We start from the raw sequence: 1,153,433 nt of genomic DNA, 5'->3' as shown, positions 1-1,153,433 counted from the left end.
CACTCCAGAATGGTAGAGCAACCGACAGCTTGCACCATGTGCCTGGAAAATCTGCAGACACTCAATGCCAGCCCATGAAAGCAGCTAGGAGGGAGGCTATACCTCCAAAGCCACAGAGGTGGAGCTTCCCAAGACCATGGGAATCCCCCTCTTGCATCAGTATAACCTGGATGTGAGACATGGAGTCAAAGGAGATCATTTTGGAGCTGGATTTCAGACTTCCATGGGGCCTGCAGCCCCTTTGTTTTGGCCAATTTCTCTCATTTGGAACAGCTGTATTTACCTAACGCCTGTACCCCCATTGTATCCAGGAAGCAACTAACTTGCTTTTGATTTTACAGGCTCACAGGTGGAAGGGACTTGCCTTGTCTCAGATAAGACGCTGGACTGTGGACTTTTGAGTTAATGCTGAAATGAGTTAAGACTTTGGGGGACTGTTGGGAAGCCATGATTGGTTTTGAAATGTGAGGACATGAAATTTGAGAGGGGCCAGGGGCTGAATAATATGGTTTGGCTCTGTCCCTACCCAAATCTCATCTTGAATTCCTATATGTGGTGGGAGGGACCTGGTGGGAGGTAATTAATTGAATCATGGGAGCAGGTCTTTTCTATGCTGTTCTTATGGTAGTGAATAAGTCTCATGAGATCTGCTAGTTTTAAAAATGGGAGTTTCCCTGCACAAGCTCTCTCTTTGTCTGCTGCCATCTGTGTAAGATGTAACTTGGTCCTCCTTGCCTTCCACCATGATTGTGAGGCCTCCTCAGCCATGCGGAACTGTAAATCCTTTAAACCTCTTTTTCTTCCCAGTCTCAGATATGTCTTTATCAGCAGCATGAAAACTGACTAATACAGATGGCTTGGGGCCAGGAGTTCCAGGCTGCAGTGAGCTATGGTTGCGCCACTGCTCTCCTGCTTGGGTAACAGAGGGAGACCCCAACTCAAAAAATAAATATATATAATTTTTTTTTAAAGTCCATGAGAACTTGTATTTTTCAGCCACTATGCCTGGCTGAAAACTTTTTTTATAAAAGAAAAAAAAATCGGTGGTGGGGGAGAGCAGAATAAATGTACAGTAAGGGAATAACTGATAAATTATAGTATATCTTCTCAATGGATATTACTCAGTGATTAAAGATTCATAATTATGAAGTCTTTGTGGTGTCTTTGTTGAAAAACACAAGTGGAGTAAGTAGTCTATAACTATATAATAATATGAAGTTACAAGAGCAAAGAACAGAAACCACACTTGCAAAAAAGGAGCTGTTGATGATGTGGGATTACAAGTGATTTTCTTTTTTAAAAACACCATTTATGTCCTTATATTGTATTTCCAATAAGAAAAGGGAAGGACAGAAGTGAAGCAGACACTTCCTTGAGGTTGGCTGATAGGTGACAACTAAATGTCAGTTCCCATTTTTGTCAGGCAGCATGGCTCACTGCGGTTTTGAAATTTATTCTGAATCCTCCGCTGGCACTTTTTACATGGTTACATCCTCAGATGGGTTCCAAGAAAGGGGTGATTAGGAACGTGGCATCCAGGCCAGGTGTGGTGGCTCACACCTGTAATCCCAGCACTTTGGGAGGCCAAGGCTGATGGATCGCTTGAGGTCAGGAGTTCGAGACCAGGAGGCTGAGGCAGGAGAATCTCTTGAACCTGGTTTCAGTGAGCTGAGATCGCACCACTGTACTCCAGCCTGGGCGACACAGGGAGAATCCGTCTCAAAAAAAAAAAAAAAGAAAAAAAGAAAAGAAATGTGGCATCCAAATTCCAGGAGGCCTAGACAAACCTGTACAATTTGCCTGGAAACCATTACTTGGGTTTGTAACAGTTGATTTCATGGGAATATCTAGAATTCCCATATTTTCCCATGTATTTACCACTAGATGCTGCTCTAGGCTGTGGTGTGCCTCCCAAACAGCATACGTTTGCCTTTCCTCCTTCCTGGGGGCAAATTATAAATGTTCACCAAAGTGTTTTGTGTTAAGACACACTTGTGTGCATTTTTTTTTTTTTTCTGAGACAGAGTCTTGCTCTGTTGCCCAGGCTGGAGTGCAATGGCATGATATCTGCTCATTGCAACCTCCGCCTCCCAGGCTCAAACAATTCTCTTGCCTCAGCCTCCCAAGTAGCTGAGATTACAGGCACACACCACCATGCCCGGCTAATTTTTGTATTTTTGGTAGAGATGGGGTTTCCCCTTGTTGGCCACGCTGATCTCGGACTCGACCTCAGGTAATCTGCCTGCCTTAGCCTCCCAAAGTGCTAGGATTACAGGCGTGAGCCACCACGCCCGGCTGACTTGTGTGCATTATTATGCAAAGTAAAGCCCAGCACCTTTTCTACACCATTACTTGCTCTCTTTATTAAGTAAACATTTGAGCAGGGAGTTGGAACTAAGCTCTACTGTGTGTCTTCTCTGGGCCTGGCTGGTTTTATACCTTTTTTCATGTAATCTCTGTGTTGGGTATCTTCTGTCTGCCCCTCCAGATTGGCTCTCCACTCAACCCCTAGAAGCTGAGCCTTTGAGGCAGCATCAGCAAGCTCCTTCCTCCTCTGGCTTCCCCTGGCATTAGCAGGAGGTGACAGGCCACAGGTGAGTGCACGCTCCCTGGTTCCCTCTGCAGAGCCTCCACTGACTGGCTGTGGGCAGCACTGAAGGTCCCATTTCCATACAGGTGTGCCCTGCACACAGTCTCTCTGTCTCCGGGTTCTGAAAACCACTCCCCTCGCTGGCCCCTTTATGCCCAGGGGAGGCAACGGCCCTATTGTTCCTAGTCCCAGAGTACTGCACTATCCCTCATGGTTATTCTACACCTTACCCTCACCTTTGTAAATAGTGTTTTTATTAAACTGTCCTCAAATTACCCAATCGAGGGTGTCATCTGTTTTCTGCAGAACCCTGACTGATAGAATCCTTAAAGAGATAGGGAGTAACTCATCCAAGTTTGAGTGTTAGTAGGTGGCATAACCAGGCTTGGAAACAGGTCTGTCTGCATTCAAAGCTTGTGCTTCTTTTGCCAGATCAGATTGCACTGCCCAAGAAGGAGCCGGCTTGAAGAGCAAGCAAGTTGGGCACCTGAGATGAGATCCAGCACTGGGCGTAGAAAATGAACTCTGCTTGTGCCCCATGCCCTAGACCATGGCATGGCCAGGGTCTGTCCCCATGTCTGTGTTTCCTAAAGTTGGTGTGCACCCTCCTCATTATTCAGCTGTCATTGCATTTGCCTGGGAAGACTTCACTTGCAGAGCCCAGAGCAGCCAGCTTAATAGCTCCTGTGGTGGTTTTTAAAATATGTCCACATGTCCTTGGAGATTCTTTACATCAATTAGTGGAGTCTAAGGCCAGGCGCTGTGGCTCACATCTGAAATCCCAGCACTTTGGGAGGCTGAGGTGGGCGGATCACCTGAGGTTAGGAAAGTTCGAGACCAACCTGGCCAACATGGTAAAACCCTGTCTCTACTAAAAATACAAAAATTAGCCAGGTGTGGTGGTGGGTGCCTGTAATCCCAGCTACTCAGGTGGCCAAGGCAGGAGAATTGCTTGAACCTGGGAGGCAGAGGTTGCAGTGAGCTCAGATCGTGCCATTGCATTCCAGCCTGGGTGACAAGAGTGAAACTCCATCTCAAGAAAAAGAAAAAGAAAAAAAGAATGGAGTCCAATTTCCCTTCCCTTGAATATGGGCTGCTTCTATTAATTAGCTTTTAACAAATGGGATACAGAGGAACTGACGCAACATGACTTCTGAGGCCAGGTTATAAGAGCAGATCAGCTGCCACCTAGGCTTTCTCTCCTTGGGACACTCATACATAGATCCAGGTGCTGTGATGCAAGGAAACCTAGGCCACACAGAGAGAGGCATATATAGGTGATCTAGCTGAAACCCCAGCTGTGAGGAAGCCTGCAGGCCCCAGCCGTGGCTTGACTACAACTGCCTGAAAGATCCCAGCAAGAATTGCCTCGCCGAGTCCAGTCAACTGCAGGAACAGAGTGAGGTAATAAAATGACTGCTGTTGCTTTAAGTCACTACATTTTGGGATAATGTATGCGGAGCAATAAAAAATTGATAAACTCTCTTTTTCAGAGGACTGGTGGAGCCACCAATATTGATTCTCTTTGGGGTGTCCAATGCCTCCTGTGAGACTGCTATTCTTTAATCCTCTTAAAAATCTCCAAATCACCAATCGATAGCCCCACCACGACCTTGCCCTGGATTTTGTTATTCGACACTTGAAAAGTTGACAACTTCTTGGAATTAAATGTATCTGAATTTTAAAAAATGTTCTAGAACATACTTTTGTCACCTCATAATATATTGTTGACAACTTTCCAAGTGAATGCATAGATATCCTGTTATTAAAACAGCTCCCACTGGGTGCGGTGGCTCACACCTGTAATCCCAGCATTTGGGAAGCCGTGGTGGGTGGATGACTTGAGGTCAGGAATTCAAGACCAGTCTGGCCAACATGGTGAAACCCTGTCTCTACTAAAAATACAAAACTTAGCTGGGCATGGTGGCATGAGCCTGTAATCCCAGCTACTCGGGAGACTGAGGCAAGAGAATCACTTGAACCTGGGAGGCGGAGGTTGCAATGAGCTGAGATCGTGCCACTGCACTCCAGCCTGGGTGACAGAGTGAGATTCTGTCTCAAAAACAAAACCTAAATAAATAAATAGATAAAACAGCTCCCATTTTTAAGGGATTTCCCAAGCCAAATATGCCACCAGATAACACGCACTTACTACTGGAGATTTTGTTAATTTATTCACTTTTACATTTATCCTTTCACTTACTCATTCAAAAAACCACGATGGGCTGGGTGCAGTGGCTCACGCCTGTAATCTTAGCACTTTGGGAGGACAAGGTGGGAGGATAGCCTGAGCCCAGGAGTTTGAGACCATCCTGGGCAATATGGAGAGATCTTGTCTCTAAAGAAAACAAACAAACAAACAAACAAAAACCATGATGTATTCACTACATACCTAGTGGTCATTTTTGAGAATATAAAAAGATTCTTAGAATTCTAAGTCTTATTTATTTATTTATTTATTTATTTATTTATTTATTTATTTATTTTTTGAGCTGGAGCCTTGCTCTGTCACCCAGGCTGGAGTGCAGTGGCGTGATCTTGGCTCACTGTAACCTCCACCTCCAGGGTTCAAGAGATTCTTCTGCCTCAGCCTCCTGAGTAACTGGGACTACAGGCATGCACCACCACGCCCAGCTAATTTTTGTATTTTTAGTGGAGACGGTTTTACCATATTGGCCAGGCTGGTCTCGAACTCCTGACCTTATGATCTGCCTGCCTCAGCCTCCCAAACTGCTGGGATTACAGATGTGAGCCACTGTGCCCAGCCTCTAAGTCTAATTTTATAGAGATCATTTTTGCTTAAGTTAAGCAGAATCAGTTTTTAATTTTGTAACCAAGAATCCTACATAGAAAAGCAATTCATATGGAGGTATGAGGTATAAGCAATAGACTCAGGGGAATGGAGAAGACATGCGACTGGTTTTCTACCCTAGATAGGGTTGAAGATTACTGTGGTAGGTTGCCCTTAAGATGGCTCACCATAAATTAGCCGGGTGTGGTGGTGCATGCCTGTAATCCCAGTTACTCGGGATGCTGAGGCAGGAGAATTACTTGAACCCGGGAGGCAGAGGAGCCGAGATCATGCCACTGCACTCCAGCCTGGGCAACAGAGCAAGATTCTCTCTCAAAAAAAAAAAAAAAAAGATGGCTCGCCAAGATTCCTGCCTCCTGGTGTTCACCCATGTAATCCAGACCCAGTGATTTGCTTCTAACAAAAAGAATATGGCAGAAGTGATGGGATATGACTTTCATGATTAGGTTATCAAAGACTGTGACTTCTGTCTTTCTCTACGCTTTCTGTGTCTGCATGCTTTGATGAAGCAAGCTGACATGCTGGACAGCTCCAAATGGCAAGAAATTGAGGTTGATCCCTGCCAACAGTTTGTAAGAAACTGAATCCCGTCAACAAGCAGGTGAGTGAGCTTGAACATAGATCCATCCCCAGTCTTCAGATGAGAACGCAGCCTCAATTGACACCTTGACTGCCACCTTGTGAGAGCTGGCACAGAGGACACAAACTGTGCCCAGATTCCTGACCCACCAACACTGTGAGATCGCAAGTGTGTGTTGTTTTAAGTCTCTAAACTGTGGGGTAATGTATTACGCATCAAGAGATAACTAATACAATAATCATTTAGGGACGGGAACTTGTAAGTTACGGCATGAGGTGATGAAAGAAGCGATGCAACTGTTGTTTAGGGTTGCCTTTAATGAAGTACTCACTGAGGCAAGGCTCTGAGGGATCCAGGGGCTGCCACCCAAAACAGCATACAGGAAATGAGTAATTCAAGGACTATGGGTGTCACCATTGATTTGAACTCTGCTGGGCAATTTAAGGAAAGAGGTTGATAAGCAATCCTTCCCTTCTCTTCTTTGTTTCCCGAAAAGTTTAATCCTAAGGGCATTAGGTAAGACTTAGCAAGAAAGGCATTTGTGCCTGGAGAGGAGGGAGCTATGGAGGCATGGAGTGGGATGCTGGAGCCTTGTGGGGTAAGGAAGGCATTATGATAGGAGGGCTGCATGGCCTTCAGAGTCAGGACTTGAGCTGGATGAGGAGGGTGTTTACATAGGAGGGTGATCTAGCATGAGAAGGATGAGAAGGGCATCGCTGCAGAGGAGTAGCTTGGTGAGAGTATGAGAGCCTGTCTTAGTCTGTTTTGCACTGCTGTAACAGAATATCTGAAACTGGATAATTTATAAAGAACAGAAATTTTTTTCTCACAGTTCTAGAGGGTAGGAAGCCCAAGATCAAGGTACTGGCATTGTGTGAGGGCCTTCTTGCTGTGTCTTCACATGGTGGAAGGTGGAAGGGTAAGAGGGAAGGAACCCCCATCCCAAGCCCTTTTACAGAGGCATTAATCCACTGATAAGGGTGGAGCCCCCATGATCTGAACACCTCCAAGAAGGCCTCACCTCTTAACACTGTTGCACTAGAGATTAAGTTTCTGACACACGAATCCTGGGGGAACATTCAGACCATAACAGATTCTGAGCAGGGTAATGAAAGTGTATTAGTTATTTCTTACTGCATAAGAAATTATACTAGGCCAGGCACGGTGGCTCATGCCTGTAATCCCAGCACTTTGGGAGGCCAAGGTGGGCAGATCACAAGGTCAGGAGTTCGAGACCAGCCTGGCCATCATTGTGAAACCCTGTCTCTACCAAAAATACAAAAAATTTAGCCGGGCCTGGTGGTGCTCACCTATAACCCCAGCTACTCGGGAGGCTGAGATAGGAGAATCACTTGCCCTGGGAGGTGGAGGTTGCAGTGAGTGGAGATTGCACTACTGCACTCCAGCCTGAGCAACAGAGCGAGACTCTGTCTCAATTAAAAAAAAAAAAAAAGAAAGAAATTACACCAAAACTTAGAAGGTCAAAATGGCAATAATCTTTCACTGTCTCACAGTTTCTGTGGGTCAAGAATTCAGAGAGGGCACAGCAGGAATGTTTGTCTCTGTTCTGCAGTGTCTGGGGTCCTGGCTGGCAGATTAAATGATTGAAGGCTGAAATTCTCTTAAGTCTTGACTGAGAGGCTGGAGGATCTTCTTCCAAGGTGGTTTATTTCATACATACCTGTAAAGTTGCTGCTAGCAAGTCAGTTTCTTTCCACATGCGGTCTTTCTACATGTGGCCGCCTCCACAGGACTGTTGAGTATCCTCACAACATGGCAACTAGTTTCTTCTAGAGTGAGCATGTCTAGAGAGTGAGACAAAAGAAGTTATCCGTTTTACAATCTAGCCTAGAGGGTCATATAGAATCATTTCCATCATATTGTATTGATTAAAAGTCAGTTGCTAAATCCAGCCCACAATGAATGGGAGGGGAAGTAGGCTGCACCTTTTGAAGAGTGATGTATCAAATAATTTTAAGACTGCTATGGAGAGCATTCATGTGGAGAGGCAGCCTGGTATGTGGTCTCAAAGCCTGAGCAGAGTAAGGAGGACATACACAGAGCTGGGAAACCGGGCATAGATGTTCAGAGCCCGAGCAGGATAAAGAAGGCATCCATGTCAGAGAGACAGGCTGGCTTGAGGAGTTGAAGCCCAAGTGTGTCTGAGGAGGGTGTCTGTGCTTATATGGGGGTGGCAGCAGTATTGGAAGATGGGTGACATACAGGAGAATGATCATATAAATAAATGTATTAAGAATAATTAGGGCCAGGCGCAGTGGCTCATGCCTGTAATGTCAGCACTTTGGGAGGCCGAGGCAGGCGGATCACCTGAGGTCAAGAGTTCGAGACCAGTCTGACCAATATGGAGAAACCCCATCTCTACTAAAAAGACAAAATTAGCCGGGCATGGTGGTGCATGCCTGTAATCCCAGCTACTCCGGAGGCTGAGGCAGGAGAATTGCTTGAACCTGGGAGGCAGCATTGCAGTGAGCCAAGATCACATCATTGCACTCCAGCCTGGACAACAAGAGTGAAACTCTGTCTCAACAACAACAACGACAACAAAAAGAATAATTGGACCAGGTGTGGTGGCTCACGCCTGCAATCCCAGAACTTTGGGAGGCCAAGGTGTTTAAGGACCAGGAGTTTAAGGCCAGGAGTTTAAGACCAGCCTGGCCAACATGGCAAAACCTTGTCTCTACTAAAAACACAAAAATTAGCCAGGCATGATGGTGCATGCCTGTAATCTACTCAGGTGGCTGAGGCAAGAGAATCACTTGAACCCAGGAGGTGGAGGCTGCAGTGAGCTGAGATTGTGCCACTGTACTCCAGCCTAGGTGACAGAGCAAGACTCTGTCTCAAAAATAAATAAATAAAAATAAATAGATAAATAAATAAATACATTAGAACCCAGACCAATTAAATCAAAATTTTGGGGGATAGGATCCAGTGTTTTTTAAGCCTTCCAGGTGATTCCAATGTGCAGCTGAGATTGAGAACCACAGTTCTAGTAGTAGGTCTGGATTCAGCACTGGGTGGGGATGTACAGAATTCAACTCCTCTGGCAGGTCATTCCTCTAGTGAGGTCTCTAAGAACTCTTCAGGCAAGGTGACTCCTCAGACAACCAAGGCTCAGTGCAGTACCGTAAGCCTCAGTGCACTTTTGAGAATCCTTCTATTTACTCATCATTGCCTTTACTTCAACCTAAGGAACTTGGTGAGGCTATGAATTCAACCGATACTATCATTTATCAAACTATTGCTCAAATTTCAGGTCTAATTTTTGGCTACCTCAGCCCTGTAGCTATTCTTTTAACACAACCACAGAGAGTCACTGGACCATGCTTTAGATTGAGAATTTATAGCATATTCTTTGTCTTTCTTTTCTTTTTTAGACTTGAAATAATCTCAGATTCCCCCCGCCTCCCAACCAAGAAGCATCTGAGAGTAAGTTGCTGATGTGATTATCCCCTAATACTTTAGTGCAACCTTTCTCAACCAGGGTTCCTCATGTGAATGACAGAATGAAAATGATTTGAATTAAAAAAAAGAAATCACCTCACCAGGAACTGAATTAGCCAGAACCTTGATCTTGGACTTCCCAGCCTCCAGAACTGTGAGAGTTAAATTTCTGTTGTTTAAGCCACCCAATCTATCATATTTTGTTTTAGCAGCCCAAGTTGATTAACACAAGGCCTCCTAAGGAAAGGCTTGGAGGAAATGCTACACTGTATACTCAGAAAGTTATTGTAGGCTCTTTCCTTCAGGGTGCATTTATTCAAGGGGCTCTGGACCTGAGAGCTGACTCGGGCTTGGAAATTGGGACAAAAACTGTTTCTTTTTATCATGATGGCTTGAGTCAAGCCTCTGTTTGCCAGACTTAGAGTTTTTCAGTTATACCTGAACCTGTAGAAACATGATGGGCTGTACATCTCTCTCTTCCTGACTTGTTGATGGCTGCCTTCTTGCTATACCCTCACATGGCCGAGGTGCATGTATGTGAAGAGAGAGATCTCCTTCTCTTCCTCTTCTTATAAGGCCAATAATCCCATCATGACAGCCCCATCCTTATGACCTAAACTAACCCTAATTACTTTCCAAAGGCCACATCTCTAAATACTATCATATTGGGGGTTTGGGTTTCAACATATGAATTTTGGGGAGAACACATTCAGTTTATAGTATTATGCCCCTGGCACCCTAAAAGTGCACTGAGGTTTACCGTAGCTCAAACTGTAATTTTCATTCATTCATCCCATCCCACCAGTCCCAAAAGTCTTAATTTAGTCCAGCACCAACTCTAAAGTCTAAAGTCCAAAGTTTCATCTAGACTAGTATGGGTGAGACTTGAGGTGCTCTTCATCCTAAGGAAAAATTCCTCTCCAGTGTTCAACCTGTGAAACCAGACAAATACAATGATGGGAAAGTCATAGGATAAACATTACAACTTCCAGAAGGAAGAAATAGGAGGCTAGGTGCAGTGGCTCACGGCTGTAATCCCAGCACTTTGGGAGGCCGAGGCAGGTGGCTCACCTGAGGTCAGGAGTTCGAGACCAGCCTGGTCAACATGGTGAAACACTGTCTCTACTGAAAATACAAAATTAGCTGGGCATGGTGGCACATGCCCGTAATCTCAGCTACCAGGGAGGCTGAGGCAGGAGAATTGCTTGAACCCAGGAGGTGGAGGTTGCAGTGAGCCGAGATTGTGCCATTGCACTCCAGCACAAGAGCGAAACTCTGTCTCAAAAAAAAAAAAAAAAAAAGAAAGAAATAGGAAAGAAGGACAGGGTGATGCGACCTAAGCAACTCCAAAACTTAGCAAGGTGTGTTCCATTTGATCTTAAGTCTGAGAATAATCCTCTTTGGTTTGATGCTGTGCTGTGTAGACCCACTGGGGTGCTGGTCCATCTTGAGGGCTCACTGGGACAGTGGTCTTGCCTCTGCAGCTCTGCCAGGCAGGGTGTGACCTCCAAGGCTCTGGGCAGCCTAGTCTGAACGCTTTGCATGATGATTCCATCCCCAAGACTTTAAGTGGTGGCCATCTAGCCAGTTGAAATTGAGGCAGGTCTCTGAATCGCCATTGGGGTTCTCAAGGTCATTTTTCCAACTTTTTGAAGAAAAACACACATTTTGCAGCCAAATAGCTCCATTGTCCTGTCTTACAGAATCTAAGAAGTCCCACAGTTTTTCTTCATTTCTTCACATATCTGTCCCCTTTTATTCAAACTGGCAAAGTTATAGTCTGGTCACACCCTTAGTGTTCCTTCAGAACAAGCTTTCTCATTTTTTGCAATACGAACAGGCTGAAGACCATCCAAATCTTCAAGTTCTGGTGTTTTTTGCTTAACAATTCCTTTTTCAAGTCATCTCTCTTTTCTTACACTTTACTGTAAGCAATGAGGAGGAACCAAGCCACTCTTTCAACACTTTGCTTAGAAATCTCCTTAGCTAAATATCCAGTTTTATCACCCACAAGTTCTGTCTTCCACAAAACACAGGAACATTGAAATTCAGCCAAGTTCTTTGCCATTTTATTATGAGGATCATCATTCCTTCAGTTTCCAATAACACGTTCCTTATTTCTGCCTGTGACTTTAACAGGATTTCCCTTAATGCCCATATTTCTAATACTTAACCTCAAAACTCTTGTAGCCTCTCCCCACTGTCGAGTTCCAAAGGTGCCTCCATATGTTTAGGTATTTGTTACAGCAACACCCCACTTCTTAGTACCGAAATCAGTATTAATGTGGGTTCCCCAAGTAAAAAGAACCATAAATAAATATATATATACATATATATATGGTGTGTGTATATATAACATATATGTGTATATATACATATATACATACATATACATATATACGTTTATATATATACATTTGTGTGTACACACACAGAGATTTATTTATTTTGAGCCAAGATCTGGCTCTATCACCCAGTCTGGAGTGCAGTGGTGCAATCTCAGCTTACTACAACCTCTGCCTTCTGGGCTCAAGCCATCCTGCCACCCTCAGCCTCCCTAGTAGCTGGGACTACAGGCACAAACCACCATGCCCTGCTAATTTTTGTACTTTTTGTAGAGAGGGGGTTTCACTGTTTAGCTCAGGATGCTCATGAACTCAAGCGATCTGCCCATGTCAGCCTCCCAAAGTGCTGAGATTACAGGCATGAGCTATCATGCCCAGCAAGAGATTTATTAAAAGGAATTCGCTCACATGAGTATAGAGGCTGAGAAGTCCCAAGACCTGCAGTCGGCAAGCTGGAGCCCCAGGAAAGTTGATGGTGTAAGTTCTAGTTCATGAGTCAGTCCAAAGACAGGAGAAGACTGATGTCCCAGGTCACAGACAGTCAAGTAGAAACAGTAAAGTTTATGGATGAGTTCCACTCACATTGGAGAGGGCCATCTGCTTTACTAAGTCTACTGGTTCAAATACTAATCTCATCCGGAAACACTCTCACAGACATACCCAGAATAATGTTTTTGTTTTGTTTTGTTTTGTTTTGTTTTGTTGAGATGGAGTCTTGCTCTGTTGCCCAGGTTGGAGTGCAGTGGCATGATCTCGGCTCACCACAACTTCTGCCTCCTGGGTTCAAGCGATTCTCCTGCCTCAGTCTCCCAAGTAGCTGGGACTACAGGTGTGCGTCACCATGCCCGGCTAATTTTTGTATTTTTAGTAGAGACGGGGTTTCACTATGTTGGCCAGGCTCATCTCAAACTCCTGACCTCCTGATCCGCCTGTCTTGGTCTCCCAAAGTGCTGGGATTACAGGTGTGAGCCACCGTGCCAGGCCCCCAGAATAATGTTTAACTAAATATCTAGGCAACCCACGGCTTAGTCAAGTTGACAGATAAAATTAACCACTACAGGCCTACAAGCTTTTTCCAGATTAACTGTGCAGTGGAGGAAAAAAATAATTTTATCTGAGATTATGGGACACTATAATGAGCTCTAACTCTATTTTCTGGGGATCCAGAACACCTCTTTGATCCACTGGTAGAAATTGAGTTTATGGTGATCAGGTGACAAATGGTGTTTTAGCTTGATTCTGAGGCACTATAGGCTTTCCCCGTCCCAATGACATCAGGCCTGGAGATACGCCAGATATCAGAGACCAGAAAGGCCAATTGTGATATAATGTGTTACTGCCCTGTGGAAAAACCACACATCCATCCTCCAGAGAGGGCAGACTTACTTTGGCCAATGCAATGTGAGCATCAGTGACATGTCACTTCTGAGCAGAAGGTTTAAGGCAGTGTGTGGTTTGCCATCTCTCTTTTTCCTCTGGCAACATCTAGCTTGGGCCTACTGTCAGCCTGGGTACCCAAATAAAGATGGCCTGAAGCAGAGCTGAAGTTACTCCAAGATGGACATACAGTATGAGAAAGAAAAATTTTCATTGTAAGCCTCTGACATTTGGGTCATTTGTTACTTCAGTATAACTTAGCCTAAGCTGACTGATACATGCTCAAAACTATTCTGGAGTTATTCCCACTTTCCTGAATAGCCATATATAGCTATTGTGAGAATCACAATACCCCCTTAGTTCATGCAATGAAGACATCCAAGTGGAAACCCCTGGAGCTAATTATCTATGCCAAAATTGTAAATCAAAATCAATACCGAGTTGCTGGGAGAATCACGAAGATTCATGGTGGTGATTTGTGTCACAACCCATTCTATTCACGTTTGATCATTGTCAATATAGGCTGGACACAGTGGCTCAAGCCTGTAATCCCAGCTCTTTGGGAGGCCACAGCGGGAGGATCACCTGAGGTCAGGAGTTCAAGACCAGCCTGGCCAACATGGTGAAACCCTGCCTCTACCAAAAATACAAAAATCAGCTGGACATGGTGGCACGTGCCTGTAGTCCCAGCTACTCGGGAGGCTGAGGCAGGATAATCACTTGAACACGGGAGATGCAGGTTGCAGTGAAATGAGATCATGCCATTGCACTGCAGCCTGGATGACAAAGAGTGAAACTCCATATCAAAATAAATAAATAGACTCGGTGCTCAATGGTGCCCAGGCTGGAGTGCAGTGGCGTGATCTCGGCCCGCTACAACCACCTCCCAGCCGCCTGCCTTGGCCTCCCAAAATGCCGAGATTGCAGCCTCTGCCCGGCTGCCGCCCTGTCTGGGAAGTGAGGAGCGTCTCCGCCTGGCCGCCCATCGTCCGGGATGTGAGGAGCCCCTCTGCCCGGCTGCCCAGTCTGGAAAGTGAGGAGCGTCTCTGCCCGGCCGCCATCCCATCTAGGAAGTGAGGAGCGCCTCTTCCCGGCCGCCATCACATCTGGGAAGTGAGGAGCGTCTCTGCCCGGCCGCCCATCGTCTGAGATGTGGGGAGCACCTCTGCCCTGCCACCCCGTCCGGGATGTGAGGAGCGTCTCTGCCCGGCCGCCCCGTCTGAGAAGGGAGGAGACCCTCTGCCCGGCAACCGCCCCGTCTGAGAAGTGAGGAGCCCCTCCGCCCGGCAGCCGCCCCGCCCGAGAAGTGAGGAGCCCCTCCGCCCAGCAGCCACCCCGTCTGGGAAGTGAGGAGCGTCTCCGCCCGGCAGCCACCTCGTCCGGGAGGGAGGTGGGGGGGTCAGCCCCTCGCCCGGCCAGCCGCCCCGTCCGGGAGGGAGGTGGGGGGGTCAGCCCCCCGCCCGGCCGGCCGCCCCATCCGGGAGGGAGGTGGGGGAGGCCAGCCCCCCGCCCGGCCGGCCGCCCCGTCCAGAAGGGAGGTGGGGGGATTAGCCCCCCGCCTGGCCGGCCACCCGGTCCGAGAGGTGAGGGGCGCCTCTGCCCGGCCGCCCCTACTGGGAAGTGAGGAGCTCCTCTGCCCGGCCAGCCGCTCCGTCCGGGAGGGAGGTGGGGGGGTCAACCCCCCGCCCGGCCAGCCACTCCATCCGGGAGGGAGGTGGGGGGGTTGGCCCCCCGCCTGGCCGGCCGCCCCGTCCGGGAGGGAGGTGGGGGGTTAGCCCCCCGCCCGGCCAGCCGCCCTGTCCGGGAGGTGAGGAGCGCCTCTGCCCGGCCGCCCCTACTGGGAAGTGAGGAACCCCCCCGCCCGGCCAGCCACCCTGTCCGGGAGGGAGGTGGGGGGTTAGCCCCCCGCCAGGCCAGCCGCCCCGTCCGGGAGGTGAGGGGCGCCTCTGCCCGGCCGCCCCTGCTGGGAAGTGAGGAGCCCCTCTGCCTGGCCAGCCGCTCCGTCCCGGAGGGAGGTGTGGGGGTCAGCCCCCCGCCCGGCCAGCCGCCCCGTCCGGGAGGGAGGTGGGGGGGTCAGCCCCCTGCCCGGCCAGCCGCCCCGTCCGGGAGGGAGGTGCGGGGGTCAGCCCCCCGCCCGGCCAGCCGCCCCGTCCGGGAGGTGAGGGGCGCCTCTGCCCGGCCGCCCCTGCTGGGAAGTGAGGAGCCCCTCAGCCCGGCCAGCTGCCCCGTCCACGAGGGAGGTGGGGGGGTCAGCCCACCGCCCAGCCTGCCGCCCTGTCCGGGAGGGAGGTGGGGGGTCAGCCCCCCGCCTGGCCAGCCGCCCCGTCCGGGAGGGAGGTGGGGGGGTCAGCCCCCCGCCGGCCAGCCGCCCCGTCCGGGAGGGAGGTGGGGGGGTCAGCCCCCCGCCGGCCAGCTGCCCCGTCCGGGAGGGAGGTGGGGGTTCAGCCCCCCACCTGGCCAGCCGCCCCATCCGGGAGGTGAGGGGCGCCTCTGCCCGGCCGCCCCTACTGGGAAGTGAGGAGCCCCTCTGCCCGGCCACCACCCAGTCTGGGAGGTGTACCCAACAGCTCATTGAGAACGGGCCATGATGACAATGGCGGTTTTGTGGAATAGAAAGGGGGGAAAGGTGGGGAAAAGATTGAGAAATCGGATGGTTGCCGTGTCTGTGTAGAAAGAGGTAGACATGGGAGACTTTTCATTTGATCTGTACTAAGAAAAAATTCTTCTGCCTTGGGATCCTGTTGATCTGTGACCCTACCCCCAACCCTGTGCTCTCTGAAACATGTGCTGTATCCACTCAGGGCTGAATGGATTAAGGGCGTTGCAAGATGTGCTTTGTTAAACAGATGCTTGAAGGCAGCATGCTCGTTAAGAGCCATCACCACTCCCTAATCTCAAGTACCCAGGGACACAAACACTGCGGAAGGCTGCAGGGTCCTCTGCCTAGGAAAACCAGAGAACTTTGTTCACTTGTTTATCTGCTGACCTTCCCTCCACTATTGTCCTGTAACCCTGCCAAATCCCCCTCTGCGAGAAACACCCAAGAATGATCAATAAAAAAAAAAAAAAAAAAGAAAATAAAAATAAATAAATAATTGTCAATATATTTATGTCTCATTTCCCTAACTGTATTATTTTGTTCACTATTCCATATATATTTTGGAGTAGGAATCACGCATCAGGTGCTGTGCAGGGTCCTGAGGGTCACAGAAAGAATAAAGCCAGATTATCCCACCCTTGAGTAACTCAATCTAGGTAGCACTTGCCTGGATGTGTATTCTATAGTGAGCTAGATGAATATTGTTTATATAGTGAGCAGTGTTTAAATAAAATTAGAATTAGTTGGCAACATTTAAAAATCAGGAGACTTCACATGAAAAGCTAGATTAATCATTTCTTTTGAAAAATGGAAAGATCTGGCAGTTCTGGGTCCTCTCTGTCCCATGGCTATTGTCAGCTGGAGGGGAGCATCTGTCATCCCTTTTGGCAGGGCCTGAGTTTGCCCAGTTCCCTGCAGGCCCCACCACCCCCTCCACCACAGAGAGAGAAGGCACAGCTTGGCACAGGACCAGTTCCTGCCCTTCCAAACCACATGGGTGGCTTTGCCTTTACATGGTTGCTGCAAACAAAACAAACAGTCCTAACTGCCAGTCATTTAAAAAGGAATAGTATCCCTCGCCAGATTATTAGGGGGGCATGGTGGCAGGTGCCTGTAATGCCAGCTGCTCAGGAGGCTGAAGCATAAGAATTGCTTGAACCCAGGAGGCAGAGATTGCAGTGAGCCGAGATCGCACCACTGCACTCCAGCCTGGGCAACAGAGTGAGACCCTGTCTGGAAAAAAAAAATAGGATAATATTCCTCTTTCTGTGTCAGGAATACTGGATGCACTAACAGAGGTGGATGCTCTGAGGCTCTGAGGCTTCAGTCTGCAGGACCTCCCCTCAGCCCATCTTCTTGCCAGGTACTAGGTAGTTCATATTAAAACAGATGTAGCTTTTAGGCTAAGTGTGGTGGCTCATGCCTGTAATCCCAACATTTTGGGAGGCTGAGGTGAGTGGATTGCTTGAGTCCAGGAGTTTGATACCAGCCTGGGCAACATAGTGAGACCCCTGTCTCTACAGAAAACAGAAAAAAATAGCCAGCCAGCCTGGGCAACACAGACCCATCTCTACAAAAAAAATGTAAAAATTAGCTGGGCATGGTGGTGCATGCCTGTAGTCCCTGCTACTTGGGAGGCTGAGGCAGGAAGATTGATTGAGCCCAGGTGGTGAAGGCTACAGTAAGCCATGATTGTGCAACTACACTCCAGCCTAGGTGACAGAGCAAGACTCCGTCTCAAAAATCAAACCCAAACAAACAGATGTAATTTTTAAAATAACAGACTTAATTAGCCGGGTGTGGTGGCACGTGCCTGTAGTCCCAGCTACTCGGGAGGTTGAGGCAAGAGAATCGCTTGAATCTGGGAGGCGGAGGTTGCAGTGAGCAGAGATTGTGCCACTGCACTCCAGCCTGGGTGACAGAGTGAGACTCTGTCTCTAAATAAATAAATAAATAAATAAATAAATAAACCGACTTTATTTTTAGAACAGTTTTAGATTTACAGAAAAATTGGCCGAGCATGGTGACTCATGCCTGTAATCCCAGCACTCTGGGATGCCGAGGCGGGCAGATTACTTGAGGTCAGGAGTTTGAGACCAGCCTGGCCAACATGGTAAAACCTCGTTTCTACTAAAAATACAAAAACTAGCCAGGCATGGTGGTGGGCGCCTGTAATCCCAGATACTCGGGAGGCGGAGGTTGCAGTGAGCTGGGAGCCAAGCTCACGCCACTGCACTCCAGCCTGGGGGACAGAGCGAGACTCCATCTAAAAAAAAAAAAAAAAAGATTTGCAGAAAAATTGACAAAATAGTACAGAAAATTTCCATATACCTTACATCCAGTTTCCCCTATTATTAATATCTTACCTTAGTATGGTATGCTTGTTAAAATTAATGAACAAATATGGATATAATATCACTAACTAAAGTCCATACTTTATTCGGCTTTTCTTGATTTTTACCTAATAGCCTTCTCACGTGGCAGGAGTCCATCCAGGATACCATATTACATGTACTTGTCATGTCCCCTTAAGCTGCTCTTAGCTGGGACAGTTTGTCTGACTTTCCTTATTTTAATGACTGTGACAATTTTTTTTTTTGAGACAGGGTCTGGCTGTCACCCAGACTGGTGTACAGTGGACTGATCTTGGCCCATTGCAACCTCCACCTCCCGGGCTCAAGCCATCCTCCCACCTCAGCCTCTTGAGTAGCTGGGACTACATGTGTGCACCACTACACTGGCTAATTTTTTTGTATTTTTTGTAGAGATGGGGTTTCACCATGTTCCCCAGGCTGGTCTTGAACTTCTGAGCTCAAACTATCCACCTGCCTCGGCCTCCCACAGTGCTAGAATTACAGGTATGACCCCACTGCACCTGGCCGACCATGACAATTTTAAGGGGTACTTTAAGTTCAGTGTTTTTGTTGTTGTTGTTGTGTTTTGTTTTTTTTCTTTTTTGAGACAGAGTCTTGCTCTATCACCCAGGCTGGAGTGCAGTGGCGTGATCTCAGCTCACTACAACCTCCACCTCCCAGGTTCAAGTGATTCTCCTGTCTCAGCCTTCTGAGTAGCTGGGATTACAGGCATCCACCACCATGCACAGCTAATTTTTTTGTATTTTTAGTAGAGACAGGGTTTCACCAGTTGGCCAGGCTGGTTTTGAACTCCTGACCTCAAGTGATCTGCCCACTTCGGCCTCCCAAAGTGCTAGGATTACAGGCATGAGCCACTGCACCCGGCCAAGTTCAGTGTTTTGTAGGATATCTAATAGAATTTATTTGGTGTTTTTCTCATGGTTGAACTAAGGGTGTGGATTTTTAGGAGTAGAACCACAAGGTAAAGTCCCATTTTCTTCTGCTTTTTTTTTAGACGGAGTCTTGCTCTGTCGCCCAGGGTGGAGTACAGTGGCGTGATCTCGACTCACTGCAACTTCTGCCTCCCAGGTTCAAGCAATTCTTCCTGCCTCAACCTCCCGAGTAGCTGGGACTACAGGCATGCACCACCGCACTCGGCTAACTTATGTATTTTTAGTAGACATGGGGTTTCACCATATTGGCCAGGCTGGTCTTGAACTCCTGACCTCGTGATCCACCAGCCTCAGTCTCCCAAAGAGCTGGGATTACAGGCATGAGCCACCACGCCCGACCAAAGTCCCAAAGTCCCATTTTCATCACATCATATCAAGGGTACATACTCTCCTCTCTTTTTTTTTTTTTTTTTTTTTTTGAGACGGAGTCTCTCTCTGTTGCCCAGGCTGCAGTGCAGTGGTGCGATCTTGATCTCTCTTGGCTCACTGCTACCTCCACCTCCCAGGCTCAAGTGATTATCCTGCCTCAGCCTCCATAGTAGCTGGCATTACAGGTGCCCACTGCCACCCCTGGCTAATTTTTGTATTTTAGGGTATATACTCTCAAAATGACCTATCAACATGGCATATCAATGACTTGATCACTTGGCTAAGGTAGTATTTGTCAGGTTTCTCCATGCAGTTTTTTTTTCTCTTTTTCTATATGTACTCTTTGGAAGGAAGTCACTAAGTACAACCTACACTGAAGGAGTGTGGAGTAATGTTCCCTTCCCTGAGGGCACAGTAGCCATATTAATTATTTGGTATTCTTCTGCATGGGAGATTTATCTGTAATTCTCCTTTTATCTATTCAATCATGTATTTATATTGGTACAGACTCACAGATATTTATTTTATACTTTGGTTCATAATCCAATATTTTATTGATTTTGTTTCTTAAATTGTTCCTGCTTTGGCCACTGGGAGCTCTTTTCCATTTGTCTTTGTTGTTGTTTTTGAGACAGGGTCTCATTCTGTTGCCAAGGCTGGAGTGCAGGGGTGCGATCTTGGTTCATTGCAGCCTCAACCTCCTGGACTGAAGTGATCCTTCTACTTTAGCCTCCTGAGTAACAGTGACTACAGACAGGCACCACAGACATGTGCCACTATGCTTGGCTAATTTTTGTAGTTTTTGTAGAAATGAGGTTTCACCATGCTGCCCAGGTTGGCCTTGAACTTCTGAGCTCAAGCAATCCACCCGCCTCAGCCTCCCAAAGGTGCTGGGATTACAGGCGTGTGCTATTGCGCCTGGCTCATTTGTTTTTTTGACATAGCCTCAGCATTGGATTTTTAGGTTTTTGTTTTTTAGTACTCCCTTACTTTCTGACACTACAAGGTACTCCAGGATCATCTTATGTATTTCCTACCCCTAGTCCTAGAATCAGCAGTTTCTCCTAGGGGCCCTAGTTCCTTTTATTAGAGAATGGTATTAGAACGAAGATCTGAGAGATAGCTAGGTATAATTTTTATTTTTTACATTTTGCTACACTAAAGAACAAAAATGATCGTTAAAAAATTATTATTATTATTATTATTATTTTGAGACGGAGTCTTGCACTGTCCCCCAGGCTGGAGTGTAGTGGCGCCATCTCGGCTCACTGCAACCTCCGCCTCCCGGGTTCGAGCAATTCTCCTGCCTCAGCCTCCCAAGTAGCTGAGATTACAGGCGCCTGCCACCACGCTTGGCTAATTTTTTGTATTTTTTTTAATAGAGGTGGGGTTTCACTATGTTGGTCAGGCTGATCTTGAACTCCTGACCTTGTGATCCACCCACCTCGGCCTCCCAAAGTGTTGGGATTACAGGCATGAGCCACTGTGCCCAGCCTATTTTTTTTTTTTTAATTTAAAAACTGTTGAAGGCCGGGCATGGTGGCTCACGCCTGTAATTCCAGCACCTTGGGAGGTCAAGGCAGGTGGATCACTCGAGGCCAGAAGTTTAAGACCAGCCTGGCCAACATGGTGAAAGCCCATTTCTACCAAAAATACAAAAAAATTAGCTGGGCGTGGTGGCACACGCCTGTAATCCCAGCTACTTGGGAGGCTGAGGCAGGAGAATCACTTGAACCCAGAGGCGGAGGTTGCAGTGAGCGGAGATGGTGCCGTTGCACTCCAGCCTGGGTGACAAAGCAAGACTCCATCTCAAACAAACAAACAAACAAACAAACAAACAAACAAACAAACAAACTGTTGCGGGCCAGGCATGGTGGTTCATGCCTGCAATCCCAGCACTTTGGGAGGCCGAGTCGGAAAGATCACGAGGTCAGGAGTTCGAGACCAGTCTGACCAACATGGTGAAACCCTGTCTCTACTAAAGATACAAAAATAAGCTGGGTGTGGTGGCGTGCCTGTAATCCCAGCTACTTAGGAGGCTGAGGCAGGAGAATCGCTTGAACCCGGGATGCGGAGGTTGCAGTGAGCTGATACAGCGCCATTGCAGTCCAACCTGGGCGACAGAGTGCGACTCTGTCTCAAAAAACAACAACAAAAAACTGTTGCGTCCCCAGGGCCAAGCACCTCAGATTGGCCTGTGTCCAACCTCAGAATCCGTGTCCTGCCTTTCCTTTGGCAGTCAGGCTTAGATGCTGTTTGGCGGCCTTCCTTCAGGTGGGTACCAGCCTGGCTCAGGTGGGCACTGATGAAACAAGTGCACAAAGGAAGGAGAAGCTAATGTTGTGGGAGGGGCCGAAAGAAATCTTAAACCTTTAGAGCGGCTCAGGAAGAGCAGGAAGTGCTTCTGAAAAACAGACACTATGGCTGCTGGCTGTTTTAGATTCCCCAGCCCCAACTTGCTCTGGAGACCTCCAGCCCCCAGCCTGCTGCCTGGTACACGAAAGGCCTCATCAGCATCTGCTGAGCGTCTCACTCCATTGCTGTGGAGCAGCCCACAGGATATAAGCAGAGCCCTCAACGTGGGAAGCCCCAAAGTAGTTCTCCAGCCTTACCACTCATTTTATGTGGAAGAATCCTGCAAGGTTTTTGAGTCCTAGGATTTATTATGCATGCCTTCCAATGTCTGGAGATTTCTTGGTGGCATCTCCAGTCAAAAGAACATTTGGCGGATTACCTTGGAAGTGAAGTCATCACAGGTGTCCTGGAGCACTGCCCAGTCAGCAAGGTAATGCTATGAATTGTGAGAATCCACTGGCCTAACGGGGTAGAGGGAAGGATATAAAGTGAAGTCAAGGCCCTGCCCCAGGAGTGTGTCAGCCATGGGAACGGAGACAACCCCCAGGCAGTGGGCCCCACATCAGAAGGCTCACCAAGTTGCTGGTGAGGCTGGGAGGTGAGGACCCCTGGCTGCCGCGGAGGAAGGGTGAAAGGAAATAATTTGGGTCGGGATGGGTATAGAGAAAGGGGATACTCCCATAGCCAAGCTCACTGCTAGTAAGAAACTAGCTGTACAGCCCAAGCTGCCTGCTGGGGAACAGCAAGTGGGCCAGCAAGGGGCACAAGCAGGGAAGTGGGTATCGGGAAGGTGCTGAACAAGATTCCTAAACCTGGGCTTGGGCAAACTTCATGGGGGAGCCTGAAACAAGGTGCACACAAAACCAGAAGGACATGCACATTTTTCAGGTGACAGAGACTTAACAACACATGTCTTGACCGGGCGCAGTGGCTCACACCTGTAATCCCAGCACTCTGGAAGGCCGAGGTGGGCAGGTCAGGAGTTCAAGACCAGCTTGGCCAACATGGTGAAACCCCGTCTCTACTAAAAATACAAAAATTAGCCAGGTGTGGTGGCGCATGCCTGTAATCCCAGCTACTCCAGAGACTGAGGCAGGAGAATTGCTTAAACCCGGGCGGGGGCGGAGGTTGTAGTGAGCCGAGATCGTGCCACTGCACTCCAGCCTAGGCAACAGAGCAAGATTCCGTCTCGTTAAAAAATAATGATAAAATAAAATAAACATATCTGTTTCTCAAAGGTTGAGGCGAGGCTGTTAGCACCAGGGAATGTAGGCACCAAAGTCTGTAAGTGGTGGCAACTCCTTGCCTCCTCAGAAGAAAGAATTCCACCAAGTGGCATAAGATGGGGAGGGAGAGAGGCAAGTTTTGGAGCAGAAGTGAAAGTTTTATTAAAGTTTTAGAGCAGGAATGAAAGTAAAAGCACATGGCCGGGTGCGGTGGCTCATGCCTGTAATCCCAGTGAGAAGTGAAGCCAGCTGGACTTCCTGGGTCGAGTGAGGACTTGGGGAACTTTCCTGTCTTACAAGAGGATGATAAAACGCACCAATTAGAAACTTTCCTGTCTTACAAGAGGATTGTAAAACGCACCAATCAGCACTCTGTAAAACGCACCAATCAGCAGGATTCTAAAAGTAGCCAATCTGTGGGGAGGATTGAAAAAAGGACACTCTGATAGGACAGAAACAGAACATGGAGGGGGGATGGGGGAGTGGGGGGGTGGGGGGTGGGGGGTGGCGGGCGGGGGGGCGGGGGGTGGGAGGGTGGGGGGTGGGGGGTGGGGGGTGGCGGGCGGGGGGGCAGGGGTGGGAGGGTGGGGCATGGGGGCGTGGGTGGGGGTGGGGGCGTGGGTGGGGTGGGGACAATAAGGGAATAAAAGCTGGCCACCCCCCAGCCAGCAGTGGCAACCCGCTCGGGTCTCCTTCCACTCTGTGGCAGCTTTGTCCTTTTGCTCTTCACAAGAAACCTTGCTACTACTCACTCTTTGGGTCCATGCCATCTTCAGGAGCGGTAACACTCACCTGCCAAGGTCCCCGGCTGCATTCTTGAAGTCAGCGAGACCGCGAACCAACTCTGGACACACCAGCACTTTGGGAGGCCGAGGCAGGTGGATCATCTGAAGTCAGGAGTTCAAGACCAGTCTGGCCAAAGTGGTGAAACCCCATGGCTACTAAAAATACAAAAATTAGCTGGGTGCGGTGGTGCACGCCTGTAATCCCAGCTACTTGGGAGGCTAAGGCAGGGGAATCACTTGAACCTGGGAGGTGGTGGTTGCAGTGAGTGGAGGTCGCACCACTGCACTGCAGCTTGGGTGATAAAGACTCTCACATGAAAAATAATAAAAATAAAATAAAAAGTTTTAGAGCAGGAACAAAATTAAAAGTACACTTGGAAGAGGGCCAAGTGGGCGACTTGAGAGATTCAAGTGCACGGTTTGGCCTTTGACTTGGAATCTTATAAGCTGGCATGCTTGGTGGGTGTGTGGGGTGGTTGCATCCCTTCTCACCTGATTCTTCCTTTGGGGTGGCCTGCCAGTACTTGGGAGGGGCCTCTGGCACAGTGTGTTCACTGAAGTGGTGTGCATGCTCACGAGGTGTTTTTCTCTTACCAGTTGAGTGTTCCCAGAGAGAACTCATATGCCAGTTCAACTCTACCATTTTGTCTCTTAGTTCACATGCTTGAGCCTACTCGCCCAACTCCTGAGATCTAACTGGGAAGCTGATCACCAGTTTTGGGTTTTTCTATCTATTGGGGAGACTGCCTTTCTCTGGCGCTGGATGAGATCAATTACTATTTTAGACAGCTTAACAGCCTCCTGACGATCACGTGATGGTCTTCTGATATTCCTAGGGTTGGAGGTGGGGCTCTCCTGCCCTGCTTATGTCTGCCGCTACCCACTGTAACAACACTGCCACGCAGGCTCTGCATCAGGAGACCCACTGCGGCTTCTGGACAACACGAGATGAAACCCAGGTTGCCCAGGACCTTCTGCTTGCCAACTGGTCAGGAGTCGTGTGGCTATCTCACTTGTGCCTCCTAAATCCCTCTCTCGGAAGGGGAGGTGGAGGGGTGCTGTATTGTCCTCATTTTACCAAACCTCATGCCTAGTTCCCTTTCCACCATCCCTGGGGCCTTCCAGAAGAATCTCTGTGCTTGGAGAAAGGAGTACACAGCCTGAGGCTGGGTACGGGATGCAAACATCCATTCATTCAACTATTTCTTGGGAACTGGGGCTGCGCAGGACAGGGAGACCCGGGACACTGTCCTAACGGAAGCCAAGACCTGGGGAAGCCCAAGTTGGACTCAGCTAATTATAATTGCAATTATAACTTCGTACTCGAGTGCTTTCAAGGGTTGCCGAGGAGGCGAGGAGGGAAGGAAGGGGCCACAGGTCTGTGGCTGTCGGGTTTGCTGTGCCAGTTTCTGCCGGATGGAGGCCGCGAGCATGGGACAAAGGGCGCAGCGAGGATGGCAGGAACCGTGTAGCCGGCGGGCCTTGCTCCCCACCTCAGGTTTGCGCCGACACCCTCTTCCTGGGGCTGCGCAGGCCTCACCTCGAAGGTACTTCTCAGGGGGAGGCTCAGAGGTGCGGATGTTCATGTCGTTGGGGCTGCCATGGCTGCGGTTGCTAAGCCCTTTTGGACTCACAAGTCTCAGATAAGATCAAAGCCCAGGTTGGGGCGGGCGGCCTAATCCGCCGCGGCTCCCGGGTCCCGGGAGGCCCCAGCACCGCGCGGACAACGACTGACAGCGGAGCCGATGCGATCTCGAGCGGGCCCTGGCTCAGCGCCGGCGCCCGCTTTCGGAGCCAGGACTGTCCCTCAGAGCAGCCGGGCCACTGGCCCGGCCGGGAAGGTCACCTGCGCAACAAAGGTGGCCCAGGCAGCCCCAAGGTAATGCCCAGGGTGACCCCAGTGCAAAGGGGAGTCCTGGGGGAGAAGCAGCCTAAGGCACCCAGCCCCGAAATCCGGGGGCATTTATTTGAAATGTTAATGTTTTGGCCGGGCGCGGTGGCTCACCCCTGTAATCCCAGCACTTTGGGAGGCCGAGGCGGGCGGATCACGAGGTCAGGAGATCGAGACCATCCTAACACAGTGAAACCCCGTCTCTACGAAAAATACAAAAAATTAGCCGGGCGTGGTGGCAGGTGCCTGTAGTCCCAGCTACTCGGGGGGCTGAGGCAGGAGAATGGCGTGAACCCAGGAGGCGGAGCTTGGAGTGAGCCGAGATCGCGCCACTGCGCTCCAGCCTGGGCGACAGAGCAAGACTCCGTCTCAAAAAAAAAAAAAAAAAAAAGAAAGAAAGAAAGAAAAAAGAAATGTTAATGTTTTGAAGCCTCCCCTCGGCCCAGATCCGTCTCCTAGAAAACGGGCAGAAGCATCTGTGGGATTACTAAACAAACCGCCTCTGGCTTGGGTGCGAACCCAGTAAACATGTGTTGGTGTAAGCTAGAGAGGCCGGTGTACACGGACGAACCGGGTAAATGATTACACAGTCCCGACCCCTCGCCTTAAAGTATCCTTGGTGCACCGATTTCAGGACTTGAAGTTTTCCTGGGCCACAGACCTTTATTTGCGCGTGTCTTTTACACCCTCCACCCCCGCGCAGGAACCGCGGAATCCAGGTCACAGGTGGGGGCGGGGAGGCTCGGGTGGGGCGGCTGCGGCGCAGCTCGGGCAGAGCCCAACCCTGGCCCCGCCCAGGTCGCAGGCCTCGCCCAGGTCCCGCTGGGCCGCAGCCCGGCCTGCACTCAGCCGCCAAAGTCTCCGCCACGCCTCGGGACGTCCTTGGGTAGCCCGGACCACGCGGGGTCGGGTGTCCCTGGCCGGGAGGCCGCCACGCCCGGGGAGGACACAGAGAGTGTCACAGCGGGAGCTTTTTAGAAACCTTGGCATGCGTTTCCCTGTCCACATTGGATAGTTGTCGAGTTATTGCCAAAATTATCTAGTCAGATCCTTTTCCCAGCTCAGCTGCTGGCAATGGTAATCATACCTGCACACACTTTGGGTGCGCTGAAACTCTGCCGGGCGCTATTCCAAGCTCTTCTCATGGATTAACCTGTGATAAGGCGACCAAAGTCAGTCATCTGGCTTCTTTCGAGAACTGGCAGGTCACCTGCCCTCCACTCACCTGGTGGGGTGAGAGTAAATTGGGGCGTGCTCCCCTTTTGCATATGGGGTCCAAGCTGCGCAGACATGATTGCCAAGGGCCTGGGGCTCCTGTGTGCTGGAGAGGGGCTAGGTAGGGCATCAGGCACCGTCTTGATTCTGGAGCATTTTTTAAGCCCCTCTACAGTTCTCCAACTTCAACATTCTGTAATCCACGAAATCCTCCAAGCTTCCTGAGCTTCCAAAAGCTTTCGCCTCAAGCTGGGAGAACCCAATAGAGTGATCATTTTTCAACCAAGGGAGCCAACATTCATACATAATAAAGCCAGTTACACAAAGGCCAGAATTCTTTCCCACTCTCCAGGGAGAGGCCCCTCAGCTCAGGGAATCTGCAGGGCTGCCCAAACAACCCAAACTATGGGCCAGGCTAGGGGCGCATCAGAGGAATGGGGGCAAGCCGGAGAGCTCCTCTGCCCACTCAGATGCTGGAGTTCCTAACACGAAGAAACCCCCACCAGGTTATTCCTGAGCACTTCTCAGAAAGCACAGTTCCTCCCTTTTCTTTGCCCCAAGGGCCAGTTGCAGAGCCCATGGCCCAGCCGTGGGACGCTGTGAAGGGAGGAAGAGCCGCTTATGGTGGAGGAGCTCCCTCCAGGCCCCAGCAATACATCTGGATGCTGTGAAGAACCAAGTGGGCAGGGCAAAAAGAGACATGGCCTGGTTAAGACAAGGCACTGTGACCTTGACTTCAATAACCTGGCCTGGTAGATGTCTGTCTGCCACCCTACCTTTGCTGCTCACAAATACCTGATCTCTCCCCAGGCCAAAGCATCTCCACCTACCGTTCCTCACTCCTCCTTGAACTTGGCTTCTTCCTCTAAACAGCTTTGAGTTCTCGATCTTGATCCTCACTCCTCCAGGCTTGAGCCTCTAGCTTGAAATGACAACAGAAGGATGGGGTTCCTCTACCTGGCTTGATATTCAGGGCCCAGGACAGCACATGCTTCATGCCTGGAACCTTTGGAGAAAGATAGTTTTGGTTTAAAACTCTGGCTCTGTCACATTAATCAGCTGGGTAACTTTAGGCAAGTCATTTACCATTGTACAGTATTCCTTAAGATTCTTATCAGAGAAGTGGTAGGATAATGCAGCTCTGTTAAGGAGACAAGACATCAATGACAATGTAAATAACAATGTAAATTACAATGCAGGGAAATCTGCGCTGTGGCTGGCAAAGAATAGGGCTCAGTAAATGGTAGCCTTCTCCCTAGGTAAGAATAGAGCAACTCAGCACCTAGGAGGCCGCTTGCCTTTGTTCTTTTATTAAAAAAATTTTTTTAGAGACAGGGCTTTGCTCTGTAACTCAGGTGGGAGTGCAGTGGCATGATCATAGCTCACTGTAACCTTGAACTCATGGGCTCATGAGATCCTTCTGCCTCAGCCTCCTGAGTAGCTGGAGCTTGCCTTTGTTCTCACACTGTCTTCTGAGGCTCCACAGTTTGGAGGTAAAGACCGCAACATCGGTAATGTTGCTGCCACCTCCACCTCCACTCAGTCATGCCCTGGAGGTTAAATACCTGAAACTGTATGGCCATGGCATCCTCACTTGGGCAAGCAGCATTCAGAGGCAGATTGGCTTTCAGAGCAGGTGACACCCCAGAGGCTTCTCTCCTGATGTCATTATGGGCAAGCAGTCAGCAGTCAGTGAGCAGGGCCTCACTGCTGGGATCTTGTTCCTAACTGGGTGTCCTGCTGCCTCTCACCTAGAAGGTGAGCCCAAGCAGATTTTCCCTGACATTCAATAGCCTTGTTCTGCTTCCACTGTTTCCATCTCAAGGTTATTAATTCTTCACCCACTCATGGCTATCAGAATTCTTTTTCAACATTTCCAAGATTAATATATAGAATATATAGACCCCCTTTTTTTTTTCTTTTTCTTTTTTTTTTTTTGAGATAGAATTTCACTCTTGTTGCCCAGGCTGGAGTACAGTGAAGCCATCTCTGCTCACTGCAACCTCCGCCTCCCAGGTTCAAGCGATTCTCCTGCGTCAGCCTCCCGAGTATCTGGAATTACAGGCGCCAGCCACCACACCCAGCTAATTTTTGTATTTTTAGTAGCGACAAGGTTTCGCCATGTTGGCCAGGCTGGTCTCAAACTCCTGACCTTAGGTGATCTGCCCGCCTTGGCCTCCCGAAGTGTTGGGATTACAGGTGTGAGCCACTGTGCCTGGCCCATATCCATCTTCTAAATTCTTACTAGAAAGAAGCACAAAAATGACCAAAACGTATGTTTGCTTTGCTGTATCTTTTTATTTTTTTAAACCTTTTTCGAGATAGATAGGGTCTAGCTCTGTTGCCCAGGCTGGAGTGCAGTGGCACAATCATAGCTCACTGTAACCTTCAACTGCTGGGCTCAAGTGATCTCCCACTTCAGCATCCCAAGTAGCTGGTGTTAACAGAAATATGTTAACAGCGGAGGGTGTCCGTGTTCTTGGTATCTTGAACAAATAATTAGACAAAACACACAAACAAAGCAAGGAAGGAATGAAGGGATTTATTGAAAATCAAAGTACAGTCCACGGTGTGGGAGTTGGCCAGAGCATGAGGCTCAAAGACCCCATTACAGAATTTCTGGGAGTTTAAATATCCCCTAGAGGATTCCATTGGTTACTTCGGGTACACCCTATGTAAATGGAGAGGATGAAGTAAAGTTACAAAGTCATTTATGGCGTATGCCCTATGGAGAGGATATTTCCTGTTATAGCTAAAGTGTGAATTGGCCTTCTGTTCCCTGCCTCCAGACCCTACTTTCCTGCCTCACTGGGACTACAGGAACATGCCACCACACCTGGCTAATTTTTTGGTTTTGTTTTTTTTTTGAGATGAAGTCTCACTCTGTTGCCCAGGCTGAAGTGCAGTGCCACAATCTCAGCTCACTGCAACCTCTGTCTCCCGGGTTCAAGCGATTCTCCTGCCTCAGCCCTCTAAGTAGCTAGGACTATAGGCGCGCACTACCATACCCGGCTAATTTTTTTGCATTTTTGTAGAGATGGGGTTTTACCATGTTGGTCAGCCTGGTCTTGAACTCGTGACCTCAAATGATCCACCTACTTCAGCCTTCCAAAGTGTGGGATTACAGGCATGAGCCACCGCACCTGGCCTAATTTTTTTTTTTTTTTTTTTTTTTGAGACAGAGACTCGCTGTGTCGCCCAGGCTGGAGTGCAGTGGCGTGATCTCGGCTCACTGCAAGCTCCGCCTCCCGGGGTCATGCCATTCTCCTGCCTCAGCCTCCTGAGTAGCTGGGACTACAGGCGCCCACCACCACACCCAGCTAATTTTGTTTTTGTATTTTTAGTAGAGATGGGGTTTCGCCGTGTTAGCCAGGATGGTCTCAGTCTCCTGACCTCATGATCCACCCTCCTCGGCTTCCCAAAGTGTTGGGATTACAGGTGTAAGCCACCAGGCCTGGCTCTAATTTTTAAATTTTTAGTAGAGACAGGGTCTCACTATGTTGACCAGGCTGGTCTGGAACTCCTGGCCTTAAGTGATCCAACTTGGCCCCCCAAAGTGCTGGGTTATAGGCATGAGCCATGGCACCTGGCCCGTATCTTCTTTTAACATAGAACTGGTGGAACCAAGGACTAGAGGATGACTGATTCATTTACGGGAGAGTGTATGACTCCATAAGTGTGAGGCTCCACAAGTGCAGAGGGAGAAAGAAGTTCTAGACAGAGGGGACTGCATGAGCTGGGCATGGAGTCAAGTAGTCTGGCCCAGCTAGTCAGGAGAGGAGGGAAAGAGAGGTATGGCAGGGTAGAACATAACCATAAATGCCAGTGCAAATTACTCATGCCTATGGGATATGAACTTATTTTCCATAGATGGTGGGGAGCAAAATTTTTTTTTTTTTTAGGAGAGGGAAGTGATTTCTCAAATGTATGTTTTAGAAATATCATTCTGGGGGCTGTGCAAGAACAGTACACTCATTTTTTAAAAATAGACTTTTTTAGAACAAGTTTACATTCATAGAAAAAGTGTGCACATAGTACAGAGTTCTCATATACCTCCCTCCCCAACCCCCTTCCCCAGTTTCCTCTATTATTTATTTTTTTTGAGATGGAGTCTTGCACTATCGCCCAGGTTGGAGTGCAGTAGCACTATCTTGGTTCACTGCAACCTCCGCCTCCCAGGTTCAAGCGATTCTCCCACCTCAACCTCCCAAGTAGCTGGGACTAGAGCCACACGCTACCATGCCCAGCTAATTTTTTGCATTTTTAATAGAGATGGGATTTTGCCATGTTGGCCAGGCTAGTCTTGAACTCCTGACCTCAGGTGATCCGCCCGCCTTAGCCTCCCAAAGTGCTGGGATTACAGGTGTGACCACCGTGCCCGGCCAGTTTTCTCTATTATTAAAGTCTTGCATTAGTGTGGTATATTTGTTAAAATATTGATACATCATTAACTTAATTTGAATCAGAATTCATTCTTTGTGTTGTATAGTTCTATGGGTTTTGACAAATTTATAATGCCATATATCCACTGATTCAGTATTACAGCTATTTTTTTTTATTTGAGATAGAGTCTCACTCTGTTGCCCAGGCTGGAATGCAGTAGTGTGATCTCAGCTAACTGCAACCTCCAACTCCCAGATTCAAGCAATTCTCCTGCCTCAGCCTCCCAAGTAGCTGGGATTACAGGTATGCCCCACCATGCCTAATTTTTGTATTTTTAGTAGAGACAGAGTTTCACTATGTTGGCCAGGCTGGTCTTGAACTCCTGACCTCAGGTGATCCGCCCACTTCGGCTTCCCAAAGTGCTGGGATTACAGGCATGAGCCAGTGTGCCTGGAGTATTACAGAATTCTTTCACCACTCCACAAGTCCCTTGTGCTTCAGGTATCCATCTCTCTTCTCCCCTCCTCCTTAACCCCTAGCAACCACTGATCTTTTTACTCTCTCCATCGTTTTGCCTTTTCCAGACATCATATACAGTAGTTAGAATCATATAGTATGTAGTCTTTTTAGACTGGCTTTTTTCACTCGGCAATATACATTTAAGGTTCCATATATTTTCACAGCCTGACAGCTCATTTCTTTTGGTAAATTCATTTTTAATATTTTTCTTTAACAAATCTTTACTCAGCTTTTTTTTCTTTTTTTTGAGACAGGGGCTTGCTCTGTCACCTGGGCTAGAATGCAGTGGCACAATCACGGCTCACTGCAGCCTCAATCTCCTAGGCTCAAGCGACCTTCCCACCTCAGCCTCCTGAGTAGCTGAGACTACAGGCATGTGCCAACACACCTGGCTAATTTTTGTAGTTTTTGTAGAGACAGGGTCTCACCATGTTGCCCAGGCTGGTCTTGAACTCATGGGCTCAAGCCATTCACCCTGCCTCGGACTCCCAAAGTGCTGGGATTATAGGCATAAGCCACTACACCCAGCTACTGAGCTTTGATATCAGTGCTGCCAATATAAATATAGTGCAAGCCACAAAGGTAACTTAATTTTTTCTAGTACCCACATTAAATAAAGGTAAAAAGAAACAGGTGATATTAACTTTAATAACATATTCTATTTAACTTGATATAAAAAAATCATTTCAACATTTAATCAGTATAAAAAGTATCGAGATATTTTATTTTCTTTTTTTGTAGGAAGCCTTTGAAATCCAGTGTGTGTTCTACATTGTCAGCACTTCTTAACTTGGACTAGCTATATTTCAAGTGCTCAGTGAACACACAGCTCATGGCTACCACACTGGACTGTGCAGCCTGTTCTGGGTGCTGAGCATACAGCAGAGAGCAGAACAGACAAGGTCTCTGCCTTTACACAGTTGACATTCTAACATGGAAGACAGATAATAAAGAACTAGGCCGGGTGGCCAGGCGTGGTGGCTCACGCCTGTAATCCCAGCACTTTGGGGGACCGAGGCAGTGGATCATTTGAAGTCAGGAGTTCAAGACCAGCCTGGCCAACATGGTGAAACCGTCTCTACTAAAAATAGAAAAATTAGCCGGGTGGTAGTGGCACATGCCTGTAATCCCAGCTACTCAGGAGACTAAGGCAGGAGAATCACTTGAGCCTGGGAAGCAGAGGTTGCAGTGAGCCGAGATTGTGCCACTGCACTCCAGTCTGGGCGACAGAGACCCTGTCTCAAAAACAAACAACAAACAAACAGACAAACAAACAAAAGTAAGCAGGCTGGGTGTGGTGGCTCACAACTGCAATTCCAGCACTTTGGGAGGCCCAGGTGAGAGGATTGCTTGAGGCCAGGAGTTCAAGACCAGCCTGGGCAATGTAGTGAGACCCCCATCTCTAAAAAAAAAAAAAAAAAAAAATTCATTTTTTGAATGTTTCCCTGGGCGTCACTCTTGCCTGTAGTCCCAGTTACTCAGGAGGCTGAGCCTGGGAGGGCAAGGCTGCAGTGAGCCGTGTGTGTGTGCACCACTGCACTCCAGCCTAGGTGACAGAGGGACACCTTATCTGAAAAAAAAAAAAAAAAAAGAGAGATAATTTGGGAGACTGGTGTTAATAATACACCAGTGTTATGATAGAGACTGGGAAGCTGCTTCAGATTGCCTAGGTAGTCAGGAAAGCCTTTTGGAGGCTAAGACCCCATAAAAGGAGGCATTATCAATGGGAAAATCACTAGTTATCAATTATCTATTGTCATAATGCTGTATAACAAATCACTCTAAAATTCAGAAGCTTATTATTAAGTAGCTATTATTACTCATGGGCCTACAGGTCATCAGGACAGTTCTAGTCCCAGGTGAGCTCACATCTACATCTTTGGGTGGCTGCAGGTCAGGTGGGTGGCCATGCTGCTCCTGGCTGGGCTTACATGTTTGGGGTCTGCTGGCTATTCACAGGTCAGGGAAGACTTCAGCTCTTTTCCATGTGGCTTCTCATCTTCCATCAAACTAGCCCAGCCCTGTTCTCATGGCAGAAGCAGGGATCCCAAAGAGAATGTGGAAGCGTTTAAGGTTTCTTAAGGCTCAGGCTCAGGACTTTATCACTTCTGTCATTTTCTTTAGGCCAAGGTGAGTTAAAATCCAGCTGAGATTCTGGGAGGAGCTGCCAAGTCACATTGCAAAAGGTGTGGCTACAGGGAGGAGTGAGTGGAAAATTCAGGCAATTTTTGCAATTTATCTCCCATATTACTTTAAAAGCTTTCAATTCTACCAGGAAGAGATAGCAATTCTAACTTGTACAGTATGTGCCCAATAAAATAGCCTCAAAATGCAGAAAGAAAAATAGAACTACAGGGAGAAATGAAAAAGATTACTCTTATAGTGGGAGGTTTTCATGCATGTTTTGCCATTATAGGTCAAGCAGACAAAAGAAATTATTAAAGATATAGAAGAGTTGAACACAACTTACTTATTAGTATTTTTGAGAAAAAGTTTTGCTCTTGTTGCCCAGACTGGAGTGCAATGGTGTGATCTTGGCTCACTGCAACCTCCAGCTCCGGGGTTCAAGTGATCCTCCTGCCTCAGCCTCCCAAGTAGCTGGGATTACAGGTACCTGCCACCCGGCTGGCTAATTTTTGTATTTTTAGTAGAGATGGGGTTTCATCATGTTGGCCAGGCTGGTCTCGAACTCCTGACCTCAGATGATCCGCCTGCTTTGGCCTCCCAAAGCGCTGAGATTACAGGTGTAAGCTGAACATTATTTATTTATTTATTTTGAGACGGAGTCTCGCTCTGTCATCCAGGCTGGAGTCCAGTGGTGTGATCTTGGCTCACTGCAAACTCCGCCTCCTGGGTTCATGCCATACTCTTGCCTCAGCCTCCTGAGTAGCTGGGACTACAGGTGCCCGCCACCACGCCCAGATAATTTTTTTGTATTTTTAGTAGAGACAGGGTTTCACCGTGTTAGCCAGGATGGTCTCGATCTCCTGACCTCGTGATCCGCCTGCCTCGGTCTCTCAAAGTGCTGGGATTACAGGCGTGAGCCACCGTGCCTGGCCGCTGAACACAATTTAAAGCTTCAATTAATCCAGGTATTCAGTCAACAAATATTTATAGCACACTTTCTGTGTGTGAGGCACTATTCTAGGTGTGCTTGGCATATAAAATGAACAAAAGTCAGCCATCCTCGTCTTCATGGAGTTTATATTCTTGTGAAATGAAATAGATAACAAACAAGTTCATACACAAAGCAAACGTAATGACTATGTTATGGAGAAAAGCAGCAGGGAAAAGGAGATACAGGGTGCTGGATGACCTTAAATAGCATGGCCAAGGAAAACATTACTGAGAAAGACACACTTGAGCAAAGACCTGAAAGCATGCAGGGAATGAGTCGTGTGTGTCTCTTGAGGACTAACAGAGGGAACAAGTACGAAGAGGGCCCGCAGGCAGGAGCTGGCTTGGCATGTTCTAGTAGTAGACAGAGGCAGGCCCGGCAAGCTAGGAAGGGATAGGAGTACTCAGGGGCCAGATCATGCAGGGCCTTTTCGCCGTTAAGAACTTTGGATTTTAGTATTACAGGAGGACCCTTCAGGGTGTTTGACTAGGGGGGTATCATACGGTATTAAGGGTGAGGATCCTAAATAAAAAAGGGATGTTTCCAGGACAAGGGTCAGGAAGCCAGACTTCTTCCAGGTTGCTTGTACCGGTCCTTGTCAGGCAATGTGCTCCTAGAGAACTTCCTTTGCTTTGTGTTTCATCTACCTAGACAGCAGTGTATTCCCCAGAGGATGTCACTATCTCCAGAGAACATATTCCAATTATCCTGGGAAATATGATAATTGGGATTATAAGAGTACTCATTTTCTCAATTCTCAGAATGAAAACCCATCCAAGGCAAGAACAAAAGTTCTCCAGAAAGCACTCCCCTCCCAATTGTGAAAACCCAGTTAACATTTTATTAGAGCTACCAGGTTATGTGAAACTGTTGATAGTTTTATCACTTTCCTTTCAAGATATAGGCAGGGGCAGTGGCTCATGCCTGTAATTCCAGCACTTTGGGAGGCCAAGGTAGGTGGATGGCTTGAGCCCAGAAGTTCAAGACCAGCCTGGGTAACAAGGTGAAACCTTATCTCTACCAAAAATACAAAAATTAGTGGGGCATGGTAGCATGGACATGTAGTCCCAGCTACTTGGGAGGCTGAGGTGGGAGGATGGCTTGAACCCTGGAGGTGGAGGTTGCAGTGATTGGAGATCGTGCCACTACATTCCAGCCTGGGCGACAGAGCGAGACTCTGTCACCAAAAAAAAAAAAAAAAATGTGGCCAGGCATGGTAGCTCACACCTGTAATCCCAGCACTTTGGGAGGCTGAGCCGGGTGGATCACAAGGTCAAGAGATCGAAACCATCCTGGCCAACATGCAAAACACCATCTCTACTAAAATACAAAAAATGAGCTGGGTGTGGTGGTGTGCGCCTGTAGTCCCAGCTACTGGGGAGGCTGAGGCAGGGGAATCGCTTGAACCAGGGAGGCAGAGATTGCAGTGAGCCGAGATTGCGCTACTGCACTCCAGCCTGGTGACAGAGCGAGACTCCGTCTAAAAAAAAATATATATATATATATGTATAAATTTTACATGAAAGAAGGAAATAAATGGGTGCTTTTATTCAACAAATATTTATTGAGCACCTACTCTTGTGCCAGACAGTCTTCTAGGTGCTAGGGTTGCAGCAGAAAACAAGACAGGCAGAGATCCCTGCCTTCAGAGGGAGCACAACATTTAAGATAAACATGCAAAACGCCTGATATGTTAGATGGGAAGATAAATGCCCTTAAGGAAAGTAAAGCAGGGACAGTGACATTTAGGAGTGAGGATGTTGTAACAATTTAAGATAGGTTGGTCAGGGGAGATTCATTGAAAAGTCCCATCTGCGTGAAAACCTAGAGGAGAGAATTGAAGCAGGCTGGTATCTGGGGGAGTTGTGGGCAGAGGGAATAGGAAATACAAAGGCCCTAAGGTGGGGAAACAGCAAGGAGTCAGGTGTGGGCAGAGCAGAAAGTTGGGGCTGCATGAGCAAAGGGCAGGGCCTGGCCCACATCTCATAGAGCTTTGTAATATAACCACAACATGCAAGCGTACAATTTAACATTTTATTCCACATCCGATGGCAAAGAAAAACTGACTGCTACCAATATGGTAGTTTCTGACCTGTAGTTCCCTAAATAGAATTCTATAAGTTGTAATACACTTTACTACACATTATCAGAAAAAGACTAAAAGTTCTATTTAGTAACTCCAATTCTGACAGTTCTCATGTCTGGGCTAGAACAAGCGCATGGCAATGGCAGAACAGATGTCTTCTATTTTCTTTGCAGGATTTTCTTTTTTCAGAGGAAAGTACAGGTATGGGCCCACTCAACTGGAGCTCCAGGTTAGGGGGTTCTGTCCTCAGCCAGGCAGCACACAGGAGGGCAGAGGCCCCTCCTAAGGGTACTACAAACTTGGCTCCGATCCATTTCAGTTTCTGACAAACACAACATTCAGTGGGGGAAAGAAAATCAGGTATCTGAGAGCTTGCACACAGGCATTCTAGCAAAACCAAAAGCACCTACTGGCTACTTGATGTTAGTGTGAAGATTCTCATGCAATGGAGACAACCATTCTAGGGGTTGAGGGTGGCCAGGGGGATGGGCAGAGGATGGAGCCTGAGCTGAGAGAACTAAGAAAACAAAAACAATACAACAAAAAGCTGTTCAGCCATGTGTTACCCACACTGGAGTTCTGTTTGCTCATTCTGGTGTGGAACCCAGGGCCCTGGTAAGGTAATGAGGGGACTTCAGGGCATTTGCTTGCCTCAGTGGAAGCAGGGAGGTAAGGGGTTAAGGTGGTGGTACAGCCTGCAGGGCCAGGAGTCTGAACTCCCTCCAGGAGGGGCCCGAGGGGTGTCTTTAGTGTGAGCCACACAAGGGTACAGAGCCCAGAAGAGCTCTGCTTAATATTCATATACTAAGCTTCCACAGACTAAATACACACACACACACACACACACACACACACACACACACACTTTACTTCTCAAATCATGTACCACTTTCTACCAGATTCAAGAACACCAACAAGTATTAACGGGTATCCAACCGTTAAAAAAAGTTTGACTCCCTCATTAGTTGTAACATACAAGTCTTCCCATTTCCTTACTTGTAAGATAGAGTAACAGACTGGGAAGCAGACAAGGCCCCTGAACAGCCTAGCATCTTACCTGATGCATAGGAGGTTCTTAATCATCTCCCTTCCTCTCCCTCATCCTAACGAAAAATACTAGATTGCTGTCAAATGCTATGGGTATACTTTAAATCAGTGCTTGTCAAACTTTAATGTGCGGCCCAATCAGCTGGGGGAATCCTGTTAAAATGCAGGTTCTGATTCAGTGGAGCTGGGGTGAGGGATAGGAATTATGCGTTCTTTACAGGCTTCCAGGTGATGCTACACTGCTGATTGGGGATCATTCTTTGAGTGGCAAGAATTTGACACTACTAAGTTTCATTACTTAACACAACCATCACACAAAAGCCCTCAAAAGGCACCAGTCTAAACAATAAGCCCTTCCACTTCAGCCTCATGCAGGCACTGACCCTGCCAAGTGTCCAGCACTAGAGAGGCCAGGCATAATAGACATATCCTTTGGTCTTGGGAGGATCACAACACCCTCCTACAGGAAGATCTTGCAATTGTTTCCTCACCTCTTCTGGTTTTTTGATCTTACCTTTTGCCTCTGATGATAATTACCCTTTAATTACCACCCACCACCTTGTCATCTAAATAATTATAGTAAGTGCAGCCTGCACCTCTGCCAGAAGATCTTTAAACAAGATGATAAAAACAAGTTTCTAAACTGCCAATTAAAAAAAAGAGACAAAACTGACCCAAATAAAACAGTCATGTGCATCCCACCCACAGTGGAAGACATGGACTTATTTTTCATATAAACTACAGAAGAAGTTGATTTATTTTGAAACAAGAAAAAATACTGATTCAGTATTTAGGAAATTGTAAATGTCAGAATATAAATTCTGCAGTCAGGTAGGCAAAACAATCCAATCACACTAAAATCCACCTTAAATTCCTCTTGGGAAGAGCTGCAGGGTCTCTGAACTATTTTTCCTTTATTTGGAGTTTCCCCGATTATACCGGAGGGAGCTGGATAACTTCTGGGTGCATTAAAAGCAAATTATCCATTTGTGGGAGAAGGGCGGGCTTCTCACTGAAAGCAATTAGTAGTTTTCTAATTTCCCAGGTGGGTCTCCATCAACCGCCTAACAAACACCAAGGCTGTCCGAGTCCGACGAATCATGCACCTCTCTTATGGGGAACTGGTTGCGCTACTCTTTAGAACGCTGTTTTCCCATGGTAGCCTTAAAAAAAACTTACCAATTTTCTGAATTAGGTAACACATTGAATGGGAAAAACCTAAGATAGCACAAAAAGGCGTACAGCGAAAAATTAAGACTCCTTCCTCCCGTCATCCGCCACCTCACTGTCCTCCCTAGAGGCAATCACTGGTTCACTTCTTTAAACTTTTTATTATGGAAAATTTCAGATACACAAGTAAAGAGACTGTATGATGAGCACATATGCTCGCATCACGCAGCTTCAACGATGAAAAACGTTCTGCCAGCTTGTTTTATTCCTCTCCCCCAGTTTTCATAGGCGTATTTTACAGTCCTGACACCAGATCACTCTGTCAACACATCAGTAGGTCTTAAAAAAAAAAAAAAAACCATAACCACATTACCGTTACCACACCCAACAAAGTTAATGATAATTGCTCAATACCATCCAATATTCTCGGGGCCACTTTCAATCGGTGAGGGGCAGACGGAGTTAGAGGAAGGACTGCAGGGCTGGAGGGGCGCAAAAAAGCGAGGGGCGACGCTGCTCGTGGCCTCGGGTGTCCGGCGCCTCGCGGTCCCCGCCATCGTCACCTACGCCGGGCCAGGACCGACCAGGCCAGGTCGAAGGCGGCTCTGGACCACGCGCTCCCTGCCTCCCAGCTCCCGGGCGGCGGCCTCCGCAGGCCCGGCACAGCTGCACAGCCCGCGGTCCCCAGGCACCGGCGGGTCCCTGGAGGGGAAGCGATTGATACAGCTGCCTGCACTGCGCCACCCGCCCGGCTGCCCATCTCCGTGGCACCTGCGTCTCCCGGCTGGGCCGGGAGCTAGAAGTGGCTGCCGAGACCGGGAGGGCCAGGGCAGTCGCCCGCTCCCGCTCCCGCGCCTGGTCCTCGGCCCGCGACCTCGCGGACCTGGACTACAACTCCCGTCGGGCTCCGCGGCCGGGCCAATGGCGGGCGCCGGAGCATGCGGGGCGCAGCGCCTGCGCGGCGGTTTGAGTAAGCGGCTGCGCGATTGGCTGCGGGGTCGGGCGGCCGCGCGGGGACTGTGGGAAGCGGAGTGACGGAGCGAGCGGCTGTTGGAGGAAGGAGGTGGGGGCCGGGAGCGCAAATGGCGTTGAGATGGTTCAGGGCCCTGTTCAAACTCCAGCGCTGACCATTCACCGGCGGAAGCGGCGGCGCAGGAGGCGGCGGCGGCCCAGCGGGGGCACACAGCAGGCTCTGTTACCAGCTCCAGCAGTGGCGGCCAGCGAGAGCTAGGCCCGGGCCCGGCCGGCGGCGCTCGAGGCGGGGAGGGAAGTTGCGGGGCCGCCGCTCCTGCCCCCCCCACCGGGCTTCCTATTTACCGAAAGCAGAGCCCCTCGCCTCTCTCGGCTCTCACCTGCCGGCCCTGCTCTCCCGCGCGAGGGTTCCGCGCCCGCCCGCGGGCCGTAGGGAGCGGGAGAGGCGGAGGCGGCCCGTGGCCAAAGCACCCGCCAGGCTCCGAGGGTAAGTGAGGTGTCGGGCAGCCGCCTAGGCCGGGAGGGAGCCGGGAGGGTGGGGGAGGCAGAGGCTGGGAGCGGGCGGTGGAAGTCTCACTGCCTCGCCCACCGGGCCGCTGAGGAAGTTGGGCAGGGGAATGACCTGAAGAACTCTTTTTTTCCCCTTTTATTTTCCTTTTTCGGAGTTCTTTTTCGGGCGACTGCTGATTGACTTAGCTCCCCAAACCCAGTCAAGTGTGTTGATTTCAGCCCCGAGTCCTTTCCCGTGGTTTCATCCGCCCCTGGCCGCCACTGGGGCCTTGCACTGCCTTAAGGATTCGGTGGCAGAGGCTTCCGGGGCGTCGAAAGTGACCTCCCTTTCCTGGGCGGCGCGGGTTGGGAGGAGAAAAGTTGCATTGAGTGTCCAGTCCGAGGGGTCCATCGCGCCCACTGCCCGTGGCGCCCCGGCTGTCCCCAGGTGAGGATTACTGGGTAGTCAGGTTTGTCCCGTCCGCTTTCCATCTTTAATGGAAGCCCTTATTAAAGCCTTTGGGGATCGGGAAGACGCTAGATTAGGGTGGGAGTGAAGTATAAAGGCTTTTTGCTTTTTTTTTTTTTTTTTTTTTAATCACAGCGCACTTCTCTAAAAATTCGACCTGATTTTGGGCTAGGGCAAAAGCCGAACGACCGAAAAGACTTAGTCGTCATTCTTTCCTTTTTAGTTAGGACAGTCTTTGGAGTTTAAAGGTTGAGCAAGATTGTGTACTTGAAACACTTAAAATTTAACTTCAAGGACGTCTGCACACTTATTTTGGAATCTATAGTGCTTTACGCTTAGATAATGCCATTGCAACAGTCTGCAGACTTAAAGACATTTTATTGTGGGAAACGATAAAGGCAATCAGGAGGAGATATTATATAATGAACTTCTCTGTACCCATCGCTTGGATTCAGCAGTGACTATTAAACAAATTTATTTCATCTATACACTTCTCATTCCTTAATGTTGGAAAATCGCTGACGTTATTTCATCAGTATTTCACTGTGTATTTGTAAAAGACGTGGTCTTTTGGCGCAAAATTATTATTATCATTATTATTATTGTTATTTTGAGACGGAGTTTCGCCTTGTTGCCCAGGCTGGAGTGCAGTGGCGCGATCTCAGCTCACCGCAACCTCCGCCTCCCAGGTTCAATTGATTCTCCTGCCCCAGCCTCCCGAGTAGCTGGGATTACAGGCGTGCGCCACCACGCCCGGCTAATTTTCTATTTTTAGTAGAAACGCGGTTTCTCCATGTTGGTCAGGCTGGTCTCGAACTCCTGGCCTCAGGTGATCTGCCCGTCTTGGCTTCCCAGAGTGCTGGAATTACAGGCGTGAGCTGCCGCGCCCAGCCAGCACAAAATTATTTTTTATCACATAAAATAATTAAGTCCTTAGTGTCAGGTATTCATCTGAAGACTTTAAACTTTCAACAGTGAATGCTTTGTGGTTATAGAACCATTTTAACAGTTTTTCTGATGTTGGCATAAAGGAACTCAAGTCTAGATTTTTGGTTTGGCCTTTGGTTAGTATTTTTAGATGATTAGCACATAAGTGAATCCAAAACATTCCATCTTTGTTGGTGTATATGTGTATGTACACTTACAGACCTGCAGGATCTCAGCTTTACATTCTTGAAGGAACAGAGAATCGATTTTTATTTTGTTGTCCGTGGTAGTTGCCCAGTATCCTGTTTTGTTTAGGCTGTACTTAACAAGAAAGACAGTAAGACTTGTTAGTGTTAGAGCTGCAGTGGAAGATGAAATACATCTTCAGGAACACTGTTTTCTCTTAACGCAGATACGTATGATGACTAAATTATTACCTTTTCAAATTAAAATTGGGTTCTCACCAAACGTGGGGGGGGCGTCTACTACTGAATTTATATAAAACTCAGACAGTGACTCATTATAAATTGTAAGAATTTAAGTTAATCAAGGGAAAACAAGTGTAGATCAAAACATATTCAAAAGTATAGGTCAAATATAATTTCAATTCTTGTAGCTTTCAAAGTAATGATTTTTCATTCCTTAGGCCCTTGTTCACTTTTTAAAGTTATATTCGATGTATTCATGTTTGAACTGTAGAAAGGTCAAAGTGTTAGACAAACGGTTACTGATTGATCATGTTTAAAAAGTACTGTAACTTTTTAATAGGCACAGAACCAATGCAAGTAACTTGTTTTAAAAAATGTTTGACTCTTGATTTACTGCCCTAAAGATTTTTTTTTTGTCCTGTGAAGTAGATAAATCAGGTGAATCGATTTGCCATTTATAAATTGAAAAGGAAAATAAAAGTTGTATGTTTCTATGTCTGTATTAATCCATGAAACAGTGTAATATGCTGGAGCTCACTAGCCCCAGAAAATGTAACTCAGCAAATGAGCACAGCACTATCGGGACAAGGCAGATAGGATAAGGATAGTTTCTTTCCCTAGGGAGATGACCATCTAAGGAACATTTTTAAAGTCACAGCGCAAATTACATTACACCAAGAAGCAGAATCTTCAAGATTGGGTTAAAAGCTGCGGGTTGTAAAACATGAGAAAAGGCACCGTTTTGGGGACCTTTTTTCTCAGGTGAATTAGTGCCATGAAATTTCAAAGAACTAAATTTAATCAAGTATTGGATATTTCTGAGGACCTGAAAAAAATTAACATTCTGTGCTTAAGATTTTTATATAAGTAATTACCCTATACAGATTATTATTATATCACTGCAACCTCCATCTCCTGAGTTCAAGCGGTTCTCCTGCCACAGCTTCTCAAGTAGCTGGGATTACAGGTGCGTGCCACCACTCCCAGCTAATTTTTGTATTTTTAGTAGAGATGGGGTTTCACCATGTTGGCCAGGCTGGTCTCAAACTCCTGGCCTCAAGTGAGCTGCCTGCCTCGGCCTCCCAGCCTCTATACAGATAATATTTTAAGGTAAAAATGATGTTTATAAGAATAGTAAATTAATTCATTTGGAACTTAATATGCTTCATTTTAAGTTAGCTTTATGGATATCGTATTATAAGTTGGTTAATCATTAAGTTTTTTTACTTTGTAAGTAGCGTAGGAATATGTACTTATTGTGGAGGAAAATTGACATGGAAGCATGTAGGGTAATAAATCAGCCTTTCTTTATACCCCTTCCTCATATTTGTTTATTTAAAAGTCTGTGTGGTGAGTGTCAAAAGTCATGAGGGAAGAATCCCTAGGTTTTTATTTTTATACGCACTGTTTAACACTTGTATTTGATGATTATATGTTTTCTTAAATTTTTTTTCACAGAGAATATGAAACTGGTGTCAAAATGACATCCAGATTTGGGAAAACATACAGTAGGAAAGGTGGAAATGGCAGTTCAAAATTCGATGAAGTCTTTTCCAACAAACGGACTACCCTTAGCACAAAATGGGGAGAGACCACATTTATGGCTAAATTAGGGCAGAAGAGGCCCAATTTCAAACCAGATATCCAAGAAATTCCGAAGAAACCTAAAGTGGAAGAAGAAAGTACTGGAGATCCTTTTGGATTTGATAGTGATGATGAGTCTCTACCAGTTTCTTCAAAGAATTTAGCCCAGGGTAAGGGTTCCTCTTATTCAGAATCTAGTGAAGCTGCTCAGTTGGAAGAGGTCACTTCAGTACTTGAAGCTAATAGCAAAATTAGTCATGTGGTCGTTGAAGACACTGTCGTATCTGATAAATGCTTCCCTTTGGAGGACACTTTGCTTGGGAAAGAAAAGAGCACAAACCGAATTGTAGAAGATGATGCAAGCATAAGTAGCTGTAATAAATTAATAACTTCAGGTAAGTTTTGATTTTCTTTATTCTCAGCCAAGAGAGCTTTGTGCAAGCAATTTATTTAAATGATTTAAATTCTAAAATATATATTGTGTTTTCTTTCTGCACTTATGATACATGGGGACCATTGATAGTTTTGTAAAAGACATTTAAGAACTTTAAAGAAACCAGTTGGAGGTTGAAATAATAAAACAACTTGGATATTAACATTTATAGACTGTTGCTCAGGGTACATTTTGGGAACAGTCATAAGTTTATAACCCCAATTCCAATAAGAAATATCTCTTTTTGTTGTGTTAGGATCACAAAGTATCTCATTTCTATTACTGTGGAGGATTTGGATGGTTATTGATAATGAAAATGAGATGAGTATTTAAAATGAGGATTAGTTACCAATGGTAGACTCTCTGCCAAAACTAGTTCACAAAGATTAAGGGGGTATTGAGTGGAGACATTTAAAAAATTGAACTTGATTCCAAATTGAGATTAGTTTGGGGCCAGTAGCAACTTGTATTGATAGATTTTTTTTTTTGAGACGGAGTCTCGCTGTCGCCCACGCTGGCTCCGCCTCCCAGGTTCATGCCATTCTCCTGCCTCAGCCTCCCGAGTAGCTGGGACTACAGGCGCCTGCCACCACGCCTGGCTAATTTTTGTATTTTTAGTAGAGACAGGGTTTCACTGTGTTAGCCAGGATGGTCTCCATCTCCTGACCTCGTGATCTGCCCGCCTCATCTCCCAAAGTGCTGGGATTACAGGCATGAGCCACCGTGCCCGGCTGTATTGATAGATTTTAAACCACAAAACTGGTTGTATTTTAAAAATGTTAATTTGTAAATATAGCATCTAGTATTCTCTCCTAAAACGATATATTTTGTTCTGTCTTCTGTAAGGGATTTGAGATTTATAATAAGTGAAAAAGGTGCAATTAACTAAAAGACTGAAGGGCTAATATTGAGGGTGGCAGGGAAGAGGTGGGGTGGAGAAGTGGGAGCACTCTATCAGCATTAGGATAAGGGTGGCACTATACTGTAATTGAAAAGAAACCTTAGTTCTTGACGTCTTGGCAAAGTTTAGCAATAATGAGAGGTTATAAAAATCTCCTATTTTGAAAGGAAGTAAACACAGACAAAACTTGGCTGTACTGAATTCTTAAGGCGAATTTGTCCTTTGAAGGTTAAGGTACGTGAAACAGTACAATGTACTGGGCCTTGCATAGTTTTACTAAAAATGTTGAGCATTTTTTCACTCTTTTTCTCTTGGATGAGACGATGAGCCAGCTGTTATTGTCATTCCCTTGATCCTCAGGGTTAATTCTAATTTGGCTGTCCTTCCTGCTTTGCCCACATTTCTCCTCAGGCGTTGTTGACAAGTTAAGTTTAGGTTAAATTTCCATTAAAAAACAGCGTAAAGGACCTGTGCAGTGGCTCATGCCTGTAATCCCAGCACTTTGGGAGGCCAAGGCGGTTGGATCACCTGAGGTCAGGAGTTCAAGACCAGCCTGGCCAACATGGTGAAACCCCATCTCTATTAAAAATACAAAAAAATTAGCTGGGCATGGTGGCGGGTGCCTCTAAATCCCACCTACTACGGAGGTTGAGGCAGGAGAATCACTTGAACCCAGGAGACGGAGGTTGCAGTGAGCCGAGATCGCACCACTGCACTCCAGCCTGGGCAACAAAGCAAGATGCCATCTCAAAAAAAAAAAAAAAAAAAAGCATAAACAGCATAAAAACTGTTTCCAGGTCAGCTCCTAAAAATGTATAAATGTATATTAAAATCATCAAACTTTTTTTTTTGAGACACAGTCTCACTGTGTTGCTCAGGCTGTAGTACAGTGGCGCAGTCTTGCCTCACTGCAACCTCCGCTTCTGGGATTCAAGTGATTCTCCCACCTCAGCCTCCCCAGTAGCTGGGATTATAGGCACCTGCCATCATGCCCAGGTAATTTTTGTATTTTTATAGAGACAGGTTTTCACCGTGTTGGCCAGGCTAGTCTCAAACTCCTGACCTCAAGTGGTCTGCCTATCTAGGCCTCCCAAAGTGCTGGGATTGCAAGCATGAGCCATCGCGCCTGGCCCATGAAACTTTTTTTGAACTAAAATGAATTTTAACTCAGCTCTCATTTTATATAAGAAGCTCAAAGAGGTTAAATGACTGTCCAAGGTCAGCTAGTGGCAGAACTGGAATGAGATTAGTTTATTATCAACATATTGAGCACCTACTGTCCGTCAAACCACTGTACAAGGCTCTGCGAATGCTATTCTGCTTGTGTTTGTTGTTCCAACTGACATTTCTTTCTTTTTTTTTTTTTTTGAGATGAAGTCTCGCTCTTGTCCCCCCCAGGCTGGAGTGCGATGGCGCTATCTTGGCTCACTGCAACCTCCGCCTCTCGGGTTCAAGCAATTCTCCTGCCCCAGTCCCCCCCGAGTAGCTGGGATTTTAGGCACCTGCCACCATGCCCTGCTAATTTTTGTATTTTTAGTAGAGACGGCGTTTCACCATGTTGGCCTGGCTGGTCTAGATCTCCTGACCTCATGTGATCCACCCGCCTCGGCCTCCCCAAGTGCTGGGAATATAGGTGTGAGCCACTGTGCCCAGCCTGACATTTCTTGATGTTTTCAGATAATCTACAGTGTGGGGTGGGTGGGCCGGAGGAAGTAAGATTAAACTGTGCAAGTGGTGAAAGTGCTCAGGGCTGACTCCATCTTCCTTTAAGTGTATGGTCTTTTGAGGAATGGGGCATCATTGGCAGGCAGGGGCCCTGATGGCAGAGTGTATTAATAAAGTTGAACGTTTAGGTAAGGGGGAAAAGGAATGTGGAAGTTATTCATAAGTAATTGTTTCTGTAGCTTTGCGGACAATATATCTTTATGTTAAATCTGTTGTTGGAAGTTGGTTGGTGAGACCAACCAGCTAAGTGGGATAATTGCTTCCCAGTCTATGTAGCTCAAATGTAGTTCTAATGCTGATACTATGGACTGACTCTGAGTCCAAACTCCATTTTAATTGGTTTGTGAGGGGAAAATACATACTAAAATACAGGTAAATAGATGTTCAGGAACATCTTGTCCATCTTCCTTCCTCCTTCACAGAGGGTCTCTTAGTGGTCAGGGAATGGTGTAGCACTATGAATATTTCTTTTTTTCTCCTCTCCCTTGGTCATCCAGAGTTGCAACAACCTTGGCAGCTCCCTGTAGGATAAGAAGTGAATTTGAGGGAGTGCATTTAATTTTCATGGTAGACTTATCCTGTCTCTAATGTGTGCAAGTTAGTTGTTCTTATAAACCATTTATAAGTTTGTGTGTTTGTAAGTTTGTTATAGTTGTGGGGATGCTTTTGTACTTTGTGACTTTTCCTTTGTCTCTCCCCTCTAAACTGGTCATTTCTCTTGTGCCTAGACTGTTTTCTTGCATTATGTCTGTCAATTTTCATTGCCTTTACTCTCACTCAGAAAACCTTGTAATTTTAATTGAAATATAGAAACCCAAACCTAAATTTTTGATAAAAGAGGCCTCTCTAAATCTCAAGTGGTTCCTAACCTTTTTTGCTTTAGGGACCCTTCTGAGAATGATAAAGTTTTGAACTCTTTTCTCCAGATGCAAGTACTCATGTACCTACTTGGGTCTCAGAAATCTTAGCAGTCTTTTGCAGGTCATGGTTAGGCATTTTATTTAAAAACCTGTTGCAAATTTTAACAACTCGTTCAAAGTGCACAGGTGAAGTTCCGTCATGTCTTTCCAGTGGAGTGTTGAGTGTCCTTCTCGTTCATACTATTTTTTTGCTGTAGAATTATATCACCTCAGTGAAAAGGGCTTATCCAGGCTCAGAATTATTATGTCATTTGTCCTGGCATTACATTTTTAAGTGCATCTCTTTCTCTATAGGGGAGTATGTGGTTGATTTTTTTTGACACTGTTAAAATTCTTTAAGTACTTTTATAATGGATAGTACTTTTAAAAATTTTGTTGCGGGTGTGGCGGCTCATGCCTGTCATCCCAGCACTTTGGGGGAGGTTCAGGAGTTTGAGACCAGCCTGACCAACATGGTGAAACCCCGTCTTTACTAAAAAAAATACAAAAATTAACCAGGTGTGGTGGCGCATGTCTGTAATCCCAGCTACTCAGGACACTGAGGCAGGAGAACTGCTTGAACCCCGGAGGTGGAGGTTGCAGTGAGCTGAGATTATGCCACCGCACTCCAGCCTGGGTGACAGAGCAAGACTCCAACTCAATAAATAAATAAATAAATAAATTGTGTTTCACTTGAAGAGGAAACTTAGGATGAGGTCACTATAAAACACACAGTGGCTGTAATCCAGCACTTTGGGAGGCCGAGGCGGGTGAATCGCTTGAGGTCAGGAGTTCGAGACCAGCCTGGCCAACATAGTGAAACCCCATCTCTACTAAAAATACGAAAAAATTAGCGGAAATTGCTTGAATTGGGGAGGTAGAGGTTGCAGTGAGCCGAGATGGTGCCACTGCGCTCCAGCTTGGGCAACAGAGCGAGACTCCATCTCAAAAAACAAAAACAAAAAAACCCCGCAAAACCTACAGTAGTTCCCATTTTCCAGACAGATGCTTGGTGGGTAAGGGAACCAGAAACAAGATTACAAACTGAATAGGTACTGCAGGGAAGGGTTGTGTTGCTAAAATGTCCTGTTCCTTAAACAAGAAGAAAACGTTTATTATGAAACTTTTCAGGCACACAAAAATAGAATGGTAAAAAAAAAAACCTCATGTACTTGATTGTCCACCTCCAATAGTTGTTAGTATCTGGCAGATCTTGTTGCATCTGTTTTGCACGCTACTCTCTCCACTTCCCATCCTTTACTCCCTGGATTTTAAAGCTAATTTAAGATTTCTGTTTCTATCTGCAAATACTTCTGTATCTAATCTTTAATTTTGAAAACAGAAATTTCTGATTGCAGTTGCTGTTAAAGCCAGTCAGTTCTCAGCCAGGTGTGCCAATTAAAAATGGCTGTTAGCAAGAGCTAAAGGTCCACCCTTCTAAGAGATCTCCAGGTATTCCTTAATGGTTTGAATCAGTGCCGTGTGTAGTAGAGGCAAAAAGAAGGCTTCTCTTGCCTTTTATGCAAGGCTACTTCCATTTCTCGTCTTTGTTCTGTTTGCTACAGGTTTTTAATCTGGACTCCAGAATAAAGTGTGCAAAGACTTATATTTCGGCTTGGCACACTTTTCTTGCCAGCCAGCTGGGATTCAGTCTACATATCCTGCCAAATATTGAGATAACTACAGCATAGGCTCTTAATTTGCCTGACTGGTTTTGTAGCCAATAAATTTTTTTAATTTGCTTAAAGCTGTAATGAGTATTTGTGTAAGTTAGAGGGATGGTATTGTCAGGAGATTTTGAACTTGGATTTAGAACTGAAGGTGATTTTTTAGAAAGGGATATGATTTATTACTGAAAGTTTAAAGTAGGACAGGAACTTGTGATCTGAGATGAGATTGTCATTGGATAAAGTACAGATGATTAATGAGGATTATTATTATTTTTTAAGTCCTGAAAGGATAGTATCAGCAAGAGTTACCTGCCTTTATTTATTGAATGTATTTGTTGTGTAGAATATATTTAAATCATACCGAAAATCAGCTTCTTTTTAAGAGAAGTGGATAAGACCTATTATTTCTTTTTTTATTTTTATTTTTTGGAGACAGGGTCTTACTCTGTCATCCAGGCTGGAATGCATGGCTCATCACAGGTTCTACCTCCTGGGCTGAAGCCATCTTCCCTCCTCGGCCTCCCCAGTAGTTGGGAGTACAATGGTTCACCACCACACTGGGCTAATTTCTAAATTTTTTGTAGAGACCGTGTCTCAGTATGCCCAGCCTGGTCCTGAACTCCTGGGCTTGAGTAGTCCTCCCGCCTCCACCTCCCGAAGTGTTGGGATTACAGGCATGAGCCACTGTGCCCGGCCCTGTTATTTCTTAAATTCCTACTTTTACATATCAGTTGATCCTTAATCACAACTGTATAAGGGAGGCTTTATTTCCATTATATTGAGGGTAAGGCACAGTTCAGAGGTTGAATAACTTGAACTGTTAAGTGGAAGATCTGGGAAACATCCAAAGTGTTCTTTTCATACAGTGCTGTTGTATTCTGATGTGAATGAGATAAATTTTGTCATCTTCAAAGCCGTATATTTAGAAGAGACTGTCACTGTAAGCAGTTTTATCTTGATGTTGGAAATAAAGTTATTTTGCGAGGGGCAAATTATGGATTCCCTCTTGTCTCTGTTCAAGTAATTTTCTGCTTTTTTTAATTTTAAAGATGTGATTTTTGTAAAGAGGTGGGATGTGGCTGTCTTGCCCTGGCTGGCCTCAAACTCCTGGGCTCACGCAGTGCTCCCACCTCAGCCTCCTGCCTCAGCCTTCTGAGAGGCTGGGATTACAGGCATGCCACCTGGCTTAAGTAATTTTCTTTTTAATAAGAATGATGGGCCAGGCATGGTGGCTCACACCTGTTAATACCAGCACTTGGGTAGGCCAAAGTGGGAGGATGGCGTGAGCCCAGGAGTTCAAAACCAGCCTGGTCAACATAGTGACATCCCATTTCTTCAAAAAAAAAAAAAAAAAAAAAAAAAAAAATTAGCCTGATGTGTTGGGGTGCACCCGTAGTTCCAGCTACTTGGGAGACTGAGTTGAGGATCACTTGAGCCCAGCAGTTCAGGGCAGCAGTGAGCCATGTTTGGGTCACAGCCTGGGTGACACAGCAAGATACCATCTCAAAAACAAAACAAAACGAGAATGATGACCAAACTATTTTTAATACTTACCGAATAAAGTTTTTGACTTGATTTTTATAGATATTTTCTACTACTTATTTTCATATGTGTATATAAATGGAAATTCAACATTATGTAAATTATGAAAGAGGTATTATAATTTTAAGTAAATTCATTTTGTTCTAAAGCAGAACTTTTGTTTCTTACTCAGATTTTCTGAGTAAAAGGAGTATTATTCTCAAGGTTTGTATATTAACAAACGCATGGGAGACCACTAACAAGTTTCTCCTCAGATCCAGATTGAATACCAGCTATGGGGTAAAATATGAAATTTATAAACATAGCCTCTGTACTTTAGAGTTACTGACTTCTGCTGGTCATGATAAAGAACTAGCTTCTAACATGACAACACTTTTATATAATACATTATGCTTTTCAGAGCATTTTCCCTAAGTATTTTATGCTTTTAGAACTTGAAGCCAGACAGCTGGGTGTGGTGGCTCACGCCTGTAATCCCAACACTTTGGGAGGCAAGGCGGGTGGATTATGAGGTCAGGAGTTCGAAATCAGCCTGACCAACATGGTGAAATCCCGTCTCTACTAAAAATACAAAAAGTAGCCAGGCGTGGTGGCGTGTGCCTATAATCCCAGGTACTCAGGAGGCTGAGGCAGGAGAATCACTTAAACCCGGTAGGCAGAGGTTGCAGTGAGTCAAGATCACGCCACTGCACTCCAGCCTGGGCAACAGAACGAGACTCTGTCTCAAAAGAAAAAAAAAAGGCTGGGTGGAGTGGCTGATGCCTGTAATCCCAGCACTTCGGTTTGGAAGGCCGAGGCGGGCGGATCACAAGGTCAGCAGTTCGAGACCAGCCTGGCCAACATGGTGAAACCTGGTCTTTACTAAAAATAACAAAAATTAGCCAGGCACGGTGGCGGGTGCCTGTAGTCCCAGCTAGTCCGGAGCCTGAGGCAGGAGAATTGCTTGAACCCGGGAGGTGGAGGTTGCAGTGAGCTGAGACCATGCCATTGCACTCCAGCCTGGGTGACCAAGCGAGACTCTGTCTCAAAAAAAAAAAAAAAAAAAAAAAAAAACCAAAGAGCTTCGAGCCAGATGATACCTCATGAATTTTTCTTTTCCAGCACTTGTGCCTTTAGGAAGTAGTCCTCAACTTTCCTAGACCCCTGATGGTAGAGGAGGATGAGTTTGTTCATAGGAAGGTCTAGGGGGATGCCTCCTTCCAGCTATTATTTTAGTGTCCATGAACAAGATGGACTCACTTGCATTTCTTGCATTGTACTGGGGAAGATAGAATAAACAATCACAAGTGTGCTGAAAAGGAAAAAATATATAGAGTGGTGCGGGAGTGTAGCACTCTATGGGCTTACTTGCTTGTTCTAGGGGTGCAGGTACGTAGGCAAGGCTGACATTTAACCTGGGACCTGTTGGTGCACTGAGAAAGGATAGAAGTGGCAGAGTTTGGTGACATGAGCGATGAGGAAGGAGGCATCAGGAATTATTCCCAGCTATGTAATGTGAGCAGCTGAGCAGATGGTAGTGTCATTTACTGAGATAGGGAACATTTTGACAGAAAGTTTGAGTTCAGTTTTGGGTACATTGGGTTTGAGATGTTTGTAAGATATGTTTCAATGGCAGATTTGCTGGAATGAAGCTGAGATAAGAAGCCTTGATTAGAGACAATTAATTCGAAATTCAGTATATAAATATTATCTGGAAAGAAAGGATTAGTTGAAGTCATTAAAGAGAGTGTAAGAGGAAAAAGTATTAGGACTGTGCTGTGAAGAACTTCCAATACCGGCCGGGCGCGGTGGCTTACGCCTGTAATCCCAGCACTTTGGGAGGCAGAGGAGGGTGGATCACGAGGTCAGGAGATCGAGACCACGGTGAAACCCTGTCTCTACTAAAAATACAAAAAATTAGCCGGGAGTGGTGGCGGGCGCCTGTAGTCCCAGTTACTTGGAGAGGCTGAGGCAGGAGAATGGCGTGAACTCAGGAGGCGGAGCTTGCAGTGGGCCGAGATCGCGCCACCGCACTCCAGCCTGGGTGACAGAGACTGTCTCAAAAAAAAAAAAAAAAAAAAAAAAAGAACTTTCAATACTAATGGAGGGAGAGAAGAGGAAGAAACTAGAAAAGGAAATTCAGTAGGAGCAGCTAGAGCAGCTTAAGGGAAACCAGGGAAGTGATATATTATAGAAGCCAACGTAAAAGTATTTCAGAAAGTGTTGACTGACGCGGAATGCTGCTGCCATCAACTTAAGTGAGGACTGCAAGGCAGACCTTGGATTTGCAGCTTGGACTGGAGTGATACAAGGGGTGAGGAAATGGGGGGTAACAAGTGTTTACAACTTGTTAAAGATGTTCGAAGGGGAGGAGAAGAAAAAGGGCAGCTAGAGGGACGTGAGGGATTCTGGATGGTTTAATGCGTGGGATCCAAAGCGCAAGAGAACCGTTTTGGAAGAAGGGGTGCTATGTTTGGCTGGAAGGAGGAAAGTTGAGTAAAAAGATGAGCTTAGTGGGAGGACATAAGAGAAGGTGGTTTATAGCTAAAAGTGTGTTTTCCCTTATCCCATAAAATAACCAAAGAGGTTATTACTGAAAGGGACAAAGAAAGGCAGGGTAACTTGGGGGGTTTGGGGGAGCAGGAAAGAGTTCAGATAGATGTTACTTAAAGTGGGAGAGTGAGCTGTCTAGAGACAAAAGTAGAATTTCTGGACATTATTGAGGCCTTAGTTGAAATTGGTGTCACTAAAAACACATGGTCACTAATCTACCTAGTGTGTATGTTTTTTTCCTCCTCCTTTAGTAGGCCCCATTATCTGGAACCTGGACAGAATACAGAGTATTGGATAAGATTATTAGAATTGTCCTCAATAGACATTTTGTCAGTCAGCATGTGGAATGAAGAGATAGCGAAGCAAGGGAATTTAGGGTATTATTGCCCAGAGAGTGATTGAGAAGATAGACTGTGGAATTTAAAATGCTGAGTGCCCGGACAGGGCTAATGAATAGGAGAAAGGGGAGAAAAGGGGTAGTATACTGAGAATCTTCTTAAATAAAAATGAAGAATGGGAGTACTGGCACAAGCAAGTTGGATGGTTGGTAGGTTGTGATTAAAAAAAAAAAAGTGGGCTATCTGATTTTAATGTTTATGAAATGAAGCATTTTAGGATATACAGCAAGCTTCTGGATGCAACTGAGAACTGGTGGCTGAGATGGAATGCGGGAGATTGTTGATGAGATAAGGTTAAAGAACTGGGAAATCAGAGGGTTGGAATTTGGTGGAATTCAGTGTGATAGCAAAATTGGGATGGAGGAGTAGATTATAAATATGGTGTAAAATCCTTAAATACATGAACAGTGAATAAGAGGTTGAATAAGAGGTTGTTGGATGACAAGTATTAGGAAGATTAGAGGGTAACTAGCACAAGCCTCAAAAGAAGGGGCTTTAATTTTTTTTTTTTTTTTTTGAGACAGAGTCTCGCTGACGCCCAGGCTGGAGTGCAGTGGCACAGTCTTGGCTGACTGCAACCTCTGCCTCCCGGGTTCAAGCGATTCTCCTACCTCATCCTCCCGAGTAGCTGGGATTACAGGCGCCTGTCACCACACCTGGCTAATTTTTGTATTTTTGGTAGAGACGGGGTTTCACTATATTGGCCAGGGTGGTCTTGAACTCCTGACCTCAGGTGATCCGCCCGCCTCGGCCTCCCAAAGTGCTGGGATTACAGGTGTGAGCCACTACTTTTTTTTTTTTTTTTTAAATAATCTTTCCTTACTTATTTTTGTTGTCTTTTTATTATTATTTGTTTAGTCTTACACAAGAAAATCAGAGAAGCCAAGAAGGGGCTCTTATATAACAGGGTGGAGGAGTAATCATTTTATAAAGAGGCTCTGGAGAGTCAGCATATCAGTGTCCCCAAACTATCCTGCTCTGAAATAGTAGGGAGGGCTGCAGGAGAAGAGGCACCCTTAGTCCAGTGTAGGGCAAAGAAGTGGTAGAAAGAATGAACCCCAGGTGTCCTTTTAATTTTTTTTTAGAAACAAGGTCTTTCTCTGTTGCCCAGGCTGGAGTGCAGTGGTGCGATCATTGCTCACTGCAACCTTAAACTCCTGGGCTTAAGTGATCCTCCTGCCCCCACTTCCTGAGTAGCTAGGACTATAGGAACGTGCCACCACTCCTGGCTGATTTTCAAAATTTTTTTTGTAGAGAGAGTCTTGCTTTGTTGCCTAGGCTGGTCTCTGACTCCTGGATGCAAGTGATCCCCCTGCTTTGGCCTGCCGCCCCTCCCACCCCAAGTGCTGGGATTACAGGCGTGAGCCACCACACGTGGCCAATATTGACATTTTAAAATATAACATGCAGCTTAGATGTCATAGTGATTTCTTTTAACTTTTTTAAATTGTAAAATAAAACAGAAAACCACACAAAAGGGGTCTAGCTTAATTAATTATTAGAAGAGGAACACTCCTGTAACCATTACCTAAGTTAGGAAATAGAATTGTGCCAGCCAGTCTAGAAGTTCTTTCATGCATCACTTCCTCCTTCCTCACCCTCGAAGTATTTTGTTTGTTTGTTTGTTTGTTTTTGTTTTTGGAGATGGTCCCGCTCTGTTGCCCAGGCTGGAGTACAGTAATGCAGTCATGTTTCACTGCAGCCTCAATCTTCTGGGCACAGGTAATCCTCCTGCCTCAGCCTCCTGAGAAGTTGGGACCATGGGTGTGTACCATCACAGTCAGCTAATTTTTTTGATTTTAGTAGAGACAAGGTCTTGAACTCCTGAGCTCAAGTAGTCCTCACACCTTGGCCTCCCAAAGTGTTGGTATTACTGTCATGAACCAGTGCTTCTGGCCCATAATTATTTTCTTGATTGCAAATGCCATAATTACTTGGCTGTTCATTCTCTTTTTAAAATTTTTTCTTTAATAATTTTTGTTTCTTACAAGTCCCCAATTTCCCCCAGAAACTGTTCACTTTCGTATGTTTAAAAAAATACAAGAACATGCTCTTCAATAGCCAGAATATAGTGTTCCTTGTTCTTTTTGAAATTGTATTTCTATCCTACTTCCCCTTCAGAATTTTATCCTAATGATTATAGTATTTATGTTTAGTCTTTTAGTGGTCATCCTTTTCGTAATTCTTGGTATAAAAATATGTATATACATTTAAATTCAAATTTTTAAGAGCCGAGGCTGGTACAAAAATATGTATATGCATTTAAATTCAAATTTTTAAGGGCTGTGACCGGGCGCGGTGGCTCATGCCTGTAATCCTAGCACTTTGGGAGGCTGAGGTAGGCAGATCACTTGAGGTCAGGTGTTTGAGACCAGCCTGGTCAACATGGTGAAACCCCGTCTCTGCTAAAAATAAAAAAATTAGCCGGGAATGGTGACTCGCGCCTGTAGTCCCAGCTACTCAGGAGGTTGAGACAGGAGAATATCACTTGAACGTGGGAGGTGGAGACTGCGCCACTGCCTTATTGACAGAGCAAGACTCTGTCTCCAAAAAAAAAAAAAAAAGAGTTGGGTGCTGTGGCTGAAGCTTGTAATCCCAGTACTTTGGGAGGCTGAGATGGGAGGATCGCCTGAGTCTAGGAGTTTGAGACCAGCCTGGGCAACATAAAAAAAACATAAAAAAATCCTGTCTCTACAAAAAAAAAAAAAAATTCTACAGCTTTTAGGAATTTTATGTGACTGTAGTGCTCTAAACTGTTTTAAAAATAATTTTGTACTACATCATGATCACAGTTATCAGTGCTTTTTTTAAATCAAATGCTCTCAATATTTGATCAAACTTGAATGCTATAATTGATCAAACTTGAATGCTGTATATATTAAAGATAAAATTTATTGGAAATGTATCTTTTAAGAGATGAGTGGGCTTTTTTCAGTTAGTTTATATATATATGAATGAATATTATTGCTAAAGTATATAAAGGTTTTGGACAAAAAAGTTTTTTGGCATCAATTTTATTCCTATTTTTTGTTGTTTGTTGTTGTTGTCGAGATGGAGCCTCGCTGTGTTGCTCAGGCTGGAGTGCGTGGCTACTCACACAGGTGTGATCGTAACAGCAGCCTCAAGTGAACCGCTGGCCACAGTGCCCTGGGTAGATCTAGGTGGGACTATAAGCACGTACTACTATGTCCCTATTATTCCTATTTCTTTTTTTTTTTTGAGACTGAGTCTCGCTCTGTCGCCCGGGCTCACTGCCACCTCTGCCTCCCAGGTTCAAGCGATTCTCCTGCCTCAGCCTCCCAAGTAGCTTGGACTACAGGTGTGTGCTACTACGCCCGGCTAATTTTTTGTATTTTTTAGTAGAGATGGGATGTCACCGTGTTAGCTAGGCTGGTCTCGATCTCCTGACCTCGTGATCTGCCCACCTCTGCCTCCCAAAGTGCTGGGATTACAGGTGTGAGCCCCTGCACCCGACCTCCTATTTCAATTTTTTAATATGTGTAAATGTTGAGAAGCCATAAATTAACAAAATAAAGATAAGAATGGTAAGAGTTTTGCTATAGCAGTTTCTATTATTTGAATTCTTACATGCCACAAAGCACGTGGTAATCATAGAAATTCATTGTAATAATGAGTCAGTCTGTTAGATCTTTTCAGTTCTGTGAAATGCAATTAATTTAGGAAACCACCTGACATGCAAAGGATTTGTTACCCACACATGAAAGTTTTGCTTAATTATGAAGTACAGAAACCAACGATCTATCACATTATTTCTTTATAGGTCATGTCAAGAGTTGGAAAAATGTACCATATGAGATTAGGGATAGGTGAGCGATACGCTGTTATTAATATTTGTAATATGGGAGAAGAGTGATTGGTTAATCCCAGATGGGTTGGCAAATCAGTTTTTGGAACAGTTTACACCTGGAGGTTGGGGATTTAGAAGTGAATTTCCTTAAAATGCAATTGTACCTATATTTGAAAAGCCTTTGTTTACCTCCGGGGGTATGTGTCTCTAGTTTGAATAATTAATTGCCACCTCGAAGGGAGGCCCAAGGCTCGTTGGTTGAGGAGTGGCTGGGGTGTGTGGTGTGTTTCCTATTCTGCAAGGGTAGGGCAGAGATGGGCAGCTTCAGCAGGAGGCCAGGGAGCAAACAAGCTCCTTGATGTGCAGATAAGCTGTGGCAGTTGGCAGTGAGGCTCTCCACAGGTTGTGTTGGTGGGAGTTAAGGGAAGGTTGCGATAACCTGAACTGTTCTGTGTGGTGGGCCAAGCTGAATAGTACTTTCGAAATTGTTTTTAGGTTAGTGTTTTATCTTTAAAATTGCATGTCAATTTTGTATTTTATAGGTATGCCTTATAAAATATAAAATGTTTTGGATTACCAATTGTAACGCTTAACCGTTTTTTTCCCCCCAAGACGGAGTCTCACTCTGTTGACCAGGCTGGAGTGCAGTGGCGGATCTTGGCTCACTGCAACCTCTGCCTCCTGGGTCGAAGTGATTCTCCTGCCTCAGCCTCCCGAGTAGCTGGGATTACATGCATGCAGCACCACTCATGGCAATTTTTTGTATTTTTAGTAGACACGGGGTTTCACCATGTTGACCAGGCTGGTCTCAAACTACTGACCTCAAGTGATCTGCCCGCCTCGGCCTCCCAGAGTGCTGTGATTACAGGCGTGAGCCACAGTATCTGGCCTTAACTGTTTTAAAAAATAATTTTTACCTTTCAAATCTTTGAGTAAAGATTTGCTCACTTAGGAAGATGTGCTGTGTTTTTCCTGTGGCCTTTCAGGTGCCTCTGGTGATCAGCCACATGACCTTATTAACAGTGAAAAGTGAGTTCTCTTCCACTGAAACCAATGCTGTTAACAGTTTGTTACAGTCTTTAATAGGCACAGCATGTATGTCTATATTTGTATTCTTAAAAACACAAATGGGAGCATATATATGTATTTAGTGTATTATGCCTTTAAGAACACTTCATCTTTAAGATGTTTATTATTATAAGGCAGATCTATAAATATTAATAAGATTATAATTATTAAAGTTATAATCTTTTCATTATCTGATATGATTATTATAGATTTATTTATAGATTTTTTATAATCTTATATTTGTAGATCTGCCTTGGTTTTTTTAAAGCAGTTTCATAGTTTTCCATTGCGTGGATATACTATAATAACGGTCTCTTATGGATATTTTGGCTGTTTCTAGTCTTTTGCTATTACACATAAATGTTATATCGAATGTCTTTTTATGTATGTCTTTGACCATCATGTCACATGTCTGAATATAAGGGTAGGAGATGTTTCTTAAGTGTCATTGAAAGGGTTTATACATTTATCTATTTTATTTATTTATTTTTTAGATGGAGTCTCGCTCTGTTGCCCAGGCTGGAGTGCACTGGCGTGATCTCGGCTCACTGCAACCTCTGCCTCCCAGGTTCAAGCAATTCTCATGCCTTAGGGATTACGGGCGTGAGCCACCACGCCCAGCCCCTGCCCTACTTTTATTTTTAAAACTGTTTATGGCTGGGCTCAGTTTCTCATGCCTGTAATCCTAGCACTTTGGGAGGCCGAGGTAGGTGGATTGCCTGAGGTCAGGAGTTCGAGACCAGCCTGGCCCACATGGTGAAACCCCATCTCTACTAAAAATACAAAAATTAGCTGGGCGTGGTAGAGGGTGCCTGTAATCCCAGCTACTCAGGAGACTGAGGCAGCTTGAACCTGGGAGGCAGAGGTTGCGCCAGTGCCCTCCAGCCTGGGAGACAGACTGAGACTCCGTTGCAAAAAAAAAAAAAAAAAAAAAAGCCCAAAAAACACACAAAAATACCTTTTATTTGCACATGGTTCAATATGGTGTTGGTTAAAAGCTTCCCTCCTAGTACATTTCCTTAGCCACCTCAGTTTTCTCTGGAATGACCATTCATTGTTATTTGTTTGAACCTTTCTGGTATGTTCTGTGCACATACAGGCAGTTCCACATATCTGTATGTACATGTGTGCCTGTGTATTTTAATCCACAAAATTAAAATCCACAATGATAATTTGCTGCTGTTTTGTACCTTACTCTTTCTCATGTAATATCTTGGGGATAATTCTGTATCAGTTTTCTTTTTGGCCCTCTCCCTACCCTTTGAAAAAATACTGTTGCATGTGTCAATTTCTGTATGTGCTATAAATTACTTAAGCAATTCCTTATTAATGTCAGACTTTCAAGTTGCTTCCAATTTTTTTTAATAAGTTGCCTTATTTTTCAGAGAGTATATACCACTTAATAGACATGTAATCAACAACTAGTAATTTAAGCCCACTGTCCTTTATCTGTGGAATGAGTTAGAGGTTCACATTTCCTTTTCTGAAACCGTTGGGGCCAGATGTGTCTTAGAATTTAGAATTATTTTGGATTTTGGAAAGTTTACATTAACGCCCCTATCAGGATCTGAGGTGGTGTTCTCTAATCAAAGATAGTGTTTTTTCAGAAAAGAAAATACCTTCCCTAAGTAGGGTAAATACTATAAATAGCCTCCCTTTGGTTGGGGTTTTGCTTCCAAGTGTGTTGTGAGAAAACTTTTTACTTTTTAGAGCTTTTTGGATGTTGGAATTGTGGGTAAGGGATTATGAACTTGGCAGTAGTACTTACCTGATGGTGGCTTTTTTTTTTTTTTCGAGACGGAGTCTTGCTCTGTTGTCTAGGCTGGAGTGCAGTGGCGCGATCTCAGCTCACTGCAAGCTCCGCCTCCCAGGTTCACGCCATTCTCCTGCCTCAGCCTCCCAAGTAGCTGGGACTACAGGCGCCTGCCACCACGTCCGGCTAATTTTTAGTAGAGACAGGGTTTCACCGTGTTAGCCAGGATCTCCTGATCTCCTGATCCACCTGCCTCTGCCTCCCAAAGTGCTGGGATTACAGGCGTGAGCCACCGCACCTGGCCTGATGGTTGCTTTGAGATAAAATAAATTAATAGAAAGTATTTAGAGTAGTACCAGGCACATACCAAGGGCTTATGTAAATGTAGTTCAGCTTTGTTTTACTTTGAGTTTTAATTGTGAGTGAAATTGAGTATCCTTCATAAGTTATTTAATTCATTATAGATATATATTTTAATGAATTGCTTCTTTGTGTTCCTGGCTTATTATTTATTTATTTATTTTTGAGGCCGAGTCTTGCTCTGTTGCCCAGGCTGGAGTGCAGTGGTGCTATCTCAGCTCACTACAACCTCTGCCTCCTGGGTTCAAACAATTCTTGTGCCTCAGCCTCCCAAGTAGCGAGGACGACTGGCATGTGCCACCACGCCTGACTGGGTTTTTTTTGTCTTTTTAGTGGAGACAGGGTTTCACCATGTTGGCCACACTGGTCTCGAACTTCTGGCTTCCCAAAGAGCCGGCATTATAGGCCTGAGCCATTGTGCCTGGCCCCTAGCCCCATTTTCTACTGGGACATTGGACTTACTGATGTGTAAGGATTCTTGGTATATTAAGGAATTTACCTTTTGTGTTTCCCTAGCAACTAATGATAAGCATTTTTCATGTGTGTATTCTTTTTTTTTTTGAGATGGAGTCTCGCTCTGTCACCCAGGCTGTAGTGCAGTGGTGTGATCTTGGCTCACTGCAAGCTCCGCCTCCCGGGTTCACGCCATTCTCCTGCCTCAGCCTCCCGGGTAGCTGGAACTACAGATGCCCGCCACCACGCCTGGCTCATTTTTTTGTATTTTTAGTAGAGACGGAGTTTCACTGTGTTAGCCAGGATGGTCTCAATCTCCTGACCTGATGATCCACCCGCTTCGGCCTCCCAAAGTGCTGGGATTACAGGCATGAGCCACCACACCCGGCGAAGTTTGTTTTCTTATCATGACAGCCATTCAGATATTTAAAGGCAGGTTTCATGTAATGGCAGTTTCCCCCCATCCCTGCACCAATTAAACCTTTCTAGTTGCCTCAACTGTATTTCATGGGTTATGGTCTCCAAGCCACTTTGTATCATTTGCACAGATTTCTTACAAGTTAAAGGCATTGTTTAAGTTTGGTCCTCAGCACATCGTGAGATAAACATTTGCTATTTCCGCCTCAGCCTCCCAAAGTGCTGGGATTACAGGTGTGAGCCCCCGCGCCCAGCCAGTGAATTAGTTTTGTTGTTGTTGTTCTTTTAAACAGAGTCTCGCTCTTTTGCCCAGGTTGGAGTACAGTGACATGATCTTGGCCCACTGCAACCTCTGCCTCCCGGGTTCAAGCAGTTCTCCTGCCTCAGCCTCCTGAGTAGCTGGGACTACAGGCGCCTGCCACCACGCCTGGCTAATTTTTGTATTTTTAGTAGAGACAGGGTTTCACCATGTTGGCCAGGCTGGCCTCGAACTCCTGACCTCATGATCCGCCTGCCTTGGCCTCCCAAACTGCTGGGATTACAGGCATGAGCCACCACGCCTGGCCTAGCATTTTAGTGTTTAGCAGCCACCACTAGACGTAGTGTAATATAGTTTGGTATGGGTCTTCTTTATGAAGTCTCTTTTGGCTGTTGATTTAATTGAGAACCTCTGCAGTCATTAGCCCCTCTGGGCCTTTTTTTCTCATCTGTGTAATGATGGGTTTGGTAAGAAATCAAAGGAAGTATCTTCATTTTCTTATAAGAGGGTAAAGGAAGTCTGTATATATTTGTGTGTATAGACTAGTATACAGTTACACAGATGTATACATTTGTGTGTTTATGTCTACAAAAATAATTATATGTCTATTTATATCTCCCATCTCCATTAAACAGTTCAACTGTTTAATCTTCAACAATTCATTGCCAGTCTTGTTTCATTTTTATCCTCACCAAAGTAAATTCTAGATGTTGTATTTGATTCATAAATATTTTTTTTAACAGATAAGGACTCCAAAAATAATCAATTTTGGCATTTTTTATGTTTTGGCTTTTGAATAGACAACTTACATGCAGTATAAAATTCAAGAAGTATGAAAGTCTTTTCTTGTTCCTTATCCCTTAGTCATTCCCATCTCTAAGAGCATCCATATCTGTACGTAATGTAGAGCTGCCTCATTCTTTTTAACAACTGCATAGTATTCAGGTGTGTTGCTATATGGTAATTTAATTCTTTATTAATTGGTATATTGTTTATGAAAGCAAAAACCAGGAAACAGTGTTGTATTGAGTTTCTTGTTATTTATGTAATTTTGTGTTCATGGAAAGTTATTTCTAAATACTTGTAAATGAAACTGCTGGCTTCAAGAGTAAGTCCTTTCTTTCACATGTACATTTTTAGTTTTAAAAGTATTACCAAATCTTAACCTGTTAAATTACATTAAAACCCTTTGGAGGCTGGACGTGGTGGCTCATGCCTGTGATTGTAGCACTTTGGGAGGCAGAGGCAGGACGTTTGCTTGAGCCCAGGAGTTCAAGACCAGCCTAGGCACCATAGTGTGACCCTGTCTGTTAAATAAAAAGGGGAGTTAGGCAGGTGTGGTGGTGCACACCTGTAGTTCCAGCTATTTGGGAGTGCTGCTCAGGAGGCTGAGGTGGGAGGATCACTTGAGGCCTGGAGGTCTCTGAAGCTGCGGTGAGCTGTGATCACACCACTGTATTCCAGTGTGGGTGACAGTGAGATCCTGTCTTGAGGGCAGGAAAACCTATTGGGTAGTATTAAAAATTATGCAGTGAATCTGTCCATGTAAAGCATCCCTCTCACCTGTATTTGATGACGCTAATTGAGATTTGTAAATAGCTTTTCTTAAATATACATGTATTTTGTAGAAGTAATTTTATTGTTTGGCATAGGGTATACATTTTGTCAGTGTTTTTCTACAAGTAAATGTTGAGGGAATTAATAATACCAGTTGGAATCATATTTGTATCTCATTTGGAAAGGTTATAAAAATGTTCTGATAGTAAAAATTGAAGGCAACAAAAATGAATTCTCCACATAACAGATGAATAGGCAGGCTGAGGATTTATTACTGGCTGATATGCATAAATAGCCACTATTAGCCATTTAACTAACACACCAGAACTACTGCTAAAAATTCCCTTGAGATTATATGGCATTTAGGATTAGAAGAAAGAACAGAAATAGCTAGAGAAACCTGATCCTATGGACAGGTTTCTGGATAGAACTAGCATACCTTATGGGCAGCCCTATCCCAGATAAATAAAAACACTGGTAGAAGGTTTTTATTAACTGTTCAGTTGGTTTAGGTTTTACTAAATGATTTTTAATTTAAGCATCTTTATTTGAAAAGCCCATAATACCCCTAAGAAGGTTTGGCTGAGTCATTTACATGTCATTCTGAATGGATTCAGTTGCTTAACCCTGCTGAAATTTCTTGTGAGTTTACAATTTTAAGGGACTTGGTTGCCTGAGGAAAGGTCAGTAGAAGGCATGAGAGCTACACACTGAAAGGATAGGAGAGGAAATGTCTGATATGTAAATGTTAATTTCTTCACAACTTAAAATTATTTGCAGTTCTTCCAAGATTGATCATATACTATTGATTAACCACATATCTGTTATTTATTAACTTTTATGTTGAACCACTCATGTTTTTATCTTTTGATTTATTTTTACAGATAAAGTGGAGAATTTTCATGGAGAACATGAAAAGAATAGTCACCATATTCACAAAAATGCTGATGACAGTACTAAGAAACCCAATGCAGAAACTACAGTGGCTTCTGAAATCAAGGAAACAAATGATACTTGGAACTCCCAGTTTGGGAAAAGGCCAGAATCACCATCAGAAATATCTCCAATCAAGGGATCTGTTAGAACTGGTTTGTTTGAATGGGATAATGATTTTGAAGACATCAGATCAGAAGACTGTATTTTAAGTTTGGATAGTGATCCTCTTTTGGAGATGAAGGATGACGATTTTAAAAATCGATTGGAAAATCTGAATGAAGCCATTGAGGAAGATATTGTACAAAGTGTTCTTAGGCCAACCAACTGTAGGACGTACTGTAGGGCCAATAAAACGAAATCCTCCCAAGGAGCATCAAATTTTGATAAGCTGATGGACGGCACCAGTCAGGCCTTAGCCAAAGCAAACAGTGAATCGAGTAAAGATGGCCTGAATCAGGCAAAGAAAGGGGGTGTAAGTTGTGGGACCAGTTTTAGAGGGACAGTTGGACGGACTAGAGATTACACTGTTTTACATCCATCTTGCTTGTCAGTTTGTAATGTTACCATACAGGATACTATGGAACGCAGCATGGATGAGTTCACTGCATCCACTCCTGCAGATTTGGGAGAAGCTGGTCGTCTCAGAAAAAAGGCAGATATTGCAACTTCTAAGACCACTACTAGATTTCGACCTAGTAATACTAAATCCAAAAAGGATGTTAAACTTGAATTTTTTGGTTTTGAAGATCATGAGACAGGAGGTGATGAAGGAGGTTCTGGAAGTTCTAATTACAAAATTAAGTATTTTGGCTTTGATGATCTCAGTGAAAGCGAAGATGATGAAGATGATGACTGTCAAGTAGAAAGAAAGACAAGCAAAAAAAGAACTAAAACAGCTCCATCACCCTCCTTGCAGCCTCCCCCAGAAAGCAATGATAATTCCCAGGACAGTCAGTCTGGTACTAACAATGCAGGTAAGAATTTAAAAAATATGTATAATAAGTACAATAGTCCTCCCTTACCTGCAGTTTCACTTTTTGTGGTTTCAATTACCCAAGGTCAACCATATTCTGAAAAGAGGTGAGTACAGTATAATAAGATAAAGATCCCATTCACATAACTTTTATTATAGCGTATTGTTAAAATCATTGTTCTATTCTTAGTCATTGCTAATCTCTTACTGTGCTTGATTTATAAATTAAACTTTATCATAGGTATGTATACGAAAAAACATAGTATATACAGGTTTTGGTGTACTATTTCTGGTTTCAGGCATCCACTAGGAACTGGCATGTATTCCCTGTTGATGGCTGGGGGGGCTACTTTAAATGTGTTTTTCAGGCTTGAATCAACAGCTGCATAGTTTCTTCCTAGATACTCAAGTTTAGCTTGTTATATTTATTAAAAGTACCTGTTAGAACCGTAAATCACCTTATCTAAAGGTACAGCATTTCAAGTGTTAATGATCAGGTCCCAAGTTGTAAGGAACCAATTTGTAGATTGGAGAGTCTTCATATTTGAGTTTTAATTTAAGCTTTAGCACTTGAGAATTTTAAAGCATATATGTGTATGGGGCAGGGACACCAAACATCGTGATGTTTCCACTTGACATATCCAAATGCAGTGAGAACATAGATTAGATTTTGGACCTTTGGAACTGTACTGATAACAGGTGGTTATAATGAGGGAAATACCAGAAGATTAGAATTTAAAAACTCTTTGTGGTTGGCTAAAAACTAATAAACATTCTGAAACCCTCCTAAGTTGGTTTAATAAAATTGAAAAGTGCCAGGTAGGTATGCATTCCCTCTTAACTGTGGAAATTTAATTTGTGCTGAGATTGTAGACTCAGTAATGACTAGGGGTCCTCAAGGAGTTCAGTCTCCACTGTGAGAGACAAACAAAAGAAATAGGTTAGCTCTGCTATAATTAAGTCATTACCTGACAAGGGCTTTGTGAAGTGGATTGACTATCTAGTGAGGAAGAATTTGTGAAAGCTTCTAGGATACATGGTTTCTTAACCAAATATAGTTTTTCTGGATTGGTTTACATATTAAATAAAGCTTTTTTCCTGGTAGGGCCACAGAAGTGTCATTATGGTAAATTAGAATTAGGCAGTAGTATTTTAAAATACAAATTCTCTTGTAGAATGTAAGTCATTCTTGAGATTACCTACCATTTTGCTTTATTTGGCCTAAAAATAGTTTTGCTTAATTTATTCTTCAAAACTAGACATACACAGGAGTACCCCTAGGGGCTCACCCCTGCCTCCCCCGAAAAAAAAAGAAAAAAATACATCCAGTGTTGTCTTTGAATCTTTTCTGGAGACTGGAAGTTTGCAGCAGCCTTACTATAGTCACTTAAGATCTGGCTGGGCAGAACAGCTAGGCATTTGTTTCCTCAGTAGAATGATAAATACTGCTATACATTACCAGCACCCTTGTCCTGCTGTAGTTTACTTATAAGCTTTTATTCTAACCTGGATAGCAAGTTATCCCCTGCAATTGAGAATCTGTGGCTAAAATTTACATCTTGGGTAATACAACTTTTAAAGATTTAAAATGTGAAATTAGACTCCCTTTGAGAAACTTGAAGTAGATGCTAAATAACATTTGAAAATTAGAGGCCATTTGGTTGATCTACCCAAAGTTGAAATTTGAGTCTTCATACCATATGTGAAACAGCAAAAAATTTTAAGCATTGGGATAGAGAAAAATCTTCCTATTTTTCCTATTTTGTTTTGCTTAGAAAAAGATACATATTTTTAACCAGTTGGGAAATAAACTGACTCTTTGGTTAGTTGTGTTTGAAGACCGACAAATCATTAAACTTTGTTGTATTAGGTCATTTTAAATCTCTTGCCAAGGATAACTGTCCTCCTTTTCTGGTGTTTTAAATGTGGCTTTTGTAGTTGCCAGCAGGCATTCTTTGAAGGCCAACATGATTTAGTGGATTTAAAGTTCTGAAAAATGTTACAGGTAGATACGCATGATGTTTTGTGTGTGTATAAACCTTACCATTCCAGTGTCAGTATCCATAGATATCCAGCAGTTATGTGACCTCTCGGAAGTAAGAAAATTATTTTGGAAAAGATTTGATTTTTCCATTTGACATAAAATAAGACTAGAACACGTACACAGCAACCAGGTTTATGATTTCTCTTTTGGGAGGGACAAGCAGGAAGGGAGAATGGCAGAATGAAACTTCTTATTCTAGGGAGTATTTTGTCAGCTCTGTGGTGCTGTGATTTCCTTTATTCTTTTCTTCCCATTTTCATTCATTCATGTATATATAATCTTGATAGGTTGTCTGGTAGGTAATTTGAAATATTAGTAAGCTAGATAGTTTTGATTACCATTTCAGAAAACTTGGATTTTACAGAGGACTTGCCTGGTGTGCCTGAAAGTGTGAAGAAGCCCATAAATAAACAAGGAGATAAATCAAAGGAAAATACCAGAAAGATTTTTAGTGGCCCCAAACGGGTAAGTAAAGCACTATCAGTGATTTTTTATTATTTATTTGTTATTGGAGGGCTCAACTCTTAATTTTTTATTTGAAAGTTACTAATAAACATCATAGCAACGGTCTTTCAAAGGATATATGTAAGTCATTTTTTCAGATATAACCATTTTTTAAAAAATTGTAAAATATATTTTTTAAACCATTCTCAAGTGTACAAGTCAGTGGCATTACTTTCACGGTGTTATGTAACCATCACAATTATCTATACCCAAAACCTTTTTATCATATCTAACAAAAACTCTGTACCCATTAACCAATAACTTCCTCCCCCACCTCACACCTAGTCAATACTATTCCACTCTGTCTCTAGGAATGTGCTTTTTCTAAGTATCTTATATAAATAGGATCATACAATATCCGTCATAAACCAGATACAAAAGGATGAACATTGTATGAATCTGGTTTATTTCACTAAGCCTGATTTTTCTAAGGTTACATCTATCTTTTACAGTGTGTCAAAATTTCATTCCTTTTTATGGCTGAATAAAATTCCATTGTATGTAAGATATATATGTATATATATAAAAGAATATTCCATTGTGTGTGAGACATACACACACCACCACACCTCCATGCCTTCCACATTTTGTTTATCCATTCATCTGTTGATGGACACTTGGATTGTTTTTACCTTTTGGCTACTGTGAATAATGCTGCTGTGAAGGTTGGCATACAGGTACATCTGTTTGAGTCTCTGCTTTCAGTTCTTTTGGATATATACCTAGGAGTGGATTTCCTGGGTCAGTATGGTAGGCCTATAACTTTCTGAGGAACTGCCAAACTGTTCTCTGTGGTTGTCTGCACCATTTTACATTGCTACCAGCAACGTATGAGGGCCCTAGTTTCTTCGTATCCTTACCAGCACTTCTATTTTCTGTTTTTTGATAATAGCCTAATGGGTGTGAAGTGGTATCTCATTGTGGTTTGATTTGCACATCACTAATGATTAGTGATGTTGAGCATTTTTTATGTGTTTACTGGCTATTTTTGTATCTTTGAAGAACTGTCTAAGTCCTTTGCCCAGTTTTTTTGTTTGTTTGTTTTAGATGGAGTTTCGCTCTTGTTGCTCAGGCTGGAGTGCGGTAGCACAATCTTGGCTCACTGCAACCTCCGCCTCCTGGGTTCAAGGAATTCTCCTGCCTCAGCCTCCCAAGTAGCTGGGATTACACGCATGTGACACCATGCTTGGCTAATTTTGTATTTTTAGTAGAGATGGGGTTTCATCATGTTTGTCAGGCTGGTCCCTAACTCCTGACCTCAGGTGATATTCTTGCCTCGGTGTCCCAAAGTGCTGGGATTACAGGTGTGAGCCACCGTGCCCGGCCCTTTGCCCATTTTTGAATTGAGTTTTTTTGGTTTTATTGAGTTGTAGTAGTATGTTAATCCTTAGCAGTAATATGGTTTACAAATATTTTCTGCTATTTCATTAGTTGTTTTTCACTGTATTGATATTGTCCTTTGATGCAAAAACATTTTAATTTTGATGTTCAATTTGTCATTCTGTTGTCTGTGCTTTTGGTGTCATATCCAATAAATTGTTGCCAGATCCAGTGTTACATACATTTTTGTCTATGTTTTTTTCCTATAGTTCATAGTTTTAGGTCGTTACGTTTAGATCTTTGTTCTATTTTAAGTTAATTTTTGTATATGGTATAAGATTAGGGCCAACTTTATTCCTCCTCCTCTTTTTTTTTGAGATGGTCTCACTCTCACCCAGGCTGGAATGCAGTGGTGTGATCCCAGCTCAGTGCAGCCTTGACGTCCTCGGGCTCAGGTGATCTCCCACCTCAGACTCCTAAATAGCTGGGACTACAGGCGTGCGTTATGATACCTGGCTAATTTTTGTATTTTTTGTAGAGACGTGGTTTCAGTTTGTTGCCCATGCTGGTCTTGAACTCCTAGGCTCAGGCTATCTGCCTGCCTTGGCCTCCCAAAATGTAATATGGTCCAGCATGGGTATTGAGAATAATTTGACTTTGCCTTTTTTGTAAAAAATTCCTTAAATAGCTTGTTATAGTATTTTGTTATTTAAAGTTAAAATTAGAGGTTGCCAGTACCTTTTATTCTTGTAGATTGAATTGCTTTTAAATAAAGAATGAGTGTGTTCAATTTTTATGGCCTTATTTTTCCTATTTTACCTGAAGAGCCCACTGGGGATCTTTTCAATGTAATTGTCCTATAGTTTTGCACTCCCAGGTGCTTAGGTGAGACTTTGAATTTCTAGAAAACTGTATGACTTCACAGTGATACGTAGTTGTATTTTAATAACCTTTTCAGGTAATTTTGGATATTCTTCTACAGTACTACCCCAAAACTCAAGAAATGGGAGTTTCTTGATGATTAGTTGCAACTTGGAATGTGAAACCGTGCCAGTAACCTTTCATACATTGCATTAAAATCTGCTTTATCTTGCATTTTGAATGGGCATTTACCCATACATGCTTTGTAACATCATACACTGGTCACTTGCAAAATACTGGTTACGATGAATTATGCAAATCTTTCAAATGATGACACATTTTATTATACAGTATCGAAAAACCATATTAATACCACTGCCAAACTCAGAAAAGTTTGTAAGTACTGGGAACCTATCAAGTTCACAGTGGTAGATACAAGTTCTCTAAAATTTGTTTTTGCTTAAAAGTTCAATTTTTTTTTTATTGGAAGCAAATACTTCAAGGAAGACAACTGATGGTAACAGATTTACTCTTTGTTTTCGAGAAAATGCCTGCCACATTCCCACGTTTGAATCAGCATAGTTTGTCGATCTTTCCAGTAAAGATGATGTTTGAGAAAAAAGTAGCTAGTTTGGCTTGCAACTTAAACGGTGGTGGTTTTTTCTCCATACAACCACTGTACTTTGCATGCAGCAGAAGTGTTTTATGCATACTTGTTTTGTCACAGAGATTATTAGTGTATTCAGGGATAGAGATTTAATAAAATTAACTATTTTTATTCCTTCATTAAGGGCTTTAAGTGAAACTGGCATTTTACTTTTTGACTGCTACATAGTATGTAGCAGTTAGGAGTCCTACCTTTATTTGTGCTAAGGCACCAGCAGTTTTACCCACCATTGCTTTTGCACCATCCATACAAATGTCAGTGCAGTAAAAAAGCCAGTTAACATCTTTATAAAATTTTTTTTGAGGCAGAGTCTTGCTCTGTTGCCCAGGCTGGAGTGCAGTGGCGCAATCTCAGCTTACTAGAGCCTCTGCCTCCCAGGTGCAAGTGATTCTCCTGCCTTAGCCTCCTGAGTAGCTGGGACTACAGGCAAGCGCCACCATGCCTGGCTAATTTTTTGTATTTTTAGTAGAGGGAGGGTCTCATCATGTTGGCCAGGCTGGTCTCGAACTCCTGGCCTCAGGTGATCCACCTGCTTCAGCCTCCCAAAGTCCTGCGATTACAGGCGTGAGCCAATGTGCCTGGCCCCCATCTCTTAAAAAAAAAAAAAATGTAGTTGGGCGTGGTGGCTTGGTTGTAGTCCAAGCTACTTGGGAGGCTGAGACAGGAAGATCACTTGAACCCAGGAGTTCAAGGCTGCAGTGAGCTATGATCACATCACTTCACTGGAGCCTGGACAACAGAGTGAGACCCTGTCTCTTAATAAATAAATAAATAAATGAAAATTTGAAATATACAGAAAATGTGAAAGAGCAGTAAGATGAATACCCATATCCCTCTGCCTAGATTGTTTTCCAGTTAGCATTTAACCATAATTGTACATGGTCCCTTTCCTTTCTCCCTCTCTATAATATGTATTTACTGTATAATACTTATATTAAGTATATGTACAGTCTTATTTGAAAGTTTATTTTATTAAATATATATATGGTCTTATTTGAAAGTAAGTTGCCTGCATTTCTTAAGAAAAAGGTCTCATACCTGTGGTTATATAACACTTAAGTCAATTCCTAGTAATTCTTTGATATAATCTGATAATCACTGTATTCAGTTTTCCCCATCTTCAAAATGTCTTTTCATATTTTTTTTCCCAAACCATAATCATTTAGTTATGTCTCTCTTAGTTTTGAACAGTACCCCCCTTTGAAAAAAATTCCCCTTGGCCCTGAATTTTTTTTTTTTTTTTTTGAGACGGAGTCTCACTCTGTTGCCCAGGCTCGAGTGCAGTGGCGCCATCTCTGCTCACTGCAAGCTCCACCTCCTGGATTCACGCCATTCTCCTGCCTCAGCCTCCCGAGTAGGTGGGACTATAGGCTCCCGCCACCACACCTGGCTAATTTTGTTTTTGTATTTTTGGTAGAGACAGGGTTTCACAGTGTTAGCCAGGATGGTCTCTATCTCCTGACCTCGTGATCTGCCCGCCTCGGCTTCCCAAAGTGCTGGGATTACAGGTGTGAGCCATCGCACCCGGATGGCCCTGATGGTTTTTTAAGAGCCCAGGATATTTGTCTTACAGAAAGTTCTGCATTCAGAATTTATCTGATTGTTTCCTACTGATGTCATTTAATTTGTTGCCTCACTGCATTAAAGTATCAGAATTTAAGTCTGGAAGTTTGATTAAATTGAGGTTAGACTTTTTGATGGGGGGCGGGGGAAGACTATTTCACCGGTTGCATTGTGTATGATGCTTTACATCAGAAGTCTTATGATACCTGGTTACTCCACTCTTAGCATTGTTTGACCACCTAGTTAAGGTTGTGATCACCAGCTCTCAACAAAATAAAAGTACATATCTCATTTTATAATTTAGTTAGGAAACTTCAGAGTGCTAGTCTAGTACCACGTGCATGCCCTATTCCACATTATTGTCTTACCTCATTTTCGTATCCATTGTTGAGCTTTGCCTACATCATTTATTGCTCGAGTTACAGAATGATGAGTTTTCTAATCGTTATTTCTTACACATTTAATAGCTGGAATTTTGTAAAGAGGAACCTTCATCTCTCTTCCTTCTCCTTCCCCTCTCCTTCGGAATTCCAACTGTCTCCATCACTATAGATTCAGTAATTTTTGCTTATTGGATAACATTTTTACTTACTGACATTATGCTAAGTTAAATAACTCAGACACAAAGAATATTAAAAACGGCATGATCTCACTTACGTGTCAAATTAAAAATAGTTGAATATGTAGAAACAGAATAGAATGGTGGATACCAGGGATGAGGAGGGGGAGGAAATAGGGCAGTGTTGGTCAGAGAGTACATACTTGCAGTTACATAGGATGAATAAATGTAGCTATCTGATGTACAGTAAGAGACCTGTAGTTAATAATATAGGACATTTGCTAAGAGAGTAGATTGTAGGTGCTCTTAACACACACACAGGGTAACTGGAAAGTGATGGATGCTTGTAGTAATCATTGTGTGTATTAAAACATTATCTTGCATGTTAAATATATGCAATAAAAATAAATACTATTTACTAAATGTTTTATAGTTGATTTTGCTTTTTTTTTTTAAGTTGTAGTTGTTTTATATTTGGCCAGTGTGAACCATTTCAAGCTGTCTCTTGTATCCTTTTGAAATAACCTGTCATCTTTGAGCACTTCCCTTGCCTTCTGTACAATAAGATGGCTCAGGCTCATCTTGTAGATTCCCTGTTTTAAGTCATGGAGTCATGTGTTTTTCTAGGAACCTTGGTTCTTTTTGTGGACATTAGTACTTAGAAACCAAGATCTGAGTGCTGAGTGTGTTCATCGCATCAAGGGCCTTTCTTCAGACAGAGTTAGGAGATAATGTTGAAAAATGTACCATGCCGGGCGCGGTGGCTCACGCCTGTAATCCTAGCACTTTGGGAGGCCGAGGCGGGTGGATCATGAGGTCAGGAGAGCAAGACCATCCTGGCTAACATGGTGAAACCCCGTTTCTACTAAAAACACAAAAAATTAGCCAGGTGTGGTGGCGGGCGCCTGTGGTCCCAGCTGCGCGGGAGGCTGAGGCAGGAGAATGGCGCGAACCCGGGAGGCAGAGTTTGCAGTGAGCAGAGATCGTGCCACTGCACTCCAGCCTGGGCAACAGAGTGAGACTCTGTCTTAAAAAAAAAAAAAAAAAGAACCATGAGTTTATGTTATTGATAGTTTCTTTTTCAAATTTATTTTGTTTATTTATTTATTTAAGACAGAGTCTTGCTCTGTCACCCAGGCTGGAGTGCGGTGGCATGATCTCGGCTCACTGCAACCTCCGCCTCCTGGGTTCAAGTGCTTCTCCTGCCTCAGCCTCCGGAGTAGCTGGGATTACAGGCATGCACCACCATGCCCAGCTAATTTTTGTATTTTTAGTAGTGATGGGGTTTTTCCATGTTGGTCAGGCTGGTCTTGAACTCCCGACCTCAGGTGATCCACCTGCCTCGGCCTCCCAAAGTGCTGGAATTAGAGGTGTGAGCCACCGTGCCCGGCCTTCAAATTTAACATCACAGAATTGTATACTTATTTGCTTTATCCTACAGCATACATATATATCAAAATTATAATTCCAATAATATGAGCAATAAATATGAGTGAATTTTAATTTCTTTGCAATTCGTTTTTTCCTTATAGTTTACTTAGGATGAACAGTTATGGTACTGTGTTAAAATTTGTTGAAATGATTTTTATACTGTCTGCTTATATATTAATCCTATATTCAGTTGAGGTCATTTGTACCTATTTGTGTTCTGTTTTTTTAACTTAGTTATGAACTTAATGTTGGAGTAATTTCTTTGCTAGTAACATAGCTTAGAAGGCAGCAGTGTACATGTACTTGACCTGATTACGAAGGAATCTATCTGGCCTAAAGTAAATCAGGTCATGGCAACTTGAGTCAGCAGCAGACCTATTTACTGTTGATGGATGCAAAGTGATAGTTTCAGAAAATTAAGAAAATTATTGCTAATTTATAAAGCAAAAAGAGCTATGGGACTGAGCTTATTTGAAAAATGTAATATGAGTAAAGCTGTGTGTGTGTGTATATGTGTTTTTTTTTTTTTGAGATGGAGTCTCACTCTGTCCCCCAGGCTGGAGTGTGGCGACGCGATCTTGGCTCACTGCAACCTCTGCCTCCTAGGTACAAGCAATTATCCTGCCTCGGCCTCCCAGGTAGCTGGGATTACAGACGTGCACCACCATGCCCGGCTAATTTTTGTATTTCTAGTAGATATGGGGTTTCACCTGTTTGCCAGGCTGATCTTGAACTGCTGACCTCAAGCGATCCGCCCACCTTGGCCTCCCAAAGTACCAAAGTTGGCCTCCCACCGTGCCAAGCCAAAACTGTGTCTTAAGCTGTGTCTTAACATAGTAGCCTTTTTTTTTTTTTTTTCCCCCAAGGCAAAACCTTTATTCATTTTAATGGTAGGCCAGTGAGAGTATCTGGATTTTCTGGCTCTCTAATCTGATTAGATTTAAGAATTCCAGTGGCCCCATTTCCAGGTGGTAAAGAGGTAGTCTATGACTTGTAGTGGCAGGAGTTTTCCTCCTGCTCTATCACAGTTTTTCAGCCTGAGCACTGTTGATATTTTGGACTGAATAATTCTTGGTTTGGAGGCTGGCCCTGTACACTGAAGGATATTCAGCAACATCCCTGGCCTCTTTCCACTAGTTGTCAATAGCACCCCCCTCTTGCCTTATTGTTACAACCCAAAATGTCTTTGGACATTGCCAAATGTTTCCTGGGGAGTGAAATGCATCCTCCTCCCATTGCTGTATATGTATGTGTGTGTGACTTGATAGTAAATTCAGATATGATGCCCATTACTCCTAAATACCTAGTTTGTACTTTCTAAAAACAAGAGCACTTTGCTATACTGCCACAGAATACCCATCAAAACCAAAGAGTTAACATTGATGTAATCCATTGTCTAATCCACAGATCCCATTCAAATTTCAGCAATTGTCCCAGTAATGTTCTTTATAGCAAAACAACTAAACTACACCCCCATGTCTCCTAAACAAAGAACCCATGATCTAATCCAGAATCACATGTTAGTTTAGTTGTCACAAGTCTCTACTCTCCTTCAGTGTGCCATGGGATCTGTGTTTCCTGGTCTTTTCATGGTTTTTACATCTTTGGCGGAGTTAAGGCCAGTTATTTTGTCTAATGTCCCTCAGTTTGTGTTTGATACTTTCTCATGATTAGACTCAGGTTAGACAGTTTTGATGGCAATACAGAGGAGATGCCATTTTCTTGCTGCATCACATCAGGTGGTATTTAATGTCAGCTTGTACCATGACTACTGATGTTAACTGATCACTTGGTTAAGATGGTATTTTTCAGGTTCGTCACCTTTCCTCATTAGACTTCACCCCCTAGTTTTGGCATTGATTGTTGCCTGAGTCAGTTTTTACAACATTGGTTGCTAAATGTGATTTCCTAATTATAGCGTTTGTTCTACAGTTATTAGTATTTGGCCTTGTAGTGTTAGGTAGGTATTTTCTTCCCCTCCATGTAGGTTAGAGTATATGCATGTGTTTTTATATGTATTCATTTAGTTATTACAGTATGAACATGGATTTCTACTTTTTTCAGTCATTTGTTACTGTATTTATTTAAATCATAGTTCTGTCATTAGTTTGATCTTCTTAGATTTAGTTGGTGGATGTTCCTTCAAGCTGGCTTTGATGTGTCCCACTATTTTGCATTTTCTTACTTACATTCTATTTTCTTTAATTTTAACGCTCTACGAATTTGTGTGTCATCCTTGTGCAGGGGTCATGCTAATCTTGGTATCATTCCAGTTTTTGTATATGTGCTGCCGAAGCGAGCACCTTACTGACATTCTAAGATGTTCCAGGCTCATCCTATACTTTCCCAGTCCTGGAGTCAGCCATTTCTTCAAGGATTCCTGTTTGCAGTTCATGGAGAATGGTATTTAGAAATAAATATTTGTTCACTAGGTATGGTTATTTCTTCTGAAGTGTCATTGCTTCTAGGCCCTCTCTGAGTAGACAGCTAGGAAACATGTAAAAATATGCATATACTGTTTCATATACAGACACATGTCTGTTTCATGGTCATTCTGTGTATGTTTAGAACCATGAGTTCACACTAATATTTCCAATACCACGTTTTATTCTAGACTTCTCATTTTCCATATTTTAATTCCCTTCGCCGAGAGAAATCTGGTTTCCATTATCCTCCACATGTGTTCTTATTTTCACAATCGTCATGTATGTAACTAGTTTCTTGACTATGCTGACCATCTTCCTCACCTTAGTTCTGCTGACATAGTCTGGCCAAGAGGTCCCCCTTCCCTCTACCTACCCCTTTACCCTGTGTTAGAAAGCATTAACTCTTTTTTGTTTGTTTGTTTGTTTTGAGACAGAGTCTCGCTCTGTTGCCCAGGCTGGAGTGCAGTGGTGCGATCTCAGCTCACTGCAAGCTCCGCCTCCCGGGTTCACTCCATTCTCCTGCCTCAGCCTCCCAAGTAGCTGGGACTACAGGCGCCCACCACCATGCCCGGCTAATTTTTTTTTGCTATTTTTTAGTAGAGGTGGGGTTTCACCGTGTTAGCCAGGATGGTCTCGCTCTCCTGACCTCGTGATGCACCTGCCTCGGCCTCCTAAAGTGGTGGGATTACAGGCGTGAGCCACCACACCTGGCCCAGAAAGCATTAACTCTTAAGCATACGTGTCTGTGAGAATTTCCTTTAACGTCTCCCAGGAATATAGAGGAGTTGTTAATATCAGGATTGAGGGCTGACTCAGAAAGAAGATGAGGAGGGTGAAGAAAACTTGTAGTAAGAACAGAGTTGAAATGATGATTCAGAAAAGTTGTCACTTGCTGGTGAGAAAAAGAAAGATAGGATTTGATAAATAGGGTTGAAACATACCTGGATTTAACTACCTATTGTTTCTAGGTAAGGTTTTGATCATTGAGCAGTTCTTGGTACTTTTCGTTCATGAAATGTCATCCAGTTTCTGATTTCTGGCTACAGCTTCACTACATGCCATTATTTGTAGCTGTCATATGTGTGCTGATATACTTAGATTATTTCTTCTGCTTGCCCTGCTTGTGGTTTGACTTCTACCTTTTCATTCAGCTGCTGCCTGTCATCCCTGCTTGTAAGCATTCATTGTCTGTATAGTCAGGCTGACTGTACAGGTTTTCAGTGCTTGCGGGGTTGGTTGTGTTTTACCTGGGATGTTGGCCATCTTGTTTTGCAGTTAAGACTGCTGCTGGGTCATTGATGAAACTAACCATAACGTCAATCTCAGTTTCAATTCTCCAATATTTATACCTTTACGTTCTTTTTTGTTGTTGAGACAGGGTTTCACTCCAGTTGTTCAGGCTGGAGTGCAATGGTGTGATCATGTCTCACTGCAGCCTCGACTTCCTGGGCTCAAGTGATTCCTGTGCTTTAGCCTCTAGGGTAGCTGGGACTATAGGCACACGCCACTGCGTCCAGCTAATTTTTTGTATTTTTTGTAGAGATGGGGTTTCACCATTTTTCCCAGGCTAGTCTTGGGCTCCTGAGTCTAGCCATCTGCCGGTCTCGGCCTCCCAAAGTGGTGGGATTACAGGCATAAGCCATCACGCCCAGCCTATACCTTTACTTTCATCATTCCCCTGTGGTTTAAAGCTAGGCCCTTCTAGCACTATCTTTTGTCTGACTCTTTAAGGAACATTCTGGACTTAATTTTTTCTTCCCATCTGTCCTTCAATATGACGCTGGATAGTGGGCTTCGGGGTAATTAAAATTTATCAGTATAAATCATGGTTACATATTTAGTTGTTTTAGAATGTTGTAATTACATAAACCTGCAGTTTTAAAGTTGAATATAGCTTTATACTTTGATAAACTTCATTTTTTGTTTTATAAAATGAGTTTATACGGGTTGTCAACTTACTAGCAAAATCTTACAATTGAAGAGACTTTAAAGGACAAGTACTCCCACATCTCACCCAAGAACAAATGTTCCTTCCACACAGTATCTTCCTTTAGCAGTTAGAACCCACTCTCATGAAATAGCATATTTTTCTGTCAGAACAGTTTTACCCAGTGTTACCTTTGTTATATGTATGGGGACTCACTGACTATCTTGAGATCCAGTCATCATGTGGTATTGTGAGATCCACTGTATTCTCAAGTACTAGAAATCTGAGATATTAATTGATATGAAGCCTGAAAAAAAGAATGACTGTAGCAATTGGATTGGTGATGAGGGAAACTGGCAAAAGTGTGGAAGTTAATAGCTGCTGCCATTCACTTACAGCTCCTGGGTGGGTGATCTAAAGAGTTGTTGAAGCTGAGCAGGTTCTGGCTGGGCCTAGGTATGGAAGAGAGGGAGTCGGTTTTAGTTGGCTTTTTTTCATCATTGTTTTTGTTTCGTGTTTACTGCATGACTTTCACTGTGCTAGGGATACAAAAACGAATAAGAAGAGTATCTTAAAAAGGCAGAATTGTTTTTTCTTACTGGAATTTTGAGCAGTCTTAGTATTTCCTCAGTGTGTTTGTTCCAAACCAGAAGCATTATTGCTTCCTTTTATATAGGTAATATTTAACTTAAATATTAAACCAGGTAGTTAAAATCATTGATCTATATAAGTCAAAAAGGCTTAGGAAAATGTAAATTATTTTCTCTCTGTGATCCAATTCTTGTGCTTTTTTTTCCTTTAATACTTTATTCTGGAAGGATTTTAATAAGTAATGAAAGTACTGTTAATCTTTTTTTTTGTTTTGGATATGGAGTCTCGCTCTGTTGCCCAGGCTGGAGTGCAGTGGCACAATCTCAGTTCACTGCAATCTCTGTCTCTTGGGTTCAAGTGATTCAACTGCCTTAGCCTCTTGAGTAGCTGGGACTACAGGCGTGTGTCACCATGTCCTAGGGCTAATTTTTGTATTTTTGGTAGAGACGGGGCTTTACCATGTTGGTCTTGAACTCCTGATCTCAAGCGATCTGCCTCCCTCGGCCTCCCAATGTGCTGGGATTACAGATGTGAGCTACCGTGCCCTGCCTAATCGTATTTTCTTAATATAGGTGCCTTTAAAGTTTGAAAGTTCAAAGTATTTTACTCTTATTTCCCAGGAAATGAGGCTTGAAGTGAGAAAATGTGGCCAGGGGTTATCAGGAGCTGGAAAGCACTGACATCTATTTGATAGTTATAGATGGGAAGGGAGGGGGGTAGGGGTTGGGGGGTGAGTGGGGGGAGATGGGAGGGGCGGGGAGGGGAGAGAGAGAGAGCACGAGTGAGCGCACGCACATGCGTGTGTGCCTGTGTGTGTGTTAGGGTGTTTATAGTTTGGAATTTCATTTGTTTTTCCATTTTGTACTATAGTCACACATTACTTAATGACAGGGTTACATTCTGAGAAATGCATCGTTAGGCGATTTCATTGTGCAGACCGAACACAAAGCTAGATGGGATAGTCTGCCACACACCTAGGCTATATGGTGTAGCCTGTTGCTCCTGATATGTTGCCGTACTGAATATTGTAGGCAGTTGTAACACAGTGGTAAGTATTTGTGTATCTAAACATAGAAAAGGTACAGTAAAAATACATATAAAAATGGTACACCTATATAGGACACTTAACCATGAATGGAGCTTGCAGGATTGCAAGTTTCTTTGGGGAGTCAGTGAGTGAATGTGAAAGCTTAGGACACTACTGTGGACTTTATAAAGACTGTACACGTATGCTGCACTAAAGTTATAATAGTTTCTTCAATGATAAATTAACCTTAGCTTACTGTAATGGCTTGTTTTGTTCTTTTTGCTTTTTGTTTTGAGACAATCTCCCTCTGTCACCTAGGTTGAAGTGCAGTGGTGTGAACAGTGTTCATTGCAGCCTTGACCTCCTGGGCTCAACTGATCCTCCCACCTCAGCCTCCCTAGTAGCTGGGACTACAGGTGGACATCACCACACCCTGGTGCTCTTGTATTTTTTGTAGAGGTGGGGTTTCACCATGTTGTCGAGGCTGGTCTTGAACTCCTGGGCTCAAGCAATCCTCCCCGCTTGGCCTCCCAAAGTGCTGGGATTACAGACGTGAGGCACTGTGGCCAGCCAGCTTACTGTAACTTTTTAACATTATAAACGTTTTAATTTGTTTAAAACTTTTTGGCTATTGTTAATAACACTTAGCTTAAAACAAACACACTGTACTACTGTACAAAAATATTTTCATTCTTTATATCTTTATTCCGTAAGCTTTTTTCTATTTTTAAAATTATTTTTAATTTTACTTTAAAATCTTTTTTGTTGCCTGGGTGCGGTGGCTCACGCCTGTAATCCCGGCACTTGGGGAAGTTGAGGCAGGTGGGTCACCTGAGGTCAGGAGTTTGAGGCCAGTCTGGCCAACATGGTGAAACCCCATCTCTACTAAAAATACAATTAGCCAGGCGTGGTGGCGGGAGCCGAGATCGCTCCACTGTACTCCAGCCTGGGCAACAGAGCGAGACTGCCAAAAAAAAAAAAAAAAGAAAAGAAAAAATTTTTTTTTTTTGTTAAAAACTTAAGATACACCAGCCTAGACCTATCCAGAGTGAAGATCATAATTCTCACAGTCTTCCACCTCCACATCTTGTGCCACTGGAAGTTCTTCAAGGGCACTAACATACATGGAGCTGTCATCTCCTATGATGCCAGCCTTCTTCTGGAATAACTCCTAAAGTACCTGTCTGAAGCGGTTTTACAATGAACTTTTTTTTGTTTTACAAGTAGAAGGAGTATATTCTAAAATGGTTAAAATATAGTAAATACAACCAGTAACTGTGTTATTGTTAATAGTCATTCATTGTCAAGTGTTACTTACTGTATCTAATTGTATGTGCTATACTCTTTTTTTTTTTTTTTTTTTTTTTTTTTTTTTTTGAGATGGAGTTTTTGCTCTTGTTGTCCAGGCTGGTGTGCAGTGGTGGGATCTCAGCTTACCGCAACCTCTGCCTCGCAGGTTCAAGCAATTCTCCTGCCTCAGCCTTCTGAGTAGCTGGGATTACAGGCATGCATCTCCACGCCCAGCCAATTTTGTATTTTTAGTAGAGGCAGGGTTTTTCCATGTTGGTCAGGCTGGTCTCAAACTCCCGACCTCAGGTGATCCACCCACCTCGGCCTCCCAAAATGCTAGGATTACAGGCGTGAGCCACCGCACCTGGCCTGTATGTACTGTACCCTTATAGGACTGGCAGCACAGTAGGTTTGTTTACGAAAGCATCACTACAAACACTTGCCTAATGCATTGTGCTAAGATGTCACTAAATGTTAGGAATTTTTCAGCTCCATTAAAATCTTATGAGACCACCGTTATATATGCAGTTTGTAATTGACCAAAACCTTGTTATGTGGTACATGACTCTGTAAAGTACATTATTATTAACTGTAGTTACCATGCTATAAGTCAGATCTCCAGAAGCGAATCATTTTATAATGGGAAGTTTCTACCCTTTGACCAAAATCCCATTTCCCCTACCTGCCAGCCCCTGGCAACCACCTTTCCACTCTTCGTTCCTATGAATTTGACTTCTTTAGTGAATCTCTGCTTTTTCCCAAATGGTTTATAATCTATTACTGTATTTAATTATTTGGGGCCTAAATTTGTCCTGATTTGGCTAGTAGAGCCTCATTAAGCTGGCTGTTTGATTCCTCTGCCATGTCCCCATCATTTTGTGAAAACTTCTTTCTTCCTGGTGTAACACAGTGTTCTAGGTTCATCTTGTACCTGGTCAGCTGTAGGCTTGGGATCAGGTCCATTCTCCGAGGAGTAATGATTCTCTTTAGTGGAGAATGGTATTAGAGACTATGATAATGGGCCCTAGGTGTGTCCTTTGCTTCTTGGCGCTTTTAGCAAACGGGCATAGGAAACATGCACGTATACATATATTACATACATACATATATATTCACATACATTCACATACAAATATACCTTCACATATATATGTGGATTCATGCCTGTGTACGTAAGTGATCTAGAAATCATGAATTCACACAGAATCTTCAGTATCCATGCATTTTCACAGGATTATTTCTTGCCTTCTGTCTTTTTCACAGTGAGAGCCCAGGGTTCTTTCTGGCCTTATGTCTTTTTCACAGTGAACAACAGCAGCAGCACATTTACTCAACTTATATCTAAATAGGTACAGAATTGCTTTGCCCATTCCACTACAATAAGTAAATTTACAAAAATTTTCAGGAATTGTTTGGCAATTCTGCACTTGCCCTACTCCACCCTGCCCAAGATTGAGGGTATAAAGTCAAATAATATGTTCACAAATTACTTGGGATTATTTCTGCCTGCCTGCCTCTTGACTGGTCAGTGCATTGGGTGGTTTGTCTGGCTTCTCTTCACAGTGTTTGCTGTCCATGTGAAATATGAGTAGGTTTCTTTGTTCTGGTTTGCTTTAAGTGTTGGGGTTTTCCGTTTCCATTCTTACCTTTTTTTTTTTTTAATATGTACAACATTATAAAAGTCAAAACTATATAAAAAGGTAAGTTTAATGAGGTCACTTCATCTGAGATGTGTTCCAGTCTGTCACCCACCCTTGTAGGGAACCAATTTTATTGTTTTCTGCTTTTTCTTTTCTATGTTTCTTTTTTATATAAAAATAAACGGACTAAAATTTTTCAGCCAGGTGCGGTGGTTCACGCCTGTAATCCCAGCTCTTTGGGATGCCAAAGCAGGCAGATCACCTAAGGTCAGGAGTTCGAGAGCAGCCTGACCAACATGGATAAACCCCGTCTCTACTAAAAATACAAAATTAGCTGGGCGTGGTAGCACATGCCTGTAATCCCAGCTACTCGGGAGGCTGAGGCAGGAGAATCGCATGAATCTGGGAGGCGGAGGTTGCAGTGAGCCAAGATCGCGCCATTGCACTCCAGCCTGGGCAACAAGAGCGAAATGCCGTCTCAAAAAAAAATTTTTTTTTCTTACATAAAAAGTAGCATCTATATGTGCTGTTTTGTACTGTCTCTCCTTTAAAATTTAGTAATATTTCTTGGAAATCACTATCAGTTCATGTAGATCTTCCCCAGTATATATTTTTATGATTCTAAAGATTGGTTTTAGATTTTATTTTTTTCTTTAGTTTCTGTCTTCCTCCATTCTCTTACATGTTGACTGTTTATATCTTTTAAATTGTTTCTTTTTAACGTTGTATGTGCATAGTTTACCCACATCCAGTATTGGCAAAATTTTATACTTTCAGCATGTCCTGTTATTATTTGTTTCTAATCTCAATTTACTGTTGTTCAAAGGTGGCTTCTTAGGATCTGGTTCAGATGTTGTAAAAGAAATCCCAAATTAGTTATTAATAGATAGCTTATTTTTCTCTGGCATACCAGTCTCTGGTTGTTTATCTCTGGACAATTTTCAAATTGCTGCAGTGTAGGGGACCCAGGCTTCCCTTGTGTGGTGGTATTCTACCATTTCTAGACTATTGATTAAGATAGAAGGAACTAGAAGGGAAGGCAGTGAACCATCCCTAGAAGCCAGGACCCAGAAGGTGTACCTCACTTCTCTTCACACTTCATTGGCAAGAGCTTAGTCACATGCCCATGCAAGCATCAAGATGTTGAGAAATCTATATGAGCATGTGTCCAGCTAAATGTTCTTAAAGGAAAATGAAGGGGAGAATGGATATTCTCTAATCACAGGTGGTGTTGTCTCAAGATATTTATAGCTTCTGGTTTTTTTATTTCTAAATTTGATAATCTTTCTAGTACAACTTGTCATCAATATTTAATGGTATTTTTAGTTGTGAGAACTGTTATTTTAGCTGATTTTGGTCATGGCTCTCATACTAGTATCTTTTAGTTTTAATTGTTGAATTATAGGCTAAGTTATGTTCTCACAAAATGCCAACTACTGAATTTTATGGTTTTTTGCATGGACTTTTTAGAATTTATGACCAAGTTATGCTATTTCCTGGTGATATTCTGAAGTGACAGTTACCTACTTTTAATAAAACCGTGGCTACCAATTAGGCTTTTGAAGTTCTACTCACAGTAGTGGTGTGCATTGTTCTTCATGAAGATAGGAATTGACAATTTTTTCATAAAAATGGCAGCTGTCTTTAAAAGTCGTTACTACCTGTTGTACGCAGTTGATTCAGGCAGAGAAGAAAGACTTTGCAGCTTTATTTCTTCTCGTTAGCTGTGGATTAGATTCTCTACACAGTGTTTCATATTGCATATTACAATTTCTAATTCTTGATAGTACAGATGCTGTTGGTTTTAATTTAGGAGTTTCTGTAGTCTTCCTTCAAATAATTCAATACTCTGGATATTTAACATGTGTTATGTTTTTTATAGTTTAAGACCATTTGAGATTGTATGATTATGCTTAAAAGGAAGTTGTAAAGAGCTCAAAGATTCTTTGTAAGACTTTTCTTCTCCTGCTTCTGATTCCAGTTGTCTTTTTTTAAAGGATTTTTATAAATCCTTTAAAGAAATTTTTGACAATCCAGATCCAAATTGTTTTTTTCTACTTCCCCCTTTTGAATTGCCGCTAAAGTACTGTGCACACATACACACATAGTTATGCATTGCAGTACTTCTTCAGAGTTCATTTAGTTGTACTTCATGCTGATTGATTGAATTACTGGTGATATCCTTGGGTGGGTAAAGCTGGATGAATTCTTACCAGCTTACTATTTTGTCTTCATATAGCACATAGTTTTTAAAACATATAAATAAATTTGCTCTTCTTGTTCATAAAGTATTTATGGCTTAAAAACATTCCTTTTTTTTGGCTGTGTGCTGTGGCTGACGCCAGTAATCCCAGCACTTTGGGAGGCCAAGGCAGGTGGATCACCTGAGGTCAGGAGTTCAAGACCAGCCTGGCCAACATGGCAAAACCCCATCTCTACTAGAAATACAAAAATTAGCCAGGCGTGGTGGCGCTTGTAATCCCAGCTACTCGGGAGGCTGAGGCAGGAGAATCGCTTGAACCCGGGAGGCGCAGGTTACAGTGAGCCGAAACCACACCATTGCACTCCAGCCTGGGCAGTAAGAGCGAGAAACTTTGTCTCAAAAACAAAACAAAACAAGAACAAAAGAAACCCATTCCTTTTTTTCCTGGCTTTTATGAGCCAGCCCAGTGGGGGATAACATGTCACTTCCTCTTAGATTTTCAGGAAGGAATGCTTTCTTTCCTCTGTTTTTGTTGTTGTTGTTTTTTTGTTTGTTTTTGTTTTTTTGAGATGGAGTGTCACTCTGTCACCCAGGCTGTAGTGCAGTGGTGCAGTCTTGGCTCACTGCAACCTCCATCTCCCAAGGCTCAAGTGATTCTCCTTCCTCAGCCTCCCGGGGTAGCTGGAATTACAGACGTGTGCCACCACACCCGGCTACTTTTTTTGTATTTTTAGTAGAGATGGGGTTTCACTATGTTGGACAGCCTGGTCTCAAACTCCTAACCTCAAGTGGTCTGCCCACCTCGGCCTCCCAAAGTGCTGGGATTACAGACATGAGCCACCACACCCGGCCTTTTCCTCTGGTTTATAGTTGTGATTCAGTAATCCAGTCTGTTAACAACAACCTTTGTGGTGTTATTGTAAAAACCAACTTTTATCCATTGTTTCTATAGAAACTATATTATCTCTCATGAAGAAATGCCCCATCAGTTTGTCAGTGGAATATTTTTTCCTTAGCTTTAATGGAATGTCACATTTGAGGTTTTTCTTGCTTATGCCCCTGGAGCACTGAATACAAAAGAATAATATATTTAAGATTGCTAGTATTGAAATATGCTAAAATGGTTCTGAATATTTAGAATGTTAGATTATTATTATGAACTTTTTGCTTATTTTGTTCTAAGTATTTTTCTCATTAATTTACCTAGCACACAGAATCCATCCTTTTTTTTTTGGAGACAGGATCTCGCTCTGTCACCCAGGCTGGAGTGCAGTGGTGTGATCTTGGCTCACTGCAGCCTCCACTTCCTGGACTCAGGAGGTGATCCTCCCACCTCAGCGTCTCGAGTAGCTGGGACCACAGGCACATGCCACCATTCCCAGCTAATTTTTGTATTTTTTGTAGAGACTGAGTTTCACCGTGTTGCACAGGCTGTCTCAAACTCCTGGGCTCAAGACATCTGTCTCCCTTGGCCTCCCAACTTGCTGGGATTATGGGTGAGAGCTACCATGCTTAGCCACATTTTTTTTTTTTTAAATACAGAAAAAAGTTTAGGTATCTGGTTTATATGCTGTATCTGCTTTTCTTTCTTTCTTTCTTTTTTTTTTCCGAGACAGAGTTTCGCTTTTGTTGCTCATGGTGGAGTGCAATGGCATGATCTCAGTTCACTGCAACCTCCGCCTCCCGGGTTCAAGCAATTCTCCTGCCTTAGTCTCCTGAGTAGCGGGGATTACAGGCACCTACCACCACGCGAGACGGGGTTTCACCATGTTGGCCAGGCTGGTTTCAAACTCCTGACCTCAAGTGATCTGCCCACCTCGACCTCCCAAAGTGCTAGGATTACAGGCGTGAGCCACTGCACCCTGCCTGTATCTGCTTTTCTGTTGCCCAGGCTGGAGTGCAGTGGCGCAATCTCGGCTCACTGCAGCCTCTACCTTCTGGATTCAAGCGATTCTCCTGCCTCAGCCTCCCAAGTAGCTGGGACTACAGTGCCTGCCACCACACCTGGCTAATTTTTTGTATTTAGTAGAGATGGGATTTCACTGTGTTGGTTAGGCTGGTCTCGAACTCCTGACCTCAGGTGATCCACCTGCCTCGGCCTCCCAGAAGGTCTCAAACTCCTGACCTCAGGTGATCCACCTGTCTCGGCCTACCAAAATCCTGGGATTACAGGCATGAGTCACGGTACCTGGCCCTGTATCTGCTTTTCAAACAAGAATAAAATTAAGAAGATTAAAGACAAGCCTGGTGGTGCAATCAGAATGACTCTGTTAACATTTAGCTAGGTTGCTAAATGGTAAGGGTGATTTTTGATTTTCCATGGAAAGTTGATTGCTATATGATATTTTTACATACATTGTACACACACAATCACTTCCACTGAGTGAAATTAGCCTGTGACATACCACTGTTTTGTGCTTTACATATACAGTTCACTTAGGAGCATGTGGAATTACTGTACTGTTTTGGAATGATGTGAACAGCTCAGTCAGTGTTCCCTTTTCTCTCTTTCCCTGTTTCTTCCTCTCCCTGCCATGTGTGTATGTTAGACATATACAGATATTACTTATTTTAATTTTTAATTAGATGTGTCTTCAATATCTCTCCTCCCATAATAAACCCTATATTAATCTTGTAAGACACTGAAATAAAAGTCAAGAAAAAGTTCTAACTGGACTACTTCCCTTTAGATTGCTTATTAGTATTAAAATGGTAAAACATCATCAAAAGCTTTAAAACTAATAGTATTACTAAATTGCCTTGTTCAACAGCATAACCAAAAGTTCCTTTAATATGACCTTTTAATATAAATTATTTAATTATTCTGTATGCTGTTATGCTTCAAGGACTTTTGAGATGAATAGACACATCAGTTATTCCATTTGTTTATCATATTCTTTATTAGGTAGGTAGGCTATATATTTCTATTTTCTTACGAATGTGTTAGACTTAAACCGAGCAGCACATCATCACGTAACAATTAATAATAACATTTAATACTTACAAAAGCACTTTTTTTTTTTTTTTTTAAAGACAGTCTCGCTTTGTCGCCCAGGCTGGAGTGCAGTGGCGCAATCTCAGCTCACTGCAACCTCCACCTCCCGGGTTCAACTGATTATCCCGCCTCAGCCTCCTGAGTAGCTGGTACTGCAGGTACTCACCACCATGCCCGGCTAATTTTTGTATTTTTAGTAGAGACGGGGTTTCATCCTGTTGGCCAGGCTGGTCTCAAACTCCTGACCTCAGTCGATCTGCCTGCCTTGGCCTCCCAAAGTGCTGGGATTACAGGCGTGAGCCACCACACCCGACAGCACATATTCTTTCAGGCACTCTTACAGTGTTTTAATTTTTTGAGACGGAGTCTCGCTCTGTTGCCCAGGCTGGAGTGCAATGGCACCATCTCAGATCACTGCAACCTCTGACTCCCGGGTTCTAGCAATTCTCCTCCCTCAGCCTCCCAAGTAGCTGGGACTACAGGTGCCCACAACCGCACCCGGCTAATTTTTTGTATTTTTAGTAGAGACGGGGTTTCACCGTGTTAACCAGGATGGTCTCAATCTCCTGACCTCGTGATCCGCCCGCCTCAGCCTCCCAAAGTGCTGGGATTACAGGCGTGAGCCACCGCGCCCGGCCTAGTCAGTGCTTTTTTAAAAATAATTTCTCTTTTTGCTTCTTTAATTTCTTTAATTTTATTTTTTGTAGAGACAGGATCTTGCTTTCTTGCCCAGGCTGTTGTTGAACTCCTGGCTTCAAGTGGTCTTCCTGCCTCGGCCTAGTGGTGTGCTGCAATTACTGGCATGAGCCACTGTGCCTAGCCCAGTCAGTGCTTTTTAAAAAGAAGTAAAGTGCTTGAGCTTTGAGGCACTCATTCTTGCCAAAAGGCTGTTGTTACCAAAGCCTGGGCTCTGAGTATGCTTGAGGTACTAAAGGTAGTTCAAATTAGGGATCCATAACTAGCAGACACACAAGTTATATAGCTGGTCTTTGAAAAGAATGGAAGGAATAGAGAGGTTGGTTTTAAAATTTATGTTCAGTCCACTTTATGTGTTGTGTCTCAGGAAGCCAGATCAAGTCATTGCATGAGTGCATAAATTGTTTCAGATTGCTAATGCATCATCATGTTATGCAAACCTGGCATTTATGAATGATGGGTTTGTGTACACAATCCAAATGAGAGTTTTTCCACTTTATTAGAGATAATATATTAAAAGCTAACCATTAGTTCACACTAATGCTTAATGCTAATTATGTTGCTTCAGTGCAGCTAGTAAGGGGATATAGTTAAGTTTTTTAATGTAGATTTTTTGACAGTCTTGAAGTATGATTTTCCACTTGTCTTATTTTTGTTGTACTGAAAATAAGATTTGTTTCATAAGAGAAAATCTCTAATTTGTCCAAACCATGAATTTGAAGTTCAAAACATAATTTAACGTCACTTTTGTAGAGGATAGAGAGGATGAGGTGTTACCTTTCTATCTTGTCTTTGTAATTATGCAGTTTTCTCTTGAAAGTGAGGGTTTTGTTCTTTTACTTGATTTGATTTTGTAGGTTTACTGTCATTTATTCTCAATTCTGAAATTCAGTGTTAAAACTGAAAATCCCCTGGAAGTTTAAGTAAATTGATAGGGCAGCACAATAACCTCAATTGATGTGTGAGGGACTTTACATCTTTGTCCTGCTTAGTGTGACATTTTGCTGCAGAAATCATGTATGTTATTACATGGTACTTTTTTGGATCCCACTGTGTCTTGGAATATGTGGTATATGTATTATATTTACCTTGATAAAATTTGAGAACTCTTCAGTGGTGGCACACAGCTGGCTGCAGTGGTTTGCTTTAAATGAGCGCATTGTCTGTCATAAACTGCTGGATTCCCATTGTTGGAAGATTGTGAGGCATGAATTGGTAGTAGGAAGAATAAAGTTTTGCCAAAGAACACATTGAACTATTATTATTATCATCATTACTATTTTTTAAATTTTTTTTGAGATGGAGTCTTGCTTTGTCACCCAGGTTGGTCTTGAACTCCTGGGCTCACCCAGGTTGGTCTTGAACTCCTGGACTCAAGTGATCCTCCTTCCTCACTCTCCCAAAGTGCTGGGATTACAGGCATGAGCCATCATGCCCAGCCCATTTTGAGTTAAATGTGTTGATTACTTAGTAAGCCTAGCAAGAGGTTTACCTTTTTTTTTTTTTGAGACGGAGTCTCACTCTGTCACCCAGGCTGGAGTGCAGTGGCATAGTCTTAGCTCACTGCAACCTCTGCCTCCGGATTCAGGTGATTCTCCTGCCTCAGCCTCCCAAATAGCTGGGATTACAGATGCCTGCCACCATGCCCAGCTAATTTTTTTTATTTTTAGTAGAGACGGGGTTTCACTATGTTGACCAGGCTCGTCTCAAACTCCTGACCTCAAGTGATCCACCCGCCTTGGCCTCCCAAAGTGCTGGGATTGCAGGCGTGAGCCACCATGTCTGGCCTAGGTTTACTTTCAAGTGCCATCTTTTCTTGGTTAGTCATAGTTGCACAGAGCGCTAATTACTGATTTTGTGACCTAGTACTACAGTGATTATATTTGCCATAGACATGAGAATGGGAATTATGGTGGGACTGTTCCCAGATAGTATCCATCCTGCTGTTTCTAGGACATGTTTATACATATAAATTATTCTTTATGATTTTTAGTTGAGAGTCTTTTATAAGGATGGAAGCAGTTGATCTTTCTCTCATTTTTCTAGTCACCCACAAAAGCTGTATATAATGCCAGACACTGGAATCATCCAGATTCAGAAGAACTGCCTGGGCCACCAGTAGTAAAACCTCAGAGTGTCACAGTAAGTGAACTGTACTTATTTGTGTTTTTTAATAAGCTATAAATTAAGCAGTTACTCTTTTAATTCATAATTTGTAAATCTTTGACTTTTCTATTTAACAGTTTATTTTGGCTTTCTTTACTGAAACTTAGTAGTTTCAGTTTAATTCATTGGAAAACTGAGGATTGTCAGTAAGATAGCAGAAATTCTAGTGCTGCTAGGTTAAACAATGAAAGCCATAAAAAGTAAGGCTCTTGTTACTCATGACACACATTTCATGGAATTTATAGTATTTAGTGTTTAAGAGCAAGATTGTCCGTATTTGATGTTTGTATAAGAGCTATGTTGTGTATTACATCCTATATTTATTTCTAAGTGGCTTTCAGTGCTTAATTTGCTTTTCAGAGGCAAATCTCTTCCTGTATTCTAGTAATACTTTTCAATCCAAAACATTAGGAAAAAGATTCTTAGCAACTTATTTTCTCCAGAATGACTGGTAATATCATACATGATTTCTAGGTTAACAGTAAAGCTTCAGTCATCTGGAGTTATCAAGTAACTTAGTTCTTTATAACAATAAGAAATTTGGGGATAGAAGTCTTTCTAAAGTATAACGTACAGTTCCCTGTCTTCTTAAACTGATTAGACTCCTTTTGATAGTATAAAGAAATCATTTTGTATATTAGTAGTAATATAGCATGCTCCTGTTATAGCTATTTATTTCTACCCTAAACTACTTCACACTCTTGTGCTACTAAAATTCTTTTGACTCTTTCTAGTTTTTCTGTCCTGTCCCTTTCTGCTTATGAAAGCTATTTTTGCATGCAGTTGTGGTTCTTTAGTCTTTCTAATGGTACTAGAGACAAACGACAAATTGTGTGAAATAAAAAGTTTGAAAAAGACCAGAAGGAATCCTTGAGTGGTTCTTCTGTGTGCAGATATACATATGTCTTACCTGTTAGTGCATGGAATTCAAAGTATTTCTAAAGACCTTTGAGAGGCCTCCCTGCTCCCTGCTTTTTAAAAAGCTTTATTTACTTTTTTTTGAAGCTGAATTTGCCAGATAGATGAGACGTTCCTATTTTTATATATTTATTTAGAACAACTAATTTAATACCTTTATTAATAGGTGAGGCTGTCTTCAAAGGAACCAAATCAAAAAGATGATGGAGTTTTTAAGGCTCCTGCACCACCATCCAAAGTGATAAAAACTGTGACAATACCTACTCAGCCCTACCAAGATATAGTTACTGCACTGAAATGCAGACGAGAAGACAAAGAAGTAAGCAGCCATATACAGTGTTTACTGCATGTTGATAGATTTTTGTATTAACATTTAGCCTTTTAATATCTTCAACAAATATCAGTATACTGATACTCAGTTTTGAACCACAAACTTCTTTTGTCCTACCATCATCGTTCTAAAAATATTTTTGTTGCCATCTAACGAACTATTTTATGCACTTATGTAAAGTACAGTGAGCCCATAGATTTAAATATGCTAGTTCCTAGTTAAAAAGGGGTGAACTTTTTTTTTTCTTGGCAGTTATATACTGTTGTTCAGCACGTGAAGCACTTCAACGATGTTGTAGAATTTGGTGAAAATCAAGAGTTCACTGATGACATTGAGTACTTGTTAAGTGGCTTAAAGAGCACTCAGCCTCTAAACACACGTTGCCTTAGGTAAGATCTTATTTTTATATTTTACAATTATGTGCATGCTGTATTAAATTTTTTCAACTAGGTGTTGTCCAAAAAGCCAAACATTTTTTATTTTGTTATGATGGGGTAGTATGTATAGCCAGTGATATGTTAAAATGCTATCCATTTCTTTATAAAGAATTTGATTCTGCATGATAAGAGGGAAAGCTGGGTGATGAGAGCCTTTTTAATATAGCATAGGCTTCAGTTTTCAAGAGCTTAAAAAAAAAAAATTATGCTAAAGCATCTTTTTGCCCTGTGTGGTGGCTCATACCTATAATCCCAGCATTTTGGGAAGCCAAGTTGGGAGGATCATGTGTGTCCAAGAGTTCGAGACCACCTTGGGCAACATAGTGAGACCCCATGTCTACAAAAAATAAAAAATTAACGAGTCATGGTGGCATATGCCTGTAGTTCCAGCTACTTGAGAGGCTGAGGTGGCAGGATGGCTTGAGCCCGTGATCATGCTGTTGCACTCCAGGCTGGATGATAGAGTGAGGTGAGGCCCTGTCTCCAAAAACAAGAAAGAAAAAATTACCAGAAAGAAATAAAGTAAATAATTAAAAAAAAAATCTTTTAAGTTCTTTTTACCTCTGACGTTCAAGTAATAAGTTAGATTTATTTAAGCATATTGTGATCTGGATGCTTATATTTGCACCCAAATGCTCAAAAAGATGATCTTTTGTATTTCCTAATGGATTGATTGAATACTATAATTTTGATTAAATTTTTCAGTCATTTGGAGTATATCCAATCAAATATAATTATAATTTTTATCAGAAGTATTAATGAAAGGCAGCTCAGATTTTAAGCTTTTAATGGTGGTAGTAGTAACGTAAGGAATGCACTAAAGACAATTACGTTATTTTTTTAAAAATACAGTGTACCTAATCATGCACTGGGCATCAGTATATTTTTAATAATGTGTTTTGCCTATGGTTTTTATATTGTGATCATGTATGGGCAACGCTTTGACCCTTTTACCCCCTTCCTATTTGCTGGTTTTGGTATTACACAAACTCAAAACTAATGTACTAGCTGTTTCCAGCCCCGCTAACCTACTCTTATTTTCTTGTAGTGTTATTAGCTTGGCTACTAAATGTGCCATGCCCAGTTTTCGAATGCACCTGAGAGCACATGGGATGGTAGCAATGGTCTTTAAAACCTTGGATGATTCCCAGCACCATCAGGTATTTTTTAAGTTTCTGAGATTGAGAAGCCTTATGTTGAAAACTACTAGTCTATTTGGCTATCAAAAATATCTTCACTGAATATTCTATAAATATATCCTAATTATAGATTGAGTTCATTTTATTTGCAAAATTTGTAGTGCTTACAGCCAGAAGCTTTTGCTTAATACTTATTTTATCATGAAAACGTGAAAACATTTTTTCTTAATGTGTCATTTTATACTTTTAAAATTGTATTTTGTTATCTTAGCTAATGTAGTATATTGATACAGAATTTTGTAAGCATAATTTTCTCTATAATCAGAAAGCACTGAGAAGAATCTTTTAATATTATTTGATACTAATGAATGGAAAAAAACTGGTTTGGAAATGCAGCCCTAATTTTTTAGGCACGTTTTTGTCCAGTGTTGAATCTGGAACATGGCCTCATTGTGATAAGGAATAATTTCTTCATTTTCCTTGCCTTTGATGCTTTTGCTTAATGATAAACATAACAAAAGTTATTAGGTTTAACATTTTCCAAAATTAGAAGAAAGTAACCATCACTGCTAATTATTAGCATTAGTAGTATTTTGAGATGGCCTTACTATATTTTTGTTAAAGAAATTATGTTCTAAATACAGATTAGGTGATAATTAATTTAATACTGCATCTTCTGGGCTGGGCGCGGTGGCTAATGCCTGTAATCCCAGCACTTTGGGAGGCCAAAGTGGGTGGATCATCTCAGGTCAGGAGTTTGAGATCAGCCTGGCCAACATGGTAAAACCCTGACTCTACTAAAAATACAAAAAATTAGCTGGGTGTGGTGGCAGGCACCTGTAATCCCAGCTACTTGGGAGGCTGAGGCAGGAGAATTGCTTGAACCCAGGAGGTGGAGGTTGTAGTGATCTGAGGTTGTGCCACTGCACTCCAGCCTGGGAGACAGAGCGAGACTCTGTCTCAAAAAAAAAAAAAAGAATTTAGTTTGTTGCTGGGCAGGGTGGTGTGCATTTGTAAGTCCTAGCTACTCTGGAGACTAAGGGAGGATCTCTTGAGCTCAGGAGTTCAGATCCATTTTGGGAAACCTAGTGAGACCTCATCTCTTAAAAACAAACAAAAAAGAGAATTCGTTTGCTTTGTTACACAGTTAACAGTGAACTTAGACATTACAGTGTGATTTTTAAGGGCAGTGGATGCCCCATGGCCTTTACTATGGCATCCTAATTTCCAAAAATAATTTGCTGTATAAACATTTAATCAGACACCTGGTCTGATGCTTCTCTACTTCTGGGGGCTCAAAGTTTAAATCTTTAGATGGTTGTGTTTTCTGTATATTGAAATAGGTTTAAGTACAGAATATCTCAAGTGTTGGAATATCCCAAATGTAAGACCTTTTTTTATATTCACATTTATCTAAAATATTTCACCTCAGTATTTAGATTGTGTAAGTAGAGTGTCCTGGCCAGGTGCGGTGGCTCATGCCTATAATCCTAGCACTTTGGGAGGCTGAGGTGGGCAGATTGCCTGAGCTTAGGAGTTCGAGACCAGCCTGGGCAACATGGTGAAACCCCATCTCTACTAAAAATGCAAAAAATTACCTGGGCGTGGTGGTGCATGCCTGTAATCCCAGCTACTCAGGAGGCTGAGGCACAAGAATTGCTGGAACCTGGGAGGCGGAGGTTGCAGTGATCTGAGGTGGTGCCATTGCACTCCAGCCTGGGCGACAGAGCGAGACTCCTTCTCAAAAAAAAAAAAAGTAGAGTGTGCTGATTTAACTACCTGATCTGAGTGATTTTGAGACATTTTATTAATGATTTAAAAAATTATTTGGTTCAACCAGACTTGATTGTTTTATTTTATTAAGCGATCCTCACAACTCACCCTCCCAAGTAACTGGGACTACAGGCTCCTGCCACTACGCCAGGCTAATTTTTGTATTTTATTTTATTTATTTTGAGACAGTCTTGCTCTGTCGCCCAGGCTGGAGTGCAGCGACACAATCTTGGCTCACTGCAGCCTCTGCCTCCCGGGTTCAAGCGATTGTCCTGCCTCAGCCTCCTGAGTAGCTGGGATTACAGAGGTGCGTCACCATGCCCAGCTGATTTTTTTTGTGTTTTTAGTAGAGACAGGGTTTCATCATGTTGGCCAGGCTGGTCTCAAACTCCCGACCTTAGGTGATCCACCTGCCTCAGCCTCCCAAAGTGCTGGGATTACAGATGTGAGCCACTGCGCCCGGCCTAGTTTTTTTGTATTTTTAATAGAGACGGGGTTTCACCATGTTGTCAGGTTGGTCTCGATTGCCTTACCTCAGGTGATCTGCCCACCTCGGCCTCCCAAAGTGCTGGGATTACAGGTGTGAGCCACCACGCCTGGCGATTGGTTTATTTTAAAGAAATCCAAATATGTATATTTCAGCATCCTGGGTTTATATACAGATGTAAACACAGCTGTGTTTTCCAGGGGAAAAAATGTGTTAAGGGTATGATATAGATTTAAAATTATTATTTAAATTATTGATTTTAAACTGAAATATGACTACTATATCATAAAGAATAGGCTGGGCGTGGTGGCTCACGCCTGTAATCTTAGCATTTTGAGAGGCCAAGGTGGGTGGATCATTTGGCCTCAGGTGTTCAGGACCAGCCTCGGCAACATGGTGAAACCCCATCCACAAAAAATACAAAAATATCAGCTGGGCATGGTGGCGCCTGCTGGTTGTTCCAGCTACTTGGGAGGCTGAGGTGGGGAGGATTGCTTGAGTCCAGACGGTCAAGGCTACAGTGAGCTGATACGGTGCCACTGCAGTCCAGCCTGGATGACAAAGTGAAACCCTGTCTCAAAAAGAAAAAAAATGAGGTATATCATAATAAGGTTTTTATATATATATACTCACACACACATATCTGTAAAAATGTTTTATAAACTCTTAGCATAGTATAGCCTAAGAAATATGTAACTCAGCATATATTCTTAGAGCTATCAGGCATTCATGTATGGAGGATCCATTGAAAGGTAAATTTTAAGCAACAGCATTTTATTTTTTAAACATGTTTCTTCAGAATATTTTTAGAGCGGGGCCGGGCGTGGTGGCTCACACCTGTTATCCCAGCATTTTGGGAGGCCGAGGTGGGCGGATCACGAGGTCAGGAGATCGAGACCATCCTGGCTAACACCGTGAAACCCCGTCTCTACTAAAAAAATACAAAAAATAAGCTGGGCGTGGTGGCACACACCTGTAGTCCCAGCTACTCAGGAGGCTGAGGCAGGAGAATCGCTTGAACCCGGGAGGTGGAAGCTGCAGTGAGCCGAGATTGCACCACTGCACTCCAGCCTGGGCGACAGAGTAAGACTCCATCTCAAAGAAAAAAAAAAAAAAGAATATTTTTAGAGGGACCGCTGAATAAAATGTTTTTGAAGTTTCCAACATGGTTAGTAATATAAGTTTTAAGCATTAACTTGTAAACAAAAGTCATTAATAGTCTTATTTCCTGAGATGTCAGGAGCTGCTTACATGAACTTTTTTTTCTTTTCTTTTTTTGGCCTGTTGAAGAATCTGTCCCTTTGTACAGCTGCCCTCATGTATATACTGAGTAGAGATCGTTTGAACATGGATCTTGATAGAGCTAGCTTAGATCTAATGATTCGACTTTTGGAACTGGAACAAGATGCTTCGTCAGCCAAGCTACTGAATGAAAAAGACATGAACAAAATTAAAGAAAAAATCCGAAGGCTCTGTGAAACTGTACACAACAAGCATCTTGATCTAGAAAATATAACGGTGGGTTCCTTCTTCCTTCATTCTAAGATGAGAATTACTTTCAGAAAGTCTTTGGTTAGTTGCAGTAGCTGTGTGACTGTGGGCAAATTATTTTAATTCTAACCTTGGTTTACAGTTTGGCAAATTTCTTAGGTTTAGATCTGAGCATAATTTCATTCCTTGCCTGAACTTCTTAAACTAGTTTATCTGTATTTAGGCTTTTTGCCCAGTAAATAGTTGCACATTTTCTGTTGCATTTTGCCTAATCCTTTTCTCTTTATTTTTTAAGAAAAAAAGGGGCCGGGCACAGTGGCTCATGCCTATAATACCAGCATTTTGAGAGGCCAAGGCAGGTGGATTGCTTGAACCTGGGAGTTTGGGTCCGTCTTGGGTGACATGTTGAAACCCCAGCTCTGCAGAAAATACAAAAAAATCAGCCAGATATGGTGGTGTGCACCTGTAGTCCCAGCTAGTCAGGAGGCTTAGGTCGGAGAAATATCCTGAGCCCGGGAAGTTTGAGGGTACAGTGAGCCGAGGTCGTGCCCCTGCACTCCAGCCTGGGTGACAGAGTGAGATTGTCTCAAAAAAAAAAAAAAAAAAAAAAAAAAGGGTAGAAACTACATGTAGGCTATTAGGAATTTTGAATTCTTATTCTCCATGGATTTCAGGAATAAACATTTCAGAGGATTTACATCCGCCATTTTCTTTTTAAATTTTTATTTTATAATAATAGTAATAATTATTGTTTTTTGAGATAGGGTCTTGCTCTGTTGCCCAGGCTGGAGTGCGGTGGTACAGTCATAGCTCACTGCAGCCTCAAACCCCCGGGCTCAAGTGATCCTCCCACCTCAGCCCCCCAAGTAGCTGGAACTACAGGTGTATGCCACCATATCTGGCTAACTTTTGTATTTTTAGTAGAGATGGGGTTTTCGCCATGTTGCCCAGGCTGGTTTTGAACTCCTGGGCTCAAGCGATCTTCCCTCAGCCTCTCAAAGTGTTGGGATTACAGGCGTGAGCCACCACCCCCGCCATAACTGCCTTTTCAATGAGCAAGCATCTATTTATCCCAGAGTACCTCAGGGTGTCTAACTGCTTCGTGGGACTTGAAGAACCCTGAAGACACCACAAGGAAGATTCCTAGGCACCTTGCCTCCCCTGAGGTGGTGTTCCTTGTAATACAGTCATGGCCAGTAGCTGCTCTTAATGCTCATCACAATGCCCCATGTGTGAGATGGCTATTCCATTTTGCTTTAGTTCAGTTTTGCTTTCTTCTGGCTTTTTACTTGTAGAATCAATATGTTCCATTCACATATTGGTGATTCCATCCGCTTCTAGGCCAGTAGAAGATAATTGGCCTGTGGTTTTGAAAAAAAAGAAAAAAAGAAAAAATAAGTGTTTATTGTATAATAACCTGGTTTTCAGACATTTCCAACATCAAAACTATATAAACATTTATTATTGTCTACTGGTTCACAATGGACAAGTCCATGCAAATGTACCTCCAGAGTCCAAGGAAGCTGAGAGGCCAAAGAGTCTGATAAATCCAGTTTTTTAGAAAGAAACATTTAATAGGGACTTAGGAACAAAAGCCGTATCTGTGTCTCGGGATCCCCATGCCATTACACCCCACATCCGGGATTTATATGCTATATGGAAAGCATAATTCAGAATGGATGTGTAGGGCTATTGAAGTACATCAAGGTTGTTTGACGTAAGGGCAGGATATACAGTAAGTACCTGATTTTACACAAGGATCAATGGGTAAACTGGAAATTTTAGAGGCTTTCCCAGAACAGATGTTAATTAATCAGAAGCCAGGCTGGGCAGTGTGGCTCACGCCTATAATCCCAGCACTTTGGGAATCCAAGGTGGGTGGATCACCTGAGACCAGGAGTTTGAGACCAGTCTGGCCAATATGGTGAAACCCCATCTCCACTAAAAATACAAAAATTAGCTGTGTGTGGTGGTGGGTGCCTGTATTCCCAGCTACTTGGGAGTCTGAGACATGAGAATCGCCTGAACCTGGAACCTAGGAGGCGAGGCGGAGATTTCAGTGAGCCGAGATTGGCGCCACTGTACTCCATCCTGGGCAACAGAGCAAGACTACGTCTCCAAAAAAAAACAAACAAACAAAAGACAAAAAAACAAAAGCCAGTGTCTCCACACCTACTTAACTGAAGACTGCAGCATGTGCCACAAAAATTTATAGGATGCTTTGTGCTAGCCAGATGTGACTTAGGCTCTTGCTCTATTCTCCATTTTAATTAAGGTAGAGGTGGTAATAGATTCTGGTTATGGTGGAGGATGGGAGAGCAATTTAACTTTAAACAGCAAGATACAAAACTGACATGTATTCAGTACTTTTCACTTTATAAGATTGTGGAGAGAGGTGTTGTGCCCAGATGGCAAATCAATGATCCTCCATGTCATCATATCGTCTGTATGCTACATGTAAAACTTTTTTTTGTTTGTTTTTTTTTTTTGAGACGAAGTCTTGCCCCTGTCACCCAGGCCGGAGTGCAGTGGTGTGATCTCGGCTCACTGCAGCCTCTACCTCCCAGGTTCAAATGATTCTCGTGCATCAGCCTCTTGAATAGCTGGGATTACAGGCGTGTGCCATCACGCCCAGCTAATTTTCTTGTATTTTTAGTAGAGACAGAGTTTTGCTGTGTTGGCTAAGCTGGTCTCGAACTCCTGAACTCAAGTGATCTGCCCTCCTCGGCCTTACTGGGATTACAGACATGAGCCACTACACCTGTCCAAAACATTTATAATTTTTATTTACTTCTGTATTTTTGCAATATCTACTGATTTTTTTCATGCTATAAAAGAATAAATTTGAGCCTATAGTTTTTATTTGCCTGCATAGTTGGATGAATATGACTTTATTTTTTTGTCTTATATATTCAACATTTAGATTCATTTCAGGTATGCTGTTAAATAACATGATAAACTTGATAATTGAATTTGTCTTATGTTTTGTTGAATTTATTAGGATGATAAATACCAGAATAAAAGCTTTCCTACACTCTATTAAATAGTTTACTCATATGATTAAGCCAGAGCACAGTTGTCAATTTTAGGATTCCTCTTTTCCCCACTAATGTTAGCTGTCCTTGAATATTTTTGTTTTAAATTGTACAGTAGATTTACTGTGTTGTTGTGTACAATGAATATCCTTTACACGTTTGTTTTGTTACTAGTTGCTTAATTTCTTGAATATATTGGTATTGCTGATGTGCCATGAAAAGATAATTTAAAATAGTAATATAGTCATGCTTTGCTTCATGACAGATATGCTCTAAAAATACATCGTTAGGTGATTTTGTTGCTGTGTGAACATCAGAGTGTACTTACACAGATCTAGAAGTTATAACCTGCCACACATCTAGACTATGTGGTACAGCCTGTTGCTTTTAGGATGCAAACCTGTATAGCATGTTACTGTATTGAACACTGAAGGCAGTTGGAACACAATGATGGTAAAATTTGTGCATCTAAACATAAAAAAGGTACAGTAAAAATATGGTATAAAAGATTTAAAAAGATACACCTATATGGACACTTACCATGAGTAGAGCTTGCAGGACTGGAAGTTGCTCTGTGTAAGTCAGTGGGTGAGTGATGAGTGTACGTGAAGGCTTAGGACATGACTGCACACTACTGTAGACTTGATAAACACCATACACTCTGGCTCCCCAAGTTTAACTGTTGACTCTTTTTTAATAACACTTAGCTTAAAACACAAATTGTATAGCTCTACAAAAATACTCTGTGAGCTTTTTTCTGCTTTTAAAATTATTATTTTTTAACTTTTAAAACTTTTTCTGTTAAAAATGAAGTCGACACACACACGTTAACCAAGGTCCACACAGGGTCAAGATTATCAATATGACTGTCTTCCACCTCCACATCTTGTCCCATTGGAAGGTTTTAGGGGCAGTAAAACAGGCATGGAGGTGTCATCTCCCTTGATAACAATGTCTTGTCTTGGAATACCTCCTGAAGGACCTGCCTCGGGGGTCCCCCCCACTGCCTTGAAACTCTCTGGCTCTGTCAACCTGGCTGGAGTGCAGTAGCACGATCTCAGCTCACTGCAACCTCCGCTTTCTGGGTTCAAGTGATCCTTGTGTCTCAGCCTCCCAAAGTGCTAGGATTACAGGTGTGAGCCACCTTGCGGCCTGTTCCTCTTATTTTCTGATTAGTGATTTGGCTGTGCTTTAATTCTGAGTACTATTCCAGTTTTCAAATAAAATGCTTGATTAGTAGGCTGTTTTTAAATGCTAGCTTATAGTATACTGACTATAGCCTAAAATATCAAAGAATCCTTTTTATGCCAATAGAAACAAAAACAAAACTTCCTAAAAAGGCTCGAGTTTTAATTATTAATATCAAATTACCATCACCTTTCTTCTAAACAAAGAATGCCTCATTAGGCTTCAGCTTTGCCTGTATGACTCATGAATTGACACACACGAACCAGTCTAAATTACTCTTTGAGGGACAGAATGAAAAATGGGCACAATTGAATCTGTTTTTGTGGTATTGGATTCTAGTTCTATATTTGTCACCTTGGAGAACAACTCTTTTTGTTTTTTTTTTTGAGACGGGATCTCATTCTGTCGCCCAGGTTGGAGCGCAGTGGCACAAATCTTGGCTCGCTGCAACCTCCACCTCCCGGGTTCAAGCAATTCCTCCTGCCTCAGCCTCCCGAGTAGCTGGAATTACAGGCACCCACCACCACGCCCAGCTAATTTTTGTATTTTTAGTAGAGATGGGGTTTTACCATGTTGGCCAGACTGGTCTTAATCTCCTGACCTCAGGTGATCAGCCCGCCTCGGCCTCCCAAAGTGCTGGGATTACAGGTGTGAGCCACCGCACCTGGCCGAGAACAACTTTTTTAAAAGAAGTAGATTAAAATCTTCTAGATCTCTTCTAAATGTGCAGTCCAAAGGTTTTCACTGGTAATATCTGTTATTTGTATTTCTAAATATCTAATTTATGTGCATTTTTCAAATAGACCTGAAGGACTTAATGTAAACTCTCATCTTTTGAAGGGGAGAAACTTAGGGAGAAAAACCAGATCTTGTCAGTCTTTGCTAGTTAAAGCATTTCTTTTGTTCTGCTGAAGTTCTTTATTACAGCAGGAACCAAATTGCTCTTTTTTGGGAAGTGGCTGTCTGCTTTAAAAAGAAAAACAACAGCCAAAGTGAAATAAAGGGCAATAAAAACTTTACTCAGGTTGTGAGTGTGGCTCTTAGCTTTTGTACTCTTCTGGTGGTGGTCCTAAAGCATTATTTGTATACAGTTTTGTCATCATGGCCACATGATGAATATCTGAGCTGCTAAGCCCGCAGTATGCCCTTTAAAACTAGTCAGTCTGCAACACTAAAGTGAACAAAGGATTTGTATGCAGAATAGACAAAATACACCAAATAATAAGAAAAGACAATCAGTCTTGCAGGAAAATATGGAAAGAATATTGAACAGGAGTCTCATAGTAGAAACATAGTTAATTAATATGTGAAAAACTGTTCAAGGTTACTGTCGTTGTAAAAATACAAACAAAAGCAGTATGTTACCATTTTGTACCCTCAGACAAAAATGTTAAGTGATAACTTGTACTTTTGAAGATTCAGGGCAACTGGCACTCCCACACTTTGCTCCTGAGAGTGTTACTTGTTAAATCCATTGTGGTAAATTAATCCAATATTGATTTACAGTTAAAAAATACATGTACCCTTTGACTTAGCAGTTCCACACTTGACCTGTATACTGTAGAAATAAGAGTACATATATATATGTATAATATTAAACTGACAAATGATAGACTAATAGCACATTTTCTCTATGAAAAGCTGGTTAAAAAACTTTGTTCAATGTAGACTATTCTGATAAAATTGAAAATTAGTTCAATTTTATGTATAAAAGTAGTGTTAAAAAACTACATGTAGCATGCAGTAAATTTTTGTAAAGAGAAACAATTTCTAGAGTTATTGCTAAAAGTTGATATTCATTAATGATGCTTCTGGTTTTTAGACTGGGCATTTAGCTATGGAGACATTATTATCCCTTACTTCTAAACGAGCAGGAGACTGGTTTAAAGAAGAACTCCGGCTTTTGGGTGGTCTGGATCATATTGTAGATAAAGGTATGATATTTACATTTAGAATGTTTTTATATATTATTTAAAGCCTGAAGAAAATACTCCATTGACATACTTCAAAAAATAATTGTATCAGTTTGGAAATGTCTATTATCATTATTATTTTTTAGTTGCATCCTGCAAATTTCTAACATTTAAAGAAGAGGCCGGCCGGGCGCAGTGGCTCATGCCTGTAATCCCAGCACTTTGGGAGGCCGAGGCGGGCGGATCACCTGAGGTCGGGAGTTTGAGACCAGCCTGACCAACATGGAGAAACCCCGTCTCTACTAAAAATACAAAACTAGCCAGGCGTGGTGGTGCATGCTCATAATCCCAGCTACTTGGGAGGCTGAGGCAGGAGAATTGCTTGAATGTGGGAGGTGGAGGTTGCAGTGAGCCGAGATTGTGCCATTGCACTCCAGCCTGGGCAACAAGAGCGAAACTCTGTCTCAAAAAAAAAAGAAGAGGCCATTAACATTTTGATATTGGGGGATTATGGAAACAAAATAATTACAGAGTATGCATTTCAAAATCTCACAGTATGAAACCTAGAATAAAAAATGTTCAGAGAGGTTCCAGCATGTTCATAGCGTGTGTACAGATGGCTTCTAATGTTAGCTAAAAGTATTCTGTTGGTAAGTATTGATGATAAATACTAACTTATGTTTGTTTCTTTTCACCTAGTAAAAGAATGTGTGGATCATTTAAGTAGAGATGAGGATGAAGAGAAACTGGTAGCCTCACTGTGGGGAGCAGAGAGATGTTTACGAGTTTTAGAAAGTGTAAGTATGGATGACTATTTGGCAAAAATTATTCAGTCTTAATTGTGATTGTGTGTGTAAGAGAGAGACTGCCAAATATTTTATATACCCCTCTGGAGGTTCACTTCTGTTAATCCGGATAGAAACAGCAGTACATTTTTTGAGCAACCAGTTGTTAATAAACAAGCTAAATGAGTAGTTTTATATTTTAAGAGTACCTGTATTGCTGCAAATGAAATGTTAGGCTTGTTTGTTTACATATGCCAATCTTTTTTAAAGATTTTATTATTTTTATTATTATTTTTTGAGCCAGAGTCTCACTCTGTCACCCAGGCTACAGTGCAGTGACATGATCTTAGCTCACTGCAACCTCTGCTTCCCGGATTCAAGCAATTTCATGCCTCAGCCTCTTGAGTAGCTGGGATTATAGGCATGTGCCATCATGCCCTACTGATTTTTGTATTTTTAGTAGAGTCGGGGTTTTGCCATGTTGGCCAGGCTGGTCTCAAACTCCTAGTTTCAAGTGGTCTGCCGGCTTCAGCCTCCCAAAGTATTGGGATTACAGGCGTTACACTTTGCTGGGCCCCTCCAATCTTTATTGTTTTTTCCTTAATGTGAATTTCTACTTGACTACATTGTTTGTAGGTAACAATAGTGAAATGCAATCAGGTTTTATTTTTAAATTGTTATTAGCATTTTGTTTATTTGACTTTTATTTGAGTCAGATTGTTTATAGGCATGGCCTGTCATAATATTTGGCTTTGGAGAATGATACTGTTGAACTGCAGCAAGTATATTTTGTTCTTTGACTCTTATGAAAGACTTAACCCAGTTCCGTATAGATTAGAATTTATACTGCCAGCTAATTTCAGGATGCATAGGTTTGTTCACCAGGTTATTTTAAAAGTAGTATAGTATAAATTAAAAGCTCCTGGCATAGATTAAATTGTAGTGTTCCATGTGTCTTCTAGAGTGCTTTGGGCACAGTAGATAACAGATACTTCTTTGTAAAAATGTGTTGTAAATGAATCTACTTATGAACTTTACGTTATTTGTAAGTTGAGGACTGCTCTATTCTGACATTCAGTGTGTTTGGCAGTTCGTTACAGTGAATATGTAGTGTAGAATATGTTAATTATGAATGAATATAACAGTGATGTCTTAATTTTTTCATAAAGCATTAGCTTTCTTATTTTACATCTGGAACTTGTAGGTTGTGAAATTATTCCCTTTGGTAACAAGGGCTGTTTCTTCCTCATCTTTGTATCTTTTACGCACCAGGCAGAATGTGGTGTTATATGAATGAATGAAAGTTTTGGATTGCCACAATTATTTCATATTCTTCCCTTTTAGGTAACTGTGCATAATCCCGAAAATCAAAGCTACTTGATAGCATATAAAGATTCCCAACTTATTGTTTCATCAGCTAAGTAAGTTTTTTGTTTATTAGTTAACAACTAACATTGTTACTTATTTTAAACATTTGGATTGACCATAAATGAAAGAAATTTGGATTAGCTTCCTCCATGAAATGCTCTGTTGAGTTCTATGAATCGGTTCACATTGTGTAACAAAAGTTTTAAGAGTACAGATTTTGGACACAAAATGACGGTGTGGATTCCAGTTTGATAATTTCAGCTGTATAACTTTTGTAATGTACAAATCAAGCTCTTTACAAGGGGGATAATAATAGTGGCTAACCCACCTAGGATTTTTATTACAATAAAATGAGTTAATTTGTATGTTTGTAAGAAATATATACATAGTAGATATTTTAAAATGTGTATATTAAAAATACATATAAAAATTTTTTTAAATTTAAATGATTTTTAAAGTATCTTTTGTATCTTATTTGTGATACATATTAATGAGTTAAATTAGTTAATATGCAAAGCCTAGAACAGTACTTGGCGTATAGTAAATACTAAGCATTTTTCCTCATTCTTGTTTTAAATGGACTTTTCTAGCCCTCTTCTTCTGCACTTTATTTAGACCTGTTTTTCTATATCTGTATGTAGCTTCTTCCATTCCACATTTATTTCTTCCCACATTTCATCACAATTAGGCTAATGCTGTCACCTCCGTGCAGGTAAAATTCCCAAGTATGTCTCCAGTCCTGGTTCTATCTTATTACAGCAACCTCTTCCTGATATCTCTGTCCTAGTTCTTGATATCTGCCCTAGTTCTCTGGCCTTTAGCCTATCCAGAACAATACCACATGGAGTTAACTTTCTCCAAATCGCTGCTTTGAAAAAATAATTTTAATTTCTCAAATCTCTGATTCCTTATTGTCTTTGGATATATGTACAACTTTCTTATTGAAGTCAGCCTTATCAAAGGCCCATTGCAGTCTTACTCTAGTTTATCTGTTTTTTAACCTCTTATTTTGGAGGAATTCAAATATAAATAGTGTAATAAACTGTAATGTACACATTATCAATCATGGCCAGTCTGGTTTCCATCTGTAACCTCATCCATTCCCTCTCCTGTATTATTTGAAACAGATCCAGATATTATTTCATCCATAAATACTTAAGTACATAATGCCTAGAAGAAAAGGACTCTTTTAAAAAATATAACCCCAGTGCCATTTTCATGCCACACATTATTAGTTGCTTAATATTTTATGTTTAGTCAATATTCTAATTTTCAGTAGTCTCAAATTTCTAGTCTCAGTAGATTTTCTTAATCTGTAGGTTTTTAAAATCTCCTTTTTTTGCCTTGGATTTGTACGTTTTGTATCTTGCATTTGTATATTTTATTTTTCTTTATTTTATTTTATTTTTTTTCTGAGCCCAGGCTGGAGTACAGTGGCATGATCTCGGCTCACTGCAACCTCTGCCTTCTGGATTCACATGATTCTCCTGCCTCAGCCTTCCGAATAGCTGGGACAACAGGTGTGCGCCACCACACTTGGCTAATTTTTGTATTTTTAGCAGAGACGGGGTTTCACCATGTTGACCAGGCTGGTTTCGAACTCCTGACCTCAGGTGATCCACCCGCCTTGGCCTCCCAAAGTGTTGGGATTACAGACGTGAGCCACCGTGCCTGGCCTATTTTATACATATTTAGCGCTCGCTCTCTCTTTTTTTTTTTAAGTAGATACAGGGTCTTGCTGTGTTGTCCCAGCTGGTCTCAAACTCGTGGGCTTAAGTGATTCTCCTGCCTTGACCTCCCAAAATGTTGGGATTACAGGCATTAGCCACTGTGCATTGCCTGTATTTAGTGCTCTTACCGCATGCATTCTGGTTGTTTGCTACCATGTTTTTACCCTTCCTTACCAAAGATTATTGAAGTTAAATGTTTCTGATTTCATTTTCTTTTTTAAATTAAGAATAATTGTGTATGTTGTTTCTGATTTAAAAATATCTCTTTTGTATACTTCATAACCTCTGACAACTACCTTGTAAGAGGAAGTATTTGATATGACAGATGCTCTTTTGTTGTGATTAGGAAATTCAGGCCAAATGTCTTGGAAGTGGCAGTAGAGGTCAGAATTGAGTGTTTGTAAAAGAGCACTTATCTCTAGGTTTTTAAGCTTTTCAGCAGAAACCATGATCAATTCGGAGATAGCATACAGAAAGATTAAATAACATATGCTGAACCTCCTTTTGTCTTCAAAGCCCCAGTTTAGCCCAGCCTGAAAACAGTTGAGTTACCAGTGACAGTATGGTAATCCTGACCAGCATTCAATACCAGAAGAACAAATTATTTTAGGTTAGACATGAGGAACACCTTCCTGACCAAAGGGTTGTAAAATATTAAGAACTTTTACAGAATTTCCTCAGTATGTTTTAAAGGGCAACTAGGCGTAGATTAGATACGGTTTCTTTAAGAATTTTGTGTGATATATAATTGTGTGAAGAGTCAACTGACAGAGTGAGCTTACTTGATTTGTATTAAACTTAAAAATCGTGGACTTGGTGATTTAAGTAGTGTCTTTAGAAATACTAGACCCATTAGGGATTATATTTCCTTGTTATTTTGGGTAGTATCTTGAGAATCTTTTTTTTTTTTGTATCATAAAGTTTTTAATGACACACACATTTTGTTCTTTACCTTACAAATATTTGTTTGGGTTTTATTCTGATCATCATGCAATATACAGAATAGTTTCTCGCCATTACCTTATTAGGGTAGAACCACCTTTGCAACTTTGGACACCATTTAGTAGACTTGAAATGGAATATAGAAAGATAGAATGCTTGAACAAAACTTCTCAGTGCTAGCTGCCTTAACTAAGGTCCTTCTCTCAGCTTAGTACCCCTATGACAGCTTGCAAGACACTCTGACTTTGTTTTATTATGCTTATGTAGTCAGATTATGAGGCTGATCATTGAGTGTCCATCAGACTATACATTATTGATTCCTCTCTCAAGTTGCCCCAATATCCTTTGTGGCCAGAGGAAGAGAAAAACATTCAACTAGTAAATCCAATTTCTCTTGTGAAAAAGACTCATAGTTCTGATAAAGTCATTTCAATACCTGTTTCACCATTTAGAAAACATGTTTCTGTTTGTATAGCACCTCTGGGAACCTAATGCAGTAATATCGCCTTCTTTTCCATTTGTCCCTGACCTAGATGCTATATTTTTTATGCATCCCACCTGCTGTTAAGTATTTTACAATTATAGATTTACGCTCTATCTTTTATTCTGTCCCATCTCACCCTGCTAGCAAATTTTTATTTGTTTTATTTTTTTCTTTTCTTTTTAAGTATTTATTGATCATTCTTGGGTGTTTCTCGGAGAGGGGGATTTGGCAGGGTCATAGGACAATAGTGGAGGGAAGGTCAGCAGATAAACATGTGAACAAGGGTCTCTGGTTTTCCTAGGCAGAGGACCCTGTGGCCTTCCTTGTGTTTGTGTCCCTGGGTACTTGAGATTAGGGAGTGGTGATGACTCTTAAGGAGCATGCTGCCTTCAAGCATCTGTTTAACAAAGCACATCTTGCACTGCCCTTAATCCATTTAACCCTGAGTGGACACAGCACATGTTTCAGAGAGCACGGGGTTGGGGGTAAGGTTATAGATTAACAGCATCCCAAGGCAGAAGAATTTTTCTTAGTACAGAACAAAATGGAGTCTCCTATGTCTACTTCTTTCTACACAGACACAATAACAATCTGATTTCTCTTTCTTTTCCCCACATTTCCCCCTTTTCTATTCGACAAAACCGCCATCGTCATCATGGCCCATTCTCAATGAGCTGTTGGGTACACCTCCCAGACGGGGTGGCGGCTGGGCAGAGGGGCTCCTCACTTCCCAGATGGGGCGGCCGGGCAGAGGCGCCCCCCCATCCCCCCGACCTCCCGGACGGGGCGGCTGCCGGGCGGGGGCTGCCCCCCACCTCCCTCCTGGACGGGGCGGCTGGCCGGGCGGGGGCTGCCCCCCACCTCCCTCCCGGACAGGGCGGCTGCCGGATGGAGGGGCTCCTCACTTCTCAGACGGGGCGGCCGGGCAGAGACGCTCCTCACCTCCCAGAAGGGGTGGCGGTTGGGCAGAGACACTCTTCAGTTCCCAGACGGGGTCGCGGCTGGGCAGAGGCGCTCCCCACATCTCAGACGATGGGCGGCCGGACAGAGACGCTCGTCACTTCCCAGACGGGATGGCGGCCGGGAAGAGGCGCTCCTCACTTCCCAGGCTGGGCGGCCGGGCAGAGGGGCTCCTCACATCCCAGACGATGGGCGGCCAGGCAGAGACGCTCCTCACTTCCCAGACGGGGTGGCAGCCAGGCAGAGGCTGCAATCTCGGCACTTTGGGAGGCCAAGGCAGGCGGCTGGGAGATGGAGGTTGTAGCGAGCCGAACTCACGCCACTGCACTCCAGCAAAAACCAGTCAGGCGTGGCAGCGCGCACCTGCAATCCCAGGCACTCGGCAGGCTGAGGCAGGAGAATCAGGCAGGGAGGTTGCAGTGAGCCGAGATGGCAGCAGTACAGTCCAGCCTCGGCTCAGCATCAGAGGGAGACTGTGGAGAGAGAGAGGGAGAGGGAGACCCTGGAGAGAGAGGGAGAGGGAGATCGTGGAGGGAGAGGGAGAGGGAAGGGGAGAGGGAGAGGGAGAGCGAGAATCCTTAGATGTAGCTCATCCCCTTGGAAAACTGTCGAGGAGACATGTCAATTTGAATGAACTTAAATTAAAAAATAATGATTTATACTGTCAACGTTGGTAGTGAAGGTAATAAAAATAATGATTTGCTCTAATGCATATGAAATATTTAATACTTGTCTTTACATTAACATTTATTATGTAGTAATAACATTTACTACCTCAGAAGTGTCCAACATTAGCTGTTAACCATTTGCCCTGTTTGAGAAAGGGTTGTGGTCTGTCTCTTATATTGGAGAGATCAATAACGTGTGAGACAATTTGGAAATAAAGAGATTACTAGTGGTAAATGTAGATAGTACAGATATAAACTTCTGCCATAAGTTTTTAATTTTAACATTCCTTGAATAAGTTTTTTAAGGTATCAGGTTTTTCCAAAATAAAGTGAAATTTCATCCGATAGCCTTTAGGTTCAAGTAAATAGAAATTTGCTGTGTACCTATTATTATTTACTATAATAGTCTATATTTTATTTCCTTTTAAGAGCATTACAGCATTGTGAAGAACTGATTCAGCAGTACAACCGTGCTGAGGACAGCATATGCTTAGCTGACAGTAAGCCTCTGCCTCACCAGAATGTAACTAACCATGTAGGCAAAGCAGTGGAGGACTGCATGAGGGCCATCATTGGGGTGTTGCTTAATTTAACTAATGATAATGGTAAGATTTTTTCCATTTTTTTCTCATTGAAAGATGTATATTGCATGTGAAAACAAGTTATTTTTGTTTCTCCTTTTCCTGGGGTAGTGATTTTTTTATTTGTCATAATGTACTTGACTTACTCATGTGTAGGTTTAAATTGCTTTTAAGAGTTGATATTTTTAGAAGCCTAGTAGCTTGACCCGGAAGTATCAATAGTATGTTTCAATAGAGGAATGACTGTACAGTTCTAAGTTAATATCCATGTTAATAAATCTCCATTATTAGTGTTCTAAGGAAGAATCAGTAACCATTTTCCTGTATCCATTTCTTATTTCAGAGTGGGGCAGCACCAAAACAGGAGAGCAGGACGGTCTCATAGGCACAGCGCTGAACTGTGTGCTTCAGGTTCCAAAGTACCTACCTCAGGAGCAGAGATTTGATATTCGAGTGCTGGTAAGTTGAAATGACTTTTTCAGAAATGAGTATCATATCTAATAAGGTGTGCAAAATGTTAACCTTAGTTTGGGTTTAAGAACCAACCCTTTAATATATTGTGGGTTTTTTCCATGAATTTCCTTATGAACTTACTGTGTGTGTTTCTTTTTCTTTTTCTTTTTTTTTTTTTTTTTTTTGGGAGATGGAGTCTACAGTGGCAACATCTTGGCTCACTGCAACCTCCGCCTCCCTGGTTCAAGCAGTTCTCCTGCCTCAGCCTTCCAGGTGCTGGGACTGTAGGTGTGTGCCACCACGCCTGGCTAATTTTTGTATTTTTAGTAGAGACGGGGTTTTGCCATGTTGCCAAGGCTGGTCTCAAACTCCTGGCCTCAAGTGATCTGCCCGCCTCAGCCTCCCAAAGTGGTGGGATTACAGGTATGAGCTATTGCGTCTGGCTGAACGTACTTCTTATTGTGCAAAAGAAAGCCATGAAAGACCCTATGTAAAAATAAAAAGTACGAAAGCTAAAATTGGCAATTAAAAATAAAAGGAATGATTCTTTGGGAAAATCGGTGGTTTTTTTGTTTTGTTTTGTTTTGTTTTTTGTTGTTTGTTTGTTTTTGAGATGGAGTCTCACTCACTCTCTTGCCCAGGCTGGAGTGCAGTGGCACAGTCTCGGCTCACTGCAACCTCCATCTCCTGGGTTCAAGCTATTTTCCTGCCTCAGCCTCCCAATTAGGTGGGATTACAGGCATCTGACAACACACCTGGCTTATTTTTGTATTTTTAGTAGAGATGGGGTTTCCCCATGTTTGTCAGGTTGGTCTCGAGCTCCTGGCCTCAAGTGATCCACCCACCTTGGCCTCCCAAAGTGCTGGGATTACAGGCATGAGCCCTGTGCCTGGCCTTTTTTCTTTCTTTTTTTCTTTTTGGCCTTTCATACTTACTGGTTTTTAGCCATTTTGTAGGTGGTAGAACACTGATATTCAGCTTTTTAGTTGCCAATAAAAATTGTGTATATTGTATTCATTTGTTTTAAGTACTCATCTCTGATAATATGTGTCTTTTAAAATTTTTGAAGGGCTTAGGTCTGCTGATAAATCTAGTGGAGTATAGTGCTCGGAATCGGCACTGTCTTGTCAACATGGAAACATCGTGTTCTTTTGATTCTTCCATCTGTAGTGGAGAAGGGGATGATAGTTTAAGGATAGCTGGACAAGTTCATGCTGTCCAGGCTTTAGTGCAGGTAAGCAACCGCTTTAAAAACAAACTCATAACTGCAGTTTGTTGGATTTGTCCAATTTCTTTTATCATTTGCACCTTTTACCTCCTTTTCTTGCCCATCCACTGCTGGCCCTCTCTGCCCCTCCCCCGGCCTTTTTAGTTAGAACTCCTGAAGCATGTCTCTGCTGGGGTAGAAAGGGACTGTTTTACACCTGACCAATTTTTAAATATTCACAGCGTCTAGGGTGAAAGCTTATTTTAAACCAGAATTTGTAACCAATTAAAAATGTGGTATAGGCTGGGCGCGGTGGCTCACGCCTATAATCCCAGCACTTTGGGAGGCTGAGGCAAGTGGATCACTTGAGGTCAGGAGTTCAAGACCAGCCTGACCAATATGGTGAAACCTCATCTCTACTAAAAATACAAAAGTTAGCCAGGCATGGTGACATGCACCTGTAATCCCAGCTACTCAGGAGGCTGAGAGGCAGGAGAATCACTTGAACTGAGGAGGTGGAAGTTGCGGTGAGCCGAAGTGGCATGTCACTGCACTCCAGCCTGGACAACAGAGCAAGACTCTGTCTCCAAAAAAAAAAAGGTGGTATAATTTCTCTGTAGATCAGTAAGAGGTACACTGCTTAGAATGCATTCTTACTTTATTTTGCTGATTTTTTTTCAGCTGTTATAATCACTCCTTAAGCATTGTTACCAAAAAGCAGAGACAAAGGCACATTTGTTTTATTAATGAAATTGGGTGCAGTGGCTTACGCCTGTAATCCCAGCACTTTGGGAGACTGAGGTGGGGAGGATCACTTGAGTCCAGGAGTTTAAGACCAGCCTGGGCAACATAGTGAGCTCCCATCTCTATTTAAAAAAAAAAAGTCAAGAATCCAGTCCCATCACATCCACTTCGTGTCCTCTAGTATTTATTTACTTGTCTGATCTGTGTCCAGAACTTTGACCTTATGGACCACAGAAAACTGGAAGTCCTTTGTCACCTGTTTCCTTACCCAGTCTGGAAAGTGGCAAAGTAGCCGAGCATGGGAAATTGTGAATGAGAGTGTTTCTTTGAGCCGTTTAAAGTCATTTTTCATTATCCTCTTTTGTTCTTCTCTATTATGTGTGATTGAATGTTGACTATAGATAAGAGGTAGTTAATCCCTAGGCTTTTCTTCTTAGACTCAGAATACTCCGTTTTGACTAGCCTTGAAGTTTTAGTTTATTTAAAATACAAAATTAAATGTGAAACTAGTGATAGATTATCATTACTTATCAGTAACAGTAATAGTAAATGGTAGTAGTAATTTACTATCAATAATTGATAATAGACTGCTTTTAGTCTCCAGATACCATTTAGAGATTTCATTTAATGCAAAAAACATTTGAAAATGTTTGGCACCTACCGCTTTGATCCCATTGACAACATTTATTTTTCTGCTAAATGAAGCATTTCTTGGCCGGGCAAGGTAGCTCACACCTATAATCCCAGCACTTTGGGAGGCCAAGGTGGGTGGATTGTTTGAGCTCAGGAGTTTGAGACCAGCATGGGCAACATAGTGAGATCCTGTCTGTACAAAAAATAAAACAGTTGGTTGAGTGTGGTGGTGCATGCTCATAGTACCAGCTGCTTGGGACGCTGAAGTGAGAGGATTGCTTGCACCCAGGAGTTTGAAGTTGTCGTGAGCCGTGATTACAGTACTGTGCTCCAGCCTGGGCAACAGAGTGAGACCCTGTCTCAAAAACGTTTAAAAAAAGTATTCTTTTTTTCTGTTCAGTAGACTTGTTTTTAAACTTTTTATTTCAAAATAGTTATAGACTCACAGGAAGTTACAAAAATAGTACAAAGAATCCCTCCCATTTACCCTTTACCTAACTTCCTCAAATGGTGACATACAACTGTAGTACTATAGCAAAACCAAGAAATTGACATTAGTACATTACTGTTAACTGCACTTTAGACCTTATTCAGTTTCACCATTTTCATCTGCATTCATTTATGTTTGTGTGTAACATATGTACCTCTGTTCAGTTTTATTACGTGTATAGATTCATGTACTCACCACTACATTGAGGTATAGAACCGTCACCATAAAAGAATTCCCTTTTGCTGCTCACTGTACAGTCTACCTGCCCTCCCTGTCTCCTAGCTACCACCAACGTGTTTTCTATCTTTTTCCATCTCTTGTTTTATTTTTTTCTATCATTCTAGTCTCTTTCTTTTAAAAATTGACTTTTCTTCAAATGGAACCTAGAAATGAATAAAAACTTACCGTCAGTCGCCTCAGGAGCTGTGTTTGAAGGCACAGATGATAGATCTGCCTTATCCACATAATAGGGGTTCATTTGCAGAAGCCATCCCCACACCCTCAGAGATCCCTGTTTGTGAGTTGTTTCAGGGATAGTCTCAAATTTTCCTACTGTGTCTAATTGACCTGGGAATATCACTTCCAGTATTCCTCTTTTGCACTTAGTGTTATAGAAGCCTCTTGTCCTTCAGGGTATCATCCTATATCTTCTCTGTCTTTCTTTTATCTGCTATGGTTTATGGTTTGTCATTTTTAAATCAGCTTAAAGTTTTTGTTTTTCGATTGTAATACCTTTTGGGTGATGGGTTCTGTTACTCATTTTAGAAAATTGTGCTGCCTTGTACTCACATCAGTTATCTTAAAGTGTCAAGAAATGGCTCTTCATTCTGTTATTCAAAGATAGAGTGGAAAAATGTTCAGATTTATATCCTTTATGCTACTGATAACGTTAGCCTGAATCCAGTAATTTTCAAATTACATATCTTTTCGATAATGTTGTATAAATGGAATCTTACAGGTAGTTCTGATTACTGACATGAACTTTCCTCTTTCTATCTGTTCTTTTCTTACCTATTTATGGATCTGTTTATTTTTTAAAAACCAAACATAATTCACATACATAGTGGGGGAAAAAAAGTCAGATCCAGAAAGGTTTAAACTCCACAAATCTGTTTCCTAAAACATTACCATTTGTAATAGTTTTGTGTTTGTCCTGAGAAATTAGTGTTTATGCATATATCAAAATAAATGTGCAGGCCAGACATGGTGGCTCATGCCTGTAATCTGTAATCCCAGCACTTGGGGAGGCTGAGGCAGGCAGATTGCTTGAGCCCAGGAGTTTGAGCCTGGCCTGGGCAACATGGCAAAATTATGTCTCTACTAAAAATTAAAAAATTAGCCAGGTGTGGTGGCATGTGCCTGTAGTCCCAGCTATTTGGGAGGCTGAGGTGGGAGAATCACATGAGCCCAGGAAGTCGAGGCTGCAGTGAGCCATGATCCTGCCACTGCACTCCAGCCTGGGCAATGGGAATAAGACCCTGTCCAAAAAGTAAATAAAAAAATGTGCAATGTGTTTTATATAAATGGACTCTTACTGTACATAGTATTTAGTCTATACCCACTCTTTGCTTAATGTGTCTTCCTGAGCTCTTCATGTCAACACGTAGGTTCATCACATTCTTTGTAATGACTGCAAACTAGTAGCTTTTTGATTTATACATACATACATACAGGGTCTCACTCTTTTTTACCCAGGCTGAAGTACAGTGGTCCAGTCACAGCTCACTACAGCCTTTTACCTCCCAGGCTCAGGTGATCCTTTCACCTCAGCCTCCCAAGTAGCTGGAACTACAGGCACAAGCCACCACGTTTGGCTAAGTTTCGTATTTGTAGAGCTGAGGTCTCAAACTCTTGCACTCAAGTGATCCTCCTGCTTTGTCTCCTGAAGTGCTAGGATCACAGGCGTGAGCCATCATGCCCTGCCTTAGTACTTTATTTAACCAAACCTCTACTGATACACTTTTTGATGGTTTTCTGTTTAAGTTTTATTTTGTTACAAAAATTACAGAAATAAATACCATAGCATCTAAATCTTAGGCCATACTTTTCTTTTTTTTAAATTTTTTTGGAGACAGAGTCTCGCTCTGTCGTCCAGGCTGGAGTGCAGCGGCACCATCTCAGCTTACTGCAACCGCTGACTCCCAGGTTCCAGTGATTCTCCTGCCTCAGCCTCCCAAGTAGCTGGGATTACAAGCTTGCGCCACCACGCCTGGCTAATTTTTGTATTTTTAGTAGAGGTGGTTTCACTGTGTTCGCCGGGCTGGTCGCAAACTCCTGACCTAAAGTGATCCGCCTGCCTCAGCCTCCCAAAGTGCTAGGATTTACAGGCATGAGCCACCCTGCATGGCCAGGCCATACTTTTCAAAGTATGTCTGTGGGCATAATTTCCTGGTTTAGGAATTGTGTCAGAATATATTGTACTGTATTTAAAGTTGATATGCCTAACTCCTCCCACCCTCATCACCAAACACATACTTCCTGTGCCCTTAATTTATACTTCCCCCTAAAACTTTTTTTTTATAAGAGTCCCCATTCTTTCATACTCTTGCCAAGATTTTTGCAAGTCTAACAGGTTCCTGGATGTTTTTGGTATTTCCTTAAATGGCATTTTGTATATGTCTAGAAACAGTAGTGGTTCATTCTTTTTATTTTTCCAAAGCCCTTGCTGTGTTTAGCTTTCTTTTTTGGCCTTTTCAAAAGCAGTAATCCTTGAAGTTGTGTCTTCAGAGTAACCTGTAACCCCCAACAACTCAGTTCTTTCTGGAGTCATAAGTAGGAGTCCATCATTCTCTTCTAATACATTTTTATTTCAGGGCTTGAAAATTACTGGGAAATCCAGAGAGCTTTTGTTGTTTATATGTGCTTTATCTATCTATATTTACTGAATTAGAAATTAAAACTGGGAGACATTACATTAGCTGTTAGAGCAGTGACATAATCACATGGCATGTAGATTCCAAAACTCCACTGTGCACTCAGTGAAAGAAGAAACAAGTCAGCAGACCCGTTAGTAGTAGTATGAGTGTAATTTTGACCTCCTTTACTCCCTTATAGGGTCTTAAGGATCCGTAGGGATTCTTAGACCAATTTTGAGAATTGCTGTTCTCTATAAAGGTTAATTTTTATTTTCTGAAAGATATTATTTTATATAATCTCTCTTTGAAGTTTATATACCACTCTTCTGTATACTCAGCAAATCTTTGAGGTCTGCTTGGCATTTGATTTTCAGGCAATTCTTTCTAGTAACTTGGAGCATTTCCCAAATTGTGTCAGTGTTTTCTATGTGTCAGTACTATACCAGCATAGGGAAAATAAAGTAAGTGAAGGCAAGGAATTTAGCATATTCCCTTTTGACTTAAGAATTTTCCAATTTTGTATTTTTTTGCTTGAATTTCTTGTATTATGCAAATTAAGGGAAATTATTGAGACTCATTTCTTGCAAGCAACCTGCATCATTATTAGATGACTTCATTGAATCTTAGCAGCATTTATACTTTTGTTTTGGCTTTCAGTAGGGTGTAGAGCAAAAGCTTTTACTTATACTCACCTCTTTTTATCACATAACCATCTTAGAGTTAAAAGCAACTATAACTTTATATTTGCATATATGCATATTGATTGGCGATCTCTTTTTAATGATCTTCAAAAATAATTTTTATCAGCTATTCCTTGAGCGAGAGCGGGCAGCCCAGCTAGCAGAAAGTAAAACAGATGAGTTGATCAAAGATGCTCCCACCACTCAGCATGATAAGAGTGGAGAGTGGCAAGAAACAAGTGGAGAAATACAGTGGGTGTCAACTGAAAAGACTGATGGTACAGAAGAGAAACATAAGAAGGAGGAGGAGGATGAAGAACTTGACCTCAATAAAGGTATATTTACTTTGGTGTATTTAAATTGAAGGTAGTGGTTTGATTTTGTTTTTTTCTTCAAACTATTTTAATTCGCAGATTGTCTTAATCTGGCTATTGCTTGAGGACTTCTCTAGTTCAATCCAGACAAGCTTTGATACTTAAGTGCTTGTGGTAGTTCTCCCACAGTGAGGAAGGTGCATGCCAGTGGCAGGCATGCTAGTGACGGGAAAGATCCAGTTAAGTCACTCTTCCTTCCGGGGCCCTCCTTTCCTTTACTCATCTGTGAAGAGACATATAGGAGACATAATAGGATTTTTTCAGTTTTCAGTTTTTGAGATTGTTTTTTCAGCTTCACTTTAAACTTGAAGATCTATTGTCAGATTACAGTAATAGTTCTCAAAGTGTAAGTACTAGATGGTAAACACAGTAAGAAATATACTGTAGGCTGGTGGCTCACACCTGTGAGCCCAGGACTTGGGGAGGCTGAAGCAGGAGGATTATTTGAGGCTAGGAGTTTGAGACAACAATCTAGCAAGACCCCATCCCTACAAAAAATATAAAAAATTAGCTTGGCATGGTGGCACAAGCCTGTAGTCCTAGGTGGTTGGGAGGCTGAGGTGGGAGGATTGCTTGAGCTGAGGAATTCAAAGTTACAGTGAGGTATGATTGTGCCACTGCCCTCCATCCTGGGTGACAGAGTGAGACCCTTTCTCATTAAAAAAAAAAGATACTAGAGGTAATATCTTCGCTAATCATACATTATTGAGTATCTGCTGTTGTCAGAATTTGTGATACAACTTTTGCCATTTATACAAGTTCTGCAAAATAGCCATTTGTAACTTCGTATCACTAAGGTTATGAATTTAAGTTCAGTCCGCCCTCCATACCTGTGGGTTCCACATCCACAGTCAGCCAACCACAAATCAAAAATATTTGAGGAAGAAAAAATAATACAGGTTAATAAATAATATAGTATAACAGCTATTTACATAACATTTACATTTTATTAGGTGTCATAAGTAATCTAGAAATGATTTACAGTATGCCAGAGGATGTGTGTGACTTATATGCAAATACTGCACCCTTTCCTGTCAGAGATTTGAGCCTCCTCCAGTTTTGGTATTGGAGGGTGCTGGCATCCTGGAACCAATCCCCCTTGGATGCAGAGGGACGACCATAATATGTTCAGCTTCACATCAGTAGGAAGCAAGCCGCAGCAACGTCTTGTTCTGAGCCTTTTCTCCTGTTACTCCCACTCCTCCCCAAATCTGATCACCATTAGTTTTAATATTGTAATACTTTTCTTTTCCTTTTTCTCAGTTACTAGGTTTTGATGCATTTCTTTTTTTTTGTTTTTTTTTTTGGCGTAATAACATTTTTGGTTTTTTAGCAGTCTTTTAAAAAGTTACAGCTTTATTGAGATAGAATTCACAGACTGTACAATTCATCCTTTAAAAATGAGTAATTCAGTAGTCTTTCATGTATTCACAAGGTTGTGCTGCCATCACCACTAATTCCAAATATTGTTTTTATCACCACTAAAGGAACCCAATACCCATTAGCAGCCATCACCCCTATTTTCCCCTCCTCCCTGGGCACTGGCAACCACTAATCTACTTTCTGTGTCTATAGATTTGCCTGTTTTGGACATTCCATTTAAAAAGGAGTCATACAATATTGTTGCCTTTTATGACTGGCTTCTTTCAGCCAGCAGAATGTTTTCAGAGTTCATCCGTGATACAGTATTTGTTAATACTGTATTCCTTAGACAAATAATATTCCATAATATTGTTATACCATAGTTTATTTGTTTACTGATGGACATTTGAGTGGTTTCTGCTTTTTAGCTTTTGGAACAGTTATCTACAAGTTTTTTTGTAGACATACATTTTCATTTCTTTTGGATTTATACCTAGGAGTTGGAATTGTTGGATTGTATGTAACTGTGTGTTTTAACATTCTAAGAAAATGCCAAATTGTTTTCCAGTGTGGCTGCACTATTTTACATTCCCATCAGCAATGTATGAAGGTTCCAAGTTACTTGTATTGTAAAAGAAAATTTTTAGTCATCCTAGTGGGCGTGACATGATATCTCATTGTGGTTTGATTTGCAGTTCCCTGGTGATTAATGATGCTGACCATCTTTTCATGAGCTCATTGGCCATTTGTGTATCTTGTTTGAAGAAATCTCTAAGTCTTCTGCCCGGTTTTGTGGGTTGTTTCTGTTGTTTTTGAGACAGAGTCTTGCTCTGTCACCCAGGCTGGAGAGCAGTGGCACGATCGGGGCTTACTGCAGCCTTGACTTCCCAGGCTCAAGCGATCCTCCCACCTCAGCCTTGCAAGTAGCTGGGAGCTACAGGCGTGCACCACCACACCCATTAAAGGTTTTTGAATTTTAGTGGAGAGGAGGTCTCACTATATTGCCCAGGCTGGTCTCAAACTCCTGAGCTCAAGTGATCCATCCAACTCAGCCTTCCAAAGTGCTAGAATTATAGGTGTGAGCCACCACGCCTGGCCCTTTGCCCAGTTTTAATTGGGTTGTTTTTGTTGTTGAGTTGTAAGAATGTTTTTTGTATGTTCTGGATACTTGACCCTTATCAAGTTCATGATTTGCAAATATATTCTCTCATTCTGTGGATTAATCTTTTCAGTTTGTTAATTGTGTCCTTTGCAACACAAAAATTTTAACTAAAAGTTTTATGGTTTCAGCTCTTCTTTTGGATCCCTATTTCATTTTGATTAAATTTTTGTTAATCTGTGGATATCCAGTTGTCCTAGCATCATTCGTTGATTTGTAGCAGTTTTGAAGTAAAGATAACTAACAGAATGGTTGGTTTTGTGAGGTTTGTGTTAATTAATATACTGTTAAAATTCTTTACTTCAATTCTCTCAGCCCTTCAGCATGCCGGCAAACACATGGAGGATTGCATTGTGGCCTCCTACACAGCACTACTTCTTGGGTGTCTCTGCCAGGAAAGTCCAGTAAGTACATAGTTCGGTGATGTTTTATGTATCTTTGAAAGATTCCAATGTAACGACTTCATACCTTTACATGTTTCACTTATTTATTTCTTTAGTGTTTCCCCCTTAATGTCCAACTTATTCCACAAAGGCTATTGGCTGATTATAGGGTTGTTTAAATTGTTTGTTTCCTATGGAGGAAAAATGGCAAGAAAATGTGTTAACATTTCCAGTTTTTTTTTTTTTTTTTTTTGAGGTGGAGTCTCGTTCTGTCACCCAGGCTGGAGTGCAGTGGCGCGATCTGGGCTCACTGCAAGCTCCACCTCCCTGGTTCCCGCCATTCTCCTGCCTCAGTCTCCCGAGTAGCTGGGAATACAGGCGCCTGCCACCGCACCCGGCTAACTTTTTTTTGTATTTTTTGGTAGAGACGGGGTTTCATCGTGTTCCAGGATGGTCTCAATCTCCTGACCTCGTGATCTGCCTGCCTTGGACTCCCAAAGTTCTGGGATTACAGGCGTGAGCCACTGTGCGCGGCCATTTCCAGTAGTTTTATTTAAATTACCTAAATAGTTTTAAAGTAAAAACTTTAGTACAATCTGTATTGGAAAGGGAATGTATAGCATTTTTTACATGCTAATCCTTTCCAATACAGGTTTTACTAAGTAAGGCCTGGAGTGGAGTAAATTAAATTGATTTTCACTTTTTAAAAAGTGGAATAAAGTTGATCTTTATGGCTTTATTAGGAAGGATGTGCCTGTCAGAGTTAGGCTGTTAAAGATGTAAGAAAAAGCAGTTCTGGAAAACAAGCTAGTCAGTGCTTTAATCTCATGAAAAAGGAAGAATTACATACATGAAATAAAAATCAAAATAGTATATAATATTAAAAACTTTAAAATACTTGTTGAGCTTTTTAAGGTATATCCCAAAGGTCAGAATACTAATGAAAAAGCTCTTGTGGCCGGGCATGGTGGCTCATGCCTGTAATCTCAGCACTTTGGGAGGCTGAGATGGGCAGATCACTTGAGGTTAGGAGGTTAGCCTTGCCAACATGGCAGAACCATGTCTCTACTAAAAATATAAAAATTTGTTGGGCGTGGTGGTGCACGCCTCTAATCTCAGCTACTCGGGAGGCTGAGGCACAAGAATCGAATCGCTTGAATCCTGGAGGCGGAGTTTGCAGTGAGCCAAGATCATGCCACTGCACTTCAGCCTGGGCTTCAGAGTGAGACTGTTTCAAAAAAAAGAAGAAAAGAAAAAGCTCTTGTTTGATGGATGAATCTGTTCACATGCCTTTGGTTGGAGTAAAAGAAGGGATAGTATGAAAACTGTACTCATCTGGCTTAAACAAGATGGCAGAGTCTAATTTGGGTGATGTCAGTGCCTCACTGAGGTCATCAGAGAGTCAGATCATTTCTATATTATTTGTCTGTATTTTTTTGTAGAGACAGGGTTTCACCATGTTGTCCTGGCTGGTCTCGAACTCCTGGGCTCAAGTGATCATCCTGCCTCGACCTCTCAAAGTGCTGGCATTATAGGTGTGAGCCACAGTGCCCACCCCATTTCTCTCTTTAAACTGCTGTCCTCCACATGTTGTCCTCTGCTAGCCCTTATGGTCCCGTGCTGACTGCAGCTAGGTGTCTCATCAAATTAAATAGTGCCTAGCAGTAATAGGGCCTCTTCCTCTATAGTTTTTTTTTTTTTTCATTGGTACATTGGCTGGAAATACATATCTTTTTAAGACAACTGTTTGTTTATTTCCCCTGTGGGACCCCGTGCCACTCTCACCCCTCACCAGATAAGACTTCTCATCTTGGCCAGCATTGGGTCACAATGCTTTTGTCTGAACCAGTCACTGGCTGGGAACATGGGATTACTGTGAGTGGATCAGATCATCAGGATTCACTTAGGAGAAATACAAATGTCTAGACAATCAGGCTGAGTCAGCCTGAAAGTGAAAGGTTGTGACTATGGGGATAGTCTGCTGCCTTGGGAAAAACAAATATGAAGGGTAAAACTGTTGAAGAAGGGTCCGGCAGAATCATTGTGAGTGTTCTCTTTCAGATGAGGGGTTGGGCATAGGTGGATTATTTTTAAGTGTAAAGTCCATTTGTAAAGCCAGATTTTGAAATGGAAGGCAGATTGTTTTCTAGGAGCAAGGGCATTGAGGGAACAAGAAAGAGTGGAGACCTATAGGAGGGGGGCGTTAGTTTCAGCAGGAAGCAGGGGCCATCTCTTTTTGAAGCTGGAGGACTGGAAGAACAGAGTTAATGATAAATGAATGGCTTCATTTGAGCAGGAACTCATGCTGGCTCTGTGTACTTGGGCCCATCTACCCACCCATGTTTCCTTACTTTTGCCATCTAATTCTTTGTATTGCCTTTTTTTTTTTTTTTTTGCACTTTCTGTATCTAAGTCCTGTGTGTTTTTCTGAATCCATCTTGTCCATCTCTTCCATACTTAACATTTTAACTAACCTAAATACAACAGTCCACTCTGTGTGGCCCCTCTGGGTACCACCGATTTCAGGATCAAGACCACAAAGTTCTCATCATGGCTCTGGAGGCCCCGCAAGATCTTTATATCCCTTTTTCTTATTTCCAGTGACAAGATTTTAAGAGCAAATCAGAAACCCATCATACATAGGAAAGGAGGAGGAGGCAGGCCTCAAAAGCAGTGAAAAAAGGCCGGGCGCAGTGGCTCACGCCTGTAATCCCAGCACTTTGGGAGGCCAAGGTGGGCAGATCACAAGGTCAGGAGATCGAGACCATCCTGGCTAACACGGTGAAACGGTGAAACCCCATCTCTACTAAAAATACAAAAAAAAAATTAGCCGGGCGTGGTGGTGGGCACCTGTAGTCCCAGCTACTCGGGAGGCTGAGGCAGCAGAATGGCGTGAACTCGGGAGGCGGAGCTTGCAGTGAGTGGAGATCGCACCACTGCATTCCAGCCTGGGCAACAGAGCGAGACTCCATCTCAATAAAAAAGCAATGAAAATAATATTTAAATTTAAAGATTTTTAGATACTCTGTTTTGTACACACTATAGGTTTAGTCATATTTCAGTCACGTTCTTTCTTACATAATCGTTCTTGAAATTGTGTTATTACCACATATGATTTATCTTGGGCCATCTTTCCCATACTAATTCCTATTTGTGTTTGCCTGTATCTATCTTGTCTCTAAAAAGAGAATGTTCTTAAGTTGTGGGCAATGTTGTGAATTCATAGAGCCCCAAATTTATTTGTTGCCTTGGAGATTATTATGATTAACACCAAAAAGCTAGCTGATACCACAAAATGTAAAGGAAGTTTGGTTTGCCTAATGTGTAAGTGAAAAGAGATAGACAAGAAAGCATGTGGTTGTTGCAGTAAATGCTGCTTTGTGGTCTGATCCCATTTTCACTTGCCCTCCATGTCTTCTCACTTTGCAGCTGGTGCATTGCAGTGGTCAGTCTCCTCACTGCTCTTCCTGCTTTGTTGCCCCTCCATTCCTGGAACATTGCACATTGCCACTGGAGCTAACTTACTTCAGAGCACTTGCTGATCACGTAGCTCTTTGCCCAGTCTTCCTTGGCTCACAGCCAGTAAGGGGACTAATGACTGTTTAGTGTTGCAAGACCCTGGACTTAAGACTGCTTCTCCAATTTCCAAACCTACTGGACACTTTTAAAATTTTTCAAATAGGCCATGCTGTATCATGCCTTTTCTTTTTGTACCTGCTATATTCTGTTAAAAAATGCTGTCACTGTCCCTCCCATTGCCTCAGAAACGCTGTATGTCATGTTCTGTAGTGTGTTGATAGAGAAGGGTTTGATTTGGATTAATGAGGGGCTTTCATCCAAAATATAGGAGCTAATCATATATTCTCTATTACAGAGGTGTACTTTTCTACTGAGCAGTTCTCCAGAGACACCTTAGCCACTATTTTGCCCACCACTGTGATAACTTTTGGTGGGAGGATCAGTTTGAATGTGTGTAACTGATATCTTCAGCACATGAGTACTTTAGCAGTATTTTGATTAGATCTTTTCTGAAGCTGTATTCATCTCATTATTTTGCTGCTTTCTAATTTTGTGAGTACCCTGGCATGGGAATAGGAAAAAGGGGGTGGGTAGTGGCAAATTTCTGAAGAGAAATATGTCATCTCTCCTTTTTTGCCCCCGCTAACAAAAGTCAAATTGGGAGCTTTTGTGTGTTTTATTTTTGTTTTTTTGGTTGGTTTTGTTTAACCCTTTACCTTGTGTCCCCAAACTTGGGACAGTATACTTTCTTTTGCCCCTTACTACAGGTGAACCTTCCTAAAAGATTTTTTCTTTTTATTCTCCGTAAAACATTTAAAGCATTCTTTAATGAAATAGTTTTTTAAGCAGGTTGTGTAATGTTTTCCATATAACAGATTGGTTTATATATAATTTGGCTGCTTCTTGCTAATAATGAAGGGTTTTCTTTCCTGATATTGTCTGAGAATCTATCATAGATGAGGTTAGATTGCCTTTGGAAAGATGCTTCTAGTTAATTCCTGTCCTGTATAATTAGTTGAATTCATCTGTGAAGGATGTGAATTTTTCTTTGATCTTTTTATTTCATGAGCAGCTTTGTGAGTACATTCTCAGGTCTAAAGTCCTCACCCTCTTCTCCTATTCCCCCAGGGCCCCCAGTGAAACACACACATACATTAAACAGTGCAGTTTGTTATTTCAGGCCTTTTTCTTTGCATTTGTGAAAGTAGGTCGGCATGCTGCCTCACACCTGTAATTCCAGCACTTTGGGAGGCCAAGGTGCGTGGATTACTTGAGCCCAGGAGCTCGAGACCAGCCTGGCCAACATGATGAAACCACGTCTCTGCTAAAAATACAAAAATTAGCCAGGCGTGGTGGCACGTGCCTTTAATCCCGGCTACCCAGGAGGCTGAGGCATGGGAATCACTTGAACCCAGGAGGTGGAGGTTGCAGTGAGCTGAGATTACACCACTGCACTCCAGCCTGGGTAACAGAGTGACTGTTTCATTAAAAAAAAAAAAGTAAATGTGTACACAAATATTTCTTTGTAGCTTTTGGCCAACTTTACCTTTCTTTCTGAGGGTGAGGTAGGAAATCACATGCAGAGTGAGTGTGGAAAGAGAATAAATAACCACGTATTCCAAGGATCTTAAAAATTTGCACCAAGATGTGTGTCAAAACCAACAACATTGTACGAGGTGCAATCTCATGTTTTCTGCCAGCTGACCAATATTTCTTGCTCTGTTTCCTCAGATCAATGTAACCACTGTGCGGGAATATCTGCCAGAAGGAGACTTTTCAATAATGACAGAGATGCTCAAAAAATTTTTGAGCTTTATGAATCTCACTGTAAGTAGCTTTTATTATAGCTTACATGATTTTAAATTTATAATACATTGACAGTAGACATAAAAATACTATGGCAATAGTAAGTGGGAGCAAAAAGGGATTTTCTTTTAATTTTAATAATTGTGTTCTATTTCTTCAAGGTAGTCATTGCATGTTATGGTAAATAACTTTATCAAACCCACAATTTAATCTCGGTGTACTTTGATTTGTAGTGTTCAGTTTAGTAAATCTAGAGGTAAACTTTTATTTATACTTCTTAAAATCTGTTAAATATTAACTGTTACTTCCTTTCCCCTTCACCCTGCTTTCAGTGTGCTGTTGGAACAACTGGCCAGAAATCTATCTCTAGAGTGATTGAATATTTGGAACATTGCTAGCTGCTTTACCTTTGCTTCAGGTGCTCGGTAATGCTGGAGCTAATCCTTAGACAAAGAAAAGTCAAGTCATGAAAGAAGTCCTTGAAGATATACCAAGAACATTCATCAGTATCATTCGTGTTTGGATTTTTAAGGCCACCTGATTTCTTCGTCATGCATTCGGCATTTGCTAAATGACAGTTACTACATCAATCTGCAACTATCAAAAATGAGGGAAAAGGTTCAGGCTGTTAACAATTCCATGCAGTATTTAAATACATTTACTTTGGCAGAGTTTATACCCTCCCCTTGTTTTCTTGCTTTATTCTGGGCAAGTTTGAAGGGGAAAATTTGTGCTGCTGTTAGTGCAACTGCTGTGTATGTTGAGCCACTGTTGTCATGCCAGCCAGGTGCAAAGGCAGCTTAGCTACTGAGGTAGCGAATGTTCTGAGGACATTCTAGACAACAGCTTAGTTCCTTTTTCAGGCTCATTTGCTTTTGCTTTTTTGTTGAATGATTCCAATCGTAAATAAAGCTTTTAATAATTTTGTGAATTTTTTGGTTGTTGTTCCCTGAACTACTGTCTATATTTAAAATTAGATGGAATCCAAAGATAACGGGATTAATAGTATATTTTTTTATTCTTGATTAGGTTTGGGTTATTGAACTATTTTTTACTTTTGAGACCACAACCATATTCAATATCATACCATAATGTGTCATAGCTATAGGCACAAGAAAAACAACAGTTTGAGGGAATATTATATAAGATGATGTGCCCTGTTAAAGGAGGAGGCAAAATAGTCAAACCCAGGGTAGTTTACACTTAATGCTAGGGAGGCTCTTAAAACATTATTAGATTTTGAGGAAAGACTCTCTAGATATATTTTCTGATGTTCAGTACAATAAATATAAGGAAGCTAAAACACCAATGTGGAATTCCTGTTTCCAGATAACATGTATATTCTTCTGTAGAGTGACAGGATCAATTGCATAAGCGCAAAGCCTTAAATTGCTGGTTTAGAGAAGACCCTTTTTTCATTCAGATTCTTTGTTCGTAGAGCAGTTACTTGAAAAACAGTTATGGAACACAAAACATTTTATAGATTTAATATCATAACATTGCAAATTTTTCTTGTATTATTGTTCAGACCACTGGTTATACTTTTTTTCCCCTTTTTTATTGATTGGGCCTGAATACAGGCTTTCTAGAGATCTTTTTCATTAATACTTATAAATACCTTTCAGGTAGTTACATCATGTTTCTTCATTGGATTTGTAAAACTTGAAGCCATAAAAATATTAGTTTGGTGTGTATTGGGGAAAATAGCTAAAAGTCTAATTTTTACCCATTTAGACTTTGTTATTTCCTTGTATAAAGTGACAAATCGGGGCTCTTGTATCAGTGCCAGCTGTAATGTTTTTAAATGCAGTGGCTGCCTTCTATTGTCTTCCTATTTTTGATAATGCAGATTGTTGGGAAATCTATAAGGAAGTAACTGATTCCAGGCAAATTGTTTTCTTCCTTCTACCCACCCCAACCCCTACCCATCACCTTTTAAGAACATAGTACGCCAGTGTAACGTGGGATCCATTGAGATTGTATTTGCCCTGAGTATTAAAGCTAGCTTAGCAAAATACTTTTAAAAACATATTGGTAAATGATACCCATAAAATTAAATTAGTTATATTTTATTTTAAAATGCAAAATACATTGATATTTATTAATCATTGGATTTAGGGAAAGGGACAGATTTTTGGTGAACCTGACTTGTGGCAGATGGTAAGGAATATTATAAAACATTTGGATGAGAACAATCAGGGCGAACTGCATTTTTCTGTTACACTGGTAATCATTTGAAAATTGATTTACCTCAGTGTTTAACAGTTTTTTGTTTTGTTTTTTAAATAATAACTAATTGTCGAGCACTGATAGAGATGCAGATTTTGGTGGGGGGAGGTGGTGGGGGAGATAATCACTTCACCAGCTGCAGTGCATTTGTGTGTTTTTAACCCTCAGAGAACTCTGCATTTTAGGGTACTTGAGGCTGACTTGCAAATTAACTAAAAGTTTTAAAGTAACCTTTTTTCCATTGTAAATATTTCTGTAAATACTACCAATTGGAAATTAGAACAGTAGAGTACTTTTCTGAATCCAATCCTATTTTTATTTTATACAGTATTTCTCAGCTGTGATCTTTGGAGCAAAAGCCAACGGCAGGAAAAAATAGTTTGTACCAGTTTCATGAAGTATGTCTTTGGGTTTTTGTAAATAATTTTAACTCAAATAAAATTGCTACTTTCAATACACATGTTGTCTTTAACATAAGTCTATTGGAGGACAGAAGTGTCACAAACTTTATATATAGCTGACTCTAATGGGAAATACACTATCACTTAACACATTTAACCAGTTTTTGTTAAATATTTTATTATTTCTCCATGTTTTTAATAATACTCATCTGAATATAATGTGAACTCAACAACTCAGGCCAATTAGGGACTGGATTTTCAGTTAGGCCCTTGGCATACTTAACTGTTTTGATTTAGGTTATTTTTTGCTCCTATGAGTATGATCCAAGACATCTTTGCTTCTGAGGTTTTAACTGCTTTTTAGTTTTTCAGTTTTCTTCTTAATTGTCAGCCCTTAGGCATCCTGCATTTACAAGTAGATTCCTCAACTTCTCCTTACTGTTTTTAGCCACAAAACTAGATTGAAGGATCTCTCCTGGGAGTTTCCATTACTCTCCCCACTTAAACATGAGTATGTAAGAGTGGTTCAGGATGCAGGCTATGGATATAGAAAGACAAATCACACAGAAAATTTGAATCCTTTTTCTGATACATGCTTATTGACTTTGAGTAAATTCTTGAACCATTAAGCCCGTTTCCTCAAAACAGGAAAAACAGGGATAGTACCTACCTCATGGTTGTGAAAAGTAAGTACATGTGAAGCATTAGCACAATATTCTAAACTTAGGATGGCTGGGCACAGTGGCTCACACCTGTAATCCCACCACTTTGGGAGGCTGAGGCAGGCAGATCACTTGAGGTCAGGAGTTCAAGACCAGCCTGGCCAACATGGTGAAACTGGTCTCTAATAAAAATAAAAAAATTGGCCAGGTGTAGTAACACACACTTGTAATCCCAGCTACTTGGGAGGCTGAGGCAGGAGAATTGCTTGAACTCAGGAGGCGGAGGTTGCACTGAGCTGAGATCGTACACTGCACTCCAACCTGGGAAACACAGCAAGATGCCATCTGAAAAAATAAATAAAATAAGTAACCTTAATTTGGCAATGGTAGCTTTTATCGTTTCACTATTTTGTATCATGAAGGTGAAATATTCTAAACAATGGAGTAGCATATTGTTATATTACTGAGGTCAGTGGGGCTTGGGTTACTTTAACAGCAATTCTACAATTGCTGTTTTCAAATTGATCTTGTTAATATTAATGACTAATAAACGAGGGAATTGAACAAACTTCAGTAATCATTAAAGTATTTTAAGCATGGGGTTGGGGCGCGTTGGCTCATGCCTGTAATCCCAGCACTTTGGGAGGCCAAGGTGGGTGGATGCTGAGGTGGGTGGATCATGAGGTCAAGAGATCGAGACCATCCTGGCCAACATGGTGGAAACCGTGTCTTTACTAAAAATACAATAATTAGCTGGGCCTGGTGGCGTGCACCTGTAGTCTCAGCTACTTGGGAGGCTGAGGCAGGAGAATCACTTGAACCTGGGAGGCAGAGGTTGCAGTGAGCCAAGATTGGGCCACTGCACTCCAGTCTGGGTGACAGAGCGAGACTCCATCTCAAAAAGCATTTTAAGTATGTCCTTCAGGTTTTTTCTTGGATGTAGAAGAAAGTCTTGAAGGAGGCTTGCACAATTCACTATCATGGTCTCCTGACATTGGATGTGTAGATGCATAACTTTATGGGTAATGTCTTTGAACAAAGAATTTGAATAAATACTGAGTGCTTTTGTCAAACCTCTTTCCCTATTTAACCTTTGTGTGCAGTTTGAATACTCCAAATGCCATGTACTGGCGTAAGGAGCCAGCTGAGTTTATAAAACTGTATACTGCCTACTATAGTTTATAAAACTATATACTGCCTATAGTTATAAGAACCTGTCTTGCTATCTAGAATTGTATTATAGCGAATGTAGGTAAATGAAACTATCCTCTTGCAAAAATTGTTAATATTAAGTAGATTGTCCTAAATTAAAGATGCCTATCATAACCCCTAGAGTAATGAGTAAAAAATAATGCAGACGCATATAGCTAGAGCTGCCAGAGGAAATTAAAAGGAACACTGGAAGATACTTGATTAATCAAAGGAAGGCAGGGAAGGAGTAACTAACAAAAACAAACAAGAAAAGTAGAAAACGAGAAGCAGGACAAATAGAAATAAGCAAAAAACACTTTCCCTGTAAGGAACAAGCCAAAGATGTCCACTAAGCCTAATGATATGAATAATTATATTAAATGTAAATACACTAAACAAAGGCAGAGATTGTCAAACTGAACAGCCAAGAGACACTAACTACAAATATACAAATGATATGGAAGCAAAAGGATAGGAAAAGATGTACCATGCAAATACTAATCACAAAATTGGAGTGGCTGTATTATCAGACAAGATGGACTTTAAGACAAGGGAATATTACCAGATCTATTAAGGGGAAAGGGTCTCTAACAGGAAGAAATAACAATTCTGCCTGTGCATCTAATACCTGATAGACCTTTTATACTACATGCAGTTAAAAATTTAAAGGAGAAATAGACAAAGTCACATCATAGTTTGATATTTCACCCTTTGGAATTAATAGGATATATATATATATGATATATATCAGTAAAGACAGAGAAGCTCTGAATGACAGTATCAACTATCTTGACGTAATTGACAGTTATGACACATTACATGGAGCATATTTTTCAACTGCACAAAAAATTTTCACAGACCATCTGATGGGTCATGAAACAAGTCTCAATGAATTTAAGATGATTGAAATCTTAAAGGGGATATATCTTCACCCCAAGGAATTAAATCAGAAGTCAATACAGTATCTAGAAAACTTTGAAAAATAATACACTTCGTAGTAGTCTTTGAAGGGGAATTAGAAAGTTTAATGATCTGAATGACAAAATGCAACATATCAAAATTTGTGGAATACACTTAAAGCAGTGCTTAGAGGAAAATTAAGAAGGCTTAAATTATCCTAATTTCTATGTGAAGCTAGATGAACAATTAAACCTAAAGTAAGTTGAAGGAAAAAAATATGAGCAGAAATTAATATAATAAAAGACAAGTAATAGAAAAATTTTACCAAAGCCAAAAGATGATTCTTTGTAGTTAATAAAACTGATAAATCCTTAGCAAGACTAATCAAGAAAGAAAAAAACACAAATTATCAACGTCAGAAATAAAAGATGGAATACAGATGCTATAGGCCTAAATAATTTTAAAATTTTTATGATTAAAATATTTTTATTACTTAATAGAGACAAGGTCTTACTCTGTTGCTCAGGCTGGTCTTGAACTACTTAGCTCTGATCCTCCTGCCTTGGTTTCCCAAAGTGCAAGCATTACAGATGTGAGCCACCACACCCGGTCAGATAAAGAATTTCATGAATAACTTAAGCCAGTAAATTTTACAAATTAAATGAACGAATTCCTTGCAAAACAAACTTACCAAAACTGACTCAAGAAACAGAAAGCCTCATTAGCCCTATATTCAAAACAATTGAATTTGTACTTTAAAATCTACATATAAGTCCTGTCCCAGAAGACTTCATTGATGCATTACATGAAACACAAGGAAGAATTAATATCCATCTTACACAGAAAGTAGAGAAGAGAATACTTACCAAATCAGTGTATAAGGCTTACCTATATATCTCCAATACAAAGCGCAAAGATATTGCAAGGAAAAAAAATAGCAACATTTTATAGATGCAAAATATTTAACAAAGTATTACAAAATCAAATCCATTACTATATAAAAAGTATAATACATCACAACAAGCTATTTATCAAAGGAGTGTAAAATTGGTTTATTATCCTTTAGATACAGAAAAACCATTTTCCAAAATGCAACACCTATTCATGGTTAAGAAACAAGCAACAACGCAGTGGCTCATGCCTGTAATCCCAGCACTTTGGGAGGCCAAGGCGGGTGGATTGCTTGAGCCCAGGAGTTTGAGACCAGCCTGGGCAAATGGCGAAACCCTGTCTCTATAAAAAATACAAAATTAGCCAGGTGTGGTAGTGTGCGCCTGTGGTCCCAGCTACTTAGCAGCTACTAAGGCAGGAGAATCGCATGAGCACAGGAGGTCGAGGCTGCAGTGAGGTGTGATTGCACCACTGCCCTACAGCCTGGGTGACAGAATGAGACCCTGTCTCAAAAAAAGAGAAAGAGGAACTAATTTTGGTCCCCCCCCTCAGAAGAGAGCAGGTATGAAAAGTGTACAATAATTAAACTTGATGAGTCACTGAATGCTTTCCTCTGAAGATCAAAAACAAGGCAGAAATTTCCAATATCAACACTTCTCCTTTGTATAAAAGTAGAATTGACAAGCTGATTCTAAAATTCACCTGGAAATGCAAAGGACATAAAATAGTAAAAATAATCTTGAAGAATAACAAAGCTGGAGGACATACACTATTGACCTTCTAGTTTCACGATAAAACCACAATGGTCAAGACCATGTATTGGCATGAGGACAAGATCAATACAATGAAGGCAGAGCCTAGAAATAGGTCAACAGATACAAGGTCAACTGATTTTTGACAGAGACACCAGAGCAATTTAATGTAGAAATTAAAATATTTTTAACAAATGGTTATGAAACAAGTGAATACCCATATTTTAAAAAAAAATCTTGACCCTTACCTTATGCTAAACATAAAAATTAATTCCATATGGATCATAGATCTCAATGTAAAAGCTAAAACTATAAAGCTACTACAAAAAGAAAGAACGAGGCCAGGCGTGGTGGCTCAGGCCTGTAATCCCAGCACTTTGGGAGGCTCAGGCAGGCAGATTGCCTGAGCTCAGGTGTTCGAGACCAGCCTGGGCAACATGATGAAACCCCGTCTCTACTAAAACACAAAAAATTAGCTAAGCGTGACAGCCTGTGCCTGTAGTCCCAGCTACTTGGGAGGCTAAGGTGGAAGGATCACCTGAGCCCAGGAGATGGAGGCTGCAGTGAGTGGAGATCATGCCACTGTACTCCAGCCTGGGAGATAGAGCCAGACCTCGTCTCAAAAATAAAATAAAAATTGGCCGGGCGTGGTGGCTCATGCCTGTAATCCCAGCACTTTGGGAGGCTGAGGCAGGTGGATCACGAGGTCAGGAGTTCAAGGACCAGCCTGACCAACATGGTGAAACCCCATCTCTACTAAAAATACAAAAATTCTTCGGGCGTGATGGCAGATGCCTGTAATCCCAGCTACTTAGGAAGCTGAGGCGGGAGAATCACTGGAACCCCGGAGGCAGAGGTTGCAGTGAGCCGAGATCGTGCCATTGCACTCCAGGCTGGGTGACAGAGTGAGACTCCCATCTCAAAAATAAATAAATAAATAAAATAAAATAAAAAGTGGCCAAGTGCGGTGGCTCATGCCTGTAATCCTAGAACTTTGGGAGGCCGAGGCAGGTGGATCACGAGGTCAGGAGATTGAGATCATCCCGGCCAACATGGTGAAACCCCGTTTCTACTAAAAATACAAAAATTAGCTGGGTGTGGTGGCGTGCGCCTGAAATCCCAGCTATTGGGGAGGCTGAGACAGGAGAATTGCTTGAACCCGGGAGGCAGAGGTTGCAGTGAGCAGAGATCTTGCCACTGCACTCCAGCCTGGAGACAGAGTGAGACTCCATCTCAAAAAAAAAAAAAAAAAAAAGATAAAAAAAAACCCATAAATTACAATGAGATGCTATTGTGTATTCAGTAGAATGGCCAGTTCAAAAGATGACAGCACCAAATGGTGGCACATGAACAACTGGAACTTTTTTTTAATGCTGTTGGGAATGTAAAATCATAACACCACTTTGGACGAGTTTTGTCAATTCCTTGTGAGATTAAAGTTATGCCTGTCTGGGCTGAGTGCACTGGCTCATGCCTGCAATCCCAGCACTTTGGGAGGCCGTGGCAGGAGGATCACTTGAGGGCAAGAGTTCAAAACCAGCCTGGGTAATGTGGTGAGACCTCACCTTTGCCAATGAATAGATAGATAGATAGATAGATAGATAGATAGATAGATAGATAGATAGATAGATAGATAGATAGATAGATAGATAAAAGCTGGGCATAGTGGCACATGCCTGTAGTCCCATCTGAGGCAGGAGGATTGCTTGAGCCCAGGAGGTTGAAGCTACAATAAGCCATGATTGTACCACTGCACTCCAGCCTGGGCCACAGCTAAAATATATATATATATATTTATATTATATATATAATATATAATAATATATATTATATTTTATATATTTATATATTTTATATATTTATATATAATATAATATATATTATTATATATTATATATATATATTTATCTGTTCTTCAACCTAACAGTTTCACTTTATCCAGAAGAAATGAAAATATTCAACAGAAAAAGTTGTGGAAAATGTTCATAGTCATTTTATCAACAAATAGCCAAACACTGGAAACAACTCAAATGTCCGTCTGCAGGCAATAAACAAATTGATAGATGTATGCAATAATATACTACTTAGTAATAAAGAGGAACAAATTACTTTTTAAATCAACAACATGAAGAAATTTCACATTCATAACGCTCAGTGGAAGAAGTTGAATTTTCAAAATACATATAATACAGCCATGTGCAGTGGCTCACACCTGTAATCCCAGTGCTTTGGGAGGCCAAGGTGGGAGGATCGCTTGAGACCACGAGTTTGAGACCTATAATATGCATCAATTTATACAAAATTGTAGAACAGGCAATGTTATCTAAGGTGAAAACATTCAGAACAATTTATTTAAAAGAGACAGTAAGAAGCAGTTAAATGAAAACCTCTATATGCTTAGAAATGTAAAAAACACAACCTGATAACTCATGGGTTAAATCAATTATAATGTTTTTTTTTTTTTTTTTGAGACGGAGTCTTGCTCAGTCACCCAGGCTGGAGAGCGGTGGTATGATCTTGGCTCACTGCAACCTCCAACTCCTGGGTTCAAGTGATTCTCCTGCCTCACCCTCCCGAGTAGCTGGGATTACAGGTGCATGCCATCATGCCCAGTTAATTTTTGTATTGTTAGTAGAGACAGGGTTTCACAGGTTGGCCAGGCTGGTCTCAAACTCCTGACCTCAAATGATCCACACACCTCAGCCTCCCAAAGTGCTGGGATTACTGGCATGAGCCACCGCACCTGGCCATAATTTTTTTTTTTTTTAAATTAGAACTAGGCTGGTGACAGTGGGTCACACCTGTAATCTCAGCACTTTTAGGAGGCTGAGGCGGGTGGATCACCTCAGCCCAGGAGTTCCAGACCATCCCGGGGAATATGGCGAAACCCCATCTCTATGAAAAATAAAAAATTAGCCAAGTGTGGTGGCACGCGCCTGTAATCCCAGCTACTTGATAGGCTGAGCGGGGAGGATCACTTGAACCCAGGAGGCAAAGATTGCAGTGAGCCCTGATTGAGCCACTGCACTCCAGCCTAGGTGAAAGAGTGAGACCCTGTCTCAAAAAAATAAAAATTTTAATTTAAAAAATAAATTAGAACTGGGTGACAATGAAAATAAAATATATCAAAAGTCATGGTGCAGAGCACGGTGGCTCACGCCTGTAATCCCAGCACTTTGGGAGGCTGAGGCGGGCAGATAACTTGAGGTCAGGAGTTCGAGACCAGCCTGGTCAACACGGTGAAACCCCGTCTCTACTAAAAATACAAAATTAGCCGGGCGTGGTGGCACATGCCTGTAATCCCAGCTACCTGGGAGGCTGAGGCAGGAGAATCGCTTGAACCCCAGAGGCAGAGGTTGCAGTGAGCCAAGATCGTGCCATTGCACTTCAGTTTGGGCAACAAGAACAAAACTCCGTTTCAAAAAACAAAACAAAAAAAGTCACGGGATACAGCAAAATTTTTATCTTTAAATGCTTATATTTGAAAGACAGAATGACTAAAATTGTAAAGTACATATTATTCATCTTAATGACAGAGTAAGAGCAATAGAATAAACTCTTAATAAGTAGAAGGAAGAAGATAATGGCAAATTTTTTAAAATTGGTGAAAAATGGATTCTTTGAAAAGTCTAAATTTTGAGTACACTCACCAAGAAGGAGGGAATAAAATACAAATTACAAAAGTAAGTATAAAAATCAATACATGTGGGCCAGGCGTGGTGGCTCACGCCTGTAATCCCAGCACTTTGGGAGGCTGAGGTGGGCAGATCACAAGCTCGGGAGTTCGAGACCAGCCTGGCTAACATGGTGAAACCCTGTTTCTACTAAAACTACAAAAAATTAGCCAGGCGTGGTGGTGCATGCCTGTAATCCCAGCTACTTGGGAGGCTGAGGTAGGAGAATTGCTTAAATCTGAGAGGTGGAGGTTGCAGTGAGCTGAGATCACGCGACTGCACTCCAGCCTGGGTGACGGAGCGAGACTCCGTCTCAAAAAAGAAAAAAAAAAGTGAACACCTCACAACCAAGTTGCCTTTATATTAGGAAAGCAGCCCATCATCTGTGTGCAAAAAAGCTTCTGCACACCCCTGATCTCAGCCTGTGGCCTCTTCTTTTCCCTCCCTCACTTCTTGGTGGTCTTAATGGCTTAGAATAACCCATAAGACCACCAAGACTCATGACTTGGAACACCACCTATGTGTTGATGACTCCCAAATTTGTAGCTTCAATCCTAACATTTTCCTAACTGTACACATCCAGGCGCCCATCCACCCTTTCCCCTTGGATGTCTTACAGGCATCTCCTAACTCATGTCGAAACTATACTCTGAGACCCTCCCAAACAATCTGTATGTAACCCATGAGACTTTCATAGCTCAGTTCCCTTCATTGAGCTCCTAGGCACCAAACATGGAACAATTTTGACACCACCTCCCTTTATATAATTCATTTATTACCCTCTCACTTCCATTTCAAATTATGCCCAGAATCTGACTACCTCTCACCGCCTCTTCTCACTGCCAGATAGCATATTTTTATTATGTATCTGCTAGCATGTAAGCTTCATGAAGGCAGGAGCTTTATGTCTTTCATTACTGCTAAATTCCAGTGCCCAGAACAGGGCCTGACACATAGTAGGAACCCCGTCAATGTAATTTTTTTTAATGAGACAGGGTCTCACTCTGTCTCTCAGGCTGGAGTGCAGAGTCGTGATCACGGCTCATTGCAGCCTTGACTTCCCCAGGCTCAAGCAATCCTCTCATCTCAGCCTCCCAAGCAGTTAGAACTACAGACATGTGCCACCACCCCAGCTAATTTTTTGGTGTGTTTTGTAGAAACAGGGTTTGCTATGTTGCCCAGGCTGCTCATGAACTCCTGGAGTCAAGTGATCCACCCACCCCGGTCTCCCAAAGTGCTGGAATTACAGGCGTGAGCCACCATACCCAGCCCCCTTCAATATTTTTACAAATAATGACCTATAGTGTTTTTAAATACATCACACATCTTAAAAGATTGATACCATCTCCTTTGTAAGGATGTTGAGCCACAGGTGCACATTCATAAACTGTGTGTGAGTGTAAATTGTTACAGCTTTTTAAAAAATAGACTCTATGCCGGGCATGGTGGCTCATGCCTGTAATCCCAGCACTTTGGGAGGCCAAGGTGGGTGGATCAGGAGGTCACAAGTTCAAGACCAGCCTGGCCAACATGGTGAAACCCCGCCTCTACTAAAAATACAAAAATTAGCCGGGCATGCTGGCTCACACCTGTAATCCCAGCCATTCAGGAAGCTGAGGCAGGAGAATTGCTTGAACCAGGGAGGTGAAGGTTTCAGTGAGCTAAGTTCAAGCCATTGTACTCCAGCCTGAGCAACAGGGCAAGACTCAGACTCAAAAAAAAAAAAAAAAAAAAAAAGACTTTATTTTTTAGAGTAGTTTTAGTTTTACAGCAAAATTGAGTGGAAGGTGCAGAGATTTCCCAGGTACCCCCGTGCCTGCAACATGCACAGCCTCCCCCATGATCAACATCCTGCACCAGTGTCGTGCATTTGCTACAATCAGTAAACATGACACATCATTGTCACTCAGAGTCCAAGTTTACAACAGGCTCACTCATGGCCTTCTATGCTCTGTGGGTTTGAACAAATGTACAATGACATCTATCCACCATGTTAGTGGCATACAGAGTACTTTCACTGCCCTAAAAATGTTTTGTACTTCACCTATTTATCCTCCCTCAATGTGACAGCCTTTTTAGAGGTCAACTTGAGGGTATCTATTGAAATTTTAAAGATGTGTATCTTTTGACCCAGAAATTTTATTTCTTGTAATCCATTGGAGAAAACACTTGCATTGTACACAAAGAATAAATATGAATATGTTCTCTGCAACATCAAAATAGTGAAAAATGAAAACTCCTTGAATGCCCCTGAGTAAGGAGATTGCTGCTGAACAAAGTGTGGTCCTTCTTTGCATGGAATATCACACAGCAGTAAAAAGAAAGAGCTCGTTCTGGTGCTGACAAGGAAAGAGAAAGTCATACTTTTAAGAGGGAAATTTAAGTGGCATAGTCATATGTACAGTGTGTTCTATCAAAGTATATGTATGTAATTTCTATACATGCTTGTGAGTGCATAGATGGAAAAATTCGGAAAGGTTAAATATCAGACTCATAGTTACTATTTCTGGGGGATGAGATGAAGGGAGATACAAGGCAAATTGTGTTTATTCTGTATTGATTTGGATTTCTTAATTTCTCTCTCCCCCCCCTTTCTCTCTCTTCCTCCTTTATTTCTCTTTCTTTCTTCCTTCCTTCTTTCCTTCCTTCCTTCCCTCCCTCCTTCCCTCCTTTCTTTCTCTCTCTCTTTCTTTCTTTCTTCTTTTTCTTCTTTCTTTTTTTCTTCTTTCCTTCTTTTTTTCTTTGTGGAGACAGGGTCTCACTGTGTTGCCCAGGCTGGAGTGCAGTGGTGCTATCATAGCTCACTGCAGCCTAGAACTCCTGGACTCAGGTGATTCTCCCACCTACAGGAAGTATAGGCATGCACCTGTAACTACAGGCATATGCACCACTACGCCCAGCTAATTTTTTTTTATTTTTGTAGGGACAGGGTCTCACCTGTTGCCCGGGCTGGTCTTGAATTCCTGAGCTCAAGTGATCCTCCCACCTTGGCCTCCCAAAGTTCTGGGATTACAGGTGTGAGCCACCACACCCAGCCTGGACTTCTTTTAAATGAGAATATACCTATTCATTTCCTGTGTATTAAAAATAAGTTGAAAAAGGCAGGAAAACAAATGAACAGACCAAAAGTTGGTATCACTAGCATTGTTATTTAGAAGGGGTCGGCAGAGGGTGCTGAATATTGAGTCATATCTAAATGATGACCTGCTTATGTTCAAGAACAGCTAGAAATCCACACTTAGGTTAGTTAGAATAGTCCTGATAGCTCAGTGGAAACCTGACCTCTGTGAAGCAGATTAGTATTCTTTATTGCCAGAGGCAGTGGATATAATAAGCATGTTATCTATAGCTAACAGTTCCTGTGTGGTTTACAGGCAATGTATATTTCAACAAGCATCATGCAAATGGGTTAATGCTAAAATGAGCCCACTCCTTCATGCTTTAGGAATATGAGCAAAATTAAGAATGGTTCTTGGATCTGTTTACTGAATGTCTTGATTCTCTAAAACAATCCTCAGCCAGTCACAGTGGCTCATGCCTGTAATCTCAGCACTTTGGGAGGCTGAAGCAGGAGGATCGCTTGAACTCAGGAGATCGAGACCAGCCTGGGCAACATAGCAAGACCTTGTCTCTACTAAAAATAAAATTAAAAAAAATTAGCTAGGCATGGTGGTGCTCCTGTAGTCTCAGCTACTTGAGGGGCTGTGGTGTGAGGATCTCTTGAGCCCAGGAGGTAGAGACTGCAGTGAGCCAAGATTGTGCCACTGCATTGCAGGATGGGCAACAGAGCAAGACTGTCTCAAAAATAAGTAAATACATGGCTGCGCATGGTGGCTCACACCTGTAATCCCAGCACTTTGGGAGGCCAAGGTGGGCGGATCACCTGAGGTCAGGAATTCAAGACCAGCCTGGCCAACATGGTGAACCCCATCTCTACTAAAAATACAAAAAATTAGACAGGCATGGTGACACGTGCTTGTAATCCCAGCTACTCAGGAGGCTGAGGCAGGAGAATCGCTTGAACCCAGGAGGCAGAGGTTGCAATGAGCTGAGATTGTGCCACTGCACTCCAGCCTGGGTGACAGAGCAAGACTCCATTTCAAAAATAAATAAATAAATATATAAATAATAAAATGATCTTAGAAAAGAGTGGCTAATAATGAAAACAGTCAACATCCAAATTAGTCTGTTCAGGGTATTTAAAGTGTTTAAAGACACCTGGAACAGGGGAGTAACTCAAACCGCGCAAAGATGTTGTGAGAATGTAGCCATTGTCCGCTGATTAACAACCAAGACTTAGGAAGCAGCAGGTGAGACAGTCTAAGCCCACCTCTAAAGAAGATTGGTGTGCTTTGAAAACGATTCCTTTAGCTGTCCAGTAACACTAACTGATCGCCTGATAGAAAACCTAAACTTCTCTGAGAATAGAAAACAACAGAATTTTTACTGCGGGTTTTTCTCACAACCACCCCGAGGAATTTCTGATTTGCAAAACTGGAGAGTTGAGCTCTGAAATGGGGATGTACTGAAATGAAGTTATCACTTTCCAGTGAGACTGAACTTTTTACTTTCCTAGTCACAAGCCTTTGAATGTGCTAAAAAAGCCCGGGCGCGGTGGCTCACACCTGTAATCCCAGCACTTTGGGAGACTGAGGTGGGTGGATCACCCGGGAGGCAGAGGTTGGAGTTCCTGAGGTCAGGAGTTCCAGACCAGCCTAACCAATATGGTGAAACCCCATCTCTACTAAAATACAAAAATTAGCGGGCATGGTGGTGCACGCCTATAATCCCAGCTACTCAGGAGGCTGAGGAGGGAGAATCGCTTGAACCTGGGAGGCGGAGGTTGCGGTGAGCCGAGATCGTGCCACTGCACTCCAGCCTGGGCAACAGAGTGAGGGCAACAGCCTGGGCAACAGAGTAGGCAACAGATATGACTCAATATTCAGCACCCTCTGCCGACCCCTTCTAAGTAATAATGCTATTGATACCAACAGAAAGAAAGTGCTTAAAAAAAAATTTAAGGTGATTTTGGGGAGGACAATTGCAATATGAAATGAAAAATCAGCACAAATCCTAAGGTATGTGTCTTTTGGGGTTTTATTTGAGGAGTTTTTTCCTGGACTCAACTGTTGAGATTGGGAGGGCATGACCATGTCAAGGGTCTGGCGTGTGCTGAGTGCTTTCACGTAACTCTTCTGACATAATTTCTCTAGCATCCTAGGAGGATGGGTGGGTGGTATCTGTGTTTTACAGAGAAATAAATCCCGTGTCGTGAGTCTGGGTTAGCCACCTGAGGTCACATGCAGGCAGGATCAGAATTTGAACCCAGGTCTGCTTGATTCCCACAGCAGCTGGGGGTCCTGAGACCCCATGCTGTCCTTCCTGGGTGGCCACTCCTGTAGCCCCTGTGTACGCATTCCCGAATTTTTCTGTTTCATGGTTTTTCCTGTTCAGATAAAGTTTGTTGAGGGCAGGAAGTTGGTTTTATTCATGTTTGAATACTCAGTGTCCTACTGAAACTATCTGAAAATAACTTTTTATTTTTATCTCAACCAATTGCTAAAATAAATTCTGATTCCTCATAGCAAGGATGAAACCACTTAAAGTTCCAAGAAAGAGAGACATTAGAAGCAGGAGAATTTCAGGAGAGACATAGTAAAGAAAAATATATTAAGAGAATGGACCTCACGGGTTTGAGTGTTCTAGGAATAAATTCATGAGTCAATTGGCACCTTGTGATGAAGGGAAGATAAATACTTAGAAAAATAAGCAAATTATTAACCTAGAGGAAACAAAGTTTCATGAGAAAATAAATGCAATCACAGTATAGTATAAATGGCTCACTGGGTAATATTTACACAGCTGTAATCATGAATGTTGAATACTGAGTATTGATCTCACCAAAACTTGTGATAGAGCTTTATTGGGGAGATATGTGTGCAGCATAGGAGAGGAAAATTCCAGTCTTCTAGGGCAGACAGTCAATGGAAAAGTCAAGAAAGAGCAGTATAAGCATATTGTTTAAAAATATGGAGTTGGCCAGGCCAGTGGCTCACACCTGTAATTCCAGCACTTTAGGAGGCCGAGGCAGGAGGATCACGAGGTCAGGAGGTTGAGACCATCCTGGCTAACACGGTGAAACCCCGTCTCTACTAAAAATACAAAAAATTAGCCGGGCGTGGTGGCGGGCACCTGTAGTCCCAGCTACTCCGGAGGCTGAGGCAGGAGAATGGCGTGAACCCGGGAGGTGGAGCTTGCAGTGAGCCGAGACTGCGCCACTGCACTCCAGCCTGGGCGACAGAGCGAGACTCCAACTTGAAAAAAAAAAAAAATGGAGTTAAGGCCGGGCGCGGTGGCTCATGACTGTAATCCTAGCACTTTGGGAGGCCAAGGCTGGTGGATCACAAGATCAGGAGTTCGAGAGCAGCCTGACCAACATGGTGGAACCCCATCTCTACTAAAAATACAAAAATTAGCCAGCTGTGGTGGCGGGCACCTGTAATCCCAGCTACTCAGGTGGCTGAGGCAGGAGAATTGCTTGAAGAGAGGCAGAGGTTGCAGTAAGCTGAGATCACACCACTGCACTCCAGCCTGGGCAACAGAGCGAGACTCCGTCTCAAAAATAAAATAAAATAAAATAAAAATAATGATAATAATAAAATAAAAATCTGGAGTTAAATCAACTGGCAGAAAAAAAGCAGGTGCCAGGGATGGAAGTGGGTGCTTCCGAGGAACAGAGCTCAATGGGGAACTGCAGAGCTAGGGGACCATTATTTTTAATTGTAAGCATTTTCACTGTAAAACGTTTGATTTTTAAAGATAAGCACACTTATTACTTCGATAGAGATAAAACTCAAGCCATAAAAGGAAAGTGAGGGGCCAGGCACAGTGGCTTGTGTCTAAAATCCCAGAGGCTAGGGTGGCTGAGGCAGGAGGAGCACTTGAGGCCAAGAGTTTGAGACAAACCTGGGTAGGATAGCAAGACCCTGTCTCTTCAAAAAATAATTTAAAAAAGATTTAATCAGGCATGGTGGCATGATCCTGTAGTCCCAACTTCTTTGGAGGCTGAGGAAGGAGGACTGCTTGAGCCCAGGAGGTTGAGGTTGCAGTGAGCCATGATTGTGCCACTGCACTCCAGCCTGGGTGACAGAACGAGACCCCAGCTCCTTTTCTTTTTTTGAGACGGGGTCTCGCTGCGATGCCCAGGCTGGAGTGCAATGGCGCCATCTTGGCTCACTGCAACCTCCGCCTCCTGGGATCAAGCGATTCTCCTGCCTCAGCCTCCCGAGTAGCTGGGATTACAGGCACACGTCACCATGCCCGGCTAATTTTTGTATTTTTAGTAGAAACAGGGTTTCACCATGTTGGCCAGGCTGGGCTCAAACTCCTGACCTTGGGTGATCCGCCCACCTCGGCCTCCCAAAATGCTGGGATTACAGGTGTGAGCCACTGCACCCAGCGGAGACCCCAACTCTTAAAAAAAAAAAAGAAAAAAAGAAAGTGAGTGGCAGCTGGGACTGGCTTTGGGGTGGAAACCACATCCTGAGTTGAACCTTTAGACCATGGAGAAGTTTCTGAGGCACTTAAGCATGAATTTTTGCATGATTGGTCATGTGATGCATCAAATAATTTTTGGTAACTAAACTGAAATAATAAAAAATAAATTTGCAGGGTTTCAATACTATAGTTGTCAGTACTGTACTTACATAGCACCCCATGGAAAATAAAACAAGACAAACCAAATATTACATAAGCACATATTGCTACTCTAACTTCTTCTGTTTTATGTTACTGTCATCCAAGGAGAAAATTTAAGCATAGCTTTCATAAAAATAGCTCGCCTGCACTGAACATGCGCTATATATATGCCAGAGTCTGCAGAAACCACATCCTGCATTTAACCTTTGGATCACTGAACAGTTTCTGAAATGGTAAGCATGAATTACTGCACAATCCACCATGTCCAGATAGAAATAGTTTAAGTGGACTAATATTAAATATAGCATTTATTTTTAGGGTTGTAAGAGTGACACAGAGAACCCATACACAAGAGAAACTAAAATGGAGTAAAGCAAACCATCTTACTTCAGCACCTGTTACTGTTCCAACGACTGCCTGATCGTGCCTCTCCAGCCCAGGATGATGTTCTGAGGAATGTTTTTAATTTTAATTGTGAACATTTACTGAGCACTTAGAATGTGCCTGGCAGTCTTAAATTATTTATTTATTTATTTAGAGACAGAGTCTGGCTTTGTCGCCCAGGCTGGAGTGCAGTGGTGTGATCTTGGTTCACTGCAACCTCTGCTTCCCGGGTTCAAGCAATTCTCATGTTTCAGCCTCTTGAGTAGAGTAGCTGGGATTACAGGTGCCCACAACCATGCCTGGCTAATTTTTGTATTTCTAGTAGAGACGGGGTTTCTCCATGTTGGTCAGGCTGGTCTCGAACTCCAGACCTCAAGTGATCTGCCTGCCTGTGCCTCCCAAAGTGCTGGGATTACAGTTTGTGAGCCACCGTGCCTGGACTGTCTTCAATTTTTAGATACTTACAGAAGAGTTTATGTTTCAATTTTGGGTTTCTAGGTCTATGCATCAAGAGTTCATAATGTGAACAGACAAACTCTTACCTAATTTTCAAGGCAGTGTGAAGTTTGTAAAGAAACAACAGGTTTACTCTGGGCACTGCCTGGAAGTGTATGAATTGTTTATAGTGGAGCATGTAGGTGTCTCATACACAGCAAATTAACATGATGGCATTTTAATAAAATCTTCTTCTATCTGGTCAAATGATGAGTACGGTGATATAATGTACTAAGGGTGAGCCACAGGTGTGTACAGCTTGGCATGGGGAAAAACCAACCTCTTTACAAGGAACAGTGCCAGGTGCAGACAGCCCACAAAGGCCTGATTTCCTTTTTTTTTTTTTTTAGACAGAGTCTTGCTCTGTCACCCAGGCTGGGGTGCAGTGGTGTGATCATAGCTCACTGCAGCCTCAACCTCCCTGGGCTCAAGCAATCCTCCTACCTCAGCCTCCTGAGTAGCTGAAATTACACGCATGCACCACCACGCCTGACTAACATTTTACTTTTTGTAGAGATGGGGTCTCACTATGTTGCCCAGGCTGATCTTGAACTCCTGGGCTCAAGTGATCCTCCTGCTTTGGTCTCCCAAAGTGTTGGGATTACAGGTGTGAGCCACGATGCCCGGCCAGGCCTGGTTTCATGACAGTTGATGAAGTGGATGGACAGGGCCAGCTTTCTGCAGGGCTGGGTTGCACCATGCTCCAAGTGGGAGCCAATGTCTACTGAATACCTACTAGGTGGTTTATGTGCACTGTCTCATTCATTGTCACTCCTCTTTTACAGCTGTGGGAACTGTGGCCTACAAGTTCCCAAGGATCACAGCTAGCAGATAAGGGCCCAGTCCATGCTTTACCTCAATTCTTCTAGTCTGGACTGTAACAGCAATGCTCCCTGCATCTGTGAGCTCACAGCTCTGAAGTGCACAGAATTTCCTGTCTGAGCGCTGTGGGTGTTTCCTGAAATAATCTGCTGGGTCAGAGGCTGATGCATGCTGTCTGTGCAGTCTTTGACATTTATTTCTGTTTTGCTCCACCTCCGTTTGCACGGAGGCTTTGGATTTATGAAGATTTAGCCGGAATGGGAAATCCAGGAAGAAGCCGGGTGGAGTGGGAAAGTGTCAAGAGAAGCGACTGATTTATTTATCTAACCTGGGGTTACCCAAGATAGGGTTTTTTTTTCTCTTTCTTAACAATGACAATAAAATATTTTTAGCCCAGCTTTAGTCTCTTAGACTGCCCACAATCCCCGTGCATTTCCTGAAGCCTGGTTCTTAGAAACACAGAGGACTCCTCACGCTGGTGTGGAACTCAGCATCCTGGTTTTAGTACCTGTTTATGTTTGTTATAGGGACAGTGGTAGCCACTATCTGAAAGTTTTACAAGAGCTCAATGAGAAAGGAGAGGATGTGTTCAGGCAATTCTTAACGAGCTGTTGAGAAGAGGGCAGAGAGTCAGAGAGAACTGGTAGATAACAGCTATTTCAAGGCCCACACAGGGAGGGAGGTGTGTTGGATCCTCCAGCCCTAGTTGAACCACCCGAAGACACCATGTGGAGAAGGATAAGCTATGCCCACTGAGCTCTGCCAAACTCCACAGAATCATGAGTAACAAATGCTGTTTTGACCAACCAAGTTTGGGTGTACTTTGTTACACAGCTATAGCTGACTGAGACAGATACTTATTAGGAAGAACCAAAATGAAGGGTTCACAGATTCACAGGCCATGGTCAGATTCAAGTCAGCTAAACTCATGAGATGGAAAAGGTCCACAGAAGAAAGGGCGAGAGGCTAAGGCAGGAGCAGAGATAAACTGAGTCAACATGAAGGGGAAGATAAAGCCAGTTCTGTTTCCGAGTCATCAGTCAGATGGCCTGATCCTTAAAGGAGAAGTTGGCATGATGTCTGCATGTGGCCGAAGTTCAAATAGTGTTTGTGGAATAAACAAATGAATTCATGAGGCAGTCAGCTTTTCTGTTCTACTTATCTTCATTCCTTCAGCAAAATACATTCCTCTCAACTGTGTCACCTGGTTTCTTGTTTATCCTGTGAGCCATTTTTTTTTTTTTTTGAAATGGAGTTTTGCTCTTGTTGCCCAGGCTGGAGTGCAGTGGCATTATTTCACCTCACTGCAACCTTCGCCTCCTGGCTTCAAGCAATTCTCCTGCCTTAGCCTCCCAAGTAGCTGAGATTACAGACATGTGCCACCACGTCTGGCTAATTTTTTATTTTTAGTAGAGACGGGGTTTCACCATATTGTCCAGGTTGGTCTTGAACTCCTGACCTCAAGTGATCCACCCGCCTCGGCCTCCCAAAGTGCTGGGATTACAGGTGTGAGCCACTGCGCCCAGCCCTGTGAGTCATTTTATGCTCCTAATAATAGTGTCTTTGCTATATTTGTTCACTGTGATTCAAGTGGCTTTCCTTAGGCCAAATGTCAAGAAGTCCAAAATTCTTATACAGGGAATGCTGGGGAGGGGAAATCGGCTTGAAAGAGAGAACTAGTGGACTTAAAAAAAAAAAACCACTATATAGTAGAATATGCAAATCTTAACTGTACAACTCGATAAAAATTTTCATATATATACACAATGTAACCACCACTCAGATCAATATCTAGAACATTTTCCATCATCCCAGAAGTTTCCCTCATGTTTCTTCTCAGGCAAGACCTTTCCCCACTAAAAGGCAACCACTATTACAACTTCTACCATCATCGATTAATTCACCTGCTCTAGAACATCATATATATAGAACCATACAGCATGTATGTGTCTGACTTCTTTTGATCTACATAATGTTGGAGATTCATGCATGTCACTGTATCAGTAGTTTCTTCTTTTTAATTGTATAATATACCACAATTTATTTACCTTGTTGGTAAACATTTAGTTTGTTTCCAATTTGGGGCTATTCTGAATAAAGCTATCATGAAGAGTTTCGTGTATGTCTTTTATAGATATATGTTCTAGATTGTTTCTAGTATGGGGCTATTATGAATAAAGCTTTCATGAACAGTTGCATGCATGTCTTTTATAGCTATATGCACTAATTTCTTTTGGGTAAACAGGAGTGAAATTCTGGGTCATGGAGTTGGGCATATGTTTAACTTCAGTGGATATTGTTCAACTGTTTTCTGAAATAGAAACATGGATTACTCTCCCTCTGACAATTAATGATAATTTCCACCTGCTCCATAGCCTTGCTAGCACTTAATATTGTCAGACTTTTACATTTCAGCCATCCTGTCTGGTACGTGGTGGCATCTCACTGTGGTTTTCATGTATATTTCTCCCATGAGTGATGAGGTTGAACACTTTTTCATGCACTTATTGGTCATTTGGATATCTTCTTTATGAAGTGTTTGTTCAAGCCATTTGCCTGTTTTCTAATTGAGTTGTTTTTTAATTGCTATATAGGTGTTTTAAAATATATTTTGCATATGAATATTTTGTCAGATATGTGTGTTGACAACATGTTCTCCCAGTCACTGGCTTGCCTAATAATGATGTTTTTTGCTTAATGTAAGTACTTAATTTTAACGAATCAAGATTTACCTTTAAAAAAAATATAGGCCGGGCGCGGTGGCTCACACCTGTAATCTTAGCACTTTGGGAGGCTGAGGTGGGTGGATCACCTGAGGTCAGGAGTTCAAGACCAGCCTGGCCAACATGGTGAAACCCGTCTCTACTAAAAATACGAAAATTAGCCGGGTGTAGTGGCGAGCACCTGTAATCCCAGCTACCTGGGAGACTGAGGCAAGAGACTCGCTGGAACCTGGGAGACAGAGGCTGCAGTGAGCCGAGCTGAGATCACACCACTGCACTCCAGCCTGGGTGACAAGAGTGAGTGAGACTCTGCCTCAAAAAAACAAACAAACAAAAAACATTATAACTTACATATAACGTATAACATATAACATATGTAAGTTATAATGATAATATAGTGAACATGGCAAGCCTGCCCCAAACTTCAGCTCTTGAATGTGACCATTTGGAGCAGCATGCCTCTCCCTTATGCCAACTGCTGCCTCCCTCTCTACTCTTCAGAGGTAACTACTACCTTAAATTTTGTGTTTATCATTTTCATGCTTTTAAAAATGGTGTTAGCTAACATGACTATATCTCTGCTATAGTCTAAATGTGTCTCCCAAAATATGTGAGGTGGGGCCTAATGGGAGGTGTTTAGGTCATTCGGCCTCTGACCTCACGATTGGATTAATGCTGCTATAAAAAGGGCTAGCATGCTGGGCGCTGTGGCTTGTGACTGTAATCCCAGCACTTTGGGAGGCTGAGGGGGGTGGATCACCTGAGGTCAGGAGTTCCATACCAGCCTGACCATTACGGTGAAACCCTGTCTCTACTAAAAATACAAAAATTAGCTGGGTGTGGTGGTGTGCGCCTGTAGTCCCAGCTACTTGGGAGGCTGAGACAAGAGAATCACTTGAACCTGGGAGGCGGATGTTGCAGTGAGCCAAGATTGCACCACTGCATGCCAGCCTGGGTGACATAGGAAGACTCCATCTCAAAAAAAAGGGCTAGCAGGAGTGGGTTTGTCCTTTTCCACCTTCTGCCATGTGAGGATGCAGCATCCCTCCTCTCTGGAAGACACAGCAAGGTGCCATCTTGGAGCCAGAGACCAAACCAGCTGGTGCCTTGATCTTGGATTTCCCAGCCTCTAAAACTGTGAGAAATAAGTTCTTGTTCTTTATAAATAATCCAGCCTCAGATATTCTGTTACAGCAGCACAAAATGGACTAACATGATCTGTAAACAACATGTTGCTCGGTTTTGCCTGTTTTTGAGATGCATAAAAATAGTACCTTATAATGTGCTATCTTCTTAAGGATTTCTTTTTCTTCCTCACTCACTTTTATGTTTCTGAGATTTATCTTTATTGCAACATGTAGCTGTAGGTCATCCATCTCCACAGCTGGATAATATTTCATTACATGAAATTTCCACAATTTATCTATGCAGTAGACCATCCATGGAAATATGGAATGTTCTCAGAACTTTTTTTTAAATTATTATTATTATTTTTTGAGACAGAGTCTTACTCCGTTGCCCAGGCTGGGGTGCAGTTGTATGATCTCACCTTACTGCCACCTCCGCATCCCAGGTTCAAGCGATTCTCATGCCTCAGCCTTCCGAGTAGCTGGGACTACAGGTGTGCACCACCATGCCTGGCTAATTTTTGTATTTTTAGTAGAGATGGGGTTTTATCATATTGGCCAGGCTGGTCTCAAACTCCTGACCTCAAGTGATCCGCCCACCTTGGCCTCCCAAAGTACTGGGATTACAGGTGTGAGCCACCGTGCCTGGCCCTCCGAAGATTTTTAATTTCAAAGAATTCTGTTATGATCTGTTTTGTAAATATCTCCTCATGCATATGTACAAGAGTTTCTCTAGATAGATACCTAAGAGTGAAATATCTGGCTATAGGATGTGTGCATATTCAGTTTAAAATACTGTCAACTTGTTTTCCAAAGTGACTGTGCCAATTTATACTCCTATGTGTAGCTAAAGGCGCCCCTACTGCTCTATCTTTCCACCAACACTTTGAACAATCAGATTTGAAATCTTTTGCCAATTTGGTAGACATAAAATAGCATCTCAAGTGTCATCTTTATTTCCATTTTCCTGATTACTGATGAGGTTGAGCATATTTACAGACCACTGGTCTTTTGTCCATTTTTCTATTGAGTTGTTTATCTTTTTCTTATTGATTTTTTTTTTTTTTTTAGACAGAGTCTCACTCTGTTGCCCAGGCTGGAATGCAATAGCATGATCTTGGCTTACTGCAACTTCTGTCTCCCGGGTTCAAGAGATTCTCGTGTCTCAGCCTTCTGGGTAGCTGGGGCTGCAGGCACTTGACACCATGCCCGGCTAATTTTTGTATTTTTAGTAGAGACGGGGTTTCTCCATGTTGGCCAGGCTGGTATTGAACTCCTGACCTCAAGTGATCTGCCTGCCTCGGCTTCCCAAAGTCCTGGGGTTACAGGCATGAGCCACCATGCCCAGCCTCTTATTGATTTTTATACTTACGTATTCTGAATATGATTTCCTTGTTGATTATATATGTTGTGAATATATTCTTCCAGTTTGTGGCTTGACTTTACACTTTCTGTACAGTGTCTTTTATGAAATAGAGCTTCTAAATTTTAATGCAGTTGCATTTATTAATCTTTTCTTTTCTTCTTATTCTTTTTTTGTTTTAAAATAACGATGAAATGTGCCTTCATGTTCTGGAAGGTTTTTTTTTTTTTTTTTTCCAGGCTAAAGTGCAGTGCCGTGATCTCGGCTTACTGCAACCTCTGTTTCCCAGGCTCAAGCAATCCTCCCACCTTAGCCTCCTGAGTAGTTGGAACTACCAGTGTGCAGGTGTGCATCAACATGCCTGGCTAATGTTTCTGTGTTTTTGTACAGATGAGGTTTCGCCATGTTGCCCAGGCTGATCATGAATTCCAGGGCTCAAGTGATCCACCTGCCTCGGCCTCCCAAAGTGCTAGGATTATAGGTGTGAGCCATCGTACCCGGCCCAATCTTTTATGATTCCAATTTTTAATATATTATTTAATAAATCCTTCTCTACCGAAGTTGTTAAAACATTCTCCTATATTAGTTTCAAAAACTATTAAACTTTGATTTTCACATTTAAGTGATCTTTTTGAAATTATTTTTTGTATTAAAAATATAAATTTTGTGTTTTTTCCATATGAACAACCAGTTGTCCCAGCACCATTTCTGTCCTTTCCCTGTTGGTCTTTGTGGTAGGCTGAACAATGGCTCTCCATAGATGTCCACATACTAATCTCTGTAACTGTGAATGTGTTACTTTTTAAGGAGAAAAGGAATCTGCAGGTATGATTAAGGATCTTGAGAAGGGGAGATTATCTTGGATTACGTAGTGATCCCAGTATAATCAGAAGGTCCTCATTGGAGGGAGGCAGAGAAGTTAGAATCAGAGAAATGTAAAGACAGAAGTAGCTCAGGGGTTGAAGTGATGCACGTTAAAAATGGAGGAAGGGGTCACAAGCCAAGGAATGTAGGCTGGCTCTAGAAGCTGAAAAAGAATTCTTCCTTTGAACCTCCAAAAGGAACACAGCCCTGCAGACACATTAGAATTCTGGCCTCCAGAACTGCCTGATAATAAATGTGCATTGCTTTAAGTAACTAAATTGGTGGTAATTTGTTGCAGTAGCAATAGGGAACTAATAAAGTATTCAAAAATCACCTTTGTTGGATGTCAAGTTTTCATATTTTTCTGAGGCTGCTTCTAAGTTCTCTATCCTGTTCCATTAGTCTATTATGTATCCTTCTGCCAACACCACACTCTTAGTTATAGTAGCTTCATTATAAATATTGACCTGGTAAATCAGGTCCTTTATCCTCCTCTTCCTACCTGTGTCATGGCTACTTGACTCTTCTTGGGCCTTTGCTTTTCTAGATAAATTTCTTTCTTTTTTATTTTTATTTTTTTGAGATGGAGTTTTGCTGTGTTTCCCAGGCTGGAGTGCAGTGGCACAATCTTGGCTCACTGCAACCTTTGCCTCCCAGGTTCAAGCAATTCTCCTGCCTCAGCCTCCCTCCCAAGTGGCTGGGATATATGCCACCATGACTGGTTAATTTTTGTATTTTTAGTAGAGACGGGGTTTCACCTTGTTGGCCAGGCTTGTCTCGAACTCCTGACCTTGAGTGATTCGCCCCCCTAAGCCTCCCAAAGTGCTGGGATTACAGGCGTGAGCCACTGTGCCCAGCCTCCAGATAAATTTCAGCATCTGCTTATCAAGTTCCTCAAATATGACCATTGGGGTTTTTGTTTAGAATTACATAGATTCTAGAAGTCAATTTGGGAAAAATTGACCTCATTCGGTATTGAGTTTTCTAAAAACACATTATACTCTTGTATTTATTTATGTCCTTCATATATTATAATAAAGTCTTTAAATTTTTTTCTTACACATCTTTTGTAAGACTTTTTTCCTAGATACCTTGTATTTTTTTGTTACTAGTGGAAATAGTATTATTTTAAAAATTATACATAACATTTAAAAGATTATGCCTTCTAACTGCTGTTGTATAAAAATGCAATTGATTTTTATATAAACTCTGAGTATAATAAATTATCTACAGATTTATTTGGTTTTCTATTAGATATGAATATCACCTGCACGATGAGTTTTATTTCTGCCTTTCCACTTTTTTATAACGTCCATTTTCTTTTTCTTCTCTTACTGTGCTGGCTAGGATTGCCAGTATAATACTGAATAGAGATAGTGATAGAGGTCATCCTATATATACTTCTGGTTTAAAAATAATTTTGACATTTCTCATTGAGAATAATGTGTGATTTTTTTTTTTTTTTGCCCAGGCTGGAGTACAGTGGTGCTATGTGGGTCACTACAACCTTCGCCTCCCGGGTTCAAGCAATTCTCCTGCCTCAGCCTCCCAAGTAGCTGGGGCTACAAGCGCCAGCCACCACTCCCAGCTAATTTTTGTATTTTTGCTAGAGATGGGGTTTCACTATGTTGGCCAGGCTGGTCTTGAACTCCTGGCCTCAAGTGATCCACCTGTCTTGGCCTCCCAAAGTGCTGAGATTACAGGCATGAGTTATCACACCTGGCCACGGGATGTTGATTTTTAAAAAATTCTTGGCCAGGCGTGGTGGCTCATGCCTGTAATCCCAGCACTTTGGGAGGCCAAGGTGGGTGAATCACCTGAGGTCAGGAGTTTGAGATCAGCCTAGCCAACATGGTGAAACCCCGTCTCTACTAAAAATACAAAAATCAGCTGGGTGTGGTGGTGGGTGCCTGTAGTCCCAGCTACTCGAGAGGCTGAGGTAGGAGAATTGCTTGAATCCAGGAGATGGAGGTTGCAGTGAGCCAAGATTGAGCCACTGCACTCCAGCCTGGGTGACACAGCCAGACTCCGTCTCAACAGCAACAAAACAACAAAACAACAAAACAACAACAACAACAACAACACCTGGTGTTGAAGTTTACCAAATGCCCAAGTTCATGCTTTTCTTTCAGTGAAGTGCACCAGTGTTTTCCAGTAAGAATGAGTTGTCCCTACTGTTGTCTTTGATTGTTTCTCTTTGGCATCTCTACCAGACCTGTCAGTCAACTTCTGAACTAATCTGCTTTGCCATAGCTCAGGAAGGGGCAGCCTTGGGTGACCTCACCCAAGAGTGGACACATGATCCAGTGTATACATGGCCCAATGCCGGCCAGTTATTTTAATGTCAAGATCCTTAACTGTGAGCAGAAGTGTGGAACACAGGAGTTTCCAGGTCACAGAGATGAGAGGTCAGAATTGGCTCCACGGCAACGGAAGACCAGTGCAGGATGAAGTCACAGGGAACAGAAACCAGAGCCACAGAGGACAGGGTAGAGTTGCAGAAAGGAGAGACACACATACATGGAAAGAGGAGCTTTCTCCAATCTTAATGATTCCCAGCTCTCAGCCTCGTTTCTGTAAGACCTGGCTGGGCTTCATCTCTGCCCTTAAGGAAACTCCCCCTTCCTCCAGGCAGACTGAGTGGGCTTCCCCACGTGATTAAAGGAGCCACACCCATATCCCCTGGCACTGGCTTGCATACCACCTGTCCCATTGACCTCTGCTTTTCCATCCCCATCACCACATTCAGGTCCTTATAGTGCAGCACGAGGCGTCTCCTGCTCTTGCCAAATCAGTCTCTGGCTTGCCTTTAGGAAAATCACCTTCTCCAGCCACAAATGTGGCTTTCTGCAGCCCAGCTCCAAAACCGCCCCTGCCGTTTGGATCACCCCGCCTCAGCTGCCAGCGCCCCTCGAAAGTCTGACCATCTCATCCTGGCATTCAAGGACCCACGTGATTCAGTCTCACTGCCTCTCAGAGTTATGTCTCCTTTTGGCTACAGGCGACCCAGCCTGCAAGCAAACTGTCCTGCTTTGGGCCCTGCTGTGTCACTCCGCACCAGCCTTTGCCTCTGCACTTCGCTCTATGAAGTCCTCTCAGGCTGCACGGAAGGACGACTTTCTCAGGTCCCTTAGGGATGGAGACTCAGGGACATCAGAACACATCTCAGCAGTGGTGACTAGCCCTCGGATTTCCTGCCATGGTGCTGCCATTCCCACCGCCCGTGCCCTCTGCCTAGGCTGTTCCTGCTGCACCGAACGCCTCCTCCTGCCACCGCCCTCCCTCCTTTCTTTAGAAGCCCCTGCCAGCACCTGAGCTCTCTGCTGATTGCTGTTCCTCCCAGTCTGTGGAAGCTTTGCCCATATGCTTTCCTTAAAAGGGTCCTGGGCAGGGCAGGCGCCCCCATTTCTCAGGGATCCCCTCCAGGACAACGCCTTTTCCTTGTGTCTTCAGCTCTCCTTACCAGATATCTATATATTTGTATATATTCAGTTTCACCAACAATGCATCAAGTACTTTTTTTTTTTAAGTAAAGAACCGCAGTCATCGAACTGGAGTCCCATTGATTCCCTCCCCTTCGCCGCCCCAAATCTGGCACCTGCCCAAGGTATCCTCAGAACCATTTGGGGTGTCCTTTGGCATTGGATAATAGAAATAAAATTTTACCTCCTTCTACCATAAATTGTACCACGTTTTATGTATTGCTGACCCCCTTCATCTGATTTATTGTTGTTTATTTTAGAATATTTTCTCTTTGAAATTTTTTTTTTCAGTAAAAAGTTATGACACCAAGCACAGTGCTCCGAAGGCGGAGGCGGATGAGCGCGGGAGGCCTTCCTTCGTCTCCGTAGGCGACGCCCTCCCACCCCTTCCCTTGTTCTCATGGCACTCCTAGCTACTGGCAAAGGTAGACGCGCCAGTTTCTGCTGCTCCCCCACGGAATGGAAGCCCCAGAGGGCAGGGACATAGTCTGTCACGTCCCAGGCCTCACCCCAGCTCCTCTGAGGCCCGGGTGCTGGGTCGAGGCATATGCCGGGCTGCGCGGGTGTCGGGGGAGGGAGAGCCCTGGAGCGCGGCCCCAGTCCTGGGAGGGAGAGGTGTCCTTCGAGGAAAGGGACAGAAGAAAGTTGAGGACAGAGGTCCAAGGGGAAGAAAGAGGGAAAGGATCGGCGTGAGGAGGACGTCCGGGCGGGGTGCGGAGGGCCCCCCGCGGAGTCGGGCCCACAGGCTTTCTAGGGCGCGTCGCCGCTCAGGGCCATGGGTGTGCTGTCAGCTCCCGTCCGGCCGCCCGGACTCTGTAACCTCCTCCGAGGCTGGCCCTTCTGGCTCGAGACAAGCTCGGGCCTGGCACAGAGCAGCGGGAAGGGCGGGAGATTGCCCCTAGTGGACTCCAAGTCCAGCTCCTGTCCCTGGGCGCGTCTCGACACTGGCTGGGTCACGGAGGAAACCGGGTCTCGGACCCCAGCCAGCACGGGCGCCCCCCTCGGCTTCGCTCCCTTTACCCAGCGGTGGCCTCGGAGGCCCGGGTGGGGCGCGCCGCTCACCTGGAGAGGAGGCTAGGGGTCGGGGGACGCGCGCGCCCTTAGGCCCCACTCCTGTCTTCTGCCCTTTTTATTCTCCCCCGCACCCTGGGGCGGGCGGCGCGGGGCCAGGGTTTGCGAGTGTCACCTGCTTTGGTAAGTAGGTGGGCGAGTGACGCATCGCGGCGTCGGCGCCGCCTTCCAGGCGCTCTCTCTGCCTCCAGAGGCGCCAGCACTGCGGGGCCCCAGTCATGCCCGCTGCCTCAGTCTTCCAACCCGAAAAGTGGGTGGGCGAAGGAAAGCTCGGCCGAGCTGCGTCTCCAACTCCCTGCTCTCCCCTAGGGGAGCCCACCAGCTCCAATCACGACCTCTTCTGTCCCCAAACCACAGACCCTAGCCCGCCTCGGGGACCCGGATATGGAAGGGGCGGTGGAGAGCCCTGGCCTTGATTCTCCCTGGGTCGGGCGGGCGTTCGGGCGGCCGTGGGGCTGCAGCCCTTCCTCCCCGCCTGGAAGGTGCGGGTGTGGGAGGAGCGGGAGGGGGCGAGGCCGACCCAAGTCCCGTGCGACCAGCGGCGGAGCCCAGAGCCAGGCTAGGAGCGCGCTCAGGCGAGCTCGGGGGAAGGCCGAGAAGGTTCATCGGAGGCGGCGGCGAGCCGAGACCAGGAGACAGACGGGGCGGGGTGACGAGGCGGGCCCCACCCCAGGAGCGCGGGGCCACACGGACACCGGCGGGCGGTCTTCCCCGGGATGCGCTGGGATTGCAGGCCTCCAGCGGCCCCGCCCGCTGCCTCCGCCCTCCCGCTCCCGAGCTGCCAATCCAGCGGGTTCTGCAGGTCCTCGGCCGTGCGTCTGGGGTCTGGATCCCCAGCTCCACTTGCCGCGAGCGCGCGTGTCAGCCGACTCGCCCCGGACCGCATGGTGCAGCTCCCGCAGGGCCGCAGCCGCGGGTCGTCGCTGATTGCCAGCTCCGCGCCCACTGCACCGCTGCGCGGCCGCCTAGGGCTCATTGCGCGGAAGTCGGCCTGGTCCCTCCCCTGGGCTGGATGGGCCTGCTCCTCCCGAGCGGTCGCGCTCTGAGTTGAATGCGAGAGAGGCTTCTGGGCGCGCCGCGGGCTAGGTCCAGGAGCTGTGATCCTCTCCGAGGTCTCAGTGTGCCCGCAGCGCCCCCTGCAGTGCGTCTCCTGCAAAGGGCCCGGAACACATTCCTGTCCCCGCCAGGCCTGGAGGCCCGAGCGCCTGCTTTTCATCCACTCTGCCCACCCGCCTCTGCGGTCGGCTGCCTTGGGCGCTGGCCTTAGCAGTTCTGAGTTTGAATTCAATCGCCAATACACAGAAAGCCACACAAATGTGAAGATTTGTGAATTATTATCAAATGAACACCTTTGTAACCACTACCCAAGCCAAGAAATAGTACTTTCCCCCAGAATACCTTACCCGTGCTCCTTCCCGATTTCACTCGACTCCCTCCTTCCCAAAGTAGCCACTCTCCTGCCTTTCATAGTAATTACTTACCCGAGTTTTAAAAAAATTGTTGTCACCCAAGTTCGCCTCTCTAGAGGCTATAAATTAGACTTGCTCATTTTGTTAATATCTTTTAAGTCTCTTTAATTTGTAGTTTCTTTCTCCATCACTTTCTTTTCCTTGCAATGTATCTTTGGAAGAATCTGAAGAGATTTCTAGTCTGGATTTCACTGATTGCATTCTCCTTGTGCAGTTCAACTCATCTCCCTGTTTTCTGCATTTCCTGCAAATTGACAGCTGGATCCAAAGGCTTGATCAGACTCAGGTTCAAGATTTTTGGTGAGACTCCAGGTGGTAGAGTGCTGTTTTGTCAGGAGGCACATAATGTCTGGTTGTCTCTCTTTTTTTGAGATCTGAGGAGAGATGATGTCCAATGCTTACATTCATTAATTCACTGGGGGATGAAAATGGTGATATACTAATTATATAATTTATTTTTCATTTATCATCTGGGTTGATTTTATAAAGAGACTCTTCTCATCTGCTGTTTGGTTACCCAGTGGAACCGTTCACAGAGGAAAGGCGGGTAAATGCTTGTTTCTTTGCATTTATTTATCCGTTTTCAAGATAACGAATTGCTACCCTGTCATCCTCCCAAAATGAAGAGTTAAAAAAAAAATACCATCACGATGCCAAGGATTTAAATGTGCTAGATGGATTTAAATACGTTGCAGTTACTGTCTGTACTAACATACAAATGGTCCCATCTTTGGGCAGCTGGAACCTCTTCAGGTTAACCCTTGAGTCCTTTAGATGTGACCCTAGTAGTCTTTGAACACTTCCTTGTTATCTGGAATGACAAGACATCTTACCAGTTTGGGATGCTAGGAATCCTCTTCACTTCTTGGTTGATCTTTGTTTCTAGGTCTTTTCAATGGAGGAGCTGTAATTTACATATATGATAAAATACACTGGGAATTTATACTGATGTAACTAAGTTAAGTGGAGCACTTCTTGATTACACCTGTATTTCTTTTCTTCCACACTGGGAATCCTGGTTCTTAAGGACACCAGGAATAACTGAATTAGAATCCAATTAGTCATTTGTTTTATTTCAATTTATATACTTACAGGTTCAGAATAACAATATCAATACCATAACTAGCTATAATTTCTGAAAACACCTAAAACTTTTTCTTTCTGCATATGTTATTTTTATCCCCCCCATTTTTTTTTTTTTGAGACAGAGTCTTGCTCTGTTGCCCAGGCTGGAGTGCAGTGGCAAAATCTTGGCTCACTGCAACCTCTGCCTCCTGGGTTCAAGCGATTCTCCTGCCTCAGTCTCCCGAGTAGCTGGGATTACAGGCACATGTCACCATGCCTGGCTAATTTTTGTATTTTTAGTAGAGACAGGGTTTCACCATGTTGGCTAGGCTGGTCTCAAACCCCTGAACTCAGGTGATCTGCCCTCCTTGGCCTCCCAAAGTGCTGGGATTACAGGCGTGAGCCACTGTACCCAGCCTACCCCCTATTTTTGTTTGTACTCTACATTCTCAGATGGTAAAGCCATTAGATAGCATAATCTCTCTTTTTACACCCTCATTTAGTCTTCACTCCACAAATAACTATACATTTGTTAATCATCACCAATCATTAATGTGATGTTTCTCTAGTTATTTTGGTCTCTGCAGCTGGTGCTTTAGTAGATCCTCAAGAAGGGCTATGGACCATGTTACTGTTTCACTATAATAAAGACAGGATCAGCATCACTGATTATTCCTTTGGCCTCAGGCTCCAGTATGGTTCAGTACAAGACTATTAATATCCTATCTTTATTTAAAAGTTTGATATTTTGTTCATCCTGGATTTTTTGGCATTGAATTTTGTTTAAAAAATTATTGCATTAAAATCTCATTTTCTGCATCCCTGAACTGTTTAGTGTGCTCTGAAATTCTTTGCTGCAAGCCAGGACCTTTCTTTGCTCACCTGCCTCACCCTGGTTGGAGATGAGTTGGAGCTCCTATTTTTCTCATCCTGTTAAAAAAAAAGAAAAAAGAACTCTGTGGGCGAGTTTAAAGAGACTGGGTCTCACTATGTGGCCAAGAGTGGTCTCAAAATCCTGGCCTCAAGCAATCCTCCCCCCTTGGCCTCCCAAATTGCTGGGATTACAGGCATGAGCCACCATGCTTGGCCCCTGCTTAATTTTGATTCAATTTCCAGCAGTTGCTGTCCATTGTAGGGTGCAGTCCGGAAGGGAGCCCTGGCAGATCAGTGAGAGAATTCACAGACCTTCAGATCTTACCGCAGATCTGGTAAGATCTGGAGTGAGACAAACCTGCTGGTTCTCACCCGGCCCCTGCACTGTGGATGAACAGGGCCCTCAGGTGCCCAGGTAACCTGTTGCTTCCCTCGGCTTTCCCCCAGCGCATGCTGATGCTGTGCAGGTGTCATGGCTGTTGTCCACCCACTTGCATTTTGTGGTGACAGGATACGCTGTCACTTAGTTTTGTTGCAATGTTGTCCACGGGTTTTGGTTTAATGTCTTGTTGCTCTGACTATAATTATGTGGGGATTCAGAAATCACAAAGTTATGTTTCCACCACCACTGCCATTTTTCAGATTAAATTTAATGTATTTTAAAAAGGACACTTTGTTTTATTGATATATGATGGTTGTATATATTTTGAGGGTACACCCAATAGTTTGATACATGTATACAATGTGTAATGATCAAATTCAGGTAATTGGATTATATATCACCTCAAACATTTTTCTTTCTGTTGGAAACATTCCAATTCTTCTCTTCTAGCTATTTTGGAATATATAATCAATTATTGTTAACTACAGTCACCCTACTGTACTATCAAACACTAGAACTTATTTCTTTTAACTGTATATTTGTACTCACTAACCAACTTTTCATTATCTCTTCTCCCTTCTACCCTTCTCAGGCCCTGGTAAGCATCATTCTACTCCGTGCCTCCGTAAGATCCACTTTTTTAGCTCCCACATTTGAGTGAGAACATGTGATATTTGTATTTTTGTACCTGTTTATTTCACTCAACATAATGAACTCCAGCTCCATCCATGTTGCTACAAATGAAAGGATATTATTCTGTTTTATGGCCAAATAATGTTTCTTTGTGTATATATACCACATTTTCCTTATCCATTCATTCATTGGTGGATTCTTAGGTTGATTTCACTTCTTGACTAATATGAACAGTGCTGTAATAAACATGGGAGTGCAGATAGTTCTAAGGTTTACTGATTTCCTGTCTTTTGGATATATCCAGCAGTGGGATTGCTAGATCATATGGTAGTTCTACTTTTAGTTTTTTGAAGTGCCTCCATACTGTTGTTCATAGTGGCTGTCCTAGTTTATATTCCCACTAACAGTGTATGAGTGTTCCCCTTTCTCCAAATCCTTGCCAACATCTGTTATTTTTTGTCTTTTTGATAATAGCCATTCTAACTGGGGTGAGATGGTATCTCATCATGGTTTGATTTGCATTTCCCTGATGATTAGTGATATTGAACATTTTTTCATATACCTGCTGACCGTTTGTATGCCTTCTTTTGGGAATGTCTATTCAGGTCTTTTGTTCATTTTAAAAATGAAGTTATTTGTTTAAAAAGGATACTTTGAATCCAGGCACAGTGGCTCACACCTGTAATCTCAGCACTTTGGGAGGCTGAAGCGGGCGGATCACTTGAGGTCAGGAGTTCAAGACCAGCCTGGCCAACATGGGGGAAATCCCATCTCTACTAAAAATACAAAAATTAGCCGGGTGTAGTGGTGGGCGCCTGTAATCCCAGCTACCTGGGAGGCTGAGGCAGGAGAATCTCTTGAACTTGGGAGGTGGAGGTTGCAGTGAGCTGAGATCACACCACCGCACTCCAGCCTGGGTGGCAGAAAGAAACTCCATCTCAAATAAATAAAATATACGCTGGGTGTGGTGGCTCATGCTGTAATCCCAGCACTTTGGGAGGCCGAGGTGGCAGATTGCTTGAGCCCAGGAATTTGAGGCCAGCCTGAGCAACGTGGCAAAATCCCATCTCTACAAAAATAATAATAAAAAAAATTAGCTGGGCATGGTGGTATGCACCTGTAGTCAGTGCCAGCTACTCCAGAGGCTGAGGTGGGAGGCTCACTTGAGCCTGCAAGGTAGAGGCTGCAGTGAACCATGATTGTGCCACTTCTCTCCAGCCTGGCTGACAGAGAGAGACTTTCTCTCAACAACAACAACAAAATATATATGTAGGCTGGGTGCTGTGGTGCATGCCTGTAATCCAAGCATTTTGGGAGGCCGAGGCAGGAGGATCACTTGAGTCCAGGAGTTTGAGACCAGCCTGGGCAACATAGTGAGACTTCATCCACTAAAAATACAAAAAAACTAGCTGAGTGTGGTGGGGTGTGCTTATAGTCCCAGCTACTTGGGAGGCTTAGGTGGGAGAATCACTTGAGCCTGGGAGGTGGAAGCTGAAGTGAGCTATGATCTTACCCCTGCACTCCAGCCTGGATGACAGAGCGAGACTGTCTAAAAAAAACCCAAAAAACCAAAATAACAACAACAGCAACAATTAAAAAAAACAAAAAACCAGGCTAAAATTCTCCCTGCCTTAAAAAAAGAAAAAGAAAAATAAACCTTTACTTCTGTACACCCATAAGATTTGCACAACTTAAAAAGTCTGAAGTCACCTTTTTTTTTGAGACGGAGTCTCGCTCTGTTGCCCAGGTTGGAGTGCAGTGGCATGATTTTGGCTCACTGCAACCTCTGCCTCCTGGGTTCAAGTGGTTTTCCTGCTTCAGCCTCCTGAGTAGCTGGGATTACACAGGCTCGTGCCACCACACCCAGCTAATTTTTTATATTTTTGGTAGAGATGGGGTTTCACCATGTTGGCCAGGCTGGTCTTGAACTCCTGACCTCAAGTGATCCACCCACCTCTGCCTCCCAAAGTGTTGGGATTACAGGCGTGAGCCACTGTGCCCAGCCCTGATAATACATTTCATTTTAAACTATCATTCAGGAGTAAGGGTAAAACAAGATTTTCAGAGAGGGAACCAAAGGGAAGCTGGCGAGACTGGCAGAAACAGGAAATTGTGTACTCCGTTTGTTGGAATCTGAATCAGCCTACTATGTGGAGAACACTTTGTTAATCCTACTTAGATATCTGCATACTTTGTGGTAGAGACATTTGTAAGCATCTGCTCTAGGTAGAGACATTTGTAAGTAACTGCTCTAGAGAAACCTGTTCCTACGTTCGCAAGGGCATAAGTACCAAGACATTCACTGTGGCACTGTTGGCCATTCTAAAGAAGTGGAAAGAAACCGACTCTGCCCTGGAAGGGGAACAGAAGAGTGAGATGCGGCATTGTCTATCATCGAATACTCCAAAGCAGCAAAGCCAGACAGTATGAAACTCCATCTGCCAATGCATCTAAACATCAAAAACATGATGCAAGATAAAAGCAAGCTGCAACACGATATACACAGTGTTATCATAATTTATGTAAAGTGAAAGACACTGAAGCTGTAATATACATCATTAATGGAAATATACACATATATCAAAGTGTAGAAAAGTCAATTAGACCTTACAGCTGACTAACACAATAACCAACACTACACGTCAACAGCTGTGCTGCTGGGGCACGGAGAGGGGAGGGGAGGGGAGGGATGAGCCTCAGCTCTCTCTATAGTGGTTTATTTCTAGCAGACAGAGAAAGAGCTCCAAAGCAAAGGGATTTCATGGATTATTTCTGCATGGCCCGTAAGGGTGTCTGTTGCTTCATTATTTCTCTGTATGTTTAAAAATTTTATAATGAAAATGTATTATCTCTACACGAGAACTTTTTATTTCCCCTGTGAATAATCAGAAGAGTTGGAAAATAAATAAGAAGGAAATAACTTTATCATTCTGCAGTTGAGTATAATTTGAAGTTTAATTCCTGACTGTCTATCACCCCCCACCCTACCAGTGCTGGAGAACGCCTGGGAGGAGGTGTGAGAGGCACGGCTGAGCCCATTGGTTGTTTGCCCTGGTGCTCCTCTTGCTTCTTATGCCCACGACACTGCACCTTGATGTCCTGCTCTACGGCAGTGCCCGCCCCACCCTTGCTGCCACAGCTCCACCCCTGGCCTCCGTGTCCTCCATTGCACATTCTTGCTTCATATTCCAAGCAGTGCTGCACACACACTGTGATGTCATTGTGCATCTCACTGTCAGAATACAATAACAAAATGAGTGTTTTAAAAAGAAGAATTGGGCCAGGTGCAGTGGCTCACACCTGTAATCCCAGCACTCCGGGAGGCCAAGGTGGGCAGATCACCTGAGGTCAGGAGTTTGAGACCAGCCTGGAGCCTGGCCAACATGGCAAAACCCCGTCTCTACTAAAAATACAAAAATTAGCTGGCGTGGTGGCATGCACCTGCCAGCTACTTGGGAGTAATCCCAGCTACTCAGGAGGCTGAGGCTGGAGAATTGCTTGAACCCAGGAGGCAGAGGCTGTAGTGAGCTGCGATCATGCCACTGCACATCAGCCTGGGCCACAGAGTGAGACTCCGTACCCCCACCCCCCACAAAAAAGAAAAAAAGAAAAAGAAAAATTAGCATTCCCCCCTCCCCTCTGATAGCTGGGTCCACCTTCCTGGCCCCACATCTTAGTGTTAGATGGCGCTGTGCTTGCTGACCACGTGTCACTTGCACACTTTCCCCAGCTTCAGTCTGCCAGGATAGGGTGACAGCATGGGGCCCAGGACCCAGAGGGAGACCAGCAGAGGCAGGTGGGATCAGGACTTGACCTTCCTCTTTCAATAACTCTAAATTAGTTCTTGCTACTTTCACTCATTCAGGTTGACAGACTCCCTGAGACATGCAGACGTGACTTCCTAAGCATCATTCATGCGTCCATCCCAGCCCTGCCGGACCATGTCTGACCTGAGCTCAGGATGGCACTGGCACCCAGGGGTGATTTAGGGGTTAGGTTTCAGCAGGATCTACCTGAGGTGGGCTCAGGTCACAGAGCACAGCCAGGAAGGAGAACCAAGCTCTTCTAGAAGTGTATGGAAAGAGTTCCAGGAGGAAGAGCTGCCAGGCTGGGCCTGGAGTTGGCCAGGTACTTGGGGAGGTGGGCTCCAGTGCTACGGCCAACCTCAGTGATGACGCTTCCCAGGTCGCAGCCTTCTCCTCTACTCCCACCCTGCCCCTTGCAGCCCCTCCACCTACCCCACCTCTAGCCTCCCCTTGCTCCCCTCCCCTTCCAGGGCACTCTCAAGGACTCTAGCCCCCAAGCTCCCTGCATCCGCACACTTCTCTGAGCATCCCACCCTGATGCTTTGATAGACATGGGCTGGCCTAGGCCCTGCCCCCTCTTCAGTCTTCTCCAGTGTGGGGATGCCATTTCCTCTCCTGCTATCAGCAACCCAGGCCTGGGAGACGTGGAGTCTGTCCTTAGAGACAGGTCTCTAAGTTCTGTCCCCCGCTTAGAGCATTTCTCCTTTTCTTCCAGCTGTTCCCTCTCTCTAAACCCCTGACTCTGGTCTTGGGAGGACCATGGAGCCTGTCTCACAGCTGTGAGTCCACTCTCTGGCTGGCACCTTCCTCTTCCCTCCTCCCTCAGAAGTGGCCCCTCTGGGCTCTGGTGCATCTTCTCTCTCCTCAAGGACCTGTTCCCATACCTCCTGCTTCCCTCCGCTCCCTCTCCTGGGGGCTTCCCCAGCCTCCCAACAGGCCCAGGAGGCCCTAAAAAGAAAACAAACCAAACTTCCCTTGACTCCACAACTCCTTCCAGCTACTATCTCTTCTCCTTCCCCTGTTTATATCTACAGGTGTTTTCTAATCTTAGTTGGTGACTCTACTGTTCATTTTAGCTTTTAGCTTCACCCAGCATCCTGTCTGCTAAGGTCACCAGGGACCTCCCGGGCCACGTGGAATCACCACATCTCAGTCCTTGACTTCTGCAGTCCCTTGCTCTGCCTCTTCCCTTGTTTCAAGCTCCAGGCTCTTCAGTTTGCTCCTGGATTCACTCCCGCACCAGGGCCACATGGTCTCAGTCTCCTTGCTCACTCCTCCTCCTCAGCCTGGCCTCTAAAATTGCACCCTACCCTCCCCTGCCCCTGCTCAGCTGCTCAGTTGCTCAGCTCCTGCCCTTCTCTCGCCACCTGACCTCCCTAGACCTGAGGTTCTCAATCTTAGCTTTGCACGAGAATCATCAGGGAGTTCTGAGAAATGCTGATGCCCAGGCTGATCGTGTCCAGGCCAGGGTCACGGGCATTTTTCCAACACTCTCAGGTGATGTAAGTGCTCTGTGGGGGCTGAGAAGCCCAACCCACGGTGGTGCCTCCACTCTCAAGGCACCAGCATCGTGTCCTACACAGGTGCCTTCCAGCCTGACCCCTCCTCTGAGCACCACCTGCCAGTGTGACAGCTCCATCTGGCATGGGAAGCAAAAAAAATGTTACTTAAAAATCCAACGAGCTTATTAAGGAATCTGTGGCTGCATTCCAAGCTGGTCCCCACAGGCTCGTGGTTCTTCTTAATCAGGTAGTAAATCCTTTATAAGGTGGTGAGTGTCTCACTACAATCATATGATCTAGATGTTATTATTCCCAGTTTACAGATGAGGAAACAGGCACAGAAACTTACCCAAGGCCATGCAGGTAGCAGGAGGTGGAGCTGGTATTACAAACCCAGTTTTGGCTCAACAGTCCAGGGTCATAACCACAGTCCAGCTTCAGTGAGTCCTGCTGCCTTCACAGGGGACAGCAGCCGGCAAGGTTGGCTCCTTGGACTGGGCACACACGGCTACAGGGACAGGCAGGCAGATAATGGGACTGCCATCGCCACATACATGTGACAATCTCCTTTGCTGCTGCCTTTATGTTCCCATCCTTAAATACCTCTCCCCAGGATCAAGGCTGGCTGCAACATTTATCCAGGCCCAAACCCAACATAGACAGAGTCCAGCCCCACCAGGCATGGTAGCATTTTTTTGTGATCTGGAGTAAGATCCTCTACTGGCAACTTCACTGGAAATTCCCTGGTAAGCGGTTTCTCCCAGTGATTTAAGTATTGGAACAGATTTGCTCTAATCTCATGAGTGTCAAAGGTTTAATGGCCCCAAACTGCCTTCTGGAACGACCTCTCCCCCTTCCTGAAGTGGCAGCTCCTCCCTGCAGCTGCTTAAGCCAGAACCCTGGAGTCTGTGTTGGCTTTTTTTTTTTTTTTTTTTTAATCGCCCCCACTTGCAGTTAACTCATCCTCAGGTCCCATCGATTCTAACTCCAAAATCTATCCCTCTCTACACCTACACCTGCCTCCACTCCCTGGTCCAGGCCGGCTCTGGCCCTGTTCCTGAATAACGCTTTTCACTTCCATTTCCCTCTCCCTCCCATCCAAGTCAGAGGTGTTTACAAGACAAATTTGATCCAGTTTCTCTGGTGACAAACAATTAAAAGTATCAGTGGCACTTTGAGGAAAAGCCCAAATCCTCACTGGGGCCTCCAGCCCCTCCTCCTCCCAGCAGCCCTCCTGGTGAGTCCAGCCACACTGGCCTTCTGTCTGCTCCTTCAAGGAACAACCCAAGCCCCAGCTTCAGACTCCCCAGGCCCAGCCACCTCCTCGCTCTTTGCCTGGTTATTAACCCATTCTTCAGCTCGTCCCCAAGGTTCCTGCACCCTGAGCCCGCAGCTCCTCCCTGATGGCTCGCCGCGGGTCTCGGGCGCTGTCAGCCGGGTGGGCCGCAGTGATGGGTCAGACCAGGAAGGGGCGTGAGGTCGGGGTGGGAGGTGACCTCAGGACCGGACCCCGCGGCTCCGCAGCCGCCAGCACCCAGGTGCGCCCAGCTGGCTCTGTCGCCTCCCGGCGGCAGCGGCGACCCTGGCCCTCTGTCTCTCCAGCGGACCCGGCGTGGCCCGGCGCTTCCCGGACCTGGGAAAAGGGGCCCAGCCGCGCTCCCCGAGCCCTGCGGTCAGCCGGCGTGGCTCCGGGACTGAGAGAATCCTAATGCCCAGACCTGGGAGCACAGGATCGGGGGCGGGGCGGGGCTTCCCAGCACTGGCCCCGCCCACCTTGGGCCATGTCCCCTCCAGTGTCCTGGTCGTAATCAGCTAGGTCTTCGCAGGCTTGGTGGTCAGAGACGCCTGGTGCAAGTTCTCTGCCGCTTTACTATGCGGCGTGTGCAAGTCACCCTCATTCCTTTAATTAACATTGACCCTCTTCCACGTGCCAGGCGCCATTACAGGCACTGAGCATACCACCTGGAGCTTACAGTCTAGTGTAGGCAGATAGATAACAAGCAAATAGGTTTTTGTTTTGTTTTGTTTTAAGACGGGTCTCGCTCTATCGCCCAGGCTGGAGTGCAGTGGCACAATCTTGGCTCACTGCAACCTCTGCTTCCCGGGTTCAAGCGATTCTCCTACCTCAGCCTCCTGAGTAGCTGGGAATACAGGCGCGCGCCACCACGACCAGCTTGTATTTTTAGTAGAGAGGGGGTTGCACCATATTGGCCAGGCTGGTCTCGAACTCCTGACCTCAAGTGATCCGCCCACCTCGGCCTCCTAAAGTGCTGGGATTACAGGCGTGAGCCACCGCGCCTGGCCACAAATAGGTTTTTAAAAAGCATAGACTGTTAGGTGGTGATATTCCTTAGGGGAAAACGTAGCAGGAAAGGGGATAGGGACCGCAGGAAAGAGGACCTGCAGTTTTAAGTAGGATGGTCTGGGAGGCTTCCCTGAGAAGGGCAAGTGAGTGAAAACTTGAATGCAGGTATCTGTCTGGGGGAGGAGCTTCCCAGGTAGAGCAATCGGTAGGTGCAAAAGTGTGTTCCAGGGGCACAAATACATAGGCCACTGTGCTGAGGCAGAGGTGAGAGGTCTGGGGATGAGGATAGAGAGGAAACCCTCCTGCGGAGGGAGTTTTCCTCTGAGGGAGGCGGGAGGCGGAAGGTTCTCAGCAGAGGAATGACAGGACGCGACACACTGTGTTAACTGAGTCAGTCTGGCTGCTGTTGCTGCAAACGCGCAGGGGGCACGGGTGGATCCCAGGACCAATTAGGAGCTCTTGCAATGAGGCAGGAAGCCTCGGGGGTGGTCGCAGAGGGGTGAGAAGGGGCTGGATTCTGGATCTTTATCCAAGCCAGAGCAGACAGGATTTGCTGCTGGCTTGGATGTGGGGTGGAAGGAGGGAAACAGAAAATCAGGGATGACTCTCAGGTTTTTGGCTTGAGCTTCAGAAAGGATGGAAGTTGCCGGGTGGGGAAGGCGGCAGCAGAAGCCGGTTTGGGGTTGGGGAGATGTGGAGCTCACTTTTTCTACACCTCCCATTGAAGATGAACATTCCACCTTTAAGTGGAGATGCTGGTTAGATGCTGGCTGTGTCAGTGAGGCAGGACTTCACGGGGGGAGGGTTGGGGGTGATGGGCTAGAAATCAAGATTTGGGAGTCATAAACGTAGAGATGGCATTTTAAAGCATTAGAACAGGATGAGATCATCCAAAGAGTGACCGAGAAAAGGTGGGTAGGGGAGATAGAAGGAGGGACTGGAGGAGACTGAGCTGGAGCAGCCAGGAAGGCTGGAGAAAAACCAGGAGGGTGGGAGGAGGCCCCTAAAGCCAAGTGAAAAGAGTGTTTAAGAGGAGGGCTGCTGAGCTGTCCTAAATGCCACTGACAGTTCAAGAGGAGGACTGAGAGGCGACCATTGGATCTAACACCATGAGGTCATTAGTGAGCTTGATAGAGCAGTGTGGGTGAATGGTGGGGAGAAAGCTTGATTGGAGTGAGTTCAAGAGAGAACGAGAACAGCTGGAGACAGCGAGTCTATACAAGCCTTCCCACAGTGTGCGCTTTGAAGGGAAGATGGGGAGCATCTGGAGGGATATGTGAGTGCAGGTCCTGCAAAGGCAGGTGGGCTGATGCAGGAGAGGGAGGCCTGGCGGAGCAAGGCCTAGTGCTGGCTGTCAGGAGGTGCTTCACCCACAGCAACGGGCAGGAGGGTGCGAATTACGTGCACGTCGCTGCAGCTAGGTGGAGCTTGTGGAAGTTCTCCTTTTTTCCTTACGCTAACAATATTTTCTGAAAAGTGCATAAAACACAAATATGCCATTCTGTGAAAGAAGTAGGTACTATGTAACCACCACCCAGGTTAAAAAAATTAAGGGGATTAACACCTCACACATCTTCCCAGTGCTGCTCTGCAATCATAATCCTTTCTTTCTGCTCTAGATATAACCACCATTCTGGCTACATTGATAGTATTTTATTTTATTTTTATTTTTGAGATAGAGTCTCACTTTGTTTCCCAGGTTGGAGTGTAGTAGCACCATCTTGGCTCACTTCAACCTGTGCCTCCTGAGTTCAAGCGATTCTCTTGCTTCAGCCTCCCAAGTAGCTGGGATTACAGGTGTGTGACACCATGTCTGGCTAATTTTTTGTATTAATATTTTTAGTAGAGACGGCGTTTTGCCATGTTGCCCAGGCTGGTCTCAAACTCCTGGCCTCAAGTGATTCTCCCACTTCAGCCACTGAAAGTGCTGGGATTACAGGCATAAGCCACCATGCCCAGCTGACACTGATAATATTTAAAAAGTAGTTTTTTACTATCTCAGTGCATTCCTAAATTTGTTTTGGTTGTTATTTCTATTCATTTGAATAGAAGGCCACTAAATACGGTTGTTTTTTGTTTTGTGTTGGTTTTGCCTTTTATTCAATGTCATGTTTGTGAATAGCATTCATGTTTTCTATAGTTTTAGCTTGTTCATTTTCATGGCTGCATAGGGGTCCATTGTAGAAACATATTGCAATGATCTATTTACTTACTCCACTAAGATGGAAGTTTGGGTTGTTTGCAGATTCTGCCTTTCACAAACAGTGCTGCTGTGAATGTTCGTAGGTCTGTCACGTGTGCCCTTGTGCAGGAGTCTCCCTAGGGTAGAGTGGAAATGCTGGGTCAGAGGGCATGTGTATCTGCAGCTTGAATAGGTGATGCCAAACTCTTTCCAAAGTGGATACATAATTTTACACTCCTATATTTTGATGGATGTGTAATGGCATCTCATTCTAGTTTTAATTTGCATTTCTCTAATCACAAATGAATTTTTTCTTTTGAAAAGTGCCTGTTCAAACGTTTTGTCCATTTTTCTATTAGGTTGTTATTCTGGTTATGTACTGCTACATAGCCAACCACCCCAAAATTTTGTGAACGGAAAAAGCAGCACTAATTTCTTTTGCTCATGGGTCTTCAGCTTGAGCAGGACTTGTCCTCAGCTGTGATGACTCAATGGCTGGGGGCAGGGCTAGCTGGGGAATGGCTTCTTCACAGTGGGGCAGTCTCAGGTGTGCCCCAGAACAAGCATTGCAAGCACTGGGTGGAAGTGCAGGACTTCTTCTGACTTAGTGTTGAATGTCCCAGATGTGTTTTTTCAGTCAAGCAAGTCACTAAGGCCAGCCCAGATTCAAGGAAAGGGGAATTGGATTCCACCTTTCAATGAGAGGAATAGCAAAGAATTTGTAGTCAACTTTCATCTCCCCTGATTGTAGCTTTTTTTATATTGATTTGTAGTTCGTTATATATTCCCTCTGTTTAGAATTATTTATTTTGGAGAATTATTTTTTTATTTATACATTGTCCCATCATGGCTTTGTTTTTGCTCTCTTTATAGCTTTTCCCCCTTTGTGGCTAATGCTTTTTAAGTCTTGTTTAAGTTTTCCCCTCCCTCAAGGTCATAAGAGCTGTCTAACTTTCTAATCACCTAAAGCTTTCTGAATTTCTCTTTCTATTTAGGTCATTAATCAACCTGGAATTTAATGTATGGTGTGAAGTAGGGATCCAATTTAACTTTTTCCTCATATGGATATGTCAGTGTCATTTATTAAGAAGAACGTCCATTCCTGTCTGCTCTGCAGCACCACTTTGGCCAGATAGCAAATGTTTGTGTATGCAAGAGTCCTTTCTGGGCTCTCTATTCTGTTCCATTCTAATCTTCTATCTTTGAGTCAATACCACACTGTCTGAATTTCTATTCATAATAGGTCTTGACATCTAGCAGAATAAGTTCTCCCATCTTGCTTTTCTTTAAAAGTGTCTTGGCTATCTTATCTTTTTATACTTCTCAATACATTTTAGACTCACTTTACAAGTTCCACAAAACATCTTTTGAATTTCTGATTTAAACTGACATCTGTATCATATTTGTTCTTCCAATATTTATTTGTAGTGTATCCCTTCATCTATGTAGGTCTTCTTAAAGCTTCTCACTGCACCTTTTTTTGTTCCATAGAATCCACAGGTTTTCAAATATTTTTCCTCCTTCAATCCTTTACAATGTGGTGAATATCACTGATTTTTTAAAATGTTAAGCCAATTTTCATTACTAAAATACATAAAATTTGGTCGTGATGGATTATATATTTATAATATATTTATATTTTATTTACATATCTTTTGATTTGGTTGGCTAATGTTTGATTTAGAATTTTTGCATTTACTTTCATGAAAGTGAGTGGCTTGTGATTTTAATTTCTCTAATGTCTTTGTCAGGTTTTAATATTGCTCTGCTGGCATCATAAAGAAGTTGGGATAGCTCCTCTTTTTCTTTTCCTTTTTTTTTTTTTTTTTTTTGAGATGGAGTTTCGCTCTTGTTGCACAGGCTGGAGTGCAATGGCGCGATCTTGGCTCACTGCAATCTCCGCCTCCCGGTTCAAGCGATTTTCCTGCCTCAGCCTCCCGAGTAGCTGGGATTACAGGCATGTGCCATCACGCCCGGCTAATTTTGTATTTTTAGTAGAGATGGGGTTTCTCCATGTTGGTCAGGCTGGTCTCCAACTCCCGACCTCAGGTGATCTGCTCGTCTCGGCCTCCCAAAGTGCTGGGATTACAGGCGTGAGCCACCGCGCCCTGCCTGGTTCCTCTTTTTCTGGTCTATGGAAAAGTTTGTGTAACAGTGACATTGTTTCTTCCTTAAATGTGTGGTAGAATTCACCAATGAAACCATCTGGGCTTCAAGGATTTACATTTCTTTAATAATTGTAAGACTGCCCAAGTTATCCATTTCCTCTGGTATAAATTTTGGTAAATTGTATTTTAGAGAGAAATTTATCCATTTCATTTGAATTTTCAAATATATGTTCATACTATTTTCTTATTTTTTGATGTCTGTAGGATCCTTGGTTAACTTCTTTTTCTTAGTCTTGCTTAGTTATTTTCATTCTTTCTCTTTCTCTTTTTCTCTCTTCCATTTTGATCAGTCTTGCCAGGATTTTTTAACTTTGTTAATAGTTTCAAAGAAATGACTTTTGACTTTTAAATTTTATTTTGATTTCTCTATTGCATGTATTATGTTTCATATTTTATTAATTTATACTCTCGACTTTTTTATTCTACCTTTTTGGGTTATTTTACGTTTCTTTTTCTAATGTCTGAAATGGACACTTTTTCATTAATTTTCTGCCTTCCTTCAAGACTATAAATCTTCCAAATACATAAAAGGCTACTTAGAGAGAAGCACAAGTTTTGATATGTGACATTTTTGTTATTCTTCTGTTGTAAATATTTTCTTTTTCTTCTTTTTTTTTTTTATGAGACGGAGTCTCGCTCTGCTGCCCAGGCTGGAATGCAGTGGCACGATCTCGGCTCACTGCAGGCTCCGCCCCCTGGGGTTCATGCCATTCTCCTGCCTCAGCCTCCCGAGTAGCTGGGACTACAGGCACCCGCCACCTCGCCCGGCTAATTTTTTTGTATTTTTAGTAGAGACGGGGTTTCACTGTGTTAGCCAGGATGGTCTCGATCTCCTGACCTCGTGTGATCTGCCTGCCTCGGCCTCCCAAAGTGCTGGGATTACAGGCCTGTTGTAAATGTTTTCTAATTTTCATTTATCATGTTCTTTTTGTATATTGAGTTGTTTAGGAATGTATTTCTTAGTTTTATTTTTAATATTAATTACCAAGTTAATTACATTGTTGTCAGAAATCATGTTTAATGGCCGGGCGAAGTGGCTCACCACACGCCTGTAATCCCAGCACTTTGGGAGGCCAAGGCGGGTGGATCACCTGAGGTCAGGAGTTTGAGATCAGCCTAGGCAACACGGTGAAACCCTGTCTCTACTAAAAATACAGAATTAGCTGGGCGTGGTGACACATGCCTGTAATCCCAGCTACTCCGGAGGCTGAGGCAGGAGAATTGCTTGAACCTGGGAGGCGGAGAATGCGGTGAGCTGAGATCGTGCCATTACACTCCAGCCTGAGCAACAAAAGTAAATCTCCATCTCACCAAAAAAAAAAAAAAAAAAAAAAAAAAAAGAAAGAAATCATGTTTAATACTATTTCAATCAAACATTATCTTTTTTTTTTTTTTTTTTTTGAGATAGAGTCTTGCTGTTTTGCCCAGGCTGGAGGGCAGTGGTGTGATCTTGGCTCACTGCAACCTCTGCCTCCTGGATTCAAGTGATTTTCTTGCTTCAGCCTCCTAAGTAGCTGAGATTACAGGCATGCACCATCATGGTGGGCTAATTTTTGTATTTTTAGTAGAGATGGGGTTTCTCCATATTGGCCAGGCTAGTCTTGAACTCCTGACCTCAGGTAATCCGCCCGTCTTGGCCTCCTAAAGTGCTGGGATTAAAAGCATGAGCCACCGCACCCGGCCTAAACATTATCTTTTTGTAAATGTTCACGTATGCTTGAAAAGAAACTGTAGTCTGCTCTTGTTGAGTGCAGCATTCTCTATGTGTCCACTAGATCAAATATGTTAATAATATTTTACAGATGGTTTATTTCTTCCCTGAATTGTGACGGCTTTTTACTGCTTTTCTTGTCTATACTGAGAGACTTGTGCTAAATTCTCTCACTATGATGTTGGATTTGTCTTTCTTTTTGTAGATATATAATTTTGGACTTTATATATTTTGTGACTATGTTGTTAAATGCATACAAGTATAACATTTTTATGTCTCCCTTGTAAATGGAATATTTTATCATCACATAATAATCCTCTTTATCTCTAATAATACTTTTTTGCCTTAAAGTCTACTTTGTCTGATATTGCTATAGCCACAGTAGCTCTTTTTTGGTTAATGCTCACATGGCACATTATCCTTATTCCTTTTACTCTCAATATTTCTTTATTTTTATATCCTAAATGTGACTTTTGTCACATCCAGATTTTCACAAAAAATCCAATTTACTAACATTTGCAATTTGACTAAAGCATTCAAATCTCTTACATTTAATATACTTATTAATGTATTTTTGTTTTTAAAATATCACTTTATTTTGGGCTATTTGTCTTTCTGTTCTGTTTCTCTTTCTTGCTTTCTTGGGCTCAACTGTATTTTCTTGGGCTTCACTGTACTTTATCATACCATTTTCCATCCAAAGTTATTGTCTCCTTTTGTGTGTATGTGTTTTCCTTCAAAATTAAAATCTGCACACTTAATTTACCAAAGTTTACAGTTAATGAATACTTTTGCCATATTCCCCAGACAATCCCTGTATTGTCTTATATTTTAGTTCTTATTTTTTTGTATGCCATAGGCATCACTGTTCTAGACAGTGTTCATTTATATTCACCCATGCATTTAAATGCTCATTGCTTTTCACTCTTTCCTGTGCATAGGTCCTTCCATCTGGGATCACTTTCGTTTTTCCTGAAATAGCTCCTTGAGCATTTCCTTTAGTGAACGTCTGCTTCTAATTGAACTCTCAGAGTTTTTGTTTGCCTGAAAAATCTTTATTTCATCCTAATTCTTGAAAGACATTTTTTTCCTTAGTGTGGAGTTCTAGGGTAGAAATGTTCTTTCAGCTCATTGAAGCTACCAGTCCACTATCTTCCGCCTTGTTATATGTGTACTGTTGTTGAGAAGTCAGCTGTCAGTTTAAGAAATCTGTTTTTTCTTCTCTAGCTGCTTTTACAATTTTTCTCTGTATCTTTGGTTTTCTGCTGTTTCACTATGATGGATCCAGGTGTGAATTTCCTATTGACCAGGAGTTCTAAAGTCACGTGGGTGGATTTCAGCAGTTGGGGAGGGCTGGGAGGTAGGATCAGACAAGGAGATGCCTACAGCTTGTAGGGGATTGATCTGGGATGCCACATCATTAAGCCTCAGTTATGTGCTCTGTAAAAGAGGGTTGATGATATTTACTTTGCATCTCCATCTTCATTCAGTAAGCATTGATTGAGAACCCACTAGGTGCTAGACCCTTTCCTGGGTAATGGGAACACAAGATGAGTCTCAGCTTTTGAGACTTTTCCAGCTAGAAGGGGAGGCAGGTGTGAGAACAGACATATATGATGGTGGGTGCTGCAGCCACAGGTGGCCCAACGATGGGTCACTTCCACATGGGGTTGGGGGTGTAGGTAATAAAGGCTTCCTGGTTCATGGAGTTTCAACTTCATCTTAAAAGCCACATACATTTCTAGGGGGCCATCCACGAAAGAAGGCATTCCTAGGAGAGGGAACAGCAAGGGCTGAGAGGTGGGAAACAGCGTGGCTCATTAGTGTTACCGAATTGTTTTACACTTTGGGGTTGGGAGCCCTTTGGAGGGCTTCTGTTCTAGCCAGTAATCTTTTTGTTGCCAGTGACCATAACACATGGCAGAAACTCACACTGCAAAGGCAGAGAGGGCAGGGGAACAGCCACCACCTCTTGCCCGTGCTTCTCTGGTTCCTTCCGCCCATCAGGGATCGTGTCTGCCCGCCTAGCCTGACTTCACATCTTACATACCCATCACCTAGAGGGCCGGATTCTCTTTATTCTATTTAAAGCATTCTGGAGGAGGGTGTTGATTGGCTAGTTTGGAGTAGGTGGCCATCTTCAGACCAATCAGACATAGTCAGGGCCTGGGTCTTCTACGACCTTGGTCATTCCTGCTACAGCCCCGTGTTGTTTTGATGGTTCAGCTCTCAGGGCGGGGGGCATTGCCTGGGGCCAGTCCTGCAGAAATTCACTACAGCATAAGTGCTGTGGAACTTGACCATTGTTCTGCAGACAGAGGGCCTAGCAAAAGGTTTGTTTGATTTTATATTATTTTTATTTTTAATTGTGATAAAATACACATAATATAGCATTTACCATCTTAACCATTTTTAAGCATACAGTTCAGTGGCATTAGGTACATTCACATTGTTGTGCAACCCTCACCACCATCCATCTCCTGAACTTTTTCATCTTCCCAAACTGAAACTCTGTCCCCATTAAACATTCTCATCTTCCCTCAGACCCTGGCAACCACCATTCTACTTTCTGTCTCTGTGAATATGACTACTCTAGGTACCTCCTATGAGTGAATCATACAGTATTTGTCTTTTCTTTTCTTCTTTTTAGATGATGTCTCACTCTGTTACCCGGGTTACAGTACAGTGGTATGATCTTGGCTCACTGCAATCTCTGCCTTCAAGGCTCAAGCCATCCTCCTTTCTCAGCCTCCCAAGAAGCTGGGACCACAGGTGTGTGTAACCATGCTCGGCTAATTTTTTGTATTTTTTGTTGAGATGGGGTTTTGCCATGTTGCCCAGGTTGGTCTCAAACTCCTGAGCTCAAACAATCCACTTGCCTTGGCCTCCCAAAGTGCTGGGATACAGGCATGAGCCACTGAGCCTGGCCAGTATTTGTCTTTTTGTGATGTGCTTATTTCATTTAGCATAATGTCCTCAAGGTTCATCTATGTTGGAGCATGTGTCAAAATGTCTTTCCTTTTTAAGGATGAATAATATTCCATTGCATGGATGGACCACAGTTTATCCATCATTTGTTGATGAACACCTGGGTTTCTTCCACCCTTTAGCTATTGTGAATAACATTGCTATAAATACGGGTGTACAAATATCTCTTTGAGGACCTGTTTTCAATTCTTTTGGATATATACCCATAGTGGAATTGCTCGATCATGTAAAAGAAAATAAAATTTCAGAATCCTCTAAATTTATTATACCAAGGGGAAGGCTCATTCATGTAACTTGTTTGCAATTCTGCTTCTTAGATTATAGATTAAGGCCAGGCATGGTGGAGCACGCCTGTAATCCCAGCACTTTGAAAGGCCGAGGTGGGTGGATCACTTGAGTTCAGGAGTTCGAGACCAGCCTGGCCAACATAGTGAAACCCCGTCTCTACTAAAAATACAAAAAGTAGCTAGGTGTGGTGGCAGATGCCTGTAATCCCAGCTACTTGAGAGGCTGAGACAAGAGAATTGCTTGAACCCAGGAGGCAGAGGTTGCAGTGAGCTGAGATCCCACCACTGCACTCCAGTCTGGGCGACGAAGCGAGACTCTCTCTCAAAAAAAAAAAAAAAAAAAAGAAAGAGATTAACTCTCTTACTCATTGCTCTTGTTCTGTAAATGACTAGGGGAGACCAGAGACCATAACTCCCCCCTTCCAGTCACTGATCTTTGTTATAAATTAACTGCCTTTTTAATTGTCCTGTACCTAACTTAGACCAGATAGCAGCCAAGACCCCATGATAGTTATATCTTCAGTGTGGAATGTTAAGTGTACCTTTCCCAGAAGAAAAAGACCATCTTGACTAATCAGATCATTGTAACTATGTATTAAGCCTTGCATAAAAAGATGTTAAATGTTCTGTTAAGCTTCCCTAAACTTTGTCTGTATGCACGATCCTAAACTTCTACACTTTGGATCTACACTGACTTCCATCCTTTGGATTCTTTGCTTCCTGGACCACTTGTCCTTGAACTTTGCACTTAATATACTCTTTAAGTGAGATTCTGACCCTTTCAGTTAAATTGAAAATCACATGGTAGTTCTATTTTCAATTTTTTGAGAAATGGCCTACTGTTTTCCATAGCGGCTGCACCCTCTTACGTTCCCACAAACAATTCACAAGGGTTCCAATTTCTCCACATCCTTGCTTGATTTATTGATTGATTGTGATTCGTGTGTAATGGATGTGAGGTGGTATCTCATTGTGGTTTTTATTGCATTTCCCTAATGACTAGTGATGTTGAGCATCTTTTCATGTGCTTATTGGTCATTTATATCTCATTTTTGGAGATATGTCTATTCATGTCCTTTGCCTGATTTTTTAATCAGGTTGGTTTTGTTGTTGAGTTGTAGTAAAGAGCTTTAAGTAGGACTGTCACAATTTGACTTACGGTTTTGACAGAGCTGAGCCTGAAACTTTGGCAGGAATCAGGGTGAGGGGGAAGCGGCAAGAACTGGGGGCTGCCAGGACAGATGCTGCACACAGTGAGCTCTTCACAAAAGCTGAGCTCACCCAGGCCCTCTTCCTGCTTCGGATCTTGGATGGCCTGAGGAGGAGGACACTGGGGTCACCTCTTTGGATCCTGGCCTTTTAAGGCTCTCAGGGAAGGCTCAGGCAGTCTCCAACAGACCCCTGGGAAATCCAGGGTCCCAGTCCCTCCATGTGTGGTCCAGACGGAGAATGGTTAATGATCCACGCTATGGGACGCCTGCCTACTATTTGCAGCAGGGGCTGACCATGGGGGTTGGGCTCTAGAAATCCGCAGGAATTTACACAGCGGTGCTGGGCTGTGTAAAGTGGATCCCCCACTGGCTTTTCTGACTGGCAGATAGTTCAAAGACGTGGGCTGGGGAGCCAGAATGCCTGGGTTCAAATCCTATTTTGCCACATACCAGCTGGGCATGTTACATAACTCTCTTGTGCCTCCATTTACTGCTCTGTAAAATGGGAATAATAAGAGCGCCTCCCTTGTGAAGGATTGGGTGAGGATTACATGAGTTAATGTATGCAAAGCATTAAAATAGTGCCTGTCTCGTAGTAAACGCTATGTAAATGTGGGCTATTGCTGTTATTTTCACTGAGACCAGGCCCTGTTAGGCTTCCCACCGCCCATCAGCGTGCAGGCCTTCCGGACCACGTAGAGGTGCGGTTATCCTTGGGACAGGTCCTCTCTCCTGGGGCGGCTCGCTCGGCAGCGCCGGGGGCCCGTTCCCGCGGTTGCCGGCAGGGGGCAGCATTGCACTGCGGCTGCTCCTGGGCGGCGCCGGCGATTGGGCTTGGGAACCGCACCTCGCGGGGGCCTGCGCCCTCGCTGCGTCCCTCGCGCTGTCACCTGCGGAATCCGCAGACCAGCCCGTGTAGCCGTCTGCCCAGTAGGGCGGGCACGGGGGCCGGAGACCGCTGTCTCTGTTCAGCCCGGGGTCTCTTGGGGCAGGGCGCCCCACCGCCTCTTCCATGAGGCTCTCCAGCCCTCAAACCCCCGGCGCGCGTGGCTATTTCTCGGTCCCTTGTGGGGCCTGGAGGCCCTTGACCATTCTTGGTCCGTGCACAATCCCCCGATCTGTGAAATGTGGGCAATTGCGCGGTGGCTCAGGGCGCGGCCCAGGTCAGGCACAGAGTGAGGGTCGGGAGATGTTTGGACAACCCCCACCTCGGCCTTCATTAGGTTGCGGACGAGCAGGGCCTGAGCGGGGCATGCGGGCGCGCGCGGCCTCTGAGGAGGGAGTGTGGCGGAGAGGATGCGCGGGCCGTGTGGTCCTGATCTGGCCTTGAGCCCACCCCATGCTTGAACCTGCTCTGGGCCTTTGCTTGTGCTCAGCCTGCTTCCTGGATGGCTCCTCCTTCCTCCTTATTCAACCCCCTTGGGCATCTCAGAGTCCGTAACAGCCTTCCAGGTCTCAGGGCCTGGCATTAGCTTCCCTTCCCTGCCAGTCCCCAAAAACGTCCGGTCCTCGCCTGGGCCTACCCAAGGTCTCCCCTCACCCCCCACCACCAGGCTCTGGGTCCACATTAGGATTTGTGTCTGTCCTGCCCACCATGACCCTTAGCAGGGGATCACGGGGATGGCCCGGCCTCCTGTGAAGGAAGGTCAGCTCCATGATTCCAGATGATTCCAGTCTGGAAATCTCGTGGACTCCAGAAGTCTAGCCTTTGTCTACTCTCCCAACATTTCCTGGAGAGGCTTGATCACTGGCCCATAGGCCAAGGGGACCCTCCCTTCTATGGTCACAGACCTTCAACAGATGATGGTAGATGCAGGCCGCTACCCTCAGGTGACCCCATAAACAGCCACACACTGGCGAAAGAACAGTCAGTGTTCCCAGTGAGTAGGAAATGCACCCTAAAACAACTTAGAGATGCAATTTTTCATTTATCAAGAATGAAACAAAGAATAACGCTCAGTGTTGCTGAAGGTGCAGAGAAGCAGACACTTTCATGAATTGCCCATGGAAACGTAGACTGGTTTTAAAAACAGCTTTGGAGGGCAATTTTGGAACTATGTATTAGAGACTTAAATGACGCATAACCTTTGACCCAGCAATTCCACTGCTAGGTATTTATTCTACTATGAAAATAATTGCATAAAAGCTGAAAATGCATGTGTAAGTATTTTTTACCGAAGCACTGTTTATAATGGTAAAAATTGGGGAGAATATTCAATAGCAAATGAATAATTAAATAATGTATGATAGCTCCATGGAATAGAACTGTGATCAGCCATAAAAAAAATCACATTTTTGGAAGAGAATTTCATAGCAGAGAGGAATGCTTACATTAAAATGTTCATTCATTCACTAATTAATTGATTTAACATTTATTGAGTATCTTTGAGACATGCCAGGTATTCTTTTAGGCACTGAGAATACAACTGTAAATAAGATAAATACTATCGCCCTCCTTATTGGGCTTTCCTTCTATAGGTGGAGACAGGCAAGAAAGAGGTGAAAAATAATTTCAGGTAGTAATATTTTTGTCTGTTTCTCTTTCAAAATTATACCTGAATAGAAAAAAGGATGGGAAGAAGAGCATCACAATGTCAACGGCAGTTATTTCTGGTTGGTGGTATCAGGTAGGATTTGTGTTAAGTTACGAAAAACTGAGAAATTCACTGCAGAAGCTTATAAAGACCAGGGTCTGATTGGCTCCTGTGTCCTGGGCTGATAAAGCAGCCTTGCTCTGCCCTCCTGGAACGCAGGCTGTGCATGCCCTGCTTGGCTTCTCAAGGTCACAGGACGGCAGGCTTTCCTCCGGGTCTCCTGTCTACCTTCCAGCAGGAAGAAGGGGGAAGGCAGAGGAACAAACTCTTTCTCCTCCGGAGGCTCTGCCTTTTATTTTATGTGAACAGAGCTTCAGCCAAGGTCTCATTGGTCAGAATGGGCCACTTGGGAAGAACATGGAGGCAGTGTCATGGGTTATCATCATTTTCTTCTTCACATTTTCTGGCATTTTCTAAATCAAACAAGACATTAAAACAAGCTTCTGTGTGTAAGAAATAAACCACTTTTTGTGTTTTAAGAAACAAGGTTGGGGTGGATTGCTATGTGGGAATGGAGGGCAGAGGGCAGGCAGTCGCAGCCGGGCTCAGACACAGCTCCTATGGGTGCGGCGGTCCTGCAGGTCTCTCCCACTAATTTCCATCCCCCTGGGTCCTGTAGGCCCTTGCAGGCTGGTGCAGTCCTCAGAGGACACGGTGGAGTGCAGGACCATGGCTGTCCCTGGGAGGGCCTTACCTGTCTGCTGGCTGCCTTGCTGGTTGCCCTAACTCTCTGTTTGCTGGTGTCCAGGAGGGCTGTGTGGCTGCTGGGGTGAGCGTACGCAGCCTGGGCTCATGCTGGGCTGGCTGGACTCACTGGCCCTGGGGCCTTTCTCCCAAAAGGAGCTGGGGTTTGTCCCGAGGCGCAGGGCTGGTGGGCCATGTCAGGCTAATCTTAGTCTGCGTCCTGGCCTCTTCATTGTGTTCATTTCCTGTGGCTGCTGTATGAAATTTCAGCTTCTGGTGGCTGCCCGCGTTCCTTGGCAGGGGGCTGCACCCCTCCCATCCCTGCCTCTGTGATCACATGGTCTTCTCTGTGTCGTCCTTCTCTGAGTCGTTCTTAGATGGACATTCATGATGGCATTTAGGGCCCACTTGGACAATCCAGGACCATCTCCTCATCTGCAGATGTTTGACTTAATCAAATCTGCAAATCCTCTCTCCAAATAAGGTCTCATCTACAGATTCTGGGGATTAGAATGTGGGCATCTATTGGGGGCTATTTTTCATTAACTGTTCAGTGACCACTGCTCTGAGACTTGATGATCTCATCTGTAGAGTGGGGATAAAAGTCCCATTCTCACAAAGTCTTGAGTCAATCACCAACAGGCCGTGAGCAGGCACTTGGCAGGCAACAGTGAATGTTCCTCAGTGGTTGAGCCCTGCCCCTCCCCTCTGACCGCTGAGGCTGCTTCTCCCTCCCTTTCCCTTGGTGGTTGATCTGCCCTGGTCTTGGAGACAGTGACAGGACCTGGGTGGCAGGCCTGCCGACGGCCTCTGATCCGCAGGCCCTTTTTCCCCATTTCCACCTCCTTCTCCTTCCACTGCCTGTCCCCACAGTGAGGTGTGTGTGCTGCCGTGGGGCACAGGCCTTGTGCTTGGCAAGGGTTAAGCATATGCAGGTTCCCCTCCTTCCCTGAGAGCCTCCCCGGGGGCTTCTGCCTCCTCCCACTCCCTCTTCTGTTCTCTCATATCAAAGCTCCCACCAGGCTCGGTGGCTCAGGCCTGTAATCCCAGCACTTTGGGAGGCTGAGTCGGATCACCTGAGGTCAAGAGTTCGAGACCAGCCTGGCCAACCTGGTGAAACCCCTTTTCTACTAAAAATACAAAAATTAGCCAGGCGTGGTGACACGCACCTGCAATCCCAGCTACTTGGGAGGCTGAGGCAGGAGAATCACTTGAACATGGGAGGTGCAGGTTGCAGTGAGCTGAGATCATGCCACTGCACTCCAGCCTGGGCAACAGAGCAAGACCGTCTCAAAAAAAAAAAACAGAAACGAAGCCCAAAAACAAAAGACATCTCTGGGTCCCTCTCTATTTTCCAGACAGATCTCTGGCAAGTCAGGGACTTTGCCCAAGGTTGCCTAGCACATTGGCAGTGGATTCAGGACCTTTGCCATGTCCCTGCCTCATCTGAAGGAGTGCCAGGCAGCCCTTGCTCCAAGCCAAGTCTCCAGGAGCCTCCTGGGAGGTAGTACCTCCCCCATTTAGGTTTATAGGGTGCTAAATGCACTACGGTGCACCAGATAGGAAAAATCAATCACAATTTCACTTCATTGCCGGATGGAAGAGGAGGTTTACAAGCCAGATAACCTGCTCTTGGAAATGGATGTGTCCATATATAGGGTGCCCAGATCCATTAGGGGCTGCGTTTAGCTGGAGGGCTGGGTCTGGGGAAGGGGCTTTCTGTTGGATGAGCAAGGGCTTCAGGTGGATGCAGCTCCCCCATCCCTGATCCCTTGGGAGAGTCGGGGACTCGGCTCTGAAAGGCTGTGGGCTGGTGGGAGCCCCTGTGCTGCTCCCAACTTAGGATGGGATGAGGAGGGGTGTGGTGGGGTGGACCTGTCACATCCATTGAACAAAATGTCTGTGCAGCTCCTGGCCTGCTGTGCAGGCTGACATTTAGGTATCTCATCTTAAACAAGGAGCAGGGGGCGACTGGTGAGCAACAAGGCCCCACTCTATGTGTGGACACCTGCAGCCTCATTCCTGGGGAGGGCAGAGGACATATGACTGGCATAAAGCATTGTGTGTAGAACCAGGGTGGGACAGTCTCCCATGAGTTCCCTGGTAGCAAAGGGGACAAAGGCCTCTCACTCCACTGTTTAAATTCCGTTTTGTGGATTGGTGGCTCTCTTGCCCAGGATGTCCACTGAAGACATGATGGTTGGCAGGTCTCTGGCTGCTATGATGCCACCCCAGGCCCACTCTGTAGAGATGTGTTTGGGAAGGAGCATGTCTGGCTTTAGCATCTCCCACCAGGACCATTCTGTCAACTTCTACCTTGGTCCCTCTGCTGCCTCCTTCTTCCCACCTTGCTGCTCTCCCCACAGCCTTCCCTTACTTGCTTCTACCTCCATACCTTTCCTCTCGCTGTTCCCTTCACCTGCAATGTACACTCCCTTCCTTAACTCAGCTCAAGGTCTCAGCTAAACCTGTGTGGAGCCCTGGAACCCAAAGCAGGAGACGACAGGGGCAGGAGGAGCCCTGGGCAGTGGTGGGAGGGGCAGGAGCCTCTGGGGCGCTTCATGTTCTGGGACAGTCAGGCAGTGACTGTTGAGGGTACAGGAGCCTGAGTTCAGCCCTGGGGTCAGACAGGCCAGGATTCAGGACCCTGCCACTTAGTCCTTCCAGTCACCTGCAGAATAGGGTGGTCCCCAAAGTGCAAAAACAGCAGAGTTGCAGAGCCCAGGTTGGAGGGAGAGGAGAAGAGCCACCCCAGGCAGGCGTTGGGGCTGGGAAGCAGGGAGCCCAGCAGGTCTCCTGGGAGGGCCTGGGCCAGCCTGTGGGCTCTGGGACAGGCTTTTCAGGGCTGTGGTTTTACATGTGTGAGCTGCAGCAGCAGAAGCCCATTCTCCACACAACGGTGGACTCAGAGCGCCCATGTGCAAGGCTGGCTATGGACGTGGAGTGGGGTCCTCAGAAGCCCCGAGCTTCCTCTGAAGAGCCTCTTAGATCCAGGCTTTGGGGCACACACTTGGAGAATCTCTGCTTTAGCAGGAGGTGAGACACAGGCTGCCCCCAGAGGCCTGGGACTGAGATGACAGCTCCTGGGGGTCATTCCTGGGATCTGAGCCTTCCTTCTCCTTTGCTCTCCCTTGGCGTTTGGAGATGCCTTTGTGCACACTCCAGCTTGCCTTATTTGACCTTTGCAGGGTTCTAAGGAAGGGATGAACCTTGTTGGACTCCAGGGGGTCAAGGGGAATCCTGGATGTTAGCATGAGAGCCCCAGATGAGCCTGAGCTGCTGTTCAGTCCTGCCACCCATCCTGCCTGGAGAGCCTGGGTCCAGGAAAGAGACCTCTGGAGGTCCTTGCTTTTGCAAAGGAAGCAGTTTTTCACACAGGTAACTTTTTGGACTAGTTGATTCTAAGCAGACTGAAGACCCAGTCCTGAGTCCCAGTTTTCTGACTGTATAATGGGGGTAAAGAGGTCCTTGCCCTGGAAAGATGAGGCATTCCTATCTAGGGTGGACACACGGTGTGTGATTTCCTTTCTCCTCATTGGCCCATGGGGCACGGCTCCGGCCTGCAGAAGCCCTCCCTCACCTGGGCTGCCCACCATGGGTGTCTGCACCATGCCATGGGAAGGGTGCAAAGGGGCACAACAGTGGGTCTTGCCCTGGTGGCTGAGGCAAGCTGGTGCTGGAATTTTCCTTCTCCCTAACCTAGGGAAAACCAAGGAATGAATCAATAGAAGTCTCGAATTAATAGAATGAGCAATGCAAAAGATTGCTGGCCTGAGAAATTTAAAGTAACAACCCACGAGGCTACCAAGAGTAAAAGTAAACTAAAAAATACAGTAATATAAAAGAAGATCACATAAAATAAATACAAGCTGAGAAATGGTAAAAATAAGATGAAAGAGGCTGGCAAGAAAGGGTAGTAAGGAAGACAAAGTAGAGACAGAGAATTCACATTCAACTGAAGAGCCAACACAGCGCTGGGAGAACAGATGAAATAAGCAATAAACAAGGGTGTTTTAAAAAAAAACCAAAAAACAAAGCTGGCGTGATGGCTCACACCTGTAATCTCAGCACTTTGGGAGGCGAGGCAGGAGGATTGCTTGAGTCCAGGAGTTTAAGACAGCCTGGGAAACATGGTGAAACCCCACCTCTACAAAAAATGAAGAAAATTATCTGGGCATGGTAACATGTGCCTGTGGTCTCAGCTACTCAGGAGGCTGAGGTGGGAGGATTGCTTGAGCCCAGGAGGTCTAGGCTACAGTGAGCCATGATCACATCAGTGTCCTCTGGCTTGGGTGACAGAACAAGACCCTGTCTCCAGGAAAAAATTGAAAACAGGAAAAACCCAATGGATTAAGAGAGGAAGGCAGCAGTGATATTTTCTGAGCTTGGATCTTGGCAGAAAGTGGGTTCCCTGGAGCCTGTAGTGACGGATAAGGCTGGCAGCAAGACCCCTTCCCAGATGCCTACAGACTCTTTCCTGGGGGCTTGACCTTAAGACCTGGGTTGGCCTCCACCCTGTGTACACGGGACAGCTGGGTTCCATGCCAAAGCCTGCAGAGAATTCCCCAGGCTTGGACTTGATCTTTCTTTGCCGGCAGGGCCTGGGTCGAATCGTCTTCCATATCACTGGTGGGCTCTGTGCTGAGGAGGGAATGAGGAAGATAGAGTTTTTGGGCCCTCCCTGGAGACGCATGGTTCAGGAGGGGCACTTCTGCAGGGGTTGGGCACTGGTGGTTCCACATCAGGCAGGCAGCTCCTCAGGATTGTGCCCAGGAGGCAGGTCACTTGGAGGGCCAGGACTCCAGCTGGCCTTTCCTTAGTCCAGCTTTTGGATGGGGTGAGAAAGAAGGCAATGGAGAAAGGAAAGGTCTGCATTTCTGGAATGACAAAGCTTTAAGTCACAATGATTGTAGCTTCCAAGTAGACCACTGAGGCCTCTCTCTGCCTTGACATTTCACCTACAGCTTCTGTGGCCAACTACTAGCATCCAGTGTTGTTTCAGTTGAGATTCCTGATGAGCCCAGTTTTATCTTTTTGCACCCTCCTTCAATTTCCTTGTGTGTAAAATGGGATGACCATCTCCTCGGTAAGATGTCAGGTGGTGAGCACAGTGCCTGCATGTGGTGAGTGCTAAAGAAAAGTAATTAGAATCAGTAAAACTGAAGAACTCTTTAGAAAAAGCAGTCACCTGTGCTGGCTGAGCTTGTGTAAAAGAAAGATTTACTGACTCAGTTTTAATTTCTGTGAATACACCTTTGTGTAGTGAAGAGCAAACCAAGAGGACTGAGCCTTGGGCTGGCCAGCAACTCACCTGATGCCTTTCTCTGGGCCTCAGTTTTTCTCTCTCTGAAGTGGATGTGTGTCATATGACCCAGAGATTTCTAATCTATCTTCTCCAGCTAGATTCTTGCATTAGGGGTGAACTTGTTCATTGGGTAGAGTTGCTTCCCCTGGTTTGGAGAGGCAGCATTTGCAGCCCCAGAGGCTATTAGGGATAAGGGTGTTGGGCCAAGAATAGCTGGGCCAGGAGCAATAAACTGTTAAGGGCTTGATGAGTCTGAGCAACTGACCAATAACATCCAATGCCCCTGGAACCTGGCAACTCCAACTTTAGGTGGCAGAGGATTAAACACATTTTGCCTCAAGGTGAGCCTGTACAGGTCCCCAGTGGTCTCTGGGCCTGCCTTCCAGCTCTGTGAGGAACAGGAGCTGAGCAAGTGCCTACAGTCACCACGCAAAAGGTGTCCAGGGGATTCTAGCCTGGATAGGAAAACTGGCTTGGCTGAGTGGACTGACCCAGGGTGAGGATCTGGGAATGAGCATATGGGGATGGCAGACTACCACACACCCTGGAAGCTGGAGAGGAAGGAGGCACCCAGGACAGAAGGTGAGGTTGCCCCAGGTCAACAACTTCCAGATGAGATCCACCTTGAGTCATGATCCTCAGATGCCAAGCCACAGGAACCTCATCACCCACCTCATCATCCAAACTGGAACTTGATGGAAATTATTCCAAAACTATGTGTTGGTGGGTTGTCTTCTTAATACTTGGAAGGAGGTCTTAATACTTATCCCACTGAAATCATGCTACCTACACCTAGCAAAACATACATCAAAGAAAAACTTCTAACTGGGTGTATCACATGCCCACTGTACTAACACACTGGAGAACCCCCAACAACAGGAGGCCTGGGGAGAGTCCCTGACCCACAGGGACTTCAGGTCAAGACCACACCCACCATCCTTTCAAGGTGGAGACAGAAAACTCATCATTTATTTCTCTTCTCCCTACAGCATTTCAGCCAGTGAATGGTGGAATTTTGCAGGAATGAGAATTAGAGGCGTAGAGGGTTTTGAGATGCGGGGTGGGTCAGGTTTCACTACTCAAGGACCCTAAGACAGGTTTTTGGAAGAAGTGTGTGTGTGTGTGTGTGTGTGTGTAGGACCACACTCAGCCACTCCCATGGGCAAGTATGACATATGACCACTCCTCTCTTCTTGCCCCCTGGCCTCCTTAACCTGGAAGTCACCTTGCTGGCTCATGGGATTCCTTGATACTTCTGCAATCCAGCTTCTCTGCTCCAACAGGCTGTCCCTGCCCAGCTGAGCTGGCCCACCCAGGGTTCCCTCACAGTGCTATGGGCCTCCACTGGCCCCCTCTGCACAGCCCATCCTCTACAATCTTTCTTTCCAAAGTGAAATCTACCAATGCTTACTCTTTGGCTCTGGCCACATGAGAGACAGACAGACATATAGACACACACTTCTTTCTTTTTGCCTTGGTTCACCACTGTTCAATGCCTGGAAGCCTTATTTTCTCCCTTGGGAACCTCCACTCAGTCTTTACAACTGTCATCTCCTCCAGGAAGTCATCCCTGCTCTTCTTCCCAGGCTGGGTCAGAGCCCAGGCATCTGAGCATACACAGCTCATTCATAGTCCCCCCCCAACATTTAAAAGATGACCTGGTTGGGTGTCTGCCTCGCCCACTGCGCTGGGAGCTCTGGGCAAGGGCTGTGGTGGGAGCCTCTCCCCCTGGTGCGTGGCGGGAGTCCTGGGGCCCCTCTCCGGACAACAGGGCCCGGGGACGTTCCCAGGCTTGCTGGAGGAGCAGCTTTCGAAGGAGGCTCTGCCAGGTCCCAGACCCCAGGAAGCTCAGCTGTCTCCTCGAAATCTTGGGGGTGCCACATGGAGCCCAGTCCCTTTCAGGCACGAGCCCACAACAGCTTAACGCTCTCTTTGGTGGTGGCCGGCCCGAGGCAGGCACCGGAGGCGGAGGGAGCCCTGTTCCGCTGTGGCCGCGAGGAGCGGGCTCTTCGCCCGGGCTCGCACATGAAAGCTCCGTGCAGGGTCGGAGTCTGAGCCCGCCGGCCGCTTGGAAGGCTCCTCACGTCCAGGCGCCGCGGTCACGGCTGCGCCGGTTTCCGGCCATGAATTGGGCTTCAGAGTCCGAGCCTCTTGCCCGACTCCCGGCTGAGCGCGCTGCCCATGGAGCGGGGGATGGGCGCCCGCCGAGGTTCGCTCGGCCAGCCAGGGTTCGAGCCCACGGCCCGGGCTCTACTCTGAGATGCTCGCGGCGGCCGGCCCCCTCTGGCTCCCCAGCTGTCCTGGGGCCTGGCCCGGCGCCCCGCCCCGGTCTCTCTTCTTGCTCCCCAGGTCCCACTCCACGAGGAACGGTCTGTTTCGTCCGGGGACATGACCCGAGACGCGCGGCTGCTGAGGTCGCCAGGGCGCTTCGGGAGCCCCTCGAGGGCAGTTAGCGGCCGGCCCTCCTCCGTTCTCCCGCCCCTGGCGAACCGGAGAAGGAGGCCCGAACCATCAGAGCTCGGCGCGCCGCAGCCCAGGCCGGTCCCCGCCGCTGTGCCGGTCTCCGAGCGTCCCCCGGGCCGGGAGCGTGGAGCACCCGGCGCCCCCTCCGAGCCGCGAGCAGGCGAGAGCCGCGCGGCGAGGCTGAGGCTCTGCAGTCACGTGGTAGAGAGGAGGGCGGAGGGGAGGGAGGCGGGCAGGGAGGGGAGGGGGAGCGGAGCTGAGGGGGAGGGGGAGGGGAGGGGGCGTCCTCCGCAGTTCGCTCCTCGCCGGGGCTCAGACACACAGCCAGCCCAGAGCCGCCACGCCGGCCCGGCCGCCGCTGCCACCGCCTCAGCCTCCCCCGAAGCCGCTCTAGCCGCGGGAAGCGCCGCTGCCACAGCCGCGGGCCGCCCCCGCCGCGCCGGCCTGGGCTCAAGCTGCCAGCACCGCCGCAGCCGCCACCGGAGCCGAAGCGGGAGCCCGACCGCGCTGGGCTGGGCTGGGCTGGGCTGGGGCGGGCGCAGGGCGCAGGGGCGGGCGCGCGGGGGAAGACGCACGGGCGGGCTCGGCTCTCCCGGGGAGCGGCCCGGGACTGCACCGGGACCAGCGCCTCCCCGCTTCGCGCTGCCCTCGGCCTCGCCCCGGGCCCGGGCGGATGAGCCGCGCGCCCGGGGGACATGGAAGCGCTGACGCTGTGGCTTCTCCCCTGGATATGCCAGTGCGTGTCGGTGCGGGCCGACTCCATCATCCACATCGGTGAGCGCGGCTGGCGGCCGGGCCGAGGCTGGGCGGGGGCCCCAACGGGGCAGGGGGTGCGCGGCGTCCAAACTTGGCGTTTCCCTGGGCCGAGGGGCCCGGCGGGCGGTGCTCCCCCGAAGGGCCGCGCCGCGCCGCCCGGCGGAGGAGCTGTGCATGGGCCGCGCCGCGCTCCCGCTGGCTGCTTGCCGCTCCCCGGGGCTCCGATCTCCGCGCGGGGCCCCGCGGCCTCTACCGACACTTAGGGCCGACGCTTCGGGGAACACCGGGATGGACGCGCGTCGAGACCCGCGCCCTTAGCGGGGCCGTCGGCGGGTCGGGAGGGCCCTTCTGCGCAGCTCAGAGCAGCGGGGGGCAGGGGGAGGCACAGCGGGGTCTCGCCAAGTTGGCAGGGCATGATCAAAGAGGCCGGACCGGAACCGTGTGTGAATGTGTGTGGGTGCGTGTTGTCAGCGTGTGTCGCTGTGTGCGCCTGGCACGGTGTCGGTGTTACTGTGAGAGGGTGTTGGGGTGTGTGGGGCCATCTGAGCGTGTGTTGGTGCGTGCACGACTGTCTGTCAGCCTGAGTGGACACAGTGTCTGCCTGCTTCTCCGGTGTGTGTCTGTGTAGCCCTTGGTGTATGTGTGAGTGCGTGTGTATCTGGTTGTGGCGACTGCATCCCCATCCTGGACAGTCCTAGAGTTTTGCGTGGTCCAAGTCTTGGGGGCCCAGACGGTCTGGGTGGTGGGAGCCGAGGGAAGAAGCGTGGGCAGCGGGGGGTAGGGGGATGCTGAGCGGGAAGAGATGGATAGAGAGAGAGAACCGGGAGAGAAGATGAAAGCGCAGAGGAGGAGGGGGCGCGCCGAGGGGGAGTGGGCGCGCCGAGGGGGAGTGGGTGGGAGTTGGGAGCAACACGGGAGGAATCTCGGGAAGTTGGGCCGAGTTGGGGGGCTGACAGCGGTCGCTTTGGGGGAGTCCCTCCGCAGTCGTCTTTCCGGAAGTTGGGAAAGACCAGCGAGCACAGGGAAACTGGGGGTTGGGAGGTGTTGAAGGCGAGGAGGATGGGACAAGGGGGGAGGGTGGGTGGTGAGGACTAGGCCTGGGCTCGGAGAGCTACGATTCCTCCTCAGGGGCCCTTGACCAAACCTGCTTCCCGCCCTGGAGGGGTGCGGGTCTCGCGGTCAGCATTGCGGCGCCGGCTCCGGGTGTAGTGAGGAATCCGGGCCTCCCTCCTCCTACCCAGCCCCCAGCTCGAGGGATCACTGGGCCTAGCTCCGGGACCTCAGGGACCCTCGAGGCTTGGTGAGGCGGGATGTGGGTGGCTGACTCCAGAGCTGTCCAGGTTGCAGGACTAGGCTCGGGCTGGTCGCACTGATCTCGGCTGGAAGCGCGGGGTCCGCGGAAGCTGTGCTAGGCGCACAAAGCGCCAGCCGGAGGGCGCCCTGGAGGAGCTGTCCGCGGTTCTAGAAAGCCCTTCAAGAGCAGCTCCTTCTGGGACCCCCAGCTCCGCTAGATCTGAACGTGGAGGCGCCTAGGACACAGCCCCCTTCCCCCACTCCCCTCGACAGACATACAGGAAATGGGAGTGGGGAAGGATGGAGAGTAGGAGGCTGAGCTCAGGGCGCCAGGCCGGGCAGCGTCACAGTCATCCAAGCTGCAGGCCATCCGAAGCCCCTGCATAAGGAAGACACCTCTGCGCAGGAAAGCCAACTGTAGACCTGCTTCGCTCAGCTCCACTCAGCAGGGGACGTGCATGGAGAAAGGACCCATCATTCTGTCCTGGGATTTGGGTGGGGGACACCACCCTCTCGGGGAACTTCCTGGCTCCTGGGATGGGATTTATGGAACCATGTCAAGGCATTTGGGCGCTGCCTGGGGCCACCCCAGCTTGGCTTAGTCCCTTGTGTGGGACATGGCTAGGACATGTGGTGCCTTGGTTGTGAGACACGAGTGTGACCTGGTGGCAGCCTGTGGGATGTGCATGTGTAACTCATATCAACTGTGTGCACGTGTGCGCTGAGGGCTGGTGGGGGGAGGGGAACATATTCCTGTGCAGGTGGAGATGGGAGAGCCTTAATCTACCGCGCCAAGCTGAAATCCCAGTTCAGACTTCCCACCACCTGGCAATCATCGGTCTGCGAGTGCCTTGACCCTCGGGCCAAGGGAAGCGGGGAGAGGGTTCTTGTCCAGGTCCGGTCTTGATCCCTTCTCTCCTCCAGGTGCCATCTTCGAGGAGAACGCGGCCAAGGACGACAGGGTGTTCCAGTTGGCAGTATCCGACCTGAGCCTCAACGATGACATCCTGCAGAGCGAGAAGATCACCTACTCCATCAAGGTCATCGAGGCCAACAACCCGTTCCAGGCTGTGCAGGAAGGTGAGTGACCGCTGTGCCCAGGGCCCACTGGGACACGGCCTGCGAGGCGTCGCAGCAGTGGGCACCGGAGGGGTTGGGACAAGCTGGGCTGTGCAGGGCACCCTCTGTTCCTCGGCAGCCACGGTGCCACGCGCGGTGGCGCGCCTTCCCCAGCCCACCTAGGCAGCGGCGCCGGGACTGCTCTGCGCTGCGGGCCGGCACGGAGAGCCTGCGAGCGCGGGGAGCTGGTCTTCTTGCGGGTTGCGTGGCGCCTTTCGGGCTGTGTGGGCGCGGGTGTGCGCCCAGCGCGGGCTGCGCAGGCGTGCGTGGCTCGGGGCCGTCTTTGTTTCTCTGTGTTTGGGGGTGGGCGTGTCTGCGTGCCGGGTACCTGTGTTGGGCGCACCTCCCCTGATCTCAGTGGCCCGGTGTTTTCCTCGCTTCGAGGTGAGGAGCGCCCAGCGGCTGGAGCCCGACCTGTCTCCTCCCGGGCATAACCTGGTAGGCGCGGCGTTTCGCGCCCCGCGGCCCCCAGAGCCTCAGCCCGGCGCTTCTCTGCAGCGCTCCTCCACCAGGTTTGGAGGAGCCGGTTTTTCTCTCGCTGTCCGCGCCGCGGGCGGATGCGCCGCCGCCTGGGCCGGAGGTGGGCGCTGTTCGCCCAGGAAAGGAGCGGAGCTGGGCCGGTCCGGCTGCGGGGAAATCCTGGCCTACGCCGGGGCGGCCCTTGTCCACAGCCACTGCCTCCGGTCGGGCCCCGCGGCAGGCGCCACAGGTGCGAGGCGAGGGCGTTCACGACAGCAACCCCCTCTGCTTTCCCTCCTCTCTGCTAGTCCCTCCCCTTCAACCTTTCAGCTCGGGAACCCTGGTTCCTTCTCCAAGCCTCCAGATTCCTGGTTAAGGCCTAAGGCTCCGCCTCTGACACTTACCCGGCTTAAGTCCCTTCTCCTTCCCTCTGCCTTGCTCCCCGCAACCATGGGGACTCTGGGGCCAGCGCCCCTCAATGCTGAGGCAAGTTAGTGGCGCAGGATGAAGGGATTCCTTGCTGGAGGAACTGGTAGAGAAGTGTAGAGGGGGCAGTGGGTGTAGTGGGAGGTGGGCTGGCTAAGAGCTCCTGGCTGGTGCTTTCTCCTCAAGCCCGTGAGCCCAGAGTCCTCCTGCTGCTTTGGTACACATGGGTTGCTAGTCTCCCCGGTGCCTGCAAGGACAGGATGCCTCGATGATGGCTCTGGCCTGGGTCTGGGGGGTCAGAGCTGGTGTTGGGGAGGTCGTTGTGTTGGAAGGAGGAATTCTGGGGGTTTCCTATTCTTGGGTGCAGCAGAGGAAGGAAAGGGGCTAGCTCTGGGGGCAGGGACCGGGGACTACTTCTGGGGACTGAAGGTCCAAGGATTTCTTGAGGTGGTTTTACAAACCGGGAGTCCCAAGTGTTTTCTTTTAGGGGGGGGGGTGAGGCTAACACTGCCTATTATGGGAGCTGCTGCTTCCAGCTGTGACAGATGTCCATTTTCAGATGTCTGTTGAGGTACAGGGAAGAGGAATTCCTGCCCTTCTTTGGTGTCTGGTCGTGTCCCACCAGCAGTTTCTGTCTCCAGACGCCCCCTGCTTCTGGACTTCTTTTCAGTGTGCCCTTATCACAGCTCCTTGCAGGTGCTTGGGGTGGGCTCCAGCCAGGGGAGGGCAGGGCCTTCTTAGCGGAAGGAACCCTAAATGGGGTGGGGACCTGGGGTGACAAGCTACAACTTTCACAGTGCCACCTGTTCCCTTGACACTGGCTCCACAAACCCCATCTCTGTTGACATTCATTCTTTGTGCTTGGGAGCTGAAGCCACAGTTTGGAAGCACATATTTCCTGGACCCAGGAGCTCACAGTGTGGTGGGGACCCTGCCTGTGTTCCACGTCTGGTGACACACCTCTGTTGGCTCCCCTCTGCAGTGTTGAGTATCCAAGCTCATTCATTTTGCCCCTGAATGATGCCCGTCCACTCCCATCAGAAGTTCCCCAGGGACTAAACATGATGCTCTTGCACAAGGTTGCCACCTCATGCAGGTAACACACAAGGATGAACCGGGCAGCTGGTTCCTGTGGCTCCTGGAGTACAGGGTCTGAAGAGGTCATCTCCATTAAAAGGAGAAGCTGTCACACAGCTTTAACAGATTTTGCCATTGGGCGTGAAAATCCTACTGTTGTAGATGTGCTGATTTATTTTTTTAAGAGGAGCCCCAAATCTGGACCTTAATGTAAATTTTGATTTAAAGCTATTGCCAACTAATAAAATAATGTAAACAACACAGTACAAGCCAAACAAAACATAGCTATGGGTGATTCAACCTGTAAGCGCCCCAAAGCAACTTTGTCCTGGGGACAAAGGTTCCACCCAGGGGCCTTTTCTGGGTCTTGGTTTCTCTGTTTGTATAGCTGGAAAAATGTGTCAGGCTCCAAGGATGGCAGACTGACACAGTCTCTGTGGGGTGTGAGAGTGAGTGTTTCTGCATGTCTGGAACTAGGGAGTTAGATTCTTGGTTGACAGTTGTCTAGGGAGAGAGACACTGGCCAGGTATTGTTGGTGGGCTGCCTGCTGCCCAGAGAGTTTGTGCTGGTGAAAGCTGGCATGTACTTTCATTTTATGAGTCTGGTGGACTGAAATCCATTGTTATCTTGTGACCTTGCATAGCCCTTGGATGCCTACAAGGGATGGGAGGAGCCTGCCCTGGAAGGCCTCTGCGAGGGGCAGAGCAGTGCTCAGCAGCCTCCTTTTCCCTTGCCTGGGGCTCTGCTGCAGGTGCTCAGCTCTCTGGATGTCCTTCCTTGGATGTACTCTGTGGGGTACTTTTCCATCACTGGGTTTGATCCCTGCTTGATGAATGCCTTATATCTCACTGCTGGGCCTGGACATCCATTGCAGCAGGACATGGGTTGTCGATACAGGTTGAGTAGGAAAGAAAAAGACTTTTAGTAGCGGAGTGGTCAGGGATGGAGAGCAAAGGCAGATGGGGGCTTGATCTCCATCATTGACTGGACAACCCACAGTGACCTCTCAGTGGAGTGGTGCTGTCGCTGTTTTGGTTTGAGAGGCAGTGCCATGCAGTGATAAGAGCTTGGTGGAGCCTAAAGAGTTTCAGTTCCCATCTTGCTTGTCTTCACTCATGGTGTGACCCTGGAGCTCTGCTCTGAGCTTCTGTTTCCAGATCCGTTCAAAGGGAATAATCATAGGATTTGCCTCATGGGATTGTGAGGATTAAATGAGATGAGACATGTGTAAATCATCTACATAAGGCCTGCGGTGGGTGTTCTGTAAACAGTAATTCCCTTTCCGTTCCTTGACCCAACTGTGAATCCATCTCAGCTTCTCTTGAGGCCGTTGATATTTTCAGCTACATTATTTTTTTAAGCTAGTGAATTCCTTGAGAGAGGACCTAAACTGACCTTTTCATTTTTAGCTCTTACTTTTTTCCCTGATTATAAAAGAAATGCATTGCTGCAATGAGCATGTATTAATATAAAAATATAAAAAAGAAAAAGGGCAATGTGTGCTTATTATATAAAATGTGGAAGGTACAGGAAAGTGTCAAGAGGCAGAACAAATTGCTCTGAATTGCACTAGTGTTATTTCCTTCTAGTCTTCCCCCCACCACTGTATTTTATACATTTTGAGAGCTCCCATTCTGTTCAGTTTTATATCCTGTTATTTTTTCCCATTTAACATCATTGGCCTTTTCTGAAATCACTATGAACTATTTGTAAACATTACTTCTAGTAACTGCATACATTTCTCAATATTCAAAACTTTTTTTTTAAAAAAGGGAACTATTTATGCTGAGATATGCAGAATCAAATATTCCTGAACAAAACAAGAAACTCGGCCTGGATATGTTGGTCCTAAGATTTATACTTACAATTTCTTCAGGATGACTTTTAACAAGCTCCTTACAAGCACTGCCTTTTAGGACATTTGGTCAATATATGGAAAACAATGGATCACACAATAAAATATCCATTTGATAAGGATTGAAAGTTAGCAAATAACACAGAAAGGACATTTAAATCTCTAAAATGTTGCATCTTAGATTTAGCTGGCAAAGTCTATATTAACAAATAGTGTGAACATTTGTCTTCTAGATACTAAAAGAGATCCTAATTTGTTAAATAAAAAAAATTTCAGATTGTTGTAAAGTGCTTGCTCAAGTAGGAGGTTATATAAATGCATATAATTTATATAAAAGAACTGGCTGAGCACGAGTCTTCTCATTTCCCAGCATTACTTTTTACTGTGAGTAAAAGATGAGAGTTATTGGATATGCTGTAGATATACCTGTCGCAGTGTGGAAGGATAACAGTTTAGGAAAGAGGCAGAAAAAAGGAATGCATGCAAGAGAGGCAATATTCCTTTTAGTTATCATAAGCACAAAATGATTCTAGGAAGACATAAAAATTACCAAGAATAGCTTGTGGTTCACAGAATGAAACAATGAAATAAAATAAAAATGAAACACAGAGAGCTTGTTGGTGCCCATCTGGAGGCCTTGCTCAGTTTATATCCGTTACCTCCTAGGTGGTCACCCTGCCCCTCACTGGCCACACTGGTAGCTAGACATTCTGCTAGAGGCTCCCCATCCCTAGCTCTGATGGCTTCCGGCATCTTTGTTGGCTTCCATTCAGAATTATAGAGAATTGTAGGTCCCATCGAGGCCACGCTCTTGCAGTCCTGCTGGCAGCCTCACCAGACACCGTCAGAGGCTCTCTGAGTGTGATGTCCGTGTCTTCCTAAAGATGCCTGTAGACCCCTTATTCCCATCCTCTCAGCTGTGTTAGTTTTCTTGTGGTGCGGAAACAAATTTTACCCCAAATTTAGTTGGTTAGATCAACACACATTTATTCTCTTGCAGTTTGGCAGGTCACAAGCCTAACACGGGTCTCACTGGGCTAAAACCTGGGTCCTTCTGGAGGCTGGAGGAGAGATTAGTTTCCTGGCCTTCTCCAGCTTCCAAAGACTGCTGGATTCCTCAGCCCCTGGCCCTTTCCTCCATTTTCAAGGCCAGCAATGGCGGGTCAAGGCCTTCTCACATCCTCTCATGCTGACCTGGCTTCTGTCATCACATCTCCTTCTCTGACTCTTCTGCTTGGCTCCCTCTTTCAAGGACCTTTGTGGTTATATTGGGCCCATCTGGATAATCCCAGATAATCTCCCTATTATTTATTTATTTTTTTTGAGACAGAGTCTCTCTCTGTCACCCAGGTTGGAGTGCAGTGGTATGATCTTGGCTCACTGCAAGCTCTGCCTCCCGGATTCACACTATTCTCCCGCCTCAGCCTCCCGAGTAGCTGGGACTACAGGCGCCCGCCACCATGCCTGGCTAATTTTTTTGTATTTTTAGTAGAGACGGGATTTCACTGTGTTAGCCAGGATGGTCTCAATCTCCTGACCTCGTGATCCGCCTGCCTCGGCCTCCCAAAGTGCTGGGATTACAGATGTGAGCCACCGCGCCCGGCCCTCCCTATTTTAAGGATAGCTGGTTTGCAAACTTAATGCTGTCTGCTACCTGTGCCATGTAGCCTAACATATTCACAGATCTGGGGATTAGGATGTAGACATCTTTGAGGGCCATTATTCTCCTACCACATTGGCACACCTGTCTGTGCCCAATGTGCATTGTCCACCTCCACGTTCCTTCCACCCTGATAATCTTTTGCATGCTTGACTGCACTCTTGCTTACTGCGGGGCATCCTCTTTTGTTCGCTGGGCCTGTTATAGTCACTTGGGATGGATGGCTATGTTTCCTTTCTGTTTCTACAAAGCTCACCCTGGAAGCATCACACTGGAAGCCTGTGGAGCCTCCACAGACTTGCCTGTGTTCTCCAATGACATGTCAGCTTCTTTTCCTGGGCTTGGCTGCTGCTTGTGCATAAGGAAGTTCCTGGAGGAAACTGCTGTTTGAATAGTCAGACTGTAAGTTGGTGCTGTCGCTTGGACCCAGGGCCTCTTTTCTGCCTGAGCAGGTTGTTCTTCAGAACCTCACCGTCTAGGCCCATGCCTACCTACACCCCAAGGGACGGCCCTCGTTGAAGTCAATCTTGCTTTGCCGCCCGGGGTCCCACAGAGAGCTGCTGTTCCTGGTCCCCTCAAGGGCTACTGCCAGTGATAACAGCTGTGGATGAGGCTGCAGGCATTGATAGTCTGGAGTTAGGCCCTAGGTCCCCTCTCTGGATTCCCCACAAGCCCGTGCTGAACTCACGGTGTCAGGGTGCTGAACTCACAGGTGTCAGGGTTCTCCTTCATTCTGGAGTCACTCCTGTGCAGGTGCACACACAGGCATGTGCAACACACACACACATGCATGCATATACTCAGGCACACACACATCCACCTGTACTCAAGAGCACACACACGTGCACATATGCATGAGGTCACACACACTTTCTCATTTTATAGACTACACTCCGGCACCACCCACTTCCTCAAATTTTGGGTTCAAGAGGCTCCCTTCATTCCTTATTGCCATGGCTTAGCCCTCTAGATTGGGAGGTTGGACTTAACTGGCAGTGAGCAGATGGATACCTTATGCCAGGCGTGTGGGAGAGGCCACGGGTCATACTGCCTCTGAGCTGCTGCTGTTCCTAGTCCTGGGCTAGCCTGTGACAGCCCCTTCCTCTGGGATACTGTCCTTTCTGACAGGCATTGGGCCCAGAAAGGCAGCTGGGTCTGTGTCCAACATCTCAGCTAGGCTCTCTGAGCCCTCCCTCCCAGCCCGGAAACAGCCAGTTTCCTGGCCAATGGCCGTGGTTGAGAAAGAAGAACCCAGAGTTCCCCTTCTGGACCTGAGGTGTGGGCAGGGTGGACTGGAGGGGATGAGGTGGCCCCTTTTGTTTCTAGGTCTAGGACATGAGTACTTTGACAATTTTCCTCCTGGAGCCATTTCTCCAGGTTTCTCTTGGGGGCCAGCTAAGGCTGTCCCTCAGCACTCACAGTCACCTCTTGTAATGGCAGACAGACTCTCTTCCCCAATTCCTGTAGCTGCCAGGTTGAAATCCTCTAGCTTTGTCCTCACAGCAGCTGTCTTCCCTCTTCACTGAGCCTTCTACTGCCCAGGAAATGCTGTTGCCTAACAACTCAGAGCATCCCTTCTGCCCTGCCTCTTCCCAGATAATTTCTAACCCATTCCATCCCTGGATGTGATTCTTTTTACACTTGGTTACCCATGGCCGTGCCTGTGGGTCTCCACCCTTTGGTTTTGTTCTGTGTTTCACGTTGTATGAGTCAGGGGAGACTAAGTTATGCTGCAGTAACAAACAATCCAAAACTCCCAGCAGCTTGCATGACACAGTATTTCCTGCTCCTGCTGTGTGTCCATTGCCGGTCAGTGGGGAGCTTGGTCCCTCATGGTCACTTCGCTTGGTTGTTGCCAGTTGCTGTGCCAGAGGGAAAGAGAGCTCTGGGGGGCTCAGCCTGGGTGTGCTCACATCACTTCTGCTTATGACTCGTTGGCCACAACCAGCCATGTGGCCACAGCCAGTCACAAGGGATCCAGGAAGCACAGCCCTACTATGTACCTGGAAGCAGAGAGAACTGGAAACAACTGGTGAGCAACAGAATTGCCTCTTTCTCATTCATGGCTAAACAGCCTTCCTATTTCCTTGGCATTTCATTAAAATAACAGCAACAAACAAAAAGCAAAAAACAGTTTTTGGTATGGGATGCTAGTTGGGCAGAATCTGTGGCTCCCATTGATACCCCACTGTGTACTCAGCGACTTGTCCCTCTTCTGCAGACCTCTGGGCAGCCCTTCCATGTGCTGGGAAGTTAGGAAGCCTGGGTCCCCAGCCTAGGCTGGGGTTGCACCTCTGCTGTTCTCCATGTCTGCCAATCTTGTGCTCTGTAAACTAGTGCCTGGACAAGCCCAGCTCTCAGGACCATTGAGCTAGTCTTGAGGTAAAGATTGGGTTCTCTGCCCAGCCACCGACAGGACCAGCACCCATGACCTCCCCCTGTCCCCGTAGCTGGACTTTGGCAAGTCTGCACTTTCCACGGCTTCAGCCCTGTGGCCCTGTCCCTCATATAGACTCCCACGCCTTGCCCCTGCTGCCCCACGAAGTGGCAGCCCTCTCCTGCTAATGGCAGTGGGCTGGGGCAGAGACCACGCATCTCTCTGCCATTGCTGGCCTGTGACAGCCCCTTTCTCTGGGGTGCTGCCCTCTCTGACAGGCACTGGGCCCAGGAAGACAGCTGGGTCTGTGTCCAACAACTCAGCTAGACTCTCTGAGCCCTTCCTCCCAGCCTGTAAACAGCCAGTTTCCTGGCAGGTGGCCACGGTTGAAGAAAGGAGAACCCAGAGTTCCCCTTTCTGGGCCTGAGGTGTGGGCAGGGTGGTCTGGAGGGTATGAGATGCCCCTTCCGTTTCTAGGTCCAAGCTGTAGGCAGTGTAGGTTACCAGTGGGTGAGGTGGGGGGTGTTAGCTGGGGGACTAGGGTGGTCCTGAGCCCAGGCTGCCCCTCCTCCTCCACCCAGGTGTGGGACATGTGGCCCTGATGGCCCCATCTTTCCAGTTTTCCCTCACACTCATCCCTCGACAGACCCTAGATGAGGCAGCTGGGCTCTGAGACTGCATCTCCACCTGGCCCACCCCGGTCCCCCACTGTGCTCAGCCTGGCCCTTCCCCATGCCTCCACTGGAGCTTCCTGGGGTGTCCAGGAGCTGAAGAGGCGGGAGTGTGGTGGCTGTCTCACACAGACTGGGGCTCCCACCCCTGCTCTGCTTTCTGACTCTGGGTGGGCAACCTCGGTTTCCCTGACTGTAAAATGGAATAGAGGACAGCTGAGAGGATCAGTTGAGGCAATGTACTAGAACAGCCCAGCCCAGGGTGAGCACAGGGCAGTGGCTGGGTGAAGAGGTGGAGGTGGCTGTGATCTTACTAGCCTGAGTGGTCTGTGGTGGAGACTTGTCCTCCTCTCACTTCCTGTTCTGGGCTGGGCAGTGTGAGCACGTTCCCACAGCCTTGGCCCCACTTAGGGCGGGGGAGATGTGCAGCTTGGAGTTGAGCCCCAGCCATTCTGGGTGTCTCAAGAGAGCAGGGAAGGAGGTTAGTGTTGATGACATGGCTCATATGGAGGCTGCTCGGAGCCATCTGTATAAGCTGGGGCTCTGGGAACCTGTGACCTGTCACGGCATGGTATTTCCATCTTACTGCGGCCTTGTCTGCTCTGAGTGCATAGAGTGGCCAGAATCCCACTGGCCTGCCCCTGACTCCCCAGGACCTGGCCATAGGGCAGGCCTACCTTGCTCTATTTGGTGGAAAGGGGTCAGGCAGGTGTGGGTTCAGTTCCCAAATCTGACTGATTATCTGTGTGGTCTTGAACAGATCGCATTCCCTCTCTGACCCTCAGTCTCAACATCTGCGAAATGGGCCTGCCTTGGGGTTGTGGTGGTGGATCTAGAGAGGATGTATGGCCAGCAGGAGGGAGGCTGTGGTGAGCAACAGTCCACCATGGCGCCCGAGAGAGGGGTGCTTAGCACCTTGGGGCTCATTCTCCCATTGAGGGCGTGGGTGCCGGCACATAGTATGCTCAGCAGGCATTCGTTCTTGTTGTGTCCCGGCCACCATGTTTTCCATCCTCCTGGGACCCTGCCAAGGTACACGACACCTCTTGGTCTCTGGGTCCTGTCTGGGTACTAGCAACCCCCAGGTCAGGGCTGAGACACCGGCCTTGCTGCCTGGAGCTCTGGGCCCAGCCCACCCATGGTCTGGCTCTGCTGTGGCCTGTGCCCCTATAAACTGGGTCCTGGCCTGGCCTGGAAGGCCGTCTCCTTGCTCTCTGTCCCCCATGGTGCTCTTCCTTCTCAGTCCAAGGTGGAGACTTGAGGTCCTGCCATGGGTCCGCTCCTGGCCTGGAGCCGTGGGCCTTCTGCCTTTTCATCTGAGTGCCCAGAGGTGTGGTGAGCCATGGAGTGGCCCCACTCTGGCCTCTGGTCTGGGCTCTGGGCTCAAAGCTCTGAGACCTGACCTGAGCTCTGGGCCGAGCCCCTCTCCTAACAGTGCCCCATCTCCAGTGGCCAGTGTCAGATGCTGAGGTGGCCTTGATTCGGCTGGGCTCTAGGGCTCCTGACCCCTTCCCTGCCATGGCTGTAACATCCAGTGCTGGTCCTCCTCTGTCCCAGGAGGCTCCCAGGGTACCTGCCCTCACTCACCTCTCCCACAGGGCTCTCGTAACTAAAACAACCCCGTGGGCCGCCCCCAAGTCCTGCAGTTTGCCAGCCTGGGCCTGGAGAGCTGAGGGTGGGTCTCTCCTTATCACAGAACCCCAACTGGAGCTGGCCCAAGGCTTGCTGCTGGGGCCCAGCTCTGCGAAGGGACCTGAGCCTCAGCTCAGGGCATCTACTGTGCACCTGATAAAGGCTTTGGAGGGCTGAGCCATCACACTGCTGGAACAGGAGGAACATGGCCATAGGTGCCCTGGACAGTCCAGCAGTGTGATGGCTAAGCCCTCCAAAGGGCTTCTGGGGGCTCTGGTGTGGTGGGCAGTGCTGAGCAGATGTGTATGTACACACATGCATACACACACAAGGAGACTGTTGCAGACACCCATGCTGCCTGGGCATGTTTAGCAGAAAAAGCCAAGACTTCCAGCTGCTGCTCGGAGCTCCGCTGGCCCCCTCAGACTCCTCCTGGACTCACGTGAGGTCCCAGTTGGGAGGTGGCATCCTCAGGGTGCATCCCAGCACCCACAGGAGACTGGTCTGGTCATGTGCTCCCCTTGCCTTGTGTTTCCTTTGACTTGTTGGTGATGTCTTCTGGAGGTTGTGGGCTGTGGGGAGGGAGGGACTCGGTCGCTTTTGTTCCCTGTGGTATCCTCAGCTCTAAGGGCAGTTTGTAGTGCACACTCAATAAACACATTTTCCTTTCCCTCCTGGGGCACATTCCTGGCCTCAGATGTGTAGGCCTGACCCCAGGGCCCTCAGAAATCATCCAATGGGATGGTCATTGCAGTGGTGGACACTTAACTTGGCCAAGGTCAGGAGGAGGCTGTGGACAGCACCTTAGGTGTTTTTTCATTGTCAGTGTCCCCTGTAGCATCTCAGCATTATGCTAGTGGGATAAGAAGGAGCCAGTCTGCCTGCCCACCGCAGGGAGTGGCCCTCTTGGGGTCTCAGCTATACAGGTCAGCAGATGCCAGAGTTCTTGTGTCCAGAGCTGAGGGGGCCATGCAAAGCCAAGGCCAGACTGGCGGAAGGTCTAGAAGTGTTATGGACTGAATGTTTGTTTTCCCTAATATTATGTCAAAGCCCTTAACCCCCAATGTGATGGCATTGCAGGCAGGGCCTTGGGAGGTAATTAGGTTTAGATGGGGTCATAAGGGTGGGGCCCTCATGATGGGATTAGTGGCCTTATAAGAAGAGACACCGAAGAGCTTGCTGTGTCTCTCTGCTGTGTGAGGATGCAGCAAGAAGGCAGCCATCTGCAAGCCAGGAAGACAGCCCTCACCAGGAACCAACCATGCTGGCACCCTGATCTTGGACTTTCAGCTTCCAGAACTGTCTGTTGAGAAAATAAATTCGTCTGTTGTTTAATCCACCTGTCTATGGTGTTTTGTTTTAGCAGCCAGAGCAGACTAAGACAGGAGGGGAAGGGCTGTGAGCAAACCCTGGCCTGGGGCTAGACCTGGCCAGGCACTGACTGCCTGAGGGAGCGTGGACCAGCCCTGCCTTCTTAGGGCTACAGTGCCCAATTTTCTCAAATCCAGCCTTGGACCACATGAGCTGAAGATCCACGTACCTCTGAGGATGGGTGACTCTCATCTCGGACCAGTCTTTATGCTGAGCTGTATTTTTAGTAGAGACGGGGTTTCACCATGTTGGTCAGGCTGGTCTCGAACTCCTGACCTTGTGATCCACTCGCCTTGGCCTCCTAAAGTGCTGGGATTACAGGCGTGAGCCACCACGCCTGGCCCCTTTTGTCACTGCCCCTCTTAACACACAGGGTCCCTGGTGTACCTAAACAAGGGACGTAATTCACAGAGCCTCAGTGTTCCTTCCTGTACACTTGGGATACTGGTGCCCCCACTTAATGGGCTGTCTTCGGGAACAAATGAAGTAACGATTACAGAGGACTTAGCATGTGCCTGGCACTAAGGAGGTGCTCAGTAAAGAACAGCTACAGTTATTGTCCTCATGATGTCACCTGGCCAGTGCAGAGGGATGGGGATGGTCACTGCTTGTTCTGGATGCTCTGCTGATGTTGATGAAGCCCAAGAGGACACTGGCTTCCCAAATCACTGCCTGCTGTGGCTGTGGGTGAGCCTCTGATCCTCAGGCTCTGGGATCTTCTCCCAAGAGAAGGGGGTGCATCAGACACCCCTGCCAATGCTCATGCAGCTGGCTATTTGACTCCAAATGCGGTCTGTACACTGACTCCTTTAGTCCAGTGTGCTCAGAGCTCTGCGAATCTCATGCCTACTTTCTAGAGGGCTGACTGTCTTTCCCAGCCCCAGCCACCTTGTAGGGGGGCCTGTGCTGCCCTCACCGACCTCAGAAATGTCCAGCAGGCTGGACCCATTGATCCCTCAGCCCACCTCCCCAGCCTGCCCTGTGGCTTGACCCTGGGTCACAGACCAGCTCCTACGTGTGCTGCAAGAATCCCAGAAATCCCATTAGCCCGTGTGTGTCTGCACCTGACTCAGTCCTGCGCACTTTTTCTATCCACATACACCGTCTTGTGCATGTTTCATGGAGCCACAGGATGCCGGAGTCGGCTGGGGTCCTGGAGCCATTTCAGCTGATCCTCCTTTCATTGTAGAAGCCTCATGGACAGTCACCTGAGTGGCGCTTGCAGCTGGCCCAGGAATCTCACTGGGTAAAGGAATGCAGTGAGCTTGGCAGCGTCTGCTGTACTGCAGGCTCCTGGTGATTGCCTGTTCAAAAGCAGAGGCATCTGCATGTTCTCACGCATGTGGGAGCTAAACACACTGAACTCATAGAAGTAGAGAGTAGAATACAGGTTACTAGAGACTGGGGAGGGCAGGGGGAGGGAAGATAGGGAGAAGATGGTTAAGGGACACAAAGTTACAGCTGGTTAGGAGGCATAAGTTCTAGTGGTCTAGAGCACTGCAGGGTGACTATAATTAACAATAATTTATTGTATATTTTCAAACAGCTAGAAGAGAGGAATTTGGATGTTCTCAACACAAAGAAATGATGAATGTTTGAGGTGATGGATATGCTAATTATCTGATGTGATCATTACACATTGTACGCATGTATTGAAATATCACTCTGTACCCCATAAATATGTACAATTACTATACATCAATTTTAAAAAAGGCAGAGGTGTCTACCAATACATTACGAACTGCCCAGGGCTGTCTGGGCATCATCTCAGGACAATCCTGGGCAGTACAGGGAATGACACAGAAAGCAAAGTGACGCAGGGATTGCTTAGGGAATGTGAAGGACTGGCAGCCAAGCCGGTGCTCTCCTTGTACGTGCTGGGCCTCCCACTACGCACCTGGCTTTTGTGTGGTTCTCTCCACCTCCAGTGCCATATCCCCAGCCCCAGCCTGGACACTTGAGGTCACTTCCCCGTGTCCCCCTGCCTCTGCCCTTCCCTCCAGGCCATTGTCCATGTAGCAGCCAGAGTTATCTGAAAAATCAACCTAACCACCTCCCTCTCCTGCTGAAACCCTTCAATGGCTCCCCATTGCACTAAGAATCAAATCCAGACCCCTCGCCGGGGCCGCAAGTCCCCAAGGACACCGACAAAAGCTGAACTTACTTGTGTCTTAGCCGCCACTTCTCGTGACCTCACTGCTCTGGCCACATTGGCCTTTTCCCCATCTCTCCAACAAGCCAAGCATGCATCTACCCTGGGGCCTTTGCACATGCTGTTCCTACTATCTGGAAGGCTCTTTGCATGCTGGGCTCCTTCTTGGCCTTTGGCTATGCCTCTGATCTTACCTCCTCAGAGAAGCTCCCCTTGGCTCCAAGTAGGGCCCCTATTACTCTACCAAAATGTTCTTTTCCTTCTTTGCAGGCTTCCTCATCGGCAATGATGTTATTAATTTATTTGTGAGGGCCATCAGGTTTGTGAGGGCAGAGAAGCGTCTGTCTTGTTTACTGCCAAGTCCCCAGAGCCAAGCCTGGTATGTGGCTGGTTGGAGGTGTTCAGTAAAAGTCCTTGGATGGGCGACAGGATAGAGGGACTCATGGGACCTCTGCTCTCTGCAGCCTCTGCATGCTGCTGCTCCTTGTCCGGTGTTCTTTCTCAGGACCACTTGGGGTCGCACAGCTGCATGTATAGCAGCCCTGTCCTGCCCCCTGTGGGTCTGCCTGTGCTAGCCCTTCCCTCCTGGTCAGCTTCTGCACTGAAGATCTTTCTGGCAAGAAAAGATGGGAGCTGATGGCACTGCCTCTCCCTGGTAATGGCTATTTCTATGAGGGCTTCCAAGGCCATGTGCAAAGGGGAGAACCACGCTGGAGATGTTTCCAACACTCACTGGCTGGAGTGGGAAAGTTCTGGAGGCCCCATGCCTCTGTATGCCTGAGGTGTGCCTGTGGGGGCGGGAGAGGGTAGTTGGGGGTGAGTGGAGAAGTCGTGCAGAAGAAATAGAAGCTCACCCGGGCTCCAGGTGCTGGCGGTATAAGCTTGTGCACCAGAACCTGGGTTTCTCTTCTCTTCTCCCACCTGGGAATTTTCTGGTGGGCTTAGGAGCCCCTCTTCCCCTCAGCAGCCTCCATGGGTGAAATGGGGCTGACATGGTCCTGGCCACTGCCTCTTTCTGGCCAGGGCAGGGGAAAGGGTCCCTGGCCGGGAAGGGGAGGAGCTGTTGCAGGTCTAGGGCAGTGAGCCTGACAGCCGTGAGCTTGGCAGGGAGGTATTGCCCACCGGCTCCCACCAGTGCCTCCCTCCGCACTCCAGGAGCTGCTGACCATTGCCTGTCTGTGAGGACATAGCCAGCAGCCACTGCTGCCACCACGCGGGCCTCTGAGGAAGCAGGAGCTGGACCCTTCCTGGTGAGCAGGGGCTAGAAGGGCTTTGAAGCTCTGTAGTTGTTCATGCTCAAGCTTTCTTAGGAGAAGCCTGCACGAGTGCAGCCAGGATGGGATCCACTGCTTTAGGCTACTTAGCTCCTGCCAAGAAAATTAACGTTGTTAAAGGCAGGACAGCGAGGTCTGTGATGAGTCTCAGCACGCACTGATCGGCACTGGTGAATGCTTCCGGGAGCTCCTGGATGTCAGGTGCAGCCAGCAGGGGCATGCATGTGGCTCTGCCTTGGCCTTGCCCTGGGACGCTGTCACGTGGACGTGCTATGTGCGTGGATGTGCCGGGGCTCTTGCATGCCAGTCCAGGCACTGGCACATAGCAGATGGGCCCCCACTCAGCCTTGCCCCTCAGAGCTCCCCAGGGCATCTTCCCGACACCAGGCCCCTGTGGCTGCTGGCCTGCAGGGTCACACCTGTGCTCAGCATTCAAGTCCTCGTGGTCTGGCCTCTGGCCTGGCATCCAGTCTGCTCTCTCCTGGTTGCCTCCACCCATGCACCCTGTGCCGCAGAGCCCCATCTCATCCCAGTCTCAGTTCTGTACGCTCTTCAGGAGGCCTTTCCTGGCCGCTCTGCTTCCTCTGCCCGGGCCGGGGCCACCTCATTGCTGTCATGCCATTCATTGTGTCTTTGGTGTCTGGCTTCTACATGCACCTTTGAAGTCTGTGAGCACCAGCACCATGAACTCCTCATCTTGGGACTCCCAGGCCTGTACAGACCTAGGCACATGCAGGGGTGGAGCAAATGTTTGTTGCGTGGCTGCCTGACTGGACCTCTGACAAGTACACACGAGGACCTGCACACACATACTGCATGCACACTTGTGTGTCCCAGAGAGCTCACAGTACACACCGGCTGTTGGACTAAGACCCCAGTGATAGGTAGTCCAGGGGTCATCTTCCCAGAGAGTCCCTTCCTGGGGGGGCCTGTCTAGATATGCTGGGAGGTCCCAATGGGACCATGGGGAAGGTGGCCGGGCCTCGCACCCTGTGGCACATAGGGGTTTCTGCCTCTCATGGCCTGTGGGGAAGTTGTGGCCCACGTGTGTGTTTGTCAGAATGCTAAAGCAGACCATCTGAGACTATCGCCTCCAGGGAAACCTGCTGTGGGTCTGAAATCACCCTCCATGTGAGTCATAATAATCATGCTGGTGTCAGAAACTCTCATTTGGGCCTAAGCAAAACAGGGATCATTATTAGGCCATGTAATAGAAAAGGCCGGAGGCTGCATCGCTTCAGGCATGGCTGGATCCAGGGCCCAAATGGTATCCACAGAACTCTGCCTCCGTCTCCACACCCCTTGTCCCTGCTCTCTCCTGTGTGGTTTCCTTCCTGGGCAGCCTCCTGCCTGTTGCAGGCTGATGTCTAATGAGCCCAGCCCCCTGGCCACTTGCCCCTGGAAGAGGGGGATTATTTAACAAGAGTCTCACAGGAGTCCCAGGACTTCAGCTCACTGGGCTGGTATGGGGCTGAATCACTTCCTCCCCGAATCAATCCTGGTGCCCAAGGAGTAGAACACCCTGATTGTCAGACTGGTGGGGGCTGCCCAGTCCCTGGACTGAGAGTGAAAGAGGCATGGTAGATGGGGGTGGGGTCACTTGGAGAGGAAGAGAAAGGATGCCGAGACTGCAGCAGTGTCCAGCTGGGGGCTTCTCTGCCACAGGCACTTGGAATGTGGCCTGTCACGTTAAGGGGGGATTGGACTGGGAGCCTCAGGGCAACACCTGGTGACAGTTGTTCCGGCGAGCTCCAGGAGACCCAAACAGTGCTGGCTGGAAAGCTCTTTGGGGACAGGAGAGTAAGGAGGGGAAAGGCCAGGCTTTGAGCTCTGTGGTGTGTCCATGGGTGGGTGGGGCAGGGCAGGAGGGTGGGGCTGGGCAGTTAGGGTAGGCTTTCTGGGGTAAGGGACATGTGCCAGCCCGCAGGATGACACCTGTGCTCAGCGTTCACGCAGGGTACGGGGCCTGGGCCTCTCACACATAGCCCTCACTATGTAGCTGCCATGTATGCTCTTGTACCTGGTTTTAGTCTTCCCCAGCCGGGAGGCCTCTCCTTACCCCATGCATACATTGTGGGTGGGGATCTCTGCTTTAATCCTCCCAATGGGCACATTTGTGGGGAACCCTGAGAGCTCCCTCCAGGTTCCAAGGGACAAGGAGGAGTCCTGGGCCAGCAGCCTTGCCCCATCCTCCTGGCCAGCCTCTGTTTATCCTTCTGCCTAGTGGGGCCAATGCCTGGGGCTGCCGTGGACTTCAGGAAGCTGGGCTGCTGCTGGGAGGTGGCCGCCTTATCAGCAAGGGCCTGGCTCCTGCCTCCTGGGCAGCGTCTGCTCTGCTCTGAACGATTAATTGAATAGAAATCTTAGCACTGTGAGGCAAAGCTAGGGCCCTGCCTAATCTCATTAAGAAGTCCCCTGACAGTCTCATTAGGCGGCTGGCTACTCAGAGATGTTTATCTCTGCTACAGGATGGTCAGGCCCTGGGGGGGTGGACCTGGGGCCAGGCCCCACCCAGCTGCCCTCCAAACACAGGCCTGGGCAGAGATGAGGCTATGGCAGCTCTGCCGGCCAGCACCAGTCCCTACTTAATCGGTTATGGTTTGCTGGACTTAATTACTTTAAAATTATTAATTTCAGCTGGAGAAAGCAGGTGGTGGTGGTCCAAGAAGAAACGTGAGCCTTCTTAAGGGGTGTGAGGCGGGCTGGGGCGGAGAGGGTGTTTCCAGCTGGCAGAGCCCATGTGCTGGAGTTGCCCTGGCAGGCCACACCCAGCAGTGTGTCTGGACACTCTGCATACTATGGCCACTAGCTGGGTGTGGCAGGGACAGACGAGTGGCCTAAGAATGTGAAGCATGCTACAAGAGAATGAAGCCTGCCCAGGGGTGTGGGAGCACAGGGGTGGTGCCTAACCTAGCCTGGGCTTGGGGTTAACCAGCGGAGGCTTCCTGGAAGAAGTGACTTCTGAGCTGAGTCTTAAGTGTGGAACAGTGGTTGGTCAGGTGAAGAAAGGGAGGCAGGCACTCCAGGCAGTGGCATAGCTGGAGCTAGGGCTCAGAGGTGAGCTGTCCAGGGTCCCTGGGCATAGATGGAGGAGGTGCTGACATCCTGGCAAAGTCTGCAGGGGCCTTAGGGCTTCCCTCTGGTACAGGCAGAAGTGGCTCAGGACTGAACCCCTGAGCATCAAAAGATCTAGGATGTGGGCCACTGGAGGGGACATCGTTGGGGCTCAGAGCCATGTGCCTCCATCTAGGCCCTTAAGCTGTGAGGAGAGAGGCCTGTGGGGATGGCAGAATTGCACAGGCTAGTCAGCTCCCCCAACCCCTGCCTCTGCAGGCATCTGTGCTCTGGATTCAGGGCCGCTCCCTGAGGATCCCAGGTGCAGAGCGTGCCATTCTTGGAGGTTTCAGGACTTCTGCATGGCTGAGGCCCATCTCTAAGCCTGGCTTCTGCCTCCCATGGCCACAGATGCCTAGTCTGCCACACAGAGGGGAGAGGAGGAGCAGGCTGCTAGGCTAGCTGGCTTCTCCCTGGATGGGGAGCAGGGCTCAGACCCCCAAATTTGCCCAAGGCCTGGTGGTAGGTCTGATAGCCCCAGGCCTCTCTCTTCTCCACCCCAGGGTCCCCTGTTCCTGTCCACCCAAGCTGCACCACTCTGAGTGACTTTATTACATATACTGTTGAGATGGTGCTGGTTTATGACAAGGGTACCTGCATTTCATAACATATGGCAGCCCGAGGCCCCTCCATGCAGACATGAAGATGAAGATGTCTCATGTCAGACATCTGAGATGAAGGCTCATGCACCAGCAGTGGACTTTGGAACATGTGCCAAGGGAAGAGGAAGTGTGAATCAGGGCGGGAGGGAAGGCCAGTCTGATTGGTCACTGCCGTGGGCCACTGGGGCTCGTTCCTGCTGGGACCCTCCAGGGAACCACAAAAAATGCATCTGGATTGTCCATCTGGGCAGGGAAAGTGGGAGAATTTATCCACCAGCCCACTCCTTACTGGTCAGAGGGACCCGGTGCTGCTCCCTTCCCAGGTATTCCAGGTTTGTGCAGCAGCTTGGCTGGGCAGTTCCCGCCTGGTGCCAGCAGAGAGGCCCCTGCTGAGCAGAGGTGAGGGCTGCCCAGGGATGCCCGTATGTAGCCAGTCACCACAGCAACAGAAGGAGAGGTGGCTGAGAGGATGTGACATGGGCCACAAGAGTTGTCTAGAGACCCAAATTCTGCTAGACTTCTTAGAATGACCTAATGGTAAAATTCAGGTGTCAAGACAGGGCTTTCCTGGTGTGTGTAAATTATATCCTACAAGTGTACTTTGGCCCCAAAAGAGGCTGGTATAGGAGGGGCTGTGCCCCATTTCTCCCCAGCACCTGGTGGCATTGCTAGACCACCACGGCCTCAGAGGCAGCACCTGGCTCTTGCTGGTCCCTGCTCCTCCCCTAGCTTCTGGTCCAGTGTGGGGCACATGTGGGCCAGTCTTGGCTGGGGGGAAGGCAGGTGGGATAGGGCGAAGTCTCTGAATCATCTTTGACACTGGACAGTGCTGTGGCTGGGCTGAGTCCCTCTTCTGCCTCTTATTGGCTGTGCGAGTCAGTGCATGTTCCTCTACATATCTGAGCCTCAGTTTCCTCATCTGTAGGATGGGGATACTCACATCTACCTTGAACAATTGTTTTGAGAGTCTGAAGACATGGTGTGCATACAGTGGGTGCCCATTTGTTCCTTGCCCACATGTCTCTTGAGGGTTGACCCAGTGCCAGCCACTGTGGGCACAGCAGACCCAGGCCCCAGGAATTCAGTCAAGTGTCAGTGCCCAGGCTCCACCCCAGAGAGCCTGATTTAACAAGCTGGGCAAGGGCCCAGGCACTGGTATTCTCTAAGAGCTTCCTGGGTGGTGCCAAGCGGCAGCCAGGGCCAGCCAATGAACGGTGGCCCTTCATGATGCAGAGATGGAACGCCAAGGGCCAGGCGTGGCCACGTGCTTTCCCGCCCCAGCTCCCAGCAGGTGCTTGGCTAGTGGGGGTGCTCTCACTGTTGATTTCCTTCATCACAGCTCTGGACATTCTCCCCCAGTTCAGACTGAAATACACACTTGTGCTGCACAAGGCGGGGTCCCTGGCTGGGCCATGACTGTCATTCTGTCCATCCCCCTGCATGACAGCGATTCTCTCTCATCAGACACAGGGTGCCATGGTTCACTAGGGAGGTGTGGGGATTCACGCCTCATTAACTTCAAGGCTGGGATCTCCAGAAAGGATACCCTCTCACACTGGCTGACCACCTCCTTTCCCACCTTGGGGGCCTCAGCCACCAGAGGCTGTGTATGCCCAGCAGAGCTCTGAGCCAAAAATGGCTTATGTTCTCTGCAAGGAATATTTCTCTGCAAGGAATATTTCATCTCATTTTATCAGTAATACAGAGCAGTGGAGCGATGGTACCTATGTGTTCTAATTCATAATTTTACAGTAATTTTAGAAAACTCAAGATATTGGGTTTCTTTCCATTAGTGAGATGGTGGCAGGCAGTAAAGCCCACTGTCTTCTTATAATTGGATTTAAATTGTTTTAATTATACAGCCCATATTCTCCCAGTAACATACCATCTCTGTGAGTTAATGGGCTTTGAAATCTTCTTTTGTTCCATACACTGTAGATACAGATTTTTTTGTTAAATGATTTATTTTATATATAGAAATCCAGAAAATTTGCTGTGAGGTAGCTTAAGATGAGAACTGGGAGGTTCTGTTCTGTTAGAAGAAGGTGAATAACCCTCTGCAGAAAACCCAACCCTAATTCCTGGATGGAATTCTGAGCATCTCCAAAACAAGGTTTTAAGAGCACAAGTGATGGAGAGTGCTATCAGCAGAGAGAACATTCGTGTGGCTGAAAGGCTGCTGCATAAAGTCCTCTGTTGATCCTTCAGTGGGGATAGTATAAAGGAAATGTCCATTCATTTGTTCATTCATTTCCTGAGTGCCTACTGTGGACTGGCCCTGGCCTTGGGCATATACAGCAAGGAACGCCAGGATCTTTATCTTTAAAGAGCCTGTGCTTTTCACAGGAACAAACATTTGTATTTATGACAAATAAGACCTTTCAATGGTCAGCCCTTCTCCGGAATGGGCTGTCGGGCCGGGGCTCACAGCGCACAGGGTTTGCCCACTGCTGGGGCTCCCTCAATGCTGAGGGGTATGCTGCCATGGAGGGGGTAGCTCGCTACCCGACTCAGGCTGCTCCTGGGCAGGGAAGCAGCGTGGGCTCCCTAGGGCTTCCTGGAGGATGGGCCCAGCTGGGCCAAACTTCCTGTTCTCTGGATGTCCCTCAGGCCTGCCCTTCCCACTCCGTCCTGGGGGCATGGCCAGCCCGTGGGTCTCAGTCCCCCTTGGGTATATAACAGGGCCCAGCCAGCCCCTTAACTGGGTTGGGCTATCCCAGTTAGGCCAGCCAAGTTGCCCAAAAGACTTCTGAGGCTTGACAGACCTTGGGTGAGGACATAGTGGAGTGTGTGTGTACTGGGAAAGGAGCTGGGTTCATCTTGATTTCCACCTCACTTCCTTCTTGGTTCTCTGGACCTGAGGTAGAGGCATCACTGGGACCTGGACTTGGACCTGCTGGCTGGCCCAGCACCGCTGTGTGGCCTTTGTGAGCTACAGCCCTCTCTGGTTTCTGACACTGGCTGTGTGCAGCAGTGCCCGCAGCATGAGGGCCGTGTGACCTGCCTATTTGAGTACTCCCCTCTCATCCCTGCTCCTGAACACACGGGGCACTTGGTTTGGAGCCCCCATTGACTGAGGGTCCTTCAACAGTGTGGGAAGTCTCTGCAAAAACTCGGGAGTAAGCAGAGGTGGATGAGGCCCGGAAGGTCACACCAGCCCCTCAGTTGGAGGGGCCCAGGGTGACTCTTCTTTAAAAGCTCCCAGATGAGAACCTCAAGCTCAGGACTTGCTCCCCATCTCACGATAGAACTTCTAGAATTAGTGCCCTAAAATCCCAATCCCTGGGCTGGGCTTGGAAACTCTGGCACAGAATCCAAGGCAAAGATGCTCCCTGGAAAGTCCCTGAGGCCAGAGCCCTAAATTGGGGCTCCGCAGACTAAGAACTGCAGGCGCACAGCTCTTGAGCCTGGAAACCCCATTTGGAAGCCACTCGGTCCAGGCCCTTTGAGCCCAGGGCCCCTCTCTGGGCAGACAGGGCTGGGAAGAGGTGCAGGGCTGTGCGTCTACCCCACTGCTCGAGGCACCAACTCCACAGATGTAAATGCCAGGCTCATAGCAGGAGACTACGTGTTGTGAAATGTGGCCGTGGTTTTGTGACATGTTCTCTCAGTGTGTCTGTTATTTACAGCTGGTGAGGAGGGCCTAGCTCTGGGAGCTGCAGGAGAGGGAGTGCTCAGGCTGAGGGAAAGCCGTGGCCGGGAGCCCTGTGGGGGAGGATGCTCACCCTCACTGGCTGCCGAAAAGCCACCTTTAAGGTCCTTGGTTAAGGTTAAGCATTTCCCTAAGCGGGCCCTTCTGGAAACATGTGTGAGGGAGGGGCACCCGCGTAAGTACCCAGGGTCCCACCAGGGCCTCATCCTAGTCCCATCTTCTCCTCCATCCTCCGGGACTGTTTAGTGGGCAGTGCAGGCTCTGGGGCATCCAGAGCTCCCTGTCGGTGGTAGGGTTTTCTTACTATCTCTAGAAGCACTCTGCTCCCTTTGTTTTTGTGTTTTAGGGGACTAAGTTGAAAGGATGGACCTGGGGGATCAGGGACAGTCCCTGGAGCAGGGGGTTTCTTAAATGAAACCTGAACAATAAGGAGGAGGGAGGATACACAGCATATGCAAACACCAGAGGCCAAAGGACAAGCGCCCAGGAGGAGGTAAAGACAGAAGGGCGAGTGGGGGTCGGGGAAGGCAGGGCTCCCTCTGAGAGCCAGGGGATTACAGTAGCTAGCCTGGATCTGTCTGCTGTAGGGACTGGACAGAGAGGCCCACTGTCAAGGGGGACAGGGTTGGGGGCTGCCTGTGGTCCTTGACTAGGAGGAGGCCTGAGCAGGAGTAGGCTCCTGAGAGGCAGAGTGAAGGCCTTTCTCTTCTTCCCTTGGCACCCTCCAAGTGTTTGTCCAGGGCCACCGCCTCCAGGCAGCTTCCCGCTCCAGTCCTCATCCAGTTGCTCTGCTCCCTCTTTGTAGGCCCTGGCTGCCATGGGGACTTCAGCAGGCAGGGCCATCTTGCCTTTTTCCTTCTTCCCTCCTCCCCTTCTAGTTTTTGGTTGTATCAAAGTTATTCATGCAGATAGTTTCAAGAGCCCGTGACTTCTATGGTCTAGAGAAACAGTGACTCCCCTCCCCTGCCTTACTCCCCCGGAGGCCCCTGTGCCCCTGGAGTATTCACCTGCAGAGTTCCCAAGTGCATGCTTGGCTCCACCCCTTGATATTCCCCTTGTGGACGTCTGTATTGGCTTCTCGCCTCAGAGGAGGGGAAGTGCGGGCTCTCTCTCCCTCTGTGCCCTGCATCCTGCCCTCTGGGTGGCAGGTCATGACGGTGCTCTGCAGTCTGGTCAGATCTGTGGTGCACGTTTTCTGCATTAGGCCCGTGTCAACACACAGCACAGCCCAGTTAGGGAAGCGTTGCCTTAGCCTTTCCTGTCCGATATTTTGCTTCCCCTGGAGTTGCTGACTGACTTTTTGGTGGTTCGGTGCTTTGCTTGCTATGCATCTCTCGTCATTTCATCCCCGTGCTCTCAGCTGGGTGTCTGAGTGTCCCCTTGCTCTGATCCTTGCTCAGCAACTCCTGGGCTTTCCATTCCGCTGCTTGGCTGCTTGACCTTCTCCCCTGGAGCCTCCCAACTGCTGCAAGGGGCACTCTCCCTAATCTGTGATGCTCACTCTCCCCTCCTCCAGTCCCTGCTGTCTCCGCCTCTGTGAGTTCTTCCCTGGGATCCATGCAGAATTTCACCCTGCTCCCCACCCCACTGCCGCCCCTCCCGTCCTCCTGGTGCTGCCTGTCTTTCTCCGTAGTTCTCATCTCCTTTTAATAGGCCACTTGGCTGGACGATGGGTTAACCTTGTTGTTGCTCGTTCACCTCTATCCCAAGTGGAAGCTTTAGGAGGGCAGGGATTGCTGTCTTTTGGGTCCTCATCTCTAGCGCCATGCCTTGCAGGTGTTCCATCAGGTTGCATGCAGGTTGCATGGAGGACTAAATACCTCTGAGCTGGCTGCCAGACCCCAGACATTGACACCTCCTCTTGAGGTCACTTTGGTCTGCTGACTCCCAGCCTCCCCACTCTGCTCGTTCCCTCCTTTGGTGTCGTGGGTTCCTCAGAAAGGTGCAGCTGGCCTCCTCACTGCCTGTGAGGCTGCTCACATGGCCATGCCTGAGGGCCGGCTCTAGGTTCTCCTCCCCAGCGGGAGGCAAAGGCCTAAGCTTTCTTCCTCGGTGTGCATCCTGCAGTGTGGTTCTGCCTGTCTAGCCCAGCCACAGGGTGCAGTGGGAACTACCACACCCCTGGGAGCTGCAAGTTAATTAGTGTAGGTGGAGCCAGCACTGGGTAATCTCCGAATCCACTCCCCATGGGCAGGCCTGTGCCAATCCCCAGGCTTCCCGCATGGGGCTTTGAGGTGCCCTGGCCTGGCCTCTGCCAGCCTTGGTGGCTTCTCTCACCCCATACCTCCTCCTCCTCCTCCCCTGCCTTCCCTTGCAGCTCAGGAGATGTTTCTCAAAAGTGCAGGATTCCTGGGAGGCTCCTAGGAGATGTCCAGGTGTGGCAGGGCAGAGAGCATTTGTTCACTTCACAGATGTTCACTGGTGTCTTGTTTGGGCCAGGCACCAGGCACTGTGTTGGGTGCTGGGGTTCAGGGTGGACATGGTACCTGGAGCTTGCCTTTGAATTGAGAGAGGAGGTGAGAGACAGCACTTTGGAGGCAGACCAGCTGGATCTGAACCCCAGCTCTGTCACCGACTAGTTTTTGACCTTGAGTAACTTACTGAAGCTCTCTGAGCTTCACTTTCCTCATCTATAAAATGGGGATAAGCATAGGCCCTGCCACCCAGGGTATTTGTGTGAATTAAAATGGGAGCCAGGCACGGTGGCTCACACCTGTAATCCTAGCACTTTGGGAGGCCGAGGCAGGCGGATCACTTGAGGTCAGGAGTTCAAGATCAGCCTGACCAACATGGCGAAACCCTGTCTCTACTAAAAACACAAAAATTATCTGGGTGTGGTGGTGTGCACCTGTAGCTGTAATCTCAGCTACTCGGGAGGCTGAGGCAGGAGAATTGTTTGAACCCGGGAGGCGGAGGTTGCACTGAGCCGAGATTGCGCCACTGAACTCCAGCCTGGGGGATAGAGCGAGACTCCCCCCTCCCCTGGGGGGCTGTTACTGTGGACTCTCAGGTGGGAGGGACCAGCAAGTTTCCCAAATGAATTCCAGCTGTGGTTTCTTCGGTTGTACAGGACAAAGATCCAATTCACCCTGGCCTTTGCCAAAAGGGGATTCAGGGCAGGCTGGATTCGGGGCTGTGGAGTATCTCTTTGTGGCTCTGCTTGACTTCATTTTGTACAGGCTCCTTCCACGTCATCCACTATTCCTGCTTAGCAAAAATGGCAGAGAAAAGACCACATTCCCTTTCCACTCGAGGGGAAAAGAGGTCGTCAGAGGACTCTGATTGGCCCACCCTGGTTCATGTGCTTATCCATGAACCAATCAGTGCAACAAGGGAATGGATATCCTGATTGGCCCAGCCTGGGTCATGTGCCTATCCATGAACCAATGAGTGTTACCAGGGATGGGAGTATCCTGACTGGCACAGCCTGGGTCATGTGCCCATCCAAGAGCCAATCAGTGTTATCAGGGAGGAGTATTTTCATTGGCCAGCCCAAGCCACGTGTCTCACTTCTTTCCAAAACCAGGTGGAATTAGAAAGAAGTTCCAGGCCTGGCACGGTGGCTCAGGCCTGTAATCCCAGCACTTCGGGAGGCCGAGGCAGATGGATCACCTGAGGTCAAGGGTTTGAGACCAGCCTGGCCAACATGGCGAAACCGTGTCTCTACTAATAATACAAAAATTAGCCGGGTGTGGTGGCGGGCGCCTGTAATCCCAGCTACTCGGGAGGCTGAGGCAGGAGAATCGCTTGAACCTGGGAGACCGAGGTTTCAGTAAGCCGAGATCATGTCACTGCACTCCAGCCTGGGGGATAGAGCAAGACTCCATCTCAAAAAAAAAAAAAAAAAAAAAAAAAAAAGAAGTTCCCAAAGGGAAGAGAAAGGCTGTTAGCAGGATAAGGTGAGCAAATAAACTGTGCTGGACATTCAGAACTGTAACTTCCAGGCCACCACCAGGAGCAGTTCTTCCTTGGTGGCTGTAGACATTGACCTCTGGGGTCCTCCCTTGTGGTTTTCAGGCTGTCTAGGCCACCGCTACTGATGGGAGTTCCCTGATTTCAGGACGTGGGAGGGTCTAGACTCGGGTCAGTGCCTCCTCGAGTGCTGGCTTTCTGTGGTGTTGTAGCTGGGGCCCAGTGTGGTTGGAAGCTGTCTGCCCCTTACAGGATGTTGTCCCTGTGCGAAGGCCCGGGCTACAGACTCCTGAGCGCACAAAGTCAAGGATCAAAGCCTCCCAGCTCCTGCCTGGGACGGCACAGCCACTCTCCCAGGCAGCCTTTGGTCCTGTCCTGCCCACATGCAGGTTGGAGTGGCCGGTGGGCTTGTGGGGGGCCTCCCTAACAGGGGATGGGCTGCGTTCCTGCGGGCTGGCTTGTGGTTAGTGTTGGTCAATGAGTTGGTCAGATAGAGAGTGGGCCAGGCTGGCCGGGCACGGTGGCTTATGCCTGTAATCCCAGCATTTTGGGAGGCCGAGACGGGCGGATCACGAGGTCAGGAGATCGAGACCATCCTGGCTAACACGGTGAAACCCCGCCTCTACTAAAAAAAAAAAAACTGCAAAAAATTAGCCATCCTGGTGGCGGGCGCCTGTAGTCCCAGCTACTCGGGAGGCTGAGGCAGGAGAATGGCGTGAACCCAGGAGGCAGAGCTTGCAGTGAGCCGAGATCGCGCCACTGCACTCTAGCCTGGGCGACAGAGCGAGACTCCGTCTCAAAAAAAAAAAAAAAAATAGTGGGCCAGGCAGTCAGCAGGGCTCAGGGTCTTTCTGGAAATGCCTACAGATGAGTGGGCGACGCTTACATGAAATAACACAACTGTCAGAAACAATTTATAGCCATGTTCCCATGGAGCCAGGTCTGGTTATGACTCTGCGTGTTGCCTTCTGGCAAATGAGGTTTGTCACCTAATCATTGCGCTTTAGTACCTGATATGAAAACCAGCCCTGGAGCCTACTGGGTGGGGACACCACGGGGTTCCAGGCACCCAGAGGACGGCAGGGGTATGGGGAGGTGTGGACCGGGTGATGGTGGGAAACAGCATTAATTGTCACCGTGGAGGAGGCCGGGTTGTGGACATACACTTGTATTTCTTCTTCAGCTGCCTGCTTGGGCTCTAGAGGAGACCCGGAGCCCAGGGTGCCACTGCTGCAAGGAGCACTGACATCCTTAGAGGCCCCCACTCCCAGCCTTCTGTTTCCTGGATGTCACGGTTCTTCCATTCCATCATGAAATCCTGTCTAATTCCTAAGCGTTTGCTTGGCCAGGGGCTGGGGATTACAGTGATCAGCCTTTAGCCTCTGCCTCTGCCATTGTGCAGCCTATTAGTGTTTCTATGTGTTATTGTGTACATTTTATTGCAAACACTGTGAAACAATCTCCTTCTTAGACACAACACTGGACAAGTAAGTCCAGTGATCAAACTCCTAGGAGAGCAATCTGGAGTTGTCTGTGATAGAGACACAGCCTTCAGAAAGGTGGAGTGGAGCAGCCCCTGCCACCCTTCTGTCTTCAATGTTTGGGATCAACAGGTGTGATGTTCATGTGACTCCTGGATTCCTGCCCCTTCACTGGCTGGTTAGGCCCCATGGAAACCATACTCAGCTGGACTAGGGTGAGAGGGCCCCTCTAAGGGTTTACCCTGTGTTGGGATCAGGCCAGGTGCCTGCATACCCAGTCCCTTCACAGTCTACCCAGTTGTGGGGCAGGTTGGAGAGGGGTTCTTTCATGAGCTTTAGAGAAGTGGCCATGGGAAGTGTGAGGAGTTTGAAAGAGTCAGATACTTTCAGAGTGTTGTCCCAGCTCTCCCCTCCATGGCTATTGGCTGGGCATCTCTTCATATAGCTCTCAACTGTTTGTCAAAGGCCTGCTGTGTGGAGGTCTCCATGCTGGATGCAGGGGATATAGCAGTGAATGAGAGAGACCTCATGAGTGTGTTTCTTCATATCTAAAATAGGGACAGCAATGGCCACTTTCCAGGCTGGGGAAGAATAGAACAGTATGTCCCAGATTGAATTCTGTACAACTGATTTTACTGAATATTGCGGGAGAAAACAGCCTCTGTGGCCAAATACATATGACCCAGCCAGATGCTTCTCTTGAGGACATCACCACATACATCAGCATATTTAAGGCTCTGAGAAGTCCTGCAGTAAAGAAGCCCGTTAACTTTTGTGAACTCAGTGTTTGCAGGCTCAGTTGAACATGGAACTTTATTTGGCAGAGCACCTATTAACATCCTGTGTAATTAGTGCTTTGCAAAGCCCATTTTGGAAATGCCAAGGCAGCATAGGTAAAATACCCCACAGAGTGCCCAGCACCTGGGAGGTACTCAATAACTGTGAGTCTTTCCCCCACTTGGCATCCTGGAGGAGGCAGAGGGGTAAGGCAGCCCTGGCTGGCTGCAAATCAACTTGGAGGAGCCGACAGTAGCTAACACTCTGGTTTTAATGGTTATAGCAATGAAAGTCTAAGTGAGTTTAATTTTAAAAGGCAAGGAGTGATTTCCCCTATGCTCTGCCAAAATGGGACTTCATAAATATTACAGCAGGATGTGCTAGGTGGTGGGCACATCTCCTGGTTGAGCAAAATCTCTGCAAAGCACCATGCAGCAGCAAATGGCTCCTCCCAAACCACACTCCTATTCTTGTTTAGCAGGACATGCCACTTGACAGATTTACCTGCCAGCACCGCCGGCTGGCCAGGAGATGGCAGTGGATTTAACAGGCCTGTGTTCTGGAAGTGGGGAGGGACTGAGGCTGTGGGAGGGCTCTGCAGACCCGGCCACATCCTCAGCCTCCCAACCATGGTCCATTATCAGGGAGCCTCGGTTTCCTCCTCTGGAACATGGGGATGATTATGCCCAGCATTGTGTGTGCCTTGAAGTAGGGACTGCATCTTTCTCCCCTATGTCCCCAGAACCCAGCACAGATGAAAGTCAGAATTGGGTTTTGAAGGATGAGTAGGAGTTTCTTATGCATACAGTAGAAGAAGGGCATTTAGACAGATAGCCCTAAATGCCTTTCTTCTACTTCAGGTATAAAGGTGTGGAGGCCTGAAAAAGTCTGACATGTGACACGAACCATAACCAGGCAAGGAGCGTTAGTCATAATTGAGCAAGTGACAGAAAACCCTTTTCACTTGGGTTGCTTAGGGCAACCTTGGGGATCTGCTTTCTGTGCCAGAAGAGACACCTGGAAGGAAAGCATGGTGCATGCGGAGACAAAGGCGATCCCCACCCCCATCCACTCTGGGAACTGCTTCACTTCATCTAGACAGCCAGCAGCAGCAGTAAATGAGGGAGATGGAACGTGTTATTTTAATTATATACTCTCACCACCTAATTATAATTTTAATTGATATGTGAGCAGGTGCTATGCTCTTCAAAGCAGTTTAAGGCAGGCATATTCCCCGGAAATGGAACACAGTTTGTTCTATTCATTAGTCAAGCAGATGGATAGGCCAGGGGACTAGGGGGCCAGGTGTGGGGAGGCAGCCTTTGCCCTGAGTGATGTAGGAGGTGAGGGGCTTCCCCTGGCCAGGCAGAGCACAGCTTGAGGGAAGAGGAGAGAAGGGAGGGGGTGGCGGCTGGCATCTAGTGCTAGTGGGTTGATTCATTTATTCATTCAGCTATGCAGTTGACCCTTAAACAGCATTGGTTTGAACTGTGTAGGTCCATTTACACAAGGATTTTCTTTCTCCTCTCCCAACCCTGAGATAGCATAACCAGCCACTCTTATTCCTCCCCCTCAGCCTACTCAATGTGAAGACAACAAGAATGATGATCTTTATGATGATCCACTTCCACTTAATAGTGGAGTAGTAAATATACTTTACCTCTTCCTTATGATTCTTTTCTCTAGTTTATTGTAAGAATACAGTATATAATACATTCAACATGCACAAATATGTGTTAATAGACTGTTTATGGTATCAGTAAGGCTTCCGGTCAACAGTGGGTTATTAGTAGTTAAGTTTTTAGGGAGTCAAAAGTTGTACTCAAATTTTTGACTGCATGAGGGGTCAGCACCCCAACCTCTCATTGTTCAAGGGTCAACTGTACTTTCAACAAACATTTGTTCACAGCTTGCTGCAAGGCAGGCTCTCTGCTAAATGCAGGGGATTCCAGGATGGCTCCAGCACAATTCCTTTCCTCAAAATGTTCCCAGTCTAGTGGGGAAAGTATAGATATGGAAACAAATATTTATAGTTCATGGAGTAAATGGGAAATTATCCTAGAAGCAGCATAGACTGGCGGGAAAGTTTTGCTCTCTAGTGAAGTTAGGGAAGGCTTCCTGAAAGACACTTTAGTTGGGGTTTTGAAATGTGGATAGGAGTTGACCAGGTTGCCTAAGATGAGGGATAAGAGATGGTGGTGGGAGATGGCATTCTAAGCAGAGATGAGAAACCTCCATCTGTGGGGTGTGCAGGGAGTGCCTGGTCGTTTGCTGGAGCACTGGCCTGATGGGAGATTTGGTAGAAGATGAGGCTGGAGGTTTGAGTGGTAGGTGGGTCTCCCAGGAGCAGGAGCTGGACCTCGTACTGATAGCAGAGAGGAGCTGGAAGGATTTGAAGCTGGGGGTGATGTGATGGGTTTGTGTTTCTGGGAGGCCACCCTGGTGGAATGTGGGCTGGACAGGCTGATGGTGCAGCCAGGCGGAGAAGCGAGGAGGGGCTGTGTGAATGTCAGAGCAGGAGCTTGGAGGTTGGCTTCTGGGTATTGGAGTGAGGGAAGGGGAAGATCAGGGTGAAGGTCACGTCTACGCTTGGGCCTCAGGGAGGCCATCTTTGAGATGAGGAGTCAGGGAGGAGCAGGGGAAGATGTGAGGTCGGTGTAGAACATGGAGTTTGGGGTACTTGGGGGACCTGGGTGAAGCCTCAGGAGGAGAGGGGTGTGCTGGAGGCATCACTTCAGGAGTCACTGTGGGAAGGCAGGGAAGGAAGCCCCAGAGGGGATGAGGCAGGGGCCTGGGACACAGTGTCAATTCCAGGGAGCTGAGTTCAAGTGGGAGTTTGGCTTTTAGGAGGCTTATTGGGGGTGACATTGGGATCTTCACCTGGGGAAGGCAGGGAGAGGAGTCAGGCCAGGCAGGACACAGGCCGAGGGGTGAGAGGCCATCCCAGGGGAAGCCCCAGCAGACCCCTGGGAGCTCTGAGGCTGAGTGGCCCTTCAGAGGCGTTCTGAGCTGCAGGGAGAGGGTTGGACCCTTCATACCTCATGCCGCTGAATCCTAGGGGGTCCATCTAGAATTCTCCTTCAGGAATGCATCCTCTTCCTCTCCAGGGGCTGTTCTTGCCCTCCCTTCACCGTCCTGGGGCAGCCCCCTCCTCCAGCAGGAAGTTGGCCTGGATTCTGGAGGGGTCAAGCAGGGGCTGTTAGGAAGCCCATCCAGCCATGGGGGTGGAGAGGCCAGGGACGGCCCCTCTGGGCCCCACCCTGCCATTGGCCAGCTGCATGACCTTGGGGAAGTCACCCCTGGCCTGGACTCCGGGTTTCCCATCTCTGAAACGAATGGTCTCACATTGGCAGGTGCTGTGGTGTTGCAGGCGTGCCCTGAGCCCTGCAGCCTCTGTCTGGTCTGTCCTGACTGTCAGTTTCTGCTTTCCGTGTCATTCCTGTCCAACAGGATGGCCAGCGTCTCAGGCAGTAGGCCCGTGTCTGATGCATCTCTGCACACCATACAGTGCCCAGTCTGACCTGACAGAGACAGCGGCTGGATGCTCATCGCTGGAGAATAGGCAGTGGCTTTACTTTTACTGAGTGCTTGTTCTGTGCCAGACCAGTTACTAGCAGTAAGTATATGTTTCTCACGGCAACTTGTCTGCAGATGAGGAAATGGAAACTCAGACACTTGGTACCTGCCCCAGGGACCAGAACTGGGATAGAAGTGACTGCTGAGCTGGGGACCCAGGCTTGGTGACCCCAAAGTCTGAACTCTTTCTGTTCCCCCTGCTCCTGGGGTCCCAAGTCAGTGTTTTGGGGAGACTAGGAGTCTCTGTCTCTCCAGCCCTGTCCAGTGGAGGGCAGTGGTGGAATGTCTGGCGCTGTGTTGACTCCAGCCCTCCAGCTTCCAATGGGGTTGTGGGCACTTTGTACACCTTGTGGAGAGGGTGGGGGCATCACCATTGCTATCAAGCCCACATACTGCTTTGGGCCACCCCCTTGGCTGCACACGGAGCTGCTCAGGCTCAGCAGGTAGTGGCCTCCCTGGGTAGTTGGGGAAGGGGGGCTCTGCAGGCTGGAAGGCCCTGTCAGGACGGCTCTGTGTGCCCCCTGCCCCAGCCAGGGCTGTCTAGCATGGGAGTCCAAGGCTGGAATGCCCAGTGAGAACCTAGGAGCCACTTAAAGAGGCCATGATACTCTGGGCAGCTGGTAGAGAGGTGAGGGGTGGGGGAAAGGTGGAATTAGCAACACATCCCGTGAGCCAGGCCAAGCCAGCAGCTCTACATGGGTGACGATGATCAGCGATGGGCTTCCAGATGCCTCCTGCATGTGCCATCCCTACCACAGCCTCCCTGGATTGTTTATGGTGGGACCCTGGCGGCCCTTCTCTCATGGTGTTCCTGGGGAGGCCTGGGGCATGCAGCCTGCCCTTCCTGTTCCTTCCTTGCTCACTAGTCCTGGCCTCCAGGCCCTCCTGCCCCTTGGCTGCGGGAACTTGCTGTGGTCCCCCAGCTCTCTGAGGCTAAGCTCCTGCAAGGTGACGTCAGTGAGATGAGCCATCACCTGCCAGGGCAGTTGTATCAGGTCTGTGGTGTGCCCATGTGTAGCGGGCTTCCTGGACATGCTGCTCCTGTCTTATGTGGCTTGTATTTGCCAGCAAACCTACTTCCCTCGGCATCTGGCCTCACCTGAGATTTGCTGTGAGCCACACCAGGATTAATTTCTAGCTTCTCCTCTTCCTGGCTACGTGGCCTCACACAAAGTATGAAGGTGATCTTGGCCTCTACTTGCTGCTCGGCCCTGTGGGGACGGATCCTGATGGCAGCCTGTGGTTGGGGCAAGAATGGGGTGAGATGCTGTTCCCGGTGCTTGGTCAGGGCTTGGAAATGGGCGCAACCACCATCAATGTGACTGTGCAGTCTCCAGGGGTCTGCTCCTGGCCATCTGTCTTGAGCCCTGGGCTGTGGGTGGGCTTGCTGGAGGGGAACTGAAAGAGGGAAACGTGTTCAGCCCTGGTGGCATTGCCAGCCTGCTGGACCCAGCAGGGTGGCCAGGACCTCCTGCCTTCTGCAGAGGCCTCCTTTGCCTGCCTGAGGAGCTTGAGGGGAGAGGAGCCCCAAGGAAGGCTGGTAAGAGGGTAGGGAGGAAGGGAAATTGGCGCACTGCAAGAGGGAAGGGTGTGAACCACCCCCGAGATGGGAATGGTGAGTCTGGGGTCAGCAGGAAGGGCTGAGGCCCTCCCCGGGGCTGGGGATGCAGAGGAAACAGAGATGCGCTCCTGCCCTGGGGGAGTCACGGTCTCGTCCATGATACAGGCCCTGATGCCTGATGCTACTGGGATTGGGGAGGGGAAGGACTTTGTGGGGAGGCAATGAGGTGAGGAAAGTCCTGCTGGCTAGCTCAGCATGCAGGGAGGGAGCCCATCCTCGAGATCAGAGTGTGGGAAGTGGCACAGGAGCTGAGGAGAGGGCCGTGGTGGTCAGTATCTGGGGTGGGTTATGCTTGGCCTCACAGGCTGGCCTGGAAGGGCACCAGTGATGCCAAACTGTGATGTGGCCTGGTTTGCTTCAAGGGAGGTGGCCACCTCCAACTTCATAAGGAAGATCCAGGCTCTGGGTCCTTGGGGTTGGATTCTGAGTTGTCCAGAGCATGAGCAGGGGTAGACTGGCAGGCCAATTTGAGCAGAGACCCCCAGCAGGGCCCCTCTGCTGAGACTTTGTGTCTGGGACCTCTGGGTTCTGCCAGTTGGCTGGTTGGGGGTCAGGGGTCAGTCAGTGAGTGTGGACCAGGGGATGGTCACAGAAGGTAGCATATATGTTCAGAAAGGTCATTTGGGTCATTCTCTCATTGCCAGCTGAGGGAGTCTGCACACTCGGCCCACCCCTATCCTTTGACCAGTAGGCAGGGGGCTCCTTGCCAAAGCCCTTCTCAGGCTCTGGTCCATGGACATCAGCGGTCCCCCTTCCTCCTGGCTTCCATGGAGGCATATTGGGGTATTCATCCAGTAACCACATGGGCTGTAGACATCTGGCTAGTTGGGGTTGGCGGTTGTTTGTAACCACAGCATGTTCACTTGCCTTGGAGGGCCCTAGAGGAGGGCCCATGGTATGACAGCTGGGGAGAGGCGGCCTGGCCAAGGCAACCTGGTGGACCCTGCAGCAGGCAGCATGCATGTCTGTGGTCAGCGGGGCTGGCCAGGGCAAGGGAACCAGGCAGCCGCTCTATCACTTTACATTGGAGGGCTCGGGAGGGATGCCCTGAAGCTGTCCCTGCATGTGGGAGGCGATGCTGGCAGATATTTGTCTCACACCCCTGCTTCTGTCTCTGAGCCAGGGCTTTGCTTTCCTCCTGGCCTTCTTGGATATGGTCACCCAGCCCACAGTGACAGGGCTTCTGGGCTTGAAAGACACTCAGTCCTTATAGCCTTGGGTGTCCCCAGTTCAGCCCTCAAAATCCCAGGTCTTGGACATACTCTCTTGTCAAGTGCTATACAGGGAGGTAGAGGCTGGGGGTGGGGTGACCCAGGGGTCCTGGGAGGGCCTTAGAGCTAAAGGGCCTCATGCAGAGTCCCCAAGTCCTGGGAGTCTCACAGCTTATAGGAAAGGTGAGTCTGAGCATGTTGGTGGGGGTGGAGGGGGGAACGGGGTTCTTGCCAAGCACACATAGAGTTCCAAGGCTCACTCTTGACCTGTGAATCAATTCTGGGGATGTGAGATAATCTATAGGGAACCTCTCCTTAATGGAGAGTGGGGCACCAGCCAGCTGCACATAAAAATGCTTCCTGAATTTTTCTGATTGTAAAAGCAATATGCGAGGATCACGGAAAAATGAGGACATGCAGAAAAGCCCATGAAAGTGCTTCGGTACCTGGCAAGATAAATGCTGCCAGGAACCCAGCCATGCAGAGCACCGCTGCTCACGGCTTCCAGCCTCTCCTCTTGCAGACTTCTTCACATGGCTGAGCGCATACCATTCACTCAATTTTGTCTTCAGCCTTCAACTTTAACACTTTTATTTCTCTAAATGTCACAAATAATACACAAACACATCTCATTATGAAAGACTGAAGAAATAATTAAAAGAAACAAAAGGCCCGTTTCCTGCCTCAGGGCGAAAACTGAAATCAGCTTACTCTATATTCCTGCAGAACTTTCCCTCTGTGTTTACATTTAGAGAAATGTAACCTACACACATAACAGAATAAAGAGTTTTGCTTTCTTTTTGTGTGTTTTGTATATATAAATAATGCTGACTACACACATTTATTGCACTTGCTTCTTTTCATGCACCAATGTCTTGGTGAGCTTGCTGTGCTATTTCATATAAATCCACCACATTTCAAACAGAGTTTCATGACATACATGAAACATACAGATCCCCCCCCCTTAATAGATAGTTAGGTTGTTTTTTAATCTGCACAATAACAAACCATATTGTCATGGAAATCCTTATATATGCCTATGTATCTAGGTGGACTCTAAGTTGTGGAATTGCTTGTCTGAATAACATGCACATTTAATTTAAAAATGGCTTCTGCCAAATTGTCTTCCAGAAAGTGGAATCAATTTGCACACCCAGCGACAGGGTAAGAAGAGCACCCACTTTTTCACATTCTTGACAACACTTGATATTATCAGTCTTAATTTTTGTCAGTCCAATGGCTGATAGGCAGTACCTCATTGTTATTTTCTTTTCCATTTCCCTAATTACTGTGAGCCTTCTCTTCTACCTAACACATGCAGTTCTAGCAGATCTTGTTAACAGAAATATCATCTTGTTTAATTTATTTATCCTAAGAGTTCACTACAAACACAATTAACAATGGCATTCTTCTCCAGTAAGATACAGCATTTAATAAGCTCAGTGATAAAACTTCCAAAAGAGCAGTATATAGGTGTCCATGACTCAATATTGGCATTGATTGATTGTGAGTGCTACTGTTCTCATGTGGGTTTGCTCTGCTTTTTGGCTGCTTGCGGAAATTCTTTAAGATGCTGTTGTCCAATGGTGGGGTCTTTGGCAGTGGGCAGAGTAAAGTCTGCCATCCTGATGAGGGCATGCTGGGTAGAGATAACGAATATATAACCAGTGTTACAGCAAGACCCTTGGATCCTCTAAGCAGTGGGATTTTAGGCTCCATATCTAACTCAAAATAACAACAACAGTAAACTATAGCATAAATGTAAGGATGTCCAACAAAGGTGTTCATTTTCGCAGGATGACTTACTTTGAAATCAAATTCTTTTTGTTGTTGTTTTTGAGATGGAGTGTTGCTCTGTCGCCCAGGCTGGAATGCAGTGGTGCAATCTCGGCTCACTGCAACCTCTGCCTCCTGGGTTCCAGTGATTCTCCTGCCTCACCCTCCTAAGTAGCTGGAATTACGGTCGCTGCCACCATGTCTGGCTAATTTTTGTTTTTTTAAGTAAACACAGGGTTTCACCATGTTGGCCAGGCTGGTCTCGAACTCCTGACCTCAGGTCATCCACCCGCCTTGGCCTCCTGAAGTACTGGGATTACAGGTGTGAACCATTGCGCCTGGCCAAAATAAAATTCTTTTAAAAATGTGTTCTTGTTTTAGGGCCCCACTTGGCTGGTTTCCTCCTGGGTAACCTGGCACCTGCTCCACTCTCATCTCCAATTTACCACGTGATGTGCCCACAGCTGTGGCCCACACCTCCGACGTTATGTGCATCCATGGGACTTCAGCTCCCTGATTATTGCAACCTGGCACCATTTGCTTGGTCCAACAGTACTCCATTGCTTCTCTTCCAATGGCAAATTGTTCTTCTCTTTATTTGATGCTCTTTGTTCTCTCTATGGCTTTAAATTTTAATTTTTGTCTTATGGACGATTTGAGCTGCCTTCTACTTTTTCATTAAAGTTTCCCTCCGATTTTTCAGAATTTGTTCATGTGGTTCAGACCGTTTTACCCTTCTTCAAACTTTCATACATTTGATTACGTAAATAAGTGCTCAGTAAACGCATGCAATTCTTGTGAGTAGACACTAGCTACTTGTCATCCACTACTGCTGGCAATTATACATGAAAATATATGTCTGTCAGTGGGTGCTTTGAATACATAGATAAGGCAGGAGCTCCCATCTTCATAATATGAACAGTTACCAACCCAGGGCATAGTGTGTCTCCCCATTTATTTTGGGTCTCTTTAATGCTTTTAGTAAAGTTTTATGTTTTTCTTTGTGTAGGTCCTGCCCATTTCTTACTAGGTTTATCCCCAGGGATTTTATTGATTTTATTTCTAGTACAAATGAGCTTTCTTTTAGATTACATTTTCTAATTGGGAGTGCTCCCATACACGAAAGCTATTGATTTTTGCATATTGATTTTATATCCTTGAGTTTTGCTGAACTCTTGTATGAGTTCCAATAGTTTATTAGTTAATTCTCTTGGAGTTCATAGGTAGATACCTATATTTGCTACAAATTATGTCAATTTTGTCTGTCCTTTTTCAACACCTGTCCATATTTCTTTTTCAGGTGCTGTCACGTTGTCTGGGACAATGCTAAATATTTTTAGTGGTAGAACATTCTACAGTTTCACAGTTAAGTGTGATGCTTGTTGTAGGTTTCTAGGAGATGTCCTTTATCAGGTTAGGGTTGTTACTTTTGATCCCTAGTTTACCAAGAATTTTACAAAGAGTATGATTTTAGCCACATTCCAATAGGTGCTCAATTCAAATTAATTTCTGAATAGTTTGAAATTTCTCTTGTTATGTTCTTTTAAGCCAGCAGGTATAAAAAAGAATGTTTTAAGTGTTCTAAGTAGATAGATTGGGAAGGAGGTTTCTTTTATTGTTAATTCCTAGTCTTATTGCATTGGACTTCATTAATGCACAATGAATTTTTGAATACCTTTTTCTTAAGGATTTTACTGAGATTTATACTGTGGAAAGTTGGGTGTACATGGAAGACTGTGCTGTCTCTTTTGGGTCTCGAGAGGGAGCATAAGTGGAGGTTGAGTGTACGGGCTTTGGGGCCAGTTCCTGACTCGAACCCTAGCCCTGCCTCCTGCTGGCTGCAGGATGGTGAGTGAGTTGCTGGAAATCAGTTTCATTGTGTACAATGCGTGGGACAGTAGTGCCTACTTCATGGTAGTGTGTAAGGATGATATTAGTTAATATATGCAGAACTTTAAACCAGAACTTAGAATGTAAGTATTTAATACAATATTGTTAGATAAACGTATACAAGTGAGATGTGCAAATCTTTCATATTATTTTTTGCTCACTGAATCTGAAAGAAAAATGTTAAAATCATCTTTAAGATTGTGGATTGGTTGGTTTCCCCTTCAATTATTGTTAATTTTGCCTTATCTATTTTGAAGCTGTGTTGCAAGGTTCATATAGTGTCATGACTTATATTTTTGGTGTAGGTGGTGTCTTTTATCAAAATGAACTCTCCCTGTTCCTTTGAGTGCTTCCGCCTTGAATTCTATTTTGTCTGATAAACAGCCCCTTTCTGGTTATTTTTTGCTAGGTGTTGTTTTTCTCATCCTGTTATCTTGAACCTTCCTGGGTGTTTGTTTTGTATCTTTTGTAAAAAGTTATGTCAAAAAAAAAGTTATGTCATGATGAAAAAAACTCATCTGTTTATTGAAGATTTTATTACCATAATTTAATCTATTTACTTTTATTGAGATGATTGATATGCCTGGACTTTTCCTTGCCATTTTATTTTGTGCTTCTTGTTTGCTATGCTTTCTTGTGCTACTTTTGCCCTTTCCTGCCTTTTATTGAATCAATTGTGTTTTCTTTGTCCAGGTTTTTGTTCCTTAAAGCAGTTTTCTCAACAGCGGCCCTGTATCCTTTGGGTGGGACTGTTCCTTGGGCTGTGGGAGTCTTTGCTGCACCACAGGGCGTTTGGCATCCCTCACCCTGGACACTAAGCTACAGCAGACTCCAACCGTCTTGTGACAACCAAAAAGTCCCCTCCCCCTTTCTCCCAGTGGAGAGCCATCCACTAAGGGTTCAATAATACATTACCTTTGTTTTTCTAGTGACTGCTTATATGTTAAAGATACCTTTATGTTTACACGTGTCTCTCAACATATAATCAGTGTCTCCTGGAACAAATTGAGACCTTTCTGTGCCTCAATGTCCTTCTGCCCTGAGCTGTATCACTGCCTAACATGAGGCCAGCTGGGATTTTAGTTCCAAATTTTAATAGTTAATAAAAGCCAATTTTTTTTTTTGAGACGAGTCTCACTCTGTCACCCAGGCTGGAGTGCAGTGGCACAATTTTGGCTCACTGCAATCTCTGCCTCCTGGGATCAAGCGATTCTCCTGCCTAAGCCTCCTGAGTAGCTGGGACCACAGGTGTGCACCACCATGCCCAGCTAATTTTTGTAATTTTAGTAGAGATGGGGTTTCACCATGTTGGCTGGGCTGGTCTCAAACTCCTGACCTCAAGTGACTCGCCCACCTTGGCCTCCCAAAGTGCTGGGATTACAGGTGTGAGCCACCATGCTGGGCCTCAATAAAGTTTTAATGATAAGTTTTAATTTTTTCTCACTACTGCTTTTGCATTCCACATTATGTTCTTTGATTCATTTTTTAAAATTGTGGTAAAATGCACATCACATGATTTTAGCCATTTTAAAGTATACACTTCAGTGACTTCCAGTGCATTCCAATGTCGTGCAACCATTGCCACTACCTAATTCCAGAACATTTTCATTATCCTGAGAAGAAACCCTGTACCCATTGAGCAGTCACTCCAATTTCCACTCCCCCGGTCCCTGGCAGCCACTCACTTCTCTGCTCTCTGGATTCATTTTTGTGGTTGCTGGAGCATACCGTTTGGTAATTCTTTCCAAGAGGGTTTGTGGTGGTGAATTTTCTGTATCTTCACATTTCTGAAAATGCCTGTTTCCTTCCTAAAAGCTGAGTAGAGAATTTAAGGTTTATGCCATTTCTCTCCTAAGCTCTTTGGAGATATTGTTTCATTGACTTGTATGCATCCATGTCCTCAGGAACAGTGACTGCTAAGCCAAATAGTGTGTGCTCTGCACCAGTGCTTTATACATAGTAAGTCATTTAATTCTGCTGACAACTCTGTGAGGTTGGGACTGCTCCCCACTTAACAGGCAGAGAAAATGAGGCTGAGTGAAGAGAAGCCCCACATCCCCTCAGCTAGGAAAGAGGCCACCCCGCCTCTCGAGAAGTTGCCATCTACCACTGCAGCTTCTGCTCCTCTGTAGGCAGGCTGTGTTGTTTTCTGGGATAATTTGGCATTTTTCCTTTCTCCCTTTGATTTTTATTTTTTCTTTTTCATATAGAGTCTTGCTCTGTAACCCAGGTTGGAGTGCAGTGGTGCGATCTCAGCTCACTGCAACTTCTGCGCCTCCCAGGTTCAAGTGATTCTCCTGCCTCGGCATCCCAAGGAGCTGGGATTACAGGTGTGCGGCACCACACCTAGCTTTTTTTTTTTTTTTTTGTATTTTTAGTAGAGACGGGGTTTCACCATGTTGGTCAGGCTGGTCTTGAACTCCTGGCCTGAAGTGATCTGCCTGCCTTGGCCTCCCAAAGTGCTGGGATTACAGTCATGAGCCACCGTGCCTGGCTGTCCCTTGGATTTTGAAATTTCACCACTCTGTGCCTAATATTTATTTTTATTATTTATTTATTTATTTATTTTTATTAAAAAAAAATCAAGGCCGGGCATGGTGGCTCACACCTGTAATCCCATCACTTTGGGAGGCCAAGGTGGGTGGATCACCTGAGGTCAAAAGTTTGAGACCAGCCTGGCCAACTTGGTGAAACCCCACATCTACTAAAAATACAAAAATTAGCTGGGCATGGTGACGTGTGCCTCTAGTCCCAGCTGCTTGGGAGGCTGAGGCAGGAGAATCACTTGAACCAGGAGGTGGAGGTTGCAGTGACCCAAGATCATGCCACTGCACTCCAGCCTGTGCAACAGAACAAGAATCTGTCACAACAACAACAACAATGACAACAACAACAACAACAAAACATAATTCTACTTTGCATGTGGTAGGTTCTGTCAATCTGAGGACTTGTGTGTTTCTGCATTTTCTTTTCTAATTTCCCATATTCTCTCAGGTCTCTTTTTGGAATTCCTTTTAGGTGGTGGTTGGAGCTTATATCCTTCATGTCTTTTAATTTACTTTTATCCTTTCCATCTCTGGGGTTTTGTGCCATCTGGGAGAGTTCCTGTCTCAGCCCTCTAGGTGACTAATTTGATCTTCATCTGTTCCATGCTGCTATTCAGCCCCTTTTTAAACTTTAATGATGAAATGTTTGGTTCCCAGATCTAGTTCATTCGTTTTAAATGGATGTGATAGCCTCTCCCCTCTCTCTGTTTTCTCGTTCAAAGTGTCATTCTGCTTGTCCTAGTACCCAAGTCCTCAGGGGTGCGTCGTTTAGCAGATGAGTTTGGTGTGCCTCTTTCGACGTGTAATCTTCTTAATAAGGTGGGTGATTCTGGGTTGCCTGCTTGTCTTTGTGTTTGAAGGTTTCTGTTGTCCTATCTGTGAGGCTGAACTCACATACTGGATGGGGAGAGCTCTGCACTGTGGTGCCAGCTGGAGCAGGTCCCAGTCTTTGGGTGTGGGCTCCACTGACCTCCTGTGTGTTGTTGCCTCTCGAGGGCTGTCTCCCCTACTCCCTGCTTCTGCCTGCGGGCAGTTGCTTTTGCAGGTCACTGCTTGGCATCATGGCCCTGCCAGCCACCCTCACATTTGATTTGGGGCTTCTTCTGGGCCCTCACTTGCTGGGCTTCCCAGATTGGAGCTGCCAGCTTCATGGCAGCCCTCTCCTGGATATGCTTTGCCCTGTGGTACCATTTCCAATCCGAACCCATCAACCTTCTGCCTTGCAAGCATTCTTCATGATTCCTGCCCTAGTAAGAACCTCATTCTTCTTCTTTTTTAAAAAATCCAGCTCCTGTAGGAAAGAACTCCATTCTGGTTTTTCAGCACTGCTATGGATTTTTTAAAAAGTGTTTATGTTACTTTTAGGGTTTTGTATTGGGAAGAGGCAGAATGTGACCCCAGGCCACCATTTTGGCCGGATCTCTATTCATTTTTACTGGATGACCTTGTTGCAGAAGAGATTTATAATGTGGCACATCATTTCATATAATTACTATGCCATGGTAATTATTTCCTGGGTCATTAAAATTTCTTCATAATCACTATTTTAATGACTGCATAATATTTCTGCTGGTGGGTACATCTGAATTGACTTTGCTGTTTCCTTTTTCTTCCCAACATTTGTTTTTTTGCTTTTCTTCTTTTTTTTTTTTTGAGATGGAGTCTCACTCTGTCGCCCAGGCTGGAGTGCAGTGGCGCGATCTTGGCTCACTGCAAGCTCCGCCTCCCAGGTTCACGCCATTCTCCTGCCTCAGCCTCCCAAGCAGCTGGGACCACAGGAGCCTACCACCACGCCCAGCCAATTTTTTGTGTTTTTTAGTAGAGACGGGGTTTCACCGTGTTAGCCAGGATGGTCTCGATTTCCTGACCTCGTGATCCACCCACCTCAGCCTCCCAAAGTGCTGGGATTACAGGCGTGAGCCACCGCACCCGGCTCTCTCCGACATTTTACTATAATAAAAAAAAAATGCCACAATGAACATCTTGTGCTTGAAATTTTGTCCATATTTGGAACATTTTCCTAAGGTAGAGTCCTAAGGATGTGTGTGTGTTTGTTAAAATGTACATAACATTTACCATTTTAGCCATTTTTAAGTGTATAGTTCAATAGCATTAATTCACATTCTGTGCAACCATCACCACCATCCATCTCCAGAACTTTTTCATTTTCCCAAACAGAAATACTATAGCCCTTAAACAGTGACTCCCCATTCCTTCTTCCTCCAGCTCCGCAAAACCACCATTCTCCTTTCTCTCCTTCTGACTTTGACTACTCCAGATATTTCATACAAGTGGAATCATATAGTACTTTTGTGACGTGCTTACTTCACTTAGCATGAGGTTTTCAAGGTTCATCTGTGGTGCAAGTGTGTGTTTGAAATGCCCATTCTGTCACCCCTACCTCCTGGCTGCCCTCCCTGAGATCCAGCCTCTACAATGTTTGGGAATGCACAGTAGTCTCTCAGGAGGTGGCCTGGGTGTCCCTCTTCATTCCTGTGCAAAACGATTCTTCCTGGAGACTCTGCCATCCTCATTTGCTTAGTGATTCATCTCAGAGCTAGAGCCAAATGAAATGGATTTCGTTCCCAGCAGGGCTAGTTTGAAAGTTTGTGCTCATAAACTTGCTTTACCGTAATCTATAAATTGAGTTTTCGCGCTCTGCCGGCTCTATTTCTCCCACCTCTGCCAGATGTATTGCCACATTGGGCTGCTGGGCCCAGGCACGAGGGAATATCTGATCCTAGGAGGGAATTTGATAGAGTAGAAGGAGGAGAGGAGGAGGGGCAGCCCCTGGGCACCCTGGACAGCAGATCCTCCTGAAAGCCATCAGCAGTGCCTTCACCACGCTCCCTGTCCTCGTCAGCAACTTCTGCAGACACCAGGATTGCCCACCTCCCAGATTATCTCATGGAAGCCTCTGAGGCAGCTGCTACTATTTATTGGAACCTCTTTGCCTAAAGTCATAGCTGGAGTGTGCTCCCCATGGTGGGATGGGTGCTTTACCCACAGGAGTCGGGGGAGAGGGGAGGGTAGCTGGAGTTTTCCTGGGGCCTGGAGCAGGGGTAGGGGATCCCACCCCTTCATCCCATGCCAGGCAGAAAAGGGTGGAGGCAACAGCTGGAGACCTGGATTGCATTCCTGGCTCTGCAATCCTGGCTGAGTGACCTGGGATGAGCTGCTTAACCTCTCTGACCTTGGCCCTCTCACTGTAACACCCCTAGGTTGTGGCCAGGTTGGGTGAAGCTAGCACTTCAGGCTGGTCTCCATACTTCTATTCCCAACACAGTTGTCAGAGTGAGCCTTTGAAAATAAAGGGAGGCTGTGACTCTTGCTTACAACCCACCATGGCTCCCCATTTCCCTCAGAGTCGAAGCCCAAGAGACCCTCATGATCTTGTCTCATTTTGGCCTCATCTACTCCCTTTCTCCCTGGGTGCCTCCCCTTCAGCCACAGTGGCCTACTCCTTGCTCCTGCAGCACCCCAGGTATGGTCCAGCCTCAGGACCTCAGAGTCGTTGCACTCCCGGTTCCCCCCACCCTGAACGCCCTTTCTGGGACATTCATATGGCTTCCCTTCTACCTTCACTGTCTCCGTGAGACCTACCTTAAGCCCCATCTTAAAACCCATGACAAGCCCCAATTTCCTATTTCCTGATCTGTTTTTCCATAGAGCTTCTCACCTGGCACTCATGATATATATGTATTTACTTGTTTAGTTTTTAGTGCTTTCTCTCCTGCTAGAATGGAGCTCCATGAGAACAGGTTCTAAGTCTGGTTCTCAGGTGAATCTTAAGCGCTTGGTGACCAGTAGGTGCTTAGTTGAATGAATGGATGAATGAATGAATGAATGAGGGAGTGAATGAGTGAATGAGTATCTAGCAGATTGCCCTGCCTATGGTAGGGTCTCAGCAAGAGTGAGTTCCTCTTCCCTGCTGTCCCTTACCCTGCCATGTCCTCAGGCTCAACTTCTGGCTCCAGGGAACGGACAGGGAGGATGCCAGGCCTAGCCTGTGTGGGTTCTCTTGTCCTCAGGCCCTGGGGCATCCCCAGGACGTCAGAAGTGGGCTTTTCATAGCAGGAGGGGGCTGCAATCTGAGCTTTACTCCCAACCTGTCAGCCTGTGTGGACCCCTGGTGTGGGCTGGCCCTGGCAGGCAGAGGGCAGGACATTCGGAGTAGCCACTGCAGCAGAGCACAGAGCTTGACTGGTGACAGAAGGTGTTTTTCAGCTCTGGCATGGCTTCTGTGTGGCAGCAGTGGCCATGACTAGGTCTGAGTTACATGCAGTGTGCAGAATTAAAGCCAAGGTGGGGCCATGACTTCTGGGGTCCACTGTGTTCCAGCAGCTGCGGCAGGTTAGACAGCCACTCCTGGCACCAGCACTCAGGTACTGAGTCATTGCCTTTTCCTGCCTGCCTGGAGGGGGCCTTGGCCTTTCTTATGCCTCTGAAGAGGAGGCAGGCAGTGGGGTGAGGCTCCCCAAGCACCTGGGCCTTTTTTTCTGCTTGGGGAGCCCAGCCCAGCCCTTCAGTCTATATAAGTCAAAGGATGCAGGTCAGGGGCAGTGGCTTGTGCCAGTAATCCTAGTGCTTTGGGAGACCAAGGTGGGAGGATCGCTTGAGGCCAGGAGTTCAAGACCAGCCTGGGCAACAGCAATACCCTGTCTTTACAAAAAAAATTAAACAATTATCTGGGCATAGTGGCTTTTGCTGGTGGTCCCAGCTACTCAGGAGGCTGGGGTGGGAGGATCGCTTGAACTTAGGAGGTCAAGGCTGCAGTGAGCTATGATTGTTCCACTTCACTCCAGCCTGGATGACAGAGTGCGACCATGTCTAAAAATAAAAATAAAAATAAAAATTAAAAAATGACACAGTTTGGGGGAGGATCCCTTGACCTCCTGCTCTTTAAGTCAGTCAGGAATGGGGACCCTCTTGCTTTCATGGCCCAGCCAGAAGCACTGGCTAAGAGAATCGAGTGCAGGGTCCTTGCTGCCCGAGGCCTGCCCACCTCTTCCTCTTCCTGCCATCCCAGCAGAAGTGGGGTGCAAGGATGCCAGATGTGTGTTCCCAAGAAATGTGGCAGTATGGAGAATCCACACTTTCAGCAGGTGAGATGTAATTGTGGGTAATTGAAAAACACCATCAAAGCTATTTGTCATAATTTTTACAAATGCTTTCTTCCTGGGTCATTCATAACACTTCTAGAAACTCACAGGTCCACAGAACACCCACTCACATGCTTTCCTTTACTCTGCAGGAGTCTGTCTTGCTCAGAGTGGGGAAGGGGGCTTGTGGAAGAGCCAGCCAGGCCTGGAGGTGCGGCCTCCCTCCCAGGAGGGAGCTGCAAGCCAAGTATCTAGAATCAGGGTATGAGGAGGTCAGGACAAAGGGGCGGCTATGCAGACTTGGGATGAGCCCTGAAGCTCTGAGCAGATGCCCAGGGTGGGCTGGTCCGGGGGGAGTTCTGCCTTCTGCAGAGAGGCAAGGGGTGGGGAGCTAGGCAGCTCTCTTCTGAGGGGATTCAGATGTGTGTTGTTCTGTACTGAGTGGTTCTAGGGCCACGTGGATCAGAATTGCCAAGGCCGTACTTTTATACAGATTCCTGTCCCAACACCCCCACCAGCTGGACTGAATCTCTTGGGGAAGGGCCTGAGGATATGCATTTTAGTGGGGGTGATTCTTGTGATTCTTGTGCACACTCAGGGTGAGAAGCACTGGCTTGTAATAATGTGTTTCTGAATGCCAGCCTGTCCATGTCTCATGGAAAATCATATAAAAGCAAGACAGCCGTCTCATCTGGCAGCTGAATAGGAGGCTGAACAGGTCAGTTGGGGTTTGTGGGTCTGGTGAGCAGCACCCAGGAGTGACCTCAGAGGATGCAAGGCTGGTGCTCAGGAGCCCTGGGGCTTTAAATTCACAGTGCTGGCTTATTCTAGGCTAGGTACCCCTTGCTGTCTCAGGAGCTGGCTCCATCTCCACCCTGTGTCCCATCTTCCACTGGGGCTCTGCCCTCCCGAGCCTGGAGGCTTTGCCTGGGCTGTTCCACCTAGGCTGGGGCAGCTTTGAGGGGCCTCTGGGTCCAGCACTGGAGAAAGGCTCTTCCGTCTGGTTTCAGGCATGTGCAGAGCTTCAGGGGCCAGGCTGTGCCTGATGTGGGGGGATTGTTGTGTCTCTGGAGACTCTGGAGAACACTGGCTTAGACTGGGTTCCCTTGCAAGTCAGGGCTGCAAAGCCCCTGACATGAAGGAGCTGTCAGTCCTGGCTGTGGGGGTGTGTGGGAGGGTGGACAGTGAGCATGATGTGATCTCTGCCTTAGTGGCCAAATGTGCAGAATGTATTGGCAGCTCAAAGTCTGTGTGGGGGATTCTGGGGCACACCTGGTGGCACGTTCCAGAGTGCAGCACCAGAAGGTCATGGGGAGTGTTGGTCGAGTGGAGGTCCCCAGTGTGGACCAGAGTGGTTGCTGTGGCTGTCTGTGACCAGTTCTAGTTCCCTGGCTATCTAGTCTTATATTTTGTGATGCTCTTGCTCCGTCTCATCAAAGTGGGGGATGGGTGTGTAGGTAGGTGAATAGGTGATGGATGGGTGCATGTGTAGATGGATAGATGGATGAGTGGATGAGTTGACAGATAGGAGTTAGAAAAATGGGTAGATGGATGGATGGATAGATGAAAACCTGGCTGAGTTTATAGCTGCCTGGGTGGGTGGGTGGCCAGTGGGAGGATGTGTAGATGGATGGATTATTGGGGATTGGAGCTGGATAGGTGGCTGGATGAATTGGAGGTTGGGGATGGTTGGATAGATGGTTGGGTTGATAGAGTGTGAGTGGGAGTAGATAGATGGATGGGTGGATGGTTGGAGGCAGATGTATATGGGTGGCTGAAGGAAAATATGGGGGCATATGAATGGATGGGTGGGAGGATGGATGGATGAAGGGGAGGGTGAGTGCATGGATGGGTCTACAGGTGGATGGGTTAGTGTGGCTGGAAGGAGGCATTGTGGGGCAGGAAGCAGATCAGGTGGGTGACCAGGTTCACTGATACAAAATTAAACTGTGGCCAGATATGCAAAAATCCAGTTCCTTGTGTGACTCAGAGGCTGTAGTAGTTCTGAGAGGAGTTCCCCAGCCCTGGACTCATTAGAGGAAGCAGCCCCAGCCCCCTTTCTGGGCCACATAGACCATGTTCCTGCCCTGGGCTTTTCTCTGCTCCATGTGCTGATGCCTCAGCTCTCCTTGCCTGGGGTCCAGGAGTGCTGGCTGGTGTGTGGCTATGCCTGGCCAGGGTGACAAATTGCAAGAACCTTGCAGTGGCTATTGGGGGCGAGGGCTGGAGGACAAAGGCTGAAGAAAATGGGCCTTTGCTTTATGGGGTCTCCACAAGGCAATGTGCTAAGTGCTTTCATCATGTTGCTGTTTCATGTTTGTGACAGCTGGGGAGGTATGGGCCCCACAGATGAGGAGTCTGAAGGTGACTTGCTCAAGGTCATGCTGTTTGACAGAAGCAGAGCCTGGAAGCTTGATGGAAGCAGGGCGGCTCTGAACTAGGTGCGGCACAACAGGATCGGATGCCAGCAGTGGGCCAGTCCTGGGAAGGACAGGTTACATGGAGGTCCTGACTGCAGGCCCAAGCAGGGGAGGGCTTCAGGGAGGGTTCCCATGGGATGGACTAACACAAAGGCTTGGTGGCTCTGTGATGGATCCTGGGGGCTCTGGCTCTGCACCATGTGGCCTTTCTGATGCTCCTGCAGTAGGTCTCAGGGCACTGGGCAGAGCTCCGAATGGCAGCCTCAGATTCCGGGCCCTGCCTAGAGGGCTAGGACAGCTGGCACACATCTGAGGAGTGCTGGGAAAGGGGACAGTTGGCCCAAGAGCTGAGGTTGACTTCATAAGAGGTGCCACCTTCAGAGAGCAGCCTCCTCAGGGGGTCTTGTTCAGGTGAGCAGCAGGCACCTCTTGCAGCCCACTGACCCTGTCCTTCTAAGGGCACCTGTGCCACCATTTCCCAGGCCTGGCAGGAAATGCCCCCAGAACACCTGAAGCTTCCTTGCCCATCTCTGAGCTAGGCCAGGGATTCCTCTGATATTTCCCCAGGCCAGGCTCTGTAAGCACAGCTGATCCCACCCTGAGGGGTCAGGGAGGCAGATGGCCACTGATCACCAGAGCCCAAGGAGTGGGAGGAGCCCTTGTCTCAGGGATCTGAGCCACCTTTATGCCACCTACCATCATCTGGAGTTTCTGACTTCATGGTTGGGACAACCTTTGGGACCTGTCCCATCCATGCTCATGTGGGGCTCAATTCTATGGTGGGTTGCAGGCGGGAGTCAGCCCTCAGCAGCTCAGGCCCTGAGCACCAGCTGAAAGCAGCCAGTTCCACCTCTTGGCTACAGTATCTGAGGGGCAAGGAAGTGGAACTTCAGGAGTGAAGAGCTGGAAGCCACTCATGTTCAGGAGGAAGGAGAGAGGAAGCTGGACCTGATCTGTCCTTAACAAAGAAAGATAAAGCAGGAAAAACCGAAAAGTAATTTCAGTGCATTAGGCTAGAGATGGGAGAGTGTTTATGGATCATTCAGTTTATGGATGGTGATAGGTTAGTGGTTAGATTAGCAGGAAGCCAGTCAGCTTGAAAGGAGGGAATTAATTTATGAGATTGCAAAGGGGAAAATTGTTTGCAAGAAATACAGGGGTTTTGTTGTAATAGCATGGAGTTTAGCAGAAACAACAAGTACCAACAGGCCCAGCTGTCCCTCAAGGAGCCAGCCACCAGGAGCACCAGTCTGGGGGCTGGGGATGCGTGGGAAGAGTGGGATGCCCCAGCGCAGGGTGCAGCCCAGCTCTCACCTGCTCCTCAGCTGGGGAGAAGGCTGTTCCTCTCCCATGAATTTCCTGGGCTTTGGCATTGAGGTTTTGGATTGGGAGAGGGTTTGGTGATAGGCGGGCAAGTTCCCGGACGTCATTACATCTTGTGCCAAGGACCTACTGAACTGAGCCTAAAGGGGGAGACTTCCCTGCCACGGAGACTCCCCTGGTGGCTCTTCCTGCCCCTGTGCCACACTTCAAGTTCTGGGGAGTGGGGATCTGAGGAGGGGAGCTCAGAGGCGTGGAGAGTCCTCTGTTCATTACACTAACATTTCCTATGCATGGCAGGGCCAGAGGGACTGGGTTCCAATTCCAGACCCATAAATTAGTGGCTGAGTGATTTGGACAAGTTGTTGAGCCTCTAGGAACCTCTGTATCCTTATCTGTCAACATCTCAGGGTTTTTGTGAAGATGACCTGAGAAGATATGTGTGAGGAGCTTGGCCTGGTGCCTGGCACATGGTTAGTGCTGGGTAATGATCGCTGTTAGTATTTTCACGGTTATTTTAATGGCAGAGGAATTAAACAGAGCTTGCCAAGTTCCAGCTTCTGATCCCCCTTTCCCCACTGCATAGTCTCAACCCCAGTTCCCTCCACAGGACTTTCCTCTTGCCCAGGCTCCTCGCCCAGCCCTGACTGGCGGCTCTGTCCAACCCACCTGGCCTCTCTCAGCCCTAGAGCCTGTGCTAGCTGAGCTGTGGCTAAAGGCTTGGGGCCTCCTGACGCTGCCTGTGCTCTGCTCTGTTGTTTCGTTGCCACAGCTCTGCAAGATGCTAGGCATCCTTGAGGCGTGCCTGAGTTTGGGATCCTCTGTCCTGGTTTCCTGTGCTGCAGAGCCTCTTGGGTGTCCTGTTGCTCCTCCCTCAGTGGGTGGGCCACCGCTAATGTGGCCACTAGGGTTTGTCCACTGACACCCCCCTACTGCAGGAGACACACTCCAGGCTCCGTTCCCTGCAGTCTATGTGGATGGCATCCCCTGGGGTGGTGCAGGTCACAGCCCTGATAACTCCTAATAGTTTATAAAAGGCTCAGTCTCCCAAGTCACCTTGTGAGATGTGATCGACAGTGATTTGAAGAAAGGTGGAACATCTTGCCCAAGTCGCAGGACTAGTGAGTGTTGGAACCAAGATCGGAACCTTCCTTCCATGGCACCCACTGCTTCCTATTTCACTGGCCCTTGGGGTCTAAGATGGGCCTCTCCATGGACTTCGGGGAGGCAGAACCAAGGCTTTTGAATCCACTGCCAGAGGCAGATGGGAAGAAATCCTTTTGGAGGAGCAGATTGGAAGGAAAGCAGTCCCCTCCCTTTGCTGACTAATGAAGGGTGAACTTGCTCCTTGGGAGGCGATGGGTGAGTGCTCTTGTCATTAGCTCCAGCAAAGAAAGGGACGGTGTGTTTAGGGTGGGGTGGGAGACCAAAGAGTGCATTTCCTCCAGCTACTTCTTGGCACCACTGTGGAAAGTCATTTTTCCAGCATGGGGGAATTTGTTTTGAAAGTGAAATGACTCTGATGTCATCTGGGCTTGAAGGAGCTAAGCCATCTGGAAACATTTGGAGATAGGTTTGCCTTGTTTTCACCCACATTTAACTTCACAGTAGCCGAGGCAGCCTGAACTTTACGGAAGTGCCCTGTCAGCAGAAAGAGCCTGTGCGGTGGCAGTCAGCCACAAGGCACTTTGCACAAATTACAAGTGCTAGGAAACAAAGACCAGCCCCCAAGGCAGAAGTGGGCTCCCCAGTTCTGTTTACACTGGTGGATACCCTGGTTTGAATAATCTGTGAGAATCTCAGACCTATAGATCAAGGGTTTCAAAATCAGCTAATTAAAACAGATTGTGAGGCTGCCAATTTGTCGTTTCTTTTAAGACAAAGTCTCACTCTGTTGCCCAGGCTGGAGTTCAGTGGTTCAGTCACATAGCTCACTGCAGCCTAGAACTTCTGGGCTCAAGTGGTCCTCCCACATCAGCCTCCCAAAATGCTGGGATTACAGGCGTGAGCCACCATGCCCAAACTGCCAGTAGTTTTTTGAGTTAAGTTTTGAACTCTCAGGTTGGATGGATGGAAGGGCAGAGGGAGAGAGAGAGAGCAAGAGAAAGAGAAAAGCAGCAGTGCATTTTTTTTTTCCACTCTGGCAGCCCAGTGTTCTCAGGAGCCCCTGCACCTCTCTAGGCATTTATCATACAAGTGTGGTCTAGGCATTTGCCCTGCCTGGCTAGAGAGGCCCAAATGGGAACCAGTAACTCCCTCAGTCTTTGGTGGAGGCAAGTTTTGTTGTGGAGCCACAACCCATGATACAGCAAAGCATTATGGGAGCAAGTATATGGGTGACACCCATCTGCTGTCCTGATTAGGTCTCCCAGCTGCCCCGACTAGGTCTCCCAGCTGCCCCAGGATATCCTCCTCCTGCCTGCTGAAGCTGCACCGTGCAGGGGAAAGAGCATGGCCTTTCACGTCTGACAGTCTGAGTCTGTACTTGCTGGCTATGTGATTTAAGGACACTTCTTAATATCTCTGAGCCCTCCTTTTGTCAATGGTAATGAGGGAATAACTCTGGCTCAGTAGGCTCTTGGAGGATTGAACAAGGTACCACTATATGGTGTCTTAGTTCTGTGGCTGGCACAGAGGAGAGTCTCAGAAAATATCAGTCTACCTTTCCTCCCTCTCTCCTTTCTCCTTGTCCTCACTGCCCCTCCTCTTCCTCCTGCCCATGTCCTCCTCACTCTGCTCCTCCTCCATCTCGACCCACGAGGCTCTTTCAGGATGGATTGCCTGGAAATCTGTCATGCTCACCTTCCTGTACCCTCTGCTGTCTGGGATGGAGAGATCTGAGCTGAGAGATAATAGGCTATTACTGAACAGACTGCTGCACGGTGTTACCAAAGACAGCCAAGTTGTAAATTCCTCTGACTTTGGCTTTTTGGATGCTCCAAAAATAAATGTGGGGGCATTTCAGTCTCCAGCAGACTGGGGTGCTCCAGCAGATGTGGAGTCTCTGGGCTGAGGTGACAGAGGGGCAGCAGGCATGTCTGTCTAGGTTTGAGGGCCATCAGCTGCCTTTTCTGGAGTCTCCATCCTCTTTGCAGAAACCATGCGTGGCGCAGTGGGAAGCCTGGAGACCAGGTAGATATATGCCTTTCTCCCCAACACTCAGGTACCTGCTCCTCAGCAAGGGCACTGGCTGGCTGATGCACCCAATTGTGATTGGGGTCCTGAGGGCTCAAGGCATATTGGTGGTGTCAGACACAAGTTGGAAGCTGATGGGGGCTTGCTGCCCACCCCTCTACCCCACACAGGGCTGGGGACCACCATGACAGATGCTGGTCTGGTGAAAGTGCTGGGGATGGAGAGGCACAATGGCCAAGTATATAAAGAATCTCAGTGTGGCTCTGTCCTGAGCAGCCCCTTGAGGTACAGTCTATTGAGAAGAGCATGATGGAGAAAGCTTTGGGGGCATTGGGCTATGTCTGTTCACCATGAGACCCACTAGTGGCTATGGGCCTGGTTAGAAGAATCTGGGCTTGGGGATGGGGCCAGGAAGGTATGAGGGCTGCCTCAAAATTTCTCAGGGTCAGGTCAGAGCCAGCAGGAGAGCCAGGTGAGGGTGAGGGCACTGCCCTGGGCACAGGATTCTGGCTCAGCAAACAGCAGAAGTGATTCAAGCAGTGCAGGTGGTGGAGCTGAGGCTGCTGACCCTAGCAGGTGGCCTCAGGCCAGCAGGCTTGGACCTAAAGGGGTGGTGGTGGGCTTGAAGCTGTGAGTTCTGGAAAGGTGGTGAGGGAGAGATGGAGAAGAGCCAGCTGTGTCCTGGCTGGAGGAAACACAGTTCAGAGGCTGAAATCATTGAGGCACTGGCATCCTCTCTTAGGATGTCTCTCCCAGCAGTGAGGCTTTGTAGGAGGAGGGACTTCAGTACAACCTTTGTGTGCTAATTGGACAAATATACTTCAGAAGGAAGGACATTGAAGGCTATTAATCCCATTCTACTTATTGGACCTCCCTTAGATGGTTCTTTGACGGCAGTGACCATGGAGGTCAGAGGCCACACTGCTAGCAATTCAAGTCCCCATAAAGATCACTGGAAGAACAAACGCTGTCATCTCCAGTTCAGAGTTCCTCCCACATGGTGCTGCCAGGACAGGATGCTGCCAGGTAGAACAGAGAAGGCCATGTGGACTTCTCCGATTCTTTACTGTGTTGAAACAATGCCTGTGGGAGCCACAACAGCTGTGTATTGTGCCCAGGACACATGAGCATGCAGGCATGATCCCTTTTATGTATGACCGCTTTCTTGGCCCACCATTCAACTCCCTGCAAACTATGCCAGTACTTCTTCCAGGGTAGTTCTGACAAGACCCAACACTGCTCAGTTACTTTATCTACTATGGTTTTGTTAATTATTGTATCATTAGTATAAGGAGGGGGGCCCTTAATGGATGACTGTAGGCTCTTGTCTCATCTGGACCCCATTTTTCACTTTGTCAAACTCCAGCTGTGTCTTTGGGACTCACCTTACTCTGTTGTCTTAAGAAAATTAATGCTCTGAAGCTTCCTAGCCCCTTATCTCTATTGTGACTTTATAAACCCTAAGTACTAAGACAAGTTTTCCTAAATTCACTGGTTTACTGTATTGTCTTCCTACTGACATAGAGTATAGGCTATATCCAAACATAAATTACTAGATAAATATATTTTTAGAAACCATCTGCTATGGTTTGAGTGTCCTCTCCAAAACGCATGTTGAAATTTAATTTCCATTATGATGGTGTTAAGAAGTGAGACCATTAAAAGGCGAGTAGGTCGTGAGGGCTCTGCTCTCATGAATGGATTAATGTCATTGAGGGAGTGGGTTCATTATTGAGAGTGAGTTGTTACCGAAGTGAGGTAGGCCCTCTTGTGCTCTCTTGTGCTCTCCTGCCCTTGTGCCTTCCGCCTTCTGCTATGATATGATGTGGCAAGAAAGCCCTCAGCAGATGTGGGCCCCTCAACCTTGGACTTCCCAGCCTCCAGAAGTGTAAGGAATAAATCTCTGTTTTTTTAATAAATTACCCAGTCTCGAGCGTTCTGTTACAGCAACATGAGATGGATTAAGAGATCCTCTAACCAAGTGTATTTAACATACTTCCCATTGGACCTAATACATTTCCTTCTGCAGCATAGTAGATTTCTCTTTTGAACAATACCACCCCATGGGAGAGTCTATGGCTTGTGAACAGTGACCCACAGTCACTCTGAGGCTGGGTGTTTGGTGTTTGTATTTCACCAGTTCCTTTGGGCATAGACTTCCTTGCCTCTCCAGTCTGTCAGGATGTACAGAAGCAATGACCTGTTTCAACCAAATATCCACAGATTCTGGAAGTGGCTCTGGGGCTGGAACCAGGGGCTAGGGCCTCATCCCAATGTCTGGTGGGCCCTAGTTCAGGTCTGGAGGTAGACGGACCCAGCTGGCCACTCAGAGGTGGGCTCAGTTTGCACATCCATGAGGATAAAGAGGAACTGCTTCTGGAGGTGGGGCAGGCTGGAAAGTGAGTGTCTAGGGTGGCACAGTCAAGATGGGCAGGATGGCAGGGAGTGAGAGCAGAATTCTGGACTGCGGAATTCACACTGAGGTGGAAGCCAGGAGTGGGGATGAAGAATGGTGGTCCTTGGGGGAGGGGATGTAGGGGGCTGTTGTTCAATGGGTATAAACCTACAGTTGTATGAGATGAGTAAGTTCCAGGGATCCCCTGCACAGCATGGTGCCTGTAGTTAAAAACAGGAGATTGTATATGTAGAAATTTGTTCAGAGCGTAGATCTCATGTTTAGTGCACAAACATATGCACAAAAACAACATCAACAAAAACAAAGGAACAAAGGACATTTTGTTTTTACTTGATTTTCCTCCAGCTTTATTAGATATAATGGACAATAAAAATATTTAAGGTGTACAACATGGTGTTTTGATATACATTGTAAAGTGATCACCAGAATCAGGCTAATGAACATATCATCACCTCATATAGTTAACATTTTTCTTTTTTGTGGTGAGGAAACTTAAGATCTACTCTCTTAGTAAATTTGAAGTATGCAGTACATTATTATTAACTATAATCTTCATGCTGTGCATTAGATCTTTAGAACTTATTCATCTTGCAACTAAGTTTGTACCTTTTGGCCAAAATCTCCCCATTCCCCCCCACAGAAGCTCCTGGCAACCACCTTTCTATGCTCTGCTTTTTTGAGTTCTACTTCTTTAGATTTCCACATATAAGTGAGATTGTGCAGTATTTGTCTTTATATGTCTGGCTTATAACAAAGCATAATATTCTCTAGGTTCACCCATGTTATTGCAAATGGCAGGATTTAATTCTTTTTTAAGGCTGAATTCCATTGTGTATGTATACCACATTTTCTTTATCCATTCGCTCATTGATGGCCACTTAGGCTGTTTGCATACCTTGGCTATTGTGGATTATGCTGCAATGGACATGGGAGTGCAATATTTCTTTGAGATACTGATTTCAATTCCTTTGGGTATATATCCAGAAGTGGGATTGCTGAATTATATGGTAGTTCTATTTTTAGTTTTTTATAGAACTGCCAATACCCAATACTGTTTTCCATAATGGCTATTACCAACTTATAATCTTACCAACAGTGTGCAAAGCTTCCATTTTCTCCACATCTTCACCAATACTTGTCATCATCTGGGGACACAAGGTAATTTTTGGAGGTAATGGATATGTTTATTACTTGTACTGTGGTGAGGGCGACACAACTGTTTACACATGTCCAAACTAACCAAACTATAGATATTGATTATGTGCGGTGTTAGGTATACCAACTGTATCGCAACAAAGGTGGATCAGTACCTTGGACAGTGCCAGGAAGGCACAGTTATCCTAAGCTCTTGTAAGGCAGAACTGTCTGGCTCTCTGGAACTTTTAGCTGTTAGGGGACCTTAGGACTCTTTAATGTCAACATGGTCCTCAGGGACTTTGGATCTCTGTTTCTGGAGGACACCTTTGTTTTCTAGCCTGGGTGCTGGACCTCCTTCTTCCCCCTCTCTCTTTTTCCCTTCCTCCTTTCTTCACTGCTCCGACTGCTGGCCTCTGGAAGCCAGATCATGGCAATCACAGGAGGGAGGGATTGGAGGGAACTGATCCCAGTATAGGAGACCTTCATCTTGAAGTCCCTTTGGTTTCTGAGCGCAGGTTACCACAGGTTTCTACTTGGAAATTTCTAGATAGTTTCCCCTGTCTGTCCCTGGGATTTGGAAGTCTCCTTGAATCAGATAAGGGAGTGCCAAATGTGACTAGGAGCTATTTTAAATTACTGAGAGGAAGCTATTGGGGAATGTTACCTGAACAAAGAGCTTTCTCCACTGGTTTTGGCTCAAGAGAGCCCTGTATAAGCCACCAGAGCCCATGAATACTCAGTCCTTGTGAGAGCCAGAGCTGTAGCAGGGGACCAACTGGGGCCTGGGGCTCCAGCATGAGGGACTCCCAAGCTAGGTCCCTAAGCTCAGAGGAGGACTCTTTCTTTTAAGATCTGGAGAAGAGGCTAGTACCCACTTGTTTGCCCAAAGCCTTGACTAAAGGGTTTTGATGGAACGATCCCTGAAGGCTTTTCCTCCTCTCTGCATCCACAGGTCAGGTGGAGTCATGTTTTCCATGGCTGAGAGACAGCAGGAAAAAGTGTTTCTAAATGTAGTCAGGGTAGATGTTGGGGCACTGATCACCCCCAAGTTATGGTGGGCGGAATTGGGCTGGAACATAGGAATGTGCATTTGTAAATGTCTTGTATCAAGGTCTTCAGAAAGAGAAGGCTTGTGTCTTAACTCCTTAAACCTCAAGTTCCTCAACTATAAAATGGAGACAATGTTATAGAATTTTTGTGAAGATTGTAGACAAAGTATAGAAAGTGCTCGATGGGAGGCTCAGCCCCTCCTTTCTCCCCAGAGGGCCAGAGGCATTGTGTGATCCTCCTCTCTGAAATCCCAGGGGAGCCATCTGTTCTGGCCCCAGTGGAAGACCTTATTGGAATCCCCAGTTCCTGTTGTTCCTGAGAGATAATGCTGCCACTCCTCCTATTATGGTGGTGGTGGGGGGCAAACTGAGAAATGTCTGCATGCAGAGGCCCTCACTCCTCCCCACTGGCTGCTGCCTCCACAGCGTTTGGGGCCTCAGATGTGATGTTAGACATTCTAGTGCTTCCCAGGCATGAGGGACCAAGGAGAAGGCAGTGAGGTCTGAGAATCACATGGTTATGCAGTAACAACTCTTTCTTTTGGGTTTTACACAATCCTAAAGCCAAGATCAATGCCCAGCCATGTCACTTCCCATCAGTTTAAGAGAAATAGAGATAGGCTTATGGGACACATCTCAGAGCAGGCACAGGCCCTGCCTCTCAGCACCTGTCGTGTGCTCCTGACCAATGATGGGAAGTTGAGGGAGGGCTTCCCCCAGGAGATGGAATTAGCTTACATGAGTGTAGGCTCTGGCAAAGTGTGAAATCTGCAGAGCAGGCTAGAGACCTGGGGAGAGTTGATGTTGCAGTCTTGAGTCTGAAGACAGTCTAGGGCAGAATTCTTTCTTCCTCAGGGGACATCAGTTTTTTTTTTTCCCTTAAGCCCTTCAGCTGATAAGACCTACCCACACTATAGAAGGTAATCTGCTTTACTCAGAATCTACTGACTAAATGTTAATCACATCTGAAAAATACTTTCATAGCAACCTCTAGACTCATGATTGACAAAATAACTGGCCCCCATAGCCTAGAAAAATTGGCCCATGAAATTAACCACCACAGACAGGGACAACGCCACCCAGGTGCTTTAAAGTACTGCTCTAACCCAGATGTAGACCAAGAGGCTCAGGGCTGAGAACACCCACACCTTGACCATGGAAAGAGTGTGGCTTTGAAGTTTGCCAGCCTGAGTTCTAACCCCTGCTTCTCTGACAAAGACAAGTTTCCTTGTCCCTCTTGAAGCCTTCATTTTTCCATCTGTAAAATGGAGATCGTAGCTCATATCTTGCAGGAGTGTTGGAGATCGACAGAGATGATGGATATGGCAGGACTGAGCACAGTGCCAGGCCATGAGTCATACCTTACCAGTGTGTTAGCTTCCTCCCAGTTTCTCTTTCTGCCTTTGGGGGCCTCTGTCAGCAGCCCTGAAATCTGCCATGCCTTCTGTGCTCAGGATAGTGGACAGAGGCATAGTTCTGTGGGGCTTAGCAGGTGCCTACTGGGTCCTGCTCAGAGGTCCAGGAGCAGAAGTGTTCTTCTGTGGAACCCCAGCAGCAGAGCCAGGGGTGAGCAAGGGTCAGGATTCACAGGGAGCTGAGTGAGGCAGCTGAGGGTGGGACACGTGGAGCATGTGTCCAGGGGCAGGAAGAGGAGGAGTCCCCTCTGCCAGATGTCTTTCTCAACATAAGTATGTTGGGGCTCCTGCCTTCTCTTTGTCCTGGTGCATCTTATACACACAGCTTCTGGGCTTCCCACGAGACATCACACAGTGAGCCGAGGGGCAGAATGCATTTTGAAGCAGACTATTGCGGAGGCAGGACAGGTAGGAGGTGCAGAGAAGTGCAATGGAGTGAGCTGGGGTAGGCCCTTGGGCCCCTCTTGATGCCTCCTCTGAGTGGGGTAAGAGCAGAGAGAGTCACTACCAGGGTTGGGGGCTCCACAGCCTGCAAGAGCCTCCAGCTGGAGGGGAGGAAACGATGGAGATAGGAAAAACCATGGCAACGAGAAGTAATGACCAATGACCTGAGACTGAAAAGGGAAAACTGGTGTGTCTTTAAAAGGTCAGAGGCAGTGAGGCCAATTGAGCCTGGAGATAACATGTGGAGGCAGATCTTAGAGGGAGTGCCCAGAAAAGCCCCAGGAGAGACAGGAACGGCTCAGGACGAGCCCTGCTGGTGTCTCCTGCTGACATCTGAGTGCCCAGAAGAGATTCAGGTGAGGCTTCTCAAATAGCTCCCTGTGCAACTGGGTGAGCTGCTGGTGGATTGGAGAGAGCCCAGGGCTGTCAGTGAAATCCTGTCCACAACCCTTAATAACTGTGTGATGTGGGGCAATGCGATGTCCATTAGGTGGCTCAGTTTCCTCATCTGTAAAAGGGAGCTAATGAGACCACCTCATGGAATGGCAGGAAGATCAATGAGGAAAATAAATATCTGCAGCTGTCATGCCTCTTAGATAGTGAGTGCTCGAGAGAGGCATGCTCTCCCCTTGCCTGCTTCTTCCCTGTGCCCCTCCTTCCTGCTGAGCACAGTCTCTGTCATGCGGGGAGAGAACCTGTGCTGACATCCTCCTGGGCAGTGCTCCACTCTTTGTTCAGAAAAACTCTAATGAAGTAAGAGGTTCTTTCCTTATATTTCTAATTTTTTTGAAAATATTTTTGTACATACAGAGAAGTATAGACTAGTGTAATGGACATAGCCATTTACATCCGGATTTAACCATTGTTAACATTTGTCATATATCTGCTTCATCTATTTTTTGTTGTTGAAATATTTCAAAGTAAATTACAGACATCATGGCATTTTACTTCTAAACACTTAAGTATGCATCCCTAAAAATTGGAGGACATTTTCCTACATTTCATGCCTAGCAGAATAATTCTAATTTCTTAATATAGTCTAACACAATCCATATTCAAATTTCCCTAATTGCCCCCAAAATATCTCTTATACCTGATTGGTTCCAGCTGGGATTCAATCCAGGACAACACATGTGATTCATTATTTCACATAAATCTCTTCCTATTTAGACGAGTGTTTGTCAGACTTCTGTGTGTGCACACAGATCACCTGGAGATCTTGCTAAAATGCAGATTCTGCTTCTAGGTCCAGGGAGGGCCTGAGATTCTGCATTTCTAACAAGCTCTCAATTGGCACTGCTGCTGGTGGTTCAAGAAATACACCTTGAGTAACTAAGGTCTAGAACAACCCCCTTTCTTTCCTATGACATTGACTTGTATAGCATGGGCCAGTTGTCCTGTAGAATGTTTCAGCTACTGAATCTAGCCAATTGCTTCCTTAGGGTGACATTTAACCTGTTTCTCTGTCCCCTGTATTGCCTGCAAGCTGGAAGTTGGGTCTGGAGGTGAGTGTGATCCAGGGAAGGCATTTGTGGTAAGCATACAGGATTGGGGGTGCTGTGTGTTTCATATGTCATCATATCAAGAAGCACATCCACAAACCTTTCACCACGATTCATGGTTGAGCATCCTTGGCCATGCGAGGTTGTAGGCAGAGGCTCTGTGGTTGCGAGCATAGACCTTGTGGGGAGGTGGGGAGAGGATTCATTGGTTGCATCAAATTCCCAAGGAGGTGTTAGAAGTTTTCATTCACAAAAAGTACCCCAGAGTGCTTCTCAAACCTCCGAGGCTCATCAGTGCTGCCCCTGGTTCCCCTTTCTTTTCCTCTGCTGGGCGAGGACCACTGCCTCTTGCTGCAGATGTGTCTCCCAAGAAGGCGTGGTGGCCCCTGTGGAGTGAGTCTCAAGGAGGAGCTGCTGTTCATGTCCAGGATCTGCCTGCCAGGCTGGGGCCACATCCTGCAGAGACCTCATCTGGCTGTGACCTAGACCATGTGCCAGGGTGAGGAGGGAAGCTAAGGGTCAAAGAAATGGAGCTGTGTGAGCCAAGTGAGGCTTTTAGCACAGAAGTAGGTGGCGGGCCGGGAGCCAGGGAAGGCCAGAAGTAGAGTGCGAACCAGTCAGGTGGCCTGGGAGCCAGGCAGCAAATCATGGCTGTGTCTGAGCCCATTTTTGGGGGTGCAAATATAGCCTTGATGACTTAAGAGGGTCTTTCAGGTACAAAACCAATGAAGACACCTGAAATGTGTTTGATCTGTTGAATCAGAAAGCTGTTATCCGAGGGCTGTGAACATCTGCTCTTTTTAATAGTACTGAGGCCTTAAGACGGGTAAAGAAACTGATTGCAGAAGGGGTCCTTGGGGTCCTTTATCAGTGATGATTGTCCATCCTGGGACCAATGGTGACAATGGTTCAGGCAAACACTGCTCAGAGGCAGAGGGCTGGATGCACTGGCTTTTGGATGCACTGGCTTTCTCATTCTCAGGTCTTGGGGGTCCCTGCTCCCCCTTTCCTTGGGAAGGTGGGGATACAAGGTTGGAACAGTTCCTTGTGGCCAAGGGTCCATCTGCTGGATGGTAGGCCCCTTGAAAATGGGTCTAGATCTGGGTAGATGTGTGTCTGCTCCCCCTTTAAAGAGTTGGCAGAGATGGAGAGAAAAGCACATGTGTGCAGGCTCAGGGGAAAGATAATGCTGTGTAATTTTATATCTTCTTTTATGCTGTGGCTTAGCCACACACCATTAGCACAACAGGAAGGAAAATGAATGGAAATGAAGGGTTTCAGTGGCAAAGACAGATAGATGGAGCTGATTGATTTTTGATGTTTCTTCAGTGCAACCTGAAGCAGAAAATCGACAAGCCACTCTGAGCTAGAGTCTGCCAGGGCCCCCAGCAGCAGGTCCAAGGTGAGGTACCTCTCAGCTGGTCTGTGGCCTGTGGCTTGGTCCTCGTGGTGAGCCGGCCTCATTGTCTCTTTTCTGCTCCCATGGGCTGGTGGGTGGGGGGCACCTGAAAGCTAAGCACTTATTCCCTTAGCCTTCCTTGGATGGCAGGGGACCCTCCAGGGCCTGTGCATTTTGACCTAAACATATGGACTAGCAATAGAGAGGGTTCAGCAGCTTCTCCAAGACCGCCTAGCTGGTAAATGGTGGAGATGGAATTTGAACCCAGTCTTTCTGCTTCCAAAGCTCCCACTCTCTGCCCTTCCCATTCCCCAGGATGCTGTAGCTCTGTCTTCTCTTCTGTCTTTTCTTCCTAGCCCAGGCTTCCTGGACTGCACCCTGGACTCTAGGTGCATTCTCCAGGTGGGAGTGGGAAGTGGCTGGCTGCATCAGGGTGGAGTGGACTGGAGCCCGGGGAAATGCTGTGCTTGGAGTCCCAGGCCAAGCTCAGGAGGGTTCTTTCCTCCTGCTCCAGTTACCATAGCTTCATTCATAAGTGTTGGATAGCTCAGGTGGACCTAGAAGAAGCTGGTCTTTGCCATTCCCAGGCCAGGATCAGCCAGGGAGGGTGGAGGCTGCAGGGAACTCTATTTAAGGAAAAGCTCTTTCCAGGTATTTTGTTTTTTCCCTCCCCTCCCCTCCCCTCCCTTCGCCTCCCTTCCCCTCCCCTGTCTTTCCTCCCTCCCTCCCTCCCTTCCTCCCTCCCCTGTTCCCTCTGGCTCTGTCACCCAGGTTGGAGTAAAGTGGTACAATCATAGCTGATGGCAGTCCCAAACTTCTGGGCTCAAGCGATCCTCCTGCTTCAGCCTTCTGAGTAGCTGGGACCACCAGCTCACGCCATCGAGCCCACTGTTTTAGTTTTCTAGGGCTACCATATCAAATTTCCACAAACTGGATGGCTTACAACAACAGAAATGTATTCTTCTCCCAGTTTGGGAGGAATTCTTTCTTGCCTCTTGTAGCTTCTGTGGCTTCTGGTGTGCCGTAGCTTTCTTTGGCTTGTAGATGCATCCCCCATTTTCTGCCACCATCCTCAAATGGGCTTCTTCTCTCTGTAATGTCTCTGTGTGTCCTCTCCTCTTCATATGAGGACACCAGGTGTTGGATGTAAGGCCCTCCCTAATCTAATATGACCTCATCTCAACTAATGACATCTGCAAACACACTATTTCTATATAAGGTCATATTCTGAGGTTGGGGTGGATGTGACTTTTTGGAGAACACTATTTAGCCAAGTACATATTCCACTGGGCCAGGTCCAGGCAGGGGATTGGAAAGTCCTCATGGAGGTTGTCAGCAGTGCCTAATTTCAGTGTCCCCAACACTAACTCCAGCACGTGGGTCTGTCCCATTTGCAGTTTGGTGGCCCAAGTGTCAGTGGGAACCAGGGTCTTTGGGGTAGAGAGTGTGGTTCATGGGCCCTTGACTCTGCTTGGTGTTGGAGGGACAGGCAAAAGCCCTGGATTTTCTGCTGGCTTTCTGCTAAGCCCTCACAATCCACATTGGCAAAGCGCTATTGAAATCTTATTGCCCACTCCCTGTGTCCAAGTGTTGTCATTGTTCAGTTCCCTCCTATGAGTGAGAACATGTGGTGTTTGTATTTTTGTCCTTGCGATAGTTTGCTGAGAATGATGGTTTCCAGGAAGGGGAACTTCACACACCAGGGCCTGTTGTGGGGAGGGGGGCGAAGGGGGAGGGATAGCATTAGGAGATATACCTAATGTAAATGACGAGTTAATGGGTGCAGCACACCAACATGGCGCATGTATACATATGTAACAAACCTGCACATTGTGCACATGTACCCTAGAACTTAAAGTATAATGATAAAAAAAAAAAAAAGAAATAGAGAACAGGACACATGGTTACCAGAGGCCAGGAAAGAAGGGAGAATGGGGAGATGCTGGTCAAAGGATATAAAGTTTATGTATGTAGGATGAATAAATGTAGACATTTATTATACAAAAAAAAAAAAAAAGAAATCTTATTGCCCACATGTAAAGCTAGTTCTTGTCCTACAGTACCACATGGAACAGGCAAGCAGGATTGGTTGTATGTGACGTTACCTCTCTGAGCTTGTGAGGGCATCTATAAAGTAGAGGTGATGATAGCTCCCCTTATAGGGCCGGGTGGGGGTGGAATGGAATAGGACATGGAACTACCCCCAGTGCCTCAGATATGTGAGCTCCTTTCCTCTGCAGCTAGCCCGGGAGCTTCTGGAAGATGGGATGCTGTCCACTCCTTCCTCACGTGCTACCCAGGCTTGGCATAAAATTGCAGGCCAGGGATCCGTGAGTGATGAACAAACCATTACCAATGTCAGCCTTATACCAGGCCAGAGCTCAGCACCGGGCCTCCAGACACAAACTGGATAGAACCACTGCCCTCAAGGAAACCCCAGGCCGGGAGCAGGGCACAGGACACTCTGGCAACTCTGTGTCTGGGAGAGTTGCAGGTGCCGTAGGGGTGGAGTGGGATTGAGAAACAGAGAGGGAGGTGAGGAAGCCTTGGGGGCATGTTTAGCTCCAGGATGAGTCCTGAAGGAGGGGCCTTTCCAGGGAGGTGGGGAGGGCGTTTCAGCCACCCCAGGAGAAGCACAGTAGAAGCCTGGGTCTCCAGGCCTGGGTGAGTCCTCACAAGAACGGCCAGGGCTGCCTATAGCCCCACACCCCCAGCACAGGGGTTCTGGAGTGCAGGGAGTGAACGTCAGGTGAGGCTGACCTCATAGCTAAAGAGACTCCTTTGTCTGAGTTTTTATGTAATACACAAAAATGCTATTACATTAGAGTGGAAATAATAGAGCCAGACTCCATGGTTCTATTTTCATTTTCTATATTCCCTTCCAGTCCTTGGTCCATAGACATATTTTTAATTATGGCACAACTACAGCTTTGGTTGCAACTTCCTTTATTATACTGTAAACATTTTTCACTGTTGCTACAGTTTTCATAATTATCATTTCAATGGTTGCATAAATTGGCCATTAAATTGATGTTCTTTAATTTATTTAAACATCACCTTTTGTTAGAGGTTTAGATTGTTTTCTGTTTCTGGTTATTATAAATCATATTGAACATCTTTTTGAAGCAGTCATTTCTTTCTAACGAATTAGTTTCTCAGAAGAAGATTATTGGGTCAAAGAGTGTGGGCATTTTTATGGTACTTGCAATGGTAACGCCAAATTGCTTTAGAAAAGATCATTTCCTGTCAGTGTGCAAGAAGATTGGTTTTACCACAACTCAACAAGCATTTGATGTGGCAATTAAGCCTCTGTTTTTCATTTTCTGCTATTTAATAGATGTGAAGTGACCTCCCATTGGATTCCTGGAGAGGTGGATTTTCCTGTGTTTGCTAACAGCACCTTCCCATGGGTGGACTTTCTGTCCAGCCCATTCATCTGCTGGCCTCTGGGAGTTTTGTTTTTTATAACGATTTGTGTGAACTCCTTATATTATAGTTATCAATGCTGCCTGACACACTGCTTCAAATGTGTTTCATAGACTATTTTTAATTTTAGTTATCTTGTTTCTTTCCTACAAAGCTTTTGTACTTTTTATATTATTGAATTATCTTTTTATTTATACTTTCTTTTATCAGTATGAAACTTGAGAAATTATCACTCCCTCCAAGGAATAGATAAATTTTTCCTTCTATTTTCTGCTAGGTTTCTTTCATTTGACTTCTCTAGTTGACTCCTTAATCTCTCCACTGTTTATTTTCTGATGTGTGAGGAAAGGTGTGTTTCTGAACTAATTACTTTTCCTCAAAACTATCAGCGCAATTTATTAATCAAGAATTCCTTTCCCCATGGCTTGTTGATACCTGCTTTGTAATGCATTAAATTCTTGTATGCAATTAGGTCTATTTCTAGATTTTTAAATTCTGATCCATATTTCTATTTTTGTGCAAGTTCTACAGTAGTTTGTTATTGCTTTCTAATAATTTTTATATCTAGTTTCCTCTCATTTCTTTTCATTTATTGAATTTTATTTATTTTTCTCATCTATTTTCAAAATGATTTTAGAATAACTTTATATAATTCCTTGGAGAAATCCTTCTGAGATTTTGATTGAGATTGAATTAAATGTATAAGTTAACTTTTGGGAAAGTAACATCTTTATAACATAAAGTCCCATCTGGGAACAGTTATTTTCTCTATTTATTCAAGCCATCTTTATAGCTCTCAATAAAGTTTGGTAGTTTTCTTTACACGGGTCATGCACATCTCTAGTGAAGTTTATTTCTAAATAGTTATACTCTTTGTTGCTTCTGTGAATGAGATCTTCTTGTTCATTTCTAAAAGTATTTTTGCCTGTGTAGAATACAGTAGAAAAATCATTTTTATGTATGTATGTATGTATGTATGTGTGTATGTATGCATGTATGTATGTATGTATTTATATATTTATTTTTGAGATGGAGTCTCCCTCTGTTGCCCAGGCTGGAGTGCAATGGTGCAATCTTGGTTCGCTGCAACATCTATCTCTCGGGTTCGAGCGATTCTTCTGCCTCAGCCTCCCAAGCAGCTGAGATTACAGGCACATGCCACCACGCCCAGCTAATTTTTGTATTTTTAGTAGAGATGGGGTTTCACTATGTTGGCCAGGCTGGTCTTGAACTCCTGATCTCAAGTGATCTGCCTGCCTCAGGCTCCCAAAGTGCTAGGATTAAAGGTGTGAGCCATTGTGTCCGGCCTATTTTTTAAAAATCATACTTTTAATTTATTGTATAACCAAGATGGCAACAGCATTGTAGAATTTAAAAAGAAAACAAAGGAGGAACCACCATCTCACCACCTTAAGCAAATGGTTTTAATTTTTCTGTGGTTCTTTCTAGAACTTGTCCTCAAACAGGCAGACATTGGGCACAGCTATAACCACAGTGATGATCTGTTTTGCCTCCTGTGGCTTCTTCTATAATACCATAGCATTTTCCTTCTTGTCACAGAATTTTGCTAATGGTCTCACTTAACGGTGAGTCACTGGGACTGAGTGTTGGTTCTCAGATGCCCTGAAGAGTGTATGGGGACATTGGAGATGGGCTGTGGCTGCCAGCCATGGTGTGGGAGCCACTGTAGTTAACTCAGGGCTGGTGGGGCCAGTGCTATGGGGAAACTGGCCACTTCCCAGTAGCACTAGCTAGGGCCGAGCTCAGCTAAGCCCCTCAAACCTCTCTGGCAACAGGAGGAGCAAGAAGGTAGGGACACTGTCTGTAGGGGAGATGGATGAGGTGTTTGAGTCAGCTGAGGAACTGCCCCTCCACAGTGCAGGTGAGCAGGTGCTTTCTAGATCTTGCTGGTGCTGGTGCCAGGTGGGAGAAATTTACCCATCATTGGTGTCTTCCTCCTGGTCCTTTTGTCTCTCACATACCTGTTGAGTGTCCGTAGAATGTCGTTAGATGCTGGGGATATGGATGATCAAGCCAAGCTCAGGTATGAACTACAGTAGCACTGGGCAAAACCCCAACCTGCAGCTAAGGGTGGAAAAAAAAAGAACACCCACGTGACCAGTTTTGGCCGTCATATCGCGTTTCTCCGGGCCATTCTTTCTCCACTCCATCTGACCTTCCCCTCTCTTTCCGCATCTGCAACACCTCCTCTCTCCTCCATGCTGGCCACAGCCCTGAGCAGCAGAGTTTTGTTCCCTATATAGTTCACTGAGGAGAGAGAAGGTGGCAGTGGATGGCGATGCTCCATCCCCACACCTGCCTGCCTACCCACCCGTGTCCTGGACAACACTCGGGCTCACTGCTGACCTGCCCATGTCCTGTCTGAGACGCCCTTTCCTTGGGCACTACATCCCATCCGTCCGCCTCCTTTGCTCCAGGCTATCACCCAGCAGTTCTCTCCCTCCTCTCCTTCATCATCAAGTTTCCTTCTCTAGTGGATTATTTCCATCTGCTCATAAGGACACTGTGTTATCTCCTGCCCTAAAGATTCCTGCGCTTGGTCCACTTCCTCTGCAGCTACTGTCGTCTGCGTCTCCTCTGCCGCTCCCCCACCCACTTACAGCGAAGCTCTTGAAAAGGCCGTTCTGTATGGTCTGTCTCCCATGCCTTTCTCTCCATTGCTCCTGTGCGCACTGTGGTCAGGCATTTGCCCTCACGACTCTCAGAGCTGCTCCAATGAGCATTCTCATGACTTATGTGTGGCTTGGTCCAGTGGCCCAATCTCAGACCTTTCCTTACCTGTCCCGCCCCCACTGTTCCCTGGGCTCAGGACTGCGGCCTCCCTCCTCCTGGCTCCGTGGCGGGTGCGCCTTCCTAGTCCCATTGCTGGGCTCTTCTCATCTCCCGACCTCAAAACACTGGCGTGTCCCATGTCCCCAACTTTAATCATCTGTCTTCTGTTGTACTCCTTTTCTTGATGACTTCTGACCGTCTCACGCCTTTGAATATAACCTACCCACAGAGGACTTTGCAGTCCTGCCAGCTTGCCTCTCTCGTTAGCTCTGGATTCTCTGTCCACTGCTTCTCCACTCGGATGACATAGGCTTCTTACACAAGCATGTCCCCAAGCTGGGTGCTTCAGCCCACACCAGCCCCCGTGAGGCTTCTCCATCTGCCCTCCCTCCAGTGCTCAGGTCCAGTGCTTTGGGGTCCCCTGCACTCTCCCCTCTTCCCATCCCCAGGAGCCCACCCTTCTAGCTCAGCCCACTGACCACACCCATGGCTAAGCCACCATCGTCTCTCCCCTGGATTCTTGGAATGGCTTCCTGACAGGTCTCCCTGCCTCCGCCCTGTCCCACTTGGTCTGTTCTCATCATGGCACCAGAATGATGCTGGTGCACACAGCTCACTCAGATCAAAGCTCCCAACAGCTCCCATCTCGCTAGAGGAAAAGTCAGGGTCCACACAGGAGTCGCCAGGCCTTGTGCCTTGTGCCCATCTGCTCCCCCAGGCCTCAGCGCTCACTGCCCTGGGCCACCTTACGCTGTTCTCCTTGACTTCACCAGAACCGGTATACCTCTGCTAGAGACTCAACCCCAGAGCTTGCCCCAGGACTCCGTGAAGCCTCTACCCTCACTTTCTGGTGCTGACCAGGCCTGCCTAGCCTCCTCTCCATACTCCTCCAGCCTCTACACTAGGCTCTCCTGATCCTCTGCCTTGATTTAGTTTTACCCATAACAGTGATCACCTGCGAATATACTCTATCATCCACTCAGCCATATTTTTGAATTGACTTAAAATGTTTTATCTGACTTTATTGCAATAAATTTTTATTTATTATCTTATTGTTATTTTTTATCCATCAGCCATTTTTAATTTTACTGGAGCCTTAGCTCCAAGAATACAGACATCCTTGTCTGGTGCAAATGCACCCAGCACAGTGCCTGGACCAGAGACAGCGCTGACAACGTTTGTGGGAGGAATGAGTGGTGAATGAATGAATGAATGAATGAATGCATTCCACCCCAGCTGCAGTGTCTTCTCCCTGACCCCTCCCTATCGTCTGAGTCTGTGTCTCTGTGCTGACAGGTTGGTGTGGATGCAGGTTCCCTGACGCTGCAGCCCTGAATCCAGGGCCTGGTGCTGGAAGCAGCAGGTTGCTTTGTGGGGAATACAAAAGGGTCTTTGCTCTGAGGATTGGTTTGGGGTTTTTGTTTGAAATGTAATATGCAGAATAATAACAAAAAAAGTCTTTAACATGTAAATGGCTCTGCTTGGCAGAGCCAAGTAATCAAATCAAATGGCTCTTCTTCTATGCCTACCCCATCCCCAAGGCATTGCTGGCACTAAGAAGTTCCTCTGGGGCTTTGATAGTCAGCTTGTGGGGGTAGCTGCAGGGGCCTGAGCAGTGTGGGGGCCCTTCTCCTCAAGTCTCAGTGACTGGCACGCCTGGGCCAGGGAAAGACATGGGGAGGTAGGCGATGGCTCCTTCTCCCTCCCTGGCATTGGAGTGTGTAGCCCCCCAGCCATGGCAGCCCTGCATGGGCCACAGGGAAAGAAAGAAGGAGTGATAACAAAGCTGGGAAAGGTTGGAGCTCGAGGAAGACCCTGGGCTTCTTGAGACCCTCCCACAACAACCTGCAATGGCACATGGGTTGGGCAGAGGCAGCGCCGGCACAGCTAGGGCACAGGACACAGCTCTGGGCTGGGCATGGTGCCAGGCTCAGGAGTGAGAGACTGGGTCTGCAGCAGGGCTTCTGGGAGTCTGAGGTCTGTGATTTTCGTAGAGCCCAGGCCCAGTCGGCTTTCTTTTCACAAGGGCCCATCCATCTGCCCCCATCCATCTCTTCACACAGACACCCTCACTCACACCCACACTCACAGAGCTACCTTCCACACTCACATCTGCCACACTCACACACTCATACATATACAGTCTCACACAAACTCACGTTAACATCCACACTCACACCCACACTTGCATACACACACCCACAGACACCGTCACACTCACACCCACTCCCACCGACACTCACACCTGCCCACACTCGCACCCACCCACCCACATCCACACTCACACTCACCCACACTTGCACACACAGCCACACTCCTCACATTCACATGCACACACGGAAATGCCTTGGCCCTGAAGAGAGGGAGGAAGGCAGGGGTGAAGGGAGGTACAGGGGGACCCCCTCCCCAGCCTCAGGGCAGCAGATTGCTGTTTGCTCCATGGGACCAGAGGAGGTGCCAGGGGTGATGCTTATCCCTGAGCTCAACTCCAGTTTACCAACAATTGCTGTAGGAGCTGCTCTTCCTGAGAACTGAGACTTTCTTCCCGGCATGGTGATGCTTCCCTAGGGCATGTGGCTGCAGGGCAAGAGGGGAATCCATTTTCCCAACAGGGAAATGTCACCCTGTGCATCTTGGCTGCTGTCAGTCCTGACAATCTCCTGAAATGAAGCTTGCAGGTGAGCAAAGAAGAGCTTCCTGCAGCTCTGAGGCCTGTGGATGCGCCATCCTTCCCAAAGCAGGAAGCAGGGCTGGAGGCAGAGCCTAGAGGTGGCGCCCTTGTGGCTTCTCCCCTTGGTCAGGTTCCCCTGAGTCTGTGCTGGGGGGTGCATGCTTTTTCTTGCACAAGCCTGCAGCCTCTGTCGTGGGCCTGACCTGGAGGGTGTCTGTGGAGGGGCTTCCCGGACCCCGTGTGTGGGCCCCAGTGCCTCCTCTGCTCAGGTTTCCAGGGCTGGCAGCCCCAGACTCCAGGTGATGATGACAGTGAAGGAGAGGAATAGGCCCTGGCTTGAGAATCAGACTGGCCTGGGTTTGAGTCCTTCTCAAAGGGCCCTGGCTGGGTAACTTGCCCTTGATTTCCTCTGTCAGGTGGGCATGATAACCCCTCGATCAGGGCCGCATGTTGAATTGCTGCCACCTGCCCCCGCCCCAGACCTTGCTGTGCTGTGTCTGTGTGTCATGGGCTCAGGGCACGGTGCTAGCATTGATGGAATGGTCACTTCGCATTAGCCTTGGAGATGAGCTGATGTGGTACTCATTCCCACGGAGCTCTCCATTTGGTGGGGGAACCAACACAGAAACAGAGACTTAGCGCTGTGTGATCTTGCACCAGCTGAGATGAACAGAGAGAGTGGTGTTGGGGACAGCAGCCCAGGGCAGCCCAACATTCAGGAGAAGGTGTCTGGAGGGCTTCCTGGAGGTGGATGGCCTGTGCTGAAGCCCAAAGGCTGAGTGAGAGTCTTGTGCTGTGCCCCTGGGCTGAGGCAGGGCTGGTACTGGCGAGGCTGCTGTGGGGTGAGCCTGGTACTGCCCGGGGTTGGGGAGTCCCTCTCACTCAGCCTGTGCCTTCCCTGGGAGTGACTCATTTCTGCTTTCCCTGGGCTCCTCAGCTTCCCTTCCTCTAGCCTGGTCCTAACATGGTCTCTGGGCCAAAGTCTAGGGCCAGGCTAGGGCGAGGAGTCAGTGGGGATGGAGGTCAGTGGGGATGGAAAGTGGGGGTCTCATCCCCTTCCTGCCTCTTGTTGTGTGCTCTGTGCACCACGCTGTGGATCTGGAGGCCCTCTGGGCTCTGCTTTCCACCCCCCGCCACAGGTCCCCTTCTCTGCTTTGTCCCTGGGCCTTGTGCCTGTGGCCCATGGTGGCCACACTCTCTGGGGGCTCAGAGCTGCTGGGAGCAGAGCAGCGCAGACTTCCAGGATCTTCACAAGCTGTCCTGGTCCTGGGAAGCTCTTGGGACCTGGAGCTTTGCTGCTCCTCCCTTTGAGCCTTTCAGGGACTGGGACCTGGACTATCAGGATCTCACTGCTGCCCTGGGCCGCTTCCTCTCCAGGACAGCTCTCTGTCCTGGGTTTCAGGGGTGCATTGTGGCCTGAGGAGGTGTTCTCTCTTGCTGGTCTATTAAACAAAGCCTAGGTTCATTAACAGAGGGAAAAGACCCTCACCTCATGATCCATGCTGACTCATTCTTGGCTTTCCACAACTGCCTCTTGCCTTATTGTTCATACTGCTTCCTATTTCCCCCAAACATATCATGGTCTTTCATGCTTTATCTTTGTGGCTCTCTTACCTGGAACTTATTTTATTTTATTTTATTTTTGAGACAGAGTCTTGCTCTGTTGCCCAGGCTGGAGTGCAGTGTCATGATCTTGGCTCACTGAAACCTCTGCCTCCTGGGTTTAAGCAATTTTCCTGCCTCAGCCTCCTGAGTAGGTGGGAATATAGGTGTGCACAACCACACTTGGCTAATTTTTTTATTTTTATTTTTAGTAGAGATGGAGTTTTGCTATGTTGGCCAGGCTATCCTCGAACTCCTGGCCTCAAATGATCTGCCTCCTTGGCCTCCCAAAGTGCTGGAATTACAGATATGAGCCACCGCACCTGGCCGGGAACATCTTTTAAATGATGGCTTTGATGTGTCCTCCCCAGGAGCACCCCAACGCTCTCAGCCAGAATGAGGCACTGCCTCTTCAGTGCTCACAAGAGCAATTTGCAGTTCCTCTTAGTTTTATTAGGCTCCATGTTTTAGGAAAATTATTCGTTTATCTATAATTGAGTCCACTTATTTTTGCAGGCATGAGGAGATGTATTAATCAGGACTGTTTGTTGAAAGTGATAAAAATACCAGTTAAACTTGTTTAAGTAAAAAAGGGAATTAGTTTTAGCTTATATGACAAAGTGGTCCAAGGATCTAGTGGTTACGCGTCCTGCTCTTGCTTTCTCTTTCTTGCTCCCTCGCGGTGTCTTGTTTCTCTTCTTCTCTCATTGGCTTGACTCTTAGGAATGTCCTTCCCACCCAATGACAAAGAGGAACCACCACAACTCCAGCTTGTCTGGTCTTTGGTGTCCACAGTCTCAGCACAAGTAAGAGTCCCTGTTTGGAAAGCTCAGGCAAAGGCTTTAAGGATATAGTATTGCCCCAGCTGGGGTGGCTGCCCATCCCTGAACCAACTGGGGTGAGTAGGACACTCTGTTTCGTTGGGGTGGGCTGCCACTGCGTCTGGCCAGCTCACTAGAAGTCATGGACTAGGAGTAGAGGGAGGAGGCTCTGCAAAAGAAAATCGGGGTGGGAGGCTGGGCAGAATGGATGAGTGGCTGCCCCCTACAGGAGCCATTAGAGCCTGGTAAGCAGGAGCTGGGGAGATCAGAGCCATGTTTAAGAAAGATTAAGCCAACTGCAGTTAGGAGAGTGGCACGGGGTGGTTGGGGGAGTGGGGGCTGGGCCACCGAGAGGCAGCATCCTGGGTTCCCTGGAAGCAGAGGTGGAAGAGGCTGAGGTAGCAGAGCTTGGCTTGGCCTGTGCTGAATCACCAAGGGCAGCCGAGGGGTCTGAAGAGGTGATAACTGCTTCAGCTGGCCGATGTTCTGTTTCTCAGGGATTCACAATTAGGATAATGACACGAGGGATGACCTTGCCAGCAGTGGTCTCCAGGCCCTTCCCCTCTTCCTCACTCAGTTTCATGCTTCTTGGAGCCCTCTGTTTTTCATGGCTGGGGCTGATGTTCCTGGGCATTAATTGGTCTTCATTAGACAGTTTGAGAGTTGAGGATGCTTTGGGCCTCACTGTGTCTCTCCCAACCAGCACTGGGGGTCCATTGGTCTGCCAACCTTGAGTGACAGGGATCTTCTGAGTCCACCTTTCAAGTGTGTAGCTCTAGTGACTGTGCTCTTGGGGCCCAGTGGGAGAAGAGGCATGGGAGGCAGAACAGTGGTGTCTACACATATTTTTGTTCACATAGAAGCCTGGACAGACATGGTGGGGTGAGCTGTGTCCAGGGCCATGTCCTATTGCTGAGCAGGAGGCCACTAAATGCTGGGGAGTGGTGGGGCCTCTGTTCTCCTGCAGCCTTCACCCCATGCTCGTATGGGGTGTCTTGGTGCCTGCACTGCCTGCTGTGTTCATGAGGCTGGCATAGCCAGTCGGCCCTGCTCATAGAAGCGCTCTGGCCATCTCTGCACACTGAAGAAGAGGTGACGGCCACCCACTGTCAGATTGACATTATCTGGCAATTTGAGTGCTGCCGCTTTGAGGTTTGGGGTGATAATGGTGATGTTTGATAGGGAACCCAGAGACCCAGGTGCTGCTTTGAGGAGGCTCCAACATAACTAAGCTACTTTTCCCCCAGAGCGCAACCGAGAGGCCAGCACGGCTGTTCAGCAGGACTCCTGGGTTCTCACAGAGTTCTACCTTGTTTCTGGTTTCTGAGTCAACTGAAGACCAAGTTGCTGAAGTGGATGTTGACCACATTGTAGAATAGCAGTGTGGTTGCTTCATAAAAGCCTTACTTGTAGGCATATTAAGCTGAATGAACATTGCCAGAGAGAACCCCCTCCCTCAAAACTGTAACTGATCACACACTGTCCAAACAGCAGGTGCCATTATTGTCTCTGGAGACTGGAGACTGTGGGCTCTCCCAGGCTCCCTGGGGATGTTCTTGGTCAGCCATGCCTGACCGCTCCAGCTGAGGAGTTACTGTTCAGGAGACATGAGGGACTCTTGGTGTTCGCTGCTGAACTCTGCTCTCGCAGGTGAACAGGTTCGTGGCCAGTGAGATCCTGACTTGTGGAGAATGTGGCAGGTGGGCAGATGTGAGTCTCTGCCCTCACTTTGTGCCCATAGACTCAGCTTCTGCCGGGCAGCCTGGCATCTTCCTGCTGCCTTTTCCCCAGGAGGCAATGGTACAACTCTGCAACAAGCATCTTTGGTGGAGGCAGAGCATGGCAGGGGCTGGGCAGGCTTGAAGGGTGGTGCTAGGCCTGCATGGAGCATGTGGAGCTGGAGGAAGAGACCCTTATTGGCTAAGGAGCAATTTCCTGGAGTCTTGTGGGTACATCCTCTAGTGATCCTGATGCCAGCCACCTTCTGCCATCCTAGATATGAGTGTCTAGGAAACCACAGAAAATCTCTGGCAACAGGAATTTTGGGCTGAAACCATGTGGCTCAAAAGTTAGGCTGACCACTGAGAAACCATTTAAACTGGGAAACTTTTTAAAGTGAAATTAATAATTTCACTAAAGAACAGGTGCAATGGCTGTGCTGGGCAAACGAGGATGCGCAGTCACCTGTTCAGGGCAGGCTCTGTGGAGGGGCACAACCAGCCCTCTCCTGTGGACTCTGATGGTTGTGGTCAGGGCTGGGGCTAGGAAGTAAGGACCCAACGTGGCAGGTTGGCCTGAGTATTGAGATGTCAGGACTGGTCCTGGTGCACAAGCCCATTTGATCCAGGGTGCCAGCGCAAGCACTGTGCAGTAGTTCATTTTCATTTTTTTTCTCTGTTGCAGAAGACACTTGGTAAAACAATAGCAGCAGCTGCTTTTAGTTAAGTGGTGCATTACTGGGACCAGGAATGGTGCCCAGGGCTCTCCCCTGATTATCTCTTGCTTTGAGGTAGGCACCCAACTTTTAGTTACGAGAGAATTGAGTCAATGACCTGACTCAGAGGAACTTCCAGTCCCTCAGGGATACAGGGGGGAATTTGGGGACTGCAGTTCAGGCTTCTCATATGACAAGGTTGCTTTCTGTCTGGTCCTGTTTCTACCCCAGCCTCACCTGCAGCTGCTTCCCCAGGGGACCTCCTGTGCCCAGGCATTCCATCTACTTCCGTGCCTCCAGAGCTGTCCTGTGCATCCTTCTGGACCTCACCTTCTCAGCCTTTAGGGTCCTGCTCTGTTGTGCTCCTCAAGTCCGTACGGCACTGCCTGGAGTCACGTGTCTGCCTCCCTGACCAGCCTATAAGAGCATGGCTCATAGGAGCAACACCAGCTGGCCATGTCTGTGGCCCAGGATCTTGCAGGTGCCCAGGCAGTGGTGGTAATACCACAGTGGGCTTTCTGCTGGGATGGGTCTTGAGGGCCCTGATTTCTGCTCCTCTGGTTTTCTGCATGGGTGCTGACTTCTTCCCACTCATAGTAGAAAGCTGTCAACCCTGCCGGCGCCCAGAGTGGAGAGCTGTCAGGCTCTGCCCCTGGGGTAGGTACCGTTGTTGTCCCATTTTACAGATGAGAAAGTGAGGTGCAGAAGGCAGGTAACTCCCTCACGGTCACATGGCAGGGCAGGGCTATGATGGAATCCTGCCTCTATCTGACCTGATTCCAGGATCTTGACAATTTGCTGAGCCACTGAGAAGTGTTTCCTATGTGCCTCGCGATGCCATGGAGAAGCCATTTGTGGAGCGCATCCTGTACTGCAAATTCCTGCCTGGCTTCTCGTGGCCTCACTCGTGGGAGGAAGCAGGGAATTCGTGGAGCCCATGGTGGTTCCCCCAAACCTAGTAAAAAGGCAGGGAAGGGAAAGATGCCCAAGTGTGGAATCTTTTGCTGATGAAGGAGCCATGGAGACGGTCTCATCTCCACCCACGGGGACACAGGCTGCTCCATCAGGCGTCCTTCCTGGGTCCTCAATAAAGGCACAGCACCCAGGTCAGTGCTGGGTTGGTCCAGGCTCACCGTCATGCTTGTTTCCTCATCTGTAAATATCTGTCCCTTTATAGGGTTGTGGTGAGGAACAAGATGATCCTATAACTATACATCTACACTTCTATATACCTATGCACCTATATCTATGCCTCATCTATACCTCTCTCTACCTATACCTATACCTACAGGCTACCTCTAACCTCTACTTATACCTACACCTACAGCCTACATCTAACGTATCCCTATCCCCATCCCTATCCCTATCCCGACATCTAATTTAAATCTATATCTGTATCTACATCTCATCTATACTTATACCAATTTCTAGACCTAAACCCACATCTACAATAAGTTCTTGCTTAATGTTGTTGATAAGTTATTGGAAACTTTAAGCAAAACAGTGTACAGCAGGTTCTCAAATACGGTTTTGCTCAAACGTCTTTTCATTACAATGTTGATGAGAAAAAAATTTGGTTTCCATTATACATTGTTTCACTTAAAGTCCTATCAGTGATGTTAAGTAAGGACTTACCATATATCGAATCTATGCCTTGACCTATTTCTACTCCTATTCCTATTCCTACATCTAATCTGTACCTATTCCTAGACCTACAGCCATGCCAACACCAGCACCTACAGCTGCGCCCTCATCTCCGGTACATATCTCAGAGCAGTGTCTGGCATCCTGGCTGGGGCATTTAAACAGCATGTTGATGAGAAGCTGCGCCTTTTGTTTCTGTGACAGGCGGTGGCTGGAGTCTCCCTGGCTGCATCCTCTTTGTGGGTCATTAAGAATGTCACATTTGGTTTAGGCAAGCATGTCACCGCAGGGCTTCACCATGAGTGTCATGTGCAGGGCGATCCTCAGCATGCCATCCAGGAAGTCCCTGCTAGCAGCCTGAGACAGAGGCGGGAGAGGGTGTCTGGCTTCAGAGCCATCGCTGTCAACTGATGTTCACCTGGCTCAGGGGAAGCAGGGCCTCACAGGCTGTGGAGTCTGACACTACTGGTGCTGGGGTGGTGTTTGCAGGGACACTTTGGATGCTTCCCCTGGGCTGAGGAGGGGTAGAGGCAAAGGTCCCTGGCCATGGGGGGTGGGTTGGGGGGCTCGCTCCTCTCCTCTTCTTGACTGCCTCACCGTGGAGGGAGGACTGTCCACCTGTGGGCTGGAGAGGCATGGCATGGTCTCGTTGTACCTTCCAGCAACCCCATTACTGTTGTCCCCACGGTTTAGGTCTTGACATGGAGGCTCGAGAGGTGACAAGGCCGTCCTGAACCACTCTGCAGACCAGGGTAGAGCCAGACCTGAGTGGCCACAGCCCAATTTTCTTCCCCTATACCACAGTGCCCACTGCCCACTCTGCCATCTCCCTCTGCTGCGACCCTATGCCCCGTCCTCAGACTCTGACCTGGGATTTTGGCTCCTGACAGTGGATGGCATTGTGGCCTTCCCCACAGCATCCGCGTTTACTGAGGGCGCTCTCTTAGCTTTTCTGCCTGCCTTGACTGCCATACTGAGAGCCTGTGGCCTGGTGGGCCCACATTCGCTGCTTTGGGGTCTGCTCTGAGAGGCCTGGCTGTGTGATGGAGCACAGCGGCTTTGTTGGCTCCCACCTGGGAGCTGGCAGAAGAGCTGGTTCAACTCCGCAGTGGTAGGGCAGCCCCCAGCTCAGCAGTGGTGGAAGTGGGTGTGTCCTGAGAGCTGGTGCTCTGGTTTTGTTCACAGAGGAGCATTTGTAGTCTCCACGGCTTGGAGATGGAACCTCTCAGTTCCTGTGTGCTTCAGTGAATCAGAGCCTGATTAGGAGGTGGCTGAGCTGCTAGAGGAGCCTCCATTTGTAATTGAAAATGCAGCAATGACCAGACAAGGGTGGGCTGTGTGTGTGTAGGGGTGAATGTGTGTGCAAGTGTGTGTGATGGCAGACGTGTTGTGTGCAGGTGTGTGTGTGAAGGCAGATTGAAGACAGGTGTATATATGCAGGTGTGTGTATGAGGGCAGGTGTGTATGTGTAGGTATGTGTGTGAGAGCAGATGTGTGTATGCAGGTGTGTGCATGAGGGCAGGTGTGTATATGCAGGCGTATGAGGGCAGGTTGTGTAGGTGCTGGTATGTGTGAGGGCAGGTATGTATATGCAGGTGTGTGTATGAGGGCAGGTGTGTATATATGCAGGTGTATGTTAGGGCAGGTGTGTATGGGCTGGTGTGTGTGAGAGGGCAGGTGTGTATATGCAGGTGCGTGTATGAGGGCAGATGTGTATATGCAGATGTGTGAGGGCAGGTGTGTATATACAGGTGTGTGAGGGCAGGTGTGTATGTGCAGATGTGTGTGAGAGGACAGGTGTGTATATGCAGGTTTGTATGTGAGGGCAGATGTGTATATACAGGTGTGTGTATTAGGGCAGATGTGTGTATGCAGGTGTGTGTGCAAGGGCAGGTGTGTATATGCAGGTGTGTGTATGAGGGCAGGTGTGTATTTGCTGTTGTGTGTGAGGGCAGATGTGTATATACAGATGTGTGTGTAAGGGCAGGTTGTATATGCAGGTGTGTGTGTGAGGGCAGATATGTGTATGCAGGTACACACCTTATTTGCATATGTGTATGCATGTGTGTGTAAGGGTAGGTGTGTGTGTGCATGTGTGTGTGAGGGCAGGTGTGTGTGTGTGTGTGTCATGTGGGCAAGCTACCCAGCCACAGCTCTTTCCAACCAAGTGCCTGATGCCAGGCCCTCCTTCTCTAGCAGGACAGTTTCACTAAAATCTGCTTGGTCCTGCTGAATCCTTCCTTCCAGCCAGGCAGTGGGCTAGACACTGGGGCCCCTCACCACATGTGGGGAGCTGAATGAGGTGAAAGGCCTGGGTGCTATCTTGAGGAGGTCTGAGTCCTCCCTTCCCCCTCCCCAACCTGTGCAAATAGCACAGAGGAAGGGATAGTGTGGGGGCTGGGCTTTTCCAGAGGAGAGTCTCCTAACCCTACGTGGGGAGGAATCTCCAGGGAGGACTACCTGGAGGAGGTGGTGCCAAAGCAGAGCCTTGGAGGATGAGCTGGAGGAGTTGGCCAGGCACACAGCAGGGCAGGGAGGGCATTCCAGGCCATGAGGGCACATGGACAGGCAGATAGGTGCCTAGGGTAGGGGGCTGGTGTCTTAGAGGAAGTGAGAGCAGTTCAGAAGGTGTAGGGGATGGCAGGGGTAAGGGTGCACTGGTGGGCAGAGGCCTGGCCCTGACTGTGAAGGGTCCTTATGCCACCAGGGAGAGGTTGGCCTTGACTGTGAGCCAAGTGGGTTGCTGCTGAGTGGCTTCAGAGTGACATGTGGCAAGAGTGACATGGACAGACGTGACTCTTGGAGGGTTTCTCTGCTGAGGGTGGAGAATGGGTTGGAGGCAGGGCTGGTGTGGACATCTAGGAGGGAGATAATGGCTGATCTTGGGCCATGGCAGGTGGGGGCTCAGAGGATGTGGGAGGGGAGCCCCCAGGGAAGGGCCACAATCCCTGAATTTAGGGGGTGTCTAGTGATAGAGGCCAGCACTCTCTGTAACTCCCTGGGAAGAGCCCTCCGTGCCCACCCTTGGGTACTGCCATGCTTAAATGGTCTTGCTGCTCATGGTCGCTCTTTACTTACATGCAAACTTGCTCCAGTACAGCCTCTTTTTTTCCTGGGCTGATGAGGATTCAAGGGCTTGCTGGGGAATTGCACTCTTTGAACTGTTCCCTGAGATGGACCACGGATCCCCTGTGAGGACAGGCTCAGCCGGCACCTGGATCCATGGAAGGGCTGTGCTCTGAAAACTCCCTGCCTCTGATTTCCCTGGTGGAGTGAAGAAAACAAAGGCTCGGCTCCTGCTGTGGTTTTCTGCATTTTACAGATGAGGCAACTGAGGCCCAGAGAGGTCCAATGATTTGCCCAAGTCACCCAGGGAGAGAGAGGGACACCCAAGCCTCCTGCCTCTACCTTTAGAGGCTGGGATGGGAGCAGGAGGGCACTGCTTGAACATCTGCTGTATGCTAGGATTTGCAGGGGCTTCATGAATTCACTTTCCCATTTCATTCTTCCAGCAGCCATGCAAGCTGAGAATGGTCTTCCCAGTTTGCAGATGAGCAAACCAAGGTTCTAAGTGGTGGAATCACTTGTCCAAGGCGCCACTCTGTGGGATTGGGATGCAAACTCAGATGACTGGATGCCAGTGTCTGTCTGAACCTAACCACTGGGCTATTGTGCTTTCCACTGAGGAGTATGGGAAGGAGTGGCATTTAAGCAGACCTTACAGAAGGCAGGAGGCCCCCTCCCTGAGCAGTGCTCTACCCCCATCCTAGAACAACTGTGGGCTGGAGGAAGGAGTCCTTCCCAGGCCAGGGTCTCAACCTGGCTGCCCAGCAGAATCATCTGGGGGAGCTTTTAAAGTGTGCTCAAGCTCTGATCAATTGAAATTGCATTTCTGGAGATGGGACATGGGCATCTACATTTTAAAAAACCTCCCCAGCTGATCCTGATGCCCAGTGAAGGCCTAGGCCATGGGTCTGTGGGCAACAGGAGCCCAGAGCACCTGCTTCCTTTCTCTAACTGCTGGGCATGGCTCTCCTTTATTTGGAAGATCTCATGAACAACAAAGTTGCTTTTGGCCATAGTTCCCCATGCTGATTTTCAGATGAACTCCAAATAAGCCAAGGTTAGGCACAACCGCCTGCCCAGTGGGTAGGAGAGAAGGGTAGATGAGGCAGCAGAAATGTTACAGTTTTCCTCCAGCCCAGGACAGCTCTGGTGAGAAATTCTCCCTGAAGAGCCAGCCCACCTTGCTGTACCCCATAACCCCTCTGCAGCCACTGGCTGCAATAGGTGCAGCTCTGCTGTGCACCTCAACCTCCTCTGCAATCCCAGCAGCTCAGTGTCAGGCAGGAAGTAAATGAAAGATGCCTTCCCCTCACCACACCATTTCTTGCCTCTCTTTATCCAAGTGTTCCATTTCCTTCCTTTTTCCAGATGAAGCCACTTCCTCCCCCCTCTTCCAACACTTACCAATGGTTTCTTTTGCTGTGCCAGGCCCTGATGGAGGTACTTTGGGTTGTACAGATGAGCCAGATGTAGGCTCTGCCCCCTGCCTATTGCATTCTCAGTCAGTACAGGAATTAGACAAGGAACATATCCCAAAGGGAAAATGCCCCTGGCTCCAGGCGAGGTTCAGAGGAAGGGTGATCCCCATGGCTGGTAGAATCAGGGAGGGCTTCTTAGAAAAGCAGGTATTTTCAGCCTGTCTGTAAGGGTTGAGAAGGATTTGGATGTGAGCAGACGGAAGAGTAATCGAGGCTGGAGAATGAGCTATAAAAGGAAAGAAGGAGGAAGGGAAAATGGGGGAGAGAAAATACATGGATATTTTATGCACTGACAGGGGAAACTATAGGGGAGGTATGGGGAGCAGTGAATCCAGTTAGCTGGCAGAAAGGGTCAGTGAAAGGAGGTTAGGGGAAAGAACATTGGAAAAGTAGCTAGGGGGCCAGGTCATGGCCTTGAAAGCTGTGCTGAAGAGTCTGGGCTTGATTCCTTAGGGAAAGGCATGATGAAAGCTTTTGTAAAATAAATGAAGGGAGGAGAGGTGGAAGCCACTCAGCCCCTGCTACAATGACTTAGGAGGGCTTTGCTCCTCCTGCTTTCACAAGGGTTCTCCATAATGAATGTCTCCATGTTAACTATTAAAACTCTCTTTGCAAGTGATACCGTTGCTATTCTGAATCTACTGGCCATACTGAGGAGCTTGTTGAGTTTGGCATTGACTGTGCTCCTGAAATGAAGAACAAGGAATCATTGAAGGAGCAGCAAGTAGAGGAGGGAGAAGATGAAGGATAAGTTGTCATGGTGGAAATTTTGTTAGACTAGTCCCTAAATACTCTATTTTTGATGCTATTGTGAATCATATTTTTAAAATTTTAAATTTGTAATATACAATTGAGTTTTATATATTGATCTTTAATTTTATTTGAATTTATTTTTAGAGACAGGGTCTTGCTCTGTTGCCCAGGCTGGAGCACAATCATAGCTCACTGTAGCCTTGACCTCCTGGGCTCAAGCAATCTTCCCATCTCAGCCTCCTGGGTAGCTGCGAGTAAAGATGTGCACCACTATGCCTGGCTAATTTTTAAATTTGTAGTAGAGATGAGATCTTGTTATGTTGCCCAGGCTGGTCTCAAACTCCTGGCCTCAAATGATCTCTTGTCTGTCGCTCCCAAAGCACTGAGATTAGAGGCATGAGCTGCTGCACCCAGCCTGTATATTAATATCTAGCAATGTTGCTAAACTTACTTATTGGTTTTAGTGCCTTTTTTTAAAGGGTAGATTCCATCAAATTTTCTAAATAAATGATAATGTCACCTGTGAAGAAAGACAGTTTTGCTTTTTCCCAATTTGGATGACTTTTATTTCATTTTCTTACTTTATTGCAATGGCTGGAAATTCTTGTAAAATGTTAGAAGTGATGACAGTGAACATCCTTTTTTCTGATCTTAGGAGGAAACCATCCTATTCAGTCTTTCAACACTAAATATGATGTTATCTGTAGGTTTTTATAAATGTTCTTTATCAAATCAAGAAGTTCCTTTCTATGCCTAGTTTGCTGAGAATTTTTATTAGGATTGATTTCGGAATAGTCAAATGCCTTTACCATGTTCAATGAGATGATCATATGTGTTTCTTTTTGGGCTTGGTGATATGGTGATTTGATTGCAAATGTTAAGTTAAATGTTAAATCTTACTTAGTCATGATGTATTATCATTTTTATATATTGTTGGATTTGATTTGCTAAAGTTTTTGCATCTAAATTCATGAGGGATATTGGCAGGTTGTCTTCGTTTATAAGGCTGCCATAACAAAGTACTGTAAACTGGAAGCTTATCAGTAACAGAAATTGATTTCTTACAGTTCTGAAGGCTGGAGGTCTGAGGGGGATATCAATATGGTCCAGCACTGATGAGGGCCCTCTTCTGAGTTGTAGACTGCTGACTTCTTGTGGTACCTTTCCATGGTGGAAAGAGGGCAAGAGAGCTCTCTAGGGTTCCTTTTATAAAGAATTCAAAACATTCATGAGAGCTCCACCCTCATGACCCAATTTCCTTCCAAAGATCCCACCTCCTGATACCATCACATTAGGGGTAGTACTTCAACATGTGAATTTTGGGGGAACACAAACATTCAGTCCATTACACATGTGGTTTGTTATTATTATTTCTTGTAATGTCTTTGGTTTTGTTATGGTGGTAATTTTGTCCTAATAGAACAAATTGGGAAGTATTCATTCCTTTACAGTTTTCTGGAGAAGCTATGTAGAATTGATATCATTTCTTTCTTAAACATGTGGTAGAATTCATCAGTGAGGCCATCAGGGCCTAGAGTTTTCCATGTTGGATAGTTCTTAACTTCAAATTCCATTTCCTTCATAGATAATAAGGCTAGTCAGGTTATCTGTTTCTTCTTGAGTGAGCATTAGTAGTTTGTGTCTTTCAAGGAATTGGTCCATTCGATCTATGCTGATGAGTTTATTCTTATTCATAATATGTCCTTATTATCTTTTTAATACCTGTAGGATCTGTAGTAATATCATCTCTTTTATTTCTGATATTGGTAATTTATGTCTTTTTGTTTTATCTTGATCAGTGTGGCTAGAGGTTTATTAATACTATTGATCTTTGAAAAAAAGCCAGCTTTTGGTTTCATTGATTTTCCTATTGTTTTTCTGTTTTCTATTTTATCATTTTTTTGCTTTGATATTTATTATTTCCTTTATTCTATTTACTTTGGGTTTAATTTGGTCTTCTTAAGACAAATTCTTAAAGTAGAAACCCAGGTCACTGGATTGACCCTTTAAAATTTATGTACAATGAAACTTTCTTTATCTCTTCTTACAGTTTTGACTTACAGTCAATTTAAAAAATAGTATTATAGCCACCCCACTTCTTTTTTGGTTATGATTTGTCTGGAATATCTTTTTCCATCCTTTCACTTTTGAGCTACTTATGTCTTTGGATGTAAAATGAGTCATTTACCTTGAATCATGTTTTGTAAAATTTATTACTCCAGCCCCTGTCTTTGGTTGGAGAGTTTAACCCATTTACATTTAAAGTAGTTATTGATAAGAATATACTTACTTTTGCAACTTTACTATTTATAGTTTAACACATTTACATTTAAAGTTATTATTGATAAGAATATACTTACTTCGGCCATTTTACTGTTTATAGTTTAACCCATTTACATTTAAAATAATTATTGATAAGAATATACTTACTTCTGCCATTTTACTATTTATAGTTTAACCCATTTACATTTAAAGTAATTATTGATAAGAATATACTTACTTCTACCATTTTACTATTTGTTTTCAGTATGTCTGTTAATTACTTTTTTGTCCCTCATTTTCTCTATTAATGGCTTCTTTTGTGTTTAGTTGATTTTTTGGTAGTGAAACACTTTGATTCCCTTTTAATTTCCTTTTGTGTATATTCCTTGGATATTTTCTTTGTGGTTACCCTCAGGATTACACTTAACATCCTAAATTTATAACAATCTAATTAGAATTGATACCAACTTCAACAGCATACACAACTGTGCTCCTATATAGCTTTATTTCCTTGTTTATGTTATTATGACAAATCATGTCTTTATCAATTATGTGCCAATTAAAATAGATTTATAATTAAAAATGCATGTGTTTTTTAAATTATGTAAAAAATAAAAGTAGAGTTATAAACTAAAAATACAAGAATGGCTTTTATGTTTGCCCGTGTAGTTACCTTTGCATTTATTCTTCATGCAGCTTTGAGTTAATGTGTAGTGTCCTTTCATTTCAATCTGAAGGGCTCCCTTTGGCATTTCTTACAGAGAAGATCTAGTGGTAAGAAATGCACTCAGCTTTTGTTTATCTAAGCATATCTTAATTTCTCTTTTTAAAAGTTGTGGTAAAATTTATATAACCTAAACTCTACATTTTAAACTATTTTTAAGTGTATTGTTCAGTGGCCTTAAGTACATTCATATTGCTGTGCAGCCTTCACCACCCTCCATCTTGAGAACATTTTAATCTTCCCAAACTGAAACTCTGTACCTGTTAAAGAATAACTCTCCATTTTCCTCTCCCCCTGGCCCTTGGAAACCACCATCCTACTTTCTCTCTATGATTTTGATGACTTTAGGTATCTTAGATAAGCAGAATCATACAATATTTGTCCTTGGTGACTGGCTTTTTTCATTTAACACAATGGCTCTCTCTTTTGAAAAAGGACAGTATTGCTGGATTTAGAACTCTTGAGTTTTTTAGTTTTTTTTTTTCCAGCACTCGAAATATGTCATCCCACTGCTTTCTGCCTTGATTTCTGATGACAAATTGGATGTCGAATCTTACTGATGGCTGGGTGCGGTGGCTCACACCTGTAATCCCAGCACTTTGGGAGGTTGAGGCAGATGGGACACTTGAGGTCAGGAGTTTGAGACCAGATTGGCCAATATGGTGAAACCCCGTCTCTACTAAAACTACAAAAATTTGCTAGGTGTGGTGGTGGGCGCCTGTAATCCCAGCCACTCTAGAGGCTGAGGCATGAGAATCGCTTGAACCCAAGAGGCAGAGGTTGCAGTGAGCTAAGATTGTGCCACTGTGCTCCAGCCTGGGTGACAAAGTGAGACCCCCATCTCCAAAAAAAAAAAAAAATCATATTGAGTATCATGTGTTGAATTGTGTCTCAAAAAATTCATATGTTGAAGTCCTGACACACAGTACTTCAGAATGTGAACTTGTGGACTTATTTGGAGATAGAGTCATTGCTGACATAATTGGTTAAGATGAATTCATTAGGGTGGGCCCTAATCCAATATGACTTGCATCCCTATAGAATGGGAAAATTTGGTCACTGAGATAAACATATATAGAGGGAAGATTGTGTGAAGAGACATAGGGAGAAGATGGCAATCTATAAGCCAAAGAGATAGGCCTGTAACAAATCCTTCTCTCAAAGTCCTTACAAGGAACCAGCCTTACTGACACCTCCATTTCAGATTTCTATCTTCCAGACTGTGAGACAAATCATTTCTATTGCTCAAGCCACCCAGTTTGTGGTATTCTGTTATGACACTCCCAGTAAACCAATGCATTGGGAATCCCTTGTACATGACAAGTTCCTTCTTTCTTTATGCCTTTAAGATTCTTTCTTTGTCTTTGTCTTTCAGTAGTTTGATTATAAAGGATCTCTGTATGGGTCTCTGAGTTTATCTTACTTGGAGTTCACTGAACTCTTTGGATTTTAATTTCATGTCTTTCATCAAATTTGGGAAGTTTTCAGCCACTATTTCTTCAAATATTCTTCTTCCCCTTTATCTCTCTCTTCTCCTTCTGGAACACTCATAATGAGTATGTTAGTCTGCTTGATGGTATCTCATAGGTCATTTAGGTTCTGTTCACTTTTCATCTTTCTTTTTTCTTTCTGCTTCTCAGACTTGATAATTTCAGTTGTCCTATCTTTAAGTTCACTGTCTTCTGTCTGTTCAAATCTGCTCTTTAACCCCCTAATGAATTTTTCATTTTGTTATTGTACTTTTTAGCCCCAGAATTTCTGTTTGCTTCTTTTAAAAATTAATGTTAATCTTTTTATTGATTTTCTCATTTTGTTCATGTATAATTTCCCCGATTTTCTTTAGTTCTTTGTCCATGTCTTCCTTTACCACTTTCAGCATATTTAAGACAGTTGTTTTAAAGTTGTTATCTAGTAAGTCTGATGCCTGGGCTTCCTTAGGCGTGGTTTGTGTAAATTTACTTTGTTCCTTTGAATGGGCCATGTTTTCTTGTTTCTTTGTGTCCTTTTTTAAAAAAGGACTTCTGAATATTATAATGTGGTAACTCTGGAAAACATATTGTCTTCCTTCCCCAGAGGCTGCTGTTTTTTTTTCAGTTGTTGAAGGGTGTATACTTCTTTGTTTAGTAACTTTCTCAAAGATTGTATTCATTGTCTTGTGTGATCGCTGAAGTCTCTGATCCTTTAGCTTGTGTTTGGCTAATGTTTTGACAGATAATTCCTTGAATGCCATGAGCTAAAAACAAAACAATAACAACAAACAAATAAGAAAAACAAAAATACCCCAAACATCTCTCTCAGTCTTTGCAGATTTCTCTGTGCTGGGGAAATCCTTCAACACTTAGCCAGGCTGGCATTGTGCCTAGAGATTAGTGTGCCTACAAGACAGGGATTCCCTCTCTCACCACTCCTATTCAACATAGTGTTGGAAGTTCTGGCCAGGGCAATTATGCAGGAGAAGGAAATAAAGGGTATTCAATTAGGAAAAGAGGAAGTCAAATTGTCCCTGTTTGCAGATGACATGATTGTATATCTAGAAAACCCCATTGTCTCAGCCCAAAATCTCCTTAAGCTGATAAGCAACTTCAGCAAAGTCTCAGGATACAAAATCAATGTACAAAAATCACAAGCATTCTTATACACCAATAACAGACAAACAGAGAGCCAAATCATGAGTGAACTCCCATTCACAATTGCTTCAAAGAGAATAAAATACCTAGGAATCCAACTTACAAGGGATGTGAAGGACCTCTTCAAGGAGAACTACAAACCACTGCTCAATGAAATAAAAGAGGATACAAACAAATGGAAGAACATTCCATGCTCATGGGTAGGAAGAATCAATATCATGAAAATGGCCATACTGCCCAAGGTAATTTATAGATTCAATGCCATCTCCATCAAGCTACCAATGACTTTCTTCACAGTATTGGAAAAAACTAGTTTAAAGTTCATATGGAACCAAAAAAGAGCCCGCATTGCCAAGTCAATCCTAAGCCAAAAGAACAAAGCTGGAGGCATCACGCTATCTGACTTCAAACTATACTACAAGGCTACAGTCACCAAAACAGCATGGTACTGGTACCAAAACAGAGATATAGATCTGGAACAGAACAGAGCCCTCAGAAATAACACCGCATATCTACAACTATCTGATCTTTGACAAACCTGAGAAAAACAAGCAATGGGGAAAGGATTCCCTATTTAATAAATGGTGCTGGGAAAACTGGCTAGCCATAGGTAGAAAGCTGAAACTGGATCCCTTCCTTACACCTTATACAAAAATTAATTCAAGATGGATTAAAGACTTAAACATTAGACCTAAAACCATAAAAACCCTAGAAGAAAACCTAGGCATTACCATTCAAGACATAGGCATGGGCAAGGACTTCATGTCTAAAACACCAAAAGCAATGGCAACAAAAGCCAAAATTGACAAATGGGATCTAATTAAACTAAAGAGCTTCTGCACAGCAAAAGAAACTACCATCAGAGTGAACAGGCAAGCTACAGAATGGGAGAAAATTTTTGCAACCTACTCATCTGACAAAGGGCTAATATCCAGAATCTACAATGAACTCAAACAAATTTACAAGAAAAAAACAAACAACCCCATCAAAAAGTGGGCGAAGGATATGAACAGACACTTCTCAAAATAAGACATTTATGCAGCCAAAAAACACATGAAAAAATGCTCACCATCACTGGCCATCAGAGAAATGCAAATCAAAACCACAATGAGATACCACCTCACACCAGTTAGAATGGCAATCATTAAAAAGTCAGGAAACAACAGGTGCTGGAGAGGATGTGTAGAAATAGGAACACTTTTACACTGTTGGTGGGACTGTAAACTAGTTCAACCATTGTGGAAGTCAGTGTGGCGATTCCTCAGGGATCTAGAACTAGAAATACCATTTGACCCAGCCATCCCATTACTGGGTATATACCCAAAGGACTATAAATCATGCTGCTATAAAGACACATGCACACGTATGTTTATTGCAACACTATTCACAATGGCAAAGACTTGGAACCAACCCAAATGTCCAACAATGATAGGCTGGATTAAGAAAATGTGGCACATATACACCATGGAATACTATGCAGCCATAAAAAATCATGAGTTCATGTCCTTTATAGGGACATGGATGAAATTGGAAATCATCATTCTCAGTAAACTATCGCAAGGGCAAAAAACCAAACACCGCATGTTCTCACTCATAGGTGGGAATTGAACAATGAGAACACATGGACACAGGAAGGGGAACATCACACTCTGGGGACTGTTGTGGGGTGGGGGTAGGGGGTAGGGATAGCATTAGGAGATATACCTAATGCTAAATGATGAGTTAATGGGTGTAGCACACCAGCATGTCACATGTATACATATGTAACTAACCTGCACATTGTGCACACGTACCCTAAAACTTAAAGTATAATAATAATAAAAAACAAAAACAAACAAACAAACAAACAAACAAAAAAGAGATTAGTGTGCCTAGAGAAAGCTTAGGGTCTTCTTATTTCTTTTCTTAGCATGCATCTTGCCCTATGCCTAATGTAGCTTTCTAAATTCCTCAGTATAAATAGGTACTTTTGAGTGTCCCACTTTCCCAAAGGATGTTCCAAGCTATTCCTCACAGGCCTTAGGCAGTCTATTGTATGTCTCAACTGTGTCTTTTGTCCCAAGTGTCTTTGAGTTGTTAGTTTGCTTTGCAATGTTGTAAGTAATGCCTATCACTTTTTGGTCTAAGTTCCAAGTTAGGGGGAACATAGAAGAGTGTCTTGTATCAATCCTTCAGGTATCCCTCAGACAGCCTATAACAGATAGTCACAATAATTTGTGAATAATATCTGCTCTGCTCCCTCTAGAACTAGAGATGAAGGTCTTATATTGGGAACATGGGATGGCACCACTTCAAGATGGCACCACTTCAACATAACATCATGCTGGGGGAGGGATGGGGCATGGGCAAGTAAAAATGCCACAATACCTTCCTAAAGTTGCCTTTTTCTTGACTAAGTGTTCTCTTGGTTGCTGTAAACCTTTGACTGTTTTCCACAGTTTTGACAAAGTTGGCTCTGGCAGTTTCTGCTTTTTTTATTTGTTCATTTTTTGAATGTTTCTGTAGGAAGATTAGAACTTGGAGCTGTCTACTCTGCCATTCTCCTCCACCATCATTTTTGAAAGATTTTTTTTCATGGTATAAAAATCTAGGTTGATAGTTTTTCTCTCTTTCAATACTAAAGATGTTTCTCCATTGTCTTCTATTTGCATTGTTTCTGATAAGAAATTTACTGTAATCCTTATCCTTGTTCCTCTGAACATAATATATTTCTCTGGCTGCCTTTAAGATTTTCTCTTTATCTTGATTTTGAGCATTTTGATTATAATGTGTCTTGATGTATTTTTCTTCATGTTTCTTGTGCTTGTGATTTCTTAAGATTTTTGCATCTGTGCATTTATGGTTTTTGTCAAATTTGAAATTTTTCATGAATTATTTCTATAAATATTTTTTCTGTTTCCTCCCACTCTCCTCCCCTCTGGGACTCCAGTTACACATATGTTAGACCACTTGAAGTTGTCCCATTGCTCACCAGTATTACTTTCTTTCTTCTTTTCTCTTTTTTGATTATTTTTCTGTCTGTATTTAACTTTGGGTAGTTTCTTTTTCCATGTATTTAAATTTGCTAATTTTTTCCTGCTGTATCAAATTTGACATTAATCCAATTCAGTTTATTTTTTAAATCTTACATATTGTACTTTTCATCTCTAGAAGCTTGATTTGCATCTTATTTTAAATCTTCCATGTCTCTACTTAATGTTTGAACATATGGCATGTAGTTATAATGACTGTTTTAATATCTTTGTCTTCTAATTCCAACATCTGTTTCAGTTGTGGTTTGATTTTGATCGATTGATTTTTTTCTTCATATGGGTAAATTTTTTTCCTGCTTCTCTACATACCTAATCAGTTTTGATTGGATTCCAGACATTGTGATGGATATTTTTGCATTCCTAGAAATATCCTTGGGCTTTATTCTGGAATGCAGTTATGTGGAAATAGTCTGATCCTTTTGGGTCTTGCTTTTACTATTGGCTAGGCAGGACAGAGCTACTACTACTGAGGCAGGACCTTTCTACATACTCTACCCAATGTCCTGTGAATCATGAGGGTTTGAAAACAGTCACTGTTCTTGAGAGTACCAGATACTATTCCTTCAAATCTTTTGGATGATTCTTCTCCTGGCTTTGGGGCATTTGCTCACACTCTGCTGAACACTTGAGTGGGAGTTTCTGAAAGCTCTCTGTGCCCATCACTCTTCTCTGGTACTCTGTCCTGTGAACTCTGGCAGCCTTTGTCTCTAGACTCTGAGCTCCAAATCTGCAACTCAGGACATCTGCTAGACTCTGCCTCCTGTGTCACCTTGGGAAGAAAGACAGCTGGAGAAATTGTAGGGCTTGCCTTGTTTGATCTTAGCCTCTGGAATCACTGTCCTTCATTGCCTTCTCTCCAATGTCTTGAAAAACCATTGCTCCATATATTTTGCTCATTTTTTTATTTGGTTATTCCATGAATAAATTCTGATTGGCAAACTAGATTCCTCTTACTTTAGCTGGGTTAGAAGCAGAAATACAAATTGTTATTATTATTATTATTTTTTGAGACGGAGTCTCGCTCTATTGCCCAGGCTGGAGTGCAGTGGCACAATCTCGGCTCACTGCAACCTCTGCCTCCTGGGTTCAAGTAGTTCTCCTACCTCAGCCTCCTGAGTAGCTGGGATTACAGGCACGCACCACCACACCTGGCTAATTTTTGTGTTTTTGCTAGAGACAGGGCTGTACCATGTTGGCCAGGGTGGTTTCGAACTGCTGACCTCAAGTGATCCACCCGCCTTGGTCTCCCAAAGTGCTGGGATTACAGGCATGAGCCACTGCGCCTGGACCAATTATTATTATTTTTTAAATAGTTGTATCTGAGCTCATTTAATGATGGAGGGAATGGAGAGAATGAAGGGTGGGGGTGGTAGAGAGGAGGCAATTGTTGGAGTGAGGTGGATAGTGATTTAATGATTTAATCTGCTACTGATCACTGTTCTGTGCCAGGCTGCAGTGGGTACTGAATGGAACAATGCATAGCCCCTGCCCTCAAGGAGGCCACAGTCTGAAGGGGTGAGGGAAAGAGTTTATCATTGTTTTAATCAGAAGATTCAGCTGCTCAGACAAAGCAGATGTTCCATGTTTCCAAACTAGTAAGAATTAGATTCATTTAAAATGTTTTCATTGAATGCAATTATAAACGCTGTTCCAGGAAGACCTACAAATAAGGATAGATTTGTTTAGTATTAAGGGAAGGGGATGTTTAATTCTGTGAGGGAGGCTGTAGAGAGGAGCTTGGGTCAGAAGACTCATGTGTGAGCCCTGTAGACCCCTTCCCTACAGGGGGTCTTAGTGCCCATAGTACAGTGAAATGGGACCTTGTATTACAGGCATCTTTCAGGGTTTCCATGGAGTACACCTAGGCGATGGTCAATAAATGTGGGTCCCATATCTTAGAGGGCTTAGAGGGACAGCAAAAAGCAAAAAAGCAAACAGGATGTGCCCCTGCCTCCAAGAAGTTGCTGCCAATCTGCCTCAGAAGTCCAGCTTGGGAATTTAGACTAAAGGGGAGTGAAAGCAGCCCTAGATGGGGCCTGAGGAAACGGCCAGCTGTGACCAGGGAGGATGAGAGGAAGGACTGAGAACCAGGAGAGGCAAGAGGCCGAGGCCAAGAGAACTCCTAATTAGCCAGGGGTCAATGTCAGCCAGTGTGCAGAGGCCGAGGCCAAGAGAACTCCTAATTAGCAGGGGTCAATGTCAGCCAGTGTGCAGAGCCAGAAATGGCGTCTCTCAGAATGTGTGTGGGTGAAGGGGCAAGGGAGCTGGGTGCATAACTTGGAGTACTGGCCTCAGTGAGGCCACACAGCAGGAGCTGGGGCCTCTGTGTGCCCTGTGTGAGTGAGTGTCATCTTAGATACAGCCTATCCTCAGTTACCTGGCCGTGCTGGAGCCTGCCCAGTCCAGGGCTTGGGACTCAGGCCAGTTCATTCTGCCCCCATCCCTCCAGGCATCTTGGAGCTAATCAAAGGTTAGCCACCCTGAGCAATGGAAAATTCTCAATGTGCTAGACACTTTATATGTGATGTCTGTGCTCCTGTTATTTTAAGAATGCCCTGGGAGGTAGGTTTTGTTGCACCTACTTTAGGATAAGGAAACCAAGGTTCACAGAGGTGAAGGGATTTATCCAAGGTCACAGACATGACTTAGCTTGGATTTGAACCCAAGTCTGCTTTCCAAACCCCAATCTTTCTTTTCATTTTTTTTTGAGACAGAGTCTCACTCTGTCACCCAGGCTGGAGTGCAGTGGCGTGATCTCAGCTCACTGCAACCTCCGCCTCACAGGTCAAGCAAGCCTCCTGCCTCAGCCTCCCAAGTAGCTGGGACTATAGGCATGTGCCACCACACCCAGCTCATTTTTGTATTTTTAGTAGAGATGGGGTTTCACCATGTTGACCAGGCTAGTCTCAAACTCCTGACCTTAAGTGATCAGCCCGCCTTGGCATCCCAGAGTGCTGGGATTATAGGTGTGAGCCACTGTGCCCGGCTCCAAACACCAATCTTTCTAACATGCTTCACGTGCCTCTTACTTTTTCAGATTTCATCATGTGGTTATCATAGGGACATATCTGGCACTAAGCCTATGTAGAAAGCCAGCAAGTGGTGTTGGTGGCCTCCTATTCGAGTCCCTGACCCTTGTGCTGGCCTGGATGCTGCAGGAAGCATGGTTCTCTCACGCCTTGCATGGGTTCGAATGGGCTAGCCCCCGTGGTAACAAACAACCTCCACACTTCAGTGACTGATTCCTTGCTCAGGCTGCATGTCCATCACGGACGGTCCTGGGCTATGCTCCCTGCCATCCTCTTCCTCCAGGAAACAGGCTGACAAGCAGCCAGTATCCAAATGCTGTTGGTGATACCGGTAGAGAGGAACCGGGAAGCTGGAACCAGCTTGGAAACATCTGCCGGGAAGAAATGCTTATCACATGGCTTCCATTTTATTGGCCAGAGCAGGTCCCTGGCAGGCCTAGCTCTGAGGAGTTGGGGAGCATACCGGGTAGCAGTTAACTATGGATACCCTGAAAGCTCCCATCAGTGGTGACTTTCAGATGCCCCGTGTGTGTCTTTCTGTGCTGAAACTGGGGCTGCTTGGTGGAGAGGGGCCCCTCCAGAAGCTTACTGTCTAGGGAAGGGACAGTCATAACCCAGGAAAGGTTTGCCTCCGGGTAAGATGACTGTGCATGACACAGGCGAGCACCGGGCTGTGGGTGTGCAGAGAAGTGACACATTCTTCACAGGGAGAACTGCAGAGACAACAGTGTTTGAACCCCCAGTTTGAAGCTAAGAAATCCCTAGTGAGGCGCAAGAATGGAAGGGCCTCTGCAGTTTGAGGGACAAAGTGTGAAAAGGTTCAGGGATGAGAGAGCGCGGTGCTGGGTGCAGGCTAGTGGCCTGTGTCTCTGGAGCTCTGGGGACCTATGGAAGTGTGTGGGCAGAGGAGGAGGCTGGAGAGCTGGGCAGGGCCAGGAGTAAGGCTTTCTTCATTGTGGGCGGGATGTCATGTCCCTTTTGCTGTCTTTCAGCTGAGCCATGGCCGTGGAGTTCTGGCTAGTGGGTGTGGTGGGCACACGGAACTGCCTGCCCAGAAACTCCAGCAAAGGCCCCGTCCCTGCATGCATCCTTCCAGCCTGGGTGGCTCTAGGCTGCATTCACAGGTCTAGCCCCTGCTGTTCACCCTGGGGGGAAGAATCAGCTTCATTCTTCCTGAACAAAAGCTCCTGGGTTGCCAGGGAGATGTAGGGGCTGCCGCCTGTACTTCCTGGAGCTGCAGTTTGGTGTCAGGAAGAGATGGGCACTCAGCAGCCCCAGGGTGGGGCTGGGTTGAGCTGCCATCACCGCTGTTGTCCTTGTTGAATGGGACTCTATGTGGATCAGAGACAGCAGAGCCTCTGAGTTTGCACAGATTTGGGTTTGAATGTGGCTCTGCCCATTGATGGCTACATGCCTTTCAGCCGCAAGCTGCCCTTTTGAAGCCTGTTTCCTCAAATTGAAGTTGGGATGATAATATCCAGCTTGCAGGGGCTGAGATATTTCATGAGGTAACAGTTGGAAGGCATTCCATCTATTCATTTATTTAATACATGTTTGTGGCTGTCTGCTGTGTGCCAAGCACTTTCCTGGGGTGGGAATCCATGCCGTGACGTGATGCTGACGTGGCCCTGTGCTGAGTGGTCAGCCTGGCTGGCACCATGCTAGGCACACAGAGAGCCTCACTAAATGGTATTTACTCTTGTTCTTGGGGACAGAGGCTCTGTGGGGATAGGGGAAGAGTCCTCCTTGGCTTGGTGTTTGCCTGGTCTTGGGCATTTTGGGGAAGTGGAGGGGTAGGGGGAGTCCCACTCCCCAATCCTATAGCCCGGCAGGAAGTAGTAGGCCTCATGAGAAAACTCTGGGGACTTAAGCTCCATGCTGCCTGTGAATCCCAGGGTTCAGGGGACCAAGAGGGTTTCCTAAGCCTGTGAAAGCTGCTGCAATTGGTGTAGAGGCCACCATGGAGCCACAGTCCAGGGGCCCAGTGGGCCTTTTCTTATCTCTCTTGCCAGGCCACAGAGTAGGTTCTGGAGAATTGGGCCTGGCGGCTCTGAGCTGGGCTGACACTCATCACTGACCTGGGATCATGGGAGTTGGGCAGGAGGGCCCTCCCCTGGGAAAGAATCCTCTCATCTGACTGTGGTGTGTAAAAGATCAGGAAGCCTTGAACCAGATTAGGGCAGGGCTGGGGACAGGTGCAGAGCCTGGGGGCTCCTCAGCTGTGTAGAAGTGCTGGGAAGGCATGGTGTATTTGGGGGTCAGATGTGGTAGTTTTGGGGTTATTGATGGAATTTGGGGGTAGGCAGGGATGCCGTGTGTGAATGCTCTGGGAGGAGGTTTGCGGGAATTAGAGGGATTTGCTGGAGGAGCTTTCTGATGGCGTCACTGGTGCTGTGCATTGGGGGTTGGTGGCAGGTCCTGGAGTCATAGCTGGGGTCATAGGTGTGTTAGGGAGGCAGTGATGATGGGTTATCAGGAGGGGGAGGATCACTGATGAGGTGGGAGGTGGGAGCAGCGAGGATGGGATGGAGCTGTTGGCCAGGGGGTCCTCAGTGACTACCCCAGCAGGGTGGCTTCAACTGTGAGCTCTGGTGTGTCTGTTTCTTGTCTCAGCGCTCCACGGGGAAGTTTAGACCTGAGCCTCTGAGAGGGGTCACTGGGCAGAGAGACCCCTGGATCTCAGAGGGCTGAAGGGGGAGGTGAATGGTGGGCATGGGTGGCAAGGGGCTGAGCCAGGGCAGTGGATGAGTCAGGGGTATGGGAGGCTGGGCTGCTGATCAGCGACTTTGCAGATCCTCAGGGTCATTACTTGCTGTTGTTGCTGGGGAAAGTTGCAAAATGAAAATTAACTGTCAGAGAAGATTGATTCGTTTGATGCCTAACCAGGAGCAGCCTTTTATTGCTGTAAAATGTTGATTTCCTCTTGCCTGCAATGACAGGTGAGTGTTAGTGGCACTGAAGGAAGACAGATCCCTGAACAGAACTTGCAGAAACCATCCCCTGAGGGGCTCAGCCCTCTTCCCTCCAACCTCTATGGCTGCAAGAGCAAGAATGAGTGTCTGATTTTACTCATGGGGTGAGAACACATCTGTGGGTGTGCCAGCCACGTGGCAGGGCTGGTGGTAAGACCTGGGGCTCTGGATTCAGACACATCTGGATTCAAATCCAGGCTGGGCCACTTAATAGCTCTATGCCTGTGGGCAAGCCTCAGTGTCCTCATCTGTAAAATAGAAGGGTCATACCTAATTAAGTCCTAGATTTTAAAGCACTTGGCACAGTGCCTGGCACAGGTTATCAGGGCTGCATCCAGTTGAAATGATCAAACGCTGCTGAAATTCAGAACTCGGATCACTTTTGCAATAGCAGCCATCGGTCGGGGGCAAGGATGGGACCAAGGCAGGACAAGAGTCAAGAGAGGGAGCCGTCAGGGAAGTGGAGTGGGAGGTGAACGAGGATAATTTGTTATAATGGAACCATGCCTGAGGTGGGGGTATGGGAGCTCACGCCTATGGGGGGCCGGGCAGGGTGGGCCACTCAGTCTGCAGGCCTGGGCCAGGCTAGCTGCTCAGAAAGGATGAGTAGCCCAGGTCTGCCCCTGCCCAGTGTGTGGCCAGGGGAGCCTCTCCGTGCCCATGCCACTTGTCTTGCTTAAGTGTGGCTAGGAAGGAAAAGGCTGGGCAAGTGCAGCTCCTGCTTGACTGATCCAGGCCTTGATGGCAGATAGCTATGTTCAGAGAGTTTCCTGGGGGCCGGGGAGCAGCCCTTCTCCTCCAGGAGCCTCTTGTCAGCAAGGAGTGAATTTGGCTGCAGGTTGGAGGGCTTCCTCGTCTGCAGGGCCAACCAGGAAGGGGCGGCGGTGACACAGACGAGCGTGTGGGAGGTCTCTGTGTTGGGCGTCTGTCTGCCCGCATGCCTGCCTCTCTGTTGCTCTGAAGGAGGCAGGGGCTGGGCCTGCAGCTGCCTGGGCAGAGCGGCTCCTGCGTGGGACATGGCTCTTCTCTCTGGTTACAGACTCACCACTTCGCTCCCAACCTACCTCCACAGTCAGCGTGGGGCATCAGGCCAGGCCCTCCTGAGCCAGAGAAGATTGTGGAAACCTTGCTCTCCAGGTGGAGTGGCCAGCCTCTGGGAGGTGTTCAGGAATGGGCCCCTAGAGAGTGTGGTGAGCTCAGGCTGGATCTGAGCTGGGCAAAACTGCTTCCAAGGGGGGCCCACATCCAAGGGACCGAGTGGTGGTGGGATTCCTCCCTCTGGGGTAGTCTCCAGCCTATGGGGCAGGGGTACAGGGTACAAGGGGCAGACAGATGTAGGGAGGACAGGCAGGAAGTTCCAGCAAGTTTCCGGGCCAAGGAAATGTTGTAGAGAACCAGAGGATGATAGGAAAGAACAAATGAAGGACAAATGAAAAGGCCTGGCCAGGCTCCAGAGTGGGGCGTGTTGAAGTCTGAGGGTCATGGGTCTCACCTGTTGGTGGGGCTGGGCTCTTAGCTTCAGCGTGGGGTGGTACTGCAGCTGCTGGGATGGGAGAGGAGGGTGCCCAGCAGTACCTTCTGTGGGTCAGCGTGACTGGCAATGAAAATGAGGTGAATGAACATCCCAGGAGCTCATGCTGCCAATAAAACACCTGACCCGGCAGGTGGGCAGCCTGGATTCGGCTTCCAGCTCTGCTGTGAACTTGCAGAGGCTCCTGGACAAGTCCCTTCCCCTCTCTGGCTTTCTGTTTGCTCCTCTGCAAAATGTGAGCCAAATATTTTCAAGCAGTGGCACTCTTTGTTCAAATGAAATATTCCATGAAACCCACTTTTCTTAACTGAGTGAAGTGGGTTGAGGTGGGGAAACCCAGTGGTCTAGCCCATCTCCAAAGCCTACTTCCAAACATAAACAATTGTCCTAGATTTTAAAAATTAATATTTTAAAACCAACTCTTATTGAGCACTTGATATGTACCAGGCACTGTTCTAAGCACTTTATAAATAGTGACTCAATTCTCACAACCCGAGGGGGAGGGAGGTGGGGAAACAGGCATCAGAGGTGAGGTGACATCTCAAGGTCCCACAACTAGTGAGTGGCACAGCAGGATTCCAGCCCAGGCAGTGGGGTCTAGGACGGGGTTTGGCCTCTGTTCTCGCTGCCTGTAGGTGCTGGCGAAGGGGGCGGCTTGTTCTGCAGGTGAAAGGCCACGGCGCCCACGTGACTTGGTGCTGCACGCTGGAACCCCGAAGTCAGTGTCTGGGCAACCGTCCCGTTGGGCCTGGATTCTGACGAGCTGGGAGAGGCGGGATGCTCCCCGCTGCCGTCTCATTTCCCAGCTGGCCCACCGCGGCCCCGCCACTCCAAGGCCGGTTTACAATGGCAACGTTGCGCGCCGTGGCGCGAAGGGAATTGAATGCGGGAGCTTCTCCGCCAGGCACACACTCTAACCACCAAATTTATTTAAGCAGATAAAATGCAGGGGGTGTAATGTCAGATTAATGGATAAATAACCGTTCTGGTTTTTGGCACGATGACGGGGAGCGGTAGTGAGAAGCCTCATTATGTGCGGCTCTGCCTCGAAGAACAAGCCTCGTGCTGCAACCCCAGCACCCGGGCCCGCGAACAGAGCATTAAATTGTTGGAAATGGCTCCCCTTCACTCGCAGAACAAAGATGTTTTCTCCAGAATAAATTGACTCCCTCCCAGCGCGCTGAGCCCTGGTTTCCCACAAACGCAGCCTATGCTCTCGGGGGAGGGAGGGCGGGCGATGCCGGCCTGGGAACGCCGCGCAGGGAGCTTCCTGCGGGGGCGGGCTCAGGGCTTCTGGCTCCTGGGCTCTCTGTCGCCAAGCCTCCGTGGTAAAGGAGCAAACCTTTAGTTGTGTGGACAACGCAGAAGTCTGGCAGAATAGGGGTTGGAATTAGGGTGCGCTGAGAGGCAGTGTTCCTTGGTTAGGGCTTTGCGTTTTGTGTCCCTAGGTTTGCGTGTCGTTGGCCAGCTGGGCGATCTTCAGGCAAGTTATTTAACCTCTCTGAGCTCAGTTTGTTAACAGTGAAGTGGGGAAGGGGCCCTTCCTAACAGGGCTGTGGTCCAGAGCACGTAATAAGAGAACGCTTGGGGGTGGAGCCACGTTCCCTTCCTCCAGAAGGCGCCCTCCACTCTTGGCCCTCTGCCAGCATCCATGCCGAAGATGGTGTGGTGGGGTGTGGGGACCCAGGAGGCTGCTGTCCGGCTGGGCCTAGACCCTGTGGCATGGACCAGGGGGCCGAACTGAAGGACGCAAGCTCTTCGAGGTGGGTGGGGGAATAAAGCCTCCCTTCCTGGGTGCCCAGGGTCTGGCCCGTGCCTAGTAAGGCCCTGGCTGGGTGGGATCAGAATCTCAGTGGAGAGCTTGGCTTTGCTCTGGGCCAAACTTAAAGACAGCCATTGCCTCCCGGAGCCATTGTGCTTGGTTTCTGCCTGGCTTCCTGGGCTCAGTAGGAGCAGAGCTCCGAGAGGCTGCTGAGGGGCAGACTAACTGCTTTCAGATCAGCGCCTTTCTTCCCCTGCTTCCTCCTCCTTCTAGAAGGTGACTTGCACAGTGTAAAGAGCGCAGGCTTTGGGGCCAGATTCACCACTGTCACCTCCTGGCTGTGTTACGCTGGACACACTGCTTCACCTATCCGAGCCTCAGTTTTCACCTGCCGATGCCAGAATAATGCTTTCACTTTGTGAGACTGGCATGAAGAGTGAAGCTCCTGGGCTGATGTCTGGCACACAGCTCTTTGGGCCCCAATGTCCTGTAACAAATGCTTATGGAGCACATACTTGTGCCAGGCTCTGAGATACAATGGTAAGCAATGAAGCCTTGTGTGACCTCCAGGGGTTGACTGGGGAGCAGGATGACCTGGATGCTGGTGGCTGCCCGGATGTGTATGTGTGTGTGTGCCACCTCAGTGCCCCTGCTCAGGTGAGAGTGGGTGACCTGGGGTTTTGCTGCATCCAGCAGGATCTGGCCTTTGGGATGGTGGGTTGCCTCTGTCTTGCGCTGCCTTTTCCTTGTCCTTTTGGCCTTGCTCCTTCTTACGGGATCCACCCGAGTTTCTCACTGACCTAACCAAGAGGTTGGAAGAGGAAAACGCCCCTGGCTTGGGGCAGGAATATGGGTCCTAGCGGTTAGTGGAGCACCTCCTTCCCAGTACATTGGGTGCTCTCCAGGTGAGCAAAGCAGATGAGGTCTCTGTCCTTGTGGTGCTTGCAGTCTTCTGAGTAATGACAGCTACTGAGAATTTGCCCAGTGCCAGGCTCTGTGCTAAGTGCTTTTCACATCCGATCCTCACTATGCAATGGATAGTCTGTGGCCAGCTTTGAATCTCACCCCTTTGCCATGCCGGCAGGTCCTGGGGGCCCTTTTTCCTCCCCCAGGGGTCCTGCAGGCCCTGCCAGCATAGAGCTCTGGGCTCAGATAAGGGTAGCTTCAAATTTGGTTCTGTCCTGTTATTTTGCAAGTCACATAACTTGTGTAAGCCTCAGTTTCCTCATCCACAAAATCGGGATAATCATAGTACCACCTCCCAGGGTTGTGGGGAGGAAGCACCAAGCATAGAACCTGGGTTGCTGCAGGGGCCCCAGCCCTCGTGGCTGGGTGTTTTGCTCCCTGTGGAGTGGGCACAGAGGCTTCTCCGGGCTTTGCAGCCCACACCCAGCTTTTTCTTCGGTTTGAGGAATGTGTGTTTAGGAGGCTAGGAGAAGGCTCTCCAGGCAGCACTCCTTCTCCCACCTGCTGGGTCTTTGTTTAGCTCCAAATTAAAGCTAAAGCAGAAAATACAAAACATTTCCTCCATCACAGGTGAAGGAACCGGCTGTCTTATCAGCTCTGGAGCCGAGTGGTTTGGCATGTGTGTGCTGGTAATTGTGGAGTCTGAATGAAGGGGTGTCTCTGGGGACCATGCTTTCCATCACTGTCCGTGTCTGTTATCATGGTTATCTCATTCCCAATCAGGCTCAGGGGACGTGGGGCTGGGCGAGGATTTTCCATTTTCTGGAGGCTCACATCCCACCTCTGCCTTCTTACTCATTCCGATGGCCCAGCTCTTAACAGCCCTCCCTGGGCTCTGCCTTGAGCCTTCTAGGATGTCATCTGCTACTGGTGTCCATTCCAGTTGTGTCTGTCTGCGTCCCTATGAGGACCAGGAGCTCCTGAAGATCCCATTAGAGTCCAGGGATTATTGAGGAAGCTCCAACCAGGAAGACAGAGTGGGACACATGGTTGGGGTGGTGGGAGCATAGAAGTTCTTAGAGGCAGATCTGGCTTGTAAATCTAGCTTTGTTACTTGCTGTGTGACCTAGGGAAAGTTACCTAACTTCTCTGAGCCTGGCTTTCCTTATTTCTAAAATGAAGGTGTTACTGGTACGTGCTGTTTGTAAAGACTGGTGTAAGTATTATCATGAAGTAATATCCACAGTCTGTAGCTGAGTGCCTGGGATGGAATCAGTGCTTTCCAATGCTGGCCCAAAAGTGGAAGGAAGCCACGTGGCTGGTACTCAGATTTCCCTGTTGAAGGTAGAACAGAGAACAAGGTGCAGGAGAGGAAGGCTGGTTGTTGCCCTGACTACTCCACACAGGTGTTCCATGGGGTGAGGGCAGGCTCACTGTTATCTCAGGACCAGCTAGAGACCAGTTCACACTAACCAAGCTCAGAAGAGACTGATTTTTGGCTGAACACAAGCCAGCATATTAATTCACGAGGAGAAACCACTGCCTGGGCTCTCATGTGCTTCCCCAGTGAGAAATCCTAGTGAGCCAGGTGACTAGGTGCTTCCCACTGAATGGAGGAACCTTCAGAGGGACTGCTGGTGGGTCTCAGGGGCTTCTTGATCACTATTTGGAGCCTGCTATGGAAGAGGTCAGAGTGTGGCCTCTATCTGGCCTCTTCCTCTCAGTTCACTTTCCTTACTGGACTCTCTTCCCTTTGCCTTCTGCTGTCTTTCCTCCCCTGCCCCTGCCATTTGTGCAGACTTGCACACACATGTGCGTGCACACACATACACACAGACAGACGTGTTATTAGGAATGCAACTGGACTCTGCACTTGATTGAATTTGAAATAATTGACTTCATTTCTGATTTGAAACTTACAGATTCCCCACTCCCCTGTGTTGGCAGTACCCAAGTTTTTCCTTGACAATTTGTATTTTTAAATTAATATATTTATACAACCTCGTATGTAATGATATAGATGTATTTACATAATTTAATGATATTCTTTAATAATTCAGAGACATTCAACTTTCTGTACGCATTGTTTACACGCACACAAGGGAGGAAAGTCATTAGTTGTCATCAGTGAACATGGATAGGTACAGATTAAGGAGAGAGGAGAGAGAGAGAGGTAGAGAGAGAGGTAAAGACTGCAGAGGTCTGGAAACAGAATCTTGTCTTTACATTTTTGGGTTAAACTGTTAGGGCTGACAGCTTGCAAAGAGGCTAGGCTAGGCCACTTGCCCTAGGGCAGGGGGCTGGGTCGTCAAAGGAAACAGCTTCATGTTCTTATAGCTCCTCCTGCAGCTTTAAGCGCACAGCTGGGCAGCACATGTTGGCCTGTGTCCAGCCATCAGCGCCCACCTTTGTGAGGCCACAGCTGCTCTGTTTTCCTCATCAGAGGTTCTCTCTTTTTCTTTGAAATTTAAGCATTGTTCAGTTATGAAACTTAGCATTAATTTCTGTGCATAAACTAAGACTGGTTTTGTCCTTTTGATTTCTAATCTCAGTTCTTCGTTCAGTTCCAGGAATTTTTCTATTGAGTTGATGATCAGCTATGATCAGTTTCTTATGTCTTCTTTGGAAATCGTGTCCCTGTAATTGGGTTCTCCCTGCATTTTCTCTTGTATGTGTCATCTTTCACATTACAAAAAGCCTCCACTTACTTAGTCTGTTGTCTGGATATGTGGAGTAGATTGTTTCATTGTTCAAAATATCCACTGCTTCTCTCTGTGGGAGGATTTACAGGCTGCCCTTATGATGTCATCCTTGGCCATGTGACTTGCCAGGGCCAATGAAGTGAGGGTGAAAGTGACAGAGGCCTCTTTTGAACAGAAGCTCTAAGAGCTGCCACATGGTTTGTTTTTCCCTCTGCCATGAGAGATGGGGGCTTCTCCCTCAAGCCTGGGTCTTGGAATAAAGATGCTGTGGGACAGAGCTGCAGCCAACCTACCATACACAACCTACAAAAAAAGTGTGAGAGGAAAATCACTTTTTGCTGATTTAAGCCACTGAGATTTTGGGGTTGCTTGTTACAGTAGCACATCTTAGCTTAAACTGACAAATACATTTCTCAAATATATTCTTTGTTTCACTGGTATGGTTTCTTGGCAATACCAATTTTGTTTTTTACAGCTTCCAACAGTGGTTCTATTAGAATCATACAGATATTAATTTTGTTTTGAATTATATCATTCAGCTGATGTATTTTTTTATCTTTGAAAATAATTGGTAGTATTTTTCTAAAATCTTATGCTCTATATATGAGTCTGTTTTAGGGTTGGCTATTCTCATGAAATTTTGAAACTGGACTGTAGGGATTTTTATTTCCTTTACCTATTTACTGCACTTTGAGTTTTCTCTGTTGTTTCTTCCTGTTTTGCTGAGGGGTTTAGAAGCCTCACTGGGGTAGAAAACTAAGTTGTGGGGCTGGAGGCGGGACACCAACCAGCACCCTGGTTGGTGGCAGGAAGCCTGCAGTTAGAGACTGGGCATGTGTTTTGTTCATTGCTGTTGGTGCTGCTGAGGAAGTCTTTGTTTCAGTGGATTACAGACTGTTTTAATTGGATTAAAGGGGGAACGTCCTTGGCATTGCTCCCCTGTTCTTTATCTTCCTGGAGATAATCCTTTTAGATGTCTGGAGTTGGCGCTCATGTCATCTTCACACTTAGTCTGCCTTCTCCCAGGCCCTCTCTGGGTCCCTCAGCCATGCCCCATGATGAGTTCTGTGTCCCATACACCTGCCTGGCTATTCCCTTCTAATTCTTCCCCATAGTATCACTGTCCCTACTGAATGTAGAGCCCAGAATGGATCTCAGTGCTCAGCTGCCATCTGGACTATTTGGAGGGGATCTCTCCCTCCTTATCTAGGGTATGATATCATGAATTCACACAGTGGTGGCCACATCAGTCTGTTGGCTCATATTAAGCTTAAAGGTGGTTGCACCCAGATCTTCTCCCACAAGCTCCTAGTTGAGTCTTTTCCACCTGTTCTTATGTCTGTGACTCTCAATCCATCTCTGTTGAGCTCTGTTTTGCTCATTATGGCCCATTGGTACAGATGGCCAGATCTTTTTGTATCCCACACACTGTATTAAGTCTCTCTCAAGTGGAATCAGTAGCAATCAATATCCTCTGCAGTCATTCATAAAACTGTTGAGCAGACAGGTCTGAGGATAGAGCCCTAAGGCCTATCACTAGAGACTCTGCCAGTTGTTATCTCTGAATGCACCTAATTGCACTAGCACCCAGCCCACCTCAGAGAGGACTATGTGAATACCTCATTGAAATCCAACTCTGCGTCAAAGCCTAAGGTTGTTGACTCTTGAGGTGCTTTAGTCAGTGTTTGGGAAGAAACAGATCACGTATTCCAAAGGGGCACTGAACAGATTTGAATACAGAGGAACCCAGCAGGGACAGGGAAGCACTCAGAGGGTATCAGTGCTAGGGAGATGCACTATCCCTGGGCCTGAAGGGACAGGGGCTGTGTTGCTGAGCCTGAGAGAAGGATGCAGCAGGCAGAGAGGGGCTGCCAGTGGGAACTGTGTCCTTCACTGGGGAACACAGCTACTGTAAACCCAGGCCCAGCTCAGCCCTCTGATCTGCTGATGCTTCCCGGTGGCTGAAGCCAGGTAGAAGCCAAGGGGCAAGGGAGCCCAGGAGCTGAGTCCATAGAGGCCAGCCTTGCAGGGCACACAACAGAGTGGACGGGAGACACCAGCAGAATAGGCAGCTCACCAGGTCAGGCTGTGATCTCATGTGCTTCTCTAATCCTCCATGTTGTGCTGCACTAGGTTACTTGTTAATGTCCCAGAGAGTCTTGTGAATTATATATACATATATGAAGAGAGAGAGAGAGAGACAAAGAGAGATCCCTTAGGATGGAGAGAGAGAGAGAGCTTCTCTGTCAATCGTCACTTTTGGACCCTCTTGCCAACAGGGTGAGTTTAATTGTAGTCATGGGGACATGACAACATTTAATTAACTAATTAATTATTTAGAGACAGGGTCTCACTCTGTCACCCAGGGTGGAGTGCAGTGGTGCCATCATGGTTCACTGTAGCCTCAGACTCCTGGGCTCAAGTGATCCTCCCACCTCAGCCTCCTGAAATGCTGGGATTACAGGTGTGAACCACAGCACCCTGAGACATTGATATCATCTTAGCAAATTCAATGCCCATGGGAGCCAACTGGGCTGTTCCTTGTGGGAGCAGAGCCCCTGCCTTGGCCAGAGATGCAGCCTCAGGGTGACAATAGGGGAAAGAAGAGCAGTCAGAGTTCCTAGGAGTTGGAGCTATTGGGTGGGGGCCCATGGAGTCACCCTTCTGTCCAGGGCTGTCCTGAGCAAGACACACAGACAGAATTCACACAGACCCACCTGTGCATCTGGAAAAGCTGTGCCAACTACTGCTGAGCTGGAAGATTTCTGTTTCATGCCTGTATTTTAAGGAAAGGCAAGGGCTTTGATCCGAATGACCCTGGGATCCTCTCCAGGAGCCCTGGTTACCGGCTGTTGTGCACACCATGGGGGAGGCCGTGTAGTGGTTGGGGGTGCAGCAGCTTCAGAAGACAGGGCAGACTGTGTTGGACGTGGGAGGTGAGATGTGGTGTGTGTGGAGCTGGGCAGCCCAGGCGAGGCCCCTGGGGCTCCTGCTCAAGTGGTCTGTCCACCTGCCGACTCAGCCCAGCACAAGTGAGTGCACGCAGCCATCTCTCTAGCTCTGACATCCTAGCTGATAGGACCAAACTAAATCCTTATGGGGACAGTGCTGGGGACACCCTAGGTCCCCAGGGGGCAGTGCACGTCCTCTCTGAGGTGATGACAGGTGTCAGTTCGCCAGTGCCACAAGGCTGGGCACCGGGCAAGAGAGCTTGCGACTGCGGGAGGAAAAGGGTGACCCGAGCCACAGGTGCACAGAGCCTAGCCAGATGTGCACACAGGTGGCAAGGGAGCTCAGCCACTGCATCCCAAGGGTGGTGAGCACAGGGAGGGCCTCCTGAGGGGCTAGTATATGAGTGTCAGGGGACATTGACCTTGGCCTTAGTGCGCTTCTCTAAAAGTGCTACCCAGCCTCCAAGTTGTGCTGCACTCAGTTACTTGTTAATGTCCCAAAGAGTCTTGTGAATTATATAGGCATTGATCCCTTGGGATGGAGAGACAGCTTCTCTGTCCAGCTTCTCTGGACACAGTTTGTTTTAATTATTAATTTTAAAGTACAGATACAATATAGATGCATGACAGAATATTTGAAAAAGAAAGAAAAGAAAAGCATGTTTGCATCTTGGCTTGCTTCTTTGCATGCCCTTCTCAGATACTTGTGATTCCCCAGGGAGTTGGGGACAAGGGTGTGGGGTGACATCCAGGTGGGTGGGGAGCCCATGGAGCAGGAGACACAGTGGGAAAGGATCAGGGAGAGTGGCTATGACCAAGGGCAGGCCTGGTCTTGGGGGTGTGGAGGCCAGGCTCAGGCTGGAGTTGTTTGCCCTGGGCTTCCTCATGTGGCTTTCTCCAGGGGCTGGTCCTTATCTGTGCTTCCTGAGTCCTGGAGGTTTTCCCCTGCTTTAGTGAGGGTCCCTCAGGCAAGGCCAGCCTGCTTGGGGATCCCTGGCTGGGGCTGTGCAGCCGGCACTGGTTCAGCCAGGTTCGCTTGCAGGAACTCTTTTCTCCCAGGCATTTCTGTGGTCCAGTGGGGAGCTGCTGGGCATCTGACAGGTGATGGGCAGCCCCAGGCTTCAGCGGCTCTGCTTTAGTGGCAGCACAGCTGGAAGCCTACTGGGCCCTGCCTGCCATTGTGGAGAAGCACACAGGGCCAGGGTGTGGCCCCAGCTGCACGAATCATCCAGGAGTGTGTGAACACTGACTCCAGGCTCCCACACTATGGGGCTGCAACGTGAGTATCAAGGGTTTTGAAAGCTACCCAGGTGATTCTAAGGAGCAGCTATGGTAGTTCTCAAATTTTATGTGCATCCGTCACCTGGATCTTGTCAAAAGACACAATTACAGAGCCACACCTCAAAAGTTTCTGATTTGCTATGTTTGTCTGATAATTTGTAAGAAATTGAAATCTAACAAGTTCCCAGGAGATGCTGGTGCTGCTGGTCTGGGGACCCCACTTTGAGAACCTCTGGCCTAGATGAAGATGATGTGGGAAATTCTGGTTACCTCCAGAAGGCAAGGGCAGGTGTCAGCACTCACAGGTGGTGAGGACAGGTGTTGGTTGTCTCATGGGGTTGTGAGGGAGGAGGCTGACTGTCACAGGTGCTGAGGGAAAGTGTTGGTTGCTATCCTGTGCTAAGGAAAGGTGTTTGCTGTCATGCACGTAGGTGGTGTAGGAGGGTGTTGCCTGGTATCAGTAATGAGGAAAGCTGTTGGCTGTAGGTCTGGGTGGCAAGGGAAGGGGGTGGCGGTGACAGGTGACAAATCAAGGTGTTAGTGTTGGTGGGTGGTAAGGAAAGCTGTTGGCTTTCTGTACAGGTGGTGAGGGCAGGTGCTGCCTGTCCCAGATGGAGGGGAAGTAGCTGGCAGTCACATACCTGAGGTGAGGGAAGGTATGGGTTTGTCATAGATGTGAGGGTCGGTTTCAAGTGTCACAGATGGTGAGGGAGTTGTTGCTGTGTCATGGATCGTGAGGGAAGGTGGTGACGGTTACAGGTGGAGAGGGAAGGGGCTGGCCCTTCTAGCTGGCTAACACGGACATTGGCCTGTTTCCCACTGAGGCTGAAGGTGGCTCTAGCTCCCAAGTTCCCTCGTGTGTCTGTCCTGATCCCCTTTCCTGATGCCCTCTGGGCCTGGCCTTCTTGTCCTCCCATGCTGCAGTGTAGACCAAGAAGGCAGGTGGAGCTTCAGGGCCTGGCTGGGTGGGTGTGTCTCTTGGCCTGGGAGGGAGGAGTGTTCGGATGGGCTGGGGAGCGGCAATGTGCAGCTCTGTGCTGAGGAAGTGCTTTGCACAATTTCATGCTGGCCTTCAGTAATGCATCCGCCACAGAACGATGGCCCCAGGAAGCCTCACTCCCTGCACACATTCAGGAGGCACATTTCAATGCAGAAGCCACAGGAAGAGCGTTCTTATCTCTGTCTTTTATCATCAGTTTCCAATGAAGAATCACAGCAGCCTGTGTCCTGGGGCTCCAGCCTGGTGCCTGTGGGGAAAACAGTTCTCCCAAGAGCAGGCCTCCGATGCAGAGATGCAGGATGTGGAACCCGGCTTTTGGAGATGGCCACATGCAGATGAGCTGATCTTAGGGGAAAAGACAGAGCTGTCAGCCTGGCTGTGTCTGATGTCCCTGGTTTCTATAGCTACAGTAAATGTAATTACCAAAAAGTAACCCTTTTCGGATTTCATTGTAACCTCAGAGAGCTAATGACATTTACTGGGTTTCTAGCAATCTGGGACAAAATGCTCATTTTAAATTTAACATGAGTAATGCCATTTTCCATCTTAGTTAAGTACTTTGTGTCATAAAAGAGTTATCTGCCCAGAGCCCCTGGTTCTGTCAGTAAACATATTACAAATATTATCACCACTTATTTTCTGGATGAAAGATGTGGCAAAGGCCCAGAGAAACACTCCTCCTTTACATTTATGACTTTGCTTGGAGACTCAGCAAATTCAGCATGAAATCATTGTGGAGGTAATTCAGACTGTGCACCAATATCTCACACTCAGCCGGAGGCCCCCAGAGACAGTAATGTTATCTCAGGGAGCACAAACTATGTAAATACATCCTTCCACCACTCGACCATAGTAGGCATCAGGTGGTGTCACTTGGCTACCAACAAAGGTGACAGATGCTGAGTGTCTTTAGTGTAGAAAAATGGAAGTCATTGACTGCAGCTTGTTAGGGGGAAGATGAGTTTCTTCTCCATTCCTGGAGACATACAGAATTTGCACACCAAAGTAGAGATGGTGTCAAACCACGTATTTATTTATTCATCTGTTTATTCATGCGCTTTGTGGATCCATTCACACAGACCCGTAAGTAATCCTTACAGTGCAGTGTGATGGGTATTCTAATGGAGGGATGTACTAGGCTTGCTGCAGTGGAGGAAGCACAGAGCAGGAGGCACATGAACTGCCTGGGGAGTCCCAGGAGGCCCACAACGAAGGTAATGTTGGACCAGGCCTGGATGGATGTGACCAAGTTGGACAGCCCGAGGCTGAAGGAAGACACTGCAGGCTGGGCGTGATATTAACGCTCTTCTTGGGCCACATCCCGGTCTCTGCTGGAGTGAGGACTGGCATTGCCCTGCCTCCCCTAGAATCCAGCACTGCTTCACAGGTCCAAGGCAGAGAGGAGAGCACCCTAGGGCCGTGGGTCAGCTGGACCTGGGCTCTGTATCTGGCTCTGCTACTTAGTAGTGGAGCAACTCCAGGTAAGGTCAGAGCCTCAGTTTCCTCATGTATGGAACGGGGACACCCATACCAACCTCTGCAAGTGATAGTGAGGATGACATCTAACCATAGCCCAAGATGCAGGTGCCACTGCTGGTCTTGCTGCAGATGACTCCTTTAGGCAATGAGAGTGCCTATCCCATGGGGGAGGTTTGTGCTCACAGGATATTCCTGTGGGAGGTTTGTGCTCACAGAGCACTCTAAGACAGCCCAGCCCTGAGCTGCTCAGGGCCAGGCAAAAGTGTTTTTAGATATGAATGTCAGGCCATACACGTGCTAGGTATCTGTGCTTCCTGACCCCTGGTGAAGACCTGTTTCACTCTGGCTGATGCCTGGTCCTGGCTCTGACACTTGTCAGCAGTGATTGGCAGATTCTGAAGTGTGACAACTTTGGAGGAGGAGCTTCTGAGCTTCCCTTCCTGGGTCAGTGCCCAGCCCTGATCCCAGATCCCCAGGCCACTCCTGTCAGGGGCCTGATGTTCTAGGGAGGCAAACAGAGGGCTGTAAATCTAGGGTTTTCCAGGAAAAGCTGAGGTAGTAGCCCTGCAAGGCTTGAGGGACCAGCTCCTGCAGACATGAGGGAACTGAGCCTGGGGTATGAGGACCAGCCATGGCCCCAGTGCTGTCAGTAATTTGGCGTAAATATGTCATATTGCATATAAAAATACATGGAATTTTTTTTTTTTTTAGTATTTTTTGATCATTCTTGGGTGTTTCTCAGAGAGGGGGATTTGGCAGGGTCATAGGACAATAGTGGAGGGAAGGTCAGCAGATAAACATGTGAAGAAAGGTCTCTGGTTTTCCTAGGCAGAGGGCCCTGCCGCCTTCTGCAGTGACTGTGTCCCTGGGTAGTTGAGATTAGGGAGTGGTGATGACTCTTAACGAGTATGCTGCCTTCAAGCATCTGTTTAACAAAGCACAACTTGCACCACCCTTAATCCATGTAACCCTTAGTGGACACAGCACATGTTTCAGAGAGCACGGGGTTGGGGGTAAGGTTATAGATTAACAGCATCCCAAGGCAGAAGAATTTTTCCTAGTACAGAACAAAATGGAGTCTCCTATGTCTACTTCTTTCTACACAGACACAATAACAATCTGATCTCTCCTTCCTTTCCCCACATTTCCCCCTTTTCTATTCGACAAAACCTCCATTGTCATCATGGCCCGTTCTCAATGAGCTGTTGGGTACACCTCCCAGACGGGGTGGCGGCCGGGCAGAGAGGCTCCTCACTTCCCAGACGGGGCTGCCGGGCAGAGGGGCCCCCCACCTCCCAGATGGGGTGGTGGCCGGGCAGAGGGGCTCCCCACTTCCCAGACCGGGTGGCTGGGCAGAGGTGTCCCCCACCTCCCAGACGGGGCGGCGGCTGGGTGGGGGCTGTCCCCCACCTCCCGGACTGGGCGGCTGGCCGGGCAGGGGCTGCCCCCCACCTCCTGGTCGGGGCGGCTGGCCGGGCGGGGGCTGCCCCCCAGTATACGTGCAATTTTTAAGCATTCCTTAGATTAGCCTGCCGAGTGCCCCATTGGGAGCCAAAACACAGCACACTCACACAAGCTGCCGCTGCTTACTGAGACCATTTCTCTTGGCTGATTAATACACTGCAATGCTGAAACTGTCCTGAATGGCTCTTCTTCCAAGAAGACCTGTGCATGGGGATGGTAACTGTAGAAACAGAGGGGCTGCTCAAAGGCAGCAGGAGGGGAAAACTTAATGTTGAGGGGATGCGGAGAGGTACCTCGGCCAACCCTCTGCCTTTGCTTAGGGCCACCTTGAATGCCTGGAACAGAGGGAAACCTGCCCTATTCCCAGTCTGGAGGAGACTGCATGGAGGAGATTTTGGCCACTGGAAGCAATGTCCCCACTGACTTTTGCCTTTGCCTCTTCTTTATGTGACCTTCCTGTTGACTCATACATGCATGCATCCATCCACCTACTCACCCATCCATCTCTCCACCCACCCGGCTACCCACACATCCATCCATTCACCCATCCACCTACCCACCCATTCATCCATCCTTCCACCCACCCATCCATCCATGCATCCATCCATCTATCCACCCACCCACCATTCACCTACTCACCTATCCATCCATCTACCCACCCATTCATCTACCCACCATCCATCCATTCATCCTTCCACCATCCATCCATTTATCAAACATTGATGAGGAGTTACTGTACCAGGAACTGGGGATTGGAAGGTTCTATTGTGGGGAGATAGACATAGAAGAACACATATATTAGAGGACCTGGAGGCCCAGTGATGGAGGTGGTGATTGGAGGCTTTCTCAAGGAGGGCCATCTGAGCATTAGCAAAGTGGTGGTTGAGGGAGAGGAGTTTCAGGCAGAAGGGACTGCCTGGGCAAAGGCATAGAGGCCTGAAACAGCCATCTTCCTGTGGCGGGGAGGGTGTGGGGGGGTAGAAATGGAGGTGAGTCGAGGTGTGTGGAAGACAAATGGAGGTGGAGTGTGGTAGGAGAGGAGCTTGGGTGGTAGTCAAGACCCTCAAAGGGGATGCCAACTGTTGTGCAGCTGGTCTGAGGGCCAAGCTCGGGGCACAATCAGGTCTGTGTTCAAGTAGATTTGTCTGATGTCAGAGACTGGAGAGGATGAGTTGTGGGATATGAGGGTCCAAGGATGGATCCAGAGGAGACTGTGACTTAACTCTAGAGAAGTCCTTGAAGGTAGGCCTGATGGTGACCTTGGGACTCACTAGCCTGTGGGTGGCCAAATGCCAAGCTCTCTCTGATCTCCCAGGTCTAACCCCAGGACATAGGTCCTGCTGCCAAGGGAGGGGCATCCTGGGATCCCCCATCCTCTAAGAAATAGGGAGATCTCAGTATGGGACCCTCTCCCCACCTAATAGTGGCTTTCCAGGCATCATGGCTGTCAGAAGGGGAAGGTATTTGGCAACAGGAGGGTTTTCTGGGAGACCTTGTGGACTGCCCTGCACCAAAGTTAAGTGCTGATCTCGGCCTCCTGGCAGTCTTGGCTCCTCCAGTGAGGGAGGCAGCTATCAGACAGGCTGGCTCCTCCCTGGGAAACTGAGGGTGGGAGTGGCCCTGTTTCCTAGGGCCTGCACGGCTCAAGTGTTGTGAGCTGATTTGCTTTTTCAGCTCCTTCAATCTTGATAGCAACTGAGAGGTAAGAATTGTCATGCCCAGGCTGGGCACTGTATTCCTAACACTTTGGGAGGCCAAGGCAGGTGGATCACTGGAGCCCAGGAGTTCAAGACCACCCTGAGCAACATAGCGAGACTCCATGTCTACAAAAAATACAAAAATTAGCTGGGTGTGGTGGTGCATGTTTGTAGTCCCAGCTACTCAGGAGGCTGAAGTAGGAGGATCGCTTGAGCCCAGGTGGTGGAGGTTGCAGTGAGTTGAGATTGTGCCGCTGCAGCCTGTGCAACAGAGTGAGACCTTGTCTCAAAAAAAAAAAAAAAAAAAAAAAAAAAAAAAAGAATTGTCATGCCCGATTTGCAGACAGGGAGCAGAGGTCTAGAGAGATTGGGATTTATCCAAGGTTTTGTACGACCAGTGCAGAAAGAAAACTTCTTTCAAGTCTGCTGATTCTGAAGCTCATAGTTATTTTTTGTTGATTGATAATATATTATTGTTTTAACCACTCCAGGTTGCAATCCCTCCGCCCTCCCTCTCCCAATTTGGTTCTGTAGATCTGTCTGAATATGGCCACCTGCTGAGGTGGGGCCCAGCATGGCAGTGGGTGGTGCTGTGCGTGGGGCCTCAGTGCTCAGGCAGCCCCAGCCTGCTGCGGGGGTGAAGGCGGGTGAAGGTGACTCCCGCTGGCAGGAGCTGCCTCGTTAGATTGTGCCTTTGCCATTCTGAAGCCACTGTGTCTGCACCGTCTGCCTACTTTGTGGAAGTGGCTTTGGTTTATTGGGAAGGAATTTAATAAGCAAGCAGTGATTCTGAACATTCTGGGGGAAGTGGGAGGCAGTTTGAGGGGTGGGAAGCTCCCTCTATTGGGCCCCTTGGGGGCAGCTCTTGTTGATCCCCCATCTCTGTGGAGGTTGTGGGGGGATCTGGTGGTCAGGGTGGTCATAACCGCATTCTGGGCCTGCTTGGTGGATCTGGAGACAACTACCAACACATGTTTGGTGTTCAGAGGGCTTGGTCTTGGGCTCAAGTTGGTCCCTTCAGACTCTGCCTGGGCTCTGTGCCTATGCCAGGCCTCCTTGAAGGAGGAGTGCTGGGCCATCCCCTCTCTAGTTCATGGCTGGGTGCTCCCTGGGGTCTCGGGCCCAGCCGGTGCCAGTCTCTGCTCTGTCTAGTGTGCTTGTTCCCACATTCCTTGGAACTTCCCCCTCTCAATCCCAGACTCTAGTTCCCACCTCTCTCATCTTAGCTTCCCAACTTTGAAAAAACTTTTAGGGGTAGTCATGGCCCCTTATTGGAAGACCCAGAGCCTTTCCTTGTAGCCTTCTGCCCTTGGAGACTGCTTAGCCAAACTTTCACCGTTATGGGGCTGGTTTGGTCTCTTTTTCGGTGACTAGTTTGAGAATTTATCTATCCATCCATTCATCCATCTATCTGTTAATCCTTTTATACTCTTTCTACCCACCCAGCCAACCATCCATCCATTCATCTACTCATCTGTCCATCCATCCATTCATCCATCATCCATCCATCCATCCATCTGTCCATCCCTCTGTCTTTCTATCTACCCACTCCTCTATTCATCTACCCACCCATCCACTCATATATCCGTCCATCCATCCATCTATCCATCTATCCATCCATCCATCTATCCATCCATCTGTCCATCCCTCTGTCCTTCCATCTACCTACCCATCTATTCATCTACCCACCCATCCACTCATATATCCATCCATCCATCCATCATCCACTCATCCATCCATCCACCTACCCACTTGCCCACTTGTCCATCTGTCCATCTGACCATCAGTCTATCCAGTCATTGAGCCAACGTGTATTTACTGACACCTGTGGTGTTCCAGGCATGGTGTCAGGCAGCATGGACCCAAAAAGAGATGAGGCTCATTTCTAATTGGAGAAGCAATGTGCGGAGGAGACATCAGTCATTCTTATGGGGCCATATTTAGTGATCCAAGGATGCCACAGAGCTTGGTGAGCTGTCCAAGGGCTCTGAACAAACCAGTAGACTCATCACAGTGATTGTTACTGAAGTTGAGTGGGGAGGAGCATGTAGGAGCCAGCACTGGCTGGGGGAGGCCCTGTGTGGGGGTTGGCTTTGGAGAGGTGACTGCTGTGAGAACACCAGGCCTAGAATAAGCTTTCGGGCCGTGCCATTCCCTGTGGGTGGCAGGGTTGTCAGGAAGACAAGAGGGGGTTCTCGTGCAAGGTATGTGGGGGTGGGACAGGGTTCTGGGTGGTGGAGGGTGGATGGAGGGACCTGGAAGAGAGGCAGGGGCTTTGAGGAGGCCCGGGTTAATGGTAGGGAATGCCAGCAAGGGGAGATGGCTCAGTGGTCCCCATGTGGATGGGCAGATTCTCAGGCTCCTCCTCTTCCCTGTGAGCTGGCCCAGGTGCGGCCGCGTTGTGGTGGCTGAGACCCAGCTGGAGTCACTGTCAGGAGCTCCCTTTCTTGTTCCTTCTGTTGGTGGCCAGGGCTGGGCTCCTCTCAGATACCAGACAGGCCAGGCTGTCCTCAGAGAGAGGCCACGGGAGAGCGAGAAGTGTCCACACAGGGCCCTCAGGGAGCCCAGGTGGGCCGTGGCTTCACAAGGCCCTGTGGCTTTACCTGCCTGGCTGTGGTTAGTGGGGTCAGGGAGTGGCAGGGCCGGTGAGTGCAGCTGAGGGGAGAGCATCCTTTGCCCTCCAGGCTGGCTCTAAGTCAAGGCTAGAGAGGTTCTGGAGCAGCACAGGCCCTGGTTCCCAGATTCTGGTGGCACTGACCTTTCAGCCTCGTGGCTCCCTGGGAGAGCAGAGCTGGGAAGGACCCTTGTGTTTTTCCCTGACCCTGGGTCGTCTTGGCCCCCAGGCACATGGGTGCCTGCCCCAGCTTTTGGTTCACTTCTCCCTTTTGCATGGATCGTGGTGGGTTTGGGAGTATGTGTGCACACTCTTGACATCTGCCTCAGGGAGGCTGGCTGCTGCAGCTGGAATGGGGACCATGAGGGTTCCCTCTTCCTGCCTTCCCTGGCTTCCTGTGCGGCCCCAGCCTTCTTCTTCTGCTGACCTCTGGCCTGTGGCTTTGTGAGTGCCCAAGGCCGGCCAGCTGTGGCTGGCGGGAAGCGGGGGCTTCCTTTCTGCCCAAACTTCTCATGGGAAAGTGGGGCAGGGACAGCTTTGGGGCAGGTGAGTGGTGGCTGCTCACTCATGTGGCTTCAAGGACCACCTGAGATGCCCATTCACCACTTGGGGACAGCACTGTCAGAGGCAGTTCCTTTGGGTGGGGCCTTCTCTGTTTTGCAGAGGCCACCAAGGAATGGAGTAAAGCGAATGGTAGAGGAGGAATGGAGTAAAGCGAATGGTAGAGGAGGAATGGAGTAAAGCGAATGGTAGTAGGAGCTGCAGTGATGATGGTGACAGGCCATAGGAATGGGTGACTGTCTGAGGGGTAGGTGCTGGGACATGAGCCCCAGCATGGGCAGTTTCCTAACTTCCCCAGGCCACTGGCCCACTTGCTGTAAGGGGTTTCTGTGCCAACTCTGGGAGAAGCAGGCGGGTAGTGTCCCCTCTTCCCTCCCCTGGCTTAATCCACTCCCCCAGAGCCCAGGAGAGGAGTTTCCAGGTATTGGGAGCTGGACACAGGCCAATTGGTCTACAGGGAGCCCCAGGCTCTGTACCAGGCCAGGTTCTTAGTGCCTAAGGTCCCCCGCCATCGCCTCAGGAGGAGAAAGGAAAAAATGAAAACATGGAATCAGTGCGACAGGGGTCTAATTACCCTGGGTAGCATCAAGCCTCCAATTTTGGGCCCTGGTGCTCCTTTTAATTTGGGGTGTTTAAATATTTACCTGCAATGGAGGGGAAAAAATCTTTTGGGCTGCAAGGCTATTCTGGCAGCAATGCACTGAGAGATTCATTAAACCACAGTTAATTAGGGGATGAAAGATACGTATATAGCTCATTAGCTCAACCCACATAATTTACATCTCTGAGGATATTCGAGGACTAGCTCAGCTTAGGCTCTTGGAAATGGTGTCTTGAAAGGAAACCTCTCACTTTGGCTATTTCTTTGGGCATGTGGCATTAGGGAGGGGGCCATGGCTGCCCTCTGTCTGTCCATCCACGAGAGGGTAAAGGGGCCCAGGCCTCGCTGCCTCTTGTGTTCCCTGCTGGAGCCAGAGGTGGGGTTGACTGGCTGTGCTCCTGCTGCCAGGAATGATTAACGAGGGGGTGGCAGCCTCCTTGCAGGCGCGCTGCTTAGCATAATGGTGCGGTGTCTGAGCAGGCTTTAAGCTGCATCGAATCCGATTTCTAGATCAGAGACATTATCCCAGATTTAATCTGTAATAGTCAGAGAAATCAGGGCGGGAGCATCAGATCCACGTGTCTCTTACCAGACAATAGTTCCTGTTCTGGCGCCTGCCTGGGGCCTCTGAGGGGAATTAGGGAGGCCTTGACTCTGCTGAATCTGTATCCAGGCCTTGCACACACAGCAGGCCCCGCAACTCTGCCCCCTTGAAGGGCTGCTCCTCTGTGCCACTGTCCCACCAACTTGGGGCTATGACAGGATTACTGACCTTGCTAAGGGTTTCTGCATAGTTGTCATCTTTTGGTGGATATTGGTAGGAAGTGCAGTTGGTTAAAAAAAAATTCCCTGGCCAGGTCCCACTATCAACCCTCACCCTGATTATGCCCCCAATTGAGGAAGAGAGATAAGGAGAGGAGCAGTGTTTGCATGCCCATGTATATGTGTATCCAGGTGTGCACACATACATGTATACATGTATGTATATATGTGTACACACAGTGCACACAAGCACACATGTGTGCATGCATGTGCAGGTATGTATGCATGTGCTTGTGTGCACATGTGTGGCACGTGTGTGCAGAGATGGTGGCGAGGACTGGGGAAGGCTGGATTAAATGTCCTGAGGGATCGGCTTGGCCCCTGCTCGGCTGTGACATCTGCCCGCGTTGTGCTGGGGGCTGCGGGTGAATGGAGGTTGGCCAGAATCAGACTGGAAGGTGTGAACCCCATGCTGTTAATGGGTGGCGCTGGCATTTTGGGCAAGCAACTTTCATTTCCAGGCCTTGATTTCCTCGTCTGTATACCGGCAGCAGCAATCCCTCACTCAGACTATTTTTGAAAATTAAGGGAGATGATACAATTGACACTTTCTCCAGGGCCTGGCGTAGAGGAACTGCTCCCTCTGTGTTAGCTGTTTTCATTATTGTTTTTTGTTCTTTACCACTCTGAGCCTCAGTTTCCTCATCTGTTAAGTGGGGTTGTCTAGCTCACAGGGTGGTTATGAGGAGCTGAGTTCCCATTGGCATCTGACACACAGGACCCAGACAGCTGAGTGGCTTTGGGCCATGTCAATGAATGAGGAGGGGTGGGCACAGCCTGACAGTGTTTGGCTCTCCAGGCCTGGTTAGGGCCCAGGAGTAACTCAGCCCCTAAAGACTCCATCTGAGGATGCCTGACCCCTATCCTGGCCTCCCCCAGAGGAGACCTACCCTATTGAGCACGGGTCTGCAGAGCCAGGCCTCTGGGCCTTGGTGGTACTGCCTACTGGCAGGTCCTCTTCCTCTTCTTTTGGGTTTGCACCTGTTCCTGATGGCATCCACACCTGCATCGCGTTCCTTGATATGAACCACCACCACTATCAGATAGCAGCAGCACCGGGAATTACAGTTGATATGCATTCTGCTGGAGTTGACATCTTCACACCCATCCTGGGAAGTGGGCATTATTATAACTCTTGTTTTACAGGCGAGGAAGCTGAGACACAGGGAGCTTGAGCCTGGGCCCAGCGTAGGCCTGCTGGAGGTGAGGAGTTTGGTGAGGCAGGTGGGGCTGGGTGAGGAGCTGATGGACAAGCAGTGTCCATCGGCTGTCAGTACCAGATCCCTGCCCTACCACTTGTTACTGTGACTGTGGGCATGTTGCCTCTCTGTGCCTGAGTTTCCTCATCTGTGGCCTGGATGTCACTACTCGGAGGATGGAGCAAGGTCACCATGCAAAGCACCAGTATCTGGCACATGGAGAGCTCTGATTCTTGGGAGTAGGGTGTGAAGAGTGTACTGCTGGAGAGGCCCTTTTGGAGGAGGTGGCCTGGACAGGGGTTTTGGAGGTGGGCATGGGCAGGGGCTCCAGCTTGGCCATTCTTCCTATATGGCCTTAGCCCCTTGCACTCTTTAAGTCGGCTGCCTTACCTATATCCCTTTCAAAAGTTTCAAAAGTGCCCCCTGCCTCAGCCCAGGCTGAGCCAGGGCCTGTGAATGCCTGATGAGGGCATCCCTCCACCAGCAGGCAGTTCAGGATACTGTCAAGAGCCCTTGTCCTCTCTTAGATGTCCTGGGAGGAGAAGTGTGGCAGCCCTCAGCCTAGCCCCCTGAGGCTCTCAGGGTCAGCGTCTGGGTCAGGAGGCAGTCTCCCTCTTCCTCCATACCCTCATCAGCAACTTGTGGGGCCTTTTGCTCCAAACACTCCATGATCCAAAAGCTAGGAATGCCATTGTCCTCCTCCGATCTTCGTATGTGTTGTTCCTTCTGCCAGGAACACCTGACCTTATTCTTTCCTTGGTAAATCTTGCTCTGCCTTCAAAAGGCTCAGTTCATGATTTAGCAACCACATACTCCCTGCCAGGTGGGCTCATTGTTTCCATGAGGTTCCACTGTGTTGCCAGAACCTAGCACGGGTCTTGGCACATAGTAAATGCTCAACAAAAATCTGTATAATTGAATTAGTGCACATTATTACAAGCCATCTGCTTCACGTCTCTGTTGCTTCTTCCATGTGAGCCATTGAGGCCAGGATTCCCCTGAGGGTGAGGTGAAGCTCGATCCTTGCATCCAGGGACCCAGCATAGGCATTGGCACACAGGAGGTGCTTCCTGAGGGTCTGTTGAGCTCAGCAAAATACCCGGGGCTCTGACCAGGCTGGGTGAGGTGGGGGTGTCTTCTGCTCCATCCAGGCAGTCTGGGCTCTTGCAGGTGATGGCCTCCCAGGGGCAGTGGTTGGGGGTTTGTCTCAGCAGGACTTTGAGTAGGAACTTGCACTAGATCACTCATAACTAATTAATTATATTGTGGAATTGAGGCTCATTCCTATTATTCACTGATGAGACAATTAAAGATTCATTGATATTGCAATAATTAATTGAATAAAAATGTGGAAATATCTATGCAAACTCTGTCTAGGATTAAGTTAGTGATACTAACTCCCTGGTGACCAGATAGCAGTGGGTGGGGGGGAGTTCTGCTTAAGGGGAGCATGGCTCAAATGAGGCCTGGAGGCCCTGCCTGAGGTGGTGTGGACTGATGGGTAGTGCTCGTTTGTCAGGGGCATTGCCCAGAGAGACTCAGCCTGCGGCTGTAGGGGGCCCCACTGTAAAGATGCCTCACTCTTAACTTGCCAGAGGTGGAGGGGTCCTGATGGCCAGGGCCAGCCAGAGGGTGGAGCCTTTCCCCTGAAGGGCTAGGACAGAGAGGGAGTTACGAAGAGGAGCCAAAGTCACTTCAGGGAATAGACAGCCTGGGTGAGGTGAGGAGAGGGGCTGGGGGGCCAGGGCATGGTGGACTGAAGGGTCAGAGATAAGGTGAGAGTTCATAGCCAAGGCTGAGAGTGGTAAACAAGTGGGAGCTGGTGCATCTTGTGGGCAACAGGGCCTTGGACCCCTCACAGAGCACTGGGCAGTGGCCACTGATTCCAAAGAATGGTGGCTTCTCCCCAGACCCTGTTGCCTAGACTTTAGCATCAGGCTGTGTCTCCTTGTGTGCTTGGGTAAAGAGGCAGTGTCCATTCAGGCTTCATGTCCCCAGGGCCAGTGGGGCCTTCCAGAGGCTCTGACCCAGCCTGGCAGGGAAACCTTCCACGCCTTTCCACATTGGCTGCTCCTGCTGCTCTGTGCTTGGCTCCCCGAGGCTGGTCTGGGGCTCCCATGCTGCTATCTCTGGAGGATGGGGACCTGAGGTGACCACCAGTGAGCCACTGCTTGGCGGCAGCATTGATGCCACGGCTGGAAAGCCACATGTTCTTATGTTCACCCTGATGCACCTGGTGGCTGCTCCACTGCGTGCAGCTGCTGCTTGGACTCCTTATCTGGGCAGCACATTCCATAGGGGAGCAGTTGGTCTCTTCTCTTCTGGAGCTAAAATCTGCATTTCAAGGGTCCCAGCTCTGCCCTGCCCACCCCCGCCCCCTCCGCACCCACCCAAGAGGTGGGCCCCTGGACATATCTTGCCCTCTTGCATACAATAGCCGCAGCTCTTTTTCAGCACCTGCTTCACTGACCTGCTGCCTTCCCTGCACCTTCCTCTGAGTGCCCCTGGCCCTCCAGCATGGGGCTCAGTGCAGAGGAGGCAGCACTCCACTCTCATTCTCCAGATGGTCCCAGAATGCCCCTGTGAGCCAGGCACAATCCCAGGCCAGGTTCTAGCTCCCAGGAAGCTCATGTCCTAGTGATGTGTGTGCTGGAGTGATGGGGGTGGAAAGTGTGGAGGCCCAGGGCCCTGAAACCAGACAGCCAGGCTTGCCTCTCCCCAGCCATGGGCCTCAGGTACAGTGTCCGCTTCTGAGCCACAGTTTCCTTATCTGGAAATGTGATATTTGGTTTCCTGGGGCTTCCATAACAAAGTCCCTCAGGCTGGTGGGCTTCAAAAACAGATATTTATTTTCTCACAGTTCTGGAGGCTGGAAGTATAAGATCAAGGTGTTGGCAGGGTTGGTTTCTGCTGAGCCCCTCTCCTTAGATTGTAGATGGCTGTCTTCTCCCTGTGTCTTCACATGGTCTTCCCTCTGTGTGTATCTGTGTCCTCATCTCCTCTTCTTATGAGGACACCAGTCTTATAAAGGTGGAATAGGGCCCACCTTCCTGATTTGTTTTAATTTAATCACTTCTGTAAGGACCCTGCATTTGATCATTCTCACATTATTATAAATAACTACCTGAAACTGGGTAATTTATAAAGAAAAGAGGTTTGATTGTTTCTCTGGGCTGTATAGGAGGCATGGTTAGGAGGCCTCTGGAAACGTACAATCGTGGTGGAAGGTGAAAGGGAAACAGGCATGTCTTACATAGCTGGAGAAGGGAGAAGAGAGCAAGGGCAGGTGCTACTTGTTTTTAAACAACCAGATTTTGTGAGAACTCACTCACTATTGCAAGAATAGCAAGAGGGAAATTTGCCCCCATGATCCAGTCACCTCCCACCAGGCCCCTCCTCCAACACTGGGGATTATAATTTGAGATTTGGGTGGGGACACAAATCCAAACCATATTATTCTGTCCTTGGCCCCTCTCAAGTCTCATTTTTTATCACATTGCAAAATACAATCAACCCTTCTCAACAGTCCCCCAAGTCTTAACTAATTTCAGGATTAACTCAAAAGTCCACAGTCCAAAGTCTCATCTGAGACAAGGCAAGTACCTTCTGCCTATGAGCCTGCAAGCTCAAAACCAGTTAGTGACTTCCAAGATACAATGGGGGTGCAGGCATTGGCTAAATACACCCATTCCAAGAGGGAGAAATCAGCCAAAACAAAGGGGCTACAGGCCCCATGCAAGCCCAAAACCCAGTCACTAAATCTTAAAGCTTCAAAATAATCTCCTTTGACTCTATGTCTCATATCCAGGCAACACTGATACAAAGGGTGGGCTCGCAGGGCCTTGGGCAGCTCTGTCCCTATAGCTCTGCAGGGCTCAGCCTCTACAGCTCTGGAGGATGGAGTGTTGAGTGCCTGTGGCTTTTCTAGGCACATTTTGCAAGCTGTGGGTGGATCTACCATTCTGGGGTCTGGAGGATGGTGGCCCTCTTCTTACAGCTCCACTAGGCAGTGCCCCAGTGGAGACTCTGTGTGGGGGCTCCAACTCCACATTTTCTCTCCACACTGCCCTAGTAGTGGTTCTCCATGAAGGCTCTGCCCCTGCCGCAGACTTCTGCCTGGACATCCAGGCATTTCCATACATCCTTTGAAATCTAGGTGGAGGCTCCCAAGCCTCAACTCGCACACTTTGCACACCTGCAGGTTTAACACCTGTGGAAGCCAGTAAGGCTTATGGCTTGCACCCTCTGAAGCCCAAGCTGTACCTTGCCCCGCCAAACCCTTTTTTTTTTTTTTTTTTGAGATGGAATCTCGCTCTGTCACCAGGCTGGAGTGCAGTGGTGCGATCTCGGCTCACTGAAACCCTGCCTCCCAGGTTCAAGTGATTCTCCTGCCTCAGCCTCCCAAGTAGCTGGGACTATAGGCATGTGCCACCATGCCCAGCTAATTTTTGTATTTTTAGTAGAGATGGGGTTGTATTTTTAGTAGAGATGGGGGCCAGGATGGTCTCAATCTCTTGACCTCATGATCTGCCTGCTTCAGCCTCCCAAAGTGCTGAGATTACAGGCATGAGCCACCACTCCTGGCCACCTTGGCCCTTTTAGCCATGGCTGGAGCTGGAGTGCCTGTGATGCAGGGTGCCATGTCCCAAGGCTGCACAGAGCAGCCTGCTGCACAGAGCAGCAGGACCTGCTGGTCCTGGGCCTTGCCTACAAAACCATTCTTCCCTCCTAGGCCTCCAGGCCTGTGATGGGAGGGCTGCTGCAAAGGTCTCTGAAATGCCTTTGAGGCATTTTCCCCATTATCTTGGCTATCAACATTTGGCTCCTCTTTACATATGCAAATTTCTGCAGCCTGCTTGAATTCTTCCCCAGAAAATGGATTTTTCTTTTCTACCACGTGGCCAGGCTGCAAATTTTCCAAACTTTTATATTCAGCTTCCCTCATCTTCCTGTTTTCTTCTGAGCCCTCCAAACTGTTCCAACCTCTGGCAATTACCCAGTTCCAAAGTCGCTTCTACATTTTCAGGTATCTTTATACTAATGCCGCCTTTCTCAATACCAATTTGCTGTATTCGTCTGTTCTCAAATTGCTTTAAAGAACTCCCTGAGACTGGGTAATTTATAAAGAAAAGAAGTTTGATTGACTCAGTTCCACAGGCTATACAGGAAGCATGACTAAGGTAGGCCTCAGGATCATGGTGGAAGGCGAAGGGGAAGCAGGCATGTCTTACATGGCAGGAGAGGGAGAAGGAGAGAAGGGGAAGGTGCTACATGCTTTTTTTTTTTTTTTTTTTTTGAGACGGAGTCTCGCTCTATTGCCCAGGCTGGAGTGCAGTGGCACAGTCTTGGCTCACTGCAAGCTCCGCCTTCTGGGTTCATGCCATTCTCCTGCCTCAACCTCCTGAGTAGCTGGGACTACAGGCGCCCGCCACCATGCCCAGCTAATTTTTTGTATTTTTAGTAGAGATGGGGTTTCACTGTGTTAGCCAGGATGGTCTTGATCTCCTGACCTCGTGATCCACCTGCCTTGGCCTCCGAAAGTGCTGGGATTACAGGCGTGAGCCACTGTGCCCATCCAGGTGCTACATGCTTTTAAACAACCCGATCTTCCGAAAATTCACTCATTATTGTAAGAACAGCAAGAGGGAAATCCACCCTCATGATCTAGTCACCTCCCACCAGGCCCCCCATCCAACGCTGGGGGGATTACAATTTGACATGAGATTTGGGCGGAGACACAAATCCAAACCATATCAGACCCTGTCTCCAAGTAAGTTCACATTCTGAGGTACTGGGGGTTAGGGCATTTTAAGGGGAACACAGTTCAGCCCTTAACATAGGAGGTAATGTCACCTCCTCCCAGGAGCGTGGTGAGAAATGGCACAGTGTTCATAACACAGATCCTGGCACAGAGGTCTCCCTGGCTTTCCTGGGCTCTGGGTCTCTGAGGGGAAGGAGTGTGGAAGCAGAAGCAGAGGACTGTGTTGGGCCGGCCCATGGAATTAGAAGTTCTTCCTGAGTGTATCTCACCACGTCTACCTCCCAGCAGCAGTGCTCAGGGGCTCCAGCATGGCCTGGCCCCCAGAGTGCCACTCTGCCTTCTGCTCTCTGCTCTCCTGCTAACCCTGAGAGCCAGGCCTGGCCACACTCGCTGGGTCAGGTGTGTAGCCCTTCCCTGGCACCCAGGATTTGCCATGCACATTTTCCTTCTCTGTGCTTCTGCTCCACCTGACCCCTGTGCCAAGACATCTTGTCATCCTCCCCCTACTCACACCTGTCCCCTTTGAGACTGTGCTCCATTCTCAGTGCTCCCATAATGGGTCCTGCCTGCTGATATTGCACTTTGCTGTGTGAAGACTGGAGCTAGTGTCATTGATGATGTATGCAGGCCCTGGAGGGAACATGCTGGGGATGCTGGAATGGCCTAGGGCTCAAGCTGTCCTGGGTCCTCATCTGTATTGCACTGGGTACTTCAAGTTGAAGGCCAAGACCATGCAGACCTTGACTTCTAGGGATGAAGTGGGGACAGTGATGGTAGTGGTGGCTCCGTTTTTCAATGGCCTATGTGACACACTAGGCACTCATCATCCTTGTTCTTTACTACAACATGGTAAAGTGTTATGGCATGCTTCAACCTGCAGATGAAGCCATTGAGAGGTTGAAATATTGCCTAAGAGAAAAAACGTGCAAATCACATATTTTATAATGAATTTCTGTCCAGAACATATAAATGAGTCTTCCAATTCAATAAGACAAGCCACCCAATACAAAATGGGCAAAAGATTTGTATAGATACTTCACCAAAAAAGAGATACAGATTTCAAATAAACATGCAGAAAAGATGTTCAATAATGTTAGTCTTTAGGGACATGCAAATCAAAACATAATCAGATACCACTTCACACCCACTAGGATGACTATAATAAAAAAGACAGTAACAAGTGTTTTGAGAATGTGGAGCAACTGGAACCCTCATACACTGCCAGCGGGAATGCAAAATGGTGCAGCTGCTGTGAAAAACAGTTTGACAGCTTATTAAAAAGATAAACACATACTTCACCATATCATTTAGCAATTCCACTCCTAGGAATTTGCGAAAGAGAAAAGGAAGCATATGTCTATACAAAGACTTATACATGAATGTTCATAGCAGCATTATGTATGATGGCCTCAAACTGGATACAACACAAACGTCCATCAACTGGTGAATAGATAAACAAAATTGGATATTCCTATTCAGTGGAATACTACTCAGAAATACAAAAGAATGAAACACTGATACATGCTTAACATGGATGAACCTCAAAACATTGTTCTAAGTGAAAGAAGGCAGTCACAGAAGACTACATGTTGTATGATTCCATTTATGTGCAATTTCCAAAAAAGACAAAACTATAGAGACAGAAACCAGATGAGTAGCTGGCTGTAGCTGGGGGTGGAAGCAGAGATTGACTGTAAACAGGCATGAGGGGACCTTTGGGGGGTATGGAAATATTGTAAAACTGGATAGTGGGGATGGTTGCACAATTGTATAAATTTGCTAAAACTCAAAACCACGCAATGGGTGAATTTCATAGTATGTAGTTTGTACCTTAATAAAGCTGTTTAAAATAATCTTGCTGAAGACCATAACTAGAAAATGGTCAAGACAGAATTCAAAGCAAGACCAGCCTTCTCCAGGCCTGGGTCTGTGGTCCACACTGCCAGGTACAGAGAGGTCAGCCTCGGGCAGGAGTTGAAAGACCTCTGCCCTCTGCAATGTGGGAGCCGCAGGGGAGGTGACAGTTGCATTTGGTGGTGGGTGGAGGACTAGGAGTTTGGGACTGGGCCTTCTCCAGGGCCTGAATATTTGAGGAGGGCATATGTATGAGTGTGCAAGGCCAAAGGAGAGAGCTGGCAAGGCTCTGGCCCGGGGAGTAGGGAGGCCGAGAGGGCCGAACTGGGCAGCTGCATTTTCTTTGGGAAAAAGTCTATCTGCATGCACGTCCGTGGAGCTTTCTCCCCTCCACTGTGCTTTCTCCTCTCCCCTGCACCTCCCTCCCTTTGAGGTTTCTCCAGCTCTATTGATTTGGCTGGTGGTTCCACCATCAATGCGCCTGCAGGTAGTGATTTTCCCCATGAACTGCATCTCGGCTCATTAAGGAAGCCGGTGGCTCCCTGTGTTGCCAGTATGCCTGCTGTATTTTGCTGATGGGCCCAGAGCTGGATGGACCATGGAGGCTGCTTTCTCACCCTCCCATTCTCATCATTAGCATTCCAAAGTAGAAAACAAGCCTGATGCTTGCTGCCTAAATATTTATGGAATGCTGCTGGGGTCAGAGGATGAGAGCAGCAAGTGAAATTAAAGATTTACACCGCAACACCAACCTGGGGGGGCTTGGGCCAGGGCTTGCCTTTTGTGTTGCTTAGAGAAAAGAGTTTTCTCTTTTCTCCTAGGAAACTTAGTTTTTGTAGATATTTGAAGCAAAATGCATGAAATTTTAATCTCTTGCTTCACATTGGATCTTCCTAAGTTGTTAGTTACTAAGGAGCCGATGAGTGAGAGGTGCAGACCCTTCCGTGTGTCTGGATGCACACAGGGATTCTGGAAAAACCAATGCCATTGTTTGGCTTTCATTCTTTTGGCTCCACTGGGGAGCAGGGCTCATTTGATAGCGTGGGAGCTGCTGCCTGTGTAGGGATTAGCTGGGGGCAGACGTGCCCGATGTTTGTGTCTCAATAACCCTGAAAGCTGGCCACTTCTCTCTTTCTAGGGTGGCTCTGATGAAACCTCCCATTTTATATTGGAGGAAGGAAAAGGGGGATGGAGCATTTCTGCCGGGCCAGCTAAGATCTGGTAGAAAACAGACCCTGAACAGAGTTTTCCTAGAAGTGTGGGCAAAGTTAGGGCACCAGCTATGTTGAAGTGGCCTCAGGAGGTGTTACTGTCCCTAGTCCTGAAGGGGCACAGAGAGGGGACAGCAACTGGAGCAGGTAGTGCAGCCACGGTCAACCCAGCAAGGAGGCAGCCAGGGGAGAAGCACCCCCACCCTCACCCACCCTCCTCCCCACCCCCACCCCCTCTCCACCCTCTCATTTCCTGCCTGTGTCTCCCATTGGTCAAATCACCAAGGGACCTGGGGACAAGGGAGTCTTGGCCATGCCGTCCACAGCAGTCAGCCTTCCAGAGTCCCAGTAGTGGATCTGGAGGGCCCAATTGTCTCCAGTCACGTTCCCTAGAGGCAGAGCCTGGGACAGGGGTTGGGTGTCTGAGATTTATGGAGGGAAGCAGGTTAGAGAGGAAAAAGAGACAAGGAAGGATGTGGTATCATGTAAGTCTAGCCTGTCCTGATCAGGGACTCTGGAACATAGAGTTGTTCCCTCTGGAGGGAAGGAGGGGTGACCTCCTCTACCACCACCACTGTCTGACGTTGGCTGTGAGCTACCCTCGGGTGGGGAGTGGGCCATCCCCTCTGGCAGCTCCCCTGGGTGAGGGAAGTTTGCTGGAGAAGGGGGCACCTGTGAGGCCCAGCTGCCTAACATTTAGAACAAGAGGGGATGGGAGTGTCCATCTGTAAAGGGGGCCTGGCTGGGACACTAATAGCATCTGCGACTCCATCAGGGAACAGCCTCCGCACCACAGCCTGGCTTTGTGGGAGGACTGAGGTCAATTAGCAGACGCCTCTGGATTATATAAACTGGCCTCTTGCTCCCAGCCATCTCATCTGGGGAATTAATATGAGTGCTAGTCTTCTCAGAAGCTGCACCGAACCTGGCTGAGGTGGTCACAACAGAGGCAGAGCCCCTTCTGCAGCTGACGGCTTTCCCTCTCTTGGTGGCTGAGACTGTTCAGCTTTCCCTAAAACGCTCCAGCCGGCCACTTCAGTGTGTGTCACATCCTGTCCCCCAGCCTCTGCCATAGACATCCCGTTCTCCTGCAAAGGCCTGGCTGAAGTAGTCTTTGGTTATACTGAGAAATTATCCTGAAGAGTTCCTGCAAGTGAAGAATTTTAGATGAGGGTATTTATCAGAGCCAAGCATTAATAATAAATGATGCATGATTTTTTTATTAGAGGAGCCACATAAATGTGGCTGCTTCAACTTTTTAACTCTTGGGAAAGCTTGAAGTTGCAGGCTACTCTGCTGTGGGAGAGTGCCAGCTAATCAGGTCCCATTCATATGCAAAGCACTTGCTAAGCTGAGTTCATCAAAATGCAGTCGTTTCTTAAAAAAAAATATTTATAGACTTTCCCTCCCTGCAAAAGACTGCAAGGAAGATGGATAGTGAAAAATACAAATTGTTAATGCCCTGAAAAGGAAGTCTTATCCTGAGCCTTGCTAAAGTGTTCCCTATTCTTTGAGAAAAACTTGAAAATGGTCATTTGTACTCTAGATTTCTCTACTTCCCTTTACTAAACTCTCTCCCTCCTCTTATTCCAGTCACTTCTCAGTATCTCTTTGGAGTCTAGTTTGATCTGTCCAGGTGGTGGTGGGGGTAGATTCAGGATGGGTGGGAAATACAACAGGAGAGGCAGCTGGGCTGTATCGACTCCTGCCTTGACTGTACCTGGCACAGTGCAGTCTTGGGCTTGTGAAACCTCACTGAGTCTTTGCATCAAGTCTCTCCCCATTACAGAGACTGGAAAACTGAGGCTCCGAGAGATGCCCAGTGACTGCCAGCCAGAGAACCCTCAGTGTATCAGTTCCTGAGGGAGCGGGAGTGGCATTCCAGAGCGTGCAGGAACAGTGCTGCTCAGCTTGCCTTTTCTCCTGGCTCCCTAATACAATGGCTGCGTTATTCCCCTGGGGCCTTCCCTGGCCTCCCAGTTTTCTTCCTCGTGGGATTGGGATGCTCTGTTCTCATTGCACTTAGGGATGAGAGAGGAGAAAACAGGGAAAGGGAAGCTGGGATTCAGGGCTTCCCGGCCCACTTCTCTACCCTTGTTTCTCCTCTCTTATCCCCAAGTGCAGTGAGAAGAGGGTACGCCAGTCTCTGGGAGGTAAAAAAAATGTCCATGCAGATACACGGGAGGGTTTGCAGTATAGGAGCAACCCTCACCCCATCCCTCACCCAATGAGCATTTGTTGAGTGTGTTCTGTGTGCCAGCCTCGGGGAATTATGGTCACATGGAGGTCCTGGACTGCTTGCTTCCTTGGGGAGACAGACAGTTAAATGCATGTTACTGTGAAGAGGTTTGCTGATGAGTAACTGAAGACACTGCGTCTCCAAATACAATAGGAGGCACAGACTAGGTGCTGATTGAGGTCAGCTGTCTAATGACTCCTGTGGTGGTTAATAATAGTTGCTCACTCTGCTTCCTTTTGTGGTAGCAAATACCCTTTGGAGACACACTTGGACAGGTTATTCTTCCCATTTATCAAATGGGAAAGCTGAGGCCTACAGAGATAACATGACCCTGACTGTGCTCTTCATCCAAAACTTTTGCTGTCTCATTGCTTGAATACTTGTGGAGAGAGAGAATGGTTGACAGTAGGGCCATGGGCCTGCCTGGTTCAGCATGCCCTGGCTCAGGGCACAAGGGTCTGCTTAGGGGGTCTGGAATAGGGTTACCTGTGGCCTGCTGGATCAGGGGCCATCAGAGCCAGAGCCTCTGTCCTGAGTGCAGAATGACTTGGCCCTGCTTCCCAGGCAGATGGCTGTGCCCTGAGTGTGCAGAGATGGTGGGGGTCAAGAGGGCATTTCTGACCTCCCAGGAACCAGCCCAGGCCCTCTGCCTCCCTCCTGGGAGACACTATCTTCAGATTTCCAGCAAATTAGCAGCAAACCAACCATTTCCGCTTGGAATTTGAAATTGATTGTGGACAATTTTCTGACATGCATGTCTCCTGCCATTTGCAAAATGTGTATCACAGGCCCCTTCTGGAAGCCTAGCTGGGCAGGCAGTTCTCCCTCCGTCCCTGGCCACCACCACAGATGTTTGGGTTTGCTGGAGCCAGAGTTGTGCTTAGAGACCTTGGAAACAGCCCAGCGCTGAGAGGCCGGGTCCTCGGGAAAGTTTCATGGAACCAGGGATTGCAGCTTGGGTAGAAGTGCGGCCACTTGGGCCTGTCACTGCCCACATCGCCGGGCACAGAGATGTGTGTGTATTACTCATGTCACCATCCATGGAGGGAGCCCATCTGCCAGCCCTGGGTGGGAGATGGATAGATGGGTTGGACATGATCCTGCTTGGAGGAGCTCACAGACCAGAGGGGGAGACAGCTCTGGCAACACAGAGGAGAGATCTGGGAGAAATCAGGGGAGTCTTTGTGGAGGAGGTGACAACTGAGCAAACTCTTGAAGTATGAATAGGAATTTATAGTGGTCAGAGGAGACTTATGCACATAGAGGAAACAGGGTATGCGAAAGTACAAAATGTTGAAAGGTGACATGTGTTCAGGGAACAGTGGGAAGTTCAGGTGTGGAGACAGAAAGAAATGCATGTTTCCTCGCTCCAGGCTCAATGCTCAGCCAGGTTTAGTGCTGATGATGGCCTATCCAGAGTTGATCAGGAGAAGCCGTTTGAGCTCTGTCTGCTGTCTTTTTGTTGTGCATTGTCACTGAGTGGCTTCTGGGAGGGGTGAGACTTCCAGCTCCGAGGGAAGCCAAATGTGGCACAGGAGTTCCTGGTGGTGTTGTCCCCACTGGAGACTCATTTCCTCATCTGTGATAGAAACTCCCCCAGGCAACTGTGTGACCAGAGAAGTGGAGACCTGTGGTGGCCTCTCTCCTCCGTAGTTCTTGATATGATTGCCCAGTCTGGGGCGGGGTAGGGTGGGTGGTGGTTCTGGGATGGGGCGGGACTGTAGGGTGAGGTCAGGCAGGGCCTGAAGCCAGGTTTAGGAGGCAGGGGCAAGTTGGGCTCGTGGTGGGCTGCTTGAGGCTGGCTGGTCACCATAGGCAGGAGGGCTAAGGCCGGGAGGAGGAGCTGCTACCAGGAGCAGGATGCAGGGGCTGGGGATACCTGGAGGCTGTTACTCCTTCACTTACCAATGGTCCCATGTTGAGTCAACAAGCACCCTCAGGGCCTGCTCTGGGCCAGGCTCTGGGGATCCCAAGGTGAGGCAGACAGTGTGGCCATATGGTGGAGTGACTGCCTGAGGACAGGACTCTATGTGTGGTGGTGTCTTACAGAGGACGTAGCCTAGCCTGGGGTTCAGGGCAGGTCATCTGAAGGAGAGGTGTCTGGGCAGGACTTAGTGAAGTGGGGGAGGTTGTGGAGGAGGCTACAGCAGATGCCAGGCACGGGTAGGAGGACTTGGCTGGCTCGCACGCCCGGCTATCTGCCCTGGCCACGCCATCAGAAGGGTTGAAGCCAGATGAGTTGAACTCCAGGCAGTGCTGGGCTATGACAAACCTGCTTAAGAATGAAGCTTCTGGGGTCCCTGGAATGACTGGGGCCTGCGTACTCCCAGAAGTGCACCCACTGCCACCCCCAGATCATGAGAATAGCTGAAACTCATAGAGGGTGCCCTGTGAGTCAGGCTCGGCTCTCAGCAATTTACACCATTTACTCACTCAGCCTGTGAAGCGGGGCTATTATTAGCCCATTTTGCCAACGAGGAAATTAGGCACAGAGAAGTTAGGTGTCTTGCCCAAGGTCACAGAGTTAAGTGGCTTTTAACCTTGGCAGCCTGGCTTCTTCATCCTTACTCTGAACCCCCCACTCTGCTTGCAGTGCTGCCTGGTGTTTTGGTGGCCTCAGGCCCCAGCAGGTGCCTTAGCTGCTCCTCTGCCCTGGGAGGAGGGGGACTGGCAGTGCTGGCCCCAGGCACTTGCTAGAGAGTGGGGTGGCCTGGCTTAGGCTGAAGCACTGAGGTTCCCATGGGAGGCACAGAGGGACATGGCTAGAGAGATTGAGGGAATGGGGCTGAGTCAGGGTTCACAAAGTAGAAGGCCCAAAGGAGATCATGTGGGGACCCTCCCCCAGCTACAAGCAGTCCCTATTTGGAGGGCACGGAGCCCCACTCTGGACCAAGGCGGCCCCTCCCTACTGTGAGTGCCCACTGCCTCCACACCCACACCCTTGTTCAGGGTGCCTCTGGGCAAGTGGAGCATTTAGAGGGGTCACACTTCTCTCCCTCAGTCTCTGCTGTTGCCTCTTTGGTGTTGAAGAGACCAATGCAAGATGCCCTTAGGGGTCCCTCCTGGGGTCCCAGCTCTTTAGAGCAATGAACTGGTTGCCAGGTGAGTATAAAAGAGAGTGGCCGGGCCAGGAGGGAACCCACACATCCACTTCCTGAGGGGTGACCCAGCTCCCTGAATGTGTGTGTGTGGGTGTCTCTTGGTGTCCCCAAGCTCTGCTGTGGGCTGGAGCTCCTGGGACACTGTTGTTCTCATTGGGTACTGGGGGGTCCAGGAGAGTGATTTTTCTGCTGGCCTTGGTGGAGCAGGCCCATCTCCTGCCATCCCTCATACGGGGCCAACACCTGGCAGCTCTGGGATGCCTGGCCAGGGTGTCAGGTGGAATTAACTGGCAGCAGGGCCAGGTGGGTGTTGATTGAGGCTGATTGCTGGAAGGCAGCGGCTGCAGGCTGCACAGAGCTATTTCCAGCTGCTCCAATTGTATCAAGGAGGCTTAATCCTTCTGAGTGCCTTTGTGGTTGGGTGGTGTGGAGTGAGGATGGGGGACCAAGGCCGGAGCAAGGTCAGACTTCCTCTGATTGTCTACGTTTCCTCTCCCATTCACCCCGCCCCCTCCCAAGCACCAAGCCACCCCCATTCACTCCTCACCGCACCATCCTCTCCCCTACCCCTCCATCCACCCATGTACACATCCATCCGGCCACCTACTCACCCACCCACCTACACATCCATCCACCCACCTACTCAACCAACCACCTACACATCCATCCATCCACCTACTCACCCAACCACCTACATATTCATCCACCCACCTACTCACCCACTCACCTCACATCCATCCACCCCAACCCGGTCCCCCATCCATCCATGCATTCAACCATCTTTCCTTCCATCCATCCAACTATCCTTCTATCCACCCATCTGTTGATCTATCCATTCACCCATCAATCTGCCCACCCATCTACCTACCCATCTGTCTGTTCTTTTGTGGCCATCATTCAGCATTTTCCTCAGTGTTTACTATGTATCTACCATGTGTCAGGCACCATGCAGGGCCTGGGGCTAAGCACAGATGAGGCATGGCCTAGGTCCTGCAGTGGCTCACAGTCTAGTGGTGGGAACGGTGCATGGAGCACCCATGATGGAGGGAGGATGGCCACCACAAGAGCTCACCTTGGGAGGGGAGCCATGCTGAGGACCAAGCAGGGACTTCACAGGTGGGAGCTGGGCCGAGCATCCTCCAGGCAGAGGGCTGGCATGGGCTGGGGCTCAGAGGTGTGAGGAAGGACAGCAGAGTAAGGAATGGGGTGGGAGCAGGTATTGGGAAGGGACTGGGGAACTGGGCTGGGCTGAGCTCATGAGGGTCTTGGGGCTGGGTCTCTGGCTGCTGGTTCTGTGAGAATGGGGGTCTTTGAGAGTCTTAAGCAGGTGTGTGTTTTAGGAAGATTGCTCCTGTGAGCAGTTAGCCCAAGAGGCAAGGCTGGAGGCAGGAAAATGAAAAGACCAGGAGCTCCTGCCTTGGTGCTGGGGCTGCAGCCCCCTGCTACTATGAGCAAGTTCTTAGGGAGTACTATGAGCTATCCACCGCCCCTGCCTTAATGCTGGTCTCATGGGCCACCTCAGTGCCTATGACCCACCATACACCCCAGAAGGGCCCCTTTGAGGGGAGGGGCGGCCCCAGTTGCCATTGTCTTTCGTCTTCCTTTTCTCAACTCCACCTTTCCAGGCTTCTCCTTTCCCCAGGCTCAGTCCCTCCTCTCAAGCCTCTTCCCCACTGGGAATCTGCCCTGGTAGAGCAGGTGGCTTCACCCAGCCCCATATCAGAGGGAGGCTCCCTTTCTTGACTCTGTGGCTTTGGAGGCTTCCCCTTTCCACCAGCTGCAGACGCACAGCTCAGGGTGGCTCTTCTGGTAGATGCTTGATAATGTAGTGAAGGATAAACTGCAGGGCAGGAGGCCTGTGCCAGCAGGGCATGCAGCACCAAATCAGGAAAAGCAGCAAGGCTGAGGCCTGGTAATTCCCTGCAGTTGTCTCCAGGTGGCCTCTGGCAGTTCCATTTCCTAGTTAGTGTGTGCAAGCTGGCTGAGCTCAGGGAGGACGGCCAGCTGGTTTAGGGGGCTGCGGGTGAAGGGAGGCCTGGCTGCCTCTCTGCTGGGACTGCTGCTTCTGGAGGGAGTGGGTGAGAAGGCCGGGCTGGGACTTGGGGCTCCTGTCCAAGGTGACTCCTGTTGCTGCCAACACCCCACTCCAATGGGAAAACTGAAGGTGGGAGGGTATGCTGGGGTGGGAGGGTATGCTGGGGTGGGAGTGAGGGTGTGCTGGGGTGGGAGGGTGTGCTGGAGTGGGAGGGTGTGCTGGGGTGGGAGTGAGGGTGTGCTGGGGTGGGAGGGTATGCTGGGGTGGGAGTGAGGATGTGCTGGGGTGGGAGGGTGTGCTGGGGTGGGAGTGAGGATGTGCTGGGGTGGGAGGGTATGCTGGGATGGGAGGGTGTGCTGGGGTGGGAGGGTGTGCTGGGGTGGGAGGGTGTGCTGGGGTGGGAGGGTGTGCTGGGGTGGGAGAGAGTGCTGGGGTGGGAGGGTGTGCTGGGGTGGGAGGGTATGCTGGGGTAGGAGGGTATGCTGGGGTGGGAGGGTGTGCTGGGGTGGGAGTGAGGATGTGCTGGGGTGGGAGGGTATGCTGGGGTGGGAGGGTGTGCTGGGGTGGGAGGGTATGCTGGGGTGGGAGGGTGTGCTGCGGTGGGAGGGTGTGCTGGAGTGGGAGAGAGTGCTGGGGCGGGAGGGTGTGCTGGGGTGGGAGGGTGTGCTGGGGTGGGAGGGTGTGCTGGGGTGGGAGTGAGGGTGTGCTGGGGTGGGAGGGTGTGCTGGGGTGGGCTCTGACCACTGCTTCATGGGGTGTCAGCTCAGGGAGGTGGCTTTTCAATAGCTTTGCATATATGAGTGAGGCGTATGACGTGTGACGGCCAGGGGTGGGTGGGTAGGATCCCCAGTAGGTCTGTGTGGGAAACAGGCAGGTCCCCTGTCCAGAGGCGTGGCTCTGAGGTCTTCCGGGATGTCCTTCTTCCCTTTCGTTCTTACGCTCTTCTTGCTTCTCATGCCTCTGCCCTTTGCCCCATCAGCCTACCTGTCCACCTGCAGGGTCTTGTCACCTTCATTAGGTGACTATTAATTGAATCGGGCCTGTGGAATTCCAAAGCCCCAATGAGTGGGTCCCCATGAGGCCCCCAGCTCTAGAAAAGACCCCACGAATGCCTGCAGCCTTGACGGTGACCTGATGCTCACACACGGCCGTGATGTCGTGGTTGCTGTAATAACATGCAGGTTCATTTGCTGAGGGCACATTGGCTTGAGGTCACAATGAGTGCTCTCCAGCAGCAGGTACTAAAGTACAGCTACCTCATGTAGGAGCCAGTTTTGAACTTTATAAAAGGGTCCTGTCACCCAAAGAGCTGGGGGACCTCTAAGTTTCTGAGCTGGTCCTTAGCAGATCTTTCTGCTCCTCTCCCCAACAACTTGAGGCCCATGGGCCTTCTTGGTTCCCCTCCAGGGCAGGGTGTCTGGCAGATGCTGTCTTTCATGTCTAGGTAGGGCTGGAGCTGGGATGCTAGCAGCTCTCCTGTACCTTCTGGACCCTGCTGTCTCCAGGCCGACATCCAGCCACTGGGCCTCCTTCCCTGCAGAAATATACGCTTTGAGAAGAGTGCAAATTGCCGTGAGCAATATATAGTCCTCATCTGAATACGATTATGCTTAAACGCTATAAATATTCGTAATTCTCAGCCTTGAGTACTGCTTCCCTTGGTGTTATATCCTTTTAAAAAACACTCAACCATTTAAGGCAAAAAAGTGCTGAGCTCATCCTGGGCAGTTTCCTTTGCTGGTGTCATGGCTGGAGAAATGCAAGTAGTGAATCATGACTCTTGGCTCTTAGTCTGTGGTTTACCTCGGGCTCCTGGACAAGTCACTGAGCTATTCAGCTCCCCACTGGCCTGGGAGGGGCTGGGAAATGTCAGCCCCCACCTTCCTCCCCGCCCCTCTGTCTTCACACCAGGGTTGTCTGCTGGAAAACTGGAGTCAGGGTTCTGTAGGGCAAAATCAATGCTTTCTATGTGAAACTAGTCCTCTGCACCTGGGCTTGATCTAATGCAATAGTTTCATTCACTCCTTCAGTAAACATTCCTCTGGCACCTGTGCCTTGGGGACCCTGAAGTGGCCTCAACACGGTTCCTAAATTCCAACAGCTCACAGCCTGGTGGTGGAGGCAGAGGGTGATGATTCAGAGTGATAATGCCCCGGCTGAGCTGAGCTCTGGATGTTGCGAGGGTGGAAAAATCTCAAGGGCTTCCTGGGGGAAGGGGCACTTGAATTGAACTTTGAAGGGTGAGGAGGAAGGGACAGAGAGCCATGGGCTTGGTGGTTGGTGTGACAATGGCTGGGCTTATTTTAGTGGCCAGTGCTCTGGATGGCTGCGTAGAGGGAGGTGAAACCTGGGTGCACTAAGGATAGCAGCTGGCTGTCTCCTCAGTTTACACCTTCCTCTAGCTTCCTAGAGCCCCTACGGGTTGATGGAGGTGCAGGACAGCTGCCATCTGGGCTGGGGTCTTTGAGAGTAGAGTGCGTCTCCCCTATTTTTGTGCTCCCCACATCCCATCCTGCCCAGTCCCCATGAGAACCTGTCAGAGCAGAAGCAGCCATGGATCCAGTTGTGGCAGGGCAGTGGGTGGCAGCATCCTCATGCCTGGGACTCCTTGTGTTCTTCTCTGGGGACTCCCAAGCCCAGGAGCCTTGGGTTGGTCTCTTTTCTCATGAGCTGAATGGAGTGTGGGCCACCTTTCAAGAATGTACTGGGGGAGGAGGAGGCTTACCCCTCTCTGGTAAGGCTCTGCCTGGGTAGGTGTGGACACTTGGGCACACTTAGCCAGTCAGCACACTTTCCTTCAACCAATGCTGTTGTGACTTAAGCAGATGCAGAAAATAGGTGTGTGCATCTGTGTATGCTGGGAGTGTTGGGGGTGGGAGCTTGGGAGGGTGGGGATTCCAGGAGTTCAAGAGGTTGGAGAAGGGGTGAAACCGGAGTACAGTTGGAGGGAACATGTGCCTGGCATCCCAGGAAGGTTTTCCTTCTTTCATGTGACTTGGAATATCAGTGTATCACCTGCTGGTCCTTGGTCTGTCATCTTCTGGTCTTTGGTTTATCACCTGCTGGTCCTTAGCCTATCACCTGCTGGTCCTTGGTCTATCATCTGCTGGTCCTTGGTCTATCACTTGCTGGTCCCTGGTCTATCACCTGCTGGTCCTTGGTCCATCACTTGCTGGTCCCTGGTCTGTCATCTGCTGGTCCTTGGTCTATCACCTGCTGGTCCCTGGTCTATCACCTGCTGGTCCTTTGTCTGTGATAGACAGAGCATGCAATTGTCACTTGCTGTCTGTGCTACCTCAGTCACTTCTTGGAAAGCAGACCCAAGCTGGGCTGGGGATTGCCCACTCCCATGGGCCTGAGGGAGGGAGTGCCCCTGCCTCAAAGCCTGAGCTGAGCTGCCCTTGTTGGAGACAGTGCAGAGGTAGGCCTCAGAGCCCCTCCCCATACCTCCAGAACTGCCTGGAATCATCCTTCCAAATCTCCTGAGAGGTTCAGTGGCCTTGGGTATGACTGGGACAGCTCCCTGCACCATCATGGGAATGCCTCCTCAGCGCAGAGCAGCCATGTGTGCATGTGCCGGGGGCCATGTGCCTGTGGGTGGTGTGCCTGCATGCGTGCCAGGCAGGGCATTTGGAGGGGCCGAGCCCCCAGCCACAGCTCCGCAGCTTCCTGTTCCTTCTCTGGTGTGTGTCCTGGCAGCTGTGTCCTCCTGCCTGTCATCTCTTTGTCTCTTTCCAGGGAAGGTGTCTGGGCAGGGGGTGGAGAAAGGGAGCACCATCTTCCATGCGCAGGGCAGGGCTGGAGCTGGGCACCAGAGCAACCTACTGTGCCCTCCAGACCTAGCCATCCCGCTCTCAGCCACTTTCCCTGCAGAAAAAGGCCTTTAGGGAATGCAGAGAGCAATGAGCAGTATGTGGTATTTTGGGGGGATTCTCAGAGCCCCTCTGCCTTGGTTTGGTATACCATAGTGCTCCCCAGAAGCAGGTCAGTGGCATGGGAGCATACATGCCCAGGCTTCTCTCCCAGCCAGCAGGAGCTCATAGTTCACAGTGGGGTGGGGACCCTATGACCCCAGTTGAGCTTGCTGTGGAGCGGGGGATGCAGTCTCGCATGTACCCCCAGGGGTGACGGTGCTGTTTTGGGTGTGCACCTGACACTCCTATCCCTTGCCTGACTGTGGCCCTAGTGCCCTTGTGGCTTGGTGTTGTGGTGAGGAAGGGGGTGCCCTGCCCCCCTTCAGCTGGGCTCCAGGGAAGTGCTCGGGCTCTGTGGCTTGTGTCCACTCCAATTTGGGGAATGGCATAATGCAGTTTTGCCCATGCTTACACCCCTTCTCCCCTTCAGAGGTCTTGGATCTGATCTGTCCCAGTGGCTGGCCCTGGCACTTAGGGGCTCCTACAGCTCCACTGCCCTGAGTTGCCAGGCTGCCTCTCCTGGGGTGCGTCTTTCAGAGGCCCCTCCATTTTTCAGTGAACAGGCCTGCTCCCCAGCTGCTGGGTGGCCCCTAAGCTCAGCCCGGCCTGCAACATGCATGGTTTCTATGGGGCTTCTTCAGGACAGAGTGGGGTGAAGGCCCCGCTTTTCCTCCCCACCTGACCCACTGCTCCCACCACCCCTTCCCTGGGCACTCAGATGGCACCGAGTCCCTCAAGCCTCTGAGGGCAGCTAAGGTGCTGACTGGAGGCTGAAGGACTGACCACACCCTCCCCCTGGGCTGGGAGGCACCTGGAAGCCCAGGCTTGGGGTGGGCAGAGTGTGCCCCTTGGAAGCCCTGACTTCTTGTCCTAGCTCACTCCCCACTAGCCATGCAGTGGATCATACCTGGCAAGAGGGCTCACATCGCCAAGCTTCAGGTGCCCCCTCTGCAAATGGGTGGCCCCCCCTCTAGGCCTGGGAGGATGCCATGAGATGGCATGCAGGAGCCTCGGGGGCCACTGGGTGGTAGGCACCCTTCCCTAGTCCTGCCAGCTTCAGGGTTCTTGGGGTTTGGTGTCTGTCTTTGGCCTGTCCCCTTCTTCCCCCCATGCTTTAGCTGGCTCTGTCCTCTGTTTCTGTGATGGCCCTGATGCTGTTCCTGCTGCCTCCCACCCCCTGCCCTCCCTACCGCTGTTCCTGCCGGGTGAGGAGGAGGAGGAGGAGGAGGAGGAGAAGGAGGAGGAGGGGGAGGGGGCTTCCACCTCCAGCCCTCTGGCTGCATCCTCCCTGTGGCCACCTTCCCAGAAGCAAGCTCTGAGCAGGTCCTGCCTCACTCCGAAACCCTTCAAGGCTCCCTGCTGCTCCTGGGATCAAAACAAAGCCCCTCAGCTGATCATCCAAAGACTTCTGGGGACTCCACCCTCCCTTTCCTCCTAACAGCCATCACCCAACCTCTCACCCCAATGTGAGTGGGCCATTCCTGGAGGGTGCTGGGCCTTGGCTCACAGCAGCCACTGGCCTGGGTTGTCCTCTTTCTCTGCCCCAGCATCAGCTGCTGTCCTCTGTGAAGCCCCCTTGACACCCCAGGCTACATGACTGTCCACCCCCACTCCACCTGCCGGACCTCCACCACTCCCCAGCCCACAGCCTGGCTTCCTCTCCAGATAGCCTTTGCTGGGGCCTGTGCTGGGATCTGCCTCAGTTCTGTGTTCCCAGCACGGCGTGCTTGGGGAGATTTGTGGGGGGTTTCCGGGAGGCAATTTGATAACCTGCTGGGAGAACGTGGCTCCCAATCTGTCTATTATGGCTAGAAATGTGCTGGTGGGAAGATGGAGCCTCACCGACCAGGATTCTCTAAAGTTCCTCTCTGGTTTATGAGTTTTGTTGTATTATTTTTCAATTTTCTCCGAGCATCTGCTACTGTGAAAATTTTCATTATCACTGGCAAAGAGCCCCTCTCATCCCTGCTGGCTGCAGGAGATTTCTGATTTCTCTCCCCGACTGCTCTGAAGCACTTGGGGGCTGAGATGGTAACGTCCCAGGGCCAGCTGGGCTCTGTCTCAGAAAATATTAGGAGCAGGGCCAGCCTGAATGGCCAGGGAGGTGCTGGCCATGGCTTATGTCGTGATGGCTTTGCCTCCTCCTGGAGGCGCAGGGTTGGTCAAGCTGAGAAAGCTGGCTTTGGGGGCCAGCCAGCACCTGTATCCACTTTTCCATCTTGAGAGACCCTTGCCCCCAGGGTGGTCCCCTCAAATGCTGGTGCTGGGTGCATGGCGCACCCCCGACACCTGGCTGACTCATTCTCTAAAACAGGCCTCATGTCAACAACTTCAGAGGCTGTGTGCTGTCATGCTGGCTGTTAGGACGGCGATGAGGTGTTGGAAAACAAAGCCCATGCAAAACTTGGGGTGAATGAGAAGAGCTCCTGCAGCATGTGGGACACAGGCTGGGTGTGGCATCCCTCAACCCTCACCTGCAGAATTGCACCTGGGCGTCCTGCTCAGAGATGGCACCGATGAGCAGAGGATGGCCTTGGACATGCCCAGGCGTCTGACCATCAGCCCAGACCTCACTCTCCTAGCTTGGTTTTGAGTTTGAACCTGGCCAGGCTGCTTTCTTCTCACTCTTCTTGCAGTGGGTGGTAAGTTACCTGTACTTACTGGTGCTGGTCAAAGTGCTTCCTCAGTACTAACTCGACTCTCATTATTGCTCCATGAGGTCAGGACTATCATAACCGCGTTTTCAGGGTAGGGCATGGAGCAGGTGTGACTTGCCCACAGCAGTAAGGTGCAGAGCAGGGATTCGAGTCCGGGTAGTTCGGTGCCAGAACCTATCCTCTTACCGCTGGGCCAGTCCTTCTCTCTGAGAGTTCTGGAGAGCCTCCTTTCTCTTGTGTCATTGGGCGTCCTCTGCACTAATGTGGCTTTCAGTTTCAAAGGGGCCAAGAAGGAGTGTGTTTAGCACTTGACTGGTAAATGAATGAATGAATGAATGAATGAATGAATGAACACTTCCCGAGGAGGAGGAATTAGCATTTTAGAACTTATTCAAGATCTATATTGTGCCAGTGGCTATATTTTCACATCTGTGTGTGGTGCAGGTGCCATGACCTGTTCTTCTCTGCCCTCCCCCTATTTTACAAAATAAGGCATGAGGCATGACCAACCCAGGCTCCGGGCTGCTGTGTGGTAGAGGTGGGCTGGGGCCTGGGCTTCGTGATTGCCAAGTCCATTCTCTTTGCACAGCCCAGGCTGCCTCCCGCGGGGAGCATCTGTGGACTGGCTGGACAGAGTTAGTTTGTGAGAGATGCCTTCAGCTTCCGTAGTGTCACTTTGCCTCTTCCTCATTCTGTTCACAGTCCCCTGGAGTTAGCATTTTGACCAGTAAATGTGGACAACAGTCCACTTGCACTTGGCCACATAAGAATCACAACAAGAAAGATATAAAGAACAGAAAGGACCTGGGATGGGGGAACCCGCTCCATTTACCCCCACTACCTCCCCAGTTTCACCCCAGCTCTCTCCCTCCTGCCCTCACTCTGGGACGGGGGGCCACACATGACCAGGGCTGTAGGGGAGTAGCGTGCAGAGCAGGGAGAAGGCGAGCGGGGGTGCTGCCCCTCATAGGTCATCTCCCTGGGCTTGGCTGCAAGGCATGCTGGGGGCTTGCTGGCAGCCAAGGTCGGTAAACAACTAGGCTGGGCAGAGTGAGGGAGGGGCTGCGTCTGTGGAGGGATGGCCCTTGAAGAGGGACCTGTAGCCCAAATACCTGGTTTAAGGGCCATTGGGCAGTTGGCAGCGTTGAACTCACGCTGGAGGGTGGGCACAGTCCCCTGGTAATGGAGTCAGGAAAGGTGGATGATGGATTGGGGGTTCTGGGTCAAGAGCCCAGCAGCTGGGGGTGCAGGGGTGGCACATTCCCCTTGAGGGAATGGGCTAGACCTGCCCATTGGCAGGCTTCAGGCCAGTGCTTCTGTCTTGGTCCCCACCAGGTGACAGGCCAGGGGGCGGCACAGAGGGCTGCATGCACTCCCACCTGACCTGCCCAGGCAGTTGTAGAGGGAGCGAGGTGGGTGTGGGCATCCCTGTGACTTTTACCCCAGAGACAGACCCACAGGGTGATGACTGGCTGCCATTGCCTATGGTTTGCCTGGTGAGCACAGCTGTCTCGGGCTGTCCTGGTGATAGTGGGTGGACCAGGGCCAGGCCAGGATGATGTACATCCCACATTGTCCTGTTGCTGCCTGCTGCTCCAAGGCATCCAGAGCTGGGGGTCCCACTCCATGCGGGGTGCTAGGGAGACACAAGTCCTGAGGGTGCTCAGTGCAGGTGGTGACAGGGACCCAGGAGCAGTCAATGACACTGAGCTGCAATCACATATAAAGCAGAAAGTGACATCAGAGGAAGGGCCTGTGTTGTCCTGATTGTGGGTAAACAAGAAGGTCCCTGGAGAGGAGGAGGCACTTGTCTGGGTAGATGAGAAGGATTCACCAGGTAGATAGGGGCCAACAGGGGACAGTGAGCTTCTGGCAGGGGAACAGCAGGTGCAGAGATGAGGACACAGCATAGCCTCCAGACCCTGCGCTATATCCTGAAGCCTGGAGGTTGCCCTGGGAAGTCTGCTGGCTATGCTGCAGGATTAGTGCAAGGCCTTGGAGCTGGGGCTTGGGGCTGGTTAGGCTGGCAGGGTGGGCCACTCCAACCTTTCCTAGAAGGGCTGCTGGCCAAGGAGTGAGTTTTGCTCCTGCTGCATGAATCACCTGGGGTGGGAGAGACTAGACAGCTGAGGGCCTAGCAGGGGGCATCCTGGTCAGCTTCCAAATCCAGGGTGGAGACGAGAGCCTTGGCACAGACAGGAGCTCTGGAGCAGTCAGCCCTACCAGGGAGGCAGGACATAGGCTGCGGTGGGGGGAGTAATTTCCACCCATACACCTGCATATACCTTTGCTGGTGCGTGCATGAACACACACACACACGCGCACAAGCACACACACACAGTACCAAGACTCAGAAAGTTAGAAGTGGTGATAAGGAGAATGAGAGAGCCAGAGAAAGCTAAAAACAAAAGTCAGACATAGGTTGAGATGAAGAGGGAGAGCCAGAAACCTCACAGAGCCTCAGTTCTCCATCTGGGAGGGATGCTGGAGCCTGCTGTCTGGATGTTCTTGTCTTTCAGGAGACAAATGCAGGTGGGGTAGGGGAGAATTGGACACAGGATCAGGCCCAGTGGCCCGGGGCTGCAGGGAGGGCTGAGGCAGGCTCTGTGGTGTGGCCTGTCCATAGGAGTCTAACTGCAGGCTCCAGTTCCTCAGACCTGGCCTTCATGGGCTTCTCAGTGGTCTGTTGCCAGGAGACCAGCTGGCCCAAAGGCCAGCAGGAGGAGAGACCACTGTGTAGTTCCCTCCCTGAGCCTGTTTTAGAGTGCAGTGGACATTCTCTGTTCCCATGGCCCAGTGACTTCTGGAGAGGTGTTGCTTACAGGAGCACCAAACCCGCAGGCATGTGGAATTTCTGGGAAGCTGGCTGCCTCTTTCCTAGGGCCAGGCCATGGTTGGTGTCTGGCCAAGAGCTTTTCTGCTCAACAGCGCTGAGACTACCTCTCCCCGCCCAGATTGAATGAAGGAAGTGGCCCCAAGCTCCTCCACTCTCTACTTGGCTGAGTCTCTAAAAACAGGATCCCATATGAGAGGGCTGTGACTAACAACAGAAGTTGATCCTTTTTTGAACACTTACTATGTAACAAATGTTATTCTAAACTTTTTACATGAATTAGTTCATTTAATCCTCATGTCAGCCCTAGGAGGTGGGACTGTTATTATCCATTTACAGGTGAGGGATAGAGGCTCAGGGAGGTTAAGTGGCTTGCCTGAGGGCACACAGCTACCACAGTGGCCTGACTGTCTCCTGGGCTGGTCCCTTAACTTTGAGATCAGAGACAGCTCAGGGTTTGAACCCAGGCTCCCCTGTGATTTTAGGCAATGCTGTAACCTAGGATCTCTGCTCCTGTTCTTCCTGTCTAGAATGGGGTAGTAGTACCCACTTCCCAGGGAGGCCATGCAGTTCAGCGATTAGTTGAGGGGGCCCTGGCACGGCTCCCTTCCTCCTCTCCCACTTGTCTGCAGCAGAAGGCATGTCCTTGCCCCACCCTGAGCACTGCCATAACCTTATCCTCTTTTTCAGCCTTTTTCTAAACAGAGCTGGAAGCACCTTCTTGGTTACCCTAGGGATCATTTTCTGGCCCCAGCCTTCCCTGGATGTGGCCACACCTGTCCCTTTCTTTCCCCCTTAGTCCATGTCCTGGGCATAGCTGAGCTCCTCAGAGAGCTCTCTGTGCTGCCCAAGTCTCCACCCTCTCTGAGCCAGCTGTGCTTCATAGTCTTGGGACCTGAGTTGTCCTGCCCGGGACCCCATGGAACCAAGGGTTCTCAGATCTGGCTGCTTGTCTCTCCCTTCCTTTGCCAGCCCCAGGACAGCACCGTTGCTTTCTCCCAAGCTTCTCGTTGTCCTTTTCTGACCCCGAACCAATCCCTCCTTCTTGGGCAGAATTAGATAAAGTAAATTGCCCAGGACTCTTGACTCATTCATGCAGGGACTGGATTCTGAACCAAGTCTAGGAGGCCCCATATTCCAAGATCTCTTCTCATTGTGCACTGAAGGCTAACTCTAGTCTTGGACAAGACAGAATTTTCCATTGCCTCATTCCTAACATAAGTGCCATCCCATTGATTCTCTGACTTACTCGTTTACCTTGAAACACTGATATTTCAAATGATTTCCCTAGTATGGATGTTTCTGTGCTTTCACTCAGCTCATTCAATTGTTCCATATTTTCTGAATATCTCTGCATCAGGCCCCGACCCTGAAGATACACAAAGCCATGAGCCTCAGCTCCTCCTCTTGTGACCTTAGGGATTAAGCATGAGATAATATGATATATATGCAATAGAAGTGTGCTAGGATAAAGTATTCCTGGACATGCAGGAAAAGGAATGGTTAACTTTGCCTAGCAGGGGAAAAGTCAAATAATGCCAAAGAGCAAGAGGCATTTGAGGTGGGTTTTCGGGAATGAGTGGAAGTTTGAAAGGCAAAGTAGGGGAGGAAGAGCATTTCAGGAAAAGGGAATCAGCACGTGCAAAGATAGAGATTAGAATGGGCATGTCTACATGTAGAGAGCATGGGGCACGTGAAGGTTGGCAAGTACACTGGTGCCATTGTGATGTGTGGAGCTGGGGAGCGGTGGAGGATCTCACAAACTGGACTTTGATCACTTGCAGTGGGGAGCATGGCTAATATTTCAAGGGCGTGCTTGTCACTGACTTTGGTCTGTAGAGTGGGTTGGAGAAAGAAGTGCTGGGAGGCAGGGAGACCAGTTGGCTGATAAGGGAGGAATACAGACATTCAAAGGCAGAGTGAGGAGGTGATGTCTCGTGGGCTGGCCTGGGGCTGAGGGGGAGCCCAGGAGGAGCTGTCTGGGCTTGGGTTCCTGGGAGTGCTTCAGGAAGCCCCATTGCTCAACTGCTTTCGAGGTTCTCCAAGACGCTCCGTGCAGGCATGCCCAGGACTCATCACTGTCCTGATTTAACTTTCACAGTGTAGGCTTCCATGTGAATCCTGGCTGGGGAGCCTAACGTTTCATTGGCGGAGCAGTAAAAGTCATTAATGAGGAGCTGGAGAGCTATAAATAAGCGAGCATGATCCCACCCAGTGTTCCCTGTGTTTCCAATCTGCAGGAGCAGGGAATTGGTTTTGATTCATTAATTGTTAGAGGAATGAGGCCCCAGAGATCCCATGGTGCTGCTAGCTCTTCCCTACCCTCCTGGTCTGCTTCGTGCATCCTGACTGCATGAGCTGCCCACCTGCCCTGGACGACAGTCCATCATTCCTCAGGACCATTCAGCCCTGCTCCCCTGGGCCTCTCTGGGCTAGGCTGAGCTTGAGGCCAGAGAGGCTGGGGCTCCCAGCCTGGTAGTGCTCCTGGTGAGATACTTGCACAGCTGCTGCTGCCTGAGCCAGGCCTCAGGCTCATACCTCTTCCCTCCCCACTGTCCCCTTGGTTCTCTGCAAACTCTCAGTGAACCCCTCCTTAGAAGGAGTGTCGGCTTTAAGGAACTGGCTCCCCTTCTCCAAATCGTGGGATATGGCTTTGCCTTTTGGTGAACATGATCACTGTGAGACCTTGGCAAGTTTGAAAACTTTGTGTCTCACCCACGAAATCTGGACTCCAGTTGTGCTTATTTTCCAGAGTTGTTAGGAGGATTCTTTTCTTTTCTTTTCTTTTTTTGATATGGAGTCTTGCTTTGTAGCCCAGGATGGAGTGCAGTGGCACTATCTTGGCTTACTGCAACCTCCGCCTCCCGGGTTCAAGCAATTCCCATACCTTGGGCTTCCGAGTAGCTGGGATTATAGGCATGGGCCACCATGCCCAGTAAATTTTTCTGTATTTTTTTTAAGTAGAGACAGGATTTCACCATGTTGCCCAGGCTGGTCTCAAACTCCCAAGCTCAGGCAATCCGCCCACCTTGGCTTCCCAAAGTGCTAGGATTACAGGCATGAGCCACAGATTACATAGTTTCTTGCTCCGCTGTGCTGTGCTGGGTGCTGGGGGTCAGGGGGGCGGGTAAGCAGTGAAGGTGCTTCTGCTTATGGGCAGAATGAGACCACACAAAATAGTCCAACATGGCAAATGTTTGTTAGTGCCATGAAGGCAAACCATGGTGAGGGAAGATTGGGGACGGTGTGGAAGGTTCTCTAGAGGGAATGATGGTTACCTACCCAGCACACAGGAGAAGGAGAATTAGCCAGACAGACGTAGCAGAAGTACTTTAGGCAGTGGGGAGAGTGTGGGAAGAGTCCTGGCAGTGAGCAAGAGCTTGGGATGCTTGAGTTACTGCACAAAGGCCTGCTACCTGGAACGCAGGGCATAGGGTGTGGAGTATGCTGGGCCTGTGGGTCCCATTAGGGTGTGCGTTTTGTTTTAAGGCCAGTGGGAAGCTCATGTGGTTTTAAGCAGGGACAGCACTGTCTGGTTGGTGCTTTATAAAGGCCAGTCCACTAGTGTGTAGAATGGACAGTGTGTCCATCTGGGACAAGTGGGGAGGTTGGAGGTGTAAGGGTCCACTGGAGAGGTGTCAGTGTTCTGGACCAAGGTGATGGCAGTGGAGTGGAGGAAAGTTGACAGGCTCAAGATATATTTGGGAGATAAAGCATTCAGGCCTGGTGGTGGCTTGGGTGCAGAGGGCCAGTGAGAGAGAAGGGTTAGGAACTGGTAGGTGGATGGGACACCACTTTACTGAGTTTGGGAGACCGGGAAGAACAGACTCACACCCTAGGCAGCTCAGTGTTGATGCATCAAGTTTGAGCTGCCAAGGGACTCATTAAGTGGAGAACTCAGGCAGATGGGTGGGTGGGGGTCAGGACCCCAGTGGGAGCCTTGTGGGCTTGAGCAATAACGGTAGAGCCCTCAATAGGGCTGGGCTTAGTGTTCAGTGGGGTGGGTCAAACATGCAAGGAAGGTTGATGATTCCATAGAGAGAGGGTATAAATGATGGATCTGGGTGTGGGAAAAGGCCAGAGGAGGGAGGCATCGGAGCTCAGGAGCAGGGACCAGCCTTAGGAGAAACTTTTCTCTTCAGCTTTCAGCACAGACATGGAGGTGTGGAGCTCTGGAGGCAGGAAGTCATGCGAGATAGCTTGTGATGATTGCTTCTGATTCATGAAAAAGGATGTAAGTCATTCGTTGAACTTGGGGAATAAACCTGGGTGGTTCAAGAAGAACGGGGAGGGAGGTGGTAGAGATGTGTCAGCGTGGGGAGCCCTGCTGAGGTGGGTGACTGCCATGTGGCCAAGGTCACCAAGTTGCCAGGTGCGTGGCACTCTCTGTGGCCCTGCACTGCTTGCCGGCAGTGTGGAGAAGAGCGTGGGCAGGTTGATCCACCCTGAGTTGACTCCTAGTTGGGATTTCAGCAGCCAGGCTACATAAGGAAAGAGAGGGATTCTGTAATGGAGTGACCGGAGAGGAGGAAAGCAGGCTCCAAGGCAGGAGGTGGGGTTGCTGCAGGTCTCTGGGAAGTTGGAAAGTGGGCAGAGAATCACTGAAACACAGTCTGTGGGGCAGGATGGATGCCTGTCAAGTGTGTGTCCTGTGCTCTGGAGGGAGGCGCCTTCTGCAGGAGGGGCGGGAGCGCCAGCTCACTCCAGGGCCCGAGCTCTAGCATTGGCCTCTTACAGCACCACCACCCATCCCCACCCCCCCATTTTATGGTTTTGGTTACCTTTTAAATGTCTTAATAAAAGACGAAACGTATTTATTCTCCATAGATCAATAATTTACTATGAGTTGTGACAATACTAAATTTGGTCAATTATTTATCAGCTCTAAAGTATTTATAAATGCTACCTTAATTTAAAGCATTAGCCATTGGAATTCAAATATTAATAAAGCTGTTTCCCATTTAAAGGAAGAAAGGAAGAGTACAGATAATGAGGGTGGCTGGGGGCAGGTGGGTGCTTGTGGAGGTTAAGATTATTGGAGGAACGAGGTGGCTCGTGGAGCAGCCTTGGGGGCGGCAGAGGTGCTGGACTCCCTTGGGGAGAGACCATTCCTTCTGGGCAGGCAGGGCTGAGCCCGGGTTTGCCCAGAGCCTGGCTTTTTTCTGCTGCCTGTGGATAGGAGCTGAGCCTTGCTGGGTTCCTCTGAGATTAGGGCATCAGGTTGTTTCTCCCCAGGTGGAGGCTCTCTCTTGCCTCATCCATTTAGAAATGTCCTGCTGTTCTTTAAGGTGGCACCCAGGGGCCAGCTAACACAGGAGCTGCCGGTTGAGTTGCAGGGACCTCAGAGTTGCAGGGGCTGCATGGGCAGATCTTCTTCCTGGGTGAGCAAGCCTGGGGAGCGATGCCTCCAGGGCACCTGACAGAGGGAAAGGCTGAGCTGGCAGTGGCCAGTGTCGTGACTGGGGGTGGCACCAGGAACCGTGGGTCTCTTCTAACACATGCCTTCTAGGGTATTGCTTCCCACAGCCTTGTTCTGAGAATGTTCCAGAAATCCCCACGGGGATGGAGAATAGTGGGCATGGATTAGTGATGGTGCCTAGAGTGACCTCAATGTCTGAGGGCACCTTTCTCACCTCCAGCACCCACCTGCAGGCACCCAGTGACTTGATAAGTCAAGGATCTGCTTTCAGGGGAGACAGGCCTTGTTCCTGCCTGCCTACTCCTTCCCTGGGGCCTGCACTGAGCTGCGAGGTGCCCTGGGGATTTCTATCCAGGGACAGTTGGGTAGAGTCAGCCTGGAATCCTGGGTTCTGTCCCCTGCTGGCCACTTTCTCTCTGCAGCATTGGATGTAGAGGTGCCTGGTGGTCTGTTGTTCTCTTTGCTGTTTGCTCTCTGGCTGTGTGGCCCTGGCCAAGCAACTAGCATTCTCTGTGCTCTGATTTTTTTTTTTTTTTAACCAGGGAAATCAGAAAGCTCACCTGGGGTGAGAGTTACTGAGAGTTTGTTCTGTGAAGGGGCCAGTACCTCACCTGACATGTCCCACCCTTGAGAGTCCGCTGTCTGGAAAAGCCTGGATGGGTGGGATGTGAACATCTTCTCCAGGGAAGCAGGTGGGAATGTGACTGTGGATTGTGCAGTTGTATCGGGAATGCTGTCTGGGCACCCCCCGCACCCCCAGTGCCGAGCTCTGAGTAGCCCTTTCTTTTGTGGGGACCCTCCGCTTTCCCAGGACACAGGGTGCAGGTGAGGGGGCTGGAAGCTGCTCATTACAGTTTGTCTTTACTTACTTTCCCAGCTGATGGATGGGTCATTCTCAGGGGGCCCTTATCAGGCCATCAAGCCTGTGTTGTAATCAAGAGAGACATCAGCTTTGTGACCATATAATATGGAGGCAAAGAATTATAACAAAAGCTGTTATCCTCTAGAGAGCTGTAAAAACATCTTTGAGCATCATCCTAGGTAGCGATGACTTCTGAGTTGCTACTATGTGCCAGGCAGCATGAATGGCTGTCCACATATAAAGACCTTTCATGGCACACATGGAGCAGCCCTGTGAAGAGGGAGCCATCATCTTTATTTGACCCCCCACAAGAAGAAAGAAAGAAAGACAGAAAGAAATAAAGAGAAAGCCAACCAGTAACCCAGAGAGGACCAGCCCTCACCCGTAGTCCCAGCTTGTGACCAGGGCAGGCCCCGGACTCCGGCCAGGTGGCCCGTCCCAGTCCTGGGGTTCAGCATCTGTCACAACAACCAGGGCATGCATTGTGTAACATCCCATCACACACAACCTTGATTAAGCTAATAGCTGATTTGGCTTTGATCTGATGTATTTTGATCTTATTATTTTTATGTTAGAAGCCTCCAAATAACCATCATTTCAACAGTGCCCCAATTAGCAGGCCATTCACAGTGGATTGGAAATTGACTCACATCGGGCCTCTCCATTAGCGCCTGGGAGAGGCTTCCAGCCTTAATTACCCACCCTTTTTGTGGAGGCCTGGCGCTTACAACGCTGCAGGTGGCTCCACGAGGGGTGGGCCGGCAGTGCTCACCTCCACGGGGAGGGCGAGATGGCTCTTGCCTGTGACTACTAATACTTAAGATCCTGGGCATGACTTTGATGGAGAGATGGGATGTTCAAGGAAGGGGCAGGAGGCTGACATCTGTTCAGCATCTTGTGCACTGTGAGGCATTGGCGCTTGCTATCAGCGTCCTAAGTCAGTGCTCTCATAGCTCTGCTGGGTAGAGATTCTTATTCCTATTTAATAGAAAATGGAGGCTGAGAAAGGGACATGCCCATGGCTGTGTGGCTACTGACCGGAGGAGCCAAAACTGGAACTTGGGTGAATGAATGCTTGAGATCCGAATGCTCTTCCCACCACCCCTGGTGAGGTGGTAGCTGGTGAGGGTTCAGCCCGGCTATATGTCGTTGTCACTCTGCACCCACCTTGTGCTGCTCTCCTGAGACCCTGAAAGGTGCTAAGTCCCTTCCTTCCTTTGAGGCCCTGGTGCCAACCACAAATGAATTTACCCTCCTCTGTGTCCCAGGGAGCTTCCTTTCTCTTTCCTCCAGTTGAGTTGCAGAGTCTGTCTCCTCAGTGGATCCTAAGCTCCTCAAAGATGGGACCTGTGGTCATCCTGCTCTTCCCCCTGACAGTGCTTAGGGCAGGGGCTGGCTTGTGGGGGGTGGGCAGGGATACCAAGTGTATGTATGAGACAAGGAGGGCAGGAGCCAGTGGCATGCATGCCCCGATGGGGAAACTGAGGCTCAGAGAGGTTCTGCCACTTCAGAACCTGACATATATGGAGTGGGGACAGATGATGACCTGGGAGGGAGCCAGGCAGGTGGGGCAACAAGAGCCAAAAGTGACTGATGGCTGCAAGGAGGACTCTCCGTGGGAGTCCTGGGATGGGACAATTCCACAATTGAGCATTGGAGTTCCTGGACAATTTACGTCCCAGGGATATACAGTTTATTTTATACAATTGCTGTTTAAGATTATAAATGTATTGTATTGGCGTTAAAGAGAGCATGCATAAGAAAAAATATCCACGCATTGTCATAGTGCCTTAGCTTTTAGTGTTTTCTCTTGCTGTTTTCATGGGCGTGCTTTCTGCCTAGCTGTAATCATAGTTAGCATATAATTTTGTGCCCTGGTATTTTCACGTGACCACCTCTCAGAAGCATTTTCCCCATGTCTGTGGCAGTGTTCATTGTGTGGCCTCACATCTCATTATCTGGAAAATGGATGCAATGATACCTACTCTACACGAATGTCCTGAGAATACTGTGAATTCACAGGTACAAAGGACACCAAGAGAATTTGGCACAGAGGCAATTCTCACACAATAGTCCTTCCTCCTATGTAGTTTTCCTGCTTATCCATTATCAGAGGATTATTTTTCTTTTTAAAAGGAATTATTTGTTTATGTCACAAAATTTTGGCTAATATAGAAAAGAATGAAAACCACTTTCAGGTTTCTTCTAAATTGCAGTCACTTTTAACATTTTGCAATATTTCCTTCTGCTTTTTCTTTCATGCATGTTGATGTTTTATTTAATTGATAAAATAAAATACATACAATTTTGTATCACTTTCACCTACCTTTTTTATGACAGGCACTTTCCCATGTTATTGTAGTATCTTCTTGACTAGTTTAAAGGCTATATATACTTTCAGAAAATGGAGCACTTTCATAACCACTCATCTATTTGCATCTTTTAGATCATTAGCAATATTCCAAGAGTATGGATAGTGTCCTCTGAATGGTTTTGGATTGAGTGCTGTTCCTACGATTTGGACAGGTACCCAGAGAGGAATTATTGACTGGGGCCATGGAAATTCTTGCATGGTGTTTTTGCATGAGTCTTTACTGCTATTGTGAACTGGGCTTAGCCTGTGTCTGGGAAAGGATGGTGAACACAGCAGGCATGACCCTTGTCCTCCTGGAGCCTGGGGTCAAGTTGGAGAGCCAGCCAGTAACACAGGCAACATGTGGCTCATGACAGGGAAGTGCAGTGAAGGGAGATCATGCCACAAGGGTTATGAGCCAGTCTGGGGATGCTGAGTCTGAGTTTTGAAGCAAGAGTGAGCATCAGGATTGAAGAGGTGAGTTTGAGGGTCCAGGGTGGGCAGTTGGTTGGGATGTAGCAGAAAAGGGTGTGGTGAGGAGCATGAGGCTGCAGGCACGGGAGCTTGCAAGACCACCCTTTCAGGAGTGGGCTTTTACTTTATCCCTAGGCTCTTGGGGGGCACAGCAGGGCACGCAATGGATTTCTGTTTAGGAGAGAACTCAGCAGACTGGAGCTGGGGTAGGAGGGGGCCAGGGCATCTGGGGGACTGTGAGATTCACAAGACCTCATCATCTCTTGTTTAGCTACCCCCTGCCGGTGGCCTTGAAGAGGAGAGAACCATAGGATTTGGGTTCTCTTCCTGCTGGTGCTCATGCAGGTGCAAGGCGAGCGCCCTTGCATGGAGGACAGCCGGTCTTTGCTGCTGGAGAGTGTGGGGGGACCCTCCCCTTCCCACATGTTCCCCTGCCTCCCACTGCCTTGCTCCCTGGGGTCAGTTCCCCCTTTTCTTCTCTCCCTCTCCCAGCCTTATCTGAGGCATTACATAAACCCAAGGGCTCTTGACCGAAAGAACTGCATTGTCAAAAGTTGTTCAAAGTCTGCTGTGTGCAGCAGATGGCCTGCTGCCATTCACAGCCTGTGTTTTGAAACTGCATCTGCTTCTCCACATCCTTGCCATCGCATAAACCATTAGTAAGAGATGTTTGCTTCAAAACTGGTGCAGTGGGTTGCGGCGTTGGGAGGTGCATCTTTCTATTAATTGGTTGATGTCCCAAAAAAGTGTACGCATGTGGCTACAAGGGGCGCCTCTTGCAGTTACGGGAGAACTTGTAAAGATGAGCCCCTGAGCGTGCCAGCCCTAGATGCGGCTGCTGGAGCGTCCGTTGCGTTCCTCCTCCGCACCCGTGGTAACTGCCTGAGTGGCGGGAGCGTCTTTCTTTGTTATTGTCAAGTGGCTTTTGAATAATCCTTCTGGAACAACTGCTTCATCTGGGGTTTGGCCCAGTATTTTTATGATATGGATCAATTGGATTTGGCCAGAAGACCTAGGGTTTCTTTTCTTTTTTATTTTTTTGCTACATCTTGGGTCCTCTTGGGTAAGTGCCTCTCTGACTTTCGGAAGCCATTTAGTCCCTTCAGTCCCAATCAGTTCAGTTCAGTCAACAGTTGTAGAGCACACAGTATATTTTCTGCCCGCGGCTAGGCATGAGGATGCACAGATCAACACAATGACGTTTTGGCTCTTAAAGGGCTTATAGTCCTAGGTGGGAAACAGGATGGCTAATTTTACAGCTCAGTTGGGGTGAATCAGGCAGATTTGGGATGGATCTGTGCTCTACCATCCTTCCCTGACTAGCCTAGGGCAAATGGTTTTGCCCCTTTTGACTTCTATTTTCTCATGTTAAATGGGTACAAGAATATATAGCTGGCATTTTCACCAAGGATGTCAGTGAGGCTGTGCTTATGAGAGCCACTGGCCTGCCCAGGATGGTTCTTGGTCCTGGAGGGAGGCAGCCTCTCTTGGGAGTCCCGGGCATGAGCTGCCAGGCATGGGGCCTGCAGGTTGAAGCTGGTGCAGCATCGCCCTGATGCTGACCCCTTCCTCTCTCTCTTCTCTCTTTCTAGCCTGTGACCTCATGACCCAGGGGATTTTGGCCTTGGTCACGTCCACTGGCTGTGCATCTGCCAATGCCCTGCAGTCCCTCACGGATGCCATGCACATCCCACACCTCTTTGTCCAGCGCAACCCGGGAGGGTCGCCACGCACTGCGTGCCACCTGAACCCCAGCCCCGATGGTGAGGCCTACACACTGGCTTCGAGACCACCCGTCCGCCTCAATGATGTCATGCTCAGGCTGGTGACGGAGCTGCGCTGGCAGAAGTTCGTCATGTTCTACGACAGCGAGTATGGTGAGTTGTCCGGCAGGCGAGCCGGGGCTGCTTGGGGACAGGGATGGCCAGATGCTGGGAGACCTGAGAGTGGGTGGGGCCCTGGACCGGTGGGGGGTGGTCTGTGCTGAGTGGGTCTCCAGGTGATAGGGTCAAACCTCGAGCTTCATGAGTCAGGAAGAGCTGCAACAACAGCTCCATAGATAGGTATAAAGTTGCCTAGCAACAACACCTTATCATGACGGCTGAAGTTTGAATCATCTTAGAGGTTTCAATAAAATATTAATAAACTGCTGGCAGGGATCCAAAGGGCTGTATGCTGGCACAGGTGGAGGCTGGCCAGCATGGTTCCTCCTGGAGGTCTCCTCTCCAAAGAGTGCCCTTCACACTGGACGATTGCCTGGCCTTCCTGGCTCCTTGCCTCCATCCATCGCAATCTGCCTTCAGTTTCAGGGTTCCAGGCTGGGGCAAAGGTCAGGGGAAGGAATGCCCTGAGTGTCATGGAGCCAGGCTGGGGTTGGTGGGTTGGGAACACTGGGTAGGGCTGGGCATGGCTTCTTTGAAGACCTGTCATACGAAAAAAAATCATAATTTGCTTGTTAGGAAACCACAAAAATGGGCTTTGGAGAAATGGCTTCAGGTTTTCTTATGACTGCTCTGTCAAAACAGACTAGTCTTAATCCTGAGATAGAATGGTTTCCATGTTTAGTGTTTAAACAATTTTTTTGAAAATTATGCGATAATTTATATTTACATGCAATTATAAGGAACAACCTAGGGAGATCCAGCATGCCCTTCACCCAGGTTCCCCCACGGTAACATCCTGCATAGCTGTAGTACAATATTGCAACCAGGATTTGATACAGCCTGTAGGCCTTGTTCATATTTCAGTAGTGCACGTGTTTTTGCAGGTGTGGATTTACTGCTATGCATTTTAAAAATCACATGTGTAGATTCCTATGACCACCAGTCAGGATACAGAGCAGTTCCTTCACAAGGATCCCTGTGCTACCTCTTTATAGCCACAGCCACCCCCATAACATGTTAGAGGGTGTGGGAGACTGATGAGGGTTGGCAGCCCCACGGCTGGTGCCAGGATGGAATGGGTGGACCTTCGAAAGTCCCATTTTTGTCTCTGGGTGATATAATTTCTTTGCCAAGAATGTAACTAAGAAAAGAAATCAGCATATGTTTGCATTTGCCTAAATACTCTTCTTCTCTAAGACTGGAATGTTGTCCTCAGCTCTTGAGCAAATATGCTGTTTGGAGTCTTCCAGGAAGAATTGAAAGAGCAAACAATCACTGTGCTGAAATAAAGATGAGGTGGATGGGGACAAGGGCAGGACCTGAACTGGACTCAGTCCAGGACCTGGCCTCTCCCTCCCACCCTCCCACTCCTGCTCAGTCCCTGGCCCTTGGCGAGGAGTTGGAGACTTTGTAACAGCCCCGAGCTGCCTGCAGGGATCTCTTAGGGGCCAGGCCTTCCCCGAGAACCCTTGGGGCTGGTGGCTCAACCCCAAAGTCCAGCCTGCTCTGAGGCTGAACCCTGTGGAGAGGCATGGACACTGCCAGGGATGGGGGTGCTGTGGTCCAGTGTGCCCAGGCCCTTCCCACCCCACTTTCTCTGGGCACCATTGCTCTGTTTCCAATCTGGCCTGAAGACACAGTTTTCCCCTAGAGCCTGGGAGGCGACCTTGATGGGAGCCTCAGCCGCTGGGAGGGCAGGTGATCAGCTCTCTAGCCTGCCCACCCGCCTGGGCTCCTGTGACTCCTGCAGACTGAACAAGGCCTGGTGGCACTTGCCCAAGTCCCGTTTTCTTATTACCCTCCTTACCCTCACTCTTCTCAAGATGCAGGTCCTCAAAGAAAGATGTCCCTGAGCCCCACCTGTCCTACAGAGCTGGCAGCTTGGTTACACGCTCTTGCAGACATGCTCGTCCTGCCCTCAGCCTGCTCTTGGCTTGTCCTGACTCTCATGAGGGCTAGTCCTCCATGAGTGCTGGACTGCCTGGTGAGGCAGTGAAGTCCAGGAGAGTGGCTGTGTGCTTCCCACCACCACGGCCCTGCAGCCTGCATGGTGCCTGGCATAGAGTAGCCCCTCGACACATTCATGGATGGGGACATGGAGTTTTCAAGCCATTTTCACACAAAACAAAGGAGGAATGGGGAGAAGGACAAGGGTACTGGATGGTCTGACCTCTGACTATGAGGTGGCAGGGAAGGGGTGTAGGCTAGGAAACAGGTTTTATTCTACAGACACACTCCCCTGCCCCTCTTCTTTCCTCCACCCAGAATCTCCAATGTGACCAAAAGCTGTGTTCCTCTTTTCTGACATGGACACCTTTGCTACCTTTGGTGGGGTTGAAGTTAGTTTCCAACCAGACTGCTCCTTATCAGTAATTCCATAAAGTCGCCAAGTGACCAGTAGCTTTCATCTGGAGGACCACCGCAGCTGGTTGGTTGAGGCTGCTTGGGAGCTGTGCTGGGAAGGATTCTGAGGCCGTGTGTGGGCTCAGCGGCAGAAAACACCATGATCGGTCTGTGAGGCTTCCATGGTGCAAGAGAGGGATTGGCAGAGACCTGTCATGTTTGCTGGTTCAGACCTGGAGGGTGGAGGTGAGCGGAGAACCCCAGAGCTGGGGTTCTCAGTCAGAAGACAGCGTCAGAGTGGTGTGCCCATGGCGCTGTCCAGGGTGCCAGCCCTTCTGGCTCTCCGCTTGCTGGAGGCCAGAGAACTCTTTTATTGGATTCTGTGCAGGACCTCCTGCCTTTGCCTGCCATGGTCATCGGCCTCCTGATATGACAAGCATTGAGGCTTGGTTTCTGCCTCTACACATTTTCTGTAAAATTTTAACCCAGTGCCCAGTGCTCGTCCTGGCTTTCCCCTCATACCCAGCCCAGCTGCTGCCCATTTCCAACGTGCTTGTGTCAAGTGAGCCAAGGCAGCTCAGCCTATCTGCTGTTTGATGCAGCACATCCAGCCCTCAGAGTGCGAGTGTGGCTGCTCCCTCGGCATGGCTGGCTGTGGCCTGTCCCAGTGTCACTCCTAGGTGGATACACATTGCTAATACAGCCAAGACAAACGGTGCCTCTGGAACACCTCAGGGCCCCTCCTGCCCCTGACTCACTGTAGCACTAGCTGCAGATGAGCACAATTCAAAAGCAAATTAAGTGTAAAGACTATTCTGTTCTTTCCAAAGTCAAACAGAAGTGGTTTGGGAATATAGCAACTGTTTTTCAATGCTGATCTGCAAGTACCTTTATGTATTTTACTTCATTCTAGCCGCCCAATATCCCTCTGAGGTCAGATTATTGCTACATTTTACAGATGAGGAAAATGAGGCTCAGAAAGGTTCTTCCTGACTTTAGTACCCATGCATTTAGCCAAGGCATCATCCTATTTCTGTAATTTGGACTTAGTAGGCTCTAGCTTCCTGCTCCTGTCCCCAGCCAGTCAGAGTTGATGCCAAGAAAGAGGGAGGTAGTTTGGAAGGACATGGCATGCTCTAGGCTGATGCAGTCACTTTAGTGAGCATCATACATAGGCTCCCTCCTTTGTGGGGCAAGGCCTGATTCTTCCTCATTTGCCCATCAGCCTCCCTTTAAACCCTGGAATGTCCTGCCCCAGGTAGAGCCTGAGGACTGGGCATTTGAGCCAGGAGTTAGAGATCAGAGCAGGAAAAGCCATGGGCTCCAAGACAGAATTTGGCAGAAGGGTGAGAGAGGAGTTGGTATGTATATGGTTTACAAGATGTGCTATTTGGTAAAATTCCACTGAAAATACTTGTATGCTTGTTATGACAGTGAAAGGAAAAATAAAAGAGAAGACGACATTTGAGAGAGAAAATTTGCAACATTAAAATACCAAAAGTTTGGATCGAAAAGAATGGAGAACTTTCTGAGTTGCCACTTCAAATGCTGGGATATTCATGTGTGTATGCATTGGCAGGGGCTGGGGTGGGAGGGGGGTGCTAGTAGCTGTATCCACAATTTCCCTCTAGTGAATAAATTTGGATGAAGGTTGTAATTATGATGAGCTCTTAGATATCATTGACTCCTTCATTCAAAAAATATTCACGGAATCCCTACCACATGCCAGGTATTTTGCTAGGCACTCATTTTCAGTGAAGACACAGATGGGTGGAGTAACTTGGCTAATGTTGCATGGGCTGGCATTGGAAGTTAGGGCCCAGGGGCCCAGGGGCATCTCCAGGGCACGGCAGTCCTTTCTTGGTCTCTGGGCTAGCTCGCAGACCTGGGATGGGTTGGGAGCTGGGATTCCACAGAAACAAAACATCAGGGCTCTGTTTGAGTGGCCACTGTCTATTTGTGCTAGTTTAAAAATTACTTTTTAATTGAAAGCTACACGTGGTTACGATGTATATGTTTAATTAAAAGATTAATAACCTGAAGACTCATGAACCCACAATCAGTTTAAAAAATATCAAGGAGCCCTTTTGTGCTTCGCCTGACCATGTCTCCCCTACACAGGGACTTAAACACTCTCCCGATTGTGTGCTAACAAGTCCCTCGCTTTCCTTGATAGTTTTTTTTTCTTTTTATGTGTCTGAAGTTTTGCCAAGTTGTATCTAAGCATGGAAATTTTAAATTTATGCCTCATATATTTAAAACACTGTACATGTATTTCACTGTTTTAGAGGATCCCAAGCCAGTGTCTTTTTTTTTTTTAACTTTTATTTTAGGCTTAGTGGTACAAGTGCAAGTTTGTTACATAGGTAAGCTCATGTCATGGGAGTTTGTTGTATACATTATTTCATCACCAAGACAGTAAGCCTAGTACCCATTCCTCGTTTTTCTTGATCCTCTCTCTCCTCCTACCCTCCACTCTCCACACTCCCATAGGCCCCAGTGTGTGTTGTTCCCCTCTGTGTGTCCATGGGTTCTCATCATTTAGTTCCCACTTGTAAGTGAGAACATGCCATATTTGGTTTTCTGTTCCTGTGTTAATTGGCTCAGGATAGTGGCTTGCAGCTCCATTCCTTGATAGTTTTATCATACAGGTATGGGGCCCATGGTTGGTTTGCGACTCATATATGTGGAATAACACTTCGGCATGCTTCTGGGATTGTTTTTTAGTTTTCACTCAGCATTAGGTTTTCGAGATTGATCTGTTTGATGCAGGTGGATGTATTAATCATTTTTATTGCTGCACTGTATGCCCTGATTTATTTATCTACTTTATTGTCTGTGGGCATTTGTTTTGTTTCCAGGATTTTGTTATTACCAAAAATACTGATAGGAACATTCTCATATTTGTCTTTTGGTGTTTGTGTGCAGGAGCTTTTCAGGGTCTATTCTGAGGAGCAGAATTGCTGGACTCTTGGGTCAGTGAACATTTCACTTTATTAGGTTAGACCAAACTGTTTTCCAAAGCATTCCTACCTATTCACACTACCATGTGCAATATATGAGATTTCCCCAAGTCCCCTAACCTCACCAACACTTGTCTTCTTGTTACTTTTAGGTTTCTAGTGCAAAATGTAATTTTATTTTGATTTTAATGTACACTTTCTTGATGATAGATGAGGTTGGGTATCTTTTCACATCTTTATGGGCTATTTTTATTTTCTCTTCTGTGAAACACCTGTTTGTAGTTGATTTTTTTGCCTGTTTTTAAAATCGAGCCTTTTCTTTTTAAGTGTGGCAATATCTTCTTTAAGTTAATTGTTTGTCTTAGTGAACAGAAATTCTTTATTGTATTGTTGTCAAATGTAGTCATCTTTTTTTATGGCTAGCTCTTTTGCTTGTCTTGTTTAAGAAGTCCTTTCCTACCCGAATGTCAGAAAGAAATTTTCCTGCTGAAACCTCCCTCTCTATATGGAGGGCAGATATTGTCCACCTGGCTAGGTGTCCACAGCTAGGGCCTGGCCAGGCTGTGCCTGCCCTCCCCTGCCCCTCTGTGAGCCTAGCAAGCCTACCTCTCTCAGCATCTGTGGGCTGATATTCCTTCCACCCTGACACTGCTCCACTTTGCCATGCCTTTGGGCCAGTCTTTTTCTTGGTGGCAACTGAAGAAAGCTCATGCAAATTCAGTGCAGCCTATGGCAAGGTGGTTAGGAAGAGCTTCCTGGAGGAGGTGACATTTAAGCAGGTGCTTAAATAGGAGTAGTTTTTATTTTTTATTAGGCAAGCAAAGGGCACTGGGGGCTGGAGGTGACATTTAAACAGGTGCTTAAATAGGAGTAGTTTTTATTTTTTTTAGGCAAGCAAAGGGCACTGAGGGTTGTAGGAAGAGTGTTCTAAGCAGAGGGAAGAACTTGCTTCCCTCTTTCCAGAAGAAAGGCCTGGGGGCAATGGAGAGGAGGAAAGATCATATGGCTGGAATATGGGAATTGGCTAGGGATAAGACTGGAGAGACAGTCGGAGGAGGCTTTAGATGCTCAGGATCCCCAGAAATCTCTGGGAGCCATATCTTGCTACCTCGGGTGGCACTCTTGGGTCCTGTTCTTTATACCCCATCCAGAGATTTGAAGACAGACAAAGGCAAAGCCTTCATCTCTAGAAGGCTCTGGTCCTTTCATTGCATCCTGTCTGAAGTCATTGTCTGCAAACAAAAGGGCAGAAACTGACACATTCTCAGGAATGATGATCCAAGTTAGGACAAACCACAGTCCCAGAGTCTAAGCTAGAGGTAGGACCCGAATTTCCCAGATGACCCAGGCGTCATGCCAGGGGGTAACAGCTCCAGTCCCTCTAGCCCTTGCTTCATGCTGGGTGCCCTGAAAGAGCGTGGAGCTGCCCTTGCTCACATCATCCCAATGGCAACCCCACATGGTGGGTTCTGTACTCAGAGAAGTAAAGGGATTTGCTCTAGGCCATATGGCTGGAGAGTTGGGGGCTGGTCAGCTCTGGTTCCCAAAGGGTCCACAGCTCTGTTCACAGCCTCTTGGCAAAGCTGTGGGGAGCAAACACCGTGGTAGAGTCTTTGCTTGATGTACAAAGATTTATTGTGGCATTTTTGATGACATCAGAAATTAGCAACAACCTAAAGGTCCATCTTCAGCAAATTGGTTAAATATATTATGATATTTACATTTAATGGAAAACTCTAGTTCCTTATGTACTGAGTGGAAGTAGTTCCAAAACATGGTGCTGTTAGCTGACAATAGAGAAGTGAGAATGGTGATGTGGGTGTTGCTTTGTGTACAAGTGAGCTTCTATGTGTGTGTATCTGAGTGGACACACATGGTCACTCCAAGGAAATGCTGTTTAAGGAAAGGAAACACAGTGGGTTGGACTGGGATGGGAGATGAATTTTTCACTGCATAACTTCTTGTACTTTTTGAGTTTTGCATCAAGTGCAAAAAATAAATGAGTAAATAAAAAAGTAAGCATGGATCGCCATTCCTCTCTGCCTCCTGCTTCCTGTGCAAGGTGACTTCTCTGAGCTTCAGCCTCCTCATCTATAGGGTAATTTCTGAGCTGTAAGGGCAAAACACTAGTAGAGTGCCTGGCACATGGTAAGTGGTCTATATGATCACAACAAACCATGCATGGGGACCAAGAGTGGTAGGAACCAACATTCTTCCCTCAAGGCAGTGCGTGTGGGCACTAGGCAACCTTGGTAGAATCTTGGTGCAAGAGATTTGGCTGTTTGCTCCTCCAGTCAGGCTCAGGATAACCTTTGCGTTTAATAGTTAGGGGCATGGGCTCCAGAGCAGTCTTCTTGTTGAATCCCAGCTCCGCTGCCATATCTGTGTGACATTGGGCAAGTTACTCAGCCTCTCTGTGCAACAGTTTTTTCATTTGTAAAATTGTGATACAATACTACTTTCTGCCTGATGGGGTTAACATGTGGATTAAATGAGTCAATAGATGTCAGGGGCTTAGCTCAGTACCTGGCGCGTGGTAACTGCTCAGTAACACTACTCTGGAGCTGTGCCCAGCGGTGGTCCCATTGCTGTCCATTCTTCTTTGGCTTCCCAAGGCAGACCTGGTGAATCCCAGTCCTGGCTTGTTCAGCAGCCCAGAACACAGCTGTATTTTGGTTGTGTTCTTGGTGCTTGGGGAAACAGAGAGAGCTTGGGGGTCAGCTCTTTCACCTGCAGGTTACACACCTTGCCCTATGGAGGAGCTGAGCTGCCAAGGCTTCCCCAAGGTCTCCTTGCACAGTCACAGGTGGCTCCGAAGAGCCATCATGCCTTCTAAGCTGGACAGCTTAACTGGTTTTCATAGAAAATATCTGTCGGGATCTCACCCCTAGAGTCTTCCTGAAGTAAAATTCCGTGGAAGAAAGGGAATTATTGGGGCAAATGTTACTTTAATCAATGCCCCTTGCTGACGTCTCCTTTGTGGCCCCTGGCAAAGCAGGCCAGATGACTGAACTGCCATGCCTGATTTCATTAATAATACACATTGGATCATTATGGCATTAGTTTAAATTGAAGTAATACATACTTTTTCCAGACAAAATGAGTAAGTGGGTTTAATTGCTAGGAAACCTATGGAAGAAGTTTGACAATAACTTTACCTGGATGAGTGTTTTGGGTTTTGTTCTTCGATCTAATTACAAAGTAACTGTACTTTGGGATGTGTTAATTGTAGTGTGCCCTAGAAGATTAAAGTTTATTAACTCTGAATTTCCCTCACCCCTCCATCAGATTCCAGAGTGCGTCTGGAGACATGAGGAGATGCCTGATGCAGGCGTGGATAAAGGACTGGAAAGTGAGGCTATGCCGACTCCCACACATGCCCCGGTGTGCTGCTGGGTCCTGCTGGAGTTGAGGGAGCAAGAACTTGGCCAGATCGTCCCCCATTTCCTCTTCTCACCACACACCATTGTGCCCTTGCAGGACCGATGCGGGCTCCTGTTGATATCCCCCTCCTGCCAGACCCACACTCCCCAGACCTCCTTTGCCCCACACATGAGAGGGAACAAGGGAGATGTTGTGTTGTTAAATACTAGAATTCCAGGAAGGGTACCAGCGAGATGTGGCTGCAGACTTCTGGAAGGACCACTAGTCCAGATGGGACCTCCCCTCCTCCTGCTCCCTGTCTGCTCCCTTCCAGCTCCGGCTCCTTGCTGCTCCGTGAGCGTGCCCGGCACAACCTGCTGCAGAGGCTTTGGGCTGGCTGTTTCCTCTGCCTGGGACACTCTTCCTGCACGTGCAGACGTCTGCAAGCTGCACCTTCGGGGCTTTGCTTCAATTCCATCTGTCCCGTGGGGCCTTCCCTTTCCAATTTATTTAAAAATGGAACTCTATTTTCTCTTGGCACCTCTTTCTCCCTTTTTCCATTGAATTTATTCCCATTTACTCAGCTTTTGATGTCTATCTTTCCCCAACTAGTTCCATGCAGACAGGCAGTTTTGTTTGCTTGGTTGAGTGATACTGGACCCACAGCGTTTAGAACAGCACCTAAAGCTTAGTAGGTGCTCATTAAATATTTGATGAGTGAATGAGTGAATTGATATTTTGGGGGTGTTTCATTGCCCATTTATTGGCCCAGAAGCATTTGTTTCTTTCCTTGAGTTTACCAATTACAGCAGTAATATATGCTTCCTATGGAGTCCAAGTATGTGCAAAGGCAAAGCCCCTCCCTCCTCCACTTTCAGTAGAGCACTGGCTTGTTCAGCCTGCTGTGTTTCTGTCTATACCTTCCTCCTTGTCAAGTGTGTAGACTGCCTGTGTATGCCAGGGGTCAGGACTGGAATGTAGTTTAGATGTGGCCAGCCCCTGAGAAAGTTCTTCCCATAGCTTCAAGTCAAGAATGACTACAAAACACATATGAATCACAGTGAGATGGCAATGGTGCTGCTGAGGTCTGGTGGGTGAGCCTGGCTTGTGTTGGAAGACTTAGTTCTCTTCCTGGCTTTATCTTTTTCTAACGTGCTTCTGGGCACACTGACAACTCTTTCTGATCCTTTGTTTTCCCACTTTAGTAGTGGGGATAATAAAAACGCCTACCGTGGAGGGTTCCTGTGAGGCTGAAATGAAACGAAATGAAGTGATGGATTTGAGAGTGATTGCACTCCCTGAGGTCCCAGACCATTTCTCGTTTTTCTTACTCCTCCGCAGTACCCAGGACAACGCTGGGTACAAGGCCTGTGATTGAGCCAAGCGCTGAACAAACTGTGCTAGGAGCCCTGAAGCCTAGAGCCCCAACTCTGTCCCGGGAGGCAGTGGGTTTTGAATTACAGCTGGGAGCAAGAGGGCTTCTGCAGGTGGAGGAAACCTGTGACTAAAATGCCAGGGTATGAATGGCATGGCATATTTGAGAGGGAGGAGGTATGGAGGGTCAGCAGCTTATGGGAAAGGATGAAGGGGTCCATGGAAGGGAAGCTGCGCTAGCGGTCTCAGAGGCCAGGTTGTTGTGTCTGTTGTAGGGTTTTCCTCTTCTGATGTGAGGCATGTGCTGTGACGTCGAGGCTTGTCCTCTGTGTGAACTTTCTCCTGTGTAGTAAGGATGCTCAAGAATGGAAGCCCGTCCTCTCTGGTTGCATTGCTCTGGAATGTTAAAAGGATGAAATTGCCTGTATCTTGTGTGACTAGTTCTGGACTGCAGGAAGCCTGGTGGTTTTGATCCAGGTGGCAGCTGCCTGCCCTGTCTTTTCTGTGGAAGGCTCTGGGAGTGGTGACAAGGCCACTTAGAACCAAAAGGTGGGGGTCACGCCCAGACACAGCCATGTGGGTAACATTATGTCTCCTCTCAGCCCTTCACGTACCCAGTTCCTTGCTGGAAGTTATCCTCTTACCCACCTGATGGCGTGGTCGCCGCGGGGGCTTGTTTGCTGCCAACCCCCAGCCAGGGTAGGAGGCTGCACATGAACCTGGCACGCTGCCTCTGATTTTTGGTTTGATTGTTTCAGGTTGCATTGTCTGCCTGTTTGCTTATTTGTTTTTTTCCTTCACACATCCAGAGAGAATTTGCAGAGGCTTCTAATGTCTTCTTAGAGAGACACTGAGGTTAAGAAAGCAACTGCAGTAGAAAATCAAGAGGTGCCAAGGACGGCTGTGGTCACGCTGTTCTGGCAGCCACAGGTTACAGGGTGGGAGGAAGCAGAGGGACCAGGCCCCCCTCAGCACTGCAAAGAATCCTCCCTGAGGGACCTGATCTCTACAGGAGACCATGAAGGACAGAATGGATGGCAATTCCAGCTCAACCTTTACAGCAAATGTAGAAGTGGGTTTTGCTTGGCTGTTTCTCAGTCAAGCACAGTCACTGACTGTGCAGTGTGGCCCTCTCACGGCTCAGCTGATCCCAAGCTGGAACTTACCATTCCTGGAAGGGTAGGGATAGGACTTGCCTCTGCCTAAGCTTCCTCTGGGCCAGACTTGAAGCGGGTCATAGCAAGGGTTGTGCGTTCTGGCACTCCTTGCTGCCCACGGAGTGAGGCTTCATGTGTCCATTCAGTTTAGTTCTGTTGGACAAATGTCCACCAAAGGCCTTTGCAGTCCCAGGTGCTGGGTGGGGCTCAGGAGGAGAGCAAGGCAGGCATGGTCCCTGCCCTGACAGGAACTGCTGTAAGTGGGACAAGGGGTGTGAGGGGGGCTGTGCAGTGCTCACCATAGAGCCGTAGCAGAGCCGGGGGAGGCCTTCATAAGCATTGGTGGCCGAGTGCAGTCCTGTTGGGGTGAGGAGGGCTGAGCAGAGACCAGCCCAACGTGAGGGGTTCCAGCAGGGCAGAGGGGCTGCCTTGTGTTCTAAGGGGAGTGGGAAGATGTGGAAGGGGAGACCACCCTGCTTTGGGATTTTTGCTTTGAAATTATTTGTATCATATACATAAGTCATACACAAAATGAATATACTCTTGTTGAAAAAAATTAAAACAACATACACATTTAAAACACAAAGCAAGCACCCATTAGGCACGTGTTCTCCCTCTCCCACCTATCTGCCTTCCTCTCTTGAGGTGAGTAGAGGCCTTGCCTGGACATGCCACATGTGCACACAGATACAGTGCTTTGCAGACGCAGAAGGGGAACCATGCCCCGGGCATTGTTTGGTAAGGTGCTTTTACTTGATGGGCTTTGCAGCTTTTGCTCCATATTGCCCACTTGGTTCTACCCCATTCTTTTTGCCTGTTGCACAACATTCTGCAGAGTGGGCTTTATTCCTCTATGTCTTGATTCAGGTGGCTTCTAGTTCTTGGCTGTCACACAGGGCTGTAGTGCGTAGCCGTGGATACATCCTCATGCATGTATCTCTAAGTACTTCTAGGGGTTGGATTGCTAGAAAGCAGAGCGGCTGGGCTGCAGGAGATTCTGTTTTCAAATTAGGAAGCTAGAAAACAGTGATGAGATGCCAGTTACCAAAATAAGGCAGAGAAAGGAGAAGTGTTCTGGAGGAGAACAGGCCTTGTTCTGGCCCCTGTTGTTTCCATTCTTGGGTGCCATCTTGCTGAGAAGTGTGATTGGGCAGAAAGTCAGGGACAAAATCCAAAATCAGAGAACCAGATAAAATGCAGCAAGGGCCCACTTAGGTCGGCAGCAGCTCTTGTGAGAAGCGAATTGAGGATTGAATTATCTGCAGCTTGGTGGGAGTGAGCGGTGGGAGTGAGCAGTGGAAGGGAGGGAGGGAGGTGGTGAGGGCTAGGTGGTCCCTTTGGTGTGTCCTGCACTGAGGGACATGCCTCTCTGGTGGAATGGAGACAAGCTGGCAGGAATTCAGAAAGGAGGGATTCTGAGGTCGCTGACAGGCCTGGAGCTGGAGGATGGGCTGATGTGAGCTGAGGGGTCCCAGGACTGGGACTAATGAGGAAATGGTGCAGAGAATAGGGCGCAGTATGTCAAGGAACTTTCCAACTGTCAGAGTTGATCTGAGCTGGAAGGGGCTGCCTCTGTCCCCCAGGGACCCACCCTGGGTACTATGGCAGGAAGGTTCTTAGCTCTGGTGTGCCCACAAGCCCCTGGATGATTGGCCATCATGAGATAGAGGTTCCTCCCTAGAGACCCTGGCATGGTTTCCTCAGGCCTAGAGGCCCACCAAAGGCCACGTGGTTGAGCTTTGCTAATGGATCATAAAGAGAATAACGTGCCTTGTGTTGCTTCTTCCAAAGGAAGGGAATCAAACATTCACTGTGTAGTTACTCTGTGCCAGGCACACAACCACAGTTCCTGTATTGGTCTTTATAGTAACTCAACAAGGTAGGCATCTGCCACCAGGTCACATAAGGAGCAGGCTGGAGGGACCCCAGCTGCAGGTGGCGATTCAGATCTCAAGCCCTCACTCTCCTGACTGCACCCCAACCACCCTGAGCTACAGGTGAGTGCGTTCTGGATACCATGCCCTGGGAATGAGGAGAGAGTGGAGGGTGCAGGTAGGGTGAGCACCTGAGGCCCCAAGTTAGGAGATGCTGAGGCTGGATGGGGCTAAGGGAACTGGGAGGCATTTTTTCATTGCCTCACATTCTCTTCTGTCTTCCTTGCTTCCCATCCTCCCGGGCTCTCCTGAGACACACGTTCTGGCCTCTCACACATGCCATTTGCAGAGGGACCCACACACAGTGGAGCCTTAGGCCTGGGACTCAGGCTCTGGGAGGCTGCATCCTCACTGTGGGGCCTTTAAGGATTTTGTTGCTGGAGACCCTTGTGGTTCTGTGGAATCACCACATATATCGGTGTGAACATGACCTGTTGGCCCTGGTCCTGTGTGCTGGATTCTACCTGTGCTCTGGGAAGTTCCTACTTTACTTTTGTAGTTTTTTGTTTTATTGTGGAAAAATATATATACAACACAAAATTTACCATGTTAACCATTTTCACGCACAGTTCAATGGTGTTAAGTACAGTCATATTGCAGTCACTACCGTTCATCTCTAGAAGGTTCTCATCTTCCCAAACCGAAACTCTGTACTCATTCAACAAAGACCCCCATTTCCCCCTCCCTTCAGCCCTCAGCACCCACTGTTCTCCTTCCTGTCTCTTGACTTTGACTATTCTAGGGGCCTCATATAAGTGGACTCGTACTGTATTTGTTCCTTGAGACTGGCTTATTTCACTTAGCATAGTGCTTTCTACTTTCCTCCACACTGTGGCATGCATCAGAACGTCCTTCCTTTTTCAGGCTGAGTAATATTCCACTGTGTGGATAGACAGAATTTTATTGATCTATTCATCCATTGATGGACACTTAAGGGTTGCTTCTACCTTTGGTCCACTTGGCTTTCTGAGGGTGTTGGGAGAGGAATGTCGTCTCTTGGAGCCTCCGTGTGTGTGTGTGTGTGTGCGCAGGTGTCTGTGGGTGTGTGTTGCTGCAACAGGACTGTATGTGTTTGTGTGTGGTGGGCATTTTTGTGCCACACTGTTTGGAAGACATCCATTCATCCTTCATTCTGCCACAAAAGTCACCTTCCTTAACTCACTGCCCTGCTTAGACCCCTGAATGTCTCCCCCTCTCCTTAAGGATCAAGTTCAGATCCCTTCTCGCAGTGCACAGGGCCTCCAAGGTCTGTCTCTCCCTGGCCTTTCTCTCATCACTCCCTCAAGACCTCTGTGTCCCAGCGACGCAGGATGGATCAGCAGGGGTGCCATCAGGAACACATGGCCCACTCCAGGTCATTCAGAGGAGGGGATTTAACATGAGGAACTACTGACAAGTGTTGGCAGAGTTGAGGACAGGTGGAGTGGAAGCAGCCCAGACTAACAACTGAGCAGGGCTGGAGTGACTCCCAGGGCTCGAGGGATGAATGGGAGAGATGGTCCTGGAGCCATGACTGTCCAGTGGGTACTGGGACCTCATAGAGGGGCCACCCTGAGGGAACTGGGGGCATGTGGGAGACCCAGCCATGGCCAGAGACACTGGAGGCAGAGAGAGGGTGAAGTACCTGGCTTCCTCTTCCTCCTGTCCCTGAGTCTCCTGACCATGCTTCTCAGTGGTCAGTGGTAATCAGCAGGATAGGGAGTCTGGGAAGGGGAGGGGTGGGCACTCTAGAGGGAAGAACAGGGGAGGGTGGGGGATGGATGTGACTGCAATCTGCACTCCCCACCACACCCAGGGACTCACCTTCCTGAATGTGTCCCAGTCACACCCCACCATCCCACATGGCTCCCCGACCTGGACCAGCCACCTCACTACCTGAAAGCTATTCCTCCATCCTCAAGACTTATTTGAGCTTCTCCTTGTTTTGGAAGCTTCCTCTCTTCTCCTTGTTCCTCTGCCAGGTGGGCTGTCCCTTCTCTGGGTTCCACAGATGCCCTCTGTGCATCTCACCCCAGGTTACTGGGCCATAATTACTGACTTCCTTTTCTCCCTCCCTGTGGACAGTAAGCTCCTCCAGGGTGAAAAGCCTGCTTTACCTGCTTTGAGTCTGTGGCATCAAATGCATGTGACAGGCCTGAGCGGATGCTTATTGTGCGATTCAGCAACTAGGTTAGAGGTGACAGAAATAAAAAGCCCAGAGATCTGGAGCTCTCTCTCTCACACACACAATATGTGCACGTGTGTTTACATAGGCACATGCATTTGAGCACACATAGATGCATGTGTGCATGCATGTACACACTCATGCATGCATGCACGTACACATGCATGCATGCACGACTATGCACACACGTGCACATAGACACATGCATGTGAACACCCACACATCTGAAGTGCCTGTAGTCATTAAAGTTAGAGGCGCAGATGAATGTGGTCTGAGGCTAGCTATGAATCTTACTAACAGTCACCAAGAAAGATCAATACATTTAACTCTTTTCTTCTAAGTTGGCACAAGGTTTCACTGGAGGGCCTCGGGCAGCTCAAGGTGAAATTCTTCCTGAGGCCTTCCTTCTAGCCTGGCTTTTGCAGGGAAGGGAGAGCCAGGTGAGCTCCAGGGGCCCTGCACACCTGCAGGATGGGGATGGGCATGTCAGGGGTGCCTTTGGTTCATCTGGGACCTAACCAGGTCTTGGCTACTGCCACTGCAGTCAGAGGACCTGGCTACAGAGCCAGGCTGTAGCCATGGGGCACTGCCCAGCCCCTCCCTGACACCAGCACAGCCAGGCTTCGTGGGCCCCAACACCTGTTGTGGGGCCCAGGGGCAGCAAAGGGAGGAGGTATGTGGGGTGCCCTGGAGCCTGTGCACAGGGGCTCGTGTGAGCCACTGGGCCACCTCTTCCCAACTCCGTGTTTGGTCACAGCACTTCAGTGACTAGAAATCAGTCCCGGTGGGAATATTTACTCCATGGAGGCCAGTAAGTGCCACACGTCAGAGCTTCTTATTCTGGAGGGCCAGTTAGGATCACACCATGTGTCCCACTCACAGAGTGTTTGTGACCTGCTTGGGGGTGGGCGACTAGATGGTGACACAGAGGATGTTCAAGGTAACAGTGTGTTTTGAAGGGAAGGCAGGAGCCTGGGGCCGAGTCACGGAAGGCATGCTGTGGACTTGCACTGGGTTTTGGAAGGCAGGGAGGGCTTGGGCAGAGGGAGACAGAGGTCCCAGGAGGTAACAGCCTGAGCACAGAGAAGCACGAGGGTCAGAGAGTGGGGTGTTAGCAAGGAGGGTTAGGTGAGTTTTCAGGCAAAAGAGAAGGGCCTGGAAAGCCATGTTAGGAGTTGGCCTTTGTCCTTGCAGGGCAGGGGTTCTTAGTGGGCACAAGAGCCTCCTCCCACCTCTGGCCCCGGGGACATTTGGCAATGTCTGGGGACATTTGTGTTTCTCTGTCATAACAGGGGATAGGGAGGAGTACTAGTGGCCTCAGTGGGTAGAGGCCAGGGATGCCGATAAACATCGCACAGCACCCGCTTAAGACAGCCCCTGACAGTAAAGAACTTTCTGGCCTCAAATGTCAATAGTAGGTAACAGGGCATAGGTAATAGGGAGCTATTGCAGGTTCATGATCAGGGATCTATAAAGTTGTGTTTTTAGTACAGTTTGTGGAATAGAGTGGAAATGGGTGCATGTGATGTGTGTGTGTGTGCGTGTGTGTGTGTGTGTAGAGGGTAGGGATGCTGGGGAAAAGGAGACCACAGGCAGGGGAGTAATGAGGAGGCTGTGTCAGGACTTCTGGGATGGTGATGAGGGCTTACTGGGGGTGGTAGCAGTGAGACCACAGCATAGAAGACACATGGGGCCACTTTGTAGCAGGAAGTGACGGGAGTTGGAAGCCGACTAGTTAGGCCAGGTGGAGTGGGAAGGTTGACATCAGAAGTTCCCCAAAGGTCCCATCACTAGCGTAGGAGGCCAGGGGTTCCATCATACCAAAGAACACGAGAGAGTTGAAAGGAATGACAGTGAGTCTGGTTTGAGTCCTGGATTCCAGGGTCACATAATATCTGAGCTGCAGACATGACCCCCACTTTTAGAGAAGGGGAGTAGAGCTTTGAAAGTGCCAGTAGGTGCCTGTGGGTGTTGAGATGCAGGAAACCAGAGGGAAGTGGCTTTGGATGGTGGAAAATGGGTGTTTCACAAATCTGCCTGCTTCTTCACTGGTGTGGATCAGGAGAGCCCTGGGCCTGGTGGAGTGGGGCTTCAGCCACAGATCTCCCTGTGTCAGACACTTGGTTCCCGCTGTGGCTCCTTGTGGTTAGAATTCCAGAACTGGGCTCAACTTATGCTCTGCCACTTGTCTAGTTGGACCACTCTGACCTTCTTTGCATCTTCATCTATCAAACAGAGATAACACTGGCACCATCCCCATAGCTTAGATAGTGGATTAAATGGGATTACTGATGTGCCTAGCACATTTGGGGTTCTGTTTTGGTTATTCTTTAATAGGGGATGTTGGCAGTGGTGGGTGATGGATGATGAGAAGAGTAGATATGTGTCCTGTAGCCCCAGGGCAGCCCTGCCAACCTGCTCGGGCCCCAAGAGAGAGGGAGGTGCTGTAAATGCTTGTCCCCACCCCTCCCAGCCCTCTGGCATCCTTCCTGTATGCCTTGGGCACAGAGGCTTCTCTATTCCTCAGGGAGTGGGTCTTGGCAAAGGAACCTGTTTCTAGGCTTAGACAGCGGGCTGGCAGGGGGATGGGGTAGCTTGGCAGAATGGAAGGTATGGACAGGCCAGGCCTAGCAGGGGCTGCTCTCCTGGTGGGCTGCAGCTCCCATTTTCCCTCTGGCCTGGTTTGTTGGGGAATGAGCTGGTCCCTGAAGGGAGCAGAGCCTGAGCCCTTGTTGGCATGGGGATGGCATCAGCATAGCTGAACGGGCATTCTAGCCATGCAGGGACTCAGCCTTGTGCTAGGGGAAAAGTGGGGTTTAGATCTATGCAGCTTTTCTGCTTATTTTCTAGGCACCTTGGAATTAACTTATCTTTCCATCTGTGCAATGAAGAACTAGTGCCCAACTTGCTGCAGTCCATGTAGGAGCCATACACGCTCACGCCTCTATTCACTTCACCATGTGTGTCACTCATCAGTACTAACTGAGGATCTGCACTATAAGGGGCTGCAGAGGATGGACAGGGCAGGGCAGGGCAAAGGCCTGGAGTCCTCCTGGAGTCTTCACCCAGCCCTTCCATCACCCACCAATGGGCTTTTGGTGGGTCTCTTCCTTCAAGACTTATTTCCCTTCCATCAATTAGGACAGGGCTGGGGGTGGTCCCTGTGACTCTGACATCTCTAGTTGTGTGTCTTATGTAGCAACTGTGAAGTTAAAGCTCCTTAGGAGATGGGTGGTGGGAGCTTCTCCTTGAATTATTCCTCCCATGTAGCTGCCTTATGGAAATGAGCCGATAATGGCCTATTCCATGTGCAAATCAGCTCCGGGCTCAGCTCAGCCTGAGCAGGCGTGATGCCTCTTGCACTATAAATACCTCCCCTGGAACTAGTGCAGCCCCAAGAGTAGCCCCAGTGCTTCTCAGCTTGCACAGATGCCAAGAACATCACCTGTTCTTCCTGGGGCTCCCCAGCCTCTGGCTGCTCCTGGGAATCTCACATTTCCTGGTCTAGTTCAGTGCTGGGTCCCTTAGGGATATTCGTTAATTCTCATAAAACCCTGGGAGGATAGTGTAATTAGCAGCACTGGATGATGATTTAGCACTCAGACTCTGGTGCAGACTGTCTGAGTTCAAATCCTGCCTCCAGCCTTTCTAGGTAGCATGAACTTGGGTGAGATACTCAATGTCTCCATGTCTCAGGTTGCCTGTAGGCGTCTACATCATAGCCTTCTTGTAAGGTATAGAGAGCTGGCACCAGAATAACACTCAATGCCTGTCTCATAGAAAGTGCTTATCAGATGCTCGATATTATTATCAACCCAATTTTACCAATGAGGAAATGGAGACTTAGGGAGGTGAAGTAATTTTTCTGAGGTTGCAGAGACAGCAAGTGGCAAAAGAGGTCTGAGCACCGCCCCGCCCCCAATGACCATACTTTTCCTACCACAACCCACCTGGATCTCTGTCCTCTGGGGATGGTCAAATGATAAGGTAAAAGCTAAAAGGGATTTGGGGCTGCCTTTCCTTGGCTCTTCTCTGGGATGTCCACCAAGGCATTGAGTGTCATAGAAAACCTGGTTTCCCCAGCTTAAACCTCTAAAGCTAGTCCAGAGGAACAGTTGCTTCTGCCTGGGAGTTAGCCTCTCTACCTCAGTTTGCTTCTCTCTAAATGAATAGATCAGATCTGCTGGACTCTCTTGTGGCTGCATTGATCTCTGTGTTTTGTGGCTATGGTGTGCTTCTTATGTGCTCTGGGGTTGTCACCCAAGGAAGTGATGAAGTGGTTGCTTGTCATGGGGACAGGAAAGAAGAAGCATTTGAGTAATCACTGCATGCCAGCATTGAGTTTAGTGTTTAAAAAAAACTGGCCCCATGGAGTTTTCATAACACCCCTGTAAGTTAGGTACTTTTGGCCCCATTTTCCAGATGGGAAAACTGAGGTTCAGGCAGACTATTGAACTTGATTAAGGTCACCCATCAAGAAAGACAAACACTGGTGGCTATGAAGCTTGAAGCCCCATTGTCCCTTAGAAAAGCAGAAAGTCCTCAAATTACTTGAGCTTCCACCTAGGAAGCTAGGAAAAAAGAGCAAATCAAATCCAATATAAGTAAAAGAAAGAATAAATGAAGATTAGAGTGGAAAATGATGAAGTGGAAATCAGAAAAACAATAGAGAAAATAAATGAAACAAAAAGCGGTTTTTCATGAAGATAAAATTGATAAACCTCTGAACAGACTGACTGGGAAAACACAAGAGAGAAGACACAAATTACCAACTTCAGAAATGAGAAAGGTGACATCACTATAGATGCGAGAGGCATTAAACAATCATAAGGGAATGTTTTGAAAAACCTTATGCCAACACATTTGACAACTAAGCTGAAATAGACAAATTCCTTGAAAGACACAAATTACTAAAGCATACTCCAGAAGAAATAGAAAGCCTGAATGGTCATATACTGATTAAAGAAATTGAATTTCTAGTTTAAAAACCTCAGAGAAAGAAAACTCCAGATGCAGATAGCTTCGCTGTTAATTCTGCCAAATATTTAAGAGAGAAATATTACCAATTTATGCCAATTTATCCAGAAAACTGAAGAGAATACTTCCCAACTTATACTATTAGATCAGTGTTATCCTGGTACTAAAACTGACCAAAACGTGACAAGCAAATTAAACTGATGTCCTTCATAAGAACTTCAACAAAAGATTAGTAACAATATATAAACAGAATACTTCACTGTGAGCAAGCAGGGCCTAGTCCAGTAATACAAGGCTGATTTAACATTCAAAAATCAAGTGACGTAATTCACCATTATTATAGACTTAAAAAGAAAACACGTATGATTATGTTGTAGCATTTGATGAAATCCAACATTCAGTTATGTTAAAACTCTCAGCAAACTGGGGATATAAGGTAACTTCCTTAACTTCATAAAGGGAATTTATAAACTATCCATGAGGAACATCATATTTAATAGTGAAAGACAATATGCTTGTCCCTTAAGATCAGGAGCAAGACAGGATATTTACTCTCACTGTATCTATTCAGTGCTGTAGCTGAGGTTTTAGCCAGAAAATTAGGCAAGAAAAAGAAACAAAGACGCCCAGATTGGAAAGAAAGAAATGAAAACTTTAAATTTACTGATTATATGATCATCCATGTGCAAAATTTAATGGGATCTACAGAAAAGTACTAGAATTAACAAGTGAGTTTAGCAACATTGCAGTCTAAAAAATATACAAAAATCCATTGTATCTACATACTAGCAATGAACAATTGAAATCAAAATAAAGAAGAATACTATTTACAATAGCATACAAAATGGGAATTATTTAGGGATAAATCTGACAAAAATCAGCAAGATCTGTACACTGAAAACTACAAAACACTGCTGAGAAAAATTGAAGAAGATCAAGATAAATGGAGAGACATACTGTGTTTGTGGATTGGAAGACTCATTACTGTTAAAAATATTAATTCTCCCCAAATTAATCTATAGATTCAATGTAATCCCAATAGAAATCTCAGCATGCTTCTTCTTTTTGGTAGAAATTGCTAATTGTAAAATTTGTATGGAAATGTAAAGTACCTAGAACGGTCAAAACAACTTTGAAAAGGAAGAATAAACTTGGAGGACTAACACAACATGACTTCAATTTCAATTTCACTACATGACTACATGATTTCAATTGTCCATTGCTAGTTTATAGATACAATGAATTTTTGTATATTGATGTTTTTATACTGCAGTGTTTCTAAACTCACTTGTTAATGCTAGTAGCTTTTTTGTAGATTCCATTGAGTTTTGTACATAGATCATCATATGATCAGTAAACTAAAAGTTTTAGCTTTTCAAAGTTATAGCTTCAAAACATTAAAAAGCTACAATAATCAATACAGTGTGTTTTTGTGTGAACATAGAGAGATAGATCACTGGAAGAGGAGAGACAATCCAAAAATGGACCCCCACTTATATGGACAAATGATTTCAACAGGGTTGCAAAGGCAATTCAGTGAAGAAAGAATAAATAGTCTTTTAAACAAATGGTGCTGGAACAATTAACTTTCTGTATGCAAAAAAAAAAAAAAAAAAGAAATATACTACAATCACCTTGCCTGTATGTAAAAATAAGTCAGAATGCTTTACAGACACAAGAATAAACCTTAAAAAGATAAAACTACTAGGAGAAAACACAGTGGAAAATCATTGTGACCTTAGGTTAGGCAAAGATTTCTTAGATGTAACACTAAAAGCACAATCCATAAAATAAAAAAATTGATCAGCCAGATTTTATTAAAATTAAGAACTTGCACTCTTTGAAAGATTCTGTGAAGAGGATAAAAAGCCAAAACTGAGGAGAAATATTTATGAATCACATAGCTGATAAAGAAATCATGTATAGAGTATAAAAACTCTTAAAACTCAGTAATAATAAACAGCACAGTGAGAATTCGGCAAAATATTTGAATAGACACTTTACCAAAGAGGATACGTGGATGACAAGCACATGGAGAAATGCTAATTATTGATTAGGAAAATGCAAGTTAAAGCCACAGAACATGCTATTTCATAGCAGTGATTAGAATGGCTAAAATTAAAGATGATTGACTATACCAAACATCAGGAAGTTTATGAGGCAACTGGAATTCTCATTTACTGCTGCTGGGAATAATGTAAAATGCACTACCAGTTTGGCAAACTGTTTGGCGGTTTCTTAAAAAGCTAAACATACACCTATCATATCAGTCATTCTACTCCCAGGTATTTACCTGAAAGAAATGAAGGCACAAGTCCACATGAAGATTTCAGTAGCAGCTTAATTCATAATAGCCCCAAACTGAAAACAACCAAAATGTCCATTGGCAAGTGAATGAATTAAAACATTTTGGGCTGGGCGTGGTGGCTCACGCCTGTAATCCCAGCACTGTGGGAGGCTGAGGCAGGTGGATCACTTGAGGTCAGGAGTTTGAGACCAGCCTGACCAACATGATGAAACCCTGTCTCTACTAAAAAGACAAAATCAGTGGGGTGTGGTGGCGCATTCCTGTAATCCTAGCTACTTGGGAGGCTGAGGCAGATGAATCACTTGTATCTGGGAGGCGGTGGTTGCAGTGAGCTGAGATCATGCCATTGCACTTTGGCCTGGGCAAGAAGAGTGAAACTCTGTCTCAATAAATAAATAAATAAATAATTGTGGTATATTTATACGATAAAATACTACTCAGCAATAAAATGGAATCAATTATTGGTACAAGCAACAACATGGATGAATTTCAAAATAATTAGGCTGGGTGAAAAAAGACAAAAAGAGTATATACTGTGTGATTACATTTATACAAAACTAGAACATAGAAACTAATCTACAGTGACAGATTGCAGATCAGTGGTTGCCTGGGGACTGGGGTGGGGGATAGGGAAAGAAAGACCGCAAAGAAGCACAAGAAAATTTGGGGAGTATGTTCAGTATCCTGATTGTGTGATGCATGTGTCAAAAATGCATTAAAAATTTACATTTTAATACGTGCAGTTTATTGCATGTTGCACATTATTACCTCAATAAAGCTGTTGAACAAATTCCGTTGCCTTTTCCTGATACCATGCTGCCTGTCACAGGGGTTCTGTGTCCATGCCAAAGAAACCATCACTCCTGAATTCATTCAAATAATCGCATATCCCTTATGGTCTGCAAAGACTTGTTAGTTTGAGAATCCGTCTATGTAACATCTACCACATAAGCAAGCGGTGCTGACTTGCTGGAATTCCTGTCACACACGGGAGAGAAAGGGTGGAGCAGTCAGGATTATATTATAGCAGGGACCCGAAATGCAATGAGCAGTTTCAACGAATAGTCCTTGAAATGTATGACAAAGGAAGCTAAGTGCATTGCAATCTAGAAGCTGACATCACAGTTTTTATCTCCATGTTATAATTTTCTTCCTTTATCACCAGTCTGCATTAAGGTTTATTAGTACATCTCTGGCCTGCTCAGAAGCCATCAGGTGGGGACAGATTAGCGTGTCGGTTATGGAACAGTGGTAGGCAGAAGCCGATCAGATGAACTCAGACAGCACGGTAATTAGCATGCCCGAGACACCAGGCTGCCGCGCTGGGGCGGCCTTGGCCAGTCTCACTGTGGAGCAGTTTGTTCCTTTCCACAAAGAAATTCATTAGTGGCGATCAATGGCATGCAGTGTGGAGGCTCCCCCACTGATGCCTGGAGTCTCCATGGCCCAGAGTCGCCCCCTGCTTGGGGCCGGGAGAGAGGTATCCATGCCAGCTCTCTGGCTGCTCACCAGGGCCACTGGGCAGCCCCTCAGGGTTAGGCTACGGGGAAGCACCCGCAGACCCTGGAATTCTGCATGCAGCCATGGTCTCACCCCATAGTCTCAATGGAAGGGCGAGCACACAGCTCTAAGGCTGTCTGCACCCACGGAGACTGATGTGGAATTGATGCAGGGGTCGAGTGCGGAGTCTGAAGTCATTAAGCTCTTAAAGAAGCCCACTTCACTTTTTGTTGTTTGCTCCATGCCAGCAAATTCTAAGTACTGCAACACTAAGTTGTAAATTCATGTATTCGTCCAATGAGTATTTATTGTGTGCCTTTTGCATGCTAGGTTCTGGGGATTCATGGAGAATGAGGGGGTCAACGTTCCTGCCCTCATGGAGCTATAGCCTGGCATAGGAGACAGAGAATAAATAACTAAGAAAGCCAACAAGATAAGTACCACTGAGTAATTAAGAAAACTTGTTATTATGTAATGTCCTGGATACAACATGACTCTCTTAATCAGAGGTTCTTCCCCTGGGCTCATAGACCCCATAAGCTCCTTGAAATAGATATGGAAAAGTATGTGTGTGTCTGTGTTTCTGTTTTTTTCTCTAGGGAAAGTCCATACTTTTCACCATATGCCTAAAGTGTCTATACTTCAAGGAAGGGTGGACAGATGACTCTAGTTCACCCCTCAGGTGTCCATGGGCACAGGCATTCTTTCCTAATCCTTTCCTGGACGCACTGTGACTGTCTCCTCCTTATTTCTCTAAATCACTCCCAGAGAAGTCTGTTCCCATGTACCAGCGGGGCTGGGAGCTGTTGCTTCCCTCTCTGGGTTCATGTTAGTGTCCACTGGAAGAGGCAACCTACCTGCATTCAATCAGCATTGCTCTGCACCTCTGAGAACAAGCACTCCATTTCCCAGGGGAGAGCCAGGTCCTGGGGGCCACAGCTTCAGGGGCAGCTGGATGGGAGACCATGCAGCCCTGCACCGCCAGCCTGATCTCCTGGATTTGTAAGGTGATGGTTGCAGTGGGAGGCCTTGGGTGGGTGCAGCTAACCAAGTTCACCTGTGGGGATAAGAGTGAAGGTTTGTAAGCAAATACCAGGGAACGTGCCCTGCTCCTGGCACCTGTACTGGGGGTTGCTCTGCACACCTGCATGGTTGGGGGAGTGTGTGGCTTGTACAGCCTCGTGGCTGTATCCTGCCCAAGCACTGTGTGTTCGGGGGAGGTTCAGCCTGGGCTTGGCTGTCCTCATGGCCAGCATCCAAGCGAGGACCCTCACTTGCCTGCCCTGGTCCTCAGCACCATCTCTGCCCCTCCAGGTTAGCCTTCCCTGAGCCCAGAGCTTGCCAGTTCCCTTACAGAGCCTTTGGCCTCTGTGGTCTGGCACTGGGATCCCCAAGCCCTATTTCAGGAGGGGGCTACAGGGATCTTATTGCCATTTGTGTCACAGTCTCTGAGGATGTTCACAGCCCAGTTCCCGGGCCTGGCCTTAGGTGGTGGAGCAGGCCATCCCTCTGTCCAGCCCTGCTCCTGTGAGCTGCAGGCAGCGCCTTGTTCCTGCCTGCAGCTCACATGGAGAGGGAGCCTTTTGTGGAGCAGCTTTTGGCATATGTCGGGAAGCCTAGGAAGTGGGTGCACTTGGGCTTTGTTCTTTAAAGCTCCTGGGTGCTCAGGACTCTGCCCAGCCCAGCTTGGGACAGGGAGCACATGGAGCTGGCAACCTTGGTCCTTCAAAGCATCACTGCCCCTGACCTCAGGACCTGTCCTCTGCTCAGCAGACCACCAGTTTTAATTATGGTTAGGACGTGGTCATTATGGGGCACTCTGAGGACAACCTCTGAGGTCCTAGAGTCACTTTTCTTACAGAGGATATAGGACTGTCACACCTGCCCAAGCATGGCCCTGGGCAGCCGTTCGATCACTCTGGGCCTCTATGCCATTTGTCGGTAAAATGAGAGGCTCCTGCCTGTGGCATGGAGGAGAGAAGTTGCTGAGCCAATCTCTGCGGGCCCCAGGCATGGTGCCCACCCCTGGTGTTCTCTAGTGTCCTTCTGGTGCACCAGCTGGAGCCTTCTGCTCACAAGCTAGCTGGCGGCCACCTCTCCTGCACCTCTCCACCACTCCACCACTGGGCTGGCCTCCCTTTGTCCAGCCTGCTCCTGCTCTGCCCTGCCCACTGGCTCCCAGACTCTTGACTTGGCCTCTGCCGTAGGTTGATGGAGCTCTGGTTTCTTTGTGGTGCCTCAGGCCTCTGCAAGGGATTCAGACCCTTCTGCGTCTTTCTGGACTCATTCTTTGGCTCCCTCTTGCCCATGTGCAGCATGGGATTCAGACTGAGGTGTGTGTGTAATAAATGTGGGCCTCCTCTTCTCTCCACTTTACGGGGGAAGATGGGCTTCCTCATGACCCTCTGGAGGATGCCCTGGGGAGGATCATGTGGTGGTGTTTCATTGTTAGACCTCCCTTGATCGAAGTGGCTGAAATCCTAGCCGACGTTTATGTGTATTTAGACATGATGCACTGGTGTGGGCTAGGAGAGTCATTGTGATTGATTGGCTGTGGCCCTGAGGTTCATACAGCTGTTCCCATAGAGGGTAGGACACTGTCCCGTGGCCAGTTGGAGCAGTGACTGGGGACCCAGGGAGCAGAAGGGGACTTGAGGCCCCGCAAAGTGTCAGAGAAAATGAAATGCAGTTCTCTGTGGCTCTCCACTTGCAAATTGTGTGACCTTGGACAAGTAAGTAGAACTGTCTGAGCCATAGTTTCTGCCCTTGAAAGCTGGGATGGAAGTGACTCCCTGCTGGGGTCGTGGAGGACCAGAGGAGGTCACCTCAGTGAAGCTGCCTGGCACGCCATCGGGGAGAGCCTCAGAGAAATTTGAATGAGTAAATGTCTGGCTGATCCCAGGAGAGCAAGGAGAAAGATGGAGGGAGGGGAAGAGGGAGGAGGGCTGCAGTCCGGGGCTGGGGCATGGGTGGGGGCTGCTGTGAGACAAGCCTGGCCAGTCTGGCTTTGTGAGCTGGTGGCAGGAAGAGGAAGGTAGCTGGGCTTGCTTTGGGAATGTGTGTGCTGTGGGCCCTAGTGGAGGCCCTGGAACTTAGCCCTGGGCGCTCATACTCAAACCTGTATACTGTCTTGGGGGGATTTCTCCCTTCTGGGTGGGGATTGGGTCTGGAGCCTGGAAACACCTTTGGTCTGATGACCTAAGCCCCAGGCATTCCATCCCATCCTTGGCTCAGGCTAGGCTGGGACCTGGGATGGCTCCAGTCCCAGCTCTCCTATTAGCCCCAGGAGTGTGCGGCTGGGGCAAGGCCTGAGGGTAAACCAGACCCTCCAGCCTCTGCAATGCCTGCCCAAGGTCAAGGCTCTTGGCTCAAAGTGACAGAGAAAATTCTCCCCATCAGGAAACACTCTAAGGCTTCCCTGGACATGGCACTGGCTTTGAGGGTCTCTGGGCTAAATGGTCTCACTCCTAATCAAGCAGGGAGGCTGGGGAGAAACCATGGGTTCGGGGAGGAGAGTGAAATCAGAGCCTCTCAAAGGCAGAAAGGGCCAGGAGGCCTGGAGGTGGCTCCCAGGGTCTGATGCATGGAAATGAGGAGTCTGTTAGTTTAAGGAGACCGTAGTTCTCTGTGTGTAGAACGCCCCGGGGTGGATGCACGAGCCGCCTGCTGGTCATCTGGAGGTGGCGCATGGGCTCTCTTGTGCCTGTCCCCTGTGGCAGAGGCCCTTCCTGGGCCTAACACCCTCATGAAATGGCCTGGGCCTGGATGTCCTCACTAATAACCCAGCACCGTTTGCCAAAAATCAGGCCAGGTTGCCTCTGGAGAGCCTGTTAACTGAATGACTTGCTGTCACCCAGCCTTGCTTCTTCTCCCGCTGTCCCCCCTCCACTGCTCCCACTTTTGTATGCAAATAGGCAGGCAGGGGAAGGTTTGGGGCTGTGTCCAAAAGAAGGGCACGATGGATATAAAACGTAAGAAAAAAAATTCTCAATAATTTGGTCATCTGGAAAATCAGCCAGAGGTCATTTGGGAGACAAGTGATTTTGTGACCTGGTTTCCGGTGAGTTGGCCACTAGGAGAACTGCTCACTCGAAGATTTTGTCACTTGGGGAACTGACTTTGGAGATTTGGTTTTTGTGGAGTAGAGCTGATTTCTGAAGTGAAATCTCAGCACAGAGGTTTACAGGAAGCCAGAGTCCTCCTCACTTGAAAACTCACACCTCACCCCTGGTGCCCCTCAAGGCTGTGTCTCGGCTTTGTCCCCACGGAGGGGAGCATAGTATGTTCTTCACGGTGGTGGACTAGGATCTCTTTGTCTCACTGTCTCTCTGTCTCTTTTACACACATACTGGAGCCTTTGTTTCTGTCTCTTTCATGCACACACACACACATACACTGAAGTCTCTGTCTGTCTCATGCACACACGCATGCACACGCTAAAGTCTCTGTCTCTGTTTCTCTGTAATGCATGCACACACAGGCACACACACGCACACACACAATGTCTCGCTCATGCACATATACACACACTGGAATCTCTCTCTGCCTCTGTCTCTTTCTCTCATACACACAAAATGGATCTCTGTCTCTCACACACACATGCATACACATGCTAAAGTCTCTTTCTCTGTGTCATGCATGTGCACACACACACTGTCTCTGTCTCATGCACATACACACATACTGGAATCTGTCTGTTTTTCTCATGCATGCACACACACACCAAAATCTCTGTCTCTCTCATGCACGCATGCACACACTAAAGCTTCTGTCTCTCTCTCTGTAATGCATGCACCCACCCCCCCACACACAGTCTCTGTCTCTCATACACATATGCACACACTGGGATCTCTCTCTGTCTCTCTCTCTCTCTCTCCTGCCTGAAGCCTCCAGAGAAGTAAGTTGAATGTTGAGCAGGGTTTTCCCACGGGGTGGCTCAGAAGCAGCTGTAATTGGAGGGAGTAGGGAAAAGACAATACACTGTAATTGATCTAAATAACCCTTTTCGCTGAGTGTTAAAGGCAAGTAAGTTCTCAGGAGCAGACCTGGCTTTTTCCTCCCTAGGATTTTCTTGCTGTTTGGAAGTGCTTGTTCCTGGAGGGTGTGTTCATCTCTCTCGGGGGAGGTGGGGATCCTGGGTGCTGTTGGTGTTTGCTGCTGTAGGGGGTGGGGGCGAAGGGCACCAGACAGTGATGTGGTGGAAACTGTACCGTGCATGCCTGGTGCTGTCTCACAGATGCTGAGTCTGAACTCACCATTTCTCCTCCAGATCTGGTCTCCTTTTGTCTTGGCTGGTGACATCACTGTCACTGGATGATGTTTCTTACTTTTGCCACGGCCACTGAGAAAGCTGACACCTTTTCACAGCTTTCAGTGATTGAACACTGACCTTTTCAAGCATCCTTGCATCTACTCCTCCGTCTGCACCATTACAGTCCCTCATCATTTCTTACCTGGACTGGCACAATAGCGACCTATCAAGGCTTTCTGTCACCAATGTCTTCTTTCTCTAATTCACCCCATTGGTCACCAGAGGGGACTTGGGAATATGAGTCTGATTAGTCAGATCCAAGCTTGAAAACCTTCAGTAGCTCTTCATTGCCTCAGGGTCAAGTTCAAGCTTTGCAGCTTGATATCCAGGACCCTTTCCCACCTGGCCCCTCCCTTCTTTTGCACCATCATCTCCTCCTCTTCTCACTCATTTGCCTTTGGTCTCCGGCAGTGCTGAACTGCTTTAGCTCTCAGCGCATGCACAGGCTGCTCCTTGCTTATGCCTCCATTTTTTCAGGCCTCAGTGCCTTTGCACATGCTGATCTTCCTGCCTGGAAATGCCTTCCTTTCACCTCGTGCCATGATGAATACAATAAGGCCAAGTTCCCCGTTCTTTTAGGTAACATTAGATACACTCTCCTTGTGCTATTTCTGTTCTTTTTTTGATGACAACTATCATGCTCCAACACTGTGCTATTATTCATTTGTTTCCATATCCTACTCTCCTCCTCCTTCAGCCCCAGAACGTGGTGTTCAAAGACAGGAAATATGCTTTGTTCACCTCTGTATCCCCAGCATCTAGCCCAGAACTCAGCCCAACAGCTGATCCTGGCTGGGCGCAGCAGCTCACGCCTGTAATGCCAGCCTTTTGGGAGGCTGAGGCAGGTGGATCACAATTTCAGGGGTTCGAGACCAGCCTGGCCAACATGGTGAAACCCCGTCTCTACTAAAAATACAAAAATTAGGCCGGGTGTGGTGGCTCACGCCTATAATCCCAGCACTTTGGGAGGCCGAGGCAGGCAGATCACCTGAAGCCGGCAGTTCGAGACCAGCCTGACCAACATGGAGAAACCCCATCTCTACCAAAAATACAAAATTAGCCAGGCATGGTGGCGCATGCCTGTAATCTCAGCTACTCGGGAGGTTGAGGCAGGAGAATCGCTTGAACCCGGGAGGCGGAGATTGCAGTGTGCAGAGATTGCGCCATTGCACTCCAGCCTGGGCAACAAGAGTGAAACTCTGTCTCAAAAAAAAAAAAAGTGATTCATTCCCCCTAAGTGAATTCATTCCACAAACATTTACCAAGAACTCCCCTGTGCCAGGCACAGCTCTGGGCACTGGGGGTGCATTGGTGTGAGTGTCAACCACCGGGTTAACAGTGGAAAGGTCCGTGATGTCCTTGACAAGAGCCGTTGCAGTGGGGCAGTGGGCAGAGGGGTGGGTTCGAGAGATGGCAGGAAGAGAGGAAGTGGAGCCAGCTGGCTAGGTCATATGGAATTCTCTTTGTCAAAGGGTATGGAGGCATGGTGGCCATTGAAGGAGGGATCATGGTATCAAGAGGGAGATGTTTTTATAAAGACAGAGGGTAACTTAGACCACCACTTTCTTGGAGTCTTTTTTTTTTTTGCTTTATTGAGGGCAAAGAGGTAGAGGAAATGGCCTTTTGGGAGTAAGTGAGAAAGGGGAGAGAGAAATAGACAGAGAATAACCAGATCCACAAGTCGAGACAGTCTATCTGTGGCTACTCCCTGTACCCATCCCTATACCTATTGCTGTATCTGTATCTAAACACATATACTTCCCCTGCCACACATATTCACACACATCTTTATAGAACTTTCAATGATTTCCAAAGATCCTGTGGAATACTGGTGTGCTGCCTTGTGGGGAGAAAAGAAGACTGAGCTAGTTTACAGTCCCAACAGTGTAAAAGTGTTCCTGTTTCTCCACATCCTCTCCAGCACCTGTTGTTTCCTGACTTTTTAATGATTGCCATTCTAACTGGTGTGAGATGGTATCTCATTGTGGTTTTGATTTGCATTTGTCTGATGGCCAGTGATGGTGAGCATTTTTTCATGTGTTTTTTGGCCGCATAAATGTCTTCTTTTGAGAAGTGTCTGTTCATGTCCTTCGCCCACTTTTTGATGGGGTTGTTTGTTTTTTCCTTGTAAATTTGTTTGAGTTCATTGTAGATTCTGAATATCAGCCCTTTGTCAGATGAGTAGGTTGCGAAAATTTTCTCCCATTCTGTAGGTTGCTTGTTCACTCTGATGGTAGTTTCTTTTGCTGTGCAGAAGCTCTTTAGTTTAATTAGATCCCATTTGTCAATTTTGGCTTTTGTTGCCATTGCTTTTGGTGTTTTAGACATGAAGTGCTTGCCCATGCCTATGTCTTGAATGGTAATGCCTAAGTTTTCTTCTAGGGTTTTTATGGTTTTAGGTCTAATGTTTAAGTCTTTAATCCATCTTGAATTAATTTTTGTATAAGGTGTAAGGAAGGGATCCAGTTTCAGCTTTCTACATATGGCTAGCCAGTTTTCCCAGCACCATTTATTAAATAGGGAATCCTTTCCCCATTGCTTGTTTTTCTCAGGTTTGTCAAAGATCAGATAGCTGCAGATATGCAGCGTTATTTCTGAGGGCTCTGTTCTGTTCCATTGATCTATATCTCTGTTTTGGTACCAGTACCATGCTGTTTTGGTGACTGTCGCCTTGTAGTATAGTTTGAAGTCAGGTAGCGTGATGCCTCCAGCTTTGTTCTTTTGGCTTAGGATTGACTTGGCGATGCGGGCTCTTTTTTGGAAGTCAATGTGGTGATTCCTCAGGGATCTAGAACTAGAAATACCATTTGACCCAGCCATCCCATTACTGGGTATATACCCAAAGGATTATAAATCATGCTGCTATAAAGACACATGCACATGTATGTCTATTGCGGCACTATTCACAATAGCAAAGACTTGGAACCAACCCAGATGTCCAATAATGATAGACTAGATTAAGAAAATGTGGCACATATACACCATGGAATACTACACAGCCATAAAAAATGATGCGTTCGTGTCCTTTGTAGGGACATGGATGAAATTGGAAATCATCATTCTCAGTAAACTATCACAAGAACAAAAAACCAAACACCACATATTCTCACTCATAGGTGGGAATTGAACAATGAGAACACATGGACACAGGAAGGGGAACATCACACTCTGGGGACTGTTGTGGGGTTGGGGGAGGGGGAAGGGATAGCTTTAGGAGATATACTTAATGCTAAATGACGAGTTAATGGGTGCAGCACACCAGCATGGCACATGTATACATATGTAACTAACCTGCACATTGTGCACATGTACCCTAAAACTTAAAGTATAATAATAATAAAATAAAATAAAAAAAAAGAAAAGAAGACTGAGGAGGAAAGTTTAGACTAAAAGTGATTTAAGAGATCTATCAAACAATTGGCTATATGTATAGACTTTGTCAGGATTCTGATTTGAAAAAATTATAAAAAAAATGTGTGTGACCATGGGAAAATATGAATACTGGCTGGATATTGGAAGATAGTAAGGGTTTGTTTACTCTTTGTAGGTATGCTTATGGCATTGCATTTAGAAAAAATTCTTGTCAGGCCAGGTGCAGTGGCTTATGCCTGTCATCCCAGTACTTTGGAAGGCCGAGGCAGGAGGATCACTTGAGGCCAGGAGTTTGAGACCAGCCTGGGCAACATAGCAAGACCCTGTGTCTACAAAAAACAATAAAAATTAGCCAAGCATGGTGGCACACACCTGTAGTCCCAGCTACTTGGTAGGCTGAAGTGGGAGGATTGCTTGAGTCTAGGAGATCAAGGCTATAGTGAGACATGATTGGGCCACTGCACTCCAGCCTGGGTGACAGATATTCTGTCTGTTAAAAACAAAATAAAACAAAAACAGGAAAAATCCTTGTCTTTTGGAGACACAATTGAAATGTATACATGTGAAAGATGTGATGCTGGAGATTTTCTTCAACTTAATTTGGGGGTGGGTGAGGTGTAGGTGGTAACAATTGAAGTTGGGTAAGAGATACACAAGGCCCACTACCCTTTTCTCCAATGTTTGAAATTTTTTTTATAATAACAAGTAAAATAAAATCATATAATAGCATTTTTTTCTTAGTTATACAGGAATCTTGTGTGCTTTTTATTTTAGGTTTTACGGCCTTAACTTTTCTGGAATATTAGGTGCTGTTATCACTTGCTGGCTAGAGAGAGGAGCAGATGGCAGGATGGATGGATAAGTAATGAGCAAATATTAATGAGAAGAGGAAACTATCAATCGAGTTTCCTGGACAGATTGCTTTTATCCCTGGATACTTCTGCAAAATTACATGCATATAATATAGTCATATTATTTTTTGCTAGAAAATGATTCATACCATGGGATTAAGTAGGGCAGTACTTTGCGGTGGGAGGGAGGTTTATAGAGGCTTAAGTGTGGGCTCTGGAGGCAGACTGCCTAGCATTGCACTCAGTAATCCTCTGACCTGGGGCAGTAACTCCCCATCTGCAAAATGATGATAAAGTAGGTGTATGCATGAATATGTACCTGATGTATACTCACACAGTGGAGTATTATTTGGCCACAAAAAGTAATGAAGTACTGATGAGTGCTAGGGTAGCGATGAACCTTGAAAACATTATGCCAAGTGAAAGAAGCTAGCCACTAAAGACCACATATTGTATGATTCCATTTATATGCAATGTCCAGGATAGCTGAATCCATAGACACAGAAAGTGGCTGCCAGGGCCTAGGGTGGGATGGGGGTAGGAGGGTGTAGAGAGTAATTGCTGATGGTCATGAGGTTCCTTTTTGAGTTGATGGGAAAGTTCTGAAATGAGATTGTAGTGGTGGTCGCAAGAGTCTGAATATAATAAGCCATTCAATTGTACACGTAAGACAGGTGAATTTTTTGGCATGTAAATTATATCTCAATAAAGCTGCTTGAAAAAAATATACCACCCACATCACAGAGTTAAGGATTAAATGAAAAACTGTGTGTAAAGTATTTCCTGGCATGCCGTGTAGGGTTTCTAACTCCAGGTGCTTCGCTGAAATCTTTAGGGAAGAGCGTGTTCCTCCGGCGTTTGCTTTCTGAGATGCTTGATATGAATCATGCTATGAAGACTCTGGAAGTGAGTGGTTTAGGTAGAATTACTGTTTCAAGTTTCTAATGACCACATACTGGTCTGGAATTAAAAGCCTTCTAAATGGCCCTAAAGTAGATTATTCATATTGCTCCAACTTTTTGGTCTTTAAAACCATCTGTCTTTGAAGCTTGGAAATCTTTTAGACAGTCTACAGTGTGGCATTTCCTTGCACAGCCCCCACCCTACCTGCCTCTGCAGAACCTCCTCTTTTCCCATGGGACTTATGTGAACGCCTGAGCCCTGCTGACATCTTCACCCTCTGGGTCCCCACCTCGGTTAATAGAGATAAAGCCAGTTAGTAGCTAATCTAATGGACTCATGATGTCCTAGTTTATCTCTCTTTCTTCAATGCCTCCTTAATTGCCTAAAATGTTGTGGGAGAGACACAGAGCTAGCTGACCCACAGAACTGGTGTGGTTGGCCTTGGACTTGGGGATTTTCTTCCTTTCCAACTTTCAGGCTTGCATACCAAATCCCTGGGCTGGAGGCAGAAACGCTTCTGTTGCCCCAGGTCCCTTCCCTAGTGGTTCTCTTGAGCTTGAGAAGGATGAGAACCATCCCTTTAATTTAAGCTCTTGCTGCCCTGGCAGGTCCAAAGCATGCTTTTCATAGTGGCTGCACCTTGGGATCCCTTGGGAAGTTTCAAAAAATACAGGTGCCTTAGTCCTGCTTCTAGACGCTCTGATGTAACTGGTATAGGGTAGAGAGTATTAAAACTTTCCAGGTGATTCTAGTATGCCTTGAAGTCTGAGAACCACTGCCTCAGAAGGAAGTCACGCTGAACGGGTGGTGGCGGTCTGAAGGCAGGGAAAAGCAGAAGTGCTTAATGAGTTGGGGGAGGAAGCGTGGGGGGTAAACGTTTTTCTTGACTTGAGTGTAGAAGAGAACCTGTGAGTAAACATGCTATTTTAAATGGGTTGGCATTTGGCTGAAAATAGACAGGAAGCACGGATCCAGCAATCCATTCAGCTTTTAGAACGTGACCCCAAATAGCTTCACTCCTGCTCTGACACATCCCCAAGAAAGACTCTTCCTCCTTTGTCAGCCAAACATGTCAGCAGTTGTCTTCTGGCACTTGGAGTGCGTGCGCGCGTGTGTGTGTATGTGTGTGGGTGTGTTTGTGTGTGTAGGAGAGAGACAATAGAAAGGTTGTGCATAGCCATGGCAGGCTCTCTGCAATGCTTCTTTGTGGTTCACTGGTCCCTTGGGGAGCAAAGTGGGGACCCTCCTAAAGATGGGCAGGCCCAGCAGGGAGAAGAGCAGGTCCATTCATTAAAGAACAGAGCATTGCCCTCTCCTGGGGGAGCTCACATTTGTGATGGGGCCTATGGAGGCAGGCACTGTGCTAGGGCCATTATCTCCTGTAGGCCTCAAACGACACTCCTATGAGAAGCTCCACTTTACTGGGGAGTCAACTGAGGCTTGTGGGGCATCCAAGGACATACAGATGGTGGGTGACAGGGCCCTGATTAGGATCGCTGTCCACTGGACCATGCCATCCGCCTGCTGGCTCTGAGGTGGCTGCTGCGGAGCTGACACCCCCAGATGCTCTGGGAGGGCTGATACAGAAACCCAGTCCTGTGGGCTGGGCCAGAGCCACGTAGGCTCTAGGTGTCACCTTGGGCACCGTTGTGGTCCTCTTTGGCTGTGTGATTCCCTCAAGCCCCAGGCTTGCCTGGAGACCTTCTTGGGAGAGGTGGCTTGGGATAATGCTTTTCATTAAGGATGGGCGGAAAGGCCTGTCTTCTGAGAGTCCATGGCAGTGCTGATTCAGAACCCCAGGGCCAGGTGCCTGTGGCTTGCATGGGGCGCTTTCCTGCCCCGCCTTGGCCTCTGCGAGCTCCAGCTGTGCTCTGAGCAGGACAAAGGAAGTGACTGTACCTTGAAGAAGAGGGATCCTCAGAAGACCCAGTGGAGCCACATGGGCTGCCGCTGGGCTGTTTCAGCGGTAAATCTCCCGGGATGGGACATCTTTGGGGAGTTCCTCCTGCAGGCCATGGCAGGGCTTTGCCTCTAGCAATGGGACATCTTCTGGGGACTCCTGAGTTGAACTGGCTGGTGGGGGTCTTCTGCCTGGGGATTGAAAGTGACCATGTTTCAGAAATCCCAGGCTGGACTGCTGCTGGAAACTGCTAGAGGAATTTTGTGCTCTTCTGACTTGCTGACTCACCAGGCCTTATGGGTTGCCCTGTCTGCTTTCCCTGAGGTTTCAGGCTTTGGTTCCCACCCTCGTTTTCTCCTTGGCAGCATCCCTTCCACCACCCTCATGATGGAACTGGGCACATGTGGGTACCCCTGTGCAGGGGCGTGCTGGAAGCTGGCGTCCTAACTCCATGCTTAGTAATATCCCTTGGTAGCTTGAAATCTACCATGGTGGAAATATTTACATCAAGGAAGTTGGTAAATGCTACAAGTCAGGGGTTTATTTACTTCCAGAGAGCCAGTTAAACCTTTCCTAGCACACCACTGCTCCTGGGGCTACAGCATGGCTTGACAAGCTCAACAGTACTTGCCTCATTCTCTATCTGTTTGGCCTAAGGTCATTGCCGGAAGGCACCTATCTATCTCAGGGCAGTGTTTCCAGAGGCCACTGTGGCTCTTTTGGTCTGCTGTGACCAAATCGCTAGGTCTGACACAAGGCCTTCTTGTTACAGTCCGGTCTAGCTCTTGCCATGGTCCTGGATTGGCCTGGACCAGTGCACTGAAGCATCCTTTACATCAGACACACTGTCCTTCAGCCTTCCTGCACCGGCATTGTGCACCCATGCAGGTGTGTGAGAGTGGGGAGCGAGGCCTGGCTGGAGCTGTGGGCCTGGGTCCCCTTTCTAGCTTCAATTTCTTTCCCCACAGACCGAGCTGAACTCACAAGGTCCAGCTCATACTCTGTGCCCAGGGAGTCTCCCTGAATGGTGCTGTCACCTGTGCCCCTTGCCTGGGATGCACACCTGCCTTGGGTCTTTGCCCTGCCCTGTCCCCCAGGGTAAGTGGGTGAGTTAGAAGAAGGTCTTTCCAGAGGCAGGTATTTTGTGGGTCTTTGAGTATGTGACTGGGTATTTCTATGTGTCTCTGTGTGCAAAGCCTGAGTGTGTTCTTTCCCTGCCAGCCTTACTCGCTGCTCTGCCCTGGGCTTGCTGAGGCTCCCTCAGGGCTGGGGTGTGTGAGGAAGGGCAGCTCCTCAGGGTGCAGTGGGCACTTGGCTCAGAATCCTTCCCACACCTGGCAGAGGGGATTCTGCATCCACAGGTGTTGTGTGGACAGCAGGCTCTTGGGTTCTGGAGATTGTCATGGGATCCCGGTTTCTAAGGGCTTTCCAGGGCTCAGATGTGCCCTCGGTAAACACAGCCCACAGCTTGGGCAGGGCCTCCCATCTCAGTGCAGTGCACGAGGGTGGGCGAGTTTCACTTTTCCGAGCCTGGGGTCACGCCCCTTGCCTGCATTGTCTCCTCGGCTCCACACACAGCCTGGTGAGATTGTGTGCCTATTTTTCAGTAGAAACTGAGGCTTAAAGTGGTTAAGTCCCTGTTTACAGTCACACAGCCCATAAATGTCAGGAGAAAGATTTGCCTTAGACTCGAAGGTCCACGCTCTGTCTCACTGTCACCACACTGCCTCAGGCAGGGAATGGAGGTCCACTCATGCAGGCTCACCTTGCCCCGTAGTGCCTCTGGTGGAGTGCAGATGTTTTTGGGCTGCATTCATTTCAAACCACTGATGCCATGTCTGCCTCCATCAAGCAGCCTGCCTAACAGCTTCCCCTCTTCCTTAGTTTTCACCACACACAGTGTGCTCAAGGCTGTGGGGGTCTATGGGGCTTCTTGTAGCTCCTTCTGTCCTGGAGAACCCACTGTGAGCCTGGCCTGGTGCCTCCCTCGGTCACAACTGCTTGCCTCTGGGCCTCCTCTGCTGGAGCACAGCGTCTTCTTCTCACAGATGTCTCCTGAGAGCCTCAGGCAGGAATCCTAGGTGGTAGCTGCCCGAGCTCAGTCTGGTGCTTCTGTGAGAAAGGCAGAATCAGTCCTACTTTGTGTCTAACATCAGAGTCTCTAGAACATGCTGAGGAGGGCTGACTTCTGCAGTGGTGGTGGGGCAGGAAGGCAGCAAAACCTCAGTTTCCTCATCTGTAAAACAGCTACAATGCTGTGGACCCTGCCTGGCTGTGGGGATGTCCAGCTAAGATGGTGCACACCTGACATCTTGGCCAAAGTGTGAGACTGCTGCTGGAAAGCCCGCCACTCCCCCAGCAACCACTGTCCCCACAGAACCTTGGCACCATTTGCCTGATCCTGAGGTCCTTGGGAACAGCCAGGGGCAGGGTGTCTGTGGCCTATGGGATCTGTCCTCTACTTCCTGGGGAGATGCTTGGTTCTCTTCCAGAGTGGGCAAGCACATATTCTGGGACCAGCTCAGTGGTTCCTTCTGGAAGGCAGGCACTCTTTCTTGGTGGGGCCTGCACTCAGGCCTTCAGTCTTCCTCTGTGGCCCCTTCTCCCTGATGCTCATCCTCAGGAAGACAGCAGCAGGGAGGGTTTGGCCTCCTGACTGGATGGACACCCTCCCAGGGCCCAGGCCCCTCTGTCCTGCTTTATTGGAAGCTCCTTGGTCCCCCGATAGATCAGTGCTCTCAGGACTGTGGAAAAACCTCAGGTCTCCCTGATAAGATTGTGCTGGGGTTTGCGGGGAAGATGACAGAGCTGCAGGGAGGGAGAGGCCTTCCCCTTCTACCCTTGTTGGCTGGGTCTTTTCTGGGCTGGGTGGGGGGTGCTCCCCATTCAGCCTTTCTGCCAATAGGCCCCAGATTCCTTGCTGCAGAAGAAAAGTAGCAATGCCCATAAGTTCCTGAATGCAAAGGCAGGAAGGTTTTGCACTTGAGATTTGGGACTTTGGTCTTGGGGCCTGGCTCAGGCTTAACTGTTTGGGAGGTAAGGAGGTACTTGGGCCAGAGCAGCAACAAAGTCTGCCACAAATAGTGTGGAAATAGAGACTGCCCAGCAAAAGCTTAGACATGGCTGTGAGGACTGAGGGGAACTGCATTCTGCTCACATAAAACCTCCTGATTTGAGAAAGCAGAGATGGAGTATTTGGTCCCACCTAAATTTTAAGTGTCAGCCAGGCCAATTTATGCTGTGGCACCAGGAACTGGGCTGTTGTGGCAGCAGGTCCTGCTTTGCCACTTCCCAGCTGTGCCAAGTTACTCATCCTCTCAGAACCTCATTGTGCTTATTTCCATAATGGGATAGTAATATAGGCCTTGCAAGTTCTCCTGAAGACTAGGTGAGAAAACATCTGCAAAACACAGGTAAAGCTGCACCTCCTGGCTCAGTAAATGCTGCTAAGATAGTGACAATGTCTGTTGGCTGCATAAATGTCTTTTTTTGAGAAGTGTCTGTTCATATCCTTTGCCCACTTTTTGATGGGGTTGATTTTTTCTTGTAAATTTGTTTAAGTTCTTTGTAGATTCTGGATATTAGCCCTTTGTCAGATGGGTAGATTGTAAAAATTTTCTCCCATTCTGTATGTTCCCTGTTCACTCTGATCGTAGATTTACCTAATGTAAATGACGAGTTAATGGGTGCAGCACACCAACATAGCACATGTATACATATGTAACAAACCTGCATGTTGTGCACATGTACCCTAGAACTTAAAGAATAATAATAATAAAAAAAGATAGTGACAGTGATATAAAGAACCGCTGAGAACAACAGAACGCACGTGATGGAGGCTGATCCATGGGTCTCATTTACTCCATAGTTAGCCAAGCCGTAATGAATGTGAAATGTTTCCGTGTCTTTAGCATTTTGGCATCTCCCTTTGCGCTAATGTCCAATCAGCATGACCGGAGCCTCCTCCGATTGTGGTGGGAACTGTTGCTCTGCACAGGATTTCTGGGGGTGTGAATGAGGAGTGAGTCTTACCTCCCGAATCCCAGGCCCTGCTGAATGTCGGTTCCTGCCAGCCACTCGCAGCGCCGTCTTGCCCTAAACAGAAGCTGCCCTTGGTTTCCTCCCCTGAGCACCTCCTGGGAAGTGGTCAGTGGGACAGTTTGTCACTTAAAATTTGGGAAAACAGGGAGGGATGGCCACTCACCTTGATCTCAACTCCAAGAATTCTAACCCTCAGAACCCCAGCCCCAGTCTTTATAACCTTAAACCCAACCCAGAACTGGAAACGACTTACCACCCAATATTGGATCTCCCTCTTTGTAGACTAGGCCAGCCACAGGCAGCCTCTTTGGCCCTGGGCTTCAGCAGGGATGGGCCCTCAGCCCTGGCTCACCACCTCCCCTCTTCTCCCAGCCCTCTGTCTCCAGGAGGCCAGCAAGCAATGCTGCAGTTCTGCCCTGCAGGGCCTGTGTGCTCCCATTTCCCTCTCTGCCTTGGTCTAGCCTGGGCCTGGTCCTTCACACAGAAAAAGGACTATTCAGGCATTTTCCTCCAGAAACCTTGAGCGCCGAGCAACACAGCAACTTGCAGATGCTTTGACACAACCATTTGTCTTGGCCTCGTCTCAGATCTAGCTCTTCATCAGGGCTTTCTGCCCACTCTGTTCCTCCTCCTACCACCAGGATGTAATAAAGGAGCATGGGAAATGTGCACTGCGAGTATCCCTCCAGGATCACAGATTTTTTTTTTCTTCTATTGGTCATAGCTGGGGTTGATTGAAACCCCCTGTGGCTGCTCCATGACTGTTCGTCCTGACAGGCACAGTCTGCCTCTGGAGCACACAGCAGGGCAGCTGAAGGTACTTCTGCCATTGTTGGACTCCCCAAATTTCCTACACCCCGCTGAACATTCGCTTCTGTCCACTGTTCTTTGCTCCATCTCTCTGGCCTTTGGATGCCTGGTCTGCCTTCTGGTCCCCATTACCCAAGGACATGCTTTATCACCACCCATGCTGCCTCCTCCATGCCTCTGATGTGCCCCCAGCTTCATCCACTACCCCTTGGGGCCCCAAGAGAGAGGCTGAGTGAGTGTAGGGCCGACTACATTGGAGGGAATGGCTTCCATCGGTCCTGGAGGAAGCCAAGCCTCCAGCTTTGTTCATGCTATTCCATCTGCCTGAATGTTGTTCCCTCTCCCACCTCTCTGTACCCATTGCAAACTCCTCCTCCATGCCTTGGCTTAAACTCATTTTCTTGGGAAACTCTCCCTGACCCCCTGACGAAGTTAGACTTTGTCCTTGTTTAACTGTAATTTAACTATTTGATTGTGCAATTATGGACTTAATTATCGTTCTGTTTCCTCCACTGTGCTGGGTGAGGGCAGGGACTGTCCCTCTAAGACTGTGCTCAGCAGGCTGCCTGGAACACAGTGTCACTTAGTAGATATTTATCCTGTGCATGAATGAATTAATGAATGAATGCTTCAGGCTGCAGGGTTCAGGGCTGGGCCTCAGCACTGAGCGCTTTTGTTCTGCTTCCTGGTGCTGCTGGGGGTGGGCCACCCCAGCGCTGGCATCCTGGGAATCTTGCTCACCTCCACGGTTCTGAACCTCTCTTTCCTTCTGGTTCCTGGGCTGCTGTTCCAGGTCGCTGGGCTGGAGCCTCCCCCAGATTTTGTCCTTTAAAACTCATTGATTTTTGTGCTGACTTTTACAGTACAAATGTCACCGTTAGATAAAATAATTGAAGCGGGTAATCTATTCACTGAGCTCACACAGCCCCTCCCACTCTGCCCAGCCTGGTGCACCGGCAAAAGTGCTGCCCTGGTTTGTTTTGACAACTGTTCCCCACCTGGGGTCCTAGGACTACGGCCAGCTGGAGTGAGCAGCACCGGGTGGTGCAGGGGCCTCAGGCCTGAGATCCTTCCTTGCCTTGCCAGTAGCTTCTGAGATGGACAGGGTGATGTAAGCAGATGGGTGAGGCTGAGCAGGTGACCACATACCAGCGGGGGGTGCTGGGCCACTCTTCCTCCTCTCTGTTCTTCATCCTGTCAGCCATTTGGTGGGGATAATCATACTTCTCTAGAAAGAAGATTAAGAGACCACAGATGGACTGCCCCCACCATCCCTGCCACCGAGTGGGGACTCAACAAACATTGTCTGACCCAGGCCTCCCACACAGAGTCCCTGCTTGTGGCTCTGGGCCAGAAGAGCAGCCAGAGGCCAACTGCAGGGGCAAGGCTCAAAGTCTCAGCCTCTGACCCCTTCTCTGCCTGCCTGGTCTGTGGCTGACGCTATCAGTCCAAAGTATCATGCTCACAGTCTTCATCACTGGCTTAACAGCTGACGTGTTAACAGAGGATCTTTAAGAAATGCGTCAAATTAACCGGTGCAGCATATGTATACATATGTAGCAAACCTGCACATTGTGCACATGGACCCTAGAACTTAAAGTATAATAAAAAAAAAAAAAGAAATGCGTCAAAACATGCTGCTCTGGGGCTCATGCTCATAGGACAGCTACGCCCCACAGCCCCTAGCTCTGTCTCTGCTATGGGCCTCAAGGACAGGATGGGCCATGGAGCGCCTCACCTGGGCCTGATGGAGACAGCTGGCAGTGCCATGGCCCAGGGCAGCCACAGGCTCAGACGCAAGTGCCAGGCCAGGCTGTGCTGCTCCCACTCCCGTTGTTCCAAGTGGCTCCAGCCTGCCCCATGACAACCTGGGATGCATAAAGGGCACTGAGGGTACTGGCCCATTGGAGGTCCACAGAGTCACTCCCGCTCCCTGCCTCCACCTCTCCAGCATCCTGGCCCTCAGTTTTGGAATCTCAGCCCCTGTGTTTCTTCAGGTTCTTGTACCCTAATGTGCTACTTACTTAGTACAGGCCTCTCCAACTCAACAACCCCCTGACACTGGCTTTCAGAAGGCTCCTTCAGGCCCATGCCCATGATGGTGGATCAGATATATGCCCCCTGCCAGGCTGCCCGCCTGGAGAGTAATATGCAACCCCAGGACTCTGTTTGCAGGAGCCCATCTCAGCCCTGTGCACAGGGCATGGCCCAGAAGGTTCTCTCTGGGTGTTGGGACAGATGCCCAAAGGCCACTCCCAAAGAATAGTAAAGCCAAGAGGAATGATTTCTCCATGCAGTGGGTCATGGACAACCCCACCCAACACCCTCACCTGTCCACTAGTGTGCACCCTGCTGGCTCCAGGTCCAGACAGACTTTTTGCCTCTATACTTTTGAAAAGTTGGACCCAAGACCCTTTTTATGCACAGGACACCCCTGTTTTTAGGGTTGGATTTGCAGAATTGGGAATGGAAATTGAGTCTGAGCTACTACGTGCCTTATCCATGGAAAGCTTCTGAAGACAAACAAGATTGGCTGCCCCTTGCTTTTAGGTGAGAAAACACACAGTTTGCAGTTAGCTGTCCCTAGTGGGCTTGGTAAAGGAAGAGCTGTGTGGCTGGGCTTTGGGTGGCTGGGATGGGGATGTATGGCTCTTCTTCCTGTTCCCTGCATGGGGTGAGGGTCCCTGGGCCTCAGCAGGGACACGGTGATGATGGCCCCATGATTTTGCCCTTTTCCTGTCTTTGCTTCTGGGGCAGTTCCCTCCTTGTGATGGCTGCACCCTCTTCCCTTTTTCCTCCCTGGGTCTTGCTGCCTGGGACACCACCCACCCAAAGCCCCAAAGGGTGTGGAGGTCCATCTGGATAAATTAACTAACCCCAGGACACATTTATACATATTCATTTGTTTAATATTTAATTTTAATTAGAAGTGAAATGGCATTGCAAAAACACCCTGCCACTGCCCTACCACTGGTTGGGTGTCTTGCCGTCCCTCCAGAGCAGGCCAGCTGCCAGCAGCCGTTCCTGGGTGACCACCAGCATTTTCCTTCAGTAAACAGACAGTGACAATCGGAAATTTGTACAAAATACAACACACTTGTTTTTCTGCCTTCTCTATTGATTTGGTTTTAGCAGGGAGAAGCTGGATGTAATTTTTGTTTGATTTTCCTCTTGGTTTCTGAGTGGATTGAGATGTTGTTATCAATTCCTCCACCTCCGGCCATTTCAGTGATCCAGTTCCATTGTGACCACCACCACCTGCTTGCAAGCCTGTGGCTCAGGCAAGTCAGCCAGCAAGTCATCTCCACCTGCTTGCAAAAAACCCTGCCCAGAACCAGGGTGATGTGGCTGAGATGTGCAGCATTTTTGGGAAGGCAGATTCTGACTGATGAGAGATAAGCCCTCCTGGAGACTCCCTCAAGCACTCATGGCCTACAGAGACCCTCAGTTCCCCAGCCTCAGCTCCTAAGATTACTTTTTGGCTTAGGGCACTCACTGAGCCTCACTGTTCTCATCTGTGTAATGGGGTTAGGGCATTTCTCATGGGAGAAGCAGGAGCGCTCAGTGGGGGTAGCACACATTAGCCTGCCCCAGAGCCTGGCACCAGGTGAGAGCTTCGTAAATGCTGGTCCCTTCCCGCAGCTGCCTGTCCTGACTCAGCTTCTCAGGCTGAGTCACTCCTCCAAGTGCCCTGTCTTCCCTCTTACACCACCCCCTATGCAGGCTTCAGAAACCTCTAGCTACCTGAATGTGCCTGAATGTGCTAGGATGTCGGGCCCTGGATTTCCCTCCTGACACTCCTTGCTACCAGCTTATTTTCTCATGCTGTCTCTTATTCCTAAAAGCATGGCTCACACCTTAGTTCTTTGGGTCACCGGGGTTGGGCGGCCAGGGTGTGGGAATTTCACATCATGTAGCCTGTCTGTTGTTGCTGGTGCTATCAGCTGAGAGGTGGGAGGCCTGGGACAATGCACAGCTTTCCTGAGAGCCAGCTGGGTGAACACTTTTTCACAAGAACACCCTCGTTCTTGAGTATTTAGGGGAGCACCCAAACAGATGTTGAGAGATCAAGGCAGGATTTTGGCCTCTAATAATAAGGATGTTTTGTTTCCAGCGTGCTGAGTGTGTGCTCAGACAGTGGGCTATACCGTTTTAAGAGAACAGCTTTTGGGCTGGAGTCTCCTAGACTCCATTCCCTGCTTTACCGCTTATACCCTGTGTGACCCTGGGCAAGTCACTTCACATCTTTGAGCCTTAGGCTACTGATCTGTAAAAATGGGGTTATTATTCCCCCCTGGAAGGACTCTTGCAAGGGCTATATGAGGGAGCACATGGTTCCTGGCACATCATAGGCCCTCAGCACATGCTGTGGCCTTCTTCCTATGGCACTGGGGGTTGCTGATGATGAGCTTCTTTCTGCTCAGCATGTCTGGGCAGGCACTTGGGTCTGAAAATGGTGACCACCAGCAGGTTGCTGGCTTCTGGCCATTCAGCCTCCTGACCCTTTGTTGACCATGCCTCCTTCTTCCCCTCCACTCTGAATGCCAGAAAGTACATAGTGAACTTTCTTTTTGTTGGCATAATTCTGCAAACTCCTGATGTCATTGGTCCTAAAGAGTTACTCCAGAGTGGCGATGCTAGCTAGTTGGTCTGCAGGAGGCATGGCAGCTGGGAGGGGAGGGGAAGAATAGGTGATCTGGACTGAACTGGGAATTCTACATGGTTGAAATGAAATTTGTGCTTTGGTGAGGTGCATGCAGCAGGAGGGAGGACAGGCACACAGTGAGCATTTGCAGGATGCCTTAGGACTCAGCTGTGGCTTTGGCAAGACCAAGCATAACATACACATCTATGGGTGGCTCCTTTGTGTAGAAATCAGACCCATCCTGGCTTAATCCCCCAGTTGAGGGCTTGGTGTTCTGGAGGTATGGCATGGACAGTTGTGCTTTGGCTCACACGATGATGATGATGATAATGATGATGATGCTGGTGTTGATGGTGGTGATGTTGATGGTTATGATGATGGTGGTAGTAGTGGTGGTGATGATGATGGTGGTGATGATGAAGATGATGGTGAAGGTGATGATAATGATGGTGGTGGTGATAGAGCTAGTTCAGCTCTTACCACATGCTAGGTACTATTCTACCTGCTTTGAATGTAGATTTAATTCTCGTAAGAATCCTCTGAGGTTGGCTTTGTTATCATCCCCATTTTATAGATGAGGAACAAAGGCAAAGAGAGGTTAAAACTGTTCATTGCCAAATGGTTGGTAAGGGGTGGAGTCCAGTGTTGAACCCTGGCTGACTTAGCCCTGTGCCCCGTGCCTCTGTCCCATGAATGATGAGCAGGCATGCTGAGAGAAGCTGTGTCCTGTGGCACAGACAAGGCTCTGGCCCAGCTCTAACAGAAATATAGTTGTGCATTGCTTAATGAGAAGTGTGTCTTAGGTGGGCTCATTGTTGTACTTACTGTGTACTTACACAGACCTAGAGGGTACAGCCACCTATACACCTAGACTATATGGGATAGCCTATTGCTCCTAGGCTACAAACCTGCACAGCATGTTACTGTACTGAATACTGTAGGCAGCTGTAACACAGTGGCAAGTATTTGTGTATCTAAACAAATGTAGAAAAGGTAATGATGTTACTGTGGCTATGATATCACCAGGCAATAGAAGTTTTTCAGCTCCATTATAACCTTTGGGATTACCACGTTCATTGTTAACTGAAATGTCATTTTGTGGTGCATGACTGTATAGTGTGAACCACATATGTAATTTAAAATTTAAAAGGTAAAAAGAAAAAGGTGAAATTAATTTAGTATATTTCTTTTAGCCCATTATTGTCATTTCAACATATAATTAATATAAAAATAATTAATGGGAGGCCGAGGCAGGCGGATCATGAGGTCAGGAGATCGAGACCATCCTGACTAACACAGTGAAACCCCGTCTCTACCAAAAATACAAAAAAATTAGCTGGGCCTGGTCGCGGGCGCCTGTGGTCCCAGCTACTCAGGAGGCTGAGGCAGGAGAATGGCGTGAACCCGGGAGGCGGAGCTTGCGGTGAGCCAAGATCGCGCCACTGCACTCCAGCCTGGGCAACAGAGTGAGACTCTGTCTCAAAAAAAAAGATAATTAATGAAATATTTTGCATTCTTTGTTTCGTACTAAGGCTTTGAAATTCAACCTCGGCTTTACACTTACAGCCGATCTCGGTTGATTCGACCTCGTTTCAAATGCTCAGAAGCCCCCTGTGGCTCGTGGCTGCTGCATTGGATAGTGTGGGATCACCCAGACTCTGTCTCAGGGTGCACAGTCTGACTGGGGACATCTGCTCATATTTTGCTTCCCATTGGTCACACAAACCTCTCAGCCATGTTTCAGCGTCTCCTGACTCATCCTATAGCCTCCCAGATTGCCTCTTTGAATAATTTCCCATCTCTGTGGTACCTCCGTGACCTCACACATGTGCTTGTTTTGGTCTGGGAGCCCTTTCAAGTGGGGTTGGAGCTGAGTCCTACAGAGCAGAGAGAGTTTGGAAAGGTCAGGAGTCAGGGTGCTGGTGAAAAACAGGACAGGTAAGTGGCGCATCAGCTGCTTCCAGTGGCTTAGTAGGTGAGTGAGTAATTTCTGATGATGGTCATCGTAGCTGCAATTCACTGGGCACCTCCACAAATACCTGGCCTTTAATTCTCACAATAGCCCTGTAATGGAGATACATTTCCCCTTTTAATTGTAATCAGTGTTTTCATTGGTAGGGAGACTAAGGTGCAGAGAGGTGAGAGGCACCTTAGTTGATGGGTGGTGAAGCCAAGACTGGGGCCAGGGCTGTCTGACTCCCAGGGCCAGGCCCTTCCCCTCTGTCAGGGTGCTTAGTCTCAGGCCGATGAATGGAAATTCTTCCATGGACCCGGAGCCCTGGAGGCTTGTGAGCAGGCCTGTGTCAGGGCAGAAGCACTGCGTTGGGGGACAAGTCTGGCATGAAATGACACAGCAGAAAATCCTGAGAATTCATGCTGTTTATGAAAATCCTCTTGATTATTGTCTAGGCTGTGCTGGTTCTATTCTCCAGGGGCTCAACATCCTTTCAGGGAGACCACAGCTCACCTGTGGGAGCAGCTGGAGCCGGAGCCCAGGCAGCCACGCTTATGGACCGTCCCGAGGAGGCTACTATCTCCTATATTTTGGATAATGATGGAGAGGGTGCTGACAACACCTTCACTGACTGTTGGCTGTCAACTTGCATTTATAATTTGGGAGGATTCCAGGTTGTCCCTAGGGTAACCTCACTGTCACTCCCTGGACTTTCCATCTGCTTTCTTCCATGGGGCCCACAGAGGTGGCCTAAGAACTCAGGTTACTGGGAAATACTCCCAATTCCAAGCTGTCCATGGGAGGGGTCCTGCTGGTGAGCACCTGGAGGAGAGACATGTTTAGGGAGAGAAAAGGTTGAGCATGGCATACAAGCCCTTCTTTACATTTCTCCATTTGTCACTCCACTAGAAGTTCTCTGGGGGCCTCGCCAGCATGCATGGCGTAGGCAGCATCGTTTTGAGCTCATCATCCTTGAGCCCTCCGAGTACCCAGTGGTCTTGGCCACCCTGCTTACTGGAAATGCCCCCTTTTCCTGCTTGGAGGGCATTTGCCTTCTGGGTCTCATGCCATGTCCTTAGCCCTCATTCTGTCTTGCTCTGTATCTCTTCCTGGGCCAACATTCACATTTGTGGCTTCAGTTGTTCCTCTGTGGTGAGGACACAGCAAATTACATCTGTAGTCCTGATCATGTTTGGACTCAAGTTTTCAAGCATCTGATTAAGATGTGCTTCAATACCTCACAGTAAACAAGCCCCCATCAGAACTCATAGCTTCCATCCTAAGCTTGTTCCTCCTTCTCTGTTTCATGGATTCACTATTGCCACCTTCAGGCTTCCAGAGGTCCTGTTTGGAAGCCTCCAAGCCATCCTAGCCTCCCCTTTCTTCCCCTCTCTCCATCCAGACAGTCAGCTTGTTCACTCTTCCCCTGAGTGCCTCTTCTCCTTCATCCTCATTCACTCCTGATGCCCCTCCCCTTGGAGCCTGCCTGTCATCCTCTCTTGCCTGGTCTGTTGCCACACCTCCCACTCTTGTCCACTGTTCTTTCCAGACCACTTCTGTTGGCCCAGCCCTGTTTATGTCCTTCCACAACTTTAGGGTATCCCTCCTATCTGAGGGTACAGACCTATCATGCTGGCCTTTGAGACGTGAGATCACCTGGACATGACTTGTTCTAGACATCTCTTCTGACATTCCCTTCCTCATCTGCTGCCACATAGCACCATTAATCACAAGCCACATATTTCTTGCTTCTGTGCTTTTGCTCTTGTGGTTCTCTTTTGGCAATGGGTGGCAGAAACTCACCTTGAGCTACCTTAGTTAAAGTGTCGGGGCCATCTGAGCCTCTGGCTTTGTCAAACCAGGGACTCAAATGTGGCCCTTTGTTTTCTTCACCTGTATATCGGTCAATTCCCTCACCCCAGCTTCCCCCATTGGACAAGAAACATGGCAGCTGTCACCTCCTGAGTCTCCTACCAGCTTTGTCTAGAGCGCCATCCCTCTTCTCTTAGTTACAGTTTGAAAAAAATCAGGGAAGGGCTCTGACAGGCTGGGCCTGAATCATGTGACCTCTTCTGGACTAATGAGCTGTGGCCAGTGCCTGGGGCACAGGGTGCATGGATGGCAGCACCCACTAGAGCTACAAAATTGGATTGGAGCAGGATAAGGAGTCATTCCCCCAAACAAGAGCAGGGAGCTGTTTCCAGAGGAAGACGGATGTGCTGGGCATGCCACAAGCTGTGCATGCATCTGCTGCCCCTCCCTTCTCCCCTTGCCCACACCTTCACTAGAGGCCAGGCATTCTTTTGGGCTCTCCTACCATTTACATGTGGATGGAGTTCCGAATTTTGCAGCTTGTTGCAGCTGTCTCTACATCTGACTCCTTCTCCAGCCTGCTTGCTGGACAGTGCTCAGCTAGGAAGGTCAGATTGCAGACTGGAACTTGCCTTGGATGTCTGGGGGCTTTGTCCTCCCCATCAGCAGGCATGGTCACCCTTGATGCCTTGCACCCATCCTGTTGCTCAGAGGTTTCCCTGCCTTCCCATCCTCCTCAGGCCTGCATCCTGCCAGTGGATTTTCAGAGCTTCCTGGAGGCAAGCACACAGCCTAGCCCCGGCTAGAGATTCATGACTTTCCTCTCTCCTGCCCTCCCTATTCCCCTACACTGACTAGAGAGTCCTGAGGACTATTAACCTGTCCCCTCATTTAGGGCTGATGTATATATTCAGTGAAAAAGGCAGGGGAGTGGAGACGAGAATGGGGGACTTCCTCCAGAGCTTCTGACACCTCTGATTGCCCCAGGAACCTGTGCTAACCCACAGACAATTGGATCTCCCCTTTATCCTGGTGACAGGGCTTGTGATGAATTGCTCATATTTTATTCCTCAGGAAGTTTTATTGCTATTCCAGAATGGTAGGATTAACTCTAAATGCTTTCTGGGGTGTTCATTTCCCTCTAAACTGGAAATCACTATAATTGCAATGAAAACTCTGACTCAGAATCCGAATCTGCCTTTTCAGTTGCTCTTGCAAAGTTGGTTAAAAAAATAAAAAGGCAGATGTGGGTTAGGAAAGAGCCCATTTGGTGTTCCGGGCAGAGGCTGTGTGGTTGACATCTTGAAGAATGGCAGGTCGGCCGTCGACAGCCAAAGTGATCACCAGCTATTGGCTGCAGGCAGGGGCTGCACAGACCCAGGGCCACCAGAGGGCCTTCCCCAGCCTTCAGCAAACCATATAGCCCATGGTGCTGGCCTGGGCAGAGGGCATCTGGCAGAGTGTGGATTTATTTTTGATTATTGGATTTTCTGGAAGGTGAAGGGGGCTAACAATAATGAGGGGCTTCTGTATAGGAGGCATGTTCCTAAATATCAGAAAGACTCAGGGCAGAGGCTTTGGAGTCAGACTGACTTGGACTTGAATTGTGGCATTGGCACTCACCTCTCCAAGCCTCAATTTTGCTATCTGTAAAGTGGGGATAATAATAGACCTGCCCTCCTGGGGTTGCTGGGGTGAGTAAATGAGACGGGGAGTGTGTGGGGCTTGGTACAGTGCTGGGTGCACTGCTAGGGTGTCCCCCGGTTTTGCTCCTGGAGAGGTGGCAGCGAGCAGAGGTGTGTGCTCTTGCCCAGCTTACGATGGCAGCTCTGTCAATTCCTCCTCTTCAGTTTGCACAGCCTAGCTCAGGTGTGGGCTTCTGTTGGACTCGAGCTTCTACTCCAGGACAAGAAATTGCATTTCTGTAATTAATTTGAACATTTTTTCCGTGTGACTTTTCTGAGCTGCTATTGCATGCCAGGCTCCGTGCTTGGACCTGGGAGTATGCAGTGGTGAGAAAGATTCCCAGGATCTGCAGCCACTCTCTAGAGACACCTGCTCCTGCTGGGATGGACCCCCTTGGATATGGAGGTTGGTCAAGAAGCCGGGGGCCCTTCTGGAGACCAGGGTGTGGACTGTGGCCCTTGGGGCTCGACATTCTGTTGTATCACTCTCCTGGAGGCAGCAGAGCTGGACAGAATCAGACCTCCTGGCTCAGCCCTTGTTACTAGAGTGCCTGAAGCTCTCTAGGCCCCAGTTTTTTCCTCTGTAAAGCAGGAATGAAAATTCTGCTCCCGTAGGCTTGTTGTGAGGAGGAAATGAAGGGGAGAGTGTGGGACAGTGCAAAGAAGGGGCTTCATAAGCCATAAATGGGGGCTCACTTCCCTACTCCCCTCACCCAGCGTTCCTGGCAGGAAGGACATCTACCCTTGGGAGGAGGAGAGGGGACAGTATTGGTCTGGGCAGGCATTTCCCATGGTTGCAGCCCCACCCCACTGGCATTGATCATACTATTAGTCCAGTTGTCTGCACCTTCCTCGGAGCCCAAGAGCAACTCTGGCATTTCCAGGGCCTTCCGGCGGCCTGTGATGGATGGCTCCACCGTCCAGTCCATGCTTGTGCCAGGCCTGGGCGGGTGTGGCATGTGATGGATCAGCCCTAGGATGGTATTTTGGAAGGAAAATTCAAATTATATTTTAAGATAATACCCTGCCTCCCTGCCCCCACCCTACATCCCATTTGTAATCTGGTCCAAGAAGTTCTGGCAGGAGGTAACGAGTTTGTGATGGATGGGTAGGCAGCCCCATTAGGCCTGCAGATCCTGCTTCTTAATTAATATTGATGTGGCTTTAATTTGGGGGCTTAGCAGGCATGTTTTGGTGGCGGGGCTCTGTGGGGTTGCAGAGGCCCTGGGCCACCTGTGTTGCTTCTAGCATGGCTTGGCTGCCTGGGCTGGGGTATCCAGCAGTGTCCCCACGCTGTTCTTGCAGAGCTCCTGGCCTCTGCTGACCACCAGCCCCATCTTGAGCAGCATGATGTCCCTAGACATGGAATTGGGAAGCAATGACACCCATTATTTCTGGTGTTTCAGATAGGATAGACATTAATAGCCTCAAGAGCGCAGATAATAGTAAAATGCAGCAAAATAATTAGGGAATGATGAACTTTGTGTATTTATCAATTTTGTTTGTTAATATAATTTAATTATAGGTTTATATAATTTAATCCATACTGGCTATGTTTAATAACTGGCTTGCAAATTCCTGAAAATTTAACAATAGGCTCTGACAAGGTGGTAGGATGGGCTCCAGCCCACTGAGTGTGTGTGAGTGCAGGTGAGTGTGAGCACTGGTGAGTCAGAATACCTGAGTGTGTGTGTGTGAGTGAATGTGTCAGTCAGGGAGGCCTTCCTTTGCACCCAGACTCAGGCCTGGGGTGGAGTCCCAGATGCCACCTGACCTGGCACCCACTGGGCTCAGGCACGGGAAGCTCTGTGGCACCCTGGAGCTCAGGCAGAGTGAGGTTCCTCTGCAGAAGTGGCGTCAGGAGGCCCACAATGAGGGGTGGTGGCATCTGTGGGCCCCTTGCTGTGGCTTCACTTCTGGCTCTGGTTGCCACTGTCCCTTCAAAGACAGGTTCCCGAGGAAACAAATTAAACCCGAGTAAATATCAGAAAGTAATTATGTAAATTAAATACATAATTTAAAGAACACTTGTCATGAGGTCAGTGGAAAGCTGTGAAGGCAGAAGCCTCCCTGTCAGGGCTGGCAAGGCACAGGCGGGTGAGGGGTGGCAGCCGCACCGGAGAGGATGGGCTGCTGTTCCGAGCAGCCTGCCCCTCACACGGGCTCCGTCCCAGGTGCTTCATGTCTGTCCTTCTGTGTGCCCCTCACAGTGGTCCTTCCCCTAGACAGCCTCACTCTGCCCAATTTAGAGGCAGTGGCTGAGGCTCAGGGAGCTTAAGAGCCGTGCCCAGACCAGAGATGGCTACCCATGAGTCCACCTCCCCTGTGGACTCCCCAAAGCCCAGGCTCTTTCTCCCACAGGGGAGCCACAGCCCTGCCCTGAAGTGGCCTCCCTGAGAGCTAGGCAGCATCTGCTCCAGCCATGGGGGCTCTCGGGCGCAGAGCGGGGCTTCAGGGCTCACTCCAGTGCAGTGTCTCCGTTGTTGTCATCCTTTCTCTGCCTCAGAGACAGGAGGCAGTGGGCAGGAGTGGTGGGCTTGGCATGGCTGGGCCCTAGGCCCTGGTCTCAGGGTTTTCTGGCATCCCTCCTGTCCAGAAATGCCACTGTGGCTATCCTTCTGTGGGCACACAAGGCCCCACACCCCTCATACCCAAACAGAACCACACACAGGTCTACAGCTGGGCTGTTGAGTTCCATGAGGCCTTTGATCCTGACATCCTCTCGGTCTGGAATACTCCCTCTTTTGTCCATGCAGAAAATGCCTCTTCGTCCTGCAAGTTCCAACTCCCCACTCTCTGAAGGCTTTCTTGAGACCTTCCCTCTGTCTGGAGAAACAAACCCCTTCTCCTGCACTCCCTGCTGTTCCTAGTACATCCTCAAACACTGTTTTCTTGTCTGTTTCCTGTTGGGCTCCTTTGAAGTTGGGGACAGGGTCTGATCCTTCTCCCTAGTATCCACGATAGGGCATGGCCTGGTTGGGCACCAGACATAGGCTTGGAGCAAGCCTGAGTGGGTAAGATAGTGTGGGGCAGTCCCATCAGCCTGTCACTGAGAGGGTGGGAGTTGTGGGCAGTGACCAGGGCAGTCCCACACACATTCCCCACCAGCGCAGATCCCGAGACACTGCTGGTCCCAGGGATCAGGAGGTCCCATTGGGTGGGTGGGTGACAGCCCCTGGGTGGCCCTCAGACAGGTCTGCAGAGGGGGAACCCGGCCCAGGTTGCTTCCAAGTTAACTCGGTTGGGGCTGCTCTTTCTAGTAGAATGGGCTTTACTCAGAGTGATAATTTACAGAACTAATGAAGATGCTACATTTCACTGTGTAATGTCACTTATTAATACTGATTGCAAATTAACAGCTGGTAATGGCATGCATCATGTTTTCCTCTTGCCATTCTTAAATGCCAAACTCCAGCATTTGACCAGCCTGCTGCACGGTCTCTCTGGAGCTCTATATGCCTGCGGTGGCCACTAGATAGGTCTGGGGTGGGGATGGGAGTTGCTGTGTCTTGGTGCACAGAGAGCAGAGCCCTTTATAGTAGACAGATCCAGGGTTGGATCCCAGCTCTGTTCTGAGCCAGTGACTTATCTGTGAAATGGGCATACTCTGGTAATTCCCTACAGGTGCTCAGGCTCAGATGAAATGTGTGTGCCAGGCACCTACCTCAGCATTGCAAACCAGACCATTGCAAACATGATGGGGTTTGCAAACCTGCCTCCTTCTCATCCCTTCCCATGTGCCTTCAGCTTGTTGGTGAATAAGACTAAAGAGCTCTGGCTCTGGAGTCAGAGGCCCTGGATTTGAGCCCCTTCCTAGGCTGGATAAACTCGGGCAAGACATGAGGGTGTCATGGGGACTAAATGAGACAGTATATGCAAATTACTTCACATAGTGCCTGGCTAGAAGTCAGACCTGGATAAGACGTGCTGTGTGCTAGTCAGCTTGGGCTGCATTAACAAGATACCTCATGCTGGGGGGCTTAAACAACACACATTTAATTTTCACAGTCTGGAGGCTGAGAAGTCCAAGATCAAGGTGCTGGATCTGACCTCTTGTGAGGGCACTTTTCTTTGTTTGCAGTTGGCCATCTTCTCTCAGTGTGTGCACCTGGTGGAGAGAAAAAGATCTCGAGTCTCTTATTTTCTTATAAGGCCACTAATTCCAACCAGGAGGTCTCTGCCCTTATAACCCTAATTACCTCCCAAAACCCCCTCTTCTAATACCATCACATTGAGGGTTAGGATTTTAACACATGAATTTTGGGGGAGCACAAACATTCAGTCTGTAACATGCTGTTATGATTACGCCATCATTGGTTTGGCCATACCATGGAGAGATGTCATCTGGCTGTGGCATTAACAAAATCCAAAGGCATCAGCTTTGGAGCCCCTGGAAATTCACATGCGGCTGTTTGGACAAACACTTGGAAATTACTTCTCTAGATTTGCTTCTCTACTTAAATGAAAGAGGAATCCAGAAAAATACCCAGAGCTCCCTCAAAGCAATGATGTGGATCGTTCCTCTGTGTTCTGAAGGAGGAGCTCAACTTCTCTGGCCTTCAGTTTTTTCATCTTTCATGGTATGGTTAGCCTTCCTCACAAGCCGCAGAGAGGGAGAAAAGAAATGAAGCATTGAAGAATCCAGCAGCTCAGGGAGAGGGCACCCAGCACCTGAGGGCTGGAGACGAGCCTCTCACTGGGCGACTTCAGCTGGGGTCTTGCTCCTGCCCCGAGGGGCCTGTTGATGCAGGAAAGAAGCTTGTGGGGAAATGCCATGCCAATTCCTCGTCCTGAAAACATGGCATCAAAGCAGCAGGACTCTGAAAACCATCCCTGCAAATCATAGAGGAAGAACTGCTGAAATCATTACCAAATACCTCGTAAGTGAAAGGTGACAGGAAAATCAAACTTTATTTGTGAAAATTCTAAAAATCATTAGCATATTATGGATTCCTTAAAAATATGATCTCACTCAGTTGATGGAAGGGAATTGCAAATCAAAGGGACTATTTATTGCAGTGGGAACAAGGGACCTGCCAGATTAAAAGAAAATATTGAAGGAGCCAGAGATTTGAAACATGAAAGACAGTAGCAGATAAACACCGCGGAATTTTATCCAAATACTGGAACCCAACTTGGAACAGAAGTTGGTGAAGAATTATTTTATAAACCCATTTTCATCATAACATGTGTAAAATGCAAATCTTGATAATTATGTAAATTAGTTACTTGGCACAATTTACTTAATTCAAAGCACTTAATGCAGCGTGGTGTGTTTTTTCCAAAGTGCCAGAGTAGATGTTTATTTTAAATTGTTTTTAATCTCGATCTTCCAGCCTGATTATTTAAAGTGTTTTTCCCTGTGTTTGCTTTTTAAATGGAAAGGAGTAGAGCTTGGTGGGAAATTGGAATGTGGTTGGATTAGCCGAAGCCTTCCGTTGTCAGTGCCCCAGGCAGGGGGTGTGGGTACGGCTCATTCAAGGTCCCTGTGTCTGAAACAGCACACGTGTGAACACACCATGTGAACGTGCCCATACAGAGTCATCCAGACCACCCATTCCCTTTCCTGAATCTGCTCTTATGTGGTTCTGTGGCTGGTTCTGAAACCTGTCTGAGCAGAAGGCTCCTGGGTACTATCAGCCCTTATTAGAGGCAGAAACTTGTTTCCCTTCTCAAAGAGTTTTCAATGACAGACCTTCCCCTTCAAGCCACTTTACAACTTTGGAATTTCCATTATCACAGAAGGGAGAGATGACCTTTTTAGTTTTCTATTGTGTCACCCGATTGTCAGGATGGCACCTCCCTTCTTGATGAGACTCTAGAACAAGAGAGATGATTTGCTCATTTGGGAGCCCTTTTGGGGGCGTTCCCTGAGCTGATCAGAAGGTTGGAAGGGAGCTGACAGCCACTGAACATCTATTTTGCACTGTGCCAGCTGTGATGTATGCCCCTCGCTGAAGGATCTAAGGTCTCCTAGGAGGAAGGTGGGGTTGGCTCTGCTTTGCAGGTGAGGAAATGGGCTCAGAGAGGTGGTTGCCCAGGATCACCCAGATAGTGAACCCAGGCTTGTGCTTATTCTGTGTACCCCTGGGGGAGCAGGGCAATGGGGCTGCTTCTCCGTGCCTTTTCCTAATCTCTGAATCTCAGACTACCATGGAAGATAGTGTTTTCCGTTTTTTTTGACAAGTAAAAGTTGTATTTTTTTTATGGTATACAACATGTTTTGATATATGCCTACATTGTGGAATGGCTAACTCAAGGTGATCAACATATGCATTATCTCACATGCTTATTTTTTTGTGGCGAGAACACTTAAAATCGAGTCTGTTATGAATTTTCGAATATGCAATATATTGTTATTAACTATAGTCAACATTTATACAGTAGATCACTTGAACTTATTCCTCTTGTCTAATTGAAATTTCACCTCCTTTGACCAACATCTCCCCAGTCCCCTAACTCCCCAGCTTCTGGTAACCACTTTTCTATTCTCTATTTCTGAGTTCAACTTTTTCACATTCCACTTATAAGTGAGATCATGCAGTATTTGTCTTTCTAGGTTTGGTTTGTTTCACTTAGCATAATCTGCTCCAGGCTCATGCACATTGTTGCAAATGACAGGATTTCCTTCTTTTCAAAGGCTGAAGAGCATTCCATTGTGCATGTACACCACATTTTCTTCATCCATCCATCGGCTGGCGACCACCTAGGCTGATTCCCTGTCTTGGCTATTGCAGAGTGCTGCAAGGAGTATGGGAGTTTTAATACAGGTTTTATTATGATTTATGTATGGCAAGGCCAATAGATTAGGAGATGACTACCATTGAAAAGACTGTTTGTTATACTTGCAGATTCCCAGAGAAGAGGGCCTGCCTTGCCAGCAGGTCCCACAGGGAAGCAGAAAGGAGGAGGGGGGAAACTATGGTCAAGAGTCGGCTGTGCTTTCTATGGGGAGGAACAGGTGAGGCAGAGTAGGTGGGCTTAGGATTGGCCGGTGGGAGTAAGCCCAGTGGGCTCTGGGGCATAGAGGTGTCCCTGGTTTTCTGGTACCTGGCCCTGGGGTGATTAGGACAAGTGTATAGTGGCCCTGAGTGTGAGATCCCAATATAAAATGTGGTCGGGGTTCTGGGCTCTGGATTGGTTGGTTTGCAGATAAAAGGCATGCTCTGGAGCAAGTTGTTTACTAACGCAGGGAGAGACAGGCCCTCCAGGGTAAGTGAGGCCCCAGATGTCAAAGCATCAAAAGGTAAAAGATATAAGGAAGGTGTCCAGTTTTAGTCTTCTGCATATGGCTAGCCAGTTACCCCAGCTCCACTTAGTGAATAGGGAGTCCTTTCCCCATTGCTTGTTTTTGTCAGCTTTGTTGAAGATCAGATGGTTGTATGTGTGCAGCTTTATTTCTGGGCCCTCTTTTCTGTTCCATTGGTTTATGTGTCTATTTTTGTACCAGCACCATGCTGTTTTGGTTACTGTAGCCTTATAGTATAGTTTGAAGTCAAGTATGTGATGGCTCCAGCATTGTTCTTTTTGCTTAGGATTGTCTTGGTTCTTTTGGCTTTTTTGGTTCCATATGGTACACTCTGAAACTAAAATAAAAGTTAAATAAAATAAATAAGTACGTATCTTTGGAAAAATGATATGGTTAATACAGAGGGTAGAGCTTTTTGGGGTGAGGGATGGGATGTCACTCTGGAGGACCTCAGGGCCAGGCCTGCCATGACTATTGTCTGGGGAGCTGGGATTGTGATGGGGACAGGAGAGCCCTCCCTCCCAGACAAGACTCTCTCAGATGAGACCTTGGGCAAGTAGACTTAGAGCAGTAGCCCTTTGCTGCTGAATCTGGCAGGACACCATCATTCTACTCACCTGAATGCAGCCCTTGCCTAGGCTCTGGGGGACCTTGTCACCCTATGATGGGGGAGGCCTGCTTCCAATTTTACCAACAGCTGCTGGATGTGCCATACCTTTGCTGAATTGCCCCTGGGCCTGCTTGGTGCCCCACTGACTTCCACAGAGAGTCACCTACATGGGTCGATTGCAGGGAATTCATTTATTTATGAAGTACTGTCTGCAAATGGAACACATTCTGGCAATAGGAGGTACTCAGTAAGTGGTAGAAGGGAGCCACTCCTTTCTTCAGGGTCAGCGTCAGTCTTACCCTCAGGACCCAGAGCTCCTCCAGGACAGGGCTGTGAAGTTTTAAAATTCTGCTGCTCTGGAACCAAGCATAGGGCTTGGCCCAGGACAGTGCTCAGGAAATATATGAGGAAGGAAGGAAGAGGGCGGGAAGGGAGGAAGAGGAAATGCATAGCTGAGAAGCTGAGGTGTGAGGTGTGGGGAGGTGAGGCTCCAGATGGATTCCAGCGGGCAGAGGGCAAGGGTATCCCTGTGACTGGAGCCACAGCAGGTAGTTCTTTGGGTTCTCTTGGAAATGGCAGACCCTGCTGCCATCACACCTGCTCCGCTTGCAACAACTATGGTGACATTAGGAGCTGGTGGTGGGAGGGGAATGTGCAGTGAAAGAGAGGAGGCTGGGCAGGGCTCTTAGAAATGAATTTGAATTATGGGTAAACTACATCTGGGAAGAAATTCAAAGCATATCTTTGGGGGCTCAGGTAAGAAAGAAGTAAAAATAAAAAGTCTATGGAATCAAAGTTGTGTCTCAGCCTTTGGAAAATTTGCCAATAATCCAAAAACACTTTTAACTGTGAATTTCTTCTGGGTGTGAGGTGGCAGCCTTCATATATATATATATGTACATTACAGATGGTAAAATATTCTCTATAAGTACTCTCAGTGCCTGGGCCTTTCTCAGAAATTGAAAATAGTAGGGGAAGCAATTTGAAATGTCTTCTTTCGCTTCAATTACTTTTCAGAAAGAAAGTATTAAAAATACCCAGTGACTATCTGATTTTTTTCAGAGGGAGTGGAGGGATAGTCACAATTATAACCTTAGATTTTGAAAAAATTATTTCCCCAACTTCAGTTCCTTACCAAGTAGGGCTTTGCCTCCACCGGCTACGTGGTCATCGTGTGGCTGCTGAAGTCACGCCGGGCTTCAGGCAGGTTCCCGCTGTGGTTCAACTTGATTCCATAAACTTTTACTGTTTCTGACTCTGTTCTAGGCACCAAGCCTTGGGGTTTGATAAAGAACACAAATGAGGAAGGCCTAGCTCCTGTTACCCATATATTATGATTTAATGTTATTAATATTGTTTAATATTATTAAATTTGAAGGGGGCATGAATTTCAACTTGAGGACCTGAGATGGCCTCAGAGGGGAAGTTTGAATTGGGTCTTGATGGGGGAGTAGGGCTCTGTAAATTTCAAATTGGGAGCATCCCAGTGGAGGGAGGGTGTGTGTGTGTGTGTGTGTGTGTGTGTGTGTGTGTGTGTGTGTGTGTGTGTGTGTGTGTGTGTGTGTATGGAGGATGTCCAGGAATGGGCAAAGAGCTTCTTTTTCTGGATCCCAAGGTACATGGTTTGAGGGGGACGTGGTGGAGGCAGGTGATGAATGTAAAAACAAATAGAAAATGCTGTTAGGCATGGTGAAACCCCTTCTCTACAAAAAATACAAAAATGAGCCGGGCGTGGTGGGGGGTGTCTGTAATCCCAGCTACTCCGGAGGCTGAGGCAGGAGAATCACTTGAACCTGGGAGGTGGAGGTTTCAGTGAGCTGATATCATGCCACTGCATTCCAGCCTGGGCAACAAGAGCGAGACTCTGTCTCAAAAAAATGCTGTTAGGACCACAGTCTCTTAGGTACCCAAAATGTCTGGAGTCTATTTTGTGCACAATAATGAAGTCTCTAGAAGACTTTTTGTTTGCAACTTGATTGACTGATGCTTTTGAGGATATTAATTTCTTGGCAACTGTTACATAAATTGTGTTATTTGTTGAAGGTTTAGAGGAGGGCTGTATTGTGAGCAGATACGATCTCAAGAGAGAACATTCTTGTGGAATGTATTAGAGGGCAGATACTAGGGTCAGGGGACCCTGCAGGACACTGTTGCATGAGTCCTAGGGAGGAGGTGATAGTGCTGAACCTGAGAAGGGAGAGTGGAACTCGGGAAATGTTTAGGAGGAGAGGTTGAAAGGCCTCCGCCAGTCCAGGATGTGGGCTTCGTTAGCACATGTGTGGTGATGCTGTTCTCAGACACGTGAGAACAGACATGGCAGGTGGTACCAGGGGGAAACCTAGGACTAGTGGGAGTGTGACCTGGAGCGTGTGAGGGAGGAGAAGGGGAGCGGGTGGGAGCAGAGGGGCATATGATTGTGCCTGCAAGCCCAGGGGGAGAGGGCATTAGGTGGGACTGCAGGCTGGATGCTGGAGAACCGCGGAAGACAAAGACCGAGGAGGGCCCTTGTTTGTTGATGACTTTGGCAGGAGCTTTAGAGCAGAGTCATGGAGCCTGATGCAGGGGGAGAGGGCGAGCAGCTGGGATGTGCCGGGCAAGCAGGGCCAGGTGTCAGAAAGCTGGTGTGGAGGCGGGGAGGGACCTGTGTCCTCTCCTCCCCACGGATGGTCCCTGGTGCCCACTGACCCTCAGCTTCCTTTCCTGGCAGTTCCACAGTCCAGCCTTGTCATGGGGCGAGCAAGGATCTTCTTCATTTGATGTCAAAGATGCATCATTCTGGAACTTTCTGTGTGCTGTTCCCCTCTCCTGGAATGTTCTTCCTAGGGGTTTCCAGAGCTGCTTCTCCTCACCGAGGCAGGGTCTTTCCTATCCCACCCTGAAGTCCCCTCCCATCCGGCATTTATTTTCTTCGGGGCTCTTCTCACTGTTGGAAATTATCTCCTTGTCTATCCTGCTATTGATTTGTTCCGGCTTGTTCTCAGCCTCTGAAATGTTAAGTTCTGCGATAAAGAACCCCAGGGGTTCGTTCAGTTTTGTTTTCCTGTACCCGGGGAGAGACAGACACAGAGTGCTCAGTGAGTACTGGGGGAAGAAGGAACGGGTGGGTGCTGGCAGGACTCCGGCAGGCTTGGGTATTGAGAAGGCCTGGTGATGGGGCCCCTGAGAGCTCAAAGAGGGTGCAGTGAGGCTGGCAGGCAGAGAGGCGATGTCAAGGCCTAACCTGGGCACCGTCACCTTGCATTCCTTGCAGGAGTGGACTGGCCCATGCACCCCGAGCTGCCTCCTTTCTCTAAGGCGCAGGACTCCTCTCTAGGGAGCTCCTCCCTGTCCCTGCAGTGTCCAGTGGCCTTTTCCAGAGTCCATGCCTCTCCTGGGTGCCTGGAGACCTGGTGGCTGTTGCCTTTCTCATGCCCTTTCTGGATCAGGTTAATGTGAGGCCTGACAAGGCCTCAGTCAGCAAACTTCCCCAGGGGCAGGTGGAGGTGCGTGTGGTTGGTGGAAGCTGCATTGGTGATGGTGGATGGGGCTGGCCAGTGTGTACAGGGAGCTTGCTGGGGAGGCCCTGGGACAAAGTCCAGAGCTCTGTGGGAGCCAAAGGATTCTGGGGAAGGGGCACTAACTCTGTGGCCCAGTGGGGGAAGTCCCAGCTCTGTTCATTGTCTACCCGCTTGGGGAGTTCTCTCTGTGTGAGCAGCAGCAGCAGTCAGGTTTTTTGGGGGGATGGGGTAGGGTGGCATTACAAATTTGGTTTCTTGAAGGGAGAAAAGGACTTTGTGGGAGAAGTGGGGTTCCGTGGCCCCATTCCTGGAGAGTGGCAGGAGGGCTGCAGCATGGGCTTGGGCTCCTCACTGTTACTCTGCCTCCAGCCCCACCCCAAGTGCAGCTGGACAGAAGCTTTGGGGAAAGGAGGCTGAGAGTTGACCTTGTCAGCCAGCTGGAGCAGGCGGTGGTAGCCAGGGGCTGCTGTCCCTCAGGAACACTGGCTTCAGCTAGCATCACTGATTTCAGGTGTGAGGAGCCACTGCTGGGAAGGAGCATAAACTGTCTCTGATGGATCGTAAACCCTCAGTCCCATTAGGGGCTGCTGGAATAGAAGCCAGAAATGCAGCAGTGGGAGGTGCAGAGGAGCTCTGAGGGCTTATGTCTTCCCGTTTGCATGTTCTTGTGTACTCATGGGTGCCAAGACAGTTGCTACTTGCCCATGGCATCTCCTATTCCCTGAAGAAATAAAACAGTCCTGTGGGTTGAGATGGTTTTAGGTAGAGGGAGCTCAGGGAAGGGACTGAAGGAGACTTTTCCCCCAGACTGAGAGGACTGGCCATGCTGGCATGAGGCATAAGGTCCCTGGGGCCACATGGGTGTCCCTACCATACTCATGGACTCATGCAAGCCCTCATGGTACACATGTTTATGTAAACGTGCAGAAAGGTGTGCTCTGTAGACATGGCCAGTCTCTGCCATTTTAAAGACTTGCAGTGGCCTTAGAAGCTGCTGGAAGGGGCAGAAGCTTGTAAATGACAGGTCTCAGGGTCCCACCTTCATGCCCATCCTGCAGCTGTGCTCGGATCTGTGTCACAGTCAAGGCCATGGGCAGTGAGGACCACTGGTGTTCTAAGGAAGAGGCAGGGCTGCAGAAGCCGCCTGTGGACATGTGGCCTTGCCCTGGGGCTGACTAGCACTCAGCCCCGTGTGGACAGTGCCACAGGTAAGCTGTGACAGGGCAGTTTTTTAAGGTAAAGGCGTTGCTCTTTCACTTAACGTTTTCATAAGCTATACCAGATACAATGCATCCAATGACCTTGATCTATCAGTTTGTTATTGCTGGGAAACAAACCGTCCCAAAACTTAGTGGCTTAGAACAGCAGTCATTTATTATTTTTTATGAGTCTATAGGTCAACTGGGCAGTTCTGCTCTGGGCTCGCTTGTGCATCTGAGTTCAGCTGGCTTGCAGCTGGGGATGGCTGCCTGGGTGCCTGCCTGACTCTCATCTATGTGTCTCCACATTCCTCCAGCAGCTGGCCTGGAGATGGTTCTCATGGTGGTGGCATGGTTCAAGAGTGGAAATGGAAATGCACAAACACTTTTTCAACCTCTGTTTGCGTCAAGTTTACTACTGTCCCATAGTCAAAGCAGGTCACTTGGCTGAGGCTGGAGCTGGAGCTGGAGCTAGAGGAGTCCTCACAGTGAGAGAACAAAAAGCCTGGGATTAGGAGCCTTTGCTAGGGGCCTGAAGGCAGCCAGTCTCCCATATTTAGGAATATCGTTTACACCACACTGGTTAAAGGCGGTTTCTCCAGGCAGTGCCAGGCAATAGGACTTTCTGTGATGATCCATCTCATATGAGCTATATCTGTGCTGTCCAACATGGTAGCCACAAGCCAGATGTGGCTGTTGAGTACTTGAAATGTAGCTAGTGCACCTGAGGAGCTGAGCATGTAATTGTGTTTCTCTTCAATTAATTGAAGTTTTAATGGCCATATATGGCTAGAGGTTGTGTTATGTACAGCCTAGATCCAGGGAGAAACCCTCATTGGCACCCATGGAAGGCTGTTATGTGCCCAGCACAGCTGCCCACTGCTGGTTTTGGTGTGGGTGGCAGCTGGGTGCTGAGATGTCCTCCAGCTTATGATGGACAGATTTGCATTGTGCTGTGCTCCAGAGAGGGCAGGACTGGGGCTGATGCCAGTGCTGGTGTTTCTGGTTGGGGCTCCTGAGCCATCTTTGCACACTTGCCCTGCTACTCCCTCTGATTGGTTAAGAAGAGGTCTTTATCTTCTTCACCTTTTCTTTCAAGAAGCTTGGGAGCTACAGATCCCCATGGCCCTGAACAGACTGATGGAGACTGAGTTGCCTCTCTGGGAACCCCAAGGGTGTTGACAGCCTGGGGCTTGTGTGTTGGGGGCCTGGAGCACTGGGGCAGGTGTAAGGCACCATATTGTCCTCAGTTGGCTACCTTTCTTCACTTTGGGGGAGCCCTGTGCTGGCCACTTCATCTCAGCCCTGGGGCTGGCTCTCCTTCCTGTCTGACACAGTGGGCAGAGCAACACCGAGACCCTTGTTCTTTGTGAAGCCAGTGGGTTTGGGCACATGGCCGTGCTCCACGGACCAGGCTGCTGATGGACAAGGGGCTGGCTGAGGTCATGGTTGGGTGATCATGCATTTGTCATCTCTAGAGGGCCCCCAGGGTTCTCATTTGTATGCTGCTGTGCCCTCCCCATGCACCACCAGGAGGTGGGCTCCCTGTACTCCCAGGTGCAGGCTCCTGAGACACAAGCAGGTGGCCCGCACAGGAAGTGTGGTTCTTCAGAGTCCCAGGAAAATGGTAGTTGGCGATTTTCATCCCATTTTACAGACAGCCCCTCAGGCTCAAAAGGGATAGTGATTTGCCTGAGGGCTTCAGAGACTGTACTGAGTCCTAAGTGTCGGAGTTCGTGGCAGGTGCTGAGGCCCTAGTCTAGGGCTTTCCCTTTGTAGTGGTAAGGGGGGCCCTGTGCACAGCCCCCAGCACCCTCATTACGATGGCCATGGTGCTCTGCTCTTCTCCCTCGCACTGCTTGGTTCCCCATGATGGCTCCTGTCACACAGTCCAGCTGGTGCTACGCTTAGTGGTGAGCCTGTTCTCTTGGCACAACAGGGAGCCTGGGACTCCTGCAGCAGCTTGCATGGCACTTGGCATGAGTGTAGACCAGAAAGTTTGCAAAATTAGTAGAGAGAGAGTTTTGGAGAGGGACAGGTTAGGAACAAACCCTGGTTGAACTAACACTGTTTATTTGGAGTTTGTTCTTGGTGACTGCATGGGCCAGGCTGTGCCTGTGGGCATCCCAGGGCATGGGGACAGTGCAGCTTGTGGGTCTGGGCAGACCTAGAGTATCCTTTGGAGGGTGTGACTCAGGCACGGCTCTTGCTTATGGGAGGTGGAATGCAAGGATGGGCCAGACGCAAGAAACATCCCAGGCTGTGAAAAAATGGCCTGTGGATTGAGACTCTGGGCTGCACATGACCCACCTTAGGCAAACAAAGGCATTCACTGGCTCATGGAACTGGAAAGTTCGGGAGAAACAGGCTTCAGCCTCACATGCACCCAGGGGCTGAAAATGACATTGTCAGGACCGTGTCTCACTCTCAGACCTGCCTGCCTCTGTTCCTGGACATGTCTCTTTTTGGGAAAGCCAAATGGCTTCTACAAGGCTGCTGCTAAGAGATGATTTTGGCACTGGATGAAAAAACTTTAGCACCCTCAGGCCTCACAAGGATAGATTTGTAGCAGTGTGCAGTGCAACTATATTGGCTTCCAGGTCCCTTCTTGTTGAATCTTCCATCCCTGGGTGGTTTGTGCCGACAGACCTCTCTCCCAGTGATCACCAACATGCCAGGATGGGCTCTCTCTGTACCTCCTTGAACCCCCTGCTCATCCCTGATCCAGTCAGGATGTGGGCTTCTGACTGGACTTGGAGTGAGAGTCACTCCAGCTGGAAACAGGCAGGAGGAATGTTTCATCAAGGAAAATCAGGTCCCTAAAGCCAGACAGGGTCCCATGCCTCAGGGCTGGGGTGCCATGATGCAGGCTGGGGTGCCATGATACAGGCTGTGCATTGGCAGAATTGGTGCAGGGACTGAGGGCTTGCACTGCCTGTCTGCTGAGGCCTGGCCCGCTCCAGTCAGGGGCCTCAGCTGGCCATGGTTGGTCTAGGAGCCTCATGTTGGGAGCAGAGGGAGGTGAAGGGGACTGGGGATGCTAGGGCCAGGGACTGCCAGCAAATGTGACCTGAAGGCCAGAATTGCCGTGATTGGGCCCATATAGGGAAAGAAAGCGAGCTTGTCATGAATCAAGGGCACTTTCTGGCCATAGAACCTGTTGGATGGCATCCAACCTGTGGGGGGAGACAGTCAGCCAGGGCTGGACACTGGTGAGCGCTGCTGGGTCTACGCCGGTGTCCTCCAACCTCTGTTTAGGGGAATCACTGAGGCTGACTTGGACCCTCATTGTTCGTGGTGGCCTGCATGGGTGGAACGTTTTGCAGTTAGACACCCTCCCCGGTGCATTCCCACTTAAAGATGATTTTTCTTTTCCTCCTCTTCTCCCACTGCTCAGATATCCGTGGGCTTCAAAGCTTTCTGGACCAGGCCTCGCGGCTGGGCCTTGACGTCTCTTTACAAAAGGTAGACAAGAACATTAGCCACGTATTCACCAGCCTCTTCACCACGATGAAGACAGAGGAGCTGAATCGCTACCGGGACACGCTTCGCCGCGCCATCCTGCTGCTCAGCCCACAGGGAGCCCACTCCTTCATCAATGAGGTAGGTCATGGGGGCCTGAGGACTCAGGGGCGTGGTGCCCAGGGCTCTGCAGAAGATGGCTCAGGTGGGTTGCAGGGCACAGTCCTCTTACGCATGGCCTAAACGGACATGGAGACCCGTAGGTGCTCGGCCCACAGCACTCAGCCTGTAAGGGGGGATTCTCTGAGCACTACTTGGCTCCTGATTGTTCCCTGACAGGTGAGTCAAGGCCTGCCCAGCCTCTGAAAAGCTGTGGGGAGGCTGGTGGAAGCCTGTTTACAAGTCACTGACAGAGATTTCTGAGGCAAGACTCAGCCCTTTTTTTTTTCTTTTTAATTTTCCTCTCTTTGTTGACAGGTGTAAGCCTCTAGGGATAAAATAAATTTCCAGCTTTCTGCAGAGGTGGGTAGGTCTGCCTTGGGATTTCTTAGCACCTGGAGGAGGTGTCTTTGCCTGTTGTTGAAGGATACATTAGATGTTCTTATTTTTTTGGCACTTGGGCTAATAATCAGTGTGAATTTCTTTTAAAAACATCTCTGTTCGAGGTTGGAGCCTTCTAATGAAGACAGGGCCCATCAGTTTAAGAATCCATTAGTTAGTAAAGAATCCATTCATTTGTAAAGAATCCATTAATTTGAGAAGAAACTAGAAATAACCTATGAGTTGGCTGATTGGCGCTGGCCCAGGTAGTCTAATGGCAGAGAGGTGAGAGGCTGGAGTTGGCAGGTCTCTGTCTGGCCTGGGTTGGTTTTGAGGGGTGAGCTGGGGATGTGGTATGCCTGGGAGCAGAGGCAGATTGAACAGGTCACAGGGTGGCCAACGGCTCCCTGCAGATTCTCCAGACAACCCCAGTCACCTTGTTGGCCCTCTCTGATTGAAAGTAAACTGAAGTGAAACATGGCATTATACTAATTCCATTTGATGTACTTTGCTTGCTTATTCTGCTTTTCCTTCTAATTAATTATTACTCAGAATGCTACCTCATGCATCAGGAGCCAGCCCAAAGCCCACTGCTGGGGAACTTAAAATTTGGAATGCTTAATGTGGTACAATTGGCCGGCAGCCCTGATGTGCTCTGCTAATCAGGCCCCGAATCATGCCGGTGGTCCGCCAGGCTGTGATGTCCTGTCGGCTCCCGGCATTTTCACCAGAACATGTTGCCCTGTATGAAGTGATTCAGTCCAGTAATGGGCAGCCTGGGATTAGCAGCACTAGCATGTCCATTCTTTCTCAGAACATACCCAGCTGTGCGTTTGCAAAAGTCTGCTCAGGGGATGGCTCTTCTTGCAGTATTTCCCCAGCTGGATTCTGTACTGGTGATGGTGTCGACTAATCTCATCGCTGGCCCCCTCCCTTCTTGCTTCTTGCCAATTCCTTGCCCCTTCCCCTTGCTTCCTTTCCTTCTTGCTCTGCTGTGAAGCTTGGGGGTGGAAAGACTATTGGCTTTGGAGTTGAATGGATGTGGGGGCAAGTCCCAGCTCCCTGACTTATTATTTGTGTGACCTTGGGCCATTTGCATCACCGTCTTAGCCTCTGTTTCTTCATCTGTTAAAAGGGATGAAGGAGACAGCTATGATAAAGCATTTAGCATATAGCTTTTCAAGAAGCATCTGTTTTCTTTTCACTGCACATATTCATGCATTTTCCTTCTAGAGGATTTTAGCCTCTTCCTGTTTCTAGCCCTGTGAGGATTTAACACATAACTAAGACTGGCCTAAGGATGTTATTTCCAAGTGGTTAATTATGCAAACGCCTGCAGTGGTGGATTCGCTGGGCTTGCTTTGTCCTGCTTGCATTGCTGGGTGTGATGGGAATGGGGAAGGCTCTGGGGTGGCCACTTTTTTTTTTGTCAGGCCATTATTTTATTTTTAAATTTCAACTTTTATTTTAGATACAGGGGGTACATGTGCAGATTTGTTACATGGGAATCTTGTGTGATGCTGAGGTTTGGAGTACGGATCCCATCACCTAGGTGGTGAGAATAGTATCCAATAGGTCGTTTCTAAATCCCCCACCCTCTAGTATTCTACAGTTTCTTTTGCTGGACTCTTAACGTTAGTCAAGTCCCTGGGATTGTTGGCAGGAGATTGAGGGGAACGATGGCATTTGGACTTTGGGCCAACAGCTCCCACCGTAGTCTTCAGTCTCCGCCGATGATAAGAGTCTTGATCCCTGTTCTCATGCGCCTGCCATTGGTAGGGAGGAAGCTGAGGTTTCTTGGGTGCCCACGATGGCTCTGGCCCTTTGTGCATTCTCTAATCCTCACACTTTGCAGACAGAGGAAATGGAAAAGCTAAAGATGTTAAATGACTTACTTAAGGTCACACAAATAGCCACTTAGGCATTGAACAGGATTCAAGTCCGGATTTTACTCCCTCCAGAGCCCCTCTCTTCCATCTGTGATGATTCCAGGAATATCAGCGTACAGCACTGCACTTGCTGGAGTGGGGAAATAGGGCATGCTGGCTTCATTGGGGAAGATATGGTTCCACTGTCTCTGGCCAGGGTTTGGCAGAGGTTCTCAGGGTGCTTATACGCAAAGCATTTTAACATACCTCCTAAGTGTGGTGGGGAAGAAATGTGGATTCTGGAGTAAACATGAGCTATCTGACTGGCTAGCCCAGCAGGTCCCCTAGGAACACCTGGGAATGCTGTCCCTGCACGAAGCCTTCCTCACCACCTGGAGGCATTGCATGGGCTTCTTGAGCAGACTGACCCAACCTCCTCTTTGTTGTGACAAGGACAAACGATGTTCACAAGGATGACACACTGCCAGAACATGTCCTGAATTTTATGAAGCCCAAAGCACAGTTAAGGAGGAGTAAATGTCCCTTCAGCACCCCCAACACATCAACTGCATGTCAATGTTATGCTGCATCTGGGATGGTACGGATGAGCTGGAGTTGGCATGGGCTATGGGGCTTTCCTAGTTGTAAGTTCTCCTCTTCCCTACTCAAAAAGCCTAGCCAAATGGGAGTGAGTGAGGAAGACGGAGCTGCTTCAATCTTTTACATTTTGCAAAATGGCATTCATTCACTGAAGGTGGCTGTTGGCCTGGGGGCACATGGCACCACCAGCCTCTCTGTGATTCCGCTTCACGAGGGGCTGTGCTGTCAGGGCCTGCAGGTTCTGTGAGCCTGGCCTTGGCAGTGAGTGGGTGAGTGGAAGAGTTGTGGCAGGCCAAGGTGCTGGGGCCTGACTGGGGACCCTGTGGGCTTGTGTGTCAGGCCCCACCTAGAGACCCCTCACATCCCTCACTCAGTCTTTATTCCACATTCATCCTCTGAGGCCTCCTCAGCACCATCTTAGTAGCCACCACAACACTGCATCATCTTAAAAAGGTGTGGAGAGGCTCCCCTCAGGGAGGATGGGGCTGAGGGTGATAGAACTCAGGTCTCCGGGTCCCAGGCCTGGGGGCACCATGGGGCTGCTCTGGGGACTGCCGAGGGTACAGGCCATGGAATGTCCCTTCCTCCAGGGGGGCCTGTTCTGCCTTGGGCTTGACCTTGGAGCCCTGCATGTGAGTGTGGGTGGCTCTTTCCAATCATACCCTAATTGGGGAGTGGATTGGACTCATTGGATCCTAGTTGGGCCTTGGTTCTTCTCTGGGCTACAGGTTGCTAAGTGGGACTTCAGTGCACAGTGACAACTACCTATGATGTTCTCCTCATGCAAGCCCATCAGCTTCCTCACCAGCTGGGGATCATGGCCCATGGAATTGCTGAAGTGACCAAGGCAGCAGCTGCTGAGAGGGGCCTTGCTCTGGGAATCCTGCCAGTGGCTACTGGAGCTTTCTCTCTTCTGCTCATGGCTCTTCCTGTCACTTCTCCAGCATTTACTGAGCCCCAGCCTGTGCCAAGTTCTATGTGGGCATGTAGGCTGTTGTCCCTGCTCTCACAGGGCTCCCAGCTTGGTGGGGAGGACTGAGGTGTGAACAGACCCTTTTACCTGTAATGGCAGAGGTGTGGCCAAGTCTTGTAAGAGCACGGAAGACAGAGTGATGTCCTCTGGCCAGGGAGAGATGGGATCATCAGAGGGTCAACGGAAGCTTCCTGGACTAGGTGACTCTGGGTCTGGGTCTGTAGGAATGAACTTGCACTAACTCTGTGAACAAGGAAGGGCTGGAGAGAGGGGTCAGGGGATCCCTATTGTATTCAGGAACTTGTGTGTCATGCAGTTGCAGTCATGGGTGTGCAGGGGAGGGAGTGGCTGGAGCTGAGGCTGGGATGTCAGCAGGGAGGGCTCCCTAGCCTGGGGCAGGAATCCAGACTTCAGGACTGATGTGTTCTTGGGGTCCTTTTCAGGGTGTTAGAGGTTAACGCCCTACAGTTTACATGTCTTATTGTTGTTCTTCTCCAGGTCAGGCTTGATAGGGAGAACTCCAGTCCACAGTCATTTGGTCCTGGGCTTCATCTCAACTTCCTGGAGGGATTCTGTTCATCTATTCATCTGTCATCCACCTCTCTCTCCGTTCATCCATTCATCTGTCCATCTACTCATCCATCATCCAATCACTTACTCACCCAGCAAGTACCAATTGGGAGCCTCCTATGGATGAGGAACCCTATCAAATGCTGAGGGGCATGGAATTCAGAGGCAGTGCCTCCTCCTCTCCAAGACTGGCTATGATATGGAAAGTCATGGCCACACACCATGCCACTGCTGGGCATTCCAGTGGCTGGCAGAGCAGCTGTGCCCCAGGGCTGTCATCCACTAAGGCCTCTCTCAGTGTCCGTGGGCATTTTGAGGACTCCAGGGCTTTGTCCTTTCACCTCTTATTTATTGGTTCTATGCCACTGTCTCTACCGTACATAGGCCTCCCTCTTTCCTTTTGTTTCCTCTGTATCTCCTCCTCTCCCTTCTAGTCTTTTGTTCCAGTGGAAAGAGTGGAAAAATTAAATGATTTTAAACCGTTTGTTTTCTTTATGGAGAAGAGTTGCTGCTCCTTCTTTCCAGTTCACAAGGAGGCGGGGCAGCCTGCCCAGCCCTGATGTCCAGGCACCATCCGTTTCTGTATGTCCTGCAGATGTTGGATAATCTGTCCCTGTAACTAGAACATGCTGCCTGTAGGCCAGGGACTGTGTGATGTTCACCATTTTATTTCCTGAGAGCAGCATGGGACCTTGTCTACAGTAGTGTTGAAGGACTAAATGAATGGGAATTTAATATTTCTTACTTCCAATAGAAATGGGGTCAGCTGTTTTTGCGTGTGTGTACTTTGGTTGCCTGTTTGGCTGGTCAACAACTCCTAGGCCAGCACATCAGCAAGGGCTTTGGTCTGAAAACTTTGGCTAGTGGGAAGGCTTACATTTGCCTAAGAGTGCTGCCTTAGGCCTGGGTGGCTCAGCAGATGAGGCCAGGGCTGCTCCTGCAGGTGGGACATTCCTGGGCCCAGCTGTGGCACATGGCAGTGGAGCGTGGGGTGCAGAGAGATCAGCGTGTGTGGTGGTGATAAGCAGCAGTGGAGGAAGGTGTGGGAGACCAGGCATGCATTTGTGCACACACACACACACATGCACACATGGACACAGCTTGATGCAGTGATACAACCAGCAGCCACATACACTGGTACAACCAGACCCTCAGACTGGCACAGCCCAACAGGCACTGACACACACACAAACACATGCACCTGTGCAGATCCACACATCAATATGCATACACATCCACCAGGAGGAGAGCATTGCTGGTGGCAGAACAGTCTGGGAGAGGTATTCTGTCTTTGGAAAAGAAATGGCAGCTACCCAGTGACAGTTGCAGCAGATGGCATTGACCTCTGCAGTTAGATACCAGTGATCTCTTTCTGTAGAGGGAAGAACAGGAGAAAGAGCAGCAGAGAGAAAAGCTGGTTAGTTGGACAGCTTTCCGTTGCTCTGGTACAAGATGTCACTTTTCATCCAGGCTGGATGGAGTTAGGTTAAGGAAAAGGGTGGAAGGGGCCACTCCCAACACCTCTCCCAGATTGGCTTCCCAGGCATGGAGTGTGCCTGGAGGTCAACTTAATCCTTCATAGAAGCCCAGCCCGGGTTTAGTCCTGTCTTCAAATCAATTGCTTCTCAGAGTTTGCTGCAGTGAGTGAAGCTCCCGCAATTTGAATATAAAGACTGTGCTTTTTAATACATTTATAGCAAAGGTAAATTAGCAATCTCAACGTTCTGTTGTCCCACATGATATATGCAAATATTTCTCACTCTAACAAGGTAAATCTTTAGCAGACGACTTTATCACTCAGAGCTAGGATAATTCTGTGCCATTTAAGTATCATTTACCAGAATATTTTAAATTACTAATTAATTATAGGAGATTAATTTTTGAATATGGCCCTGCATTTGCATTTAATTATATCCCACTGTTTACAGATTTTAAAGCCTTAGCACTTTAGCAAAAGTGCTTCCAGTCTGAGAAATTTACATTTTCTCTTAGAAATTCTTAGAAATAAGGTCACAAGAAAGAAATGTTTCTAGATTTTGTTCAGATGGGCTTGGAACTCAGCTGCTGCAAGAGGCAGCCAGAACGCGGGGCCTGGCTGAGTTCAGGAAGGGAACAGAGAGCTGTCCTGTTAGGATCTGTGTTTGAGGCTCTACATGGCTCTGTCCCTTTCCTCCTCTGTCCCCACCATCCTGCTCATCTTTCCAAAGTCCCTGAGTGCTGGGGAAGCTGCTGTGAGCTCTGTCCAGGTGTCAACCAGCACTGGTCTTGCAGGCCTCTGGCATCCTAGTCCACTGTCCCCTCTCCATGACAGCACTGTCACATCCCTCAGAGCCTGCTGCCTCCTGAACACACCTCCATTGCCACCTCATCCCAGAGCTAGCCCTGCACCCACTGCTTGTGCTGTGACCCTCTATTGCATCTCCCTCCTTGTGTGATCTGGGAATGCTAAGGGCAGGAACTGGGGCCTGTTAATCTTTCTTAATCACATTTTCAGGGGCCATGCATTATGGTTGGTAAACGGATGGAGGGTAGGACCCCAGGAGCACCGACTTCTGTCCCCACACAAACGTTGTCTAGAACTTCGATTGCCCACTGGGCAAATGAAACACATTCTTAACACTCCAGCCAAGCAGGAGTGCCCAAGTAAAACACTGTAAGAATTTAATGTTTGATTTTTGATATTTCAAAGGAGCATCTAAGCAATCATCAGGGAAAAAGGCCTGAGTGCCGCTGGACTTTCTGGTGTTTATTTTCTGGTTGGCTGTTGTTTCTATTTTGAGTTCCATCTCAAATCATGCCATCCCATTCTTGGTGCTCTGGGGTGCTGAAAGCCTTACAGAGACTGTCTGGGAGGCCTGTCTGGGGTCAAAGAGAACTGTGAACCTGAAGCATGGGCCTGAAGACACCTGGTGGCCTTTCCTTCCTTTGTGGGTCATTAAATAGCAGAGCAGAGTGTCAGCTCCTCCCTGCAGAGTATCTATGGCTTATTAGCAGGTAGCCCCTTTGGCCAAGGAGGCAGCAGACATGAGAAATAGGCATTTACAAAGGGAAACAGCCTGCAGCAGCCGAAATGGCTCAATTACCCTTTCTGCTCCCGGATCCCCAAGGGTGTTCAGCCTTGGGGGGGCCTCGCCTCTGAGCCTGAGGTGAGTCAGCCTGTTTGTTGACTGAAGAGCTGATTGGGGAGCTCAGCGGGGAAGCTGTAAGAAGACGTGGTGGGATGCAGGGGGAGGGGGCGGGTCATGAGAGGCAGAAATGAGAGAGATTATCTAAATTGGTATGAATTTATCTCAGAGAAGCTATCTGTGCCATGTAGTCCACATCTGGTGCCATTCTCTGCACATGGCATCCCTAAACAGAGCCCTCTCCTGGTGCCGGTGAGATAAGAGAGTTCCCTGACCCCACTCTCAGGACGCGTGATAGGGATGTGGCTCCTTTGTTTGGCTGCTTGCTCCTTACGGGATGGGGGGCACGCAGACGGGCAGGTGCAGGAACTGGGGTGAGCGCTTTTGGGCTCTGGCCCCACGGTAGCACTAGGGGTGGGTGCCTGTGACTCCCAAAGCCCCAGTGGGCATGTTACAGTGCTCTTTTAGCTCCTGCCATCTGCAGATGGCTTAAGCGTTAACCAGCTCAGCGCCCTCTTGGTACTCAGATCCTTGTCTGGCAACCAGGAAGAATCAGGTCACACAGACAAGTTAAAGGATGGTAAATGCAGGGGATTTTATTGCCAGATGGAAGTGGCTCTCAGCAGGATGGATGGGGAGCTGGAAAGGGGATGGAGTGGGAAGACTATATTCCCCTGGAATTCTACCATCCTGCAGCTGATCTTCTCTCTGATCGTCTCCAACTGAACTCCTCTCGACATTCAGATGCTCCTTCTCTCCTCTCCTTCTCTACTGTGTCGCTCTTCTGTTCCTCTGCCCTTCTGCTTATGGAGCCTGGGATTTGGGGTTTATATGGGTATAGGCATGGCAGGCCAAAAGGCAACATTTGTGTGTGAAAACAGGAATGACTGTTCCCATTTAGGGCTGTGAGTTTCCAGGCTTGAGGGTGGAGCCTTTGCTGGGGAACTTCCCTCTTCTACCCAGTATTTCCTGGCCTCCTGTCTACATCACTGGTAGGAATCTGGCCTTGGTCACCTGCCATCTGTGCTTGAGCTGCCAGTCCCCTTGGAGAGAAGAAGGGCTCTGCATCAGCTAGCTGTGTGCAGTGTAACAAACCATCCTAAAACTCAGTGTCATGCAACAGTAAGCATGTGTTGTTACTCATGAACCTCCTGGTCAGCAGACCTGGGTTAGATTCACTGGATCTCAGCTGGGCTGGCTCATGCATCTGGGCTGGCTGGTGAGGATGGCACTGGCCAGCTGTAAGCTGGGGTGATGAGCCTGCCCCTTGACAAGCACACTAGCCCAGGCTTATTCATGTGGCAGCAGCAGAGTTCCAGGAGAGCAAGTGTGAGTGCTCAGGGCTGCTTGAAGCCTGAGCTCAGACCTGGTGCATTGTGACTTCTGCTGCAATCTCTTGTCCAGAGCAAGCCATGAAGTCAGCCCAACAGGCAGGGGAAAGAGATTCCTCCTCTAGATGGAAGACTGCTCTTGAGGGGGGAACTGGAAAGTCACATTGCCAAGGGAGTGGCTGCCTTGAAGGATGGAGAGTTGGGACCATTTTGTTGTCCATCTAGCATAGGCCCTAGTGTGCAGATGAGCTTCCTGGGTGGAAGCAGATGGTGGCAGTCCTGCAGGTGACCTGGGGCCATGTGCCTTCTCACTCTTACTTTGCTTCAACATTGTTCAACTTTGGGGTGAACATGGTAAAGAGGGGGATGTGGAGCAGAGGGAGGGATAAAGACAGGCTTTATTTATCAAGTTCACCATATTCAGACCCTGAAACTCACCGAATCTTCTCAACAATGCTGGAAGAGAAGGGCTAGGATGGAGCTTTGAGCCTGTGGGGATTTTGGGGTTTGCTCATGGTCTAAAAGATGAAAAATGACAGAGCTGGGCTATGAATGCTGAACACCCTGACTCAAAGCCCAGCTTTTTTCTACTATGTGCTGTTGGGAGAGGAGGCTTGTTGCCATTGACAGATCAAGGGAGAGCACATTTTTCTCCTGGAGTGTGACACAGAGCAGACTAGGTGAACATTGCCACGGAGTAGCAGGTAGCATGAGGAGGGGGACTGGACACCTCTGAATGCTCATATGGAGATGGGGACAACCCCCAGTCCTCTCTCTGCCAACACATCTGCAGAGAGCCTGAGGGGATGGATTGGCTGCCTCTGCGTCTCCATGGACAACTAGAAGAGCAGTTTCTACAACCTTCCAGGCACCTGAGAGTCTGAGGACATTTTATATAGGCTTTCTGTCTACAGGGCAGGGAAGGGCAGAGTCTAGGCAGACCCAGCCCCTTTCCTGCCCCGCTTTCTCACCATGCGGCTTTCTGAGCTCTGGTTCCTCATCTGCTCAATGGAGTTAATACTTGATTCACAACGTTCTTCTAAGTACAGGGTATTTTGGGGTGTAGGCTTTCCTTTTTCCTTTCTCACAGTGCTTGACATGGGTATGGGTACCCAGAACATGCCCAGTGACTGATGTGTGAGTGGGGAGATCGATGAGTCTCAGAAAATGTAAAGATATGGGCATGAAGGGCGTTGAGAAAAGTGAAAAAATCTTCTGTGACCCTGGGCAAGGTCAACATTCTGAAGTTTGGGATGTGCTAGTGCTTGACATCAGGGATTGGGCTGGTGACCTGCTGCTAGGTCGGTGGACCTAGGAGAGAAGTGGCAAGGTTGGTGGGCCGTTACCAGGCATGTGTATGCTTCACCTCCCTGTTGCCTGCTGTGCAGGGCGTGGTGTAGCCTCTCCCTCTCCCCAGTGCATTACTCACATATCTGTACTATCACCAAAGTATGCTGTGAGCAGTGTCAGGGGGAAAGCAATGTACAGGGTTGTGGTCCACAGTTTGAGTCATGGAGCCTGGGGGAAAGGAGCTGCTGTAGGAGACAAGTGTGAAGGTGGGGGAGAAAAGAACTGGAGGGAGGTAGATCATCACAGGAAAAGCACACATGAATTCCCCCAACCCCATCCAAGAAGCCCTGGGTACATGGGCACAGGGAGGGCAGATGGAGGGTTTCCTACCCCAGGGAGATGCAGGACTTGAACCACTTCGATTTAAATAAGAAAAGGCAGGGCAGAGCACCCAAGGATGTCCCTCTCCTCCCACACCCATTCTGCCCATTCTCCTCTTCACAGAGGAAACCTGAGGCTTTCAGATGCTCTGCTGGGGCCACGATGATGCTTTTCTTTCCAGGGCTGGGGCTGCTGGTGGCACAGAGGAAGGGGCATTATCCTTGGAGCAAATGGACACAGAATCAGAGCCCAACTCTTCTATCAGTGCCATCTTTTTGAGGCTATTTACTGGTCATAAGCTGGGGTATTAACACCTTCCCAGAGGGTTGCCATGGGAATTAAATGAGGAAATGCTCTTGAGAGGGCCTGGTGCAGGGGTGGTGCTCTGCAAATTGTAGTTTCATTATTGTGCCTGTGGATGGTGTTTGGCTGAGATTGTAGAACCAATCTGGGGCTGTTGGGGTCAAACATTGGGAGGTATCAGTGGCTCAGAGATGGGGAGCTGTGGCCAGCCTGGCAGAAGGATAGCTCCCACTCACTCTGTGTCAGGAAGCATAGCTCACAGAGCCAAGTGAGGAAAGCCAGATGTGGGGTGCACCTTGGGTGGTAAGAGGAGGGGCTAGGAAAAAGTGACAAAGTGCTCACGATCTCCAGCCAGCCCAGCTGGGGTTGAGAACCAGCTTGTGGTCCAGCACTCAGCTGGAGAGGATGTTAGAGTCCAAGAGAGAGGGGGAGAAGAGGAGGGCTAAGTGCTGCCTGGGCTCCAGATGCTGGCTAGGCACTTTCGGATCTTTTTCAGGAGCAGGGTGAGAGTTCACAGGGCACCTCCCATCTGGGCTGTTATTGGAGCACATGAGCAGGAGCAGCTACTAGTGGCTTCTCAGGAATGCTAGTTACTGGGCTGATAGAAGGAGGGACAGCCGCGGGTGCTTTCTGCCTGCAGAGTTACTCTTGAGATGAGAAGGCATCTCTCAGCAGCCTGTCGGTGGCCAGTCCACCACTAAGATAGAATGGGCTCCATCCCTGGACCTCTTACACTGGGTGCTTTGGGGGAGAAAGACGTGGTCTCTGCCCTTGAAGCACCGCCAGACTACACTAGAGAGAGAAAACATACACTCAGGAAGAACAGCGACTACTCAGTTGGAGACTGCCCTGTGCCTAGCGAAGCAGGGTGGGAAGGGGGCCGCATAGCTGCCCCTTCTCTCTGCCCTATAATGATCAAGTGGGACCATCCCATCCAGGCCACCACATGAACTACTCTTGGATAATTCTGTAACTTGGAGCTTTTGAAGACAATCAAAGGGTCAGAGAACAATGGCTAAAGCCACCCTTTGGCATGACAGCCAGGTCATAAATCCAAATGCCTATGGCATCCAGGCAGGGATATTAAGGCAGACAGCAGGTGGGCTGTAAGAACTGAGAGTATTGCAGCTGCAGGCACCTGGGGGAAACATCCTTCTCTGAAGAGGACTGTCAGGCTCTGCCAAGATTCCCCTGAGAAGGCCTGGTGTGGTCACCATTTCTTGTGTCTGAAGAGGAGCCAGAAATTTGGACTTTCTGTGAAATCTCTTAGTTTTTAAATGTTTGTAGCTAATTACAAAAATGCTGAACTCTTTGTTGGCCAACTCTGCCTGTGGCAGGGCTGATAAGGCTCGCAGGCTGCCAAGTGGTAATGTCTGATTTATTGCATATATACTGTCAACTTAAGCTCATTAACTATGAGAATAGTGTGAAGCGAGCCCTGTTCTCCTTTCCCAGTTCTTTCTTGCTGAGGATAGGCAGTCATTCTTAGCACAGTGGTCCTAGGAGTTCCTATTTCTTTTCTTTTTCTTTTTTTTGTTTTTGAGACGGAGTCTCACTCTGTCGCCCAGGCTGGAGTGCAGAGGCACGATCTCAGCTCACTGCAACCTCTGCCCCTCCAGGTTTAAGCAATTCTCTGCCTCAGCCTCTGGAGTAGCTGGGATTACAGGCGCATGCCACCACGCCTGGCTAATTTTTTGTATTTTTAGTAGAGACGGGGTTTCACTATCTTGGCCAGGCTGATCTTGAACTGCCGACCTCATGATCCACCCGCCTTGGCCTCCCAAAGTGCTGGGATTACAGGCGTGAGCCACCACGCCCGGCCGAGTTCCTGTTTCTTTCCTTGGCTCCTCAAGGTACCACCCCTGTTTTCTGTGATTCCAACATCCTTCTTACTTTTGTTGGTGGGTGCTGACCTGCCTTAGGGGTCTCCCTCATGCAGTTGACCCTTGAACAATGTGGAGATTAGGGGAACCAACCCCCTATGCAGTCAAAAATCTGTGTATAACTTTTGATTCCCCCAAAACTTAACTCCTAAAGCTTACTGTTGGCCAGAAGCCTTACCGATAACATAAACATTTGATCAACACAAATTTTGTATGTTATAGGTATTATATACTATATTCTTACGGTAAAGTAGAGAAAATGGAATTAAGAAAATCATAGGAAGAGAAAATATATTTACTACTCATTAAGTGGAAGCGGCTCATCATAGAGGTCTTTGTCCTTGTTATCTTCATGTTGAGTAGGCTGAGGAAGAGGCGGAAGGGTTGGTCTTGCTGTCTCATGGGTGGCCGAGGCGGGAGAGATGGAGGAGGGATAAGGGGAGGAAGGAGAGGCAATCACATTCAGTGAAACATTGATTGAAAAAAATCCACAGGTAAGTGGAGCCTCACAGTTCAAATCTGTGTTGTTCAAGAGTCAACTGTAGTTGCCAGAAGCTCTTGTTCTTTTTATCCACCATTGCTCAAATTCTACCCTAAATGTGAACTGAGCTCTTTAACCATTACAGGCACTTTTGGTCTTTCCTGTGTGAAGGCCAGCTCTTTAGATGGGTGGTGATCATTGGTATTGGTTTGCTCTACCTAGCAGTACTCCACAAGGCTGCTGCTGGTTGTTAACTATCCTGGGACTGGCAGCTTTCAGTTCGTGGGTCTTATAGCTTTTTCCTTTCTGCATTTGGGGCACACTGACTCTGCTGGTTCACTCTCTGTGCTGAGGTGGGGAGGGTTTCGGCCTGCCTGACCGTTAGCATGAGAAGTAGCTTCCTATTTAGGGCCTGAGTGACAAAGCCTTGCCCATTGGCAGTCACGTGGAAGCCATGGTGCTTTTATGTTCGACTGCCAGATTGTCTTCCTCCAGTCCCTGCTGTGGGTGCAGCATGTCCAGGGAGCCTGTCCAGGCCAGTGCTCAGGCATTACTGCATTGGGCTGTGGCCTCAATTTTCATGTTTTTCTAAAACCATGTCTCACTTGCAGGGAGGGACCAGCCTCATCTTATGATTGCTCCCTGAAGTCCACTGAAAGGGCTATGCAGAGTAGATGCTCAGCAAGTCACTGGCTGTATCAGCCAGGCCCGGAGGGAACTGCCCAGTTCCCCATATCACACCCAGGGGCTCTCCAGAGCCTGGGACTAAGGTTTCCATAAGCTCCCGCCCTGGCTCTGTCCAGTTCCCTGTATGACTATAGAGCACTGCCTTGCCTTTCTGGGTCTCATTTGCCTGTCTTGAAATGGATTCGATATTAATTGGGCAGCGAATATGGACTAGGCTCTGTTCTAGACCCTGAGAATATAAAGGGACTGAGACAAACAAGGTCCTTGTCTTCAAGAGCTGACATCTTAGTGGAGGTGGTGGTCAGACACTAAACAAATAAATGAGTAAACCAAAAGTCGTGTGGGTAGTGATAACCCCCATGAAGAAAAATACAGTAAGGTAAGAAGAGAGTGGTTTGGTGGGGGCACCACTGTAGAGCAGTGGTTAGGGACAATGATGCCAAGAAGTAGGCGTTTATTGAGAGACTGGAAGGATGTGATGGAGCCCCCGAAACAAGATTTGCTGCAGAGAGATTGTGGCATCTGGAATGTCATGTGGTCCTGAGGCTGGAATGAGCTCAGCACATTGGAGCATCGCTGAGGAGGAGGATGTGCCTGGTGCCAGGTGAGCCAGGGGGAGAGTGGTGGCAGGTGACATTGGGGAGGTGTCCAAGATCAAAGCACTGGGGGCTTTCAGGCCTTTGTCAGATTTTGGGTTTGGTTTCAGTTGAATAGGAAGTCACTGGAGGTTTGTGAGCAGGTGAGCAGCATGATCTGGAAAGGGACCAGGGTTAAGGTGGTGTCTCTGCCACTCTCTGACTCCATGGGAAGCAGCTCAGGGACACAGAAATCCTAAGGGAATTGTACTCTATAGTTGTCAGCTGACAGGGAGCCTGGGAGCTGAGAATGGCTACCCTGGGGAGGTGCTCCCTCTGTTTCCCTGCTTGCCTGGGCCACGAGGCCTGGATGGGTAGCTCCCTGCCTGGCAGCCTCATTCTGGGCTCCCTGCACTCAGGCCACCTGCATGGGCCCTTGGTGTGGGAAGCCAGGCTGGCTCCTGCTTTGTGCCTCACAGAGCGAGTTCGCAGGGGTGAGCTCAGCCTCTTGGCAGCCACCATGGCGGCTTCCTGTGAGGAGCAAGCAATCAGCCTAAAGAGCTTTGCACATTATTAATGTGTGTGCACATGGGCCTGCCTTGCTGCTCCAAGGACTCTCCTTGTGGAAGGGCTGAGAGAGGACGTGCCCCTTTTCAGTGCATCTTTCCTCTTTCTTTCAGCAGGGAATTCGGAGAAGCAGCAAAAGCAACAGCAATAACAAACCCCAACCACACAAACCTTCCGTTCATCACCTAATGAGAATCAGGCAGGGCTGCTACCAAGCCCAGTGCAGGGCCTCGCCTCCCCAGGGCTGCGATTTGTTTGCCCTTGTGCCAATAGGTAAACAAATCAGGGATGCCAGTGTGTGGACATGTGTGGGTGTGGGGGTGGGTGCAGAGTTTGCATGTGTTCCACCTTTGTCTGCCTGTTTCCACACTGGCCTTTGAAACTGTGTGATGCCCCTACCTCCGCCATAAAGGACTCACTGGCATTGTGGGGGATACTGATATGGGACATCCCACACCACATCCCATTCTTTGTTGCTCCCAACTGCTTCCCCTCCACTCTCAGCATCACCGGTAGGTTCCAGGCTATGGTCCTCTGCCCTCTGTTACCTAGGTTTGGATTGTAGCTTTGCCTTTAGGACAAGGTGGTCTTGAGTAGGTCCCCCTTCTCCTCCTGTGACCCAGTAGACTCCAATCCTCATCCCCACCGTTCATTCCAGATCCCCCGGGGCACTGGCAGTGTTGTGGCAGAGTAGTCAGGCCTGGCATTGCACGGAACCAAAATCATGACATGACTTGATTCAAAACTCAAGCAGTTGCCTGGTTCATCCTCAAAGCTGGGCACCTTTCAGAGCCTTTGCAATGATGCTTGGGTCCCTTGGTTCTGCTGCCATGGCTCTGAAGTCCTGTGTCCCTGGACTCTGGACTTGAGCACTGCCCAGGCCTGCACGGCAGGGCACTAAGCTGCAGAAAGTGGGGCCCAACAGTTCCAACTGGGCTCCCGCCTTGTCTCCACCCCTCCCTCATGTGTGCTCACACCTCAGGGGTGGCCCTCAGGGTCAGTCCCATCAGAGGTAGCAGCTGTGGTCCAGGCATACTGGGAGACTTCAGATGCCAGTTAAAAGGTGAGGAAAAAATAAATTTATCTGTGAAATGGGGAACACGATTTGCACATTTAATTCAGTGACCAATTTAAAAAATCATGACTGTTTCTTTCTATGAGGGGCAGTGTCCTTTCAAATCTGGCTAGTTTTAGCTTCCAAAGGAAGATAGGTAAAGGGAAGTTGTATAAGTTATCCAGGCACCCAGGGGAGCTCCAGTGCCAGGGAGAGGCTGAGCAGGAATTTCAGCTCCAGGGCTGCTCATTCCTCTTCCAGCTGTTGGGTATTTCTTCCGATGCATAAGGGGCCATGCCCAGGATGGCCGTCAGCTCCTGGAAATGCAAAGCAAGCACATCCCTGGCTCATTAATTGCTCTAAGTGAATGTGCAGGGAATGATCCTGCTTCTCCGACAGGGTCAGACAGAGGGACCTTGTCCCTGGCTCAGCATGTGGTACCTGTCCTCAGGGTAGGGAGCGGGGAACAGTTGGGGCCAGCAGAAAGAGCAGGGTTTTGGGAGTTACTCAGCTCTGCTTACTCTCTGAACCTGTGTCTACTGGTAAAATAAAGAAGCTAGTCCCTGCTTACCCCCAAGGCTGTGGTAAAGTTTAAAGGACGTAATGTGTGGGGAAGTGCCTGGCTTGGAGTAGGTTAGTAAATGACTGCATTTGTCTCCCTTCTATGGCACAGGTTGCCCTTAGGTCTGTCACTCTGTCCACAGCCAGGCTGTTGTCACTGCTCCCATTTCTCAGATACAGAGACTGAGGCCTTGCAGGGTTGTATTTGGGGCCCTGGGGTATCCAGTGGAACGTTTCTAAAGCAATCAAGGTAAGGAGCAGGCTTGAGGGGAGAGATGTCAGAGCAGGTAAGAGCATATCTAGCCTTTGGAGTTGTTTGTTTGGTGTTAGAATCCAAGCACTGCCCTTATGGCTGGTGGCTATGGGCAAGTTATAAAACTTCTCCAAACCTTTGTTTTCTTATATCTAAAGTAGGGATAGTGGCAGGACTACATCATAAGATGTGATGAGAGTTTAACAAGACAGTCATTTGAAGTGTTTAGGATAGTTCCTTGTACATACTAAGTGCTCAGTAAATGTCCCTGGTATTATTGTGGTCATGGTGATAATGACAATTTTGATGGTGATGATGTTGTTGATGGTGATAATGATGGTGAGATGATGGTAATGGTGATGATGGTGGTGATAATGATAGTGAGATGTTGGTGATAGTGTGATGATGATGGTGATAATGATGGTGAGATGATGGTAATGATGGTGGTGATGGTGATGATGATGGTGATAATGATGGTAAGATGATGGTGATGGTGGTGATAATGGTGATGATGGTAATGGTGATGGTGATGATGGTGATGGTGGTGATGATGATGATTGTGATGATGATTATGATGATGGTGATAATGATGGTGATGATGATGGTGATGGTGATAATGATGGTGAGATAATGGTGATGGTGATGATGGTGATGATGGTAGTGATGGTGACGGTGATGGTGATGATGATGATTATGGTAATGATGATGATAATGGTGATAATGATGGTGTTGATGATGATAATGGTGTTGATGGCGATGGAGATAAATGATGGTGAGATGGTGGTGTTGGTGGTGATGATGGTGGTGGTAGTGATGGTGATGATGGTGATGGTGGTGATGATGGTGATGGTGGTGATGATTTTTTGTTAAGGTGCAGAATGAAATTGCAACTTTAGGGACAGAGCCAAAGCACAGCTTGAGAGGTGGCTGGAGGAGAAGATGTGGTAGACAGGTGGAGGCCCAGGAGGAGACTTCCTGGTCCACAGCAGCTCAGCTTCCCCTCCCTGACTTACGATGTTGTCTGCACCTTGTCATAACTCCTGAGTCTCCCTTGCTCCTTGTGGTTGCTCTTACTTCATGTTGCGGAGGGAAATGGAGGGCATAAGGGGATATGCAACTTGAGGATCTCCCAAGAGACTTGAACAGATCCTTCCAGAAACTCACAGGGCCAAGTGTGGTGGTCTGCACTAGGACATGTGAGAGACAGGCTGTGGCAGAGCCAGGTATGTTGGGAGCCCAGCCTCAAGCCAGGGAGGAGGCATTCTACTTGGAGGATGGTGGCAGCCAGCAAACCAGATGTCCCACTTCGCATCACTCCCCCCATGACAAAGGCACTTCTCATCAAAAACTGGTATTTCTAATCCTTGCAATCACAGTCAGAAAATAGTTACATAGAAGGTGATATTTAATATTTATGTCCAAACTGACAATACCTTGACATTAATTATTCTGTTATAATTAAATCTAGTAATCCATTACATTGCCATATAATGGATGTGGTTATATAGGACTCTAGTGAGGATAATGGAGTTCTGAAGAGCAGAATTTGTAATTTAAAACCCAGGAACAAAAGCCCTGGATTGTGGGCCATGATTTTTCATGCCACCCTTTTTTTCCAAAGTCATTTACTCATCATTAAATAAACATTTATTGAAGGTTGGCAATAAAGAGACATAGGTGAGAGCACTTGTCTCTCCTTAGGGAAAGTAAGCAATCAACGATAATACAGAATAGGTATAAGTACAGGGATTGTGAGGGCGTCCTCTTACATTTGTCCTGGGGCAAAATAAGGCTCTCTGTAGGAAGCACCATCTGAGCTGAGTCTTAAAGGATAGGCAAGGACCAACCAGAGAAAACAGTGGGGCAGCAAGGGTAGAAACATAGATGGTCAGAGCATGGGCACTAGAGGAAGTTTCTAGAGGAAAGAGCAATTGGTATTTTAATATGGCAACATCAAAAGAGGCATGTGGAGGAACAGGAGGCCAGGCTGGGAAGGACTCTATATGCCATGCTAGAGGCTAGAATCAGTCCTTAAAACAGTGGGAGCTGGCTGGGCACAGTGGCTTACGCCTGTAATCTCAGCACTTTGGGAGGCCAAGGTGGGTGGATCATGAGGTCAGGAGATCGAGACCATCCTGGCTAACACGTTGAAACCCCTCTCTTCTAAAATATACCAAAAAAAAAAAATTAGCCGGGTGTGGTGGCGGGTACCTGTAGTCCCAGCTACTCGGGAGGCTGAGGCAGGAGAATGGCGTGAACCCAGGAGGCAGAGCTTGCAGTGAGCTGAGATCGCGCGACTGCACTCCAGCCTGGGCGACAGAGTGAGACTCTGTCTCAAAAAAAACCAAAAAAACAAAAACAGAACAGTGGGAACCATTGCAGCATAAATGTGCCTCCTCACATCTGTGTTCTTGAAAGCTGTGAGTGGCCTCAGGAAACAGGATGCCCTAGATGGGATGCCTGTGGCCAGGAGGAAGGGCAGTGCTAATATTTGGGTGAGCGTCAACATAACATCGAGCTAAGGAAGGGATAACTGGGGAGGAGGAAACATTTTAGAGGAGTATTTTAGAAGTGTATCCTATAGAATTTAGGGTGAAATTCCAATTTTTTGAATAAACTTTAAATTTTAGGATCATTATGAAGATACTATAGAGAGTTCTCATATACCCCACACCCAGTTTTCCCCATTTTTAGCTTCTTACATCATTATAGAACATTTGTCATAATTAGGGACCCAATATTGATACATTATTAACTAAAGTCTATATTTCATTTATGTTTTCTTAGTTTTTTTTTGTTTGTTTGTTTTTGAGACAGAGTCTCACTCTGTCACCCAGGCTGGAGTGCAGTGGCATGATCTCAGCTCACTGCAACCTCTGCCTCCAAGGCTCAAGCAATCTTCCCACTTCAGCCTCCCAAGTAGCTGGAACTACAGGTACACACCACCATGCCCGGCTAATTTTTGTATTTTTTGTAGAGACAGGGTTTTTCCATGTTGCCAAGGTTGCTCTTGAACTCCTGAGCTCAAGTGATTCACTGCCTTAGCCTCTGAAAGTGCTGGGATTACAGCATGAGCCACTGTGCCCGGCCTATATTTTCTTAGTTTTTACTGAATGTCCTTTTGTTTTGTTTTGTTTGTCTTAGGATCCTATCCAGGATACCACATTGCATTAGTTGTCACGTCTCCTTAGGCACCTCTTGGATGTGATAGTTTCTCAGGCTTTTCTTGGCTTTTGATGACCTTGATGTTTTGAGCAGTGCTGGTCAAGTATTTTGTAGAATTCCCCTCAACTGGGATTTATCTAATGTTTTTCTCATGATTAGATTTGGGTTATGGGTTTGGGAAGGAAGACCATGGAGGTAGTGCCATTCTCATCACACCATGTCAAGGGTACTTACTATTAACATGACTTATCACTGTTGGTGTTGACCTTGATCGCCTGGCTGAGGCAGTGTTTGTCAAGGTTTCTCCACTAAAAAATGACCCTTTGTTCCCCCATGCTGCCCTCTTTGGAAAGATCTCACTATTTGCAGCCCACACTTAAAGAGTGGAGAACTACACTCCATCCCTCAAGAATGGAGTATCTACATCCATCGTTTGGAATTCTTCAGCATGGGATATTCTTTTTTTATTTTAATTTTAAAAATTTTTTTTGTTTTATTTCAATAGGTTCTTGGGGGAACAGGTGGTGTTTGGTTACATGAATAAATTCTTTAGTGGTGATTTCTGAGATTTTGGTGCACCCATCACCTGAGCAGTGTACATTGTACCCAATGTATAGTCTTTTATTCCTTGCCAGCCCCCACCCTTTCCCCCGAGTCTCCAAAGTCCAATATATGATTCTTATGGCTTTGCATCCTCATAACTTAGCTCCCATATATGAGTGAGAACATAACGATGTTTGGTTTTTCATTCCTAAGTTACTTTACTTAGGATAACAGTCTCCAATTCCACCCAGGTTGCTGCGAATGCCATTATTTCATTCCATTTTATGGCTGAGTAGTATTCCATGGTGGTGTGTGTGTGTGTGTGTGTGTGTGTGTGTGTATGTGTGTGTATCTATCTGTCTGTCTCACATTTTCTTAATTCACTTGTTGATTGATGGGCATTTGGGCTGGTTCCATATTTTTGAAATTGCAAATTATGCTGCTATAAACATGTGTGTGCAAGTATCTTTTTTGTATAATGACTTCTTTCCCTTTGGGTAGATACTTAGTAGTGGGATTGCTGGATCAAACGGTAGATGTACTTTTAGTTCTTTAAGGTATCTCCACACTGTTTTCCATAGAGGTGGTACTAGTTTACATTCTCACCAACAGTGTAAAAGTGTCCCCTTTTCACTGCATTCAAGCCAACATCTATTATTTTTTGATTATGGCCATTCTTGCAGGAGTGACGTGGTATCACATTGTGCTTTTGATTTGCATTTCTCTGATAATTAATGATGTTGAGCATCTTTCCATTCAGCTGGGATATTCTAATTCACTTTTTGAAGGTCAAATTAGTTGTGATCTGTGAGGTTAATGGTGGTGGTGGTGATGGTGGTGGTGATAGTGGTGGTGATGATAATGATGATGATGGTGGTGATAGTGATAGTGGTGGTGATGGCGGTGGTGATGATGGTAGTGGTGATAGTGATGGTAGTGGTGGTGGTGATAGTGATGATGATGGTGGTGATGGTGTTGTTATTATTGGTGATGGGAATGGTGGTGGTGGTAGGATGGTGTTGGTATTGGTGGTGGTGGTAATAGTGATGGTGTTGGTGGTGATGTTGGTGTTGATCACGATGGTGATGGTGATTGTGGTAATGGTGTTAGTGGTAGTGGTGGTGATGATGGTGGTGATGTGATTGCTGTGATGATGGTGGTGATGGTGTTGGTGTTAGTGTTGGTGGTGGTGATAGTGGTAGTGCTGATGGTGATAGTGATGGTAGTGGTGGTGGTGATGATGATGGTAGTGATGGTGTTATTGTTGGTGCTGGTAATGGTGTTGGTGATGGTGATGTTGGTGGTGATGGTGGTAGTATTGCTGATTGTGGTAATGGTGGTGGTGGTAATGGTGTTGTTATTGGTGGTGGTGGCAATGGTGGTGGTGATGGTGGTATTATTGCTGATTGTGGTAATGGTGGTGGTGGTAATGGTGTTGTTATTGGTTGTGGTGGCAATGGTAGTGGTGATGGTGGTGATGGTGATGGTAGTAGTATTGGTGATTGTGGTAATGATGGTGGTGATGGTGATGAAGGTTGTGATGGTGATAGTGATTGCAGTGATGGTGGTGGTATACAGGCTAGCAGGAGAGGACTCAAAATTTCCCTGAGAATCATTCTTTGGGCCACCTCTGCCTCTCTGGACCTGGCTCTAAGGGACAATTTATTTGGTGGTGGATTGAAGACTTGTGCTACATTCTGGGCTGGCAGGTGAATAAGGCTTGGGTTCCCTTTTGGTGAGCCTTAGCCCCTGGCCACATAGTCTGTCCTCAGGCTACTGGTGCTCCTCTCCCCATAAATGGTGGTGGTGGGGGGCATTTGATTTAACTTAATTAAATTCAAGTCAACCCCACAATCATTTTTTGCATGTTGCCTTTTGCTTGTGTGTCAGATCTAGGGCTCACCTCTGGAAATAGATGAGTCAGAGGTACTCTCAGCCCTAGAGAAGTCTACCACTTATGGATAGCCATCATTCTCCCACAAGCAGCCTCTGACCCTTTGGCCTCTCTCTAAGACAAGTTGAAGTTGGCCACCTGATCCTTCCAGCTGTTTGGGAAGGGCAGCTTCTCACCCTGGGCTCCTCCCTGAGTGCTCATCTGGGGAGTTGTGGGAGAGAGCAGCCTTGTTGCTGTTTGAGTATCTGCCTGACAGATTCTAGGGGTAGAGGCATTGCAGATGTGCCTTGGCCTTAACACTCCAGGCTCAATGTTTTCCAGATACTTATTTTTCATGTTATTTTATTGTTTGTGTGAAATAAAATTTTGTAAGCACTTACTGACTACAGCCAAGAAAGTGACAACTGCACTTGGTTGATATTTCTGCTGTTTACTCTTGAGCTATTAGAAGACATACAGTCACGCATCACTTAATGATGGGGATACATCCTGAGAAATGCATTGTTAGGAGATTTCATCACTGTACGAACCCCATAGAGTGTACTTACATAAACCTAGACAGTACAGCCTACAACACACCTAGGCTTTATGGTACAGCCTATCGCTCCTATGCTACAAACCTGCATAGCATGGGACTGTGCCGAATGCAATGGTAACACGGTGGTATTTGTATATCTAATGGTATATGTATATCTAAACACACCTAAACAGAAAAGGTACAGTAAAAATTCAGCAATATAATCTTCTGGGACCACTGTCTTATATGCAGTCCATGGTTAACTGAAATGTTGTTAAGCAGTGCCTGATCGTACACATGTTTTGGCCTCCCAGGTAATAGACCAGCAGGCTCCTTCTGCCAGGAGCAGCTGGGATGGGGCTGGCCCTGTGTGCTGGGGTCGCTGGCTCTGTCAGTCCTTTTAGGCAAGTAGATCACCTCACGGGTTAGCAGAATGGCTAAGCAAATGGGTCAGGACCCAGGCTTGAGTTGGAATTCTGTCAAATCACCTCTTACTAACTGTAGAACCTTAGGTGAATGCCTCACTTTTTTCACCTGAAGAATGGGGGTAATGAGATTACCTACCTTGTAGGTGGCAGATTAAAGAAGTTAGGATGTGTAGAGCACTTAAAGGTGTGCCTAGCACATTTACCTAGGGGTGTTAGCTGCTGTCGTGTTTAACATAGGCAGGAGAGACTTGGGACTTAGGGAACTGAACAGTGGATTCCAAGTTTTCATTCATCTGTTCATTCATTCATTCATCTATTGTTTCATTCATTTGTAATCCAAATATAAGTAGTGATGCCTCATGCAGCAGTGGTGCGTCAATGTCTATGTAGAGTCACATTAGAAAAAGAAAGTAGTGGCATGCAAAGCAATCCTTTACTGGTGTTCTTTAAAGAATGTCAAAGAGGATCCTTTTCATAACTCACAGCCGTGCTTCTTAGAATACTCGTGTTTCTGTCTCTTCCCCTTGTCTCTCACAAGCCGCCGTCTCCCCAAACTCTCCAGGTATGTTACCTTTCATAGCCCCCGGGAGCTCTTGCTTCTCCTGCCTGCTCCTCTTTCTGTTCCTCTTTCCCTCCAACAAAAGTCCAGGAAGTCTGAGAAAATGGGGAAGATACATGGGCCAATACTGGATCCCAGGAGCAGGCAGGGAGAGAGGTGGATTCTTACCTGCTGTCACTACATCCCTGCTGAGTGCCTCCTGTGAGAGTACCTGTACTGGGTGATGGAAATGCAGGTTTATGATGGAGCCATGCCCTGGAGGAGACCGTGGCATCACAGCTCTGTGCCTGCTGACGCTGGGAGGTGGGAGCCTGCCAATGCTCTGGTTCTACCAGCTTCCCTCCGAATAGGTCTGTGTCAGATGACAGAGTGCGGAACTCAGTGGGGTTCCAGTTAGGGCTTGACCTAGGAGGTTTAAGGGGCTTCCTTTTCTCAGAAGACAGGGGAGAGGGAAAGACAGGAGGAGTTGAGAATGCTTCCAACTGGCAGGTCTTCAGTCTGAGGGGAGCTGCCTGACCTTCGGGGGTCAAGCTGTCAAGAATGCAGGCTGTGGCATCAGTCAGATCTGAGCGCAACTCCCAACATCTCCCAGACCCGCTGTAGGACTTGGACAAATAATGTGACCTTCCTGAGCCCTGAGTTTCTTATCTGTGGGATGGAAGTCATGTTCTCCTTCACAGGGCTGTGGGAGCACTGGCAGAGGAACAGTTAGAGGGCAGTTTGTGGTGTTCCCTGACTGCCACCTCTCCACTGCCTTCCCTGCCCACTCCCCAGGCTTGTGTCCCTGGAGGAAAGCATAGACCACAAGGTTAGTCCCTCCAGGAAGGTGCCTGCCTCCACATGGTGGCCCCATGGATTTAGCCTGGCCTGGAGCCTCCAGCTTACCCCTTAACAGGAGCCAGGAACGTATACTGCACTCCATGTCTGGTGGACACCTGTGCTCCATCTGACACCCCCGCCCCACCCTGTGCAGAGAGCCCCTGCTGGGGAATGAGGCCCCACCCTCCTTCAGGGGGTTATGATCCCACCGAGATGGAGGAAACCAACGTGAATGCCGTGGACTCAGGTGCTTAGAAGGATGCTCATCTCTCCACTACACAGGCTCCAGCAGTGGCCTCTGCTTACAAACCTCTGCACATGGGGAACTCACCATCGATTAAGGAAACCTATTTTGTTGTTGGGTAGCTTGAAGTGAGAAAATTACCTTTTGTTAGGCAAAAGCTGTCCTGTGGCTTCTACCCATTAGTTCTGGATTGGTGTTCTTGGGCTACATGGCAATTTTACTTTCTTTTCCCGTCAGCCCCTCGGTTATCTGAAGATAGGTGCATGAACTTTGTGGTCTTCTTGATAAGCCCAGCCCCACCAGCTCACCCACTGGCCTGAGTTCATCAGTAGTTACTGAGCACCTCCTGTGTGTCAGATGCCCTGAAGCTCTGCAGGGTGTGGGGGTCTGGCAGGCGGTAAACCAGGCGAGGCCACCACACCTATGGAACTTGCATTTTATGTGAGAGAGGGAGAGGCAAAAAAGCAAAATAATATCATGTGGTGAAGAGTTCTGTAAGGAATTAGAACAGAACCATGTGATGAGACATGACTGGGGCTACTTTTGGCTATGTGACCACTCTGACTTTTCAGCTAACATCTGATTGCTGGAGTCAGGCCTGAGAAGGCCTTTGCTTTTGTAAGGGAGACCTTTACCATTGCAAGAGTCCCAAGATGGAATTAAAGCTGGCCTGTTAGAGGAACAGAGAGAGAATGCCTGTGTGGCTTGAGCTTAATGAAAGGAGGGGAGGCAGCAGCATGGTGGGGTCAGAGAGGTGGGTAAGAGAATGCCACCTGGGGTTATGTGGGCTAGACGAGGAGTTGGGGTTCTATTTTAAGTGTGATGGGAAGTCATTGGAGGGTTTGTATAGGGCAGTGACATGACCCATTTCCTCTTTAGTGAACCCTCTGGCTGATCTGTGAAGAGTCTTTAAGAAGGCAAGCATGAAAGCAGAACAAATATCATTGCATGCATCACATGAGTAAGACCCTTAAAGCCTCACTTTAACAAGTATTGGACAAATCAGAGACTAAAGGTCTAGTCTCTGGCAAAGGCTGGGGTCATTGAGGGCTTCTGAGTCTTGGTACTTTAAATACCCAACTTCTAGGGGTGTCTTCTACTCATAAACTTTGTGTGCATCTTTTCCCCCCTAATTTTGGGTAATCCTGGCCAATGCAAAACATGCATCCCTCAGCCAAAGCCCCCAGGCTGTGAGCGTGGCCAGGCTCATGGGGAGAAGAATGCTGCATGACACCATCTCATCAGCAGTCCCTGGAGGTGCCTTGGTTCTCATGATGTATCGTTAGAAAACATATCAGTGGAAATTGCTCTTTCATCTTCATCAGCATCACTTTTATGTTGTGGAGAAGGCCCGTCCTCATTAGGAGCCGAGGAGGAGGTGAGATTTGCAGCAGGAGCCCCCTGGCAGACACCACAATCACAACCCCCACCCCACCCCTGCTCGGCCGCAGTTGTCATTAATCTGTATTTCACTCTTGCTTTCATCCTTCACTTGCTGTTTGTCATTTTTGGAGAAGGATCCTCTCTGTTAGCACATTTGGAACCTATTTCATTGCTGAGCAGAAGGGAACAATACAGGTTTTCATCTCAGACTAATTATGCCTCCAGTACACTGATGCTAAATAAAACCAAGGGGAAGGTAATTGGAAATTCTTGATGTGACATTCACAGCTTTGAGAAAAACAGATGTTCACTTGAGGAGCTGGGAAGAGAATACATATCCCTGTGACTGGCCAATGAGATCAGTTCCAGGAGGTTTTGAGACAGAGCTGGGCCACGCCTCATCCTGCAGATGTGGCGTGAGGAATCTCTGCTGAGCCTGCCTGCTCCTGGGTGGCCTGGCTTGACCTGGGGTCCTAGGTCCCAGCACTGTGTCCCCTGTCCCTAGTTGTAGGGACGAGGTGCTCTGTCCTCACCTGGGATGACTTGGACAACTCCTGTGTTGAGTCATCTAAGACACTTTGTGGCAACTCAGGTCTTACACCTGAAAGTGCCTACCTGCAGCCTTGCCTCAGCCACTCACCAGTGTGGGACTCTGGGCCTGGACTGTAGCCTCATGGTGGCCCATGTCTTTATTGTCGAGTGGAGACTAAACCTCATTAGATTCCTGGAGGACTTGGAAAAGACAATGTCTGTAATATTCCCAGACCATGGAATGTCATCCAGAGGTTCTATTTCTTTGCAAACAATGGCACTTTCCAGCAGGTTAAGGCTGCACCTAATCCTCAGTGCCTCTTCCTATCAGTTTGAGTTCTTTGACTTCCTTCAATGGCATGACTGATTGGACCAGCCAAACATTGGTATCTGTTAGCCTGGGAAGCTGTGAACACCAGATCCTCATCCTCTTTCATGTGAACACTTTCACCAGGTGCAAATAATAATGAAGGCAGTTGAGTGTAGCTTGGGTTAACCCCTTTATCCCTCCAAGTCCCTTATATTCCACCTGTTAAGTGAGTGACAGCTCTTGCCCAGTTTAATTTATAGGACATATATATCAGGGAATAGGTGTCCTTCCCTGAGATACATACAGGTATCTTTCAGGCTAGAAAATACTCTGGATCCCAAATAACTTCAGTGACTGGGGCAAAATCATGTTGTGTTGCAACTATTCCTGATGCATTGCTTTCTCTATCCAGGCCAGGAGGAGGTCTTTAAGGTCAGTGGCTGGGCATGGTTGATTGGATGGTTGCCCCAAGTTCTTCGCACAGCCCTGCATCCACATGCTTGCTATGTTCTCATGGTGGGTGGATTTTAGTAGGGAATTAAAAACCCTGTGACTTGGCTGTGGCCAAGGGCATGTAGGCAGAGATGACAACCTTCCAGTTCTGAGCCTGGGTAAAAAAAAGAGATATTGGATGTTTCCATCTGTCCTCTTGAGTTTCTGTCACCTTCATGTTCTTGAAAATCTACTGGTCCAAGGCAGATGAGAAACATAAGGGGCCTACAGGAGCCACTGAGCTGAGCTACAAACTTGCAGTGAGGAGCAGATCTGCCCAAGCAACCCACAAATCTGTGTGAATAGATGATGCTTGGTTTAGCTACTGAGTTTTGAGTTGTTTGTTATGCAGCATTATTTTGGCAATTGCTAACTGATATGCTGGGCTTTATTTGTGTCTGCATTCTCCACATCCAGCAAATCTGTGCCTGGCATAGAGCAGGCTCTTAGAATTGTTTACTGAATAAGCACATGAATGAATGAGTGAAGAATTTTATTTGGTTGTTAAATCTTATTGTGTTAATTCTTTCTTTACATTGACATACATGGACACTCTGAACCTGAGGGTCTTCTGGGGTGCCCACCTCATCTGATTAACTCTTTCCAAGTTTTGTTAGGATGAAAGCTATGGGCTAGCCTCTTTCCCAACGTTACAGCTGGGAAAGAGGGGAAGAAGAGTGGTGCCTGAGAGCAGACATGGAATGCTAAGCCTGGTCCTGGGATGGCCATCTCAGTGATGGCCTAAGGAGGGCAGTAGTGAGCCCCAGGCTTCTGGGTGGTAGAGGCTGGAAGTCACCCTGATGCCCAGCTTTCCCCCCATTGCCTCTTCGCAATGGTGCCCTCCTTCTCAATAGGTGGCTGCTGTAGGGAGGTGTTCAAAGAGGCCTGTGGCAGGTGTTCTGCCCCAAGCCATCTTCCCCTCTTCCTGGACCAGCCAGCACAGACAGACCCAGCAGCCCTTTCCATTTCTCTCTAAAAAGCAGAGCCACATGATACAGCAGGGAGAGAAGTGGACCTGGGATGGGTGACCCAGGGGGTGAATAAAGAATGGAAGCCCGGGGGCGGTGGCTCATGCCTGTATTCCCAACACTTTGGGAGGCTGAGGCAGGTGGATCACCTGAGGTCAGGAGTTCGAGATCAGCCTGACCAATATGGTGAAACCCTGTCTCTACTAAAAATATAAAAAATTAGCCTGGCGTGGTGGCACGTGCCTGTAATCCCAGCTACTCAGGAAGCTGAGACAGGAGAATTGCTTGAACCCGAGAGGCAGAGGTTGCAGTGAGCCAAGATCACTCCACTGCACTCCGGCCTGGGTGACAGAGCGAGACTCCCTCTCAAAAAAAAAAAAAAAAAAAAAGAATGGGAGAGTTTAAGATTTATTGAATGCTTACTTTGTGCTAGGCCCTTGACATGCATTTTTTTCTTTACCTATGAGGAGTGCTGTAGCTGAGGACACTGAAGCCTAGTGAGGCTGGACCACAGAAGCAGGATTTGGACCCCAGCCATCTTCCTCTAGAGTTCCAGCTCTTGAAAGCCCATGGTCTCATCCTGGCCTGCATGTTAGAATCACCTGGAGAGCTTTCAGTTAGGATCAAGGCCCAAATCCCATCTAGACCAACTAAGTGAGATCCCTAGGGAGAAGGCCAGTCAATGAGATGCTTAAACATCTCCCCAGATGATCTGATGACATAGAGAGGCCTTCTGCGACCTGACTATCATGCTATGTCCAATGGCAGGCCTGGCTTATAGCTGGGGTGTGCCTGCAGTGGCAACCTGGCACAAAGCAATGTGTGTGGTTGTCCTGTGGAGTTGAGACATGAGAGGGAGCCAGCATGGGTTTGGAGAGAGCCCTGTTTGGCCACTGAGATGCTGAGGCAGGCCATTGTTCCTCAGCCTGATGACAGCAATTCCTAGAGCCCATTAACAAGGCCCCTTGTGTTGGGGGCTCAAGACCTGTGCTGAGTTTTGTAAGCCTTGTTCACCCTGGGCGGTGGCGGGAGCATATCATCTTCTGAACACTCAGTGTTTCATTTTCTTTGCACATCAGATTTGCTCTTTCCTTCTGTTGTTCACCATGTCTTATTAGCTGCTAGGCTGAGGCCCTCGCTGGAGTTAAGGGAATGGTTGTTTTGACTTACAGAGGAGGGAAACTACCTTGAAGCAAGATAAACAGGAGAGCAGATACATGTTGTGAAATATACTCAATCTATAACCACGGCTGGAAGAACGTTTGCTTAAAAAAGGGTCAGGAGAACAGAAGAAAAGGTCGATGAAGGGAAGGTGGAACGAATGTTTGGGTTTCTTTAATGTGGGAGGTGTGCAGGCTGGGCTGCAGTGAGAACTCAGTGAAGGCAGCGCACGCTAGGGATGGCATGGGTTGGGGAGGGGCTCGGAGAGGGAAGCCGGACAGGGTGGGCACTTATGATAGCCAACCTCGGTGGGGTCTGCCCTAAGACAACTCAGGAAAACTGAGTGATCGAAACACAACTGCCAGACTCACAGGCATTGGTGTGCCCTTAGGTGCCTGGGCCTTTTTCAAAACATGCTGGTGAAATTCTGAAAGTGATCAAAGACCTCTCTTGTTAAACATAGGACCTGCAAATCAAAGGAAGTGGGAAATCAGAAAGACTAGAAGGGAGGCAGATAAGGAAATGCAAACAATCCCAAGGAGAAAAGCAGAGCAGAGTCTGGTGCTGGGGATGGCGTGTGAGGGCTGGCACTGCTCCATCCCAGGGATTCTGCTCTTTTGGGGAGATGGAGCTCCTTCTGGAATATTGTGTGTACATGTCTGTGTGCACATGTGTGGGTGTGCATGTGTATGTGCATGCATGTGTGAACACCTTCTGTCATGGAAGTTTCCAGTCCCAGAGGAGAAAAATAGGACAAAGCTCCATTCCAAGCAGGCAGAATAATAACAGCTAATAACCTTTTGAGGCTTACCACTTTTCTGAGCACTTTTTTTGTTTATCTTGTCGAATCCCCTAAATTCTACAAGGTAGAGTTTTGTTAAAATCCCTGTTTTACTGGGGGAAGCTGGATGCAGAGAGGTTATATTGAAGTGGGAAAAGTTCTCTTGTCCCCCTCGCAGGGTGTGCGATGGGGGTGTGGCTCGCTTCTTCAGTGCCCCGCTGCTCAAACCTCTAGGGGAGCATACAGACGGGCAGGCTGTGGGGCTCCGACCCCATGGCGATGTCTAGGAGTGAATGTTTACAGCTCCTGAAGCCCCAGTGGGCATGTGTTACAGGGTGCTCTCTTAGTTTGCTGTCTGTAGGCGGCTTGTGTTAACCAGCTCAATTAGACCCTCTACCTTGTCGCAAGGACAGAGGGCTTTCTGTATCCCGGGTTCTTGCTTTCATGTACTGGAAGAATTGGATCACATGTGGGCTTGGAGAATGAGTGCAAGGTTTTATTGAGTGGAAGTGGCTCTCAGCAGATGGGGGAGCAAGAAGGGAGATGGTTTTCCCTTGGAGTTGGGTTGTTTGGCAGCCTGGGTTCTCCTCTGAGTGCCCTGGCCAAATTCTGCTTGTTCTACTGGTCAGTGGCTGGCTGGCCTCCCGGTACCTGCTGCAGTGCTCCTCTCGATGTCCAGCCACCTGTGTGTTCCCCCGCTGATGAGCTCCTCTCAATATCCAGCTGCCTGTGTGTTTGCCTGTTAGGGTCTCAGCGTTTTTATGGGCCCAGGATAGGGGCATGGCAGGCCAGGGGAGGTCTTGGGAAATGCAACATTTGGGCAGGAAAACAAAAATGCCTGTCTTCACTTAGGTCCATGGGCACAGGCCGGGGAGTGGAGCCCTAGCCAGGGACCACACCCTTCCCTTCCCCCATTCTGTATCATTTAAAGGGCCCATGCCCTTCCCTTCCCACCTCCTGTATCAATATAACTAGGCCAAGGTTTGGGCCGCCCTGTGGGGTTTGCCACTGACACTTGTGAGGCTTGTACATCGTACCTGCTAAGGGATGCCCTTCAGATCACGGTCCTCATGGCTGTGCATTGTTATCAGGGCACACCTCCAGCAGTCAAAGGTCTCCAGCAGAATAGCTGTTTGGGCCAGGGCAGGGCCACAGGGCTCCAGGTTCCCTCCCAGAGCAGCTATCGGGCAGTGAGAAGAAGGCACCTGGATAGGATGCAGGTGTACTGTGGTGCCACCTAAGGCAAAGCGCTAATATTCAGTGAGCTGTCACCAGGCCTAATATCTGGGTTCCAGGCTGGGCTTTCCTGCTGTGCCTGCACTGGGAAAGCTTCCTTTTCCTAGACTTGTCATGCAGGATTTGTGTCACTTGGTGTTCTCCGTAGGCAGATCTGGCCCTCACTCTCCACAGGAGTCTGGATTCTGTCACCACAAAGACCCATCTAGGCTTCTGATCTAGAAGTCCTCTCTCGTAGAACTTCACCTCTCTCCTCACCTCCTCCTTGTTTTCAATTCATTTTCCTCTTCACCCCTGGGCTCCTTCACCTCCCCAGCTCCATTCTCTATCCCATCTTAGCCACCACCTCCAACGGCCTCATCCTGGAGCCTGCCTATTCCCGAAACTCTCCATTGCCAGCCGCCATGCAGTCCTGCCCTTCATTCCCTTGCTTCCGTAGACATGCCCGTGCACCTCACCAAGACCCCTCTTCTCACTGCACATTCCTGATCATCTCTGATGATCAAGAATCAGAGAAGTGAATGACTTGGCCCAAGTGTGCAGCCCAGGAAGAAAAGTTTGACTTGAACTCAAGGCTCCCTCCTCCCATCCCCGCACCTGAAGCAGGCCCCTCCCTCTATCCCCACACCTGAAGCAGGCCCCTCCCTCTATCCCCACACCTGAAGCAGGCCCATTCTCCCATCCCCACACCTGAAGCAGGCCCATTCTCCCATCCCCACACCTGAAGCTGGCCCCTCCCTCCATCCCATAATCTAGATGAGATTTTGTGTTTTGCTTTTTTGACCTAACATCCTGGGATAAACATTTCCTGTGTGGTTGCAAAGCCTTTCTAATCGTCATTTTTAGTGATTGCATTGAGATGAAGAATTGTTGTTGCATACCCTACCTAATGTTTCCTGTTATTGGACATTGTGACTGTTTCCAATCTTCAATTTTTTTTTGACGGTGTTCAGTGTAAACCTGCATGTGCAGTGTTTGATTTTTCTCATTTGGATTATTGCTGACAGGAAATTTCCTAGAGCAGGAGCAAAGGGTCAGGGAAGGACAGACACTTGGGGAGCTCTCAGACCCTGGAGCTCATGGTCCCCAAGACCGTGGTCTTGGCTGCCATGCTGAGCAGTGGATATCATCCTCCTTTGCAATTGGGAACACTGGCCTTTCCAACATCTTCTCTCACAAGGCGTCCTCTCCCTGAAGCAGCCCCCATCCTCTTGTCCCCCTTGCATACCATGCTAACTCTACCATCATTTTCCTCTCCCCATCGCGGCTCCTCAGGGTAGCATTCCTGGGTGACCTGTGGTGCCCAGGCCAGTTAGACACATGCACAGTGCCCGTGCTTTTCCCTCAGGGTGCAGACTTCACTCTGCAATGATCTGTCTGTCACAGGCTTATTTGACTGATGTCAATCTCTCCCCTAGATTCCAACCTTTGCTGGAGAGAGCGGATGGCATCTTTCTCTCCACAGTGCCAGCTCTGGTGCCTGGCACACAGAAGAGGCTTCAGTGCTTGCTGAATGGGGAATGAAGGCTCCGTGTGCCCCGGACACTGCTGGGGAGGGGCAGCTGGCCCCTAGGGCTCTGCTTTCATTGAAGAGCGTGTTCCCCACCCAATCTAGATGTGTGCCTCAGAAGGCTAGGACTCAAGTGTGGGAATTGTGTGAGAGCCACAGGAGGCAAGAACAGCCAGTGCTGTGTGTTCTGAAGAGATAGCGTGGTGCAGAATCAAACAGGGCATCTGTAACAGAGAGGCCATGCTTCTGACCAGCTCTGTGCTCCACAACTGTGAGACCTTGGCCAGAGTGCTACACCCTCTGGGCCTCAGTTTCCTGGTCTCTGTGATGGGCACACTCCAGGCCTTAATGGACAGGCATAACCTTGCCCGCCTTCACTGTCTTCTTGGGCAGACTGAAGCTATCCCAGTGCCTAGTTCATGCAGCTCTTTCCTCAGGTATTTGGGGTAACAGTTCTTGAGAAAACATGGCTCATTAAATTGAAAAGTGCTTCTCCAACTTCCTGGGAAAGAGGATGGCACTAACCCTGTCCAGATCTTCAGAGCCACCGTAAATCACTTCCTTAAAAATCCCAAACTTGTGTGTAATTATGTGACTATGTAATGAAGTCAGAAGTGGGTAGGATTGATTTGTCAGGTGAATTAATCTCCACAGCAAGTGGAGGCACACAGGGGCACGAGGCCTGTCACAGCCTTGTCACCTGCTGCAGGCTTCACTAGCTTCCTGCTCTCAATGCTGTACCTTTTGCCCCCCTGTCCTCTGTCGCACACCCCAGGCACTTCATTGGCCATGCATGAAGGTCCAGTGCACTGGTTCAGGCCGGGTCCTGGGAATAAGATTGAATTCAGCTGGACCTGACCATGGTGCATGCTAGGGTGTGGGTTTGTGTCCAACATTGAAGGGACAGAGGCAGAGCCCTGTGGTCCTGAGGGCCTGGGGGGTGGGGCAGCTGGGCCAGGCCCTATGGAACAAGGCAGGAATGACTCTGGGCATTCAGTCTGCCGAAGATTGCCCCTGATGTATGGCATGGAAATGTTCTCTGGCTGCAGAGGAGCTGGTGCTCCCTTTGTGTCATGCTGCCTGTCTGCTGCCAGCTAGGGCTGGGGGCCTTGTGAAGCACTGAGCATGGTGGGCATGCACCTGTCTGGGCCATCCTTGCAGCAGGGACCTTTACCCTGGGAGGGAATCCTATGCCCTGGCTAAGCAAGTGGGTGTGAGTTGTGCCCCTCGTGAGTTGGAGGAAACAGGTGTGGGATACCTGTGCCGGGCCTTCTCGTGGGTGTCTGGCCACCCCTGCATCTGCTGAGGCCTGGCTTCCAGAGTTGGAGGGAACTTCACAGAGCAGGCGTGGTTGGGTCTGGGGTCCCAACTGCACCCTGAGCTCTGAGCTGGGCTGGCCAGCAGCTTTGCAAGAGGAACTAGCCCCTTCTACCTGCCAGGTTTGGATTTGAACCCTGGTCCGTATGTCTCCAAGCCTGTTCTTGTTAAAAGAACAGGGTGGGCAGAGAGTGGAGTGGTGCCTACCCTGTGGGATAAGGCACCCACCTCTCTGCCAGACTGGAACAAGTGTGCACATGTGCACCCTTACACATGTGTGTAGCTGAAGAGAGTCTGAAGGCCACATCAGAGAGCCATGCTTATGAGGGAAGTGCGGCAGGGGGAGCTGTCCTCCTGAGGCCAGGAGGAACAGTTGTGATGAATGAGATTGGGTGGCAACACCATGAGGGCTGTGCCCAGCATCTGTCACTGGATGACTGATTGATTGCCCCATGTGCAGGGTTCAGCCCAACAGTGGTTAGTAATGATTCTTTCTCTCTGTAGTGACATGGTTGGGCCAGGGGAGGTGGGCAGTGTCCCAGGGTGGCCTTACCCTCTGTCCTTGCTACCCTTGAGGTACAAGGCACACACCTTTCCTAAGGGCTCCCCACTGTGGCAAATGTTTAAGAGCCATGGCTGGAGCAGAATGTGAGATGCTGTGGAATGAAGGGGAGCCTGTTCCTGTCCCCTAAGAAGGCATTACATAAGCAGCATCAGGAGTCCTCTTCCTCTGGGGCCTGTCTGCAGTTTCACTGCTTGTTCACATGGGCTCCAGCTCCCATGGCTGACGCTTGCTCGGGGGAGCCTAGGCCTGTGGACTGGGGGTGCAGTTGAGCCTCCTTACATGGCATAATGTGAATCTAGCCCTGGGCACTAAGCTGAGGCTGAGAGGGTGGCAGGGAACTGCAGGCCTCATCACAGGCTCACAGGGAATGACTGAGGGCCTCAGAATTCCCCACCTGGGCCCTATAGGGAATTGATGGCCAGCTCTGGTCTCTGGCCCCAGGAGGTCAGCCTCAGGTGGCAGAGTGGCAGCCGACTCTGGTGCTGTCCTCTATCCTGGCTCCACCTCTGTTGCACACAGGGGCTTAGTGGGCTGACCAGTGAGGGGTGTGGTCAGAGCTGCCAGCCCCTTCTGCTTGCCCATGCTGACTTTGTCCTCTTGCTTTCCTGCTGTATTAGCCCATTTCATACTGCTATGAAGAAATACCTGAGACTGGGTAATTTATAAAGAAAAAGAGCTTAAATGGATTCACAGTTCCACATGGCTAGGGAGGCCTCACAATCATGGCAGAAGGCGAAGGAGGAGCAAAGGCATGTCTTACATGGCAGCAGGCAACAGAACGTCTGCAGGGGAACTGTTCTTTTATAAAACTGTCAGTTCTCATGAGACTTATTCACTATCACAAGAACAACATGGGAAAAACCTGCCCTCATGATTCAGTTACCTCCCACTGGGTGCCTCCCATGACATGTGGGGAATATGGGCACTACAATTCAAGATGAGATGTGGGTGGAGACACAGCCAAACCATATCACCTGCCCTTCCATAGGCCTCGCAGTCTGGTTTTGAACAGAAAAAGAGGTTTAATGGATTCACGGTTCCACATGGCTGGGGAGGCCTGGCTCCCGTCCCCTGGGCCTCTTGGCACTGCTCCCAGGTAGGGCCTTTCCAGGACTGGGCACATTTATGTTGTGGGGATCAGGCCTGCATTCCTCCTTAGAGGAAGAATGATTGTTCTCTGTTTAACATAAAGCAAATGGTGTGGCAGTGCCGGGCAGGGCTCTGGAACACCAGCCCCAGTTTTCCCTCTCAATGAGTGGGCATGGGGTAATGCCTTGTCCACACCAAGCCATCTCTGTGAAATGGGCCTGTGACCCTTTCTTCAGCTGCCCAGGCCCAACATCTTGGTGCTGTCTTTGCTGCTTCTTCCTCATACCCCTCATAATTAGTCCATTAGCAGTTCTGACACCATGTGTCTGGATTCTGATTACTTCTCACCACCCCAATGGCTATGTCCCTGGTCTAAGCCATTGCTGGCATCAGCCTCCTGACCTGCCTTCCTGCTTCTCACCTTGCTCCATGCAGCTTGTCATTCTGAGGCAGCCAGAGTGGCCTGTTAAAATTCCAGCTGATCATGTCATTACCCTGCTCAGAGTCTTCCTGTCTCACTGGGGTAATAGCTGGAGTCCCTGTGTGGACAAAGCAGGGCAAACACACTTCCTGGTCTATGAGGGATGGTCCCCACTTATGCCTTTTGTTCCAGAAGAAATATTCGTTCTCAAAATCATCCTGGTTTGCTCTTTGTAAATGCTTATAGCGGCTTTGTTGTAATAACCGCAAACTGGAAACCATCCCAATGTCCTTCAGCTGGTGAATGGATAACAAACTGTGGTACAGCCATACAATGGAATATTATTCAGCATTAAAAAGGGAGTTTGAGACCAGCCTGAGCCCCATAATGAGACTCTGTCTCTACAAAAAAATAAATAAATAAAATATAATTAGCCAAGCCAGGCATAGTGCATGCCATGTAGTCCCAGCTACTCAGAAGGCTGAGGTGGGAGGATCTCTTGAGCCAAGGAGATTGAGGCTGCAGTGAGCTATGATTGCACCACACTGCACTCTAGCCTGGGTAACAGAGCAGAGTGAGACTCTGTCTCAAAAAAAAAAAAAAAAAAGGAATAATAAAAAACAAACCAGGAACAAACTCCTGATACATACAGCAACATGAGATAATTCTCAAAAGCATATGCTGAGTGAAAGAAGCTGCACTCAAGAGGCCTCATACTCCATAATTTCAATTATGTGATGTTCCTGACAGGCAAAACTATAGGGGCAGAAAACTCATTGGTGTTTTCCAGGCCTAGGGATAGGAGGATTCACTACAAAGAGCCATAAGGAATTTCTGTGGGCAATGGAGCTGTTCCGTATCTTGATTATGGTGTTGGTTACATTACTGTCTAAGTTTATAAAACTCATAAGATTATACATTCAAAATAATGCATTTTGCTATGTAAATTACACTTTGATTTAAAAAACAAGTCCTACTTAGGGTGATAAATTATATGGTCATTCAACCTCTAACATCTTACCTGATTCATCCTCTCTTTGATGTCATCTCCTGCTGCTCCTCTCCTGGATCTGTTATTCCAGCCACCCAGGCCACCTTGCTGTCCCATGAATATGCCAGGTGGACCCCTGCATATGGATCTCTATACTTGTTTTCCTCTCTGCTTGGAAAAATCGACTTCCAGATAGTCACGAGCCCCTTCTCTCTCACTTCCTTAAAGTCTTTACCCAAAAGTCCCCCTATCAGTCACCAGTGACCATTTAATGGTGCATAACAAACAGCCTCAAGTCTCACTGGCATCCAGCATCTCATGCACCCTACAGGTTGGTGGAGGTGCCTCATCCAGGCTGGGCTTGGTGGGTTCTGCTTCCAGCTGTGGGTCTGTTTGCCAGCATCTCGGCAAGGCCAAGATTGGAAGAGCAGCAGCTACCCAAGAGACACTCTCTTTTGGCCATGGCACAAGCACAAGAAGACACGTCCTGCACGTGCACATTTCAAGCTTTTGCTTGTGCTGTGCCAGTTGACATCCCATTGGCTACAGCAAGTCAAGCTGTGCAGTATACGCCACCTACAGGGAGGGGAGTGAATATTACCAATAATCCAAACAGTCCCCATCACCTTCCCAATGAGGGCTTCTCTGACCAACCTGTGAAAACTTTAGCCCCTAGCTTGCCATTTTCTCTCCCTCCTCTCTGCTTTATTGCTTTCCTAACACTCCTGACTGTATAACTTATTATACATTTCATTGATTAATCTTGTTTAGTTTCTGTCTTCCACTCACTGGAGTGTTAAGTTTTACCAGAGCACAAGGACATTTATTTGTTTTTTTTTTTAATCTTATATCTCCAGCACCTAAGAAAAATGCTCAGTAGGTATTTGACTAAATGATTGAATAGGGTTATGCTAAGAATTTATTGAGATGATATATGAGACATGTTTCAAATACAGTCCTGCACACAAGAAGTGCTCGGTAATTGGAGGCTCTTATATTCTACAGCCTACATGCTGTTGGGAGAGTCAAGGCTCAGTTATGTGTGTGATTACAATACTTTGCACAATAAGCCTTTGAAGCCAGATCTGCTTTAAGTTTGGCTTCAGAGATAAGGTGCTGAGGCATGGAGAGCCTGTTACTTGCCCAGAGTCACTTGGTGAGTCAGGGTCTCTTTGCCCTGAAGCTCATGCACTTCTCCCCATGCTATGCTGCCCCCACACCTTCCTGCATGCTAGTTACCAGGCTCTGGCCTCCTTCCCTGCACCAGCATCCCTGAGGAGTCAAAATAACTGATGATATTAGAGCCCCAGCCCCATGAGGGTGCTGAAGTTGGCCCCAGATACCCCTCCCAGTTATCTGGAAGCCAGTTGCAATGCAGGGCCTCTGGAACACTGAGGGCTGTCCTGTGCCACCCCCAGCCACCAGTGGCCCCTGTGCATGGAGACCCCAGAGAAGCTGCTGTCTGCAGACTCTGAAGCAGTTGGACCCTGAGGATGGACAGATGGCTGGGCCTCTGGTCTGAGGAGATCACAGACACACATGCTCAGGAAAAGCATAGGCCCATCCTGCCAGGGGAGAGTCACAGAGGGAGGGCTTGATGGATGGGATGTGGGGAAATTTATGAGAGTCATTTCATTTGGTCTGTGACCCCTTATGGATGACATTGGGTTGGAGGAGCCAGACTGTGCTCCAATGTGAAACTTCAGAAAGATGAATTTGACCTTGAGTGGCAGATTCTGCCCTGGTGAAGGGACAAGGGGCCTGGGTCGTGGCTTCTCGGTGCCTTGTACACACGTCTGTGAGGGCCCTGCCATGATGATTTTCTTGTAGTGGTGTGTTCGTCTGTTTTCTCTGCCAGACTCTGAACTCCTGGTCTCTGTATTTCCAGTGCTCATCAGGATGCTTGGCTCCAACAGCATCTGCATGTGTTTGTGAAATGAAGGATTTATAGAGCAGTCACCATGGGCAGGGTGCTCAGCACCCCTCATCTATGATTCATTCGACTCTTACCTGCCCCAGGAGGAAATTGCTGTTATCCCTGGGGATGGCAGAGCTGGGTTATAGATGTGGACTCAAAACCACTGTGCTACCTTGTCCCCTGAAATTGAAAGAAGTTCTGGTACCAACACTGGTGGTTAGTGGTTATGTGACCCTGGAAAAGCCAGTGTAATCACTTTGGACCTTTGCTTTCTGCTCTGTAAAATGGGGATTACGAATCCCATTAGTCCTACAAAGAAGAGGGTTGTGAAAATCAAACCAGAGTGTGCTTGTGTTGAGTGCTCTTTAGGTCTGAAATTTTATTACTAATATTATTTCAAGTGGGCACCAATGGCAGTCAATAAATAGGGGAGTTGTAGCAGAAGTGTGACAAAAGAGAGGGCTTAGAGAAGGTTAAGTATGACACTGATCATTTCCAGTAGGTAAATGTGCAAAGAACATGATCAAACAAATCACAAGAGGAAATGCAGCTTGTTAGCAAACATATGGAAAACCACTAAAACTTCAGTTGTAATCAAAGCAATGCAAATTAAAACAGGATGCCATTTTTCACCACTCAGTTAAAGAACATGCAGTGCTGGGGAGACTTTGGTAAAATGAACATTTGCCCGTAACCTGGTGGAGATGTTCTGGAAGATAAATTAGTAATGAGTATCTGGAACTATAAAAATGTTTGTACCTTTTGACCCGGTAATTCAGTTTCTAGGAATCTCTCCGGAGGGATTATTCAAAGAAGCTTTCTGCATGAAGTTGTTCAAAACAGCTGAATAAAAAATGGGTGATAATCTAAGGAGCCAATGTTAGGGGTGTGGTTAAGGCAATGACGGTATCCAAGTTATAGAGGATCCTGCAGGGACCGATGAGTGCTTGCCAAATCGCATCAGATGACTGTGTAGGCTCTAAGGGAAAAGCAAGACACAAGAATGCACATATTTATTACAACTATGTAAGATTCTGTAGGGATCTTTGCATAAAGCGAAATCTGGAAAGAGGTAAAACAGAAAATGTTAACAATGGTTGTGTGATGGTGGGATGAATATGAGTGATTTAAGATCATCCTTTTAATAGTAAGCATGTACTCCTTTCATATCAGAACCATAATATGGTAACTACATTGACTTGAGGATATAAAAGGAGGCCGGATGCCACTGGAATAGAGGTGCCATGGTTAGCAAAACTGAGTCAAGGAACTACTTATCTTGTGTGGTATTTTTATCTAAAATCCACTTTGTGGAAAACAAAGGGATGATTTCTGAAGATAAGCCATGCTGGAAAATAACCACTCGATTGTATTTTCTTCATATCTGGAATTTTTTTTGTTTCACATTTGGTTATTTATTACTGTCTCTTTTTCTCAAGAAGTGATTGGAATGCTTTTCTTCTGTTGAAAAACAAGAGAAAGTTATATTAACTTCAGCCATGATAGATTCACATGAAGTTGAAATTGGACTTGGCTTTGTCTCACCCTCTTCAGAGATAACCACTGTCAAGGGTTCAATATGTATCTGTCCACCTTTTCCCACATACATGGTGTCATATAGTTATTATTTATTCTTTTTTTTAAACAAAGATTGGGTTATAGTATGCATTTTCTTTTTTTTCATTTAGCTATATATCTTGGGCATTTTTCTATTTGAGTTTGTATTAAAGTTCTCCAGATAAAGAGAACCAATAGGATATAGATAGATAGATGATAGATAGACAGACAGATAGCTAGATAGATAGGTAGACAGATAGATGGATAGACAGATGGATAGATAGGTGGTAGATAGATAGACGGTAGACAGATGATAGATAGATGAGAGGGGATAAAAGTGTTCCTTTTACCAGTCTCCCCAGCACTGCATGTTCTTTAACTGAGTGGTGAAAAATGGCATCCTGTTTTAATTTGCATTGCTTTGATTACAACTGAAGTTTTAGTGGTTTTCGATATATTTGTTAATCCCCTAATAAATCCTCTCTCATCTATCTATCATCTATTATATATCTATCGTCTGGGATTGGCTCACATGATTATGGAGGCTGAGAAGTCCCATGACAGGCTGTCTTTAAGCCAGAGACATTGGGATGCTGGTAGTGTGGCTCAGTCCAAGTCTGAAGGTCTTAGGACCAGTGAAGTGGATGGTGTCATTCACACTTTAAGGCCAAAGGCCTGAAGACCCAGGGGACCACTGGGGTAAGTACTGGAGTCCAAAGGCTGGGAAGCCTGGAGTTGTTGCCCAAGGACAGTCCCTTTGAAACTAAGACCTCTAGGCCAGCAGAGTGTAAAGTTGCGGTAACAGGAAGCAAAAATTTTGCTAGTGGGTCACTTAGGGTAATGGTAAGTGGTGCCACTCCCATTTCCATCCCTTGATTCCTGGACCCTTGAATCCTGGCTACGGAAGAAACAGTACCACATATTGGGTGCTGATTTAGAGCATATACAGCCTTCTGGAGAATGTTGTCCCAGCTCTGCAAGGTACTGTCACCTAGCTGGTGGTGTAACTAAGTATTTAGAAGGCTATCCCATCATTCTATCAAGCTGGCTGCTTCAAGATGATGGGTAACATGGTAAGACCAGTGAATTCCATTAGCAGGAGCCCACTGCCACACTTCTTTGGCTGTGAAATGAGTTTCCTGGTCAGTAGCAATGCTGTGTGGAATACTGTGACAGAGGATAAGTCCACGGATGGTAGCTTTTGCAGAAGCATTGTGTGCAGGCATAGCAAATCCGTATCTGGACTAAGTGGCTATTCCAGTAAGGGCAAAATGCTGCCACTTCTATGATGGAAGTGGTCCAGTATAATTAACTGGTTGAGCAAGATTGTGCCTTTAATGGAGATAAAACTATGGAAACATTTGTGGGGCTGGAACAATCTGTGGTTGTGGGCAACTCCTTCAGCCATTATTTCTTTTTTTTCCATAAGTTATTGGGGTACAGGTGTTATTTGGTTACATGAATAAGTTCTTTCATGGTGATTTGTGAGATTTTGGTGCACCCATCACCCATGTATACACTGCACCATATTTGTAGTCTTTTATCCCTTGCCCCCTCTCACTCTTCCCCCCAAGTCCCCAAGGTCCATTGTATCATTCTTGTGTCTTTGTGTCCTCATAGCTTAGCTCCCACATATCAGTGAGAACATATGACGTTTGGTTTTCCATTTCTGAATTACATCACTTAGAATAATAGTCTCCAGTCTCATCCAGGTCACTGCAAATGTTGTTAATTCTTTCCTTTTTATGGCTGCATATATATACTACAGTTTCTTTATCCACTCATTGATTGATTAGCATTTGGGTTGGTTCCATGATTTTGCAATTGTGAATTGTGCTGCTATAAACATGTGTGTGCAAGTATCTTTTTCGAGTAATGACTTTTTTTCTTCTGTGTAGAAATCCAGTAGTTCGATTGCTGGATCAAATGGTAGTTCTACTTTTAGTTCTTCAAGGAATCTCCACACTGTTTTCCATAGTGGCTGTACTAGTTTACATTCCCACCAGCAGTGTGGAAGTGTTCCCTGTTCACCACATCTGCGCCAACATCTACTTTTTTTAAATTTTTTTTTTTATTATGGCCATTCTTGCAGGAGTAAGGTGGTATTGCATTGTGGTTTTGATTTGCATTTCCTTGATCATTAGTGATGTTGAGCATTTTTTTCGTATGTTTGTTGGCCATTTGTATGTCTTCTTTCGAGAATTACTTATTCATGTCTTTAGCCCACTTTTTGATGGGATTGTTCGCTTTTTTTCTTACTGATTTGTTTGAGTTTGTTGTAGATTCTGGATATTATTCCTTTGTCAGATGTATAGATTGTGAAGATTTTCTCCCACTCTGTGGGTTGTCTGTTTATGCTGCTGACTGTTCCTTTTTCCATGCAAAAGCTCTTTAGTTCAATTAGTTCCCAGCTATTTATCTTTGTTTTTATTGCATTTGCTTTTTTATTCTTGGTCATGAAATCCTTGCCTAAGCCAATGTCTAGAAGAGTTTTTCCAATGTTATCTTGTAGAATTTTTATAGTTTCAGGTCTTAGGTTTAAGTCCTTAATCCATCTTGAGTTGATTTTTGTATAAGGTGATAAATGAGGATTCAGTTTCACTCTCCTCCTGTGACTAGCCAATTATCCCAGCACCAATTGTTGAAAATGAATTAGGGAGGTTTTCTTTCCCCACTTTATTTTTTTGTTTGCTTTGTCAAAGATCAGTTGGCTGTGAGTATTTGGGTTTATTTCTGGTTTCTCTATTCAGTTCCATTGGTCTATGTGCCTATTTTTATATCAGTACCATTCTGTTTTGGTGGCTATGGCCTTACAGTATAGTTTGAAATCAGGTAATGTGATGCCTCCAGATTTGTTCCTTTTGCTTAGTCTTGCTTTGGCTATGTGGACTCTTTATTGGTTCCACATGAATTTTAGAATTTTTTTTTTTTCTAATTCTGTGAAGAACGATGGTGGTATTCTGATGGGGATTGCGTTGAATTTGTAGATTGCTTTTGGCAGTATGGTCATTTTCACAATATTGATTCTACCCATCCATGAGCATGGGATGTTTTTCCATTTGTTTGTGTTGTCTGTGATTTCTTTCAGCAGTGTTTTCCTTGTAGAGGTCTTTTGACTCCTTTGTTAGGTATATTCCTCAGTATTTTATTTATTTTTTGCAGCTATTGTAAAAGGGGTTGAGTTCTTGATTTGATTCACTGATTGGTTGCTGTTGGTGTATAGAAGAGCTATTGATTTGTGCACATTAGTCTTGTATCTGGAAACTTTGCTCAATTCTTTTATCAGTTCTAGGAGCTTTCTGGAGGAGTCCTAAGGGTTTTCAAGGTAAATGATCATATTGTCAGCAAACAGTGACAGTTTGACTTCCTCTTGACCGATTTGGATGCCTTTTATTTCTTTCTCTTGTCTGATTGCTCTGGCTAGGACTTCCAGTACTACGTTGAAAAGGAGTGGTGAGAGTGGACATCCTTGTCTTGTTCCAGTTCTCAGAGGGAATGCTTTCAACTTTTCCCCATTCAGTATTATGTTGGCTGTGGGTTTGTCATAGATGGCTTTTATTACATTAAGGTATGTCCCTTGTATGCTGATTTTGCTGAGAGTTTTAATCATAAAGCGATGCTGGATTTTTGTTAAATGCTTTTTCTGCACCTATTGAGATAATTGTGTGATTTTTATATTTAATTCTGTTTATGTTGTCCATCACATTTATTGACTTGCATATGTTAAACCATCCCTGCATCCCATTTATGAAACCCACTTGATCATGGTGGATTATCTTTTTGATATGTTGTTGGATTCGGTTAGCTAGTATTTTGTTAAGATTTTAGCATCTATGTTCATAAGGATATCGGTCTATAGTTTCCTTTCCTGGTTGTGGTATTAGAGTGATGCTGGCTTCAAAGAATGAATTAGGGAGGGTTCCTTCTTTGTCTTTCTTGTGGAATAGTGTCAGAAGGATTGGTACCAATAATTCTTTGATTTCTGGTAGAATTCTGCTGTGAATCCGTCTGGTCCTGGACTTTTTTTTGTTGGTAATTTTTACTATTTCAATCCCGCTGCTTGTTGTTGATCTGTTCAGGGTATCTAATTCTTCCTGGTTTAAGCTAAGATGGTTGTATTTTTCCAGGAATTTATCCATCTCTTTTAGGTTTTCTAGTTTATGTGCATAAAGGTGTTCATAGTAGCCTTGAATGATCTTTTGTATTTCAGTGGTATCAGTTGTAATATCTACTGTTTCGTTTCTTAGTGAGGTTATTTAGATTTTCTCTCTTCTTGGTTAATCTTGCTAATGGTCTATTAATTTTATTTATCTTTTCAAAGAACCAGCTTTTTGTTTCATTTGTCTTTTTTTTTTCAGTTTCATTTAGTTCTGCTCTGATCTTGGTTATTTTCTTTCTGGGTTTGGTTTGTTCTTGTTTCTCTAGTTCCTTGAGGTGTGACCTTAGATTGTCTGTGCTCTGTCAGACTTTTTGATGTAGGCATTAAGGGCTATGAACTTTCCTCTTAGCACCGCCTTTGCTGTATCCCAGAGGTTTTGATAGGTTGTGTCATTATTGTCATTCAGTTTGAAGAATTTTTTAATTTCCATGTTGATTTTGTTTTCGAACCAATGCTCATTCATGAGCAGGCTATTGAATTTCTATGGATTTGCATGGTTTTGAAGGTTCCTTTTGGAGTTTATTTCCAGTTTTATTCCACTGTAGACTGGGAGAGTGCTTGATATAATTTGAATTTTCTTAAATTTATTGAGACTCTTTTTTTTTTATTATACTTTAAGTTTTAGGGTACATGTGCACATTGTGCAGGTTAGTTACATATGTATACATGTGCCATGCTGGTGCGCTGCACCCACTAACTCATCCATTTTATGGCCTATCATATTGTCTATCTTGGAAAAAGTTCCATGCGCTGTTGAATGTGTATTCTGCGGTTGCTGGATTGAATGTTCTGTATATATCTGCTAAGTCCATTTGTTTCAAGGTATAGTTTAAATCCATTGTTTCTTTGTTGACTTTCTGTCTTGATGACCTGTCTAGTGCTGTCAGTGGAGTATTGAAGTCCACCACTATTATTGTGTTGCTGTCTATCTCATTTCTTAGGTCTATTAGTAATTGTTTTATAAATTTGGGAGCTCCAGTGTTAGCTGCATGTATGTTTAGGATTGTGATATTTTCCCATTGGACAAGGCCTTTTGCCATTATACACTGTCCCTCCTTGTCTCTTTTAGTTGCTGTTGCTTTAAAGCTTGTTTTGTCTGATATAAGAATAGCTACTCCTGCTCGCTTTTGGTGTCCATCTGCATGAAATGCCTTTTTCCACTCTTTAAGTTTATGTGAGTCTTTATGCACATAAAGGTTTGGTCGTTTAACATAATCCCAGACTTCTTGGCAGCTTTGTTCATATTTTCTTAGTCTTCTATCTTTGTCTTTGTTGGATTGGGTTAATTCAAAGACCTTGTCTTCAAGCTCTGAATTTGTTTCTTCTACTTTTTCAATTCTATTGCTGAGACTTCCCAGAGCATTTTGCATTTCTAAAAGTGTGTCCAAAGTTTCCTGAATTTTTTTTTCTTTAAGCTAACTATTTCCATGAATACTTCTCCCTTCATTTCTTGTATCATTCTTTTGTATTTCCTTGCATTGGGCTTCACCTTTCTCTGGTCCTTCCCTGATTAGCTTAATAACTAAGCTCCTGAATTCTTTTTCAGGTAAACCTGGGATTTCTTCTTGGTTTGGATCCATTGCTGGTGAACTAGTGAGATTTTTTTGGGGGTGTTGAAGAGCCTTGTTTTGTCATTTACCAGGGTTGGTCTTCTGGTTCCTTCTCATTTGGGTAGTCTCTGTCAGAGGGAAGGTCTAGGACTTAAGGCTGTTGTTCAGATTCTTTTGTCCCATGGGGTGTTCCCTTGATGTAGTACTCTCCCCCCTTTCCTGTGGATGTGGCTTCCTGTGAGCCGAACTACAGTGATTGCTGTCGCTCTTCTGGGTCTAGCTACCCAGCGAGTCTACCCGGCTCGGGGCTGGTATTGGGGGTTGTCTGCACAGAGTCCTGTGATGTGAACCATCTGTGGGTTTCTCAGCTATGGATACCAGCAACTGTTCTGGTGGAGGTGGCAGAGGGTGCAATGGACTCTGTGAGATTCCTTAGCTTTGGTGGTTTGATGCTCTATTTTTGTGCTGGTTGGCCTTCTGCCAGGAGGTGATGCTTTCTGGAAAGCATCAGCTGTAGCACTGTGGAGAGGGACCGGTGCTAGGCGGGGCTCTAGAACTCCCAAGGTTATATGTCTTTTGTCTTCTGCTACCAGGGTAGGTAGGGAAGGACCATCAGGTGGGGGTGGGGCTAGGCGTGTCTGAGCTCAGACTCTCCTTGGGCCAGTCTTGCTGTGGCTGCTGTGGGGGATGGGGGTGAGATTCCCAGGTCACTAGAGTTGTGTACCTAGGAGGATTATGGCTGCCTCTGATGAGTTATGCAGGTTGTCAGGGAAGCGGGAGAAAGCTGGCAGTCACAGGCCTCACCCAACTCCCACACAAACTGAAGGGCTGGTCTCACTCTCACGGTGCCCCCCATGACAGCCCTGAGTCTGTTTCCAGGCAGAGTGCGAGATGGGCTTGAAAATTTGCCCAAGGCTATCTGCCTCCCACCTGGGAGAGAAAAGGGCTTGGTTCTTGCCCAGCCTGTGAAGTCTGAACACCAGATTTGTGCCCTTCCCCAAGTTCTGGCCAGGAGTCTTCTCACCCTGCTCAAATTGTTAAAAAGTTCAGCTAGAGAATTCCGTCTCCCTGTGGAGTTTTACCCCCTGCTTCTCTGTCTGCCATCCCGATGGATCCCTGTGGTGCCAGGAAGGAATGGGCTACTAGGGGACCCAGTGAGCTCCCAGGGCCTTCTGCTGCTTCCTATACCCCTGTATTTCACTCGGCCCTCTAACTTGATTCAGCTCCAGGTAAAGGCGGAAACTTCTCCCACAAACAGACCTTCAGCTTCTCCAGTGGGGGTGTGTTCAGGAGAGGAGGGTCTCCCTTTCCCACTTCCGGAGTTGGGATATTCACAGTATTTGGGGTGTCTCTTGGGTCCTGCAGAAGCAGTTTGCTTCCTTCAGAGGGTCTGTGGGTCCTCTCGGAATTGCTGGTTTGTTCTTGGAGTCAATCTGGAGCTAAAATTCACAATGCAAGCCTCTGTATTGCTCTGTCTAGACCTGCAGTCTTGACCTGCCTCCTGTCCATCATGTTTCCCTGTAGCCATTATTTCTTCAAGTACTTTTTCAGCCCCATCTTCTTTCTCCTTTCCTTCCAGGACTCCAATGACACAAATGTTAGATCTTTTTTTTTTTTCATAGTCTCACAGGTTCCTGAGGCTATGTTCATTTTTTTAAAATTTCAGTCTATTCTGTCTCTGTTGTTTAGACTGGGTAATGTATATTATTATATCTTTTTATTTTTTATTTTTTAAGACACAGTCTCACTGTGTTGCCCAGGTTGGAGTGCAGTGGCGTGATCTCAGCTCACGGCAACCTCTGCCTCCCAGGTTCAAGCAGTTCTCCCAAGTAGCTGGGACTACAGGTGTGCACCACCATGCCCACTATTTTTTTTTTTTTTTGGCATTTTTAGTAGAGATGGGATTTCTCCATCTTGCCCAGGCTGGTCTTGATCTCTTGGCCTCAAGTGATTCCCCCACCTCGACCTCCCAAAGTGCTGGGTTTATAGGCATCAGCCACCACGCACGGCCATATCTTTTAGGTCACTGATTCTGCTGTCTCCTCTTTCAACTGAGCTTTAGTTTTGGTTATTGTATTTTTTAGTTTTAAAATTTCCAGGCTGGGCATGGTGGCTCACACCTGTAATCCCAGCACTTTGGGAGGCCAAGGCAGGTGGATCACCTGAGGTCAGGAGTTCAAGAGCAGCCTGGCCAACATGGCGAAACTCCATCTCTACTAAAAATACAAAAATTAACCAGGTGTGGTGGCGTGTGCCTGCAGTCCCAGCTACTTGGGAGGCTGAGGCAGGAGAATCACTTGAACCTGGGAGGTGGAGGTTGCAGTGAGCCGAGATCACGCCATTGCACTCCAGCCTGGGTGACAAGAGTAAGACTCCCTCTCAAAAAAAAAAAAATTTTTTTTTTGTTTGGTCCTTCTTTATATATTGTATTTCCTTGCTGAGATTTTCTTTTTTCATTTGGTTCAAATACATTTGCAATTGCCCATGGAAGCATTTTTATGCTAGCTGTTTAAAAATTTTTGTCAGATTGTTCTTTATGATTTCATCATCTCAGCGCTGGAATCTATTGATTGATTCAGTTTGAGTTCTTCCTGGATCTTTGTGTGAATAGTGATCTTCATTTGAAACCTGGAAATTCTGGGAAATTACGTTATGAGGCTCATGGGTCTTCCTTATGCCTTCTGTTTTAGCTGGTTTCTTCTGATACTGCTCTGGTGAGGGAGTTGCTGTCTCATTATTGTCAAATGAGGGTGGAAGTCCAGGTTCTCCTCTTGGTTTCCGTTGAAACCTGAGGTAGAGGTTCTGTGTTACTGCTGGGAAGATGTGGAAGTTCTAGCTCCCTACTGAGGCCACCACTGACCCCTCCCTGGCTGGGAGAAGTAGGGATGCATCGTTACTGCTCCCCAGATGGCCTCCACTGACACCATGTCGGGGGGCGGTGTGTTTGTGAACTCTTTATGGCAGTGGTATAAGTTCTGACTCTATACTAAACCCTTTTGGATATGACCCAGCTGGGCAAATGGGGACTTCATTTCAGCCTGGTGAAGATGGGGAGTCTGGGATCTGCACTCGGGCTTTGCTGGTGTTGGGGAGGTGAAACCGCACTTCCTTTCTGGAGTGTGGTGGCAATTATCTGAAAGTTTTCTGTCTTGGTAGCCTACCCCTTTCCTGGACCTTTGGCTAGAGAGAGCAGGACTTCTGTTGATAGCATTTTTTTTTTGCCTGCATCTATTGATCTTTCTGGGTTGCTGAGTTTTCTGCTGCAAGTCTGCAAAATATGAGGCAAAAAGAAAACTTCAGAACTCAACATCATGTCATTCCTCGGGTCCTGAGGTCCTGAGCTGGTCCGCCTTCTTCTCTCCATTGAATAATCCCCAGACTCTTCTTATGTTTGTTTTCTGTACAATGTTTGGGCTTTTTAGTTGTACTTAGTGGGGAGAATACGGAAAAAGTATGTCTACTCCATTTCCCTGGGAGCAGAAGTCCTCACTCTGGCCTGCCCTCAACCATGAACCCCCAAAGTTTTCAGCTGAAGTTCCTCCCAGCAATCTCTAATTTGCCCTGGAGAAGCGGAGTCACTGTTTCAGAGCCGGGATCCCCATGCTCTCTGGGACGTGACAGCTGTTCTTTAAGCAGAGAGATACAAAATTAGTCAAAGTACAGTTGCTCATTTTTCAAACATGTTTAATGACAGAATACATTTGCATGCTAAACAAGTATATCTGGATCCTAAGAAAGTAAGGTATCTCAAGTGGGGGATATTTATTTAGTTCTGAATTAACAGATGTGATCTCTCTCTCTCTCTCTCTGTCCCTCTCTCTCTCTCTCTTTTCCTTCTTATTTACCTTTTATCCCATTGTTGTCTTTTAATTAAACAATTCCTTCACAGGATGTTCCTTCATTGAGAATTATTAAAGATGTAAGCCTTCCTTTATCAAACAGCGGGCTGTGTAATTATTGTATAGACTTTACATTTGGCTCTGGGGAAACTTGAGAATTGGGTGAGAGAAGGTGCTTCATTAATTGGTTGAGCAAGATTGTGCCTTTAATGGATACAAAGCCACGGAAGTGTTTGTGGGGCTGGAACAGTCCGCGGTTGTTGGCGAGGACAGAGGCGGCCAGTGTTGGGAGCTCTGCAGACAGTTCCTCCTTCTGCACTGACTGTAGGACGTGCTCTGCATAAGCAGATAGAGGACAGAGGGAGTGGGGAGGAACTAGCACTGTAGGGGCCTGACCCAGAGCTGGTGGCTGCACCACCATCCTGAGCAGAGCCATGAAAACTTAGGCTGCCTTTGCACGGTGGGGTCTCAGTGGTCGCGGGCTGGGAGGGAGGTGGGCCAGCAGCCATGTGGCAGGGAATGGGAGCTTCTCCCTTGTGCTATCTGTGCTGGGCTGCACATCTCTGTGATACTGGGAGATTGTGTGGACAGGGACCCGAGGGTGTTCTGAGCTTTCCTTCTGTTAAAGAACAAATTAGTTGGTTGTGCTTATTGGACACATAGGAGTGGCCAGTGAAGGAAAACAGAAAGAGCTGGCCTGGTCTCTGTCTTGTCAGTTTTCACTCTGGAGGGGAGGCAGAAAACACACACACACACACACACACACACACACACACACACACTTGGATCTTCTTGTAGAGACACAGGTATAAACAGTCTCAGAAACAACCTATCACAACAGGTCTGTACACACACATACACAGACACCCCAGACACACACACACAGACTCCATTATGCAGACACTCACAACACACACACACACACACACAAACACACTCAAACCCACATGTACATTCATGCCATGTACTGGCATACTAACATATTACACACAGACACATAGATGCTCAGACACAAGAGCTCCCCCGACAGACACACAGACACACACACATACATCCATCTTCTAATATAGAGGTGAGCATAGAGGCAGGATGGAGAAGACCCAGATGGGAAGTGTGTATAAGTGTGTATAGCCATTACAAAGGAATCAGAAGCTTGTATTGGTTCCATGCCCCATGCCTTCCATGTAAATAAATTCATTTTTTAACCCTAAACTATTGGTAATTTTGTCTCTAGAGACTCAGGTGTGTTCATTCCTTTGACATACACAGGCAAGAAAGCAAAGGAACTTAAAACAACGATAGTGCATGTATGTACAGCTCTTGAGTTTGCAATTAGTTCAGCCAACTTTTACTGATGCTCAACTGCAGGCCCTGTGGAATGTCCTGGGCATACAGCTATGAAAAAGATGAGCTCCTTCTGTTCCATGAGCTCCTGGACTTTCAAAGTGAAGTCATGTTCAGGAGCCTGGGGGCACTGACACACACTCACACAAACACCAACACACACTGTCCACACACATATATCTGTGCACATATGCACACACACGGACACTTGCACACAAGTACACACCTGCACATGCCCATGCACACACATGGACACTTGTGCACACTCCTGCACATATACATGCACACACGCTTGCACACACATACACACTTGCACACACAGGCACACTCAATTGTTTCATTTGCTTATAACCCCCTGTGAACCCTCAGACAGGTGTGGCTTTGAGTCCCAGCCCTGTCGCTGACTGTCTGTGTGATGGTGGCACTCAGTCTCCCTGGGCTCGCTTTCCTCATCTGTAGGGTGGGAACAGTCATTCCTATTTAAAAGCAATCTCCTGATAGATCCAATAAAACAATGGGTGCGGAAGTGTTTGGCAGATCATATTCATCTGTTCATCCATTCTACAAATATTTTTGACTCCTAAGTGTCTAGTGCCAAATCTGGGTGCCAGGCCAAAAATAACAGACAAGAGCAGACCCCAGCCCTCATGGAACCACAAAGTAGAAGGAGGAGAGACAGTAAGTGAATAAACAGAGATGGTATAAGTGGAGCAGACAATTGTGGAGGGTGGTGAGTTCTGTGGCAGGAAGGAGCCAAGGGATGTGATGGAGAATAGCTAGGTGGTCAGGGAGGGCTTCTTGGGGGTGGTGATTTGAGCTGAGGCCTGAAGGAAGAGCATAGGTCAGCCCTGGGGACATGGGGAACAGCACTCTGATGGGAAGGGACAGTGAGTGCAAAGGACTAGAGGCTCCAAAGAGTTTGGTGAGCTTGAGGAACAGAAAGGCCCAGCTGGGCTGGGGTGTGGAGACCTGAGAAAAGAATGGGCTGAAGCAAGCTCAGGATGCTGGGCAATGCCCAGGCCAGGGGTCCCGATGGCAGTGGGAGAGCCTGGGTTCTGCTCTTGGGGCTCGGTGACTATCAGAACTCTTCCTAATTCCCCAGCCTGTTCCTGGTTTGATGCCACGGGCTGTGGGATCAGCAGGGAGCTTCGGACTGATGTCCCCTGCCTGCAAGTCCTGAAGACCCCTGGGATCCCCAGGGACATGGAGACCATTGGATGGAGGCGACAGCTGTCAGCTGCCACCTGCCTTCCTGGTGACCAGGAAATAAAGGAGATGTTCCCTGTGACTGTCCATTTCATTCTGTGAGAAGACTCAACTTTATTTACTTTGTTCCTAGGGGTCAGGCAGGAGGTTACCTTTGAGGGTATTCATCTTCCCCACCCAGGTCCCTGGAGCACCAAGACTCTTGGAGAGTACAATTGGGAGAGTACACATGTCTCATCCAGCCCAACCAGCCGTGCTCTCTTGACCTTTCCTGCTTTCATGCCTGGTTTCCACATTTTCTCACACTTGCCTGTATCTGCCAGTTGCACCCTAACTTCTTGCCCTTGGGTGCCTGCGCCATCCTTCTGAGGCTGGCACTGGAGGTCCACGGAATGGCAGTGGCAGGGCAGAGCCTCTGTGGGCAGGCAGATGCTGGCTGAGCCCTGAAAGCCCAGGGAAACAAGCCGAAGACCCAAGGTTCCAGGCTGCCTCTCCAGCTATTCCTGGAGGGGTTTTTCCTGCTCACTCCAAAGGTAGGTGTCTCTGCCCTCCCATGTCTGGGGCTCATCGAAGCAGTGAGAGAGAGGCTTATCATGGGGGTTTCTTCCTGAAATGCTCTTCCCTGGAAACTCCTCTTCTTTCTTTATTTGTTTAAATATACATTGCATGTGTATTGGTAAAATACATAACATAAAAATTACCACGTTAACCATTTTTAGGGCATTAGGTACATTTTCAGTGTTGTGCAACCATCACCACCATCCGTTTCCAGAACTTTTTTATTAGCCCAAACTGCAACTTTGTACCCATGAAACAATAACTCCCCATTCTTCCCTCCCCTCAGTCCCTGGCAACCACCATTCTACTTTCTGTCTCTGTGAATTTGACTGCTCTACATAACTCATGTAAGTGGGATCATACAGTATTCTGTTGTGAGCGGCTTACTGCACTTAGCATAATGTTCTTAAGAGTCATTCATGTTGTAGCATATGTCAGAATTTCCTTCCTTTTTAAGGCTAAGTCATATTCATTGCATGGATAGACACCATTTTGTTTATCCATTCATTAATCCATCAATGGACACGAGTTGTTTTAGCTATTGTGAATAATGCTGCTGTGAAAATAGGTGTGCAAGTATCTCTTTGAGACCCTGCTTTCACTTCTTTTGGGTATATGTTCAGTGTTGAATTGCTAGATCATAGGGTATTTCTATTTTTAACTTTTTGAGGAATTGCCATACTGTTTTCTACAGCAGAATTTTTATTGATAGAAATTTTACATTTCTGTCAATAGTGCACAAGGGTTCCAATTTCTTCACTTCCTCAACAATACGTATTTTCTTTCTTTTTCTCCCTTCCTCTCTTCCTCTCTCCCTCCCCTCCTTCCTTCCTTTCTTTCTTTTGATAGTAGCCATCCTAATGAGTATAAGGCCTCCTCATTTTTAAAGACACAGTTCAGTCATCACCTCTTCCAGGAAGTCTTCCGTGGTGCTCACAGCCTGGCCGGGCGCCTAGGGTGCCTCCTTCAGTGCCCTAGGCTTCCCTCGATTGCATTTGTGTGTGTACCTACTACCCCGTCGCTGCTTTGTGAGTCCAGAGGGACACACCAGATATTCAGTGCATGTCCTTCCTGCCATGCCAGGGCCTGATCACAGGAGGCACACAGGACATCTTTGTGGAGTGGATGCACAACAACCAGACCGAGGCTGATGTCCAGCAGGGACTCCGGATGCAGTGAAAGAAGCCTGGCCCCTTCCCTTGGGACACCTGGAAAGCTTTTTGTGGGTGTGGGTGCAACCCTAGAAAGCAGCCTCCTGTTGCTGCAAAGTCTCATGGCTGAAAACACGCAAGTACAACTTACGAGCTGAACTGGAGTTTGGTGTGCACTGGATTGGGGTATTCAGGTGGAAAGCTGCCTGCAGGGTGCATGCTGAGTGGAGGTCATTGGCTGTGTTGGCCAAGGTGACCTGATTCCTGAAGGTGATGCTGGCAGATTTATCATTCTTCTTCCTAGGGATGAAGATAGCGACATAACTTATATTCCTTGTGGTTTAATGACAGACCCTTCATTTCTCAGAACGGACCAGAGACTTGGATCTGAAGATAGGATGGACTTTTACTATCACTTGGAAAAGGAATATAAGTTGTAGTTGTTCCCCATCGCTTCGTGCAATGTCTGCTTCTGAAACAAGATTTAAGGATCAGACTCCTTGACAACAGTTGTCTCATGACAGCGAGGAGCGAAATTCACTGGCTGCGGTTGAGACCAACTGTGTGTCACATTGTGCGAAACCACCATGCACTTCACTGCTGTTCTACAGCAGCACAGGAGATAGCATGAGCGACACCACGCTGGGCTTAGAAGATGGAAACGATGGCATGGAGCTCCCAGGTGGCCACACACTCAGGGACAAGTTCTCCCCGCCAGTCCTCAACCGCTACGAGTGCCCTGGTACCCTTCTCAGAAAGGGCATCTCCCAATAAGTGATGCTTTAGAAACAACTGCATGAGAATATAATGTTCAAGGGGAGAAGAAAATGCTGCTTTGAATTCCAAGTTCAGATGGGAGCCAGGCCACGTGACATTTCAGTCCACTTGCACTCACCTGTTCACTCAGTCATTTCACAGACTTTACTGAGCCCCTACTATGTGTCTGGCTTTGTGCCGGGTGTAGTGACAAAGATGAGCAATGTGACATCTTTCATCCTCCAGAAACTCTTGGTCTAGTGGAGTGAAAAGGCAGACAATTCCTTGCAGGAATAGAAACAGAAACCCAGAGCTGAGATCATCAGCTGCTTCCACCCGCTCTGTCCTTGCCTGCTGGGAACACACTACAAAGGAGGAAACATTTGAGCCACATTTCAGAGAATGGAAGCAAAGAAAGGGGGCAGGACGGTGCAGGCAGAGGGGACAATCTGTACACAGGTGCAGAGTCATGGTTTGGGCAGCACTGAGTGGTGGGGCAGAGGGAGGCGTAGGGTGGGGACTTGAGGTTGGAGAGTCAGCTTCGGCCTGGGGGGCTAAAAAGTTTTTGTGGGTTGTGTGAAGGAGCCTGTGCTTTATCCTGCGGGAAACGGGGCACCTCCAGAACTTGGGAAGAGGGGCAGTGGCCCTGTTGGATGAGTTTTCTTTGAGGCTGTCTCTGGCAGTAACATGGGGATGGGTTGGAGTCTGAGGGACCAGTTAGAAGTTATTGCAATGGCCCAGGTGAGAGATGATGAGGACAGGGTGCAGGGGAATTTCCGAGGAGGCATGCTTGCCTAGAGCAACCACAATTTTGCTTAAACCCAACTCCCTCCCTGCTCTGCACCTGCCGCTGCCCCTGGGCAATGGAATGCTGTTGGCAGAAAACACATAGCCAGGCTGCAACTGGCCTCTAGGAACTCCACCTGCCCTCAAATGGGTCCTTCATGCTGCAGGATTATTCTACTGCACTGCCCAGGGCTATTTATATCACGTGTTCCCTCCCCTCAAACCTCTGAAACCGCTTCTACTGTAGTTACGTCTTGCTATTATTTTTCCTTTTTTGAGAAAATTAAGGGCCTTTACTTTTTAAAGCAGTTTCGTGTTTACAGAAAAATTGAGGAAAAAGTACAGTGAGATCCATGTAACTGCCTCACTTTCCCCCAATTTCCTCTATTATTGATATCTTGAATTAATGTGGTATAATTGTTACAACCAATAAAGCAATATCTGTACATTCTTATTAACAAAGTTCATAGTTCACATTAGGATTCACTCTTTGGTGCTGTAAATGTTATGGGTTTGGACAAATGTGTAATGACATAAGTTCACCATTATTAGTAGTATGCAGAATAATATCACTGCCCTGAAAATGCTCTGTGCTCTGCCTATTCATAGGCAACCACTGATTCTTTTACTCTCTCTATAGTTTTGCCTTTTCTAGAATGTCATATGGTTGGAATCATATAGTATGTCGCCTTTTCAGATTGGCTTCTTTCACTTAGCAGTATGCATTTAAGTTTCCTCCGTGCCTTGTCATGGCTTGATAGCTCATTTATTTGTAGTGCTGAATAATATTCCATTGTCTGGATGTGCCACAGCTTATTCATTCACTTACTGAAGGACATTTTAGTTACTTTCACATTTTGGCAATTGTGGACAAAGCTGCTATAAACACAATGACTTTGCTTTTTAATTTACTGAGAAAACGGGAATGATGAGGGCAGAGCTGATCTATGCATTCACTGCCATGTCTATCAGCTTCCATCGTCTGTGGCCATGAGCCTCCTCTTCTGTCTGATGTTGAGCAGAAACACCGTGTGCTCCTTCTAAAGGCAACCCCTTGGATACTAGAAATAATTCCCTGTCACCTACATAAGGGTGGAATTCTTGCATTGTCAGTTTCTCCTTTTCAAATGGATCATATCAGTCAGCTCTCAGGCACACTGTAATACCCACCATGTCTGCACGGCCCTCTTTGCATCCATTTTCACCCCCAGCCCCATTTCTCTGCTCCTCTTTGAGCAAAACTCTTCAACATAGTTACCTTGTCTTGAACTCCTGGGCCAGCCTGGGCGACAGAATGAGATCATCACAAAATAATAATAATAATAACAAGATAGTTACCTTTACTTGCTGTTTCCACTGCAGCTCTTCCCATTCTCTCAGGAATCCCTCTGCAGCAGATGCTGGCAGTGATTACCGCCCATCCTCCTCCTCTCCCTTGTCAGTGGGCTCTGCAGCATCTGCCTCTCTGTGTCTGGGGATTTTTCTGGAACCTTAAAGGCCATGTTTTGCTTGCACTCAGAGCAGGTTGGAAGTGAGGGAATTAGTCTACCTGGGAGCATTCTTCAATCAGAGATGGTTGGAGTTGGTGTGTAGATACCCTGTCCCCTGTCCCTTGGTGGTAAAATCTGGTGGTCCAAATTCTGCATTGTTTCCCTACTAGAGCAAGCTCCAGTCGTCTGTGTGGAGATCTCTTAGTGTGCTGCTTTTCCTTCCCACTTGCCTAATCCCCCCAGTTTTCCCTGCGTATCACAAATGAACCTCTTGCACTTGACTCCTTGTGTCAGAGTTTGCTTCTGGGGACTCCCACTCAGACACTCCACTCTCCAATCAGGAGGATGCCGGGCGTCCTACAGATGTTGCTCCTGGGGGCCAAACCTAGTGATGAAAAACCCTGGGCTTCATCTTACTCCGTTTCTTTCTTTTTTCCTTCCTTCCTTCTTTCCCTTTCCCCTTTCCCCTTTCTCCTTTTTCCCCTTCCCTTCCCTTCCCTTCCCTTCCCCTCCTCTCCCCTCCCCTCCCCTCCCTTCCCTTCCTTTCCCTTCCCTTCCCTTCCCTTTCTCTCTTCTCTCTCTCTCTCTCTCTCTCTCTCTCTTTTTCCACATAGCCTTGCTCTGTTGCCCAGGCTGGAGTGCAGTGGCACGATCTTGGCTCACTGCAACCTCTGCCTCCCGGGTTCAAGCAATTCTCCTGCCTCAGCCTCCTGAGTAGCTGGGATTACAGGTGTGTGCCACCACGCCCAGCTAATTTTTATATTTTTAGTAGAGACGGGGTTTCACCATGTTGGCCAGGCTGGTCTCGAACTCCTGACCTCAGGTGGTCCACCTGCCTCAGCCTCCCAAAGTGCTGGGATTACAGGCGTGAGCCACTGTGCCAGGCCCTTACTCCGTTTCTTAACAGCCTTCAGCCATGGTGGTCACTTCCTTGCACTTGTCCTTTGGGACATGGTTCCCTTTTGGGTTTCCTCCTCTACCGATTGGTCCTTTCAGATTTCCCTGCTAGCTGCTTCTCACCTTCCTGCCCCTTGCACCCACTGCTAGGGAGGTTAACCAGAGTATTGTATACAGAAAGGAAATAACGCCCGCTTAAAGAAGAGTGGGAGTTAATTTACTCTATAACTGTTAGGTCAAAGGGGGAAGTGACCCTGTTTAAGTGTCTGACATGCTCTGGGCACTTTGCACCCATTAACTCGTTTGATCTTGAAAATAGCCGCATGATGGAGGTGCTTTTTATCACCATGGAGAGAGGAGGACATGGAGGCCCAGAGAGGTTGCATGACTTGGTCAAGGGCACCCAGGGTTGGTGCTGGGATTTGGAGCCGGGTGTCTGTCACATTCCATTTCTTTTAAGGAGCTGCTTACTGAGACAGCTGTGTTCAAAGTGGACCCTGGTTTCTTTCCTGGCTTCTATTTCCCTCACTTCCTGGTCTGATGGATGTTTTATTCCCTCCAACCCAGTGCGCAAGCCCCTTGATTTGGCTAAGCCCTGGAGCCCTGGAGCCCTGGAGCCCTGGAGAGAAATGCATGATTAAATCATCTACAGTGCGGAGCCCCAGGGACTTGCAGGCAGCCCTTGCTCCCACCAGCCTAGAACATTCAGCCTTTATCAGGGAGAACCAGGATGACTTCAGAAATTCCTTTTCGGAACTGTGTTCAAAGGGTAATCAGCCCCTATCCAGGCTATTTGCTAAAACAGGGCTGAGTAATTCAGCAGGCTGCTCCAGGAGGCTGCTGTGACTCAGCTGGTGCTGTTGAGCTGCTAATGGGCTTCCTGGAAGTGTTGGGCCCCATGTCCCCACACTCACCTCTCTGAAACCTGTGCTGCTTCAGTTCAAGGTACTGGGTACAACAGGGAGTCTGTTTATGCTGTGTGCGGGGGATGAGCAGCTGCTGGGCTGTTACCCAGTTTCTGAGTGCTGTGCTGACGGGGGTAGCTCCGTCCCAGAGGAGGTCTCCCTTGTGCCTGTTGAGCCCCCTTAAGGGTGGACCTGAGTCTACACAGCTTCTGACATAGAGCTGGGTCCAGGGAGTCTACCTGTCAGGTTTGCACAAGAGAGGAAACCCTTGCTGGCTCCCCTCAGGGGCACCCGTGCTGGGTGCTGGGGGAAGGCAAACACAGTCCCAGGGATTTAGCTGCAAGGCCAGGGGGCTGGGGGTCCTCGGTTCCATGGAGAAGGCTGGGGCCAGACACCTTCCTGCCTCTCCCGAGCCCTCATGCCTGGCTCCCATTGCCCAGCCAGCGCTAGGCCCCCAAGGGTTCTTTGAACAGTGGAAGGGTCCGGTGCTGAAGGCAGGGCTGTGTGTTCCCATTATCAATCTCATGTCTTATTCCTTGCTCAGGGAAGACAAGACAGGAAGCAAGGCTTTTGAGAACATGAAGTCTTTTGAGAAAGAAGGTATGAGTCCCAGGTTTACGTGACAGAGAGATGAGAGTGTGAGAGGAGGCCGGGCAGGGGGATGGCTTGTGGAGAAGCTGCTGCAGGCCGCGGAGCACCCGTTCCACCCACTGTCTGTGCCCAGGGCAGCCAGCTGCTGACCGTCCCCAAGAGGACATTTCTAATTTACAGATTTCACACTTTGCAATAAAGAAGCAGCTGTGCATTTTAGCAGGAAACTGGAAGGAGGCAAAAAGCCCAGGCAGAAATGGATCAATTGTGTTGTCCATTAAAATCGTTCCAGGGCTTTGCTAAGCATATCCCTGGAGTTGTCGCTGTCTCCTGGCCTCTGGGAAAGATAAGCTGTATGATCACAGCCCTCTTCTAGCTGTGGAGATGAAAATCAATCCGTATGCATTTCCTTGGAGATGGCCCATGGATGGGCAGGATCAGGCCTGCCAAGGGAGGCATGAGTGCCGGCCCTGGCACTGCCAGTTCCCTCTAAGCCCAGGTCCTGGAGAACCCTTGAGTCTCAAAGTGGCCAGGCTGGCCATGCGTCAGGATGTTGGCTCCTGAAAGCCCCTTGGGCAGCCTCACAGGATCCTTCCCAGTGAGCTTTGGAGTCAAAGCTTCTTAGGCTTGCTTTGTAGGCCAGGCCAAGTGAACCATTTTACTGTCACTTACTGTACCTTGAGTCACTTAATGTCCATGCCCTGTTTCATGCAGACTGTGTGGGGCTGAGGTTGAGTTTTTTTTCCCATCCATGATTTGTCTGCTTTTGATCTGTGTATTCCTCAGCTTCCCATCCTAATATCCAGCTCCCAATATAGGTTCTCAGAGGGCTGCAAAGAGCTCTCAGTCTACAGGTGGGGACAGTGGTCAAATTAGAGTGGGGACAGACTCCTTTTTCTTTCAACGCACATGAATCACTGGCCATAGCCACACAATATGTGTTCGAATGGAGGTCTGTGCAGGATGTCTACACACATGGAGACGTAGCAGATAGCATGATTGCGTCTGCAGGGAGCAGGGAATGCTTTGGAAGAGGAGCCCTAGTGCACTAGGTTTAGGTGGGACCGAGCTCAAAGTGGGAAGGGCACTCCAGGTTGGAATAATGGGGTGTGCAAAGGTGTGGCTGCTGCAGACTGCAGGGTGTGTTCAGGCAGTGGGTGTGTTTTGGAATTCTTGAATCAGAAGGTTTGATGGAAGACTTGGTGATGACCAGATCAGGAAGGGCTTTGGAGACTGTCCTGAGGAGTTGAGGCTTATTCTGTAGGTGATTTGGAGCAAGAAAGATGGTATCAATGAAAAGCCATGGAACAGGGAACGCAAAGATCTGGCCTGTGGGTCAGTTTTAGAGAAGGAATTGGAGGGGTCAGGATGCCGGTCGGGAGGGCAGCAAGGAGTTTGGTGCAGGGCCCAGGTGAGTGAGCAGGCGAGGGCCAGTGGTTTTGCTATGGTTTGAATGTTTGTGTTTCCCCCAAATTCACATGGTAACCTAATCCTCATGTCATATCATAACCTAATCCTCAATGTGATGCTGTTAGGAAATGGAGTCTTTGAGAGGCAATTAGGTCATGAGGATAGAGTCTACATGAATGGGATTATTGCCCTTATAAACGAGATCCCAAAGAGATCCCTTGCTCTTTCTACTGTGTGAGGATGCAGCTAGAAGGTATCATCCTAGAACCAGGAAGTGAATCTTCACCAGACACTAAATTTGCTAGTACCTTGATCTTGGACTTCTCAGACTCCAGAACTTTGAGAAATAAAATTCTGTTATTTATAAGCCACTCAGTCTATGGTATTTGGTTATGACAGCCAATGAATGAAGACAGAGCCCTTTTCCACTGCCATGTCAGCTACTATTCTGATTTAGCCTGAGATCTGGGGGAACCTTCATTCCTCTCTAGCAGGTCCCCTAACTTTTATTCCCAGGTGTGACAGTTAATTTTATGCCAATTTAGCTGGGCTCTGGTACCCATATATGCGGCCAAACATATTCTAGATGTTTCTGTGAGTGCATTTTTGATGAGATTAACAATTAAATAGATGGCCTCTGAGTAAAGCAGATTGCTCGCAATGATGTGGGTGGGCCTCACCTAATCAGTTGAAGGACTGAATGGCCCAAAATGCTGACCTCCAACGAGCACAAGAGATTTTGGCCGGAGGACTGCCTTTGAACTTGAACTGCAACATGAGGTCATCTATGGGTCTCCGGTCTGACAGCCCCCCTCACAGACTGTGGACTTGCCAGCTTCCGTCATCACATGAGCCAATTCCTTAAAATAAGCCTCTTCCTCTCTCAATGCACACACTTCTTACTGGTTCTGTTTCTCTGGAGAAGCCTGACTAATACATCAGGTTTGGCCAGACTGTTGCTGAGAGCAGCAGCTGCCGAGCTTCAGGTACCCCAGACCAGCTGGCCTGAACTCCAGTGATTCATGACCGACTTCCACATTTTTATCATATCTTCATATCACCTGTTAATTACTTCCCGTTTCTTTCTTTAAACTTACTGTTTCATTACTTAAATGTTGTCTCATCCTCAATCATAATTTTCTTGAAATCATGGCTTGGATATACTAGCAGGGAATATTTACCCAATTATAATTAATTAAAATAGATAGATCACTATTAAAAATGTTTGCCCATGTCCTACCCATGTTTAATCTGTTAGAACTTGCGGCAGCTAATAACAAGTTGAGAATAGGTGAGCCTTTCCCAGAAAATAGGGGCCATTTGATTTAGATTTCACAAGTCTTTCCTCCTTGCTTCCCTCTCCCCTTTAAAACTTTACTAAGCACCTACTAGGTGCCATGCCTAGGGCATGAGCTGGGGATCCCAGCATGAGTCTTGGCCCCAACTTGCTTGGCTCTGTGGGGAGAGTCAAGACACCAGCCATTCGTGTGCTGGGGAGGCCCAGTGGTAGGCCTATTTCTAGCTGCCCTGTGGTGCCCTTCACATCCAATTTCATCTGAAGTTTCCTTACATTCCTGGCCAACCTCACTGTATGTGGTGTTTTCTGTTTGCCTATGAGCAGAGGGTCCTCTGCGTGTTCTCTGAGGAAGTGCCATGTGCCTCGTGCTTGCCTCCCCTTGGACATCTCTTCCAATACAAGCCCTCCATCCTATTGATTTGTGGTGGCCACGGGCAGTGTCTGGGCATGGGAAGCACCTGGAGGAACCTTGCTGTGCCTGTGGGATAGTTTGCTAGGGCAGCTGTAACAAAGTACCACAAATGGGGTGGCTTATGCAACAGACATGTATCATCTCACAGTTCCGGAGGTTGGAAGTTCAAGATCAAGGTGTTGGCAGGATTGGTTCCTTCTGAGGGCTGTGAGGAGGATTTGTCCCTGCCTTTGTACTAGCCGCTGAGGGTTTGCTCAACCTTTGGCCTTCCTTGGCTTGTGGCAGCATCACCCTGATCTCTGGCTTCTTCTTCCCATGGCCTTCTCCCTGTGTCTGTCTCACAATTTCTCCTTCTTATGAGGATGCCAACCATGTTGGATTAGGGCTTACTCTAATGACCTCATTTTAATTTGATTATCTCTGTAAAAACCCTATTTCCAGATAAGGCCAAATTCTCAGGTACTGGAAGTTAGAACTCTGGCATATGAATTTTGGAAGGGGACACAATTCAACTCATACTGAGTCAAACTGGCAGGGTGGTACAGTGACAAGCGAGGAGCCTTCCGCGGGGACCATGGTGGGTGAGTTAAGCTGGACTCTCCTCCCAGGCCTCTCACTGTGGGGTGTCATGCTTAGTGAAGCTTGCTCGTTCCTTTTGTGCATTTGGTCATTCATTCAGCTGCACAGTGATACTCAGTGGCTCATTCCCACACTGATTTGCTCATTCACACATTATGCACTTCATTTGTTCATTCATTCAGCAACTACAATAATATTCAATGACTTCCTCCTTCCCTCTATCATTCATACATCGACACTCATCCCATCATTCATTCATTTGAACACTTCTCAAGGGCAGATGGAGCCCTGTCCTGCACCATCTCTGTGTAAAAGCTGAAGCCAAATTTTAATAACACATTCCTTTCCATCAGAGTGCTCTTCAGGGCTCAGAAAGTGGGAGCACTGCTGAGTTCTATCCAAGGAAAAGGAATCATTATATCGAAGGGTTACTTGACCCCTATGTTTACTGTGGCACTGTTCACAATAGCAAAGATGTGGAATCAACCTAAGCGTCCATCAATGGCTGAATGGATAATGAAAATGTGGTATACTCAGTGGACTATTAATCAGCCATAAAAAGAATGAAATTATGTCATTTGCAAATTATGTCGATTTCATCATCAATGACAATGAAATTATGTCATTGCATAAATTAGGTCATTATCTTAAGTGAAATAAGACGGGCACAGAAAGGCAAATATCACATGTTCTCATTTATATGTGGGAATGAAAACATTTGAACACGTGGCGGTAGCGGGTAGAATGATAGTTCTCAGAGACTGAGATGGACGAGTGGGAGGGAGAGGGGAGGATGAAGAGAAGTGGATTTAAGCGTACAAACATTTAGAAAGATAGAAGGAATAAATTCAATGTTTGATGTCAGAGCAGGGTGACTATACTTAACAAAAACATATTGTGCTTGGGTGATGGACACCATGGCTTGATCGCTACACATAACATGCAAGTAACCAAATTTCTCACGCACCCCATACATTTGCGCAAATAAGAAAATGATAAAAAAGAAAGTGGAGAGGGATTTATTTTTGTCTACTATTTGTTTTGAACAGATGGACTATTGAGCTATCTCCACTTCTTCAAAGTGGTGTGGTTTTCCAGGACTGGAGGACAATGGTGGTTTGGTGACGAATGGATGTACGGGTTGGCTGTCACTTGATTTCTTGGCTACTTCTACTCAGAATAATGGGAATTTCCCCCACCCTCCCCCAAACTGGTCAGATGGAGAGCTCTGTCCTGGGTGCGTTTGTTTAAAACCAGAGCGCCTGTCTGCTGCGGTCCTGACTGTCCACATCTCTGAGCAAGAGGAGAGAGAGCCCAGGTGCTCAGTCCTGTCAGCCAGGCAGGGCATGTGGGTCTCTTCTTTCTGACCCTCTGTTGTGTCCAGGTCCTTAATCTTGCTCTGAGGATTCCAGCCAAGTGATGATGTTTCATCACTGATCATGGTGCCTTGGGCAGCTTCACACTGGCATCAAGTGGTGCCCACCTTATGATCCGGAGCTCAATGGGGCTTGAGAGTGCCCTTAGTTGTCCCTGGAAGACAGGTGTGCATGCCAGCTTCCTGCCAGCAGGGCCGGGCCCAGCCTCCTTCTCCCCCTGGATCATCCCAGCAGGAGGCAAGAAAACATCATCACTAGCAAACCCTGTTTCCAGGCTGCATAACCACACCCCCAGGGAACCCACCAGACAAAGTTATACTGTTGGGGTGCACAATGGAAAGCAAAACTGTCCCAGGAAGAAGCCAGTGGCTTCTGTGCAATGGCTACTCTCCCAGCACACAGATGAAGTCTGGCTTCACCCTACCCCAGTGTGTAACAGGGAATAAACACCAGTCCCCCTGCTGCACAGAGCTGGAGTGTAACTGAAGGAGGTTGTGCTGAATAAATTGGTCCCTCCCTCAGGGGTGCTCTGTTGGAGAGAAAGGCTGTGTGATGAGCATGGATTCGTCTGTTTAGATGTTTCTGGAGTCTCTATTTGGCTAATCATTTTAATCAGAATTTATTTCACTTACTGCAATATCTGGGGGTGTTAATGCCTCCTCCTAAATCCCTTCAACAAACAAAGATTTTTTAATTACTAACAAACAACTTACAAACTGGAAACGTGAGTGGAGGTTGTAGCTCTTTATTTATTCTTTATTCTCAATACTCACAAAGCCACACATCTGGATGAGAATTTCTGGAAAAATTCCATCAGCTATCTTCATGTTTCCAAATATTATGGCTTTGGCATTGGGTAGATGACATAACAGAATTAAAAAGCATTTCATCTCACCTCCGTGCTGTGTAGGCACTAACGTGTGCTATACAGGCACCTGCGCCTTTCCTAGACTGCAGCAGTGTGTGTGCAGTGAGGACAAGTAAACCACTTGTTTTTGTACATTAGCAAAGGCCCTATACTATCTCCTTGGTGTAGAGTTAGGTCTGAGACCGTGGAAAGGGGTGGGGTAGGTGGATGAAAACCCGTGAAGAAAAGCTGACGTTAAAAAGGAGAGATGTTCACTGTGCTGATCAGACCGAGCTCCCTTGGGCTTTTGAGGGTAATTATTTTCTCCTTACTAATTTGGAAAGAATTCATCTTACTTTATTTCTATAGTGCTATCTTTAATTACCTCTGCTACTGAAAACATATCTGTATTTCCTGAGATGTGTTTACATTTCTTTACCCAATAAAATAAAAAAAATGAAAGAGTAGTTATGGACTCCTCTGGGTAAGATGAGGAAATAACTTGTATTGTCTGAGAAAAAACATCGACTGGCCTGAAAAATGGCTGGGCATTGCCTTTCCCTTGAGTCTTCTTTTAGCTCCCTACCTGTTTCAAATTGCAGAAGCTTCTCCTGGCACCTGGCCCTTGGTTAGTGATAAATTTTAGTTTACCATTTTCATCCTCGTGTGAGCTATGATAGATTTTTTTTTTGGAGGAAAGTTGACTGAGGTATGGATTGTTGCCAGACACTACCTTAAACTTGAATGTCTGAAATATAAAACTTACCACACTTCCTGCATAAAACATTTCCACACTTCCTGACGACCCCAGAATAATGTCCTGCTCCTTTAGCTCCCAGGAGGCCCTTAGAGACTAGGCTACCTTTCCTTCTTCACCCCCGGTTCCTCCCATCTTCCTGTCACCTGACAGTAACAGCAAATGACTCACAGTTTCTTCCTCGCACCAGCCCCTTCTCCCCTCTCTTGGCATCTGCTCATGCAGGTGTCTCTGCCTCCCACTCTCTTTCACTTCACTATTCCTTTCACCCTTCAACATTTACTCAGGTTCTGCCTCCTCCTCCAGGAAGCTGTTCCTGACCACCTCTCCCACTGGCTGGGGCAGTTCCTCTCATGGTAGTCTGGGTTTCCCTCTCCTTTACCAGATCCCAAATTATATGCACCACAATATGGATCATTTATGTATCTCCAAGTAGACCATGAGCTCTTCAAGGCTGCACTTGCCCCACCTCCCCACCACCTCCCTCAGCACGCCTATAGCACAGAACCTGGCAGGTAATGAGTGCTCTGAAAATATTTGTTATCATCTGTAAAAAGAAAGATGTCAATGTTGGCTTACTAAAAAAGGAAGGCTTATGAGTTTAATGGAGCAAGGGCAAAACTAGAAAAAGGCAATGGCTTTGATTTGTAGAAAAGTGTTGCTTTCAGAGGCTGTAATCTGAGTTATTATTTGCTGAGCATCTCACGCTATATCACGTTGCACCTGTGAGAGTATTGTGGACGCAGTTTTGTGGATGATGGACCAGAGACCCAGAGGTTAAGGAACTTGCCGGGCTTCCATAGCATGAAAGGCAGAGCCAGGATGCAAGTCATTGTGCTACCAGCCTGTTGCATTTGAGATCTGTGCAGTTATACCAGGTGGGGTGGACATTCTGAGTGGCAGCAGGTCTGCTCTATCTTCCCAGGACAGTGAGCCCATTTCCCTGCTATCCCAGTGAGCTCTCTCAGCACAGGCTGGATATGGGTTGTCTGTACCTGTGTGTGCCTATTGTGAAGCGGGGGCATTCTCCAATTGAGCCTGTTCCTAAGCAGTTATTCTTGTTGGAATTTTAAAATCAGCCAAAGCAATGAAAAACATTCACACAAGTTACCTCAATACTGGAAGCAGATAAGCTGAGGGTTGCACACCCAGAGGCCACCTTTTTTCAAATTCACCTGCAGTGTGTCAGCTTGGGGTCAGGGTGAGGTGCAGGATTGGCCCCTGGGGATGCAGGTCACAGATGGATGCCTTTTCAGTGGCTTGCAGGGAGGGAGATGTGCATGCAGTGGTTCTCTTCCCAGATGCTTCCCTCTTTATTGGTTTCTCTCCTTTAGCCTGAGAGCTCCTCCAGGGTAAGAGCAAGATGGGATTAATCCTGTTACTCTCTGTATCAGCTGGGCCTAGCTCAGTGCCTGGAATCGTCAATGAATGTTTGTTGAAAGACTACTTAACACACAGATGAGTGGGTGGATGTAGGCATGTGTGCAGGGATGGATGAGGGGCCAGGAAGAAGTGTCTGGGTCATATCACAGAGATGCTTTCTTGTGGGCTGTCCTGAAGGTTCTGAGAAGGCTGACGGATAGTTCCCAGTGTCCACTGTGGAGAGAAAGGAGCTTTGGCACCCTTCAGGATTCCCTTCACCAGCTCCTGTTCCAGACACTAATGGCAGGCAGGATGGATGTCAGGAAAAGGCATCTGGTGCCTGTGCCCATCCCAGCCTGATCAGGGCAGCATTTAAGATAATAATCTTAATTTATGCCAGGAAGAAATAGCCTCCCTGTGGAAGGTTTGATTCTGGAAAGACACTCTCTGGTAGAGATGGGGCTGGGTAAGGGGTATGGACCACACAGTCTGACCCTGCACCCATCAGGGGTGCATGCTTTGATTTCCACAACTGGCACAGACACTCCCAGTGCCCCAATGCCTTCTTCCAAGGCTGGATGGCTGTTACTCCTCTGGTTAGCCCAGCCCAGAGGAATTTAATTCCAGAAACGCTTCCAAGCTCTGAGGAGGAATAACAGGCCAATGGGGAGGTAAGCATGAGATGCAGGAAGCATAAATTATCGGCTTTCCATTCCACATCACTTCTGAGAGATGGTCTCTCAAACTCCAAAGAGCTGGCACAACCACAGCACCTCTCTACCCAGGCTCCTGGCTTTCCTTCTGCAAGGTCATTGCCCTCTACAGGCACCATATCACGACCCACAATCACCCAGGAGTTTCCTCTTCGGCATCTCTGTCTTCCCATGGTCAAGAGTGAGTGGCCCCTCTCCCCTCACCCATGCACCACTCACTTGGGGCTTTCTGGGTCTTCTGCACCAGGAATGATTTTTATCTACACATCACACCCCAGCTGAGGCATAGAGGAGTGTTATGGCTAACAGGAAATGAAGACGCTGGCTGGACTAGCTTGCCTTGTAACTTCCCGGACATCTTTTCCACTGAAAACAAGGTTCAGCATGGTCTTACTGATGAAGCTTCTTGGCCGTTCAGGATGTCGGGGAAGGAGGCACTCTTTTATTTATTTATTTATTTATTTATTTATTTAGAGATGGAGTCTCACTCTGTCTCCCAGGCTAGGGTGCAGTGGTGCGATCTCTGCTCACTGCCAGCTCCGCCTCCCGGGTTCATGCCATTCTCCTGCCTCAGCCTCCCGAGTAGCTGGAACTACAGGCACCCGCCACCACACCGTGCCATTTTTTTTTATTTTTAGTAGAGACGGGGTTTCACCCTGTTAGCCAGGGTGGTCTTGATCTCCTGACCTCATGATCCTCTCGCCTCGGCCTCCCAAAGTGCTGGGATTACAGGCGTGAGCCACTGCGCCTGGCCTGGAAGCACTCTTGACTGCAGCCCTCCCAGGGCGAGGCTCTCTGGTCTGGAGCAGCTCCATCCCCTGGTCCCCAGCCCCTGAAAGCTGGGTTCTGATTATAATTCTGCTCACATCACCTCTGAACCCCCTTGGCAACTGTTACGTCATTATGTCTGCAGTGGCAGGTTTGCAGCAAACCTGGCCCAGGTGAGCAGAGCCCCCTCCTGCCAGCAGCTCTCATTAGGGAGCCTGAAGTGCATAAACACCTCCACGCCCTGCCCTTCCCTGGCCCATCCTCAGTCCTCCCAACCTAACCTTCCCCAGCAGTCTGCGTACACTCCCCCTTCCCACAGCTTCTCCAGGAAATTGTTGGGTCTAATCAAGCTGGAGACTAGGGGCCTGTGGAGCAGATTGGGGTTTCTGACTGTGGCAGGACTTGCTGGACACTGGGCAGGGGGTGAGTGGAGGCAGAATGGCAAGCCCGTGAGAAAGGAGCCTCTCTTTCCTCCCAACTCCTGATCACGCATGCTGCCTGCCAGCAGAGAGGGCACTTGGACAGTAATTAATACCTACATAGGGGTGGCACATTTCACTGTTGGTTTTGTTTTGATTGGAGTGAGGCTATCTGCCTTCTTAGGATGCCTGTGTCCTTGGGTGACACCATCTGAGCAAGTTGCCTCCCTAGATGCTCATCACAGAGCACATTTTAATTCACCTGGAGCGTGTGTGACAGTATCTGAGGCACCGTCGCTGGCAGTAAGCTTCTTTACCTTTATTGAAGCTGTTAGCTCCTTTAGGCAGGAGCCCCACGTGGGAACATTTGCCTCCATCTATTGACCAGTGAAATATACATTCTGAATTAAAATGTAGGGTATGTTTTATAATTGGGAATCAGAGAGGTGGCAAGTGGCTAGTTTCTTGCCAAGCAATATGTGAAGGTTCCACTTGGGGATGGCGAGGAACGCACAGAATGGTGATTTGAACTCCTCAGTGGGGGGAAGTTTTCTCTCTCCCTGGTGGTCTTTCAGCTTTCAGTCTGGTGTATATTTTCAGATCTTTTTAGAGCTCCATTCTCTCTTCTCCTGACTTCACATAGCCCATTGTAAACATGGGGAAGTAACGTGGTGCCATGCAAATATGTTTGCATGAATTTCAGCATCAACCACACCTGGGTCACATCTTGCCTTTGCCACTGAGGAGCCATGTGACCTTGGCCAAGTCACTGTCCCATTCCGAGCCTCAGTTTCCTTATCTGTAAATGGCGACGTTTTCCCATACTCCACAAGTTTGCTGAGGAACGTTAGTGAAATAGTGAATGGAAAGTGTCTAACACAGAGCTGGGCACAAAACAGTGTTCCAAAAATCGTAGTTCTAATCCCCTCTCCTTTTCTCCCTGCTTAAGTCTGACTCCTTGGAAGCAGAGCCTGGCATTGCACAAGTGATTTATCCAGGCAGAGCTCTCTGGTAAAATCCTTAAGGATGTGGAGGTAGCAGGATGGGGCAGGGGAGGAAGCTTGGCACAGCGGGATCTCAGCTGAGTTCAGGCCTTGGCCTGATCTTAAGGGGAGCTCTGGCATTGGAATGGCACCACAGAGTCATCATGGCTTGAGGCTAAAGGGCTGGAGTTTTGTGCCCCATAGTGCTCACTCACTGACTGTGGGCCACCCCAGTTGGAGGGCATAGCCTTCCAGGCCTTTCTGTGTGAGGCAGAGGCCTTTGCAGTTCTCAGGGGCCTTTGCCCCAGCCGCTGGGGATGGGCACACCCGATGGTGGAGGGGATCTGGGTGGGGAACCACAGTGCCTGTCACCTTCCCCTTGCCTATTTTAAAACCTTTTATCCCAAGAGTTTTAAAAAATCAGCTGTAAATATAAGCATGCTCAAGAAAGTTTTAACTACATTCCCAAATACCTGATGCCTCCCAGTTTGTAGATTCTCTGGCTTTTTGGGGTGAGGTCTTGTGAAACGCTCTTTACTCACGCAGTCCCTTGGTGCGCAATATCCTGGACTAGCCACAGGGCAAGCCTGACCTGCCTCGTAACTCAAAAGTGGTGGAGATGCAGGCTGCTGCTGTCTCAGGATCAGTTCCAAATTGAGAAGCTCCCCAGGTTTAATTGGCCAACCCTCCAGCGTGCATGCAGAGCGCGGAGGCTCTGTACTGCTGGAGCTGCCTCTAATCAGCATTTGCTAAGGTTTATTAACACCTTATCAGTACTTGGGACGACTCAGTGTATACTCCCTTGTCAGTGGCATTATCTCACGCTAGGAAATCTGAAAACATTAGATGGCAAAGGCATCCTGCGTGCCTCATTAGTTGTTCAAAGTGTGCATGGTTTGAGGACCATTAAGGGGGATTCCATCAGCTCTGTGAGCTATTAAGGAAGGGGTGATTGATAGGTGAGTCCTATCCGGAGGCTTTGTAGCTTCAAGGGCTTCATGACAGGTGAGACAGTGGCCCGTGGAAAGCCCCAGGCCCTACCAGCACCTATGGGATGCTTGTGCCGGCGCGGCCCCTACCAAGCGTTCTGGGCTGTGGCTCTTGGTGTTTGCCATCTAAGCCCATTGCCACTCTGCAGTGACATCTAGGCACATTTCCTTAAAGGGGAGGAGGTGGCCTGATGATAGGAAAGAGCACACAGAGCCCCCTAACTTAGGCAATGGCTTGAATTTGCAGAAGAGTGTTGCTTTCAGAGGCTGTTACCTGAGTTATCATTTGCTGAGCATATCACACTATATCACATCACACCTGCAAGAGTGTTGTGGACCCAGTTTTGCAGATGATGGACCAGAGACTCAGAGGTTAAGGAACTTGCTGAGCTTCCATAGCATGGTGGGCAGAGCCAGGATACAAACTTGGGTTTGACCTCCCTCAGCTCTGCCACTTATAAGCTGTGTGAACTTGGGTACTTGGGTGCATTCTTCAGTCTCCTCATCTGGAAAATGGGGATGAGTGTCCTCTCTTAGGGCTAAAAATTGTAATACCCCTGGCACACAGCCCATTGGAAAATTCTAGACACATATTAGCTGCTCAACTGTCAGTAACAGTTCTTATTATCACTCCTGGATTTCAACTCCCAGCTTGGGTTTGAGCTTGTGGGATGTGTGCAGTCCCTCTTGGCAGGTCCTTGGGTCGGAGCCACCGTGGAGCAACATCCCTGGATTCGTCTCTCTGGGAAGGGGCTGCCGGGCTGGGGGATGTGATAAATAACTTTTCTTCCGAATCGAGTCTTACATTTCAGTCAACTCAGCCTCCTGCTATGTGTGGGCAATTGCACCATCTTAATACCGCTCTTCCCCCTCTTTAATCTGTCTTTTCAGAATGTTCTGTCAATTAGAAAATGCTTGTCAGCTAAGTGACTACTCAGGAAAACAACTTACATGACTTCTCCAGCACTTGAAGAATTTAAAATAATGTCAGGGGATTAACTTGCAGGGAAAGGCATTGTTAGGAAGGAGGGCTGCTATTCAGAACTGCCTCCCAGTCTGTACAGTTTCATTAATAACACCTTTCATTCTGTAGCCCCTCACATCTAGAAGGATCTTGAGTGATTAACAGATGCTTTGAATAGGAATTACTTCATCTTCTGCTGAAATATCACTTCTCCTTGGAGCTGCAAGCATTTGATTGTCACCATCCTTGTCATGCCAGACATAGGAGGGCTGAGGCTGCCTCATGGTCACTCTTGCTGCTCCAAATTAGGGGGGTATAAATAATCACCAAGTGAATTAGTTTAATTCTGCAGAAGTTCCTGAGTCCTGACTAAGGGCCTGGCTTTGTGCTAGGTGCTAGGGAGGCAGGAATCAGAAATAGCTCCTGCCCCAAAAGATCCCACTGGCTAGGAAATAGACAGGTAAAGAGCACCTGGCCACAGGGCAGGGGAGGGCATGCAACAGAACTTGAATGCATGTGGCTGGGAGCTGGCCCAGGACTCAGCTGTGCTGGAGCCAAGGCTGGAAGGATGGGGGTATGAGGTAGAGAAGGCTGGCAGAGGGCACAGATTGGCCTTGCTGCTTGGACCAGAGTCCACAGAGCTGCAGCAGAAGTTCTTAGAGGGGCAGGTATCATAATCCCCTGGAGGGCTTGCTGCAGCACAGACTTCTGGGCTCTAACCCTGGAGTTTCTCACTCAGTAGATCTAGGACAGACCTGGGAATTTGCATTTCTAGCACATTTCCAGGTGATGCTGATGCTGCTGGTCCAGGAGCACACTTGGAGAACCACTGTGCCAGAGGATTTCCAGAGGGTTGCAATCTCAGATAGATGTCTATGGAGGCCAGTGAGGGAGGCTGGGTGGTGGCCCTAGTGGGGTGCTCAGCCAAGTGGGAAGCATGCACCCCGTGCAAAGACAACAGCTGCTCCTGAGCCACAGCCTCTGGCTGCTACATGGTAATGTGGGATGAGCGTTACTAGATTTTCTGCTCAGTCTGGAAAGAATGGAAATCTCAATTTTTAATATAAAATGTTATTTTTATAATGCCACATGGGTCTGAGGAAATGCATTTGCAGGCTTCATGTGGCCAGCGAGTTTTCAGTTTGTCTTCCTTCTTTTAAAGAATGAATAGGAATTTTCCAGGCAGCTGGGGAGGGAAAGGACTTTTATGCAAAGGAATCCACAGGTGCAAATGCCTGGAATAAGATGCTCTGAGTGGGGAAGTGTGAGGCTTTCTGATTGGCTGGAGCATCATGGTTGCTGGGTACTGGGGAGGGGAAAGGAGGAGTTGTCGGAGAGGTGAGAGGTAGCAGGGAAGGGCCCATGGAGCTTGGAGAAGGTTTAGATTTGATTTCTGACTCCAGCATGGCCAGCTTTGCCTACGAACCTTGGTTCCTCTGTGTCCTGGGATGGAGGAAACATTTGATACCCATTGCAGCTGGCCCAGCACACTGAGGCAGGCACTGTGCCCTCAGGGAGCCATGCGGAGTTCTGATGCCTAGCACTTCTGGTAACTTGCATCCCTTCCAGGCCAGCTTCTGTGAGGCAGCGGTGCCTCCCTTAGGGGAGGGACCTCTTGTCCCTGTCTCCCCAGAAGAGGAACCAGGAGGTCTTTTTTCATCACAGACGTTGTGCTCAACATCTTGTCCTGAGAGGGTCTTTGGATCAGACAGACTCAGGCTGGGTCTCATGTGCACTTTGGGCAAGTTGCTAGAACTTTCTCAAACTCTGTTCCTCAGCTATAAAATGGGAAAAATGTTTGTGAACATTGATAAAATTATTTTTAATGTAAGTAGGCCAATAGATTGTTTTTCTAAGCTATGTGCTTTTTAGGAGATTATACATTATCATGGCAGAGAAAACATAAATATATAAACAGCCATAAAGGAAAAAAAACGAACAATTTAAAATTACACAAGTTCCCAGTACCTTGAGATAAACATCATTAATATCTTTGTATCTCTTCTTCTAGATCAGGGGTTGACACACTCTTTTTTAAAGGGCCAGGTAGTAAATAGCGTTGGTTTGTAGCATATATGGTCTCTGCTGCAACTCTTCATCTCTATACTTAGGCCTGACAGTAGCTACAGACAGTTCATGAACAAATGCATATGGGTGTGCTTTAATAAAACTTTATTTATAAAAACAGTCCCCTGAGTTGAGTTTGTTGACCCTCTTTCTAGACTTTCTACAAAGTTCCATGTATCCTTTATTTTATAAATATGGAAGTATTCCTACTTTTTCTTCTTTGGTCTGACTTTTCACATCACAGTATATCATGGAAGTCTTCCATATCAATATATATTCACTTACATTTTTATTTCTAAAAGCCGCAAAGTATATCTTACAATAGCAGATTGGTTAAGCACATTATGGTTCTATTCATAATTTATTTAAGCATCTGGTACTGTTGGATGCTTTTCCAATTCATTTTTACTGAAACATGATGCTGAGGATAAGATGTATCTTACATTGTTGCACACTTGCCCAGTTTTGAAATAACCTTTTTGGAGTCTGGGCACTGTAGTTATTGGAGAAGTGCAGGCTGCTGTCTTTGGGCCCTCTCAGGTTCCCGTTCTGGCATTTCCCATCAGTCCATGTTCTCCATTGTCCAGTTCACCATGAGCTCCTTTATGCTCCCCAGCAGCTCTAACACCTGTGGGTTTTCCACTATTACTTTGTCAATTTTATGTACATTGTGTGTACTCACCATTTCCACCTGAGCACAAGCATATGGACTTCAGGCTTTATTTCCTCCTTGCTTTTGACAAGTGTGTTCCAGGGCAGTTGCCTCAGTTGTGCTGAGGGAGTGGCATTGTTGCCCTCAGTAGTGAAGACACATGGGTGCGGGGCGGGTTGGAGGTGGAGGCTCCATCCTGTCTCTCTTCCTGGGCTGGGGCTTGTGACAGATTCCTGAACGGACCCCTGTACTCATCCCAGAGTGGGTCCCTCCCAAGTTCTGGGTAGGACCCACCACCCTGAAGACCTTGGAGATGCTCAGGCAAGGGGAGAGGGGTCCTGTTGATCTGTCCCCGGTGAGCAATAGTGAGGGAAAGCTTTGGGCCCCAGTGAGAGGCTGCTGTTAGCCCTGGGCATGTGGTCAGCCATGGCCACAGGACCCACAACAGCCCTGCCTGTGCCAGACGGGTGCTGGGCATGGGGTTCACACAGATGTGGAAGCCATGGTCTCCCCTTTCAAGGAGCTTATGGTCTGGAAGCGTAGGTGAGAGCACATGACTGGTGGGATATGAGTGAAGCTGGTGACTGGCATAGTGGCGATGGCTCTGGGAGCTAATAATCATGGTGGGGACTCCACCAGGTACTTTGTATTCATACACAGACTCCCCATGACAGTGCAGCAAGGCAGGCATTTGTCTAGGGCAGGCTTCTTCCAAGCAGACCTTGAAATGAGGGTTCTGGTACAAGTCTTTCCTAAGAAGGTGCTCGCAGAGGAGTCTGGGAAGGGTGTGGAAAGCAGGACAGGGAAGGGCCGGAAGCAGGGGTGGAAGCGAAGCTGAGTGGGACCTCCGGAGAAGACCCCTAGATGTCAGACCGAGCTCCAGGTGCTCTGGGGGGTGAGTTATACCCTGGAATGTCCCCGAGGCAAAGGGAGCTGGGCCATCATACCCTCACCCTCATCTTAAGTGTGCATGTGTGTGTGTCTGTGTGTGTGTATGAGATGCTCAGGCCCTTCCAGGCCTCTCTGCCTGCGGGCAACATGGCTCCAGGAGCCAGAAAGCCATTCTCTGAATAAGAGCCCCAGGTAGGTGCCGGGGGTAAGATGCAAAGCACAACAAAGTTTCGCCCTCATTTAACCAGAATGTTGCTATCCCCATTGCACAGATGGAGAAGCAAAGGCACAGAACAGATGGTGGGCTCATCTGCAGACTGTGGGAAAGCCAGGATTGTCGCTCAGCCTGTTGGGTGCTTTCTCTGATGTCCACAGGGGTGTCTAAGGGAGAGAATACAGTCATGGGCTCTTAGTTTCTATTTCTGGTTGGGCCAGTAAAGCTGCTTCCTCATCTCTTTTCTGCTTATCACTAGAGAAAGAAATTAAAAACCCCTGCTTCAGCCTGCTAAAAGCCCAAAACAAAACCAAACAGAACAACAACAAAATAAGGCAGGTTGAACAGGCTCGTGACATAGAGAGGTGAGCATCTGGCCTTTGGGGAATGGGAGCACTCCAGGTGGATTCCTGCAGGAGGAGTCTTGGTGAAGCCTGAGCATGCAGGGATGGCCCTTGGAGCACTGGCAGGAGGGACAGAAGCGGGCTGGGTCTGAGGGAGGCAGGTGAGTCCTGCATGATGGGGACCTCCAGAGGGGTCTGGGGGAGCAGCAGCCATCTGGAATCACAGTGCCAGGCTTTGCTTCACCTTGCTGAGTGGAGAGGGGTCTTGACTGCATCTCACTGGCTTTTCTTTGAGGAATAGGAACCTGGCAGTGGTGAGCAGGACAGATTGGAGAGGGCGAGCCAGACGGCAGGGCTGCTATTTTGAAGCTGATGTCTACTGGGAGGTGGCTGTTTTCACAATGGAAAGGGAGTCCTAGACAGACAGGATCCTGTCTGGATCCCTTCCTGGGAAGGGGCCAGGGAAGAGGGAAGAGTCAGAGGCCAGGCCAAGGCTTGAGGGATTCTTTGCAGTGCCCTGCAGACGTGGAACTATAGTGGGAGCTGGGAGTTGTTATTTGGTTCTCTTGAGCTGCCTTTGGCAATTCAAGTGATGGAGCTGTTCGGAGCTGCTGGAAGGTAATTGGATTGGAGGGTCCTGAGCTCTGCAGAGAAAGATGCCAGTGCTGCAGATGTGAGTGGAAAGTGAAGCCTGTAGAGTACCCCCAGGAGGTGGGGGTGGGAGAAGGATAGTGGAGGCACCAGGAAGGGCCAGTGCCATGGGGGCCAAGGTGAGAGAGGCCACTAGAAGGATGGTGCAGGTAACTGGGGAGGCATAGGGAGTCCTGCGGGGTGGAGGCTGCTCTGCCTTCTCTTTGGAAAGGGGTGCATTGTAGAGTCAACTGATCTGCTAGTGCCTGCCAGCTCTGTTGGGAGGTGGATATCCAGAGGCCTTGACATCTGTCAAGGAGGGAGCTGCCTGTGGACAGGGGACCAGTCTATGGAGAGTACAAGGCATCCAAGGAGCTTGCTGGCCATGGTGCAGTAGCTGTGGCCTGGAGGCTGGAGTCTTGAGCCTGGACTAGGTGCCGTGTCCTCTGGATGGACTGAGTGAGACACAGCCTGAGGTTCTGTTCCCCACAAACTCAGGAGCACTGTTCATGTGCTGAAACCAGTCCAGGCCAGCGCCCTGCTGTGGTGGGGCATCCGACACCCGGGGACACCTGACATGGTTAAGTGACCCAGGCTTTAGAGCAGGGCAGATGGGGCTATAATCCTGGCTGTGACTTTTGTGCCTGTGCCCCTGAGCTGCTCAGCCTCCAAGGCCTCCCTGGATGTGATCTCTCACCAATGTACTGGGGATATGCTCCCTCCAAAGTCTGGGTGCCCACATTGGGTGCTCTGGCTGGTGGGTTCAGATCTATCTTGTGGGTAGAATTGGGCAAGCTTCCCACTTCGCCCCTGTAGCTAGTTCCCATAAATGCTGGAATACAGAACATCTCCTAATAGAAAGTGCTTTATGCATTTTCCCAGTGGGGAAATCCTATATTTAGGGGAGGGGGTCAACTTGTAGTTGAACATAAAAACTCTTAGGGAAGCAGATGAAAGAGTTTATGTCTATTTGTAGCATTTGATTTATTAATTTAGTTACACATACATATTTAAATTCCCATGCCATGTAAAATAGTATTTAATTTAGAAATCTGCTTTTTTTCCCCTTCTGGCAGTTATGGAACAATTTTATTCAAAGCCTTCCCAGGCCCCATCATTGCCAGAGCCACTGTGCGTAGCATTGAACACAATTTTCCAGGGCACAGAATCTCCACTTCCGTCATAGTTGTTTAAGACCCAACACTTTGTGGCTTTGTGTAAAATGCTGTCACTGGAGAATTTATCACAAGCTACGTATACTCGTTTGCATAATATTAGGAGAGTGTTTTTTTTATTTTCATTTTTTTCTTTAGGTATATATCTATGATCTTCATAGTGTAACTACTTCTGATATTGCTTTTTAAAGTGATTTGTAAAAGACTTGTTTAGAACAACATCCCCAGCTTGTAATTCTAAGGTCAAACCCAGGAATAATTATTAAATAGGGGTTAAATATCTTTGCCTTCTCTTTTAACGATTCCATCAAGCAAACTCTTATGAGCATCCAGAACTAGCATTGATTGAGGTCATTTCAGGCTAATGTTTTTTCCCCAAATGGTACTTTGTTGGTTAAAATAAAGTAAATGCGAGAACTGCCCTTTAACAGGAGAGTTTGTCAGGAATTTGAATATAAGTTCACTCACTCTTCTTATTGAAGGATGATTTTGGAAAAAAAATTACCTTTGCCTTTTGCTTGGTCACAGAGAGTAGCAGTGGCTCCACAGGTAATTGTTGTTACATTGAATGAATGTGCAAATCTAAGGATTTCATAAATACCTGTGTATGGCAGAATGCCTGGCACATAGTAGGTGCGAACTGAAGACAGTTCTTTTCTCTTCCTGAGCCCCACTGTATCTTTACCATCTTTGCATTTAAGGAGTGACCTGCAGGTTACTTTTGTCTACCCTCTCTCACTCATGATGTAATCAGGCCCCTGACAAGCAAGACCTCTTGATATCCACTCACACAGTGAGACTCAGGACGCTTGTGGACCAGCCGCACCTGCTCCCTTTGCTTGCTTGTCTGAGACCCCATGGATACTCATCCTCCATGGGTCCGCTTTGTCATGACTTATTCAAGGGCTTTGCACGTGCTGCTTCCTCTGCTGGAATGCTTTTCCCCTGCCTCCTCCTCCTCATGAGCTCATATCCATCTCTGGTGACTTCCTCTGGTCCCTAGATGAGATCAGTCATCCCTGCTCAAACTCAATCCGCTGCCCAGTTTTATGTCCTCACAGGGCCCAGTACCTGTTCTTCCTAGCGTTTATCCAGCTGCAGTTTAGCATGCATTTGGGTGATTATTTGATTTGATGCATGTGTCCTCCCCTAAATTATAAGCTCCTCAAGGGCTTGGACCTGGTGTCCCTTCACAGCTGTGATCCCCATGCTGAGCATGGTGCCAGACACACAGCAGGTGCTCAAGAAAATATTTGCTGCGTGTTTGGCTGAGTTCATGGTGCCTGCAGATTAAGAAGTTTAATGGAAGATGAAGGGTGGCATCTTAACATCCTGACCTGCTTCTTGGGTCTTGAATCCCCTCCCGCAGGTCTCTGGCAGATGTCAGTTTCTGTCATTTTGCACAGGTCTGATGGGCTCAGGAAATGAAGGTACATGGATGCCCAGAACTTCGAGCTGTGGTCATTGTCTCTATACAATGTGTCACTTCTTTCTCTGGAGAGAGTGAGTTGGACCTTTTAGTTTAATCAGCCAGTTTTGGTATTTCTGGGACTCAGGAGTGTGGGCTGAAAGTTATCTTAAAAGATCACTGTACTGGAGAAGCTGAAGTTGTGGGCTAATGGGGAACCAGTTGTAATGAACATGGAGAGGTTGGACTTGATAGCTCTCATGTCAGCATGCCTGGAACCTGGGGCCGGAACCATCCAAACCAACTAGAAGGTCACACAGAAATGAGCTGAGTTCTACCTTGCTTCTACCTGACCTGTTGTGCACACAGGTGTTCCATCCAGCCTCTTGCTTTCTCTCTTCCTTTCCCTAGGAGGGCTGGGGGAGGAAGGGGGGCCCAGGGGTCTCATTTATGCACTCCAGCTTCCTCCCTTCCTCTCTCCCTTCCTTCCTCCCTTTCTTCCCCACTTCCCTATCAGATTTTTCTGGTTTTACTTCCCCAAAGCTTATTTCTACTCCAATTTTGATCCCAAGATCTGCTTCTGGGGACACCTAACCTATGACACAATGGATCCTCCATTTCCCAAGGCAAAACTCCTAGTTAGAATTCCATGAACATTTCTGGAGTGCACACCGCATGCCTGGCATAGTGTTAGATAATCAACATGCACGCGTAAGCCAAAGCAGGCATGGCTCCTACTCTCCTGGGGTTTACTGACTTGTGGGAAAGACAGACATTAACTAAACAGTTCCATGGCCAGGAGAATAAAGTCAAGATGCATTAGAGTGTGGAGAAAGAAAGAGATGTGGTTCTGAGAGGGAGTAACTCTGAGGAAATGGCCCGAAACTGGAGGGTCAGGGAAGACTTCCCTGAGGCAGTGGTCCTTGAGGTGAGACCTGAGAGTGGGAAAACTGAACCAAGTGGGAAAACTGATCCCTCTGTGCTGAGGGATGTTAGTCGAGGAACTGAAGGAAATTGGGATGTTGGGAACCCAGCAAGGGAGGGCTACAGTGAACACCCGAGGGCCAATGGAGTAGGCAAAGGTTGAGACTGCAGGGTGTTGTCAAAGGTTATCATCTTTATTTAAGAACAGAGAAGAGCCATGGCTTGGTTGATGCAGTGTAGCTGCACTAAGCAGGATGGGGATACAGGCCATGTCTGGCCATTGCAGAAGAAGGTCATCCCAGACACTGGGGAACCTGGCACATCTGGGAGGTTGCTGTGTGGTACCACAGAAGGCAGAGTTCTCATCCACCTCATTCCTGACCTGAATCCTAGGTGACTTCTGTGAAATCTTCAGAGAAGTGACTGCAGGAGGGATCTCCTTGAAGACCCAAATGTCCTGTTCTCTGAAAAGGTTTCTTTAATGCTCCTTCTACTCTGTCTCTCTCTCCAAGCCAGGATTAGTTGCCCTCTCTGCGGGCTCACAACCCTGTAGAAACCTCTGTAGAGTCCTCTCCACTCACTGGAGGGTTCTCGAGGGCCAGGACCATGTCTTGTTAGTTGGAATGCAGCCTGAGCCCCAGGGACAGCAGCCCTTTATGGATGTGCTGAAGGAACTTCATCTTCTCTAAGAGTTCTACCGCAGCCTAAAGCCAGGCGAGGGGCAGTTCGCCAGCTCTGCAGGAAGCACAAGGCATCTTCTGATGCTTCGTGGCATCTCAGATGAGGCTCTGTCTTTGCACTGCAGATGGGCCCGAGGCCCTAGGGGCTCCTGATTGCTATGTGGTTTGCAAGCCCTTGGAAGGGCCTGCCAGGCTGCCATATGTATGGGCAACAGCCAAATAGCCTCCTTAAGCTACAGTCTCTGCTATAAGATCTACCACGTGGCTTTGCAGAGGCTGTGCATGTGACCTGGGGGCTCTGTCTGCTGCATGCAGGGAGCTGCTGCCTCAATGATGCTGGTGGGCGGAAGCAACTTCATTTCTTTGGCTGTAAAGGAGACACCCAGGTCCTACCATCTGTCTGTGCTATGTTAACTGTGTGGCTCGGCAGTCTGATTTGTGGGGAAGGGTTTGGGAATGGGGACAGGTGGGAGTAGGAGTTCATAAGCAGATCCTAAGAGTTCTGGCTTCTGGAACTCAAGATTGGCACCCTTGGGACACGGGTTGGAAATGAGATGAGAATTCTTGAAGGACAATTCTTCCTTGTTCTCATTACACCTGGAAAAGCAGATCAGCCTGGTTTGGACAAATGAGCACTTCCTTGGCAGATCTTTGTTGCAACATTTCTTTTGCCTTTCTATACAGTCTGACCTTGGCCAATTCATTTGAATCATCTGGTCTTCAGCATCATCATCTATAGAACCAGGAAGTTGGAGTTAATGCCCTCCAAGTCTGTTTTCCAGCCTTGGAATTCCATGTGCCTAGAACATTTAGGATTCCGGGACAACTCAAGGCAGGAGGCAGCCCCAAGGGTGTGGCTGAGAAATTTGAAGTGGAGTGGAGTCCACCTGCTCTGATCACAGCCCTGAGGCTGGGCAGGAAGCTGTGAACTCCTTATTAAGCTTTGGAATCTAACTTTGTCACCTACCAGCTGTGAGACCTTGTCTGCTTAGTCTGCCGTAACAAAATACCATAGCCTGGGTGGCTGAAACAACATAAATTTGTTTTTCTCACATTCCTGGAGGCTGGGAAGTTCGATATCAGGGTACTAGCACTGTTGGTTTCTGGCAAGGGCTCTTCTTCTGGCTTGCAGACGGCTGCCTCTTTTCTGTGTCCTCACATGAGAGAGAGAGAGAGAGAATGAGAGCACAAGCTCTCTGGTTCTGGCGTTTCTTCTCCTTCTCCTTCTCCTTCTTTTTCTTGTTGTTGTTGAGATGAAGTCTCACTCTGTTGCCCAGGCTGGAGTGCAGTGGCACAATATTGGCTCACTGCAACCTCCGCCTCCTGGGTTCAAGCAATTCTCCTGTCTCAGCCTCCTGAGTAGCTGGGATTACAGGCGTGCACCATCATGTCTGGCTAATTTTTGTATTTTTTGTAGAGACAGGGTTTCACCATGTTGGCCAGGCTGGTCTCAAACTCCTGACCTCAAGTGGTCCACCTGCCTCAGCCTCCCAAAGTGCTAGGATTACAGGGATCTCTTCTTAAAAGAGCACTAATCCCATCATGAAGGCCCCACCCTCATGACCTCATCTAATGTTAACTATCTCTCACAGGCTACATCTCCAAATACCATCACACTGGGTGGTTAAGGATTCAACATATGAATTCTGGGTGTCGGGACACAAACATTCAATCCATAACAGAAAAGTTTCTTTCTCAACTTGAGTTTAGCAGCAATAATGGTACTCACCTGTATCCAGTTATTTATTGCCATAATAATGCAGTGTAACTCTCCCCAAACTTGCAGTTTAAGGCAACAACCACGTTTTATTTCTCATGATACTACACGTCAGCTGGGTAGGTTTGCTTTCCTGGGTCAGGCTTGGCTGATCGTGGGTGAGGTCACTGATGTCTGTGGTCAGCTTAAGTTTTGGCTGGTTGAGGGTGGCCTTGGCTCAAGTGGCTTTTCTCCACATGGTCTTCCATCCCCAGCAGGCTAGCCCAGGCTCATTCTCATGGAAATGGCAAGATTCCCAGAGAGTGAGTGGAAATGGGCAAGAGCTCTTGAGATCTAGGCTCAGAAGTGGCACGTCACTTCCGCCTTATTCTATTGGCCAAAGAAAGTCACAATATCTGCCCAAAGTCAAGGGATGAAATGTAGACCCCACCCCCTAATGGGAGAAGCTGCAAAGTCACATGGCCAAGAGCAGGGATACAGAGAGGACTGGGAAGTGGGACCATTTTTACAGTGAATCTTCTACACCACCTCATATCCTTGCTGTGAGGCTTAAATAAGATTGTGTTCTTATAGTGCTTGATAGTGAAAACACATTAAGAGATAGCTGCTATTATGTTATTATTACACTTAAGAGTTTGCAGAGCTAGACACAGGGTCAGCCACTTTATGCAGCAAGGGGCCAAAATGAGAAGTCCCTCTGGCCTGAGCCTTTGCAGGGCACACTGCTCTCTCCTTTACACCCAGGGAGGAAAGCTGTGGATAAGTGAGGGGCCCTCACCCAGAAGGGGGTTGGCAGGACACTGCTTTTGATCTTCTTTTAGAGTTAGGGGAAGATCAGCCTAAATTTGTTGCCTAAATCCAGCAACAAGTCATCTTTGATGAGAGAAGAGGGTCAGCATATTCTCAAAGACCAACCGCATCAGCTGGAGGGGGCTTGACTCCCTTCCAGGAATTTCTCTTGTCTCTGATGCCCACTCTGGTTTCACCTTGCCTGCTGGGTGCTACCCACCCCAACCCCCAGCCCCAACTCGAGTAGACAGAAAAGCCTGCTCTCTGCCTCCCTGTGAGTCCTGTGGTATCGCACTCTGGGCCTTCAGAGTTGCTCTTTTGCCTGCCTGGGATGATAACACTTCTGGCTTACTATCTGAGTTCTGAGAAGGCATTTTCAGGGGGTCATGAGAGTTAAGTGGCTTTTTGGAGCCTGGACTAGGCATAAGGACAGAACTTCATGGCATAGTATTTGTGTTTTTTTTCCATCTACAGACTCCTTTATTAAGGTTCCATTTTAGGCAGAAGGCCTATTTACAAAACATGGGAAAGTGGAATTACTCTGGCTGACTGTGTGTGTAAGAGAGCTTGCGTATGTGTGTAAACGTGTGTGTGCATGTGTGCACACGTGTGTGAGCATGTGCTTGTGCACACATATGAGCATGTGTGTGCCCATGCATGTGTAAGTGTGTGTGTGTGTCTGTGTAGGGATGGGGGCCAGCATGTGGAGGACAGCCTCAAATCCTGCATCTTTCCCCTTTCCCTGTCTCTCTTGCCCTCAGCAGCCCCTGAGGAAAGCCTCTGAGGAAAGCTTTTGGATTTCACCATAGCACAGTTTTAAAAATATTGCAGTAAAGGCCAGGCATGGTGGCTCATGCCTGTAATCCCAGCACTTTGGGAGGCCGAGGCGGGCGGATCTCCTGAGTTCGAGACCAGCCTGGCCAACATGGCGAAACCCCATCTCTACTAAAAATACAAAAAAAATTAGCCAGGCATGGTGGCGCATGCCTATAGTCCCAGATACTCAAGGAGGCTGAGGCAGGAGAATTGCTTGAACCAGGGAGGCGGAGGTTGCAGTGAGCCAAGATTGCGCCACTGCACTCTAGTCTGGGTGACAGAGGGAGACTCCATCTCCAAAAAAAAAAAAAAAAGGAGCAAAGAATCGAGACAAGTAGATGTCCACGAGAGTAGCTATCTCAGATATCAATCAACAAAGGTCAGCTTTTTCTTTTTTTCTTTGTAAATAACTTTTATTGTTTTTTATTACACAAGGAATATATATTAATTGTAGGAAAATTAGAAAATATTAATGTGCAAAAAGAATAAAAGTCATCCATTACCCCATTCCCTGGGATAACTGCAGTGAATATGTTACTGTATACCTTTGCAGCAGAGGGTAAACATCTTTTTGTATCACTAAATATGCTGCAGCATAAATTTGGTGCCTTGGCATTCCATTGTATAGGAGGCCATGACTTACTAAATTAATCACCTGTTTCTGAGCATTTGTGTGTGAGGTACAGCTTTGTACCTGTCTTTGAGCACATTCTTAGTGATTTTCTTTAAAAAGATTTCTAGTTCTACAATTGCTGGGGACAAAGGGCATTCATTGCCTATTGAAATGTTTTGAATTATGAAATCTGCACATATGTGCACATACATATTAGTTTTATATAATGTATATGAATAGTTCAAACATGTTGTGGTGTATATTTGTATGCCTTATTTCTTCACAATCCCAACTATCTGCCTCTAGCACTTTGCTTTAGTTCCACAGAGTTTGACTCCCTTTCCCATTCTTCTTCTCTATCTTTGTTCTTTATCTCTGTAGTACCAGAGTTTCTTTTATTTTTGTGTTCTCTGTGATCTGTTCCATTAACATTTAGTTATCTCATTTTTTTTAAACATATGTATCTATCTGTCTCTTCATTTAAAAAGCCAACAGCACCTGGTATTCCCAGGCAGTCTCCCATTCAAGTACTAACCAGGCCTAACTCTGCTTAACTTCCAAGATTAGAGGAGACAAGGCATGTTCAGGGTGGTAGAGCCACAGACATCATCTGTCTTTGAAGAAATAACTTTAACATATTTATTTAATTTTTGAAAAGTTTCAAAAATTAACAGTGTAAAAAGGTATTGGGTAAAAATTCTCCCAAGCTTCACTCTATTTCACCCCTCCCTACTCCCTCAGATAAATATATTATTAATTTTTTAGAGGGGGATTTTCTAGATTTTTAAAATAATTATAAGCAGATAAGAGGATAAGTTCACATTCCTTCACTTCTGTATGCAAATACAGGCATGCTGTGTATACTTTTTCGTCATATTGATTTTTTTTTATTCCATAGCACGTCTTAAGAGGTATTCCCGTATTAGAAAGGCTTGCCTATTTTTCTCAGGTGCACAGTAGTTTATTGTGTAGATGTGCCATAACCTACTTAACCAGCTTCCTAATGATAACATTTAGATTCCACCCATTCTTGTGCTATGAAAAATTGTGCTGCATAGAATAATCTTGCAATTAGGTCAATTTGCATTTTTGCAAGTGTATCTATAAAGATAAATACATAAAAATGGAATTGCAGAGTGAAAGGACTTTTGCATTTGTAATTTTGGTAGATACTGCAAAATTCTCTTCCAGAAGGGTTGTGCCAATTTATATTCCCACCAGCAATGTATAAGCGTGCCTGTTTTTCCACAGTTTTGTCAACAGAATGCGTTATCAAACTTTTGGATTTTTGCCAATCTGATGGATAAAAATAGTACGAGAGCACAGTTTTAATTTGCATTTCTCTTTTGAACAAGATTAAGCATCTTATCACATGCTCAGGAGTTATTTGTATTTCATTTTCTGTGAGACATGTGTTCATGTACTTTGCCTATTTTTCTACTGATTTTTGGGAAATCTTTATAGCAGGGGTTTTATACCTTGATTTTTGGCATGTGTTGAAAATATTGAACCAGTTCATTGATTTTTTTTTGCCTTTTCCCTTCATGAAACAGGTTTTGATTTATATATGGTAAAATCATTGGTTCCTTTTTCTTTTATGTCTTCTGAATTTTAGTTGATAGGAAAACATTCCCTAGTACAAAGTTATAAAATATTTCCCTCACTTTTCTTACAAGTATTTTTATGGTTCCATTTTAAACGTTTAAATCTGAGGTCCTGTTAAAGGTTTTTTTTTTTTGGTGTATAATTATCTAAATCCCGTTTATTGAAAGTTTATCTTTTCTTCATTGATTTTCATTGTTATTTTATAGTATACTAAAATCTTGTGTATATGTGAGTCTGTTCTAGAAATGGTATTCTGTTTCATTGATCTTTCTGAGGTCTTTCACATGTCTGTACCACACTGTTTTAATTATTGTAGCTTTATTTTATATATTTTTAAATATAAATATATATATATATACATCTTTTTTTTTGAGACGGAGTTTCACTCTGGTTGCCCAGACTGGAGTGCAATGGCGCAATCTTGGCTCACGGCAACCTCTGTCCCCTGGGTTCAAGTGATTCTCCGGCCTCAGCCTCCCAATAATATGTATATTTTAATACTTGGTCTGATTAGGTCTCTGTGCACCTCCAGCTATTCTTTTTTTTTTTTTAACTTTTTTTCCTGGTTCTTATGATTGTTTGTTTTTCCTTTAGAGTTTTAAAATCAGCTCATCTAGTGCCCAAAACACAACCTATTGACATTCCATTGCAATTGCTTTACATTTATAAGTTATTATAGTTTAGGGAAAACCAATCTTTATGATATTGAGTTCTACCCAAGAACTTGGTGTATCTTTCCATGTTTTTCATTCCTTTCTTTGCACTTTTTTGCTGCTATTTAAGAGACTGACTTCATATAGATTTATGCAGTCGAGGTCAGCTTATTCCTAGGTATTTTATCTTGCTATCTGGGTTTTGTAAATTTTTCCCCTTCTGCTAAATCTTCAAATTCATCATTGTTTGACTATGAGAATTACTGACCTTTTAATATTGATTTTGTACTGCACTCTTGTTAAATTTTCTGTTTTTTGCTTACCAGAAGTGGATCAGCATTTCTTCATGTGTTTTTCAGAGTTCTTATACAAGTTCAGCCATGGGTACACATTTGAAAACTTATCCACACATTATTAAATAAATAAATGTTTAAAATGTGTAAAATTATTTATTAATTTAATACTAAACACTACATATATACACACACATACTTCTTACAAATACTTTTGAGCATTGTAAATTCCAAGTAGGTTTTGCCAATAGAGAAATTGTGTGTCTCCTTTTAAAATGCTTAAGTGGCTAAATGTTAGAAACACAGACATTTCTTATAAAGTGTTACTGACGCCCTGTCTCCTTGGTCACCCCTCTTAAGTGTATTGACTTGATTTTCCAGTGATCCCTGTGAGCTATCTGTGGAATCACGCCTGGCTGAGTCTGGTAGGAACACACCTGGGTTTGTGTGTGTGCATGGATCCCATCATTTCTCCTTTGCCTGCCGCACATTTTGACAAAGATGGATGATCAGAAAATCAGATTGAGCTCTCTGGTGGGTGTTTAACATGTACACACATGTGTCCCTGTGAATGGAGGAGAGTCTCACCTTTGCAAACCAGCTGTGGAAGGGGCAACATAGACATTCTATTAAAGAAACACCGACAATAGCTTGCTGGGCTTAAATGATGACAAAAAGAAGAAGAAGAAGAGGTGAGTTGCAGGCAGAGCCCAAATATGTCTCCAAGAGGAGGTTATGTATTTCTCAAAGGCTTGGACAAGTAAGAGTCATGGATGAATCCAGTCCCAGAGGTAGTCAAAGCCAAGCAATGCAGCCATAACCACTGACAGGCCTAGTGCCCTGGAAAATGCATGTCATCTAGAGTCACCTTGATTCTGGCAGGGTTCCCATTGCTGGGTAATGGCTGGATTTTCTCCGTGCCAGTGAGAAGCAGCCTTTGCCTTATCCAGGGATTAAGCACGTCTCTTCCTGGTGTGACATAGCCGGACTTGCTTTCTAGTTCAGTCCCCCAATCTCACAATCAGGCCAGGCTTTTCCTGGGCCATATAGTAGCCGCATCTCCACCAGTTATTCTTATTCAGGAAATAATATCTTTAAGAGGAAATTTTATGGGTCAAAAATATCTACACTGCTGGAACGTTGGGTCAAGTCTAACAAGATACAATTTGATATGGATCAATACAATGTGTAAGAGATCCTCCTGCACCATCCCACTCATCTAATCAAAGTATGTTGGTAGGAGTAGAGGGGGATGAGGCTGTGGCTGCCACTTAAGAGGCTGCTGGGGGCGTGGTCAATTGCTCAGACACTCAGCATCATGTGATGGTGACAGGCCTGTTGTCAATACATGAGTTCACTTCTCAGTTCTGCCGTTTACTGGCTAATGACTTCAGTATCAAGTTGCTTAACTTCCCTGAGCCTCCTCTCCTCATCTGTGAAACAGGGCTAGTGGTAGCTCCAGGCTCATGGAATGACAGAAAGCAAGACAACATAGGTAGGAACTTGGCACAAGGCTTGATGCATAGAAGGGCTCTTTCTGGTTTCAGTTCTTGCACTCATTCTGGGAGACAGGTCAATTACCATTTCCATTTTGTAGAGAAGGGACTGAGCTTCAGAAAGGGGAAGGAACCAAAGAGCCAAGGTCTGTAGGGCCTTTGAGCTTGCAAACCTCCCAGCATGTCCTCCAGTGTCCCATAATGTTATTATTATTACATGTTGACACTATAAGTAAGGTGAGTCTTCGGTGGGATGTGTCCTGAATAAAAAGTGAATGTGGCTTTAAGCCATGTGGATCTACCATTTTCAGCTTTCACCGCTTCACATGGTATTTCCAAACACAAGCACTCACCCAGAACCCTGGCTCCAGAGGGGAGAGGCCTTTAGCATCAGCTGGGAGTGTTGCCATGAGCCTCATGTGCTGGGGCTTCAGCCCAGGCCCCTAGCCTGGATCTCCTTTTCCTTGAAATGATTTTATTCCCAAATCTTTTGGCATGCCTCTGCTCCTGGGCCTGGAAGAGCCACTCTGGCCTCCCCTTACAAGTGCCTGTAACTTAGAATATTAAATTGCAGGAATTGGAGTTTTGGCGCCTCTTCTCTTAGAGGCCTCTGTAAGGTTTTGAAGGCTCCAAAGGAAGTAATTATGTAAATAGACTCACAATCCCAAGGGAGTGGCTGCCTCTCTGCCCTACTTTTACCTAAGATGGGCACTCAAGTGATCCTCTAGAGGTCAAAGAAGTCAATGTCTTCTATTCTCTACTAAAAAAAGTATGGTACTCTGCTTCGTATGCCTATGAACTTGAAATGAAATAAATGCAAATTAGAGCCCCTTCCTGGTGATCTCTGATCCTGGAACCTCAAAATACTTTGACTTCTTCACTGGGCATCTGGAATTTGCTTCCCAAAGTGAGGAAAATGAACGCATGTTCATTTGTGTGCAAGGATGGTGAACTTGAGGTCAGGGCCAGGAGAGCAAAAAGCAGAAGCCGACAAAGGGAATGCAGTCACCGCATTGCCACATCGGGTGTTTCCAATGAGGACAAAACAACCGTTATTTTCCTCCTGGGAAGTTTCAGTCGGCCAGAGAACAAAAATCCAAATGCCTTCATCAGCAGAGTTTACGCCTAAATTCTTGCTAACCTCTGAGAACAGAAGCTCAATATTACAGCGAGCTCCCTAGTTTGTGGTTTTGTGGTTGTTTCTATCTAATTAGACACGTAATTTCATTTCCCAGTCTTGATTAAAAGTCATTTTTTTCCCCCTAGAAACCACATCTCTGAGTGCTTCTGCTGCACCATGGAGGGCACTGAGGTGGCTCCTCCAAGATTAACCCAAAAATCATCTCCAGCATCATTGCTGGGTTCCAATTAACCCAGAGCTTCTTTGATCTCCTCAGTCCTTAATGTTTACTTCATAACAATTTGAAGGCAAGGAGAGGGCAGGGTTAGGAACTCTGTTTAGGCTGGGTAATGTAGCGGTGCTCCCCCCAAAAGTACTAATTAACCATGAAATTGTACACACCACCCTATTAGCAACAAGTCCCTTAACGTCACCATTCACTGGGAATAATTGCCTCATTTCTCAGGGCTGCCTCTATGTCCCAGGAAAAAGCCAACTCTATTAATCACCTAAAGCAGAATAAGTGATTTTCAGCTTATGTTTTAATAATGTGTGCCTAGCTCCAGTCTGTGTAAGCAGGGGTTGGCTCTGCTCCACACTTGTGGATTACATTTCTGCCTGTTGCCAGACTACCTTCTCCCACCAGGGCCCAGGTAGCTCAGGAGGCTGAGTCATTTAGATGAGTATGTTTCCTGCTGGGGAGCTGTCTTTGATGATGAACTCAAGTTTGGTATTTTCAGTCATTGAAGGTGAGACTTCAGTGAGCTTAACGAAGATTAATTAGTTTTGAGAATGAGCAGCTAATTAGTTTCAAGGCAATCATTTGTTCTGATGCTCAGAGAACATGGTACTGAGCCATGGAGAAGTCCTGCAACCTCTGGTGTGGCCACTGCCTGACTAGAGAGAGCTGGGGGAGCGCATGTGGCCTTTTTACTGCCCTGCAGACCTAGGTGGTATCCCCACTTGACTGCTTGCTAACCGTTTGATCTCTCTGAGTCTCTGTGTCTTTTTTTTTTTTTTGAAATGGGCTTAAAAATTTGTGGCATTATTGTTGGGATTCAAAGCACTTACAGATGTAAAGAGATTGCACATAAGTGATCAAAAGTTGTGAGTTTTATAGGGATAATTGTCCAGAGATGAGCAACTGGTATTTCCTTTTTTGATAGTTTCACTTGTCAAGATAACAATCCCTTCTTCCTCTGGTGGGATGGGGAGATGAATCCAGGTGTCAAGGTGAATCTAGGGTTAACTGTTATATCCAATCTTTATTAGACCAACTCATGGGGGGCAATAAACTTTGGGAGGAGAATGAAGAGAGAAATTTGTAATTGTCTACCTGATGTGATCATGCTGACTATTAACCTGGAACTCAGCCACAGGCCACTAAGATCTAGGTGAAATTGATATAGGACAGGCAAGCCCCAAGTGGGGCTTAGCTCATGAAGGTTCCTGGATTTGCCCAGGAAAGAATTCAAGGGCGAGCTGGTGGTAGGGTAGAAGAAAACAGCTTTATGGAAGCAGCAGTGTTGCAGCTCTGGTGGTGGTGCAGCTCCATGACTGCTCCTGCAAAGTAGGGTGCTCCACAGGCAGTGTGCTGAGATTAGCTCAGAGCAGTTCGGGAGTCTTATTCACACCTACTTTTAATTACTTGTAGGTTCGGGGGCGGTTTATGCAGAAATTTCTAGGGGAAGGGTAGTAACTTCTGGGTCTTCAGGTCATTGCCATGGAAAGGGGCAGTAACTCCTGGGTGTTGCCATGGCAATGGTAAACTGACATGGCAAAACGGTGGGTGTGTCTTATGAAAAGCATGCTTCTGCCCCATCCCTGTTTTAGCTAGTCCTCAATTTGGTCAGGTGTCTGAGCCCTGACTCCAGAGTTGAGTCCCACCTCCTACTTCAAAATCACCTGAAAATCCCCTGCTCAAGTCCATGGCCAGTGGAAGTCCAAAGCTCACTCAGAGATCTCCCCAAGGGTTTGTAAACCACTGGCATCCTTTCTCTCTAAACTACGGTTTCAGCCAGTGCAGCCTCTGTCTTGCACCACACCTTTCCCAATGTGAACCTTAGTCCTCCTCTGTTTCCAACCATAACAACGGCCTTCACACCAATGACCAGTCATTATGACAATTGGTCATGAAGATTGATAGATGTTCCTTAAGATTTGCTGGATGGAGTATTCAGAGACAGTCAACCACCACTCGGTGCCTCGCCTTCCTTCCACCATCTCGCTCTCTCACTCTCTCTCCTCACTCTCTCTCCATCTCTTTTGCTTATCTTCATCCTCCCAGAGGGTCTCAGGAGCCCCATATGCTTCTCTTGTATTATATAAGCCACATTCCTCTCCTCTGAAGCTTTGGAGCCAGGCTACCCTGAGGACTGACGTGACTCGTCTGTTGTTGCCCTAAGTGTCTCTTCCTAAGGAAAATCACAGTCTCGCTTGTCAAAATAATTTCCCCTACCATATTACTCTGTTGATCGACACATTGTATGTCCATTTTGCTCTACAGTACTGCTCCAGCATGTGTAGATGTGGTGACCCAGTGCTTTGAGACCTCGGTCCAAAAAGCCACTGCAGTGGTTGCAAGTGAAGATTTCCGAAGCAGAGTCAGGGTTTGAATTCCAACTCTGCCATTAATAGTCACATAACCCTGGGCAAATAACCTAATCTCCCCATGCCTCAGTTTCCTCATGTGAAACTGGAAGCAATAACAGAATCTACCACAATGTGTTATTGTGTGGATTGAATGAGTTAATACAAATCAAGAGTATTGACTCTTGACAACACTTGCTACATACTCTTTGCATATGAACAATTTCCACTAAATTGCAGGCTGCGCCAGAGCAAGGATTTGTGGTCCTTGCATCCCAGTGTCAAGAGGAGGGCCTGGTACATAGTAGTTGCCAGTAAACATCTGAGGAATGAATATGCAATGAGTTTGTGTGATTCTGCCTGGCACTGACTCAGGGCCCTGGGATGCTCTTGCGCTCCACCAAGGCTCCTTGCTACAGCATCCAGTTCGGCAGTCTACACAGAATGTACTTTTGGCCTGTATGAGATAACCTGCAAAATGAGCCACCAAGTTCTACCCAAGAACAAAGGGTATTGCTTCTCCTCTAGCAGAGAAAAGTGTGATTTCTGCGAGGTCCCCTGAAGCCTGGAAATCACTCATGTTGCTCTCTTCCCCTGCCACATACTATGGTTGCACATCTCTAAGAGTTGGGGATTCCATGGGGGACCCTGTAACAGCACCTCTGTGATATGATAAATGGATTTGCCTCTTTTGAGTAAGGTTTTTAGGGGAGGTGAGGTCTCGGGACCCTGGGAAAACCAGGTGGGCTATAATTCACCCTCGGTGGACATGCAGATGAGAGGGTAGCTTTTATGAATGCCTAATTCTTCTTTACTAAGCAAATCGGGTATCTTCTGTTGATCAGCAATGTCCCAGTTCTAGCACTGCAGAAAGACCAGCAAAAAGACCAGCAATTAAAATATAGCTGAGGTAAAGTCACTCACTAGCATGTCAAAAACCATTAAGCCAATGCTGGTTTATAAGTTTATGCGCTATGATTAGCAAGCAAGTAGGGAAACGAAGCAGGTCTTTACCTAGAATTTTAAAAATAAACAATGCAGTGAAATGCCATTAGCCACTTCACCCCTTCATTCAGCAAACATTTATATGGCACTTATTATGTGCTTGCCACTTGCTAGACTCTGGGGATGGAGTTTAACACAGTGTAGTTCACTTCCTGACCTTGAAAACCCTGCTATCTTGAGCAGTGTTTCTGTGTGGGGGCTTGGTAAAATATCTGACATTTCTTTAGTGGACTATTGAAAACAGATGTAAAACTGGTATTATATAATAATCTGTAACTCACTTTCTTACTATTGAGCACATGTAGGTAATGTTTATTAAGTCTTTCAATGATCATGTTAAAAGAACTTCATTTTCATTTTCTATTGGCATGCATTAATCATCACTGAAATTTGAAATCTCACATGCTCATATCGCTTGGGGATAATTCACCTTGTAGGTAAAGATCCAGTTATTTAAAGTTCTAGAAAATGCAAGTTTTTGTAGATTTGTGAGATTCAGTGTAAGGGCTGACATTTGGGAAACAAATGGAGGATGTGAGAAGAAACTGTATTTGTTAAAGTGTTCAAAAATCCTGTAGTTGGATTATTTATGATGCATTGTACAGTTCCGGAGCGGTTTTATTGAATTCAGTTGAGCTGTGAATTTGCCAGAGATCAGATTGAAGCTCTGGCTGGATGCAGAGCCAAGGTAGGTCACCTATAGCCTGCAGCCTGCCCACCTGTGCCCTTTCCTGCTCCTCCGGGCCCCAGCCTGCCAGTAATGAGGGCAAGGATCACCAGGCTGCCAGCAACAGGCCCGCAGGAGAGCTGCAGGCTCAGGCCTGCAGGATGCACTCCCAGGGGAGGACTGCCTTGGGCTCCCTGGCTTCCTCCAGGTGCAGCTCCATGCCCCTGGCTGTCAGGAAGGTCTGCCTTATGTCAATCTAATTCCATCGAGGTAAAGAGGGAGCTCTTTTCCAGTGTCTTGTCCCCAGATTCTTGATAGCCTTCTTCTGAGGGGTCTGGCAAGATGGAGGACAAGGGCTGGTAGAGAGGAGAGTTCCGGGAGAAAGTCCCTGGCTTGTTGCCTGTGATGAGGGGCTTGGGGCTTGGGAGAATGTTCCCCAGTTGGGGATTTCAGGTATATCTTTGTGTGTACGAAGGTATGTAACTCCACTCTCTGCTGTCTAATAAAGTAGACACTTTCTTTTTTTTTTGAAACTCAGTCTTGCTCTGTCACCCAGGCTGGATTGCAGTGGAGTGATTGATCTCGGCTCGCTGCTGCCTTGACCTCACTAGCTCAAGGGATCCTTCCACCTCAGCCTCCCGAGTAGCTGGGAATACAGGCACACACCACCATGCCCAGCTAATTTTTTACTTTTTTGTAGAGATGGGGTCTTACTATGTTGCCCTGACTGATCTTGAACTCCTGGGCTCAAGTGATGCTATTGCCCCAGCCTCCGAAAGCACGAGGATTGCAAGTGTAAGCCACTGTGCCCAGGCTAGAATAAACATCTTGATGGCTTCTCAGAAAGTTTTTTCTCTGTGTTGGCATCTTGGGCTTTCTATGATGTTTAGAGATAAAGATGAAGATGCTCTGAGTACAGCTTGGCCATTCAAGCAAGGGCAGGGCCACCACCTCCTCCTGGCAAGTCCCCTAGTTCCTGTGGAGTTCTTTGGTGCATCTTGTAGGTCTTGAGTTTGCTGTTAGCCTACAGTTTGGGTGTTACAATACCCCCTGCTATTTCCAGGCCCCCATGCTCCAGAAGCTTCTTGGACCACTGAGCTTCCAGTTGATGCCCGCAGAGCCCCTGCTCTCCCCTTGGTCCTGGGACTCTGCTCAGGTAGGGCTTTATGTCTCCTGGTCAAGCCCCTCTTCCTGGTATCCCTTTCCTCCAGGTACTGTGGCCCACACTGTGCACCCAGAGGCTTCCCTGACTCTCATGGAGCCTCCCAGTCTTCAGCATCCTCTTGGGCTGTGAGCCTGGAGTCTGCGGGGCCAGAGGCCTGAGTATCAGGCCAGGCTGACTTCTCTCAGCTGAGGAGAGACCCCAGGGACACAGAAAAACCTCCTGTCTGTCCCAGGGGGGATTGTGAAAGCCATCTTTCTGGAAGGAAGGTGGCTTTAAGGACTGGATGAACTTCTTTAGAGAATTTGGCTGAAGCCCTCATAAGGCCCCTCTGGAGACCCTCCCAGTTTCCCCCTTGCATGGCGAGGGCTGTCTGAGGAGCTGGTGGACCTGTTCCTCTTTCAGCTTGGTGGTTGGGAAAGGGCTGCCACTAAGCAAGAGGGTTGGCTTTGATTGGTCCCCTTAAATAAATCCCCGGGTTAAAGCTGGCAGCAAGAGAGGAAGGTTCACCTACCCAGGTGGGAGGCCTGACAGGGTCCTCAGTAGCAGGCAGCGTGAGGCCAGATATCCATGGTAAGGGACATGTGAACATCCTCGGTGAAAAGTGGTGGAAATTGTCAGGGCTCCAGCAGGCAGCTCTACACTCACGCTCCTCCTTTCAGATGACAAAGCTGATAATCTTGGGGTTTACACAGTGACTCTTGGGTCACAGACTTGATGTTAGTGTTCTGTCTCACATATTGTAATAGCTCCGAGTGACACAACAGATTTTACAGATTAGGAAACTGAGGCTTGATGGTCGGGGGACCTGTCCTGGGTTATCTAGCTAGAATGATGGGGTACTGGGCTTTGAACCCAGGAAGAGTGACTCCCAAGCCTGTACTCAGGATACTCAGGCTGCTCCAGGTGCATCCCCTGACTGGCCCCACTATGGAAAGCAATCCATCGGCACCTGCAAGCCCCCTCTTTTCAGGTCTCTACCCAATACACAGCACTGGCCAGGGAGGTTTCTAAATGAGGTCAGCTTTCTTGTGGATCATGGAACAGGATGTGGCTAATGCACTTGCAGCTCAAACATGCTTGCATTTCTCCCTAAGCCCTTGGAGGCAGTAATGGTGCAAGCAGATGCACATTTTGCTTTGTTGTGGTGGTGTTTGCAAGACTTTACGCCTTCCAGGAGGCCTCACTAGGGCTCAAGGGCCTGCCCAACCACTCACACCCTGGGTTGGTTTGCAGGAAACAGATGTCAGCAGACCTGCCTTAAAAATGGCTGGACCAAGGAGCTCTGGGAGGTCTCCGTGTGGATGAATAGGTGGAGTGAAGTGGTTAACACCAACACAAATGGACAGCCACATCTTGCATGACACATGTAAGCAAGTGTGAGAGAGAGGCTGAGTGGGAAAGAGGACAAGTATCAGGAACTGCGCAGGAGAGGAGAGGCAGAAGGAGGCAGAGCCTAGAGAGAGCCGAGTTGTGCAGCTGCACCTGAATTCTACCATTGTGGAGACAGCCCCACCTTGGGCTGCTGAGCACTTGGATCTTGTTGCCCAGAGACCAACTTTAAAAAAAAATTGACACATAATAATTGTACGTATTTTGGGGGTACCGTGTGACGTTTTAACACTTGCATACATTGTGTAATTATCAGATCGGGGTAATTAGCATATCCATCACCTTAAACATTGGTCATTTCTTTGTTGTGGGAACATTCAAAATTCTCTCTTTTAATTATTTGAAATATACAATACACTATTGTTAGCTATAGTCACCCTACTTTGCAATGGATCAGAAGAATTTATTCCTCCTATCTAACATAACAAACGTTAACAATGTACTCATTGGCCACCCTCTCCCCATTTCCCCCTTGCCCTTTTCTCCTCAGTCTCTGGTAACCACAATTCTACTCTCAACTTCTATGAGATGAGCTTCTTTTTTTTTTTTAAGATATGAGTGAGATCACGTAGTATTTGGCTTTCTGTGCCTGGCTAATTCCCTTAACGTAATGACTCATCCGTGTTGTCACAAATGACAAGTTTCATCATTTTTTATGGCTGAATAGTATTGTTTTATATATACCACATTTTCTTTATCTGTTCATCCACTGATGGGCACTAAGTTTATCTTGACTATTGTGAATAGCACTGCAATAAATGTGGGAGTGCAGGCATCTCTTCAACATACTGATTTTATTTCCTTTGGATATATACCCTGTAGTTGGATTGCTGGGTCATACAGTAGATCTATTTTTAAGTTTTTGAGGAAACTGCATACTGTTTTTCATGATGACTATACTCACTTACATTCCCATCAAGGGTGTATAAGGATTCCCATTTCCAGAGACCATCTTAACTCTGCTTTTTCAGGCCCCACAACAGTGGATGCCCTACCTGAAATGCGGCAGGCACTCAGTGCTTCTCAGATTGCATCCCGTTCTGTGGAGAAAAGACTCAGACCTCTCCTCCAGGGGCTTCTGATCCACAGGGGGAGAGTGACAAGTTGACAGATAATTACCACTCCATGTGCTAGTCTTTTCCTGTCACAGAAGTTCTGGCTTCCAAGGGCTAATTATTCATACCTGACTCTTCTGTGAGTTCTGCACTAATTCAGAAGCATACATACAAGTGAGATAGAGAGAAACGTCTCTATTTTATTGCTGGATTAAAGACCTGTTTTGGAGCTGAGACCAAAAATGGATTTTCCACTATTTCCCCACAAATGCATTGCTTAGGCCCTACGCGTTGAGACAGTTGGTCTGTAGATCTGATCCTTGTTTGGTCAACTGCTGGGGGATCCCAGCCTGGGCCTCAGCTCGCCCTTCTACTCACTCTTGCTGGCCACCACTAGAGTTAGGTGAGCCAGTGGCTGACAAACTCTTCCCTTCTCACCAAGCAGGTAAAACCTTTCTCTTCCCAAGGAGAGAAGCTTGTGACAGGTGAAGGAAAGGACAACAGCTTTTTAAAAATACATTTAAGGGGTAAAATTTCTTATTTAAAATCTGGGATAAAACATGGGGAAAGGGAGCAAGTGGTCCCTCATAATGATTCATTAACACGGGCTAGAAAAACTCAGAAAGGGGTTTTGAAGGGTGAAGAGGAGCTGTTCCAGGTAGTCCAATAGGTACCAAAAGGGAATTTTAAGTGGAACTATTTATTCACAGAGTGGTGAATTGACATGAGCTCTGTCATGAACTCCAGAACTGCCAAGGTTGAGGGTGGAGGAATAGGGGAAAATGACCATAGAGAGGTTAGGAGTGAGGAATGACAAGGTCCTGTTTGCATTCTGATTCTCTTTCTAGTTGAGCATAGGAGGGAAAGAAGGGAAGCAGGGAGATGAAAGAAAAGTGGTTAGCTAGGAGACAATGGAATAGCCTTGGCAGATGTTCAAGACCTAAAGGAAAGAAGTGGTGGTAGGGATATACTGTAGAGATGGAAGAGAATAGGGGTGGATTTCTGACCTGTTTGGAAAGCAAAATTGGCTAGGCTTGCTTGTTGCTTGGTTTGCTCACCACAAGGATAACGTTGGCTTGGAATAGGGCTTGGAGTTACAGATTTAGCCTGTTGAAGAGAAGGGTAGGGGCTGTTGTGAGATGACTCCCCTACTTCAAGAACTAGGAAATCAGAAATAAGACCATCTTCTGCAAGTCATCACTTTAGCCAACACACAATAGATCCTCACAGACATGCACAAAGTTACGTTAAAGAGAAATGACACGATGGGATATTTAGAAGGGCTGAGAAGTGGAAGTAGAGGTTTGTCTGCCCAGAAGAAACGACAAAGAGGAATTTCAGAGGCCAATGTTGGCCATGTGTGTCTGAACACAGTGCAAAGGGGCCTGGAGCTTGATCCCTGGACTTCCAGGGTATGGTTTCACTGGCAGTGCCATCACCTGTTTAGGGCACAGCACCTGAAAGCTAATGGGCTTTGAGGCTCATGAGCAAACATGGCAGCTCTGCACATGATTGTACATTTGGCTAAGTCCCCTTGTCCCATTAGTCACCTCTTGCTTCTGATTCAGCAGTCCAGGAGCTGTAACTCCAAGAAAAGACTGTAGCCTGTCCAGTGGATGCAAGATTTCAATCTGAGTCTCAGATTTAGCTGGTGTTTGTAATCGTACCTGGCTTGTATCTGTTCATGGGAGCCAATCATATGCATCTCTTCCAATGGTGTATCACTTGGAGACATTACACTGGTAGCTTGAAATTGGCCACGGTGGGAGTATCAGTGTGCTGGGGCTACCATATCAAAGCACCACAGACCAGGAGGCTTAAACAACAGAATTTATTGTCTCACAGTTCTGGAGGCTAGGAGTTCAAAATCCAGATGTCGGCAGGGTTGGTTTCTCCTGAGGCCTCTCTCCTTAGATTGTACGTGTTATCTTCTCCCTATGTCTTCATGCGATCTTCCTTATGAGTGTCTGTGTCCTAATCTCCTTTTCTTATAAGGACACCAGTCATATTGGATTAGGGCCCACCCTAATGACCTTATTTTAACTTAACCACCTCTTTAAAGATCCTATCTCCATATACAGTTTCATTCCAAAGTACTGAGGATTAGGCCTTTAACGTATGAATTTTGGGGGGACACATTCAGCCCATACAATGGCAGTATTTGTAGCATGGAAACCAGCAAATGCACAACTCAGGGCTTCCCACGCCCACCCGAGAGCTGGATGTTAAACATTTACCAGCACACCATTGACTATAGCTCTCACTGCCACCCCACTCATTTTTATTTATTTTTATTTTTTATTTTTTTGGTGTATGCATCCATTTCTTTGAACTTGGTTATTCCTCAAAGATAAACAGTTTCTGAGTTTCTGAACTAACAAGGCTAATACTAGGCCTGTCCCTGGGGAAAGGGATGTCTCTGTAGTGCATCTTAGCCCCAACCTTAAGGCTTCCTAAGACAATAACCTCTTGAACCTTCTAAGGGAAGCACATCTTAGAATAATAGTAGCAATTTTTATTGATTTCTTCCTATGGAACAGACCCTGGTCTAAACACTTTGCATAAAGTAGCACATCAGTCCTCACAGTAACTCTGCAAGGTGGGTATTATTATTACTATATCCTTTTCTGGATGAGAAACTTGCCTGACACCACACAGCTGCTAGATGGCAGTTAGGATTCCAGCCTTGCATGTTCTTGATCATCAGGCTCCCTGCTTTTTGAGGCCCGGATGTTCCCTTATTTCACACCACCTCAAGTAACAAAGTGTGATTAACTCTTTCCAAAGCCAGATCTTGGTCCTTGACAGCCTTGGTTCCCCTTTCTGGAAAAGAAGCACATCTTTGCAAGTACCTTTGTTGCTCAAAGCTTGGATGGCAGGTTCGATGATATTTCTAGCTACCTCGAGCCCCATTTTCTGTTCCAGAAAGTGGTATCAAAAGGGCACCTTCAGAACTCACTCTGATTGCATAAGTACCTTGAATAACACATCTGTAATTTGTGACATATATTCTCTAAGCAAAATATAGTGAGCCATGCTTCAGGGAACACACTGTGCTGTTGTACTAATTAATTTGTCAAGTTATGGCTAATTATAAAATGCTTTGTTGCTTATTTTGATTTGTAATGTAGCCTACATTGTTTTAACCACTAATGGGAAGTGGCAGAGTGTGGGGGACTGGAGTGTTCCCTCCAGGCTGCAGAAGCCGTGGGCTGGTGTCTGGGTTACCTGGGTCACAAGTGTGTGTTTCAGTCAATCCTCATCTGCTCTGTAAGGCCGGAAGTCCCCGTCCACTCCTTTTTCACCAAGTGGGCGGTGGAGGGCCTTCCTGCTTGTCAGCTGGTGGACACTCTCACCGTGCTGCAGTGAGAGAAGGTCTCACAGGGTGGCACTGAAGCCTTTTGTTTCTGAGCCCTTCAGGGACAGGGAGGCAGGACAGGGCCACAGGAGGGTATCCTGGCCCTCCGGAGGAATCAGTTCTGTACCTCTGGCTGGTCCTTCTTGGGGCTGGAGGTGACAGGCTCGAGGTGAACAGGGGAACGGGGATGTGGTCACAGTGCCTGCGGCTGCCTTCCAAAACTTCTCAGATGGCAGCATTCCTTGGGAAATCTGCCAGGGTGCGGGGTTGGGCATTTGGACTGATAGCCTCAAAGCTCGATTTTGTCAGTACATTTAGAAGGACTTCCTTTCCAGGGACAAACCCACAGCAACCAGCCAAGAAAACCCATGTGTGACCCAAGGCCAGAAATCCCAGGACAGCATCTGATGGCCTCATGGAGAGTCTGCCCAGCCCAAGGCGGACTGTCTTAGAGTGGTAATGTCCCTTGTCGTAGCCACCCAGGACCAGTCTGCCCAGGGCTTAGCAGGCTAGAGCCCGGGGTCCTACACACCTTTCCCCCAATTGCATTGCGTGAGTTCTGTGACTTCTGTTTCTCTGGGCTTCCTTCTCCATATACCAGGCTGATCACCTCCCCTCCCTTTTTCCTAACTGATTGTAATGCATTTGGCGATGTGCCCTCACAGCCCTGCCTTTTGAAGACACACCCAGGTCTACTTGAGGTGGGCTGCAGGGGGCTCTCAAAAGCTTTCGCCTGAGCCTCCCATTCCAAGTGTTTGATGGTACCAGTGTGCTGGTATTTCCCCATATTTTACCACCCCTATTTTATTCTCTTAAAGCACCTGCTATTTTCACTGGGCATGTGTATCTCACCTTATATCTATTTATTATTATTTATAGATTTATGTTCCATATTATGTTATATTATAAACATATTTATTTATTTACTTTAATGCTCATTATCTGTCTCCCTCCTGGACTATGCTGTTTTGTTCACCAAAACACACCTAGTGCCTAGCCCAGGGCCTGGCACCAGTGGTCACCAATAAAATATTTATTCAACGTACAAAAAGTCCTGCACTGAGAGGGGACTCTGGGAACCCTTCATAGACCTGCTCTGTGCTGCCAGCCTGCTTTGACTCTGGACACAGTGGATGGTGCTTGTGTGGCCAGTGCCTCCTCTGCTGGGACCTGTGAGCACCTGTTTGGAGCTGGATCTTGCACAGCACACTCTCTACTATCCATGCTTTCGTAGTCAAGAGGGCACTTGATGAAATTAAAAGGCTGCAAATTTAAAATAGACACCCTTTTTTGGCAACATATTATTAATCAACCTTTGGAACTCAATCCTTCAGGATATTGTTGAGTCAAATAATTCAGCACGACTAAGGAAGGGATTAGAAAGCTCTACGAATAAGAATAACATCTGTTAGCATGGAGCTTCCCTTTCCAGAGAAATCCACCCTTGAACTGTTAGGTAAAATCTCAGCCCCAGCTATGATGAAGGGATAACAGGCCTATTAGAACTGATTAGGTAAAATCAAGGCTGCTAGTGAGAGGGTGGTTATAGACACTGACCAGGGAGAGAGATCTTGTCCCAAAGACAGCCCAGTCCCAAAAACCTCCTTTCCAAATGACTGTGCTCCCTGGAGCCTAGATCCTAGATTTAGTAAGTCCCCAGTGATTCCATGTACCTGTATACTTATCCATCCACCCACCATCCATCCATCCAACCATCTATCCATCCATCCATCCATCCATCCATCCATCCATCCATCCATCCATCCACCCACCAATCCACTGATCTATCCATTCATCCATCCATCCACAAAACCATTGATCTATCCATTCATTGCATCCATTCATCAGTAGGTCCATCTATCCATCCATCCATTTGCCTGCCCATCTGTTCATACATCTGTTCATCCAGGCACAATCTGAGGAAAAGATAGACAAGGCCCTTATTTTCAGAAACTCTCACACTCCAATGAGGCAGGCCAAAGAGGAAACAGATCATTGTAATTGTAATCACATGATAAAATGATTACAGGGGACATCCTAGATGCCAGGGGAGCCCAGGGAAGGCCCCTTACCGGGAAGCAAAGCCTCAACTGGTTCCCGGGAAGCAGTGTGGTACTGTGGAAAGAATGTTTGCTTTGGAACTAGTCAGAAATGGATTTGAATTCTTGCTCTATCACTTACAATCTGAGTGATTATGGGCAACTGCTTGGAGCCTTCATTTTCCTCCCCTCTAAAATGGAGACAGCTAAACCCACCAGGCTTCTGGAAAGATTCAGTGAGGTGATCTCTGTGCAGGGCCTGACAGAATGCCTGCCATTAGCAGCTGGTGGGTAAATTTTGGTGTCTTTCCCTCCATTTGCCTTCTTTGGTTACTTTTGAAAATGAAATACAGATCTTGTTTAAAAATATTTATATATTTGATATTCTGCACACACATACACACACACATGGAATTTAACACTCTCAATTCAGCATTAAATTTCTCCCTTTTTCTGGGCAACTCACAAGGACATCTGTTACCTCGATGCCATTAGCTGCGTTAGCACATCTATAAGTACCTCATTAAAAAAATCAAACATTAACAACATAGCGGGAGCTGTAGGCTTTCCATTTGATTACTCTGAAGGGTAAGTTTACTTAAAATAAGCTAATTTATAATTCCGAAGTTGTAAATTTGAATAACATTGTCCCCTGAAGACTTTTTTCAATGAATCCAAGTGTAGACACAGAATCCTCAGTTTCCATAGGGGCAGCCCCAGGGTCAGTGGGGATGAGGTGACACAGGGTGACACCCTCTGATTGGCATCCTTCTTTTTCCTTAATTCAGGGGGAATGCAGCCAGCATGTTTAACACTGGAGCTGGTTGGTGGGAATTGGGCACTTGTTACTGTGGTAGGAGTGGTTACCATTTCCATCTTGTTAGGACCCCTAGTGAGCCACTGGTTCTGTGGGTGTGATGGGAGAGAGAGCTGACATTCTTGCTGGCCTGGAGCCCTGTCCAGCCTGGAGGCCCAGTGGCCAACTGAGAGGGCTCCGGGTGACCCATCTTCCTGGGACTATGGGGAGGACACAGAGGTTCCTTTCTGTCTGGATGTTCCTTGGGGCTGTCTTATAGTCCACACTTCTGCAGGCAAGACTGCTGCCCCCCTGCAAGGGCTTCAGGTGGTCTCCCTGCAGAGTTTGATTGTATTTTTGAAAGTGAAGTCCACTTCTTATCTCATCTACACCTAATTCCCAGCCTTCTCCAACTCTTGTTTTCTTCCCACCCCTTGGATGACCCAGAGACTGAAGCATCATTCATCCTCATGGGCTTCCATGACCGGCTCTTCTAGCTCCTCTCTCCCTCTGAGGAGCATACCAAGCTGGGCAGCAAGTGCTCATGGGCTCTTAATAGAAATGTTTGATGATGATAATTAGATCATGGGCAATTTGTTACCATAACATTTACTTTTCACATTTTTCTTGGAAATTACATCTGTCTCCAGCTCTTCTGCTTGACTCAGGACAGTGATTTCAATTTTTGCAAAGAATGTGGCCCAAAGAGGCAATTCGTTATTGAAGAAAGAGCAAAGGCCACAAAGCTGGGTGGGCCAGGCTTCTGTTCCAGCTTCTCTGTCTTCTAGCTGTTTGAATCTTGGAAAGCTTAAGTTTCTGGGCTTGAATTTTCATGTTTGCAAAATTTCTTCTCCCTCCCTCTCACAGATATTTATTTATTTATTTATTTATTTATTTATTTATTTATTTATATTTTTTTAATTGGATCCTGATTTATTCTTTAAAAACCTGATAGAAATGACATTTTTGAGACAATCAGGGAAATCTGAATACTGAATGGGTATTAGCTGGTATCAAGGAGGTACTCTTTTTTTTTTTTTTTTTTTTTTAGTATTTATTGATCATTCTTGGGTGTTTCTCGGAGAGGGGGATTTGGCAGGGTCATAGGGCAATAGTGGAGGGAAGGTCAGCAGATAAACATGTGAACAAGGGTCTCTGGTTTTCCTAGGCAGAGGACCCTGCGGCCTTCCGCAATGTGTGTGTCCCTGGGTACTTGAGATTAGGGAGTGGTGATGACTCTTAAGGAGCATGCTGCCTTGAAGCATCTGTTTAACAAAGCACATCTTGCACCGCACTTAATCCATTTAACCCTGAATGGACACAGCACATGTTTCAGAGAGCAAGGGGTTGGGGGTAAGGTTATAGATTAACAGCATCCCAAGGCAGAAGAATTTTTCTTAGTACAGAACAAAATGGAGTCTCCCATGTCTACTTCTTTCTACACAGACACAGCAACAATCTGATTTCTCTTTCCTTTCCCCACACTTCCCCCCCTTCCACTCGACAAAACTGCCATCGTCATCATGGCCCCTTCTCAATGAGCTGCTGGGTACACCTCCCAGACGGGGTGGCGGCCGGGCAGAGGGGCCCCCCACCTCCCAGATGGGGTGGCTGGGCAGAGGCGCCCCCCACCTCCGGGACGGGGCGGCTGCCAGGCGGGGGCTGCCCCCCCACCTCCCTCCCAGATGGAGAAGAAATTTTGTTTGCAAAATTTCTTCTCCCTCCCTCTCACAGATATTTAATGAGCACCTATTACATGCCATTCAGAGAGAGATGGCCACAAGCCAGACTAAGCCCCCTTTGTCATGGAGCCTACATTGCAGTGAAGTGGGACAGGTAACAACCAGATAACCACATAGATATAAATATGGTGAAGATGAGTAAGGGGAAAAGATAGGGGTGAGGGTCATATTACAGAAAGGTGGGGAGGGGAGGGAAGGCCCCTCTGACATGGGGGCATTTGAGAGGCCTGAAGGTGGTGACAGAGTGAACCAATGGGACGTAGGGGAAGAACATTTAGGCAGAGGGAACAGCCAGTGCAAAGACTCTGAGCAGGGGTGTATTTGCCATATGCAAGAAACACCTTGGCAACAGGTCAGGTAGGGCTTTGTGGGACTTTGTAAAGAAATTACAAAAGTACAAAGAAATGTACTTTAAGGTGGAAGCTGTTAGAGAGTTTTGAGCAGAGCTGCTGTGAAGAACAGACCATGGTGGGAGAAGGGAAAGGAAGGAGGCCTTTGAGAACACTGTGGAAGCAACCCAGGCAAGAGGTGGTAGGGGCTTTGATGAAGGGGGGCAGAGGTGGAAAACCTAAACAGTGGTCAGGTTCTGGATGCATTTTGCTTTTTTGTTATTTTTGTTATTTTAGATTCAAAGGTACATGTGCAGCTTTGTTATGTGGGTATATTTCATCATGTTGAGGTTTGGCCGTCTAATGATCCTGTCACCTAAGTAGTGAACATAGTACCCCATAGGTAGTTTTTCAACCCTTGACCCTCCTCCTCCTGTCCCCCCTTTTGAAGTCCACAGTGTTTATTGTTCCCATCTTTATTTCCATGTGTACTCAACATTTAGTTCCCCCTTGCAAGTGAGAACATGCCATATTTGGTTTTCTGTTTTTGCATCAGTTTGCTTAGAATAATGGCCTCCAGCTGCATCCATGTTGCTGCAAAGGATATGATTTTGTGCTTTTGTATGGCTGCACGGTATTACCTAGTGTATATGTACCATATTTTCTTTATATTTTGGATTTTTTTTCCATTTAGGAGTGGAGGTTTAATAGGCAGAAGAAAAGAGAAAGAGAAACAGCTCTCTCTATGGAAACGAGGGTCTCCAAGTAGAAAGGACCAGCTGGTGGCAAATGTGCCAGATTTTATAGGCGGGTTTGAGGAGGCAGTGTCTGATTTACATAGGGCTCACAGATTGGTTTGATCAGGTATGATGTTTACATAGTGCATGCAGAAGGCACCATCTTGTTTGCTCCTTACTGTACACGTGGCTGGCAAAGAGAAGGAAGATGGAGCCACCATCTTGAACATGTCTAGTCCTTAGTTCCTGCTGGCATTCACCCGTGCAAGCTCCCAGCTTGCTTGTCTATGTCTGCAGCCTGACTTTACAGGCTGCTCTTTGTTAGAAAATGATTTGGAGCTGCCTTTCATTCAAAAGGAAAGCCTTACTGAGGACTCCCATACCCTTACTATCTGCCTAAGTGATTTCTTCTTAACTCCTATATCATTCCCCACTCTGGAGTGGTAACCCTAACTGCTGTTAGGGAGTGTTGGATGATGACTCTTTCTGGCTACTTACTGCTGAAAAGGGGCATCATGTGCAGAATAGCAGCTAGGGCTCCTCCTGGGGTTGATCTAAGGGTCCCTGGAAGAAGGCATGTCCATGCATGGTTCTATCTGCAGCACTATTTGGAGTTTGATTGCTGTCAACCATTTTGATGGGTAGTAACACTGTTTTGCCTCCACCAGATGTAGCTGAAACATTAGTATACAAGTAACATTCCTTTTAGGATAAATGGTATTGGATTTGGGTAGCTAGAGAAGCTTTAGTGTTAACCTTTGGGGAATCTTTCCTGCAATTATTAATCCCTTCATGACTTCCACAGACCATCTAAGACATGCTTAAACCTTCTGTCTTGTCCTAAATATCCTTTTTTTAAACCAACCGTTCTCTTTAGGAAAAGCATTTACCATACAAGATCCTTTCTTATATAAAATCTCTTTCCTTTATAACCTTCTTTACATAGCCAGGGTGTGACATACTACCAAAACCAAAAAGAAGTTCTAGTAGACTCGGTGATAGTAAAACTTTCATGCTTTCTTTTTGTTGGTAACTATTATCCCTTCTTTAAAGAGAAGAATTAAGCAAAATTCTACAGCAATGGAAATTCTCTGTCCAATATTTCAGTTAGAAGGTGCTACCATGTATAGCTCTACTGCAAATAGTAGAGTAAGTATAGCAATTCCTGCAAGGGTAACATAGTAGATTATTTCCCTCTAAAATTTTACTTGCCAAGATATAGAATTTCCCTCTGGGGGTCTATGAAGTTCCTTGGTTTTATTTTCCCAAACAAAGAAACCTCTGGGTTATGGACACCCTACTCACTTTCATTACCTGGCAGAATTTGCAGGTTAATTGCCCAGAACTAGCATATTGATCCAGATTTCTATGTTACCCATCCCTTTTTGTTTTTTTCAAGCTTCAGAAGATCACCACTAGATTCACAAGAATAAGCAAGGTTAGTCTAAATGTAGGCAAAAAGCTTAAAAATAATTAATGCGACTAGGATTTAATAACAAATGTATGATAAGCTTTGGAGTATAATTTCTCTCTCCAGTCCTCATTTTTGGTAAAAACAAATTATGATGGGACATGTTGTTCATAGAATAAACTTTAGTCTTATACTTCATGTGATTATTTGCATAAAGTACAAGAATGATTATTAGGCCTTTTGGATTGGCTTTGATCGAACTCTGTTCCACAAGGAATCTCAGATAAGACCTCTTAAAGGTGAGCTCAGACATGGGTTCATATTCTCAAATACCTGTGAGTTGGGTGATCCTCTCCTAGATTTTGGATGTATTTTGAAGGCAGATTGACAGAATCTTCTTAGAGCTTGGATGTGAGTCTTCAGAGAAGAGTCAAGGATAGTGCCATCACTTTTGGCCTGAGTTATAAGAATGGTGAGACCATTTGCTACAATGACAAGGAGGACAGAGGAGTGGGTTTTGGGGGGAAGTGGAAACCAGTGTGTTTTTGGAAATGTTAAATTTGAGAAATCCAATTAGAAGCTTGAAGGAGGCAGCTGGATCTACTATGCTGGAGATGAGAGGAGAGGCTGGAGCTGCAGGTACACCTGGGGACTCACCAGCACACAGACACTGTGGATAGCCATAGTATAGCATTAGAGGGATGCTTAAGGGAGGAGAAGGGATCTGGGGACTGGTATCAGAAGGGTTGCTGTAAGGGCTAAGTGGGGAGCATAAAGCAATCAGGTTTCTTGCCTCCCACCCTTCAGAATTCATGGGACATTTCTTACCTTTAGATTTTACAATTTGGAAGTCTATTAGAAGAGCTGGGACTTTTTTTTTAAGTATAAATATTTTGCTCATGATGACACAATTTTTATTTAGTTACAAACGTGTCATTTGAGATGAAAATGGCCCTTTCCCAGAGTCCCTCCTACCAGGTGGCTTTTCAGAGAGAAGGGTGGATACTCCAGTGCCCTGGGCACTGGCTAAGAGGTATGCTGAGGGGAGCCCTGGCTGTCCTGAGCAAGTCATCTCTGGTAAAGACTGAGCATCACATGCTCCCCCCTTCTCTAGGTTTGAGCTCAGCTGTTCCATGTGAATCTGCACATGAATATTTAAAGATTCCAATATCTAAAGATAGTTCTCATCATTTCTAGAGCATTCCAGGGCAGATAACAGATACCTGTTTTGTTGTAGGAAGACCAGGGCCAGTTCAGTTCGGTGGACTGACTCACCTGAAGTCAGACAGTAAATCAGTCCATACCAGTGACCCTGGCTTCTAATCCCATGGCCTGGGACCTTAATTCCATAGCCTTGATGAGTATATAAAATTCCATAACCTTCCCAGAATGAAAGGGGCAGAGTTGCCCCCAAACAGCATACAAAGATGGAAGCTTTGATTACTTGCACAGCTGCTTTAGTGCACAGTTTGATGGGGCAGCACACATATGCAGTGGGAGCAGGCTAAGGTGGCTCCTTGCTCATAATTATTTGTCAAGGAAGTATTGGGTGGAGATGCAGGAGGCAGCTTTAGAGCCACACACACCTGGTGGGTGAATGGCATCTCAGCGTCTTGTGAGATGTGTAATTTGAGAAGAGTCCCCTCACATCTTTGAGCCTGAATTTTCTCATCCATACATCACAGGATATTAACTCTTACCTCCAGGAGTGGTTAGAAGGATTAGTCAGATGATGTACATAAAGGAGCCAGCACACAGCCTGGTACAAACCCGGTGTTCATCAATGTTTATTCTCTTGTCTATATACAGCCAATGAGAAATTCATGATGGTAATAGGTACAGGTTAATGATGAGCAGTTTCTGTAATGACTGTTGTGATAATGTGAGTGTTGATTTTATGCCAATAAATCAATTAGGAAACCTGAGCTGAGGAAACAAGATGTCTGATGTGTAGGCAAAACAAAGGCAAACAATGTATGTGACTGGAAGCCGTCAGCTGTGGCTTTTCCTGAAGGTAACTTGGTCTCAAATGGACCTTGGGAGAAGCAGCTCCAGACTCCCTAAGCAGGATATGATGATCTGAGTTCAGGAATATAACACCTGAAAAACTGGAACTAAAGCTGTCTCAGCCACTAAAATCAGATAAGGGTTTCATAGCAGCACTGTTCACAACAGCCAAAAAATGGAAGCAATTCAAATATTTGTCAACTACTCAATGGATAAATAGAATGTGGCATGTCCATACAATGAAATAGTATTTAGCCGTGAGAAGGAATGCAGTTCTGACACATGTTACAGCTTGGATAAAACTTGAACACATTATTCTAAGTGAAAGAAACAGGCAAAAAAGGACTACTATCCCATGACCGCATTAATATGAAATGTCCAGAACAGGCAAATCCATGGAGACAGAGAGCAATGAGTGGTTGCAGGGGCTGGGGAGAAAGGAAAATGGAGAGTGACTGCTAATGGATATAAGATTGTCCTTTGGGGGTGATAAAAATATTCCAGAACTAGACACTGTTGATATATTAAATGCTGTGGCATCTTATACTTTAAATGATTAAAATTGTGGATTTTATGTCATGTATATTTTCCCACAATTAGAAAATAATCAGATAGAGAAGTCTGGGATTTTACTCCAGGAGACCCTCAAGACAGGCTGCTCCTTCTGAGTGGAGCTCTCTGTCCTGCCTCCCATGGCCCCACTGTGGGCCAGACTTAGCCCAGCATGCTTTAGACAGGTTGTTTCTTTGTTTCCACAGCAGCTGTGAGAGTGGTGCTCTCCTACTTTACAGGCCAGGAACAGAGGCTGAGAGCATGTCGTGCATTTTCTCCAGTCCCAGGCCAGCATGTGCTGAACTGGGATTCACACCCCACACGTCTCCACATGAGGGCTGGACCTGCCACCATAAGCACCAGTCTCTGGTCATCCAGCATAGCCACTGTTGTTTATTGAGCATTTACGATGTGCTGGCTCCAGGGTAGGTCTGGGCTGCTTCTCACCAGTTAGGTTCAATTCTGGGTCCCCTATGCTGAGTACAGTGTCTGGCAAAGAGTAGAAGCTGAGTGTGTGTTTGTTAAGTACATATTAGGTTTTTGTCACTGACATAGTTGACTTGGTTGTAGATGGCAAACTGTATCGAAGGAATGGCTTTCTCTTTGACAGCCAGCACCAGTGGAGATTTCAACAAAAGCGAGCCTGAGTCTTAGCTTCTCTGAAGTAAAGCTGCTTGAAACCCTCATCCTCCGTTCCTCTGAAACTTGGCAGCCAAAGCTCATCAAGCAGTTGAAAATCATTTATATGTTCAGAAATGGACAATTCAGTATTGTAAATTTTGAAAATTAACAAACTGTTAAAGGATCACTGTGCACTTGAAGTTGTGGCAGAAAGCAAGCATTTCTGCGTTTGTAAGAGCAATGTGTATGCGTGTGTGTTTCAGATATTACTCATCAAATACAAGCATATGTTTATAACTCTCCATCTATATGCAAATAGTTTGTGGTGTGGCGCTTATATCCCAAACAAATAGTGTGAAACGTATATAAATTATGCAATAATATAGATGTTGCACATATGTTAGTTGGAGCGAATTATCATCAAAACTCTGGGATTGGATGGGTTTGTGTTGTGCATGTTAGCAACACCCCCTTGGGCCTTGAGGGCAGTGCCAGTGAAGGTCTTGCTGTAGGAACAAGCCAGAGGGTGGTGTGGCCTTGGAAGGTGGCTGCTCCCCTGCCCCAGGGCACAGAAGGACTATACCCTGAGGCACAGAGCTTAGAGGCAGGTTCCTCAGAACAGAGGTGTGTTTTTCAATTTTGCAGGCTCAAAATTCAATTTTACTGGAGTTCTAGGGGAGTGATTGGGCCAGAGGCATTATTCCAGGTCCCAAAACTGGGTTGATTATCTATTCACAGGGAGAAGCCCCACTGTCCAGGCTGAAGTCTCACGCTGGCTGAGCTGCATGATATCTGCTTGTATACACAGTGCAGGGCACAGATATCAGGTTCTGCTCCAGGTTCAAAGTTCAGCCCTGCCACTTACTATATGTATGACACCTGAAGGAAACATCCACCCTCTCTGAGTCTGTTTTCTTATTTGTAAACCGAGGAGATAATGGCTTCTGTTCTGGGGTTGTGGTTGGGGTAGAAAGGACAGCATTTGGAAAGCACGTGGTACATAGAATGTGCTCCCAATTGGTGGAACCCCTTGATTGTGACTACTATCGTAGGAAAGCTACAACGGGGAAGCCAATTCTAATAAGGGTGCTTGTGATCATTAGGAAGTGAGGAGTCAAGTGAGTCAAGTCACTCTTGTTGGAATCACTCGTATTCAAGGCCTGGTCTCTGCACTTGAGCTGCATAGTTTTGATAGCAGGACAATGCTTCAGAAACGAGCAAACCACCATAACCACTACATTTACATGCATTATATTACCTAGTGCTCCCAAAAGGAAGACTTGGTACTGTTACTGTTCGTGGTCTGCAGCTCAGCCAGGGGAAGCCATGTGTCCGGGTCACAGAGCTGGTGAGAGGGGGCCAGGATTTGAGTCCAGCCTCTGTGGACTGACTTCTCCATCAGGGCTGCTTTCTCGCAAACTATTCTGGCCACGTGGGGACATGTTGCTGCATTTTGAGCCTCTCTTATCACATGATTCCTGTTTAAAGCAGTTTCAAACCATGTGTGTGGTTGGGAGACTAACATTGGGACTGACACTGCAAACTCCTCAGGCTAGCTTTCCTGGAATTAGCCTGGTATAAAGACTCCTGGGGCCAAGATGACATCCTAGGATGACTGGCCTCATCTTATCTACTCTGTGGATGTTTTCCCTGTTTGGGTGTTTTCTTGGCAGATAGGGGTGGGGATACCCACCCACTGTTTCCCTGGGCTAGGGGCAGGCAGACCCTTGCATGCTGGACCAGAAGTGAGTGATGGGGCAGGAAACCACTAGGGGCAGGGAGGAGAGGCTCTGCCCAGCCGGCTAACTGTGAGGCTGCTGGGAAGCAGAGTTGTGGACAGAAGCAAGTCTGGGTTGCAGCCAGCCAGAGAGGTGGGGCTCAGAACAAGGGAAACTAACTTTTGGGAGGAACCCTCACCTGGCTCAGATCTGCTCATCTTATGGAGCCCCGGCACCATCCACGTCATGGTGAGGCTCCTCGCAGTGACTTTGCATGGATCACTGTGTACCATTTAGAGCGTCTCACAAGCAAATTTAGCCAAGCTTATTTTAGGCCAATTGAAGTTGTAGGCATGCTGCCTGGGGAAAAAATAGATCTTTTCTCACTTGATGTGTGACAGATGAGAGCGACAGAGAGGCCCCTGCACTCTATCCTACACACCATGATTGCTGCCTGGGGAACTGGGGGCTGGCTACCTTATTATCCTGCTTCTTATCATCACTTCTGAGGTGTTTAAATGGGTCGTTTGCACCAGACGGCTGGGTGATAGCGGAAGAAGAATGGGAAAGAGGAAATAAGCAAGTTATTTTGCGGATGCTAACCAGGTCTGGCTGTCTCTGCATACTCATTTGTAAACTGGATGATCTCATCCCGGACTGCCCATTCCAGCCCTGGTCATGGCTCATGGGGCCCTTGACTAGGGAAATCTGACAGCTCTTATTCCATCCTCAGCATCTGGAGACATAAGTGGCTGGCCTTGGTTCAGAGGCACTGTAGAGGAGAGAATGAAGAGGAAGAAGAGGAAGGCATTAATTTAACATAATTAATGAGTACTCACTCATGGCCTAGGCATACAGACATGGCTGTGATGATGATTATTATTTTTGTATACTTATCTGTTTATTTGCTGCAGCCTAAGTGAGACATGGTGAGGCCCTTGTCATGTGTAGTGCTGGGACAGGAAGGGAACTTACTTGATTCATCTGAAGGGAATAGATGCAATTTAACTTAGAGAGGTAGGAGACCAATGAGATAAAAGACGGAGTCTGGGAGGAGGCCTGGGTTCTTTCGTGTGTGGCTGTGTAAATCATACATGATTCAGGGAGCATAAGAAGTCAGGAAGAAGAATGTGTTTGGTCAGGGGGAGGTGGTAAGTCTGGCCTTGGGCATTCTGGGTGTGTAGTGTTGGTGCGGTTTATGTGTGCAGGTATTGTCAGCAAGCAGTGGGTAATAAAGAAATGGTGTTCAAGAGAGGGGTCTGGACAGGGACCTGGAGAAGCAGTGGGTGTGGAGCAGGTTGCTGAGAGAAGGTTTAGAGGGAAAACTGGACTGAGGGACTGAGCCAGTGGAGACGGGATGGGCAAAGACAGCAGGAGTTCAAGAGCACCCTTTGAAAGTGGGATCAGATTAGTACTTAGCTTGTGGGGTTGTGAGAGTTCAATGAGGTAAGGGCTTACAGTGAAGCACAGGACACAGTGAGCCCGCAGGCCGTATTGGTTGCTGGTGTGGATTGCAGTGATGACTGTTATTCTGCCTTGATTAGTTTTCTCAGTCTTTCTTGGGACATACATTTCACCTTCGGACTAGGTCAGATCTTAGTGCGGAAAGGGGCAGGGTCTCTCTACTGCATCCCTCAGCAGGGCCTCTATTTCTCCAAGCTGGGAGCCCCTGAGGACAGAGTGGCAGGTGGCAGCATGAGGAGTTACAGGGACCTCCAAGCACCCTGGGCTGGGGTTTGGAGGCTGGGAGAGCTGCAGTCGCTCTGCCCAGGAGGCAGTGATTACAATATCCTGTGGCCCCCCCAACATATGACCCTTGTTTGGGTGCTGGTCTCTCAAGAATCTTGCAGGTCTTAAAAAAGGAATTTTTTTAATCTTTTTTTTTTTTGAGATGGAGTCTCGCTCTGTCACCCAGGCTGGAGTGCAGTGGTGCGATCTTGGCTCACTGCAACCTCCGCCTCCTGGATTCAAGCAATTCTTCGACCTCAGCCTCCAGAGTAGCTGGGGTTACAGGCGCCTGCCACCATGCCTGGCTAATTTTTGTATTTTTAGTAGAGATGAGGTTTCACCATGTTGGCCAGGCTGGTCTCGAACTCCTGACCTTGGGTGATCTACACTCCTTGGCCTCCCAAAGTGCTTGGATTACAGGTGTGAGCCACTGCACCTGGCCAAAAAAGGAATTTTTGACACCATCCATTCCCCAGTAGATTAGTGGCCTTGAGCTAGCCTCTCACAGAGACCTTGGGGAAAAAAAAGAGCGTCAGAACTGCCCTGTGTTTTTTTTTCATCCTTTAACTGACTTTGGGGTTTGGGGCTAATGACCCTTATGGGCAGGAGGCAGCATGGCTGACCAGGGGACCTCCCTGGCCTCACCCTTTGGCCCTGCACTGTCCTACGCAGGAGCCACCAGACACAGGTGGCCACTGAGGGCTTGAAATGGGGCCGGTGCTACTGAGCACCTAAATTTTAATAATATGGAATTGAAATTAGTTTAAATTTAAAAACTGACACTTGATTCAAGTATTAGAAAAATTTTAAGTATGTTTGGAACAACTTGATTATGTGACTCTTCTAAAGATACATTTTATAAAATATAAAATCAGATCAAGTATTTCTGATGAAAATTTAGCGTTTAGATTAAGATATGCTGTAAATGTATAATACACACTGGTTTAGAAGACTTTGTATGAATGTAAAGTATCTTATTAATAGTTTTTATATTGATTACATATTGAAATGATAATATTTTAGACATATTGGGCTAAGTAAAATGTGGTACTAATCGGTTTCTTTTTACCCTTTTATAGTGGATGCTAGACAATTTTAAATTGAATATGCAGCTTGCATTCTACTTCTTTTAGATGGGGCTGCTCTAGACAGCCCGGGACCCAGGCTGCAGCTCACCCTCAGCTGACTAAGAGCTAGTAAGCCCTTTGCAGACACACCTGAGGGTGAAGCTCTCCAAATCTTCTGGGGAGGGTCTAGCGCAGCCTGTGGTCTGAGAAGCCGATGGCTCCAGGGTTCACTTACAGAATATACTACGCAGGTGAATGGGAAAATTTTGCAGGTGTAAACCAGATATCAACCTGAATATAAACTATGGACCTGGGGTGAAAATGATGTGTCAGTGTAGGCTCATCAGTTGTAACAAACATGGTACTGAGGCATGGGATGGTAATAACGTGGAGATCATGCATGTGTGGGGGCTGAGGGGATATAGAAATCTTTGTCTTTTCTGTTTAGTTTTGCTGTGGACCTAATACTGCTTTTAAAAATGAAGTCCTTTTAAAAAACAAAAAGCCTCAAGCAGAAGAAAAGAGTAAGAAAAACAATTAATGAAACAAACAAACAAAAACCCTAAACAGACATCTCAGGGTGTCATCAATGTCTTTTTCTGGGGGAAAGAAATCTGTTCAATTAATCCCTACTCATCAGGGGCGGTGTCTGCTGATCAGATCAGATCACAGCATTGTTGAGCACATTACAGTATTATAATAAAAGGCTCAGCTGGAGGGAGGAGACACCTGTTCGCCAAGGAGTCTCTCCTGAGATTCTTACCAGGAAACCCAGAGAAGCCCAGATAGGGAGTTAATGCCTTTTAAAAATTTGCTTGGCTTTCATTTGGGAGATTAAGGCCTTAAATCACACCTGCAATTGCAAGTGGATTCCTCCCAAGCTTTGACGGTGGTCTTTGCATTGTAGAGTGGCTCTCAGACACTTTTATCGTCCTCCCAGGCAGGCAGGCAGGCAGGTCAGGTTGAATTAACCACATATGAGAATCAGAAAAGACAAAAACGCCTTGCAAAGTGGTCTCCAAGAGTTCTGGGGGGCTGCTAATATTCTGTTTTCTCATCTCTGTGTGTTCATTTATGAAAATTCACTAGTCTTAGGGTTTTTGTACTTTTCTATATGTCTATTATAACTTCAGTAAACATAGTTTAACAAAAGGCTCCAGAGTCAGCTGTCACTGTCATCAAACCCACAAGGAACCCGGAAGATGCTGCTCCCAGAAGGGCTTCCCTTCTCCCCAGGGAGGCCTCATCCTGTGGGGCCTGCCTGTCCTGTGGGCTTTGGATGCTGGAGGCCTGTAGTGCTGGCTGACCTCAGATGATGCTTTAGGATTTTGCAAATGGTGGAAATGGAGCTAATGATGAATTACAAGGCACTTCCCACTCTCCCCACTCCATCTGTTACTTCCTCTGACCTACAGTCACCTCCACACTCTTGACTCCATTTTAATAGGCAGGAAATTGAGGCTTAGAGAAGCCAAGGTCACTGAGCAAATAAGCAGTAAAGGTTGGAACTCAGTTCAGCCTGATTCCCCTGAGCCCACAGGCTGTGCTGGGGCTGTGCCCATATGCACACAAGGGCCCACAGGCTGGAGCTGCATGGGCGAGTGTCGACTCCTGCACATCCAGCATGGATGGCTCAGTCGGTCAGCGCCAGGAACCATCCTGTCAGTCACACAGAATCTAGGCAGCCGGCTCTGCTTCTGCTCCTCTCCTGTGCCAGGCTCCATCCTTGCTCCTGCCTGGCACTTTGCAAATGTGTGAAGGTCCCACTCTGCTATCTAAAGGAAATTGATTTTTCCCTCACATTGGAACAAGTTTGCTCATAAGTGGATGTGCACTGTCTCACCTTGGCCAGGGCACTGCCAGCCATCTGAGGGGAGTGTGCAGAATGCTAAACGTGCTTGTTGACATTACACCTGAGACATGTTTGTGTTATAAATGGGTACAAATTGAATTTGGCTTAGGTGATATATGACGTCTGTCATGGTTTTCCCCATGGTAAGTCAGTTAGAGGAGAGCTAATTTATTTCAGGTTGGGCATTCCAAGCTTTCATTGTGCTTAGCATGGCCATATTTCCCTCTGCAATCACTAGGATGAAGCTGGCAATGTACCAGGGCTGCCAGTGAGCTGGCTGCTGCCATCAATGTGCTCCTCGAACCACCCTGGCCCTGGGTATACATGCTGAGGATGCCTCGTGGCCTTGGCCAAATAGATTTTTGCCTTCTTTTGGCCCATGAAGACCTGGCTTGGAGCCAGACCTCTGTTTGAATCCTGATCTGCCACTTATTAGCTATCACACTAGCTGTGTGGCTCAAAGCAAGTCACACACCTTCTCTGAACCTCAGCTTCTTAATCTGTGAAAGACAGAGATGCCAACTTCCACCCAGGGGAGTTCTGGGAGGATTAAATGGACAATCTGCAAAGGGCCTAGCATGCATGTGAATTGCTTTTCCTCAACTGTGAATTGAGAATGCAGATTCCACCTGTGTTCCTGGCTGGCCAGGGTGTGGTTGGAATGGAGCTGGGGTCATGGGCAGGAAAGGGGAAATGCCCCATGCCCCGAAGCCCTCCAGCCCCCAGGCGCCCTCTCCCTGATGGGGGCACTATGGACATCCTGAAGAGAGCGGGTGGCTGAGGCATTAGGCGGTTTGTAGAGAGGTTCCCAGGGGAGCACCACCATACCAAATGCCTGTGCAGAGCACAGCTGGGGTGGAGGGGGCAGCTGTGTGAGGACAAGCATTGTCAGCGCTGGGGATGCGGGTGTGCAGGGGTCCATAGGCCCTTCTGTGGTGCAGATGCCAAACCTGGTCTGGTTGTGTTTCTGAGTGGGCTTTGAGGCAGCTGCTAGGCCTCTAGTTCAAGCTGCCTATCTCTTTTCCTCTGTACTTTTATAGGAGAGAGAAGGCTTCACCTTGATCAAAGGCACCATCTTGTCCTATAAGAGCCACTGGGTCCTGGGTTGTAAGCACAGTCCAGAATCCAGTGTTAGGTGTCCTGACTGTGCCTTCTGATTTGGAGCTGCAAACTCCTCAGCCCACATTGTCAGTATCTTTTGGAGAAGGCCCATCATGGATGGAATTTGCATCCTCTCTTGAAGTTACCCAAGTGCAGAAAAATATTTGGTTGCATCATGAGAAAAAAGAAGACATTATTGTGTGGGTGGTGTTAAAACCCTGAGTCTGTGGCTGGTGGTAACTGTTGAAACACATGGCAGCCTCCTGCCACACAGCCTTTGGTGGGGCAGGGAGATGGAGCTGGAAGGCGGGGCTGATCCTCTCAACCACAGGCCAGAGCTCCCCGAGCAGCAAGTCTTTGTCTGTGGCCCCAGCATTCTGGCTGGCTGTTTAGGGCTGGTAGTCTCCAGAGGCACTCACAAGAGGTTTGGAAGAAACAGCTCTGGAAGGCGTGGGCACCTGCAGTCACGTGCATGTAACAAAGCCAGCTGTTTGCTCTTGGCCTCGGAGCTGCAATCAAGAACCTAGGACTTGTTGGAGTGAGAGACAGGTTGTCATGCTGTGTGAGAACACTGCATGTGTAACTCGAGTTCCCCCAGACATTTTGGCATGGGCTGCCGTCTGTCTTGTAGCATTTGCTACATAAGCCTGTCTTATCTCCCCTGACAGGGTTATGGGAGGCCAGAGAGCCAGTCTGCTTTCCTCACACCTGCTACAGGCACTTACAGAATTCTGACCAAGCTGGCCAATTTTGGTGTGTTTCAGGGAGAGCTTTCTGATGCCAGGGTTTGGTTGTGGCTCATGGCATGAAGGAGCTCATCAGAAGTCTGTGTGCTCATGAAGGAGCTCATCAGAAGGCTGAGGTGCATGGCCCAGGGCCAGATCACCCCTCCACTGGAACAGAGGTGAGCAGACTGCCCTGTTGGATGTGAACTGTTGCTCCATATCGTTCTCTTTTTCCTAGAGCTGTGGGACAAGTACAGCACCTTGCAGCTGGGTGTGAAGTGCCTGGGAGAGTGGGTGTGAAGTGCCTGGGAGAGTCTGTGTGAGGAGGAGGGACGTGGCACAGGAAATCTGTGGTGAGGCAGCTGTAGCACTGAGTCTGGGCCTGGTCTGTTGGGCTCAGAGATGGGGCAAGTGCCTCCACACACGTGAGCACTAAGGGATATGCCAACCTCCTCTCTTTCCCTCCTTTGCAAGGCCCAGGCTGGACCTGCATCCTCTCCCAAATCTTCCTTCTCTTTCCTACTTGGAATCCCCACACCTGCTTTTCTACCTGCAACATGCTCAGAACTACTAATCATTCACAATCATCAGGGATAGCTACTTTGATTCACACAAATAACTCAAGGGTGGAAGGACACTTGTGTTGTCAGCTGGATACTGTGGCCCTCTGGATTGAATGTCTGCCAGCCATACCTGCCCCTTGTCCTGGAGACACCAGGGCCAATACAGCCAAATGGGCTATGACATTGAACCATGACCCAGTTGTGCCTGCTCAAGGGTTTTGGGGAAGGTGGCTGGAGAACCCCTGCTTCTGCAAATAAGGCTGGAGCAACAGGCAGCCTGGTGCCTAGTTCTGTCTCTGCATGCTGATGGCTGCAGTTCTGTAGCAAAAGTCAGCACTTACTAAAGTGGGGTCAGTGCTTACTAAAATATAACATGAGACCCTTAGTCCAGCCTTCTTTGACAATTCAAATTCTGAGCACTTGCTGTGTGCCTGGTCACACTGCCCAGAGAAGCAGAGAAAGAAGATGGAGAATAAGGACAGGTTATACATGTCTCTTGATACTTACCCATGTGCCCGGAATTCTATTTTCAGTTGTTATTCCCATAGGTAAAATGAGGGAATTGAACCTTGGAGAGATTTGAGTTATTGTCTCAAAAAAATGTTCTATCACACATAGCAAGTAAGTTGTTGGGGTCAAATTGGAAACCAGGAATACTTAGCAGCAGGTCCAATACTTTGTGTCTGTAACCTTTGATCTCTGTAGCTACATGTGTGTAACTTCTTCCTGGGATTTCAGACTATTTCTGCTTCAGGACCTAGCAGATGATTGGCACACAACAGTACTCAGTAAAAGTTCATTGAACGAATGACTTAGGCCATGCTAGACTCAAGACCAATGCCTCCTCTTATCAGAGCACCCTCATTCTGTGAATGCTGAGTGTGAGAGATAATACCCCTGACTCTAAAGTCCAGGGTCCCTCAACCATGTGGTTCTGGCCACCCAGCTGCTCACCATTTGCGGGGAGATGGAATAATACACATAAAAGAGGGTGGTGGGTTTAGAAATGGGAGGCAGAGATCTGAGAGAGCAATTGTGGTATAAGACTATTTTTTAGAGCCATTGAAAATAAAATATCACAGAAGCAGGAAAGATGTGAAATGGAGAAAAGAAAGACTAAGTTCCTTCATTCATTGTATATTCCACTAATATTTATGGAGGACTACTTTGTGCTAGACGCTGTTCTCGGCTGCTGGGGGATAGGAGTGAAGAAGACAGAAGAAGTCTACCCAATTTAGAGAGAATTCATAGAAATAAACCCTTACTCATAACTCTCACTTACCTGGTTACACATGAAGAAGGCTTGCTTCACTTGATTCCTTAGCAAACATTTGCCGCCCTACACTCTAGGGATTCAGAAAGAGAGATTGCTGCTACTCTTATAAGAGATGGTGCTCTTACCATCCTGGCTAACACGGTGAAACCCCGTCTCTACTAAAAATACAAAACATTAGCCAGGCGTGGTGGTGGGCACCTGTAGTCCCAGCTACTTGGGAGGCTGAGGCAGGAGAATGGCAAGAACCCAGGAGGCGGAGCTTGCAGTGAACCGAGATCACGCCACTGCACTCCAGCCTGGGCAACAGAGCGAGACTCTGTCTCAAAAAAAAAAAAAAAAAAAAAAGATGGTGCTCTTTGGGGTCAGTCTGACTATTTAACTCAGCCTCTTGTTTACTTCCTACCACTCTTCTGAGACTTTGGTCCCTGGATAACTGTCTTCCTCACCAGCCCAAGTCCAGACATAATGCTCGGTAACTTCCCTGTCTATGTGGCAACCCCTCAACACATTTCCTTGACCTCCTGATTTCCAGTGACCCACTCCTCCACTGTCCCTCAGCTTCCTACTTCCACAGCCCCATCATGGTCCTTAGCATCATCTGAAATGACTTCAGCTCCTGCTTTCTGGCCACATCTGTAATAATATCTGTAATAATTTCCCCTGCCTCACCTTCTGTACTGTCAGGTTCTGATTGCAACGATGAAGTCCGCTCCCACTAACTTAATCAGCTAAAATGATGGATTGTTAAGACACTAGGCAGGTCACAGAGTCAATGGGAAGTCCAGAGAACAAGATTAAGAAAATGAGCAGCAACCAACGGCGTCTGGGCCCCAGAGCAGTTGGATCCCCTCAGCCACAGTAGGGCTGAGCAGTAGGGCTGTTGCTGAACGTGGCTGCCACTTCCACTCACCCTGCCACTTCCTCCACAGCTGGACATTGGCTTGCACTAGCATGGTGTCAATATTCTCTTAGAGTGCTTGCATTTTTGTATCAGTTTTCATCATATTTAGAAAGTTGGGTAAGATTATCCTGTTTCCACCTTTTGCCATAGCTGCCAGAGCATTGGGAGAGAAAATATCTAACCCCATTAAGCATCTTTGGTAGGAGGAATGAGCTTTCTAAGAAGACTAAAGCTATGGTTGAGTTTCTAACCAACTGAAAGGGAGTTTGGTGTCTGGAAAGCCAAAGGGAAGCCAAATGTTCACGACATTCTTCCTTTTTGGCTGACTGACACCCGTGTGCATTTCTTCAACCCATATTTTTGAGCACCTGCTATGGAACTGGCACAGTTCTAGGGGCTGAGGCAGTGAACCAAATATAAAATTCTCTGCTCAGATGAGACTTTGAGGAGATGGACAATAAACAGGATGAATAGGTATATGGTATGTTATGATAAGTGCCACACAACATTACAGGAAAAGGAGCTGTAACATGTTGAGAGGGACTCAATGTTAAATATGGTGGTAAGAGGAAGCTTACTGGGAAGTGGGCATTTGAGCGAAAACTTTATAAAAGGTGAAAAAACAAAGTATCTGAATAACTCAAGAAAGGGTGCTCCTGGCAGAGAGGACAGAAAACATAAAGACCTTAAGTGAGGGCTTGAGTAGATGTGGGGGCTTACATGGAAATGGGGCTCGAGTAGAATGTCCTCCAGTCAGATAAGAGGCCAGCGTGGCCAGAGTCACATGAACCAGAAGGAGAGTACTAGGAGATGAAGTCAGAGGGAATAGTGCCCAGCCTGAAAACTTGCTCCTTTTAAGTCTATGACATTCTGGCTAGAAAGTGAGCCATTGACTGAGTGTAATTGTAGTGCTATGGCAGTGCGCTTCTGGATGGCATCTACATACTTGCCGGGTGATCTTTGTGGTATGCCTAAATCTGCTTCTCCCATCCATGCTAAAGGCAGTCCTGATGTGGGCTGAGAGAGAGCCTGCTGCGTGGCCAGAATGTGCAGGCAAGGAGAAGCCTTCTGGTGACTTTCTTGTGGCTCCAGGGCCTGAACAGGCATGACCACGTATATGCCCTTGTACTGGATGATGGAATGCTAATGCATATCCTTAACTTTTTGACTCACTCAGTGAATCTGAAAACATCCAGTCTATGTTGGGTGGCTCAGCCTATGCATTAATATGGTTTCCATTTAGTATGGTTTCCATTATTAGGCATTTCTTCTTTCCTAAGTCTGTTAGAAAGTCAGGAACGGCCCAATATGAAAAATGAGAATAGCTTCTTGCCAAGTAGGGCATAACTTGGCTCCCAAGCCCTATAAATGTCTGGCATGTTTAACTTGTGTGAGTTCCATACAGCATCCTCACTCAGTGGAGTCATGTTAAATCCTGACTTGTGGGAGCTGAGTGTCAGAGCCTCTGTCCTGTAGCCTGGAAAAAGTAGAGAGCTTACTCTTTATCTGGGCCCCATTAAAAGTTGTCAGAATTTCAACTTCTCCAGTGAGTGGATCAGAGCAGCACACCCAAATATGGCATCTGTTGCCTCCAAATCCAGAAAGGCTCACCTAGTGTTGTGCCTCTTTATGAATAACATGGGATGCAGGGGACAACATCTTGTTTTTTCTTCTGCAGAGTACATTTTGACAAACCATACAGCACTGAGCTTCCACAAAACTTAACTAAGTTTTGCAGGTTCATACAAGTTATTTTCTACCATATATACACTATCTTATCAAGGCACTTCATACCTGCTAACTTATGCCCTCTATGTCTGTCTTATCAGCATGATGTCATCAATGTATTGGACTAGCATGATGTTCTTCTCTTAAATGGTCAGACGGTCAAATTCTTATGGACTGTGTAGCTCAGAGACAGAAAGTTGCTATGGACCTCAGGAAGGATAGTGAAGGTTGCTTCACTATCTGGAGCTATAGCTATCTGGAGAAAGTAAACTGCTTCTAGTAATTTTTGTTGTTGTTTGGGATAAAGGGAAAAACATACTGACAGGTCAATAACCATGTACAAGTTGCTAGGGTCTGTATTGATTTGATCCAGTAAGAGACCATATCAGAAACAGCAGATGCAATTGGAGTCACCACTTGATTAAGTTTATGATGATCCACTGTCAATCTATATAACTCATTACTTTTTGTATCTGCCAACTTAGAAAGTTAATATAGGGATGTGAGTGGAATCCTCTGCTTTGTACCTTTCAAATAGTTAATGAGGAAGCAAATTTATCTGATTTCTCTAGGGATGTAGTCATGTTTTTTTGTTGTTATTTTGGTAGGAAGAGGGAAATAGTTTACATTTTGCCCTTTTGGCCTTATTAGCCCTCACTTGATTTTCAGGGAGAATCAATCGGGAAGTTTATCTTATTGCTGAAGATATCTATTCCAAACAGACACTCGGGAAATTGGAAAACAGCTATTGAATAGGTCTGAGGTCCCACTGGACTGACTAGGGTTGAAACTCTATTTTTCATTTGACCTGCATTAGCCCCTGCTCTGACCCATGGGTAGATCCAGATGTCCAGGAATTAGGATTAGTCAAGATCCAGCATTCAATGATACCCCAAAGATCGTGGTATTATTTCCTTTCCTCCAGTGCAAAGTTATCCTGATAAATAGTGTCTTAGATCATTCAGGCTGCTATAACAAAATACCATAAATGATTTCGCTTATAAACAATAGTAATTTATTTCTCACAGTTCTGGAGACTGAAGTCCAAGATCAAGGTCCCAGCAGATTCAGTGTCTGCTGAGGGCCTACTTCTTGGTTCATAGAAGGCATTTTCTCATGGAGTTGTCACATGGCAGAAGGGGTAAAAAAGCTCTCAGGAGCCTCTTTTAAAAGAGCCCCAGTCCTATTCTAGCACTTCATGATCCAGTTACCTCCCAAAGGCTCCATCTCTTAATACCATCGCCCTGGAGGTTAGGATTGCAACACCTGAATTTTGGGGGGGACACAAACACTCAGCCCACAGCAAATAGTTTCAGGTCCCTTTAGGGAAAGCTAAGAAGTATTAAGTATTCATGATACTTAATTGTGATGCTTTATGTGAGTTGAGGTCTTCCTGCCTTGTAAAAGGTTCAGGGTCAGGGTCAATTAACCTCTGCCAGCTCTCTCCATGGGTTAGAACATTCTGACGACCCCTCTGGCTCTGCCGATTCCCTAGGTGCTAGGTACACTTTACTCCTGGTGTTTGTGTGGGTGCTCTGCCCATCTCTGTTGAAATCAGGGCACTAGTTTCAACTGCAGTTGACCAACACTTTATAGCCTGTGGAGACCAGGCACTAACATATTTTTCCAAAATGCTAGCACTCCCCTCATCTTTGTATTTATCAACACTTGCCGAAGGGAGTGGCTTTTGGGAATGTGGTTATAGGTGAGTAGGGTGAGGTACATCTACTTTATTTATTTATTTATTTATTTTTTGCGGCAGAGTCCCTCTCTGTTGCCCAGGCTGGTGTGCAGTGGTTCAAGCAATTCTCTTGCCTCAGCCTCTTAAGTAGCTGGGATTACAGGTGCCCACCACCATGCCTGGCTAATTTTTGTATTTTTAGTAGAGACTGGGTTTCACCATGTTGGCCAGGCTGGTCTTGAGCTCCTGACCTCAAGCAATCTGCTCGCATCGGCCTCCCAAAGTGCTGGGATTATAGGCATAAGCCCTCATGCCCGGCCGACATACATCGACTTTAATATTTTTTTTGGTCTTTGGACTGTTTCCTCTACATTATGTCAAAGAAGTTTGGCATCTCAACTTCATTTAGAGTTCATCCCTGTTGAGTTTATATTTCTGTTAAATAGCTGAGCAAACAATTAGAACCACTCTCAGCTGCTTGTACTAGGACATTGAATTTAGAATTCTGGCAAGTGCTTCCATATCAGTGAATTTAGTCTGATCTGAAATTACATTCTTTCCTCCTTGGAATAGTCTTCTCAGGGTCCAGTCCTTTATGTTCAGTTCATACATCGAGCCTCAGATTTAGAGATCTGAGACTTTTTTTTCCTCTTTCCTTCATTTATACAGAGCACTTAAAAGCTGCCATCCTAATCCATGCCATTGTCATTAATCTCTTCATGCTTTTCATAATATTCTTTGGGAGTCGAGCATTAGTGTCCCAAAATTTTGCTTTTAATTCATTTTATTCACTAAACAAATATTTAATGAGCATTTATTATTTGCTAGGTATTGTTCCAGGTGTTAGGTATAGCAGATGAAAAAAAAATGACAAAAATCTCTGCTTTCATGGAGTTCCCAATCTAGCAGAAAGTTTATTTCAGATGATCACATGTGCTAATTTAGTGAGTTATTTCGTCACTGCAAAAATATTGGCTTCCAGCTCCTCATTTCTGAATCCAAATTAGATTTTCATTATCTTTGCCCTCAATGAGATTAGAATATCAGCCCCAGATTTCTCTCCTTACTTCTTATTGCAATCGGCTATTAAGTAATCCTCACATTTTCATTTTGACCATCTCTATTCTTCATCCAGTGTGAGTTTTTTTCAAAATGCAAAATGTGAAAGTCATCTCCTGCACCTACCCTGTCCTTTAAAGATCCCTATCCCAAATTCCTTTAAAGGTTTCTATAGAATTTAGGGCAAAGACTGGAATCTTGATGGCCTTCATGATTCATCTGCTGCCTAATTTTGCACATATTTCTTCTGCCTTATTTTTTTCTACACAAACACATACACACACACCTTCACACCTTCAACTCATTACTTTTTTTTTTTGTTTTTGAAGACATAGTCTCACTCTGTTGCCCAGGCTGGAGTACAGTGGCAAGATCTCAGCTCTCTGCAAACTCTTCCTCCCAGGTTCAAGCAACTCTCCTGCCTCAGCCTCTCGAGTAGCTGGGGCTACAGGTGCACACCACCACACCTGGCTAATTTTTTTGTATTTTAGTAGAGATGGAGTTTCATCATTGCCCAGGCCTGTCTCCAACTCCTGAGCTCAGGCAATCCATTGGCCTCGGCCTCCCAAAGTGCTAGGATTATAGGAATGAACCACCATACCCGGCTTCATTACTTCCTTTTCATATTCAGAAATCAATTTAAACTTTACTTTCTGGAATCCCAGTCCCACTCCTGCCAACATGGTCTGGTCCCTGGGCACCCTGCCTGCCCTTCATAGCGCTCCCTTTGATTTGTAATCAAACATACAGTATTATGGCCATCTGGTGAAGCAGTTTTCCCTTCCTATGAAGTAGGCCCCAAGAAAATGGGCATGTGTTTGTGTTCGCTGCTATAGCCCCAATGCTCAGCACACTGTCTAGTATGAAGTAGTATTCAATGGATATTTGTCTAATGAATTAATAACATCATGATAGCCATTGTAATGATTGCTCATTCTCTAAGTGCCAAAATAGGAGTATGTACTAAAACTGTTGTCAATTGCATAAGAAGCCCTTCAAGGATTCCAGGGGCAGTCAAAGATGGCTTCCTGGAGGAGAAAGAGTTTGAGCTGAGAAGAGAACTGAGTTTGTCTTTTCATGGGTGTTTGAGAGTTGCCTGGGTATTTTTGCCCTGGATCCTATTTTGTGTCTGATATGCAAACCTGGATGAGGTACCTGATAGTTTAAAGTCACTGTCTGGAGTCAAGGAAGTGGAGAGGTCTCATTTTGTACCAGTCCTTTGGAGATCACTGAGACTTGGGTTTTCAGCCTGGTAACTTTCTTGCCTATTTATCTGCTAATGACTATGACCCATCTTTTTGGGTTAGTTCTCCTTTTTCTCCATTCCGGTGTCTGATGCAGAGAATTTAGGAAGTTTACAGACCTCTGCTTAGGTTGGGTTAGGAAAATTCCACATAACATGTTCATGTCCCTGATTCTCCAAAGTTCTTGTAGGAGGGTGAGAAAGCCTTTGCAGGGAAAGAACATAAACAGTGTTGGGAAAACTGAAATCTAATAGCAGCTTTTTCTGCTGTTCCTGCTATAATTACCTTCCTTCTTGGCAATGACTTTACCCCTTCTATCACTGCTGTTTCATTTGTCCAATAAACTCCCGATTATCCATCTTCAACAGCGTGGCCTGGCTTTATCTCAGGCAATTGGTTCCAGCAGATGGATTGATTAGAAGCCATTTCCTTCCCAAATTCTGTAGCTTGATGTTCCTGTTAACTTTTATCATCAGGGCTGTAGAATCCTCTCCTAGCTGCCTGAATTCATGCATAAATAAAACTGGTTGCAGCTAAACCCCCAGCCTCTGCCATTTAAATCCCAATTTATCTCACTCTGGGATGCTTGGGTAGAAATTTCATTTGTGGTATTGAGTTGAGAAATGTCAAGAGGGGCTTGCTGTTAAAAAGAAATTCTTCTGCAACAAACACTTATGCTTCTTGCAAGGATGAGATCACAGCATTTGTCTGACCAGGGAAATGGGTGTCCTTTCAAAAAAAATTGTCCACTTTTTTTTTTCGGTTATATGTTGGACCTCAGAATTGGATTATTCATAATCCTTGGTTTGTGACACAATCTCATCATTGCTGTGTGTGGCCAGAGCTCATTAGCATTTTGAATGCTATATAATATTACAATAGGATGCTGTTGTGAATGGTGTCTCCTTTGTAATCCATTCTCCTGTTGATAGGCATTAGACATGATATCAAGATTTTGCTATTGTGAACTGTGTTATTATGAACATTTTTGTGCTGCTTCCTGCTATACATGTGCAAGAGTTTCTCTTGGAGTGGCGTTGGATCGCTGGGGACATGAATATTTAAATTAAACCAAAAAACTCCCAAATTGATTGTATCAATTTATTCTTCTACCAGCAAAATATGGGAGATGTTCTTGATTTACATACTCTGAAACACATGGAGGTTTCTTAATCTGTGTCCATAAAATGTGTATAAAATGGCATTTTATTGTGTTCTGGATTTGCATTTCTCTGATCACCAAGGAGACTAAAGATCTTACAGTTTTATTTTTCACAGGTGTTTCCTTTTCTGTGAGAAGACCATTTGTGTCTTTGCTCATTTTTCTGTTGGGTAGAAGATCCTTTTCTTATTGATTTATAGAAGCTCTTTATATATTATTCATAAATTCATGGTCAATTATAAGTGTTACAACTATTATTTTTCCATTTGTCTTTTTTACTTTCTTGAAGCTTTTCATTGATAAACAGAAGTTATTAATTTGGATATTGTAAAATTTATCTACTATTTATTCTATACAGTTTTTTTTGGTTTGTTTAAGAAATCCTGGGGCTTGATACTGGGTTGGTGGTCTTTGTCCAGAAATATTAAGGGACGAAGAGGGCTATAACCCTCCTTCTGAGGGTTTCCAGGAGGAGTCTGAGGGTCTAGCTTTTCTGGTGAACCCAGTTCCTGTTCCTGCCTTCTTTCCTAAGGCCCTGCTCACTCTGGCTTCCACCACAGTGCCAAGCCCCTGTGGTCTCCAGGGGAGGGATTGCTCTGTTACATAACAGGATCAGGGGTAATCAGGCCAACAGGGGAGATGGTGGCAATTTTTCTTTTTTAATCTGTATTTATATACAGTCTTATTTCTTTAAGCCCTTACTCTGTCTCTTACCCCATCCTCCTCTCAGGTGACAATATCAGTGAGTGCCATACAGAATTCTGTATTCACCAGCATCATGAAACGTTTGTGGTCTTTTGAGTTGATCTTGGCAGATTAAAGGGACATGTCCTGGAGCTATTCTTGAATCTCTCTCCCCTTCTTTGTGACAACTCCCCCTAACCAAAAATAAATAAATAAATAAATAAAAAACCACAAAAAACAAAACTAAGGCACTTCACTTAGAAACTGGGGTCCTGCTTATAATCATGCATATAACCTTTACTTTGATGGATCTGGCCAGAGGGGTGTTGGAGCCCAGCCCTCCCACATACCAGACAAGCTCTTAGGGGAGCAGAAGAAAAGCAGGAAGAATTTAAATATTTAATTTTTTTAATTGACTTTTCTAGTTATTAAAAGTTGCTTGTTTCAGCAGTGATATTGTATAAAGAACATCTTGTAAGATACTCCTGACATCTCGCTTTGGCACATGTGCAGTACAGTTTCTATGATAATGTGTTTGCTCTAACTTCCCTGGCTTCTCCCTCAGCCCATCCATTCTCCTGCAGAGCAGTTGGGTTGGAGGCTCATTGAGGCAAGCAGCAATATTGGAGGTGGGGGGGTGCGGAGTGGTGCTGCGTCCACTGCCTCCCATGCCCGTTCTGACCTCAGACTTGGAACTCAAGAACCTGAAGATTCTGGTGGTCAGTGTTGGTGGGGGGTGGGAGGAGAGAGCGGCAGAGAAGCTCTGAGAGCCCCTTCCCACAACAAATCTAGCTCTAGTTGTTATATTTAGGCAAAACTTTGTAGTCTTCTTTCCCTTTTATGATGGATTTTGATAAAATACAAAACAGGGTTTAATTTTCTTATCACCTTTGAATTTGGAAATTTTGAGCACCCAAGCTCTTCTGTACCTATTTAAATTAAAGTCCACCAAGGGGACTGCAGCTCTTAGAACATGAGAATCAAGCCTCTCAATATTAAACTGCGGAGTGTGACCCCTGCTTCCCCCATCCTCCCGCCCAAGGACGACGGGGATTGCTCCAGGGCTGCTGGGTAGTTTACCATCCCTTCTATAGGCATGGAGTTGGCACTGACATCACAGCTTCATAACCCCACCACCGCCAGCTTCCCCTGCCTCCTACATCCAGTCTGTTCTTGTTCATAGTGAGAATCCTGTGTTCCCACTTCAGTGACACCCGAATTGTTTTTTTTTTTAATTGTCTTCAAGGAGGAAGGGCCCCATTAAAGGGTGAACTTGTAATAAATTGGAATTTCAAATAAACCTCATGTACTTGTGTTCATAAAGAAAAAAAAATCCTTTTCTACCCCTAGATCAGAAAGATATTCACCTATGTAAAAGTCCTAAAGTTAGCTTCTGTCATTTAAGTGCTTTTTTTTTTTTAGACGGCGTCTCGCTCTGTCGCCAGGCTGGAGTGCAGTGGCGCAATCTCAGCTCACTGCAACCTCCGCCTCCCGGGTTCAAGCGATTCTCCCACCTCAGCCTGCTGAGTAGCTGGGACTAGAGGTGCCCGCCACCACGCTCAGCTAATTTTGTACTTTTAGTAGAGACGGGGTTTCACCATGTTGACCAGAATGGTCTCGATCTCTTGACCTCATGATCCGCTCACCTCGGCCTCCCAAAGTGCTGGGATTACAGGCATGAGCCACCATGCCCAGCCCTGTCATTTAAGTTCTTAATACAACTACAGCTAATTTTTGTGTTTGGAATGAGTTAGGTTTTGAAATTAACCTTTTTTCCCAAGTGGGTAATCATATTTTCTTATCCTATTTATTGAATAGTCCTCATCTGTCTGATGACCTGACCTGCCACTTTGGACATCTAGAACATTTTTACTTATGAATAATATCTGTTTTAGGACTTTGTATTCTATTCTGCACTAGTACTACCATTGCTTAATTGCTATAGATTCATAATAATTTTTGATATTTGATAAAACAAACCTCTTCACTCTTCCTTCTCAGAAGTGTACTGGCTATTCTTCCATGTAAATTTTAGAATTAGCTTATTAGGGTTCATGAAAATTCTGTCAGAATCTTGAATAGAATTGCATTAAATATACAGATAAGTATGGGAAGAATTTATGTCTACATAAGATTATATATCCTTATCCACAAGTATGTTATATATCTTCATTTATTTAAGTGTTTCAGAGACCAGATAGGGCCTGTGTTTCAATAGTTCTCTTGCCTGCTGTCAGGCAAATCTTTGTCACTTACCCTTCCATATCATACTGTGAGCTATCCCCCAAAACATTATACATTCTTGTATCTTGTCTGAATTCTATGTCTGCTCTTACTCAAGATAATGGCGATGGTTGTCTGACATCAAGGAGTCTGGATATGTGCTTTGGAGCTATCACTATGACCCCCACCAAAATTTGACCACAGTGTGGGATCCCTTATCTCATCCTGGTGGTTAATTTATCAGTGATTTTTATGAGTGCTTGCTTTCATTTTTTGGTAGTTCAGGTATACTGTGCTTTGTTATTAGATATTCTAGTTTCACACCCTTGTTCCCCTGCTACCTAATCTACGTGATTAACCAGTAGCCTCTCCAACAACATTTACCCTTGCCCATGATCTTTCTCCTTACTTTCTTAGGGGTAGCCTTTTATGAGAGGGCAAAGAGTTTTGCCTTTTTTTTTCAATTTATTTTACAAGTACTTATTGAATGGAGCTGGCTATTGGGAAGCATTACAAATGTATGCCCTGGGGGAGGGGGTATCACACAGTATAAGATGGGAGCCATCGTGGTTGGCTGGCTGGAACTGTGGGTCAATCATAGAGTCTTCTGCAGGAGAACTGTTCCTTTCAGTGATCCTAGTACCAAAACTGACCAGCTGTCAGGATTCATGGCATCTGTCCACTTGTGTTTGATTGCTAGCAGAGCCGAGGCATGCCCACCATCCAGGTCCTTGCCATATACTTTGGGAGAAAAGATATAGAATTTGAGCCTGAAAATATTTCATTGCTTGCCTGATGTGACGTTGGTAAGTTATTCAGCTCCTCTAAGCCTCAGTCTTACTCCTTATAAAATGGAATCAATGATAGCTTCCTCAGAGTGTGATGTTACAGTAGTTTATGTCTTCTTTGTCCTTCTTGTCTCAAGATTCCAGAAAGGAGAAAGTAGGAACAGTGCAATGAGGTCATTTTTCATCTGTCCATCAGCTGCTGCAATACTGGGCAAGCGCTGGAGGGAGGGGATGCTAGGATTCTCCAGAGAAACAGAATCAAGTGTGTGTGTGTGTGTGTGTGTGTGTGTGTGTGTGTGTGTGTGTGTGTGTGTAGAAAGAGAGAGAGACAGAGAGAGATAGAGAGATTTTAAGGAATCGGCTCACACAATTACAGAGACTGAAATCTGCAGAGTGAGCCAGCAGGTTGGAGACCCAGGAGAGGGCCAATAATGCAGATGAAGTTTGGAGGCCATCTGCTGCAAAATTCCCTCTTGTTGGGAGAGGCCAGCCTTCTGTTCTATTCATGCCTTCAACTGATTGGATGAGGCCCACCCACATCATGGAGGGCAATCTGCTTTACTCAAAGTCAGAGGATTTAAATATAACCTCATCCCAAAACCATCCATCTCACAGAAACAGCCAGAATGTTTGACCAAGTATCTGGACATTGTGGCCCATCTAAGTTTACATAAAATTAACCATTACAGAGGGACTTTGGGAAGCTCTTTTTGGCAGCATATCTATCTCTTCTTTGATAATTAGGACATTTTTCAAACATGTGTAAACCTCCAGGAGAATTGCAGTATTCCTCCATGTCCATTCTGCACATTTCTGCAGAGGCAGGATTACAGAATGAGTAAGATCACAGATGTGGGGTCAGGTGGCCTGGGTTGAACTCTGGCTCTGCCTAGTACGGAACTTAGGCAAGTTACTTACCCTGTCTGTTCCTCAGTTTCCCCATTGGGAAATGAGGGTAAATAGTATACCTCTCTTACAGGGTAGCAGTGAGGATTATCTGTTGATTGGATTCCTGTGCACAGTTTCCTTCTTCCTGTTGCTCTGCTGCAAGACATTGGGGAGTTTCTAATGTTTTGCTGAAATGGGCAGTGCTGTAGTGAACAGTATCCTGTTGCTTTCCTTGTGCCCTATGTATGTGGCACAGGGCAGGCAAGTTGGCAGGTTTCTTAGCTATTGCCAAAGGGATCTCCAAGTTCATTATACTTTATTTTTCACATCCTGGCAAATATTTGATTGACACTGTTACACTTTAAAATCTCTGCCTGTAAGATGGGTATAAGTGGTGTCTCCTTATAATGTGCATTTCTCCATTTATAGATGTTTGAATATCTTCTTAGGTACCCATTGGCCATTGGCTTCTAAACCCTTATGGAAAGAGAGCTGCTCTCACATTTGGTGTCTGCTGATGGCAGCCTCCTCGCGTACTTGGGCTGGGTGAATATGGGAAGTACTCATGCACACCTGGGCTCCACGAGTGGCTGCCACATGTCCTGCTGGCTGCTGGTGGCCTTGGCAGCTCTCAGAAGCTGCCTGAGCTCTCAGGAGTCTGGATTAGTTGGGCTTCCCTGATTAGTCACTGAAGTAATGTTCTAAATGGGGCACAAGTGCCAGGGAATTAAAAATACTTCTTGTTTTTGAATAAGAAGCTGACATGTTCTTAGGACATCAGGGCTATATCTGGATGAACAGCTGTCAGCTGCCTCATGGGCTCTCCCATCCAGCTGATGTGCCAAGGGCTCCCCGTTCTCCTAGCTCCCTGACTTCCCAAGAGCAAGTCTCATTAGACAAAGTTCAGTGAGGGCAGCTGCCTCCTGGCTCTTCATCATCACTCTATCCCCATGGCTCAACACAGTGCTTGACACATTGTAGGTATGCATTTTCATTTGTTAAATGAATGTGTCAAGTGTCTACAGATGCCCAGGAGGTTCTGGGTTAGTCTGGTTCTGGGCTTCATTGGGTTCAAGAGACTGAAGAAAGGGAAGCCCTTTTTTGCTCTTGTGGGTTTGCTGTTGACTTGTGCAATGAATCAAACTAGCTGGAGGACAGTCATCCCTTACTCTGCAAGAAGAGTTAGGGCCAACCCTAAGATCTTGCTGTACCTTGAGAACATTTAAGACATTGAATTTTCATCAGTCTTTATGGCTTTCTTCTGTTTATCTTTGTATCCCCAGCACAATACATGAGGTGTGGACATAGTATGTGCACAGTGAGTATTTACTGATGGAATAAACAAACCAATGGAGGAAGGCACAATGATTCTCATTAACCACAGTTTTGAAATGCCACTTTTGTATCTGTATATTAAAAGGCTTAATTCCACAGTTTTTAAAAAATATGTGCGTAGTTCAACACAGTCCCTTTAAACAAAATAACACAGCAATCACTATGGCTCCTTTCTTTTGTAGGACATGTGGCTGAGTCTGGGGGGTTGTAAGTGGAGAGACATTTGTTTATACTCCTCCCAGGCCCAGTAACCACTGTGATAATTTTGTGAAAAGGCTAGGAGGTTAAACAAGGATTTTGCTGATACTTAGGAAATGGAGAATGTAAGTGCAAAAAGACATTAAGTTCTATGTCTGTGAGTGCTGGTTTGAAAACTTCATAAAGAGGTGCAGCCTGTATTATAGGAAAACATACAACTCAGGGGCAGCTCTGTTTTTCCAAGCAATTAAAAAAATGCAATTCAGGATAAAGGGAGAAAGGACTGAATGCCAGTGAGCTTTAGAATCACTTGCTATTAGTACATTAAACAAATGAATGCCAGCATTCTTGTTTTACCTGTCATTGTCTATTTTCTATGAAATGTCGGTATTTTAAGTTGAATTGTATCACCTCATGGATGTGTTGAAGACTTAACCCCTGATAACTGTGAATGTGACCTTGTTTGGCAGTAGGGTCTTTGTAGATGCTGTGAGGTTAAAATGAGCTCATGAGGGTGATCCTAATCCAGTATGACTTGTGTTCTCATAAGAAGAGGAAAATTTGAAGACAGACACGCACAAAGAGGAAATGCATGTAATGACACGGACACAGAGAGAGGTGGCCATGTGAAGAGGGAGGCAGAGATTGGAGTTATACTGCCACAGGACAAGGAATGCCTGGGGCTACTAGAAGCTGGAAGAGGCAAGGAAGGATCCTTCCCTAGAGACTTTGAAGGGAGCACGGCCTTGCTGGCACCTTGACTTCAGACTTCTAGCCTCCAGAACTGTGGGAGAACATGTTTCTTTTTTTTCAGGCATCCAGTTTGTGGTCCTTTGTTAGAGCAGCTATAGCAAACTAATACACTCCATGCAGCTGTTCAGTTACAACAATCAAGCTAATTGTTAGGCATCTCCCACGAATGATAGGGAAACTTTCTGGATCATTGGATGCTAAACTTTGTAGCAGAATCACAGATGCCTCTGAAGCTGAATCTGCATTTGTAACAGATGCCCTTTCTCTGCAAGGCCAAATTCCTTCAGGAAATCTTTCCCAGACTCTGACAAACAAGAAAGATTGAAGAACAGCACTCTAAGGAGTCACCAAGCTGAGGGAAAGTGGCTAAACAGTGCTCCAGGCTCAGAAGGAGGAATTTGGACATGAAGTCAGGTGGGTCCTCAAGGTCCACCTCTGCCCTTTCAATGTCTTATCAATCTTCCTTCTGTATCTTCTGAGAGACTGAGTGAGAATTGATGGGGTGTTTTGTGTGGTTTGTGTCATTTTTTTTGTTTGCTTATTTTGTTGCTGTTTGCAGTTCTCTAAATTTTAACACATATAAAGATTCATGGAATCACCACCTCAATCAGGATACAGAACAGCTCCATCAAAAAATTTCCTTATACTATCCCTTTACAGTGACAGCATTTTCCTACCCTGAGCCTCTAGCAATCACTGATTTGTTCTCCATCATGATGGTTTTATCATTTTGAGACTGTAATATGAATAGAAGCAAGCAGTATGTAGCCTTTGAGACCAGCTGCTTTTACTGAGAATAATGCCTTTTAGATTCATCCACATTGATATGTGTATCAGTAGTTCATTTTTTAAAAAATTGCAGAGTAGTATTTCATTGGTGTATCCTAGTTGGTTTCTCCATTCACCCGCTGAAGAACAAGTGGGTTGTTTCTAGTTTTTGGTAATTATGAAGAGTGCCACTAAAAGCTTTTTCTGGTGTGAATTTTTTATTCTTGTTGAGTAACACCCAGGAGTGGGTTTGCTTAGTTGTATGGTAAGTGTGTATTTAACTTTATTAAAACTATCAAACTTTTCCAGAATGATGGTCCATTTTGAGTTAGATTTTGGGAAAGGTGTGAGGCTTAATTTCAGGTTCAATTTTTTTGATACATGGATTTCTAGTTGTTCCTACACTATTTGTTAAGACGCTATCCTTTCTCCATTGAATTGCTTTTGCACTGTTGTTAAAACCAATTGGCTATATTTGTGTGGGTCTATTTTTGGACTTTTTATTCTATTCCACTGATACATTTGTCTATCCCTTCACCAATACCATGCTGTTTTGATTACCATAACTTATGGTGAGTCTGAAAATTGATTAGAGTGATTTCTTCAACTTATTTTTCAACAGTGTTTAGCTGTTCTAATTCCTTTGCCTTTCCATATGTATGTTGGAAATGGCTTGTCCATATTATGAAAAATCCTCTTGGGATTTTTTTACCTATAGACCAATTTGGAGAGGATTGGCATCCTTGCTAAACTGAGTTTTCCAGTCTGTGAACACAATTTGTCTTTCCATTTACTTATGTCTTTGATTTCCTGCATCAGTGTTTTGTACAGATTCTGCATGAGTTGTTAGTTTTATAACTTTTTTTTCCAAGCTATTAGGAATAGTATTGTCTTTAGATTTTGTTTTCCAATTCTACATTGCTAGTATATGGAAACACAACTGAGTTTTGTGTATGATCTTGTATCATGCCACTTTGCTAAATTTCATTTTTGTTTCAAGAAATTGTTTTGTAAATTAATTGAGGTTTTCTATATAGACATTATTGTTGGTTGTGAATAGGGACAGTTTTACTTCTTTCTTTGCAATCTGTACACGCTTTGATTTCTTCTTCTTGCCTTATGGCACTGGCTAGGGCTCCCAGGAAGATGGGGAATAAGAATGGTGAGTGTGAACATCTTTACCTTTTTTTGTTCTTAGTGGGGGAAAGCTTTCAATCTTTCACTATTAAGTATAATGTTAGACATAGGTTTTAGAAATAGATACCTTTTATCAAGTTGAGGAAGTTCTCTTTTAGTTTTGGTTTGCAAGGAGTTTTTATCGTGAATGAAAGCTGCATTTTGTCATGTGCTTTTTTTCTGTATCCATTGATGTAATCAAGTTGGTTTTTTTCTTTAGACTATTAATATAGTGTATTATATTGCTTGATTTTTAAATATTGAGTTAGTCATGCATTTCTTAGATAAATCCAACATGGCCATGACATATTAATTTTTCAATATATTGCTAGATTCAATTTGCTAATAGTTAACATTTTCTTAAAATTTTTTGTATCTGTGTTCATGAGGGATATTCATCTGCAGTTTTCTGTTTTTGTACTGTCCTTGGTTTTGGTAGCAGGGCAAATCTGGCCTCATAAAATGAGTGGGGAGTGTACCTCTCTCTTCTATTTCTGGAAGAGATTATGCAGAATTGGTGCTGTTACTTTTTTAAACATTTGGTGGAATTTTTCAGTAAAATCATCTAGTACTGAATATTTCTTTTATGGAAAACTTTTAACTATGCGTTACATTTATTTAATACTTATAGGAGTACTCAGGTTATTGAGTTAATCTCGGGTAAATTTTGTTGTTTGTGTTTTTCTTTCTTTCTTTCTTTTTTTTTTTTTGAAATAGAGTCTTGCTCTATTGACCAGGCTGGAGTGCAGTGGCACAATCTTGGCTCGCTGCAACCTCTGCCTCCCAAGTTCAACTGATTCTCGTGCCTCAGCCTCCCAAGTAGCTGGGTTATAGACGTGCACCACCACATCCAGCTAGTTTTTGTATTTTTAGTAGAGACAGGGTTTCACCATGTTGGCCAGACTGGTCTCGAACTCCCGACCTCAGGTGATCCACCCGCCTTGGCCTCCCAAAGTGCTGGGATTACAGGCGTGAGCCACTGTGCCTCGCCTTATTTGTGTTTTTCAGTGAGTTGGTGTTCTATGTCATCTAAGCTGTTAGGTTTAAGTGTACAGAGTTGTTTGTAGTATTCCCTTCTTATCATTTTAATAGCTGTGGAGTCTGTTGTGATGTTTTATCTTACTTTTCTAAAATTGGTTATTTGTGTCTTTTCTTTCTCTTTTCTTTGTTAGGTTTGCTAGAGCTTTATCAAATTTGCTGATGTTTTCAAAGAATCAGTTTTGGTTCTGTTGATTTTACCTGTTGTTTTTAGGTTTTTAATTTCTTTGATTTCTGATCTTTATTATTTTATTCCATCTGCCTGTTACGGAGTTAATAAAATGCTTTTATTTTTATAGTCTCTTAAGATAAAAGCTAAAAGCTTAAGTTAATTTTTTTAAATCTTTCTTTTTTTTAGTATAAGTATTTTATTGCTATGCATTTCCCACTAAGCACTGGTTTACCTGTGTCTCACAAATTGTGCAGTGTTGTGTTTTCCATTTTTATGTAATCCAAAATATTTTCTAATTTTTCTTTAGACTTTTTTTCACCCATGGATTATTTATAAGTGTGCTTTCAAGTGTTCGGATATTTTCTTATTATCTTTCAAATACAAAATTCTAATTTAATTCCATTATTGTCAGAAAACTTTTATATGATTCACTTATTTTACATTTGTTAGGATTTGCTTTATGACACAGGATATGGACTTCCTTGGGGAAGGTTTCATGGGCTCTTGACAAAAAAGCATATTCTGCTGTTGTTGTGTGAAGTATTCTATAAATGTCAATAAGATCTAGTAGGTTAATGGATTTGTTTAGTTCATGTTTATCTTTGATTATTTTTTTGTCTATTAAATCTATCTATTGCTGAGAAAGTTGTGTTGGAGTCTATAAAATTATGCATTTATTTGTCATTTTAGTTCCTCCAGTGTTTGCTTCACATAACCTTTATCATTAGATAATATTTCTCTATGCATTATAATCTTCTTTGTTCTGATATTTCATTTGTCTGATGTTAATTTAGCTACTCTGGCTTTTATTTGATTAGTGTTTCCACAATATGTTTTTCCGTTCTTTTATGATTAATCTACCTATATCAGTATATTTGAAGTGAGTTTCTTGTAGGCAACATATAATTGGTTTGCTTGTTTTTTCCAAAACATATTCTATCAATTTTTGATCGATATGTTTAGACCATTTACATTTAATGCATTTATTAATTTCTTTAGATTTACGTCTTCCATTTTCTTGTTTTCTGTTTCCCCTCTGTTTTTGTCTTTTGCTGTTTTCTGCCTTCTTTTGGGTTATTAAAACATTTTTTACCATTCCTTTTGGTTTTATGTATTGTGATTTTTACTGTGTATCTTTGATTATTTTTATAATATTGCTTTGGAGATTACAATATGCATACTTACATTTTTATAGTGTACTGAGAATCAATAATTTGCCACTTTAAGTGCAGTGTAGAAATCTTGCCACCATTTAGTTCCCTTTACGTTCATCAAAACCTTATCCAACTATGTTATAATTTTTTTTTTTGAGATGGAGTCTCGCTCTGTTGCTCAGGCTGTGGTACAGTGGCACGATCTTGGCTCACTGCAACCTCCACCTCCCAGGTTCAAGCAGTTCTCTGCCTCAGCCTCCCGAGTAGTTGGGATTACAGGTGCCCACTACCACACCCAGCTAATTTTTGTATTTTTAGTAGAGATGGGGTTTCACCATCTTGGCCAGGCTTCTCTTGAACTCCTGACTTTGTGATCAACCCTCTTCGGCCTCCCAAAGTGCTGAGATTACAGGCGGGAGCCACCGTTCCCAGCTTATGTTATGGTTTTTACTTTTAGCTATCACATGTTTTAGAGAACTCAAAAGGAGAAGAATCTATTGTATATAGACTTTATTATTTTCAAGATTTTTTCTTTGTCTCTAGTTTTTAGCAGTTTAATTGTGATTTGTCTGAACTTGGGTTTCTTTAGTTTTATTCTGTTTGGGTTTGCAGAACTTCTTAAATCTATAGATTTTTGTCTTTCAACAAATTTGATAAGTTTTAAGCCATTATTTCTCAGTTTTTTCCTTTTCTTTTCTTTCTTTCTTTCTTTTTTTTTTTTTTTGAGGTGGAGTTTCGCTTTTGTCGCCCAGGCTGAAGTACAATAGCATGATCTCAGCTCACTGCAACCTCTACCTCCTGGGTTCAAGCGATTCTCCTGCCTCAGCCTTCTGAGTAGCTGGGATTACATGCACCCACCATCATGCCTGGCTAATTTTTGTATTTTTAGTAGAGGCAGGGTTTCACCATGTTGGCAAGACTGGTTGCTCTGATAACACAAATATTAGATCTTTTGTTTTTGTTTCATAGGTCCCTGATGCTCTATTCATTTTTAAAAATATATTTTCATTTTAAAAATATATTTCTCTTGTTCTGACTGAATCATTACTATTGATGTGTCTTCAAGTTTATTGATTCTTTCCTCTGTCATCATCGTTCTTCATTGAGCCCATCCAGTGAAATTTTTTTTGTTGTTAAATTTTAGTTATTGTATACTTCAGCATAACATTCCTATTTGGTTTTTTAAAAGTTTCTTGTATTTCTTTGCTGGGACTTTTTATTTTTCCATTTCTTTTAGGAGTGTTCACAATTGCTTGTTGGAACATTTTTATAATAGTTACTTTAAAGCCTTTGCCAGAAAATTACATCCACGTCATCTTTGGGTTGATGTTTGCTGATTATCTTTTCCCATGTGAGTTGAGATTTTGCTTGTTCTAATTCTGAGCAATTTTGGATTTTATCTTGGGAATTTTGAATATTATGACTCTTGATTTCACTTACATTCTGTGAAAGGTGTTGATATTTTTGTTTTAGCAGGTTAAGTTCAGGCCACAAGCTCCAGCATGTTGCCTGTGGGCTGTTACCAATGTCAGCTCAGGTTTGAAAGCATTTGCAGTGCTCTTCTAATCATTCTGGTGTGTGTGCCACCCAGTGGCCAGTCTGGAACCTAATGGTAATCTGTCTTTTATCTTTTATTCACAGCTTTTATATACTGATTAGAATCCTATCCACGTGTGAGCAGCTCAGGAGTGAGCCCAGGAGTTCATAAACCGCTTGTTAGAGTTGCTTTCCTGAGATTTTCCTTCTCTGTGACATCCTCACTCTTTTCCTATTCTGAGGGACTCTTTGATGGTTCTCCAATCAGCTGTGGCTTTGGAGTTCTTGCTCTGCTGCACACTTTTGTGGCTGCATCTGCCTCTAGGGCAAGGGGTCAAGAGGGTTAGAAGATAAAAGCTTGGTAAACTTACAGCCAGTTTGGTGTTCTTTGAATTCTTGTTTTCTTCTCCTATCTGCCTGCTCATGTTTACTCATCAGACTCCTTGAATAGCTGCCACATGCATTCTGTCCAGGTTTTATGACTATGTTCAGGGGAGAATCATGGTGGGTGCTCTTACTCCATTATACCTAGTCAGTGTTCCTTAATCAGACATGCACACCTAGTCAACTGGGGAACATTTTCCCCTTGCACAGTTTTTATGGAGTCATGTGAGTGGGGGTCCAAAACTCTTCCTCACCCCCAAGGCTGGAGACCCTGAAAACTAAGGCAGAGCCAACAGATTGGGAGCAGAGGCATCCAGCTGCCTGCTAGTTGGGAACTTCCTCTCTTGCCAGGATTCTCTTAGGACACTTGCTCTACCCAGAAATAAAATACAGGATTGCTGATAGGTGGTCATCCCATCAAAGTTCCACGACTAGTGATAGATTATTGGAAATGACTTTGTTCCTGAATAATGCCTTTAAGTTGAATTGTTATAAGAGAAGCTTCTATTTTCTATGGCCGTAGCATTATTTTCTATAGGTGCAGGGTTCCACTTCTGAAAAATAACTTTTAACATAAAAATCCGCAAGTCTAACATGAAAATAAATGGAAAGAACATAAAACTCAACTATGTGCCTTTAAAAACATTTATAGTAAGCATGTGAAGGCAAACAGTGTCTATGAAGGTTAATTTTACATTTGCAGTTGTTTCAGCCAGGTGGAAATGTTTAAAAATATAAGCCAAATGGCATTTTGACTAAAGATTCTGTCTTGCATTCTCAATAAATTTTATATATTAGGTGCTTTTGATTGCTTCAATAACCTTTAAACTGAATTCAAAAGCAGGGAATTCTGGTCCATAGTAGGCCGTCTCTGTAAAAGCACAGGCCATCTTACCTACTCTTTTCTGACAGCTGGAGATAAGGTTACAGCCATGGTTTCTGGACTACCAGGCGACCAGCTGGGGGACCCCAGCATTCTGTCCACTGCCACAACTGCGTAATCACGTGCTGAGTATCTTAACAGCTCACCAATAAGTGGCAGCATGTGTGTATCCATATTCCAACCAGAATGGACCTCTGTTTCTTCATTTCAGGGCCTCCCAGCATCCCTTGGGTTTGGCCAGTTTTATGGTTATCACTGAAGCGGGCAGCTAGGGTTCTGTGTGGTCCCCAGCATCTAATTCCAGGTGTGTGATTTAAGGGCAGAGATGTCGGGTGCTAGGATTGAGATTATTGGCTGTTAATGGGCTGCATTTTAAACAATTTTAATCTCAAGTTGGCCTGATGCCAGGTGAGCTTTGTCCTCTGGAAAGCACCCTGCCTTACCTCTGTCCACTCACAGATGCTGACACTGTGGGATCCTCACAGCAGACCCGGCGGGTCAGGCTGCCATGCTGTGGGTCACTGCACAGCATCTGTAAACCCAGATGGAGGGTCTGTTTCTTGAGCTGGAAGAGCTGTTTGGAGGCATTGGGTCAAGCCTCTTTCTGGGTCTGGTTTGCTCATTTTTCTTTCCTGTTGTTTGGTGTGTTTGAAAAATCAAAGCCGTTTGCAGCTCCTGGCCCAGGACATGTTTGATTAGCTGGTTCATCAGGGAAGATGGCTCAGCAGGGCAGGAGTCCAACAAGGTTAAAAGTTGCAATGTCCATCTCTGTGGCAGGGGCACCTGCTCCATATTTAAACTGGTTATTTGATGGGACAGCTGCCTGACAGGGCTTGGACATGACTTCTGTGTCAGGCTGCCATGCAAGGAAACATCATCTACTGAACATCATCAGAGACGGAAAGGGGTCCCTGGCTTTGATTTTGGGCGAGTCTCATTACTCTCCTAGGCACAATTCTCCTGTCTATAAGATGGGTATATAATGTAATTTTACTTTACAGTTTTGTCATTAGGATAAAATAGGACAATTCATGTAAAAGCAATTAGCCATAGGCTCACATGAAGTAAAATGCTAAGTAAATTTAAATGGTGCTCTTCATCATTTTCTTCTCCTTCTTCTTCTCTTATTACTAGTCATGGGCCCTGGCTGGGGTACCTAGTTTCTCTAAACCTTTTCCTTGTGTATAGAGTAGGGGCAGTAGTAGCTCCTTTGCAGACTTGTAGGAGGATTAAATGGGACAGTAGGAGGATTAAATGGTCCTAGGACCAGTGGGTTTCCAACACTAATTGCTTCCCTGACCCCATTTGATTGATATAAATGTCCATGCTTTTAAAATATTTGCTAATATTTACACATATAAGTGACCCTTGCACTGTGGCTTGCCTATGTGAGGCAGTGTCCTGGGATGGCCCATACCATTGACCAGAGAATTAGAGGCCTGCTCCCCACTACACATCTGCCAGCTCCCATCCTACTGCCTTGCTTACCTTGGCCAAAGCTGCCCCTGCACCTGCACAGATTCTGCCCACTGTCCTCTCCCACATCCCTCCCCTTGTCCTCTGTACCTGCTGTTCTGAGGCCAGCAAATACCCTGGCCTCCTACTCTTCTCTTACCTTACTTACCTTAACTCAAAGTGGTTGTTCTCTGGGGATAGCCTGTCAAGTTGAAAGTCTTATTCCCTTCACATTCCGTGTCCCTCAGGAGGTGTCCTTTTTATATTATCTTCTTTATCTCCTGCAAACCATTTCTTTCCCTTCCTGCACCACCCTATCTTTTTCTAGCTCTTTTAAAAACTTTTAAAATTGTTATTTTTTAGAGACAGGGTCCCACTTGGTCACCCAGGCTGGAGTGCAGTGGTGCAATCATAGCTCACTGCAGCCTCAAGCTCCTGGGCTCCAGCAGTCCTACTGCATCAGCCTCCCAAGTTGCTGAGACTACAGGTGCATGCCACCATGCCCTGCTCATTATTATTATTATTATTTTTAGAGACAGGGTCTCACTATGTTACCCAGGCTGGTCTTGAACTCCTGGGCTCAAGCACTCTTCCTGCCTCAGCTTCCCAAAGCACCAGAATTACAAACGTGAGCCACTGTGCCTGGCCTCTTTCTAGTTCTTTCTAGTTTCTTCTAGCTCTTACCATTTGTTACCCCCCCACCTCTCCTCATCCTCACTGCCAGCTCTGTCCCCTCTGTTATCATTCCCTGAACACTCTGGCTCACTCTTTCCTCCCACCTCCAATCTGGCTCATGCCCAGTGACCTCCTAGTGAGACCTCCAACCCCACATGTTTTCACAAAACCCTTATCTTCATGTCTTCTTAGTGAGGCTTCAAGATACTGATCCATAATAATCTCTCCCTTGCCTGCCCAATTTTCCTGTTCCCTTTTCTTTGTGATATTCACCAGGCAAAACTCCCACATGAGCTAAGCCTGACCATCCTCTTTTGCATACCTGTGCCTGAGTGCTGAGTGTTGCTGTAGAAAATGACAAAGCCGGCCGGGCGCGGTGGCTCACGCCTGTAATCCCAGCACTTTGGGAGGCCGAGGCGGGCGGATCACGAGGTCAGGAGATCGAGACCATCCTGGCTAACACGGTGAAACCCCGTCTCTACTAAAAATACAAAAAATTAGCCGGGCGTGGTAGTGGGCGCCTGTAGTCCCAGCTACTCGGGAGGCTGAGGCAGGAGAATGGCGTGAACCCGGGAGGTGGAGCTTGCAGTGAGCCGAGATCGCGCCACTGCACTCCAGCCTGGGCGACAAAGCAAGACTCCGTCTCAAAAAAAAAAAAAAAAGAAAATGACAAAGCCAGGGTGCTGGTCTTCCTTGGTATTGCTCCTCACAAATCTCCATGGCTTGCACTGTACTTCCCTAAACCCCTTTTCCATGCTTTGTCTTCTCCTTTCAACCCCTCCTCCTCCTCCCTCCTTATTTAGCCATCAGATGGGAGCCCCCTCATCTCCCATCTCCAAAGTCAAGCCCACCTGCACTTGCACCAGCTGGCTCATTGCCCCATCTTGTCACACCCAGGGAAGTAAGTGTTCTTGCAACAGCCACTTGCCCCCTGCCCTGAATCCATCCCAATTTCCCCTCTAGGATTTTGCCTTTTCTTTTCCACATTTCTCTTCTGCATTACCAATCTCTTCCTATCCACTCCTGCATTGCTGCTCTGCCTAGAAACTTGTTTTAGAACATTTAATCTAAGAAAGCAACCCTCCTCCCACATTTTCCACATCCCCTTTCAGTGATTGCTCTGTTTCTCCTGATTCTGTTTTCTCTCCTTTTGTCTGATTTTCCACCCGCCACAATTTGTCTACTGATTTCACCCTCCTTCTCCTGAAATGACCTTTGTCAGGGCTAACCATCTTCCTACTTTCCAATTTTCTGCTCGTTCCCCTCTTCCTTGCCCCCTTGGTGACATTTGACACAGTGAAGCACTGCCTCCTGACACATTTGCTTCTTTGGTCTATGATATCAGCATCAGCCCAGAGCCCTCCTGACTTGGCAGCTTCCTTCGCAGGCTCCTCTTTCTTGCCCAAACTCCCACTGTCCACCTCCCCAGAGGGGCAGTCCCGCACCTCTTCTCTGTCTCTTCCCTCCTTTCTTGGTGGTCTCATCTCCACCAATGGCTTCAAGTACTTGCACATTAATCTACTCCAAATGTTAGCCTCTAGCCCAGGCTTTTCCTGTGAGCCTTCGCATCCACCTGGATGTTTCACAGGCAACTTGGCCTCAGCATATCCCAAAAAGAATTCTCTACTTTGCTCCTCCCCTACTTTGCCCACCTCTCAGAATGACTCTACAGGCAGCTGGTTGCTTGAGTCCAAAATAGAAATCATCCGCATCTCCCCCTTTCCCTTGTATTCTACATTCAATCAGTGGATCCACCAGCATTGTAAGGAACTAGACCCAGCCAGAAGGAAGCCAGGGACCTCACCTCATCCACAGACAATCAGGCAACTCTGGGCATCTGTCTACTCTTGCCCCCTTCCCTCATGGGTCAGAGGAGTGGAGGCTCCGAGGAGCAGGGAGGGCGCAAGAGGAATCTTGGTACAAGATTGTGCTTCCTACCCCAGAACAAAGGTTACCCATGCCTTGGGGGACAGTGGAGGTAAGCATTAAATGGGGTAAAATGAACATGAACTTTTTAATGATTAAAAGTGACCTTAAAGTTATGGGTATCATTCTGGGACCAGGGATAATGACTGAAAAAAAAAAGTCTTTATATTTTTATTCTATTGGTTTCCTATTGTCTAACAAACTAATTATGATAAACGTGAGCACATCACTTCCTGTTTCAGACTTCTCGAAGGTGCTCCATTCAACTTAAAATAAAACCCAAGCTCCTTTTAGAGGCCTCCATGCATTCTACTGCCCACCTCTCTCCACTTGCAGGGTGCCCACCTCTCTCCACTTGCAGGGGACCTCTCTTCCTTCCTTCCTCAGCACTCTGAGCTCTTCGAGCCCCACGGCCTTTGCACATGATCTTCTGGTTTCCTGGAAAGGTTTTGGCTGCTTCCTTGTGGTTTTTCTTAAGGGCACCTCGGTTGAAAGGCTGTTGTCTCTCATGATTTGTTATGAAGTTTCTGTCTTAGCACCTATCACGTATTTGTTGAATTCATTGTTTCACTGCGTATTGTCTCCTTTTAGTGAGTCCTGTGTGAAGGCAGATCATTCCTGCCTTGATCACACTTATTCCCCCTGAGCCTCATACCAACTCTGCATCTGTTAGGCCACTGATAAATACCTGTTGAGTGTAAGAATAAAATTCATTTACTGGCTTACTGATGTCACCGTGAAGGGCTATTTCTTCTCTGCTGAGCAGAAATGAGTGTATTGTGAAGCTAACGATGCCTAAGTTTCAGGGCCATTTGCTTGCCTGGGTTCCTTCTAAGGCAATGTGATCAACAGGTCATGTTTTTGAATAATTTGCAAAGGTGTCTTGTTTGTTTGAACTGTTATAACAAAAATACCATAGACTTGGTGGCTCATAAACTACAGGAATTTAGTTCTCACAGTTTGGAGACTGGTCCTAGATCCAAGTGCAGACAGATTCAGAATCTGGTGAGGGCTTGCTTCCTGGTTCACAGGCGGCTGTCTTTTTGCTGTAATTTCACAGGGCTGAAGGGGCAAGGGAGCAACCTGGGGCTTCTTTTTATAAGGCACTCATTATGAGGGATACACTCTCTTTAACTAATCACCTCCCAAAGGTTCCATGTCCTAATACCATCGTCTTGGGAGTTAGGATTTCAACATGTAAATTTTGCAGAGATACAAACTGTCAGATCCTAGCAGTTAGAAGAAAATCATGCTTTCTTTTCCCTTCCTGTAGAACAGCAGTCTCTAGCCTTTTTGGCACCAGGGACAGATTTCGTTGAAGACAATGTTTCCACGGACCAGTGGGGGTTGAAGGCTAGTTTCAGGATGAAACTGTTCCATTTCAGATCACCAGGCACTAGTTAGATTCTCATGAGTGCACAACCTAGATCTGTCGCATGCTTAATTCACAATAGGGTTTGTAGTCCTGTGAGAATCAAATGCTGATGCTGATTGAACAGGAGGCGGAGCTCAGGTGGTCCTGCTCACTGGCCTGATGCTTACCACCTGCTGTGTGGCCCGGCTCCTAACTGGCTATGGACTGGTACCTCTGTTGGGCTCAACAGAGGAAAATGCAGGTACCAGTCCGTGGCCAGTGGGTGGACCCCTGCTGTGGACCCCTGCTGTGGACCCCTCTGTATTAATCATGTTTTTGATTTCCCAGATTTTAGGATGCTTTGACATTTTGGAGCTTTACTGACCAGGGAAAGCCTTCCCCTCAGGGCAAGCTAATTCCTACAGACAGCAAATGACCCACCTGTGACACACTTTTTGCGTGCCAAACAACCTGTCCAAAGCCAATGACTCCAACAACAGCCTTTGTGGAACTCTTACTGGCCAAGGCACTGTTCCCCTGCCCTGATCACCCCAGGGCCAGGTAGCAGGCAACTCTCGATAGTCCCTAACACCCAGAGCCTGCTAGAATTATTCACACCAGCCAATCCTAAACCTGCGTAATCCGCCTCTCCTGTTTCTTCCCTCACAAACCGCACAAAAAGCTCTTGTCCACATTTTGCTCCTGCTCCCTGTGACCTGACTCACCCTGGGGCTTCCCCATGTGGCCCCAAAAGATGTGCCCTGCCTCCTCTTTCTAGGGATCTGTGACTCTATGACCACAACAGACTTCTTCCTTCATGAGAGTCATTTCTGTGTCTGCGTATCTCACCATCCTTGATTAAAAGAAATCCTGGGGATATGTTAAAAATCCTCCCAAGTTGTATAAACAGATAGCATCCCTTGGTCAAAGTGGCTTTGGTTGTGAAGTCCCTACAGATTCCTGCGCCCATACCCACGTGCATCTAGAGGCCACACCACCAATCTGTGGCTCAGCCACCCCTGGGACAGAAACCCACAGCCAAGGCCCGGGAACTTCTCAGTGCTTGAGCTGTTCATGCCCTATGGGCAACGGTGACCTTGAGAGGATCACACTTTCTCTGCTTAAAGTCATTCCCTAGTCCCCCTAGGCCCAGGGGTTTAGGAAGGCCCAGGTTGGGGAGCAGACTTTCAGGCAAGTGTGAAAATGTTACTTCTCTTCTTGTAAATGATTCATTTGATCACAGAGCCTCTGCCAGTAGTTACAGAGCTTCTAGACTGAAGTGCCTGAAAAAAGCTTCCCTACATATTTACTTAATTCATCCTTATATTTCATTCATGCAACATTCACTGTACTTTTGCCAGACTCTGTGTGAAGGGTACGGGACACAAAGTCCAATGAAGCCACCTCTGCCCCTGAGGATCAGACAGATTAATCAATGATTGGGTCTCAGGGTGACACCTGCAACAATAGAGGAAAATGCAGGGTATTGGGAGAGTAGTGGGGAGTGGGGTGGGGTCACTTAAATCCGGCAGGAGGTGGAAGTCAGAAGAGGAGGCAACACTTGAGCTGAGTTGTGAGGGATGAGTAGGAATAAGATGAATAATTGGAGATGGAGGGTGCATGCCAGATATTCATTTCTATTCAGCAGGTCTTTTGTTTTTGAGCTGGAATTTAATGTGGGTCTCTGTGTTAGGTACAGGGGATTTGGTGGTGACAAACCTGATGATTACCCACTTTCATGGAGTTTTCAGCTAGAGGTGAGGTAGGCATTACACAAAAAATGGCTCCTTCACACTGAAGAGTCACAAATTATGATGTCTATGAAGAAAAAGTTGAGGATGTGAAGATGTGAAATGGTGTTGCTGGGGGACCCCATTCAGATGCAAGGTATGGGAAGGCCCCTGAGGAAGCACTACTCAAACTTGGGGCAAAAGGTGAGAATGTGGGAAAAGGGCAGTGGCAAGGGGGGAGCATCCTGGATTCCGGAAAGAAGGAAGTGGAGGTGCCAAGGACCAGAGGGACGAAGGGATATGTTGGAGTAGAGCAGGGTAAGGCTGCAGGGGAAGTAAGGGTAGGAACAGGTAAGGCAGGTAAGGCTGTAGGGGAGGTGAGGCTGGGGAGAGGTAAGGCTGGCAGGGAAAGGGGTAATTAGGTTGGGGGGAAGGTATAGCTAGGGGGAAGGTAAGGCTTGGGGGAGGTAAGGCTGGGGGCGTGATTAGGTTAGGGGGAAGGTAAGGCTTGGGAAGAGATAAGGCTGGGGGGCAGGTAAAGCTGGGGGGTAATTAGGTTGGGGGGAAGATATAGCTAGGGGGAAGGTAAGGCTTGGAGGAGGTAAGGCTGGGAGGGTGATTAGGTTGGCTGTGGGAAGAAGTGAGAGTGGGAGGTGGGAGGTGAGACTGGGGGAGGGGAGGTAAGGCCTCTTGTGAGGGAGGCATCTCAGCCAAGGTGAGGACCAGCCGGCCGATCCTGGCAGTCCAGGCTGTTCAAGGTGGGGACCGTGACTCAATCCAGGGTAGGCTTTGAAGATACCCCTGAGGCTACTGGGCTGGGTGGCTGGCGAGCTGGGGCAACTCTGAGTCCTGGGCGTGGAGTGGCTGCCCTGGGGTCTGCTAGGTGCCCGTGGTGTCCCCTTCAGCCTTCAGTCTGGTCCTAGATGGGGAGGAGCTGATTAGGGTGGGGCAGGAAAGTCCTGACTCATCTGCAGCTTAGACTGGGATCCTCACTTAGGAGTCAGTGCCTGAGGCTGGGAGCTGTAGTGGTTGTGATGGAGCTGCTGCTTCTGAGAGTGCCGAATGGGGCCATCTGTGGAATGAACAGAGCAGAACAGACTCTGGTTCTTTATAACACTCCACTTGGGTTTCATAAGAGAAGGAAGCTCTATCTGTGCTGTCCTTTGCAGTATCTTCAGTATCTAGAACCATTCTTTGGAACTAGAGCTCTGCAAACACTTGGTGAGTAAATGAATGTTGCACCTCTCTTAGACATAGGAGCAGATGCAGGCTGAGCCGACCAGGCAGCCAGGGCACATTTTGGAAGCCTGGCATCTCAGTCTCTTTCCTTGCCTCTGTGGGCCTGGCACAGACTTGCTCTTGCCTGCTCAGACCACTCCCTTCTCCAATGTGGCTGGCGGGAGAGGCAGGTTGCAGTTGGGGTCTGGCGATGATGCAGGCTCCTTCCTGCTGCTGTATTTACCTGATTGTTACGTGATGCTCTTCCCAGCTGGCCTCCTATCAGGCCTGTCTCTGCAACTAACACAATTTCCCCGGCAGAATGCACAGACAAATGTCTCAGACAACAAACAGGATTATTATTATTTTCTTCCTCTTGGACTGACTGCTCCAGTGCCCATCAAGGGCTCTCCCAGGGCATCTCATTTGGAAACATTCTGGGCTTGCTATTTGCAGGTAGTTGCCTTTAAGACAAAAGCGGTCTGAGACAACTTCATTACCTTTCAGGTTTTTCTTGGTTAAATTTGGGCTGCTTCAAATATGGGAGACTGACTTACCGTGGAATTCTTAGCGTACATTTATGCATCCACCCAATCCATCCGTAAGTTATGAACACCTGGGAGGCATGCAGAACTTCCCTCCTCGTTGTGCTTAGTGCTTCAGAATTTTATTAAACATGATTTATTGAGCACCTTGAATGCAGTAGACATTGTGCCAGGCATCTAGCCTCCAACTTCTTGCTTTGTCTCCACCACATCCCTGTGGGGTGGGTATTAATATTTTTCTTCTTTGGAGGAGTGAATTCATGTTCTGAGAGATGAAACCACATATTCCAAATTTGTCAGGATTTGTACCAAGAGACCAGGCCTTGCATCTCTAACTTGACTTTGGGGAAACAACACAGCCAACAGCTGAGTGTTCTTTTGCCTCTCCCTGTGGGCCAGGCAGCCAGATCCGGGAGATCCAATGGGGCCATGTCTGGAGATGGGACCCCCACCACCCCCAGGTGTTGGTTGAGGCCCAGTAGAAAGATGGCCTGACCAGAGGGAATCGCAGTGGGGACATACAGGGGAGACAGCTGCCCAACCAGGCGGTGACTGTGAGTGCAGGTAGCATTTCAGATGCTCCTTAGGCACTGAGTGGCCATCCTGGGAACCCAGATGTAGGTTCTTGCTGCATCTGGGGTTCCAGGATGGCTAGTGGCTCCTACAAGGAGAGCCTGCCCCATGAGCTTCATGTACCATGCGGTAAACCCTGCTTCTGGCCTCTGAAGGTGACCGTCTAGTTAGATTCACAGGGGCTGCTCCTAATTTATCGATCAAATTCAGGTGTCACCTGCTAGCTTGCAGTTGGGGGAGACCGAGGTGGACAGCCACTTAGTGTTGATCTTTGCATCAGGAAATAGAGTTTTATGGCAGAAAATGCCCTGGACTTTCAATCAGAATGGCTCAAACATGAATATGGCTACTTGCTTAGTGACGTTGGACAAGTCAATGAACCCTCTCTGAGTCTCAGTTTCCTCACTTGGCAACTTGAGATAGAAACATCTATTACTATTGTGAAGATTAAATGGTGTATGCCAGTGGTTCTAATTTGGGTGCAGTTTTGTTCCCCAGACAACATTTGGCAATGTCTGGAGACATTTTTGGTTGTTACAGCTGGGGGTTGGGATGCTACTGGCATCTAGTGGGTAGAGCCCAGAGATGCTGCTAAAAATCCTACAATGCAGAGGTCGACCCTCCACAACAAGGTATTATTCAGCCCAAAATGTAGTGCTAGGTTGAGAAACCCTGGTGTAAATGAGTAAGCATCACCTAGCGCTTGGCACCCAAGAGAGTGTTAATCAGGGCTAATTGAATTAAGAGTCAGAGTGTTAAGAGCCAGAGGACTGTCAACAGTGGGGCTCCTACTAGGTGCTCCAGTGCCCCATGGTTTGCTCCTGGGACTCAAGGTGGGGGCTGTGAATGTACCTATGTGCTTTTGTCAGGGGACTAGGAGTCTTGATCAGTTGCTTGTGAAGGACACTCCCTTCCCCTTATTGAGCCTCTCTGCCTGCATCCTTCTGGTGTCTGAAAGAGCTTCTGAGGGCCGTTTTGCTCTGATGTTTCTTTCCAGGTGCTGGGATATGCTGGGATTTGGCCAGGATCAAGGCTCCTTGCACTTCTATTCACTAGCGTGAGTGTCCTGCCCACCTCTCCCAGCTCCAGGTCCTGGACACAGGCCCATTCCACCTGCCTGCAGGTGCTGGGGAGCAGCACAGCCGTTGGGAGAAGGCTCTCCCGCCCAGACCTCTCAGCACCCAGGGTGCTTTCTTGACATAAGCAGCTCATGCCTTGGCCCCAGGTGGCCAGGTGGTAGATGGAGACTAGAATCCCCCACCCTGCCTGCTGGCTTGGCCTTGAAGGAGACCCTTGGGCTTAATCTGGAGAGAGTCTAGAGGAAGGAGAACTGTTATGTCTCTTTCTCGTTCAATGTTGAGTGGTTCCAGGTCTTTACTGGGGCCCCCAGGTTGGGGGCTCAGGGGCACAGGACACCTATTAGGAGCCTTGTGAGAAAGTAAGGGAGATGAGCAGGCAGGGATGAAGCCAGGGAGATGGGTTGGAGCCTCTCTCTGTGGTGCAGGGAGAGGTGAGGAGGCTGCTGGGAGGTCATGGAGGAGAGATGGAGAGGAGGGCTGGATTCAGATTACATTCCTGAAGTCCAGTGGCCAGGGTGGGGAGGAGACAGGCTGACACTCACATGTCCAGAGGAGATGGAGGAGCAGGGAAGGAGCAGGTATGAGGAGGACTTCAGCTGGCCATGATGAGGGTGAGCGTCCTGTGGGCATGGGAGAGAATGATATTGTGAGGTGAAGCCTGAAAAGAAAGGGTCTCTTCTTTAGTAGCCCCCAAGCTCATGACCCCATGGTGAGTCTTGGTCCTCCCTCCCTTGACCAGGGCTTGGAGAGGGAGAGCCCCTGAGAAATGGAGTGCAGCCTTGAGGAGCATCTGGGGCCTGCCTTGGAGACTCCATGGGAGCTTTCTTGGCCTGGCCAGTTCCTGCTCACCATCCACAGGGCCTGAGGCTCATTCAGCTCTGACAACCCTGGATGTGACACCCTGGCCCAGGAAAGGATGGGCAACTGGGACTTGTGGGTGGTCTCAGAAGGAAGTCCCTTCTGTTCAAGTCTCCAGGCCACATCCCCTGCCTGAACTTCAGTTCTCTCGTCTTTAAGATGTGATAATCATTTCCACCCTGTTCATCTTAAAGGGCAGTCGCAAAAATTAACTAGGCTAATTTCCGGGATTGTGCAGCACTGTGAACTGGGGAGTTACCACAGGGCGGGGTGGAGCCTGCTCAAGGCTGGGGTCCCGTGCAGTGGGCAGTGGACACGCAGCATGATCTCACCAGATAAATCTGCACATGTGCCTCACTCCTTTCTTCCCCTCTGGGCCTTCTGTGAGTGGCTCCCCCAGCTTTTCTGGTTGGACTACGTCTATACCAGGTCCAGGGCCAACCAGCACGTGTGACAGAGACTCCATTTCCTTACTCATGAACTCAACAGAGGCTGTCCAGTCATCCTCACTTCAGACAAGGTGGTGGGTGGGCTCAGGAGCAGGCTGCCCACCTGCTTCCCCCGCAGAGACCTGTGTCCAGGCCATGGCCGGCTCTCCACTCAGGCAGCTTTCCACACTCCAGTTTCCAGAAATTTGTGTGTTTCTGGGCCCCAAATTGGCTAATTGGTCAACAATAGAGGGTCTTGAGAGGAAATGCCATGTAGGTTTCTAAAGTGTTTTTAGGGAGCCATAAAAGTGCCAGGTTGTCTTTTTTATGAAGGTTTTTACAGTCTTGATTTAAGAGGTTCTTGAGTTTTCCTGTTTTTGCCTGTGGGTTGCCCTTGCTGAGAAACTTGGGCTGAGGGAGTTCCTTTTTCAGTGACAATAGCCACTTAGGGAAAAAGTTCTTCCCAAAACATAGAGATGATAGCGGATGGGGAAAGAAAGTCACTTTTGCTGAGGTCCTGATATGAGTCAGGTGCTGTGCACAGCTTCTTGCATACATTATCTGTTATGCTCCTACTGCATACCCATGTGATACTGGGATTGCTCTCACTGTATAGAGGAAGACACTGAGGCTCAGAGATGTCCCAACTTATCCCACATCACAGAGCTGCCAAGGGCTGGGCTCACCATGGGTCCCCTCCCCACCTCCTCCCCTGCAATACTCCCCATTCACCCTTGGTTCTCACCTGATGGACAATGGCCACAGGCGTCCTCGGGTTGGTTGCACTTCACCCTTGACCCCTTGAGTCAATTTTCCATATAGCACCTGGTCTAATCCTCTTAAGTATAAGTCAGATCACTGTTGCTTAAAATGCTTCCAGTGGTCTTTGTTTCACAAAATAAAATCCAAAGTTTTTTTTTTAAATAAAAAGTATATATTTAAGGTGTACAACATGATGTTTTGCTATACATACAGATAGTGAAATGGCTACTGTATAGCCAAGTAAATTAACACATTCATCATCTCACATAGTTTACCCAATTTTTTTTTGTGGCAAGAGCCCTTTTCATCACTTTCAAGGCCCTCACAAAATGGCCATTTTTCCATCTGTCCTCATCTCCAACTTCATTCCCCAGACTCACCTGGAGCCTTATTTTTGGTTCTCAAACATGCCAAACAAGCGCTCACCTCAGGGCCTTTGCACTGGCTGTCCCCTGTCATTGGATCACTCTCACTCTTTGCCCAGATTCCCACATGGCTGGTTTCCTTGCCTTCTTGGTGCTGCTGCACGATGCTGCCTCATCACAGAGGCCTTTCCTGACCACCCTGCCTGAAGTAGCACACTCCTCCTTCTCCCTGGTCCCTCTCCCGCCTGACTTCATCGTATTTGTCATGACTTGACATTGTTTCATATGTTAAGTGGGTGGTTGGCATTTGTAATAAAAGAGGCTATGTGTGTTTTGCTGCAGCTCTATTCTCCATGCCTGCAACAGCATCTGACACATAGTAGGTGCCTGGAGCATCTAGTGAATGAACGACCCACTGAACTAACACAGGAATCAAAGGGGCAGTGGGAGTGGGGAAAGACGGAGAGCAATGGTGAAGGAAAGGGAAGCTTTAGACAAAGTTTTCAGATGTGTGCATCTGAGGGTAAGGACATCAGCCTGCCAGAGAGCCCGGGGCAAGAAGGCAGAGCTTGGATGAACATTGATGTACATTTGAAGGAGGCCGACATTAAGTCCTTTGCCAAGGTTCCTAGTGGCTGCTGGGCTCCCATCAAAAGCCAAGTAGGCATTGTAGCCCTTGTGAAGTTAGCATCCCTGGCAGCCAGCTGCTTCCAGATTCCCTTCTACAAAGGCTGATGATCTGCGAAGGCTTTTCCCTGGAGTGACTGCAGTTCGTGTCCTTTGCCTGCATATTTCAAGGCATAAAATAGAGCAAAACCAAACAGGTCTTGTCCTGGAAGCTTGTGTGTCAGACTGAAAGCTTGTGCCTGAAGAGGTGTGGGTTAGACCTGCTATGGCAGGAGGGGCATATTCATTGCTGTTGGCTGCTGGTGGTGCATTTCCTCCAGGGCCTGGGTCAGAGCCTGGAGCCTGTTGGTCAGTTCCCAACTCTCTGTGCTCATGGGCCTCTGTCGGGCTGTGAGCTACCGAGGTGAATCCCCACATGCAACCTTGTCCTATGGCTTCATTGGGAGCTAGTGGCCCCTCCACGCTGAGGCTCACGTGGGAGGAAGGCAAGAGATAGTTGTCACTTCCTGGGTGCCCACAGTGACCAGCATCAATCTGGACATTTATGTATTCATAATTTCCCAAATCCTCACTGTGAAATGGGCTTCATTGTTCTCATGTATTACAGAGGAAGAAAGCAGGGCACAGAGAAGCCATGTGACTCTCATAAGTTCCTGTTTCTATTAAGAAGCAGATGCAGGGTCTGAGGACTTATCTTGAGGCTCCAAGTTTGGGGCTCAATTCATTACAATGCATGTAGGAGACACATCCCTGTTTCTGACCCCACTTGGGGACAGCCAGCACTCTTTGCTGTTTTCTTTATTACTCTCTTACCAACCCTTCACCCCAGGGCCTCATATGGGAACATGAGTGTGTTTTCCATAGGGAAGAAGGAGCAGGGAGGTTTGTCTGCTGGCCAGGAAACATCCGGAGATGCTGCAGAAGGAGGACTTGGATCTGTCCCAGCCCCAGCTTGGGGAACCAGAAATTTGCGGTTGAGAGCTCAGCATCAGGAATCAAATGGCATTAGCTGTGCAACCTTGGACAAGTCATTTCTGTAGACAGACAGTTTCTCATCTATTATATGGAAACATAACTTTCCTTGTATCTAAAACTCCTACTGCAGGATAAGGCATCACAGTCCCACTGTTTCTTCACTTAACAAACACTGAGCACTGGCCGTATGCCAGGCACTATCCTAGGAGTAGGGGCCCAGAGGTGAGCAAAACAGCCCTGACACTATCCAACAGGGGCTGTGGGTGGCACAGGAGATGGGCATGGGGGAATCCCACCCTGGGGAGAAGCCCATCCAGCTGGGGTCTGACGGGTAAGAGAAATTCATTGTTATCAGGTCTAGGTAAGTCCCAGGTGGGGAAGGAGGAAGGGGAGAGAGTTCCAGGAACCAATCCAATATTTGGAAGGTAATGAGGATGGAATGGCTTTGCTCTCTCCCCTGAGACTAATGAACCGTCATTGAAGGCTTCTAAGCAGTAACTGCTTTTATCAAATTTGTGTTTTGGTTGAAAAGTTCATTCTGGCTGCTGTGTGGAGCCTGGATAGAAGGTAACCATTGTGCATGAGTGAAGATCAGCTAGGAGGCTACTGAAATTGTTTTGGCAACAGATGAAGGTAACTTGGAGTAGGCCACTGGATAGACCCATTCTCTGCCTGTCCTCCTGGCCTCTTCCTGAGCCCTGTGGACCAGTGTCTGCCTCCACCAAGGACAGCAGTGCTGCAGCCTTCTGTTATGGACTGAGTTATGTCCCATCCCAAAAAGATAAGCTGGAATCCTAACCCCAGTACCACAGCATGTGATCTTATTTGGAGACAGGGTCTTTGCAGATGATCAAGTTAAAATGATGTTATAAGGGTGGACCCTAATCCAATATGACTATTTCCTTATGAAAAGGAGACATTTGTATTCAGGACATACACAGACAGAGGGAAGATGATGTGAAGATACAGAGAGAAATGGCTATCTACAAGCCAGGAAGGGGGGCTTGGAAGCGATCCCTCCTTCCTGGTCCTCAGGGGAACCAGCCCTGCTGACACCTTCATCTCAGACTTCCATCCTCCAGAACTGGGAGATAATACATTTCTGTTGTTTGATCTAGCTACCTGGTCTGTGATATTTTATTATGGCAGCCCTAGCAAATGAACACACCCTCATCTCTTTATATAGAAAACTTGGGGACCTCCAAGACCTCACCACTCTTGGGTCCCACTGGTGGAGATGCACAGATACAGGGTAGGTGGTGGTCAGACCTCTCCAGATGATGCTGATGGGTACTGGAGGCCATGGGAGGGGGGCTGGAGGACACAGGTTTCATGCAGGGCTTTCCTCTGTGCACTCACACCCTTGGTCCTCAGCTCTGTGCAGCCAGACCTCTAGAAAGCTATGTCCTTGGCCTTTATTATGCTCACAGGCCCCTTTTAGAGCCCCACCACACACACACAAAGTTCAGCTCTTGTCAAGGGTCCTACAAGAAGAAACAAGTCATGCAGAGTCAGAGAATGGGGCTGTCACTTACTGGTTTTGTGAACTGGGCAAGACACTTATGCTTTCTGAGCCCCAGTTTCTCTGTATATAAAATGGAACCATTGTCTCTGGAGGGTTACTGTAAGGGTTCCAGGAGGATGTGAGTAAACAGGGTTGCCACATGCAGCTGAGCAGGTTGCATCCTGCACCTGGATGGCTGGGAGGTGAGTCTGGTTCATCAGCACACTGCTTGCTGCTCAGCAGGCCTTCCCCACTGGGGCATTTTCTTCTAATTTGAATAAGAGCTCATGCAGGCAGGGAGGACCCTGTATGGCAAATGTCTCACAGTGTTTCTAGCATGTAGTAGACATTCAAGAAGTGTTAGCTTTTTTTTTTTTTCTGTTAAAGTAATTGTCCATTATACAATTTGGAGGAATCTCTTTCAGAATTTAGGGAATGTCTGCTTCCTCCTTCCTGGTAATGTGGTCAGTGTAACAATGTGTTTCCCTTTTTGCTCTTACTGCTGGGAAGGTCAAGTCCATTAATGCTTAGGTTTGTACAAATGTATTCACTTTTCCCTGGCTCTAATTTATTATGCTTTATTTATGTTGTACCAGTTGACTAAATTTGTTCTTTGTGGTAAGCTACCCAGTCCCTTTGGAGAAAATGCTTCTAAGTAAATGCAATATGTTTTTAGGCTTGGGCAACATATCATCTGGCTGCTTTAGGTCCTTTGGCCTAGTAGATAGTCAGAGGTGAATGGAATAGCCTTGGCATCTGCATGGCGTTAACCCTGAACCCCAAGGATGTGGCTTTGGGGGATTTTAAAAAATCACAGGTTAGGTAGGGAAGACGCTGCATGGACTGGAAAAATGTCCACTGCGGGACCACTTGTTGATGGCTTTGCATGAACTTAAGCAAGAACTATAAGGATAACCCAGGTATGTGAGGAGCCCTGGAAAGTTAGTAGTATGTTTTCAGAGAGCTGGATACATTCTCAGGCTCTTTTGGCCCTCTGGCCCAATTGACCTCGGCACTCTCATGTGGGCCCTGGAGTGGCGTCTGTGATCACAGCTGCCATCATGTCCATCATTCAGGGCACTAGATAGACCAGACCTCTGCCAGGCTCCTGAGCATGTTCCATCACGGCATGACTAGTGTTGGGCTTGGCATTGTGCTTAAACAGCAGCTTAGGATTTCATTTTCACTGGGTGATGCGGGGGAGGTCTTCAATTGGCTAGTGACTGCCACGTAAGGACTGGCTGGGTATTTCTGGATGTGAAATAGGACTTGTGATCTAATCCAGGGCAGTAAGGAAGACCAGCCCACTGCGTTGTGTCTGGAGAGGGACAGCCTTGAGTGTGAGTGCAAGGGAGCACTCCCAGGCTCTGCAGGTGTGCATGGAGCCTTGCTCTCATCTAAGCCTGGGGGTTTGATTGCTCACTTTATGTTGCTAGAAATGTTTCATAGCTATGAATATGCCCTTGTTTTTCATATTTTTTTCTTCTCCAGAGTTCAAGCTCACTGCCCATGGGCTGAATTCAGATCAGAGGTGTATTTGTGTGGCTGGCATGGTGTTTTCTACAACATCAGAGTCCCTTTAGGTGGGGTCTGCACCCTCGAGTCAGGCAAGTCTCATCTCTCCTCATGGGCTCATCCCTACCTGTTCCCCTCACTTCTCCCTGTATTACCTGCCTGGGACAGATTCTGTGCTACCTCCAGCATTTACACTTTGGCCACAATAGGCTTTAGGATGGAAGGAAAGCTTTATTGAGCATCTACTACATGCCAGCCACTTTTCTAAGCATTTTTGGAACTCTAGTCTTCTTCAGATTTTGCATCAATCCTATAAGGTAGACACTAATCACATTTATAGCAGAGGGGGCTGAACTCCAAATCAAATGCATCAGGAGAGTATGTCCCAGGATTTAAGCAGCCCTGGCTCCTACACAGGTTTCATGGGCTTCACCTCTCCCGTGAAGCTGGGCCTTGTCAGAGGTAGAAGACTGTGCTGGAACCCACAGGCCAGTGCTTAGTCCTTCCTAACTGCCTTCCATTTGGAGCAGGAGAAGAAAAACCATCTCTGGTAGTTGCAGACAAGTTCCCATTATGGTTGGAGTAAACCTGCACCCATGTGATATATTTTCCTGAGGCCTTAGAAACACAGCACTGCTGTCTTAGCCTGTCATGTGGGGCTTTTGAAGACTGTCAGGCCTGAAGGCAGGATTTTGCAAAGAGCATACACAGAGGGAAAGAGGTAAGCCTGTTCAGGTCTGCAGCCAAGAGCAGCAGCTGCTTCTCCTCAGGTAGCTGCAGGGACACTGGGGAACTGGACGAGGGCTACGTCTCCTGCATATCATCCTGGAATGTGAGGGACCCTCCTGGAGGTGCACGCACAGGTGGATGCCACGGGGGCAAGGGGCCGGGGAGCTAGATGGGTAGGTCAGGTTTTCTAAGACAAGGAAGCAGTGGCTTGCCCCATAGGTGAGTTCTTGCAGAAGCCAGAATCTGTAGCCTTCCTTCTACTCACCTGAAGGAGCTGCCATCCTCTGGAGAGAGCCAGACATGGGTCTGGTGAGCAGGAGCTCAGCCTGCCTTCACTCAGTCTGGAGGCATCCCCACTCCCTGGGGGCAGTGCCTTAAAATCACTTGACTTGAGGCCATGCTAGTAATTGGGATGTATTGATGGAGCACCATCCAGAGTTGTGATTAACTCGGATCAAAGTGCTCAGCAGAACACAGCCTTGCAGATAGATTAATTGCTACAGGAAATGATCAGAGTTTGATCTCTGGTCATTTTGTTGTTATTTGAAAACAGAACAAAAAAACAATAATCAAATTAGAGAAAATAAATGCTTTTTATTAATGAAGGGGAAAAAAGAGAAGAGAATAGCACAAAGATGTTCAGATCGTAAGAAAGACAAGGCACACATCGCGGAAGTGTTGTCATCTATTAGACAACACTTGCCCACCCCGTGATGAGCTGGTAAGGTGAACAGAGGCAGAGGGTGCCTGAGCCATAGGTGAGCTCTCCTGGGGCTTCTTGGTGTTCTCACAGATGGCACACTAGTTCTAAATGACAGGTTTTGGAAGAATAATAAGGAAAAACCACATAAATATGTTAATATTTTTCATGTAGATGAAATATATTTTATAGGAAAGAAAACACTATTGTCCTTTTTGGGTGCATGAATTAAGTTTTTGGGAAAGGTGGCCTCTGAGAGAGAGAGCTTGACCTTGAGGGTCGATTTTCTTGATCATCTGCTGGGCAGTCCTTGCCTCCTGGAGCTGAGTTGAAAGAGGGCAACTTGGAGACCCTTTGACCATAGGCCTGGACCAAAAAGAGTCAGTCTCCAAAAGTTTGGGTTCTGGGGTAGCTTACTATAGACTGGACACTGCTCATTGTCCGCAGGGAGGCCATTCAGCTTTTCTTGTTTGCAAACTCCAGTTGATCCCAACCACAGATGAGCCATCCACTAGATCTCATCAAGCATCTTATAGCTTTTTGATTTTATTTTGTTTCCCGTATGGTAGAGGATCCAATTAGGACAATCGCCCTCTTGGCCCTAAATGTGGATGGCCTGGAGGAGCCACTTGGTGAAGTGGAAGTAAGAGTAGCCTCGTGACAGGCTGGCCCGATTGATGGCCCTTCAGTTCCCCACAGTCAGCCAGGAAAGGCTGAGCAAGCCCTGTCCACCCTGCACCTCAGCAAGGAGGATTTCAAAAAGTCCCGAGAAATCTCAGTGTTTTTGTCAAAATAAGGGAAGATGGCTTTTCGGGTTGTGCAGATTAGAAACTGAATGTGGGGAAGTAATTATGAATGTCCCTAATGGAGAAAGAGAACGTTTGGATAGACTAACAGAGCCACATGTAGAGATTTTGGACAAATTCATTTGGGCAAATGATGAGAATGGGAATGTCTAAGGTGGCATATTTAGATTTGTATGAGGCTCTGGATGAAACCCTTGTAGAGAACATGGAGAAACACAGAATTTTAAGCAGGGCAATTAGGTTGATGTGTAACTTTAAACACATGTACCTAGAAGTTATTGATTCACTCATCAAAGTCAATCAAAGGAAGGCTTTAGGCCATGCTCATGGCCCACACCTATAATCCCAACACTTTGGGAGTCCAAGGTGGGAGGATGGCTTGGGGCCAGGAGTTTGAGAACAGCCTGGGCAACATAATGAGACCCTGTCACTGCAAAAATAAAAAATTAGCCAGGCATAGTGGTGCGTGCCTGTGGTCCCAGCTACTTGGGAAGCATTAGGTAGCGTTCAACATGTCCATCATCCATGAAAAGTGGTGGAGCACTGACTGGTTGCAGAAAGTCAAGAGGGTCGCTATTTCATTAGTGCTGCACAACCTGCCAGGTAATATAGGGGAGCATATTTAGCATAGTGCTCTCATATTTATTTGCTTGACAGATGAGGATCCCAAATATCTCCAATGACTGGTGCAGTGTGTCAGAGATAACAAGATAAAATCTGATGTGGAAAAATTGAAAGTCTTCCACTTAGATTCAAAATGTCAATGGCAGCATTTGGTCTATAATTAAAAACAATAATAGTACCTGACATTTCTTGTGTTCTTGCTACTTATCAGGCATAATGCCAAGTGGTTTTCAGACATTATCCCATTTAGTCCTCACACAGCCCCCTGAGAGAGGCAGGTGATAATCTCTGTTTTACAAAAAACAAAACAAAACAAACAAAAAACTTGAGGCTTGGGTTTTATGTGACTTTCCCTAGGTATTTCTTTCCTAAATATTGACTGATGAATTTATTTATGTGCACAATTGATACTGGATCTGGTCATGAGCTTGCTTTGGCCAATGGCATGCTGGCAAAAGTGAGCATGCAAGTTCTGAGCATAGACTTTCCGTAGAAAGCATGCGTCTACCTACCCATCTACTCTGATAAAGAGAATATGCCCCAGGTATACACTGCCCTCACACTGAGCCCAAGAATGGGACGTGTGGAGCTGGGCCATCCAGGTGACTCCCCAGTCTGCGAATATGAGACATACACTCTTATATTGGGTGATAATGAGATTTTGTGGTTGTTTGCCACTTAGCAGCATGACTAATATATGTTGCCAGTTTGTAGCTGGGCTGGGATTCAAATCCACATAATCTGACTACAGAACCCATGCTCTTTGTCTCTTTACCATATTTCATTGAAAGAAATAAGAGATGAATAATCAAGGAGACTTAATATATTCCCTGCTGTAGTCTTTTGGTTAAATACTTAAAAAGTCTATTCTCAATTTATAATTGTAGCCTAATCCTCATCAAAATTTCCATCCAGTGTTTTATTAGATTTTTACAAAATGATTAGAAAATAAAACTGGAAAGGAAAAGCTACTTTATATAGAAATAGTTAGAAAATAGCAAATAATGAAGGGGGCCAGTATTAACAGATTTTAGAACATAGAAGCCCATGGTAATTAAATCTGAGAAACACTGGTACAAACAGAGACTTCCAGCAACAAAAGACAAATCTGAAAGGGTTCCTTATACATAAAATAAGAGAAGATAAAGGAGGAATCAAATACCATGGAGAAAAGAAGGATTTGTAATGAAGGATGTTGGAAGAATGTATTAGTTTTTTTGGAAAAAAATAACTACAAATAGCAAAAAGTAGGCTACATGATTTTTCAGGTAACACTCTAAATTTTAAAGTGGTAAAAATATTTAAAAAGTAAATAGATCCAATGTACAAAAAGTAAAAACTTCTTTATAAAGACAAAAAATAAAGAAAAAAAGTGAAGGGAAAATTATTTGTTACAAATATACAAAATGGGACTATTTACCTTGCCTCATTCAAATTAATAGGCAAATTCAAACCTGGTAAACACTGGACAAAAGGTATGAATGAACAAGTGACATCGGAAGGAATAAGGTTCAGTTCACATGAAAAGTCACGTGGTGCCACCTTGCTCTGTGCCTGGCCCTATGTTAAATACCAAGACTTCAAAACAAACATAGCAAAATGAACATCTTCAGGAATAACCAGTGAATTTCAAAATAAAATGAAATCCATGCAATCATCTTATATCTATTATATCTATTATAGATGATTAAAAGTAGTAATGCTATCAAGGTTGTGATAAAACTGGTGTCTTTATACATTGCTGGTTGCTGTGTCAATGGGAAAAACCATTTGTAAAACATACCTAGAATCATCAATATGTTCATTTGTTTGACCCAATAATCTCACTTGTTAAAATTTATCCTAACCTTGTAATTTAAGTGAGAAATACATAAATATATAAGGATTGTATTGTAGTGCTATCTTCCATACTGAACAATTGGAAACAACCTAAATGTTCAGTGTAGGGAATAGCTAAGTACATTATGGAATAGCCACACAATAGACTATTGTGTAGCCAATAAACATGATGATTACAAAGGCACTGAGAAAGTATTTCTGATATGATCATGAGTATTGAAATAGCAGAATTATACCTATGTAGTGATTATAAGTACATAAAAATTAAATATATAAATATATTTAATATATTTATATAAATATATAAATGACTAAGGCCCTGGAATCTGACGATTCATGGGATGGCTGGCCTGTGGGAAATTACGCTCTTCCCAATTGCCTTTGATTTCCATTAGGGTTGTTTCATTTTTCAGTAAACAAGTAAAAATAACATTAGATTAAAAAATGTGCCAAAGGATGGAATGAGAACAATGAGTCCTAGCTGTGCCAGGGGAAAAAGAGACTTAGGAATGTGAGTTGAATTCAAGCTCACTATGAGCCATCAAAATTATGGGTCAGTTAAAAAAAAAAAAAAGAAAAATGGTCAGGAAAACCTTGAACGCTTTTGCTGAGACACAACATGAGATCCACAGGAGATGTCTGGCTTCTGTCATGCAACATAATGTCTTTGACATTTTCCCATGTTGTTGTGTCTGTTAGGGGTTGATTCTCATTTCTTACCACGTAGACATGTAGAATTCCTTTGTAAGAATATACAGTCATTTATTTATTCTTTTGTTAACGGAAATTTGGGTTATTTCTAATTTTTGGCTATGATGAATAAAACTCTTATTGTTTTATTCTTGTTCTTGTCTTTTGGTGGGCATATGCACCCACTTATCTCGGGTATATACCTAGAAATCGGATTGCAGGATTATAAAGTAGATGTATGTTTAGTCTTGGAAGAATCTGGCAAACATTATCCCAAAATGGTTGCAGGAATTTTTTCCCACCCGAACTGTATGAAAGTTTCAGATACTCTACATTCTCAACAACACTTAGTGTTGGTAGTCTTTTTAATTTCAGCTATTCCAAAGGCAGGAGTGAGTCTCACTGTGGTTTTAATTTCCATTTCCCTGATGACTGAAGATGTTGAGCATTTTTCACATTCTTACCAGCCATTTGGATATCCTCTTTTGTAAAAGGCTTGTTCAGAACTTTCTCCCACTTTACCTTTTCAATTGGGTTGTTGGACTTTTTCTTTTTGATTTACAGGATAATTTTTAAAACTAAAAATTCCGAATATGGGTCTTTTTGGGACATATGTATTATGAATATCTTGTCATTTGTAGCATCTTTTTCACTGTCTAAATTTGGTGTCTTTTGGTGAGCAACAGTTATTACTTTTTAATAAAGTATGATTGATTATTTTTAAATGGTTACTGCCTTTTTGTCTTATTTTAAAAATCTATGCCTACATTAAGGCAAGGAAGCTATCTTCCTATATTTTGTTTTAGAAGCTTATTTATTTTTATTTTACCTTTTACATTTAGATCTGAAGCTGAATGACTCCTGGGGAAAGGTTGTCACTGGGGAACCATCTAAGTGCATCTGTTTTCACTTAGATTTGTTATTTTTATTCCTAAATTTGGTTTCCTTTTCATACTATTGTAAATGGAATTGTTTCATTAATTTTATTTTTATTTTCATGATAGTATATAGAAATAGAGTTGAGTTTTACATATTGATCTTGTATCCTGCAACCTTGCAGAATTTATTTATTAGCCTTGATAGTTTTTTGTGTGAATATCTTAGGACTTTAAAAAAAATAAATGAGCTGTGTCATCTGCAAATATAGATAGTTTTACTTCTTCCTCCCTATTTCCTTCTAGATGTTTTAAAATTTCCTTTTCTTGCCTGATTTGCATGACTAGAATCTCCAGTACAATATTGAGTAGAAGTTGCAAAAGTGGATATCCTTGTCTTGTTCCTTGTCTTAGGGGAAAAACATTGAGTCTTTCATCATTCAGTATGATGTTAGCTGCAGATGTTTCATAGATGTCCTTTATCAGGTTGAAGGAGTTTTCTTCTATTCCTAATTCGTTGAGTGTTGTTGTTGTTTTTAATCATGAAAAGCTTTGAATTTTGTCAAATGCTTTTTCTGCATCTGTAAAGATAATCATATGTTTTTTGTCCTTTATTCTGTTAACTATGGCATATTACATTGATTGGTTTTCAGATGTTAAACAAATCCTGCATTCCTAGGATAAATCTCACTTGACGGTCATGTATAATTCTTGTTATATGCTGCTCGATTTATTTTGCTAGCATTTTGTTGAAATTTTTTGTGCCGATATTCATAAAGGTTACTGGTCTGTAGTCCTCTTTTCTTGTGGTGTCTGTCTGATTTTAGTATCAGGGTAATAGTAGCCTCTTAGAATGAGTTTGGAAGTGTTCCCTCCTATTCTGTTTTTTGGAAGAGTTTGTGAAGGCATGACGTTAAATCTTCTTTAAATATTTGAAAGAATTCGCCAGTGAAGACATCTGGGCTTTGACTTTACTTTGTGGGAAGTTTTAAAATTACCAATTCAATTTCTTAACTTGTTATAGGTATATTCAGGAATTCTGTTTCTTTTTGAGAGAGTTTCAGCAGTTTGTGTCTTTCTAGAAATATATTTAGTTCATTTATTTAGTTTGTTGTCACACAGCTATTTATTTTTATTTTTTTAAGGTCAGTAGTGAAGTCCCCTCTTTTATTTCTGATTCTAGTAATTTGAATCTTCTATAATTTTTAATTGGTAAATCTAGTTAAATTTTATCAATTTTGTCAATCTTGAAAAAAATCACCTCTTTGCTTATTGATTTTCTCTATTATTTTTCTATGCTCTATTTCATTTATTTCCATTCCAATCTTTATTATTTCCTTAATTTTCCTTATTTTGGTGTTAGTTTGCTCTTTATCTTTTTAGTTTCTTAAGGGAGAAGGTTAAGTTACTGATTTGAGGCCTTCTTTCTCTTTCAACGTAGGTGTTTACAGCCACAAATTTTCCTCTAGGCACTGCTTTTGTCACGTCCTATAAATTTTGATATTCTGTATTTTTTTCTCATTAATCTCAAAGTTTTAAAAATTTTTCTTTGTAATTTCTTCTTTGACTCATTGATTATTGAGGAGTTTGTGGTCTAATTTCCACATATTCATGAATTTTCAAAATTTCCTTCTATTATAGATTTTCTACTTTAATTCTATTTAGGTCAAATAACATACTTTGTATGATTTTAATCCTTTTACTTTTATTGAGGCATGTTTTAGGGCATAGCACATAGTCTGTCCTATCCTGGGGAAATGTTCCATGTGTGCATGAAAAGAATTCTCCTCTTGTTGAATGGAGTGTTCCATAGATATCTGTTAAATCTAGTTGGTTTATAGCGTTTTTCAAGCTGTTTCCTGATTGAACTTTTGTCTAGTTGTTCTACCAATTATGGAAAGTGAGATATTATAGTCTCCAACTATAATATTATCATTGAATTATTTATGTCCACCTTCAATACTGTCGTTTTTTGCCTCCTGTGTTTTTGGGGTGCTATTGTTAGATGAACATAGGTTTATAAAACATACCTTCCTAATGGATGGACACTTTATCATTATAAAATGTTCCTTTTGTGTTCAATAGCACTTTTGTCTTAAAGTCTATTTTGTCTGCTATTAGTACAGCCACTTCAGCTGTCTTGTGGTTACTGTTTGTATGGTACATATTTTCCCATTGTTTTACTTTCAACCTATTATATCTTTGAGACTAAAGTGTGTTTTTTGTAGATTACATCTGGTTGCATCTTTTAAAAAATTCACTCTGTCGTTCTGCCTTCTGATTGGAGTATTTAATTCATTTACATTTAATGTAATTACTGATAAAGTAGATTAGCACCTTCCATTTTGTTGTTTGTTTTCTACATGTCTTATGTGTTTGTTCCTTTTTCCATTACTGCTTTATTTTGCATTCAATATATATTTTCTAATGTAACATTTTAATTCCCTTGGTTTTTTTCTGTATATATTTTTTAGTTATTTTTGTGGTGGTTGCCCTGGGAATTACAATTAACATGTTACCTTAAAACAAACCAGAACAGATTAATGGTAGATAATTTTAAATGTTACGCGAAAACTTTGCTTTAGTGTACCTGTTTCCTCCCCCTTCTTTATATTAATGTTGCTGTCGAAATTGCATATTTATACATTTGAAGCCTGTCAATACAGACTTAAAAGTGTTATTACAGGCAGGTGTCTTTTTTTTTTTTTTTTTTTTTTTGAGACAGAGTCTTGCTCTGTCATCCAGGCTAGAGTGCAGTGGTGCGATCCCGGCTCACAGCCAGCTCCGCCTCCCGGGTTCATGCCATTCTCCTGCCTCAGCCTCCCAAGTAGCTGGGACTATAGGTGCCCGCCACCAGGCCCAGCAAATTTTTTGTATTTTTAGTAGAGACGGGGTTTCACCATGTTAGCCAGGATGGTCTTGATCTCCTGACTTTGTGATCCACCCACCTCAGCCTCCCAAAGTGCTGAGATTACGGGAGTGAGCCGCTGCACCTGGCAGGCAGTTGTTTTTTGATCAAATAGGAGGACAGAGTTACAAAAATATATTTATACCTTCATTTTTACTTATATTGTTACCTTTATCAGTGCTCTTTATTTTGTATGTTAATTCAGATTATTATCTATTGTCTTTTCATTTGAGACTAAAGGACTTCTAGTATCTCTTGTAAAGCGAATATAATAACAAATTTTATCCATTCTCATATATCTGTGAATGTCTTAATTTTTCCTTCATTTTTGCTGGTTAGTTTTTGCCAGATATAAAATTCTTGACTGACGGTCTTTTACTTGCAGTACTTTGAACATGTCATCTTACTACCTCTGGCCACCATGGTCTCTGCTGAGAAGTCAGATGACAATCTTATTCCTCATCAGTGATGAGTCATTTCTTTCTTGCTACTTTCAAGAATCTCTGGCTTTGGTTTTATGATGTATTTAGGCATGAGTCTCCCTGAGTTCTCCTTCTTAGCATTGATTGAGCTTCATTCAAGAATTTCATTTAGTTCTTTAAAAATATAATTTCTGTCTCTTTATTGACATTCTCCATTTGGTGAGATACTATTGTTATACTTTAATTTTTTTAGACACGATTTTCTCTAGTTCCTTGAAAATATTTTTAGTAGCTGACTTAAAGTCTTTGGGTACTAATTTCAACAACTGTCCCCCATGGGACAATTTATATTGAATGCATTTTTTCCTATTTTTCTGAATGTCTCATGTATTTTGTTGAAAACTGAACACTTTAGATAATATGATGTGGCAACTCTGGAAATAAGTCCCCTTTATCCTGGATTTGTTGCTTTTCTTTCTTTCTTTCTTTCTTTCTTTCTTTCTTTCTTTCTTTCTTTCTTTCTTTCTTTCTTTCCTTCTTCTCTTTTGGTGGTGTTGCTGTTGCTATATACTTGTTTAGTAACTTTGATGGCCTAGTTTTGTGATGTCTTTATTACCTGTAGTGTGTATCTGTATTAGTTTGTTCTCATGCTGCAATAAAGACATACCTGGGACTGAGTAATTTATAAAGAAAAAGGTTTAATTGACTCACAGTTCCACATGGCTGGGGAGGCCTCACAATCATGGCAGAAAGCAAAGGGGAAGCAAGATATATCTTACGTGGCAGCAGGTGAGAGAGCTTGTGCAGGGGAACTGCCATTTATAAAACCATCAGATCTTGTGAGACTTATTCACTACCATGAGAACAGTATGGGGAAAACTGCTCCCAGTAGTCAATTATCTCCACCTGTCCCTGCCCTTAAGGCATGGGGATTATTACAATTCAAGGTGAGATTTGGGTGGGGACACAGCCAAACCATGTCAGTATCCATTTAAGTCTCTGCTCAGTTTTCTTAGTAGTCAGCTAATACTTGGTGGTCATATATTTCTTTCTGCTTTTTTTTTTGAGGTGGAGTCTCACTCTGTCACCCAGGCTGGAGTGCAGTGGCATGATCTTGGCTCACTGAAACCTCTGCCTCTCGGGTTCAAGTGATTCTCCTGCCTCAGCCTCCTGAGTAGCTGGGATTACAGGTACACACCACCATGTCCAGCTAATTTTTATATTTTTAGTAGAGCTAGGGTTTTGCCTTTTTGGTCAGGCTGGTCTCAAACTCCTGACCTCAGGTGATCCACCCACCTCAGCCTCCCAAAGTCCTTGGATTACAGGTGTGAGCCACCGTATCTGGCCAGATATCTCTTTAGATGCCTTTAATCAATATAATTTTTACCCTTTCCTGGGGGTTCTGTATGTATGATGGGGCATGCTTTAGATGCTCATGTAGGTACTTACAACTCTCTGTATTCTTTACTTTCTACTTGTATATGGTCTCAAGGCCAGCCAGAGGTAAGATATTGGAGCTTTCTGAGATCTTTCCAGGTGCGTCCTAAATATCCAGGAATAGATCAGAGATTTCCCAATGTCCCTGTGGGCATCTTTCTCTCTATTTTCCTTTTAAGGTTTCGGCCAGGCTGTTGTTTTTCCTAACTGTTATTACAGACTCAGATATTTGTGATGTGAAACAATTGCTTCTGATTGTTTTTAACAAGTGCTCTAAGGACAGGGCTTTTCCTACCTAGTGAGCTTTAAGCCAGGTCAAATAATGACAACACCGTGTGCATAAGGATCTTCCAGGAAACACGTCAAATTGTGACAATGCCCTGGAGAATGGAACTTTTTAAGACGCTCCAAACTCAGTTCCCACCCCATCTTGTAGCTGCAAGGAAGATGGTCTTCTTAACCACCTGGGTTGAGTGATTGCTCGTTTTTAAGGCTACTCTAGAGCTGGGGAGGAGGTGGTGGGAGTAGATCTAGTTAAAGTACCGTAAATCCTGATGTTCTTACCAAGGATTAGCTGGGATTTTTTGAATAAACACTCCTTAGGTGGTTATATGGCTTTGGTTAATTTCTAGGGTTGTGAAAAAGTTTTTTTTAAATTATATTTTAAGTTCTGGGGTACATGTGCAGAACATGCAGGTTTGTTACGTAGGTATACATGTGCCATTGTGGTTTGCTGCACCCATCAACCCATCATCTACATTAGGTATTTCTCATAATGCTATCCCTCCCCTAGCCTCCCACCCCCTGACAGGCCCTGGTGTGTGATGTTCCTCTCCCTATGTCCATGTGTTCTCAGTGTTTAACTCCCACTTATGAGTGAGAACATGTGGTGTTTGGTTTTCTGTTCTTGTGTTAGATTGCTGAGAATGATGGTTTCCAGTGTCATCCATGTCCCTGCAAAGGACATGAACTCATCTTTTTTTCTGGCTGCATAGTATTCCACGGTGTATATGTGCCACATTTTCCTTATCCAGGCTATCATTGATGGGCATTTGGATTGGTTTCAAATCTTTGCTATTGTGAACAGTGCCACAATAAACATACGTGTGCATATGTCTTCATAGTAGAATGATTTATAATTATTTGGGAATATACCCAGTAATGGGATTGCTGGATCAAATGGTATTTCTAGTTCTAGATCCTTGAGGAATTGCCACACTGTCTTCCACAATGGTTGAACTAATTTACACTCCCACCAACAGTGTAAAAGCATTCGTTTTCTCCACATCCTCTCCAGCACCTGTTGTTTCCTGACTTTTCAATGATTGCCATTCTAACTGGCATGAGATGGTGTCTCTTTGTGCTTTTGATTTGCATTTCTCTAATGATCAGTGATGATGAGCTTTTTTTCATATGTTTGTTGGCTGCATAAATGTCTTCTTTTGAGAAGTGTCTATTCATATCCTTTGCCCACTTTTTGATGGGGTTGTTTTTTTTCTTGTAAATTTGTTTCAGCTCCTTGTAGATTCTGGATATTAGCCCTTTGCAGATGGATAGATTGCAAAATTTTTCTCCCATTCTGTAGGTTGCATGTTCACTCTGATGATAGTTTCTTTTGCTGTGCAGAAGCTCTTTAGTTTAATGAGATCCCATTTGTCAATTTTGGCTTTCATTGCCATTGCTTTTGGTGTTTTAGACATGAAGTCTTTGCCCATGCCTATGTCCTGATTGGTATTGCCTAGGTATTCTTCTAGGGTTTTTATGGTTTTAGGTCTAATATTTAAGTCTTTAATCCATCTGGAGTTAATTTTTGTAAAAGGTGTAAGGAAGGGATCCAGTTTCAGCTTTTGGCATATGGCTAGCCAGTTTTCTCAACACCATTTATTAAATAGTGAATCCTTTCCCCATTGCTTGTTTTTGTCAGGTTTGTCAAAGATTAGATGGTTGTAGATGTGTGGCATTATTTCTGAGGCCTCTATTCTGTTCCATTGGTCTATATATCTGTTTTGGTACCAGTACCATGCTGTTTTGGTTACTGTAGCTTTGTGGTATAGTTTGAAGTCAGGTAGCATGATGCCTCTAGCTTTGTTCTTTTTGCTTAGGATTGTCTTGGCTCTGTGGTCTCTTTTTTGGTTCCATATGAAATTTATTTTTTCATATTTTTTCCCAATTCTTTGAAGAAAGTCAATGGTAGCTTGATGGGGATAGCATTGAGTCCATAAATTACTTTGGGCAGTATGGCCATTTTCATGATATTGATTCTTCTTATCCATGAGCATGGAATGTTTTTCCATTTGTTTGTGTCCTCTCTTATTTCCTTGAGCAGTGGTCTATAGTTCTCCTTGAAGAGATCCTTCATATCCCTTTTAAGTTGTATTCCTAGGTATTTTATTGTCTTAGTAGCAATTGTGAATGGGAGTTCGCTCATGATTTGGCTCTTTGTTTGTCTGTTATTGCTATAGGGATGCTTGTGATTTTTTAATTCTTTTATGGAAGGGCTTATTTATGGAAGTCCTTACTCTGCCATGTATAAATCCTCTTTCAGTTAGATATGAGGACCTTTTAAGTAATTTCTGCATGTGCTGTGTTAGGTGCTGCTGCTAGAATGAGAAATAAGATATAGGGCTTGTTTTCATCTCATAATGTGAAAAGGAGAGGGACAAGTTGCATACAAAAGCAACAAAATGTTACACACATAGAAGGATGACCAAGGTGAAGTAATGGCTCAAGGAATGTAGTGGCTATATCTACCTTTGGGGCAAGGTGTAAACAGGAGAATCATGGTGAAGGAGTAGTCTTATATATATGGACATGAAATAACCCCATGGATTTGGGAAGCTGCTTTGGAATCAGGTTGGGTGTGGTAAGAGTGGAGGATGGGGAGATCATCAGGGGCCTGGTGTCAGGAGGTTAGAGTTTTTTTTGAAAAGCTATGAGAGCCTTAGCAGAGGTTTGAGCACAAGTCTGACTTGTTCAGATGAAAGTGAGCAAAAGTCACCCTGTCCACTGTGTGGCGAGTGCATTGGAGGGTAAGTGAGAAATGGGATGGGAGTCTTAGGAAAGAGGACTGGTTTCTTAACTTGGCAGAGAGGTGATGGTCAATACCTGGGAGTAAGGTAGTGGCAGTGGAGAAAGGAAGGAAGGGTTGGAGTGAAGAGATAATTCGGTAGTGGAATCCATGGGACCCGAAACCCAATTTCATATGAAAGAAAGGTCAGAAGAATCTTTTTTTTTTTTTGGCTGAAAGATGTAGCTTGTTCCCATGAAGAAAGCTATGGGCCTTCTAAGTTTCAACTGCCTCCAGGAACATGTTCTGGAATCCATGATATAGTTACAGCAAGGGAAGTAAATAAAGAAATAACCTCCAGTTCAGGCATCAGCAACACAGGTCGTTCTTCCAGACTTCCCTGGCTGGGTTGGGCAGCTCCTCTTAGGCTCACACAGAACCTGCTTCTTATGCCTAGCAGAGCACTTAGCATATTACTTTAAAATTATCCATTTATGTGCCTATCTTTCCCTGTAAACCATGAGTGGTTTAAGCATAGGAACCAAGTCTCACTCAGCATTACTTCCCTAGCTTGTCCCAGAGTAGGGATTAACAATTGTGTATTGAATTAAGGATGGGTGTAGAGGGTTAGGAGGAAAGGATATCTGGAAGGGTAGTACTGAGTGGTTTCATAAATTTTTAAATTTCTCCCCAAACCCAGTACCTCCCAAACCTGAGCAGAGTGTTCAGTTGTCATAGCCCTGCTCAGTGCTTTAGACACTCAGTCTCCCTGGGGCAAGGGTGGCACCTTGATCAAGTTGGTTTCTCTTGAGCGACCAACTTGCATTCTAGGATCCCCACTGGGAGCTGTTAGTGTGCCTTGAGGCCAGGTTGTGCTGGACACATATGTGATGATGTTTTCTTCCCTCCCTCTCCATTTAGGAAGCTGACATGGCTCCAGGCAATGTAACTTCTCTGGGCATCATTTTCAAGTGGAGCTTTTGGACAGTTGTAACGTTTGTCAGGTGCTTGGGAGGTCTATGCAGCTGAGCTGGGGTTTTTTTCTGATTTTTAGGGACTGGCAGCTTCAGGTTGTCTCCTTAAGTAGAGAAGCAAGGTGGACATTGGGAAAGAAGGCTGTAGGGGAAGATCACTTCCATCCAGTCACCAGATGCTAAGCAACTTTGTAGGGGAGAGCAATGAACCCGGGGATGCTGGAAAGGAATGCTGGGAAGGGAAGGAGGGAAGGGAAGGGTGGCAGACCCCTGTAGGAGCCCACTAGGGACCCTTGCACCATGAGCACAGTGAAACCCAGACCAGTGAGGAGGCCTGACCAAAGGAGAGCGAGTGGCCCAAGCCATAGACCTCAGGATCCACAGACCACCCTCTGTCCTCCCTCCCTCTGCCTTTCTTCCTTCATTCCCTTCCTCCTTCTTTCCTTCCTTGCTTCTGCCCTTTTTGCTTCCTTATTTTCTTCTTTTCTTCCTTCCTTTCTTTATTCTTCCCTTCCTTCCCTCCTTTGTTCTTTTCTTTCTTCTTTTCTTCCTTTCTTCTTTCTCCTTTTCCTTCCCTCCTTCCCTCTCTCTCTTTTCTTCCTTCCATCCTTTTTGTCCTTAGGAAGGAAGGCAGGAAAGAGGGAGGGAGGGAAGCCTGAAGGAAGGGAAAAAGGAGAAGGAAAGAAGGAAGAAGGGAAGAGAGGGGGAAAGGAAAGATAGAAGGAGGATGGGAAGGAAGAAAGGAAGAAGGGAGGGAAAGAAGCAGGGAAGGAAAAAAGGAAGGAGGGAAGGAAGGTGAGAAGGAAGGAGGGAAAGAGAGAAAAACAGATGAAAGGCAGAAAAGGAAGGAATGAAAGAGGGAGGGAGAGAAGGTAAAAAGGAAGGAAGGAAAGAAGGAAGGAGGAAAGGGAAGAAGGAAGGGAGGAAGGAAGAAAGGCAGAAGGGAGGGAGGACAGACGGTGGTTGGTGGGTCCTGAGGTCTTTGGCCACAAGCCACTTGATTTCGTTTGCCTCAGGACCCAAGTGGCGGGAGGCCTCCTCACTGGTCTGGGCTTCACTGTGCTTATGATACCAGGGTCCCTGGTGGGCTCTACAGGGGGTCTGCTCATAGCTCCCGGGCTGACAGATGCGGGAGACTTGTTGGGCATAGCTAATGTGCCTGGTGGTGCCAGCTGTGAAGGGAGGCAGGGGCAGGCTCAGAGGAGAACCCAGTGCCGCATGATAATTGAGGCTTGCGTTTGGGGAGCAATTTAGTGTTTTCAAAGCACTTTCATGTACATTATCTCATTCTATCCTCAGAGCGATACTGTGAATGTGTTATTATCACTCTGTTCTTTTCAGAGTAGAAATCTGGGCTTAGGATGTACTGCCATTCAACAAGGCAGGGCCCACTTCTGAGACTCCTGAGACTGGCCCTGGAGCCCTTCATTCCAGGCCTAGACACCACACAGAGAGCTCCTTGCCAGCCTCCGTGCGACTCTACCACCGAGCCTTTCTCTGTGAGTCCTCAGGGTGAAGGCCAGGGTTAATAGCAGGGTCTGCAGAAGTCCCTCCTCCCTCCTCAAGCCACCAGCAACAAGCAGGAAAGTTCTCAAGAGATCAAAAGAAATGTTTTCCCTGAGTGAGGTCAGTGCTCACAATGGTGCACCCATGGGTGGAATGCAGTGCTCCAGTTCCAGCAAGGCTGGTGTGGCCGTGATAGAAGTGATTAAACCAGGCTCAATCCATTCATTCGTTCACTTGGTTGTTCACCAACATGTAGCGGCAATTGTTAATGCAAGGCAGGTGAGAGATTCTTGCAGGTGGGGTCAAGGGGCGAGACATACAGGTCAGTAGGGCGAGGTCCGGCCCTTGAGCCTTGGCTGGTGGAAATGTATAGTGCTCTCTCTACCTTAGCATGGCTGTGCTGTGTGGATATATGCTCTCATGCCCACAGCAAATGCAGAGGGGAGCTCAGTGTTGAAGGCTAGAGAAAGCTTATAAAGCTTTAGCAAAGAGAGGGCTCTAGACCTGGCCAGGGAAGGCCTGCTGTACTATGATATGATCACAACTTTTTCCTGACTCTGCATCCTGCAGGCAGCACCTGAACACTTCGCCACCTGTCTGTGTGGGCAGAGTGATGTTAAAACTTTGCCAGCTTTGCTAGTGAAAATGGAAGATTGTGCAACTATTTCAGAGGACAGTTTGTCTGTTTCTTAGAAAGCTAAGCATAAAATTACCTTAGGACTTTGCTATTCTGCTCCTAAATATTGACCCAGAAGAGGCTGAGCATGGTGGCTCACACCTGTAATCCCAGTACTTCTGGAGGTTGAGGCAGGCGGATCACTTGAGGTCAGGAGTTTGAGACCAGCCTGGCCAACATGGTGAAACCCTGTCTCTACCAAAAAATACAAAAATTAGCCAGGAGTGGTGGCACATGCCTGTAGTCTCAGCTACTTAGGAGGCTGAGGCACAAGAATCGCTTGAACCCAGAAGGCGGAGGTTACAATAAGCCGAGATTGTGCCACTGCACTCCAGCCTGGGTGACAGAGTGAGATCCTGTCTCAAAAAAAAAAAATTACCCAAAAGAAATGAAAAAAATATATCCACACAATGACTTGGACATGAATGTTTAGCGCAGCTTTAATCAAAAAAGTAAAAAACTGAAAATGATGCAAATGTTCATTGACAGGTGAATAGATAAACAAATAGTGATGTTCTCAGTAATAGAAATTAGACAGTAATTAAAGAAAACAGTCTGGTGATACACACAGTGACAAAGATGAATCTCAAAAACATTATGCTGAGCAAAAGAAGCCAGACCGGAAAAAGAGTACATTATGTATCATTTTATGTCTATGAAACCCTGGAAAAAGTGAATCTGATCTTGAGCTACAGAAAGCAGACCAGTGGTTGCCTCGGGTAGGGGCGGGTGGGAGACTGGCTGGCAGTGCACAGGGAACTCTCCTGGATGATGGAAATGTGCTCCATCAGGATCAGCAGGTGGGTGCACAGGTGGATGCCCTTGCCAACTCATTGCCCTGAACATCTCAAGGCAGATGCTGCCAAGGCACTGGTGCAACACTCTGGAGACCCTGCTGCACCTCGTCTTGTTCCCTTTATTTGCCAGGTCACAGAGAGGGCCAAAGTTTCCCAGAGGAGGGTTCAGTTTGGCCAGGACAGGGCAGGAGTGTCATTGAGAAGTGTTGCATCAGTCAGGGTCCTCCAGAGAAGCAGAATCAGTATGCATACACATAGAAGAAGAGATTCATTATAAGGAATTGGCTCAGGCACTTTTGGAGGTTGACAAATCCCAGGATGTGCAGTCAGGAAACAGGAGACCCAGGAGAGCCAGCGGTGTCAGTTCCAGTCTGAAAGACGTTTCAGTTCAAGTTTGAAGGTTAGAAAAGACCAATGCCCCAGCTCAACACAGTCAGGCAGACAAAGTTCCCGCTTCCTCAGCTTCTTTATCTCTTTCTTTCTTTCTTTCTTTCTTTCTTTTTTTTTTTTTTGAGACGGAGTTTCACTCTCATTGCTCAGGCTGGAGTGCAATGATGTGATCTTGGCTCACCACAACCTCCGGCTCCTGGGTTCAAGTGATTCTCCTGCCTCAGCCTCCTGAGTAGCTGGGATTACAGGCATGTGCCATCATGCCTGGCGAACTTTGTATTTTTAGTAGAGATGGGGTTTCTCCATGTTGGTCAGGCTGGTCTTGAACTCCCGACCTCAGGTGATCTGCCTGCCTCAGCCTCCCGAAGTGCTGGGATTACAGGTGTGAGCCACCACGCCTGGACCCTCAGCTTCTTTTTGTTTTATTCAGGTCTTCAACTGATGGGATGAAGCCCACCTACATTAGTGGGGGTGATCTACCTTACTTAGTTACTGATTCAAATGCTAATCTCATCCAGAAACACCCTCACAGACACACCCAGATTAATATTCAGCCAAATGTCTGGACACCCTGTGGCCCAGTCAAATGGACACATAAAATTAACAATCACAGGTGTCACCAAGGGGCCTTGAGGTGACAGATGGGTATTGTATTGTTTAGTGTGTTCATATGGGTTCAGTGTAGCAGGGCACCTGTGGGTGAGGGGCAGGTAGTTTGTGACTTACCCCTGGCATTCCTATCTTTGAGGAGATTATGGTGCCATGAGAGAGACTGTCATCAGTAAAAAGTTACTCATGGAAGTAAAATTCAAACTGCAGTAATATTTACAAAGGAGCATGTGGGGTCCAGGAGAGGCCCAGGTTGACCTGACCCAGCAGGGGTCAGAGGGGTTTCTAGAGGTTATTGGCCCTGGGCCTGTGAGGTTTGCCTTTGTTGTCCACTTGCTGGGTTTTGCCATCATGGCCCCGAGTAGCTGGCACATCTCCCGACTCCCTTAGGGGGAGTTTCACATGTTCCATTCTTGCTTTAGTTAAAAGTAGCTCAATTTGGGGAAGGTCCTTACTTGCAGCTTGTCTCACCTTGATAGGTGACAGCCAGGTTTGCAGAGGCTGCCTTTCCATGTCATGTTCACCCTGAGGAGCCAGACCAGGCATATAGACATCCCCAGCCTAGCTTTCCATTAACCTCTCCTCTCCCAAGCTTAGGGGAAGAGTTACCTGGGAATGGGTGGCTGCTGACCTTCAGCATGGGTGCAGGGAGAGCATGGCCTGCAGAGCAGGCTTGGAGTCTTGCCGTACCAATCCTGTCTGGGATTCAGGGTGTTCTAGATGGGCTGCAACCCTACCAGGTGGGCTCAGGGTGTCAAGACACTCTTTTCTGCATTTTCACCGGGGAGAATATTCATCCTTTCCTCCTTCCTACTGCTCTCTGATTTCATTTTGGGGAGTTCCATCTTGCCCTTATGTGTAGTCTGGGGGGATTATCCCATTTACAGAAGCCAAAGGGGCCAGATATGCCTTCTTAACTGCCTAATACAACCGGGGGGAACACCAAGACCTAACCTGGCCACTTAAATGCTTTCTCGTGGGGCTCTAAAAATTTGAGGACCAAAGACCTGGCTGGAAATCATTCATGGGGTGTGTGAGGCTGGAGGACACTCTGGCCACACCATTTCTACTCTAAAGTTATTTTTGTAGTTTGTTCTCCAAACCCCTGGAGCTGCCTCACATCCCAGCTTCATTCTATAGCTTTGGCAGTGTGATATGGTCTGGCTCTGTGTCCTTACCCAAATCTCATCTTGAATTGTAATCCGAATTGTAATCCACACGTGTTGGGGGAGGGACCTCGTGGGAGGTGATTAGATCATGGGGGCGGTTCCTCCATGCTGTTTTCATGATAGTGAGTGAGTTCTCAAGAGATCTGTTGGTTTTATAAGGGGCTTTTCCCTGCTTCGCTCAGCACTTCTCTGTCCTGCCACCATGTGAAGAAGGATGTGTTTGCTTCCCCTTCCACCATGATTGTTTCCTGAGGCCTTCCCAGCCATATGGAACTGTGAGTCAATTAAACCTCTTTCCTTTATAAATTACCCAGGCTTCATAGCAACCTGAAAACGAACTGATACACAGTGATTCTGTGAGTTGCCAGATTCCTTCCAACAGTTCCCCAACTTTAATTAGAATCAATTTCTGTTGCTTGCACTAAAGAGCCCAGTGGTTCTTGCTGGATCCATTTCAAATTGACGCTTCCCATGCCTACTCTGTTATGCACTCCTAAATGGGAGAAAGGGCATTTTCCATTAATCTCAATGAAGCTTTTTTGATTAGAGTTTGCAAAGTGCTGGGATGTGAAGGGGCTTTCCTTGTGCTATCACTGAATGTTTGGGTAGCTCAGAGTAATCAGACCACATGCCTGAGCCCAAACCAGGCCAAGATGGTCCCTTGGGGTCAAAACTGCACTTAATCCCCACCTGCCCCATTTGAAAAGAGAAATCCTGAGCATCTATTTTAAACTTTTTAAAGATATGACATTTATGTAACTCACCTCTTTGAAGTTGGAAATATCCTCATAAACTTTGAAAGGAATGAGCATTGGCAGCTTATAAGTTTCCAGAAGAGAGTGTTCGGGAGGTTGGGCTAGCAGAAGCTTGCTGGAATAGGGAGGGTTGAGAAAGGGAGTTGGCACAGCCAATTAGAGATTCAAGTGGTCAAGGTGCCCAGGTGTAAGGAACTTACACCTGGAGTGCAGGACTTGCACAGCAGGTGCAAACCGTTTGACACCATGGCTTACAGTCTGACTCAGGAAATTATTTGGGTTAAAATTAAAATAAGAATAAATATTTGGAAAACAAGATATGAGTATAATGAGTGCTGAAAGAAAGAGGCTGCCCAGTGAGGCTGCCCAGGGGCTTGGACATTGCATGCCCTGAGAAACCACATCAGGACTATGGCCATCCACTTTGAGGGCCTCGAATCAATTTTGCCAGGGAGCCTGGAGGTGACTCGAGTGGGTCAAGCTCACGAGAAATTACTGTGAATGTCACATCCTAATTTCCTTATCAAATTGAGAAAGAGAAAGGGCTGAGGGGAGCACAATGGCCAGCTCCCCTCTGGTGGAGGCTGAGCTGGAGAAGCCTCAGGGGTCAGAAGGGGAAGAGTCCCACTCTAGGACTGTGGGCACAGGTCAGCTGCACTGTCCACTGTGACTGTGGCAGACAGGGGCAAAGCGTGGGCTTGTAGGGAGCTCAGGAAAGGTGCTGACTGACTGTCTGATGACTAAATGAATCATGGAGAAAGGACAGCCTGGAGTCTCCACTTGCTCTGTCGAAAGAGACCTTTCTGACCCATTGAACCCTGTCAGTTGCTAGTTGTTTCTTATCCCAGGCACAGCTGGAGGCCTGGAAGCACTTTCCCTTCAACATGCCCTACATCTTTGAATAGGATAGTACCCCTAATGAGGCTGAATTCATGTTCTCAGGTCCTGCTGTTTCTGCTTTGACTACAGAGACCCTGCTAGGTAGGGGACCGGGCAGAGGCCAGCTGGACCCTCTACCACTGATTCCACCCATTTTACTCCCGGAGGAGGCCATTGCATCCAGGTTCTTGGCACTTCCATAAGTTGTCTCTCATGCTGGAGGCTGGCTATCCTGATGCAGGTTCTGAGGGGCCTCTTGTTGTCTCCATATGTTGTTTAATCATGGCTAGACGTTCGTCATCTTGATGCTGAACCTAAGGGCTGGGACTCTGGAGCAAGGGCAGAAAAGCTTCTTTGTCTCAGTTTCTACTGAGTGAGTAAGTTCTTCCCTGCACCATCCAAGGGACAGGTAGATGGAGTCTTTCCTTCAGGCCCTGGAATCTCATTCCCAGAAGCTGGGAGTCACCCAGGGGGAATCCGGTGGTTCTCATAACTCCATGCTGCACCTGCTCTGCCCAGCATTGGGAAGAGTCTTAGTCAATGGAATGTTTTTTGTATTTTTGTATTTTTTGTATACTTGTACCTGTAGACTCCAATCCTTTAGACCTATTTCAAAGTATGTACTAGAAAAGGAGAAAAAACACAAGTTCAACAAGTGTCTGCAGTGGGTTTGACATTTTATATCCATGATCTCATTTAAATTTCACAACACCGTGGGGAACTGAACTATGGCTCAGATGGATTAAGTGACTTCTTCTAGATCACAAGATTAGTAAATGTTTGAGTTCACACTACTTCAACACTTATTAGTGTAATTTACTGCCTTGATCTGTATTTTGGGGGTTTAGCACAGTTCTGCCAGTTCGGAAGGACCTGGGAGGCTGTATAAGGACAAGTATTGCCTGATTTTGCTATTTTATGCTTATGCTAGAGTACACTGCTTATGAGGAACCACATGATACAGTAATGTTGTCAAATTTAGGGGCAGCTTACTTACATATATCAAGGGCCATCTGTCTTTGGCCCTTTTATAATGATTCCTTTTATAATAAAGAAAGTATAAAGGCTTTTTTGGTTGCCTGGAGTGCTGATAAAAGGAACATTAGTATTTCCTATATTTATGACTTAGGCTTTCATGTAGACTTAATTTCTGAAGATTTCCTATTGCTGCCAGTTACTCTCAGTCCATTAAATAGTTAGGACATAGGATAAAGAGAGACAATGTTTAGAGTAACTTGGCCTGCTTGCTGGATACAATAATTGGCAGTCATTGATTTATAGTAGAAGTGATGGTAAACCTCTTTCTGTTAGATTTCATATTTAACTGAACATCCTCTATTGCCATCCTCCTGTCCTGAGTGCTATCCAGTTACTATCTTCATTAATGGCATTTCATGATGTTGTTTTCTGGGACCAGGACATCCCACTGGCTCCCCTTCTTTCCACCATTTTATGTTTGTTAATTTCAAGGCAGTTTCAGACACTCCTGTAAATCGTTAAACAGTAATAGACTCCCTTCCTCTCATTTGACTTGATTATGAAGTGCCAAATTCCAAGTTCAGAAGGATTTGTTATTTGGAGATTATTTTGCCCTCTTTTGTAAATTAATTTCCTTTCCTGCTAAGACAGCCAAAGAACTTCAATGATTTTCTACCACAGAGAGGTAATGAGGCTTAGGGGAAAAAGCTTAATAGGAAAACATTGTCCCACAATGAGAATTAGGAACTCAGGGCGGAGAAGAAGAAGATGAATATTAAAACCAGACAGTGTGATATTTCTGTGTGAGGGTTTCTGTGAAAGTGTTCATGAATTGTTCTGGGAAGGAGTTATGCCTGTACCTTCATGCACATCAGAGACTACCTATACAGAGAGACTGTGAAATGGTTAAGCACTTAACGCCTCATAGGCTGAAGCAGCGGAGAGGGGTTTGCAATTGAGTGTGATGTTGGGAGGCCAGGAATATTATAGAGTCCACAGATTCTGCAAAGTGGAGAAGGCTTTTTTGGTTATACATAGTCTGGAAGTTTCTTCTCACAAAATATCCTAGCAATTACAGTTGACCTTTGAACAATGTTGAAGTTAGGGGTGCTGACTCCCTACATAGTCAAAAATTTACATATAACTTTTGTTGTTCAGATTATTTCATCACTCAGGTATTAAGCCTAGTACTCATTAGTTATTTTTCCTGATCCTCTCCCTGCCCTACCTTCCACCCTCTAATAGGCCCCAGTGTGTGTTGTTCCCTTCTATGTGTTCTCATTATTTAGCTCCCACTTATAAGTAAGAACATGCAGTATTTGGTTTTCTGTTCCTGCATCAGTTTGCTAAGAATAATGGCCTCCAGCTCCATCCATGTCCCTGCAAAGGACATTATCTCATTCTTTTTTATGGCTGCATAGTATTCCATGGTGCATATGTACCACCATGGAATACTATGCAGACATATAACTTTTGACTTCCCTAAAATTTAACTATGAATAGGTTACTGTTGATAAGAAACCTTACTGATGATATAAAAAATTAACACATACTGTGTTTGTTATACATATTATGTACTATACCGTTACAATAGAGAAAAGAAAATGCTATTAATAAAATCATAAGAAAAAATATAGTTACTATTCATTAAGTGGAAATAATCATCATAAATGTTTTTACCCTTGTTGTCTTCACATTGAGTAGCTGAGGAAGAGGAAGAAGAAGAGGGGCTGGTCTTGCTCTCTAGGGGTGGAAGAGGCAGAAGAAAATCTGAGTGTAAATGAATTCATGCGGTTTAAACCCATGTGATTAAAGGATCAACTGTGTACAGTTCTCCCAAGATAATAGCCTAGATCATTGGTTTGGAGGGGGGTATCATACCAGAGAGAACCCATGAAATAGAGATGTTGTTCAATTTGCAAGGCCCTGTTTTGTTTCTTTTTCTTTATTTTTTCTCTGTTTTCCTCTTGTGGCAGAAGGCTTTCTTTGGGGAGTGAGCCAAGCCTTGAAGAAAAAAAACCACAAACACAAAACATCTCCTTAAAAAATGGGTTTGTTGCAGATCCCACACTTAAACCTGAAGGCATTGCAGTAATATTGCAATTGATATCAAAGTGCCTGTTTCATCACAGATGAGTTGAGGAGTTTGGGAAACACTGAAGAAGATTAATAAAAGAATAATTTCTAAAACATGACATTGCTAATTTTTTCATGTCTAGCTTTTCCTCTGGATGGATCTTAAAAAACAAAACAAACAAAACCAGGCTATTTTTGGTTGTTCTCTGAATTGTTTTGAAGATTTAGCCTGTTCTAGGAGTTTGCTTCCTCATGCTGTTTTCAGGTTGATGTCGTAACATGTGCCCCTCTTTGTTTACTGAAAATTATTAACTCTGTTCAGTTGCTCTGTTGTGTCTTTATTCTTGCATTTCCTTCCTGTTTGTTTCTTAGAGGATGCCATTCCCATGTAGGCACTGTGCTATAAGAGACAGAAAGGAGAATTGACATAAGTCTTGTTTTTGAAAGGTTTGTTTGGGAAGATGGAATGTTTGGTGCTTCGGATAGTGTTCCTTAGAAGCAGGACCTGACATGGAGATTTGTGAGCACTTTATTTATTGAGAAAGGGAGATGCTCATAAAGGAGTTGGGGAGATGGGATGGAGGATGGGATGGACCTACTCAGGCAAGGCGTCGGCCTCACCCCCAGGAACACAGGTGATGCTGCAGAGTGTCCTATGGGCTTTTGTTCTCCAGCAGCATTGGCCATGGGGTGGGAACAGGGCCCTGTGGGCACCTCTGGGCTTTGATTGCTCCAGGGAAGGTTGTGAGCGTGAGCCTTTAGCCAGCACCTGCGGGCCCTGGGGCAGGGCCAGCGAAAGGGATCCTGGGGTGTGTCTGGGTGTGCACCAGCAATGTCTGCTGCAGTTGTGTACATAAATTGCCTTAGATAAAGGTAGAAAATAAGACATGTTACTAGAAGTTTGAGATAATGTGCAATGAAACTTCATAAGGCATAGAGGGTGGCTTGACCTGGGAGCATCTGGGAAGATTGCATGGGAGAACCAGCATATGAAATGAACCTGGAGAGATTTGAGCTTTTTGATCATGAGTAGGGAAGTGTGTTTTGGTTGTATGTGAAAGAAACCCCAATTAAACATCTCCCACCTATACTCCAGGCCCAGCTAAAGCTAGTATAAGCAGAAATACAGAAATATAACATGTGAGCACACTTAATGGGGAGGTCTGAGGGTGCATGCTTGGAACTCTCTCTGCACACCGGTGCTGCTTGTCCTTTTATTTGCTCTGATTCCATCCCATCACATTCAGTTATTAATTCAACAAACATGCATGTACTATATGCCAGACAAAAATCCCTTGCCCTCCTGGAGCCCAGAGTCTGGTTCTCCTCATGGTAGGCAGGATGGTAACTGCCAGCCCCAGCCCAAGGAAGACAGTGACCTGGTTTGGTCTTGCTTGAGATGTTTCCATCCTGTGGGCTGGTCACTGTGAACATGAGGATAGAAACATCCAATGACCGGGGATAGGAGTGGGATCTAGTGAGTGGTATCTAACCAGAGCCAGATGGAGTCCTGCAGGGGCCATTTCCCAATGGAATGGGGATGCCAGACAGGCTCCTAACTCCAGACATCTCCCACATATACTCCAGGCCCAGGGTTCAAGCCAGATGATGGTACAGTATTACTCCTGGAAGGAGACTCTTGAATGATCAGTGACAGTGCTGTCAGAACACAGGGCATTTGGAAAGGAGTGGTGCATATCCAGCTGGAACCTGATTTGAGAGGACTCTGAAGCTGCACCAGGACTGTAGCCTTTGTTCTGGGAGCCACAGAGGATGAAGGGGCTTGGTGTGCCAAGCGGGGTGTAGGAAGATCACTCTGGCAGGAAGTTTGTACGGGGCATAATGTTTGCTGGATTTGCGAACTGATTAAAATTAGAGGACAAATCAAAGGTGTCTGCAAGGATGTGCTTCTGCTTTTAAATATTTTGTTATCTTACAGGCCTTTTGAGATGTTCTCCCCCTCTGCTCCTTGACAAGACCATTGATTACAGTCTGGTCAGGCTTGGATTCTCAGAGCCTCCCTTATCTGTAGCTGTATCATTTTTAAAAGTCTTAGGACATGGAGTTACATCTTGCTTTTCTTTGGGCATTTCACAGTCTCTTTGGCTAGAGTCTGGGATACATTTGTGATTGCACTGAGCTGTACCCTCTCTGGCTAGCACGTGCTATTAAAATGACAGGACCACTTTCTCTCAATGTTCTTGCCACTCCATTTCCGGAACCATGTCTCTTTAGCTCCAGAATAGCGGCATTTCCTCCACTGCTTCTAAGTTGGCAAATTGTCACTCCAGGTGCACTGCTCTGGGCTTAATAGCTCTTCACGCAGATACTTTAGTTGAATGTAAACCTCCCATTGCCACTGTGTTTTGTCTGCTCCCTATTTCCATGAAAGTAAAAGGAAGGAATTTAAGTTCATTTAAGATCATTAATTTATAAAATTCCTAGCCTTGATGCTAGGCTTTGTTACCTACCAGGTATCTCTCTCTCTCTGTTATCTATCTATTTATCTATCTACCCATCCATTTATCATCCAGTCACCCATCTATCCATCCATCTACTCACCCATCCATCCAACTACCCATCCATGCATCCATCCATCCATCCATCCCTATAGTTCTCTCTCTCTCTTTATATGTATCTCTCTTTTCTCTGTCTCTCTCCCTATAGACACACACACAAGAAACACATAGATATCAAGGGAACAACTAGACATTTTTGCTAATTTTATTTTAGTCATTAATATAAGTGCATTTAATCCCAGCAATATATCTATAAAGTAGACATTATCTCTCAGTGATTATTCACTGAGTTTCAGGGAGGTTAAATAATGTGTTCAAAAATATAGTTAGTCTTTGGAGATGCCAGGATGGAAGCCTAGAAGGTTTGATGTAAAGATTGTGCTCATCAGAGCACAAACAATGTGGCAGCACCATCCATAATAGCAAAAACCTGGAAATACTGTAAATGAAAATCAATAGGTGTTTGGATAAATAATTGAATATTTATCCATAAAAAGAAATACAATACCACTTCCCAAAAGAATGGATTAGGTCTACATACACAAAGAGTGAGAAAATGTTCATGATGTATTGTTTTATGACAAAAAGAAGCAAATTATACAATTGTATGTACAATATGATTTATTTCTGTTAAAGTTATATTCTTATATATGCATAGAAAGGTTCTGGAAGGATGCCCAAAAATATGCAGTTACCAGTGGTTACTTCTGGGAAATGAGATTGGGGAATAAAGAGGAATTTTCAACTAAAACTTTTTCGAAAATTTTGCAATTATTATTATTTTAATAACAGTTATTGTTGTTATAAAAATGTAAAAACCAATACAACACCCTGGTATGAAAGGCTATCTGCTGCCCTTCCCCTCCCGCACCCCACACCTGTCAGAGTACCCTCCTGGGAGAAGCACGTCTTCTGTTCCCGTAGAAAGTGCTTCCTTTGTCCTCTCCACCCAAATTTAAGCATCATGTCCAGATGGTTTCTCTCCTCTCCAGTTTGTGTATTCCTGTGTGGGCTTAAAGTATATTTTTCTGTTCATGTTCCTGATTATAAAGTTAATACTTAATAATAAAAACATCAATTCAGACAACAATGAAATATCGTATTACCTTTCAGAATGGTCAAGATTTTTGGAAGCAGTTTACATATATTTATTTTTTCCTTAAAGCACATGTTTTTATTAAAATTTGAAAATACTGTATATACTTAGAAGCATTCAGAATGTCAAAAAAACAGGATCTTTTTTCTTGCAATTATAAGCTGGTATTAAGTTCACAGAAGAGTTAATACAAGTTGCATCAAAAACAAAACTACTACTCCAAATATAGTTTGTGTTATATGTGACCTGCTTTAAATTTCGGTGTCAATTTACAGCCCCATACTGTAAGATACAAAGTTAGTGTCTATTGCAAATACAGGTTCATAATGTTTTAATCTTAATACTAGGCTTACTATACAAAAATTATCTTACACATCCTTATTATTTCAATTTTTAGAAAACCAAGTGAGATGTGTGTAGGGCAGTTAATTCCTTCAGAGAAGAGAACATCTTCTAAGTTGGGAAATTGTCACTCCAGGTGACAATGCAGCTTCCCAAAAGGACTACCTAATTCCTCAACTCCATCCTCAACCACTTCATCCTCATCTTCCCCTTCCTTGGACTAGATGTTTTATCCTTGGCAAGTATCTCTGTTTTTTAAAAATAAACTTTTCACTTGGAATAATTTTAGATGATTAAACAATGGACAGAGAGTTCTTATCTATCCCCTTACTCAGTTTCCCTTGATGTTGATTATCTCATCTAATCAAATCCTACACTGCCATGGTACATTTGTCAAAACGAAGACACTGACAATGGTACATTACTATTTAAACCCAAGACTTTATTTGAATTTCACTAGTTTTTCTACTAATGTCCCTTTTCTGCTCTCAGTTCTAGTCTAAGATACCACATTGCTTTTAGGACAACTTCTTTGTCTCCTATGGTAGGCTTTAACCTGGCAAAGCAATACCATTTTCAAAAATTTCCTCAGCTTGGTAGGCTTATTGTAAGGTTGCTTATCACCTGCAGTGTTATTCAACATTCTCCTAATTCTTTTGCAACATATCCAAGATGCTCTCCTTTGATCTCTGGGGATAGACCGAACAAAATAAGAACAAGGTCGAAGGAGGCTATTGAGTGTATTGGGACGTCTGACCCTCTTTCTTTCCCCTTCAGAAGGAAATAAGGCTTTCATAGCATGGCTTTATGCTTTTGCCACTTCTTCAGCATCCTCTCTTCTCAGCAGATTTGGTGGTCTTCTTTACTAAGCATTTTTTAGAAAATTCTGTGAAGTTGACTGAAGCATCAGGTGCTGCTTCTTGTGTGCCTTTCTCTGGCACAGCATCCTGCAAAGTCATGACACTCTCCATGGACTTGCACTTGTGGGTCTGTGGTGACCACAATGCCCCTGGGACAATGACTGGGTCTTCTAGGGGAATCTGTAGCCATAGCTTCATTCCCAAAACTGGCTTCCTTGCTGATACATGCTCTACATATATATTTTTAAATTATATTTTATCTGAGTTACGAAAGTTATCAATGGCCATTATAATAAGAAAAACAGTTCAAAGATGTGTAAAGCAGTATTCTCCCCACACCACCTCCAGTCCCAGGCTCCATGTTCACATCTTGGAGTGTATCCTTGCACAGCTCCGTGTGGGTAACAAGGTACCAATGCATGTGGTGGGTACTTACCTCAAACCACAAATTCAGAAGTGGAAACAACACAGCCTTTTATGACTACAGCGGAACTGAATTTTCATTTTGCACTTCCCCTTCTGTGTGGGGGCAGAGAATGCAGCCACGGCCATGCTGTGTTTCCCCTGTCCCCTTCTCCTGGAGGAGCCTCTCTGATTTGGCAGTGAGAATAATGGTGCGGGTGGACAGTGCTGGTGGGGACTGCCCTAGTTCATTGTCATCACTGTCGCGCCTCTTCTGAGCCACACACTGTTCCTTCTGGACTTGCTGTTGTCTCTCTTCCTGTGTTTGCCAAGTCATCCACATTTCCGCATTGTGAGCTATTGGAGCTTATGACTGTGTGCTTCTCATACTCACCTACTATTGGCCTGTCCCTGACTCTCAGGTCACCAGGCAGCTCCACAGGCCACACTGGGGAGTGTGGGTGGGGTTCTGGGAGGCCCCTTATGTCTACCTTCCTGGATGCCTGAGAACACTGGGCTTGTTGGCATCACAGTGCAAAATGAAACTGAAGACAATTTCTCAGAGCCGCCCTAGACTGACCTGGGGATTCTTCCCCCCGCAATCCCCGGGGCTGGCCTTGGCCCTGGGAGCAGGGACAGCATCCCTTTCCAAGCCCCCACTGGACTCTGTTACTCAAGTCTCTCATGTCATCTCTTTTTGCCTGAGCATTTTTCTCTCTTCATGGCATCAAAAGTATTTTCCCAAATAAATTATTTAGAGCAGTGATTTCCAAAGTGGGTTACACAATTGATTCCTTGGTGTGTCAAAGAAAATTATTAGAACTTCTGTTTCTAACTTTTAAGTCAAAAAGCAAAGGAGTGAAGCTTCCTAATATTTAACACAAGTTGACACTTGGGTCGAATGGAGTGGACATTGAGCAGGGTTCGGAGCAGTGACCTTACCTGGCTGCTTGTCTTCTCAGGGCATTGAGCACAACCTATTTAATCTGCCATGAGATACCATTAGCTGGTTACTTTTTAAAACACAAGACCTTTCAATGGCAGACTCTTTATAGTACCTTGTAATGAAATGGGGAGAAAATTTTGAAATCTTTTGTACTACCCAGAGCTTCACTGGTGATCTTTTGGCAAAGCGCTTAAAAGTCTGGGACTTGATGCTAAGACATTTTTCTCTCATTAAAAAACAAACTTTGAGGATTGCTGACCCTATTTGTAATAATGAGATAATGTCAATTGAATGCTACCTGGCAGATACTCTTCTAAAAATTAAACATATTTTATCTGTCCCTTCAATGTTTTAACAGTTCATAAGAAAGTAATTGCTTTTTGAAATAAATTCTTGGTTCAAGAGAGCATTTTGAAAATGAATGGTCGGAAATATTTCCAGTATTTTTAATTGTTGTTGCTGAAAACCATACGTGTCACTCATAAATAATAATTTAAAGCCCTTATATCTGCTTACTAGAAAACAAACCTTGGAAACAGAATTTTCTAATCCGTATATAAAAAACTTCCACAGTGAAGTATCTCAGGATGTTTTGAAAGTGCTTATGAAAACTATGAAAATTTTATCATCCTAAAAACCTGGGAAACAGAATTTTCTAGCCCATGTGTAAGAACTTTTCAGAGTGAAGGGTTTCAATGTGCTTTGAAATGACTTCCTAAAAACATGAAATTTTAGTGTGTTTGAAGTATCTGGGAAGATGGAAATGTATTAGTCAAGTTTTTGACAAATTCTTTGTTTGCTAAGATTGAGGAAGCAATACCCCAAAGAACTTCTTCAGTTTGGACATATGGAAATCTGACAGATACCACTTTCAGCTACAGTACCCATTAAAATCAAGTATTGAAATAAATGGAAACTGGAAGCAGGCTTTGAATTACTGTATTACAAAGGGTTAAACCAAGATTTAAAAAAAATTAAAGCATTTTCAATTACATTGCTGGACTTAAATTGTTTATAATGGAGCATATATGTTTTTAATTATACCAAAAAGGTTTTGTACTATTAATCACAGTAAATCATAACTTATTAAAATCATTTATTTCTTCTTTTGGATCTTTTAGTATTATATATTCTAATATGTTTTATAATCTATAGTAATTCATGTGCATAATTTTTAAATACCTAAGTATACATATAACGGAGCACCTGCTTCAAAGGTTTTACTGATAGGTGTTCATGGTTAGGATGCTTGGCAGTCATAGTTTGGATGAGGACCTCAGCATTTGAAACTCAAAGCCATGAGTTAACCTTTATTTCTATAGTCTGCTGGGGTACCCATTATTTCCATGTCTTTAGGAGACCACTGTATAAAAGAAATTAGTAAAATGAAAACATGTCAGTATTATAATATTCTGCAAAAACACATATAACTATATCATCGTTCTTATTTTAGAAAAAATGGAATTGTACTATATCCATTACATTGTAACTTACTTAAAAAAAAAACTCTACAGTAAATCACATTCATCTTTCCAAATTAGTAAATGTAAGTCTAATTTACTCCTTTAGTATTTATCTAGTGACCCATAATATGCACATGCTACATTTTACTAAGCATTTTCCTATTGAGAGATATACATGTTTGCCCCAGGTTTTCGCTTCCATTCTTTTCTTTCTCACTACCTCCCTCCGTTCCTTTCTTTGATGATTCCTCCTCCCCCAATACAGCCAATACGCCAATAAATATCCTTATATATTTTTTACTGCTGTTAAGATTAATTTCTCAAAGTCGAACTCTAGTGTCAAAGGCTATATGTATTTTCAGTTTTAATAGCTATTGTCACAGTACTTTTCAGATATGTTTGCAGCAATTTGCACTCAGCAATGACTAGAAATATTATTTCTTTCCATCCTTGCTGAACTGAAATTATTATTTTTCTTCATTTTTGTCAATTTGAGGGGTTAAAAATAATACCGTGCTTAAATTTGCTGCTTGTGAGCTTGAGCACATTTTTATTTGTTTATTAGCTATTTTTGTTCGCTTTTGCTGCATAACAAATCACCCCAAACCTTAGTGGCCTAAAGCAACAGCCATTTATTTTAGTTCACGATTCTGTGGGCCACCAGTTTGGGCTGGGCTCAACCGGGAAGTTCTGTTACTGGTCTTGGCTTAGCTCCTTCACAGATCTGTGGTCAGCTACTGGTCAGTTAGGTGGCCCTGTGGTTGCCAGTTGGGTGGCTGTTGGCTAGGGCAATGGAGGCCAGTGGGCCATGTGTGTCTCATAATCCACCAGGCTAGACAGAGACTGTTCACAGGCTACTGTGGCAGGATTCCTCAGAGCAGCAAGATAGGACAAGCCCCAGTGCTGAGAACTTTTAAAGTCTCTGCTCAGGTTATGTTTGTTCATTTCCCATTGGCCAAAAGAGTCACACAGCCAATCCAGACTCCGGGCTTGGGGAAGTAGATATCTCTCCTGATGGGAGGGAGAATCGTGTGGCCATTGTTTGCGATCTATCACATTAGCCTTTTCAATTTCTTTTTCTCTGCATTGCTTTTGCAATCCTTTGCCCCATTCTCCTTTATTTTCTTATTAATACTAAAGGAGCTCTTTATTTACTGATATTAACCAGTTGCTTGGCATGTATAGTTGACCCTTGAACAGCATGAGTTTGAACTACATAGGTTGACTTTTCATAGAGGTGGGCTCTGCAGGGCCAGCTGTGATTTTAAGTGTGCCTGGATTTTGGTATAGGTGGGGGTAGATTCAATCCCCAAGTATAGCAAGGGACAGTACATTGCAAATATTTTCTCTAATCTTTCATTTATCTTTTTGCTTTATGGTATTTTTCACTATATTAAAAATGATCTGGCTTAAGAAATTCTCCCTAGTTCCATGGTGAGGTAATGCTTATGTTTCTGGTATTTTTTTCCCTCCCAGTATAGATATTTTATTATTTCCATTTAGAGCTTTAATCTGTTTGGCATATAGTTTTAAAAAATATGGCATATATTTTATATATCTTTGATTTATTCCAGCATTCTTTATTAAATTTCCTTATTAAATAATCATTTTCCCTCACAGAACTCAAATGTTATTTCTGTAAAGTTCCCATATATAATTTTTTGGTAGGGGGCTATTTGGCAATATCCTTTGACATAACAATTTTTCCTCTAGGAATTTATCTGCCAGAAATAGTTTATCAAGTGAGCAAGAGATATGCACAAGAATGTTCACTGAAGCATTCAATATTGAAAAATTGGAAGCAACTCTATTTTTGAAACAAATGATTAGATATCAAAATGGAATAATAGAATAGTTTTCAACTATTGCAAAGAATTTATTAGCCCAATAACTCAAAGGCATATTTTTCAGTGGTGATAAGAATATTGTAGAAAGTGTGTATGATATGCTTCTACTGTCATACTATTACCAAGCTGTGTATCTTTATTTCACACAACCAAAGACATATGTAGTATTTAATATTTTTGAATATGAACAGCTGCTCTTTTATCTTCTTTCTATGCCTCACTTCCTCTCCTCTCCCAGTATTCAGGCAACACATAGGACCACAGGACAAAAGTTAATTTCAGCTTTGGAATTTCAAAATAGACTTTTGTAATCTATAATAGAGACATTGATTTGAGGAGAAGGCTTGCATAGTCTCCATTCCAAGGCAGAGAGAAAGGACCCCTGGCATCAGGTTTATGTCTTAAACCTTGAACATGAACACCGAGGCTCACTGTCCGCCAGGTCCATGCAAAAGAGATAAAGATTACAGTAGCTGCAGGAAGGAGAGGAAGCTGGGTGGAGAATCTGAGTGTTCTCATTTAAGTTTTGGATGGGTATCTGTGAAGGGATCTTTAGGGTGGGGATCCCCCTAGTGTGGGGAAGGAAGGTCTGGATCACAGGCCCCAGATAGTTGGAGACATAAGAGTCAGAGACCCCTCTGAACTCTGTGAAGGTGGAGACCCCCACCAACATCCTCTGAACCAGGTATAGGCAGCATCAGAAGATTAGAAATTGGCAGGGTGGGGGTAGGAAGCAGGTCTAGACAGAGAAAGCCTGTGAATGCCCCTCCCGGGGGAGCACGGGATAGCATCTGGAAGCTTTCCACGTGTCCCCTTGAGGGAGACTTTGAGAAACTGAGGACCCAAGTCTCTTGGACCAGAAGAAGCCTCACAGCTGAGAAAAGGGTACCCCAGTGTGTTTGGCTTGGGTTGATCAGTACATTTGAGAAACTTGGATATCTAAGAGTCCATTAGTTGGGATAGATCCTGAAGACGGAGGGCAGGGGAAAAGTATATCTAGGTTCAAGCTAGCATGGAAAGATGACCCCTCCAGTGCCCCACTGCACACTTCAGCACCGTGTAAGCTCCCTAGGATGAAGATGCAATTCCAGGGAGAAGTAGGAGACAGGAGGCAGTTAAAGCCACAGGGAAAACTCTTATTTGTCTGGGAGCATTCTTATTTGCCTGATCTCACTTTCCATTGCTTAAAATTACGTTTCTGCCACTAAGTGGAATGGGGCTTGGGATAGAAATAAAATTCAATCACAAAAAACTAAAGATGCCCTCTTTTGCACACCTCCTGAATTTGTGACCTGTGAAATTCATGCCTTGTACATATATATTTAGATAGGCACAGAAAAACATCTGGAAGAATTCATAACAAGCTGTTCCCAGTGGTAACAAAGTTTAATTTCCTACACTGAACATGGATCACTTTTGCAATAAAAATGCAAATCTAGAAAAATATTTCAAAGTATGTCATGTTCATTGTAGGCAATTTGGAAAATATAAAAAGTACATTTAAAAATTAAATCATCTGAATTCTCACCATGTAGATATAACCATCGTTAATACTTTTATTTATTTTCTTTCATCTATCTATGCATATATGTTCACAGCATATAGATATGCATGTATTCAACATGTATATATTCTTTTTACAGAACTAGAGTTATGTGGTTTTTGTGTGTCATCCTATATTTTTTTCTTTTAATGCTGTTAATGAGCATTTTCCCATGCTATTAAATATTCTTCGAAAACGCACTTTAAAAAGTTCAGGCTCTGTGAGGTATAGACTGTAATTTCTAAATACAGATGAGAAAACGAGGGTCAGAAAGGTTAAATAACTTACCCAAGGACACCCAGCTGGCATATAGTGCAGCCAGGATTTGAACCTATATCTTCCTGATTATGAAGACCAACCCTCCTAAGGTGGGAAGAATAAATGAATACACATCACACATCACAGATTAATGAAAAGCACGTGATATATGTGGGTCCTTAATACATACAATTCTTCTCCAGTCTCCCCATCCCATGATCTGGCCTTCCCCAAGCAGAATGGTTCTTATATTGGTAGTCAGTCTTGGTTTATAGCAACCCTTCTGAGGAAGCTCTTGGAGCTTGAGCGGCTGCTTTGGCACCCTGAGCCCCTGCCTCGGTCTCTTCTCCTCTCCAAGGTTCTGGCTGATGCTTTTTTCAGCCAGGGTCTGGCTCTGCCTCTTTGTGTTTCCCATGCCACTGCACCCAGTTGTCCCCATGGGTCAACAGTGCTTTTGTCCAGGCCATCCAGAAGTTTAACAGAACCTCCACAGAAGACAAGATTTAAACAGTGCAGGCAGTCAAAGTTCTCCCTGCACCCTTTAAATTTAAAGCGATCCATTGGATGAGTTATTATGGAAGCAGTAACTGGGTTTTGGTTGGGAGAAGCCTAGGGTCTATAAAATTCAGATAAATCATTCCATAGATATATATCCAGAGCTGTAAGTCACCCAGACATCGATAGAAATGGATGTTTCTCCAATTTCTTTTTCAGAAGCCACATCAGTGTGTGCATCCTGGAATCTGCATTTATTATTCATCCCAATAGCTTTGGAGAGGGCTGCCAGCAGCTCTGGGGGTCTGCATATGATATCACTCCTCTCAGCTCAGCTTCCTAAGAGCAGAGCTGAAGCTAAGTGAGATGGGCCCTCCTTTGAAGATTCACTACACATAGGTTAGAAACTCAGCTGCCTCTGTGGGCCAGGCAGAGAATGTAAATAAGAGCAGAGTGTTGGAAAAAACAAGAGAGTCTTGGGGACTGAACCAACTGGAGAGGCAATGTCCCATCAAAAGGCATTCACATTCAATTAAGAAACTACTATGATAATTCCTCTGACAGTTTGCTACTATATCTAAGAGTTGTGGCAGGCAGAACAATGCCCCCTGCCCACAGCTGTCTCTCTCTCTCTTTTTTTTTTTTTTGAGAGGGAGTCTCACTGTGTCGCCCAGGCTGCAGTGCAGTGGTGCAATCTCTGCTCACTGCAACCTCCGCCTCCCAGGTTCAAGCGATTCTCCCGCTTCAGCCTCCCAAGTAGCCAGGATTACAGGTGTGCACCACCATGCCCAGCTAATTTTTTGTATTTTTAGTAGAGATGGGATTTCACCATGTTGGCCAGGCTGGTCTCGAACTCCTGACCTCAGGTGATTCTCCCACTTTGGCCTCCCAAAGTACTGGGATTATAGGCATGAACCACCACACTCAGCCTGTCTCTGTCTTAACTCTTGGAACCAATGAATATGTTATGTTACAGGACGAAAGAAAATTAAGGTTGCAGATGGAATTACTGTTGCTAATCAGCTGACCTTAAACAGGGAACTTATTTGGGTTATCCAGGTGGGCCCAATGGAATCACAAGTGACTGTGAAAGTGGGAGAGGGAGACAAAGAGTCAGAGGAAGACATGACTCCCCAAGAAAGGCCCAGAAAGACGTGTTGCTGCTGATTGTGAAGATGGAGGAAGGGGCCAAGGAATGAGAGTGGCTTCTAGAAGTTGGAAAGGGCAAAGAAACGCACTCTGTCCTAGGGCCTCTAGACAGGAACGCAGCCCTGTCAACACCTTGATTTTAGCTTAGTGAGACATCTACTCTACCAAACTTTGTAGGTTTTTGCTAAATCACTAAACTTTGTGTGCTTAGTCACTAAACTTGTGGTAATTTATGGCAGCATCAATAAAGAGCTAATACAGGTTGTATCCTGTCTATAAGCTAATAAGAAAGCAATCTCTGTTGGATCATGGGGCCCAGTAAGACCTACTTGGGTAGGGAGAGGTGGGGAAGCATAGACTTGACCTTGACCTCCTTGTTGAACTCAGGTTGGAGGAATCAGGGGTCCCCCGGAGGCAGTCCAGGTGGGCTGGCAGAGAGGCTGTCCTACAGACCAGGCACCAGGCGGCCTGGGACTGAGCAATGACCCACCTGCCGAGGGTTGGCCTCCAGGGACAACCATTTGACAAGGCTTGGTTTTCCAGGGGGCTACAAGTGTCAGCATCCGTTTACAAACTAATCAAACTTTGGCAGGTTTGAACAACTATGCTCAAATTTACTTGATTAATTTATTTTGAAGAAATTAACTTTAAAAAGGGATTTTACTTAATATACGTTCATGTGACTTTTTTCGGTTGAATATGAGAGATTGTTGTTGCTGGTATTATCAAGTTGTAATTTTTTAAAGCTTTCCAAATCACAGGTTAAATGACTACCTGTGATTACCCAGCTAGAGGCTGGCCAAATTAGCTTCTGGCCTGTTTCTAATCTATTGTTACTGGTGATGACCCATAGAGGACTGGGTTTTTAATTGGCCCCCAGAATACTGTTGATTAGAATTGGAGAGCCTTTTGTATATTTTCAGCATGTTTACTCACTATCCCTGAGGTCAAATCCTGGCTCGTTTGTATCGTGGCATTTTATGATGTCTCTGAGGCTCACTTTTCTCATTTGTAGAATAGGAACCATGAGAGAAACTACCCCATAGCGTTGTTGTGAGAGTTACGGGAGACAAGCCATGTAAAACTCTGAGCACATTGCCCAGCATATAGTAAGTGCTCAAATAAAAATATTGATTTATCTCATTGTTATTCTAATTTCGAAATATATAAGATGAAAAATTGGAGAACGTTGTATTGAAAGTCAGGGCAAGAGTAGAGGGTGGACTCTGACCCCGTCCGAGCACTTAGATGCTGGTAATCCACTAGGGAGGAATGGGTGTGGCTGAACTTTTCCCTCAATATTGCGTCTTACTTATAGAAAATATGTCCAAGTATTTTTCTCCTTAATTCAGGTGGATTTTCCTGGAGAACTTGCCCTAGAGAGTTGGACTCTCCCATCCAGATTCCCCCTGGCAAGATCTTTGGGATCATAATTGGAAAGGAGGCATTCATACCTCTGGAAGAAACTCTGTTGGTTGATGGCTTTGTAGAATATATTAAGCTCAAAGGCTTGTCAAATTGAGACCAGATAGCTAATAAATCTGGGATGGAGAGTCTAGATGTTGATAGATCATATTGGCCTTATCTGAATGATGAATAAGTATGGGAAGAAGAAACTTCTTGATGTGAATATCTTTCTGATATTTAGTGTCAACTTTGTGTTGAACATTAAGCTAGCCCTGGTTTTCTCAACCTCGGCAGCGTTGGAATTCTGGGCTGGGCACTTCTTTGTGGTGGGGGCAGAACTGTGCATTGTACGATGTTTAGCAGCATTCCTGGCCTCTACCCATTTGATGCCCTTGACCCCCTCACCTCAAGTTTTGACAACCCCAAATGTCCCCAGACATTGCCAAATGTTCCAGTGGGAGGAGGGCAGTGGAGGTAAAATTGCCCCTGGCTAAAAGCTGTGGGGTTAGGCATTGGGGTTACAAAAATGAATCAAACTCAGCTCCTATCATCTAGAATCTTACAGTTTAAGAGGGGAGACCCTCAAGAGCAATGGGCTATGATAATATAGTCAGGTCAACCACAAGGTGAACTCTGAGCAGAACATAAGACTGAGATGAGACAGGGGAGGGCAGGTGATACCTTCAACACAGCTACTCGGCTGGATACAGAGAGAAATGGTCCTTTTCTGATGAACACAGGTGGGTATTTTGAATAACAGTTTTAGTTTTCTGATGCCCACCGGGGCCAATCAGAAGATGCTACCTTTTTCCCCTGCTGAAAATGGGCCCAGGCTGCTCTACATTTTGACCTCCTGCATCTGTGTTTCATGTTAGACTGGGAAGTTTTCACATCTTGTTGCACAGGCCATCTTTATCTTTAGCATCTTTGCTCTTCTTTAGAAGTACTAATGCTTGTCCAGGCCACACCCCAGACTAATTAAGCCAGAATTGTTGGGATGAGGCCTGGACACTGGGATTTTCTGAAGCTGCTCAGGTGAATCAGATGTGCAGGGTTGAAAACCACTGGTCTCATGTAAAGGAAAACAGCCTGGGTGAGGATTTGAGTGGAACAAACCAGGATATTGGCTGGTGGTGCCTCCAAAAGCTGCTCTCCAGGTCGGTCTGGGCTTGGTTCACATCAGTAAAATTGGGTAATGGCCACATCTAGGAAACAAAAGCATTATTTTAATTTATAAAATCAAATTCTATTGAGTTGAAAAACAAATGTGAATTAAAATTAACTTAATAACTGCTCTTTTAACTTAGTGCAAGAAGAGATTGTATTAATGGCATTCTAAAACTCACCGTCTCTTAGCCAAATACTTTTTAATTGAACAGCAAAATAACTCAATAAAAATATTAAATGTCCACTTTTTCTCTCAAAATAGAGGCAAGTAAACAAGGGCAAAGGGATCCTTATGCCAAAAAAACATAGGCTAAAGGAAGCTCTTAACATTGCCCTCTGCTCTGAGCTTCCCAGTAGGCAAGGCAACAAACAGAACTGGATAGAATGCATGACCCTCAATGCTTACTATAAGGAAGAATGCCAGTCCATTGGGAGTGAGGCTTCTATTTTTTCTCTTTTTCTTTTTTTTTTAGTTTGGTGCTTTTTTAGGAGGCATTTATCACATGAGTTTCTAGATAAGGGACATAGAACAACATAATGGATAGTGTCTTTGCTTGCAGTTTTACAAACAATGCAAATGCGATTTATGTGGCTGCCTCTTATATCAGCTCTGGCTGGAAGCCAAAGGCATAAACAGTGTGATATTCTAGTTCGGTGTGAATTTTTCCATGGAGAGCTGAAATGATATCATCCAGGCTTAGAGCTTCCCAGGGATTTGACTTGGCAGAGCTTAAAAGCCTTAGAAGAATTAAAATTTGGTGTTTCTTAGGCTGTCTTTCTGGCTAACTTCCATCTAATTTTTAAGATGTAGTTCAGCATCATCTGTTCCAAGAAACCTTCCCTGACTCCCTGAAGTTGAGTTAGGTATCCTAATATGTGGTCCCATAATATCCTGTGCACCCCACCCCTCCATAGAACCCCTACACCATTATACCTGTGTATGTGTCTGTGTTGCAGATGATGGACCCTGAAAGGTAGGCATGATATCATTATGTTTGTATTCCCAGCTCATACACTGGCTCTGGCACATAGTAGGTCCTCATAAATATTTATTAGGCATGCCTCATAAATATTTATTTATACTAGAGTAGTTCTTGGTATAAGGCAAGGTAGTGTGCAGAGAGTTTAGAGTCTTGGTTTTGGCACCAGATTGCCAGGTTGAAATTTAGGCCTTTACCACTATCTAGCTCTGTTACCTTGGACAAGTGAAAGAATTGCTCTGTGCCTCTGTTTACTCATCTGAAATACAGAGCTAACAACAGCACCTACCTCACAGAGTTGCTGAGGGGATTAAGGGAATTGACATATGAAGCATACTTAGTACAGTGCCTGGCATATAGAAATTGCTATGCAATTGGCTATGATGATTGGTGTTTTTGATGTCCCCATGGCTCTTTTGCCAGGGTGAATGTACAGAGGGGCTGAGCTGTGGTCCTGGCTGGGCCTGGCACACAGATACTTGTTATTCACTCGAAAGCAGCTCCCGTGTCCCAGCTCTGAGGCATGTGGAGGATCAGGCTGATACTCTGCGTGTATACTGGCCCTCCAGGCTGCCTCTGTCCGGAGGTTGGGCAACCTTATCCATCCTTCTCAGAGCTCCCTGTCCAGCCACACTGGGGTAGATTTTGGGAGGATATTTGTAATCTTTAGGTCAGAACTCCATCTCTGAGGCTTTCTACCTTCTTCAGGTGACCTCTCACCCTGTCTCGGTTTCCCTTGGGAGGCAATTGAGGGGTCTTTGGCCACGAGCAGACTTGGGAACCTCTTCTGGCTCAGCCTCTTATTTTCTGTGTGATCTTGGGTGAGTAAGGAAACATCTCCAGCATCTGCTGTCTCATCTTTAATAATTGAGACAATAGTACCCCTGATGAAGTGGCTACTGTAAGGATTCAGGGAAGTAATCTGTATAGAGCTGTTAGCCGGGACCCGTCATGGTCAGCATGTAATCAATATTAGATGCTTTTGCTCTTGACTTTGTGAAACTTACTTCTATGAAGTCTATACCTGGTCTTTTTTACCATGACATGAACTTTCTTTAGAATTTATCTTTATGAAAATAACCAGAAAAGCTCTGGAGGCCTTAAAGTACCGAGGTGGCTTTATCCCAACCAAAGTCTACAGGACTTACTTGTGGGTGGGGATCAGTGCTTACTAACCTGCTCCTGAAGATGCAGGAGGTCCCTACTCACCTCCTCCCTCCTGGAGCTGCCTGGCACTCAGGCCACGCCTGGCAGTGGCCCCAGCCAGTGTGACTGGCATCCTGTCTGCTTGTGGCTTCTCCTTGCCCTTTTCATACTAACTTCATTTTCTGCTCTAAAAGACATAGGTATTTTACAAAAAAAGGATTAGGAAAGAAGACAAATTAGGCACTTTTCATCATATTTGTACTGAAAGTGATGTGTAAAGTGGTTTTGTTGAGAACAATATATGATTTTTGTCCCAGAGCACTAAATGTGAATCTAGACTCTTAGAATATAGCCCAGACTCTGGCTCCAATCCACAGCTAGCCTGGAGGTGTGTCATTTTGATGAGCTATTTATCTTTGCTCTGTGTGTGTGTGTGTGTGTCCAATCTCTGCAGCTTAGGGTTCTTCCATTCCATATTTTGGGGCATACTTTGGGCACACTGGACTCAGAGTAACTTTTCTTTATACTTACGTTATTTTTGAGGGCAAGGAGATGTTTTGCTCTTTCTTGACTTCACAGGATTTCAATGACCTACTTCTTCCTTTAGGTCTACCCAAACCTCTCACTCTTTCAGCCCAGTACCTCCATGAAGCCATTCCTACTATTCCAGCTTGCTCTCACTTCTCCCGTCAGAGGTCCCTCCAGACAGCTTGCCCATCCACAGACTGCATGCACTATCTGTTCCTCCCTACATAACTCCACAGTGGAGCCCAATCTGATTGAGGAAAGAGACAGCATCAGTGGCTTCCCTTCTTGCCTGCAAATTCACCCTCACTGAGGACAGGATACCTAGGAAACCCTCAGCCTATATTTATGTTGAAGGAGCTCAGATCTCCTGTTCTGTACATTTTTAAATCATTCATCCTTCTAGAAAGATGTGTTGATCAAAGTGAGCCAGTATGTTTGAACTATTTCTTTGAACAGACTATTATAAATCTCCAGCCCTCATGCACATCCTGTTGATATAATGTCAATCCCGAGGTTACTGATGGTTCCGCACCTCTTCTTTCTTTGGATTGCTTGATGTATGTTCATATAAATGGGCTGTGGAATGAAGTTGTAGGATAAGCATCTGACATTCTTCCCTTCTAGAAGTGATAAATAGAGCCTGCGCCCAAAATGGACTTGTGGGCTTGATCAAGAATTCTCTATGAAGTTGTGTCTGTTTCACTGCTTGATTCCAAAGAACACACAGCCCCAAACAGCCTCCAGGGCCTGGAGATTGGAGCAGAGAATTCCTTGTTTTATCCCAAAGTCTGGCCAGAGGGTCCACCTTTCCAAAGTGTATGAAAATAAGTTATGTCTTAGTCCATTTTGTGCTGCTATCACAGAATACCTGATATTAGGTAGTATATTGAAAAACTACCTGTTGGGTACTATGTTTATTACCTGGGTGACGAAATAATCTGTATACCCATCCCTCATAACATGCAATTTACTTATATAACAAGCCTGTGTATATACCCCTGAATCTAAAATAAGTTTTTTTTTTTTTTTTTTAAAGAACAGAGATTTATTTCTTATACTTCTGGAGGCTGGGAAGTCCAAAGCCGAGGAGTCTGCATCATTGGCAAGGGCCTTTGTGCTGTGCCATCCCATGTCAGAAAGCAGGAGGGCAAGAGAGGGTAAGAGAGAGTGAGCAGGAGAGCAAGAGGGAGTCAAACTCACCCTTTTATAAGGAAACCACTCTTGCAATGCTGACATTAACCTATACATGAGGATGGTGCCCCATGACACAAACACCTTCTATTAGACCCCACTCTCAACTCTGTTGCATTGGGAATTAAGTTTCTAACACATGTTTTTTTGGGGATACATTCGAATCATAGCAAGTTCTATATAAGAAGTTTTGGAGTTTGGGTTCTCAGCTAGTTTTCCAGGCTTGGTGCAGAAAATCGATATTCCTTTTATTTTGTTTTGCTGCCGATTTTCCCTCTTCTGTCAGCCCCTGCAAAAGCCATGCTCATCCTTGCTGTGCCCTGGTCCAGCCACCTTGCATCAGTCAGTGTTCTTAGTGATCAACAACAGAAGCCTGCTCTAGTTAGCTTAAGGAAAAGGAGAATTTATTGACTTCTGATGGACTTTGGATTTATTGACTTCTAATTGATTAGACAAGTCTGATTGGTTGCCCATGTTTATCTCTGCTCTCCCCTAAACTATTCTAAAATGATGGCAAAGGGTTAAAGTGTTGTAAATCTACAAGATCAAAGAGTTCATAAGAGGAGACAACAGTGGATAGGTGCTTGGGGCCAGTTTTTGGAAAATAGAAAGTGGATGGAGGGCCGGGCACAGTGGCTCATATTAGCACTTTGAGAGGTTGAGGCAGGAGCATCCCTGAGTCCAGAAGTTCGAGACCAGCCCGGGCAACATAATGAGACCCCATCTTTACAAAAAATTAAAAAGAAAATTAACCAGGCTTTGTAGCATGTGCCTGTAGTAACAGCTACTCAGGAGACTGAGGTGGGAGGATCACTTGAGCCCAGGATGTCAAGACTGCATTGAGCCAGGATTGTGTCACTGCACTCACCCTGGGTGATAGAGGGAGACCCTGTCTCAATTTTAAAAAAAGTGGATGGAAGAAGGGTAACTGATGTAGCAGATGCAAGGATGTTACAGTGTTAGTGCTTGGTAATAAAGATACTATTGTGGGGTGAGCCTGGTTCTGCCGGCAGGCCTCTGAGAGCCTCAGCACCCAGAACCTCCAGAAAGCCCAGGTTAGGCAGGTGGTACAAACCAGGAAAAATTAAGCAGAGATTGACATGTTCGATAGTAGAACCTTTGGCTGCTTCTTCTGACCTGCTCCCAGGATGCCAGTGGCTGGAGTGCTCTCTTCTGGCAGGATATAGTAGGAGTCTTTTCTGGAGAAACTGAAGGACTCTGGAGAAAATACCTCCAAATGCTGACATTGGGGAATCTTCCATTGCAAAGGACAGGAAGTCCCCCTATCCACAAGTCACACCCATACCCTTCAATGAGCTTCTTAATGCTTCATATTAAACATGAAAGGACAATTAAGGATCATTATGCATTTGAGGAATGTCTTTTATATGAAACAGAGAGTACAACACAAAGGGATACCAAAGGGATCCAGGACAAACTAAATAATGTAAGGAAAAAGAGAAAACTTCAAAAATGCTATTATTAGTCTTAAAGAGATTAAAAAATATTGCACCCTTAAGACATGAACAGGTTTCTATGAAAAAGAACAGAGAGCACAAAGCAGCAATTGAAGAGAAACATGATGACTGAAATTTTAAAAGTTCAACTGAAGTAAAGCAAAAAGGCAAAGAGGTATATAATGAGAGAGAAAAGTTGATAAAAATGCATGGCTCAATTTAGAAAGTTTAATATTATTGTAGAAATTCTAGAGCGAGAACAGAAAAAATAGAGAAAAGGCAAATATCAGAGAAATAAGTAACAAAATATTTCAGAGTTAAAGGACATGTGTCTCCAGATTAAAAAGTCCTCCCAACCATGTAGCTCTTACTCAAAGTAGATGAAAAGAACAACCACACCAAGGCACCGGGTAGAGGGGTAGGGCAGGGGGAGAGGGAAGGAAGGAGGAGGAAAAGGAGAAGGAGGAAAGGGGAGGAGGGAGAGTAGGTGACATGAAAAGAACAGGAATCAAAGTGGCATTAGGATGCTTAAGAGTAACACCAGGCCTGGTGGCTCATGCCTGTAGTCCCAGCACTTTGGGAGGCTAAGGCCTGCAGATCACATGAGTTTGAGACCGGCCTGGGCAACATGGCAAAACCCAGTCTCTACAAAAAATGCAAAAATTAGGCCAGCATAGTGTTGTACACCTGTAATCTCAGCTGCTTGGGAGACTGAGGTGAGAGATTGCTTGATCCCGGAGGTCAAGGCTGAAGTGAGTCATGATCGCACCACTGCACTCCAGTCTGGATGACAGAGTGAGACTCTGTCTAAAAAAAGAAAATAAAAAAAGTAACATCCATACTAGAAGATACTGGAGAGGTGCTATTTCTGAGGAAGAATTAATATTCACATATTCTATACTAAGTGAAGCTATCAATCAATATGATAGCAAAGTTAAAAAAATTCATACATGGAAATACACAAAAACTTACACATTGTGAATCTTTGCTTAAGAAGTTTCTGTGGTAGGATGGGCTTCAGAAAAAAAAAATAAAGTCAAAATACCAAAAAAAGATAAAAGTAAGCATAATAGCAGTTACAGAGAATCCAAACAGCAGAGCAGAAACGAAGTCTCATGACAGCCCCTGCTCATCCAACTGGAGACCAACTGGTCCACACAAGAGAAGGGAGAGAGCTGGAATGGGCTGTCTCCAGGGCTTAAGCAAATGGAAAGCTTATTTTGTTGCATTGAGCATTTGGAAAAGTACATTATATTATAAATATAATATAATATATAACTACAAATAAATAACTATAAGTATAAATAAAACAATTTTGTAGTTACAAATAACCACAAGTTATTTGTAGTTATAAATAACCGCAAGTTATTTGTAGTTATAAATAACCGCAAGTTATTTGTAGTTATAAATAACTACAAGTCAGAGCAATTGTTAATGCAAAAAAGCAAAAGTTGTATAAGCAATGAAATAATATAATCATAGTCTACTATTTGGCTTAGTAGTGAATAGTATCATAACCATAATGGAGTCAATACATTTGATTTAATTTACAAATTGTGATACAGGTAGATTGGAAATACTGGGAAGGGAAATAAAAGGATGAGAGGATTAAGAGACCTAAGTCCTCTCTGCAGTATCAGGAAGATAATAGATAGTGCTAAAGTTGATCAACCAAGTATAGCAGTATGAACATGATTAAATATGATTAAGAAATATGGAAGTAAATCCCAAAGAAACAGATGAAAGAGTTATAAGTGTTTGCCTCTGGGGAGCAGGACTGGGAGTGGCATTAGGACCAGGGACTGCCATTTGTCAATAGAAGGCTTTTAATTCTGCCTTTTAAAAATTAAGATTTAGTATAGAATAATAGGCTTAGAAACTATTGTCTGTAATTGTAACATTGTGCTTTGAAATTACTCAGTTTATTCTCCCTTTTAAAACATTTGATTTTACTCTTATATGGCACAAGGCTCTTGCCAGTTTTTGATATTTAAATTTTAAAAATAAATATTATTTTCCCTATTGTTTGTATAAAGTTTTAGAATGGAGTTAATAAGAAATAAAAGTAATTTATTCGAATGACACTGGTCAACTCACAGAGGTGGGCTGAATACTGGAGAACTAGGCCCAGAAAGCCATGGGAGGCTGGATGGAACAGATGTTGCTGAGGTTACCCTGGGTCAGTCTGGATAAGACACCTTCGGTGGACCCCAACACTGCTGTTCTCGTGGGGAGTGAGTTAAACCTTTGAGTCACTATCTCAAGATTCAAGGGGATCTGCTGTGCTAAGCCTAAGTCCTATGCTGGCCTTGCACACAATGGGCATCTCCACACACCAAAGACTCTCTGATATGGGGTAGACAAAATCCCACAACTGTTTCTCACACACCCCAATGTGGGACACCCTTTCCTTTTCTTCCAAACCACTGGATTCCTCAAACTATTGGGAACCTGCCCCCATAGCATTTTCGAACATATTGAGACCCAAGCATCAGTCTTGTCTATCTATCTCCCAGACTTTGCAGATGAAAAAACAATGAAATCCAAGGAGTTTAAAAGCAAAAGAGGAAAAGCAAGAACTAGGTTTGGAGCCCTCTTCACATATATTTCCCTGGTTGATCAAACAGGGTGCTAGTCTGCTAAAGTTTACCTTTGCTCACGATCTAAGGTGAAGAGGGTAATGTTGGAAGACAAGAAGAGGTTCCAAAATATTCTGAATGGTTTGTGTAGAGCAGTGAACTGATTCCAGTAACATGACATTTACAAGGATAAAGATGAAGGCTTCCAGTGAGGCCTGGGAATCCCCTGAACCAGTACAGGGAATGTAGGTGTATGTGTGTGTGTATAACTCATTTTAAAAATACATCCCTGGGGCTTGAAAGTGGGGCAGCTGGGTGTGAGCTGTGCTGTCCCCAGGAATGTGAGGGCTCCGCAATAGTGAATCAATCGTGGTGCAAGGGGGAAAGGGAGCTTCCTGTCGTGCCACTTTTGGCCCAGCTCCCAGCCTTCACAGGTCACCAGTTCTGCAGCTGGAGTGACTTGGTGTCTGCAGGCCAAGCGTGCCAGTGCTGATTCCCACACTGGAGGACGGGGACTGTGCAGGCTGCCTTGCTGCTGCATGACCTGCCTTGTCCTTGCAGATCTTTCCCTTTTGCCTGAGTGAAGCTCTTGCCCTATCCCTGTCCGCTCCTGTGATTACTCATCTCTCCCAAACTTTATGTATTTATGTAAGTGTTTTAGAGATGCAATCTTGCTACATTGCCCAGGCTGGTCTCAAGCTCCCAGCCCTAAACGATCCTCCGCCTCTTTCTCCAGAGCAGCTGGATCACAGGTGTGAGCCACCACACCTGGTCTCTCCCAAACTGTTAAGATTGTCCTCTCCAACTTCCTGCTGCCTGAGGGAGTTTAGTGGGATGAATCATCATCTTCCTCATTGAGCCTATCCAGCGTCTGTCTTTATGCAGCTGCATCTGGAAGTCACGTCAAGTTCCTTTTTCTCCTTGTACGTTACTCAGTTTTCAACCTATGACACCATCCCATCAATGTTTTCTTTCTAAACGCTTTAAGCTCCATCCTTTTCTTCCTGGGCCAATGCCCCATACCCTGCTCTTGCCCTCATTGCCTCTTTTCTGGACTATTGTAACTACTTTTCAGCAAATTTTTAAAATGCTCTCGCTTGCGAAATTCACCTCCACATGGCCAGGCTGGCCTATCTGGAATCCAGATCTGACCATACTCTTCCATCCTAACTTCCTTCCACGGATGCCCAAGTCTGCATCTCCATTTACCTGATTCTGTTCCTGTTGTAACCTCAGTGTCCTGTGAAATATTGATGTGTTTCTTGAACAAAGAAAGTGAATATTCTGGGGAGATTCGTTTGAAAAATAAACACCGGGTATAGCCAATTTTGACAAGTTTCTGTGAAAAGAGGACTTGTTTGTTTAGTATGCTTTGTCATTCTCAAGCTGGAGATATAAATGCAGTATATCTCCAACTTCCCCACAGATTTTTTTTTTTTTTTACAAGAAATTTTACATCATCTTCTAAGACCCTCCCATCCCGTGGAACACAATCTGGAAACTCCCAGCTTATGGGGTAAAAGCCAGGCTCTGCTGCCTGGCAGAAGACCCTGTTGACTGGGACCTGGTAGTGTTTCAGGTAACAACTCATGCCTCATGCCACTGATCCTCCCACCTCGGGTATTAAGCCATGGGGTGACCAACAGTGGAGATGCATCATGTGCACATGTAACTCACAGTCCATTGGTTCTCAGGCAAGATGATGCCACATCTGCCTCAACAGGCAGTCAGTATAGTGAAGCCTGACATAGTTTGTGTGCCAGGACCTGCTGGGGAGAGTGCGTGCATGGTCTAGAGGGCTTCTCACATGGTCAGCTTGCCCACACACTTCCTGTCCTAACTTGCAAGGCAGGAAGAGTTTCCAAAGTGGTCTGAGCATTTGAATTAGAGCAGTGGCCTGAGAGAACAGGGCTAGGTAAGTGGGTGATGATTTAGTTAATACACTCAGGGAAGAAAATGAAGCTAATTGAGGGCTGTAGAGAAATAGTGATTGATAAAGGTTAGGGGAACAGATACAGGGTTCTTTACACAAGTGATGTTTTCTGTACCATTTCATATCCATGAATTAAGAAATCTTTATGACTAATTTTGTCTAATTGATTTTTGCCTCATCTGGTAACTTTAGATTCAAATCCTCACTCACATGATGTGAAGATGTGGCTCCACCACCGCCCCTACAAATCGAATGCCCTTTCACACCTCCAGGCTTCTGCACACTGTCTCCTTAGAAGCCCTGTATCACAGTTTTCTCTCTAAGCCATGTCATTCTGTGGGTGGGGCCTTTTCAGATGCTTTGTGCTGGCAATGGGGTGGGCGTTGGGCGGGTGGGCCACACCCCTGAGGACTAAGAGCAGGCATCTTTGGTTTCTGATTCTGTTTCTGCCTTCTATAAGGGCCAAATGCAATTTCCTGGCTTACTGTGAGGTCCCCAAGAGCTTTGGGGAAAAACTAAGCTCTTGGCCATTCCCAGGTCTGGGACCCAACTGCATGGGGGCTTTGTGCTTGGAGAGGGGCTGTCTTAAAGTGAGGCAAAATTTACATTGTGGATACTAAAAATAGTTTCCTTTTCCCCACACTTTTATTGCTGAATTTGCAATATCCTCTCTTCCTTACTCCCTAAGACCTCAGAGCCCCCCATGGTCTCTCAGTCACTTTCTGTGGAGCCAGCGTCCCAAATTGAGTGCCGAGGTGGCCGAGGTAAGAGGTAAACAATCGTTTATGCCCCAGCTGTCGCACCATCCACCTCTTCTCCCCCAGTGCACTGGCCACCTCCCCTAGTTTTCCCATGTCACAAATCCAGAGACTTGTTTCCTGACAGTTTCTGGGCCAGGAGTTCCTCCCTAGCACCATGAGGTAGAAGAAGCTTATGTCTCCAGAACTAAAAAGCAGATATTTTTCTTTCTATTCCATTCTCCAAAAAGTCAGGCTCATAAAAAAGAATACAAATTATACTCAGCAGCTCTTATCAGCTCGGTAAAGAATTGCTACTTTCAACTTTATTGCCTTAAAAAGAATTCATGTTTCCATCTTTTAAAAATGATTTGGGTTGAGGGAAGGAATTCGATTCATGTGCAGAAGTGGCTTGCCTGAGCATGATTTGAAGGGGTCACAGCATTAACCTTGAACGCTAATGCTTTAATTGAGCAGCTGGGAAGGTGTAGCTATTCTCCCAGCGGATGTCCCCGCTCTGGGTCAGGAGCTCTGAGACTGACAGCTGCACTGGGAGGGAGGGACTCTCCTGTCCAAAATGGCTCCACACCCTCCTTCAGCAGTATCTGATGCTGTGGTCCCTGGAGTTGGTCTTTGGATGCAGGCAGCAGCTTCTCAAGCTCCAGTATGAGGGAGGAGAAAACATTTCTAATCAGTTTTGGCCTTTGCTTGTATTTGAAAATCACCTGAAGCTGGAGCTGAACAGCAGAGTGTATGAGAAATGGCTCAGCACAGCCACCTGCCACCCCAGGGCCGTGTCCCCTGCCCTCAGGGACTGAGTCATGAGATTGTTCACAGTGCACACTGCAGAGGCTGGTGGCTGCCCCCGCCAAACCAGGGTGGGCATAAATAATCTCAGAAGTGATTTGTTCCACTGTACATCCAGGTCCTCAAAAGAAGTTGTGTGACAGCATCCATGTGGCCAAGGGCCTGAATGTCTTGCTCCTCTGTGAGACAAGATCGGATAGAAAAGCTGGGCTCCATTGCCTCCCATCAGGACATAGCCTGAATGCCTGTAAGAACGAGAATATGGGGGGCCTTATTTGGTTTCTGTGCCCTCCAGGTGGCAGGGAAATTATGGACCATTGATTAAAATCCAAGTATCCATTGGCCAATACTCATCGGCGCCTCCTGGCTTCACTTCTCCAAGTTGATCTTATTAAACAGATCGTGCCTGTGAGCAGGCTCCATTTCATTTTTCTGCTGATATTAATGTTTCCTTATAAATTGTCCACATGTGGCATATTCTTACTTTTTATTATAGTAAATTGCACTCCCTGCACAGCCCTGGAAGCTGCCTCTATTTCATCTGAAGGATCCACAAATGATCTGTAATGAATCTTCATTCCCCCGGGGCTGTGAGCGGGCGCTTCTGCCATCCACATGAACAGGGAAGGCAGTTCAGACTGGCTGTCGAGCTCAGACTTGGTCAACAAGAAGGACTGAGGCCAGGGAGGTCTAATGATTTACTAGAAATTGTTCACATCTATCAGAATTTTACATGAATTTAGTCAATTATTCTTTCTTTCTTTCTTGTTTTTCCATAGCAACATAATAGTTTTTCAGAGATCTGAGCCAATGTCAAAAAAGTCTAATGCTGAACACTCTCTCTTCCAGTGAACTCTCTTTCAGTAATATCTTTTTAAATGTCATTGACTGACCATACTAGTCCAGAACTTACTATGTTGTTAGGCATGATATACGGGAACTAGCATCAGGAGGTTCAACACTCAGTACAAATGAAGAAACAATTGTATCCTGGAGGAAAAGCTCTAGAATTTGATCATGTTTCCGTCACCTCCTAAAGGTCAGGGCATCTTGCATTCCTCCACTTTAAGTTAACTTTGTTTCTTTCTCAGATCCTCTCAGATGTGTAGAAAGAGGGTGTTAATTGCAAATACAGGCAGCACTAACTTTGCATGGCACAATGTTAACCAAAAATCAAGTGTATAATCAAGTTCGTGCAAAGTGAGGACACTAGTTCCATATGCACGGGTTTTGTTTACCAGAGTACCATGCACCATGCAAAGCAAAGGCCACCTGTACATTCATATTCTTTTTAACTGTAGTAAGGTTTCTATTTATGCTCCTGGCCTTCCTTCTACTCAGCTCTGGAAATGTGAATCACCCATTCATTCATTCTGTAGGCACATTTTGAAGTTCACTGTCTGCCAGGTGCTGTGTCCCACAAGTGGCTTCGTGGTAATTAGACCAGGCTTTGGCCTCCAGGAGCTCACTTCCTAGTGAGGGACTAGAGGCTACTCCCCATATGCAAAAAAATCCTTTGGCAACCAGAGGTGCACGTGATCCAGGAATTTTGAAAGGGGGTGACAGGAAACTCTGGAAACCAGGATCAGACTTTGCAGAAGGCCCTGTAGCTCTCCAGGCCCCCACTATCCAGTCACCACTATCACTGTCGCCTGAATCACCTTCTGGCTTAGCTGTTGTTTTTGCACTAAACACCTATGAAACGTGCAGAGATTGAGTTTCATCTTTTCTTGGTGCCCAAGTCAGTGGAACACGGTAGAAACCATATGGGTTTTGCATTGGAAAGGCCTGGTTACACTGACTTTCTGGGAGACTTTGGGAAAATCACTTCATCCTTCTGAGTCTTGGTTTTTCCATTTGTAGGCTGCAGCTCAGTAGCCTCTTTCAGTAGGCCATTGTGAGGACTCAGGGAGGGATCGTGTGTAGAGGGCTTAGCTCAGGGTCTGGGCTGGATGAGGTGTTCTGTAAATGCCAGCGATTGCCCCCAGCCTGCAACCAGCCTTCCACTCCAGCCTTTCCCAGCCAGTGCCTTCCCTGAACTCCTAAGAGGCAGGTTCAGCTTTATCCCAGGAAAACAGCCCTCTCAGCCTCCCCCAGAGCTGTGGTTTAGTGCTTCACAGGGTAAATTCTGATACAGCTTTCTCAGATGGCTTTCCTAGAGCTGGGAGTGATTGCCTTGTCTCCACCATCCTTCAGTGACCTGAGCCCATGCACTCCCCCATGTTCAACTGCTTTTCCCTCTGCCCAGATGGGGTGTTTCCTGTTCCTGCCAAGGGTGGGGGCCTTGGACTTCAAGGATCCTCAAGCAAAGAGATGGGTGAGATGGGAACAGATGACCATCAGGAGGGGCTGGCTCCTGGGAAAGGCTTGGGACAAAATACTGGAAAAGAGACCTTCTGGGATCCAAGATTCCCCAGTGGGATCTAAGAATAAGGATGGAGCCAGAATTAGGAGTCATGGGAGATGAAGAGAACTTCAGGTCAGTTTTCTGGTGAAACAAAGACCAAAGAGGGTCCAGAGACAAGGCTGGGGCAAGGAGAAGCAGCTGAGTCAGCACCTTGGGACGTTTTTCCAAGCAGGCAGGCCCCCAGGAGACACAGGGTGGCTGAGAAAGTTCTGTGATAACCACTCTTTAAGGGTTTCCTCATGCTTACCGGCATAACTTCTGAAAACTCGGGCCTCATGGTGTCTGCTTTGCTGATTTCCTTTTAAACATCTTCAAATAATCCATCCTCCTGCAGCTAGCTACACCCCTTCCTTGCAAATGGAGGGGCGTTGCGCTCCTGCATGCTTTGGAGGGGTGGCATTGCACAGAGAGCATTGTTCCTAAATGACATGTTGTTGCAAAGGCAGCGGTGGGCCTTTAACGTGAGCTCAATATCTGTCCTTGGGAAAGTGCCAGGCCCTGGGCTTCACGGGGGGAATGTTCCCAAATGTTAGAGTTGGGGTTTTAAAAAGATGCTAATTGCTGACAAGCTTTCATTATCTCAGGCTCCCAGTGTTGGGGGGATGCCTAGATAAGTGGTCAACAATTAACACATACATAAATAATTGGTGGCATTTGCACTTTGTAAAATAAATCCTCAGGGATGTGTGTGGAAGGCTTCCATGTGGAGGTTTTTTCCACTCCATTTACTATTCCTTTAGGCCAAGATAAAGAGAAACAGTCTCACACTTAAGAAATGCAAGTGGAATAATGGTTTCAGGCTTATGAGAACAAGTTAACCTGGAGAAGGACAGCACCATGACTTATAATGGTGTTTTCTCAGATATGAGAAAAAAGACCATTTTGTTCCCATTGTTACGGGGCCAGGTTCAGACCCAAAAACTTTTTCAGACAGTCATCTGGGGCTTTCAGAGAGCAGCATGACCAAAGGAAAGAACACAGGCTTTGGAGACAGTTGGGCCGTAGTTCAAATCTAACCTCTGCTGAATACTGGCTAAGGGACCTTCTGCAAGATACGAGTCTAGATCGAGGTATCAGTTCCCCATCTGTGAAGCAGGGATAAGAACACTGCATGGCTTGTTAAGTTGTTGGGAGTAAATGAGGTGTGTGGGTTGTAAAGCAGAGGAGATGTTGTATTGAAGTATCTTTGGGGGTGGTTAATAAAAGCAAGTTCTCGTCGCCCTTGGAAATGGCTCCAACTTAGTCTTGAGTGAAAAGCCAAGGACACAGAGGAAGGGGACCTAGATTGGAGATGCCTCCTCCAATGCGCTCAGCCTCACTGTCTTCTCTACTTCCTTCCAGGCTCTTGGATATTAGAACCGATCCTCACCACCATATGGTCCAGGGGCAGCTGTCAGCTCTCCCCACCACCAGTCTAGGAGAGCTGCCTCCACCCTTGACATTCTTGTCAGTGCTCAGGGACTTCTTTCTGTGCAGAGTCTGTTTGGAAGCTGGGAGCCAGTACGTGGCCCACATCTATTTCCCTATGAAAATCGTGAGATCAGGGTGGCCGGGGCAGGACCCAAATGTCCTCTGGCCCTCAGTGGGCCTGCAGAATGGCCTGTTGGTGTCCTGTGTCACTTACAACTCAGCTCTTGGGTGCCACTGGGAAAAGGCACCTGAGGTTCAGATTGGGGCTGTTGCTCTCGAGCAGGGAGACACATTCCCTTCCACAGTCGGCTCCCCAGACGTGGGAAGACCAGCCGCCTTCGGCCTTCTTTAGCTGGAGTTTGCCTATAACAGCACACTTTTCTTTCCAGAGGGTGGAATGTGGGTGTCAAGATGTGGATATACACATAAGTCAACACACGTGTGGACACTCAGCTGTGCCTTTTACCCCTGGCTGACTGCGCCCAGCCTCGCAGCTGTCTCATGCGCCAGTCGCCACCATCAGCATCTGCTGTCTCCTCCGTTCAAAAGGGGCTAGAAGAGAAGTCAGCTGGATGCTTTGCAACTTCTTACATCCTTAACTCTTCTTCTGAAGTTCTGTGTTTGCCAATGTATCATGGCCACAGGAGCCAGGCAGATGGGCCCAGTGGTTTGGCTAGGTCTCATGGGATTCACAGCAACTTAGAGGGGTGCAGGCATCTGGCCACCGCAGCAATTCCTTTGGGCTTATTGGGCCCTAGTTCCCAGCTCCCACGGGGTTTGTGTCCCCCAGCCACAGTGTCTAGCTTCAGGAGAGAACTCTAACTGCAGACTGCAGGGAACCAGCCACCCCACCTGCTGGGAGCCCACCCTGAGCAGAAGGCTGGCCCCCCTTCCCTCCCCGCCCACGGGATACAGGGGCTGCCCTTTGCTTGTCTGACTGGGTCATCACTTCTGTGCTGATGCCCACAGCATTATGCAGCTCGATCCACACTGTGGCCAAGATGGGAGGGAAACACCACATCCTGCTGCCTTGAAGGGGAGCACATGGAGGTGGTGGTGCCCACCACTTTGCAAAGCTGTATTGATTGTTGGTCTTTTTGCCCTGGTGTATCCATGATGGCATAGATGAGGCTCCTGGTCCACTCCCCTACCCAGGAGAATTAGGATGGCCTGTTGGGGTTGGGTGGGCTCTGTCTGTTGAATGAAGGAAAGAAGGAATGAATGAGGGATTATGCACTTGTACTTCAGGAGACCATAGAATCAAGAGCAGGCTGGAGACTCCAGTAGAAGGAACGGGAGGAACTTTGCACTGACTGATCATCTTTACTGAGCGCCTTCCTGGGCTGGAAGTGTCACCTGTAATTTCATTTGACTCTCACAATAACCCTAAGTGGGAGGTGTTTGTCTCAAGTTGACTTCGCAGAAGTAGACTTGGAGATGAATTTTTGTGTGTGACAATGATTTATTAAAAATTATGGGGACTTAAAAAAAGAAAGACAAGCAGAGAAGTGGGACAGGAACAAAAAGGAAGCCAAACAAGGTGATTTTGGCTCCATCCTGAAACAGCTGAGATCACTCTCTGGAGAAGTCCCCAGTAGGGAGCAAGGCAGCTGGGATTTGTTTTCGTGGCACTCTGGGTCCCTGGTTAGGGGTGTGCATTCCAAGGCACCGTGAGTGCCAAGCAGGGTTCAGGCAGCCTGAATTGGGGGTGTTGGCTGGCTGTTGGGAGTGAGCAAACATGCTGAGTCAGTGTAATAAAAAATGCTAACAGGATTCACAGGGACTGTGGGCAGAGCCCCTTTTGCACTGTTGGAAACTGCCTTATGGGTTATGGGTGTGGAAACTGCAGCTCAGAGAAGTGAAAAGGCTCACCCAGGAGCACTCAGCCAGGAAGTGGCAGAACTGGGATTCCAATGTACTCTGCCTGCCTGCTGGAACTCTCTATAGTGTTCTCACTCTGCAGACGAAAGGGAGGACTTGCCTCCACCTGCTGCAGTTGTAGCTGGAGAGGAAAAGGGAAAGGGCAGCACTTAGAAGGGGAATTAGTGGTGCTGGGAGGGACATTGCCCACTGGGGTGTGAGCATTTAGGGCTCTTCCCACAGAGCTGGCAGCCCTCCAGTAATTGCTGGAGTGGCGCGGGTTGATGAGGGACAGGGGGAGGCAGGCAGTGTTCCTGCTAAATCTGCTGTAGCTTCTCCTTCTCTCCATCTATCTCAGCCTCTGTGCGAGTGGCACCCTCTGGAAAAGGCTGCAGAAAAGCACTGTTTATCTCCATGTGGGGAAAAGAGGCTTAACAAATTAGCTGATGCTTAATTGGTGAGGAAAAGTAGGACAGAAAAGTTGACCAGTTGTCCTGTGGGGTTTTCTGATCAATTGTCTCCACCAATATCTTCCCTGCATGGGTCTGATGCTAGGTGGAAGTACTTCTTAGGGTGGCCAAGGCTCCCACCTGCTCCCTGGGGTCTCCCAGCAACTGAGTCAGGTTGTCTGCAGTGCTGGCTTCTTCCAGGACAAGCAGAGAACCTCTCACCTGCACAGGTATACCCAGACCTTCAGATTCACAGAACTACATATTCTGAAGCAGGGCTCTCAGCCCCTGAAGCCAAGAGGCAGGGTCAGAGCTCTGAAACAGCACAGGACCTCAGACACAGCACAATTACCAGTGAATTAGGATCCCTAGCAGTGGGGCCTGGGGACCCTCTTTTTTAAAGCTCCCTAGGAGGTTCTTAAACACAGCCGGACTGGAGAATCATTGCTGAAGAATGTCAGTGCATGATAAAGCTTTACCTCTCACAAATGGTCAACCTTCTTAGAATACACGGCACTGTAAAGAGAGCACTGCTCACCTTCTGCTCAGGCACTTCCTGGGATGGGACGTTGCTACTCCTGAGGCACCCCATTTCATCTTGAATGACTTGGAAAGTCAGAAAGTTGTCTCCTATATTGAATTGATATCTGCCTCCCTGATTATGGGGGCTATTGGCTCTAGGTCAACACTCAGAGGATGCATAGAGCAATTCCAATCTCTCTTGCACATGACAATTTAAAGACACCTATATTGTCCCACCTGTAAGCATCCCTGATCACTTTAACTGTCCCTCTCCATGACTGGGCTATAGTGTGCATTGTCCTTCATCAAGTGGGGTGACCTGGTTAGGTCAACCCTTCAAGGGGTGGAACGAACTCGTCCCACACCCTCCTTTCCATGAATTGAGCTAGAGCCCAGTGATGTGCTTTTACATACCTTGGGAGACGGGAAGGGGCAAGTGTTATCTACATTTTATGAAGGAACAGAGACCAGAGTGGTTAAGTGACAGCTAGGTGGAGGCAGTCCCCTTTGGTTTTTCCTCAAGAGTGTTGCTTTCAAACTTCATTTCCCCATTTGCCTTTTTGGTCCTGGAAACTGAGTGTAGGACTTTGAGTTTGGCCTTGCTAAACCACAAGTCTTTAGATTCAGTTCAGTGTTCCAGCCACTGAGATGTTATGACATCCTCCAGATTTGCATCTGTGCACATTTGATAAGAGTATTGCCAGTGTCTTCCACATGAGTGTCAAGGAAATGTTGAATTGTTGGGAATCGAGGTGAGCTAGAGCCCAGCGAAGCGATCAGAGCATTCTCAGCCCACCCTGTCTCCACTTCTCCCTCCACCTCTTCATCAGTGCTTCCAGGCTTTTGAAGACCTCCCTGAAAGTCTGCATGTTGACAGGAGAGAGGCTCTGGACGGGGTGGCTGAGACTCCACGCTGAAGTGTCCTCCTTTCTCTATCCTGACTGAAGATTCCTTTGAGCTCTGGCTCTTTAGCCCTTGCAGCTTCTCTGGAGAGAACCCGGTTAACTGAGTTTGTAGAAAGGGGAGGAAAGTGTCTTCAGGATACAGCCTTGTAGCATACCCAGGTACATGGCTTAGCATCCCTTGCAGCCTCTTTTCTTTCCAGTGCGAGAGAGATGCACCCTGCGCATGACAGTTTGCAGGCTGCAGCACCATGCAGACCTAGGGTCATTTGTGGGGTCGTTGGCACATGCCCTGACACCTCCATGCCTCATTTGTTGGGAGTGAGTCAGATCTCTATGTACTGATGAGGAAAGATATTTGTGTTACACTGATAAATCAAAAACTAGAGTCTTAACTGGATATGTATTTCATGGTCTGATTTTAATGAAAACACTTGTCTGATATCTATTTGTAGCTATTTACTTGCGGAGGTAACTGTAAAATCTTCTAGAAGGTGACACCTCAAACAACATTTAGAGGGTAAATTTGGAGGGATAAAGGGGGAATTTTCACTATGGCAGCATATTTTTTTTTAATGGGATGGGATTATGGGATGTTGAGCATTTTTATGTTTCTGCATTTTTTTTGATAAAAGGAAAAATAAAATTACATTACAAACAAAAAAACAGGACTCCAATCTGATAGCTCTTGTCCAGGTTCATAGTCAGCCTGGCTCAGTGCCCAGGCTCAGCAAGCACTTGGCACCTGCTCACGGGATGTATTCATACGGGACATGCTTGGAAACCATCAGTCTCTTCCAATTCTTCCAATCTGTTGGCTTTCCAATTGAAGGAGAGGGAAAGCACTCATAAACACATACAGGAAACAAAATAATTAACTGAGTTCTGTCTGCCTCGGCCTTCCACTTCATTTGCATAATCAACAATGTTTGCTGAATACCTGCTGTGTGCTGGTTACAGCTATTGGGACACAGCTGTGACCTAGGAGATATGGCCTTTGACATAATGGCAGAGGAGATAGACAATAAGAAATATTCTAGCAGAGGAGACAGACAATAAGAAATAAGTAAACTGATAGCCATTCAAGCACAAAGATGGCAAGTGCCATAAAGAAACAGAACAAAACACTGTAATAGAGAGTTACGGGATGGGGCTACGGCCCAGGAGCTACAAAGAGCTTTGTTCTATGGATCCTAAAGAACTGAAGGAAACTCGGAGCCCCAGAGCTGCTGTGAGCTGCTGTCTTCCTGAATGTCACTCAGTACAGCTGGACTAGACAAGCCCCCATAAATCCCTTGTTCCAGTTTCCTGATTCTGTAGCCTGGAGTAATGATAACACTCATCCCCTAAGCACCCCTGCAGAAAGGTGTTTGCAGGCATTCCTAGGGAAGGGAGGCTGTGCCTGTGCCTGTGACCCTGTGCTGCCTGCAGGAACCCAAGCGTCTAATCTTGCTCTGGGCTGGTGCAGGAGTGCGTGGAGGGAGAGCAGGAAATCAGATGTCTGTGTTCAGATGAAGCTTCTTGCAGCTAAGGCAGCCAGAGCAGGCCCCAGGGGGATGGCATGTTTTGTGAGGAAAATATTCTCCAAGAACAATGTTTATAAAACTCTGACTCGGCAATCATCCTGTGTCTTCCAGCTTCTGTCTTGCTTCCGTTCATGTTCATTCTTTTTCTCTCTGCAGGCCGTGGAGACCAACCTGGCTTCCAAGGACAGCCACTGGGTCTTTGTGAATGAGGTAAGGGCTCTAGAAATGTGATGAGCACGGCCTGGACTGAGCCCCTAGCCCCTTGTAAAGCTCAGTGTGATTCTTTTCGGTTCAATTCCGACTTAGGCGGTTGTCGTGAATCCTGGGGCTCCACCTAGCCCAGGCAAAAACTCAAAGAGTTGAACTTGACCTAGCAGGGTGTTCACCTGGCAGGTGGGAACCAGAGAAAGAATCCTGACCTGGGTCCATGAGGAAGTCAAAAGTCAGAGGGCAGTGGTGACAGGGATGAGGTGTGCTAGGTGAGGTGAGGCAGCAAGTGGGAGCCAGGGGCTGGAGCAATTAGGGCAGGTCATGAATTGGGATGCAGAGGGGGTGGGGTAAAGGAATGAGTAGGAGAGGAAGGCTGAATTTCATGCAAGACGGTAAGGGTGTGCATGAGTGTGAGCGAGAGTGTGTATGCAGGGTGTGCACATGCATGCGAGAGTGTGAATCCAGGTGTGTGTATGTCTGTGTTTATGATGTGAGTGTGTATGTGTGTTTGTGTATGAGTTGTGTGGTGTGTAGGTGTGAGTGTGTGAACATGCATGTTCGTGGATGTGTCTGTGTGCAGGTGTGTGTATATGTGTGTGGATGTGTTTGAGTGTGTGACAGGTATGTGCATGCATGTGCAAGTGTATGTGTGTGTCTGTGTGTCTGTGTGTGTGCATGTATAAATGTATGAGTGTGAATATGTGTGATTGTGCATGTACAAGTGTGTATGTGTCTTTGTGAATTGAATGTGTTGAGTGTATGTACAGAGGTGTGCATGTGCAAATTTTATGTGTGCATGTGTGTGTGTATGTATGAGTGTGTGTGCATGAGTGTGTATACGTGAGTTTGTGTATGTATATGTTTGGGTGTATATGTATGAAAGTGCATATATCTGTATATGAGTTTGTGTGAATGCTGTGTGGGTTGTATGTGCATGTGTGTTTGTGTGTGCATGCATGTGTGTAAGTATGTTTGTGTGTGCAACCAGTACATGTAAGGATAAGTGTACCCATGTAAAGGGAGTAAATAGAAAGTCTCTCCCATGACTGACCATCCCACCAGTTTGGCCCCAGGGAGGAATGGCAACACCAGGGATCGTGGTGGCCTGGCCTGCTTTTCATTACTTGTACCCTGTCTGGCCCTGGCCTCCTCCATGCTGCAGGCATTGCATAAGAGTGGCCTGAAATCACACACTCTAGCTTTCCCAAAGAATCCCCTCTGCCCACATATCCTTTCAGGAGCACTACCGGGGTGGCCTGTGTGACCTCAGTGCGCTATATTCACTGAAAGCTGACTCAGAATGTGTTCCTGGTGCAAGCTTTCATCATGGCTATGGCCTTCAGCTGCTCCTAAATTACTGATCAATTTCTAATGGCTTCATTCTGGAAGATGCAGGTTTATTATGTAGGTAATTCATTCTTTTATGATGTCTGTTTCCTCATTAGTTCTTTGCTAATATGGCTGAAATAGTCTTGGGTGGCTTATTTTAATAATTGTGCAGGTAGTATCAGATTGTAACTACTTGCAAAGTCCACTTTTCGTATATTTTCCTCCATGAATTCACATGTTATTAGCTCCATGTCCACAGAGGGCAGTTGGGGACGTGCAGTAACCGTCCATTTACCGTGGGGTGCAGGTGGTTGTGCTGGTAATTAGAAGGGACATGACTGCCGCCTCCTGTTTTCAGAGCCTGTGAGAGGCTGCCTTGATCCTTGAGAAGTCTGGATTCTCTGGGGTTTGCTGACTTCTCTGTGGCTCTTCACAGTCCAGTTTTCTTTGTTCCAAAGAAACGATGCATTCCATGTGGCCCTGAAGTCAAATGTCTGATGCTGGTTTTACTTTTTTGATGAATCCTCCAAACTGGATAGCCGGTGTTTCTCTGTTGCCAGTCTTCAAAAGAATTACTCCGTTTTTACATTCCTAACCTGTTTTCTTTTCTTTCTCCAAATCCCCACCCACCCTCAGGGGCCCCCTGTCTGTCCCTCTTGACTCACTCTTCAGGGCTGGTGTTAACTTCAGACTAACCAGTGTGCAGTGCCCCTAGGGCATTCCATACTGGTAGGCACATTGGCATTACTGGGGCAGCTGGAACCCAGGGCTTAGTGTCATCAGGAGGAGTCAGATATGGGGTATACCTGTTGGAGCCACACTGGAGCGGCTTCTACTGAGAGGACTGTGGTGTCTCACCATGGCCAGCAGTGTACCCTGTGCCAGCCCGGCAGCGCACATGGATGGTGTGAATATCTCTGAGCTGAGTGTGTACTCCTCCAAATGTGAGGGGCCTCCAGGGAGCCTCATCTTCCTCCTTTCTTGGCTTCCTTTTCTATGAGGCAAGGGACAACATCTAATATTTCTTTTTTTATTTTTATTTTTTATTTTTTGAGACTGGAGTCTTGTTCTGTCACCCAGGCTGAAGTGCAGTGGTGTGATCTCAGCTCACTGCAACCTCTGCCTCCCAGGCTCAAGCAATTCTCCTGCCTCAGCCTCCTGAGTAGCTGGGACTACAGGCATGTGCCAGCTGGCCCAGCTAATTTTTGTATTTTTAGTAGGGCGGGGTTTTATCATGTTGACCAGGCTGGCCTCGAACTCCCGACCTCAAGTGATCTGCCCTCCTCAGCCTCCCAAAGTGCTAGGGATACAGGCGTGAGGCACCATGCCCAGCCAGCTAATATTTCTTAATCACCTACTATGTGCCAGGCACTTGTCAGTGCATTTGTTACCTTCTTAGTCCTCATCAACAGCCCTGTGTGGCGGTTGTCATTATCCTCATTTTGCAGATGGGAAAACAGAGTCTCCAGAGGTTAAATCACTTGCTCAAGGTCATGCAGCTATTAATGGTGTATCTGGGATCCTATCTGAGGACTGTCTGGCTCCAAGTTTTTCCATCAAACAGTAGCTTCATGCACATGGCCTTGGCAAAGATCCCTAACTCACAGTCAGTATCTGATTCAGTGAAGTCAGTCAGTGGGGGTCAGGTATGCACACTGATGGGGAATACTCTTGGGCTGGCCTTTGGTGCCAGCTCAGGGACTTTTTTGAAGTCTTCTATCAGAAGGTAGGGCCTGTTGGAAAGCTTTCACCGAGGCACTCCAGGGTAGCCTCTGGTTAAGGACCGTGATGTTTTCCAAATTACACGTAGGCTTGTCCTTAGGATCCGGCTATACTCAGGACTACTGTTTCCGGTTTCAGCATGGCCCTAATTGAACACAAAAGTCCTGTTATTCTTATTATAATGTGATATCATTTTAGGCTTTGCTCAGTTTTTAAGCTATCCAAGTATAGAGCCACAGACAAATGGTTTCTCAGCCACCTTCCTGTTTGTCTTATATAATCACTAGAGATAAAATAAGGGGGAAAATAAAGAAAAAGAGAAAGTCAGGGGCAGGCATTTACTGGCTCACTTTCCAACATGCTCCAGAATTCAGCTGCTTCACTGGGTCTTTGTCTTCCCACTTCTTGAAACTGCTCCCCACTTCTCTGGAGGAAGTTCAGTTCCTCAAACAAGCTCAGGTCTGTGCCTCCCCGACCACCGCAGGTGTCTTTGGGGCCTCCAGCATGGCCCTCCAGCTGTGCCCCCAGCTCCCTCTCATTCCTTACAGGCTCTGCCTTTCAGTTTCCTCCTCTGTATTTGATTTGTTTTATGCATCTTCCTGGATTCAAAATAAACACTTGAGGGCACACGTTTTTATTTGCTTTCTTTACATCTACGCTCTTTTCTTTCTGGTGAGTATTGGTGCTACATATTACAGACCTGGTTTATTTGGAGACCAAATAATTGCATGCAGAGGAAGCTTTGTGAGTGTGAGCCCTACCAACAGTTCCTATAGGCCTCTGGGCACTACTGTGGGGACACTGGAGAGCGGATGTGTTTTTAGATCTTCTAGAAGTATTTAAAGAATATTTTTATTGACTGATTAGGTTGCAGATTACCTTAGAGAGGGTAGGGGATTCAAAAGAACTTGTGGAAAACAAAATGAACCATTAGTCAAGGTGGCCACTGAACTGTGAGTCCCTTGAGGGCATGGCCAGATTCAGCTCATCACTGAATCCTCAATGCCCTGAGCAAGGAATAGATTCTTCAAAGGTTTGTTTGAAGGCAGGTCAATGTACATAGTGTAGAGCAAATTGCATTGACAAGCATTTCCCTGTCTGCCTCAGAGAAAAGACAAAGGCAACAATTAAGTCCTGAGTTTCAGCGATGGAAAGGACCTCTCTGGGTCATTCATTAGATGTTGCCAAGTTCAAGCCCAGTCAGCCTTGACTCTGGATGAGCTGGGTGGCTTTTGGAGCCTCTTTAGCAGCTGAGGTAAAATGTTTCCTCTCCACACATCCTCCAGCAGATGCCAGGAGAGTCGGTGATCCCTGTGGGTCTGGCCTCTTGGGAACTTTGTGCAGGGAATTCTCCTATAGAAAAATCAGTATGACTCTCCAGCCTCTTGAAGAACCAAGGTTGATGGGGACTTGAAGCACTGTGTTTGTTGCTGGGCAGCTTCCATTGTTACATGAATTCTTCCAGACATTGAACCAAAGCACACACATGCTTCGTTGGAAATGGTTTAAGATGCTTAACAGATGATGTGGGTATGCACACATAACCATTGCACCTGGGTTTTCTCAGAGAGTGAGTCTCTAAGAGGTGATCTGTGGGTCAGCAGGGGCCAGGAGGAGGTGACTTCCAAAAAGGGAGGAGGTATAGTCAGCAGGCCCTTGCCACTTCTTCCCGATTGTCAGTGTATGTCGGTGACTCCACATCTCATGTCCATTCCAAACCTTGCCCTTGAGCTCCAGATCTAGAGATCCAGCTTGACTCAAGATCCTCTTGACTTGGCCACTTGGAAGCTCCATCACCACCTCGAACTCAGCGTACCTCTTTCCAAACTCACCATCCTCCCCAAACCTGGTTCTCTCTTGGTGCTCCTGATCTCAGAGACCACTGTCCCCATCCTTCTGGTTGGCTCCTCAGACACAGAAAAAACAAACGCATGATAAAAGAAAAAGACTGTGATATGAATGCTGAATCACATAGCTTTAAGAAATCTGCCCACACCATCCAGCCTGCTGCAGCCCTCTGCAGGATGACCCTGACCCCATATTTGCACCCTTATTTACTTCTTACTATTGCGTTCATATCTCATGGGTCATCCCTGCAAATGGATGAGTGACTTCTTTCTTGCGTTTATTTTTCCCTCCTAGCTTTGGGGTTTTGGCAGGGTTTTTCTTTCCACCTGCCATGTCCTTCTGAATCTGTGATTGTCTAGGACTTCCCTTTCTTTCAGGGATCTGCTTAACGTGCCTCTGCCAAAAGGACTTCTGTATTTCCCCAGTAGGGTGATTTTTTCACAGCCTCACCCCAGTTCTGCTGTGTTGGGGAATTGATGCACATGCCTGATTCCCTGGACAAGCTGATCTCTTTTCTCTGAGGTTCCCTAAAGTTCCTAGCATGAGGGGCTGACACACAGAAGAGCTCGCTGGGTTAAACAATCTAACTGTATCCTAAGAGACCCCCCATCTGCCACCCAAAGGACAAAGTCATCCCAGTGTGTGGTCTTCTTCAGCACCTTCTGCTTAGATGCTCTCCTGTTCTTAAGTCTCAGGCCCCAGCCCCCATTTTATAACTTACACTAGTTTGTTACCAACAAGTACTCAGTGAGGATCCTTAGGGATCAGTCCTTGCCCTGTCTTAGAGTGGCCTCTGTCAACAGTCCAGGGACATCACTCCAGACTTTCAAATCTTCCCTATCCTAAAGAACACACCTAGGTAAAACAAATGAAAATAAGATTACGCACCACATATATAATGTGGGAGAGGAAGATGCTAATGCTCTAATTGAAGAAAACAAAGAAAAAGACCATGATATGAATGCTGAATCACAAAGCTTCAAGAAATCTCTATTTGGGACCCAGAGAAAGAGAGGGAAGGAAAAGATTTTTTTCTTCCTTTTATTTTGAAGATTCCAATTCTGTTGGACTGTTCAGTCCCTATACCATTTACCATCTTCAAATTTAATTTAGTAACACTCGAAAACAATTACGTTTGTCATAATCTTTTTACTTGTTTCTCTCCCAGCCTCATTGAGGAATCTTTGAGGACAGGGAGCATATCTTACTGCCTCTGTAGCCCCAGCTCAGAACTCTTGAATGAAGACCAGGAGTTGCCATTTATCAGACCTTAGATGGAGCCAGACATTGTTTTTGAGTATCACCTTCATTATGTTGTTTTAATTATTGTTACTGAAAAAGTAACAGCTTTGTTGAGGTTTAATTGACATGCAATACATACAATACTTAAGTGTACAAGTTGTTAAATTTGGCATATGTATATACCCAGGAAACCATAACCACAATAGAGGTAGTGAACGTATCCGTCACCCCAAAAGTGCCCTCATGGCCCTCAGGAATGCCACCCTCCTGGCCCACTATCACCCACTCTCTAGGCAACTACTGATCTGTTTCTGGCTCTGCTGATTATTTGTATCTTTGTGTTTTATGTAAGTGGAATTATGGAGTGTGTACTCTTCTGCTTTTGGTATGGCTTATTTTACTCAATGAAATTATTTTGAGATTCATCTTATGTTGCAATGTGTAGCAATAGTTCTTTCCTTTTAATTGATGAGGAATATTTATTTGTTCATGGATATACCACAATATGATTATCTGTTCCTCTGTTGATGGACATTTGGGTTGTTTTAGGTTTTTTGCTATTACAAATAAAGCTACTATGAACATTTATGTATAAGTCTTTGTATGGACATATACTTTCCTTTTTCTGGGGCTCATACCTACAAGTGGAATTGCCAACCCCTATGGTAGATTTATGTTAACTTTTTAAGAAACTGCCAAGTTGCTGAGAGTTCCAGTTGCTTCATATCCTCTTCAGTACTTGGTATGGTCGGGGTTTTTGATTATAGTCACTCTGATGAGTGTGTAATGGTCCTCACTGTGATGTTGATTTTTCATTTCCCCTATAACTGACAATACTTCCTAGCATCTTTTCTTGTGCTTATTTGCCATTTAGACCTAGGTATCTTCTTGGCAAAGTATCTGTTTAAACAACTTACCCATTTATATTGGATTTTTTGTTTTCTTATTATTGAGTTCTGAAAATTCTTTTTACATTGGGATAAAAGATTTTTTAAAAATCAGATATATACTTTGTAAATATTTTCTCCCAGCCTGTGGCTTATCTTTTCAGTTGAGCACTGTCTTTTGAAGAACAGACATTTTAAATTTTTATGAAGTTTAACTTATCAATTTATTCTTTTAAGAATTATGTTTTTAGTGTAGTATCTGAAAACTGCCTGGACTCTTGATTCTATTCCATTGATCTATTTTTTTCTATCTTTATGCCAATCCGACATTCTTTTGATTACTATAGCTTTAGCTTTACGATACGATTTGAAATTACATTTTGTTAGGCTTCTGCCTTGTTCTTCATTTTCAAGATTGTTTTGGTTATCTTAGGTCCTTGAAATTTTTGTATACATTTAAAATCAGCTTGTCAGCTTCTAAAAAAAGCTGACTGGGATTTTATTTGGGATTGCAGTGAATCTGTACTCCATTTTTGGGAGAATTGATGTCATAAAAATAGTGAGTCTTCTCACCCACAAACAAGACATATCTTCCTAATTATTTAGATTTTCTTTAATTTCTCTCAATGTTTTATCTTTTACAGTGTACAGATTTTTCACATATTTTTGTGAGATTTATCCCTTAGAATTTTATATTGTCAGTGCTACTGAAAATTATACTTTAAAACAAATTTTAATTTCCAATTGTTCATTGGTAGAACATACAAATGCAATTGATTTTTGCATATTGATCTTGTATCCTAGAACTTTGCTAAACCCACTTACTAAAACTAGTGGAATTTTTCATAGATTCCGTTAGATTTTCTTAGAGAAAATATTCTTGATTATCATGTCCTCTGGGAATATGACAGTTTTACCTCTTCCTTTCCTTCTGGATACCTTTTATTTCTTTTTTCTGCCTGATTGCACTGATTAGTACCTCCAGTTCAATATTGAATATAAGTGGTGACAGGAGACATCATTTTCGTATTCCTGATATTAGAGGGAACACACACAGTTTTTCATCATTAAGTATCAGGTTAGCTGTAAGTTGTTTATAGATGTTGTTTATCAGATTGGGGAAGTTCTCTTCCATTCCTAGACTGGTGAGTTTTTATCAGGAAATGATAATGGATTTTATCTAATGCTTTTTCTGCATCTGTTCAGATGATCATATGGTTTTTCTTTTTGCAGTTTATTAATATGCTGAATTACATTGACTGATTTTCTAACATTACAGCAATCCAACATCTCTGGGATAAAACCTACTTTTCATATTATATTATCCTTTGTATATATTGTTCTATTTGATTATATTTGATTCATTAAATTTTTGATTAGAATTTTTCTCCTATGTTCACCAGGTGTATTGGTATTTAATGTTTTTTCTTTTGATGTCTTTCTTTAGTTTTGGCATTGGCATAATGCTGGCCTCAAAAGTAAGTTGGGAAGTATTCTCTCTTTTATAGTTTCTGAAAGAGTTCATAAATAATTATTATTTTTTCAACTAAATGTTTGTTAGAATTTACCAATGAAGCCATCTGGGCATGGAGTTTTCTTTAGGGAAGAGTTTTAACTACAAATTAAATTTATGTATTAGACATAGAGCTATCTATTTGTTCTCAAGTAAGTTTGGTAATTTGTGTCTTTCCAGAAATTTTTCCATTTCATCTAAGTTGTCAAATTTATGGGTATGGGCCAGGCATGGTGGCTCACCCCTGTAATCCCAGCACTTTGGGAGGCCGAGGCAGGCACATCACTTGAGGTTGGGTCTTCCAGACCAGCCTGGCCAACATGGCGAAACCCCATCTCTACTAGAAATGCAAAAATTAGCCAGGTGTGGTGATACACCCTTGTAATCCCAGCTACTTTGGAGACTGAGACATTAGAATCACTTGAACCCTGGAGGTGGAGGTTGCAGTGAGCCGAGATTGTGCCATTGCACTCCAGCCTGGGCAACAGAGTGAGACCCTGTCTCAAAAAAACAAAACAAAACAAACAAAAAAACTTATAGGTATGAAGTTCATAATATCCCACTAGTATCCTTTTAATGTTTGTTGAATCTGTAGACATGTGATTTTTCTCATATATAATATTCATTACTTGTCTCTTTTCTTTTTTTCTTGATCAGTCTGATTGGAGGTTTATTGACATTATTCATTTCAAAGAACCAGTTTTCAATTTCATTGATTTTCTCTATTGTTTTTCAATTTCCATTTATATTAATTTATTGTTTTGTCTTCCTTATTTTCTTTTTTCTGTTTACTTTGGCTTTAATTTGCTCTTTTTTCCCCTAGTTTCTAGGGAGTAAGCTGAGATCATTGATTTAAGACCTGTCTTTTTCTTTGCTATGTTTCCCCTTAAGTGATTTAGTTACATCCCACAAATCTTGATATGTTGTGCTTTCATTATTTAGTTCAAAATACTTCTGTATTACTTTTGGATTCCTTCTTTGACCCATGGGTTTTAGAAGTATGTTTTTAGTTTCCAAATATTCGGGGATTTTAAAGAAATCTTTCTGCTATTGATTTCTAATTTAACTCCACTGTGGTTAGAGGATAGAGTTTCTATTATTTGGATCCTTTCAAAATTATTGAGACTGATTTGATAGCCAGTATATTGTCTTTCCTGCTAGATATTTCAAGTATACTTGAAAAGGATCCATTATCTGTTGTTGTGTGGAATGTTTCGTAAATGTGAATTAGGTCATTTTAGTTGAGTGTTGATTGCGCCTTCTGTATCCTTTATGATTATTTGGTCTACTTTTTCTATCAATTATTTAGAGAGGAGTATTAAAATACTCATCCTTAATTGTGAGTTTGTTTGTTCTCCTTTCAGTTTTATCAGTTATTGCTTAATATATTTGGAAGCTTTATTTCAAGGGGCATAAATGCTTAGGATTTTTATGTTCTGTTGATTTATTAACCCTCTATCATTAGGACTTAAATTAGGATTTGTCCCTGGTATTTTTTTCTGCTCTGAAATATACTTTATCTGGGATTACTGCAGCCATTCTATATTTATTTTGACTTGTGTTAGCATAATACCTTTTTTCACTGTCTTACTTTTAACATACTTGTTTCTTTATGTTTAAAGTATATTTCCTGGAGGCAGCACTTATTTAGGTCTTGCTATTTTATCCATTATAACAGTCTTCACCTTTTAGTTGAGGAATTTTAGATAATTTATACTGAATGTAATCATCAATATTGTTAGGTTCAAGCCTGTCTTCTTGCCATTTTGTATTTGTTTCATTTCCTTTGATTCCTTTTTTCTCTTTTAAAACCTCTTATGGGTGAATTGAGAATTTTTTATGATTCTATTTTAACTTTTATTGGCTTATGAGCTATAACTCTTTTAAAAAATTTTAGTAGTTGCTTTAGGATTTATAGTATACATCTTTAATTCACCACCATCTACTTTTAAGTGATATTATACTACACCACATATATTTCAGTATAAGTATCTTACAATAGTATCCCTCCATGTTACCCTCCCGACTCGATGTAATTGTTATAATAAATGTTACTTTCATATGTGTTATATACACAAAAATACATAGTTATTATGTTTATTAAAACAGTCAGTTATCTTTTAAAGAGATTTAAGTAATAAGAAAATAATCTTAAATACTTTTCTCTGCCGTTATCATTTCAGGTGCTATTTATATTTTTGGTGCGAAGATCGGTAGTTTGATCTGGTATCATTTCTCTTCTGCTTGAAAGACTTCCTTTGACATTTCTTATAGTACAGTTCTGCTGGTGGTGAATGCTTGCCGCTTTTGTATGTCTGAAAATGACTTCATTTCACTTTTATTTTTGGAAGATATTTTTACTAGGTACAGAATTCTAGGTTAACAGTATTTCCTTGCAGTACTTTAAAAATGTTGCCTTACTGTCTTCCTCCTCATATTATTACTGATAAGCATCTGATATTGTCCTTACTTCTGTTTTTCTGTATATAACATGCTCTTTATCTCTGGTTTCTTTTAATGTTTCTTCTTTTTCTCTGGTTTTGATCAATTTGATTATCATGTACCTTGGCATGGTTTTCTTCTTGTTTTTATTTTTGTGTTTGTGCCTGCACTTTGTTGAGCTTCTTGGACTTGTGTACTTATAATTTTCATCAAAACTTTAATCCATTATTACTGCAAAATGTGAAAAAAATCTTTTATATTTTCTAATATTTTTCTGCCTCCATATCCTCTTACTTGAGATTTTTGAGTTACGCAGATACTAGGTTTTTGTGAAGTTATCCCACACGTCACTGATATTCTTTTTCTCTTATTTTTTCTATTTTATTTTGTGTAATTTTTATTGTTATGTGTTCAGATTCAGTGATATTTTGTTTGTCGATGTCTAATCTGCCAACTATTCTGTCCAGTGTTTTTTTTTTAATTTCATACATTGTAGTTTTGATTTCTAGAAGTTTGAGTTTTTTCGTTAAATCTTCAATGTCTCTACTTATATTTTGAATGTAAAAAAAGTAGTTATAATAACTGTTTAAGGTAATTATCTGCTAATTCTAATTCTGTTTTAGTTCTGGGTCAGCACTCTGCTCAGTATTGTCATGGGGGACCCTCTGCAAGTGACCACATTTTTCTCTCTCTGTGCAGTTTTCTTCTCTCTAGTAGTCTTTCCTGCAAACTCTAACTGCCTTGCTCTTCCATTCTCTTGGGTCCATATCCTTAACACATGGAGTCCACTGGGTTCTGCATGCTTCCTCTCCCCACCTGCACTGTGGCATGGAAATTCTCTAAAGGCAGAGATTTAGTTCAGTCATAAAACTCACCTTGTTTCCTGTCTTGAAGGATTGCTATTCTTCATTGCCTATTTTCCAGTGTCTTGCAAACTATTTTTTCATAGGTTTTTCCTAGTCTTTTTGGTTATTTCAGGTCAGAGGGTAAATCCAATCCCTGTTACTCCATCTTGGTTAATTATAGGCATCATCTTTATTATCTTATTTAATTCTCAGAAAACTCCTGGTATTGTGGAGCAAATTTTGAATGGGGCAAGGCAGATGACCAGATAATTATTACATTTATAATTTGATGAATTTGTTAGATACTACGTAGAGTAATACAATCATGTAAGGCAAAAAGAGGGAGAAGGAGTGGATTCTACATTACATAGGGTGCCCATGAGAAATCTATTGGGAGAAGGAATGGATTCCACTTTCCATAGGGTGCCCATGAGAAATCTATTTGATGAGGTAACATTTGAACAGGGACTTGAAGAAGTGAGGAAGTGAGGATGCTGTGCATATATCTGGGGCAAGAGCATTCCAGTTGAAGGAGAGAACAGGTGTGAAGTCTCTGAGTGGGAGTCTGGGGGTAGGCTTTAGGAATGGCACAGAGGCCAGTGTGGCTGGAGCAGAGTGAGTGATGGAGAGAGTGGTGGGAGAGGGGTTAGAGGCATGGCAGGAGGCCAGGTCATGTAGAACTTTTCTGGCCTTTGTAAGACACGATTCTTATTCTGAGTGAAGTTGGAAGCAAGAGGAGGGTTTTGAGCAAAAGATGGGCTATATATATATATGTATTTTTTGAAACTATACCCTGGTAGCTGCCTTAAGAGTAAGTGAGGTGGTGAGGAGGGTAGGGATGAAATAAACTATTTATCAGGCTATTGTGATTATCTAGGAAAGGAAGGGTGGTGGTTTGGACTATGGGGTAGAATGGAGGAAGTAAGAAGTAGTTGGATTCTGAATATATTTGGGGTGGGGAGCAGATAAGATTTGCTGTTGGATTAGATGTGGATTATAAGAAAAGAGAAACGTCAAGTATGATTCTAGGGTTCTCATTTGTTTGTTTGTTTTTAGCTTCAGGAACTGAAAAGAGAAGACATTTCTTGAGATGAGGAGATTGAATATTTCAGGGGTAAGATCAGGAATTTGGTTTGAATCTGTTAATTTTGAGATACCTATTAGACCATTACACAGAGATGGTATGTAGACACTAGACATGTGGCTCTATGAGTCTGGAGTTCAGAGGGAGGGTAAAGCTGGTGATATGAATCTGGGAACCATCTGCATATAGGGGATATTGAACCTCATGTGACTGGATGAGACCACAGAGGGGTTGCATTACTAAAAATGTGAAGAGGCCCAAACCCTGGCACCTCTGGGGCATGTGAAGCCAGAGAAAGTAGGAGAAACTCACCATGGATGCTGACCAGGAGCAGCCTGAGGTGGAGGAGGAGGACAGGTGTTGGGGGGGGGGGGTCCCAGAAGCCAAGTGAAGAAACCATTTCAAAGGGAAGGAGAGGTCAATGATGTCTGGTGATGCTGCCAGGAGGGTACGTGACCTAGAAGGGGAATGCCGGGAAAGGTGGGAGGACAGAACCCTCAAGAACTCCAACTTCTATTATACCATCCTACAGATAAGAAAACAGTTTGATGTCACATAATTAGTAAGTAGCAGAATCAGGACTTGAGATCTGAGTGACTTTGAATTTAAGAACTCCATACCCGATGCCGCACGGCTCCCCCCTTATCTTCCCTCTCACTCCCAGCACTGGTTGAATGCGGAATAAGTTATGGAATCCCAGCAATATCTGAATTTTTCATAACTTAGAAACAGTAATATAGTTTGTATTATGGAAAGTCTTACTATGAAACTTTTGTTAATTTATTGCAGTTGTCCCTCCTTATCTGTGGTTTTACTTTTTATGGTTTCAGTCACCCACTGTCAACTGAGGTTCAAAAGTATTAAGTGGAAAATTCCATAAATAAGTAATTTATACATTTTTCAATCGCGTGCTGTTCTGCATAGTGTGATGAAAGCTCTCCCTGTACTGCTTTGTCCCACCCAGGATATGAATCATCCCTTTATCCAGGGTCTCCACACTGTATGCACCACCCACCCATTAGTCACCTACTACTAGGTTATCAGATAGAAAAAACTATAGTATATATAGGGTTTGGTACTATCTGCAGTTTCAGGCATCCACTGGGGATCTTGAAATGCATTCCCCAAGGATAAGAGGGAGCTGCTTGATTAGATTTGTACCCTTTATGTTATTTTGCACATTAGTGCCTTATTTTTAAAATCTATTATGGCAAACATGAAAGAACCTTGCAAAAGCCCACAAAAACAAGCTTATGTATGTCCCATGAGGAATACCAGAAGGAAACAAACCCTATTTACTGGAAATGCACTTCTATATGTTAATCACAATAGATCTATTCTTCTTTCTCAGCCGTAAAGGAACCTATGAGATTTAACATTTATGGTTGCAGATATATGAGGTCATCGTTGTTCTGCAGTATCATTCTTTAGCCCTTTGAAAAGCCCTGTGGAGAGGGTGTTTGCAGCTGCACAGATGATGGGTTTTGGGAGCAGGACGGAGGAAGAAGTGACATACCATTGTGCTTTAGATCACAGTCTTTGGGAACACACCATGGATATGATTCTGGCTGCAATACTGACCACTTCTGTGACTGTTTTATTTCCTTCCTTGAGCCATATTTTCATCATTTACTCAGTAGACTTTGTGATAGTTACCTCCTAGGACAGTCATGAAGATTAAATGAGCTAACATACAGGAAGTGGCCTAGCACAGTGTCAGGCAGACAGCAAGCACGCTTAAAAGATAGCTCTTCTTCGGGAGGCCAAGGCGGGCAGATCACGAGGTCAGGAGATCGAGACCATCCTGGGTAACACAGTGAAACCCCGTCTCTACTAAAAATACAAAAACAATTAGCCGGGCGTGGTGGCGAGCACCTGTAGTCCCAGCTACTCGGGAGGCTGAGGTGGGAGAATGGTGTGAACCCACGAGGCAGAGCTTGCAGTAAGCCAAGATCATGCCACTGCACTCCAGCCTGGGCGACAGAGCGAGACTCTGTCTCAAAAAAATAAATAAATAAATAAATAAATAAATAAAATAAAATAAAATAAAATAAATGAATAAATAAATAAAAGATAGCTCTTCTTTGTAACAACTGACTTGCATCCTGTGGGAAAGTTTGCCTTTGTACTTTAATAAATAAAAACACACTGACTTGAGGAATTAATTCCTCTTGTTACTTGTTATGAATCTGCGTCGCAGCATTTATAGTTCTGTTCTGGGCCTGCTGTGACCCTAGTTCTTCCTGAAGTCTCATGCGTCCTTTAAGACAGTTCAAATTACTGCCTCCTCCACTTTTTGCAATACTTATTAATGTCTTCCATGGTCTTTCCTTCTTTCCACACTGCATATACTTACTCTATGATTCTTCAGTGGTCCTTATCTTTTTCCTTCATGGCCTCTCTCCCTCCCATGATATATAACTCTTGACAAGCTATTGTTCATTCGTCATACGTGTACTGAACACCTGTGAAGCACCAGGGATGCTCATAAGAATTTGAAAGATGAGTCCCTCACCCTCAAAGAGCTTAGAGTGTCATGGATGAGAAACATGTGTCCATGGATCACTAAATTACAGCTTAGCCAAGGCTGTGGGAGCCACTCCAGATCCTCTACAGTTCAAGTTCCAACTCCCTGTAGACAGACAACCTGCCATTGCTGTGGAATCAGACTCCATGTTTTTAGATATGAATCAATTGTTCCCAACAAGTGTATTGCCGTTTTGCAGAGTTTTGACAGAAAAATGCCTGGGAAAGGGAGTGCTGACACTTAGGGAGTTTTAAAAATAGCTTTAATTACCACATGCAGCAAATGTATTTGGAAACTAAAGGTTGGTGTCTACCTTTCCGCATTCCTATCCATCTGTCTTCCAGCAAATGGATTCTGGTGGATTCAGATGAACTTACTGCTTGTGCCAGAAAGGCCCTATTATCTGTGCCTTCTACCCTGTTATTACACCTCCTTCGCCAGGCTGGATAATCATTATGCACCACACAGAGGAGAAGCAAGCGCGCCTGCACGCACATGTACACACACACATTCACACGTGGCTGCTGCCTTCACACAGCATGGGAAATTACAGGCCCCTGGTGGAGCTCCCCAGGAAGGGTCCTTTCAAAGCTGGAACAGAGAAGCAGAGGCAGGAGATAGTAGAAACCACCAGAACCTCTTTCTGTGAGTGTCTTAAGGGATGTTTGAGGGTTTACAGAGACCGTAGTCTCAGCTTTCATTCTCTTTCCTACTGCCTCAAGCCAGGGGATGCTACATGCATTGAGGCAGCTGTCTCTTAGAGGTGGCTGGAGAGTCCCAAATGAATATTATGCAGTTTTGGAAAGGAAAGTGAGGAGGCAGTTTAACTGCCAGTGATTGGAACTAGGATGCAGTTTCCAGCAGCCCTAGAGGCCAGCTTGTCAGCTACTGAGGCAATGAGGGGCTGGACCTCCTCTTCACGCCTGATACTCCTCTTACTCAAGAATTGCTGAAAAGCCCACTGTGTGAGGCCCATGGGGATCTGAACAAGTGACTCCCCATGTTTAGGTTTCTGCTTGCTGTGGGCATGGCAAGAATAGCAAGCCGAGGGGTTGCCCTCAGAAGCAGGGGAAGACACATTGCTGACTGCCTACTGTGTGCCAGGCCCTGCTTTGGATGCTTTATAGATATTATCTTAAAACAAATTAAATTTACCCAATTAAAGGGATGGCAAGAAACTTGACCTCGGTTATAATAGGATTGCTTCCTTTCTGCCCTCCTGAAGGATATGCAAAGGTTCCTGGATTTTACACTAACAAGATCAATCATAGAAAGATGTCTGTAGACTCAGCAGTCCCACTACTGGGTATACATCCAATGGAAACGAAGTCAGTGTATCAAAGGGATATCTGCACTCTCATGTGGATTGCAGCGCTATTCACAATAGCAAGATATGGAATCAACCTAAGTGTCCATCAGTAGTTGAATGGATACAGAAAATGTGGTCTATCTACACAAAGGAATTCTATTCAGCCTTAAAAAGGAAGGAAATCTTGTTATTGACAACATGGATGAGCCTGGAGGACACTATGTTAAGTCAAATAAGCTAGGCGTAGAAAGACAAATATGGCATGACCTCACTTATACACTTCTGTGTTACAGAATGATGCTTCTGTCAACCACGAACCCTATGTACAACAGCAGTCCCATAAGATTTTAGTGGAGCTGAGAAATTCCTGTCACCTAATGACTTTGTAGCCATCCTAATGTCATAGTGCAGTAATTACTCCAATGTTCGTGGTGATGCTGGTATAAACAAACCTACTGTGCTGCCAGTCATGTAAAGTAGAGTACATACAATTAGGTGCAGTCCATAATACTTGAGAATAATAATAGGCGACTATACTATTGGTTTATATATTTACTATGGTATATTTTTTATTGTTATTTTAGAGTGTACCTCTTCTAGTTACAAAGAAGAAAGTTAACTGTAAAACAGCCTGAGTCAGATCTTTCAGGAGATATTCCAGAATAAAGCATTGTCATCATAAAAGATGACAGCTCCATGCATGCTATTGCCCCTGAAGACCTTCCAGTGGGACAAGATGTGGAGGTGGAAGAGAGTGATATTGTTGATCCTGACCCTGTGTAAGCCTAAGTGTCTTAGTTTTTAACAAAAAAGTTTTAAAGAAATTTTAAAAATAGAAAAAAGCTTATAGAATAAGTATATAAAGAAAACAATATTTTGTATAGCTATACATTGTGTTTGTGTTGTAAACTAAGTGTTACTATAGGAGTCAAAAAGTTAAAATAGTTAAGTTTATAAAGTAAAAATGTTATAATAAGTTAAAGTTAATTTATTTTTGAAGAAAAATTTAAAAAATAAATTTTAGTGTTGCCTACGTTTAGTGTTCATAGCCTCTATAGTAGTGTACAGTAATGTCCTGAGCCTTCACAGTTACTCAACACTCACCCACTAACTCACCCAGAGCAACTTCCTGTTCTGCAAGCTCCATTCATCATAAGTGTCCTATACAGTTGTACAATTTTTTATCTTTCATAGCATATTTTTACTATACCTTTTCTATGTCTAGCTATGTTCAGATACACAAATACCATTGGGTTACAGTTGCCTGCAATAGTCAGTACGGTAACATGCTGTATAGGTTTGTAGCCTAAGAACAGTAGGCTATGCCTTATAGCCTAGGTGTGCAGTTGGCTGTTCCATCTAGGTCTGTGTAAGTACCCTCTATGATGTTCTCACAATGACACAATCATCTAACAACACATTTCTCAGAACATATCCCTGTCATTAAGCAATGTGTGACTGCATGTGGAATCCAAAAAAGTTGAACTCATAGAAGCAGAGAGAAGAAGGATGAGATGCCATGGGCCAGAGTGACAGTGGGGGTTGGGGAGATGGTGGTCCAAGGAATCAAAATTTCAGTTAGAAAGAATTACCAGTTCAGGGGATCTATTGTACAGTATGGTTACGATAGCTGAGAAGAATGTATTGAATATTTGAAGAATGCTAAGAAAGATTTTAAATGTTCTCATCACAAAAAATTGATAATGGATCAATTAATTAGCTTGATTTAACCAATCCACAATGTTTACATATATCAAAATAGCATGTTGTACATCATAAATATATAACATTTTATTTGTCACCATCATCATCATCATAAAAAGAAAGACTTCTGTAGGCACTCAATAACATTAACTCCAAGCCACTTTGGGCCTCAGGCATGATGATATGTTTTCCGAGGATGAGAGACCCCATGCCTATGGCCAAGCCTTCCTGAGGGGCCAGTGTATTGGGGATGGGTTAATCCAAGGCTTCTCCTCTGGCCCCCTCCCCATCTTCCCTGGAGGTTTCCTGGCTCAGGCCATTTTACCTATCCCCATTCTCCAAGCCACAGAGAACTTCCCAGCCAACCATTATGACAGTTTGCCTATTTTTTGAAAGAAAATATCTTGGGAGAAAGAAGAGCATAAACTTTCCAGGGCATAAGTGCTGCTTACCACTGTGTGGTTGTGTCTGGGTGTGTGTGTAATGAAGTGGGAGGGGCAGGGATAGAAGCAAAGCAGAGAAAAATTGCTCTAATTCCTTCTGCTCCTTCTATAATAATAAAATAAAATACAAATTAATATACCAATAAATTATCCTTTCAAACAGCCTTATATACGTCATTTATTTTGCCACATTGAGATTTTACTGTTATGTTCAGTTTTGTGTCTCACTGTTTTCAATTAATAATATATCATTAACAATTTATCATGTCAGTAAATAGCATTTGAAATAATATTTAATGACCTTCTAGTATTCTGTCATTGGAGGAATCATAATTTATGCAAATCTCCTCCTTTGTTGGAAACTTAGCTTGGTTAATGCTATTGTAAATTATGCTGCAATCAGCATCCTTATACCTAGATCTCTTGATGTCTCCTTCTGATGATAATATTACTATTTCAAAGTATGGAAACTCAAAGAGTCTGAACTGCTTTTATCATAGTGCCTGTCTCATCTTGCTCTTGCATCTTGTGACATGAATATAATAAATTGTTATTTGTTTTTGCCAATATTTTAGATAAAAAGGTGCACTGCATTGTTTAATTTGTATTTCTTTGCTTATTAGCTAAGTCAAACACTTTTAATATTTCTTGATTGATCATCACGTCTACTTCTATTTTGTGACATGGTTGCCTATGTCCTTTGCACAGATGTGTTAGTATTATATAGCTTTATCCACACAACAACCTTATAAGAGAGAGATTATTAAAAATCCAGTAGAGATGATGAAGTTGAAGTTCAGAAAAGGTCTGAGGTATCACAACAATATAAAGACAAGCTGGAATTTTAAGCTCAAGTTGGTCTGATTCCAAACCCTGTGTTATCTTCATGCAGTACTGCCTTTGAACCAGCCCAGCTCTAACTTAATGGAAGATACATGTTGATTTTTGTCCTTTAAGGGTCAAAATTTCCGCATCAAGCCAAGTAAAAGTTCTGATTACTATATTGGGGTAGATCATTTTAATAGCTGAATCAAAACTTGGCTTTGCAACTTAAAGTGACAGAACTTCCTGTTAACTAGAAATAGACAGAAAAGCCATGAAACTTCATCCGACAGATGAAATTCTTATCCAATAGAAGAGAATGAATGAACAGATTCAAAAAGCCAGTGGAAGACAATGTAAAGTAGCTTTTATGATTTACTGCAAAGAATCCTGCTTGTTTAAAGTCCTGGCTGTCTTATGTTGAACTTTTCAATGGCCCCACCAAGAAGACTTGCAGTGAGGGACAGGCACTCTCCTCACCCTTGTGGGAGTGACAACATGTCCATGTTCTGTTTTTCCCCCAGAGAGATGTTTCTCACTAAATCCTCTTTCCCATAATTTTGACTCTTGTGGCACTTTTATATCCTCCTTGTGGCTGAGCATTTTTGGATTCAAGAAACTGATTCTCATTTTCCTTGGCTCATCTGCATCTGGGTCAGGTACTTCACTATGGAATTTCATATCATTAAGACTATATGCCTCAAAGAAAATTTTCAATTTAGCTTAATGGTTCAGTTTAATATGAAAAGCCATTTCTTCCACCCAAATATTGGCTGCAGGAAGATGGGTTCTGTTAACCATTAGGTTTTTGTCCCTCAGCTCACACCACACAGTACTGGGAGAGATGTGTACCCCAGATGAGAAGCAGTCATAGCCAGGAACCACAAGAACTGGGAAATGTGGTGATGGCTTGTGGATGAAATGTGGACAGACAGTTAATAATGGGGCAGTGGCTTAGAGTCCAAGGTGATAACATATGAGCATGGGTGGGAGGGGATTCTGTGGCATCTGCTCCCACAAGGACTTGGCTTGTCTCTGATTGAGCTGAGGAGACACTAGAGCATTTTGTATTGAGAAATGATGTGATGTGAATTATGTTTTTGAAGGACCACCCTGACATCCGTGTTGAAGATATATCATGGGGGTTGGGGTGAGAAGGGGTAGGAAAAAGGAAAAAAGGTGGGGCCTTTATTAGAGATAATGGGATGTGGACCAGGATGGTTCAAATGGAGGTGGTGAGATGGATTCAGGCTCAGGAGTTTCAAAGGTGGGGCTAACAGGAGCTGCTGAGAGTTGATTAAACTGATGTCAGGGAGGACCAACGGTTAGTGCAAAAACAAGAACCTTCAAGTAGCAAGTGTTGAAAGGACATGAAGGTTATAGGTTCTGTGCGGGGTGAATTATATTTTACATATATATATATATATATATATTTTTTTTTTGACAGTCTCAGTTTGTTGAAGGCTGTGGTGCAGTGACACGATCTTGGTTCACTGCAACCTCCAGCTCTCAGGTTCAAGCGATTCTCCTGCCTCAGCCTCCCAAATAGCTGGGATTACAGGTGCACACCACCATGCTGGGCTAATTTTTGTATTTTTAGTAGAGACGGGGTTTCACCATGCTGGCAAGGCTGGTCTTGAACTCTTGACCTCAAGTGATCTGCCTGTTTCGGCCTCCCAAAGTTCTGGGATTACAGGTTTGAGCTACCGCACCCGGCCAAGTTCTGTTTTGTTTGGAGTGCTCTGGATCTGAGCAAAAGTAGTCTGATTCCAATGCCTACACTGCTGTTATTTTACAAACTTTTAAAAGTACAATTGACACTTAAAAAACCTGCACAATCTGATAAGTACGACTTGGAGTTTTGAAATATACATTTGTAAAATCATCACCACAATCATGATAATGCATCTTTGCATAACCCACAAAAATTTCCTCCTGCCCCATATAATTTCTCCCTCTACCTAATCTCAAGACAACCTCTGATCTGCTTTCTATCACTGTAGATTACATTTCCTAGAATTTTATATCAATGGAATCATACCTGTATTATACTCTTTTTTTGTGGAGCTTATTTCACTCAGCATATTGATTTTGAGACACACGCATGTTGTTGTGTATATTGGCGGTTAATTTTTGCATATGATATGAGGTAAGGGTTAAGATTAATCTTTATTTTATTTTTTTACATAGTTATTTAATTTTTCCAGCACCAGCCATTGAAAATATCCTTTCTACCTTGGATCTTTTGTCAAAAATCAATTGCCCTTCAGTATGTGTATCTATTCTTGGACTTTCTTTTCTGTTCCATTGACCATTGACTGGGAAGGATTGTCTATTGTCCCAGCAGTGCCACACTATCTTAATAACTGTAGCATTATAGTTAACTTTGAAATCAAGAGGAGAAAGTTCTGTACCTTGTTCTGTTTTTGAAACGTTGTTTTCACCTTTCTAGGTTCTTCACATTTTCACAGGTGTGGGACTAGGGTGAGACAAGTGAGGCACTCAGGACACAAAATTTAAGAGGAATTCACTCTGAAGTTTGTGATAGTGCCTTACCCTAGTTGAGGCCCTGCATTTCCATACGCATTTTAGAATTAACTTGTCAGTTTCTAGAAAAATCCTGCTAGGATTTAATTTCAATTGTGTTGAATTGGCGTCTTAACAATATTGTCTTCTAATTCATGAACAAACCATATCTTTTCATTTATTTAGGTCTTTCTTAATTATTTTTAGCAATGTTTTACACTGTTAAGTGTACAGGTCTTGTTGTTAAATTAATCTCCAAATATCTAATAAGTTTCCTATAATTGTAAATGGTGTTTCTTTTTTCATTTAGATTTGCAATTGTTTGTTACTAGCATGTAGCAATACAACTGGTTTCTGGATATTGACCTTGTGTTCCTAATCTTGCTAAATTCACTTCTTAGTTCTAGTAGGTTTTTGTTTTAGATTTCCTGGGATTTTTCGATATAGACTATCATGCCATCCATGAATATAGTGAACTATTCTTATTCCTTTCCAATCTGGATCTCTCTCACTTATTTTTCTAGCCCTGGTGCCCTGACTAGAACCTCCAGCACAATGTTGAGTAGAAGTAATAGTAGCGGATATCTATGCCTTTTTCCTGCTCTTAGGGGAAAAAATTCAGCCTTTTATCATTAATGATGATGTTAGATGTAGGTTGATTGTTGATATCCTTTATCATGTTGAAGAAGTTTTCTTTTATTCCTAGTTTGCTGAGAGTTTTTAACATAATTAGATCTTGAATTTTGCCAAATATTTTTTGTGCATCTATTGAGATAATCACGTTTTGTCTTTTTTATTCTGTTAGGGTGGAGAACTAAATTGATTCACATTCAAGTGTAAAACCAACCTGCAGTCCTGGGATGAATATTTTTGTCTTTTTTCAAGAAAATGTTGAATTCAAAATTAAAATATTTTAGCTAAAGTATTGGCTAAGATATTTTAAAGAAATTTTAAATCTGTAAATTTTGTATCTATGCCCAGAGATACAAAAATTGGCTTCAGTTTCTTATCCTGTAAACCCTTTGTCTGGTTTTGTTATCAGGGTAGTGATGGCCTCCTGACATGAGTTGCAATATGTTTCCTCCTCTTCAATTTTCTGAAAGTGTTTGTGTAAAATTGGTATTCTTTCTTCCATAAATGCATGTAGAATTCATCAGTGACGTTATCTGGGTCTGAAAAGGTTCCTCTGAATACCCTTCATGGAAAGATTTTAAGAACACATTCTATTTTTTTAGTAGATCTAGGACTATTTAGATTATCTTTTTTTTCTGAAGATTTTTTTTTTACCTTTTATTTTTCTAAAAATGTCTTTCCTTTGCTTTAGTTTTGCATGTATAAAAATCTAGGAAAAACATAATTTTCTTTTTTTTTTCTTTTCATACTTAAAAGATGTATCACGGACTTCAGGCTTGCCTTGATGAGGACTCAGCTCTTAATCTTAGTTTTATTTCTCCCTGCATATCAGATCTTCTTCTAGCTGCTTTTAGGATTTTTTCTTTGCCTCTGTTTGGTTATGTGCTTAATTATGTGTGCTCTTCATCAAACTTGGAAACTTTTTGGCAATTATTTTCTCAAGTACTTTTTTCTGTATCCCCTTCTCTCTCTTCTCCCTCATGGACTTGAATGACTTGTATATTAGGCTGCTTGAAATTATTCCATTCTCACTAATGCTCTGTTGATCTTTTTCCCGTTTCTTTTTTTTTTTCTTTTTATCTCCATGATTCATTTTGGGTAGTTTCTGTTGCCATACTTTCAAGTTCATTGACTTTTCTTCTACAGTGTCTAATGTGCTGTTAATTTTATCCAGTGTATTTTTCATCTCAGGCATTACATATTCTATTTGTTAAATCCAATTTGTGCCTTTTATTTTTCTCCCTATCATGCATGTTTTGCTCTATCTTCTTTAACATATGGTATGTGTTTATAATATTTATAATATCTGTTTTAATGTCCTGTTTTCCTAATTACCATCTACCATCTGCATTATTTCTGGGTGTGTTTCTATTGATTGATTGAGGATATTGACATATCCTCATTATGGATTGTATTTTCCTGCTTCTTTACGTGCCTGATAATTTTTGATTAGATGCCAGACATTGTGCTTTTACATGGTTGGGTTCTTGATTCATTGTTAGTCCTTTAAAGACTTTCTCCCTCCTTGGGACACAGCTGAATTACTTTGAATATTTTGATTTTTCAAGACTTGCTTTGGAGCTTTGTTATGCAGATCTCTTTAGTCTGTTGCTAATTTGGCCTATTTCTAAGGATTGCTGCACCTGCTCCTTTCAGATGGTCCTTTCCCTGGATTCAGGGGCTAATTTTATGTATGTCTAGTTATGCCTGTTATCCAATGTCTGAAAACTTGTTGCATATATTTTGTTTGTTTTTAGTTATTTAATATGACAGGTAAATTCAGCCCTTATTAATCCACCACAGTCAGCATTTGCACTCTTAATTACCATGCTATATTTCCTTCTGAATGTATGTTTTTTATCTTTACACTTGGGTCTACAAAATTGGGTCTTGTTCAGATGTAAGGATTGGATATGTTAAATACAGGGCTATAAACTCCAGAATCATGACACTTAAGGGCTCTGGGCCATGCAATTTTATTTCTAAATCATCTTTGGAAAGATTTTTGTGGTCTTTTTTTTAGGATTTTAAATTATATATGCAATTAAAATTATAATTCTCTGTCAGCTCCTCAGGGATAAAAAAAAATGAGGTGTTAATGTGAAACATAAGGTCTCATTTTCCTAGTGGTAGGGATAGTTGTGCACAAATAGAAGTGGATTTAAATATTCTCCTGAGATAAACAAATAGGTATTGCAAACAAAATAATTAAAGTGGTTTGCAACAGGCAAGCAAATGAGGACTGTGAAGGATCAGCTGCTATTATATTTATTTTTCTGTTTGAATATCTGCCTGGGGAGTAAACTGTGAATTAAAGGGCTCAGCCAGCTTTTAATAATTTAACAACAGAATGAAAAGAATTGGCTTTGTGTTATGGAGATAGCTACTCAGGTCATAGTTTAAAATATTAAAAATTTTGAGGTTCACTTTTTGTGTATGTGTGTGTAATTCTAAACAACTCATTTTCTCCCTTCTCCCTTTTTCTTTCTCTCTTCCTTCTTCTCTCCCTTGCTCCTTTGCTCTTTCCTCCTTCCCTTCCCTTCTTCCTTCATGAGTACTTACCAGGCCTGGTGCTCAGAGCTAGGAAGATAGCACAACAGGAGACATTTACCTCACCCTGGAAGAGCTGGTTCTGGTTCTAACTCCAGCATAGATAGAGCAATGGATTATCACTTACAATTTCCTTTTGGTTTTGGAGGTACAGTGAGAATTTACAGTAGTCCTGAACTAAATGAAAATTGTGGGTATATACAGTGAATGACCAAAAGATCCTTATGAATTTTAGATCTGAGTTAATGGAGTTTCTTTGTGCATTTCTTAAAACCCATTTTCTTTTTTTAAATTGACACAATAATTGTACATATTTATGGGTGGTACAATGTGGTATTTTCATGCACATATACGTTGTGTAATGATCAAATCAGGGTAATAAGCATATCCATCATGTCATACATTTGTAATTTCCTTGTGGTGAGAACATTCAGAAACCTCTCTTCTAGCTATTATGAAATATACAGTATATTATTGTTAACTATAGTTTGCCCGATGGTCAGTAGATTGCCAGAATTTATTTCTCCTAACATCAGTAATCATCAGAGAATTGCAAATCAAAACCACAATGGCTCACTAGATAGAAGGAATAAGTTCTAGTGTCCTGCAGCACTGTAGGATGACTATAGCTAACAATAATATACTATATCGTTTCAGATAGCTAACAGGAAGATATTGAACATTCCCAAGACATATAAATGATAAACTTTGAGGTGATGGCTATGCTAATCACCCTGATCTGATCACTATGCATTGTATGAATTGAAGCATCATTATATACCCCTGAATATGTGCATTATGTGTCAATTTAAAAAAGAGAACACAATGAGATGCCACCTCACTCATTATCAAAATGACTATTATAAAAAATATAAAAGATAAAAAGTATTGATGAGGATGTGGAGAAAAGGGAATCTTAACACACTGTTGGTGAGAATGTAAATTAGTACAATCATTATGGAAAACAGTATAGAGGTTTCTCAAAAAATTAAAATATAACTACCCTATGAACCAGCAATCCCACTTCTGGGTATCTATCCAAAAGAAAGGAAATCAACATCTCCAAAGTACCTGAACTCTCATGTTTATTGCAGCACTATTGACAATAGCCAAGCTATGGAAACAACCTAAGTGTCCATCAACAGATGAATGGATAAAGAAAATGTGGTATAAAACCAAGAGAGAATACTATTCAGCCATAAGAAAGAGTGAAATTCTGTCATTTGAGACAATATTTATGAACCTGGGAGACATTATGTTAAGTAAAATTAGCCAGGCACAGAAAGACCATTACTGCATAATCTCACTCAAGTGGAATCTAAAAAATATTGATCTTGTAGAAGTAGAGAGTAGAACAGTGGTTACCAGAATCTTGGGAGGAGAGGGTAAGGGGAGATTGGAGAGAAGTTGGTGAATGTTACAAAATTGAAACTCCTTTTCTGGGCCTATTTCCACATTGCTCTGTTGGGTGCAGGGGATTGCAGAAAGGGGCATGTCTCTGCCTGTGACTGCTGAAACCCATTACCTGGAAAACTACCCACTCAGCCTCTGCCTTGATTGTTGAACTGCAAACACTCTAGATTTGCCGTCCCTCCAAATGCCAGGCAAAGCTGTTTTAACTTGTCCCAACAGTTATTCCAGTGCTTTTAAAATCCAGGTAGACCTGCAGAAGTTTACATTTCAGATGCAACTTAGAGCATATTTCAGGAATATCACATCTGAAAAAGTCAGAGTAAGGTTAGCAATTGATAAACCACTTTCGGGAATTGCTTTGACCTACCCTGAATGTTCTGAGTCCACTGGAATTAAAGGAAATTGAATGAGCAGGGATGGGTGAAATGGAGTTTTGAGAATTTAGAATTTGCTAGGTAGAATTTTCTATGGCAGAAGCAGGAAGCTCAGAGAAGATGAAGGAAAAAGAGGGAAAAGAAAAAGAGAGAGGGAGGAAGAGTGAGAGACAAAGGAAATAGTAAAAACAAAAGGAAAGCAGAAAGTAAAAGTAGGTGACAAGAAAAAAGGGATGAGGAGAGAACTGAGAAGAAGATGGATAAATCTCACAGACAGCCCACCTAAACACGTCCATCACCTATAAATAACCAACCAGCCAGAGGAGCTCCAGTCACTGTCCTCAGTGTAGGTCCCTAGTCTCATTGGCAGGGAGATGTCCACCTTGTGCTTATGGTTAAATATGATTGAACAAAATAGAGTAAAATGTGAAGAAATACAAATTGATTGATAAAATGGGGTAAGCTTCTCAAAATGTAAAGTTCTTAGGACTTTAGACTTCTCTGGCTGGTATACCAGGTTCTTCTAGTAAACCAGTAGATCTGGGAAGGGTTTGCCAGAACTGAGCAGAGAGCCTGTTCCTCCACGTGCTAGTCTTTAGGGAGAGGAGACTGCTGCAGATTGCTCTCTGTGCTGACTGGGCCCATGCTTGGGAATGGGCTGTGATGGAGGAGGTGGATGAGAGGCAGCTCTTCTAGCTAAATGCTGGGCAGCCAGAGTATGAGGGCAGGCAGAGTGCTGGCTCTACGGTGAGCAGAAGCTATTGTGTCATTTATACAAGCAAAGGAAGCTGAACTGCTTTTCAAACAATGGCTCATTTATTTCATAACAGAATTGTTGAGTCCTGTTTTGAAGTCCTGGCAAGGGGTCAAGGGTACCTAAGATTTCTTGGAGGTGAGGAACAGTAAAGAGCTAATTGAAAATTGGGATGGTCTGCTATGGGCTTCCTTAAGGGTGTAGAAGAGGCTGTAGGAGGAATGGGATGATGGGAAGGGCAGAAAAAGGGCTGCTCTGGCTTGCATGGAGGCCAGGTAGAGGCAGGTCTTTGATGGGTATCAAAGGTTGTAGAAAGACGTTTACTTTTTAAGTTAGATGGATAAGGAGGACTCACTGCAAAACTTTGGGCTAGACACATTGTATCCTATTGAATTAAAGCCACTGAACTTTGTCAAAACCCTAGGAAGTACTATTATTCCATTTATAAATGATGCTCAAAGAAATTAAGTGCCTTGTCCAAGTTACACCATCAGGAAGAGGAGAAGGCGGGGTTGGAACTCAAATCCATCTTATTTCAGACCCTACGCTCATCACTTCTCTGCATAATATCTTAGACCAGGGCTTCTCAAACATTAATGTGCCCATAAGTCACCGGGGGATCTTGTTAAAATGCAGATTCTGATGAGATAGGTCTAGGGTGGGGCCTGAGACTTTGCATTTCTGACAAGCTCTGAGATGATGCTGATACTGTTGGCCCGTGGATCTCACTTTAGGAAACAAAAGAACCCTCTTTGGCAAGTTGCTGTGGCCTATGCAAACCAGGGAGACTCATGCATACCCCATAAGTTTTTAGGGGGCAGCTAATGAGATGACGTGCCTCTGGTCAGGATGACTACTCAGAAGATGCCCGTTCTTCCACCGTCCTCTGTCCTGGAGATGTAATCAGTGCCAAGCTTTGTCTCCCACCCTCTCTTCCTACTCAGGATGTCCTGATCTCCATGGAGCCTTGGTCTGCCTTGCCCTAGGTGGTCTATAGGGACCTGAATGCAACACACATTCTGAAAACCCTGTTGACTTCAGCAGGAGTTATTCTGTCATCACGTCTTTATTGAATTATTTTATTTTCTCAACTTTTCTTAAGCTGGCCTTGCCTGAAGTTTCTCTACTGTCATCAACTTAGATTACTGACACCATGGTTTGGAGGAGGAAAATAAACTTTATTATTTCTCCAGAAACGGAGTAATGCTGATATCACACAGATGTTTGATAGATCTAGGTCTTCCTAAGGAATAAAAGGAAATGACTAATAATGTGATTGCATAGCCCTGTATAAGTTTAGAGATTTATATAAATGTTTAATAATATTTTTCTCTGATACCAGAACTTTCCAAAATTTTACTGAAGTTTTGCAGATCAGACAAAAACTTATCTGTGCATGAGTTTTGCACCTGGTTTGCCAAAATATATATTTTGAAAAAAGAGATCCTTACTATTTTAATTGTGGCTTTGAAAATTTCCCTTCATTATAAAAATTTATCCTCTTTGCCCCTCAACCTGGCTTGAAGTGAGACCTTTGCAGTTACTCTTTGTCTGTTTTCAATAAAATATTTCAAAGAAGCTTAAAAGATACAGAGAGTAATATAACAAACACCCACATGTCCATCATTGAAATTTTGCCATATTTGAGATCTCATATTTGGAGAAATTTGCTGTTTTGGATACAGTGAAAATCTGCCCTGTACCCCATTTCAAGTCCCATGAGAGTGTGAATCAGTAAGGTTGTTTTGACTACAGTAACAGAAAAATATGAGTCAAATTTCCTTGAATGGTCTAAAAATTTATTACTTCACTTTACAAATGGTTCAGAGACAGTTCATAAGATTTCAAGGTAGGGCAATTCAGAGGCATCTTTGGGCTCCCTGATATTTGCAGTGTGATAGACTGGCCCTCAAGTGGACTCTGCTCAGGACTCAAACATCCAGAGGCAGAAAGGTGCTGTCTCTTCTAGGTCTTCTTCTTAGGATTCAGAAAACCATCTAAAAAATCCAGCATAGAGAACCCCCTTATGTCTCAACAACCAGAAGTGGGGCCTTGGCTGTCTCTTAAAACTGGGACAACCCAGGTGGTCTGGGACCAGGCGGGACACAGCTCTGGTTCTGGGTATGCTGGAGGGGAGAGCCCCCTGGGGTTGCCCTAGCATGGAGGAAGTGGGCAAGAGTCTCAGGCAGGCACCAGATCTGCTGGTTAGCTTCCTCTTTTCCCCCAGGGACAGCTACTGTCCTGAAGCTGGGTGTGTCCTCATCTAAGTTTTTATTATATTATACTATACATGTATCTTTACTATAAATGTATTTATTTATCACTCTGTAACTTATTCCTCTTTTCCTTTCTTTTCTGCTTTCCTTAACTCTGTCATCCACATCTGTGCAGGTGACAAAGTAACACTGCAGATGTATTCAGTCATCTTTCTAGCTGCATGGTAGTCCGCCATATTAATTCAATTACTTCTTCTATTATTTCTTTTTCTGTTATTATATCAGAGGCCTGAATAGATGTGAGGAAGAAATAGCTGAATCTGACAGTTAGTGAAACTCTTGTGTCTCCAAATTATCCCATTGATATTATCATCATTTTTATTGTTCTCATAATTAGCAAAAAGGAGCACTTTAGAAACCATTACTAGCCTCCATATCAGTAATTCATCACCTTTTTGTTTTGATTAAAGGCTTCTTTGAAAATCCAATATAGTCTATGGGCTTTCTCCACAGGAAAATGCGCATACATACTTTACACTTTTTGGAATGGCAAGTCCTCCTGAAGCCAGCCATATACCCTGGCTGAATACACATGTTCCTCTGAACAGGGGAAATCACATCTTATCCCCTTCCTTAGTGCACACTATAAAAAGGACAGTTTTGCTTCGAATCAGTGAATTAAGCATGTACCTTTTGGGAGGATGTGAGGATTGGCTTTTCTTTAGAATTCTAACTTTTCTTTGGTCTTAACACTTTGCAAGTGAAGTAGAGATTTGCAGAGGTTTCTTAATTTATTTGATTCAAAATGCAGATTTTTCTAAGATTCAGTGCATTCTCAGTAGAGAATTAGAGACAGCGATTCTTTTTATTATGTAGTGCATGAAGCAATTTCTCATATTTTAGTGTATTCACAGAAATCTTTTATTAAGTATGGTATAAGGCAATAAAAGAGTCTTTTTTTCACTTTCTGATGACTGGTAAAAAGGATATGATGTTAACTTGAAACTCCATCCCTCATTTCTTCTCTACTTGTTTTTGTTGTTACAATATTCTGGTTTTTAAATTGCAAATACTTCTCCCATTGAAAATGGAGGTAGATCCATCAGTATTTTGCCATCAATCAATTTCAATTCATCAACAGTTAATGCCCCAAATCCTAAATTTTACCTAGTTCTAAAGATGACCATTTGCAGCCACCTTAGCTTAAGTTACCGTCGTCTCTCACAGGGCTGATCTCTTTAATGAGCAGTACTGATGAAATAGGATTTATGGGTGGAACCTATTAGATTGTAGGAGAGGAAGTAACAGAAATTTAGGGATATATTTCTGAAGCAACAAACAAAATAAGGTGGAAGCTGCAGAATGTTTACATTCTTTCAGTCACGATAATGAGATGATTCAAGAATACAATTCAGATTTGGCCAAATGGAGGAGAGTGCACATGCTTTTCTTGGGCCCCTCAGAAATAGCCCTCTTTCTAATATTAATGACAAGAAACTTAAGAAGAGGCAGCCAAATGAAACAAATATAAATTATAGCATAATAACTGAGGTTAGTCAGTCACAAAGTCAAAACACATAGGGAGCTATATGGGAGGCAGGTGTGTGTCCCAGAAAAAGACCAGGGTCATGAGCTAAAGAATTTAAATTCCATACAAAAGGTTTAGTAGTGTGTCTTCATGGAAGAATAATTAGCCTGAATGACACTCACAAAAGGAAAAATGACCAAAAAAGCCACATATAATACATTTAAAAATACTTAAAAATAGAGTCCATCAAGAGTAACATCTATGAAGGCCAAATGTAAAGTGGTAATAGGAACTCCCAGCAATATGTGAGCTTCAGATTTAATTTTTGCCTTGCATGTATTTGCCCAACTGTGAAAACCCTGAGATTTTTTCTTATGACTGCAAGGAATAGGACGTATGAGATAAAGTCTAAGAACTAAACAAATGTGGAGCCTGATGAGAGATTTCTACATAAAGCTGGAAACTTCTATCTTCAGTGTAAGGATTATGAGAAATGAACACACTATGCAGAAGGAGATGGCAAGGAAAATGTTCAGTCTTGACTGGAGTTGCATGGAGCGGGGAGTTTTCTTCAGAATTGATAACTCCCATGCAGGTTTGTGATCCCAGTTTCCACTATTTACAGTGTCTTTAAAAAGCTGAAAGGAAAACTTAAATTTGTAGTGGTTATAGATTTGTAGTGGTTATAGATAACTAGTGCTCCTAGTTAGGTATTTGAAGTCAGCATAAATAGTTTTTGAAGTAATGTGAATCAAAGGCTTCATAAGGCAGTTTTAAGGAAAATGAGATTACGTACATGACGGAAAAAAACAGGGAAGAAAGAGAAGGTGGGAGAGAGGGAGGGAAGAGGAGAGAGAGAGAGAGAGACAGAGACAGAGAGAGAGAGAGAGAGAGAGAGAGAAGGACAAAGGAAAACAAGAAGGAAAGAAAAAAGTCACCATGAGTGAGAACCAAGAAACAATAAAGTGCAGTTTAATCAGATCTGAAATGACTTTACGTATTTAGAATTATCTGATGTAGAATATTAAATAAGTGTGCTTAAATATGTTTCAAAAATAGATACTGGAAAATATGAGCAAGGAATAAAAGGCATTTAAAAAGCAAAATGGAAAAGGAAATGAACAGAACATCAGAAAATTAAGAATCTAACAGTTGAAGTTAAAAATCTTAGAGGTTGAACACCAAAGTGGATACATATGCAGAAAGAATTAGTGAACTGGAAAATATGAAGAAATTATTTAGAATGAGGCCTAGAGAAACAAAGAGATGGAAAATATGAAGAAGTTAACATACATGGAAGGTAGAATGAAAACGTCCTACATATTTTTATTGGATTTCTAAAACGAAATATGACATAATGGAGAAGAAAAAATAATAAACAATGTTAAGGCTTCTAATTCTCTAGAATTATTGAAAGAAATCAAACTCCATACTCAGGAATCCCAAGAATCAGAAACAGAATAAAAATTAAAAGTCCATATCTGGGTATAGCATAACATGCTACTGTAGAACACTAAAGACAAGCAAAAACCTAAAAAAGCATCCAAACAGAAAAGGCATATCATCTACAAGGGAATGACAGTTAAAATGATTTTTTTAAAAACATTTTATTATTATTACACTTTAAGTTTTATGGTACATGTGCACAATGTGCACGTTTGTTACATATGTATACATGTGCCATGTTGGTGTGCTGCACCCATTAACTTGTCATTTAACATTAGGTGTATCTCCTAATGCTATCCCTCCCCACTCCCCCAACCCCACAACAGTCCCCAGAGTGTGATGTTCCCCTTCCTGTGTCCATGTGTTCTCATTGTTCAATTCCCATCTATGAGTGAGAACATGCGGTGTTTGGTTTTTTGTCCTTGCGATAGTTTGCTGAGAATGATGGTTTCCAGTTTCATCCATATCCCTACAAAGGACATGAACTCATCATTTTTATGGCTGCATAGTATTCCATGGTGTATATGTGCCACATTTTCTTAATCCAGTCTATCATTGTTGGACATTTGGGTAGGTTCCAAGTCTTTGCTATTGCGAATAGTGCCGAAATAAACATACGTGTGCATGTGTCTTTATAGCAGCATGATTTATAATCCTTTGGGTATATACCCAGTAATGGGATGGCTGGGTCAAATGGTATTTCTAGTTCTAGATCCCTGAGGAATCGCCACACTGACTTCCACAATGGTTGAAATAGTTTACAGTCCCACCAATGGTGTAAAAGTGTTCCTATTTCTCCACATCCTCTCCAGCACCTGTTGTTCCCTGACTTTTTAATGATCACCATTCTAACTGGTGTGAGATGGTATCTCATTGTGGTTTTGATTTGCATTTCTCTGATGGCCAGTGATGATGAGCATTTTTTCGTGTGTTTTTTGGCTGCATAAATGTCTTATTTTGAGAAGTGTCTGTTCATATCCTTCGCCCACTTTTTGATGGGGTTGTTTGTTTTTTTCTTGTAAATTTGTTTGAGTTCATTGTAGATTCTGGATATTAGCCCTTTGTCAGATGAGTAGGTTGCAAAAAATTTCTCCCATTTTGTAGGTTGCCTGTTCACTCTGATGGTAGTTTCTTTTGCTGTGCAGAAGCTCTTTAGTATAATTAGATCCCATTTGTCAATTTTGGCTTTTGTTGCCATTGTTTTTGGTGTTTTAGACATGAAGCCCTTGCCCATGCCTATGTCCTGAATGGTATTGCCTAGGTTTTCTTCTAGGGTTTTTATGGTTTTAGGTCTAATGTTTAAGTCTTTAATCCATCTTGAATTAATTTTTGTATAAGGTGTAAGGAAGGGATCCAGTTTCAGCTTTCTACATATGGCTAGCCAGTTTTCCCAGCACCATTTATTAAATAGGGAATCCTTTCCCCATTGCTTGTTTTTGTCAGGTTTGTCAAAGATCAGATGGTTGTAGATATGCGACATTATTTCTGAGGGCTCTGTTCTGTTCCATTGATCTATATCTCTGTTTTGGTACCAGTACCATGCTGTTTTGGTGACTGTAGCCTTGTAGTATAGTTTGAAGTCAGGTAGCGTGATGCCTCTGGCTTTGTTCTTTTGGCTTAGGCTTGACTTGGCGATGTGGGCTCTTTTTTGGTTCCATATGAACTTTAAAGTAGTTTTTTCCAATTCTGTGAATAAAGTCATTGGTAGCTTGATGGGGATGGCATTGAATCTATAAATTACCTCGGGCAGTATGGCCCTTTTCACGATATTGATTCTTCCTAGCCATGAGCATGGAATGTTCTTCCATTTATTTGTATCCTCTTTTATTTCGTTGAGCAGTGGTTTGTAGTTCTCCTTGAAGAGGTCCTTCACATCCCTTGTAAGTTGGATTCCTAGGTATTTTATTCTCTTTGAAGCAGTTCTGAATAGGAGTTCACTCATGATTTGGCTCTCTGTTTGTCTGTTATTGGTGTATAAGAATGCTTGTGATTTTTGTACATTGATTTTGTATCCTGAGACTTTGCTGAAGTTGCTTATCAGCTTAAGGAGATTTTGGGCTGAGACAATGGGGTTTTCTAGATATACAATCATGTCATATGCAAACCGGGACAATTTGACTTACTCTTTTCCTAATTGAATACCTTTATTTCGTTCTCCTGCCTAATTGCCCTGGCCAGAACTTCCAACACTATGTTGAATAGGAGTGGTGAGAGGGGGCATCCCTGTCTTGTGCCAGTTTTCAAAGGGAATGCTTCCAGTTTTTGCCCATTCAGTATGATATTGGCTGTGGGTTTGTCATAGATAGCTCTTATTATTTTGAGATATGTCCCATCAATACCTAATTTATTGAGAGTTTTTAGCATGAAGGGTTGTTGAATTTTGTCAAAGGCCTTTTCTGCATCTATTGAGATAATCATGTGGTTTTTGTCTTTGGTTCTGTTTATATGCTGGATTACAGTTATTGATTTGCATATGTTGAACCAGCCTTGCATCCCAGGGATGAAGCCCACTTGATCATGGTGGACAAGCTTTTTGATGTGCTGCTGGATTCAGTTTGCCAGTATTTTATTGAGGATTTTTGCATCAATGTTCATCAAGGATATTGGTCTAAAATTCTCTTTTTTGATTGTGTCTCTGCCAGGCTTTGGTATCAGGATGATGCTGGCCTCATAAAATGAGTTAGGGAGGATTCCCTCTTTTTCTGTTGATTGGAGTAGTTTCAGAAGGAATGGTACCAGCTCCTCCTTGTACCTGTGGTGGAATTCGGCTGTGAATCCATCTGGTCCTGGACTTTTTATGGTTGGTAAGCTGTTGATTATTGCCCCAATTTCAGAGCCTGTTATTGGTCTATTCAGAGATTCTACTTCTTCCTGGTTTAGTCTTGGAAGGGTGTATGTGTTGAGGAATTTATCCATTTCTTCTAGATTTTCTAGTTTATTTGCGTAGAGGTGTTTATAGTATTCTCTGATGGTAGTTTGTATTTCTGTGGGATCAGTGGTGATATCCCCTTTATCATTTTTTATTGCATCTATTTGATTCTTCTCTCTTTTCTTCTTTATTAGTCTTGCTAGCAGTCTATCAGTTTTGTTGATCCTTTCAAAAAACCAGCTCCTGGATTCATTAATTTTTTGAAGGGTTTTTTGTGTCTCTATTTCCTTCAGTTCTTCTCTGATTTTAGTTATTTCTTGCCTTCTGCTAGCTTTTGAATGTGTTTACTCTTGCTTTTCTAGTTCTTTTAATTGTGACGTTAGGGTGTCAATTTTGGATCTTTTCTGCTTTCTCTTGTGGGCATTTAGTGCTATAAATTTCCCTCAACACACTGCTTTGCATGTGTCCCAGAGATTCTCGTACATTGTGTCTTTGTTCTCGTTGGTTTCAAAGAACATCTTTATTTCTGCCTTCCTTTCATTATGTACCCAGTAGTCATTCAGGAGCAGGTTGTTAAGTTTCCATGTAGTTGAGCGGTTTTGAGTGAGTTTCTTAATCCTGAGTTCTAATTTGATTGCACTGTGGTCTGAGAGATAGTTTGTTATAATTTCTGTTCTTGTACATTTGCTGAGGAGTGCCTTAGTTCCAACTATGTGGTCAGTTTTGGAATAGGTGTGGTGTGGTGCTGAAAAGAATGTATATTCTGTTGATTTGGGGTGGAGAGTTCTGTAGATGTCTTTTAGGTCCACTTGATGCAGAGCTGAGTTCAATTCCTGGGTATCCTTCTTAACTTTCTGTCTCGTTGATCTGTCTAATGTTGACAGTGGGGTGTTAAAGTCTCCCATTATTATTGTGTGGGAGTCTAAGCCTCTTTGTAGGTCACTCAGGACTTGCTTTATGAATCTGGATGCTCCTGTATTGGGTGCATATATATTTAGAATAGTTAGCTCTTCTTGTTGAATTGATCCCTTTACCATTATGTAGTGGCCTTCTTTGTCTCTTTTGATCTTTGTTGGTTTAAAGTCTGTTTTATCAGAGACTAGGATTGCAACCCCTGCCTTTTTTTGTTTTCCATTTGCTTGGTAGATCTTCCTCCATCCCTTTATTTTGAGCCTATGTGTGTCTCTGCATGTGAGATGGGTTTCCTGAATACAGCACACTGATGGATCTTGACTCTTTATCCAATTTGCCAATCTGTGTCTTTTAATTGGACCATTTAGTCCATTTACATTTAAAGTTAATATTGTTATGTGTGAATTTGATCCTGTCATTATGATGTTAGCTGGTTCTTTTGCTCGTTAGTTGATGCAGTTTCTTCCTAGCCTCGATGGTCTTTACATTTTGGCATGATTTTGCAGTGGCTGGTACCGGTTGTTCCTTTCCATGTTTAGTGCTTCCTTCAGGAGCTCTTTTAGGGCAGGCCTGGTGGTGACAAAATCTCTCAGCATTTGCTTGTCTGTAAAGTATTTTATTTCTCCTTCACTTATGAATCTTAGTTTGGCTGGATATGAAATTCTGGGTTGAAAATTCTTTTCTTTAAGAATGTTGAATATTGGCCCCACTCTCTTCTGGCTTGTAGGGTTTCTGCTGAGAGATCCGCTGTTAGTCTAAGGGGCTTCCCTTTGAGGGTAACCCGACCTTTCTCTCTGGTTGCCCTTAACATTTTTTCCTTCATTTCAACTTTGGTGAATCTGACAATTATGTGAGTTGGAGTTGCTCTTCTCGAGGAGTATCTTTGTGGTGTTCTCTGTATTTCCTGAATCTGAATGTTGGCCTGCCTTGCTAGATTGGGGAAGTTCTCCTGGATAATACCCTGCAGAGTGTTTTCCAACTTGGTTCCATTCTCCCCGTCACTGTCAGGTACACCAGTCAGACATAGATTTGGTCTTTTCACATAGTCCCATATTTCTTGGAGGTTTTGTTCGTTTCTTTTTATTCTTTTTTCTCTAAACTTCTCTTCTCGCTTCATTTCATTCATTTCATCTTCCACCACTGATACCCTTTCTTCCAGTCGATTGCATCGGCTCCTGAGGCTTCTGCATTCTTCACATAGTTCTCAAGCCTTGGCTTTCAGCTCCATCAGCTCCTTTAAGGACTTCTGTGCATTGGTTATTCTAGTTATCCATTCGTCTAATTTTTTTTGAAGTTTTTAACTTCTTTGCCATTGGTTTGAACTTCCTCCTTTAGCTCAGAGTATTTTCATCGTCTGAAGCCTTCTTCTCTCAACTCGTCAAGGTCATTCTCCGTTCAGCTTTGTTCCGTTGCTGGTGAGGAGCTGCGTTCCTTTGGAGGAGGAGAGGTGCTCTGCTTTTTAGAGTTTCCAGTTTTTCTGCTCTGTTTTTTCCCCATCTTTGTGGTTTTATCTACTTTTGGTCTTTGATGATGGTGACGTACAGATGGGTTTTTGGTGTGGATGTCCTTTTCTTTTTGTTAGTTTTCCTTCTAACAGACAGGACACTCAGCTGCAGGTCTGTTGGAGTTTGCTAGAGGTTCACTCCAGACACTGTTTGCCTGGGTGTCAGCAGCGGTGGCTGCAGAACAGCGGTGGCTGTAGAACAGCAGATTTTGGTGACCCGCAAATGCTGCTGCCTGATTGTTCCTCTGGAAGTTTTGTCTCAGAGGAGTACCCAGCCCTGTGAGGTGTCAGTCTGCCCCTACTGGGGGGTGCATCCCAGTTAGGCTGCTCGGGGGTCAGGGACCCACTTGAGGAGGCAGTCTGCCTGTTCTCAGATCTCCAGCTGTGTGCTGGGAGAACCACTACTCTCTTCAAAGCTGTGAGACAGGGACATTTAAGTCTGCAGAGGTTACTGCTGTCTTTTTGTTTGTCTGTGCCCTGCCCCCAGAGGTGGAGCCTACAGAGGCAGGCAGGCCTCCCTGAGCTGTGGTGGGCTCCACCCAATTCGAGCTTCCCGGCTACTTTGTTTACCTAATCAAGCCTGGGCAATGGCAGGCGCCCCTCCCCCAGCCTGGCTGCTGCCTTGCAGTTTGATCTCAGACTGCTGTGCTAGCAATCAGTGAGACTCTGTGGGCATAGGACCCTCCGAGCCAGGTGTGGGATATAATCTCCCAGTGTGCCATTTTTTAAGCCCATTGGAAAAGTGCAGTATTAGGGTGGGAGTGACCCAATTTTCCAGGTGCCATCTGTCACCCCTTTCTTTGACTAGGAAAGGGAACTCCCTGACCCCTTGTGCTTCCCAAGTGAGGCAGTGCCTCTCCCTGCTTCGGCTCGCCCGTGGTGCGCTGCATGCACTGTCCTGCACCCACTCTCTGGCACTCCGTAGTGAGATGAACCCGGTACCTCAGATGGAAATGCAGAAATCACCCATCATCTGCGTCACTCATGCTGGGAGCTGTAGACCGGAGCTGTTCCTATTTGGCCATCTTGGCTCCACCCCAAAATGATTCTTAATATCTGGATGCAGTGGGCTGAATAATGGACTCCAAAGATATCCAAGGCCTAATCCTAGAACCTGTTAGTATTACCTTATATGGCAAAGGACATTTTGCAGATATGATGAAGTTAATGATCTTGAGATGGGGCGATTATCTTGGGTTATCTGGATAGGTCTTAAATGCAATCCCAGCATCTTTATAAGAGGAACACAAAGGGAGGTTTGACTGTACAAAAGAAGAAGAGGTGATGCAACCACAGAGGCAGAGCTTGGAATGATGCAGCTATAAGCCAGGGAATGCTGACGGCCACCAGAAGCTGGAAGAAGTGAGAAACATGTCTCCCCCAGGATCTCCAAAGGAGGGCATCCTGGCCACCACCGAGATTTCAGGCCAGTGAAATGGATTTTGGTCTTACGGTCTCCAGAAATATGACAGAATAAAACTCTGTTATTCTGAAGCACTAAGTTTATGATAATTTGTTAATGCAGCTGTGGGAAACTTACACACTGGACAGCAGTGGAAGCTAGAAGTCAGTGCCATATTACTTTCCATGTCTAAGAGAAAATAGTAGTCAACTTAGAATTATATCTTTCAAGAGTGAGATAAAAATAAAGGCATTTCCCAGCAAACAAAAACTGAGTTTATAACCAACAAACCCAAATTAAAGGAAATTCTCAATAATATACTTCAGGAGAAGGAAGATGACCCCAGATATAAGGTCTGAGGTCTCTAAAAGAATGCCTTACCAATAAACTAATGAATTTTGGTTACATAGATAAATATTGGCTGTATCAAACAATAGAAATAATGTGTAATGGGAAAATACAAAGAAAGATTGAATTAAAATACTGGAAGTTTTTAGCGTGTTAGTTGGGATAATGGTGATTGGAAGTAAACATTAAAGAAGAGAGTAAAAATACAGATTAACTTCACACTTTGTTAGATATGCATATTAAAATATCTAGCATAACCAATAAAAGATAACATAGAAAACATAACTGCCAAGGGAAGGTAAATAAGTAAAGATAGGAAACAAATCATTTTAAAGGGAAACAAACAAGGAATAAAGAGAAAACACCAAAATGTATAATATAAATAATATTATAGAAATCAATCCAAATATATAAATAATCATAATCAATATAAGTGGATTGAAATTTCTACTAAAAATTCAAATATGGATGTAAAATATCTAGTATATTAGGTTTACAGGCATTCCAACTAAAATGTGAGACAGAGAAAGACTGATGGCAAAGAGATGGAAAACGTTAGAGCAGGCAGATGCTAACCAAATAAAACTCATGTAGCTATATTAATATCAGACACAATAGACCATAAGGCAAGATGTGTTACTAGAAATAAATAGGATATCTATATGATGGTAACATTTAATTCAGCAAGGGCTGTCTTTCTGTACTGTGTGTAATGAATAAAAAAACCCCTTGGCCAGGCACGATGGCTGACACCCGTAATCCCAGCACTTTGGGAGGCCGAGGCGAGTGGATCACCTGAGGTCGAATTCAAGACCAGCCTGACCAACATGGTGAAACCCCGTCTCTACTAAAAATACAAACGAAATAAAAATAAAAATAGCCAGGCGTAGTGGCATGCGACTGTAGTCCCAGCTACTCAGGAGGCTGAGACAGGAGAATTGCTTGAACCCGGGAGGCGGAGGTTGCAGTGAGCCGAGATTGTGCCACTGCACTTCAGCCCAGGAGACAGAACGAGACTCTGTCTCAAAATAAATAAATAAATACATAAAATAAAATAACATAACCCCAAAATATATTAAAAATAGCCAATATTCAAAGAGAAATACACAGATTTTTAGTGGACCTAAAAATGACCATTGACACCAACAAATGAACAGTGAATGCACATGAAACGTTCATGTAATACAAACTGACCACACGGTAAGCTACAAAGCCAGCCTCTCCACAAAGAACCAAAGTTAGATGGGTTTGTAGCCTGGTTCTAACAAACATTCCTGAACATGGAGAAGATACCCGTAGCAGGTGACAAAGGCTTTGTATCTAGAATAAAAAAATATATTCCCACAAATTAACATGCAAGAGAACCAACTCAGTGGAAATTGGACAAAAGCACAAATGCAGGAAAGGCAATACAAATGATTCATAAGTGTATAAAAGATATTCAACCTTATTAAGAATTAGGGAAGTGAAAATAAAATTTAACAATGCTCCAATGCATACTTACCAGACTGTCAAATATTAGGAAGTCATACAATATCAGGTGTAGGCAAGGATGTAGAGCAACAGAAACTCCCTTACCACGTATGATTATAAATTTGTAAAACCACTTTATAAAAAGGAAAAATGAAAAAATAGCAAAATATAGAATATAAATAATATGACAGAAATCAACCCAAATATATAAATTTATTTTACACTTTACATATTTGCTGTTACCTAGTAAATTTGAATATGTTCCTATTTTCTAATCAAGGAACTTTAATTCTAGATATATATCCTAAAGAAACTCTTACTCAAGCACACCAAGACACATGCACAAGACAATGTACATGGAAACTTTGTAATAGCAAACAAACAAAACAGTCAAATGGTAATCAACAATAGGGTGAATAAATTGTAATATAGTCATACAATGTGATTGTGCACTGCTTTGAAAATGAATAAACTAGAGCTGAGCTGCACCTATCAGCCATGAATCAATCACTAATGCTTAATGTTCAACCAGTGGTTATTAAATGGTGGTGAGTATTGGAATTATCTGGAAAGCTAATGGGGTACCCAGAGACGTTGCTTGTTGAAGTGGGACAGGACTGGAGTTTTGTAATTTTATTAAGTTCCCAAGTGATACTGATACACAACGAAGTTTGAGAAACAGCGTGTTAGAACACAGTTGCAAGAGGCATGCACATTGTTTAGCTTACCCAAAGCTAAACAGAATAAATGAGACTAAGCTGTATGTTATTTGGGTTACGCTACACTAATCAGAGCATGATGAAGGCTGCTTCTGTTAGGAGGGAGTAAGCATTTGAGAAGGAGGCATCCAACCAAGATGTGGGTAATATTTTATTTCTTAGCTTGATGAAAGGCACACTGAAATCATTTTATTATTCATATTTAATGTATGTAATGTTTGTACATAAGATATATTTCACAATATAAAGTTAAAAAGTAATAAAATACAAAAGGCTTACTTTGAGCCCGTGCACTCAGTGAGCATCTGTGTATGATGTGTTACTTTCGTTTGTGCTGCTGACTTGCTGACTTCTCATAGTGTTGTTTATACATTATCTTGCTTCTTCTGCTCATTGGCTGCACTACTGGAGGGAATCTTTGCCCAGGACAAAGGGAAAGTTTGTTTTCCAAGAAGCCACTTGGATTGCCCTCTGCACACTTAAGAAGGTCCCGAGGTCGGGGTGTCTCATATTAGTACAGAGACTGACCTGATGTGTGCAGCCAGGAAATGCAGCCTGGTGTGTGCGGCCTGACATCAGTGAGCAGGGAGTGGATGCATCCCTATACTCACCCCTGTGGCACTACAAGAGACCCAGGAGGACCAACAGGACAAAAGCAGGGTCTGGCATGAAACTGCTAGAACTGACTGATCACACAGGTTTGGGACTTAGGCAAGGAGAAAATTGACCTTTTTAATTGCCCCCAAGGAAGTGGGGAAGCTGCTTCTGTGGCTTGTTAGATTCTGATTGCAAATATCTCTGGATTGTACAGTAAGAATAATCCCACAAGTGCAAGGAGGTGGGTAGGAGTACATTGGCAGCCAGCATACATGCTCTGACCCAGAGCACATGGATGAAAACTGGGTTAGGGGAAACAGGAAGTTCTGCAAGGTACCTGCAGACCCTCACTGTGAGGAAGACATATGGCAGCTAATGGGTTGGAAAGGGAGCCTTCAAGAATTCCCAGGTGGGAAGAATGGAAAAGAAACAGTGCAGACTAGGGCAGCTGGGGGCAGGGGCTGAGCCCACTTGATGTGGTGGCTGCCCTTGGCCCACTTAGCCACTCACTCCAGGTGCTGCCCCAGGTTGCCAGGGAAAGTGATGGTTGTGTTTACAGAAAGGTACTGTGCAACTTTGTAAGTCAACTCCACTACAGATTTCCAGGGTCCTGCTTGGGGTGTAGTGGGGAGAGCTCAGTGCTGCCGATTCTCCCTCCAGAAAGTTGAGGAAGCAGGAGAAGTTTAATCAAAGGACTTCTAGGAAAATGGCCTGTTATTCCTACAGTGCCCTCTGCCATCAAGAGAATATGGGAAAAACGAAAGGCATGAGACACATCCAATTCCTCTTGGAGGTGTACTGGCTCTGATTCTCCCTTTTGTGCATAATTTAAATTAGGGTCTTCATGACCTCCCCAGGTCCTTTATATTCCATCTTTCAGGTAAAACTAACTAACCTACTCATTGCTTTTTCTTATATTCTTACTTCGTCTCAGATTAGAATGTGATTTCTCTTATTCTGTATCCTGTGTTCGGGGCAGGGCCTTGGTCACCAAGGCAGCTAAGAGCAGAGCCCAGGCTCAGCTGTGCCCTCTGCTCCCCTCTCTGAAGCCCAGCTGTGTTCTAGGCCCATTCCATCTGGTAGTCCTGAGATATGGACATTGTCAATTTCCCCACCTTTGACTGTCTGTCAGTTCCAATCTAATAAAATCATCTTCCCTTGAACAGACTTTGTCTGAAATACAGTTTAGTAGTTTAAGCCCAAATCCAATATGTAATAGCATTTTAGTTCTTTTGAAATCCCTGTAATTCAGTATATTTAGGAAATATTAATTATCCAAAAGGATACAATCCTTAATATTTTACTTTCTCCCAGACCCAGCACACAGTTTCAACTGACCAGGCTTCACACACATATCAGCTTCTTAAGACAGTTTCTGAAATACATTGTTTACCATCTTACCCTTAAAAATGTTATGTTCTTGTTTAAATGATTTTGAAACCCTCATCACTAATTCCCAGCCTCATTAGCTTCCTTTTTACCATCATATTGTCTCAAAGCTAGAATGTGTCACATGCAAGGAGAAAGATTTAAGACCTATTTCAAAATGTAGCTATTTGTAGTTAAAATTTTGTCTTGTAATTTACCGCTGACTTAGTCCCTTCTTAGAAAGAGTGAACCAGAGCTTTTCTTAACCTGGCTAGCCCTCTCTTCCATCACTGAAATTGTTGGCTTATACAGGCTGTTCCTGACTTAGAATGGTTTGACTTACAATTTTTTGACTTTACAATGGCATGAAAATGATACACATTCAGTAGAATACCCAGTTTAGTACCCATAAAACCATTCTGTTTTTCACTGTCAGTACAGCATTCAAGAAATTCTGTGAGATATTCAACACTTTATTATAAAATAGGCTTTCTGTTGGGTGAGTTTGCCCAACTGTAGGCTAACATGAGCATTCTGAGCAAGGCTAAGCTGCGATGTTCGTCGGCTAGGGGGATTAAGTGCATTTTTTATTTATGATATTTTCAACGTATGATGGGTTTGTCAGGATGTAAGCCCATCTTAAGTTGAGGGGCGTCTGTATGTGTTAGTTTCCATTTTTGTTGTACTTCCCATGTTGCACACAGCTACAGAGAAGGGTGCTCTCTTCTCTGCTCTCTCCTCCTCCAGTTTTGTTCCTCTCTAATCCTCTCTCCCTACCGCAGTCAGAGATTTTCAAAAATGTAAATCTATGGCTTGTTTGAGCCCAGATCCTTTCAAGAGCTCCTTGTCTCCCTTAATATTAGCATTTTGTGGGGTGTACTGACCCTCTGTTCTCCCATCTGGCCCTGAATGGGGCTCTAGCCCTGCCACTGACCACTGTTCCTTCTGCCCCACAAGCATTCCCTGCAGGGGACCAGTCGCTCTGTCCCTCCCCACGTCATCTAAGGCTTTAGCATTTCACACTCCCTGCTGCCTCTACCCTCTACCTGGAACAGGGTGCTATTGGCAGCTCCCTCCACCTTCCTTCCACAGCACCACCAACTCCTCAACTGCAACCCTGCCCTGCCTACCAGCGGCACTTTGGCTAGCAAGTTCCTCCTCCAGAACTTGTTAGCCAGAAACATCTGTATTAGTCAGGGTTCTCTAGAGGGATAGGACTAATAGGATAGAAGTATATATGAAAGGGAGTTTATTAAGGAGTATTGGCTCACAGGATCACAAGGTGAAGTTCCACAATAGGCTGTCTGCAAACTGAGGAGCCAGTCTGAGTCCCAAAACCTCAAAAGCAGGGAAGCCACAGTGCAGCCTTCAGCCTGTGGCCGAAGGCCTGAGAGCCGCTGGAAAATCGCTGGTGTAAGTACAAGAGTCCAAAAGCTGAAGAACTTGGAGTCTGATGTTCCCGGGCAGGAAGCATCCAGCACGGGAGAAAGATGGAGGTTGGAAGACTCAGCAAGTTTGCTCTTTCCAGCTTCTTCTGCCTGCTTTATTCTAGCTATGCTGGCAGCTGATTAGATGTTGCCCACTGACATTGAGGGCGGGTCTGCCTCTCCCAGACCACTGACTCAAATGTTAAAATCCTTTGGCAACACCCTCACAGACACACCCAGGAACAATACTTTGCATCCTTCAATCCAATCAAGTTGATACTCAATATTAACCATCACAAGTCCACCACTTGTCAGATTCCTCATGGAAGCCCTGTTCTGGAAAGAGCTCCTGTGGTCTCCTCCCCCTGCTATTTCTATGCTCCACAGTGGATCATACCAGGATGGGATGTTGTGAGCACTAAATGAGCTAATGTGAGCAAAGGGCTTTTTGTAGTCAATATGGACAGCACATAGGTTTCCTTAGCCCTGGAACTTGGCATAATCCATCCTAGGATGCCCATGAGATTTATGGGACAGGATAGGGCCTGATTTTTTCCTGGCTGTATCCACAGTGCTTAGTACAGAACAAACTTCAGAGATATAGGTAGATTTTGTGGAATGAATAGTGAATAAATGAATGGATATATTCTCAAAATTCATATGCAAATATTTTGTAAAATGAATGTAATTCTAGAAGAATTCATGGAAACTCATTGTATATTGATCAACTATGGCAGAGAAACCCAGCTTTCCCTGTCAGAATCAGGTAGGTGACTCCCAAAAGGAAAGTTAGCCTTTCTGTCTTGCTAATGTCTACCATGACCTTTTACGGCATTAGTTCCTAAAAGCTTCACACCTGTGGAAACCAGTGCACCACTGGTTTAGTCTCAAACATCTTTTTCTAGCCTTCAGGGAAAATGTTGACTAATCTTGTTTGCCTCTAAGGGATAGCAAGAATTATTTGTGAATAAGCAACTAATGAACTGTGTGACCTGGGCCCAATCCCTTGCCCTCTTTGGCATCAGCTTTTCAGGCTGCTGGCCTAGACGCCTCCTGATAGGTCTCTTGCAGAGATAGTTCATGAGTGGATGGTAAGCATGGGCCTGGTTATTTTTCTAGGAAATCAGTGACCCGGAGATCCTGGATCTGGTCCATAGTGCCCTTGGAAGGATGACCGTGGTCCGGCAAATCTTTCCATCTGCAAAGGACAATCAGAAATGCATGAGGAACAACCACCGCATCTCCTCCCTGCTCTGCGACCCCCAGGAAGGCTACCTCCAGATGCTGCAGGTCAGTGCTCAGCCTCTTCTCCCCAGTCCCCTCCACCAACAGTCTCACCCACACCCTTGGCCAAGGGAGACATGTGGGGGCCTCCTATTGCCACCAACTTCAATTACTAGAGCTCTGTCATTTGTTGAAATTGAAACCGGTTGACTGGGCAGTGTCTCTGAACAGCACTAGCAGACAATTATGCCTGTTGTCAGCAGACAGGGCTTATTGGCTCACCGGGTGTCTCTGGTATTTAAAAGTCACATGCATAGAGGGTAAAGAGATTCCTGTCTCTTATGTCTCTGTGATGACTGCTTTGTGGGAATGTGTTCATCTGGCAGAGCTGGGGATGGAGTCTTCTTTGGGAAGTGATCATTTTGAACCTGTTTTAGGTTCTTGTTAATATAGATACGACCCTTGCAAAGCAAGATGGGACTATCCCAGCACATTGGCTGAGTGCTGAGGCTTGGGTCACCCAGGACACTGTTGGATGCTCAGCTGAGCAGGGAGGGGCAGGACAGCAGGACCATAACATGGAACCCCACCCGCATGGTTCCTTCCAAGGCCCAGAGGTACCAAGTGTTTCTGGTCAGTCCTTCAACCCTAAGTATGTGCAATTGGCACTAGCTTGTCTTGGGCCTTGGAATACGATGGAGAGCTATGTGCCTAGTGTAAGAGGTGGTTTCTCTCTGGGTGTTTGGGAGCAACAGGGAAGTAGTGTGGAGAGTACCCACTGGCAGCCTCAAATCCACTTCTAGGTTAGGAATGTGGTGCCTCAGAAAACTTTCACTGATGCTTAGTGAGAGCACCAGGACAGAAGGAAATTTCTTCCACTTGGGTTTGTGGAAATTGCCCAGAAGTTTGTACATGTGATATGCTTGCCATTCAGCATTTGAAACTAGTTCCACCATCTTTATCCAGCCAGGCATGAGGGTTAGAAATTGGGGTTGCAGAACAGAGACGGCTGTATCTGCCACCTGAGTATCAGCCCCACCCCATAACATTTTGTTCTCACTGTATCAGGGGCCGCACATTTTGTGGAAGGGAATTTTTGGAATCTTGAGTAGGGTGTGGACATGTGTCAAATTTGCCAAAGGAATGAATCTACTCTATAATCTCATATGTGGAGAGAAAAAGGAAACATGCCTCAATGGATGGTAAACATGAGAAATGTGTTCTTGGTTGAGGTGGAAACACAGCAGACATTGATTTTAGCTGGAATAATCCCCATTCCACTAGTGTCTGTGCTCCAGGGAGCCCACCAGAGTGTCTGGGGTCTTTCTAAGGCGGTGGAGGGGTGGCCAAGAGAGTGGACCCAAGGCCCCTGCAGCACTCATGGACTCAAGAGCCCTGGACACCCGAGTCAGAGTGAAAGGCAAGAGTTTACGTTGAGTTGCTGCTGGTTTATTCTGCCTTCCTGTATATGGAGTCTGGAAGAAATGGCGAAGGCCAAGTAAGTTCCTCTCACTGTGCCTCTGTAGTCATGATTCCCAGCCTCCATGTGGGTGGAAATGGCCTTAAACAATGGGGCTCAGGGAGTGTGTGCCCATTCCCACCAAGTGCAGTGGGAGAGGGGAATCCCTTTGCTCTCTGTGGGGCCAGAGCCTGTGAGGGTCTCACTCCCTGCAGGGTCTTTCTAGCTTCTCTCTCCCTTGAAGGGCTTCCTTCCTCCCCAAATACATGGCACCCTTGCCTCATATGCCCTAAATCATTCTCTAGGTCTTAGTTAAACTGCACTCAGTCTCCTTGAAGAACAAAGATGGGGCCACTTTCCATGGCACAGAAGTGTCTGCAAAGGTTAGAGCAGGGGAAAGAAGAAAGTGCTTCTTGTTGAGGCCTGTGATGCCCCCTTTTGCTGTGGGTGAAAGGCGCAGGTGGGCCCTTTGGTTGCATATCAGACACATTGGATGCAAAAAGTCTTTTCACTGGAGGAGAGAGAAAGAGAGACTGAGGGGTTCAAAGGGGAATCTAGCTGAGGGCCTACTTAAATGACACGTGCCCATGGAGAGGAGAAACAAAGGCGCAGCTCCCAGATATGTGGCCGGACATCATCAAATGAGGTAAATGCAGTGTCAGATCCAGGAACCCTGGGACACTATGCCTCCCTCTGTTCCTGCTGAGACCCAGGCATTGCATAAAGAGCAAAGCTGAAGTGCAACACTACAGGAATCTTGTAGTAATAGCAGCAACAGTAAAAGAGGAATCAAGTCACCTGGGTTCAAATCCTGATAACTCTAGTTACTAGCCAATTATTTCATTATTATTACTTATTTATCATTCTGCACCTCAGTTCCCTCCTCTCTAAATTGGGGGTTAGAATATTATCCCCCAGAGTCATAATTAAAATTAAATCGGAGAACATACGGAAAGCATTCAGTTCAGAGCTGGCTATTAGCAGTACAGGTTGAGTATCTCTAACATGAAAATCCAAAATCTGAAGTACTCTGAAATCTGAAATTTTTGAGTGCCAAAATGACACTAAAAAAAGTGCTTATTGGGGTATTTCAGATTTTGCATTTTTGGATTAAGGATGCTCAACTGGAATTGGAATATAATGCAAATATTTCAAAATCTGAAAAAGAAAATCCCAAATAAAAACACTTCTTGTCCCAAGCATTTCAGATATGGGATACTTAACCTATTATCATAATTACTGAGGAGGTGGACAGGTACATTCAGGGTTTCCATGGAAAGGGTGAACATAGCCTTTTTTTTTTTTTTTTTGGTGTGATTTAGTCTACCTATCTCCAAGCATGCTTTTTCACTGCAGGTGGGAGGGCAGTTTCTATCTTTCCAGCCCCTTATCACAGGCTTTGTGTACCACTTACTGTCCACATCTCTCCCATGGGTACTCAATCATAGCTTCCTTGCTTGGGAGATGAGAGGCTTTGTATTTTAGGCTCATGTAGTTCTTTACACAAGGCCACAAGACCCTGCTCATTGAAGACCCTTGATAAGGAATTAAAGGATGAATCTATTAAGAATGCAGGTCTCAGTACAAGTTAAACTGACCCTAGATGCCTCTCTCTCTCTCTCTCTCTCTCTCTCTCTCTCTGTCTATATATATATATATACATATATATATGTATATATGTAAAACACTTTATTAAAGGAATCTCTGTCTCCATTTGTTGCATCTGCTTCCTTGCAAGGCAAGGAAGGAAAATGTGGATTTATTTATTCATCCTGCCCAACAACTACTTGGGCAGCTTGTAGATTCATCTCATTTACAAGCCATTCCCTTCCAGTTTCCTCCATAGCTATTACCACTTCTTTCTTTCTTAATGACGGTGTGGAAGGCAAACTAATTTCTACTAGCCTCTAGCTGTGAGATTTATCGAGAAGACTCTAACATGTTTAGAACAACTCAAGGAAAAAAAAATTATGTCATGGGTTATTAACTTTGTCTTGATGAAATTAGTGAAGATTCTTTTGGAAATGGAGCTCTCTAGTCCATCTTTCTTCCCCCCTCCCCACCAAATGGCTGCTCTTGGGAAGATCATTCTGGTTTAGAAGTTTCTGGGAGGACCAAGAACAGGGAATTTTTGCAAGAGTATCCATCCCTTGGCTTCTCTATTGAGCTGGCCTCAGAAACTCTGTCATCCTCTATGAGGCTTGTGGTCAGGGCTTTCTGTGCTCTAAAGCCAACCAAGAACTATTATAGCAAATCAGTTTGGTTCCTATTTAGCAGAAAGAAAGTCCCTTGGAAGAAAAATACCTAAATATGTGACCCATAGTGCTCCAAAATCTTTGCATTTGCCAGCATGCAGCACTGTTGTTTATTTTTCCCCACAAAGCACTGTCTTATTTGTGTGTTTCTGATTCTTGTTTCCTTGACAAGTTTAGGACTTGTCTGACTCAGCCAGTAATAAAAGTGATAACCAGTCCCTCAGAACCCTGAGACTTTGCTAAGATTTCACAGACATCTTTGCTCAGAGGAGAATCTGTAACGTACTCTGTCTCTGGAACTGTACTGCCCTGTGACATCAGGGCTGCAATTGAAGTAAGAGGCGTATTATCACATAGCCATCCCCCCATTTATATTCAAATGTGTTTCTAAGGGGTGACAGGCAAATGATGTAAACTGTGTTGTGTGGTCACTGTGGAGCTGGATCTCTGAATTAAGCTTTGGGGGCTAATGTGGTATTACCATAAAATGCTCCCTCAGGTTGAAATTTCTCTTCTTTGTGCATTTTAGAATTGTCGAATGGCTTGATTGAATCATTCCTCCTCTGTGCTGCACACACTCTATTAGAGGATTTCAACCCTTCTCCCTCTAATATCCCTATTTTTTAGGGTTTTCTGTACTCTTCCATGGCTAAAAGGTTTTTGTCAACCTGTTGGTAGAAGCCTGTCCTCTGGAGCTTCACTGAGCCTCCCCATACCAGCTACCTTGGATTTCATGTCACTTTCAATGGTTTACTTAGCCCTAAAAACCCATATGGGAGCATTTAACATGGAGAGTGGGGAAGGCTTTGTCGGAGACAATTGCGCAGGTGTTCTCCTTGGCTGCAACTGGCTGCTATTCTGGCTGCAGGTGGCCATGTGTGCATTTGGAGCCCAGGAAGCCTTGGGTGTGGACAGATAGCCCTCTTCACTCTTCACACCGTCGCCTCAGATTCAGCAGTGAGCAGAGCTCCCTGCATCCACTGTGCCCTCTGTTACCATCTGCTTCCTCCTGAGGCTTGGCTGTGGTGCCCTCTCCCAGGACAGCTGGACTGGCAGCAGTTTGGCAGAGACTACACCTGGCATGGATTTCTCAAGCTGTGACATCTGGGTGTCAACTTTTCCTCCCCGCTGGTCCCTCTGTCAGCTGCTTGTCTAACTTTGCTGGCCAACCACAACCTGTCTGAGGATTTGGTCAGAGGTCAGTTCCTGCTGTTTGCCTCTGTGATGTCTCCCTGAACAGTCCACTTTGCTTGATTAATGACAGAGGGAAGAGAAAACTGGGTTCTTCAGAAGCCTGGAGGAAATGCAGCCTTTCTTAATGAAAACATTTTCCACACTTCCAGCTTTGGTGTTGGGAGGATAATGGTCTGGTTCTGACCCTGGCCTGTGATTCATCTTCCTTCTCCTCCAAGAATGATTTTTACCTTGATAATGCGGATGCACAACAATTCCCTGGGCCCCAGAGCATAACAAATACTAGGCTGGAATACCCTAATAAAACGTGACTGAAGTCTCAGATTTACTACAGAGAAGGCATGTGCTGCTGCCAGGAAGGCAGACAGCCTGGCCACCTGGCAGGCACACACTCCTGTCCTCCAGGGGCCTCTCCCCCACCGATGGGGGCAGAGGTCTTAGCTGGATCGACCTGGGAGCCTGCAGCACTCCTGAGGAGCTCAACACACTTCATGGGGGGTTTATATGCTCATTATCTCTGGTCCTGATCCTGCTTCCAGGGACTCAATAACTGACCAGAACACCTGGGCTTCCAATGTGCCTGCCTCTACCCTGCCCAGTGCTTGCCCAGGTGGAAAGTCAGTGCCTTCCTGGTTTCAACAAGACAACAAATTCCCTTCTGCACAAGACATCCACTATGGTCTGAATGTTTGTATCCCTCCAAAATTTCCATGTCGAAACCTAATCCCCAAGGTGACAGTATTAGGAGGTGGGACCTTTGGGAGGTGATGAGGGTGGAGCCCTCATAAATGGGATTCGTGCCCTTATAAGGGGCTGAAAAGACCAGAGTTCTCCTCTTCCACTCTGCCAGGGCAAGATGAGAAAGCACCACTTATGAGCCAAAAAGCATGTCCTCACCAGACACAGAATCTGTAGGCACCTTGATCTTGTACTTGCCAGGCTTCAGAACGGTGAGAAGTTAAGTTTTTGTTGCTTATAAGCCACTCAGTCTATGTTTTTTTGTTACAGTGACCTGAGTGGGCTAAGGCAGCCTTCACGTCTCCTCAGGAGCCTCAGAGCCCAGAGCCGGTGTTGTACGCGATGGGGAGTTGGGTGGGGCATTTGCATTGTAGCTGCTCAAGCAGGATTCAGCCTTCGAAGCCCCTCCCCGCTGGGGAATGTGCAGTGTTTCTGAGCACTGCTTCCCTGCCCCCAGTGCTCCATTATCTCCTCATCTTGCTTGCTTCCCTGCCCTCCCTCCATTTCCTCCCTCTGGGTCTTGGTTCCTTATTTTCTCATGAAGATCAATTTAACAGTCTCACTGGTGGCCTTTGCTCCTGCTGCCACAAGGTATTTTCCTAAATAAAATATAGTTACTGATGTAATAGAAATTCTGGTAATAACTTTTTAAAAAAATCTATTTTTCCATCCCTGGTCCTCAGTCAACTTCTTGTGACTCATCTCTAATTATCCAGCAGCCAAGAGTGTCCATCTGGGTCTCTCAAGAGCTGCAAGCCCCCAACAAGAGCTCACGGCTGAGTTCTCTCCTGCTTCCCAGAGACGCCTCCTACCTTTCCCATTATCTTTCTGAGGACCCACCTCCTGCATGGGTAACTGATGTTGGAAATTTATACCTTGCCAGGATCCTGCTATCTCAGGGAAATGCATAGCCTGGGATTCTGGTGGGAGATGGCCAATTCTACATTTATTCACACAGAGCTCCCATCTCTTTCCCCAGCAGCCTCTATCCACCACTACTTGTCTTCTAAGAAGAGGCATCTTTTTTGCAAATGCCTTGACATCTCTTTAACTTTATGTTTCTAAGAACATGTTTAGAACTGTTATTCAACTTTCAGTAATTGCATAAATACCCATTTATGCATTTGTTATGCATTTCTTCTTATGTTAGACCTCTCATAAATGTTCCTTCCTAATTCTTATAAACCTCTCAAAATTGGGAATTTTAATTTCCACGTTGTAGCAGGTCCTGATTAGGGAAACTGGCATGTGCACAGGCTCAGAGGCCTGAGAGAGCAGGGGAAGAGTTCATTGTGCCTGGGGCAAGGGGTGAGAGGCAAGAAGTTGGGAAGTAACTTGGAGGGGACAACAGCGACTGGGGCTCTGCCCTTGGTGATGTGATGTGGAAGACGTGTATCTGAGAAAGGCAACTCTGTGCAGTGTGGAAAGGGAGGATCTGAGGCTGGAGACAGGTTAACCAGTGGTTACCATCTCCCTAGGGAAAAATAAGGGCACCTGAACTCCACCCCCAAAATGGGAGGTGACCATTGAGTCCTCACTCAATTGAGTCCTCATCTGGAAGCTTCTCCAGGACTGAAACCCCTGAGCTGGTCAGAGGGTGGAGTGCAGAGCACGTGCCTTCCATGGATGCTGGACTGCAGCTGGCCTTTGTTCCAGCCATACCCTGCCTGCCTTCCCCACCTCCCCTGCACACCTCGCTGATCTCATTGCAGAATCCACTGTGCCAAAGGCTCCTGTGGCTGAACCAGCCTTGCTATGTGAATGTCTGGCTTTTGACTGCAGCAGGCCACACTGTCTCCCTCTCAAGAACCAGAGTCAGGGTATTATAAAGCTTCCCCCTCCACCCTCCACCACACAACACACATTCTCTGAGCCTTCCTGTGTTGGTACCTTTTATGAAACATCCTAGGGGCAGAGAAGTGGCCTTTCCCTTAAAGGGCAGCCCTGCAACACGTCAGATCATGTAGCCCTGAAAGGTGTGGCTCAGACCCTGGGGGCTGTGGCAGCTGTGGCTGTGCTGCTGGGGCCTGGAGGAGGCCAGGGACATGTACACGGTGCTCAGGTGAGCAGATTTCAGGTGGGACTCGGAATTAATATTCAGTGCTGATTCTTGCTTGATCTCTGACCCTCAAGCTATAGGTGTCAGACATGATCCCTTTGTGCCTTTGGAAGGCTTTAGGGACCCAAGGGGCTTTGTGGGAGAGAATGAGTGGTGTTGGAGGATACAAATGCATTTTCACAGTAGTCCTCATGTTCTGCATCCAGACTGGTGCTGACCCCAGCTTCTGGGGACATCCCTGGAGGAGCTCTCAGCTCATACATATTGAAATCTGGAAGCTGCATAGATATTTTATTTGCCTCTTCTATTCATTTCTGTCTCTGCTCCCTCTAAAGATGAAGATGCATGCAAAGATCTTAGAATAGTACTTGGCACACAGGGGTATTACCATCTGCATTCCACAGGTGGGTAAATCAGGGCTGCCACATTGTACCTGTCCAGGGGCCCAGATCACACTGTATTTTATTGTTATCAAGATAAGTCTCAGAGTGTTCAACAGCTTTTTCAACATCACTCAGCAAATGGATGCTAGTGGAGATCTACTTCACTCGTTCAATCAACATTTATTGAGTGCTTGCTGTATCCACGCACTACTGTAGAGACCTGGGGTCCAGCAGTGAGCAAAGCTGGTCCAGGCTGGAATGAATCCAAAGCTGTTGCTGATCCTATTAGAACACTTGCCTAAGCTGCAACCCTAGTGTGAGAGTCGTACTGTATGGTAATTAGTGAGAGGAACTTGCCGTAAATCTCTGGAGTGGCTAAATGAAACCATCCAGTCCCTCTTCCAGCTCTCTCCTCACTTATAATAGAGCCCATGAGCTCCCAGGAAGGCCTCAAGCCCTTTTTCTGGCTTCTGTCTGGCCTTGACTTCACTCCCTCTAGCATCTCTGACCTGGATCGATCCAGGTATTTTGCTTTGCAGCCAGGTCTCTCCTCTGCCATGCCCATGGCCTTGACACTCTGACCTCTCTTTTGCTTCTCAAATTTACTCTTACCTGGAATGCTTTTTTGGTTCCTGGAATTTTACGCTGCAGTGTTCCTAGGTCACCCAGAGCCCTGGGCTCCTGCTTGCATGGGGATGAGGGTTTAAATAGTGACAGCATCTGCTTGCTTGCCTTACCTTTGCTAATGGACTCTGTACTGTGCATAACCTACAATATAAGGGAGGGAGGCAAGGACTTCTCCAAGCCGGGCCTCATTCTCTGCACCTGTGGCCTGTGACTCCAGCCTGGGCTGTTGGCCCCTGGTGGTCAATGACGAGTGAGCATCCATGCATCTGGGAGCCTCTCTCCTTCCAGACTTCCTTCTCAGGGGCTTGGCATGACCAACCCTGACACTGATATCCAGCCATCTTCCCTGAGGAAAGGCTTCTTTTATGTTTATCAGGCTCTGGAGAGGGCCCCACGCATAAACTGCCTTTCTACCATCTACTTGTGATTTTTTTCATCCAAGAATCCCTTCTCTGAATAGGTTGTGAGGTTAGGGCCTTTCCTACCCTCCGCATCCCCACCAGTGAACTGTCAGCTAAAGTCAGTTTGCACAAAGTAGGTCATCTCAGTGAGGATGCTGAGGTTGGAGAGAAGATGGGGGAGCCACAGATTATTACTGCAGTGTTAGATTATGCCCAAGGCAGGGAGAGACAACATCTTACCAGGGAAGAGTTAGGAGTAAGTGGAGTAGATGGAAACAGCTCCATGGGAAGATCAAGAAGATGTTTTGAGGAGGTTTTAGACAAGAACAAATTGCTGTTTGAACAAAGGAGGCTCTGTCCAAAGTCAAAGTTGGAGGGATAAAATCTCTTTTATCTGCTATCCATTTTCTATAATTTCTCTTTTTTGTAAAACATGGTTAATGTATGCCTTCTGAGAAAATCCATCCATCCATCAATCACTCCATGCATCCATCCATCCATCCATCCATCCATCCATCACTTCATCCATCCATCCATTTACCTATACATCTACACACTCATCTATCCTTCCATTTGTGCATACGTGTGTCTACCATGTGTTCGGCCATGAAACATACATTAAGCACCAGCTATGTGCTTTGATTGGTGCTGAGTTCTAGAGATAGTACTTAAAGAGCTCAAAGTTTGCTAAGATAAACACATTCATGAGCTGGCAACATATATAATGGAAGAGGGGTACATCTAGGGTGATATGTGGGCAGTGGGAAGGCCTGCCTATCTATGTCTGGAAAAGAGCATTGCTCAAGCCTGTTCCCATGAACTGGGATGTATTCACCCTTCCAAGCAGACATACTTGTGGGAAGACTGAGGGCTTCCTTTGGCCTTTCTGAGTCATGTCCTGCTTTTTCCTCTTTGTTCAAGACCTCTCTGCATTCATACATTTGTTGAGTACCTTAATTGATTGTGAATAGAAGTGCTGAAGTGAAAGGGAGATTCCACTGGGTTCTGGTCAGAGCCACAGATGAGCTGGTGCTGTGGACTCTGCCCTGATGTGTGAGTGTGTGGATGGGTGGGGGTAGGGGTCAAAGAGACCTGGCTGGTTAAATAGCATCAGCTATCAGTTGGTGGCTGGTAGACCCATGAATGTCTTGAGAAGGGAAATCTTCCCATCGTTAAGGATTCTCAGCTTCAAGTTATTCTCTTGGGAAAAGAAAGAAAAAAACAACAAACCAATTCTAAATGGCTTATATTCCTTATAACAACATCTCCATCATGGGTTTGTTTTCCAGAGGGGAGGAAGACTTATCAACACATGCAGTGGCGGGGGCTCCTGAGGGCTGGGGAGTTGACAGCAACAAAGAGTGAATTAGTCCTGCTCATTGAGGAAATGCTCCTCTAGGCCTCAAGTGGCTGAAGGCACAGATCTGTCATGGTGTTCCCTGTGCAGTGAGGGGGTGAGCTCCCGGTGGGTGGTGGTACTTAGTTTTCCCCCTGCTGTCAAGTAAGCTCTTGTGTGCTGCAGGCCCCTGAAGAAGGTCAGCCCAGGCACTGACCTTCTACTCCCCCTCAGCTCAAGGCTCTTGCTTTAGCACACTCTTGACACCTCTGCAACATCTGGCCATCCTCCACCTACCTGTTACACCTACAGAATGCAGAGGCCCTAGGCATGCAGCCCACAATGGTCAGAGCTGGGGGACAGGACAGTGGCAGACAGGACAGAGCTCTTCAGCAATGGTCTGTGCACAGGGATACCTACAGGGGAGGCAGTCAGCTCTGCCTGTATGTAACATGCTGGGAATGGCCCTTGAGGGCTGGACGGGCATGACGGGGCAGATGTTTGTGATGCCTTGCACCTCCTATTGGCTCATCTCAGACTTCAGCTTCAGTTGCTGGAGAGTTCGCGCCACCTAACTTCTGATCTAAGGTTCTGCTTTTGGAGCATCTGGACTAAGAAACATGAGGAAGTAAATTGCAGGCAGAGAACAAGGCACAGAGGTGTTGTGGTACAGGGACATATTGAGGAGAGTAGGGGTGAGGCTGGGGGAGGAGGGGTTCTTTTTGCAGCCCAAGGAGCCTATTTGATCTTCCCAGGAGTGAGGCTGACATGATCTCCTATTTTTATCTGGTGATTTTGTTTTTCTAAAATATTTTTAGCAGACGACTTGCTGCTTAGGCATTCAGAGAATGGTCCCCTTGACCCACTTTGGCTGAGGGTTGCTTGTGCAACAGTTATCAGTGGGGGGCCACAAACCTGACTGAGGGTGGACGCTACCTCGCCCTCACCCCCTTCCCTTCTCCTCCTCTTCTCCTTTGTGCTCCAATGTCGCCATGGAGGGCTGGGGTGGTGTGAAGGTGACATCCGAGAACAGGGCTGTCCTTCTCCCCCATTGGGCTCCCGCTGGGCCCCTGGGAGGGTGGGTGCTATTTTCTAGCTCCTCCACATCCAGATCGGGGTCTATAGCCACACTCAGGAGGCTGAGCCTGGCCTGCCCACCCTGGACCCCACACATGGGTTGGGCACTGATGCTGTAGTGTCGTTCTTCACACTTCTACCCTAGATTCTCAGTCATGGCCTTGCTCTCCAGAGCACTGAGACAGGGATGTGTCTCCTCTACCACTGAGCTCACATCAGACAACTAAGCAGAAGGGTGGTCCTCAGATGGGCACAGTTGCAAATCCCAAATGTGTTCCCTGGGTGGCAGTGACTCCACTGCACAGCAGGCACCAGAATCCTCATCTCTTGTTACCACCGTCCTCGCTGTTACCTCGTCACTCAGGCCACCATTCACCCTAGGCATGTCCGGTGACCAGAGTGGTCTTTCTGAGGCCCAGGTCTGATCTCCAGCTTCCTGTACACTGACCCAACAAAGGCGTCCTTCTCCCTACAGTCACCTCTGTTGCTATTCCTCCTTAGTAAGTCCCTAAGTCTTTGCAGGGCTCAATCCCTGCTTCTCTCTTGATCCTGCTCCCTCTGTATTGTGCCCATTGACACAGTCGTCTTGAACTGCTTTCAGTTCCTTTAACCCAAGGATCCGCCAGTGGTGGCCCATAGAGCAAATCCAGTATATTGCCTCTTTTGGAAAATAATGTTTTATTGCACATGGCAGCACCCATATGTTTATATATTGTCTATGGCTTCTTTCAAGTTATAACAGTAGGGTTGAGTAGTTGCAAAATAGACCACTAAGCCTAAAATCTTTATGAGCTGGTCCTTTACAAATAACTCTGGTGGACTGTGCTGTACCTGGCCCTGTCTCTTGACACCTTCATGCCCTTGCAAATGCTGTGCCCTCCCTTTATCCTACTAATCCTTCAACGCTGAGCTTTCTGCTTATCCTTCCCTCCATCCTCCCTTACCTGAGTAGGTAACTTACCTGTGTGCACATCTCAATCAGCTACAGATAAGGGTTCTCCTTGTTGATGTACAGATGCACATCCCACTCTAGTTCCTGAGGCAGGGCAAGGTCTTATTCCATTCAGGACTCTAGAAGCTGGCTGGGTTTTTGAAAGTACACCTAAAAGCCGAGGATCTTTGCATAGATACTGGGCACCACAGCTTAATGTTGGCATCCTGCATTCCTCCTCCTTTCTGTGGGTTTCTCCAAAGCTCTCTAGAAATGCACCTGTGGAAAGGGTTTCACTGCCTCTGTCTTTGCAGATCTCCAACCTCTATCTGTATGACAGTGTTCTGATGCTGGCCAACGCCTTTCACAGGAAGCTGGAGGACCGGAAGTGGCATAGCATGGCGAGCCTCAACTGCATACGGAAATCCACTAAGCCATGGAATGGTGGGAGGTCCATGCTGGATACCATCAAAAAGGTATGTGTGAGGGGGCACCCCCAACCTGGCCAAAGACAAGCCCCTTCTTATACCTCCACTGTGTTCCCCTCTAGCAGCTGGCCTGAAGCTAGGCTCTGTGTGGCTGCCCCAGTAGGCCCCTCCCCATTCCTCTCTCCTTGTCACTTTTCCTGTCCCAGCATCTGCAGGCCAGGTGAGCTGTGGTCCTTGAATACATACTATCATTACTGTCTTCAATTTAATATAAGAACTTCTGAGAGATTAAGCAACTTGCCCTTGGCTGCAAGTAGGTATGAAATGGAGGCAGCTGCCTATCCCGTGTCTGCAAGGTACCCCTCTATGCAGAACACCACTCCCCAAGAAAGGAGTGCATGTGTATGTGCGCTTGTGACGTATCTCATGTGCTGAGGAGGGATACTGAATTAGAAAGCTGGATTTGAAGTGAATTGAGTAATCTATGGATGATTTGTTAGAGTGAATTCACTTTTAGAGGCTTCAAAAGAGCATTTAGGGAAATCCATAGCATTAGGAATTTAGTCACAATGAATTGCACGTGGTTTCAGTAGCAGGGAACATGCTTTAGTGTAGGTGAGAATCTACTACAGCCCAGGGCAGAGCCAGGGCCCCTTCTGGGCCAGGTGTTTCTGGGACTCTGTAGGGTCACAGGGACTATAAGAGATAAATCTTGATGAGAATCTCACCCTGGGCTTGGAGAGAGAAAGGGGCTCACCACGGCTCCCTCAGCCTCCTGCTGCCTCCTTCTCCTATGAAGCCCACTGAGCCAGTAGAGAGAGGCATGGAGACCACAGCCAGTCTATGCTGGATGCTGTGCTTTGTACATATTTTCTCCTTTAGTCTTTGTTGGTTCTGTGATGTGGAGCTAATTAACTTCAGGCCAAAGCTGGGAGATGGGCAATGTGCCCAAGGTGGCGCAGGTGGCAAAGCCAGGATCCAAGCTAGGGACCTTGCTGTGCCCTCCAATGCACATGTTTGCTGCCCTGCAACTTACCATCATGTGTCTGATATGTCTCCTGTTGACCTTTGAATTTCCTCTTGGGTCAGGCTAAGGTGAGCCCCTGGAACTGATTGCAAGGGGAGGACTAAGCTTCAAGAGGGCAGGAACAAAAGCTACCAATGTTTAATCTCATGGCTAGCATGGTGCCTGGCACATAGCAGGGACTCTAAGCATATAGATGGTATGAATGACAGGTGCAAGCCTTAGGGATTTCTCCCATAAGCAAATGTCCTAGAAAGTACTGATCCTGCTCTGAGGGCCTAGGACCACCAGCCCATCTTGTCCTCATTACAGCCTGTCCATGGTCTCAAAACTGATTGCTCCCTTCTTGGTGACCACTTCCTTGCTCCTCTTAGCCTTTGGGACTCCATCCTCTACCTTAACCAGATTTTCCAATGGGTTTTTCTCCTCTTATGCAGGGCCACATCACTGGCCTCACTGGGGTGATGGAGTTTCGGGAGGACAGTTCGAATCCCTATGTCCAGTTTGAAATCCTTGGTACTACCTATAGTGAGACTTTTGGCAAAGACATGCGCAAGGTAAGCCTCAGGCTCCCTGTCTTCCAATCTTCCTGCTATGGTGCCACCGAAGACAGCAACAGCTACAGGGTCCCTGAGCTCCCAGCAACTGTTAACTAGCACAGATATCCTCCCTCCTAGTCTCTCTCTGCTGATGCTACCATTGGCTGGTGTTTATAGGGCATGCTAGGGAGTAGGTGCAGAGAGGTTTCCAAACAGAAATTGCCACTAATGGAGTCTCTTTGAGTAGAGCAGGGGTACCTGGTAACAACTGGGTCCTACTGCTTGGATCAGGGGGCTGCATGGAGGCTATAAAGGACAATGTGTTTTCCCAGAGCAGTGAAATCAGCCCGACCACAGGGACAAGTGTGAATTGTGGTTGAGGCAGGAGGCAGAGGTTACAGCCTGAGTGTCCTCCAGATCCAGGAGTGAGACAAGGCCACAAACAGAAAATGGAGCTGCAAGGAGGGTGGAAATTGGAAAGTGCCAGAGGCCAGCGGAAAGATAAATGAGAGACAGAGGAGTTGAACAACTCAGACTGAGGTTTGGCTTTTTTACTTGGTGCTGGTGCTGGTGCAGGTGGCAGCCTGGGTCTTCCCAGTGATACTTTTCCTCTTCTTCCACCTCTTATGGGTGATAGAGAACAGTTTTCAGGACTGTGGATAGTGGAGAGTGGCCTTTTATCCAGGGTGGGGATCCCCAAAGTTAAGTGGACTCATGACACAAAGAGTCTAACAGGGCTAGGACAAAGAGGCCAACATGGCAAGTAAGGGCTTAGAACAATTATCCAAGTGAAGGACCTTGGATGTGGTCACTGTGAGCCAATGTGGAGCTGATGGTGGGTATCCTGGTGTGGTCAGTGGCTGGCTGTCCTGGGCCAGCCCAACTCTACTGGCTTGGATGCACTTCCAGAAATAGCCTGTACAGGAGAGGCCAGAGATGGGACTACTCATGGTGTAGATGGGCCACAGCGGCTTGGTCTTCTCTGGAAATAATGAAAGCATTGACTGATTGGCATGTACTCAGGCACAGCCTCATGTATTCACAGACATGCTCACACACACACATGTACACACTTCACACACTTCGAAGGAAGATGTCTCTACTAATGATGGTGCCTGGAGCATGAAGGACAGTCCTCGCAAGTAATGAGCTCTCAGCAGGGGCTGGATAAGCCCTCAGCAAAGAGCCCTCTAGCCTGATGTCACCATTGGCTAGAAGCAGTGGAGGGAGAGGCAAGAGCTAAGTGATGTTGGGGTACTGAGAATCTGGGTGGGGGAATTCTTTGGTTTTGCTCCTGAGGGCCAGGGTAGAAAGATGCATGTGTGGACTGGTGGAGGGTGTGAGAGCTGGGGAACAGGGAGGGAGCCGTGTAGAGCTCATCAGTGACAGATGGGGCAGAAGACAAGCTCCCCAGGGAGAGACTGGGATGGCCTGGGTCCATGTGTGATGTGGGGGGGGCAGTGCGGGGGATTTTTAGCCCACTCTGATGGAGGAGAGAGTCATGGATTGGTCATATAAATAATTGAAGTTTCAATAATTTGTTGTGACACAATATCTGACATACATGGCTTGATGACATTTTGGAGCTCAGAGGTTTGTTGGTGGCATCCTAGAGGGAGTCGGCTAGCAACTATTCTGTGACTTCCCATGTAGGGCCAGGGTGTGACCTGCAAGGTCCAGGAAGCCAGGGCTGGCCTATGATGTCTGTTAGGAATGCCCAAAGCTGTGAGACTTGGTGAGGGGATGGGCATGAGTGGTCAGCATTGGTCTGGGTCATGACCACAAGAGATATGGGCTTGCGTTGGGACTCCCACCAGGTAAGGAGGGCTCTTTCAATCACTCTGGTGTGAAAAAGCTTGCCAAGTGTAGCTGGCTGCCAAAATAACTGTTCACATCAACCATGGTCCTGGCGCACTTGCCTTCATCCCCAAGTCTTATTTTGAAGTTAGGTCCTGCCTGCCAGCTCCTTCCGTCTCCCACCTACTTCTTTTGGTGGGAATGCCGGCTGTGGAGGTCCCTGCCTTGTCTCAAGCAGCTGACCCTCCAGTCCTGTGCCTGGCGCCAGGCTGGGCACCTCAGGTGCCTGAGAGAGGGGGAGGCACTATGTCCTCCACTTCCTGTTTCAGGTGTCTGGACCTTCCACGTTGCCAAGGCAACGCGCCTCAAAAACCCTGAAGCCAGTGGGAGCTGGAATCTCTCAATATAAGAAGCTTTGAGCAGGAGGCCTGAATGTAATTGAGTTGGAAGGGAAGCTGATTTTCAAGTCGGCTTTATTTTAAAATATATCTTTTTGTCATTTTAAAATCTGCCCTTAATAACTGCATATCCTAGTTGTTATCTGTCTGCCTAGCAGCTTATCGCTGCTAAGGGGAAGTTGTCTGGAAAGCAGGGAGTGGGATTTACTGTAGCAAATGTTTGTGATTCAGGCCTAGGGTGCATTAAAGCAAGTCCAGGGGTTTTCAGATGAACCAAGGAGAAGGGATTAGGACCGTATCATGGGGGTAGGGCAGCATTTGGAGGCAGAGCTGAGTGGTAGTTTCGGGTGGGAGACGGGGCTGTGAAGGGTGGGGCTGGGAAATCGGGGTAACTTAAAAATAAAGGACATTCACATAAGGGAGAAAAAAATTGAGGATGGGTGGCAAATTTGAGGGTAGGGTCCTGAGCCACACCAAAACAGTGCCAAGATCAGTCATCTAAGGAGTGCCCGAGGTCAGAGTCCAAGGAGTCGCAGCTCTCTTGGCCGTGCAAGGTACACAGCTGCTAGAGGAGCCGACTGGGCAGACTCCTAGATCCTGTAATGCTGGGCAGGGGCAGCATTCCCTGCAAAGATTATATATGTCATATATGAACAAAACCAGACACAGACAAAGCAGTTTCTTTAAGACTTAAACCAAGAGGAATCATTTAAATTAAGTAGCAAGATATTTTCTTAAATACCCTGGAGGGAAATCTCAGGGATGGTGAGTCACCCAGACATTTTAGATTAAGTGGCATCAAGAGACTGTAGATTACTCAGCCCCTTCATTGGAGGGAAGGAGTGGGTGATCGCCTTTCACTGCAGGGTGCTGGACAAATACTAATTCAATTATCTCATCCAGGAAGTGCGTTTTTAGTGAATGAGCTTTGTATGGAAAAATCAAAGGTCTATATCATCAGCTTGCTGTGTAACTACAAGCAAAATATTAATTGTCTGTTTTGTACTTGGAGCTGTCTGGCATGGGTCTGCCACCAGGGGAAAGGTTTGCTGGAAACTCTTCCAGCTCTCACAGGCATTGGCCTGACATTTGTCTTGGGGGTGGGGGGTGGTATATGCTTCTTTTATCCTATTGGTGTCATGTTTTTTTCAGGGCTCAGAACTGTAACAGGACCTCCACAAATTTCTACTTGGCTTTGTTTCTCTTTGTTCAGACAGGAATCTCCAAAAGAGGATTCCATGAACGTGTCCATGTAAATGTCCTTAGCTCATGATTGAGCTCTGACAGATCTGTCAGGGCCACCTGTAGTTAAGTTTCCAAAGGTGGTGTGTGTGGGAAGCTGTTGGGTGTAGGGAGCGGGCAGGAACTGTTAAGCATCCACAGTATCCAAAAGTGCATTGTACTTATGTTGTCTCATTGACCTGGGCCTTTGCTTTGCTCCTGGCTCTGCCTCTCCTGAGTTTTTGCACAACTTCCCTTTTCTGAACCTTTGTTTCTTCAGAGGAAAGTTACAGGAAAGTTACAGGTAATATGAGCCTAATTGTTGGATGGAGGGGTCAGTCAGTGTAATGACACTGTGCAGCACTTGGCAGTGAGAGCATGCTCATGTCACAGGGCATGAGCTTTGGGCAAATGGGACTGTGTGTTTTCTCTGAGCATATCTATCTCAGACTCCACAAGAGCAGAGAGGCACAGGACGGCCTAAAACACAGCCTCCAGCCTGACAGTGCCCTAGACTATAGCTCCAAAGCCAAGGCCAGAGATGGGAGGCTCCCTCTTGCAGCCTTGAGCTGGTGCAGCTGGGATCACTCAGCCCTGTGTGCCAGGGCAGTGCCAAACTCCCCTTCTATGCCTGGCAGCAGATGTCCACTCCATATAAAGACCAAGGGCTGAGAGGGATCTGTGGAACTTCACCTCTGATAAGATTTTATTTTCAGGGCTGTTTTGGTGTTGGTGTAATCATTGCAAGAAGAAAAACATGGTTGTCTTTTTTTTCCTCCACAAGCATGACTTGCCTGGATAGGAGCACTAGTTATAGCCCAGAGGAAACATTTCTCCATGACCTGATTGCTGAAGCTGTTCGCCTTTCTCCATCCTAATGGCACTGGTGTAGGGAACTCATTCTCTTCCACTAACTCCGGGTCCCTTGTGCAGGAAAACCCTGGGAGAATTGCCAACTGCTCGCAGGCCCTTTGAACCTCATTTTCCGTGGGTGGCATCCACCCGATTCAGTGGCTCAGTGGAGGGCAGCAGCTGTCCTTGGGCAGGAGGGTTGGGGAGGTAGGCAGGAGCATCTGGACAGCCTGTGGCTTTGTTTTATGCCTTGCATCCTGGATGAGGGAGACCCTGATGTGGTGTGAGACAACACAGCTGTTTTCTTCTCCTTTCTAGAATCAAGTTAGGACCAAGAGAGGCTGAAGGAGTATTTTGTTCAGGCGGTCAAGCTTTACTCTGGCCCTACAAAGTCTAGTCAAGCAGGATCTTGCTGGGACCCAAATGTATTAAACAGTCATAGAAGCACATGTGCTGGTTGCAATAGGTGGGGAATTGGGGTCTGCACAGCTAAGTTTAGGAAACAGAGGCCCAGAGACTGGGGAGATGCATAGCACCAGCAAGCATGATGCTGTGCTGGGCTTGGAAGGCAGATTTCCTGGGAGTGAGGGGGCTTGGCAGAGGACCCAGAACATCATTTCTGAACTTGAGGCGATGCAGTTCTGTGACTCCCTGTCTCCCCTTCAGCTCACTTTCTGCTCCAACCTTCCCCAGCCAGCATTAGGGCATCACAGTCCCTTCCTGTTGGCTGGGAGCCTGCTGAATTGAAATTTCCACCACTGCCCTTGGCTCAGCCTCCCTGTTCCAGCGATTTCCCAGGGAAATGGAAGGGCCTCATTCTCCTTTACTAGTTTAAGACGCTTCTTCTAACTTCTCTGTCAATTTTGATTCTTCATAAAAGCTGGCTTTGGATGGGAATCAAATGCCCCCCTTGATGTTGCGTCCCTGGGAGAGCCTTGTGTCTGCTGATAATTCACTGAGTGATAACTGCTCTTTGTGCAGGGATTGCCACGCCGTAGGACCCCAGTCCTCCCTGAGCTTGAAAGTGCATCATTAACATTCTCGTGCAGATCTGCTATGCAGTGTTACAAATTGCCCCAAATTCTCGGGTTCAGAAGTTGTAAGAGGTGAAGCCAGGTTGAAAAGGCTAGCTCGTAATGAAGTAGAAGCTACCTTTACCTGGTGGCTCCAGCAGTTGGTGCTAGGAGCCTGGGAAGTGGGCGCAGCAGTGAGGAGGGGGATATGGGTGGAGGTGGGGCTGGGAGGATCTAGTCTGAGGACTGTGCAGTGTCTCTATTAAGCTGCTCCCATAGAGACTTCCAGCTGTGCACAGTGAGTCGCAGAAGAGAGATAAACTTGAGTCTCTTCATGGATTAACATTCTTCCAGTGTATTTTCAAAGTAAAGTGTCAACCATTCTGAACCCTTGTGCGGAACTATTTTTGACAGAGCCGAGAACTGAAACAAACACTGCTGCTTCATCCCAGTAAAGGAATAAGGAAAAGATGCAATCAAGTATTTCATTTTAGGTAGTGTTTTATCAATACATACCCATTAAGGGTAGAATGTTCAGAAAACACAGATAAATGAAAAGAAGAACGTAAAAGTCAGCTACAATCTTTAAACCAAGAATTAAATACTGTTAATGTTTCTGTTGTATTTTCTTGTTGTTTCTTCTCCCTTCATACAGAGATCATGATATGTATATTTATCAAATTGCTCTTTATTGTAATACATTTTATATCCTGACCTTCCTACTAAATGTTATATTGGGAATATCTCCTCATTCCTTTAACTATGCTTTACAACTATGACTTTTTCAGTGGAAATACATTACTCAACTTACAGGCAGCCATCATTTATTTCATCTTCCTATCTGATGAATATTTAGGTATTTTCACCACATTATTATAGAATAGTGCTGTCATAAACATCTAGAATACATACAATTTTAATTATATCTATATTTATTTCCATACTATATTTTTTAAGAAGTAGAATTACCAGAACAAGAATAATAATTCTTTTAGGCTCCTGATGTACATGATACATATTTTCAAATTGATTATAGAAAGGCCTAATAACTTTCACATCCATGAGTAGTATATAAAGTCTATGTTATATCACATGCTAAAAAATATGGTTGATATATATTGGTAGCAAGATGAAAAAGTGATATACTAAATTTGCATTTCTTGTGAGATTGTACATTTTAAAGTATAATTATTGGTCATTTGTATTTCACATTTTTGTAAATTATACCTCAGGTTCTTTGCACATTGTAAACTTATATAACCTCTCTTTCAGAAAGGAATTGATAGTTATTTGTGTTCAATATTTTGTTCCAATAAATAGTTTGCGTTTGAATTTAAAAATATTTTCACATACAGACATTAAAAAATGTATGTGGTCAAATAATTAGATTATTCATTTGCATTTTTTTATATTTGTGTTTTTTAGGAACTTATACCCAATTCACAAAGTAGATACTGTTTACTCATACTTTCTTCCAGTTATTTTTGTGGCTTGATTTTTTTTTTTTCCAACAAAATCTACCATCCAACTGGGATGGATTTGGGATAAATTGTGACATGATGGCCCAGCTTTTACATTTTTCCACTAAATGGTTTCTACTACCATTTATACAGCAGACCTTCATTTCCCTATTGACTTGAATATCACATTTTATTATAAGCTATATACATTTGCATATCTTCTCATTGATTTTTAGAAATTATTAATAATTTTTCTTTTTTCTCTGAGCTTTAATTTAATTCACATTTGTACATTTTCAGAATGTGGTGGCTTCAGGTAACAGAATGCCCACCTTAAGTGGATTAAACAATAAGGAAGACTTACTGTTTCACATTAAAGAGGACTGCAACTAGGAAGGCTTCAGGGTTGGCCAATTCAGACACTCACTGCTGAGCCCAAAGGCCCAGGTCTTTTTCATATCTCAACTTGGCTATTCTCAGGGCATAGTCTTAATTTTTCTCATAATTTCAGAATGACTATGGCAGTTCAAACTGTCATACCCAGAAAGATAGCAGTAAGTAGAAGAAGAGTACTCTTTTCTGTGTGTCTCCATTCTGTAAGTGAAGAGCTCTTTCGTAGAAATTGGTCCTGGCTTACTGTGTTATTTTATATCATTTTGTTTTTTTGTTATAGCAGGTGAGGGTTTCCTGCTAGATGCGTAGGTAACATTGGCAGAATTTCTCTCTCAGATGCTTGTGTTCAGCTTGTGTTAGGCTTGTGCTCTTTTCATAACATGGGAAAGAAATTGCTCATTCTTTTGTACTTGCATAGGCAGAGCTCTTGAACGCTGGAAAGAATTTGACTGTACAATTTTCTGGGCTAGCTGCTGGTTTTGGAGATATTACTTTTGTATCTTGGAAACTTTCTTTCCTGGTTTCTACATTTCATTTAATCATTTTTAGCAATCTGCTTCACTGAAAATCTTGCAGTTCACTGGAATTTTCAAATTCATTACTTACAGCTCTATATAGTACTTGTAAACAATTTAAAAAATACTGAGCTGTTGACGTATTTCCCTCTTCATTCCTATTATTACATATTTGTGTTGTCTTGCTTTATTTTTTGATTAGACTTGACAGCAGTTTTTTCTATTGATTTTTTTTTTCAAAGAACTAGGTCTAATTTGTTTAATCATGTTTTGTATTTTTTTCTGTCTGCCCGCTGCATAATAATTGTTTTATTCTTATTTATTTATTACTTTTCGAGACACAGTCTCACTCTGTTGCCCAGGCTGGAGTGCAGTGGCACAATCATGGCTCACTGCAACCTCTGCCTCCTGTGTTCAAGTGATTCTTGTGCCTCAGGCCCACGAGTAGCTGGGACTATAGGCACATGCCACTATGCCTGGCTGATTTTAGTAGAGATGGAGTTTCACCATCCTGGTGATGCTGATTTCAAACTCCTAGCCTCAAGTGATCTGCCCCGTCAGTCTCCCAAAGTACTGGGATTATAGGTGTGAGCTACTGCACCTGGCCAATTTTATTGCTATTTTAAAAAACTTTTTATATGAGGTGGTAGATAGTTTATTTTTATTCTTTCTTGTTTTGGAATGCCTTGTTTTATTCTGAATATAGTTGTGACTGAATTCTTAGTGGTTTTACTAATATAGACTGAAGTGTAACCCTTATACAGAAAAATTTCTAAATCTTAGGTGAATCACAGTGAATTTTCAAAAGTGAACATGTACATACAGACAACACTCACATCAAGGAACATCACCAGCACCCTCAGAGCTCTCCCCTGTGCACCCCTTTAGTCACCACACCCACCAAATGGAACCAGTTTTGATATCTAATGCCCTTAATTAGGTTTTTCCTGTTTTTAACTTGACATCAGTGATATCAAATGTTCCATACCCTTTTGTATCTTACTTCTTTTGCTCAACATTATGTTAGTAAGATTCATTATTATTGTTGTATGTAGTTTTAGATAATTCATTATTGGGTTTTACAAGGAAAGTTTTATTATCATACAGGTTTAGAGAGGCCAACAAATCAGGGGACGACTGCCATTGAAAAGATAGGTTGTTACAGTTCCCCAGAGGGGCATGCGAAGCACACTAGACAGGGCCACAGGGTCAGTCAGAAGGTGGAGGAAAAGCTGAGCAAGCTTCATACTTATTTTTCAAGACAGACTTGGTGATTCTTGACTCTGTATTTTCTTATACATTTTAAAATTATATTTTTATTTTCCACAAAAAAATTTGGGATTTTGACTGAGATTGCCTTGACTCTTGATCAGTTTGGGAAGTGTTAATGTCTTACCAATATTGAGTAACCTAATTCATGAATATAGTATACCCCTCAATTTATTTACGGCTTCTTCAATTTCTCTCAGTAAAGTTTTGTAGCTTTCACTGTAGAGATTTGAATAACTTTTGTTTGATTTATTCCTGGATATTGATTTATGATTATATGTAGTAAATTTCAAATTGATTTTTCTACTTGTTACTGTGTGTATATAGAAATAGAATTGGGTTTGCATATCAAACTTATTTCTAGTGAACTAACTGTATTTGCTAGTTTACCTTTAGATTATTTTAGATTTTCTGTATACACAATCATGTCATCTATGACTAATAAAACTTCTATATTTGCATTTCTAATTGTTTTTTTTTATTTCTTTCTCCTGTCTTGTTGCATTAGTTAGGGTCTTTAGTTCAAGTTAAATAGATGTAATAACAGTGGACATCTTTATTTTGTTCTTGATATCAGAAGACAATTTATAATAATTTATTCTTTAATATGTTTACTACATAATTTTGGTTGATGTTCTTTTTTCAGATTAAGAAAATTCCCTTGAATTCCTAGTCTACTAATAGTGTTATCAAGAATGAGTGTTACATTTATTTAAAGGCTATTTTGCATCTATCAAGATAATTATATAATTTTTATTCTTGCTCTTTCCTGTTAATATGATAAATTATGTTGATATATTCCTTTTTGTTGGTGCTCATTTCTCTTTATTGCACCAATACCATACCATGCTGTTATTATTATTTTATAGTATATTCCAATATTTGCTAAGTTTGATACCATCTAATTTCTCTTCCTTTTCAGAATATTTTATAATTAAATTTTTATTTTGAGTTGGTATAGATTTACATGCAGTTTTAATAAATAGTATAGAGAGATCCAGCATACCCTTTATTTAGTTTCCCCAATGGTAACATCTTGCGATACTGTTATGCAATAACACAATAAGGATACTGACATTGATACAAGCTATGGATCTCATTCAGATCCACATTTTCCCAGTTTCATTTGTGTGTGTGTGTGTGTATTTAGTTGTATTCAGTATTTTCCTGTCTGAGCTGATATATCCCCTACCACATCCAACACACAGAATAGTTTTGTTACCAAGAAGATTCCTTCCCCATTTTCTCTTTTATGACCACATGGACCTAACTCATACCTCCCTGCCCTTCTTGTTCCTACCTCCTGATAACCATAATATTTTCTATTCTCCATTTCTAAAATTTTGTCATTTAAAAAATATTATATATGTTGAATCACACAGTATTATAATTTTTATTGGCTTTTTCTAACTCTAGAAAAAAATGGCACAATTTTCTAGAGGTTCCATCCAAGTTGTTGCATGTGTCAAGAGTTTCTCTCTTTTATTGTTGAGTATTATTTCAAAGAATGGATGCCTCACTATTTGTTTAACCATTCACCCACTGAAGAACATCTGAATTATCTGCAGTTAGGGCAGTTATGAATAAAGCCACTATGAGCATTTGTGTACAGGTTTTCTGGGATAAATGCCCAAGAGTGCAATTGCTGTGTCATATGGTAATTACATGTGTAGTGTTAAAAAAAAATTTCCAGAGTAGCTGTACCATTTTATACTTCAGCCATGAAATGCATAAGAAAATGCCTCTACATCCTCACCTGCATTTTGTGATATCACTATTTTTTATTTAATAATTGCACGGAGATATCTTATTGTGGCTTTACTTTGCACTTCACTGATGGTCAGTAGTGTTGAATTTTTTTTATGTGCATGTTTGCCTATTTGCCATCTGGATATCCTCTTCAGTGAAATGTCTGTCCAAGTCTTTTGCCTGTTTTTCTAAGACGATTGCTTATATTGTACTGTTGAGTTTTGAGAATTCTTTATATATTCTAGATACTAGTCTTTTATTGGATATATAGTTTGCAATCATTTTATTGCAATTTGTATTTGGCTTTTCCTTTTCTGTTGAGGATTTTTTGCAAAGCTAAAGTTTTACATTTTAATGAGGCTAAGTGTATCAATTTTTCCTTTTATATATCATGATTTTGGTGTCAAGTCTAAGAATTCTTTGCCTATCCCTATATTCCAAAGATTTTTTCCTATTTTTTTAAAGTTTGATATTTTCATATTTTATATTTAAGTCTATAATCCATTTTGAATTAATTATTTTAGACATTGTGAAGTTTAGGTTGAAGTTCATTTTTTTTCCCTATAGGTATCCAATTGCCTCATCACCATTTGTTTAAAAGACAGTCCATCCTCCATTGAATTGCTTTTGGACCTTTGCCATAAATCATTTTGGCATATTTGTGTGGGTCTATTTCTGGGTTCTCTAGTCTATCCCATTGATCAATGTGCCTATCTTTATGACCCTGTCTTGATTACCAAAACGTTTTACACATTGTTGGATTGTATTTGCTAAGACATTATGGGGGATATTGCTATTCTGAGTTCATGAGAATATTGAGATGTAGGGTTTTTTTTTTGTTTTGTTTTTGTTTTTGTTTTTTCGCTCTTGTACTATCATATCTGCTTTAGGCATCAGGGTAGTATTGGCCTCATAAAATATGTAGGAACACACTTGTTTTTCATCTTTTGGAAGAGATTGTATAGAATTTGGTTTTAATTCTTTAGATGTTTGATGTAATCCTCTAGTAAAATCATTATAGTCTGGGGATTTCTTTTACAGGAGCTCTTAAATTACAAATTAAATTTCTCTAACGGTTATTGGGATATTCAGATTATCTATTTCATCATGGTTGACTTCTGGTAGTTTGTAGGAAATAATTGGTCATTTCTTCTAACTTGTCAAATTTATGAGTGTAATGTTGTTTGTATTTTCTTTTATTGTTTAAATGGCTACAACATCTGTAATAGTATCTCTTGTGTTATTCCTGACATTTGTGATTTGTCTTTTCTTTATTATTATTTTTGTTAGTCTTGTTAGAGGTTTATCACTTTTATTGATTTTTTTAATTTTTATTTTAAGTTCAGGGATACATGTTTAGGCTTGTTACATACGTAAATGTGTATCATGGGGGTTTGTTGTGCAGATTATCTCATCACCCAGGTATTAAGCCTACTACCCATTAGATATTTTTCTGCTCTTCTCCCTCATCCCATCCTCCGCTCTCCAATAGGCCTCAGTGTGTGTTTCCATCTATGTGTCCACGTGTTCTCATCATTTGGCTGCCACTTATAAGTGAGAACATGCAGTATTTGATTTTCTGTTTCTATTCTGCTAAGGATAATGGCCTCCAGCTCCAACCATGTCCTTGCAAAGGACATGATCTTCTTCTTTTTTGTGGCTGCATAGTATTCTAGGGTATATATGTACCACATTTTCTTTATCCAGTCTAGCATTGATGGGCGTTTAGGTTAATTCCATGTCTTTGATATTGTGAATTGTGCTATAGTGAACATACACATGCATGTGTTTTTACAATAGGACAATTTATACTCTTGGGGTATATACCCAGTAATGGGATTACTGGGTTGAATAGTATGTCTTTCTTTAGGTCTTTGAGGAATTGCTACACTGTCTTCCACAATGGTTGAACTGATTTACACCCCTACTAACAGTATATAAGTGTTCCCTTTTCTCCACAACTTTGCAATCATCTGTTATTTTTGACTTTTTCATAATAGCCATTTTGATTGGTGTGAGATGGTATCTCATTGTGCTTTTAATTTGCATTTCTTTAATGATCAGTGATGTTGAGCTTTTTTTCATATTATTTTTGGCTACCTGTATGTCTTCTTTTGAAAAGTGTCTGTTCATGTTCTTTGCCCACTTTTTAATGTTTTCTTTTTGATAAATTTGTTTAAGTTCCTTATAGATACTAAATATTAGGCCTTTGTGAGATGCATAGTTAGCAAAAATTTTATCTCATTCTGTAGGTTGTCAGTTTACCCTATTGGTAGTTTCTTTTGCTTTGCAGAAGCTCTTTAGTTTAATTAGATCCCATTTGTCAATTTTTGCTTTTGTTGCAATTGCTTTTGGCCTCTTTGTCATGAAATCTTTGTTCATACCTATGTCCTGAATGATATTGCCTAGGTTGTCTTAGAGAGTTTTTGTAGTTTTGGGCTCTACATATAAATTTTTAATCCATATTGAGTTAATTTTTGTGTATGGTGAAAGGAAGGCGTCCAGTTTCAATCTGCATATGGCTAGCCAGTTATTCCAGCGCCATTTATTGAATAGGGAATTTTCCCTATTGCTTGTTTTTGTCAGGTTTGTTGAAGATCAGGTAGTTGTATGTATGTGGACTTATTTGTGGGTTCTCTTTTCTGTTCTTTTGGTATAGATGTCTGTTTTTGTACCAGTACCATGCTGATTTGGTTACTGTAGCCGTATAGTATGGTTTGAAGTAGGGTACCCTGATGCCTCCAGCTTTGTTCTTTTTGCTTAGGATTGCCTTGGCTATTCAGGCTGTTTTTTGGTTCCATATGAATTTTAAAATGTTTTCTTCTAGTTCTGTGAAGAATCTCAATAGTAGGTTAATAGGAATAACATTGAATCTATAAATTGCTTTGGCCAGTATGGCCATTTTAACAATATTGATTCTTTCTATCCATGAGCATGAATGTTTTTTTCATTTGTTAATGTCATCTCTGATTTCTGTGAGCAGTGTTTTGTAGTTCTCTTTGTAGAGATCTTTCACTTCCTTGGTTAGCTGTATTCCTTGGTATTTTATTCTTTTTGTGGCAATTGTGAATGGGAGTATGTTCTTGATTGTGCTCTCTGCTTTACAGTGGTTGATGTATAGGAATGCTAGCGATTTTTGCACATTGATTTTTGTACTCTAAGTCTTTGCTGAAGTTCTTTATCAGTTTAAGAAACTTTTGTTCAGAGTCTATGTGGTTTTCTAAATATAGGATCATATCATCTGCAAACAGGGATAGTTTGACTTCTCCTCCTCCTATTTGGATGCACTTTATTTCTTTCTCTTGTCTGATTGCCCTGGCCAGAGATTCTAATACTATGTTGAATAGAAGTGGTGAGAGAGGGCATCCTTGTCTTGTGCCAGTTTTCAAGGGGAATGCTTCCAGCCTTTGCCTATTCAGTATGATGATGGCTGTGGGTTTTTTATATATCGCTCTCATTATTTTGAGGTTCAAGGATATTGGTCTCAACTTTTCTTATTTGGTTGTATCTCTGCCAGGTTTTGGTATCAAGATGATGCTGGCCTCATAGAATGAGATAGGGAGGAGTCCCTTCTCCTCCTCAATTTTTTAGAACAGTTTCAGTAGGAATAGTACCAGCTCTTCTTAGTACCTCTGGTAGAATTCAGCTGTGAATCTCTCTGGTCTTAGGCTTTTGGGGTCGGTAGGCTATTTATTATGGCCTCAATTTCAGAGCTCATTATTAGTCTGTTCAGGGTTTCAGTTTCTTCGTGGTGCAGTCTTGGGAGGGTGTATGTGACACGAATTTATCAATTTCTTCTAGATTTTCTAGCTTATATGCATAGAAATGTTCATAATATTCTCTGATGGTTATTTGTATTTCTGTGGAGTCAATGGTAATATGCTGCTTTTATTTCTGGTTGTGTTTATTTGAATTTTCTCTGTTTTCTTATTTGTCTAACTGGCAGTCTATCTATTTTATTTTATTTTTTTCACAAAACCAGCTCCTGGATTCATTGATCTTTCGAACTGTTTTCCTTCAGTTTAGCTTTGATTTTGGTTATTTCTTTCCTTCTGCTAGCTTTGAGATCTGTTTGCTTTTGGTTCTCTAGTTCTTTTAGTTGTGATGTTAGGTTGTTAACTTGAGATCTTTCTAACCTTCTCATGTGGGCATTTAGTGCTATAAATTTCACGTTAACACTGCCTTAGTTGTGTCTGAGAGATTCTGGTACATTGTGTCTTTGTTTTATTAGTTTCAAATAACTTCTTGATTTTTGCTTTAATATTATTATTTACCAGAAAGTCATTCATACAATCCATGTAATTGGATGCTTTGGAGTGAATTTCTTTGTCTTGATTTCTAATTTAATTACACTGTGGTATGAGAGACTGTTATAATTTTGGTTCTTTTGCATTTGCTGATGAGTGTTTTACTTTGGATTATGTGATCAATTGTAAAGTATGTGCCATGTGGCAATGAGAAGATGTTTATTCTGTTGTTTTTGGGTAGAGAGGTCTGTAGATATCTATAAGTTCTATTTGATCCAGTGCTGAGTTCAGGTCCTGAATATCTTAATTTCCTCTCTCAGTGCTCTGTCTAATATTGTCAGTGGGGTGTTAAAGTCTCCCACTATTATTGTGTGGGAGTCTGAGTCTCTTTGAATGTCTCTAAGAACTTGCTTTATGAATCTTGGTGATCCTGTGTTGGATGGATATATATTTAGGACAGTTAGATCTTCTCACCGAATTGAACACTTTACCATTATGCAATGTACTTCTTTGTCTTTTTTTATCTTTATTGGTTTAAAGTCTGTTTTGTCAGAAACAAGGATTACAACCTCTGCTTTTTTCTGTTTCCCATTTGCTTGGTAGATTTTTTTCCTTTCTTTATTTTGAGCCTATGTGTGTCACTGCATGTGAGATGGGTCTCTTGAAGACAGCATAACAATGGATCTTGGTTCTTTATCCAGCTTGCCACTTGTGCTTAATTGTGGGCATTTAGATCATTTATATTTAAGGTTATTATTGATATGTGTGGATTTGATCTTGTCATCATTATGTTAGCTGGTTATTATGCAGACTTGTTTGTGTGGTTGCTTTATAGTGTCACTGGTCTGTGTACTTCAGTGTATTTTTGTAGTAGCTGGTAAGTCTTTTTTTCCATATTTAGGGCTTCCTTCAAGAGCTCTTGTAAGGCAGTTCTGGTGGTAACAAATTCCCTCAGCATTTTCTTATCTGAAAATGCTCCTTTGCTAATGAAGCTTAGTTTGGCTGGATATGAAATTCTGGGTTGGAATTTCTTTCTTTAAGAATGTTGAATATCAGTGCCCAATTTCTTCTGGCTTGTAGGATTTCAGCTGAGAGGTCTGTTGTTAGTCTGATGAGCTTCCCTTGTTGGTGACCTGGTCAGTTCCTCTAGCTACCTTTAACATTTTTTCTTTCATTTTAACCTTGGAGAATCTGATGATTATGTGTATTGGGGATGATCTTCTTGTGAAGTATCTGACTGGGGTTCTCTACATTTCCTGAATTTGAATGTTAACCTCTCTAGCTAGGTTGGGGAAGTTCTCATGGATGATATCCTGGAATATATTTACCAAGTTGGTTCCATTCTCTGCATCTCTTTCAGGTACACAAGTCAGTCATAGGTTTGGTCTCTTTACATAATCCCATATTTCTTGATGGTTTTGTTCATTTCTTTTTATTCATTTTTCTCTGTTTTTGTCTGCCTGTCTTATTTCTGAAAGGCAGTCTTTAGACTTTGAGATTCTTTCCACCTTTTGTCTTCTGCTATTAATACTTGTGATTGCATTATGAAATTCTTGTAGTGTTTTTTCAGCTCTATAAGGTCAGTTATGTTCTTCTCTAAACTGGTTATTTTGTCTGTCAGTTCCTGCAATATATTATCATGATTTTTAACTTCCTTACATTGGGTTTCAACCTACTCCTGTAGCTTCATGAGCTTTGTTCTTATCCATATTCTGAATTCTATTTCTGTCATTTCAGTCACCTCAGCCTCAGTCTGGTTCTGAACCCTTGCTGGAGAGATGATGCGGTCATTTGGAGGAAAGAAGACACTCTGGCTTTGAGTTTTCAGCATTCTTGTGCTGATTCTTTCTCATCTTTGTGGGCTTATCTAACTTCAATCTTTGAGGTTGCTGACCTCTGGCTGGTTTTTTTTTTTTTTCCTTTTGTCCTATTCGATGACCCTGAGGACTTGATTGTAGTATAAGGTGGATTCACTAACTTGCTTTATTTCTGGGACATTTTCAGGGGCCAGTGCTCAGCTTCCAACTCCTGGACTGCATGCTCTAACTCTGGAGAACTTGTATTGGGCCCCAACTTTGTTCTCTGACTCCTAGAGGTTTGGAGTCCACTGTGCTGGGGATGCCAAGGTGTGACAGCTGCAACAGAGTGTTAGCATGTGCAGGGGTGCCAGCCTCACTGTGGGCATTCACCATAGTGGCAGAGGCAAGGCAGCTGGTAGTAGGAGGGGCCCTGATGGAGACTATGTGCACTGTTGTGCTGGAGGTGGAGTTGGTTTGGGACAAGGTGCTGGCTGGCATAGGTCTGGGTGCTTTCTCTGTGCCCCCATAAGCTAGTGATTGCTCAGGTTGTGGGAGGATCCTTTGTTCTCTGTGCAGCATTAGCACAAGTATGGGACACTAGTGGAGGCAGGGCTTCCTGGCTGTGTGCCACGAAGGCTCTGTCTGCAGTGACAGTCGGTGGTGGTGGGGGGGACAAACTGCACTCCCACATGCTGGCAGGGCAAGTAAAGCAAAACCCACCTGTGCAGACACATGCTAACAATGTGATGTGTGGAGTTGCTGTGGGCTCAGGGGAAGCTGCAGTATGGGGAGGTGGCATGTGGGCTGGTGTGCAGCCACAGGACCCACTTCATTGGAGCTCTCCACCTGTCAGGCTTGGTCCTCTGGTGCAGAAGCTATGGTGTGTGCCACCAGGGCACCTGACACTGCCTTATAAGCAGGCATGGTGATGCTGGGGCCCCAGGAGAGGTAAGCAGGCCAAGGAGTGCTCAGGTTGGACCAGTCCTGTTTGATGTGCAAGACCACCCTACAGAGATCAAGTCTGTCAGTTCCCCTAAAGCTAAAGTCTCTTATTTAGGAGGAAGTTGAGCCTAGGGAGATAGCTGTACCTGGCCATGCTCCACTACAGCTGCACCTATACCAAAGCCTCTATACTCTACATCAGCTGGCTGCTGCCCCACCACTTCTCTAATCAGCTATCCCTGCTATCTCAAGTGTCCGTGATGGTCAAGGGGTCCTCTCCTGCCTGGGATCCAGAGGCCTATGGTGAGAGTGGGTTGCTCCTTGCCAGTTCAATTCATCCATTCCCCTAGAGCTGTTGTAGGTCAAAAATGAATCCCAGGGCTCAGTAGCCCTTGTGGGGTTAACAGTTTTCTCCCTCTTCAATCTAGCTTGTGTGTCTTTCCTCCATCCACTCTCGGTGCCATCTCTCTGAAGATCTGTTAAAAGCATACCAGTCATTTCCGTCCCTCCATGGGAGCTATTCCACTTGTCTACATCTAGTTGGTCATCTTGTCCTCCCCTCCTTTACTGATTTTTTGAAGAACAATATTTTGTTTCATTTTAAAAATTATATTTCTATTTTCAATTTTAATAATTTCTGCTCTCATCTTTTTTTATTTCTGCTTGCTTTGAATTTATTTTGCTTTTTTTTACTCCTTGAAGTAGAACCTTAGATTATTTGAGACATTTACGTTTTTCTAATATAAGCTTTTAGTGCTATAAATTTTCCTATTAGAACTATTTTGGCTGCATTTTACATAATTTAATATGTTGCATTTCATTTATATTCAGTTCTATATATTTTCTAAGAATTTCCTTTGAAATTTGCTATTTGATTTATGGCTTAGGTTAAAACTTTATTGTTACTTTCCACATGTTTAAGGATCATCCTTTTGTTTTTCTCTTATTGAATTCTAGTCTGATTCCATTATAATCAGATAACATACTCTGTATGATATCAGTTCTTTAAAATTTATTGAAGTCTCTTTATTGTTTAGGATATGATCTATCTTTGTGAATAATCAGTGGACACTTGAAAAGATGTATATTCTGCTGATATTGGGATAAATGTTCTATATGTGTCAATTAGATATTATTGGTTGATTGTTGTATTAGTCTGTTCTCACAATGCTAATAAAGACATACCCAAGACTGAGTAATTTTTAAAGGAAAGAGGTTTAATTGATTGACTCACAGTTCCACATGACTGGGTAGGCCTCACAATCATGATGGAAGGCAAAGGAGGAGCAATATCATGTCTTACATGGTGGTCGGCAAGGGAGATTGTGCAGGGGAGGTCCCATTTATAAAATCATCTGATCTCATGAGACTTACTCACTACCATGAGAACAGTATGGGGAAATTGCCCCCATGATTCAATTATCTTCACCTGGCCCCACCCTTGGCATGTGGGGATTATTACAATTCAAGGTGAGATTTGGGTGGGGACACAGCCAAACCATATCAATTGTGTTGTTCAGAGTTTCAATATCCTTGTTAATCTATTGGTTCTTTCAGATGCCGAGATGGGGTTGTTGATGTCCCCAACTATAATTGTGGATTTGTCTGTTTTTCTTCTCAGCTTTATCAGTTTTTTCTTCATGCATTTTGAAGATCTGTTGTTTGGAGCATACACATTTAGGATCATTATGTCTTCCTGATGCATTTTTCCTTTTAAAATTTTGTAATGTCCCTCTTTATCTCTGTTGATTTTATTTACCTGATGTTAATATAGTCACTCCTACTTTTTAAAAATTAATGTTTGCATGGTATATTTTTGAATTTTTGGACATTAACCCCCCATGTTATTGCCTTTGAAGTAACTTTTTTTTTGCAAACAGCATTTAGTTGGATTTTTAAAAAATCTATTCTTCCCATTTTTGCCTTTTAATTGGCATATTTACATCCTTAAGATAAGTATTGTTATTTTAGCATTTAAGTAAGTGCTAAATCATAATTGTTTATTTCCTCTGTTTTTAATTTTTCTGTTTCTCTTAGTGTATATCTCTGTGTAGTTTTCTTAGTGGTTGCTCTGAGTATTAACAATACACATATGTGACTTATCAGTTTATTGGTGTTAACATTTTGACACTTTGAGTGAAGTGTAGAAATCTTACTTCCATTTAGGTACCTTTACCTTTCATACTTTTAAATGTCATTGTCTTGAGTATCAAATGGTGTTATAGTTTCTGTTTCAATTATCAAATAAATTTATAAAACTCAGAAGAAGAAGGATAGTATATACTCATATTTCTGTTGTTTTTACTTACTTCCTAAAGCTCCAATAATGCTTTTATTTTCTTTTTGCTTAATAAATGTTATTTATCCAGTCTCGAAGGATTGGTCTTCTAGGCACATATTCTTTTGGTCTTCCTTCATCTGAGAATGTCTTTATTTCCTCTTTATGTCAGAAAGACAGACAGAATTTATGGTTGAGAGTTCTTTTCTTTCAGGAATTTAAATGTGTTATGCCATTTTCTACTGATTGCCATAGTTTCATATTCTCAATTCACTGTAGTTTTGTATTCTTCTGGGTAGTTTCTTTCTAGGTGCTTTCAAGATTTCTTTTAAAAACTTTAGTTTTCAGAAGTTTCATTATGATATGTCTTGACATGGATTTATTTGGGCTTATCTTGTTTGAATTCTTCTTGAATTTCCAGGTTTACACCTTCCACGAAATTTGTCAAACTGCTAATCATTATTTATTTGAATAGTCTTTCAGCCTCAGTCTCTTTCTCTTCTCTTTCTGGAATTTCAGTGGAATTAATGTTGGCGTTGGATCTCTTGTTATTGTCCCATACACCCTTGAGGCTCTGTTCATTTCTTTATCAATCTGTTTTCTCTCTGTTTGTCACATTGGGTACATTTTATTCATCTCTTCTCCAGTTTGCTGACTCTATCCTCTATTATCTAAACACTGTGATTGATTTCATCCAGTGAGTGTTTCGTTTTAGTTATTCTATATTTCAGTTCCATAATTTCCATTTAGTTCTATTCTATATCTTCTTGTCCTTTGATGAGATTTTCTACCTTTTGTTTCAAGAGAATTTGTAATTGCTTGTTGAAGCATTTTTATGATTATTTATTTAAAATTATAGTCAGATAATTAAAACATCTGATCCATCCTGGTCTTAGCATCAGTTGATCATTTTTTCTTATTCAAGTTGTGGTTTTCCTAGTTCTTGATTATATCTTGAACATTGTGATATTGTCTTAGGAAGCTGTGTGTTCTGCTTAAATCTTTTTTTTTTTTTTTGTTGGGAGTTATATCCTGGTTAGTTTTAGCACACATGTCTGGCCTACTTTTATCTGCTGTGCTTTCAGTGACTACTTAATTTTAGGAGCTGGTGTTATTTTGTGGTACTATTTTGGTCTACTTAGTTTATCTGGTGCTGTTGGGGCTTCCTCTGATCTTTCTTTGTGATTCCCAAGAAGTATGACAGGGATTTTCCAGGCTGGGCCTCCTGGTTTCTGTAGTTGAAGAATGGCCTGTGAGAATGAGGAACACTTCCCAGGCAGGGCACTTGTGACAAGACTATCCTGCCTCTAGGGAAAGGAGGGCACTTCCCTGCTGGGGACTGCTTGTGGCAGGATCCCCCTTGCCAATGCCACCTGCTGACTCTGGGTGGAGGAGAAAAGATTCCAGCCTATGGGGATGAAGAGTTTTTCTGGGCTAGGTGGAATCACCCTTGCTGGTCCTGCCCAGCTGCCTGAGTATCTCTCAGTGGGGGTGTGGAGTCTTGGACCCTCAATGACAGAGAGGATTCCTGGGCTGTGTCCAATAATGATGAGATCTCCTTGCCAGTGCTGCTCATGGTGCCTGATTTCTCATGGTGGTTCAGGGGAGTCCCAGGTTGGTGTGGAGGGTAGTTGGTGTGGAAGGGTAGTGCTTCTAGGGCTGGGCCATTTCTTTTCAGCAGGACTTCTGATTGATTGTCCTTTTGGTATTGCTTGTCTGGTCTGGCTGGGAGAAGAATGAGCCTACCTGGACTATCTTCTGTTGCTTGGTTGGAATTTAGAAAATTCTAGGTCTGTGTCTGTTGCATTTTTTATGTTGTTGGAGGCTGTAAGACACCCTGTCACTATGTTTTTCCTCTAGCGCTGAGTTCCATTACTATTTGTCTTCCTCTTCCCATCTTTCAGAATTCTCCTTTCATTGCCTTTTGCATTATTTCCAGGGTTTGTAGTTGTACATAGCAGAGAAGAGCAGGGAGAAATGAGTCTACATCATCTTCTTCAGAAACTCTCACATTGATGGGTTTTTGGAAGTTGAGCCATTTTTCATAGCTCAAATTATGCTTAGTAATAATTTATTATCCTTGTTGTGTATCACCACATTTGATTTTCTAACATTTTGTTAATAATTTCTTTATGTTCATGGAGAATTTGTCTGAAATTTTCTTATGTGGCAATGTCCTTTTCAGTTTTAGTATTCAATAGTCTTATTATTAAGACTATTGAATGCTGGGGCTCTTATAATGAGATAAAAAGTGTGTATTTTTCTCTATTTCTGAATGAGTTTGTATGAAGTTGCTGCAACTTCTTTCTTAAATGTTCAGAATAATTCACTAGTGAAGCAAACTGTCATTGAATATGTATATTTACACACACATGCTAGTATATACATTTAGATTTTATATTATTTCTTGAGTCAGTTTGTTAAGATGTGATTTTCAATAAGTATTTCCACTTCATCTAAATTGTCAAATATCATGGCACAAAAAAATTGTTTTCTTATCCTGATTTTTGTTGTTTTCATCCCTTTATTCTTTTCAAAAAACAAATTTTGGCCTTATTACTTTGTTTTGTTTAAAATTTTTATTAATCTTTGTTCTTATTTATTTTATTTTCCAATATATTTTATTATGATTTGTTCTTTTTTCTGGCTTCCTGCTATGTGTGGTTAGATAATTTATTTTTGTGTTTATTTTTCTTTCATTTAAAGCTATGAATTTACTTTACAGTACTGTTTTAGCTGAATTCCGTATATTTTGACATATTTTACTTTCAATGTTATCCAGCTCAAACATTATTTCATTTACTAAACAAAATTGTTTTTGACCCAGGGTTTATTAGAGGCATATTGCTTATTTTCCAAGCATAGAAGGTTTTCTAGTCGTTTTTTGGTTAGTCATTTAATAGTTTCTAACTTATTTTTACTGTGATCAGCAAATTTGTAAATGATTTTGGCTCTTTAAATATTATCTTGGCTTGCTATATGACCACCATACAGTCATCTTACTATATAACCACCATAGAGGTAAATATTTCACGTGCCCTTGAAAAGACGGTATCTCATTTTATTGTTTCATATTGTGGTTGTGGATTTACCTATTTTTTCTTATTTTTATTTTATATCTTATAAAACTTATTTTAGCTTCAGGGGTATATATGCAGGTTTGTTATATAGGTAAGTTGCATGTCATGGGGGTTTGGTGTACAGATTATTTCATCACCCAGGTAATTAGCATAGTACCTGATAGGTAGCTTTTCAATCCTCTCCCTCCCACCCTCCACCCTCATGTACTCAAGTGTCCATTTGTACTCAATGTTTAGCTTCCACTTATAAGTGAGAACACATAGTATTTTGTTTTCTGTTCTTGTGTTAGTTTGCTTAGGAAAATGGCCTCCATCTCCATCTAATTTTCTGCAAAGGACACGATCTCATTTTTTTTATAGCTACATAGTATTCCATGGTGTATATGTACCACATTTACTTTATCCAGTTTACTGTTGATGGGCATTAATGTTGACTTCATGTCTGCCTTTGTAAATAGTTCAGCAATGAACCTACATGTGTATGTGTCTTTATAATAGAATGATTTATATTCCTTTCGATATATACCCAATAACGGAATTGCTGAGTGAAATAGTAATTTTGTTTTAATTTTTGAGAAGTTGCCACACTACTTTCCGCAATGGCTGAGCTAATTTACGTTACACCAGCAGTGTAGAAGCATTTGTTTTTCTCCACAACCTCACGAACATCTGTTATTATTTTATTTTTTAATAATAGCTATTCTGACTGGTGTGAGGTGGTACATCATTATAGTTTTGATTTGCATTTTTTAAATGATTAGTGATATGGAACACTTTTTCATATGCTTGTTAGCTATATGCATATCATCTTTCGAAGTGTCTGTTCATGTCCTTTTCCCACTTTTTAATGGGGTTGTCTTTTGCTTGTAAATTCATTTAAGTTCCTTACAGATTCTGGATATTAGACCTTTATTGGATGCATAGTTTGCAAAATTTTTCTCCCACTCTGTAAGTTGTCTGTTTACTCTGTTGGTAGTTTCTTTTGCTGTGCAGAAGCTCCTTAGTTTACTGAGGTCTCCTTTGTCAATTTTTGTTTATGTTGCAATTGCTTTTGGTGTCTTTTTTGTGAAATCTTTGCCAGGGTCTATGTCCAGAATTGTATTTTCTAGGTTGTTTTCCAGTGATTTTAGTTTTTGGTTTTACATTTAAGTCTTTAATTCATCTTGAGTTAATTTTTTAAATATGATGTAAGGAAGGGGTCCAGTTTCAGTCTTCTGCATATGACTAGCCAGTTATCCCAGCACCATTTATTGAATAGGAAGGCCCTCCCCCATTGCTTGTTTCTGTTTACTTTGTCAAAGATCAGATAGTTGCAGGTGTATGGCTTTCTTTCTGGGCTCTTTATTCTGTTCCATTGGTCTATGTGTCTGTTTTTGTTTGAGTACCATGCTGTTCTGGCTACTGTAGCCTTGTAGTATAGTTTGAAGTCAGTTAATGTGATGCCTCCAGCTTTGTTCTTTTTGCTTAGGATTGCTTTGGCTATTTGGGCTCTTTTTGGTTCCATATGAATTGTAAAATAGTTTTTTCCAATTCTGTGAAGAATGCCATTGGTAGTTCAATAGGGATAGCATTGCATCTGTAAATTGCACAGTAGCATGGCATCAGTATGGCCATTTTAACAATATTGATTCTTCCTATCTATGAGCATAGGATATTTTTCTGTTTGTTTGTGTCATCTTGGATTTCTTTGGGTTGTGTTTTATAATTCTCATTGTAGAAATCTTTCACCTCTTTAGTTAGCTTTATTTCTAGGTATTTTATTCTTTTGGGGGATATTTTGAATGGAATTGTGTTCTTAATTTGGCTCTCCACTTGGACATTGTTGTTGTATAGAAATGCTACGGATTTGTGTATTGATTTTGTATCCTAAAACTTTGCAGAAATTGACTATCAGATCAAGGAACATTTGGGAGAGACTATGGGGTTTTCGAGGTATAGACTTAATCATCCACAAACAGAGATAGTTTGACTTCCAATCTCTTGCTATTGGGATGCCCTTTATTTCTTTCTCTTGCTGTTTGCTCTGGCCAGTATTTCCAATACTGTGTTGAATAGGAGTCATGATAATGGGCTTCCTCGTCTTGTTTTGGTTCTCAGCGGAATGCTTCCAGCTTTTGCCTGTTCAGTATGATGATGGCTCTGGGTTTGTTATATATGACTTTTTTTTTGAGGTATGTTATTTTAATGCCTAGTTTGTTGAGGGTTTTTAACATTAAGGAATGTTCCATTTTATCAAAACCTTTTCTACATTTATTGAGATAATCATGTGGCTTTTGTTTTTAGTTCTGTTTACGTGATGAATCACATTAATTTGTATATGCTGAACTAACCTGGCATCCCAGAGATAAAGCCTACCATTTGTGGTGGATTCGCTTTTTGATATGTTGCTGGATTCAGTTTGCTAGTATTTTGCTGAGGATTTTTGCATCTATGTTCATCAATGATATTGGCCTGATGTTTTCTGTTTTTGTTGTGTCTCTGCTAGGTTTTGGTATTAGAAGGATGCCAGCCTCATAGAATAAGTTAGGAAAGAGTCCCTCCTCCTCAATTTTTTGGAATAGTTTCAGTAGTGATATTACCAGCTCTTCTTTATACACCTGGTGGAATTCAGCTGTTAGTCCATCTAGTCCTGGGCTTTTTCTGGTTGGTAGGCTTTTTATTACTGATTCAATTTTGTAACTAACTTTTAGTCTGTTCAAGGATTCCATTACTTCCTGGTTCAATTTTGGGAGGTTGTATGTTTCCAGGAATTTATTCATTTTTTTCTAGGTTTTCTAGTTTGTGTGCACAGAGGTGTTCAGAGTAGTCTCTAAGGGTTGTTGTCACTGGGTTTTTTTTTTTTGCATTTCAGTTCAGTAGTAATGTTCTCTTTGTCATTTCTGACTGTGTTTATTTGGCTCTTCTCTCTTTTTTCCTTTATTAGACTAGATAGTGATCTATCAATCTTATTTATTCTTTGAAATAATGAACTCCTGGATTTGTTGATCTTCTGTATGGTTTTTCACATCTCGGTTTCATTCAGTGCAGCTCTGATTTTGGTTATTTCTTGTTTTCTACTCCCTTTGGAGTTGTTTTGTTCTCTTTTCTTTTCTCATTTCTCTAGGTATGATGTTTGGTTGTTCATTTGAGATCTTTCTAACTTTTTGATGTGGGATTCAGCGCTATAAATTTTCTTCTTAACACTGCTTTAGCTGTGTCCCAGAGATTCTGTCTGCTATGTTATATATTTATTTTCATTAGTTTCAAATCATTTCTTGATTTGTTGCTTAATTTCATTGTTTACCCAAATGGCATTCAGGAGCAGGTTGTTTAAATTCCATGTAATTGTATGGTTTTTGAATGATTTTCTTAGTATTGATTTCTATTTTTATTGCACTGTGGTTGAATGTTGTGTTTGGTATGATTTCATTTTTTTTTAATTTGCTGAGAATTGTTTTATAGCTGATTGTGTAGTCAATTTCAGAGTATGTGCCATGTGCAAATGAGAAGGATGTATATCCTTTTGTTTTTGAATGGAGATTTCTGCAGATGTCTGTTAGGTCCATTTTGTTGAGTGCCAAGTTCAAGTCCTGAATGTCTTCATTAGTTTTCTGCCTTGACGATCTGTCGAATACTATAAGTGGGCTGTTGATCTATCCCATTATTATTATGTGATTATCTCAGTCTCTTTTCAAGGTCTTAGAAGACCTTGGTGCTTCTGGGTTTGATGCATATATATTTATAATAGTTAGGTCTTCTTGTTGAATCGAACCCCTTACCATTATGTAATGTCATTCTTCATCTTTTTTTTTTTTTTTAAACCATTGTTGGCTTAGTCTGTTTGGTCTGAAGTTAAAATAGCAATCCCTGCATTTTTCTAGCAAGGTTAGATATCTTCATGGACAGTATCCTCAAATTCGCTTTCCAAGTTGCTTGCTTTCTCTTCCTCTCTTTCAGTGACTCCAAGTCATAGATTTGGCCTATGAGTCATAGGTTTGGTTTCTTCACATTTTCTCATATTTATCAGAGGTTTTGTTCATTCTTTTTAATTCTCTCTCTCTCTGTCTGTCTGTCTTTGTCTGACTGATTTAATTAAGAGAACTGTTTCTTTTTCGAGCTCTGAGATTCTTTCCTCAGCTTGGTCGATTCTGCTGTTGATACTTGTGATGGTATTATGAAATTCTCAAAGTGAGGTTTTTAGCTCTATCTGATGAATTTGGTTCTTTCTTCAAATGGCCACTTCATTTTTCAGCTCCCATATCATTCTATTGTATTCCTTAGACTCCTTGAATTGGGTTTCAGCTTTCTCCTGAATCTCAATAATCTTCATTCCTATCCATATTCTGAATTCTATGTCTGTCATTTCAGCCATTACAGCCTCATTAAGAACCATTGCTGGCGAACCAGTGCAGTCATTAGGAGGTAAGAGGATACTTTGGCTTTTTGAGTTGCTGGAGTTCTTGCACTGGTTCTTTCTCAACTGTGTGGACTCATATTCCTTCAATCTTTGAAGTTGTTGTCCTTTGAATGAGATTTTTTGCTTTCATTTTCTTTGATTCCCTTGGGGGTTTGTTTGTGGCATAATGTGGGTTCAGTCAACTAGCTTTATTTCGGGAAGATTTTAGGGGATCAAGCCTCAGCTCAGCACTCCTGGGCTGCCTGCTCTAACTCTTGAGGCTTGGTGCCAGGCCCCCAGCTTTGTTCTCTGGCCCCTTGAAGTTAGGAACCTCCTGTGCTGGAGGAACTGAGGTGTTCCCATTCTGTTGTCCCAATGATCTGATGGGAGATGCTGGCCAGAGTGCTTCATTTAAATGGTGGCAGCAGGATCCTTGCTCACTTGTGCCTGCCAGTAGCCACAGCAGTGTGGCAGGGTGTAGGGTGCAGTGTGGCAGGGTGAATGTGGCAGGGTGCATGTGTTGGCAAGTGTGGGGCACTGGCACAAATGGAGTAACAGCATTCCGGCACATGCTTACGCCCGCAACATTGGCAGCACAACAGGGTGGGGGATGGGGGAGGGTCACAGTTGCTGGCATCTGTGAACATGTTCACAGGGATTTTCCCTTCTTTTTAGTCTGAAGTTATGTCATTGGGGATGCTAGTCATTTTATTGATTTTTAAAAATCAAATCTAATCTGACAATTCTAGACTTTTGCTTGGGTTTTGTTTTGTTTTGTTTTGTTTTTGACAGAGTCTCGCTCTGTCGCCCAGGCTGGAGTGCAGTGGCGCGATCTCGGCTCACCGCAACCTTCGCCTCCAGGGTTCAAGCGATTCTCCTGCCTTAGCCTCCCGAGTAGCTGGGATTACAGGCATGTGCCACCATGCCCAGCTAATTTTGTATTTTTTTTTTAGTAGAGATGAGGGTGGTTTCTCCATGTTGGTCAGGCTGGTCTGGAACACCCGATCTCAGGTGATCCACCCGCCTCAGCCTCCTAAATTGCTGGGATTACAGGCGTGAGCCAACGCGCCTAGCCTGATTGCGGGTATTTTATCTACTTACAGTCAATATAGTGACTTATTTGGGTTTATGGTCATCACTTTTCTCTTTTTTATTTGTTATTTTATCTTTTTTTCCTCTTCTTTTTTACCTTAATTTATTGAAGAATATTATCCTGTTTTCTCTTTCATAACTTAAATTTATATATATTTGAAAATGTAAGTTATTGATAATTAGTTTGTGAATCAATATTCTGTGCATTACACACATATTTTTTGTCCAGTTGTTTTTTACTATTTTTTCCATTCTCTTTTTGTGATTATGTTTTCTATTGCATTTCTCTCTTGCCATATTTTTGATTGATCATTTAAAAAATTAGTTCTTTTGCCCCCTCTGTTAACTTGTTACCTTTTGCTATTCCTTTAGTGAATTCCCTAGAGATTAACTAATACATTTGACTCATTACAATCTAGCATAAATTATTCTTTTACCTTTTCCACACTAACACTGAAAAGTTTCAGTATTAGCCTATTTTAACATAATTAAATTCAAATGCTTCTGCACAGCAAAAGAATAATCAGAGTAAACACACAAACCACAGAATGGGAGAAAATATTTGCAAATGATGCATCTGACAAGTGACTAATACCCAGAATCTACAAGAAGCTCAAATAAATCAGCAAGAAAAAAAAAACAATCCCATCAAAAAATGGACAAATGACATGAATAGACACTTTTCAAAAGAAGATACACAAATGGCCAACAAACATGAAAAAATGCTCAACATCACTAATCATCAGAGAAATGCAAATTAAAACCACAGCGAAATATCACCTTACCCCAGCCAGAATGGCTGTTATTAAAAAGTCAAAAGCAACAGATGTTGGCATGGATGTGGTGAAAAGGAAACACACACTGCTGGTGGGAATGTAAATTAGTACAACCTATATGGAAAACAATATGGGCATTTCTCAAAAAACTAAAAGTAAACCTATCATTCAATCTAGCAATCCCATGTCTGCATTTTTTTTCCAAAGGGAAAGAAGTCATCACATCAAAAAGACAACTTCACACATGTTTATTGCAACACAATTTGCAAAGATATGGAACCAACCTAAGTATCCATCAACTGATGAGTGGGTAAAGAAAATGTGGTATATATATAGTGTGGAATACTACTGAGCCATAAAAAAGAATAAAATAATGTCTTTTTCAACAACTTCAGTGGATCTGGAGGCCATTATTCTAAGTGAAGTTAACTCAGAAATGGAAAACCAAATATACATTCTCAATTATAAGTGGGAGCTAAACTATGTGTATGCAAAGGCATACAGAGAGGTATAATAGATATTGGAGACTCAGAAGACTGGAAGGTTGGTGGTGGGGGGGTGGTGAGGGATAAAAAACTATATATTGGGTACAATGTACACTACTTGGGTAACAGTTGCACTAAAATCTGAGATTCACCGCTATACAATTCTCCATGTAACCAGAAACCACTTGTACCTGAAAAGCTATTGCAATTTTCAAAAATGTGAAAAAATGAACTAAAAAACAACCAAAAAGGGCTGGGCACGGTGGCATATGCCTGTAATGCCAGCACTTTGGGAGGTCAAGGCGGGCAGATCACTTAAGGCCAGGAATTCGAGACTAGCCTGGCCAACATGGTGAAACCCCACCTCTACTAAAAATACAAAAATTAACCAGTTGTGGTGGTGTGAGTCTGTAATCCCAGCTATATGGGAAGCTGAGGCAAGAGAATCGCTTGAACCCGGGAGGTGGAGGTTGCAGTGAGCCAAGATCGCACCACTGCACTCCAGTCTCTTGCCGGATCGTACTCTTGCCACAAGGCAAGACTCCATCTCAAAAAACAAACAAACAAAATCAACTCTTTTTAAGTCCTTTCCTCTTTTGCTTTATTGTTGTAATATACTTTCATTGTGCATATTTTAAAACCCTTAATACATTGCTATTTTTTGAACAATGATCATTTAATCACTATTTAGTTATACTTATTCACACACTAAATTTTTCAATTGTTCTTAGTCCTTTCTACTTTTCTCTGGGATCCTTTCCTACCCAAGGAACTTTCTTTAGTGTTTCTTTCAATGCAGGTTTATTGGTGACCAGTGGATTCTCTCAGTATTCTTTTGAAAATATATTTTTCCAGCACTCATTGAGGATGGTTATTTTTACTGGGTGTGGAATTTTAAGCTAGTAGTTATGTTTCTTTTATAACTTTAAAGGGTATTATTCTACTTTCTTCTTGATTCCATCATTCCTGGGACTGTCAGTCTTATCATTTCCCATTTGAAAGTAAAATGGTAACATTTTTTCCCCTGACTGTTTTAAAGTTTTCAGTAGTCTTACTGTATTTAGATATAGTTTTTTTTTTCATTTCTCAAGGTTGATATTCACAGAATTATTTAATTATTTGCATTTAAATATATTATCAGTTTTGGACAATTCTCAGTTTGTATTTAATCTTATATTGCTTTTGGTGAATTCTCTCTCTTCTCTCTGAAATGCTAATTGTACACATTGGAGCTTTTAAGCATGACCCACATGTTACTGTTTTACCCCCTCTTTGGTTTTAGTCATTATGCATTTTTAATTTTCTGTTTATTTTTGTTTATATATATTTCAATTAGATTCTAATTATTTCTCAAATTATCTTTATTTTTCTCTTTTTTGTAATTTAAAAAAGTTTCTTGAACATATCATGGATTTTTCAATAACTTGATTGAGTCATATTTTACAAATCACATAATGCACCCATTTCAAGTGTATATTTCAGTGACTTTTAGCAACTTTACTGAGAGATGATTGAAGTAAAATAATTGAGATTTTGATAATGTACTTTTTTTTTCTTTTTTTATTATACTTTAAGTTCTAGGGTACATTTGCACAACGTGCAGGTTTGTTACATATATATACATGTGCCATGTTGGTGTGCTGCACCCATTAACTCGTCATTTACATTAGGTATATCTCCTAATGCTATCCCTCCCCCGTCCCCCTACCCCACAACAGGCCCTGGTGTGTGATGTTCCCTTTCCTGTGTCCAAGTGTTCTCATTATTCAATTCCCACCTATGAGTGAGAACATATGGTGTTTGGTTTTTTGTCCTTGTGATAGTTTGCTGAGAATGATGGTTTCTAGCTTCATCCATGTCCCTACAAAGGATGTGAACTCATCATTTTTTATGGCTGCATGGTATTCCATGGTGTATATGTGCCACATTTTCTTAATCCAGTCTATCATTGTTGGACATTTGGGTTGGTTCCAAGTCTTTGCTATTGTGAATAGTGCCACAATAAACATACGTGTGCATGTGTCTTTATAGCAGCATGATTTATAGTCCTTTGGGTATATACCCAGTAATGGGATGGCTGGGTCAAATGGTATTTCTAGTTCTAGATCCCTGAGGAATCGCCACACTGACTTCCACAATGGTTGAACTAGTTTACAGTCCCACCAACAGTGTAAAAGTGTTCCTATTTCTCCACATCCTCTCCAGCACCTGCTGTTTCCTGACTTTTTAATGATTGCCATTCTAACTGGTGTGAGATGGTATCTCATTGTGGTTTTGAATTGCATTTCTCTGATGGCCAGTGATGATGAGTATTTTTTCATGTGTCTGTTGGCTGCATAAATGTCTTCTTTTGAGAAGTGTCTGTTCATATCCTTTGCCCACTTTTTGATGGGGTTGTTTGTTTTTTTCTTGTAAATTTGTTTGAGTTCTTTGTAGATTCTGGATATTAGCCCTTTGTCAGATGAGTAGATTGCAAAAATTTTCTCCCATTCTGTAGGTTGCCTGTTCACTCTGATGGTAGTTTGTTTTGCTGTGCAGAAGCTCTTTAGTTTAATTAGATCCCATTTGTCAATTTTGGCTTTTGTTGCCATTGCTTTTGGTGTTTTAGACATGAAGTCCTTGCCCATGCCTATGTCTTGAATGGTAATGCCTAGGTTTTCTTCTAGGGTTTTTATGGTTTTAGGTCTAACCTTTAAGTCTTTGATCCATCTTGAATTAATTTTGGTATAAGGTGTAAGGAAGGGATCCAGTTTCAGCTTTCTACTTATGGCTAGCCAGTTTTCCCAGCACCATTTATTAAATAGGGAATCCTTTCCCCATTGCTTGTTTTTGTTGGGTTTGTCAAAGACCAGATGGTTGTAGATGTGTGGTATTATTTCTGAGGGCTCTGTTCTGTTCCATTGGTCTACATGTCTGTTTTGGTACCAGTACCATGCTGTTTTGGTTACTGTAGCCTTGTAGTATAGTTTGAAGTCAGGTAGCGTGATGCCTCCAGCTTTGTTCTTTTGGCTTAGGATTGACTTGGCACATTTTAATAATTTTCAGGATATATACACATATACATATATATATATGCATACAGATGCCCAAATTTTTGTTACAATCAAGATAAACAATTATTTGGATCACCCTCAAATTTGCCTGTACTTCTTTGCAATCCATGTCTCCCTCTAACACCACCCACAGTCAACTATTGATCTGTTTTCTTTTTTGTTTGTTTGCTTTTGTTTTTTGTTTTTTTTTTGAGATGAAGTCTTGCTCTGTCACCCAGGCTGGAGTGCAGTGGCACAATCTCAGCTCACTGCAACCTCTGCCTCCCGGGTTCAAGTGATTCTTCTGCCTCAGCCTCCTGAGTAGCTGGGATTACACGCGCCTGCCACCATGCCCAGCTAATTTTTGTATTTTTAGTAGAGATGGGGTTTCACCTTGTTGGTCTGCTGGGCTCCAACTCCTGACCTCAAATGATCTGCCCACTTCGGCCTCCCAAAGTTCTGGGATTACAGGCATGAGCCACTGTGCCCAGCCTGATCTGTTTTCTGTTACAATGGTTTATTTGGTGTTTCCTATAATTTTATGTAAATATAATATATAATGTGCTTTTTTTTTTAACTCTTTCTTCTAGAATGTGATTTTGAGGCTAATCTACACTGTTAATGTTTGTTAAGAGGTCTTTTCTTTTTATTGTTGAGTAATTTCATTATATGGGAAAACCATATTTCTTTATCTGCTTATCCGTTGATGAGCATTTGCATTGTTTCTAGATTTTAGCTATTTTTAATAAAGCTGATACAAGCATTTGTGTAAAAAATGTCTTCATGTGGATATATATTTATATTTCCCTTGAATGAATATCAAAAATGCAGAATGGTTGGGTCATATTGTTGATGCTTAATTTTTAAAGAAACGTCCATGCTGTTTTCCACACTGCATATTTGATTTTTAATTTCCTTCAGCAATGTATTAACATTTCAATTCTTCTACAGCCTTGCCTCCGTGTAGTATAGATAAGTTTAAAAATTTTTAGCCATTATAAATGGTATAATGGTGTAATAGTGGTATCTTGTTGTGGCTTTTATAATTAAAAAAATAATTTTAGAATTTGAAAAGACAGCACAAATAATTATTTGATGTACTTCCCTCAAATTCCTTTATTTTTAACATCTCACACAATAATTATAAATATATCGAATCTGGGAAATTAACCTTGGAATAATATATTAACCCATTTATTCCTGAGGTTGCAGTTTTTTGAATTTGAAAAATCAGACCTTGGCGATGACCTTGAGCAGTAGGATATGAAGAACTCCCACATCCTTAGCGTTCCAATAGTGGAACACTAGACATATGGAGTAAACTATGGACTTTATTATGATTTTGCCTGTTTTCCTACTAATGTTCTTTTCCTTTTTCAGGATCTTTTCCAGGAATCCACATAGCAGTTAGTCATTGTGGCTCTTTCCTCCTCCAATCTATAACAAACTGTTAGTTTCTTTCTTTTTTTAAAGACCTTGTCAATTTTGAAGAGTATTCATCAGGTATTTTGTAGAAAGTTCCTGATTTTGAGTGTATCAGAAGTTTTCTTTTCTTTTCTCTTTCTTTCTTTCTGTTTCTTTCTTTCTCCCTTCCTTCCTTCCTTCCTTCCTTCCTTCCTTCCTTCCTTCCTTCCTTCTTTCCTTCCTGCCTGCCTGCCTGCCTGCCTTCCTTCCTTCCTTCCATCCTTCCTCTCTCTTTCTCTCCCTTCCTCCCTCCCTCTCTCTCTCGTTCTCACTTTCTTTCTTAACAGTTTTGCTCTTTTCGCCCAGGCTAGAGTGCAATGGTGTGATCTTGGCTCACTGCAACCTTCACCTCCCGGGTTCAAGTGATTCTCCTGCCTCAGCCTCTCAAGTAGCTGGGATTACAGGTGCCCACGACCATGGCTGGCTAATTTTTGTATTTTTAGTAGAGACAGGGTTTCACCGTGTTGGCCAGGCTGGTTCTCGAACTCTTGACCTCAAGTGATCCACCTGCCTCTGCCTCCCAAAGTGCTGGGATTAGATTACATGCATGAACCACCATTTCTGGTCAGAAGTTTTCTTATGATTAGACGGAGGTTATGAATTTTGGGGAAGAACACCACCTGGTACCCTTCTCATTGTATCATATCAGGGGATACATGATATCCATATGATGTTAACCTTGATTTCCTGTTTAAGGTGGTGTCTGTGAGGTTTCCCCAATGTAAAGTTACTAGTTTTTTTCGTACAATATGTATTAGAAGCAAGTTACTAAGTCCAGATCATGTTGAGATGTTGAGGAAAGGGGAGTTAACATTCGTCACTTGGTGTGGGGAGTAACAAAAAGTTGTGGGTACTTGTCAAAATCACAATAATTAATAAACTTCTGGGGGAATATGCTTTGAAACGGTGCAAACATCTTATTTCTCCTTTAATTTTTTCCCACTAATTTTAGTGTTTATCAGTGAATCCTGCATGCAGCAATTGTTGCTGTTGTGCTTTTTATGGTGATTTGATGTTTCCCTTGTTCCTCTTACTTTACTTGGAATTCTTACTTAATGAGGATTTGACTCTTCCCCTCCCTCCCATTTATTTATTTGTTCAAACATGCATTATATCAGTATGAACTCATGGATTTTTTTATGCCAATCTTTGAGTTATAATCAAATACTATTGTGCAGGACATGGTGGCTCACTCCTGTAATCCCAGCACTTTGGGAGGCTGAGGCGGGCGGATCACTCAAGCTCAGGAGTTTGAGACCAGCCTGGTCAACATGGCGAACCCCTGTCTTTGCTAAAAAATACAAAAAAAATTATCCAGGTGTGGTGGCATGTGCCTATAGTCCCAGCTACTCAGGAGGCTGAGGCACGAGACTCGCTTGAACAGGGGAGGCAGAGGTTGCAGGAGCCAAGATTGTGCCACTGCACTCCAGCCTGGGTGACAGAATGAGACTCTGTCAAAAAAAAAATTACTATTGCTATATTTTTCTGGCTTTGGTTACTGGGAACTGTGTCAAGTAGCCTCCTATCTCCTTTGGACATGCCTCCCTCATCCTTTTTGAGGACTTCTTTATTTTCTCATGCTATAAGATGCTCTGTTCCCATCTTGTATTTTCCTTGCCTCTGACCTAGAATTAGCCATTTCTCCAAGGAGCTCTGGCTTATTTTATTGGTATCTGGCTTATTTCAGTGGTATTTAGAAACTAAAATATGGGTGATTAATCTATCTGCTTTTACTGAGCTATCACTCCTTCTGGGACCTTTTAATGGACAAAGTGAGGAAGTATATGCATGTGTATTAACTCATGTATGCACACACATCTCTATTTCTGTCTATCTATCCATTCATCCATCCATGTGTGTGTGTAGATGTATATTTGTAGATACAAATAGATGGAAACATAGGTAGATATAAACACACATACATGTATGTATAAATAATCACAATTTCTAACTCATCCATCAGGAAGGATTCATTCTAGTCTTCTCTTTTTACTTATTTGTTACTTCACTCTTTGACAGTGAGAAACTTGGCTTCCATTATCTACAAATTATTTACTTATTTGTCCAACCTTTGGATACATGGAGTATCAGAACTGCTAATCAGCATGCATGTGAGAACCAAATTTACCAACTAAAGAACAGCATTTAAATACAATTCTTTTGGTATTTAGGTTCAGAGTATCCAAGCAAATCACTGTTTCCGAAAGCTACTTAGGTCAACTCCCTTTCCCCCACTGCCTTCAGTGAGGTTATGCCTTTCATTTGTGCTACAATGAAATTCTTTTTTTTTTTCTGAGACGGAGTCTTGTTTTGTCACTCAGGCTGGAGGGCAGTGGCAAGATCTCGGCTCCCTGCAACCTCTGCCTCCTGGGTTCAAGCGATTCTCCTGCCTCAGCCTCCTAAGTAGCCGGGATTACAGGCACATGCCACATTCCTGGCTAATTTTTGTATTTTTAGTAGAGATGGGGTTTCACCATGTTGGCCAGGCTGGTCTTGATCTCTTGACCTCATGATCCATCTGCCTCGGCCTCCCAAAGTGCTGGGATTACAGGCGTGAGCCACTGCACCCGGCCTTCTGAAATTTATTTTTTATAGCCAACTTTCCATCCTGGAATCTTTTGACATTCTGGCTATAATTTTTTTTTAATGTTGTTATTATTGAGATAGAGTCTTGCTCTGTCATCCAGGCTGGAGTGCAGTGGCACAAATATGGCCCACTGCAGCCTTGACCTCTTGGGCTCAGGCTATCCTCCTACCTCAGCCTCTTGAGTAGCTGGGACCATAGGGACATGCCACCATGCCAGGCTAATTTTGTATTTTTTGTAGAGATGGGTCTCACTGTGTTTCCCAGGCTGGTCTGGAACTCCTGGACCCAAGCAGTTCTCTCACTTTGGCCTCCCAAAGTGCTGGGATTACAGGCATAGAACTTAAAACAGAATTACCATTCGACCCGGCAATCCCATTATTGGATATATACCCAAAGGAATGTAAATCATTCTACCATAAAGACGCATGCATGTGTATGTTTGTTGCAGCACCATTCAAAATAGCAAAGACATGGAATCAACCTAAATACCCATCAATGGCAGACTGGATAAAGTAAATGTGGTACATATATACCATGAAATACTATCCAGCCATAAAAAATAATGAGATTAGGTCCTTTGCAGCAACATAGAGCTGGAAGCCATTGTCCTAAGGAAACTAACACAGAAATAGAATATCAAATACTGCATGTTCTCAGTTATAAGTGGGAGCTAAACAATGAGAACACATGGCTGCTAGGAGGGGAACAACAGATTCTGGGGTCTACTTGAGGGTGAAGAGTGGAAGGAGGGAGAGGATCAGAGAAAAATACCTATCAAGTACTATACTTATTACCTGGATGATGAAATTATCTGAACACCAAATCCCTTTGACACACAGTTTACCTATATAACAAACCTGCACATGTACACCTGAACCTCAAATAAACGTTAAAATAATAATGATAACAAAAAGCATGAAAAAATTATACAATAAAGTTAACTTTTGTGGTGTGCGGTTTTATAGATTTTGACAAATGGGCAGTGTCATGTATCCACCAACATGGTAACATGTGGAATAGTTCCATCACCCTAAAAATTGTCTTGTGTGGCTTCTTTCTATTCAACCCCACATCCTTAAAAACCAGCCAGGCAACCAACCACTAGTCAAATTTTTGTCTCTATAGGTTGACTTTACAAGAATTTTATAAATGAGTTACATGATATGTATGTAGCCTTTGGGGTCTGTCTTCTTTCACTTAGCAAAATCTATTTAAGATTCATTTATGCTGTTCTGTAATTTGTTTCTTCATTTTCTTGCTAAATAGTATTCCATCATTGGATATACCCAGGTTTGTTTATCCATTCAACTCTTGAAGGACATCTTGATTATTTTCACTTTTTGGCAATTCTGAATAAGGGCATTATCAAAATTTTTATAAAGATATTTATGTAAAAGTAAGTTTTAATTCATTTGGATGTGTACCTTGAAGTAGAATTGATGGGTCATGTCATAAGTAGATAATTTATTTTCATAAGAAACTGCCAAACTTTTTATCAAAGTGGCTGTATAATTTTGCATTTCCACCAACAATGAATTCATGTTCTTTTTGCTCCACATTTTTGCCAGCATTTGGTGCTGTCAATTTATTATCATAATATATTTTTTTAAAATTTAGCCATTCTAATAAATATATAGTAGTACCTAATTGTAGTGTTAATTTGCATTTAACTAGTGACTAATGATGTAAACTTTTTTTTACAAAAAAGGAGTTATTTTGCTTTATTGTTGAAGTATTAATTTTCTATAGATGTATTCTTAATAGAAGGTGTTCATTAGATAAGAGTTTTAAAATATCTTTCCCCATCTCTGACTTGCCTTTTCATTACTTAATAGTGTATTTTTGCAGAACAATCAGTACTTAAATTTTGATAAATTTCAAACTACTTTTTTTGGTGTATTGTGATTTTGGTGTCATATGTAAACTTTCTAGAAACCTAAGTCCAAGAAGATTTTTCTCTTTATGTTTTATTCTAGAAGTTTTAAAGTTTTACATTTAAGTCTGTGGTCCAATTTGAGTTTGTATCTGGTGACCTTGTTAAACTTACTTATTAGTTTACTAACTTACTACTTACTAGTAGATTTTAATATAATTGTTTAGTTTTTTCTACATAGAGAATCATTTTACCTGTGAATAGAGAGAGTTCTATTTATTTCTTTCCAATCTATATTTCTTGTATTTCTTTTGTTTATTTTTATTGTCTTATTACATGCCTTCCAATATGATGGTGATTAGGAATTGTGAAATAAGGCATTCCTTCCTCCTTCCCACTCTTAGGGAGAAAGCATTCAGTGTCTTTCATTAAATGAGATATTATTGCAGATTTTTAAAAAGATGTCTTTTATTAAGTCGTGGAAGTTTCCTTCTGTTCTTAGTTCCTTGAGAGTTTTTATCATGAATAGATGTTGAATTTTGTTGAATGGTTCATGGAGATGATTATGATTTTTTTCTCTCAGGTTTTCAGTGTGATCATATGGTGAATTCCAGCAATTGATTTTTGTATGTGAAAGCAGTTTTGCATTTTGGGCATGAACATCACTTGGTCATGATGTATTATCTTTTTTATATGTGGCTCCTTTCAGTTTGCTGGTATTTTGTTGACAATTTTGCACCTATGTTCACATGAACTGTTGGTCTCCAGTTTTTCTGTAATGACCATTTGGTTTTGGTATGAGCATAATGCTGACCTCATAAAAAGAGTTGGTAAATATTCTCTCCTCTTCTGTTTTCTAGAAGAAATTGTGCAGAATTGGTATTATTTCTTCCTGATCCATCAGTGAAACTATAGGGGCCTTTTGAAATGTTTTTAACTACAAATTTAATATCTTTAATAGATATGAGGGTTATCTCATTATCTATTTCTTCTTAAGTAGTTTATAGTAGTTTGTATGTTTCAAGGTATTGATTATTTTCATCAAAGTTGTTTAATTTATAGACATAGAATTATTAATGGTATTCCGTTAATATCATTTAAAAGTATGTAGTAATATCCTATTTTAATTCCAGATGTTAGTAGTTTGTGTTAGTTCTATTCATTACTTGGACAGACTGACTAGAGGTTTATCAGTCTTACTCATCTTTTCAAAGACATTATCTTTTGGTTTCATTGATTTTTCTCTGTTGTTTTTCTGTTTTTAACTTCAATCATTTCTGCTTTTACCTTTATTATTTTCCTTCTATTGCTTGTTTTAGCTTTAATTTATTATTTCTCTAATTACTTAAGTTAGAAACTTAGGTTATTTATTTTATATCTTTATTCTTTCTTTAACATAACATTTAATTCTACACATTTCCCTCTAAGTCCTGCTTTGGCTACATTTCACAACATTACATAAGTTGCATAATTATCCATCCATTTCTTTTCAATCTGCCTGGCATTTATATTTAAATTGTTGCTTGTATATGCAGCCCACGGCAGGGTATTGCTTTTTGTCCACTCTATCAATATCTGCCTTTAAATTGGAGTGTTTGGCACATTGTATAATTTTGTGTAATTATTGATAGAGTTGGGTTTATGTCTACAATTTTCTTATTAATTTTTTGGTTGTTCAGTCTCCATATCCTTTTTCTTGCCTTTTTTGAATTATTTAAATTTTTAAAAATATTTCATTTTATTTATTTACATTTTGGGTATGTATTTTCTGTCAATATTTAAGGGATTTATGTAGCATTAATATTGTATCACTTTATGTAAACTTTAGAAAATTTCTAGCATATAGGTCCCTATAACTCTCCTCCCTTACCCCTATGCTATTTTGCATTATAGATGTCATATATATCTGCATACACTGAAAGCTCTAACAGATGATATAATTTTTTATTTCAACATTCAGTTGCACACATTTAAAAGTACTTAAGATATAAGAAAATAGCCTAGATATTTACTATTTATTTTATTCTTTAATTTCTGAAGATGCAAGTTTCCCTCTGGTATTGTTTACCTTGAATTTTTTTAAACATAAGTTTTTAAAAAATGTTTTAAAGCAAATTTTAAAAAACATTTTTAATATTGTAGGCCTGCTGTAAAACTTCTATTTGTTTTTCTTCTTGTGAGAAGATTGTAAGTTTCATTTGTTCTTGAAGGATATTTTTATAGGATATAAAATTCTGGTTTGACAGTTCTTTTTTTTTTTTTCAGCGTTTCACATTTTAAAGATGTTGTTCCACTTTATTCTGACTTCCATATCCTCTGATGAGAAATCAATGGTGATTCCAATTCTGCTTCCCCTGTGTATAATGTGTTGTTTTCTTCTGGCTGCTTTCAGGATTTTTCCTTTTTATTTTGTTTTCAGCAATTTGATTAAGATGTATGTAGACATGGTTTTCTTTGTGCTTATACTTTTTGGAGTTCACTGACTGTCTTGAATCCGTAATTTATATATATATATATTTTATCAAATTTGGAATGTTTTCTGTAATTACTGCTTTAAATATTTTTGCATGAAAATGTTTTTCTCTTCTTCTGGCGCTCCAATGGCACATCAATTAAACCATTTAATGCAGAGTCCTAGAGGCTCTGATCTTTCTTTTTCAATCTTTTCCCCCTTCTTTTCTCTTCAGATTGAATTATTTCTATTGCTCTATTCAAGTTCACCAAATATAAAGTGATACATGAGTTTCCATGCTAACTTTAGGTACCAATGCTGCCATTACCACCATGCTGATACACAGCAAGAGCCCTCTTAAGTTGAAAGAGAGCAGGGGAATATATATATACACACATATGTGTGTGTATATATATATATATATATAATATACACACAGATATACACATATTAATACACATACATATGTATATATAGACACACACAAATATGTAGTGAAAGAGAGAGATTGGGGGGAGAGAGAGAGAGAGAGAGAGAGAGAGAGAGAGAGAGGACTTCTGTTTGCTTGTTTAGCTTTGACTTTCATTCACAATCTGCCTGCATTACCTCACACTTTAGAGTCCTCAGGTAATTATTTTCTGCATTTTTTTCCAGAAATTATAGCTCCAACTGGCAGAAGGGCTGGGCTGTAATGGATTCCTACCAGCCTAGCGGAATTGGAATTCCAGTTATGTCTTTTAAGTAAATTAAGAGGATTAAAAAATAATAAAATGCTAATCATTGCTATCTCCAAGAGGGCTTTTACAGCCACTATACATCACTGCCATTATCACAACATATATGTCACCTTTGTACATACACCCTGATCATCATTTTTTTGAAGCACTTTTCCACAGGTTATCAAGTTCCAGGTTTGTAATTTTCTTTATTTTAGTACTTTATGTATGTAATCTTATTCTCATGTCATAGTAAGGTTTGATTTTTTTTCTCTTTCTCCTTTGTGTATCTAACTATGATTTTTGTAATTTTGTGTGTTTTCATGATGGTAGCTATCATCTTTTCACTTCCAGATGTAGGACTCCCTTAATCATTTCTTTTAACACCAGTATAGTTGTGAATCATTCCTGTAGTTTTTGCTTATCTGGGAAAGACTTTATTTCTCCCTCCTTTCTAAACAACAGTTTTGCCTAGTTCTTGACTGGCAGTATGTTTTTCTTTCAGCACTTTCTATAAATTATTCCATTCTTTTCTGGCCTGTAAGATTTCTTCTGAGAAACCTACTGTTGGTCTAATTGGAATTCTCTTATACCTGACTTGCTGTTTTTCTCTTGCTGCTTTTAGAATGCTCTTTGTCTTTGATTGACGATTAGCTCTAATGTACGTGGGAGAGGATGTGTTTGTGTTTAATCTATTTGGGGTCCTTTGAGCTTTCTGGACCTGGATGTCCATCTCTCTCTTTCTAGACTTGGGAAGTTTTCTGCTATTATTTTATCAAAAATGTGTTCCTCACCTGTTCCCTTCTCTTCACCTTCTGATTGCTCATAATGCAAATAGTTATTCACTTAATGGTTTTCCATAAATTCTGTAGGCTTTCTTTATTTTTTCTTTCTCTTTTTTTGTCTGCTTTTGTTATTTCAAAAGATCTGTCTTGAAGTTTAGAAATTCTTTCTTTTGCTTGGTCTCCTCTGTTGTTGAAGCTCCTGATTGTATTTTTTATTCCATTCATTAAGTTTTTCAGGTCTAGAATTTTTGTTTGGTTCTTTTTAAAAATAATATCTATCTCTGTTGAATTTTTAATGCAGATGCTAAGTTGGCTTCCTAATTTAATTGAATTGTTTATTTATATTATCTTGTATCTCACTGGCATTTTGTATATTTCCTTTGATTTGGGGTCTATTACTGGAAAATTATTGTGTTACTTTGGAGGTGTCATGTTTCCTTGCTTTCTCAAGTTTTCTGTGTCCTTACATTGATATTTATGCACCTGAGGGAATAGTAGCCTCTTCCAATTTTATAGAATAGGTTTCATAGGAAAAGCCTTATTCCTATAGATGGGTTTTTATATGTTGATTGGCTGGGATGTACTGACTTTGGTTCTTGGTACATAAAGTAGTGCAGTTTCTTCAGATGTAATCCATGTTAGTGATGTTTGATAGTGCCTCAGTGGCCTAGGTTGTGAGGATTTGTGGTGGTGATGACACAGCTTCTTCAGGGGTGGGCTTGCTGAAGTGTTTCTCAGGCTAGGGTGTATGCATGAACACAGTGGATCAGCCAACTTGAGGGCTGGTTCACTAAGGTTTGTGCCACCAGGATGTTTTTTGGACTTTGGGTGCAGGTGCTCAGGATGAGTCAGCTGGCTTGGGGACTGGCTCACCGGGTCAGGGTCTCTGGGTTATTACTCCAACTGGAGACATGAGTCATGCCTGTTTGGCTGGCTTGGAGTGGGTCTGCCAGGGTTGGGTCTACTCAGCTATTTCTGTGGTCAGGGTAATGGGTGCATAGCCACTAAGCCAGTTCAGGCATATGTCTGCCTGGGGCAGGTCCACTAGGCTGTTTTTCTGATGGGGCATATGATGATGCAGATGCTTGGGAGCTTAGGGGCATGTCTGCTGGGGCAGGTTTGCCTGGCTTCATCTCCAGTTGGGAGTGAGGGTGCATGGTAGTTAGGTCAGCTTAAGGCCAGGTCTGCCTGGAATGGGTCTGCTGGAGTGTTTCTCTTACCAGAGACTCAGGCACACAGCTGCTCATCTGCTTTGGGGCCTTCTCTGGTAGAGTCAGGTCTGCTAGACTGTTTCTCCAACTCTGGCCACAGCTGCTTAGCAGCTCAAGGGTGCGTCTAGCCAGGGTCAGGTCTGCTGGACTGTTTATCTGGCCAGGGACATGGGTGCACAGCAGTTCAGCTGACCCAGGATGGCTTACCTGCAGTGTGGTAAGGGAGCAAGGGCCATTCCTGGGCCCAGGCTCTGAGCAGCTGGGGTCATGGTGTTACAGCCACCCATGTGGGTGGAAAGATGGTGGAATCCCATGGTTGGAGGCCCAAAGTTGCTACTGGCCCCCAGGGCAGAGCACACTCCAGTAGTGGCTCTGGTTTTAAGATGGCACCACACCCCAGCAGCTGGGGTCATGGTGTTACAGCCACCCATGTGGCTGGAAAGATGGTGGAATCCCATGGTTGGAGGTCCAAAGTTGCTACTGGCCCCCAGGGCAGAGCACACTCCAGTAGTGGCTCTGGTTTTAAGATGGCACCACACCCCAGCAGCTTGGGTAATTGGATAATGGAAGTACAAAACTTGTGCTCCTAATCCAGTGAAATGCAGCCATGTGAATTCCAGACAGCTCCCAGACTGAGCTGAGGGATTGTGAGGACTGTGGGATTCTTCTGTAGTAAAGGCTACAGGGGGGCTATAGTGGCAGTGAGGGCTGCTGCAGGTCATCTGCTTTCCCTTTCCCACAGGAAGAAGTCCCTCTTAACTCTGAGCTGATCTCAATAAGAGAGATGGTTCAGCAGAGGCAGGGTGCCTTGCTCCCCTCTCTGCTACCCTCTGGAGTCTCTGAACACTGAAATGACTTCACTACTCCTTTGTCACACTTCAGCACTTTCCCTCTGAAGTTTCAGTAAAAGTTTTAGTTGTTAATTCACTTACTTGGTCCTTTTTTATAAGGAGAAATGTGTGGCAGGTCTCTCTAATTACCCATCTTGCTGATAGCACTCCTTTTGTCTAGGCAGATTTTTGTTCTGAAAGTCATCCATCCTATTGCTGCTCCTTTTAAGGGAACATACTTTTTTGTCTAGTTGCTTTTAAAATTTTCTCTGTGTTTGAGTTTTGGGAGTATGTTTATAATGTGTTTAGGTAGGTGTGGTTTTGGGAGTATGACTATAATGTGTTTAAGTAGGTGTGGCTTTTATTACTTTTATCCTACTGAAGTTATTGAGGGATTGGTTTGATGTGTTTTATTAAATTTAATAATTTAAGTTGTGATACTTTCTCTTCTTTTGAGACGACAATTAAACATTTATTAGACATTTTTAACAGGAACTTGTATCTTTTATGCTCTGTTTTTTTCCTCATTTTATTTTTTTCTCTGTGAATCAGTTGAATATTGGGTATAAACATATTTATAGGTTAACGAGTCACATCTTCTGCTGTGTCCAGTCCATTTTATTCTGATTTAGTGAATATTTGATTTTATATTTCATTTTACAATTCTCGACTGTATTTATAATTTTTTGTGGATTTAAACTATTTGTTCAAATTTTTTAACTTTTCATTCAGGTTGTCTCTCATTTCCTCTGTTTTCTTTGACATACAGGCATAATATAGACATAATATTTATTTTTAAATGCTGGTCTGTTCGCTCAATATCTTTACCTTTTAAGGTCTTAATTCTATTGACTATTTTATCTCTTGATTATCAGTCATTTTCTGTTTTTTAATATGTGTAATAGTACATTTTTATGTTTCCTGGACATTGTGGGAGATATGTTGTACCATCTTTGGTTTATGTTAGTTTTGTCTGATTATTGTAAAATGCTGTACTGAAAGTCATTTTCGTTGCTAACAAATCATCTTGGTCCTATTGAGGTATGATTTTCAATTTGTTGTGGGATTCTATTTTAGCCTTTTCCTCACTCTTGCTTAGATCATGCTTACACTGAAGGCATAACCTCCCTTATGTGTCACTTAAAAGTCATTGACATTTATTCATCGAGATGTTTATACTTTGCCTGGGCCTAAAGTTTAACATATTTCCAGAACTTTGTGACCTCTGAAATATGTGCTCATTTCTCCATTTTCCTAGTTGGTCAGTGACATCATCTTAGACGTTTTGCAGGCTAGATACGTGTCATAGGAGTCATCCAAGAGTTTGAATGCAATTTTTACAGAGATATTTTGGACTTCTTTTTAATTTCAACTTGTTCCTTCCTCTTAACATACTTCACAAATTTTTCTCACCTTGGTACCACAAACTCTTATTTCTATTCCCTTCACCTAGTGAGACTCTCATTCCATGCTTGTGTTTGATTTCCATGCAAAACTGATTTAAAAATATCTGCAGGTAATAATGTCTGGTGTGAATATGGGCCTCCTGCCATGTTTTTCTTGTTATCGCAGAAGTAACCTTGTAATTGTTTCTATCTAAGGCCTGAAATCAGTTATTTTATACATTTTGATAGATTTTATAATTATTTACTGTGGGAACTTCCCTTATTTTTATGATTCTATTATATATTTATTCATGCCATTTCCCTGAAGTGTTGTTCAGTTTAAATAGTTTTGAACTTTCAAATAAAGGTATCTCCTGGGCTTTACTTTTAAACTCAACACTGTTATGTTAATAAAGTTTATTATATGTGCAACTATGTTGTTTATATTACATATAATGTACAAGAGTTTCTCTTGACTATGTACATAAATGGAATTCCTGAGTCTTGTGAATAACAAACTTAAAAAATCAACTTATAATATCTATTTGTTTTCCAATGTGGTTATATTAATTATACTTCCAGCAGTGAATACAATATTCCACTGATCCTCATCTTCTTCACCCCTTACTACTTTTTAGACTTCTTATTTATGCCACTCAAGAGAATGTAAAATAGTATCACATTTTGATCATGTTTTGCATATCCCTGATCACTATGAAAACTGAGCAGCTCTTCATATGTTAATTTAACATATGTTTTTTTCCAGTTAATATTCATTTCCATTTCTCATTTTTTCTACTGGAATATTTATCTCTTTCTAACTGATTAATGAGAGTTCTTCATGTAGTTTCTGAAGCTTCTAACTTTTTGATTTTAAGTCACATGGTTATCTTTCATATATTTGTATCATTCTTCCCTCCATATTTTTAAGGTGTCTAAAATTACTAATTCTTAATCTTAATAAATCAAGATTCTTTTTCTTTTCTCTTCTTTCCTTTTTTTTTTTTTTTTTTTTTGAGGAGATGGAATCTTGCCCTGCCATCCAGACCAGAGTGCAGTGGCGTGATCTCAGCTCACTGCAACCTCTGCCTCCTGGGTTCAAGTGATTCTCCTGCTTCTGCCTCCCGAGTAGCTGAGACTACATGTGCACGCCACCACACCTGGCTAATTTTTGTATTTTTAGTAGAGATGGTGTTTTGCCATGTTGGCCAGGCTGGTCTCAAACTCCTAACCTCAGATGATCCACCCACCTCAGCCTCCCAAAGTGCTGAGATTACAAACATAAGCCACTATGCCCAGCCCAAGATTATTTTTCTTCACAGTTAATAAACCAAGATTTTTTTTTTTACTTTTAAAAGCAGTACTATTTGTCTGAATCCAAGGTAAAATATATGTTCTTACATTTTGTAAAGTTTAAAAAAATCTGTTGAGATGTAATTTACAAATATTAAAGTGCACCCATTTTGATTGCATGATTAGATTAGTAATGATAAATATGCTCATACAGGTAACCACCACCCTATTTAAGCACTAGAACCTTTCCATGACACTAAAATGTTCTCCCATTCCCCTTTTGAATTGAATGCCCCCTTCACTGTAGGCAAATTCTGATTTGATTTCTGTCACTATACATATTATCTATTCTAGAACATACAAATAAAGTACAGTCATCTTTTATATCAATTTTCTTTTAATTAGCCTAATGTTTTTGAGTTTTCCACATTGTTTTATTCCTTTTTATTGAATTGTTCCTTTTTATTTGAGTGGCATTTCATTATATGAATATTATCACAATTTTATGAAAATTTGTTTTTTTTCCAAACTTGGGTTATCATAAATCCAGCTTCTGAGAACATTCACATGCAATTATTTGTGTGGATGGGGATGTATGCTTTAATTTGTCTTAATTAAATATCTAGGGTTATGATAAATGTCTAGCCATAGTCTAAGAACACAGTCTAAGAAATTGCTGAACTGTTTTCCAAATTGGCTATATCTTTTTGTATTCTCACCAGAAATGTATGGAATTTCCAGTTGCTCCACTTTCTTACCAACACTTGGCATGACTGTGTTAATTTTTGTCATTCTGGTGGGCATATAGTGGTATTTGTGTTTTCAAATTCTTCTTCTATAAAGACTAATAATATTGAGCATTATTTCATGTGCTGTTTGGTAACTCTTAATGTGTTCTTTTGTGAAGTGTCTATTCAAATCTTTTGCCCGTTTAAAACATTGGATTGCTTGTCTTCTTTTATTGAGTTATATAATTTCTTCAATATTCTGGATACCATTCATTAATTAGGTGTATGTATTGTGAATATTTTCTCCCAGACCATAGCTTGCTTGTCTTTTCCTTAATGGACTTTTTTAATTTAAAGCATGATAGTTATGGGGTCCAATTTATCAATCTTTCTTTTATGGCTTTTTGTTTCCTATTAAAAAAACTTTGTCCATCCCAAAGTCACAAATATTTTTCCCTATGTTTTTGTCTAAAATTTTATAGTTTTATGTTTTACTTTTCTGGCTATGATTGATTTTGAATTATTGTTTTGTATGTGTTGTGAGGGAGGTATCAAGGTATTTATTTACCTATTTATTTATCATATGATATCTAATTATTGAAAAGGCATTTCTTGCCCTAATTTATTACTTTGGGATCTTTGTTGAAAATGCATTCAGCATGTATATGTGGATCTTTTTCCAGACTCTCTAGTCTGTTTAGTTTTTAAAATACATTTATCTTTATGCTAATACCACACCTTCTTCATTACTGAAACTTTATAGTCACATGATGTAAATTCTTCACTTTTACTGCCGTGGTAAACATTATTTTGTCTATTCTTAGTCCTTTGAATTTTTAGAATCACATAATTTCTTAGAGTCAAATTGTCTGAAAACATCTGGGATTTTTTGGGGGGGATTGTTAAATCTTTTGACCAATTTAGGGTTTATTGGACATCTTAACAATATTGAGTCTTTCACTCATGAACATGCCAAATCTTTTCATTTATTTAGGTTTTATTTTATTTTTCTCATCAATAGTTTTTTAGTATACAGCCCTTGCATATATCTTATTAAATTTAGTATTATGTAGTTTATGTTTTGTACACTGTTTCAAAAGTTGTTTTAAATTTCATTTTTCAGTGGCTAACTAATGGTGTGTAGACAGATACCAGGTTTTTGTATCCTGTGAACTTGTTAAATATGTATTAGATCTAGAATTTTATTTCTGTATTTTATTATGTTATTATATTCCTATATATTATGTATAGTATGTTCCTATATTCTAGTATATTTTTCTTATCTTCTTTGCATTTTTTAGATATATGACCAAAAGGGCAGTCAACTTCTTCCTTCCTTTTCTCCCTACTCTCTCCTCCCACCCTCTTTTTTCCTTCATTTTCTTTTCTTTTCATTCTGTGGTTTTTTCTTTTGTACCTTTACTATAATGTTGAAAAGATGTGGTAAGAGCTGACATCCTTGTCCCCAAACTTAGTTAGAAAGTATTCAGGTTTTATTATTAAGCATGTTGTGAAATGAAGGTTTTTTTGAACATGGGCTTTATCCAGTTTTTTTGTTGCTGAGGCATTTACCATAGTTCAGCTTTGAATGTAATACAATTTTTATTGTGATTGTTATGGTAATTTGTTGCCTTATTCTGTTAATGAGGAGTGAATTATATTGATTGATTTTTTTGAAAGGTAAAACAACCTTGCAATTCTAGGACAAATACGTACATAGTCATAATGCTATATCTTTTTTCTATATAAGTGAATTAGATTTATTATGATGAAGGGTATTAATCTATGACTTTTTTCTTGTAATGTCTTTGATTTTGAATGAGTATAACCTTGGTCATATAAAATGAGTTAGGAAGTACCCTTTCCCCTGTTCTGTCTGAAGTTGTTTGTGTGAAATTGGTGTTGTTTGTTCCCATATGGTTGTGTAAAGCCATGTAGACCTGTATTTTCTTTGTATGAGGCTTTTGAATTATGAATTCAATATCTTTAATTGTTACAGGTCTAATTAGAATTCTTAGTTCTTCTAATGTCAGTTTTGGTCATTTGGATCTCAAAGCTTTTTTTTTCACTTTATTTTTTCAAATTCATTGGCATATTATTTATAGCAGTCTTTTATTATCATTTTCATGTTCGTAGAATCAGTAGTGATACCCTGTCTTTTACTCCCTAGGTGGGTAATTTATGCTTTTTTTCATTTTTTTCTTCCTTAACTAGTCTAAATAGGGTTTTATCAATTTTTATTGTTACTGTCAAGAATGAATTTTTGTCTTTATATATTTTCTGTTTTTTTTTTCAATTTCATTGATATCCCCTATTTAGTGTTCCATTAATTCTATTTATTTTGTGCTTACTTTGTTCTTCTTAGCTCCTTAATTGAAAGCTTGGGTTAGTGACTGTATACCTTTCTCTTTCAAAAAAATATAAATATTCAGAACTATAACTTTTTAAATAAGTACTGCTTTGGCTGTGTCCCATAAACTTTGCTATTTGGGTGTGCATTATTTTTTAGCTCAAAATATAACAAAAAGTATAAATGTGTGAGGTGATGGATACCCCATTGACTCTGATGTGATTATGCTTGTATCAAAACATCTGATGTAACCCACAAATATATACACTTACCATGTACCCACAAAAATTAAAATCTAAAAATATATTTTCTAATTTTCATTACAGTTTTTTGACCAATTGGTTATTTTCACATATGTTGCTTAAATTTCTTTATTTAGAGCTTTTTTTTTTGAAAATGCTTCTGCTATTAATTTATTAATTTTATTTTGGTCACAGAATATTTTCTGCTTGATTTTAGTTGTTTTAAAGTTACTGAGACTTGTCTGATAGAAAAACAATAGTTAATCTAGGTGAGTAGTTCATTTGCACTGAAGTTGTTGGATGTGGTGTTCCATAAATGTCAGTTAGGTTAAGTTTGTATGTGGGGTTTTTAAAAATAAATTAATCGTATTTTTAGTGGGTGCATAATAGGTGTATATATTTATAGGATACATGAGATGTTTTGATACAGGCATGCACTGTGAAATAATTACATCATGGGGAATGTATCCATCCTCTCAAACATTTATCTTTTGTGTTACAAATCAATCCAATTATACTCTTTTAGTTATTTTTAAATATACAGTTAAGTTATTATTGTCTATAGTCACACTGTTGTGCTATCAAATAGTAGCTCTTATTCATTCTTTTAACTATATGTTTTGTACCCATTAACCATCCCCACCTTCTACTTAGCCTCCAACTACCCTTCCCAGCCTCTGGTAACCATCCTTCTGGTAACCAACCTCTTGTCCAGTGTTGGAAAACAGTTTTTATTGTATGTTTATTCCTGTTTTTATTTATGGTGGAAGTGCTAGTACCAATTACTCTCTGTCTCCATGAGTTCAATTGTTTTGATTTTTACATCCTGCAAATAAGCAATTTGATTTGAATGTTCTTTGGTGTGTGTGTGTGTGTGTGTGTGTGTGTGTGTGTGTGTTTATTCTGCTTGGAGTTCTGGTGAGATTGCAGGGCTCTCTTCATCTGTCTCTCTTCTCTCAACGGTCACAGTTCTGCCCTGCCTCTTGTCCAGTGTTTGAAAACAGTTTTTTTTGTATATTTATTTCTGTTTTTAAGTTATTTATTGGTGGAAGTGCTAGTACCAGTTCCTCTGTTATGACCAGGATTAGGAGTTCTTCCTATTAAAATTTAAGTTTTTTTCCTTTTAAAGGTAAGATCTGAATCTATGTGGAGATAAATTTTGTGCATAATATGAGTTGGCATACAATTTCATTTTTAAAAGGTTACGAATAAGCATTTTACCACAGTTCTATTTATCCAGTAGTCCTTTGCCTAATGATTTATCATGCCTCCTGTTTTCTATAGGCAAATTTTCATATTCATATATATGTGGGTCTGCTTCTGGGTTCTCTATTTTATTGTGATGGTCAGTTGATCTATCACTGTACCAGTACTGAACTATCTTAATTTCTATGGCTTAATAATAAATCATATAAATCATATTATCTGTTAAGTTGGGTTCTTTCTCCCAGTTCTTCTTCAGAAATGTCTTAGCTATTCTTGGCTTTTTATTCCCTCCAAGTTCCTTGTGAAATGTTGCTTTTTTGATTAGCATTTCTTTGGTTGTATAGAACAATTTCAGCGACAGTTGATATCCTTACCATATTATGTCTTGTTTTCCTTGATCATGGGTTAACAGTTCATTTTAAAATTCTTTAATGACTTTCAGTAATTTTTACAACTTCCTCACACAGATGTTGCACATTTTTGTTAGATTTATTTGCTATTGTAAATGCTGTCCTTTAAAGATGTTTTCTCTAATTGTTTGGTGTATGGAAAAACAAGTAACATTTATAGAGAGATTTTATATTCGTTTATCTATCTAAATTCATCTCTTATAGCTAATAGTTTTTCTCAAGATTATTTTTGTTTGTTTTATATATAAACACGTAATTGGAAAATAATATCTCTTAATTTCACATTTCTAATTCTTAGGTTTTTTTTCCCTATAATTGTATATTCTAGAACATGTAGTATAATGTTGAATAGATTTGTTAATATTGAACATCATTTTATGTTCTGATTTTAAAGCAGTTGCTTTACATTTTCCCACTTATGGTTATGTTTATTAAATGTACTTTGTAGATCCCTTTTATCAAAATAAAGCACTTTCTTTCCATTCCTAATATATTATAATTTTATCATAAATAAGATATTAAATATTATGGAAAGTTTTCTTTGTCTCTGTGAGGTGATGACATGGGTTTTCTCTATTAATTTGTTTAACAAAATTCATAAATTCTGTTGTATTTAGTTATTTAGAATTTGTTTTAAAGATTTTTATTTAACACTTTTATTTAGATATTTTACATTTATATTGACAAATAAAATGAATAGTCCTGTAAAATTTTCTTCTTGAATAATTTTTGTTTCTTTTCAGATCAAAATTATAGTGGATTTATAAGACGAGTTACAGTATGCTCCTTTTGCTTGTATTTTTAAAAAGAACATGCATCTTGTAAATTTAGTAAAAATTGCCTATGAAAATGTTAAGAACTTCTTTGTGGGAAAACCTTTAATTCTTTTAATTTTTTTCAAAAGCTAACAGAAGTTTCATGTTTTATTTCTTATTGAATTATTTTACATTAACTTTAACAAACAAATTTTCTAACTTCTAAAAGTTATTAGCATAAAGGAATTAATAATATTCTCTCATATTTTAGTTTTTACTCTGTTGTTAATTATGTCACTTTTTAAATCATAATATTGTTTGTTTGTTCTCACTCTTTATTTCTCTCTCTCTCCAAATCAGTAATCCCAGAGGTTTGCCTATTTTGTTATTCTTTTTAAATAATTGACTTTTATGTATATTGGAGTCTTTCTATTTTAACGAAACAGCTCAAACTCTGTAGCCAGATTCTGGCTCCAGCAATTACTAGCTGTGTGGTTCTGTGTTAATTACTAAAACTCTCTGTGCTTCTTTTCTATCTCTGTAAAGTGGGAATTATATCCACCTCATAGGTTGTTATGATGATTAGAAGAGTTAATAACTGCAAAGCACTCGTGCTGCCTGACACATAGAAAGTAATATATAAAGATTCATTAAGTAAATAAATAATTGTGTTAATTTCTGTCCTTATCTCCTTTCTTGTATATTTTTGAAATTAATGTTACTCTCTTTATAGATTCTTAGGTTTTGCTTCTCTTCTAATATAAGAATTGGAAGTTGAATATTTTCCTCGAATTACCACTTTGCTATATTCTATAAATTTAGCTATGTGGTCGTTGTTTTGGGGTTTTGTTGTTGTTATAGTTCTAGATGGTTTTGAAGTATCCATTATGGATTTTTCTATGACCTTGGAGTTATTTACAAGTACTTTAAAATTTTTCTCTATGTAACAATATCTTATGTTTTTGTTTCTATCTTGCAACCTTTGGTTAAGAACGTACTTTGTTCTTGTTTAGTATGTAATCCAGTTTCGGGACTGTATTATAAATGTCTGAGAATGATGTGTGTTTTTATATTGTCTGATACGCAACTATATGCTCATTAAATTGTGTTGTTCACATCTTCTATAATTTTGGCCATTGGTTTGCTTGATCAATGAGGAAGTTCCTTAGAAATTATTCACTTAATATAGTTTTAGAGGTTTTTTTTGTAATTCTATATGTGTATATCTTGTGACTAACTTATTAGGCACATACTTGTTTAGACATGCATGAATTAGATATGTATTTTTGATTCATTAAACGCTTTCAACATTCTGTAGTGATTTTCTATATTCCCTATACTTTTTGTCTTTTAATTGACACATAATAATTGTGCATGTTTATAGGGTACAGTGTGATGTTTTGATACGTATATACATTGTATAATAATCAAATCAGCATAATTAGCATATTAATTACCTCAAACATTTGTCATTTCTTTGTGATGAGAACATTCAAACTTCCCTCTTCTAGCTATTTTGAAATATACAACACACTATCGTTAACTGTAGTCACCCTACTATGCAACTGAGCACCAGAGGTCATTACTCCTCTTTAACTAATTTTGTACCCAATAAACAACCTCTGCCCTTCTCCCCCTCCCCACTACTCTCCCAACCTTTGATAACCACTATTCTACTCTCTACTCCTATGAGACTGACTTTTTTAAGATTCCATGAGTGAGACCATGTGACATTTTTCCTGTGCTTGGCTTATTTGGGTTAACGTAATGTCCTCTAGGTTCATCCATTTTGTTGAAAATGACAAGATTTAAGTCTTTTTAATGGCTAAGTAATATTCTGTTGTGTTATATGTATAACACATTTTAAAAATCTATTCATCCATTGGTAGGCACTTAGGTTGATTCCATACCTTAGCTATTGTGAGTAGTGTTGTAATAAGCATAGATAAACATAGGAGTGCAGATATTCCTTCAACTTAATCATTTTTCATATATAGAAGAAAACAATTCTAAACTTTGTATGGAGCTACAAAAGATCCCAAATAGCAAAAGCAATCTTAAACAAAAAGAACAAAGCTGGAGGCATTACACTTTCTGACTTCAAAGTATACCCCAAAGCAATAGTAACCAAACAGGTTGGTACCAATGTAGACATGGACATGTAGACCAATTAAACAAAAGAGAGAGCCCAGAAATAAATACACACATTTACAGCCAACTGGTTTTCACAAAGGTGCCAAGAGCAGACATTAGAAAAAGTAGTCTCAGTAATGATGCTGGAAAACGTGAATATCTACATGCAGAAGAATGAAAATAGACCCTTATCTCTTATAAAAATCAACTCAAAATAGATTAAATACTAAAATGTTAGACCCCCAAACTATGAAACTACCAGAAAAAAATATGGGAGAAACACTTCATGACATTGGTCTAGGCAATAACTTTTTATGTAAGACCTCAAAAAACAGACAACAAATACAAAAATAGACTAATGAGATCAAACTAAAAAGCTGCACAGCAAAGGAAACAATCAACAGTGAAGAGACAACCTGCAGAATAGGAGAAAATAAATATTTATAAACTATGCATCTGACAAGGGGTTAATATGCAGAATATACAAGAAGCTCAACAACTCAATAACAAAAAACAAATAATCTGATTTAAAAATGAACAAGAGATCTTAATATGAATTTCTCAGAAGATATGCAAAGAGACAGTATGTATATGAAAAATGCTCATCACTAATCACCAGGGAAATGCAAATCAAAATCATGGTGAGATATCACCTCACTCCAGTTAGAATGGCTATTACAAAAAAAAATAACAAATGCTGGTGAGGATGAGTATAAAGTGAAATTGTTTTACCCTGTTGGTGGAAAGGTAAATAGTACAACCACTATGGAAAACAGTTTGGTGGTTCCTCAAAAAACTACAAACAGAACTACCATATAATCCGACAATTCCACTACTGTCTATGTATTCTCTATACTGCTTTGCCTTAATTTCTATATTGTCTGATAGTGACTTAGTTTTTCTTTTTATTAGAATTGCTTTGCATATCTCTTCTTATTACCTTCACTCTTAAAGCCTCAGCCTCCTTAAAGCAAAATTTGCAAAGAAGACATAGCAGACATTTTTTCCAATCACTGCCTTCAAACTGACAATAATATTTATTGTGATTGTTAAGAACTTAAAATAGAGCTACCATTCAACTCAGCAATCCCATTGCTGGGTATATACACAAAGGAAAATAGATCATTATACTCAAAAGACACGTACTCATATGGTCATCACCATGTATTCACAACAGAAAAGACATGGAATCAACCAGGTACCCATCAATGGTGGATTGGATAAACGTGGTATATGTATATACTGTGGAATACTATGCACCACTAAAAAGTATTTCATTGGCCATGCAATGCTATGCAACCATAAAAAAGAATGAAATCATGTCATTTGCAACAATATGGATGAAGCTGGAGGCTATAATGCTAAGTGAACTAACACGGGAACAGAAAACCAAATACTGCATATTCTCATGTATAAGTGGGAGCTAAACATTGAGCACAGATGGAAAGAAACATGTGTTGTAATAGACACTGTGGGCTGGGCGTGGTGGCTCACACTGTTATCCCAGCACTTTGAGAGGCCAAGGCGGGTGGATCACCTGAGGTTGAGAGTTAGAGACCAGCCTGACCAACATGGAGAAACCCCATCTCTACTAAAAAAAAAAAAAAAAAAAAAAAAAAAAATACAGATTTAGCCCCCAATGGGCATGGTGGCATATGCCTGTAATCCCAGCTGCTCAGGAGGCTGAGGCAGGAGAATCGCTTGAACACGGGAGGTGGAGGTTGCAGTGAGCTGAGATTGCACCATTGCACTCCAGCCTGGGCAATAAGAGCAAAACTTGGTCTTAAAAAAGTAAATAAATAAAATAAAAATAAGTACAGAAATAAATAATAGACACTGTGGACTACTAGAGTTGGTAGGTGGTGAAGAGGATGAGAATTGAAAAACCAGCAATTGTGTACTATACTCACTACCCGAGTAGTGAGCTCAATACCCATGTAACAAACCTGCACACATACCCCATATATCTAAAAATAAAAGTTGAAATTTAAAAAAAAGGAAATTTGAAATTTTGATTTAAATTATCCAGTGTTTTGAGGTTTTTTAAAAAACTCTTTTTCAATAATAAGAAATTTAACAGCTTCATACCATATCATCCTGCTATTCTCTTTCATTCCCATTTTGGTTTCTTATATATACACTTTATCCCTTCCATTTGGGAGTGCTCTTAGCTTTTTAAAAGACAAAATAAAATTTTCCAGGTATTTTATCACTCCTACTTCATGTATCTCCTGCAGCATTTGTTAGGTTTGTTTCTTTTCTTATTTGGATACTTTATCACAAAGTCTTTCTAAAATGGGTCATTGTTAGACAAAACCAATGAAGCCTTCCTTGTATGTCTGAAAATATTTTTATGACGTTTGAAAGGCAATTTGTCTGGATATAAAATTTCAGATTTAATGTTCTTTTACTTAAAATGCCTTAAAATACCTTACTCCATTGTCTTATTGAAACTAATGTTTCTGTTGCTATTGAGAAGTCTGATGTCAAATTGTTCTGAAAGATTATTTGCTCTTTTTTTTTGAGTTAGAGCATTTTAACTATGAGCTTAAATTATTTCAGTGTTCAAAGTCATTGCTTTTCTACCATGATTTGCCCATCTAGATCTCTTAATTTTCAGAGCGGCTAGATTATATATTCACGCTGTTTTTCCAAGCAAGCCACTTTTGATTATTTCTGAGCCTTTTATATCTTGCAATGGGCTTCTTAGTCCGGAATGCACTTCTTGTGGCATTACATAAGTTGGAGACATTTACTCCTTTCTGTTGTTGTTTCTAGGGTATAAAATGGAAGGTCTGAAATAAAGCAGATTTTTAGTTAATACCATTTTTTCTCTGTAAGAATTTGTTATAGTATGTATTCTTTGTCCAATTAATATTTTAATCACAATATGTCTAGGTTTATTTTAAGAACTTTGTTTAGAGTGTGATAAGTCCCTTTGGCTTACAGTTGATTATTTTAAAATTCAAAAGTATTTCTCCAATGGTGTCTTCTTTGAGCCTGTCAAAGTTTTGTGGGTTTTCTGGTTTGTGCATTAGTTTTCCCAGAATTATCTGTGATTCCAGCTTTGATCTTTATTCTCTATTCTCTCCACATCATTCCCCTTGTCCTTGTCATTGCTATCTCTGACCATTCCTTTCACATTGTCAGGAAGAGAAGGCTTCCCATGACTGATCCAGTCTTTTCTTTGTCAATTCCAATGCTGGGATTAGAGGTTTGGTTTTGTTTGCAACCCTCCCTTAACTCCCCAGCTCCCCTTTTAAGCTCAGCTTGTCATTTTTTCTGTCTCTTCCTGTGACTCTCCATCTCAGTCTGTTTTCTTCCTTCAGTTCTTCATAACAGTTTCATTATAAACATGTCCTCTGAATCATTTGGAAGATGTTGTTTACTGTTGTGTGCATTGTTCTACCCATGGTCACTTTCTCTAGATTGCTCAGCAAGCAACTGCAAGCCCTGCTGTAAGATGTTGAGATTCTTTCTAATCTGTCTTGGCCAAATGTGCTTTGCTGGTGGGCATTATGGGTGCCAGGATTCGACGTGCCGTTGCCTGTCTCCTTTCTCCTCCACTTCCTGTTTTCTGTCTTCCTGTTTCCTGGTAATTGTTTTCCCTAAATTAATTTAGAGCATTTTCTGAAAATATGTTTCAGGGAACACTAGTTCTTCAGGATGTGTATAGATGATAAATGAAAAATAAAAATGCCTTGTATTCAAGTGCATTTAAGAAATATTGAATTAAATGAAATCATTACAGGATTGTTTACTAAATGGCTTCCGAGAGCCTTTGATGACTGTGGCTTCTTGAGATAGGACTAGATGAAGCTCTCTGAGGTGCGTCTTGTAAGACTGACATGCTGCAGAACACCTTTTAGTATCTTTTGCTGTCATATGTTTGGGGAGATGCAGAAAATGGTCTGGCTGCCCCAGGAACAGGAAGCACACAGTAGAGGAATTGCTATGTACTATTCAATTTGACATAAACCTTGGGCCTCCAATTTCAAGAACAAGCAAAGAAGGAATGAATGATGTTAGAATATCCTTCTGTGGTGATTCAGAGTGGCGAGGCTGTCCTGTCTTTTGAACAAAAGCATAGGTAGTCCAGTGATTATATTTCTCGATCCATATCCATCTACCTATATTCAAGGGAAATTCCTAATATTTACAGTGGGATGACTGTCAGTATTGTCTTCATCTTTTTTCTATATTTTCATCATTTCTGTGTCTTTATAAATATTTAGTTAGAAGTTGGGGGAGAATGTGTCATCTGCCATTTTCAACTGGAGACCTATGTAAATAGTGCAAGAGGTTGGTAAGTAATCCACCTTGAATTTGCTGTGTCTTTCAGGCAGGAAAAGCAATCACTTGGCAGTATGTCAGCTTCACACTTCTACATCAGTGTTTGACCTCAAGGGCATGGCTATACTGTCTTATGATTACAGGAGGCAAATGCAGGGTCTTATCTCCACATCGGCTGCCTTTATATCACTTGGGTCTATTAGCACCCAGTGGTAAATACTACTGGCTGCACCGCAGGCACTGGCTTAGAAGTAAAACTTTGAACTTGCCATTGCCATTACTCAACCCCCATCAAAGGTAGATTGAGAGAAACAACACTTTTAGTAGATTACCTGAAAGCTATTCAATCTGTCAATCCTTTGGACACTAACGTTTATAATCAGCAAGATTCTTCCAGTGAGAATTGCTTTCCTCTGTGAAGATCCATTTCATCAAATATTTTTGATGTGGTGTCACTGGCTTTCATTCAAGAGCATGATTAGAAACACACTTATAAAATTCATTATTGACTTTATTGTGAACATGATCCTGAAAACATTCACTGCCTGACACACGTTTTCTCTTTAGCACCGATGCTCTGAGATTCAATCTCAGGGACAGAAATAGCTGTGCTTGTTTTTGTCCTATGTTATAAATCATATAAATGATTAGGTTACTGATCATATTTAGCAGCTAAAATGATGGGTAACAGAGTTGATATTTAAATCATTATGGCAGGCTGGGTAGAGGCTAACCAAATAACCTCAGCAGTGGAAAATCTACAGCCTTCATTTGGGTAAAAACAATCCATTGAAACACCTGTTCTGACAGAGAGATTAATTCAGCATTTCCAAAAGTGTGCTCGGAGATGCTGTCCTTCAAGGAGATGCTTCTCGAAGGAAAGGCCCCGGAGAGAACTAAGTATGGGAAATGCTGCATGTTAAATTTATCTTATCATGATTCACAATACACATTAGCATATTAAAAGTCTGTAGTAAAGAAATCTGTTTAATTCTGTTGTTTCCAGTTTTTCTTCTTAAGTTCATTTAATGCAGGGCTTTTGTTGTTGTTGTCATTCCTGGTAGGACCCAGGACTATCCCAGGAATGCTCTGCAGAGTTCATTTTAGAAAATGCCAGGTTAAATCATTCAACCTAAGACCAGTGAGTTTTCCTTCCCACTGTTGATTGATTCTCACTATAATAATGCTTTTATTTTTTCGTATAGTTTTCATTACCTTTACCATGGTAGTAATAGCTATCATTTGTGGAGTATTTTGTATGTGCTGTACCTTGTAAACGTTACTATCAGTGAGCGTAGCAGAGATGCCAAATGGTGAAGCCCTGCAGAGACCATCAGACCCTGAAGAGGCTGGAAAACTCACATGATAGCTATTGGTCCAAGGGCAGAACTGGATTCCTCCAGTCACGTCTTTCCTGACCTTCTTCCAGGCCTGGGCTGGGTTATGTAGATAAAGTTATCAGTAAGAAATATGGTCTTTGTCTCCAAGAGCTTAAAGTTGAGATCAGTGACAGACAATGCATATAAGAGGAGCTGGGTAAGAGACTCCAGAAGAGAAAGTGATTGCTTAGTGGAGGTTCAAGTGCAGCTTGATTGCGGAGAGCACACCTGTGCTGCTGGATGGACAGCAGCTGCCAGGTGGGGGCAGGCTAAGGATCCAGCAGAAGATGCACCAGCAGAGTCCCTGCAGGATGCCACTCAAGGAGTGCACATGGAAGTGCCAGGAGTTGCTTCTGGTTGAGGCAGTGGATTTCGCATGGCTGGATCATGGAACCCTTTGGGAGAGGAAGATGGAAATTGGACGTGGAAAGGCTTCAAAGCCCATCGAGAGTGTTCAGCTCCAGAAAGGAGGCATGCCTGCACTCTGGAGCTAATATGTGGCACTTTCCAGAAGTTGTATCATGAAAAAGCTAAGGGAGGGATGGGACAAGGGTGTGGCAGAGCCCTGAAGCAGGTACTGATGACATCGGAGTAGGCATCTGACTTAATCTGAAATGTTTCACGCCCTCCTCACTGCCATCATTGTGACAGGCAAGTGCCCCTGCTGACCCTTCTCTGTCTGCTCTGCTGGCCCACCTTCTCAGAGCCCTGTAGGTACTCTGACGGGAACTCAGAATAAGGGTCATTGTGGCCTCCTCCCTGCAGGACTCTGGGTGTCATTTCCATCATTCCACTGGGATACCAGGAGGAAGAGGCTTCGAGCTTGAGAGGAAGAACACAGCTTCCTGAGAGGTCTGGAGTGGCCCTGCCTTTGAACCTGCCCCATGGATCTGGGTGCTTGGACAGAGCTGCAGCAGTCGCTTCATTTAGCCAGCATTGTGAGGAGTGGAGAGAGAGAGACCAGGATCCTGAGGCCTTCGGCACCTCTCAGCTCAGATCTCAAGCTGGATTCCTCCAGAGTCATAAACCCTATATCCTGCCAGAGAACAAATCATTCCAGCAAGAAAGAGGATTCTGGCTTCTAGTGTCTGATGACTTATGAAGTGCAGCCAAGAGGGAAAATCATTTTAAAAATATTGAAAGGCACCTCGCCAGGGCTCCCTCCACTGGTGGAAATATGAATACAGGATTTATTTGAGGCCCCAAGTGCTGTGGCATCATCCAGAGATGGGGACAACAGTGTCTGCATTTTAGAGCTGACAGCTACAACTTGTTTCTTCCTCCTGCTGTGGCTGCGACTGCTGCCACCATCAGGAGCTTCGAGCCTCAGGGCGGATCTCTGGTGGCACTGGCAGTTGAGGCATAATCCTTCAATGGAGTAGATGATGGTTTCAGGGAGGCTGAGGTCCCAGGCCTGTGGCAGGAGGATTTGGGGAAAGCCACACTCTGTGGTTTGGCCAGCTTGGGTAGATAACTTAAGTTATGCACTAGCTCATGAATACACTTAGGCTTCCAGAACCTAAGGTGAGGACATTCTTTTGGGCTGGCTCCCTGGCCTCCTGCCTGGGGGCCCCAGGGACTCAGCTGCTTCTCTTATTCCTGACACTGCATCTTCCCCATTGGACCACAGCCCAGCCCTCTCCCTATGCCCCCTGCACAAAAGCCCAGGGTCCCCTGGCTTTGTCTCTTCCCTAAGCTGAACTATTTGCTTTTCATCTCTGTCTGTTGTTTTATAGTCTCTTCTTTGAACTCTTGTATCTCTTCTTAGATTTCTTTTTCCTTCAAGAGACCATGTTCTCTGTAACTTTTTTGAGACTGGGGAGAATATTTGCCTGAACTATTAATCTTTTTTCCCCTAAGAGATAATTCCTTGTGATCGATTTTTACATTTTATCTGCTTTTCTCCCCATGCTGGCTTCTCCCTCCCTTACTCATGATTTGGGGACATTCTGTTCATATATATATAGTCACTTTCTTTCTGATTATCATTCACCTTCAAAGAGAGCTGGCTCCCTGTTTCAGAAAGTGTAGGGAGGGACTGGGGACCAGGGTCAGGAGCTTGCTGGGGCCGTCCTTGGCTTCTGTGAGAATTGGTGAGTTCTCTCTTTCCAATTTTTTGATTCACTTTGTCCTGGATGTGTATCTCTCCATAATTTTCAGGATTCAAAATGGAAGGGAACTTTCAGAAAATTCTTCTAAGATCTGCATTGCCCAAGTCAGGGTTTTGGCCTCTGCCTTCAGGTCCTGTGCTCCATCTCGCCGTGGGGCATCTTTCATGGCCTGGGTGTGGCTGGAAACCACAACACAGTTTCTGCCTTGCTTGGCCTCCTGTTGGATTTGGGGGCCAACCTGGACTCAGTCACGTCGTCTGTGGGCTCCCTGAAATGCTCTTATCTGAGGACATCTGTGTTCTGCTCGGACCTGAGCTGCCAGGTGGGTATTGATATTGGGTGTCACTACCTGTCTGGTGTGCTTCTGTCGCCATGGGTGGCCATCGCCAGGGGTGAAGTCACTCGTTGTCTCTGGGAAAGGCAGGATTAGAAGGGGAGTAGATAACCATGGGGGCAGTAGAGTGTGTTGCCCCCAGGCCCTCAGGAAGGCTAGAACCAAATCCCAGCAAGTTTCTCTACTCTGCTCAGAGAGAGTGGGGCTGTGCCTGGTCTCTAAAGAGTGGAGGAGCTGGGGAGAGAGGGTCCTGTGCAGCCAGGACAAGGGCTTGGTCGAGGCACTTGAGAGATTGTGAGGAGCGGGTGGTTGAGAAGCCGGGTGGCCCTGCACAGTCAGCCACTGCTGTTCTCTGTCTCCGATGCCCAATCATGGAGCAGGGGGGTGACCATTCTCATATGCACCTGACCCAGACAGAAGGCGAGGGGACCAAGGGCCTGGCTGCTCCCTGCCAGGAGGCTCCTGGTCTGACTCAGGACAGGGCCTGCCCCAAACCTAGTGACCCCAGCATCCCCTGGTGCCCCATACTGACACGGCCTGAACTCCACACCCTTCCCCCCACTCCCTCTGCCCAGACAGGACCTTCCTTTGATAGAAACATCCTTTTGCCTCACTCTGAATCTCCCTCATCATCTGCCTGTCCTGCAGTCTCCTCACAGATGCAGACCTTGTTTGTTTCTTTCCAGTTTCCCTTTCCCAAGGCCTGAAATGGCCTCTGGGTGTGGAGCCAGGTCCCCTGAGGACAATTGCCTAGTGACAAACTGCTGGGGCTTGGCAGCCTCTGTGTCATCTCATTTAATCATTCTCCTGTTCCATCTCTATTTATTGAGTTCCTGGTATCTGCCAGTCATGGAGTTAGGTGCTGAGGAATGACAGGGGACGAAGGGAAACACAGCCTTGTCCTCCCACATCTGGGGCTGGCCCTCACCCGCTTTGGTGGACAGGCTCAGTCATGCTGGAGCGCTGTGATAGGAGAGGTGGGTGGACCCAGGAACATGCAGCAGTGGTCCCAGCCTGGCTGGAGGAGGATGAATTGCCCGCTGGGAAAAGCTTCCAGACAAAGTAAATCTAAGCTGAGGCCAGAGGCAGAGTCAGGAAAAGGGAGAGGGCTCTCCGGAGATGGAAGAGCAGGTATGGATGCCAAGAGCCATGAGGGCGGGTGCTGCCACCACAGAACTTGGGGCTCTTCAGCCTGGGGGAAGCCAGAGGGTCCCAGGGCCTGATCATTCAGACTTGCAAACTGCACTTGTGTTTGGACTGTAGGTTTGCATTGAATGAGATCACAGTGCCACAGTGTGGGGATGTTCAGGACCCACCGCCTGCTCTTGGCCTCTGCTACCCTGACTGTGAGGCCCCTAAATCTCCTGGGTTTCCGGGGGATTGTCCCATCCATGGGCAGTTCTGAAGCCAGCCTGGTTCCTTCCTCTCAGCTGTGAAACCTGAAAGTGTTTGCTGCTTTAATTGTGGCAAAGGAATTCATAAAGCTACAGCTGAAAGGGCATCCTCTGAAGCCTGCCTGTGTCACCAGAGGGGTTGTTTAATAATAGGAACCATACTTGGATCTGGGCACTGCACAGGGAGCTTTGAGACCCATTTTCACCCTAAGAGGTGGTCTTTCTTCCAAGCTGCCATTTTCTATAAATTCAAGCTGAGACCCAGGGAGAGAGACACCTCTATATTATCCATGATTCTCCTGGATAGTGCTGCCCAGTCTGGAGTGCTCACAGGTCCTCTCCACACTGCGGCTGCTCTGGCATCTTCCCCAGGGCCCTCTGGGTGGGCACCAGCCTGCACACGGATGGTGGTGCTCTGTGCAGTGTCAGCTTTGGCAGGTGTCTTGGCTCCAGAGCCAGCTCTGTGGTTCCTGCTTACACAGTCACAATCCTGAAATGTGAAAATAGATCATAAATAGACATGTAGATGACCCGAATCCAAGCAGAGGGGGCACCCTGGGGGAAGAAGACAAAGCTCATTTATTTATTTATATTTACTTATTTATATTCTGCCTCCTTCCCGAAAAGGATTTCTGACAGTTTACAGAAACACTTAATGTACAATGGGAGGTATCTTTTGTTTTTTTTTCCTCTTAATCAAGAAATGGGGGAAATTAGGGCAAAGAGAAAATGAGGGCAGAGATGCAAGATGAAACTGGTGGAAAGCTAAGTATACAAATGCATGTGCCCACCCTACCTCCCACTGACCCCGAGTTCTCTAGCTTAGTTTTATTGCTCAGCCAAGTCCTAACTTGGGCTGACATCTCCAAAGCAGCTGAAAGCCCTCCTGGCTGGTGCAGTCTGGTGCTCAGCAACTCATCTGCGAAGGACTTGATTAGTTGCTAGAGGTCAGCTCCAGACACTCCATATGTGCCTGTGCACCTCCAACTAGCCACAGTGAGGAGGGAAACAGGTCCCATTTCACAGTGCCAGACTTTCCTAACGCAAGAATAAATCAGTGACCCAGAAGACGATGAGACTTCCCAGACCTCTACTCAGGCCTGAAAAAGTCTGTGGGTAATGACTTATGTGTGGGAACAATTAGGGTTTGCCTGTCACTGTGGAGTAAATTCATGAGGTTGGCCAAGAAAACTTCACTGGCCCCACTGTGGGCCAGCCACATTGGTTGATGTTACAGATAAGACCGTGGGCAGACAGACTCATCCCTGCTTTAATGGGGACCCCACTCTTTAGGGGAGACAAGACCATAAGAAAGAACACACCTAAACATAATAATTAAGTGCTAAGTAGGAATAGAGGGGCTTCCAAAGTGTGCTTTGGGAGCATGGACTGCGGACAACCGTGAGCCTCTTCTGGCCAGGCTCACTGCGCCTCCCTGCCTTGACCATATTTTATAAGAAAAGTTTCTCCCACAGAGAAAGAGCAAACCATGAAAGGAAAAGGCTGGCAAGCATCTAGGCAGTCAATAATTCCTGATTTTTTTTTCCCCTCATTCATCAGCTCTTAATTGGTGTCTGCTGTGTGTCAGACATTCTGCTAAGGGGTAATTAAAAGGCAAAATAACTTCTTTTTCTTTTTTTTTTTTTTTTGTGAAGTTTATAGTCTCCAGAGGGTGACCGATGAGTTAGCAGATCCTTGTGATGTGCTCAGTATTTTGCAGGGGTAACAGGAGACAAGAGCAAAGAGCGGAACCAGGGCCAGACCCTGGGGAGGGATTTGGAAATGGATTCTGTGAGCCACTGGGGACCTTCTCAGTCCCAAGAGCAGAAGCATCGGGAGTAGAAAGAAACCGGAGAGAGGGAGTGGCTGGTGGTGTGGGGGCCCCTGGCTGTCAGATGACAGCAGGGCACAGCAGCAGAGAGGGGCAAGGCGGGGTGGGCTTGGCAGCAGACCCACCCATTTAGGCTGGCTGGGTGATGGTGGGGATGCAACTGGGCAGTGTGCTGAGCTGAGGATTTACCTGGCTCCACTGTGGTCCACACGAGTGGGTGGTCCTGTGTGTCTCAGAAGCAGTGGATGTCACAGAGCTGGGCAGGCTCTTGGAAGGGAAATGGAGCTGGCTGGGCAGGAGATACCCACGACATCAGCCCCTTGTTGTTCCCTCCCAGGATTCAAAACAGAGCTCCAGTTCCTGTGGGAGGGATGAGTGAGAGGAATGAGGCCTCCATTTTTCAAATCCAGCAGGGAGGTGGGTGCCCAGCCCCGGGACATGGCAGGAGCTGCTCAGGCCGCTAGCTTCACCCACAGGACCTCTTATGAACTGGGTCCAGGTGGACAGCAGACTCAGAGGAAAAAGCAGAGTGCATGGCCAAGATGGACCTGAGGACAGAGTGTTCAGATCCAGGCAATGAGGATGTCAGCACCAGGAGGCCCAACTGGATACCTGGGAGTGGCCAGGGCAGGGGCAGGCACATTTACCAAACCCTTCCAGGACTGTCCTGGATTCACTATGTCTGTGATCTCACCACCACACTGCATGAATGGGAATGGTCTCTTCAGCTACCAATGGGAACAAGGCTCAGAGAGTGTATAAGTAACTCACTCAATGTCACAGTCGTCTTCCATGGGTGCTGTGCTCTAACCAGGGCTGCAAGGCATTGATGGGAGATGGTGGATGGCAGCTGGGAGGCAGAGGGGGAGCCCTGGGGCAAGCCCCAGCCATGGCTCTGCCCCCAGCTCTCACAGGTGTGACCTCCAGGCAGGCTGGAGAGAGGCCCCATTTCTTAATGGCTGGTTTATTTTCAGGTTGAAAGCTTCTCCCTCCCACCACCCCTCCTCCACGCCCTGCCCTTTGCAGCCTGGGCCCTGGGAGGCCATAGTGACATCCAACGCTCGCAGCAGGTTCATTGCCTTCTGCACAAATCTCCTTCCTATCAGCCGGGTCCTGGCGGGGGGTGGGGCATGCTAATCTAATCGGCCCTTTCCCATCTGTAATTACTGTAATCTATAACAATAATTACAGTCCATTTTATTTTAGTGCCACTTATCTAAATGTGGATGTGCACTACTGAGATTGCCAATAGAAATAAGCCCCTGGGTGAGGCAGCAGGGTGGGAGGGATGTCGGGGAGAAAGCTATGCCGTGCGGGCCCAAGTGGTTCCAATGTGCTCCTCTCCAGCCCTTTGCTGCCCTCCTGAGGCACCCTGCTGCCCTGTGGAGTCCGGCATGCCTGCAGGGGGTGGACCACTAGCAACCAGGAAAGAGCAGGGGTTGTCACATCAATGCTAGAGTTTAGTGACTTCCCTTGGAACAGGTTATCTTGAATCCTAGAGCCAGCATGGCAGCTGCTACAAACCCTTTTGGGAACGGGGATCATGCCCTCAGTGCCCAGTTTCTCAGATGCCAAGTGCAGTGTCTGGTGTGTGGCTGGTGCCTAATGAGTGCTTGGTGAATGGTGTAGAAATCACACTAAAATCATATCGTGTCACTTAGGCTGGCTATTGATTCAGGCAGCTTTCCCTTCATGAATCAGGTCTCACTGCCTCTGTAATTTGGAAAGATAACTACTTGGGGGAATATCAGGAAAAAGATTCATTTTATACAGCATGATGTAGCTGGGCTAGAGATTGTGTGTGCATATGTATGTATATGGTGTGTATGTGTATGTGTATAGTATGTGTATGTGTGTGTGTCTGTGTAGTGTGTGGGTATGGTATGTACACATGTGTGTGTATGTGGTGTGTATGTGTGATGTGTGTGTGTCTGTGGGGTGTGTGTAGTGTGTGGGTGTGGGGGTATGTGTGTGTGTGCATTTGTTTAATGCACTTTGGGCTGCTGTTGCCTGTTCTTCTGGTGGAGGAGAGCCAATCTGTCTTTGGTTTTATCCTGAGTCACATCAAGTTCCTGATTTCAGGTTTGGGAGTCTGGGGGTGGAGATGGCTGTGGTGGTAAAGTTGGGTGTAAACCATTTATTACCGGGGCTTCACCATGAAGTCCAATGAGGCTGCTTTACTGAATTTACTAGGTCCCTGGAACACTGAAAAAGGAAGTCAGTGCCCGTCCTTGGCGACTGGAGGAGACAGATATTTCAGTCTAGCCTAGAAGCCTTAGACTCCAGAAGTCATGATCCCTTCAATATTTAAAAACAGCTTGAGATTTCATCCAGCTTATGGAGGGGAACCCAAAGCTTTGTTTCCTCTGCTTTGCTCTGAACCACTGTGGAACCAAACTCTTTTCCTTTGATTTGTAAAGGAGCTTCTAACACAGGGCTGCTGCAACAGCAGAATTTCAGTGAAGGTTTGGAGTGTTCAGAGACCAGCATAGTGAATTCCTTACCTGAATATTTAGCCTGTAAGTTTAAAAGCATTTCCATCCCGTTCCAGTTTATTTCTCATTCGTGTAAAATCCAAAATGAGTGTTCCTGATTGCTAGGGTGCACAAGTGTGTGCATGTGCATGCGCCTCTCAGTCAGGCCAGGCCCCAGATCAAATGGCTGGTTCAGAAGCCGTGCTGGGTGACATTATGCTATCTACATACAAGGGAGAGCATCGGGGATCTCCTCTGCAATTGTGTAGCCAGACTTAGAAGTGTCACCTGTCACATCTCATTGAGCAGAACTCAGTCACATGGCCATGGGGACAGGAAAGTGAGGCTGAAAATGCAGTCCAATTGTGTGCTCAGAGAAAAAAAAGGAATCTTGATAACCAGTGAAAACACTCTTCCATAGTTAGCCCTTGTGTTTACCAAATGTTTCATTTATTTTCGCTCACATAGAGCGTGCGCACCTCGTCCTTAAAGCAGACAACCTTCAAATCCCACCCAGCCTCTGGATCCGTTCAAAAGTCCAGAACTTCTGGACTCCATCAGCTTAAGATGGGCTCCTTGCTGTACTGTGACTCAGGAGCTTAAACAAGCAAACTGATGCTCACGGTTGTCTGCAGTCCATGCTCCCAAAGCACACCAGACACGGTCCTAGAATTGGGACAGGATAAATGCAGTAAGCATCCCACTTGGTAGAAGGGGGAAAGGGAGATGCACGGCCATCATTCAGGGCGTTGCTGAATTCCTGGGAAGCCCCATGAGCACATTAGCCATGGCGGTGGACAGAGTGCCCCGGACAGACTCTAGTTCTGTCCCCTAGGAAGAACTCCCTTGACCCATTGTCCTCTGTGGCCTCTGATCCTCTGTCTAGAGGTCTGTACTACCCATTAGCCTCCTGGACACACCTGAGGTGCATGCTGTGGAGCGTTTATGGGCTTGAGGATTGGTTTATGTAGTCAGAGCCTCAGAGAGATGAGCAAAGACCCCACTATTGAAAGTAAAAGTTCTTTAATTTACATCTGGCATGCTTTTAACATCTTGAGCTAGATGATTCCTGTTTAGACCCTCAAAATAATTCTTGCAAGAGAAGGTCCATGTTTCAGTTTTCTTAATATTTACATTATTTCCTTTGCAAGATGTTACCCAGCTCCTTTTTTTAATCTGTAGCAGATTTTGCTGAAGGTTTGACATGTTGGAGAGTGGTTACATCACAGCCCCACCTAGGAAATCACGAAGAAGCTGAACATTACATGCTCTTGTTCTTAAAAGGCCCTGGGCCCCCTGATGCCAGCGATATCTCCCAACCTCAACTAACCAATAACTCCCACATGACATGCGGCATCCTGGGAGTGGCCAGGCTATCTCAAAGAATGCGCTTCTCTGGGTACTCTTGGGAGGTTTTATTTTGGCTCCAGTAAGCCTCTGGTGACAACAGCTTTATATATTTTTTTGGAGTAAAACAATTCTGGCCATGCTGGATGAGAGGGAGTTTTGGGCAGGTCCCTGATTGCCTATTTGTCTGTGCACTGAAGCAGACTTGTGGCAGTTTTCTAAAGTGATCCCTGTTCCCACCAGTGGTAATCCTCAGCTCACCTCATGACACAAGGACGAAGTGTTTTTAGCAAGATCCTTGGCTCCTACAAAGGTATGTCATTTCCATTCCGGTTTATTTTCTGTGAAGCCTCAGAGGTTAGTCCTCCCCTGGCAACCACAAGAGCTATATTCAGTGGGTTTCTGGGCAGTGCCACGACAGTCCTGAGCTCACTGTCTCTCTTTCTGTCCATAAAATCAGATTCGAGGAACTCCATTCGGTGAGGATTACATGAAGGATGAGAGGTCTTGCCCCGCTTCTTGATATTATAAACCTGTGTGTGGTCAGTCTCTCTGTCAGAGAGTAGCGCCTTCAGATGCCCAGCCCTCTCTGCACCCTTGGCAGAGCTGGTTTGAGCGCCTTGCACTTTACCTAAGAAACAGGGTCTGGGAAGCTTCTTGTCGCCTTCATTGCAAGGGTGCTGCTAGCGATGCTGTTGTCCACTTTGCTTCACAGAGTCTGGATATATGATCCCCCGGGAGACAGTCTTTTCTAATTACAATGCCAAAAACAGTTTTAATCCCTCAGATTGAGTTGTTGGCACTTATTCTCTGGGGATGGTGCATTTGGTGATGAATAGCATTTCCCTGTTTGTGCCAACTGTGACTCCTAGGAGGCTGAGAAGAAAAGTGAGGCCCAGCTGTTGGAGACGTGGAGAGATCATCTTTTTAGGCATTTCTAGTGCCGTTCTGGCTGTAGTTTATTTCCATCCTTATTCATTTTCTTTCTTCTTTTGATCCCATGTCAATGTGTGTCTTTTATTGCAATTAACTGGGTCAGCTGCCCAAAATTCCTCCTGGAAGAAGATTTAGACATGCACGTACACTAATTTGTACTTGAATCTTTTCTAGAATAGTCTCTGAGGCCCATGTGACCCAGTCCCCTGTGACATCCCTGGCTCCACAGCAGCTGCCCTGGCAGTATTGCACTCATTTTATGCCCACCAGGCATGGATCTACCTCAGGGCCTTTGCACTCGCTGCTCCCTCAGCCCAGAATGCCCTTCCCCTGATACTCATTTGCCTTACTGCCCCCAATCTTTCAAGGTTTTTACTCAAATAACTCTTCTTCAGTGAGATTCTTTTGTTCACTTAACATTTCAACTCTAACACTTCCCATTGCTCATCCCATATAACACCTGTATTAGACTGCCTTCACTAAATTGTAGCATATAAGACAGCAGTGATTTTTACTTGTTTTTTTAATTGCTGGGTCCCCAAGGTTTAGAACAGGGCCTGGCATGCTCAATAAACATTTGTTGAATGAATGAAGAAATTCTGTTTTCAAGCTGTCAATAGACAATGATACTGCCTGTCCTACAGAGATCTCATAAAAGGCATTGATTGTCAATTTTCCAAACATTTCCTTGCATGATGTTACAATGTGGATTTTGATTACTGTGTGTGTAAGTGCGTGTGTGTGTAAGTGCGTGTGTGTGTGTGTGTGTGCATGTGCACTCACATTTCTTGTCTGAGGGTCAGTTGTTAAGTGTCGTAATTGGTATTATTGCTGTTATTGTGATTTTGGGCTAATTGCAGTAGCTCCCAGACCTGGCTGGCTTTGTAAACATTTTAAAAATGTTATGAAATTATTATGAGAACATTAATTTGGATTTACTGTAATTAAACTTTTAATTTTTTGCCTTTAGGAAGATTAATTTTGAGAAAAAAGACTAACAAAAATAGATCAAACCAATGTTAAACTATTGAGAATTCCTGGCCTCCTAAATAACCATTGAGGTCTGGAAGAGCTTGTCAGGGCCTAGTGATTAAGATGATGGATTCTAAGCCCAGACATTTTTGTGTATAAATCCAGGCCCAGCAAGTTACTGACTGTGTGATCTTGAACTAGTTTTTTTTTTTTTTTTTTTTCAAATGTACAATATATCTCTCTTTCTTCATTGGAAATTGAAGACCATGATATTTACTTCACAGGCTTATATAACACTGTCCTCTGTGTAAAATGCCCAACATGAGGCCAGCCATGTAGTAGGTGTTCTTTAAATACAGATTTTACTCAGGAGGCTTGAGGGAATGAGTTAGCATTTCCTGAGTCACATGCTGTGGTCTGAAAGTTTGACCCTCAGTCACCCACTTGTTACCTACGCTCCAGCATCACACAGGCATTTTATCATCTCAACCACCACGTTTGTAACTGGCCAGCCACTGCTATACTGCAGCTCATGTAATCAATAATGTTGTATTTTACAAAAGTAGATTATTCATTTGTCAGAGACATACTACAAAAAAGTAACTATATGGATTTCAGGGAACAAAGGATTAATTTCTAATGGAGCTAATCATGCTTATGTGGCATAGTGGGAGCACGCAGAGATGTCTCAATATTTGAAGGGAAATGTTCTTCCCCAAATGATATTATGACTCAGAAGTCCAGGGGAATTAGCTTTAGTCTCCTTCTAGCAGAGGAAAAATTATCCTTAATTTGATATTGATTTTTTAAAATTGGGTTCTGCTACTTTTACTTTCCATCTGTGAGCAGAGATTCAAATGCCAGCTTTTAATCCTAGAAGCACCTACTTCATTTCCCCTTCTGCCTGGGGAGATCAGGTGAGCCCTCCAAAACTCTGTAGAGATTGGAGGGAACTTCTTGTAATAGAGAAAATCATTCCTTCCCAGGAGTGAGCTCCTGAGCCCAGTGGCTGCTTGGCCCTCCTTTGGAAACTGGGTTTCCAAGCACTCTGGTGTTCACCATGGACACACCCCTGGGCCAAGCAGGGCATTTTCTGGTCTCTCTTTACAAGACCACACATTCTGTAAATTATAATAGCAACAACTATTTATAAAGCACTATGTGCCAGGAAGTTTTTGAATGGCTTTGCATCAAATGCCTAATTTAATCCTCAGAACACCTCTGTGACTTGACTTCCATGATTAAGCACTGATATTGGCCCCATTTTACAGAAGGGAGGTGTAGCTCACCCAGGATCCCACAGCATGGCAGAGTGGAAATAGGGTCTGACCTGTACTATCTGCCTCCAGGCTGGGTGTTCAGGAAGCTGGCTCAGAAGTGCCATTGGCATAACTAACCTTGTATGAGGCCCACGGTGTGCCAGGCATTTTGAAAACATCGGCTCAGTACTGGTAAGCAGCAGCCCCATAGGAGGGATTATCATCCACATCCTAGTGATGGGGGAGCTGAGGCTGAGTGAGGTTAAGTAATGTGCTCAAGGTCACAGAATAGTAATTAGGAGAAACAGGACTTCTGCCCAGTGGTGCAGGATGAGAAACAGGGCTCTCTGTAACACCAGATTATACCAGTTTCTTCTCACTCCAGCCCCACTTCCTCCTCTACCTCCTCCAGGTAGGCCTGGGTTTGTAAATCTGTGGGGGATGTGGTGGCCATTGCATCTGGGCATGTTCTGAATCCCAGCTGCTGATGGCTGTGGCTCTGGTCTATCTGGACTGCAGTGCCCATGGCAGCAAGGCTCTGAGTGGACAGTGGCCTCGCAGATCCTCCTCTCCTCTCTGGTAAATTTGCCCTGATGCCCTAGGGCTGGGATTAGACAAAGATCTCAAGATGTCCTCCCAATGCCAAGCATGGTGCGAGGTAGAGCTGCTCTGCCCCTTTTGTTTCATCCAATCTTGACTTGGCACTGCTGAGCCTTAAGGGAGCACATGACATGGGCTAGTGCCTGGAAAGAAGATGGGATGGAGAATCTGCATGGTGCTACACCTGCCCTAGTCATTTACCCCTTCCCTTTCTCCGGCAGGCATCTTTCCAACATCCCACAGACTCTGCTAGCATGCAAAGCCAACCAGGTCCAAATGCAAAGGACTGCTTCCCTGCACATGGTGCCTTCGTAGAAAGCACCCATCATTTCCATGTATAACTTTCCTTTTCCCTTTCCGTCTTCATCTCCGCAGGGCTGCATTGCCAGTGCCTGTTGTGTGAGATTAGGAGGTATTAGTGACTGCTCATTCAGGGGCAAACTCATAGAACATGCCTGGAAGGGGCAGTTAGGACCTCTTTAGATGATGTAATTAACCTCGTCACATTTCTGCTTGTAGAGTGGATAATGCTGTCAAATGCTGTCCAATCTTTCTGGTATTCAACATATTTTGATTAAAACAGAAAAGCCCAGCCTGGGCCGGGAGAGGATCAGTTGAGCCTGTCCTTTCTGATTTGCAAAGGAGTTTATCGTTACCTGGGTGTCTGTCCTTCTGAAACATCCGGGAGTGGTGATGTCTGCTGGGAGCACAGGGCCTGGCATGCAGTAGCCAGTGGGTACTCAGTGAGCATCTGATGCCTGCACCACATGGCAGGGATGAAACCTTGGCAGGAGAACTGAGAAGACTCCCATCAAGTTAGAGAGATTTCACTCTCCTAAGGCAGGTTTTGGATTTTTCCAGTAGAGTGAAGCAGGGGAACGAAAATTGAGTCTTGTTCCCATTTGATATGCTTTATGTGTTTGCCTGGAGGCCTTCGTAGAGTGAGAAACAGCAGCAAATTCGACAAGGTCCTGCTGGGCCGGGGCTTCCGAGCTACATTTTCCTTCCTTGACAGGCAGCAGAGCTTTTTCACCCAACTTTTCTCCAACAGCAGCTTGGTTGCATGAACAGCATGAAGAAAGAAAAGTATTTAACTTCACTGAAGACGTTTTGAAAAATGACAAGTTAAATCATTTCCAGAACTGTTTTTTGTTTAAAGGCTTGGCTGCTTCTCAGACTTCATAGCTACTTTCTTCTCCTTCATCCTCCTCTAAATATTATTATTTCCTGGAGATGCTGTCTTTATTCCACACTCTTCCCAGCTATATCTGTCTGGTCTTCCATGATTAAGCACTGATATTGGCCCCATTTTGCAGAAGGGAGGCATAGCTCACCCAGGATCCCACAGCATGGCAGACTGGAAATAGGGTCTGACCTGTACTATCTGCCTCCAGGCTGGATGTTCAGGAAGCTGGCTCAGAAGCTTTGAAGGCTTTTCGTATACTTTTTCTGTCTCAGAAGTTTCTCTAAAACACCTTGCTATGTTGTTTTTACTGCTGGGAATTCTTGGTTTTCTGTTGAGTGTAAGTTAAAATACAAATCATCAGCACAGCACACAGGTCAAACTTGTCCCCTTGCCCTGAAATTGTTTTGTTTTTTCCTCTTCCCATGCACTAGAAAGTGAGTTTTCCGAGGTCAGGAACTGTATCTTTTTGCTTATCACACTATCCTGGGGCGCTATAATGATGAGCAGAAAAGGGAAGCACAATGAATATTTTTTGGGGGTGAATACCACATGGTTCCTGACAACCTAGCCCTGGAGTGGCATTTCATCCCCAGTGACACTTCATCCAATGCTGTCCCCACCTCCCAACCCCTGCTCTGGCCTACCTCTTACCTTGCTGAGCCACCTGTTCCTCACCTTGTCACTGCATGGCCCTGGTCCCCATCATGATTCCCACTGGAGTTTCTGCTTGTCTAGCAGGTGTGCCAGACATGGGTTCATCTCATGCCCCTGAGCTCTCGCAGCTGCTCTGACACTTCCAGAGCCCCTCCAGGGCCAGTGCCAATGCTCCCTGTGTGTGCTCCTCAGAACCCCTTTTCTCATCCATGTAGTTCTAGTCTCATTGATTCCAGCTTCGTCTTTTCTTTATTTATCTCTTGAATTCCACAACAGGACATAGTGTCTTCCAACAGATCCCATGGACAACAGAACCTGACACCAAGATGCCCAAGAATTGTTAATTAATGAGTCTTGAGATGATAGACCATGTACAGAAATACATTTGGGGTGTGGATTTATTCTTTCCTCAATATCATCTCCCCAGTTTTAATTAGGACTAAATTTCTGCATACAAGAGTGTCTGATGATTGCTGAATGCCTGTCTATCACTGCTGAGTGATGTTGTGTCCTTGGCTGTGGTAACCAACATTCCTCATTTGCCCAGGACTAAGGAATTTCCTGGGAGGTAGGACTTTCACTGCGAAAACTGGGAGAGTCCCATGGTCAGTTCATCCTCCTATCCTGAGCTATGACCAGTTGAGAAGTCTCTTTAGTAGGCAAAAAGCAAGTAAATTGGCAATTTCCTTTTATATGAAATCATGGCTGTTTTCTCCATTAGATTGTAATTTCTATGAAGACACATGATGAGAACTTCAAAGAAACAAAACAAGACAACAATATGACATGGGTCTCCAGTCCTTGCTGTATGTTAGAATCACCCGGAAGCTCTTAAAAATCCCAGTGCCCAGGTCCTACCCCATCCCACTTACATCATGAGCCCAGGTGTGGGAGCCAGGCATCAGTCTATTTTAAAGTCTTCCAAGGATACCAATGTTCAGCAAACTTGACAGGCATTATGGGGACTCCTAGCAGATATGAATGGATTTGTTGAGTGGACAGTAGGCTGGAGGTAGGCAAAGCTCTCCTGGAAATATTACAGGCTGGGAGAAAGGAGGGCCCAGGGGAGAGAGTGGACCCCAGGTTTTTGTAGCATTGGCCTTTGCCCACTGCTAATTCTGGGAACATCCCCACCTCCCTGATTTAGATGCCCACTTATTAGGGCAGAGGGCATGGTTGGTAGGCCAGAGGAGAAGGTGCCCAGCTGTAATTATACATTAGGTTGGAGAATTAGAGAGGAAGGTGGAGGTTTGTGCTGATATAGGACCCTTTCCCATTACTTTGGGAAGGAATGCATTTTATTGTCAAATTTGCTGTTTGTTTTTATCCAGATAATGATTTCAGCTGCCAATACCACAGTTTGTTGTAGCTATAGGTAGCAAATGCATTTCTTTGCTAGCCTCTCACTGTGGTCTACTTTCTGCCTCCCTGTGTCCCTAGAAAGCTTGGCTAGTGAGCAAGCCACACAAGGACTAGCAGACTTGAGATTCAGTGGACACAGCAGAGATTTGAGGACTATGCCAGAACATGGCTGTTAGCTTCATCCCTGCCTCTCTTTACTCAGTTCAGAGAGCCAGTGGCCTTGCAGGCCAACCTCCTCCGCGTTGGGAGAGGATGTTGGGCACCTGGATCACCGGTAACATTTGCTTGTTGACACAGAGGCTTGACAATCTGAGTTAGGGCTGCGGTCGCTGTGCTTGGTAGAGCCCTCCATTCTAAGGTATGGTTTCCGAGCAGTGATCTCCCCTTCTGCTGCCTCCCCTCGGCTGCTGGCTATGTGGAGGTCTCAACACAGGCCACCCCAGTTCTTGCCACTTCCCTGGAGAGGTGACCTCAGCTCTGCCCCAGCCAGGACCCTGGCACTGTCTTGCGTGTGTTTCTATTTTTCTCCTAAGTGGAGAAGGTGGGAGACTATTTCATATTTATTTAGTAACCTTTTATATTTTTCTCTGCTATCAATTGTCTGCTCTACGTTCTTTGTTGTGGAAAGCATGAAATTGATCTGAGCCTCACTTCTGTCCCTTATAAAAAGGGTTGTTTTTAGGATTAATTTTTATTTGACATTGCATAGGTGAAGTGCTTATTCCTGGGCCCATAACATCAAGAGCTGCTTGCTTATCTTTGTAGTCTTCTCTTGGAGCAGCAAAGGCCTTACACCAACCATTTCCTCCAGCAGGCAAGGGCATCATAGTTAAGAACGTGGAGGTGTTGTGCCTAGGTTGGGACACAAACCCAAGTCTCTTCAGTGCATGGCTTCTAACTAGACCAGTTGGCTAACTAATGAGACCACCAATGCTTTTTTGAGTATTTTTTTTTTCTGATCTCAGTTACATATATTTAAAAAAATTCATTAGGTTAAATCTGTTTTGATTGTTAAACTATTTGATTATATTATATATTCATGTGGTGCAAAAATTTGAACAAAACTATTATATAGTGAAAGTTCTGGTCCCCACCCACAAAGGGAGTGACTCTTTTGTGTTTAGTCCTCACTTCCTCCCTGCCTGAAGAGATGCTTAATGTTGTTATTTTCTCATATACAGTTCTTTAAACCAAATAAATTGGAATACATATTTCTCAACCCCCTTTTCAACAATATTCTTTTACAAAAAATTTAAAATTTTTAAATGATTTCAACTATTATTTTAGATTCGGGGGGGATAGGTGCAGGTTTCTTACATGGTTATATTGTGTGATGCTGAACTTTGGGCTACGATGGATCTCATTACCTAGGTAGTGAGCATAGTACCCAATAGTTAGTTCTACAACACTTGCCACTCTCCCCTCCCTTCCTCCTCTAGGAGTCCCCAGTGTCTATTGTTGCCATCTCTTTTTTTAATTTTATTTTATTATTATTATACTTTAAGATTTTAGGATACATGTGCACAATGTGCAGGTTAGTTACATATGTATACATGTGCCATGTTGGTGTGCTGCACCCATTAACTCGTCATTTAGCATCACGTATATCTCCTAAAGCTATCCCTCCTCCCTCCCCCGACCCCACAACAGTCCCCACAGTGTGATGTTCCCCTTCCTGTGTCCATGTGTTCTCATTGTTCAATTCCCACCTATGAGTGAGAATATGTGGTGTTTGGTTTTTTGTTCTTGTGATAGTTTACTGAGAATGATGACTTCCAGTTTCATCCATATCCCTACAAAGGACATGAACTCATCATTTTTATGGCTGCATAGTATTCCATGGTGTATATGTGCCACATTTTCTTAATCCAGTCTATCATTGTTGGACATTTGGGTTGGTTCCAAGTCTTTGCTATTGTGAATAGTGCCACAATAAACATACGTGTGCATGTGTCTTTATAGCAGCATGATTTATAGTCCTTTGGGTATATACCCAGTAATGGGATGGCTGGGTCAAATGGTATTTCTAGTTCTAGATCCCTGAGGAATCGCCACACTGACTTCCACAATGGTTGAACTAGTTTACAGTCCCACCAACAGTGTAAAAGTGTTCCTATTTCTCCACATCCTCTCCAGCACCTGTTGTTTCCTGACTTTTTAATGATTGCCATTCTAACTGGTGTGAGATGGTATCTCATTGTGGTTTTGATTTGCATTTCTCTGATGGCCAATGATGGTGAGCATTTTTTCATGTGTTTTCTGGCTGCATAAATGTCTTATTTTGAGAAGTGTCTGTTCATATCCTTCGCCCACTTTTTGATGGGGTTGTTTGTTTTTTTCTTGTAAATTTGTTTGAGTTTATTGTAGATTCTGGATATTAGCCCTTTGTCAGATGAGTAGGTTGCAAAAATTTTCTCCGATTTTGTAGGTTGCCTGTTCACTCTGATGGTAGTTTCTTTTGCTGTGCAGAAGCTCTTTAGTTTCATTAGATCCCATTTGTCAATTTTGGCTTTTGTTGCCATTGCTTTTGGTGTTTTAGACATGAAGTCCTTGCCCATGCCTGTGTCCTGAATGGTAATGCCTAGGTTTTCTTCTAGGGTTTTTATGGTTTTAGGTCTAACCTTTAAGTCTTTAAGCCATCTTGAATTAATTTTTGTATAAGGTGTAAGGAAGGGATCCAGTTTCAGCCTTCTACATATGGCTAGCCAGTTTTCCCAGCACCATTTATTAAATAGGGAATCCTTTCCCCATTGCTCGTTTTTCTCAGGTTTGTCAAAGATCCGATAGTTGTAGATATGCGGCGTTATTTCTGAGGGCTCTGTTCTGTTCCATTGATCGCTATCTCTGTTTTGGTACCAGTACCATGCTGTTTTGGTGACTGTAGCCTTGTAGTATAGCTTGAAGTCAGATAGCGTGATGCCTCCAGCTTTGTTCTTTTGGCTTAGGATTGACTTGGCGATGAGGGCTCTCTTTTGGTTCCATATGAACTTTGAAGTAGTTTTTTCCAATTCTGTGAAGAAAGTCATTGGTAGCTTGATGGGGATGGCATTGAATCTATAAATTACCTTGGGCAGTATGGCCATTTTCATGATATTGATTCTTCCTAGCCATGAGCATGGAATGTTCTTCCATTTCTTTGTATCCTCTTTCATTTCATTGAGCAGTGGTTTGTAGTTCTCCTTGAAGAGTTACTTCACGTTCCTTGTAAGTTGGATTCCTAGGTATTTTATTCTCTTTGAAGCAATTGTAAATGAGAGTTCACTCATGATTTGGCTCTGTGTTTGTCTGTTATTGGTGTATAAGAATGCTTGTGATTTTTGTACATTGATTTTGTATCCTGAGACTTTGCTGAAGTTGCTTATCAGCTTAAGGAGATTTTGGGCTGAGACAATGGGGTTTTCTAGATATACAATCATGTCATCTGCAAACAGGGACAATTTGACTTCTTCTTTTCCTAATTGAATACCCTTTATTTCCTTCTCTTGCCTAATTGCCCTGGCCAGAACTTCCAACACTATGTTGAATAGGAGTGGTGAGAGAGGGCATCCCTGTCTTGTGCCAGTTTTCAAAGGGAATGCTTCCAGTTTTTGCCCATTCAGTATGATATTGGCTGTGGGTTTGTCATAGATAGCTCTTATTATTTTGAAATACGTCCCATCAATACCTAATTTATTGAGAGTTTTTAGCATGAAGGGTTGTTGAATTTTGTCAAAGGCCTTTTCTGCATCTATTGAGATAATCATGTGGTTTTTGTCTTTGGTTCTGTTTATATGCTGGATTACATTTATTGATTTGTGTATATTGAACCAGCCTTGCATCCCAGGGATGAAGCCCACTTGATCGTGGTGGATAAGGTTTTTGATGTGCTGCTGGATTTGGTTTGCCAGTATTTTATTGAGGATTTTTGCATCAATGTTCATCAAGGATATTGGTCTAAAATTCTCTTTTTTGGTTGTGTCTCTGCCCGGCTTTGGTATCAGGATGATGCTGGCCTCATAAAATGAGTTAGGGAGGATTCCCTCTTTTTCTATTGATTGGAATAGTTTCAGAAGGAATGGTACCAGTTCCTCCTTGTACCTCTGGTAGAATTCGGCTGTGAATCCTTCTGGTCCTGGACTCTTTTTGGTTGATAAGCTATTGATTATTGCCCCAATTTCAGAGCCTGCTATTGGTCTATTCAGAGAGTCAACTTCTTCCTGGTTTAGTCTTGGGAGAGTGTATGTGTCAAGGAATTTATCCATTTCTTCTAGATTTTCTAGTTTATTTGTGTAGAGGTGTTTATAGTATTCTCTGATGGTAGTTTGTATTTCTGTGGGATCAGTGGTGATATCCCTGTTATCATTTTTTATTGCGTCTATTTGATTCTTCTCTCTTTTCTTCTTTATTAGTCTTGCTAGCAGTCTATCAGTTTTGTTGATCCTTTCAAAAAACCAGCTCCTGGATTCATTAATTTTTTGAAGGGTTTTTTGTGTCTCTATTTCCTTCAGTTCTGCTCTGATTTTAGTTATTTCTTGCCTTCTGCTAGCTTTTGAATGTGTTTGCTCTTGCTTTTCTAGTTCTTTTAATTGTGACGTTAGGGTGTCAATTTTGGATCTTTCCTGCTTTCTCTTGTGGGTATTTAGTGCTATAAATTTCCCTCTACACAGTGCTTTGAATGTGTCCCAGAGATTCTGGTATGTTGTGTCTTTGTTCTTGTTGGTTTCAAAGAACATCTTTATTTCTGCCTTCCTTTTGTTATGTACCCAGTAGTCATTCAGGAGCAGGTTGTTAAGTTTCCATGTAGTTGAGCGGTTTTGAGTGAGTTTCTTAATCCTGAGTTCTAGTTTGATTGCACTGTGGTCTGAGAGACAGTTTGTTATAATTTCTTATCTTTTACATTTGCTGAGGAGAGCTCTCCTTCCAACTATGTGGTCAGTTTGGAAATAGGTGTGGTGTGGTGCTGAAAAGAATGTATATTCTGTTGATTTGGGGTGGAGAGTTCTGTAGATGTCTATTAGGTCCAATTGGTGCAGAGCTGAGTTCAATTCCTGGGTATCCTTGTTAACTTTCTGTCTCGTTGATCTGTCTAATGTTGACAGTGGGGTGTTAAAGTCTCCCACTGTTATTGTGTGGGAGTCTAAGTCTCTTTGTAGGTCACTCAGGACTTGCTTTATGAATCTGGGTGCTCCTGTATTGGGTGCATATATATTTAGGATAGTTAGCTCTTCTTGTTGAATTGATCCCTTTACCATTATGTAATGGCCTTATTTGTCTCTTTTGATATTTGTTGGTTTAAAGTCTGCTTTATCAGAGACTAGGATTGCAACCCCTGCCTTTTTTTGTTTTCCATTTGATTGGTAGATCTTCCTCTATCCTTTTATTTTGAGCCTATTTGTGTCTCTGCACGTGAGATGGGTTTCCTGAATACAGCACACTGATGGGTCGTGACTCTTTATCCAATTTGCCAGTCTGTGTCTTTTAATTGGAGCATTTAGTCCATTTACATTTAAAGTTAATATTGTGATTTGTGAATTTGATCCTGTCATTATGATGTTAGCTGGTTATTTTGCTCGTTAGTTGATGCAGTTTCTTCCTAGCCTCGATGGTCTTTACAATTTGGCATGATTTTGCAGTGGCTGGTACCGGTTGTTCCTTTCCATGTTTAGTGCTTCCTTCAGGAGCTCTTTTAGGGCAGGCCTGGTGGTGACAAAATCTCTCAGCATTTGCTTGTCTGTAAAGTATTTTATTTCTCTTTCACTTATGAATCTTAGTTTGACTAGATATGAAATTCTGGGTTGAAAATTCTTTTCCTTAAGAGTGTTGAATATTGGCCCCCACTCTCTTCTGGCTTGTAGAGTTTCTGCCGAGAGATCCACTGTTAGTCTGATGGGCTTCCCTTTGAGGGTAACCCGACCTTTCTCTCTGGCTGCCCTTAACATTTTTTCCTTCATTTCAACTTTGGTGAATCTGACAATTTTGTGTGTTGGAGTTGCTCTTCTCGAGGAGTATCTTTGTGGTGTTCTCTGTATTTCCTGAATCTGAATTTTGGCCTGCCTTGCTAGATTGGGGTTCTCCTGGATAATACCCTGCAGAGTGTTTTCCATCTTGGTTCCATTCTCCCCGTCACTTTCAGGTACACCAATCAGACGTAGATTTGGTCTTTTCACATAGTCCCATATTTCTTGGAGGCTTTGTTTGTTTCTTTTTATTCTTTTTTCTCTAAACTTCCCTTCTCACTTCATTTCATTCATTTCATCTTCCGTCACTGATACCCTTTCTTCTAGTTGATTGCATCGGCTCCTGAGGCTTCTGCATTCTTCACGTAGTTCTCGAACCTTGGCTTTCAGCTCCATCAGTTCCTTTAAGCACTTCTCTGTATTGGTTATTCTAGTTATACATTCGTCTAAGTTTTTTTTCAAAGTTTTCAACTTCTTTGCCTTTGGTTTGAATTTCCTGTTGTAGCTCAGAGTAGTTTGATCGTCTGAAGCCTTCTTCTCTCAACTAGTCAAAGGCATTCTCCGTCCAGCTTTGTTCCGTTGCTATTGAGGAGCTGCATTCCTTTGGAGGAGGAGAGGTGCTCTGCTTTCTAGTTTCCAGTTTTTCTGCTCTGTTTTTTCCCCATCTTTGTGGTTTTATCTACTTTTTGTCTTTGATGATGGTGATGTATAGATGTGTTTTTGTTGTGGATGTTCTTTCTGTTTGTTAGTTTTCCTTCTAACAGACAGGACCCTCAGCTGCCAGTGTGTTGGAGTTTGCTAGAGGTCCACTCCAGACCCTGTTTGCCTGGGTACCAGCAGCGGTGGCTGCAGAACAGCGGATTTTCGTGAACCGTGAATGCTGCTGTCCGATCGTTCCTCTGGAAGTTTTGTCTCAGGGGAGTACCCGGCCGTGTGAGGTGTCAGTCTGCCCCTACTGGGGGGTGCCTCTCAGTTAGGCTGCTCAGGGGTCAGGGGTCAGGGACCCACTTGAGGAGGCAGTCTGCCCATTCTCAGATCTCCAGCTGTGTGCTGGGAGAACCACTGCTCTCTTCAAAGCTGTCAGACAGGGACATTTAAGTCTGCAGAGGTTACTGCTGTGTTTTTGTTTGTCTGTGCCCTGCTCCCAGAGGTGGAGCCTACAGAGGCAGGCAGGCCTCCTTGAGCTGTGGTGGGCTCCGCCCAGTTGGAGCTTCCCTGCTGCTTTGTTTACCTAAGCAAGCCTGGGCAATGGCGGGCGCCCCTCCCCCAGCCTCACTGCTGCCTTGCAGTTTGATCTCAGACTGCTGTGCTAGCAATCAGCGAGACTCTGTGGGCATAGGACCCTCTGAGCCAGGTGCAGGATATAATCTCCTGGTGTGCCATTTTTTAAGCCCATTGGAAAAGCGCAGTATTGGGGTGGGTGTGACCCGATTTTCCAGTTGCCATCTGTCACCCCTTTCTTTGACTAGGAAAGGGAACTCCCTGACCCCTTGCACTTCCGAGTGAGGCAATGCCTCGCCCTGCTTCAGCTCGCACATGGTGCGCTGCACCCACTGTCCTGCACCAACTGTCTGGCACTCCCTAGTGAGATGAACCTGGTACCCCAGATGGAAATGCAGAAATCTCCCGTCTTCTGCGTTGCTCACGCTGGGAGCTGTAGACCGGAGCTGTTCCTATTCAGCCATCTTGGCTGCAGCTCCCGCCATCTTTATATTCATGCGTACCCCACATTTATCTCCCACTTATAAGTGAGAACATGCAGTATTTGGTCTTCTTTTCTGGTATTAATTTGCTTAGGATAATGGCCTCCAGATGCACCCATGTTGCTGCAAAGGACATGATTTTATTCCCTTTTTATGGCTGCATAATATTCCATGGCCTTTTCACCATTATTCTTGCAGTTATTTTCATATTAGTTCAGAAAGAACTTCTTGATTCTTTTTTTACAGGTACATTACTATAGTCTTTTTGTTTGTTTACAAGTACAATACTTTCCTTTGAGTGAATAGAGCATGATTTATTTTACCAACACCCAATTGATGGACATTTAAGCTATTTCCAATCTTCTGAAAACAGTATTGAATAAATGACTTTGACCATATATTAATTCACAAGTGTGTGAGAATAACTTTAAGATAAATACCTAAAAATATAATTACTGGTTAAAAGGATTTGTATATATGTGTTTGTGACTTTGCTAAATATAGCCAAGTTGCCTCCACAGATGTTGGGTCAATTTCTATATCTGTCAACAATGCATTGGGATTCCAATTTCCTTATAGCCTTGTTACTGCAGTGCTTTACCAAACTGGGATTTTTGCCAACCTGTTAGGTGAAAAATGGTAACACAGAATAATTGAAAAATGTATTTTTCTTTATCCTGTATGAGGCTGTGTATCTTTTCAAATGTTTTAGAGGCAATTGTTTTCCTTTTTTGTTAATGGCTAGTCTTATAATTTTTCCATGTTAAAAACTGAATTGTTGATCTGTGCCTTTCTTGTTTATTTATAGGAGTTTTATACATCAAAGAGATTACCCTTTGCATTGGACATTGCCAATATTTTCATCAGAATATTGTTTGTCTTTTGGATTTTCTTTTTGTTATTATCATTTTTTTTTTTACCACGTGGAAGGTTTTCACATAGTCCAGTTACTATTTTCTTCTTTTATGCTCTCTACATTTTAAATAATTTTTCAATGTTACCTTCTAGAAATTTTATAGTTTCAATTTGATGTGTTTAAATCCTTGATTTTTTGGAATTCATCCTGGTGTATTGTGTGTTGTGTGAAAAATGGATTCCACTTAATATTTTTCCAGATGGTCACCCAGTTATCCAACACCATTTATTGAATACTTCATATTTTCCACACTTCCTTAGGGGTTGGTCATGGAAAACACATTCTCAGCTTTCATTTCCTTTTAATCGATTTTAGCTCGGGATTTCCTGGGAAGGTGAGAAAACTTTCCACCAAAGTCTCTGGGGTTTACATTTCCTGTTCTGTTTGGGGATTACTATGCATCTCTTAACTCTGTGATTTTGCTTTCGAAGCTTTTGTGGTTTGCATCCCTTGTCAACAGGATTTTTTTTTCTGCAAACAGCAATGTAAAGGCTCAATGTGTCTAATGTGCCTGTGTAGTCACTATAGCTGTGGCACCAGCCATAGCCTTTTGTGAGCAGAGAGCTCTCAACAAACATCTCATGCTTTTCAACTTCTGCCAAATGATTCTGCATCAGGACGGGATGGGTGCAGCAGCCAAAAGAAATATCAAAGGTGGAATAGGAGCCACATTTGGGAAGTGTGTGCATGAAGTCAGAGGAAATTGCCAGCTGTCAAGCATATGAAAAGACAAAAAGACAACTGAAGAAATGCCCACCGCTTTCCCTTGAATTCCTCCTTGCCCCTTTTCCATCTCCCTGACCCAGTGACTCTTGCCCATGGAATGATTAACAACAGGCCCAAAACTTCAGCAAAATGAAAATGACTCAGAACTTTCAGGTCGTATTTGTCTATCTATTCATTTAACAAAGTTCTTTTTCCCATCATAAAAATAAGCATGCTGCTTGTATATTTGATATGCTATTTAAATTATTTGAATTTTTAATGAATATGATTCAGTAAAGAACTTGAGTCAGCTAACACACCCAAAAATGGATCAGAAAAAATAACTGGTGGAATTGCAGCCTAGGTAATGGAGGACAAGAAATTAATAAAGCTGGGGATAGGATTGGGGGTGATGGTGTGGGAGGAGGATAGGCTCATAGAAGTGTAACTTATATGAGTTTATACAATTGCTACATTGCGCCAACTTGGCTCTACATTTCCTAGTGGTCAAAGTGAAAAGGGAAATATTAGTTACAACTTTCATAAGACAAATAGCTGTGCCTGAGTGGCCCAGCTTCTCCTGATCTCGAGTTCTGGGAATAACTCTGTCAAATGCACTAATGTTCATTCCCAAGAAATTATAAACCTTATTGGAATTTGACAATGACAGACATGGATTTGACTACAGGAAACAAGAGGGGCATGAATATATTCTTGGCATATACAGAGGAAGGCTCTTCCCTTCTAGTTACACACAGGCAGGGCAGATCCAGGCTTTCTAAGACTTGAAGTATATGCAGTTTCAAAGGTTTTACTTTAAGGAAAAGAATATGAAATTGTGAATGTAAAATCAGGTATGAAAGTGAATATTTAATGAGAAAAAATTATAATAAAATATACTAAAAAACATGAAAAACCTGACAGATACAACAAAATCATACACACACACACACACACACACACACACACACAATCATCTGCCTTTCACACAGTTCCATAATAATTTCTCCCCTGTCATTTTTGGCTACTCTTTGATCCTCTCCTCATATGATAATCCTTTTGAATTTAATGTCCCATAGAGAGAAGAGCAAGATTATTTCATCTTTCCTCTGGTATGGTTGATTGAAAGTTTTTTATTAGTAGTTGTTTAGAAAAGTTTTGTTTGGTTTCTTATCATTGGTAATGTGTTGTAAATTTAAAACTATTGTTGTTGTTTTTTTAGACAAATCTCGCTCTGTTGCCCAGAGTGGAGTGCAGTGGGGTGAACACAGCTCAATGTAGCCTCAACCTCCTGGGTTCAATTGATCCTCCCACTTCAGCCTCCTAAGTAACTGTGACAACAGGCACATGCCACCCCACCAGGCTAATTTTTAAATTTTCTATAGAAATGGGGTTTCACCACATTGCCCAAGCTGGTCTCAAACTCTTGGGCTTATGCAGTCCTCACGCCTCAGTCTCTCAAAGTGCTGGGATTGTAGGCGTGAGCCACTGTGCCCAGTCCCTATTGTCAAATTTAAGGAAACCCTTCCAAGTTTCTTTTGTGAGGTGGAAGATTTGGAAGATTTTTCCATGGCTGGCTTCTTACTTGGTTTATTTCAAACCTTGTTTCTCCTCTACCACCACATACTTGTGATGCCAGGGCTGCAGCACATGTACTGCCACGACACAACCTTACCTGTGCACCTCTGTGGTATGAGACCAGTTGAGTCAGCATGACAGCAGTTAAAATCGACCCCCCTGGCAGCCAGCAATATGTTTTCTATGCATGGAAGTGAAACTAGACCATGGGAAAGTATCCCACTAAACTCAGACCCAAAACTTAGCTTCCTAAAATTTCTGACAGCGGCTCCTACAGCAGTAGATACAAGAGAAAGTGTGGCTAACAGGAAGTTGGGTGGAACAGTGGTCTGAATTCATTCTAGTTAAGTTCAGATTGAGTGTTCTTTATCCGAAATGCTTGGGACCAGAAGTGTTTTGGATTTCTGATTTTTTCTGATTTGGGAATATTTGCATATAAATAATGTGATATCTTGGGGATGGGACCTAAGTCTAAACATGAGATTCATTTATGTTTCACATACACCTTATATGCATGGCCTGAAGGTAATTTTATAGAATATCATAAATAATTTTCTGCGTGAAACAAAATTTTGACTGCATTTTGACAGCAATGTGTTACATGAGGTCAGGTATAGAATTTTCCACTTGTTGTGTCATGTCAATGCTCAAAATGTTTCAGATTTTGGAGCATTTTGGATTTTGCATTTTCAGATTAGAGGTGCTCAACTTGTATCCTACTTTTTCAAATATTACTAAACTGGAGACACATGGGAACACATTGCTAGGACCTTCCCTGATAATCAGCATTGCCAGAGCAACAGGAGGGTCTTGAGGCCTAAGCCAGCCCGTGCAGCTAAATCTCCCTCTGGATGCAGAGCTTTCTAAGGGTAATCATGATCACTTACACATGGAATTCAGAAGCAAATACCATGTCCTAGTTGACCCATTTTCTTGCTGTGTGACCATGGACTAGTTATTCAACTTCTATGAGCCTCAGTTTCATCTGCTTGAAAATTGAGATAATACAACATAATACAAAATTATGGGGTTATGAGGATTAAATGGGATATATTCATACATCAATTACTCTTTTCAGCACCTGCAACCATCCTAAATTCTAAATAAATATCAGGTATAAAGATGTACTGGAATCCTCAAAGAGACCATCTAACCACTTGCTTTGTCCTCTTTGGGGCAAAGAAAAATCCCTGCTGCATTTCTGTTATATAGTCTGATGACCCTTTCTGTTTTCAGACAAGTGGAATTTTAAATTAAGTGACCCTGAGTTTTGTTTTCAATTTTCCCATTCTCTTTTCCTTGAATTGTGTATGGGCCTGTACTATGGCTGACATGCATGCAACGTTAAGCACAATGCAAGCTATGTGCAGAGTAAACTGTAGCTTCACAAACAGCTGTTTTTTGAGAGTGACATGAAGGTACTAACTTAGTGGAGAGGAAGATAAACTTGAAGTCATGGGTTTACTAACTTAGACTCAGAAATAAAGCCCACATGTGTTTGTGAGGCTTTCGGACAACTCTTTAGAACATGTGCCTGTGTCTAACCATCATTTCCTGGGCCCTGTATTGTGCTGGACCCCTGCAGGGCACGGGGTTCACCTGCAGCAGCCCAGGTGGCTGACTTTCCCCACATCAAGATGACTGGTTCTTAAAGGGACCAGGGGAACCTTGTCCATTCTGGGCTTACTCTTTCTGCCCACTTTGGGCCTCACTGAGAACTTGTGAATGCTACCAAAAAGTGCTATGCGGGGCCATTCGAAGGCTCTGAATTTATCCTGAGGCCCTGTGGTGAGTTCATTTGCCAGATGTGCCCCTACTTAAAATTCCACTCCTCAGGGGGTTTCTGTGCTGCCCTTTGAGAACCATCACTTTGCAGGGAAGTCAGTGCTTGGCAGCCTAGGATGAAACTGGATCCCTCTGATTATTGAACACAGTTGCCCCTTGGCCTGGTAAGGATTTACTGAGCATTTTGGTCACCTCCTGTCACTCTTCATGGAAAGACTCACCACTTCAGGGGCTCATCATCCTGTTCCTGAACAAACTGGAGTTTTACAGGCAGAAAACGCATCTCTTTGGCTTTTATTAAGAACTAATATTGAAAAATCCAGCAGTCTCCAGAGGGCTCCTTCTCTGTGGCCTCATCTGTAATTTATCTATTATTTAATCTTTAAATGGAGTCTCTCAGAGACTTTGCTGGATTTTTTTCATCTGCCTCCCCACACAGAGATGAAATTATTTCCCAAGTGCCTTAGATCATGAATTGGTACCTTTTGGAAAGGAAAAGATAATACTGTTTATGTGCAAGTACAAGAGAATTACTTTACTTGTCTGTAGTAACACTGATTAAACTGAAATGTCAGAGCTAATGTTACAGTTAATAAATGTTACACATACTCAAATCTGTCTACTGATGATTCTAACAAATGCAGAGGACACTGCTTAAAAATAGGAGGGATACCTGCATCACCATGTGAGTGCCATTTGTGCTGTCCATTTCCAGTGAGTAAGGTAAAAATGTGCATTACAAATGAGACCCATGTTGGTGATGTCTGCAGGTCATGTTTTGTCACTTGAAGTTTTCCTAACCAGATAAATTGTCACAGTTATGAGAAATCAACATAGGATTTGGAAAACATTTCCTGAGATAAGTTGCATTATGTAAATCAGAAGGTAGTGGGATAGAGTATGATGAGAAAATGGAGTGTCAGACATCAGTGTGCCAGGGGCTTTGGTGAGAGGAAGAACAAAAGGGTCCCCCTACAGCCTGCCCTCTCACAGCCTCACAAAAGTTGATGGTATTGCTTGCTCTTCCTCGTAAGAGAAAATGTATCTGGGACCTGTTATCTCAGTGGGCATCCTTGGGCAGATGGGTGTGCCTTCCTTTATTCCAAGATGTAAAATACAGACAGCACAAGTAGGAAAATTAAGAAAATGAGATGAGGACTGCAAGGTGGGCAGCTGGCTTGGGGTCACTGGCAAAAAGACCAAGACTCTAGTCCTCCATGCCCATTCTCCCAGAAATGAAGTCTCAGTTTCTGGAGAAGGACATCACTCTTGCTCTGACCACAGGAGGACTTTGCCTGTTTGCTGTCCACCCCTCCATTCTCCCTGGATGCTGTGCTCTGCTGCAGTTTCCCAGTTGCCAGAAATAGTGTGGGGTTTGTAGTCTTATACACATAGTTGCAAATCCTAGCTGTGACTTTGGACTAGGTTTTAACCCTGAGGCTACTCAGGGGCCTCCTGTCTGTCTCCTAGGATGATTCTGCTAAATCAGTGAGCAAATGTGTATCAGGCACCTGACAAGTCACCTGGCTCACAACAGGCACTCACTTCTTCCCACGCTCCAAACTGAGTTGATCACTTGTGCATTGTTACGACTTCAAGACAGCGGGACTTTCTTCTCTTCCCCATTGCCCTCTCTCTTCCTGGTTTCTCATGTCTGTGAAAGCCTCTGTCGCTTTTTTGGTCAGCAGGTAGGGATAGGGAGCTGGCAGCCTTTTGCCCTCTCTCTGGCACACGCAGCAGTCTAGGGCTTATCTGAAAGGAGGAAGCTGATTGAGGCACAGCTCCCACATTGGGGCAGACTGGGGAGCAACTCACACATTCAAGGTCCACAGTAGAATGTCTGGGACATCCCAGCTGGCACCCCCAGACAGGAAGCTCTACACCCTAGAAGAATTCTAATTCAGTTGGATTTACCATCAAATGACTGTAACAAAGAAAGGATATATTAAAATGTTCTTTGGGGATCTTGGTTATTATAAATTACATTATTTGAAATCTCATTTAGATCCAGAAATTTCCAGACTGGGTTTGGAAGCTCTGAGGATTAGTCCTTTTGGAACAATGGAGTGTCAGTGATCATTTGGAAAAGTAATGATGTCAAATTTAATTATCATGCATATGCATTTCATCGACATCACTGTGCACACCCAGGAGACAGTGGGGAAAGGACTGCTCCAGCATGAGCCCTTGATGGAGGAATGCGGTGCAAAATTGTACATGTTGTAATTGAGTGTCGCTTAATCTGAAGCATGATGGATACAGCGACTGTGGGTGGAGCAAATGGGAGGAAGTATTTGGCCCACTCAGCAGATGTTTGAGATATTTGGGAGGGCTTTTCAATGTTTTCAACATATTGGAGAGGAGCAAACTACATTTCAAGTAGGCTGATAACAATGTTTCCCTGTCTTAAGCATTTCTTTTGTTTTCTGTTCCTGTGGTAGCTTCACAATTCTGAATTGCAGAATGGTTTGGAATAATCCAGTAAACTGCCAGATGAGACTTTGAAAGTGTGTGTGTGTTTTGGGGGGTGTGGGGGGAGCATGGCATAGGGACTGTCTGGCAGACAGAGGGGCCACCATGGCAATTTGCACCCTAAAGTGTTCAGAGTGTGTTCTGTTGGATGCTGACCAACTGGGGACCCATAGTGGTTTTATCTGTCTCCTGGCCTCTATCCCAGCTTCCTCCCTTAAGCTGGCTAGCACCGTTTAGAACTCCTTGTCATTGCCTCTTCTTTAGGGGCCTCCCCTGATGATGCTGGGTTAGGTTGGCTGCCCTGCACTTACTTGCACAGCACAACGGTGTAATTGCTAATTTGTATGCCTGTTACCTCTGCACACCGTGGGCACTGTGAGAGCAGTGACCTTGTCCTTGGCTTAGCATTGGCTCTCTAGTCCCCAATGCAGCACCTGCATAGAAAGGGCTCAGTAAATACTTGTTTGAATGGGTGATCAGAAACTGGAAAGAACTCCAGGAGTCAATTTCTCCTCTCTACACATCCCTAATTGTGCTGAAGCCCAAACAAGCTGTTTCTAAAGCTGCTATCTTTGGTTTGGGGATGTGAGATAAAACCATTAGTATTTAACACATGACACTTGATATATGACCAGGAGCTAACTGGTTAGCTTCTTTGGGGCTCATTGAGAATTGTAAAACTGGAGGCAGGCACTGTTGAGTGGAAAAATTGAAATAGTGCATGGCGGGTGCTTCCTTCTTCCTGGGATACCCGTAAAAAGTTACTTTTTAATTTGCTCAGCTGAGCTCAGAGCCTTTTTGTTTTTTGAAGAGCTGGCCAAGAATTCATCAAGGACTGAAAAACCAAAGCCTTTAACTTCAGGTTAGAGGTGCTGTTATTGGGTTCTCAGTGCATGGTGCTGAAGCCACAGCTCATGGGTGTGAGTGCAGATTCGTCCACTTTGACAAAATGCCTTCTGACCTGTGTTATCATCTGAGAATCTTGGTGCTTTGGGTAAAGTTTGATGGCCCTGCTGATGCTCTGGCAACAACATTTTACCAAAGCCAGGGAACCTAATTGCTGCAGTAGAGCAGAATGGCTACTGAACAGGAAATCCAGGCATAATTCTCACTTTCTGGAGCCCTTAGGGAAGATAAAACAGGAAAATTGAGGAAATTGTGCTTGAGACACTATAGAATGTGTTGCAAATGTATACTTATTGTTGACATTGTTGACTTCTGTCTCACTAGGCAATACTGTGTGTGTGTGACCAGTCTCATATGTTTTTCCAAGACACTGAAAGGCTTGATGATTAAAAGATGCAGAGCTCTTTGTGACTTCTGTTGAGTTGTTATAGTTTACCTGGCAGAAAATGAATGGTGGAAACCCAAAATGGGCAAAAAGAAGGAGCTAAATTGTTTTGAAACTGGCTTGTGTGCCAGGGGGAGTGACAAACACATTATCTTATCTACTTTAATCTAATTTTCCCAACAACCTGGAAAGTAGGCAGTAGCACTATTTCCACTTACAGTGAGTTGCACAAATCAGGCCAATGACAATAATAATAACACCTAAAATCTACTGAGTTCTTGCCATATGTCAGGCATCTAATAAAGCTGAACAATATAAAATTGCCATTTATATAGGTCAAAAACAATTGATGGTCAGTACTTTTCATGTATCTTATTCGTGCCTAAACAAACTTAAGTCAGCAGGGCTGTCTGACTGCAAGTTTCCTGTTATGACACCACCTCTCACTGAGGTAAAATAGGGTGCTACTAACAAAAATGGATGTCAGAATGCTTTCTTATATATTCATAATAACACAACTGTTACCATCAAGAGCCCCACTGAGAAGACTTAGGCCTGGAGACTTGAGAATGTAATGGTGATATGGGGCGAGAGAGAGCAAGTCCCCAGGCACCACACTTTGGGGATTCTCTTTCTTGCATTTATTCTTTACCTGGCATGGCAGGATGCCCTCAGAGGTGGAAGATACTTTTGCTGTATTAGGTTTAAAATGTCATCACTAATTAGCTAGGATTGCAGGTTGGGTCAATGCAGTATCAAGCCTGGGGACTTAACTTTATAGACATAGTATTGAAGGGAAAAATACATTTTCCGAACTCATTTTAAAAATAGTTTCCCTTGGAAATTAAAACCATTAAATGTACATAATTATGCAGATCAGTATTCATGCTTTAAAGAAACATAATTTTGCCTTCACTTAATTTGTTTCTCCAAGACCTAATTATGGATTAGATATAAAAAAATGTTATTTTCCAATCACTGTGCAAATCGCCTTTTACCACCCAGGAGGACAGTTCTCTCTGATTAGTGAGAGTTGTTTCCATGCACTGATCAGTCAAGGAAAAGTCAGAGAGATATATTCCAAGAGGGAGTTGGTTGTTCATAAAGTCAAAAGAAGACAACAAGTGTGATCCTTTTCAGTAAGACAGAGTGGTGGGGATCAGCTTGAGTGGGGCTCCAGGTCTTTTCCCAAGAGCAGCTGCATTCAGCACCTGACCAGACTCTAGGGTTTTAAGGGTGCAGCTGCCCAAGGACTGGTCCAGGATCCAACAGTAAATGTCTATGGTCCATCAGACTGGGATGCCTGGAAAGGAGCAGCAGGGTTGCAGGGAGAGGGAAAGGCCCTCAGTGACCTCAAGGGGCAGCCAGGAACAAGGTGGAAGACAACACCTCTGTAGTCATCACTTTGCTTCATGGGAAGTGTTGATGCCGGGGACTTGATTCATGACCAAGACTCAGAGACTGGAGTTGGCTCTGATTAGGATTATAATAATGGCAGGGATCTCCATCATGTTTACTATGTCCTAGGCATGGTTTTAAACACTTTACAGACATCAGCTTATTTAATCCTCACAACAATTCTACAAGGCAAGTGCTATTATTATCTCTGTTTTATATTAATAGATGAAGAATTTGAACCACACAGGGGTTAAGCAGCTTGTCCTCTAGTGAGCAGTGAGAATGGAGCAGCTTGTCTGGAGTCTGTTCCACCAGCTTATAGTGGGAGGCTCTCCACTGTGCTGCCTTTCAGTACTAGCAGGTCACTCACAACTTGACAAGTGCCATAGATGCTCTAGTACATTTAATCCTATCCATAGCCCTATGAGGAAGATAGGCTGTGGTGAGCTATTATTCTGATGGTCCCCATCAAATCATACCTCCCAGTACCCACACACTTTTGCAGTACCCTACCCTTGAATTTGGGCAGGCCTATACCTGCTTTAATCCACAGGATATGGTAGAACTGATGGTGAGACACTATTAGACAGTGCTTATGATCCCTGCCAGTCTGCACTTTGCCCTCTGGAGAAACCCAGATGCCATGTAAAAAGTTTGAAAACCCTGAAGCTACCAGGCTCAACAATGAGGAGAAGCTATGTGGAGGAAAACTGAGGCCTCAACAATTACCCTCTGATGAGCTCCTAAACCACAGCCCCACCAACTTGCCAGCCATGTGAGTGAAGTCAACTTGGAAAGAAATTGCCCACCCCTAGTGGTTTTCCCTGGCTGATGGCACATGGAGCAGAGATGAGCTGTTGTCAAACTCTGTCCAAACTGCAAAAGAGTGAGCAAATAAATAAAACAAGTGAAAGTGATTGTTGTTGTAAGCTACTAAGTTTTGCAATTATTTGATAATGCAGCAAAAGATAATTAAAATGGTTATAGATTTCACTTTACAGATGAAAAATCTGAAGTTCAAAGAGGCCATAAAACTTGCCTCAAATGCTATAGCTAAATAGTAACAGATGCAGAAATGGAATCAAGGAGTGCGAGTGCAGAGGAGCACTCTAACCACCATGCTCTACTCCCTCTGTTGGTGTATCTGCAAGGACTGCCTCCACGTCCAAGGAAGGTCAGCCTGTGTGAGGCTGTACCAGGAGTGTTACAATATAAAATTCCTGGCCCCTGCCTACCTGGCCTTTCTGTTCTGGTTGGAGCTTACACTTCCCTTAGAATACTTGCCAGTGTAGCAGCATGCTGCAATATTTACTGAACTCCAAGAATCTACCAGACCCTTTTTAGTTTGCTTATCATTGAATCTTATAGCAGGTAGGAATGACTGTCCCCACCTTGGAGTTGGGAAAGCAGGCTTGGAGATTTCAGTAAGATCCTTAGGTTCACACAGTGTGTTTGGATGGAGCTAGAATTTGACCTGGTTCAGCTCAACCACCACACATAGTACATGGACCAACTTCAGCTCCTGTTCCTAGTCTTTAGTGTCCCCCAGTAGGCTTTGTCACATTATTCAGGATGCTGCTGAACTCTGTTCAAAGTGAGCTTCTTCCCACTTTCCCTTAACAACAAGGTCAGTCACAATCCTGTGGATGCTTTGAATGTTTGTAAGATCACCCAGATTTGGTGGTCTCTTATTGGCTCCCTGATCAGAGATCATTATGTCTGTTTTCTTGTGCATGCCAACTCCCAGAATGGACAGATGGGAGAATTTTCTGCCCTCACTCCACCCATGTGCAGATTGAGCATCAGATCCTCTCAGCATCCTGAAGACAGTTCTCACAACAGCAGCAGCAGTAGCCATGTAAGCATTCGGCTTGGGTTGGGCCATAGGGAAAACTTTCCTTCTCATCCACAGATAATGACCAGGAAGGTGTTCCTCAGTGAGAGGCTTGTTCTTCCAAGCGAGATTAGGTAGTAGAACCTTGAAGGGGAGTTGAAGGCATTGAGGCTGTGCCTGAGCTCAGTAGAGGAGCATCTGCTGAGTGGGCGAACCCTGCCGCCCGAAGTTTGCCCCCTGTTGGCTTGGTTTGCTTCCCATGCCTTAGATCCTATGCTTAACTCAGGTACATTTTAGAAGGTAGATCCTTGGAGGGGCTATACAAAAGCAGCTGACAGACTATGAGAACATTTTGATCCAAAAGGCGGTCATTAATCCTTAAGCTATAAAACTACACTTTGCCTCAGTCTCCCCATTGTACAGGGAATCAGTAATGGTGCCTACCTCATTAGGTTGTCTTGAGGATTAGAGGAGTTTATATTGGTACAGTGCTCAGAGCAATACCTGGCATAACCTATAAAACTGTTAGCTCAGTGTAAGTGACAAATGGACAGAGGGCCAAATGCCTGTGTCTATACAGTAGTATTCCCTTATTTGCGGTTTCAGTTTTCATGGTTTCAGTTACCCACAGTCAACCAATCAACTATGGCCCCAAAATATTAAATGGTAAATTCCAGAAATAAACAATTTGTAAGTTTTAGACTGCAGTGCTGTTTTAAGTAACGTGATGAAGTCTCACTCCATCTGGCTCCATCCTACCTAGGACATGAATCATCCCTTTGTCCAGCATATTCACACTGTAGATAATGCCTGCCGGTTGGTCACTTTGTACCTGTCTTGGTTATCAGATTGTCTGTCTTAGGATTTCAATGCTTGTGTTCAAGTAACCCTTATTTGACTTAATAATGGTCCCAAAGTACAAGATTAGTGCTGCTGGCAATTCAGATATGCCACAGAGAGGCCATAAAGTGCTTCCTTTAAGTGAAAAGGTGAAAGCTCTAGACATAATAAGGAAAGAAAAAAGTTGTATGCTGAGGTTGCTAAGATCTACGGCGAGAACGAATCTTCTATCCATGAAATTGTGAAGAAGGAAAAAGAAATTTATTCTTCACAGCTCAAACTGCAAATTTACGGCCACAGTGCATGATAAGTGCTTAGTTAAGATGAAAAGGGGATTAAATTTATGGGAGAAGAACATGAACAGAAACGTGTTCCAGTTGATGGCAATTGGGTTCGGTACTATTTGTGGTTTCAGGCTCCCACTGGGGGGGTATTGGAACATAATGTATCCCCCTCAGATAAGGAAGGACTATTGCATGTGGGTGGGGGTTGAAGGAGAATGGGTGGTGAGGGTAGGAGAGAGATGACCACAGTGAGAGAAGGTTCCTGAGCTATTACCAGTGGCGTCCAGCGCATGGCATGGTCTCAACATGTCTTTGGCCTGTGGGAAGGGCTCTGATAGGTATGAGTCCCACCTCCTTGTTTTAGGGATGAGATGAGGGAAGTTCAGGGGCCAGGGGAGAGGCCTGTGTAATTCAAGTTTGTTCCAGACCTTTTCCATCTAGGTCACCAGGAAATGGGGTTCTTGGGCAAGGGTGTCAGGGCCCCAATACGTGTGCTTATGGCCCCAGCAGAGTGCCCAGGGGTGCCCGAGCGGAAGTGCCACTTCAAGGGCTGAGAAGTGAGAGTGGTACCAGCTGCCTCAGGTTTTCTCATGCTGTCACGCCAGCAGCGCATGAGCGCCCTCCTTGGCAATGCTCTTACCTTTCGGAAGAGTCCTTTGCTTTACTCTGGGAATCCTGGCACTCCTGCGACTTGCTTTGACCACTAGCATGTGGCAGAAGTGACGTTGCAGAAGTTCTGGAGCCTCAAGAGACCACGCAGCTTCTGTTTTGTTCCCTTGGACGCCATCCTGAACTGGGCAGGTGCTGAAGAACCAAGGACGGAAACCACGTGGAGAGAAAGGCCAAGTCATCTCAGCCGGCTCAGCTGAACCCAGGACCTATTGATCTTCCAGCTGAATGAAATCCCAGGAGCAGGCTCCATTAGCTCATTGAACTGTTAGAAATAATACATTGTGGCTGCTTGAAGCCATTAGGTTTGGGGGTGGTTTGTTTTGCTTCAATAGGTAACTGAAATGCTTGCGCAAGTTTGACCAGGCCTGGAGTCCTAGGACCCTTTCTAGCAGCCCCTCTACTAGCCTATGAAAAAGGGCCGGCCAAAACAGGCTTCATAAGGAATAGTGGGGGGAACTAGGGAGAAGAAAAGACTAAAAACCCATAGGCTCATGATCGGGCTGCTTCATATTCCAAGAGGGCCATCCTGTACCAGAAAGACTAGGCTGATTCAAACGCATCCCAAGCTCTTTAAGAAAAATTATAACAATGATAAAAATAAATTTAGTACCTCCAATATGCCAGTCATTTTATATGCAGCCTACTCTTAATCCTATAAATAACTTTTTAAGGTAGGTAGGCATTAATTCCATTATTTTGTGGGTGAAGAAATAGAATCAAAGAGTTTCCTGCCCAAGGTCACACAGTCTGCAAGGGGAGGAACTAGAATTTGAACCAAAGTTTGACTCCCAAACCCAGCCTCTATTTATTATGCCTTGTTGTCTTTCTCTTAGCCCACTGGATGTAAGTCAAGGAAATGAGAAGTTTTTGGGGAAAAGAGTATCTCTGAGCATAGTATGCTCTCTTTTTACCACCATTGCTTTTCATATGCTCTTTCTTTGATCAGTAATGAGCTTTATGTAAGTCTCTGTTTGGGGAAATTCTATTCACTCTTTAACTTTAATCATATCTCACTCTCTTTGTCGTACCTTTCCCTAGTCTCATATGCTCAGAGGATCACTCTTTTCTCTGTTTCTCCTCAGTGCATTCTACAAACCTTTTTCTCATATGTAACTCATGATTTTAATTACTTTCTTTTATTATATCTTTCTCCCTTCTAGACCAGACATTTCTCTAGGACAGGATCTATACTTCATTTCTGTGACCTGTGCCTGTCAGTTTCTGGCATGTGGCAGCCTTCAATAAATGTTTGTTTAATTACTGAATATATTGATGCTTTGATAGAAGAAACAACTCTGTGAACTATTGCCCACATTTGAAAAATGACATTTCTGATGGAATTGAGTCCCCTCCCCCCATCTGTTGAGTGTCTGGGTAGTCATTTAGGCTGGTGGCATGTGATTTCTGGCTTTGTATGAAGATTTCACAAGATCAGTGCTCTCATGAGTGAAATTGTCACATCACTGGGTGATGGAGGATAAAATTAGAAATTTCTTTTTAGTTTTTTTTTCTTAAAACTTAAGAAAAGAATTTAAGCTTTACAATATTTGCTATGTGCATTAGCACTGGTGCTTATAGGGAAATGGCTTTGCCATGATTGCCTGATGACCTTGTATGTGTCCAGAAGGGCCATACAAGCAAAGGCTTAAACTACACCTAATGAAAGTCTTGGTGTATCACCTTGCAATCCTTCTGGAACACAAGAAGAAGGGAGGCCTCTGAGGAGCTGCTAGGAGGCCATCTCCCACTCCCCTTCCTATTCCCCGTGGGAGGCTGTCCTGAGACAGTTTTTCATTACACTTCATGAGGTGTGAGGCTTTCTGCCCTACACCTATCAGGACATAGCTGTAGGCTATAAAAGTGCTTAAGTGAAGTCTAGAATTGGCTTCTCAGCAATGGAGTATCCCACAACTGAAGTTATAGTAATTTGGACCAGATAAAGTCTAGAATTGGCTCTCCAGCAATGGGATATCTCACAGCTGGAGTTACAGTCACCAAGACCCTTTGGTTTTAGTGTCATCTTTTCTGGCATGTAGGAAGACACAGGGAGTGGGCATGTTTGGCTATTCTTCCTTTCTCTGTCCATATAAGTAATAAACTCTCTGAATCCTTAAGTGGCTTGTCATCTCTTTACCAGCCGAATCATTTAGGCCTTGGTCCTGGCCTTGCCTGCTGTGTGCTTGACAGTGCCCTCACTGTCTACATGTCAGTCTGCGCATGTGCCACACATGGCAGTGCTTCTCAACTATTTGCAGTAAAGGACCACTTATTTTAATTTTCAATCTTCCACCAACCCATATTTTTATAGAGTATAATAAAATGAATTTCTAAAACATTAAAGATACACAGAATACAAGTCCCTCCCTCTTCTAGTTAAATCAGATGACATAGTGTAATCTGTGAAATTGCTAGATGTTTATAAACACTTTTGATTTCTCTGCTTATCTCATTGAAGACTAGGAGGAGTTTGAAGGCTGGCACCGATCCGTGGATCACACTCTCAGCAGCACTGAAGTGTGGGACATGAGATACCTGAGGGAAAAGTAGGATTTCAGAACACAGATGGTTTGCCAGAATGCCCTAAGTTTTTATTTGATTTCTATAAGCTGTAATGTATGATAATTTATATCCACCTGGTAGGGAATTTATGTATAATATTGATTTTTAACTAAAATAACCCTTAGAGGAATTTGAAAAAAACTTAAAAGTTACCTTTTAGTAATGGACAGATTGAAAATATTAATAAAGGCAAACATAGCTTACAATATGAAAATGGATGAGTGGACATTTCTTTAACTCTCAGTCTCAGCTCCTTGTCAGCCATATTATGAGGTAGAAAAAATAACAGTATATTCTGGTATTACAGGAAATTGTTTAAAAATTCCAAGTTAGCAATAGAATATTTAAAATATCAAATCAAATTTATAGTGGTTAATAATGAACCTTGCCATAAGTATATATTGGATCTTGAAATATTCATTAATTACAATATGATCTCTCAAGTCAGGCAAGACATTTAACAAAATTTATCTGTATCTCCACTTATCAAAATTCCATTTTATATCTATTTTGTAATATACACAGTATGTTAGTATATATATGTATATCATTTGTAAATAAGCAGTCGTATATTGGTGTGAGGCTTAGCATTTTTTCATAGGGGTCATGTACAGGAAATGTTTTGACCTTGGCATGAGGTCACCTCCAAGGCCCTCCCAATCCCAAAGGTAGTCAGTCATGTCTCAAACTTTACCTTGTGAGTGCAAGTCATCATTTCTGGACTTTCTCCAGTTTGAGTGTGTCTCCAAGACTGTGAACTCAGGGCCAGCTCTGGGATGTGTTTCCCACCAATTCTAACTCATAAAGGGCCGGAGGGCTGAGATTGTTTGTGCTTTGGTCTTATACCAATTACAAGGCTCATAAAGACACACTCAAGAGGGTCATCGACTCTTTCTACAGTTTGTCTATTCCAAGCTTCATTAAATAATGTGGATTAAAGAAAGGCCATTTTGGGAAGGCAGATGTGGCTCTATCCTGACTAGTCAGAGTAGGCTGACTAGCAGAAATGTGGGGATGGTTACTTTCAGCTAGACATTGACTTGGCCATAGCAAGTTCACAACCCTGGGCTTGCATAAAATTATTTAAAATTTCACTTTATTTAAAATCATACTTAATTTTTCTCATTATAAAAGCACATCAAGCTCATTATGGAAAGTTTTTTAAATGCATTAAATTTTAAATAAATTTAACAATAATTTTTTTACTTAAATCATTAATTTTTGGATCTGTCTATTATATATCTTCATGCCACATACCATACATATATGTGTGCATACATGTATAATATTAAATGTGTATATGGTTGTAATAAGAATATATGTTTTTCTTTTTTAAATAATATAGTTTTCATTCCCCACCTCTTACCTATACGGGCCCTCAAAAGCCACTGGGGAGATTGAGCTCTACTAAGTTTTGGTCCTGAGGCTTCCTCTTCCATGTGATGAAAGGGACCAGACTGAACAAGGGAATCCATGTGGACCCATTGATGTGATGAGGGCTATCTCAATGGGATTACAGAAGACCTGATTTTCTCAAGCTTTCAGCAGCAGTCTTTTCTTATCTTGGATGTGATGCTTTCTTTCTAATATCACCTTTGTCTCCTGCGCAAACCCTTCCCAAACTCTTCTTGAAATCTGCTCCCAAGGCAGAGCTTCTTAGAGCCAACCTGGCGCTACCCTAATATCTGCTCATTTCATTTGCATGTGACTTGTCTCATTTATAATAACACTACCAAGAGAAGGGGGCCTGTAACCAGGGCAACCAGAAGAGGTGCCTTCGAAATTCTGGCTCAGCCAGACTTTCTGCTCCGTTTAGTTAGATTCTTATACGTTCATGGCTCTCTTCTCTCCTGAGATTGCAAGAATGTAAACACCTAGAATCTCCCTCATCTCATGTCCTTTTCTCCCAGAGCCCCCTCTGGGCCCACCTATCCAACACATTCTATTTCTATCAACCTGAACATTTCTTCAACTGTTACAAGATTCCTATTCAATTACTATCCAACATTGTGGGTCATAATATTTTCTAATGTTAATACAATCTCTGATCATTATTTTTAATGCTGCCTACTGTTATATCCAGGAGGTGGACCGTAACTACTTTACAATTCTCATATAATTGGATTTTGGGTAGTTTCCTTTTTTGTTTGTTTTGGCCATTATGTTTAGTTCTCTGATGATCATCTTTGTGCATTACTTTTGTTTCTGTCATTAATCTATAGGAGTCCTTCCCTAGGATAGTTCCCTGGAATTTAAATTACTGATCAAGAGATATATTTGTTAGGCTTTTGATGCATAGTGCTATGTTACCTTCCACAGAGTATCAGTTTACCCTGTATTATCATTGTGCTCATTTCTAGATATCATTGCTAGGTATTTCATTTTAAAAATATTTTATAAGCAAAAATCGAAGTAGGAATAGCATAACATGACAACTTGCTTTTTTTGTTATTAGATTGGACATATTTCCATGCTTGTTAGTTAATTACTTATTCTCTTTGTGAAAGTATTTGCTCTGGTTTTCTTTCCTTTCAATTATTCACATTTTACATTGCAAGTTGTTCTGCCTGTGAGGTTGGGCAGAAGCCTTGTTCTTAAAATAGGAGTAATCATATCTTTCAGCCAATCATAGCTGATGATCAGATGACCAAATTCTTCCCTGGTAATGGGTCAGAAGAGTTGTGTGCTTTTGAGCACAGCTGAATCTTCTCTGAATTTTTGTTGAGGGAGAGCGCTGTATGATCATGTATTAAGATTCTTCCAGATCTACACCCTAGTCACCTAAGAATAGATGCTCCTGTTGGAATTCAGCTAACTATAAAAATAGGTATGCATATCTTTATAATTTATGGTAATGATAGTAATAATCATTCATTTTTATTGAGTGCCTGCTCTGTGCCAGGCATTTTAATAAGTGCTGAAGGACCTGCTGAAAATAGGTCAAACAATACTCTGTCCTCATGCAGCTTATATTCCAGTGAGGGGAGATAGACAAGAAATCTATAAAAGTTTAGAAACTAAATAATAAAATAAGTTGGATCATTTTATATAGTTATGAATACTATTGAAAACTACAATAGGAATATAGGACAGAGAAGGACTTAGTAGGGGAGTCTACTTAGGATGATAAGCAATCCCTTTAGGGAAAATGATAACTGACTAATGCAAGAAGTCTAGTAAGAGTAGTTCTGGGGCGAAAATGTTTCCAGAAGGAGAGCATGTACAAAGGCTCTAAACTGGGAATAGTTTTGGACTGTCTGAGGAACAGAAAGTGGGCCAGTGTGGCTGTTTTAGATTACTAGGAGGAAGTGATAGGATATTATTAGCTAGGCAGTGGTCAGATCGTATAGAATGTTGTAGGTTATGCTTGGGAATTTGGATCTTATTTTAAATGGGTGCCAAGGGAACATTTTAAATGAAGGAGTAGTATAAAATGATTTATGTTTCTGAAATGTCACTCTGTATCCTATGTAGGGGATGTATTATGGTCAGGATAGGCTAGACTGTTATTTTTAGAGGCTTAATGCAATAGAGGTTTATTTCCTGTTCACAGAAAGCCTGATGTGGCCAGGTGTTTCTCTAGGGAATGTCTTCTCCATGCAGTGACTCAGGGACCCAGGCAACATCTATCCTGTTATTCTATCCCATCAACTTGTGAACTATATGGCTGCCACTAAAGAAGAGATGGAAGGATAAGCACACAGGCTCTTAAGTGCTCTGAGCCAGAAGCAAGAGACCCCATTGCTAACATTCCCATTTGTTAGAACTCAGGCACATGGCCCCAAACTCACTGGAATGAAGCTGAGAAATTTAGAAGAACATATTGATATTTTATGAATAGTAACTGCCTGTCACCTTGAGGCCCGAGTAAAAATAGGGATATCTGTTACAGAGTAGTTTCAGTGATCCAAGTGATAATGGTGGCTGGGATTTGGGAGGTAGTAATAGATATGGTGCAGTTTCTGGATAGAGTTCTGAAGTAGAGTAAACATGGCTAGCAGATGGCTTTTGTGTGCAGGGTGAAATCAAGGATGACTCTGAAATCTTTGGCTTAAGTAATGAGGTAGATAAAGGTGTTTGTAACTGAGATGATGGAATATTTGGAAAATAAAAGATTAGGGTGTGATGTGTTTGAGGAGTTTTGGGATGGAAGGTTGTATATTTGAAATTTTTGACTCTGAGTTGTCTATTAGGTATTCGAGTGGAGATGTCAAGCTGGAGCCTGGCCATTTCAGTCTGGAGCTCAGGGAAGAAACCTGATGTAGAAATATAAATTTCAAAGCGATTAGAGCATTGATGAAGATTGAAATTCACCAGGACCTGCTATCAATGTTAATATGTGTTCTAATTTGAGGAAACAAAACTTGAGGCTAAAAAGGGTTAATTAGCTTCCTTAAAGCCATAATTAGTATGTGATTGAGGTAGGATTCAAACTGAAGTCTGCCCAAATTCATTCTGCCAAAGATAATAATTATTTTAATATTGCTAATACGATATCAATTTTTGGTCAGTTTTATAGCTCTCAACCCTCTTTTACCCATATGATTTCACTGGTGAAGAGGTTAGATATTAAGAACTTCTGCTCCTGGTTTTCAGGGGATGACAGTGAAACATAGGATAGTCACATGAATTGACTAAGGTCACATGATATTTCTCAGGCAATCTCACCCTTGATCCTCCGGTTTTTTAGTGGAAGCACATTACACTATACTGTACTGCTTCTCAATCAGTGTGGAATTATGTGAATGTTCTACTCCATTCCATTCCATTTCTTTCAGTTCAGTTGCAGATGTTCTTACTGAATGTTTGAATGTCTGAGCCCAGGGTCTTTGGAGGCCACATAGAGGCAGACACTCTTGGCTGCCGACCTTGAGATGTACACAGTCACGGTGGGCAGGTGCACCTCACTCCTATGACTCATTTCCCTGAACACAGCCTTCAAGCTCATCAGAAACAGAGTCCCCTCTAATCTTACAAAGTAATGTACTGATCATTTTCTCTTTTAACTGTTGTAGAAAGAAAGGTGATTTATTTGGTTATCTTCATATCTGAGTTACATGTATAAACTAAAGAAGACTTACTGGTACTGAAAGCAAGTACTATTCACCTTCTGATTACGGACTATGAAAGATAAAATTAGATATGGGAAGACCCATCTTTCACCCCTTACACTGTCTTGGTAGCTAGATCATCTGGGCTCAAGGCTTCTGCTATCCCGTAACAGAAAATGCTTTCAAAATCTCTATCTCTTGGTTCCTATTGCCTAATATCACTCCCAGGTTACATAGACTAATCACTTTCTGGTGTAGGCTTTATTATTGTTATGCTTATATCCATTTTCTGGGTAAGAATAATTCTTTGACTCTGGTGCTGGGGGTGAATGAGAGTCATTTTCCTTCTGTGCAGTTGGAGAAACCTCTATAGTATGGGGCTAAGAGGAAGGGGCAGGAGGAAGGAGGCCTGAGCCTTATGAGGTTTCTAGGTTGTGCCAGTGCAATGATCTGGCTCCCAGAATGTCAAATAAGATGTAAGGGGAATGGAAGCTTGCAAAATGCTGACCTCAGGCTTGTGTCAAAGTTCTGGGCTTCATCAGCAGTCCCAGTCCAGATGAGATTTCATCACTGTGGAAGTTAACCACCTTTGGAACATTTTTCTCTTTTATTCCTTCTTCTCTCCTGCTTGCCTTTCCTTTATTTCTTCCTCCATTAAATAACGAAATGCCTATACAGTCACTGCTATGTGCATAGGAAGCATTTTGTGAGGAAAACCCCATGGGCTTTGATTCAGAAGTTCTGAGTTTACAGGCTCTCTGGATTATTTAATTGACACAAATCACCTAACTGTTCTAAGCCTCAAGTCTCTCCACCAGCAAAATTGAGGATAAAAATTTCTGTTCTGTTTAACTCACAAAGTGTTGATGACACTCAAATGAGATATTATGTGTGACAATACTTTGTAGAATGTAAACAAGTTCACCTACTGTATGGGAGGCAGCATTTTAGATGCTGTGGGAATACAGAGAGGAATAAACCAGCCCAGGCTTTTAAGATGAGCATAAAGGCAAATGCATGAGAAACTGCTATTATTGATGCATTAACAAATGACCCCAACATTTAACAGCTTAAGAGAGCAATAATTTTATTATATTATTTTATATAATATTCATCATTTATTTTATTATATATCATAGATTCTGCAGGATTGGATGGGTGACTTTAACTGAGGTCACTTAGCTATACTCAGGAGGGTTCAAGAGGGCTTCACTTGCATGCCTGGTACCTTGGTGGGAGTTACTGAAAGACTGAGATCATCTGGAACTATCTTCCAGGACATCTACATGTAGCCTCTTCAGCATGCTGATCTCAAGCTGTTGAATCTCTTATATGGTGGCTGGCTTGCCCGAGTGCAACGGTCATAAGTGGAAATAGAAGGCCGTTTAGAATGTAGACTCAGAAGTCACAAAATGTTACCTCCACAACAATTAGAAATTACAAATAAAACCAATCAATATTGAAGGGAGAGGGGTGAGGTTAGGCTTTGTATGTAAATGTGGAAGCGACAAGGTCACTTTCTAGAAGAGCATAGGATGATGTTATTGCTAGACTTGGAACATGCAACCTGCTATACTGCTTCTGATGGCTATAATGGTTCACACCCCTCTCGAATGGAAAAAATACTCTCAACTCCCTCTCTAAAGGACCCCAAAGACTCGTACCATTTAGGGCATTGACTCAAAGTCTAGAATCTTATCATCTAAGTCAGGTTGAGGTACAGATGAAGCTCTTTGAGTACAGATTCTTGGATACATCTCCCCAAGTATGGTTTTCAACCTGAATACCTAAATCCAAAGAGACAAATGATATAACTCCCTTGCACTCAATATATGAAGGTAAGACAGTGATAGGATAACTGCAATAAGGATTACCATTTGTAAGGAGGAGGAGTTGGAAAGCACATAGTGATCACTGGTCAATACCAATTGTCGTATCCAGCTACTCATGTCTCATGTCGTTAACTCCTCAATTAAAACTTGTTACTGCTTCTTTGTTTCTTCACTCTACTCTTTGAGCTCTTGATTCTTCCCAAATCATCCTTACTTTTCGAGAAAAAAAAATGTAGATTCTTTTTGCAGCTGATTTCCTTCCCATACTTCAGGGATCTAAATGTCTCTCTTATTCTGCATTGTCTCTAACCCATTTTGTCTAACCTGGTCATGTTTGTGACACTACAATTACTTTAAAAATTGTGTGGGTTTTAAAATTAAGTTTATCAGTTGTTGACCACATTAGATAAAAGCCACACTTGCAAATATTTCTGACAGTCTCTTCTTTAGCTTGAATTCCCAAACAGGCTCCTAGGGATTTTTAGAATTTCTGTTGTCTAACAGAGAAGGTCTGTGAGGTACATCTTTAAGACTATAGAAAGTCTTTTGTCTTTCTGAGAAGTCTTCAAGGCAGCATTTAAATATGTATGAAGTCTTAAGAAAGGGTTTACAGTTATACCCTTCATTTCATGGGTCCACATTTTCTGGCTAGTCTGCAGGAGTTGATCTTTGCATTGAGAACCTCTCTTATTTTGGAATTTTCTGATAGAAAACACTGAGAATAAAAAATGTTTTATTTTTGAATCCAACAAATCTTGGCTTCTATCTTCTATATACTTTCTTTAAATTCTGCTTGAAAACAGAATCCCTTCTTTACTTAATCTATGAACTATCTATGCACCTATGCATGCATTATGACATGCAATTAAGAGAAACCAAAGGATCGTTCAAATTTCTGCCTGGACACCTCAGTAGTCAGATTCACCAGTTTATTAAATAGATTTTCTACTTTCCATATTACTGCATGTGAAAAATTTCTAAAATTTTCTGCCACTAGATATTAGGTTGGTGCAAAATTAATTGTGGCTTTTACCATTACTTTAATGGCAGAAACCACAATTACTTTCTCATCAACCTAATAACAAAAGTAGCTTTTTTTTTCAGCTTCCAATATTTTCCCCTAAACTCCTACAGTAGTTTTCTTGAGTTTTGGTTCTACTAAAAGTCTCCTTAAGGTTCTCCTATCTTCCTTCCTAGACACAGTCTCAAAGCCAATTCCACGTATTTTATATTTTTTTATAGTAACACTGTATTTCCAGGACCAACTTCTTTTCAAGTTACTATTACTGCATGACAACCCAAAATTTTGTAAAATAATAATTTATAAATGTCTAATGGATTCTGTATGTCAGAAATTTGGTCAGGGCTTGTCTTGGGGATTCTTCTGATGTTAACTAAAGTCACTCAATGACACTCAGCTAGTTTATGCACCTGTCTTAAGGGTCTAAGATGGATTCACTCACATGTCTAGTGCTTTGGCAGAGGTGATTGGAAGGCTGGACACATATGGGATCCATGTGAGACCCACATGTGGTCTCTCCAGCATGGTGGTCTCAGGGTTACTGTACTTTTTGCGGGCAGCTGGATTCTCCTAGATAATTGGTTCTCAATGGGTGGTGGTGGTGGGGTGGGGGGGGGTGCACAATTCTATCCTCCAAGGGTTTTTGGCAATGTCTGGAGATATTTTTGGTTGTCACACTGGTGGGGGGCCAGGGAGTCGGGGGAGAGGCACTACTGGCATCTAGTTGGCAGAGGTCAAGGATGCCACTAAATGTCCTGCAATGCACAGAATAGCCCCCACACCCAACCCACAGATCTGGCCCCAAATGCCAATAGTGTCAGGTTGAAAAGCTTTGTCCTAGAGCAAGTATCTCAAGAGAACTAAGCAGACACTGTATGGCCCTTTCTGACCTAGTCCCAAAGACATACAGCATCAGATTCAGACCAGATTTAAAGGAAGAGTAATTAGACTTCTCTTCCTGATAGGAGGTGGGGAAGTCACGTTACAGAAGAGCATGTGGGATGGGGAATATTGTCACAACCATCTTTAGAAAATACAATCTGCTGCAGGAACTGTCAGGGAAATATGAATGTGATCAGTGCCATGAAAAGGGGTAAGCATAATGCGTTAAAGATGCAGGAGGATCTGTCACTTCTAGTTGGAGAGATAAAATGGGGTTTCCTGAAAACAGGGCAATTAAACAGTTTTTTTAAAGTGACAATTGAACCTTGAAAGAAAGGTAGTTCTTTTAAATATGTAATTGAAGCAAGAACATTCTAGGCAGTGGGAACAATATAATAAAGGTATCAACATTCAGGAATTAACGAACTATGGCCCTTGGGCCCAATGCAGCCTGCCGCTTAATTTCTAAGTAAAGTCTACTAGAACCCAACTCCACTACTCAATGTGTGGAGTAGTTGACCACAGAGACCATATGGCCCAGACAACTTAAAATATTTACTGTATGGTAAACATGGTCCTTTATGGAATAGTTAAAGAACTATCCATCAACTAGTTCTTTAATTTATTTCCTGATTCAACAAATAATTTGTTAAGTGCATGCCATGTGCCAGAAAGTGTGTCAGATGTTTAGTGTATGCTGGTGAGCAAAACAGACATCCTCGCTATCGTGGAAGGTGCTTTTTACAGTTTCAATATTTGAGAAGTATGAAGAAAATAGCAAGGTCTTGGTTTAAAAATATTAAAATACTTAGGAAGATTGAACCTGAGAAGGCCTTTATCAAGATTAAACCTCATCAGGCAAGACCCACCAGATGAGAAAGAGCCAACCATGAGATGTGAATGTCAGAGATAAGATTTATTGGGAACATGAAGGATATACACAAAGTTCCTAATCAGGAAGGACCTTGGCTTGAAAGAGAAAGTGAAAGGTGGCCAGTGTCGGTGGGGTGTAGTGGGCGAGGTAGAAAGTGTGATGGATGGGGTTAAAGGCAGACATGGATCAGGTCTTGGTGAGTCTTACAGGCCATGAAAAGGAGGACCCAACTGTAATTGAAAACCACTTGAGAATTTTGAGAAGAATGAAATAAAGCAATTTTCTTAAAGAAAAAGAGAAAACTGGCAGCTGGATTGAGGGAGGCTTAGATAGGGAGTGCATAAAAAAGAAACTGAAGGATAGTTAAGGCAGCTCATAAAGGTCCCAAGCAAAAAATGATGGTACCCTGATATAGAAACTGTTCTTCTCCAACTTTACTGTGCCTATGTTCTTCTGGGACTCTTGTCAAAATGCAGAAACTAATTCAGTAGATGTGGGATGGAGACATGCTGCAATGCTCCTGGCCCACTGACCACACACTAACAGGGGCCTAGTGGTAAAGACATATCAAGCGAGTTTAAAAATATATATATTTATTATTCAAATACTTTACCATGACTAGAAGTCTTAAAGTAAGTTTCCAACACAAAATCATGCAAAAGACAAAATCCAACCCAGGAACTTTCAACCACTGTAAATAAATCAGCACTGAGTGAGAAAACCTTTTGCAGAGCTTCAAATATGAGGCATAATCTGGGACCTTGAGTCTAAGAAAAAAATGAAATTCCAGCCATTTAATGAGGAAGCACCCAGAAGATGATCAATATTATTAGTTTTTCAAACAAGATTTTATTGAGCAAATCAAAATGAAGAAGAGATGGTCTCTGCCTTAACAAAAAGTTATGTGGGCTGGGCGCAGTGGCTCACCTGTAATCCCAGCACTTTGGAAGGCTGAGGTGTGTGGATCACCTGGGGTCAGGAGTTCGAGAACAGCCTGGTTAACATGGTGAAACGCAGTCACTACTAAAAATATACAAAAATTAGCCAGATGTGGTGGCACACACCTGTAATCCCAGCTACTCGGGAGGCTGAGGCCGGAGAATTGCTTGAACTGGGGAGGCAAAGGTTGCAGTGAGCTAAGATCGTGCCACTGCACTCCAGCCTGGGTGACAGAGTGAGACTCCATTGCAAAAAAAAAAAAAAAGTACAGTGTATTTGTGAACAGATAGATGTAAAATTTTAATATATTATGAAAGGCATTTCCATAGGGGTATGGTCAGGATATCATGGGCTCACCCAAGGGAGACAGCTACTTATAACTACCTTGTACTTCGTGGAGGTACAAGGAAAAATCTCTAGAATGATATTGAAAGGATGAGTAGGAGGCAGAGGACAAAGGAAGGGAAGGATGTTCCAGAGAGCGGAGCCAGTCCAGAGTTTGAGAGAGTGTAATGGGAGACACCTGCCACTTTTTTCTATGTAAGAACTCATAGAATTGACTGTCAGAAGTGTCTTGTCAGACTTCAGACTGAGGTATAGTGTACATAGGGTCATTAATTCAGGTCAATTAAAACCAACAAGAATCTCTTAATCTGTTAGTATGAGCCTGAGCATAATAGAGACTTAAGAGGAGGGATCATATTATTAATAACAATAACTAATATCTGATGGAACTTGCAACACATGAAGACACTTGAGCCCAGAGAACAAATATGACCAGTTCACAATTTGCCGAAGGTCCCCAAGCTCATCTGTGGAAGAAACAGAATTCCAGCCTGGCTTGTCCCACTATAGAGAATGCCTTTGCTGGAACTTGCAGTTTATTTAGAGAGAAAAAAACCAATACACCTGAAACAATTAAAGAGAGGTAAGAAATCAACATTACAGTCATAAGCTAGATTGCACTGCAGTTTCAAAATGAAAATTGCTTTATCATTTTTCTTCTGATTATAAAAACAATGCTGCTTCTAGGTAAAACAGTTCAAACCTTATAGGACTGTGTAGTGCAAGAGATGAACATTCCTTATAATCCCATTGCTCTACCCAATGCCAGAAACAGCTACTTATAACTACCTTTGAACTTAAGCTTATATGTGCACCATCTCACAAAAAGAAATAAGCTTTTAAAAAGTTGGATCATACTATATATAATGTTATGTAATCTATTTTTCCCCCCACACACCATGGAACTATTTGCAGTTAAAACTGTACTTATATTCTTCCTAAACCCTTATAATGATGCATCTATTTCTTTGAGATCTATAATTTTTTGGCCACTTGATACCATCTAGCTCCATGTAATTAAAGCACAGTCACCTGAGAGTACTAAAATTGATCATAATGTTATTTTTGTTTTGTTTTGTTTTGTTTTGTTTTGAGTTGAGTTGAAGTCTTACTCTGTCACCCAGGCTTGAGTACAGTGGCTCAATCATGGCTCACTGCAGACTGGAACTCCTGGGCTCAAGTGATCCTCCCACCTCAACTTCCTGAGTATCTGGGACTACAGGTGCATGACACAATGCCTGGCTGTTTTTTTTATTTGTTTATTTTTAGAGATGGAGTCTTGCCATGTTGCCTGGGTTGGTCTCAATCTCCTGGGCTCAAGTGATTCTCTTGCCTTAGCCTCACAAGTTGTTAGGATTACAGGCATGAGCCACTGTGCCCGGCTATAATGTTATTTTGGCAATCATTTTCTCTTATCATCCTTGCCAATAGGTCATAGTTTAGTCATGTGACAGGTTAGTGCCACTACCTACCTCCTCAGCACATGGCCCATCATTTAACAAATCATTGTGTGTGTGTGTGTGTTTGTGTGTATGGCACATATTTGTATCTAAATAAACCTTAACTATATTTAAATACAAGTATGTGCTATATATATATAATGATTTTATATATATAGTGATTTCAAATGGCTGGATTTATTGCACATACTTGTATCTAAATAAACCATATGGTTTATTTAGTATGTGCAATAAATCTATCCATTTGAGGTATACGGTGTTTGATCAGCTCTGACAAATGTATATGGTAACGTAAGCACCAGGCCATTCAAAATATAGAACACTTCCATTAGCCCCAAATGTCCCACCTTCCTCTTTGCATTTGATACCCTTCTCCCATCCCCACCTCCAGACAAACATTGATCTATTTTCAGTACCTATAATATTGCCTTTGCGAGAATGCCATATTAACAGCACCGTAAAGCACGCAGTCTCCTATGTCTGGCTTCATTCACTTGGCGTAATGCTTTTGAGCTTATCCATGTTGTTGTGTGTGTCAGTTGCTTGTTGCTTTTTATTGCTGAGTAGTACTCTGTTGTGTAAATATCTCACACTTTGTTATCTATTCACCAGCTGATCCACATTTGGAGAGTTTCAATTTTTTGGCTATTATGAATAAAGCTTCTATGAACATTCACATATGGACCTTTGTATGGACACGGTTTACATCTCCCTTATGTAATGTCTAGGAGTGGAATTGCTGGGCTTAACATCATATGTTTAACTTTATAGGAAATTGCCGAAGTGTCTTCCAATGTGGCTGCAGATTTTGCCTGCCAGATTCTCAGTGACACTTGGTAACATCAGTCTTTGATTTTAGCCATTCTAGTGAGGTTTAGTGTACTGCCTTGTGACCTTACTTTGCATTTCCCTGATGACTCATGATATGGAGCATGTATGTTTTCATGTGCATATTGGCCTATCACATGTCTTCCTCTTTGGAAAAATAAGTCCTTTCTGTATTTTTAAAAATGAGTTGTTTGTAAGTTTTCTTTATGTATACCTGATACATATCCTTTATTGGGTACACACATCTTTGATATTTTCCTATAACTTTTGGATGGTAGCTTATATTTTTCTTTTTCCTGCTCCATCCAGTGGAGGTTTGGTGGAGAAGAGCTGATGAGTAGATGTGGCCTCCCTTGAGTCTAGGGCCCGGGGATCCTGACTGTCCTGCTGGCCCACATTTGACCTTTAAGATTGTTAAAATTCCAGGGTTTTTTCTTCTTACCCACTTTAATAACTACCACCTGCTTTTGCTCCATGCTCTGCCATAGAGCAGAAACACTTCTTGCATCCTGTCTCTCCTTGGAGTGGTTTTGTACCATTTGAAATTCAGTTCAAAGGGTGGTTTTGCAATTGCAAGTTTCTTATAGGCTAACTTTATATACATGTATATATGTATGGTTATACATATATATATGGTTGTATATATATGAATATAATACATGGTTTTATATATATATATATAAATATAACATATATGGATATATATATATATATCTGGCTTTACTGTTGTTGTTGTTCCAAAATCCTCTCGTGCCTTTCTATATCTTAAGCAGAAGTGGAACTGCCTGCCTCCATCCTTGCTCTTAATATGACAAAAGTACCCACTGATGGCATTATTGGAGTTGGTCAGTCCTTTTATCCTGTGTGAGCCCACTGAGACCATTGTGGCCTGGGCTTTAAGGTAGTAGAAGCTAGAGCTTGAGCATTTCCATTGCCTTTATTATGAGTGATCTCTTGCCAGTGCAGAAGGTATTTCTGCTGGTTTTTGTTGCCTTTCTCTCCAGCACCACTGGGAAGTATCTTTTCCCCATCCTTGCTAAAGGTTTTTCAAAAGCCCCTGTATATGATAGCTCTCCTTTCCATTTCACTCTTCTTTTAGTTTCTTACAGCTCTGTCCTCTGGACACTTAACACACATCCTCCTAGGACTTGTTTTTAAGAAAGTATGTCTTTCACCAAAGGCTCAATTCCTTGTGCAAAGGTCCTAACTGAGATGGATACTCTCAATTCTCTCCATCTCAGATGGTGATAATCACTCCTTCCTATACACATGCCTGAGATGTTCAAGAGTGGTCCTAGCCTCTTCCTCAGTGGGTGTATTAACTAGGCTCTGACTGCCAACTCCGGTGACTCATACCCTCCAAGGCCCAGGTTCATTGGCTCTGATATGCTGGGATTCCCAAAATGAACTCTCAAGTTATACCTTACTTCAGGAATCCTGGCTACCAATATTAATATTCTACCCTCAGATGTTCACACTCTCCTTCCAAGGTGCTGTGTTTGTATCTAAACATGTTGTTCCTGCATTTAGCTGAAGGTTAAGGCTTGCAATGGATTATCTGATATCAGTGCTGGCCGAATGTCCAAATCAAGCTGATTCAAGATAGTGAGCTCCCTTTCACCTTACCCCTATTTAAGGCTGTGATCCTTTGAAACATACTCTGAGCCCATTTGCTTTCCAATAGAAGTAAACAAAGAAAAAAAACCCTAATAGATGACTTATTGTTTTAGAAAAGCCCATGCACTGACATAATGACAGACCCACTATGGCCATCATCATTGAGGCTGGGGCCATCTGCACTCAGATCATGGCAGTCACTGGTTGATGAGAACATAGCTCTTATGGGATTTCAGATGTGGTTGTGAGGTCTGATAGACATGGCCATAAAATCTTCACCTTTTGCCTTCCAATACTTCCTTGAGACAAGCTTACCAACAAAGTATTTGTCACTGAGCTGTAAAATTGTGACAGTGTAGCTTATTGATCCATTGTCTTGTTGGATATTATTAAGCATGAGATTTGGGGTTATTTCCTTCATTCCATTCCTTCCTTTTTTCCTTCCTTCCTCTTTCTTCCTTCTCTCCCTCTCTTTCTCCCTCTCTCCCCTCCTCCCTCCTTCTCTCCTTCCTTCCTTCTCTCCTTCCTTCCCTCCTTCTTTGCTTCTTTCCTTCCTTCCCTCCTTCCTTCCTTTCTTCCTGTGTCCCTCCCTCCCTCCTTCCTTCCTTCTCTCCTTCCTTCCTCCCTCCCTCCTTCATTCCTTCCTTCTCTCCTTCCTTCCTTCCTTCTCTCCTTCCTTCCCTCTCTCCTTCCTTCTTTCCTTTCTCCCTCCCTACTTCCCTCCCTCCCTCCCTCCCTCCTTCCTTCCCTTGCTCCCACCCTCCCTTTCTCCCTCTCTCCCTTCTTCACTTTCTCCCTCCTTCCCTCCCTCCTGCCTTCTCTCCTTCCTTCCTTCTCTTGCTTCCTCCCTTTCCCTCCTTCCCTCCCTCCATCCTTCTCTCCTTCCTTCCTTCCTTCCTTCCTTCCTTCCTTCCTTCCTTCCTTCTTTCCTTCCCTTCATCCCTCCCTCCCTCCTTCCTTCCTCCCTTCCTCTCTCCTTCCGTTCACAGGAATTTACAATGCTCTCTATATGAAATTGGTTATATTTTGTCTCTGGGCTGTAAAACAGTAAGATTGCCACCCGTTTCTATTCTTCCTCCCCATGAAAAGAGAATGACACTTTAAGACGCCTTTGTAACTAGCCTACAGAACACAAAGCCCAATCTTCCAAAGGATGCCTGTCCCATTTAGGATTAATAACCCTGCATTTATTAAGGACAGGGCCACAAAGTCCCAAATCCCCACATCTTACAACTCAGAAACACTAACTTGAAGAACATCCTGGTTGACTTGGGAAATATATTTTCCTGAGACCAGTGGTTTGTGAAATATATTCTCCAATTGGCTGATCTCTTGCACAGTTGTTTGTCATAATCAGATTTTGAGGCCATATATCTCCTTTCAAGTGATGATTGTGCTATAACCTCTGGCTCCATCCACATTTCTGGTTTGGGTAGAGCAGATCTCAGCAATGAATGAAAACCGTAGCTGTCTTATCAAATAGCAGCAGTACTTGTTTTGTTTAATAGTGCTGGAAATTAGTTTTTCAGGCACTGATCTTGACAGGTCAGCTGTCAAAAGTGGGTGTCTGCGGCCATAAATTCATCGATCCTGTAAACAAAATTCTGTCTGCAAAATACAAGGGGAAGTCAGAGTAGACTCACTCATGTACAAATGAAATGGTCTGGAGCTGTATGACTAAGTGTCGGGACTTCTTTGGGTAAAAGCTTTTTCTGGCTTCCCACTTATCAAGCCCATTGGCCTCATTTGGCTTTTATTGACTGAAACATTTTCCTGAGCATTCAGAGTGGCGAGCGCCAGATCCCCTCAGGATGGGGGAGGGATGCATGTCTCTCCTAATCTTGGGTGACTACAAGGCTGGTGATCCATTTAAAGCCTTCATTTACATAAAAAAAATTCCACTGGATTATTTCTTGTGAACCGTGCTTTTCTATGTTCTGGCCTTATATTTTGGATTGCAGACGGATGGCCTTGACCAGTAATGATGGAGGTTTACCACTCTTGTCTTAAGATTTGGGCAAGATCACACAGTTTTGTGGAAATGGGGAGACTCACTCAGCCTGGGGCACTTGGCTTCTGTCTGATGTGAGGGAATAATAAACTTTCCTACCCAATATGAAGGATCCTGAATCCTGAAACATAGTTGCACTTTGATGTGTTTGAAAGGCAGAATTTTGATTTTTTGCTTTGAAGTATTTTTTTTTCTTGCTTTACCAGGGTACAGGATGCCTAAAGTCCAGGGAGACAGAAGTCTGTATTAAAGCAAAACAAAACAAAAATACTTTTAGTTCCTAACCACTTTTAGATAAAGAAAGAAGCATAATAATAGGCTTGGAAGAATTTTTTTTCCTTCATGAAATTCCATTTTAATTTACATGGCCTTCTCGTATTAAGGTTGTCTGAATATTAACTAAAATGATTTGAAGCTGCTCCTCTTTCTCAGCAGAGAAAGATTACTTGGATTGCTTATCTTCATGGATCTGGGCCTCAGCTGTGGCTACTTCCTATCTCCCAACTCAACAGTTTACAGAGCTCCCACCATCTTGGAGAGATCCTAGAGTATGAGATGCTGTGCTGGTCAAACTAGCCATATGCCCCCTCTAGGAGATGAGGCACCCCTAGACCAAAATTCCTTACAGCCAAAGCACTGATTTATTGGGTTCTGACTCTCAGATTGGCCTTGACATACTGACAGGTAATTTGACTCCAATTGCTCCCCCATCATGCAGTTATGAGTCGTACAAGTGCACGTGATAGGATATTGCTTAATCATCTATGCTAGTTATTTTTATCAAAAGCTTATTTTACTTCCTATTAGTGAAAATCCTGTTAAAATCAGGAAGAGGATAAAGAAGGTAATAATGATTACTTATAATTCCATCACCTATATGTAACACATATATCCATGTATCACATTTTAATGTGTCTTCTCCCATTTTTACCACTGCTTTTAAAAAAACATAATTGAGGCCATATTGTATACAGTTTTATATCCTGGTTCTTTACTTTGTGATTCTTAATTAAGCTATTTTATAACAGACTGTTTCAAAGTTATTTTCTTCTTTGAACAGCCCCTCAATTTGGTAGGCAAGGAAGATTTTTATTTCCCATTTCATAGATAAGAAAATAGAATCAGCTGGGCACAGTGGCTCACGCCTGTAATCTCAACACTTTGGGAGGCTGAGGCCAGTGGATCTCTTGAGCCCCGAAGTTTGAGATCAGCCTGGGCAACATGGCAAAGCCCCATCTCTACAAAAAAATACAGAAAAATGTGTAGGATGTAGTGGTGCACTCCTGTAGTCCCAGCTACTTGGGAGGCTGAGGTGGGAGGATCACTTGAGCCCAGGAGGCGGAGGATGCAGTGAGCCATGATCGTACCACTGCATTCCATCCTGGACAACAGAGTGAGATCCTGTCTAAAAAAAGAAAAGAAAAGAAAAGAAAAGAAAAGAAAATGATGGAATCTCAGTAAAGTTTACTTTATTGAGAAAATATTTGTTGACTCTTTCTATGTTTCAAGCATTGTGCTGTCAAGTGCTATCTGAGGTCACTCAGGTAAGTGATGACAACAATTAGAACATAGGTCTACTGACTCATGAACGTCTGCTAAGTTCACACCTCCAAGTTCCCATCTTCTTCTCCAGTTACAGAAGTTAATGTTGGAGAGGAGAGCCTGGAATTCGAGGCAAGGTTGGAGATCCTGAGATGGGAATGAGCAAGGCCAGGTCTAGCCCAAGAGCCTGAGGCTCTAGACAGCTTATGAAGACAGAGTTTTGACCCCAGAGAACATGGCAAGAAACCCCAATGCCACAGCTGACTCACTGACTTATGCCAAGAGTAGAAGGAACTGGAGGTCCTTCTATTTCATTTCTATTGCAGATTTGCATAAATCATGGATATTGGGCTCAACATTCGTTAGTTGTGATAAATGTGTCATTCTAATGTTATATCTTAATGGGAAAAACTGGCTTATGGATCTATTGACATTCTGTGTACAATATCTACAACTTTTCTGTAAATCTAAAACTATTCTAAAGTGAAATCTTATTTCAACAAACAAGTAAGAGTTTACCAGACCCAGAAGAGGAGAAAGGGCATTCCAGGCAGAGAAAAACTAGATACAAATATCAGGAGGGAATGTGGTGTGCCTGAGAAAGAAGGAGGGATTTTGGGGATTTTTGTGTACTGTAACTACATAAACTAAAGTGAGGTTGAGAGTCAGGATTGGCTCTGGATGAGGAAGGCTTTTCTTTTAGGCCAAGCTGAAAAGTCTTAGGATTTATTCTGTAAGAAAAAGGAATTCATTAGAATATTTTAATTAATATAGTTCATATTTGAGTTTATTTGTTGTAAAGGTACCCACTTGCCTGTTGAAGGATGTGCTATAAGAGAGGTTGAGAGCAGCGAAACCAATGAGAAAGCTGTTGCAAAGGTCTAGGGGGTACTGAGGTGGTGCATCCTGGAGCCAAGCAGTGAGCCAGAAGCAGAGAATGATGTTCAGGGCTTCATCCCAACTGTTTCTTCCTGCCTCCATCCTCCATTCTAATTTCTGATTATAATCCCAGTAGAAAGACAGGTAAAGCCTTGTTGATCAAGATGCACAGAGCTCCATTCCAAACACTCATCCAAGCCAAGACAGTAGAGAATTAAGATGCCCCTTCACCGTACCAGGAAGGTTTGGCAGCAGATGTTAGGAATCTGGGTCCTGGTGCAGGATAAGAGTATTGAGTGTCTGGAATGGTCACATCATCATTAGGACAAGATGTCTTCTGTTATGACTCTGTGAGCCATTGGGATGGTCAAGAAGACCTCTATAACTCCACCTACACCCAAGAGAAGTAGCAGGACACACATCAGGGCTAAGCAGCTCCAGCACCTGGGCTAAGCAGTTATGGGAGTGCAGATGCAGGCACCCCAAATAAATATCCACTCCTGCCCCAGTGAGTCCATAGTAGAACATCCAAAGAATAGAGGCAATCAACCCCTTGACCCCATTTGTCTGAATTTGTCCTCTTCCCTCTGACAAGCATTTTAATCCAGCTGTAGGAACCAATTCTGTATCTTAATGCAATTTCTTCCTTTCCTTTCCTTTCCTTTTTCCTTTTTCCTTTTTTCTTTCCCTTCCCTTCCCTTCCCTTCTCTCTCTCTCTCTCTTTCTTTCTTTCTCTTTCTTTCTCCCTCCCTCCCTCGCTCCCTTTCTTTCTCCCTTCCTCCCTCCCTTCCTCCCTCCCTTTCTTCCTCCCTCCCTCCCTCCCTTCCTTCCTTCCTTCCTTCCTTCCTTCCTTCCTACCTTCCTTCTTCTTTTTTTTTTTTTTGTCAGGGTCTCACTCTGTTGCCTGGGCTGCAGTGCAGTGGCACAATTGTGGCTCCCTGCAGTCTTGACCTCCTGGTCTCAATTGATCCTCCTACCTCAGCCTCCCAAATAGCTGGGACTACAGGTGTATGCCACCACACTGGCTAATTTATTTTTATTTTTTATAGAGGCAGTATTTCACCACATTGCCCAGGCTGGTTTTGAACTCCTGGACTCAAGCGATCCACCCACCTTGTTGGCCTCCCGAAGTGCTGGGATTGCAGGCATAAGCCACAGCTCCCAGCCTATTTTTTAAGGTCCAATGGAGAAATAGCCATGATTTTTGCTTTTTTTTTTTTTTAACTGTATCATTACCCAAAGTGTGGTATTTTGGTATCTTCGAGGTCTTTAAGCAGAATTTTGGGTAGATCTTCACTTGTTCTTTATCTCAGTGCCCCCAAATTAATTAGTGGTGGTGGCGGTGGGTGGTTCTTTGGGGTACATGGCCATGTTTTTTACTAATTTATTTATTCATCACACCAAGGCACCCTATTATTTAGGATGGAGTGGGTCTTGGTGGGTATCATGTCCAAGGTGACAACAGGAAATTCCAGGTTTCTTTAAAACTGACTCTAGAACTCCATCTCTTATTCTGATGGTTTTACATCTCAGAGTTGTTGTCTCTTCCAGGAGGAATGACTCCTCAGGTTCTATGGCCTTATAGTCAGGGCTCAGTGTGCAGACCCTGCTGCAGATGTCAGGACCATGGGAAATGCTGACAGAGTAGAAGCATTCTTTACTTTAGGGCCCCCAGTAGCACTTTTCCACTGGGGTTCTTCTTCTCTTCAGGTTAACTAGGGGGTCTTATGGATTTTCCCTGACAACAGTATATACTGCCTGTGGCAGTTTGACCCTTTAGTCCCCTGCTATTTAAATTGTGGTCCATGGATTAGCAGCAGCAGCAGCAGCAGCATCACCTGGGAGCTTGTTAGACATGAATAATCTCAGGCCCCAGAATCAGAAAGTGCATACAAAATCCCTGGGTGATTTGTGTGGATATCATAGTTTGAGCATCATGGCTTTAATCTACAGCAGTGGTTCACAATTCTGGCTGTGCATTAGAATCACCTGGGGAGCTAAAATATCCATCTCTAGTCCACTACAGACCAATTAAATAAGAGGCTCTGGGGGTAGGGCCCAACTTTCAGTACACTTCATTATAAAGCCCCCTTAAAAGATACTAATATGCAGCCAACTTGGAGGCCCAGTGACCTAGAAGAGCAGGGGTTCTCAACATTGGCTGCAGTATCAGGAGCACTCAGGAGGCATTAACACTTCCTATGCTCAGGCCCTGAGATCCTGATTTAGTTGACTTGAGATGGGGCTGGGTATCTGCATTTTGTTATGTCTTCCCCATTAATAGTCGAGAATCGTTTCCCAGACAAAAGTTTTGTCATTGTATAGACCCTGCAAGGATGCAGGGAGGGGAAGCAGTCTCATGAACAACTGTGTCTCCTCATTGTTTCTGAGCCAAGGTAGGTTCTCCTTGACCACCTTAGGGTGACTGTCAGAGATGCATCTGGCTATTGGATATACTCTGCAGGCTTAAGAGAATGTAGCAGATTCAGAGCACATTTACTCTGCCATTAGCCTCTACCTGCCTATCAAGGAAAATGAGGGAGCTGGCACCACAGTGAAAACAGGTAGGAAGCTCTTGACCCTGCTTGCCATAGGCACCGGGGTGCAAGACAAGCTGTACACTTGAGTGTTTGCTACTTGCTTTACTGCTGAGCTTCATCCTACCCATGGAGGGAGCAATGGCTGAACTCAAGGGCCTTGTGGCCTGGGCAAGTCAAAGGAGTAATTAAAGAAAGAGGGTATTTTGCAGGCATCACAGTGACATGGCCTCTGTGGGTGAACAGAATAAAACTGGACATAAACATTTGTTCTAGAGACAAGTTCTCACCAGTTGGTTTCATTTTAGGGCTGTGCTGAGCTCTATAGAGATCCAGGCGAGCTGAAGGAGAACATGTAACTCTGTCTACCATATATCTATTCTCTTTAGGGTTTTAAAATGGCTCTGGGTCTCTGGGAACTCCAGGGGACTACTGTTCACCTACCTGCCTAATTCAGGATCCCAGTGTAGGAGCCGAGGTCCTATGGTGTGCACGGGTGCCAGTTCCTTCCCTCACAATCTTTATTTTTCCTTCACAGTTGGCGACATGGGACTCAGAGAAGGGCTTGAATGGCAGCTTGCAAGAGAGGCCCATGGGCAGCCGCCTCCAAGGATTGACTCTCAAAGTGGTGACTGTCTTGGTAGGATCATGGGGACATTCTGGGAGCTACACCATCCAGGCTGTTGAATCAGAGGCTGCTTTCTGTTTAATGCTGGGTTTGGGGAGAATAGAATCTTGAGGAGTGTTGTGAGCTTTCATAAGGCCTTTCATTCAAATAATTGTGTGAATAATGAAAGGAAGAGTGAGATTGAAGTTTCTGCCCCAGGACCTCTGTGCCTTCCAAAGGAAGTCCCTGAGCTGCTCTAGAAAAGGACTTCTCATTCACAGCTTCCTCTGAGGACCAGAGGGGGCCAAGCTGCTCCACTTGTTCTTGGATGTAAAATGGATCTTGACCCACTACTGGTCCTTAGGAGAGTTGTTCTGGTAGCCAGAACCCCAAGATAGATGCTGGAGGAGGACATTCTCTTAGCACCCAACACCAGTGATGGGCTCATGTGACACAAGTTCAGAATGAAGAGCGTTTGGTAGTTGCAACTTTTCTGCATGGGTGTCCTGGAATCATAGACTTTTGCATTTGTAAGAGACTTTAAAAGCATCTTCCTTTCAATTGCTTTTTTCACATTTTTATAAAAACTGCAGGAGACGTTATAGACTTGCCTCTTATTGGCTGAGTCACACGTGCCCAAACGTCCCCTCTCTCCCAGCAGACACTAGCATTCTCTTGGCTTAGAAACCTTTGTCAACAGTATTTCTGCATTCTCTGTTTGCACACCACAGATAAGCTTTACACCCTATTTCCCAACACAACTAAATTAATGATCTATACTCCCTGGAGCTGTTTGCCAAAGGCCCCTTGTTCAGTTTCACACAAGAAGGAAGGGGAATGGTGGGGAGTGCCAAGACATTTTTCAGATGACCACCTCGCTCACATGTGGCATAGCACAACATGTGCAGGTGTGAGCATGGCATGGCTTTGAACTCGGAACTCTGGGTTTGAATTCTGTCCTACCCTTTGGCTTCTGGTCTGGCCTTGGTCAGTTAATCCATATCCATATCCACTTTCTAGTATAGCCAGTAGATATAATGCTTTTTCTCTCAACCTACTGTCACAGAGCTTTATTGCCACTTACTATCCTGGATGAGAAGTTGCATGTTTCTTATGTGGGCCTCATATAATTTTGGCATATTCTAAGGATACAGTCCTAGCTCTGCATGGATGTGACAAACGGAGGAAGGAAAACAAACCATGTTATTCAGGGAACTAGGGGTTGGGGCAGAGCCTGGGATGACATAACAAAGGACAAATGAATCTCCACTCCTCTGTATGGACCTACTGATTGTAGTGATCATCCTGTGCACTGTTCCTTGAGTGTCCATAAACTGCTTTTAGAAAAAGGCAGAGAAATTGAGCCTCGAGTCCTAAATTGGGGAACTGCAAATGTTCTAATCATATCTTTCTCTCTAACATTACACTGGAAATATGTGTTGATGAACCTGTTATTTAATTGGAGAACCTTCATTCTGTTGTCCTCAGGAAGAGCCTTTCGTGATGGTGGCTGAGAACATCCTAGGACAGCCCAAGCGCTACAAAGGGTTCTCCATAGATGTCCTGGATGCACTGGCCAAGGCTCTGGGCTTTAAATATGAGATTTACCAAGCCCCTGATGGCAGGTACGGTCACCAGCTCCATAACACCTCCTGGAACGGGATGATCGGGGAGCTCATCAGCAAGGTAGGTCCCCATAGCAGATCCAGGGGGAGGGGCACCTTAGTCTTCCTCTGGGGTAATATCTAAACTAGACCAACTGCACAGTGGAAACCTTGGGACCAGCTAAACAGACCACAGTTACCATTCTCCCCACACAAAGGCTCTTTTGTCTTCAAATCCCCTGCTACATCCATTTCTGCTCTTGTATCTCCTCGTCTCTGACACTCTATGTTACCTCCCTGCCCATTGCTGTCATTCCTTTGAAGTCTGTCATCCACTGTGCCTACTCTGTAGCACACCCTTCAAGGAACCTACCCCACATTTAGGGTGAAGCAGAAACCTAGTTCCCACCAGGGGTACTGATGAGTGCTCATTCTCCTATCCTTTATAGACCACAGGTTAGATATTCATACACATGTGTGCATGTCTACATTGCTATGTGTTGATGGTGTGGCATCCCCCAGGTCCTCATACTTATTTAAATTGTACTCTTCTTCCCTCCCGTAGAAACTGCATCTTCACTGAAACTCGTGGCATGAGGCCAACTTACCATGTCCCCATTCTTGTCATCTCATGACACTGAGTCATTTCCCCATGATCATTTATCATGGTGGCATCTGACTCAAATCCTCCATCTCCATTATTTCTCCTGCCACCATTCTGACAATTTCTGACATCCCTGTGGACAACCCTGGACTCCCAGTACTTTGACCTCCTCGCCTCCAGGGACCTTTGCTGTACTCCACTCCAGTGTTCACCCCCATGCGTCTTGTTAGCATCTTACATGTCACCATCACTAGCCCACTGCATGACCACAACAAGTTGTCCTTCTGACTCTTTTGAACTTTTACTCTCACAGCACAGGCCCTTTGCTTTTTAAATCTGTAAAGGCAGACACTAGGCTTGTCATTCATCTGATTTCTATTAATCTTTTTCAGAAACACCTTTACTGTGATAAATTCACATACTATAAAATTTATCCATTTTAGATATACAATTCAATGATTTTTAGTAAAGATACCGGGTTGTTCAACCTTCATTATAGTCTAGTTTTAGAATACTTCCATCACGCCATTGATATCTTTCATACCTACTTATAGTTAATGCCATTCCCACCCCCAGCCCTAGGCAACCATTAATCTACTTTCTATCTTATAGAGTTGCTTCAGTGAACATTTTGTGTAAATGGAGTCACACAAGATGTGGTCTTTTGTGTCTGGTTCTTTCCACGTAGTGTGTGTATTTGAGGCCCATCCTTCTCTGCAGCTTCTGTGCCTTTCTGATACTGCGTCCTCTATGGGTGGCCAGACAAACCCCTCCTCCCTTCATCCGTTGTGACTCCCTCTGTTCTTGATTTTTTTGTTGCATCCTAAGCCTGAATGGATTCTATTATCTATCTTCTTCACTCTGAAATCCAGGTTGCTGCACTCAATTAGAGAAGGAAATTGTGAATCTGTCCAGATTGCTTTAGAAACCCTGTGTGGTCTCCAAAATCAGCTGGGCCCTTCAGTACTGCCAAAATCTTTTAACTTGTCCTTTGTTGGGCTCCTTGGCTATGTCTCTCAGAGACTGTTTAAAAAGTTAACCTTTCTTCTTGAGCTACCTAAGAATCTTCTATCCTTCCCAACTAAAAAAAAAAAAATGATTGTACTTCTATATTGGGGAAATAAACTGAGACTTTGGGGCATAAAATTGTACCTCTAATTCCTATGAAATTTACATCTGCAGGCACCTGCCATCTCCCACAGAAGGGAGTGTCCCCTGTCCCCTGTCAGTCTGTCCCACTGTCACAGGACAACCCCTCCACCTGTGTCATGAGTTGATTCCTTTGTGCCTCCTTTGAACCTTGCTTCCTAAATTAGTTTCCCTTCATTTTGTCTTGTAAGCCTATCCTGCTCCATTAAATCTCTTTTTAAGCCCTTAAATATGCTCCAAACTTTCCTAATCCTAAAAATCATCCCTGGATGCTAGAGTTTTTAGAAGAGAGGCAAGAACCAGAGATGCCAGTGTGACAAGTGTAAGAGGAGAGTGTTGATAGGGTCACCTCCTATTTTCTGCCTTTACTCAAGGTATAGTATTAGATTTCTGTTTAGGACATGAGTATATCTGTCCCTAGCCTACATATTAAACCTTGAAAAAATCCTTCCACATGCGTTTTCCCAGTTTGAGCTTGGAGGTTGAATCAGTTGTCACTATTGGTCATTCTAAAAGAAACTGGTTCTGCTGATGCCTCCCACTTGGAGGGTCAAGAGGCCAGATCATTATGATGACTGCCTTTCAGTGCTCTTGTGACTAAAGGAGGACTCTAAGCCCCATTGTCACCTGGCATCCACCCATCCGGACATGAAACTCGTAATCGCCCCAAACTTGGCAGTTTTCTTCTCACAGTCTGGATCCATCTTAATGGGGTTTCTGTCTGTTTTTAAAATGAAGCCCATTTTGGAAAGCAAACATCTTGGGAGGTAATTTTGAGGTCATAGTAGGGCACATCCAGAGAGATTCTTCACACCATGGCTTTACCATGGAAGAATAAACCTGTGGGTTTGCAAGCCATGAATTAAGGGTGGTGGAAGATAGAAATAAATATATGACCCCTTTATTCTTTCAGTATTTTACTCTCTGGCATGAAGTCTACATATGAAACACTCACGGGCTAATATGTTAATGAGGTCTAACATAGTTGTGGAACTCACCATATAACTTCTGAAGTGTTTTAGAAAAGAGAAAGATCAATGTGGGATAATAGAGTCTGAGAGGTGTGATGAAGAAATGGAGTGTGCCTCTGGTCTTAACATGTAGGGAGGATGCACACAGGCCTAGAAGATAGAAGGGCCTTCTTGGTGGAGGGTAGAGGGAAACATAGGGAAAATAAAAAGAAGATAGCTAAAGTTTGGTAGGAAAACAACAAAGTGAAGATAAACTATAATTCGTAGAGAAATGAAGATACTTTACTCGGCTCTTTTCTGTAGAAGTAGTTTCCTGAAGTTTTTAGAAGAGAGAAACTTATAAGGTGAAGGAAATAGTAACAGACAACTTAGTGTTGGATTTTCCTTATAATATTCAGACTCTCAGGGTGCCAGCTCTCAAATCCATTCCTCTGAACAGAGCAACTCAAAGGACAGAGGGTGGACCTTGACCCAGGGCAGAACCCAGCAGTAAGCTGAGGACTGCCGTCTAAATGAGATGGCTTTGCCTTTCAGAGAGCAGACTTGGCCATCTCTGCCATCACCATCACCCCAGAGAGGGAGAGCGTTGTGGACTTCAGCAAGCGGTACATGGACTATTCAGTGGGGATTCTAATTAAGAAGCCCGAGGAGAAAATCAGCATCTTCTCCCTCTTTGCTCCATTTGATTTCGCTGTGTGGGCCTGCATTGCAGCAGCCATCCCTGTGGTTGGTGTGCTGATATTTGTGTTGAACAGGATACAGGCTGTGAGGGCTCAGAGTGCTGCCCAGCCCAGGCCGTCAGCTTCTGCCACTCTGCACAGCGCCATCTGGATTGTCTATGGAGCCTTCGTACAGCAAGGTACCTTTCTGGTTTCCTGATCCTTGAATAGCTCTAGGGGCCTGGAAGAACTTATCCATTGGCAAAGTTCTCAGGTGCATTTTACCAAAGTCATTCCAAATGCAATTTTACTTAATCTCTAGGACGGTACAAATGTCATGCTGCACCCAATTTCTCTGAATAATATCAGAGAGAAATTAAATGAAACAACAACAAGGAGCTCAACTTCAATTCCTGATTCTCTACTTTAGATAAAATTAACTTTGGAGTTCTGCTTTGCACTTTTCTCTCCTCCTACATTAAAGTGATTGCTATGCACATGAGGTTGTCAATGAAACTGTGAATCTTGCTTAAATTTGATGACTTAATGGGGAAAAAAAATCCCAATTGTATTGCAATCATTTAAGCAGTACTTCAGCCATTCTTGAGGTACAAATTCTCCTACCTCTGAGGGGTCTTGATGGTACTTCTATCCAGTAGTGAGTTATAGGATTGTGCCATTTTGACTGGAGCAACAAATTGCAAAGTTTCTAATGTGAGTCTTCGTCCTGTTTGCACCATGGCAAATGCTTTGTGAGGTTATGTAAGGAGAATAAGCAGTGAGAAGCTCTCTTCTCCTAACACTTTAGAGACCAAGGAGAAATAATTGGCCTCAAAGAGGCTAAACTTCTAACTAAAAGTCTCATGCCCTGATTTCTGAGAATTCTGGGGGAAGAAAAGCCATCTAATGAGGGCTGAATACTAATAAAAGTGATATGGGACATCTCATTTCTCAGGTTTAAAAGAAAGCCAGGGATCCCTCCATGTAGTAGGAGTTATTTCCATATTTACAGAATTCCCGAGTCTGCTATATATGAATTTGAAATTGGAAAGGGATCTTACATAAGGCTGCAGCCCTAGAAGTTCTTACCACTGTGAGGTAGAATCTTCTAACTGAAAGATTTTGATATTCAGACCCCAACGCTTGGTGTTTTGACAAATTTCGCACCACTAGAAGCCCAGTCCTAACTTTTTCATATTTTGTGGTCCTCTGCCCTTGTCCAAGATCCATGGTTTTAGGATCCTATCCCAGAATTGGCACAGATGCCCAGACCCAGCTGACAGTCACCTCCCTGGTTCCAGCCCATCACGAGTGATGGCCTGTGTGCCTGGCTGCAGGGCAGAACACCTCCCTGGGGATGGGAGGGAGAGCAGAAGCCACTGGCCAATCCACTTTGTCTGCCTCCCGCAGGTGGCGAATCTTCCGTGAACTCCGTGGCCATGCGCATCGTGATGGGCAGCTGGTGGCTCTTCACACTCATCGTGTGCTCCTCCTACACAGCCAACCTTGCTGCCTTCCTCACAGTGTCCAGGATGGACAACCCCATAAGGTAAGCCTATTCCTCCTTGATCTGGAGCCAGCAGCTCAGAGAGGCTTTAAAGAGGATGTAAACCTTTCCAGGGCAGTGTGGTATGATGGAGAGAGCCCTGATCTGCAAACTGATGGTCTCCTGGAATCTTTAGTGCATGGAGAAGAGCTTCACTCCTGTTGTATTTTATCTCAGGCACAATTACATAAATGTATAAATTCATTAAATAATATTTCCTGAAAATTTAATGCTGGCTGCAAAGCTAAGAAATCAATTAACAAATTACATTTTCTCAGACATTTAAACATTGATTACAAACTTATTTAATCAAAATTTTATAAATATTTAGTTAAAATTAATTTAAACCAGAAGTCTAATATATGCTTTTTTCAATCTTCGAACACCTTAAAATAATTTTTTTCAAAAATGCCAATTGCCACAATAAGTAGAAAACATATTTCATGCACATTTATATGATTATAAAATTATTGAAACCAAGACTAAAAATGTGTCTTCATGTTTACAAAATGTTAAGATTATGGCATAAAAGAATGAGCTCAATATAGCGAAATAACTCTTGGAAGTGACTGTATTTTATGATCAGATTCCCAAAAATAGTGTAAATTACAAAAAAAAGAACTTGGACAGAGTGAATTTGGTTGGATGTGTGGTTGCTGAAGTGGTCATAGGCATGGATCTGTTGTACACTTCATTGGGTACAATATTGGCTTCAATATTGCCTCTAACTTGATCTCTGATTATGGTTTTTTGACTCACTGCCTTTAGTAACATCCCTTTAATTCATCACACTCACTCTCATCATATTGGTTCTTTTGATCCATAGCTCTTAATCAAGTCGTCCATACTCAACCAGCCTCTATGGGTCTCAACTAGCTATTGAAAAGAGTTTAAACTCCTTGACTAGGATTCAAGATTCAGTATGATATTGTCTAATATCTTTATTAAATTGACATTTTTATTGAGATAATTATAGATTCATATGTAGTTGTAAGAAATAATGCAGAGAGGTCTCCTGGGATCCTTTACCCAGTTTTCTCAATGGTAACATTTTGCAAAAGTCTAATATTATATCAAAACCAGGGTATTGACACTGATACAGTTGACTGATTTTATTCACAGTTCCCCTCTTGTACTCATCTCTCTGTGTGTCTGTGTATATGTATGTGTGCATTTGGGTCTATACTATTTTATCACTTATAAACTTGTGTATCTGCACCACAGTAAAGATACTGAACAGATCTATCACCACAAGGATCCTTTGTCTTGTCCTTTTATAACCACCCAAATATTTTTCACATTTCTTCCCCTGACACTCTGTCCCCAACTCTGGCAACCATTAATTGTACTCCATCTCTAAAATTTTGTCATTTCAGTATGTGATATAAATGGAATAATGCCTTTTGGCTTTGGTTTTTTTACTCAACGTAATTCCTTAGAGATTCGTCCACGTTTTCGTGTGTATTAGCAGTTCACTGCTTTGATTATATCACATATACCACATATGAGTAATATCACATATACCACAGTTTGTCTAACTATTCCCCCATTGGAGGACATCTGGGTTGCTTCCAATTCTTGGCAATTATGAAAAAAGCTGCCATGAACATTTGCGTGCAGGTTTTTGCGTGAACATGAGTTTTCATTTACATGTGATAAACACCCAAGAGTGCAATTGCTGGATCATATGGCAAGTTCATGTTGGGTATTGTAAGGAAGTATCAAACTGCTTTCCAGAGGGTCTGTATCATTTTATATTTCTGCCAGTGATGTAAGAATAATCCAGTTTCTCTGCATCTTTCCTGACATTTGGTGTTGCCATTATTTTTCATTTTACCATTCTGATAGGTGTGGAGTCATACCTCATTGTGGTTTCATTTTGCACTTCCTGAATGACTAATGATGTTGCACACCTTTTTTTGTGCTTATTTGCTATGTATATATCCCCTTCAGTAAAATATCTGTTTTTATCTTTTCTAAATGGATTGCTTATTACTTTTGAGTTTTGAAAGTTCTTCATATATTTTAGACACTAGTTCTTTGTCAGATATGCAGTCAGCAAATATTTGCTGCCACTCTATAGCTTGTCTTTTCAAACTCTTGTCTTTTCACCGTGAAAAGGTTTTAATTTTGATGAGGTTCAATTTAGAGAATTATTTATTTCACGAATCACGCTTTTGATGTCAAGTCTTTTCCTAGCCTGAGACCCCGAAGATTTTCTACTTTTATTTTTTACTGAAAACATTTGCATTTTACAATTCAGTCCACAATCAATTTTGAGATAATTTTATAAAGTTTGAGGTTTAGGTTGAGAGTTTTGGGGGTTTTTTTCTCTTCTTTTCTTTTCTTTCTTTCTTTTTTTTTTTTTTTGTCTGTTTGTTTTGGTCTATGGATGCCCAATAGATTTAATACTATTTGTTGAAAAGGCTATCCTTCCTCCATGGAATTGCTTTTGTATTTTGTGAGAAAACAGTTGGACATATTTGTATGTATCTAAATTGTCTATTCTGTTCCATTGTTATATGTGATTGTCCCTTTGCCAACACCATACTATCATGATTACAGTAGCTATAGCGTAAGCCTTACTATAGGGTAGAGTGATTCCTCCCATTTTAATCTTCTTTGCTAGGATTATTTTAGCTATTCTAGGACATGCATCTATATATATAAATTTTTTCTCATTTGTATTTTTTGTTATTTTCAAAATTATCACCTAAAGGATTTCAGAATTGTATTCAGAGCAAATCAACTAACTGAAAAATTAACAGAACACAATTAATTAAAATTTTCCCATTTAATAATTAATAAATAACAAAGTATCAGTGACTCTAATAGTGGACTGAGTTTGAACCCAGCTCAATAATTAGTTGGCTAAATATTTTCCTCAAAAACACTGACAAAGCAAGTAACCATTTACTATTATGCTGATCTTTTGCTAAGTTTACTTATTTTTTTTCTTTTTGAGGTATTATTGACAAATAAAAATTTACAGTATACAACATGATATTTTGATGTAAACAGGGTCTTTCAATGAGAAAATGTTTTAATTTTGATGAGGTCAAATTTAGAAATTTGTTCTTTCATGGATCTTTCTTTTGATGTTAAGTCTTTGTCTATCCAGAGATCCTTAAGATTTTCTCTTGTTTTAAAATTCCTAACATTTTTATATTTTTACATTTTACATTTCATTCCACAATCAATTTTGAGTGAATTTCTGTATGAAGTTTGAGGCATAGGCTGAGGGCTTTTTTTTTCAGTCTATGGATACTGATATGGTTTGGCTGTGCCCCCACCCAAATCTCAACCTGAATTATATTTCCCAGAATTCCCACGTGTTGTGGGAGGGACCCAGGGAGAGGTAATTGAATCATAGGGGCCTGTCTTTCCTGTGCTATTCTCATGACAGTGCATAAGTCTCATGAGATCTGATGTAGGTTTATCAGGGGTTTCTGCTTTTGCTTCTTCCTCATTTTCTCTTGCCACCACCATGTAAGAAGAGCCTTTCACCTCCCACCATGATTCTGAGGCTTCCCCATCCATGTGAAACTGTAAGTCCAATTAAAACTTTTTTTTTGTTCCCAGTTTTGGGTATGTCTTTATCAGCAGTGTGAAAACAAACTAATACAGTAAATTGGTACTGAATGAGGGGCATTGCTGAAAAGATACCCAAAAATGTAGAAGCAACTTTGGAATTGGGTAACAGGCAGAGGTTGGAACAGTTTGGATGGCTCAGAAGAAGACAGAAAAATATGGGAAAGTTTGGAACCTCCTAGAGACTTGTTGAATGGTTTTGACAAAAATGCTGATAGTGAAATGAACAATAAGGTCCAGGCTGAGGTGGTCTCAAGTGGAGATGAGGAACTTATCGGGAACTGGAGCAAAGGTGACTCTTGTTATGTTTTAGCAAAGAGACTAGCGGCATTTTGCCCCTGCCCTAGAGATTTGTGAAACTTTGAACTTGAGAGAGATGGTTTAGGGTATCTGGTGGAAGAAAGTTCTAAGCAGCAAAGCATTCAAAAGGTGACTTGGGTGCTGTTAAAAGCATTCCATTTTAAAAGGAAAACAGCATAAAAATTCAGAAAATTTGCTGCCTGACAAAGCAGTAGAAAAGAAACACCCATGTTTTGAGGAGAAATTCAAGCCAGCTGCAGAAATTTGCACAAGTAGCAAGGAGCCTACTGTTAATCCCCAAGACCATGGGGAAAATGTCTCCAGGCCATGTCAGAGACCTTCATGGCAGCCCCTCCCATCACAGGCCCAGAGGCCCAGGAGCAAAATGTGGTGTCATGGGCTGGGCCCTAGGTCCCTGTGCTGTGTGCAACCTAGGGACTTTGTGCCCTGTGTCCCAGATGCTCCCACCATGGCTGAAAGGGGACAACATAGAGCTTGGGCTGTGGCTTCAGAGGGTGGAAGCCCCAAGCCTTGGCAGCTTTCACGTGGTGTTGAGCCTGCAGGTGCACAGAAGTGAAGAATTGAGGTTCAGGAACCTCTGCCTAGATTTCAGAAGATGTATAGAAACGCCTGGATGCCCAGGCAGAAGTTTGCTGCAGGGGCAAGGCCCTCATGGAGAACCTCTGCTAGGGCAGTGTGGAAGGGAAATGTGGGGTTGGAGTCCCTACTGGGGTGTGGACTCCCTATGTGGAAATCAAGGAGTCCGGAGTTGAGGTTTGAGAACCTTTGCCTAGATTTCAGAAGATGTGTAGAAACGCCTGGATGCCCAGGCAAAAGTTTGCTTTAGAAGCGAGGCCCTCATGGAGAACCTCTGCTAGGGCAACGCGGAAGGGAAATGTGTCATGTGGAGTCCCTACACAGAGTCCCTACTGGGGCACTGCCTAGTGGAGCTGTGAGAAGAGGGCCACCATCCTCCTGACCACAGAATGGTAAATCCACTAACAGCTTGCACCGTGTGCCTGGAAAAGCCACAGACACTCAATGCCAGCCCATGAAAGCAGCCACGAGGGAGGCTGTACCCTACAAAGCCACAGGGGCAGAGTTGCCCAAGACCATGGAAACCCACCTTTTGCATCAGTGTGTCTTGGATGTGAGATCTGGAGTCAAAGGAGATCATTATGGAGCTTTAAAATCTGACTGCCCACTGGATTTCGGACTTGCATGGACCCTGTAACCCCTTTGTTGTGGCCAATTTCTCCCATTTAGAATGGCTGTATTTACCCAATACCTGTATCTCCATTGTATCTAGGAAGTAACTAGCTTGCTTTTGATTTTACAAGCTCATGAGTGGAAGGGACTTGCCTTGTCTCAGATGAGACTTTGGACTGTGAACTTTTGGATTAATGCTGAAATGAGTTAAGACTTTGGAGGACTGTTGGGAAGGCATGATTCCTTTCGAAATGTGAGGACATGACATTTGGAGGGGCCAGGAGTGGAATAATATGGTTTGGCTCTGCCTCCATCCAAATCTCAGCTTGAATTGTATCTCCCAGAATTCCCAAGTGTTGTGGGAGGGACCCAGGGAGAGGTAATTGAATCATGGGGGCCGGCCTTTCCCATGCTATTCTTGTGATAGCGAATAGTCTCACGAGATCTGATGGGTTTATCAGGGCTTTCTGCTTTTGCTTCTCCCTCATTTTCTCTTGCCTACGCCATGTAAGAAGAGCCTTTTGCCTCCCATCATGATTCTGAGGCCTCCCCAGCCATTTGGAACTTTAAGTCCAATTAAACCTTTTTTTTTTGTTCCCAGTTTCAGGTATGTCTTTATCAGCAGCATGAAAACAAACTAATACAGACACTTAATTCCTCCAGCACTATTTGTTGAAAAGACTGTTCTTCTTCCATTGAATATACCATTTGCATGTGCACTACGAAATGATTACTACAATGAAGCTAAGTAACATATCTGTTACCTCACATAGTTATCAGTTTTTTGCGTGTGATGAGAATATTTAAGATCTGCTGTTTTAGCCTATCTCAAATGTATAACACAATTTTATTAACTATAGCACCATGCTGTACATTATATCTCCAGATCTTATTCATCGTACCTAACTGAAATTCTGTACTCTTTGACAAAAAGCTCATAATTCCCCCACACTCCAGTCCCTGGCAACCACCATTCTCTGGCAACCAATAAACTCTCCGTTTCTATGAGTTTGACTCTTTAGATTCCAAATATAAGTGAGATCATTCAGTATGTGTCTTTCTGTGCCTAGCTTATTTGAGTTAACATAATATAATATTTGAGTTAACGTAACATAATATCCTCTAGGTTCACCCATGTTGTCACAATGGAAATATATTTTATTTATATATTATATATATTAATGATATATAATGTATCACATTTATATATTATATGTGTATATATAATATATACAAATAATTACATTATGCACATTATATATGTGTATATATAATATATAATCACATTTATATACATTATATATGTACATATATATCACATTTTCTTTTTTTATTTTATTTTATTGTTATTATACTTTAAGTTTTAGGGTACATGTGCACAACGTGCAGGTTCGTTACATATGTATACATGTGCCATGTTGGTGTGCTGCACCCATTAACTCGTCATTTAGCATTAGATATATCTCCTAATGCTATCCCTCCCGCCTCCCCCCACCCCACAACAGTCCCTGGTGTGTGATGTTCCCCTTCCTGTGTCCATGTGTTCTCATTGTTCAATTCCCACCTATGAGTGAGAACATGCGGTGTTTGGTTTTTTTGTCCTTGCGATAGTTTGCTCAGAATGATGGTTTCCAGCTTCATCCATGTCCCTACAAAGGGACAATAATGTCCAATTATTTGCAGATAAAAAGTTAGGTTGATTCTGGCTGGGTGCAGTGTCTCACGCCTGTAATCGAGCACTTTGGGAGGCTGAGACTGGTGAATCACCTGAGGTCAGGTGTTCAAGACCAGCCTGGCAAACATGGTGAAACCCAGTCTCTAGTAAAAATACAAAAAGCAGCCAGGCATGGTGGCGGGCACCTGTAATCCCAGCTACTCAGGAGGCTGAGGCAGGAGAATCACTTGAACCTGAGAGGTGGAGGTTGCAGTGAGCCAAGATCATGCCACTGCACTCCAGCCTGGGCAATAGAGTTAGACTCCGTCTCAAAAGAAAAAAAAAAAAAAAGGTTAGTTCTATATCTTGTCAATTTCTAATAATGCTGCAATGAACATGATAGTGCAGACGAATATCTCTTCAAGATACTGATTTCATCTTCTTTGGCTCTGTATTAAGAAGTGGGATCACTGGATCATATGGTACTTCTATATTTAAGTTTTTGAGAAATTGCCATACTGTTTTCCATATTCTCATCATCACTTGTTATCTTTTGTCTTTTTTTTTATCATAGCCATTCTAACAGGTGTAAGGTGATACCTCATTGTAGTTTTCATTTGTATTTCCCTGATGATTAGTTATGTTGAATATTTTTTCATATATCTTTTGGTCATTTATATGTCTTCTTTTGAGAAATGTCTATTGAGGTCCTTGCCCATTTTTAAATTAAACTATTTGTTTTGTGGTTAGTGAGTTTTTGATTTCCTTATATATTTTGGATATTAGCACATTATTTGATTTTCTGTCATTTTGCAAGTTGTCTCCTCACTTTGTAGATTGTTTACTTTGCTATGTATAGGATTTTAAAATTTGATTCAGTCCCATTTATCTATTGTTGCTTTTGTTGCCTGTGCTTTTGGGTCGCATCCAAAAAATCATGCCCCAGACCAATGTCAAAAAGCTTTTTTTCTTCTGGAAGTTTTACAGCTTCAGCTCTTACATTTAAGTTTTTAATTTATTTTGAGTTGATTTTTGTGTATGGTGTGAAGTAAGAGTCTATTTTCATTCTTTTGTGTGCAGATATTCCGTTTCTCCAACATCATTTACTAAAGAGACTGTCTTCCCCATTGTGTGTTCTTTGCAACTTTGTCAAAGATCAATTGACTGTAAATGTGTGAATTTATTTCTGGGCTGTATTCTCTTTCATTCGTCTATATATCTTTTTATATGCCAATACTATATTGTTTTAATTACTATACTCTATACTATATTTTGAAATCAGGTAGTGTGATGTCTCCAGATTTGCTTCTCTTGTTTAAGATTGCATTGGTATTCAGAGGACTTTTGTGGTCACAGGAATTTTACGATTTTTTTTTTCCATTTCTGTGAAGAAAGTCATTGGTATTTTGGTAGGGGTTATACGAAATCTATAGATCACTTTGGGTGGTATTAACATATTAATAGTATTAATTTTTCCAATCCATGAATATAGGATACCTTTCCATTTATTTGTGTCTTCTTCAGTTTTTTCACCAGTTTTATAGTTTACAGCATGGCATACAGATTTTTCACCTCCTTGGTGTAATTTATACACCAGAATTTTATTTTTATGCTATTTTAAATAGAATTGTTTTTTGATTTGTTTGCAAATACTTTGTTGTTAGTTTATAGAAATATTCCTGATTTTTGTATGTTTATTTTGTATCCTGCAAATTTACTGCACTATTATTAGTTCCTGCATTTGTTTGGTGAGGTCAAGGATTTTCTTTACAGATCATGTCATCTGCAAATGTATGCAGTTTTACTTCTTTCTCTCTGATTTGAAAGTCTTTTATTTCTTTTTTTAAAAAAAAACTTTTAGGTTCAGGGGTACATGTACAGGTTTGTTTATAGATAAACTGTATGTCATGGGGGTTTGATGTACAGATAATTTCATCACTCAGATAAACATAGTACTTGATAGCCATTTTTTTCTGATACGCTCCTTCCTCCTAACCTCCACCCTCAAATAGGTCCCAGTTCTGTTGTTCCTCTCGTATCTATCCATGTGTTCTTGTTGTTTAGCTTCCATTTATAAGTAAAAACATGTGGTATTTAGTTTTCTGTTCCTCTGTTAGTTTGCTTCGAATAATGGCCTTTAGCTCTATCCATGTTGCTGCAAAGAATATTATCTTGTTCTTTTTTATGGCTGCATAGTATTCCGTGGTGTATATGTATCACATTTTCTTTATCTTTTATTTCTTTGTATTGCCTAATTGTTCTGACCATGCCTTCCAGTTCTATGTTGAATAGATATGGTGAGAGTGGGCACCCTTGTTTTGTTCCTGATCTTGGAGGAAATGCTTTTAGCTTTTTACTGTTGAGTATGATGTTAGCCATAGGCTTCATATATAGCCTTTATGATGTTAAGGTACATGACATTTAGTCTTAATTTGCTGAAAATTTTTATCATGAAAGATGTTAAATTTTCTCTAATGATTTTTCTACATCTTTTGAGATGAATATATAATTTGTTTCCCTCATTTTGTTAATGTAGTGTATCCCATATCTTGATTTTTGTATGTTAAGCCATTCTTGCATCCTGGGGGTAAGTTCCACTTGATCATGGGATATGTTTTTTTTTAATGTGCTATTGAATTAGGTTTGTTAGCATTTTGTTGAAGATTTGCACATCTATGCTCATCTGGGATATTAGCCTGTAGTTTTCTTTTCTTGAAGACTCCTTGTCAGGCTTTGATATAAAGGTGTAATGGTGGTCTTGTAAAATGAGTTTGAAAATGTTCCCTTCAATTTTTTTGGAAGTGTTTGAGAAGGATTGGCATTTTTCTTTCTTGGGAGGTTTCTGATTACTGTTTCAATCTTATTACCCACTATTAGTATGCTCAGATTTTCTATTTCTTCAGCAATCAGTCTCAGTAGGTTGTACGTTTCTAGAAATTTATCCATTTCTTCGAAATTATTCAGTTTGCTGTTGAAAAATTGTTTATAGTGTTCTCTTATGACCCTTTCTATTTCTGTGGTATTGGTTGCTTCTTTTTCATTTATAATTTTATTTATTTGAAACTTCCCACCTTTTTCTTAGTCTAGCTAAAGGTTTTCCAATTTTGTTTATCTTTCCAAAAAAGCCAATCTTAGTTTCATTGACCTTTGGTAGTGTCTTGCTAGTCTCTATTTTATTTATTTCTGCCCCGATCTTTATTATTTTCCTCTTTCTGCTAACTTTGGGCTTCGTTTGTTCTTCTTTTTGTAGTTCCTTGAGATATAAAGTTAGAATATTTAAAAGGTTTCTTTTTTAATGTAGTTTTAATCAACATTAACTTCCTTCTTAGAGGGGCTCTTGCTGCATCCTATTATTTTTGGTATGTGTTTCCATTTTTATTTGCCTCAAGAATTTTTTTAGTATCCCTTTTGATTTTTTCTATGATCTACTGGTTGTTTCAGGGATGTGTTTAATTTCCACATTTTATAAATTTTCTTATTTTCCTCCGGTTATTGATTTCTAGTTTCATAGCATTGTGGCTGGTGAAGATACTTGATATGATTTCAGTCTTCTTAAATTTGTTAAACTTGTTTTGTGGTCTAACAGGTAATATATCCTGGAGAATGTTCCATGAAAGTTTAAAAAGAATGTGTATTCTGTGGTTATTGGATGGAATGTTCTGTATATGTTTGTTAGGTCCATCTGGTCTATATTGTTGTGCAAGTTTGCTTTTACTTATTGACTTTCTGCCTGGATGATCTTTCCATTGTTGAAAGTGGGGCATTGACGTCCCCAAGTGTTCTTGTATCGCTATTTCTCCCTTCAGTTTTGTCAAAATTTACATAACATTTTTATGTGTTGTAATGTTGAGTGCATATGTGTGTATGTACACGTGTGTCTATTTTGTTGGATATAAGTATAGTCAACCTATTCTATCACCACTTGTATGGAATATCTTTTTCCATCTTTTTTCTTTCAATGTGCTTGTCTGAATCCACAGCGAGGCACCTGTACAGAGCATATAGTTGGATCATGTTTTTAAAATCATTATGCTAATCTCTACTTTTAAGTAAATGTTTAATCCACTTATATTTAATATAATTTCTAAGAAAGGACTTAGCTCTACCATTTTGCTATTTGATTTCTATATGACTTACATCATTTGTGTTCCTCATGTTTTCTGTTACTGCCTTCTTTTGTGTTAAATGGATATTTTTTCTTTACCATTTTAACTCCCTTGATATACATATGTATATATACACACATCATATATATTATTATTATTATATTCTTAGTAGTTGCACAGGACACTACAATTAACATCTTAATTAATAACAATTTGTGTTGGATTAATACCAACTTTAGTTCAATAATATACAAAAGTTATGCTCTTATATAGTTCTGTTCCACCTACACCCTGACCTTAATTCTTTTATAAAACTGTTTTATGTGCTCTTTTTTAGGAGTTAATTTTAATACTTTTAATTGGTTCAGTAGATAATCTTCTATATTTAGTTTTAAATTTGTTATTTTTTTACTTGTTGAATAAACTTCACAAGTTTTAAGAACAACTTTAGGTATTAGAAGATATTACTAAATTATTTGTTTATTCTGATTTAAATTTTTATTGGTAAAATATACATAACATAAAACCTATTATTTTAAGAATTTCTAAGTGTATAGTTTAGTGGCACTAAGTATATTCACGTTGTCACAATCAACATTACCATCTATCTCCAGAAAACTTCATCTTGCATAACTAATAATCTGTACCTATGAAAGAACTAATTTCCCGTTTTCTCTGGACGCTGGAAACCACCATTCTATTTTCTGTCTCTATAAATTTATCTACTCTAGGTACCTCATATTAATAGCATTATATGGCAATTGTTTTTTATGAATGGCTTATTTCACTTTCTTGTTTTCAAGATTCATCCATGTTGTAGCTTGTGTAAGAATATCCTTCCTTTTTAAGGCTGAATAATATCACATTGAATGTATATATCATATTTTATTTATCCATTCATCTCTCAGTGGAATCTTGGATTGCTTTCACCTTTTAGCTATTGTAAATACTACCGTTATAAACATGGGTGTACAAATACCTGTTCAATGCCTGCTTTTAATTCTTCGGTGTATATACCCAGAAGTAAAATTGCTGGATCATATGGTAATCCTATGTTTAATTTTTTTGAAGAATAACCATACAGTTTTCTACAGCAGCTGCATCATTTTACATTCCCACCAGCAATGCACAAGAAATCCAATTTCTCCAAATTGTTGCCAACACTTGTTGTTATCTGCTTTTTGTTTGTTTGTCTGTTTTTTTAAATAGCCATTTCAATGGATGTGAAGTAGCATCTCATTGTGGTTATGGTTTGCATTTCCACAATTTAAAATTTTGAGCATTTGTATGTGTTTATTGTCAAATTTGCATATCTCCTTTGGAGAAATGTTATTCAAGTTCTTTGCCTATTTTTAATTGAATCATTTATGGGTTTTCTTTGTTATTAAGTTGAAGGGGTTCTTTATACATTTCAGATATTAATCCGTTATCATATATATGATTTACAAATATTTTTCTATTAGCAGGTTGCCTTTTCACTCTGCTGATAGTGTCTTTTGATGCAGAAAAGTTTTTAATTTTGATGAAGTCCAGATTATCCCTTTGTCTCTTGTTGCCTGTACTTTAGGTATAATATTCATTGCCAAATCTAATGTCATAAAGCTTTCCTCTATGTTTTCTTCTGGGAGTTTTATGATTTTAGTGTTAAATTTAAATCTTTGAGCCAGTTTGAGTTAATTTTTGTGTATGGTATAAGGTAAGGGTACAGCTGCATTTTTCTGCATGTGGATATCCAGTTTTCCCATTACGATTTGTTGAAAGACTATCCTTTCTTCATTGAATTGTCTTGGCACCCTCATTGAAAATCATTTGACCATACCCAAGAGGGTTTATTTCAGGGATCACTAGTCTATTCCACTGGTCTATATATCTGTCTTCGTACCAATACTACATTGTTTTTTATTATCATAGCTTTGGATTACATTTGGAAATCATAAAATGTGAGACCTTCAATTGTGTTTTTTTCCAAGATGTTTTGGCTATTTGGAGGTCCCTTGAAATCTTGTACAAATTTTAGTTTTTTTTATTTCTACAAAAAATGTCATTGGAATTTTGTTAGAGGTTGCATTGAATTAGTAGATCATTCTGAACAGTATTGCCATCTTAAAATATTAAGTCTTCCAATCCATTAGCATAAGATGTCTATTTATTTGTGCCTTTAATTTCTTTTTAGCAATGTTTTGTGGGGTTTTTTTCAACTTTTAAATTGTTTTTTATCACCTAAGTAAATTTGTATTTGACATTTGGGTTACATGTGGATGTCAATATAGACATATCACTCAACAGACGTATAGAACAGCAAAGAAGAATACTTCTATTCTGGTTTATCTATGGTCTATATTCTTCCTCATGAAATAACCTAGACAAAAATTAAGAGGTATGAAAAGTGCCAAATATTGATTTAATACATTTTCCTGTCTTTCTTATCTTTTAAATATACAATTGTGCATTATGGGTGTGAGTGAATTAAAATAATTCTAATCCAGACTGTGAGCTCCATGGGCTAAAAGAGAGAGACAGCGTAGGTGAGTGGAGGGCACTTGTCCTTCATCAAGCTATTCACACAAATTAATTGAAGAGGTAGACTAAATTCTCTAAGTCTTGATGGGCTTAGATGTTACATAGGTCTTCAAGTGATGTTTTACTTTATTTTGCTTTAATTTATTGCCCTATATGTTGTATGTTCCACTATTCTTGTAATTGGGCCAAAGTGAAAGGTTCAACTAGTCCAAGAATGCTTAATATACCCCATAAACTGTCTGAATCAAATATTTTTATTTATTGTTCAGCCAAACACAACTGATTTCCATCTACAATTATTTTTTAAGATAAGAAACAGTAAGTCAACTAACTGAAGGAAGAGCTGGGGTATCAAGCTGTAGAACATTATTGCACTTTAACACACTGACTGAGAAATGCAGAACCTCAGGTGGGGTCTTGTCACTGTTGGCTGCAGCAGGGCATAAGCCCAGCCTCAGTGGGCCTTTTCCAAGAATGCTCTGCAGCACCTGACACATTGCTGGTACACCATCTCAAAGTCAGGGTCATTCCCTTAACAGGGGTTTTCAATAACAAGTTGTTTTGGTGGATCATAGCACCCAAGTAGTTCAATTTTAGCTTTGCAGTTTTTAACTTGAGGAAATTTTCTATTCAAATCTCTCAAGTTGCCTTCATTGATATATGGTATATAATCAAATGTGGTAAAATCTTCTTTGATAATCTGCTGAGCCATGTGATTCATGGGCATACCATGCTTCTTCATGCAATTTTCCTCCCTGTAATCTGGAGGGTTTCCTATTTCATATGTGGAGGTCACTGCACAGTCTATCCTCCAAAATATCTGAAACATTTTGATCATTACAACCTTTCTGAAAATTGCTTCTGCAAACAAGTGACTGACTGCAATGGGTGTATGTGTTACCCAGACACATACACAACACTGAATTGGGCACATGCTTGGCCATCTTCTCTTAAGTTTTGCTTTATGCACTTATGTAAGCCACAACTTCATTAGGGCTCAATATTTTGCCAATATGAAATGATCATTTTCCAATTTAACATTGTATACCTTAAATCTACTTTATTGAATATTGGTATGACACTTTTTGATTAGTATTCTTATGTGTTTACCTGAAAAGTATTTGTCATATTTGAATCATTGTGCTTTTGGTATTTCTCTTGGAATCAGCATGTATTGTATTTCTGATCCCATTTTATTCATCTTGTATTTTTTTTTTTTTTTGAGACAGAGTCTTGCTTTGTGCCCCAGGCTGGAGTGCAGTGGCACAATCTCGGCTCACTGCAAGCTCCGCCTCCTGGGCTCACGCCATTCTCCTGCCTCAGCCTCCCGAGTAGCTAGGACTACAGGCGCCCACCACCACGCCTGGCTAATTTTTCATATTTTTAGTTGAGATGGGGTTTCACTATGTTAGCCAGGATGGTCTCGATCTCTTGACCTCGTGATCTGCCCACCTCGGCCTCCCAAAGTGCTGGGATTACAGGCTAATCTTGTATTTTTTTTTTTAATTATACTTTAAGTTTTAGGGTACACGTGCACAACATGCAGGTTTGTTATATATATATACATGGGCCATGTTGGTGTGCTGCACTCATTAACTCGTCATTTAACATTAGGTATATCTCCTAATGCTATCCCTCCCCACACCCCCGACCCCACGACAGGCCCCAGTGTGTGATGTTCCCCTTCCTGTGTCCATGTGTTCTCATTGTTCAATTCCCACCTATGAGTGAGAACATGTGGTGTTTGGTTTTTTGTCCTTGTGATAGTTTGCTGAGAATGATGGTTTCCAGCTTCATCCATGTCCCTACAAAGGACATGAACTCATCATTTTTTATGGCCGCATAGTATTCCATGGTGTATATGTGCCACATTTCCTTAATCCAGTCTATCATTGTTGGACATTTGGGTTGGTTCCAAGTCTTTGCTATTGTGGATAGTGCCGCAATAAAATTACGTGTGCGTGTGTCTTTGTAGCAGCATGATTTATAATCCTTTAGGTATATACCCAGTAATGGGATAGATGGGTCAAATGGTACTTCTAGTTCTAGATCCCTGAGGAATCGCCACACTGACTTCCCCAATGGCTGAACTAGTTTACAGTCCCACCAACAGTGTAAAAGTGTTCCTATTTCTCCACATCCTCTCCAGCAACTGTTGTTTCCTGACTTTTTAAAGATTACCATTCTAACTGGTGTGAGATGGTATCTCATTGTGGTTTTGATTTGCATTTCTCTGATGGCCAGTGATGAGCATTTTTTCATGTGTCTGTTGGCTGCATAAATGTCTTCTTTTGAGAAGTGTCTGTTCATATCCTTCGCCCACTTTTTGATGGGGTTGTTTGTTTTTTTTCTTGTAAATTTGTTTGAGTTCATTGTAGATTCTGGATATTAGCCCTTTGTCAGATGAGTAGATTGCAAAAATTTTCTCCCATGTTGTAGGTTGCCTGTTCACTCTGATGGTAGTTTCTTTTGCTGTGCAGAAGCTCTTTAGCTTAATTAGATCCCATTTGTCAATTTTGGCTTTTGTTGTCATTGCTTTTGGTGTTTTAGACGTGAAGTCCTTGTCCATGCCTATGTCCTGATTGGTATTGCCTAGGTTTTCTTCTAGGGTTTTTATAGTTTTAGGTCTAACATTTAAGTCTTTAATCCATCTTGAATTAATTTTAGTATAAGGTGTAAGGAAGGGATCCAGTTTCAGCTTTCTACATATGGCTAGCCAGTTTTCCCAGCACCATTTATTAAATAGGGAATCCTTTCCCCATTGCTTGTTTTTGTCAGGTTTGTCAAAGATCAGATAGTTGTAGATATGTGGCATTATTTCTGAGGGCTCTGTTCTGTTCCATTGATCTATATCTCTGTTTTGGTACCAGTACCATGCTGTTTTGGTGACTGTAGCCTTGTAGTTATAGTTTGAAGTCAGGTAGGGTGATGCCTCCAGGTTTGTTCTTTTGGCTTAGGATTGACTTGGCAATGTGGGCTCTTTTTTGGTTCCATATGAACTTTAAAGTAGTTTTTTCCAATTCTGTGAATAAAGTCATTGGTAGCTTGATGGGGATGGCATTGAATCTATAAATTACCTTGGGCAGTATGGCCATTTTCACGATATTGATTCTTCCTACCCATGAGCATTGAATGTTCTTCCATTTGTTTGTATCCTCTTTTATTCACTGAGCAGTAGTTTGTAGTTCTTCCTGAAGAGGTCCTTCACATCCCTTGTAAGTTGGATTCCTAGGTATTTTATTCTCTTTGAAGCAATTGTGAATGGGAGTTCACTCATGATTTGGCTCTCTGTTTGTCTGTTATTGGTGTATAAGAATGCTTGTGATTTTTGTACATTGATTTTGTATCCTGAGACTTTGCTGAAGTTGCTTATCAGCTTAAGGAGATTTTGGGCTGAGATGATAGGGTTTTCTAGATATACAATCATGTCATCTACAAACAGGGACAATTTGACTTCCTCTTTTCCTAATTGAATACCCTTTATTTCTTTCTCCTGCCTGATTGCCCTGGCCAGAACTTCCAACACTATGTTGAATAGGAGTGGTGAGGGAGGGCATCCCTGTCTTGTGCCAGTTTTCAAACGGAATGCTTCCAGTTTTTGCCCATTCAGCATGATATTGACTGTGGGTTTGTCATAAATAGCTCTTATTATTTTGAGATATGTCCCATCAATACCTAATTTATTGAGAGTTTTTAGCATGAAGTGCTGTTGAAGTTTATTGAAGGCCTTTTCTGCATCTATTGAGATAATCATGTGGTTTTTGTCATTGGTTCTGTTTATATGCTGGATTACATTTATTTATTTGCATATGTTGAACCAGCCTTGCATCCCAGGGATGAAGCTCAAGTGGTGGATCATGGTGGATAAGCTTTTTGATGTGCTGCTGGATTCAGTTTGCCAATATTTTATTGAGGATTTTTGCATCGATGTTCATCAGGGATATTGGTCTAAAATTCTCTGTTTTTGTTGTTTCTCTACCAGGCTTGGTATCAGGATGATGCTGGCCTCATAAAACGAGTTAGGGAGGATTCCCTCCTTTTCTGTTGGTTGGAATAGTTTCAGAAGGAATGGTACCTGTGGTAGAATTCGGCTGTGAATCCATCTGGTCCTGGACTTTTTTTGGTTGGTAAGCTATTAATTATGGCCTCAATTTCAGAGGCTGTTATTGGTCTATTCAGAGATTCAACTTCTTCCTGGTTTAGTCTTGGGAGAGTGTATGTGTCGAGGAATTTATCCATTTCTTCCAGATTTTCTAGTTTATTTGTGTAGAGGTGTTTATAGTATTCTCTGATGGTAGTTTGTATTTCTGTGATATCCCCTTTATCATTTTTCATTGCATCTATTTGATTCTTCTCTCTTTTCTTCTTTATTAGTCTTGCTAGGAGTCTATCAATTTTGTTGATCTTTTCAAACAACCAGCTCCTGGATTCATTAATTTTTTGAAGGGTTTTTTGTGTCTCTGTTTCCTTCAGTTCTGCTCTGATCTTAGTTATTTCTTGCCTTCTGCTAGCTTTTGAATGTGTTTGCTCTTGCTTCTCTAGTTCTTTTAATTGTGATGTTACGGTGTCAGTTTTAGATCTTTCCTGCTTTCTCTTGTGGGCATTTAGTGCTATAAATTTCCCTCTACACACTGCTTTGAATGTGTCCCAGAGATTCTGGTATGTTGTGTCTTTGTTCTCACTGGTTTCAAAGAACATCTTTGTTTCTGCCTTCCTTTCGTTATGTACCCAGTAGTCATTCAGGAGCAGGTTGTTCAGTTTCCATGTAGTTGAGCAGTTTTGAGTGAGTTTCTTAATCCTGAGTTCTAGTTTGATTGCACTGTGGTCTGAGAGATAGTTTGTTATAATTTCTGTTCTTTTACATTTGCTGAGGAGTGCCTTACTTCCAACTATGTGGTCAATTTTTGAACAGGTGTGATGTGGTGCTGAAAAGAATGTATATCTTGTTAATTTGGGGTGGAGAGTTCTGTAGATGTCTATTAGGTCCACTTGGTGCAGAGCTGAGTTCAATTCCTGGACATCCTTCTTAACTTTCTGTCTTGTTGATCTGTCTAATGTTGACAGTGGGGTGTTAAAGTCTCCCATTATTATTGTGTGGGAGTCTAAGTCTCTTTCTAGGTCTCTAAGGACTTGCTTTATGAATCTGGGTGCTCCTGTATTGGGTGTATTATATATTTAGGATAGTTAGCTCTTCTTGTTGAATTGATCCCTTTACCATCATGTAATGGCCTTCTTTGTCTCTTTTGATCTTTGTTGGTTTAAAGTCTGTTTTATCAGAGACTAGGATTGCAACCCCTGCCTTTTTTTGTTTTCCACTTGCTTGGTAGATCCTCCTCCATCCCTTTATTTTGAGCCTGTGTGTGTCTTTGCATGTGAGATGGGTTTCCTGAATACAGCACACTGATGGGTCTTGACTCTTTATCCAATTTGCCAGTCTGTGTCTTTTAATTGGAGCATTTAGCCCATTTCATTTAAGGTTAATATTGTTATGTGTGAATTTGATCCTGTCATTATGATGTTAGCTGGTTATTTTGCTCATTAGTTTATGCAATATTCAACATTCTTAAAGAAAATAATTTTCAACCCAGAATTTCATATCCAGCCAAACTAAGCTTCACAAGTGAAGGAGAAATAAAATACTTTACAGACAAGCAAATGCTGAGAGATTTTGTCACCACCAGCCCTGCCCTAAAGAGTTCCTGAAGGAAGCACTAAACATGGAAAGGAACAGCCAGTACCAGCTACTGCAAAAACATGCCAAATTGTAATCTGGTATGTTAAAGGAGAATTTTTAACTATTGATAGTTATTATAATATAAATATATGATTTTATTTTTCTCATGTCCACTTGTGCATTTCAAATTTTTTATGGTGTTTAGCATTCTATTACCATTATTATTACTATAGTTACCTCCTACCTGAAGTTAAGCATTTTCTTTTAATCTCCAGTGGTTTTCTTTAGGCTTAAAAATACATGCAACTCCATTTCTCTTTCAGAATTAACAGTGAAACAATATATTCATATCTCTCCTTATGTAAGGTAATACTAAAATACCTTTTTTCCTCCTCTCCTTCTTCCTCCTACTTAATCTTTGTTTACAGAATCTTCGACCCAGTTTACTATGTTTCCTTTTTTCTTCTTAACATCCTATATGGCTTCTCTAAGATATATATTTGCCTTTCACATTCTTTTATTTTTTCCCATCCATATCTATAGTTACAATTAAGACTGAATTCTATGCTCCAATTGTTTCAATGATTGTTGAATGTTTCTTTATACTATGATTTAGCTGCTGTTCATTTCTTTATTTTGATGGATTTTTTATCAGCTGGAGTAGCTTTTTGAGCAATATAATAAGTAGTATGATTTCTGAGACAGCATATCTGAGAACATTTTCTGTTGCCTTTATACATTAATTAAAACATATCTGTATATAATTTTATTGTGTCACAGCTTTCCTCTTTAATATTGTTTAGAATTTGCTCGATTGCCTTCTTCCTGTGTGTCATGCAATGGAGAAACTTTCACCTATTGATTTTCCTCTCCTCTTTTACTTTCTCTCTTACCCCCTCACAACTTTCTCTCTTCTCCCCTCTTTTCTTCATCTCCTTATTTCCTCCTCCTTTCTCTTTCTGTCTGATTCATTTATTCATCTTCTTTTTCCTATGCTCCCCTTCTTCCTCTTTCTTTCCTTTTCACCATCTTCCTCTTTTCCTTCTCCTTCTCCTCACCTTTTTTCTTCTCACTTACCACATCCCTGTTTTTCTCCTTCTTCCTTCTTCTCCTTCTTTTCCTCCCCTTCCTTTTCCACTTTTTTCTCATCTCTCCTCTCCGCCTCCGTTTATCCTCATACTGCTCTTTTTCTTCTTCTCTTTTTGTTCTCCTTTTCCTTTTTCTGTTTTCCATCTTCCTCTTCCACTTTTTTCTCCTGTCTTGTGCTTTCTCCTTTGTAGTTATCCTTACTAATGTCTTTCGACTTAAAAACTTCCGGAGTTGGTTGATATTCCATTAATTATTCTCAGGATTCAGTGAGGTCTTTGTATATGCAAACAGAAACTTGCACTTTAGTTCAGTAATTTTGTCATCTATTAAATATTTCCTTATTATTTATATCCCATTTATTTGCATGTTGTTTCCAGGAACATTGATTTTTCATATGTTGGTATTGTGATTACTCCACATCTGTCACATTCTCTGATCATTTTCAATTCATTTCCTTTTACTGCTCATTCTGGGGAGTTCCTTGGTTTGTCTTTCATATTTCAGATTAGATTTTCTTTAGTTTTCACATGCCTTTTAGCAATATTAATGACTATATAAATTCTACTTATATATTTTTATTTCCCCTTCATTCTTTCTTGCTTTGACTCTGCTAGTACTTCTTTCATTTCTCAGCCAATGTTTTATGGATTTCATTGTATAGTTTTGTTATAAAGAGTCCTTGCTGTAGTAAATTATAGTATTTTTAAAATTTTGGCTTTGTTTTCCTTAGCATATGCTTTTCTAACAATATATTATTTAGTATCTTTAACACAATATTATATAAACATATTTATGTATTATTTCTTTCATAATGATATCTTCCTTTATGTCTCCATATTGTTGTTGTTTTCTAATTTGGAAATATCTTCATGTCCTTTTCCCCATAGGTTGTTGGGGACCAGGTGGTGTTTGGTTACATAAGTAAGTTCTTTAGTGGTGATTAGTGAGATTTTGGTGTACCTGTCTCCCGAGCAGTATACACTGCACTTTACTATCCCTTGACCCCTTCCCATCCTTCCCCCCAAGTCCCCTGGTCCATTGTAACATTCTTATGTTTTTCCTCCTCATAGCTTAGCTCTCACATATCAGTGAGAACATATGATGTTTGGTTTTTCATTCCTGAGTTACTTCCCTTAGAATAATCAGTTTTTGTTTAGTTTACTCTTCCTTGAATGTGGAGAGCTCTTTCCAGAAACAGGTGGGTTGATTCTCTTTGGATTTCCTAATAGTACATCTGGATGCAGTTAGAATCACCCTTTCAAGTCTTAACCTGGGCTTGTGAGTACAGGTGGAGACTGTGATATAAACTTAAATCCCCATTATCAAAACTGTGCGTTAGTGGAATTTTTTCTTTTGAGTTTTTTGCCCCAGTGACAAAGTTTCATTTTCTAGCATTCGGATTGATACAGCCTCAACAACAGTAAGAGAAACCACTGTGTAACTTTTTGTAACCTTTTTTTTTTTTCTTGGCATCCATATTCTCTGCTATTTACTGACAAATTACTATTGTTCAGAGAAAAATGCTGGTAAATGAGGATTTCTGCATACTGTACCCAGCAGAGCTGGGAGGAACCTAGGCATTTTCCATGTTACTGCTCTGAATTACTTTGTCTCTGTAGATATAAGAAGAAATCCACGGAGATGATGCATTTTCAAAGTGAGAAGAATTTGAATCTCCCATTGCTGTCTCCCATTAATTTTTTCCTTCACCCCTAGAAACCTCCCAAAGAGTTTAAATAAGTAGGTAGCAGCCTTCCCTGGTTCATGATACATGATGCCCCAGATTTTAAAAAATGGCCTGTTCATTTCAGTAGGTATCTGAAAAGAGTAAGGATGAATATCTGTTCTCTCTTTATAAACATATTTTCTTAGTTATCTTCAACTTATAAATTTTCAACCTAATATAAAACCATTCAATAATGATTGCAATCCACCCTGTCCATATAAATGTTCATCATTACTGTCTTAGTCTTAGGAATCTATACATTCTTTAAAAGACATGGACAATGCCAGCATCCAAGAGAACTGAAATCTAAATCTCTGCTTCTAAAGAGCAGAGATTCACTTATCAATTACATTAAGCAATTTTTACCTTTTTCTTTGGGGGTGAGTATGAGGTATGTTCATTGAGGAGGGAATATCTCATTTTTGTTCACTAAGCAGTCTCAAGCTGCTGTAATTACTTTCATTTCCTTTACAATTACTAATAGATGTTTACCTGCTATAATGATGACAGCAGAGTCATTTGAAAAAGGCAGCATTGGCATGAGGTTGAACGCTACAGGCACCTTTTAATAGTGCCTTTAGGAAATGCATCATTAAACCCATTAATGTCTGCATTTAGGAAATACTTTGTTTAAAAATCCTATGTGAGTAGCATCCTACATTCAGAAAGATCATATTTGGCCCAGAGGCTCAGGTTGGAAGGCAGGAGGACAGTGGCATGACTAAGAAAGACAACAAGGCATAGTTGTCATGAGCATAGACACAGGAGCTTGACTGACTGGTTTCAAATCCTTTCTCTCTCACTTACTACCTGTGTAATCTTGGAAAATCACTTAACCTGTCTGTGTTTCTCTTTTATTATCTATATGTAGGGATAAGAATAGCATCTATCTCACAGGCTTATTGGGAAGATTATCTATGTTAGAGTTTATAAAGTTACCTGGCACATAGAAAGGGCCATACATCTGCTAGATATTATCATTACGGTTGTTGAAAAAGTCCTTCATAGTCAAAGGAACAGCTCTGAGATTTGGAGTCCTGGGCTGAAGAACGCCAGCATGCCTGGGTGATGTGGGAGAGAAGATTGTAGTCTAGGAAGTAGGCAGCTCCATTTTGAAATTGTCACCACATAGCTGGATGGCATTAGAAACTATTCTGATGTTTAGTTTCCATATATGTAAAATAGGCATGTTGGTATAAACTGCAATTTAAGATGTTTGCTCGTATTTTCACTGGAAACATCACATTTGTAAACTAAAATAAGCGAATACTTTGAACAGATAAATTATTGCATTAAACTAAGGAAAGATAGGCAATCTATAATTAGAGATTTGTCTTGTGTCCACAAATCTGCACAGATTCAGAGGAGAAAATAAAGAGACTGAATTCACCAGAAGCCTAATTTATCCTGAGGTAGAATTCCTTCCAATTATCTCAATGTAAAGAAATAAACTTTATTAATAGAAAATTTACTATAAGCCTCTGATTTTTAATTTTGTATTATTATTTTTAAAAGTCTTTTAATAAACTGAAAATTTAGATGACCGTGGGTTTGGTGTTGACTTCTTTAATACAAGACCGAAAGCATGATCCATAAAATAAAACATTGTTAAGTTGGAATTTATTAAAATTTAACGCTTCTGTGAAAGACATTGTTAAGGGAACAAGAAGACAGGTCACAGACTGGGGGAAAATCTTTGCAAAACACATGTAAGATAAATGACTGGTATCCAACATATACAAAGAACTCTTAAAACTCAACAATTAGGCTGGGCGCAGTGGCTCATGCCTATAGTCCCAACACTTTAGGAGGCCGAGGCGGGAGGATCACCTAAGGTCAGGAGTTTGAGACCAGCCCTGGCCAACATGGCAAAACCCCATAGTTACTAAAAATACAAAAATTAGCCAGGTGTGGTGGTGCATGCTTGTGATTCCAGCTACTGGGAAAGCTGAGGCAGGAGAATTGCTTCAACCTGGGAGGCGGAGGTTGCAGTGAGTTGAGATCACGGCACTGCACTCCAGCCTGGGCCACAGAGTGAGACTCTGTCTCAAAAAAACAAAACAAAAAACAAAACAAACCCCCAAAACAAACAAAAAAATTCAACAATGAAATAAATACCAACCACCTGTTTAAAAATTGGGCAAAAATTCTGAACAGACACCTTATCAAAGATTTACAGATGGCAAACAAACATGAGAAGATGCTCAACATCATGTCATTAGGGAATGCAAATTAAAACAACAGTGGAATACCACTACACACCTATTAACATGGCTACAATCCAAGATGCCAATAGCACCAAATGCTGGTGAGGACATGGAGCAACAGAAGGTCTTATTCATTGCTGTTATGGCCACTTTGGAAGACAGTTCGCAGTTTCTTACAAAACACAGCATACAGTGACCATATAATACAGCAGTTACTCTTCTGGTATTTAGCCCAAAGAATTAAGAATATATGCCCACACAAAAATCTTTACATAAATGTTTATAGCTGCTTTATTTATAATTTTCAAAACTTGGAAGCAACTAAGGTATCTTATAACAGGTGAATGGATACATCAACTCTGGTACATCCAGACAATGGAATATGATTCAGTGCTAAAAAGAAAAAAAATGAGCTATCAGGTTGAAAAAACATGGTGGATACTTGAATGCCCATTGATAAGTGAACATTTTATGATAAAAGGAAATATGTATGGATTTTTAATAACACCTGTGTCAAGGTCTTAGAAGATGTATTTGTGGATAAAGTGTGGAAAATATGAGCTGGGCAGGGCTACTGTGGATAAATCAGTCTTTGGAGACTGAACTTAAATTCTGTTTATACATGGATCATTGCCGTTTTGCATGTGAGCCTTTCATTCTTTTAATTGATATGTGGGTAGTGACACTGAACAGGAATCATAAACAGTTGGATATGATCTGAATTTATCTGACATCCTTGGTTTTTTGACAGCACAATGTTTTAAATTTGTAAATTTGATATTTTCGGTGGTACCTGCACTCTCCAGATTACCCTTGGTATTATTCGTTTTTTTATTTTTTGTCACCTGCTGACTTTATACCCTCACATACTCACCGTACACCATCAAGCCATTCAAGTTAGTAACTTCTGACATAGACAACCTGAATGACTCTTTGCAAGTTAGTGGGTACTGTAAATCCTTGCTATTCAAAGTGGACCATATAGACCAGCATCGCTGGCATAAGTGAAGTCTCAGACCTCACCTCAGATATCCTGGATCAGAATCTGTGTATGACTAGATCTCTAAGTGTTTTTAATCCACATTAATTTTTGGAAAGCAGTGCCTCTGGTTAGAAAAAAAAGATCTATAAAATTTCAATAGCCTGAAGTGATTGGCTGCATCTAACAAAATATATTTTAACGGAGCTACATATCAGTTCTTGCCTTCAGGCCACCATAAACTTGTAAAGGAAGGTGGTTCATATTAATGGGACTCATGAAAAAGAAATTGTGTAAATTTCTCTACATGTTATAATAAAGGAACAGGTCTTCCCTGTTATGATAAAGGAACAGGACCAGTCTTCTCATTATTAATAACTATAAAATGGGAAAAATATGCTCTATGTAAGCATTTTAAACACAAAGAGACACAGATACATTGAGAGAGAAGGTAAAGATATACCATGTAAACAGTAAGCATAAGAAAGCTGGTGAGGCTATATCAATATCAGACAGAATGGACTTTATGCCATAGAGTATTACAGAGGATAGAGGGGCATTGCATAATAATAAAAGGAACAAATTCACCAGAGAGACAACATGTCTAAATATTTATGCACTTAATAATGGAGCAACAAAGTTTATGAGGTAAAATCTGACAAATCTAGTGGAATAAGTAGAAAAATCTAACATAGTCAAAATTTACCTTCATTCTCTTAAAAACTCATATAGCAAGTAAACAAAAAACTATTAAGGCTTTATAAATCTGTACAATGCCCTCAGCTAACTTGACATAATTGACATTTATAGAACGCTATACCCCAAAATTGCAGAATACGCAGTTTTTTAGTGTGCATGAAACATTCACCAAGAATAACCAGTTTTTGAGCCATAGAGTTAAATCTCAGTAAATTTAAAGAGTAAAATCTTACATAACATGTTCTATCCCTACAATTAATTACATTAAAAATCAATAAAAATAAACAATCTAGAAACTTCACAGGAAATATAACTAACATAATGTAGCTAAAGTATTGCTGAAGTATTAGCTAAATATCATCAGTAATAAATATTTAGCTAAAGTATTAGCTAATACAACTAAAATAGTGCTTAAAGGAAAGTTGATAGCTTTAAATGCCTATATTAGAAACAAAAAAAGAGTTTTGCTTAAATTCAGGATTCTTAGTTTCCTTCCTAAGAAGAGAGAAAAATAAAGACAAGTTTAGTTCAATGTAATCTGAAAGAAAAAATTAGAATATATATAACAACATCGAAAATTAGCAAAGCTTAAAGTTGGTTATTTGGTAATTTTAATAAAGGTATTAAACCCCAAGCAAGACTAACCAAGAAAAATAAGAGAAAATGGAAATTTGGCATGCCCTGTCTCTGTCTAGGTGTATTTAATTTCATCTCCCAGTAGCTTCTGTCTGCTCCTTGAACATCATGAATAGTTTTCTGCTCTTCTTCATGTAAGTTAGTCCATGTTTTTAGAGCACCCTTCTCTCTGCTTTTTTACCTAGCCAATTTCACTCATCCTTCTCAAAGGTCACCTCCTCAGAATGGCCTTCCTAGATACACCTTAATTTAAATCACCTTTCTCTATTTTTTTAATGTCATAGACCCTATACTTTTATTTCATAGCAATTATTACACTGTGCAATTATGTACTTATGTGCTTACTTTTGTTTAACATGCACTCATATCTATAGGCAATAAAATCCATGGATCTAGGACTGAATTTGTATTTCCCCTATTGTACAACCAATGCTTAGCACAGTGCCTGACAGTATATATACCCTATACATATGTTAATTGGATTACTTAATTACTAAAGGCAGACTTGTGCTTTATGGTCCATATATAAAGAATTAGGAACACTGGGTAGAATAGTTCAAGGTAAAGCTTAGCTCAGTGGATAAAATAAAGTCCCTTCTTGGTGTCAGACATGTCTGAAGATGAATAAACACCCTTGGGAGGTGACAAATTGTGCATCCCTGAGCTGTGTCCATAATAGCTAGGAAGCCACGAATGTCTCTTATAAATTCTGAATTCATGTATTTTGTGCTCCCTATTCCTTGGGTTACATGCTCTTTACAGCTCTGCCATGCAAAGAGCAGCTGGCTTGTTTTTTTGTTTGTTTGGTTGGTTGGTTTTGGTTTTTCTTATTTATTTTTAGATTGAGGACAATTGTTTATGTCCATCATACACATCAGTATCCTACTGGGCAAAGTGTTGACAGGACATCTTTTTCTTAAGGTCAAATTGGAGATATTCCACATCTTTTGATTTTTTTACTTCTTTTTATTCTTCTATTCCTCCTGTATCCAGAGATCCATTAGAATTGTGTGAAATGCAGTCTGCAGTTTATGTACTGTTTCACTTTGAACAGTGAGATTCATGAATTGAGAGCATCCACATTTTATAGCTGTGATAAGTCATCCATATGCACAACCTGGCTGTAAAATTTGTATTCCTGTTCAGGCTTATGCATACACAATATAGTAGTGAGAATTATATAATTCAGGAAAGCTAGGTTCCAAAGGGGCAAGCGTGTTGTATAACTCCCATGATGGGTGCATACCCACTTCTCTCATGTCACATCCAGAACTACAGCATCTGGTTGTCCAAGAAACATCAAGGGCATTGAGTCCAGCCTTCTGCAGTAGATGCTGAGTTCTTAAGGAAGGCAAGAGACAGCATTTCCACAGGCTTACTCTATAGACTGTTGAAAAGATGACTCTCATTGAGGACTAACCTAAAGTTGACATATTCAAGGTGCTGGAAAGTCCCAAATTAGTATTTCTCTTATCTTCTATATGTTTTTAAAAATTTAGTAGACTTTATTTTTTTAAACAGTTTTAGGTTTACAGAAAAATTGACTGGAAAGTAGTAGAGTTCTCATATATTCATCTTCTCTTCCCTCCACTTTCCTCTATTGTTATTATTTTTTATTCGTATTAATTTAAGGGGTACAAGTGCAGCTTTGTTACATGGCTATCTTGTGTAGTGGTGAAGTCTGGGCTTTTAGTCTTACCATCACTCAAATAATGTACATTGTACCCATTAAGTAATTTCTCATTGTCACCTCCCTCCCACCCTCCCACTGTTCCAAGTCTCTAGTGTCTATTATTTCACTCTCTTTGTCCATGTGTACCTATTATTTACTTCCCACTTGTAACTAAAATGAATATGAGGAATTTGACTTTGTGTTTCTGAGTTATTTCACTTACGGTAATATCCTCTGTTTCCATCAGTGTTACTGCAAAATATATGATTTTATTCTTTTTTATGGCTGAATAATATTCCATTATATATATATAGATATATATCTATATATATAGATAGATATAGATACATATATATATACCACATTTTCTTTATCTAGTTACCAGTTGATGGACATTTAAGTTGATTTCATATTTTTGCTATTGTGAACAGTGCTGCAGCGAACAGTTATCTTTCTGATATAGTGATTTGTTTTCCATTGGTTAGATATTCAGTAGTGGGATCAAATGGTAGTTCTATCCTTAGTTCTTTGAGAAATCTCCATACAGTTTTCCATAGATGTTGTACTAATTAATTTACATTCCTTCCAACAGTGTATATGTGTTCCCTTTTCTCCACATGCTCCCCAACATGTTACATTTGTCATTTTAGTAATAGCCATTCTGATTGGTGTAAGATGGTAACTCACTGTAGGTTTAATTTACATTTCTCTGATAATCGGTGATGTTGAGCATTTTTTCAGGTTTGTTGATCATTGGTATATTTCCTTTTGAAAAGTGTTTGTTCATTTCCTTTACCCACTTTTTAATGAGGTTCTTTGTTTTGTTGTTGAGTAATTTGAGTTCTTTGTAAATTCTGGATATCAGTCTCCTATTGAATGCATGTTTTGCAAATATTTATTTTCTCCCATTTTGCATGTTGTCTGTTCACAATGTTGACTACTTCTTTAGCTTTGCAGAAACTTTTTAGTTAATTCTCATTTGTCTACTTTTGATTTTGTTGCTTACGCATTTGCGGTCTTAGACATAAATTATTTGCCTAGATCAATGTCTGGTTTTCCCTTGGTTTTCTTCTAGTATTTCTGTAGTTTCAGTCTTACATGTAAGTCTTTGATTCATCTTGAGTTGATTTTTGTATATGGTGAAAGATAAGGGTCCAATTTCATTCTTTTGCATATGGCAATCCAATTTTCCCCACACTATTTATTGAAAAGTGTCCCCTTTCCCCAGTGCATGTTTTTGTTGACTTTGCTAAAGATCAGTTGGATGTAGATATGTGGCTTTATTTCCATGTTCTCTATTCTGTTTCATTGACCTGTGTATTTATTTTTATACCAGTACCCTGCTGTTTTTTTTACTATAGCCTTGTAGTATATTATTAACATCTTTGTGTGGCACACTTGTTACAGTTGATGAGCCAATACTGATACCTTATTATTAACTTAAGGTCTTAGTTTACTTAAGACTCACTTTTTGTACTGTATGTTCTATTGGTTTTGATAAATATATAATGACATATATCCATCTTTGTGGTATTATACATAATAGTTTCACTGTACAAAAAGTCTCTATGTTCTACCTATGTATCTCACTCTCCCTCTCCCCAAATATTTTATTGACTAAGCAGAAACTGGGATAATTCTAAATATCCACTTGCTCCATACACCCCAGAACTACTCTGTTAATAGAGTCTATCCATTCTACCCCCTAAATCTCTCAAATACATGTGATTTCTATGTCTTGATGACTACTTAGTTTATTATACCAACCTCCTGACTTACCTTTTTCTCTCCTCTTTTCACTCCCTCAAATCTTTCTCCATATTGTAAGTACAAAATTCTTTGTAAAATAAATTCTGATAAGGTCAATCATCGCTTATTCATCTCTAGTGGTTCTAGTGTTCAGATTAAAGTTCAGCTTTCTTAGCAAAGCATCTTCACTTGATCATAGCCACCTTTACAGCCTTACCTTTACAGCTACATGCATGTTCTGTGATGTCTCAAATGCTAGACCTTGGTGAATATCTCAAAGTACAGTTACTTCCTGTAGCTTGTTAGTCAAGTGTTTGAATTTTTCAGGATTCAGGTTTATTTTGTAGTTTTTTTCTTATGATTTTCTATGACAGCTCCTATATAACTTCTTTAATTGAAATTTGACTATTTATTTGTCCTCCTTGTGTTTCTTTCTTCTTCTTCTTCTTTTTTTTTTTTTTTAACAGGGTCTCACTCTGTCGCACAGGCTGGAGTGCAGTGGCACAATCTTGGCTCACTGCAACCTCTGCCTCCCGGGCTCAAGTTATTCTCCCACCTCAGCCTCCCTCCTGCGTAGCTGGGACCACAGGCATGCGCCATCACAACTGGCTAATTTTTGCATTTTTTTATAGAGATGAGATTTTGCCATGTTTCCCAGACTGGCCTCAAACTCCTGGGGTCACGCAATCCACCCACCTCAGCCTCCCAAAGTGCTGGGACTGTAGCTATGAGCCACTGCACCCATCCTCTCCTTTTGTTTCTATCACTGAACTTATTTAATTGAATTTTTACTCTTCATTTATAAGTTCTGTCTTTCATTAAACCGTGCCTTCACTGAGTGTAAAAACTGTGTTCCATTCATTTTATAGTTCTCCATGCTAAACAAATGGCTTGGCACTCAGCTTAGCACATAGGCGGGTTGGGTAAATTCATAAATGAACGGACAGTGGAGCTTCAGAGACTCAGATCCCCTAGAGTCAGTAGGTGAATAAATAATAATGAAAACATACTGTGAAAGCTGTGAGAAGAAAAGAATAGATGTAGAGAGAAAGCTGCATAAATGGAGCTACTGACGAAACCACCAAGAAGGATAACTGCTGCTGAGAACAAGCTGCCCCATTGGCAGCTCATTGCACAGTGTGATGTAGAACTATCGAGAGGGCTGCAGTGACAGTCTCCCAGTGTGCAGTGGGACCCCGACTGCAGAAACCTCTGAGGTGGAAACAAGTTAGTTTAGATGAGCTGGTCATTGCTTTTGGTGTTCAGTGACTGTGGACCCATCAATCTTCTGACAAGCCCAGGGCAAGTGTCTTGGAAAACAGCCAGAATATGTATGGCACATTTGGGGCCATGCAGAGCTGTTCACATTTTAAAAATGAGGGAAAGAAAATAATTTGTTGAAATGCAAGTAGTGGGAAATTTGGGAGAAAGAGAAACTGTCTCATTGAAATTGATTGTAATAGATGCGAACTAGAAGGCAGAGTTAGGCGCAACTTGGTAGTTAGTTAATTCTTCAGGTAAGCAGAATTCCAAATTTTTCAGAAAAAGGAACATTTTGAGGTCCACAGCTATGATTCAAGAGGGGAAAGTCTTTAAATCATGCAGTGGGAGTGGTCTAATCACAAATTATCTCAGTGAGGAGGGACAGCAGGCAGATGCCAGGGGCTCACTACAAGGAGCTGGGGAATCAGAGGGATAAGAGACAAGCAAGGAAATTGAGAGGTAATGCACAAAATAATAAAACAAAACATGGATATTCACTCAAAAGTGTGTGTAAATAGGGCCAAGTGAAAGAATGAACTTCAATTGGTGAAAAATGCTAAAGAAAACAAAAGTTATGGCAGAATTGCTTTCTAAACTCTCGTTGGCAGACGAGGTCAGTGTTTAAGGAATACTGGGTGGCATTAACAGACAATAATGTGAAGCAGAATCACTGCTGTCATATAAAAACCGTTGGTTCAATTTTTTTTGTGTTAGCACAGTGGCTTGCCGGCTGTGTGATTTTAGATGGTCACTTTATGGATCTGAGTCTTAGCTTTCTCACCTCCAAAATAGAATTAACTAGTTTAGTGGTGGATTATGTCAATTAATTAAATTAGACATCATATGATTCAGCATTGTGTTGGCATTCACTTGGTCCTCAGCAAATGACTAAATCTATCTTTCCCTTAATGCCTTGTAAAAGCCTGCTTCCAGATTCAATTAGAAAACTATTCCAAGACTCTGGAACAATGTGTGTGTGTGTGTGTGTGTGTGCACTGCTGATAATATTTGAAAATCAGAATGGCTTATTAGAGTATCAGAGATGGTTTTATATCTAACTTTTTGAGAAACCATTGAATTATTGAATTTTTTTATTTGATATGCCAGTGAATTTGATGTGCAACTGTGCCAACATTTACAAATGATTTATTTGGAAGAAGATCTGTGAACACTTAGAAAGGAAAAAGTGATCCCTAGAAGGTGGTACAAATTCCCGAAGAACAGATCATCTTGAGTTAGGCTAACCTCTTTCAATTTGTTTTTCTTTGTTTTTGATAGACTTTTTAGACTGGCAAATCAGAATAATTCATAGACCTGGTATGTCTTGATTTCAGCAGTACATTGTTTGGTGGTCTTCGATAGTGATCCTGTGGATAAAAAGGAAAATGTGGCACATGAATAAATAGATTTGTAATTGGTTAAAAACTGCCCTAGTGCATTAATAAAATATATTTGGGTTAACTTGGCAGATTATTGCTTAGTTGAATGTCATAAAGTGCTGACCTTAGAACCATTGTATTCAACAGTAATCAGGCTTAGATTAAGAGAGCAAAGACATACTAATCATTTTCACAGATAATATACAATTTTAAGGATGTATATATTTTATGTAAATTTTATTGCTATAAAAGTACATATTCTTTAAAGACAATTAAATCTAAGCAAAAGAAAAATGCACAAATCAAAGTACAAAAATATAAGACTATATTTTAACATATTATTTTATTGCAGATTTAATTCATAGCCAGTTCAAATAGATGTGGTGTATTAAAACCTTTCTCCATAAGATAATGTTGATAAGTTGGGTGTTATTCCTTCTGATATCTTTTTTGGAAAATCCGAGAATCATTTTACATACAGCTTTTCTGCATTTAGGTTCTTACTATCAGTTTAACTCTTGATTGGTTGAATTGTGCTTTCACTAGATAGTTCAACAAAAGGACATAGATATTTTATTTTCTAAACTCCTACATTTCTGAAGATTTGTTTCATTTCTGGTTCTCTACATATGAAGAATAACTTGACTGGTAGAATTCAAGTTTATATTCTCTAGCATGTAAGACTTCACAAGAGAAAAATGACCTGAGTTATTTTTCTTCCTTTGAATGTGTCCTTCCTCCTCCTTTTAAAAATAATATTCCTACAGGATTTTTTGACAGGTTTTTGTTAGCATGGGTACCAGTAATATTTGTTTCTTTCTATTGGTTTTCCTTGGAATGTGGTGGCTTCTTTCAATTGCCATGCTATCTTTTGGTTTTTGTTGTATTTGAGGATTTTTTTCCAATTATAGCTTTGTTTAATAATATTTACTATAGTTGTTTGCATGTATATCAGCAACTTCTGTATGTTTTTGAGGGTGGTGCTGTGTTCTCTAGCCTCTATAACTATAGACCTTTTATTTTTGCTTTTTTTTCCATTTCTTTGTTATTTTATTCTGGATTCAGAGCTAGTTTTTGAAATGTGTCCTTCTTACAATTTATCCTGTTTTCTCTACTTTCCATGTGGATTCATTTGAGCAATTTCAATTTTTCCCTTGCAATTCTTCATTCTATTAACCATTCCCATTTACATCTTATCTTGTTGACTTTTTGTTCCTGGCTCTTTCCTTATTAGCCTATCTGTACCAGTTCCAAAATGCTTATAAAGAAATGGCACATTTGCTAGTCTACAAAGTTGTAATTTTTTGAATGGTGGTGTGATATTTTATCATTTTTATGATTATTGTATTAGGAAGTTGGGAGAGTTGTGCGTGCTCAACGGAGACATTTTAAACTGAAAAGCCTGGGATGGTTAATATGTTGACTGATAGAATCAAAATTCTAAATGATATCAACGGGGTGGAACAAAGTGCTAAAACCAAGAGGATAAATGAAACCTGACAAGCTGCCTGAAAATAATCAGCCACTTAAGTACAGGACAGGGGATGTGTATTTCCAGGCTTACACATCCTGCTCCCCGCTTAGCCCATTCTCTGTGGTTCCTGAGCAGTGTCACCCACTCCGAAGGCTTCAATTACCACCAAATGCTGAAGGTGTGACATGTGGGGTCCTGGTCCAGGCCAGATACATAGGCTCAACTTGTTCAACACTGAGCTCATTAGCGCGACCCTAAACCATTCTACCAACATTATTCATTAGTGGAAGAGCACCACCATCCACCTGGCCACTCATTCACCCTTAACCCCAGCCTGTCCTTGTTTCCCACAGGACATCGTTTGCCATCTAGAGATGCAGAATGCCTCATAAATATGCCTCAAAGTCTCTTCGTTTCATTTTTGAAGCAGGTGTTCACACACCTAGATAGCTTCCTTCCTGCTTTGGGGGGTGTTTAAATCTATCCATTTCTAGGTCATGTGTGATGGCCCGTGCCTGTAATTCAAGCACTTTGGGAGGCTGGGGCATGTGGGTCCCTTGAGGCCAAGAGTCCAAGGTTGCAGTGAGCTGTGATTGTGCCACTGCACTCCAGCCGTGTCTCTTTTTAAAAAATTCACCCAATACCTTCTGAGTATCTTTTTAATGACTAATCAAATTATTTCCCAGCAGCCCCTTTTCTCCCCAAGACAAAGTCTGTTGTGATCTCCTGTGAGAAGTCCAAGCTGCTGCAGTAGACACCAAAGGCAATGATGTGACAGCCTTGCCTGCCTTCATGGCTTCCCCCTTCCCAGTCCTTCTCACTCACCTGATGTTTCAATCACAAGTTGTCTCCTTTCTGTGCTTTTGCATTTGTTGTTTTATTTTTCTATCCTGGAATACTTTACTCACTTCATCTTCCTGGAAAACTTGAATTTTCCATTCAATAATCTGTGCTCCCTCCTCTGTGAATCTGTTTTGACTTAATAGACTGAACAATCCCATTTTCCTGGGATTTCCCAGCACTATTCTCATACCAGCAATCACAGCCAACTCCCTCATTTGAAAACATATACTGTATTCCCCACACTTTTAAACACAGTCATTTCACTCTCAGTGAACCAGTTATTTTCAGGTTAGCCCCTCTCCCCCAAACACACATTCATTTCCTCAGTTTGTTTGTTTGTTTTTTGAAATTTCATATTTCCTCCAGGTGAAAGCCTGCTCTTCCTTAAATTGTTCTTGAACTTTTCCCACTTCGTTTGTGTTCTTTTTAAAATCCCTTGTCTCATACTCTCTGTTTCTGCCATGTTGTACTTTATTGCCTTAAATATTTTGTAATATAATTATTGTACTATTTTTTCTTTTTTTTTTGGTATTTGAGACAGAGTCTTGCTCTGTCACCCAGGCTGGAGTACAGTGACGCCATCTTAGCTCATTGCAGCCTCAATCTCCTGGGCTCCAGCAACCCTCCTGCCTCAGCCTCCCAAAGTGCTGTGATGACAGGCATGATCCACCGTGCCTGGTCCTGGTTACATTATTTTTTTGCAAATATTTTTATTCTTACCATACAAATTCAAATTTTAAAAAATAACAATTACTAACATGTTTCCCTCTCTCCAAGTAATTAATATTTTCAGTTTGGAGAAAACCATTTCAGGTGTCTGGCTCTGCCTATTTATGGATGGACAGAGAGAGGTAATCTAGAGAATAAAATAGTGTCATCTTATAAACCTGTTCTTAATAAAATCATTACATTTTTTTTACTTGACTTTGAGGAACAATGAATAGAAGTAAAACTAAAGATACTGCTGAAGTTTGAATATTTTTTATTACAAGAAATATTAGTTCCTAAATTATCCTAAGTTATTCTGTACTTATAAAGTCAAATCTGAAAAACTGAAGAAGTTGCAGTACTTTCAACTATCGGCTTCAAGTATTTTAATCTCCACTGTGGAAGATAAGATTATCATACACATAAACAAGTAGCCTCCTATTTCCCTAAGTATTACTTTCCATTTTTTGTTTGGTGTTATATTTATGTTACAAAAATTATGAATGTATATTTATTCTTTGTAACCATAATCATCCAGAGTTGATAAATATTAGGTCCTATGTGTAAACAGATTCAGTGCTTGTTCAATACCTGTATTTTTTATCATAGTTCACATCTCATTAACTCTCTTTGTATGTTTTGTAGAAAACAGTTAAATGTGAAAAAAAATTAAAAGTAATATAACAAACAAAAATATATATAATATGCATCTGTAGATAAAATATACGATTATTTTAAATATTTTATCTCTTAATTTCTTAATATCTTTGATATTTTAGATCAGAAATATATTTAATATATGTATCATCTTACTTTTAATATCTTCAGAATGTGTATAAGTAGTATTGAACTGTATGTAATTTACAAATAGTAGGAAATTTTCTATGTATTGCCTTTTAAAATCAACATTTGGTACATATAGGACTAGTCCATTTATTTAGATACCATATAGTAAAGTTTATTTTAACTATACAACCATATCATGTTTATCTATTCACCACTGGCATTTGGACTGTTTCAATATTTTGCCAGTATGCCAATATTGACAGTGCTACAGTGTGCATTCCTATACATGTCTTGTGAACAACACATGGATGTGTTCTTTGTAATGCATACCTTGAAATAGAATCACTGGCTCATCAGTATAGGCCTATTTAATTTTATTAGATATTGCCAAATTGCTCTTTAATGTGGTTTTGCAATTTTACATTGCCAGTAGCTGTGTATGAGAGTACACATTGTTTATCAATGCAGTGAATATTTGATGATTTCACATCTTTCAGTTTCAAAAATTTGGTGGGTATCACATGCTATTTTCTAACTATATTAATTTCCAGATTCCTGATTACGAGTGAGGCTATGCATTTTTTCATAAGTTTATTTCCATTTGGGCTTCTTCTGCACATTTTCTATTCGTATGTTTTTTTTTTTGCTTTTGGTAAATTATAACATTTGCTTTAAGCTTATCAATCTTACACATCTGTTACATGTGTACAATCATTTTCTTCCAGTCTGTGGCTTATATTTTATTTCCTTTGTAGCATCTCTATTATGAAAAGATTTTAATATTAATGTAGTCAACTTTATAAATTATTCCTTTTAGCATTTGTTCTATTTGTATGTTCTTTAAAAATATCCCTAACTCCAGGTCATATGATTTATTTAAAAAATTATGCAGTATTGACTTTCACATATAGGTCTTTTATCCATCTTGAATTTACTTTGGAGAATATCATTTAACCTATATGGATAAATATTTTTAAACTATCATTTATTGAATGAATAGTCCATGCTTTCCTCCTCTGATTTTTAAATAAACATTTTATTTACAATATACTGTAATTACAATACAAACATTTTATTTACAATACAATACAATACACTATTTATTTTTAAATAAACATTTTATTTACAATACTTAGGAAAGTAAAACCTGCAAAATAGCTTTTTCTGGGTTTCTCCAACTTGAGGGTATGTATACCTCTTTCCCATATTCTGCATTTTAGTAGCATGTCATTAAGCACAGTCCACACTCAAGGTTGAAGGTATATTAAGTTCTATTTCCCAGAGGAGGGAGTATCTACATAAGTTATTTAAAATTCTCCCTATGAAAGCTTTATCTCTTCTCTCTTATGTACTTATTCAGTCATTAATTTATAATAGTATGGATTTATGAATATTTTATTCTTCAAATTATTATCCAGTAGTACCATTGTTATGTTGTTGCTCAAATTGTTTTAGCTTTGGCCATTGGTAACTCTTGGATTGGCTCTCCTGGGTCCCTTTGGTGCAATCACATTCTTTTTTTTTTTTTCTTTTTTTTTTTGAGACAGAGTCTCGCTCTGTCACCCAGGCTGGAGTGCAGTGGTATGATCTCGGCTCACTGTAGCCTCTGCCTTCCGGGTTCAAGTTATTCTCCTTCCTCAGCCTCCTGAGTAGCTGGGATTACAGGCACACACCACCATGCCCTGCTAATTTTTGTATTTTTTAGTAGAGACAGAGTTACACCATGTTGGTCAGGCTGGTCTCGAACTCCTGACCTTGTGATCCGTCTGCCCCAGCCTCCCAAAGTGCTGAGATTACAGGCATGAGCCCCTGCGCCTGACTGCAATCACATTCTTTTCTTCTCCTTTCTTTCTGTTCATTTTCTTCTTTTTTGTCACAAGATGCTCCAAACCCATTCTGCATGTTCCCTGCCCCAGCCCTAGAATATGTTGTCTTTCCAAGGAGTTTTTTTTTTTTTAATTTAAGAATGGTAATAAATCTAAGACATGGGCTCTGGGTGTATTCATTGCTACTGGGGCATCACTGCTACTGGGTCCTCTCAGAGGGTGGAGCTAGGAAGTAGCTGTATATATCTTGACCCATATACACATGTACACACTTGCTTGTTTATTTATCCAGTCATGTGTTACCTTCACCAAGCTAAATATGAATTTATACCATCACCTCCAACTCTAATCCAGTACTGCATGTTTCATTCTTGCTTTCTCCTCTTGCTTCTCTGTAACTTCCCTTTCCAACAGACAGAAACCTGGATCCCACTATACATCATCCATTTACTTATTGGTTTGACCCTAGTATATTTGGAAAGCAATTTCAAAATAATAACCCCTACTTTCATGAGAATCAAATTTACTAACTAGAACAATGTTTATGAACAATTTCTTTTTTTAGCTTTATAATTTCCAGTCAAAACACTATTTTCTGAAGTGATGGGTTAGGTCATTTTCCCCATGCCCTTTAGTGGTCACATCATTCATTTATACTACCACGAGATTCCCATGAGACAGTCTGCATTATATCCTGGGTTCCCCCAAATTCCTGGCCTTTTTTAAAAAAAATTATATGCATTCAAGTTTACTTTTTGTGCTGTAAAGTCCATGGACTTTGACAATCTCCACTGATTTCCAGTATCTCTTCAATCACATAAGCGGGCTGTGTATGTAACTGAGACTCCTTCTGGGCATTCTTTTCTCCTCCAGTGATCTATTTGTTTTTCCCTGTGCACTATAATACTTTTGTGCTTGTCACACTTATCTTTTTTATTTTTTCCAGAACTTCCTTGAAGCATTATTCTTTTATATGTATTGAAAATCAGCTTCTTATATTTCACATAAACAAGATCAAAATAGACTTGGGGATAATTGGCACCTTTATGAGATGGGTTTTTCTATTCATGAACATAGTATATCTATCTTTCCATTTAGTTTTTTTTTCTTTAGTTACTTTTATATTGTTTTTCAATAAAGGTCTTGCACATTTTTATTAAATACATCACTATGTATCATAACATCTGTATTGTTAATATGAATAGTATATTTATTTCTGCTACATTTTCTATACACTATATTGCTATCCTATCAGAAAATTACTGCTTTCCTTCAGCACAGTGTCATCTTTGTCATAAATAAAGTAGGTAGGCATGTTTCTAGAATTACTATTTCTCTCCCTTTGGTCTATCTATCTCTGTAAAATACCAAACTGTTTTAATTTATTTAACTTCCTAGTAAATCTATGTAACTGTTATATCCACGTCTCCAACCTAGTTTGTCTCCAAGAGTATTTTGGTTACTCTTGGATCTTTTCATTTCCATATATGTTTTTGGATCAGTGTTTTAAGTTTTACCAAAAATTACCGTAGATAGTTTCATTATATTGAATTTACAGATTGACTTGGAAATAAATTACATCATTATAATACTGAGTTTTCTGACCCATGTAATTGGTAGTCTATTTATTGAAGCATTCTTTTTCTCAATTTAACTTATCTCATGTTTTTACTGTAAAGATATAGACACCTTGTGTTAGATTTATTACAAGGCATTTGACATTTTCATGATATCTTGTAAATTTTACTTTATGTTTTACATTTATATAGCTGGTGTATGGAAAAACAATTGATTTTGTGTATTGATTTTAAATCCAGTTACTTTTCTGAATAGGCTTATTAATTTTAATAACTTAACTATAAATTCTCCTGGAATTTCTGTGTGCACAATCATATCATTTGCGAAAATCATGATCTTGTTACAATCTTTAGCATTTTATCCCCCTTTTAATGAAAGAAATAATACCTCCAGTACAATGTTGAATAAAAGCTATCGTGGGTGCTGTAGACTGAGTTACGTCTCTCCCCAGAACTCATTTGATGAAGCCCTAACCCCTAGTGTGGTAAATATCTGGAGACAGAGTCTTTAGGAAGTAATTGAGATTAAATGAGGTCATATGGCTGGAGCCCTAATGCAAAATGACTGTGGCCTTGTAAGAAGAGAAAGAGATTTCTCTCATGTGGGCTACAGTGAAGATATGGCGGTCTGCAAGCCAAAAGTGAACCTTCACCAGAACCCCACCAGGCTAGGACCCTGATCTTGGACTTCCAGCCTCCAGAACTGTGAGAAAATAAATTGCAGTTATTTAAGCCACCCAGTCTATGATATTGTATTATGGCAGTCTGAGCTAAATAGTATGGTGGACTTACGCATTTTGTTTCTTCTCTCAAAGGAAAAGCTTTTAGTATTTTGCCATTTAGGATGATGTTTGATACGTTTTACAGATATCCATTACTAAGTTAAGAAATTCTTTCATTTCTATGAAGCTAAGAGGATTTTCTTTCCCTTAAGATGAATATTACATTTTATAAAATGCTTTTTCTATATTTGTGAAGATGATTATAGTTTTTTCTACTTTAATATATGAATATAACAAATTACATAGATAGTTCTAATTTTAAACCAACTTTGCATTTCTGAAAGAAACTCAGGTTACAATTGCTATATTAATTTTCTTAATATTTTGTTTAGGGTTTTTATCTCTATATTTACAAGCAAGTTTGGCTGGTAATTTTTCATTCTCTTATCACCTTTATCAGATTTTGTTATGAAAGTTATGATAGTGGTATACATTGTTTTAGGGGCATGTATATTTGTCAAGTTAGTCTAAGCTATTTTGTGGTAACAATTAAATACCAAAATATCTTAACACGATTAATTCTGGCTTGCTTCATAGTCCATTATAGTTTAGGTTGCCCCCTTGACATAAAAATGACTAAGATATCCAGAATCTGCACATATTGTGAGGCTCCCATATTAAATGGATGGTTTCTGAAGTTTCCACATAAAGGGAAATAACACTTTATGGCCTGTTCTGGAATTTTTATACATAATTTTTGCCCATATTTTATTAATTTGCATCTAGTCACATGGCTGTAATCTAACTGCCAGAAAGGTTGTGGAATGTAGTGTTCCTTTGTGCCCAGCGAGAGAAAATAGATGAGCAGTTAGACACTCTTTATCACAGGGAAAACCTTCATTGTCTATTATCTGTAAGAGTGTGTTGAAGACTGGAAATATTTCATTCTTAAATATTTGGTAGAACACTACAGTGAAGCCATCTGGGCCAAAAGTTTTCAATGTAGAAAGGTTTCAAAATATGGATTTAGTTTTTCTTAATAGTTATAGGAATATTTAAGTTTTCTATTTTATTCTCAGGTCAGATTTTACCAGAGTTCTTCAATGCAGTTCATGGCCAGTGAGCATGAAAAGCTAAAGTTACAAGGATTTCATGGCAATTTTCTTTACAACTGCTGCTTTTAATGAGGAAAGGAGAAAAACAGTTTGCTTCAAAGTTGACTTCATGACCTTTGTATGTCCCACAGTGCCATGTTTCAGCTCACCAGCCCTCAAGGCATTGCCCATGTCCCATGCCAAATCTAAGAGCTCTAAAACAGTATTGTGAAGATTCATTTCTATTTTCTTTTTCAGAGCACTATTTTAAAAATTTCCACTCTTAAGGCCTAGAGATCTCTTCAATTGTTTTGGCATATTGTCACTGAGAGAGAGATGGAGTTCTCCCTATTCACTTTGACACTCACACATTCCTCAAACCACCTGTAAGAGATGATCATCTTCATTTTTGTCCAGTGAAATTTTGTTTTTCTATTTTTTTTCTCTGCATGCCTATAACAAGCCTCTAGAACTTGCTAGAAAGTGAGGTCTCTCTTGGTGAATAAGTTTCAGACAGAGATAGAAGGAAGCTCTGTTATAATTTCTGTGTATCTGAGAGTGATGGTAAGCTGAGTGCGAGGGCTACTGGCCCAGGCTGTCACCATGGGAATTGGGTATCACTTAAGTACTGATTGAAAAACAAAAACAACAACAACGAAAGTAGAAACGTAGGATGTTCTTCACATCCTTGGAAGGTGAAAACTGACCACAAATGAAAGGCTTCCTAGCCATGTGCCATCTTCCCTGGGGAGGGATGCCAGAAGGCGAATCTTCTTGCACATCTGAAGAGGATTCTCACAACAGGCAGGCTTGTGATTCTTTCCAAGCAGCTACATTCCAGGGGCTTGGCTGCACATCAGATACAGGGACTCAATCTGTCCAAGGCTGTGTTGCTGAGGCCATGCAGGCAGGCCTGTGGAAGGCCTTGGCCTCCATTGGGGAAGGGTGTCTGAGGCCTCCATCTCCTCTCCACACCCTAGTTGGAAATTACAGCTGTTAGCTTATTTTTCCACCTACCAAAGATGTTTGTCTGTGTTTATAGGGAGGTGGAGAGAGTGGCAAAGTGAGTTGGCAATTTTTTGTGATCTGCAAGCAGTGATGTGCTGCTGGCTGGTGACAATTCAGTGACATCACATTGCTAGGGTAAAGTTGTCTATGGTGGGAGTAATGACACCACAGAAATCAGAGCTTTTTATTCATTTATGTATTTACCTATTTTTGGAGGGCCTGTTGTTGAACAGGCATATGGTCTATGACCAGGTCTGTGGTCTACTAATCATAGACCATAATTGCTGCACACTGCACTAGACTCTGTAGTAAGTGTCTTACCAACAAATCTCATATCATCTTCCCAACTCTCTGGAATGTGGGGATTGCATTTTTTTCCATTTCACTGAAGGAAACAGAGGATCTAGGAAATGAAGAGACTTCTCACTGTTATATGACAGCTCTTGGAAGATCTGGTCTTGGGACTCATCTCTATACCCTTCTCATATCAGCGTGTTGCCTTTTCCTTCCATCTGCAAGGCCTTCCCTGGGACCATTGTCCCTTGCTGCAGAGAAGCCAGCTGGTTCTGAGAAGGCATGTCTTTCTTTCTTGTTCTTATTATTCAGGATCTGTTGCTGTCTGCTGCTTGCCCCACCCAGTGAACACTCCAAGACATGAGGGGAGGGACAGGTGCTCTCTCAGTGTTTGCTGGTGCATGTGCTGTGCTGGAGAAGAAACTGAGTGCACATGTTGGGTGAATTGCCTGAGGTACCCCAGCATTGGTTCAACTCTGGTTGAGCATCCACTCTGCACAGACACTGCGCTGAGCATGTCTGGGGAGGGCAGGCCACATACTGTGGTCCTTGCAAAAGACCCTCCATCAGGCAGCTTGCTGTTTAATATGGGAAGTGAGAGAGATGCGGAAATGCTGGCAGAACAACCTGGAGTGATGTGTCAGGTGCGTGGGCTGAAGGTGGTGTGGAGGGAATAATTACCCTCAGCTGCGGTGGCAGAAAGGGGCTGGGCTGTGAAGAAGGTGCAAGATTTAGAAAGTGACAGTGCATGGAGCATTCCAGGTAAAGAGGCAGTGCATGTGGGGTAAACCTGGGTGGGGACCCACAGTGAACTCTGGGGAAGCCTCGGGTCATGGGAAAGAAGAGAAGATGTGGAGACTGTCAGACAAAGGTCTGAGCTCCAGCCTTGAGAACTAATAAACTTTGGGCAACCTAACTTTTCCAAACCTATTTCTTTTCTTTGTTATTTTTCTAGAAACAAATGAAGAATACTAATATCTGCTTCATAGGTGTTGTTTGAATTAGAAAAAAATAGATAATACATTTTAAAATGTTGGTGCAATGTTGGACATGAAAAAGGTGCCAGAGAACCTGATTCAGAGTTCCTTTGCTCTTTTCCTGGGTTTAGATTAGGGGGAGAACAGGGCTTATGGGGGGGGCCAACTTGAACATGAGATTGGGCCGCATCATGGAGGGCCTGCAATACGAGATTAGGGATTTCTTTCTTTTTTAAATTTTACTTTTATAGATTGAGGGAGTACAAGTGCAGTTTTGATGCATGGATACATTGCGTATTGACGAAGTCTGGGTTTTTAGTGTAATCATCACCCAAATAGAATACATAGTACCCATAAGGTAATTTCTCCTCCCTCAGCCCCGTGCCACCCTTCTGAGTCTCCAGTGTCTGGTATTCTACTTTCTATGCCCATGTGTACACACTATTTAGCTCTCACTTGTAAGTGAGAGCATGTGGTATTTGGCTTTCTATTTCTGAGTTATTCCGCTTAGGGTAATGACCTCCAGTTCCATCCAGATTGCTGCAAAAGTGATTTTATTATTTTTTGTGGCTGAGTAGTAGTTCCTGGTGTATATGTACCACATTTTCTTTATCTGGTCAAAGATAATGCCCATGTTGATGGGCATTTAGATTGGTTCCGTATCTTTGCTATTGTGAGTAGTACTGTGATAAACATGAGTGCACATATCTTTTTGACATAATGACTTCTTTTCCTTTGGTAGATACCCAGTAGTGGGATTGCTAGATCAAGTGGCAGTCTTATTTTTAGTTATTTGAGAAATCTCCATTCTGTTTTCCATAGGGGTTGTGCTAATTTACATCCCACCAATGATGTATATGCGTTCCCTTTTCTCTGCATCCTTACCAGCATCTGCTATTTTTTAGGTCAGGGATTTCTATGCTGAATGGCAGATGGATGAGAGTTTCCATCAGGAGTTGGCCATGATCATGTGGCACTTTGGGAAGATGAGCTGCGTGAATAGGCTGGAGAAGGAAGCTGTGGACTCCTGGGCTAGGGAAGGAGTGAGGGTGTAGTCACCAGGGGCAGCTGGAATGGAGGAAGGAAATACAGCAGAGGGTTACTGGTGGAGTTGGACACTGGTGGGAGGTGACCTGGAAAGAGGAGGAGGGCAAAGGGTGTTAAGCTGGGCCCTCCTGGGTCTGCCTGCAGCCTCATTCTGCACCTCCTGCCACTGCACACACACTTATTCTGTACTCATGTTTACTCTTCAGTATTTTGCAGGAACTCCAGGGCTTCCTTGGAATGGCTGGAGGAAGTCTTGGGCATCAAAAGCAGGAGCAGGTTGTTAGTATAGGCCTGACGTGGGACTGTGCTGCATGCATAGGAGCCTGAGATGCCCTGCCCAGGGCCTCAGGACTCTTTCCGTGACTGCCTGCACTCACTGGCCACCACCTCTCCCTAGGCCCATCATGGTCACTGCCTGCATAATTCTGTCATGCTGCATCTTGCAGGGGGTGGGGCTGCCTCAGGGCAGGCACTGGAGTGTGTTAATATCCCCCCACTGACTGTTACAGATGGTTTGTCATGGGTCCTGATGTTGGTTTTTAAATACTTTCTGCCTTGGTTTTGTCACTAGCTTCTTGTTGCTTCTTCTCAGCTAGCAGGGTGGTATTTTCTCTGGAAACATTCTTGCCTCATCCACTTCCATTCTCCTGCCAGTAAGACATTTAGTCTAACAGACCAGGGCTCCCTACCTCCATATCCTATATTCTGCATCCTTGTTCCTTCTGCCTGGAAAACCCTAGTCCTCTGCTTCTCCAGGGCATTGATATCTGTATCTGTCCTGCAAGTGTCAGTTCAATTGTTCCTTCCTCCAGCAGGCCTCCCCAGATCCATTTAGGTTGGGTTGAGGAACAGCTGGAAATGTGCGCCTGTTGGTCGGGGAAAAGTCAGGGCTGCTAAACTCAGAGCCTTCAAAGTCTGCTGCAAAAATATGCATTCTTCATTGTGGGAGTTAGTGAATTCCTACTGGATATACTGTAGACTGAGAAATCAGGAGGGCTCAGACAAAGCCTTCGACAGGAGTCATATTTAAGGTATGGCAGAGGAAGATGAGAGAGATCCATGGTTTCGGAGCTTGGTCAGAAGCCTGGGAGCTGAGATGCTGTGCTGTTCCAAGGAGTAGGTATTTCAAGGATGTGTCTGTCTGGGGTTGATAAGCAGAATTCCCTGGAGGCTTCTGAAACTCTGCCTCCCACCACCACTGAGAATTACTGCCATGGTAGTTATGGCAGAAGAATGTTCTATCCCTAGAAGTGATGGGGCATGTGAAGCTAGAAAGAGTACTGGATTAAATGACAAATTAAATCATCAGTGTTGTTCGAGAGTCTGTTTTATGTCAGGTGTAGATTACCTATAATGATGCACGTTAAGCAGCAGCGTGGGACTTGGTTGAGTTTAGTTCCCTCTCCTTTATCCATTGAGAGAAAAATTTAGTTGCATGCTCAGGGTGCAATTTAAATTACCAGGAGTACAAACCAAAGTTGCAGAAGTGAGGGCATATTATTATTGAGAACTTTAATGGTGAGAGGAAGGGGAGAGAAGAGGATTGTAGAGGCGGTGGTGGCAGAGCTAAGGGAGGTGTCCAGGGAGATCTGGATGTTACAGTAATTATTTTAGGATGAGGTGGACCTTATCATGTCTTTAGACAGAGGGTAGCCAGAGGCAAGGTAAAGAAGGGCTGATGTATGGGGCGAAGTCTCTAAGGAGACTAGAGAAAATGAAAATAATGTTGAGACTCAAGTATAGAAGAGATATGGTGCAGAGACCTCATGAGGCGATGGGACCTCTCCCTGGGCCACCACCTACAGCAGCCAAGTTTTAGACCTCATCTTTGGGTATTGGACCTTGGGAAAGTCCACTCTTCCCAGTTAACAATCTCTGCTCCTAGGGCATGAGAAAGGGCTGAAGAGAACCACAGCCCAGAGCTAGAATTCTCTTTGAATGTGTCTTTGAAAGAGGCCAGTGGAGGAGAGATTAGCGAATTATGTCCGGCCTTTGGTCTTTTCCTTCAGGATATCAACAACAACAAAAAATCACTCCTCTGCTGAAGCATCCCAGTTGAGGTTTTCTCCTGGGGCACCTTGTCCAGCAGGAAGGTGATCATTCCCCTTTCCTCCCAGCAGAACCCTGACCTTCCTGCTCAACTGAGGCCTCAATTGAAATGCTTCTTAGGGAGCCAGGAAGGCCACCCAATGTCTTGCCTTAGCTTTGGCCAACTTAGAGTCTGAGGGTTGTTGGGGGCAGAATGCTGGTGGTGAAGAAATGAGATTCCTGCCTTTTTAGTGCCAAGTCACTAAAGAATGAGATACAGCATCCTGCCTGTACATATGCCAGTTAAATCCCTTCTTCTGTAGACACAGGTGCTTTCTTGGTGTCTGGGGCGTTTCTGGCACCATGTCTGTCCCTAGTGTCTCAAGGTACACTCTATGAACTCACTTCCCTTTAATCTCACCAGGCTACAAAATGGAGCGTGTCCTTCTTCACCTCCCCCCATTGTGCATGCTCTTCTCACTTCCGTGAATATTCTTAGAGGTTATTTTCCTTCAACACTCCTCTTTTCACTCACTGCTCAGCTCATAAACACTACTTCGTAGGGGAGACTCCCATCAAACTTACGACTCCATTCTCTCCAGGGAAGGTCCCATCTAACTACAATTCCAGAAAAGTATTGAGAGTACAACCTTGGTGGGCTGAAAATCATGTAGACTTGGGTATTCATCTGATGTAGGTTTGTATCTTCTCAGCTTTGTTTCCCCTGGCTTTTAGATAGAAATATCAATCCCTTCTTCACAATGCTGTTGAAAAGGTTAATAGAGACAACTATGTGAATGTATCTAGCACATGATAGGTGCTCCATTGAAGTTACTGTTTCTCTTTCCTTTCTCTCTTCTCAATTCCCCATATTGATGCATCCAGGAACTAAGTGAGCTCTGATCCCTACTCCCCCTCAACTGAATCACAAGGATGCCTCATGCCTGTCCCTTTTCCCACTGCTTGCTGGCCACTGTGTGCCAGGCGTGCTGGCTAGGTGTGCATTATTGGCCTGCCAGCAGCCCTCACACCCAGACCCTGGTCTTAACTAAAACTTACCTACCTGAGTCCCACTTTATCTCTTATCCTGTTGAATAGTTTGGCCCTTGAGATTTTGTTTTAGGAATAGATTCCAGGCTTAGCACTAAGGAGGCTCTGGCTGTTTTGGGGATCAGTTTGCCCCATTTTGAGTTTATCAGAGGAGCTCTGTCACACATTCCCAAATCATCAAGAGAGTTTAGAATCTTCAGTCTAAATACAGGGGCTGACAAATTAATTTCTCAGCTCATCTGCAAACAGCAGCCACTGTAGGGTCAGGTTTTCTCTTAAGGCCTTATTTATTTTATTACTACCCCAAACATAAAAATGATGGTTCTGCTAGCTCTGCCTGCCATTAACTAATGGCAAACCCAGTGACTAATTGTGCTTAAATCTGGTAAGCAAGTGAAATTAATTGTCCTTGCAGAGACTGGTCCCTGAGGACTTAGAGGAGAACAGAAATGCTGACGTGCAAATAACCAAGCATGTGAAAATATGGAGCTTTATCAATCAAGTCAGACCTCCAGGATTTATTGGGTGCTTCCAAGGTGCTCAGTGCTGTGCCTCATTGCTTTCTGCAACTTGAAAGTCCATGGCTTCCCAGCTTCCCTTTGCTGTTCTAGGGCTAGGACAGGCTCATTGGAAGCTGCATCTCCATTGTGGTGTGTTTGACTGTGAAGCTTTCTTGCCTGTAGTTGGGATTCCTACAAACAGAACTTAAGCTGAGGACTCTAGCACAAATGGTTTCTTGGGTGGAGGGGGAACCTCAGGAGAAGCAGAATGAGGGAAATAGAGTGAGGCAGGGAAAACGTGCTAACCAAGAATATGGTATCAGATGGAAACTAGCTCCAGCCTGATCCCACAAGAACTCTGGATTCCAAGTGGCCCCACAGATTTGATCCTACCCTGAGGCAAACAGGCTGCCTTTGACATTCCCATGTGAGTCAGTTGCTGGCTGTGGGCTGCGGAAGAGATAAGATGGGGGTCATCTCCAGGGGAGGCAGCTCCCTCCATGGAGGGCAGTGTCCTTGCCCCATTAGTTGCTGGCACTCACAGGAGGAACAGGCTCAACCTTCCAAAAAAGATTCGAGGTGAAACACTAAAAGTATCCACTACAGGTCTGGCTGACCTCCCTTCCATAAGAAGAAACTCAAGATATATCCATGTTCTTTGCTGCCATGAAAATCTCCTTGCTGGAGGTGATCCCTGTGGCATTGCACAGCCTTTTTAGTGAAGACCACTTGGTCACACAGGCAGGACAGGAGACAGAATTTGCCAAAGGCCTTGGGGATTCTGACCCCAGGGCATGACTGAATCTTCAGTTTCCAATTACATCTTCACATGCAGGTCTCAGCCCTCACAAAATGCATGGAACACCCAAAGCAACATGGACACCACCCCTGCCCTATGACTTTGCCTAATCTGTCAAAAAGCAAACCTGTCCTTCTCATGAACACCTGAAGCTGATGCCTCCAATTTAGTCTATGTGGGTTAATGTCACACCAGGCTGCGTGGCAATTTTATACCAGGGGTCCTGCTGGACATTGAAAGAACATTATTCTTCTCTCTGAAGTTTGAATGTTGAATTCATTGTGTTTATGGTCTCCCTCTGTTTGAGAGAGATAAAGATGGGAAGAAAGGTACGAGCTCATTTTCCACCACATGAACACATTTTAAGTAGCTTGCTTTGTCATTTTCTCAGATACCTCCCTTAAGGAACTTGAGGCATAGTCTGAAGGACTGAATCAATGAATTCCCCAAGTGATACACGTAAGATGTCTGTCATTCCTGAAAGCAGCCTTTCTCACCAGGAGTCATCCTGGATCCCTGTGGTAGGTTCAAGCTCCTCCTGCATTATTTTGCCCCAGGCTGAGATCTTCATTGTCCTTTAGCCTAGGAGGATCTGGAATAGCTGGTGGGTGGAGGGAAAAGAAAGGAGAGGAGAAGGGCACTGCCATTCTAGACTTATCATGCAGAGTTCATTGCTAGCCCTAATGTGCCTCATCAATCCCTCCTGGCTGCATAGCTCATGTGTGTGCAGCCCCAGAGCAGACAGCATCACTAGGTATCTTCTAGACCCTCCAAGAGTATGAATAATTTCTTAAAACTTTCCCTGGGAATAGGTTTCTTTTTTTCTGGGCAATTTTCCTAAGAAGAAATGACACAAACCAGCAGCATTGAACCTGATGGACGGTCTCTTATCTTCTCCAAAACAGCTGTGAAGCTATTGATAGTGCACTGAACATGAACCCAGAAATGAGCCCTAAAAAATAATTTCCAATAAACTCCAATGGAATATATGAGCAGTTTAAGCAGAACGATACTCTAAATTTCTGAGCTTCATGCCCAGAGTTTGTCCTACATATGTCTCCTCCTGAGATAAAGGACACAGTGAGTCTTTGGTTATAATTTGCATTAATAATGATTGAGCTTCTCATTAGCATACACTGGGCATGTCAGTGTCAGGTAATCCATTTGACTCTGCTATGGATGGATTTATGCTGCACACCAAAAAAAAAAAAAAGCTGCAATTTTCAGTCTTAACTTCTCTTGTACTAAGTTGTGTGACAGAAAGAACAGGTGATATGGCACCACAAAATATTAACTCTGTGATCTTGAATAACCCTTAACCTCTCAGAGCCTCCAGATTTCAAATGAGGATAGTTAATTGCAGTTGATTTCATAGGATAGTCATCTTGATCAATCAACGTAATCTATATGATGATTCCTGGAATATTCTAAAATGTCACAAAAGATATAATATAAGCTTTTATAATCCATTAATCTCTCAAATAAGACTGTTGTAATTTTTCTGTCTTGAACTTTGAGATGTGCAGTGGGGTATGCTGAAGCTGTTCTTATTCATCGGATTTCTTCTTAACACACATTTCTTGGGCACCCGTTCTGAGGGGGGCTTTCTATGGGACGTCTAGAACCAAATGGAGAAAGAGGCAGGCTTTGTTCCCTAGACAAACACAGGGGTAGAACATATGAGCCCACAGCTTTGTAACTCTTGGGCAAGTCACAGCACACAAGCCAAAGAAGAAGCCCAGAGAGAAAAGCAAGCTTACCCATCCCGTTGGAAATATGGATAGAAGAAAACACAAAGGAAATTGCATCTGAACTGGCCACATCTAAACCTACTATGTCAAGTAGAGAAAGGTGGAAAAAGTGAAAGATGAGCAAACTCATTTTAACCTAAGGTTAAAAAAAATGGATCCATTAATTAAGAAGAGTGATCTCAGAGGAATTTGTTCAAGTCCGGATCATCTTAATAAAGTGAATATTGCAATAAACTGGTCCCATCTAAACCTGCTATGTCAGGTAGAGAAAGGTGGAAAAAGTGAAAGATGAGCAAACTCATTTTAACCTAAGGTTAAAAAAATGGATCTATTAATCAAGAAGAGTGATCTGAGAGGAATTTGTTCAAGTCCAGATCATCTCAATAAAGTGAATATTGCCATAAATAAAGTCACAGGAATTTTTTGGTTTTCCAGTGCATATAAAAGTTATGTTTATATTATACTGTAGTCTATTAAGTATTCAATAGCATTATGTCTAAAAAATATACATACTTTAATTTTAAAGTATCTTATGCTCAAAAGTACTAACCCCCACCTGAGCCTTCAGTGAGTTGTAATCTTTTTGCTGGTGGAGGGTTTGCCTCAAAGTTGATGTCTCCTGACTGATCAGAGTGGTGTTGCTAAAGGTAGGAGTGGCTGTGGCAGTTTCTTAAAATGAGACAACAGTGAAACTTGCCACATCAATTGACTCTTCGTTTCATGAAAGAATTCTCTGTAGCATGTGATGTTGTTTGGTAACATTTTACTCACAGTAGAACTTCTGTGAACGTTGGAGTCACACTTCTCAAACCTTGCCACTTCTTCATCAACTATATGTATGGAATATTCTAAACCTTTTGTTGTCATTTCAACAATGTTCATAGTATTTTCACCAGGAGTATATTCTATCTCAAGAAGCCACTTTCTTTGCTCATCTGTAAGAAACAAATGTTCACCCATTTAAGTTTGATCATGAGATTGCAGCAATTCAGTCTCATCTTCAGGCTCCCCTTCTAATTCTAGTTCTCTTGCTATTTCTACCACATATGCAGTTACTTCCTCCACCGAAGTCTTGAACCTCTCAAAGTCATCCATCAGGGTTGGAATCAATTTCTTGCCAACTCCTGTTTATGTTGATATTTTGACCTCCTCTCATGAATTACAAGTATTCTGAATGGCACCTAGAATGGTGAATCCTTTTCAGAAGGTTTCAATTTACTTTGCCCAGATCCATCAGAGGAATCACTATCTATGGCAGCTACAGCCTTATGAAGTGTATTTCTTAAATGATAAAACTTGAAAGTCAAAATTATACCTTGATCCATGGGCTGCAGAATGGACGTTGTAATAACAGGCATGAAGACAACATTAATCCCCTTGTACGTCTTCATCAGAGTTCTTGGGTAGCCAGGTGCTTGTCAATGAGCAATAATATTTTGAAAGGAATCTTTTTTTTTTTCCTGAGCAGTAGGTCTCAACAGTGGGGTTAAAATATTCAGTAAGCCATGCTGTAAACAGATGTGCTGTCATACAGGCCTTGTTGTTCCATTTACAGAGCACAGAGGCTGGGCGTGGGGGCTCAAGCCTGTTATCCCAGCACTTTGGGAGGCTGAGGTGGGCAGATCATGAGGTCAAGAGATCAAGACCATCCTGACCAACATGGTGAAACCCAATCTCAACTGAAAATACAAAACTTAGCTGGGCATGGTGGTGGGCACCTGTAGTCCCAGCTACTCAGGAGGCAGAGGCAGGAGAATCGCTTGAACCCGGGAGGTGGAGGTTGCAGTGAGCCAAGATTGCACCACTTAACTCCGGCCTGGCCACAGAGGAAGACTCCATCCAAAAAAAGAGCACAGAAATAGTAGATTGAACATAATTCTTAAGGGTCCTAGGCTTTTCAGAATGGTTGCTGAGCATTAGTTTCAACATAAAGTCATGAGCTGCATTAGTTTCTAACAAGAAATCAACCTTCTCTTCAAAGCTTTGAAGGTGTTTTCTTCCAATAGAAGGCCATTGCATCTACACTGAAAATTGGTTATTTGGTATAGCCACTTATATCAATGATCTTAGCTAGATCTTCTGGGTAACTTGCTGCTCCATCAGCACTTGCTCCTTCACCTTGCACTGTTATGTTATGGAGACAGCTTCATTCCTTAAACCTCATGAACCAACCTCTGCTAGCTTCCAACTTTTTTTCCTACAGTTTCCTCACCTCTCTCAGCCTTCATTAAAATTGAAGAGAGTTGGGGCATTGATCTGGATTAGGCTTTAGCTTAAGGGAATGTCCTGTTGATCTTCTATTCAGACCACTAAAACTTTCTCCGTATCAGTAATAAGGCTCTTTTGCTTTCTTATAATTCATATGTTCACTGGAGTTGCACTTTTAATTTTCTTCAAGAACTTTTCCTTTGCATTCACAACTTGGCTGACTGGCTAAGAGGCCTCTCTTGGCTTTCAACATCCCTTCCTCACTAAGTGTAATCATTTCTAGATTTTCATCAAGAATGAGAGATGTACAACTCTTTCTTTCACTCAATCAGGCCATTTTAAGATTATTAATCACCTAATTTCAATATTGTTATGTGTTGGGAAATAGGGAGGCCTGAGGAGAGAGAGAGAGAGATGAGGGAATGGCTAGTCAGTGGAGCAGTCAGAACATACACAACATTTACTGATGAACTTCACCATCTTGTATGGGCAGTTTGTGGCCCCCAAAGAATCACAATAGTAACATCAAAAATCACTGATCATAGATCACTGTAACAGATATATTAATAATAATAATAATAATTTTAAAAGTTTGAAATATTGTGAGAATTACCAAAATGTGGTGGAGACATGAAGTGAGCACATGCTGTTGGAAAATGGCATTGATAGACTTGCTTGACACAGGGTTGCCACAGACCTTCAATTTGTAAGAAACACAATAACTGCAAAGTGCAATAAAAGGTGGCAAGCCTGTGCTACCATAGTCAGATGACAGGGAAAGAAACTGAGCTGAGAGTGTCAGTAGAAATGAAAAGAAAGGAGGGTGTTGGCAGTAGAGTTCTGTTGACTTAACAAGGCAAAGGTAGGAAAAGAAAGGATTAAAGAGTCCTAAGACTTTATATTTGGGGGATTGAGGGTGGCAGTGTCCTCATAGGACATAGGAAAGTCAGGAGGTGAGCTGGTTTTAGAAAAAGAGGATTGCCTGATGGCATTCTCAGAGCAGGAGATTTCTATTTTGGCATCCTGGAGGTGCTTATCTCAGCCCTATGCAAGTAAGAAGGCCAGAGGTTAAGGGAGGAGTGGCAAACCATCTATGACTGGATGGACATAGGCAAAGCGGAGGGAAGAGAATTTGCAATAAGCAATGAAAATGAAGAGGTGAACCATGGTCAAGCATTGTCAAGTTGGTCATGTAGGTCAGGGCAGTTTCCAGAGGTGGTGGTCTGTGTAGTCTAGTGACCCAGCAAGATGGAGGACCCTGTGGGCTGAAGGGTGGGAACAGAAGCCAGTTGGTCACGAGCAGGAGATGAAGATGCAGGGCCTGAGATGAGGGGGCTTCAGGCAACTCGCAGTTTCTTCTCCCCCTTGCAGTCATCCTCAATTTTGTCTTTATAGACAAAAGAGACTATGTCTTCATGTTTGTTTGGGTCTAGGTGCCATTTTAAACTTCTGATGTCATTTCTGACCCTTTTTCTGAGGCATCTTTCTTCCCTAGTCTCCTTTTCTTGAAAAGCAGTGTTCCTTCAGCTAATTATTCAAGATAGAAATACAGTGGGCTTGTTTAAAAAGCCCATTGAAATCCCATTCAGGGGGCAGGCAGAATCCTCACTGCTCTGTTTCTAATGCAAGTCTCAGCATTGGTGCCCATTTCAGAGCATTTTGGTCTTTGAATCGTCTACACAACATCATTTCCCGAGTGGATTCCTAGTAGCTCTGTTTTCTGAAGATGGAAAAAGATGGGTGAAAGAAAGTTGAAAGTTTTCTTTAAAGGGCTTTTCAGTCTTTCCTGTGTTATTATGCACCATAAGTCTCCAAGAAGGGCTGTCGTGTCCAGCATTTCCCAGATGTATTTATTAATGAACTATTTTTGAAAAATCATAAATATGTATTTCTGAATAAAAAAAGTCAAGAAAGACAATTCAATAAACTAACTAGAAAAACATATTTGTATCACATTTTTAAAGAAAACAAAATACCTTGTTATGATGCAGGTGTGTCAGCATTCCTCACTGTAAGCCAAAACACAGCAGAATATGATGCTGCATGAAAAGCAGAATCAAGCCAGAGCAGTCTACTTTCCCTAAGCTCCATTCACTGATTGCTGATACTTCAGGCTCAGATGTTAAACAGTAAACTTGGTTGAAAGAGCTTCCATTTTAGTAATCTAAGTTACTGCATGGAATTAAAATATTAAAGATGGCTTCCAGTTGGAGCAGGACACAGAAGGGGGCCTCAGGATAAGATCCATCTGGGGATGGGAGCTAGCAGTCCTTCCCTAGACAGCCTGGTCTAAGGATGGGCCAAATCAGGACCCACAGAGCAGGGCAAGTCATGAGAAGTGGGGCTGGGAGTCAAACGGGATTCAAGAGGAAGTCATGGATGAAAAATAGGTCCGGAGCCAGGGTGAGGGTGTGGGTATGGAGGAGGAAGCCAGGGGCTTCAGAAAGTGTGAACTCCACTCTCTGTAGATGTATTTTGCTTTTAATTTTCCCAGCCAACTTGTCCACATTTGAAATCATCTGCCTTTTATGCCCATCCTCATGACCCCAAAGGGGCCCTTGGAGCCCTCTCAGATTCCCAGTTCACTCCTCTGTGATATAATATTGACTTCCCCACAGGTGGTGATTATGAAGAGATGCTCTCTGTAAAGTGCTCTACACATTGCCTGGCTCATGGGGGTCCCTCAATAAATAGGAAACTCCCACCATCCTCCACCCCTACTTACTTAACCCACTGCCCATTTGGAGTGGGCTTGGTGGACTCAACAGAGAAGACGGTGCCCTGCATTTGGGTAATGGTTATGAAATAGCCATTGGACATGGAAGACAAGTCAGGCCTGGTTTGGGCCACATGCTTACTCAGGTCTAGAATGGGGAATCCTGTGATTAGCCCATGTGTCATCCTCTGGTGGAACCAAGGGGATTTCTAACTTGGATAATGTTTTTCAAACACCTGGCTTTGCCAGTGCAAGTCCACAGTGGTTGCCAATGTGTCCTGCAGGTCACTTTTTTTTCTCTCTGTCTTCCTGTGATCTGGACCCCTTGAGCACACTCCATTGTCCTGACTTAGAGGACTCACAGGAAGGATCATGAGCTGTTGAGAACACAGCAACCAATGTGACTTTTTGATGTGCAATGTAGAGCCTGAATATTGGTGACCTGCCTTTAGAAGCAGTGTCTTACTGCCATTGCTGAACTGTGAGATAAATTCTTCCTTTAAGCAATGGCAGGTTTTCTAGCAGTCCCTCAGGCATTGTGCAAAGTCCACTGAGTGTGGGCAGAGAGTCCTGGCAGACTCATTAGCTGTGTGTCCTTGGAAAGTGACTGCTTTCTGGGTCTCATTTTTTAGGTCTATAAAATGAAGGGATTTTATGAGAAGATTTCTAAACTTGCCTCCCACTCTGACAGTTTGTGAGCTTATTGACAACTTAGTTCAAACTCTCACCTTAAACAGTAGCATCTAAAGAACATCTCAGAAGTGGCTTCTCTTGGCTCCACACACTAAGAAAGGCAGGACAAATTTGATTTGGAGTCAAGAATAGGCACATTTTCCTGCTTCCACTTCAGAGCTCCACACAGAGAGGACACACATCAGCCACAGATGCCCACTCAAGGGTAGCCAACCACACACACACACACACACACACACACACACAGAGTCAGAGGCACATGCTCCATTGCTCACATATGGAATGAATCTGACTGTTGTCTATGTGCATTTCTTTCTTTTACTCTGGTTTTTGTTTTTGGCCAGGAAGGGCCAGGTTGAGACTGCATTTCCTTCCCTGGGATCCCTCTCCGAGCCTCCCTGTGGAAGCATCCCCAGTCTCCTGTGTCTGACAGGCTGTGGAATGCACGTGCCAATGTCCTCACATGGCTAATGCATCTTGTCTCATAATAACAACAGCCACAGTACACAGCAGGTTAGCTGGGGATTTTCCTCTGACAAAGGGGAGAACTCAGCAGGTGAGATGGTATGTGATTCTGCATGGCTGGCCTTTGCCTAGGGCTTAGGGATGGGGAATGGTGGGTGCCCTCCAGGGAGAGCACTGGCTCAGCATGAATCCATAGAAATGGAGGGCAAGGGGAGCTGTCATTTCCTGCAGAGCGGGGAAGCCTAGTCAGACAGCTGGGAATAGAATACTACTAGACCAGTTATCAGGGTTTAAAGCAATGATATACACGAACAGGCTGGACTCATCCACTCATTCACTCACAGAGTTTTTCTTGACCACCTACCATGTGCTAGGGGCTGTGCTCAGTTCTGGGGGCACACTGGGGAAGAAGCCAAACCTGTCGCATGTCTTCATGAACTTAAAGTGCAGGAGCATGGTTAGGAGTCCATGTGCAGGAGCCAGACAGCCTGTGCTCACATGCTGGATCCGATATTGAATGGACGTGTGACTTTGGGCAAGCTAATTAACCTTCTGGGCTCCAGATTCCTCCTCTGTAGACTGAGAATAATAATAGGGACAACCTAAAAGGGTTGTTCTGTAAATACTCATAACACTGCCCTATACATAGTAAGAACTCACTAATAATCTTCTATTGTTTGTGTTTATTCTTTTTTTAAAAACAGCCTACTAGGGGAGTAGGCTAACAAATAAAATACATTGTGCGTCTCTCTCTCTCTCTCTCTCTCTGTGTGTGTGTGATTTTAGAAAGAGTTGCTACATATCAGAATGCCTGCCTCTACCTGAAAGTCCCAGAGGATGCAGGGGAAATTTTTCCCAGGAAGAAGAGCAGATAAAGAATAGACGGGCTTCCCATGTGCTAGATGTGGGTGCAGATTTACACTGGAGACAGTCACGCCAATCACATAACCGCAGAGAGCGAGGTCTTCACTACTTTGCTGTTATCAGTCATCCTGGGTTCTCTTCTGTGTGTCTGCTCCTCTCTGCCTCTGCTTAGTTCCCTCTCTTTACAGCCTAATGAATGTTCTCTGCATTTCCTGAACTAGGGCAGTAGCACTGATGTTGGAGGAGTAGGGAGATCTGCGAAATATTGTGGGGCTCAACTCGGTCAGCCTGTTGGAATATAACAGGTGGGAGAAAGGCCAGAGTGAGGGGCAAGGCAGCCCAGGTGTTAGTGCGAGACCTGGGTGGATGGGGACACCTGCACCTGATGTGAGCTGTATGGGGGAGGAGCCAGCTTGGGTAGGCAGAACAAGGTCCAGCTGAGACTACGTAAGTGTTAGATGCCCATAGATGTCCAGGTGGAGATGCCCAACAGGTAATGATGACAGTGGGGAAGCTCGGGATGAGTTGAAGTCATGTCCCCTGTAGTAACCGAAATCAGTCACAAAGTACAGTTGGCTGTTGAAACTGGTTTATTGACTACAATGAAGTTCACCTAAATAAAAATGTAAAATGAGCACCTCTAAAATCATCCCCCATCCCCTCATGCCTTACAAGCCAACCTCAAGTAAATCTCTTACTTCTCCACCCAAGGTTGCAGGTACCTGCCCCCGCTGGGGAGAGGCATCAAAGTCCCAGTGCACCCTCTGCCAGTGGGAGGGATGGCAGCAAGAAATGGCCCTTTCAAAGGACATGCTGACCCTGGAGGGAGGTCCCTATCCACACCCTCCAGGAGAACTGTTCTAGAGCTGGCCCCTGAGAAACGCCTGTTCATTTCACCCTGTTCTTTCATGCTTTCTGTTTCAGCAGATCAGTGTAGGGGTGTGGTTTTAGTCAAACCTGGTTTTCAATACTGGCTGAGACATTGACTAACCATGCTGGGCCTCAGTGTCCTTGCCTATAAAATGGCACCACTCTATCTCTGTCAGTATAGTATGGAAATTTAGTGCATAATAAATATTCATTTCATATTAGCTCCCTCCAGACCATATCAGAGGACGTTTACAAAAGTGGTGGTGTAGTTCTTTACAGACCAGGTAGAAAAATCACATATTTGCTCTTTGTCTAGTTTCTTTCTTTGGGTTTAGGAGACATTTGCCAGAATAAGTGCCTTGACCTCCAGGGGTGAGCTGTGCAAGCTGTGCACACTCCTCTCCACCCTCGCCTTGGTGGAATTATGCTGATCTTGCCTGGCAACGTGCCTCCTTTCCCGAGACAGTTTGGAGATGCATATTTATGTATTTCCAGTCATCACCCCAAGAGCTCAGATTTTCCTGTCCTTGGTGTCACTTTAATTAATACACTCCCGTGTGCTGGGTGACAAAATTAGGTTGCAGGGGTGGCAGGCGTTTATATCACGAAGGGAGAGAAAAAAGGTGTTTTGCACCATTTTCCTTCTTAAGCTCTGTTATTAATCTTTGCAATCAATACTCCTTTATTTTTGGCTCCAGAAGATGGTGGGGTGGAATCAGACTGTCAAGCAATTTAAGACCACATCTGCATAAGTAATAGAGATGGTGTGTTCCTTTTGCTCTAGGTGAAAACATGTGTCCCTGGCCAGATGTGGCAGGGCCAGACTCTGTGAGTCTCATGCCAGCTTTATGATATGTTTGATTTAGGTAAAGTGCCTGGAACCTGCTGGGACTAAGTTGTTATTAAACACCATCTGCAGTTTTCAGTTTAATTAATATAATAAGAATTAGGATCCCATGCTTTAATTATCATGTTAACCCTTTAGGATCATGGGAAGAAGGAGGGAAACATGGGAGGGTGGACCAGGTAGCTCTTTAGGGGACTTTGGATCTGTAGGTTGACGCCCTTCATCCTGAACCCCACAGCTGTAAACATGTGTGGTGGGCTAGTCACTGCCCAGGTGTGACCCTGGGGCTGTTGGGGTTTGCTTGTGTGGAAAGGAAACTGGAATATATTTGTCCAATAGAGAAGGAGTCTACTTAAATATCAGTCACACCTGGTTCCCCAACCCTGTAAGGGAAATTACCTTAACAACAACAGTAGCACTAATAATAATAGTTCTAATAATGACGTATCATTTATTGAGGAATTACTTGCATTTTAATATACAATATATACTATATAGTCTGTGTGTGAATATATACTGTGTTATACAATATATTCTGTACTAGAAACTGCCTAAGTGCTTTCCACAATTACATCATTTAATTTTTACCACATTAAGTTCTGATTGCTTATGAGGAAACTGAGGCAGGAAACAGTTAACATACCTAGTGTGAAGCAAAACTTGGATTCAAATGTAAGCTTATTTGAATCAAATCCAATGCTTGTCATTAACATACATCACTCAATAAAACATTCCTGTTGAAAAGTTGAAAGGAAAGACTTCAAGTAGAGAGGGGACCTATTGCGCCCTCCTGGATTTCATTTCCTTTGTGCGAAATGAAACCTCAGATTCTAATATTGCTGCCACTGCCACTTCCAAGGTACCCATGCCTGTGGCTTCAAGCTCGGCTGTCAGTGAAGAGACTGAGCTCATTGCTTGTGTTCTCCAAGCACAGCTAATGTTGGCTGGTACGTTGACAATGCTTCCTCAAACCATGCAGGATAATAAGACATAAATACATTCAGATATTACAAAAGATAAAAAACTGGAAACAGAGATGGAAAAGTCTGAGATGTAAGGTTAGTCTTAAAGTAATTCTCTGATTCTAAGGGAAGAGCATTTTGAGGTAGGCACTGCTAGGCAGAAATCTTTGCTACCCCTTACTGGCTACAGGACCACAGACAAGTCACCTATCTCATATGCCTGGGTTCCTCATTGGACAATAGAGATGCTCATACTTGCCCTTCATGGGTTTCATGAGGATTCTACCCAGAGCTTGGCACATAGTAGGCATTCTTTTAAAAGCATGACTATTCTTACTGGAGGCTCTCACATGTTGACTCTCAGACTAATTGCCCAAGGAGGTTGTGATCCTCTGACTCCCAGTCAAGAGCTCCCTCCCGGGCCTCTCAGTGCCTTCATGTCATGCTCTGCTGCACATCAACATTGAGTGACTATTCCATATGGCAAGGTTCCCCTCCAGAAGCATGGCGCCAGGAATGAAATCATGCTGGAAAGGACACTGTGCCTTTTATACTCTGGGAGGTGAATCTTTACAGGTTAATTGACTCATCTATTCATTTATTCATCCAGCAGGCAGTATGGAGTAATGACCATGTTGCAACAGTTGTCTATGACCAGAAATCATCCTATTCATTTATTCACTCATTTATTCTTACATTTCTATAATAAAGAGATCATTTTCTCCTGTCATGCACCTAACATTGTGTCAGGCTCTGGAGATAAAAAGTGGGTGAGAAAGCATGGTCTCCACCTTCATGGAGTGGCAGTTGGCAATTCAGAGGAGCAGGCAGAGAAGTGACTCAGTACAGCACAGCAAGACGAGTACCATGATTAGGGAAGTTTCTGTGATTGTCAGGGCACATGGGGGCTGTATCAGTTTCTTAGGGGTACTGTGAACAAAGTGTCACAAACTGAGTGGTTTAGACAACATTTATTGTCTCACAGTTCTGGAGGCTGAAAGTCTAAGATCAAAATGTGGGCAGAGCTGATTTCTTCTGAGGGCTATGAGGGAGAATATGTTCTTACCTCTCCCCCAGCGTTTGACAGTGGCTGGCAATTTTGGTGTTCTTTGGCTTGTAGATGCATTACCCTGCTCTCTGCCTTCATTTTACACATGGCATTCTGCCTGTGTAGGTATCTGTGTAGAAATTTCTCCTTTTTATAAGGACACTAGTGGTACTGGAGTAGGGCCACTCTAATGACCTCATTTAACTTGATGACCTCTGATAAGGACTCCCCAAGTGAGATCAAATTTATAGGTACTAGGGGTTAGGATGCCACATATTTACTTTGGGGGGATGCATTCCAACCCAACACAGGGGAAATGTCTTGAACAGAATTTTGAAGGTAGTGATGTGTTCCCCAAGATGTGGAATGTGAGGAGTTGTCCGCATGTTTAGGAAGGAGAACTGTTCCATGTAGCATACGAGAGGGACCAGAGGCAGGAGAGAGCACTGTGGGCTTGGGAAACAAAATCTTGCACAGGACAGAACATAAAGTATCGGAGCGGCTGGAGGACTAAGTGGGACAAGTCCTTTGAGGCCTAAAGAGTCAGATCTGGAGGGGTCCCTTCATCCTGAGGAGAGTGGGGACCCATGAACGGCTTGTCCAGACAGCTTCATGGTCAGAATTCATCCCAACCTCACACAGAGAACCTTGTCATGGCGGTATGGTGGATATGGTGCTTCCTACGACACAGTGCAGCCCTCTTCTGGTAGGCCACGTTACCCATTAGGCCCTGGCATCAGGAAAAATGTCATACAAGGCTCAGTTCAGGCATGGGGGAACATGGCTTCTTCCCTGGGAGAGGAGCCCTATGGTTTGGAAGGAGAAGGGAGCCTCTCTCCGGTTGGCATTGGCCTTGTGGGTGGGGAGGAGTATTATGGAGGGAGCTGGGGATCCAGTGTGCAGGGCGGAGGGAGGCAGGGTTCGGCTGAGATGGTTCCACCCACAGCCGTGTTGCTGGCCCAGCGGCTCCTTTCACTGTAGTCATGTGGTCCCTGAAGTCCCCTATCCTGGCGTTGGAGCCCTCTCCTACCTGGGGGTCTCCTCAAGCCAAGCGCCCTCTGGTCCTTTTGCTTTTACTTTTCCAGCCTGTTTAGCCAAACCCATGAAGGAACATCAGAAATACCTGTACAGAGACCTGTAGGTATCCCTGTTTGTTGACCTGACTACTGTCTCTGGAATAGGAGAAAGGAGAGTAAAACACAGATGAGGCAGTGAGATGTGTGTCTTATACATCATTCATCCACTCAAACAAATCAGGATGCAACATCTGCTGAGTGACTCTTGGGATTTCAGTGCAAAGATTCAGGTACAGCCTGGTCCTGATGTGCCCGGCCCTGAATCCAGGAAACACAGGTGGCTGTGTTCCTCCTACCTGGCCTGGATGCCCTGTGAACATGGCAGAAGGAAACCATTCCAGGCAGAACCTTGTTTTTGGCAGACCTAGTAGTCTAGAGAGACAGCAGGCAAAGAGAGCACCATCTTGGAATAATACAGTCCTTTGAGGGTTCCCTTGGAATGCTCATTTCTCTTGAAGAATGGCAAGCAGCTTCCACCTAAAATTAATCATTGGCTTTTCCTGCTGGAAGTCTCTCTTCTCCCACGGAGGAAGACATTGGCTTTACTTTGGGTTTGTGGCTAAATTTTGTGCATTACCTTTCATCCCGAGGCACTGTGGGGACATTATTATGTTGTTAAGAGTCAGAAAAGCCCACAGTGACCTGAGCTGGCGCCTTTTTAGGTGGTTGTTTTGCTTTGCCCCACTGGGTGCATTGTGGCTGTAGCCTTGGTGTGACTTGGGGACAAGCTCCCTGGGTCCCTGCTTCTGAGGAGGTGGCTGCCAGCACTCTGCAGAGGCAAAGCTCCTGGTGTCTGAGCACACTACATTTTAATCATTAGAGGTCTGTTCTCTGTGAGATCCTCCCTGTGGTAGCTCTGAGTCTCAACAGACGCTGCAAAATGAGATTCTAGTTTTCAGAGAAAACAGCTGTGTTTCAGAGAAAAAAGTGCATGATGCTGCTTTTCTGGAAGAGAGAATCCTAAACAAAGTAAGTCTTATAGTTCCAGCCTAGGCCATAGAATCATGAAATATCACAGCAGGAAAAGGCCTGACGGATCATCTTGTCCAGCGGGTTTCTGTCACAGTGTTTACAGGGCTAAGCAGAGAACATAAATGTCGGTCTAAGACCAGAGTGCTGAGACTGTGATGACCCAGAAATCACAGGCCCGGGCTAAAAAAAAATGCAGATTCAAAGCAGGCAAACAGGAGGCTAGCCAAACCAGCCACTTCTTGACTGGCCATGCAGGTTGGCAGTTTACAAGCACTGGCGTAGCATCATTCTCTCATTTAATCACTGGGGAAACTGAAGCTCATAACGATAGCTAACACTTAATGGATGCTTCCCACAGACTGGCACTATGCTTAGTGCTCTGCTTGAATTCACTCAATCCATGAATATTCCTGTTGTGTAGACGAGAACACTGAAGCACAGAGAGGTTAGGTAGCTTATCCACGGCCACAGAGCTAGCAAGACGTAGAGTGATATTTGAAAGCACACTCTGACTCCGTTGCCTAGGTTCTGAACCCCTTCCCTGCCCTGCCACTCCAGCATGAGTTCTCCTAAAAGCAAGGAATTGCCATGTTCCCTGGGCAGGGTCCAGAATCCAGGCCCTGGACTCCTGGTGTGATAGCACCTGAACTGCACTGTGTTGCTTCCCTTGTTTTCTCTGCTTAAGAGGTTTGATGTTTAGAACCAGACTTCAGCGAGAACAGCCTGGCATACGTGATCAGCTCTGCTCATGACCTGCTGTAGGGTCCTGCATAAATTGGTATGAGTCTCTAATTCTCTGGGGAATTCACCTTACCTCCCAGAGTCCTAAGAATTAGGACTGTTCTCCCAGGGCTGTCACAAGGATCCCATGAAAGAGGGACTGGCACCAGGTCTGGATATGTTTGGATATCCCCAGATGTTTGTGTCCATCTGTGTACTTTCCAACAACCTTTCCATGGTGGTGTATCTGGTGTTCTGTAGCGGGATGTTTTGCTCCCATTGGACAAACACTGTTGGATACTGGCAGAGTTATCCTGAGTGTCTTGCCTGAACCCTAAAAAGTCAATGGGATGAATAATTACCTCAAAGAACAAAAAACAGGACCATGCTCTATCCTGCCAGTATCCTGGTCCTAATTGGGGCATAGGTGGGCTCCCATTGATGCCCCCCAGGCATTGCAGGCACCTGCAGCAGATAGTCTCTGTCACTGGCCAGAGAGCATGCCAGGTGAAAGTTATTTGGCATGTGGAGCTCTTGGGGTGGTGTGGCTGGCACCTGGCATTGCTAATGGTGCCACAAGCGAAATGGTGTCCAAGTTAAAAACAGCTGTAACCAAACATTCCATGGCATGGACATCATCCCTAATTGGAGCTGGTTTGGGAAGATAGCTCAGGCGTCTTGGAGATCCAGGCCTGGAACAGCTTAGCATCAACAGCTCAACAAGCTCAACTTGGCTCTGGCATGGACCAGCTTCAAAAATTTCATAATTTCCTTATCCATAAGGTGGGAAGAATAGCTTATCATAGAGGGTGGTTCTAAGGATGAAATGCGCTAGCCCATGTAACAGCACATGGCACAGAGTAGGAATCCTCCCATTCTCTGAACTCAGACAAGACTCATCAATGATAGAGCACACCTTCTCCTCCCAATTCCCTTTCCTAAACTTCCCATCAGAGTCTATATCCTTGCTAATGTGATTTTTCTGCAAACTGATTCAGAACGGCTAGCATCTTATAGCTTCACATTTAATTACAGCTGGTTTTGCATTGTTCAATCACTGGCCCATGTGTGCTAGTATTTTCCCTCCAGCTGTCCCACAAGGAAAGAGCCTCAGTCTGTTTTCTTGCACCATGAGTGCTGACTGCTCAGATCCATAAACAAACTCAGGCAGGCAGATGTCTTGTGTGCTGTGATTCCTTCACCAGCTGCTTTGGTTGGGTTCTCTGCCACATGAGTCCACCTCCTTTGGGGTCCCCATCCAACCACTGAGGAACTCACAACCACTCCTCTATTTTAAAGTTAGTCATAGCAAATGGCATACCCTCATCCAATTGTCCTGGCCTTCCAGCAGCACTCTCCTCCATCTTTCCTCTCTTCTTCCTGCCCTGGGACCCTTGAGTATACACTCTTACATGAACACACCCAGGCCTGAACAGGTGTGCACATTTATGCATGCACACACATGTGCAAGCACATAGATTCATAGCTGCTTCTCAGCTCTGCATTCTAAAACATGTGTGACATACTTTCTGCAGTGGCTTCCTCAACTGTCCACAGTATAGAATGTCTCCACCCACTCAGCTCACACATTCTCCGGCCTCATAATTGTCTAGGGAACATCGATAGCTTATCATTTTTCCATTATCTTTGCACTTCCACAAAAACTCAGTTATAACAATCCTCTAAGTATTTTATGGACAATTGTCCTGCAATCCTATTCTTAGTGTTTAGTAATATACCATTTCTGCTGTCTCCTAGTAAACTGTTATTAGCTCCCAGAAGATTTCTCTTTCTCACACACATCCATGATTTAAACAATGCAATGTTATCTTTGCCCAGAACATTTTTTTATTTCTCTCTTCTATATGTCCATTTCCTGTTTCTCCTTAAGCCTCAGCCTCGGCCTCACCCTTCCCATGAACCCTCCCTCTTTGCCCACAGCCCCAGTTCCTTGTCTGCTAAGCTGGGACAGGTTCAACTTCATGTTCCCATGACTCTGTGCTTCATTCTAGCACTGTGTTTTGCATGATGTTTCTAATGATCCATGTGCCTGTTCACCCTCCTCACTTAGCTATGAGCTACTTAATATCACCATAGGATGATGCTAATATGGACAGGTTTTTGTATCAAGCAGTCCTGAGTATGAAGACAACTCTTGTACTTGCTGCTTCTGTGACCTTCCATAAATTCCTTAAACTCCTGAAGCCTTGATTTTTTAATCTGTAAAATGAGGGGGGTAGAAATAATAACTTTATGAAGGGGCTATTGCCAGGGTTCAATGAAACAGTATAAAGCAAGTGTTAGCAGAGGGTCTGGAAGTTGGTCTCATTGTATCTTTCTTCTGGTATATCAAGTGACTGCTGGAGAAGCTGACACACTGGAGGGTTCAGGCAGACATTTGAAAAGAAGGAGAAGAGGGAAAGAAAGATGGTGAAAACTAATATTAGCAGGGAGAAAAGAGACTCAGGCTGTTTGTCTGGAGCACAGGGTGACACAAGCTGTGCAAGAAGGGGAAGAAGGCACCTTCACAGCCTCCCGAAGGGCTGCTGCCCTGATTTGCATTTCAGACACATTTGTGACAGCCTCATAATTGATTAAGAGCCCCAGCACTGATATATTAAAGGTTAATGGTGTATCCTGCTTTTGTCTTGATTTGTGGCAGCAAATATTTGCGGGTGTTGAGAGCTGAGAGCTAGCCATGTTCTTGGCATGCAGGTCCTGCTGGCTGGCAGGACTCCCATGGAATGGCAGGCACACAGGAGCCAGGGGAGCAGACAACGGCTGTATCCCAGGAGAATTCTCCCAATTGGTGGATGCTGATTTCCACTGCACCCACAAAGAACCTGGATCATGAAGTTTCAGCACCCTGAGGATGGAGCCCAAAGAACTAGATCTGATTCCCAGACTCCTTGGCAATCTGTTCCTGGGCAGCCTGGACCCACGTAGCTTTGTGCTGTGCCTCCTGGCTCAGGGCCACAGTTCTTTGGTTCAAGCACCTCAAACTATTACTAGGCCTGCTTCTCTGCAGATGATTGACTCACAGTTGTCCTGAAGGGAGACTAGTCAACCCAAGATGAAGACTTTTCCAACAGAATATCAAATCTAGATATTTGTAAAGGCAAGAAAAAGGCCAACTCATTCATATATGATTCATACACATAAGCTATGTTCATTAGAGTGTCTACCATGAGCTGGTCACTATTGTAGGTAGGGGGCATATTATCACAATTTGGCTAGAACTTTTCTGGAGTACTGAAAGTCCTGCATCCAGGAAATCTCTAGTTCCCAAGCAAACTGGGGTGATTGGTCACTCAAGTTGTAGGCACTGGTGATATAGCAAAAAAACAAACAGCCAAGTCCTATTCTAGGAGGGGAACTAACATTAAGCAGCCATATATGTCAAGTTGTGATTTTTTTTGTATTTTTTATCATATAATGTAAGGGGTGCTGTGTTTTGTAAAAGATTGTCAGCAAAGGCGTCTTGGAGAAGGTAACATTTGATTCGACCTAGACACTGAAAGAGCGAGCCAATTACAAATCTGAGGGAAGAGTAAACCAGGATAAGGTTAAGAAACAACCACAGAAACCCCAAGGTGGGAGGGCAGGGAGGCTGGTATGGCGAAAGCAGATGTATTGGGGTCCAGATAACATAGGACCTTTCAGGCCATGTGAGGACTTTGGATGCACCCTTTGACTTTGGAGTCAAGAAGTCATTGGAGGGCTTTGAATGATGAGGTGACATGATCTGGCATAGATTTTTAAAGGATCACTCTGCTTGGCCTTCCCAGGGAATAGCTGTAGGGGTTAAAGGTGGAAGCAAGGAGATTCTTAGAGAGACTATCTCGATGTCCAGATAAGATGCAGAGTGAAGGTCATGATAAGTGATCTGATTCTAGATGTATCTTGATAGAAGAGATAGGAAATGCTGAAATTTGTATGTGCGATACATAAGAAAGAAAAGGGTCAGTAGTGATTTCAAGGCTCTTGGCTACAGCATCTCAAAGAATAGAGCAGTGTTTGATTGAGATGGGAGAACTAGAGGAAGAACAGGCATGGTTTAGGGGTTAGTGATTTAAGAGCTCGAGTTTGAACATGTTTAGTGTGAAGATCTATTAGCCATCCAAATGAAGTGGTCAGGTGGGTGATTGCCAGGAGTGGATGGGGTGGGTCAGGGCTGGTGTGTCCCACTGCAGTCATCAATGTATAGATGCATCTACAGACAACTGACATGATGAGGTTGTGGCAAAAGTCCTGCAACCCAGGGATCAGTGGTCTGACCCCTGGAAGATTCCAAAATTCAGAGTCTGAGAACAGAAAGAAGAATTAGGAAATGGATAAGGAGGTCCTCCAAGGTGGGAGGAGGACTGAGCAAGAGTGATTTCTGGAAGCCAAATGAAGGAAGGGCATCTAGGAGAGTGCTACCTGTCAAATGCTACTGGTTGGAGGGATGTGAAGACTGAGAATTGGCCACTGTATTTGGGAGATCATTAATGACCTTGACGAAAGTTGCTTCAGATCAGCAGAGGGATGAAAACTGGAGTAAGCCAGGTTCCTGAGAAACAGGAAGAGGGTAATGGAGGCAGTAATCATAGATAACTCTTCGGAAGAAGAGCTGGAAGGGTGGTTGGAGGAGGATGTCATCTCATAGGACTTTTTTTTTTTGAGAGAGAGAGAGAAGATGTATGTATGTATTTTCAAGCCAATGGAAATGATCTGCAGAGAGAAATAATTTCATGGTGAGGAAGATAGAGGTGACAACTGGAAGAGCAATGTACTTTGAGAAGGCAAGAATGTCTGGGATCTAGGAGACAAACAGAGTTAGACATGCATAGGAGTAAAAACAAAGCTGTCATTTGAAAAGGATGGAAGGCAACTATTCACTAGTTTTCGAGAAGGGAGTTCTCTAGAAAAGCAAAGTTCTCCACTGATGGCTTCTCCCATCTTAGGAAAAAAGAAGCAGCCTCATTGTCTGAGAGTCATCTGAGAGCGTGGGAGGAGGAAGTGCACAGGGAGATTTAGAAGATCTCAAGCAGCTTTAAGGGTCTCCTGGAGGCTAGTGGTCATGATTCTAAAGTTAGAATCACCATGCTGGTGTTTAGCTTGGATCTTCTCCCAGCCATATTCAGCCATTCAGTTCTAAACACAAAATTGTTTTAAAACAGAGTTCATTCTTCCAGAAAACATGAACTCAGCTCCTAATGTCTGTCAGACTGTATGTGGGGTGATAGAAATTCAGAGATGGACACAGAGTCCATTCCCTGGGGGAGCTCAAGGTTGAGGTGGGCAGACAGCACAGGAAGCTTAAAAGGGAAAACATTAGGATAGGACCAAGCCCAGAACACACAGAGACTTGGATCCAGTGGGCATGGATCCACTCTTTCAATACGACATGACAGCTGAGCTGATTCCTTCAGGGTGGGTAGGTTTTAGTCAGGGCACAGCAGAGAAGGCAGGCAATGAACCTGAGAGAAGACTTGGAGGCCTGAGTGAGCAGGAGGTCTTCCAGGCTGGCACCCCAAAAGCAGGGTAACCGAGAAGAGCTGGAGGAGGCAGCACTGAAGCACTGAAGGCTCTACACTAAGCCTCCTTTGCTGGGGGTAATAGAAGCCCCAGAACTAACCTAGTGAATAGTGTGGACATTGAGCTCCTGACTTGGCTTAGCACCTGGCCCACAGTTATTTGACCTCATCAAGATGATTTTCACAGCTCCTATTACTGAGCTCTACTTACATACAGGATCTAGGCTGAGTTTGGCAAATCAGAAACACATATCACATATGCCTATGTTTAGGAATTCACAGTCTTCTTTGGGACCAGGGCACCAGGCCTGGGTTGAATCCAGGCAGAAGGTGCGGAAGTGAGGAAACTCCAGCCTGCCTTGGTGTGGGAGCCTCAGTACTGATGGGCCCTGAGTGCCTGGGATGGCCTCGGACCACTTTGAATTAGTCTCACATGTTTGTCTTTCTGTAGGGACTGAAGATACAACTATCACAGCCTCCTCATGGCTGGTGGACAGGGTGTTTGATAGGGCTGGTAGAGAGACCTCCTGCCTCTCAATGGATCTTGGCTGATGGGAGGCTAACCCAGGAGGAAGGGTGGACATAGAGGATAGAAGAGAGCACAGAGCTCAGTTCCCAAGGCCCAGAACTGATGCTTGGGCAGCAGCAGGATATTTAAAATCATTCAGATCACATTTTTTATTTATAACATAATAAAAATGCAAATTTTACAAAAATGTGTTTGTAAGAAGTGGAAGTCTTGCAGGCATTCACTGCTTATCCCTTTTACTTCTGTTTTTATATTTATTTACATTTATTAATTGTTACTTTTTACAAGTATGTAAATATATACAAATGATTTGAGTTTTTAGCAGTTTATTTTGGGTGTCTTTTAATTTCAATAGCAATTGAAGAAGTGGGATTTGGAGAGAAAACGCCATGGAGGGAAGGAAGGTGAGGAGGGAGGGCACCTCAGCTGGCCATCCAAGGCTGGCTTTCAGGCATAGGTTTGAAGAAGGGCTCTGTGACCTATGGAAGCGTGCATTTTCCTGCTGTGGGCCCTGCAACCCTCACCCTGTGGGTCACTAAGTGTCCTCATACAGTGTTTGGATCTGCAGTCCCTCTGCTCACTACTCAGAATCACACTGACTAGGCTTTGGATACAAAGGAGAACTGTTTTCTTAGTCTATTTTTTCTTGCTTATAACAGAATACCTTAAACTGGGTAGTTTATTTTTTTTAAAAAGGGCATTTATTTCTTACAGTTCTGGAGGCTGAGAAGTCCAAGGTCTAGCAGCTGCATCTGGTATGCACCTTCTCCCTTCAGTGTCATGTGGTGGTGCAGGGCATCACACGGACAGGGGCCCAAGCCTACTCGCATCCCAGCTAAAGCCTCTCTCCTTCTTCTTATAAAAATACCATCTCCCCTCCCATGATGACTGATTAGTCCATGATTGGGTTAAACCATTCATCAAGACAGAGTCTTCATGATCCAATCACCTTTTAAAGGTCCCACCTCTCAATACTGCCACATTGGGTATTAAGTTTCAATATGAGTTTTGGCAGAGACAGTATTCTAACCACAGCACCTGTGTACACCCCAGCATCCCCTTTCCCAGGCTTCCTGGAAGGTCCCCGGGTAAATGTTGCAAGGTAGGAGAGGCTCATAAGCTGGCTCCTTGGCCACCCTGTCTCAGCTCCTTGGCAGGACAGCCCCAGCAGGCCTCAGCCCCAGCATCTGCGAGTTCACTCCTCTCTGCTCCTCTTAGTCCAATGCAAGGACATACTAGAGAAACACATGCCCTAGATGTCAACTCCAATGGCTCAAAATCCACCCTGGCTACTTTATGTAATCAATGCCTCCATCATTTTCGCTCACCCTTGCTCTGCTTTATTAATCTTCATAGCCTTTTTCATCACTTGTTACATAGCAGCAGGGGTCAGCCGACGATGCCCCACAGGCCTTCAGAGGGCCTGCAGCCTGCTTTGTCACAGCCTGCAAGTCAAGACTGCTTTTCCTTTTTAAAAACATTTTAAAGCGTTGGAAAACAAAACAAAAACAAAAGCAAAGAATATGTGACTGAGTCTTGTGTGGCCCTCAGAGACCACATAGGCACTATCTGTCCCTTTCCAGAAAGTTTGCTGACCCTAGCATTACCTAGTTATTGTATTGTTGCTGTTGTCATTGATGTTTGTTTCTTTGTCTCATCTCAACTATGTAAAATCCACAAAAGTAGGAACTTTGTGCCATTCTTGCCCTATCCCCAGACCTAGAGCACTGTCTAATGCAGACAGATGCACAGGAAATAGGGTTTTTTGAATGACGAGTGAATGAAAGAAGGAAGACACCTAGGAAGCCTTCCCCTGCATGGGTGACAAATTAGAGAGGCTGGGGGGCCCTGGGGAAGAAACCCAGGAGAGGCTTATCAGTGTGCAGCAGGGTGGGTCATGGTGCCCTCTGGAAGCCAGTTGTGGGGCCCTAGCCGGGCACTCCAGATTGCTTTGATGATTGCAGCATCATCTCTTGTAGAGCCAGACATGAGATAGAAAATCAAGACTGCTGGAATGATAGTAAAGGCATCTGTAGGCTGTAGCTATGAAAGTTTCAAGTCACCAGGATGGATATCCCCACCCTCCCGTGTCTTTTGAGCCACTCCACCACATTCTCTTCTCCTTAAGGAAGAATAATAGGACTTCCAGATCCACATGTATCAGGCCCATGCTTATGACATCCCCACCGTTGTTGAAATCCGTTTTACGTATACTGAATATTGATTCTGCTCTTGTCGCAAGTGTTTATCTCCATTGCCAATGTAAATATTTTTGTAACATGCAAAGATGTATTTATAAATTCTGTATTATTGATTTTTCTCATACTGCAAACACATTTATCTCTTTGTTAATGAACATATATCTAGGAAATAGTAAGATTGATTTACGGAGAAAGGTGTGGGGAGGACAGGAGGTGGTACCAAGCTGGGGAGAATATCCTCGGCCACAGCTGAAGGATGCATGGTGGGTCTTCCCTAGAGGTGCATGTTTAATTAGAGGACAGTGTTCTCAGAGGCAAGGGATGCTTACAAAGTCCTTTTGCAAGACAATCTGATGTGCTCAAAGGTATCAGCTATGCTTTCAGCATGTGGAAATTTCAAAAATCGGTAATCCAGGTCAGGAGATAGAGAGAAGCAGCTTGCATTGGTCCCAAATCCAGTTTTGGTAGGACACACTTGAGTAGAAGATATTGGTTTAAACGTAAGATTGGAGGAGAGGGTAGGCTTTGTCAGGGGAGGATTCCAACACAAAATATTATCAAAAGTTGAAGTAAGAAGATAGGCAGCAAACAGAAGTGAGGCTCAAGTGATACACATGCTTGCACCATGACATTTCATGAGCCAGTGCAGACTCTGGCGGGCAGCCTGGGGCTGATGCTTTTGAGGCCGTTCTTCCTGAGCAGTTCCTTGCCTAGGAGTTCATTACTTTCCCAGGGTAGCCTCTGCTAGGCTGTTACTGTGACGACCCACAAAGCAAAAGTCCAGATTGCCTGCCAGAGGAGTTTTGGTGTCTGTATGCTCATCCTGGGTTCAGACTTCTGCAAGTCATCCTTTTAGGTATCCTGAGTGCCTAAAGTGTGTTGTTGACAAGGCAGCAGACTGGGGGCTGATGGGGGAGCATTTGCATGTACCTTGGCAGCAAGATGGAAACAAGATGGGCCATAGGCTTCTCACTGGGGAGACAGATGGGCAGTTGAGGAGATAGGCTTCAATCACATGAGCCTGGAAGCTTAGACATGCGGCTTGCCCATGCTTGCTTCCATCTGGGTGTGACTACTCTGGCCTGTTACCCATGACTCCTTCACATGAGCACAGTGCTCCAACCATTTGAACTACTGATAAGCAGTCTACTAGAAGGGCTAGCATTTATTAAACATTAACTGTGTACCAGGTATATGTCTGTGATCATTAATCTTCAACAACCCTGTGAGTTGGGTATGAGTTATGAAATCTAAGGCCTCAGAGATTATAGAACTTGCCCCAGTCCATGGTTCTGGAGCTTGCATGCATCAGAATCACCTGGAGGGTTGTGGAAACATAGACTGCTGAGCACCACCCTCAGAGTTTCTGACTCAGTATGTCTGGAGTGGGGCCCAAGGATTTGCATTTCTCATAAGGCCCCAGGTGCTACTGACACTGCAGCTCTGAGGATCACACTTTGAGAGCTACTGGTCTATGTCAAACGGTGAAGGCATTCAGAGCAGCATCCACACCCAGGACTGTCAAATTCCATCACCTACATCTTTTTGGCTGATGTAAATTGCTCCCTGGTATGTGTCCAGAATAAGCCATGTGTTTTCATTACCCAAATGCCTTCTCAGGTAATATCTTCTCTTCCAGGAACATTCTACCCCTTGGTTCTCCATCTCGCTGCCTCTACTCACCCTTTCTGACTCAGCTTAATGCTCCCTCTTCTAGGAAGCATTTCTTTAGCTCCTACCCACGGGTTAGCTACTTCTCTGTGCTTCTGGGGTCCCCCATACAGACCTGTATTTTAATGTCTCTCGTATTGTTTGGTCACTGTTGCTTTACTTCTCTGACCACTCGCCCCTTGATGATGCCTGCCATGTATTCCTTGCTTGGTGTGTACTGTGCCTTACCTAGTAGACATTCAGGAACTGTTGGTGAAATAACTGGTTGAATGACATCAGCAAGTTGCATCGTGCATGTGAGGTTAATAGAGACCACACCTGTGATAGGCACGTCTCCTTCATCTCTCTGTGGTGGGGGTAACTGGACACTTTGTAGCAGTTGTTGCTGAAGAGACTGACTTCAGAAAAGTTCTAAATTGAGTGTGCTGATAACACAGCCTCCTCCTGGTGAAGCCTCCCTCACTTGCTTGAATGGGCGTCCTATCTGACTTCAACATCTGTCTTCCACTGACTACCAGTGTTGGCTTGGCAGTCTGGATGCCTGGCTGTCCCCATTCTCCTTTATTCCTCCCTGTGTGTCCCCTCCAAAACTGGGTGCTGTGACAAGAGGATGACTTCCTCAGGGAGATGATGGCTTTGGTGGATGAATAGTTGGGCCCTTGTGTTCAACGCCCCAGATAGCCTTCCATAAGTTTATTTACCCTGGAATAAGATGGTAGTGCCCCCTGTGCTGGGCATTAGTGAGCCTGGAAACCTTTGTTGAAAGATCGAGTGCATGTCTGAGATGGGAGAGATTCCTCTGCACAAATTTGTGGCTATTAGAGGTGATGGATGGATGAAAGCTGTGGCCGTGGGTCTGAGCAGTAAGATTCAAAGAAGATGGGGGTGGCATTTTGGGGTGGGAACAGTGAGGTCTACTAGAACAGAAATGAACATGAAGCCATAAACATTTGGGCTGCCTGCTTGTTAATCAGAGACGTTCCCTGAGCCTCTGGCCGTGGGCACCTTAATGAATAATACCAAGTGGAGAGAGAAAATCTCCATTTCAAATGTGGGGATGAAACAGTGTTTGGAGATCCCTGGCAGTTACCCATTCATTCCACACTCATGAAAACTGCAGCAATTTAGAGCAGCTCAGTATTTAGACTCAACTGTGTAATTCATCCTGATGTTTCTCATTCATCAAAGCCTCGTGTTTGTTTGTATTACCATGAGAAAAAATTTTAAAAATGTGGAAAAAAAAAGATCCCCCTCCTTTCATTACAGGCAAATTACGGCAGAGTTACAACCCTTGGGGCCCTTCAGGCAAAGGAACATCTTGCTTCAATTAGATATAAATAATGAACAATAATTAGAAAGATTTCTTTATCGAATTTGTTATTTTATGTTTCCTTTCATCTGTAATGTATTGAAACGAATACTGAGCTCTGTTTCTGGGCCACATAGCAGGGACCTAAGGAGTGCTGTGGCATGTGTCTCCGAAGCAAGGGGAGGCATCCACAGCTGGGCCTTCTGTGTGCTGGCCGGGGAGGCTGCTGTCAGCGTTGGTCCAGGGCAGTGGATGCAAAAATGGGGCTCCTTCAGCTCCAGTCCTCCAAATTCTTATAGTCTACTGGGGACCCAGAATAATCACTACTGGTTACCATCAGGAAGTGCTCTGAGAGCTGAACACAAATCCCATTTAATCCTCATAGCAATCCTCTGCTACAGGCTCTGCTTCTATCTCCATTATTAAAATATTTGGAAACTGAGGCACAGATAAGTTAACTAACTTTTCTGGACCACATTGTTGGTCATGGGGGACAGACAGGCAAGGTAGGCAGTTGGACTCCAGAGCCCTTGCTTGTCTCTGCTCTGGCACGGGGCCCTCTGAAGTCCCAGTGAGCTCATGCTGCCATAGAAGCCCACAAGGTGTGGAGAGGTCACAGGGAGGCTGGGGTGGGGATGGCTCCCCAAGGAAAGAGGCAGCTGTTGGCTGTTGGATTTTCAACGGGCTTGTAGAGGTGTTGTTAGAGGAGGGAGATAAAGGGATTCCAGGCAGAGGGAGCACAGTGGCCTGGTGCCATGGATGGGGAGTGTGTGGGATTTCTCATTTCAAGGTTGGCTATGGTGCTGTGTGCATGTGGGGAGAACAGCCAGAGATGAGACCAGAAGATGGAGGGTTGTGTAGATCCAGTTGAGAAGACTGGCTCTTCCTGTGGAAATGGTGACTCAGAGAGAGGGAGGGATGATGATGTGGGTTGTTAAAGAGGAGAGACTGAGATTTCTAGAAGAGAAATAAGTAAAGAGTGATCAAGTTGGAACCTGGAGAGAGAGGCTGGCTCCCCACTGGGCTTTTTTTATTTTGCAACTCTGTTTGGTACATGACGTTCTGTCAACATGCTGAGCCAAGTACGCTCTTCTGAGGCAAGTAAAATCTTCATAGCGACTGGTCCTTCCTGCTGTGACTATTTGTCCTTCCCCAGAGGAGTCTCCTCCTCTGCCCCTAGCTCAGAAGTCTGCTCTTGGGCTGCTGATGGCCGTTCCTTGTGAAATCCCCCCTCAAATGTGCACCTGGCTGGAGCCATCTGCCACTCCTCTAAGGAGAGCAAACCCAAGGCCCTCAGAAGTGCTTTGTTTTTTTCATCATCTTTTAAATAATTATCAACATTTTAAAATCAGGAGAGATATAAAAATCCAATTTTTTTATTTTTTCAAAAACCAAATTGGTTGAGGAGGTCATGGGGAGGGGAGCATTCAAAGTCAATACTTGGCTAGACCCCAGCACAGCTGCAAGCTTTGGAGGGGATGCCTCTTAATTTACCCTGAGTCAGTTGGTCTCTGAGTGCGTTTCTTCCTCATGCTGTCTCTGAGTGTCACAGGCCAGCCATCATTATCGTTCATCTTGCCAACATAGGCCTCTTTCCTGCCCAGCCTCTGCAGGCGTCTGAGTTGGAGATCCGCAGCATACAGCCTCCCATGTTGCCCTGACTCTTTGATACTATGATTCTCTGTCTATATGTTTGCTTCTATAGCTGGACTATAAACTCCTTGAAGGCAGGAATCATGTCTTACTCATCCTTTTATCCCTCCAGTTCAGTAAAGAACCTGGTTTTAGGTGCCCAGTCATCTTATTGAATTAATCTACACTGAGAAAACACACCTGTTTTCCCTGCAAGTCCCACTCTGGGCTGAGGGACTTGAACTTTGGGGGATGGGGAATGAAGAATGTGGATAGTGGGCCATGCCGGGCTTGGAGTTCAGAAGGGCCTTGCAGCCCATTTGTATCCTTGCAGTGTGCAATGCACAGCATGTACTCATGCCTCACTGCCTTTCTGCATTTCAGGACTTTCCAGGACCTGTCCAAACAAGTGGAAATGTCTTATGGCACTGTCCGGGATTCTGCTGTATATGAGTACTTCCGAGCCAAGGGCACCAACCCCCTGGAGCAGGACAGCACGTTTGCTGAACTCTGGCGGACCATCAGCAAGAACGGAGGGGCTGACAACTGCGTGTCCAGCCCTTCAGAAGGCATCAGGAAGGTAGGCAGGAGCTGGCGCTTGGGCACGTGCACTGTAACAGGGCCACGGGGTGGTCAGCCCCCAGGTGGGAGACACCTCCAGGGGCATCTGCCTCTGCCTCTGAGCAGCCCTGTTACCTGCAAGGCGATCCATCGCACACGTTCTTTAGGTGGATGCCCTTTCAGAAGCAGCTGCTCTGCTTCTTATGGACCTTCCAACTTTGCAGAGTGGTGCTGGCTGGGGAGGAGCAGGCAGATTAAGCCTGACTTTTGGCCCACCCTCCTCATGGGCTCATAGGAGGATGACACAGAGAGGCCTGTCCACCCGAGGTGAGAACACTTGGCAAAAGCAGTAGCAGAGTGCCAAGCGAGAGTTGCAGGAGTGAAGGGAGGGTGTTGGGGAGAGGGTGGGCCCACTGTGGTTAGCTTGGGGGTCTGGTTGAGGAAGTCTGCATACGGGGAAAGGGGGAAAGGGTCAGCCAGGTGGCCTGGGCTCATCTCTGGGGCCGTACTGTGAGAAGAGTTGTACCTCAGAGATGGGGATAAGGGCAGAGAGCCTTACCGGGCAAAGCCTTAGGAGGCCAGGTGGGAAGATACCAGTGCCAGAGGGAAGAAGGGAGGAGAAAGGCCATGATGCTCTTCAGCATTGTTAGATGTTGCTCATTTGTTTCAGTCAATTTCCCACAATGACTCGAATTCAGCATTATCCTCTTATACAGCTGAGGATCGGGTGGCTCTGACTCATGACTCCTTGGGTTCCAAGCTGGGGAACTGGCATTTATCCAACACGTGCAGCTGTAGAGCCCTTGGAGGTCAATGAAGAAGAATGTGGTGGGATGAAGGCAGGTGTTATGATTTTGCTGCTGGTGGTGGGGTCCTCCTGTCCAGTGAACCCCACATGCAATGGCTACTGTCCTGAGGTCATTAGAGAATGGGGCGAGAGACATGTACAGCCCCCTGGCCAGGACCGCTGCCTCTCTGAGCAGACTGGCTGCCTCAGTGTCTCCTCCCATCCTTTCCCTCCCAGACCCATCCTGCCACCTCTGTGGAGTCTCCTCATGCATACCCTCACAGGCGCACTCACACCTTGACACACAAACACACACACACACACACACACACTCATCCCTGTGCTGCCCCCCAGCCACTCCAGTGACTTCTTGGCCTTCCTGCAGAGAGCAGTGGATGTCAGGACAACCTGGTGCAAGCTCTGGGGCCAGTAAAGCCCACCGCCCTGCCCTTCATGGTCCTCAGCAATCTGCCAGCCCCTCCCTGATGTGCCCCAGAGGGGTCAAGGGAGAGAGGCCTGAGTCCCCCTTTGCTTTGGAAACACATGGGCATCAGGCAGAGTGCAGCCTCTATCCTGTGACAGGCTGGGGCACCTAGCTGTGGTGCCGTGTGGAGTGAGGGCCACTGGGAAGATGGTCGTGCACAGGATGACTTGTACAGGATCCCATGCTCAGAATGATTTTTCATTGCCATTTAGCCACATTGAACAGCAGAAGATGTCTAGGCTCTGGAGCTTGACATATTTAGGTGTGAATTCCAGTTTCGTAAGTTACCAACATTGTGAAATGGAGCACAGCACTCTCCTTGTTTGGGAACTCTTGGATTTGAGAAAGACCTGGGCAACTTTCCATTTGGTGGTCTCCTTAGAGACTTAAATGATCTGAAAATACATATCATGATAAATTTTGAATGTTTAGATTTAACAAAGTGATACTTTGACAATAACAGTAGAATGCAGTGTAACTGTGCTATTCTCATGCTTACAAGATTTATTAAAACCTCGTAGTTCTCACTGCACTGCAAAGGATGGTGCTCTAGCCTTAAGCTGCAGGATCTTCTTTCATCCCTGACAGTGAATCTTTGTGGCTGTAGGTGACCTCATTTGAAGATAATGAACACAATGTTGATTTAAGGCCTTTTGTGCATGTGAGGCCTGGGCCAAATGGCCTTCGCGTTCCCTTTCCTGGCTTTCTTTGACTCTCAGAGAGAGCCAATACTGTCATCCACACAGGGTCTTAAGAAGATTCGTTGCATAATGCTAAAAAAAAAAAGCACTGCTTAGAAAAAAAAAAAAGATAGCTACTTTTGACTTTGTTAAAGTTCTATTCATTACAAGCCAGTTTAAATAAAATAGAAAGGTAAGTCACACACTGGGAGGGGATATTTACAATACATATAACCAATGCAAGATTACTGTCAAGAATATATCAATAAGAAAAGCTCAAAAAACTTAATAGAAAAATGGCAAGAGGCTTGCACAGCCTTCCACAGAAGAGGCAACACAAATGGCCAGTAATCAAATGAAGAGATGTTCAAAATTATTAGTGATCTGTGAAATGCAAATCAAGACCATAAAGATTATATCATTTTACACCAATTAGTTTGGCACAAAATGAGAGGTGGTGAAGAAGACGTGGAGTAACAGTTGGTTAATTGCTGATGGGGGTGTGCTCAGTACAATCATTTTGGAGAAGAGCTTAGCATTCTCTTATAAAATGGGACACTTACATACTGTATGGCCCAGCAATTACACTCCAATGTATCCACCCAAAATAAATGTCCACATGCACTTTTGGAGACAAGAAAGGCCATAGTAGCACTTCCTGTAGAACCAAAACCCTGGAAACCATCCAAATGACCATTAACAATATAAAGAAAGATGTTGTCTACAATGAAATGGATGAATCTTAGCAGAATAATATTGAGTAAAATAAAACATTAAGGCAATTTCATACGGGTCAACTAATAGAAGGTAATACAGAATATTATACCCTCTTAAAAATGTATAAAATATAAACATACACATCCAAAGCAATGATAAAATACAAGATTCACCACAGTGGTTGCTACAGGTGGGAGAGCCAGAGCAGCAGAGAAGAGAGAAGGACATTGTTGGTAAGTCAGAGTTGGTGTTAGGTTTAGATTAGCAGGAGATTTTAGAAAATTAGTTAATGAGTTAATTCAAAAAGTGAGCCATTCCTGGAGAAATGTATGGGTATCCTGAAGCAAAGGTTGTCATTAATCTCATTTTGCTCACCTCCCTACTCTTCCAAATGCGTAAGTCCAGACCAAGCAAGGTAGTGCTGGGCTCCTCACAAGTACCCACCCCTTCCCTCTTTGCAGGTGACATGTGCCTGCTTATGCCTCAGAAAGGCCAACACACACCACTGAGCCCTCTGGATGGTGATAAACCTGGAGATGAGTCATTAGAGAAACACCTCATCATTGTTCTAGCTACCCCTTGTCCGTTGGCGGCACTTAGGAAACCACTCACCGTCTGGTGATATTTAGTCTTACTCATGAATACAACAATGTTAAAAAATCAGTAGCAAACGATGCAAACAAAGGATTTCTTATCAATGCCTATCACTTCATGGTATAGAATTTAATCTTTGTTAGTACATAGGATGGATTAGTTTTATGATACCTTCATTTTATGAACCCCAAGCTGGCTTTGGGATCACAAATCTCTCTCTTGCATTTGGATCTCTAAGAAAAAAAAAACTGACTGCCAGCACTAGACAATTGTTAAGGGTTTTATAACTAGTGTCATAAAAGTGAGTTTATAGTATTGTCAGACAATGAAGTGTGCTGCATTTTTTTTTAGTGGAAGAAAAGCTCAGATTTACTCTCAAATCCTCCTTCCTCGTGTGCCTGTTTGGATGACTACTGGACTTAAATGCTTGCCTGAAATCTGTCCTCTTCCCTACTCCTATGGAGCGGCCCCTCTGCTCCCTGCCCCCAGACTATGGCTTCAGTAACCTTGTGAATCCCTGAGCCCAGAGAGCAGACCAGTCTGGAGATGGCTGTGCCTTAAGTGAGGATGACGACTTGAATCCAGAAACTACAGAACAAATCCAGCAAGTAGGGTATTATGGGCCTAGTATTCAGGGAGGAAGAGCCTCTCCAAATCCCAAACAGAGTCTGCTGCCATGCAGTGTAGGCAGCCTGGCAAAGGTGAGGAGAAGCCCACCGAGGGGCTTCTCCTGGAAACTTCTTTAGCAATTGACAGATAATCACACTTCTGATTTTCAGTTGCTCCTTGGTGACTCAGCTCCATTTTCAGGGAGTGTTTGGTAGTGGAGCAATGTCTAATTGCTGCAAAAGTCAAGGAGGTTGGTATGGATGGTATGCTGTTATTTTCTCCTTGGGAGTCCTAAGGCTTTTAATGACGTGAAACCAATTTAGGTGGGGAATTGTTTAGAGTGATCACTTGTCCACGGTATCAGAACTGGAGAAGGGTTATGTCGTGGTTGGCTTGCCTCTGAGATCCACTCCTTCATGCCAATACACATCATTGAGCCTCTGGAGGGTAATAAACCTGGAGATGAGTCATTAGAGAAACACTTCCTTATTTTTCTAGCTACTCCTTGTCCATTGGTGGCACTTAGGAAATCACTAACCCTCTGGAAATAGAGTCTTACTCATGAATACAATAATGTTAAAAAATCAGTAGCAAAAGATGCAAATAAAGGATTTACTATGCCAGTGGCCACTAAGATAAGGACAAGTGAGACCTTGTCAGGCTTTGATGAGGCAAATATGAAAGAATTTGGAACGGGAGGGAATTTTTATTTATTAAGAGATGACAACACACCATTTTCACAACAAACCTGCCTGGCACCCAGTAAGTCTCAATAAATACAGGATTGTTCCTGAATGAGTCATCTGTTTGCTGTCTGACTGAGCAGAGGCAGATAAATCGGAGACAAGATTCCTGTCATCAGTTAGCAGGTTACCCCCTTTAGATTTCATGGTAGAAGGGACAAGAGAAATAGCTCCAGGGTTCCTGTCAGGCTTGTCTCTTGATAACCTTCTGTAAGGGAGAAGATTTTCCTGGTCCTGAAAGATGTGTCACAAAGAGAGAGGAGAGAGGCTGCTTCCGTTTCTCTCAGCCACATGCACTTATCAGGCCTAAGGAAAGACTAGACCAAGGTTTGGCAAACTCTGACTCCTGATCAAATCTGACCTGCAGCTTGTTTTTATAAAGGTTTATTGGAAAACAGCCCAACTCATTTATTTACATGTTGTTTATGGCTGCTTTCCTGCTATTTCAGCAGAGTTGAGTAGTTGTGATAAAGATATATGGCCCACAAAGCCTAAAATATCTATTATCTGGCCCTTTATAGAAAAAGTTTGAGGACTCCTGGTCTAGACAGGGGCAACCCAGGGACATTGCCTGTAGCTGTGCATCATCTCATAGCACACAGGCACCATTAGTAGGGAGCATATCCTCTAACTCTATGTAATCAAATAGTGCACAGGCGTCTCTGCTAAGAAGCTCCTGCTGCAGCTCTGCACCATTTAACAGCTCATAGGTGCCTCTAGTAGTGCATCATCCAGCTCTGCACCATTGAATAGCATCCGGGCTCTGCCCTCTTTTGTCCTCTAGGTCTGTCTCTGGTGTCCTGGAAACTTCTCCCTCACTGCGCTGAGACCCAGCTTTACTGCTGGTCTGGCCTGGTCTCCCTCTGAAATCTATTGAGCAATCTCTACATCCCAGGCACTGGGCCAGATCATTTACATGCATTCATACTTTCATCTGAAACCGACTACTTGATTATTATCTCCAAGATGTAGAAACTGGACCTGAGCCTCAGAGAAACTAAGTGACTTGGCTAAGGTTCACACAGATGTGAGTAATTAGTGGCATGGTCACCAAAACCTCATTCCACTCGTGCCTCTTCCCATGGGGTGGTAATCTCGTCTTTTCTACACCTCAATGTGTTTCCACCCCCTTGTGTACATTTTGCTTGTGCCTTTATTTCCTTCCCTCTCTGACACCAAAGTGGCAAGATATATGCCTGACTCCCATGTTTAGCAGCCATACTGCTCCTTCCGTGTCATAGCAAAGGTTATTGAAGTCTGTGACTTTATCTTTTGATTTTCAAACTATTAAAATATTCATTACAGAAACTTGGAGATGCAGAATTGGCCTGGCAAATGGTTCAAATTTATATGATAATAACTTCATCACATGAAGTCAGACTTTAATATTGCTGATGGGATTTTTTTTCTTTAGCTTGATCAACTTCATCAAGCAACATCCAGCATAACCCAATTTCTGCCCAGTGCCAGGGCTGACCTGGATCACCAATTGATTAAGCCTTTCCATAAATCAGACCTAATATTTAATAACACTGTCAAATAGAATATAGCGTTAATAGTTTAAATGTCAATCTTCACAACTCATTCAGTCCTTTGAATAAATAGATGAGTAGCTTGTTTCAGACCCTGTGGCTGGAGATAGTATTTTTCAGAGGGAAGTATCTTTTAGGCCAGCATTTGGTGGTAACAAAAGGTGGTGTTTTTCTCTCAGTAAATATAGCTGAAGTCATAAAGTGTGAATGCAAATGCAGGAAGAAAATGGGCCCACAAATCTTATTTCCACCCCTGGTCTAATGCTTGCTCTTGCACTAGGTTGCATGTGGGCATCACCTCTTGGCACCAACATTTGTTCCCTTTCTCCTCCTTTCTGCTCTGTAACAGGGTTGCTGTCATTGCACACAATCTCTGCTTAGTGTCAGAGACTACACCTGTGGCAGAGAAGCTGATCCCTAGAAGGATGGCAGTCTTCCACAGTAGGATCAGGAACTTTGGCACCCAGATAACCCTCCATTTGGAAAGGGCAAGGTGAGGAAGGTGGCCTCATATGTGGCAGCTCCTGGTTCCATGGCATGCTGGAAATTCCTACTGAGAAGCAGAGCGAGGCTTATATGGGTGGGCACTTCTGTGCACTTTTGGGATGCTAGATTCAAAGATCAAGAGAGTTTGACCAAGATGATGGAAGGGGATGTAGACTAGATAGCCCTGTGTAGTGCAAAGCAAAAATACTGCTCTCTACAACAGCAAGAGCCCTTGTAGCCATGATCCAAGAAATTCTGTTCTTTCTATGCTTCCATGTGAGTATGGATTGGGGATTTTTGTAAGCCTCCTTCCCTCTCAGCCACTCATACTGGATAATCATTCATCTCTATATCTTTTGTACCTGCTCAAAAGACCCTATATCTATTTTGCAACTTGGATGCTATCTTCTCTTTATTCATTCATTTATGAACTTACTCATCCATTCAAGAAATGTAGTTTGAGTAGCATCTTCCTTTTAGGAGTTAGAAAATGTGTGTTTAAATCTTATGCTCAACCTAGTCTGTGGCTTTGAACAAGTGTTCACCTTTCTGTACCATCTGTGATACTTGCGGAAGGTCTGTCCAGATTAGTTGCAAGTATACCAATGTATAGGGTCTAAAGCATCCAGTGTGGATTGTAGCACAAGGCATATGTTCAGCAGGCATCAGCAAACTATCTTAGCATCTACTATACATTAGAAAAAGATTTTATTTATTTATTTATTTCTGAGATGGAGTTTTGCTCTTGTTGCCCAGGCTGGAGTGCAATGGTGATCTCAGCTCACCGCAACCTCCGCCTCCCAGGTTCAAGTGATTCTCCTGCCTCAGCCTCCCGAGTAGCGGGGATTACAGGCATGTGCCACCATGCCAAGCTAATTTTGTATTTTTAGTAGAGATGGGGTTTCTCCATGTTGGTCAGGCTAGTCTCAAACTCCCGACCTCAGGTGATCTGCCTGGCTCGGCCTCCCAAAGTGCTGGGATTACAGGCGTGAGCCACCGTGAAAAAGATTTTTAAAAAGGCAACAGCCTTTAGTCTTTTATGAAGTGTAATTGAAATACACATATAGTGTCTATTTCATGAGTTTAGACAATTTATGCAATTCTGTAATAATCACCCAAAACAAGATACCTATTTCCATCACCTGCAAAACTTTACTTTGTCACTTTTTAGACACTTCTCCTCATCTGCAGAGACAACCGCTTGCAGATTTCTAGCACCACACATTAAATTTACCTGCTCTTGTAGTTAATATAAATGGAATCATACAGAATATATGTATTTGTGTTTCCTTCTTTCACCCAACAAAATGTATATGAGATTTACTCATGGAGTTGTGCATATCAGTACTTCTTTTTTTGTGTGCGTGGGAATGATATTCTATTGTATGAATAAACCTTGATTTGTTTATTTATTCTCCAATTAACATACATTGTAGTTGTTGCCAATTCAGGGCTACCATAAATATGACAATATGAACAATATTATACAAGTACTTTGTTGAAATATGTCTCCATTTTTCTTTGCTAAATTTGAAAGGGTGAAATTCCTGGGTCATTATGAAACTGTCTAACTACCTCCTATGTGGTTATGCTACTTTGCATCACCTCTGGTAATGTACTCCTTATATACTTGTAAGTCTCAGTTGCTGAATGTCCTATCCTGCATTAGTGTTGCCAGTATTTTTGGTTGCAGCCAATTTAGTGGGTATGAACAGAAATCTGATTATTATTTTAATTTGCTTCTCTTTGGGGACTAGTGATGCTGAGCATTTTTTCATGTGCTTATTGGCCATCCATGTATCTTCTTTCATAAAGTGTGTGCTTAAGTCTTTTGTTAATGTTTATTGAGTTTTCCATCTTCTCATTGCTGATTTATATTCATTAATTTATATATTCTGGGTAGAAGTCCTTGATCAAATATAAGTACTATAAATATAATTCTTTGTCTGTAACTTGCCTATTCATTTTATTCTATTGACCTATCACCACTATTAAAATAATTTGTATTTAATCAATTGACTACATGCCTTGATTGACAGTCAACTGGCCATGTATGTGTTGGTCTATTTCTGGACTCTCTATTCTGTTCCATTGATCCATATAACTATTCTTATGCCAATAAAAAATCTTGATTATTGAAGTTTTAAAATAATTCCTTAAGTCAGGTATTGTAAGTCCTTCAACTTCGTTCTTCTTTTACAAGATTGGGCAATTTCAGATTCTTTACACTTCCACTTGAATTTTAGAATCATTTTGTCAATTTCTTCAAAAATGCCTGTTGAGATTTTGATCGTTATTACATTTAATATAAGGATCATTTCAGGGAAAACTTATATTTTTATAATACTGAATCTTCCAATCTATGAGCATGGTTTTTCTGTTCAAAAATACCAACTTTTGTCTTCACCGATTTTCACTGTTGTTTTTATATTTTATTGATTTCAACTTTTTTGTGCATAAAATATTTTCTTCTATTTTACTTTGGTTATAATTTTATCTTACCTCTTCTAGCTTCTTAATGTTAAAACTTATATCATTAATTTTACACTTGTTTTCTTTCCTAATATAAGTATTAGAGCTATAAACTTCCCTCTAAACACTGTTGTAACCCCACCCTGTGAATTTTTATATGTTGTGTATTCATTATCACCTAGTTCAAAATATGAAGTCTCAGAGTTAATCTTTTTGTCAAGGAATTAAGTTCTAGAGGACAGCAAATGGTTGCAATTGATTTAATGTGGGAAAGAATATGGATGCCTAGAGCGGGGATACATTCTGCTTAGTGAAGTTAAAAGAAGCTTTCCAAGATAGTCATGTTAGGAACACATATTTTATAATCTATAAGCCTCAATTCCTTTTCTGATTTGAAGATAAAAGTGTGAGAACGTGAAAGCAAAATGGCAAGCAAGAAATAAAAGGTACAGGAAGATAAAGGAAATTAGAGAGGCAGGAAAAAGCAGTTGAACTCCATGTGAACAAAACCCACATTTATTTCTACTAAATGTGTAGCTTTAGCAGTAGTTTATTTCTACTAAATGTGTAGCTTCCTTGTAGGAGAATGAGGGCAGTGGTCTTTTCACTGCTTCACAGTTGCTGTCTTCAATATGCCTCCCATGGTCTTGGGCTTCAGCCTCTTGAGTTCTATAGGCCTTGACCAATTAAAATGTGCCTAAACCTTTTTCACATGCTTTGACTCTGCAGTCCACCCAACGGCAGATCCACTCAAATCTCCCCGAGTCCATATCAACTTTTAAAATAATAAGTAGTTTTGAGAGGAAATCTTTAGGTTATACATTTATGATTTACATGTAATAAGTTCCCATTAAGAAAAGTTTAAAATATTTCTTTTTTCACCACCTAAATGCAGTTCCAGGAATCCTCTTGTATATTTCTGTCTAGTCTTTTTAGAATTTCTACAAACGTTTTATATAATTATAATGCTATAAAAATATTTCATCCTGCATTTTTCTGACAATGTGGTAAAACTTTATAAAAATTAGTGACTAGTATTTTATCAAATAGATGTAAATTGATATAAAAATTTTATTTAAACATTCCCTTCTTGATTGCCATTTGGGTCATTTCCAGTTATTTACAGTTATAGATAACATTGTAATGAACATCTTTATGCCTAATGTTTTTCAGTTACTACATTTATTTCTGTAGGTCTAATTCTCAAAAGTAGAATTATGGTGCCAAAAAGGATATAAACATTTAAAGCCCTTGATGAAATATTACTGAATATCACCAAAAGCAGGGCTTTGAATGAATTACATTATTAGTTTTGGGATCAAAAGAATATTTATTTGTCAGTGGATTTTTTTTCATCAACTCCTTGTGATTTATCTTAAGATTTAAAAAATAAATTAGTATTTTTCTACTTTCTCATGTCTTTCATTGTGATTTTTTTGTTTCTTTTTCTGTTTATATTTGTACATAGGTATTTGTGTATGCATGTATTTTTGCTTTATTTTGCTTTATAATTCTGGGGACTACAGTGGAACAGCAATCATTTTCTTTTCAATCTTTTTTTCCTGAGTGTTGCCATTATAAACTGTGGCTAATTGGGGAAATTGAATAAGATCGTGAATGTTTAGAGGTCTATGGTTGTTCAATAATCAGAAGTGATGGACATGTAAATTTCTTCCTTAAATATAGATTTCTGCAGTGATTTACTCTGTGAAGTATTTTGTCTTTTATCCATTTATTCATTCATTTATTCATCAACTCATTTACTAGTGCTGAACTCAGTTAATATGTAAAAGTGGACATGACACTTTTCCTCCTAAAGCTGAGTTAGAAGAGAAGACAAAAACCGACTTGGGACAGTATATTATTTCAAAAGTAAAAGATTTTTGTATCCTTTCTTATTTTACCCTGGGTCTTCCTTTCCTCCATTGGGGCCTTATGTCAATGTTTGGACAATCAGGAGATTAATTTAATCACAACAGCTACCATGAGAGAAACCTGGCATGGATCAGGTGTGAGGTTAAGTTTCTCCTATGCATCAAGTCAATTGTGCTTCAGCACAACCAGTTCATTAATGAGGAAACTGAAGTTCCAAGAGGGCAAGGGACTTGCTGACAATCAAGCTTGAGTCAGTATTGAACTCTTCTCACTCCAGCGCCCTTGTCATTACCCCGTGACAGTCTGCAGAAATGGAAGGAACTCGTGATCAGAATGAAACTTCAGCTCCCGCACACTGCTTGGAGCACCAGTCTCTTTCTCTGCCTGCCAGGCTGGTTCCTGGTTATCCCTCAGGCCATAACAGAAGCATTAACATCTCCTGAGCCTTCCCTGGGCTTTCCCTTTCCTCTTACCACACAGTGCATCCCAGAGTGCAGCCTCACCAAATGCCATCCAACCCTCAGTGCCCTGCTCTGTCACAGCCCTGCTAGACTTGGGCTTCTCTAGAGTGAGGCCTGCCTCTTATTTATTTGTCCTCAGGGCTGGCTGAGGGCAGAGGTAGGCATGGATAAAGCACTTACTCAATGTCTCTTAACCTTTCAAAAATCAAAGTAAATGTTCAATGAGTAAGAAATGAGAGTGGATAGAAATAGCATTCATATGCATCTTTCTTAAACATGAGTGAGCAGCAAAAATGCTGGGGTCCACTTGCAGTAAGGGCAAGGAGGGGGCAGGGGAGGGTGGGGGGTCCTCTGCCCTGGGCCTGGGTGGCAGAGTCAGTCTTACTAGAGCCAGTTGCCACACAATTGACTGAGTTGGCCCCTTTATAACTCCTTGCTGTTTAATTCTGTTTGGTGATAATTGGTTTGGGATAATACAGTCCAGATATCAAGGAAAGCCCCCACTGTGCCTCCCTTATTAAATTATTCTGCTTTGGGTTTTGAGCATTGCCAAGCAAATCTCATTATGAATTCTTCAATTACTTTCTTTTACGATTTTTACAATTTGATAGAGTAAGCTCTGGAATCAAACCAATATCCATGCCACCATGCTAACCTTGATTATTTTCAAACTTCTTATTAGAGGAAGTGGGAGGATGTTGACGTCTCTTAAATCTGATTTTTTTTTTTTTTTCAGATTTCTTCTGCCCTGTAATTTGCTTTGTACCCAGGTCTGATATGCTTCACCTTAGTGCTGGCTGTAAATGTGGGCTGATTCCATTCTGTTTGTTCCATTGAAAATTATTGCTTTGGGTTTTATGACTTAAGTTTTTACATTTTGAACTGAATTGTTTTGTTATTTGATTACATTAAAATCAAGAAGAAATTTCTGGTGAAAATAATTTTGATTTATTATGTCAGCCAGATTGTTGGCAATTTTTGTTTAGCTTATTTTTATTTCCAATTTATTGGCATAATGTTTATTCAGGAGCAAAAAGGAAGAGAAAATGAAGAAAATAACATTCACAAAGAAATTAATATGTGTGGCATTGTGCTTATGCACTTTATCTTCACCATTGAGGACCTTCTGTGGCGTGTTTCCATTTTGCAAATAAGGAATGCAAAACTCAAAAAACTAAATTATTTTCCTGAAAATTAGCTGTCTCTTTCTACCATTTTTGTGTCTTTTTGTTATTACTACTGTTATTATCATTGTCATCATTATCTTGTCATCATCAATAAGATAAAACATATTTGGGTAGAAGTAGTGGTTTCCACCGGGATGGGGTGTTCCAATAAACAGCTGATAGGTCTCTTCACTCTACAACATGAGGATGTTAAGATTTGCTCTGGGTCCTGTATTTTGAAATTGTAGTCTGTGTGTGTGTGTGTGTGTGTGTGTGTGACAGAGAGAGAGAGAGAGAGAGAGAGGTGCCCCATCAGGGCTGTGCAGGAGTTCCCCCACTACCCCTATAAAGCCCCTCTACTGGTAAACTTTTTTTTTTTTGAGATGGAGTTTCACTCTTGTTGCCCAGGCTACCGTGCAATGTGCAGTCTTGGCTCACTGCAACCTCCGCCTCCTGGGTTCAAGCAATTCTGCCTCAGCCTCCCGAGTAGCTGGGATTATAGGCATGCACCACCACGCCTGGCTAATTTTGTATTTTTGGTAGAGATGGGGTTTCTCCATGTTGGTCAGGCTGATCTTGAACTCCTGACCTCAGGTGATCCGCCCACCTCAGCCTCCCAAAGTGCTGGGATTACAGATGTGAGCCACCTCACCTAGCCCTCTACCAGTAAACTTTTATGGTTCTTTTGACTTTACAAAGCTGTAAATTCTGACAGGTAGAGCCCACAGCTTGTTCAGCTGTGAGGAATGAGAGTCCATTTGTATCTTTTTGGTCAGAATGTGACCTCTTTTATAGCTCCTCAAAGTGCTCCAAGGCTGTTGTGTGAGCTCTGACATTTTAGCAAAGGCCATAAAGGAATACTTAGCCACAGATGGAGTTAGAGGATGAGGCTCTTCCACATAAGCCCCTGGAGACGGTCTCCCAGCACATGAAGGGATGTTCGTTAATATTAATTGGGATAGCATGCAATTTTGCTTCTCTGTGTTCACAGCACAGTTCGTGTTGCCAGTTTCCAGCAACCCTTTGTGGCTAAAGAGACTTTAAGAGGAAGCTGCTTCAGACGGCAAAGCCACCTTGGCCTCGGGGTACAGTTTCATGGGTCTCACTTAAACTTTATTTCAGTAAAATCAAATGCTCAGTTAAAGGCAACATAGCATAGTGAATGGAGAATGTGATTTGGGTCTGAAAGGACTGGATTTGGCTCTCGTATCCATGTTTTACCAGCTGTGAGATCTTGGGCAAATTAACGGGCTCCTGAATAATAAGAATAATAATACCAGGTCTTATCAGAGTTATCGTAAAGATTAGAAGTGATGTGAAAGAGCCAGCCATGGTGGCTCACACCTGTAATCTCAGCACTTTGGGAGGCTGAGGCGGGAGGATCACTTGAGGTCAGGAGTTCAAGACCAGCCTGGACAACATGGTGAAACCCCATCTCTACTAAAAATATAAAAATTAATACGCCGTGGAATACTCTACAGCCATAAAAAGGAACAAGATTATGTCCTTTTCAGGGACACGGAGGAAGCTGGAAGCCATTATCCTCAGCAAACTAACACAGGAACAGAAAACCAAACACTGCATGTTCTCACTTATAAGTGGGAGCTGAACAATGAGAACACATGGACACAGGGAAGGGAACAACACACACTGGGGCCTGTTGGGGGATGGAGGGATGGCATCAGAATAAATAGTTAATGCATCTGAGGCTTAATACCTAGGTAATGGGTTGATAGGTGTGGCAAACCACCATGGCACACGTTTACCTATGTAACAAACCTGCACATCTTGCACATGTATCCCACACCTTCAAATAAAATAATTTTAAAAAAATACCAAAATTAGCCCGGTGTGGTGGCACATGTCTGTAATCCCAGCTACTCGGGAGGCTGAGGCACGAGAACCACTTGTTCCTGGGAGGTGGAGGTTGCAGTGAGCTGGGCGGCAGAGCAAGACTCCATCTCAAAACAACAAAAAAACCTTAAAAAGTATATTTTAACAGTGTAGTTCTCAAAGGGTGGGCCTTGTTCCAACACCGCCAGCATCATGTGGGAACTTGTTAGAAATGTACCTTCTTGGACTCTACTCCAGATCTAAGAATTAGAAGCTGGGCAACAGGGAGGTTAGCAGTCTGTGTTTTAACATGCCCTCCAGGTGATCCTTATGGCTTCTGAATTTGAGAACATTTGCTTGAACAAATGATGCTTATTGTCATGATTGTTGTTTTGTTAGTATTTTATTTATTCTTGAATTTTAGAAACTGAGGCCAAGGGTGCCCATTGATGCTGTCCGTGAAGCCTCTGGAAGAGACTTCAGGGTGGAAAAGGGTGGAGGGCAGACTTGGAGGGGCAAACAGGATGTGCCCCATTCAGCAGCTCAGTCAAGCCAAGACCAAGGTTCCTGGCTTCCCAGATTCTACTTGCCATCCTTTCATCTTTTATTCAATCACTTTACACATATTTACTTAGCACCAACTCTATGCCAGACATCATGCTAGGGGAGCAAACAGGACATGCATGGTCAAGCTTACATGCTTGTGTGTGTGTGTGTGTGTGTGTGCATATGTGTTTACATGGCACACAGGGAGTATCTGCACAGTCCTCTTCCTGTGCTTTATGGGCTATTTGACCACATGTATGCTTGTCGTCTGTGTAACCTGAATTCATGTATTCTTAAGTTGTTTCAATTTCCTGGGATGGCATTCTTCATTCTGTATTCTTTTCCCTTTGTAATCTATTTTGTATCTAGGCACACCAATTTGCTCTTTCTTTTAGGTCATTCTTAATTTTTCCCATGGAATAACTCAGATTAGATTATTGTTTATCATGGTCTTTGGACAATTTAAAATTTTGACAAATCATTGAAAATCAATGTGTCCCTTTGCCCTACTGACAAGGTTGTTTATAGTCCCTAGTTTTGCTGATAGTGTACAATTTCAGATTTTGAGAAAAGAGGCATTGATTTTTTCCAACTTAGGACTTTTCTTTTTCCTTTATACCAAACCAGCTTCTTTTTTCTTGAAAATATAAGAAACCTTATTTTACTAGGACAATTTTTGGCTCAGTAAACAAAACTATTCCTCCCCAAAGTGCTGGAGGCCCCAAAAGGGAATGCAGCCATAATGTCTCCACAGGGTCAGATGCTGGAGGCAGATGTCATTAACAAAAGCTTGACAAGAATTTGGCAGCAGAAGAGGGGAAAAAACCAGCATGAGGACAGGATGGTCAGGGGGCTCAATGTGGCTGTTTGGGGCTACTGATATTAAACTTTTGATGTGACAGAGAGGAAGGCAATTTGCAGTCAAGGAGATCTGAGGAGGAACTGAAGCTCTGCCAATAGCAAATTCTGTGGCCTTGGTTCTTTTTGAGCCTCAATTTCCTTGGGTGGAAAATGTACACAATTTGGACTATGGAAGTTTATCCTGAACTTTCTAAGAAATTCGGGGAACAGAATTGATGGTAAGGGAAGAGAATAGCTGGTAAAGCATAAAGTAGAGTTCTTTTCAGGAAGATATTCAGTGTGACTTTCCTTTAAAATTTGTTTTTAGTAGCCTTGGTCTCTCAACTCTATGGTTTCCCTTCTTCCATTCAGTACTCCAATTCAACACCCTAGAGCTTTAATACTATCTCCCTTTCTAAACCTGTGTTCAAGAGAAGATCAGAAATTATTTGACCCAGAGGTCTAAGTCATTACATCTTGACTTTAGCATGCATCAGGATCACCTGTAAAGGTTATTAAAACATAGCATTTTGGACCTTGTTCCAAGAGTCTCTTATTTAGTGGGTCTTGGGATGGGACCTGATAATTTACATTTCTTATAAGTTCTTCAGTGAGCTGATGCTGCTTGGCCAGAAAACACACTTTGAGAATCACTAGTCTGTAGCATAGACTTTGAGAATACCAGATCTGGAGAAGACTTGAAGGACCATCTGTGCCCCTCTTCCATTTTTATAAATTGATATGAAATCAATAATTGGGCCAAGACTGTGACCCAGCCTAGTCTAACAGTTTTTCTAATTTACTAGGCTGATGGTTGAGGACAATTTCAAGTGTTATTTATTCCAAGGCACTCGCGTTGTTATCAGGATCCAAACTTTAAGCTGTAAGGTAATGCTGGTAATGATTGTCATGACCATGAGAATAACGTGTTATTGTTTGCGTTTCTTCAATGCACCAGGCACTTTCCACGCTGTCTTTTCCTGTGACAAGTATATGAGGTGGGCATGCTATTCCTGTCTTCTAGGTGAGGGCATTCAGCTCAGAGGGCTTAGATAGCTGGCCAAGGATGCTAAAGAAAGACTTGGTCCACCTGTCTCCAAACCCTTGTTCTTGCCAACATACCATGCCGTGCTGTCTATGAAGTGGGACTGAAGACTCTATAAAGGAAGTTAAAAAATCAAAGGGCAGATAACATAAGAGAAAAGGCATTTCTGCTATTGTTGCTGTTGTTGAGTTGTTTGAGTGTCTTACAAATTCTGGCTATCCGTCCCTCCATTAAAAAGTGGACAAAGGACATGAGTAGACATTTTTCAAACAAAGACATACAAATGGCCAACAAGCATATGAAAAAAATGCACAACATCACTAGTCATCAGAGAAATGCAAATTAGACCGACAGTGAGATATCATTTACACCAGTCAGAATGGCTATTATTAAAATGACAAAAAATAACAGATGTTAGTGAGGATGCAGAGAAAAGGGAATGCTTCTACAATGTTGGTGGGAATGTAAATTACTACAACTTCTATGGAAAACAGTATGTAGATTTCCCAAAAAACTAAACATAGAACTACCCAGCAATCTCACTACTGGGTATCTATTCAAAGAAAATTATATCAAAAAGATAACTGCAGTTATATGTTTATAGCAGCTCTATTCACAATAGCAAAGATATGAAATCAATCTGTTTACTGGATAAAGAAAATGTGATATATATATGTATATTTATGCAAAGGAATATTATTCAGCCATTAACAAGAATAAAATAATGTCTTTTGCAGTATCATGGATGGAACTGGAGGTCACTCTCTTAAGTGAAATAATTCAGAAACAGAAAATCAAATACCACATGTTCTTACTTTTAAGTGGGAGCTAAATAATGTGTACACCTGGACATCGAGTGTGGAATAATAGACATTAGAGACTTGGAAAGGTGGGAGGGTGGGTTGGGGGTAAGGGATGAGAAATTATATGAAGGGTACAATGTAGGCTATTTGGGTGATGGTTACAATAAAATCCCAGACTTCACTGCTATGCAATACATCCATGCAACAAAACTGCACTTGTACCCTTCAAATTCATACAAATTTTCTAACAAAGAAAAGGAACTCATGGAAAAAAAGGGATTGGTGGCCTTTTTGAGATGCAAAATTACTCTCATTCTCTCTATCCACTGCTGTCCTCCTCACTATTGACTATGTTACTCTAGGACACAGGAATACCAGGATGAGACAGGCAATCATTTGCAGAAATCCTGGCGCCTGGCCATCAGGAGCCATGTCCTACTGTTGTAGCCTGGGGACACCTCCATCTTCTCGGTTGTCCTGCCCAGGTCATGGGCGGCCTCTCTGGGACTTTCATGACAAAGCTAAGGGCTGCCCTCGTGTCTGTTCTCTGCATGCCACACAAGCCAGAGGCCTTCCCACTGCCAGATGGCCTTGCTCCCCTTTGGTTGTGTCAACTCATTGTCCACTCCCATCCTATTCACTCTGGGCTGCCGCCAGGAGCCAAATTAACTTTGCTCCCTGTGGACCCTCAGGAAAGCAGCTTTTTCAGTATTTGTGGAGAGTTCAGCTGCAATCTCTTGCCCCCCGACTGAGCCTGTCCTGGTTTGCCTCCTTTTGCTGGTCCAGAGTCTGATCTGGATAAAAAGTCTTTACCTTTCATTCTTTGGGTAGCAGGTTTCCCGACAACCTCCTAGCTGGGCCCACCAATGGTCTGCCTCACAGCCTCACATCATTTTGATTTTGCATCACCTTTCTCCACTGTTCTCTCTTTAGAGATGGGCTCTTTATCTCCAGCTGAAGGTCCACTTTTTCTGAACCCTTCATGGTTCTCCAGCAGCTTGGTACCTGAGTCCTCTTCTCTGCTGCCTCCCTGGGGGCAATGGTGCTCACAATCATACACATACTCATACACTCACACATAAACACACTCATCAACCTACACACATTTATACAATTCTCACATATATACACACACACCTTCACACACACACATTCCCTCACACTTACATATGTACACACTCACATAATTCTCACATCCTCACATACATTCACACACATACACAGTCATACCTGCACATATTATTCCAACATGTGCACACTCACACACCCATACACACACACATTCCCATGCACACATACACATAAATACATACCTATAGACACTAACATGTATTATTGAATGCACACGCACTCACCCACCCATACATTCTCACGTGCATCCACATGTACACATCTATACACACACATCTCTCTCACACTTACACATATGCACATACACAATTCTCATGCACACACACACACGTTTACACTCTTCTGCATGCACACACTCATGCACACACACTGCTTACTCACACAGAGTGTGTTGCTGACTTGGTGAAGGTGGGGGAGTGACTGGCAGGAGGGGAGTAGGTGGAGGAAAAATGCTTCAATCACAGCTGACAGATGGATCTCCTGACCATCTGGGAACTGAAGGAAGGAGCAGGAAATGGAACTCGTGTTGAGCCCTCATGCTGTGCCAGGTACAGTGTTTTGCCTTCGGGAATTTCCCACTCCCAACCGTCCTTTTAGGAAACAATTCTTAGCCCCTGAGAGAGTAGGGTCACTGGAGGGCTGGGCTGTGACAATGGGTACCCTGCTTTTTCTGCTGCACTGTGCACAAGGAAGGAGGCTGAGCCTCGATATCCGTAGTCACAAAAGGTGAGGCTTGCTGAGCTGCAGGAAACATAGGCAACACAGAGATGTTCGAAACCAACAAAAGCCACCCATGATGGCACCTCCCAAAGATGACCATGGCTTGTATTTGGCACTTATTTTTGATTCTTCACAAACATAAAGTTTTACATAATAATTTAAGAGGCGGTCACAATGTCAATACTCTAGTGTAACAGGTTCTTTTTCCACTAAACAATATAAGACAGATTATTATTTATTTAGTGTTTACCATATGTCAAGCAAGATCCTAAGCACATCACACATATTGAGGAATTTAATCCTCATCAGGACTCTGTGAAGTAGGGACCAGTTTATCCAGTGGAACTGAGACTCAGAGATGTTAAACAACTTGTCTGCACAGCAGCAAGCGTGGAGCTAGCATTTAAACTCATACAGTTGGACTCAGTAACCCAGGCTGGTTCATAGCTCAGGGGTGCCTCTTTTTTTTCCCATGGAAATTTCCCTTAACAATCAATGCTCTTTTAAAGCACCATATTAATGGTAACATAATGTTCCACCATCTAATACTATCATTCACCTATCTGATTCCCAATTATTGAGCATTTAGGTTGTTTCCAACTTCTGACTAGTTTAAACAGTGCAGCCCTGAAAAAATCTCTATGCAAACATTTTTTGAAAATTGAATAATTCCTTAGGATAAATCCCACGGGTAGAATTGCTGCATGTACACATTTTAAAAACATTCAATTCTCCCCACCAAATTGCCATTCCAGAAATATCATGCCAGCCACACTCCCACCAGCCGACTGCAAAATTGTCTTTTTCTCTGCAGATGGTCTGGGTTTTTACTGTTGAATCTTACAATTTGGCATGGTGCATACATAATACAGGTAACACTGTAGCCAGGGTTCAGGCTGCATGTGGTAATGTGTTGCCATTGAATGAACATGACTATAGGAACTAAGACTTGGGATGCTTGAAAAGGCTGAACTCTGCTTTGTTAGGATAAATGGTGGCTGCAAGCAGAGGCAAAATGCACTCTGCATGGATGGTGAATGTACACGAGAATGTGTCAGGTTTCCAAAGAGTCCCTGATGTACAGAGAAGGGGCAGACCCCATGTCCTCCCTTCTTCCAGAGTTTCAGTGACTCCATGAAACACTTTTGTTTCTAAAGCCAGGGAAAGACAGGCATTGCCATTTGTGTGTGGTCTGTCACCAGCAATGTTCCCTAGGAAGTGGTCCAAGAGCAAAGACAGTAGGTGAATTTTCCCCAGTCCATTCTTCGTAAGTCTAACCAGGGCAGAGGAGACAGCACAGACTTCTTTGGAGCCAGATGTAACTCAGGTTGACATGGCTCCACTGTTCATAATTCAGGCTTGTTTGGGACACATAATTTAATTTTTTGGAGCCTCAGTCTTTTGGTCTGTAAATGGTGTGGAATCTTCTTCCCTTGAGAAGTATTATATGGATAAAAAAGGGATCAGGCTTCTGAAGGCCTTGGTACCCAGTGGGTGCCCCACACCTACCCTGCACCTGTCACTACAGGCACCTGGCTTCCTTCTGTGCTTCCTTTCAGATAGCATTTCTGACTGATGTTTGCAGCACCAGCATTCTCATTTGGGGGAGCAGTGTGGTTGCTTGTCCCTTTCCAAACCAGTTAGGATGGAATGGAATAGCGTAATGAGGTTCTTGCCTTAAAGGCTGATGTCTCCGAAAGGTTGTGCTCCAAGTGAGTTCCAAAAGGGGTGGATTCAGTGGAGCAACAAAAGGCAATGCCATCTCATTTTACTGCCAGTGGGAAGTCATGGAACACAAGCAAGTCATCCAATCAGCTCACTTGTGGCTTCTTTTATAGAGTCCAACCTTCCTCCAGCAAATAGAGGCCAATCATATTCCACTAAATGTTAGGGAGGATGCTGTAAGTGTTAGAGCCAGACTCCCTCACCATGTCAATTTTTTTCCTTTTGCAACAACCCAGGGAGCAGGTAGACTGAGAAGGGAATCTGTTTGCTAAGGTGTTTGCTGGGGGACAAGGCTGGGTGGTCTCTCTAGCTGCTGTTGTCCTGGCATCCCAGGGATGGATGCTCACATGCCTTTGACTTTTTCTCATGCCAAGATATTCTTCCTCCTTTCCCTAAAGTTCCTGCATCTATTCTTTTTTTGTCTGGACCATGTTTGTTTGTTTGCTTTTCTTTTAGGAAAAGGGGAGAATGAAATGAAGTAAAATGTTTAGAAGTAGGCCAAAAATGTCAAGGAGATTTTCCCAAGTGCTTGGGTATTATCAGGGAGCCAGTGTCCTGGAGAGGTCTGAGAGCTCTCCCAGGCCTTTGTGTCCTGTTGATGGGCCAGGGCACTGCTCCAGTGGAGCCAGGGGCACACGGGGGATGCAGATTGGATTAGTTGTTTGTGTCATGCATGATAGAACAAACTGTGAAACAAGGTTGAATAAAGACAACACTTTCACCCACTTGTTTAGAAAATTATCACTTATCCCACTCTATTAGGTGATGATCCATCTTTTAGAATATTACATTTCACATGTACACACAACAGTAATAATACTGTATCTATCAATAATAATCTGTTCATCCTATTATTTCTGCCACTTTCCATAAGTATTCATATATATGTATATATATAAATATATAGTGTTTTTGTAAAGTCTTTATATTACTATCTGTTACATAAAATGCTATCACATTTATGAATCATAATTTATTAAGTTATTTCCCTAATAGTAAATATTTAAACCTTATGTTTACTTTAGAGTCAACTCTTAATTCAGAATATTTGTCATGCATTTTAGATATATTTAGGTTACTTTTTCGGTTAAATTCCCAACTTGCAAAGGTGAAAGACATGAGCAGCTTTAAACATTTGTGTTCTGTATTATTGTATTACTCTCCAAAGAATTGCATCATTTTGTGGTGCCAGTAGCCATGAAGGATTATGCGCATTTTTTTCACAGTTTCTTTACCACTAGATATTATCAATTTTTTAAGAAACCGCTAGAAATGTAATTTGGCCACTTACACATATTAGTTTTCAGACCTCTACTTTCTTGGATGATCTGCAAATACGTTTCATAGCTCCTGGAAGAAATGTGGGGGCTGGAGTCCCAGGACCCCGTAACTAGTCCTGAAGGGCTCTGTGGGGTCAAAAGGGCCTGGAGTGTTGGGTGTCTATGCCCACCTAGGCTCTGCAGACAGCTGAAGGCTTGGAGTAAGCTCGGCTGTATCCACAGCCTTGTCTCCAGCCTAAGTTTCCACCAGCCTTATGCTAAGGCATTGATCCATGGTGAGTCAGCGATTGGAAATTCAGAATGCATTTCATATTATAAATGGACTAGCCAGGCCAGATAAAGGTAATTTAACCCATTGAAAGGTGAAATACAGTGTTTGTTTTTGTTTTATTTTAATAGCAGAACTCAAATCAGTGGCATCCCTTTTATCTTTTAGGCATTATGAGATAAATGCCAATAATCTATTTGCAAACAGCTCACTACCTATCATGCCTGTTCTCAGACATTATCCTCCTCAACTCCCCACAGCCACCTGTAAGTAGGGACAAGACAGTACTGGGAGATACAGGAAGAAGGAGTTGGTCTGAATAGGAAGTGGCAAAAAATAGCAGATCTAAATATCTGTTGTGACACTTGGTCAAGGGACTCTGGGACACCTGCAAGGAGATGGCTGGGTTCACCCTCCTCCCTCAACAAACACCAGACCACAGCACAAGGTTGAAAGGAAGCTAGATTCCTGCTGATGCTCTGTCCTTTCCAGAGCCTGAAAAACATCCTCAACAGAAAAGAGTTAATATAAATAGGAAATGACAAATACTTCCTAATGTGAGAGATCTCTGAAATGGAGATGAAGGGATGGAGCAAGGCAAGAAAGGGGTAGACATGCTTTCATAATAGAACTAGAGGCTAGATAAGAGGTTGCACCCACAGAGGAGGGGTCTGAACCTAGGAGCAGGATTGGAGGAAATGCTGAGACTCAAGGAAGGAGGAGGGTGAACTTGCAACAGGAGGGGCAGGGAAGAGAGGAGTTGCTTGGCTGTCCTGGAGGCAGATGCTTGATATATTTGGTGTCCTCCCCCCCCCCCGCCCGCCGCCCCACAGTGGGGAAGCCAGACCTGTGGATAAGTAGCACAGAATAAGGGGGTGAATTCATCATTATTTGGGGCCACGTGGAAAACTGATTCTGACCCTACAAGGAGGAAGCAAAGCTTAGAGTTTTTGTGGGGCAGGATGGAGCTCATTCTGCAAGGAAACAAGAAGAGGGTCTGTATAAAGACAACAGGGCCATGATGGGTGGGATATTTTAACTTCTTAGAGCTGGCGTCTGCAATGTTCCTGACAGTATGGTCAGACCTAAGAAGCCTTATGTCTCAGACAGGCTCTGTGACACACTGGAAACTGGGGAGACGTCTGCAAGTCCAGAAAGTTCTCCTGGAAATAAATGAACTTGGGGACCCAAAGAAAGCCTCAGCACTGCCTTTTACTCAGCATGGAGTTGAAAGAGAAAGGCTGAGAAAGCTCTAGGATGCCAAGGAAGTGAAGACGACATTTAGGAATGGAGGGTATTTCCTAAGGACAGAGCTAGAATCTGGCCTGTCCTGCCACTATTGGAGCTTCTGATTTGGCCCTGTCAGGGTCCTGTCCATAAAGGGTTCTTCCCCATGCACAGGGAGCTCTAGGCATGTACTTGTGCTGGATATTGTTACCAGTTCTTGGAGGCACTGAAGTCAAGGCCATTTCCTGTGTTCACCTTAAGCAGGGCTCAGTCAAGTTCTAAGTAGAAATATCAAATGGGTAAGATTTACCACAGTCCATCCTCCCCTCTTTCTCATCTCCACACTGTTATACTCCCCTACATTTCCACAGAATTGCAATCTCCTGGCATTAGATTTTCTGCCGTTTCCAAAGGTGAGCCCCTCGATCTGAGACATAAGCCCATGCCATGACGAGAAAGCTCATCCTAGAGCCTACCTCCAGCTCCCATCACAAAATGTGGGATAGCACCCTCTCCAGGTGCTCCTGCTTTGGCATTTTCAGGCAGATTCAGGATCCAGCCACATGTTTCCTCAAGCAGACACAAGAAATATATTGGCAGCCTGGCATAGTGGCGTGAACCTGTAGTCCCAGCAACTCAAGATGCTGAAGCAGGACGATTGCTTGAGCCCAGGAGTTCAAGTTCAGCCTGGGCAACATAGCAAGACTGTCTATATTTTTTTTTAAAAAAAGAAAAAAGAAATATAATGATGAACTTAGTTCCTGTTTACAAATAGGCAAATGGGGAGATGGAGTGCTCAGTAGGTCCAGAAGGCAGCTCCTATTGTCTCCTCTGGACTTCCTTCCTGGTTAGCAGGGATTTGAGGCTGAGCCATTGCCAGCATCCCTTCTGAATGTTCCCTCTTTCTCAGCTTAGGCCAGCAGGACTATAAATGTGGGTGCTTTCATGCAGCTGTGCTCATCTGTCCCTGAGCCCAAACTGAGTCACAAATGCCCAAATGGCTTGAAGGAAGCCAAGTGCCCCATTAAAGTGGCCACATCAGGCTTTCCTTGGAGTCCCTTTCCATTCTCTCTAAGCCAGCATATTTTGTTTTCATTCTTGGAGCACCACTTGAAATGTACAAACAAACCTTTATCTTAATTTTTCCCTCAACGTGACATACCCTTTTGAAATCATACAAATAACAATGTCTGATTGTCATGTTGAATTGCAAGCATGGATGTGAAATGCTCCAAAGTCTGACTGAAGCCAAATATAAGGTCATAAGTCAACATTTTGCTGAGAAACTTGGTTACTAAGAGGTTGAAAATGTCCATCTTTTTGTGAGAAAACTTGTTTGCCAGCAGGAAAAATTTATAGGATTGTTATCTTCCTACAAGGAAGGAGAGAGATGTGTGTAATTTTGCAACCTGGGTCAAAGTCCTTTAGGACTTCTGAAATTGGATTGGTTGAGGACTGAGGCCTTGGTGTAATATTTGGATTGCTCCCCGAGGTGAAAGTCAATGAGTGGCACAGGTGTGTGTCATTTCTTACAAGGTCATTGGGCAAAATTGTCTGAATGTCTGGGAACAGGCTCTTCCCACTGCAGGAGGTCACACTCTGCCCACAAATCCTTCTAATGGAGAACTTCTGACAAGGAAATAAGCTGTCTTGGGCCATGAGCACTTGGGGTCTTGAAAGAAATAAAATCTTGACTAACTTCATCTAAGTAGCTATGACACTCTTTGGAAAGTCTCAGTGGACGTGAAGACTCAACTGAACAAAGGCAGGAGCCAGGGACAATGTCCTCAACAATGCCAAGAAGCCTGTAGCTTGCTAGCATGGCCTATTATTGTCTGTGATGTTTCAGTGCTGTCACTAAGCCCATAATGAGGCCCCCATCATCTGGTGCGAGCCATGGTAAAAAGGAAAGAAGCGGCAAAGGGGTGTCTGTGTGCTCACTATAGCATTAAAGGCAGGCACTTTGCTGCATTAAGAACATTCTACTTTGTTTTAAGATGGCCAGGTGGCAGTGTCAGGTTTGCATCTCCTTCCAGAAAGTAAAGCACCTTGCATTCCCTCCAAGTGCCCAAACTCCAGGCAAAGTTAGAATTGTTGTTCAGGATAGAAGAGAACCTCTGCTGTGGATGAGTGCGACAGAGTAGGGCTTTAGCTGTCGCTGCAGGCAAGTTCCTGATGGAAGAATCTGCCGCCACTGCACTGATGTGGAGATAGTGACACCAGAAACCTGCACCTGTGTGTGCATATATATGTTTACATGTGTGTACAAACATATATGCATGTGAGTGTGTGCATGCATATGTGCACACATATTTATGGGTGCATATATGTGTGTGTGTTACACATGTATGTGCGTGTGCACAGGTGTGTTTGTGTGCAGGCATGTGTGTACAGTCATGTGTGTGCATGTGTAGGGGAGTGTGCAGGCATGTGCATACCTTCACATGTGGGCAGTAAAAGACAAGTGGCAGAAGCCTGGCGTGGCACCATAACAGTCAAGCCCTGTCCCTAATGGGCTTTCCTCATGCACAGGGGGGCTCTAGACATGTGCTTGTGCTTGATATTAAGTCACCATTACTCTGGGGCACTGAATTCAGGGCTATTTTCCACATTCACCCTAAGCAGAGCTCAGACAAGTTCTAAGTAGAAATATCAGTGGGTAAGATATGCCACAGTTCTATTCTCCCCTATTCCTCATCCCCAACTATTATTCTCCCCGACATTTCTGATCTGAGAATCTCAGTCACCTGGCACTAGATTTTCTGCACTCTCCATGGCTGAGCCCTCTAATCTGAGACATAGGCCCATGGCACTGTGACCAGGAAGCTCGTCTTAGAGCCCACCTCTAGCTGCTCTGCCCTTCTCCTCTCCATGAGATGTTTTGTGGCTGGCCTGCACACCTTTTATGTCTAGTCAAAGTGAGTGGCCTCAACCAATGCTGGCATTTGTAGGCCAGAAAACAGTAGCAGAGTTGCTGTGCTGTCTGGTGGGTAGGAAGACCGTTGAGGATGGGTCCCTCAAATCCCACCATCAAGATGGCTCACCAATCAAAGCTGACACAGCTGGCCAGGCCTGCCTGACTTCATGGTAATTTTGATCTTTCAGGCAAAGAAGGGGAACTACGCCTTCCTGTGGGATGTGGCCGTGGTGGAATACGCAGCCCTGACGGACGACGACTGCTCGGTGACTGTCATCGGCAACAGCATCAGCAGCAAGGGTTACGGGATCGCCCTGCAGCATGGCAGCCCCTACAGGGACCTCTTCTCCCAGAGGTAGGCTTGGGCAGCGAGGTGACTACCACTGTCTCAGGACTCTAGTGGTCGAGGGTAGGAGAATAACCTCTTAGAAGATAAGAGCCAACGCAAACATCTTTGTTCATCACATTTTCCTAAGCACATACTATGTGCCACTGCTTCCTCCTCGCCTACCCTCAGACCCTGTGGAAGTATATGGTCCCTGCCAGGAAGGCTCAGAGTCTCTGTGGGATCTCTGATATGAGCAGGTAATGCCAGCCTAGGGCATATTAGCACATGGCAAGGATGTCTTCAGGATGCTAGGTTAGAGGCAGGGAGAAAAGGGCATCTCACCAGACCCAGGATATCTGGGAGAACTTCCCAGAGGAGGGGACACCCCTGAAGCTGGAAGAATGAGGAGGAATTAGCCAGAAAAATGAATAATTAGCAGGATCTGATAAGGGCCTACTAATCACTTTTAAAGAGAAATGTACCTGTAATGTGGCAGTGGTCAATGCGGAGACTTTAAAAAAGTAGGGTCAGAGAAGCAGAATGTCTCCATATTTATTTGCACGTGGCTGGATGGGGCCTCTGAGTGTAGGGCAGAACGTTCCTGGTCCAAGGAGATGCTGTCTGCTGGGGCAGGGAAGGGATGTGGCCTTAGCCAGGAAGGGTGGAAGTGGGGCATGGGTAGTTCAGTGGCCTTTGTCCAGTAGTCAGCCTGCAAACAGGGGCTCCTGTCTCCAAGGTATCTAAGCCTTGGGCCATCTTCTTGCACATATCTGTGAAGGGCATTTTGCTGGGTGAAGGGATGAATCTGCAGAGCCTAGTGCAGAAGCCCTGGGGCAGGCTCTGCCAGAGTCCACCCAAATCCAAAATGAGGCAGAAGCATCTGAATGAAAAGGCTGGCATCGTGCCAGGCTCAGGGGCAACACTCATTGACTGATTAATGCATGAATTTCAGTACTAAGGAACTTCTATTTGGAGACGTGAGAGTCCTTATAAACCATTTCTTTAACATCCTGCAGTTCAGAGGGCAACTAGGATATCTGCGTTGCTGAGCCAGCTGCTGGCAGAGCTGGGAGTAGAATCCAGGTCTTCTGAGCCCTAGTGCTATGCCCATGTGGCTCCTGGATCTCCAAGCACCACGACCTCCCTTCTGTCACACTCTAGATGTCCAGATTGTGCCCTTCTGCTCATGAGTACCTGGACCTCGGCCCCATCAAGGGAAGGCTGAGGAGGAGGGCCTGCAACCAGTCCGTTCAGTGGCTTCTTTGCAAAACTAAGGAAAAGAGTAGGGCTAATTAAGGTAAATGAGGCTTTTGGGTTTTCCCTTAAATTTAATCAAGTATACATTCTGTTCCTCCCTCTGCTCTCTGGAGCAGAGAGAGATGACAAGAGGGAAGGAGGAGTAGTGATTTATCAATTGCTCAGATTAAATGCATGAAGAAAGCATGGCTTCTCTCCAGGATTTATAACACGTTGGTGTTCTTGAGGTTCGCACCAGTTGGTTTTCCGAGATGGGAGGCTCAGGATGATTCCACAGACCATCAACCTCTGAGCATCTCTCTAGAACAGATGGTAAGAGAGCCCATGGGGCCAACACAGCAGCAGCACCAAGACTGCCCATGTACCCCAAGGCAGCGCTCATGGAAGCACAGGGGCCCCAGCGAGGAAAGGTTAGAGTCCCCGTGTGCTCACACTGCTCAGATGGCTCCTGAGAGTCTGCTGAAGTGAACACTGACACACTGGAAAGAAGAGGCAGCAGACATTAGTCCAGGAACCCGGGTCTTGGCTGGATTGCTGAATGGAGTCAGAGCAGAGGGGGCTCCCATTAGGTCAGAGCAGAACCTGAGAATACTCAACCTGGAGAAGGTGGAGATGAGTGGGGAGGGGTGTGGCTGCCCACCTCCAATATCGTAAGCCTTGCTGGGGGCAGAAGGAGTGAGATGTCCTTTGTGTGGCTGCAGAGGACCAGGGCCAGGGCCAACATGGGGTGTGTGATTCCAGAGGCCAGGCTTTCTGAAACAGGCCTGCCCACTACCTGTCCACTCACTGACCGTGAGGTCCCTGTGCGAAACCTCCCAACAGAGACCCCATGGGCTGCTCTCCTGACTCCAATAGTCACCATAATCAAATGTGGCTAGTCCAGTTTCCATGTCATTTTGGCAAATAGTGATTGATTACTATTTGCTTTCATCAGAAGGCATGTGCTCTGTGATTGACTATAAGGAAATGTCACCAGTGGCCTGTGCTCGCCTCCCACAGTTTCCTCATCTTCCTGTATGGTACAGTTCCTCCTGGGCTGGAATTATCCCTTGAGTGGGGACACTCAGACCTCAGGTTGCCAACTTACTGATGCCAGTGGTTCTTTAAAAGGCTCTGTTGGGCTGGGTGCAGTGGCTCCCAGCACTTTGGGAGGCTGAGGCGGGAAGATCACGTGAGGCCAGGAGTTCAAGACCAGCCAGACCAACATAGCAAAACCCTGTCTCTACTAAAAATGCAAAAAATTAGGTGGATGTGGTGGCACACATCTGTAATCCCAGCTACTTGGGAGGCTGAGGCATGAAAATTGCTTGAACCCAGGAGGTGGAGATTGCAGTGAGCTGAGATTATTCCACTGCACTCTAGCCTGCGTGACAAAACGAGACCCTGTTCTCAAAAAAAATAAAGGCGGGGGGGGCTTTGTTGTATGGTGCATACAGAACTGTGAGCTGCCTCTAGCTTCAGAGGAATGAAGGGATAGGTCCTGAGAGCAATGCCTCATGCCATTTGCAGAAAATAGGTTCTGGTATAAATGACAGGTTCCAGGCTTATGTGGAACTGCTATAACTGCCTTTCCCTTCATCCTGGGAACTAAACTATTTCCTTCAATAAAGATATGCTCCTTTGCTTTGGCAGAGGACAGGATGTAGATGTATGTGTGTGTGTGGCAGGGCTTATGTGCTATAAACAGGCTTGCAGACCACAGCATGCAGATTGGGCATTCAATAAATGTTTAGCAACTTAATAGCCATTTATTGAGCACCTACTGTGTAGCAGGCTCCACAGCTATTGAATGAAAAAAAGCACCTGCAATTATATCTGTCTGGAAAATAGAACAACTGGCTTCAGGAAGTGGTTATTATCCCTCTGGCTTCCTCGTAAGCGGGAGTATGGATTATTATGGTGTGCATTAGTTTAGCCTCATTCTCAAAGTCATTTTGTGCCCATGACTTGTTTTATCTTTCCTCTGTCCCTTCCATACTTAAATTTCCTTTTTGTTTGTTTAGGTTTTTTGTTTTATGTTATGCTTTCGTATAAATTGCCTTACTCTCATTCTGGGATAAGATTGGGTATAAAAAATGCATACAACTATAGGGAGCAGGAAGAAGAGAAGGTCAGCAAAATTAAGCAACTTGCCTGACTTTGCACAGGATCTGCCTAATGAGCGGAGGAGTGGGGATCTGACCCCACAACCACCATCTGGCCAGAGCCTCACCATCCCCTGGGCCAGAAGCTGGCCCCGGGAGAACAGCCTGCTGTTCTGGAAAGAGCATGGCCTCCTGGGTCAGAATGACCCAGCTCTGATGAGCAGCATCACCACTTTCTAATTACAACAGTGGGCAAGTCATCTAGATTCTGAGCTTTAGGTCTTTGAGATGTAAAATAGACATAATAAGAACCACTTTGCAGGCTGTTATGAGGATTCAAACAGTGTAATATGATCAGCTCCTACTGTGTTCTCTGTAAAAGGTCGCTCATGTCAGTGCTGGCAGGATAAGGCTACTGGTCAATGTGGCCATCAGGCTGACAAGTACTAACCAGCTTTTATGGAGCTCTGATTACTGGCTGGATCTCGAGCTAACGGTCTGTATGTGTTCCCTCTTCTCATTTTGTCGCAATATCCTGTGAGGTAGGTACATTTATTATAACCTCAGGCTTTAGTGATGAGAGAGCTAAATCTGAGAGGCTCCAAGCCTGGATTTGAATGGATATCCATGAACACGAAGCTCTACTGTATATCCATAGCTAGCTAGTTCTTCAACTGCTGACCTCCTCAAAGGCCCTGAGGTCCTGCCTATCTGTCCCTGAGGTTCCTGCAACTGCCAGGAGGCTCAGCCTCCTCACCCCTACCAGCAGAGACTTATTAAGGCCAGTGAACAGGCAGACATGCAGCCACGGAGTTGGCCCGACATGATCCATATGAGGTGGTGCAACACTGCGGCTGTCCAGTTCACCATGTGTTGTGCCATGAGAGAGGTCCGTAGTGTTCTGGGGCAATCTAAGCATGACCCCAAACCATATAAATGCACATGTATCTTAACAACCATAAGTCACTGAATGCACAGCCACATTCTGTGTCTTACATGCTGATCAGTGCCCTAAGCACTTAAAGGACATTATATCAATATCTAACCACAGCCATCTTAGTCAAGTTTTCATTACTCATTAGTACATTCACACATTTATTGACACAACAGACAGCCTTAGTGGTGCCAGCCACTGTGCTTGCTCAGGGAAAACAGAGTAACCCACAGCTCCTGTCCTGAAGGATCTGCTCATCTAAGTGGGGGTCAACAGTTTATGTTGCAAAGATGAGAACACTGATCTTTAGTAGGAGCAAGTCCCTGGTCCAGGTGAGGTCTGGTGCCTCCAAAGCCAATCTTTGCACTGAGCCAGGCCATTCCCAGCCATCAGGAGGCCATGCTATACTGGGCCCATGATGCTGACACATCTTGGGACCCCCTCAGGGTTGTGGCTCTTGTCTCCACCAGACACAAGCCCATGTGTGGGAATTGAGCAAGGCCTCAGGTCTGTGGTCACAGCTGACCTGGAATGCAGGTCCAGGGTAGAGATCACACAACTGTCCAGTGGGCAGTGAATTTTTCCCGGCTATAAACAACTGTTGCTCTCTAACGACACACACCCAGAGAACTCAGAGGGACCTCTACTGATGATATCAGTCGAATATATCACCATGGATCAGGCTTAAAGAGCTCCACTCCCCAATGGAAAGCTTGGGTGTTTGGGGTCTGGGTACTACCAGCTACCACTGGCTCTCTGTTAAGACTTCTGGGTTACAGACAAAATACCACAACCAAAGAAAACCACAATGGGGAGTATAGAAGCAGCATGGGTTGTCCCACCATTGCACACATGATGAAATCGAAACTGCCTCTCATGCCCCCTCAGAGCCTGTGTTCTGGGCTCTGCCTTCTTCCCTGTCCTCACCTGATGCCTGCTCCCATACCACCCAATAGCCTCACTGGCCATTTTTCTGCTTCTTAAATGTGCTAAGTGCTACCCCAGACATGACTTTCACATGGGGTTTTAGTCTTAGGAAGTTTCTTCCTCCCCCAAGTTGAAAGCCAACCCTGGCAGCCTCATAATGACTTTTGGCATGACATTTCACCTCTCTGTGCCTTGATTTCCTTCTCTGTAAAATGGGAAAATAGGAATAACCATCTCAAAGGACTGGCATGCAAATGAGGATTCAACACTATTTGCCAAGCATGGAGGATACTCCTTGGCACTAGAACATGCTAGACCCATGTGAGCTGTCTTATGATTAGTCATCCTTCAAGCTTCCCCTTACATATTAGCTCCTCAGTGAGGATTTCTCTAGTCCTCCAGTGGACAGCACTCACCATGTGGTGTTTCGTGGAACCTCTACTTTGATTCATTTTTTTAATCACAGCTCTGCCTGCACTATGATTGAGCTAATTTTTTTAGGGTCAGTGATTGTATCTCTAGACCATAAGCTTAGTAGTGCTGAACATCATACTAGGCAAAGCACAGAAGATCCTCAAATCAAATGACTGTATGAATAATTTGGTGAATCCCAGTGGGAGAGACTTAGGATATAGTAATGAAAGCTCAAAAGAAAGCATTTTCATGATCAGGAATATCCTAAATCCACAACCTAAATGTTTGCCTCTTTCATGTCTGTTTCCTAGTTTTATCTTGAGCTCTTGCCACAGAATCCATGTAATGGGCCTTACGTGATTTGCTGTTAGACTTTATCCTTGGGCAGTGGGATAGGGTGGGAGAGGGCAGAGGGGCTGTTGGGGAGGGGAGTGACAAAACCTAATGTGTGTTTTGGGAATAACACTTTACCTGCAGTGTGGAGAGTAGACTGGGAAGAGAAGAGCTAAGGCAGAAAGCGGCTAGGATGGCTCAATGTTGTCTGTGGTGGGACCAACATGGTGGGGCAGGGGCCAGGGCCCTGGTGGCTGAGTTGATGAGGTCAGTGGCTATAGCTCACCTTGATTGTGTCTTGCAGGATCCTGGAGCTGCAGGACACAGGCGACCTGGATGTGCTGAAGCAGAAGTGGTGGCCGCACATGGGCCGCTGTGACCTCACCAGCCATGCCAGCGCCCAGGCTGACGGCAAATCCCTCAAGCTGCACAGCTTCGCCGGGGTCTTCTGCATCCTGGCCATTGGCCTGCTCCTGGCCTGCCTGGTGGCTGCCCTGGAGTTGTGGTGGAACAGCAACCGGTGCCACCAGGAGACCCCCAAGGAGGTCAGCACCCTGGGGCCTGCCCTCCCTTTCGCAGCCTAGACGCAGGAGTGTCACATTGGGCCACTGGGAGGGCAGGTTGTTTCTAGTTAGTATTTACCTGAGTCATCTTGTCTGGAGACAGCAGTGTTTTATATTGGGGGATTTTGTTATTGTTTTATTTTGTTTTTAAAACTAGAGAAGAAATGTAGGGGATGTTTTCATGCTTGAACAAAGTGCTGCAGTACCAGCCTTAGCCACTAAAGTCCTGTATTTATCTATAGAGCAGGTACAGCGTGGGCAGCGCCAGAGAGCCCTTCCCTACCCTGCCCTGCCCATGTGCCTCCACCCTGACCTGGAGAGACCACCTGTAGGGTAAGAGAGGAGCCCATTCCTTCCTGATTCTCTTTGACTTCTCACCAAGGGACACAGGGCGCTGCTCTCCCAGCGCATCAGGGGATCCCTGTCCCTCCCAGCACTCCTTTCTCCCTATATTCCTCCTCCTTGCAGGGCCCAGCCTTGCCCCTGTCCCTCCTGGGTGCACCCAGCCTGGGGGACCCTAGCTCTGTCCACACTCCGGGTTCTGGGCACACATTTCTCCCTGTGTGTGCCAACTGCAAACTGATTCGGCCCCTCCACACTTCCTTCTTACTGGATTTGTGTTCTGCAAGCTCTTTTTTTTAATTTTTTTTTTTTTTCTGAAATAAAGCCTTCACCAAGGTCCCCCAGAGACCTTTGCCCTAAGGAAGGGTGGAAAGGAGTGTCATTTGGTGGTGATGCTTTGCCAGCAGAAACTCCACATGCCCAGCCACACCATCCGTGGGGCTGTCATTCTCTGCCACATAGACCTCAGCTATGTCTAGAACCACAGCTCTGCTTAGAGACTCTGTGGGTGCAGATGGATATAAACCTCAAACAGGAAGTGGTAAAGCAACCTGCATCAAACCCAAAAGCACTTCTGTTTTGTTTTGTTTTTTTCTGTTTTTGTTTTTACTGGAGGCTCAGATAGTACCGGGCAGTTCATTAAATGGTTTCAGAGGTAGAAGGTCCAAGGGGCACAAAAAATAAACTGGGGCAGGAAAGAAAAACAGCCAGGAGGAGGTAAGAGCTGGCGGGCTCCTTCTCAGACTGATTTGGGGAAGGGATTTGGCACCTCTGGACAGGAAGGCTGGGTCCACCATATCTGTGGCCTGGGTGTCTGGCCACATCGCACCCTCCATTCATTGGTCCATAGGGCATTCCTGGCAGGTCAGGGGTGAGGACAGGGGTGGGCGTCCTTCGCTCCTTTACAGGACTCTGCATTATACCAGGTAGTGAGCTCTCTGTCCTTATGCTGTCTCTTCCCTGGAAGAAGGACACTGCTTAACTCAGTACATCTGCAATGTTCGGGGACATCTGTCTTCCTCTCCGGCCTTCTGTGTATCTCCACGTAAGGGAATGTGAAGCTGGGGCCAGCTGCAGCCTCAGTGGCTGTCCTATCACCCCTGGAGCTCAGAAGGGAAGGAAGACAGACTTTTGAGGAAAAGGGCCTGAAAGGAACAGTTGATGGTTCTGTCCCAAGCTTCTTTGGCTACTGGAAAATTTTGTATAAAGAAGTCAGTGGGAGGGACAGTGAATTATTCTGACTAGCAGTTGTAAGGAAAGGCTACACATATCTGACCTCTCCCCATCATGTCAGCCCCTCCACGCCATGACCAGTGTGCACCCTTCACCTGCTTGTTACCACCCAGGTCTCTATGCACAGAAGCATCAGTGGGCAGCTGTGGTGGGGTGGCCCCAAAGCCACCCCCAGTAGAACCAGGAAGGATGAGAAGGATGGGAAAGACCAGGCCCCCAAATTGGCACACGTTGCACCGGCTCCGTGTTGTTTGTTTTGGGTTTTGCTTGTTTTCCCTAAGTCTTCAGCCTGGTTTCCTCTGTGCAAAGGCCCCTTGTGTCAGGGGAGCAGGGGAGGGTCTCCAGGTGGATGAAAATTGCACTGTCAGGAATTTGTCTTCATGGGCAGCTGTGGGCAAGGGTGGGGGCCTGGAGACACAGGTTCAGGCTCAGCCCCAGCCTCTAGCCTATCATCTGTGAGCCACATGCAGGGAGAGCTTGTCCTTTGGATGGGAAGTCATTGTCTGCTTTTAGCTTTGTCCCTTCACAATGCCTAGTTTAGTGACGGTTTGGACAATTTCAGCCTGGACCACCCACAGTTAATTGTTGTGGTCTATGTGTGTGAGAGAGACAGAGAAAGAGAGAGAGAGAGACTGGTGATTGTTAAAGAGACATAGATAGGAAGACAGAAAAGAAAAGAGAAAAAAATGGAGAGACCAGGAGACCAAGGGATAACCTAGCTGTGAGGAACAGCTCCTCCTTTCTTGCCGGTAAAACATCCTACCTTTTATTCTGGCTTCTGCATAAGTCCAGGATCTCAGTTATGAAATGATGAATACATTAGCCCTGCTTCCAGAATGTGGGACTTCCTGCCCCTGTTGCCAACCTGCTTCCAGATAGGAATGAGGACACATGGAGAGAGGCAGGTTGGAAAAGCACAGCAGCTGCCTGTCCTCCAACCCCTTCTGGTGTTGCTAAGAAGGGTTGCATGGAAAATGTTCCATCTTTTTCATATTTTTATGGGTTTCCAAATTTCAAATGCAATGTCTCCCTTCCTTCTTCCCTCTCTCCCTTTCTTCCTTTAATAAGCCTGCCTATAGAGACCTGGCCCCTGCCTTCAGGGAGCTTACTTCCTCATGCACAGATGTGGCAGAGAGCTGGGCCCAGCAGTCTCCACTCATTGAGCAGGCTGTACTGCAGTGATCAGCAGGTATCACAAAAGCACCAAGGACATCCAGCCCAGCCAGGGCATGGTGGGGTCAGAGGGGTTAGGGGTGCTGGTTATTGAAGACTACTTGGGGCTCAGAGCTGTTAGAACTAAGCTTTGAAGCATTGATACAAACCCTGGTACTAAAGATGAGATAGAAAGTTGCATTTTGGGCAGGGTGAACAGCGTGGAGGTGAACAAAGTCATCATACCTCCTGGAGCTCAAGGGCTGAAGTGTCAACGTGGGGAAGGAGATGCTGGCAGGGGAAGCTGGGGAAGGATACAGGGCCTGCTCCGAAGGACTTAAATGCCAGACTGAGAGGTTTTGACTTTATCATGCAGGGAATAGGCAGGAAACGGCTCAAAACAACAGTCTTTTAGAAGCATATTCTTAAAACCTTCAAAAAATAATGATGGTATTTAATCCAGAACTACTTTGTGCTACTGATTGCCTGTGTTTTATGGGGCAGCATTTGCAATTAGGTGAGAGTGTCTGGTTAATCTTTGAATGTTTCATTTTGAGGCATTGGCCGTATTTCTTAAGAGCCAGAAACCTGTCTTTGGGTGGAGCCCAAGTTGTGCTTAATGGCTTGCTCTAGGATGTCGTCACAGTTTAGACGCTTACTTGAAGAAGAGTAGTAATGTGCGTTCAACCCCTTAATATTCATGTAGATTTCAGCTCATATTTTTTCTAAGGAATCAGACGATTATGTAGTTACCCACTGCAGGTGAATGCACCAAGCTCCATGGATGCAGTAAAGAGCCACTCGCTAGATTTATGGGGGATGTGGAGCCATTGCTCTGAGAATAAAATATTCATGAAATAAAGATGAGAACTGCACAAATGGGAGATGACATGAGGAGTGAGGGATGAGTCATCCATCACTGGGCTCAGAGTTTGGAATTCTTGTTGCTTTCTGCCTTGCCTGCCCTCCCCTGGCCCGGTTTCCATTGCACACAGGAGCTGGCTGAGGTCAGGGTGGCCGGGCAGCAGGGGGCAGAGAGGAAGATGGCCCCTCTGTTCTGGCTGTGGGCAGCCTCTGTCTGCATGCCCCAACCCACTATGAAAGATTAGATCCCAGGGGTCCTCACTTCTTCAACTCCACACCCTTTCTTGCCTCCACTTCTTTGATGTCTTCTTCAACTGCATGTAAAGAGTTTGCCGGTCTGCACATTTTTCTTCTTCATTTATGCCAACCCACAGCGTTGCACTGAGGATTCAACAAGGGAAGGCATATAAAGTGAATTAAAGATGTGCCTGGCCCAGAGACATGCTTGGTTGTTGGTGGCCAAGGGGCTACTCTGTCCAAAGGTCCTGGGCTAGGCAATGAGGAATATGGGAGAGACAAGTGACACCTTAGGGCTCCTTTCCTGTGCTGAGCAATCTTGTTAGCCCTCTTCAGTAGTTGAAGAAGGCATCCTTATCCCTGATGAAATCCATCTCAGAAGTGAGAAGGGTAGAGATGGGATGTGAACGATGTGTCTACCTCTGTACCCCTGCTGCCTCCCAGGCGCAAGCTTGTCAAAAGGCCAGGGCACTGTCCTTTCCTCTGGGTATGTGCATGAGCCCATTGGGTTCCGAGGTAGCATTTTCCAGAGGACTTGGGAATGAAGGTTGTGACTTGGTGCTCTACCCGGGGCCAGGCTCCTGGCTCCTGGCTTCTGGCTACACATTTACATTATCTGAACCTCAGTCTCTCCCTTCTGCTGGAAACAACCTGGCCTGAGAACTATGCTCAGGAGCAAATGGCTTAGCATGAGAGTAAGAATAGTGAGTGTGCATATTTCAGCCCACGGCCTCCAGTGAGAAGCCATGGAACATTTACCATACACCGCTGTGTATCTCAAAACCAGATCACTTGGCAAAGCCTTCCTGCTTGCTGCCACCACTAGCAGCCCCCCTTGCTGGGTGTGCTCCACATTGCCAGTAATGGTTTACCTGCCTGTCTCTGCTTCAGATCCACCAGTGCCTCCTCACCTCTGCATTCCCATCAATGTGCCTTCTCTCTGGAACAGTGGAAGCTCTCATTAAGGGGTGATGAATATAATTCAAGTATTGAGCACTTTCTATGTGCCAGGGACCAAGATAGATGCTTTACCAAGAACATTAGCTCATCTGGTAGTAGGAGCTCAAACACGTTTATTGAATGAATGAACTAGTCAAGACTCCCGTAAAGAAGACATTACTAATGTTAAATTGTTGTGTAATCATTGCAGCTGGATCAATGGCTTTTAATTCTGGCTGCATGTCAGAGGTGATTAATTCTGGGGCTTTTTAGAAATACAGATGCTTAGGCCCTGTTTCCCAAAGGGTCATATTAGGGAGATCTGGACTGCCATAATTTCTAAAATCTCCACCTGTGCTTCTGATATCCAGCCAAGGATGAAAACCACTGATTTACGCCAACATTCCAAGGTGAGGAGCTACTGGGGTAATGAAATTTGAGTAGAATGAAGTCTCACTGGTATGGGGAGGATGAATTTCTTGACACACTGGTGTCATGGAAAAGAGCCCAGGTTTTAGGCTGGGTGTAGTGGCGCATGCCTGTAATCCCAGCACTTTGGGAGGCCAAGGCCGAATTGCTTGAAGCCAGGAGTTGGAGACCAGCCTGGGCAAAAAAAGCTAGATCCCAGTCTCTACAATTTTTTTTTAATTAGCCAGGTGAGATGGTATGTGACTGTAGTCCCAGCTACTCAGGAGGCTGAGGCAAGAGGATTGCTTGAGCCCAGGAGTTCGAGGCTGCAGTGAGCCGAGATTGGGCCACTGCACTCTAGCCTGGGTGACAGAGGGAGACCCTGTCTCAAACAAACAAACAAAAAAAAAAAAAAAAAAAAGGAAAAGGAAAGAGCCCAGGTTTGGGAACCTGGTAGATGTGAGTTCTCGTCCTGACCTTCCACTTACTGTGGAATTGCATGACCTTGAGCAAGCTGCCGTACCCCTAGCCTCAGTCATTCCTCGGTGCACCTGCTGCTACCACCCACGATGTGAAGTCATTGTCGGTTCACTCTCATTGCCCTCCCTAAAACATCTGCGATTGAACTGATGAGAACTCTTTCTCCTGATGCTTTGAAAAACTGCCCACCATCTCCTGAGACCATTTCACTTACGTACTTGAGCTCCTTTGTCCTTACCCAGCCAATACTTTCAGACCCCTAGCCCGGCCTGTTGGGGTTGGGTAAGTCTTGGGAACAACACTGAAGATTGTGTTGGTAGCATTTCTCCCAGCCCTTGGGTCCCATTTAGCACCTGGTTGGTCTCAGTGGTAACAGGATAATGCCACCAACAGCCAGCTCAGTCAGGGGGAAGTTCCTCATCCCCAGTTTTGTTCCTGCCCAACTTACAATAAGAGCTGTTGGACTCCAAGCAAAGTCTGTTCTAAGGAGTCCCATGTGTAACAGGCTGTTACAAAGATGATAGTTTAGTTAATTACCGTTTTCCAATACACTGTATTATTTCCACATTGGTGAACAGCAGCTTAATTACAGAACTTTATCTCTGCAAGACAGTGCCTGGGAGAGGTTCCCCAGTAACCTCTGTTGGTGCATCTGTCGTCATGTTTAATATGGGATGAGAAACGCAGAGCTGGAATTCAGCTGGATTCACGGGTAAACACAGTCTGTGAATTTTATATCATATTCAGGGATGTTTGACTAGGTCAGTTACCTACAGTAAATTAATGAAGATAGCAGTAAGTTTCCAAGTCTGTTTTCACAGCTGTCATTACCTGGCCAAATACCGAAACCTTGGGATAATGAGGATGTAAACGGATGTAGTTCACATAAAAAAGCCCATTATTTGAATTTGCATAACATAATAGAATGCAGTATTTTGTCTAAAAGATAGATAATTATTCACATCACTCCTGCCTCTTTCCTTGAGTAGGCTGATTACTCCTGTCTCCTCTTTCCTTGGCTGGAGACACAGAAGGAACAGACAGACATGACTTTATGAGTGCTAAATCTATGACCCCAGGTAATACAAGCAGACCATGCTTCCAAGGTTTCCAAACCAGGCGGTCTGTCCTGCGCACCTCAGCTCTGGCTCCCACAGACAGCAGCAGGAGCAGGCGACTTAAAGGACACATTGTGAGACACAGCAAATGGCTGCATTTGTTTTCCAGGAAAGATAGGAGTCATTTGCTGCAGTTATACACATTTGCTTATTCAGTTAAATAACCAAAATAAGAGACTTGAGATGGCACCCTCATCTCCCAGGGTTTGTCCTCGTGTTGGAGCTATTGGGAATGATGGAATTTGAGTAGAATGAAGTCCCACTGATGTGAAGAGGATGGATTTCTTAATAAGCAGTTGGGAAGGAAACCCCCTGGAACGTTTGTCCATTTGGTGTAGACACTTTCTGTGTGTCTTGACACGGAGACTTTAAAGGCGAATGATAACTGCAGTAGGGAGTTGGTTCCCGCTGCACAGCTTTGCAGTCCTTAGAACTGCTTCATCCATACTTAATTTGAGACAAGCAAAAAAAAAAATGTGAGTAAAATAAACTTAGTCAAGCTCTTTCTTCAGAAATAATAGACTGGCAGAGAACTAGTTATCTCCACATTCAGTCCTTGATTCTAAATGCTCCAGTATTACCCGATCCATTCCCCACCACCGCGTTTACTATTCCAGCTTGGCACTTGACAATCCACCATGCTCCAGCATCCTCTCACTTGCACTTCAGTGGTGAAGTCATCCAGCTCAGAGACGTCCCTCACTTACATCTTCCTTCAGAGAATTTTGGCTGGTCTGTCTTCCCCGAAGCTCTCATGTTTGTTTCCCTGGCATTAAATAGAGAGAGTTCTTTCACCTTGTCCCTTTCTTCCAACCTCTTACCTCCCTGTGGCTTTCTTGGACAGGAAGTTAATCTTTCCCTCTCTCCAGACTCTAACAAAATGGGAGCATCTCCTGAACACCCTGGGCTAGTGCTCAATTGACTGAGAAAAAAGGCCAGGCCCTCTATCAACTGCCAGAATCCAGAGTTGAGCAGCCCTGGAACCTAGACACCTGCTTCCCACTTTAATTGAGTCCACTCAAACTTTCTTTCTTTTCATCTTCAAAGGGGTCCTTAAAGTCCTGAAGGGAAATTAGAAAAGAGGATAAGGGAAGATTATGCAACTGATTAATTACTAACTAGTTCTTCCAATGGTCCCAGGTCATCAGTTTCCCTTCCGTGGAAATGAAAGTCTTTGCCAGTGAGGGTGACCAGCTTGTTCAGGCTTCTCCAAGCTTTGCTAGCTGCAAAGAAGAGAGAAGGTTATCTTATTAAACCCTAAAAGTACCTGAATTCCTCTCTCAACTACTTCAGCTTCCAGACTCCCTGGTACTTGTTTTGTGCCCTTCATACATTTTGAAATGAACATGCCTTATAGATACAAATATTCGCCAAAACGATTGTAGCACTGATTCTGGCTAATACAGATGACACTGTATCCACAGTTTAACAGGAGCTCATAGCAGCCCCAAGAATGCTAGAGATGCAGGCTTGATGCTGGGCAAGAGTCAGGGCTTGTCTGGAGGCCCAGAACACTAGCAGGATGGCTGTGGAAAAGAAAGTTTGGCGGAGTCCCACTGCTGCAGCAGATGAAGCACCTGCTGCTTTCTGTCTCTCTGTCTCTTTGTTCCGGATTCAGCTTCAGTCTTACTGTCCTTATTTGGATCATGGTCCTGTCTCTTCGTTAGGTAACCTGTCTCTTGATAGCCTGTCAAACTGTTATCCAGTGGGGATAGTAACTCCCTAAAAGCAATAAACCATAGACTTCCTTGGGAAAAGATCATTGATGCTGAGTGGCGCTAAGCCACTAACACACTGTATAACGGTTATAAAATATTCCTAAAGTAGTCTTACATGCAAAAATGAAAACAAAGCAAATAAAATAGAATACACAAAAAGTAGCAAAGTTGAACAGAACTGGCTCCACCATGGTGTAAGGTAATTAGGAAAATAACTTGAATTTGGTTTGCTCTATATTTTACAAACCTTTGAAGGAGTCAGCATAAACATTTCATGAATAATTTAGCTGGGACAAGTAGAAGCCTGGCATTCTCCAGCCAGTTCCCCCAATTTCCCGACGACACTTGCCATGCAGAGGTAACCCTAACTCAGAGATGGTCTCCCAGCACCAATGAGCTGAGCTCTGCTTGTGTGGGTGGGCTTCAGATCACTGGAGTTGTGACTGTGCCTGTGAGGCTGTGCCGATGGTTTCTGATGTCATTTTCACCTATGACAGCGAGCCACATCCCATAGCATCCTCTATTCTCAAACCAGTTGGCTGTCTTGATTTCCTCCTGCCCTGGAATGACTTGTCAGTTGTCCTATGGGTGTTGTCAGTTTTCTTGTCCTGGGAAAGATTCTAGGACTGACAGCAGGTGTCTCATCAGAAGCCAAACCATGTGTGCCAACCATGAACTCATAAAGGTGTGGAGAGAGCAGTGGTCCCACCTTCTATATGCCAGGGGACATTGAGGCAAGGAGTGAACTGCAGAGCACTTCACCTCCTTGCTTGAGGAACACTGAGTTGACCCTTTGTGGGGGTTAGCCCTGTGATTCATGCATTCATCTGGTCGGGGCTCATGCCTATCATTCAGTTGAACTTCTGGGGGTGGAATTCCTCTCCCACTATCCCCACAGAAGCTCAAAGCAGTCACTGGAATGGCTCTTAGATTCATGTAATTCCTTCTTTTTCCTTCTGAAGGCATATTCAGGGCTTCTACATTTGTTAATATTTCTAACTCCCCTGCAAGGTGGACAGGGGATGGGTTCCTTTCTCCAATACAAGATGCCAACATGAGACCACCTGCAGGGTTGCCTGGGAGCTGAGCTTTGGGATTGTATTTCTCTAGGAGTTTGAGGTGAGGGAAAGGTCACCACATTCCCTGGCGCATCAGCACCCATGCTGCTTACAAAGTCCCTGCAGCCTTAACCTCACCGGGAAGCTCATATGGCTCCTCTGCTGAGCACCAGGTCCTGTGCCCACCTCACAGCGGGGAAGCCAAGGAAGGAGATGACGTCTTCCTTGAGCTTTCAGGCAGCTTGTCTGCCTTTAATTATTCTGACATTGTAGGCAAATCATCAAGTTATTTGAAAGGAACAATATTTGTTCTGTTTTGTTTTCTTTCTTAAGCAAATAAACAAACCAAGTAATTTCCTGTGATATCACCCACTGTGGTGAGACAGTATCAGGTGTGAGATCACCCACTTAGATAGCCTTGAACCCTCATGAAACCAGGAGGGTCAGCTGACCCTGGGGAAGTCCCATTCCTCACAATCTCCACCCAGGAACCCACGCCCCCTTGCCCTTCCAGACAGGGATATGTCCCCCTCCTTGGGCTGCCTGAAGAGATTGCACAGGGAGGACACAGGTCACTGGGTGAGGCAGGGCTTCTCTCTGGCTCCAGGCCTCCAAGCTGCCTCTAACACTGATGGGCCTGTGACTCTGATGAATCATTGAACCTTCCTGAGCCTGAGCCTCCTTTTGTGCAAGGTGGGGATGATCATACAAAGTCTTTTCATCATCTTGAACTCTAAGTGGCAAATTCATGGGGCACCTTAGGGGCTCAAGGACTATTTCCTTTATTCCTTTGGGACTTCTTCTTCTCCTGTCTCTGCCCGCTCTTGAAAGCATCTTGTCCTAAGGGTTGGTTCTGGGTATGGCAGTGACTCTAAACTGAGTACAGAGGCAAGGCAGGATGCAGCCAAGGCCTGTTGATGGCATCTTCTTTGCTACATAGGGATCATGTCTCCCCCCTGGCTTCCCCAGATAACTGAGGGTTGGCCATATAATTGAGGGGAGGTGGGAGCCACATGAAAGGGATACTCGCCCACAGCCCAACAGGCTGACCAGGCCTGGTGCCTCCAGACATCCAGAGCTGTAGCAAGCCAGCCTTGACTCACTGTTAGGGCCCCACCTGACCTTCCTGTGCCTTCCCTCCAGGACAAAGAAGTGAACTTGGAGCAGGTCCACCGGCGCATGAACAGCCTCATGGATGAAGACATTGCTCACAAGCAGATTTCCCCAGCGTCGATTGAGCTCTCGGCCCTGGAGATGGGGGGCCTGGCTCCCACCCAGACCTTGGAGCCGACACGGGAGTACCAGAACACCCAGCTCTCGGTCAGCACCTTTCTGCCAGAGCAGAGCAGCCATGGCACCAGCCGGACACTCTCATCAGGGCCCAGCAGCAACCTGCCGCTGCCGCTGAGCAGCTCGGCCACCATGCCCTCCATGCAGTGCAAACACAGGTCACCCAACGGGGGGCTGTTCCGGCAGAGCCCGGTGAAGACCCCCATCCCCATGTCCTTCCAGCCCGTGCCTGGAGGCGTCCTTCCAGAGGCTCTGGACACCTCCCACGGGACCTCCATCTGACCGCGCCGCCTGCCCTCCTGCCCACCCTCCCACCCACCCGACCAGCAGAGCTTTTTAATACAAGAAAACAACAACACAAACCACACACACTCGCACACACAGACATACACAAAGACTCTTTCATTTTTGTTGTACATATGTGTAAATAATGACAGAATGGAGTGGGGTAAAAGTGTATTTTGAATATTCCCAATTTTCGAAGTCAGTAAAAAAACACAAAAACTGTATGAATGACTTTGTAAATTTTGTTCTATATGAATAAAAAGGCAAATTACTTGTGATCATTCTGAAGTGCCAAAGGAGCCCCCCCATTCCTGGGCCTTTCTGAGGGCAGGAGGGGCGACCAGATAAGGAGCCCCTCTCTGATGGGGGAGAAGGGAAGACGAGGAGCCCCACATGCCACTCGCTGCCTTGTCCCACAGCTTGCTGCCCCATTTCTTTGCTCCTGGCCCCTCGTCCCTTTTAGTCCCTCAGCTTGATAAAGAGTGAGTTTGGAGCCCGCGTTGGGCTGGCCCACTGGTTTGCTGTGCTGTAGGGTGATCGGCTGTTCTGGGTAGCCTGGGGCTGAGGAGGTGCCCTGGACTTAGGGCTATCCTGTCCTGTCTTGGATCTTGCGGGACGAGTTGGTCACCGCTGTGTGTGTTGCAGTGTGCCTCTGCCCCATGGGCCCGAGAGAAGCTGACAGTTACCCATAGTGAGGTAATTGAGGGCTTTGATACTGAGCTGTTCTCATATCATCCTGTTGGCCTTGTTTTTCATTTTCTTTTCAAAATTAGAAGAATCAAAAAGTGATAGAATATTGGGGGAAGGAGGGCAGACTCCATCGTTTCCTCAGGGAGACTGGGCAGAGGTGGGGTTGGTCTGGAAGAAGGTCCATGGGGGCAGGGAGTTGCGAGGTGGGGTTAGTTGCATGGACCAGGTGAGGTGGTGGAACAAAAGGCCAGGTAGAGGAAGAATATTCCCTTGGGTTTGGACCCATGGTCCCAGGTGAGAGAAGGAAGTGAGGCCATAGCTGCAGGGAGTAGAAGCTTTGTGGTGTCAGGCAAACGGATTCTGTTAGTAAGAGTTGGGGGAGGTGCCCAGGTGGGTGGACCAGTACTCCAGGTGATGGGGCATGCTGAGAAATAGAGAAAAGAGACCATGTTTATTTGGGTAGGAGGAAGCCTTGCCCCTTAGGTGAGAAGCATAAGTGTAACTCCCATCCACCAGGGAAGTTGCTTGTAGCCCCAAAAGTAAAGGCCTATCTCTGGGTCATAAATCCTGCAGGCAGTCCAACAAACAGGGCTGGCTCCAGCACAAACCCTCCCTTCCAGCTTTACGACCCTCTCCAGACCAGACCTGGAGTCCTCTTCAAGCAGCAATCCAACCCAGAGCAGGGGCCCTCCCCACTCAGGGCATCTGATATCCTCTGAGATTTCCAGGCCTATCCCTGTGCAGGTACAGCTGCAGGGAAGCCCAGTTTTCTAAGCCTAGGACCACCTAACAGCGCCCCCTCCTTCAGTTGCCCTTTCTGAGGCAACTAAACTACAGAATCAGGGAAAGAACTATCAGGAGTGGAACTGGGGGAATCTGAGTTGTGTCACTTCAGTTCCTCTCCTAAAGACAAAGGTTAGTCTGATCTCCAGACCCGTCAGAATGGAATACACAGCCCACAGCCCAGTCACTGAAGGAGGTGGAGCTCCCACAGCCAGCAGTAATCAGGGAGCTGAGAGCCTGGGTCTGTGATCATGGAGAAATACAAAGTCCTATTGATTGCTTCTTCTATAGCCTTGTAGAGTTTCTAGAGAGATGTATTTATGAGGGTGATAACTAGCCCAGGATTGATTTCTTTCCTAAAGTCCCTAGTGACATGATTGAGCAGTAAAGAACGGCCAAATCACACAGTCAGCTAAAAGCACTGTGGGGAAGAGAGTGTTTATAATTATGTTATTTATCGCTGGATGCTGAGAATGGTCTGATATTCGTGCTACCTAGGCAATCCATTGACATTTCTCCAATCAGAGCATGTGGACCTTGGAGCCAGGCATGCTCAGAGAAGCCTAGGTGGGCTACCATGACCCCGAGGAAGAGCAGGCTTTGTTTTCCATCAGCACGTTGGGGGCCCTGCCCTGAATGGTCAGTTTTTCACATATATATCTCTCTATTTTTTTAATCAAACTCTGGTCTCACTGCCTTATCTCACACCAACTTGTTTCCTCATCGCCCCCTGAGATGGCCTGTCTTCTGGGGTATAGCGTGGATGTCTTCTTGGATGGTTCTACTTAGAATGAGTGTCAAAGAGGAAAGAGAGGGAGATGGAGGATGTGTTTGTGCGCCTGTGTGTGTGTGTTTGTGTGTGTGTGTGTGTGTGTGTGTGTGAGAGAGAGAGAGAGAGAGAGAGAGAGAGACCAGCATCTTCAAGAGAAGTATTCTGCTTGTACAAAATCCTTAACACCTCATGGTGTTATTCTTCACCATGTTTATGTTTATGTTTTTTTTTTTTTTTAGAATTTTCTACCCTTGGCATGAGGGGAAATGATTGATATTCAAGCAAGTTCTCTAGGAAAAAAAAAAAACTTCCCAACTCAGATTTCTGTGTCAGCTCAGAATGTATCTTTTTTTCATGCTTTGCTCTTTGGATTTATAACTCTGTTTAGACTATTCCATACATTTTAGGTATATTTTGTGCCTTCAGACACTGCAAATAATAATCAGCATTTGGATTAAAGTTGTTTAATAATAAATCTTGTCTTTGCTCCCTATGCTCTTATTCTCTGGGGTGAAGAAATACTGTCTGCTTGTTTCTCGGCATGCTGAGATCATGAAGTAAATTCTGTGCTATCGGCAGGGACAGTCATGAGGAAAACTCCTCTCCTCAAGGGGGTCTCAGATATGCCTGGAGGTGGGGGCAGGCCCTCCTCACCCAGTGCATATCCAGAGTTCCCTGAAACCAACCAGGGGACAGTGTGAGGGACAGGCTGAGCAGCAAGTCTAATTTTTGGTTAACCTAACAGTGTTCTTTAAAATATTACGTTCTTGGAAGTGTCTTAGGAGAGAACTGGGTCATCATCATGCGTAGAGAAGTGCTCCCATGGCCTGGAGGAATGAACATCCCTTTAATTGTCAGCTGACTGTGCTGCCACTCTCATCTCTGCACTCACCCTGACCTCAGATAAGTTGCTTCCCTGTGCTTAGGTCTCAGGGCTAAGGGACTGTCATTCCTGGTGGAGCCACAGCTTGGCTGGACCCCCAGCTTGGCTTCTCAAAGTTTGGCCCTTACAGGATCTGTGGAGACCTTTCTCCAATGAACATCTTATGCCCTCAGTCATCCTACAGGCCTTAAGCCATCAACCTGATCCTCCACCCCCAGATGCGTGTGCTTTTCAGCCGACCTCTGAAAAAGTCCCCTGGCTTCAGTGACTTTGTGGGGGAAAGCCCCACTGTCGGCCTCAAGCTCAGTAAAGCTGATCTGAGGAGGCTGTCTGACATGATCAAAATTTCTTCTTTTAGAAACCAAAAGGAGGATGCCCAGCCCTAGTTCTTCTGCCCTGCACCAAGGACAGGCTTCTCCACGTTGGGGCCACTCCTCAGACTGGGGCTGAGGGGCGGACAACAGACACCGCTGGATTCTGTGAGCAGATGGGTGGACAGGAGCAGCTGCAGGGAATCACAAAGGGCTGTTTTCTTAAGAAGAAGCTGCCTAGTTCCTAAATCAGAAATCCCCCGAATAGTGCCAAGGTAAAACTAATTCCATACCTAATGTTTGTCTTTTCAAGTACTGAAGGAGAAGCAGACACATTAAAGAAGAAAAGACCAGTGGTCCTAAAGGCCACGAGGACATGGAGGGACGCAGTCTATGGCCTGTGCATTTTCATTTAAAAGTCATTCCATTTAATAATAGGTGATAGAAATATAAAAAATTGAAATATTAAACATATTTTAAATATTATTAAATAACAGAGATGGGCAAGGTCTAACGGATAACTCAGGTCTCTATGTGACCTTCTGCTCCCAAGGTGAAGGGGTCACTTAATTGAGTGCCTCCAGCTTCGTTTTCAGGAAACTTTCACTCCCAAAAGTATCTGCTCATGAATTAGCATCTGCGTCTTAACTAGAGCCTTGTTTTGTGCTCCTAGCCTTGGCAGAAGAAAATGAGATAAAAGCTCCAGACAATTTTAACTGACCTTTCCTTGCTGTGGACACAATAAAAGAGGCAGCATTTCTGTTCCTAATGTAACATTTTTAGTATCTAAAATATTCTTTTATGCCATTAGTTGTTTTTAATAAAACTGTTTATTCTTATTATCCTCACCCTTTGTACCAAAAACTGCACATAAATAACCCTCTTCTGTGCCAATAACTTTAATCATTGTCTTTTTCTTTTTTTTTTTTTTTTTGCCTCTCAGTGGTGGTATTTAGTCAGAGGAGAATTACTTATGAGAGAAGTGAACCTATTCCAGATAAATCAGGTGAGCTAATAGTCACCTCTTACAAAAGAGGAAGGGACAATTGTCTGTAATGTCTGATCATCCCTCCCCTGCCAGCATTTATTGTCTTTATTGTCTCACCTCTGAACTTGACATTGAGCACTGAGCTCAAAAGATAATAGAAATTCTGTCTGCAGGAAAAACAAAAAACAAAAAAGATGGGCACAGAAGTTTACAATGGCCAATGGCTGGGATCTGGAAGAGAGGGCACTAGATAGACCTGGATTACTTAGGGTGAGCAACCAAATGTGACCCAAGGAGAGCTCAGTTGCTGGCAGATTCAAGTAGACAGTTGCCAGGGGCTCAGGGGTGTCCAAACTCAGAGGAAAACAAAATATTCACCAACATATGGAGACTTGTACATCTAAAATAAGTACACACAGACACATATACACATATGTACATGTTCATGCACAAACACCGAAGTCCATGCAAACACAGTCACCATATCAGGCACATGCAAGTAGAGTTTTAAAGCACATGGCAATGTGCTTGGGTGACATAAGCAAATGGAGATAGGCTCATCAGAAACAGAACCCAGAGGAGAAAAGAGGCTGTTTCAGGGCTTCCCTGCCCAGTGCACAGTCTCAATACAACAATCAGCCAAGCGGTGCTCTGCAATCAGCCGCCGAGGAGGGAGGAGCACCTCCTGCAATGTGGCCTGCTGTCTGCAAAGCTGCCTGGTGTGCTCACCAAACCCTCCTGTGTCATCAGTCCCTTGCTCTAAAATCCTAACTTGCAACCAGAATCCCTGAAATGTGCAAAGAAGCCCCAAGCATTCTCCAAAACATCCTGCTTCCTAATAAGAATACCCATTATCATCCATATCAGTGACCGTTTCTTGATCAGGTGTGGTGTTTGAGAGACTGTACTATACCCCTCACATACAAACACTCTCTTATTCTCAGATCAGCCATGCAAGGTAAAAAAATATTATAAATAGATTTATAGATAGGAAAACTGAAACTCAAAAAGACATGGTTCCAAAGCTGGTGAGAGACAGTGCTGGGATTCACTTTCTTGTCTGTCTGAGTCCTTAGTGCGTACTCCTGCCAGTACAGCTGGCTCTCCCTCCCAGAGAGCATACCCACTGTGCCTCGGCTGCTGCACCTGTGCTGACCTTCCCTGTCACCAGCCTATCAGGTACCTCAGCCTCCACATCTGCTGCCTTCTCTCCAGTGGCTTCAGGGCAGTCGGTGAGTATCCTCTTGTGCACCCCTGCAGTGGCTGTAGGTAGGCTGGGCTAACAGGGTCATTTGTAACCACAGAGTTGGGCTGGATATCTGCTCCCCTGAAGATGCCTAAGCCAGGCAGGGCATCAGTCTGTCAGGTTTACTCAGAAGCTGGGCTGTTCCTCTATGGGTATCTCCTTCCTCCCCTAGACTCCCCAAGAGGCATATCCTCCTTCTGCCGAAGGTAAAGTGTGCATCAAGCTAAGGGAAACTCTGAGACTAACTAGTGCTCTAAAGAGTTTTAGGATTCTCCCCCAGGCAGGAATTCCTTCACCAAAGTCCCTTGATAGACCTCAGAGGTGCCTGAAAACCTCCAAAAATTATCTGCCAAATTGCTTGTGCATGTATGTATGCATGTGTGTATGTGCCTTTTTTCCAGGAACCTGGTTCATATCTTCCACATATTCCTAAAATTCTCTTATAAAAGCTCTAAGCCACTTCCGTTAAGAGTTGTGAGTCAGGCAAGCCTCTGCATCTCACTCTTCCAAGGTGAGTGTTTAGGTGCAATCTTATTTTGATGCTCATCTGAGGTGAAAAGCAGAACAGTAGCCGAGGAGGGAGTGTAGAAAATGCATTGTAGATGGGGGCGTTGTGGCTTTGACTAAGAGGAGGTGGGAAAATCCCACTGGCAGGGCACCGTGGGCACCATGAGATACATGGGCAACGGGGTAGGGCTGGTGCCCTGATCCTGGCACCCAGGAAAGTGCTCAAGATAAAGTCAAAGGAAAAAACACTAAAACTGGCCAGGTCTGGACTGGATTCCTATGTCTGGCCCTTATTGGAGGTGACATCTTGTGCACATTCCTTTTTACTTCTTTGAGTCTCGCTGTTTCATTCTTATATTAGTGACAATAATACCTATATCTTCTATTTGGTGAAAATTCCATAGTTAGTAATCATTAAAAAAAGCTGCAATTGGGAGTTGCTTCCCACAACACAGCTTTGCAGTCCTTAGAACTCCTTTACCCATCCTTGATTTGAGGCAAGCAAAAAAAAAACGGGTGAAATAAACTTATTCAAGCTCTTCCTTCAGAAATAATAGACTGGCAGGGAATTGGCTGTCTCCACACTCAGTCCCTGGGCTGATCTTGGTTCTAAATGCTCCAGTATTACCTGATCCACTCCCCACCACTGTGTTTACTATTCCAGCTTGGCGCCTGTGCCCTGCCACTTGACAATCCACCACCCTCCAGCATCCTCTCGCTTGCACTTCAATGGTGAAGTCGACCTGCTCAGAGACCTCCCTCGCTCACATCTTCCTTCAGAGGATTTTGGCTGGTCTGTCTTCCCCTGAAGCTCTCATGTTTGCTTCCCTGTCATTAAGTAGAGAGGGTTCCTTTCACCTTGCCTCCTGCTTTCAACCCCTTACCTCCCTGTGGCTTTCTTGGATGGGAAGGGTCAGTGCCCTGCCTGGGATATATCCACATTTCCTCTGTTCTCCTAGGCCTAGCTCCCTGGGCAAGGGGTGCAGGGAGAAGGGATTCGTGCACCTTAGATGGAGACAAATGCTAGACAAATGCTATGGCAATAAAATAAGTGAGACCTGCTTTTGCATTTTCGCTCTGGACTTTACAGTTGTATGATTTTGGATTTGAAGTGATAAGAATGAATTCACAGAGCTATATGTGTGATTCATGATTGCTGAAATGATGTTTTCCCAGTTCATAAGCTCCCCTCTTCTGCCAGCTGAGCCTCTTGCAGAACCTATACAGTTCCCAAAGACCAGAGCTGGCTCTTGACAAGCAAAGCCATGCTTCCTTTTGCTTTGTGGCAAATTACTTTTTTTCCTGCAAAACAGCATGGCCTAGTGCTGATTCAGTAGATCAGAGTAGGAAAAGACAGATCTGGCTTAAAAATCTGTTCTTTGCCACTCACTAGATGGGTATCCTTGATCCTATTACCAATGTCTCTGAGCCTTCCTTCTCCCCCTCACCTGTAGAATGGATTCTGAGTCCTGAGCTGTTTTGAAGATCAGTGATAATGTGCGTAAGGTACCTGCACAAACACACTCTTATAAATAGCAGCTCTTGTGATTTGCACACCTACAGCATCCTGCCTCTTGGTGTGAACTGCTCAGGCTTTTAGCTTAGTCAACGATCTCATTTGTAACATTCACATACAGACCACTTCCTTCCAGCTTGTCTGCTGAGACAGAGGAAGGAAACATTTCCATTTTCGTCCCTAGAACTGGAATGCTTGCATTGGGTCTCACTCTCCCACTGGGAGCTGGCAGTAACAGCAGCCCTCACTTCTGTTCCCGAGACCCTCTCAGGTAATCACTCTGATTGTTCTCAGAAAGCAAATGAAAAGCAGCCTGGCTTACCTAGAGAGGAGTTATTTGATTGTGAGAGGCTCAGTCAGTGCCCTCTCAGCTCCTGACTTTCAGACATGCTCATGATGAAGTGCAGCCGAAAAGAAGCAAACTTCAGCGAAACTAGCTCTCCAAAGCTGGTGGAGATATCTATGCATCCGCCAGAATATAGTTTGAGAGGTAAGGTTCATGGCCATATAGTTCAAAAAACACAAGACCTTCAGAGGTTCCTGGGGTGATGGCCCTGTGCTTTTCAGGTAGCATCCAACCCCTTGTGTTTTATGGGGGAAATAAATGCACACACCTGAAGCGATGAGCTGTGTATGTGCTGGGATTATTTTACATCTATTCCATCATGTCTGCTTTTTTTTAGCTTCTGCCTCTACCTTAGGCCCGAAGCCCAAAGGTAGTTGAATCTTCGTTTGCTGGCAACTTGTCATCTGACTAGGCTAAGTAATCTCACATAGAAGGTGCTTGTTGTATTCTAGAGAAAATGACCGAGTGAGCTGCTATGTCAGTAAGGATCCTGCATGGTAAGAAAGAGATGGCACAGGGAAACTGAGAAATTTGGGGAGAGAGACTATTTGGAAAGATGTGCACAGGCAAAGCAAAGTCACAAGGAGAACTGATGATTAATGAGATTGAGCCTTTTACACATGCTTATGTGCATATTGCTTTTGTGAGCTGTCTCTTTTCTTCCATAGTGGAGAAGCCTGAGTGTATTGGGTCTCACTCTCCCACTGGGAGCTGGCAGTAACAGCAGCCCTCACTTCTGTTAAAAAGTGAGCACACCCTTACCCGCGGATGGCCCAACAAGGTGGAAGGAGGGAGCACATGTTCTAACTACGGTCAGGAGCTGACAGGAGCTGAGCCCAGCTCCAGAGATAAGCCATTCAATGGTGACTCTACAAGCAGCCAGCTGCGGGAGTGCATACTCTGACTTCACTGGTCTCCTGCCAGCGAATCTCCTGCCAATCCCTAGAGCAGACAGCAAGGGAGTTCACTGAGGCAGAGTAGAGAAAGATGGAAAATGGGTGTGGGGCAGGGAAGAAATAAAATATATTTCCTCTAGGGAAGTTGAGAGGGGAAAGAAAAGGAATTCACATGGATCATATGCCTAGCATGTCCCAGGAAAATTAATTCCTTCTCCCCCTGGAAAATTAAAGAAATCTCTTTTTGATAAATGCAGAAAATGAGACTTAGGGTAATTGAGTGGTTTGCTCAAGATCATTCATCTTGTCTGTCAGCCTAAATAAAGCTCATGCTTCTTCTGCCCTGAATTGCCCCACATGTTCCGAAGATGGAGACACAAGACACATCAGACAGAGGGTCACCTCCCCAGATCTTGGTCTCAGCCACCAAGGACTGCAAGCTTGCAGGTGAGGGCAGGCAGTGTGGAGGGTGTGGCATTCAGGGAGAAAACACTAGTCAGCCTTTTTGCAGCTGGGGTAGTGTGAACGTATCCTGCATAATTCTAATTTGGCTGTGGGAGGCCACTATTCTGAATGGATCCCTAAAGAATACTAAGGCACAGAATTACACAGGAGTCAGTGTTGGAATCAGAAAGGTGTGATTTTGGAGGTAGGTTTTTAGTTACATGACCATGAGTAAGTCCCTTAACTTCTCTGAGCATCGGCTTCCATATCTATGAAATCTAAACAACGTGAGCAGCAATTTTATTTTGAATAATGAACTAAGAAAACCAGGAGGCTGGGCATGGTGGCTCACGCCTGTAATCCCAGCCCTTTGGGAGGCCAAGGCGGGTGAATCACCTGATGTCAAGACCAGCCTGGCCAACATGGGGAAACCATGTCTCTACTAAAAATACAAAAAATTAGCCAGGTGTGGTGGTGGGCACCTGTAATCCCAGCTACTCGAGAGGCTGAGGCAGGAGAATTGCTTGAACCCCAGAGGTGGAGGTTGCAATGAGCCGAGGTTGCACCATCACATTCCAGCCTGGGCAACAAGAGCAAAACACCATCTCGGAAAAAAAAAAGAAAGAAAGAAAGAAAAGAAAAGGAAAAGAAAACTCGGACTAAAGCACCTAGTGCCAGTGGCTGACATACAGCAAGTGCTCAGTAATGATGACCATTAGCAGTACAGGAAAATGGTCATGGAAGGCCCAATTACAAGGTCACAGTTTTATAATATACTTGTTCAGAAAATTATAAAATTTACTTAGAAAGGTGCACAAATCATAAGTATAGAGGTTGGTTAATTTTAACAGTGTGAGTGCTCTTGTGTAGGCCCTAACCCAAAATGAGAATAGAATTTCCTCTTGTATACCTCCTCAGTTGACAACTCTGGAACTCTGAAGGTAATCAGTACTATAAATTCTAGAACCGTTGATTAATTTCATCTATTTTAGATATACGTTGAGATAGAATCAATTATACTTTTTTTCTGTTTTTTTTTTTTAATTCAACACTGGCTTTAGGGACTTTATGTTTCTGCATGAAGTTCATTTCATTGTTTTACAGGATTTCTTTGTATGAATATGCCACAATTTATGCATTCTACTGTCAATAGACTTTTGATTTGTGTTCATTTTGGGTTATAACAAGCAGTATCCCAATAAACATTTTTTGGACATGTTGGGTGAATTTATGTATGCTTTTCTGTTGGTTTGCTGGGTCACAAGTATGCATGTGTTCAATTTTATGTAGATACTGCTAAACAGTTTTCAGAAATAGTTGTACTGATTTATGCAGTTGACCTGCAGTGTTTGAGAGCTGCAGTTGTCCCACATCCTCATTAACACCTGCGCTATCATATATTTTAATTTTCAGCCATTCTAGTGGGAATGTAGTACACTTAATTGTGATTTTAATTTGCATTTACTGATGATTAATGAGATTGCGCATTTTACATATGCCGATTTGTATATTGCTTTTGTGAGCTGTCTCTTTTCTTCCATAGCATGGTTTACCTTTTCACTTTCTTTGTGGTATCTTTGGATGAACAGAAGTTGTTAATTTAAACATGAGTTCATTTTCAACTTTTTTTTTTTTTTACCTTCAGTGTTAGATATGTCCTGTTTCTGAAAACTGCCTAAACCAGGCCACAAAGATATTCTTTTGTTTTCTTCTGGGTGTTTTGTGTTGATGTTTGTTTTGCCTTTACATTTACATCTGCAAGCTGCCTGGAATCAATTTTTTAGTATGATATGAGAAAGAGGTTACAACATGTTTTTAATATGGATATTTGTTTATTACAGAATCATTTATAGAAAAAAGTCCCTTTCTCATTACACTGCAGTGTCAGATTTATCATGAATATAGTGATCTTACGTGTGTAGGCCTGTTTTCATATCATATTCTGTTGATCCATTTGTCTGTTTTTGCACTAATGTCCTACTGTCTTAGTTGATGTAACTTTGTCATCAATCTTGATTATCTGGTTATGTGAGTCAGTCCTTTGCATTTACACATAAATTTTAAAACATCATGCTATTTTCTGGAAAATTACTCTTGAGATTTTGGCTGAAACTGCATTGAATCCACAGATAAACTTTGAAAAAATTAATACCTTTCCATTTCTTACTTTCAACTTCTCTGTGTTCTTATATTTAAGGTGCGACATTTGAAAGCAGTTTGAGGTTCTGCGTGTGTGTCTGTATGTGTGTGTGTTTTAATACGGTGTTTAAAATATTTAATTAGTGCATTCACATTCAACATAATTGCTGATGTATTTGGATTTAGATCTATAGTCTTTTTTTCTATTTTTCCCTCTTGTTCTATTTTAATTATCCCCTTTTTGCCTTCTTAGTAGTTAAAATAATGCTTTGTTATTCAATATCCTCTCTGTTAGCTTGTTGGTTGTACATTTTTATATTCTTAAAGGGATTATCCTATAGATATAAATATATATTTTACCATGTCCAAGACAAAATCAGGATCTTAAAACACCTTAACTTCATTTAACTCATTCCATTTTTTATAATTGTAATTTTACATATATTTTCAACAAAACTTCAATAATAATTTTTAAACTATTGTTACATACAGTAAGGAATCATTTGGGCTTTTCAATGTATTTATTTTTTTCTGTGTCTCTTTATTTCTTCCTCTATGTCTCTGTTTGTTTCTGAGATATTTTTCTTCTGCCTGAAAAAACACTTTTAAGAATTACAAATAAAGCTGCTACAAACATCCATGTGTAGGTTTTTGGTGGCCATTAAGTTTTTAACTCATTTGGGTAAATACCTAAAAGCGCAATTGCCGATTTGGATAATAAGACTGTGTTTGTCACAATTTACCAAATTTGTCAGAAATTACCAAACTGTCTTCCAAAGTGACTGTATTCACCATCAATAAATGAAAGTTCCTATTGCTTCTCATTTGATACTATCACTGTTTTGGACTAAAAGATAGGTTGTGCTATCTCTTTGTTTTAATTTGCAGTTCCCTAATGGCATATGATGTGGAGCATCTTTTTATATGCTTATTTGACATCTGTATGTTTTCTTTGATGAAGTGTCTGTTCAGGTCTTTTGCCCATGTTTTAAATTGAGTTGTTTGATTTTTTATTGTTGAATATAAGGGTTCTTTGTATATTTTTGATAATAATCTTTTTATCAGATATGTCTGTTGAAAATATATTCTCCCAATCTGTGGTTGTCTTCTCATGCTCTTGACAGTGTCTTCAGCAGAGCAGAAATTTTTAATTTTAATGCAGTCACCTTATTGGGTTTTTATTTCATAGATTTTGCCTTTGCTGTTGTGTCTAAAAAGCCATCATCATACTCAAGGTCATGTAGATTTTCTCCTATGATATCTTGTGGAAGTTTTATAGTTGTGTACTTTGCATTTAGGTCTATGGTTTTTTTTGAGTTAATTTTTGTGAGGGTATAAGGTCTCCGTCTAAATTCTTTGTGGGTTTTTTTTTTTGCATGTGGATTTTCAGTTGTTCCAGAACATTTGTTGAAAAGAGTATCTTTCTTCATTGCATTACCTTTGGTTCTATATGAAAATTCAGTTGACTTTATTTATGTGGTTCTACTTCTGGGCTCTATATTCTTTTCCATTGATCTACTTGTCTGTTCTTTTGCTAATACCGCATTGTAGCTTCATAGTAAGTCTTAAAGTCTGATAGTATCAGTTCTCTGACTTTGTTCATTTGCAATATTGTGTTGGCTATTCTGGGTCTTTTGCTTCTTCATATAAACTTTAGAATCATTTTTTTGATATCCACAAAATAACTACTGGGATTTTGGTTGAGACTGTATTTAGCCTATTGATCAAGTTGTGAAGAACTGATACCTTGACAATATTGAGTGTTTCTATCCATGAACATAGAATATCTTTGTATTTATCTGGTTCTTTGATTTATTTCATCAAAGTTTTTCGTTTTTTATATAGATCTTGTAATATTTTGCTAGATTTATGCCAAGTAATTTAATATTTTTGGCACTACTGTAGATGGTATTGTGGTTTTAATGTCAAATTCCATTTATTGTTGACATATAGAAAGTCAATTTAATTTGTATATTAACCTTATATCTGAAGGCTTTCTATAATTGCTTTTGAGTTTTGGGAGTTCTGTTGTTGGTTATTTCAGATTTTCAACATAAAGAAATCTGTCACCTATGAAAGAGTTTTATATCTTTCTTCCCAATCCGTATACTTTTTATTTCCTTTTCTTGTGTTACTGCATTATCTTGCTTATTGCATAGGTTTAACACTTTGAAAAGGAATGGTAAGAGGAGATATACTCATCTTTTCTCCTGATCTTAGTGGGAAACATTCTAATTTCTCAACGTGAAGTAAAATTTTAGTTATAGGTTCTTGTAGTTTTTTTTATCTAGTTGAGAAATTTTCTTCTATTTCTAGTGTGCCATGAGTTTTAATTATGAATAGCCATCAAGTTTTTAAAAATGTACTTTTCCTGCATTTATTGATATAATCATGAACTTTTTGTTGCTGTTGTTTAGTCTTTTGATAGAATGAACTAGCATTTCATACCTGGGATAAATGACACTTGGTCATGATGTATAATTTTTTTATTGGATTCAATTTGCAAATATTTTGTTGAGATTTTCTGCATATTTGTTCATTAGAAATATTGGTCTGTACCTTTATTTTCTTGTAAAATGTCTTTGGTTTTGGTATTAGGGTAATGGTGGCCTCACAGAATGAATTAGGAAGTTTGTCCTCTGCTTTTATCTTCTGGAAGAGATTGTAGAAATTGTAATTTTTTTCTTTAAATGTTTGGTAGAATTGATCAATGAACCCATCTGGGTTTGATGCTTTGGATTTTGAAAGGTTGTTAATTTTTGATTCAAATTATTTAGTAGATATAGGTGTATTCAGATTGCCTACTTTTTGTTGTATGAGTTTTGGCACATGTGCCTTTCTGTTGTATTTTATCTAAATAATCAAATTTGTAGGCGTTGAGTTATTCATAGTATTTTTATTATCCTTTTAATGTTCATAAGATCTGTACTGATGTCTCTTCTTCATTTCTGATATTAGTAATTTTTGTCTTCTTTTTTTCCTTTGGTAAGCAGACTAGAGTTTTATAAATTTTATTCATCTTTCAAAGAACCAGCTTTTGGATTTGTTCATTTTCTCTATTGATTTCCCGTTTTAAATTTCATTTATTTCTGCTTTAATTTTTATTATTTCTTTCTTCTACTTATATTGGATTTAATTTACTCTTCTTTTTCCAGTTTTCTAAAGTGGAAGCATAGATTATTCACTTTAGATATTTCTTTTTATAAAAGTATATATACAGTGACTGCTCCAAATTTCTCTCAAAGCACTGCTTTTGCTGCATCCCACAATTCTTGATGAACTGTTTATTTTTGTTTAGTTCAAAATATTTCTAAATTTCTCTTCAGATTTTTTTCATTCACCAATATGTTATTTAGAAATGCGTTGTTTAATTGCTAAGTATTTGGGGATTTTTCACCTACCTTTATTATTGTTTTCTAGTTTAATTCTATTTTGTTCTGAGAGAAAACATTGTATGATTTCTATTTTTAAAAAATTTGGGCCAGGTGCGGTGGCTCATGCCTGTAATCCCAGCACTTTGGGAGGCCAAGATGGGCGGATCACGAGGTCAGGAGATCGAGACCATCCTGGCTAACACGGTGAAACCCCGTCTCTACTAAAAATACAAAAAAAATAGCCGGGCGTGGTGGCGGGCGCCTGTAGTCCCAGATACTCGGGAGGCTGAGGCAGGAAAATGGCGTGAACCTGGGAGGAGGAGCTTGCAATGAGCCGAGATCGCGCCACTGCACTCCAGCCTGGGGGCCAGAGTGAGACTCCATCTCAAAAAAAAAAAAAAAAAAAAAGTTGTTGTTTTTTTATGGCCAAGAATATTGGTCTATCTTGGTAAATATTTTGCATGAGCTTAAAAAGAATTTGTACTATACTTTTATTGGATGAAGTAGTCTATAGATGTGAATTATATCAAGTTGATTGATGGAGCTGTTGAGTTCGACTATGTCCTTAGTTATTTGCTGCCTGCTGGATTTGTCCATTTCTGATAAAGGACTGCTAAAGTCTACAAATATAATAGTGGATTCATCTACTTCTCTTTGAAGTTCTATCAGTTTTTGCCTTACATATTTTGATGCTCTCATTTTAGGTGCACACCCATTAAGGATTGTTGTATATTATTGTAAATCTATCCCTTTATCATTACCCCTCTTGATCCCTGATTATATTCCTTGCTGTCAAGTCTGTTCTGTTTAATAGTAATGCAGCTTCTTCCTTTTCGTTTTGATTAGTGTTAGCATGATATACCTTTCTCCATTTCTTCTAATCTATATGTTTCTTTATATTTAAAGTGGGTTTCTTGTGGGATTTTGATTCACTCTCACAATTTTTTAATTGTGTATTTAGATATTTCATGTTTGAAATGATTATTAATATAGTTGGATTAATAACTTTTCTATTTATTGCCTTTGTTTTTATTTTTTACTTTTTGGTCTTTTGTGGCTTCACTTGAGCATTTTATATAATTCTATTTTCTCTCCTTTCTTAGCATATAATTTATACTTCTTTTTTTTTCCTAGTGGTTGCCCTGGAGTTTGCAATATATATTTACAACTAATCCAGGTCCACTTGAAAGTGGAAATATTATACCACTTCACAGGCAGTGCAAGTACCTTATAATAACAAAATATTCCTAATTGTTCCTTCTTGTTCTTTGAATCATTGCCCTTATTCATTTCACTTATACATAAGCTATAATCATTAAAAATTGTTGCTATTATTTGGAACAAACTGTTACGTGTTAGAACAATTAAGAACAAGAAAAATAGAAGTTTTTATTTTATCTTTACTTTTCGTTCTCCAGTGATCTTCCTTTGTTTATGTAGATCTGAGTTTCTGACCTATATCATTTTCTTTCTTTCTGAAGAGCTTCTTTTAACATTTCTTTCATGGCAGGTCTACTGGCAACAAATTTCCTCAATTTTTGTTTGTATGAGAATATTTTTATTTTTCCTTCACTTTTAAAGGATAATTTTGCAACCTACAGAGTTCCAGGCTGGTGTTTTTTTCTCCCAACACTTCAGATATTTTACTTCATTCTATTGCTTGAAGTTTTTCTGAGAAATCAGACGTATTTTTTTTTTTTTTTAATAAGGAGTCTTGCTTTGTCAGCAGGCTGGAGTGCAGTGGCGTGATCTCGGCTCATTGCAGCCTCCACCTCCCAGGTTCAAGCGATTCTCCTGCCTCAGCCTCCTGTGTAGCTGGGACTACAGGCGTGTGCCACCATGCCTGGCTAATTTTCTTTTGTATTTTTAGTAGAGACAGGGTTTTACCCTGTTAGCCAGTATGGTCTCGATCTCCTGACCCCTGTGATCTGCCTGCTTCAGCCTCCCAAAGTGCTGGGATTACAGGCGTGAGCCACCATGCCCGGCTGTAATCCTTATCCTTGAACCTTTATGAGTAAGATGTTTTTTACATATGTCTTATTTTCAAGACTTTTTAATTTTTGATTTCCCACAGTTTGAATATAAATTTTCTAGGTGTAGTGTATTTTTGTCTTGTTTTGATTCTTCATTTCAGAAGCAGGGTCGTGTTATTCTGTTTGGTGTTCTCTGAACTTCCTGGACATGTGATTTGGTGTCTGACATTAATTGGGGAATATTCTCAGTCATTACTTCAAGTATTTTATGTTTCTTTATTTCTTCTTCGTATATTCCCATTAAGCATTTGTTACATCATTTGTAGTTGTCCCACAGTTCTTAGATATTATGTTCTATTTTTTCATGTTTTTCTCTTTGATTTTCAGTTTTAGAAGTTTCTGTTGACATATGCCCAAGCTCAGAGATTCATTCCTCAGCCATATCCAGTCTACGAATTACTCTATCAAAGGCATTCTTCTTGTTACAATGTTTTTTGATTTATATCATTTCTTTTTGAATATTTCTTAAAATTTCCATCTCTCTGCTTACATTTTACCTCTGCTTTGCGTATTTTCTACTTTTTCCATTAGAGCCTTTAGCTTATTAAGGATAGTTCCAAATTCTCGGCCTGGTAACTCCAACATGTCTGAAATATATGAGTCTGGTTCTGATATTTGCTCTGTCTCTTCAAACTGTTTTTTGTTGTTGTTGTTTTGTTTTGTATTTTGCCTTTAGTATATATTGTGACTTTTTGTTGTAAGCCTGACTGACATACTCAGTAAAAGGAATTCTGATAACAGATCTTTAGTAATGTGGTGGGCAGGTGAAGTGTTCTATCACTGTGATTATTAGGCTTTCGTCCTTTTGTGATCCTATGCCCCTTGAATATGAACTTCACAAGGGCTTCTCAGTCTCCCTGACCCCTGCTCCAGGTAGGACAAGTTGACTAGACAGGGCTAGAGTTGGGTCTTTCTCTTTCTCCAGGTTGGTTAGGCTCTGTTAAAACCACAAAAGAGTAGGCTTTGGTAAGATATTTTTTATTGACCACAGGCCTTTTTAAGAACAGAATGCTTTGGCATATTTCATAATGGTTACTTCTCCCTTCTATTTTCAAATACATGAGGAAAGTTTTCTCTGATACTCACTTTGAGAACCTGAGAGAGCTCCTGGAAGTAAAACTCATAAAAAGTGAGGGGCCTCTGTATGCCTGCCTCCACTGGAGTTTCTAACTCTCAGATTCATCCACACTGAGCTTTCAGCAATTCACCAGTTACAGTTTGGGTTTTCCTGCCCCAGTATTTGTTCCCACAGAGGTTTCTGCTTGTGGGTCTCTGTTCTGGCAAGTTGTGATTCTCTGTATACGCTTGTGTGTCTCTCTTATTTTTGGGGAGGAGGTTTATCCTGTGACCTTACGTTTATGACAGATCTAAGAAGAGTTGATTTTTCAGTTTGTGTATTTTTCTTTTGTTTACTTGTTGTTAGTGAAGACCTCAAAGCTCCTTACATGCAGGTCTAGAATCCAGAGGAGGCTTTAAAAAAATGCTTGGTAATATTTTATGGAGCATCAGATATTGTGTATGAAACACTATGTAGGCTCAGAACGGCATTCTCTTTTCCCAGAGATAATTTACTCTATCATATAGCGGGCAACTAGAACAAGAAAGATAATCTCAATTATTCAGGAATGGAACTGACTTGAGCCTGCTTTCATTTCTTTTCTTTTCTTTCTTTCTTTGTTTCTTTTTTTTCTTTTTTTTTTTTGAGATGGAGTTTTGCTCTTGTTACCCAGGCTGGAGTGCAATGGTGCGATCTCGCCTCACTGCAACCTCTGCCTCATGGGTTCAACTGATTCTCCTGCCTCAGCCTCCCAAGTAGCTGGGATTACAGGCATGAGCCACCACACCTGGCTAATTTTGTATTTTTAGTTGAGACAAGGTTTCTCCATGTTGGTCAGGCTGGTCTCGAACTCCTGACCTCAGGTGATCTGCCCACCTTGGCCTCCCAAAGTTCTGGGATTACAGGCTGGTTTCATTTCTTAAAAGATTTTGCCTACTTCTGATAGGGACAGGAAGCAGAGAAATTCTAGGCAGAAAAGGGTGGGGTCTCTGGCGAGGGCCCCATCCTCAAGCCTGGAACCACAGCCCAAAGTGAGAACTTTACATGCCCGTTTTCCTGCTCGAATGTTGCCTTTTCCAAAGCCACACCTGGACTGCCCTGCACTCCATCCTGTACCCATAAAAACTCCAAGCTCCACTGGCAGAGAGCAGAGAAGGGGAGAAGAGGGGAAGTGGCTGAATGTTGGGGAGAAGCAGTTTAACTTCAGAGGGACAGCTTGATGGTGGGACTTCAGGGGAAGAATACCTTCCCACTCCATCCCCTTTCCAACTCCTCTTCCCACTAAGAGCCACTTCCATAGGCAATAAAATCCCCCACTTTTGCTATCCTTCAATTCATTCATGTGACCTGATTTTTCCTGGATGCTGAACAAGAGCTCAAGATACAGAAGGCTGTCACGCTGACCCTCTACCCTTGCAAAAAGGCAGAGGGTCCACTAACTAAGCTGTTAATCATTTAAGCCATCTGTGGATGATAAAGCTAAAAGAGCACTGCCTGTAACACTCCTTCTGGGGCTTTGGGGATTGTGGGTACTCTCCCATAGATGCTGCCATGGGGCCCGCACAGCATTTTGCTCCTGACAGTGCCCAGAAACACTTGCCCTGGCTCCTTCCTGCACAAGCTCAGCTGCACTGCTCCTCTCACAAGGGGTGGAATGCAGTGGATCCCAGTGAGTGAAGCCTCTGAAGCCACTGGCTAGCTCCAGCACTCACATTCTAGTTCCCACCCATGAAGGGGTCCAGGAAAATTTCCTGTTTCACTTCTGTTTTATCCCCACTAGTAAACTGCAGCCCTCCAGGGATCACACCTGAACACCTGTTATGTTTACCAACACCCCTCTTTATGACTTATTCTTATCTCCATATTTTTTCTCCCCAGCATAGTGAAATGGCCAAAAACTCTACTCATCATTTTAGTGTCTTTATTCCTCTGCTTCTTAGTCTTTTTTCCTAAACAACTTACAAATAGCCTAATCCCTCAATAGGAAGACTGGCAAACAGTGTGGCTCTCATCTTAGTATCCCCATTTCACTATCCAGGATTTGGGTTCCTCAAGATTGGGTTGCCTTGATTGGCCCAGACTCCAGCCTTCGTTTCCCCACTTTCGTGATACATGAAAAGCGCTGCTTAGCTGCTGATTCTTTGTTGGGTTCTTCTCCATTTTCTGACAGCCACTTATCTCCATGATAGACACCAAAGTGGCAATGACCAATAGGAAAAGCCTCATGAAGTTCCTCACAAGACTGTGGCCTTTAACTCTTGGTTATTCAGTAGCTCCCTAATACCTGCAAACAAATGTTACTTTCATTTCATTCAGCTTTTCTAGTTGTTGCTCTTGGATGTATTGGTATTAATAGACAGAAATGAGAGTCCTGGGGCCACTTCTTGTAAGAAGTAAAAGTTTCAGGCAGGTGTTCATAGCAACCTATGAGATAAGCAGAGGTGCTGTAGAGAACTCTGGAAAGTTCCCAGAAGGGCAGTCCTTACCATCAATATCATGAACTGACCCTTGGCTGCAATTGAAGAGGCTGCTGCATCTCAGCAGATCAGAATCATCTGTAATATCTTATTTGAAGAGATGAAAAGACTACATGCTTTATCCGGCATCACTCCCAAGAATGTGAAGGAGACAGCTCTTTAATACATCATGGAGAGACAGCTTCTTGAGCATGAGCCAGAAATGAGTTCCTCACAAAAGATCCAGGTCAGAGCATAAGCACTGGGCCAGTGTAGCTCCATTGTCACTGGTGTGCTGCGTCCTGCTCTTACCAGCTCATGAAAACCTCTTGTGTGTATCTTTTCTCAACTCTGTGTTCAGTAACATCACATTAGCACCATGAAATTGGCCATGATGGGAATATTTACACCATGGAAATCAGCAAGCACTATAAATCAGAGCCTTGTTTTACTCAGAGAGCTGATTATAAAACATTAGCCAGCATATTACCACCCAGAGGAGGTGAATGGCAGAACACTAGGGCCAGATTTCAAACCCTATATTAGGCTTGTATGCTGAGGGCTGACTCAGTAACAGGCATCATGTCAAACTCTTTGCACGTGTTCCATCATTTAATCCTCACAATAAAACTGTGAGATCAGATGATGGAGAGTAGGAGATTTTACGTAACCTGCTTAAGACTGCAGAGCAACCTAGGTCAGTCTGGTCCTCACATCTTTGTTCTTAACTACTGCACAAAACATTCTCCCTGCAGCTGCACAAAATGGGAGGACAAACCCTAGACTAAATGGATTGGGAGGTTTTTAGTTACTGAGGGCAGAAAACATAGTATGGCAGAGTCCAAGAACTGGTGTTAGAACTGAGCACATAGCAAGCCTACATATGACAATGCAAACAGACCCTGAGGCAGGGCCTACAGGTTCCCAGTGAGCAGAAAAGCAAACTCAAATAAGCTGGGAGGCAGTAGGCAGTCTTGGATGCATCTGTGGCTGATGGGCATAGTGCAATGACACAGGAAACTAGAATCAGCAATATGACATGGCCACATGCCAGCAGTAGCAGGAACCTGCCCGTGGGGCTTGGCGGCAGTTCTCTGCACTCACAGTGAGTGATTTCCAAGAGCTGTGCATATCTGTCAAAGGAATTTAGGTTCTAGGTGGGTTTTTCAGTCTGGGACTTGGTGATGATCCAGAGTTCCTGCTTTCAGGAAGAGGCAATTTGATCAGAATAGAACTAGCGGAACAGAACTCAGGATTATACAAAGATTCTGCAGTGTAGAGGGGTAGAGGTTCTTAGCTACGGAGATGTCCCTGCCAAGACCTAAAAGCTGGGAGAGGAGGGACACTCAGAATACTGAGAACTAAGCAGGCCTGGAACAATGCCAAGGCAGGATACAGGTACCCCAAGTTATGGGTCTTAGGACTGAGTGTGATTCTCAGACCCTGCTCAGATCAGGGCCCAAGTGGAGTGGCCATCAGCCCAATGGCAGCTACTCTTGAGCCCAGGGACATGTCCTGTGTACACTTAAGTTGAAGATAATAGTTTCTTCTCTTTTTGTTTTTGGGTACTGTTCCTTTTCAGGCATTTCAGATGTGTCAGCAGAGGCTAACAAAATATGAATCTATCCTCTTCTGGATAAGCCCGAGAGATTTCAGATGGGTGGGAGTACCTGGAATGGACTATGTGGTAAGGACAGACCACAGACAAATAAAAACCAAGATGGGCCAGGAGGGGCAGTCAACATTTCTCGAATACAACAGTGTGCAGGGCACCAACTTTTTCTAGGGACACAGAGATCCATGGGAACTCCCATGGAGCTATCAAAACACATTGTGATGAGACTGTAATGAAGATGGTCTTATGTCCTGGTTTGCCAGAGACAGCCCCAGTTTGTGCTTATTGTTCTAACAATTATTAATAACTTCCATTAGAATGATGAATGGTGTGATCACTCTAGTTGTAATGGATGTGATGGTTAATTTTTTGTGTTGACTTAGCTAGGATCGTGATGCCCAGATATTTGGTCAAACGCTAGTCTACATGTTGCTGTGAAGGTATCATTTTTAGATGAAATTAGCATTTAAATCAATAGATTTTTGAGAACATCAGATTAACCTCTGTACTAAGGGTTAGCTTCATTCAATCAATTGAAGGTGTTAAGAAAAAAAAAATGAGTTTTCCCAAAAGGAGGTTATTTTACCTTCAGAGTCCCTTTGGATTGGAGCTGTAACATGGTCTCCAGCATCCTCCCTGGATCCCCACCTGACCTGAAGAGGGGGACTTGCCGGGGTCCATACCATGTGCACCAATTCCCTAAAATACATAAACGAATACATCTCTCTCCCTCTCTCTCTCTCTTCTCTCTCTGTCCCTCCCCCACAACCCTCTGTCCCCTCTCTCTTTCTGTTTCTCTGTCTATCTGTCTATCTATCTATACACACAATCTTTTGGCTCTGTTTCTCTAGGGAACACTGATAAATAAAATATACTAATGTATAAGAAGCTATGAAGGCATAGTTGCAGTTGTTGTCATTTCTGGGCCCAAGAATTTGAAGGATAAGCTGTTTAAATTACAATGCTGGTGTGGGAGTAGCCCAGGAAAGAGCTTGAACATGTTGAGGAGGGAGATACAAAAGCACGATTCTAAACCAAAGCACCAGCAGGGAGGATGGAAAGGACAGACATGGATCTGAGAAAAATTGTCCTTGATTTCTTGCTGTTGTTATTGCACTGGCTTGGTGCACCTGTATCCTGAACAACCCAACCACCTGTTTTCTCTATTCTTATCCCCAGATGGTGGAGTGCAGGTGATGAAAGCTACACAGCAGAACAGATTGATTGCTGTCCTTGTAAATTCATGGTTGCCAATCTCTAAAAGACCTGGAAATCTTACTAGGACTTTTTGGCCAATTCTTTCTTTACTTTCCCCAGAAACTGTTCACACTTTTTAAATGCATAAACACGCCTCCTCTCCCTTACTCAACATTTTTTAATTAAACTTTTTTATTTTGAGATACTTACATATTCACATGGAGTTGTAATAAGAGAATTTCCCTGTACTCTTTACTCAGTTTTTGCCAATGATAACATCTTGTGAAGTTGTAGCATAATATCAAATCCAGGATACTGACATGAATACAGCCAAGATAAAGTACGTTTTTATCACGACGTGATGCTTCATGTTGCTGTTTTATAGTCACACCCACTTCCCTCTGCTTCTCCTTAGCCTCTGGCAACCACTAATCTGTTCTTCATTCTCATCATTTTATCATTTCTAGCATGTTATATAGATGAAATAATATACCTTATGTGCTTTTTTAGGATTGGTTTTTGTCAGTTCATATCCACTTTACAGAAAAATAAAAAATAAAATAAAAGTTTTCAAATGAGAATTTACTTATCTTCCCAATTATAAATATATGAATGACCTGCATCTGTCCTCAATATCTCCCCCTTTTTTTGCTGTAATAATAAAGTAGACTTTCTTCTGGGATTAAAGCCACATCTCATCCTGGAAACCAGATCCTATCCACTCTTACTTTCCCAGGAGCAATGAAACAGGTATTAATTATTTTTCCCTTATACATAGATTCCTTCTGTTAACTAGATTTGTCTATTAGCCTTTAATTTGTTCAAACCATTTCCATTAAATACACATAAAATCCTAATCTCATTCCCCCAGCTATTGCTCCGCTTCCTCTCTTCTTTTATTGAGCTTCTTAAAGAAAATCTTATTTCTTCATTTTACATTATTTCTTAACCACTCTACTGTGGCTTTCATTCTCATAATTCCACATCCAAGTAGCTCTACTGAATAGAGGTATTCCCATATGACCTCTTTCTTGAATTCTCGGCACCTTTGGTCCTGATAATCACTCTCTGCTTCTTGCAATGCTCTCTTACCTTGTCTTCCATGAGGCAGCATTCTCCTCATTTTTCTTCTACTCCTCCTACCATGTTTTCTCCATTTATTTTCTGAGCTTGTTCTCTTCCACTCAACCAGTGAATGGTTGGAGTTCTCAGAATTTGGTCACGGGCTGTCTGTCTTCTCAGTTCACTCAAGTTTTTCTCCCTAGACATTCTCATCTACATTATGACATCACTTATCATCTATGTACAGACAGTACACGCATTCATATGCAGCATCATCTTCCTCTGAGTTTCAAACTTGTAATCCATATCTCTTCTTGGAAGGCTGAACGTCCCTGCAAACCAATATGTTCAAAATTGAAATTAAGATACAGTCCCCAGTGCTGTCCTCCATCACATAATCTTCTTTCTCTATTCTCCAAGTCAGTGAAGGAGACCATCATCCATCCACTTAGAAAAGCCAGGAACCTGACACGATGTCCTCTTCTCCTTAATCTTCCATAGTCAACACTTCATTGTGTTGATTTTATCACCTAAATAACTCACCAACCCATCCACCTGTCTTCTGCCCAGTTGCCTTCCTACTCATTCAAGAGACCACCACCCCTTCTGCCAAAGATATTGCCATTGCTGCCTCAGCATTCTCCTGCCTCGACCCTTGCTCCTCACCAAGCTGGTTGCCACACTGTAACCAGAGTAAAATTTTTCAAAATTCAAATTCGCTTTTCTTTTTCTCTCTCTCATGCTGAATATCTGCAAATGCTTTCACTGTCTTGCCAATGCTGTTAGAACAGACAAAGACATAGCTCCTTTATGTGGTCTAGGCTCTGCATGGTCTGCTTTCCTCCTAATTTCCAGTCTCATTTTGCACAGTTTTCCTCCAATTTCTGCTTCAGCCACACTGGTCTTTCGGTGGCAATTATGCCCCATGATGCTCCTGCCTGAGGCATTTGCCTACAGTACTATGTGCAGGAGCCATTTGACTTCTATTCAATTCTTTCTCTTTCCCTCATTCTTCAGTTCCTGGCTCAATCATCATTTTCTGATGTCTTCTTGCAATTTTTCACTTGTTTGATGCTGATCTTGTTTATGGTCGTGTCCCTACAGTACATTTTAAGAGCCATAAGGGCAGGCCCTATTACCTATTATTATCCTTATTATTATATCTATATCCCTATTATCTTTATTATTATAGTCATGGCGTAGCACCATGACTCACAGGGTCATTATGTTGCACCTAATGCATGGTGTCCCTGGCACTGTGCATTATTACAGCTGAAATTACTTACTTCACATGGAGGAAATTTCAAATAAATATTTTCAAGTGAATTAATACGTGAAATTAAATCAGTGGGATTTAATATCAATTGGGCATAGGTATGAGAGCAATTGAAAAGAAGACATAAAATGTGATATTTGTTTCTTATTTTTTGTAGACATGGGGTCTTGCTACGTTGCCCAGGCTGATCTTGAACTCCTGGCCTAAGCAATCCTCCTGTCTCAGCCTCCCAAAGCACTGGGATTATAGGCATGAGCCACCATTCCTGGCTTAAAATATAATTCTTAGTTTTCTACCTTGGGTAATTCGATCAAATTTAATGTCTTTAAAAGAAGGATTACCCCCAAAAAACTAGGTTTAGAAGGAGGAGGCTGGGTTTATTTCTTGGCACATCATTTTTGCCATATAAGTACACATCTCTAGTTTTCAGTTAAGATCTGAGATTCGGAAATTGATTTTGAAATCATCAGAGTATGGATGGTATTTGCATTCATGTCTTTGGATGAAATCTATTCAGTGAAGAGAGAGTGAAGTAAGAAAAGGGTCAAAGGGAATACCCCAAGTAGCCACCCAAACATTAAGAGTGTGTTATCACAGAAATCAAGGGAGGAGGATGTTTCAGAAGGAGGTATGACAAGCACTATCAGCAACTTCCAATTTCCATTAAAAGGAGTGGACTCTTCCCAGAGGGGCCATAGGGAGGTTGTAGGGGACTCAGGAGAGGAACGATGGAACATTTGATGGTAAACATAAAGACACAGTGGACACTCAGTGGCAACACAGGTTTGGGTGAGGCTTTTTGACAAAGCAAGGTCTTGTTGAAAACTGTGATATCTGAAATCTTGGCAACAGGTGGGGAAAAAATGAGGGAAGATAAAGGGATATTTTCAGAGAAAAGTTGAAGGAGTTCACCCTTAAGGATCTCAATTTTCCCAGCAACACAGACCACTTATTCATCAGCTGAGAGAATGAGGGCAGGGGCCTGGTGGGGAGCCTGAAGACAAAGACAAGGCTGAGAGCCATCACTGCAGGGAAGAGGAAAGAGAGACAACTTGAGCAGGATAAAGGGTTTGCAGTGAGACTGAAAGCTCCACAAAGGTTGAATTCAAACACATGTAGCAGATTTTGTCCAATGGCCTCCATGTTCCCTGGGCCGCAAAGGGAAAAACAGGTGATTGTATCAATCCAGACCTGTACATCATGAGAACCTGTGCAGAAAAAGATTAAGGGATCAGGGGAATTGAGGGAGTTAGTAAACACGTAGTTGAAATGATTGACAACAGCAGCCAGGTTGATAGGAAAGAAGTGAAGCTGGTCTGGGGTTGATGGGCTGGAAAGACAGAGCAGGACTGGAAGGCTGGAGTTCTCCGTGAGCTCACATCAGGGCAGTTTTATTGGGACAGGTGAAGGGACACACTTTAGTCAGACATTGAAAGGTTAAACAGAGACTGTAGAAAAGAAACGTATTGTGCAACTGATATAAACACATACCTTGATGTTAGACACACTGTGTATAAGTCTTGTTTCTTAGTTATTAGCTGTGTGAACTTGGAACTCAATTGCCTAATCTATAAAGTGGAGATAATAATAGTTCCTATGTCAAAAGCTTGTAGTGAGAATTCAATGTAGTAGTGCACATAAAGCACTTAGCACAGTATAGAACATGGTAAGCTCTCTAGGAGTAGGTGGATATTTATACTTTTATGATACATATGACCTCAGAATGTGGCTGTGACTGTGAGTGGCTGAAAATGTGCAGATGTGCAGGGTTTTTGAGTAGAGAAGATTTTGCAACTAAGACCAGGGATTGGGAAGGGCCATTCACATGGCTGTTTTGGTGGACAACAATATTCTTGCTCTCTATCACTTCTCAGTCTTTTGGCTAAGATCAAGTGTAATATCCTTGCTCTGCCTCCATTGCTGTTGTGTGTGCCAGGCTGCAGGCTGGAGATGGTGCTGTTGGCTCCCCTCTCCACAAAAGACACATAGCAAAGGCAGTCCAGGGCTCTACCCAGTTGGGAACTTCTTTTGACTGGAAGCACATGTGCATCCAAGTTCAGCTTTGTTTGTTCATAGTAAATCCTTGTATATCATAGCACTTCATTTGCATAAAAGGATGTCCAGGTTTTAGTAATGAGACCTTTTTGTTTGACTTCTACACATAAATTGGTTTTGAGTCAGCCAAATATGCTCATAATTGGGAGATAAATAGCAGAGGCCAGTAAGTAGCATTTTGTTTCACTTATTTAAATAGTAGGCTTACTTGGAGTGAAGCCATATTGATCCTGAGGAAGCTTTATTCAATTAGTACCCATGTTTGCATTCAGCACTGTGTAGTCAGTGAGGACTCGGGTGGACTTGGGAGTGACTCTGGGTTCTTCCCAGGGGTGTCTGGTCACCACGTGTCTTGCACAAGAAATTGAGACACTCTGGCTTCTACAAGATGGCATTCATGCTGGCCCTACAGGCACCAACTGCATCCGTACCAGGAGGGCCCATCCAATCCTGATGGAAATCCAGTAAAACCCACTTCTGTGTGCCCATCACAGCCTGCAAGTTCTGGGGAAGAAAAGTCATGGTTCTCAGCTTAACAGAAAAAAGGAAGTTAGGTGTTAGTAAGCACCTGTTGTATCGCAGGTACTATTCTAAGTTGTTCCTGAGAGCAAATCATTTAATCATTACTCCCTCTTATAGCAAGGAGAACTAGACTCGAAGTAAATGCCTTGTCTAAAATCACACAAAGTGACAGGAACCCAGCTGATACGAAATATAAGGCGCACGTGCTCCATGTACCGCTAGTAGGTTTTTCTTCTTTCTTTCTCTTTCTTTCTTTCTCTCTTTCTCTCTTTCTCTCTCTCTTTCTTTCTTTTTTCTTTCTTTCTTTCTTTCTTTCTTTCTTTCTTTCTTTCTTTCTTTTTCTCTCACTCTTTCTTTCTTTCTTTTTCTTTCTCCTTTCTTTTGTGTGTGTGTGTGTGTGTGTGTGTGTGCTGTGTGTTCTTCCAGTGTTGGGTTTTTTTTGTTGTTGTTGTTCAGGGTTTATTAGTAAATCTGAGCAAATGACATATAGCCTGACAGTCCACCGATTTGTGGAATGTCCCAGACCAAAGTGAGATTCTGGAACGTCAGAGCAGAGCACTGAGTATTCAGGGGCCCAAAGCCTATCAGGATAGTAATGATGCATATTGCTAGGGTGCGTGGTCCCCTGGGTTTGAAACCTCTCATGAAGATGAATCATACAGAGCATAATTTCAGATTGCATATGTAAGTGAGATCATGTGGTACTGATCTTTCTGTGCCTAGCTTACTTCACTTAGCATAGCTTCCAGGTTCATCCATGTTTTTGCAAATGACAAGATTTCCTTCCTTTTTAAGGCTGAATAGTATACCATTGTACACATATGTCGAATTTTCCTTACGCATTTATCTGCCAATTATACCTTAACAAAGCTGGGGAAAACAAGTTTCAAGAAGATCAAAGAGCAAGGTCAATCAGTCTTGAATCTAACAGGAGATTGCTACGTGTCAGGAAAAATATCCATCTTCCTCTTTGGCTTAAACAACCCAAAATTAAATGAGACCATGGCTGAGGACCAGGAGGACACAAAGATGGTATCAGGATGGAGTGTATGAAGGTAGCAGGGATTATCTCTGGGGAGAATAAGGACTTAATTGAGATAAACCAGTAGAGTAAATGTGATGCCCTCTCAGCAAGAAAAAAATAAACAAAAAAAGGAATAATAGTTTCGTCCAGGAGGGGGAATTTAGGGTGAAAAGCCATCTTAGTTTGCCCTAGACTGCCCTGGTTTTAGCACTGGTGGTCCTACTTCTGGAAAATACCTCAGTAGGTAGTAAGTTGGGAATGAGTTGACAGTGCAGAGTCCATCAGAGGCTCATGACAAGGGTCAGGAGAGAGGGCAAGGTGACTTAGTGCCTGTCACTGTAGGCAATTAGCTCTCTCAGCCATGGTATCCTTAAATATGAAGTAGGAATAGGGATTTCTCTTTTGTATGGTTACTGTGAGTGAAATGTATAATGAGGTTTGGAGGAAAAGGGACAAGGAACTAAGATCATAGAGCATTCTCTCTGAAATTGTTTGTACTGTAACGTCTCGTTTAATAGTCACCTGCAATATTCTTATTATTTATCTTGTTTTAAAAATATGAAAAAAAGAGAAATTATTGAGCAATCAGGTCAGTTGTCTCAAGTTATATGGCTGGAAGGCAGTGGCATTACATTTGAAAACCAGGTGGTAGGGGTAAGGAGTTAGATAGAGCTGAAAGAATGTCTTTGTCAGTGGGGCTGTGAAAAATCTAGGGTTGGAAGTCCCACTGCCCCTTATCTCTGCTAACTGATTTTCAAATGTAACTCCACTGCCTTCCAGCCATATAACTTGGGACGAGTGACCTGGTCTGTCAACAATTTCTCTCTTTTTTTTCATTTTTAAAGCAAGACAAATAATAAGAATATTGCAAATGACTATTAAAGGAGACGCTTCAGTGCAAACAAGTTCAGAGAAAATGCTTTATAATTTTAGCTCCTTGTCCCTTTTCCTCCAAGCCTCATTACACACCTCGCTCACAGTAACAGGTGAGTCCCTTCTGCCTGGAAAAATGGCTGAGGATGACATTCCTCCAGTTTAAGCTGTCTGAGCTTCAGGGTGCTGAGTAATTTTCAGAAGAGCTGACCTTTTTACCTGATATTTTGTTTTTTGTTTTGGTTTTAAGAAGGAAGGTATTGATTCCTCTCAATTTCTGTTAAGGAGGGAATTGACCACTCCAAGCAAATAAGGCAAAGATAAAATGGAACAGGATGTGCTGCAGCTATGCTCATGAGTGCTTGTCAGGGATTATTTCTCCTTAGCTTGAAAGAGGATAATCAGCCCCGAAAAGACAAGGTGCCCTTGGGTATGAAATCTGCTTTTACAGAAGCTGGTTGGCAAGCATTTAGTCAGTTGGGGATACATACCCCTTAGTCTCCACTGCAACCAGAAGCCCACATGTCCCCACTGGGAAATTGGCCATTTTTAACCAAATTAACAAGGAAAGGCCCTCTCCGGAACCAGCTCCATGGGAAGTGCAGAGACCATGGGAGAGCCCCGGGCAATGGCTCTTGGAGCTTCAGAGGCCTGGAGCTACCAGCTCACCTTTGAGGAAGGAAACTCCAGCCAGACTGGCCTGACCTTGACACTGCTGGGACTCAGGAAACAAACTCCCAAAATGAAGGCCTTAGAAGCAGCCTCAGAAGCACAGGTCTCTCCCTGACCTCTGGCCCCTCATTCTCCCCCGAGGCTAGCCATGGAAGCCAGAATCCTTCCTCCCCGAGGTGGGACATAGAAATCAGAACCTCTTTTCCTCAAAGCCAGCCGTGAAACCTAGAAATATTACTCTAATTTTCCCTCCGCCTTTCTGTGTAAAAACTGCCTATGAAGAAATTATGTGATCTACCATGTTTCACTGTAAGTCATAAGACCCCATTCCAGAGAAGGTCCTGCCCCATGCCTTGAAGGAAGAAATGCTGTGCAGAGAGGCCCAGAAGAATCTAGACAGACAGGCCTTGCCTCCCCATTCAGGCTCTTAGCATTAGATCATACCCTTTTAGTCCAGTTATATTTCTACACAGCTGTCCACATTTTGTTAAACCTAACCACAAAAATGGACAATTTCCCTGTATCTTTGGCCCTTTTTGCTGAAGGCTCCTGTGTCATAGAAAACTATGATCAGACAAATTTGTTGCAAGTTGATTTTTCAGCAAACTTTTGGAGGGCTAAGTGGAACTTTCCCCTTGGCCTCATAACACCCAACCTTACAATTTTATACATGATACCTCCAAAAGGGACAAATGACCTGTAAATGCTGATTTTTAAAATGACATTTTTCTAATTCTTATTCAATAGCTTTCAATTTCTGTAAGTATAGAAATTATGGGGAATTTTAAAAAGTATTTACAAAAATGATAGCTAATCAATGTATAATTTAAAAATCATGAATTTGCAATTCCTAATATAAAAACTTACTCGAGAAAATACTAGCAATGGGTACAAAAACCCGTGGGTGAAATGTTTTTGGAAAAAAAATTCACAGTGACACATATTTTTGCTCAGTTACTTACTGATTATAAAGGGAAAAATATTATCTTAAAATGGAGAGATGGTGTTAACTACATTAAGCAAATGATCCAAACTAGCATCCTTTATGGTGAAACATCCTGGCATTTTTGACTTCTGATAAGATGTTATTTGAAGTTATGATATCACCTATGATGTATTCTTGACAAAAATATCTAATCTTAATCTAAATAAATCATTAGCCCTAAGGTTAAATTTAATTGAAATTCAGAAATAGAGGAATGCTTTGAGCAATAGCATCAGTAAACAATCAGAAAAGTCCAAATTGTGGAAAATTCAATTAGAAGACTGTAACCTGACTCTTTAAAAGGAAACAAATAAACAAACAATAAACAATAAACTATTCTAGTTTAAAAGAGATCATAGAAAAATAAGAACAAATGCATTGTAATGCATGAGCCTTGATTGGGCCTTGGATCCGGAATAAATAATTAAATCAGTAAAACAAGGCCTTTCTGTAATTCCCAAACAATTAAATCAGTTACAGAGACAATTTGAAGGCAAATGGGTAAATCTGAATATAGAATGCATATTATATGTTACTATGGGATTATTATTAATTTTAACTATAATAATGGTATTACAGTTATGTTGGAAAAGGTCCTTATTCAGAGGAAATATATAAGCATTTACGAGTGAATTATTATTATGCCTGCAACTTATTTTAAAATGTCATTGTAAAAAATTGTACACGAAAAGAATTTTTTAGAAGTAGAAAAGTGCTAACAATTATTAATATTCTTTCACAATTTCTGAATGTTTAAAAACTTGAAAAACAAAAATTTGTAAAGTTCTCCTTCTGCTATAACAGAGCAATTGGTACCAGATAATCCCTCTTGCTGTAAATAAATATTAAAAATTGGAAAGAAGTATATTAGGCAAAGCTTCTAGATTATGGAATCACATTGCAACACAGCAATATGCTTCCTGAGATAGACGGAAACACATGAGGTGAGCCCTGTGATTGCCCTGGCATTTTGCAGAGGGACACTCTGCACTGCTTTGCAGGGATGTAGCGATCTAGGAAAGTTCAGGGGCTTAGAGGAACTGAGATTACAGAAATCAGAGGATCTGAAAGTTCGAGGCAGCTAGAGACAGCAAAGCAGGATACTGGAGAAAAGGTAGCTGTGTAGAGAAGGAACTTCAAAAATCAGCAGCAGGTCTCAAGGTTTTGGCCAAATACTACATTGCTGATATGCAGAAACACAGTCAGGTAGACAAAAGTTGCTGGGCAACTGTGGGTTGAATAGAGATTTCTTTGGCTATATAATGGCCAGAGTCAAAGGGAGTGGTTCAAACAGCTAGAGTGAAAGGATCCTGTTGAAAATCCTGAGCTTTTAGTTAATCAGTTGACTCCTCAGAATGACAAGTACTAAGGAGTAGGATAAATATACCACGTCTATTCAGATCATAGTCCAGCTGCAAAAAAGAGAGAGAGTGGGTAGGGAGAGAAAGAGAGAGAGAGGGAGAGAGAGAGGAAGAAGGAGAGAGGGAGAGAGACAGAAGGAGAAAGACAGAAAGAGAGAGAGAAAGAGAGAGATTGAATATCCTGTAAAGCAGCCAGAAAAAAATGTACATTACATGCAAGGAAACAATGATTTCAATGACAGCTGACTTGTGAGAAGAAACAATGGAGGCCAGAAGATAGAAAAAGACCACCTTTAAAGTGCTAGGAAATGTACATGGGTGTATAAGTGCACACACACAAACACACACACACACAACTTATACAACTAGAAAAACTATTCTTCATTATCAGAACAGCATAAAAATATTTCCAGGGAAAGAAATTGTGAGAATTTGTCTTTACATGTCTTCACACAAAAAGCTACAGAAATTGCTTCAGACTGCAGAGAATTGATACCATATGGAAATTCAGATTAACAGAAAGAGATAAAGAGCCCAGGAAATAAAAAAACATATGGAGAAAGATGACAGCCCATAAATTTTTTTCTTTTAATTTCTTTAGAAGACATAACTTCTAAAGCAATAATTATATACCTGTGTGTATGTATGTGTGTATGTATATATATATATATATATATATATATATATATATATATATAGGCAATAACAGTGCAAAGGACAAGGATAAATATCAAACTATATCAAAATAAGGCTCTCATATTGATGGCAAAGTGATATAATATTAACTTTTAAGTTATATTTTATAATCAACATTTTATAGTCTTCAATTTATGAGACTTGAATATTACTTGTTAATTTTTCCTATTTTATATAATACAGTTATATTATTGATAACTTTTTGCCAATTATTTGTTAGTATTAAAAATATAATTGGTTTTTGTATATTGACATTGCCTCTTGTAAAATTGCTAAATGTAATTTTAACTTCTAGTAGATTTTTAGTAGATTTCATTGAGTATTTTACATACACAGTCATTATTACAAGTAATAACAGTCAACGTTTTATTTCTTTTTTTCCCAACCAATCTTTATTTCCTTTCCCTTCTTTCCTTCCTTCTTTATTTTTTCAGTAGTTTGGACTTCCAGTACAACACTGAATACAAACTAAGAGAGTAGATATGTTCTTTTTTCTGATTTTAGTGGAAAATCATTCAATATTCTACCATTAAGAATGACGTTAGCTAGATGTTTTTTTGTTTTGTTTTGTTTTGTAAATGTCCTTTATTCAGAATGAGGAATTTCTTTTATGTTCCCAGTTTCCTGAAAACTATTATGAAGGGGCTGTAAATTTAATCAAATGATTTTCTGCATTTACTGAAGTGATTATTTTTTCTCTTCATTCTGGTGATGTGATGAATTACATTGCCTGATTCACAGATGTTAAAACAACCTTGCATTCCTGAGAGAAATTCTATTTGGTCATGACTTATTATTCTTTTTATATATTGCTGGGAAAGGTTTACTAACATTTTATTAAGGATTTTATGTCCATGTTCATGAGAGATATTGATCTGTAACTTTTTCTTCCAATGTCTTTGTCAGGTACTAATATCAGTATTTTATAAGTTTCACAAAATGTGTTAGAATAACCATTTACTCCTTTTTAGTACTACAAAAAACTGTGCAGAATTTTTGATTTATTCTGAAAACATTTGTTTAGAATTCACATTATCTCTCTCAAAATTTCATGGAATTGTTAAAAAATCATCTGGGCCTAGGATATTCTTTGTGGAAATATTTTTTAGTATGAGTTGAATTTTTTAGTAAATATTGGGATTTTTTTATTTTATATTTCTTCTTGTATCAACTGTGGTAAGTTTTACTCTTCAAGTCTTTGTTCACTTAATTTATGTCAAAGAAGTTATTATCATTAAATTCTTCATGCTATTCCCTTATTATCTTTTCAATGTTGGTAAATTTATGTTTCTTATTTTATTTCTGTTGTTAGATATTTGCATTTTCTCACTGTATCTTAACTAATATTGCTAGATTTTGACTAATTTTTTTATTATTTTCAAAGTTTTGAGTTATCAATTTTTATGTCCTTTTTCTATTGATTCCAACATTTATTAATTTTTTCTACTTATTTTTGATTTAATTTGCTTTACTTCTAGTTTCTCAAGTTGGAAACTAAGGTAATTTGGTTGAGACCTTTATTATTTTCTAATACAATCATTTAAAGCCATTTAATTTCCTCTAAGCACTTCTTTAGCTATGAGCCGCACAATTAGATATGTCGTGTTTTAGTTATAACTTAGACTGAAATACTTTTTAATTTTTTTAATTCGCTGTTTGATGTGTTATTTAAAGTGGTATTACTAAATTGTCAAATATTTGGGAATTTTCTGGATACCTTAATGCCACTGATTTCTTATTTAAAATCCTTATTGTCTACAAAAAAGTCAAACTCTGTAAAATATTTGAAGAGATTTATTCTGAGCCAAGTATGAGTGACCAATGACCTGTGACACAACTCTCAGGAGATCCTGAGAACGTGTGCCCAAGGTGGTTGTGGCACAGCCTAGTTTTATACATTTTAGGGAGAAATGAGACATCAATCAAATACATGTAAGATTTATATTGGCTCAATCTAGAAAGGTGGGACAACTTCTAGATCTAACCAATCTGGTGGGGTGTGGGGATTTGTGGGAGCTTCCAGATCATAGGTGGATTCAAAAATTTTCTGATTGGCAGTTGGTTGAAAGAGTTATTATCAATAGAAAGGAATATCTTGGTTATGACAAGGGGTTGTGGAGAACAAGGTTTTATCATGCAGATGAAGCCTCCAAGTAGCAGGCTTCAAAGAGAATAGATTGTCTGATCAGATTTAAGATCTGTGTTGATGTTAATGCTGGCTGGCTTTTCCTGAATTGCAAAACTGGGGAGGGTATAATGAAGCGTGTCCAACTGCCCCTTCTATCATGGCATGAACAAATTTTTTAGGTTAAATTTGGAATGTCTTTGGCCTAGAGGAGGCATCCATTCATATGGTTAGGTTGGGGGGCTTAGCATTTTATTTTTGGTTTGCAATGAGGTGGGAGAATATATATATTCTACATGATTCCATTCTTTTATATTGATTAAAACTTGCTTTGTGACCCAGAATATTGGTCTATCTTGGTGACTGCTCTATATGCAATTGAAAATAATGGGTATTCTGCAGTTTTGAGGTGAAGTGTTCTGTAAATACCACTTAGGTCAAATTCCATGACAATGTTTTTCAAATTCTGTATTTTGCTACTTTTTTATACACTTATTCTATCAATTACTCAGAGAGGAGTGTAAAATATCCAACTATAGTTTTTCTCCCAGCTCTTTCTCTGCCCTCAGCTGTTCAGTTGTTGAAAGCCTGGCTGCCTTGATAAATCCATGTCTCTCAGCTCCCTTCCTGCCTCTCTGCTTATGGAGTATTCTTGCCTTGCCCTTGCGGGAGGGTCCATGCACCTCAATGGCATCTCAGCAACTGCCCTGCATTGCCACTGACACACACTACCCAAGAGCACTCAGTGAAGACACTTGGGAAAGAATTGGTGTGTGGGGCAGACTTGTTCTGCAGCCCAGGTGCCTCAGAATTTCACACCATCATGCAGGCTCACGCTGGGCCCTGGCAAGTTTGTAAAAGTTCTTACAGTTTCTCTTAAAACTCACCAGTGATGAAATTTTCCTCTTCACACTTCCCTGTGAGCCATCGGTCTCTTTTATTCTATAATATGTTTATCTTTTTTCTGGAATGCAGTGTATTTGCATTCATAAGTTTCTGATAGGCTTTGGTGAAAAAAAAATAAAACCTACAATTTTTTTGCCTAACCAGTTTGTTTTGGTTGATAGTGTACAAACAATGGTTTTGTTCTATTTTCTAAATAATAACAAAAGAAGAAAGTGTTTCAGTTGATTTTTTTATTCTTAAGGCTTACTTTTTCAAGTCTATTTTTAAATATGTGAAATTTTTTTTGGTTCAAAATCAAAAGTGTTAAAAATTATACTGTGAGAATTTTGTTTTAACTTTCTCTTAAAAATAACAATTGTGCATTGCTTCCTGTTTTGTGTGTGTAGATAGATTACATAAATAGGTATTAATTTCTCATCCTTTCTTATACAGAAAGTAGTATTCTAATATCTGTTCTGTGACTTGTTTGATTATAAACTCAAAAAATTAAAAACATATTCTATTATACAGAAAAGTACACAAATGATAAGAATATAGCTTGTGAATAATTATAAATGAACAGATTGGCATGATCACTGCATTTTCCAAGAAATGTTACTAGAACCCATGATCCTCCTTCATGTCCCCTCTCAATCATTACACTTTTCTTTTTCCTCAATTATACCACTATCCAGACTTTTACCATCACAAGTTAGTCCTGCCAACTTTTGAAATTTTATAGACAGAATTATACAGACTTTCTTATGTCTGGTTTATTTACTCAACAATGTATTTATAAAAGAGTCAACTCTGTTTTTATGTAAAGTCTTAGTTCATTCATTTTGTCTAGTCATGTAATATTCCATTATAGGAATATCATGAAATTTATTTTCCTACTCTATTCTTCATAGATTTTGCAATTAGTCATTATACTTTAAAATTCCATATTATCTACAAATAATTAGTTTTATTTGTCACTTTCTGATTCATATACATTTGTTTTCATTTCCTTTCCTGATTTCATCACACAGAAATGTGGTAAAATCAGTATAAAATTGAATGAACACACGAGAGTTAACATTCTGGTTGCTAAAACACCAGATGATTTTTTTAAAAGATTAAGAAAAATCTTATATTCTAGATTTTCAAATTCTTTTTAATTTTTGCCATCAATAGAGGTTGAATTTTATCAAATTATACTTAGGTATTTATTGAGATAACATACTTTTATCCTTTATTCCACTAACAAGATATATTATGTTGATTAATTTTTGAAAACTGAAGCAAATTGCAATCCAGAAATAAACCTAAATTGGACATAGTATGTTATAATTTTTATGTATTACTGACTTTTTAACAAATATTATCTTTAAGAGTTTTCATTTTTGTTTATACATGGATTGTCCAGTACATTTCTTTTCTTATAATTCCTTCATCATGTTTAAATACCATGTTAACTCTGGTTTCTTAAAATAAAATAGTCAGTGCTCTGACTTTTTTATTTCTTTAGAAAGATTTTTATAAGCTTGGTGTTATTCTTTTATTAAAGTTTGCCAATCTTGTGCTTTGAAGCCATCTGAAACTGCTCTTTTATTTGTGAAGAGGTTTTTATGTGTTTTTTTAAGAACGCAGTTTTTTAATAGAGAAAGGACAATTTATATTTTCTTTGATCTTAGGTCAGTTGTAATAATTTTTTAAGACTTTTTGATTTTATTCAAATTTTTACATTTATTTTCCAAAAGTTGACCATAATATCCTTTATTTTTAAATTTGATGTCTTTTTATTTTTTATTTCTGATTTTGGAAATTTGTCCTCTCTTTTTTCTATTCATTAGCATTAACAAATCTTTAAATCAATTTTGAATTCTATTTAAAGTATAAATTTTTGTTGTCAATCCTCTTGATCATATTTTGTTTTTTATTTAATTAATTTGATCTTATATTGATTTTCTTCATATACTTCCTTTGTGCTTCCTTTTTCGATTTAATTTTCAGTTTGTTATGTCTTCTGACTCTCATGGTAGATTATTTTCTTATTTTATGTAAGCACATCTTCAGCAGAGGCTATTTTTGTCTATAGACATATTATACATTCTAATTTTTATAATTGTTAACATGAATAGCTTTGATTTATTTTTATTAGATAGCCTACGAGTTTCAAAAGTTTGGAACTAGATTTAACCTTTTTTTATTTGTGAATTATTTTATATTCATAGGATTAGACAAACTTTTGATTTCATTTGCATACATGAAGCAGGTTTATGAGTTTAATTCCACAGGAGATATAGAAGACCTTTTTACCCACCCAAAGCCCTAGGCAGAAGCATGTTTACTTTTCATTTCTCATTGTCCTGGGGAGAGAGTGTAAGTATTCTCTTCTTCCTATCACTTAGGTACAATCCTTATATGATTCTGATTCTGAGCAGAGCTGCTCAGCTCATCCTCTGGTAAATTCAAGCCAAAAGCTAAGTGTTCTGTTTCTGAGGTGCACCAAGACCCCCAGCCCTTCCCTCTGAGGTCTGAATCTTTCATGCTATCACACCAGACTTCTACAGAGACATCTATAGGGCTTATTGTTTCATTAATTTTACTCATGGTTTCTAGATTTCCTTTTCTTTTAGACATTAAAATACTGCATTGGATATTGCAGTATGTTGGGTACTGGATACTGGATGCTGCATTGTGATAGAGATGTATGCTAACTGCTTCCACAATATTGCTGGACTCCTGATTCTAGTCTACCTTTATAAAAGTTAGACTGGAGTCTGATTTGTGTGTTTCAAGTGAGGTAGTGAGGATAACAATATTAGCCTGGATATTATAGTAAGGTAACTATGCATTTGGATGATCAGGAAACAAGACAAAATGGTTAAACTGTGTAACATAAATTTTATTATGTTTGCAAGATAGCAAGCATATAAAAATACTACTTCTGAGACAGCCTTAATATCAGGCAAGCCTTAGCAAACAATGTGCCTGTGGACTTAAGCATCAATAAATCAAAATGCAAAATTTTTTCTTCTTCACAATGCAAATATACGTAAGAGTTGAGGCTGAGCATAAGTCCACACTGGGAAAAACTAACTAAGCCCATCAGCATGCATTGGGTTTTAGTGAATTTGGCTTCATATACCCCTAATTTAGAGTGTCCCAAAGTTTGCAATAAAAAGCTACAACTGAACGGTGGCTGAACACTGACTCATTAGTAGAGACTTACAAAAGCTCAACAAAAACCTCCTAAATTATAGACCATAGCTATTCACAAGGCTTTCTCAGTTTTGGCAAAGCAGTGTTTTTAAAGAGTAAGAGTGTGTTTGGGGATGGAATTGTGTATTTTTTTCATCACTACGTATTTATTTATATCAATATTTTATTGTGTCACAGATACAGAAATGGGCAATAGAACTTCATCATTCAACAATCTAGAGGAAAATTCTTTTAGTTTTTTTTTAATTTTCACCCATTTCTAACTCCATCTCTCTCCCATCAGGTTATCCATAATGTGTAAAATCTACATGTTTTGGAGCATATTTTTATTCTTAAAAAATAGTGCTACAGATTATGGTGGATAATGCAGGTGCCCCACCACATCTCCTAGCTGCCGTGAATGTTGACTGGTAAGACCCCCGATAATCCCCTTTACAGAATTATTGCCCTTAGCTGTATGAGAGATACCCCTACCTTGCTTCTTTAAAACAATAATTTCAACTTTTATTTTATATTCAGGGAGTACATGTGCAGATTTGTTACAGGGGTATATTGTGTGATGCTGAGGTTTGTGGTACAAATGATCCTGTCACCAGTTAGTGAGCAAAGTACACAACAATTGGTTTTTTTCCCCTTGCCCCCACTTCTACCTCCCTCCTCTAGTAGTCCCCAGTGTCTATTGTTCCCAAGTCTATGTCCATGAGTACCCAATATTTAGCTCATACTTATAAGTGAGAACATGCTGTATTTGGTTTTCTGTCACTGTGTTAATAATTTGCTTAGGATAATGACCTCCAGCTACATCCATGTTGCTGCAAAGGACATGATTTCATTCTTTTTTACAGCTGGATAGTATTCCATCTACCTTGCTTCTTGCTTCTCTCATTCTTCTTTTCTTAAGAGAAGCACTTCAACAAGAATTCTTCTCAGGCTCTGCTTTTGGGGAAAACAACCTAAGACACAGGTTTGTTATAGAAATTATATTTGTACTCATATATATTAATATTTTAGGTATATGTGTATTTTGATAAGAGCAGCAAGAATGGCAGAATAATTTGAAAAAAGAGGAATAAGAGGAGAGGAACTTTTTTATTAGATAACATGACCAAATAAACCTTATAGTCATTAAACAGTGTTTTAGACACAGTGATATCAACTCTAAGAAACAGGATGGAAATGCAGAATGAGAATCAGGTGTAATTATTTTGTTACTGATACGTAACTAGTGCTTAGAACACAGTTGAATACATGGTAGACAATGAAAACATATTGATCAGATGGAAAATTGACGTGCAACAGAGCTGGCATTACAAAGCAGTTGGGAAGAAGGGATCATTCCAGTAAAAGGTTCTGACATAGTAGCTTATCCATATGAAAAAAAATTGAATCCCATCTTTATACTGTAAAAACAGATCAATTTCAGTTGGTTAAAGATATAATTGTAAAAAGTAAAATTTTAAAATGTTTAGCAGAAAATATAGCAAATATTTTTATGACCTCGATATTGGAGAATGCTTTTTCAAATACATCAAGAACCACGTGAACATAAAGAAAAGATGGATTTCAAACTTTTAATTAAAAATATTCTGCATCAAAAATACAAACAAATGGAAAAGATAACCCACAGATCAGGAAGCATATTTGCTGTGCACAAAACTGACAAAGAATTACCATTCAGTAGTGTATATAGAATTACTATAAATCAATAAGAAAATAGATGAAAATTGAAAAACAAAAAAAAAGATATGAAGAAGTAAACCCCAAAGAGTAAATAAATACATGTTAAGATTCTCAACCTCAGAAGACTTTTCGTATTCATCAGATAAATAAATTTTATAAGGCAACAACTAACAATATTATCTGAATGTGCCATGTGTTAGCAGAGATGTCAGTAAAGAAAAAGGAGCAGGTACATCCATGCGGTAGCAGTGAAAATATAATTGGAGTCACCACTTTGGAGAATCATTTGACAATATCTAGATAAATGCAAACACTACTGTTATAGGAATTTCAGATTTAGTATTATACCATAGGTGAATTCATACACATGTGAACAAGAAGACATATACAAAAATGCTCATTTCAAAATGACTTGTAACGTCAAAAAATTGAAATGATCTGCCCATGATGACAAGGAAAGTACTAGGTAGTATATTCACACAGTGAAATACTGTACAGTCAAATAAACATACTGGATGTACAAACAACAACAGAGAGAAAACTCAAAAACACAAAGTTAAATAAATCAAGCTGGTTGCAAAAGGATTCATGCAGTATGATATCTTTTTTAGAAAGCTTTAAACATATAAAATAATACTATATATTGTTTCTGCACAAATACATATGTAGGAGGAGCATAAAAGTATAAGCAAGGGCAGACTAATTTTAAACTCTTGCCAGAGATAAGAGAATATGTTCTTGGAGGTTTAATGTTCAATTACTTATGGGGTTGAATTTTATTTGAAGTGTTTTATTTTTTAAACCAAGGGAAACATTTATAAGTTTTTGGTTAAATGATGTATATTTTTCTATGCCTGAACATTTTATTGACGAAAAGGAAAAATAATCTTATGCTATTTTGTATGTTTTTAAGTGTACATTATATGCAGATATATATGTGGATATGTATACACACACACATATATCTGTTTACACAAAATATACAGCTTAGTTTTATACTTAATTCCCTCAGTGATTTGCTTGCTTGTGTTCTATTTATTTATGTTGTACTATGCAGATCATCAATGTTCTGATAAATTCTCAGTGATCCATTTTATTACAGTATTCATCCTTCCCATTTTACTTTTATTCTTCTAGCAAGGGACAGTTAAATGCCTTCTGTTCTTCTACTCAACCTCTTGTAGACCTATGCAGAAATTTTCTTTGTGATACGGATGAATCATAGAGTGTGCACATAAGTAACTTCCATGCACACTCCCAGATATTTCTAAATCAGATAGCCCCAAATGGCATCTCATTTTGCACTTCTACCAGAAATGAATAAGGGATTATATCTTTCCACAATCACCTCCCAGTCTGTCATTGGTTAATAAAATTGACAGCATTCTTTACTAAACAGAAATTTTAAAATACAATATAACAAAATTAATTAATTCATTTTTGCCTCATACTATTTTATTTTATTTTTTCATATCTGGTTAAGCAAGTTTGCTCTTAGTCCAAGGTCACAAGACCCTCTTGGCTGAGGACTAAGGGTTCTGAATGTTCTAGCAGGGAATTTCAGCTCCTTGAATGCTCTTCGTCAAAGAACTATTCTCCTCTCTCTGAGAAGGTGATCCTCCTCAATCACAGAGGCAGTTTCAGGAAGAGTGCCCATGGAGGCTTGAAAGGGAGTGTCGCGTCTAGGCAGCCAGAGCACACATGTTGCTATCTGGACAATCAATGAACTGTGAGTTGTCCCAGACAAGGCATCCTGACATGTGGTTGGGAAAGTTGAAAGCAGAGCGTGACTTAGCAACACATGACTCAGCTTTCCCTTTCTGCACCTCCGAGTTTCCACGTGTAATATGGAGGGATGGACAATATTGTATCTAGTATTCCCTTACATTCAAACTGTTCGTGATAGAATTATTTTTACTAACTGATGAATTTTATCCTTCCATAGCTGTAGGAATCAGGTTTGGTGATATCAGCTTCCCATGTGCTCTACAACAAGCCAATTATAAATCAGGGTCATCTCAGTATCTAGGTGGTTCCATGTTATACTGTTCACCAAGTATAGTACTTTAGCTTAACTGCCATATAGATAAATTCTGAAACTTCAATAATTTCACCCCATAGAAACTCAATCTCACCCAAATAAAGCCCAATCGAGTGTTTCTGGTAGGGAGACTTTTCAAGCAATCGCTCAAGGACTTGGACTTTTTAAAATTGTATTTCTCCCCTCCTTTAGGTTCATGATGCTCTCTCTGGCCACCTTCCAGACAGGAAGAAAGAGCAGAGGATCACTGTGAGAGGACTTTGAGGATCAAATCCTGAAGTGGTACCTGTCACTACTGTTCATAGTCTCTTTGCTGGAACTTGGTCCTATGGCCCTACTGGCAGAGAGGAAGGCTATGAAACCCAGTCTAGGCCTGCGCCTAGAAGAAGAAGAAGAAACACCTTTTGAAGAACAGAGAGCAGTCTCTGTCATACCAGGAGTACCTGTCACATACTTGTAGAACAAAAATCAGTAACATTTTAATTATTGAAACAATGTAACAACTTTAAACACAGTTTCATAACTAGGAGTGAATCACCCATAATCTCATACCTGGAACAAAATATCTGTTAGTATGATGCACCTTTACATAGCTGTAATCTTAAAGGGCATGTACTTCCTTCTTTGCTTTCCTTTTTTTTTCCTTCATCCTTTCCCTCTCTCCCTCTCTCCCTTTCTCCCTTCCTTCTTTCTTTTCTTCCTTCCTTTCTGATTTTCTAACTTCCTTCTTTAAACATTCCTTGATCGTCTGTGGGTCTGGACAGCAACATGGAGATCAGTTAGGCGCAGCATTTTAAATTTGCCCTCAAGAAGTTCCACTAGTGTAAGAGTAGGCAAGTAACCAATTATTACAATAGTGGGACAAGCGCTGTGATAGAAATAAATAGAGTACTGTGGCAGTCCTTACCCAGAAAAAGATATCTAGGGTAGATGGTATCTGAACCGAGAATTAAAGAATAAATAGAAGATAGCATGGCAAAAAAAGTTCAAGAGTGTTCCATTCTTTGAGAATAGGGCATTGAGATAGAACCTGTAGACATGAGATAGAACTGTGCATCCTGGAAATTGCACATAGTTCAGATTGATTGGGAAATAGAGTGTGGATGGGAAGTGGTGAAAGCTGAGTCAGTAGAGTTCGATGGGGGTCAAATTGTGAAAGAGTGTGAGCTCTGCTAAGGAGATGATATTTTAGCTTAAATACCAGAAGAGCCATTGAATTATTTTAAGCATAGGAGTGATCTAATCGGAACTCTGCTTGAGAAAGATAACCCTGGTTGCTGTGTGAAAAAATATACCAGAGGCAAACAAAGTTGAAGCCAGGAGACCAGTTAAAAGACAAAATTCATAATTTATATGAGATATGATGATAGTTTGACTTAGGCTGTGATTGACATTGCAGAGTAACATATCACATTCAAGAGATGTTTGGATGATGAAACCAAGAGGGCTTGGAAATTGATTGGATATGAGGCATTAGAGGAATATGTTAGGGCTAGATCCCAGGATTCTGGTTTAGATAATTGGATAGACAATTAAAGCAGAAACTATTGAAGAAGGGGAGAAGATAAAGAGTTTTGATTTTCATTTCAATTCTAAGGTATTCTTGGAAATATAAGTAGAGGATGCTGATGGGGGTTGGTTATAAAGCAAATTCAAGAGTGAGACTTCTGGAGTTAAGATACATAATCAGATCTGTAAGAATGAAAGAAGTTGTTCAGGGACTACGTGTACAGTATGAAGACCAACATATAAATGAAATATAAAAGAACAAAAGCTGACAATGGAGTCTGTGAAAGAGCAAACAAAAAAATGAGGAAGAGAACAGAGCATGAAGTCACAGAAACCAAGGGAAGAAAATTTTAGATGCAGATCAAAGATCAAGGAAAATAAAGATAAAAATGTGTCAATTAGATTTGGTATTAAAGAAAGCATTAGTATCTTTTTGAATACAATTTTATGGCTGCATGGCAAAGAATCAGATGACTGGAATCAGGAAGGAATAGAAAGTGAGAAATGAAAAGGGCTCTCAATAAGGTTTCCCTTATTGAGATAGGAGGTAAGCTCTAATGTTTATTTGAGGTTTTTTTTTTTTCTTCCAAAGCTGGGAAAGATTTAATAAAGTATGAATGCTTTTAAGGAAAAGTTTGTAGACAGAGATTTTTTGACAATAGTAGAGCAAATCATGGAGAAATAATTGATAGGATGAGGTCCCAAGAAAGCAAGAACACTCCTTGAGGAAGAAGCTTTCCATTTTAACAGGCAGTAACAAAGAGCAATGAATCAGGATGAGTCTACGTTTGTCAGTTTAGAGTGGAAATTGTTGGTAGAGCTCATGGGACAACTCCTATTTTACTTGTGACAAAAGCTTAACTGCTGAGAGCAAACAGGGTGGTGGGATCAGCTATTATTTTTAAATGGAGAAATTTAAAAATCACAATTGTGAAGTAAAATCTTTCAAGAAAGATAGAAGAGGAATACTGCCTAGTGCTGTGCGCCTCTTTGAAGTCAGAGCTGATGCAGTGATCACCATGCCAAGGGCTGCTTCGGGGCTTTCTCCCACAGCGCTCATTGAGCTATGTGAGAAGGCGAAGACGGAAAATAGGTGAATGACAGCACATGTATCACACGAGTTTGGCAAGAGGATAAGTGAGGCAAGGGTAGCAGCAAGAGAGTGAAGAAAATGCTCAGCCAGAAAACCTAAGCTGACTATGAAAGAAGGAAAACAGTTCCACAGACTGGAGAGTTGCATGAGATACAGATTAAGCAACAGTAATTAACTGACTAAGAGAAGAAGAAGAAAAAATGGTAATATCCTGAGCATGTATGTTTTACTTTACTATGACATAAAGAGTCCACGGAGATCTAAATAAATATTTGTTGAATGATGAACGAGTGGATTTTTCTGTGTGCACATATAAACTTTCACCTGTTGTTATACACCTAGGTTGCTTTTATTTTCAGTTTGTTTTTGAAATTATCAGTAGAGTTTTTCTTTCAGAGTGTACAGTTCTATGCTTTTAAAATTAATATACATTATTTTTAAAGCAGCTTTACATTTACAGAAAAATTGAGCAGAAAGTTGAGTTTCCATATACTACTCCTCTCCCCCATACCCTGCACACAGTTAACATCTTGCATTCATGTGGTACACTTGTTATCGTTAATGAACCAATATTGATATATTATTATTAATTAAATTCCATATTTTACATTAGGGTTTACACTTTGTGTTACACAGTACTATGGGTGTTGACAAATATAAATGTTATGTATCTACCATTACGATATCATGCAGAATAGTTTCACTGCCTTAAAAGTCCCCCGGGCTCCACCTACTCATGCCTACCTTCTTCTCATCCACCCTTTTCCTAGCAACCCTTCATCTCTTTATTGCCTCTATAGTTTTTTCTAATTTGAAGTCATATAGTTAAAATTGTACAGAATATGGCCTTTGCAGACTGACTTCATTAACTTAGTACTATGCATTTAAGATTATTCTATGTCTTTTTTTGTGGCTTGATAGCTCATATAAAAAAATCTGAATAATATTCCATTGTATGGATGTATCATAGTGCATCCATTCACTTGTTGAAGAATGCCTTGGCTGCTTCTAAGATTTGACAGTTCTAAATACAGCTGCTATAAACGTCCGTATGCAGGTTTTTGTGGGACATCAGTTTTCAAATAATTTGGGTAAATTTACTTGGTGATTGCTGGATTGTACGGTAAAATGATGTTTAGCTTTGTCAGAAATCACCAGACTGTCTTCCAAAATGCTGAATCATTTTGCAAATCCCACTATCAAGGAATGAATGTTTCTGTTGCTCCATGTCCATGTGAGCATTGGATGTTGTCAGAGTTTAAAATTTTAGCTGTTCTGATAGGTGAGCAATGGTTTATCATTGTTATTTTAATTTGTAATTAACTAATGACATGTGTTGTTGAGTATCTTTTTGTATGCTATCTGTAAATCTTTGGTGAATTACTTGTTCAGATCTTTTGCCCATTTTAGTTGAATTGTTTGCTTTCTTATTTTTGAAGTTTAAGAGTTCTTTGCATATTTTGTATACTAGCCATTGGATAGCTGATAGGCAATTGTTTTTTTCTCAGTCATTCTCCTAACAGTGTCTTTGACAGAGCAGAAGTTCTTAATTTTAATGAAGTTCAGCTTATCCAGTTTCTCTTCATGGATTGTGCTTTTGTGTTATATCTAAAAACTCACCAAACCCAAGGTCACCTAGATTTTTTCATATGTTATTCTCTAGAAGTTTTATAGTTTTGCATTTAGGTCTTCGATTCATTTTGAGTTAATGTTTGTGCAAGGTATAAGGCCTGTGTCTAGATTCATTTTTTTTGGTATGTGGCTGTCCAGTTGTTTCACCACCATTTGTTGAAAAGACTGTCCTTTCTCCATTGAATTGTCTTTGCTCTTTTGTCAAAGATCAGTAGGCTATGTTTATGTGAATTATTTCTGGGTTCTCTATTCTGCTCCATTGATCGGTCTTTTTTTTTTTTTTTTTTGCCAGTACCACACTGTCTTTACTACTGTCATTTCTATGAATTTGAATACATGTGTAGATCTATGTAACCACCACCATAATTAACATACACAACCATTCTATTATTCTAAAACAATTCCCTCATGCAAACTCTTTATATGCCACCTCTCACTCACACACAGCCTCTGACAACCACTGATCTGTTTTCATCATGATAGTTTTTTTTTTTTTTCTGGGGACTACTGTATGAATGAAATCATATAATACGTGACTTTTTGAGACTAGCTTGTATCACTCAGCATGATGCTTTTGAGATTTATCCATGTTCTTGCGTGTATCAGTGATTGTTTCTTGTTATGGCTGAGGGATACCCACGCTGTATGAATGTGTCACTATTTGTTTATTTGTTTTCTAATTGAGAAACATTTGGGTTATTTCTAGTTTTGATCAATTAGTAATAAAGACATATAAGTATCCCTGTATAGATTTTTGTGTGTTAACATAAGTTTTCATTTCTGTAGAGTCAATACCCAGGAGTGAGCTGCTAAGCCATATGATAAGCATATGATTACTTTAGAAGAAGCTACTAAAGAAGCCATTTTTCACAGCAACTGCAGCATCTTACATTCCTATTAGCAATGTGCAAGAGTTCCAGAAGCTCCACGTCATTGACAGGAGTTGATATTGACAGTAGTGTATAGTCTGGACATTCAGTATGTGGCAGTGATATTTCATCACGATCCTAATTTTTCATTTAGTCACTGATGATGTTGAACATCTTTGCCTGTGATTATTTGACATCCATGTTTTTTCTTTGGTGAAGTGTCTGTCAACATCTTGTGCCCATTGGGAAAAAATGTGTTGTTTGTTTTTTCACTGTCAAGTTTTCAGAGTTCTTTATTTACTACCGGTACATGTCTTTTGTCAGATATGTGATTTGTAAATATATTCTCTCAGTCTGCAGCTTGTCTTTTCATCCTTCTGATAATGTCTTGTGCAGAGCAAAGTTTGTTAAGTTTGATGAAACCCCATTTATCATTTTTTTCTTTTATATTTCAGGCTTTTGTTGTCATATCTAAGAATTCTAATTCTTTGCATAGCCCTAGGTCCTGAAGAGTTTCTCCTAAATTTTTAGTTTTGCACTTCACATTTAGAGGTATGATCAGTTCAGAGATAGTTTTTATATGAGGTATGAGATGTAGGTTAAGGTTTATTTTCTTGTCTGTGTATGTCAAATTGTTCTATCATCATTTGTTGAAAAGGATACTTTTATTCATTGAATTGCTTTTGAAGCTTTGTCAAATATAAATTGGCCACACTTGTGTGGGTTAATTTCTGGACACTATTCTGTTGCATTGATCTACATGTTTGATCCTCACCAATAGTACATAGTTTTGATTACTTGATTACTTGATTTATAGTAATTATTAAAATTGGACAGTATGATTTCTCAGAATGAATTTATATTTCTTTTTCAAAATTACTCTAGTTATTCAAATTTCTTTGCCTTTCCTTATAAAGTTTAGAATCAGCTTGTCTATACAAAATATTCTGCTGAAATTTTGGTTAGTACTGAATTCATTTACAGATCAAATTGGGAAGAATTAATATCTTTCCTATATGAAATCTTGTAATGCCTGAATATGGTAGGTCTCTTCATTTATTTAGGTCTTCTTTAATTTCTTTCAACAGTACTTTATAGTTTTCAACATACAGATTCTCCATTTGATTTTCTTCCAGATTTATGCCAAAGTGTTTCCATTTTTATTGGAGTTATTATAAATGGTATTGTTTTTGTTTTAATTTCTGGTTTTAATTGTACATTGTTAGTATATAAAAAATGGTTAATTTTTCAATATTGACTTACTTTTTGAAACCTTGTCAACTTTGTTATTTTAGACATTTTTTACTTATATGCATTTATGGGGTACAGGTGTAATTTTGTTACATGGATAGATTAGTGGTGAAGTCGGGGCTTTTAGTGTATCCATCACCTGAATAACATATATTGTACCCATTTAGTTATTTCTTATTGTCCATGTCCTCCTAGTTCCTCACTTTTCTAAGTCTCAATTTTCTATCATTCCACACCCTGTGCCCATGTGTACGCATTATTTAGCTCCCACTTAGAAGTGAGAACATGTGGTATTTGTCTTTCTGTTACTGACTTGTTTTACTTAATGGCCTCCAGTTCTATTCATATTGCTGCAAAAAGATATAATTTCATTCTTTTTATGGATGACTAGTATTCCATTGTATATACATACAACAGTTTCTTTATCCAATCATCCTTTGATGGATACTTAAGTTGATTCCATATCTTTGCTATTGTGAATAGTGCTAGAATAAACATAGGTGCAGATACCTTTTTGATATAATGATTGCTTTTCCTTTGAGTAGATACCTAATGATGAGATGGCTGGATCAAATGGTAGTTCTATTTTTTGTTCTTTGAGGAGTCTCCATACTGTTTGCTAAAGTGGCTGTACTAAATTACATTCCCACCAACAGTGTATAAGCACTCCCTTTCTCTGCATGCTCTCCAACATCTGTTATTTGTTTTTGCTCTTTGTTCTTTGGGATTTTCTATACAGACAAGCATGTCCCCGTGAATAAAGACAGTTTTATTTATTCATGTCTAATTTATTTCTAAAAAATAATTTCTGTTTCTTGCCTATTGCATTGGCTAAAAGTTCCCGTACTATGTTGAATAGGGATAGTGAGAAAGGATTCCTTGTCTTTCCTAATCTGAAGAAGAAAACATTCACACTTTCATTATTAAGTATGATAGTAGCTGTAGATTTTGTTTGTAGATACCTTTTATCAAATTGAGGAAGTTCCTTTCTGTTCCTGGTTTGCAAAGAATTTTTGTCATAAATGAATGCTCAATTTTGTCAAATTATTTTTCTTCATCAATTGATCTGATAATGTATTTTTTCTTCTTCGAACTCTAAATGTGATGGATCACATTGATTGCTATTCGAACATTGAACCAAGTCATATTTTACTGGGATGAATTCCATTTGATCATGGTGGATTATCATTGTCATTGTGATGATTTTTATGTAGCTTCATTAAATTTAATAATATTTTGTTGACAATTCTTGCATCTTTTAATGCAAGATATTGGTCTGTAGTTTTCATTTTTTTCTGCTGTCCTGCTTTAGTTTTGGTACAGAGTGATGCAGGCTTCATGAAATTATGTAGACAAAATTTTTATTCTATTATTTGAAAGACATTTTCGACACCTGATGTTATTTTTTAAAATATTTGATATAACTACACTGGGAAATCATCAGAGATTGGAATTTCTTTTTCAGGAGACTCTTGAGCTACAAATTCGAATTATTTAATATATGTAAGAAGATTTGTCTATTTCATCTTGTCTGAATTTGTAGTTTACAGTTTTTGAGGAATTGTATCATTTCAGATAAATTATTGAAGAGAGTGCATAGAGTTGAGCTGGCTATTCACTCTCTATTCTTCTTATATGTATGTCATTTTTAGTGAGAGCACCTCTTTCATTTCTACTGTTGGTAATTTGTATCTTTTCTCTTTTTTTTAACAATCTTGATATTTATCCATTTCATTTATTATTTCAAAGAACCAGCTTTTACTTTCATTGATACTTAATATTTGTTGTCTGAATTAAACAAAAAATTTTTTACTCTTATCTTTTATCTTTACTCTTATCTTTACTCTTTTCTTCTTTAAACTTGCTTTGAATTTATTTTGCTGTTTCTTATTTTTTAAGTTAGAAGCATAGAATATTGATTTAAGAACTTTCTTCTTTCCTAATTAATAAATGCATTTATTGCTGTGAATTTCAGTCTAATCACTTCCTTAACTGTACACAACATCTTTGATCTATTTGTGCTTTTATTTTCTTTAAGTTCTATTTTTTTTCTAATTTATCTTGGAACTTTCTCTTTGACTCACAGATTATTTTAAAGTGGGGTATGTAATATGCAGATGTTTGCTGATTTTTCAGTCATCTTTCTATTATTGATGTCTAGTTTAATTCCATGAAAGTCTGAGAACATTGTCGAGTTTAATTATTTTAAACTTCATAAAGTTTTTTAAATGATTCAGGTTATGGAGTATCCTGGTAAATGTACCATGTGGACTTAAAAAGAATGGGTATTCTGCTGTCATTGAGTGTAGTGTTCTATAAACATCAATTATATGCAATTGGTTGATAGTTTTATTCAATTCTTCAATGTCCTTGCTGACTATCTGCCTTCTAGTTCTCTATATTACTAAGTGATATATTGAAATCTCCTAATATAATCACAAATGTTTGTATTTGTCCTTTAATTTCTGTCAGTTTTGCATATTTAAGCTCTGTTGTTAAATACACATGCATGTAGGATTGTTATTGTTATTTCATATGCAAGGACTCCCTGTAATTTTCTCTGCTCTGAAATATCCTTTTCTCATATTAGTATAGCCAATCAGGCTTTTGTGGGTTAATGTTTCCATGGGACATAATTGTCTATCCTTTTTCTTTTCATTTACCTATTTTGTTATCTTTGAAGTGAGTTTATTGTAGACAGTGTATAGTTGAGTAATTTTTAAAAATCCATTCTGAAAATTTCTCTTAATTGCTGTGTTTAAGATTATTATTAACAGATTTGTATTTAACTCTACTATTTCATTGTCTGCTTTCTGTCACTTCTATTTGTCATTTGTTTCTCCTTTTTTGTTTTCATTGAGTGACATTTAAGTTTCTTTTATTCTGTTTTAATTGATCTATTATGGTTTTTACTTTATCTGTTTATTACTGGCTGCTCTTATAATTAAAATATATACACTTTCTTTTTTTGTAAACTTCTAAGAATTTTAGTACATTATATAGAAAACTTAACATCACATAGGTCCCCTTACCTTCCTTCCTTTACGTTATAGTTTTCATATTACAACAACTTACATTAAAAACGTTATCAGATGAATGTTATAATTTTTGCTTCAAACATGTAATAAATTTTAAAAACTAGAGAAGAGGAAAATAGCCTATTATATTTATGAAGATTCTCCTTTATTTCTAAAATTCCAATGACATGCATTTTAATCTTTTATTATTGTCACACAGATCTCTGGGGCTCTCTTCATTTTTTCCCTCTCTGTTTTTGCTAATAGGCCCATCCAGTGAGTTTTACATTTTGGTTACTATACTTCTCAGTTCTAAAATTTCTATTTGATTCTTCTTTTTATATGTTATTTATTTGTTGACCTTCCGTTTTTCCATTTTTTTCAAGAGTGTTTACTATTGCTTCTCAGGCCCTTCGAATAATAGATGCTCTGCAGTCTTTATCAGGTAATTCCAACATCTGTGTCATCTTGACATTTGTGACTGTTAATTGTCTTTTCTCATGCAAACTGAAAGTTTCTTGTGTTTTTTTTTTTCCCCATGGCAAGTAATTTTGGCTTAATTCCTGGTATTTTGAATATTATGTTTTGTACTCTGGTTCTTATCTAAATTCTATGGCAAATGTTGATATGGTTCTCTTAGTGGCAAGGCAACCTGAATAGGTTCAGACTACAAGTTTCAACTTGCCTTCTGTGGGCTGTGAATTCAATCTCAGTTCACTGCTCAGTGCCTCACAGTGCTATTCAGATTTTGCCCACATGTGTGCCACCCTGTGGTGGATTTGAGACTTGGTCAATGATCTCGTTATTAGTTCTGTCCTCTAAATCTTTATATGCTCAGTAGAATCAGATCCATGCATGTGCAGACTGAAAGTGAACCCAGTATTTCTTAAACTACTTTATGGGGGATGTCTTCTTGGTGTCCTCCCTCTTCACAGTCTCTCAGGTAAAGTATATCCAGTGGCTTTTTACAGACTCCAAAGGGTCCCTAGCACTCCTCTTTTTGGTCCTCCAGAGAAAGTGTTGTGACTTTATTTTTTCTGCCCTGCCATGCACTTCCATGACTACACTTTGTCTGGGGTCAAGTGGAAGGATGATATATGAGGAAAAAGGCAATGGTAGCTCTCTCCACACTCCTGGGTTCCCAACCCCACTGAATAGCGAGGCTTCTGCCACTACTGCTGTGATATTACTTGGAGGATAAACAACAGCAACACAACATTGACAACAGAGGATTTCCACATTCCTTTTGAGATTTCAGAGTTCCTTTCTCACCTCCTGGAGCCAGAATGGGAGAGTTTTTCCTGGAGGCCTCTCTGTTTGTGCCAATGACCACCTCTTGGTTTCAGTTTGAATTGCATTCAGCCTAGGGGATAACATAGGGAAAAAATGCATAAACTCACCACCATGTGGTGATGCTTTGAATTCTGGTCTTCTTTCCAACCCATTTGCTACTATTTACTTTTCATTGTCCTAAAATATCTCCTCCATATATTCTCTCCTGATTGTGTAGTCACAGCAATGGGAAAGACAACAAAAACATAGTTACTCCAAAGGACACAGAATTGATATATATCCATTAGGGGTTGGTTTTTTTTTTTTTTTTTTTTGCATTTTTTTCAAATTTTTATTTTGAACTAATTTAAGACTCACAGAAGTTGCAAAAATAATACTGGAAGTTCCTGTGTGTACTTTCCCTAGCTTTCCCCAATGACAACATCTTATATACAAGAGTAACATTTTCAAAACCAGAAAATCGGTAGTGTTACAACACTATTAATTAAACCATAGGAATTATTTGACTTTTATCAGCTTTTGTTGTTGGTGGTGATGTTGATGATGATGTGCGGTACTGTGGAATTTCACATGTATAAATTTCTGTTGACACCACCACAATCAAGATATAGAACTCTTCCAGCACTACAAAAAAAAACTCCCTCATGCTGCTATCTCTGTATAATCACACTCTTCCTCTGATTCTAACCCCTGGTAACCATTGATCTGTTCTCCATTATTGTAACTTTTTCATTTCAAGGTTGCTCTATAAATAGAATTATACAGTATAGCCATTAGTTTTTAACAGAATCCGATCTTTGGCACCTTGTGTTTTATTGTTATTAAACACAATAAACAGACATCAGCAATATTCCTTCAATGGGACAAGGACTGTAAAACACTGTACCTCAAGTCCCTCTGACAAGTACAGGGGCTGAAAAAAGAGTTATTATAGTATAGGATATATTTATTGACTAGGTTCTGTTAAAGGATCACATACTTCATTATTGTTCATTTCTGAGAGCCCAACTGCTGGCCTGTTGGAGTCAGAGAAAAACTAGCTTTCACTGGACTCATGGCTTCAGGTCACAAACTATGACGAGGAGACCACGCTTGTCTCCTCTCTTCCCCTGTCCCCCTGTGCTACCTCCATGAGTGTGAGGTCAGGAGAACAGTGTGCTGGCAGACCACAGTGGAGCTGTTCAGAAAAAGGCACATTTAAACACACCTATTATCTCCATGCCTTTGTCAACAAAATATTTCAATTTCTGATGAATCTCTCTGTGTTCCTAGATTCATTTTAGGTCCAGCAAAACAGATTGTTTCTTTGTTTGCTTTTCTATTTGCTCATGGTTATTACTTCCCCCTGAATGGTTCATTATAGCAGCAGTCATAGAGTAATCATCTGGCAGTATATTATTATTTATTATGTATCGAGTGCCATAAAGGCGCATAAAGCTTACCAGGTGCCTATAAGGATACCAGCCATTGGCTGCAGAGCACACAGCTGCGCTTAGGCACTTACTAGAGAGATGCAGCAGGAGATCTGAAGATGAAGCAGGCAGTTCCGGGGAGCAATTGATTCCTTCCAGCTTCCCCCTAGCAGAGGACGTGGTTGCAGAGCTCAGGAAGCTCCATGCTGTAAGGACACAGAAGAGGAAGTGAACAGAGAATGCACTCTTAATGTGGGTTTCATAGGCGAAGGTGGTGGTGCCTATAATAGTAGGAGAGGGAGCAAGACTCCTTTAGTTATAAAAATACAACTCTGATTCTTATATATTCTGAATGAGATTCTGTAGTCTCATTCAGAGAGGATAGGGAATGAAAGCAGGAAGGCGAAGATCACTTACACTTATTATCTATGTGCCAGCACTGATTTGGGCATTGGAATAGAGAGGACTGGAACCCATGGTATGTTACAAAAAACAGAGAAAAGATGAATGAATAAATATATAATGTAATGTTTCAGAAGGAGACTGAAGTTGGGTAAGGAGATCAAGCATAAAAAGATGGTTATTTTTGATAAACCAGGGAAGCATGTTCTGAGACATGTCCTTTGAGCAGAGCCCTTAATGAACTGAGGGAATGAACCATGTAAATATCTGGAGAAGGGCTTTGAGTAAGAAAGAACAGCACATGCAAAGGCCCTCGTTATGCTTACTCTTGGCAAGTGAAGTGGCAGTGATCCATTAGTGGGACTGAAGCCCAGGAGACAAAGCGGGGGTGGGGGGTGGGTGCTAAAGATGAGGTTGGAACATCAGCCATGGGCAGACCATGTAGACTGTGGGGAAAATGGTGAATTTGTTCTCTGGGTGATAGCAAGTCATTGAAGGGTTGAAATGGGGAAACTGCATTAGTCTGTTCATGATTTTAAAAGTTTACATTAGGTGTTGTGCTAATGTGTGGAGAATAAACAGGGATAGGTGAGCATAAGAATGAGTCTGTGTGTCCATGACAAGCACTTGCCAGGCTGACATACCCATTACATTTCATTCCTATGAAATTCTGCCAATGCAGTAGATAGGTAACAATAATCCCCATGTGACGGAATAGTCTGTGACTCAGCAACTGCTGTAGTTTACTCTTGCAATAAACAGGAAGCAGGCACTTGAACCCAGGGGTGGTTCAGTTCTGATCTCTCCTTTTATCCCAGAAACAGCTTGGCTGCGGATACCTTGCTTTTGAGAGCCAGGAAGGGTCATTGCCCCTGCATTCTTGTCTCTATCCATTCTGTTTCCTCCTTGGGCAATGGAGACCAGATGTGTTTGTCTCACCCTCATGATTAAAGTTTAGATCCCATTTATCCCTCCACATTTCCATTTGCCAGTGCCCTCCCAGGTGGCATCAGAAAACACACTGCAGTGATCAAGTGAGTATGGCCCTTGGTGAACACTCTCCTCCCCATCTGGGATTGCCACTTCCCTTGTTTAAAACACCAGACACAGGCAGAGATTCTCTTCTTAACTCTCCAGTACTATCTTCCCAAGAAGTGCGATTTCCCTAGGTTTGCTTACCATTAGAGCCCAAATTCTGAAATTAGCTGGTATTGTCTGTCAGCAAAATGGTAACTAATATGAAATCCATTAGAAAATTATGATGTTTGAGAGGCCGAGATGGGCAGATCACCTGAGGTCAGTAGTTCAGGACCAGCCCAGACAACATGGTGAAACCCCGTCTCTAATAAAAATACAAAAATTAGCCAGGCATGGTGGCACACGCCTGTAGTCCCAGCTACTTGGGAGGCTGAGGCAGTGGAATGGTTTGAAACTGGGAGGCAGAGGTTGCAGTGAGCTGAGATCGTGCCATTGCACTCCAGCTTGGGCAACAAAGCAAGACCCCATCTCAAAAAAAAGAAAAGAAAATTATGATGATCTCTAACCAAATCCTTGCAGTTCACACAAGGGGGCAAGGAAAGGTATGTTTTTGTAATTTTTCAGCTCGAGAAGAATGGGGAGGAAGCTACCACCTTGTGAAATTCTTTCAGGATTGTATTATCTCCGTGATTCTTCCTACTGTAGCAGAGAAAAAATAAAACACTTTCCCCTTTTCCTCTACTCTCTTGGGTTTAGTGGTTGGGGTATGCAAATTAAGCTGACAAAAGACAAATTAACAGGAGAAAAAACATACAAATATTATTGATGTTAATATTTTTACAAGTATAGGGTTTTACAAAAACAGCAAAACAGCAACAAGCAAGGACAACCCAAAGTATTGGGTAGAATTGTAAAGCTCTATACCATTTAAACAAACGGTGAAAAATTGTGGGGAAGTGACTACATAAAGGAAAGGGGAGTTTTGGGCTTTTAGGGGCAGTAAATTATGTGAAGGTAAATATATGACAGAACTAACGGAAGATAAATGTTATTTTAGGGAGGTTTGGGCAGACTCATCTTGGTGCTGACTTTCCATCTTTTTCGTGACCATAAAACTTCCCTGGAGAAAGGATTTATGGTGGTCCTCATTTCTCAGAAGTTTCTGCTTTTAGTCAGATAAGGGAAGCTCCAAGAAGGCTTCCTTCTGCATCTGTTGATTCGCAATTGCCTTCAGCTCAAAATTATCCATATACCAAAGTGGAATATTTTGGAGTAACATATTCCCCTTCATTATCTTCGACTGGGGAGTAGCATGCAGCCAGCTTTGTTCAATCACTTCTGCTTGTACCTGGCTAAAAGTCATAGCATTGCCCAACATTCTTCCTGAAAGAGGTAATATGATATAATCAGTAAGAATTTGGCCTCTGCAGTCTAATTGCTCTGTTTAGAATCCTAGCTCTATAACTCACTATTGAGGGATTTCTAAATGATACCTTATCTAATTGTTGTGTTTAGAATCCTAGCTCTGTAACTTTGTACTACAGGGAAGTTTTTGTGTGTGTGTGCTTCAGTTTTATAATCTGTTAAATGGGACAAAAATGAGATATATGCAGTGTGTGCTGGGTGATAGCTTCTGTTGCCATTAACTATATCAAGGACGAGCCTGGGCTGGCTGCACTGGCTGCTTTCTCCAAGCTCATGAGCCTGAGGGAACTTAGTGCAGTTGTTTTTAAATACTGGCTGCCCATGTCAAGAAGAAAAAGAGCTGCCTGAGGCTGATGTTGCCTCCTGTCCTTGCCCTTTCTATTGCGGTAACTATGGAGAGGTATTTTTTTTTTTAACCTCCCTCTTGGGGACATACTCCAGTCTCAGAAGGGCAAATGTGCTTTCTTCCTGGGGGCAGGGGCTTTCTTTATTCTTCTCCCTCCTGGGCTCTGCTCATAATGGCACTTCACAACTGTTCCTTCATCAGTACATTCTCTGTGCATCTGCAAGTCCCAATCAGCCAGGAAGCTATTCCAAACTCCCTGTGAGGTTTGTATATGAACAAATGCTCTTTTTGACTATGCCTTATCAGCCTATTGATGCCCCTCTGGAGGTTCAGTCATGCCTCTTTATTTTCCCCTGGATGGAAATAAGGTATAATTTAGAAATCCCTCAGTTTATTTTTTTCACTTTTGATAGAAACACAGGCCTGATGAAAATTTCCCCTGTTTTTATTACCTATCAATCTTTCCAATGGAATTAATAGAGAGAAAGGCAGTTAAACCCTGTGCTCAAATTGCACTATCTTACCCAAAGTCCTATGAAAGAAAAATTTTGTTACATATTTTAAATGATATGGAGTGCCTATATCCCCTAGATAAACCTTGGAGTCTCTAGGTTAAGTCTTCCTGTTTGAACGTATCCACTTTCCCAGAGCAGGCTCAGGTGGACTCTGGAATTTGCAGGAGGCAATAAATCACTTCTTACATATACCAGGGATAGTAGCCCATTTTTAATCTTCACTCTGACCAAGCTCTGGCCCTGACACATGATCTCAGGCATGAGATGGGTGTCTGCCTTGGGCTCTGCTCTTGCAGAGTCACTATTCTGCAGGAAGCAGCTTTGCTTCTCATGCCCAGGAGCACCTGTGCAGCAGCGCACTTTTCAGGGCCCTGGAATGTAAATCTCGTGAAGACAGGATCTGGGCACATTCTGTTCTTTGCTGTCTCTCTCATACCCACATCAGTGTCTGACACATGGTAAGTGCTCAGCACTTACTGAAAAATGAATGAGTACAATCAGGAATGATGGCCTAGATACTTTTCATCCTGTGTTTTGTGAAGGTGTTGTTTGCCCACAGCACATGGAAGATTTTAATGAATTTTTTCACCTTTAGCTATGACAAACTGTGTTATATAGTTTAATATAAATGGGTAATTAAGAAAAAAATATAAATCGATCTATAAAGAAATTAACATCTTGTTTTAATTACGAACTTTCTTGCCTATCAGTCTTCTCAATAACTGTGTACTCTGGTCCTTGTGAAACTGAAGGCTGACCTGATTAAGCTAGCCAAACTTAACCTGCTCTTAACTGCTTACTTCTAGTTGATCTTAAACCCTTATAGCTAAAAGTCATGTAGCCAAACAATATGTAACTCAACTTTCACTAGCTTCCTTACAGATAATATATCTGATGTGTATGTCACTATGGTAACGGTTGCTTTAACTTGTTTTTTGGGAGCTGGGGGACAGCTCTTGTCTGGTTTCAACTGATTGAGACCACCGACCCTTCAACTGGGCCTGCAGAAATACCTAAAAGGTTATCTTTTGGCATTAGAGGGACAAAACTTCTTCCTCAGATCATGCTAGTGAACATGCGTCCTATGAAGAGTCATGACCCCCAGCTACACTTGCAAAGACCATTGATTACACCATCGTTCCCCACTGCGAATCACTTTTCCCCATGCCTGGACCACCTTAATCCTCTATCCCATAAATATCACTAAAACCCCATCTTCAGGGAGACGTACTGGAGACATGTTCTCCCATTTCCTCACTTGGCTGCCTCATGAATAAACTCCCTTTTGTAAAACTCATATCAGTGATTGGCTTGCTGTGTGTGGGCAGAATAAGCCTGGTTTGGTATCACTTATCAATCTAACAGTCCATGGACAAATGGTGAGTGCTCACTCTAATCAAATGGGGCTTGGCAGGCTTTATTATATAATCTAGCAGCTCAGTGAAATTATTCTGTCTAATTCAAGGAAACTTTGAGTTGGTATACATTCCTCTTCAGTCTTAGTGAGATACTTCAGAACTTGGGTTTGGTTCAACCTCAGAAGCTCCTATTTTTCAGTGATGTTAACTCAAGAAAATTGCTGAGAAATCCGAGTTTTTATCTGATGTCTCCTCTGCTTCTGTTACTTTGTCTACTTTTATTCAACTTCCCAGGATTCCTTGCCTAGGGATATCAGTATCCTTCTGAAGAACGCTCAGGAGAATGGTACGTGAAGGAGGAGACAGAGCGGAAAACTATTTTTCTGTAGAGATGTACCTGTGGTGGACAGAATTTCTAAAAATGGCACTCAAGATTCCATGCTGGAACCTGTGACTATGAAAAGATATTATTGCTATGGCTCTGTTATGTTATATAGTACAGGTGATCTTGAAAAAGGGAGATTATTTGGGTTGACCCAATCTAACCATAAGTCCTGAAATGCACAAAGCTTTCTCTGGTGTGACAGAGATTCTTTGCTTGACCAAACATTAGTCAGTCTCTTGAATCTTCTCCCAGGCCCATCTATGCACTTCCTTATAAAATCCACTTTTAGCAAGAACCCTGCTTAGTGAATTTAGCAAGAACTCCCCACCCTCGATATCTGACTGGACTCCTCAACCTCCACCATCTCCCAGGTGATGTCTGAACATCCTGGACTGTCTTCAGCAAGAATCTTGTTAGGTCAGTTCATCCAGAATTTCCTTTACCCCTGATGTTTCCTCTTCATAATTTTTCATCCACTGTTCCCACCCTGCTCTCTGGCTATAAATTCCCCCTTGCCCATGTTGTATTCAAAGATGAGTCCAATCTCTCTTCATTAGAAAACTCATTGCTGCAGTCCCCATATCTGTTGTGATGGCCCCGAATAAAGTCTGCATTAATGTGCTTTAATAAGTGTCATTGAATAATTTTTTCTTTAACAGGAGAAGAAAGCAGAAGGCAATGTTAGATGTAAAAAGAAAGACCTCAAAGCACTGTTGCTGGTATGAAGATGGAGGTGAGCATATGAGAAGGAATGTGGGCAGTGTCTAGGGGCACAGAGTGGCCCCAGCTGACAGCCAACAGGGAAAGGAGGACCTCAGTCCCATCACCACAGGAGCTAAATTATACCAACACCCTGAATAAGACTAAAAACTATTTATCTCCCAGAGCCTCCACAAAAGGGCCCAGCTTGCTCACATCTTGGTTTCTGTCCCATGAGACTCTGAGTATAGAACCTAGCAGAGCCCTCCTGAACTGGACTTCTGATCTATAAAAGTGTGAGCTAAGGAAAATAAGTTTTGTGCTGCTAAACCTCTAGCAATTTATTTTTTTATTTTTAATTAATTACTTTATTTATTCATCTATATAGACTGAGTTTCATTCTTGTTGTCCAGGCTGGAGTGCAGTGGCATGATCTCGACTCACCGCAACCTCTGCCTCCCAGGTTCAAGTGATTCTCTTGCCTCAGCCTCCTGAGTAGCTGGAATTACAGGCCTGCACCACCATGCCCGGCTAATTTTGTATTTTTAGTAGAAATAGGGTTTCTCCATGTTGGTCAAGCTGGTCTCGAAATCCCGACCTCAGATGATCCGCCCGCCTTGGCCTCCCTAAGTGTTGGGATTACAGGCGTGAGCCACCATGCCCAGCCAACCTCTAGTAATTTTTTACACTAACAGAAGAAAAGTAATACACATTCTTTCACGTTTAATTAAGTTCTAAATAGAATAGGTAAATGGAGTCCCCAAATATCCTACTTTTAAAAACTAAATTAGAAGGTGTACTCATTTGTGCCATAAAAGATTCCTTACATCACAAAAGAGTGAAAAGTTCCCTTTAAAGAGCACTTAGTGCCGTGTTTGCTTACAGATCATTACTTGCTTAACAGAGGAAGATACTGAAAGCTGAAATGTTCTAAGCTATTGCTGACTAAATAGCAATCAGAAATGAAGATAAAGTGTGAGATTATAATAATAACAAATGGACATTTCCACATCCATTTCAGATTTTTTCATTTTACATAACCGGACATGAAAATTCCAGAATCTACACCCAACATCCTTTCAAGCCACGTTTAGCTCAGGTAGGAAACTGCAGCTCAGGAGACCTTAGAAGTACAAAGAAGAGACAAGGAATTCTTGCCTTTGGGTTCTTTTCTCCCAACTACTTTGCCTCTTAATGATTACTAACATTGAACTTTTGACCAGGGGAGCAGAGAGGGAGAAGTATCAAGAAACTCAGGAGTTAAGGTGAAAAATCCTAACAGCAAGGCTCTTGATTCTGAGGAAGAGAAAAGGGGGACCCTTTGTCAGTCCTCTGCTTTCAGGACCATGCCAGGCCTACTTGACTATGACCTCATTAAATTCTGCACGAGGTACAATTTGCCCTGACGTTTCCGGTAAATAAACCAAGGTTCCAAGATTAAAGCCAATTTGTTCAAGTTTATGAAACATTTAAATAAAGGGCAGACTCAGTTTGGTTCCAAAGCTCATGACATTTCTGTTATAAAGCTGGCTCTCCAGACATCTGCAAAGGTGGACCAGTGATGAGAAGTTAACAAAATCAACGTTAGAGCAAGAGCAATTCTACCTTTGTCACAGGGACCTTAGGGCTCAGACTGGGCTGCAACAAATTCAAGATTTTGGCTAAAAGATTCCTAAGTGCTTTGATACCCCCTCCTCCTATATACATTAACAAAATTGATATTGGTCCTAATAATTAGTTTTCATAGTTATCCTTAATGGTTAGACTTAGGATTCAATTGATCCAGAGAGACATTAGGTGCGAGTAGCGTGTCTTCAATCAAAACCTAAGGTGGAAGTAGAGAACATACATTGCTAGGATCTCCAATTGCCCTAAATTCTAATTTTATCCTTTAGGATACTATTTAAAGTTTTAAATTTTATTCAAACCAGGTAAACATTCTTTTATGTTCCAAAGTAATTACAGCTTGGTGAATACTGAGCTATTCATCATAAGCTCAGTCTTACTATATACTTCACCTGGCATTAGGTAGGCACCCCCTAAGTATTTCTCAAATTAACAGTATTGGTCTGTAGCTAACTCTGGTCCTTTCCCATAACCCCATGGGTTCTATGAAGCAATCAGTCGTGCACTCACCCACTCTTGGACTCATTAAATCATTAAATAATTAAAACCCTTATGGTCAGGTTTGTTAAATTTATATTCATTTCTCTCACCCTCTTGAGTGATTTTTTTTTCTTTTTGTAGTTCAAATAAGGGTTTGGCATTTATTAAATGATTTCTATGTGGCAAATAAATTCCCATGAAGTATTTACTAATTTTGATACTGGTCTTATGCAAAAGGTTATATTTGGTGCCAGTAGGATACTGAGCATACTGTAAACCACACATTCATGTGTTCACTTATTCATCCAACAAATATTTACTCAGTGCCAGTTGTTTGTCACACACTATGAATGCAAACACAGAGATGATTGACAAGTCTTCCATCCTTTACAGAGCCTTCAATATATGTGTGAGAGAAAGAGGAATTATAAGCAAAATATGCCTCTCTAACATGCTGGGGATTTTAATTAAAGTTAAAAGTTTAAAACACAGAGGTAGACTCTGCCCCTCCTCTCTGGTTTTCCCACCTAAGGACAAGCTCCTTTACAACACACTTTCTTTTTTTAAAAAAAATATATATTTTTTAAATTTAAACTAGACTTTCACTTCTTTATTGCTTTTTTATTTTGTGTTATCCTTGCACAAGGGCCATACTAACCTTCTCTGTATTGTTCCAATTTTAGTACATGTGCTGCCGAAGAGAACACAACAACACACTCAGAGACAGAGCCCATAGACAATGGCACCAGAGGATCTAGGAGCAGATTTCACTCTCTCCGTCAATTTACCTTCCCATATTTTCCCACCTTTTGGAAGCCTGAAGATGCTTTCTTCTTTTTCTTGTCACTATGTAGGATTTATGGCTGTTTGTTAAAATATTATTTAAGCAAGGACCCTAAGCCACTGCCTTGAGAAAGAAATACTTTTGAACTGAGACCTTAGGAAAGGTCTCATCAGGAGCATCATGGGTACAGCACGTGTTAATAAACTTCTGTTTGTTTTCCTCACTTGTTTAATCTGACTTTTGTTTTCAGGAGAGTGTCTGAACAGCATCTCTTTAAGAATCTAAAAAGGGAAAGGACAGAAATTATGTTTCTTCCTTTACAATTTGGCACCCAAGATGGGGCCACAGAGACACCCTGACTGCTGCAGGACCTGTAGGTGAAATCCTGGGAGAACTGGCAGTTGCAGCAGCAAAGAGTAAGATTTTTCACCAAGGTCAGCTTCTCCCAGGTCTCTATCTGTTGTACCTGGCCAAGAAAGAAGGTAAAAAATGTTCCTCATCCTTCCCTTTCCAGGTTCAGATTGATAGGAGGAAAACATTTACAAATAATAATAAAATTAATTCTTTGAATCTGTGACTCTTGTAGATTTGTTTAAGTACCTATTTGGTTATTGATCTTTAGTTTTGTAAGGATGATCTTTGTTTTCCTCGTCTCTGACTTTCCGAGTGGTTTGTCATAGGAGGATCACAGTAAGATTCTTCTTTCATCTTGTTTTATTTCCTTGGGAAGCTTGGCTTTGTAAGCAGCAAATTTTTTCTGTGGTCTGTGCCAACTTGAGGGCATAAATTGTCTGGCTTATGTCAGGTAGCCAGCTGGGAGTCCCACTGGGCCCAAAATGTCTGTTTGTCTAAATGTGCTGGCTCTCAGGATTTGTCTTAATTGTCTCAACCTTCATTGCCTTGCTAATAATAAAGGCCTTTACTTTCTTAGGCCATCTTTGGAAAAACTTCAGATCTTGAAGGGGATTGCATTTTTGCACCCTCTTTGGGGATGTAATTTTTGTGTCTGGTTATAAGCCATAAAAAGACTTACTGATTTTAAGTAACAATTATAGTAGGTTTACTTTGGAAATTGGGACTTTTGTATCTAGAAGTATTTTTTTTAAGGGATTCTTCTTAGTCTCCAGGAGATGTAAATCTTAACCATAACTTTGAAATGTCTAGGGAATTAGATAAGCAGCATTCCAACTGAGATAGGATTTGAAATAGAGTTAAAGTGCTTTGAACCAACCACAAAATTCCTTTCCTCAGTGGGTACCTTTAGCTCAGGAGAGAAACATTTCTAAAATTACTCATTTTAAACAATCAAGGTATACCTTTGATTTAAATTTTGGCTTACATTTAGAGCATAATAGGAACTTTTTTGTTTGTTTTTTTTAGTCTTCTTTCCTAAGCTCAATGGAACCACATACTCAGAAAAACAAAAGAAACAGTTTATTAAAACATTTTAAAGACAAAGAGTTTTAAACAGTGATTGCACTAGACCTCTAATAAACAAATATACCCCACCTCCAAGACTCTTTCTTTATGTAAATTTAAGAAAGGAAAAGGCAAGAAACAGCAATGTTTGCTATTTGCCCAGCTAAAATTTGATAAAAAGATTTTAAGAGCTCTATAGTCAAAAGTCACCTTAATTAAAAGCTGATATTTAGGCTATATGTATATGCATATATTTTTAAGACACCCTTCTTCTCTATGACAACTATATGCACTTCTTCTGTCTGTTTCTCCTCTCGTTGATGTAATTTTTGCCTCTAAGACTTGTTCTTCCATTTACTTCTGTCTGTCCTTCTTTCCTCTTGCCACCCACAATGTTGCAAGAGGAAAGATTGCAATACTGTAGACCTAAAAAAGATTTCTAACAGCGCTGGGATCCTGGGAGGAAAACAGAAAAGGCACCACAGGCTCCTCTTTTGGGGAGGAACCTCTGTTTTTCCTCCTGGGAACCCCAAGAGTTGTGAATGGACAGGTTCCTGTCAGTTGTAAAGCTTTATTTTCTTTTACATTGAACTCTGTGATTTATCTGGCTTTTATATGCATGCATGTGTACATTTGTAGGTTGTATGTTGTATCTACATGTATGTATATGTCTATACATACGTTTGTATATTTTCTACATGATACCAAATTAACTTAAAGATAAATGAGTGCTCATAAATTAAATAAATAAGCCCAAATATTTTTCCAGTTCATGTGACTTGAGTAAATCATTTGGGGTAAATAAGGGTAAATAAGACTAGTTTAATATTATTGGTTTAATAAAAATAACTATGTCTTCTGAGTTTATCAGCAAAATATTCATATGTTTAGCTTTCAGGTTCTTGCTTTTCTGATACTTGCCTAATCTAACATACAATAAAACAAAAATGATTAATAGAAAACTTAACTTGAGATGATGATCAGAGTTGCCTAAAGTCTCATAAAATTTTCCAAACATAATTGTTAAAATTAAATAAAATAGATTTAAATAAAAGTTTATAAGTAAAATTTAAAAATAATTATATTTTTTAATGTTTACTTTAAAAAGTCTCTCAAATCTTTTAGTAACTATACCCTTAGAGTTTTTTGCTAAGCTAAATTAAATAATTGATATTTATTGAATATCTAGATCATTTCCAAATAAGATATATTGCTAAGATATTACTAAAAATGAGTGTAAACTTTTTTACTTTAGGCTTCTTATTTCAGAGAAACAAAAGATATCTAGACCTATTAGTAAGTACGTCCTGTTCCACTGAAAAATGACTCCATTAGAAAGCTTATGTTTCTGAGAATTATAAAATATGTATTCACAAATTGTTAGTATGTGACTGAGTTAAAAATTGTTTACTGCTTAGATTTTCACAATGAATTAAGGTTAAGAATTAAAATTCTGACTAGTATGTGGTAACCAAAACTAGAACTTAAGAAAGGAAATAAATTATGTTTTCTCCTCTACAATTATAAGAAAAAATGATAAGTACTTCTATGTTGGCAAAATTCAGAAAAGAAATGTAAACACAGAGGAAGGACCTAACAGAGATAGAAGTGGGTAGGGGAATGATGAAAGGCTCTTCAAAGGAGTCAAAGCATGAGTGGAGGTGTGAAAAATACACAGGAATCATCCAGGTGGATAGGGAAGAAGTGAAGGACAGAGCATATGTGTTTGAGTGTGATATTCTAAGGGACAGATTGGGAAGCTCAGATGTGGCTGACTGATGTGTGAGAACAAAGCATAAGATAGAGACAGAAAGGTCCATCTAATTCCTAGGTGCTTCACGCTGTGCTCACACAAGGGCTGGGCAGATAACCATGGTGCCCAACAAGGTCCTGGCAGAGAAGCAAAGCTGACAGATGCCAGCTCCTGCTTGAAGTTAGGCATTGTCCCTGTAGGGTAAAGATAAGCTTGCATGAAGCTAACCACTGTGGTTGGCCCAAAATGAGAGACAGGCCACAGGATGTGATGGGAAACACTGCAGACATCTGCCACACGTGGTTCATGCATGTGACTTTGGGACTAGGTTTTCCTTGATCCCCAGACATTGCCAGAAAACCCAGACAAGCCCAGGAAACCCAGCTGAGGTCAAGAAAAAGTCTGGATGGGGCCTGAAATAGTACAGCCCAAGGGCCAATAAAGTGGAGAAGGGTCAGACAAATGACTGCATTTCAGGTCCTGATGAACTTTCTGGCCCCTAGGACCTCACTAATCTTGGCAGAAATCCAAACATGGCCTCCTTTTTGAGACAGGTAGGATCTTGACTCAAACACTGGCGATGGACATTTGGAGGGCACAGTGGCCAGACATTGGAAGTGGATAAATCTGGCCTGGACGATGATTTCAGTAAAAGAAACCTGAAACATTTTTAGCAGAACACACAAGGTTCAGTTTTTCCTACTCCAGACCACTCCCTATTCCACTCTGCTCCTTTAACACATTCATCTTCCTTTCCTGCCCTCAAGGCGTTTGAGTTTACCACCTCTGTTGGAGAGTAGATTGTGGAACTCTAGAAGATACCAGGTCAGCCTGAGGCCAACCAAATAAAAAGAATCACAGAAAAAGTCAGGGGTGTGAGGGAGGCCAGGAAAAAATACTGTAACTGCCCAATGGGTTCACCTTGCCCACTGCCTAGACAGAGCCAATTTATCAAGAAGGGGATTGCAATAAAGAGTAAGACACACAGAGCCGGCTGTGTGGGAGAACAGAGTTTTATTATGACTCAAATCAGCCTCCCTGAGCATTCAGGTATCAGTTTTTAAGGACAACTTGGTGGGTGAGGGGAAGTCCATGAGTCAGGAGTACTGGCTGGTCAGGTAGGAGATGAAATCATAGGGAACTGAAGCTGTCCTCTTGCACTGAGTCAGTTCCTGAGTGGGGGCCACAAGATCAGTTGAGCCATTTTATTGATCTGGGTGGTGACAGCTTATCCATCAAATGCAGGGTGAGCAAAATATCCTAAGCACTGAGCTTAGGAGCAGCTTAGAGAGGGTCAGAATCTTGTAGCCTCCAGCTGTGTGACTCTTAAACCATCACTTCTAATTTTGTGCCTAATTTGTTAGTCCTATAAAGGCAGCCTAATCCCTAGGTAAGAAGGCAGCTTGATTTTGGAAATGGCTGTTATTGTCTTCGTTTTAAACTATAAACTAAGTTCCTCCCAAAGTTAGTTCAGTCTATGCACAGGAATGAAGAAGGACAGCTTAAAGGTTAGAAGCAAGATGGAGTTGGTTAGGTTAGATCTCTTTCACTGTCTCATTCATAATTTTGCAAAGGCAGTTTCAACGTGGTCACTTAACAGACAGAGGAAGGCATAGACAGCAGGTCTGACGTCAGGGACTGATCAGGCAAGATGCACATTTAAAGCATCTGCTGTGTGCAGCACTGAACAAAATCAAATCAGATCTTGTCTAGAAAAACAATCCTTGTGGCATCACCAGGAATTTGGAAATGTAAGGACCAAGTTCAGTAGAGTCAATTTGCTTTATTTTAACCTCTTCACCAGGACTCTCATTAATGAATTTGGGATTTTGTGTACACGGTCCAGAACCAAGTCTAAAGGAAGAACACTGGTTATTTCCCATAGGTTTCTATTTCTGCTCCTTTAATGTAAAGCTTTACATACACTTTCCCCAACTTTGGCCCAGTCTGTTCTGCACCTTTCAAGCTCCCCTTCCCTCCCTAGGATACCTTCCTGCTACTTTTGTTCAAGGCTAAGGTAATTTGAGCCATTTCTGAAAACTTTTATGAATTTCCCTATCCAGGACATTTGGCCGCTTCGCTTGACAGCTGACACAGCTTGTGTGAAGTGCAGGCTTTCCTTCCTCCTAGTTCAAGGGCATACAGGCAGAGCTTCCTAACATCTGCAAATGGGAAAAAATTTGCAAAGATTATTCACCAGCAGCCTCAGGGGTGAGGGATTGTCTGATATGGTGCCTGGGAGAGTGAAAGGGCAGGTGCTCTACAACTTCCCCTAACTCTCCTAATAAGGGTGTCATTTTTCTCCTCCCTGAGTGGGAGGGAACTGAGAATAATGAAGGAAGCTGTGCATTTGTAAAAACTTACCCCACCCTGTCTACCCTACTTTTGCTGATTCTCTCTCTGAGATTGAGCCCATGGAATCAAAATTCTCCCAGGAGAGCCTACATTTTCACTCTCTTTTTCCCAAGTATTCTTTCACAGTTGGCTTTCTGGATGAGAATGATCCCTAACATCTGTAAAATAATTTCTCTTCACATCTGTGTAAGAATCTCTTACATCTGTAGAAGGTTTGCATATTCATGATCTCATTTGATCCTTACAACTGTCATGTATAATTATGCTAATGATGACAAAAATAATTTAATTCTTATTCTGTTCCATGTACCACTAAGGTTATTTACACCACTAAATTTGATCCGTCCAAACCCTATCATGGAGAAATTTTATTAATCCCATTTTTCAGATGTGGAAACTAAAATCTAGATATGCACATAGATGGCTCAGGCAAGGGCATCCAGCTTTTCAAGGTCATTTAGTTTTTCTATTATAGAGCTGGGACCAACGAATAGGTGCCCTGCCTTATCATCTTGTGCTTGTTGTATTATACCAGATTGTTGCAAACCTAACTTATAGAACAGCATTTTCCAAACTGTAATAATGTGTTTAAGAGTCACCTGCAGATTTTGTTAAATGCAGACTCCAATTCAGTAGTAGGTCTGGGTGAGGCCCACACATTTGTATATCAAACAAGCTCCTGGCTGAGGCTGATGCTAAGGGCCCAGGGACCACACATTGTGTAACAAGGCATTAGGAGATCCTGGTTGCAACCGTAATTTCTTCAGTCCCTATTTTGAGATTAAGAAAACACTTTCAAAAGAGACATTTTGCCACCTGATCTTCATCTTGCTGTTTCTGACCATCCTGCAAGAAACTGCTTTGAATGGACAGGTGAGCTGGTATTTAAAGGCAAAGAATGATCCCTGAGCTAAGGCAGGAGAGCCTCCAAGAGTCTGCATTATGGGGTGTCAGAATTCTTCTTTCTGGGAGCTAAGAAGAGCATTGTTTACAGAGAAAAAGTCCAGGGCCCTTGGTCTCAAAGGCAGCTTTACTTCGTATGGGAGAAATATGAGGCTGAGGAAGAGATGTATTTTTTTATTCCAAAGGATGCAATTTTTTTTCTCAGCTTATCAAAGCATTACATACCCTTTGGAAATCATTTGCAAGATACATGAAATAACAAAAACACTGTTTAACTCATTCCAGAGCTCAATGTCTAGCAATAACCACTATTTATCACTGTTATGTATTTACAGTGAGTTTTTAAGCTAGATGAAGACACAAACTGGTAGATAAAACAATGGAGATTACACTGCACTTTTAGATTTATGTGCTGTGATTGGTTTAACAATTCTGTCAGAAGCATCACCCTGGGTTATTAAGGATTCTCTGTATGCATAATTTTTGATGGTGATATAGTTTTCCATTGTTTGTCCCCATCATAATTTCCGTAACTATTCCCATATTGCTGTTCCTTCAAGTTTTTTTCTAAGTTTTCACTGTTATGATTAATGTTGAAATAAATCTCAGTTTACATTTTTTGTTATTGCCTTACAATAAATCGCTAGGAGTGAACTTAGTGGAACAATGGTCTTAGACATTTTTAGGATGTTTGTTCCATACTGTCAAGTTTATTTCCAGAAATACTGTTTTCTAGAAAGGATTTTTTTTTTTTTTTTCTCTCTCCAAGAAGTGTCCCTGGATCCAGAGACTGAGCCCATTCTGAGAGCCTTCCTCCTCAGGGAAGCTAGCACTGTGTCTCAGCTATTTGCTTTGCAATTGTTTTCCTAGTCTTTCCTCCCTCTCATTATCAGAAAAGTGGCAGTGGAGGACCAATTTGGTTCTTAATGCACTCTTACTAATTGCACCGTATGTTACACATTTGGGTCACGGTAGTTTTGAATTCTTTTTGTGTGTCTTTGGTAAAGAAAATGAAAATGAGCCAACAGAGAAGTGAATCATGCTGTGGGAAGCCCACTACCCATGCCTCCACCTGCACCGTCCATCCCTGTAGGCCACCAGGACATGTCCATAAGAGGACTAGGAAAAAGACCCACTCAATATTGCCTTTCTGGTCCATTTTGATAGTCTGACAGCTTAATTGCAGTTAAGCTTAACTGAAATTCAATTGCCTGTACTTTAATTGTGGGTGCCTCCATATCCCAAGGTTCTCTCTTGTTGTTGTTCAAAGTCGCACATCTTTACATGTGAATACCATGGCCTATCCAAGATGTGGTGGCCTGTATCACCTGGCAGCCTCCCGTATCATCCTGGTGTTGCCATTCTGGTGCAGAGTCTTGTCTGTATTGAGTATGAGTCAGGGCATATCACTGAGGACCCCAGGGAGCCCAGGGTCTGCAATGAAGGAGAAAGCATGTAGGAGACTTGGGTACAGTGATACAGATGCCAACTCTGAGGTGAGCAAGGAGGAGGCATGGGGAAGATGAACCGCAAATCCCGAGGACAGACTCCAAGTGGTGGGAGGAAGATCCTGAAGCACAAATCTGATAATCCCTCAGTTTGATCTCAGCCTGGCTTCAGACAGAGCCAAGATCCTAGACTAAGCCTGGATCTTGGTCACAACCTGGACTCACCTCCAGGCTCATTGAGCCCTGACACAAGCCCATGCCAACTTAGATTCTGGCCATTGGAGTAAAACACTACCTGGCAACCATCTGAGCCTGAACCCCAACTGAGAATAATCCAATTTTTCCATTCAAGGAATATTTATTGAGTATCTACAGCACGCCTAATTCTGGGTCAGTTTCTGACTTTGAAGCCTCACCACCTCTTTTCAACATTAGTGTGAAATTTAATGAGAAAATACATGTGCCCAGTTAGTTCTGAAGCCATCCTCATAAAATTAGTAGAATCAATTGCCAGGTGTTTTGACAAAAGTAGACGCCTGGAATACAATTACAGCTCAACATAACGGTTAACCAGCACACCCTTTGGCCCACTTGCTTATAGTCACTTACTTCCCGTAAGTCACAGACCAGGTCACAAAGCACTAACTTTCCTTAGTTGCTCCTATAGATAACATCTTTATCATTGAGAAATGTCAAGTTTTCCATTTAAGATATTTTTCAGAACTCATATTCCAGTGAAAGTACCAATGTTAGCTAGCCTGAAGGTCCCCACCAAGGAGCTCACTCAACTGAAGAAAGCAGTTGTTTCTACATCCTGATAATTTCACCCCCTAACCCTGACCAAATGGTGATCACAATCTTCCAGCCCCTTTCTCTCCACAATTCTCTTTAAAACCCTAGCCCAAAACCCCTCAGGGAGGCAGATTTGAGGTTCTTCCTGTCTCTTCATTTGGCTGCCCTATGGATTATGAAACTCTTTCTCTGCTGTAACTCCTGCTGTTTCAGTGTATTGGTCTGTTACTGCACACTGAGCAAATGAGACTGGTGGTCATGTAACAGCTCCATTGCTCAGCAGTCACCATTATGTACCCTCACCACAGCCTGAGCCTTCCTAACCCCAGTCATGGCTAGGGGGACAGTAGTCTTTTCAGAGTGTGGAGAGAGGTTCTGTAGGACTTCCTAGCAGTCCTGGTAAAGACTTGTTTCCACAGGCCTTGCACACATTGTTCTCTGGGTCTCATAGCTGACACATCCTGCTGAGTCACCCCCACTAGCTTTGGTTTCTGGCCCATCCCCCTCTTTCTTTGCTTTTATCTCAGAGGAAGCACTCCGGACTTCTGGAGAAAACCTTTCCTTCTTCAGCTTCCCTCCACTCACAAAGCTACTTCCTCTAAACTCAGATGTTCTGAGTGTAGAAAGGATGGCCCCTCTGGGGTCAGGAACAGGATATTTGCTTGCCTCTTCCATAGGCAATTATATTTTCCTTTGACACTGGACAGAGCTCTGTATCCCTGACCTGTGGCAGAATGTGGTTGGAGGTTGTCACCTATTAGTGACTCTAAGTGACTATTCCTGATTCATTTGGCCAGTGGTGTTAGGCTCCTAGTGGCACAGGAGGGCATGATGTCATGGGCCTGGCTTCCTCTTCAAGAGGAAATATGTGGGCATTCTAAACATTTCTGTTCTGTATGTCTGCCAATCTGGCACCCTCCTACCAGACACCAACCTTCAGAGTACATGAGCATTGCCTATAATTCAAAAGTGATTCTGGATTCTGAATAAGCTCTCAGTCATCAGATCTCACTGGGAGTGCATCTGCATCTCTCTCAGAGATACAAGGGTTGGCAGACATGGATATACTCGTTTTTACTTCGCAGAGAACTGGACCAGCAGAACCCACCAGGATAGGGCTCTTTTTATGTTACTGTTAGGGTGCACAAAACAATTTCCGAAAATATAGTGCTTGGGTATGCTGATTGCTTTTGAGAATTGAAAGGACTCAGAAATAAACCTCAGAACTATGGTCTCTCTCTGACCTTTTCCACACCTTCCTGTCTCTCTCACCCTTTTCTCTGAAGCACTTGGGAGGGAGTGTCTCTGGAATTTCCTTATACGATTAACAAAACTTCTTTCCAAAAGTAATGCAATTGTCTTAAGACTTCCTCCCTAAGAATCTCATCAAATAACCAGGGAAGATCAACCACCTGAGAAGAGAAGAGACTGTAAGTCATCACCACACCCAGACATCATCTGCTTTTCTGAGAGCAGCTCCAAGTGATTACCTGGAGGACTTTATCTGCAAAATAAAACAACCTTTGTCCCTGTACAGCGCCACCTCTCACATTCCGGTAGTGTCTGACTCCCACTGCCTGGGTCCATTCATTCTTTCTAATGATTGACTGCTCCTCAAAAGAATTGTCTACATTTTCCATCTGTTCCCTCTTGTGTGAAGAAGGATGCATAAGCTCTTATACTACACTGGCTTTTTTGGGTGATTACCCTGTGTTAATAAATTTATATGCCTTTTCTCTTATTAATATGCCTTTTGTCAGTTTATTTTTCAGCGTACTTTCAGAGGACGAAGGCGAACTGTTCCCTTTGCCCTTGCATTAACAACAGACTGACATAGATTCATGGAGATCAGCCACTAGGAGGGAAAGATTGTTGTTTTCTTTATACAAAAGAACAGAAAGCTCATTTAACTTGATTCTTAATACCGCTGTTTTAAGTCAGTACAATTATCCCTATTTACCTGATTAAGAAACTGAAGCTTAGAAGATGTTGAGAAAATTACACATGCTCACACAGTTATCAACACAGCTGAGATCTGAGGGGAAAATTTCTGCACTCAAATGACCATGTTCTAGCACACAGAAACCCACAAATCAGTGTTTGTGGAATACAAGAATGAACTTCAATTTTTATGTTTTAGTGATACATGCTAACTGAGTCTTCCCCCCTTGTCCCCACCTGGGATGCCTTGAACTCTGGGGCAAAATGGGCTCTTACAAACTCCTCCCACCAAATCAGTATCCATTCCTCATAGATTGGGGAACCAAGGTCTAAGCTCGGGTTGCTTTATGTGACAAGGAGACTAGCAGCAGGAGAGGTTTTTCAGACAGAGGTGATGTGATAGAAACAAAAAGAAAAAAAATAAAATGTTTACAGGTTTTGAATAGAACATAGACATGTTTCCTAACCTCCTTCCAACTTTTCTGTTCCTTTATTTGTAAAATGGGAATAATAATACCTACCATCCGGGGGCATGGAAAGAATTAAATGAAAGTACATTTTTAAAACATCTGTCACTGTGCCATCAAGGTTTAAAGAAGAAATGCTCCACCTTGCAGAATGAGTCTAAAATCTAAAAGTGTGGAACCGCATGAAGTTCCTGTATACCCCATCTCCCATTTACCCATCCTCTTCCTACCTGTGCCTCCTTCAGCAGCCCCCTGGCCTGGAAGGTCTGGGAGCCCACCTGCCCTCCACTCCCCTGTCTGTCTATTCCCCACCACAAGCACATGTGGCTCATGTTCAATGCCCAGGAACCGTCTCCTTTCTGCCACTCTCTGCTTGTCCAAACTCTTTCCCATCTCAGAAAACACCCATTTGACCAGTTCAATGCCCACAGGGCTCTTAATTCATCTTTTTTATTGTTTCTACTATCATTGGCAACTCACTAATAGCTGAATACCAGCAGTTTTGGGTGTTTTATCTGAAGGATTGTCAGTCCTTCAAGGATGGAGCTTTCTTTTCCAGCAGAACTGAATACAAGCCTCAATTAATGAGAGTAACAGTCAACATGTGCTTCCCCTCTGACAGCTCCCATGCCAGAATATTCTAGAACTACTCATTGAATATGGACAAGAAAGGGAGGGAAAGATTTTGCATCTTCTGCTGGTATATTCCTCTTCTTGTTTCTCTCCCCAAACCCTCACACACACACACACACTGCCCCACACTCAAACACACAAGCCTCACATATTTGTAGGCACAGATACACAAACTCACACTTTTACCTCGGTAAAGCAGAGCACTGGCTGCCCCATCTCACCACAGCAAAACCTAGTGACTGGTTTCTTCTAAGCACCTTCTTGGGAGTCTCTATTGTTATGAATTCAGGTTTTACCCATGCCCTAATTTATCTAAACAATTCAGGCTAACGTTGTCATTGTCTGGCTACTCAAAGACTCCTGCTAATTACTTAGCACGTTCTGTCTGATAGAAAAGTCTTTCTTCAGCTGCATGAGATACATGTGGTGAGGAAGAGGGGGACAAAGCAACACAGAGGTGTGGCTGTCCTGATGTTGGAGCTGGAGAGAAGATCTGAGACTAAATACTTCCCAGAAATTTTGACGACACTTGCTTTAAACACAGGCCTGTCACAAAGCACACATGTTGTGTCTGACAGAACACACTTCATTTCCTCTACATGGAACAGTCTCTCAGTTGTTCCCAATTGCCTCAGAGACAATAGAAAAGGGAGTCTGGGGAAAATCAGATTACCTCTGATCTCATTTCTTTCTCAGTTTCATGGATCATAGGTTTAGGTTATTTTAAGAATTGCCACTGAGGAAGAAAAGGCAAAGAATTCAATATAATCACACTAGTAACATGACTGAATAGGTCTGTGAAAACTTCTTCCTTTTGTCCTTTCTCCCTCCTTTCTTCCTGTGCATCCATCCCTCCTTTCTTTTAGGTCACTATCTGGGTACTGAGGACAAGACACTAGGAAGGTAGCAGCTGCCATTCAAAAGACCACCAGGATGGATAGTAGAAATTATTGGCAGTAGCAGTTTGCAAACTGGGAAGACACTTTCTATGGCTGGTACTAAAGCTGCTTTCTCTTTGAAGAGTGGAAGGACAGGTTGGGTTTTATGGCTCAGAGGGCCAGTATCATACATATTCAGCAGATTTGGGAGAAAGCTATACATATTTATGAGAGAAGCCAAGTGCATGCATAACGGGTAAACCAGTACGTAACGTACATTCCATGTTCACTTTAGGGCAGGGTTTTAGCATTGAAATGGGGTGGAATTTGGCTCTTTACATCAAAGAGTGAATTATAAGACACAAAGACAATTTGTGCGCAGCCTCTATGAGCTGCTGCAAACGGCTTAAGCTCTGCAATTGCTTATCAGAAAAGAATGTTTGTAAGGCTGGTGGTCTGTCCAATCAGATGTGTAGCGGCCTGGGTTGCAAATCAGCCTGACAGCTCCTATTGCTGGGGAGTTTTGTGAGGGTGTGATTTTTTTCTTGTGGTCATAGGAATTTAGAAATTTGCCATACCAGCTGGGCCCTGAATGCTTGATCCATGGGTAACTTTTGTTTTCTTAACCTTAGGGCCTGTCTTAGTTGATAAAGCAGTATCTATTTCAGTCTTTCAGACCACACAGGTATTGAGGATAAGGAGAGAAGCAAGGGCAACACCCTTCCTTAGTTCTCAGGCCACTTGGCAGAGTGAACAGCATAGAACAGACCCAGTTTCAGATCAGAGCTCTTCCAGTGACAGCAGGTTAACACTAACAAGCCCTTCTCCTTGCTATGCCTCAGTTTTCTCCCCTATAATTACTGTTGTTATCTTTCAGATTCAGTGCTATTAAAAAATGAAGCCCTGATGGAAACAGAAGACTCAAGGAAGAGACGGCAGATTGCAGCAGACAAGATTATAGCAGACAAGATTAAAATATAAGATTGTTCAGTCTTCGCTCTTTGTTTTGGCATATTTGTTTTTAATAGGCTTTCTTCTTATACACAAAACAAAAGCTTATACTAGAAACATTATTCAAAAAGATAATAGTTCACATTTACTAAGCTCCTACTTGGTTGCTAGGCCCTGAGCAAAGTAAATTACACATTTTATTGCCATTGAGACTTGGAGTGACTGAGTTACCAATGTGGCAGGGCAAGTAAGTGGCACACCAGGATTTTAACCAAAGTGCTAACTTCAGAGCATAGAATCTTGATTATGAACCTATTTTTCTAAGAAAAAGGGGGTAAGTTAATCCCATCCCACTATAAAGTAATGTTGGTTAGCATGCTTCCTTCTTTTTTTTTTTTTTTTTTTTGAGATGGAGTCTTGCTCTGTCGCCCAGGCTGGAGTGCAGTGACACTATCTCAGCTCACTGCAACATCCACCTCCCGGGTTCAAGTGATTCTCTTGCCTCAGCCTCCCCAGTAGCTGGGATTACAGGCACCCATGACCACGTCGGGCTAATTTTTGTATTTTTAGTAGAGACAGGGTTTCACCATGTTGGCCAGGCTGGTCTCTAACTCCTGACCTCAGGTGATCCAACTGCCTCGGCCTCCCAAAGTGCTGGGACTACAGGCATGAGCCACTGGGTCTGGCCACTTCCTTCTTTCTAATATTTACAACTCTTATTTTTGATCTTGATAACACTGAGTTTCACTTCCAGATGAATATTCAATAACATTGACATCATCTTACCTTGTATCAGATTTCAAAGTTTTAATTGAAATAGTTACATGAGAAGTTGAGGAAGCTGAAATCCAAAAATCTGGCGGTGCAAATATTCTGAGGTAAAAAGTTTCCAGGTTCTAGGAAGCCTCATAAAATCCCATAGCTGGAGAGGCAGATAGGGGCTTGACCAAGACCTGATAGTCAACGTCAAGTTCTTTTGCTGAGTACAGTAGGAAATCGCCAAAGAATTTTAAGCAATGGAGGGGAAAGATATAATGAACATAGTTAAAATGTTCACTTAATTGAAAAAATGTTGGTAAGTCATGTGGAGAATTGAAAGCCTTGTTTGCTACTAGCAGGGGTGTGAAATGGTGCAATCATTATTGAAAACAGTATGGCAGTTACTGGGAGAAAAGGGCAATTCATTCGGTAATCCCCATCATGGCCTCAGGTTTCTGCCTGGGGGACAGTTTTCTGATGGCTGTGTAGTGAGCTGGAGTCCAAGCAAAGAACAGCAGCATCACTGATCAGAGGAGGTAGATATTAGGGTTTGAGAAAACCAAAGTTGCTGGAATTTAATAGGCAGGCACTAGAGAATAGAGAGCTGGACAGAGGTTTCCTCACGAGTCTCCGTGAGTCCTTGACAAGGACCCAGGCTGTACAAGTTTAATGAGAAACTTAGAAGATGTAGCTGTTATAGGATGGAGAATGGAACAGATACTAGAGCTCAAGCAGTGCTCAGGGATGTTGGAGATATCCACCTGAGACATCTTTAGGCTTTCCCTTATGATATGGTTTGGCTGTTTCCCCCCACCCCAATCTCATCTTGAATTGTAGCTCCCGTAATCCCCACATATCCTGGGTAGGACCTGGTGGGAGGTAACTGAATCATGGGTGGCAGGTTTTCCGCTTTCTGTTCTCATGATAGTGAATAAGTCTTATGAGATCTGATGGTTTTATAAAGGGCAGTTCCCCTGCACATGCTGTCTTGACTGCTGCGATGTAAGACGTGCCTTTGCTCTTCCTTTGCCTTCCACTATGATTGTGAGGCCTCCCCAGCCATGTAGAACTGTGAGTCCATTAAACCTCTTTCCTTTATAAATTACCCAGTCTCAAGTATGTCTTTATTAGCAGTGTGAGAATGGACTACTACTCCTTATAAGGAAAGATTAAATTTTTAGTAAGTTTTATTTTATTTCTCTTTAAAAAGTCTGAAAACAAACTTTAACAAGATTCTGAAAAAGAGACAGTGTTTGGAAGTTGAATCTTGCCATGTTAAAGAGGACATGAAAACAGAACTGGTTTTCAACAGATCTTCCATAATAAGATGTAAGAAAACTTACTCAGTTGCAAGGTGAGCAAGAAGTAAACTACTTACTAGAACAAAAGCCAACACTCTTCAGAAAAAGATGACAGAATCCAAAGTCCATACAACTCTACACAACAATGTCTAGTAGGAAATCAAAAATTGCTGAACATAGATAAAACTAGTCATGGGGGAAAAAAGTCAGTAGAGATTGACCACAAGATGGTCTTTAATATGGATTTAGCAGAAACACACACACACACACACACACACACAATGTAAAACAGCTACTATAAAGTGCTGGAAGAACATAAAGAAATACGTTTAAGGAATAAAATAAAATATTATATTAACGAATAAGGCATTCAGAAATCACCTAAGAGGAATGGAAACTATGACAAAGAACAAAATACACATTTAGGAATTCATTGCAGGAAAAATTTATTGCATGGTCAGATCAGCAGATTGAAGGTAGAGAAAAATTGAGGAATCAAACTTGACTCAAAATCTAAAGAAATAATCTAATCTAAAGAAGAGATGGCCGGGCGCGGTGGCTCACGCCTGTAATCCCAGCACTTTGGGAGGCCGAGGTGGGCAGATCACGAGGTCAGGAGATCGAGACCACGGTGAAACCCCATCTCTACTAAAAATACAAAAAATTAGCCTGGCACAGTGGCGGGCGCCTGTAGTCCCAGCTACTCGGGAGGCTGAGGCAGGAGAATGGCGTGAACCCGGGAGGCGGAGCTTGCAGTGAGCCGAGATTGCACCACTGCACTCCAGCCTGGGCGACAGAGCGAGACTCTGTCTCAAAAAAAAAAAAAAAAAAAAAAAAAAAAAGAAGAGATAAAATAAAGGTAGAAAAAACTATCAACAGAGCCTCAGGGTTATGTGAGTCAATATAATATGGTCTGATGTGTGTAAATAGGATTTCTATAAGGAGACTAGATGAATAATGATACAAAAATGCTTGAAATACAATAACTGAAAAGTTACTAACTGTGATGAGAAACATTGACTTACAGATATAAGAAGCTTAATGAACTCCTAGCAGAATAAATACAGAGAAAACTGCTTCAAGGTGTATTATAGTCAACCTACTGAAAACCTAAGAGAAAGAGAAGATATTTAAAGTATCCAGTGAAAAAAAGTCACATTATATACAGGAAAGCAAAGATGAGAATGACCAATAACTTCTCATCAGGAAGAGAGCAGGCCAGGGTAAAATGCAATGACATCCTTAATGTGCTGGGGTGGTGGTGGTGTCAGTCAACTCAGAATTCTATACAAACTAAAAATATCATCTAAAAATGAAGGGCTAATAAAGACATCTGATAAATAAAACTGAGAGAATTTGCTACTAGCAGACTTGCAATGGAAGAAATTCAAAATGTTCTTAAGGTTGAAGAAAAATGATATCAGACGGAAATTCAGATATCTAGGAAGCAAAAGAAAGCAACAAAAATTGAAAAGAAGTAGTTACACATAAAAAGCTATTCATTTTTCTGCTTATAATTTCTATAAATAACTATTTACCACAAAATATTAACATCATAAAGTAGGATTTATTATGGTGTAGAAATAAAAAGTGGCACAATAGCACTAAAGAAAGTGGTTACGTACATATAATTTTACTGCTTTTTAATTATTACATTTGAAAAGTGATAAGTGGGAGGTGTGAAGAGCATAGTGGAAAGTGGAAACATCAGAAGAGGAAAGTGTCAGGTGTGAAGTGGAAACATTAATCCGTCTGGGTACTGGAAATTAAGTACAAATTGTTAGCCCTAGAGCAACTATAAAAAATAATGAAAGAGATATTGATGAGAAGTTAATAGACGACATAAAATATGTGATTGTGCTCGAGTATCACCCACCTCCAACCCTCCCCAAAAAAGCAAGAAAACATCAACAGAAGAACAAAAACAAAAGACAAAAATGGAAAACAAATAGCAAGAGGTCCTTCACGTCCCTTGTAAGTTGGATTCCTAGGTATTTTATTCTCTTTCAAGCAATTGTGAATGGGAGTTCACTCATGATTTGGCTCTCTGTTTGTCTGTTATTGGTGTATAAGAATGCTTGTGATTTTTGTACATTGATTTTGTATCCTGAGACTTTGCTGAAGTTGCTTATCAGCTTAAGGAGATTTTCGGCTGAGACAATGGGGTTTTCTAGATATACAATCATGTCATCTGCAAACAGGGACAATTTGACTTCCTCTTTTCCTAATTGAATGCCCTTTATTTCCTTCTCCTGTCTAATTGCCCTGGCCAGAACTTCCAACACTATGTTGAATAGGAGTGGTGAGAGAGGGCATCCCTGTCTTCTGCCAGTTTTCAAAGGGAATGCTTCCAGTTTTTGCCCATTTAGTATGATATTGGCAGTGGGTTTGTCATAGATAGCTCTTATTATTTTGAGATACATCCCATCAATACCTAATTTATTGAGAGTTTTTAGCATGAAGGGTTGTTGAATTTTGTCAAAGGCCTTCTCTGCTTCTATTGAGATAATCATGTGGTTTTTGTCTTTGGTTCTGTTTATATGCTGGATTACATTTATTGATTTGCATATATTGAACCAGCCTTGCATCCCAGGGATGAAGCCCACTTGATCATGGTGGATAAGCTTTTTGATGTGCTGCTGGATTCGGTTTGCCAGTATTTTATTGAGGATTTTTGCATCAATGTTCATCAAGGATATTGGTCTAAAATTCTCTTTTTTGGTTGTGTCTCTGCCCAGCTTTGGTATCAGGATGATGCTGGCCTCATAAAATGAGTTAGGGAGGATTCCCTCTTTTTCTATTGATTGGAATAGTTTCAGAAGGAATGGTACCAGTTCCTCCTTGTACCTCTGGTAGAATTCAGCTGTGAATCCATCTGGTCCTGGACTCTTTTTGGTTGGTAAGCTATTGATTATTGCCACAATTTCAGAGCCTGTTATTGGTCTATTCAGAGATTCAACTTCTTCCTGGTTTAGTCTTGGGAGGGTGTATGTGTCGAGGAATTTATCCATTTCTTCTAGATTTCCTAGTTTATTTGCACAGAGGTGTTTGTAGTATTCTGTGATGGTAGTTTGTATTTCTGTGGGATCGGTGGTGAGATCCCCTTTATCATTTTTTATTGCGTCTATTTGATTCTTCTCTCTTTTCTTCTTTATTAGTCTCGCTAGCAGTCTATCAATTTTGTTGATTCTTTAAAAAAACCAGCTTCTGAATTCATTAATTTTTGAAGGGTTTCTTGTGTCTGTATTTCCTTCAGTTCTGCTCCGATTTTAGTTATTTCTTGCCTTCTGCTAGCTTTTGAATGTGTTTGCTCTTGCTTTTCTAGTTATTTTAATTGGACCTCTTCAAGGAGAACTACAAACCACTGCTCAATGAAATAAAAGAGGATACAAAGAAATGGAAGAACATTCCATGCTCATGGGTAGGAAGAATTAATATTGTGAAAATGGCCATACTGCCCAAGGTAATTTATAGATTCAATGCCATCCCCATCAAGCTACCAATGACTTTCTTCACAGAATTGGAAAAAACTACTTTAAAGTTCATATGGAACCAAAAAAAAAGCCTGCATTGCCAAGTCAATCCTAAGCCAAAAGAACAAAGCTGGAGGCATCACGCTATCTGACTTCAAACTATACTACAAGGCTACAGTCACCAAAACAGCATGGTACTGGTACCAAAAACAGAGATATAGATCAATGGAACAGAACAGAGCCCTCAGAAATAATGCCACATATCTACAACTATCTGATCTTTGACAAACCTGACAAAAACAAGCAATGGGGAAAGGATTCCCTATTTAATAAATGGTGCTGGGAAAACTGGCTAGCCATATATAGAAAGCTGAAACTGGATCCCTTCCTTACACCTTATACAAAAATAAATTCAAGATGCATTAAAGACTTAAATGTTAGACCTAAAACCATAAAAACCCTAGAAGAAAACCTAGGCATTACCATTCAGGACACAGGCATGGGCAAGGACTTCATGTCTAAAACACCAAAAGCAATGGCAACAAAAGTCAAAATTGACAAATGGGATCTAATTAAACTAAAGAGCTTCTGCACAGCAAAAGAAACTACCATCAGAGTGTACAGGCAACCTACAGAATGGGAGAAAATTTTCACAACCTACTCATCTGACTAAGGGCTAATATCCAGAATCTACAATGAACTCAAACAAATTTTCAAGAAAAAAGCAAACAACCCCATCAAAAAGTGGGTGAAAGACATGTACAGACACTTTTCAAAAGAAGACATTTATGCAGCCAAAAAAACACATGAAAAAATGCTCACCATCACTGGCCATCAGAGAATGCAAATCAAAACCACAATGAGATACTATCTCACACCAGTTAGAATGGCAATAATTAAAAAGTCAGGAAACAACAGGTGCTTGAGGATGTGGATAAATAGGAACACTTTTACACTGTTGGTGGGACTGTAAACTAGTTCAACCCTTGTGGAAGTCAGTGTGGCGATTCCTCAGGGATCTAGAACTAGAAATACTATTTGACCCAGCCATCCCATTACTGGGTATATACCCAAAGGACTATAAATCATGCTGCTATAAAGACACAGGCACACATATGTTTATTGCAGCACTATTCACAATAGCAAAGACTTAGAACCAACCCAAATGTCCAACAATGATAGACTGGATTAAGAAAATGTGGCACATATACACCATGGAATACTATGTAGCCATAAAAAATGATGAGTTCATGTCCTTTGTAGGGACATAGATGAAATTGGAAATCATCATTCTCAGTAAACTATCGCAAGATCAAAAAACCAAACACCGCATATTCTCACTCATAGGTGGGAATTGAACAATGAGAACACATGGACACAGGAAGGGGAACATCACACTCTGGGGACTGTTGTGGGGTCGGAGGAGTGGGGAGGGATAGCATTAGGAGATATACCTAATGCTAAATGACGAGGTAATGGGTGCAGCACACCAGCATGGCACATGTATACACATGTAACTAACCTGCACATTGTGCACATGTACCCTAAAACTTAAAGTATAATAATAATAATAAAAAAAAGAAGGCTGACTCTCTTTTTGGACTCAGCCCGCCTGCACCCAGGTGAAATAAACAGACATGTTGCTCACACAAAGCCTGTTTGGTGGTCTCTTCACACGGTCTCGAGTGAAATTTGGTGCCGTGACTCGGATCGGGGGACCTCGCTTGGGAGATCAATCCCCTGTCCTCCTGTTCTTCGCTCCATGAAAAAGATCCACCTACAACCTCAGGTCCTCAGACCGACCAGCCCAGGAAACATCTCACCAATTTCAAATCCGGTAAGCGGCCACTTTTTACTCTCTTCTCCAACCTCCCTCACTATCCCTCAACCTCTTTCTCCTCTCAATCTTGGCGCCACACTTCAATCTCTCCCTTCTCTTAATTTCAATTCCTTTCATTTTCTGGTAGAGACAAAGGAGACAGGTTTTATCCGTGGACCCAAAACTCCAGCACCAGTCACAGACTGGGAAGGCAGCCTTCCCTTGGTGTTCAATCACTGCAGGGATGCCTCTCTGATTATACACTCACATTTCAAGGGTGTCAGACCACGCAGGGACGCCTGCCTTGGTCCTTCACCCTTAGTGGCAAGTCCCGCTTTTCTGGGGAAGGGGCGAGTACCCCTCAACCCCTTCTCTCCTTGTCTCTACCCCCTCTCTGCTTTTCTGGGGCAGGGGCAAGTACCCCTCAACCCCTTCTCCTTCACCCTTAGCGGCAAGTCCTGCTTTCCTGGGGCAGGGGCAAGTACCCCTCAACCCCTTCCCCTTCACCCTTAGTGGCAAGTCCCGCTTTCCTAGGGGGCAAGAACCCCCCAATCACTTATTTCCTCACCCCAACCTCTTATCTCTGTGCCCCAATCCCTTATTTCCGCACCCTGACCTCTTATCTCTGTACCCCAATCCCTTATTTCCGTGCCCCAACCCCTTCTCTGCTTTTGGAGGGCAAGAACCCCCCATCCCTTCTCCGTGTCTCTACTCTTTTCTCTGGGCTTGCCTCTTCACTATAGGTAAGCTTCCACCTTCCATTCCTCCTTCTCCCTTAGCCTGTGTTCTCAAAAACTTAAAACCTCTTCAACTCATACCTGACCTAAAACCTAAATGCCTTTTCTTCTGCAATGCCGCTTGACCCCAATACAAACTCGACAGTAGTTCCAAATAGCCAGAAAACAGCACTTTCAATTTTTCCATCCTACAAGATCTAAATAATTCTTGTCGTAAAATGGGCATATGGTCTGAGGTGCCTGACGTCCAGGCATTCTTTTACACATCAGTCCCTTCCTAGTCTCTGTGCCCCGTGCAACTCGTCCCAAATCTTCCTTCTTTCCCTCCCGCCTGTCCCCTCAGTCCCAACCCCAAGCGTCGCTGAGTCTTTCTAATCTTCCTTCTTTCCCTCCCGCCTGTCCCCTCAGTCCCAACCCCAAGCGTCGCTGAGTCTTTCTAATCTTCCTTTTCTACAGACCCATCTGACCTCTCCCCTCCTCACCAGCCCAAGCTAGGTCCCAATTCTTCCTCAGCCTCCGCTCCTCCACCCTGTAATCTTTTTATCGCCTCCCCTCCTCACACCTGGTCTGGCTTACAGTTTCATTCCGTGACTAGCCCTCCCCCACCTGCCCAGCAATTTATTCTTAAAAAGGTGGCTGGAGCTGAAGGCATAGTCAAGGTTAATGCTCCTTTTTCTTTATCCCAAATCAGATAGCGTTTAGGCTCTTTTTCATCAAATATAAAAATCCAGCCCAGTTCATGGCTCATTTGGCAGCAACCCTGAGACACTTTACAGCCCTAGACCCTAAAAGGTCAAAAGGCCATCTTATTCTCAATATACATTTTATTACCCAATCTGCTCCCGACATTAAATAAAACTCCAAAAACTGGAAGCTGGCCCTCAAACCCCACAACAGGACTTAATTAGCCTCACCTTCAAGCTGTGCAATAACAGAAAAAAGTTTCAATTCCTTGCCTCCGCTGTGAGACAAACCCCAGCCACATCTCCAGCACACAAGAACTTCCAAATGCCTGAACCGTAGCAGCCAGGCGTTCCTCCAGAACCTCCTCCCCCAGGAGCTTGCTACACGTACCGGAAATCTGGCCACTGGGCCAAGGAATGCCCGCAGCCTGGGATTCCTCCTAAGCCGCGTCCCATCTGTGTGGGACCCCACTGAAAATCGGACTGTTCAACTCACCTGGCAGCCACTCCCAGAGCCTCTGGAACTCTGGCCCAAGGCTCTCTGACTGACTCCTTCTTGGCTTACCGGCTGAAGACTGATGTTGCCTGATCGCCTCAGAAGCCCCGTAGACCATCACAGATGCCGAGCTTTAGGTAACTCTCACAGTGGAGGGTAAGTCCGTCCCCTTCTTAATCAATACGGAGGCTACCCACTCCACATTACCTTCTTTTCAAGGGCCTGTTTCCCTTGCCTCCATAACTGTTGTGGGTATTGACAGCCAGGCTTCTAAACCTCTTAAAACTCCCCAACTCTGGTGCCAACTTAGACAACACTCTTTTATGCACTCTTTTTTAGTTATCTCCACCTGCCCAGTTCCCTTATTAGGCCGAGATATTTTAACCAAATTATCTGCTTCCCTGACTATTCCTGGACTACAGCCACATCTCATTGCCACCCTTCTCCCCAACCCAAAGCCTCCTTCGAGTCTTCCTCTCATATCCCCCCCACCTTAACCCACAAGTATAGGACATCTCTACTCCTTCCCTGACAACCGATCACATGCCCATTACCATCCCATTAAAACCTAATCACCCTTACCCCGCTCAATGCCAATATCCCATCCCACAGCACGCTTTGAAAGGATTAAAGCCTGTTAACACTCGCCTGCTATGGCATGGCCTTTTAAAGCCTATAAACTCTCCTTACCATTCCCCCATTTTACCTGTCCTAAAACCAGACAAGGCTTACAAGTTAGTTCAGAATCTGCGCCTTATCAACCAAATTGTTTTGCCTATCCACCCCATGGTGCCAAACCCATATGCTCTCCTATCTTCAATACCTCCCTCTACTACCCATTATTCTGTTCTAGATCTCAAACATGCTTTCTTTACTATTCCTTTGCACCCTTCATCCCAGCCTCTCTTTGCTTTCACTTAGACTGACCCTGACACCCACTAGGCTCAGCAAATTACCTGGGCTGTACTGCCACAAGGCTTCACAGACAGCCCCCATTACTTCAGTCAAGCCCAAATTTCATCCTCATCTGTTACCTATCTCGGCATAATTCTCATAAAAACACACGTGCTTTCCCTGCTGATCGTGTCCGATTAATCTCCCAAACCTCAATCCCTTACAAAACAACAACTCCTTTCCTTCCTAGGCATGGTTAGTGCGGTCAGAATTCTTACACAAGAGCCAAGACTGCACCCTGTAGCCTTTCTGTCCAAACAACTTGACCTTACTGTTTTAGCCTAGCCCTCATGTCTGCGTGTAGCGGCTGCCACTGCTTTAATACTTTTAGAGGCCCTAAAAATCGCAAACTATGCTCAACTCACTCTACGTTTCTCATAACTTCCAAAATCTATTTTCTTACTCACACCTGACGCATATACTTTCTGCTCCCGGCTCCTTCAGCTGTACTCACTCTTTGTTAAGTCCCACAATTACCATTGTTCCTGGCCCGGACTTCAATCCGGCCTCCCACATTATTCCTGATACCACACTTGACCCCCATGACTGTATCTCTCTGATCTACCTGATATTCACCCCGTTTCCCCATATTTCCTTCTTTCCTGTTCCTCACCCTGATCACGCTTGATTTATTGACGGCAGTTCCACCAGGCCTAATCACCACACACCAGCAAAGGCAGGCTATGCTATAGTACAAGCCACTAGCCCGCCTCTCAGAACCTCTCATTTCCTTTCCATCGTGGAAATCTATCCTCAAGGAAATAACTTCTCAATGTTCCATCTGCTATTCTACTACTCCTCAGGGATTATTCAGGCCCCCTCCCTTCCCTACACATCAAGCTCGAGGATTTGCCCCCACCCAGGACTGGCCAATTAGCTTTACTCAACATGCCCCGAGTCAGGAAACTAAAATACCTCTTAGTCTAGGTAGACACTTTCACTGGATAGGTACAGGCCTTTCCTACAGGGTCTGAGAAGGCCACCACAGTCATTTCTTCCCTTCTGTCAGACATAATTCCTCAGTTTAGCCTTCCCACCTCTATACAGTCTGACAGCAGACTAGCCTTTATTAGTCAAATCAGCCAATTAGTTTTTCAGGCTCTTAGTATTCAGTGAAACCTTTATATCCCTTACGGTCCTCCATCTTCAAGAAAAGTAGAACAGACTAAAGATCTTTTAAAAACACACCTCACCAAGCTCAGCCACCAACTTAAAAATGACTGGACAATACTTTTACCACTTTCACTTCTCAGAATTCAGGCCTGTCCTCAGAATGCTACAAGGTACAGCCCATTTAAGCTCCTGTATAGATGCTCCTTTTTATTAGGCCCCAGTCTCATTCCAGACACCAGACCAACTTACACTGTGCCCCCAAAAAAACTTGTCATCCCTACTATTTTCTGTCTAGTCATATTCCTATTCTCCGTTCTCAGCTACTCATACATGCCCTGCTCTTCTTTACACTGCCAGTTTACACTGTTTCTCCAAGCCATCACAGCTGGTATCTCCTGGTGCTATCCCCAAACCACCATTCTTAACTCTTGAAGTAAATAAATAATCTTTGCTGGCAGGACTACGCTGAATCTCCTTAGGCACTCTCTAATCAGATGTCCTAGGTCCTCCTAATTCTTAGACCTTTCATACCTGTTTTTCTCCTTCTTATTCCATTTAGTTTTTCAATTCATACAAAACCGTATCCAGGCCATCACCAATCATTCTATATGACAAATGTTTCTTCTAACATCTCCACAATATCACCCCTTACCACAAGATCTCCTTTCAGCTTAATCTCTCCCACTCTAGGTTCCCACACCGCCCCTAATCCCGCTTGAAGCAGCCCTGAGAAACATTGCCCATTCTCTCTCCACACCACCCCCCAAAAATTTTCGCCACCCCAACACTTCAACACTATTTTGTTTTATTTTTCTTATTAATATAAGAAGGCAGGAATGTCAGGCCTCTGAGCCCAAGCCAAGCCATCACATCCCCTGTGACTTGCACGTATATGCCCAGATGGCCTGAAGTAACTGCAGAATCACAAAAGAAGTGAAAAGGCCCTGCCCCGCCTTAACTGATGACATTCCACCATTGTGATTTGTTCCTGCCCCACCTTAACTGAGTGATTAACTCTGTGAATTTCCTTCTCCTGGCTCAGAAGCTCTCCCACTGAGCATCTTATGACCCCCTGCCCCTGCCCACCAGGGAACAATGCCCTTTGACTGTAATTTTCCATTACCTTCCCAAATCCTATAAAATGGCCCCACCCCATCTCCCTTCACTGACTCTTTTCGGACTCAGCCTGCCTGCACCCAGGTGAAATAAACAGCCGTGTTGCTCACACACACACACACACACACACACACACACAAAACAAAACAAATAGCAAGATTGTAGACTTCAACCGAATGGATAGGAATAATTGCATAGAATATAAACGGACAGAAATAGGCCAATATTCCTTATGAACATATTTATAAAATCCTTAAAATATTAGTCAATCATATCTATAGCTGGGTGCACTTATCATCCCATTGTTGATTATTTTTTGTTTTTGCCCCTTAGTTAACACTATCAGAATTTTGCTTTATTGATATTTACAAAGACTCAAAAAGGTATTCTAATTTGTGTTTCATTTTAATATAATTTTAGCTTTTAGATTGAATTAAGGGTCTGTGTGTGTTTAGAATGTAATCTTATGTTTTATTTATTTTCAATATTCCAGAGTCATTTTAAAAAGATTGTGACATACAAAACATATGTATCTAGCAAATTAACTTTATTTATTATATTATTGTTTTCCTAAAACCCATTTATGGTTGTCTATTTGATCTGTCTAAAGTTTAGATAATTGACTTAGTTTCCTGACTTGATTATGGTTTTATTAATTTCTCCTAGTATAATAGCAGTTGTTATATTTGCACTGATTCAGTGTTATTCAACATAAACACTTCATTACATGTCTATTGGAGCAGTTTTCATTATGAATTATGTTATTATGAAAAATACTTCCCACCTATCTTTAAATATTTAGTTCAGGGGGCAACTCCCCTAATAAGCCTTGCCCTGGTTCTTGAGGCTTCTCTTTTACACATCCCCTCTGCCTCCTTGCTTAATTCTATTGTTGCACTTATAATATTTTATTAATGTGCTACATTGAGAGACTCTATTCTTTATTAGATTATGAGTTCCATGAGAATAGAGTTTATGCCTTTTCTGTTTTGAATTCCAACTCTCAGCCTAGTCCTTGGATTTGGGATTGGGTTGGGTAAATATTTGTTGACCTAGACTGAAAGAAAAATGACAAAACAATAGGTATTAGAAGTAAAGAATTTGAAAACAAACAGAAAACCAAAAGAAGAACTCATCTGTCTTTCTCATCTCTCCACTCCACCCTCTCCCCCACACCCTTCTTAAATCTTTCTCCTTGCCAGGCCCTTCTTTTGGCTTATGTCAGCTCCCGAGTCCCCTCTCTGCAGGTCCTCACCTTACCCTTTGCCTGGAGTGAAGCAGAGTTGGATGGCTTGCTGCTTGTGTGGCAAGTCTCCAGGACAAAATACTGTGCTTTGATAGCTCTGTGGTGTGAGATCATTCCTTACAAGCCACCTCCCATAGTTCTGTTTAATGGGACGAGGAAAACAAGGCAGTAGCTCTGAAACTCTGTGGAGACAGGGATGAGTAGTTGGAGAAAGGAGTGTTGTAGTTTCTGTGTCGGGTAGCATATACACACAGCTTAGTGAGCTCTCTTGGATGATGCTGGCAACAAGCCTGGGATCAACTGGAGAGTGGTATCATTGTACCTTCAGCCACAGATTTTGCCTGCTCCAGACCTGGGGATTCCTAACGCATCCTGAGCTGTAGCTTCAGCTGGGACTCAGTCTGTGGGAGATGAGCCCCAAACTACTCCTCCAGCTTGAACCTATTCCTTTTTTTCTCTCTCCCTACTCTGTCTTTGCACCTGGGCAAGAGAAGGGATCTGACCAATAGGACACTTACCATTCCTGAAAGAAGCATAATCTGTGTCATACCATTGGCCTTTGCCTCCGCTATTCCCCAATCCTGCACCCTTTGCACTTCTTGCAATCCTACACACTTTTCAGGAACCAGCTCAAATGTCAACTCTTCTTTGAAGACTTCTCTTTTATCTAAGTAGCATTGATAATGTTCTTCTCTGTGCTTCTAATATACCCTGGCCTTTTAGCTATCATAACATAAAAACACTAGTGAGTATTTTTGTTAAAATATCTTTTTCTCTTATCAGTCTGTGGGATCCTTACAGACAGGACAAAATTTAATCATCTTTTGCATTCTCAGTACCTAGTGGTTGGCATGTGGTAGTACCCAGTACTAGTTGTAAATTTATTAGAATTGATGGGGTAGATGCATTCACTGCCTGATAACTGGAGGAAGAATGCTTTAGTTTGGAGAACTGGCCGTTTTTGAGAATATATCTAGTATTTCTGATATCCAGAACTTTTCCGATTTTGGTTCACCCTGTCTAAAAAGCTGTCATTCCTTACTTTTCGAGGACTGATAAGCTCCTTGTGCATATGGATGGATAAATTCTTGCTCCCCCAAACACTAAAGCAACATCATTTACAGGCTCTGGGACTCAACAGATACGGGGTCAAGTTTCTGTTCTAACCTTACTAGAAGCATGGTCAGGTTATAATTTTTTGATCCAATTTGTTTATTGGTAAAATGCAGATATTAACTCCTCCGTCTTTCGACATAGCCAACTGACTGGGGGTTCTTTTATTTTAATGATTTTTATATGAAGTCTAGTCTATGATTTATGGCATTCCTGACCTCTCCAGAGCATTGTGGAGATTAAACGAGGTGACATAGACCACTGATCAGAATGGCAGTGGGAGTTCATGCAGTGAACTTCCCTTTGCGCTAAACACAGCAATGATAGATGAGCTGTGCTCACAAACAAGAGGAACCTCTTGGGGAGCCCAGAGCATAACTGAAGCCTCTGTAGTGAGCTGAGCAGAAGTTGAACCCTACTGAGCTCTGCTTCTGGAAGCAGGCAGAGGCAGCTTGGAGTGTGACATCTGGAGGATCATGGGAACCAAATGCACCCCACAAGCCTGGAGTATAGGTCCTGAGCCAGCAGGGTGCATGAAACAAGGGTAAAGGCAGCGTCTTTGAATCTGAGCAAGACGGCTGAAAGAGATGCTGTAGACCCTGTCCTGAGGCTGTGGCTTATATAAAGCTGTATGTGCCATGGCTGAAGAAAGATTTAAAAAGTTCATTTAGGATTGGATTCAAACCCCTATTAACACAGTGCTGGGTCTGCTAGGTGATACTTGCAATATCACTCCAGGATGAAGGACCAGTGTAAAATCTGATTATAGACTGGATGATGCTGGGGCATATGGATGCAGTGGCAAAGCTGCAAGATTTCAAGGGATGAGTATAGAGTCTAGATTGCAAGACAGAGCTAACAGCCTCTCAAGCTGAATCTGCAAAGGGAAGTAAGTTCCAGGCAGCCTGAGATGCACTAGGAGCTCACAAAATAATAATACTATTCCCCTTGTCTGCAGGAGGGCTATCCCTTTCTACTTTTTGTTATGTATATTTAAGTACTGGTCACATTTTTCTTTCAGTCAGTGTGCTCATTGAGTACAGTGGCTTTCTCTAAGTCTCCCTTCCTCCCTGCAGGGCTATGGGACCAGGCAAACAATAGGAGCTCAGCGACTGTTTATTTTTGGGAGAAATTTGTGTATGCCTAATGCTGTGAGTGGAATCATTGCAAAGAGCACAGTGGGTGTGATCCATGACTGTGTAAAAGGGAGCTTTAAACACTTTCTTTCCATTTGACCATTTCTGAAGACTGAGTAGTTGCTCTAGGAGCTTTCCTTGTTTCTTAGAGCCAATAACATGCTCTACCAACACAAACTCAAGGCCCAGGAATCCTTGTGGCCATGCATTTAGCTGCTACCCCAGAGCAGGGAAAGTCTCAAGCAAACAACTGCCCTGTGCTGAAGGCTCTTGTAACACATTTCATCTTTCTTTCTGGACAGTCCAATTGAGTGTTATTCTCCCCACTGTCTTTTTGGATCTTTTTTCCCCTAGTCTATTTCCCTTGCTTGGGCTGGGAAGCTCTGTGCTATATAGTATGAGAAAGTCAGTTTCCTTTGTTATTTTTTTTCTTCCAAGTGTTTGATTTTCATATTTTCTGTGAATTTGATATCATTTGGTAGCACTTTATCTATGCATACCCTGGGGCTGCAGTTTATCTTTAAATGAAACTAACTTTGCCTCTGAAATTCTCTCCACTATTTCTTGCTATTTTGATCCTTGTCTGTGAGCTCATGTCTGTTCTTCAGCGTCTCTCTTTTTTTACCTATGGTGCCCCATCCCTCTTCCTTTGTACTTAAGTGCTTGGATTTGCAGGGCAAGAGTCCTGGTCTTGCTAAGGCAGTCCTACTATTGTCACCCATCATCATGCCAATTCTCACCTATATTTTAATATCATGAGCCAGCAGTTGCACAGTATTTATACCCAATACTTCGTTTTTACTCACACACCATTGAGCTCATCTGAACATGAATAAGACAGAATGCAGGCAAGTAAGGTAAGCAACAACAGAGTGGCTGCTTTTAACTCCATTCTAGACCTACTTGACCCCAATTCCATTCTTTCTCCATCCCACCGTGATGACACCCTCCCTACAGCCACCTCCCACTGTGCCAAACCTTCTCCACCTCACCCCATTACACACCATGCTTCTTTCTATTGCCTATCTAGCTTAGAATGTCAGTCATAGTTGTCTAAAAAGAGGGATCTGAGTCTTCTGCCTGGACTGACATATGCTTTCTTGGCTTAGTTGCCGGAAGTCTCATTCTGCCCTGAAAATCTTACTGAAATTTAAACCCTGGCCCTTTCTCCTCAGTCCATGTCCTATGTTTGAAAACTTTCCTTCTGTCTGTCCATAGCTCTGCTTCTTCCTGACCCTGCTCCCATCCTTTCTCCTTGCTTCCTTTCTGAACTCTGGTTATGAATGGGTCTGAAAGCACACAGATGTGACTTGCAGGGTCCACCACAGCACCTCTCAGCTGCTATTCTTACACTCTACCTTTGTTTAACTTGCATACAACAGCAACTTCAGGAGGCACAAGAGGATACAAAATGTCCTCTCATCCACTGCACCCGTCTCGGCACCTCCCATCTGCAGGTAATAGACCATCTCCCCTGTTCGTTCTAGATGTGGCCTGGTATGAGATTTTGGCCTGGGAAGTGAAATGTAAACATAAGCACCAGGTATTCCCTCACTGGAAATAACAGGGGAAGGAGAAAAGTAGAAAATAAATAGTGGGTGGATACATACTGATATATTTAACAAAAATGTGCATAGTGGCTACAGTCTTCATTTCTGTCTCTGGTCATGGGCTGGAGTTTCTTCTTCTAAAACACATTTCAAGTTCTCTTTTACCCCGGCCAGCACCTTGTCCGGTTGGGATTCTTTATCTGGTGGGGTAATGTAAACCTGCCATTTAAATAAAAGTGTGAGCTCTCAGTAGCCCTGTCTCTGCTGGATTGCTGTTGCCTTCTATTAACTTTTACTCCTAGATATGGGTGCTCCAGTCATGCCCCTAGGTTCCAGATATACACACTGACTATTCCAGACAGTTTACCTTCCATTTTATTTGGTAGAAGTATACCATTGCTCATATGTTAATTGGTATAAATAACTCCAGTTAGGAACACTACCCCATTCTCCACCGAGAAGTACAGTGGCCTGAAGAGCACAGGGTGTCCAGAAGACAACCTCAACTTCCAATTCAATGGAATTGTTGGTAAGCATCCTGTGGCAGCGTTTTTCCTTTGGAAATAAAGATCTCTGCACCTGGAAGATCTCAGGTCACTAGGTTGCAAGTCAAATGGATTGATAGGTAGTACCCCTTGGGTAGGTACTGGATCCATGTTGTATGGGGATGGGAGAAGCAACAACATATTTTGGCTGCTGGTTCAGAGTGTACGTCACATCCTACAGGCAGCAGTCCTCACTTACAAGATGTTGGCACCTAAACTAAGTGTTCAGTCAGGCATTCTGCCATTCTATCAGACCAGCTGCTTCTGGGTGATGGAGTATGTTATTTGAGCAGATAATTTCATGGGCACGAGTTCATCGGCAAACTTATATTGCTGTAAAAAAAAAAGTCCTTGGTCAGAAATAATGCCATGAAAGGACCATATATGACACTGTAAAAGGCTGTATTGGAAGGAGCATTTCAAATGGGGAAGACAGATCCATATCCAGAATACATGTCTCTTCTTGTGAAGATAAAGCCTGTTCCCCTGCTCCCTTCACAATGGAAGGGATCTAATGAATTTGATAACTGATAGTGAAAGGTGCTGGATCAGGGGCCCAGCATTGGGTGGTGCTGTTGGCAGACTGGGTAGTCAGCAAGTATAGAAGCCAGATCAGCTTTGGTGAAGGGAAATTCAAGTCGTTAGACCTGTGCTTACTTTCCATCAGTGCAGCATAGTCACTTTAGTCATGGACCCATCAATCAAGTAAAAGGATAGCTAAGGAAAGAGGTTTGTTATCCATGCAGTGAACTATCTTGCCTATCGGATTATGGGAAAGCCTCCTTTGCAGAGTATACCTTGCATTTAGGAAACAAGTATCCTCACATGTCCTAGCCAGTTGGCCAAGTTATTAGCCACTGCCCTTGAATCAGTAGTGATCTACCCATTTAGCCATGTATCCTTAAGTGAAGGCAGATAAACAGATGCATCACTTGAAGTCTGACTCCTTCCCCACTGTCTTTCAGTGCTCTTTCTGCATGCAGCTATAACTGGAATAATTTGCTGCACACAAAGTGCCCAATTTGTGACGTTTACAAGGTCACTTGCTTTCTCTCACCAGGTACTCAGTCTGCATCAAGGCATAATAATGACTCAGAAAGTGACAGCCATTGTTGTCAGAGGGACCCCCGTTCAACCCAGCAGAAGAATGATCCTACCTGGGCTGCTCTCTGCTGTTAAGATGAGGGCTGGAAGAAATTGAGCCTGGATTGCTTTCCTTTGTTGGGTGGGGTAGGGGGACTGAAGTTTTCCCTGCCAGTAGATTGCTCTTCCGGTTCTGGGTTCCCTCACCAGTATGCCTTTCTCTTTATATGCTTTAGAGTTCTTGTTGAGTGCTTCTTGCATTATTTTCAGCAGTTATAGTTATTCTTAGTGGAGAGAATCAAGGAGACACTGGCCTATGATATCTCATCTGGATAAGAAATACCAAAGAGAAGAAAATTTAAGAATAAAGATGTCTATTGTTTTGCATTGCTGCTGGGTTAAAACTTTTCTTAGTCTCCTTATTCTCATCTACAACCAACATTTGTAAAGCTCATCACACACTCAAACAGACACAACTGTCAGTGAAGTCTGTATCTAAGAATGAAGATGTGTGTAAGTTTGTGGTGTGCGTGTGCTTGTGTGTGTGTGTGAGAGAGAGAGAGAAGAGAGGAGAGAGAGTAAAATCTAAGTGATTGTTTTTCACAACACCATGCTGTGAAACTAGAAACAACATTTATAGAAAGAGTAAGTAATTGGCTGCGCACAGTAACTCACATCTGTAATCCCAGCACTTTGGGAAGCTGAGGTCACGGGCTTGAGACCAGCCTGGCCAACAAGGTGAAATGCTGTCTCTACTAAAAATACAAAAATTAGCCGGGTGTGCTGGAGCATCCCTGTAATCCCACCTACTTGGGAGGCTGAGGCACTAGAATCACTTGCATTTGGGAAGCAGAGGTTGCAGTGAGAGGAGATGGTGCCACTGCACTCCAGCCCGAGTGATAGAGTGAGATTCTGTCTCAAAAAAAAAAAAAAAAGAAAAGAAAGAGAGGAAGTAATGAAACTAGGTAAAGGCTGTCATGAAAGCCTTATGCATTTAAAAACAATCTCTGAGAAAGTTAATATTCCACAAAATATGGAATGAAGATTCTAGATGATCTTAACAAGGTATCAAAAGGCCAGGAAATGCCAATTGATGTGTGAATTACATGTGCTTTTTATTATCATGGGATCAGGACTTATGTTGATTCAAATTATAAAATTGCTAAAGTATTTGCAAATAAGTTGGAGATTTAGATAAAATGCCTCTAGATTTATTATAATCACCTTTGTATAGTCTGTGTTTAGGTTGCAAGGTGGCCAGCTGATGTAGTATCTCTTTGACGTCCTGAGCTGTCAAGAGAAAAAACCCATGCTCATTTGTCTATTCACAACCCATGCACATCTGTGAATTATGAGGTGGCACAAATGTTTCTGCCAGAATGAGTGTTCAACATTTGGTTGGTGACTGGTTCCATGGTCATGGTTGTGTTGTCAGGAGGAGCATGCAAAGATAGAATAGAAGAGACTCAAAATTCTTGTTTGGAGACCAACATATCTAACGGCCAGGTAAAGGCAAACACCTAGAAATGGAGACTAATACATAACAAAGAAGTGGCAAGAAAATGATATTTTGTTTATCTTATTGTCCAAGGGAGAGGACGGTGGTAAGAAGGTCAACACCTTGCCTTTATAGGCATCTGAGATGTGGGCACTCTGTTTGGCACTAGAGAGATCGGTTTTGGTGAGTGGTGGTAATGGAATATAGATTGTATTGGTTGAGTAGTGATCATGAGATAAAGAAGTCTGAACTTTAAGAAAAGAAAGCATAGAAATGCTGAATGCTTGCTGAATTTTGCATTCTTCATAGTCCACTGAGGAGGATCTGACACAAGACAGACATTTAATAACATTTCTATTTGCCCCCTCGGAGCCTGGATTTCTTGGGCTTCTCCAGGGAACTGCTCTGGGCACTCCTCCTAGGAATGACTGTTGAGTTTCCTGCAGCTAGCCCTGGGACTGTGCCTCCTAATGGTGCTTGACAAGCAACATTGTGAGCTGTTGGTATTGAGCCATTAGCCCCAACTCTGCCTTGGCTGACCTCAGCCTGCTCACCAGTAAGGGCTTGCTGCTTACTATCCCAGAGAGACAAGGGAGGGCATTGCAACATACACTAGGTTGTGCTCAGATAATTTCATAGTGATGACAACTCATCCATTATAAGTGCAAATGTTAGAATAAAGGAAACACACTGTTAAATAGCTGTAGGTTTAAGAGATGGTTGTTGTCAATCATGGTCTCTCACTGGGCAAAGACATTTTTATTTAGCTGGTTTGGGAAAATAATCAAAGGAAGGACATTGCTTTTAAACTGATGAATTGGAGTTGAGTGATGTCCAAATTCTGTGATTTTCACCACCAGCTCAGCACAACCCACTATTTTCTATTCACTATATTTTATTTTGAACCTTTCTTTCCTTGATTGGAGATGTTTCTTCAGCCATGACTGACTACCACCCAATCGCACCATTCAATCTCTTCTCTCAGCTGTGAATAGACTGCAATTCCCCCGGATCTTTTCCTCTGACTCCACTCCCCTATATCCTTTTGAATATTTTAGGACGATCTCTTTGAAATAAGAATTGTGCCAGAGTAAGCATTATGTGCCTTCTCTTTCAAAGGAAAAAAGTATACAATGCATTGAGCTTTCTATTATATGTTAAGCATGTCCACAAATATTATCTAATTTATTCTTTACCACAACTCACTGGAATATGTTTAATAACCCCATTTTAGACATAAAGAAATTGAGTCTCAGATAATTAACTTACCTGCGATGACATATCCAATTTGTAATAAAACCATAATTTACAGACATGTCTGTCTTACTCAGTGCATTGCAGTCTGTAACGCAAATTAAATCCATGGGACCACACAGCTCCCTGTGGCTATTGTTATTTCTTCTACCTAAAATGTTATTTCCTGTGTCTGGATTTTTCTGTTCATTTAGGCATAAACTTAAATATCATCTCCTTAGAGAGACTTTTATGACCACTCCAGACCTCCGGTACGCCTATCACAATACGGCCATTATCATTAGTTGGCAGCTTATTATTTACTTTGGGTGTTTATTATCTGTCTTTTCCTCCTAGAATAAAAATTCTGTGATAATAGAACTCTTGTCTGTCCTGGTCAACATTATGTCCAGGCTCTATAGCAGTGTCTGGCATATCATAGCCCCTCACACTTGCATGATGTTGAATGAATAAATAAATGAATTATGGATTAAATGAGTGACTGAATAAATGAATAGAAATTTCTCTATACCATGGGCTATACCTTTTAACTATTGTTTTACCCTACAATATAAATTATAAACCAGTAGTTCTACAGAGGAATGAAACATTCCTTTCAAAGCGAACTGTGTTTAGTTGATTTAGAAGAACGTACACAGGTTCAGTAAATAAAAGTCAGTAGGAAAGTATATGCACTGGTGGGGATTTAAGGCGACTTGGATTCTACTGCTAATTTATCAATGTCTGGCTATGTGATTCAAGGTAAGTAATTCTTTTGTGGAATCAAATTTTCCATTCATTATTGGTTTAAAAATCTTAATTTGTGTGTAAATATTTGCCTGTGTCATCTTCTGAGACTCAGTCCCAGTTAGCATGCAGAAACTTAAATACTTGAAAAGAGTTTTCTGAAAAGAATTCATTGCTTCTGATTTCAGAGCATGAAAAAGTGCATATCAGTTTACATTCCTGGGTGTGTTGATAGGTTCATTTTCTATTGCTATTGTAATAAATTACCACAAGCGTAATGACCTAACACAGCACGGATTTATTCTCTTACATTTCTGGAAGCCAGAAGTTCCAAATGAGTCTTACTGAGCTAAAACTAAGGTGCCAAACCAAGCTGTGCTCCTTCTGGAGGCTCTAGGGAAGAATCCCTGTCCTTATCTTTTCCAGCTTCTAGATGCCATTCACATTCCTTGGCTCAGGGTCTCTTCCTCTGTTTTTCAAAGGCAGCTGACTAGCATCTTCGAATCTGTCTCTTACCCTGATACTCCTGCCACCCTTTTGTAAAGATTCTCGTGATTGTATTAGTCCCACCCAGATCATGCAGAGTAACCTTCCCATCTCAAGATTCTTAACCTAATCACGTATCCAAAATTCCATTTGCCGTGTAAGGTATTCACAGGTTGGGGAATTAGGATGGGGGCAACTTTGAGGGTCCATTATTCTGCCTGCCACAATTGGTATGAAAACACAGAAGAATTAGGTGCCAAGCAAATAAATTAGCTTCTCAATTGACACTATTCATAAAGATTCTGCTGTGTCCCTGGCATTATTGTACATGTTGTGGATGTCCTGTGGCTCTGGAGATGGTCTGGAGTATTTACAGCTTGAAATTTACATCTGTCCAAACCTCCTTACAATCTGCTTCACCAAATAGAATGACTAGATCTCCTTCCTGGCGCAGCAATCAACATTGCTCCTTCTTGGCCTTTTCTCTCCTTTTTACCATGTTTTGATTCCTCTCTTCTAGTGATATACCAGTGCTGCCTCAGAAACTAATATTTTGGAAGAGATGGGAGGATCTTAGAATCAAACATATTAATATCATTTATCAATTTTAATTTTTATCAAGGCTCTGTCAACTTAGAGCCATTTGCTATTTTTTACAGAAACATGTAGAAATTATTATCTCTTTTTTTTGTCTTTCCACAAAACTAGGCATATCTTTACCTCCTTTGTAGACTCAATGTTCTCAATATTGTTATTGGAATTTTAAAGCTGTCGTCCTTGATTCTTTTCTTTTCTCACTTGATATTGTCTCCTTAAGTAACAAAATCTATTCCCAGTACTTAAATTCAGATGCAGAAGACTACCAAATATGTCTTCAGCTCTGATCAAGTTCTGATGCCATATACCTAAAGAACTAATTTTAGGAGTGGGGGAAGGCACTATAAATTGTATTTCACTGGCACAATTGGCATAAACTTTACTGTCTGAAATAAACCTAAACATGTGGCCACTTAAGTATGACCAATCTCCTATTTCCTATTTCATTTTTTCCCTTGGGCATCTCTTAGGTACCTCAGACTCAGTATCTCCAAGTTGGAACTTACAGTCTTCCCTTCCAATAGTAGTCTCTTCCGGTGTTCCTTACCTCAGAGTAAGCATAAGCATTCAGTTGCATAAAGAAAAAAATGTAGGGAGCCAGTTCCAAGATGGCTGAATAGGAACAGTGGTCTGCAGCTCCCAGAATGGTCAACACAGAAGATGGGTGATTTCTGCATTTCCAAATGAGGTACCTGGTTCATCTCATTGGGACTGGTTGGATGGTGGGTGCAGCCCATGGAGGGCAAGCCAAAGCAGGGCAGGGCATCGCCTTGCCCGGGAAGTGCAAGGGATCTGGGGATTTCCCTTTCTGAGCCAAGGGAAGTCGTGACATACTGTAGCTGGAAAATCGGGACACTGCCAACCAAATACTGTGCTTTTCCAATGGTCTTAGCAAATGGCACACCAGGAGATTATATCCCGCACCTGGCTCGGCAGGTCCCCGGCCCATGGAGCCTTGTTGACTGCTAGTGCAGCAGTCCAAGATTGAGCTGTGAGGTGGCAGCCTGGCTGGGGGAGGGGGGTCTGCCATTGCTGAGGCTTGAGTAGGTAAACAAAGCGGCCTGGAAGCTCTAACTGGGTGGAGCTCACCACAGCTCAGTGAGGCCTGCCTGCCTCTGTAGACTCCACCTCTGGGGGCAGGGCATAGCTGAACAAAAGGCAGCAGAAACTTCTGCAGACTTAAATGTCCCTGTCTGACAGCTCTGAAGAGAGCAGTGGTTCTCCCAGAATGGTGTTTGAGCTCTGAGAACAGATATACTGCCTCCTCAAGTGGGTCCCTGACCCCCGTGTAGCCTACCTGGGAGACACCTCCAAGTAGGAGCCGACTGACATCTCATACAGTCGGGTGCCCCTCTGAGATGAAGCTTCCAGAGGAAGGATCAGGCAGCAATATTTGCTGTTCTGTAATATTTGCTGTTCTGCAGCCTCTGCTGGTGATACCCAGGCAACAGGGTCTGGAGTAGAGCTCCAGCAAACTCGAACAGACCTGCAACTGAGGGACCAGACTGTTAGAAGGAAGACTAACAAACAGAAAGGAATAACATCAAGATCAGCAAAAAGGACATCCACTCCAAAATCCTATCTGTAGGTCACCATCATCAAAGACCAAAGGCAGATAAAATCACAAAGATGGGGAGAAACCAGAGCAGAAAAGCTGAAAATTCCAAAAACCAGAGCACCTCTTCTCCTTCAAAGGATCACAGCTCCTCGCCAGCAATGGAGCAAAGCTGGACGGAGAATGACTTTGACGAGTTGACAGAGGTAGGCTTCAGAAGGTCAGTAATAACAAACTTCTCTGAGCTAAAGGAGAGTGTTTGAACTCATCACAAGGAAGCTAAAAACCTTGAAAAAAGATTAGACAAATGGCTAACTAGAATAAAGAGTGTAGAGAAGACATTAAATGACCTCATGGAGCTGAAAACCATGGTATGAGAACTACATGATGCATGCATAAACTTCGGTAGCCTATTTGATCAAGTGGAAGAAAGGGTATCAGTGACTGAAGATCAAATGAATGAAATGAAGCAAGAAGTTTAGAGAAAAAAGAGTAAAAAGAAATGGACAAAGCCTCCAAGAAATATGGGACTATGTGAAAAGACCAAATCTATGTTTGATTGGTGTACCTGAAAGTGACAGAGAGAATGGAACCAAGCTGGAAAACACTCTTCAGAATATTATCCAGGAGAACTTCCCCAACGTAGCAAGGCAGGCCAACATTCAAATTCAGAAAACACAGGGAACACCACAAAGATACTCCTTGAGAAGAGCAACCGCAAGACACACAATTGTCAGATTCACCAAGGCTGAAATGAAGGAAAAACTGTTAAGGGCAGCCAGAGAGAAAGGTCGGGTTACCAACAAAGGGAAGCCCATCAGACTAACAGTGGATCTCTCAGCAGAAACCCTACAAACAAGAAGCAGGGGGCAATATTCAACATTCTTAAAGAAAAGAATTTTCAACCCAGAATTTCATATCCAGCCAAAATAAGCTTCATAAGTGAAGGAGAAATAAAATCCTTTACAGACAAGCAAATGCTGAGAGATTTTGTCACCACCAAGCCTGCTTTACAAGAGCTCCTGAAGGAAGCACTAAACATGGAAAGGAACAACTGGTAGCAGCCATTGCAAAAACATGCCAAATTGTAAAGACCATCGATGCTAGGAAGAAACTGCATCAACTAATGGGCAAAATAACCAGCTAACATCATAATGACAGGATCAAATTCACACATAACAATATTAACCTTAAATGTAAATGGGCTAAGTGCACTAATTAAAAGACACAGACTGGCAAATTGGATAAAGAGTCAAGAACAAACAGTGTGCTGTATTCAGGAGACCCATCTCATGTGCAGAGACACACATAGGCTCAAAATAAAGCAAATGGAAAGCAAAATGGAAGAGCAAAAAAAAAAGCAGGGGTTGCAATCCTAGTCTCTGATAAAACAGACTTTAAACCAACAAAGATCAAAAGAGACAAAGAAGGCCATTGCATAATGGTAAAGGGATCAATTCAACAAGAAGGGCTAACTATCCTAAATATATATGCACCCAATACAGGAGCACCCAGATTCATAAAGCAAGTCCTTAGAGACCTAGAAAGAGACTTAGACTCCCACACAATAATAATGAGAGACTTTAACACCCCACTGTCAATATTAGACAGATCAATGAGACAGAAGGTTAACAAGGATATCCAGGACTTGAACTCAGCTCTGCACCAAGCAGACCTAATAGACATCTACAGAACTCTCCACTCCAAATCAACAGAATATACATTCTTCTCAGCACCACATTGCACTTATTCCAAAATTGACCACATAGTTGGAAGTAAAGCATGCCTCAGCAAATGTAAAAGAACGGAAATCACAACAAACTGTCTCTCAGACCAAAGTGCAATCAAATTAGAACTCAGGATTAAGCAACTTATGCAAAACCACACAACTACATGGAAACTGAACAACCTGCTCCTGAATGACTAGTGGGTAAGTAATGAAATGAAGGCAGAAATAAAAATGTTCTTTGAAACCAATGAGAACAAAGGCACAATGTATCAGAATCTCTGGGACACATTTAAAGCAGTGTATACAGGGAAATTTATAGCACTAAATGCCCACAAGAGAAAGCAGGAAAGATCTAAAATCGATACCCTAACTTCACAATTAAAAGGCCTAGAGAAGCAAGAGCAAACAAATTCAAAAGCTAGCAGAAGACAAAAAATAACTAAGATCAGAGCAGAACTGAAGGAGAGAGAGACACAAAAAAACCCTTCAAAAAATCAATGAATCCAGGAGCTGGTTTTTTGAAAAAATCAACAAAACTGATAGACGACTAGCAAGACTAATAAAGAAGAAAAGAGAAGAATCAAATAGACACAATAAAAAATGATAAAGGGGATATCACCACTGGTCCCTCAGAAATACAAACTACCATCAGAGAATACTATAAACACCTCTACACAAATAAACTAGAAATTCTAGAAGAAATGGATAAATTCCTGGACACATACACCCTCCCAAGACTAAACCAGGAAGAAGTTGAATCCCTGAATAGACCAATAACAGGCTCTGAAATTGAGGCAATAATTAATAGCTTACAAACCAAAAAAAGTCCAGGACCAGATGGATTCACAGCCGAATTCTTCCAGAGGTACAAAGAAGAGCTGGTACCATTCCTTCTGAAACAATTCCAATCAATAGACAAAGAGGGAATCCTCCCTAACTCATTTTTTGAGGCCAGCATCATCCTGATACCAAAGCCTGGCAGAGACACAACAAAAAAAGAGAATTTTAGAGCAATATCTCTGACGAACATCTATGCAAAAATCCTCAATAAAATGCTGGCAAACCAAATCCAGCAGCACATCAAAAAGCTTATCCACCATGATCAAGTTGGTTTCATCCCTGGGATGCAAGGCTGGTTCAACATATGCAAATCAATAAACGTAATCCATCACATAAAGAGCCAAAGATAAAAACCACATAATTATCTCAATAGATGCAGAAAACGTCTTCAACAAAATTCAACAGCACTTCATGGTAAAAACTCTTGATAAATTAGGTATTGATGGAGTGTATCTCAAAATAATAAGAGCTATTTATGATGAACTCACAGCCAATATCATACTGAATGGGCAGAAACTGGAAGCATTCCCTCTGAAAACTGGCACAAGACAGGGATGCCCTCTCTCACCACTCCTATTCAACATAGTGTTGGAAGTTCTGGCCAGGGCAATCAGGCAAGAGAAAGAAATAAAGGGTATTCAATTAGGAAAAGAGGAAGTCAAATTGTCCCTGTTTGAAGATGACATGATTGTATATTTAGAAAACCCCATGGCCTCAGCCCAAAGTCTCCTTAAGCTGATAAGCAACTTCACCAAAATCTCAGGACACAAAATCAATGTGCAAAAATCACAAGCATTCCTATACACAAATAGCAGACAAACAAGGGCCAAATCATGAGTGAACTCCCATTCACAATTGCTACAAGGAGAATAAAATACCTAGGAATCCAACTTACAAGGGATGTGAAGGACCACTTCAAGGAGAACTATAAACCACTGATCAATGAAATAAAAGAGAACACAAACAAATGGAAGAACGTTCCATGCTCATGGATAGGAAGAATCAACATTGTTAAAATGGCCATACTGTCAAAGGTAATTGATAGATTTAATGCCATCCCCATCAAGCTACCAATGACTTTCTTCAGAGAATCGGAAAAAAAAAACTACTTTAAAGTTCATATGGAACCAAAAAAGAGCCTGCATTACCAAGACAATCTTAAGGGAAAAGAACAAAGCTGGAGGCATCATGCTACCTGACTTCAGACTATACTACAAGGCTACAGTCACCAAAACAGCATGGTACTAGTACCAAAACAGAGATATAGACCAATGGAATAGAACAGAGGCCTCAGAAATAACACCACACATCTACAACCATCTGATCTTTGACAAACCTGACAAAAACAAGAAATGGGGAAAAGATTCCCTATTTAATAAATGGTGCTGGGAAAACTGGCTAGCCATATGTAGAAAGCTGAAACTGGATCCCTTCCTTACACCTTATACAAAAATTAATTCAAGATGGATTAGAGACTTAAACGTTAGACCTAAAACCATAAAAACCCTAGAAGAAAACCTAGGCAATACCATTCAGGACATAGGTATGGGCAAGGACATCATGACTAAAACACCGAAAGCAATGGCAACAAAAGTCAAAGTAGACAAATAGGGTCTAAATAAACTGAAGAGCTTCTGCACAGCAGAAGACATTACCATCAGAGTGAACACGCAACCTACAGAATGGGAGAAAATTTTTGCAATCTACCCATCTGACAAAGGGCTAATATCCAGAATCTACAATAAACTTAAACAAATTTACAAGAAAAAATCAAACAACCCCATCAAAAAGTGGGCAAAGGACATGAAGAGACACTTCTCAAAAGAAGAAATGTATGCAACCAACAAACACATGAAGAAATCCTCATCATCACTGGTCATCTGAGAAATGCAAATCAAAACCACAATGAGATACCATCTCACACCAGTTAGAATGGTGATCATTAAAAAGTCAGGAAACAACAGATGCTGGAGAGGATGTGGAGAAATAGGAACGACTTTACACTGTTGGTGGGAGTGTGAACTAGTTCAACCATTGTGGAAGACAGTTTTGTGATTCCTCAAGGTTCTAGAACTAAAAATACCATTTGACCCAGCAATCCCATTACTGGGTATATACACAAAGGATTATAAATCATGCTACTATAAAGACACATGAACACGTATGTTTATTGTGGCGCTATTCACAATAGCAAAGACTTGGAACCAACCTAAATGTCCATCAATGATAGACTGGATTAAGAAAATATGGCACATATACACCATGGAATACTATGCAGCCATAAAAAGGATGAGTTCATGTCCTTTGTAGGGACATGGATGAAGCTAGAAACCATCATTCTGAGCAAACTATCGCAAGGAGAGGAAACCAAACACCACATGTTCTCACTCATAGGTGGGAATTGAACAATGAGAACACTTGGACACATGGTGGGGAACATCACACTGGAGCCTGTTGTAGGGTGGGGGAATGGGGGAGGGATAGCATTAGGAGATACCTAATGTAAATGATGAGTTAATGGGTACAGCACCCCAACATGGCACATGTATACATATGTAACAAACCTGCACGTTGTGCACATGTACCCTAAAACTTAAAGTATAATAAAAAGAAAAAAAGAAAAAATGTAACTGTCATTGTTTAACAACCAGTTTCTCCCTGACACCAAATGTTCTCTCCATCTTAACTATCATAAACCTAGGTTAAGTGGACAGCAATTCTTATGTGGACTGGCTTTCATACATTCATGCTTGCTTTCCTCTGAAACATTCTCCACACATCAGCCAGAACAGTCTTTTCAAAATGTAAAAAGATCATGTCAAACCCTCTGCAATTTTACTGCCTTCAAAATTTTCCTCCTTATTACAATAAGACTCAACGTTTTAAAAGGACTTTTAACCATTTGTTGGTTTTTTCATTTAACAGTTATCTGTTGAGAGCTTTCTCTGTATGAAGCATTATTCAAGCCAATGGAGGTACAGAAAACAGCAAATAAAATGCAATTCTTTTGTTAAGAAGCTATTTCTACTGGGAGAAACAAGCAAAATCAAAGAAAAAGACATATAAAATAATTTCAAGGTATATTGACAATAATGGGAGCCAATGAGATAATGATATGATTAAAAAACCCAAGTGGACAAGAAGGTCCATTCTGAGGGCTTTCCTTTAAAGAAGAAGAATAATGCTGTTGCATAACAGAGGCAAGAGAAGTCCATGTACAGGGAATAGTGTGTGCAAATATCCTGTGTTGGAAAAGACTATGGAAACTTGAAAAAGGTAATGTGGTAGAATATAGTATTACAGGAGAACAACACAAAACAAGGTAGAAGACAAAATGTCAGATCATGTAAAGCTTTGCAGGCCACAGTATAAGGGCTTGAAAAGCTTGAGGGAAAGAGGGACATCATGAAGTATTTCTAAGTTTATGGTTTGAGTAACTGTAGAATTCGTAGTGCTATTTATTGAAAGAAGGAAATCTGGAGGAAGTTTAAGAAAGTTAAGAGTTTAAGAAAGATAATCAGGACATCTGTTTCAGATATGTGATATTTTGAAAGCTCACTAGGCCATCAAGTGGAGCTATTGAGTGAGCAATTGGATGGATGAGTGTGGAGTTCAAGAGAATGGTCAGGTCTGGAGATATTCAGTTAGAGATTGGCATTTCATCATGCCAGAAGCTCAATTATCAATTCTAATGTGTATGCTCCTACTATTAGAGCTTTGAATTTAATGCAAAGACTGACGGAAGTAAAGAGAGAAATAGGATAACCCAAACCATATTCAAAAATGTCAACTTTCATCTCTCAGTAACTGATAAAACAAGCAGGCAAAATAATCAGTAAGGATAAAAAAGATTTAAACAAAATAATCAGCACATGTGATGGAATATGCAACATATAGAACACTGCACCCAACAAATACAGAATAAACATTATTTTCAAGTACACATGGAACATTTACCAACATTGACCACATGCTGGGCCATAAAGGAAATCTCAATAAATTTCAAAGGAGTGACATTCTACAGAGTAGGCTCATTGACCACAGTGATATTAAGCCAGAACTCAATAACAGAAAAATAACTAAGATGTTCCCATTTGTCTAAAAATTAAGAAGCATGGTTTTGAATGTATGCTTCTACATAGAGATCAAATATAATTAGAAATTATTTGAGCTGAATGATAATGAAACTGTCATATATCAAATTTTTGGACTATAAGCAAACACATAATTAAAGATAAATGTAAAATATAAAATGTGAATATCATAAAAGAATAAAAGCTGAAAAACTGGTGACATAAGCATCCATGTCAGAAAGAAAGAAAGAGTAAAACAAGTGAAACTCACATAAAGCTTAGAGAAGGAAATGATAAAGAGACAAGTGAAAATAAGTAAATTGAAATACACGCAGGGGAGGGATTAAAAAGTTAAAAGTTTTTTTTTGAAAAGATTAGCGAAATTGTTAAGACTCTGACAACAAAACAGAAGACTCGAAGGTTTGCTTTTAATAACGAAAAGAAGTGTTGATATAAATGCCAAAACACTAGATAATAAGAATATGTGATGACTTGTTATTATAACAAATTTTAAAATGTAGACTAAATTGTAAAATATCTAGAAAAGGAAAATACTAAAGTTGATGAAAGAAAAACAATCAAGAGTCCTCTAAATGTTAAGACAGATGAGTCCTGCAATTTAAAACCTTCCAACAAAGAAAAGTTAATACTTACATGGAATGTCCTTAGAAAATTCCAGTAATATTTAGGCAAAAATAATAACAATGGTTAAAGGCTTTCTTTCTGTTATTTAGAACAAGATTTTTCCAAAAGGGACACAAGGATTACTACTGTGTTTGTTATCTGTGTCCAGAATAACCTTAATATTCCAATTTGACATGTACCTTAGGTGAATGAAAAATAAAGTACAATCTCATTCTTGAAGAAGAAAGACCCAAAAGGCCTATATTTCTGCAATATATAGCTATATTTCTGCAAATATAGCTCATAACATATATGAAAAGTATGAATCTTCACGCCCATGTTGGGTTAATTCCAGGTGGTTTAAATATTAAAAAATCAAATAATGTGATTTATCATGCTAACAGACTAAGAAATATTCTACAATCATTTCAACAGATGCAAAAATGTTGATAAAATTTAACATTTATTCATCTTTGATGTCTTAGCAAAATAGGAATAAAACAGAATCACCTTGATCTGAAAAAGAATATTTATAAAGAATTCTGTCCCAAATATCATACATAATGCATTATGGTATTATTATAAAGGCATACATGTAGACCAAAGAAATGATAAACAGCCCAGATTTATGCCTACTTATAAATTGTCAGTTTCTTTAAACAAAAGAAGAATTATAGAACAGTAGGAAAAGAAAACATTTTTCAATAAAGGGTGCTGGGTCAACCGAATATGCAAATGAACAAAAACGAAATTGTACTTAGCACAAAAATAAATTTCAGGGGAGCTGCAAATCTACATATGAATTGTAAAATGGTAAGGCTTCTAGAAGATAATATATACAAATACGCTCATAACCTTGGTGTCAAAAAACCTATTTAAAATAAGACATACATATCTAGTAAAAAGGAAAATGTTGTAAAATGGTATTATAATTAAACACTGTTATTTACAAAAGGCAATATTAAGAAACAAACATAGTGAGCTACAGTGTGGGAGAAGATAGTTGCAGCCTATTTAACCACTACTGAGCTCATATACAGAATGTAAAACTACCCTTAGCAAATTCATTAAAAAAAGACTGTCCAATAGAAAAATGTACAAGAGATCTGAACAAGCACGTTACCAAAGTATGTGTCCAATTGGCAAATAAATTTATTTTTTGGAGTTTAGATAGTAATCAAAGAAATGCAAATTTAAATAACAGGCAATACAACATTTCACCACCAGAATGACTAAGAGAAAAAAGACTAATGATTCTAAGTCCTGACAAATATAATGTGGAACAACAGGCACTCTTCAAACACTCTCAGTAGATATGTAAGTAGGTATAAATATTTTGAAAAACATTTTTTATTATCTATGAAAGTTGAATGTATGTAAAGTCTGTGATCCCTCACTTTCACACCTACATACATCCAAAATGAATGTCTACAGATATGTACTAACAGATAGATGTGTGCAAGGGTGTTCATTACAGCATTATTTATAAGAACCCTAAATTGGAAATAATCCAATGTTTTTCAAAAATAGAATGGAGACAGAGGCATGTTCATATAATGCAAGACTTTCCATCAGTAAAAATGTATAAATTACAGCTTTGTGCAATAACATGGACAACTCCCACAAACATGATGCTGATAGAAAGACGCTAAATACAAATAATTTCCTACCATATGGTTACATTTATGCAAATGTAAAACATCAGGCAATACCAGGTAAGCTAAACTATAGCATTTAAGAATGCATGCATAGGTGGTAAAACTACAAAGCAAAGTAAGAAAGTGCACAAGTAAAATTAAGAATCGTGATTAATTTTGAAGTGGAGAGAACTGGGAAGGGCAGAGGGAGAGCTTCTGAGAGCTAACACTGTTCTATTGCTCTATTTTCGTCCTGGGTGACAATTAATTGGTTGTTGCCTTTTTCTAAATGTGTGTAATATTTCCCAATTTTAAAAATGCACGTGTATGTGTGTGTGACAAAGAGAGACATACAGAGAGAGAGAGAAAGAAAGAGAATGGGACATGAGAAATTGCTTATGAAGACAAATTTATAATGAATTTTATCTATAAAAAGAAAGAGAAGCCAGGTACAGTGCCTCACACCTGTAATCCTAGCACTTTGGGAGGCCAAGGTGGGAGGATTATTGAGCCCAGGAGTTCAAGACCAGCCTGCACAACATGGCGAAACCCCATCTCTACAAAAGAGTACAAAAATTAGCTGGGTATGGTGGCATGCACCAGTGGTCTCTGTTACTTGGGAGACTGAGGTTGGAGGATAACCTGAGCCCAGAGAGGTCAAGGCTACAGTGGGCCACTGCACTCCAGCCTGGGTGATGGAGCAAGACCCAGTCTCAAAACACGAAAGAAAGCAAGAAAACAAGGAAGAAATCAAGAAAGCAAGGAAGCAAGAAAAGAAAGAAAGAGAAAGAAAGGAAAGAAAGAGAAAGAAAAAGAAAGAGGAAGGAAGGAAGGAAGGGGAGCAACTGTATGGCAGATGTTAAGGAAATATAACCATTAATGGAAATTTTTCTTCTTTCTTTTAGATAGGAGATATTAGAGAATGTTTATATACTAATGGTAATTCTGCAAAAGAGAAAGGGATATCAATGAGGCTGAACCCAGAAAAAACTAAAAATGTTGAAATATTTGAAGATGGTGGGAGTGAGCTGCAGGCCATGAATGGAGTGATTGGCCTTTAAAAAAAGCAGCTCTCCAGAGAAAGGATGCTTGAAGTAGGTCCAGATGAGCATAAGTATGAGAAGCTTTGCAGGTATGAGTATTAGAAGCTATCTCTGTCCTCTGTGAGTTATGGGTGTCAGCACGTTGTCAGGCTCATCTCAGCCTCCAGAGCCTTCTTTCTGTTCACATAGTGGACCATTGTTCATCCTACTGGAGCACCTCTGCCCATGCTGTCTGCTGCATAAAATGATTATACTCTCAGCCTCCCTCATGTGGCTAATACTATATATCCTGTAAATCTCAGTGGAATTGCCAAGTATGCAGGAAAGCACACTCTGACTCCCCAGGGCGCATTCTCAGCTCTGAGAGCAACTTTCCCTCACAGCACATATCCACACTGTAATTGCATATTCCTTTTATTTAGGCTGTCCTCCCACGAGACAGTTTGTGCTATGTATTCTGGGAGTATTTCTTCTTTGAACCAACTTCTGGCATAGTGCCTAGCGTCTTGTAGGTGCCATTTTTTGAATGCATGAATACATGAATAAGTGAAGGTCGTGCAGGAGTGTTCTTAGAAATATTATTTGAGAAATCAGAATTTGTTGGCAAGAAATGTTATTTGCAATAATGCTTCTGCTTACTGATCAAATGCTCTAATATATTTAACCCAATAAATCATAGATTCATTTAGACAGCCATTCAGTAATAAACATGTATTTAGTAACAATGTTATGCCAGGTACTGAGAAAGGCAGTGCCATGGGACAGGGAAGGGTCACAGAAGCAATTCAGGTTTGTGTGAGTAGAAGAGTTGTGGAAACAGACTCTTGCACTGGAGTTGTAGAGTTTACACTTACATTCTAACTCTTTTGTTTACAAATTTATTGGCATTGGTCAAGCCTCCCAAATTCTTTGAGCTGTTATCTCCTTATTAAAAAAATGAGACTCAACCTTAATCCCTTACAATATTGCTGTGAAGATTGCATATGGTGACCTTTGTGAAGACTTGTAGGGTGCCTGGTGCAAAACTCTGTTCTGCCCTTGGTTAATATCTAAGGGAGAAGTAAGGCAGGGAGCTTGGGTCCTAAGTATACACTGATTCTGCACATGAATGAAGCTGGGGAACTGTTGCTAAAAGAGGTCTTGAGTTGATTCTCAGATCATTAGATGAATGCAGTGTCACAGCTGGAAGGAACTTAAAATTCATGTTGTCAAAATACCTTCTATATAGGTGAGGGCTCTAGGGCTCTGAGAGGGGAGGGGCTTCTGCAGGTCCAGGGCTTCATCTCAGAGCAGAGGGCCAGCTGTATCTTAGAGACGGCACACTTCTTCTTCCCTTGCCAGTGGGGATTCTCAGCTGGGGTGCTAACAGGCAAGCTATTTTGAGCCAGGAGTTGTATAAAGAAAGGCTCACAGCAGTGCCCAGCCTTGGTGTTGCCATTGTGTTGGCATCCTGTGATGCCTCCCTCCTTACAAGGCACTTTGTGTCAGCAGGAATGTGAGGCAAGTTGTGAAATTCAATTAATTCTATAGCCAGCCCACGTACCTCCCTCCAGGGCTGGCCCAGCCGGGATGATGCAGCACTACCCTCTCTAAAAAAGAGGCTTCCTGACCCGTCTCCTTCCCTTCCCGCAGCCCCTCCTCAGGTCCTCCCCTGCCTTCTCTCCATGTCTTCACAGAAGACAAAGCTCATCTCTATGGGGATGTGTTTCTATATTAAAATACTGTTGCATAGCTAATTTTTATTTGGAATCTCTGGAAGCTTAAATTATAGAATTGCTTTTGTTGAAGTTGGGAGGGAGTGACAAAGGTACTCCGCCTTCTCTCTTGAGTACTAATGGGTAAAAACAAAAAGCACAGAGTACCTATCTGACTAATATGTTTCCAGAATGTGCTTGTAATCTTGAAATACAGGAGTTCTAGGTAACTGAAACCAAGATAGGGCCAACAGTTCTCTCTCCTATGAAGGAGGGTGCGAGGGGCAGAGACTTGCCCTGGTTTTAGTGCATGGATTGAGAAAGCAATGAGTCCAACATCCTTGTAAGAGACCTAGATATCAGGAAGTGAGAGAAGGAGAAATCTGATTCCATTTTTGAGGCAAATTAAGTGCTCCTTCAAACCTAGTGAGTATCCTGGACTCTAAGTACGGAAAGAGAAAATTTGTAAGAGTGCAGAGATAAGCTGAAATTTTTCACTACAATGTTTTCTCCTCCTGAGTAGTAAAATTAAATCCCTTTTCCATGGACAAAGTGAACACACAGAAATACTGGATCTCCCCTGACACTGTCTAAAATATTTAAACTGATTTTATTAAATTTGAGAGTTAAGTTCAACCAGGATTACAGTTGTCCTTTTAGAGGCTGAAAATCAATGATCTTCTGGAGCAATCCCGTCTGTTCCTTCATGAAGCCACTCCTTATTAGAGGTGGAAAGCTCAGATATGAATCTCTCACCTCCAGGAAACTCTGAAATGGGTTAGACAGGGCCATTAATTAAATTTAATTTTAAGATCAAATTTTCCCCTTATCAGACGGTTTACCCATGATTCTGTTTTCATTCCACATTAAGTCTATCCATATTGTTCAACAGAAAACACTGGCAAAGGTGGTATAATGAACACTGTGTGATACTAGCATTTCTGAAGCTGAGTTATCCATCTTTAGACCCTTATTTGCCCCACATTCGTGATGATCCCACAAAATCACATAAAAATCAGTGTTTGTATAACAAAAAGTGTAGAAAACACGAGAAAATCTCTAGTTTTTGATAAAAATGTTGCTTCTGGAACACAGTGCAGGTATAATCTAGATTTACATTGCTAATATCAATCAAACATCATAGTGGAGATTTCCTGCTATCTAGAGGCTCATAGAAGAGAAAATGCAAAAAAAAAAAAAAAAAAAAAGATAGACTGTTCTTGGTGTTAGCACCAAAACATCAATTTATCTAGTGAGCGGATTCCAGACGTATGTGGTCTATGATTTATACTTTCCTGCAATGGGAAAAATTTCCCAGAGTTTAATTGTGCCTTAGTTTGTTCTTCTTTTTCTACCTCTTTGAAATGGAAACTTAGTTGTTTATTTGAGATATTTTTACTCTATTAATGTAAGTGTTTATTGCTGTGAACGTCCCTCATAGTACTACTTTTGTCATATCCCATAAATTTTGATATATTGTGTTTCATTTTGATTTGTGTTCTGTATTTTCAAATTTATTTTTTATTTCTTTCTTAAACAAATAGTTGTTCGAAAGTATACTGTCTAATTTTTACTTATTTGTGAATTTTCTAGTTTGTCTTCTGCTATTGATTTCTAGTTTTATTCCATTGTGGTCAGAAAAGATACTTGATATAATTTAAATCTTCTTAAGTTAGTTAAGACTTGTTTTGTGTCTTAACACATGATCTATCCTGGAGAAAGGTCTTATGTGCACCTGAGAACGATGTGTATTCTGCCACTGTTGGGTGGAATGTTCTGTATATGCCTGTTAGGTCCATTTGGTCTATAGAGTTATTCAAATCCTCTGTTTCCTTGTTGATCTTCTGTCTGGAATTTCTGTTCATTATTGAAAGCGGGGTTTTGAAGCCTCCTATTATTATATTACTGCCTATTTCTCCTTTCAGTTCTGTCAATGTTTGCTTTACATACTTGGGTGCTCTGATGTTGGATGCATATATATTTATAATTGCTATGTTTTCCTGGCAAATTGACCCTACTATTATTATACAATGTTCTTCTTTGTCTCTTGTAACAGTTTCAAAAGTCTCTTTTGTCTGACATATGAATAGCCACCATTGTTCTTTTTGGTTAACATTTAAATGAAATATCTTTTTTTTCATCTCTTCACTTTCAGCCTATATGCGTCTTTAAATCTAAAGTGAGTTTCTTGTAGGGCCTTGTTTGTTTGTTTCTTATCCATTCAGTCTGTCTTTTGATTGAGGAGTTTAATTCATTTACATTTAAAATAATTATTGATAAAAAATAATTTACTTTTGCCATTTTGTATGTTTTTGATTTTGCATAGAGGTTTTTTTTCAGGTTTATTGAGGGAAGATGGACAAAAATTGTATCTATTTAAGGTATAAAACATATTTTGATATATGTACATTGTGAAATAACTATCACAGTCAAGGTAATTAACATATCCATCATGTCACATAGTTACCATATTTATTTTTCTGCTGATAATATCTGAGATCTCTACTCTTAGCAAAGCTCAAGTATATGATACATTATTGTTAGCTGTAGTCACCATGCTATACATTAGATATCCAATACTTATTCATCTTATAAAAGAAAGTTTGTGTCTTTTGACCAAAGGGTCAAAATCAATGGTGGCTATTCTTATACCCCCTTTTTTTCCTTCCTCCAACCTCTTTCTCTGTTCTTGATAAGAGCAATTCTAACAGGTGGGGTGATATCGCATTGTGATTTTAATTTAGATTTTCCTGATGATTAATGATGTTGAGCATCTTTTCATACACCTATTGGCCATTTGTATGTTTCCTTTGAAAAAAAAAAGGTCTATTAAGGTTCATTAATTGTTCTTTAATCCAGTTTTATACATTTATAGATACGGAGATGTATGAGTACCTTACATATTTTGGATATTAAGCCCTTATCAAATATGGTTTACAAATATGTTATTCCAAGGGTTGGCTGTTTTTTGTTAGTTGTTTGCTTTACTATGCAAAACCTTTTTAGTTTGATGTAGCCCCACTTGTTCACTTATGCTTCTGCTGTCTGTGCTTTTGGAATCAAATTTAAAAAATTATTGTCAAGACCAATGTAAAGGAGTTTTCTCCTAAGAGTTTTACAGTTTCCAGTCTTTCATTTAAGTCTTTAATCAATTTTGAGTAATTTTTTATGTATATTGTAAAGTAGGGTCTAATTTTATTCTTTTGTATGTGGATATCCAGTTTTTCCAATATTATTGATTGAAGATTATCCTTTCTCCATTGTGTATGCTTGGCACCTTTGTTAAAAATTAATTGACTATGTATGTCAAGAGGATTCTATTCCATTGCTCTATGTGTCTGTTTTTGTGCCAGAACCATAGTGTTTTGATTACTATAGCTATGTATCATATTTTGAAATCAGGACATGTAATGCCTCCTGCTGCATTCTTCTTGCTCAAGATTGCTTTAGCTATTTGGGATCTTTAGTGGTTCCAGGTGAATTTTAGGATTGTTTTTCTATTTATATGAAAAATGCCATTGTAATTTGACATGAATTTCATTGACTCTGTAGATTGCTTTGGTGGTAATAACTTTTAAGAATATTAATTCTTCTTAATTCATAAGCACAAAATAACTTTTCATTCATTTGTGTCTTCTTCAATTTTTTTCAATAATGTTTCATATTTTTCAGTGTAAGATCTTTCACCTCCTAAGTTAGATTTATTCCTAAGTATTTTATGCTTTTTGATGTAATTGTAAATGTGACTGTTTTCTTAATTTTTTGGTGGGGGGGGTAGTTTGTTTTCAGTATGTATAAATACAACCATTTTTGCTGGTTGATTTGTTATCATGCAAGCTTACTGAATCCATGTGTTCGTTTTTACAGTTTTTTAAAAAATGGAATCTGGGGTTTTCTGTACATCTGATAATGTCATTTGCTAACAAGGGAAATTTTATTTCTTCCTTTCTTATTTGGATGCCTTTTATTTCTTTTTTGCCCCATTACCCTAGCTAGGACTTCCAGTGCTATGTTGAATAGATGTGGTGAAAATAGACACCCTTGTTTTGTTCTTGATCTTACATGAAAATCTTTCAGCTTGTCACCATTGAATATGGTAACTGCTGTGGGGTGTCATATATGGCCTTTACTATGTTGAAGTTGAGGTAATTTACTTCTGTACTTAATTTGTTGAGAGTTTTTATCGTGAAAGGATGTTGAATTTCTCAAATGTTTTTTCTGCATCTATTGAGATTATTATACTTATTTTTTCCTTCATTTTGTTAATGCAATGTATCAAGATTAGTGATTTGCATATATTGAACCATTATTACATCCCAGAGAGAAATCCCACTTGATCATGGTGTAAGATCCTTTTAATATACCTTGAATTCAGTTACTAGTATTTTGTTGAGGATTTTTTGCATTTATGCTCATTAAGAATATCGGCCTATACTTTTCTTCTCTTGTAGTATTCTTGTCTGGCTTTGGTATTACTGTAATGCTGGCCTAATGAAATAAAATTTCAAGTGTTCCCTCCTCTTCAGTTTTTTGGAGAAGTTTGGAAAGGATTGGTGTTAGTTTTTCTTTAAATGTTTGGTAAAATTTACTAGCGAAGGCATCTAGTCCTGAATTTTTCTTTGTTGGGAGATTTTTCATTACTTATTCAATCTTTTTACTCATTATTAATCTCTTCAGACATCTACGCCTTCATGATTTAAACTTGGGTTGCATGTATGTAGGAAATTATACATTTCTTTTCAGGTTATTCAATTTGTTGACTTATAATTACTCATAAGTAGTCTCTTAGGATTCTTTGTATTTCTGTGGCATCAATTGTAATATCTCCTCTTTCATTCCTGATTTTGTTTATTTGAATTTTTTACATCTTTTTTTCTATTTAGCTAAGAGTTGATCAGTTTTGTTTACATTTTCAAAAAACCAGCTCTTCGTTTTACATATTTTTTTCTGTTGTTTTTCTAGTCTCTCTTTCATTTATTTCTTCTATGATTGTTATTTCCTTCCTTTTACTAATTTTGGGCTTAGTGTGTTCTATTTCTACTTTTTTGAAGTTAAATTTAGCTTGTTTATTTGACATCTTACTTTTTTATAATGTAGACATTCATTATTATACACTTTCCTTTGAAAATGGCTTTTGTTAAAACAAATAGCCCTATTAAAATTTAGGCAAACTATATGAACAGATATTTCTTGAAAGAAGATATAGAACTGGCAAACAAAGATATGAAAAAAAGTTCATCATCACTAATTATCAGATAAATGCAAATCAAAACCACAATGAGATAATATCTTACACAAATCAGAATGGCTTTTGTTACAAAGTAAAAAAAATAACAGATGTTAATGAGGTTATGGAGTAAAGGGGACACTTATACGCTGTTAGTGGAAATGTAAATTAATCTGGCTATTGTGGAGAACAGTTTGAAGATTTCTCACAGAACTAAGAGTTGAACTACGATTTGATCCAGCAATCCCATTACGGGGTATAAATTCAAAGAAAAATAAATTGTTTTACCTAAAGGACACATGCACCTGTGTGTTTATTACAGCACTATTCACAATGGCTAAAACATGGAATCAACCCAGGTGCCTATCAATACTGGACTGGATAGGCCGGGCGCAGTGGCTCACGTCTGTAATCCCAGCACTTTGGGAGGCTGACGCGGGCGGATCACGAGGTCAGGAGATCGAGACCATCCTGGCTAACACGGTGAAACCCCGTCTCTACTAAAAATACAAAAAATTAGCCAGGCGCAGTGGCGGGCGCCTGTAGTCCCAGCTACTCAGGAGGCTGAGGCGGGAGAATGGCTGAACCTGGGAGGCGGAGCTTGCAGTGAGCAGAGATAGCGCCACTGCACTCCAGCCTGGGCGACAGAGTGGGACTCTGTCTCAAAAAAAAAATAAAAAATAAAAAATGGACTGGATAAAGAAAATGCTGTATATATACACCAGGGAATACTGTGCAGCCATAAAAAAGAACAAAACCTTGTCCTTTGCAGCAACATGGATGTAGCTGGAAGTCATTATCCTAAGTGAACTAATACAGAAACAGAAAACCAAATACCACATGCTCTCAATTATAGGTGGGAGCTAAACTTTGGGTACACGTGGACATAATGATGTGAACAATAGAAGGGCCTGCTAGAGGTGGAGACAGGGAAGGGAGCAAAAGGTGAAAAACGACTTCTTGGGTACTATGCTTACTACCTGGGTGATGGATTCAATCATACTCTGAGCCTCAGCATCATGAATTATACCTTTGTAACAAATCTGCACGTGTACCCTGATTCTAAAATAAAAGTTGAAAAAAAACCTGCTTTTGCTGTATATCTCATATATTTTGTTTCCATTTTTATTTGTCTCAAGATATTTTCTTATTTTGCTTTTAATTTCTTCTTTGAGTTATTTGTTGTTCAGCAGGGTGTTGTTTAATTTCCACATATTTGTAATTTTTCTGGCTTTGTCCTTGCTGTCATTTATTTCTAGTTTCATACCATTGTGCTCAGAAAAAATGCTTCATATGATTTCAATCTTCTTAAATTTGTTAAGACTTGTTTTCTGACGTAACATATGATCTATCCTGGAAAATGTTTCACGTATGCTTGAAAAGAATGTTTACTCTGCTGCTATTGAAAGAAATTTTCTGTATAGAGTTAAGTCCTCATTCAAAGTTATCGATAGGTTCTTGGAAACTGATTTTAAGTAAAACAGTGGATTGTATAATGAAATCAATTTTACCCTAAGCTAATTAATATTAAAAAAGTCAAGTTCCTATAGCATACTGTATGTAATTTTACTTAAAGTTGATGTGGAGTGAAGACTTATTGTATGTCTGTCAGGTGTATTTGTTCTAAGGTATATTACAAGTCCATTGTTTCTTTATTTTCTATCTGTATAATATTTCCATTATTTAAAGTGAGGCATTGAAGTCATCTACTATTACTCTATTGCTATCTATTTCTCCCTTCAGATCTGTTAATATTTGCTTTATATGTTTAGATTCTCCAAAGTTGGTTGCAGATAGATAGATAGATAGATAGATAGATAGATAGATAGATAGATAGATGGATAGATACAGATGATAGATAGATAGACAGACAAATGTTTGTATAAACATTTGATGAATTGACCTCTTTACCAACATATAATAACATTCTTTTCTTTTGTCACAATTTTTAACAAACAGATTATTTTATCTAAGTATGGCTGCCCCTCTTCTATTTTGGTTTCCATTTGCATGGGACATCTTTTTTCATCTATTTACTTTTAGTTTATGCATGTCCTTAGTAAAGTAAATCTTTTGTAGGCAGCATATAGTTGGGTCTTGTTTATTAATTTATTCATCCAGTCTATACCTTTTGATTAAGTAGTTCAAACCATTAACATTTAAAGTAATTATCAATAGAGAAAAATTTACCATTGTCATTTTGTTAGCTGTTTTCCATTAGTCAAATAGTTCTTTTGCCTGCCTTTTCCTCTCACTGTCATCTTTGTGTTTTGTTCATTTACATATTGTTATACTTTGATTCTTTTCTCTTTTTCTTGTGTGTAACATCTATAGGTATTTTTGTGTGTGCAGTTACTTTGGGGGTTATATAAAATGGCATATTTGTAACAGACTGTTTGAAGCTGACAACAACTTAAATTCAGTCACATGCAAAGACTACACTTTAACTTCTCTTCTTCCCACTGTTTATGTTATTATTGTTATAATTTACATCTATTTATATTGTGTGTCTTTTAACATATTTATAGTTATGCTTATTTGTAATACTTTTGTCTTTTAACTTTAATAATATAATTGAAAGTTATTTAACCACCACCATTATAGTAGAAAGTATTCCATGTTTGTTAATATATTCACTATTAATGAGTTTCATACTTCTTATGCTATTGTAAGAAATAACAAAATTTACAGTAAAAATAAATAAAATAGAAAATAGAAAAAAAAAACCATAGATGTGAACAAATAAAAATGTCTAAAAAAGAAAAACAATTTAAAAGTAAATGAAACTAAGAGTTTTTTTAAAGACAAAATTGACAAACTCTTAGGTAGACTAACTAAGATAACAGAATAAAAGATAAAAGTCACATGATTATATCAACAAATGCAGAAAAATGTATTTTGTCATTTCACAAAATTTAATATCCTTTCATTATTAAAAAAACTCGTAATGATTAGCATAGAAGGAAAAACCTTAACGTAATGAAGTTCATATATGAAGAGTTCACAATTAATATAATACTCAACAGTGAAAGACTAAAAGCCTTTGCTCCAAAATCAGCCACAAGGAGAGGATATTCACTCTTGCCACGTCAATTCAACATAGTACTGGAAGTCTTTGCCAGGGCAATTAGACAAGAAAAAATTTAAGAGACATTCTAATTGAAAAGGAAGAAGTGAAATTGTCCATACTAGCAGATAATTTTATATATATATATATATATATACACACATATATATATTCCACAAAAAATGTCAGAGCTTATGAAGAATTCGGTAAAGTTGCAGAATACAAAATCAACAAACAACTTTTTCTGTGTCTTTATACACTAACAATGAACTATCTGAAAAGGAAATTAAGAAAAAAGTCCTATTACAATAGCTTCAAAAGAATTAAATGCCTAGGAATAAAGTTTTATGAACTAAAAGACTTAATATTGTAAAAATATTCATATTCACTAAAGCAATCTACAGATTTAATGCAATTGCTATCAGAATCCCAGTGACTGTTTTATAGACATTTTAAAAAGTTTTACAATTAATATGGCATCCTTAAAGAGCATAAATAGCCAATGAATCTTGAGAAATACCAAAGTAGAAGAAAACACATGGCCTGATTTAAAAAAATAAACTACAAAGCAACAGTAACCAAAGAGTATGCTACTGGCATAAGCACAGACATATAAAACAAAGAATAAAATAGAGGCCCCAGAAACAAATCCATGCATACAATCGACTGATCTTTGACAAGACTGCCAAGAATATACAATGGAGAAAGGACAGTCTCTTCAACAAAAGACACTGGGAAAACTGGATTTCCACATGCAAAAGAATGGAATTGAATCTTATTTTACATCATACACACAAGAAAATCAATTCAAAATGGATTAAAAACTCAAACATAACACCTGAAACTATAATGATACTATAAGAAAATATAGGGAAAAACCTTCATGTCATTGGTCTCAGCAATTATTTCATGAATAATACAATAAAAGACAAAGAACAAAACCAAAAATAAATAAGTGGGGCTATGTCAAACTAAAAAGCTTCCCTAGAGAAAATAAATCAATAAATGGAATGAAAAGAACACCCACAGAATGGGAAAAAATTGCAAATCATATTTCTGATAATGATTTATTATCCAAAATATATAAGAAACTCCTGGAACTCAATAGTAAAGTAACAGGTATAACCAGCTTAAACAATGGGCTATGAACTTACCCCAAGAAGATATACAACTGGCCAACAGATATATGAAAGATGCTCAACATCACTAATTATCAGGAAAATGCAAATCCAAGCTGCAATGAGGTATCACCTCATAACTGTCAGGATAGCTATTATCAAAGAATGGCTATGATTAAAAAGACAAAAAACAATAGATGCCGGTAAGGACACAGAGAATCGGAAGCACTTGTACACAATTGGTGGGAATGTAAATTGGTACAGCTACTACATAAAACATGGAGTTTTATGGAAAAACTAAAAATAGAAATACTATATAATACAACAGTTTCATTTCTGGGTATCTGTCCAAATAATTGAAATTAGTGTCTTGAAGAGATATTAGCACTCATATTTATTGCATATTTATTTACAATAAAGTTGTGAAACTTTATTGTCTGTTGACAAATAAGTGAGTAAAGAAAATGTGTTATATACATAAAATACAGTACCATTCAGCCTTTAAAAAAGGAAATTCTGCAATATGCAACAACATGGATGAACTTTGAGAACATAATGATAAGTGAAATAAGTCAGCCACAGAAAAACATATATTGTGTGATTACCCTACTCTGAGGTATCTAAAATAGTCAAATTAATAGAATCAAGGAGTGGTGGTCATTGCCAGGAACTGGGGGAAGAGTAAATAGGGAGTTTCTAATCACTGGGTATAAAGTTTTAGTTAAGCAAGATAAATAAGCTCTGGAGAGCTGCTGCACAACCTTGTCCCTATAGTAAAAAATAATTCATTAGACACTTAAAATATTGTTAACCAGATAGATCTCATGTTAACTGTCCTTACCAAAATATACTTTTTTGAGTTTAATTTTATAATTGTGAATGAGCATTTTCTTGGCATGAAAAAAGTTAATTCATACTTTTCTTTAAAATATACATTCAATATAGTGTAATTTTTGAAATATTTAGAAACTTGTTATGGTGACACCCTAAATTATTAGGTATAATTGGACACTTACTTCTCCTCACATTCACTTAAAATACCTTTATTTCTGTTTTCCTTTTATCCCTAGTTTCTGAATGGGGACCCTGTCATGTGGCCCCATTTTTCTGTGTAACAAGGTAATCTAATTTTTTCTTTTTGGCAAGAAACTCTCTGGATAAGTTTCATTTCCTTATATTTCACATGTCCCAAATTTTTACTCTCATTTCTATAATTACTCCAATACAATCTTAGAGAATTCATCTTTTTAGTTCTACATGAATTCATAAACTTCTGAGTTCTTCTTTGTGAAACTCAGTTTGAGAAATACTAATTAACCTAAATAATGGCCATAAATTCCCTCTTTGGCACACAGTGGCTGCCAAGGAGAAGGCACCTCCCAGGTAAATGAGAAAAACTCATTCATTGACAAGTATTTATGAATGCCTTTCATAAATGCCTTTATGATCCCTTCAACAGGCATCTATGAAGTGTCAATTCTGTTCCAGATGCTGGAGATATATCAAATAAGAACAGCCAAAATATCCTGCCCTCCTGGAGGTTACATTCCAATGAGGGGAAGACAGAAAATAACCAAGTAAAACAATCAAGTAAATGCCTGTTGAATGTTAAAGTATACATATTATAAGGAAAAATGAAGGAGGTTAGAAATTGCTGAGTAGTTGTAGATTTCCATGTAAATGTAGTCATCATACTCTGGCAGACAGTCAGGGAAAGTATTACTCAGACAGTGACATTTGAAAACAAATGTAGGTAATATCAGGAGAGAAGGCTGAGACCCTCAGACGCACTCACACACAGACACTATAGGCAGGTAGAAGAGAAAGCAAAGGCCAGAAGCTGACTTATTACAACCTGGCATTGGGCAGTTGCAAAAGTTACCCAAAAGGCTACAATTAGGTGGCAAAAATAAATAACATTGTCAGAATCAGCCCAACTACAAAGTGAGAATAAATTATGGAGTGGAGAAAGGGGACTATGGTGAATAAGAAAGCTATCAGTGAGTATATATTAGATATTTATTATGCTCAGACCTGTGCTACATGCTTTACAAAGATATCTCATTTCATGCACTAATAACTTTTGGAGATGAATAGGTTTAGCCCCCTTTGTCAGTTTAGAAAAATGAGACACAGAATGGTTAAGTGACTTGCCCATTTTTCCCATAATGTCCTTTGTATAGTTATTTTCTCAGTTTAGTAATCCAATATTAAAGGCATTGCATTTAATTGTCATGAATCTTCAGTCTCCTTTAATATGAATATTCTAACACTGCAGGCACAGTGTTAGAATGTCCATCAATTTGTGTTTGTCTGATATCTTCTCATTATTTTATTTATTTATGCTTTTATTATTACTTGTCACTTGTGGAACAGGAGCAATATTGTATACTTCTCAATGCATTTATATCAAATATCATATGATTCTAGATTACTCAATATTAGTCATATTAACTTTAATCACTTGTTTAACATGGTAATTCACCAGGTTTCTCAACTGTGAAATTATTATTTTTTTCCCTTTTGTAAAAAAATAAATTGTGGGAAGAAACTTTGAGACTATGTAAGTATCCTTTTCCCCATGAAACATTCATTCACTAGTTGTAGTACAAGTGGGGATTTTCTAACTTTATTATTACTTCTGTATTTAGCATCATGCTAAGGGTTTTCCTTCTCCTGCATTAGACCAGATGAATCACTTTTCTTATGTGTGTGTATGTGGGTGTATGTGTGCACACTCATGCACATACGTGCACGTGTATATGTATGGATGCATAATTGTTATCAAGTTGGTAGCCTGTATACTCCGGCAGATAGTGCTTTTGTCTGTGTCTTGAGTGGCTTTGAATGTCTGTTTAGATTTGAGGTTTTCCGGTTTAACGGATTTGGAAGTCTTGATTTCACAGTATTATGATGAGCTCATTCACTGGGATCTGATGTAGAAAATTTTTCTCCACTTGGACAAGGATGTGATCAATATCTGAAATCCCACAAGTCTATTACCTCTTGTTTGAGTCCTCCTTTCTTTGAATTCACACAGAATCTGCAGCACTGCATCTGTTGAATGAATAAGATCTGGGTTGCCATGCTCAGAATGGCAGCTTGGAGGATAATCCCTGGCCCCAGCAAGCCTCAGCTACCTGCAAGCCTGGTGTGTGTTTTCCACCGCCAAACTTAGCTGATCACCCAATGACAAAGACAAAGAATGACCAGACCAGTCAACAAGCAGCCTCAAAATGGAGTAGAGACTTACCTTTTTAAAATTTTGATCTGTAGCCAAGAGATAATCTAAGATAAAATTTATTATAAATATAAATATATCACGGTGAACCTGGCAGCATAAAGATTGTGCATTGTGCAAAGATGCTCAACATGATGCCTTGTCTAGTGGCATCACCAAGCCTCTGATAGCTCACTGGGTTATAATCCATCATGGTGGTAAACAGCTCTATCCAGATTCTTTTGTGAAATCTTAGAACTAGCCAAAATTTTCTGCCTCATATTCTTGCAACTTTTTATTCTATAATAAAATGCACATCTTCTCTTAACTCCATATTGTTTTAGAGTTTCTGCTTCCAAAATCCACCTTCACACTGTTGCGCTTCCTCTAGCACTGGAGCCTTTAAGATCTTGCTATATGTTAAACCAGCACATGCCCATCATCAAAGTCCTCACTGAGTCTTGCCTCTATGTGATAAAACTAACGTTCCACATACCCTGCTGATGCTGATTTATGGCAGTCTTCATCAGCAGATGCTCATTCCGAGGTAGGAAGCCCTCAGAGCCTCTTCCAAATTATTCCTCTGAACCCAAATAAACCATTCCCCTCATCTTAGGTAGTAATTAAGTGTGCAAAACCACCAGGGGTTGGATGGCCTGAATAAAATGCTGCTATACCACTTACTGAACAGTTATTTGACTCATTCTTATAGTGCTCACCAGTAAATTGAAGTAAATAACAGTAGATATGCATATACCCATATAGATATTTCAAAAATTAAATTAACATATATAACCATACCTGGCTTTTAGAAGACACTTAATAAATATTAGCAACTATAATAGTTATCAAAGCTGATGACATCCAACCATAAAACTTTCTAATTCTCCCTTTCTACTATACGTTTGGTCACATATTACAATTCAAGCAATTTGGGCACCTAGTCTAGCCTTCTACCCTACCCTAAGACCTGATTTTACTTTAGGTCACATGCAGAAATATCCATCCAACTTCCTGACACCTAGGATCTTTCTACTTCTGGAACTTACTACGCTCTGAACATAAAGTTCTATGTCTTCTGCCATCTAGATGCCTCACCTCATCTTTCAGTTTAATAAGGCAGAAGACCCTCAATTTTCCATGCTGTTCTATCTATCGATGTCTTCTCAGGTTCACTTCTTTTTCTATATTCTCACCAATAGCCTCATCTCCTTCTCTCTCTTCCCCTCCCTAATACCATGAGCTTGGGTAAATACAAATATATGCCTTCCTTTTCTCTTGCATTGTGACTGCTTGGTATATCTAGAGAACATAAGACAAACCTAGAAATGGGTGCTACTTTAGATTCATGGTCTCCAACACCTATTGGGGGATTAATACAACCTGGTCACCTTTCTATATCCTCCTGCCCTACCTGATTTTTATTTATCCTTCTACCCTCATTGAAGGACATAGAATCCAGGAGAGATTTTTCCTAATCCCAAGCTAGTTAGATGTTTCTCCTTTATACTTCTATAGCATAGTAGCTTATCATTCTCAAACCTCACATTAAACTGGGTGGTAGTTTATTCTTTAATTATCTCTATCTACCGCTAGACTATGAATTTCTTAAGAAAAGTGTACCGGGTTGAATGGTGTGAAACATGTCCACCCAGAACCTTTGAATGTGATCTTATTTTGAAAAGGATTTTTGCAGATATAATTAGCTAGCAACTATCAGGAGCTACATGAGAGACATGAAAGAGGTGCTCTCTCAGGGCTTTCAGAAAGAACTAACCTGCTGACACCTTGATTTTGAATTTCTGGCCTCCAGAACTGTGAGTCACAAATTTCTGTTGCTTTAAGCCATCTGGTTTGTGGTACTTTTTTTTTTTTTTAATATTAGCCTAGAAAACAAATACAAACAAGGTCAGAAACTTTTATATCTGTGCATTTAGCTTGTAACTCAGGGCAGGGCACAAGGTAAGTTCTCAGAAAATTATTGTGGAATGCGTGGTCAAAGCAAGATGGAGATATTGCATGTAAGCTTGGTACTAGGACAATGGTTGATTATTGGAGGAAAGGGGAAATTTTTAGTCTAGTTTGCTGAGTGTAATGGAGATTGAGCCCAAAAGATTAGATTCGATGAAGTACCTGGTAGCCCCATTTATGGCCTAATGAGAGCCTTCTTCACAAGGAAGACTCTACAGGATAGGAGGATATTTTCCCTACTTTGGTGTCATGGAGAGAGTTGGGTGGATGCACAAATGTGGAAAAAAAAGAGTTGTAGCATCATATCTGGAACTGAGAGGTAATGTGACCAATGTCTGTGGTTGGGGGAAGATCACAGAGTCATAGTATCAAGCCAAGCAGTAGGAGAAGTAGGTGGTTCATTCCCAATACAGAGTGCGGATCTAGCATAAGGAGGAGAAGAGGAGAAGGATGCCAATTAGCTATCAGGTAAATATATTGAACACAGATAAAACAAGCATGGCAGAAACATGTGGGAAGAGAGGAGAAAGAATTTGTTATTGTATTTCTCATAATTCGTTTTTTGGAGGAAACAATCTCTGCTTCATTCAGACTTTATCTTCATGAAATTACGTGTCATTTATGATTCAATTACCTTTATCCAGAGGCCCCTAGGATTTGGAATGTGGATGAGATTTCACTTTTTGGCACCCAGGAAAACTTAAGCTCTTTAAGTTACATGGAAATTTGGCTAAAAACACTAAGCCAAAATTTTGCCTACAAGCCAAGCACTGTCATCCTATTCTGTGTTTGTTTCACCAGTAAATGTTATTAGAGGGAAGCATTTGTTTGAAATTTCTGGCAAGTCATTTTTCTGCTCCTTTTGGTTGCTTTGTATTTTTGCAAATCATCTCTGGGCTAGAAGCCATTCTTGCTTCCTTTTTGCTAGAACTCTAAATCCAAACAAAGATGCTGTTTGGCATGATCACACATAAAGCCATCTCAGTAATTAGTACAGCCAATGGATTCAAGCCAAACAAGAGAACTACTGGACTGTAATCTGGTGGACATGTTGAAGATGACACCATCCATAAATCTATTGTGTTCTACCTTAGGGACCAGTGGCAAGAGAAACCCGTCCGAGCTTCCCTTTGAGGCTCTGGAAATCTAATCTGGAAATTTTGATTTATCGCAACACCTCCTAATTCGTTGATGAATTGCATTCAGAATTGTCCTTACTGCTGATGTGCTATGTTTGGCAAATTGAGCAAAGAGAAAGTCAGGACTTAAGATTGGTTTGCCACAAGACAGGCTGAAATATGAAAGGAATTAGATACGGTATGAATGAAAATAAGGATAGGGATACAGAGAAAGGAAGACAGGTAGTGGAATTCAAGTTGCTCAGAACAAGGGACTTGGGGACATCAATGAAAATGGAAGGAAAATTGTGGATAACAGAATTCTAGTGAAGTTGTAATAATTCACTACTACTTAGATTGTAAAAATAAGATTAAAAAAGATGTAATTATGTTCTTATTAGGTCTACACTGCTGTAAGTACATATATTGACTCATTTGATTGCCATGACAAGGCTGTGACTATCATTTTCATTTACAGATGAAGAAATTAAAGCAAGGTCAGGCAGCTACAGAATAGCAGTTCTGGAACCACAGACCTCATATGGCTCCAGAATCCATTCTCTTAACCTCCAAGTTATATTATTTCTTATAATGTGTATTTATTTATATTTGTTTAGTGGGCATTAGAGATAACATGGTGATCCATTTTTGGCACCCTGTGATTGCTAGCTCTAGGTCAGGAATTAGGCATAAATGGGTCAGGGTTAAGGAAGGTGATAGGCTGACCATATAATTTATGGAATTAAAATTATATCATTTTGAAATATTTATCAATTGATTAATAAATTGAATTTATTGTATTGGTAGATGTGTAAAATGACTATAATGATTTTCTGTAACTTTTTCTAAAACTTAATAATGTGTTTTTGTATACATTAAAGCAACATAAAATAAACTTTTTATTGATTATCTAAAATTACAAGAAACAAAAATATTTTATTCTTGACAAATACTCTTGTATCCTCATGAATTTTGTAGCTTACCTGTGTCATAGGTATTTTTCAGAAGATTTTATTTTTAATATGTACTTATTAAATATTTTAATAATAAAATGTCTAGAAAGTTTTCAAAGTTGCCTTTTATAAGTAAAACATTTCAAACTGTTGACATTTTCAATTAATCTTTCTTTATAGACCATAATTTTTTTAAATGAAAAAGTATTCTCTCTTTACAAGTGGTGAGAAACTTTATAATTTCAGAGAAAATACTGCGAAATGGAGGTTAGTCATAATTCTATTTTTGTATCAAATTTGGTATCTATTTTAGATAATATATTTTCAAAGGACTATTATTTGGCCTCCGTCAAGTGTACTTTTCTTTGAAAAATAGTTTTGTAACCAAAATCTCATCAAATAGGTTATTTGTAATTATAATTCTTTTGACTGTTTTATCAAATTCAGATGCTGTAAAGCCAGAGGTCATCTCGATTTCATTCTGCTCTCTTGCTGAATATCAACCTATTGAAATAAAAATAGAATCTTTATTAAAAAAATTATCCCCACAACTGAGATATTTGAAAGCATAATTATAGAATTTTTAAAAATCTTGAACACTATTTGAATTCTTCTTGCTTAATTTTTTCAGTTTCATTTTTTCTTTTGAAGAATTAAATTTAAATGTCTTTCTGTTTGTAAGCTTTGCTTTCAAAAGTTTCAAATTTTTGAAAGTGCAAAAGTTGATTCTTTTGCACTCTATTTATTGAATATGCTGCCTAATGATTTACAGCTGATTTTTAATAAAACACATGAAAGATTTAGAAAACTTATTTGAACAATGTCCAATACCTTTGTAGGACATGTAAGTTGATTTACAAAGTACTTCTTCAAAGGCTTATACATTTCTAAAATTTGACTGATATCAAGCAACACAGAGTGAAAGAATGTGCTGCCGTAGCTGAATTTTTGTAGTCAGTATTTTTGTCAGGCTAATTGTCATTCAGTTTCTCTGTATATATGCACATATCGATATATTTTGGCTATGCTTTGTATTTACATCTTTAGAATACTGATGCTTGTTTGAGAGCAATTAGAAATTATGTGTGTACTATAAACAATTCCAAGTACATTTTTATTACATAGGTCCATTAATTTAGTAAAATTGTTCTTTTTGCAAAAGAATATAAGGCTGTGCTTCACTAAAATTTTCATTTGTATTTTTACTGCCCAACAAATTAATTCTCAAAATTGAATTTTTTAGCTGAACTTAAAATTGTATTTACAATAACATCATATGTTTCTCCTTCAATAAAAGGAACTTATAACCACTTTATTTAGATTCTATAAGTGGACTAAAATCTGACCTGTTATTGGAGTTACCTCAATTAATTTTGTTTGAAGCATCTGATAGAACTTATAAAAGTCTCACTTCATTTAACTATTTGTAAAATCTTCCTTCTGATATTTAAATCAACTTGTTAACAACTTTTCCTCACTCTTCATATATTCAAAAGAAATTTTGAAATCAAATATAAGTGAAATTAGAAAAGCAGTCATTTGGACGGGCGTGGTGGCTCACGCCTATAATCCTAGCACTTTGGGAGGCCGAGGTGGGTGGATCACGAGGTCAGGAGAACGAGACCATCCTCATCCTGGCTAACACAGTGAAACCCCATCTCTACTAAAAATACAAAAAAAATTAGCCGGGTGTGGTAGCGGGTGCCGGCAGTCCCAGCTACTTGGGAGGCTGAGGCTGGAGAATGGTGTGAACCCGGGAGGCGGAGCTTGCAGTGAGCCGAGATTGCGCCACTGCACTCCAGCCTGCGCGACAAAGCAAGACTCCGTCTCAAAAAAAAAAAAAAAAAAAAAAGAAGAAAAGCAGTCATTTGATCTAAGTGAAAAGTCATATTTTATTATATAAATTATATAAATGTAACTTTTGCAGTAAATGCATTAAATCAATCTATAGGCATCATTTGTAGAGATTGGTAACTTTTGAAGTTGCTGCTAAAGCTTATTCAAATTTGTCTTCTTTTATCTGATCAAGGGTGTCATTATAGTACCCACTGTAGAATTTAAACAAAGGCCAGGGAATGGGGAGCAAACCCAGTGAAAATGGAGACCTGACACATGGTTGAAGTTTTCAGAGATCCAGTGGTCTGTGACATTTGTGTTATTTTCTCCAAAATGAAGGATATGTTGCTCATGTCCATGGAAAGAGACTCAAAGCCATTTTGTGTGGGCTGTTTTGGATTATGGAGGCCACGTATATTACATTTGAGTGTCTGTTTTAAACCATTTAATAAGTAACCCATAAATCCACTGGTGTTCAGAGGAACATAGAGCAAAACAAGTCCTGTAGCAGGGCTGGGCTCCTGTCTTGCCACTGGTATCTTACAAAGTAGCAAACCCAATGGAACTTGAAGTGTCTTTGATCCTTGAGGATGCTATAAGGACCTCTTGGCAGACCATAGTAGAATTACAGCACAAAGTCATTAGGATTTTGGAGCAAAGGTGTGTCTTCTATAGACAACTATCCTCCCTTTCCTTCACACATTAATGAAGTAAAATTCACGTAACAAAATCCATCATTTTAAAATTAACAATTCAGTAACATTTAGTATGTTAACAATATTGTAATACCAACAGTTCTCTTTAGTTCTAAAATATTTATGTAATTCTAAAACAAAACCCCTTACCCATTAAGCAGTTTCTCTTCATCCTATTTCCCACACCCACTAGCAACCATCTACTTGCATTCTGTCTCTATGGATTAATCAATTAAGTAAATTTCATATAAATGGAATCATACAATATTTCAGAACTTTTGTGTCTGACTTCCTTATTTAGCATTATAATTTCAAGGTCCATCTATGTTGTAGCATGTATGATTAATTAATTCCCTTTTGATGGCAGAACAATATTTCATTGAATGAATAAATCAAAATTTGTTTAACCATTCATCCATTGAGGGGCATATGAGCTATTTCCACCTGAGTGCTGCTATAAACATGCATGTACATAAGCTTGTTTGAGTCCCTCTTTAGTTCTTTTGGGTATGCACCCAGGAGTAGAATTGCAGGATCGTATAGTTATCTTACGTTTACCTTTTCGGAAAACTGCCAAAATATTGACAACAGTAACTGAATCATCTTACATTTGCAGAAGCAATGTATGATTCCAGTATTTCCCACATCCATGCTATTTTCTTTTCTTTATATATATATATATACATATATATATATTTTATTATACTTTAAGTTCTAGGGTACATGTGCACAACGTGCAGGTTTGTTACATATGTATACATGTGCCATGTTGGTGTGCTGCACCCATTAACTCATCATTTACATTAGGTATATCTCCTAATGCTATCCCTCCCCCCTCCCCCCACCCCACAACAAGCCCCAGTGTGTGATGTTCTCCTTCCTGTATCCAAGTGTTCTCATTGTTCAATTCCCACCTATGAGTGAGAACATGTGGTGTTTGGCTTTTTGTCCTTGAGATAGTTTGCTGAGAATGATGGTTTCCAGCTTCATTCATGTCCCTAGAAAGGACATGAACTCATCATTTTTTATGGTTGCATAGTATTCCATGGTGTATATGTGCCACATTTTCTTTATGCTATTTTCTTTGTTTTAAATTATAGCTAACTAATGACTATGAAATAGTACCTCTTTATAGTTTTAGCTTGCAGTTCCCTAATGGATAATAATGTGGAGCATTTTTCAAGACTGTTTTGGCTACTTGTGGCCCTTTGAAATTTTGTATGAATTTGAGGGTTAGATTTTTCATTTCTGTACAAATGGCTGTTGAAATTTTGATAGGGATCATATTGAATCTGTAGATCACTTTGAATAATAGTAAGATTTTAAAAAATTCATTCTACCAATCTTTACAATTTGATTGCAGAATTTAATCCATTTATACACAAAATAAGGAAAAGACTTCTGCTATTTTTCTATTTCCTTTCTGTATATCTTATAGCTCTATTTTTCCTCATTTGCTCAGTTTTCAACTTCTTTTGTGTTTGTTCTATTTTTGGCAATGTACCATTTAGATACTCTTCTCACTTCTGTTGTATATATATTTTAAATATATTTTTAGTGGTTACCATGGCTTACAATTTTGATTAACAGTAGCAGATTACATCAAACATCTCAAATTTATAACAATCTGGTTTATACCAAGTGAGCTTGAATAACATGCAAAATATCTGCTTCCATCTAGCACTGTCCCCTTCTGTGTTGTTGTAACATATTATGTCTTTATACATTATGTGTTTAATATATCAATTTCTAATTATTTTATACATCTACTTTTACATCATGTAGAATATAAAATGTGGAGTTGCAAACCAAAAATGTAAAATTATTGACTTTAACGTTAGCTTTGTAGTTACCTTTACCAAAGATATTTATATCTTCATATATCTTTGAGTTACTGTATATTGTTCATTTATTTTTATCTTAAAGGTTTCTTTTAGCATACCTAAAAGGTCTTGCAGATTGGCTGGTAACAACCTCCCTCAATTTCAGTTTATCTGGGAATGTCTTAATTTCTCCTTCATTTTTTGAGGAATAATTTTGTTGACAATCACATTCTTTTTTGACAGCTTCGTTTTTTTTCTTTTAGCATTTTAAATATATTTTCTCACTAACTTCTTATCTCCTTAGGTTTTTTTTTTTTTTGTAAAATTGACTGTTAATTTTATTAACAATTCCTTGTGTGTGATGAGTTGCTTTTCTCTTGCAACTTTCAGTACAGTGGTATGATCATAGATTACTGCAACCTCAAATTCTTGGGCTCAAAAGATCCTCTGCCTCAGCCTCCTGAGTAGCTAGGACTACAGGCACATGCCACCATGCCCAGTTCAGATACTAAATCTTTTTTTAAAATAAATTTACATCCTAGGGATAAATTCCACTTGATCATGATGAATGTTCTTTTTAATATATTATTGAATTTAGTTTGCTAGTAGTTTTTGTTGAAGATTTTTATATCAATATTTATAAGAGATATTAGGCTGTAGTTTTGTTTGTTTTTTATGTGTCTTTGTCTGGTTTTAGTATCAGGGGAATAATGGGTTCATAGGATGAATGAATTTGGAAATATTCCTGCCTCCCTTATTTTTTGAAATGGTTTGAGTAGGATTGGTATAAATTCTTTAGATGTTTGGTAGAATTCAGCAGTGAAGTCGTTGGAACCCAGGCTTTTCTTTACTGGGAGATTTTTTATTATGGCTCTATCTCCTTACTTGTTATTAGTGTGTTCAGGTTTTGGATTTCTTGCTGGTTCAATCTTGGTAGGTTGTATGTATCAAGGAATGTGTCTATTTCTTCTAGATTTTCCAGTTTTGGGGCATATAGTTGCTCAAAGTTGGTGATTTTTTTGAATTTGTGCAGTATCAGTTGTAAGGTCTCCTTTTTCATCTCTGCTTATTTCTTTGGATCTTCTTTTTTTTTCTCAGTATGGCTAAAGGTTTGTTAGTTTTGTTTAATGTTTCAAAAATCAAACTTTTTGTTTCATTGATCTTTTACATTGTTCTCTTCATTTCAAATTCATTTATTTCTGCTCTGATCCTTATTATTTTTAACTTAACCAATCCTTATTTTTATTTATTTTTTTCTCCTTTTTAGCACTTATTTTCAAATATTTATTTTATAACTTTTAGGTTCAGGGGTACATTGCAGGTTTGTTATATAGATAAACTTGTGTCATAGGGGCTTATTGTACAGATTATTTTGTCACCCAGGTAATAAGCCTAATACCCAATGTTTTTTTTTTAAAATAATCCTCTCCCTCCTCCCACCCTCTACCCTGAAGTGCACCCTAGTGACTATTGTTCCCCTCTTTGTGCTCATGAATTCTCATCATTTATCTCCCAAGTATAAATGAGAACATCTGGTATTTGGTTTTCTGTTCCTGCATTAGTTTGCTAAGGATAATGGCCTCCAGCTTCATCCATGATCTTGCAATAGACTTAATCTTGTTCTTTTTTATGGCTGACTAGTATTCCTTGGTGTTTATGTATCACATTGTCTTTATCCAATCTGTCATTGATAGGCATTTGGGTTGGTTTTATGTCTCTGCTATTGTGAATAGTGCCGCAATGAACATTTTTGTGCATGTGTGTTTATGTTAGAATGATTTATATTCCTTTGGGTATATTTCCAGTAATGGGATTGCTAGGTTGAATGGTAGTTCTGCTTTTAGCTCTTTGAAGAATCATTACACTGCTTTCCACAACCGTTAGACTAATTTACACTGCCACCAACTGTGTAAGTGTTCCACTTTCTTTGTAACCTCCCCAGCATCTGTTATATTATGACTTTTTAATAATATTCATTAGGACTTGTGTGAGATGGTATCTTGTGGTTTTCAATTGCTTTTCTCTAATGGTCAGTGATATTAAATTCTTCCTCATACGCTTGTTGGCCACATGCATGTCTTCTTTTGAAAGTGTCTCTTCATGTCCTTTGCCCACTTTTTAATAATATTGTTTGTTGTCTTCATGTAAATTTGTTTAAGTTCTTTATAGATGCTGGATAGTAGATATTTGTCAGATGCATAGTTTACAAAAATTTTCTCCCATTCTGTAGGTTGTTTGATAGTTTCTTTTTCTGTGCAAAAGTTCTTAAGTTTAGACACCAATTGTGAACTTTTTTCTTTGGTTGTGATTGCTTTTGGTGTCTTCATCATGAATTTTTTGCCCATTCCTATGTCCAGAATGTTATTGCCTAGGTTGTCTTCCAGGGTTTTTATGGTTTTGGGTTTTACATTTAAGTCTTTTAATCCATCTTGGGTTGATTTTTGTACATGGTGTAACAAAGGGGCTTAATTTCAACCTTCTGTATATGGCTAGCCAGTTATCCCAGCACCATTTATTGAATAAGGAGTCCTTTCCCCATTGCTTGTTTTTGTCATCTTTGTCAAAGATTAGATGGTTGTAGGTATGCAGCGTTGTTTCTGGGCTCTCTATTCTTTATCATTGAACTATGTGTCTGTTTTTCTACCAGTACCATGCTGTTTTGTTTACTGTAGCCCTGTAGTATAGTGTGAAGTCAGGTAATGTGATGCCTCCAGCTTTGTTCTTTTTGCTTAGGATTGCCTTGGCTATTCAGGATCCTTTCAATATTTGCCTGCATGTTTGTTTATGTTTAAATGATTTATATGCCTTTGGGTATATTTCCAGTAATTGGATAGCTGGGTCGAATTGTAGTTCTGTTTTTAGCTCTTTGAAGAATTGCCACACTGCTTTCCATAATGACTGAACTAATTTATGCTGCCACCAACAGTGTATAAGTGTTCCATTTTCTTTGCAACCCCTCCAGCATCTGTTATATTTTGACTTTTTAATAATATTCATTCTGATTCCATATGAATTTTTAAAATAATTTTTTATAGCTCTGCGAAGAATATTATTGGTAGTTTGATAGAAATAACATTGAATCAGTAAAATGCTTTGGGCAGTGTAGCCATTTTAACGATATTGATTCTTCCCATCCATGAGCATGGAATGTTTTTCCATTTGTTTGTGTCTTCTCTGATTTCTTTGATCAGCGTTTTGTAATTCTCATTGTAGAGATCTTTCACCTCCTTGGTTAGCTGTATTCCCAGGTATTTTATTGTTTTGTGGCAATTGTGAATGGGATTGCATTCTTGATTTGGCTTTTGGCTTGGCTGTTGTTGATGTATAAAAATGCTAGTAATTTTTGTGCATTGAATTTGTATCCTGCAACTTTGCTGAAATTGTTTATCAGCTGAAGGAGCTTTGACATAAAATTATGTCATCTGCAAATGGGGATAGTTTGACTTCCTGTCTTCCTATTTAGATGGTCTTTATTTCTTTTTCTTGCCTGATTTATTTTGCCGGGACTTCTAATACTATGCTGAATAAGAGTGGTGAGAGAGGGCATCATTATCTTGGGCCAGTTTTCAAGGGGAATAAGTCCAGCTTTTCTGCATTCAGTATGATGTTGGCTGTGAGTTTGTCGTAGAAGGCTCTTACTAATTTAAGGTATGTTCCTTCAATATCTAGCTTCTTGATAGTTTTTAACCTGAAGAGATATTGAACTTTATCAAAAGCCTTTTCTGTTTCTATTGAGATAATCATGTGGTTTTTGTCTCTAGTTCTGTTTATGTGACGAATCACATTTACTGATTTGTGTATGTTGAGCCAAACTTGCATCCTGGGGATGATGCCTACTTGATCATGGTGAATTAACTTTTTGATGTCTTGCTGGATTTGATGTGCAAGTATTTTGTTGAAGATTTTTGCATCGATGTTCATCAAAGATATTGGCCTAAAATTTTATTTTGTCGTGTCTCTGCCCAGTTTGTATCAGGATGACATTGGCTTCATAGAATAAGTTAGGGAGGACTCCTTCCTCACTTTCTGGAATAGTTTCAGTAAGAATGGTACCAGCTCTTCTTTGTACATCTGGTAGATATTACTTCTTTTCTTTTACTAATTTTGGGTTTGGTTTGCTATTACTTTTTTTAGTTCTTTGTGATGCATCATTAGATTATTTACTCTTTTTTGATGTAGGTACTTATAGCTATAAATATCCCTCTTAGTACTGATTTGGATGTACCACACAGGATTTGGTATGTTGTGTTTCCACTGTCATTTGTTTCAGGAAACTTTTCTTCTTAATTTCTTCATTCCCACTGGTAATTCAGGGACATATTGTTTAATTTCCATGTATGTATAGTTTCCAAAATTCCCTTTGTTACTGATTTCTAATTTTATTCCACTGTGATCAAAGAAGATGCTTGATATTATTTCAATTTTTTGAATATTTAAAGACTTATTTTGTGATGTAACATATGGTCTATCCTTAAGAATGACCCATGTACTGAGGAAAAAACTGTGTATTCTGTAGTTGTTGGATGAAATGTTCTGTAAATATCTATTAGATCCATTTGGTCTGTAGTCAGATTAAGTTTGATGTTTCTCTGTTGATTTTATCTCTAGAAGATTCTGTACAATGCTGAAAGTGGGGTGTCAAAGTATCCAGCTTTTATTTTATTGAGGTCTATGTCTCTCTTTTGCTGTAGTAATATTTGCTTTATGTATCTGGGTGCTCCAGTGTTGGATGCATATACATTTAAAATTGTTGTATCCCGTTGCTGAATTTACCCTTTTACTGTTATAAAGTGACAGTCTCTTCTTATAGGTTTTGCCTTGAAATTAATTTTGTCTGATTTAAGTATAGCTATTCCTGCTCTTTCTTGGTTTCCATTGGTATGGAACATCTTTTTTTCATCTTTTTATTTACAGTCTATGTGTGTCTTTATAGGTGAAGTGTGTTTCTTGTAGATAACAAATCAATGGGTCCTGTTTTTTCATCCATTCACCCAATCTATGTCTTTTTATCAGGGAGTTTAGTCCATTTACATTCAATGTTATTATTGGTAAGTAAGGACTTGCTTCCGACATTTTGATATTTGTATTATGGGTATTTTGTGGTATGCTCTTTCTTCTTTCATTCCTTCCTGTCTTCCGTTAGTGAATGCAATTTTCTCTGGTGATATGATTTAGTTTCTTGCCTATTATTTTTTGTAGATTTGTTGTATGCTTTTTGGTTTCAGGTGACCATGAGGCTTGCAAGTACTATCTTATAACCAATTATTTTAAACTGAAAACTACTTAACATTGTTTACATAAACAAACAAGCAAAAAGAAAACTAATAAAGCCTCTAAGCTTTAAAGCATTTTACTCCCACTTTTATTTATTTATTTTTTGCTTCTGTTTAGATCTTATTATACTGTCTATGTCTTGAAAAGTTGTGGTATTTTTAATTGGTTCATCATTTGGCCATTCTACATAGGATAATAGAAGTTTACACACCACAATTACAGTGTTATAATATAATATTCACTGATATTTACTATTACTGTTGAGTTTTGTACCTTCAAGTGATTACTTTTTGCTTCATTAATGTCCTTTTTTTCCTACTTGAAGTACTCCTTTTAGCATTTCTTGTAGGACAGGTCTGGGAATAAAGTTCCTCAACTTTTGTTTGTCTGGTAAAGTCTTTATTTCCCCTTCATGTTTCAAAGATATTTTTGCCAGATATGCTACTCTAGGATACAAGTTTTTTTCTTTAGCACTTAAATATGTCATGCCACTGTCTCCTGGCCTGTAAGATTTTCACTGAAGAGTCTTCTGCCAGATGTATTGAATATCCATTGTATGTTATTTGTTTCTTTTCTCTTGCTGCTTTTAAGATTTTTTTCTTTACCCTTGACCTTTAATTATTAAATGACTTGAGCTAGTCTTCTTTGGGTTAAATCAGCTTGATGTTCTATAACCTTCTTGTTCTTCAATATTGGTATTTTTCTCTAGGTTTGGAATGTTCTCTGTTATTATCTCCCTGAATAAGCTTTCTACCCCTATTTTCTTCTCTACTTCTTCTTTAAAGCCAATCACTCTTAGATTTGCCATTTTTAGGCCGTTTTCTCGATCCTGTAGGCACACTTCATTGTTTTTTATTCTTTTGTCTTTTGTCCCCTGTGACTGTGTATTTTTAAACAGCCAGTCTTCAAGCTCACTAATTCTTTCTTCTGCTTGATGAGTTCTGGTATTAAAGGAAGGACTCCGATGTGTTCTTCAGTATGTCAACTGCATTTTTCAGCTCCAGAATTTGTGCTCGATTCTTTTAAATTATGTCATTCTCTTTGTTAAAATTTTCTGATAGAATTCTGAAATCCTTCTCTGTGTTATCTTGAATTTCTTTGAGTTTCCTCAACACAACTATTTTGAATTCTGTCTGAAAGTTCACATATCATCTCTGTTTCTCCAAGATTGGTCCCTGGTGACTTATTTAGTTTATTTCCTGGAATGTCTTGATACTTGTAGTTGTTCATCTGTGTCTGGGCATTCAAGAGTTAGGTATTTATTTTAGTCTTCACTGTTGGAGATTGTACCTGTCCTTCTTGGGAAGGCTTCCCAGACATTCAAAACAACTTGGGTGTTGTGATCTAAGCTGTATCTACTTTAGGGGGTACCCCAAGCCCAGTAACACTGTAGTTTTTACAGACTATTTGAGGTGTCACCTTGATGGTCTTGGACAAGATCTGGGAGAATTCTCTGGATTACCAGGCAGTAACTCTTGTCCTCAACCCTTATTTTCTCCCAAACAAAGATCTCTCTCTCTCTCTCTCTCTCTCTCTCTCTCTCTCCCTCTCCTCAGCCAACTAAAGCTGAGTATGGAGTGACACAAACGCCCCTGTGGTCACTGCCACTGTGACTGTGCTGGGTCAGACCCGAAGCCGGCACAGCACTGGGTCTTGTCCAATGCCTGCTATAACCACTCTCTGGCTACTGCCAATTTTCTCTCAAGGCCCTGGGGCTCTATAATCAGCAGGTCGCAAAGCCAGCCAGGCCGGTGTACTTCCCTTGAGGGTGATGGGTTCCCCCAGGTCATGGGTGTGTCCAGAGGTGCAATTCAGGAGTGAGCAACTAGAGTCAAAAACATTACAAGTCTACCTGGTGTTCTATGGTACTGCAGCTGAGCTGGTTCACAGACCACAAGATGCAGCCCTTCCCACTCTTCCTTCTCCTTTCCAAATGCAGAGGAGGCTCACCCCATGGCCACCACCACCACAGGCCCACAAGGAGAACTTCCAGACTACCATTGATGTCCCCTTAAGGCCCAAGGTCTCTTAAGTCAGTGTGTAGGCCTGGTCTGGGATTCATCCTTTATGGCAGTGGGCCCCCCTCTAGCCCAGGGCAGGTCCAGAAATGCTGTCCTAATCCCCTCCCATCTCCCAAAAAACTTCCTCCCCAGATCTTCCTACAGACTATGTGTCTCAATTTTGTGTCTTAATCTTTATCTCAGGTGACTGCAAGTCTTTCCTTCATTTTACATTTTCTAGCACTGCCTGTGACTTTTCTATCTTGTATGAGTTCTGAATTAGGCCAAACAGAAATGAGTGCCTTGTATAAGTTCTTCAGGTAACTCCCAGGAATTTTAGAATACAAATACAATAACTCGTAAAAAGGTCTTCTTTGCTCCTTCTGGAAGCATAAACCAGGGTCCCCTCCTGGAAATGCAGGTTGTTGTCTTCAAGACCACCTCTAAACTGGGAGGGTTTACAAGGTCAAGTAAAAATACTATGATGTTTTTCTACTATTTTGAAGTTAATCTCTTTGTTTATTCAGCATTTGCTTAGTTTCTGTAAACTTTTAACTATATTTTAAGAGCTCCAACAAATGTGGATCTTACAGTTTCTGCTTAGTTTTCAATGTTTCTGTGGAGGCAAAAAAGCGTGTAGCTACCAACTTTACCATTTTGCTCATGTCACTCATCAAGTATTTTTCTTTGGAAAAAATGTTTCTTTTTTTTGTTTTTGTTTTGTTTTTTCTGGAACCTAGTAGTAATTGTATATATGATAATGAGACTCTTGCTATATAATCCATCACAGTGTAATGCTTGCGATTTTTTTTTCTTTTTTTTTTGAGACGGAATCTTGCTTTGTTGCTCAGGCTGGAGTGCAGTGGCAGGATCATGGGTCACTGCAGCCTTGATCTCCTGGGTTCGAGTGATTCAAGTGATTCTCCTGCCTCAGTTTCCTAAGTAGTTGGGACCACTGGTACATGCCACCATGCCCAATTCTTTTCTTTACTTTCTTTTTCTTTTTCTTTTTTTTTTTTTTTTTTTGAGGCAAGATCTTACTATGCCCAGGCTGGACTCAAACTGCTGTGCTCAGGTAATCCTCCCACTTCAGCCTCCCAAAGTGCTGGAATTACAGGTGTCAGCCATTGCACTTGGGCTAAAACATTTTTTTAGATTTTAGTTTTAGATTTTTTGTAGCAATAGGGTTGTACTATGTTGCCCAGGCTGGTCTCGAACTCCTGGGCTCAAGTGATTCTCCCACCTCAGTCTCCCAAGTAGTTGGGACCACAGGTGCACTATGTTGCCCAGGCTGGTCTTGAACTCCTAGGCTTAAGTGATCCTTCTACTTTGGCCTTCCCAAGTGCTTGTATTATACGCATGAGCCATCACACCTGGTCAAAAACCTTCATCAGATTATGCTTTTCTTTTTTTATTTCATTTTTCATTTTTTATAGAGACAGGGTCTTAGTGTGTTGCCCAGGCTGGCCTCAAACTCATGGGCTCAAGTGATTCTTCTGCTTCAGCCTCCCAAAGTGTTGGGATTACAGGTGTGAGCCACTGCACTTGGCCGCTATGATGTTCTGAAGTACTTGATTAGCACCTGGAAATAGTTTATGTGAAATCAGGCTGAAGCAGATCCTGAATGAAACAAGATTTTCATGGCATTCACTTATGTTGCATCGACACTACTCTTTCAACTCACATTTTCCACTTAACGGGGAGAGTTCCCTGTGACCAAATATTTTAGTCTTGATTTATAGATGGGTATGATAATATGCTTACATGAGCCAATTTTATAGCCCCAATCCAGGGTAGCCATCAATTGCAGTGGGGAAAGTATATTTTATGACTGGGCAAGACTATGGTCAATAAATTTGTTTGCTCACTTTGATTGAGAGAAGAAATAGAGGTATCCATGTGTGCTGATTCATGGGCAACGGCTAATGGTTACGTCTAATGACCAGTGACTTGGAATGACAAGATTTGAGAATTAGTGACAAGGAGTTCTGGAAAAAGAGATGTATGTGTGAATCTCACAAAATTGGCCCTAATTGGAAGATAGTTGTTTGTGTGAATTCACACCAAAGAGAATCCACACTAGGGAAATCCTCAGTAATCAGGTTGACAAAATGACAGAATTGTGGATGTAGTCAACATCTTTCCTTAGCCACTAAAATAGTTGTTTATGGAACTCAAGAGTTGAAGTGGCAGCCAGAGCAGCAGGAATGAACAATATTTATGGGCTAAACCTCATAGATTCTCCCTGGCCAATACCAACCCAGACAACTTTGTGTGTGTGTGTCTACCAGCCAATGATAGAGAACAACATTGTACCCCCAATACAGTCACACTCTACAGGGCAATCAACCAGCTACTTAGTGGCAGGTTGATTGCAATGACCTCTTCCATCATGAAAGGACTTCCATTGGGGATGTGTTTGTACTCACTGGAGGGCCTTCTGCCTTGGATATGAAATTGCCTTAATATCTTAATGTTTCTGCCAGCATCACCAATGAAAAACTTACAGAATATTATCCTTTTGTCCCAAACAACATTGTTTCTGAATATGGGACTCATTTATGCACTGTTTTCCAAAGTGATTTTACCAACATTTGCTCCCACTGAACTTAGGAAGATGAGAGTCTCTGTTGCTGTACATCCTCATCAACACTGCTTATTGTCCAATTCCATTTATGGATAAACAGTCTGTCATTTTGTAGTGAAACTGAAAATGAGAATATCTTATAACTTAGCAATTTATTTCATCAGTATATGCCCTAAAATGCTCTTGAGAAAGTTCATGAGAAGATACTTACACAAATATTCAGAGCAACATTATTCATATTAGCAAACAAATGGAATTTCTATTTTACATAAACAGTAGAATAGAAAATGTTGGTACATTCACTCAATAAAATACTGGGCATTAGTGAAAATAAATGAACTAAAGTTACATGTTGCAGTGTGAATAAATCTCAAAAACATAATATTGAGCCAAAGAAAAATATATACATTATGATTCTGTTTATATAAAGTTCAAGAACAGGAACTCTGTACATATTTTTAAAAAAAAATACAAGCAAGTGTTCGGTTCTATTTACAAAGGAGGAAGGGAATGGTTAACACAAAATTTAAGACAGAAATTTGCTATGAGAGGGTGGTGCAATGGGTAAGGCACATATGGGCTTCTCTGATACTGTAAAATTTGTCAAGCTGAGTGGTAGGTATATGTATATTGATTTTACCATTTTCTTTAAGCCATGCTTGCCAGAATATATGCTCTGTGTTCACTAAAACTTGTTCTCTTGCAGGGTACATAGAGTTCCACATTTCCCAGCCTGCTTGCCTTTAGGGGAACCCATAACTTCAGTTCTAGTCAATAAAATGTGAAGGGACATGAGAAGCATCACTCCCAGACGGAGATGGTAAAAACTATCACATGATCTCCCTGAGATCTTTTCCCTGTCATGTTGACTGAACCAGAAGATGGAGACAGCCTGGACCTCTTGGGTCTCTGCTGAAAGGGAGTGCCCTGGAGAACCTCTGGACCTGTAGTGAACTTCATGTAAGTGAAAAACTATAATTTATGTGCTAAGCTAGTGAGATGTAGACATTTGTTACTGCAAACTAAATTAGTCTTGTTTAATGCAGTGAACTTACATGATTTATTTATTTACCCTTGTGTACACAGTAAATTTCCCAATATAAAAAAGAAGCTCGTGCTTAAGGGAAAGACTTGGAGAGGGAAGTAGAGTCACACACAGTTCCATCTCATACTAGGAAGGCTCCTTATTCAAATAATGACTTCCTGGAACCTCAGTTACTTCATTTAAACATAATCGAATAGTTATGCCTGCCTAACAGGGTTATCTGGGCATTAAATGGGATAATGTATTTCATTGGCTTAGTAAAATGCAAAGTATCTATAGATATTAAATAAATATTAATTTTTGTTTTCTTCTTCTGAAAAAGGAAGAGAACGTATAGAACAGGTAAAAGGAGAGATTAAGATACTTTAGTGTCTTGACTGAGCTAAGACCAAAGAAAATGTAGGCAGAAAGAGCTTAAAACAATCAAAGGGAAAGCCCAAGTAAATGTCAGGGCTGGGATAGTTAGGACTTTCCACTGCCCCCTCCCATCATCTGGTAGTGCAGCGCTGGGAACATGATGAAGTGGCATCATTGTCTGTGGTAAATATTTGAGGTTTGTCATCTCACGCCAAGGAAATCGAGGATGCAGACACACAAGAAGTGAGTTTAAGAGTGGAGGTTTAATAGGCGAGAGAAAAGAGAAGAGAAAAGTTGTCTCTCCCGAGAGAGAGAGGGGATCCCTAGTGGGTCTTCCGGTCTTGTGGTGAAATGCATGGGGTTTCATAGACGAGCTTGAGGAGGCAGTGTCTGATTTACACAGGGCCCAAAAGATTGGTTGGACCAGGTGTGCTGTTTGCATAGCGTGTGAAGAAGCTGGCCATCCCAGCCTAATCTTGTATTATGCAGATAGGGTAGCTACCTGGCCGGAGCCATGTTGTCTGCTTTTTTACCACACACGGTGACAAAGAAAAAGAATGAGGGAACCTCATGTTGAATAAACCTGGCTTCCATATATCCCTTTTCTATTGGCACAGCTGCCGGCATTTTTGCTTGCTTATTTATGCTTGCAGCTTGATTTCTCAGGCTGCTTTTTGTTACAAAAGAAACGATTTGGGGACTGCTTTTTATTAAAAGGAAACCTTATCAAGGACTCTCTTACCCTCACTATCTGCCTAAATAATTTCTTTCTAGCTTCTGTGTTAATGAAGATCATCACAAGGGTGATATTGAATCATGAATTACCACCCTGAAAGTTAGGACCACCAGAATGTCAAGAAATTCGCTGTGACTTAGACCAAGGTTGCCAGAGTCACCTCCTTTCTGAGGTCATTCTGGGTAGACCTGCAACAAGTGGGCTTCAGAGACCTCTTGAGCTGGCCTGTCTTGGGTCTGCCAGTTCTCAGTCACTGAGGACAGGTCTCATCCTTCTCTATGAGCCTTTCCCTCTTTTCTTCTGTCCCCATACCAGGCATCTCCTAGAGTACTACTGTCTTTGCCAAGAGCCGAGATTTCTAGACTAGTGGTTCTGAGTGTGCAGAAGTGTCAACTGGAAGGCTTGCAAAAACACAGATGGCTCAACTTTTCCCTCAGAACTTTGGATCCGGTAGGTTAGACTAGGGTCCAAGAATTTGCATTTCTACCAAGTTCTCCAGCGATTCTGAACCCCACTTAGAGAACAGTCTTTGATTTTCTCCAGTGCTCAGAAAGGTAAGAGATAGAAGGAGTTTCTGCCATATTAGAGGGTCAAATTCTCCGAGGGGACCAGCAATTTGGATATGCATTTTCCTGAGTTCTATGGTGGGGGCTAGTTGTCTGACCTCACAACTAGAAGTGATACTGGTGTTTGCATTGGTCTCTTTCAAGTGACTCAATTAAACAGCAGAAAGTGATAGAGGAAACCAAGGAAGGGGACTGGAGCTGGATTCCTTTAAATGGACTTTTTCATGAAAAAATCTGTTATTCTCTGAGAAGCAATTGCTGCAGGCTGATTGTGGGAGTGACCCTTTGCAGCAAAGGAAAGGAGGCAGTTCCAGGCACCCTGTGGGACCTTCCCAGCTCTAATTTCTCATTGTAATGAAGACTGATGGGTAATGGGATCAGCTTGTTGCCCAAGGGCCTGCATGGTTCTGTGGGAACATTTTCCCACTGCTGCACATTTGGTCTGTGGGGAGAGGATGGATGCTGGAGGCAGACTTGCTGGCAGGAAGCAAAGCCAGGCTGGCCTCCTGTCATCTGATTCCCTGTGTACGGGGCTGGCCCAAGGGAACCTCATGTCCTCCTTTCTACCCAAGGTCACAAGGAACTGCCAGGGCTGATGACGGCCCCAAGTTATAGCCCCTCAGGGCAGACTCTGTGGAGAAATGTGACTCCATTAAAACACAGCCATCACCCTGGGGCAGCTGAAGGAGACAATAATAATCTTTAGATCTAACCCTGAAGTTTCCAGAAATTACTGAGAATAAAATAATGTCAGCACAATTTCCAAAAAACAAAAAACAAAAAACAAAAACCTAGTCCTAGTCTAGGCCAGTTAGGAAAGCTGGGGTCAAGGAAATAACTGAGTTTTCTTGAGCACATTCTAAGTCCTGGTGATTTACATATGTTTTCTAGTTTGCACATTTAGGGCAATGCTGGAAACTAGATTTATCATCTTAATTACTTGGGGAAGTAAACTAGGGTCAGAGAGGGTAATTGATTTGCAAAGTTTCGTGAGTGGCAGAGTGTGGCTATGAAGCACAAGCTGGCTTGACCCCAGAACTATGTCCTCAGCCATAGGCCCCTGCTTTCAGAAATGACAGGCCCGTTTTGACCACAATGAAGTAGAAGTAGGCCATTCAGGAATAAAATGTCTGTACACATTGACATGTGCCTTTTATTTTCTATGAAGGGCCCACACATTTGCCAAACTCCACACGTTTTTTCCCCGGGGATATTCATCCCTGTTTCTGAGAATCACCCCAAATGCCACCTTACCCCTAATAGCTCTTCCTCTGTAGCTCATGTTTCCTGGAATCCTGCCTTCTCAACATTTCTATAGCATTACTGTATCTCACACCTCATTCATTTATTTATTAATTTATAAACTAAAAATAAAATTCTAAGCCCCCAACTGAATGAACAGACCATCTCTTGGCCAAGGGAACCCCAGAGTAACCTTGAAAACTGAGTTCTCAGCCATGACGGGATAAGGATGTTTGACACCTTATTATCTCCCCTCCTTCACTAACCACGATTAGGCTTTCTTCCCTAAGGGCATAACAGAGACCAGCCCATTCAGAAGACTTCCCTACTGATTGCAATTAATTGCCTGACACTGCCCCTCCTGTTTTGTCTGATAAGAGACCACCCACCACGGAGTTGTTCTGGCTAGTCCACTAAGAATATGTAGTGAGGGTTTTTTTTGTCCTCTGTTTCATCTTTTGACGTTAGAGGACTGACAACTCCACCCTCAGATCATGCTAACACCATTTTTTGTACAGGGGTCCCATTAAGGGGCATAAAGTTCAATTGAACATGGGCATGTTTCTCCTTTCATGAATACTAATAACTCCTTCTATAGCTTATTAAATATGCATATTCAGCCACCCCGTTCAGCATGCATTCCTGCTCCCCCGAACCTCTCTTTAAGTATCTGTTTCTGGCTTCCTACCAGAAGCTGTGCTACCCAGGTTGTCAGAAAGGCCACCCTGCAGGCTGCAAAGCTTTATGAGAAATAAAGCTCTCCTTTCCAAATTTATAAACCTCATCATTCTGCAGCTGACACATTCATTCAATAGACATTTATTGAGAAATACCTTTTCTATGCTAGATTTTTTTTTTAGGCTCTAGGGGCACAGAAATGCGTTAAGTTCCTGCCTTCCTGGACATTTACACACACACACACACACACACACAAATATATTATATATATGTAGTTTGATTTCAACTAGTGAGAAGTGTTTTGATAAAATATACACCAGAGTGTGGGGCTCAAGAGTGTTTTGGAGGAAAGGACCTATTATAGAAAGACTGGTCTTAAAAGGCCTTACTGGAGAGGTGACATTTGATCAGACACCTAAAGTTATAGAGCAAGTGATATGACAATGTTTAGAAGAGAATATTCCAGGCAGAGTGAGTAGCAACTATGAGGGCACTGTGGCAGGAAAGAGTGATGTGTCTGCAGTGAGAAGGAGTGATGTGTAGGGGCAGCATGCTGTCCAGTGTGGCTGGGGTGGAGTAAACCTAGGGGATCATGGTTGACAATATGGTGGCAAAAGCCAGACAGCTCCCAGCTCCCATCTTCCTAGCTCAACTTTGGGCAAGGCAAATCTCTTTTCTGAGTCCTGATCTGCTCATGAGTAAAATATGGATTACAATGCCTATTAGACTGTGTTGTTTGAGAGCTGAACCAAGAAAATGTAGAAGAGGCCTAACTAAAATAGGCCTTTTTTTCTACCCTCCCTTTTTCTACCCTCCCTTTTTCTACCCTCCCTTCCTTCATGTTCTCTTTTGTTTCCCCTTCCTTCTTCCAAAAAAAAAAAAAAAATCATCCTTAAAAAAAAGAATCTTGCTAGTCCTTGAGCATACGGAAATGGCTTGATCAAGTTTCTTGCTGTCCTTATCAGAGGGAAAGTCCTTGGTGGCAGTAGAGCCAGCCTGGTGGTCTCTTGAGTGCTGAGTTCCATCCCGGAGGAGCAGGGAACAGAAAGGGAGTAGCTGCCTGGAGGTGTCATCAGTGAATGAGTCCCAAGCAGGTGCTAATTAAACTGTCTGTATTTTAAGGGATATCTGGAATATTCTAGGGCATTCCTAGTAGGGCAAAGTGTATTCTCTGTGATAGGCAAATAATGCCACCCCCCCCAAAACGTCCATGCCCTAATTCTTAGAACTTGTGAATATGTTGCCTTACATGGCAAATGGGACTTAGCAGATGTGATTAAGTTAAGGATTTTGGGATGGGGAGATTATTCTGGCCCACCCAGGCAGGTCTAATGTCATCACAAGTGTCTTTATAAGTGAAAGAAGGAGGCAAGAGTGTGAGGATCAGAGAAAGAACTGATGACATTCATCTGCTGGCTTTGAAGATGGAGGAAAGGGGTTGTGAGCTAAGGAATGTCAGCAGCCTCTGTGAGCTGGGAAAAGAAAGGAAATGGATTATCCTTTAGAGCCACCAAGGGAACACCACCTGGCTAACACCTTTGTTTTGGCCTCATAAGACCCATTTCAGATTTCTGACCTCTAGAATTGAAATATAATACAATTTATGTTGTTTTAAGTCACAAAGTTTGTGGTAATTTGTTAGAACAGTTGTAGGAACCTAATACATTCCAAAGAGAGAAAACTGGGAGCTGGCTCCAGAGAGGCTGTGGACTCTAAAGGGCTTGGTTCTCCATGCACTTCCTCTTGTAATCAGGACACGTACTGGTTTCCTTCTGCTTGTATCTCAGAGCTTTTTAACATCTAGCAAATGATGTTGCTGAAACCCTGGTTACCTACTTCTAAACCCTCCTCACCCTGGAATTTTCCTTCCCTATTTTCTCTCAGATTTCATCTTTGTATTCATCAGACAATGTGTAGAACCATTCCCAAGCCAGAGCTACTCTATGTCAGATATGTCACATTCTTAAATGGTCCCTGACTCTAATTCTTGCCTCAATTTTCACCCTGTTTTAAAACCCAGCACCTCATTGTAGTTTCCCACATCAGATCTATACTCTCAGCTACCAGATATAGCATTGAAACTTGGATGTCCTACAGTAACTTCTACAACTGAATTACCCCCCAGCCTCATCCCAAATAATCATGGTGAATGGCAGAAACATCTTCATAGGAAGATAGTGGAGAAATTTCAGAGGCACACTTTGTTCTCCCTCTCCACTCACCGTGATGTCTAGATGTCCATGTGTTTGTTGCTAACCTTATAACATATTTTGCAGCTACTCCTTTCTCCCCCTCCCACTGTCCATAGCCATTTTCCATCTTTACTGTGTGCCTCTTGACTGGCCTTCTCCATCTGCCCTCAGTGTCCTCTAATCCGTCCTGCAGCTGAGTTACCTGGCAGGTTAGTGCCACGCGCATCTTGGACTGAGCAAGCTACTCTCCATTCGAACATGCCCGGCTGCATACATAGAAGTCTGTTCTTTGTCTGCCATTCCAAAATATTTCTGATTTGGCACCAGTCTACTTTTTCATATGAATCTGACCACATTTTCCTGCCAGCATACTGTGCATTGCCCTGTTCCTGGAAATTCATCAATACTTGAATACACTCTTATTTTTCTGATTTCATGCCTTTAATCAGATTATCCTACATATGACCTTTTGAAGTGCTTCCCTTTTCTTCTAGACTCAAAGAAAACGCTAATACCCTTCTAAACCCTTATGAGATCCCCTGTCTATCTTCTCAATTAATGTGCCCCTCTTCTATTTTTCGATATTGAATATGAAAGTCAAGTTCCTCTCATAATAAGAGTTGAGTCATTTTGTGCCTTATGAGCTTTCAAGTTTGTAGCCAGATCTTCTTTAGTTTGAAAGCATATTAGGGATATTCAGTTCATAGCCATTTTTAGGGCTTTTTGGAATTTTTTGTATTAGCCACCCCTCCCCACCTTCCCATCCGGGGTTAAATGCCTGCCCACAGGGCCCCCTTTCTCTCAAATGTAGTTTCACTCTTTGGGAAATGTGCTGGGCATCTTCCATTTGCCTCTCTCACCCTATTTCCAACCCTTCTTCACCCTGCTCTGTGTGGCTAGGGGCTCAACTATATGGATTGTATTGATGGGTTCCTTTGCTGCCTGGTTTTGGTTTGAGTTTGTCCAATACGAAGCCCCATTAGGAGACTGGAGGGTCTCCTAATACACGGTCTGGCATGTAGAACCCAGCAAACTCTTTTGATGGTAAGGGTGGGTGGGCTATGTGCAAGCAATTTCTGATGCTGCTGAGCCCTGCAGTAATGGTACTGGGAGCTGTCATTATTGTCCTTCTTATGAACTTCTTGGGCAACAGTTAGAAGGCATCTCTAGAACGCCACAGTTCTCAGCACACGGAGATTGCTTAGTAAATGATGGTGGAATCAAATGGAATCAAACCCATGGCTGAGTCCTTCTTTCTCCTATAGCTGTTGGAACTCGGAGATGTCTACCACTAGTGGCAGGATAATATACTTGGGTCACATAATCTCTTTTTTGCCCAGACTTCACTGCTTTCCTATATGGATGAAGTTCCCCAAAGGCTATTTTGATTCTTTCTGGGATTGAGAGAACATGGCAATATTTGATTGGCAGTCCAGAAAAGGGAGCTTCTCTGGGAAACAAGACTAGACAAGGCAAGAGGCTACTGAGTGAATGAAACAACCAGATCTCTGGGGAAGTGGAATCCCAGCTCTTGGCTGAGACAGACTGTGGTTAAGCAGCTCCCCAGAAAGAGCACTCCCTCAGCCTGGCACATAAAGCTGCCCATTCCACTTTGGCTCTGCAGACCATGCTGGTGTTATTTATAGGGAAGAGAAAAGTAGTTGAGAGAGGTCCTAAGTCATGGCACTGGGGCAAGTAAGTAGCATTTCTGAGGAGTTGTTACAGTGAAAGGCCAAAGTCTCTGGAAAGAAGCACAACGAAAGTAGTCTGAAATGGAGAGAGATGGGTTAGCCCTCGATGGCTTTCGATGTGTGGTGCAATGCTGCCCTGAAGTGAATTCCAGTGGTAGTTTTCACGTGAGCCTAGACCAGCAGCATTAGGGATACCTGGGAACTTTTAAGAGATGCAGATTCTCAGGCCCAACCCCAATATATGGAATCAGAATCTCTGAGTGAGGAGGGCCCACTTGTGATTCTGAGGCTTGCTAGTATTTGAGAGCAACGAGTTCGAGGAATCTGTTGTTATCACTCCTACTGGTATACAGGGTCTACTAGTGGGTATTGTAGGCTAATGTGGAAGTAATGTATCCCTTTCACTGCCTCTCCAGAAAGATGGCACAACACAGAGAGACTTGGAGGCTTGGTGTGGGGATGGAGAAGGCATTTATACATAAAAAGCTTTGACTTCTCTCTTCGAATTTCATCTAAATCTTGTGTGTTAGAGTCCGGGATGGCTGAAGGGAGGGAGATTCTCAGCAAGAATGGAGGGGTGGATAACAGTCCTGAAGGGACTCTGGGCTCCTGTATTCAAATTGGCACCCGGCATTCTGCCAGCCCCCGGCTCAGGATTGCATGGGGGAACCTGGGTCATGTCTCATTTCTGAGATTGAGAAACTAGAGAAACCTGCCTCACCTTCAGTCTCCAGCTATTGCTGAACAGAACAGACTTGAGAGAGATGCTCAGGCAGAGATAATCTCAGTGTATGAGTCAAGACACTGGCATCAAGAAGCGTCTCACAGCCCAGGAGCCACAAGTAAAGGAAAGTAAATTAAAGGCAAGAGGCTCAAGGACACATCATCAGCCCAAAGTTTCTGGCTCATGGGTCTCATTAGGTGGATGAAGCTCTGTTTCTGTGCACTGATGTCTGACATAGGACAGATGATAATTAAGGCAGAGACCAGCAGAAGCTCTGTTTTGCATCCTCAGAATCCCTCTGCTTGGTGAGTGGGCCTTTTATTGGGAATTTTGAATAGATGCAAAATGTTGGTCATGTTATAGTTGGCACTATGCTGGCTGTGGGGCTATTTGGAGATCTCCAGCTGATATTCTGGTGATATTTGACAAGGGGATCCAAGAACAATCAAATTGCTGTAGATGCCATTGACAAGTCACCTTTCCCTGCAAGGGCCTCCCGGGAAATATGTGTGCAGAGAAAAAAGCCAAGCGAAGCAGCACTTTATTCCTAGCACAGCTCTGATCAACTATGGTGAACAAGTGCAGAATGTTCGTCAGAATTTAAGGAGATTCCTGACCTTGGGCGGGTCACCTGCTCTTAACCACCTTCACCTGAAAACCTACCTCTGTGTCTTGGAACTCCATTCCACAGTTCTGGGGCGGTCACACACAGGATGAAGTAGAGTAGAATGCCAGAGATGGGAAGCATCTCTCACAGGAGACAGATGCTAGGGAATGCAATTGAGAGGAAGGAGGAGAGGCACACTCCCATGGGACCCCTTAGAGGTTGACAGAGATCCAAGGCACTTCTATTTTTGAGACTCCTGATACATCAAAAACACAAAGAAATTGAAAAGAGGGTCATAGAATTTATAGACATTACATGCTTACTTTAAACAAATTAGTGTTTTTAACAAATATAAGGCAAAGATAAAATTGTACAGTATAATCCCAGAATTAAAGAAACAAAACAAAACAAAAAACCTCATGTAGCCAATATTACAAGATGGTGCTCCAGGAGGCTTAGTGTGGGAATGGAGAAGGTATTTTTGTGTAAAAAGCTTTGACTTCTCTCACATTTAAAGTTGTGTGATGGGTGTCTTCTTCCTTCAGCCAGCCAAGTTAGCTCTATGACTGTGTGTAATTGTACTGAACATAAATGTGTGGGTCAAAAAGTGTGCATTGGAAGCCTCTGTATCATCAGAAGCATTAACTGAATGGATTTTCTGTTTTGCCACCCTTATGATGGGCTCAGACCTGTCCCAGCCAAATCTTCCTTTTCAGTGTGGCAGGGAAGATGGCATTCAACACAGAGACCTGAACTCAGCAGATGACCTCACATATTGGGCAGGCCTGTCCTACCAGACTAATGGTAGATGATTCTCACCTTCACCCACCCAAGGGGAAGGACTAGGAAGCAGGAAGAAGAGCCTCTATTTCCTCTCTTAAAAGCAACAGAAGGCCGGGTGCGGTGGCTCACGCCTGCACTTTGGGAGGCTGAGGCGGGTGGGTCACGAGGTCAAGGGATTGAGATCATCTTGGTCAACGTGGGGAAACCCTGCCTCTACTAAAAATACAAAAATTAGCTGGGTATGGTTGTGCACGCTTATAGTTCCAGCTACTCGGGAGGCTGAGGCAGGAGAATCACTTGAACCTGGGAGGTGGAGGTTGCAGTGAGCTGAGATTGCACCACTGCACTCCAGCCTGGCGACAGAGCAAGACTCCATCTAAAAAAAAAAAAAAAAGCAAATAAATGATAATAATAAAAAGCAACAGAAGCCTCATGGTGAGCCTCATGTATTCCTCACTATCAAGAGAACAAAGAGATGCAGCATCTTGTTCCAGATCACAAAAGGAAAAGCAACTTGGCTGAACCAGGACTCCCCTGGCTTATGATTGCTCTGATCAGGGACTTCATTGCTGACATCACTGGAAATAACCATATCTCATTTGAGCATCTTGAGCTTACCTGGCATTCAATGCACCCATAAAATTTTTGTTGGTTTGTTTTACGCAAGAATCTATTTGTCACATTCTCAGTTCCTTTCTGGCTTCCTCAACAGCTCCATTCTCTATGGACATCATCTTGAGAGTCAGGGAGAGGCAGGAGGATGACAGACTTGGCTGCTGAAACATTTGACTGCTTCCCCAAGCATCTGAAGCCTTTCTGGCAGCCACCTGGGAAGGTTTCACCGAGAGAGGTGGGAGACAGGCGGGTTGGGTCTTCCTTGCTTCCGTGCATTTGAGCTCAGGCGCTGGCCCATTTATCTGCTGCAGTGAAGCTCTGCTAATGCAAAAGACATACATTCGGCACAGAGTGCCCTGGAGAGCAGTGAGGATAATAATGCCACTATTCATTATTTTAAAACAAACACAATTTGGAGTGTGGATCTATCTGGAAGTGCGAAATTGGTTCCTCTTAAAGAGCAACTGGCAAGGGAAGAGCACGTGACCAGCCCAAGGGCAAGGAATTCCACTTGGGGCCAGCAGTGCAGTGTCACAAACTATAAGCTGGCCCTGCCAGCTGAGCCGCAGTCACAATTGATGTTGGAATATTATAAGAGATACCTAACATCTATTGAGGACCTATTAAGTGTTCTGTGTGCTTGATCTCATTGTCTCCTTACAACTACCCTATATCATAGACATTGTTTTTTCCCATTACCATAGGAAGAGACTGAGGGTCGGATCAGTGGACAGCCTTGGCAGAGAAAACTTCATTCCAGACTGTTGGGACTTCCAGGCCATGCTCTTTCCACAGTACCTTGTTGTAAGTGCAGGGATAACACTGAACTGTGAAACAAGACACTCTAGCTTTCCCTCAGAGCTAGGAAATGGTATGAGAAAGTAAGGCATGCAAAAAGGAAGAAGTCCTTCCCACTGAACAAGTCAAAGCTAGATCTGACTTCCAGCTTGGCCAACTCCAGGCACCAAAAACGGTACAACATTGGATAGGTTGTTTGCCAGTTCTGCCCCAGTTCTCCTATCTGTGAAAATGGGATTTGAATGAGATAAAAGCTATACTCTTAAAGGTCTTAATTTTGCTGGAATCTTATGCCAGCAGGAATGTTATTCACTGACCCACCCAGGCACTTACATGTTTAAAAAACCCCCACACTGGCCAGGTGTGGTGGCTCACGCCTGTAATCCCAGCACTTTGGGAGGCCAAGGCGGGCGGATTATGAGGTCAGGAGATCAAGACCATCCTGGCTAACATGGTGAAACCCTGTCTCTACTAAAAATGCAAAAATTAGCCGAGCATTGTGGCGGGCACCTGTAGTCCCAGGTACTCAGGAGGCTGAGACAGGAGACTAGCATGAACCCGGGAGGCGGAGCTTGCAGTGAGCCAAGTTCGCACCACTGCACTCCAGCCTGGGTGACAGGGTGAGATTCCATCTCAAAAAAAAAAAAAAAAAAAATCCCCACACTGAGTAGGAACCCAATCTAGAACCACAGGGCTGGAAGTTACCTTTAAGGTGAGGGCAGCTCAAAGCCCCACCTGATTATGAGATTTCATTCACAGAAACTTCAAAAGAAGAATGTGCTCTGGAATTCTGTGTTTCCTGGGAGCTCTTGTCTTGCAGTCATTTGGAGTTTTCCGTCCTTGCTTGATGGAAGAGTGTCGAGTTGAATTCACAGTGCTGCTCTTGAAAAGTTGTTTCAGAGATCATGTGAACGGTGTGGGGTTGGCCTGTCTGGACGTGATATCTTGATGTGATCTTACCCTGAAGTCCCAGTCCACTCTGCTGGTGATCTTAAAGATCACTGTGATGCAATGGAGAAAGCATGGTTTGGAATCACACCACTCTGGGTTGTTCTATCTTCTACGTATGCATCCATCCTGGGCAACCTGCCCAACTACTTGGAGCTTTGGCCCTCTCATCTGTTAATTGGAGAAACTAAGGTAGCCTTACAGCTTGAGCATTAGATGGGGCAACTGCATTAGATGCTGGATGTGAAGCAGCTGACACAATGCTGGACCCAGGGCCAGTGTTCTTTCCCCTCTTCATGCCCCTTCACTAAAAAGATTCCTCCCCTGAGACATGGTTCCTGGACTTGGGATGACATCTGGCACAGTAAAGTCGTAAGAGCTCTGTCTCTGAAAGGTTTTTGGGGGCCATCGGTCCTTTTGAGAGCAAAATGAAATTTGTGAACATTTTCCTAAGAGAATCACACTGAGCTATTAATGCTGACACTCACTTTTAAGAATCTCCTCCCAGAATCTCAGTCAGGCGTTTCAGGGGTCTCCCTGCCTTTAGAGCTGCCTGTGATTCAGTTCACAGGAAACAGGCAAACCTTTCCCAGACCCTGGGAAGGCACCAAGAGAAGAGGCTGAAGGCCAGGTGGATCGCCTGCTGGCCTTTCCTAATTGCTTTTCTTGTGCTTGTGTGCGAATGTGCTCTTGTTAACCTGTGCTTCCTGTACCCCACGTCCCTGGCACCTCTTCTCTGATCTGTGACACCAGCAGGAGCACAATTAGTCAGGAAGAACAAAAGCTCTGAGGTGCATGGGCTCAGCTCTGACCTCACCAGATGTTCTGGCCTGGTCGTTTTCATGTAGGTTTCTGGAGCACCCTGGAGGCTGCTGGCTACTCCTCTCTAGAGCACTCCCTGGTAGACTGAGGTGGCCGCATTCCTCTGTGTTCAGTTATCCTGTGCAGCTATAATCGTCTGTCCTCAGGCACTTCACTTACAACAAAGCCAGAGATGCCCATTTTATGAGATCAAGGCTCCTTTATTTATGACATGACAGGAGAACAGAACAGACTGCTATGCTTTAACGTGAGAAGAAGGGCCTCTTGATTCCCGGCCAGCCCTTTGCATGTGAAACCTGGCAGCTCAGGCAGCAGCATCTCTGAATGTAGGGGACAGTCACTGGCAGCTTGCTCAAAAGGGCCGTCTCCTGGGAAGGGGTGCCTCCAATTTGTCTAATTGTCTGGCTCTTTTTCCCCCTGAGTCCAGAGGATCTGTACCTGGGTCACCCTTGATGACACCCAGTAGATTCTAACATAACACCCATCATTTCTGGAGCTCCTTCTTGGTGCCAGCACATGTCACTTTGTCCTTTCTCCATACTACCCTGTTTGTGTGTCCTTGTTCCATGCACAACAGACCTGGATTACAAATGTTTACATCTTCCCAGTGGCCACATGCAGCCCCTTCCATCTTCCCAGCAATCCTCCCTTTCTCTAACCTTCTCTAGCTCATTACCCTGTTATATTTTTATCTGTAGATCTTACCATCCTCCGAAGGTCTGTTACTTATTTATGTCTTTACCTGTTTATTATCTCTCTTGCTAAAGGATAAGACCATGAGAGCAGGCCCCTTTCTCTCTTGTTCATGTTCTATCCCCAGGGCAAGGACTAAGCGCACAAAATCAGTTCTGTTGAATCAGGAGTTCATGACAAATGCAGTGATATATTATTATATGGATTCAAAACTTTCCCCTGGGTCTTGTTTTGCCAGGAAATTTATTTGTCCTGGAAAGAAGGATTCAGGAAGCTTTTCAGATGAAGAGACTGAGATTAGTTGTATCTCTGGGATAAAATGTAGTGCCACAAAAGTGGACTACACATTACAGACACTGTGGAGGTTTGTGGGTTCATGCAATTGTTTTGCCTGCCCTGTTTCTGAGCACCTAGATTTCATCATTGATACCTGCTTGCTCTTCCCACATCTCAAAATCACCTTCAATCATGGACATGGGGTTTCAGACTCCCTAGAGGTGGCTCTCTGTGCCATATTGTGCAATCCAATGGCCAATTGTTGTTATGCAACTATGATGGTGCCCACAATGATGATCACAGTCTCACTGACATGCCAGTGTGGGTCTTGTGGGCAGGATCTTGGAGCAATAATATTTCCTTTTTTGAAGTGTGGTGCAAGAAGCCATGGTGGTTCATGCTGTTCTCTGTCCAGTTGCCAGGAGAAGCTGGGCCAATTCTAAGCACATGGGGTCTGCAATGGTAATGATGTTGAAGATGATGATAATGATAGGTAAAATATATGGAGCACTTGCACTGTGGTAGCAACTTTGCTGAGTACCCTGCACATTGTTGCATTTAGCAATCACAACCATTGAACGAGGTAAATCTAATGATCATCCCTACTTTGCAGATAGGAAGGCTGAAAGAAGCGAAATAGCTAGAACTTGGGGTGATTCTGAAGGCTGCACCTTTAGCTGCTGTGTTCTGTGGCTTTGGTTGTAGTTGAGGTATAGAAAATAGATTAGAAAGTGCATGCCTAGGTGTGGAGGGGATGGTTGGGAGGTTCTTGCAGCGGTTCAGGTGGGAGTTGCTTAGAGCTGGGGCTGGCAGAAACAAGGCATGGTTTTCTTATGGTACCACTCTTGACTTGAGGAGCAGGGAAGATAAGTTCCAGTGAAAGGACAAAATGACTGCAAAGAAAAGAATAAAAATGCCCCTCAAGTGTGAGGCTGAGAATACCAAGGTCCTGCAGGCCAGGAGAGAGCTTGCCTAGCCCAGTGTCTTGGTGGTGAGAGAATTCGAGTCTATGAGGGACCAGGCTGCTCTACAGAAACCAGAAAAAAAAAAGTGGGTAATGGTGGTGCTGCAGGAGGGGTGGGAGAGGCAGAGTGGCTGGGCTGAGCAGACCAGTCCCAGCTGGGAAGTGACTCAGAGGAGCTACTGCCTCATGATGCAGTGAAAGATGTCACTTGGAGATGCCTATTGCAAGATTCAGAGAGGGTAGGATGATTTCCAGACAGTCAGTCAGAGGTGCTGTTTGGAAACCAGGTTTCCAAGCTGTTAGCAAGCTTGTCTTCAGAACAAGGGTTTTTCAGAACAAGATTATTCTCATCACTTGTCCTGCATGACCTCTCCATGTGGCATTTCCTTGAAATATTTTCTTGATTTTGGAGGGTCTGTGAACATGAAAGAGAATATTTAGTTTTTGCTCCTTTCTTTCTTTCTTTCTTTCTTTCTTTCTTTCTTTCTTTCTTTCTTTCTTTCTTTCTTTCTTTCTTTCTTTTTTTTTTTTTTTGAGACAGAGTCTCACTCTGTCACCCAGGCTGGAGTGCAGTGGCATGATAGTTCACTGCAACCTCCACCTCCCAGGTTCAAACGATTCTCCTGCCTCATCCTCCTGAGTAGCTGGGACTACAGGCATGTGCCACCACACCTGGCTAATTTTTCTAATTTTAGTAGAGATAGGGTTTCACCATGTTGGCCAGGCTGGTCTCAAACTCCTGACCTCAGGTGATCCAACCGCCTCTGGCCTCCCAAAGTGTTGGGATTACAGGCGTGAGCCACCCACCACACTCGGCTGCTCATTTCTTATACAAACATATATGACCCTTCCCTAATTATCAGGGTAAATTGGTTTGCAGAAAGCATGGACAAAAAAAGATTCTAAAACATGTATTAAGCACACACTGTCCTGGTATGCACACAACATATAACCATGATCCAACAAATCCCACTAGTCACGTTTTCCCATAACTTCATAAGACACAGCCAGTGTTCACTGGGTTGTGGCTCTGCTCTCTAGGAAGAAAACATTTTCCAGTGCCCTTGGAGTTAGGTGGGGTTCAATGACTAGCTCTAGCCAATGAAGAAGAGTGAGAATAAAGTGTGTCACTTCTGGGCTGAGTTATTAACAGCTGTTTCTCTTTGTCCAGACTCTTCCTGGCCTGTGACCTTGGAGGTCATCCACTCAGCCTAGGTCCCTTAATCGTGGTGTGGAGCAGCATCCAGGCTGCCAACCCCATCCCAGACTCTCCTTGAAGATGTGGATCTACAACTGATGAAAATCTTTGTTGTGATAAGCCACTGACATTTTAGACATGTTGTTACTAATGCATAAGCTATTCATTTTCATGATCTTTCCTTTGCCTGGAATGTCTCTCGCTTTTTCTTTTCTAAGCACGGCAAACTGCTACATCTTTGAAAATACCCAGCTGTCATATTAACATCTTGTAGGGGATTTTTACCACTCTTTAGCACAATTACTTTCTCTCTTTACCCCCTGCAACATCTTGCAGACACCTTTTTACTTTGCATTGCACTTATCTTCCTCTTGTGAGTCTGTGAGCCCTTTGGAGACCAGGACCATGTGTTATTTATCCTTCTATCCCTAGCACCAGCACAGGTCTGGCTCTGGGAGGGAAGTCGCACACCAATACTTGTCTGATTGAACTTGGACAGGCACTGTTGTGTCTGTGATGAGATTCATTGAGACTTTTCCCCAAGGTCACACTCAGTTTCATTCATTTAGATCGTTGCCTCTAGAGTCTTCGTGGTCGGTAAGGCCTCTTTTGTGTTTTCTTAACATTGGGTCCTCTGGATATGTCCCCAGATATTTAGAAAACTGCTCCCGAGGGTGGGTGGCTCCTTTCTTCTCTTTGGTTAGCTTCTTAATTTTATTAGATTGTTGAGTCCTAGAACATGCAGCAGTCTGGATTTGACTAAACCACACTGGAATATTAAAGCATGGGCTTTGGGCATGGATATGGTCCCTTCCACCTCTTGCTATTGATGTTACCTCAACCAAGTCATATCCTCTCCCAGACGCCTCCATCCCTAATCTGGAAGAATGATAACAAGCTCATTCAGGGCTGTTATGGGGGTTAAATAATATAGTCACTTAAATAAGATAGCCACTTTTCATTTTTCCTTACTAACTGACAAACTGCCAAATAAGCATAAGAGAGAAAAAACATGTGAAACTCTCTGGGCACCCTCCCTTCACCCTCCACTCCTGTCCGGGCCTGGCTGATGGAGAATGGGCAGTCACCTCTGCCAAGCCCACCATGGGCATTACCACTCACGTTTTTGGGGGAAGCCCCACAATTCCACTGTAGGGTGCTGATGGGGAGGCTGCTGGCTGATGCACACATGGCTGCCTGCCGCAGACATGTACATTCTATGTCAGCTATGATCTCTGGAGGATGCAGGGGCTGGATTTGTTTGAAGCCGCCACTTTCCAGATCCAGGCCGTTAACTGAGGTCTAAGGATGGATCCTCTATGGGGTGTCTGTGACACAGAAATTACATAGTAATGGAGGCTTTTATATTTATTTTTTTCCTGAGGAAAGGATCTAAAGCATTCGTTGCTTTCTCAAGGAGTTCTATGACCCAGAAAACATGAAGGGATGGCAAATCCTATGTGGCAATCCATGACACAGAAGAAAGCAGCTTGGTCCCTGGCACGCTGTGGGCTCCAACACACATGAGGTGTGAGAGGAGAGGGGAAAAGGAGGTGAGATGTGCAAGAACATCCCCAGGGCCAGGTGTTTCCTCTTTTTCCCAATGTGTTAGAATGCGGCAGTCAAAGGAAATCTGGGGGCAGGACTAATTGAACAAAGTCAGCCTAGGGCCATCTGTATTGCACCTCCTGGGTCAGGGCCTTCGCCCTGTAATCCCAATGAAGTCCCATGACTGATCTGTAAGGCTGGTGCCAATTAGCCACATTTTACAGGTGGGTGGAACAAGCCCAGGGATGCCAGACTACTTTTCCAAGGAAAACCAGCTTGTAGGTGATTTGATCAAGGATTTTAAACTCAAATACGTGTGACCCGCATGCCAGAACTTCTGAAGAGGGAAGTGAGAATATAGAAGAATAGTCACCATCAGTAGAGGCCACTCAGGAATACTCGTTGAAGAAAAGAAAGGAAAAAAATATAGAAGAAAGCAAGGAAAAAAGGAGAAAATCTTAAATCTTAACAATTACAAGAGTTATGAAAGACCCAGGGACTAACATCACCATCTTGGGTAATATAGAAAAATGTCTTTTTCCTAAAAGATATAAACACGTTTTCATCTTTTTTCCTTCTTTTCTAGGGAAACCTTCCTTCCTTCCTTCCTTCCCTTTTTCCTTCATTATTTTCTTCTTCCTTCTTTCCTTCCATTTTTTCCTTCCTTTTCTTCCTTTCTCCTTTCAACCTTTTCTCCTTCCTTTTCTTAAACAGATGTCTCCTGAGCCCTTCTTTTGTGAAACACTGAGTAGAGGGCATTGAGGATGATACAGATGTGTAAACATTCCTAATGCCTCCCTGCTATCAAGAAAATCTTAACCTTTTAGCCTGCTTATATCTAAAGCCAATGGAGGAAAAAAAAACTTCCTGACAAATGAAAATCTAAATGAAAATTTAGGAGAATAATTGTAGAATTTTTGGATGAGGGCATACTTTAGAGAAGAAAACTTATAATAAAAATACTATGTATGGCCAAATATATGATGTATTAATCAAGCCTCTTGCAAGTGAAAGAACAAAAGTGAAATTAACTTAAGTGAAAAGAAAATTTAGAGGCATTCATAGGTAGCTGAAAATCCAAATTGCATGTAGCACGAAAGGTCACTTTCCTGAATATGTCAAGGACTCCCACTCTTGATATGTTGTTTAGATAGATAATAGCTAAGTGAAATAAGATATGAAGAACACATTGCTGATTAACCGTAAATTGCTGTAACTTTTAAGGAAAATAATATCAGTGTACAGAGTGCAGCTGAAAGTATCTATATATGTTGACCTTTTGGAAGGTGATATTACAAACATGAGTACAACATTTATCACAGTAATGTTTGCAGTATTCAAAAGAGAAAGCACAGAGATAAAAAACAACCTAAATATCTACCAGAGGGGAATGGTTGATTAAGCCACAGAACATTCTTACTATCAAATTTTATGCTACAGTTAAAAGGGAAAAATGAGGTGCATGTTTGTGGGTCAGAGGGATTTAGCGGTCATTGAGTACAAAAATCAAAGGGTTCAGTCATGTGAATAGCATCATCACACTTCTGTAAAACAATTAAAAATGAAAAAGGCTTTTATGTGCATATCTATCTATTATTTATTTATCTATCTATCATCTATCTTCATATTATTAGAGAGAAAGGCAAGGATAGACACTGCAAATGCTGTTTAACTCAGGTGGGATTAGGAGATGGAGAGAAGATTCAATAATATTTTTATAACTCTGAATTTTAGAATATGGTAGAACTACTATGCATTATTGTTATTTTTAAATAATAAAACAATTTTTAAAAGGAAAAAAATAGACCATCAAATAGGGAGGTAAAATTCAGCATACTCCTCTTCATTAGGAAACAGCAGGTAGCCGGCGAGGCCCAATCCTATACAGAGTTGGTATTTGACAGAACTCAGTTTGGATTTTTAATTTTCATTTTTGGGGTGGCTGCATTAACTCAGGACCCATCTTACAGACAGGAAAGTGGACTGACAAGAGTGAGGAGATGTGCAAAAAGATGGAAAACTCACAGCCTCTTTAAGAAGAAATGAGAAAATAGACGATATGCTACTTGTAGTATAATTGAAAACCTGCCAATTTTAATTATGACTGGTGAAAAAAGGACAATTTTTATCTGTGTTGTAAATCAGCATAATTGCTCAATATTGTTCACTGCAGCCCATTCTGTTTAGGGCAATTTATTTCTATTGCCCTATAGGTAAGCAAGCTCAGCTTACTTTCAGCAACTGCAACCAGTTGAGTCCTGATGTACATAATTAAATTAAAAAAAAACGTGAGACACTTGCTGAAGTGAGAAGACTTGGGGAATTTTTTTCCAAAGTGTAAATTAGCTGGAGAACACGAGTCTTGGATGGTTGTATCGGTGCCAAAGGATGAATTAGTTTTCTCAGATACTGCCGAGCCGCATAATAAAGGTTGTTTTCACAGGTTTCCGGTTCATATGAGCTGTTTAATTTCAAACCCTGCCTGTCTCATAAGCAACTGGGTCATTAACCTTAAAAATATCAACTTGTTCATATTCATGTGAAGTGAGTTACAAGCCAAGGGACCCTGAAGACTCGGCAGGCATTATGGGTGTGCACATAATACTCTGTCCTCACACTTCTTCAGACCCAAAAGTAGGGAGATGCAGAGACAGCAGGGGGTGGCACACAGTAGTCTCGGTCAGATTTGCGTGAGTCCCGCGGGAGGACAGAGGGAAGGCAGGTGTGGGAGGAGAAGGATGCCACAGTGGAAAATCCAGGGCATGGGCTGAGGCCAAAGCTGACCATGAACACAGACTGGGGAGGGTCCTAGAAATAAGGGTTCAACCAGAGCGGCGTGGTTGTGTCCAAAGGACTTTGTGTGGGGAGAAGGACGGGAGGGTGTCTACCCCCTACCCTGGCCCCTGGTTCTGCAGGCCAGCCCCTCCATACTTTTCATGAAGAGTCCACAGCTCCACAGAAATGATAAATGCTTGAGGAGATGGATATTCTAAATACCCTGACTTGATCATGACATGTTCTAAGCATGTAACAAAATATCACACATGCCTATATATATGGGCAATTATTATGCAACAATTAAAAATAATAATTCACAGCTCTCCTGGCCTGGGGAAAACAAACTAGGTCTAGGAGTCCCACATTCTTTTATTGACATTTTATATAAAGTCAATGGCCAATTATTGACTGTATTAGTCACCCATAACCAAGTTCCACAGACAGTGGCTGAAGCAGCAGAAATTCATTCTCTTGTACCCCTGGAGGCTGAAGGGCTGAGATCAGGGTGTCAGCAGGGTTGGCTCCTCCTGACGCCTCTCTCGTTGGCTTGCAGATGGCCACCTTCTCCCTGTGTCTTCACATGGTCTTCCTTCTGTGTATGTCTGTGTCCTCATCTCCTCTTCCTCTAAGGACACCAGTCGTATTAGATTAGGGCCCATCTATATGACCTCGTTTTACTTTCCCATTAATTACCTCTTTAAAAGCCTTCTTGCCAAATATGGTCACATTCTGAGACATTGGGGATGAGTATTTTGGCACATGAATTTTGAGGGTTGGATACACTTCAGCCTATTTATTTCTTTTGGTATATTTTCCACTCACATACCATCAACTATCCAGATAGAAATGTGAGTGTGCGTATGTATATGTGTATATGTGTGCATGTATGTGTGCATATTTGTGTATGTATGTGTGACTGTAAAATGACTAGTTTTCTCCCTGATAATACTTTTATCTCCCTACTTTTCAACTACACATGACAGCCCTCTGGGCTGTGTGCCTTCCAAAAGCATGACAATTCTATCTCTGGAAGAGCAAGTTCTCTCTGAGTACCTGCACATAAAATGGCTTTGAAACCCATTTCCATTGCTTCCCTCTGAGTTGGACAGAAGCACTGACTCCTCAAACAGGACCTGAAGTCAGAGTTTGTCTCTAGATCTGATTCTGTCAGGCCCCTCAGCCCCTACATGTGGAGGTGCAATTTATGAAGTGCTCACTCCATAGCAAATCCTTTGCCGGATCGTCGATGGAGTTCAGCACACTGGCCTTGTATGACTGCCTTTGTCTCTAAGGCACTGTAAGTGCACAGGCATATTTGCATGTTGATTATTATATATCACTACATGTCAGGCATTCTAAATGTTCTGCAGAAGCGAATTCATTTAATCCTCACAGTAACTCTATAAGACAAGGACCCTTGATAGGCCCATTCTACAGATAAGTAAACCAAGGCTCAAGGAAGCAGAATGACCTATCTGAGGTCAAACACCCAGTCAGTGATAGGTCCTGCATCTGAAACCAGGTAGCTCAGAGCATATTTATTCTTCACACAGTCTTGCGAGAAGGGGGCTGCTATCACCATCTTGCAAATGAGGAAAGAGATTTATAGCTGTTTGGACCCAGGAGTGTCTAACTCCAAAGCCGTTTTTCTTTCTATTGTGCCAGCTTGTTTGCCTGGACACTGCCTATTCCCCAGCGTCTCGGCTAATCCTCCCTCCTGTCACACATCCCTTGTGAACACCCAAAGTCAAGCATGCCTGCTTCTTTACATCAATATTAAAGAGCACAGAGAGCTGTCAGGCCTATTTGGTGAAACAGAAAAGGCACAGGCTTGTTTCAAACCTCAGCTCTTTTACTTTCCAGCTTTCCGGTCCTGGCCAAGTTGCTTTCCTAAATTTTAGTTCCCTCATCATAAAAGTGGAGATAAAATAACTAGGTAATAGTGAGTCTTCAACGTTCAACAAATGTTAGTTAATTTCTCACCATGCTACTGTTGAGCAGGGTAGAAAATTTTTTGCCAAGTGACCTCTGCTTCTCCCATCAGGAGACGACATTTACTTCCCTGCCCCAGAAATCTGGACTGGCCTGGTGGCTTGTTTTAGGAAAAAGAAAGTGATAGAGCTGACAATGTGTTAGTTCCAAACCTCAAAAGACCTTGCATGTTTCCACCTTTTCTCTTGAACTCTTACCATGACCATGAGAACAAGCCTGGATTAACCTGCTGGAAAATGAAAAACCACCCAGAGCAGAACAGTCATTCCAGCTGAGGTCACTGTAGATGAGCAAACCCCAGACAACTGGCCAGCTGACCACAGATGCATGAGCTGGGTTCAAGCTGACCACCCAGCCATCTTCTTGTTGCCTGAGAAATTCTATATGAGTGCTATTTAGGTCATTAATTTTGTTGTGCTTTGTTATGCAGCAATAGCTAACTAATACAATCATATATTATCAGTACTATTTAGAAAAAGCTCAAAAACATGATCAGCTTCATCCAGAGTAGTGTCCTTTCCCTTGTCTTCATGTGTGCTCTCATCTGCCTGCTCCTGTTCTCCTTGTACATACATGAAAGGAACTCCACATTGGCTACTGCTGATGTTTCTAATGAGTGAGAGCAGGAAACATTTGTTCCCATGGGTTCAAATAAACTCTCTTTGCATATGCTTCTTGTTGTCCTTATGTCAATATTAGCTTATGGAACTAGAATCTTTTTTATGAGAGCTTTAGAGTGTGATTTTACCTAAGAGACTAACACTTCTTTTGGCAAATAGAACATAATTCACATGCCATTAAAGTGTTAGAGAAAGGGTCAGCTTCCTCCCAACCTGGCCAGTTCAGCAGGGCCAGGGGCCCACAATCATGATTCTCAGCTTATCCTTCTGTTTTGTGGCTACGGCCAAAGCACTCTGGTTACTGACCTGTCTGGATGGCCAAGGCATACCCCAAGTTCCCAAGTTCCTGTAACAGCCATTGGCCTCAGATTAGTCTACAGAGCTGTGGCATTTACCAGGCCTGACTGTAATTATTGTGTGTGTGTGTGTGTGTGTGTGTGTGTGTTCCTGACATTATGTTACACAGCAGTGAGATTAAAAACGGTTGTACTTTATGGAGTCCTGAGTATTTATGACAGGTGCTTCTTACCTCAGTTGAAAGACAGGTCAGGAATTCCCACTAAAGTTATTTGGCTCCAGAGCACCTAACAGTCACAGCTATAGTAAGTCACAGCTATAGTCACAGATATAGTAAGGTACAGGTGTCTTTGTGGCTTTTGATTCTAGCACAGTATCAATATGGTTCCCTAGTAAATGTCTTTTGCATGAACCTAAAACCACTGTTCATGAAGAAACCCTTCATTTTCTTCCCCTTGACCTTACAAAATTTCATTTCTTTCAGAGTCCACTATAATTGTTAGGATTCTAGGCTGGGTTCAGGTTTCAGCTCCAGCCCTTTCTACCTGGATGATTCTATATAAACTCAACATTGATGAGTCCCAGGATACAGGTATAAAAAACACCTAATGCTGTCTCTTGCCTTATAGTGTTGTGGTAAGGAAGTACACATAGGTACTCAAACAAGTGAATACATTATCAGGTGCCTAGAATACTGCTTGACATATGGTGGTGGGAGTGATTAAACAAATGTCACCTGTTCTTCATTTACACCTCTGTTTATGTGACACTATCAGAGAAGTAATTACTTGTCATCTCTCATGACAAAGATAGAGGGATGGAAAAGACCTGGCCCCTACTGAAAAGTTTACTCGTTGGGAAGGGGAAGGTGCTGGTATGAGCATGTTGTTGTCCACAGGGGCAATTGCTCCTGTCATGAAAACAGAGGTCTGAGAAAGCCCAGGGACAGCAGTGTCTAATTCCTCTTGGGTTCAGGGAATTGGGAGAGGAGTCTCAAGATAAGGCAGTTTTTGAGTTGAGTTTAGAAGGATGAAGGGGAATTTCACAGCTGAAAAGGGCAGGTCTTCCAGGAAGAAGGAAGGGCCTGCAAGAAGGAGCCAGGCCGTTGTAGGCTGACATGGAGAGAAACTGGGCAGGAAGGCAGGCAGGCTGTCAGGAGACAGGTGTCGGGACAGAGCTGAAAAAAGAGACTGGGGACAGAAGGAGGTCCCCGAGCTCTTCAAGAGGGTCTTGTTTCCTTCAGCTGCCTGTGTAAGGGGGAGGGAAATAATGTTATTTTGGATGTTGGGAGCAGAATTCCACTCAGGGATAGAATTGTGCTTGTTTAAAAACAAGCCTTAATGGGCCTTTATGGATATGATTGGAGGCCCCGTGGGGATTGTCTGAGTGGGCTGGGGGTTTATCAAAAAAAGCTAAATGTTCATGCTTAGAGGAATTAAGGGGGAAGCGTGGGTGGGAGAGAAGGAGATTGATGCAGGGCAGAGGAGAAGCAGGTGAGAGGGTGGGGGAAGGGAGCAGCAGGAGGTATTGTCCTGCTCAGAGGGATTGGCACAGTTGGGGGTGCAGGGGAAAGGGCGTTCCAAGGCTGCTGAGAAAAGGACGAGGTATGTGTGGTTCAGTTTTAGGTTGTTTGCTGAGCAACACTGTTGAGCCTCTTCAGGAAAAGCAGCTGCAAATCCAAAATGCCTGCAGGAATGGTGTTTTCCAGAAATCAAGGGGCAGGGCCTGGGTTCCAGGTGAGAGATTAAGACAATCACCAAAGGAGGGGAGCATCAATATAAGCAGAGATCAGAAACTGGGTGACATAAAAAAGGAAGTCCCTGGGAAATCACAAAGAATGGGCAAATATGAAACTTCAGAACAGAAAAGCATATACTTTTGAACCAATTGTATTTAAATATTAAGGAACAGAGGGATGCCAGCTGTCACCCTTGGCTATATGTGTATGTCATATGTCACCCATGATATTTGCATGTATAATGTCTTTTTAGAATCCTATGTGCAGATACTACATCTTCAGGAGAAACAAGGATGGCTGATTAGGAGGTTATTTTGAATTGGGGGCTTTCAATGTATCACAAATGTTCAGGGCCACCTTACTTGGTGATATTAGGATATCCCAACCTTTTGAGTTTTTTTCCAGCCTCTTTTTCACTAAGACTATAAAGACTATAAACTAGTCTTAGTGAAAAAGACTAAGATCATAGGAATGTCAGAACAGTGAAAGGGGTGGCAGGAATGTTCTAGAACACTCAGTGCCTCAGACACAGCTGAGCATTTAAAATTCAGGCATCACTGAACAGAAAAGCACCCAGAATATTATAAGCAAAATACAGGAATAGAAATGCATCCAGAATATTATAAGCAAAAGGGAGGTGCTTTTGGAAGGACATAGCAGTTACCTGAAGGAACCTGAGGAGTAATAGCCAGGTCTGGGAGGGAATGAACATGGAAATGAAAATTTAAGAAGCAAGGTCATTGCTTGTCTTCTAGGGGCCACATGGTATCTTGATTCTGTTTCTTCCAGCTAAATTTTTTGTTTTCCTTTATAAACAACTTCCTTCACCCCAGCGTGCCAGGGTGCTTCAGTCCTGCTCTAGTGAGGCTCTCAGTTCCAATGGGCTCCAGAAGCCTGCAAGAGCCCCTCCACCTCAGTCTAGGTTCCTGGAGCCTGAATCTCAGTGGTGTTACTGTGGGAGGCTCCCCTTCCTCCAATCATTTGTCTCTGAGTGGAGGCAGATCACATGGTGTCCACATGGCTGCAGGGCCTCTGCTGCTGCACTATGGGCAGTTCCCAAAGAGGGAGATGCAGGCTGGAAGTGAACTCATGTGCGCAAAATGTAATGGTTTCAAAGAAAGAAGATGAATAGTAAAACATCCACCTGCCTGTTGGCCAGCACTACTGCAGTGTACTGTGTCTCCACAGCAAGGAGAGGACACTTTTAGAGCGCTTCATCTGTATAGCTGTATGCCAGACACTTTTATCTTCTCTGGCTTTCTTCCATCAGCTACTTTGAGTGGAAGACACAGCAGTCCTCATTTTATGATTAGCAACTCGTTTGGGACCTTATGAAGACATTCCACTTGAAGGTGCCCACTTTCTTCATGAACTGGAGAAATCTGATGGGCCTACTTTGGAGCCACTCAGCACCGCAGGTCCTCCTAACCCCTGGCTCTGCAGGTCTCTTGAACATACTAGATGAATTAGGTGGCCTTGCCAAAGTGGCTGGTCCCATATCTGGTTACTGCTTCTGCTGTTGCAGCAGCACTTAAAAGGGCCAAAGGGTCACAGACAGACAATCATCCTGTGAAGAGACTGATGGTGAAGAAAGGGCTTTCGGGAAAATAAATGGATCAATGAGAGGAGGTGGCTTAGACTACATATGCATGCAGGTGAATCCTGTGCACACAGACCCTGCACAGGAGACCCCTTTCATACATATGTGCACATGCACACCCCTACCCCACATACCTACACAACATACATGAATATTTGTGTATATACATATATATTAGGAGCCCTGTCTATCTACAGTGTGTCAGACCAAGGATTTAATCTCCACTTTGCCTTTTGCCACCTGTGGGATCCTGAACAAACCATTCTCTCTCTGACAGTAACTTTCTGCATCAGTTAAAATGAAAGTAATTATAGATTTTTAAAGATGTGAAAATAAACTAATATATGTAAAATACAGTGCCCGACACATATTTTGCTATAGAGAAATTCAAACTAAATATAAACTACATTTAAACTACGCTTACATAGACTCACATACACATATTCATTCATATGAATGCATGTGTGCATGTATGCATTCCTATACACATTACATTATTGCATATATACGAGCACATACCAATACCAGTCATGTTTACCAATACCAATACCAGTCGTAAATACCAATACACACAATAATTTTATACACATCTGTGGATAGCATTAACATTTATGCTCATTCATATATTATACATATAATCTTTAATATACACATTCATGAACATATATCAACTTGATCTCAGATACACCACACTATTAGACACACACATATATCCACAGATGCATACATACACATATTATATGTACATGTATGTATGCATACATACACATATTATATATGTATGTATGCATGCATGTATATAAACACACATTTTACACAGTAAGAATTCATCTCTAATATTGAAAAAAGTCAAGATAATTCACTACATAGCTCTGAAAATAACTCTCAGGTAGGTCAACCTTATTGCCTCATGTATGGAAAACGGCTCCTGTTACTTCTTTTAGAGAAAAATATGCATTATTTATTTATCTTCATAAGCCTATTGGTGGCAGAGGAGGTCCTTGTTTCATGTCAGGCACACAGGAGAGATACCACTTTCCTGCCTGGGGAGAGGAGCCAGGTCCATGAAGATCTGGCCTGTGTTTGGGATGCCACAGGGCAACTGTGAGATGGGCTGTTCTGATACAGAAGCTCTGTCTTCAGCGCTGGCTCACAAAGGCCAGGCTTGGGTCGAGCAAGGTGTTTTGCTTCTCTCATTGATACACCCTCAGGTGAGCTGCTGAAGAGCTGCAGTTTTTATTCCTGAGCCTGTGTGGGTTGTGGGAGGATGGGGAGGGCTGTGTGCAAGGCCCCAGAGTTCTCTCAATCCATCTGCAGAGCCCCCAGAGTCCTTGGGAAACTGAAATCGTGTTTGGTGGCTCTGAGGCAGGAACTCAAGCCTGTCGTTGGCACTGTCTACTGCTGCCTGGATGTCTGGGGCCTCCACACTCAGGCCCCCATGCCATGGCACAGGTCTGTGTGGGGTCTATTGGTTTGTGAGCTCACTTTGGAGACTCAAAACATAAAGGATTAAAGCTGCAGGCAGAGCTGGTGGGAGGCTGGCCTGTTGCAAGAAATGACTGGTTGTGCTCCATGAGGAAGGACACCCTGCAACCTTATTTATATGGTCACACTTCCATTTATAAATTACAAAAGGGATGAAGAAGGAAGACTTTGATCCATCAAATTTATGGATTCAATAACTGTTGCCATTTCAGACAGCAGGGTCTCTGGGGAATATTTTCCCATGTATGCTTAGGTAGCAGAGAGGGAGAGACAAATGCTAAATATTCTGCTGTATTTATGAAATGTCAAATGTGCTTTCCGGGGTAATTGCATGAATATTGAAAAGGCTCGCTGAAATTTATATCCTTGCAACTGAGTGTTTGGGGATGCTTCTTGACAGCAGCCCCTTTGCAGACAGGACAACAGCCTGGCGCGAAATGCCCAAATGAAATGGGATCCAGCCTGGCCTTTCCTGGCCAGCCATTGCCAATGCAGCTGGACAACTTGGCCTGACTTCATGTACGCTTCCCATGCAAGAAGTCCATGTCAGGCCCAGTGGACACATTCAGCGTAACTAGGGGACTTGGTTAATGTTAAATATCCCATGATAATTCTAAAAAAAAGAGGTTTTACTGTAATTTTCCCCAGATCTGGTGGAATAGCATATAGCGTATCAGAATCTAGGTCTATTCTATTGGAAGATAAACCATTCCTCTGTTTTTCCAAAATCCTAGCATGTTCTTTGACCAAGCAGGACATTCTTACCTCTGGCAGACAAACAGTCTCAGCATTAACTGAAGAAAAACAAGTGGCCTTTCCCAGCCATAGACCTTGAGTAGCGTTAAAACATGGTGTGGTGGGGGGGTGCATCGTAGTTGGTATTTCCCCCTTTTTTAAAATTTCAGTTAAGTCAGTTTAATAGTCTCATGAGTCATTCTCACGTTCTCTTTCTCTTTAACCACCCGTACCCACCCCATCATAGATCTGGCTGCTTTAATCTCAGAAATGTCTCTTACAACCCTAACTTGCTTTGCTCCCAGGGTGGCTTTTCTTCATGATGTCATAACTTTTCTTTATGATGCCATAACTTTACAGACACATCACCCACTGTCTCCCCATGCATATTGTGCTCTGTCTCCTCAGTGCTACGCATGCCGCCTCCATCCCTGGTGCCCTCTGTGTATCTCTGTGCCTTTGTGCACACTGCTTCCTCTGCCTGGAAGCCCTTCTTCCTTTCTCCACACAACACATCCCTCCTTACTCATTAAAGTCCCGTACAAATGCTAAAGGCAGCTGATCTTGTCAGCAAACTTGGCCGCCAAATATAAAATCTCCTTCTATGCCCACCAGTCATGGACAAAACTCAAAAGTTGCATGAGAACTTCAGTTATCAGGCAATGTTACCAGGGTTTGGGGCAGAAGGAACAGATAAAAGGGACAATTCTAAGGAAGATGATCGAAAGACTGACCCCAATGTGGAGAGGATGATTCCAGCACTACTCGTACTGCATTAGGTGAGCCAGGAGCTGGTAGGAAGGGTGGTGTGGAAGAAGGTCGGGGTGAAACTGGAGAAATTTTGGAAAAGAAAACTACATTAGAGGTTATGGGCTTTCTGAGGCCACCAGAGGTGAATGGGAGAAAAAAGAGTGATATCAGCTAAGCCATGTACTTTTCTAATTTTCAGGATCAGACAACTTGAAATCTGCCTTTGCTTTTATTGGGCAATCTGTTCCAGGGATCACAGCCCCTACCTGTAACTGTCACCTCTTTTGAGGTACAATTACATTCTTTCCTCTCATCCCATTGCAATGTTTCCATGCTGAGAGGGCTCCAGAGAGATGTAGGGAAGCTCTGCTAGTCTCTGTGCTGAAGCTCAGTGCCTGGCATACCTCTGCCTTTGATGAGGCTCTGGCACAGCCCTGCATCATTCTTCATTTGCCTGCGCATTAAAGAATGCCCCTGGTGGTCATCAGAGCGCCTTGTGTCAGAGGCTTTGTCTACACCTCTCTGTGCCTAGGTTGCAAGCACAGCTTTGGATTTTTTTTATCCTCCTCTCATGTACTGATGTTCAATTTGGGTGAGTTCCTCTTCTTAGCCTTATTCAACTGAAAAAAAAAAAAAGAACCTGATTTCTTTTGGCCATATGCTGCATTACAAAAATGCCTAAGGCCTTCAGTTTAGCAAATTAGATCCCAGATGAGGTTCTGAGCACAGACAACTTGTCAAATGGTGGGGTAAAGTTTACGTTTCAGGCTCACCTCTACCGCCCATCTGGATGATGCCCCAGTGACCCACCATGGCGTGTGGGTATTAAAATAATAGTAGAAATCTCAATCAGGAGGGAATTGTACAACTGGAAGGGGAAGGGGATGTTCATATGTGTGAGACTGTGTGTGTGTGTGTATTTACTCATACATTTATACATATATATGTATATTCTTGCATTATTTTAATATCTACATCTCATGATGGGTGTGTGATTTTATACATATATATATACACATATATCATGCGATGAATATATAGATGAATATATGTGTATTATATATGTACATATATATAAATATACATATATACACAAAGTATATATACACTCATATATAAACTATATATTAGTAAATATGTATATACACACATATATAAATAGAAACACACACACACACACACACAAGCTTGGCTAAAATGTACCACTCTGAGCTAAACTTGAGCCATGACTCACTCTGCTCCCATGATAACAGTGAGTACTGTGAAGTTCAAACAAACAGAGAGAACCAAAACAAATAAAACTGGTCTGTATCATCTCTGCATGACCAAAGACTCTCCAGGGCCCTTACCACCAACATGTGGGGTTGAGGATGGAGGGCTCCTGGTGTCAGTGACACCTCTTGAACCTCTGTGAGAGTACAGAACACGTGTCAGAATGGACACGTCCCGTTGTAATCTTTCCCATAACATCATGCCCCCTCCAGATGGGGCTGTAACTTTTCTCACATTTGCATTCTTAATGCTAACTATAGAACCGGGCATACAGGCAGTCAATCTTTTTGTTGTTGTTGTTGTTGTTTTTCACTGATAGAATGTCCTTGGCTAATCGTCATCAATTTTCATAAAATTTGGTCTGCTAAATTGCATGTGCACAGATTATATTGTGTTTTATGAAGAAAATTACAACATCATTTCTTCTTCCTGAATTTTGAGGAAAGACAATGAAATGTTTACCAGTCTAAATCAGCAATTGAAAAATTGATACATTATTGATACTTTTAATGGAATTTTAACTTGGGAGTCCAGCAATTAATTTTAAATGTCTTCTCTATTTATTAGATTTTGTTACACAATACAGATTCATTTTGAGTATATATATATTCATATATATACTCATATATAAATATATAAAATTAGTTTTATATATAAAATCAAAGCTCACCATGCATATTGGTTCCTGAGTATGATATCATCCAATATATTGGATGATCGTGGGATGGACTTGTTCTTCTGCCATTCTAAGAAATACCTTTCCCAGCCGGGTGCAGGGGCTCACGCCTGTAATCCTAACACTTTGGGAGGCTGAGGTGGGCAGATGACTTGAAGTCAGGAGTTCGAGACCAGCCTGGCCAATATGGTGAAACCCTGTCCGTACCAAAAATACAAAAATTAGCTGAGCGTGGTGGTGCGTGCTTGTAGTCCCAGCTACTCTAGAGGCTGAGGCAGGAGAATCACTTGAATCCGGGAAGTGGAGGTTGCAGTGAGCTGAGATTGTACCACTGCACTCCAGCTGGGGCATCACAGTGAGACTCCATCTCAAAAAAAAAAAAAAAAAGAAAAAGAAAAAGAAATACCTCTCCCACCCTCCCACCTATCTTGAAGTGAAAACATACTTAATCCACAAGGGAAGTCAGACCAGTCTTGACTGAAAATATGGGAAGAGAACTGTGTTCAAAGCCATACAGGGTGAGTATTCTGTCTGTGCATGTGAGTAGAAGGCTCACGGCTCCCTGGTCTCTCTTTCTCTTGAACTTCCTAAGCTGCAAAACACTTCACCACCATCCTCCTGGGACTCTGCCCCCTACTTCCACGAATCTTTTCATTTTCTTCTCTCTTTCTGTGTTCCTCTTCCTTTAAGCCCTCCCTGTGTGGTGATCCTGCCTCCTAGTGCCCTGGGAAGCCATATACCTCACACTTCATGAGAAGAGTTCAGTCCAGTTCTCAGGTCCTCTTATAAGGTTCATAGCCTCAGAGTTTATTCTCTACTCAGTTTCTGCTGGTGGCCAGGAGAGAATGGGCTCTGGTCTCAGTTCTGTTGGCTTTGAATGATCTCCAGACAGGTAAATTGGTGGTGGTGATAGGGAGTGGGAGAACTTCCAAAGTGGGCTGTGCATGAAAATATTCATTTTTATGAGAATTAATTGAATTTTAAATACCATCTCCTCTAGTCTTTGTTCATAATTCTTTTCAACCCTGGCCTTATGATGCTAAGGGCACAGTTCTCCCCTCCTTATTGTAGGTTTCATTTGAAAAACATTCCCACGTTTAACTGACATGCTTAAACAACTTCTGTGAAATTGCTGATAGGGAAAAGGGAATAACCCTGATTTCCAAACTCAAACCCTCCCCACTACTCTTTTTCTAGAGCACTGTATGATGAACTCAGCATTCCTCATTGTGAATCAGACAGTCATTCACCTTAAGGCTATTGGCTGGCCCTCATCAAACATTTCAAATAAATCAACAGAAAGCTTGAAAGTCAAGATCCCCTTCCCATGCAGTGGCGGGGTCCTACACTGCTGATTCTATGCGGGTACAGTGAGTTCAGTTTGTGTTCTCAGAAGTGCATGGACTGTGAACATTAGCTGAGCTCAGAGAACAGCAGATGCATCTGTGTCCAGAAGCTGAGATCCATGCGGGCTCTCATAGAAAGTGCAGTTGCAGAATGGGCTTCCAGTTGGCAACCCAGGCTCCGTGCATACCTTATCCCCAGTGCTCTGCACAATGCACTTCCTCAGCAAGAATCAATGAATGAATGAATGGATGCACAAATTAAAGCCTAGGACCCGGCTGGGCGCGGTGGCTCATGCCTGTAATCCCAGCACTTTGGGAGGCCGAGGTGGGCGGATCATGAGGTCAGGAGATTGAGACCATCCTGGCTAACACGGTGAAACCCCGTCTCTACTAAAAATACAAAAAATTATCCGCGCGTGGTGGCAGGTGCCTGTAGTCCCAGCTACTCGGGAGGCTGAGGCTGGAGAAGGGCGTGAACCTGGGAGGCGGAGCTTGCAGTGAGCTGAGATCGCGCCACTGTACTCCAGCCTGGGCAACAAAGCAAGACTTTGTCTCCGAAAAAAAAAAAAAAAAAAGCCTAGGATCCTAGTGGTGGTCCTATCCCAAGAGTTAGCTTTTAAGAAAATACCGTGGCAGTGGGAGTTGAACAATGAGAACACATGGAACATGGACACAAGGAGGGGAACATTACACACTGGGGCCTGTTGGGGGCCGGGGGCAAGGGGAAAGACAGCATTAGGACAAATACGTAATGGTCACAGGGCTTAAAACCTAGAAGACGGGTTGATAGGTACAGCAAACCACCGTGGCACATATATACCTATGTAACAAAGCTGAACATTCTGCACATGTATCCCAGAACTTAAAGTAAAATAAAAAAAATTTATAATATTTTGACAAAAATCTAGTGAACAATGTAATTGAAAGAATGTGATTCACTTCATGAGCAGTTTGCTAGACCTCTCACTTTCAGAACCTGAATTTGTCTGGGAAAATCTGTGAGGAACAACTGTGACCACTAGATACCAGGGAACAGTGTTTTGCAAACTTGAATACGCATATGGATCACCTTGAAGCTCCTGTTTAAATGTCAGTTCTGACTCAGTAGGCCTGAGAAGAGGTGTGAGATTCTGCATTTGTTTTTAACAAGGTCTTGGGTGCTGCTGACGCTGAAGCTTCTGGTCACTTTGAGTAGCATACTTTGAGAAGCAAACCACACTTTGAGTAGCAAAGCTTCACAGGCAGCTTGCTACAGGGCAGTGTTTCTCAACAGAAGGTGGGAGGGAAGGAGATTTTCCACCCCTTCCTGAGGATATTTGAGGATGTCTAGGGATCTCTTTGGGTTCCATAACTAGACGGCTGCAACTGGTATCAGCCAGGGATACCACTAAACATCCTACAATGCACAGGACAGGGCTTGCCACAAAGAATTATCTGGCCCACAATGTCAACGGTGCTGAAGTGGAGAAATCCTAATCTTGGGGAAAGAAAAGAGGTTTGCAGTCCAGTGGCCCAAGGAGCAAATCATGATCTTTCCACTTAATTGCTGTAATCTTTACAAGACTCTCTGAATCTCTGTTCTTTGGAGAACTATCTAATGATGACCAGTAGAGTATCTGTATATGCAGTGAAAGTTCAATAATACTTGATATCAATTGAATGATTGTAGAAGAATAACTGCCTTCCTTGGAGACCAACAGAAAAGCAGTTACCATTATTGAGTATCTATTCTATATCCAGATAAATATTTTGGATATTTCAGAGATACTTCAGATATATACGCAAACCCAGAGGGATAGACAAGATAGCCTCTTGAATCTGTAATATTAGATTTCTAAGAAAAAACTGTTGCCTCAGTTCCCATTGATAGGCAGATATTGGCAGCAGAAGTGCTCATAGAGTATGAAATTATAATGGCCAGTTGATTGCAAGAGTCGGGCACGATGTTTTTCACCATCCCAATGGCAACAGCTTTTCGCATCAGCAGAGCACCCAGCTTTGACTTGCAAAGGCATGGGTGCAGTGTGTTCTACTGCCGGTAATCTCGGGGCTGCCCTTGATTTGCTTTCAGAACAAGAGCAAAGCTAGCCCCTTAGGGAGGTCAGAGCAGAGGTGGTGGGGCAGCAGAAGGCTGAGGCTGATGGGCTTCTGATGCTGGTGTACATGCACTTTGGGGAACATCTGAGTCTTAATCTTTCCCGTATGTTTCAGAATGCTTTCACCATGCATTCCTCTGCCATAGCAATAATTAGACTTCTCTGCCCAATGCATAAAGAGATGAGCATGCACACCCACACACAAACACACATACACTACTACATCTATGTCTCAACAGATGAGTCTTTCTGCTGACTGCTTGTAAAAAGAAAAACAACCAGATGGCACAGCTGGAAAAAAATGTCTGTGTTTTATAGGGTCTATAAAGCTCTTTATCATCCCAGCAGGAATGGGCAAGGACCTGGCAGGACACTGGGGTGCTCAAGAAGAATATTGAGCATCTATTTGACATGTCAATGAAGCTTTCCAGAATCATCTCCAGGCCTCTCTCTTGCCAAAAATAGACATGATAGTCTTGGGACCCAGACATGGTCTTCTCCTGGTTCCTCCATTTTTTACCACCCTGGTCTCCAGCTTGTCTGCCTGTAGAATTCCATAGAGACAATTACTCTAAAAGGTTATTATATTTGCCTGGATGATGACAGTTAGAATAATCTGTGTGATACAGTGATTAAACATATAGTGGTATTCATAGCTATAATTTATTACAATCAAAGGATACAAAACAAAGTCAGCAAATGGGAAAAGCACATGGGATGAAGTTCAACCTTCAATAATCTTCCCTCATTAGAATCATGCAGGATGTACTCAATTCCTCCAGTAACAGGTAAGTGATGTTGGCCGTTAGGAAAGCTCATTAGAGACTGAGCACCCAGGGCTTTTACTGGGAGCCAGTCATGTAGGCAACCTCTACCTAGAATGCACCAAAACTCCAGACTTCAGAAGTAAAGCAAGTGTTCAGCATAAATGACATTGTTTGAAAAAAACCAGCTTAGGTATAGTGAGCCACTCTTATCAAGGAGTGATGGGAACCCTCTGAACTCTAAGTTCCTAGACACTAGCCGGGGACTTACCTTGCCTTTCCAAAGATAGCAGTTTAGACCTACAGTGTTAACTATTTTCAGTACAGCTGTGGATCCTGTACTCTATGGGACAGTTGGTGATTTAGTGGGACCCCAGAGTTCTAGAGGTATGACAAGGTGCCTTGGGAACCACATTCTCCCACAGAGGCTATGAAAAGTGGTCCTCAGCCATGTTTGCTGGAGCCTTTGAAGACACTGTTCTATAGGGGAGTACTGATCCTCCCAGTGATAATAGTTGATGCCAAAACAAAGACAATCTCTTCTTAAAATCTTCCCTGTCTGTAAAATGAGCTGCTCCATTTTCTTCTATTTTGAATCAGGAACACTCAGGGTTTTATTCTTGTAAGTCAAAGAATCTTTTTAAAGGATAGCATGTAAGATATATATTTTTTCTTTTTGGCTTTTTGACTTAAAAGCTTGAAGGAGTTTTATCTTTGAAATTGAAAGCTTCTCTCCCTCCCTCTAGGATATGCCTTGGCATATGTTCTTATTATTAACTCTGTTGAACATGTGATGATCCCACTCAATTTCTTATCTCAGATCCCTTTAATATTTTTTTTCAGTTCTTCCAAGTTTTCTTCCATTAGATCTGTAATTATTAATGTCCATCTTTGGGGATACTGACCATCAGGGTCTGATTCTCTATGTTCCGTCTTGCCATTCATTTCCTAATCCACTCATTTATTTTATTTGGGAATTTTTTAACTCATTCAATAAACAGTCCCCAAACATCCCTACCCACTAGAGACACTTCCAGACACTGGAGATTGAAAGATAAGGTATATTGTTGGCCATTCAGGATTTCAATAGTAAAAAGATACATGCAGCTGGGCATGGTGGCTCACACCTGTAATCTCAACACTTTGGGAGGCTGAGGCAGGTGGATCACCTGAGGTCAGGAGTTCAAGACCAGCCTGACCAACATGGTGAAACCCCGTTTCTACTAAAAAATACAAAAATTAGCTGGGCATGGTGGCAGATGCCTGTAATCCCAGCTACTCAGGAGGCGGAAGCAGGGAGAATTGCTTTTACCTGGGAGGTGGAGGTTGCAGTGAGCCAAGATTGTTCCACTGCACTCCAGCCTGGGCGATAGAGCAAGACTTCATCTCAAACAAGACACATGTGAATCCCCAGAACAATAGGGCTTTCACAGTGGCTTGTCCACCATGCAGGGAACCACAGAAGATAGGGGGATTTAGGGTGATGTAGACTGTTTTCTTTAAGTTTAAGTTTTCTTTAAGAAAGAAAGAAAGAAAACTTTCTTTAAGTTTTCTTTAAGTTTCTTAAGTTTATCTTTTATGTCACCAGTTTGATTCTCTGAAGAGTCGCATTTTACTTATTCCAACATCATTTTTATTTGATTGGCTGTGGCGTCTGTGCTTTCACATTTTGCTAATAAGCAACAGGATTTTGTACTTTCCGATATGCTGATCATCACTTTTTTCTAGTTATCTTAAAGAGGTACATCTAAAGTTTGTGCGCAGCCGACATGGATCTAGTCCTAAAGGAAAAGTCTATGAGGAGGTCCCATTTTTCTCTTTCTCCTACATCCCACCCTGAATAGAAGCAGAACAGGTAGAGGCTTAGGTCCTTTTTGTTCATCTGTTTAAGTGTAGATACTACCTGGGATGGGGACTGGAAAGAAAGGGTCTGGGAGCCTTGAGGAGAAAGACACAGAGATGTCTGTCCGGTTGCACCAAGGACCTCTACTTAGATCATAGGGGAATGAGTATGGTGAGCTGCTCCTGAAACCTGCCCCAGGGGCCTTGGTCCTCTTAGATGGTCTCCTGCATCCTTGGCTGTAGCACATAACAGGCGAGGGAGCATATCACTGCTATCAAACAAGAGCCATGGCAGAATACAGAAACAGCTCCCTAGTGTGCTGGGAGTGGTGTGGCAGAAAGGAAAAAATGCTGTGGGACTTCCATTCCTGGGAGCCCTGGTTGTTCCCTTTCATTGCTGCTGCTGCTGTTAGGAACTCCTTGAGTTGGATGATTTAATAGTAATAATGATAAGCACTAAGGGGAATAGATTCCTTGTTATTCATCTGATTCTGCCATCTCTTCAGAATTATTTTTACTAGTTTATCTACAAGTAGAGGCAATTGAAAATTAATTTGTGTCATAAAAATAAAATCCTCTTAATATAATTGGAGCCACCAGAGGGTCTGCCTAGTCTAAAAACAATCCATCCCAAACATGGTTTCTGATGATGTTTGGGGGCGTTATTTCGGGACAACCAGGCAAAGAATGAGGTGGACTGCTCTCTAGTGAGTATTTAGCACCCATTAAGTGCTAGACTCACGGCCCTCTCCCTGTGTTATTTTATTTGGTCCACAAAACAAACCAACAAATAAAATAACAGTATCCTCATCTGACAGTTGACAAAACCAAAGCAGAAGTAAAATTGGGGGAATCTATGCCTAAATAAAGGTTGGGAGTTTCATTGGTTTCTGATCCACTGTAACTGGAAACACTCATCTCTCAAAGGTCAATTTATCTCTCACCTGCAAGGGTGGTAGAATGTCACTCCCAGAGCTGCTCTCCATTTCCTTTACCTAGTTTTGGGTCAGTCTTTCTTCATGAGGATTTTATGAGTTATTTGGGGTCCCAGGAGTAAGAGCTTTCACCTGCAAACCGTAGCTTCTCCCTTGGCTATCCCATCCTCATCTGCATGCTAAGCTATAGAGGGTCAGGTGGGCTTTAAGATGTAGCCCTTGTCAGGAAGTCTCCACACAAGGTGCCAGTTTTCATTAACTTCTATTTTATTTACTTATCCAGAACTGTTTTTTTTTCCTAGATGGTTTTAAGATGCATTAACATTGGGACATCTATGATTTCAAGCCATCATTTGGTAATTATGGGGAAGGAAACATCTTTTTTTTTTTTTTTTTTTGAGATGGAGTCTTGCTCTGTTGCCAGGCTGGAGTGCAGTGGTGTGATCTCGGCTCACTGCAACATCTACCTCCCAGGTTCAAGGTATTTTCCTGCCTCAGCCTCCCAAGTAGCTGGGACTGCAGGTGTGCACCACCATGCCCAGCTAATTTTTGTATTTTTAGTAAAGATGGGGTTTCACCATGTTGGCCAGGATGGTCTCGATCTCTTGACCTGGTGATTCACCCGCCTTGGCCTCCCAAAGTGCTGGGATTACAGGCGTGAGCCACCGCACCCAGCCAGGAAACATCTTTGCTGAGGTCAGCCCTGAGGATTGTACCAACAATCTTTCATCCTTGATTGCATGGACTCTCCCAGCTACAGTGGGTCAGATGCCCTGTGGATGAGAGTATGTTTATAGGACATACATGACATGCCGAAACAACATCCCTATTTCCAGTCCTGTTTATTTGCCGTTTTGCCTTTCCCCCGCTCTTTTCGTTAATGAATGTGTTAATCTGCCCAATAGAAAAATAGATGGAGGAGATGGCGCTAGAGGAAAAAGTAGAAGCAGAACATGTAGAGGCATAGGAGGAGAATTAGTGAAGTCTTAATCACACAGTTTTAGTTATTCATTCATCCAACAGTTCATAAATGGGGACCACCTGTTTTCACTAGATGTCATAATAGAGCAGTAGTTCCTCATCTTTTTATTTTTTAATGTTATGGATCCATTTTATCTCCTGATGTCAGCAACAGGCAGCATCCTACTTTTCAAGGTGTTTATGATTATCTTGACACTAATATATGGGCCCTAAATTAAGAAACCACAGCTAGATAAATTCTAATAGCCCATCTAGTTCTTAGCTCCTATGACTCCTTTTAAATTTTAATTATGCAGAGAGAAGCAATGAGATTTCTAAGGAGGGAGTTAAAAAAAAATCTCTTCTCTCCATTGCCATCATTTTATTCACCTCTAAAAACCCAACCTTTTCAGCTGGACTCTATGACTGCTCTAAAGCGGCCTGCTTCAATATATGAAATTTAAAATGTGGGATTTTAGCTCAGAAAGCAGAGCTTGGTTTAAAAAAAAATATGGGCTTAATAATGTAAAAAAGGCACAGTCAGGCCAAGGTCTTCCTTGGGAAAGGCCTAAGGGGCAGCAAGGATCACACCTGTAGAGCGCTGTGGAGTTGAGGCGTGTGGGGGCGGGATCCACTCTGCAGAAATCTGTGCTCTCACAATCACAGTCCCTGCCACTCAGAGAGAAGAGCCCCTCATTAGGTGCATAGGCGTCAAAAAGCAGTGAAAAAGCAATGAAACTCTAGTTAAAGAGCTGCCCACTTTTTCAAGTACAGCCACATAGGCCTAGCCTGCTGCCATTTCAGACCTAATTCAGACCGTTCATCTGGAGGGGCGCACATCGTGGAAGTTTTAATTCCCAGCCAGAATATACCCTGATTAGACTCTCTCTTCTGCTCCTGCTTGGGCTTATTGAGGGGAAACTTTCAATTACTTGGGAAAGTACCGGAGGCCCGTGGAGGCGAGTTAGGGCGGTTTGGGGGTGGAGGTGGGGTTTCTCAAGAACAAGGCTGAGCACCCCCCCGAGCCTATTAATTGAGGATTCCATGTGCATGCTCACCCTAAGGCACAAGTCTGAGGAAAGACGAACAGAAGGGAACATTTTCCCATTCAAACCAATTGATTCCTCAAAAACAACATGAAAATTGAAGCTGAAATGTCCATGGAACTCCAGCTCATGAAAGGTTCCAGGGAGAGCTGTGGAGGAGATAGGAGACACCTGCTAATGAGGAGAGTTTTAAAAGCATTGCAGGCCTGAATTTTTAGTATTTTTTTTTCTAAAACCTAGAAGACAATTTCAAAAACTGGAGGGGGAAGTAGAAAAGGTTGAGGTGTTTTAAAGACAAAATTTCTTGCTGAGACAAACTGTCAAATTTTTTATTATATCCATTTCAAGGCAGGCATTTATTACCTTTCCAGTGACTGTATATCTCCCATAATGTTCTTAGTGTGGTTTGCCACTTAATTACCCACAGAATTTGCATTTAAACCGAGTTAAAGGATTCCATCTACTCTTTGGCTTCCTGCAGCTGTTTCCATGGTAACCAAAGGGGTCTCCCGGTGGCTGGCTGGGCTGAATATCAGGTTCTACAGGCCTGGAAGCATCTCCCCGCCCACTGTTGATCCATCTCCTTCGCTTCACTGAGGAAAGTCAATGGGAAGCGTCAAAGGATCCACTGACCTCTGTCGGATTTCTCTGGAAAGACTCCCAGCAAACAAGATTCCCTTATTTGATGAGCCCTTCAGGACAGGGGTCTGGGGTTGACTCTTCTCCATGCAGACCTACACAGACTGCTCCCCTAAGCAGCAGCTACATGAATTGAGTGGGCCTGGTTCCGGTACCCTCTCTTGATCCAGAGTCCTCAGCACAGGTTGGAAGCCTGGGCGCCTCCTTGCCTTGAGAGCATGAGTGGACACTTCCTGGTGGGAAAGCAGCATGCCCCTCTTCTAGTGTTAAGGGACACCTCAGCATGATTATTAAAGACAGTTGCAGCAGGAGGTCACAGACGCAGGGCGCAAATTACAGTGAGCTGATTTCACAAAGTACCTGGACTCCAGGCCCAGCTCTGCAGCCTTGCACAAAGCTGGTTCAGCCCTCCAAAGCTGAACAACGGTGCAAAAGAAGGTGCATTGGTATCAAGTGATTTTCCTGGATCCTTTCAGCACTGAAAGCCTGTATTATTAAAGTCAGATTTTCACAAAAAGGAATAAATTGAAAACAAAGGTGCAGTATAATAGTTCTGGAAAAACGAAGTTGCTTGATCTTGTACACCATCACAGGGGAAGACACACAGCATGATGGGAAGTGGGACCCCCAGAGCAAGGAGATAAGAAAAGAACTGCAGAATTTTCTCTGTGTTTCTCTCCCTCAGCTCTGTGTTTTTCTCTGTTTTCTCTCCCTCAGCTCTCTGAAAAAGCTAAACAAGCTATGCTCACACCTCCAAAGGACCAGCGCTAAGCCCCTTAACATACCTCTTAATCCTTTCTGCTGACCATTCCCTGGGGTTGGGCAGAAGTAAAGTGCACATTCAATTCTGTGATATGACTTGTATTATAATATACCACCATAAGAGAACAAGCAATTCTGGTGGGGACGGTGAAGGGACTCCCACATCATATGGGCAATGGTTAGTGATTCTAACTGGTTCTTCTTGATTATCCTGCCAGTCAACTTTCCAATGAAAGCAAATTTTTGAAGGTAAAAGTATGAGAGATGTCAGTCATCGTGTTTCACTATTAAAGTTCTTTTGAAAAATCTCCTTTGTTGGATTAGAACATTTAATCTGCTTTGTTCTCAAGGTTGGCCGTAATTGAGCATGAAATTATGCTGCTTTTTACTATACAGTTTTGTTTTCTCCTCTCATTGGATGCTACAGGGAACTTATTTTAAGTATCTTCATTGCAAACTCATTTGTGAATCAGTATGAATGTCTGGGGCACATGTGGGTATTGCATACCCCCTTAGGCATAGTTCTTCTGTGGGCTCCTGACTGAATTCCCGACGGGAAATAGGTTCCTTGCACTTATCTTGTCCTGTTTTCATCGTGTTCAAAGTGGACCACAGAATGATCTGTACCTGTCTTCCAGGACCTGGTAAGGGCAGTAATAATGAGGACAAAACTTTTGTTACTGGGATTTAGAAGAAGGCTTTCCTGGCAAGCACCAAATGGCTATGCAAGGTAAAGTTGGGGGACCCCCAGGACCAGGGGGGCATGGAGGCAGTGCATCCTCTTAGAAACTGAGAATTGAACCACAGACTTGTACCTGCCACTTTTAGTTCTTCTCTTTCACATGACTACATGGATATAAAGCTTTCACCAGGATTTTCTATTCTCGAAGCTTTAGGCTTCAGTGTTCTCAAAACTGACCTTAATGGCTTCCATTTTGGTTCTGCACTAAGGGGATTTAAAACAATGTAACCTTATTGAAGACTGGCAGACAGAGCCAGAAGATAGCATTTGCAGTTTTCTTTTTTTTTTTTCCTCACAGAGTCACTTAACACTCTAGCCTCTGTAGGTGCATAGTCCCAGTCCCAGAGTATAAATGAACTTATGTGATTCACTTACATGTGTGATATGAAAGGATCAATTCCCAGCCATGAACTGAGGGGTCCCTATGGACTTCCAGTGATAAATTCATTCTCCTTATTAGGGTTTGTAACTTTTACTAGCCCACTCTTGAGTCCAATTACTCTGTTAATTGTTCCTTTTTTGTTGTTGCAAATAAAAGAAATGCAACTCAAAATATCTTTTTAAAAATGGGAAGCAATTTATTGGTTCATGTAACTGAAAACACTAGTGAAGAGCTGACTCTTAGAATGAATGGCTGGATCCAGGGGCTCAAATGGGTCATTTGGAACAAATACCCCGGAATCTCCCAGCTCTGCTTCCCTGACTGCTCCCATTGCCTCCATGTCAGGCAGGCTCTTCAATTGAGATGATGAGATGGTAGTTGCAGTTTCAAGCTTACAGAGTACCTTCCTCCAGAAGCAACAGAAAGAAGAAGAGAGGGCCTCTTTATCACTGAGCATTTGGGTTGTTGTTGAATCAAGCTGGGTTATCCACCCACATCTGATCCAATCATCATGGCCAAAGCCATGAAGAGCAGTGATTGGTTTAGGCATGGTCCATCTGACCATTCCCCGTGGATAGGCTGGATATAGTCCAATCTAAACTACATGGACAAGAAAAATCAGGGTGCGCAACAAGAGATGTGATTACTCCAATTCTTTTTGTTTCATCATCATGAGAAAAGAACTATGTTTCTTAAACAAGTGAGGCAACTGATACTAACTGTAGTAATATTAGAGTATGACACAGCTAATAGATCATGATTTGAACCCATCTGACTCCAAAGTTTATTTTTCTGATACTAAATTCCTCTGCTCCGCTTTCCTCCTTGCTACATCACAGAGACTGAACTCAGAAATCTTTAAGTTTGGTTTTTCACAGTGCAAAACTTTAGTAATCTGAAGCTGGCATAATAATGATGATAATAATTTTTTAGTGGGTATCATGCTCTCTACATTTCTAGCTATGTTGCTTTCCATTATTTTCTCACTTGTTGATGATTTAAGGCAAGTATTTACCCACTTTTATTATTATTATTATACTTTAAGTTTTAGGGAACATGTGCACAACGTGCAGGTTTGTTACATATGTATAAATGTGCCGTGTTGGTGTGCTGCATCCATTAACTCATCATTTAGCATTAGGTATATCTCTTAATGCTATTCCCTCCCCCTTCCCCCACCCTACAACAGTCCCCGGTATGTGATGTTCCCCTTCCTATGTCCATGTGTTCTCATTGTTCAATTCCCACCTATGAGTGAGAACATGCAGTGTTTGGTTTTTTGTCCTTGCGATGGTTTGCTGAGAATGATGGCTTCCAGCTTCATCCATGTCCCTACAAAGGACATGAACTCATCATTTTTTATGGCTGCATAGTATTCCATGGTGTATATGTGCCACATTTTCTTAATCCAGCCTATCATTGTTGGACATTTGGGTTGGTTCCAAGTCTTTGCTATTGTGAATAGTGCCACAATAAACATACGTGTGCATGTGTCTTTATAGCAGCATGATTTATAGTCCTTTGGGTATATACCCAGTAATGGGATGGCTGGGTCAAATGATATTTCTAGTTCTAGATCCCTGAGGAATTGCCGCACCGACTTCCACAATGGTTGAACTAGTTTACAGTCCCACCAACAGTGTAAAAGTGTTCCTATTTCTCCACATCCTCTCCAGCACCTGTTGTTTCCTGACCTTTTAATGATCGCCATTCTAACTGGTGTGAGATGGTATCTCTTCTCTGATGGCCAGTAATGATGAGCATTTTTTCGTGTGTTTTTTGGCTGCATAAATGTCTTATTTTGAGAAGTATCTGTTCATATCCTTCGCCCACTTTTTGATGGGGTTGTTTGTTTTTTTCTTGTAAATTTGTTTCAGTTCATTGTAGATTCTGGATATTAGCCCTTTGTCAGATGAGTAGGTTGCAAAAATTTTCTCCCATTCTGTAGGTTGCCTGTTCACTCTGATGGTGGTTTCTTTTGCTGTACAGAAGCTCTTTAGTTTAATTAGATCCCATTTGTCAATTTTGGCTTTTGTTGCTATTGCTTTTGGCGTTTTAGACATGAAGTCCTTGCCCATGCCTATGTCCTGAATGGTATTGCCTAGGTTTTCTTCTAGGGTTTTTATGGTTTTAGGTCTAACATGTAAGTCTTTAATCCATCTTGAATTAATTTTTGTATAAGGTGTAAGGAAGGGATCCAGTTTCAGCTTTCTACAAATGGCTAGCCAGTTTTCCCAGCACCATTTATTAAATAGGGAATCCTTTCCCCATTGCTTGTTTTTGTCAGGTTTATCAAAGATCAGATAGTTGCAGATATGCAGTATTAATTCTGAGGGCTCTGTTCTGTTCCATTGGTCTATATCTCTGTTTTGGCACCAGTACCATGCTGTTTTGGTTACTGTGGCCTTGTAGTATAGTTTGAAGTCAGGTAGCATGATGCCTCCAGCTTTGTTCTTTTGGCTTAGGATTGACTTGGCAATGCAGGCTCTTTTTTGGTTCCATATGAACTTTAAAGTAGTTTTTTCCAATTCTGTGAATAAAGTCATTGGTAGCTTGATGGGGATGTCATTGAATCTATAAATTACCTTGGGCAGTATGGCCATTTTCACGATATTGATTCTCCCTACCCATGAGCATGGAATGTTCTTCCATTTGTTTGTATCCTCTTTTATTCACTGAGCAGTGGTTTGTAGTTCTTCCTGAAGAGGTCCTTCACATCCCTTGTAAGTTGGATTCCTAGGTATTTTATTCTCTTTGAAACAATTGTGAATGGGAGTTCACTCATGATTTGGCTCTCTGTTTGTCTGTTATTGGTGTATAAGAATGCTTGTGGTTTTTTCACATTGATTTTGTATCCTGAGACTTTGCTGAAGTTGCTTATCAACTTAAGGAGATTTTGGGCTGAGACGATGGGGTTTTCTAGATACACAATCATGTCATCTACAAACAGGGACAATTTGACTTCCTCTTTTCCTAATTGAATGCCCTTTATTTCCTTCTTCTGCCTGATTGCCCTGGCCAGAACTTCTAACTCTATGTTGAATAGGAGTGGTGAGAGAGGGCATCCCTGTCTTGTGCCAGTGTTCAAAGGGAATGCTTCCAGTTTTTTTCCATTCGGTATGATATTGGCTGTGGGTTTGTCATAGATAGCTCTTATTTTGATACACGTCCCATCAATACCTAATTTATTGAGAGTTTTTAGCATGAAGGTTGTTGAATTTTGTCAAAGGCCTTTTCTGCATCTATTGAGATAATCATTTGGTTTTTGTCTTTGGTTCTGTTTATATGCTGGATTACGTTTATTGATTTTCATATGTTGAACCAGCCTTGCATCCCAGGGATGAAGCCCACTTGATTATTGTGGATAAGCTTTTTGATGTGTTGCTGGATTCGGTTTGCCAGTATTTTATTGAGGATTTTTGCATCAATGTTCATGAAGGATATTGGTATAAAGTTCTCTTTTTTTGTTGTGTCTCTGCCTTGCTTTGGTATCAGGATGATGCTGGCCTCATAAAATGATTTAGGGAGGATTCCCTCTTTGTCTACTGATTGGAATAGTTTCAGAAGGAGTGGTACCAACTCCTCCTTGTACCTCTGGTAGAATTCGGCTGTGAATCCATCTGGTCCTGGACTTTTTTTGGTTTAAAGCTAAGAGAGGTGAAGATGATTTTTATGGTGTCATTGACTGAATGTTTGCATCACCCCCAAATTCATATGTTGAAGCCCTAATGCCTAATGTGGCTATATTTAGAGATGGGGCCTCTGAGGAAGTCATTAAGGAATTAAGTTAAATGATGTCATAAAGATGGTGCCCTGATTTGATAGGATTAATGTTCTCATAAGAAGAGTCAGAGCTCTCTCTCTCTCTCTCTCTCTCTCTCTCTCTCTTCCTCTCGGTCTCTCTCTCTCTCTCTCCACTTCCCCCACTCTAATCCGGCCCTGACTTGTGAAGACACAGCAAGAAGATGAGAAAGCAAGTCAAGAAGAGAGCCCCAGAAACCAACCCTGCTATACCCTGACTTTGGAATTCTAGCCTAACAAATTTATTTCTGTTGTGTGAGCCAATTAGTTTGCTATTTTATTGTAGCAGGCTGAGCTGACTTATATACATGGTCCCCCAGTTAGTGAATGGGAGAGCCAGAATTAGAAACTGTGTCTCCTTTCTTTCATTTTACAGTCCTTTCAACTTCTCCCAACTCTGTTTTCATGCACTTTTTTTTCTTTTGCCAAGCACAAACCATCTAAGGAGGAAAGTGAGACCCTAAGTATTCAGAGAGCAGAATCATTTATTGGTCTGATGGAAAAAAATCATGGGAACTTGTCTAGAAGTAAATAGATGAACATGATCAAGGTTTGAAAACCACTGTGTTAACTGGGAAATCACATTTTCTATCACTGCAAGAAGTCCAGGTCCCTCCAGGCATCTCTGTTGGCCCTAATTTGTTTTTGTTTTTTCTGAAGGAATTTTATAGTACTATATGGAGGAAGATTTGTTAGCTTGTCCCTTGTTCAAGGGACTTTTTTTTTTTTTTTTTTTTTTTTTTTGCAGCTTTTCCATTATCCACATCTTGGGAAATGGAGATGCCAATCTGATTGGTCTGAGATAGTGATTGGCTATGCTTACTAGTGTGCAAGGGTACTGATGCCCAGGTTGACAGTAGCATGTCAAGGATTGGGCAGTGGGGAAGTCTGTTCTGGGCACCCATCATAAAGAGGTGCATTCTTTGCAGGAAATTTAAAAGCAATACTAATATCAACTAAAAGTTGGTCTGCTTTTTATTACCATAATGCCTTGGCAATTTAAAACCCGATATCAATAACAAAACCTCTCTCCCCATAGAGGTAACTGCATCTGTTGCTCTTATCTTTTCTATGCCATTGCAGGCAGGTGCTAATAGATGGAGAGGCCAGGGGGAGTTGGATAGAAATTCCCAATGCATCACATCTACTGAAGCTCTCCTCCCACCTGTTGGCCCTGCCCCTGCTTGCCTACACGTGTTCCAAAGGTGCACACTCAGCAGGGGGATTTCTACTGATCTATAATTGAAAACTGTCTGAGTTCCCTTTGGGGCGTTTGCCTCTCCCAAGCAACTGCCAGCCTGAACGAGCTCAGCAGTGGGATCCCCAGAGGCAGCATAATGACCCGGACTATAAATGCAATTATTACCACTGCAGCACTGGGTAATAAAGAAAGAGAGAGCGAACATGAGAGTCAGAGAGGGGCTCTGAATCAGGTGCAGGAGTGGAGAGTGAGGAGGTGGTTGGGAATGTGGATGGCTGCATCATGGGAGGAGGAAAAAAGATATTCATGGAAGGCCTGAGCTCCCTGTGGTCCAACTAGCACTTCCTGGATAAACCTTGCCTGTACCTCTCTGTCCTTTGCCTTTGTTACCAATCATTCCTCACATGGGTAATTACTTATAATTTGTAATATTATTCAGTTTTAGAGAAGTGCTAACATGCTTAGAAAAAAGCAGAGAATAGTGTTGGAGATTGCAAGGAAAATATCTCAGCCCATTCAACCCTGATGTGCTTTCCTGGACTTTATCTAGCCTTTGCAAACTTTTATTCCTTATGAAAAGCCTCCAATCCACATCCTGTGACAATGCCCTGCCTTCTGACTTAAGCCCAGGGGATGAGGATAGCATTCTCAAACAAACTCAGAAATTGTGTCTGCACCTTGAGGACAGAGGGCCCATCTCTTGGCAGGGAGAAAAGGAGCTGGGTGCCAAGCTGAGACGGGAGATAGAGCGACAGTCCTCTAGATGGAAGTTCTGCAAAGACTGCTATCTGGGGCCTTCCTGCTTCTTTCTCTGGCCTTGGGATGTCATTGTCCTGAGCTTTGGGGATCATCTCTGCAGGCCACCTTTAGTGAAACATTTGCTGGGCTTCTTTGATCTCCAGACAAGAGTGTGTTTCCTGAAATACTCACTGGTATCTGAAGATCACTGGTGTCATGTCTGGCTCCTGTTTCAGGGTTGCATCTGAGATCAATCCCTGGGTGAGTGTGTGATCGCAGATAGGGGCATTTTTCTCTGTACCATCTGTCGATGCCTCTAAGGCTGTGTGT

At 43.8% G+C, this 1,153,433-nt stretch overlaps 2 protein-coding genes, 5 long non-coding RNA genes and 3 other non-coding genes across 17 annotated transcripts; 5 read left to right on the top strand and 5 right to left on the bottom strand.

The window, feature by feature from the left end:
* Positions 1–36,953: 36,953 nt before the first annotated feature.
* LOC129525037 (uncharacterized) lies at positions 36,954–40,122 on the bottom strand. The gene is made up of 2 exons (XR_008669055.2): positions 39,651–40,122; positions 36,954–39,575 (listed from the first exon to the last, which is right to left on the bottom strand). It is a non-coding gene; the product is annotated as an uncharacterized lncRNA (long non-coding RNA).
* A 99-nt stretch (positions 40,123–40,221) lies between these two features.
* Positions 40,222–130,281, top strand: WAPL (WAPL cohesin release factor). 4 transcript variants are annotated; one of them, XM_019035271.4, is made up of 19 exons: positions 40,222–40,695; positions 43,980–44,500; positions 64,765–65,790; positions 68,198–68,298; positions 91,580–91,675; positions 92,784–92,936; positions 93,201–93,337; positions 94,434–94,545; positions 98,075–98,302; positions 104,321–104,432; positions 105,111–105,208; positions 106,541–106,617; positions 111,778–111,953; positions 112,273–112,388; positions 113,452–113,616; positions 119,119–119,326; positions 122,202–122,290; positions 127,520–127,615; positions 127,927–130,281. In XM_019035271.4, the coding sequence occupies exons 2-19, from the start codon at positions 44,002–44,004 to the stop codon at positions 127,990–127,992; spliced, it is 3,555 nt and encodes a 1,184-aa protein (XP_018890816.1). In that variant the 5' UTR covers positions 40,222–40,695; positions 43,980–44,001; the 3' UTR covers positions 127,993–130,281. The 4 variants fall into 4 exon arrangements, with proteins under 4 accessions (XP_018890816.1, XP_018890815.1, XP_055209164.1 ...); XM_019035270.4 differs by having other exon boundaries at positions 40,231–40,695; positions 68,180–68,298; XM_055353189.2 differs by lacking the exon at positions 92,784–92,936 and having other exon boundaries at positions 40,254–40,695.
* LOC115936090 (U6 spliceosomal RNA) lies at positions 76,938–77,041 on the bottom strand. The gene has a single exon (XR_004071674.3). It is a non-coding gene; the product is annotated as a U6 spliceosomal RNA (small nuclear RNA).
* Positions 130,282–192,242: 61,961 nt separating the features above from the next.
* Positions 192,243–957,619, top strand: GRID1 (glutamate ionotropic receptor delta type subunit 1). 3 transcript variants are annotated; one of them, XM_031015574.3, is made up of 16 exons: positions 192,243–192,725; positions 194,925–195,080; positions 351,781–352,065; positions 419,391–419,596; positions 642,858–642,911; positions 689,807–689,977; positions 702,686–702,847; positions 704,261–704,380; positions 828,017–828,118; positions 829,574–829,771; positions 832,948–833,272; positions 834,483–834,621; positions 912,242–912,437; positions 939,548–939,714; positions 945,941–946,181; positions 956,892–957,619. In XM_031015574.3, the coding sequence occupies exons 1-16, from the start codon at positions 192,647–192,649 to the stop codon at positions 957,318–957,320; spliced, it is 3,030 nt and encodes a 1,009-aa protein (XP_030871434.1). In that variant the 5' UTR covers positions 192,243–192,646; the 3' UTR covers positions 957,321–957,619. The 3 variants fall into 3 exon arrangements, with proteins under 3 accessions (XP_030871434.1, XP_055209861.2, XP_055209860.1); XM_055353886.2 differs by lacking the exon at positions 956,892–957,619 and adding an exon at positions 946,442–946,531 and having other exon boundaries at positions 192,406–192,725; XM_055353885.2 differs by lacking the exons at positions 192,243–192,725; positions 194,925–195,080 and adding an exon at positions 219,777–221,341.
* MIR346 (microRNA mir-346) lies at positions 293,812–293,923 on the top strand. The gene has a single exon (NR_106403.1). It is a non-coding gene; the product is annotated as a microRNA mir-346 (primary transcript).
* On the bottom strand, positions 951,897–981,836 carry LOC109028660 (uncharacterized). 2 transcript variants are annotated; one of them, XR_010135257.1, is made up of 4 exons: positions 981,669–981,820; positions 979,966–980,078; positions 954,092–954,195; positions 952,690–953,738 (listed from the first exon to the last, which is right to left on the bottom strand). It is a non-coding gene; the product is annotated as an uncharacterized lncRNA (long non-coding RNA). The 2 variants fall into 2 exon arrangements; XR_002007690.4 differs by having other exon boundaries at positions 951,897–954,195; positions 981,669–981,836.
* LOC109028659 (uncharacterized) lies at positions 979,054–1,001,646 on the top strand. Of its 2 annotated transcripts, XR_008669242.2 has the most exons (5): positions 979,054–979,162; positions 979,347–979,451; positions 997,603–997,729; positions 998,165–998,283; positions 1,001,233–1,001,646. It is a non-coding gene; the product is annotated as an uncharacterized lncRNA (long non-coding RNA). The 2 variants fall into 2 exon arrangements; XR_002007689.4 differs by lacking the exon at positions 979,347–979,451 and having other exon boundaries at positions 979,070–979,162.
* A 20,286-nt stretch (positions 1,001,647–1,021,932) lies between these two features.
* On the bottom strand, positions 1,021,933–1,022,035 carry LOC115936092 (U6 spliceosomal RNA). The gene has a single exon (XR_004071675.3). It is a non-coding gene; the product is annotated as a U6 spliceosomal RNA (small nuclear RNA).
* Positions 1,022,036–1,117,411: 95,376 nt separating this feature from the next.
* On the bottom strand, positions 1,117,412–1,133,470 carry LOC109028542 (uncharacterized). Its single transcript, XR_002007554.4, has 3 exons — positions 1,133,182–1,133,470; positions 1,121,481–1,121,686; positions 1,117,412–1,119,575 (listed from the first exon to the last, which is right to left on the bottom strand). It is a non-coding gene; the product is annotated as an uncharacterized lncRNA (long non-coding RNA).
* A 92-nt stretch (positions 1,133,471–1,133,562) lies between these two features.
* LOC109028541 (uncharacterized) lies at positions 1,133,563–1,134,390 on the top strand. The gene is made up of 2 exons (XR_002007553.4): positions 1,133,563–1,133,930; positions 1,134,101–1,134,390. It is a non-coding gene; the product is annotated as an uncharacterized lncRNA (long non-coding RNA).
* The last annotated feature ends 19,043 nt before the right edge of the window (positions 1,134,391–1,153,433 follow it).

Source organism: Gorilla gorilla, chromosome 8 (genome assembly GCF_029281585.2).
Source record: "Gorilla gorilla gorilla isolate KB3781 chromosome 8, NHGRI_mGorGor1-v2.1_pri, whole genome shotgun sequence".
Taxonomy (NCBI): domain Eukaryota; kingdom Metazoa; phylum Chordata; class Mammalia; order Primates; family Hominidae; genus Gorilla; species Gorilla gorilla.
Note: the sequence above shows the minus strand (reverse complement) of the source record. Positions and strands in the feature narration are given on the sequence as shown.

Coding starts and splice junctions, on each gene's coding strand:
- WAPL (XM_019035270.4), top strand. CDS start 44,002: ATGACATCCAGATTTGGGAAAACATACAGTAGGAAAGGTGGAAATGGC. Junction 92,937..93,200: donor GCAGACGAGAAGACAAAGAA/GTAAGCAGCCAT, acceptor TTTTCTTGGCAG/TTATATACTGTTGTTCAGCA. Junction 105,209..106,540: donor GTTTACGAGTTTTAGAAAGT/GTAAGTATGGAT, acceptor CTTCCCTTTTAG/GTAACTGTGCATAATCCCGA.
- GRID1 (XM_031015574.3), top strand. CDS start 192,647: ATGGAAGCGCTGACGCTGTGGCTTCTCCCCTGGATATGCCAGTGCGTG. Junction 192,726..194,924: donor CGACTCCATCATCCACATCG/GTGAGCGCGGCT, acceptor TCTCTCCTCCAG/GTGCCATCTTCGAGGAGAAC. Junction 833,273..834,482: donor TGGAGCCTTCGTACAGCAAG/GTACCTTTCTGG, acceptor TGCCTCCCGCAG/GTGGCGAATCTTCCGTGAAC.